Source organism: Dipodomys spectabilis, unplaced genomic scaffold (genome assembly GCF_019054845.1).
Source record: "Dipodomys spectabilis isolate Male_0828 unplaced genomic scaffold, ASM1905484v1 ptg000728l, whole genome shotgun sequence".
In the NCBI taxonomy this organism is placed as follows: Eukaryota; Metazoa; Chordata; class Mammalia; order Rodentia; family Heteromyidae; genus Dipodomys; species Dipodomys spectabilis.
Genome location: NW_024871405.1, coordinates 1 through 1112881, shown reverse-complemented (window position 1 = coordinate 1112881; position 1112881 = coordinate 1). Strand labels below are relative to the sequence as shown.

At 58.6% G+C, this 1112881-nt stretch overlaps 31 protein-coding genes, 1 long non-coding RNA gene and 1 other non-coding gene across 54 annotated transcripts; 15 read left to right on the top strand and 18 right to left on the bottom strand.

The window, feature by feature from the left end:
* The first annotated feature begins 12225 nt into the window (after nt 1–12225).
* On the top strand, nt 12226–35681 carry Syt8 (synaptotagmin 8). The gene is made up of 15 exons (XM_042672628.1): nt 12226–12331; nt 13606–13770; nt 13966–14059; nt 19929–19995; nt 26824–26911; nt 28689–28710; nt 30890–30956; nt 33564–33666; nt 33761–33927; nt 34234–34332; nt 34429–34587; nt 34711–34878; nt 35006–35111; nt 35210–35343; nt 35448–35681. Exons 1-15 carry the CDS (start codon nt 12226–12228, stop codon nt 35679–35681), a joined length of 1779 nt encoding a protein of 592 aa, XP_042528562.1.
* Nucleotides 35682–37624: 1943 nt separating this feature from the next.
* On the top strand, nt 37625–40231 carry Tnni2 (troponin I2, fast skeletal type). The gene is made up of 7 exons (XM_042672622.1): nt 37625–37691; nt 38142–38148; nt 38617–38658; nt 38774–38902; nt 39055–39144; nt 39577–39753; nt 40102–40231. The coding sequence occupies exons 1-7, from the start codon at nt 37684–37686 to the stop codon at nt 40195–40197; spliced, it is 549 nt and encodes a 182-aa protein (XP_042528556.1). The 5' UTR covers nt 37625–37683; the 3' UTR covers nt 40198–40231.
* Nucleotides 40232–47329: 7098 nt separating this feature from the next.
* Lsp1 (lymphocyte specific protein 1) lies at nt 47330–85234 on the top strand. Of its 2 annotated transcripts, XM_042672572.1 has the most exons (11): nt 47330–47497; nt 74065–74208; nt 77121–77267; nt 78802–78928; nt 79164–79256; nt 79414–79457; nt 79597–79678; nt 80073–80207; nt 80501–80578; nt 80682–80793; nt 84684–85234. In XM_042672572.1, exons 1-10 carry the CDS (start codon nt 47430–47432, stop codon nt 80769–80771), a joined length of 1008 nt encoding a protein of 335 aa, XP_042528506.1. In that variant the 5' UTR covers nt 47330–47429; the 3' UTR covers nt 80772–80793; nt 84684–85234. The 2 variants fall into 2 exon arrangements, with proteins under 2 accessions (XP_042528506.1, XP_042528507.1); XM_042672573.1 differs by lacking the exon at nt 77121–77267 and having other exon boundaries at nt 47331–47497.
* Nucleotides 80814–84663, bottom strand: LOC122102050 (proline-rich protein 33-like). Its single transcript, XM_042672571.1, has one exon. The coding sequence runs from the start codon at nt 83596–83598 to the stop codon at nt 82291–82293; it is 1308 nt and encodes a 435-aa protein (XP_042528505.1). The 5' UTR covers nt 83599–84663; the 3' UTR covers nt 80814–82290.
* A 6102-nt stretch (nt 85235–91336) lies between the features above and the next one.
* On the top strand, nt 91337–91730 carry LOC122102053. Its single transcript, XR_006146453.1, has 3 exons — nt 91337–91423; nt 91542–91573; nt 91717–91730. It is a non-coding gene; the product is annotated as an uncharacterized LOC122102053 (long non-coding RNA).
* Nucleotides 91731–97297: 5567 nt separating this feature from the next.
* Nucleotides 97298–105549, top strand: Tnnt3 (troponin T3, fast skeletal type). Its single transcript, XM_042672574.1, has 9 exons — nt 97298–97310; nt 99862–99907; nt 101696–101812; nt 101893–101970; nt 102248–102361; nt 102461–102570; nt 102692–102782; nt 104135–104175; nt 105441–105549. Exons 3-9 carry the CDS (start codon nt 101729–101731, stop codon nt 105493–105495), a joined length of 573 nt encoding a protein of 190 aa, XP_042528508.1. The 5' UTR covers nt 97298–97310; nt 99862–99907; nt 101696–101728; the 3' UTR covers nt 105496–105549.
* Nucleotides 105550–123264: 17715 nt separating this feature from the next.
* Mrpl23 (mitochondrial ribosomal protein L23) lies at nt 123265–129159 on the top strand. The gene is made up of 5 exons (XM_042672629.1): nt 123265–123312; nt 124607–124729; nt 125615–125697; nt 126257–126330; nt 128962–129159. Exons 1-5 carry the CDS (start codon nt 123296–123298, stop codon nt 129106–129108), a joined length of 444 nt encoding a protein of 147 aa, XP_042528563.1. The 5' UTR covers nt 123265–123295; the 3' UTR covers nt 129109–129159.
* A 36954-nt stretch (nt 129160–166113) lies between these two features.
* On the bottom strand, nt 166114–168836 carry LOC122102075 (collagen alpha-2(I) chain-like). The gene is made up of 5 exons (XM_042672620.1): nt 167554–168836; nt 167310–167445; nt 167015–167147; nt 166797–166934; nt 166114–166712 (listed from the first exon to the last, which is right to left on the bottom strand). Exons 1-2 carry the CDS (start codon nt 168425–168427, stop codon nt 167333–167335), a joined length of 987 nt encoding a protein of 328 aa, XP_042528554.1. The 5' UTR covers nt 168428–168836; the 3' UTR covers nt 166114–166712; nt 166797–166934; nt 167015–167147; nt 167310–167332.
* A 97766-nt stretch (nt 168837–266602) lies between these two features.
* Igf2 (insulin like growth factor 2) lies at nt 266603–281639 on the bottom strand. Of its 3 annotated transcripts, none has more exons than XM_042672613.1 (4): nt 281606–281639; nt 271316–271478; nt 269950–270098; nt 266603–269819 (listed from the first exon to the last, which is right to left on the bottom strand). In XM_042672613.1, exons 2-4 carry the CDS (start codon nt 271470–271472, stop codon nt 269595–269597), a joined length of 531 nt encoding a protein of 176 aa, XP_042528547.1. In that variant the 5' UTR covers nt 271473–271478; nt 281606–281639; the 3' UTR covers nt 266603–269594. The 3 variants fall into 3 exon arrangements, with proteins under 3 accessions (XP_042528547.1, XP_042528548.1, XP_042528546.1); XM_042672614.1 differs by lacking the exon at nt 281606–281639 and adding an exon at nt 273777–274007; XM_042672612.1 differs by lacking the exon at nt 281606–281639 and adding an exon at nt 272928–272994.
* On the top strand, nt 271823–282229 carry LOC122102082 (collagen alpha-1(I) chain-like). Its single transcript, XM_042672626.1, has 10 exons — nt 271823–271912; nt 272503–272571; nt 272613–272665; nt 272934–273025; nt 273520–273838; nt 274612–275043; nt 275126–276273; nt 280504–280565; nt 281118–281323; nt 281956–282229. The coding sequence occupies exons 1-10, from the start codon at nt 271823–271825 to the stop codon at nt 282227–282229; spliced, it is 2745 nt and encodes a 914-aa protein (XP_042528560.1).
* A 9087-nt stretch (nt 282230–291316) lies between these two features.
* Ins (insulin) lies at nt 291317–291944 on the bottom strand. Its single transcript, XM_042672618.1, has 2 exons — nt 291750–291944; nt 291317–291438 (listed from the first exon to the last, which is right to left on the bottom strand). Exons 1-2 carry the CDS (start codon nt 291934–291936, stop codon nt 291317–291319), a joined length of 309 nt encoding a protein of 102 aa, XP_042528552.1. The 5' UTR covers nt 291937–291944.
* Nucleotides 291945–295851: 3907 nt separating this feature from the next.
* On the bottom strand, nt 295852–303702 carry Th (tyrosine hydroxylase). 2 transcript variants are annotated; one of them, XM_042672592.1, is made up of 13 exons: nt 303605–303702; nt 301749–301977; nt 300728–300902; nt 300442–300530; nt 300223–300290; nt 299817–299867; nt 299412–299557; nt 299107–299242; nt 298928–298997; nt 298490–298546; nt 298246–298341; nt 297697–297830; nt 295852–296011 (listed from the first exon to the last, which is right to left on the bottom strand). In XM_042672592.1, the coding sequence occupies exons 1-13, from the start codon at nt 303700–303702 to the stop codon at nt 295852–295854; spliced, it is 1509 nt and encodes a 502-aa protein (XP_042528526.1). The 2 variants fall into 2 exon arrangements, with proteins under 2 accessions (XP_042528526.1, XP_042528527.1); XM_042672593.1 differs by having other exon boundaries at nt 301749–301973; nt 303613–303702.
* A 47802-nt stretch (nt 303703–351504) lies between these two features.
* Nucleotides 351505–352809, bottom strand: Ascl2 (achaete-scute family bHLH transcription factor 2). Its single transcript, XM_042672619.1, has 2 exons — nt 352254–352809; nt 351505–351900 (listed from the first exon to the last, which is right to left on the bottom strand). Exon 1 carries the CDS (start codon nt 352795–352797, stop codon nt 352255–352257), a length of 543 nt encoding a protein of 180 aa, XP_042528553.1. The 5' UTR covers nt 352798–352809; the 3' UTR covers nt 351505–351900; nt 352254.
* A 6742-nt stretch (nt 352810–359551) lies between these two features.
* Tspan32 (tetraspanin 32) lies at nt 359552–378319 on the top strand. 2 transcript variants are annotated; one of them, XM_042672608.1, is made up of 9 exons: nt 359552–359648; nt 360322–360436; nt 361299–361396; nt 371003–371071; nt 373115–373222; nt 374210–374296; nt 376198–376281; nt 376461–376552; nt 377280–378319. In XM_042672608.1, the coding sequence occupies exons 1-9, from the start codon at nt 359583–359585 to the stop codon at nt 377374–377376; spliced, it is 816 nt and encodes a 271-aa protein (XP_042528542.1). In that variant the 5' UTR covers nt 359552–359582; the 3' UTR covers nt 377377–378319. The 2 variants fall into 2 exon arrangements, with proteins under 2 accessions (XP_042528542.1, XP_042528543.1); XM_042672609.1 differs by lacking the exon at nt 377280–378319 and adding an exon at nt 376828–376854.
* A 23957-nt stretch (nt 378320–402276) lies between these two features.
* Nucleotides 402277–417124, top strand: Cd81 (CD81 molecule). Its single transcript, XM_042672610.1, has 8 exons — nt 402277–402399; nt 411851–411965; nt 414444–414541; nt 415198–415272; nt 415452–415556; nt 415922–416023; nt 416371–416457; nt 416538–417124. The coding sequence occupies exons 1-8, from the start codon at nt 402334–402336 to the stop codon at nt 416598–416600; spliced, it is 711 nt and encodes a 236-aa protein (XP_042528544.1). The 5' UTR covers nt 402277–402333; the 3' UTR covers nt 416601–417124.
* Nucleotides 417125–418402: 1278 nt separating this feature from the next.
* On the top strand, nt 418403–419580 carry Tssc4 (tumor suppressing subtransferable candidate 4). Its single transcript, XM_042672605.1, has one exon. It carries the CDS (start codon nt 418415–418417, stop codon nt 419336–419338), a length of 924 nt encoding a protein of 307 aa, XP_042528539.1. The 5' UTR covers nt 418403–418414; the 3' UTR covers nt 419339–419580.
* An 891-nt stretch (nt 419581–420471) lies between these two features.
* Nucleotides 420472–436290, bottom strand: Trpm5 (transient receptor potential cation channel subfamily M member 5). The gene is made up of 24 exons (XM_042672625.1): nt 436189–436290; nt 433980–434160; nt 432593–432759; nt 431829–432015; nt 430808–430872; nt 430492–430683; nt 430111–430213; nt 429190–429308; nt 428500–428838; nt 428271–428411; nt 428078–428201; nt 427628–427773; nt 426979–427091; nt 426755–426850; nt 426433–426685; nt 425126–425244; nt 424911–425043; nt 424639–424813; nt 422596–422749; nt 422265–422446; nt 421954–422086; nt 421157–421229; nt 420804–420870; nt 420472–420566 (listed from the first exon to the last, which is right to left on the bottom strand). The coding sequence occupies exons 1-24, from the start codon at nt 436288–436290 to the stop codon at nt 420472–420474; spliced, it is 3459 nt and encodes a 1152-aa protein (XP_042528559.1).
* An 11721-nt stretch (nt 436291–448011) lies between these two features.
* On the top strand, nt 448012–733796 carry Kcnq1 (potassium voltage-gated channel subfamily Q member 1). 2 transcript variants are annotated; one of them, XM_042672583.1, is made up of 16 exons: nt 448012–448437; nt 478947–479037; nt 517258–517384; nt 517866–517944; nt 518434–518530; nt 519121–519261; nt 529240–529350; nt 531992–532087; nt 533958–534080; nt 534489–534603; nt 591351–591471; nt 673125–673200; nt 676300–676394; nt 677071–677117; nt 677794–677855; nt 732788–733796. In XM_042672583.1, the coding sequence occupies exons 1-16, from the start codon at nt 448055–448057 to the stop codon at nt 732989–732991; spliced, it is 1968 nt and encodes a 655-aa protein (XP_042528517.1). In that variant the 5' UTR covers nt 448012–448054; the 3' UTR covers nt 732992–733796. The 2 variants fall into 2 exon arrangements, with proteins under 2 accessions (XP_042528517.1, XP_042528518.1); XM_042672584.1 differs by having other exon boundaries at nt 676300–676368; nt 732788–733007.
* On the top strand, nt 718404–1083420 carry Dhcr7 (7-dehydrocholesterol reductase). Of its 5 annotated transcripts, XM_042672585.1 has the most exons (9): nt 1068403–1068463; nt 1069180–1069219; nt 1075184–1075287; nt 1075658–1075880; nt 1076629–1076719; nt 1077379–1077592; nt 1080019–1080223; nt 1080705–1080836; nt 1082094–1083420. In XM_042672585.1, exons 3-9 carry the CDS (start codon nt 1075190–1075192, stop codon nt 1082556–1082558), a joined length of 1428 nt encoding a protein of 475 aa, XP_042528519.1. In that variant the 5' UTR covers nt 1068403–1068463; nt 1069180–1069219; nt 1075184–1075189; the 3' UTR covers nt 1082559–1083420. The 5 variants fall into 5 exon arrangements, with proteins under 5 accessions (XP_042528524.1, XP_042528519.1, XP_042528521.1 ...); XM_042672587.1 differs by lacking the exon at nt 1069180–1069219 and having other exon boundaries at nt 1068416–1068463; XM_042672586.1 differs by lacking the exons at nt 1068403–1068463; nt 1069180–1069219 and adding an exon at nt 1072323–1072350.
* Cdkn1c (cyclin dependent kinase inhibitor 1C) lies at nt 766937–769157 on the bottom strand. The gene is made up of 4 exons (XM_042672624.1): nt 769025–769157; nt 767967–768850; nt 767341–767485; nt 766937–767250 (listed from the first exon to the last, which is right to left on the bottom strand). The coding sequence occupies exons 2-3, from the start codon at nt 768838–768840 to the stop codon at nt 767346–767348; spliced, it is 1014 nt and encodes a 337-aa protein (XP_042528558.1). The 5' UTR covers nt 768841–768850; nt 769025–769157; the 3' UTR covers nt 766937–767250; nt 767341–767345.
* Slc22a18 (solute carrier family 22 member 18) lies at nt 779775–798758 on the top strand. Of its 6 annotated transcripts, none has more exons than XM_042672600.1 (11): nt 779775–779876; nt 780319–780483; nt 784771–784868; nt 785028–785188; nt 786300–786432; nt 790852–790958; nt 792423–792530; nt 793052–793152; nt 796221–796322; nt 796613–796733; nt 798525–798758. In XM_042672600.1, exons 2-11 carry the CDS (start codon nt 780376–780378, stop codon nt 798710–798712), a joined length of 1227 nt encoding a protein of 408 aa, XP_042528534.1. In that variant the 5' UTR covers nt 779775–779876; nt 780319–780375; the 3' UTR covers nt 798713–798758. The 6 variants fall into 6 exon arrangements, with proteins under 6 accessions (XP_042528534.1, XP_042528530.1, XP_042528531.1 ...); XM_042672596.1 differs by having other exon boundaries at nt 780249–780483; XM_042672597.1 differs by having other exon boundaries at nt 779775–779938.
* Nucleotides 800375–801307, bottom strand: Phlda2 (pleckstrin homology like domain family A member 2). Its single transcript, XM_042672617.1, has 2 exons — nt 800818–801307; nt 800375–800644 (listed from the first exon to the last, which is right to left on the bottom strand). Exon 1 carries the CDS (start codon nt 801265–801267, stop codon nt 800830–800832), a length of 438 nt encoding a protein of 145 aa, XP_042528551.1. The 5' UTR covers nt 801268–801307; the 3' UTR covers nt 800375–800644; nt 800818–800829.
* On the bottom strand, nt 809439–851962 carry Nap1l4 (nucleosome assembly protein 1 like 4). 3 transcript variants are annotated; one of them, XM_042672603.1, is made up of 16 exons: nt 851860–851941; nt 840644–840673; nt 839205–839263; nt 837804–837903; nt 833797–833938; nt 833456–833542; nt 831599–831730; nt 828014–828085; nt 823324–823463; nt 821283–821428; nt 817264–817286; nt 816703–816822; nt 815194–815223; nt 814342–814398; nt 812668–812700; nt 809439–810286 (listed from the first exon to the last, which is right to left on the bottom strand). In XM_042672603.1, exons 2-15 carry the CDS (start codon nt 840655–840657, stop codon nt 812695–812697), a joined length of 1128 nt encoding a protein of 375 aa, XP_042528537.1. In that variant the 5' UTR covers nt 840658–840673; nt 851860–851941; the 3' UTR covers nt 809439–810286; nt 812668–812694. The 3 variants fall into 3 exon arrangements, with proteins under 3 accessions (XP_042528537.1, XP_042528536.1, XP_042528535.1); XM_042672602.1 differs by lacking the exon at nt 812668–812700 and having other exon boundaries at nt 851884–851962; XM_042672601.1 differs by lacking the exon at nt 812668–812700.
* LOC122102085 lies at nt 827271–827401 on the bottom strand. The gene has a single exon (XR_006146454.1). It is a non-coding gene; the product is annotated as a small nucleolar RNA SNORA54 (small nucleolar RNA).
* Nucleotides 859540–899213, bottom strand: Cars1 (cysteinyl-tRNA synthetase 1). 2 transcript variants are annotated; one of them, XM_042672578.1, is made up of 23 exons: nt 899133–899213; nt 890303–890551; nt 885301–885392; nt 884348–884436; nt 883025–883121; nt 881985–882083; nt 880765–880914; nt 879160–879300; nt 878897–878985; nt 876994–877115; nt 873530–873642; nt 872934–873062; nt 872447–872576; nt 872240–872343; nt 871239–871336; nt 870893–871082; nt 870295–870363; nt 866633–866714; nt 863692–863772; nt 862296–862363; nt 861328–861387; nt 860711–860794; nt 859540–859843 (listed from the first exon to the last, which is right to left on the bottom strand). In XM_042672578.1, the coding sequence occupies exons 1-23, from the start codon at nt 899155–899157 to the stop codon at nt 859709–859711; spliced, it is 2496 nt and encodes an 831-aa protein (XP_042528512.1). In that variant the 5' UTR covers nt 899158–899213; the 3' UTR covers nt 859540–859708. The 2 variants fall into 2 exon arrangements, with proteins under 2 accessions (XP_042528512.1, XP_042528513.1); XM_042672579.1 differs by lacking the exon at nt 890303–890551.
* Nucleotides 905493–919361, bottom strand: LOC122102071 (tumor necrosis factor receptor superfamily member 26-like). The gene is made up of 6 exons (XM_042672615.1): nt 919252–919361; nt 910262–910376; nt 908365–908456; nt 906751–906829; nt 906301–906325; nt 905493–905669 (listed from the first exon to the last, which is right to left on the bottom strand). Exons 1-6 carry the CDS (start codon nt 919340–919342, stop codon nt 905613–905615), a joined length of 459 nt encoding a protein of 152 aa, XP_042528549.1. The 5' UTR covers nt 919343–919361; the 3' UTR covers nt 905493–905612.
* LOC122102078 (proline-rich protein 2-like) lies at nt 919341–926952 on the top strand. Its single transcript, XM_042672623.1, has 3 exons — nt 919341–919395; nt 925915–926672; nt 926821–926952. Exons 1-3 carry the CDS (start codon nt 919341–919343, stop codon nt 926950–926952), a joined length of 945 nt encoding a protein of 314 aa, XP_042528557.1.
* LOC122102069 (tumor necrosis factor receptor superfamily member 23-like) lies at nt 930073–940449 on the bottom strand. Its single transcript, XM_042672611.1, has 6 exons — nt 940350–940449; nt 937825–937939; nt 937160–937288; nt 936378–936489; nt 932370–932443; nt 930073–930261 (listed from the first exon to the last, which is right to left on the bottom strand). Exons 1-6 carry the CDS (start codon nt 940401–940403, stop codon nt 930143–930145), a joined length of 603 nt encoding a protein of 200 aa, XP_042528545.1. The 5' UTR covers nt 940404–940449; the 3' UTR covers nt 930073–930142.
* Osbpl5 (oxysterol binding protein like 5) lies at nt 942401–989879 on the bottom strand. Of its 2 annotated transcripts, none has more exons than XM_042672577.1 (22): nt 989827–989879; nt 967963–968119; nt 966829–966911; nt 963043–963123; nt 962793–962894; nt 961671–961874; nt 960387–960471; nt 959802–959976; nt 959316–959520; nt 955563–955747; nt 955199–955280; nt 954580–954678; nt 954114–954210; nt 952575–952673; nt 947211–947308; nt 946801–946890; nt 946573–946709; nt 946264–946449; nt 945872–945998; nt 945068–945200; nt 944462–944564; nt 942401–943476 (listed from the first exon to the last, which is right to left on the bottom strand). In XM_042672577.1, exons 2-22 carry the CDS (start codon nt 968096–968098, stop codon nt 943338–943340), a joined length of 2646 nt encoding a protein of 881 aa, XP_042528511.1. In that variant the 5' UTR covers nt 968099–968119; nt 989827–989879; the 3' UTR covers nt 942401–943337. The 2 variants fall into 2 exon arrangements, with proteins under 2 accessions (XP_042528511.1, XP_042528510.1); XM_042672576.1 differs by lacking the exon at nt 989827–989879 and adding an exon at nt 983274–983305.
* Mrgprg (MAS related GPR family member G) lies at nt 1009909–1010778 on the bottom strand. Its single transcript, XM_042672606.1, has one exon. The coding sequence runs from the start codon at nt 1010776–1010778 to the stop codon at nt 1009909–1009911; it is 870 nt and encodes a 289-aa protein (XP_042528540.1).
* Nucleotides 1016075–1017019, bottom strand: Mrgpre (MAS related GPR family member E). The gene has a single exon (XM_042672604.1). The coding sequence runs from the start codon at nt 1017017–1017019 to the stop codon at nt 1016075–1016077; it is 945 nt and encodes a 314-aa protein (XP_042528538.1).
* Nadsyn1 (NAD synthetase 1) lies at nt 1030178–1065634 on the bottom strand. 3 transcript variants are annotated; one of them, XM_042672580.1, is made up of 21 exons: nt 1065475–1065634; nt 1064137–1064197; nt 1062262–1062378; nt 1056421–1056474; nt 1056009–1056098; nt 1054943–1054994; nt 1053951–1054039; nt 1053724–1053841; nt 1052507–1052638; nt 1051515–1051589; nt 1050352–1050476; nt 1045972–1046020; nt 1044141–1044243; nt 1043376–1043544; nt 1042726–1042861; nt 1042317–1042423; nt 1037580–1037711; nt 1035772–1035841; nt 1031974–1032102; nt 1031176–1031352; nt 1030178–1030365 (listed from the first exon to the last, which is right to left on the bottom strand). In XM_042672580.1, exons 1-21 carry the CDS (start codon nt 1065557–1065559, stop codon nt 1030315–1030317), a joined length of 2121 nt encoding a protein of 706 aa, XP_042528514.1. In that variant the 5' UTR covers nt 1065560–1065634; the 3' UTR covers nt 1030178–1030314. The 3 variants fall into 3 exon arrangements, with proteins under 3 accessions (XP_042528514.1, XP_042528516.1, XP_042528515.1); XM_042672581.1 differs by lacking the exons at nt 1030178–1030365; nt 1031176–1031352; nt 1035772–1035841 and having other exon boundaries at nt 1031991–1032102; XM_042672582.1 differs by lacking the exons at nt 1056421–1056474; nt 1062262–1062378; nt 1064137–1064197; nt 1065475–1065634 and having other exon boundaries at nt 1054943–1054990; nt 1056009–1056085.
* Nucleotides 1083421–1098342: 14922 nt separating the features above from the next.
* LOC122102048 (actin-58-like) lies at nt 1098343–1112327 on the top strand. Its single transcript, XM_042672569.1, has 8 exons — nt 1098343–1098459; nt 1099637–1099765; nt 1101564–1101674; nt 1101915–1101999; nt 1103999–1104157; nt 1104821–1105009; nt 1111390–1111571; nt 1112184–1112327. The coding sequence occupies exons 1-8, from the start codon at nt 1098343–1098345 to the stop codon at nt 1112325–1112327; spliced, it is 1116 nt and encodes a 371-aa protein (XP_042528503.1).
* The last annotated feature ends 554 nt before the right edge of the window (nt 1112328–1112881 follow it).

Genomic DNA, 1112881 nt, shown 5'->3' with positions numbered 1-1112881 from the left:
TGCAGGTATCGGGCCTGAGCTCAGGACCTGGGCACTGGTGCTGAGCTTTCCTGCCCCAGGCTGGTGCTTTATCACGGGAGCCACGCTTCCATTTCTGCCTTTGTGCTGGCTAAATAGAGACAAGAGCGTGAGAGATTTCTGCCAGGGGCCGCTCTGAGCCCTCATTCTCAGATCTCAGCCTCCTGAGGCAGATCTCAGGCCTGCATTCCTAGTATGGAGGATGCTTTAGGTGTGTCTTGTCTCGGTTCAGCCCGGCAGCCTGGCCCTGAGCTTCATACTGTGCTGGAGCACACGCACCCCTCAGAGCCAGCAGATGGGGGAAGGGGACAAGCTGAGGTCCGCCCCTGCAGGGTGGCTCACACCTGTCATCCCAGCTACTCAGGAGGCTGAGATCTGAGGAGCATGGTTTAAACCCAGCCCCAGCAGGAAAGTCTGTGAGATTATCTCCAATGAACCACCAAAAAAAATCCAGAAGTGGAGCCATGGCTCAAGTAGTAGAGCGCCAGGCTTGAGTATAACAGGCCAGGCCCCAAGTTTAAACCCCAGGTCTGGAACAACAGAAAAGAGCGTGAAGGTAGGAGATGGGCAGGCAGGGCAGGGGCAGCGGGGCAGGTGGGGGGGGAGGGGCAGCGGACCCTTGGCCCTGGCCTGCAGGCGACACCCAGGTCCGCTGACCTCTGCACACATGACAGCGCCGACCTTCCTGCTGTCCTCAGACTGCCGCAGCTTCCTTCCCTTTCCTGAAGGGACACTGTCCTGTGTGGACAGCTGCCCCCCCCCCAGACAGACACTTCTAGGCTCTGCCCCAGGCTGACCCTGGCCTCCATCCTCCATGGAGACCACAAGGGACACGCACACCAGTGGGGCAGACCAGGTCGCCACGGAAGGCAGGGAGCGGTGGCCACGCTGCGGGACCCTCCGACGGGACAAAGCAGGGTGGGCCCACTGGACAGTCAGTGGGGAAGAACCCGGGCCTGGCCGGGGCCGCAGCCACCGAGGTGAGCGTGGGCAGTGGGTGGTCACCGGGCCCCAGCCCGTCCTGTGCCACCCCGGCTTGGGGAGCGAGGCCTGGGCCCCTGACCCCCTGAGCACACGGGGTGCCCACAGGAGGAAGTTGCTCAAGGGCTGTGCGTCTCCTGCTCTGGGGGTTTTGCCACCGTGGCAGTTTTGTAGCCCGTACTGACCCTGCTACCCCCGAGAGTAAAGTCCTCTGTGGCTGGCCAGCCCCCGCACCCGGGCTGCACACCCGGAGAACACCTGCTGGGCTTCCGGGCCTCAGACCGGAGAGACCCAGCTGTCAGGAGCGCTGGGACCGCACCGAGGGCCGTGAGAGGGGCCCTTGTCCCCGGCCAGGCCCGGGTGCCTGCCCCGGGCGGGGCCAGGCTGCCCGGCCACCAAGGAGCCACGCGCCACCCAGCTCTGTCCTTTGGGCCCCTCATGGCCTCTGCCTGTGCTCAGGGTTCACCCTGCCTGGTTCTCTGCCCCCCACCTAGGCTGAAATCCACCCCAGAGTGGGCAGGTCTCGGTGCCGGCACCCGCGTGGCAGGCCTGCCTGGAACACAGGTCTCCAGCCGGCTCAGCCCACGCTGCGGTCAGCGTGGCCGCTTTGTGGGCAGCATAGCAGATAGCAGAGGGGTGCTTGTGTGCGGGACGGCAGCGGGGCCCGGCCTGAGAGCAGGCCCAGAGCTGAGCGCCAGGACTCACGTCTGTAATCCTGGAGTACAGGAGGCAAAAAATAAAAGTAAAATAAAAGCCCATGAGACTCCATCTACAAAATAACCAGCAGAAAGCTGGGCTGGAGAGAGAAGTGTGGTGTCACAAGATGGGGTCTGGCCCTGCATGACCCCCAGTCTGCCGCTGTGGTTAGCAGGCCTGACTGCACATGCACAAGGACTCGCCATTCCTCGGTGCCCAGTCCGGCACTGGGGGCTGGCGGGGTTCCCCGAGCCCGGCCTGGGACTCAACACTCCCAGACACCTCCCAGCGCCCGAGGGCCAACGGGCCTACAACCCCAGCAGCATAGGAGACTCAGGTCTGAGGGCTAGTTTAAAGCCAGCTCCAGCTGCTCAGACAAGAAAAAGACAGGAAACCTCTTACCTTTAATCAGCAAAAAGCTAGAAGTAGAGCTGTGGCTCAAGTGGTAGAATGCCAGCTAAGAGGAAACCCCAGGCCCGGAGTTCAAGCCCCACTACCAGAACACACACACACACACACACACACACACACACACACACACACACACACACACACACACACACACACACACACACTCCCTTGCGTCCTGGCCCTTTCCTCCTTTTCTTCTGCACAGCCTTTCACTGCCTCTGCAGTCCATTCTTTTCCCAACTATCTCAGGGTGGAGTCACACTGGGGTTTTTAAAGTCGTAACAGGCACTCAAGATTCCTCTCTGTCTCTCTGTCTCTCTCTTTCTGCTGTTAGTAGGGATTAAACTCATGGCCTTGTACTTTTTGCTTAGAGTTTTTGCTCAAAGCTGGTGCTCTACACTTGAGCCACAGCTCCACTTCTGGCTTTTTGCTGCTTATTGGAGATAAGTCTCATGGACTTTCCTGCCCAGGCTGGTTTTGAACCACGATCCTCAGATCTCAGCTTCCTCAGTAGCTGGGATGACAGGTACAAGCCACCTGCAGCATCGAATACTTGCTGCCATATTGTTTCTTTGATTTCCGAGTGGTCCTCTGCTTCTTTGTTCTGAGGTCTGCCTGAGGAAGGGCGTCTGTGTGCCGAGAAGGTGGCCATAGAAAACAAAGCCGCTGGGAGCATTCAGTGGTGAGACCACGAGAGGAGAGTCCACTGTGTCCCGACCACACTCGGTGGCCGGACTCAAACCACGTCCACCGCGTCCCGACCACACTCGGTGGCCGGACTCCACCCGCGTCCACCGCGTCCTGACCACACTCGGTGGCCGGACTCCACGCACGTCCACCACGTCCTGACCACACTCGGTGGCCGGACTCCACGCACGTCCACCGCGCCCTGACCACACTCGGTGGCCGGACTCCACATGCATCCACCGCGCCCCGACCACACTCGGTGGCCGGACTCCACCCACGTCCACCGCGCCCTGACCACACTCGGTGGCCGGACTCCACCCGCGTCCACCACGTCCTGACCACACTCGGTGGCCAGACTCCACCCGCGTCCACCACGCCCTGACCACACTCGGTGGCCGGACTCCACGCACGTCCACCGCGCCCTGACCACACTCGGTGGCCGGACTCCACATGCATCCACCGCGCCCCGACCACACTCGGTGGCCGGACTCCACCCGCGTCCACCACGTCCTGACCACACTCGGTGGCCGGACTCCACCCGCGTCCACCACGTCCTGACCACACTCGGTGGCCGGACTCCACCCGCGTCCACCACGCCCTGACCACACTCGGTGGCCAGACTCCACCCACGTCCACCACGTCCCGACCACACTCGGTGGCCGGACTCCACGCACGTCCACCGCGTCCCGACCACACTCGGTGGCCGGACTCCACATGCATCCACCGCGCCCCGACCACACTCGGTGGCCGGACTCCACCCACGTCCACCACGTCCCGACCACACTCGGTGGCCAGACTCCACCCACGTCCACCACGTCCTGACCACACTCGGTGGCCGGACTCCACCCGCGTCCACCACGTCCCGACCACACTCGGTGGCCGGACTCCACCCGCGTCCACCACGCCCTGACCACACTCGGTGGCCGGACTCCACATGCATCCACCGCGCCCCGACCACACTCGGTGGCCGGACTCCACATGCATCCACCGCGCCCCGACCACACTCGGTGGCCGGACTCCACATGCATCCACCGCGCCCCGACCACACTCGGTGGCCGGACTCCACCCACGTCCACCACGTCCCGACCACACTCGGTGGCCAGACTCCACATGCATCCACCGCGCCCCGACCACACTCGGTGGCCGGACTCCACATGCATCCACCGCGCCCCGACCACACTCGGTGGCCGGACTCCACCCGCGTCCACCACGTCCTGACCACACTCGGTGGCCGGACTCCACCCGCGTCCACCACGTCCCGACCACACTCGGTGGCCGGACTCCACCCGCGTCCACCACGTCCTGACCACACTCGGTGGCCGGACTCCACCCACGCGTCCACTGTGCCCCGACCACACTCGGTGGCCGGACTCCACCCGTGTCCACCACGCCCCGACCACACTCGGTGGCCGGACTCCACCCACGCGTCCACCGTGCCCCGACCACACTCGGTGGCCGGACTCCACACGCTTGTCCACCGCGCCCTGACCACACTCGGTGGCCGGACTCCACCCGTGTCCACCGCGCCCCGACCACACTCGGTGGCCGGACTCCACATGCATCCACCACGTCCTGACCACACTCGGTGGCCAGACTCCACATGCATCCACCGCGCCCCGACCACACTCAGTGGCCAGACTCCACCCGCGTCCACCACGTCCCGACCACACTCGGTGGCCAGACTCCACATGCATCCACCGCGCCCCGACCACACTCAGTGGCCAGACTCCACCCGCATCCACCACGTCCCGACCACACTCGGTGGCCGGACTCCACCCGTGTCCACCACGCCCCAACCACACTCGGTGGCCGGACTCCACCCACGCGTCCACCGTGCCCCGACCACACTCGGTGGCCGGACTCCACATGCATCCACCACGCCCTGACCACACTCGGTGGCCAGACTCCACCCACGTCCACCGTGTCCCCGACCACACTCGGTGGCCAGACTCCACCCGCGTCCACCACGCCCCGACCACACTCGGTGGCCGGACTCCACATGCATCCACCACGTCCCGACCACACTCGGTGGCCGGACTCCACCCGCATCCACCACGCCCCGACCACACTCGGTGGCCGGACTCCACATGCATCCACCACGTCCCGACCACACTCGGTGGCCGGACTCCACCCGCGTCCACCACGCCCCGACCACACTCGGTGGCCGGACTCCACCCACGTCCACCACGCCCTGACCACACTCGGTGGCCGGACTCCACCCGCGTCCACCACACCCTGACCACACTCGGTGGCCGGACTCCACCCACGTCCACCACGCCCCGACCACACTCGGTGGCCGGACTCCACCCGCGTCCACCACGTCCCGACCACACTCGGTGGCCGGACTCCACCCGCGTCCACCGCGTCCCGACCACACTCGGTGGCCGGACTCCACACGCGTCCACCACGCCCCGACCACACTCGGTGGCCAGACTCCACACGCGTCCACCGCGCCCCGACCACACTCGGTGGCCAGACTCCACCCACGTCCACCACGCCCCAACCACACTCAGTGGCCGGACTCCACACGCTTGTCCACCGCGCCCCGACCACACTCGGTGGCCAGACTCCACCCGCGTCCACCGCGCCCCGACCACACTCGGTGGCCAGACTCCACCCGCGTCCACCGTGCCCTGACCACACTCGGTGGCCGGACTCCACCCGCGTCCACCGCGCCCTGACCACACTCGGTGGTCAGACTCCATATGCGTCCATCACGCCCTGACCACACTCAGTGGCCGGACTCCACCCGTGTCCACCATGTCCTGACCACACTCGGTGGCCGGACTCCACCCGCGTCCACCACATCCCGACCACACTCAGTGGCTGGACTCCACCCGCGTCCACCATGTCCCGACCACACTCGGTGGCCGGACTCCACCCACGCGTCCACCGCGTCCCGACCACACTCGGTGGCCAGACTCCACACCTGCGTCCACCACGCCCTGACCACACTCGGTGGCCGGACTCCACCCGCGTCCACCGCGCCCCGACCACACTCGGTGGCTGGACTCCACCCACGTCCACCATGTCCTGACCACACTCGGTGGCCGGACTCCACCCACGCGTCCACCGCGCCCTGACCACACTCGGTGGCCGGACTCCACCCGCGTCCACCACGCCCCGACCACACTCGGTGGCCAGACTCCACATGCGTCCATCACGCCCTGACCACACTCGGTGGCCAGACTCCACAAGGACATTTTCAAGAAGGGGTCCACTGAGTTCTGGCCGCTGGCTGTGTGCATCTCCGTGGGCCATGGGTGCCGTGGCTCTGTGCTGGCTGCCAGGCGGCTGGGTGAGCTCACCACGCTAGACGGCTGTCATTTTCCCGGGCATGGCAGGGAGCTCCTAGTGCTTCTACACAGAGGTTCCAGCCTGGCGACCTGTGCCTGTGTCACCTCAGTATCTTGATGGAAGGCATCCATGCATATCAGTGCCTATTTTTAATTTATATATAGGTATGAGATGTACATAAAGTATATTACATGGTGATGCACACAGCATATGCAAATTATGTTATTGTGACTTTAATACAGTATGACACATATAATTTATATGTTAAATCTGTATATTAAACTTACAGTACAAATATTAGCCAGATGTTGGTGGCTCACACCTGTAACCTTATCTAGTCAGGAGGCTAAGATCTGGAGGATCATAGTTTGAGGCCAGCCTAGGCAGAAAAGTCTTTGAGACTCTATCTCCAATTAAGCAGCAAAAAGTTGAACTGGAGGCATGGCTCAAGTGGTAGAAAGCTAGCTGTGAGCAAATGTGAGGTTCTGAGTTAAAACTTAAGTACAGGAAGAAAAAATATACAGTAAAATATTCATAAATTATATTGTTATAATTTATACTATAATATATAACCCAGCCTTTATTATTATTATTATTATTACTAGTAGTAGTAGTAGTATTTTGCCAGTCCTGGGGCTTGAACTCTGGGCCTGGGTATTGTCCCTGAGCCCCTTTTGCTCAAGGCTAGTGCTCTACCTCTTGAGTCACAACACCACTTCTGGCTTTTCCTGTGATTAATTGGAGATGAGAGCCTCACAGACTTTCCTGCCTGGGTTAACTTTGAATGTGATCCTCAGATCTCAGACTCCCAAGTAGCTAGGATTATAGGCCTGAGTCAATGGGGCCGGCTTGCCTGTGGCTCTTGTGAGCCTTCTGATAGGTATTTATTTGTTATCAGCATACATTAATTGTGCAAAGGGGCTTTCCCTGTACAACTTCCACCCAAACACACAACACACCCTTCAACTTTACTTCTATCACTCTTCCTTAGTCCCTCTCCCTCCTTAAAACAATGTCCACAGTTTCCATTGATTGGTTTTCATCTATGCATATGAAGTACAAGTTTATTTGTTTTTAGTGTTGGGCTGGGGAAGTTGCTCAGTGTGCAGCCCTAAGCACAGGCCTTCTTGGGTTCAAGCCCCAGAAACTCCTCCCCTCCCATTTTACTTTTCTTTTGCTGGTCCTGGGGCAACTCAAGGCTTGGGCCCTGTTCCTAAGCTTTTATTTATTTATTTTTCTCAAGGTGAGCACTTTACCATTGAGCCACAGCACTACTTCAGGCTTTTTTTGAGTAGTTTATTGGAGATAAGAGTCTCACAGAGTTCCCTGTCTGGGCTGACTTTGAACTTAGATCCTCAGATCTCAGCCTCCTGAGTAGCTAGGATGACAGGATTTCTAGGGATGGGCGGTTATTCTGCTCATTTTTCTGACTTAACAAACCCGCTCTTTCAGGTGCTTGGAAAACCCTGTGCCTCAGATGTTTTCACGCCTCCTGAGTTCTGAATTCTCTCACTTCTGAGTCTGTTTATTCTTTGTCTTGCAGCTACTTTAGAACTATCTTTGCTCCCTGTTTAAGAATGTATCTTGCCAGACACTGGTAGTTCATATCTATAATCCTGGCCATTCAGGAGGCTGAGATTTGAAGACTGAAGTCTGAAGCCAGCCAGGAAAGAAAAGTCTATGAAGAGAAAGCCAGAAGTGGAGGTGGTTCAAGTGTTAGAAAATCAGCCTTGAGCAAAAAAGCTAAGGGACAGACAGCACCCAGGCCTTGAGTTCAAGCCCTAGTTATCACCACACACACAAAAGAAAGTAGAAAATATTTGTTCTGAATAAAATAAAAGTGCCTATGTCCCAATTGATTGGGGCAGGAATGAAATGTCTGGCTTTAAATAATGCCATTAGTAATAATGCCATTAGTAAAGAATCATTATAAAACTTTCCATCCAGCGACGCTAAGAAATAGCGAACTACACCGAGCAGGTGCCCGCAGTGCCAGCAGAGGCAAAGCGATATTCACCCGAAGGACAGACACTGGTGTGCCCACAGCCAGAAAAAACAGCAGGATAATCAACAGATTGTGAACCCCCCAAAAAAGAAAAAAAAACGTAGAGAAAGAAGTAAGTGGAAGGCAGTTCTCTGAGGCCTGTACGGAAAGAGGTGCTGGGGGCCACCCCGAAGGGGTCCCTGCCACCCACCCCACCAGCCGCCCAGCAAGCGAAGAGAAAGGTCCTTCTGGCCTTCAGGCTGTGACTCAGAAGAGGACTCTCTTAGAGAGACAAAGGCGAGCCCTTATCTCCCAAAGCCTTGCAGGTCCCGCTGACCTCATTAACTCTTATCTTTTAATCCTTCTCTGCAGTTCCCCTGCTTCCTCCCAGTGCTTTGTCCACTGCCCGCCACACTGGACCGGCCTCTGCCGGCTTTGTGAGTCACCTGTCCTCCCAGCTCCCTGTCCCCCCACCCCCAAGCTGCGTAAGTACAATTGCATGCTTCTTTCGGGTTAATCTGCCCCTACGAGTTCCGGGATCCCTGGGGGCTGGGGTGGGGGGGGCTCCACTGGCCGGGCCAGGGCCCAGGGGCAATGCTGGGGGTCAGGGCAGCACAGAGCTCCCTATAAAACCCTGGTCCTCCACACAGCGCCCCCTCTGAGCTGTCCCGCACAGTCCTGGGCTAGGGCTCCAGGCTCAGCTGCCTGGGAGGATGTGTGCTGTGTCCCCAGGAGTCTCCGCTGCCCCTCAGAAGGGAAGGAGGGCCAGGGAGGACAGCAGAAATGACCCCCCCCCCAGCAGTGTAGGGGGCCAGCGGTGCCTGCACAACCCTCTGGAGCCCAAATCCCAGCAGGAGCCTGGAGCCAGGAGCTGGGGACACACACTTGGAATCCAAGATACTCAGCTGTAGGGATCTGAGGACCGAGGTTCAAAGCCAGCCCAGGCAGAAAAGTGTGTGAGACTCACCAGCCACAGACTCCCAGTGGAGCTGTGGCTTAAGTGGTAGAGTGTCAGCCTGGAGCAAAGCAGCTCAGGAACAGTGCCCAAGCCCTGAGTTCAAGCCCAAATCACACACATCTCTCATGTGAGAATGGATTTGTATGGAGCGCCAGGGTCCCTGGGGGGAATTCTCAGAATCTAACAAGATGCAAGCCCTGAAGCTGAGGACTAAGGGGGAACTGGGGAGGGGGGGAGTGGGGTCTGCGGGGGCTCGGGGAGCCGGCCCGTGGCAGGCATGAGCGCGGGCACTGAGGAAGTCCAGGAGGCCACCAGAACCTTCGAGAAGCCCACAAGCCCACAGGGGTTACAAATTGGGGCCAAGCAGGTGCAGGGAGGCGGGGCCTGCTCCTCCCGCCCACTGCTAGGGAATGGGGTGGCGTTCACCCCTCCGGCATGCCATGCGGGGTGACCTGTGAGCACACCTGACCAGAGTGCTCACGGCAGCCTGCTCACGATCAGGAAGCGTGTCCTCCACATATCCCGAGGTCCACCCTTGCGGTGAAGAGGATGGCAGTGGGCCGCCATTTCATCCCCGGCACACGCTGTCTGTCGGGGTGCCAGGAGCCGTGCGGTGGACCCAGCGTTCCCTTCTGCTTGTGAGTGCGTCCAGGAGCAGAACCCGCGGCGAAGGGCAACTTTGGAGGTGCCGCAGGGGCCGCAGGGGCCGGTCAGGGCCCGCCCCAACCCCACCAGCTCCTCACGGTCCTCCCCAGCGTGATCCCTTTTGTGTTTATGGACCATTTGCATCTCCATCCTGAGGAATGACTGGTTTGAATATTTTCTGTGTTTCCTTTAACAGCAGTGCTGGGGCTTGAACTCAAGGCCTCGTGCTCTCCTTGGCTCACTCTTCCTTCTTTCCTTCCTTCCTTCCTTACTTCCTTCTTCCTTCCTTCCTTCCTTTCTTTCTTTCTTTTCTTTTTTGTCAGTCATGGGGCTTGAACTCTGGGCCTGGACGCTGTCCCTGCGCTCTTCAGCTCCAGGAGAGCGCTCTACTGCTTGAGCCACAGCGCCACTTCCGGGTTTCTGGTGGTTCATTGGGGATAAGTCTCACCGACTTTCCTGCCCGGGCTGACTTTGAACTGTGATCCTCAAACCTCAACCTCCTGAGTAGCTGGGATGACAGGTGAGAGCCACGGGTGCCCGGCTCCTTGGCTTTTTCATTGAAGGCTGGTGCTCTACCACTTGGGCCACAGCTTCACTTCTGGATTTTGGTGGTTAACTGGAGAGAAAATCTCTTGACCTTGCCTGGCTGTGCTGACTTTGAACCGCAATCCTCCATTCCCGCTCTCTGGAGTAACTGGGATTTATTATAGCTGTGAGCCACTGCACTGGGCTGTGCACTGTTGATGTCTTGTCTGTCTTCCCAGGGACTTGAGTTCTTTAGTAACAGCATTGTCCCTTCGTTTTTCCCAGTGCTTCAGCGCACTGTCCCACTGGACATCGTCCAGCTGGGCTGCTCTGCCCCTGCCACTGTGGCTTTGCCCAGCTGGATTTGAGGGGTTAAAGGCAGGAAGACATTTAACTCTTTCAAGCACAACCTAAGGAATATTTAGGTATTCATCCTCACAACATCCTTGGTTGGTTGGATGGTTTGTTTAGAAGTGTTTATACCTAGGGTCTTGCATTCCCTGTTAGTAGGTGCTCTACCACCTGAGCCACACCGCCACCTCTGCTTTTTGCCGGTTATTTTGAAGGTGGCATCTCAAGGACTCTTCAGCCCAGGCTGACCCCAAACCTTGATTCTCTGGGTCTCAGCCTTCTGATTAGCTAGGATAACAGGATTGCGGATGTGACGATGTGAGGGTTTTGGGTTTTTTTGAAGACAGGGTCTCTGGGTGTGCAGCCCGGGGTTGGCTTTAAATTCACGACCCTCCAGCGCCAGCCTCAGAGGGTGGGGATACCAGGCTATGTGGCCAGGGCTGGCTGAGGTGTCGCCGCCTTCATCCACCTACCTCACAGCTCCCTCACTGTGTCCTAGTGACTGTCCTTTAGCGCCAGCACACCGCTGTTCAAACACCAGCTTTGCGTTCCCTTCTGCTTTGTCAGTGACCTGGATCTCGGGCGCTTTTAATGCCCTGCTATCTGATTGGGCAGCGCTCCAGGCTTCCGGGCTCTGTGTGTCTCCGCACTCACTGCCCGAGTTCTCAGACGCCTGTGGCGGTGGCGGGGGGGGGGGGGGGGGGAGCCCTAGCCCTCCGTGGGCCGCTGTGGGGACAGCGGCTGTCCCGCACGGGTCACGGCCGGATCGTGTAGGTGGGACAGGCGGGCGTGGGGCGTGGTGGAGTTGCACAGGTTGAGTTAGACACAGGGCAGCACGGACAGTGCTGGGCATTTCCTAGCGTGGTGCAGGAGCCCAGGCACCACCAGCGTCCCGGCCGCCCGCGCTTCCCACCCTCAGAGGTGGAGGTGGTGTCCGGCCTCGTGGACAGTGCTGATTTATTCCTCTCGTAATTCACATCTGCCCAGGCACGTGGGAGTCCTGCGTGGCACGGGGAGAGTCATTTTGTGAATCACCACACAGTCCCTGCCCACTCCCTGCCTCCTGTCCCCCCCCCCCCCCCCCATCTCAGGAGCCTTCTTTCTTGGGTACTGGGACTGGGACTTGAACTCAGGACCTCATACTCTCATTTAGCTTTTTCAGTCAAGGCTGGTGTTCTGCTGCGTGAACCGCAGTTCCACTTCTGATTTTTTCATGATTAACTGGAGAGAAGAGTCACATGAACTTTTCTGGCCAGGCTGGCTTTGATCTGCATTCCCCAGATCTCAGCCTCCGGCCTGAGCAGCTAGGATGACAGGGCTGAGCCTTGGAGCCTGGCTTTCCTGCTTCTCCTCCTCCTCCTCCCTTCTCCACTTCTTTTCCTCCTCCTCTTTCCATTTCCTCTCCTTCCTCACTCTTCCTTTCCTTCTTCCTTGGGGACTTAGCGTGCTGTCCAGGCTGGCCTTGAACTCCTGGGGTCCACTGATCCTCCCGCCTCAGGCTCCTGCGTAGCTCTAGTGTTACAATATGCACCACCCCTGCCCGCTCTGGGTTTGCATGACTCACATATTACACGCTGAGTCACGTAGATTGTGCAAACGATGACGGATGATGCACATGCATGCCAGTGAGCGTGTGCTGGGCAGGAGGCTGGGGCCTTGCTGCACAGCCCGCATGGCTTCCCGAGATGCTGGGACGGCCTTCCTGGAGACGGGGCTGGACGCCCCGCCCTGGGATGCCCACTCGGTGTGGAAGGGCCAGTGGCCTGGATGGGACTTCCGTAGGCCCCTGTGAGGGAGGAGCAGAGGCCTGGCTCTTTGGCAGGAGGCCAGGAGGAGCACTGGATCAGGTGAAGGACATCAGGACAGGGGCTGTGGATGACCGGGGAGCAGGCCTCAGTGTGAGGGTTCTGGGTGTCGCAGAGAGAGGCTACTGGAAGACAGCTGGCCTGGCCACCATGCAGAGCCACCGTGCGCCGGCTGCCTGGCACGGGGGAGGGGAGGGGACTGGCCACAGGGACAGGGAGGCGGGGGAGAGGCCGCCAGCCACTCGGGCCTCCCTCCAGTCCTCATCCATAGCAGTAAGCCTCATCCACACACCTCTCACACACTCACACAACAGCAGGCTGTGCACAGGCAGCGATGCACGAAGACAGGAGGGTGGAGAGGCCCAGACGGAGGCTGGAGGGTGGAGAGGCCCAGATGGAGGCTGGAGGGTGGAGAGGCCCAGGCAGAGGCTGAGGCTGAGGCTGGAGGGTGGAGAGGTCCAGATGGAGGCTGGAGGGTGGAAAGGCCCAGATAGAGGTTAGAGGGTGGAGAGGCCCAGACGGAGGCTGAGGCTGAGGCTGGAGGGTGGAGAGGCCCAGGCAGAGGCTGAGGCCGAGGCTGGAGGCCGGGGCTGGGGTAGTCCTGACAGGCAGGAACATCTCTGCAGGGACGTGTTACCTCTGTGGACGGCACAGGTTGGAGCAGCCATTCTGGTGTGTCTCTCTGAGGTGCGGTGTCTGTCACAGGCGGACCCAGCCGGCAGGGTCTCCTTTTCGAGTCCGAGGAGGGAGAGTTTCACCCGGCGACTTTGATGAACTCCTGGCTCTCGGGTGTCTCATTCGATGCATGTGTACGTGCAGGGACTGCGGCTTGAACTCAGGGCCTGCCCCTGAGCTTACTCCAGATTTGGCGCTCTGCCACTTGAGCCACAGCTCTACTTCTGGCTCGTTGCTGGGAGAAGAGTCTCATGGGCTTTTCTGTCCTGGGCTGGCTTTGAACTGGGATCCTCAGCCTCCTGCGTACCTAGGATGACAGGCGTGAGTCTGTGATCCACAGTGCCCGGTAGATTCAATCTGCGGTATTCGTAGGAATCGTTCTTTGTTTGTGCATTTGCTTTGTCAGCCTGTGCCTCCGTGCTGGCTGATGGCGGCTGCTCACTGGTGTGAACGAGATGTGGAGTTGCTCTGGGTGGGCATTCAGCCCCCCCAACGCTGTGTCCCAGCCTTACAAACACAGTCAGCGGAGTCCTGAGCGGCCAGACAGGAGCAGACACAGCCTTCTCTCCCAGACCAAACCCGCCAGCCCAACCTCGGCCGGGCCCGTTGGGAAGTTCACACTACCAGCCGCAAGGCAGCCCTGCGCCCCAGCACCGCACTGCTCCTGGGGTCCCAGCCCATGGGCCGCTGGCCAGGGAGCCTCCAAGAAGATGGGGAGTCAGGAGGGCACCGTGCAGGTGCAGGCCCCAGCACCCAGAGTGCGGGAGGACAGGGGGAGGGGCTGTGGGGACGGGGGAGGCGTCCCATCTCCCAGGGGCACGGAGATGTAATTAATTCTGTGACCAAGGCAGATGCTGGCCTGTGCTCCCCACAGCGGAGACCACGGGTGAGGAGGAGGACGCAGGTACCCCTTCTCTCTCCTGGGACCCCAGGGCTGCTGGGTCTCCCCTCCACCACCCGGCTCTATGTGGTGAGGGACACAGTCAAGGCTCCCTGGGGGCTGCCGGCCACGGGCGCTGCCGGGAGGTGAGGAGTCAGCGAGGTGCCCCCCCCACCCCGTGGACGGACACGGGACGCGCCTAGCCCCTCATCCGATGACCTCAGGCTTGGGCAGGAGAGGCTGGGGATGAGGGGGATTTAGAGTGGAGAGAGGCAGCAAGGCCGGCAGCGAGGACAGGAGCCTGATGGGGCAGGGGGTCCGTTGCTGACGGACAGCCACAGATGCTGGCCGCGGGCAGCGCCGGCCACCGCCAGAGGAAGAGCCCTGCAGCTGCAGCCACACACAGCAGGCGGCTCCAAGTGCCGCCCGCATGGGGGACCAGGGCTTCTCCCGCTCCCCCACACCCCTCCCTCCCCGCTCCCCACACCCCCTCCCTCCCCGCTCCCCACACCCCCTCCCTCCCCGCTCCCCCACACCCCCTCCCTCCCCGCTCCCCCACACCCCCTCCCTCCCCGCTCCCCCACACCCCCTCCCTCCCCGCTCCCCCACACCCCCTCCCTCCCCGCTCCCCACACCCCCTCCCTCCCCGCTCCCCACACCCCTCCCTCCCTGCTCCCCCACACCCCCTCCCTCCCCGCTCCCCCACACCCCCTCCCTCCCCGCTCCCCACACCCCCTCCCTCCCCGCTCCCCACACCCCCTCCCTCCCCACTCCCCCACACCCCCTCCCTCCCCGCTCCCCCACACCCCCTCCCTCCCCGCTCCCCCACACCCCCTCCCTGGGGACCTGGGGACCTGGGGCTTCTCCTGCTCCCCCCACACCCCCTCCCTCTCCTACCTGCCCCCCCCAGGGGGACATAGCTTCCTCCTTCCTCCCCACCTTCCTCTTCCTCTCTCCTCCTCCTTCTCTCACCTCCTTCCTTCTCCCTCCCACCTCCCTCCTCCTCCCTCCTTCCTCCCACTTTCCTCCTCCTCCTTCCCCTACTCCTTCCTCTTCCTTCCTCCTCCCACCTTGCTCCTCCTCCTTCCTCCCTCCCACCTTCCTTCCCTAATCTCTCCTCCCTCTTGCCTTTCTTCCCTCCCTCCCTCCTTTCTTCTTTTCCTTATTTCATCCATTTCTCCCTCCTCCCTATTTTCTTTTCCTTTTTTTCTGCCTTTCTTCTCCCCTTCTTTCCCTCCCTCCCTCCCTCCCTCCCTCCCTCCCTCCCTTCCTCCCTCCCTCCCTTCCTCCCTTCCTTCCTTCCTTCCTCTCCTTCCTCCTTCCTTCCACTCCTTCTTCCTTCTTCCTTTTTATCTTTTCCCACCTTGTCCCCTGTGCTGATGACTCCATGTTGACAGCTGTGTGCCTGAGCTGTCCTGGTGCTATCCAGAGCCCGCCCTCCCCTCCCAGCACTGCCTCCAGAGCCTGCCCTCCCCTCCCAGAACAGCCTCCAGAGCCTGCCCTCCCCTCCCAGAACAGCCTCCAGAGCCCGCCCTCCCCCTCCCAGAACAGCCTCCAGAGCCCGCCCTCCCCCTCCCAGCACTGCCTCCAGAGCCTGCCCTCCCCCTCCCAGAACAGCCTCCAGAGCCTGCCCTCCCCTCCCAGAACAGCCTCCAGAGCCCGCCCTCCCCCTCCCAGAACAGCCTCCAGAGCCTGCCCTCCCCCTCCCAGCACTGCCTCCAGAGCCCGCCCTCCCCCTCCCAGAACAGCCTCCAGAGCCTGCCCTCCCCCTCCCAGAACAGCCTCCAGAGCCTGCCCTCCCCCTCCCAGCACTGCCTCCAGAGCCTGCCCTCCCCTCCCAGAACAGCTTCCAGAGGCCGCCCTCCCCCTCCCAGAACAGCCTCCAGAGCCTGCCCTCCCCCTCCCAGCACTGCCTCCAGAGCCTGCCCTCCCCCTCCCAGAACAGCCTCCAGAGCCTGCCCTCCCCCTCCCAGCACTGCCCCCAGAGCCTGCCCTCCCCCTCCCAGAACAGCCTCCAGAGCCTGCCCTCCCCCTCCCAGCACTGCCCCCAGAGCCTGCCCTCCCCCTCCCAGAACAGCCTCCAGAGCCTGCCCTCCCCCTCCCAGCACTGCCCCCAGAGCCTGCCCTCCCCCTCCCAGAACAGCCTCCAGAGCCTGCCCTCCCCCTCCCAGAACAGCCTCCAGAGCCTGCCCTCCCCCTCCCAGAACAGCCTCCAGAGCCTGCCCTCCCCCTCCCAGAACAGCCTCCAGAGCCTGCCCTCCCCCTCCCGGCACTGCCTCCAGAGCCTGCCCTCCCCCTCCCAGCACTGCCTCCAGCCCCTCCCCCTCCCAGCACTGCCTCCAGAGCCTGCCCTCCCCCTCCCAGCACTGCCTCCAGAGCCTGCCCTCCCCTCCCAGAACAGCTTCCAGAGCCCGCCCTCCCCCTCCCAGAACAGCCTCCAGAGCCCGCCCTCCCCTCCCAGCACTGCCCCCAGAGCCTGCCCTCCCCCTCCCAGAACAGCCTCCAGAGCCTGCCCTCCCCCTCCCAGAACAGCCTCCAGAGCCTGCCCTCCCCCTCCCAGAACAGCTTCCAGAGCCTGCCCTCCCCCTCCCAGAACAGCCTCCAGAGCCTGCCCTCCCCCTCCCGGCACTGCCTCCAGAGCCTGCCCTCCCCCTCCCAGAACAGCCTCCAGAGCCCGCCCTCCCCTCCCAGCACTGCCCCCAGAGCCTGCCCTCCCCCTCCCAGAACAGCCTCCAGAGCCTGCCCTCCCCCTCCCAGCACTGCCTCCAGAGCCTGCCCTCCCCCTCCCAGCACTGCCTCCAGCCCCTCCCCCTCCCAGCACTGCCCCCAGAGCCTGCCCTCCCCCTCCCAGAACAGCCTCCAGAGCCTGCCCTCCCCCTCCCAGAACAGCCTCCAGAGCCTGCCCTCCCCCTCCCAGAACAGCCTCCAGAGCCTGCCCTCCCCCTCCCAGCACTGCCTCCAGAGCCCGCCCTCCCCCTCCCAGAACAGCCTCCAGAGCCCGCCCTCCCCCTCCCAGAACAGCCTCCAGAGCCCGCCCTCCCCCTCCCAGCACTGCCTCCAGAGCCCGCCCTCCCCCTCCCAGAACAGCCTCCAGAGCCCGCCCTCCCCCTCCCAGAACAGCCTCCAGAGCCCGCCCTCCCCCTCCCAGCACTGCCTCCAGAGCCTGCCCTCCCCCTCCCAGAACAGCCTCCAGAGCCTGCCCTCCCCCTCCCAGAACAGCCTCCAGAGCCTGCCCTCCCCCTCCCAGAACAGCCTCCAGAGCCCGCCCTCCCCCTCCCAGCACTGCCTCCAGAGCCTGCCCTCCCCCTCCCAGAACAGCCTCCAGAGCCTGCCCTCCCCCTCCCAGCACTGCCTCCAGCCCCTCCCCCTCCCAGCACTGCCCCCAGAGCCTGCCCTCCCCCTCCCAGAACAGCTTCCAGAGCCTGCCCTCCCCCTCCCAGCACTGCCTCCAGCCCCTCCCCCTCCCAGCACTGCCCCCAGAGCCTGCCCTCCCCCTCCCAGAACAGCCCCCAGAGCCTGCCCTCCCCTCCCAGCACTGCCTCCAGCCCCTCCCCCTCCCAGCACTGCCTCCAGAGCCTGCTCTCCCCAGCACTGAGTCTGTGCGGTGGGAGGGAAGAGGCAGTTAGAGGCCAGCCCACTTTCAATAGAAGCATTATACTCAGATACCCCTCGGTATTGCTCTTTGCTCAGTGCCCGCGTGCGGGTCTGGTTCAGGATCTCCTGCGGTGGGTGGCTGCCCTGGCCCTCTGGAGGGGTCCCGTTTGCCCTGGAGCAGGAGCTTCTTGGTTGACAGCTGTGTGGGCCCTGCCCCTTCCTCCTCCCTGGCACACTCAGGTGGAGTGTGGGACCGGCTGCTTCACTCAGCGCCCGGGCTCACATCTGAACCACACCTGGTGCTTGAGCGCCCCGGGGTGGGAGCCCGTGCAACGCAGCAGCACAGGCAGCAGCACAGCAGCCCGGCCTCCACGCTGGAGCACAGATGAGGTGGAGGAGTTGGGCCGGGGTCCTCCTCCCGCAGCTCGCCTGGCCGGCTCCTCCCTGGCTTGCTGCCGGCCACCATGCAGTGCTCGCGCCTGGACGTGTCCTCTTGCGGGGCAGAGTCATGTGGTTAGGACCAGCCTATGACCATGCTTCCTCAGCTGCTGTGTGCACATGTGCATGTGTGTGTGTGCGCATGTGTGTGTGTGTGTGCATGTGGGTGTACTGGGGATTGAACTCAGGGTCTTGTGTTCTCACGAGGCTTCTTTCACTCAAGGTGGTACTCTACCACGTGAGTCACACCTCTCCTGCTGGTGATTAGTTGGAGTCAAAACTCTCCTGGGGGGAGGGGGCTGGGAAGGTGGCTCAGTGGTAGAGCACTTGCCTTGCATGCCTGAGGCCCTGGGTTCGATTCCTCAGCACCACATAAGCAAAAAGAAAAAAGCCGGAAGTGGCACTGTGGCTCAAGTGGTACAGTGCTAGCCTTGAGCTGAAGAGCTGAGGGACAGCGCCCAGGCCCAGAGTTCAGGCCCCACGACCAGACCCCCCCCCCCAAAAAAAAGAAACTCTCCTGGGCTTTGCTGCCCGGGCTGGCTTCAAATCACGACTCAGACCTCAGCCTCCAGAGTCGCGAGGATGACAGGCGTGAGCCATCTGCTCCCGGCTCCCGGTTGTCCCCTCAAAGACCACCCCCACTGAGGGACCGTCCCCTTCCACGTGGATTCGGGGTACGGGCCTTACAGGGCTATTTGATACACACCGAGGGCTGCAGGGCCCTCGGGGGCCCACGCAGGCAGGACTGTGCCCACTCCCAGCACCCCAGGCTGTGGCGCCAGGAGGAGGCAAACCGGCCCACCAGCACCTCTCCAGCTCAGGCCAGGCCCCAGGAAGAGGAGGCGAAGGGGCAGGTGTATGTGGGGGAGCCCCCCTGCCGCCCACCATCCAGCCCTGCCAGGCCCCGGCCCCTTCCCCAGCTTCTTGGGAGCGGCCCTGTGTGGGGGACCTGCGGCAGGGAGGGGAGGAGGAGGTGGCAGACAGGACTGAGCGGGCCCCTGGGCCCCTGTGCTGTATTGTCACTTGCACAGCCCATGGCCAGGTTGTGACAACGAGGCTGTGGGGTGCCCCGGGGTGCTGTCACGGGCACCCCGTGTCCTGGGCAAGCGTGGACAGTATGCTTCACAACGCCATCCCTGCTGTCCTCCAAGATGGTGCTGGGCTGTGGGTCCCACCCTGCAATGGGACATGGACACACAGCCCCTCCAGGGGAGGACGCTTAGCACCCCGAGGCGAAGATGGAAGATGGGCAGGTCACAGGCTCTGAGGTGCCCGGTGCTTGGGTAGAGACGGGCCCTTGGAGACCCCGCAGCCACCCTTGGCCTGCCCCAGACCCGGCCCTGCGGAGGCAGCTCCGGGGCAGACCCAGGGCATGGGCCACTGGAGGAGCGGAGGATGGAGAGGAGGAAGGAGGGGTGGCATCTCAGAAAACCAGGGGAGGGCAGGCTGCACCACCCGGGCCCCCGCAGAGGGGCCGAGGTTTGGTTCTGGCCCCAAGTGGCAGACCGTGTCTGTGGTTAGAGCCAGGCAAGGTGGGGAGGCGCTGGGCTCTGGGTGGGCACTGTCTGGAGACGCCACGCCCCCTGGCCCGCGCCTCCGGCCTCTGGCCTGGGCTGGGGCTGCCCCCCCCCCCCCGCCCCGGCGTGTCCCGTGTGCGTGTGTGCCGGCTCCCATTCCACGGTGGGTCTGCGGCCTGACACCTGAGCTCTGTTACTTCCTGCTCTGTTCTGCTTTGTGCCAGTCTCCGGGCTTGAACTCGGGGCCTGGACGCTATCCCCCTTCACTTTCTTCGTCGGGGCTGGTGCTCTGCCACCTGAGCCACAGCTCTACTCCTGGCTCGCTTTTGAGGGAAAGAGTCTCACAGCCTTACCTGCCCAGGCCGACTTTGAGTGAGGAAGCAGGTTTCTGCTTCCTCGGTAGCTAGGGTGACAGGTGCGAGCCCCGGCGCCCCTCTGACTTCCTTACCTCTTGTGCCCTCCTTAGTTGGGTCCTGTGGACTCTGTCCCCTCCCCCGTGTCCTCCGGCAGCCATACCTGCGTCCCGGAGTCAGGTGAGCCCGCAGACGGGAAGGCCAGTCTGCCCTGCCTCGGTCTGTCCATCTGCATGCCTGGCGCATGGGGCAGTCAGTCAGGACAGGACGCGACTTCTCCCTTCACCGTCCATCTGGTGGCCTCTGCACCTGCTGGACCGTCCACTCTCTCAATGACAGCACATCTGCTCTTTCCTTCCCTCCCTCCCTCCCTCCCTCCCTCCCTCCATTATTTCCTTTTTAATTTGACTTGAACTCAGAGCCTGGGCACTGTCCCTGAGCTTTCCACTCAAGGCGGATGCTCTGTTACTGGAGCCACAGCTCCACTTCTGGTTTTCCGGTGGTTCATTGGAGATCAGAGTCTCACAGACTTTCATTGAAGCTGGATCCTCAGATCTCAGCCTCCTGCAGAGCTAGCTTTGCAGGTGTGAGCAGGGTGCAGGGCTCCCGCCCGGCCTTCCTTACCTGGCACTGGGAACATGGCGTGGCCCGTGCTCTGGGCGGCTTCTTCTGCCAGCCATACCTGGGCTCACAGGCCCTCAAGGCCTGGGCTGAGGACCATCCTAGATCAGAGAGCCGAGGCTCCGTTCACATGGGCCTGGAGTGGTGGGCGGGCAGCGCAGGGGAAGGGCTGCTAGAGCTCCGCCCAGCCAGTTCCTCAGGACAGAGACCCAGGAAGAATGCGACCCCTGTGGGAGAGGACCCTCAGGAGGGTGGGTGCTGCACCCCCCCCAGGGCAGCCCCCGGGGAGGAGAGCCAGGCTCCGGTGCTGGGATGCCCAACGCCCACGGACCGTAAGGTGGAGCCAGGCTGCTGCCGGGCGGGAGCAGGGGCCTTGGAGCGGGAGGTCAGGCCTTCTCCAGGAGCGTCCAGCGGACAGCAGGGGGAGCTGGGAGCCAGGCTCAGACCGGGCCAGTCGCTGCCTGTGGGATGAGTCCTGGGCCTGTAGAGGGAGGCCCCATCCTGAGCCTCCGGCTCCCAACCCCGGAACCAAGCCGTGCTCACCTGTAGACCACCAGAGGGGTTGGGGCAGCCCAGCCGGGGCTCCCCAAACACGAGCAAGGGCTAGGCCCCGGAGAGGGACAGAGCAGGCTCTTCCTCTGGTCTGGGCACCCGAGGTTCATCCTGTAATTCTAGCCACTCAAGGCTGAGGATCTTAGCTCAAAGCTAGCCCATGTAGATAAACCCTAAAGATTCTTATGTCCAATTAACCACCACAAAACCAGAAGTGGAGGTGTTGCTCAAGAGGTAGAGCATCAACTGTGAGCAAAAAGAAGCTAGGGGATAATGACTAGACCTGAGTCTAGCCCCAGTGCGCACACACGTGCGCACACACAAACATACACACACATGCATACACACGTATGCACACACACAGGCACACACACGTATGCACACACAGGCACACACACACACAGGCACACACACGTATGCACACACAGGCACACACACGTATGCACACACAGGCAGACACACGCACACACACGTATGCACGCACAGACACACACACACACAGGCACACACAGGCACACACACGCACACACACATGCACACACACACAGGCACACACACACAGGCACACACACACGCACACACACACGCGCGTGTATGCACACACACACGCACACACACAGAGGCACACACACGTGCGCGCACACACGCACGCACACACACGCACGCACACACACGCACACACACAGGCACACACACGCACGCGTATGCACACACACATGCACACACACACGCACACACACGTACGCACACACAGGCACACACACGTGCACACACATGCACACACACATGCACACACACACACACACACACACACACACACACACACACACACTCCCTCCCTCTCAGCTGTCCCTCTGGAGTTGTGGTGAGGCTGCCCTGTGTCTGGAGAAAGGAGCAGCAGCCTGTGGCGACCCCCACCCGGCCTTCACCTTGACCCCAGAGACCTTGGCCCTGGCCGGTCTCTCTCGCGGTCCCGGCCCCTTGCAGCCAAGCAGGTCTAGGGCTTCAGTTTGGCCGGCCGACACCACCCTCAGGAAACCACCAAGGAAGGGGCCCAACTTGCTTGAGGACACCCCTTGTCCCTCTTGGACCACCAGGCCTCTGAGATGGCCCCAACCTAGGGGGTCCTGGGGAGGGGTCGTAGTGACGAGGGGCAGGGCCTGCATCCTGAGCAGCAGAGCAGGGCCAGCATCACGCTGGCCACCCAGCACCCCAGGAAGACCGGCAGAGTGGGAAAGCAGGTGTCTCCAGACTGGGGTCTATACCCCCAGGTCCCAAGAGCAGCATCGCCTAGAGCAGTTCCAGGCCCTTCCTCCCCCAGAGACACCCAGGGAACACCAGGCCACGTTCCAGACAGTCTGAACAGCTTCCAGAGACCATGAACCATCCCTACTCCCAGAGACCACAGAGAACCCCAGCACCCAGAGACCACAGACCCTCCCTCACACACAGAGACCACGGACCATCCCTCACACACAGACCACAGACCCTCCCTCACACACAGAGACCACAGACCCTCCCTCACACACAGACCACAGACCATCCCTCACACAGACCACAGACCATCCCTCACACAGACCACAGACCCTCCCTCACACAGAGACCACAGACCATCCCTCACACAGACCACAGACCATCCCTCACACAGAGACCACAGACCATCCCTCACACACAGACCACAGACCATCCCTCACACACAGACCACAGACCATCCCTCACACAGACCACAGACCATCCCTCACACACAGACCACAGACCATCCCTCACACAGAGACCACAGACCATCCCTCACACAGAGACCACAGACCATCCCTCACACACAGACCACAGACCCTCCCTCACACACAGAGACCACAGACCATCCCTCACACACAGACCACAGACCCTCCCTCACACACAGACCACAGACCATCCCTCACACACAGAGACCACAGACCATCCCTCACACACAGAGACCACAGACCATCCCTCACACAGAGACCACAGACCATCCCTCACACACAGAGACCACAGACCATCCCTCACACAGAGACCACAGACCATCCCTCACACACAGACCACAGACCATCCCTCACACACAGACCACAGACCACCCCTCACACACAGACCACAGACCATCCCTCACACAGAGACCACAGACCATCCCTCACACACAGACCACAGACCATCCCTCACACAGGGACCACAGACCATCCCTCACACACAGAGACCACAGACCATCCCTCACACACAGACCACAGACCATCCCTCACACAGACCACAGACCCTCCCTCACACAGACCACAGACCCTCCCTCACACAGACCACAGACCATCCCTCACACACAGACCACAGACCATCCCTCACACAGAGACCACAGACCATCCCTCACACACAGAGACCACAGACCATCCCTCACACAGACCACAGACCATCCCTCACACACAGACCACAGACCCTCCCTCACACAGACCACAGACCATCCCTCACACAGACCACAGACCATCCCTCACACACAGAGACCATAGACCCTCCCTCACACAGAGACCACAGACCATCCCTCACACACAGACCACAGACCATCCCTCACACAGAGACCACAGACCCTCCCTCACACACAGACCACAGACCATCCCTCACACAGAGACCACAGACCATCCCTCACACACAGAGACCACAGACCATCCCTCACACAGAGACCACAGACCATCCCTCACACAGAGACCACAGACCAACCCTCATACACAGACCACAGACCCTCCCTCACACACAGACCACAGACCCTCCCTCACACACAGACCACAGACCCTCCCTCACACAGAGACCACAGACCCTCCCTCACACACAGACCACAGACCACCCCTCACACAGACCACAGACCATCCCTCACACAGACCACAGACCCTCCCTCACACAGAGAGACCACAGACCATCCCTCACACACAGACCACAGACCATCCCTCACACACAGACCACAGACCATCCCTCACACACAGACCACAGACCATCCCTCACACAGACCACAGACCCTCCCTCACACAGACCACAGACCATCCCTCACACACAGACCACAGACCATCCCTCACACACAGACCACAGACCATCCCTCACACAGAGACCACAGACCCTCCCTCACACACAGACCACAGACCATCCCTCACACAGACCACAGACCATCCCTCACACAGAGACCACAGACCCTCCCTCACACAGACCACAGACCCTCCCTCACACACAGACCACAGACCATCCCTCACACACAGACCACAGACCCTCCCTCACACACAGACCACAGACCATCCCTCACACAGAGACTACAGAGCCTCCCTCACACAGACCACAGACCATCCCTCACGCACAGACCACAGACCCTCCCTCACACACAGACCACAGACCCTCCCTCACACACAGAGACCACAGACCATCCCTCACACAGAGACCACAGACCATCCCTCACACACACAGACCACAGACCATCCCTCACACACAGACCACAGACCATCCCTCACACAAAGACCACAGACCATCCCTCACACAGAGACCACAGACCATCCCTCACACACAGACCACAGACCCTCCCTCACACAGATCATAGACCCTCTCTCACACACAGAGACCACAGACCATCCCTCACACAGAGACCACAGACCCTCCCTCACACACAGACCACAGACCATCCCTCACACACAGACCAGAGACCATCCCACACACAGACCACAGACCATCCCTCACACACAGACCACAGACCATCCCTCACACAGACCACAGACCATTCCTCACACAGACCACAGACCCTCCCTCACACACAGACACCACAGACCCTCCCTCACACAGAGACCACAGACCATCCCTCACACACAGACCACAGACCATCCCTCACACACAGACACCACAGACCATCCCTCACACACAGACCACAGACCATCCCTCACACACAGACCACAGACCATCCCTCACACACAGACCAGAGACCATCCCTCACACAGAGACCACAGACCATCCCTCACACAGAGACCACAGACCCTCCCTCGCACACAGAGACCACAGACCCTCCCTCACACAGAGACCACAGACCCTCCCTCACACACAGACCACAGACCATCCCTCACACACAGACCACAGACCATCCCTCACACACAGACCACAGACCATCCCTCACACAGACCACAGACCCTCCCTCACACAGACCACAGACCATCCCTCACACACAGACCACAGACCCTCCCTCACACACAGAGACCACAGACCATCCCTCACACACAGAGACCACAGACCCTCCCTCACACAGAGACCACAGACCATCCCTCACACACAGACCACAGACCATCCCTCACACAGAGACCACAGACCCTCACTCACACACAGACCACAGACCCTCCCTCACACACAGAGACCACAGACCATCCCTCACACACAGACCACAGACCATCCCTCACACAGAGACCACAGACCATCCCTCACACACAGACCACAGACCATCCCTCACACAGAGACCACAGACCCTCCCTCACACACAGAGACCACAGACCCTCCCTCACACACAGACCACAGACCATCCCTCACACACAGACCACAGACCATCCCTCACACAGAGACCACAGACCCTCACTCACACACAGACCACAGACCCTCCCTCACACACAGAGACCACAGACCATCCCTCACACACAGACCACAGACCATCCCTCACACACAGAGACCACAGACCATCCCTCACACACAGACCACAGACCATCCCTCACACACAGAGACCACAGACCATCCCTCACACACAGACCACAGACCATCCCTCACACACAGACCACAGACCATCCCTCACACACAGACCACAGACCATCCCTCACACAGAGACCACAGACCATCCCTCACACACAGAGACCACAGACCATCCCTCACACAGAGACCACAGACCATCCCTCACACAGAGACCACAGACCCTCCCTCACACAGAGACCACAGACGATCCCTCACACACAGACCACAGACCCTCCCTCACACACAGACCACAGACCATCCCTCACACAGAGACCACAGACCATCCCTCACACACAGACCACAGACCATCCCTCACACAGACCACAGACCATCCCTCACACACAGACCATCCCTCACACACAGAGACCACAGACCATCCCTCACACAGAGACCACAGACCATCCCTCACACAGAGACCACAGACCCTCCCTCACACACAGAGACCACAGACCATCCCTCACACACAGACCACAGACCATCCCTCACACAGAGACCACAGACCCTCACTCACACACAGACCACAGACCCTCCCTCACACACAGACCACAGACCATCCCTCACACACACAGACCACAGACCATCCCTCACACAGACCACAGACCATCCCTCACACACAGACCACAGACCCTCCCTCACACAGAGACCACAGACCATCCCTCACACAGAGACCACAGACCCTCCCTCACACAGAGACCACGGACCCTCCCTCACACAGAGAGACCACAGACCCTCCCTCACACCAGAGACCATGGACTGTCCCTCATACCAGAGACCACAGACCATCCCTCATACCAGAGACCACAGACCCTCCCTCACACCAGAGACCATGGACTGTCCCTCATACCCAGGGACATTGGAAGGCCCAACACCCAGAGACCAAGGAGGGCCCACCACCCAGAGAAAATTGCGCCCCCCCCATCACTGGGAGTGCCTGGCCAGCTCCTGGGTCTCATAAAGATCCCAGAAGGTGAGGGTCCAGATGCTGTCTCACCCAAGCCGGGAGCTGCCCGTGTGACACCCAGACTCCCCTAGATCACAGGAGGCCGCAGGCACATCCCTGCCATCCTCTGACACCGGGGTGACCTGGCCCGTGTCCTCCAGGGCACGGCCCAGTGCGCAGGGCTGCGGCAGCTGGACACCCGCCTGCCGGGGGCCTTTTTGGCCCTGAGCACCTCCAGCAAGGTCCAAGGTGGGCAGTGGGGTCTCTGTCCCCTGAGCCTGGCCTTGCCCTGGGAGTAACGAGTCTGGAGCCCGTGTCCCCCACTTCCTGGCCAGGCAGTCAGTCGGTGGAACAGCCTGGCCAGGAAATGGCTGCCGCAGTAGAGGGTCTGGAACCTTCCACCCTGTGCACACAGCCGCTCCTGCTGGCAGTCACGCCTCTGTTGGGGGGTGGGCTTGGCTCCCAGCACGCCCTTGGCCAGGGGGCCCGGTGTGCACAGGGAAGGCTTTGATCGGTGCCCCTAGCCCGCGGCCCCCTCCCCGTGGCGCTCTCCGCACAGTGCTCACGCCAGCAGCTGAGTCGTTTGTGTTGGCCTCCGGCCAGACCCCGGAATGTGCCTGGCGAGGCGGTGGGACACGGTGACAATGCACAGACTCCGTGACAGGGGTGGACGGGCTGTGCGTGAACAGGGCCCAGACGCCCCACGGACAGGCCACCCGGGGGCTGAGTCCTGACGTGGTTCTAAGGGAGCCCCGGGAGCCTGGGGGGCGGCGCGGCCGCCTCGCGGGCTGACGAGGGAGCAGGGCACCCTTGTGCGGATTCCTGGGTCAGCCTGATGTGCACACTCAGAGCGAGGTGCGGCGACAGCACCCCGACTCCAGCACACACAACCAAAGACAGGACCCCTGGATTCCCGGGCACGAGGACTCAGAGCTGCAGGGTGCAGGCCGCCCGGCTTCCTGGCCATCAGCAGGGTTTACCTCCCGGGCACACTCCTGGATTGTGGGGCTCCCAGGGAAGGGGCCCAGCACTCCCAGTGCCGGAGGTGGAGCGCCTGCCCAGAGCAGGCATGAATGGGTTCACAGACTCCTGCCGGCCGCACGCTGGCCGGTGATGGATGGTTAATGGGCAGCCCAGACGGCAGAGCTCAGAACTGCTGCCAGGGCCGTCGCTGTGGGATGTGGGTCTACGTGAGAGACAGGCGGGGGCGGAGGGGGGCTTCCAGCGCCCCCGGGGGAAGGAAGACACGCCGTCCAAAATGTGGGTGGTGGAGAAGAGGACACGGATCTGGGGCCGGGTGCACACCACTCACTACGTGGCACTTCAGGCCTAAGAGGGGGCGCTCCCAGGAAGAGGAGCTGTCTCAGGACCCAGGCTGAGGACAAGGGGTCTGTCCAGCCACCCCAGACAAGGGGCCTGGGCACAGACAGGTGTCTACGGGGGACAGGGTCCCCCTCCCCCGGCTCTGCAGGGGCAGGGCTGTGTCCAGCTTCAGGCGACCAGGGGTGCCTGTGTGCAGAGCATCCTGCTTCTCTGATGGAGGCCCAGAAGGAGCGGCAGCTGCTCTCACGGAGAGGATGCGAGCAGGGCTCTGGGGGGCTGGGTGTCTCAGGCACCCAGACACACAGCAACTGGGGTGCCCAGCTCCCGGGGTTACATCATCTTAGGTATTCAGATGAGCACCAGAAGTAGCAGGTCAGGATGGATACGTTCCCCGGTCCTCCAGGAGTGGGGTTCAGGTCATAGAGCCCCCAGCTGCATGCTATAAACACAAGAAAGGCAGGCTAGCGGTGCTCAGGGGGTCCCCGCGGTGAAGTGGGGGCGAGGTACAGGGACCTGGATTCCAGCTGAGGGAGAACAAGGCTTCAGCTATGCTCAGAAGTGGCTTCCGGAGTCAGACGCTCAGGGAATGGTTGTAGGGACCTGGCATTTGGGTTCCTGGGGTGCGGGGACAAGACACAAAAGCTTATGGGGTGCAGGAACCCAGATACTAAGCCCATGTGACCCAGCGACCCCACCCTTCCAGGCATAGAGACCAAGGTGCTCAGGTAAGCAGGCATAGAGAACAGAAGGGACTTCCGACAATGAGCCACAGGTGCGGGACGCCCGGGAAACACACTCACTCACGGGTGCCGGAGGCAAAAACCCGGGGCTGATAGATACAGGGCAGACACTCCACTAGCCAGGCACAGGGACGAGACCTGAGCCCAGCGGGACGTGGGGAACCAGGCACTGGGATTAGTGGGGTGCAAAGCGCAGATTCAGCCCATCCGCCACGGAGGGAAGCACCGGCCTCGTCCGGCAGGTAGAGATCCAGACACCAGGGTGGCTGGCGGGTGGGCGGCCCAGTGCAGGGACGAATGGCACACAGAGAGCCGGACCCGGGAGAATGGGACACACAGAAAAGAGGCCCCGGCCCCGGGCCAGCTCACTGGGCCACGGGTGAAGTGTCAGTAGGTGAATCGGTGTGCCCAGAAAGCTGGGTACAGGCGGTGTGGAACAGAGCGGCCCTCCGCCCAGACCCCCGGGCCGTGGGTCAGCTGGGGTGCACTCTGGGTGTTCACAAGCACAAAGATACTAACTCCAGGCTTGCCCTGAACAACGGGGACCCCAACGCTAGAGGGAATGAAGGCCCGGACCCCAGGCTCCGGAGACTTCCGGGAGCATCCTCACACGGCAGGGCTGCCTGCACACAGCCATCCACGATGGGCTTGCATCCCGGAAACGGGGTACAGGTGGGCAGGATGCGGGGTGCACACCCAAGGATTCAGCTGCGTAGCCACCGTGTGCAAAGCGCTGCCCAGGCTCGGGCACAGGACCTCTTCTGGGGCCTGAGCACAAGCTCCCCCAGGCTGGGCCGCGGCTGGTGCTGCCCCGGTGCGGCTTTCAGGTGGGAGACCCAGACTCCCTGGATGATTAGGGATTAGGGCACTGTCACACCATGTGCTTAGCTGGTGGGGTACAGGCTCACTGGGATGCCAGGATGTTGGGATGCAGACAGCCAGCATCAAGGGTAACCGAGGCACACACGGGCTAGGACGGAAGCACAGAGGCCCGTCCCTGCCACGCCAGGCTCCAGGTGAGCAGCATGCCCCGTGCGTCGGGGTCGGCGTGGGCAGAGGGCCCGCGTGCTGACCCAGCGGGCCTGGTCCCTGGCAGCGTCTGCACCAGCGGCTCCCCGCTCCCCAGCCAGAGTTCTTACCTCAAACATTCCCCAGGCCCTCAAAGGAAGCCCCCCCCCCCCCCAGGAGCCCCGCCAGCCCTCCACGGGCTGCTGGCTGCCAAGCCGCTGTCTGGGGGCCGTCGGCCCGGCCCTCAGGCTGCCAGCTCTGTTTGGTTTTCTCCTTCCTGCCCGGGAACCTCAGACGCCGTCTGGCCGCGGACGCCCTTCTTCTGGAGAGGCACAAAGCCCCCATACAGCCGGGTCGGGGGAGCAGCTCTCGGGGCTCGGGGCTCCGCGGGGTCCGGGCCTGGGGCTCCCAGGGGCCTCCTCGGCTGGGGGTCTTGTTGGGCCCAGGCTGAATAAGAGAGCAGCTGCAATCTCGGGTTGGAGTGGCACCAGGGGACAGACCCTTGCACGTGTCCATGTGGGGTGACGTGCCGGAGCCATTCAGCCCCCCAGGACCCCGCAGCCTGGCCTCTGCCTGCCCCGTCCTGTGGCCTGCCTCGGCTGGACGACTCTCGTTAAGCATTAACTGGTCCCACCTCCGGCGCCAGCCACAGATAAGGCGTTGGTGAGCCATCCTGGCCTCGGCCCTGAAGTGACCAGACCTGATCTACTGGCCTGGCACCGGGGGCTCGCACTTGGACGGCAAACCCTGCCCAGGCCCAACAGAAGCAAGCAGTCGGCTCTGAGGTTAGACTGCACTGTGGCAGGCCCTGGGCTTCACGCCCCCCGCCCTGCCCGACAAAACCCAGAACCCAGGGGAGGCTTGGGCGGTGGCATGGCCAGCACTGTGTCCAGGTGAGCAGGCTGAGGGGCTGGCAGCCCACGGCCGCGCCTTACAGAGGCCCACCCCGTGCGCCCTTCACCCCTTCCTGCTGAGCCCGGTGGTGCTCAGGACCCCTGGAAGTAGCGAGAATCCAGACACCGGGCTTTAGGATTTGAGGGGGGAGCCTTCTTTCCCAGGGGAGTTCCCCAGTCATGAGGTGGGGCTCCCCAAAGCCCTGCCTCCCACACCCCTTCCTTCCACTCCAGACGGAGCCAACGCAAAACCCCGGCCACAGGCCCCACGCGCTGTCCGATAGCAGGGCCGGCCGAGGCCAGCTGACCACGGTGAACGGCGGGCATCAGGTGAGAGGGTGCTGCCCCCCACGTGGGGGGACCGGTCCTCCCGGGAGAGGCCTGAGCCGTGCGCTCCCCTGGAAGACCAACAAGCCCTGTGGAACTTGGGGAGGAATTGGAGAACAGGCCCAAGTCCTGAGCCATGGGACCCAGTGCTGCTGTTCTGCTGGGGTCCAGCTGGGAGAGGTGCTGGGAGGGGAGGGGGCTGTGGTGTAGGGCTGGGGGCTCCCCAGAGGAGGCAGGGCTGAGCAGCCCGGGCGGGGAAGGGCCAGGGAGGACCTGGGTGGGGAGGAACCACAGGGGAGGGCTCCGGGGTCTGACAGGGCCCGTCACGAGATAGTTCTTTAGCAGGGTCACAGATGGACAGCAAGCGTGGCACTGTCCTAGCAATGGGCAGCTGAGTCCCTGGGGAAGAGAAGAGGGGAGAGAGAGACCCCCCGGGCACGGTGCCCATGAGTTGCTCCTCATGTGTGTCCTGCCCAGGGCTCTCGGGTCCTTCCCCCCCACTTTCCCCCCCAGACCCCATCCAGAGGCTGGGCACAGCCAAGCAGCTGGAGCCAGTAGGGGGGACAGCGCCACCTGGTGGCTGCACGCCGCCCAAACCTTTACCTCCACGGGAACCTGGAGGTCCGGAGGGACCACAAGTTTTCCAGGCCTTCCCAAGGCAGCCCCTGTGATGCTCTGACAGGGAGCTCCACCAGGCGGCTCCGAAAGGCCGTCCCCTCATCCTCCAAGGCCCTCCCTGTCCCTGCCTGCCAGCTCTCAGACCGAGGGAGAGAGGCCAAACAAGGGTATGGGGAGAGGTGCCCATGTGCACATAAACACGGAGATCGTGTGGCAATGGATCCCAACTCAAAAAAACCTCAAACAGCTGGGCACCCATAGCTCACACCTGTCATCCTAGCTACTGAGGAGGTTGAGACCTGAGGATCGCAGTTCAAAGCCAGCCTGGACAGGAAAGTCTCCGTGAGACTCATTATCTCCAGTTAACCATTCAAAAACCGGGAGTGGTGCCGTGGCTCAAGTGGTAGAGCGCTAACCTTGAGCACAAAGATGGCTCAGGGACAGCTCCCAGGCTCTGAGTTCAAGTCCCACAACCATCAACCCACTCCAAAAGCCCCCCTCCCCGCTGCAAAACCCTTTAATCAATAACATTATATTTCCAGAGTGCACAGGTATAAAAAAGATGCCCTTGGCCTCTGGGTGGGGGAGGCTGCCTTGCTCTAGGGACACCACGAGACCCTCAGAAATTCCTGCCCATCAGTGCTACCACTGCCCTCAGGGAGCTTCAGAGCCACATGCCAGCTGCAGGGCTCATCTGTAGTGGCCCCAGAAAGAAAGTGGGCGGCGGGCAGGGGGCTGCATGCCCTGAAAGTTCAGAGCCCTCTCCCCCACCATCTTCGGGTGCTCACGACTGAATGATAGACCAGGGCCATCACCAAATCCCAAGGCAGCGGCACAAACTTCAGGCGGGCAGAGCGGCGTTGGACCCAGGCCCTGCCCTCTGTGCCCCTGGCTGGGCACCCCCCCGCTCTGCCCTCCTGCCGGGGTCTCCCCCGGCTCTGAGGGGTGTGTGGCTCCGGGACCATGCCTCCCTCCGTGCACTGGGCAGCACAGCCCTGCTGCTGCTGCGGATCTCATGTTGGGGTTCACTGTGGAGCCCTCTCTTCTCACCAGGCTCTAGCACAGAGGTAGGGGTGACAGCCAGCCCAACACCTGTTCATCCCCATTCTGGGCCCTGACGGCCAGTCTGCTGGGCATGGCAGAGGCGGCGGCAGGCTCTGTGGGCACAGCTGGAGAGGCCTGTCCAGCAGCTGCCTCCCTTTCTTCCTTGCTCCTGGGTGGGAGGAGCTGGCCTGCCAGGTACTCGGCCTCCCCAGGGCCCCGGGCAGGTGGGGTGCCGCCGTCCGGGCAGGTGCCAAGGTGGCCGGGCAGGCAGGTAAGCGAGTCTGGGCAGGCAGTGAGTCAGAGCACAGGAATGTTCTGGCCCTCCCGTGCCCCCCCGGCCCCCCCCCTGCCTCGCCCTCGTCTCTCCAGGCACTGCTGGCCCAGTGCCCATGCCAGGGAAGTGCTTCAGCCGGGCTTGCTCAAGCAAGGCCCGGCCCCGATCCCAGGACCCCGGGCTCCCTTTGATCCACACAGCCCCTTCCTCATGTCCCAAATGCTTCTGGGCCCAGGGCCATAGTGAACAGGTCTACCCGGCGGCACGTTTGTGGTTTACCCGTGGGCACGCTTGTGGCTTGCGTGTGGACACGTTGGTGGGCCGGGGGGCAGGGTAGGGGGATGGGCTTGCTCTCCCATGGGGGCAGACCCTCTCCCAAGGATGAGATGAACCCTGGGGAAGGCCCGGGCTCCCTGCAGAGGGGGACAGTCCATGCGAGAGTGCCAGCAAGGGCAGAGACCCCACTGCCCAGGCCTGGCCTACGTGGCTGGGGCTGGGGGCGGGAGGTGGCCAGGAGGCTGGGCACTAGCCACTGCTTTGGCCAAGGCCCAGCGCCTTCCTCTCTTTGGGTTCCCAAGCCCAGCCTGGCCACCCCAGGCGTCCTCCTTGCCCCAGCAGCATGGCCGGCAGAGGCCCCAGGGCCCTTGCACAGATAGCCCTCTCCCAACCTGCAGGAGCGGAACATGGGGCTCACGCCAGACCCCCACGGAACCCCGACCCCGGCCGGCACCACAGCCACGCCTGGGCTGGTTCCAGACCTCGTGTCCAGAACCCCCTGTGAGTGGTGGGACCCCCCACGGGGGCGTGGGGCTGGCCTTGCCCAGGGAGGCCCGAGGTCATGGAAAGACCTCAGCCTCCCACGCCTGGCCAGGGCCCGGCTGGGGTCTTCTCGCCCTGGCCTTGGCTGCGGGGGTCCTCGCTGCCACCTGTCTGCTCTGCGCTCTCCACTGCCGCCGCCGCCAGCGCCGCCGGAAACAGCCGGGGGACAAGGAGGCCGTGGGCCTGGGCCGCATCTCCAGCTGCACAGCCGCGCACCTGGTGAGGAGCTGCCAGGAGGCAGGGGCCCACGCCGACCGGTGGGAGGAGGTGGATGCCCCAGGGGGAGGGGGACACGGGGCAAAGGAGGGACAGAGGTCGGTCCCTGGGGGAAGGCCATGGGGCCCCAGCTGCCCCGTGTCTGCTTGCGGCTGAACAGTCTGGTGAAGCCCCTCCGGTGGCCGGGCCTGGAAGAGGGGGTGGTGAGTGCTGGGTTTAGGCGTGGGGCCGCGGCCCGGGAGCCCATGGGGCACGGTCCCGCGTGCTGTGGTCCCAGCCACACAGTCTGCTCTGTCCCCGCGCATCCAGGTGCAGCCAGATGTGGACGCTTTGGAGGCCAGCGTTGGGGGGGCCCAGCAGCGGGGGCGCATCCTGCTCTCTCTAGAGTATGACTTTGCGTGCCAGGAGGTGAGGCTGCTCTGCCGGGCTAGATGAAGCGGGGCGGGGGGGGGGGGGTCGCTGCCCTCCCCCCCCCCCCGGGCTGAGTTCACCTGCGGTTCCCAGATCAAAGTGGGTCTGAAGCGCGCCGCAGACCTGCGGGCCGAGGGCACCGCAGACCCCTACGCGCGCCTCAGCATCTCCACCCAGGCCGGGCGAGGGCACGAGAGCAAGGTGCACCGCGGCACGCTCTGCCCCGTGTTCGAGGAAACCTGCTGCTTCCCCGTGAGTCTCGCTGGGCTGGTGGGGGTGGGTGGGGGCGGGTGGGGGAGACGGAGCCGGGCTGGCCTGGGCGGGTGCAGGGTCTGACCGGCGTGGCCCGGCCCCGGCTCACAGCCCTACCCACAGGTCCCGCGGGAAGAGCTGCCCCGAGCAGCCCTGCAGGTGCGGCTGCTGGACTTCAGGCGCTTCTCGGAGCACGAGCCTCTGGGGGAACTCCACCTGCCTCTGGCCGCCGTGGACCTCCAGCATGTTCTGGAGCGCTGGTACCAGCTGGGCCCCCCTGGCACGGTGGAGGTGAGGCAGAGCTGGAGGGGAGCCCGGCCTCGTGCCCTGGGGGGAGACTGAGGCTCAAGGGGAGGGCCCACGGGGGCTGAGCGCCCCAGGCCTGGATGGAGCTCCCCCGGCTTCCCACCGCCTGCAGCCCGAGCGGAGCGGCGAGCTGTGCCTGTCGCTGCAGTACGTGCCCGGCTCGGGCCGCCTGACGGTGGTGGTGCTGGAGGCCCGCGGCCTGGGTCCCAGGCTGGCAGGTGAGAGCCACCTCTGCCCTCTTGGGTGGACAAAGGGTTGGGAACCTCGTGCTGGACTCTCCATGGTGAGACCTCCCCTGTCCCCTGTGGGCCTCCAGAGCCCTATGTGAAGGTCCAGCTCATGCTGAACCAGAGGAAATGGAAGAAGAGGACTACCTCTCCCCGGAAGGGCACAGCTGCCCCCTACTTCAACCAGGCCTTCAGCTTCCCAGTGCCAGCCAGTCAGATCCAGGTGGGCAGCTGACGGGGAGGGCTCAGAGGGGCAGTGGCTGGTACGTGTGCACACGCGTGGCCGGGCTGATCACGTGCTCTCCCCACCCCGGCCCGTCTCTGCAGAGTGTGGACCTGGTGCTAGCTGTCTGGGCCCGTGGCCCACATCTCCGGGCTGAGCCTGTGGGCAAGGTGCTGCTGGGCGCCCGGGCCTCGGGGCAGCCGCTGCAGCACTGGGCGGACATGCTGGCCCATGCTCGGAGGCCCATCACTCAGTGGCACAGTCTGCGGCCCCCCAGGGAGGTGGACGCTGTCCTGGCCTTAAAGCCCCGCCTGCGCCTGCCTGTGCCTGGCTCCTGAAGATGCGCCAGGCCTCAGTTTTCCTAGGCAGAGCCCAGGCCCTTCAACAGACTGTCCCAAGGTTTCTTTGGGTAATAAACACTCTTCAGCCATGCCTGAGTGGGTGAGGGGATGCCGACGAAGGGCGGGCCCAGCAGCGTGGCCACGCGGGGCAGTGTGTGCCACCTCTCCACACGCAGGCCTGAGTCGCCGAAGGAGGCCTGGGCCCCCGCAGAGGAGGGAGAGATTTCTCCAGCTCTGGCCAGTAGGGATGCCCTGTGGGGAACCTGGCTGGCCCTGCACAGGGCCACTGCGTAGTGCCTGGCCCTTCGGGGGACCAGCGGCACAGAGCCTCTCCACACGAGCAGCAGGGGGCAGCAGATGTCTTCGGAAGTGCTCGGGGGGCCTCTGGGGGTTCAGCCCTGGCTGAGGACGCACCTCCTAACCCCCCCCTACATCTGGACAGCTTTAGCGGCTCCAACCTCCCTCTGGCCCCCACGGGCCGGGGTGCGGGCAGGGCTTGGAGGCTGGGGATCGGCAGGGTGGGGCTCACGAGGGCGGGCCAGGGGCGAAGGCCCCCTCTCCGGTGAGAAGGGCGGCGCGGGGCCTGCCCGGGCGGCCACGGGGCCCCAGGCCCCCTGGGGTCAGAGGGAGGTTCCCAGGGTGGTGGCGCCACCACCCCCGCGGTTGAAGGATGGGTTCCAAGCTCCCATGAGGAGCCTCGGGCGGGGTGCCGTGGCGGGCTGGGAGCGGCCCGTCTCCGGGGGGGACCTCGTGCCCGGCTCCCAGAGGCGCAGGCAGGGTCACACGGAGGGGAGCATCTGCCTCGTGGGGTCCACCCTGCAGGACCCCGGGGCCTGACTGGAGGTCCAGGCTCACAGAAGGGGACACATGCCCCACACCACCACCGGAGCGGGCTCTGGGCTGACTTGGGGGCGATCTGCTGGGGGGTGGCCAGGGAGACAGCACCTGGCCGGCCGGGGGATCAGGGGGGGCAGAACCACGGGGCCTCACAGGAGGGCACAGGGGACACCGGTGTGGAGGGGGACAGGATGTCAGGGCCCCCCCCCCCCCGGTGTGTAGGCCCTGGGCTGATGTCCGGGCCTGTGCCAGTCAGAAGCCCCACACGAAGCCACACGAGGCCATGCTCACTCGCTGTCCCCAGGCTCTTCTCAAGAACAAGTCCGGCATCTCAGACTCGTCATTGAGACCTAAATAGAGCAACCCAATCCCTCCTCCACCCCCCCCCCCCAAGACTTCTTGGACAGGCAAGTGCAGGGCCGGGCCATGGCCGCTGGGCAGGTGGGGGCTTCTCCGGCTTGCTGTGCCCCCATTGGTCTGAGGAGGACTTCATGCCCTTTCTGAGCAGGGGCCTGGCCTGCAGGAGGTCATTTATACCCCTCCCACGGGGCCACAGCCCAGTGCGCTGCTCCTGGCCCGGATCTCACTCCCGGCCCTGACGCCCTGACTCTAGGTGAGGCCGGCCCGGCCCCGACGGCCAGAGCGTAGGAGAATGTGCAAGGAAGCTTGCTCTAGCATGCCGGGGCCGGGGCGTGGGGGGGCAGAGGGGGCCACGGCAGCTCTTCTGGGCCTCTGCCCCAGGGGGAGGAGACACGGGGAGCAGCTTCGGAGGAGGCTGGGGTGTCGGACAGGCCTCTGATGTCCAAACTTGGGTGTGGGACCCCTGGCAGGAGGGCTGGGGGTCCGCCAGCCGGGCAGGAGCCCCCAGACCGCACTCTCCTCCCTGTCTTTAAGTCCAATGCCAAAGGAGCAGAGTTAAAAATAGCTGCGGCGCTGGCACCTGTGCTGCCTCCGTGGGGACAGCTGGGCTCCTCGGGCCCCGCCGGGACATTCTGGGAGCGCATCTCCTCTTACTTCTCACCCCGGGATTCCTCCAGGCTCTTGTCCCCCGGACGTGGGGCGGGGAGCTAGGGCAGGTGGGTGCGGCCTGGGGCGCTGTGCCGGCCAGGCCCTGATGTCTCGGCCTCTCTCATCTTACAGCTTCTAAGCGCAAGACTTCAGGATGGGGGAGTAAGTGGCACCCAGCATGGGGACCCCTGCTGACCAGCCCCTCTCCCTGGGGGGGCGATGACCCCTGCTGACCAGCCCCTCTCCCTGGGGGAGGCCGGGCGACCCCTGCTGACCAGCCCCTCTCCCTGGGGGAGGCTGGGCGACCCCTGCTGACCAGCCCCTCTCCTTGGGGGGGCGGTGACCCCTGCTGACCAGCCCCTCTCCCTGGGGGGGCGGTGACCCCTGCTGACCAGCCCCTCTCCCTGGGGGAGGCCGGGCGACCCCTGCTGACCAGCCCCTCTCCCTGGGGGAGGCCGGGCGACCCCTGCTGACCAGCCCCTCTCCCTGGGGGAGGCCGGGCGACCCCTGCATTGCTCCCAGCAGTGCGCCTGCCCCATTGGGCCCACCCACTCCTGCTTCCATGTCCTGACCTCTCTCTTTCCTCCCCCACCCCCTGTACCTCCGGGACAGTGAGGAGGTGAGTACCACCGGGGGTGGGGGGCAGCATCTGGTTGGGAAAGGTCAGAGGGCAGAGCTTCAAGAGATAGAGAAGACTCCCCTAAAAGTGCTCCGCCCCCTGGGAATACTGGCGGGGGGCGTGGCCACCGTGCCTGACGGGTGAAGGCAGTGCACCGCATCCCCCTGCTCCCCCACCCAGGGCCCAGGACACTTCTGGCTTCTGTCCCCATTTTCATGGCCATAGCTCTGAAGCCAGGCCCCCCCCTCCCTCCTCATCTCCACCTCCAGCACCCCCCCCCACGCCTTGTGCCCACTGGGGTCAGATGGTAGGCCTGGGCTGGGAAGTGGGACCCTGGGCAGGACCACCTTGAGAGTCCCAGGTGCAGCCCCCCACCCCCGGACTGGGTGCTGCTGAGAGCCGGGGTTCAGCCACCTACCAGGGACCCCATCAGCAGCCTGACTCTCCTCCCTCCGCCCTGTCCCGCAGAAACGCAACAGGGCCATCACGGCCCGGAGACAGCACCTGAAGGTGGGTATGGGCGGCGGTGGGGCGGTGCCGGGGTGTGGGGTGCCGGGATGCGGGGTGCTGGGGTGCCGGGCTAGGCTGCGGTCTTTCACATCGCCCCCCCCCCCCCGCCCTCCAGAGTGTGATGCTCCAGATCGCGGCCACAGAGCTGGAGAAGGAGGAGAGCCGCCGCGAGTCGGAGAAGCAGAACTACCTGTCCGAGCACTGCCCTCCCCTGCACATCCCTGGCTCCATGTCTGAAGTCCAGGTACTGGCTCTGCACAGCTCACCTGCCCGCCGCCCGCCTGCCTCCCCGGCTTCTCCAAGGGACGGGGGTCAGGCGGGGGGAGGGCAGGGCGTGGATGGGCTCCTGCAGCCCTGGGGGGGGGTGGCTGCCCACCTGCTGCCTGTCCACCCCAGGAGCTCTGCAAGCAATTGCACGCTAAGATCGACGTGGCAGAGGAGGAGAAGTACGACATGGAGGTGAAGGTGCAGAAGAGCAGCAAGGAGGTGAGCAGGCAGGGCCGGGAGTGAGGCCAGGGGACACAGTAAAGGTGATGCGAAGGTAGGGCGAGGTGACAGAGGGGTGGGCCAGATGAGATGGACCAGGAGACACGGGGGGGGGGGGGGGCGGGGACAGCACGGGGGGGCGGGGGCGGCACGGGGGGGGGTGGGGATGGCACGGGGGGCGGGGACTGCACGGGGGGGGCGGGGACGGCACGGGGGGGGGCGGGGGCGGCACGGGGGGGCGGGGACGGCACGGGGGGGGGGGTAGGGGCGGCACGGGGGGGGGGCGGGGACGGCACGGGGGGGGGCGGGGACGGCACGGGGGGGGTGGGGGCGGCACGGGGGGGGCGGGGACGGCACGGTGGGGGGGCAGGGACGGCACGGGGGGGGGCAGGTGGCTACCGGGCACCCACCCCCTTCCCACGCCCCCCCCAGCTGGAAGACATGAACCAGAAGCTGTTCGACCTGAGGGGCAAGTTCAAGAGGCCTCCTCTGCGGCGTGTGCGCATGTCCGCCGACGCCATGCTCAAGGCGCTGCTGGGCTCCAAGCACAAGGTGTGCATGGACCTGCGGGCCAACCTGAAGCAGGTCAAGAAGGAGGACACAGAGAAGGTAGGCCTGGGCTCCCGTGGTGTCCACAGCTGCGGGCTGCGGGGTCAGCCCCGTCCCCCACGTGAGGAGGGGAGGCCGAGGCCTGCACCCCCCCCCCTGCCCAGCCGGGCTGCGGGGTCAGCCCCGTCCCCCACGTGAGGAGGGGAGGCCGAGACCTGCACCCCCCCTGCCCAGCCGGGCTGCGGGGTCAGCCCCGCCCCCCACATGAGGAGGGGAGGCCGAGGCCTGCACCCCCCCCACCCACCCAGCCGGGCTGCGGGGTCAGCCCCGCCCCCCACGTGAGGAGGGGAGGCCGCGGCGGTGTGCGGGTGGTGGGCCTGGGCCTGAGGCGTGTCTGGACCACCCCAGGAGCGGGACCTTCGTGATGTGGGTGACTGGAGGAAGAACATCGAGGAGAAGTCTGGCATGGAGGGCCGGAAGAAGATGTTTGAATCCGAGTCCTAGGCCCCTCCGTCCAGGCCCCTGCCCCGAGCGCCCGGTGCCCAGCGGGGTGGCCAGGCAGGGCCCCCTGAGGCCCTGCCTCACCTCTGTGATCAATAAAGGATTCCTATTCCCGTGCCTGGTGTGGTCTGGCTCCCTGGGTCCACTTGGGTCCATTGGCCATGGAGGGAGAGTGGTGAGAGAGAGCTTAGGAAGTTCTTCCTGGAGTCCTGGGCTGGGTGCGTCCAACCCTCCAGGGCTGGATGCGCCGGCCACAGGGCCTGTTTGTGTCCTATTGACTTGCCGGTGCCCTGTCTGTGCACCTCAGCCGGTGCCCTGCCCTATACTCCAGGCAGGCTACCCCTGCCTCGGCGGGAGCACCCCACCCCCAGCCGCCTCTCCTCGAGCCTCTCCTGCAGCTGTGAGCCAGACTGCCCGGCCTGCCCCATCCCACCCTGTGAGCCAGGCTGCCCAGCCTGTCTGGCCTGCGGTCTGCATCCTTGCCTGGCCTGCCTGGCCTGCCCGGCCTGCGGTCCATCCTTGCCCTGTCCCACCCTGTGAGCCAGGCTGCCTGGCCTGCAGTCCGCATCCTTGCCCGGCCTGCCCGGCCTGTGGTCCACGTCCTTGCCCTGCCTGAGGCAGGCATCCGTCCCTGGGGAAGAGGCTGAGTTGGAAAGGTTCATCAGGTCCTTGCTCCCATACCACACCATTAATGGTGCCCCCACTACCATGGGGACCCCTCATTGGAGTGAAGACACAGGGCCAGGGCTGGCTCGGTGCTGGGCTTCTTGGCTGCGCCATGGGCTGACCCTCCCATGGGGACTGGCCTGCACGGGCGGCCGGTCCACCAGGTGAGGGCTGGGTCTCTGCTTCTGTGCAGCCCACCAGAGCCCACCCTTCCAGCATCCGGGACCCTCTCCCTGGGCCTTCTTGTGGGTCTGGACTGCCCCCCGAAGAGCACGTGGGGCCTGGGGGAAGCCCCTGCTTACCGTGGGGCCAGCAGGCTTGGAGCAGGGCGACGTGGAGCCTGGGGGATGCCGAGGGGACAAGCCCCGGCCCAGGCTTGTGCTTAGGATCTGGGAGCCCCCAAGGGCTTTAAATGGTGCCCATGGCAGGCCGGGACAGGGCGAGGTGATGGCCAGGGCAAAGGACAGCGAGAAGCTGAGCATGAGGGCGTGGCCTGTGTGGAACAGGGCAGGTTACAGTGACATCAAGGACAGACAGTGGTCAGAGCACAGCCTGAGTCACGGAGACCAAGAACCCAGGGCTCTTCAGAGACCACTCCCCGGGGACCCCCCACTCCCCAGAGACTATATCCCCAGGGACCACACTCCCCAGAGAGTCCCTGGGACGGAGGGGCAGGGCAGAGCCAGAAGCAGAGGTGAGAACCCTCCAGCTGCTGTGAATGTGGGGGATGCGGCCATTCTTGGATGGGATCGTGGGTTTGTAGGTGTTGGTTACACTTGTCAATGGATGGATGAAGTCGAAGAGGCCTGTGGTGGGCGGCTCAGAGCTGCATTCCCACTGCTCTGCCTTGCGCTGTTCGGAGGTCCCTCGGGGGTCCCTCGGGGGTCCCTCGGGGGTCCCTCTGGGTGACAGCAGGGCTGAGCCGGTCTCTCCCGAGAAGCACGCAGCTGTTGTCGACAACTCTGAGTGCTAGAAGGATCTCAGCAGAAATCTAGAACATTCTGGAAAGATCTCAGCAGGTGGGGCGCATCAGGGGGAACGGGGAGAAGCACACGTACTCCCCCGCCTCCTGGGTGGTGCAGACGCTGAGCAGGCTGTGTCCCAGCCCTCGGTGGCCGAGGGACCTGGGACCAGGTTTGTGCCAACCTCCAGAGTTGGAGGCATCACGGTGCTAGCTGCGGGGTGGACTTCCATGGGGAAAGGCTAAGCGGGTGGAGATGAGACAGCAGTGTGCTCAGGAAGTAGAGAGGGGCGGGGGTAGGACAAGGACAGAGGGGTGGGCGAGGAACTCCTGCAAGCGTCTGAGGCCAGAGGTCCAAAGTCAGGGGGAAGAACAGACACTTGACTGACAGCTCAAGTGACCAGTGCCAGGCAGGGGGAGGCGGCTCCCAGAACACTGCCAGGAGCCAGGGAAGGGGACTATGCACAGGTATGGGACTGTGCTGTCTGGAGCCGGTGGCCCCCGCAGGCCCGGCCTCCAGGGGCACAGAGACGGCCTGGGGACAGAGATGGCAGGGACAGGCGGAATGCCACGGACCAGCCCCGATGTCCTGTCACACCAGAAAGCAAGCAAGAGGTCAGCACAGGCACAAGATGACCTGCCAGCGCAACCCACGCTGCTCAGGAGGCTGAGATCCGAGGATCCAAGTTGGAAGCCAGCCTGGGCAGAAAAGTCCTGAAGAAATGCAGCCCGTGAGGTTGCTGGCGCACAAGGCCTGGCTCCCTTGATAGAGCACCAACCGTGAGAGAAAAAGACAATCGAGTGTGTAAGGCCCGGAGATCAAGCCCCAGGACGGACCAGGACGGACATGAGGAGTAAGGAAATAAACAAAAATAAAACTAGCTGCAGGGCACGGCCGAGGGCGTGGAGCAGATAAAAGCCAGGTGGAATCAAGGGGGGGGGGCCTGAGGAGGGGGAGGGAGGGGGGAGGGAGGGCGAGGGGGCTGGCCTGCGGGGGAGAGGGAGGGGGGAGGGAGGGGGGAGGGAGGGCGAGGGGGCTGGCCTGAGGAGGGAGAGGGAGGGGGGAGGGAGGGGGGAGGGAGGGCGAGGGGGCTGGCCTGAGGAGGGAGAGGGAGGGGGGAGGGAGGGGGGGAGGGAGGGCGAGGGGGCTGGCCTGAGGAGGGAGAGGGAGGGGGGAGGGAGGGCGAGGGGGCTGGCCTGCGGGTGCTCTGCCCCCCCCCTCTCCCCCCCCCCCCCCCCTACCATGCACTCAGCCCTATTTTTTTATTAGTTGTGGGATTTGAACTCTGGCGCTACCCCTCAGCTCTTCAGCTCAGGCAAGCGCTCTACCACTTGAGCCACAGCGCCACTTCTGGTTTTCTGGTGGTTTATTGGAGATAAGAGTCTCTTGGAGTTTCCTGCCTGGGCTGGCTTTGAACAATGATCCTCAGACCTCAGCCTCCTGAGTAGCTAGGATGACAGGCGTGAGCCACTGGCACCCGGCTAGCCCTATTTTTTTTCCTTTTTTTATTTTTCAGCTAGAGCCTCAATGCTTTCTGGGAGTGGTTGGCTTGGCCCCGAGCTTCCTGCCCGGGCCTCCCTCCTGGCTGGGACTGGGCTGTGTGACTTGAACCTGCTCGTCTGTGGAGATGAAGGTCTTGTCAACTTTCGATTGGGTGGGTCTTGAGCTGAGCTCGGATTTCCACCTTCCGAGGAGCTGGGAGCTGCCACGCCCAGCTCGGTCCATTTTTCCTGGTCTACCTGCTCCACCCCACAGCAGCCCTGGCCCTCTGCCTGCGCCCCCTCCAAGGCCAGCTTGAGGTCGCCTCTCCTTCCCCAGCTTGAGTGGCCCTGTGCTCCCCTCACTCTGTAGGGCACACCCAGGAGGCCCTTCCAAGTCAGGGAGGGCTCAGGGATGACACACAGGGGCCCAGTCGGGCCCGGCTGTCTGACCCTTGCCCTCTGACCCTTGCCACAACAGCTTGAGCTCTGGAGTGCCAGCCACTCTGCCGTTCTCAGCCTCCCCTCAGGCCTGGGCTGCTCCGTGGCCCATCTGTACCCAGGCCTTCTGAACGGAGCCTCCCAGGTATCTGCTAAGCTCCAGCCTGGACCGCACTAGTCCACCCTGCCTCCCCCCCCCCCCCCCCCGGCCAGACCTGTCCACTCTGAGGCCTCTCTCCACATGTCTGCCTTCTGACCAGCGGACATCCCTCCCACTCCCTTCTCCGTGTCCCCTGGGCACGTGCCGGGGCTGGCCGCGCCCCCAGCTCACGCATGGCCAGCGTGGAGGGAGGAGCACAGGCCTCCCAGGAGCCCCACAGCCTTGCTAGCCATGGTGGGGGCCGCTGGTGCCCAGCCCCCCTCCCCCCCAGGACTGACCAGACAGAAGCCCCTGAGGAGGGGTCCTAACCCTCCCCCACCCACTCATCTTCTGCCTCGTGCATGCACGCCCCGACGTCTTCCTCTGGCCCCCAGTTCTGTGGGACCCCCTCTGTGTCACCTACTGGTTCTATCCCTGCAGATGGAATTCTCTGGGTCTGTGTCTGGGCCTGGCTCTGGGGCTCTTCTGCACCCCCAAGGCCTGTGCCCTGTTCACTGGAAACAGGAATGGGGTCACGGGACAAGTCTGGGACAGCCCCTCCCCACGCCCTGGCCCAGAGCGGGGTGCAGTGAGGCCTGGCCTTAGGCCTGGTCACAGCCGTCTCCCCTCCCCCCAGCTGACTGGCTCTCCCCAGGAGCGACACAGGCGGAGGTGCTGAGGAGGTTGGCTCTCTGTGGCTAGTGGTTGGTGCTGTCTTCTCCCTGACCTTATCTCCTCCTCCCTAGACTAACAAGATTAGCGCAAGCCGGGCGCCAGTGGCTCACGCCTGTCATCCTAGCCACTCAGGAGGCTGAGATCTGAGGATCATGGTTCAAAGCCAGCTCGGGCAGGAAACTCCATGAAACACTTATCTCCAATAAACCACTAGAAAACCAGAAGTGGTGCTGTGGCTCAAGCGGTAGAGCACTTGCCTTGAGCTGAAGAGCTGAGGGACAGCGCCCAGGCCCAGAGTTCAAGCCCCACAACTGACCAAAAAAAAAAGGATTAGAGCCACCCAAGTGACCTCATTTTACCTTAGTCACTTCTTTATGTCTTTTCTTTAAAAAAAAATTTAGTTTTTGTTATAAAGGTGATGTACAGAGGGGTTAAAGTTACCTATGTCAGATAATGAGCACATTCCTTTTCTTTTGGACAACGTCATCCCTTCATGATCTTTCTTTTATACGAATTACAAAACTAAGTCACACCGCGGGGCTGGCCAGGGGTTTCACCCCTGCTTGTCCTGGGGACAGGGAGGTCTCCCCATCTGAGGCCTGGCAGGGCAGGGCCGTTGGCTGGACGCGTCGGGCAGGGGAGGTGAGGCGCTGGAAGCCTGTGTCATCGAGGTTAGTCTCTCACAGCTAGTCTCTCACGGCACAGAGGCTGGAGACCCGAGGCCTCAGGGTAGGAGGCCGGTGCTGGTTCTGGAGGCTGTTGGGGGCAATCTGTCCAGGGCCTGGTCAGCTAGCTCTACAGTTGCTGGTGATCCTTGTCTGGTAGAAACACCGCCTGACCCCTGCCTGGTCTTCACGTGGCATTCTCCTGGTCTGGCTCATTTCCTCTTTCCGCAAGGACACCGTCATAGTGACCCGGGCCTCTCCTCCCCGGGGGCACCTCATTGCCCAGCTTTCCTCAGAAGACGTGCCATGAGGATGGGGTCAACTCCACCACGTGACAGAAGGGGTCAGCCTCTTCCCCCGCCTGGGCAGACGGGACGGGCACCCTCTCAAGGGCTGGGTGGGGTCTGGCCAGAGCGTGGAGCGGGCAAAGCCTTCCATCTCAGAGGGAGTCGGGAGCGGACCAGGCAGCCATGCCGGGGCTTGAGGTCCTCGCTGCCGCTGCACGTGTGTGCACATGCGTGTGTGCAGAGCCTGAGGGGCTTCGGGAAGCCGGCGGGAAGGCTTCCTGCTTGCGATGCCCTCTCTAGGCCACACTCCCTGCCAGCGGGGAGCGGAGCTGATAACGAAACACGTGGTAGGGTTTCAGGGATCCATGCCTCTGAGGGCCCTGTCCCTCAACCCCGTGGGGGAGAGGGCCACGTCTCCCCTGAGCCCCGAGGGCCTCATTCTAAACACATCTCGCAAGGGCGGCCAGAGAGGGACCTCCCCCTCCAGCGCCCTGACAGACCCAGGGAAGGTCTGGAGGAGACAGGGCTGGGAAGCAACCCGCCGACCAGCAGGAGGACCTGCCCCGAGGCCCCACAATGGGGAAGACATCGCCAAAGCCATGGGGCTCTGCCACGTGCCATGCATGATCCCAACCAAAGAAGGGCTGGGGACCTGAGCGTGCCAGGTTCAAGACTCCCCAAGGGGCTGGCCGGAGGGGAAGCCACTGGGCTCCGGGGTGGGGTGCCCAGGCCCTGGCCCTGCAAGTGTCTCTGCTGGCGGCTTTGTTCCTCCTTTGCGGTGTGTGGGGGTGGGGAGGGGCACCCCATCTTCCTCCTGACCAGTGATGCTTTGTGGGCCCTTCTTCCCTCTCTGAACCCCCGCCCCCCTCCCCTCCTGCCCCTCTTTGTCCTGGCACCTCCGCAAGGCAGCTGCTCAGTTAGGTTTCTGCAACATGGAGACACCTCATACTCTGGCTGGCTGTCACCCTGGCTCTGCCCCTTTGAGGACGGAGCAGCCTTTGCCTCTGCCCCCCAGCATGGACGCTGACCCCTGCCCAGTCAATCCTAGAGCATGAGGCTGGGAGGGGGCTGGCAGAAGCTGGGTGGGCAGGACGGCGGGGGAGGGAGGGCAGCGGGAGGGGGGGCAGTCGCCTTGCAACCTGATGCCCAAGATGTGTCAGATCTAATGGCAGGGGTGCAGGGGGCAGGGGGGGGTCACCAGCCCCAGGCCTGGAGGGCGGGCAGAGCGTTTGTCAGGGTGCTCGCGGCCATGAAGCAGAGGTGATGAGAACGGCACCACCCAGTCCTTCGGGCATCCAGGTGGGCTCAGTGGGCACCTTGTAGACCAGGCCCACTGGTGGGGGTCCTGGCGGGGCTGGGGGCTTGGGTCTCACACTCTCTACACAGCCGTTTAGGCCATGCCCTGCCCCCCCTCACCCTCCGCCCCGTGACAGGTGCCAGCTCCTCCAGCCCCGGGTTTGAATCCTACAAGCGCCTGGGCCACGGCCCCTCAGCCTCTGCACACCAGGGCAAGCCAAAGAGAAAGCACTGTGCCCCCCTCCACCCTCCCGCAGGGCTGTGGGGGCTTCCTGACCCCGCCACCCCGCTCCTGCGATGTAACCTCTGAGCGCAGCTTACTCAACACTTCCTGGCGAGCGGTTGGGGTTTGGGTGACTTCCCCCCCACCCTCACCCCCTCCCCCGCCCCCAGCCTCTTCTCTTTTCTTGTAGCAACAGATTAAAAAACAACATCGACCCCAGGCCCTGATAGGTCCCAAACCTCAACCTGCCACTGAAAGGGGAAGTGAAACCGGTGGGGCGGGGGCTCGGGCCAGCCCAGGGGGAAGTGCCCGGCGCCGGCACGCAGGGTGCGTGTGCACACACACACACACACACACCCTGCCACACGCCTGCACTGCACCCAGCCGCACCCACATCAGGCCCATGGCGGAGGCTGCGGGAGACCTGGGATCCGAGGAGCGGGAGGAGCTGCTGCCCGAAGACTCCGCAGGGTGAGCATCCTTGGCTCCACCTCAGCAAGGCCAGCCCAGGAGCCTGATGGGCGCCGTATCTTGGACCAGAAGAGTGGGAGCCTGGTGTTCTGGGCAGGGCGGGGTGCTGGGACCCCATGCCAGGCCTGTCTGAGGGGCCGCAGGGGAAGGGCTGGCTCTCCAAAGCTTCCCTGTTGGGTGGGGTGCAGTGGAGACCCGTCGTCCTGTGGGCCAGGGGCCGTGGGCTGTGGCGGGATGGGGTGGGAGAGGGACAAGAAGCAAGCAGCAAGGGCCACCTGTCCACCATGGCCAGTGCTCAGGGTGAAGCTGTGCTCTGAGGGGTCACGGAGGGTCTGCCTCGAGGGGGGCCTGGTTGGCGGGCGGCGGGGGCGGCAGGGGTGGCCACGCATGGCTGTCTCCTCAGTTCACTGTAGCCGAGTGAGGCCTGGTCCCCCATGAGCTTGTAGGATCCAAACCCAGGGCCGGGAGGGGCTGAGGGCTGTCCCGTGGAGGTGCTGGTGGGGGAGCATGGAGCCCCAATGAGCAGGCGGGTCTGGAGCGGCCCCTGCCCCCTCCTACAACCACCTCCCTCCCCACCCAGCGGCCCTGGTCCCTAAGCTGTGCACTTGGGCCCTCTTGGAGGAGGGAGACTCATCTGCAGGCGTCAGGGCCAGACTGGATCTCAGAAGGAGGCCGTGCACGCTGGGGTACAGGCAGGGCCTCGCGGGGTGAGAGGGAGACTGGGGCACTCCCCGGCGAGGGCAGCCCAGGCCCAGGACAGAGCTCTGCAGCCACGAGGTGCCGCAGGAAGAAAGCGAACCGGGGTGAGAAGTGGGCGAGAGACACTGCGGCAAAGGGGCCGCAGGGATCCTGTGAACGGCTCCTGCCATGTCCCAGGCCCTGCGTCCTGGCGGAGCGGATGCCTGCCCCGGCTCCCGGGCAGGGGCAGGGGGGGAAGGGGCAGGGGGCAGGGGCAGGGGCAGGGGGCAGAGGGCATGGGCAGGGGGGAGGGGGCATGGGCAGGGGGCAGGGGGCATGGGCAGGGGGCAGGGGACAGGGGCAGGGGGCAGGGGGCAGGGGGCAGGGGCAGGGGGGGAGGGGGCAGGGGGCAGGGGCAGGGGGCAGGGGCAGGGGGCAGGGGGCAGGGGGCAGGGGGCAGGGGCAGGGGGCAGGGGGCAGGGGGCAGGGGCAGGGGGGGAGGGGGCAGGGGGCAGGGGGCATGGGCAGTGGGCAGGGGGCAGGGGGCAGGGGCAGGGGGCAGGGGGCATGGGCAGTGGGCAGGGGGCAGGGGGCAGGGGGCAGGGGGGCAGGGGGGCAGGGACAGGGGGGAGGGGGCAGGGGGCAGGGGCAGGGGGCAGGGACAGGGGGGAGGGGGCAGGGGGCAGGGGCAGGGGGCAGGGGCAGGGGGCAGGGGCAGGGGCAGGGGCAGGGGGCAGGGGCAGGGGCAGGGGGCAGGGGCAGGGGGGAAGGGGGCAGGGGACAGGGGGCATGGGCAGGGGGCAGGGATGCCCGGCCAGGAAGATGCTTTCCTGTCACAACGCACGCACGGAGGCCTCTCTGTGAAGGGACGAGGGCACGGAGGAAAAACAGGCACGCTGGGACTGGCCGGGGTCTGGGCCTTCGGGGCCACGCTGTCCTCCGAGGGGATCCTGGGCGTGGGGGGCACAGGACGTGTGTGAGGTCGAGGAGGGCCGCGAGGAGCCAGGCCTGTGCCAGGGCAGGACACAAGCTGCTGGTCCATGGGGAAGGACGGGCAGGCGACAGCTGCTCCCAGTGTCCTGGTGCGGGCGGCGCCCCAGCCCTGCCCTGGGCACTCGCCCCCATGCCCTTAGAAGGGCACGGCGAGGCCTGACTGCTCCTCGGCCCTTCCTTGGCGCCCCCCCCCCCCGCTCCCCCCAGCTGTCGGGCATGGCCAAGGCTGCTGCGATCCGGCGGCACGGCTGACCCTCAGGCATCCTGGTGCAGTTCGGGGAGGGCGGGGCTGGGGGGGCACCTGTGCCCGTCCATCAGAAACGCCTGCTGGCAGTGCACTGGATACTCCTTGGGCCCCAGGAGGATTGAAGGCCCTCCCCCCCCCAGGACGTCCTGCTCACTGCATCCCGAGGGAGCGCGTGGTGCTCACCTTTCAGAATGAAACCGAGACACAGGGCAGGGCTCCCCCTTTCCACGCCAACTCAGGGAACAGGGGACTGTCCACCCAGGGAGAAGTCCCTGATGCCCTGGGGGAAGTGCAGGGCCTGGGAAGCCCCCAGAGCGGCCCGGGCGCCCAAGGGGAGGTGCAGGGCCTGGGAAGCCCCCAGAGGGTCCCCGACACCCAGGGGGAGGTGCAGGGCCTGGGAAGCCCCCAGAGGGTCCCCGACACCCAGGGGGAGGTGCAGGGCCTGGGAAGCCCCCCAGGGGTCCCTGGGAGGACAGCCCCACCCGGGCAGAGACTTCCTATGCCACGTAGACCAGGACACTGGGGCGCTGTAGCGAGGATCTCAGAACACACAGGAGCCCCCGGCTCCCCGTCCCCCTCAGCCCTGCCCAGCCCGGGGCTCCTGGCTGCCAGCTGCCTCCCAGGGGAGGCGCTGTGTCCCTGCTCAGATGCTCAGCCGCAGAGGCCCCTGCACAGGCCTCTGTCCTTTGGGGACAGAGCATAGCTCTGGCACAGGCTGGGCGCGGCTTTGCCTGAGACTCTGAGTGAAGTCTACAGTGCAAACCCTGTCTGTGGACTCCCCTTCCTTCCACGAGGGACTGAGTCCTGGTGCCTGGGGGGGGCGGGGTTACTGGGGAGGGAGGCTGGGCAGACTCTTGCACGCGCCGCGTGATCTAGCGCCACCCCGGCCAGGACCCCCGACCCCACGGCTCCAGGTGGCACTGGGATGGTTTGGGGACAGGTGGCCCAGCACGGGCGGTGCTGGCCAGGTGGCGTGCTAAGTCTCCCTCTCCTCTGGCCCCGGCAGGCAGCCTCTGCCTCGGCTTCCCCAGAACTTGGCCTGGGGCCTCGTCTTTGTGGAGCGCTTACTTGGGGGCAGCAGGCTGGAGAGGGCTCCGGCGGGCTCCAGGGGCACACCCTGCACCCGCGGCCACTGCTTCCTGGGGCTGGTGAGGAGGCTTGCCCCACTGGGGCCTCAGTTTCCCCATCTCCATTCTCTGTGGGCTGGGCCCTTGCCGGCTTTCTAAGCTGGGGGCCGGGAGGGGAAACTCCAGGGAAGCCGGCCCAGAGCCCGCTGGTGTGCGGTGGATTTGCCTCCTTGCTCTGGAGAGGCAGAGCCAGCCCCTGTGAGCTCGGGTGGCTGCCGGGACCCGGGGGGCCGGGGGGCAGACTGTGCTGGGCTGTCTCTCATGAGCCTGTCCGCAGTAACTCCCAGAGGACACTCACCCTGTGTTCTTCGTGGGGTTTGGGGGGGTGCCCCTGGGAGCCAGCAGAAGGGGGTGTGGCTCTGGCCTCCTGGCACTCCCTCTGTGGGGAAGTGGGCCTCGGGGCTCCCAGCTGACCCGAGGTGGGCAGAGTCAGGGCCTGTCTGGAGGGAACTGGACGGTGGTGGCCCCGGGAGCGTCCAGAGTCCTTTTGTCAGGATCAGGTTCTTTCCAGCCTGGCTTGTGCCCCTCATACCTGGGGGCACCCGAGGGGCGACGTTGAGTGTAGGCAGTCAGTGGACGGAGCCTTGGCCAGGGGAGGTGGGTGGGACACAAAACCCCTGGCCCTTTGGGGCCAGTGCAGGCCTGCCTGAGCTCCATGGGCTGACCTCCTCCACGCTGGGAAGTGGGCGAGCGGTCAGGGAGGGAGGACCGAGCCCCAGGGAAGGTCAGGCAGGATGCCCGCCCCCAGGTCCTTCTTGAGACGGGATTGGCCGTTAGGTATGGAGACAGACATAGGTACACACATACACATGTATGTACACACATACATACACACATGTGCGCACACACACACACACAAGACAATTGACGTTTCTGGGAGACCCTGTCTGCCTGGGTAGGTTGAGCTCTCTCTCTCTCTCTCTCTCTCTCTCTCAACTCCTTCCTTCCCTCTCCCTTTTCTTTCAGACTCAGTCAGTTATCCAGGGGATTTCACTTGAACATGTCACTTATGTAGATGCTACCTCAGAGCAGGGTGAGTTCCACACTCCTCTCCCCCGAGCCGAGAGAGTTTTATACTCTTCTCCCCCCAGAGCGGCAGCGTTGCCAGCGGCCAGGGGTGAAGACTGGGCAATGGGGGCCCCTTCCTGGGCAGAGGGTCCGCAGATGCCACCCAGGGGGAGCAGAGCCCTCCTCCCCGCTTATTGCTCCTTCCTGGATGTGACATGCTTTCCTGAAGGCAGACAGGACACCTCCCTTCCTGCCCAGTCAGCCTCTGTGCCCTGCTTCTCTCCCTGCTCTGGCATTCCTTCCTCCTCCACCGCCAGCTCCTCTTCCTCCTCCAGGCGCCAGTGGGACTTGAGACAGAGGGAGATAGCCAGTTCATTCAAGAAGAATCTGGGAAGAAGCCCTTGAGAGCTGGCCCCAGCCACAACCCAAAATGGGGCTTCATCACGAACACCGCCGCCCTTGCCACAGCCTTGGTTTTGGCTCACTTGACCTTCGTAAGCATGTGGGACATTCAGAGTTCACCCACTCTGAATCAGACATGTCTCTGTCAGAAGCCACAGAGCCTCTCTGGCCTCCTCCACCCACCACTCACTGTGCCTTTCCCTAGATGCTGCTCTGTTCACAAGCTTGTAGAGAAAAACCATAAATAAATTCATGAAGGGATGGATGGGCAAATTGATGGATTGATAGATGGATAGGTGGCTGGCTGGCTGGATAGATGGATAGATGGATGGATGGGTATGTGGATGGATGGATGGATAGGTGGGTGGATGGATGGATGAATGGATAGATAGGTAGATGAGTAGACATATCAATGGACAGATTGATGGATAGATGGATGGGTAGGTGGATGGATAGATGGATGGAAGAGATGGATGGGTAGATAGATATATACCAATGGATAGAGGAAAAATAGATGGATAGTTCATTGGTTGGTTGGTAAGTAAACAAATGGATGGATAGGGAAAAGTAGGTAAGGTACTTAAAATCTCCAACAATGATTCTGGTAAAGATATAAACATATCAGAATGAGTGATAGCTTTGGTCAGCTGAACACACAATTATCACATGTTCTACTGTAATTATATATATAATTGTACTGTAATTATATACTGTAATTGTATACACAATGTACCTGTGTAGCCCCGCTGCTGATAAACTCAAATAGATGAATGAGCGGGAGCACCAAAATATGAATAAATTTATGTGTGGATGGATGGAGGATGAGTAAGTGTAGCGATGAAGAGATGAAATGGGTCAGGAGATGAACACGTGAGCTGAACGGACAGTGGATGAGTAGATGGGTAGAATATAGACAGATAAATGACCGGATAATTTAACAGAAGTCTATCAAGAATGAATACATAAAAATAATGCACACACAAACAGACAGATATACAAATAGGCAAATATAACATTAGATAAATAGATGGGAAATGAATAGACAATGAATCTATTTGTGGATTAATTTTGCTGGATGAACTGTCAAAGAGATGGATCGCTTTCAATCAGAACTTTCCTATTTTGTTCCTGGAAATACGGGCATTTTTCTCTGTCTCTGTCTCTCTGTCACGGTTTCATCTCTGTCTTGCAAGATAAGCAATTGCTTATTGCTTCCCCAGGGACTTTCTGTGACTGTTACACACAGAGCATCAGCATCTGCAAAGCTGCAGAGTTCTACATCCCTTCACCCTGATTAATGTTTTCTGTACTATTTACCATCCCCTAATATGTTTACTTGTTTGTTTGTTTCCACTGAAATGTCAGGACTGTGAAAGTGGAAACTGTTCCTGATGAACCCCCAGCACTGGTGGCTCACACCTGTAACAAAGCTTCCCAGAAGGCTGAGTTTGAGTGTTGTGGTTCAAAACCAGCTGGTACAGCAAAGGTGGTGAGACTTTTATCTCCAATTAACCGCCAAAAAAAAAAAAAAAAAAGCCACAAGTAGAGCTGTGGCTCAATTGGTAGAGCACTAACCTTGAGTGAAAAAGTTAAGCAAGAGCCCAAGGCCCTGAGTTCAAGCCCAAAAACAAGCACCACACACACACACACACACACACACGCACACACACAGAGGAAAGCACTTGGAAGTCAATACAAATGTGTTGCTATAGTTATAAGGATTGGTAGACAAATATGTGATTAAGTAAATAATAGGAGGACCTAGTTGGAGGAGAAAATGGATGGGTGGGAAATGTAAACATTGAGGGCTGACTGCCCAATAACTATCTGAATTACAGACTCGCTTGGGTGGCTATATGTACACAGGTGTGTGAGCACAATTGGGTATGTGGCTGGCCTTGTGGGAAGACGGGACACACGATGATGGATAAACTGGCAGGCTCAGAAATGGATACATGAGTGATATGGATAAACAGAACATTTGAGCAAATGAGTGAAAATAAAGACAGAAAAATGTTTGGAGAGAAAAGTTTATACTAAAGAAATTACCTTAGTTATGCAAACAGACACGAAGATTGCTTGCGGGTTGAACATATAGACAGTAGTAACTAGCATGTAACAAGTGGTTATAGTGTCCCAAACTGCTGGATGGCTTGACACGCACTTCTCAGTGTTTTCTGGTATGAAAACATTTGGACAAATGGAGGGGAATGGGCAGAAGGACAGACAGGCCAATGCATGAGTTGATGGGTGTCTACTTGCTCAATGGAAAAGTGTAAAGGGAACAAGGGGACATGGGTGTATGTGTATGGGTGGCTGCCTGAACTGACCTGGAGAATGCAGTGTGTTTATATAGATAAGTGGGTTGAGAGGTGTGTTGAAGAATGGATGGGTTGACAAAAGGTACACAAAAAATGTATAATTGGGAGAAGATGGATGGATGAGGGGAAGGAAAGAGGCATAGATGGAAGGAGGATGGCTGGGTAGGTAGAAAACGGATGAAGGATGTATGAGTGGATAGACGGGTGGGTGGGTGGGTGGATGATGGATGGGTAGATGACATGCATGAGTGGATGGATGGATAAGTGGATGGATGGGTGGGTGGATAATGGATGGATAGATGGACGGGTGGGTGGATGGATGAATGTGTAGATCGATGAATGGGTGGATGGATGGATGAATAGATACATAGATGATGGATGGATGTGTGTGGGTGGATAATGGACAGATGAATGGATGGATGGATGGGTAGCTAGCAGATGGATGAGTGGATGGATGATGGATGGATGGGTGAATGGAAGAATAGATGGATGGTAGATGAATGATGGATGGTTGGATGAATGGATAAATGAGTGGATTGGTGAATGGGTAGGTGGATAGATGGGTGGATGCATATATGGATGAATAGATGGGTGGATGGATGATGGATGATGGAAGAAGAGATGGAGGGATGGGTGGATGGATGGATAGATAGATGGGTGAATGGATAAATGGATGAGTATGTATGATGAGCAGATGGATGGATGGATGGATGAATGGATGGATGGATGGATGGGAGGGTGGAGGGTGGACTGATGCGTAGGTGGGTAGATGGATGGATGGATGGATGGGAATATGGCAGGATGGATGAGTAAATGGATGGATGGGTGGATGGATGGGAAGATGGAAGGATAGATGGATAAATAACAACAAAGCCGGCATCAAACACTGCCACTGTATGTACTAGGAAGCATCTAGTTTCAAAGCCATGAATCTTGCCCTCCGACTTGTCCTGTCAAGCTCTCTGACTGGGCCTTGCTGCTGTGACAGGGAGCTCTCACCATCACGAGGTGGCCTTCTCCTTGTGGGAACATTCTTCCTTCATCTGAACCAGGCATTTCACTCCTGGTGAGCCGTGGCTGGGCTGGGAGCAGGCGACCAGGGGATGGTATGCCAAAATGCAGATGGTGCCAGGCTGTCTTCCCCTGGGTCCTCTGCATGATCTGCGGGCTGTGGGCTTGCCCTGGGGGCCCCTGCCTCCTCACGTCATTTCCCCAGAATCCAGAGGCCTCTCCACAGCCCTGTGGTGCTGGGATGAACAGTGGGCAAGCAGCATTTCCTGGCTCCTGTTGGAGGGCTCAGAGGGAGGGGGAGATACTATCAGCACCCTGGGAGAACCAGCCCCAGGATCAGCCTGGCTGTAAGGGGAAGGTGGGGTGCAGACTCTGATCTGAGCCGTGCACCTGAGTTTTCCGTGTTGTTGTTGCCACCTCTGCCATGGGGAGGTGTGCTTGCCGCTCCTCTGTCGGGTAGCCTCACTCTCAGTCCCTCTAGCACTTCCCCAGGTGGCTCTGGATGGCCCTGACTTCTGGGCCTGACCAGTCATACTCACCAGAAGGTGCCATGGACCGCAAGCAGGAGAGGAGGTAGCAGGGGCCTGGCTGGCTGCACACAGAGAAGTGCGAGAGCAGGGCTAGGGTTGCCTGCAGTTAGTGGACCCATCTGTGGTCCTGGCTGTGCAGGTCACAGGCTCTATGACCTAGGACACAGCGCTGCTGGCTGTGGTTATGGCTGTGTGAGTCACTGGCTCTATCACCTAGGACACAGCGCTGCTGGCTGTGGTCATGGCTGTGCAGCTCACTGGCTCTATCACCTAGGACACAACACTGCTGGCTGTGGTCATGGCTGTGCGGGTCACTGGCTCTATGACCTAGGACACGGCACTGCTGGCTATGGTCATTGTTGTGCAGGTCACAGGCTCTATGACCTAGGACACAGGGCTGCTGGCTGTGGTCATGGCTGTGTGGGTCACAGGCTCTATGATCTAGGAGACAGCGCTGCTGGCTGTGGTCTTGGCTGTGTGAGTCACTAGCTCTATGACCTAGGACACAGCACTGCTGGCTGTGGTCATGCCCTGCGGGTCACTGGCTCTATGACCTAGGACACGGCACTGCTGGCTGTGGTCATGGCTGTGTGAGTCACTGGCTCTATCACCTAGGACACAGGGCTGCTGGCTATGGTCATGGCCATGTGGGTCACTGGCTCTATGACCTAGGACACAGCATTGCTGGCTGTGGTCATGGCTGTGTGGGTCACAGGCTCTATGACCTAGGACACAGCATTGCTGGCTGTGGTCATGGCTGTGCGGGTCACTGGCTCTATCACCTAGGACACAGCACTGCTGGCTGTGGTCATGGCTGTGCAGGTCACTAGCTCTATGACCTAGGACACAGCACTGCTGGCTGTGGTCATGGCTGTGTGGGTCACTGGCTCTATGACCTAGGACACAGCACTGCTGGCTGTGGTCATGCCCTGCGGGTCACTGGCTCTATGACCTAGGACACGGCACTGCTGGCTGTGGTCATGGCTGTGTGAGTCACTGGCTCTATCACCTAGGACACAGGGCTGCTGGCTATGGTCATGGCCATGCGGGTCACTGGCTCTATGACCTAGGACACGGCACTGCTGGCTGTGGTCATGGCTGTGTGGGTCACAGGTTCTATGACCTAGGACACAGCATTGCTGGCTGTGGTCATGGCTGTGCGGGTCACTGGCTCTATGACCTAGGACACAGCACTGCTGGCTATGGTCATGGCTGTGCGGGTCACTGGCTCTATCACCTAGGACACAGCACTGCTGGCTGTGGTCATGGCTGTGCGGGTCACTAGCTCTATGACTTAGGACACAGCACTGCTGGCTGTGGTCATGGCAGTGTGGGTCACTGGCTCTATGACCTAGGACACAGCACTGCTGGCTGTGGTCATGGCTGTGCAGGTCACTAGCTCTATGACCTAGGACACAGCACTGCTGGCTGTGGTCATGGCTGTGCGGGTCACTAGCTCTATGACCTAGGACACAGCGCTGCTGGCTATGGTCATGGCTGTGCGGGTCACTGGCTCTATCACCTAGGACACAGCGCTGCTGGCTGTGGTCATGTCTGTGCGGGTCACTAGCTCTATCACCTAGGACACAGCACTGCTGGCTGTGGCCATGGCTGTGCGGATCACTGGCTCTATGACCTAGGACACGGCACTGATGGCTGTGGTCATTGTTGTGCAGGTCACAGGCTCTATGACCTAGGACACAGTGCTGCTGGCTGTGGTTATGGCTGTGTGGGTCACAGGCTCTATGATCTAGGACATGGCACTGCTGGCTGTGGTCATGGCTGTGTGGGTCACAGGCTCTATGATCTAGGACACAGGGCTGCTGGCTGTGGTTATGGCTGTGTGAGTCACTGGCTCTATCACCTAGGACACAGCGCTGCTGGCTGTGGTCATTGTTGTGCAGGCCACTGGCTCTATCACCTAGGATACAGCATTGCTGGCTATGGTCATGGCTGTGCGGGTCACTGGCTCTATGACCTAGGACACAGCACTGCTGGCTGTGGTCATTGTTGTGCAGGTCACTGGCTCTATCACCTAGGACACAGCACTGCTGGCTGTGGTCCTGTCTCTGCGGGTCACTGGCTCTATGACCTAGGACACAAGGCTGCTGGCTGTGGTCATGGCTGTGCAGGTCACAGGCTCTATCACCTAGGACACAGCACTGTTGGCTGTGGTCATGGCTATGCGGGTCACAGGCTCTATGACCTAGGACACAGTGCTGCTGACTATGGTCATGGCCCTGCGGGTCACTGGCTCTATCACCTAGGACACGGCACTGCTGGCTGTGGTCCTGGCCCTGTGGGTCACCGGCTCTATCACCTAGGACATGGCACTGCTGGCTGAGCCTCCGTTTCCTCATCTGGCACGCGGGTGGCTGTGAGAGTAGACTATTTGGAAAGCCACTCCATGTACTCTTGCTCACCCAGAACTGCCTGTGGTGGTTGCCCACCGTGTGAGGTGAGACTGGCCCTTCCTCTTGTCCAGCCACTCGCCTCCAGTGTTCTCAAGTACGTCATGGTGACTAAGCCCAACCAGAAAAACAATGGGCTGGGCTGCTCGTCCTGGGCCTTGGCCAGCTGGGCAGGGGGCCCAGCTGGTGAGGGCACCCACGGACCCAGTGCCCGTGGCCACCTCGGGGCCACGGTCTCTAGCACGCAGGGAAACATCTGTGTGGCAGAGGCTTTGTGTCTCCAAGACCTGGCTCTGTGAGGGCCTTAGAGAGCTGGGGAGGGCAGCAGCTTCTCCAACTGGGGACCAAGGGAGATTCCTGGGATGCCCAGCCTCCCTCTGGAGGCTAGAACAAGGGCAGCGGCTGGGAATAAACAAAGGGAAAAATGGAGGAGGAGGGAGGGAGGGATGGGGAAGGGAGGGAGAGGAAGGGAGGGGAGGAGGAAGGATGGGGGACAGGGGGGAGGGAGGCTAAGACAGGGATACACAGACACCAGAGGGGAGAGAGGGACTGTGGGTGATGGAGGGGCCGAGGGGCAAAGGAAGGTAGAGGTCCAGGCTAGAGGGAGATAGAGCAGGCCGGTCTGGGCCGCAGAGGAGGGCCGGGCTGGCCGGGCCAGGGGAGAGGGCCAAGGATGGACGCCCAGTGGCCAGGCACCCATGAGGGGGCAGTGGTCAGGGGAAGGGGAGGCCGCAGCTGCTGCCTAGGTAGCCAGAGAGGAGGCCGGGGAAGAGAGAGAGGGAAGGAAGGATGGCCACGCTGCCCGCCAGTAGGGCGCAGAGGTCCAGCAAGGCCCCCACACGGCTGGCTGGGCGGCGGGAGGGTTTCTCTCTGGCATTTTTACTAGTCTGGGAAGGAGGAGGAGGTGGTGGAGGTGGAGGAGACAAGGGGCGGAGAAGGGGGCTGGGGACAAAAGGGAAGCAGCTGGTGAGCGTCCTGGGGAAGGAACGGGGAGCGGGGAGCAGGACCCGCAGAGACGGGGCCCAGGGACCCGGGGACAGAGGCCGGGCCGGGGCGAGGGGCTGAGACAGGGATAGAACACCAAGACAGACAGATGCTTGTCACACCACGAGTCAGGAAGAAGACAGGGAGGGGGACTAGAGGGCCACACACACACACACACACACACACACACACACACACACACACACGGGCAGGGACACAAAGACAGGGACTCTGGGAGAGGGGACACAGAGGAAGAAGGGCAGGAACGCAGAGTGAGGAGCAGGGACACAGAGACAGGGCAGAGGAGTGAGGGGAGAGAGGAGGCGAGGGGAAGGGGGGTAGGGGAAAAACAAGAAAAGAATAAAGGAAAGAAAAGAGAAGGGGAGGAAGGGAAGGGAGGGAGGGAGCGCAGGAGAGCAGAGCAGGGCAGTAGACGCGAGGCCCTGCTGCGTGGATGGAGCCTTTGAAGACGCAGGCCAGGGTCAGGCCGGGCCGCCGGGCGGGCCTGCCAGCAGGAGCCGCTCCCTGCCTCTGAGGAGGAGCTCTAGCAAACGGGGCTGGAGATGCCCTTGAGGTAGGTGCTCCCCAGCCCGGCGCAGGGTGGCCGCGGGTACCCACAGACAGGGACCCTTGCCTGGGTAGGGGCTGCGGTGGCCTCGAGCCTCCAGGCAGCGCAGCTGTGCAGCACGTGTGAGCCAGCCAGAGAGCGAGGCAGCGGACAAGGCCCCGTCTCCCGGGCCCCGGCCTCAGACCAGGCCCCTCTGCTCCAGGCGACTGGCTCAGCCTTCCCTGCGTCTCCAGGACTGGGGTGTCGTCTCCCCGCCCCCCCAGGCCTGCAGGCTCAGCCGCCCTTCACCGTGCAGATACTGAGCCTGGTCTGGAAGCCGCGGGCCCGGCCAGCCCTGCGCGAGGGGCCCCGGTGCCCAGCGAACGCCCACTTGGCGCCTTGGCAGGCTGGCCTGCCGGCCAGGGCAGCATTCTCTCTGGGTCCGTGCTGGACTCTGTGAGGTGTGGTGTGGGCGTCTGACATGTTGGTTCGGTCCTGGCAGGAGCCGGCCGGGCGGCAGCCCCTGGTGCCGACGGCTCCCCATCTTCTGGTGAGCTGCCCTCCAAGCCCTTCCTTCCCCACCGTTCGGGCTGTAGAGTGGCTCTGCAGGAGGCCTGCCTTGGTCTCTCTCTGGGAGGGTCTCCTCCCCCTCCGGCCCCTTGGGCCGGTTCCCCGCTGCGGCTGTCCATCTGTCTGTCTGTGGAAAGGGAGGCTGGGGTGCATCAGCATCCCTTGTGCGCTTGGGTCCCGGGCCTCCCTGGCCAGAGGCAGACAGCGGGGTGCTGTCACTCAGCTGAGGGGTGCGCTGCGCGGAGGCCAGGGCCAGGGCTGCCTGGTCATGCTGGTGCAGCTTGCCGCCAGCTTTCTCCTAGCCCTGGCCCTGGCATGGGACACAGCTGCTACACAGGGTCGGGGCCAGGACCGGGCTCTGGGGTGACCCTGACTGCGCGTTTCCCATCCCCCATGCCTTCCCACATCCCCATGCTCCCCTGGCAGCCCCTCATCTGGCATCAGCCCCGCCAGGCCCTGACAGGACCCCCTGTCGGTCTCAGGCCCCCTCCTCTCCCCCTCCCTTCCCTTCCCAGCACGCTTTGTGACCTGGGAACCGAACAGGGCCTGGGGTCAATGTCCTAGCCCCTAATGCCACTTAGCAAATGGGAAATTGAGGCCCAAGAGAGACGTGTGGGGCCTGTGTTGGTCACAGGAGGCTCAGCCACTCCATCTGTCCAGCCATGACCCTGCTCTGCCCGCGTGGCCAGCATGGGGCAGTTGTCCCGCTAGCCGCAGGCACCCCAGAGCGGTGGCAGGCACGGGCTTGCCCTGAGGACACACATGTGCACACACACATACACACGTGTGTGCTCTCATATACACACAAGTACACATATGCTCCCAAGCAATCACACTTACACACACCTATATAGACACATATACCTAGACACATGCACACACGCGCAAGCATGTGCATGCATGAAAACACACCAACACACCTGCACGTGCATTGCAGGTGCACATGTGCATGGAAGCATGTGTGCACACATGCAAACACCTATACACACATGCCCAAACACATGAACATGTGAAAATCCCTCTGCACACACACATGTGCAGCCAGGCATGCGAGCACACACGCATGTGCACACAGACACGCACACACACGCACGTGCACACACACACACGCACAGCGGAGGCCTCTGGTGGCTGGCAGTGGCCTGGCAGAGTCTCTGCCTCTCTGGGGTCCCTGGGACTCCGGCAAGGGCGCAGAGAGGGCAGGAGAGAGGCCCTGGCAGAGGACAATGAAGAAGTCCTGGCCCGCGCCGGTGAGCAGGTCCGGCACACTGCAGGGGCCAGGCCTTAGAAGAAGGCTAGGCTGCCTACCGTGCTATGGAGGCCGTGCACCTCACACAAACGTACACACAGGAAGACAGCACGCAAGCACACACGCAAGCGTGCCGTGAGACCCTACGCACGCGTGTGGCGCCGCCCAGGCACTACGACACGGCTGACCCCCATCTATTGCTGCTCGCTCCACTTCTCCCAGTCCCTTGAGCCAGGGGAGAAAGCCAGGCTCAGAGAGGTGCTGGACCTTGTTCAAGGCCACTCAGCAGAGCTGGGGGGCCTGCCCCCATGTCTACCTGCTCCCCCAGGTCCTCCCCCCCGCCCCCGGCCCCACGCCTGGAGACAGCTTCTATCCTATGACAAACGGTGGACAGGCAGCTGAGCACCAGCAATGGTCAGGGTGCAAAAGAAATCTAGTTTAAGCTGGTTAAAAAGGAGACTAGGGGCCAGAAGAGAAATGTGTCCCCCTGCGCCTCCTCCTCCCTCCCCCACCCCCCCGGCTGTGTCTTAATCTGGGTCCTCTCGGTTCTACTCCAGCCTCAGCCAACACAGACCTTCTTGAAGGCTAGCAGGGCCCAACACCCAGAACCCCACACCCGGGGCTGCCCTCAGGTCTCTTCCTGCCCCTGGCCTTCCTGTCCCCCCACCCCCCCAGTGATCCAATCCCCACCCCAAGCCCGCTGCGGGCCGGGCCAGGACTCAGGGAACCTCTCCTCGCCCAGGGATGCTGGTCCTGCAGGCCTCGGGGGGTGGCTGTGACGGGGCTGGAGCAGGGCAAGGAGGCTGGGCTGAGGGTCGCCCGGCTGGCGTCCTCCCCAGGCGACGGTGCCCGGCCCCGGGTTGCCTGCGTGTGTCCACACCTCTGTCCTGTGGGTCTTAGGCCCACGGGTAACACCATTGCCGTTCCTCTCTGTGGCCCTCCCAGGGGCTTTAAGGGCCCCCCAGTCAGACACCACCCTGAACACCTGGCTAAGTGTGGTCTGGAGACCCCAGCTGACCAGGAGGGCAGGAGACGGTGCCGGGAGTCTACTGGGCTGGCCCCAGGGAGGGGGGAGCCAGACCTCCAAACCACAGCGTCCAAAGGGGAGTGGCCACCGGACCCATCCCGGGCCCAGCATCCCGAGGGTGGAGTGCCTCCCCCCCAGCAGGGCAACACCCTCCTGGGCCGGTGGTCTGTCAGCCAGAGCTCGCCTGCCCCAGAGTCTGACTGAGCCAGTAGCAGGGGTACAGGGACCAAGTGGCCCAGCCCCGTGGGCAGGGCGTCAGGGCCACAGCCCAGAGGACTGAGGTTCCGGCTCCAGTCCCAGTCGGCGAATCAGAGCTGGGCAGACCGGGCAGCCAGGAGTGATGGAGGTGCCCGGGTGCCCGGAGCCCACACTGCTTGCTATGGCCTGCAGGGGACGGCTGGCCGGGACGGCCCCCAGCGGCCCAGCTGAGGACTGCGCTGGGGCTGGCCCCGAGGAGCCCACACAGCAGGTACAGAAGACTTCAGGGGCAGCTTGGAGGGCAAGGAGCACCGTGTGGCCCCTGGGTGGGCGTGGGGGTCCGAGGACAGGAGGCTGCCTGCGGGCTGCTGTCCTGGGGGCAGGAGGGAGGCCTGCGGGCTGCTGTCCTGGGGGCAGGAGGGAGGCTCTGCGTGCCGCCCGCTGCCCACATGGGGCAGGGCAGGTTGGGGCTGGCCGTGGGGGATGGGGCGGCTTGGGATGTGGGCACTGGGACTGTGGTTTGTGGTGCCTGGGGGCTGAGGGTGGGTCCTGCTGGGGAGAAAAGAGCTGGGAACGAGGGGCCAAGAAAGCTCAGGGTGGGAGATGGGGGGGCGTCCCATGGAGGACAGGGGGGCGTCCTGTGGAGGACAGGGGGGGTCCTGTGGAGGACAGGGGGCATCCCATGGAGGATGTGGTGTCCCGTGGAGGATGGAGGCATCCTGTGGAGGGAGGGGGCATCCTGTAGAGGGAGGGGGCGTCCCATAGAGGACTGGGGGTGTCCTGTGGAGGGAGGGGGTGTCCTGTGGAGGGAGGGGGCGTCCCATAGAGGACTGGGGGCATCCTGTGGAGGGAGGGGGGTGTCCTGTGGAGGATGGGGTGTCCCGTGGAGAGAGGGGGTGTCCTGTGGAGGGAGGGGGCGTCCCATGGAGGACAGGGGGGCGTCCTGTGGAGGACAGGGGTCATCCCATGGAGGATGGGGTGTCCCGTGGAGGGAGGGGGCGTCCCATGGAGGACAGGGGGGCGTCCTGTGGAGGACAGGGGTCATCCCATGGAGGATGGGGTGTCCTGTGGAGGGAGGGGGCGTCCCATGGAGGACAGGGGGGCGTCCTGTGGAGGACAGGGGTCATCCCATGGAGGATGGGGTGTCCTGTGGATGGAGGGGCGTCCTGTGGAGGGAGGGGGCATCCTGTAGAGGGAGGGGGCGTCCTGTGGAGGATGGGGGGGTCCTGTGGAGGACAGGAGGCATCCCATGGAGGATGAGGGAGTCCTGTGGAGGGCAGGGGTGTCCTGTGGATGGAGGGGCGTCCTGTGGGGGGAGGGGGCATCCTGTAGAGGGAGGGGGTGTCCTGCGGAGGGCGGGGAGCATCTGGTGGAGGGCAGGTGGACAGGGTCCGAGTGGCAGAGATGGGGTGGGGCCTGTGCTGGCATCATGAGGTGTGAAGGCTCAGCTCCCTCCGCGGTTCCCACTTAGACTATAAGAAGAGGAGCCCAGAGCAGGTGATAGGGTTTGTGCTGCATGTGGGGGTCCCTAGTGACCCCTGCTGGAGGTCTGAAGGCAGAGGAGGAGCGGGGGGGGGGGGGGGGGAGGGAACGCGTGCAGGCCTCGGTCTCTCGGGGTGGCGGGTCTTCCTGCCCACCTGTGCCTGGTCTCTCCTCACTCGGTCCTCGGGGTGGGGGCCCCGGTCACGCGTCGCCTCCAGGGCCCCCAGCCTCCACGTGTGCGTGGCAAGACAGCCGGAGACCTGGCCAGTGCCGGAGACGCCCGGCTGCTTCACGGGGGGCCGTCCGGGGCCTGGGGGCTGGGGACTTGGGAAGCCAGGACCCCAGCGCGCCCGTCTGAGGGGGCTGAGGATCTCTCCGATCTTGGCCCTGGGTCTCTGGTGTGCAGCCTGGAGCGCAGAGGCTCAGCAAGGACTGCGGCCTGGACACCTGTGGGCAGGAACCTCAGGCTGGCTCAGAGGAGCCCGTGCCCCAGGAACGGTCAGTCTCCCAGGGTCCCCGAGAGCTCAGGGGAGGCCCAGGGGCCCGACAGGGCACCCCAGCTCGGATGGGCGCTTGCCACGTGGCGGCCTCGGGCCAGAAGGCTGAGGCCCTGTGACGCCGGACCCAGCAGGACTGGCTTCCTGGGCTGCGGCTCCGGCAGGGCCGGTGTCAGCGTGACCGTCCGGCCGGTGCGGGACTGCGGGCAGAGGCCGCGAGCGAGGCCTTCCCAGTGAGGTGAATCTGGGCGCAGCCGGCCAGGCAGGGAAGAGGTGGGGATGGCAGAGGGAGCCTCGGCCAGCCGCCATCACGTGTGAGGGAACGTGCCAAGCCTCTCCTCGTGGGCCGGCCAGCCTCTGCCCTGGGCTCTCCAGGAGCAGCGTCCAGCACAGAGGAGCGGCTCTGCCCTGTGCCCTGCCCTGAGGCACAGACCCCAGGGGCCGCCAGGGCTCCTGCTCGGGAGGATGCCGGTGGAGGAGCGGAGCCGGGAAGGTCTCCAGGGCTGCTGTGTAGCTGGCCAGGGCCCCTGTGGTGTCGCGGTCAGGGACACAGGGAGCAGAGAGGCTGGGACACAGTGTGCCGGCATCAGGCAGAGGGAGGAAGAGCAAGCTCAGGTCCACGGCAAGTGGCGGCCCCTCGGGCCGGAGCAGGCAGGGGGGCCGGGGAGGGGGTCGGGCCCTGACCTCCGTCCCAGACCCCCGTCAGACTTGCCTAAGCAGACAGGGCCGGAGAAGTGAAGAGCCACGGTGGGCTGAGGACGCTGCTGGCTCCAGCTGACCACAGAGGGCAGCAGAAGAGGTAGGGCACAGGCCGAAGGAGGAGCTGGGCTGGGCAGCGCCCTTCCTCCTCCCCTCCCTCCCTCCCCAGGGCCTGGGCACCCTGAGGCTGGGGTGCACACGGGCATGTAGGAGCCCTTCTGAAGGTATTCTGGTGGCTGTGGGGTCCCCCCTGCCGGCTGGTGGTGCGACGGGCAGGCCGGGGTCCCGTGAGAGGCTGTGTGGTACCCAGGTGCATGGCCACATCCTTTCCCATGGTGCCTGTGGACTGCAGGGTGGGGGATCCCCGAGGGAGGCCCTGGGGCCGGGTCCTCAGGAGTCAGCACCGTGCCCAGGCAGGAGGGTGCAGCTAGGGATCTGGGCCGATGGCTCCAGGCGGAGACAGGGTGGCTTGGGCACCAGGTGAATGGGGGCAGGGAATGCAAAGACCTAAACCCCTCCCCAATAACTGCCCCCCCAGAGGTAAATTGAGTGCCCAGACCTGTACGCATCAGCTTAGGGTGTGCAGGTGTGGGGGGGGGACCGGAGAGCTGCCCTCTCTGTACCGGCCTCCCTCACCCCTGCCTGTCTCCCCGAGGCCAGGCGCCGGACTCCGCTCCCCAGGGCAGGGCAGGGCTCTGGGCAGGCGGGTAGGCCTGAGGAGTGTTGCGGGCGTCTGGGGAGAGCTGGCTGCACTCACTCACCTGTGAATCCCTGCCACCTAAGAATGAGGGGTTGGGGAAGAGTCTGCAGGGAGGAGGGACCAGGGCTGGAGGAGGGAAGAATTATGGGCTCAGCACGAGGCTTGTGGAGCAGTTTGGGGGTGGTCTGGGGTTCCTGGGGGAGGAGGGAGCAAAGAAGGCTGGAGATGTCCGTGGGGATCTCTCTGACACCCCTTGCTGGCGGTGAGACTCCCCAGGCCCAGCCTACGAAGTGGGGAGCCACGGACACCCCAGGAACACTGTCCAGGGGCGCTTCCTGGCTCGTCACTCAGCACCGAGTCTGGGGTGAGGCCCTGCCAGTGGAGGTGACGCCTGGACCGGAGGCCAGAGCCCGGACGCCACCAGTGGGGGAGGGCGGGGGGGGGGGTCTGAGGCTCGCCAGGGGGCTCTCGGCCTCCTGCTCGGCCCCTTGTGACTCAGCCCCAGACCACTGGCCAGCAAGGAGGACTGCAGACCGAGGGGCACGGAAGACTCGGCTTTGGGGGTCCAGGGGGAACAGCCAAGGTCACCCAACAAGAGACCACCGTGGGGGCAGGGAGGAGGCATGAGGAGAGATGACCTGTGCCTGCACCAGTCCTGGAAGAAGGGGTGCCCAGGATGGCCGCGGGGACAGGGGGGGTCCCTGGCACGCTGTGCTGCTTCCTCCCTACTCCCGTCCCAAGAGCGATTCCCATTTGAAGGGCCCAGAGAGGTACAGCTTCTGCCTCGGCTGCACAGCGCCTCCTCCTGGTGTGAGGGAGAGAGTGGAGTCCACAGCCTCTTCCTGGTAGTATCTCTGGATGTGACCAGGGCTAAGCCCTCAGCTGGCCCCGGGTCCCTCTCCTATGTCCCACATGGGGTCCCCTGTGAAGGCAGGTCCGCAGGCTGGGGGTCCCAGAGGTTCCCAAGGGCAGGGTGCAGGGTCCGGGGATGCCAGGCCCTCCCTGATGCTGGGCACTGTGAGGCTCTGGACACTCGGGGTAGCCTGGCCCGGGGAAGCCCTCAGCTTGCTGCCGAGGTGTGCCCTAGGATAGAGGCCAGGGGTGAGGCTGAGGGATGGGGGTCAGGGAGGTGAGGCCGAGTCTGGGGTCTCACCACTAGCAGAAGGACGTGGAGGGGACTCATCAGCCCTGGAGCAGGGCTCCTCCAGACTCTCACCTCCAGGGGCCATGCTGGCCCAGTTCCATGCGTGACCCCTGCCCCACGACCTCATCCCAGGCCATCCCAGGTCGAGCAGCGGCATCTGCTCCTCCAGGGCAGCCACAGGCCTGGGCTCCACGGCTCTGGGCATCCACCTCCAAGCTTAGAACCCACAGACCTTGCAAGCCTCCTGGGCCCGGCCTTCACAGCTGCCCTTTTAGGATGACCTAGCCAGCACAGAGCTGGCCCGTGCGCCGTGTGGGACAGACTGACTTTCCGTGTGTTGGCCTGCTTGGTGCTTAGGGGTAGGGACACACCGAGGCTCAGAGGGGCCACCTGGCTGTCTAGGCCCAGTGAGCCGGGAGGCCGGCCGGGGACTGCGCTGTTGGACCAGGTCCCTGGCTCTCCACCACCAGGAGTGCTCGGCGAGGCCGGCGCTGGGCTTGGCAGTGCCCTGGGGCGGGCCCACTGGGCTCCAGGGAGATGCGCAGGGCCGCTCCAGCCCGGGGCTGGGGGTTCCTCATCCTCCATCCCTCCTCCCACTCCTCCACCACTCCTCCTCCTCCTCCTCCATCCCCCTCCTGATCCTCCATCCCTCCTCCTCAGCCTCCACCCCTCCTCCTCATCCTCCATCCATCCTCCTCCTCAGCCTCCACCCCTCCTCCTCATCCTCCATCCCTCCTCCTCATCCTCCATCCTTCCTCCTCCTCCTCCTCCATCCCCCTCCTCATCCTCCATCCCTCCTCCTCCTCCTCCATCCCTCCTCCTCCTCCTCTTCCATCCCTCCTCCTCACCCTCCATCCTTCCTCCTCCTCATCCTCCATCCCCCTCCTCATCCTCCATCCCTCTTCCTCATCCTCCATCCCTCCTCCTCAGCCTCCATCCCTCCTCCTCCTCATCCTCCATCCCTCCTCCTCAGCCTCCATCCCCCTCCTCATCCTCCATCCCCCTCCTCATCCTCCATCCCTCCTCCTCAGCCTCCATCCCTCCTCCTCCTCATCCTCCATCCCTCCTCCTCAGCCTCCATCCCTCCTCCTCCTCATCCTCCATCCCCCTCCTCATCCTCCACCCCTCCTCCTCATCCTCCATCCTTCCTCCTCCTCCTCCATCCCTCCTCCTCAGCCTCCGCCCTTCCTCCTCCTCCTGGTCCTCCATCCCCTCCTGGTCCTCCATCCCCTCCTGGTCCTCCATCCCCTCCTGGTCCTCCACCCCTCCTCCTCCTCATTCTCCATCCCTCCTCCTCCTCAGCCTCCACCCCTCCTCCTCATCCTCCATCCCTCCTCCTCATCCTCCATCCTTCCTCCTCCTCCTCCTCCATCCCCCTCCTCATCCTCCATCCCTCCTCCTCATTCTCCATCCCTCCTCCTCCTCAGCCTCCACCCCTCTTCCTCAGCCTCCATCCCTCCTCCTCAGCCTCCGCCCTTCCTCCTCCTCCTGGTCCTCCATCCCCTCCTGGTCCTCCACCCCTCCTCCTAGTCCTCCATCTCTCTTCGGGTCCTCCATCCCCTCTTGGCCCTCTACCCTTCTCCTGGTCTGGCCCCCTCCCCGCTGGCCTCCCTAGCATGGCGGAGCCTCTCCACTCCGAGAGGAGCACCGGGCTCTCCTGTGGCTCTGCCCCCTCTATTAGCCCAGGCTCTGCTCTTCCGTCAGGCGCACATCCCCGGCACCTCTGCCCACACTGGAGTTCTCTGTGGACAGTCCTGGGCAGTGGGAAGGCACCCTCACGCACGGGCTTGTGACAGCAGGAGCGCCCCGAGGACAGACACCGCCGGGGAGGCTGTGGACAGGGGCCCGGTGCAGAGCCAGGCCTGCGTGCGTCGAGGGCACCGGGCTCAGGCAGGGCCCACGTTCCCCTGCCCGCCCCACCCAGCTCCCACCTGCTGGCCCCCGGCTGTCTGCGCTCCGGCTCAGCTGGCATAACCACCTTTCCCGGGATGAGTGACGGCTGCTCCGTGCCCCACCTGTGCCCCTCCCTGGCCTGGGTACTGGCACTAGATCACTGGGGGAGGGGGGCGTGAGTGTTGCCCCGAGTTGCAGACGTGGGCACTGGCCAAGGAGAAGCCTCCAGGAAGACAGCACCAGAGCGCCCCATGCAACCCTTCCCTTCTCCCGGTCCCCAGAGGAGGCGTGTGTCAGGCGACCGGGGATCTGTCTTCTCGGGGGTCTGCAGGCTCCCAGCTCTGTGGTGTACACACCACCAGGGCTGGGGATCTAGCGCTGCCTCGCTCCCGTGGTCTGCGTGCCCCTGGGCCTGAGCCCCCCTCCCCACGGCCCTGCAGGGTCTGGGGAGCCAGCTAGCTGCCTGACAGGGCTGACAGGAAGGGGTGGCCATGGAGCGGCCTGCAGGGGGCAGTGTTGTGGTGGGATTGAGGCCAGCAGGCCTGAGGAACCGTCTGTCCACGGGGGGAGCCGTGGGCAGCTGCAGAGAGCGGCACAGGACCGGCAGTGCTGAGGTTCTCATGGGGTCCGGGCAGTAGGGCCGGGTGGGGGAGGCGCACAGGAAGAAGAGCAGACCCCAGGCGGCGTGTGGCCGGCGGCCTGTGGACAGCCTGGTTTGGGGGTTCTTGCTCGGCATAGGGGTCCTGACTGGGGTCCAAGCACACTGGTGCACCTGGGTAGAATCAGGCCCCGGAGGAGCAGGCCCCCATCCTGGCCCCTCGGGCTGAGCCCGGGGCCTCGGAGCCAGAACAGACGCAGGAAATGGCTGATTGCACTGTTCAGCACAGCAAATCCTGTGCAGCTGGCCTGCCCCGCGCAGCCGCTGCGGGCGGGCGGGCGGGAGGCCTGACAGGTTCAGAGCCTGCCAAGGGGTCTGGGCTGCTGGCCGGGGGGCGCGCTTCCAGGCCAGAGGCTCCCACCCCACCCCAGGAGAGCCACCCCCTTTCAGTTCCCAGAACGGAGCCCAGCTGTGGAGCTGGTGGGGTGAGGTCATGGGGAGGGGGCCGCATTACTCACATCCGCGGGCCGCGGGCGGGCGGGCGGGCGGGCGGGAAGGGAGGAGACAGGGAAGGGGCCGGGGGGCCTCCAGGCCTCAGCTGCGGGGTCAGGAACTGGGGCAGGCAGGGCTTTTCCCCATCATGGGGGTGGCAGAGAGGGGGTCCCAGAGACCCCTGCCCTGTACCCCCACTGTCTCTGAGTTATTTTCCAGGGGTCCAAAAGGGGGTGACTTGAGAAGCAGCTCCTCAGAGATGAGGCTCCCAGAAAACCCAGCGTGGCCTCCCGCCAAGCCCCTACCACGTTGTCGGGGTGACACAGAGGAAAACAGTAAATAAAGAGGCAGGAGCACCCCCGGGGAGCCGGGGAGGGGGACAGAACTGTCCGTCCCGTGATCCCCTGTTCCCGTCTTCTCTGCACGTGCCCAAGCATGTCCCACGTACACGTGTGTGGGCCTGTGTCTGTGGGGGGGAGTGTGTGTGTAAGGGCCCCCATGTGCATGCGTGTGGCTGGGGATGCCTGTGTGTGCATGTGCTGGTGTGTGTGAGCATGCGTGTGCCTGGGATGCCTGTGTGTGCATGTGCTGGTGTGTGTGAGCATGTGTGTGCCTGGGATGCATGTATGTGCATGTGCTGGTGTGTGTGAGCATGTATGTGCCTGGAATGCCTGTGTGTGCATGTGCTGGTGTGTGTTAGCATGCATGTGGACAAGTGTGGGTACATATGGGTGTGTGGGGACCTTGTGAGCATGTGTCTGGACACAGATGTGAACACATGTGTGGGCATGTGTGTGGACATGTGTGTGAAAGGACTCCCATGTGCATGTGTGAGCATGTGTGTGGATAAGTGTGGGCATCTATGGATGTATGTGGACATGTGTGGCATGTGTGTGGATAAGTGTGAGTATCTATGGATGTGTGTGGACATGTGTGGCATGTGTGTGGATAAGTGTGAGTCTCTATGGATGTATGCGAACATGTGTGGAATGTGTGTGGATAAGTGTGAGTCTCTATGGATGTGTGTGGACATGTGTGTGGATAAGTGTGAGTATCTATGGATGTGTGTGGACATGTGTGTGGATAAGTGTGAGTCTCTATGGATGTGTGTGTACATGTGTGGCATGTGTGTGGATAAGTGTGAGTCTCTATGGATGTGTGTGTACATGTGTGGCATGTGTGTGGATAAGTGTGAGTCTCTATGGATGTGTGTGGACATGTGTGGCATGTGTGTGGATAAGTGTGAGTCTCTATGGATGTGTGTGTACATGTGTGGCATGTGTGTGGATACGTGTGAGTCTCTATGGATGTGTGTGGACATGTGTGGCATGTGTGTGGATAAGTGTGAGTCTCTATGGATGTGTGTGTACATGTGTGGCATGTGTGTGGATGTGTGAGTCTCTATGGATGTGCGTGGACATGTGTGGCATGTGTGTGGATAAGTGTGAGCATCTATGGATGTGCGTGTACATGTGTGGCATGTGTGTGGATAAGTGTGAGTCTCTATGGATGTGTGTGTACATGTGTGGCATGTGTGTGGATAAGTGTGAGTCTCTATGGATGTGTGTGTACATGTGTGGCATGTGTGTGGATAAGTGTGAGTCTCTATGGATGTGTGTGTACATGTGTGGCATGTGTGTGGATAAGTGTGAGCATCTATGGATGTGTGTGGACATGTGTGGCATGTGTGTGGATAAGTGTGAGTCTCTATGGATGTGTGTGTACATGTGTGGCATGTGTGTGGATAAGTATGAGCATCTATGGATGTGTGTGTACATGTGTGGCATGTGTGTGGATAAGTGTGAGTCTCTATGGATGTGTGTGTACATGTGTGGCATGTGTGTGGATAAGTGTGAGCATCTATGGATGTGTGTGGACATGTGTGGCATGTGTGTGGATAAGTGTATCTATGGATGTGTGTGTACATGTGTGTGGATAAGTGTGAGTCTCTATGGATGTGTGTGGCATGTGTGCAGTGTGCAGATGTGTGAGCACTGCGTAGGCACATGTGTGTGAGGGCTCACACGTGTGTGTGCATGTGCGTGGATGGGATGTTCCCTGGGCTTTGTGCGGATGGTGCTGCTGTGGCCCGGCAGTGCTGCTCACAGCGGGGGGCTTGGTGAGGGGCTCTGGGGTACAGAGCCCCCGCCAGAGGCAGTGAGGGACCCCACGGGAAAGGACCTGGAATCCCAAGGAGGAACTGAGGCTCAGACTTGCGTTCCAGGCTCTGGCTGACACACTTGTGTGAGCACAATGGCACCCACGCCCACAACCAGACACACAGACAGAGACAGAAGTGGTGACCAGGCTGCCCCTTGAGTGGTCTCTTTGGGAGAGGGGCGGCCCCAGGAGCAGGCAGGCAGGGGTGTCTTCTTCCACCGTGCTCTGCCTGTGGGGGGGAAGGGGGACTCTGGTGTGCGTGGGTTTGGGGGACCTGAGAGTGAGGAGCTCCGTCTCCCCAGGTAGGATGGGGCTTGGCGGCCCCAGCCAGCCAGGCCTTGGAGCCAGGAGGCCGGCCTTCATCGGCAGTGATAGGAGCCAGGTGTGGGGAGTTAAGGGGCTTTCTGGGGTGGGGGTTGCGGTGGGGGGGAGCGGCGGGCAGGCTGCGTGGCTAGAGTCCCACGTGGCTGGGGGGGCGCCGTGTGCTGGAGCCTGTGGAGGGGCCTGGCTTTCGTCTGACAGGCTTAGGGAGACCTGGAGAGATTAGATCATGTGCTGGCAGTGCTGCCTGGCCGGGGGATGGAGGCCCAGAGGGGAGCGGGCGGTGGGGTCATTCAGCGGACACTCATCAGGAAGGACCGAGACCCCGGCAAGGAGAGAGACCCAGGCCTACCCGTTCCCGGCCGCCTACCCTGGAGCTGGGCAGTGGGCCCCCTCCCTAGGGGACTGGGGTGTGCCTCTGACACCCCCAGCCCGCCATCTCTGCCTTCCTCTCTAGCTCCGTGCGAGGGGGCCCCAAAGGAGCCTACGTGTCCCAGCACTCTGAGAGGACAGCACTCCCTGGCCTCAGTTTCCCCCCCCCCCCCGCCCTTTGAAAGGCACAGATGGAGCCTGCCGAGGGGACCCGACATGCAGGCTGCCCGGCTCCCCAGCAATGGCTGGTCAAGGCGAGAATGGGAAGGGCCAGGAGGAGGGGCCGGAGCCGGGGGGTCCAGCTTGCCTGGGTCAGGCCCAAGTCTCCCGACCCTCTCCCAGTACACCCCTCTGGGCCAGAAGGTGTGCTGTGGTCAGGTAGCTGGAGGCTGGTCACCCCGGAGTGCCTCGGCCGTGGCTCCCGTGTGGATCGGAGCACCTTTGCCCCAGCTGGTCCAGGGAGGGGGCGGTTTCTTAGGGCCCATCAGAGCCCCCCCACCCCATCCGGGCCACTCACCAGAGGGCGCATGGTGCACGGATGTACACACAGCCCTGGGAGTCCTCCCTCCTTCTAAAGTAAACCAAAGCCTGGCCCTGGCTCACGCCTAGCATCTCAGCTAGGCAGGAGGCTGAGGTCTGAGCAACACGGTTCAAAGCCAGCTGGGGCAGGAAAGTCACAGAAAAGCTAGAAGTGGAGGCGTGGCTCAAGTGGTAGAGTGCCAGCCTTAAGGAAAAACACCAAGGGGCGGCTAGCAGGTAGGTCTTGAGTTCAAGCCCCAGTGCTGGCATAGAGCGTGAACAAGTGTGAGAGTAGTAAACTGAGGCCAGAGGAGTGGCCCAGTGGCAGGGCTGGTCCACCACCACCCGTGCGAGCCGTGGCATGACTGTCATCGGTGTCTCTCCCAGGCTCACTACCCAGTGGAGTGTGGAGGACGGAGAGGAGGCCGCGTGGGAGCAGCACCAGCAGGAGCCGGGCAGAGAGCCGCGGGACCGGGACCGGGACCGGGACGAAAGCAGCCATTCTCCGGAGCAGCCCGAGCAGGAGGCCCTGTAGGCTGCCTTGCCCCAAACCCCAGTTTCTGGGTAGATGCTGGAGTCAGCCCTAGGCTTGGGGATCTAGGTACAAGAGTTGGGGGACAGGCTAGAAGCAGGCAGAGCTCCAGGGGCCGGGGGTCAGCAGCCCTGGGTGACCTCGTCCGAGGATGCCTGAGTCGGCCAGACCGCCCTCCCCGCTGGCCTCCGGGGCTCTGACTCAGGCTCTGGACACCCTGCCTGGCCCCCGGCCTTGCTTGGACTGATGCTGACCCCAGCTGCCCGGCCCTAGCCTCCGAGCCCCTCAGGGCCCCGGAGCCCCCCGCCCCAGCTCCCGGCTCCGTGACTCATGCAGCCCGTATCCAAGTTGGCGGCCAGGGGCCGGCTCGTTTCCTCCGCGGGCCCAGGAGGCCTCCGTGGCTGGGCTGGGCTGTTTTTCCAATAATGCTCCCCTTCCTCCTGGCCCCTGCTTTGTTCCATTTTCTCCGAGTCAGCAGCTTCAGGCGGGGTGGGGTGCTGAGGGGTCACGGCCCCTCCACTGGCCCTCAGTTACCCCAGCCCTCACGGCCCGGCCCTGCCATGGTCACCCACCCCGCTGCTCCACACGGGTCACAGCACCCCCAGAAGCCCCGGCTGGAGGGCACAGCCCCCAACTAAAGAGAAAGGCTCAGCTCTGTTCTTGGGGAGCCCCAAAGTAAACGAGAGGCACAGGCTTTCCTTTGGAGCCCAGGCTGGTGAGAGCCAGGCTGGTGAGAGTCCTGGCTGGTGAGAGCCTGGGCTGGTGACAGTCCAGGCTGGTGAGAGTCCAGGCTGGTGAGAGTCTAGGCTGGTGTGAGCCAGGCTGGTGAGAGTCCTGGCTGGTGAGAGCCTGGGCTGGTGAGAGTCCAGGCTGGTGAGAGTCCAGGCTGGTGAGAGTCCAGGCTGGTGAGAGTCCAGGCTGGTGAGAGCCAGGCTGGTGAGAGTCCAGGCTGGTGAGAGTCCAGGCTGGTGAGAGTCCAGGCTGGCGAGAGTCCAGGCTGGTGAGAGCCAGGCTGGTGAGAGCCCGGGCTGGTGAGAGTCCAGGCTGGTGAGAGTCCAGGCTGGTGTGAGTCCAGGCTGGTGAGAGTCCAGGCTGGTGAGAGCCAGGCTGGTGAGAGCCCGGGCTGGTGAGAGTCCCGGCTGGTGTGAGCCAGGTTGGTGAGAGTCCAGGCTGGTGAGAGTCCAGGCTGGTGAGAGTCCAGGCTGGTGAGAGCCAGGCTGGTGAGAGTCCAGGCTGGTGAGAGCCAGGCTGGTGAGAGTCCAGGCTGGTGAGAGTCCAGGCTGGTGAGAGTCCAGGCTGGTGAGAGCCAGACTGGTGAGAGTCCAGGCTGGTGAGAGTCCAGGCTGGTGAGAGTCCAGGCTGGTGTGAGTCCAGGCTGGTGAGAGTCCAGGCTGGTGTGAGTCCAGGCTGGTGAGAGTCCAGGCTGGTGTGAGCCCGGGCTGGTGAGAGTCCAGGCTGGTGAGAGTCCAGGCTGGTGAGAGCCCGGGGTTGGTGAGAGTCCAGGCTGGTGTGAGTCCGGGCTGGTGAGAGTCCAGGCTGGTGAGAGTCCAGGCTGGTGAGAGCCTGAACGGGGATGAAGTTCTGTCTCTAGGGAGCCCCAAACTAAAGGAGCTCAGCCCTGTGTTTTGGGGGGTCCTGTGGAAGCAGGACACACAGACCTGTGTTTTGGGGGCCCTGTGGAAGCAGGCAGTGCAGACCTGTGTTTTGGGGAGCTCTGTGGAAGCAGGGAGCACAGCCCTGTGTTTTGGGGGCCCTGTGGAAGCAAGGCATGCAGACCTGTGTTTTGGGGGGCCCTGTGGAAGCAGGGCATGCAGACCTGTGTTTTGGGGGACCCTGTGGAAGCAGGGAGCGCAACCCTGTGTTTTGGGGAGCCCTGGTGGAAGCAGGACACACAGACCTGTGTTTTGGGGGACCCTGTGGAAGCAGGACACACAGACCTGTGTTTTGGGGGCCCTGTGGAAGCAGGGAGTGCAGCCCTGTGTTTTGGGGACCCTGTGGAAGCAGGGATCGCAGCCCTGTGTTTTGGGGGCCCCTCTGTAAGCAGGGAGTGCAGCCCTGTGTTTTGAGGAGCCCCTGTGGAAGCAGGGCACACAGACCTGTGTTTTGAGGAGCCCCTGTGGAAGCAGGGCACACAGACCTGTGTTTTGGGGGCCCTGTGGAAGCAGGGAGCACAGTCCTGTGTTTTGGGGAGCCCCTGTGGAAGCAGGGCACACAGACCTGTGTTTTGGGGGACCCTGTGGAAGCAGAGAGTGCAGCCCTGTTTTTTGGGGGGCCCTGTGGAAGCAGGGAGTGCAGGCCTATGTTTTGGGGGGCCCTGTGGAAGCAGGACACACAGCCCTGTGTTTTGGGGGGCCCTGTGGAAGCAGGGATTGCAGCCCTATGTTTTGGGGGCCCCTGTGTTTTGGGGAGCGCAGCCCTGTGTTTTGGGGGCCCTGTGGAAGCAGGACATACAGCCCTGTTTTGGGGGGCCCTGTGGAAGCAGGACACACAGACCTGTGTTTTGGGGGCCCCTGTGGAAGCCGGGAGCGCAGCCCTGTGTTTTGGGGGGCCCTGTGGAAGCCGGGAGCGCAGCCCTGTGTTTTGGGGGGCCCCAGCCTGCTGTAGACACGGCTCTGGACTGAAGGGGGAGCCCGAGCGCTGTGGATGCGGCTCCAGCCGGGTGGGGGAGGTGCAGCCTTGGCGGCCCTGGTCTGGAGGAGCCGCACCTAACAGGGTGTTCTCACACTAAGTGCAGACGCACAGCCCTGCCCTGGGTGGGGGCGGGGGGGGGGGTGAGGGAGGAGGCTCGGCAAGTCTTAGATGGGTGGAAGGCACCCAGCCTAGCTGTGGAGAGCCCCTCTGGGGCGGCTCGAGTCCCCCACAGTGTGGAGGGCAGGGCTGCGGCCTGACACCCCACTTTTTGTTCTTCCAGCCTTGGCCGGAAGCCCTCAGCGGGCCCTGAAGTGGATGAGGACGAGGGTTTTGGGGACTGGTCCCAGAAGCCGGAACTGTGGCAGCCACGCTGGGCGGGCGAGGCCCCCCAGAACGAGAGCCCCGAGGGGGGGCTGGCAGAGGACAGGCAAGTGGGGTGGAGGCCTGGAGGCTGGGCCTCCTGGCAGAGCTCTTCCCCGTCCTGAGCTCCTCACTCACGCTGTGATCAAGACCCCTGTTTCCCTTTCCTAGCCACCCCCCACCCCCGAGAAAAAGCCCAAAGGCTTTAGGAGGGGGAAGAGAGGGCGGCAGGAAGGGATGGGAAGGAAGAGAGCTAGACGGTGAGGTGTCCTGGGTGTGCTGGAGGGGGAGGCGGTGAGGAAACTTCATTCCTGGCTCCCCGGGCCCTGGGGCCCCGTCCAGGCCAGCTGTGGAGGGCTGGGGTCCCAACACATCAGCACACAGCTGCAGCACGTAGCTAAAGCAGGTTGTGCCAGGAAGGTACGTGTCCCTTCCGCCCCTGGCCCTCCCCGGGGCCGCTGACCATCCCCAGGAGGTGGACCAGGTGTACGCCTGCAGTTCCTCACGCGGCCCGCACACGGGGACGCCTGGGCCTGTCTGACCGGGGTGGGGGCGAAGACCCCAGACCCGCTGGGGCCTGGGCATGGGGGCCGTCCCCCCGCCTCCTCCCAGCTCAGGGTCCATGCCTGGGGAGTGAGAGGGCGGGCTCCTTCAGGCCCGGGCAGTGTGTGTGTTCACCAGTTCCAAGATTGGGGCTAGGGCCCCACGGCCTCGAGCGGGCCGGAGCCCAAGGCTGAGCTGTCCACTTTCCCGGATTCAGCCCCCTGCTGGCCCCTCGGAGGCCCCGGGCCAGCAGGCCCGCCCGCTCTCCCCTTCCTGCCTCAGGGCCTCCGCTCTCCTCCCCAGCACTGGCTCAGTTTCTCCAACGTGTCCTGGGGGACCTGTACACACCCAGGTGGACTTCTTGCTGCCTTGCCTTCCACGCAGCTCTCTCTCGGGCCCCACATCAGGGCACTTTTGCTCTTCCCTGGCGGAGCCCGGCCTGTGGCTTGCACCCCCACCCCACACCTGCAGGGCCGCCAGGCCCCGGGTGCCTGAATGACCCCTCTGTGTGGCGGCTGCTGGCGCAGGCCCTGGCCCACCTTGGGCGGTGGGTCTGGGTCTTGGCTGGCATGCACACCCCGGGGTCTGAAATCATGGAAAATGAAAGAATTTACCGTCTTGTCCTCCGGGCTCATTCCCACTCACATACAGAGCCACACCCGGTGGCCAGCTGTCAGCCTCCCTTCCCCTTCCCCGGCCCTCTCCCTCCACGGCCCTCAGTCCTGATGTGGACCCTGCCCTCCCTCCACAGCCTGACCCCCTTGCCCACCCACAGAGCAGGGCAGGAGCCGGCAGCCCGGGCAGCGAGGCCAGGGACGGCCTCTGGAATCCGGCCTTGTCCAGAGAGGGGCTACAAGGGAGGTCCAGGCTCGGTGCCCGGGCGACTCGGTGTGCAGGGCCCGGGCGGCGGTCCCTGCTCTCCGCGGGCCTAGGCCTGCAGCGGCGGGGGAGGGGGCTGCCTCTGAGGAGGCTGGGTCTCCCTCCTCAAAGAAGCAGGGATTCAGAAGCCCACCCCAGTTCACAGATGAGAACGTGGAGGGCTCCCCTTCCTGCCGTAGGCCCAGCCAGCGTCGCTGTGACAGCGAGGCCAGCGGTGGGCCATGCCGACCCGACGTCCCCCTGGAGGACCTGCACCTGAGCCCGGAAGAGGCTGCTGGGGGGTCCCCGGGGGTGGCCGAGGACGAGGTGAGGGCTCCCCAGGGATGTGGACACCCCTCCCCCTCCCAATCTGGGGCCATTTTCTTCCTGCACCGCTCTGGGCCTCTTGGACTTGGCCTGGAAGAGCCGGTGCCCAATGCCCAGCCACAAAGGCCCCCCCCCCAACACATTTCTTCAGGGCTGTGAGGCTGGTGACTGTGGGCGAGTTCTTCCCAGAACATAGATGGTTCCTCACCCTAACCGTCTGGCTTTCTTTCTCTAGCACCAGACAGGTGGACAACACAGGACCCCCAGCCCTCCACTCTCAGTGGGGACCGCGGAGCCCAGCTCACCTCCCCTGAGCCCCTCCATCAAAGTAAGTGAGGCCGTGTGCCTCCCCGCCCTGCCTCCCCAAACATGGTCCCCTAGTGATCGGGACAAGGGTGGTTGGATGGTCAGCTCGGACCTCGGGGATCCGGAGCATGGATCTCGTTCTGCGGCCCAAGACCCACACTTCTGCCCACCCTCCACAGCTGGCTGACCGGACAGAGTCCCTGAACCGCTCCATAGAGAAGAGGTGGGTCTGTGTGCTCTCCAGCATTCCAGCGCCCCAGGGTGGAGATCTGGGACTGTGGAGGGCGTGGAGGGGGACTGGGGGCGCTGGGAGGCCCCAGTGGGGAGACCTGAGTGGGGCTCTGCTTTCTTCTTCCCTCCAGCAACAGCGTGAGGAAGACTCAGCCGGCCCTGCCCATCTCCACCATTGATGAGCGTCTGCAGCAGTACACCCAGGCCACTGAGGTGCGTGCGCCTGCCTTGCTCACCCGCCAACCCCGTCCCGCAGCACGGGTCTATCCAGGCGGTGTCAGCTCATCCACACCAGCCTGTGTCCTTCCACCCAACCAACACCCCCCCCTTCACTAGCCCCCACCCCACCCACCCCACCTGCCCATCCAACCGGCGCCCCTCTACCCCCCCAGGCCCCTCCTCCAATCTGACCTCAACTCCCCTCCTTAGCCTGCGTCCCTGCACCCATCCCCGGACACCGGAGCATGCCCAGTGTCCTTGCTTCCCTATTCCCAATGACCAGGCCCACATCGTGTATTAAGGCCCTCTAGGGGACACCCAGGATAAAGAGGGACACTGGTGGACACACCCATGTTCAATTTCTCTTGGGGCTCTGTGTTCTCCGCAGTCTGCTGGTTGGACCCCGAAGGTGTCCCGCCAGACCTCCATAGAGCTGCCCAGTATGGCCGTGGCCAATACCAAGAACCTGTGGGAGACTGGAGAGGTGCAGACTCAGTCTGCTGCGAAGACTCCCCCCTGTAAGGTAGGGGCTCCCCTGGCAGGGCTGGTCTGGGAAGGCCGAGCCGGAGAGGTCAGTGGCCAAGGAGGTCCCTTGGAAGAGTGCGTGAAGCAAGGGCGGACAGAGGGCCCGGGGAGGCCCTGCTGGGGGCAGCGCTGTCAGGGGACAAGGGCAGGGGACCTTCTGTCCTGCCCTGCTTCTTCTGGGCCTCACTCGAAGGCAAGAGGGGGTCTAGGCAAAGCCAGGCAGAGGAGAGAGGCCTAGGACCTAGAGCCTCCAGCGCCACGGCCAGACTCTCTACCCTCTCCTTCCTGAAGGATATCGTGGCTGGAGATATGAGCAAGAAAAGCCTCTGGGAGCAGAGAGGAGGCTGTAAGACCTCCTCCACAGTCAAGGTAGAGCTCCACATTCCGGGCACAGGCTGGGGGCAGGCAAAGAGGGGCTACCCACATCGGGGGGATTGCCCTCACCAGCCCGACTCCACCTCTTCCCCAACAGAGCACTCCGTCTGGGAAGAGGTACAAGTTTGTGGCCACCGGACATGGAAAGTACGAGAAAGTGTCTGTGGACGAGGGTCCGGCGCCCTAGGCTGCGGAGGCCACCTGTCTGGGTGAGTCGGGTGAGGAGCAGAGCACGGCACATCGTCCCCACGTTCACATCGCTCCATCGTTCACAGTTGCCTTCTGCGAATGTGTCCTGGGGCCTGTGCGAGGCGGGGCCCTGGGGGCTGAAGGCCACGGCCCACACCAGAGGGGCCTTCCTGGGCCGGGGCACACCGGAGCCCCTGGTCTCCAACCAGCCCAGAGTCCTGCCCCTTCTCCCAGGGCCAGGCCACTCATCCGCCACGCCCTGGGGGACTCCCAGCATGCCTAGCGGGGCCTGCTGGGGAGGAGAGGCCACTGCGGGCTGACCCTGGAAGCGGTGGAGGCCTCCCTGCGGAGTGCAGGCCGAGGGTCTGTCACAGGCCAGAGCCTAGGCCTGACCCTCCGTCCTCACTGAGGCTACCGGAAAGTTCTACTGCTGGTGAAGACAGAGAGGATGATGCCGTATGGTTAGATGTGTATTTTTTTTAATTTTTTATTGTAAAGATACTATACAGAGGGTTACAGTTACATGAGCAAGGTAATGAGTACACTTCCTATTGAGCATTGTTACCCCCTCCATGGTTAGATGTGTATTTATTAGTGGCCTGCCCTCCAGGCTCCCTCTCGACAGCTATCCTGTCTCGGGCGGGGCAGTGGGCCTGCCCCTGTTTCCTCCCCGCGGTGACCCTGTTGTGTTCCGCTGCTGGCCCCTCTGAGGCCCTCTCCTAAGAACCGAGTGGACGGCAGGGCCCCTTCAAGGCCTTGCCCAGCTGCCGGCTGCCCCTCAACCCACCTTGGCTTGCTCTTCTGGTAGCTGGCCCCGACCTCCCCTCCCCCATTTCTCTGTCCCCTCCGAGAGTCCTGTTGCCGTAGCCCAGGAAGGGGGGAGAGGAGGCAGCCGACCAGGCCGCGCCAGCCCTCTCCTCTGCCCGGTCTCCTACCCCGCCCTGGGCGCTCCCTATGCTAGCTAGCTCCCGAGTCCCCTTCTCCCTGCACCCTGACCCACGGGTCTGGCTCCCATCACTCCTCAGACCCAGCCACCCCCCAGCTTACTTTAGCAGGATGAATCCATCCCTTAGCCTTTGACAGCGAAGGGAGAGGGCCAGGCTGGCCACTCGAAGCCTGGCTGACCTGGCTGGTTGGGTGGGTGTATCGCCTCTCCCCCCATCTGACACACTCACGTCCTTCTGCCCTCCCCAAGCTCCCGTGCTCCTCAACAAGGACTGTCCCTGCCCTTCCTCACTGGCCCTCATGCAGCCCCTCCATCCCCTGCCCCGTCCGCCTTTCTGACTGGTCCTTTTGGGTCCCACTACCTGACCTGCCCCCAACCGGCAGGCTGTACCCAGCACCTGCTGCCCCGATCCCATGCCCACCTGCTCCCATGATGCCCACATGCTCCCATGATGTCCACCTGCTCCCATGATGCCCACCTGCTCCCATGATGCCCACCGCCCTCTGGTGATGGCCACACCCCTCTTCTTCCCACCCACAACCCGTGGCCCCAGGGGAGCACCCTGGTCCCTTCACTGCAGCCGCCAGCCGGCCGCAGTCCGGTTGAAGTTCTTGGGTTGGGGGCTCAGCTCTAGGACGTGGTGGAGTGTGGGAGGGGGCCGCGCAGCCTCCTGCAGCTTCCGGGCGTTGAAGCGAGGCCGGTACAGGAAGGGCAGGCGGCTGAGGCTGGCCATGGGCCGGTCCCCGGCCCCGGGCCCCGCCGTGCAGCTTCGCGATTCGGCCACTGACATTTGGTACAGCACTGCGTCCCACATCCTGGAAGCCCGGGAGGCGGGCGGCCGAGGCCCGGCCGGGGCCCTGGGCTCTGGCTGGGAGGGCTCCAGGCTCTGCTCAGGCTCTGGGAATGGAGGCTGCTCGGCCTCCTCCATCAACTGCCTCTTGAGACGTGTCCAGCCGCTGAGCCGGGGCTTGGGTGCCACTTTGGGGACCGGGCATGGGTGGGGGCCGGAGGGCGGGGCCAGGAGCGAGGCCGGAGGACTGGACACTTGCTCCGCCTGTGAGGTCAGCTCCTCCAGACTCTCAGTTTTGGGGCTCCCGGCGGCTGGGCTGAGAGGTGGAGGTCCTGGGGAACGGTAGGTGGGGGCGATGGGCACAATCACCCTGGCACCGGCCTCTCTGGGCACTGAGGCCTGGAAGCTGGGCGGCAGCCTAGCCGCCGGGGGCCCCCCTGGCCCGGGGCTGCCCCCCTGTGCCCCGGCTGGCAGCGGGCGGATGTGAGCGACTGGGATGAGAGGCTGGGTGCCCAGAGCACGTGGGGCTGTGTGGCCATCCTGGCCACGGGACCCCCCGTGCAGAGCCCTTCTGGGGGACTCAGGGGTCCCCGCGTGCGGGGATGCGGCCAGCTGGATGTGCACCTGGGTGATGTGGGTGGCGCTTGCCTCTGGGGCAGGACTGGGGGCTCCGGGCCTCGGCGGGGCCTTGAGGTGAGCAGACAGAGCCCTCTGCTGGGTCCGGCTGACGGCGAAGGAGGACCTCTGGGGGGGTGAGGAGACCTGCTGGATGATGGGCGTGTGCGGGGGGCGGGGCTGCGGGGCCACCGCGCCAGGGGCCCCCACGGGACATGGAGCCTCCGGGGCCTGTGCGGTGGCCGTCTCCACCTCGTGGCTGGCCTCACTCACGGGGGACAAGGAGGCCCGGAAGGCCCCTGGGGGGGCAGGCGCGGCCCCCGCTATCTTCTTCCGGGCAGCTTTCCTCAGGAGCTTCTGCAGCCGCAGGTTGTCTTTTCCCGGCTTGGGCGGCAGGGGCGGTGGGGGGCCCAGGGGTCTTCCGGGGCCTGGGCCGCCTTCCCCCAGGGCCCCTGTGGCACCCAAGGTGAGCATCCCGGTGCTGGAGGAGAGGAGCAGACAGGGCAGTCAGGCTGGTCGCTGCTTCTCCCTCCCTGCATGGGCGAGGGGCCTGTGGTCATCTAAGTCTGGGGGTGGGACAGGGGGATCCCTGGCCCTAGAACCTTCCATGTGCCTTCTAACCATTGTCCTGAGTGAATCTGTCCTGAGTGAGTCTGAGGCCACTTGGGCAGGTGTCTTCAGGGTCTTTGTCCTCCCTGCTGGCCCGGCTCGAAGCTGGGCTGCCCGTGTGCACAGGCCCGGGCAGGCCGCAGCACCGCACGGGATGGGGGCAGGAGACCCACTGGCGAGCGCCAAGTGAGATGCTTGTGCCTGGCTGGCTGCCGGCGGCCGCGGCCGCTGTGGGCAGGAAGAAGGGGCTGCCTCCAGACTCGTGAGGGGTGCTGTGCCGCCGGCAACCCAACCACAGGCGCGTCCGTCATTGGCCAGCCAGTGGTGAGAGTGCCGGCCAAGAGGATCAGGAAAGCTGAGGCACATGGGCAGAGGTAGACCGGCCCTGAGATGGGAGCAGTTTCCGCTGAGCTGTGCTAAATCGGATATGCCCCAGACCTCCAGGCCCAGGTGGTCCTGGAGAAGCAATCTCCCTTGGTTTCTGGGCACCGGGCCTCACTGGCCCTGCCCAGGCCTCCTCCTTGGCTTCTGGGCGCCCCATGTTTGCAAGGACATTGACAAATAGCATCTGGGCGGAGCCAGGGGCCGCCTGGTTTGGGAATGGAGGAGGCCTAGTGCTGTGTGATCGGGCTGGCTCTCCCAAGGAAGGGGCCAGGAGGCATCTGCTGGGGCTGCGTCCCCATGGCTGGTGGTTCCTGGGGCCTGGGCCCAGCCCTGGGGACAGGCAGGGTGGTGGGCAGTATTCCCTCCCCTGTGAGCTGGCCATGAGCAAGGCCAAGGCTACACCCTGGGAGGGGGCCTCAGCAGGAGGCTGTAACAGAGATGGTCTCTGGGCTGTAGGAAGGGATGTGAGCAGGGTGACGGCGGGGTGGGGGGGAGCAGAAGGTTAAGGCAGGATAGAAGACCCCCCCCCACTAATCTTCCCCTTGCCTGTGGCTATGCCTGTGCAGGTGCCAGCGGCAGCTCCCTCCACACCCAGGAGAGACTCCAGTCTCGTGCCGCCATCAGCATGGCCTGCCGGGCTCCTGCGACAGCTCCGCTCTCTGCCACCTCCTCTGGCTGCTGAACCTTCCTGCCTCTACCCCCCCTCATTCTCTTGCCCCTGACTGCCCTGTCTGCCCCTCTCCTCCAGCGCCGGGATGCTCACCTTGGGTGCCACAGGGCCCCTGGGGGAAGGCGGCCCAGGCCCCGGAAGACCCCTGGGCCCCCCACCGCCCCTGCCGCCCAAGCCGGGAAAAGACAACCTGCGGCTGCAGAAGCTCCCCACTCTGCCTCTTACGTCAGGGAGAAGGATGAAAACCTAGGATTGGCCACAAGAACTGCTTCCTAGACAACCCAGGAGCCCCAAGAAAGTCCAGAGGTCTGCCCTCCTCCACACTGATCTGAGGGGCGCTTGTACTCGCGACGGATGCTCAGAACTCTGTCTCTCCCCGACCCCACTTTCAGATGCCCCCCATCCCCCACCACATTTTGTGTAATAAAGCTCCTGGAATGTTCCTCACCAGCTCGCCTGTGTTCTCTCTTGCGACACAGTTATGGTGCCCTGTGGCTGGACCCCAAGCTCCAAGTGTGTGGGAGCCTACATTGGGGTACCCATAGCCATAGCGTGTGGGGACCACATTTCTTGTCCAGCATGTTTGTGGTTCCTTTTCTTCTGTCCAATACAAGCTTCACAATGTGCTCCGGTCTGTGCTCCACTGTGGCTAGTAAGGGTGGCAGCCATTGTGGCACCCAGGTGCTCAGGGAAGGCTTGTGGATGGATATCTGGATGGACAGATCAGTAAATGGCTGGCTGGCTGAGCAGATGGGTGAGTGGACAGAGGGACCAATGGATGGACAGATGGACAAGTGGATAAATGAATGGGAGAATGAGTGGATGGATAGACAGATGGATAAATGGATGGAAGTATGGATGGACGGACGATGGATAGATGAGTGGATGGTGGGTGGGTGAACAGCTGGAGAAGCAGATAGATGGGCGAGTGAAGATGGTAGAGAGGAGGGAGGAGGAGAGGAGTGAAGGGCTGGATGTCCGAGCTGGCGCGTGGATGCGGGGGGGAAAGGGGGGCCTGACCGGGACTCAGGTGAGCACAGTCTCCCCCAGTGCCTCTTCTCTTGCTAGACTAGCACTCATATCTCGCCCCAGCCCCGCGCTCGGCCATCTGAAGCCCTTTGGCGCTGTCCAGGCTTGACCTTATCCACTTAGCCGTTTCCACTGTCTACATCCTGATCTACCCGCCTTGCCAACATGGTCAGCTCAAGAAGGCTAAGGCTCCACAGAACCCGGGTGCCGAGGCTGGAGGGTCAGCTGGCCCCATGCTCCTGACCCCCGGCCGCCCCACTGAGTGTCCGGGCCATGCTGCCTCCTCCTGGGCAGGATGCCACGTGAGGGCGGGGAGCAGGCTGAAGCCCCCCAGGGGGCGTGGCAAGGCAGGGAGTGGACAGGGGCAGGGCCGGAGCCAGTGTACCTCACTGGAGGTGGCAAGGGCCCCCTGGCCTGTCCCGAGGCATGAGCTCCCAGGGTCTGCCATTCGCCTGCAGCTCCACAGACAACCTCACGCCACAGTGGTGCTGGCCACGCTGCCCACACCTGGAGGGGAGGCAGGCTCTAGGGGGCCCCTGTCCAGGCAGTATCTGCCTGGGACACCGGGGAGCAGTCGCCCTGCCCGACTGTCTGAAGGGCCTCAGCTGCCGCTGCTCCTCCCCCAGGCCACCCCCCCTGTGGCCCCGCACCCAGGAGATGCCATGGGAACCCACAGAGCCAACCTGCGATCTGTAAAACCAGGAGGCCCAGGGTGGCTGAGGCCGCTGTGACCGTGGCGCGGTCTCAAGTGCCACGTCAGCTGCTCCTCTCTCTGGAGAGGTCAGCCTAGGGCATGGGGTGAGGCTCAGGGTCCGCAGGCTCCTCCACGGCCAGCTGTGGGTGCTGGGCGAGGGGACAACCCGGTCATCCTGCCGGGTACCCACACGGGTCGTGCCCCCCGATTCTCCCACAGCTCAGCACCCACTGCCTCAGAGGTGGACCCTCCCCACACACGGTGCACTGGGTCCCTGGCCTCTTCTCTGGTGGAAACCAGTCTCCCATCCATCTGGCCTGGGCCACCTCTATCCTTGACCTCTACCAGGGTCTCTACACAACCCCTCCCCGCCTTGTACGTGCACACACGCGCACACACAAGCGTGTGCACACACACACACACGCACACTCACTCCCGAAGGAAGGCCTCCACCCCAGCTCCGCACCCCACACCCAGCCTCAGCCGGGCCAGGTGGGACCTGGGGTGGGTTACCTGCTGAGGTTCTTGGTGGCTGGCAGCAGCCTGTGCAATGGTGCCCACTCTACGCTGTCCTGCTGCACCTTGGGCCTGGAGCCCTGAGGAGGAGGTCCCTCTCGTCCCTCTGACCTCACTGGAGGGCATCTGCCAAAGGCTAAGGCTCCAACGTGGGCAGCCACCCTCCCCTGCTGGCCAGGCAGGGCCACTGCAGAGCCCCATCCCGCCCGCCTGCCCAAGACCTGTGATAGAGAAAGCAAGGTGTGCTGGCCTCCAGGACCAGCGCCGCGGAGCCCGAGGGCAGAGGGCAGCGCCGCGGAGCCCGAGGGCAGAGGGCAGCGCCGCGGAGCCCGAGGGCAGAGGGCAGCGCCGCGGAGCCCGAGGGCAGAGGGCAGCGCCGCGGAGCCCGAGGGCAGAGGGCAGAGGTGGGTGGGTGCCAGCCAGGGGTGTTCACAGACGTGGCACCACAGCAACCTCTACAGCCAGATTGCTGGCCAGCCTCAGGGAGGCGTCCCGGCCGGGTGGGGCCTGCCCAGCGCTCGCCATCTGAAGTCACGGGCAGGGGGAGTAGGAGGGGCTGGCTCGGACCCGGAGGCCCAGGGTGGCCCAGGAGTTCCGACTCCCAGGGCTCTCCCAGAGCTGGGGACTCAGGAGGACACGGGCAGGGGTGGGGCCCTTCCCTGACCGTCGGCAGACTTTGCCCTCTAACCAGGGGCCTGGTAGCCCCATCTCCAACAGGTAGGGTTTGGTGAGTGCCAATCACAGCCTTCCAGATAGCCCGAGAGCCAGCTGTGGCACACAGCACCAGGGCTAGAACTCTCAAGAGCAGGACCCCTGTGTGTGTCCCCAGGGTGCGCCCTGTCCTGGGAACTGGCTTGCACCTGACACAAATTTCTTCCTTGAACTGGGTGGCTCCACTAGTCATGCCCAGACTATAGGAACTGGGGAAGTGGAATCAAGCATCAGGCTGCTCACTCTCCACCGGTGCCTCAGTTTCCCTGACGGCAGGGCTATCTGGGTGTGTGGGCTCAGTAGCACACACGGGGACTACCAGAAACCTAGAAGGATCTGCTGGTTGGAGAGTGCCCCCTGGAGTCCTGGGGAAAGACAGACCGGGCTCTGAGGCCAGGCTCCATGGCACACAGTCCAACCTGCTCAGGGCTGAGCACCTTCTGGAGAAAGGGGAGCCCTCAGGGGGCCTGAACCCCTTCACAGACCAATGGCCGTGGCATGGCCCCAGCCTTGGAAGCCCCCTCATCGCAGTGCTCTGAGCCTGCGCCACTGCAGGGCATGGGCCATGGTTTCTTCTGCCCTTGGGGCCTGGGTGTGCCGGGGAGGTCCACATGGAAAATCAGGACTGGCCTCCAACAGGCTTGGGATGTCTTGGGACCAAGAACTCAAAAGCCTCCATTCTCTGGGCATCTTGGGCTCCTCTGATGGAGAAAGGGGGGTTGTCCTGGGGTAAGGTGCGGGTGAAGGAGAGAGGAGCTGTCCTGGGCACCAGCTCTGCTTCCCAAAGACCACTCGGATCTGGGCACTGTGGACCTGAGGCTCTAGCTTTGTGGACCACCACCCCAGCCTGGCCAAGGGCGGCGAGCGCCCCATCCTGCAGCCACTGAATCTCCTCCTGCTGCCATCCTTGGCCCATCAAGAATGCCCCCACTGCTGATGGTAAAAATAGCAGCTGACACCAGGCAGGGACCTTGCCTCCTTCTCCAGGCACGTCTCCTCCAACTCGCCTCCTTCGGCCTCTTCCTCCGGCCATTCCTATACTTGGTCAGGGGCCTGCACGGACACACCCTCCCCCCTGCCCAGCCACTGGCCAATGGGCTGCAGGGGAAGATCGAATGTCCTTATAACACAAGGCTGTGTGGGGTGAGCATCGCCTGCAGCCGGTCCTGACCACAGGAGCTCAGACCTTCTCAGACTCTACTACAGGTGGGTATGGGGCACAAGCAGCCTGCCCAGGACCCCTGGCCACCTCAGGGCTGGGCTGCCAGCATCTGAGGGGCACTCCGGGCCCTGGGGCTGAGGGTCGAGGCGGCATGCTACCTAGGTCTTCGACTGAGAACATGGTGGCAGGAGCCGGGAGGCTGCCTGGGGCCCAGGTCGGGGATTCTGGCACGGAGTTCTGATGCTTCCTGCGCCTCCGGGTGAAGCAGGAGGCCGGCTCCTGACCCAGCACAGGGCATGGGCCCTGGGCACGTGGCGGGGGTCCTGGGAGCCGTGGGAATGAGTTGGAGAGAGGCGAGGAATGAGACCGAGTCCATGCAGCGGGCCCTGTGCAGAGCGTGGAGGGCTGCCTGCTCACCGTGGCCGTGGGGCCTCAGCGGCGCGGCGGGTGCCCGGTGACCGGGAGCAGGGCACAGCAGCCCGGGCTCTGCGTCTGAGCTCCCTCGACCTTTTTGTAGGGGTGATGGCTATGGTAGGAGATGCTTTGTGGGGAGAGGTGCCTGGGCCCCAGGTGGCCTGGGCACTCCCTGGTGTCCAGGTCGGGTGGTGGACGGGGCAGGTGAGGGAGGACGGAAGCCGGGGAGGAGGGCCCAGCCCTGTCCCGCCTCGCTGGAGCCCCCTGAAGCCCCGCCCTCTCACTCGGGGTCCCCCTGAGGCCCCCAGACAGGTCTCTCATCTCCCAGGGCCCCCCACGCTTGCCGAAGCTCTAGGGAATCCTGGGCGGAGACAGAGCCAGGCGGAGGGCAGCAGGCTCGGGGCAGCAGGTGGGGAGCAGCAGGCTCCGGGCAGGCATGGGTCGAGTCCGTGGCAGAGCCTCCTGCGCCTCCCTGCACTCCTGGCTAAGCCCCCAAGGAGCTTGACCTCACAGGCTATTTCCATACACAGCCTCGGAGGGCACCCCCCCCCCCCCCCGCCCAGACAACTGCTTTCCTTCTCCGAGGGTGGAATGTCCTCCTAGCCCCTGGCACCCGCCTGTACCCTCCCCAGCTGACGGGGAGGGTACAGGATAGAGCCCCCAGACAGGGGAGGGCAGGGCAGCCCCGCCCAGCCTCCTGCCGGCTCTGCACTGGGCAGGGGCCTCAGTTTCCCCATGTGGATGGGGGGGCCTTGCCTCACCTCAGAAGGAGATCTTGCTGGCTTCATCCAGGAGCCAGGGACGGGGGTAGGAGGGTAGAGTGACCCCCGCGCCGACCCCCTCCCCCTTGCCATCTTGGGTTTCTGGGCAGAGGCGTCTTGCTCATTTTAATGTCTATTTCTGGACACCTCAGCTGCCACTGGCTCCTTATAAATACCCACCCCCACCCTGGGCACAGGCCACAGCCCCCCCCCCCGTGGTGGCTGACAGGTGTGAGGCCTGCCCAGCCAGAGGTGCTCTGGGCAGAGGGCCCGACTCCCCGCGCACGGCCCTCCCTCCCCAAGGAGAGCAGCCCTGTGGGAAGGCAGGTGTCCGTGGCTTGGACCCTCCCCTGGAGGCATCACTCTGGATGAAGAAGGGGTGGACGGGGCCCAGGCAGGGCCAGCAGGATGCTGGGCAACCCTGGCCGGTCGGCTGATGATGAACTCGTAGGCTCCACTGCCAATCTGGGAGGGGCTGCCCACGGAGGGCCAGCGGACCCCACAGCCTCGTGACACCACACAGGGGTGCACCCAGGCTAGAAGGGGGTCTACAGGCACCAGGCAGGGGTGCACCCAGGCTAGAAGGGGGTCTACAGGCACCAGGCAGGGGTGCACCCAGGCTAGAAGGGGGTCTACAGGCACCAGGCAGGGGTGCACCCAGGCTGGAAGGGGGTCTCAGGTATGAGCTGGGTAGTCTTGTATGGAGATTAAAGTTGTTCTGGGAAAATGAACACCATCAGCCATCACAGGGCTTCGGAAGGCACCCACCTTCGCGTGGATTACAGTTCCCTTTTAGCTGGTGGACCACAGCGGGACACCTGCGGCCAGCCTTGGGCACAGGGTTCTCCAGTAGACCTCAATGGCTTCCCAAGCACCCGGGGGACGTGGGCACGTGGTGGCGTCTTCTTCTCAATTCACCCAGCGCCTGCCCAGGCCCCAGCAGGATCTCCGAGCCCGCTGGGGAAGGAGGCCCGGCAGCGTGGGCAGTCTGAGATGAGGAGGCCCTCACAGGGTCTCATGACACACAAGGGGCTGCGGGGTGTCCCGCCAGGGCACCGAACTCCCAACGGAGCCACAGTGGCAGACTGATTGGGGAGGACTGAGAGGCCAGGGAAGGAAGCCCCCTGCCCCGCGGGGAGGAGCTGGGCCTGGGGGCCTTGGACCAGCAAGAGGCAGGGTTCAGCTCAAACCCGCAGGGGACTTCCAGGGTGCATTCTGGGTGACCCTCCCAGGAGGCCATGTGCCAGAGTGGGTGGACGCCATGGGAGCCCGACACCCAGCTCTGGGGCTCTGAGAGCCAGAGGCAACCAGGGCAGAAGATGGTCGGAGTCCAGGAGGCAGGGAGCAGGGTATGGAGAAGACCAAGCTTGGCCTTTCACCTCCAAGGCAGCCTCTGCCCTCTCCCAGCCCACAGGCTCCCGCACATCTGAGCTATCCAGCTCCTAACTACCCTCCTCCCCTCCACAGAACACCACTGCCACCATGTCTGACGAGGAAGTGTGAGTAGTACCACCGCCTACAGAGCCCTCCCGGCGACGGGCAGCTCCGGCTGACCGGGGTGGCCGGGCTGGGGGCCGGCTGGCAGCACCAAAGCCACTTTTCTCTCCCTCTCTCTCTCTCCCTCCCTTTCTCTCAACGACAGTGAACAGGGTGAAGGTGAGTGCCATTGCTATGTTCTGTCTTTCCTTCTGCCTCTGGGAGGGACCATGGTTGTAGTAGACGGAGAGCCCCCAGGAAGCCCTGACCCAGAGGTCCCAGACCAGTCAGGGGGTGCGCTTTGGAGCCACCCACCCCTCTCCAAATGACCTTGTGGCCTAATATCCCCCGTGCCAGCCTGTGCTGTGGTGTGGGTAGTGTGGCTCCCAGGACCCAATGGGCCTCTGACGTCTGTCACCCCCCACAGCCACAAGAGGATAATGGGATCAGGGGACACCCAAGGTTTCCTGGGGTTGAGTGGTTTCCTCCTCCAGGCCAGGCAGCCTCCTCTGAGCCGAGGCCCCCGGCCTCCGTCCCCAGCCAGCAAAGGTGCTGGGCTGCCCAGGGACGGGGCGTCTCGGCCCTCACCCTCCGTGCTGTCTAACAAGGCTCCTGTCTTCTGTTCTATCCCAATGCAGAGCAGTACGAAGAGGAAGGTAACTGGCGGCCCTGGTGGCCCCTAGCCTCCCCCCACAGGCCCCCTCTGCTTGGTGAAGGCCTGTTCTGAGGGTCCTCCCTGAGATGTCCATCAACTGCTCCTCTTCCTCGTCGTTAATTCAGCATTAACTGTCACCATTCCTCATTAACTTAGCTCATGATTAATAAAGTAACCATTCGATTAATGATCAATGACTTGATCATTAATTGAATCTCATTAACTTCCCATCCCAGCCACGGGTTAGAGGATCCTCATTAATCCTTCATGAATGCCTGGTGGTCATTGTGAGCGTGCCGTGTGCCGTTGGTGGGCGGGCATTAAACACCTCACTCATTAATACCAAGGGCCTTGGTCTGCACACTTTGCTCTCGTCTCTGCCTCTCAGGGCCCCTCAGAGTCTCTCTCCATCTCTGCCCCCTTTTCCCTGTGTCTGTCTCTCGGTCCCACCCTCTTTTCTGTCTCTGTCTCTGTCTTTTCCTCCCTGTCTCCCTCCCTCTCTCTCTGTTTCTACCTCTCTGTCTTCCTTTCCCCCGGTCTCTTGTTCCTGTCCCTCTGGGCCTGGGTCTCTGACTCTCGATCACTCCGTGCTCCACCGCTCCACTGCTCTACTTTGGGCTCGGAGGCTCCTTCCTGTGTCGGGCGTGGGGGGCGTGGGCAGCGCACCTGAGAGCCGTGCGGCGCGGTGCGGCGCGGTGCGGTTTACCAGACCTGCAGCGCGGCTCGCTCCTGGCGCGAGTTCCGACCCACCAGGGCTGTGGGTCCTGTGAAGGAAATGTCTGGAAACACTTGCTGCCCTCAGGACAGCGGGCAGAGCCCTTCTTTTCTGTGGCTTCTGAGAGAGAAGCGTGCACTCCCAAAGAATGGCCGGGAAGGTCTGGTTTCCTCGCAGCCCCCCCACCCCCCCACCCCGGGGCCTCGGTGGCACAGGGTCCCGTCACCACACACTGGCTTTGCTCAGGGCCTCACTTCTGTCCCTCACAGAGCAGGCCACAGCGACACCTCCTTCCTACCACCCCCCCACACACCATGCACCCATGTGGTGCTGGGTGGCCGACTGTCTTGGGCATTTCTTGCACGTGATGCCTGCTGCCATCAGGAACATGGGACCGGCCACTCTCCCTGCCAGGCCCGGGCGGCCCTGCCTGTCCCCAGGGGCCAGCCTCGTGTCCACCACTGCGCTCTCCCCTCTAACAGAGGTCCTTGTTCTTTCTCTCTTTCTCTCCCGCCTGCCTCCTCCGCTGCCGGCTTGTCCTACCCCCAGAAGAAGCTCAGGAGGAAGGTAAGCGGGTGCAGGACCCGAGCCCCCATCCCTCCCAGCCTTCCTGCCCGCACTGGGCCTGGCTCCCCTTGGCCACCCCTTCCTGGGGTTATGACCCCGGCCTCTGCCTCTAAGGATTCGTGTGTGCTCCTGTCTAACCCTGTCCTCTCCCCTTCCCGCCCCGCACTCTCCGGCCGCAGAAGTCCAGGAGGAAGGTACGCACATACTGGACTTCTTGTCCCCATGTGGGGCCCGGGTCTGGCTGGGGCCGGCAGGGTGGGGAGGGGAGGGGTGCACCGGGGCGCCAGCCAGCGGGGGGCCTCACATGTGGCCCCACGTAACCCACTAACCTAGCCCCACGCGTGACCAGGAAGGTCCTGGCACCCCAGGAATCCCATGGGCAGCACAGCCAGGGCCCCCCCACCCCAAGTCCCTGAGTTCTGGAGCCTGGCACGGGCTGAGACCCCACCGTGCAGGCTGACCTCCCGGTTAGGCCAGGACCCCGGGCTGGGTGTCAGGATGGCTCGGGACACAGGGGAGAGGCAGCGGGAGGCAGAGGCCTGCGGCCTGGGGCCAGGAGAGGCCCCAGCCCTCCGGTCAGCGCCCACCACTGACCCAGCAGCATCCCCCATCCCGTCCTCAGCAGGGGTCTGCCCCACTCCCCAGAGGCCCCAGTCCAAAGGGACGCAAAGGAGGGCCTTCTCCAGTCCGTGGGATGGCAGGAAATGGGGTGTCTCCCTGGGCTTCAACCTTCTTTGGGGGCCTCTGGCGCCGCCTGACCAGGCTGTACCCCTAGACAGGAGCCTCCCAGTCCCAGCCTCGGTTTCCCCCTCTGTGAGGCAGCAGGGGTGGGAGGGGGGGCGTGGGCTCAGGTCTCAGAGCCACTCCTACTCCCAGGTCTGAGGGGCCGTGGATCTGGGGCACAGGCCGGGAGGGGGAGGCGACCACACCCCCAGCTAACTCCCACCCTGTCTTGCTGGCTTCCCGCACGTGCCCCACCCCTCGGCCTCGAGTGGTGACGGGCCGTGTCCTTTCTCCTCTGACCTCTGACCTCTGACCCGCGGCTTTGCCTCTTGTTCCATGGCCCTCCTTAGCCCCTGAGACTCATGAACCAGGTATGTGACACGGCTTTGGAGCCTCGTGGCACGGAGGGCCATGTGTGGTGGGGTGTAGGAGCAGGGCCAAGAAGGAACAAGACGGGCCATGTAACCCACTCACACTTGGTTCTGCTGTGCTCCCGCTGCCCCTCCCCTCCCCCCCCCCACCTGCCTCCACTCACCAGTTCTCTCTCCTCCCTCCCTCTCCCCCACCGGCTGCTGCTCACAGAGGAAGTCCAGGAAGGTAGGCCACCCACCCCCAACAGCCACACTAGACCCCCTCATCCTCTTCCTCCTGACGCTCACAACCCAGTCCTGGCCCCTGGGCTGGCCGCACTGGCCTCGTTTGCCCAGGTGGAACCGAGTAGACTGGGGCAGGTTTCAGTGCCCCAGGAGGCAGGGGAAGGTGGAAGGTGTGCAGAGCAGGCCTAGGGAAGACCAAGCCCTCTGGGTCCACCGGGGCAGGGTGGAGGGGAGCAGACAGAGGAGGAGGGGCGGGGCGGGGCTGGGGGTGGCCTCCACCCTGCCCCCTGCCGCAGAGAACAAGCCGGGGGAGGGGGAGGAAGGAGGGGCAAGGCTGAAGGGAGGTGGAGGAGCAAGCGGGGTGAAGCGGAAAAGAAAGTCGGGCTGAGGCCCGAGGTGGGGATGCTGGGGACCCGGAACAGCCGGGGGCCATGCGTGCAAAAGAGCAATCAGTCAGCTCCCAGCATCCCACCCATGGCCTGCACCCAAGCCAGGCACACCCAGCAGGCTCCCAGGGAACCGGGGGCCTACCTGCCCCACAGCGGGGCTGGGAGCCACAGATCCTAGGCCGAGGCCCAAGCAGGGTGGAGGGAAGCGCCTCAGCCCCCATTCACACACTTCCATGGAACTGCAGGGCCTGGCCCCTCCAGGGTGCCCTCCAGGGTGCCCCCCAGGGTCCCCGGGTCCCCCAGGAGAGGGGCTGGGTCGGACTGTCAGCTCACACAAGACGGTGGTGGCCAGAAGCCCACCTATAGGGGCCTTAGGGCACCTGGGGCCAGCACTGAGGTCAGCAGATGGACAGATGGACAGACAGGAGAGCAGGGTTGCACGGAAGCTTTGCTGCTTAGCCATGCACTGCCCCTGCTGCGTTCAGCTTCTTCCTCAGGACCCTGCGGCCAGGTTCCCCCCCACCAGACCTGGACAGGGGGGCCTTGCCGTCCCTCAGCACCCCCCCCCCCAGCCCTTCACAGGACTCGACTCCCAACACCTGCACAGCTCCATACACGCTCTCGGACTTACAGGAGGCTGGCATCAGGCTTGCCTTCAGAGCTGCATTGCCCAGCCATGGGGCTCTAGTTCCTAGATAACAGCGTGTTCCAGAAGCCCAGGAATAGAGATCCCAGACAGACCCTAGCCAAGTGCAAGTATCGGGAGAACTGGTAGGCTGGACCTTCACAGACAAGCTCAGACAAGGCCTGCTCATCACTAACCATGTGCAGAAGAAGATGCTGGCAGTCCAGATGTCCCCAACCAAGGCTCACTAGGCTGGGCAGGCAGGGCCAAGGGTGTCTCCCGGGGCTGACCCTGGGCCCAGAGCAGGAATGAAGGCTGGTGTGGGGCCTGGCCGTGGTCAAACCCCTCCCTGCTAGAAGGCCCCAAGGCTGGAGGCCACTGCTAGAGCCCACGTTGACACCTTTGAGATCCAGCGGGGCTCCTTGGGCAGAGTTGGTGTTAGAAAGCAAATATGCATCAGGATCCACACAGGAGCAGAGCACAGAGATGGCGCCGTCCCTGTGGCTTCTGTGAGGGTCTGGGGCTCAGGGCTCAGGGGGCAGGGCTGCGGGGTGTGCTCGGGCACAGGAGCTGTGCCCAGCCAGCTCCAGCCCCACAGTGTGACAGTCAGGACTGTGTGCACCCCCAAAGAGCAGCACTGTACGTGTAGCTGGAGGGCCTGACAGGGGTCCAGGCCTCTGGGCGGGCAGAGGTGCTGCCCGGCTGCCATCGGTGCCCCCCTCCCCGAGGGCTCTGTGCCTGCTGCTGCTCCGCGTGGCCGATGCTCCCGGCAGCCGCTCGCTTTTCTCTTGCATGTGTGCTTGTGCCTCCGCCATGAAGAAGCTGCTGAGGACGAGAGGGAGGAGGACGAGGAAGGTAAGGTCTTCCCGCTGCTCCCCGCTGCCCGCTGCAACCTTTGCAGGACACTGGCTCTGGCAGGCTCTGCCCACGGGAGGCAGAGAAGACCCACCCACCGGTGTCTGCATCACTATCTCCCTGTCCTCCCCCGTGCCTGTCCATCTGTCCATCTGTCCTCCTTCCTCCTTGGCCAGGGGCCTCGAGGCCCAGGCCCCACCGCTCTGCATGGCACCGGCCATGGAGCCTGAGCTTCTGCCCACACAAAGGTGGTCACTCAGTGGGGAGGACCCCAGAACAGCAGCCCCCAGCCCCCAGCCAACACCTTCCTCCAGCTCTCCACTGCCCCCTCCTCGCCTCCTGCCATCTTCTTTCCCTGGGGCCCCCAGGGCACACACTTCTTGCCACGATTTCTCCTTTCTTCCCTTCCTCCCCATGCTCTGGGCCTTTCTGGGACCCCTCGGACCTTGCACAGGCCTAGAACTGGGGGGCCAAGACCTCCTTCCTTTTGGAGGGGTGGTACGTGGGGAGGTGGGCTCAGCAGGAGAGGTGACTGGCCCTGCAGGTCAGCCTGAAGGACCCTGTCTTACCTGCTGTCTCTTCCCTCCTTTCCCCATGCTGGCCCTGTGGTGACCAGAGGAGAAGCCCAGGCCCAAGTGAGTACAGAGTCCCAGATGGGCTGGGTGGACCCGGGCGGTCAGGTACAGCGTCCAGGATGGGCTGGGTGGACACGGGCGGCCAGTGTGCAGGCATCGATCTTATTCTGGGGGAAAAGCCCAAGTGCACAGGACACTAGGGACCAAGGTTGCCTTTGGAATGCACAGGACGGTGGGAGAGAGCCTGTGCTGGCCATCCTATGTGCGGAAGGAAAAGGCTGTTGGGCCAAGGTGCAGAAGCGGCTGGGGAGACTGGGGGGCTGAGCTGCCCAGGGCACCGCAGCCCCAGCTCCCTTTGCCTCTTTAGACCACACCAGCCCAGCTGTGGCGGTGTGTGTTGGGGGGAGCTCACTCAGAGCCCCAGGTATGAAATGTAGGGTAGAAAATGAGAAGTGGAAATGTCTTACCCCAAACCCACGTTGGATGGGCTGTGTCCAAATCAGCCTGTGCCTGGGGGTGCTAGGCCCTCCGGGGTAGCTCCACTTGTGAGTCGTTCAGAACTCTTTTTATGGTTATTTAAAAATTTTGTTATTATACACAGGACAGAGGGCTGCAGTTCCCTCAGTCAGGTAGAGTGCATTTCTTTCTGGACAATGTCACCACTTCCCTCGCTCACTCTGTTTTTCCCTTCCATCCCCATTTTATGAGCTTTTTTAACCCAACTTTTCTTAGCTGCCTGGCACCGGGGCTTGTTCCCACACAGGCCTCTTCCCTGACTGCCCAGTCTCTCATCTGCACCTGGCTCAGACCGTGGGGGGGATTTCAGGGTGCAGGAGTGCACCCCCTTTGCTTGCTCCCACAAAGGAGAGCAAAGATAGGTTAGAGGTATGGCTGGCGTGTCCACATTCTCGTACTTTTATTTTCAGCAGTTTAAAATAAAGTAACGCAAGGGTCGTAAGATATTTTCTCATTTTAGGAAAACTGTTTGTGTTTTCATTATGAAAATAAAACACCTCATTAAAGAAAATTTGGAAAATACGTAAAAGTCAAATGAAGAGAGAAAAAAAAAGATCCATAATTCTCCCATCCACCCACCACCCACCCACTCGCCCACCCGCCCGCCCGCGTGTGGAAAGGAGCAGAAAGAAATCAAAGTCGTTATTTCTTCCTACTCTTTTTCCACGACAAGGGCTCGGGAAAAAAAGACCTCAACTCTGCTGGTTTTCAAACATGAGACTGTCTATACAGCCTTGAATTTTGCTTTCTTTGAAAAAAAATTAGCACTATTCATAAGTATTTTTCCATGTTTTTACATAGTCTTCTTAAATATTTTGAATGGCCACATAATATTCCGTCAATTGAGCAAACCATACTGTTCCTAACCACTCCTCTATTGCAGGCTTTCCCCCAATATTTTACTATCATAAATAACGGCGGTGAAGCATTTTCCATCTTTGGGGCTATTTCCCTAGGCCCCATTCCCAGAACTGGAATTACTGGGTCAAAGAGCGTGAATGTTCTTAAGACTTTGACATTTATTGCCAAATTGCTTTCCACAAGGGCCTGGCCAAGGAGGCCTCCTATGTGGGCTGTGCCCCACACCCTCTACCCAGAGACAGAAACGTGCTTTTTCCTCCCCGCCATTGATGGATGGCGAACAGCACCTTGTTTTCCTTTGCATTCCTGGGATGGTACGAGGGCCAGTCATCCCCGTGCTGGTGAACTGCTTGTCTTTCTTCTCTGAGAACTGGCAGCCTATGCCTTTACTCATTTATCTTACGGCCGACATTTCTCGATGTTTTCTTAGTGATTCGTTTGCATAGGGTATAAGTCTTCTCTGTACTTGCTGAATATATATTTTTTTAAGTCTGGGTGGTTTTTTTTTTTCCGCCTGTGCTACAGTTTTTGCTTTTTTTTTTTTTTAACGTACATAAGTTTTTCATTTGTGCGGTGTCATCTGCACGTCTTTTCCTTGGAGGAGGCTCCAGAGCTCGGAGAACAGCCTTCCGCTCCAGGTTTTGATCGATATTCAGCCCCCCTTTCTTCTGTGTCTTGGTTTTGAAAGCCGTTCTTGTCGTAACTCTCTGCCCCATCTGGAATGGATTGTCGGGGGGAGGGGGTGGTACAGCCAGCACACTGGGGGCTTCTTTCCTCTTCACACTGCTCGCTGAGCCCCCTCTTCTCCTTCCTCTGGGCCTCCAGAAAGAAAGATGAAAGAGAGGCCAGAGACACGAGGAAGACCACAGTCAGTCCCGGCTACAGAGCCTCCCGACACCCACGGCCCCCACAGGGCCTGCGGTGGCATCCTGTCCTCCGAAGGGACCTGGCCATGCTTTGGGGGGTTGAGAAAAAACTTGGGGGTCCCCTCCCAGAGAGGCGGGATCTCAGAACCTTCTCTCAGGGGGTCAGGGCCCTCTTGGAATGTGGGCTATAAATCAGATAAGAACAAAGCCCAGGCAAATGTGCCATTAGGCAAGATGCCCTCTCCTGCCAGGTGCACAAGAATGAGGGCGGACCTGGGGCCAGGTCAGTGCAGGTTCACCCTCACCCCCCAACACACACACAGAGGCCCCAGCTCTACCTGCTCATAATCAACCTCTCTCCTCCTCAGACTGACGGCTCCTAAGATCCCAGAAGGGGAGAAAGTAGACTTCGATGTAAGTTTATGGGACCCAGATCAACACCCATCCCCTGTCCCCACCGCCTAGCTTGGTGGTCCAGGCAAGGTCTCAGAAGCACATCTCTTCCAGAGTCAGGGCTTCCTGATTCCAGGCCACTCTTCCAGAATTGATTCCTAGACTTGAAGAAACTCTTCCAAAGATAGTACCTTCTTCCCTTCCCATCCACCCATCCCTTCCTCCATCCTTCCATCCTTCCATCCATCCACCCATCCATCCATTTATCTATCTATCCATCCATCCATCCACACATCCATCTACCCATCCCCCCTCCCTCTCTCCATCCCTCCCTCCCTCTCTCCCTCCCTCCCTCCATCCATCCATCCACCCATCCATCCATCTATCTATCCATCCATCCATCCATCCACACATCCATCTACCCATCCCCCCTCCCTCTCTCCACCCCTCCCTCCCTCTCTCCCTCCCTCCCTCTCTCCCTCCCTCCCTCTCTCCCTCCCTCCCTCCATCCACCCATCCATCCATTTATCTATCTATCCATCCATCCATCCACACATCCATCTACCCATCCCCCCTCCCTCTCTCCATCCTTCCCTCCCTCTCTCCATCCCTCCCTCCATCCATCTATCCACCCATCCATCCATCTATCTATCCATCCATCCATCCATCCACACATCCATCTACCCATCCCCCCTCCCTCTCTCCATCCCTCCCTCCCTCCATCCATCCACCCATCCATCCATCTATCTATCCATCCATCCATCCATCCACACATCCATCTACCCATCCCTCGATCCATCCATCCACACATCTATCCATCCATTATTCCTTGCATGCCTGCATCCACCCACCCATTCATTCATCTATCCAGCCCATCTGTTAGCCACATACTCATTCATCCTTTCACTCACCCATCTGTTTATCCATCCATCCTTCCTTCCATCCTTCCAGTCACTCATCCATCCATCCACCATCCATTATTCCATGCATGTCTGCATCCATCTATCCAGTTACTCATCCACCATCCATTATTCCATGCATGTCCACATCCATTCACTCACTCACTCACTCATCCATCCATCCCATCTGTTATCCATACATGTACTCACCTAGCCATCTGTCCATCCATCCATCCATTATGCCATCCATTCATCCATCCACGCATCCATCCATCCATCTATTATCCACACATTTACCCATGCAGTTACTCATATGCATCCAATTTCTGTTTACTTGCTCATTCATCAACTCACTGAGCCACACTTCTACTGGTCACTTATTATCTATCTATCCACACAGACATCTCCAATCATCCATCTGTCCATCTCTCCAGCCATCCTCTACCAATAACCCAACCACTTATCTATCCACTCATCTGTTCACACACCTATCCACCCATCTATACAAAACATTTCACCTCCTGTTCGCCTACCCATCAACCCATTTGTACAATGAGTTCCTCTCACCAGTCTCTTCTTGGCCACACGGATGTAGACATCTCTGAGGATGGCAGAACCAAGTCTGAGCCAGCCTATCCCAGGCATGCCCCGTGGCTTCAAGGTTGGCCTGGGGATGGCCTTGCAAACAGCACAGGCACCATTCCTGCAATGGGGCTTGGGGGTCAGGTCATCATGAAACCAGGAGGGCAGCAGCCATTGAGGTGTTGCACGTCACGGTCATTATGATGATGACTAGAGGAAGAAGACTGAGGAGCGGAAGGTGCCCCTTGCTACATGGAGGGTCTGGTCTAGATAAGAGGGGTGGTACCTAAGAGCTCTCCCCATGCCCCCCTGCCCCCCGCCTCCCCAGGACATCCAAAAGAAGCGTCAGAACAAAGACCTCATGGAGCTCCAGGCCCTCATTGACAGCCATTTTGAGGCCAGGAAGAAGGAGGAGGAGGAGCTGATCGCGCTCAAAGAGAGGATTGTGAGTGCAGTTGTTCTGCGGGGCTGGGCATGGCGAGGTGGGGCATGGCAGAGCCCGTTCGACCTGCCTTTCGGCTGCAGGAGAAGCGCCGCGCAGAGAGGGCCGAGCAGCAGAGAATTCGTGCCGAGAAGGAGCGGGAACGCCAGAACAGACTGGCGGTGAGCAGTACCGCCCCGGCCGGGCCCTCCCGGGAGCCCGGAGCAAGGGGAGGGGACTCTGGCAATTCCTTCTCCTGGGGCCCCCAGCTCACCACCACTGATCAGAGGCATCGGCTAGGACTCCTTGCCCCACACCTCCCCTGCAAGCCAGCAGACCCTGACAGGCTGGAGCTTGCTCCCAAAGAACTTCCAAGTCTGGGGTGGGTTCTCCAAGTCTGCCCTAGAGGGCAGCCCTGGCCCAGCCCGCCCTGAGGATCTGGGGATGGCATCTCTGTAGGAAGAGAAGGCCAGGAGAGAGGAGGAGGATGCCAAGAGGAGAGCCGAGGATGACCTGAAGAAGAAGAAGGCCCTGTCCTCCATGGGAGCCAACTACAGCAGCTACCTGGCCAAGGTGAGGCCAGTGCTGAGAGCCCTGGGGCGGGTGTGGCTCTGGCCCAGGCTGGCGCAGGCCCCTTCTGAGACCAGGCCTTTCCACCCGGCCCTTCTTCAGGCTGACCAGAAGAGAGGCAAGAAGCAGACAGCCAGGGAGATGAAGAAGAAGATTCTTGCCGAGAGACGCAAGCCACTCAACATCGACCATCTTAGTGACGACAAGCTGAGGTGGGGGAGGAGGACGGCCACTGGGAAGGCCCCAAGGCAGGACCAGGCCAGAGGGGGGGCGGCCGTTCTGCCCTGCCTGTGCGCTGTGCGCCACCCATGTCGCCCCGTCTCCACCTCTCAGGGACAAGGCAAAGGAGCTCTGGGATACTCTGTACCAACTTGAGACGGACAAGTTTGAGTTTGGGGAGAAGCTGAAACGCCAGAAGTATGATGTGAGTCCAGGCCCTGTCCCCCGCCGCGGGCCCCAGGGCTTCACCGCCCCCCACCCCCGCCGTGGCCCCGTTCCCCTTTGGATTCCCCGGGACCCAGGCCCACAGGCACATGGTTTGCCTGCCCCGAGCCCCTCCGTCCAGATGCCAGTCTTCTCAGCACAGGCCGGGCCTGATCAGGGCCCTGCCTAGAGCTGGGAAGGAGGAGGCGGGATGAGTCTCCTCTGTGGGGGAGGTGGCCAGCGGGAGGGGGGGGATTTTGAACAATCTGAGGGCAACGCGGGGGCAGAAGGCAGACTTGGATGTAAGGCTCTGGGATGTAAGCCTCCGGGCTAGGTGGGGAGCTGGACACTGGCTCCCTTTGAGGGTTTGTGCCAGGGGACAAGGCCCAGGCCTGGGAGTGAATCACTCAGTGCCAGCACTGGCACGTGAACTTGGTCATCAAAGCCACCTTCAGCATCCGGGATGAGCTCAGGATGGAAGGGCATGTGGGGCTTCCCGCCCAGCTCCCTCAACCACCTAGCGGGTCCTGGCTCCCTGGGAGTTGGGACAGGTGACCTCCTGAGCCCAGCGTGCCTACCTCTCATGGAAGGAGCTCCAGCCCTTCCCTGGAGGCTGGCGCTGGCCCAGAGCTGGCTCCATCACCCTGGGCCTTGGGACCCTAGAGGGAGGCAGGACAGAAGACTGCTCACGTCAGGTCCCGGGGGCTCAGAGAGCAGCGCCCACGAGCCAGCTCACGGGCCTCGGCCGCCCGCCCAGCCCGGTAACCATCTTGGTCTTTCTAGATCATGACTGTCCGGGCCAGAGTGGAGATGCTGGCCAAGTTGTGAGTAGCCAGAGCCTGCCGTGGGCCAGGCTGGTGGGTGTGTTGAGTCAATGCCTCTCGCATGGCAAGAACCTGGTCGCGCAGGGCGCTGGTGGCAGGAGGTCGCTCTCCTGCCTGCCCGGAAGCAGGGGCTTCTCGGCTGGTCTGTCGCCCTCGCTGGCAGGTGAGCAAGAGCCTCACCTTCTCAGGTGGCTGAAAGCAGGAGGGTCAGGGCAGGCAGCCGCTGGGGAAGGGGGGTCTGCAAGGACTCACCTCCACCCTGCCCACGCCCTCACCCCCTCCTGCCACAAGCCCAAGGTAAGTGGCCAGCTCTGAGCTGCTGCTGTGTGGTGTAGCCAGTGAGTGAGACGTGAGCCCCGAGGCCTGGGACAGAGCCCACCAGGCCTCAGAAGGAGCCACCAGGACACAGTAAGGGAGCCGGCACAGGAAGGCGTGGACCCCCGGCCGGCACACCGGCGTGGCCCCGCACCCGGCCCCGCTGGGCTTCCTGGGCCCTGGCTTCACAGTAAGTTGCCTGTGTTGTTTACAGATCACCACCCTCAGGAGCCGCATTGACCAGGCCCAGAAGCAGTGAGTAGCTTGGCCGTTCTCGCTCTGCTCGGGACACACGTTCCCCTGGGGCCAGCCACCCTCCTCCCCACCCAGGCCAGGCGATGTGAGCCGGTCCTGAACCCGGGCCACTGGTGGCTGGCCCTGGACTGAGCAGTAACCAGACTAACCCAGCCAGGCCTTCAGCCGGCTTGCACAGGCCGCGCCCCTCGGGATGCCAGCCAGCTCCTCCCCCTCCTCTCCCACCAACCAGGTGTGGCTCACACCCGTGCACCCCCACCAAGTCCTGCGCAGGGTGGGCGGCGGGCAGGCAGCCGGGAAGCCCCATTGCGGCTGCCATGGACCCGGCGTGGCTGGCCAGTCCATTGCACGGCGCTTCACCCTCAGAAGCAGGCTGGGCTGGTGATTTGGAGGCCGGGGCAGCTCTGGGCATGAGAGCTGGCTCCTCGGGAGGGTCACCCCGGTGGATGCCGTGCCCCGGACCACGGGCCTGGGCTCCGAGTCCCGTCCTGGGGCTAGCTGCCGAGCCAGCCGGTGGTGTGGCGGCCTCTGGGAACGCCGGCTTCCCAGGACTCATCGTCCCTCTTCCCACTGCTTCCTCTCTGCTTCCCAACTTGAGACCCTCATCGGAGACAAGGGGGTTGATGACGGAGGCTCCCGCCGCCTCCCTGTGTCTGTGCTGTGGGTCAGGGGTCATTACAGGCTGGTTTGGCAAGTTGCCCAGTGTGCACGTGTGTGCACGTGTGTGTGCACACCTGTGAGGGTGCCCGGGAACACGGGTGAGCAGGCGCCGCCTCGGAGTCCAGTCCCACGGGCCTCCCCGCCCTCCCTGGCATCCAGCAGGGACGGGTGTGGCCAGCCTGCCTGGGTCTCTGGTGTGCAGGGCCTCAGACAATGGGGTGGCCCCAGCAGCCACCTTCAGACAGGGACCGTGGCTGTGGCCTTCCGGGACAGCTCCCCTACGGGGGAGGGGGGGGCTGTCTGCAGTGACCCTGGTGGGGCAGGCGGGTCCCTAGCTCGCCTCGCTTGCTCCTGTCCTAACCACACTAAGTGCTCACGCAGGCCTGACCGGCCAGCCACAGGTGAGTCAGCACTGCTTGGCCTGGAGTGAGTGTGAGCTGAGTGTGCAGGGGAGAGGGCTCGAGGGAGGAGGCCAGAGGCTCACCCTGCAGAGCCTGGGAAGCCAGGGCGGGAGGCTCCAGGGCCAGCCCGGGCCTGGAGGCCAGCCTCGGCCCCGGCTACACCAGACACCGAGACCTCAAGGGCAACTTGTTTCCCGCTTACAGCAGCAAGAAGGCCGGTGCCACGGCCAAGGGCAAAGTCGGCGGGCGCTGGAAGTAGAGGCGCCGGGAGGCTCCCCGTGGCAGAGACCCTCAGCCCCAACTGGCTCCGACACCGCGCGCCCCACCACCATGCGGCCCAGCCCCCGCGCTGCCTCTCCTCCCTGGGCTCAGAGGTGCTGTCGGGGGCACCACGGAGGCCACCCCCGTGTCTCTGCCCTCCCTGTCCTCACCCCCCGGGGTCTGTGAATAAAGTTACCAGGCTCCCCTTGGCTGGCCGTGTGCTGACCCGTGTATGGGGCTCTGGAGGGCTGGACGCACCCCTGGAAAGCCCACGGGACTGCTGGTCTGCTGCTCGTGACTGGGGCGGGTCCTGGGGGTGCTGGGCTCAGACTCTGCGGCCGCTGCTCCCAACCAGCCCCTCACCCCCATCCTGGGAGGCCCCACCACCAGCCTGGGCTGGCCCCAAGGCCCCCTCAGGACAGACACACTGGGCCTCGGCAGGGAGGGTCAGGGCTGGCCATGGAAGCCATGCAGCACCCCAAAAGGTGAAGGCAGGCAGATCCTGCTCCCAGGGGGCTCCTGAGCCCCCTGTCTGGCACCAGGCACAGGCTGGGGAGGGAGGGCAGGGCAGACCACGAGAGCGCCGGCTCCACACAGACCATTTTTCTACATCGTACAAGCACCAGCACACGGCTGTGCAATGAGTTTGAAAGTCATGACCAAATAGAATTATGGAAAATATAAATCATGAAAATTGGATCAAGACCCAGAGCCTAGCACAGGAAGGCACTCGGGGGGGGGGGGGGGGGGAAGGTGAGTGTGGAGACGCTTCTCCTGAAGGCTCGGAGAGGGCTTCGGGCTGTGAGGGCCCTGAGCAGGCCAGAGTGACCGGCCTTCATTACCGGGTTGTGGAGGGACCTCGGGGACAAAATGGAATGAGCAGAACCCCCCACATGCATAGGCATACCCAATACACAGAGCGATGTACCCCGTGTGCACCCCAGGACACAGAGCGATGTACCCCGTGTGCACCCCAGGACACTCACACTTATGAGCAAGCTGTTGAGGAACACATTCCCGGTGACACTGTCAAAGTCCTGCAGGAGAAGCTTTCTGCAGGGCTTGGGAGCAGGAGTGGGCCCCGTGGGGAGACCCCCGTGGAGAGACACTGCAGGTGGAGAGGCAGCCAGGGAGCAGGGGCTGGACCGTGACTGAGAGGAGAGGCAGAAGGCGGCTGGAGGGAGACACCCCCGGAGCAGACCAGGGCGGGGGGGGGGGGGGGGACGGGACGGGTATTCGGTGAGGGTCCCACCAGCCGGACAGCCTGGACGGCTCTTTGCGAGAACTGCTTTGCATCACGTGAGCCCTGGGGAGCTCGAGAGTGAAGTACGGCCAAACAGAGAATCTCTGTCTGCACCCTGTCTCTCACACGTGTGCACATACACATGTGTGCACACACACGCACACACACACCCTTGGACCCTCCCACGTATAAAATGCTAAGTGTGCCCACGGACACTTTTTCCCCAAGTGTGCAAAGGTGGAAGCCATCACAACAGTGCATGTGAGACCATTGGTCCGCTTGGCCCATCTCTGGGACTCCTAGCCTTAATCCAAAAGGCAGCTGAACACAGCACTGCCTGTTCTGTGGACAGGCCTGTGTCCCAGCAGGGAGGGAGGGAGCAGGTCGGGCTCACAATGGTGGAGCAGATGGGTGGAGGTGGAGGACGGGGAGCTGCAAGCAAACCAGAATGCACACGGAGAGGAATGCAGGTGAAGGCCCACCTCAGACTCCAACCCAAAGCAAATCCCAACAAAGCCGGGACCACTGGACATCCATCCCAGCCAGGGGCTGGCGTGGAGGCCCAGCCCACAGGCAGCCGGGGGCGACTGTTTTAACATATGTTTAGAAATATAAAAACACACTGAATAGCTTTGGGTCCAAAAGGAAGTCATCGAGGAAGGCAGGAAGCACTTAGGGACTTCTGATAACGGGTCACGGGGCCCAGGACCGGGACAAGGCACGGCACCTTTGGGAGCCTCCGCTGACACCAGGAAAGGGAAAGACGTCTCCAACTTTACTGCGTTTCACATAAAATTCAAAAAAGCAACAACTGAAAACAACAACAAGAGACCAGAAACAGAGAAGCACAGAGATAATAAGAAACAGGAAAGATGGTAATAACATAAAAATCCAAGATGAATAGAGATCAGGAGAGTAAAAAGGAAATGGTTCTTGGAAAAGAGCAGAAGAATAAATAGTCCAACATCTGACATGACAATTAAGTCGACCTGGGAGAAGACACAGACGTTGCTAGGACGAGGCTCCATTTGTACTAAAAGAACACGTTTATAAACAACCTTATGGCGATATATTTGAAAACGGGATAAAACAGCCAATTCCCAGGAGAAATATAACTCACAGAATCGGCTCAAGGTCAAGTGCAAACCGTGAATAGACTGATTCATTTTAAAGACGTTGAACCAGTGGTTAAATCATTCTCACCAAAAACCACTGTGAGTTTTTTTTAAGTTACATCATGGCCAAGACCAAGGGCTCTCTGTGTAAGGAAAGACAGTTTTACATCAGAAAAATGAATGATGTAGTGTTGTATGTTCGTAACACATAAAGACTTTAAAGGCTACAGAAAAAGAAAAAGAAAAAGAAATTGAGGGCCGGAGGTGTTGCTCAGGGGTGGAGGGTAGGAATGAGGTCTGGTCTGGAAGGCTCCTACTTCAAACTGACCAGGTGTCCCCTCCAGAGCTTTGAAATAAGAAAAAGGATTTTCTTTGACAGAGGTTCTGGTAGGGAAGGCAAAAGAAAAATCACCCCCTTCATCACAGTACGGTTATTTCCCGGGAAACCAGGGGCACTGGCAGTTCTGAGCTAGGATGGAGTGGGTTCGGCTGCCAGGGGCACAAGTTACAGACACGGGATTTCTCCTGAGGTGCTGGGGACATGTGGCTGCTTAAAGACCTGCTGCAGACCCCAGCGGCCGGGCAGGAGCTTTGAGGCCAGGCTGGGCTGTGGAGACTGAGGTCCAGATACTCAGTTTCAGACATGAAGGGAAGGAAAGAAGGAAGGGAAGAAAAGCAAGGCGGGGGGGAGAGGAAACAAGAAAAAAAATCACAATTAAAATGTAAAGACGTAAGGGAGAAAACCGTGGAAGGGGGAAAACAGGAGCCACATGCATTCTATTGAGAATGGAGCCAGCACAACTCCAAACACGGTGGTTAGACCCCAGGCCCAAAGTCCAAGAGTCCCGTGGCAAGCCAAATAAGGAGATGTGGTGGAGGGAAGAGAAAAGAGGCGTGAGGGCAGACACGGGGCACCCGTCTTCAGGGGACAAACACTGGCCTGGGGTTAAAGAGGACGTGATTGGGAACACACAGTTCAAACAGCCCCCAGTGGAGTCAGGAGGCTGCCTTGGATGACCATTATCTCTGTCTTGGCCCTCCGAGGGCTTCCCGGGCGTTTTTATCAGTTCAGCATTGGGACAGAGCGGGATGAGTTGCCTCGCGGGTGATCTTTGGAGTTCTTTGGCTGTTTTTTTGAAGATGATAAGAAGAAGCCATGCCTGCGTGAGGGGCTGTTTGCCTTCCACACACACGATGTTTATCAGCAAATCTTCTCTTTCTGGAGCCCAAGAGGATTGCAAAATGATTGCCGGAGATAAGAGTTCAGATCAAAGGGCACAGGCACAGAGTTGAGGAGCTTTTCGTGAATTCACAAGGCCCAGCTTCTCAGACCCTCACAGGGTACAATCAATATGATTCCTAATATGGGAAAGACAGACAGACCATAGCATGGCAGCAGGAATAGAGCCACCAGGAGACAGGCCCTGTGATGAGGAGAGTAGGGAGGAAAAGTAGGACCTCACGGGCAGGCTGACTGAGGATGTGTTGAGCAGCAGGGACCCCTGAGGGGCAGCTCTGTGGCATGGCCCATTGCCAGTGTAGACCCAGCAGGGAGGGTCTCACAATGGGGGGAAGTGGGTTCTGGGAAGGCACTGAATATTTTTTCAGTTGTGGGGCTTGAACTCTGGGCCTGGGCACTGTCCCTGCGCTCTTCAGCTCAAGGCTAGTGATCTACCCCTCGAGCCACAGAGCCGGTTCCAGTTCCCTGGTGGTTCATTGGAGAGAAGAGTCTCATGGAGTTTCCTTGCCCCGGCTGGCTTTGAACTGTGACCCTCAGATCTCAGCCTCCTGAGTAGCTAGGATGACAGGCCTGAGCCACCAGTGCCTGGCAAAACAGTGAATTTTGGCTAAGTTGACCCGGCGACAGTGTGAGACTTGAACTCCAGGCCTGGGTGCTGTCCTTAAGCTTCTTTTGCTCAAGGTTAGCATGCTACCATTTTCAGCCACATCTGTCACTCCCAGTTTTCTGGTGGCTCATTGTAGATAAGAGTCACCAACTTTCCTGCCCGGGCTGGCTTTGAACCACAATCCTCAGATCACAGACCCCTGAGTAGCTGGGATGACAGACGTGAGCCACCAGTTGCCCGGCTACTGTGTGGGTCTTTTTTTCCCCCTTCCACAGAGCAGCCCAGGGGCCAGGAGGAGGCTCTACAGGCAAGCAGAGAACCTTTGTGAAAAGACGTTGTATTTACTGTCCCTCCGCCAGCGAGGACACCATGAGGGAAGAGGCAAAGGGGAGAGGGGAGCAGAAGGAAGGCCGGAGCACACGCAGCTCCCAGAGAAGGGGCATCAGGAGAGATGTAGGCCCAGAGGGGGCGCTGTTTCCTCTGCAGCTGAGAGCCAGGCAAGCGAAGGCGGGAAAGCCAGGAAGGCTCCGCTCCGCTCCCTGGAGACAGAAGGGCCCTGTGTAACCACGGAAAGACAGTTGACGCAGGCAGGGATTACCAGAGGGGCTCTGTTCCCGGGGGTCAGAACGCTGACCTCCAGGCACCGCTTGTGTGACTACTGATGAAATAAAACAGAGACAAGCATCAGTGGCCTTTAATGTCATCAATGCTGAGAAGACTCCGAAGATGCCTAAAGAAGGACATGGTTTTTCCACTAACCATCCAACCACCTGGAGTCAGTCCCAAGCAGCCTGCTGTCCTGCCCGACCAGGCGTGGACCCCTGTGGCCTGGAGAGGTGCAGGCCACGGGCCGGTGGGCTTCGGGACAACTCTCAAGGGGGACGATGGGCAGGTCAAGTGTGGGCTGTGGCGGATGGATCCTGCATGAAGTCGACACCACTCCCATAGAATTCCAACATGGGCCTTTATCTTTAAAAAGTAAATCAGATATGCCTGCAGTTGCCCCCCACGCCCCACCCCCTCGCCCCTGCAAGGGAAGGGGTGCAGTAAACGATCCCAAGAACCGATTCCTCACAGTTCCCTTCCCAGGGCTGGGGGAGCTTGGGGCAGGGGCTCTTCCTGTTTTTATTGATGCCTTCTGGTACACCTCACACCGGTCCTGAACTGTCCCCTTTGGCGGGAAGCGCATCGTTGCTAAAGGTCCATCTTTAAACAAAACAGGAGCCCCACAAACCACAGAGATCTATAAATAAGTACTTCCTTTATCTCTGCCTGTGAAAGGCGACACGGAACATTCCATCCAGGGCGGGAAGTACAGGAGGATGGCTGCTTTCAGCATTACTGCTCTTCCCCGATCTGGAAATGGGGGACAATGCATGAGATGTTGGACGGAAACAAGATATATAAGTTCTGGAAGGGAGCGGATAGCTGCTGCATTCCTACGGGCCCCAGAGAGCCCGGGAACAGCCCCAGCCCCTGAGTACTCAGAGGGGACACATGCAAAACACATATTTAACTCCATATATTTTTATCATTTTTTTCCACCAACGGCTATAGTCTCAAAATAAAGTGGAATGAAAAAAATCAGCCTCAAAATAAAGCAAAACAAAATCACATACACCCAACAATGGTAGCACAAAGGTACTTAGCATCCAGGCTCTTAAAAACAAAAAAACAAAAAAACTGTCCAGAGTGTGTAGCAAGAAAACAACAACTTTTTCTGAAACATAGAATAAAATTGGAAACCAACAAACAATGTTATACTCTTGAGTAGAAAGCTGGACTTACAAAAATGGAGTCTTTTTTGTTGCTGTTATTTTCTTTTTTGGAGTAGGGAGGGCGAGAGGAAGAGGTGCCTGAATGAATTAGGGCAAAGTCATTTATTCACATGTTTGAAAATAGAAAAAGCAACCTGTTGCCTTTGTTCTAAGAGGGGCCCCCGGGGCCAGGACGAGTGGTCGTCATCAGAGCCGGACTGAAGGTATTCGTGCACGGTGACGTCACGATCAAACGCTCCCATGCACGATTCAGGAGTGCTAATAATTTTTTAAACCTAAAAACAAAAAAATCTAGTTTTTCTAGCACTCACGTATAGCTGCGCCACATGTGTCAAACAAAATTCCAAGGGGATGGGAGGCAGAATGAACATGAAATGCTTGCAGGAAAGGCTGGGAAACCTCATAGCACCTTCAGGGCCTGGGTCCTAGCTCCTGGGGTCAGCCACGGGCTCGCTGACCTTTGGGTTTCACCCCTGTGGCCCTCAGATGTGTTCTGTTCTAATATGGGATCCCCCAAAGATAAACTGCAGGCCCACAAATCACCCAGCCACCAGGCTGGAAGGAAAAGGCAGGCTCCACCAGGCACCGTGACTCTACTCTGTAGTTACAACGTTTATTCCACTTTCACAGTATTTATCCATGCGGCACTGGGTGCACGTAACCATCAAGGGGCACCATGATCAACAAGACAGGGACATGTATGAAGCAGGATGGGGGGGGGGTGAGAGTGTTCATCTGAACTCCGAGCAGGCTGGCGAGTTCGAGGTCAGCTTGGCCTCCAGAGGGAGATCCTGCCTTAGAAACACAGTGAGAGAAGGAAGGAGAGGAGAGGAGATCAAATACATAAAGCGGAATGAATTTGTTCACTGCATATCAATGACTGACATTCTCTGGAGAATCAATGTGGGGGAAAAAACAAATTAGTTGAAGATAAAGCCAGAGAGACATTGAGGTAGGGGTGTGTGTGTGTGTGTGTGTCTTCATACTAGGGAACACAGTCCCCTCCACCTAAAAATAACGCCAGCATCCTAGAGGAGCAGAAAAAGCTCAGAATATTCCATGACTTCGGTCTGATGTTCAAGTTGCTGCGTACCATAGAGAGAAAGAAAATTGTCCACTAAATGAAAAGGCAGGTTTTCATTCGGGATAAGATGGAGTCAGAGACAGGAGTTCTCTGCCCGCCTGCAACAATGAACAAAACAAAAGCCCAACCAAGCAGACAGGGCTCCGTGAAACAATGGTGTCTAGGGTCCCCGCGCAGGACAATGGTCCCTAACTATGGGAAAGCGTCCAGGGCCCCGCGTGCGCCCAGCGCACTTCCTCCGGAGCGTTCCCAGGCCTCCTGCAGGAAGGGGGTGTTGAGGTGGAGTCCAGAGACTCCTTGAGCTCAGCGGAGCGACTCAGGCGACTGGAGCCAGGGAAGCTCCTCAGGCGGGCTGGCAAGCTCCTGGGCTGACCCGCAGCACACGGGGGGGGGGGGGGGGCCGGGGAGGCAGCCCTCTGCATGACCAGGGCCAGGGGGCCCTCACCCAAGGCCCCTCAGGGCAGGGACGTGGTGGACTCATTGACACCGGGGTCCGGGAAGGCCTTGCCACTGTGGGGGGCTTTGGCCCTGTGCAGGACGCTGTGATCCAGGCCTCCCTGCTAGTATTAAAAAAAGAAGAGGTGAGGTATATAACAACTACATTCAAGAATGACACGGAAAAACCCTTCACCAAAACACAACAATCTCCAACTCCCTCCGGCCTGGGGAGACGCCGCATGCTCCCACACCCGATTAAAAAAAAGTCAAGAATCTGAAAAGGGTGACCCAGGGGGCTGGAAGCAATCAAGTGTGTGGGGTGGGGTGCTGTGTGACCCCAAAACAACCATGGAAATACCGCTGCAGAGTTCCCGGAGAGGGCCCACAAAGGGGGTGACAATGCAAGGGGAGGAGAGGGACAGAGGCAGCCCACGGGACAGGGCCAGGGACAGGGCCAGGGACAGAGGCCGCCCGCAGGACAGGGCCAGGGACAGAGGCCGCCCGCGGGACAAGGCCAGGGACAGAGGCTGCCCGCGGGACAGGGCCAGGGACAGAGGCTGCCCGCGGGACAGGGCCAGGGACAGGGCCAGGGACAGAGACCACCCGCAGGACAGGGCCAGGGACAGAGGCCGCCCGCAGGACAGGGCCAGGGACAGAGGCTGCCCGCAGGACAGGGCCAGGGACAGAGGCTGCCCGCGGGACAGGGCCAGGGACAGAGGCTGCCCGCGGGACAGGGCCAGGGCCAGAGGCTGCCCGCGGGACAGGGGCAGGGACAGAGGCTGCCCGCGGGACAGGGACAGGGACAGGGCCAGGGACAGAGGCCGCCTGCGGGACAGGCCCTCGAGTCTGTATTAACATGCCTGCTGCCATCCTCATAAAGCCTAAGCACCCCACACAAGAAGCAGAGCTATCAGATTGTATTGGAGAAAAACAAGACTCAGCTGTGTGCTTCCTACCCAAAAAAAAAAAAAGTGCTTTAAAGGTAGATACAAATGGGTTCAAAGAAATAACAAAGCTTAAAAAAAAACAACACCCCAAACCACCAAGTCACAAAACTAAACCAGATAGAACTGAAAGGAGTAATAGACAAAAGCATGAAGATAGAGCCTGGTGGTGCACCTCTGTTTTCCTGGCAGGCAGTAGATGGAGGCCAGGGGACTGTGAGTTTGCAGCCAGCTGGGCTTCCTCCGAAAAGGAAAAAAAGACAAAGAAAAAGTCACAATGATAGTGAGAAAATGTCACACCTCTCTTCCAACAAGTAAAGGGATAAGCGGGCAGCTAACCCTTGGGACAGGAGAGACCCACAGTACAGTCAACCCAATGACCAGATGGGCACAGCGCACGTGGCCATGGGCGAAGCTCACCCCAGGGCCTCCCCCCCCCCCCCCCCCCCCCCGCCCCGGGCCTTCCCGCTGCTGCCTTCTCCAGTTGAGAACTGAGAACGGGAACTTGTCTGACTAGAAGGGAACCAAACCACCAATCTCAGTGACAAAAACACCCAGGGGAAATCCCTCAGTGTTTGCAGGCCACATTATGCATTTGGTGTGCGTGTGTGTTGGTACCAGGGCTTGAACTCAGGGCCTTGTACTTTTGCTGGTTTTTTTTCTTCTAGAGGCTGGTGTTCTACCACTTGAGCCACAACTCCATTTCTAGCTTTTTGGTGGTTTACTAGTGGGAAGAAGAATCTCACAGACTTTCCTGGCTGGACTGGCTTTGAACCATCTCCTCAGGGCTCAGTTTCCTGAGTAGCCAGGATTACAGGCGTCAGCCAGCAGTGTCCAGCTCAGATGACAACGCACTGTTAAATAAGAAAAGGCAAGAAGGCAAGAGGAAAGTTCAGAAGCATCTTCTTTTCTCTTTTTTAAAATAATTTTTTATTGAGATTAAGTGATCACATAAATTTCACAAGTTTCACAGTACTGTGAGATAGTGACACTCAGCTAAAGTCACAAACACATTTTAACCTTCACAAGGCAAACTGTCATTATCATGGTCTATAAAGTTTGTGAATTCTATGAGCTTTGACAAGACAACTATTTCTTCCACGTTGGGTGATCTGCACATTTTCTTTCTTTTTTGCTTAGTGTGAACTGTTCCCTCTTTCCCTCTCATTCCCTCCCTCCAGAAGCATTTTCAACAGAATGAAAATGAAAATACAGAGAATCTGCCACTCCAGAGAGCAACCCCGGGATTCCCATGTTTCCAAGGTTCCCAGTGTCTTCAAGAAAGCGAAAGAGGTCTCCCTGGGCAGGACTGGGGAAGGAGAAGCAGACTGCACCCCACTGAAGAAAGCGCAGAAGAAGAAACAAGTAAAAGTCAAGTGGACATTGACAAAAATAAATAACATAAAAATGCACACAGCAGAAAAGCAATAGAAAACCTGCAAACAAACCAAACCCTTAGATGCTGGGCAGTAGAGCCGCACCCCTGGAGGCTGCGCAGAAATCCCAAGTTGGGAACGGGGGCAGCTCCAGGGGGGGGTGTGGGGGGGCAGTTTTATGCCAGTAACCTTGACAAGTTAGGTGGAACAGACACATTTCACAAAAAAAACTCAAAATGCCAGAGTTCTGTCGAGAAGCAGCAGGAAAAACAAGTTTCCCTGAGCACGTTTGAGGTGAGAGAAGACGACATCTCCAAACCTTCACCCAAAACCCCCAGGCCCACTAGTAGATCTGAACAAACATTTAAAGAAGCAATTATAGCAATCATATACAGATTCTTCCAAAAGAAAATTTGAAAAAGGAGGAAAGAAGATTTTCCAGCTCATTCGATGAGGTCAGAATTTCCCCGATACCAAAACCAAAGGCTTAACAACAACAACAAAAAAAAAGCAAAGTATAGACCAATGTTCCTTAGAAACCTAAGTGCAAATGTTAAACTACAGCTTTAGCCAACAGCTTTCAAGTGTATATAAAAGGGCCCATATACTGTGGTTGATGCTGTGGGGTTTAGCCTGGGAACATAAGGTCAAAACATTTGAAAATCAGAGTCATTTGCTGAATAAACAGTTGAACAAGAAAAAGCACAGGGTCTGGCGAAGAAGCTCAAACTAGCTTTGAACTCCCAGAACTCTGGAACTGCAGGCCTGGAGCTGCTCTGTCATCCTGTTTCGCAAGATCATCTAAGTACGTGCCGAAAAGGCATCTGAAGAAATCCACCCTCCATTCCTAACTTAAGAAAAAAAAAGAGTTCTCAGCAGACTAAGACAAGTGAGGAATTTTCTCAGCCTCAGGACTGAGGATGAGGGCCTGGCGGGCTCCGGCGGGCTCCAGAGGGGCCTGGAATCCGCCCCCCTGCCCGGGGGCTCTGTACAGCAGGCCCCAAAGGTTCCCACCAGAGCCCAAGAAGAAATCAAAGCCAGCTAGATAAGAGAGGGAGGTAGAAAACTATTTTGTTTACAGATAACAAGTTCATCTAATCTGATGGAATCTACAAAAAAGAAGAAGATGAAGAAGCAGCAGAAGAAGAAAAAAAAAAGGAGATAAAAATGGGGCATGGATGGGATTAGCTGGGTAGTGGGAAATAAGACAGATAAACAAAGTCAACTGTTCTGACACCAAACGACCGGCAATCACCGGACACTGACTCTCTTCAGAAGGTACACAAATAGGCCATACGTAATGGTGACTCTGACAGACATGGTGAAATGCCTGTGCACGGAAACGTGTAAAAACCTCCCCAAAGGGAAACTGAGGGAAAGCTGCGTCAATAGAAGAATACAAAGGATTTCAAGACCAGCAGGCTCCTGGCTGATAAGATGCCCACTCTCCCTGCAGAAATTAACAGGCCGATTGTAAAATTTATATGGATGGTAAAACTTGCTGATGCTAAGATAAAATTGTTCTTGTCAGACAGAAAAAGCTGGGAAGCAATAAAGGGTCCTGCCTGCCTGGCTGAGATAAATACTTTCTCAGAGACTTTTCTAAAATCCCACCAGCCGTTCCTGTCCGTTCCACAGCCCCCCGCCCTCCCTCCCTCCCTCGCCCAACGTTCTGCTTCCCTTGCACGCACGTAGGCACAGATTTCTGCAGTAAAGTTTATCTATAACATTCTTTAAGACTGCGGCAATGCACAGGAGGCACTCTGGACCGAACCCGGGCCTTGCCAGCTGACGCCAAGACCAGCCTCCCATCTCTGAGACCTGTCCGTAAACTTTGTACCCAAGCAGCTGACGTGAATTCCCCTGTACTCCTGCTCTTACAAACTTGCCCCTGACCTTTTTAAATACATGCTTTCTTTACAGTGGGCTTTAGTGCAGTCTGTTTGCAGGGTGTGGCTGACTCCTATTGAAGATTGTTTTTTTTTCCTTTGGATGGCACTCCCCTGCTTGATGTTCCTGTCCCAAGAAGAAAGCAAAGGTTCTAGATGGGCAAAAACAGGCCTTCACAAGAACCATAAGATCACAGGTTTGACATTCCAAGAATTAGTGACCGGTCCACACAGAGTGGTGTAGGTAAATATTCAGAGAGAAGAGCCACAGAGCTCAGAGATAAACAAACTCACATGTCTGCTGGTGAGTGATGTGGGGAAGCTGTGTAGGAATGATCGCTTTGTCAGAACACCCTGCTGGGAAAGCTGTACGCAAAGAAAAGGAAAGGGAAAATAAATAGAACTTAAATTCACGTTTCACAGGATGACTGAAAATCTACTCAAAAAAGATGGATGAATCCACGTGTAAGACTAGAGCGCTAAGAAACTCAGGGACACCTCTTTGTGATTTTCGTTCACTCAAAAACTTCTTAGATACAAAACCACAAAGCTTTATCCTTAAATGGATAAAAATTCAAAATTCATCTTAAAATTCAATCCTTGACAGGACCATTTCTGAGGGACTAAGAACCAGGATTGGGAGAAAAATCGTTGCAAACGGTGCTTCATCAGGGCCATGTTCCAGACTACGTAAAGATCACTCCCAATCCAACTGCCAAAGCAGAGGCTCAGGTTGGGAGGTTCTCCACCCAGTAAGCTACAGAAATGCATAGGAGAGGACCCTCAGATCTGTCTGTCACTGGAAACACGCAGAATGAAATCCTCAGACAGCACGGCCCTGCCCTGAGGCAGTGAAAATTAAGTCCAAAGGGAAAACCTTCACTCCCATGTTCTGCGTGGGGAGTGGGAAATGCTTCTCTCTCTCCCTCGCTTTCTCTCCTCTGTTCCTTGTGACTTTAACACTGTTTGGCTAGAATACATCTTTGCTAAAACCTAAATTAAACTTAAACTTTTAAAAAAAATCCACAAAGTCTATCAGGCCAACGGCCCCCAAGGATGGGGGGGCGGGGTACTGGCCCCCGGAAGACGAGCAGGCAGCTGTAACGCGGGGGCTTCTCAGCCTGCTGGGCCCCAGGCTCCCGGGGGCCTGGGGCCTCTCTTCCAGACCTTTTCCCAGGAGGGCCGGAAACGCACTTTCTGAGGAAGATCTGCATGGGAATGTGGACAGGCAGTGGAATGTGAACCATCGAGAACTGGAAAGAGCCTGGTGTCCATCAGAGGCCTGGGTACATGGACGGCAGTGTGTCCACACTCAGAGACAGCCCACATGCTGTTGTGCCCACATCCCCAGCAGGGGTGGGTTTCAGAGGAGAAATCCATCTGAGAGAAAGAAGCTGGCGAGATAGAGAGGGAGAGGGGAGAGAGAGTCCATGTACATAACTCCATGTACAGAATGTTCCTGAACAGTCCTTGTGCAGGACCAAGAATGGCAAAGTGGCAGAAGGTAGCTGGAGGTCTGCTCTCTTCTGAGCGCAGGCTTGGTGGGTCTCAGTCAAAAATGTCCATTTTGAACACGGGACTCTAAACTATACCTCCAAACAAAAGGCAGTTTTAAAACTCGAAAGGCAGCTAACAGATGTGGGAGATGTTTTAAGTCAAACGTGACAGGCAAGGGTGAAATAATGAACACATTCGACGCACTTGGAAATGCGTGAGGAAGGCACTACCACTGTGCTTCGCCTGCTGGGGCCACTGGAACAAACGCCGCGCCTCAGGTGACTTAAGCAAGACCCAGTTTGGTTATTGCCTCAGACTCTGGAGGCCGGAGCGGAAGGCCGAGGTGACACGGGGGTGTCAGGGTGTCAGGGTGCCCCGTGCTGGGTCCTCCCGAGTCCCTCCTGAGTCCTCATCCTTCTCACGCGGCTGCAGTCGAACTGGGTCAGCATCGGGATCCAGCCATCCCCTTCCACCTCAACCAATCGCCTCCTGAAAGACTCATCTCCGAGCCTGGAATTCCGGCCCATGCCCGTAATTCTGGCTACTCAGGAGGCTGCAATCCAAGCTAATCTGAGCAGGGAAGTCCATGATGCTCCTATCTCAATTCACTAAAAAAGCTAGAAAAGGAGCTGGACTGGAGTGGTGGAGTGCCGGCCTTGAACGGGGAGAAGCTAAGGGTCAGCAGCACTCAGGGGCTGAGCTAGAGAGCCAGGGCAGGCGACGGCGCTGTGCCGGGAATGAGGGAGGCCTCCCTGTGTGCGCCCCTGTGCCCCGCTCGCTGCGGGACCTGGCTAGAGACAGCCGGCCTCTCTCTCCAGGGGCCAACAAGCTTAGAAGAAGCCTGGGCTAGGGCAGCAGACGCCAGAGCCCCCTGGGCCGGGCACGGGAGGGACCGGCCGCCCCGGAGCTGCCGTGCTTCGACCGTTGAGACACTTCAGTTCACAAGGACAGGCTCTGGTGTGTGGCCTGATCAGCGCCCTAAGCCCCTGAGCCAGCAGGGACCCAGGGAGATGCTGGGCAGAGAGGAGGCTCCAGTCAGCAGCCCTTACCAGCTCAGAGTCACCAGACATTTGTCCACTGCCTTCCAACCTGTACCAGGACAGGCACGGTGGTGGGCAGGGTGGTGGGAACGCCCTCTTTGCTAAGCACCCCAGATCGGTTCACCACCCCTCCCTCCAAGCCTCCCTCCCCTCCCCCTCATGCCAGCCAGCAGCCTCCAGCACAGGGGCCATCTAACTCACAGAGCTGAGTGGTAATGGCACGCATTCCCACGTTTCGGTGACAAGTGGGAATTCAGACCCCACTGGCTTGCACACCTGTAAGAGCGCCCCAGACCCAGAACCCTGGTCACACCATCTGCCAGGCCCCAGAGCAGCAGGAACTCGGGGAGCATTAAGGGTGCAACGCGGGCAGCCACCGAGAGACTGGTCAGCTTCTCGGGCAGCCCAGGGAGCTCCCACCAGCAGGTGTGGGCAGAGAACCGGGCTCCGTACCACGCTGCCGGTGCCAGCAGCCCCCAATCCCCCAGTGCTGCAGAGCCTGGGGGCTGCAGCAGCCTCCTCCCTGCAGCCTCTGCCAGGCCGGCCTCCTCCGGCCTCCCCAGACAGCCAGGAGAGCACAAAGCCCTTCTCAAGGTGGGTGGTGGAAGCTAGAGCCCCTCCCCAACGGTGAACACTCCCCTCTAAAAACCACTGTAAGCCCCACTCCTTCCCTGGGGGGACCCCAAATGCCACTGTGGGGCCTGGCTGTCAGGGACACAGTTCTGGTACAATAGCTCTTGCAAAGGTCTTGCCCTACACAGGAAGAGGGGGAAGGAAGGAAAGAAGGAAGGAAGGGAGGGAGGGAGGGAGGGAAGGACATGGAGACCAGAAAGAATCCAGGCAGGCAGGCCCTGCTGGGTCTCCTAGCCTGTTGTTGTGAAGTCAAACCTCTGTCCAGGCCATGTCCACACAGGACTTGTTGGTGTAAGTCCGTCTGGCTAGGGCACAAAAACAGACTGCTCCCCCTGGGCTTAATTTAACTCTTCAGCTCTGAAGGCTCTAGGCCAGGTGAAACTCTGACTAAATGAAACACTTTTCTCTTTCGTGTATGCTATTTATTCATTATTGACTGATGTAGTGTGTGCCAGTACTGGGGCTTGAACTCAGGGCCTGGGCGCTAGCCCTGATACTTTTCCACTCAAGGCTCTACCACTTGAGCCACAGCTCCACTTCCAGCTTTTCTGGTGGTCCATTGCCGATAAGAGTCTTAGATTTTGCTGGCTTCAAACCTCCATGCTCAGATCGCTGTTTCCTAAGTGGCTAGGATTGCAGGCATGAGCCACCCATGCATGGTACTTGGCTGGTTGTGCCTCTTGATGGGAAGAGAAAGGTCATACCTTTCCACCCCTACACGCTGAATCTTGGAAGCAACAGTGGGCAAACGGGCAAACAGAGGCACCTCCACACAGTAGGAGGTGTGGAGACAGAGAGAAGGCAAAAACGCACGTTGCTGACTGACAGAGACTCCTGAGCAATCACAGGCCTGAAACTGTGCGACAGGAAGAAGATGGGAGGCAGCAGGGACAAAGAGTGAGGGTTGACAGGGTTGGGGTGGTGAAACCGTCCTTCAGACCCTGCGATGGTCAACCATGGGTCCGGACGACACGGGAGCCAGGAACGTATTGGTGAACAGTAACGCCCTCGCTGCTACTCAGATGTCAGCACTGAGGACATCAACCCCGGCAGAAAAGTCCACGAGACCCGAATCATCAATGAACCACCCAAAAAGCCACAAGCGGAGCTGTGGCTCAAATGGCAGCGTGCTAACCTTGAGCACAAAAGCTCGGGGACAGTACCCAGGCCCTGAGTTCAAGCCCCAGAACCGGCACACAAAAAGATAATAAGGATTCATTGGTTAATAGTAACAAGGCATCCGTGATGTCGGAGAGATGTTCATAGAGGGTGTAGGAGTGGAAGTGGGCTATGGAAACTTCTTTCTGTGCAATGTTCTGCCAGCCTACAATTGTTCTAATACATAAAGCTTATTTTAAAAAAGAAAAAGGGGAAAAATATGAGTAGTTGTTGAGCCCAACCTCATATTTAACTGGCCTCATATTTACTGTATTTTCTCTGGCAACCTCAGCCCGGGGCCCCAGAAAAAGGGGCAGCAAAGAACACTGGATTAGTGTGCAAGGAGAGAGGAGAGAGGGAGAGAAGGGGGTGGAAGGCAGGGGGAGGGGGAGGAGAGAGGGTCCTTCTGACTCGGGGCCCCCAGAGCAATCGCACACTGGGGAGAGGCCTGGGAGGGAGCCGGGGATGGATGGGGGATGCAGGGGCTGCTGACCCGACCCGTAACCCCAACCCCACCGTGGATCCCGTCACCCCCTCTCCTCTCTGGCAGGCACAACCCTGAACCCGCCTTGGGGCCCCCGTCTCTGTAGGGGGGCTGTGCATCTGTGGGTGAGAAGGTGGCCACCGATCAGAGCTCTCTACGAAGAGAGTCAACGTCCCGGATCCCTGGGCCTCCACCTCGGGCCCCCTCCTCTCCCCGCCCCCATCTGAGCTGGTCCTGGTCTAGGCAGGGGCCATCTGCGGCCGGGCTGGGCAAAGGCGGGTCCAGCCACCCGTCCCTGGGTGGTCACTGTGGCTACTTGCAGCTCAGGCCCACGCTCGCACGGGCCTGGCAGGGGCCGGCCATCGGGCGAGCTGCTGCTCCCTTCCCTGGCTGCCCACCGGCGTCTCCCCGGCTCCTCCGGCCCTGGCTCTGCACCCCACGAAAGTCACGGGTCACTCTACACTTAGGCGGGAGCTCAGCCCTGCAGTCCTGGGGGCACCGGGCTCAGCCCCCCATGTGGCCGGGGCTCTTCCTTGCTTCCCGGGGCTCCCCTGGGCCTGAGGCTGCCCTGACCTCTCTCCGCACGGGCCCGGTGGGCGGGGGGGGGGGGGGGGGCGCTGCGGGGAGGGGGGGCGCTGCGGGGAGGGGGGGCGCTGCGGGGAGGGGGGCGCTGCGGGGAGGGGGGGCGCTGCGGGGAGGGGGCGGGCGCTACGGGGAGGGGGCAGACGCTGCGGGAGAGGGCGGGCGCGGTGCCGCGTGCCTCGCACGTGCTTAGACTGGGGCCCTGAGGGGCCGTGCGTGCGGGGGGGGGGGGGGGGGGGGGGGGGAGGCCCGGCTGCGGGGCCGTGCGTGCGGAGCTGCGGGCGGCGCGGGGCCGTGCGGGGCCGTGCGTGCGGGGGGGGGGGGGTGGCCCGGCTGCGGGCGGCGCGGGGCCGTGCGTGCGGGGGGGGGGGGCCGGCTGCGGGGCCGTGCGTGCGGGGGGAGGGCCCGGCTGCGGGGCCGTGCGTGCGTGCGTGCGTGCGGGGGGGGGGGCCCGGCTGCGGGCGGCGCGGGGCCGTGCGTGCGTGCGGGGGGGGGGCCCGGCTGCGGGGCCGTGCGTGCGGGGGGGGGGCCCGGCTGCGGGGCCGTGCGTGCGTGCGTGCGGGGGGGGGCCGGCTGCGGGGCGGCGCGGGGCCGGGCGGCGCGGCCTCCGGAAGCGAGGGGGCGCTGCGCCAGCGCGGGCCCCGTGCGGGGCGGGCGCCGCTCCTTCCTGCCGGCGGCGGCGCGGGCGCCATGGCGCGAAACGTGCTGTGAGTAGCGTTCCCCGCGCGGGCGGGAGCGGGGCCGGGGCGGGGCCGGGGTCCGCGGGCGGGAGCGGGGCCGGGGCTCCCCGCGCGGGGCGGCGCGGTCACGTGGTCGGCGCGGGGGCCGCCCGCGCCCCGGCCCCGCCCCGGCCCACGTGGCCCGGCCTGGCAGAAACACGTGCTCGGCGCCCCGCGCGTGGGGGCGTCGGGGCCTGGACGGGGACCCCCCCCCCCCCCGCACACGGCCGGGGACAGGACGGGGCCGTGGGGTCCCGGCTGGGGCGGAGCCCCGGCCCGCTGCGCCCCTTTCCCACCACGCAGTGCTGCTCCCCGCGTGGCCCTGGGCGGTGCCCCGGCCCGCTGCACCCCTTTCCTGCTCCCCGCGTGGCCCTGTGAGCTGCCCCGGCCCGCTGCACCCCTTTCCCACCACGCAGTGCTGCTCCCAGCCTGGCCCTGTGAGCTGCCCCGGCCCGCTGCACCCCTTTCCTGCTCCCCGCGTGGCCCTGGGCGGTGCCCCGGCCCGCTGCACCCCTTTCCCACCACGCAGTGCTGCTCCCAGCCTGGCCCTGTGAGGTCCCACAGGCACGCACACCTACTGCCAGGCGGCCCCGGGGCCGGGGCCTGGGAGTGGATCCGGGCAGGGCCTGGCCCCCCAGCGCCCTTCCCCTGGGGGCCTGGCCGCCCCCCCCCCACACCCTTGGGGGGAGGGGGTTGCCCCCACACACACACCTTGTTCCTCGAGCCCTGGGGAGGCCCAGGCCCTGCCCAGCTCACGCCTGTGGCCGCATGTGAGGCCTTAGTTGTTGGGCGAGGCTGTGGTCAGGGGCCCGTTGCCGGTGGGAAGCCCCCCAGGCTCACACCCCAGGCAGGCGCCCCTCACCTTGGTATTTGGAGGGTCACTCAGGAGGGGGTGCCGTGCTGTCAGTGCTGTTTGTTGACAGTGATGTCTGGGGCAGCCTCGGGGAAGTGGGGTCCCCTCTGTGTCCCCACTCCAGCCGCCGGGGTTGAGTTTGCTCGTGGTGTGTGTGTGGGGTGACTCCATGTTAGACTCCCATAGCCGGTCTGGGTGGGATCACTCTCAAGTCCTGTTCCCCTGCCTGCCTGTGTCGGGCACATGGAGGCACGGTGCTAGGCTGTACCCCAAGCCCCAGATGTCAGCTAGGTTCTCTGGCTGTTCCCTGGCCAGTCTTTCCGTATGGCTGGGCTGCCAGTGGGGTCAGCCTCCACGTGGGGCCGTGCTGTTAGACAGGGAGCTGGCCCCTCGTGGTCTCCATCTGACCACCGTGCTGTCTCCACGCAGGTACCCCCTGTACCAGCTGGGCGGACCCCAGCTCCGCGTGTTCCGAACCAACTTCTTCATCCAGCTGGTCCGGCCCGGTACCGCCCAGCCCGAGGACACGGTGCAGTTCCGGATCCCCATGGAGTAAGCCCCAAAGGAAACTGGGGTGGGGGCCCCGGGGCTGGGACCCTGGCGCATTTTCCTGGCTCAGCAAGGTCAGGCTCTTCCTCCGTTGACAGACCCCCGGCGGCTGTGCTGGCTCAGCAGACGGGGCGGGAGGCCCGGGGTTTGTAGAGCTGAGCTGCTCTTGGCTGACTTCCTGACTCGCCCTCCACCTGGGGAAGGCTTAACCGAAAGCCTGAGATTTGGACTCCCTTCCTTGTTCTTCTCTTCCCAGGGGCTGGGCTGGGAGCCGAGCTCACGGAGTACCCCCCCCCCCCCCCCCGGCTTCCCGCGTGTTAGTGCTGAGTTCCTTGCTGTACTTTGCCGTTTCACGTACACTTCACTGTGAGGGAGAGCCATGGGTGCGGCCTGAGCCTGGGGCCCAGGGCCAGCTTGGGGCTGGGGGGCAGCAGGCACACTGGGGCATCTCCGTAGGGCATCCAGCCCTACAGAGGGCAGAGGGGCTGTGAAGCTGAGTGGGTCATGGCCCTAGGTTCTGCTGAACTGAGAATGTATACTTCTTGTTCCCAGGCCCCCATGGTCCTTGGTAGGAATCCTTCTAGGCTGTGGCAGTAGGTGCCCAGCTGGGCCAGTCCAGAGCCCTGCAGCAGGGATGCTTCACCCCAGTGGCAGCCCACGCTTCCCCACACGGACTTCCAGGGGAGGCTGGGGAGAGGGGTGTGGGGGCCAAAGCAATAGAGCAGGATTCCCAGGGCGTCTTGTCTTTCTGACACCCCAGTGCTGGTGTCTGGAGAGGGCGGCTCGGGGCCCTGCAGCCAGCAGCGCTGATGTTTGGGGTCTGCCCACACTCCGGCGGGTTTTGGTCTGCTTCTTCACATCAGCCCAGCCTCTTTCTGCCTCACCCAGGATGACCAGGACGGACCTCAAGAATTACCTAGAGCGCATTTACAGTGTGCCTGTGGCTGCCGTTCGGACGCGGGTGCAGCACGGTGAGGGGCCAGGTTCCCCGTGGGCTTCGGGAGCTCCCGCAGTGCCAGGCTGTGACCCCCCCCCCCCCCCAGCTGCCCGGCTCTTTACCTTGAATTGACACATGGAGATACTGAGGCAGAGGCTCAGGATGGCTCCCCATCTACCCTGAGTGCTAGCTTATGTCAACCGGTGCCACTTCCTGCACCGGGCAGCGGCGGCCCCACCAGACTCTGTCTACTGGTACCTCCTGTCCTGTGTTCCCACAGGTGCTGGTCCCTTCCCACACTCGAGTCCTGGGCCAGCCCTGCAGCTCCAGAGGCCACAGGACCTGGGTGTCCTCTAGAAATGGCCTTCTGCCCCATGCACATTGTAACAGAGATGAGGCATTTCTTCCAGTCTTCCAGAATGTCCAGTGGTGTTTTTATTTTCGAAGATCAGCTGCACTGACACACAGTCTGGCTTCAGAGTGGGTGTTAGCTGCCTTGGCTGCCCTGCCGCCCCAAGAGCGGCGTTGCGGGTCCTGCACCTGAGGGTCTGGGCTGCAAGTTGGAGTCAGGGCCCACTTCCCTCCTTCCACAGGCTCCAACAGGCAGAGGGACTACAGGAACGTGAGGATCAAGAAGCCCGATTATAAGGTGGCCTACGTGCAGCTGGTGAGTGAGGGCCTCACAGCGTGGCCTGTGCCCGGCGTCCGGGCTGAGTCCCTGAGGCTGCTGGGGAGGGGTGGACGGGTATCTGAGGTTGCGGCACCTCTGTGGCGCAGGTGGTCAGCCTCGGGGGCAGCCCACTCAGGCCCCGCCGTTTGGGCTCCGTGTGAGGCACAGCCAGCCGCTGCCTCTGTTGGCCGCCCTCGGTGGAGCCTGGGTGCCAGAGCCAAGCCCCCGTGGGCCCCGGGCCTGATTCTTTGCTTCGCCATGTGCCCGGTGGCCAGGAGCTCCGGGCAAGCCCGAGTGACCCAGCCCCAGACTTTCTGGGGAGACCCACGTTTTCCAAGGGGCCTCCTTGCCGAATGTCCTTGGGGCCCCAGACTTGCAGCAGCCAGTGCTGGGGGGCCTTTCCAGGCAGAGTCCCCTCTGACCTCCACAGCCTCAGAGCGCGTGGCCCAGCGGGAGTCCTGCGGGGAGGGCCCATTAACCAGCCCCCCACTGCCGAAACCCACAGGGGGGCTTCCTCCAATTTCTCCAGTTTCAGTGTAAATAGCCCACCAGGGAGCGTGGCCCGAGCTGCCGCTAGATGGCAGTAGCGCTCTTGGGGAACACCTCCCCGTGCCCCAGCCCAAGGCCGGCGTCTGCTCAGAGGGGGAAGGAGGCGACTTTGCCCAGAACAGCCACAGTCGTTCTGAACAGAGACCCTTCACCCCTTGGCCTGGTACTGGCTGGGCTTCAGGTCAGCTGGTGCAGGTGGGGGGAGTGGGCCCTAGCCGTTGAGTGGCCCATCTGTCCCTGTCACGCGTGGCCTGCGATCGCCACCCACTTCAGAGACAGCCATGGTCATCCGAGCCCCTGAATTTTCCCCGGGCCCCACCTCACTCTTGAAAGCAGTGCTTAGATCTGGTATCTGCAGCTGCCCCCCCCCCCCCATCTTTCTTCCCTTGTGAAATCCAGCTCCTCCCATCCCAGAATTAAGATTCGTAACGCTTCCCCCTCCACCAGCCCCAGCAGGTCTCTGCATAGCCTACAAACTGGGGGGCAGTTGGTCCCTGTATCCCTCCTCACGGCCCCCCCAGGGCTGGGGTCTCCCAGGCCCCCTCTCCACATCTGCAGAGACCATCCCTGGGTGTCCTTTGGGCCCTCTTAGGCTCGTTCTAACAGCACATTGTGGGGCGCAGGGAGACAAGTTGAAGGAGGGGATTTATGGCAGTTTGGCGGCCATGGCCGGCATGGTCCCACATGGGGGGCGTCCCACATTTTTCCTCTGACAACCTGATAAACATCTCTTTGGCCCCAAGTCCAGGAGGGAGCCTTCGCAAGCCCTCAGTCACCCACATAACAAAAAGAGCATTGACCGTGTTTACACAGAGTGGCGTTTGAGTGAACGGTGCACACGGTCCTGAGCCGCCGGCTGCAGAGCAAACACTGCAGACGGCCAGGGAGGAGCAGGCGTGTTCCCGCCCGGACAATGGAGGAGAGGCTGTAGGATTACTGGAGTCAGAGCTGGCTTTTCTACTTCGCATTGTGACCTTTCTCTCCCTTCCTGCCCCAGGTCCCCACGGCCTCTCCCTCTTTGGGGGGTGGGGGACAGGCACCCCGGGTGAATTTCTCTAGAGAGGAGAATCCCCAGGGAAGATCTCTAGCACCCCAAAGGCTTGTGGGGGGTACAAAGCAGAGTGCTCCCCCCGGCCACCCTCGGGTTTGCGTCTGTGTGTTAATAAAGCCCCGCTCTGGGGTTTCCCTGCTGCAAAACAGAGTAGACACTCAGCTAGGGGCAGACCTGCTCCTTGGTGCATTACAAAGGGGAAAACAACATGGATGTAGAGAGTCTGCTTGCAAGCTCCGGCTCACCTCCCAAAGGCTCACCTCCCAAAGCCGGGTCTGCGCCAGCACCGGACTCTATGGACCAGACGTCCCAGGGGGTCCAAGGTGCTTCGTGGGGGCTCTCCCCTCCCTTATCTTGGGCTGAGGGATAGCAGTTAGCTAACTGGCCCAGTATCGAGGGAAGCGGCCTGCCCCCCTTCCAAGGGCCCACACGGGTGCTGCCCATGTGCCCAGAGCCCGGGCTGGGACGTGGCTCTGCTCACGCACACTGAGCTAGCAAAAGACGTAAAACCAGTTAATTTGCAAAGCCAGCCTTGATTTATAGACTGCCGCATCTGTGGGGTTCTGTGTATGTTATATGCGTTTTATTTGCCAAGCTCCGGCCTGGAGGAGGGCAGCCTTTAATGCGGCCGAAGGCCTCTAGGTATTTTGGATGGAAAAAGTTTCAGCCTGGCACCAGACGTCATTTGTGCCCTGTTTTTCTGCGCTTAGTTCCTGCCCCCAGTTCCACAGGCTGCTGCCTGGTGAATGAGGCTTTGCCGGGGCTGCTTTTAATGAGCCAGGGCTGGTGTAGCCCCAGACCCACTTGTAAGAGATAGCAGGATGAAAAGGGGCCTTGTGGGGAATGGCTTCCCGCTGCTAGATAAAAGCCCGCCGATGTGTTTGTTTTCCAGGCAGGGACCCTGCTCAGAGACACCGGTGGCTCATCAGGCCCCTGGTGCAGGTCAGGGTCCAGAGTTGGGGGATGGGGAGAAGGGGGAGGAGAGGCCGGAAGGAAGGGGATGAACTGGGCTCTCCTTCTCTCCCCAGGCCCACGGGCAGACCTTCACCTTCCCGGATCTGTTTCCCGAGAAAGAGCAGGACCTGGTGGCAGAGGAAGGGCTCCAGGAGGCTCTGCCCCAGAAACAGAGCAGTGACCCGCGGCGTGGCGGTGTCCCCTCCTGGTTCGGCTTGTGACCCCATGGGGCTGGGCGCTGGGCCTCAATAAAGTTCTGCTGTGTGACAAAAGGACGGAGTGCTTTGTTTCCTTCTGTCCTGGGGCATGGGCTTCAGGACCTCCCGGGGACACCGAGGCCCGGGGAGCCCGAGGACCCCACCAGCACCGGGGTGGAGCAGCCCATGTGGACAGGATGAGGCAGGGCGTGGAGGGCGCTGGTGCCCTGCTGGGCACAGCCCTCACGGACAGCACCTGGGCCGGGTGCTGCCCTGCCCCCGGGGAGGCCTGGGACCGGGCAGGGGGACAGGGTGGCAGGGCTGCTGCCCTCGGGGTACGAGGCTGGGCAGAATTACCTCAGAACTGGCCTCACGGTGTCGGGCCCTGGGAAAGCCTGCCCCAGCAGAGGAGAGGAACCTGAGTCCAGGCCAAGACGCCGGTCTGCCCCGCAGCCCCCATGCCCGGGTCTGACTGGGGGCAGCTCTACGTGGCGGCCTTGCCCACGGTCTCGGACCTGTGCTGGCCCAGGTGCCCACCCTGCCCGCAGAAGCAGGCCGGGCCAGGCTGCGCAGAGCCCCTCCGTGAGCCGGTTCACTGCAGGCTGGCCCTTGACCTCACTCCCGCAAGGCCACCGAGTGACCCCTGGGCCGGAATGGAACCTGGTTCGGGCTCTGTCTCTCATCACACCTTCAATCCAGCAACCCGGGAGGATTTCCAGATCTTTCCCTCCCATCTGGCCCCCAGGCCCTGTCCTGACATGGGATGGCCTTGTGTCCAGTCAGACCTGGGGTCTGCCTGACCCTGGATTCCTGGGGCCCTTTCTGTTGGTGAAGGGTTGGGCGCCCTCCGTGGCTACCAGAGACCCATGGGCTCCAGTTTTTTTTGGGGGGGGCACAGAATGCTTACGTTGCAGGGGGTTTGAAGTTGGGGCCTTGCATTTGCCAGGCAGATGCTCTCCCACTGAGCCACAGCCCCGCTGGTTACTTGCTGACCCCTGGGTAGTTTTAGTACTTCCCTTCTGAAACACAGAAGCTGGCGGCAGACTGACTCAAGTGCGTGGCTGGCCCTTCTGTGCTGCGGGACGGGACCGTGTGCAGCGCTCCCTCAGTCCGGTCGCGATCACACCAGATTTGGGTGTGGGTGCAGAGCCTCCCTGGGCAGCAGCGTGAGGCCTGTGAGCCCAGACCCACACCTGGGCGCTCACTGCCCATTCCTGTGGGAGAGGCCTGGGGAGTGGGGCCCCGACAGCACTCTCCTGCTCACCTGGCTCGGGCCCCGGCGGGAAGGGTGGGAGTCTGCACGGAGGAGGCCGCGCTGAGCGCTCCGTGAACAGGAGTTGAGGAGACTGAACGTGTGAAGGTCTTTGTAGCTTACACCGCAGAGCAGAGACGGCCGCCGTGCGGGCCGAGGCCTGGCGGGGGCCCGCCACGCCGGATACCTGCGCAGGTACCTCGTGCACGCAGGCAGAGGCTGAGCCTGGGAGGTCCTCGTGAAGGGTCACCGTGGCGGGAGCTGTGGATGATGGGGCCCGGGGAGAAATGGGACAACTGAGGCTCAAGGAGCTAGAGCCAGGCTGGGTGAGGTCTGGGGGGCCAGGAGAGGGTGAAGACTTGCTAGGGGCCAGCAGAAAGATGCCCCTCCTTGAATGTCCAAAAGGAGTAAAGCCCCATGGAGCATGAGCTGACTCAGCTAGGAAGGACCACAGGCAGGGAGCTCATGTGAGCTCGTGTGTGTGTGTGTGAGCTCGTGTGTGTGTGAGCTCGTGTGTGTGAGCTCGTGTGTGTGTGTGAGCTCGTGTGTGTGTGAGCTCGTGTGTGTGTGAGCTCATGTGTGTGTGAGCTCGTGTGTGTGAGCTCGTGTGTGTGAGCTCGTGTGTGTGTGAGCTCGTGTGTGTGTGTGAGCTCGTGTGTGTGTGAGCTCGTGTGTGTGAGCTCGTGTGAGCTCGTGTGTGTGTGAGCTCGTGTGTGTGTGTGAGCTCGAGTGTGTGTGTGAGCTCGTGTGTGTGTGTGAGCTCGTGTGTGTGTGAGCTCGTGTGTGTGAGCTCGTGTGTGTGAGCTCATGTGTGTATGTGAGCTCGTGTGTGTGTGAGCTCGTGTGTGTGTGTGAGCTCGTGTGTGTGAGCTCATGTGTGTGTGTGAGCTCGTGTGAGCTCGTGTGTGTGTGAGCTCGTGTGTGTGTGAGCTCGTGTGTGTGTGTGAGCTTGTGTGAGCTCGTGTAAGCTCGTGTGTGTGAGCTCGTGTGTGAGCTCGTGTGTGTGCACGCACACGCGTGTGTGAGCTCGTGTGTGTGCGCACGTGCATGTGTGTGAGCTCGTGTGTGTATATGTGTGCATGTGTGTGAGCTCATGTGTGTGTGTGAGCTCGTGTGTGTGAGCTTGTGTGTGTGAGCTCATGTGTGAGCTCGTGTGTGTGTGTGAGCTCGTGTGTGTGAGCTCGTGTGTGTGAGCTCGTGTGTGTGAGCTCGTGTGTGTGAGCTCGTGTGTGAGCTCGTGTGTGTGTGTGAGCTCGTGTGTGTGTGAGCTCGTGTGTGTGAGCTCGTGTATGTGAGCTCGTGTGTGTGAGCTCGTGTGTGTGTGAGCTCATGTATGTGTGAGCTCATGTGAGCTCGTGTGTGTGAACTCGTGTGTTTGTGAGCTCGTGTGAGCTCGTGTGTGTGTGAGCTTATGTGTGAGCTCGTGTGTGTGTGTGAGCTTGTGTGTGTGTGAGCTCGTATGTGTGTGAGCTCGTGTGTGTGTGAGCTCGTGTGTGTGTGAGCTTGTGTGTGTGAGCTCGTGTGTGTGTGAGCTCGTGTGTGTGTGAGCTCGTGTGTGTGAGCTTGTGTGTGTGAGCTCGTGTGTGTGTGTGAGCTTGTGTGTGTGTGAGCTCGTGTGTGTGTGAGCTTGTGTGCGTGAGCTCGTGTGTGTGTGTGAGCTTGTGTGTGTGTGAGCTCGTGTGTGTGAGCTCGTGTGTGTGTGAGCTCATGTGTGTGTGTGAGCTCATGTGTGTGTGAGCTCGTGTGAGCTCGTGTGTGTGTGAGCTCATGTGTGTGTGAGCTCGTGTGTGTGTGAGCTCGTGTGTGTGTGAGCTCGTGTGTGTGTGAGCTTGTGTGTGTGTGAGCTCGTGTGTGTGTGAGCTCGTGTGTGTGTGAGCTTGTGTGCGTGAGCTCGTGTGTGTGTGTGAGCTTGTGTGTGTGTGAGCTCATGTGTGTGTGAGCTCGTGTGTGTGTGAGCTCGTGTGTGTGTGAGCTTGTGTGTGTGTGAGCTTGTGTGTGTGAGCTCGTGTGTGTGTGTGAGCTTGTGTGTGTGTGAGCTCGTGTGTGTGTGAGCTCGTGTGTGTGTGTGAGAGCTCGTGTGTGTGTGTGTGCGCGCGCACACGCGTGTGTTGGGTATGTCAGCCATCTGTACCTGTGTGTGTCTGGGAGTGTATTCAGCTGAATGTGTGTGTGATGTGTCTGAGTCAATGTTTTGGAATGTGTATCTTGGTGTGCCTGTAAGTGTAGATCTGAGTGTGTCTGTGAGCATGTGTGTCGTGTGTGAACCGGTGAATGTGAGCCAGTGTGTCTATGAGCCAGTGGGTATCTGTGAGCCAGTGTGTCCATGCATGAGCCAGTGTGTCAGTGTCTGAGTGTGTGTCCCTGTGTGAGCCAGTGTGTCTGCATGTGAGCCAGTGTGTCTGTGAACCAGCGGGTGTGTACATGTGTGAGCCAGTGTGTGTCCATGTGTGAGCCAGTGTGTGTCCATGTGTGAGCCAGTGTGTCTGTACCAGTGGGTGTGTACATGTGTGAGCCAGTGTGTCTGTGAACCAGCGGGTGTGTCCCTGTGTGAGCCAGTGTGTGTCCCTGTGTGAGCCAGTGTGTCCATGTGTGAGCCAGTGTGTGTCCATGTGTGAGCCAGTGTGTGTCCCTGTGTGAGCCAGTGTGTCCATGTGTGAGCCAGTGTGTCTGTGAACCAGCGGGTGTGTCCCTGTGTGAGCCAGTGTGTGTCCCTGTGTGAGCCAGTGTGTCCATGTGTGAGCCAGTGTGTCCATGTGTGAGCCAGTGTGTCTGTACCAGCAGGTGTGTGCATGCGTGAGCCAGCGGGCGTGTGCATGTGTGTGTGTGTGTGTGTAAGGCAGTGACCAGGGTGAGCTGGTCTGAGAGGCTGGTCGGTTTGGCGCGGAAGCACACGGGGTCTCTGGGGACTCCGGGCGGCCGCCAGCTTGGCTGTGTGGCCTCTGACAGCCCTCAGAGCTGCCTCTCCTCTTCCTGTGGGGTGAGGACCCAGCCCTGCAGGGTGGCCGCTCTCCTCCCTGACTAGGCGGCCTCAGGATGCAGAGGCTGCACCCCCACTGAGAACCCCTGCAGGCAGGCCGTAGGGACCCCAGCTGGACTGCGCGGCCAAGGCCCAGGCAAGCCGCACCCTTCACTGTTGATTTAGGGGCTGGAGGTCAGGAAGTGGGGCAGGAGAAATGGAGTCAACTGTATTTTCCTTAGAGAAATAATTCATGGGGCCCTGGCGCCCCGAGGACCCCCACTCAGACAGGGGAGGAGGGATCCATCCTTCAGCCTGGGCACTGCTGGAGGCCCCCACGGGGCACCAGGCAGAGCCTGGGCCAAGGCATCCTCCATCACAGCCTGGCGGCTGCCACAGCCCAGCCCCCTCACACCCCGCAGGCCCCCGGAGGGGGGCCGCCCAGGGCCGGGCGCAGTGGCGCCCCTGGCTTAGAGCTGAGTCCTGGGGACGGCTTGCTGGGGAGGGCGGGGGGGCTCACCTACAGGGACACAACTTGCAGGGCTGGGGGTGCTTTGGCTGCAGGCAAGGGCAGACCCAGAGAGGGCCTGGACCCCAAGGCTCCTTTGTCTCCCAGAAATGGGCTAGCCTAGGTCTGAGCCCTAAGAAGAGGCTTTCCTGCCAGCCCCCCCTTCACAGAGCCTCACCCGGATAACAGGACTGAACCCCCCCCCCCCCGCCCCCGCCAGCTCTGAGCAGCCAGGTGCACCTGGGAAGGAAGGAAGGGGCTTCCAGGACTGGCTGCCTGGCTTAGAAATGGGTACGCACACAATTCAGCTTCCTGCCCCTCTCACACGGCGGGAGTGGGGGGGAATACCAGCATGGCCCCGCTGGGCCCGGGGTGCCGGGCCGGAGGAGTCCTTGAGCCTTGGCAGATGGAGCCCAGTTCCTGCTGACCAGGGAAAGGGGTGTGGGGTGTGCAGGACACGGGGCTGTCGTGGGAGTCGGCAGTGGCCCTGGACTCCCCAAGCCCGGTGGACACCCCTTCCTCAGATCCCGGAACCTGCTCCCTGTTGAGGCCAAGGAGTCAGAAGAGAGGACCAGCACCTTGCAGGCCCACTCCCCCCCCCCCCCCCCCGTGCAATGCTGGCTGCCCCGTGACTCAGTTTCCCATTTTGTTGTACAGCGGGAGATGGTAGTTCAACCTTTAGCCCCAGCAGGCGGAGCCTCCGTAGTAACCTGTGTTTTCTCCCCTATGTGGAGACAGAGGAGCTCTGGGGGTGGGGGCCTTTCCTCATTCCCCACATGCCTGGGCAGGCTCCCGTCCAACCTAAACAGCCCTCTGTCCTGCAGATAAAGATCTCCAGGCTGCCGAGAACCACGTCCCCTCAGCGTCCACCTTTGCCGGTGCATCCTCAGGCGGGACTGGGGCAGGAGAGGCCCTGACCCCTGAGAAACGGCCCTCCGGGTGGGCGGGGCCTCTGCCCCGGTCAGATTTTTCTGATGCAACAGGGAGAGAGGATCCTTGGGGGCAAAGGCTGGGCTCCCTCTAATGTGGGGTTTGGGGCTGCTGTGGGGTTATCTATGTACAAGTGGGAATCTGAGACCCAGGCAACTCTTCACTACCCAGGAAGGAGAGGGGGGGTCTGGGGCCTCTGCTAGGTCCCCATTCCTCAGACTATGCTCATGAATTGGGGTGAAGCAGGCCTGGCTCAGTGGCCTCCCAAAACTGTAGGTAGAGGCCCAGGGGCGTACTGCAAGGAAGCCTCTGACCCAGGCCTCCGTCGGTCTGTTTTCCTCTTGCAGGGCCACAGTGCTGCCTTTGCGCCAGGAAAGCCTTGTGTGGCTCTGTGGCCACCTCTCAAAATGGCGCCAGTTAAGTGACCAATTGCAGGTGACCAGAGAGGGGTCTGGCTCTGTGCTGTCCCATACAACTCACACCCAGGAAGTCAGGTCACCCCAAGGCCGGCCTCACCCAGCCTCCCACCCTTCCTCTAACCAGAGCCCCTCCTGGCCTCCCCTAGCTCTTAATGCAGAGGCCCAGCTAAAAAAAGCAGGCTCTGGCCAGGCACCCGTGGTTCACGCCTGTCATCCTAGCTACTTAGGAGGCTGAGATCTGAGGATCACAGTTCAAAGCCAGCCTGGGCAGGAAAAGTCCATGAGACTCTTAGCCCCAATGAACCACTAGATAACCAGAAGTGGCACTGTGGCTCAAGTGGTAGAGTGCTCATCTTGAGCTGAAGAGCTGAGGGGCAGTGCCCAGGCCCAGAGTTCAAGCCCCACAACTGACCAAAAACAAAAAGAAATAGAGAGAGAGAGAGAGAGAGAGAGAGAGAGAGAGAGAGAGAAAGAAAGAAAGAAAGAAAGAAAGAAAGAAAGAAAGAAAGAAAGATCAGGCTCTGGCCAGGTGCTAGTAGCTCATACCTATAATCCTAGTGACTCAGGAGCCTGAGATCTGAGGATTGAAGTCTGAAGCCAGCTTGGACAGCAAAGTCCAGTCCATGAGACTCTTATCTCCAATTAACCACAAAAAGCCAGAAGTGGCCGGGTGCCCGTAGCTCATGCCTGTCATCCTAGCTACTCAGGAGGCTGAGATCTGAGAATCACAGTTCAAAGCTAACCTGGGCAGGAAAGTCTGGGAGACTCTGGTCTCCAATTAAACACCAGAAAACCAGAAGTGGTGCTGTGGCTCAAGTGGTAGAGTGTTAGCCTTGAGCTAAAGAGTTGAGGGACAGTGCCCAGGCCCAGAGTTCAAGACCCACGACCTAAAAAATAAAGCCAGAAGTGGAGCTGTGGATCAAAATGTACAGTGCTATCCTTGAGCATAAAAGCTCAGGGATCAGGCCCAGGCCTAGAGTTCAAGTCCCAGGACTGGAGAAGGAAGGAAGGGAGGGAGAGAAAGAAAGAGAGAAAGGGAGGGAGGGAGGAACAAAGAAAAGAGGGAAGGAAGGAAAGAAGGGAAGAGAGAAAGGAAGGGAGAGAGAAAGAATGAAGAAAGGAAGGAGGAGAGAAAAAGAGGAAGGAAGCGAAAAAGAGAGAAGAAAAGAACTAGAGAAAGAAAGGAAAGAAAAGAAAGGGAGAAAATGAAAGATGACGGGAGGAATGAAAGAAGAAAGGGAGAGAGAGAAGGAAACAAAGAGTGTGTGTGTGAGAGAGAGACAGAGACGGAGACAGAGACGGAGAACTTGGGCCCTTTCAAGGGGTGGGGGACTCCCATGCCCCAACCTTCCTGTGACGCTCAACTGTGCTGCATGTACGTACAAATGCATGACAATTCCAGAAGGACTGTGTTCAGCTGGTCAGCTGGGTGGACAGGAAATGGACTATCTTCTGGCTAGCGTGGACCAGCCTGGTGTCCGGGCGCGAGTGACGTGTGAGGGGAGGAACAAGATGGCCCTCTTCTCCCATCACCTTGGGCAGGAGAGAGCTGGCCGCGGCCGCCCGTCTCTGATCGTTAGACAGCTTTGTTGGCTGTAGTTTCCACACTACCGTCCATCCACCCAGTCAAGGCGGAGGGCCGGAGCCTTTGGTGTGTGCCCGGGCCATGATCGACCACTGAGTGAATTTTCGAACACCTCGGTACCCCAAACAACCCCACCCTCCTGGGTGGGAGCTCCCCCCGCCCAGCCCCAGCCCCGTATTTCTGTGTGAGAGGACTCCGGGTCCCCTCACGTGAGTGACCTCACCCAGGACCTGTCCTTCCTGCTGTCATGGGTCCGGGAGCACGCAGCGGTGCAGCTTCCTTCCTCCTCAGGACTGACTCACCCGCAGATTCTTCCTCCTGCCCGGCCTGACCAGCCACCCCGGTGTGTGAGCACAGCTCCGCACAGATGTGTGTTTTTCATTCCTCCTAGGACAACACAGCACTCTGGGCCTTGCTGGGCATGAGCCCGGCCTTGGGACGGTGGCCACCCAGTCTGTCTGCAAGATCCCTTCTCTTGCATGCCTCCACTTCCCCAGATACGGCCTTGGGGGGCTCCCCACCTGTCCCCAGGCTCCACACACCCTCCGTGAGGAGTGGTGGAGGCTGTGTGTGTGTGTGTGTGTGTGTGTGTGTGTGTGTGTGTGTGTGGTTCCCGTCCCCCATTGCAACTGTCTGTTCCTTCAGGACAAAGATGGATTCTCTGTGAATGTGGGAGCCCCTCCTTGTCCCCGGGACTGACCCCCACCCCATTCACGCCACCTTTCCATGTTGAACACAGACAGACAGATTGCACCCTCTGGCCTTCCTCCTGCCCTCCCTCCCCCTCCTCGCTCTGAGAAGGAAGAAGGAGGCCTCTGCAGGGACCTCGCTCAAGGTTTCCCCCAGCTCAGTCCAGTGGGAGCTGGGCTCACACGGCCAAGGCCAGGGGCCCGGCACTGGCTTGGGGAAAGCTCCCGGCCTTGGAGATAGCAAAGAGCAGGCTTCCTCTGTGTGCATGTGCACGCGTGAGCATGCGTGCAGCCTGCTCGACACCTGCCTTTACGATGCCCTGCCATGCCTGGGCTCACCCCAGCACCAACTTCCCCCCATCACTTCATTATTTCTTTGTAAATAGGGCTTTTCCTAGTCAAAATAATCAGGGTTTTCTTTCTCTTTTTTCCCTGTAGCTGCCACATCTGGCTTTGATTGGCCCAGCCTCTGTGGATGCTGGAGCCCTGACGTGCCCGCCGTCCGGGGCCCCCTCCCCTCACCCCTGCCTCACGCTCCCCTTGCAGATCTGGCTTGGCTGCGCTCTGCAGGGTGGGTCCCTGGTTCTCGGTGCGGAGCTGAGGCCTGAGGTGGGGGTGGGGGGCTCGTTCTGGGCCGGATCATCCCATCCATGGTGCCTGCGTGGGGACCATGGCACCACCGCACATAGTGGCACCCCACCCCCGGGGCTGCTGTGCCATCCTTCCTCGCCGAGACTCAAGACACAGTGCCCCCCAGCTGCCCCTGCCTGCCCCGGGGATGGGCAGGGGCACCGCGGACAGGCCCAGGGCTGCCCTGTGAGAACCGCGGTCCTCCGAGCAGGGGCTGCCAGGGGCCCTCGTCACCTCTTTGTGAAGCTCGGGACAGGAGGGTGGCCGATTCCGACGTCCCCACCCTGCCAGCCTGTGGGCACCACACAGGGCCAAGGCCTCAGAGCTCACCCTCACCCTGGGCTTCCCAGGACCCCCTCTGGGGTGAGGCCCTGTCTGGGGCCACTGGTAGACAGAACTCATTCCCTCCACCTCTGGCCAGAGCCAGGCCCTGGGCAGCCATGGCCCTGCACTCGGGTGGAACCCTGTGCTCTCTGGTCCCGGTCCACAGGGAAGGCACCGGGTCTGTGCCTGGTGGCCATGGGTTTCGGTGCAGAGAGGAAGGGAGAGGTGTGTGTTCAGCATCACCAGATGCACATGGTGGCCGTGGGGGGCGGGGGGGGTCATGGTATCAGTGGGACGGAGGGACAATTGGCCGGCGTTCACCTCTGCCAAATGCTCTTTTCCACACGTAGCAGCTGTGTAGGTGACGGACCCCAGGCCATCTACCTCACGGTCCTTCCGGAACTTGTGACCAACCCTATCAGGGCTGCTCTTGGCCCATTCAGCTGATCAGTCACAGGTATCATATGATGCTTTGATCAGGCCTGTGCTATCGGACCCCATCAGGGCGCAGGCCTGTGGGTGTTTGCCCACTGACCCCACCAGGCAATCTTGAGAGATCATCGGGTCTCCCTGACCTGAACAAAGAGCATGCCCCTGGAAGCCGCGTTGGGATTGGCTGACATCAGTGGGACAAAGTCTATCTGTCATCTGTCTATCTACCGCCTTTAGGTCAGGAGCCCAGAGCTAAGGCTGCTGGCATCCGCCAGCTCTGTGCTGACCCCTCCCTGCTTGGTTGGACGGCCCCAGCAGCCCCTGGGCCTGGGGCAGGGGTGAAGCATGCGGCTAAGCAGAACAAGGCGCTCCCCTTCCTACCTGCTTTACCAAGTGTTTGGAATTCCGCAGCCCCAACAGCTGGATGAGCCCGACCCCCGTTCTCCCTGGGACTTTACCAGCGGCCAGGGCCTTAAATAATTCTTATAAAAACCATGTCAGCCCCAAACTGTGTGATATCTGATTTGTAGCACTCATAAAACCCATGCCTGCTGCCAGAGAGGGGGAAGGGCGGGGCCCCCTTGCATGTGGAGGCCCCACGGGGTGCCTGCTTGTGAATGACTGAGGGACCGGCTGGGGAGGGCGGTCACCCCCCCCCCCCAGAGCTGGCCCACAAAGCTCCCGCAAGGTTCCACTACCCCAGCCTCCCCACTGAGGGGACAACTGACCCCACGGCTCCCCACTGGGCCCAAGGGCTCCCAAACGTCCAGCTCAGGCTATGGCACTGCTTCAAGAATGGCAGCCAGGGCAGAGGGGACCAAGGAGGAGCACAGGAGTGGCGGGGGGGGGGCTGTGGAGATGGCGGGCGGCCAGCCCCCCTGTCCCAGCCCCTGAGGCAGCAGGAGATGCAGCCTGCTTGCTGAGGGGCTCTGGGAAGAAAACTAACCTGGCATCTGGTGCCCAGAGTTTGCAACCCTAGTGGCCGCCCTCACCGAGCCAGGGAGAGAACATAGGATGGACTAAGCTGGAAGGCCGTGGAAGGAGTGCACCCTGGCCCACAAGCCCCGGGGGAGGGGGCCGGGGGGTTCCAACAGTGTGGGTGGGCTGTTTGTGTGAAGAGGTCACTACCATGAGACCCACCGACCCAGGTCACATCTGTGTTGCTCTGATGTCCCTAGCAGGCCACAAGGGATCAGAGCTTGAGGGTCAGGAGACATGGTATCAGGCCCAGGGGTACCCAGGTGACCCCGGCAAAAGCTTGGCTGGCTGGCTCCTAGGGCCCACCGGGTCTGGGTAATAAGTCTGCCCTGGGCTGCAGGCTCCGGAGGAGAGGCCCGCGGCAGGAGGTGGTCATTAACCACCCAGATCAAAGGACCCTTCAAACACTCGCTCATTACGAAGGCGGACAGAGCCGCCCAGGCCAGGCCAGTGAGGACAGAGTCTGCTGTTGGAATGGCCTTTGCTTCCCTTGGGGTAAGAGGGCCCAGCCCCCTCCCTCCCCACCCTCTCCCGAGGCCACAAATCACCTCTGGGCCCTGAGAGGGCTCCCGCCATCCGGGCCTGCAGTTTCCGAGGGAACAGCCATGGAGGCTTCAGACTCCCAGGGCCTGTCTGAAGACCGAGGTGGGGGGGCCCAGAACTCTGCAGGCAGTGGAGAAGGGACACGTTGCTCTTCCACACCCCAGCTCCTTGTGAGTGGCAGATAACTGTCAACCTAAACAGCACACTTCTCTCTACTTTAAAGCACCCATTTGGGCAGACTTGGAAGGTTCTAGAAGGAAGATGTGGGGTTGAGGGATACAACCCCGGCTAAGAGGACTGAGAGTCTTGATTTCTTCTCCGAGCTGCTGGCCCTGAGGACAGGAGACCCTTGCTACCTGTGTCTTTCTTTGTCTGCTCCACGGGGTAATCGTACAGACTCCTGTGATCACAGACAAGGTCCTGAATGGTAGAAAGACTTTGTTCCTGAGACCTCTATCCTCCAGATTTTGAGACCAGCTTTTCTGTCCTGGTGGGTCTTCGCATTAGCCAAGGCCTGGCAGGTCCCTTCCTTCCACGGCCACGGTGTGGCAGAATGTGGCCACAAATGGGCACTAGGAAGCCGAGTCCTGGTGGACCAGCTGTCTGTCTGTGGTAGCGGCTACTGTTGGCCTGAGATAGGAATCTGCCTTTGTGCCAGCCCAGAACCCAGCCACGAGGTGGCGTGCTGGACACCCAGTCACCGAGTCCAGCAGGTGCCAACCGGATGGCTTCTCAGGTCCCGGGACGGCTGTCTTTCTGGAGAGGTCAGGGTTTGCTTGGACCCTGGGGACACCCCTCTCCCAGAAAGAGAGATCAGGGTCCTGGGATTTCCACAGCCCCAGGCAGGGCTCGCCCACCCCTTGGCCCACCTCCTTTTCATGGCCCCTGGTGAGGGGGCACTGGGTAGGGTACTGAGTCTGTGGAGCCTGGTGCTATTCTGAGCTGGGAGCTGGTGGTGACCCCTCCCCCAGCTTCCATAGGTCCACTGACCTCGGGACTTCACCCACATACTCAAACAAACCCTGCTGTTCCCCCAACTCCTTCCCAGAACCTGCCCCCCCTCAGCCACCTAGCCTTGTTGCTGGGGGGCACAGGGACCATGAGCAGAACCGTGGCTTCTGTTCCCATGTGGCTTGGAGGGGGCCAGGTGCACACTTTGTGGAGGGGGACTACAGAGAGCCGTGCTCAGACCAGGCCTGGGCCGGGAGACATGGTGGGCAGGGAGGGCCGTTGGGACATTAGCATCCAGGAAGATGGGCTGTTTGTCCTGGATTAGGAGAACAGGGGGGGCCCACAGAGGGCTCTCCCAGATCTGGGTGATCTGGCACATGGCTCTTCTGGGCTTGTCCCTGTGCCCTTGGGAGGAGGCAGCCTGGGCTGTGTCAGGACTTTCCTAAAAATACATCCAGGCCCAAGGCTCTCGAAGGGGCCCCTGGGGCGCGGAGCAGCTGCTCTTCCCATCTTGCCTGTCCTCACCTCCCGCCCGGAACATCCCCTGCCCGCCTTGCCCCCAGACCTCGCCCCAGCTAAATCCGCCATGGCCCCTCCGCCTGGACATAACAGGAAAACTATGTGTCCTGGGCTCCTCTGGGGCTTTGGAGGCCATGCCCACTGGTGCTGGGAGAGGGGGGCCGACAGCTGCCCAAGGAATGTCCTTCATCGGAAAATATCAGGAATCCTGTCCCTGCCGTCCTCGGCCAGAATAGAAGGGACCGTGGACGTGGCCACAGTTGCCGACATCCATCAAGAGGAGGCCAGCTGGAATGGCTTCCAACTGCCTTGGCTGGGGCAGCATGGGGACCCCCAAGTCCCTAGGCCAGGGAGCAGCAGGACCCCCCCCTCCCAGGAAAAAGGCTGAGAAGGGCCACACTGGTCACTCAGTCACTCAGAGACAATTGCTAGCACTCAGTGTCCAGGGTCTGAGCTATGGCAGTCACTCCAGGGAGGCCTCTGTGCTGCCAGGAACCCTGCTGGGATTTCTCTCCTCCCCATGAAGTGGGGAGGGGGCTGTTGTACAGGCCATGGTGTGGGAACAAGGGGACCAAGGCCTGGATGGGCCCCAAGATATGAAGGGGGCAATGTGGGAGGGGACGGGGGAGTGTGGGACACAAAGAGCCCCCCTAAGACATTGCAAAGACACATGGGAAAGGCAGGGAGCGCTCTATGCCAGGAAGCTGGCCCCAGAGGTCCCGAGGACAGGCAGATGGACAGGTGGGGGACAAGAGGATTGGGAGCAGGCGCCAGCCTGGCGGCCCCAGCCTGGCACACTGTACCACGTGCTTGGCTATGGGGTCATGGAACATTCTTGGTGGGGCTGAGCGGGGTCTGGGGCCAGGTGTGAGAGTCCTAAAAGGGCATGGGTGATCAGCGGCACCACTTGGTCACCTCTGCGGTCTGACTCACCCAGCCGTGTCCAGTGTCACTGCTATGGTAACATTGGGAAGGGCAGGAAAACAGACCCGCAGGGTCCCATGCCACCGAGGGGTGGGACAGAGCGAGAGACATGACCAAGTTTGAGAGAAGCTCGCGGCTGTCCTGGCTCCATCCAGCGCCCCTGTCCTGCTAGCCCCCCAGCACCCCCCCCCCGCTCCCCTTCCTATCCGAGCCCGGATGTGGTGTGGGGCTCTGGGGGACTCGGAGGGCATGGGTGAATGTGGCCAGGGGGTGCAATCCCCCCCCCCCAAATTCCCAGGACCTTGGGGGCTCCCAGAATATTTGGGCGTGAGGAAGTGGCCCCAATCCCTTTAGGGTGTCTGTGTCCTTCTGTTAGACAGGAGATTCCCACCTCTCAGGGTGCCGGGGTCTCAGCTTTTCCAGGAGTGCTGGGCAGAGTCTCCAGAGTGGCCTGGGGAGCCAGGAGGGCTCCTCTGAGGGCTGCCTGAAGGGGGCAGTAGAGGAGCACAGTGCCTGGCTCCACTCGGCTCCCTGCGTGGGGGCCTCCTGCCCCCAAGCCAGGCCAGTTGGCTCCACATGGCGCCTTCCCAACCCTCCTCCCCCACCCCCGGAATGCGGTTGCAGAACACGCAGATCTGGTGAAAAAACACACCCAGGCGGCCAGGGCCCCCACCCCGCCCCCCGCCTTCCCAGCAGGGAGGTCTCAGGCCCAGGTTTCTGCAGGGGGGTCTGCTCTTGGAGGTGGAGCGGGAGGCAGTTTCTGGTGGGGACCACCTAAAGAAGTTTTGTCCTTTTGGAGGGAGTAGGGGGCTGAGTGTCTGAGACCCTTTGTTCACCTTCCCAGGACTCAGGGCCGCATGATCTCCAACCCCGAAACCTGGGCCTTGGGCCACATGGGCAGCTGGGGACCCAGAAAGCCTGGTGTCCCGTCCAAGGGTGGCGCTGCCGGACCGGGAGGAGCTGGACACCGGGCAGAGGGGTCACACACAGCCATGGCCCCGAGCCCCTCCCAGGCTTAGTTGTTCCGAACCTGAGCCCTCTGAGAGGTGAGCTCAGACTCGGTGGCCCGGGGGGGGATCAGGAGGCCATGCGTCACCGGGAAACTCGAGCCTCCTCAGGCCCAAAGAAGGAGATCCTTCCACACCAAGAAAGGTGGACAGGCCGGTCCCGAGAGCTCGCGTCCCCCAGCGTGACACCTCCCAAGATGGCCCTGCCTGGCGGCCAGGCCTGCAGCCTCCTCAGCCTCCCCGCCCCCAGCCGCGGCCCCAGCCTCCCCTCCTGCGTCTGCTTTCTGTGTTAGAGGGATCAGGTTCCCCAGCCCCTCCAGGGCCGTGTCTTATCTCTGGGAAAGAGATTACAGACTTTCTGACATTAAATTTTCAGGCTGAAGCTTTCAGCATGTAGTTTGAATAGCATTTTTTTTTTTTTTTCAAATAACACCTGGAGAGGGGGAAGCAGAGGAAGACTGCTTACCACAAAGCCCTGTGCTGGGGGCTGGGGCGTTCTGCTCCCACCCCCTCCCCACACCCCCCTCCGAGTCTCCCACCATGAGTTATATCCATTCTGGCCACTCTCGCTCCCCCCACCTCCACCCCGTCTCTGCTCGGCCCCAGCCGAGGGGCGCACGCTTTGGCTCGTGGAGTTGTGGGCCCTACACCACCCCCACCGAGCACCTATGCGTTTCTCCTATGTGCAGACTCCTGGGGTAACCTAGCTCGCGTTTGTGGGAGCTGGGTCTGTGTCTGGCTGGCCTGGAAGCCCCCAGGAGAGGCGATGGCCGGATTTAGGACTCTGAGCCTGAGGTCCCAGCCAGGCCTGCCTCCAGCTTCCTGCTTCCCCCCTCCTACCTCCCCCCTCCTGCCTGCTCTTCTCAGACTGTAGAAGTGGAGGGGGCTGCTATTTGCGTCTCTTGGTAATTGAAGGGGCCGCTTGGAAAATCTAGCTTCAAGCTTGTCTGTTGGGTCATTTTGATTTGGGGATTTCCAAACATTGGGGCCACAAGAGGTCACCCCACTGACCCCAGCCTGCTTCATTATGTCACAGCGACATTGCTGTGGTACCTGATGGAATCCAGAAGGCACAAGCAGGCGGGCGGGCGGCCGGGGAGGCAGGAGGCCGGGATGTGGGGGTGGAGCGGCCAACCTGGCTTGCTAGATGCTAGGCCCTGTTTGCCCCAGATCGAAGCGTCTCCGTGGGGCAAACTAGCTCTGCTGCCCAAGACAGGTGCCCAGGGTGCACCAGCCCCAGCGCCTGGGCCTCACACCCAGCCCACAAAGGGCAACGGACCCGGTTTCCAGACATCCACAAGACCTGCCGTCTGTTGTGGTCCTCTGGGCCTGGTGGGGACTGGCTCTCCGTCAGTCCCTCCCAAGGGCCGCCTCTCCCCTCACTCCCCACCTCTGTAGGGTGCGGCCTTTGCCCTGGTCTTCAGCCCCTGCTCTCCTCCCGCCCAGCGCCTCTGTGCCTCCCAGCCTCAGGAAGCCCCCCGGGCCTCCATGCAGCCCCCTTCCCCAGGCACTGCTGGCTCACCGCCAGTGCCACCCAGTGAGCATCACCTCCAGAGGCCCTGTCCCCACCCTCCAGCGTCCCGGGACAATATCCTTGGGCTGGGATCTAAGGCCCTTGCCGTGTGTGACTTCCTCAGTGCCCAAGTCAGCCCGCAGCCTTGTGGGAGGCGGGAGGCCCACGGGGGACAGCAGCGCCTCCTTTCTGTATCCACGGTGCATCCCTCGTGTCTGTGACCCCAGGGGACGGTGGGCAAGGTCACCGGGGGTACAAGCATAACCCACCGTGTCCTTCCCCTGTCCCGTTCCAGGCTCTCCTGACTCTTCAGGATCAGGGGCGAGGGCCGAGTGGGACTGCCCAGTACAAGCACTGGGAGAAGTAGGGGCAGGAGGGGCCTCCTCGTGGGACCCTGCTCTGAGGGGAGTGGGAGCCAGCGGGAGTTAGCGGTTCCCCAAATGAAGCACAGGGATGATGGCTGGAGGCGGACGAGCACAGGGCAAGGGAGCTGTGCTGTCCAGGCCTGCGTCTGAGCTGAGATGTAATCGAGAGACCTGACTGGGAGTGGGGCGTTGGACGAGAGGCAGCTCTGACGGCCTCCCCCGGGTGAGTGTCCGGCCCGCCCGTCCCCGGGTGCCCTAGGAAATGAGAGCTGGGTCGGCACTGCCCTCCTTCCGCTCCTCCAAGCGGCTTGGCCGTGGGACTTTGCAGGTCAGCACTTTCTGCAAACCCCGTGCGTAGCCAGCAGGGCCCGGCCAGTGGGGCAGGTCGTGCCTGGGGGGGGTGGCCAAGGCCACCCGGCCCCAGGGCCACTGTATGCCAGGCCCAGCCAGGCCCCCCTTGCTCTTTGCCACATGCCCCAGCCTCCGCACTCCTCTTTGAGACTCTTTGGTCTTCTCCAACCTCCCCCCACTTCTACCCCTGCCTCCCCAGGTCCCAGCCAGCAGCCCAATGGCCAGGGCACTGTCTCCTCTGGAGCAGCTTGCTCGGCTTCCTCTTCAGGAGGGCCTAGGGGCCCCCAGACCTGGCCTTGGAGGGCGGGATCTGGAGAAGAGCCGCGAGACCTCTTGGGATGGGAGTCTCTTGTTCAAGTAAGACTTTGGCAGTCCTGGAGTAGTGGTTGGGTGGGTTTGGGAACCCCAAATCTTCTCCCACTGATGTACCGAAGAATTTCCAAGGGCCGGCTGAAGGCCCACAGTCTCCTCAGAGCCCATCAAGCCAGGACCCCAAGGTGGCACTGTAAAGAGAACAGCAGCGTTGTTATGAGGAGCTTCGATGTGGCTGTCACCCGCAATGTGTGGCCAGGCGGGTACTGGGCTCTCCTCGCTCACAGCAAGGGTGGTCCTCACCACCCCAGCCACCCGCTGGCTCTGCCTGGCTCCAGTGAGCCTTGCCACCTCCACAGTCTTGCCTACCATGTCACGGCTCCTTCCCTCCTTCCTTCCACAAGACACCCTGCCCCTGCCCCTACGTGCACTCCCCAGGGAGTCCCGAGCCTCCATGAGGAGGGACCAGGGAGGACATAGAAGGCTCTCAGAGGACAGGAGACAGAAGGGTAGAAGAGACCAGGGCTGGTCCAGCAGGTGAGAGTATTTCTGGAATATAGAGGGACGGGGGGGTGGTACAGTGGACAATCAAGGAAGCAAAGGCTTGAAGGAGCAAAGGCAGGGGCCAGCTTCTAGGAGGGTGTCTCTGGAGAGGAAGAACTGCCGCTGGCCCTTTGTGGCCAGGGAGCCTTGGACAGCTGGGCCCAGGAAAGATGTCCGGACAGAGTGAAGGGCCAGCTTTTGGAGAGAAGGAAAAACCCAGAAGAGCAGCAGGATGGAGAGAAGGGCATCTGGAATTTGCAAGGGCTAGTCACCACGATGCCAAGGGACAGTGTCCTCTCTCCCAGCAGAAGCCAGTCAAGTGAGTGCCATTTTATGAGCCTGGGGGTGGGGGAGGAGCCCGCTCACCCTTCTGTCCGGGGCATTGGGTACAGCCAACCGTCCTTACAGCACCAAACTAGCCATTCCATCTGGGGGAGAGGTAAGGGTGAGCTTTATCTCTGTGTGGAGTATGGAGCAGATGAAAACTTGGGGGTTGGGGGGACCAGGGCCTGGCTTAGGAGGCTTGGGGCCTTTCTGGGCAACATGGGAACTGAGAGGGAAGAAGGGTCTTAAGATGGCAGACACCAAGATGGCAGCACCCAGCTCCTCCCTGAGCCACGTAGGGCTCTGGGTCCGTGAGGCTGAGTTTGGGCCCATGGTAGGTGGAGGCTGGGTGCTGGTCTTGGTAGGTGAAGGAGTCTCAGCCAAGGAGAGACTTGGAGAATATCTAGGGATCCAGGCGCCTGGACTCTGCACGGTCTGGGATGGGTCCCGCACCCCTTCAGGCTCTGAGGCCAGGCCCACTGGCCCGTGCTGGTCCTAGCTGGCTGGGTCCACCGCTCCCTCAGGTTCCTGAGCACTGGTTGTCCAGAGGGGAGAGCTACAGCCCTGCCCATCGGGGCTGAGTTGGGCTGCAGGACACCTGGAGAAAGCCCTAGAAAAATGCAAAGCTTTGTGGTTATCTCAAGACCAAGGGGGCTGGGCAAGAGACAGGCAGAGAACAAAGATCAGATTCCTGACTGAGCCCTTGAGCCTTCAATTCCTTGGACTAATTATTTGCTTAGGTCAAAGCTCCCGGCCCGCTAGGGTAGGGGCCCAGGATGAGGGTGAGGGGCACAGAGCACTTCCCTGATGAGGTCTGCTTATCCCAAAGGCCAGTTAGGCTTCAGAGTCATGGAGGCTGTGCGTGCATCTGGGGTCCCAGGCGGCTTATCTGCCCAGAGGGGCACCCTTCAGAGGCTCAGGGCCAGGCAGGGGCCACCCTGTCCTTGGTTTCCTAGGTAACCAGAAGGGGAGAAAGCAGGCTGGAATCAGGCGGAGTTGGGGATACTTCCTGATGTGAGAGAGGGGTCCCCTCCTGGGCCATGGCAGGACTGGAGATGGGTGGGGAGAGTCCTCCTTTCCAGGTGGAGCCCACAGAGCTGGACACGGGGAACCGTCTCCTCCTGGTCCTCACAGGGAAGCCATCGCCCTCCCCAATGGGTATTGGCCATGAAGACCCCCAGTGGCCCCTGGCCTGACTTCCTATTGCAGAGGCTGAACCCAGAGGCCCTTCAAGGGTTTGTTGTCTTCAAACCCCGGAGGTCCAGCCTGGACATCCTGGAACTGACCTGTCCCATTGGATCGGACAAGGTGCGTGCGATCCACCCGGCGCTCCGGCTCCCGGTGGTCTCCAGGGCAGCTGGGAAAACACGTCTTCTCTCCCAGCCTTCCCACTGCATCCTCGGCTACAGACATGGCCGCTCATTGGTCTCCATCCCAGCTCCATCCTTGACCGTCTCTCGGAGACTCGGGGACCCACAGTGGCTGCTCCCCCTCCAGCCGGCTGGGAAAAGGCCCATGGTGGTGCAGGGCACGCAGCGGGACGGCCGGGGATTGGTCAGTGTCTGAATGTCCCCGGACGGATGCCCGTGTGCCCTTGGGCAGCCTTTCCCCCTGCACAGGCTGTCCAGGCTGGGGAAAACCTAAGCCAAAGGGATTAAGACAGGACACAATCAACTCTCCCTTGGCTGTGCTAATTTGTGCTTCATTTAGTATATATTCACTCCCTGGGTCAAAACACGGAGGCGGTGGTGCCAGAGGTCCGGATGCGGCCCTTTGCTCCAGCCAGCCTCCCACAGATGCCCAGCCCCGCCCGGCCCCGCCCCTCCTCACCCGCTGCTCCCTTGCCTGCTTCCCCCACCCCACAGCCACCTTGCACATTCCTGTGGCCACACGGGAGGCAGGGGAGCCTCCCCTGGGTTTCTGGGTACACTGAGGCACACGATGACCCTCAGTCTCACTACGTGGGTCTGCAGGAGCCACAGACCTGGGCAAGGACTTCAGGGCCCCTCCTGGCCTCCCGGGCCGCAGGTCTTGAGCTGAGAACTGCCCTGGCCCTTGCTGGCCCTTGCTGGCCCTTGCTGGCCTTTCCTTTGGATCTGGTAACCCAGAACATGCCTTCACCCCAGGACCAATTCTCTGTCCCCTCAGCCAAGGACACTCCCGGGGGTCCTGTTGGGGCAGCCGGGTTGTGGCTGGAGGGTCTTGGGTTCCGAGGGGTCTCTTTGGGTCTCCTGGCACTGTCCTTCTCCATCACGGGCTGGAGGGAGCAGGGGCCTCTGGGACGGGTGGATTCAGAGGCCTTTCCAAGGGAGCCTGAGGGAAACAGGGTGCTGGCAGCGGCTCTGACTGCAAGCACGTGTTCACCTTCAAGAAGGACAAAGGGACCCCGGATGACAGGGAAGGACCAGAGTCTGACCTCCTGCTCCTCTTGACCCCCAGGACCCCCACCCTCTGTCTTTTCTTTTCCTTCTACTGAGTCTGGGCCTACTACAGATGCCTCCCTGGTTCAACCCTGCATCCTGGCCTAGGTCCCAATGTGCTGGCTTGGAGTGGGGGGGAGGGAGGGTGGGGGTGGAGCAGTTTGCTCCATCCACTCTCCCCAAGCTCAGACCGGACCACTTAAGAATAATGAGGTCCAGGTGGCCCTGCGTGAGCTTGGATCCCCTGGCTGAGCCGCCTCCTGCGTCCCGCCTCCTGCCGGGAGCAGCTAATGACAAACAGAGGTAGGAAGGTGAGACTCCTATGCTGTCAGACTGGCAGGTAGGACACAGGGCAGGGCTGGGTCAAGCCGCGGGCCCCCCTTTGCCGTGGGGTCCCCTCTGCTGCGCTGCCCTGGGGACACAGGTCCACGTGCGAGGTCCTGGATCTCCTTCAGACCTGGGCCTCTGCCCTGCCCATGCCGGCCCTCACTGAGGCCTGCGCCTGGTACCCCAGGAGCTTTCTGTGGGCCCGTGGGGGACTCGAGGATCTTTTGGGTCCTCTTTCTCAGTCACACAGAACGGCCTCCACATCCCGTCTGCCCAAGCCGGCCAGGCAGGTGAGCCGAGGAACTTCAACCAGGAAAGGACAAAAGACTCAGCACCTGTCCAGCCCCACGTGTACACCTGGACCACCACAGAGCTACACACGTTAAGATGGCTTAGCCTGTGTTCCGTGGGTTTTAAAACACAATACAACTGAAGGTGCTCGGTGCCGTCGAGTGTGTCCGAGGGGGCCCGCAGGGGCTGAGAGGCCCAGCCCCAGCCGAGGGACGGTGTCCCGAGCTGGCTGGGAAGCAGGGCTTCAGGGAGCCTCTGTGTGTCTCATCCCATCCCCCTCTGGAGCACGTCTCCTGTCCTCTGACCTCTGACCCCTCACAGCCCGGCTGTCGGCCTCCAGCTTCCTGGACAAGAGCTGCCTAGCTTGGCCACCAGAGAGACACTGGACTACATCACGTACAAAAGCCACACATACACACACAGTACACACACGTGTCCCCACACACACGCACACACACACATGCACATGCATGCAGGTAAACGTGTGCACACGTGTGTGCACCGCAAGGACATGGGCCTGGTGGCTGAGGGAAAGAGTGGGTTGAGGGGACACTAAGTCTCCTCCAGGGAGGCCCGGCAGGCTTTAGAGGCCAGCAGGGAGGCGGGGAGGGAAGGAAAACGACAGATTCAGAACCATGGGAGAGGCCCACAGAGAGCACCCGGCAAACGCATAAACCACTTGAAGTCAGATGCTGTGTCTGCAGCTGGAGAGAACCCCCAGGCCACATGGCATGGGTCCCCTCCCAACGGTCACTGAGACCTGACTTTTCTGTGGAAAGGAGAAGAGGGTCGCAGGGCAGAGACGACTCTCAGCGACGTAGCAGGGAGAAAGGGTTGGGTGGGGGTTCAACCGGGCCTCAGGGAGCCGGGTGCTGAGCATGGGAGGGGAGGCTGGGGCGGAGGGGAGGTCAGGAATCAAGGCCAGCAGGTTTTGGGTGGCAGGAAGAACAAAGGCGGAGGGACCTGAAGATAATCACACACGGCCCAGGCCCCCCAGCCTGTGGGGCTCAGAACATTTCCACATCTAGCGATAAGACATTGGTTACACAGTTACAGGCTGATTGGGACCGGGGCAGCCTAGAGACGCCAGGCTGCCCGGGAGGGTCCGAGGGGAGGCTGAGGTCCAGGGTCTGGTCTTGCCAGCCACTCCCCAACCACCCACCGGTGGGGAGGGTGCACGTTATCTTCAGCAAACCTGCCTTGTTCTGTAGGCGGTCACCACATGGCCACCCCGCTACTGCCGTGGCCTCTCCTTGGGCCCGGAGCCCACCCCCGACCCCTCTAGGCCTCCCGGACGCACGGCCATGGCGGGGAGGGGGTGGGGGACCCACAGCCTTTGTGTGGCTGGTGCTGACCACGGGTCCTGCGGGCAGCTCGCTCCTGATGGAGCCCCAGCCTCGCAGCCAGGTAGCAGGCACTTGTAGGAGGGCACCGTGCTCTATCTAGAGCCTTTCCTTGAGGTAGACGCTCCCAGGGCCCGGAGGCGTATCCCTGTGCCCTGAGGAGGGAGAACTCGGGCCAGACGAGTTGGTAGGCACACCCAGAGCCAGGTAACGCGGCTACAGGCAGATGGACACCACGGCCAACAGGGCCCCAATGTCCCCCAGCTGGGGCTCACATCTGCTCTTCAGAAATCCAGGCAGAGGGCGGAACAGGGCAGCAGGCGGGGCGCCGGGGCCTTCCCCGCGCTTTCCCACGACGCCCCGGCCCTTGGCATCCCACACCTCGCAGCAGCTGGGCACAGCCAGCTGCTCCCACGCCCACAGCCCCGCCCGGAGAGAGAGCCTGAGTCCAGGCAGCGACAGCCTTTTCCCATGGCCAGGATGGGGCAGGGGGAGGTGAGGAATTTGAGGAGAAAATAGCAGTGGCCTGGGAATTTGGAAAATGCATCCGACCGCCGGGACCCTTGGGAAGAGGCAGACAGGAGGATTAGGGGCGGGGGCTGGTCCTGGGTGGGCCATGACTGTGGGGCTCTGAGTCTCCAAAATGAGGCGGGGGGGGGCTACCCTTGTGGGTGAGCAGCTGGCCCTGTCCCTCAGCCCAACTCCCTTCCCCGCGCCTCTAATCACAGACCTTCAACCCCAGGGGCTGGGGAGCCCAGCCTCGCCCGATAGCCCGCCACACCTTGTAGGTGGTGGGAAAGCGGGGCCCGTGCAGGGAGGGCCTCTCTTCATCTTGGGGAGCAGAGGGTGTTCAGAGGTAGGATTGGGGGTCCCCCAAAGGTTGCTCCTGGAACCCCTGACCACCTCATCTATCAGTTCCATTTTTTTTTCTGTGCCCGTGGTTCTATGGGACCCAAGACACCCCTGGTTCTAAGTCTCCCCACGCAGAGAGTTGGAAAGTAGGGTGGGTGGCCCTGCGGGGTCCCCTCTGGGGCGGGGGCGTGAGGTGGCTGCCTGTGGGCTTTTTCCCACAGCAGCTGTCTCTGCCTCTTGGAGCTTGCTGACAGGTCTGCCCCAGGCTAAGCCCTGCGTGGCTGATTACGATAGACATTCATACCAGGGAGATGGGGCAGAGCAGCTGCTCAGAGGAGCTCAGGAGCCCCCCACCGCAGCCCACGCAGCCCCCTCCTTCCTGTCCTGATGCCTGTGTACAGCTTCGCCCTGTTTGGTTAGACTGGACCCTCAGGACCCCCCGTCAAGGACCAAGCTGGGCCTCAGGACTCTGCAGATTGACATTAGTTGGGTAAATGGAGTCATCTGGCAGCCAACCCCCCTCCCCGGCCTGGTGCCCTGCTTGGGGATGATGTGATTATAGTTGCCCCCAAGGCCTGTCCATCCTGCACTAGGTCCAGGGGAATTAGCAACAGTGTGGAGGCCAAAAATTGCACTGGCCAGACAGGACAGGCTTTGCTCCAAAGTGACAGGAAAGAGCAGAGAGACGTGCCCCAGGGTGCAGAACACGGGGACAGGGGTGGGGAGGGCCTCGGCCGAGATGGCGCTCAGCCAGGAGGGCAGCAGAGCCCATGGGGGCCGCTGACCCTTGGCCTGGCATTTGCTCAGCTAACTTTGCGGAGTGGACACTGTATGTGGACAGAGTCCCAGACGATAAGGATCCTGGGTCGATGACTTCTCTGGCTCACACTGGCCTTAGCCCTCTGCCCCCTGCCCCCTCCAAGGCCACCGTCTCACTGCCTTTGGGAGCACGGGGGGCCTCTGGGAAGGCAAGCCTGCCCTTGCTTTCCTCTCCACACCCACCTGGAAGAGGCACTGCCAGCTGGCCTGGGCCTGGGCGGGTGGGGGGCAGGGGTCCCAGCCCCCCCTATGTGAGGCCCCATCTGCAGGTCTGTCCTTGGCCCACTGTCTGCTAGGTCTAGGCACTGGCCAGGGACCCTCAGCTGCAAGGAAAACCCCTGCCCTGGACCTCGAGTCTTGAAAAGGGTGATGCCAGCCACTCTTGAAGAGTGCAAGTGTGGGCATGCCTCTTCCCCCAAGGCTGAGACCACCATCTGCTGGGAGGCCTCTGCCCCCACTCAGGTCTTCCTGGATCCCCATCCGGCTCTACTACAGAGCAGGGGGGTATGGGAAACGCACCCCACATGCCTTGGGCCTACTTACACGTCATTCAGTACCAGGAGTTTCCTGGGCTTTTGAGGTCCCACGGGCCTGCTACCTTTAGCCCTTTGTGTGCTGTGAGATGGAAACCAGGCCCCTCTCAGCCTCTGCAGCTCATCTCTACCAGCAGAACCCCGGGCCGGGCTGCAGGGAAAGGGAAGGGCTTAGAGGGTGGAGGGTGAGGCCCGGGGGAGACCCTGGTAGACTCTCCCCACTGCTGCTTTCCACTGCTGTGGCTTAAGGTGGTGGAGCACTAGCCTGGCACACAAAAGCTCAGAGGCAGAACCCAGACCGGAGTTCCAGCCCCAGGTGGACTCCCAGGGTGCCCTGGGGCCCCCTGCCCCCAGCCAGCGTCTCTAGGCTGTAGGTGGTCAGGTGCAGCCCGGGTCCTCAGGCATGGCACACCAGGGGACACCCTTCCCCTCGCAGGTCGGTGACTGGAGCCAGCAGCAGCTCACTCCCTAGTCCTGGCCTCCACCAGTGGGATCACTTCCCTCCTAGAGGCTAAGCATCAGGGGCCGGGGGCACCACGGAGGGCTTCCTGGAGGTGGGAGGGCAGCAGAGGGCCTGACAGGACACGCGGGCTGCAGCCCAGCTGAACCCAGGCATAGAGTGGCCCATGTGTCACACGTGTGCAGGGGAGTGTCCGTGGAGCTCCCTCCGTGTGTCACGCGTGTGCAGGGGAGTGTCCGTGGAGCTCCCTCCGTGTGTCACGCGTGTGCAGGGGATGTCCGTGGAGCTCCCTCCGTGTGTCACGTGTGTGCAGGGGAGTGTCCGTGGAGCTCCCTCCGTGTGGCACGCGTGTGCAGGGGAGTGTCCGTGGAACTCCCTCCGTGTGTCACGCATGTGCAGGGGAGTGTCCGTGGAGCTCCCTCTGTGTGTCACGCGTGTGCAGGGAGTGTCCGTGGAGCTCCCTCCGTGTGTCACGTGTGTGCAGGGGATGTCCGTGGAGCTCCCTCCGTGTGTCACGCATGTGCAGGGGATGTCCGTGGAGCTCCCTCCGTGTGGCACGCGTGTGCAGGGGATGTCCGTGGAGCTCCCTCCGTGTGTCACGCGTGTGCAGGGAGTGTCCGTGGAGCTCCCTCCGTGTGTCACACGTGTGCAGGGGATGTCTGTGGAGCTCCCTCTGTGTGTCACGTGTGTGCAGGGGATGTCCATGGAGCTCCCTCCGTGTGTCACGCGTGTGCAGGGGAGTGTCCGTGGAGCTCCCTCCGTGTGTCACGCGTGTGCAGGGGATGTCCGTGGAGCTCCCTCTGTGTGTCACACGTGTGCAGGGGATGTCCGTGGAGCTCCCTCCGTGTGTCACACGTGTGCAGGGAGTGTCCGTGGAGCTCCCTCCGTGTGTCACACGTGTGCAGGGAGTGTCCGTGGAGCTCCCTCCGTGTGTCACACGTGTGCAGGGGATGTCCGTGGAGCTCCCTCCATGTGTCACGTGTGTGTGCAGAGGAGTGTCCGTGAAGCTCCCTCTGTGTGGCACGCGTGTGCAGGGGATGTCTGTGGAGCTCCCTCCGTGTGTCACGTGTGTGCAGGGGAGTGTCTGTGGAGCTCCCTCCGTGTGTCATGCGTGTGCAGGGGAGTGTCCGTGGAGCTCCCTCCGTGTGTCATGCGTGTGCAGGGGAGTGTCCGTGGAGCTCCCTCCGTGTGTCATGCGTGTGCAGGGGATGTCCGTGGAGCTCCCTCCGTGTGGCACGCGTGTGCAGGGGATGTCCGTGGAGCTCCCTCCGTGTGTCACGTGTGTGCAGGGGAGTGTCCGTGGAGCTCCCTCCGTGTGTCATGCGTGTGCAGGAGTTGTCCGTGGAGCTCCCTCCGTGTGGCACGCGTGTGCAGGGGATGTCCGTGGAGCTCCCTCCGTGTGGCACACGTGTGCAGGGGATGTCTGTGGAGCTCCCTCTGTGTGTCATGCGTGTGCAGGGGAGTGTCCGTGGAGCTCCCTCTGTGTGTCACACGTGTGCAGGGGATGTCCATGGAGCTCCCTCGTGTGTCACGCGTGTGCAGGGGAGTGTCCGTGGAGCTCCCTCCGTGTGTCATGCGTGTGCAGGAGTTGTCCGTGGAGCTCCCTCCGTGTGGCACGCGTGTGCAGGGGATGTCCGTGGAGCTCCCTCCGTGTGGCACACGTGTGCAGGGGATGTCTGTGGAGCTCCCTCTGTGTGTCATGCGTGTGCAGGGGAGTGTCCGTGGAGCTCCCTCTGTGTGTCACACGTGTGCAGGGGATGTCCATGGAGCTCCCTCGTGTGTCACGCGTGTGCAGGGGAGTGTCCGTGGAGCTCCCTCCGTGTGTCATGCGTGTGCAGGAGTTGTCCGTGGAGCTCCCTCCGTGTGGCACACGTGTGCAGGGGATGTCTGTGGAGCTCCCTCTGTGTGTCATGCGTGTGCAGGGGAGTGTCCGTGGAGCTCCCTCTGTGTGTCATGCGTGTGCAGGGGAGTGTCCGTGGAGCTCCCTCGTGTGTCACACGTGTGCAGGGGAGTGTCCGTGGAGCTCCCTCCGTGTGGCACGCGTGTGCAGGGGAGTGTCCGTGGAGCTCCCTCTGTGTGGCACGTGTGTGCAGGGAATGTTGGTGGAACTTCATACTGGGGGTGCTATTCCTGGCTGGCCAAGACAAGCTGTCCCTGCGTGTGTGGGACTCCCGGACCGCAGAGGTGGGGACACCCTGCTGGGGACACAGCGAGACTGGGAACAGAGCCCAGAGCCGGGATGCTGAGCCCTGGCCCTGGCTAGCCCGTGTCTCTCAGGCCCCCTCCAGGGCCTGTGCAGGGCCTGGGAGGAGAGAAAGCGCTGTTTGTCTCCCACATTCCACACATGGGGTCAAGCGTTTGGGGGAGGCCGTTTTTCTTGAAGATGTCATTTGAAAATAAACACTGTGGCCCGCGCGGCTGTGATTGCTGGATCCGCTCGCTTGGGCGGGCCGGGCCCGGCCTGGCAGCCATGGCCCAGGTGGCTGGGGGCTCTTCCGGGCCAGCACGGGCCCCTGACCTTCCTGAGCAGTCCGCACCACGCCCTCTGGGCCAGTGTCTCCCTGACCAGATGGCTCTGGTGGCCGGGCATCCCCGCCCCCACCGTTTGTCAGCAGAATTGAAGGAAGGCCTCTCTGCCCAGCCAGGGCTGGGGAGCCACCTTCCTCCCCCAGGCCCTGTGCAGCCAGCCAGGGCCCGAGCCCCCTGCACCTAGCTGCTGAGGGTCGGCTGCTTAGATACCTGGTAGGGGTCCCAGCTCCCCTCCCTGCCTGGTCCCAGGTGGGGCAGGACTCCTCAGGGATGCGGGGAGCCGTGCAGGCCCTCCTTTGTTCAGAGTCTGGCTCAGCCCTGCAGCCTGAGGCTCTTCAGAAATTGTGGTGGGGAGACCGTGGTCTCTGAGGCCCCTCGGGCGCGTGGCTCTGTCCCCTCTGGGTGGAAGTCAGGCCCTGTCCTGCCTCCTGATCTGGGCCTGGCCCTGCAGTCTTCCCAGGCCCAAGCTGTTGAGGTCACCCCAGACAAAAAGACTTTGTCCCCACCCCTATTGAGCCCCACAGGTACACCAGGCTCCCATGAGCAGCCTGGGGCTGTGCTTGGGGGTGCAATGCCTAGTGCCCCTCAGAAGCATCCAGAAGCTGCCCTGCACTCTCTGTGGGCCTCTCCTCTCCTCTCTTCTTTTCTCTCCTTCAGTCTCAGTACAGAGGAGAAGGGGTTCCTCACCTGAGAAGAACCTCCACTTGGGAGGCGGCTCCTTTGGGGGGCTTCTTGATCCCACCTTGCATGCGCATGCCTCTTCTGCCTGCCCTCCAAGCCTAGGCTCAGCCGGATGGGGAGGGAGGCCTCCCCATAGGACTCCAAAGGACATTCTTTCTCTCTCCTTCTCCCCCCCCTCTTGTCTCTATCTCCTTCCTCTTGTCTCTGTCTCTGTCTCTGTCTGTCTCTTTCTCTCTCTCTCGCTCACTCTCATAGTGGGACTTGAACTCAGGGTACCCGTTCTCCCTTGGTTTATCCAAGGGAGATGAGAGTCTCACAGACTTTTCTGCCTGTCTGTCTTTGAACCTTGATCCTTGCATCTCAACCTCCTGGATAGCTAGAACTGCAGGTGTGAGCCAGCGACCCCTGGCTAGAAGCCTGCCTTTCTTAAGTGCTAAGGGCCTTCCAGCCCCGGGATGAGGGCCTGGCACGGGTGAGGGAGGGGATCCGGGGGATATGTGGGGCCTGGTGAGCCCCAGGTGGGGGAATGAGGACCCCCCCAGAGCACGGGGGCTGCACCCCAGGCTTCCATCCTCCAGAGACCTGTAGCCCTCCTCACCCGGTGGTTGCTGGAGGACAGCCTCTCGATGGGTACGCCAAGGTCCGGGAGACTTTGGAGCCCCTTAGAGGCCCCCAGCTGAGGCCGGGACAAGGGCAGGCAACTAGAGGTGAGCTTCAGGATGGCCACATGTGCCCTACTCCTCGCTTGGCGACCCGACCCCAAGGCCTGCCTGGGGCGGGGGGTAGAGGTCCTTGGGCTTGGTCATGTTTGAGCTCTGCAGTCACTGTCCTGTGGCTTTTCACCTCCACGTCCCACCCTCCACCCCGTCTTCCTGGAGAAGGGCTGTGAGACTCAGCCCAGATCCACGTTCCTCTGCTAGCCCCAGTAGCAATCCGTTTGCACCCTCTAGAACTTTCCTCCTGTGCTGAGCCCTAGGGCTGTCTTCTGGCTGGTGGCTGTGCCCCCTGGAAGGTAGGGGCCTCTGCTTACCAGCCAGGTATCATGGCAGAGCAGAGGGCGGTCCCGTGCGTAGGAATGGTTCCTATGAGGTGTCCAGGCAGAACTGGCGGGCAGCCCTTGTCCCTCAATGTCCAGTTGTGTCCAGGGCTGTCATGATCCTGCCCTTAAGAGTCTAGTGGTGAGCCTGGAGCAGCCAGAGCGCTTGTTGCCCTGGAGCTAGCAGCCATGGCGCCTGAATGGGGCTCTTCCTCTACCTCTCCCCTGCCCACCCATGCAGCTATCCTGGGGCTCTTGGCCAGGCCTCCTACCCAGAGAACCTTCTGGGGCTCTTCAGAGGCTGGAGTATCCCTTCCTCCGTGCCCAAGAGGCACGGGCCACCCAGCCAATTGGCCTTCCCTGCACAGGCTGCCTAGCTGAGGGTCAGTTGAGCAGCCGAGGGTCGGCTGCCCAGCGGGAGTCCTCTGCTCTTCCCCAGAGTGCTGCTGAGCTGCATGTTAAACATTTAAAAATAAATAAGAAAGAACAAAAAGATTGTGTGGGGGGACGGAGGGGCTGGCGGCCATTGTAGTTCATTGATGGGGACACAGGACCGAGGGCCTTACTAACAAAATATAGTCCTTTCTGGAACTTTCCCCAACAATCCCTTGTAGCCCTTTCTGCCTGTTTTCTACTCCACGCCAGGCTCCTAGGTAGGGTCAGGGCAGCTGCCTTTGGAGACCAACTGCAGCCCCCTTGCCACCAGCCGTCGCCCCTGGCTGGAGGGGAGACCCGGGGCGTTCAACGTCCCCCAAGGCTCTTTCTGAGAGCCACGAGGACCTGGAGCTCTGCTACCACCAAGGAAGCACAGGCCTGGGCAGCTGAGCGGTCCTCTCCTGAGGCAGAGGCCAGAGGATGAGCTGAGCAGCACGTCCCCAGCTGTGTGGGCCGTGTGGGGTGGTCTGGGGCTTGGGGACCAGGGGTCTGGGGTGGGGTGGGGTGGGGGAGGGATGAGGATCCCAGCACTGAGGAGGCCCAGGCAGCAGTAACGCGGCCGCATGGATTTGTGGACTGGAAACCAAATAGACACCCCCCCCCCCCCCGGAGTTGGAAGCCAGGGACCTAGGGATTCTGAAGTGGGTGTCCCTGAACAAGGCCGATCCGAGGCTGCCCTGACCGTGGGCACACGGGGACCCTGTGGGCAGGGGCCTCCTTGCCAGGCCATTCCTCAAGCCCTGCCAGCATGAGAAGCCTAGGCGACTTTTCCCGGCTGCATGTCCCGGCCTTGGGTGGGCAGCCCCTGGGGGCTCGGCTGGCCACCGCAGGACACAGTCACCCACCCTGAGTAGGCAGGGGGCGGGAGGCAGACACCTGAGACCCTGCGGGCTCCCCGCCCGGGACAGACGTGGGAGCCCAGGGGCTGCAGAGGAGCCGTGCCCCCCTGCAAAGGCCTGACGTGGGGAGTGCAAGGCTGCCGGGAGCCCCGCGGCCTGGCCTTGACTCCCACCGCCCCCTCAGCCCCCTGCTGGCTCCCAGCCCATTGGAAAACAGTTCTTTATCTCGGTGGCTTCTCATGAAGTGCAAACAGCCACGTGTCCCATGGGGGCCCCTTTTGGCACACATGCCCTCTGCCCCACGACCGGCCAAGGAGAGGCCATTCACCCTCCGGTGGGGGGCCGTGGGGGAGGCTCCCCGGCCGGGGCGGGGGGCAGTTGTAGCCCTGATGGATGGAGCCTACGTGGGACAGGCCAGGGCCAGGAAGGGCTGGAGGGCGTTCGGTTTGACCGTGGAGAAGGTTATGAGGACAGATAGGCAGAGGACTGGGGGAAGGGGAAGGGGGAGCAGGCGACCGGGGTTGACAGCTGTGGGGAACCATCCTAGGCCCCAGGGGGCCTCATCACTCTCTGCCCCTCCTCCCCACCTCCTCTGCTGCCTCTCTGGGGCCTTGAGCGTCCTCTATTCCGCACCTCCATGCAGCCGGTGCCCTTGGATCCCGCTCCTGCAAGCTGTGACTTCCAGGGGCCTGCACCGGGCCTCCCTCCTTCCCGCCCCTGTGCCAGCTTGTGCCAGCCCTAGGGCCCGACTCATCCGCCCCCGCCCCCCGGGCCAGCCGTGAGCCTACAGAGTGCGAGCCCTCCAGTGGGGAAGCATCCCTTTTGGATACCGCTGTGTACGGGTATCTACCCTGGCTTCCCCGAGGCTCAGGCCCTGGCCAGCCGCTCCGCCGGGCCTCTGGGAATTCCAAGAGGAATCTTCAGGACTGGCATCCAGGGGCTGGCCACCCGCCTCCGTCTGCCCTCTGAACAGTGGGGGCCCCCCTGGCCAAAGCTTGAGGACAGGCAGAGCAACTTGGTGGACGGGTGTCGACTGGGAGGGGGGTCTTGGCCAGCCTGAGATCTCCCCCAGATGCCAGACTGTGCCCCAGAGTCCTCTGTGTGCCCATAGGCCACGGAAGGAGGGGGAGGGGACTCCCCACCTTCTGGCTGGGGACGGGGGTGGGGGGGACACCCAAGGGGCTGCTGGGAACTCGGAGGCAGTGGAGGGGCAGGCGGCGCTGGGACACCACGATGCAGCCTCCACCTCCAGACCCTAACAGTGGGCTAGTGTGTGGGCCGGGGGAGCGGGGGCCGGGCGGGCTTGGGTCCCGCTCCATAAACCCTGGCCAGCCGGGGAGCTGCCGATGTGGTGTTGACACAGGCGTGATGTCACCGGCAGCCAATGTGGAGCCCGCTGGGGGCTCTGCGAGCGCCCGCCCTGGTCACACAGGGCCTGCCACGCGCGTGCACAGCCTGGGAGCCACCTGAACAAACCGGGCTTCCCTCGTGTCCCGTGGGGGCTGACCCCAGGCCTGACACCCCAGCACAGGGTCGGGGGGAAGGGTGGGGTGTGCGGGGGGGGCTGCCTCCCGGCCTGGGCCGTGAGGACCCCGTGGGGACCCCGTGGGGACCCCTGAGCCCCGTCAGCCACTCCCTCCTACATCTTCCGTGGTCCCTGGTGGCCATCACGGCTCCCTGTGGTGATGTCAGACATTCTTCCCTTTCATCTGTCTCTGGCCCAGATGCACATCCTGGGCCCTGGTCTACCCACCTCGAGGAGGCCCCGGGACCCCATCTCAGCCCTCCGGGCGGCATCCTGCAGCTCTGCATGGAGCCCGGAGGCTTCCACACTTCTTTCTGCGTTCCGGATCCTAAAGTCTGGCTTTCCCATCCTTCCTCCTGCTCAGATCCTTTCCACCCCCCCCCCCCCCGCACCTCCTTCCCACCCAGCATGGCCCCCTCCCCCCACCCAGGGTCCCCTCCTCGTGTGGTCCCCACTCCTCCAAAGAACCCTCCTGGGCAGGCAGTGTGGGGCCCAGGCCAGCTTTCCCAGTGACCCCTTCCTGGGGTCTTCTGGGTGCCTCTTTCTCAGGGGTGCCCTCCCCCTGCCCTGCGATGCCTGGGCTTGGCACGTGCTCAGCAGCAGCAGAGGTGTTGCTCGGGGATGGGGTGCCTCCTGGGCCTGGCGCCTGCCCTTGTTTATGGGTCCAGCCCCCGCCCTGCGCCGCTCGCCGCGCACCAGCTGCCCGCCTGTGTCCAGCCAGGTGTGGGGTGATGGAGCAGGACTCCCCGAAGACAAGGAGCACAGTGTCTGCTTTATTTGCAGGCTCGGGGCTGACGAGGAACAGAATGGCCACAGTGACTGCTTCCAGGAAACGGGGGGGGGGGGAGCAGGCCCTTCCCAGCAAACCCCCAAAGGTGAGTTTCCAGGAAGGGCCCCCGCCAGCTCCCCTCAGCCCTGGAAGGGGGCCAATCGTGTCACCAGGAGCAGGCCAGGCATGGGGGGAGGTGGAGGAGAGAGGCGAGGGGAGGGGAGGGAAAGGAGAGGGAAGGGGGTGACCCCCCCACTGCAGCCTGGGAGAAACCAAAGCCCAGCAGGCCCCCCAGGCCCTCCAGGAGCTCACGTGGTATACAGGAAGGCCCTTGTGTCCCCTGTGCTCATGGCCCCAGACCCCCCCTCATCCGGGCTCATGGGCACATGGGCACACGGGCCAGGCCAGCTCCACAGGCTGACACCGGGCGGGAAAGGAAAGACCTGAGCCCAGCTCCGGCCCCGCTGGTGCCCTGGCTGGAGAGGGCCCATGAGGCTCCGGAGGGGTCCACTGCCCACAGCTCTGAGTTCCATGGCACCCCACTGAAGAGGACCCTCGTCTTTCTGGACAGGCGGGGGTGGGTAGGGGAGACTGCCACCCTTGCGCCCAGCCTGGGTGCACTGAGTCAGATCCCACACCCTCTTTGCTGGCTTCCTTTGTAGTGCTGGAGTGTTCCGTCCTCACTCTGGGGTACAGTGAGTGTCTTGGCCCCTCCCCGCCTCCCCTCCCTCCCCGCCTCCCCTCCCTCCCCGTGCCCATAACCGCTGGCCGGAGGCTTGCTGTGGTCATTGCATGTGTGTGCGACCAGAGCCCGCGCCGAGGCAGTGTGCACACAGCCTGGGGCAGGGGTCTTCCCTCAGGGAGGATGGCCTCCCCGAGCCGTGACCACACGTGCCACGCTCCACCCTGGCCTCAGCCTAGGCACGGGGCATGGCCAGCTGGTCAGTACAGAAGCCCACCACGTAGGTGGGAATGCTTACCAGCGTAGACACCATGCAGCACACACCCCCGTGCCAGGAGCCTCGAGACCAGGGCTACACACACTTAACTGGCCTCGCACAGGTCTCTAGGGTACGTGCATGCACACACATGTGCACGCACACACCCCTGTGCAGTGCAATGTAACATGCATGTGCTACACACCGCACATACCTGCAACACACATGCAATATAAATAGCATACATGTGCACACCATGCACAGTACACCTGTAACACACCTACAACACACAGGTACCACACAACACTCCACACACACAACACACAGCACCCATGCCAGACACAGCATATCCAACATGTGTGTGCCACACAACACAGGGGTAACGCATACAATACACAGGTGTAACACACAACACACCACACACACACTGCACACAATATGGCACACACACACCACATATCCCACACAGAGCACACACAGTATATGTGAGCCACACGCAGCACATAGCACACACTCAACACACATGACCACGTACAATACATGTATCACACCACACACAGTGCACGTGCACACACAACACACATACCCACATACCACACACAACAGGGCACAGGGCACCACACGCTACACACAATACACACCAGGCATACTCACAATACATTGTACCACATGCATCTCATGCTACATGCAACACGTGCAGTGCAACCACATACATGGCACACAACACAGAGTGCACACATGATACACACCACTCACACACACACACGAGGAAGGGCTTCCACATACAACAGCCTCTTTTCTCTACTGGGTCATGCAGACTCTGTCGCTGCTGGAAGGGGTCTGGGAATGCTGGGTGTCTGTGGGGCTGGGGCTGTGGTGGGGACCTCCATGCTCTGGGGTCTCACCCAAGCTGGGAAACTTCTTTTCCCAGGCTCTCTAGCAGCACCAGGTGGGCCCCTCCCCACCCCACCCAGGCTGGAGCTTGGGGATGAAATTCAAGCTCCTGTTTGAGTCTCCACACTTCACTCAGCTCATGAGCATTTTGAAAGTACCTTTGGGTGGTGGGGCGGGAGCCTGTCTAGCAACCCCTCTGTAAGCCCCTGTTCTAAAAAGCAGGAAATCGGGTTGGGCTGAAGGTAAACACATTCCACCCGGCAGTCAATGGAGGGGCTTTGTTGGGGCTGGGGCCAGGCCCCCTCTGTTTTCCCAGCCCCCACCCCTCGCTGAGACTCAGAGCAGGACCCACCTGCACACCTGTTTGCAGAGTGATAATGCTCCTTCCCCTGCCAGCGTGTACCCCAGGATCCTGCCCCCCGCCCCGCCCCAAAGTGCCAGGGGGCTCTGCTGATAGGATTGCTCCGGCACCAACCTTGGAACCTCTTAGGAGGCAAAGACGGCGGGGGCGGGCAGCCCTTGCACCCCCTCTCTGGTCCTGACACTGGGGGCAGTGGGCCCGGAGGCCCCCGGGGAGGTGGGGAGGTGATGGGGGGCTGCACGAGAGCTGGGAAGGAACAATGGGAGCACCCCAGCTTTCATCACAGGCAAACACCCAGATCCCCAATGTGGGAATGTGCAGCGCCCCCGCCCCCCCTCCACACCACCACTTCCATTTCCGTGTCCTCCCTCGAGCTGTGGGCATCTGTCCATCTCTCCTGCCACCCTCACTGTCTGTACCCCAGCCTTCAGCACCGTGGGCCACCTGCAGGGCCTCCCAGCCATGCTGGCCAGCACCTCTGCCAAGACAGCTTTTGTCTGGCTCTGTAGACGTGTTTCCCGCAAAGCCTCTCCTTTGGGATATTCATGGATGGCTACTCTGTCTGCACTGCTAGGGTCCGGAGGGTGACGGTGGCCTTTCTCTCCGCCTGGCATGGCGTGGCTGGCGGCTGTGCCCAGTGGGGTGCCTGACCCCCTCATGGCCCAGATCCCTGTGAGTAAATGCTGTGGCACACGGCAGTGGGACAGGAGAAGGCCCAGGGTGAGCCAGGCCTGGTGTGCGGGCCTGCAGCTGTGCAGCAGAGGGGAGGCGTGGGTGGGGTCCTCTGGTCTGTGTTCCGTTCGTGGAGCCTTTCCCGTGCTCCTAGCAGTGGAACATGGAGGAGAGGATGAGGGGCTCAAGACCCCAGCCTCACTCCCCAAAGTGGCTCCTCATGTCCACTTTGGTCCCCAGTCTCTGCATAGCCAAGGAGCCAGAAGGCGAGATTAGCGGGTGGGCGGGCAGGGGGTGCGGGGAAGGCTAGGTGTGCAGCCCCAGGGTCTGGGCTCACTGTGTCTCCATGAGAGCTCAAACCACAAACCTGTGATGGGGGCTACACTGGCACCCCAAGATTCGCTCCAACCCTGGTCCTCGGCCCCCCAACCCGGCCCACTGCCTTTGATTCTGTCAGCCTGGTCCGTCACTAGAGCACGCTGCGGCCGGGGTCAGTCCCTGTCTCTCCACCATGGCCCTCACCCCCAGCAGAGTGGGGGAGAAGTGTGTCCCCACCGTGTCCAGCCCCGGAGCTCAGCAGGGCTCGGGTTGGAGGGGAGGGGCAGGCCCAGGCAAGAGGGGGAGGCCCAGCGGCCACCGCGAGCCGAGCCTCGTGTTTCCGCGACCTCCTGGCCCTGGGGCGGCTGCCTTCCCCCATGAGCCTGGGTGCGGAACACGCTCCCTGGCTTAGCAAACCCAGACCAGGCCTTCTGGGGGGCTTCACGGCAGGAAGCCCAGAGCCTCCTGGGTGGGGCCTGATCGCTCTCCTCCCTAGCTTCCCGTCCCATAATCCTCCTGTCCTCCCATAATCCTCTTGTCTCCACGTGGCGCCTGCCATCCTCCATCTTTGGCTGCAGGCCTCAGCCTGCTCCCAAAGGCCCCTCATGTCTGCAGGCCCGGCCGCACCACGTGACCCTTTCTGTGCTGTGATCCCCAGCACCCGTGAGACCCCTCCTCCGCCCCACCCACGCCCCGCCCCCAGCCCATCTCCTTTCTCCTCTGTGCTTCGTCCCTGACACCCCACCCCATGGCTTCAGCTCCTCCTGTTCACCGGCCCCCCTCCCCCCTCCCTGGTTCCTACTCCCCTCCGGGTGTGTGCTTGGCTTCGGCCCCCCCTCCCCCTCCCCCCTGCAGTCCTCCCCCCACCCCACCCCCTCCACGTCCCAGTCCCCATCCACACCCACCCCAGACAAGCAAGCCATGGCACAAAGGACTGTAACTGTGAATTTATTGATGAGTCCAGGGCCTCTGGGGAGGCCCTGGTGGGGAGGGGCACAGGGCAAAGTGGGTGTCATGGAATGTTTGGAGTGGCTCCAGACTCGGCGAGGTAAGGGCGGAGGCCTCAGGCACGCGGCCGCCCCGCTGGCCCGCCCGCAGAGATGGATGGACGATGGACGGCCGGAGAGGCGGGCGCTGGGGCGGCGGGACCGAAGAGGCCCGCACACTCATGACACTCGACACTCGCACAGAGAGACTCGAGGGCGTCTCCAGAACTCCAAACCAGTGCAAAAGACTTAGTGCAAATTAACTGAGAAGGGATGGGTGGGGAACAAGAGCCATGGATGCCTGGAGTCTCTCAAGTGAAGAAGAAAGGAAAGGCAAGAAACAAACACACAAAGGAAAGGATGAACGAGAAGAAGAGAGGAGGGAAGCGATGCTGGCATCCCAGGCAGAGGCCTGGCCCTGGGATGCGGTGGCTGGTGGTCTCCTGGGCGTGGCAGGGGGTGGCCATGGAGATGGAACTGTGGGGGGGTGGGGTCTCGGGTCTGCTCATCCACGGTGTTCACGTGGTCTGTTCCTTTGGCTTCACCTGCAAAGAGTGACGTGGCACGTGATGGGGGGGGTAGGGTGGGGGCGGGGCTTGGGAAGCTTCCAGAAGGGTGCCCTGGCTCACCTCGAAGAGTTGATTCCTGAGGCAAGTTGCGTCTTGTTGTGTTTCCTGAGTTGCAGCATTTTTCTTGATTCAGAGCTAGACGGACTTGAAGAAGTCCCCGGATTCGAAGGCCCAGACGTGAGCTGGGTAGCACCATTTCTGTGGGTGGAGGACATGAGTCCCCTGGCCTCTGCCCACGCGTGCCCCGTTGGCCGCACGCGCGCTCAGGAAGGCCTCACCTGTTCATCTGGAGGGGTTCGAGGGGGAAGGGTGTGCCCAGAGAGCAACAGTGTGTGTGTGAGCTCTCTCGGAAAAGCTAAGGAACAGACGTTGGTTGTGGGAGCTTCCCGCCTGCGTGCCAGCCAGGTTGTTCTGGGGAGACAGAGTTGGGGTGTGTGAGCTGGGGCGTGGCCAGGGGTTGGGGGCAGGGCTTCCCCCCACTGTGCCCCACCCCCTGCAGTGCAGTGCGGGGGGGGGGGGGGAGGGAGAGGGGGAGGGGGAGGGGGCAGCAGGATTCACACTCATCACACTCACCCGGAAAGCTGAACGGCAGTCTCTCATCTGCCCTCACCGTCACACCGGACCATGTCATATCTCTCAAGTAGATTCATTGCACTGACGTCCTGGCCTTTAAGACTGACTGGCCCGTCCACCCCTGCTGGAGACCTGGCTGTGGTGGGAGTGGCAGGGGCGGGGGGGGGGGGGAGACAAAGAAAGTGCTGGTTAGACACGGTGTGGTGGGGTGGGGGGTGGCGCTGCTGGGGGGCTGGGCACTTACCCTCGCCTCCAGTCCGAGCGTGAGAGGCACCGGTCGCCCCTCTGTCGCTGCCCATAAGGCCCGCCTTGGCCGTGGGCTCCGGAGGCCGGTACCTGGCCGCTCGCCACCTGTAGCCTGGCCTCGCCCTGCCTGCGCCCCTACCTCCCTCCCCGGAGATTGCACTTACTCTGCCCCGCCTGCCCTGCCTGGTCTGGCTTTGCCCCATGCCCTTGACTCCCCTGGTGCTGTCCTGTCTTGCCATGCCAGACCCAGGGGCTGAGCGGTTAGGGCATACAGCGTGAACAAGTCCACTGTGGGCCCTCTCCGCGCCAGCCCCTGGGCCGCAGTACCGCGTGCGGGAGTGCTGTGTCCGCAGGCCGGGCCCACTGCAGCCTCCTTGCTGCGAGAGTCCCTCTGGAGCCCGCCACCCACGGCCACCGGCCCTCCCCCTGGTGACGCCGTCGGCTGTGTACTGCCCTTCTTTCCCGCTCTCCTGTCCTCGACGCTCTGGCCCGGGCCACGCCGAGGCCCTGCCAGAGACACCCAGGATCCCGCTTCTATGTGAATTGCGGTGGATGATGAGGTGGCGGCTGGGGGCCTGTCTTCCTCCTGTCCCCCCCACCCCGTCCAACCCACCAAGACTGGGACGCTCCTGCGCTCGCGGGATCTCCTCCGCGCTCCCTGCTGGCAGCCCTGCGTCTGCTCCTCCCCCTCCCCACGCCCTCTGAAGATGCTCGCTCAATCCGGGGCGGCCCCTGGCCCCCCCCCCGGCCTTCCCCGTCTCGGCTCCCCCCGAGAAGATGTCCCCTTGGCTGCCTGTCCTGTCTCCTTCTGCCGCCGCCGTGCCGGGAGGCTGGGACACTTCTCCTCTGCGGCCCGTGCCCTCCACCTCCATGTTCCAGAAGGCCAGGGCAGCGAGGCCAGAGAGGGAAGGGAACTCACCTGCCCAGCAGACGGCGTTCCTCACCTGCCCACCGCTGCCAGCTACACCTCCACCGCCCAGGCTTGGGGGTCGAACCCTGCCCAGCAGCTCCCCCTTGTCCAACCAGCCGCCACGTCCTGTAACCAAAAGTGACCGGGATGAATGCCTGGCTCCCTCCCCTCTCCAGCCCTAGCTCGAGCCCGTCAGCCCTCCCCGATGGCACCCTTCCGCCACCATGCCCGGAGCCAGCCGATGTCCCCCCGGCTCCCAGCCCCACCGCCTCCGCCGAGCCCGAGCTAGCCCCTCCGCCCTTCTCCATTCCCGCCAGACTCCAGACGGCCAAGGTGCTCCTTGGCCCCCACGACTCTCCTCCAGCACCCCATCTTCCCCAGTTTCCCCCGTTTCCCCCCCACCCACCCACCCTCCCACCCACCCCCCTCCCTCACCCTGCTCTTCGGGCCCCTAACCCGGGCTTTTTCTAACTGGGGTGGCCCCGCCCAGAATTCCCGCCCCTGCCCCGCTAGCCAATCGGAGCGAATCCCTGCCGGGGCCCCCGCAGGGCCCACCTCCACCCCCGGTCCGTTCCAGCACCCGCCCAGCCCGCTCACCCCAGCCCGCTCACGCCCGTCCTGGAATTCTCCAAAGACAGCCTCCCCACACCCCTCCTTTGGTATCTCTTAGGCAGGGCTTGGCGCTGGCCCGAGCACCCGCTCCGGGCCGAGAACTTCTGTCTTCCTCACGGACCGCGTGGCGCGTGCCCGCCCGCGGGAACCCTGCCCGCCAGCAGGGGCAGCTCCCGCTCGCGCGGTCTGTGCTAGGGGTCTCGCGGGCCTCCCCAGGGGGAGCACTCTGCTGTCGCCGTCTACCCTCCCGGCTGCTAGCTTCGGTTCACTCTCGGGGTCCCAGGACTCAACAATAGAAGTTGCCAGGAGCCGCACACGGGGAGTGGGGAGCGGTCAAGACTCGGGGCCTGTGTGTCCAGGGCAACAGCCGGGCTATGCCTTTGCTCATTCTGGCCTCAGTGGCCTCCCCAGTACACCGGGTTGGGGTACCCCAGGCCCCCTCCTGGCCCCCTCCCCGAGGTCCACATGGTGCACACACCCCGGTGAAGGTCTCGGGTGGTACTGCAGCCTTCCTGGGCTGCTGAGCACGGGAGGCACTGGACGCACTCGGTGGCAGCAGGGGGGCAGCGCCCCTGGCTCCTCGGATCTCCGGCCTCTCTCAGCCTCTGCCAAGGTGGCGGTGGAACCTTGGCATCACAGTGTTTGCTCGATAAGTTACACAATCTGGTGGCCCAAGGAGGGAGGGACCCTAGGACCCAATGTCATCTAGTACCAACGGCCAAGGACCCCAGATCTGTCCCAGATTGGCCATGTGGCAGGGGCTCGGGCGGGTGTGGGTTAGGGGATGCTTCAATACCTTGAGCAGACTTTTGGGAGGTCTTGTGTTCCCACGAAGTGTTGGGTGCTGGTTAGTGTGGTTGTGGGTGAGCTCCATTGTCACTACATGAACCCCAGACCTCACCTTGGCAGACCCCAAGTTACAGGAAAGGCCGAACCCCCTCATCTGCCCTGAGGGGACCCTCAGCCTCCGCACCGTCATCATACCGTCTCTCTACACCCTCAAGCATGTGTGCTCAGAGGGAGGGAAGCAACGCCCCAGGCCCGCTCAGTCTTTGGTAAGATTGAAAAGAATACTCCAGAGCACTGGTACCGGCTGCATCGTCACAGAAGGGCTCTCCAAAAATCGGGAGTCCCATCTTCCGAGACATGGGGACCCCTCTCATCTCCCTGAATGTCAACAGCACGATCTGGGGGTACATTCGGGTAGCCTCGGGGGCTTGCAAAAGTCTTGTACCCCGATGACCCTGGACACCCTATGACACCAGAATGGGTACTAAGGGTGAACCCCACCATCAGCTGCTGGCCTCCAGGCTTCAGCGTGTGAGACCCTGCCTCCACCAAGTGGCTACTTCTGCTCTTCTACCAGCTGAATTCTGCTCCGTGTGGGGAGGGAGCCGAGCTCGATGGTTTAGGGTCCAATACCAAGGGGGATCACTCCAGAAGCACACAACAGACAGGCCCTCATCCACATGACGCCGGTGAACTCCAATCTCGGCTGCCCCAGGGCTTCTGTGTGTGTGTTAGTTAGACTGCGCTGCACGGCAACTCTGTTCCCCACCTCAAACCAACTCCACACTGGCTGGGAAGGAAAGAGCTCATGGGTTCGGGGGTCCAAGACTCAAGGGTCCCCTCTAGAGATGTGAAAGACCTATGAATCCAATGGCTTTGTGAGCTCATTGAGGCACTGGCCCGGGTGACTCTGCCACCAGTGAACCCCAACCTCGGACGCCCCAAGCCCGATATGTGAAACCGTGCTGCCACCGCGCGGCTGTCTGCACTGGCAATGGCTGCCGCGCTGTCTGGGGCAGGAGCCAAACTTGCTGGTTTGGGAGCTCAAGTGCAGAAATACGTAGGTGTCCCACCTGCTCCCTAAGACCCCGTGAACCATTGAGGCACCAAACCCCGGTGACCCTGGACATAGCCACGGGTGAACCCCGACCTCAGCCGTGTCTGGGCTGCGATGTGCGGGGTCACCACGCGCGGCAAATCTGTACCTGCCAAGAACCGCGGCAGCGCCATTTGGGGAGTGAGCTGCGCTTGCCGATCTTGGAGACTGGGCCAGAAGGGGGCTCCTCCAGAGAAATAAAGGGGTGTCTTGTTCTCTCCCCGTAACCCCAAGAACCATTGGCGCACTGGACGTACGGGGACCCTAGACATGGCCATGGTGAACCCCAATCTCAGCCAGCGCGGGCTGCGTCCATGTGTGAAACCATGCTGCCACCGCGCGGCGATCTCCGTCTTTGCCGACAAAGGCTGCCGCGGTCTGGGGAGGGAGCTGAACTTGCTGCTTGTGCACAGGCACCCCATCTGCTCTGTGTGACCCTGGGAATCAGCGACTCTTGGCCCTTGGTGACCCGGATCATTGGCGCAGTGAACCCCACGCTCCACAGCGCCGGGCGGCGTGTATGACCAGCTGCCTCCACCTGCAGCGATTTGTCCACACCGGTGACCGCTGCTGCGTGGTTGGTGAGCCGAGCTCACTGGTTTTGGGGTCTGGCACCAGAGGGGTCCCCTCTAGAGGTGCGAAAGTGTCCTAAGCATCCATGACATGGTGAGCGAGGCCACTGAGGCACCAGGTCTGCGTGGCCCAGGACGTTGGTAACCTTGAACCCCAATCCCCGCCCCCCAGGGCTTCCCTGTGTGCGTTAGTTAGACCGTGCTGCATGGCAAGTTCTATTATTCCACCTGAAACCAATTTTGTGCTGCCCAGGAAGAGTTGAACTCACTGATTCTGGGGTCGAGGACCAGAGGGGTCCCCTCTAGAGGTGCGAAAGTTGCCTATTGAGGCACTGACTCAGGTGACTCAGAACACTGCAGCCAGTGAACCCCAATCTTGGCCACCTCTGGGCTGTGGCTGATATGTGAAACCATGCTGCCACCGCACGGCTGTCCGCACCGGCATTGGATGCCGCGCGGTCTGCCGCGGGAGCCAAACTTGCTGGTTTGGGGGTTCAAGTGCAGAAGCACTTGAATGTCCCTCTCGCTCCCCAAGATCCCACGAATCATTGAGGCATCATACCTCTATGACCCCAATGAGTGAACCCCGACCTCAACCGTGTTCGGGCTGGAATGTGTGACTGCGCGGTCCGCATGAGGCCATTTTGTCCCCACCAATCCGGGCTGCCGCGCTGTGGGACCTGAGCTTCCTGGCTCGAGGGTGCAGGTCCAAAGCGAACCCCTCCAGAAATGTGTGGGTATCCCACTCGCTCCCCAAGACCCCGCGAACCACTGAGGCACCAGAGCCGGGTGACCTGGGACACAGCTACGGGTGAACCCCGACCTCAGCCGTGTCTGGGCTGCGATGTGCGGGGTCACCGCGCGCAGCAAATCTGTACCAGCCGAGAACCGCGGCAGCGCCATTTTGGGAGTGAGCTGCGCTTGCCGATCTTAGAGTCTGGCCCAAAGGGGACTCCTCCAGAGAAATAAAGGGGTGTCTTGTTCTCTCCCTGTAACCCCATGAACCATTGGCGCACTGGACGTACAGAGACCCTAGACACAGCCATTGTGAACCCCAATCTCAGCCAGCGCGGGCTGCGTCCATGTGTGAAACCATGCTGCCACCGCGCGGCGATTTCCGTCTTTGCCGACAAAGGCTGCCGTGGTCTGGGGAGGGAGCTGAACTTGCTGCTTGTGCACAGGCACCCCATCTGCTCTGTGTGACCCTGGGAATCAGCGACTCTTGGCCCTTGGTGACCCGGATCATTGGCGCAGTGAACCCCACGCTCCACAGCGCCGGGCGGCGTGTATGACCAGCTGCCTCCACCTGCAGCGATTTGTCCACACCGGTGACCGCTGCTGCGTGGTTGGTGAGCCGAGCTCACTGGTTTTGGGGTCTGGCACCAGAGGGGCCCCCTCTAGAGGTGCAAAATTCTCCTATGCACCCATGACTTGGTGAGCGAGCTCAGAGGCACCAGGACTGCGGCCCAGGACATCGGTACCCTTGAACCCCAATCCCCACCCCCCTGGGCTTCCCAGTGTGCATTAGTTTGATTGTGCTGCGTGGCAAGTTCTGTTTTTCCACTTGAAACCAATTTTGTGCTGTCCGGGAAGAGAGTCGAACTCATTGGTTTTGGGGCCTGGGACCAGAGGGGTCCCCTCTAGAGGTGCAAAAGTGTCCTACTGAGTCAAGGGCCAGGGTATCTCAGAATACTGCGGCCAGTGAACCCCAGTCTTGGCCATCTCTGGGCTGTGGCTGATGTGTGAAACCATGCTGCCTCCGCGCGGCTGTCCGCACCGGCATTGGATGCCGCGCTGTCTGCCGCGGGAGCCAAACTTGCTGGTTTGGGGGTTCAAGTGCAGAAGCACTTGGATGTCCCTCTTGCTCCCCAAGATCCCGCGAATCATTGAGGCATCATACCTCGATGACCCCCTCGAGTGAACCCTGACCTCAACTGTGTTCGGGCTGCAATGTATTACTGCGCGGTCCACACAAAGCCATTTTGTCCCCACCGATCCGGGCTGCTGCGCTGTGGGACCTGAGCTTCCTGGCTCGAGGGTGCAGGTCCAAAGCGAACTCCTCCAGAAATGTGTGGGTATCCCACTCGCTCCCCAAGACCCCGCAAACCACTGAGGCACCAGAGCCGGGTGACCTGGGACACAGCCACGGGTGAACCCCGACCTCAGCCGTGTCTGGGCTGCGATGTGCGGGGTCACCGCGCGCGGCAAATCTGTACCGGCCAAGAACCGCGGCAGCGCCATTTGGGGAGTGAGCTGCGCTCGCCGATCTTAGAGTCTGGCCCGAAGGGGACTCCTCCAGAAAAATAAAGGGGTGTCTTGCTCTCTCCCCGTGACCCCGTGAACCATTGGCGCACTGGATGTATGGAGACCCTAGACATGGCCATGGTGAACCCCAATCTCAGCCAGCACGGGCTGCGTCCATGTGTGAAACCATGCTGCCACCGCGCGGCGATTTCTGTCTTTGCCGACAAAGGCTGCTGCGGTCTGGGGAGGGAGCTGAACTTGCTGCTTGTGCACAGGCACCCCATCTGCTCTGTGTGACCCTGGGAATCAGCGACTCTTGGCCCTTGGTGACCCGGAACATTTGCGCAGTGAACCCCACGCTCCACAGCGCCGGGCGGCGTATATGACCAGCTGCCTCCACCTGCAGCGATTTGTCCACACCGGTGACCGCTGCTGCGTGGTTGGTGAGCCGAGCTCACTGGTTTTGGGGTCTGGCACCAGAGGGATCCCCTCTAGAGGTGCGAAAGTGTCCTATGCATCCATGACTTGGTGAGCGAGGCCACTGAGGCACCAGGTCTGCGTGGCCCAGGACGTTGGTAACCTTGTACCCCAATCCCCACCCCCCTGGGCTTCCCTGTGTGCGTTAGTTAGACCGTGCTGCGTGGCAAGTTCTATTATTCCACCTGAAACCAATTTTGTGCTGCCCAGGAAGAGTTGAACTCACTGGTTCTGGGGTCGAGGACCAGAGGGGTCCCCTCTAGAGGTGCAAAAGTTGCCTATTGAGGCACTGACTCAGGTGACTCAGAACACTGCAGCCAGTGAACCCCAATCTTGGCCACCTCTGGGCTGTGGCTGATATGTGAAACCATGCTGCCACCGCACGGCTGTCCGCACCGGCATTGGATGCCGCGCGGTCTGCCGCGGGAGCCAAACTTGCTGGTTTGGGGGTTCAAGTGCAGAAGCACTTGGATGTCCCTCTCGCTCCCCAAGATCCCACGAATCATTGAGGCATCATACCTCTATGACCCCAATGAGTGAACCCCGACCTCAACCGTGTTCGGGCTGCGATGTGTGACTGCGCGGTCCGCATGAGGCCATTTTGTCCCCACCAATCCGGGCTGCCGCGCTGTGGGACCTGAGCTTCCTGGCTCGAGGGTGCAGGTCCAAAGCGAACCCCTCCAGAAATGTGTGGGTATCCCACTCGCTCCCCAAGACCCCGCGAACCACTGAGGCACCAGAGCCGGGTGACCTGGGACACAGCCACGGGTGAACCCCGACCTCAGCCGTGTCTGGGCTGCGATGTGCGGGGTCACCGCGCGCGGCAAATCTGTACCAGCCGAGAACCGCGGCAGCGCCATTTGGGGAGTGAGCTGCGCTCGCCAATCTTAGAGTCTGGCCCGAAGGGGACTCCACCAGAGAAATAAAGGGGTGTCTTGCTCTCTCCCCGTAACCCCAAGAACCATTGGCGCACTGGACGTATGGAGACCCTAGACATGGCCATGGTGAACCCCAATCTCAGCCAGCGCGGGCTGCATCCATGTGTGAAACCATGCTGCCACCGCGCGGCGATCTCCGTCTTTGCCGACAAAGGCTGCCGCGGTCTGGGGAGGGAGCTGAACTTGCTGCTTGTGCACAGGTACCCCATCTGCTCTGTGTGACCCTGGGAATCAGCGACTCTTGGTCCTTGGTGACCCGGAACATTTGCGCAGTGAACCCCACGCTCCACAGCGCCGGGCGGCGTGTATGACCAGCTGCCTCCACCTGCAGCGATTTGTCCGCACCGGTGACCGCTGCTGCGTGGTTGGTGAGCCGAGCTCACTGGTTTTGGGGTCTGGCACCAGAGGGGTCCTCTCTAGAGGTGCGAAAGTGTCCTATGCATCCATGGCTTGGTGAGCGAGCCCACTGAGGCACCATGTCTGCGTTGCCCAGGACATTGGCACCCTTGAACCCCAATCTCAGCTGCCTCTGGGCTGCGGCTGATGTGTGAACCGTGCTGCCTCTGCAGGGCAATTTCCGTCCTCACTAATGGCTGCCGCACTGTCTGGGGTGGGCGCCAAACTTGCTGGTTTGGGGCTGCAGTGCAGAAATACTCGGTGTCCCACTTGCTCCCTGAGACCCTGCGAATCATTGAGGCACCAGATCTGGGTGAGCCGGGACATCACCGTGTCAGAGCTGCGAGGTGCAACGGCGCGGTCACCACACTGCCATTCCGTCCCTGCCGGAAAATGGCACAGCGCCGTTTGGGGAGTGAGCTGCACTGGCCAGTTTTGGAGTTCGGGACGGAAGCAGTTCCTCCAGAGAAATAAAGGGGTGCCCTGCTAGCTCCCTGTGACCCCCTGAACTGTTGAAGCACTAGACCCAAGACGTGGCTGTGGGTGAGCCCCAATCTCGGCTGCCCCAGGGCCGTGTCCATGTGTGGAACCATGCAGCCACCGCACACAGCCAGGGCCCCACGCAGCCACTGATGCAGTCTGGGGAAGGAGCCACATTGTCTGACCTGGGGGCCAGAGCCCAAAGGGGACCCCTTCCCAACACACACAGTGTCCTATCCTTCCAGAGTAACCTGTGAACTACTGAGGCTCTGTCCCTTGATGGCCGGGGACCTTATTATGGGGGAACCCCAGAGCCAACGGCATCCAGGCTGCACGCAATGTGTGATTTGCTGCCTTGCGCAGCAACTTCGGTGTATGCACTCACTATCAGTTATGGACCGCCTGCATCTTTGGGACCATGCACCGTCCAGCTGACCTGACACCATTCACGGCTCCCCAGCAGCACTCAAGGCCTGAAATACAGACTCAGACATACTTCTACGCTGGCCAGGCAGATGTGCCTCTTTGCGCATGTGCGCAGAGTATATGGGCACAATGAGCCCGAAGCCCAGGATTGGGAAGAGGTGCTGGCTGGGTGTGCGCTGGCCGGGAGCAGCATACCGACCCCCAGAGACTAAGTGCCTAAGGCACCAGCTGCCTGCTCTGGGTGGAGGTGAGCTGGGGAGAGAAAGGCCTGGGGCTACCTCCTTGTACTCTTTACCATGCAAATTCCCCAATTAGCATCTCAAAATTCAAATTGGCTGGAGCTGTGCTTAGCAGAGCTCTTATTGTTTCCGCCTGAGGTGAAGGTTCAAGCCAGGGATTTGGTGTGCTAGCAGAGTGCTCTAGCTTTTTGAGCCACAGCTCCACTTCCAGTTTTGAAGGGTTACTTGGAGATTAGAGTCTCACAGGGACTACTCTGCCCTGGCTGGCTTTGAACCCTGATCCTCAGATCTCAGCCTATCACAGCATGACAGCTACCGGCACCCAGCTTGGTGCCGTCTTCAGTGAGGTCTGTGCCCTCCAGTGATCTGGTTTATACCAGGACCACCGCCCCTGGTAGAAATGGCCGGAGCTCTGTGATGGGGGCTCTGATGGCTTCAGAGAGGGACCCGTGCTGCGGGACTGCGGATGTGCCCAAGTTGGGTGCCTTGGGAAGCTCACTCCAGTGTCAGATCCCCATGGTCGCCGAACCGGCTAATCGACCTGCAGCTCTGCCACCTGTGAGCCCCAGTCTCAGCGGCTGGCCGCCGCAGGGTCTCAGTGTCAGAGCTGAGCTCTCTAGTTGGGAAAACACGATGAAAGAGGACCCCAGGGAAAACACATCTGTCCTACGCCCTCACAGATGACCCTCATGAACCGCACCGGCTCTGGGACTGGGCATATCGGAAGACGACCATGGGGAACCCCAATCTTGGTCAACTTGGAGCTAGTGGGTGTGACACGGTTCCCCAAGAGTTCTCTCTCCACCCTGATCCGGATGATCACTGAGGCAGGCTCCCGAGGCCAGGGTGAAGGACTCGGGAGAGCTGTCTGTGCTAGGCACTCAGCCCTGCTGCTGGAGTCCGTGACCGAGGAGCATTTTCTGGAGCAGGGGTGCAGGGTGTCACCCGGAGGAGGACCCACCCACAGGGGATGCTCCTGGGCAGGGAGGGGTGCACGGTGGTGCCCGGTGACTTTGCAGTCGGAGCCTTACAAATTCTTGTGAATTTGGTTCCCACGGGAGGCCGGACACCATGCATGAGGTCCTGCCACCGCGAGAACACCATGCGAGTCACCCGCTGGAGCCAGGACCTCCGCACGGTCTGTGGTGTGTGCTCACTGAGCGCAGGCCTTGCTGGACTTCCAGTCATGAGACAGAAAGTCACTGATGGCCAGGGTCCTCAGTTTTAGGGAGTCAGGAGACAGCCGGCCTCCTGGCGGTCATGATTACCCGGGTCGGTCATGATTCCCTAGGTTGGTCGTGATTACCCGGGTCGCGCTGCGGTAGCCCAGCTTCCAGGCAGTGATGCGAAGCCAAGGCCATCTCTCCTGGAAGGGCATCCCCGGTCCATGTGTTCTGCTGCCCCCCAGGGCCGACAAGGAGGTGGCCACAAGCACGTGCCAACTGTGTGGAGGGGCCAAACTCCTCAGCATGTCCCAGGGAAGGGGGACGGGGCCAGGCCTCGGCTGTGAGAGAGGGAGAAGGCAGGTGCTCCTGAGCCACACTTGGGGAGATTTCCACATGGGCTGCTGCACTGCTTGTGGGGAGGGCTGCCCCACGGAGGTGGGGGGAGGGAAGTCTGAGGTAGCTCATCCATGTGGCCCTGACAAAAGGCTTCTGTCCAGCAGTACCCCGCCCTGGACCTCTGGGTGCCTGCGTGCTGGGGTAGGAAGCCACCAAACCTGTCCTCTGATGCACAATGAGTTGTGTGCACGCATGTGCACACACGCACACACATGCGTGATGGTCGTGGGGCTTGAACTCAGGGCCTGGGCACTGTCCCTGAGCTTTTCCACTGAAGGCTAGTGCTCCACAGTGTGCTTCATCTCCACATCTGGTTTTTAGTCCTTAATTGGAGACTTTCCCACCTGGGCTGGCTTCCAATCCCATCCTCAGATCTCAGCCTCCTGAGTAGCAAGGCCAGTAGGCCTGAGCCACGGCACCTGGCACAAAGTTGGTTCCTTCTGTCCTGCACGCTGGGGCACGGCTACACACGATGCCCCTCCTTGCCACCTCTGTAGGCCGGCACCTTTGGCCGCTATGGTGCAAGCCCCCCTCCGGCTTCTGCTCCTTGTTTCCCTCCAACCCTTCTGGCATCCCAAGGCCCACCTCACCCAGGGCCCTGCGGCCAAACGAAGCTGGGAGCTGGTTCCCTCCAGTTTGGGCACATTGCCCTCCGCACACGCTCGAGTCCTTGCTCAGGCTCCTGCAGCAGTGCTCCCTGCGGGCAGGGAGACTCGGTGTGGCCCACGGTGGCTCTGGAGTCCGCATGCGTCTCCCAGTCAGCTCACGCCGATGGCGGAGGGGTCCCCAGGGTCCAGCCAGGCCTCCCTCCGGGGCCAGCGTGGGCAACGCCAGACGGCAGGCTGGCCCAGAGCCCGCCTCAGAGGCTTGTGGACTGGCCGCACCGGGCAGGGGCAAACCGCTGCCCATCTGCTTTGCCACGGCGCCACTGCCACTGTAAACTTCACCAAGCCATGGTCCCACGTGCACCAGACCCAGAAAAGCTGCGCAGTGCCCTGCAGCACGGGAGCCCCCGCCCCCGCTCCCAGGGGCAGTGCCCGAGGCAAGGAGAGAGCTGGGGGCACCCAGGGGGTGCAGGGGGCGCCGGGGCAGCGGGGCATAGAGGACGCGGTGGTGCGGGGGCAGGAGGGCGGAGCGGACCGGCCAGTACTGAGAACAAGAGAAAAGAAGGCCACTGAGGCGGAGGATGTGTTCCTGGTTTGGGTTCAAGAGGGAGCTGGGCCTCCTTCCCCGGCCGCGGCCACGCACGTCTTCCTGGCTCTTGCGGTACCATCTGGAAGTTAATCCTCTGGAAAACAAATACTTCAGACATCTCGGCAGCACGGCCCTCCAAGCAGATGGCCGGGAAGCTTTCCCCACGCCGGGACGCCCGAGCCCCCAAACCTCCTCCGCAGGGTCCGTGGGGGACAGAGCCTGTGGCCAGGAAAATGTCAGGGCCCCCCGGCCACCTGCCTGGGCCCCCCACTCCTGGGCCCTGACCATTCTCCTTGGCAGCTCCAGCCATAGACAGAACATTCCTGAAGGCTGAGGCTGAGCACTTGGGAGTTGGAGCTGGAAAGGCTGGAGGAAGGACCACCATCGCCCAGGACGCTTGCGCTTCCTTCTCCTGCCTGGACCCCTCACGCCCCCCCCCCCTGCCCGGACAACTGAGGGTTCACCAGGACCTAGGCTGCCCGGGGCCTCCCGGGGGCTCCCGAGGACCTAGGCTGCCCAGAGTCCTCCCGGGGGCAGGGCACCCTCTTTCTGTGTGAGGCCATACCTCATATTCACATGGGACACAGTGGGGGGGGGGGACAGGGACAGGTCCTGGAGATGGAAGGTGGGTGAACGTGGACCCATCCCCACAGATAGGCTCTGCGGGCCCCACCCGGGGAGCCTGCTCCTCAGTGGGGAGAGGCAAGTGCGGTCCCACAACCAGCTGGGAGCACAGATTTCCACAGAGCCACAACCTGGCAGGAACCTGGGTCCCTGTCACGGGCCAGGAGCAGACCCCAGCCCAGCACCAACCACTCTCCCTGTGCCCACTGGAGGGCTCTTGGATGGAGGGAGGGGGAGGGGAGGGCTGCCCTGGGGGGCCGGGGCAGAAGGGCTCCTCCACAAAGGCAGGAGAGGGGTATGCGAGCACACGTGGCATGTGGTGTGTGTGGTGTGGTGGCGTGTGACATACGTGGTGTGTGGCGTACAGATGTGTGGTGTGCTTGGTGTGTAGTGGATGTGTATGTAGATGTGGTAGATATGGACGTGGGGTGTGGTGGATGTGGACGTGGTGTGTGTCATGCGTGGTGTGTGGCGTATGGGATGTGTGGTGTGCTTGGTGTGTAGTGGATGTGTATGTAGATGTGGTAGATGTGGATGTGGGGTGTGGTGGATGTGGACGTGGTGTGTGTCATGCGTGGTGTGTGGCGTATGGGATGTGTGGTGTGCTTGGTGTGTAGTGGATGTGTATGTAGATGTGGTAGATGTGGATGTGGGGTGTGGTGGATGTGGACGTGGTGTGTGTCATGCATGGTGTGTGGCGTATGGGATGTGTGGTGTGCTTGGTGTGCAGTGGATGTGGACATGGTATGTGGTGGGTGTGGACGTGGGGTGTGGTGGATGTGGACGTGGGGCGTGTCATGCGTGGTGTGTGGCATACATCGTGTGTGGCATACATGGTGGATGTACACGTGGTGTGTTGTATACATTACATGTAGCCTATGTGATGCATGGCCTGTGTGGTATGTGGTAGATGTGGACGTGGGGTGTGGTGGATGTGGGGTGGGGTGTGGCGTGTGCAGTGTGTGGTGTACATGGTGTATGTCATGTGTGGTATGTGTCAGATGTGGTGTATGGCAGATGTGGATGTGTGGTGTGGCGTGCATGGTGTGTAGTGGATGTGGACGTGGTGTGTGGTGGATGTGGACGTGGTGTGTGGTGGATGTGGGCGTGGTGTGTGGTGGATGTGGGTGTGGTGTGTGGTGGATGTGGGCGTGGCGTGTGGTGGATGTGGGTGTGGTGTGTGGTGGATGTGGGTGTGGTGTGTGGTGGATGTGGACGTGGTGTGTAGCGGATGTGGGTGTGGTGTGTGGTGGATGTGGGTGTGGTGTGTGGTGGATGTGGGTGTGGTGTGTGGTGGATGTGGGTGTGGTGTGTGGTGGATGTGGGCGTGGTGTGTAGTGGATGTGGACGTGGTGTGTAGTGGATATGGACGTGGTGTGTAGTGGATGTGGGTGTGGTGTGTGGTGGATGTGGGTGTGGTGTGTGATGGATGTGGGCGTGGTTGTAGTGGATGTGGGCGTGGTGTGTGGTGGATGTGGGCGTGGTGTGTGGTGGATGTGGGCGTGGTGTGTAGTGGATGTGGGCGTGGTGTGTGGTGGATGTGTGCATGGTGTGTGGTGGATGTGGACGTGGTGTGTAGTGGATGTGGACGTGGTGTGTGCTGGATGTGGGCGTGGTGTGTGGTGGATGTGGGCGTGGTGTGTGGTGGATGTGGGCGTGGTGTGTGGTGGATGTGGACGTGGTGTGTGGTGGATGTGGGCGTGGTATGTAGTGGATGTGGACGTGGTGTGTGGTGGATGTGGGCGTGGTGTGTGGTGGATGTGGGCGTGGTGTGTGGTGGATGTGGGTGTGGTGTGTGGTGGATGTGGACGTGGTGTGTGGTGGATGTGGGCGTGGTGTGTGGTGGATGTGGACGTGGTGTGTGGTGGATGTGGACGTGGTGTGTGGTGGATGTGGACGTGGTGTGTGGTGGATGTGGGCGTGGTGTGTGGTGGATGTGGGCGTGGTGTGTGGTGGATGTGGGCGTGGTGTGTGGTGGATGTGGGCGTGGTGTGTGGTGGATGTGGGCGTGGTGTGTGGTGGATGTGGGCGTGGTGTGTGGTGGATGTGGGCGTGGTGTGTGGTGGATGTGGACGTGGTGTGTGGTGGATGTGGGCGTGGTGTGTGGTGGATGTGGGCGTGGTGTGTGGTGGATGTGGGCGTGGTGTGTGGTGGATGTGGGCGTGGTGTGTGGTGGATGTGGACGTGGTGTGTGGTGGATGTGGGCGTGGTGTGTGGTGGATGTGGGCGTGGTGTGTGGTGGATGTGGACGTGGTGTGTGGTGGATGTGGGCGTGGTGTGTGGTGGATGTGGGTGTGGTGTGTGGTGGATGTGGGTGTGGTGTGTAGTGGATGTGGACGTGGCATGTGGTGGATGTGGGTGTGGTGTGTAGTGGATGTGGACGTGGCGTGTGGTGGATGTGGACGTGGAATGTGGTGGATGTGGGGTGGTGTGGCATGCGTGGTGTGTGGTGTGTGTGTGGTGTGTGGTAGTTGTGGATGTGTGGTGTGTGGTGTATGTGTGGTGTGTGGTAGTTGTGGATGTGTGGTGTGTGTGTGGTGTGTGGTGTGTGGCATGCGTGGTGTGTGGTGTGTGGCATGCGTGGTGTGTGGCATGTGTGGTGTGTGGTGTGTGTGGTGTGTGGTAGTTGTGGATGTGTGGTGTGTCATGCGTGGTGTGTGGTGTGTGTCATGCGTGGTGTGTGGTGTGTGGTGTGTGGGATGCATGGTGTGTGGTGTGTGGCATGTGGCATGTGTAGTATGTGGCACGTGTGGTGTGTGGCATGTGTAGTATGTGGCATGTGTAGTATGTGGCATGTGTGGTGTGTGGCATGTGTAGTATGTGGCATGTGTGGTGTGTGGTAGTTGTGGATGTGTGGTGTGGCATGCGTGGTGTGTGGTGTGTGTGGTGTGTGGTAGTTGTGGATGTGTGGTGTGTGGTGTGTGGCATGTGTGACGTGTGTGGTGTGTGTGGTGTGTGGTGTGCGTGGTGTGTGGTAGTTGTGGATGTGTGGTGTCTCATGCGTGGTGTGTGGTGTGTGGCATGTGTGGTATGTGGTGTGTGTGGTGTGTGGTAGTTGTGGATGTGTGGTAGTTGTGGATGTGTGGTGTGTCATGTGTGGTGTGTGGTGTGTGGCATGCGTGGTGTGTGGTGTGTGGTGTGTGGCATGTGTAGTATGTGGCGTGTGTGGTGTGTGGCATGTATAGTATGTGGCATATGTGGTGTGTAGTAGTTGTGGATGTGTGGTGTGGCATGCGTGGTGTGTGGTGTGTGTGGTGTGTGGTGTGTGTGGTGTGTGGTAGTTGTGGATATGTGGTGTGGCATGCGTGGTGTGTGGTGTGGCATGCGTGGTGTGTGGTAGTTGTGGATGTGTGGTGTGTGGTATGTCATGTGGGGTATGTGGTGTGTGGTGTGTGTGGTGTGTGGCATGTGTAGTATGTGGCATATGTGGTGTGTGGTAGTTGTGGATGTGTAGTGTGGCATGCGTGGTGTGTGGCATGCGTGGTGTGTGGTGTGTGTGGTGTGTGGTAGTTGTGGATGTGTGGTGTGGCATGCGTGGTGTGTGGTGTGTGGTGTGTGTGGTGTGTGGTAGTTGTGGATGTGTGGTGTGGCGTGCATGCTGTGTAGTGGATGTGGACGTGGTATGTGGTGGATGTGGGGTGGGGTGGGGTGTGCGTGGTGGGTGGCGTGCGTGGTGGGTGGCCTGCATGGCTGGGGCTGTTTTCCAGACTAAGCGTGGAGTGTGGCCTTGGTGTGGGCATCCATGGCTGGGCTGGGGCAGGTCAGGGGCCCTGTTGGTCTGGGGTGCAGCTCACTCGCAGGTAGAGACCCCATTCTCATGTTGAAACTGCCCTTGCCCCCGCCGGTGGGACGGTCCCAGGCTGTAGGGCCAGGGCAGGGGAGGGGGGTGAGGGACGGTGTGCACGGGCCCGAAGGGGGGCTCCGCACGTGCAGTGCCTACGGCGCCTGTCCTGAGGAACATGCAGGCCTGTCCTGCACCTCACCCCTCACGCTACATATTTCCAGAAAGAAATCATCTCCAATTCCAAGGGGCCCCACAGAGGCGGATTTTTCCATCTGGGCTCCGCCGATGAGCTATTTTGGAGGAAACTCCTGGGCCCGCTCACTTCCCTCATCTCAGCCCCATGCGGGGGCCCTCCGGGCAGCGGAGAGGGGCCTGGCCTCCTCCACGGGTCTCCTCAGGCCTCGGAGGCAGCGCTGCCCATTGCTGCCCTTCCCTGGCGGGTCCCTTCCCGGCCTGGGTGTGGTGTGACTGTGAGGCAGGGGTCTGGACCCCCAGGGGCCAGGGATGCAGGGCTGCATGTGCGGCCTCTCACTGCCCGCCTACCCCCCCCCCCCCCGTCCCCTCTCGCATCCGGCCCTGGCCGGCCCATTCCCACACTGTGGCTTCCAGCTCCCTCCTTCCTGGCCCAGGAGATCATCTGTCTTCACGGCGGCCCCCGGCCTTCAGAGGCCCTGGAGAGAATCGAGGCCTGCCCCAGCCTCCCCGCTTCTCACGACCCTGAACACCTGGGCTCTGGGCTGGTCTTTCCCACCGAGGGGGCCCTGGAGCAGAGATCGGTCAGTTCCCCCACCCTGGGGTGCTGCCAAGCCCCCCACTTCCAGCCCTTGTGCCAGAGGCTGCCCACGGCCCTCTCCTTGGAATGGTGGTCACCAGGGTCGGGGTCCCCTCCTCAGCCCCACAAAGCCATACCGGTGTCCGGTACCCATGGTTGGTCCTGAGATGGAACCTAATCCATCAGCTTGGAGACTTTGCAAAGAGAGGAGGCAAAGACACAGTCACAGAGAGAGACCATGGGGGGACACAGACACGGGGGGACACACTCACGGAGAGTGACCGAGGGGGACACGGGAGGAGGCAGCTGCAGGTCAAGGACAGCGGCTCTCCTGTCCCCCGGCTGCGGTGTCCGTGGGGCCTGGTTGCCGCAGCCTCAGCCAGCAGCACGGTGGTGGGCCGGTGCGCCCTCATTCCCCGGCCTCTGGCGGCGCCGCGCTCCAGCCAGCAAGGTGGAAGTGTGGCCCCCAGCCCTGCCTCTCTCTCCACAGCACCGAGGTCCTCTGGTGGTGCCCCTGGCCTCCAAGAGCCCCCCCCCACTCCGATGCTAAGCAAGCCCCAGGCCCCTGACAGAATGCCAGGCCCAGCCGTCCAGTCCTCTGGCCCTTGGGTGCAGGAGGTCCTTAGCAGTCCAGACCCTGCCTGGCCAAAGTGGGGCCATTCCCCTGCTCTCCTCCAAGCCCTGCCTAGGGCCAGATGCTGGGCTGGCTGCTCTGTTCTATGCAGTGACTGCTGAGGTCCATAAAAGCCACCCAGAGCTGGGTCCCTGGGCGCAGGGGGCGGGGGGGCCCTTGAGCCTGCCTTCCCCAACTGCCCACCCCCCTTACCCTGTTTCTCCTTCCCATGTGAGTTCCTCTGGCTTTATTGTTTTAAGTTGCTGGTTGGGCCAACAGCCAGCTTAAATTTCACCCCTGGCAGCCCCCTCCCCTCCTCTTCCTCCTCTTCTGCCTCCAAACCTGTTTCAGCTCTAGGCCCGCCGTGGACGGGGACAGGGGCGTAGTGCCCGGGCACAATGAGAAAAGTCAAACTCCCCAACCTGCCCCTCTCGTCACAAGCAAGGCATCTATTTCCACACAGTTCTCGGGGCTGCAAAGACCCCCCCACAGTGCCCGCTGTGCTGTGTGAGCTGTCCTGGCGGGGGGGGGGGGCAGGGGGGGCAGGGAGAGTGTTTACTGTTGCTTTTGCACCAAAAAAAGGAGAGCGAGAGAAGCCGCATGGAGGGAGGGAGGCCGCTGGGACCCTCTTCCGCTCCCCACACCACCCAGGCCAGAGGAGCCTCCCCCCCCCCCCCAGGTCAGGGGCCCAGGCCTTTCCTTTTTCCCTTCTCCCTTTTAGGAGCTGAGGTCAAACAAGGGGCAACTGGAGCCTGTGACCTTTGCCCTCTGGCATCTTTGAACTCTGGAGTCTTTGATGTCTTCGTATGCCCTGAGCTTTTCCTGAAGCCACCGAGGGGGGACCGGGCCTGGGCTCTCTAGAATGACCCCTCGGGAGCCCCAGGTGGGCCGGGCCAATCTCCCAGCTGTGCTGCTCGCCTGCTGGTGCCAGCTCTGGTCTTGGTGTCGGGGACACCAGTGGGTACTGGCTCTGCCCTACCCTCTCCGTGGGCAGCGCTTGCTCCTGGTCTTCAGTGGTCTGTGGCACTTGTGGCCAGTGGCTTTTGGGCCATACTGATACTCCTGGTTCTCACCTTCTGTCTTCCAACACAGACAGGGTCCCCAGGCTCCCCAGGCCCTACTTGGGGCTGGAGGGGGAGGGAGTGTAGAGAGCCAGCCTGCACAGCAGTGCTGCTCTTTGCTCTGGTCAGCGTGGGCCTGGGCTTCCGTGGACCCTGCTTGTCCATTCATGCAGACGACACCACGGTGTAAGCATCCGGGCACCACAGCAGCCGGGCCGCACCGTGGCTTGGTGACTGGGAGCTTTAGATCTCTCTTGCTTGGGAGAGTTGGATTAGGGGGAGACAGAAGGGAGACAGGCCCTTGAGCAGTAAGGGAATTAAGCCACACCCCACTTCTCAACCTGGGGTCTCTGGTCCATCCCAGGCCAGGGCCCCTCAGGCTGGGCTGCCCCGAGTGGAGAGTTGAGGCCAGGCTATGGCCCTGAGCAGCTGCGGGGCCCTGTTGGGGGACAGGGGCTGGGGGCAGGGTGACCCCTTGCCCACACCCCTGTGTCCAGCCCAGCCTCTGCCAGGTTTCTGAGGGCCATTGTGAATATTAGTATTCCAGCCGCAGCCCTGAGCCCCTCAAGTGATTTATTTCTTGCGCAGCCTTACTGATTAGGGCCAACGTTCCACGCCATGGCCGAGTCAGGGCCTCGGCCTCCGAGAATCTCTCGCCTGCCGGGCACCTCTGGGCAGACCCTGAAGATTCAGGCCTACCTGCTCCCCCGAACCCTCCCACCCAGGCTTATGAAGAGCCCCAGGAGGCCCGGTGGGGGGCAGGCCCCACCCCAGAGTGGGGTCTGGTCATTCAAACCCCTGTGCTGATCTGCGGTACAGTTACGAGGATATGGGAAGCTCAGAGGAGATGAGCTGTTTTCAGATATGCGTGGGCAGAAACATAGGACTCTAAGATGGCCAGTCCAGTGGGCATGGGCTGTCCCCCCATGTTTGGAGTCCAGTGGGCACAACATGTGTCCCGTGCTTGGAAGGGAGTTCGGAAGCGGGAAGCCTCTCTGGAGTACAGCGTGAACTTGTGATTGCCAACACCCAACACTTCCCTTACCAGACACCCCAACAATCCACCCTCTCCAGATTCCCCTTTCCACCCCGTCGCCTTCTGCCTGGGAGGAGTCAGCCAGACCTGGAGGGGCCCTAGCTGCCCACAGCCCTGTGCCGTCCGCCCCAGGCCGTCCCAGGCCTGGGCCCCAGGAGCAGGTTGTGAAGGTAAGCGCACGGCCCAGGGCCTCTCTCTCCAGCCAGGGCAGCAGCTGGGCTCCAGGCCCGACGTGCTGCGGTTTCTCCTCCCAGGCCTTTTTATGACTAATAAAAGGGATTGTAAACCCTGGACATGTACAAAGTGCACCCTGTAAATGGCTCCTGGTAATAATGACATTTTCAGCGGTGCCGCTCAGCCAGAGGAGGGGTGCAGCGTGTGGCCCACCGGAGACGAAGGGGGAGGCCTGGGGTACTGCCACGGGGCCATCACCTCCCCGGACAGGTGGGGACCGGGAAGAGGCCACGAGGAGACCCCCCCTCTGCCCACCTCCTCCCAGGGCCTCAGCCGGTGGTCGACGGGGTTGAGGGTAAGTGAAGTGGATGGTGGCTCTTCCCTCTAACGTGAGCCTGAACTGGGGGACCCTTTCTCCATCTAACTCTCCCTGGCCTGCAAGGTCCAGGGAGGTCCATTGCTCTGCCCCCATCCCCATACACTTCTTCCCTCAGTCCCATGGGGCCGGGGGGGGGGGTGGCCCCTGGCTGGGTGGGTGTCAGGCCCTAGGGCAGTGGATGCATGGGAGGTGGGAGGCCCGGGCTGGGTCATGAGCCGTGACTGGCTCCTCAGCAAAGCCCTCGGGAAGGCTCCCGGGATTAACTCTGCTTTTCCCTTCTCTCCAACATGCTGCGTCTTGCAGGAGGTGGCCGGGAAGGGCACCCATTACCTTTTAAGGTTAATTTCTATTAAGATTCTTCCCGGGGAGAATGCCCGCTGGAATGTGCGTCGGCTCGTCTGGTCCAGCAGAGCCAGCAGGGGCCAGGCCTGCACGGCGGGAGTGACTGACAGGTAGAAGGGACCGGCCTGGGCTGCAGGCCGCACACAGGGCTTTCTGCATCCCCAGGGACCGGGCAGGGTCGGAAGCCTCCGTGGGTCCCCTCTCCTGTCCCTGTGAAAACACAGTGCAGTGGTTTCCTCACAGTGAGCTTCTCGGGAAGAAGTGCCAAGCTCTGTTTGGAGGGAAGGTCACCTTTCACAGAACAGGCCCGAGGGCGGTCCATCCTGTAGGAACCTGGTCATCCTGCCTCAACTCCTGCTGTGCGGGGACATGGGCAGAGGGAGGGGGATTTGGTTAAAGAGCTCATGGAGGAAAATGTCTCCATCTGTCTTGTTGCCGACGGTGCTGCTGAGATTTCCACCAGAAGCAGAAGATGGAGGCCGTCTTGGGGGGTGACAGGGCCTTCCCATCTCCCCTGGGGTGAGAGTGGGCCTTGGCCTCCAGTTTCCCACCCAGAGCCCTTTCGGTCACTCTGCAGCTGCCTGTGCTGGTGGGCACCTTCCCCCCAGTGCCCCCCCCATGGGGCCTGGGGTTCCGGCTGGATGAGCAGCTCCAAAAGGGACGGCCTAACCTACACCCTACACATGGCGGCATGGCGTCTGAAAGGCGGGGGCCTGGCTTCCCAGAGTCGGCTGCCAGGGATCCGCCTGGCACCGCCAGGTGGCAGCCACACCCCTCCAGGGGTACCGGAGGCCCGTGGGTCTGTGGTCCAACTGCCCGCCACCCCACCCCCGGTCCAGGGGTCAGGATCTGGTGGGCTCTGGGACAGCAGCTCCAGCCCGCCTCTGCCCGAAGGGGCTGGGAGGCAGGCAGATGCCCGAGGGGTCTGGCCTGGCCTGGCAGCGGCCAGGTCTGCGCCCCCGGGGCTCCTCTTCCCGGCACGGGTCACGTGCGGCCCTGGCCCAGAGGCGTCCCAGGGATGGAGGCATTTGGGGCGCACTGCAGGAGGAGACAGCTCTGAGCTGGGGCCCTGTGAGGGAGGGCAGGCTCAACCCCCACACTGGCAGCCTTCCCAGCGTGGCCCCAGCCGCCTCCAGCCGCCTCCTCCCCTTCCTGCCGCCCCACACCCGGCCCTCATCACCTCACACCTGAGTATTGCGCTGCCCCTGCCGCCCGCCGGCCCGCTGCGGCCCAGCGCACAGTAGGCAGGCTGTCTGCGCCCCACGGCGCATGCGGGCCGGTGGGGTGGTCACGTCTCCATGCCTCCTCACCACGACCCCCTGGAGGTGCTCCGGCCCCATCTGCTTGTGGAGGGAGCATGCCAGGGAATGGTGCCAGGCAGACACCGGGGGTCGCGGCCTACTGGTCCTCAAGACCCTGTGTCAGGTCTGAGAGGCCAGGGTTGGGGCTGTCCTAGCTCCGTGGCCCCTCTGCGTGAAGGGCCCCGGGAAGTTCAGGGGGCGCCGGCACCCAGAGACAACAACATGGCATCTGTCTGTCTGCAGGGTGTCTTCCAAATGGAGGGTACCAGCCCAGTGCCCGGGCTCCAAAGGGCTGGGGGGCTTCTGCCAGAGGAGCTGCTAACCACCCAGGACCACCTTGGGTCCCTCAAACTGGCTGCTGCTGCCCCGAACTTCACGGCCCAGCAGAAGCTCAGCTCCGGAGCCTTGAACCATGGCTACTTCCATCTTAATTTGACTTAATTTGGGTGGTGAGAGGTGGTGTTGAATGGCAGGCACTTAAACGTGGATGCATTTTTTGTTTAAGGATGTAAACTCGGGGCCTTGCCCTTGTTTGCTTTAATTTGCTACCACTCAATCCATACCTCTAGCCCTGCTGTTTGCTGGTTATTCTGGAGATGGAGTCTCACTGACTTGTCTTCCTGGGCTGGCTTTGGACATCAATATTCCAAGTCTCAGTGTCCAGAGTTTATAGCCAGGAATGACCGGCACCCAGCTGATTGTGCATTCTTGTCTAGCCTGGCGTGTGGGGCTCTGTGAGGCTCTCCAGCAACCCCCTGGCATGTGGGGCTCTGTGAGGCTCCCCAGCACCCCCACTTCTATCCTGGGGAATACAATGAGCAGCGTCGGTGCTCATTGGCACCGATGGGTGTTGCAGATGGGGTGTGGGCATGAGGTCAGCCCTCCCTGGGGCCCCACCACCCTCTTCCTTGGGGGCCTTGCAGACGCTCTGCTGGGCCAGCCGGCTGTGGACAGCCTGGCTTCGGCCTGCCATCTCTACCTTCATCTTGGACACCTCTTAACACTTGGCCGTGTGCCCACCCGCCCCTAGCCCCTGCCCGGCCGTCTGGCCAGAGGCTGCCGAGTGTGTCTGTCTCGCCCGCCACGGGGGAGAGAGGATTCTGGGCCTCGCTGTGCTTTGCCCATGGAGAGAGCCCGGGTTCGGTTACATTTAATAGAGGATAGGAGAATTTCCTCTCAAACCACCTCGCTGGCCGCAAACCAAAGTGGGAAAGCAAAAAGAACATCAATCTTTCCTCTTTTAAAACAAGTTTTCTTTTTTTCAAAGGAAAAAATTCCAGGCTCCATCTTTCCGCATGTGCCTTCCAGACAGGGCCCCTCCCGGGCCGGGTGGGCCCCCGGGCTGTGGAGCAGACAGGCCCGGCACCTCCGGAGGGCTGGCTGCTTCCCTTACAAGGCACCCTGTTGCTGTGAGCTGTGCCCCAAAACTGCTCCAAGGAGTAGGGAGCCACGAGGCTGCGTCCACACACAGGCTTCTGTGGGGGCCAGCAGATGGGCCGAAACGGGCTGGGTGGGCTGGTCTCCGGCCTGCGGGCTGCTGCTGGGCAGCCTGGTTGGCAGGCTTACCTGGATGGAGAGCTTTGGCGCTCTCGAAAGTGCTTGACTCAGGCTTCCTGAGCCTAGTTTCCTGATTGTTGTTAATGACCAGACACTCCAGGGTAGGGTAGACACGCACGGCCTGCAGGTACTGCCCACCAGCCCGTCCTGCCCCAGAGAACGTCTTGTGAGGCTTGAGTGGGCAGAAAGTTTCAGCCTCCAGGTGGGGTGCTGGACCAGGAATGGCCGTGCGGGTGCCCTGGGGCAGCTCTGTCCTGCTTCCCACCCAGCCCCACCCAGAAAGTACTCTTCAGACTCCTCCATCTCCTCTTCCTCCTCTACTTTCTCCTCCTCCTCCTCCTTCTCCTCCTCCTTTCTTCTGTTCTTTTTTTTGGTCGGTCGTGGGGCTTGAACTCGGCCTGGTGCTGTCCCTCAGCTCTTCAGCTCAAGGTTAGCGCTCTGCCCCTTAAGCCATAGCGCCACTTCCGGTTTTCTAGTGGTTTATTGGAGATAAGAGTCTCATGGACATTCTTTCCCAGGCTGGCTTTGAACCATGATCCTCAGATCTCAGCCTCCTGAGTAGCTAGGATGACAGGCGTGAGCCACCGGTGCCAGACTTCTTCTTTCTTTTCTTCTCCTCCCCCTCTTCCTCCTTCCTCCTTTTCTTCCCCCCTCCTCATTTTGGTTTTGTGCCAATACTGGGCTTGAACTCAAGGCCCTGCACTCCTGCTTTTCTGCTCAAGACTGGTGCTCTGCCACATGAGACACAGCTCCACTGCTGGCTTTTTGCTGGTTAACTGGAGATCAATGTCTCTCGGATTTATCTTCCCAGGTTGGCTTTGAACTTCAGCCTTCTAAGTAACTAAGATTACAGACATGAGTCCCTAATGCCTGGCCTCTTCAGACTTCTTTTGTTTTGGGGGGGGGGGGGAGGTCTAGTCATGGGGCCTGAACTCTGGGCCTGGGCGCAGTCCCTCAGCTCTTCAGCTCAAGGCTAGCGCTCTACCACTTGAGCCACAGTGCCACTTCCGGCTTTTTTCTTTTTGCTTATGTGGTGCTGAGGAATCGAACCCAGGGTCTCAGACATGCAAGGCAGGCGCTCTACCACTGAGCCACCTTCCCAGCCCCTCTTCAGACTTCTTGAAGCTGATCCCTGCCTGGTCTCTAGGCCTAGGTGACCTGTGACCTCCCAAGGGTGTTTTCTCTTTCTGCCTTCTGGCCAGTCCTAGCTACTGGATGGGTGTAACTGCCCACACTGTGTCTTTGAGGATCACCCCTGTCCCCAGGTGGATGCTGGTGTACACAGTCCTGCCGTCCCCGGCAGGGTGGTGGGCTGAGGCTCCCACTGCAGCCCCCGGCTAGGCATGGACAGAGACCTCCGTGGCACAGCCCTCACAGTCCCTTTGTGGGCTGACCAGCTGGGGAGTGGGAGGAGGCTTGCTCAGCACACGTGGGTGGTGATGGGCCGGCCCTCCCTACACATGGCCAGTGTGAGCTGGCCCTAGGGGACGGTCAGGGCCAGGGCTCGGGGGCCGGTGTGTACGGGCTTGAGGATGGAACAAGACCCCGCAGGAGGGCAGGCCCACGGAGGAGGACCCACAGAGGACGGAGGGAGGACAGAGGGAGGCCACCTGGCCCAGGGCCTGTATCCTGGGCCCAGCAGGCTGGCCCTAGCACCATGGGGCCCAGCGGGGGGAAACGGACCCAGAGCTGCACAGACCCACAACGTGGGTAGTGGAGCCACTTGTCAGGGCGCTCTGCCTTCTCCCGAACGTCCTGACAGGAGAGCCCCTCAGTCTCCTCAATCCAGAGACCTCAGCCCTGGCCCGTGGACCCCTTGCAAGGGGCCCAGAGGTGGGGAGGCCGGCTTGCCCGCCCAGGAGCTGGGCAGAGCTGGCCAAGTGTTCCAGGAAGCTGCTTGTAAGAAGCCAAGTGGTGCAGGCCGCTCATCCGGGACCAAGGAAAGCAAACACGGGAAGCGGGATGGAGTCGAAAGAGAGAAACTCCAGCAAGTGAGAGTGCGAGAGGTCAGAGGCCTCCAGGAGAGACATATCATGTGCAAAACGTGGCGGTGGGCCCTGCCCCCACCCTGTCCATGCAGCTGCTCCCAGGCCCCTGAGCGGGCTCTCTCCCCTGCCCAGCTCCCCCCAACCAGAGCCCACCGGCTGATCCAAGCGGGAGGCAGGGCCAGGAGGAGGGGGCATCAATGCACACAGGCCGGCCCGGGAAGGGCCAGCCAGGCCCCATGTCCAGGTTCCCCAAGGGCCTCTTTAGGCCACGGCTATTTCGAGCTCAGGGCTCAGTGCTCTTCCCCAAGATTAGAGTCTTGGGCACTGACGACAGCGGGGGGCTGCAAGACTCAAAAACAGGGCAGGGACTGGGCCGTAGGAAGGGCGGGGCAGCTCTGCTCGTGTTTCCTCCCTTGGCCCTGCCTGGCTCTCCTCGAGCTGGCTCTGCCACACTCCGGCCTGCACCCCCTCCCCAGCCCCTGGGTCCTGGCCTCTGCGGGATCAAGGCTGGGACTGGTCACAGCGCTAGCCGTGTGGCCGTTCGGGGCAGAGAGGGGAGCCACACTCGTGGCCTGGGAGCTCCACCACGGAAGCCACCCCACGTCCTCGCCATCTGGCCATCACGGAGGGGTCACTCACAAGGCTGCAAGGGGCTTTGCCCAGCACAACCTTGGCAGGCCCCCTCCCAGCATTGCCAGGGGACATCCCACTGTCCTTCCCTGCCCAGCTGTCCCGGCCCGTCTCCGCTGGCCTCAATGGATGGCAGAGGGCAGGGTCAGCTGCCGTGCTTGCCTGGCTCCGGCCCACCGGCTGGCAGCGCCGCCAGCAGCAGGGCACAGACACGGCGAGGCTGTTGGCCTTGTTTGGGCCTGAGCACCACAAGGCCACCTGTGCCCACCAAAGGAAGACCAACCAGCAACCAGCACGGCCACTTGTGCACTGTGCATGCGGGCCACGGGACAGGGGCTATTTCCAGGGCTGGCACGGGTGCTCCTGCGCTCCTCCTGAAGAGGAAGGGAATGTGGACACCCTATCCAGCAGGCGCCAGCCCGGCGCCCTGAGACCCCGAAAAGGGCACAGGGAAGGGAGCGCAGACGTCAGCCCACCCCCCTTCCTGCTCATGAGCTCACAGGTTCCGGCCCTCCGGCAGTTTCAAGGTTCCCCTGATTCCATGACCACCCCAACCCCGTTCTGGGAGGGCCTGGGGGGGTGGGCGCCCCTCCCTCGTCCAGCCCAGGCACACGGGGTGGTGGCAGAGGTGGCATCCTCTCCCCGCCCCTCCCTGGAGAGGGCCTCAGCTCCCAGACAAGCCCCGGGTTATCCGGATTTTTCTGGGGGTCAATTCTGGCTTTGGTGCCTCCATCCTGTAGGCCATTTTGAGAGGGGCTCACCATTTCTTGGAAGACAAAAGAAATCCCTCCCCAGTTGCCAACTAGTTATAATGGCAGAGCCAGCCTGGGATAAAACAGCTACATGTGTGTGGCAGGGGGTGGGAAGGGGAGAGACTGGCACACAGGGCTCTGCCAGGCCGAGTGAGAATAACAATAAAGCCTTCCAGCACCCCACCTGCTGTCTCCATGCCCGCTGCCTCCTCGACAGGAAGGCCGGCCGAGCCGGCACGGAGCCGCTGGGCTCTCCTCTCCTCTCCTCTCCTCTCCTCTCCTCTCCTCTCCTCTCCTTCCTCTCCTCTCCTCTCCTCTCCTCTCCTCTCCTCTCCTCTCCTCTCCCCTCCTTCCTCTCCTCCCCTTCCTCTCCTCTCCTCTCCTCTCCTCTCCTCTCCTCTCCAGCAGCCTCAAGCCACCTGAGAGACTAGCAAGGCTGGGGGCAGGTCTGGGTCGGAGGGCCAAGCTCACCGAGATGGACCATGCCCAGTAAGTTTCCCTCGAGTCTGACCCAGCAACTTCTGGAAATGTCTGGACTCATGGAGGGCCTGCATGCCCCATGAGAGATATTCCGGCCCTTGCTTCCCATGGCTACAAAAGCCAGGGGGCTCAAAATCCACCCAGCAGTGGCTGGTGCTCCTTGAACTGGATATAGAGCAAGCCATGGCGGTGGGGGGGGGGGGGGGGCTCTGGTCCATGCAGCTGGGAGCCTGGTGCCCAGAGACGGGTTACCTGGGCCCTGGCCACTCCCCCTGCCCCGCCCAGAGCCCCACACCTGGAATGGCATACCTGACCACACCCTCCCGACACTCATGCCTTCTGTGTGGTGGGTACCAGAAGTCAGGTGACTTCCCCAAGCCAATAAGCCACCCTCTCTGCCTGATGCAGGAGTGGGGGCAGCCTGCAGGCATGGCGAAGCCCACGCCCAGCTCGGCCTTCTCTGTCCCTTGCACGCAGGGTTAGCAGCTCCTCACCCAGGCGGAGACTCAGCAGCCCGTGCTCACGCCTCTGGCCTCGGGCCGCACTGGCTGCCGACCCTGCAGACAGATAACAAGGGTCTACGAAGTGCGGGCAGTTTGGAGGGGACCATGGGGCGCTTTGTGGGGAGGGGAGCCTCGGCATGAGCTGGGCCCGCGGCTGGGCTGGCCCCGGAGGTCCAGCTTACCTTTCTGGTCACGAAGCCAGGAGCGGGGCTTGGGCAGTTAGGGTCTGGATTGGTACCACTGCCCGCAGCCCAGGCCCACTGCACAGGCAGGTCTGGGCCCCAGCCAGCCACAGGGGGCCGTCTGTGTCCCCAAGGGGGATGCGTGCCCCATTGCTGGACGTCTCGGGGCTGGTAGGTGCCCCCAGCCTCCACCTGCCTCTCCTGTGCAGGGGGGAGGTTTGGAATTTTACCCCACGGGGGGGGGGGCTGCCCCCTCCAGCCCATCCTGTCCTGGGTGGTATGGCCACAGGGCAGAGCAGGGGGGCGGGGGACAGGGGGTGTGTCCGGCCCTTTGAGGCACAGACTGCTGAGTGTGTAGTGGGTGCCACAGGGTCTTCATCAGAGGAGGGGCACACCCCCATGCCCATAGCAAGCGGGTGGGATGCTTGCACCCCAACTTTCTCCTGCGAATAAGCAGCTGTGCTATCAAAGCACTGGAGCTGAGCGCCTGTCCTGAGGGCAGCACAGAACCCCACACACTGGTCCTGCAAAGGGGGGTGTCCACAAGACCTCCTCTGAAGTGCACAAGGGGCCTTGGGGGACCCTTCTTCAAACCTCCCGCTGTGCTGCCTGCCTCTGACATCTGTCCTGGGGCACTGAGCTGGGCCGAGGGGCAGGACTTGGGGCTGGAATACCTCTGGGATCAGAAGCCCGGGCCTGCAGAAAGTACTGGTGGTGGATGGAGCTGGAGCCCCGGCCAAGGGGCCGCCTGGCGGGTGGACGGACGGGCTGGCGGGCTGCTTGGCAGGCCGTGGCTGGTGAGGCCCACCGGCCGCAGCGGCACAAGCGGTGGGCCAGGCCTCAGGGTGATGCATGGCTTCCTTCCGAGCCGGGTGGCCCTGCCAGGGTCTCCCTCCTCTGAATCCAGTCTTTTTGACCCAGAGGCCCAGGAAGGGCCCTCGGAACAGGGCGGCTCTGTGGACAGACAGAGTCTGTTGTGCTGGGTCTGTGTGTGCAGACACCGGGGACCCGGCAGGAGTGGGCAGCCTAGTTCTGGGCTAGAATGATGGATCTGGGGACTGGGGTCCCACAGCCCCCAGGGTCTGAGCGCCGAGGGTGCTGGGCCCTCTGCGTTGAAATTTAGGTCAAACCCCAGAGTGCCACTGGTCCCCAGCTCGAGTGCAGGCTCTGAGTGCCCGCCAGCGGAGGCCCACGTCCGGCCCTCCGTGTCCTGGTGGCTGAACCCCTGCCCCGCCCCCGCGTCTCATGCAGGAGACATGCCCTTCCTCGCCCCCAACCCTGCAGCGCGGGGGGGGGGCACTGCTCCTCCACCTTGCCCCAGGGCGTACCTCCCCAACAGGGAGCCCCACTCCACCACCACAGGTGAGCAGCCTCTCCGCACCCACACATGCCCAGCCCGCGGCTCCCAGAAGACCCTTCACCCACCCCGAGCAAGGCGGAGTCAGGCTAACTTCTAGTAGGGCATCTGGGGGTAGAAACTCCTTCCTGCCCCTCCTCCAGGGAGCCCTCTGGTGCCCTAGCCTCTCCGCATGTCCTGTGGATTCCTTCCTTCCTTTTCCCCTGTGTGGCAATAGTGGGATTTGAACTCAGGTCCTGGTGTTTGCTAGGCAGTTGCTCCACCACTCGAGCCATGCCTCCCTGTTCTTTCTGCTGTGGCCAACTGTCTTGGACGGCCCAGTGTGGGGAGGACTCAGCCTGCACTTGGAGACCCCCGGCAGGGGAACTGCTGGCGGCCTGGCCCACTGTGGAGCCTCCGGGCTGGGCCTGCGTGTAGGCTGGGCCTGCGTGCGGGCTGGGCCTGCAGCTCTCTCCGGGGGTCTGGGATGTCTCTCTGCCCTGCACCCCAGGCCTGGCAACCCCAGTGGATGGAGACCGTGGTCCCGGGCAGCCTCACAGATGCAGAGGCTGGCCGCCTACGCCTTTGGCTACCTGGGACCCGTTGGCACGGTGGGCCGGGAGGAAGCGGGCTGGGCCTGCCGTGCAGTTCTTGGACCTCACTGTGCCTGCGGCTTGCTCTAATTGCTCTTTCTAAGAAATCCCTCAAAATCTTAGGCAGGGAGGGCAGGCCTGGGACGGGGGTCAAGGCCTAGGCGCTGCTGTGGGAGCAGGTGGGATTTGGGGAACATTGGGATGCCTTCAGTTTGGCACCTCAAAAATGAGTGTCCCAGCAGCCCCCCCCCAACTCTGGCTCTGGCCACCAAGCTCCCCGATTTCACCTCTGCAGTGGCTCCTCCTCCTCTCTGTCTTGCTGGCCCTGCCCAGCCTGAGCCGGCCCTAAGGTTGGGGTTAGAGAAAGAGGAAAAAGTGACGGTGGGTGGGCCGGAGGGAGGGCGTCCACACGTGTCCCCGGTGCCCACACACACGTGTGCCAGAGCCTCCCCGCCCCGTGGGGCCATGGAAACCCTGAGCTGCAGATTCTTCATCTCCCCGGCCTGGCGCAGGCCCGGCAGGGCCGCCACAGCCCGAGCCGGGGCCTGTGTGAGGCCTGGTGGTGAGCAGGAGAGGGCTGCGCCGTGGAGGCCGAGCCTGGGGGTCCTGGAAGCGCAGCGGTCTGAGAGGGGGGTGTGTGTGCGCGCGTGCGTGTGTGTGCATGTGTGTGTGTGCGCGTGCGTGTGTGCGTGCGTGTGTGTGCACGTGCGTGTGTGCGTGCGTGTGTGTGCGCGCGTGTGCATGTGTGCGTGAGCATGTGTGTGCATGTGTGTGTGTGTGTGCGTGAGCGTGTGTGTGTGCGTGCACGTGTGTGTGTCCTGATTTGGGCTTGAGCTCAGGGCCTGGCACTATCCCTGAGCTTTTACTCTTAAGATGGGTACCCTACCACTTGAGCCACATCTCCATTTCCGGCTTTTTCCTGGTTAATTGGAGTTAAGAGTCTCACCGACATTCCTTCCAGGGTCTGGCTTTGAACCTAAGATCCTTAGCACTCAGCCTCCCAAGTAGCTAGGATTACAGGCGTGAGTACTGGCGCCTGGCAAGGTCAGTGTTTCTTCTTGGCCTCCCTCTCTGCCTTGCCCCCACTTCCCCAAGCTGTACTTTCCTGGCTGGCCTCGGCGGGTGGACTGCCCATGCCTTGGCCTTCAGTCCCCCACCGCCGTGCCCTGCCGGGCAGTGTCAAGCACACTGGGTCAGGGTGAGGGAGTCAACACATACCCATCCCACAGGCTGGGACCTGGTGGTCTTCGGGGCATACCGAGAGATGCCCCCGGGCCGCTGGCCCAGGGGACAGCCAGAGAGGGGCAGCGGGGGGGTAGGAGTCGGCTCGGGGGCTGGGGCTCCTTGGGGCTCCCGGCCTCTCATCCCCAAGGAGTCTTGTAGCCTGGAGACCAGACTCCATGTGCTGTTTTGACAGGAGAGTGGGCCCAGGCCCACTGAGGGAGGAGAAAGGAGGTGTCTGGGGTGGGCTGGGACTGTCATGGCTCCACTGTACAGGTGGAACGTGGCTGGACGTGCCCTGCCAACAGTCCAGGGCGCAGGGCAGTCGGAGCGAGGGCCAGCCGCGGCTCCGGGCCCTCAGCCCTGTGTGTCAGTCCCCAGGGCTCCACAGGAGATGTCCTCTGCCGCTGTGGTAGGCTGGCCCGGGAATCTGGAATTGACCCTCGGCAATGCGTGGTGTCTGGGCAGGGTGGCCTTCCTCCCCGCCCCCACCCCTCCCCCTGAGAAACACTGTGTGCGTGTGTCTGTGTGTGTGAGCATGGAGGCACGGGAGCCTCCGGCGTGGCCACTCGCTCAGGACCCCAAACCTCTGTGACTGCCTGGTCATGGTGCCTGACAGCGTCTCCTCTAGGAAGCCCGGTCAGCTGGGCTGAGGTGAGGTCTGACCTTGACCTGGCCAGCGGGACCTGGTGGGCTGTCTCCTCAGCAGGCCAAGTGTCCGGTCTGCTCTGCCGGGCGCAGGGAGCTGCCCGTGACCTTTGCGGCGGCACCCCAGCCTGCTTCTGGGCGGCCGCAGGAGAGGCCCGGTCACTCGCAGCAAGGCGGGGTGTCCAGGGCACACCTCACAGGCTCTGACCTATTGCTCCCCAGGAAGTCCTGCGGCTGAGCTGGCTCCTGCGTCCGTCCCGAGGGAAGAGCAGGGCTCATGGTGCCAGTGGATGCCCCCGGACGCCCTTGACTCTTGCCATCTCTCGGTTGGCTCTGGCCTGTGCTATAGACAAGGCCCGGTCACTTCCTGCTCAGCCTCGGCCTTCTTCCTGTCCCTCTTCCTCAGGCCGCAGCTCAGGCTCCTCCAGCCCTGGCCCACCCCCCACGGCAGGCTGGGCTGCGTCCATGCAGCCTGGCACTGGCCCTCGCCCCCTCCCCTCTGCCCATGGCCCCGACCCCCAGACCCGCTCAGGACTCCAGAAGGAATTCCCAGCATCCTCTCTGTCCAGCTACAAGCTGCTCACAGCAGGGCAGGCAAACCTCAGCCTAACCCCGGATTCCAGACCCGGGGCCGCTAGCTGGCTGCAGAGATAAATCGAGGCCATCTCCCCAGCCCTGGCCCCAGCCAGCCCCCCGCAGCGGGCGACCCCCGAGGCCCGTTTGCTGTCCCAGCTGGGCTCTCTGTGGGCCCCTTCCTCTGTCCTGGCTCTGGCCCCATCAGATCTGACATCCTTCCGAGGGAGCACTCGGGCCTGGGGGAGGAGAGAGGGACAGCCGCAGGGACAGGGACCGAGGGGAATGTGGCCTCCCGCCTCAGCTTCTTGGGGAAGGAACTGGGACCGGGGACTCTGGGCTGGCCCTGGGGCTTGCCTTGAACCCTAGATCTTCTTCACTAGACAACTCAGAGGCCTGGGCTGTGACCGTGGGACTGAGCCCCAACTCCTTGGCAATGACGGGGCTTCCCCAGGAGCCAGGGAGGTGTGGGGCCCCTTACCCAGGCATTCTGCTAGCAGGGCAGCTTGTGGTGTCAGAACCCCACTAGATCAGGCGCCAGCCCCGGTCCTCCTGTCTGCTGCCGCCTGAAATTCAGAGTCACCTAGGCCCACCTCTGGCTGTGAGCTCCTGGGCCGTCGGCTTGCCAGGAAACTTCCCCTAAGCTCCTGGCCGGGGGCTGTGACCTTCCAGAAGGTCATGGAATGTCCACTCCTCGGGCCTCTCAGAACCAGAGCAGGCTGCAGTGCCGGCTGGGGCTGTACGCTAGCTACCTCACTTAGTCTCAGCGGCCGGGGCTGCTGTGGCCTTGGACCCACCTTCCCGGGGCTCACCCTTGCTCTGCTGAGAAGCTGGGTTTATTTAGGGCTCTGCTCCTGGCTAGCTCAGTATAGCAGCCTGTGTCTCCAAACATTTAGCAAACATGAGTGAGCACTGTGGGCAGCCCTGGGGGAGGGGGCCTGGGCCCCTGTGAACGCCGGGAGGCCGACACAAGGACAGGCCGAGGCTCCCCAGGACAGCTGGAGTCTGTGTGAACTTGGCAGCACAGGGACCCCCCGTCTGCTGGGATGGGGGTCCCTGCCCTGAGCAGAAGAAAGAAGGCAAGGGTGGGGTCGGCAGCCCCCCTGCTGGGGGTGGGGACCTCGCCGTCGCTGAGCAGAGCTGGGGAGACCTGGTGTCTCTTAGGGCCTGGAGAACCCGGGGAGGTGAATGGGCCCCGCTTTTGGAGCAGAATAAGGGGGACTGGGGTGCTTTTCTCCAGCACCCCCCTCTGAAGCCCCACCTTGGTGGCCACATGGGTGTCATGTGGGCCACTGACCTCACGGGGGCGCAGGAGACAACAACATTTCAGCTGGTTGGAGGAAAGTGGGTTTGCGGCCTGAGCGAGCCTCCGGCTGAGCTGGCTGGGCCAGGTCCCTCGGCCCTCAAGGACACGCAGCTGCCCAGCCCACCATCCCGGGCGCCTTCCTGAGAGTAGCCTGCCCGACAGCCCTCTAGCCTCTGACCCTCTCCCTCCTCCGCGCTCCGGGCCAGGCCTTGGGAGAGAAGCTTAGTCTAGAGCCCTGTGGAGACCAAGCTGGGGCAGAACCCCCTGGAAGGCAGTGCCGGTGTCTCCGCACTCCAGGGAGCCGGGGTGTGGAGGTGGGGGAAGGGATGGTAGCGGAGTGGGGGGTCCGCGAGCCCAGGCAGCGGAGGGAGGGCGGGGAGGAGAGAGGCAGGAGGGAACGGAGGTTTGCTGAGGGCAGAGACCCTGCGCGGGGCTGAGGACAGGCCCGAGGGGCGGCTGCGAGAGGCGGGCTGGCAGCCGGGGGTCTTGGGGGGTAGTGTGGGAGCTGGCGAGGGGCCTGGTGGGGGCGGGAGCGGCGTGGGTGCCATGCTCAGGGGTCACGGCACGGACTCCGCGTGGGGGCAGCCAGGAAGCCCTCCCAGTGTGTGGGCTGGTGACCGTCCCAGGAGAGCCGCATGTGTCTGAGCAAAGGCGGTCAGTGCAGTGCGGAGGTCGCTCTGGGCCCGACCCGGCCCGGCCCACTGAGGGGTGGCTCAGAAGCGCACTCACCGCCAGGGGCCTGGCCAGGCAGGCCGGGCCGCCTCTGTGCCGAGCCTGCCAGCTGACCTTCTGTCCTTCTGTCCTTCTGCAGGAGGCTTCCGGAGCCTGGATGGGGAGGGTGGGGGCGGGGAGGGGGGTCTCCTCTCTTCTCACCTACACATTGGGCTCTGGGTGGAAATGGTGGGGTCCAGATGAACTCAACTCTGGCCAAGTCCTGGACATCAGCAGAATTAGACAGAAAGCCCCCCCCCCCATGACAATGAAGGTTACCCAGCAGGGGCAGGAGCAAGACCCCGGGCGTGTCAGTACACGCCCTCCTCGACCCAAGCCCCCCCCCCCCCGCCCCCAACATGCTCCCAGTTCCCGGGTGAGAGGAAATGCTTCCTGTTCCAGCACTACCTGGAACTGAACGGTCCCTCTCCAGGGTACCCTAATGTGTGAGAGCCCCTGGCCCACGTTCCTGAGAAGTAAGTGGCTCAGGTCCGGTCCCAGGACAGAGCAGAGTGACCCAAGGCCTGCTAGGCTCTAGGCTTTGGTCTCTGTGTCTTCTCTGGGCAGCCCCAGGCCCAGGGCTGGGACCAGGGGCCTGGGCGACAGGGAATTGGGCTCGGGGGCCAATGGGTGGTGTGGGCGAGCTGGTGGGGGGCTCCCTGCAGGCCCTCAGGCCAGGGCCCCGCAGGGGTGGGTTCTTCGTGAAAGCCTGGAGATTTTGCTTCTCTCTAACCCCTCCAGCTTTGCCTGCCGGGCTCTGGAGCCAGCCCCTCAGGCGCCGGAGGGGCACTGGGTCCCTCGCTGGGGCTGCCCGCCACCTGTCCCTGTCAGTCAGCCCCAGCAGCTGCCTGGCCCCAGCTCCTGGTGGGCAGCCATGGCGCAGGGCCTTCCTGCATCTCCGAGGCTTAGCTCCACGGGCCCAGGCTGAGGCTGGGTGCCTTGTGCGGTGCCGGGCTGGGTGGGGATGGACACCCGCCTCGGGTCAGAGCCAGGTGGAGACAGGCAGGTCTGTGTGTGTCTGGGGTGACCGAAGGGGGGGCCGGTGGGTCCTCTCTCTGTTGGCTAACTGAGCCACGCGGCTTAAACTGACAAAACTTCATCCTCTTCTGGCAGAATTTGGCTGTGGAATCACCCTGAGGCTCTGGGAGCCGGGAACCAGAAGGCCCAAGATGAAGGAGAGGCCCAGGTGAGGGAGAGGCCGGGTAGGGGAGAGGCCCAGCTTGGGGAGAGGCCCAGGTGAGGGAGAGGCCGGGTAGGGGAGAGGCCCGGCTTGGGAAGGTAGGCAGCAAAGATGGCTGTGGTCAGGATCAGAGGGGCCAAGAGACTGCAGCTTTCTAGCTCCCACGCAGGGCTCAGAGGCCACCTGAGGGCCCAACGGGAAGGCCACCCCAGGGCAGCACCTGGCTCTCTCATCCCTGGGGGATAACCAGAGCCCCTGGCACCCCCTCGTTCCCCACAGGGCCAGCAGAATGAAGCCAGACTGCTATCCCGGCGCCTCCCTTTGTTGGGAACTCTCCCAAGTAGCCACCACCCCTGAGAGGCAACACGTCTGTCCTTCTGAGGAACGGGGAAACTGAGGCTCTCCTTAGCTCAAGGCCACCGCGGGACAGCATGTGAGACGTGACAGTGTCACCTGGTGACAGTCAGCTCCCAGGACGCCCACACGGAGCCCACACGCGGGGTGAGTGACCCCCCCACGACCGAGGTCCTGGCGCACGTGGCGCGGCGTGCAGCCAAACACGCCACTCTGCACCAATCGCCCCCTCCACCGCCATTTCCACATCGCACTCTGTAAGCCCCGCCCATCATCATCCATCCCTCCAGCTCAGCTCCCATTCTCCAGCCCCAGGGCTCCACGCACCCACGCTCCTCCCCACCTCCGTAGACCACGCCCCCTTCCCAGCTCCCGTGGCTGTGGCCTGCACACCGCCCCCCACCCCCACCCCCACACGCCAGCCTACTTCACACACACACACACACACACACACACACACACACACGGCTGCTCTCCGTGCTCACTCTGCTCTGCAGTCCTCCTCCATGCTCCCCACCCCCGCACTGCACCATCCCTACCCCACGCCACGGTCCCCCTTCTCTACACATCAGGCTCGACCTCCATGTTCTCCCCCGTCTCCACCTGTCTCCCCCATCCACGCCCCCCCCCCGCTGTGTACGACCCTCTGACAATCTCCACACGCCTGCGGCCCTCTCCGGCCCTGTACGCCTCAGCTCCACGCTCCCTCTGCCCTCCGACCCCGCCCTGGTCTATCCACACGCAACGCTCTGTCTGTGGGCGCCTCGCTATTTCCACCCTCTGTCCGCCACACTCCTCCTCAGCCCACCTTCTCTCCGCCTTCCATCCCCACTCTACCAGTCTCAAACTCACATTCTCAGTCCTCTGTTTCCCTCTCTCTCCTCTCCATTCTCCACACTCAAAGCTCCATTCCCCTTTTCCACTCACCTCACCAACTGCGTTTCCGTTCCGTTTTCCGTCCTTCCGTCTCCGCCCTCCACCCTCCGGTCTCCACTCTGCGTGCTCGCTGTCCCACGGCCCATGCCCCACTGCCCGCCCTAGTTTCCATCGCTCTCCCCTCTGTTCTCCACGCAGCCCACTCCATTCTCTACCCAACTGTGCATTCTCCACGATGCCTTTTCTTCTCGACTCGCCATTAGCCACACGCCGCTCCCGTTCTCAAACCTCTCTAGTATCCATGCTCCGTGCTCTTCCCCTTGTCTCGGTTCTCCATCTCCAACTCCAGTATCCATGCTCTGCCGTTGCTTATCCATAACCCTCCCTCCGCTCTCCAAACGCCTCCTCCCGCCCCTGTACCCCAGTCGCCTTCTCCAGCCTCTGGCACCCTCCTCGGCCCTGGTTCAACGTCCCCCTGCGTCACCAGCCCCGCGCTCCTCGCCTGCGGCACACTCCCTGTTACCCACGGCACACTCCCTGTTACCACGCACCGCTGGGCCTCCTCTGTGCCCCACACTCCACCCCCATTCTCCCTGCCCCCTCTTCCTTTTCCAGCCCCATTTCCAACTCTCCGCGTCTCCACATTCGCGGCCCTAGCTCTGCCGCCACTCCCAGCCAGGCTTCCACTCTGCGCTCCGTTCTTCACGTCCCACTCCCCACCCCCCACGCCACTGTGAGCTGCTCCTCAGCTCACACACACATTTCCACCCCCCCCTTCTCTGTGCCCCTCCCCACCCCCACACTGCACTCTGCCCTCCGTGCCGGCTCCGTAGCACACGCCCCCCTCGCCACGTGCCAGGCCCTGTCCACGCACGCCGCTCCCCACCTCCCACACCCGACTCTCCAATCTCCGTGGTGGCTGGCATTGTCACACTCCTGTCCCACCCTCCCACCCCACCATTCATGCCTTACTCCCTCCATTCCCTCTCGGCCCTCCAGCACCCCGCTGTTCTCTGCTCCTCGGTGCCCCCTCCGGTCTCCACATCCCAGGCACTGTTTCCTGTACCCCACCCCCACTATTCATTCCCCATGTCTGCTCCAGCTCCCTCTCTCCCCTTCCCTCAGACTCCTCCTGCTCCACACTCCACCCTACATCCACTGTTCTCTACTCTCGTCCGTGCTCTTCCCTCTATTTTCTGTGCCCGCCACGCTCCGTGCCCCCTCCATCTCCACAGCCCCATTCTCAATGCTGCATTCTCAATGTTTCACTCTTCACGCACCATTTCTATACTCTTCTACTCTACGTTCTCCAGAACCAAATCTCCATTTTCCCTTTCCATGTTTCATGCCCAGCTCTTCATTCTCCATTCTCAATTTTCTCTACTCCGCCTGCGTTCCCTTTCCCGCTCTCCAGTCTCTGAACCCTCTCTCCGCTCTCCACACCCTCTGCCGTCTTCTCTTCCCTTCACCAGCTTCCCCCTGCCACCCTTCGTGGCTCGCCCTCCACGCTATCCTCCGCTCCCCGCTCTCCACGTCCACTTGCACACCCCTCTCCCTTCTCTGCTCTATTCTCTCTTCTGCATCTTCCGCTCTGGGGTCTCTGAATAGCACACACCACCCTCCACAGGCCACGCTGCGGCCCCCGGCCGCCTCCACTCTCCAGATGAGCTCCTTCCTCACGCACACTCTGTGCTCTGAGAGGACCGCACCATCGGAGCTTCACACTGCACAGCCCGCCCAGCCTCCACTGTGCCCCCTCCCCCACTTCCACTCTCCTCACTCCGACAGCCACCCCTCACCCTGGTCTCTGGCTCCCCCCGCCAGGCCCTCTGCCCAGCTCCACCCCCACGCCTCCGCTCTATCCCCTGTGCCACCCTCCTCCATCTCCAAACCCCGCACCTCATCCTCGGCCCCACGTGCCCATGCCCTCTCTCCACGTATCAGGCCCAGTCAGGCTCCCAGCTCTGCTACCTGCTCCCATCTCCACTCCCCACCCTCCACTTCCACACCCCACTCTTCATTCCGCCAACCCCACAGCCCACGCTCCAGTCCCTACTCTCCTTTCTGCACATACACTCTGTGGTCTACTCTCCATTATCCACACTTATTTCCAGCTGGGCGCGGTGGCTCACACCTGTCATCCCAGCGACTCAGGAGGCTGAGATCTGAGGAGCACAATCAAAGCCAGCCCAGGCAGGCAGGAAAAGCCGTGAAACTCATCTCCTATAAACCACCAGAAAACCAAAGTGGCGCTGTGGCTCAAGTGGTAGAGCGCTCGCCTTGAGCTGAAGAGCTGAGGGACAGCGCCCAGGCCCAGAGTTCAAGCCCCACGACCGACCGACCAACAACAAAACAAAACAAAATCAATCTCCCACTCCTTGTACCCGTGCTGCATCTCCACTCTCCCTCCCACATCCACCTCCATCGTCCCTTGTCCTCACCATACTCCCAACTGCCGTATTTCTGTCATCCTTTCTACCTTCCTGCCCGTCTGCTCTCCAAAGCCCACCCTCCTCTCCTTACCCCAGCCTCCACTGCCTTCTATCCACACTCCACTCTCCATACCCACTCTTCTTTCGACACCCTGTCTCAATTCAGCCTTCCTAGTACTCTGCTCTCCACTCCATTTCCTCGGCCCCCCTCTCCCTTCCCTTTGTTCATCCTCTGTTCTCCAGGCATTGTCTATGCCCCCCTGCACACAGCACCCGCCTTCCTGTACCCAGCACAATCCTGCATTCACACATCTGCTTTTTGGTCTCCACGCCACACTCTCCACCCTCCGCACACCTGTGTCAACCCACACAAGGCATCCTCTGTGCTCACACACCGCTTTCTGTTGCCCTCTGTACACTTGGTTCTCCACACCCTGCGCGCCCGTGCCCACACCCAACCGTGCAAACGCCACACCCCGCCCCTCTGTGCGCCCCATGCCAGCTCCACCATCCGCTCCTCACCTCCACCACCCCACCACGCGCACTCCCTCCCTTCCCTCCCTTCTCCACCCGGCACTTCTCTGTATACCCCACCCTACCATCCCTACCTGCTCCACTCCGCTCACACTCCAATCTCTTCCTCTGCTTCGCTCTCCATTCACAGTGGCCGCGTCTCTATTCCTCCCGCCAGTGCCCACGCTGCTGCCCCCACCCTCCCCTGCGCCCCATGCTGCTTTACCCACGCTCCTCGCCCGCACTGCAGCTCCATCCTCGCTGCTCATGCTCCGTCTCCACGCCCCACCCGCCTCCTCCCTACACAAGGCCCATCCGTGCACCCCACCGTGTCCACTTCCACTGTGAGCTCCACGGGTCGAACACGCATCCCACCCCCACGCCCCTTGGTTCTGTCCCCTCCCCCCATGGCCCTGTGTTCTCCCCGCCCCCGCTCTGCGCTGGGCTCTCCATTCTCTATACTCCATGATGCGAGTCCCGGAACGCACGCGCCTTCTCCACGTGCCGGGCTCAGACCCGCACTGCGCTCTCCACACCTCGCCGTCTAGTCTGCGCTCTTCCTTCCCACACCTGACCCTAATCTTCATGGCTGCTCCCATCCTAATGTCCCATTCCACCCTCCACACCCCGCTGTTCACGGTCCTCACTCCAGCCTCCACTGACTCCCATCCATTCCCCACGTCCTCCCAGCCTCCACTGACTCCCATCCATGCCCCACGTCCTCCCAGCCTCCACTGACTCCCATCCATTCCCCACGTCCTCCCAGCCTCCACTGACTCCCATCCATGCCCCACGTCCTCCCAGCCTCCACTGACTCCCATCCATGCCCCACGTCCTCTCCAGCCTCCACTGACTCCCATCCATGCCCCACGTTCTCTCGGCCTCCACTGACTCCCATCCATGCCCCACGTCCTCTCGGCCTCCACTGACTCCCATCCATTCCCCACGTCCTCTCCAGCCTCCACTGACTCCCATCCATTCCCCACGTCCTCTCCAGCCTCCACTGACTCCCATCCATTCCCCACGTCCTCTCCAGCCTCCACTGACTCCCATCCATTCCCCACGTCCTCTCCAGCCTCCACTGACTCCCATCCATGCCCCACATCTTCTCGGGCCTCCACTGACTCCCATCCATGCCCCACGTCCTCTCGGGCCTCCATCCTACTCTTTCCCACACACAGCACCGGTCTCCATGTGACTCTCACTGTCCCTGGCTCACTCTCCAGTCTCCACACTGTAAGGTGCATTCAGTAGGTAGTTTCACTAGGTGGCCGATGAAGAGAACACCACGCGCTATTCAGACAGGAAAAGAAGTTTATTTACCCCGCGGTGCATGGTGGAGAGGCATGGCGGAAAGGGGAGACCCACCCCAGGCCAGGACTTATCTGGGCCAGGGATGGGAAGAGAGGTGGCCAGGTGGAGGAAAGGTGTGGCCACACTGGATCCGGATGTGACCTCAGGGCCTGGGACCTTCCTAAAGTCAGATGGGAGCGGTGACCACCAGCAGCCCAGGACCTGACCTAGCAGGAGGGGCAGTGACTGCTTCCAGGTGTGCCGGTTCCCTAGGTAACACAGACACTGGGGGGAGACTTAGCCAAGAGCGGGGGAGGCCTCTGCACTGTGCTTGCCTGGCCCAGGTGGACCTGACACACACACCCTCAAAGCTCCCTTCCCACTCTCCACTGCTCACTTTGCATTCTCCACTATTTCTTCTTCATGCCCCTCTTCCCACTGTCCGTACACCCCTCCCATTCTCCATTCTGCACTGTACACTCTCCATGTACCTCCCCCATTCTCTACTCCTTTCTCAATAATACCCCACGCGCCACTCCTTACCCCCTCCCATTCTCCATGCTGTATGCTACGGTCTCCATGCTCCTCCTCCTGGTATCCTCCTTTATCCAGGTTCCACTCCCTATTTTCTGTTCCCCACTTTATCTTCCTCATACACCTTCTTTTCTCTACAACTCCCTCAATTCTACTTTCCCAGGGCTTTATTCTCCATTTTCCATACCCTACTCTCATTGTTGTAAGGTGAATCATCCCAGAAGCCACGATTTGGAAGCTTGGAATATTGGAGTCTTTATTATACAGTTGGCAGGCTGTAGGCAGCCAGTAGTTACAAAGGCCTGCAGCCCCTACGTACACATGACATAGCTAGGCAATATGCTAGAGAGGAAAGAAAGAACAAAACAGCACCAACAAACCGGTTCAGTTCCAATGGAGAGCTGAATCGAGATGAGACAGGACAGGATCACGAAGACTCGTGGCATGGGGTCCTGGCAGCTGGGCTGGTCCTGCCCTCAACAGGGTCAGTGCAGTGGGGGCAGGGCCACAGGGAGTTCCCAGTCCCAGGCACTGGATTGACAGACTCAGCAACCTATCAGGCGCTGCCTCTAGGGGCCCGGGCACGCCTATTAGCTGGGAGGTAGGTGATGGGTGGGTGTTTCCTGTCCCCAGCGTGAAGACAAGATGCCAGACCCTACCATCCACCACACAGCCAAGATGGCGCCGGCCAGACCTGACCTCCTTACTTCCTCCTTTCCAGGCCCGGGACTCCACTCTCCAACCCCACTGTTCAGGCTCCATTTTACATGCTTTCTTCTCCATCCCAGCCTCTCACCCGCCATCCCCCCGACTCTACATCCTGGGCTCTGCTTTCTCTGCCTGCCTTTCCCGTCTCCTCAGCCGATCCTCTATTCCCCATGCTCCTTACCCTGCTCTCCACGCCTCTCTTTTTAGTCTACATTTCCTCTTTCCCTCTCCATGCTCCGTACCTCGCCCTCCATTTTCTACTTTCCCTTCTCCACATCCAGCACTCCACCCTTCATGCTCCATTTCCTGTAGCCGTTCTCCTTCCTCTCCTTACCCTCTCCGCTCCCCACCGCGCAGACTCTCTGCACACACTGCTATGCCTTTCCCTAAGCCATTCTGCACCAGCCCCCAGATCTGCTCTCTCTGGGCCCCACTTGCTATTTCTGTACCACTCTCTCCATGCTCCACACCCCACTCTTCATACCCCACCAGAAATGTTCTGTGTTCCGCTGTGCTGTGCAGGTTCTGTCTGCACACGCCTCTATCCAGTCTCTGCTTGCTGTGCCCCACACTTCACTACGCACCCCCGGGTCCACAGCCCACTCTCACCCCACATGACTTCCACTCTTCATACTGCGCTCCCCGTCCTCCACGCCCACGCTTCATGCCCTTCCTCCAACCTGTGCCCGCTCTCCACTCCCCACACCCCACTCCATTTCTACTCTCCATCCCTCCCCCTCACCCCCCTCTCCTTCCCGTACTCCATTCCCACACTCCAGCTCCACACCCCCTCTTCTTTCTCTGGACGCCATGCTTTACCTACCCACTCTCGTCTTCTCTCTCCATTTTCACAAGCGTGTCTTCCATTTCCCACACACCACTGTCCTTTCCCGAGGCCCACCCTCATCCCTCACCCCCCATCCGCGTCTCAGGCTCAGATCGCCCCTTCCCACACCTGTCCTCTATTCCCCTCACCCCTCTCCCCTCTCCCCCCCCCGGCTTTGCACCCCGTGCTCTAGGTCCCCCAGCCTCTGCCCTCCACTTTCCACGCCCCCCAGCTGCTCTGTGCCCCCACGCCCCAGGATCCTTTCTTCATTCCCTGTTCTACAGTCTCCCTGCGCTTCAGTGCCCAGCGTCCCCCCCCCTCCCCACACCAAACCCCACGTTCCATCCTCTGCTCTCCGTTTCCCATACTTGGCTGTAATTCCTTTGTCCACTCCCGTGCTCTGCCCACCATCGTCCATCCAGCTCTCGATCTCCGCAGCTCTCCCATGCTTTACACCCCCACTCCACGGTCCACTCTCCCTCGTCCATGCCCCACTCCGCTCCACCATCCCATGTCCGCTCTGCTCCTGTCACACCCCTCCCATTCTCCAAGCCCTGCCGCCGTCCTCCAGACCCTCTTCCCATTCTCCTCTCCTCTCCCCAAACCCTGCTCTCTATTCTCTTGACCCGCACTTCATTCTTATCCCCCCATTCCCTTTCCCTCCACCCATTCTCACCTCATTCTCTCCACTCCTCGTCCAGTTCCAGCTCTCAGTACTCTTCTCCTCTCTCCTCCTCTCCATTCCCCATACCCTCTCTTCGGACCCCTCTATTCATTTCTATCCTCTATTCCCCTTTCTCCACACGCCCGGCCCCCTCCACATCCTGCAGTCTTCATTTTCCATAGTCCACTCTCCATACGCACACTCTGTTACTGACCTCCACCGTACGCAGCCCAGTCTCTGACTCCGGACGCCTGGCATTCTCCTGCATGGCCCAGGCTCAGTGTGAGTACTTCGCTCCCCTTTCTCTTTGCTCCAATCTTCAGTGTCCATTCCCCATTCCTGCATTCCTCTCTCCATTCTCCAAACCCCGCTCTTCAGGCTCCAGCTCCGTACCCCTCAGACACCCCACGCTCTGTTTCCCACACACTTCCTTCTTTATACCACCTTTTCCATCTCCATAGACTCCTCTCCACCTCCCACCCCAGCCCCCGCTCTTCAACCTCCACACCTCCCACTCATTCCCTAGGTCCCGACTCTCCCTTCTCCATAGCTCACTCCCGATCTTGACAATTCACGTCTCCACTCTTCATTCCCAGCGCTCCATTTCCCTTGTGTTCTGCTATCTGCCCTTCATACCTACCATCCGCTTCCTTTCTCCATGCCCCGCCTCCTCCACTCAGTCCTCCACGCCTGTGCCCACTGCCCATGTCAGCTGCCCACTGCCCATGTCAGCTGCCCACTGCCCATGTCTGTCAGCTGCCCACTGCCCATGTCAGCTGCCCACTGCCCATGTGAGCTTTCCGTGGCCCACTCTTCTTTCTCCATACAAGAGGCTCTGCCTGTGTCCACCGCCGTCCATCTTCATTGCCCCTCCTCCACACCAGACCTTCCGTTCCCACTCTCGGCTCTCCATACCCCGCTCCATCGGCACACCCCATTCTCCATCTCCCCAGCCTCCCAATCTTCATACGCCGCTTCCCATGCTCCCTGCCTATATCCAGACCCCAGTCCATTCTCAGCTTCCCTTCTCCCATTCCCAGCTCCCACAAACGCCGTCCCATGCCCACCCTTTACGTGCAGCTCCCCACGCCCACCCCACTCTCCAAATGACACTCTTCCATGAGCAAGCCACGGCTCACTCTCCACTAGTTCCTCTTAGCCACTCTACCCTTCCCACACATTTCCCTCCACACCCTGCACCCCGTCTCCACCCTCCTCTCCATTTCCAGACCCTGCTCTCCAATCTCTACATGCCACTCTCCATTTCCCTTACAACACTCACAGTCCCCATATCTCATCTCTAAACTCCACACCCATCTACCTCCATACTCCATACCCATCTACCTCCATACTCCATACCCATCTACCTCTATACTCCATACCCATCTACCTCCATACTCCATACCCATCTACCTCCATACTCCATACCCATCTACCTCCATACTCCATACCCATCTACCTCCATACTCCATATTCCATCTCTATACTCCATACCCATCTACCTCCATACTCCATACCCATCTACCTCCATACTCCATACCCATCTACCTCCATACTTCATACCCATCTACCTCCATACTCCATACCCATCTACCTCTATACTCCATACCCATCGACCTCCATACTCCATACCCCATCTACCTCTATACTCCATACCCATCTACCTCCATACTCCATACCCATCTACCTCCATACTCCATACCCCATCTCTATACTCCATACCCATCGACCTCCATACTCCATACCCATCTACCTCCATACTCCATACCCATCTACCTCCATACTCCATACCCATCTACCTCCATACTCCATACCCCATCTCTATACTCCATACCCATTGACCTCCATACTCCATACCCATCTACCTCCATACTCCATACCCATCTACCTCCATACTCCATACCCATCGACCTCCATACTCCATACCCATCTACCTCTATACTCCATACCCATTGACCTCTATACTCCATACCCATCTACCTCCATACTCCATACCCATTGACCTCTATACTCCATACCCATCGACCTCTATATTCCATACCCATCTACCTCCATACTCCATACCCATCTACCTCTATACTCCATACCCATCTACCTCCATACTCCATACCCATTGACCTCTATACTCCATACCCATCGACCTCTATACTCCATACCCATCTACCTCCATACTCTATACCCATCTACCTCTATACTCCATACCCATCTACCTCTATACTCCATACCCATCTACCTCTATACTCCATACCCATCTACCTCCATACTCCATACCCATCTACCTCCATACTCCATACCCCATCTCTATACTCCATACCCCATCTCTATACTCCATACCCATCTACCTCTATACTCCATACCCCATCTCTATACTCCATACCCATCTACCTCTATACTCCATACCCATTGACCTCTATACTCCATACCCCATCTCTATACTCCATACCCATCTACCTCTATACTCCATACCCCATCTCCATACTCCATACCCATCTACCTCCATACTCCATACCCATCTACCTCCATACTCCATACCCATCTACCTCCATACTCCATACCCATCTACCTCCATACTCCATACCCATCTACCTCCATACTCCATACCCCATCTCTATACTCCATACCCATCTACCTCTATACTCCATACCCATCGACCTCTATACTCCATACCCCATCTCTATACTCCATACCCATCTACCTCTATACTCCATACCCCATCTCCATACTCCATACCCATCTACCTCTATACTCCATACCCATCTACCTCCATACTCCATACCCATCTACCTCCATACTCCATACCCATCTACCTCCATACTCCATACCCCATCTCTATACTCCATACCCATCGACCTCTATACTCCATACCCCATCTCTATACTCCATACCCCATCTCTATACTCCATACCCATCTACCTCCATACTCCATACCCATCTACCTCCATACTCCATACCCATCTACCTCTATACTCCATACCCATCTACCTCTATACTCCATACCCATCTACCTCTATACTCCATACCCATCGACCTCTATACTCCATACCCATCTACCTCCATACTCCATACCCCATCTCTATACTCCATACCCCATCTCTATACTCCATACCCCATCTCTATACTCCATACCCCATCTCTATACTCCATACCCATCTACCTCCATACTCCATACCCATCTACCTCCATACTCCATACCCCATCTCTATACTCCATACCCATCTACCTCCATACTCCATACCCCATCTCTATACTCCATACCCCATCTCTGTACTCCATGCCATACTTTCCGTTCTCCATACTCAGCTCTCCCTTCTCCACACCACACTCTCTACTCTCCTTACTCCAATTTTCTTTCATCACCACTATTGATTCTGCACACCCTCTCCCCTTCCCAATCCCACCTGCATCTTCTGCTGCTCCTTTTCCAACCCACTCCTCATTCTCCGTACCCCACCTTCCATTCTCACTGCCTACTCTGTCTTATAAGCACGTGTGAGCCTAACTTTTACCTATCAACATCTTAAATAAGGAAAACCATACATGAGACCATGTCTATTTCATCCTCTAGACTCTAGAACACTGATTTCCAAATATGAGTGTGTGTGCAAACCACCCCTAGACCTTTCCAAATGCCTGTCTCCATACCCAGTCCCGTTCCCTACGCACCACTCCACATGCTCCAGAGCGGGTCCACTTTCCACACCCTACACCCAGAAGCCCATGCTGCTCTACCAAGTCTTCATACCCACTCTGTTCTCCAGGTCCCATTCTCTCCATTCCTTTTACCCATTCTCCGTTCTCCATCCATTCTCCACCCTCCTTCTACGTGTGCACACACACACACACCCTCCTTCTACACACACACACCCTCCTTCTATGCACACACATGCACACACACATATATATGCACACGCACACACACACACACACACACACACACACGCACGCACCCCTCCTTGCTCTTACACCGTTCACCACTTGCTAGTCTTCAGACTCCCCCTTCACTCTCTAACTTTCCTTCCACCATCAGCATCACTTCTCTCCCTCTCGTCCACACCCCGGTATAACACAGCTACTCCATCCGGGTATAACACAGCTACTCCATCCGGGTATAACACAGCTACTCCATCCGGGTATAACACAGCTACTCCATCCGGGTATAACACAGCTACTCCATCCGGGTATAACACAGCTACTCCATTCGGGTATAACACAGCTACTCCATTTGGGTATAACACAGCTACTCCATCCGGGTATAACACAGCTACTCCATCCGGGTATAACACAGCTACTCCATTCTGCCTCCGCGTGTCACTTCCCAGCGTCTGTCTTCCCCTCACCACAGCCTCCTCTCCGCCCGTCCTATCCCACATTTTCTCGTTTCCATTTCGCACCCCAGTCATCATGCACAATCCTTATTCTACACTCCACGCCCTTCCTCCTCCCGCATCCCCCACGCACATGCGGTTGACTCTCGCCTCATGCTCCACATGCCAGTCCTTTGCCTCATCGTAACTCCATTTTCTTCCTTTGCCTCATTGTAACTCCATTTTCTTCCCCTCTGACCTGTCTACTTCCCTTTCTTTATACCACCTATCCATTCTGCAAACTGCGTTCCTTTTCCACTCCTCAGGCACTGTACTCCAACCTCCCAGCTCCACGTTCTGCTCTCTGTTCTCTGTCTTCATTTCTCCACACGGAATTCTCCACACTTCATGCCCCACATTTCAACTCCCATTTCCTGTGTCTCACAGACCATTTCCTGGGCTCCTTAATCAGGATTACGCACCACTCACCACACTCTAGACTCCATTACCCACACCCACACTTTCTGTCCTCTCTGCCCCATTGTCCATATTCTGTGTTCGGTGGTCCGTCTTTCATACTTCATACATGATGAGCAATAGTTCATGTTCTGTCTCCATCACCATGTTTCATCTTCTATAATCCTTACTTAACTCGTCAGACTGTTCTAGTCTCCATACCACTAAACCCATGCTCTGTCCACCCCCATGGTCCAGTTCCATGCTGACTCTCTCCTTTCCATGGTCCAAGTTCCATGCTAACTCTCTCCTTTCCCTTCCCCACATTGCTTTGTGGTCATCACACTTTCCTGCCTGTGCTGGTCATACTCCACTGACCAATCAGCTGCGGCTCTCAGTCCTCTGCTATCCATCCATTAAGTCTTCATACTTTGTGCTCACTTTGCACACGTCATGCTCCATCCTGTACATTCCCTTCTCCATCTCTCTCTCTATACATCGCTTTCCTTCCCTTCTTCACACTTCATACTGTCTTGTTTGCTCCTCTTTCCTTTTCCTCTTCCGTCCCCTCCTCGTCTTCGTCCTCCTCCCCCCTCCTTCCCCTCGTCCTCCGCTCCTGCTTGCTCTTCTCCTTTGGTAGTATGCTGGATCTCACCCTTGGATAGCAAGTCCTCTTCCACTCTGCTCAGGTGAAGAAGGAGAAGGAAGGTGAAGGAGGAAGAACACAGTTTCCATTACCTACTCTCCCTATGCATTAAACAGCGCCTCCTTCCCCATTACGCACACACGGCTCTCCTACTCCATTCCTCCATGCAATATGGACCACTCTAATTAACCAGCTTCTCAGAATATCTGTCCATTCTCCACAGTGCATGCACCACTAAGCTTTCCACATCCCAACCCCAGGGGACATGCCCACAGCCATCATCACCCTTTCTCATGCTCCACTCTCCAGGATCCACACACTCCACAGGCCAAGTCCTGTATACTCACAACTCCACACTCCACATCACACTCAATACCTTCTACACACCTCCACGTCACACCACATTCCAAACCTTCTACACACCCTGCACTTCACACCACATTCCATACATTCTAAACACACTGCACTTCACACCACATTCAATACCTTCTACACATACTGCACTTCACACCACATTCAATACCTTCTACACACTCTGCACTTCACACCACATTCAATAACTTCTACACAACCTACACTTCACACCGTATTCCATACCTTCTACACAACCTACACTTCACACCACATTCCATACTTTCTATACACCCTGCACTTCACAGCACATTCCATACCTTCTACACACCCTGCACTTCACACCACATTCAATACCTTCTACACACCCTGCATTTCACACCACATTCCATACCTTCTACACACCTACACTTCAGACCACATTCAATACCTTCTACACACCCTGAACTGCACATCACATTCCATACCTTCTACACACCCTGCACTTCACAGCACATTCAATACCTTCTACACATCCTGAATTTCACACCACATTCAATGCCTTCTACACAACCTACACTTCACACCATATTCAATACCTTCTATACACCCTGCACTTCACACTACCTTCAATACTTTCTACACACCCTGAACTTCACACCACATTCAATACCTTCTACACACCCTGCACTTCACACCACATTCAATACCTTCTACACACCCGGAACTTCACACCACATTCAATGCCTTCTACACAACCTACACTTCACACCACATTCAATAACTTCTACACACCTACACTTCACATCACATTTAATACCTTCTACAAACCCTGAACTTCACACCACATTCCATACCTTCTACAAGCCCAACACTTCTCACCACATTCAATACCTTCTACACACCTGGAACTTTACACCACATTCAATATCTTCTACACACTGCGCTTCACACCATATTCAATACCTTCTACACACCTACACTTCACACCACATTCAATACCTTCTACACACCCTGCACTTCACACCACATTTGATCATTTCTACCCATGCTGCACTTCACACCACAGTCAGTACTTTCTACACACCCTACACTTCACACCTCATTCAATGCCTTCAATACACCGTGCACTTCTCACCATATCCCATATTTTCTACACAGCCTGCACTTCCCACCACATTTTATACCTTCTAGACCCTCTACACTTCACACCACATTCCATACCTTCTACACACCCTGCACTTCACACTGCATTCAATACCTTCTTCACACCCTGCACTTCATACCATGTTCAATACCTTCTATGCACTGCATTTCACACCACATTCAATACTTTCTACACACCCTGAACTTCACACCACAATCGATACCATCTACACAACCTGTACTTCACACCACATTCAATACCTTCTATACACCCTGAACTTCACACCACATTCAATACCTTCTAAACACCCTGAACTTCACACCACATTTAATACCTTCTACAAGCCCAGCACTTCACACCACATTCCATACCTTCTACACACCCTGCACTTCACACCACATTCAATACTTTCTACACACCCTGAACTTCACACCACATTCCATACCTTCTGCACACTGCACTTCACACCACATTCAAAACCTTCTACACACTCTGCACTTCACACCACATTCAATACCTTCTACAAGCCCAGCACTTCACACCACATTCAATACCTTCTACACACACTGCACTTCACACCACATTCAATACCTTCTACACACCCTGAACTTCACACCACATTCAATACCTTCTACACACCCTGAACTTCACACCACATTCAATACCTTCTACACACCCTGAACTTCACACCACATTCTATACCTTCTACACACCCTGCAGTTCACACCACGTTCAATACCTTCTACACACACTGCACTTCACACCACATTCAATACCTTCTACACACCCTGAACTTCACACCACATTCCATACCTTCTGCACACTGCACTTCACACCACATTCAAAACCTTCTACACACTCTGCACTTCATACCACATTCAATACCTTCTACAAGCCCAGCACTTCACACCACATGCAATACCTTCTACACACCCTGAACTTCACACCACATTCAATACCTTCTACACACCCTGAACTTCACACCACATTCAATACCTTCTACACACCCTGAACTTCACACCACATTCTATACCTTCTACACACCCTGCAGTTCACACCACGTTCAATACCTTCTACACACCCTGAACTTCATACCACATTCAATACCTTCTACATACCCTGCACTTCACACCACAATCAATACCTTCTACACACCCTGATCTTCACACCACATTCAATACCTTCTACACACTTGCACTTCCCAACACATTGGATGTCTTTTCCATACTCTGCATGTCACATTACATCTACCGTGGGTCTCCCTCACATCACACTTTACAGCACATCCACCATGCACCCCCATTCAGCACTTCACACCCCACACTTCACACCACGTCCTCCATATTTCCTCCACACTCCATCCTTCACAGCATATCTCCTTAACTTCCAACATTTCACAGTTCATACCACATCTTGCATACGTGCCTCACACTCCATACTTCACCCCACATTCCCATTCTTCATCCACACTGCACCTCTCACCCCACATCCTCCATACAGCCTCTGCACTTCACACCAGGTTCCCATACTCTACATCACCCACAATCACACCATGTTCTGAATTAATTCTTCACACTCCATATTTCACACCACGTTCCCATTCTTCCTCCATGTTCCACAGTTCATCCAACATTTCCATACATCCTCTATACTCTTTACCCCACATCTTCCATTCTTCTCTAACATTCCATACTTCACTCATGTACTGCATACAGCCTCCACACTCCACACTTCACGCCATCTTCCCATTTTTCCTCCACACTTTTATTTTCCCCACCACATTTTCCATATACTCTCCACATCCTACACTTAACACTACTTTTGCGTGTGACAATACCACACACCTAGCACTATTCTCCCTACTGAAATTTCACGGTGCTTTCTCTGGAGTCATCCCTGCCTTCCTCATATCCCATGCTCTGTATTCTATACTTCATGCTCTGCTTTATTTCCCTCCATCCAGTCTCCTCTTCAGCTCGACACTCCATGCCTGTCTCTACTCCCCATGAGTGGCACTCAGACACACTCCTTCATCTTGTCTACAGTCTTTATTCTCCTGCAACCTCCATTTTTTCTATCTTACACTCCTTTACACATTCTTTGTACTTTAAATGTTCTATCATCTACTTCCCATCCTACATCTCCACATTCCATTTGCCATTTATGTTCTATTCATGTGTGTGTGTGTGTGTGTGTGTGTGTGTGTGTGTGCTTGCCTGTGCCACTGTTGGGCACACACATGAATCATAGCCAGGGCCCTGTCCCTTAGCATCTTTTGCTTAAGGCTGGTGGCTGGGGCTCTCCCATATGATTCACAGCTCCATTTCTGACTTTTTGGTAGCTGATTGGAGATTGGAGTCTCAAGGACTTCCCTGCCTCACCTGGCTTTGAACTGTGATCCTTATATCTCAGCCTCCTGAGCAGCTACCCAGACTAAGCTCCATTCCTTATGCCATTTCTGTTCCACTTTCTCAGCACTCCATCCGTATTGTCTTCCATCCTGCATGACCATCCTCCATACTCCACGTCCACACCCCATGCCCCACATTCATTGCATGCTCCCCACTTCCACACCCTAATGCACATGGCCCTTCGCTGTCCATGCAGCCTTTGTTCTCCACTCTCCATTCTTCATCCTGGATACCACGTTCTTCATTCTCTTTTTTGAGTTGGCCTCTCTCTGTGTGCTCCAGGCTAGTCTGAAGCTTGCACAGCTGACCCTGAACTTGTGATTCTCCTGCTTCAGCCTCCTGAGTGCCGAGACTACAGGTGTCTATTACCATGCCCAGCTTTTTTCTCAATACTCCATATGCTTTATACTTTTTTCCTGCTCCATTTTTATTCTCTGTTCTCTGTACTCCATACTCAACTGTCCATTCTTCTTTCTCCCTATTCCAAAGTACAATACCATGTTCGTTACTGTATACTCCATTCTTCAAAGTAAAATTTCTGTTCTCCCTTTTCCCTTTCTCCACCCCATTATACACTGCACTGTATTCTCTACTCTTATACACAGTACTCAATTCCCCCCGATTCTCCACTCCCTGGTCCCATTCCTCCATATCCGTACTCCATTGTTCTTTCTCCACGTGCTGTTCTATACTCCCTGGACTCCATTATGAACTCCTCGGGCTCCACCCCGTACTCCACTCTTATTTTGTACCCATTCCCTGTTCCAAGCTTTCCCTTCTCGTTCTGCGGTGCATCCTCTGTCCTCTCTCCATCCCACCCTACCCTCCATTCTGCATGGAATGTTTCCTATTCTATCCTCCACATCCCCACACTCACTGCCCCTGAGGCTTCCTCCAGACTGCAAACTCGGTCCTCCATTCCTGGTCATGCACACCCACCCGCAACTCTCCATCCTCTATCCATCGCTGAGCACACCTGATTTCCTTTCTCCATACACCCTACTCCATTTATTGTACGCCAGATTCTTTGTTCAGGCTCTGTGTTCCTTTCTTCATCCTTCATATAAAACACAGCATGACACAAGACCAACACACCAGTATCTGCCATCCTCATCCCGTCAGCCGCACCCCACACTCCATTCTCCATGTACTTTCACTCCATATCCGTACACCAGCCATCTTTCACACTCCATTCTGCAAACAAATGCCCATGTGTCATTCAACAAGTCTAAACTCTATTCTTCATTCTGTTTTATCTGTACTCAATTCCTACAGTCTTCATGCTTTGTAATTTATTACCTACTCCATTCTTCCTGTAATTTATTATCTTCACTCCATTCTACACAAGCCACCTTCCAATCCAGTACTGTTTCCAATATGCCATGTTCCGGCCCCCATAACACTATCCTGTGTGTGTGTGTGTGTGTGTGTGTGTGTGTGTGTGTGTGTGTGTGTGTGTGTGTGTGTGTGTGTGTGTTGGTACTGGGGCTTGAACTCAAGCCTGGGCAGTGTTTCTTAGGTTTTTTTGCACAAGGTTAGAACTCTGCCACTTGGGCCACTGTTCCACTTCTGGCTTCTGGGGTGATTAATTATAGATAAGAGACTTTCCTGCCTGGTCTGGCCTCAAACTATGATCCTGTCTCAGCCTCATGAGTACCTAGGATTACAGGTACAAGCCACCAGCACCTGGCTCCATACTCTTTTTTGAATAATTTTTAATTAGCATGAACTAGATCACAAGGGATATTTCATTGTGGCATTCCCACCTGTGCATGCAATATTTCTCAATCAAGCTCATCCCATCTGTTTTCCTTATCTTCCTTTGTCTCCAATGTCAACATGCTTCATTGCTCTATTTTCATAATGCAAACTGCTTTGACAGTGTCCATTAATTGTCCAGTCTCTGTTCTTTTTAACCAGTTCTCCATTCACCAAGCTCCAGCGTCCATGCCCGAGGTTCCATGTTCTCTAAGTCCTCACTCCGTACACTGTGCTCACTCTTCATTCTACTCCCTGGCGTCTGTTCTCCATCTCAGCCTCTCTGTTATTCACTTTTATTCTCCTTACTCTGTTTGCGTTACACCATCCCCACACTATCATGCACTCTGTCCTCTATTCTCAGCCATTCCATAATTCATTTTCAATCTTCTCAATATTTTTTGTCAGTACCAGGGCTTGAACTCAGGACCTTGTGCTTTCTGGGCAGATATTTTATCACTGGACTCTTGCCTCCAGCCCTTTTTGCTTTCGTTATCTCTTTTTTTTCTCTTTTTGTTTTTTGCCAGTCCTGGGGCTTGAACTCAGGGCCTGGGCCCCGTCCCTGAGCTTCTTTGCTTAAGGGTAGCGCTCTACCACTTGAGCCACAGAGCCACTTCTTCCTTTTTCTTTGTATGTGGTACTGAGGAATGGAACCCAGGGCTTCATGCATACAAGGCAAGCATTCTACCACTGAGCTACATTCCCAGTCCTGCTTTTGTTATCTTTGAGATAGGCGCTCTCTTTTTGTCCTGGCTGATCTGGGCCATGATTCTGCCTAGAGTCATGTTTCCTACTAGGATGGGGGTCCACGGTCCCACAGCCAGTTTTTTCTGTTGAGATGGGGTTTTACAGACTTCTTTCTTTGTCTGGACTGGACTGGGGCTGTGGTCCCTCCCGGTCTCTGCGGCCCATGTAGGTAGGATTGCAGGTGGGAGCCATTGTGCCTGGCTTTATTCTCCATGCTGTTTTGTCCTCACACGATGCGCCCTGTTCCATCCTTTGGTCTCCTCTCCACATCCCTCTTCTCCATGCTGTATTCTCCATTCTTACTGAAGTTGCCATGTTCTGTGCACACTCTTGGTCCTCCACTTCTGGGAATGTGCTTCCATCCTGCACTGCCCGCCTTATTCCACATTCGTACGCTGTACCGTGTGTTACATGCACCATTCACTGTATTCTGTGCTCCGTGTCAGTCTGCTTTCTCCACCCTCTGCTCTTCCTCCTCGGATCAGAAGCTTCAGTTCTCCACTCTTCCTACTCCGTCCTCCATGTTCATTCTCCCCCAGACTTCACTATTTTCCCCATTCTGCTCAGTCCTTATTCTGTGTAGTCCCTCCCACATGCTCCACCTCTTGGACTCCATTCTCCCATCTCTTCTCCACACTGCCTATGCCGTAATCCACACTACGTCCTTCCTTCTTCTGTCCAGATTCGATTCTCCATGCTTCACACTCCACCCTAAATCCTGCATACCCCAACTGTCACATACCATTATTAGTTGTGTGTGTGCTGGTGCTGGGTCTTGAACTTAGGGCCTTATGTTCTCACTTGGCTTGCGTTCGTATCACTGGTGCTCTACCATTTGAGTCATGCCTCCCCTGGAGCATTTTGCTGGCTAATTGGAGATGTGGTCTTACATACTTTTCAGCTCAGGCTGGCTTTGAACTATAGTCCTCCAGTTCTTAGTCTCCTGAAAGACTAGAGTGTGAGTCACCAGCACCCAGATTTCTATTTCTTTTGGGGTGGAGGAGGGAAATAATGCCCAGCTTATAGCCCAGCTTGTCCTGGAACTTAGAGGTTAGCCTCTAACTTGTGATCCTCTTGTCTTGGCCTCTAGATATTAAAGGCGTCATTTTCCATTCTTCGTGCACAATCCTTTTAAAATGCTGCTCCCAACTCTCTTCTCCATTCCAGCCCCATTCACTACATCTCTATTCATTATCTATTATTCCAGTTCCTTTCCCATTTACCATCCAATCTCCATACTCCTGTGTCCATCCCCAGGCCCAGTGCCCTGCACCCAGCATCGCACTTGTTAACCATCCTCTAGACTCAATTTTCCTTACGTTCTTCATTCCCCATCCTCATTGCTCTGCTTTCTACACGCACTCTTCATTCTCTGTATTCTGTGCTCCATTCTCCACACCTTACTATCCAGACAGTCTTCCTTTTCCTTCTCTATTCTTTATACTCCATTGTCTGTACCCTCCCTGTCTTCTAGCGTCACCTCCACATTCCATGTCCATTCTCCAGAATCCTGTCTCTACTCCCCACACTCCACTCTTGATTCTCCATTTCCTTTCATCATTCACCAATAAAAACTCCTTCACCCACATTCTGTAACTAGTCTGCATGATCTACAATCCCTAGTCTCACAGTATTCAGTTCCCCGGTCTCTAGATTCTGTAGTTTATGTCCTACCTTCCCTCTACTGCCCCTCCCTCATTCTCCAAGCCCACCCACCACCGTCCACACTGCTTTCCCTCCCTCTCTTCATGTTCCCTTCCCCGTTCTCCATTACCCATGCTCCATCCCTGTAACTGTTCTGCCCTCCAGCCTCTATCCCAGCTCTTTCTCCATTTCCAGCTTCCTTCTCCATCCTCCATTTTCACAACTCCTGCCCCAATCTCTATAAGCCATTCTCCATGCTTGACACACACGTCTCCATTTTCCTATCCCATAGGCAACTCTCCATAATTTATTCTCCTCTCCTTTCATCAGTCTATTGTTGGTGTTTTACGTCCTTGTCTGCGGATTTTGCACTCCGCTCTCCTCCTTCCACGCCTGCCTCCCTAGTCTCGTGCCCACTCTGTGCTCCTTGCTTCACACTCTGCTCACCAACTCCATTCTCCACCCTCCACACGTTTTCTGTGCTCTGTTCCGCACGACCAGCCTTCTTGCCCAGGCCGTCGCAGTACTGGGTCTGCGCGCTCTCGGCTTCATCTACACTGTGTGTGTCACTCTTGGCACCGGCACCGGCATCCTGCTCTGTGTCACACCCTGCCACCCGTGCTGCACCTGCCCAAGGCTTGCTTCAGTCTCCAGCCCCGATCCTCCCTCCGCGATCCACTCTCCAGTTGCAGTCTGTCCTTGGTTTCCCACTCTGTATTCTCTGCCACACTCCACACCGCAGGCTCCTGCCGTCTGCCACCCTCTGCACCTCAGGCTCTGGCTCCAGCTCAGGACTGTTCTGCACACTCCACTCTCATCCTTCTCCTGCCCTTATCCCGTCATCCATTTTCCAAGCTCAGTTCTCTGTGCCCCTTCTCCACCTGCCCCTTCATCGTTCACACCACCTTTCCGCGTCACTCTCCATCTCTCTGTCTGTATTCTGTCCTCGGCCCCACAATGCTCCCACAGCCATTCTTCCTTCTGCATGATCCATACTCCACAACACCCCTCTCCCTTCCCCTCCTCCACCTGAACTTCGTGCTCCACAGTCTGCATAGCTTTGTTTGTGCTCCATAACACACAGACCACTCTCTGTCCTCCATGCTCCACATGCCCTCCTCAACCCATACTCCACGCTCCAGCCTCATCCCCCATCCTCATGCTCCATCCTCCGGAATCCAGCCTTCATTCTGCACTCTCCACATTTTACACTTGGAAGTCCATTTTGTCTGTTCTCTCTCCCTCCCCCTCCCTCTCTTTCTCTCTCTCTCCCCCCTCTCCATTGTCCATACCTACGCCCCATTTCCTACTCCAGTGGCCATATCCATTATTTCCATAATCCATGCTCCTCTCTTTAAACCCCATTCTCCCTGGCCTGTGTTCTGTGCTCCGTTCCCTGGGGTCCACACTCCAGTCCGTAGTACCAGCCGTTCCCCGTGCTCCCCGCTCGTGTTCCCCACCGCAGTTCTGTTCTCTGCAGTCCGTGCTCCTTCCTCCCACCCCTCAGCAGTTGGGTGCTATGGCGGTCCCTCATCTTCTCTCCCAGATGCTCCTCTTCCTTCCCACTTCTCTCTGACTTCCAATGCAGCTTCTCCACCTGCCTTCTCGTTTCCTAGAAGCGCATCTCTGGTTAGTACATCCCTTTCACCTCTGACCTGCCTGCCCTTTCCACACATCTTCAGTGCAGAGCAGAGAGTCTTCATGGTCCTCTGGAAGTCATCCTCTACTTGGAGAGAAGGTCCAGGATCTGTCCCTGGGGCCAGCAGCCTGATGTTTTCTCCAGACTAAAACAGGCAAGCAGGCGACTTGCCTTCACTTTCATTAACCACACTTAGTCCTGCACAGCCCTGACCCCATCACCTACACAGCAATCTCTGCTTCCCACACTGAAGCTCTGTTCCCACTAACTGGTGACCCCCACACTCCTCCTCCCCACACCCAGCCCTCCACCCTCTCTGGGTTTGAGGACTCCAGGGATGTCCCACAGTGGAGGATTTGTCCATTTGGCTATGCCACGGAGCAGGGTCCTCAAGGCTCCTCTGTGTTGGGGGCCCATTGTCTGCATGGCCTCGTTTATCCATTCATCAACCCATAGACACTTGAGTTTCCAGTTTGCTCTGGGTAACTGTGAACACAAATGCTCACACAGACCCTGCTTCAGTTCTTGGTCTACGCCCAGAAGTGAGTCAGCTGGGTTGTACAGAGATTCTATCTTTAATTTGTACAGGAAATGACTGGCTGTTTTCCACATGGCTGCACCATGCTACACTCCCAGCCACCGCGGAGATCCAATCTCTCCGTATCTTTGTTGCTGACTGCATTTGTGATAGGGCCCCTCCCAGACCCTGAGAGCCGGTGCACTGCGGTGCCTTCAGGTGGAACGTTAGGTGTGAGGTGTGAGGCGTGTTCTGCTGTAGTTCCATGTGAGGTGTGAGGTGTGTTCTGTGGTTTCCATGTGAGGTGTGAGGTGTGTTCTGTGGTTTCCATGTGAGGTGTGAGGTGTGTTCTGCTGTGGTTTCCATGTGAGGTGTGAGGTGTGTTCTGTGATTTCCATATGAGGTGTGAGGTGCGTTCTGCTGTAGTTTTCATGTGAGGTGTGAGGTGTGTTCTGCTGTGGTTTCCATGTGAGGTGTGAGCTGTGTTCTGCTGTGGTTTCCATGTGAGGTGTGAGGTGTGTTCTGCTGTGGTTTCCATGTGAGGTGTGAGCTGTGTTCTGCTGTGGTTTCCATGTGAGGTGTGGGGGTGTGTTCTGCTGTGGTTTCCATGTGAGGTGTGAGGTGTGTTCTGCTGTGGTTTCCATGTGAGGTGTGAGGTGTGTTCTGCTGTGGTTTCCATGTGAAGTGTGAATTGTGTTCTGCTGTGATCTCCAGGTAAGGTGTGAGTGGTATTCTGCTGCAGTTTTGATGTGTATCTCCCTTATGACTCTTGAGAGTGAACCTCCTTTTTGTTTGTTTGGAGTTTTTTTTGTTGGTTATGGGGCTTGAACTCTGGGCCTGGGCGCTCTCCCTGAGCTCTCCAGCTCAAGTCCAGCACTCTACCACTTAATCCACAGTTCTACTTACAGTTTTCTGTTGGTTTATTGGAAAGAAGAGTCTCGTGGACATTCCTGCCCAGGATGGCTTTGAACTGCGATCCTCAAATCTCAGCCTCCTGAGTAGCTAGGATTACAGGCATGAACCACCAGTGCCCAGGACGATTGAACATCTTTTCATGTGTCTCTTATCCTGTGCATTCTATCTAGAGAAATGTCTATTCAAGTTTGTTGCTCATCTTTTTAAAATTAGGATATCTTATTGTTAGGTTATGGGAACTCTTTATATCGTCTGGATATTAGTTCCTTATGACTACATACATATATGTATATATGTATATATTGACCTGTGAAATGGGACTAAATATTTGGCAATATATTGATTTTTATTTTATGATTATACATAAATATATAAATATAATAAATTTATATTTATCGATATTATTTATATTCATTGTTATCTTTATAGCAATTAATTATATTATTTATTATATTGTACAATATAATGTTGATCATATATTGACTATTGGTTGCTATATTAACTACATTTATAATCATATATAAAGCAATATTCTTTTTTTAATTTTAATTTTTATTTTTTGTGACCATACAGTACAGAGGGGTTACAATTACATAGGCAAGATAATGAGTACATTTCTTATCAAGCATTGCAGCCTCCTCCTTTTTTACCCTTCACATCCCTTCCTAGCCTTCTCCCCCCCACCCCCCGGGCACCAAAGTTGTAAAGTTTGTTTTCGACATGACAACTTGTACTTCTCTAAAGCAATATTCTTATATAAATTATAAATCACATATATAAATACTGGCAATTACATAGATGAATAGTTTAATCTATCTATCATCTGTTGAACTCAGGGCCTGCTGCTTGCCTGGCAGTTGTTTTCCCAGTTCAGACTCATCCCCAGCCCTTTTGGCTTTAGCTCTTTTTTCTGATAGCGTTTTTCATTTTTGTCGAGGGCTGGCCTCAGACTACGATCCTCCTGTTGTGCCTCCCATTTGACCTGGAAGACGGGACATGCCACTGTGCCCTTCTTGTTTTGCTGACATGGGATCTTGTTAACATTTTGCTCTGGCCTCAGACCCAAATCCTAATCTTGGCTTCCCTGGTGGCTGAAGTCATAAGTGTGAGTCACCACGTCTGGCTCCCTTATTGAGAATACTTGCATGTATGATCATCAGGAAAATCGGCTATAGTTTCTTTCTGTTGTTTCCTCATCTGGTGTTTGTAGAATGAGTGTGGTATTGTTCCTTCCCTTTCTATTTTATGGAACTGCTTGAGGACTCTTCGTGTCATTAGTTCTTGTTTAAACCACAGAGAATCTATCCTGTGCTGGGCTCCTCTTTGCTGGGAGATTCTTTGTTACTGCTTTGACATCGTTGCTGCTTATAGATCTATTGAACTTGTTTATATCCTCTTGGTCCAATTTTGGTAGGTCATAAGTGTCTAGAAACTTACTTCTTCTACATTTTTAATTTATTGGAATGTAACTTTTCCAAATATTCTCTAATAATCCTCTGGATTTCTGTGCTGTCTATTGTCCCTGTTTTCATCTCTAGTTTTGTTACTATGGGTCTTCCTTATTTCTCTTGGTTAGTCTGGCCAAGACTGTTAACAAGCTTGTTTATCCTTTCAAAGGACCAGCTCTTTGTTCCTCCTACTCTTTGTGTTTTAATCTCCTTTTCACTGTTTTCTGTCCTTCCCAGTCTTTATTACTTCTTGGGGCTGGCTTGTTCTTCTGTCTTGTGGTTTACCGTTGTTGTTGCGGTGTACCGTTGTTGTTGCGGTGTACCGTTGTTGGGGAGATCTCTGACCTCTCGAAGCAGGTCCTCTGAGCTTTCTCTTCGCACTGCTTTGGCTGTGACCGGCAGGTTCTGCATCGTTGTCTTTTTACTTCTGTTTGATCTTAGGAATGTTTTAATTTCTTCCTTGATTTCTTCAATGAATCATTAAAAATATATTGTTCAATCTTAATGTGGTGGTATAGTTTCTTCTGTTCTTTCTTTCCCTTTCTTTTTACAGTTTTTATTAGTGTATACTAGTTGTACAGGGAGGTTCATTCATTGTGACATTTCTGTACATGCATAGGATGTATTCCAACCCAACTAAACTCCCATCTCTCTCCCTTGCCCTCTTCCCTTCTAAAACCATTCAAAAAGGTTTTACTGTTCTGTTTTCATACATGAAATAAGCTTCTTCGATAGTATTTGTCCTCACTCACCATCTCCATGTGCCCCTCCTCTCTGCCCTCCCAGCCACACCTGCCTGCCCCCCGCCGCCCAGCCCACTTTCCTGCCATTCCTTTGCTCTTGTGCATGAGTTGCCCAAGGGGTGTCACATGATGTTTCACATGTGCATATATTTCCTCAGAATAAAACTCTTTATTACTTCCTCCTTCCCAGCCTTTCAGCTGGTGTTTACTGAATTGTTTATGTCATCTTCTACATAGGTAGAATGTATTCCAAAATAATTCACCTCTGTCTTTCTTTTTCCTCCCTTTCCTCTAATTCCCCCAACAGTCCCACTGATAAAATCATGGTCCTTAACAATCACCCATTCATCTAGATAGCTATCAATCAATCAATCAATCATCTATCATCTATTTGTCTTCTACAACCCATCCATGAACGCCTATGTCCTTTAGCTCTGACTTCTACAAATGGGCAAAGCACATGATATTTGGCTATCTGAGCACACCATGACGGCCTCCAATCCCACCCATTTTTCTACACACGACATAGTTTCACTTCCCTCTTGATTTCATTTCTTGTATGAAATCCTTTCATCGTTTTGCATTTGTTAAGACTTGCTTTATGGCATCAACTATGAAGACATTTGTGCAGTCAGGATGAGGGGCAGGCCCATCACCCCAACAGATCTCTACTGCCTGTGACCCCTCTTCCTCCTCCAGCACCCCAGAGCTCTCTGTTGCAGAAGTTGCAGATGGGATAGCACCGTGCATACCTTTCCCCTTCTCATTTCTTTCACTCTGAAACTTATTTTGAGGTGCTAAGCCTGGTGACTGACCCCTGCAGTCCTAGTACCTACAAGACAGAGTGGGAGGACCATGGGTTCGAGCCAGCTTGGGCTGTGCAGTGATACCCTATAAAACAACAAAGAAAACTTAGGGACAGGAGTGTGGCTCCATGGTAGAGCACTTAACTTGCATTTACAAGGACGTGAGCTCCACCCCCAGCAGTGGAAAAAATCATTTGGAGAGTCATCTTTATTGTTAGGTTGTATTGATGATCTTTGATTTTGTTGATGGTTAGCATTCTATTATCTAAGTGGACCACTATTTATTGATTGATTTTTGTCCTTTTAAAACTTATATTCAAGTAGCTGTACAAAGGAGCCACCCTCCAACAAATTAGCTCATGAACACAATGCATCTCGATCGGCATCACCCCTTCATCTTTCTCCCCATCCTTTCCAGCCCTACCCTTCCGCTCAATTTTCTTCATTTTGCAAGCTATGCATTGAATTCAACAGATCCGTGCATAAGTGCAGTATGTCTTCATGTAGGTTACCTTCCATCCTTCTCCCCCATCTCCACCATCCCTCAAGTTACCTAGTTCCACATGCACGCAGGTACATTGAATGTAATACCTGTTTGCCCTCCCTTCTCTTTCCATTCTTCTGCCTCCTTCTGCCATGATCAAACATGTTTCTGCTTCCAGGTTTCGTTGTGGTAAACTGTTCCTTGGTGGTTCAGTGGAGTTAGTCCTCCCTTCAGCACACTACACTTGGACTGTTTCCTTGTATATGATTCCTGTATAGGTTTTCGTATTTGTTTATAATTTACTCTAACTTCTACATATGAGAGAAAACATGTGACCTTTGTCTCTCTGAGTCTGATTCACTTCACTTAACATAATTTGTTCCAGGTCCATCCATTTTCCCGAAAATAGCATATCCTTTCTAATAGATGAGTAAAATTTATTGTCTATGTATACCACTTGATCCACTCTTTGATTGTAAGGCATCTGGGCTGTTTCCATAAGCTAGCTATTGTGAATAGTGCAGCAATGAACATGGATGTGCATGTGTCTTTACCATATCTTGACTTGTAATGACCTAAGTAGATGCTGCATCATAGGGAAGTTCTATGTTTAGGTTTGGGTTTTTTTTTTGTTTTGTTTTGTTTTTTTTTGAGGAATCTTCAAACCACCTTCTAGAGTTTTCTCACTAGTTTACATTCCCACCAACAGTGCACTGAGGTCCTTACCCCCACCCCACCCCACATCCCCACCAACATTTGTTGTTTGAATTCTTGATGTTGGCCAACCTAACTAGGGTGAGATGGAATCTCAAAGTTGTTTTTATTTGCATTCCCTTTATGGCCAGAGATACTGAGCATTTCCTCGTGTTTATGCTGGCCATTCTTCTGAGAAGTCTCTATGTCGCTTCTTTGCCCATTTATTAATTGATCTATTGATTCTTTGGTGGGGGTTAGTTTTTTGGGCTCTTTGTATATTCTGGATATCAGGCTTTTGTCAGCAGTATAACTGGTTTTTTTTTTTAATCTCCCATTCCATAGGCTGTCTTTTTAGGTTAGTAACTATGCCCTTTGAGTTAGGGTTAGGGTTAGGGTTAGGGTTAGGGTTAGGGTTAGGGTTAGGGTTAGGGTTAGGGTTAGGGTTAGTAACTATGCCCTTTGCACCGCAATCCCATTTGTCAAGTCTTTCTCTGATTTGCTGACTGAGGCCCTGGAATTCTACTCAGAAAGTTCCTGCCTGTGCCAATAAGTTCTGGTTTTTATCCCAATCCTTCCTCTAGAGGTATCAAGGTTTGGAGTCTTACATTGAGATCTTTGACCCATTTTTAGTTGACATTAATGCAAGCTAATAGACAAGGATCCAGTTTCATTCTCCTATGTATGGGTGTCCAGCTGTCTCAACACCATTTGTTGAAGAGGTTTTTTTTTTTTTTTTTCAAACATACAGCTTTCTTGTCAAATGTCAGATGGCTGCAAGTATATGACTTTATTTCTGGGTCTTCTGATCTATTCCCTTGGTCTTCAGGACTATTTTTGGGCTCATAGAAAACTGTGTTGTTGTTTTGTTGTTGCTCAGTTAGTTTGGGTTTTGGTTTTTGGCCAGTACTGGGACTTAAACTCAGGGCCTGAGTGCTATCCCTGAGCTTCTTCTGCTCAGGTTAAATGTTTTACCACTTGAGCCACAGAGCCACTTCAGGCTTTTTCTGAATAGTTTACTACAGATAAGAGTCTCACAGCCTTTCCTGCATGGGCTGGCTTCAAACTGCAATCCTCAGCTCTCAGCCTCCTGAGTTGCTAGGATTACAGACGTGAGCCACTGGTACTTGTTATTATATTTCTGTAGCAAAGTTTGAAGATTGGAGCAATGATAACCGGCAGCATTGTTCCCACCCCCAGATTGTTTTGGCTGTTTGATGCCTTTTAACCACTTATTCTATCTCTTTATCCCTTGTTGGACATCTGGGTGACTTCCACTCTTTGGTATTATAAAGTCTTATGAATATCCATATACATGGCATATTTTTGGTATAGGGCAATATTTGAGATATACTTTTACCTGTCTTTTTGTTAGCATATAGTCATCATTCAAAAAGTTCTATTGTGATATTTCTATACATGCATCTCTCTGTCACTCTCTTATTCTCCTCCTTTTAAACTATTTCTAATGGGCTTTGATATTCTACTGTTTGTTGGCATTGGAATTTAAAGTGAGCTCCTTGCATGTTCCGGACAAGTTCTCTACCTCTCAAGCCACGCCGCCAGCCCCCTGGCTTTCGTTATGCTTCAGATGGGACCTTATGGCTTTTGCCCAGATCTGCATCATGATTCTCCTACTTAAACCATACATGTGGCTGGGATTATAGACATATGCCACGCTGTCTGTTATACATATTATGTTATACATGTTATTCACGTATCTCTATGTATAGAATTTATGTCTATATTCTCCTGTTTTCCTATGTGCTTATCATGTAATTCAGTCATCTTAACCCACCCATTACACTCTTCTTTCCCTCTCCCTCCCACTGCTCCCCCCCATTTTCACATCACGTTTTTTACATCCAGGATCCACAAATTAGAGAAAACCTGACAGTCTCCAGTCTATTTTCCTGCAGAAGGCTAATTTTATCTTTCTTTACAGCCAGATAGCACTCCACTGTGTCTGTGTACCACGCTTTCTTTATCCATCCTTCAGTTTGCAGGTATCTAGTCTGAGTTCACAGCTTGATTGCTGTGTACAGTGCAGCAAAAACACATAGCATGCAGGGTTTGAGTTCCTTCTGACCAGTGCCCAGGAGTGACGTAGCAGGGTCCCATGCTACTTCTGGCTTCTGTTCTTGATTATGTTTTTAAAGGAATTACTGTGCTGTCAGTGGTTTTACTTGTCTAGGTTCCCACTGACAGCACACGAGGCTTCCTCTTCCCCAGTATCATCACCAACACTTGTTGTTGTTTGAGGTCTTGATTACGGCCAATCTGACAATATCATTCTGATTTGCACTTCCTTCACCGCCAGAGATCTTGAACATTCCTTCATGCATCTATTGGCCAATATATTTCTTCTTTTCAAAACCGCTCAGGTCGTTTGCCAGTTTATTAATTAGATTATTTGTCCTTTGGCTGTTGAAGTTTTTTAGTTCTTTGTATGTTCTAGATATGAACCCTTTGTCCAATTAAGAGATTGTCCCCCCTTCTGCTGGTGGTCTCTTGAGTACAATAATGGTTTGCTTTGCGGTGCAGAAGTTCTTTCACTTGATGTAATCCCACTTGTCAGTTCTTGTTCTTGTATCTGAACTATTGGAGTCCTGTCAGGAGAGCAGTTACCCAACTATCATGCTAGAGTGTTTTCTCTGTTTTCTTGTAGTTATTTCAGTTTCAAGTCCTACTTTAATATCTTTGATCCATTTGGAATCAATCTTCTTTTGTACAGAGTGAGAGAGGGATCAAATTTGCAAGTTTCAGTCTTCTACATGTGGATATCCACTTTTTCTAGCACCTTTTTCTTCTCCACTGTGTTTTTGTAAATAATCAGGTGGTTGTAACTATGTGGGTTTGTTGTGGATTTTTATATTGCATTCTATTTTGATTTTCAGGTTTGCTTTTGTGCCGGTGCCAAGCTGTTCCTATTGCTGTGGCTCTGTAGTGTAATTTGAAGTCCACCAACACTGCTGATTTTGCTCAGGATTTCTTTAGCTATTCAGAAGCTTTACTTCCATATGAATTTTAGGATTCGCTATTTATTTTAGAGAAGGGCACTGGGATTTTAATGGAAACTGTTTTGAATGTGTGACTGCTTTGGGTAGTGTAGCATTTTCAGAGTATTTTATCATCTGAGGACTTGTGATCATCAGGGAGGTGTCTTTCCATCTTCTAATACTCCTACATCTCTCTTTAGTGTTTTCGAGTTTCAATGTAGATACTTTTCTCCTTCCTACTTTTAGTCCAAGGATTTTATTTTTTGAAGTCATTGTGACTGGGATTATTTTCCTGGTTTCCTATCTGGTAATGACACATAGAAATGCTTCTGATTTTTTGTGTATTCATTCTGCAATGGATGTAATTTTTTTTTCCTTGTAGGTAAATACATAGAAATGACTGCATCACAGGGTAGCTATCAGCTTAACTGTCAAAAATGTGGACACTGGGCATAGTTCCCACAGGGTGAGAGCCCGGGGCATTTTTTTTATTTTTGTGTTTTGCCAGTGTTTGAACTCAGGGACTGGATGCTGTCCAGGAGCTCTGTTTGGCTCAAAGCAAGTGTTCTACCACTGTGAGCTTCAGCCCCACTTCCATACTGGAGATGACAGGGCATGAGCCACCAGCACCTGGCTGCTCTTTCTGCTTCTGCTCCCGTGGCTCCTGCGGGCTGATTCTCTGGAGCTGAGCATCTCCGTGGACTTGTTGGACATCTCTGTCTCTTCTTGGGTAAAATATCTATTCACCACGTCTTTCACCGTTTCTTAAACTAAACTGTTTATTTTCTTAAAATTTCAAGACCTCTTTACATCAGTTTTATGGTTTGTGGAGATTTTCCCCAGGCCTGTGATTTTGTTCGTTTCCTGAACTATATTTGAGGGAGCTGGAATTTTTTATCATGGGCTTGCTTGGGAGGTACTCTTCTGTTTCGCAGTCAATCTCTTTGTATATATTTATCCCAGTATCAAACAATATTTTTTTTCTTCCTGGTGGCACTCGTTTGAACTCAGAGCCTTGAACTCTACCACTTAAGTCACACCATCAGCCCTCTTAGCTTTCATGACTTGTCAGATAGGGTTCTTGCACATTCTGACAGGGATGGCCTTGGAGCATGGCCCTCCTTCCCACAACCTCGCATATACATGGGAAGACAGACATAACCACCACACTCAGCTCCTTCTTTGGGATTGGGTCTTTTGCTTTGGGAGGAAGGCTGGCTGGCCTCAAATCATAACCCCCTCCCAAATAGTTGGGATGGTAGGCATGAGCCACTGAGCATGGTCTGAATTAATTCTTGATGTGGAGTGGTTTTAACCTCCCAGCTTTTCTTTTGCAGTTATTTGGCTTCTGCAGTTCCACGGGGGTCATAGCAACAGCTCATCACATGCCCCAGTAAAGACGTCTGCACACTGCACCGCCCCTGACCTGAGCCCCGGATCAGTGTGAGGAGAGCTGACATCTCAGCGTGCCCGGCTGCCAGGCCGTGAGCGCGGTGCATCTCTCTCTCTCTGTGGACCAACGTCTCCTTCTCCCTCTCAGTAGCATTTTGTGGCTTTGAGCAGGCAGATGGTGTTTTGAATGTATCTTTTTTCAGGTTTATTCTGACCTTCGATCCTAATTTTGGTGCCATTGTAAAAGTAAATGTAATTTTTTTTTCAACTCCTGATGGCTCATGGCCAATGTTTGTCCATTTTATTTAAATTGTTGCAGCACCTGATGAAAAGTTGTTGGTGTTCTTTTTTAGGATTTATATAATCTAGAACTTTGTCTCTAATGACCACTTTGGCAGTATCCTACATTCCTCCCCTTCTCCTCCCCCCCCCCTCCTCCTCCTCCTCCCCCTTCTCTTCCTCTCCTTCTCCTCCTCCTCTTCCTTCTTCTTATGTAGGGGTTTGAACGCAGGGCCTCACACTTGCTAAGTGGTCCCGGGTCAGGTGTTGTGTGGCTGGAGTCCTCTATGGCTTCAGGGCAGCTAGGAGACTGGCCCCCATCCTGGATGGATCCCAGGATGTGAAGGCTGTGGAGTGGGAGCAGCCAGGCCCTCAGTTGGGGTACCCAGTTGCCATGGGAAGCCAGCAGCCCTCCACCAACCCCAGGGCAGTCCACAGGAGCAAGGACAGGAGCTCTGGATCAGTGGCAGCCTGCAGGGACCCGCCGACTCCCAAGGGGGCAGGAAGTCAGCGGTGAGCACCAGCCATTGAGTCCCCGCTGCCTCTGACCCCAGGGGGTGACTGGATTCAAGCGGTGGCAGATCTGTAGGATGCAGGCTCTGTGATGGAAGGGCCCAGGTAGGGCAGGCAGCATGGGCAGCACATTTCAACAGCTCCTCAGAGAAAGGATGCGCCCAGAGCACTTCCCTGGCAGTGTTCTGGGGGCAGAGGTGGTGAGTTCCCTGGGCTCGGGCTGAAGAAGCGAGATCAGCTGCTATCCTTGGATATTGGGGCCAGGCAGAGTCAAACCATGCACTGGAGCCAGAGGGTTGCCTTGGTACTGAACACCTAGTGTCCTGGAATCCAGGGGCCTGCTGCACCCGGTGGCACCGGTCCTGCCCAGGCCCACCCCGCGCTGGGCCCATGCAGGGCCACCCTGTCCGCAGCTCCCGGGCAGCGCGGGCAGCTGGCCCTGGCTGTGCTCATCTCCCTCTAGGAGACAAGATCCAGGGAGACCTGGATCCCACATTCTCTCCCACAGAGAATCCCCGGAGGAAGTTCAGGGTTTCTCCCTAGGGTGTCTGTGTGCCTGTGGTTCATCTGAGGCCTGATTCTGAGCTGCCACCCCGGTGGATGGCTGGGCAGACAGGCGGCTGGCAAAGCTGGGCTGAGGAGCTTTCTGAAGCCCTCACAGACCATCCCCCCAGCCCTGCCTATTTCAAAGCTCCTGTGGTGGGCTGTGTGTGCTCCGGAGGCTTGACCGCAAGGCCTGGGCACTCTTTCAACCACTTGAGCCACTGCTCCACTTCAACTTTTTGCTGGTTATTGGAAATAAATGTCTCTTGAATTTGTCTGCCTGGACTGGCTTTGGACCGTGATTCTCAGATCTCAGCTTCCTGAGAAGCTAGGGCTGCCGGCGTGAGCCACCAGTGCCGGTTCAAATTTATGCTTTTTCTTTTCTTTCTCTCAGTCAAACATGGAGTCCTCTTTCCTTTCTGAAGTCTGCTTTTCATCCCGATCCCCTGCTGGGGCCTTTTCTCCCAAGTGTGGTCCCGATGGTGACGTGGTCTCAGCGGGGCATGGCAGCCACACCGCAAAAGACAAGGGCATCACGCAGCTCAGGGGCCCCAGGGGCCCAGGTGGCCGCTGGTCCTCACAGCCTTGGCACAAGTCACTTAGTGGAGGTAAGGCTCAGCCTTGAGCAAATGAGCCAAGCCAGAACAAGAGGCCCTGAGTTCAAGTCTCAGGACTGGCACAAGAGCAAGTCACTGCCCAGGCCCCGGGCTGCAGGATGCAGCCCAGCGAAGGGATTGTGGGACAGTGGCACAGGCCTCCAGCTCAAGCCACCTTGTCCTCCAGTCCACACTCCAGACGCCTGGCAGCTTTGTCCCCATAACTGGGGATCTGTGCACCAGCCTGACCCTGGCATCTCCTCTCCCGGATGGTCAAGCTCCTCCCTGGAGCGTTTCCAGGCTAAGCAAACAGGAACTGATCCCCTCTCACTTTCAGGTGTGATTTCGTCACTGTGTGGATGACATTTCAAGGTGGATGCCATCTGCAGGCAAGCAGGGACGGTCACCCGTGTCCCCGGGGAGGTCCGCCCCCTGGATGGTCACCCGTGTCCCCCGGGAGGTCCGCCCCCTGGATGTCACCCGTGTCCCCCAGGAGGTCCGCCCCCTGGATGGTCACCCATGTCCCCCAGGAGGTCTGCCTCCCTGGTAATCCCGTTCCCAGGTCAGTTGCCACAGGAGCCTGCGTGCTTTCAGTTGACAACAGAACCACCTGAGAATCCACAGGGCTCACACCGGGAGGTCTCTGCAGCCCTCAGGTCTACAGGGTATGGGGCCAGTGCACAGGCTCTGTTTGGGAAGTGGACAGCAATGATGGCCGTAATGACGTGTTTAACGCCCCTGGGCAGTCCACCTGGCAGTGGGCAGTGAGGAATTTTATGCCATGTATACTTTGCCACCATAAAACAGATTAAATCTATTTTGTCTTACATCTATTTTTAGATTAGCCTGTGGAGATTTGACTCTGATCCGGACACTTAATTTGTACAGTGAGAACAGCTTATTGTTGTTTAATCAAATAGCAAAGCTGTTTATTCTGGAGCTGTGGGGAAATCCTTTAATGTCTCTGAAATGCTCTTGTTTGTTATGTTTAACAAGTGGAGGGCTGGGTTGTGGCTCCGTGGTGGAGCACCTGCCCAGCAAGCACAAGGCCCTGAGTTCAAGCTCTAGCAGACAGACAGGGTTCTTCCCCATAACGTCCAGGCTCCCTGCAGGGAGGAAAGCTTCTGAAGTCCTGGAGAGTGGGCCTTGCTTCTCTGAGGACCCCACATTGGGGCAAAGCTCTGTGCCTGGTGCAGGAGGAAGAAGTCAAGGACACACCGCCCAAGACCGTGGGTCCCACAGAGCCTAAAACAGTCTCTGGACTTCAAGGGGAAAGAAATTGCTGCCTCACAACCTACCCAGATGAAGTAATATCAGATCACCCAGTATCTACTTGGAGTTTTACCATTTTTTCCCTCTCCACACCTAAAACGCTTTGGGCAGTGCACATCTGCAACCCTGGCCCTCAGGATAGCAAATTAGGGCTCCAGCTCAGGCCACATAGTAAGCTATTGTCTCAAAAAGAAAAAAGTCTAAATATTTGACCTAAAACAAAGTTGGTTGGGCACGGGTGGCTCACACTGTAATCCTGGTGACTCGGGAGGCTGAGATCTGAGGATCTCAGTTCAAACCCAGTCTGGGCAGGAAAGTCTGTGAATCTATCTACAGTGAACCCGTAGACAGCTGGAAATGGCACTGTGGCTCAAAGTGGTAGCGCGCTAGTCTTGAGCAAAATGAGCTCAGAGACAGCGCCCAGGCAGCGCCCTGGCCCCAGAGGAGAGTGTCAGCCTTCCCTGCCCCCCTTTCTCCAAGCAGAGGCAGCATGCCCTGCCTCTGCCCACAGGGGCCTCGGTGGCTGCCCCGTCCAAGCCGCAGGCCCATGGTGTCCTCACCATACCCAGCCCAGATGGCTGAGCATGCAGGAACCAGTGATGAGCCAGGAAGGAGCTGGGGTCTCCCTGGTTGTACAAGGTAAGAGGTGAGGTCCAGAGGGAAATTGCATCCCAGGGCACCCTGTCCAGCCCTCCCAGGGGCCCGGGCAGGGAGGGGACCTCTGTCACAAGGGGCAGCATCAAAGAACCAGCTCCAGGCCAGGCCTCCCATCGGGCCCAGTGTTTTGGAGGTGCAGGCCAGCAGAGTGGAGACCCGACAGCCCTCTCTGTGGCACCACCACACCCCATGGGAGGCAGGCACCACCCCGTGGGAGGCCAGGCACCACCCCATGGGAGGCCAGGCACCACCCCGTGGGAAGCCAGGCACCACCCCATGGGAAGCCAGGCACCACCGTGGGAAGCCAGGCACCCGGCAGCCCTATGCCCTGGCCCTGCTCTCTCCTGCTGACATGGCGGGGAACAGGGGGACAGAGGGCTATAGGACCCCTGCACCTCCCCAGCCACACAGACCCTTCGGGAGTCTTCCCTGGCCAGCTCTCATCTGTCCACCTGCCCACACCCACAAGTGCCCCTGTGCTCTCCCGCCCACTCCCAGACCACCTGCTCTGCCCCCACACAAGAACCCCAGTTCCCCGAGCCCCCTCAGGCCGCAGGACCCCTGTGCAGGCCGCAGGGCCCCTGTGCAGGCCGCAGGGCCTCAGCACCCCTCACCTGGCCACCAGAACCCAAAGCTGCCTGGATGCGCCCTCAGACTCCAACCCGTGGACCCCGCCACGGAGAGGGCGGGGGGCTCAGAGCCCGCGCACACTCTTGGCTGCCTCTGGGCAAAGCCCACGGAAGGTCCCCGCGGCACACGCGCTACCCGTGCGCTTTGGAGAGGGGGAGCGGCGCTGATTTTGAAATCCTTTTGAAAATGTTCCTTTGTTTTGTTTTATTTAGAAATTTCCCAAATTTTTTACCAAGTTAAAGAGACAACCACAAGAATGTGAACCCTGGGTGGACGAAGGCACAAACAAACCCTCCCCCAGCACCCAGTCCCCCCAAACCACAGCCCCCAACTCAGCCACAAAAAATGCCAAACATGAGTGAAAAAGTACACAGCAACGTGGACAGAGCTGGGCGAGGGGCATGGAGCTTCTCCATGCACTCACGAGCACGTGTGCACGTAGCACACATACACACACACACACAACAGCACATGCCTGCACACACATGCCTGCACACACAAGCAATGCATTTCTGCACGCACACGTACATGCACACACAATCAGCATATGCCTAAATACATGAGCAATACACACTGGCACACACGTGCGTGCACACACAAGCAATGCATTTCTGCACACACACGTACATGCACACACAATCAGCATGTGCCTAAATACATGAGCAATACACACTGGCACACACGTGCATGCACACACAAGCAATGCATTTCCGCATGCACATGGATAGACACACACAATCCACACGTGTCTGTGTATGCATGTGTGTGCTCATGCACACACCACTTGTGCACACACCACACACCTCTGCGTGTGGCACACACTCATGAACCAGTGTGTGATGTGCATACAGTCACACAAGCACACCCTACTTCTGTAGGGGAACCCTAATAGCCTCAGGGCTAACTGCCACCCACAAAGAACTCAGTGGGCATCAGCTGCTGGAGCCAGCCCCCCTGCTGTCCCTCAAGGCTGACACCTTCACAAGGGCTCCAACCCTTTCCCTGGAGGCCTTCCCTGCCTCCAGAGCGTGGGATCCAGTTGATCTTTTGGAGATCTCTCTGAAGCCCACCCCACCCCCAGCTTCCTCCCCAGCCCAGTCCTCCCCTACAGGGGTAGCCTTCTTTGGCCCAGGACTTGTCCCTAAGAAAGCAAGTTGGATTCAACCCCAGGACCTCCTGCCCCAAAGCTCAGCACAGCCCTGCAGGCCAGAGGCCGGGCTCTGCACCACCCACCGGTGGCCGTGGCTGGGCTGATGCCTCTCCCACCCCAGGGGCACCTGGCCAGCACTTGGAACCCTGCTACTGGGATGGCTCCAGACAGGGGAGCCCCGAGAACGCGGCCAGGGGCTCTCCTGCGCTACAGGTCACAGCTCTGGGAATGTGGATCCCCACTCCTGACAGAGGCAAGTGTAGCTGCGACTGGGCGCTCTGCGGGCAGAGACAGGAAGGAGAGGATGTTGGCCTTTCAAAATGTTTACTACATCAGGAAATTAATTCGCTACATGCCGGCTTCAGTGACGAAAATAAACACACACACACACACACACACACACACACTTGCTAGGGACAAACGGTCCACGGGCCAGCCCGGGATCCCCACTCCGGGGATAGACCCGAGGGTGTGGGCAGGCCGGGGCCACAGACTGAGAGCCCAGCCAGACCCTGCCCCCACCCCTCCCTTCCCACCCCTCCCCTGCTCTGGCTGTCTCTTCTACACAGCCAGGCTCCTTTCTTCCTCTCTACTCTGCTGAGGGGGCAGACACCCTGCAGCCTCAGGAATGTGGCTTTCTAGAGCCCCAGAGAGACCCGTGCCAGCCCCACACTGGGAGCAGCCTGCTGGGGCGGGTCTTGGCTGAGGGAGGCCTCTTGGCCCTGCCCTGGCCCTGGTGGCCAGCCCACTTCCCCTAAGCTGTGCAGGCTGTGGTGGTGTGTGTGGTGTGTGTGGTGTGTGTGGTATGGTGTGTGGTTGTGTGGTGCAGACACCCTGACTACTTAGACAAGGCTCAAGGCTTCAGGTGACTGTGGACCAGGCTGAGGCTCAGTACTGCTGGTGGCTAGGGCATGAGGCCTGGGCACCACCAGGCCAGACTCCACAGGGAACTGGGACAGGCCTCCAGCCCTCCGCTTCTCCCCCCTGCTGTCCATACCCACCTGCCTACTACGCCCTGTCCCTCCAGGCGCCCCCCTCCCGTCAAGCGAGGGGCTGAGGGCTGAGCCGCAGCACTCTGAGCATGGCTCCTGGGTCCTGGCTTCCATTGTGAAGTGTAACTCAGCGTCCCCTTGCTGAGCCTGCCTGTTGGCGCGGGCACCTTGTGAGGCGCTCGCTTCTGCCTGTCAAGGGGCCAGCCAGAGCCAGACTCCGCTCCGGTCTGCTCACCTGCTGGCCACGCCTGTTGCCACAGCACAAGTTGAGGCCACACGAGGCCTTGTCTATACCAGTGTGGCTCTGCCCTCCTCCCAGCAGGAGCCAGCCTGCCTCTGCCCCCGCCCCCCACACACACAGGCAGAGGAGCTTCGGTGGGTGAAAGGGAAAGATGGCACCTGACCCTGCTGCCCCAGCACCCAAGTAACATCACAGGGCCCCAGGGCTGCAGGGCCCAGGACAGGCTCTGCCTCCTCCACCCTGTGTCCCCAGGGGCCCTCCACACAGAGGCCCCAAGGCCTCCCTCACCCCTCCATGCTTTGCTCCAAGTACCCAGGCTGCTCTTCTGCATGCACACACTTACTGGGCACCTGGTGCCTGAGGGAGGGGCTTAAGACTGACAATGACTGGTCCCAACAAGAGCAAAGGCACCAAAGGGCACAGCTGCAGGTCTGCTCTCTGGAGCCTGCCACCATCCTACTCTGAGGGCAGAGTTCTCTATGGCCCAGACAGCCACATTACATTGGGAATGTGCTGGGGCAGGTGCCCAGACAGCCACCCTGGTATCTCAGACACTGATGTCATTGTCTAGGTGAGTGGATGGCGGGTGGGGGGGGGGGGACTTACCCCAACAAGACAGGAAGACAGGAAGCCTGCCCCAAGGAGGAAGGGGCTCTCAGGTCCATCTCTGAGCCCTCTGGGTCTGGACAATAGAGACCTTCTGTTGTGCCCGTCCTGGGCCAGCAGGGCTCTGTCTCCCATCCCCCACTCCACCCCTCCTGCCAAGTGCCAAGCCTTGAGAACAAGTACCCATGCCTGTGTCGGTAGAGTCCAGGTCTGGGGAAACAATTTGCCTTGGGTCAAGGGTCATGGCTTATTTCATAACAAGACTGGGAGAACAAGGCTTAAAGCCAGTGCCAAGATACCCAAGTACCCCCACTAGGAAGACACATAGGTTGGAGTGGAGAACAAAAAAAAGCAGGAGGAAGGAGAAGCTGGGTGGAGGGAGAGGCTGAGTGGAGGGAGAAGCTGGGTCAAGGGAGAAGCTGGGTCAAGGGAGAAGCTGGAGGGAGGGAGAAGCTGGAGGGAGGGAGAAGCTTGGTGAAGGGAGAAGTCAGGTAGAGGGAGAAGCTGGAGGGAGCTGGCCCCACAGACCCAAGGGGCTGACGGGAGGCTGAGTGGAGCCTGAGCCCCAGCTTGACTCCACACACCATTGTCAAAAGAATAAAGCTAATACCCCCAGACTCTGCACGAGAACTTGGGTTCTTCTGGGTCAGGTATTGCATGGTCGCCTCCGGGCTCCCCGCCTGTCCTCCCTCGTGGGGCTCCCCCTCACAGGTACTCTCAGAGCCAGCTTCTGACCAGCCACCCCAGAGCCCTCTGAACCCCCTGGAGTTTCCCTTCCTGCCTTCTTGTTTCCAGCCACCTTTGTCCCTATACCATCACTAGCCAGGCCCAAAGTCCACGCCCCCGTCTGTGCCCCTCTTCCTGGATTGCCCCTCTTGTTCCTCACCACAAACTCCGCTGGGCTATTGTGCAGGTGCTGTTTGGGGCTTGGAGGGTTTCATTTTAGCCTCTGAGGTCTTTAGATTGGGGCAGAGGGGAGAGGCCTTCACCTCCAGGCAATTTTTAGGTGTGCAATGTGCTGCTTCTTCCCACACTAACACTTAGGATCTTCTGTGGATCTCTTACAGAGAAAGCCCAGGCCAGAGGAGGAAGCTCTTGGCCAAGGTCTTGTAGAGCCAGAAGAGACCCTTCCCCATACCCGTGGCCCTCGTATGCCGTCCCCATCCAGCTCCATCTTGGCAAGTGAAATGCCTTAAGGCATAGTCTGTGTCTTGGCCCTGGTCTCAGACACAATCGTGATGGCCTCCAAATCCGCAAGTCGCAGATGGAGAGAACATGAGGCAGTATTGTATTTCTTGGCCAAGGAATTTATTGACATTTCTTTAGCAATAGGTTTCCAGTTATCAAATCAACGTGCTACACAATTGTAGAAGAAATGGTAGTGATATGTGGGTGGATGGATGGACAGATGGATGAATGGCTATATGGATCAATGAGTATTGGAATGGATGGATGGATGGATGGATGGGTGGGTGGGTGGGTGGGTGGGTGGATAGATGGGTGGGAAGTTGGTTGGATGAATACGTGGATAGATGGATGAGTGTATGGATAGATGGATGGGGAGTTGGTTGGACAAATGGGTGGATAGATGGATGAGTATATCACTAGATGGATGGGAAGTTGGTTGGATGAGTGGGTGAATAGTAAGTGTATAAATGGGTGAATGGATAAAAGTGTAGGAGGATGGATGGGTAGATGAAATGAGTGGATGAATGGATGGATGATGGAGGGATGGATGGCTGGATGGATGATGGATAGTGATGAGTGGATGATGGATGGATGGATAGATGAGCATATGAATGGATGGACAGATAGATGGGAAGTTGGTTAGATGGATGAGTGGGTGAATTGATGTCTATGAATGGGTGAATAGGTAGATATGTGAGTGGAGGGAGGGAGGGAGAGGTGGATGGACGGACGGGCAGGTGGGGAAGGGCAACTGTTGTGTTGGAAGTGTGTGTGTGAGTGAGTAGGATGGGTAGGGATACCTGAAAGACTTAGTGGGCTTCCGGATGGGCCTTTCTTCGGCCCCGCTCTGAGCATTCTAAGTGGCTGCAGATGCACCTGTCACTGAGACCGTGGTCCCATGCTGTAACCCCCAGCAGCGTGGCCTCGCAATCCCCAAATAAGGTGGACAAAGTCCACACTGGCCCAGAGCGCAGGAAGTCTGGGCAGGGTCGGAGGCCTGCTCCCGGACCTGAAGTCAGTTCCTTCTTTTCCAAACAATGGGGCTGGCTTGCTCCTGCCTGGCCCCCGCCCTGCTCCACGCCAGCTCCCTCTGCTTCTAGGGGGTGCTGGCCCTCCTCGGAGAGGACAGAGCTGCGAGCGTGCGGGAGGCACCACGGGCCAGGCTGGGCCGGGCCACGCAGGGGCCCTGACCCCGGCCCTGGGCTGAGGATGTGCGTCCCTCATCTGCAAGCTCCTTTCTACCAGGAGACAGAAGTGCAGAGGGAAAACCCCCTTTCTCCCCCCCCCTCCCCTGCAACCCCAGGTGGCCAGAGCATTACTTTACTTTTTTTGTCTTTATTTTTCAAATCCCAACCGGAACGCCCAGTCTCCCATTTCATCCTCTTCTGCGCCGCCCGCACACCCCCCCCCCCCGCCCACCGCCCCTCCTCAGCTGGCGGGAGAGATGCCCAGGCCCATAGGGTGAGGTCAAACCAGTCCCACCCAGGTGCCAAGGAAGAACAGAGGGTGGGGAAGGGAAACTGAGTCAATGTTTTGTCCCGGGTGCTGAGCAGCAGGCTCTCTCAGGGCGGCTCCTAGATGGCCTGGCCTGGGAAAGGCCTGATCCAGACCACTGGCCCCAGCCCGCCCTGGCTGAGGAGGGCAGAGCCCTTGCCAGTGTCCTGCCAGCCTGGCTGTGGCCCTCGTGGTAGCCAGGTCCTGCAGGGGGTCCCACGGCGGGCAGGACCGGGCCTCCCGCAGCAGACCGGGGCGCGAGGCTCTCCCGCCAGCACCTGTCAGGACTTCACACTGCAGCTGGGCTGCTCTCCTGCCCAGAGCCCGTGGCCAGCCTGCCTGGGGAACCCCTGGCAAGGGGGAGCCCAGAAGTGGAGGCTCCCCGCCCCCCCCAAGCTGGGCCTCCTTTCAGCCTGAGCTTGCCACCCAGGTGGGGAGAGAGTGGGAGACAGTCCTGGGAGGCAGAGCCGGGCCCCTGTGTTTAGTGGGGCAGGGCTGTGCCCTCTCCGCATGACCACGCAGACGCAGACGCCTGGGTCTCCACAGCCGTGTTCTTTGCTCAAAGCTCCCCCAGCCCAGCCCAGCAGGTCCTGTGCCACTGCCCCGCCTTTACCCAGGACCCCAGTGAACGCACCAGGCCAAGCCACCCCGCGGGTCCCAGGTCTGCGTTCCAGGTCTGCGTTCATACACCGCAGGGAACCTCTCGCCTATAATCTCCTCTGATCCTGGCAACCCCAGGTAAGGGCAGTGGTGGGAGCCCTCGTCAGCCCAGGAGTGGCCCCTTTCAGCAGGTCTCATTTCTAGAGCTAATCGCATCCAGTGCGGGATGGTCCAGCCACGGGGAGCAAGCCCCGGGCCGAGGAACTCCAGAGCCTGCCGGGCCCCTCCGTCCACGTGCGGCCCCAGGCCCAGCCCGTTGCTAGGATTACTGCCGGATTAGCCCACCAAGTTTCCAGAGCCTCCGGTGCTATAGAAACCTGGCTGGAGGCTAGGTGGCCAGGAGTGGCCCCTTCTTTGCACACCCCTCCCTGCAGGCCCAGCCTCTGCTGGGGAATGGCTGAGGATACAGGCATGGGGGAGACTGAGCCTGTGTCCCCATCCAGGCCCCCGTACTGAGCCCTGCTCCCTTCTGAGCAGAGCTGTGTCCTGGGAAGCTTGAAGGTTCTAGAATCCACCGTTCTCCAGACAGTGGGATGGAAATGGACAGCTGGATTGCTCTGTGCCCAGCGTAGCCAGGTAGAGATTTGTCCTTTCCCTTCCCGCCTTAGCCCCTCACCTTGCCCAGAACATCTTGGAGCTTCTTTCTCCAGAATCCACCCAAGCTGTCTCTTGGACCCCTTTGCTGTGCACCACCAGTGTCTTCCTCCGTTGCAACACCCCCTCTGCCTCCGCTCTGAGGGACCACCTGGCCAGAGTCTGGGTCAGGTACCCATCAGGGGCCGCTCATGAGGCTCTGGGAACCTGAATGACATCCAAAGAAGGAGAAGGTAGTTCCAAGAGCTTGAGGAGCAGCAGAGCCGGCCCAGGCCTGAGCTCCCACCGGGCCTGGGTGAACCTGGTCACCTCTCCCACCAGCACAGCCTGAGCAGGCACTGTCTGCTCACTGCTCCCCTCTCTCTGATGCTCCATATTCCTGCCTACCAGTCCTTCCTAGGTGCTCACCATGGCCAATTCAGACTCTTCACAGAAGCTCAGCTCTACTCTAGCACACTGGATCTGACTACCTGCTCCTCCTCAGCACCAATCAGGATAGATGCATAAATAGATAGGTGGGTGGATGAGTGGATGGGTGGATGGGTGGATGGATGAACTGATGGATTAGGGAGGTGACTGGATGGTTGGATGGATGATGGATGGATAGATGGGTGGGTGGGTGGATGGATGGGTGGGTGGATAGATGAATGGATGGTAGATGGATGGATGGATGGGTAGATGGATAGATGGATGGATGGGTGGATGGATGGATGGATGGATGGGTGGTTGGATGGATGGATGGATGTGTGGGTGGATGGATGGTGGGTGGGTTGGTGAGTGGATAGTGGGATGGTTGGATAGATGGATGGGTGAGTGGGTGGGTGGGTGGGTGGATGAATGGATGGATGAGTAGGTGGGGTGGGTGTATGTATGTAAGGCTGGATGGATGGATGGATGGATGGATGGATGGATGGATGGATGATGGATGGATGGATGGATGGATGTGTGGGTGGGTAGATGGGTGGGTGGGCTAGTGGGTGGATAGATGGATGGATGGATGGGTGGATGGATGGATGGGTAGGTTGCTTGGTGTATGGATGGATGTATGGATGGGCGGATGGATGGATGTGTGAGTGGTGGGTGGGTGGGTGGGTGAGTTGGTGGGTGGATAGATGGATGGATGGATGGGTGGGTGGATGGATGGATGGGTAGGTTGGGTTGGTGTAAGAATGGGTGGATAGATGAATGGATGGTAGATGGATGGATGGGTGGATGTGTGAGTGGTAGGTGGATGGGTGAGTGGTTTGGTGGGTGGATAGATAGATAGATGGGTGGGTGGGTGGATGGATGGGTCAGTTGGCTTGGTGTATGGATGGGTAGATGGATGGGTGGATGGATGGATGGGTGGATAGATGGATGGATGGGTGGGTGGGTTGGTGGGTAGATAGATGGATGGATGGATGGGTAGGTTGGCTTGGTGTATGGGTGGGTGGATGATGGATGGATGGATGGGTGTATGGATGGATGGATGGGTATATGGATGGATGGATGGGTGGATGGATGGATGGGTGGATGGATAGATGGATGGATGTGTGAGTGGGGGTGGGTAGGTGGATGGATGGATGTGTGGGTGGGTGGGTGGGTTGTTGGGTGGATGGATGGATGGGTAGATGGGCTTGGTGGATGGATGGATGGATGGATGGATGGATGGATGGATGGATGGATGGATGGATAGATAGATGGATGGGTGGGTGGGTAGGTGGGTGGGTGGGTGGGTGGATGGATGGATGGATGGATGTGTGAGTGGTGGGTGGGTGGGTGGGTTGGTGGGTGGATAGATGGATGGATAGGTAGGTGGGCTTGGTGTATGGATGGGTGGATGGATGGGTGGATGGATGGATGGATGGATGATGGATGATGGATGATGGATGGATATGTGAGTGGTGGGTGGGTAGAGAGATGGATGGATGGGTGGGTGATGGGTGTATGTATGTATGGATGGATGGATGCGTGGATGTGTGAGTGGTGGGTGGATAGATGGATGGATGGTGGATGGATGGATGGATGTGTGAGTGTTGGGTGGGTGGATTGGTAGATGGATGGATGGATGGGTGGATGGATGGATGTGTGAGTGGTGGGTGGGTGGCTGGATGGATGGATCGGTGGATGGATGGATGGGTGCATGGATGGATGGATGGGTGGATGGATGGATGTGTGAGTGGTGGGTGGGTGGCTGGATGGATAGATGGGTGGAAGGATGGATGGGTGGATGGATGGATGGGTGGGTGGATGGATGGGTGGATGGATGGATGGATGGATGTGTGAGTGGTGGGTGGGTGGGTGGGTGGGTGGAGGAAAGGTTCCCCTACCGTCACTCGTGTGGGTTTGCAGACACCACTCGTGGTGTGTGGAGTATCCAGTGCTCCTTGGGTGGGCGCTGTGCCACCTGGTGCTCCTGCTGCTGCCCCCATCTGGGTCAGGACCACAGGACGCAGCCCAAGGCTTTAAGAAAAGAAAATCAGGGAGAATAGGGGCTGTACAGATCCACCCTGACTTTCCTGGGAAAAAAAGGGAGGTGGGGGGGGGGGTGGAGAGAGGAGAGGGAGGGAAGTAGGAAGGAGGGAGGGAGAGAAGAAGAAGGGCTGAAGGAAGGAAAAAGGAGGGAGGGCCAGAGAGAAGGAAGGAGTCAGGAAGGAGGGACAGAGGGAAAGGAGAAGAGGGGAGGAGGACCCTGTGGGGCCCTCAGCCTGGGGTGGTATTCCGGAGCCTTCCTCTCCAGCTCCCACCCGTTGTGGGAAAGGCCCTGCTCAGCTTGGCTGCCCTGGCCCGAGGTGAGGGGCTGGCTGGCTCGGGGCCTGCCCTCTGCCTCCTGCAGGCAGTACCCACTCCCGTCCTTCAGGCTGCGTCCTTGGGACCCACCGTCCACCGGCCTGCCAGCTGAGGCAGAGCGTTCAAATTGACGCCTGTTATGCAAGGAACAGCGCAGGCCTCAGGGCTGGAGCAGAGTGGGGTCATTTTTTATTATTATTATTATTAAAAAGCAAAACCTAAACCAAGAAAACAAAGTTATTAAGTTTCTCCTCAGAACAGTAGTCCTCGGAGTCAGGAACAAGCAGCTCCCTGGGCCTTGGACCCTGGGCCCCGGCACAGGAAAACAACAAAATTATGGCCACAAACAGGAAGCAGCTGGTTTTCCCTAAATGTGAGGGGAGGGCTGGGGTCTGCTGCATGGAGGGCTGTCCCCGCCCTCAAGGAAATAGCCAGCCGGCCCCTGAGGCCCCAGGCTGCGTGGAGGGGGGGGAAGGGGTCCCCCAACCACCATGGGCCCAGCAACTCTGCACAGTGGCCACGGAGGAGCAGAGAGCAGCTGCACCACCGTCAGCATGAAATGTAGCACACGGGTGACCCCTTGTATAATTAATACGCACACACTAGTGTGTGACGGAGAGGAGAGGTCCTGGGTCGGTGCCTCGCTGCCTGCGTGGAAACGGCACAATGACGTCCTCCCCCTCCTCCCCCCGCCCCCCCCCAGCTAATGCGTGCTCATGGAAAAAAAGCTCCAAGACGTTACAGCTACAATGTTTAATTTACTAATGTTGAAAAGTGTCTAACATACGTTGGCTGAACTAATTTAAATTCACAGCAACAACAAACACGTTATGGTAACATAAGATGTCTTTATACAAAATTAGAGTGAGTAAGCCAGGTGCCAGTAGCTCACGCCTGTCATCCTAACTACTCAGGAGGCTGAGATCTGAGGATCAAGGTTCAAAGCCAGCTTGGGCAGGAAAGTCTCTGAAACTCTTATCTCCAATGAACCACCAGAAAACCAGAAGTGGCTCAAAGTGGCAGAGCACCCAGTCTTGAGTCAAAAAGCTCAGGGAGGGCTGGGAAGGTGGCTCAGTGGTAGAGCACTTGCCTTACATGCCTGAGGCCCTGGGTTCGATTCCTCAGCACTACATAAGCAAAAAGAAAAAAGCCGGAAGTGGTGCTGTGGCTCAAGTGGTAGAGTGCTAGCCTTGAGCTGAAGAGCTGAGGGACAGCGCCCAGGCCCAGAGTTCAGGCCCCACAACTGGACCCCCCCCCCCAAAAAAAAAAGCTCAGGGATGATGCCCAGGCCCTGAGTTCAAGCCCCATGACTGACCAAAACATGAAGAAAAAAAAAGGAAGAAAGGAAGGAAGGAAGGAAGGAAAGGAGGGAGGGAGGGAGGGAGGGAAGGAGAGAGAGAGAGAGGGAAAGAAATAAATCAGTGAGCAGGCTGCGTTCCTTTTTGGCAAACCTGTGGCTGGTGTGCTGTGTTAGTTCTGTTCTGCTGTGACACTTTCCCCTGTGGCACCCTCCTGTCCCCCACAGGGTCCCCATGTCCTCCTCAGGGTCCCCCATAGTCTCACAGCTCCCCTCCTGTTTCTGGCGTGTTCCACCGTGTTCCTTGCCTCTCCCCACCCCCACCCCCGCTAAGCCTCACCCATCCTTCCTGGCACAACCTCAAACCTGGCCCCCTTGATCTGCTGCTCCTCCGGGCGGGACGCACCCCTGTGGTGTGCCCCTCACCCTGTGCTGGTGAGGCCCTTCCCCTGGGATCCGGTGGCCGGGGGGTCCCCGGGGCTCAGCGCCCCTGACCCCTGTGGGTGGATGCTTCCCCTCTCTCCTGGGTGTGGCTCCAGGCCGAGACAGCAATCACTGGAATCGCAGGGAGTTGGGTCTGGCCTTGGGGGTTGCTGTGGGCCCCTCCTGTGGGTGCCTGGAGGCCAGGACAGCGGATCAGGTTCCTGGGTGGTTCTTGTCCTTGCCACGGGCAAGCGCAGGCGGCGCTGGCACCCCGACACTTGAGTCTAACGGGGAAGAGGTGCCGCCTGAGACCAGCAAGGCTGGGCCCGCTGGGAGAAGGGCAGGCTGGGCACAGCGGGGCACACCAGGCCCCGCATCGCCACGCGCGCCTTTCCCGTCACCCCCACCCCTGCTCTCCTGTCTCCACCCTAGGCCACAGGCCTGGTGGGAGGCACACAGGAGAGAGCGGACCCAGTGGGGACTCCCTCCCCACCTCCCCCCGCCTCTATCACCTGCGGGCCCCTCCGAGCTCCAGGCCATGCTGCCTGGCCCTGAATCTAGGGGTGCCTGTGGAGGGGGGGCACTGGGCCCAAGAAGCAGCCTGTTACCAGAGACACACAGCATCTCTGCTAAAGGTGCTGTCTTGGGAACTGGAGCACAGAGCTGGGAGCCCGGAGCTGGGAGCCCGGAGCTGGGAGCCCGGAGCTGGGAGCGCGGAGCTGGGAGCGCGGAGCTGGGAGCGCGGAGCTGGGAGCCTCAGGTGTCAGGAGCTTAGGAGCACACACCTAGGGCTCCCGGCTCTGTGAGCTGCTGCAGAAATGCGATGATAAATCCTATACTCTGTGTGTGTGTGTGTGTGTGTGTGTGTGTGTGTGTGTGTGTGCTGGTACTGGGGCTTGAACTCAGGACCTGGGCGCTGTTCTGGAGCGCTTTTATTCAAGGTTGGCACTCTTCTCCTTGAACCACAGCTCCACTTCCAGTTTTTTTTTTGGTCCAGTCGTGGGGCCTGAACTCTGGGCCTGGGTGCTGTCCCTCAGCTCTTCAGCTCAAGGCTAGCACTCTACCACTTGAGCCACAGCGCCACTTCCAGCTTTTTTCTTTTTGCTTATGTGGTGCTGAGGAATCGAACCCAGGGCCTCTGGCATGCAAGGCAAGCGCTCTACCACTGAGCCACCTTCCCAGCCCATACTTCCAGTTTTTTGATGGTTCATTGGAGATAAGAGTCTCACAGACTTTCTTGCCTGGGCTGACTTTGAACTGTGGTCCTCAGATCTCAGCCTCCTGAGTAGCTAGGATGACAGGCGTGAGCCACCAGCGCCCAACTGGCTGATTCTTTTGGAGATGGAATCTCATGGCCATTTCTACCCAGCCTGGCTTTGAACCAAGATCTTCCAGAGTTCAGCTCAGCAGCCTGAGTAGCCAGGATTACAAGCCTGAGCCACCGGCGCCGGCTGAGTCTCCTGCTTCACACAGGAATCAGAAGCACCTGACCACAAACGGGACCACGCCTCAGCACCGGTCACCTCTGCGTCCACTGCTGTGATGTCACTGGGGAGCAGACATGGGCCCCACCCAAGGCCTCAGTCCCATCGGAAGGCAGCTGAGACCCGAGCTGACTCTCTGCTGGCTCCGGAGAGCCCCCCTCTCTGACTGGTTTTCCCTTGGCCTCAGTCCAAACAGAGATCCGGTGCCAGCCCGAGTCGGCCCTTGGGCCTCTTCCCAAGCTTGCCACCGGACTGCGATGGGCAGGGAGAGAAGGAGGGCGCCCCTCCCCCACCCACACCCCCGCGGCCTGCACCCCGAGGGGGACCCTCTGGAGAGAGAGGTCCCCAAGAACCTCCAGGAGAGAGCGTGGGCTCCACCCCAACCACAGGACTGGGGTGTGTCAGATGCAAGAGGGGCCTCTTCTTCTCCACAGCCCATAATTATGTAATCAGCTCATTAGAGCCCCTGGGAGCTAGCGGGGCCTCCCTGCAGACATGAGTGTGCTGGGGCGGGCAGCCTGCCCGTGCATCCTCCGCCATGCCGGGCTTCACAGTCTGCTCAGACGACCATCCACACAGCGGGGAGCCCCGCTGCACCTTTGGGGCGCAGTGTCGGGCCTACATGCCTCAGCAGCTTGCCTGGGAGCGGCCCACATCCGTGGACATAGCCTGGCAAAGGCGGGCTTGCACGCAGGAAGGCCGGCCAGGAGGAGCCCTGTGAGTACGTGGCACACAAGGAGAGGGACCCCAGAGCCCCCCGATCCTGGCTTGGGCAACTGTGTGGCTGGCACAGTCACACCTTATGGGGAGAGCCAAGAGGAAGAATGCATCAGGTCAGGTGCTGGTAGGGGGGGGGGACGGGCCTGGGCCTAGGCCCAACCTGAACTGTGGGACTCACAGCCAGTGGATCACACCTGTCACCCTAGCTGTTTGGGAAGACAGATCAGGAGTATGGACTGAACAGAAAAGTCCCAAGACCCCATCTCAACAGAAAAGGCTGGGAGTGGTAGTGTGCACCTGCCATGCTTGAAGGACTCCTAGGCGTGTGGCCACTGAAGCTGTGGGTATGGTGTAAAGCAGAAGGGAGGGAAGGCACAGCGGCCTCCGGGAAAGGAAGACTGGAGGTAACGAGAAGTCGGGCTGAGAGGGCTGGGCCGAGTGGGCTGCGGCTGCAGAGGCAAAGCCCGGCTCTCACAAATGTGTGGTTTGGGTTTGGGTTGTGTGTGTGTGTGTGTGTGTGGTACTGGGATTTGAACTCGGGGCTCTGTGATTGTGGGGCAGGCTCTCCACCTCCAGAGCCCAGCCCCAGCCCTGGTTCCTCTGGTTGTTTTTCAGCTTATTTTTAAGCTCATTTTGATATACTACTTTATACGATCAGAAGCACAGTGGCATCGCGCCTTTGTGTTCCTCCTCTGGGGTGTCCTCCTTTGGTCTCGCGGTGTGTGAATGTCTGAAGTCCTGTATAATTTATCGTGTGCCAGGGCATCTTAGTCCAGCTTCCGCATATGAGAGAAGACCCGCACCACTGTCTATCTGAGCCTGACTTACATTGCTTAACGTGACTGGTTCTAGGTCCACCCATTTCCCTGCCAACGACATCCTTGTACCCTTTCTAACGGAGGTCCTCACATTTTGCTCCTGCCAGCCTGAGCCTCCAGAAACTTTGGCCCATGGTTTTCCAGAGAGAAAGGTGGCAGGATTTGTGTCTGGACTTTGATCATGCATTTGCACGTGTGCGCTCACACACACACGCACACACGCACACACAGGCATGTACACACCAGGTCCTGGCTGTCTCTTCGTAATCTACCTGCATTCACTCTGCTTCTAGCATCTCTGGGTTGCTTCTCATGTGCTTGTTCTTCAAGGTCTGTAGCTGCTCTCTGAAGACCTGGCAGCTTGTTAGACATTCGCTAACTTGGTGCTGGAAAGTTGGGGGTGCATGGGGAGATATCAGCAGCAACAGTCAGGGAAAGTCTGATTTAAAAGGAAAAAAAAAAAAAGCATGTTGGATGCTGGTGTAATCCTAGTTACTTGGGAGGCTGAAATCTGAGGATGGCAGTTCAAAACTAGCCTAGGCAGGAAAGTCCAGGGGATTCTTATCTCCAATTCACCACCAAAAAGTCAGAAGTGGAGCTGTGACTCAAGTGGTAGAGTGCCAGCCTTGAGCAAAATATCTAAGGGACAATGCCCAGTCCGAGAGTTCAAGTCCCAGTACACACACACACACACACACACACACACACACACACAGATCCAATAGTATATATATATATATATATATATGTGTGTATGTGTGAATATATATGTATCTAACGTCATATAGTACAGTATAGTCATGAGGGTCTCCAGTCTCCGTGAAGGACAGTTACCAAGGGTCTGAGCATTGTGATCTTTCTGGCTAAGGAAGTTGGCTTTCAGTCCTACCCCGTTAAGCATGCACATGGAGGAGCGCATTTTAGGTTGTATTAAATAGGTTTTTGACACTTTGCAATGTTATCCTATGGCTTTTCTTCCTCCGGCCAATGAGCATGCGACATGAGTGGATTTCTAAACGTGGTGTGATCCTTGCCTTCCCAGAAGCCCAGTCCGCTTGGCCATGGTGTAATTACTTGAATTCAGTGCACTGCTGGATTTAACTTGCTACTTCCTTGGTGGGTGGTTCCTCCTCTGTCTTCACACCTTGACCTTGATTGGATTTTGGTTTCAGGTTTATGCTGACACAGCAAATGATTGGAATAAATTGGCAACCTTGTTGTCAGTGTGTTCAGCTGGTCTAGGCCTTGGGGAGACAACAGATGTCAACTTTAATTTCATTTAATTATCAAATGTCTTTCAACTTCCAGGATGTGTGAGGCCCTAAAAAAAAGCATACATTACAACATAAACTCACATTGATGTCTATAAGAGTAAGTATTCAATAATGGGTGTTCCTATGATCTCTGCATTTGTTCATGCTAGGAAACCTTAGCTAGTGGTCAACCAACTGATGATTTGCATCTATCCAACCACCCATCCACCCATCTATCTGTCCATCCACCCATCCATCTTTCCATCCATCCACCCAACTGTTTATTCTCTTTCCACCAATCCATCTATCTACCATTCATCTTTCCATCTACCCATCCACATATCCAACCACCTATCCATGTTTTTACCCAGTCATCATCCATCTATCCATCTACTCATCTATTCATATATTCAGGCATCCATCCATCCATGGTTCACATACACATCCACACATTTGTCTATCTGTCCACCTGCCCTTCTACCAATTCATTCATACATTCATGTATTTTCGTATTCATTCATCTACTCATACATATATTTATATTTGCCCAGATTTCTATCTGCCCATTCATCTATCTATCTACCCATATATTCATACATTTATATACACAACCCATCCATCCACACATTCATGCATTTATCCATCTACATCCATTTATCCATCCATCCATCTATCCATCCATCTACCCAATTATCCATCCACATACTTTTATATCCATTCATCTATGCATCTACTCATCGATCTTTCCATCTGCTATCCTACCCATCCATCCATCTACCCATCCATCCATCTACCCATCCATCTACCCATCCATCTACTCATCTACCTATCCATCTACCTACCCATCCATCTATCTACCCATCCATCCATCTAGCCATCCATCTACCCATCCATCTACCCATCTACCCATCCATCCATCCATCTACCCATCCATCCATCTACCCATCCATCCATCCATCTACCCATCCATCCATCTACCCATCTACCCATCCATCTACCCATCCATCCATCCATCTACCCATCCATCCATCCATCTACCCATCCATCCATCTACCCATCCATCCATCTACCCATCTACCCATCCATCCATCTACCCATCTACCCATCCATCCATCCATCTACCCATCCATCCATCCATCTACCCATCCATCCATCTACCCATCCATCCATCCATCTACCCATCCATCCATCTACCCATCTACCCATCCATCTACCCATCCATCCATCCATCTACCCATCCATCCATCCATCTACCCATCCATCCATCTACCCATCCATCCATCCATCTACCCATCCATCCATCTACCCATCCATCCATCCATCTACCCATCCATCCATCCATCTACCCATCCATCCATCCATCTACCCATCTACCCATCCATCTACCCATCCATCCATCCATCTACCCATCCATCCATCCATCTACCCATCTACCCATCCATCTACCCATCCATCCATCCATCTACCCATCCATCCATCCATCTACCCATCTACCCATCCATCTACCCATCCATCCATCCATCTACCCATCCATCCATCTACCCATCCATCCATCCATCTACCCATCTATCCATCTACCCATCCATCTACCCATCTTCCCACACATTCATGCATTCATATGCACAGCTGTCTACCCACCTATGTGCTCACGCATCCATTCATCAACATGAAGCTTGAATTGAACTCATGCTGTATACTAGGCATTATTCTAGGTGTTGTGAGGGAAAGGCTGGAGGATGCATGCCAACTCCTTGAGGTTGGAAATGGCCCTAGCAGGCTAAAACTGTTGACAGAGTAGAACAAAAGATGCCTTTATTAGGATCCAGAGAACCAGGGATCCAGGACGGAAGGCCTCTGAGTCGTGCGGCCTCCACACCGAGCTGGGCTCTCTGCTGTGGAGCCTGTCCCACAAGACAGGTACCAAGCGGCTGGGTGGGGAGGCAGCATGAGTGTGGAGGGGAAGCAGGGCAGAGGCCAGGGCAGGACTTCAGAAAGTCCGGCTGTCCGTCAGGTCTGTGAGGGTGTGCTGTCTCCAGTTTCACTATGGGACACTTGATGGTCCACTTGCATGTCATCCATCTTTGTGGCTCTAAGAGCTCCCAGACTGTGATAGCATACTGAATAGACAGGGGAGGGAGGGAGGGTCGGTCCACAGCTGGAAGACAGTGATCTCCTAGTACTGGGTGTGGTACAGAGTTCCTGTGCTAAGCTAGACACATGGACATTGGGTTGATGGATACATGGACGAGGAGATGATGGACACAGACGTGAGGATGATGGATGGGGGGTGGGGATGATGGACGTATGGACGTGGGGATGATGGACACTTGGACATAGAGATAATAGATGCATCCACAGGGGATGTTGGATGCGTGGACATAGGGATGATGGACACATGGACGTGGAGATGTTGGACGTGTGGACATCCAGTTCTTCAGTTCTGGTACCTGGCCCCTCCCCACTCCTCACCCCTCCACTCCCCCCACCCCTCCCTCTTCCATTTTCCCTCCTCCTCCTCCTCCTCTTCCCCCATTACCCCTCCCTCCTTCACTTCCACTCCCCACTCCCATCCCCAGGACTCTAGGCTGCTCTCTCTGCCCCAGGCCCTCCCATATTTGCCCCCCGACCCTGGGAGCTCCTGTGCACCCTCTGACACATGTGGGGGGCTGCTCTGCACCCCAGGTGGTCTTTCGGGTGATGTTCCGGTGCTGCTGCTGCCCTGAGGTGATGACGGCAGGCACAGGCCTCTTCTGTGGCCTCTAAAGCATGGCCAGCCAGAGGGTGGAACCCCAGGACACCGGCCAGCCGGTGGCCAGTTAAGGTCTGCGGGGCCTGTGTTGGGTGTTGGGAGTCCTGGCTGGCAGTCCCCCCCACCCCGTCCCCCAGCCTGGCCTCTACCTGCTGTGCTAGGCCCTGGCCCTGGCCAGACCTCTCCTGGCTCTTGGGCCACAGCCTCAAGCCTCATTAATGTAGCCTCTAGCCTCCCCCACTCCCAGCCCAGCCAGGCCAGGCCTCTGCCGGCCAGAAACCAAAGAGAAAATGCCTGTTTATGCCAGCTATGCCGAAAGCAAAACAGTTTGTGGTTTGTGACCCAAATTTTTTGCCTTTTTTTTTTTTTTTCAGAACATAACAAAGCCCAAGACAACTCCCTCCCTGCCCCAACCCTCCCCTAGGCAGACAGAACCCATCTGTTTACGCTGGCCGCCCGAGCCTCAGAGCCGGCCCGCACACTGGGCGCTGGGTACCCCGGGGAAGGGGCACAGGGGCTTGGTGGGGGGCAGGAGAAGGAAGACCATGACCCAGGGGGGGACTTGCCGCTCCAGGCGCAGCAGCAGGCGCACGCCGGTGCATACTCCCATACAGCCCTGCGGGAGCCGGGATGGATGGACAGAGGGACCAGAGTCCAGAGTTGCTCCTCACTAGACGAGCCTTCCCTAATCTGCCCCAGCTCCAAGCCGTGGGGGGGGGGGGGGGGGGCGCTTCTTCATGGGACAGGCATAGAGACAGGGGTGTCAGGTCCCGCTCGCCTGCCGGCCTTCCCTCCCACTGCCTCCTTTTCTCTCCCTTCCTCCCCTCCTCTTCACCCGAGGACCACGGTGCCCTGGCACGGAGCACAGGCATGGAGCAACAGAGAGGGCGCATCCTCTGCCACCCGGCCAGAGGCTCGGAGAAGGCCGCCCGCAGGTCTGGACTCAGACTGCCCCAGCCAAAGGCACCCATGGGAGCCCGTGGCGGGACAGAGGAGATCGCAGGGTGTTCCGCCTCCAGGGGTGGGCAAAAGCGAACCTCTGCCTTATTCCTGCCTGCCTGTCAGAGCGAGGCCCTGCCATCCCGGCCCGGTCCCTGCCCTGTCCCCGCGCCGTCCCTGAGCTCTGCAGACCTCTCCCCCTGCCCCGTCCCTGCCCCGTCCCTGCCCCCTGCAGACCTCTCCCCCTGCCCCGTCCCTGCCCCGTCCCTGCCCCCTGCAGACCTCTCCCCCTGCCCCGTCCCTGCCCCGTCCCTGCCCCGTCCCTGCCCCGTCCCTGCCCCCTGCAGACCTCTCCCCCTGCCCCGTCCCTGCCCCCTGCAGACCCCTGCTCCTGCCCCTCCCTGTCTTCCATCCTCTACCTTCATACGTTGTCCTCTCCACCCTGGGTGCCCAGAAGGGACTGGGGCCCAGAGGCTCCTGGATGGCTGTCAGGGGGACGAGTGCACTAACTGGAGGGGATGGGGCATGAACAGGGGCCTCACACACTGGGGAGCCCCCTCAGAAGGACGTGGAGGGGTGATCGAGCAAGGAGGCCTGAAGGGCATCTGGGCAGAGGGACCTTCTGAGTCAAAGTCAGAATCATCCAGAAGACTGGAGGCCCCGGTGCCGGGGACCTGCCCTGCCCTTGGGAGAGCTCAAGATGGCAGGAAGGGAAGGTGTTCAGATGGGATTCAAGAAGGTTCTCAGTGTGAGATACCTGGGGGAGGGCCCTTGTGGCTGAGGCGGGAGGGGTGGAGGGGCAGGCCGAGGGGGGGCAGGGGAGCTCCTCCCACTGGGAGGAGCTGCGAGGGGAGGGCAGCCCCTGCCCCTTCCCTGTGAGGGGCGGGTGGAGAGGCGCAGGGCTCACTGCCTCGGGCACTGGAGGCCATCCACTGCTGCCCGCTGCCAGGCCCCGGCCAGCCTGGGCCCAGCATGGTTTAGGGAAGGCCTGGCCGGCACCTCTGTTTCTCCCTCCCCTGCTTGTCATCCCTGGCCTCCCCTCGATCAGCACCAGATGTGCCTCAGAGCAGGAATTCTAGCTATGTTGTTAGCCAGCCTCTCTGGAGTTTCTGATAAGGCAGATCGGTTCTCCGTTCTCCCCAGTTGGTGGAGGGGGAGGAGAAGTCAGGGTGCCAGCTCCCACCCTCCCCGTGCCTCAGACGCCCCCGTCAGGCCCCTGGCCCAGCTCCCGGGACCCTGTCACCAACCTGGCCCTTAGAGGTGGGGGTGAACTGCGGCTGCAGAGCCGGCCTTCCTGCCGGGGCCAGAGGGGAGGAAACCGGAGCCCAGCCCCGGGAACACAAAGCGGCCGCTGTCTTCCAGGGTGCATCATCATTCCCAGTCCGTGTGTCCATCCTCCCAGTATCCGTGTGTCCATCATTCCCAGTCCGTGTGTCCATCCTCCCCGATCCATGTGTCCGTGGGGGGGCCCTGGGAGGAAAGGAGGTGCAGATGCATTCCTGCAGTCCCACGGGGAGGGTAGTGAGGGCCGGCAGTCTGTCAGCTCAACCTGCTCCTTAGAGGGGGCGGGGCACCGTGGGTCAAGTGGGTGGTGAGCGCCCTGGGTGGGTGGGGTGACCCATTTTGACACGCACAGCTTTAATTCTGGCATCTTCCTGAGATTATCAGCCTGCAGCACCAGGAAAGGAGGGTACTGCCAAGCATGTGGCCTGGGTGGCATCTCAGGGGAAGTGGCCCAGACAGGGCAGCCTGTGCAGGCGTCCCGAGACCCCTCGCCCGGGGCCAGTGTGGCAGGGAGAGCTGTGGAGTGGCGGTGGCAGGCTGGGCCTGTGGCGGTAGTCTTCCACGTCACCCACCATGGGGTGCAGGCTGGGCCCCTACCATGTTGGGAGCAGAAGGGGTCCTGGTCTGAAGTTTTGAAGACCACATTGGTGTGGCAGGGAGACTAGGGGTAGAGCAAGGTGCTGCCCAATAGAGCTCAGCCTGCAGAATGGAGTGGCCTCGTGAAGTCTCTCTCTCTCTCTCTCTCTCTCTCTCTCTCTCTCTCACACACACACACACACACACACACACACACACACAGCCTCCGGAGCAGGGCTGGCAGGGAGTAAGTGTGCCTTAATGTAACTGTCATCTGCGCAACCACACACAGGGGGCTTCCAGTCACAGAAGCACATTCTTCTGGGGACAAGAAGGCGGAGGGCAAGATGTGCTGGGTGGGATGGAGCCCCGCCCCCCACCTGGGGTCCCTCAGATGCTGTCCCTCCTCCTCTTCCAGCTCTCGGGGGTCCCGGGCAGCCCTTGGGGGGTGGCCGCGGCAGTCACCGCGTCCCTGCCTGTCCCACGTGGCCTGGCCCCCTGCGTGGCCTCTGCCCTTCTCTTCCCTCCAGGACATGGCTTGTCTGAGTCGATCCACTTTAGCCCAGGATGCTCTGGTGCCCTGGTCCTCTCCCAGGCCCACCTGTGAGGCCTTCCTCCAACAGAGGCACTCACAGGCTGGAGGTGGAAGGAGAGGCCTTTGTGGCCACCATTGGACTCGGCGTGTTGAGTTCTGGACATTCGCTCCGGACCCACAGCTGTGGGATGACTGCCTGCAGCCCCTGGCCCAGAAGGGCCCTGTGTGTGACACCCCAACAAGAATGCTCTCCCCCTTTAGCCCTGTGGGTTTCTGTCCCAGTGTCTCGATCTCCATGAGGCCTAGGCAGCTTAAAAGAGCATCCATAACTGAAGTATACAAGCGGGGCACCGGTGGCTCAGGCCTGTAACCCTAGTGTAACCCTAGCTACTCAGGAGGTTAAGAGCTGAGGATAGAAGTTCAAAACCAGCCTTGGCAGAAAACTCCCCCGTGAGACTCTTATCTCTAATCAACCACTCAAAAAAACAAAAAAAAACAAAACAAAACAAAAACAAAGCCCAGAACTGGCTCTGTGGCTCAAGTGGTAGAGCCTTGAGCACAAAACAGATCAAGGACAACACCCAGGCCCCAAGTTCAAAACCCACAACTGACCAAAACGAAAATGAAAAGGACTATGGAGAGCCCATTAGTATAATCTTGTAGAAAGATGAGGTCAAAGCCCAACAAAATCAACAGGGGTGGGGGAGGGGACTTGAGCCAAAGGGGGAGGGGTTGGAGCCAAATGGAGAGGGGAAGGGAGAGCACAGTCAAGAATTCATATATAAACCACAAAACTAAGAAAAGTAAGGGAAGGGGTGGATCAAGGGGTGAGAGTGCTGAAGAGGGGACTCCGATCCAGATTTATTGTATTCATCAACATTGGTTATGTGACACCTTCTTTGTACAACTACTTCAAGATAACTTTAAAAATAAACGATTTTTTTAAAAAAAGAGCAAGCAGCACCATCTTGACACTTGCCAGTTTCACAGCCTGGGACACCTTCTTGCGAAACATGCACACCAGTGTGGGGGGGATGGGTGGATGGATGGGTGGATGGATGGATGTGTAGATGGGTGGATGGGTGGGTGGAGGGATAGATGGATGGATGGATAGATGAGTGGATGGGTGGGTGGAGGGATAGATGAATGGATGGATAGATGAGTGGGTAGGTGGATGGATGGATGGATGGATGTGTAGATGGGTGGATGGGTGGATGGATGGGTGGGTGGGTGGGTGGATGGATGGATGGATGGATGGATGGATGGATGGATGGATGGATGGGTGGGTGGGTGGGTGGGTGGATGGATGTGTGGGTGGGTGGGGGATGGGTGGGTGGATGGGTGGGTAGTTGGGTGGGTGTGTGGATGAGTTGATGAGTGGATGGGTGGGTAGGTGGGGGATGGGTGGGTGGAGGGATGGATGGATGGATGGATGAGTGGGTGGGTGGGTGGGTGGATGGATGGGTGGATGGGTGGGTAGTTGGGTGGGTGTGTGGATGGGTTGGTGAGTGGATGGATGGATGGATGGGTGGGTGGGTGGGTGGGTGGGTGGGTGGATGGATGGATGGGTGGATGGGTGGGTGTGTGGATGGGTGGGTGAGTGGATGGGTGGGTAGATGGGTGGGTGGATGGGTGGGTGGGTGTGGATGGGTGGATGGATGGGTGGGTGAATGGATGGATGGGTGGGTAGATGTGTGAGTGGATGTGTGGGTAGATGGGTGGATAGGTGGGCCAGTGGATGGATGTGTGGATGTGTGGATGGGTAGATGTGTGAATGGATGGGTGGGTGGATGGGTGGATGGGTGTGTGAGTGGATGTGTGGATGAATGGATGGGTGGATGTATGGATGGATGGGTGGACGGTTGGTTGGTTGGGTGGGTGGGTGGATGTGTAGATGGAGGGTGAGTGGATGGGTGGGCAGATATGTGGATGGGTGGGTAGGTGGATGGATGGATGTGTGGATGGGTGTGTGAGTGAATGGGTGGATGGATGGGTGGGTAGATGGATGGATGGGTGGGTGGGTGGGTAGGTGGGTGGGTGGGTGGGTAGGTGGATGGGTGGATGGATGGGTGGATGGATGAGTGGATGGGTGGTTGGATGGATGTGTGGTGGGTAGATCCATTCATGGTATGATACGTTGTGTGTAGGTATGTGGTAGGGTATGTGCTATAGGAAGCTACGCTGGAAGATGAATGGTAGATGGCTTGCTGAGCAGAGGGTGGTTGGGGGGTGGTATGTGGGTGGCTGGCTGGCTGAATGGCGTTGCATAGATTGTGGTAGATAGATGGAGGGAGAAGTGGCTGGTGGTAGAATTCTCTGATAACCAGCATTTGCAGCACTGGAGAGGAAGGGAAAGGACGGGGAGTGGTCCTGAGACAAGGTGGTCTGAGTCTAGCCTGGGAGAGCAGGGCAGGGGCTGGGCACTCGCTGCGGTGCTGAGATGGGTCCTAACCCCGAAGATGGGCAAAGGACTGGGTTAGGCCAGGATTGTAGGAGGTCACAGAGGCCTTGGAGAAGTGTAGGGGAGCTAACCGTCTCATGGATGAGACTGCCATGGGAGCCCCAGTGGCGAGTTAGTGCACTGGACAAACATGGGGTACAGAGAATGCTTGCTGAGGTGGCCTGGCCTAGCAGATCAGAAAAAGGCAGCCTGGAAAAGGCCAGTGACTGACCCCAGCTCTGGGAGGGACTGGGGCCCCACAGGGGTGAGGGAGGGGGATGGGACAGGGGTGAGGGAGGGGGATGGAAAAGGGGAAGGCTGTTGTGGCCTCCAGAAGAGGTTCCGGGTGGAACTGGTGGGAAAGAAACCTCTCCTGGCCTCAGGAAGTGGACAGGGCTGGGCCTCAGCCACAGCAGAGTCATGGTGCTCAGAGGAGCTCCTTGGAGAGCCACCCGGGCCTTGCCCACTCTGGGGACTTGTACAGCTGGGTCCCAGACCCCTGGCCAGAGCAGAAACTCCGCACACCCTGTTTACTGTTTCCAGGCCCTAGCCCTCTTCCTCCCAGCCAACCCAGGCTCATTCAGAAGCCCCTTAGCCACTGCTTACCCTCAGACTTCGTGGGCAGTGTTGGGCAGATTTCTGGAGGCCACGGTCACCGCCCACGGCCATCGATAAAGGGTAGGAGTGAGTCAATAAATGAGATCTGAGAAAGGGTGGGACTTCCAGGTGCCGGGGTGAGAGGCCTCCCCAGCCCAGGCCGCACCCCCCTTCCTGCCGTGCCACCCACCATCGGCTTCCTGGCCCCACAGGCTGGTTCTGCCCCCTGGGTCCCAGCCTGGCTCACCACAGTGGGGGCAGGGGCCGCTTGCTGAGGGGTTAGAACAGGAGCGTTGAAGGGAGAGGTCAGGCTTCCTGTATGGGGGGGCAGCCTGGCCCCCCTCCTGGGTTCAGAGACCCCAAAGTCAGGTGCTGGCAAGAGCCACTGGGCAGGAAGGTACAGGACCAGCCCGGCTCACCCTGCATCTGCAGCTCTGGGAGGGGATGGGGGTGATCTGGTGTACAGAAGCCACTCCTCACCCCACGTCCCCTGGTCCCACCCTTTCTGGTGCAGCCGGCCCCCAGCCCCCACACCAGGATGGTTGAGGACTTGGTGGCTGAAATTGTCTCCCACACTCTGGCTCCTCCGGGGAGCACTGCCCTGAGTTCCCATCCCAGACATGCTGAGTGTCCACTTCCTGCCCCCTGCCCAACCTGCCCAGAGATGGAGACTGGTCAGCTCTCCCTCTGCCCTCCCCCTCCCCCATTTCCTTTCTTCCTCTTTCCCTTCCTCCCTCCTTCCCTCCCTCCCTTCAGTACCCAAGAAAAGGAATGAAGGACTCAAAAAGTAAAATTTTAATTACTTTATTAGGATTGCAAGCGTTAACAGGTTAAAGACAAAACCCAAGCATTGGGTATTGTCGGAAACAGCATGTTAAAGGGGCTGAGACGGGGTAAACACGTGGGCCACTGCGGAGATGGTCAGGGGCAGTGGCATGGAGACAAGGTGTTCTGCGCGTGGGAGGTCTTCAGTCGATGGTAAGGAGGGGGACCCAAGAGGGGGTTCCACCGAAGACAGTGGGGGGAGGGAGACAAGATGGAGGACCACACTAGGCACGGGAGGCTAGGCAGGTGTCCAGGTCAGGGTGGGACGTGACCGTGGGGAGAGCTGCAAAGCTGGGGACACAGTGATCTTCCGCCAGTGCTCCGGGACACCCATCCGTGAGGCAGCACGGTAGAACTGGGTGGGTGTCCAGCCGAATGGGCGGGCAATTTGGGGTGCCTCTCAGGTTTGGGTTTTGGATCTCAGGCCAATCTGTGTGTACTCTCCAATGACAACAATTTGCAATTTGGGTTTGTGTCCAATGTTCCGAATGCCCATTGCGGGAACACGGCGGTGCGACCCCTGTGCTGTGGTCGGACTGGCACGGACCGCCCCCTGGGTCATGCCAATCCTGTCACCAGGGCCCAAAAGCATCGGCCTCTAGACTGCTAGTCGGGCTGCCACTGCAGGGGGGCTGCACTGGAAGCAGAAAGTGGGGGTGAGGTAAACCTCCAGCCGCCCTGGTCCCCGCACAGCCCTAGGCACCATGGCGGTGGCTGCCAGGCATTGCCAGACCCGCAGGCCTCAGGGCCCAAGCGACCCCCTGAACGGCAGCTCTCCTGCTCTGTGGACTCCAAGACCGCTAGCCTCCCCGACTCCCGGCCTCACCCCACCTCGCTCACAGGAGGCCCCCAGAGCTCCAGACCTCCTGGGGGCAACGCAGGGTGCTGAGGAGTGGGTCCGGTGTTGCTGAGGGAGGGGGGAGCACCCCACAGGTGTGCGGAAGGCGGCCACCTCTGCTCCCGCCTGATGGAGCCTCTCTGCCTACACTTCCCGAGCCCCTTCCCCCCCAGCCGGCACGGCCAGCTGGGGGCCCCTTCTCGGTGACCTCCGAGCACCCTCCTGACACCTGGGAGGCACCGCTGCCCCTCCCCTCCGCCCCTCAGAACCTCCCAGGACTTGCCACCCTCCTGGGAAGCCGGCCGGTTGCGGCCTTCTCCCTCCCCTCGGTTCCCCCATGGGGTGGTGGTCGCACCCCAGAGGGACTCCACTCCCGACTCAACCCAAGCGACAGGACAGACTCAAAACAAAAAACAAATCAAGGGCGATAAATGGCGGAGAGCAGGACAGGGTGGTGACGGTGGTGGTGAGGTTGTGCTTCCGTCCTTGGGTCGCTGCTCCCCTGTTACTGGGGACGGGTTTCGTGAGCGCAAAAAAGCTAAGGAGGGATCAAAAAAAAAGAAAAAAAAAAAAAAAAAAAAGGAAAGATGCCCCAAGAAACAAAGGGGGAAGAATCAACTGACTTCAAATTTGGACTCCAATTTCTCTCTCTGTAACTCTGCAAGCTTTCCTGTGCCTCCTCCTGACACGTCATCCGAAAATCTCCCCGGGCCACCTCCTCTCCAGGGGCTCCTCCACCGGGCCCCCACTGCCCCCCACCCGCCCCTCCAAACCGCCAGACTTCCCACTCTCCCACCATCCATGTCCATCTCCTGGGGGTCCCCCAAAAGGGAGGGCTTCCCAGGAGAGGGGCAAAGATGGCCCCTAGGGTGCTCAGTGGGAGGGATCCCCCAGATCTTTCTACCAGAGCACACCCAGGGAGTCAGGCTACTAGAAAGACATGTCCTGCTTGGCTATGCTGTCTCTGGTCTGGCCAAACTCATTCCTCACCGCTGCTGGACCGCTTACAGGATGCACAGGGCATCGGCTAGGGTGGGGTCTGATCTGGGAGCCCAGAGGAGGCTCAGGCTGCAGGGGACTGTGGGGTAAAGCTCCAAGGGTGGTCAGGGAGCCTGGACTGCACAACGGCATGGAGAATTTAGGATGGACCTGGGCCTAATCTGCCAAGTGTGGCTTAGAGAGGTGGGCTGATTGGTTCTGCTCGGCGTATTCATCTAATTAAGTGTGTGTGTGTGAGTGTGTGTGTGTGTGTGTGAGTGGGGGGTGTGAGTGTGTCAGGTGTGAATTGTGAGGGGGGGTGGGTGCAGGTAGTGTGTGGGGGCCTGTCCTTTTAGGGTTGGGACTGAGATGTGAGATTTGGGGGTTGGGGGGCTCATGCCAATTACATTTTGTTTGCCGTGTTCACGCTCTGTCCCCTGCCGTGGTCTCGCTGGACCTCACCTGCTGTGGTGTGTTAAGACAGTGAAGAATGAGTTTGGGTGGCTCTGCTGTCTAACAGCTAGCTGGCACTCGAGCGACACACCGGGGAGACAGCACAGAAGCAAGCACATGCCCACTGGACATTTTGGTCCCCTTCCTTGCTCTTAGGTTCAGAGACCCAAGTCTAAGCCAATTTGACTCAAGGTCCAAAGGGGCAGAGAGGAAGGGGGGGGGGGGCATGCCAAATTCCTTTACTTTGCCAATTGTTTCTAAGCCAATTTTTTTTTTGGTATTTTTTTTCAGCCAATTGATTTTTTTTAAGATCTTTTTTTAAAATTGCTAATTAGCCTTTGTGGTGTTTCTAAAATGCCAATTAGTTTTAAGGGGACTATGCATGAGATTGGGGGGTTGGTTATCAAGTTTTTGATATGCAGATTCAACTGGGGGCAATTTCGGGGGCATTTTAGGGACGTTTTAAAGCCAATTGAGTTAAGTTTTGAAGATGTTACTTTGGTTCCTCAGCCCGATGGAGTGGGGCAGAGTAGCCTGACGGGAGGCGGGGCAGGAGGGCAGGTGGAAGAAGCCCATGGAGCAGAAATGGAACAGAGAGGTCTCAGAGGCGGGACAAGATGGAGCCGTCCCTGGCCAGGAGAGGTCACAGGCGGTGGCACGGCGCAGCAGAGTTACGACAATTTGCCTCACATCTGGTTGTTGGGCATCTCCGGAGAGGAGTCCCCGTGGGCAGGGCCTTTGGACGATGGGGGAAGGTGGCGCTTGGCCTCTCTGAACGCTTGGAGCTCCTTGGCGAGTGCGCGCCCCCGGCGAGCACGCAGGAGGGCAGGCAGGCCTCTGCGCAGGCGCTGGGTGGATGGCTTCCAGGTGTTATGTTGGAAAAACTTGCCCACGGGGTATTCGGGGTTGTCCTGCGAAGAAATGGCCAGTCACCCACCGTGCGTCACCTGACACGGAGACACCCCCGGCCCCCAACCCACCCCCTGTCTGTGCCCCATCCCGGCTGCTGGGTGAAGGTGAGCAGAAGGCCCCCCGTCTCACCGGAAGCACGGTCGGAAAGATCGACACGTCCCTCTCAGACTTGGCGGGGGTGGCGCAGTAGGTCTCCAGGAGGGCCAGGTCACAGCTGCGGAAGCAGCACTCCTCGACAATGCCACGGCTGCGCCGGTTGGCACGGCTTGCAGGCCTGCCTGGAGCCCCACCAGACAGTCAGTACCCACGGCCATGCCCTCCAGCCCCCCCCCAAGGCTGTGGAGGGCAAAGGCTGGCCCCTGCCCTCAGCCTAGGTCCTGGCCAAACACCGATCACCCTGCCGGTACAGGGGGGATGAAGGCAGACTGGCTGCAGGTCCAGCCCCTGGCCTCCGGTGCCTCCCACCGGCCTAGAACCTTTCTACAATGGCCCCACCTCTCTGATGGTTTGGAAAACAGGTGAGGTGTGGTCCCTGGACTACCCCCCCACCCACTGCACTGAAAGAGAGAGAGATTGAGAGAGAGAGATTGGGGGGGGGGGGACTGGGCAGGAGAGAACAAGACGGGAGGGGAGGAGTGAGGAGCCCATAAACCACTCTCTTCTCTTCTCCCGCCTTCCCCCTCTCCCCCACAACAGCACTCAGCTCCAAGGCTTGCTGGGGGCTTCTTGGGGCTCCAAAGGACAAGCACCATGGGGGGGGGGGCAAGGAGAGGGAGCTGCCACAAGTGGGCTCAGCCCTGCCCTCCTCTCGGGAAAACCTGATGCTTGGTGCTCAGGAGGGACTTCCTGAGCAAGGACAGACCCTGAAGTTCCCCAGCCACCCAGGCCAGGCAGGCAGGCGCAGGGAGGGCACCGGAGAGGCCAGGCGGGAGGAGCTTCAGAGCGCCCAGGAGCAGAGTCCTTTGCAGAGAGAAGGTTTGAAATGCAAGAACACCCTGTGAGCACTTCACAGGTGCTAAGCAGAGGCACAGAGGAGGCTGTGTGGAGAGAGCCAAGTGGGGAGACAGGGTGGTCCGTGGCCCACCGCAGGTCCAGGGGGTCCCCAGCTGCCCTCTGCTTCCAGCAGAGTGCCAGGCCCCAGCTCCCCAGCTGGAAAACCAAGGGGAAGAGTGAGCAATATAGTCAGAGCAGGATGTGAGGCCCGAGTCTGCTCCCCTGGGCCCCTTTTCAAAATGGCCAGAAATGGAGAAAGGTGTATGGCTTAGTAGCTGGGAGCTCCCCCCCCCCCTCCCGCCACCCCCTACCATCTCCACTAGCAGCTCAGACCCAGAGAAGAGGCCTTGTGAACGCACAGGGCAAGTGAGGCCCGGCCTCCTCGTGAAAGGGGACAAATGGTTGGTAAATGTGGGACCGCTGACCCTGGAGTGCCCCCCACACCCCCTCCCCGCTCAGTCCCGGGCCGGGCACCCTCCGTTCCCCCTCAGGAGCTACTTACTGAAGTAGAAGCCGCGGTCACCACAGACAAACTGCAGGGTGTCCACCAGCTCCCCGCCACACAAGGTCTCACTGGGGCGGTAAGCAGCAATGCAGCACGAGGCGAAGGCCAAGAAGGTGAGAAGCACCAGCATCGACTTCCCCATTGGGAACCCCATCGGTGTCTGGCAAGACAAAAGGCAGATGGGGCCATGAGCGGGGCCCAGACCCCTCCTGACCACAGCCACCTCGAAACTCAACTGAAACTGGAAAGCCGGACTTCCTGTTAATGCGATTTGTGTTTTAATGATGGAAATGACTCGCACGCTCCAGTTGCCGAGACTAGGGCACTGCTCTGGTTTTCCAGACACACAGGCAATCCCATGTGGGGCCCGATCCCCCATCACGTGGGCAGTCCAGCCACACCCACAGATGTAGGGACCAGCGCCGGACACTGCACTGGACCTGCCCCCCCACCCCATGATGTCATGGGGGCCGGGCCAGCCCAGTCACCACTCCACCATGGACCATGTGCGCCCAAGAGGGCAGTTGCCGCCCCCCACCCCCACCTGGGCAGGGAGTTCTGGGAGGACCACCCCTTCCTGACGAGCAAGGGCAGGTGCCCCCCCTCCCTGCGCCCCCCCTCCCCCACCCCACCTCCACCCCCACCCCTGCCCCATGTGCTGCACAGAGTTCACGTCAAAGATCCAATGGTTAGAGCAACAGTGTCACCCACACTCCCAGGGACCTAGGTCTTGGGAATCACAGTCCTTCTAGTCCAGTGGGCTCTAGACAACCCAAAATTTAGGAGAAAGCCCCAACTCCCCTTTGCAGCTCCCACCACCCCAGGCCAGAGACCATGGAGACCCTCGGAGACCACTAGTCTCCCTGACGGAATCTCAACCTCATCAGGGGCGCCTTGAACAGCAAGGTCAGGCCACGTGGGAGGCTGGTCTCCTCTGGAGGGACGGCGGGCGTTAGGACACACCCCCTCCACAGACTAAGTGGCTGCAGAGCTGGCTGGGGCCAGAGCTAGCCCTGGCTCCAAGGTGGACCCCCACACACACACCAGGCTCCCCACACAGGCACCAGGAAATCTCTTAAGGCAATAAATCATGTGGAGAAAGAAACAATCTTGCTGGAGCTCTCCCAGGAGAGCAGCCCGCTTCACAGTGAGGTCTGAAAGTCACCTTGCCCGCCTCTCCACAGGACCCCCCCATCCCCCACTTCCAAACTCTAGGAACACTCAGCCGGCGTCTGTCCGAGGAGCAGCTGGAGGTCCCGAAAACCCGACCACTCTAGCTCCATGTCCAAGCCAGGGCGCCGCAGAGAGCAAGAGACTGGCCTGGAGGCAAGTGGAGGTTGGACACAGGTGAGGGTCCAGGAAAAGATGCAAACTGTTGGAGGAAAGAGGCAGAGGGGAAGAGAGAAAAGAAAAGGGAGGAGGAGAAGCCAGGGAGCCAGGTGGGAGCACAGGGGGCAGAGGCCCAGAAGAGGACGAAGGCGGCAGAGGAGGCAGCAGGCCGGGCCGCAGGGCGGAGGGCCGAGGCTGGGCCACTGCCCCAGGGACCCCATCGGGCAGGGCAGGCCAGAGCCGGACGGCAGCAGGGTCTTGGCTCCACAGCCCTTGTTACCTGCAGCTGGACAGGAGGCTCGCTGCGGCTGGAGGAGAAGGAGGAGGAGGAGGCTGGAAGTCTCTCACAGGAGGAGCTAATGTCCAGTTTGCAAGCTGGTCAGTGCCTCGGCTTTTATGTCTGAGCGGGCTCCGCCCAGCCCCGGCTCCACCCCACCCCTCCCCGCTGACCACTCCCCCCGCCCCCTTTGCACCCGCCCCCTCCCTCCTTCCAGCCAGTCCCCTGTCTCCCACACCCCCCCACCGCTATTCCTCCGCCGAGCACCGCGAGGGGGGGCTCGATCTGCGCCCCCCGGCCCAGCTCCGCACCGGGGCCGCGGCGGGGGGAGGGGGGAGGGAGAGGGGGGGGCTCCCTTCCAGCTACGTCTCATGGAAACTTCCATGCTGCCCCGGCGAGAGAGCGGGGGGCCGTTCACCCCTCTCTGTGCTATCCCCGGCCTGGCCCTCCCGAGCCTCAAGCCGGCCCCTTCTCCCCAGATTCCAGGCTGAGGGGCAGAGATGGGGGGGGGGGAGACAATACTGCCAATGTGGCGTCTGGCGGGCCGCCTTTGCCAATTCGGCCCCCTCCAGCCCCCCCAGACCCCCCCTCCCAGACTCGTCTGGCACCAAGTCAGCGCGCCCCAGTGGGTTTCGGCCTCGGCGCCGAGCCCCGCGTGGCCCAAATCACACTCCGCTCAACAGACCAGGAAGTCCGTGCGCCCGGCGGACGGCTGGGACCCGCGCCGCGCGCCCTCCGCCCTCCCCGCGCCGCCCTCCCCGCGCCGCGCCGCGCGCCTCCGGCCCGGACAGCTCCCAGCCCCCCGCGCCCGCCGCCGCCGCCGGCGGCCGCCGCGCGCCCGGCCCCGCTTACCTGGAAGCCGGCGATGCCGCCGCCCACCTCCCTGCTGCGTGGTCTCAAACCGAGCAGCGGGCGTTGGCCCTCCTGCCGGGCACTCCTCGGCCAGCGCCGCTCTGGCCGGGTCGCGGGGGCCGGATGGCGCCCGGCAGAGCGGGAGGATGGCTTTTTTTGGGGGGGGACGCTTCTGCTTCTCTTAGGGAGGACGGGCAGTCTCGGGGCCGGGGCGGGCCAGATGTTGTACTTTAGGGGGGGAAAAGGTGTCGGGAAATGAGGTCAGCTGTTGTACCAAGGACAGATCGGGGGCAGAGACAGAGAGAGAGACAGAGTGAACGAGAAACGGGGGGGGCCAGAGAGAGGGCGAGAGGGAGAGGGGACAGCGAGAGGCGGGCAGGTCACAGGGGGAAGGACAGTCGAGAGAAACAGAAACCGGAGTTAATCCATGGCGCAGAGGGGGGGCGGCGAGACGGGGAGGGCGTGGAGGCCAGGAGCGGGGTGGGGGCGGGCGCCCCGGGAGGGAGGCGAGGGGGTCCGCGCCAGGGCCGGAGCCGGGCGCGGACGCGACGTCGGGGTCGGGGGCGGAGGTGACAGGGCGGAGGAGAGGTGGGGGTTCCCCGGCCGCGAGCTACCCAGCTCGGTGTGGGCCGACGGAGCCCTCGGCCGTCGCGGGCCCGGGCCTGGGGAGGGGAGGGCGTGGCGGCGCCGCGGCCGCTCGCTCGGGACGCGGCGGACAGAGGAGGGGAGCGGCCGGCGCGCACCGGGGAGGGCCGGGAGGGGAGCGCGGGGGATGACGACGCCGGCGGCCTGCGAGCCGGACTGCCTGCGGTGGGGACCGCCTCCTCGGGCGAAGCGGGACGGGCGTCGAGGTAGATGGAGAGGAGGCGGCGGGGAATCCGCAGGACCGGCGGAGCGCGGCCCCGCCGACGGCGCCCGAGACGGGAGTTAGCAGCGAGACGGCGGACGGCGTCGACGCGGGGCCGCCAGCCCGGATGGAGGCGCTGGCGGGCCGAGCGCGGGCGGGCGTGGGCCGGGAGGCGGGGGGCGGCCGGAAGGGGGGGGCCGGCCCCGGCCTGGCCTCACGCAGCTCCGCCGGAGAGCAGGCGAACTGCGGGCGCCGACGCCCGGCTCTTATAGCCGCGCCACCCCGCGGCTCGGCGCCCGCTCGGGCCCCGCTGGCCGCGCGCCCGCGCCAATGGGCGCCCGCGGGGGCCCTCGCCCCGCCCCGGGACCGCCCCCCGCAACTCGAGCCACGGGCGGGAATGCGGGCCGGGGCCCTCGGGCGGTGGGGGGGGTGGCCCCCTCGGGGTACGGCCGCCCGGCCCGGGTGGGGGCTGGGAAGCCCCCCGAGGCGATCGCGCTCCCAGGTCCTCCCCACCCCCACCCCGCTCCGGAGGCTTCGCGGGGCCTGGTCCCGTTTCCGGGGGGCCGGGGCCGGTGGCCGAGAGGCCCTCGGAGCCGTGGGGAAGGGGTCTCCCAGGAGCGGGGGGATCTCGGCGCAAGCCCTCGAGTTATTGGGGTCTCGCAGTATTGGGGGTTCACGGCGCAGGCCCTCGCAGTAACCGGGGTCTCGGCGCGCCCCGCGGGTCCCGGTCGGCAGCGGCCCGGGGAAGAGGCGGCTTCCCCGGGTTCGCGCCGAGCGCGCTGCCGCCACCTGCCCCGGCAGGCGGAGCCCGCCGCGCGGCACCTCGGACGGACGCCTGGTCCCGAGCGCCCCCCGGCGCCGCGCGGAGCCCGGAGCAGCCCGGGCGGCCGCCAGGTGCGCGCGCGCGGGGCCGGGCCGGCCGGACGCGGACCGGCGAGGAGAGCGGCGGGGCGGAAGCGAAGCTCAGTTCCTACCTGCGCGGCGGAGCTCACCGGGATGCGCTTAAGCAGCTCGCTTTGGGGACCCACCCAGAATATCCGGACAATGGCTCCCCCGTCCTCGGTGCGTTGGCCTTCCGTAGACGCGGGTTCAGCCCCGGGGGCCACCACGATAATTTGGGGATCTGGGGAACCCATCTCCTGGAGAGTTTGGACGACGTTAACTTAAGTAGTGTGATTTTTAAAAAACCAAGTCAAAACCATTCCCCAATCCGTGCACCCCGTCCACCCGCGCGGCCCGCGCCTGGCCCGGGCGGCGGAAGCCCGCGCGCCCGCTCACCCTTCCCCGCCGGGAGCCGCGGCCGGTGCCGGCTCGGCGCGCGCCCGCCCGCCCGAGCCCGGACGGCCGGCGGCCCGGCGCGCGGCCCCGCACCGCCTTCCCCCGCGGCCGAGATCTTTGCAAAGAGAAAAGGAAAGCGGCGCCGTGCGGGGCGCCCAGCCCGAGGGAGTGCGGGGCTGCCCCGTGCCGCTCCCGGGGCCTCCCGGGCGCAGCGGGAGGCGAGCGAACGCCGGTCGAGGCAGGAGGGCGGCGGGCAGCGGCGCGCGCGCGCGCGGGGAGCTCACCGCGAGGTCGGGGACGACGTCCGCAGGCGCGCGAGGAGCCGAGGAGGGCGGCCGAACTCCCGGTGGAGGGCAGCGGACGCTGCTGGAGGTGAGTGGACCCCGGGGGGGCAGTCCCCGGTGTCCAGGGGCAACGCCCAGTCGATTGGAAGACTCGGGTACGATGCCCAAATTTGGGGGAAACTGGGGGCAATGCCCAGTGGTTCCCGGGGCGCGGGAGCCGCGGCGCGCACGTCCGCACGTCCGAGCGGTCGCACCGTTGTCCTGGTTGTGCCGGGCACACACAGAGGTGTCCAAAATCCAACGGGAGGCTAAGCCAGTGCCAGCGCGCGGGGGGACCGGGGGGACTGCCCAGGGCGGCTGGCAGGTCAAAGACCGTGCCCCGAAACCGGGCACCCCAATGCAGAGCTCTGTCCGGCTTGCAGCGGAGAGGCAGAGTGACGGGAAGACTTTGTTAAGGGGAGGGGGGAGTCGTGATTAATGAGTAAATCTCAGACTCCCCCAAAATGGAGTTCAAGTGTGGGAGATGAGAGAAATTGCTCCGTGCGCTTGGAGGGGGACTAGGGACTCGTCTAAAATTGGGGAGCCCAGAAACTTGATCGGCAAGTTTGGGGGGGCTCACAAAATTCAAGAGTAATTTGCAAAGATTGGGATTTTTTTTTTTTTTGGTCAAGTCAAAGAAATTTCTTTAAATGAAATCTGGGGAACCTGGGAGACACGTTCCCCGGCGGGGCAGAGACAGCAGGCTCATGTTGGGGCTCCGAGCAGATTCTTATTAGTGCTGGGGGGAGCAGGGATCAACGTCCACATGTTGGGTGTGTAGATCAATGAGCGCACTGACCTGTCTGGGCACGGCAGATGCGGGGAGAAGCCTTCAAGTTGGGGGAAACCATTCAAGCTTACTTTGGAGACCACTAAAATTTTAGGGAGAGAGTGGGGGGACCCAGAGTGCAAGCAGTCCATTTGAGGAAGGCGGTCGGGGAGAGCAATGTCCTTTTCTGATTTAATTTGATAAGTAAGTGTGGCTTAGTTTTTGGTTTGGTTTTGTTGTTGAAATGTGGGGGGCATCCTCTAGGTTTTCCTGGGCCACATTTTTCTGGGAAATCCCAGCAAAACGAGTTCCAAGTTTTGGGGATCTGTGAGGTGGGGAAGGAGATTGCCATCTAAATTTCAGGAGGCTGAGTTAGTAGCTAGGAAATTTATGGGATCTTTAAAACCTGGGATTTCTGGGACCCGGGAACATTTTGTTATTGTTGTTGTGCTTAAGGGGGGACCCATGAAACCTGACCTAATTTAGGGAGACTCCGGATGGGGGTGGTCATAAAGTTGTACAAAGTTCATTAACATTTTATAAAAGCTGTGTTTCTGCAGAGGGAAAAATTCTTTTTTTTTTTTGGAGTGTAAACATTTTCTGGATCTTAGGAAAATACATATTTTTTAATCCAAGGATCCAGGAAAGTTGCTTGAAATTCTTCAAGGACTGTGTGGGGGTCTTGGGGAGGGGGGGAAGTAGGGGGCTCATCATCTAAGTTCTAAGAAAAGGGATTAAGAGTCCCTAATTCTTAGGGCCTGGAGAATCAGTGCTCTGCATTGGTGACCTGAAGGGCCAGCTCAGTGTTTGCAGGAAATATTGCCTAAGTGTGGGGGACTTTGGGTACGTGGCCTGCACTCCAGCCAGAGAACACAGGGCCGTTCCATGACCCAAGTATAATGCTGAATATGTTGGGGGGCTGCAGGACATTGCCTAATATTGGAAGGAACCCCAGCACACGCAAATATGGGAATCGGGAAAAGGGTCCTGCGGCTGGAATTTGGAAATCGGTGTTTGCAGTTTACAAAAATGCTTGTCAGCTAAGCTAAGGGACCCAGGTGGTGTTTTAGCATTCAACATGTTAAGAGACGGGAGAAAATTCTGTTTGGGAATTATGAATCTTTAACAAAGTCTGAGTAGAAAAAGAACAACAACAAAAGCCCATTTCCCGGGGTGGCTCTGTGCTTGGGTGACCTGGGACCCTCGGCACCCTGTGAACACACCTGGGATAATTGTCCCCCGTGTTTGTGGGGCCTGCCTGAAGCACCCCACATTCTAAAAAACCAAAGTAAAGGGTCAGGAAGCTGGCAGGGTTGTGGGATTGCATATCCCGAAGTTGTATGGCTCATGGCGGTGGGGGGGGGGGGGCTGTTAAGTAAGTTTTCATTGTTGGAGGGTGAAAAAAAAGCATTTTCTCCCATCCTAGATGGGAGACCTTAGATGGCTGAAACGTTTGGGTACGATGCCTGACTTTGGGGAAAGGCGGGGGACTTTGAGGGGAGGTCCAGGCCTGGGAGGGGGAAGCTGGTCTAGGAAAAGAAAGGAAAATTGTTCGGGGCATTAAAGAAAGCTAGGACACAGGAACCCAAGCTCGGGACCACAGCTGGTGGAAGTCGGTGTGGAAATTCCGAACCCACAAGGCAGACAAAGCGAGAAGTGTGAGGGTGGGCACCCGGAGGCCACTTCCAAGACTTAGCCCAGCGGCCGCAGTGCTGAGGCCGCGGGAGAACCGAGGTCCCTTGCGTGGGGACAGCGCGCGGACGCTGAGGGCGCGCGTGGACGCCGCGGCGCCACGGGGACCTCCGTGCCCGGGAGCCTAGGTCGGGGCTGGGGGACGGACGTGAAGGCCGACGGGGGAAATGCGGGGTTGGGCGCGCGGCCCCGCGGTTCTACATCGGGAGGCGCCGGCAGCCCCTCCGGCCCCCAGCCGTCTGAAGCTCAAGTCAGACGGCTTTGCTGCGCGCCCTGCACGCGGTGAGTGGATCTGGGGAAACCGGCAGACCCCAGAAACCGGGGCCGGCTGCGGGGGGCCGCAGATCCGGGAGGGGGCTGCATTTGAGAAGCCGAGGGCCCCGTCTGCGGGGAGGGGGGGGGAGGACCCGGGGACCCGTGCGCCCCGCGCCTGCAGCAGCTGCGCCCAGCCTGCCCAGGACCCCGCGGCGCGCACGCGCGCGGGAGCCGCCGGGATGGGGGGGGGGGCGGCGGCGGGGCAGGTAGCGTGGGCGCCCCGGGACGTGGACCGCTCCCTCTCCGGCCCGGTCTGAGCCAGCGCCGGGCGGGCTGGCCGGGGAGGGGGGGTGGACGGGGGCGGCCTGGCGCTGCTCCCCAGGTGTCCTCGGTCCCCCGCGCCCCGCCGCCCGCTGCACCCCACGCGCTTCCTCGCCGCGAGCCTAGGCGAAGCCGCGGCCGTGCGGCCGCCGGGGGGCAGGCTCGGCCCTGGCTCGGCCTGGGGGCTTTGGGGTACCCCGGGCGGCAGCCCCCCGCCCGCCCCAGCGCGCCCGGAGCCCCGCGCCTGCGCCCGGCCTTCCCTGACTGCGGCCCATGGTGACTTTGTTTGCGCGACGCGAAAGTGGAGAGGAAATGGAGGGGGTGCTGGGGTGCCAAGACCCCCTTTCGTTTTCTCCACGAGGATTTGCCACCCGTTTCCCCCACGGGGCCCAGGCCCCCAGGACTCAGAGACAGAAGCCCAGGATGTTAGCCTGAGGGAGGGGGCAGCGTGGGGGGGTGAGGGGGGCTGTGGCGTGGAGGAGGCCGGAGGGGACATCACCCCCACCCGGCGTAGAAACCAGGGCAGACTGGGGGTGCCACCCTGGGGTGGCTGCTCTCACCGGTCAGCACCCCCCACACACATGGGGAAGGAGCCATGAGGCCTGGCACATTGGGGCGTTGGGCAGGAAAGGGTTAAGGCCACAAGACAGGTGTGGGGACCGGGCGAAGGCATTTCCTTCCCGCTGCCCGCGTGCCAAGGCCTGGACCCCCCTCCCATGAAAAGCAGCCCAGAGCAGGGGCACTCCCCCCTCGAATTCCAGCCCCCACCAATCACCCCGCGTCCCATTCCAAGAACATCTGGTCGGTCTCCCCCATTGCTGCCCCCCTCTCCTTCCCACCCGCCCCTCCCTGCATTCTCAGGCCACGGGTGTGCCTGCAGACCTCGGGAGCCGCAGCGAGGAGGCTGGGGTGTGGAGGCCGGGGCGTGGCCCTCTGCCTCTCTCCGTGGGGACTTGTCAATTTGGGGGGTGAGAGTGTTTTAGAAAGGGCCTGCCCGCACCCCCTTCTGCTGCAGCGTGGGGCTGGCTCTGAGCCCGGCGGAGGGGTCTGGGCTGGCTGGAAGCAGGGCTGGCGCCCCCGGCCCTGCTGCCAGCTCCCAGGCTGGGGTGTGTGTGGCTCACCGGGTGGTGAGAGTCCAGGCCCAGAGCCCCGCTCTCTTCCATATTGGGGAGAGGTCAGGGGTCATCTGACAGGGCGGGGGGTTGCTATTTGGGGGTCCCTCTGCTCTGCTCTGCCCTGCAGGAGTGCCTATCCCTGGAGAAACCACTGCCACGTGGACCACGACATGCGTCCTGATTGGCCAGGTAGGAAGAAGCTGGGGGTCACCTTGGGGAGCTCACTGGAGAGCTGGCTGCCAGGGCCTGGGAGCCGTGCCAGGGCAGGCGGGCAGGGGGCACACATGCGCTTCCCTCGCTCCCCCCCTCCCAGCTGCCCAGAGCCCTCGCCTGGCCTTATTTAGTCAACAGCGTGGCTGATGGGACAGCGCCAGGTCACCCTAGGGCTCAAAAGGGGCCTCTCCCACCCCCGCCATGACCTGCGGCCAGCTTCTGTCCCTGAGCCCTCTTCCCCTCCTTCCGGACAGGTCCCACCAACAGCTTGAGGGGGGCTGGGGCTGGGGCTGGGGCAGCATTGGTGTGGCCCCCGCGCTGAGGAGCACAGGGGTCACCACTAGGCAAGGGCTGGTGTCCCCCGGGTGAGGAAATCCCAGTTCTGAAGAGGATGGACACCCTTCCAGGACGGGGCCACCCCTCAGAGACTGGCCCGCGCCCCATCCTGGGCCTTCCGGCCTGTTCCCCAGTTGCCTGCCTGGTCTGGCGGTGGGCCTTCCCCTCTCCCCGCCCCATTTCCTCCCCTAGCTGCGCTCCCAGCTGGCCGCCGGCCACCCCCCAGCCCACCCTTGGGCACCCCCAGCTCGGCACCCCTCCACACCCTCCTTCCACCCCACCCGCCCTGCCCTGGAGCCGGGCACCCCACAAGGCTCGGGGAAGGGGCCGCACTGCCCGGAGCCAGCAGCGCCCAATGGCACAGGGCCCATGGCGGATCAGCACACCCACAGCCAACAGTAAGTCAGGGTCGGGGGTGGGGGGCAACGGACGGTGGGTCATGGGGGGTCCACTGGGGAGGGACCCAGGCTGCTCCACCGGTACCTGTGACTTCTTATGACACCTTCTAAGGAAAGGCCTCTTCTCCCTGGTACAGCCGCCTGGAAGGGGGTCACCTGCCCACTCCGCCCCTCAGGCCCCAAGGCCTGCTGCCCTGGTGGCAGGGGTCAGGCCCAAGGACACAGACCCTCCAGTCACACCCCTGTACCCAAGGCCCAGGCCTCGCTCCCTCAGCCCTGTACCTGATCGGCGAACTACAGGGACAGCACCCCTCAGCTTGCTCCGGCCGAGTGAGCCGCAGGGTGGTTCTGGGCCCTGGGCCTCCTGACTGCCCACACCCCCTTCACACACAGGAAGCCCCCGGCCTCCGAGACACAATGGAATCGCCGGCCGCCGCAAGGCCGCCCGGCTCAGGGGGCGTTTGCGGTCATTATCTCATTTTCCGCCCGCACAATTGAGACCGCCACCCACCTTGACAAACAGGGCGGAGGAGGGGGCCCCTTGCACCCCACCAGCTGGACCCAGCTTTTCTCGAGGACTCTCCCTATTCCCACCTGCTGATTTCCCCCCCTCTTCTCCCCCCTTCCCTCAGCCGGAGCCCCTGCCTTCCTGGCTGGGACAGCCTGCCCTCCCCCTGCCTGCTCCGGCCTCTGCCCTTCCTGGCCAAGAAGCTGCCGCCACCGCCGCTGCTGCCGCTGCTGCTGCTGCTGCTGCTGCTGCCGCCACCAAGGCCTAGGAGCCCTCGACGCCCAGCCCCAGATGGGGTACCCGGAGCCCCCCTAAATTCCACACCCCGCACTGGGACTCCGTGCCCCTTCACCCCACCGTGTGACTCTGTGCCCCTTCAGCCCGTGGGCTTCCTGTAAAGCTGCAGGGTGGGGGGCAGAGGCTCCAGGTCTGTGCCCGGGCACTGGACACGTGGACTCCAGATCAGCTGCACCTGCGGCCAGGACCCGGGCAGCAGCAGACACCGGACACTTACCGCACGGGGCTGGCGCTGACCCTGCCGTGGGCCGCGGGCCGTGGGCCTCAGTCTTGGGAGCGCGGGGACCTTCTTAGCCACAGGCCGCAGCAGCTCACCTCAGGGCTGGGCGGGCTGGGCGGGCTGGGCTCGGGGGCTGCTCCGGCCTGCTGGGCCTCCGGCTGAGAAGGCTGCTCGGGCTGCGGCTCGGGCTGGGCTGGCGCTGGGCTCTCAGGCTGAGGACCGGGGCCTCCCTCTTCCCTTGGAGGCTCAGCAGTGACCACTCGGCCCCTGGGGAAAGCAGAAGGATGATCTTCACATGATCCCCACACAGTCACCCCTCCCCACCCGGGCCTGCTGCCACCAGGAGCACCCCCCGCCCCCTCTTCTTCCCCACCTGCTCCTCCAGCTGCCCAGACCCCCACTTTTCACATACAAAGGAGGGGGACAGTTGGGCACAGCTATCATGCCTGACACCTGCGGGTGTGCTGTCAGTGGGCAGGCTGGCCCCTTCCTGGGGGGCGGGGGGGGGGGGTTGGTGAGGACTCACAGCACAAGACAGGAGCGCCCCCTCCTGCAGGGCACACAGTACTGCATCAGGAGGTCAGCCCAAGGAGAGGGCCACCAGGCTTCCCGGGGAATGAGCCCCCCACCCCACCCAGACAGCACTTGTGGGGGCTGAGGGCTGGGACGCAGGGGGCACCGTGCACACACGGTCCTCTGCCTTTGTGCATTGCTGGGGCCTGGGGAGGCCACTGGACCCGGCCGTCCACCCTCAGAGAAACAGCACCCCCTGCTGGGCACTGCGCTAACCCTCCTAACTCAGTGCCTCTGGGGGGGGGGGGGGAAGCATCCTGGGGTTTTCTCTGTGCAGAGAAAGGCCACCCCGCTCCAAAGCTCAGCCTTGGACCCTGCCTGGCCCCATCCACAGTGTCACTTTTGAGGTCAGGGTGCAGGGAGCAGCCACGTACCCTCTAATCTCAGATCTATGAGGAAATGTCTCCTAGAAAAGTCCTTCCTCACACACTGGTGAGAACAGCCATTCATTCCCGCAGGCAGGCGCCCGGCCTCCTCCCTCCAGCCCAGTCAGCCATGTGGGGAGAGCCATCTCCCCGCCTGGGGCTCTGGGGCAGGGTTCCTCCACTCTGTCTCCAGAGGGCCGGCTGCAGTCCGGTCCCATGTCCCACCAGGCCCCCAACACCCATGCTCAGCCACGGGGGAGGCAGGCCGGATACCTGTACTCTAGTCGCTGCGTGGTCCCAAGGGCTCCCGGACGGTGGAGGAAGAGGACCGGGGAGTCGCTGGTGCCCAGGGCCCTCTGCCGAAACTGCCCGGACGATGATCCGCTGGCTGGGCTAGGATTAGCAGTCTCCGCCAGAGTAGGGGGTGCTCGGGCCGGGGTGCCCAGACCGCCCAGCCGGGCCTGCGAGGAGGTGGTGGGGGACGAGGCTGAGGCTGTGGAGACAGGGAAGGGCACTTTGAGAGTGTGCATGGTAACAGGCCCGGGGAAGCGGGATGGCCCTCCGCCGCTCAGCTCTGCAGCTGCTGGAGTGCCAGCTGAGTGGTGCTGATGCCCCTTACCTCCTCGTCCCCCCCACGCCTCGCTCCGGACCCCTCCAAATTTGGGAACGTTGGTGCCAACTTGGGATTGCTGGGTCAGCTGGCTGGGGCACCTGCCCATACCAGGGCACTAGTGCATTAGTGGGTGGGGCTTTGCCACGCCCCCTACCCCCCCTCCACCCCACCCCGTCCAACGGAAGTGTGTCTGTGGGCGTGAACATAAGCCTGGAAGCTAGGGGGTGGGGACTGTGTGCAGGGGGTGGGCTGTGGATGTGATATCACTTGAGTGACACTTGGCAGTCACCCCGGAATGTCTGTGGGCGTGGCACAGGTAAAATGGGGGCGGGGCTATGCAAAAAAGGAGCTGAGTTCGAGAACAAGCATAAAAATTTCCTTTTATGTGCATCCAATGTGGCCGCAGCCCAGGGCAAACACATTGCCCATGTTTTATGGATGCAGGGGTCTGCTGGGAGCCTCTCCCTTGGTCCCACGTGTCTGACCAGACCCCCAACCCCACGTGGGTGGCACCCGGTACCATCGAGGCACGGGCATGCTGTGAGGGCCATGCAGCAGGTGGTGGCTCGGGCGTCACCGGGCAGTGTGCCCGGCCCATTAACAGCTGTGTCAGCCTGGCCAACACCCAAGCAAGGCATGGACTGAGGGCTGACCATAATTGGGGAGTTGCTCCGAATACAGCAACGAGCTGTGCTGAGATGGGGGGAGGGGCAACTCTGGAGGTGGGGGTCTGGTGGTAAACGTGTGGAAATGAGTAACAATGAGAGCCTACCTCCCTGCCACGAATGTAAGGAAATAAAAACTTTTTTTAAAAAGAAAGCACGGCCTGGTTGGACTGAATGTCGCTGGTACTTGGAGACTTGGGAGGGAGGCCAAAGACCCACAAGGAGATGAAGACCACTCCCCAGAGATGCCCAGCCCTGCCCTGCACCCAGCCACTCATGCCCGGGTGTTTACCCTGCCCAGGCTCCCCGCTCATACTGGGACTTCATTCTTCCCTCTCCATTTGCACGTCAAGTCCCACCTGAGCTCTTTCTTGGTGGGAATCTCAGAGCATACGTGGGGGTAGACGACAGGCTCACTCGGGGACCCAACCAGCGTGGTGCAGGTGCCCAGGGCCATCCTCAATGGAAGAAGAGCGGGGCAGGTGGGTAGAGGAGGCAGGGGTGCGGGTGGCCCCGGCACACAGCAGGGCCAGCCTGAAGGACCCACGCTCCCTGTGCCTGCTCTGTCACCTAGTGTGTTTCCCAAGGACACGTCGTGGGGGCTCCCCGGCAGGATGTGCCAGGGAGGGTGAAGAGCCCTTCCCCAGCCAGTCAGAAAGATCCCACAGACATCTCTCCAGGAGGGGTGTCTCAGATCGAGGACGCAGGTTTCTTTGGCTGCTGTGGGGCCACTAAGGAAAGCAGCCCATACCCCACAGACCCCAATTCTGGAGGTGGCAAGATGAGTCCAAGCCCCACCCTGTAGTACGTCCTTCTGGACAAGCCCAAGCTGATTTCATTCCACCAGGAGCTTGGAATCTGGGGTGTTTAAGCAGGAGTAGGGGCACTGGCCACCAGGGAGTTGGGGTGCTGGTTGTCACCTCCCCTGGCATTAAATATCATTGACTTTTCATATAGGGGTCGTGGGACGGGAGGAGATCCAACACAGTACAGCCCTCTTTATTTCTTTCCCTCTTAGCTCTTCTAGCAGAGCCACCGCATACTGGCCAAGTGGTATTTTTACAGAATAGACTTGAGCTGTCCCCAGAAAATTCCAGGCAGTACCCAATTACCCAATAATCTTCTAATAGGCGGCTTAAGTGGCCTTGTGCTGCCATCTGGTGTCCACTTCTGGTATTACAACAGCAGAAACCAGATTTCTTACATGCAAGGATTTGGGGGGCACCCTGGGTGCTGGTGGTGGGGTAGACAGATGGGAGGTGAAACTGTGACCCTTCTCTCTTACAAGGAAGAGACCCTACCTTCAGAACAAGGGCACAGGTGGTCTCTGCAATCTTGCGCTTAGCTCTGAGGCTCCTTTCTGCCTCTGTCCTGGCCATATGGAACTTGGGGTCAGGAATTCCTCTATCTGGGGGGCATTTCTGGATCCCAGAAGATTGTGACATTGGGATAACGAAAGTCACAGGTTAAACTTAGAGCCCCTTCCTGCTTCTTCCAGAGTGAATGGCATAACATTTGTATCAAAACAAAATTAGCTATGTTCTCAAATTGCCAGAGAAGAAAGAAAAGACCCCTGTTCACAGAGGGGCTCGGGGAGAAACAGAGGCAGAAAGAAAGGACCCCTGTTCACAGAGGGGCTCGGGGAGAAACAGAGGCAGAAAGAAAGGACCCCTGTTCACAGAGGGGCTCGGGGAGAAACAGAGGCAGGCTGAGATTTGCTCCTGATTTCCATTTTCAGGTACCTGGACAGTGGGAATTTTCAAATCTGGCCCAAGCCTGACATCTTGTGGCCATTTGTGGAATGGCAGCCACCAGCTTCAAAACACCTTGCTTTCCCCCAGAATCATTATTATTCGCGCCAGTAAATGTACATTTTACACTCCTATGGTGCAAGCCTTCATCTGGAGCACCTAGAGGCTCACCCCAGGATATTGGTGCCTGGGGCCATGTGTAAATTCAGCCCAGGATAAATTCAGTCAGGGTTCAGGAGAGGAATGGGAGACACCAGAGGGACTGGGCCCCGGGAGTCGGGGGCAGCAAGTGGCCATGGCAATATTGGGGTGGCAGGGCGGTCTGAGGGTGGTCTCCCCAGACTTGGGCTTCCTTGGATAGTGGTCTGGGGGCTCAAGACCCCCACGGCCTGCCTCACAAGGGGCCCGAGGCCCAGACAGCGGCGGACCACTTACATGCTGGCAGTCTCTGTCCTCAGCCCCTCCCCAGGGGTCCCACCCCACCCCCATGGCCACAGGGCTGCGTGCTACAGCCCCGTATGACAAACGCATGAACCCGGGATGGTCCCCCACTGGGTCTGCTCCTCAAAGCCCAGGGATGGAGTCGCCTCTTCCAGGAAGTCCCGCCTCTTCCAGGAAGTCCCCCTGCCCAGGCTTGCCTCCTGACCCAAACCAGACCTGGCCTCAGGACCAGCCCAAGAGCCAGTGAGGCACTGCTGGGGCTGAAGGGCGCCAGGCCCTCCCACTCTCCACGCCTCAGCCCCCTGGAGCCTTGCTTTCCCCTGCCCGGCCTGGGCTTGCTGAAGGCCCCTTGGCTCTCACAGGCCAGGAAGCTTCCCGGGGCCGGGGCTCAGGGGCCTGTCTGCCCAGAGAGCCTGCACAGCTGCCTCCTGTCCCTGTCCCCGCTGACCCCCGGACCCTCGCCAAAGACCCTGGCCCTGGGAGGGTCTCTGCAGCCTCCCGGCAGTGCTGCTGAGGCCGTGGGCCTGGGCATGGGCTGGGCCAGCGCCGGCTGACCCTTTTGGTGAGGGTGAGCCTTGCAGAGCCGAGGGCCGTGGCCCCAGGCCCAGCCGGAGCACCCACAAGCTGGCAGGGCTGCTGGGTCTAGCCTGATTTGCCACCCATGGGCTAGGAGGGCTGGGGGGAGGCCAGGGGAGGTGGGGGGAAGCCAGGGGAAGCTGGGGGAGTCTGGGGGAGGCTGAGAGAGGCCATAGGAGGTAGGGAGGTCCAGGGAGGCTGGGGAGGCCGGGAGAGGCTGGGGGAGGCTGAGGGAGGCTGGAGGAAGCTGGGAAGGCTGAGGGAGGCCAGGGGAGGCTGGGAAGGCTGAAGGAGGCCGGGGGAGGCTGAGGGAGAATGTGGTTCTGAAAACTCCACTGGACTTTGCAGAGGGGAAAATGCTCCCAGAAATGCCAGCGAATTGAGCCCGTGTCCCACTGGGACTTGTTGGCAGGCACAGAGCTGCACAGGCCAGGGCAGCGGCAGCCCCCGGCACCAGGGTCTTGGCTCTCAGGGTGGCCACCACAGTCCTAGAAAATGGGAACCTCCGGGTAAGGTAGGGACGTACTTGGCGGCATTGACCCTTGACCCGAGGCACCCTGGCTTTGACCCAAGGTTCACAGGCGCCCCAGGACAGGGCCTGTAGATCAGCACAGTCCCAGGCCTGGGTGGCTCAGGGATGGGGTCCTGAGCCCAGCAGATGGGCCTGGGTGGGCCAGGGCTGGGGCCATCTGGGAGCTGAGGAGTGAGCTGAAGACAGGAGGCGCTGGGCCCCGGGGCCGATGGCTTGGCCACCACAGGAGGCTCCACTTTTGAAGAAATCTGCCTTGCTGTTCTGCAGCCAGGCCAGAAACAATAATGGGGGGGGGGCACTGCTCCTCAGCTGCTCCCGGGGCTCCTGGCCTTCTATCAGGAGCCTTTCTGCTTCTTCCCCCTCTGTACCCAGTGGAGGTGGATGCCGCTGTGGGGGGCGGCCTGAAGCCCCCATGTGCAGGACGGGGCCCTGGGACCCCCAGACATTGTCACCAGAGTCCCACGGGGCATCGCCAGAGCCCCTGGCTCGTTTAGCTCTGACGTGGGACCAGATACCCCTCCAGACACCTATAGAGACCCTCAAGTCTCTGATTTGGGGGGGCACAGGGAGGAGGAGGCGGACTTCTCCAACTCAAGGCCTGCCCACAAGCAGGCAGACAAGGAAACTTGGGCCCAGGAGGCAGTCCTGGGACTGACGGAGGGCCAGGACAGTGACCCCCACAGCACACCGCTTCTCTCCTCTCCAAACCCCGTGCCTCCCCAGAGTCCAAGGTGGCTGTGGGCCCTGGCCCCTGTGTGCACCACCCTTGGAGGAGGACCCCAGAAAGTCCCGGGCCGGAGGCAGGACCCCAAGACCTGGGGTCCTGCAAAAGTGAAGTTCTGGCACCCTCTGGTGGCTGTATCTGTGAATTACATCTCCTGTGCCCAACCCTGGGGGAGCCACCCTGCCCGGCTGCAATATCACAGGGCTGCAGACAGCCCTGGGGTCTCCCCCTCCAGCACCCAGGGGTCTCCCCCCGCAGTGCCCCCGGGGTCCCCCCCTCCAGTGCCCCGGGGGTCCCCCTTCCAGTGCCCAGGGGGGCTCCCTCCACTCAGCCTGGCCGCAGCCCATCAGCCAGCCTTCCTGAGATCTGCGAGGGCCGGCTTCCATGGGCCTGCGCCGGTTAGCCTCTCCTAGGCTGGCTCCTGGACCCTCTACCCAGCCGGGTCCTTGAGGGCAGGGTCGACCTTGGCTCCCAGCACCACCTCCCCTGTCCCCACAGACCTGAGGACAGCGAGGACAGTCAATATTGACTGTGGTCGGGAGAAGGCAAATACCGCCCTGGGGACGTGCCGAGTGCCCGTCCTCCCGTGCCAGGAGTCCTGCAGCCCCAGGGGACCAGGCACTGCCGTGGGCCCGCACAGGGGGCCCGCACAGGGGGCCCGAGGCGCTGGCTGCATTACGGACGCAGAGCTCCCCGCCTGCACGTGGGCATCTGGGCTCTAAGCAGACCCGACTGGTAGAGACGGCTACTCTTGGGAGAGGCTGAGGGGCCTTGGGCCTCCAGACACCAGGGGGAGACCGAGGGGCTGGGCCCAGCACCCCGAGGGAGGCTCTCACACCCGCCACCCCAGCTGGGCCACAGCCCCTGGGCAAGAGGAGCGCAGGAGGCAGGGCAGGCGGAGGCTCAGAGGCCGGGGGGTCCTTGGGTTCCCTGAAGGGGCTGGCTGGGTGGGGCGAGGCTGGCAGGGCTGCTGAGCTGGGCCTCTGGGCTCCAGGCCCCCCCCACCCCCAGCAGCGAGGTTACCGGGGGTCAGCACTCAGGACGGTGCCCGTTGACAGACTGAGGGCCTCTGCTCCCCTCCCCCGGCACCTGGCCGTCCTGACCAGTATCTTGCCCACTGCTCCCCATTAGACAGGACAGGTATGCAGCCACTCGGGGGTGGGCAGCGGGGAATCCACCTTGCTGTCTCTGGCCTCTGCTCCTGCACCAGGTGAGGAGGACCGGGGGGAAGGGCAAGCCCTCCGAAGGGTCGGTAGCCAGGCACCTGCCAGGCAGGCCAAGGGGGCACTCAGCACAACAGTTTTGGATGAGTGGGAAATCACACACACACACACACACACACACACAAAACCCCCACGGGGGGGGGGGGTTACCCCTAAGCCAAGGCGTCTGGGCCCGGCCCCTGCCCGCCCTATGTCCTGTGACCGTGGTCCGGCCCCATGAAATCCAGCGCCCTGCACTCCAATTCGCAAGCTGTCTGGGGCATTGCTGGCCCTGGGGGAGGGGAAAGCACCCGCCCAGGACCCCCAGGCTCCAGCTGCCGCAGACGCCCTTCCCCTCCCCGCTCCGCTCCACGGGGACCCACGTACCTCCACTCCAGCAGGGCGCCCAGTCTTGTGTGAGCGCGGGCCTCCAGCCCGCCCCTCCCCTCCGCTTCCGGGCCCAGCTGCCTGCCCAGCCCAGTCCTGGCCCCCACGTGAAGGGCAGGGCTTACTCTGTGCCCACCACATCTTTGGGGGTCTGATCACAGGGAGGCTGATGAGGGGGAGGGGTCCTGGGGCCTGCAGGAGCGGACCCCTGGCCTAACCATCCCAAGGGAGGGCGGCTTTGAACCCAGCTCGGAGGCCTGAGCTCTGCAGGCCGCCGGCCCAGGTGCAGCCCTGGATCTCCAGCCCAGCCGGGCGGGGCTTTCAGGGCAGATTGGTTTGGCCTGCGGCTGACGGTGCCCAGGCCTTGGCGTGGCCGGGGTCACCTGCTGACCTTGTAGGTCCTGGCTGGCTCTTGTTGCCTTGGCCAGACATCTAATGGAGAGCCCAGTGCTCCCTGGGGGCCCGTGCCAGCGGTCCCCCCCCCCCCAAGCCGGGGCACAAGCTCTAGCCTAGGGGGATCCATGGGAGGACGGCCAGGCCACTGGCTGAAGGAATCCGGCGCGAGGCCCTGGCCGGCTGGGGGAGAGGTGAGAGCCAGGAGACCCGGCCCCGTGGCCCGTCTCCAGGGTCTTGTGGACGCCTCCGGTGAGCTGCCCTCGTGGGGGAAGTTCTGAGGACCCTGCCCCATGTCCCCCACCGTGGGGCCTGCCAGCCATGCTGCTCCCCCAAGGAACTGGACAGCGTCTCAGAGGGTCTGACCCGGCGCTGAGGCCTCTGCACATCTCCCATGGGACCTGACCCCATCTTCACCTCTCCCGTGGGATCTGCCCAGCCTAGCTTCTGCCTCCTGACAGAAGCCACAGCCTGGGAAGGGCTGGCCGTGGGGTGCTAGAAGGCCCTGGTCCCTTGGGGGACAAGGGAGCTTGAGGGCCGAGGACAGTGGGACAAGAAGGCGCCAGCTGGGGCCTGGCGCTCCCCTGCACGCCCCCCCCCCCCGGCCCACGGAGTGCGTCCGGGAGGAGGCTAGCGGGTGCACCGGGAGGGGTCTTGGGCAGGGCCCCCACCCCAGCCCTGACATTCCACACACAGACAGGACTCGCGGGGCTGGTGGAAGGGTTTATTGGCGGTGGGGACGGGGTCTAGTTGCAGTAGTTCTCCAGCTGGTACAGGGAGCAGATGCTGGTGCAGCACTGGTCCACAATGCCGCGCTTCTGCGGGGGTAGGTCCAGCGCCAGGCCCCCCCCCAGCTCCAGCTGCCCCACTGCCCGGGGTGGCAGGGGCGGGCGGAGGGAGAGAGACACAGGAGAGCCCAGTCAGAGCCCCAGCCAGACCCACGCATGCACGCCCACGCAGGGCCGGCCCCCGGGCACCACCCCGGGGCTGCCACGCCAGCCTTGACCTCGGGACAGCGCCCTGTGGGATCGCAGATGCACCTGCCACGGGGGTGCAGGGGGCCGGGGCAGCACCCACACCCTCCCCCAGCCCCGTGTCCTCGGGGAGCCAGTGTGCGGGCAGGTGACCGGGAACCCAGCTCGCCCGACAGCGGAGGGGGGGGGGGGGGGGAAGGCTTACCCTGTGTGTCCTCCGCGTCCCGGCGGGACTTGGGGGTGTAGAAGAAGCCGCGCTCACCGCACACCAGGTAGAGCGCCTCCACCAGGTGAGAGCCGCACAGGTGCTGGTTGACGAAGGCCTGGGCGGGGCAGGCCCCCCACAGGGCCAGCAGGGCCAGCAGGGGCAGCAGGCGCGTCCACAGGGCCATGGCAGAAGGACGGTGACCTGGGGGGTGCAGAGGGTGAGGCTGGGGGGGAAGGTGCTAAAGGAAGCCCCCGTTCCTCCCCGAGCGAGCGGGCGGGCGGTGGCACACGCACCGGCTGGCGGCTGGCAGCTGGCGGCTGGCGGCCGGGTTCAGGCTGGTGGCTGCGGGGCTCCGGCGGATTTTATAGCCCAGGGTCCCCGTCATCCAGCCCCGGCTGCCCTCACGGCCTGGCCCCTCAGGGTCTGCAAAGGGGGCGCGGCAGATGGTGCCAGGGCTGAAGCTGCACTTTCCGGACCATTTCCCTGGGGCCGGGGCTCCGCAGGAAGATCTCCGTGCTCAGCACTCTGTGCGGGGCCCTGGGGGTCATTAGCGTCTTAATGAGGGGCTGATGGCACCCCTGCCCAGCCAGCCAGAGCATTTTCCACATTAGCCCCGGAAGTGGGGCTGTGGGGGGCCCGTGTGCCGCTGTCTGGCCCGTCCAGCGGCCTCCGTCCACCCCGCAGAAGCGAGGCCCCAGCGCCACGTGGAGGGGCCGTGGTGCGGAGCCCATCTGCCCGGCCCGTGGTACCTGAGCCCTGGCCTCTCCTCCTGTTGCCTGCCAAGGCCTCGTGGGGAGGCGCCGGGGCCGCAGGACCCCATGGGCAGGAGCCTGGCCTCATCCTGGCACCAGGGATGCAGCGTTCATGAACACAGAGTCCATGGCCCCCTCCCCGCCCCACAGCAGGATGGAGGCCAGAGCAGGCACTCAGATGGAGGACACCCGCTGGGGGCCACAGGGGGCAGGAAGGAAGTCTGGGGGAGAGGGCTCACAGGCCCCCCGGTCTCAGTGGGGCTCACAGCCCCCCCCCCAGGGCTCAGCTTACCCAGGGTTGGCTGAGACCTGTCTCGTGGCCTTTATGGGGTCTCAGTGAGAGTTAAGGTGGGTCTCCTGGGGTCACCCCGGCTTTGACACGCACCCATGGCCTCACTCAGTCTCAGTGGTGCTCAGAGGCCCCTCTAGGCAGTCCACAGTGCTCGGAGGGCTGCCCCCCACACACACACACACCCCAGTCCCAGCTCAGCAGGGATCACAGCCTGGCTGAGGGTTTGAACTTGAACTGGGTGCGGACGTCAGGCTCACAAAGGCGTTTCCCCAGATCTTACACAGAACCCCCCACCTGCCCCAGACGGGAGTTCAATACCGGTCTCTGCCACAGGGACTCTGCGCTTTAACGGGGTGCACAGTATTCTTGGGGGACTGTGGGAGGCCAGGGTCTTTCTTGGGGACTCAGGATCGCAGCACTGCTCTGCATCTCAGACATCTCCAGGTCCACCCCAGGACCTCGAGGGACTGGGCATCTTAGAATGTCAGTGTGGCTCTGGGCCTTCTTCCAGCCGTGGGGTAACAGCTGTTTCCTGAGTGTCCGTGAATGTGTCACCATGGCCCGACTGCTGCCCCACGGGCTCCGCTCCGTCTTCATGGTGTCAGCGTGGCTTGGGGCCTTCCTCAGAATCTCCACAGGGCTCAATGATCTCCCGGCCTCCCGTGGTCTCAGCGTGACTCTGGGCCTCCCGCGGGTACCATGTTGCTGGAGGTCTTCTCCAGTGTGGCTGTGACTCCGGGCCTCCACTGGGGCCTCGGTTGGTTCACACCTTTCTCCTAGTTACTGTGGTCCTCTGGATCTCAGTGTGACTGGGGGAGGGGAGGCTCAGTGTGGCTCAGGGCTGCCTCAATGTCTCCAGGTGCCATAGGACCTTCTGTCCCCCATGATCCTCCTCCTCCTCCTCCCTGTCCCCTCTGATCCTCCTCCTCCTCCCTGTCCCCTCTGATCCTCCTCCTCCCTGTCCCCTCTGATCCTCCTCCTCCTCACTCTCTCTGGTGATCCCCCTCCTCCTCACTATCCCTTGAGGTTTCCCCAGGGAGTCAACGTGACTTAGGCCCTAGGTCACAATCAGCCTCTGCCCCCGGGAAATGATAAGTTACAGGGACTCTAGGCCTGGCTCTTGGTGAGGCGGAAGGACACTGTCAGGAGAGGATCACCAAGGCGCTGAACCTCAGATCCTCTGATCCTCAGATCCTCAGAGCCTCAGATCCTCTGAGCCTCAGATCCTCAGATCCTCTGAGCCTCAGATCCTCTGATCCTCAGATCCTCTCCTCCTGGACAACAAGGTTCATCACAATGGCCGCCAGGAAGCAGATACGAGGTCTGTGCTCTGCTACTGGCTGTATTCTTCTTGTTTTGTTTGTTCATTCATTCGTCTTTGGGAGGGGAAGCAGGCACAGAGATGGAGGGACAAAGGGGAGCCCATGCGGCGGCGGCCCCGGTGTGCGGGGTGGGAGGGAAGACCGGAGGGAGCGGAGGCGGGGATGACACTGAACACAAAGCAATGGTCTCCTCAGCTGACTTGTGCAACTGTAACCCCACAATCGAACATCTCACACACACACACCCTCCACAGAAGAATCTGTCCCTGCACAGAGCCTTCCCGGGTGTGTAAGTGTGCCCGCAGCCCTGTTCAGCGTTCTGGGTCCTGACTCAGGGCCCAGCGTCCGGGGTCCCGCATGGCTGGCTTCTCTGCGGCCCGAGCTCTGTGCAAACCTCCTCCATGGGCCCCGGTGCCAGTGTCTGCACCCCAGGGGGCTCCGCCCCGTCCTCAGGCCCTGCTCCGTTCAGGGCCTTCCCCCCAGTGCCCGGCTGCTCAGGCTCTCGTGGACTCCGTCCGTGGACCGGGCGTCCTCGGCATGACTCGGGGCTGTCCTCGGGGCCTGGGCGGGCTCCAACATCTCACCAAGGCCAAGGGTGGTTCACAGGGGCACTATGTCCAGGCCTTCCACTGGATATGTGGCCCAGAAAATCTAGAACTTTCCACCGGATGGGGGTGCCTCAGAACATTGTGCTTCAGCCCCTGCTGCCTTAGTATGGCCCAGGCCTGCTCTGGCCTCAGTGTTGCCAGGGCCTTTGAGTACCCCCAGATTCTTCCCAAGGCCTCTGTGTACCCCCAGATTCTTCTCAGGACTTCCACGTATCCCTGGGGTCTTCCCAGGGCCTCCCTATACCCCCAGGTTCTTCCCGGAGCCTCCCTGTACCCCAGGGGTCCTCCTGGGGCCTCCGTGTAGCTCCAGGCTCTTCCTCGGGGTCTATGGACTTGCCCTGGGATCTCACTGCTGCTCCTGACGCCTCCCCAGTGCCTCTGTGTAGCTCGGGGCCTTCCCCGGGGCCCTGCCCTGGATGTGGGGGTCTAGAGTACCCGCATCTCCCCCCTCCCTCCATCTCACGATCTACACTCAAGGGAGCCCATGCTGAGGGGCGGGCCTGCCGCCCCCCCTTTAGTGAGCATCACTTGACCCCGGCCCCTCCTGGCTGAGGGCGCCCTCCTCTTGCCCACAGCCCCACTGAGGATTCTGGTGGGGGGGGGCAGGAAAGCAAGGCAAAGTGGGGTGGGGGTCCTGTCAGATCCGGGGTCCCCATGGCGGCCAGACTGACCAGGGAGAGGACCTCTAAACAAGGCTGCAACGGGGCATGGCCAGGGTCGTCTCTGGAAACAGAGGCCAGACAGCGCTGGGAGATTCTTTCCTTTACTGGACAATGCACGGGGGTGTGGCGGAGGGTGCGGGCGTGGGGGCAGCGCAGGCCCCGCAGCGCTGGGGTGCATGCAGAACAGACACACACAGCAGACACCAGACAGCGTGGTGAGGAGCGCAGGGAGGGGGCCGCATGGGGGCTCGGGGAGGGGGGGTGGGGAGGGGGTGGGGAGGGGCGCTCGGGGAGGAGGGTGGGGAGGGGGGCTCGGGGAGGGGGGTAGGGGGGTGGGGGCAGGGTGGGGACAGGCGCCTCCTGGCAGGCAGGCTCTGGGGCAGGACAGAGGCCCGGGGAGGTTGGAGAAGGGCCTGGCACCCCAGGGCGGGGCCCTGGCAGGGGAGGGGCCGTGCACGGGCGCCTAGCCAAGGGCACTCAGCGCATGGGCCAGCGTCTGTAGCTCGTCCTGGACGCCCTCCAGGGAGCTCTGGACGGCACGGGGGCTGTCCAGCACGTCGATGGCCAGCGTGTAGGGGTCGAACTTCACCGAGAAGGGGCGCTGGATCCGTGAGGCATAGCTCCTGAGGAGGGGGCGCAGACCCTCAGTCCCCACCCTGCTCCCACAACAGCCCATGGCCCCACCTGACCTGTGCCCCATCCATCCGGGTCCCCACTGCCCAGACGGCAGGAGCTCCAGAGCCCCGTGGACGCGCCAGCTCTGCCAGCACCAGGAGGGTGGCCTCACAGGCTTGCCCCAGCCCGAGGCCTCCTTCCCCACACTCCAGGGGCCACACACTCCCCAGGGGTCTTCACACACCCTGGGGGTGTGCACACTCCCCAGAGTCCTCACACTCCCCAGGATCCTCACACTCCCCAGGGGTCCTCAAACTCCCTGGGGTCCTCACACTCCCCAGGGGTCTTCACACACCCTGGGGGTGTGCACACTCCCTGGGGTCCTCACACTCCCCGGGGTCCTCACACTCCCCAGGGTCCTCACATTCCCCAGGGTCCTCACACTCCCTGGGGTCCTCACACTCCCCAGGATCCTCACACTCCCTGGGGTCCTCACACTCCCTGGGATTCTCATACTCCTCAGGGTCCTCACACTCCCTGGGGTCCTCACACTCCCCACGGTCCTCACACTCCCCAGGGTCCTCACACTCCCCAGGATCCTCACACACCACAGGGTCCTCACACTCCCCAGGAACCTCACACTCCCCGGGGTCCTCACACTCCCCAGGATCCTCACACTCCCCGGGGTCCTAACACTCCCCAGGATCCTCACACTCCACAGGGTCCTCACATTCCCCAGGGTCCTCACACTCCCTGGGGTCCTCACACTCCCCAGGGTCCTCACACTCCCTGGGGTCCTCACACTCCCCGGGGTCCTCACACCCCCAGGATCCTCACACTCCCTGGGATTCTCACACTCCCCGGGGTCCTCACACTCCCTGGGGTCCTCACACTCCCTGGGGTCCACACACTCCCTGGGGGTTTGCATGCTTCCAGCATCTTCACACTCCCTGGGGAGTTGCACACATCCTAGGGTCCTCACATTCCCTGGGTCCTCACACTCCCTGAGATCCTCACACTCCCATATGTCCTCACACTCCCTGGAGTCCTCACACTCCCGGGGACCTGCAAACTCCCTGGTGGGTTGCACACTCCCTGAAGGTTTGCATATTCCTCAGGGTCCTCACACCCCCTGGGGGTTTGCACACTCCCCAGGGTCCTCACATTCCCTGGGGGTTTGCATACTCCCCAGGGTCCTCACACCCCCTGGGGGTTAGCACACTCCCCAGGGTCCTCACACTCCCCAGCGTCCTCACACTCCCTGGGGGCTTGCATACTCCCCAGGGTCCTCATACTCCCTGGGGATTTGTATACTCCCCGGGGATTTGTATACTCCCCAGGGTCCTCACTCCCCAGGGTTCTCACACTCCCTGGGGGTTTGCATACTCCCCAGGATCCTCACACTCTCCAGGGTTCTCACACTCCCTGGGGGTTTGCATACTCCCCAGGGTCCTCACACTCTCCAGGGTTCTCACACCCCCTGGGATCCTCACACTCCCCCGTATCCTCAGGGTCCTCACACTTCCTGGGGTCCTCACACTTCCTGGAGCCCTTCTCGGGGGACCACTGCAGCAAGTGGATGCTGTGGCTGAGGGTTGGAGCACTCCCGTGTGAGTTGGCCCTGCTCCCAGGAGGCGGCGCAGGCCTGGCTGGTGTGGGCTGGCGGTGTGAGGGGCTCCACAGCCCTGCCCACCTGAGCTTGTCCTTGGCATCGCTGAAGCTCTCCGACACGAAGTAGACCGGCTGGTAGGTCTGGTCTTGGTATGGCTGCACGGCAGCCGTGTCGGGATCAAAGGCCCGGATCTCAGGCTCCTCTGACAAAGAGTGCTGAGGAGACCACAGGGTCACAATCCTGCCATGCCCAGGAAGACCACAGGGTCCTGGAGCCCACCACGCCCAGGGAGACCACAGGGTCCCGGAGCCCACCACGCCCAGGGAGACCACAGGGTCCCGGAGCCCACCATGCCCAGGCCCTGAGGGAATGGGGTGCTCTGAGGATAGCCTGGAGGACCCTGGGACAGGGCTGGGTCAGCACTGGGGACAGGGCTGGGCATAGCACTGGGGTCAGGACTCGGGACAGGGCTGGGGGGTGGCACTGGGGTCAGGAATGGGGACAGGGCTTGGGACGACACTGAATGGGAACCAGTAGAGACAGCTTTCCCCCAACGGGCCGGAATCCAGGAGCCCAGGAGGAGTGGGCCCCCCACTCCTAGCCCACGAGGGCTGGGGATGAGGGGCTCACCAGGAGCTCCCCGTAGGAGGACAGCAGCCCCGCACCATAGGCCTTCAGCTCTCCATTCTGCTTGCACAGCCCGAACTCCACAGTGAACCAGTACACCTGCCGGACAGCGGGCGGGTCGGCAGGCCCTCCCTCCCTGCGGCCCCCACCGAGGCCCTCGCCTTGGCCTTCATGCATCCATGCGACAGCTGTGGCCAGGGCGCCGTCCTTGCAGGTGGGCAGGATGGGGCGGGCTGCAGCCACTCACTGTGGACAGTTTCTCAATGTCCTCATCCGAGACCCCCAGGGATGCGAGGCCAATGTCCTGCGGGCGGAGGAGGAAAAAGAAGGCTGACTGTGCTTCAGGTCAGGGTGCTGGTGTGCACACCCACCGCACTGGCAGGGAGGACACAGCGATCTGGCTCAGACCCACTGACCCCATGGGAGCCAGCAGGAGGCAGCCTGGGCCCTGAGGTCTCCCCTCCCTGCCCCCTGCCAGGACCTGCTCTCGGGGAGCACACTTGGCCTCCTGGATTTTTGAGGTGGTCTGCACACTGCACGGCAGCCTCTGTCCCCTGCTCCTGAGCTCCCCTGTCCCTGTGGGCGCACTGTCCATCACAGGGTGGTAGGTGGAGAGCCTCTCAGAGGGTAGCCCCAAGTGTCTGCTCCCCACCCCCCGCCCCCCAGCCGGAGGCCTCATATGCACCTGGGAAAACTGGGCAAAGGTCCGGTCGGCCAGCATGGGCACATGCCCGAGCAGCTCATGACAGCAGTCCCTGAGGGAGGCCGAGAGAGGAGGAAGGCAAGCTGAGGCCAGGCAGCAGGACCCACCTTCCCTGCGTCTGACCTCCTCCGCCCCCAGGCCCACGCAGGGGTGTCACTCACGGCTCAGGCGAGTGCATGGGAGAGGAGGCGTGGCGGATGTACTGCGTGCACTGGAACACACGGAAGGCCAGGCTGGCCAGGAAGTCCCGGGCAGACAGCAGGCCGGCCACAGGCCGCAGCTGGAAGCCTGTCCGCTCTGCAAGGCCGTGCGTGTGTCAGGCCGTGCGTGTGTCAGGCTGTGCGTGTGTCAGGCCGTGCGTGTGTCAGGGCCGTGCGTGTGTCAGGCCGTGCGTGTGTCAGGGCCGGGAGCGGGGAAGGGGGTGGGGGGTGGGGGGGAGGGTGGGGGGTCCCCCTCCCGCCCGCACCCTTCAGGAAGCGGGAGACGTCCTCCAGCTGCGGGATGCTGTCCTCGCGGTAGCCGCAGAAGCGCTCCAGCAGCTGGAAGGCCTCCAGGTGCTCCCGGCAGGCGTGGGTGGCATAGAGCCCCCTCAGCGTGGTGTAGACCTCTTTCCTGTGGACCAAGGGGCCTGGGGTACTGCCGGGCCCCAGGGCCTCCCACAGACTCCCCCGGCCAGCGCCCCCCCACCGGGTGGGTGTTGGTTTAGGGGCCATTTCTGAAGCAGACGCCAGCCAAAGGGAATACCCCAGGATACCCCCATAGTTGGAGCTTCAGGAAGTTCCGCCGCCCCCCCCCCCCCCGGGCCTCAGGCTCTCCAGAGGCAGCTTCCCGAACACCCCGGCCCGCCCCGGCCAGCGGTCCCGGGTCTCACCAGGTGGCGATCTCTTCTGCAGTGTACTTCACGTGGGGAATGGGCTGGCCCCTGTGGGGGGTCCGCAGTCAGCGGGGACCCCACCCCAGGGGCTGGAAAGGGCCGAGACCCATGTGACTCCCATGCGTCCAGGCATGGGCTATTCTCAGCAGTGACAGCCCCATGCAGCCCCTTGTGACTCAGTTTCCCCAACGGGGTGTCAGTGCCCACCCGGAGAATTTTAGGGGAAGCCCTGACGCCGAACAGCCCGCAGCGGCAGGCCTCAGAGCCCCAAGTGGGTGGCGCAGCCCCTGTGTTACAGAGGGCCACAAAGGCCCTGTCCTCCTCCCTGCCAGGGGCTAACCCAGCCCCCCACCCTGACCCCTCCTGCCAGGGCCTAGCCCCAGCCCCAAGCCCCACCCCTTACTGCTTATACTGGAATGCTATCTCTGCTATCAGCTTCCTGCGCTGGCGGTACACTTGGTCCGAGAAGCCCTGGTGGCGGAGGGACACACACTGGTCAGAAGCAGGTCCTGCCCTCCCTGCCCCATGGCCAGGCAGGGCCCAGGGCCAGCCCCGGCCACGCCCACCCCTGGCCTTGGGCACACGACAGTCCGGACAGGAAGCTCTGGGGTCACAGGCTCACCGGATGATCCAAGTCCAGGTCAGGGTCAAACTTGGTGACCAGATGGTGACACTTGTCCAGCTCAGACACTTTCCTTGGGAACCAGGGGACTGCAAAAAGTCAGGAGTAAGTGTCATTCCCATGTTCCTGGGCAAGCGCCCTGGGGCCTCTGGGGAGTACAGAGGCTGCTGCGGCTGGACCATTCGGGGATCCTCAGGCTCGGAGGTGGACACTGCAGGTGACCCCCCCTTCCCCACCCCATGGCAGCCCACACCTCGGGGCCATTCAAGGACAAAGCCAGCCTCACTCTTGTCCTCCTTCGCGCTGTGCAGGTCATCCGCCACATGGCGCAGGGAGCTGAGCAGGGCGGCCAGGTCCCCGCTGGGCACCTCCAGGCGCACCAAGTACTCCAGGTGGGGGCCACCCTCCCGGGGCCTCGGGGCCGGCCTCGTTTCCAGGTGGTGAATTTTGGCTTCAAATGTCTTTGGAAGCAAAGTAGGGAGAGAGAGTAGACCGAGGAAAAAGAGATGCAAAGAAAGATCTAGAGAAAGAGGTGGAAAGGCCTAGCCAGGTTGTGTGTGTGTGTGTGTGTGTGTGTGTGTGTGCAGGTCTAGGGGCTTGAACTCAGGGCCTGGGCACTATCCCTAAGTGTCCTACCAGTTGAGCCACGGCTCCACTTCTGGCTTTTTGGAGGTTATTTAGAGATAAGTTCTCATGAACCTTCCCGCCTGCGCTGGCTTCAAACTTGGATCCAGGTCTCGGCCTCCTGAGTAGCTGGGATGACCGGTGTGAGCGCCGGTGCTGGCTGAGTCAGAGGCTCTCAGCTGCAGGGCACAGGCTGGCCTCTGGCACAGATGCTTTGTCTCCTACATGCAGCCAGGAGCTGCCCGGGCCATGCCCGAGAGCTCTGTTCTGGACACCCTGTCTGTGTCAGCCATGCCCAGGCTCTGCCTGTTGAAGCTTGGGTCCAGGCACAGTGACAAGGGTGTCCAGGGACATCAAGGTCCACTTCCAGCTCCTGTTGCCTGGCAACCAGACCCTTGGGCCGCATGGCCCATCTGGGAGCTGACCCAGAGTCTGGTTCTAATGTCATTTGGAAATGTCTCCCCGGAGCCAGGTCACAGGCCACAGCCAGAATGCAGTCGGCTGCCACCTTAGCCATGGGCAGCCTCCAGCCCAGGCACGGAGCGGGAGGAGGACAGGGTGAAGATGACACAGGACACTGCAGGACACAAACCCGCCCCTCCAGGGCCCTGTCCATGTGTGTAGCGTGTCCCCTGCCACCTCCACCCCACCCCCCGAGCTTGGAGCCAGCCCGCAGGCCTCACCTCCAACACCTTCACAGCCCGAGACAGTGAGGAAGGCTTGGCAGCCCGCAGGGAGAAGAGCAGGGTGAGGGTGGCCATCCCTTCCTTCTCCTCAAACACCACGGCCTCCAGCGGGTCCCCGGGCTCCGAGGAGGAGGAGGAGGCCGCTGCAGCCGCCACGGCCGCCTCCCGCTCCTTGCGGGCATCCTCGATGAGACTCTGCCGCCGCCCAACGAACCTCGGGGACTGCGGGGGACAGGGACAGGTGTACCGCCCCTCCACCTCCCAGCCCCACAGAGGCCCCGAGGCCCAGGCTACTCCATGGCCCCTGGGAAGTGGGTACGGACGACATGAGCGGGCTATGAGGCACCTTTTCCGTATGCCGTGGGGCCGGGAGCAGGCTCAGGCTCAGGCTGGGTGGGAAGAGGCCAGGGAGGGGTGCCTGCTCCCAAGGCAGAGGTGCTGTGTCCCCCGTCCCCAGACCGGGCCCCAAGCAGATTAGGGATGGGGGCAGGTTGGCTCAGGAGATGCCTGAGGACAGAGCTGGCAGATGCCCCCCCTCCAGGACAGAGTGGCAGTGCTCCTGGGGGCTGCCGGAGCGACGGGTTGCCGGGGCCTGGGGGCTCCCTGCCTGCACTTGCCTGGCCCTGCCCGGTGAGGTAGGGTCAGCACACTTCACCACAGGTGACCCAGCCTGTGCCCCCATGCTGCTTCTTTCCCCCCGTGGAATCCCTCACAAAACCCCACCTCCTGCCACCCCGCTGCTGTCTCTGCAGGGCCTCCTGCCCCTTCCTCCTCCTGTCTGCCTCCTCATCCTTGGCTATCATCAGAGCCTGGACACAGGTCGCCCCTGTACAGCACTGCTGACCAGCCGTGTCCCTCACCCCTCCCCCACCCCCCAGAGCTGCCCAGGGCAGACGAGCCTGTCTACCTCATCCCTTGGGACTGAACGAACCAGAAGGTTCTGGGTACTCTGGTAAGAGAACACAGTCCTCTCCCCGCGCCCTTCAGGCCTGGGCAGTGGAGGGGCTGCAGGAGCCCCTCCGTGCCTCGGGGTGGGGGCTGTGGACCCATCCATGGCTGTGTTGAGCACCACGAAGTGGCGGGGGGGGGGGGGGGGGAGGAGAGGCGGGAGGGGGGAGGAGAGGCGGGGGGGGGGGGGGGTGCGCTTGATCAGTCCTGGAGACTCCTCCCGCTGGAAGCCTGCAGGGGGCGCCCTTGAGCCCACATCACCCTCTGAGAAGGGCTTGCAAGCCGGGTTTCTGCAGGTGTCACCTCGTTTCCATGAGATCTATCCGTGTGCGGCTAGCAGCGGGTGACCAGAGATCCCCCGCTGGTGGGCCGAGGAGCCCCAACTGTCCAGCCCTGCAGAGGGTGACCTGGCACCCCCCCACACACACATCCTCCTCCTCTGGGCTCCAGCCTTGAGGGCCCAAAGGCCTGGATGAGGAGGACAGACAGGTGGAAAGAGGGGCAAAGGTTGCCCAGAGCACAAACGCCTCTGGTGCACAAACCTGGGCACCTGTTCCACTGCAGGGACCCTACCATAAGCAAGGACGGGGGGGGGCATCGCTTGACAGCTGGGCAGAGAAGGCAGGTGGGGAGGGGCAAAGGGACGGGGTGGGGGGAACAGGAGGGAAGAAGCCTCTGGAAGGCCACGGCCACAGTCTTGAGCCTGGAGCTCCCTCAAGGGCCCACAGAGGACCCCCACGCCTGTATGGGCCAGGAGCCCAGAGGCTGGCATGCTCAGCGCCCAGCTCCACGCAGCAGGGCACTGGCAGGGCACCGGCGATGTCCGTTAGGGTGGGACCCGCACCTCCCACCCGCCACCCTCAGGCCGACGCTGGGCCGGCGGGCGGCCCCCGGGGTGCAGCGGCCCTCTCACCATGATGGCCTCCGCCTGCTTGGCGTCCAGCTCAGAGACGGCCCTCCGGAAGCCCTTGGGCTGGGGCGCGGCGGCACCGGGGGTGGGCATGGCGCGGCTGGGTGGTCCGGGGCTCCGTCGCACAGCCCTGGCCAGGCGGCCCGGCAGCCTCTTAAAGGCTGGGCTGACGTCAGAGCCCCTCTGGGTCCCCCCACCTCCCACCTCCCGAGCCTCCTCTCCCCGCCTGCATCGCCTGAGGGCGGCGGGGGTGGGCGCAGCGAGCGGGGAGGGGGAGGGCTTGTCCCATTACGTCTAATTGCATCCACTGTGGCCGGCACCTGCTCTGAATCACAGCGGCCCCGCGGCTCACGGACCGGGGGCTGGCCTGCATTCTGCAGAGCAGGGGCCAGGTGCCCAGAGCCCCGCCAGTGCAGGGCGGGGGGTGGGGGGGCGGTGCTGGGCTCCCCACGGGGCATGTCCCTGTGACCCTGCACCTTCATGGCAGGCAGGCCCAGGAAGGCAGGTGGCAGGGTCTTTCTCCACCAGCTTTCCCCGGCCAGCCATCTCCACCAGACCCCCACGCCCTAAGTGTAGTCCAGTGTGCTGGGCCGCCTCCCCCCCCCAGGCACCCACGTGGCCCACGCACCCTGAAGCCTCCACTGCCCCGCCCCCCGCCACGCCTCCCCAGCCACACCCTGTGGGGCCCCACCCACCTCCCTGGCTACGCCAGTAATCACAGCCCCTTCCCACACAGTCTGGATGGTGCTGGGCCTGGCCCCAGGTGGCTCCTGGACCCACAACTCCAGCCAGGTCCTCACACAGGTGCCCGGCTCCTGAACGCCGGTGGACACCAAGCACCCCTTGCCCAGCCTGGATGGCCCCAGGGGGTGGCGGGGGCTGGCCTCAGTCCCAGCTCCCAGGCCTGCCGAAGCCCCCTCCCGTGTGGGGTGCTGGAGACCCTCACAAGGCAAGTCCAGGCTGCCAGGGCTTCATGGGGGGGGGCTCCCGCAAACCCAGCCGAGCGCCCGCCGGCATCCCTGCCGGATGTGGGTTTAACCTTTCAGCAAATGTCTTCCGCTGACACAATATTGCTTTTTAATTCAGTTTCCTGCCCGGGCTGGGTGTGCTTTCACAGAAGCACTGGGGGAGGTGTCGGGGCTCTGCCGTCACCCCTTCCCTGAGCCCCGACCCCCCAGTACCACACACGCAGGGTTGGAGTGCTGGACACCCTGGGGAGGGAAGCCCCCCAGCCCCCCACCCACCCAGGTACCTGTCCTTTCCTGGGACACAGTCCACACACACACACTCACTCGGGTCAGGCCTGAGGCCCCTGAGCACTGAAGAGCCCTGCCCAGCACTGCTCTGCTGTGGACTCACAAAGGCTACCCTCCCCTCCCCTCTACTCCTCTCCAAAGACGCCCCAAGAGGCCAGCAGGCCACCAGGGTGACCCTCCACTGCCGAGGGCCCCATGGAACCCTCCCAGGTTGTCAGGTGACCCATCCTGCAGGCAGAAGCCCCCTGGGCTACGTGTGGCCTCTCTGCTCACACACCAGGCCGGGGCCCAGCTCCCCAGAGCACCAGAGGAGAGATCTAAGGCGGCTGGCACCTGGCCTTGAGGGAAACGCAGGCTGGGAGGCCCCAAGAGAGGCCTCGGGGAGGAAAGGGCTAGGGACCAGCCAGGCCACACAGGGCAGGGGTCAATCGTGGCTGAGCACAGGATCAAGGGCGACAGGGCCCCTGCTGTCCCCTCACCTGCTCTGGGCTCAGAGGTGGGACGGGGACTCTGCCAGCCCTGCTCCCCCTCCCTCTGTCCCCTCCTCCCCTCCCCGCTGCCCCTTATAGTCATCCTGAGTAATTGCAGACTCCTGTCAATCACCGGGGCAATTAGGGGCTGCGGCTCTTTCTCTCTCCTCCACCTCTTTCAGCGTGAGACTTAATAGCCATAATGACGGTGTAGCCGCCCCCGGCTCTGCCTGCAGCTCCCACGCTAAGTCAGGGCCCCGGACTCTACCCTGGCTTTGTGGCTGCTCTCTACAGGCGGTGAGGAGTTTGCAATCTGACCACACTCACTCCCATTCGGTGCCTCCCAGGCCCAGGCTGATAAGGGGTCCAGGAAGGCGCTCACCCCACACCTCCTGCCAACCCCCACAGAGAGGAGACCTGTCTCCAGCCACACCCGGAGGGCCGAGGACAGTGGCTTCCTTCACTCGGCCCCGTCTACCTTGTGTCCTGCCTTAATTCATGGATGCGGCAGGCTCTGTCACCATCAGTGTGATGTTCTGTGGAAAGCACACATGTGCACGAAAACATGCTCAGACTTGCACACATGTACACATGTGCACGCAAAACACAGTCAGACACACATGTGCACACTGCACACAAAACACAATCAGACTGTGTGCTCACACGCATGCACACATGTGTGCAAAGCACAGTCCAGACATGTGCACACATGTGCACATGTGCACGTAAAACACACAGACATGCATTGCATATGTGTGTGCAAAGCACACATTCAGACATGCATGCACACATGTACATCTGTGTGCAAAACATGTTCAGACATGCATGTACATATGTGCACACAAAACACATTATCAGATTGTGTGCTCAAACGTGGGCACATATGTGTGCATGCAAAGCACACATTTAGACATACGTGTACACATGCATTACATGTGCATGTGCAAAGCATGCGAGCAGACTGCCTGTGCACGCAGGTGTACATACATGCAGAGAGGCACACACAGGCACACCTGCATAACCATACCCGCACACGTGCCTGTATTCACAAACACTGGAACCCATGCAAACGAGTTCATACATGCGGATGCACAGACACACGTGTGTGTGCACAAAGGCGTATCTGCGGGCTTCCCGCCTCCACCACTCTATCCCAAAGCTCACTGTGTGACTCCCAAAAGCCCAGGGCCCAGGGTCTCAGCACAGCTGTTTGTGGGGTCACGGACCAACGCAGCCAAGCTCTGGGAGGCCCGAGGCCCCGGGCTGCGCTGGGCTATCCCAGGCATGGCTAGGGTGTGCGCCCACCCAGCAGGGGATAGTGGGCTGCCTTCCCCTCCCGCACAACGCAGCGGCAGCCTTCCAGGTGGGAAACTGAGGCCAGCCTGAGCAGCCAGGCTGGAGCGGCCTGAGGCGGTGCTGTGACCCCCACGCTGGAAGGAACATCAAGGAAAATCAAGACACTGACGTGTGGCAAGATCCGGCCGTTCCTGTCCTCGTCAGACGAAATGCCAGAGCAATTAGCCCTAACGAGGGCTGGGCTGGAGCCGAGTCAGAGCCGCGAGCGGAGCGTCGCCTGGGTTGGGCCGTGCGGTCGGTCGGATGCACTTAGGGATAATTGGGTGTTTGGAAGTCAGGCCTGAGGCCAGCGCCACCGGCGGCAGAGCGCCCGGCCTCGGCAGGCGCCGCGCGCCTCACCTCTGTCTCGGTGCCCTGCCGCCTCTGTCCACCCGTCTCCGAGAAACCCCCACTGCACCTGCAGCACAGTGCCCACTCACCTCCCCTGGCTCTTCCGACCAAAGCGCACCAGGCCTGCGGGCCAGGCCCCCTCCTCCAAACGGTATCCCTCCCTCCCTCCTCCTCTCTGAGCCTCCTCTGGCCGGCCCTTGACGAGCACTGGCCTCTGGGGCTTGTGGCAGGACCTGTCTCTGTTCTGGGAACAGAGCCCAGCTCAGCCTCAGTTTCCCTGTCCACACAGCGGGGCTCCTCAGGGCTGTGCCCGCTCCCCTCTGCCCCTCCCAAGCATCCAGAGTCTGTGGGGAGATGGATGACCTCCCCTGGGCCACTTCTCAGGGCAGCGACCTTGGACCCTGTGGCTGTGAAGGTCCCAGCGGTGATGGTCCCGGGCCCGTGACCTCGGGTGGGCCTCCCATGTGGGAGCAGGGCCCCAGGGGCCACGGGGCCACGAGGGCGGAGAAGGCAGACGGAGCCAGCCACAGGGTCCTGTCCCAGCCAGTGACGGCTGGAAGCCCCCTGGGCCTCGGGCCTTCTCTGAGGAGGACGGTGCCCATGGGCTAGACCCTCCCCGGGGACACCCACACCCCGGCCATGAGGAGAGGCTCGCCGCCAAGGGGACCCCTGTGTGTGGGCACGCTTGTGCGTGCGGCCCAGCCTGGCTGCCCGGCTCTGAGCTGGCTCGATTGGATCTGCACATGTGGGACCCCGCATGGGTGCGTGTGCACAGGTGCTACCAAGGCTCTTCTCTGCCCCTCTCTCGGCTCTGACTTTGCCCCCACCTACCCCTGCCTGTGACTCAGACCCCCCCCTTCCCGCAGCGTCTCTGACAGCGTCTGACAAATTCGCCATGGAAAGCAACAAGAGGGACATTCAGTTCCCATTAGTCACCGATCGGGACCCAGCCGGGTGGCGAGAGAATCACATCTGATGGCAGCCCCTGCCCGCCCGGACCCCGCGGTGCCGAGGTCTCCCGGCGGGGCCTGGGCTTGGCCCCTCCCCCAGCACAGGGGGTGCAGGCCCAGCTCTGTGCTGAGCTTGTTCCCCCTGCCATCTGCTCCTTCCCACCCTCGGGGGAAGGCAGGCCCCCTCCCACAGGGAGACCTCCCACCTGCGGGCGCCCGTCACCTCCGCTCTGTGGGACCCTGGCTACGTTAGCCAGGACACTGGCCGGGGACAACCTTAGCTCTGCTCCATCATCACGACCACACCACACAGCTGTGGGGGCTCGGGGCGGGCGCTGTTCCCGGGGGAACAGCAGGCCTCAGTCCTGGGTCTCTCCAGATCTGCGCAGACCCGGGCCTCTGCTCCCCACCCCAGCCCCTCCGCGTGCCTGGACACGCGGTGCCCCATCCCACCCAGGATCCAGGCTTTCCTCCTGCCCTGCCTGTCCGCTAGGGCTCAGCTTCTCCTCAGAGGGTTCATGCTCCACGGTGACCACGCCGTGGCAGCTGACGCTGCGGGGTACCAAGGTCACACTTTGGGGGCCTTGGGCCTGGAAGCACCCTACATCCTCCATCTGTGCTCACGAGATGCCCAGAGCTAGAGGCCAAAACTGGAGCAGAACCTCTCAGTGGAGAAACTGAGGCCACCAGGAGGAGGTGGAAGAGACCCAGACCAAGCCCTCCAGGGTCTCTGGCGCGCACCTCTCTGCAGAGGCTGCTACGTTCAAACTAACAGCTCCACACTCCTGTGCAGAGTGGGGAAACTGAGGCTTGGGGGGAACAGATGGAAGTGATCACAACCCGCCCCCACCTCCCCCCCCCAGTCGGGCCGGAGCCTGCATTAGGGCTGTTGCCCTGCATCCAACTTGTTCTAAACCGTGCTGTCTGCTGGGCTGAGGGCCCTCCTGCCTGCCCCCCTTCCCAGCCATGCCCCCCCACCCCGTCCCCAGACACCGGCTCCCGGCGCTGACCAGGACAGGGGCCAGCCCCCCGCTGGCTCCATGCCAGTGCTCCTGAGCAGCCTGTGCCCACCGCCCTGCCAGCCCCGGCACAGGGCGGGTGTGGGAGGGAGGCGCAGGCCCAGCCAGCTCAGGGGCCTGAACACACCCCGGCTCAGAGGCCCCCTGCCCCCCGCCCCCGCCCCAGCGCTGACATTTCCAGGCTGCGGCCCCCCCATGCCGCCCGGCACCGTGATATTTAGACAGGGCCTTGTTTGCCCTGCGATTACACTGGAGCTGACACTGTGATCCGAAGCTTGCTTTTCATAAACTCCTCCCGGGCTAAACCCGTGTCCAGCCAGCTGTGGTCCCAAACCCCACGTCCCCACCACCCCCAGTGAGCAAAACCTGGGTCCACCATGACCCTCCCCCTTCCTTTCCCTTCCCTCCTCCCTCCTCCCTCCTCCGTCTTCCTCTCCTCCCTTCCTGCCTCCTCCCTCCCTTCCTTTCTTCCTGTTTTGCTTCCTCCTTCTCTCCTGCAGCCCCTCTCCCCCTGCCTCCACACCCCAACCTCAGGGAGGTTTGTGTTATTGAGGTTCATGATGTAAACTAGATGTCACACAAAATTCACTTCTCCATGGCTGGTGATATTAGCCCCCTCTCACCGCCCCCCAGCTTCCTCACACAACACCGCCCCAGGAAACACGCCGCCGGGCCGGGACCTCAGCTGAGCGGAATTCTGTGGTGTGAGTCCGTCTGTGACTCATTGATTCCGCTCAGCTGGATGGCCCCCAGGTGCGGCCACCTGGTAGTACCGATCATGATCTCCTTCCTTTTTCGGGCTGAATAATATTCCACACCCAGGGTAGAGAAGGCTGCGCACACCCACAGGACTGAGGCAGTACGGAGTGAGTTCCCACGTGGGAGCCAGTTCTGGCGCTGACCCAGTTTGGCTCAGTTTTCTAACCCTGTTTAGCGTATCCGTGGGGCGGCCGGCCCCGGGTGCCTGCTGTCCGGACTGGGGCGGGGGAGGGGGGGCTTCAGCCCTCAGCACCACAGAGCAGGAGAGGAGGGCCAGAGGGGAGGCAGAGAGTCTGACCCGGAAGGGGAAGCTGGACAGGTACACCTAACCCTGTCAGAAGGAGCAGCTAACCCGGATGCCAGGCAGCAGTGGCTCACGCCTGTAATCCTAGTTACTAGGAGGCTGAGACCTGAGGACCTAAGTTCAGAGACAGTCTGAGCAGGAAAACTCATGAGATGCTTATCTCCAATGAAATACCAAGAAAATAGTAGTAGAGCTATGAACAAGCGGTAGAGCACCAGCCTCATGCAAAAAAAAAAAAAAAAAAAAAAAAGTCAGAAACAGCACCCAGGCCCTAAGGTCAGTCCCCAAAATAAATAAAAATGAGAGTAAACAGCCAGGCACGGTGGCTCACACCTGTAATCCTAACTACTCAAGAGGTTGAGATCTGAGGATCACAGTCCAAAGCCAGCCCAGGCTGGAAAATCCATGAGACTCTTATCTCCAATGAACCACCAGAAAACCGGAGGTGGCGCTGTGGCTCAAGTGGTAGAACGCTCGCCTTGGGCTGAGGGACAGCGCCCAGGCCCAGAGTTCAAGTCCCATGACTGACCAAAAAATACTAAATAAGTAAAAATAGTTTCCACGGTAAATGTTACCATGGACTTGACCACACAGGCAGAAAACAAAATAAAATAGAAATAAGGAGAAAAGATTTAAAAAGAGGCCCCAGAGGGACTCTGCCCATGAGGAGGAAGGTGCCTTCCCCTCTTTGTCCTGAGTTTCCCCAGGCCCAGAGACCAGGCTGGGGCGAGGAGGAGGTGCAGCTTCTCCCTGGGACACAGGCCCCGGGCAGGCAGCCCTCCAGTGGGGCAGGCCGCACGCGGGCCCAGGACCCCTCCGCTCCTGCAGGGAGGGTGGGCGGGCTGAGAGTCTCAGGCTCAGAACCCCAGGGCAGGAGGCTGACCTTACCCACCAGTGCTGGGCTCTTCCTGTGGGAGCAGATGCCCAGGCTCAGAGAGCCTTCTCCTGGGCTCAGCCATGGGCCTCACGTCCTCCAGAATGCGACCCAGGCCAGCCTGGCAGCAGGGCCTCTCCTCCTCCCCCTGGGGACCCCATGCTGGGGCGCAGGTGCCCTTGACTCTAGAAGCAGAGGGGACCCCTCCCCCAGCACCAGGACAGGCCGTGCCGGCTGCTCTGCCCTGCTCAGGGACAGCAAGGACACGGGATCTGATTAGGGTGGAAAAAAGCTCTGGTGGCTCCCGCCGCTATTATTCTCCTCCATTAAAAGCCTTGGAACCATTTATTGATTTGTTTATTAAGACGTGTTATCTCCCGTTACACAGCAAAACGAGCACCGCTCCGGAGTGGGGGGGGGACGGCCACTCGGTGCCCCACGGTGTGCCCTCCTCCCTCCTCCCCACCGCCCTGCACCCCGCCTCCCCCACCCCTCCCTGCACCCCTCCTCCCCCCACCCCTCCCCTCTGCCCTCTCCCCTCCACGCGTCCCTTCCCCCTCCCCCCCCTCCACCCCCTCCCCACACACACAGCAGCTCTAAGCGGCTTCTTTTCTGGACATCCCTGGCTTAATTGTCACCGCAGAGGGAGGCTGTGGTCCTCCGGGGGGGGGGGGGGGACGCTGCCGCCCCCAGCAGCCGCCCTGTCCTTTATCTGTCTGCCATCCGCCCGCGTGAGCTGACTCCCTGCACGCACGCAGGGACTCATGTGGTCACACAGCGTCCCGAGCCCCGCACTGCCGGCACAGGAGGGCCCTGAGGCAGGATTCAGCAGAGACTGGGCTGGGCGGGAGCTGCAGGGCCGGCTCACCTCACCTCACCCCTGCTGGGTGGATGGCAGCCTTCAAAGCTCCTGCAGACCGAGAGCCCCACCTGTGTCCCTGTGCGGCGGGGATGGAGGCCTGGCTCCTGGGCTCCTGGGCTCCGGCCAGAGCCTCTCCAGGCTGCGGTGTGCATTACTCGTCACCAGGCAGAGTGACCTTTCAGAGTCAGTGTGTGGCCAAGTCTGGGCTTTCATTTTGGGATTAAAACAGCTTCCAAAAAGAAATGTCGCCAAGTGCCTGTGCCCACTCCTGTCATCCCAGCTACCAAGGAGGCTGAGAACAGAGATCAAGGTTCGAAGCCAGCCCAGGCAGAAAAGTCCGAGAGACTCTGATCTCCAATAAAGTATTCAGGAAAAACAAAAAACAAAAAACGGAAATGGCGTTGTAGCTGGCGTGGTAGAGCACCAGCCTGAGCAAAAGCAGCTCAGGGACAGCGCCCAGGCTCTGAGTTCAAGTCCGAGGAGCAGTGTGCATGTGCACACACACTCACATGCATGCACACACACACAAATTACTCTTTTTTGTTTGTTCATTTGTGCCCGTCCCGCGCCTGGACGCTGCCCGGAGCTTTTGAATGTGGCTCGAGACCAGCATTCCACCACCGAAGCCACAGCTCCACCTCTCCACTTCTAGTTGTTTAGCAATTAATTAAAGATAGAGTCCCACAGACTTTCCTGCCCAGGGTGGTCTTGAACTGCAACTCTCAGATCTTAGTCTCCCAAGTAGCTAAGATTACAGCCATGAGCACTGGTGTCCTGCTAGAAACACAGATTTTTAACTGAAAAACAAAACAAGCCGCTTGTGAAAGTGATCCTTACGTGTTAGACACAAAGCAGAAAATGACACCATCCACCCCCCACCCCCACTCCGGAATCCAGGTATGTCGGGGTTCTCTGCCCAGGGAGACATGGAGGGCCGCTCCGCCCCACTGGCTCTGGTTCTGTAGGAGGAGAAGCTCACAGGGCAGCGGGGGGTTGGTGTCCAGGCGGGATAGGTGTGGCTGCCTGGTGGAGGCCAGGTGTCGCTGAACGTCTGCTCTGCCCCTAGAGACGCACCACAGAAAGGCCTATGTCCTGTGGTAAGACCTCTCAGGACAAAGCTGAGGTGCTCCTCCGGGGGGACCCCCAAAGGGTGGTGCCCCCATTTGCTGTGGTCTGAAAGGCAGGGGGCCCCAGGCCGCCCAGGGCCAGCCCCCAGGCTGAGCACGGTCAGGCAGCGTGCATGGCGGTGGGGGGGGGGAGGACACCTGCCCAGGGGTGCACACACCCCTCACCGGAAATGGGGCCTGTCCCCACGGGAGGGGGAGGGGGACCCAGGGAGAGCCAGCCACAGTCAAGGAAGCAGAGGCTGCAACCGCCCCCCATCCCCGGCCAAGTCCCTGAGACAGCAGGGCAGCCAGGGGGACCCCAAGGGGCAGGGCAGGGAGGTGAGGAGGACTCACAGAGGTACCACACCCGCCCCACTTCCAAGAGGTGGCAGCCACAGCCTCTGTCCCCCAGCGTGGGAGGCCTGGAGGGGCTTGGGGTGCCAGTACAGGGTCCTACAGAAAGGCAGCGAGAAGCCCGCACTGCCCCCGGGGGGCTCCGAGGCCGCTCCCTGGCGGTGACAGGCGGGCGCGGGGCTGGGGGTGCCGGGCCCAGTCTCCCCACCTTGCCCGCAGGCCCTGCCGGGCGGCTGCCCACTCCTGAGGCACCCTGGCCTGTGTCACTCTGACAGGCGGTGGCAGCTGCTCCGCGCTGGGGACGGGGGCTCTGCTGGGCCGGGAGGCGGCTCACTCACAGCCCAGCCCTCGGGGGCCCGGCTCAGAGGGGGCGGGTAGGAATGGAGGGTCGGAGTGGGGGTACCTCCGGTGGGGGTCAGGGGAGGACGGGACCCGTGTGGAGACAGGACTCGGCCTGTTGCCTTGGTGAGGCCCCTCGGACCACCCCAGCCTCCAGCTCACAATCCAGAGCCCCCAGCAGAAGCGGAAGGAGGGGGTGCCGGGGACGGACCTCAAAGAAGGCATCCTGGGCAAGGGGTGGGCAGTGACCCACCCACGGTCCACAGGCCCCGCCCTGAGTCTGGTGAGCACATGCCATCGTACTGCCTTCCAGCCTGCCTGGCATGGACATCCGCGGGCCTCCCTGCCCGGGCCTCCCTGCCCGGCGCCCGGCACCGCTGTGCGTTCCTTGAGGTCTGGTGCCCCCGTGTGGGCCGCCGCTGTATAACCTCGCTCCCCGTTAGTGGGTGCGGGAGGGAGGCTGGGCGGCCGGCAGAGCCCTCTCCTGCCCTGGGAAGCATCCAGCTGGGCCAGGCCCACCGGAGGGGAGTCTGTTGGGGCCCTCAGGGGCCCTGTGGACATAGCTTCTCCACCTGAGGCTCCAGGAAGGCAGCATGGGACGTGGCTTGTCAAATGCCCGCCTCCCAGCCATCCTGCTCTGTCCTGTGTCTGTCCCCCTTGAACTCTGTCCCTCTCAGCCTGTGTCTCTGCCTGTCTCTGTGTCTCTGTACCTGTCTCACACTGAGTAGAAGCCAGGACCCAGAGCCTGCCCTGCAGGGTGGCAAGATGGCCACTTGGGGGCAGCCTCCCCCCATGTGGAGAGCTAGGGCCAGCCAGGAGGGAAGGGGTGCCATGAGGCCTGGGCAGAGGCAAGAGTCCCCCCCCCCCCCCACTTCCAGGGGGAGGTGGGCTGCTCTCAGGAAGTCCAGGTTGGGCGCTGCCTGTGTTCTGTCCCCAGGGATGTGGGACCATGGGGGTCTGGGCAGGAGGGAGGGCTGGGAGCTGAGGGCTGGGTAGGGGGCTGCAGTCCCTAGAGCTGCAGGCACAGCCAGGCTGGGCCAGGCCACTCGGCCTCAGCTGGGACACCCAGAGGGCTGCAAGGCCAGAGTTCCTGTGCAGCCCATCTCAGATTGGAGCTGGGGCGCAGTGGAGGCCTAAAGATGTGGGGTCCCGATACACCCCAACATGATCCCCACACCAGCCCACTCACACTGACACACAGGTACTCACATACCAACACACACATATACACATATGCCAGTACACAGGCATCCACACCCCCAATGCACACACAGCAATGCATGCACACACATGCACATGTACACCAGCACGCTCACACCAACACACACGAACACACACCCACACCCCTGAGGGCCACAGTGATGCCCTCCCAGACCTCCCGCCCTTCCTCTGCCCAATGCAACTTTACACACTTCCCACCAAGCAAGGTTTCCCCCTTTACCCCAGAGGGGTGGAGACTCGGGAACACCACAGCTGGGGCGTGGCCTGCACCTAGCCCCGCCCCTACCACCTCCAGACCCATCCCTCCACATCTGGGGCGTGGCCCGCATCTAGCCCCGCCCCCAGCCCGCCCCCAGACACCTCCAGACACCCGTCCCTCCCAGCCCCTGCCCTCTCTTTCACCTCCAGTCCTCCCTCAAAAAAGCTGTCACTAGGGCTGGGAAGGTGGCTCAAGTGGTAGAGTGCTAGCCTTGAGCTGAAGAGATCAGGGAGAGTACCCAGGCCCAGAGTTCAGGCCCCACGAACGGACCCCAAAAAAAAACTGTCACTGAGCTTTTGCCCAGATGTTTGGTAGAAGTGAGATGTGATGGCTAGATGGATGAAGAGATCGATAAATGCATAGACAGATACTTGGGAGATCAACATGGGGACGCGAAGAGGGAGACTGGGATGGAAGACAGGACGGAGGATGACAGGATGGATGGATGGTGGTGAATAAATGGTGAGTGGCTGGATGAGTGGAAGGATGGGTGAGTGGGTGGGTGGAAAGGGGGGGAGGGTGAGAAGGTGGTTGGTCTATAGATGGGTGTGTGGGTGGGGGCATGGGGGATGGATGGGTGTGTGAATAGTGGAGATGAATAGATGAATGGCAGGAAGCAAGGGACCAAGGAGGGAAGGAGGGAGGGAGAGAAGGAGAGGAGGATAGAGGGAGGGACAGAAGGGAGGCTGGTGGATAGATGGATGGATGGATGAATGGATGGATGGGGAAAGAGTGGAGAGATGGGTGAATAGATGGATGAATGGATGTGTGAATGGGTGGGTCAGAGGATAGGGTGTGAGTGGATGAATGGATGAATAGTTGGTTAAGTGGGGGTGGGGGATGGTTAGAGGAATAGATGTGTGAATGAATGACTGGGCAGATAGATGAATGAATGGATGGAAGAGTGGGTGGTTAGATGGGTGATGGGTGGGTGAATGGATGGATGGATGGTGGGTAGATGCATGGATGGATGATGGATGGATGGTGGATGGATGGGTAGGTGGGGGTTAAATGGATGATTGGATAAGTGGATTGGTGGATGGTGGGCAGATGGATGAATAGATGGATGGATACTAGACTGATGGATGGGTGAGTAGATGGATAAAAGGATGGATGAATGAGTAGGTGGGGGGTTAACTGGATGGGTAGATGGGTGGATGGATGGATGGATGCTGGGTAGATGCGTCAATGGATGAATGGGTAGGTGGGGGGTTAAATTGATGGGTAGATGGGTGGATGGATGGATGCTGGGTAGATAGATGGATGGGTAGATGGAGGGATGATGGATGGATGGATGGTGGATGGATGGATGAATGGGTAGGTGGAGGTTAAATGGATGGGTGGATGGATGGTGGTAGATGGATAGATGGATGGATGGATCGATCGATAGATGTATGGATGAATGGGTAGGTGTGGATTAAATGGATGGGTGGATGGATGGATGGTGAGTAGATGGATGGATGGATGGATGGATGGATGGTGGATGGATGGATGGATGAATGGGTAGGTGGGGGGTTAAATGGATGGGTGGATGGGTGGATGGATGGATGCTGGGTAGATGGATGGGTAGATGGAGGGATGATGGATGGATGGTGGATGGATGGATGAATAGGTGGGGTGGTTAAATGGATGGGTGGATGGATGGATGGATGGTGAGTAGATAGATGGATGGATGATGGATGGATGGATTGATGGTGGATGGATGGATGAATGGATAGGTGGGGGGTTACATGGATGAGTGGATGGGTGGATGGATGGATGGTGGGTAGATAGATGGATGGGTAGATGGAGGGATGATGGATGGATGGATGGTGGATGGATGGATGAATGGGTAGATGGGGGTTAAATGGATGGGTGGATGGATGGATGGTGGTAGATGGATAGATGGATGGATGGGTGGATAGGTGTGGATTAAATGGATGGGTGGGTGGGTGGATGGGTAGGTAGGAGGATGGAGGATGGATGGATGGATGGATGGATGGATGGATGGATGGATGATGGAAGGGCAGTGCATATTGTACTCTGCATCCCTTGAAGAGGAGTCTCAGGACCCCACACGAGTACTGCCAGGAGCTCCTTGTCTATCCCAGTTGTGTTCTTGGTTCAGCTGAAAATTCAACCCTTCTAGAACCTTCCCTAAGAGGGAAGGGCTCTCTCGCCCCCTCATCTCTGCCCCCTCAGGTTAGAAAAGACCTCCCACTCGTTCTGTGCCCCACCGCACCTCTAGCGGAAGTGCCAGGCCTGCCCTGGGGCCCCAGGGGGGCGTGCCCGCTGGCCTATGGCTACGCCCAGCTCCTGGAGTAGCTCTGTGGGCTCCACAGCCGTGGCTGCCGCACCTGCTCCACCCTGCCAGGCCACCCAGAAACGCTCCTTCGGAGGGCCCAGCTCACACTCAGCCCATCGGGGGCGTGGGCACAGGTCTGTCCGGGCGTGGGCACGAGGTCTGGGCGCAGCTTCGGAACCCAGGCCATCGGGTGGTGCTTGGAGGCCCCTCAAAGCCGTTGTGTGCCGGTTGCCTCTGTCCCCGTGGCCAGGAGGGGCTGGGCCTCTGCACAGCCTGACAGCCCTGGTGGCCTAGGAGGTGCCCACAGCAGGTCACGCAGGGAATCAGGCATCGGCAGAGGTGCAGCGCGCGTGGGAAGCATGGGGGCTGTCACGTGCATCTGTGCCAGGGTCCCCTGGGTGTGTGGGGAGGGGCACTAGTGCATGTGTGTGTGCACAGGGGGAGGGGTGGGGGAGGGGCAGTGGTGCAGGTGTGTGCACAGGGTGTGGGGAGGTCTGGAGGGGCACTGACACATGTGGCATGTGCACAGAGGCACGGGGCAGCTGGAGCTGCAGGTGCTGCTCAGGGCTGTCCTGTGTGTGTCAGTGGTGAGTGTGTGTGTGTGTGCACGTGTGTGTGCGTGCTCTCTTGCCTGTACAGCAGTCTCTAAGGTGGAGCCAGGCCTCCTGATGCGGCTGCCAGGGCCTTCAGTTTCCCTTCTGTCCCCTAGCCACCCCACCAGCTCATGACCTCTACTCCTTGTGCCTGTCCTGGGACTTGAACTCGGGACCCAGGTGCTAGCCCTGAGCCTTCTGTGCACAAGACTTGCTCTCTACCACTTGAGCCACGGCTCCACTTCTGCCTCTTCGGTGGTTCATCAAAGATAAGACTCTCACAGGCTTTCCTACCCAGGCTGGTTTTGAACACCCATCCTCAAATCAGCTTCCTGAGTAGCTGGGATTACAGGCGTGAGCCACTGGTGCCTGCATGGACTCCAAGTCTTGAGGCAGCTGCGGTGTGGCCACCTGGCCAGAGGCCTGCCCTCCCTGGGTCCACGTAGGGTCCAGGTAATCAGAGTCCAGGCAAGGCGCTCTTCTGCAGTACAGCGCCAGACCCCCAAGGCCAGGGGTCCCCACAGAGCGGGGGCCACACACAGGGCCAGCAGCGGGAGAGGCCCCGGAGCCCGAGGTCAGCTGATCTGGCATGGGAAGCCCGTGCAGACCCTGCCATGCCCTCCCCCAGTCCACGGCCGAGTGGCCAGAGCTTGTGCCCTGTGGACGTGGGTGCCCTGTGGGTGTGGGTGCCTGTGGGTGTGGGTGTCCTGTGGGTGCCCTGTGGGCGTGGGTGCCTGTGGGTGTGGGTCCCTGTGGGCATGGGTGTCTGTGGGCGTGGGTGCCTGTGGGCGTGGGTGCCTGTGGGCGTGGGTGCCTGTGGGTGTGGGTCCCTGTGGGCATGGGTGTCTGTGGGCGTGGGTGCCTGTGGGCATGGGTGCCTGTGGGCGTGGGTCCCTGTGGGCATGGGTGTCTGTGGGCGTGGGTCCCTGTGGGCATGGGTGCCTGTGGGCGTGGGTGTCTGTGGGCGTGGGTGTCTGTGGGCGTGGGTGCCTGTGGGCGTGGGTGCCTGTGGGTGTGGGTGTCCTGTGGTGTAGGTGTCTGTGGGTGTGGGTGTCCTGTGGTGTGGGTGCCTGTGGGCGTGGGTGTCTGTGGGTGTGGGTGCCTGTGGGTGTGGGTGCCCTGTGGGTGTGGGTGCCTGTGGGTGTGGGTGTCCTGTGGGTGCCCTGTGGGCGTGGGTGCCTGTGGGCGTGGGTCCCTGTGGGCATGGGTGTCTGTGGGCGTGGGTGCCTGTGGGCGTGGGTGCCTGTGGGCGTGGGTCCCTGTGGGCATGGGTGTCTGTGGGCGTGGGTGCCTGTGGGCGTGGGTGCCTGTGGGCGTGGGTCCCTGTGGGCGTGGGTGTCTGTGGGCGTGGGTGCCTGTGGGCGTGGGTCCCTGTGGGCATGGGTGTCTGTGGGCGTGGGTGCCTGTGGGCGTGGGTGCCTGTGGGTGTGGGTGCCTGTGGGTGTGGGTGTCCTGTGGTGTGGGTGTCTGTGGGTGTGGGTGTCCTGTGGTGTGGGTGCCTGTGGGCGTGGGTGTCCTGTGGTGTGGGTCCCTGTGGGCGTGGGTGTCTGTGGGCGTGGGTGCCTGTGGGCGTGGGTGCCTGTGGGCGTGGGTGCCTGTGGGTGTGGGTGCCTGTGGGCGTGGGTGCCTGTGGGTGTGGGTGTCTGTGGGTGTGGGTGCCTGTGGGTGTGAGTGTCCTGTGGTGTAGGTGTCTGTGGGTGTGGGTGTCCTGTGGTGTGGGTGCCTGTGGGCGTGGGTGTCTGTGGGTGTGGGTGCCTGTGGGTGTGGGTGCCCTGTGGGTGTGGGTGCCTGTGGGTGTGGGTGTCCTGTGGGTGCCCTGTGGGCGTGGGTGTCTGTGGGCGTGGGTCCCTGTGGGCGTGGGTGCCTGTGGGCGTGGGTGCCTGTGGGCGTGGGTGTCTGTGGGCGTGGGTGTCTGTGGACGTGGATGCCTGTGGGCGTGGGTGCCTGTGGGCGTGGGTGCCTGTGGGTGTGGGTGCCTGTGGGTGTGGGTGTCCTGTGGCGTGGGTGTCTGTGGGTGTGGGTGTCTGTGGGCGTGGGTGCCTGTGGGTGTGGGTGTCTGTGGGCGTGGGTGTCTGTGGGCGTGGGTGCCTGTGGGCGTGGGTGCCTGTGGGTGTGGGTGTCCTGTGGTGTAGGTGTCTGTGGGTGTGGGTGTCCTGTGGTGTGGGTGCCTGTGGGCGTGGGTGTCCTGTGGTGTGGGTGCCTGTGGGCGTGGGTGTCTGTGGGTGTGGGTGCCTGTGGGCGTGGGTGTCTGTGGGCGTGGGTGTCTGTGGGTGTGGGTGTCCTGTGGTGTGGGTGCCTGTGGGCGTGGGTGTCTGTGGGTGTGGGTGCCTGTGGGTGTGGGTGCCCTGTGGGTGTGGGTGCCTGTGGGCGTGGGTGCCTGTGGGTGTGGTTGTCTGTGGGTGTGGGTGCCTGTGGGTGTGGGTGCCTGTGGTGTGGGTGCCTGTGGGCATGGGTGTCCTGTGGGCGTGGGTGCCCTGTGGGCGTGGGTGCCCTATGGGTGCCCGTGGGCGTGGGTGCCTGTGGGCGTGGGTGCCCTATGGGTGCCCGTGGGCGTGGGTGCCTGTGGGCGTGGGTGCCTGTGGGCGTGGCTGTAGGCCCCCCACCATGGAAATCTAGGCCTGAGCGTGGGTGCCTGTGGGCGTGGCTGTAGGCCCCCCACCATGGAAATCTAGGCCTGAACCATAAAGGTGCCGCCTGTCTTTTTGATTCTGCAGTTTTACAGCAAAATGAAGAGATAAGTCGGCTTTGATCCGCTGTTTTATTAGCGGGCGCCTTTCCTTCCTCTCTTCTTCAGGGGAGCAAACCGGTTTATGGCAGTCTCCCCACCGTGGCCGCAGGCAGGGTGCTAAGGGCCAGTCCCAGCTCACTGGGGGTGTTGGGGGCACCAGTGGGCCTGGGAGGAGCCTTCGAAAGGAACAGGCCCGCTGGGACAAGGCCCTAAGGCCCCCTGGGCGGCCCCAGGCTCCACTTTCCCCGCCTAGGAACAGCAGGTTGTCCGGGCTGTCCTTGGGGCCCATGGGCCCGCTAGCACTTGTGTGGCTGCCGTGGCTGGCTCTTCCACACAGGACTTCCAGTTAACTTGGGGTGGGGACAGGGCAGGGCAGAGGTACATTTGTCCCCAGGGCCCCAGAGCCAGGCCTGAGCTCAGCAAGCCTCTGGCTCTGGACAGGCCAGTAGGGTTGAGTGTGGACATCAGCTGGCTGGGCTAGGACAGAGCCACAGGGTGCGGCGGGCTTCAAAGGACGGGAGAAAGCGGCCACAGCGTGCCAGCACCCAGCCGGCAACATCAAAGGCCCCACCCAAGGGTGACAGGCGCCTGATGAGGGCAGAGCTGTCCAGGGCCTCAGCCAGAGGGAGCGGCAGCGGCGGGGAAGGGGTGGGAAGGGGGAGGACTGGGGGGGGGGGGCTGTCCTGCCTCTGGGCCTGAGGCCTCCCGCCCCAAGCGGGGTCCTACCCCTCAGGGCTCAGGACGAGGGGCTTGCTGCTCAGGGCAGCCCCTGCAGCCCGGACAGGGCTTCGCCAAGGTCCCTGGGAGCCTCCAGAGGCTCAGGGTCCCCGGTGGGGGGGTGGAGACGTGGGGGAGGGGGGGCCCTGACAGCTCCACTGCGGCCCTGGGCAGAGCCTCCCAGGACCCCAGGGCCTGAGTCTGGGGGTGCTGACACCCATGGGGTCCCGGTCTGGGCCCACGCCACCAGATACCTGCACCCTGCCCCAGCCAGGCCTGTCTCTGCTCCAGGGCCTCCACCTCCACTCTGCTCGAGGGTGACGGGATCCCCACTGGGCAGAGCTCCAGCTGCAGTTTCCAGAGGATTCCGCTGGGCCCAGGGGCGCATCCACATGGACTGCCCGTGGTGTGAGCGAAGGGCTCCAGTCCTCTTCCAGGAAGGGACAGCCGCGGGGCCAGGCCCCAGGGGGATTCCCTTCCCATTCTCCAGAGCAAGGGTGACAATTACTAATTGGCGTCTGGGGTGGTACGCACCTGACCATGAGGGCCTGGGGGGGGTGACTCACCCAGAAATGCTGGTGCCTGCCAGCAGCTCAGCCCAGACCGCCCCACCTCCCCACCCCCAGCCTCTCCACTTCCCACCTCCCCCCTCCCCAGCTCCCCCTCCCCTCTCCCCCCTTCCCACCCCCAGCCTCTCCACTTCCCCCCTCCCCCCTCCTCTCCCTACCTCCCCACCTCTCAGCCTCTCCACTTCCCCCCCTCCCCCCCTCCCCCCTCCCCTCTCCCCACCTCCCCACTTCCCAACCTCTCCACTTCCCACCTCCCCCCTCCCCACCTCCCACCTCCCCACCTCCCAGCCTCCCCCCTTCCCCCTTCCCACCTCCTGCCTCCCAGCCTCCCCCTCCTTCCTCCCCCTCCCCCCCCCCAGCCTCTCCACTTCCCAGCTGCCACACTTCTCAGCCTTCCAGCCTCGCACCTCCAGCCTCCCCCTCCCCCACTCACACTGCCCCTGGTCTCCACACCACGCAGCCTGCTCATCCTCATGGTTCCCCAGGCACCAGGCAGGCCAGGGCCTCAGGACAGAATGCTGGCCAGAGACAGGACCACTTGGTGGACAGAGCAGGGGCCCCATCGTGGCTGGGAGACTGAGTCAGAGGCCTCCTGAGCCTGGGGGCAGCTGGATTCGGGCGGGGGGGGGGGGGGGTCAGTGGGACAGACAGGAGGTGTGAGGCCTTCCACACCTGTGTGAGGCCGGCCTCACCAGGGCGGCAGCACCGCGGGCAGTGCGCCACGACAGACCGACAGCTGTGGCACAGCCGGGCGGGGGAAGGAAGGTGGGACAGCCGGGCGGTGGGCGGCCCTTGCTCAGCCATGTCAGCCACGGGCCTGCTCCGCCACTCGGCAGCGGAAGCAGCGTTGAGGCCAGCCGTGGGTGTGGGTGGGAACCCAGGTTACCACTCCCTGCGTGTGTCCAGGCAAGGTGTGCGGCTGCATCCCCGTCCGTCCGTCCGTCCGTCCCTCCGTCTTGGCTGTGCTTCCACTACACGGGAGCCAGAACTCTGAGCCTGGACCGCTCAGTTTCATCATCCAAGAGCCATTTCTTAGCGAGCACTGGGGCTCACACCCATAGTCCCAGCTACTCGGGAGGTTGAGGTTTCGAGGATTGTGGTTCAAAGCCAGCCCAGGCAGAAAAGCCCATGTGCACCCCTCCTTCCACCCCATAGCTACGTGCAGGGTGCACAACTGTCATCCTATTATGATGGAAAGCCTAAAACAGGCAGATCACAGTCCAGGCACACGCTGGGGGAGACGTCGGACCCCATCTCAGAAATAACCACTACAGTTACTTATTCAGTCTTGGAGGAAAAAGCACCATCATAGCAAGAGGAGAATAAGATGGCTTAGTGATTTTGAATTAAATTGTGTTCTTATAAAAAAAAAAAAAAACTACTACAAAACAAAACTGGAAGGTGTGGCTCAAGTGGTAGAGCACCTGCCTACCAAGCACAAGGTCCTGAGTTCAAATCCCAGCCCAAAAAATCCTTTTCTCTCTCAGGGATGGTGGAATTCTAACAAAACTCCTCCGGTGTCTTGTCCTGGAGGAGAGGCGGGGGTGGGCGGGGGGGGGGGGGAGGGCTCGGCCCACGCTCGCTGCCTCACAGAGGCCCCTCCCCCAGCCCTCTTCTACCAGGCCCCCCTCCTCAGCCCCATGGCAGGGCCTTATGGCCAGCAGTTGCTGCACAGGTGAGCTCGGGCACAGGGTCGGCACTCAGAGGAGCCATCACCTTCTGAAAATGCCACCGGCCCCTGGGTAGCAGGAGGCGGCCATGTCCCCACCCGGCTGTGGTCCCGGCCCGTCTCCAGGGATGCCACTGAGGATCTCGCATCTGTCTGTGGACGGGGCGGGCAGGCACCCGCATCCACTGCAGGGAACCGCCCCACGGAGCACAAGGCCTGTGGGGAGAGGCGGCCAGGTGAGTGGGCTCAGCATCACCTCGGGAGGCTCCCCCTGCCCGCCCTCTCTGCTAGGCACTTCCTGCACAGCGAGCAGCAGCGCAAAGGCCCTGGGGTAGGAGGGAGCGTGTTGTGCTGGTGGAGGAAGCGTGGAGGGGGGCATCTGACCGGGGAAGGAGAGAGCAACGAGTCCCACCCACATCCCCGCGGGTTCTCCACCCAGACTCAAGGAGGCCCCAGGCCCGGCCTGGGCCGGGAAGGCGGGAGGGCAGGGGACACCTCCCTGGACGGGGAACACTGGGGAAATCAGACCACGGGGCTGTTTGGGCCCTGACGTGAGTGGAGCCAGAGCAGGTGTCCTATTGCCTGGAGAGCACAATCCAGCCCGCTGGCTCTCCAGAGCCTCCAGGCCAGGCTGGGTAGCTGCCGGCCCCGGGGCCAAGATCCACACCACAGTCACAGGCAAGCTGGCTGAAACAGCAATGGGGCCACTTCCTGTGCCTGCGGCGCTCTGAGATGCCTTGGCACAGGCCTCGCACCCACGCGGGCCCTCCCCACACCCCGCGCCCCACAGACAGCCCCTCCGGTCCTGGCCTTGGCCTTGTCTCAATTATTCCATGAGCTCAGCTGGGCCCGCCCACTCACGGCCCTGATAGGCTAAGGAGAAAGGGGGCCATCGGTGGGAACACGGGGTGGGGGGGGACTGGGATGGGGAAGATGAAGGCGCTCGAAGGACAGGGCACGTTGGCCTCCAGAGGGCAGAGGGACAGAGCCGGACACCAGAACTGGAGCGGGAGGGGGCCGGAGGGACTCCGGGAGTCCAGGGACAGAGAGGGCCGTGAGCAGGGCTGAGGAGGACGGGCGTGGGGGCCAGGCGGCCGTGTCAGGGGCTGGGCCCACTCAGGAGATGCAGCCTGGGGACCCCAGCCCACAGCAAGAGGGGGAGGGGCTGGGGCTGGCCTGAGGGTCTCACCATGGCCGGAGAGGAGCCCAGGTTAGGCCTCCAAATCACCCATGGCTGGCCGCTGGCCTTTTTCCAGGAGCCCCATGCGAGCTCCAGCCCACCCGTGTTCTGGCCTGTCCCTGCCTCCCACCCTTCCCTCTCCTCCCAAGCAAGCCTGACTGGCAAGGGATCAAATCCCAGCTGCCCTGGTCCTCGCCCTGGGGTAGGCCCCAGCTCTGGGCTTGTACGCCCCAGGGAGGCGGAGACCACGCTGTCCTCAGACCACCTCAAGCCGTGACCTCTGCCCTGCATCCTCTGCAGGACAGGTAGCCCCTTGTCCACCCCCCCCCCCCCACACACACACTCTGTCCCATTTCTAAGACAACAGACAAGGCAGGGCCAGACACATTTCTAGAAACAAAGGAAGCACAGAGCAGGCGGGTGGGGCAGGGGGGCCCGGGCCTGGCTCTCAAACCAAACCAAGGCCCATGTGTGCTGGAGCCTAGGCCCTGGCCTGGGACCACGCAGGCCGCGGCTGCTGGGCTGGCCAGTGGCTTCCCACTCTGGCTCCCCAAGGGCTCTCTCTGACCCAGCTTCATTCAGCCTTCCCGGGCCAGCTGCAGGGAGAAGCTGAGCCCCCACCTCCCTCTCCGCTGCTGCAGACACCTCCCAATGCCACCCCTCCTTGGAGCTCCCTGCCCCAAGGACCCCACGGACAGCCCACCAGATGACCAATAGGGTTGCAGATCAACCTCATCTGCAGCCAATAGGAGATGGAGCAAACAATGATGTCATCCCCATGCCTGGGGACAAAAGGGCTGCAGCAGCCCACCAAGTCCAGCCGCGTCCACTGGGGCCGCCGAGGGCCTGCGCCCTCCCCGCCCAGCCCAGTCCTGTGTCCCGGCGGCAGCGGCTGGAGACAGTGGCCAGGGCCCTGTTGGAACACAGCTAGAGGCCCGAGGGCAAGGGAGCCGTGGCCAAGAGCTCCAGCCTGGATGAGAGCACTGAAGGACAGCGCCCAGGCCCTGAGTTCACGTCCCGGGCCTGGCACAAACCAATACATAGATAAAAACAATGGCCGACAGGGCGGGGATGACCATCAGGACCGCCCGTTACCCACCACCACTGCACGCTGCTGCCCAAGGCACCAGCCCCGGCCACAGCTGGGCATGAACTCACAGGGCTACACGTAGGCCTGGTGGTGAGGACCCCGGCCCTCCCTGCCCCCCACACCGTGGAAGGGTGCCCACTGGACTGGCAGCCCGTGACCCCTTCCCCCAGCTCCCCGCTTCTGTGAAGAGCCTGCTCAGAGGGTCTCCCGGAGGAGAGGCCCCAGGGATCTCACGCCTGCCTCCTGGCCATGGGAGTGGGCGGGGCAGAGGGGAGGGGAGGCCGACCCGGCCCCCCGTGGGGGGCAGGGGGGCTGTGGCCACCTTGCCGAATACCCCAGCCCCAGCAGCTGGCCAACCTGCACCTGTCTCTTTGTTTGCACAAATCCTGTCCCTAATAGACTTAATCATGGGCTTTGATGATTGTGCCAGGTCTGTGCTGGGCGCCAACAAACAGACCATTGTGCGCCGTCCCAAGCAGGCCGGTCTGTTAATGGTTAAACCTGGCAGGGGGGAGGCCCCATCCCCGGCCGGGTGGGGAGCTGGGGCAGGGCCCCGCCACAGCATCCCCGGGGTGCTGCCATCCTGCGCTGGGCACCGGCAGACAGCAAGGGGAGCAGCAGTGCGGGTCACGCCCAGGCTGTGGAACCCGCCTCCCGCAGGCCGGGGACACGGAGGAGCCAGCCACAGCCCTGCCCTGTGCGAGCAGGCCGGCCCAGGGGGCAGGGCAATGGAGGGGCCTACCACGCCGGGCCCACGCTTGCGGCAGACGGCCGGGCCAAGGGATGGCGTGGGCACAGGGTTCCAACCCAGGGGGTACTCCTCACTCACAGCTACCAGAAAGTAACCACCCACCGCGGCCACGGCCGCTGGGTGACACGGTCAGCTGACATACCCCATGTCCCTCCACCGGGGACAAACCTGTCTGCCAGTAGAATACTACTTAGCCAGGACAAAGAGCAAACCACAGACACTACAGTGGAGGTGAGCCTCAGAGCGTGCTGCTCAGTGAAAGGAGACAGTACAAACATTCTATCTGTGCAACCTCCTGCCTCTCCCCCTCCTCTCCCCCGCCTCTCCCCTCCTGCACCCAAGAGCCCTGGGCCTCAGCCACAGAGGGCCACAGAGGCCAACTCGGAGCCACAGAGCCTCTACAGCAGCCGTGGGTGCTATAGAAGTCGCTCTCCAGCCCCACAGCTGTCCTCACTCACCACGCCTCTGTCAGAGGGACGCGCCAGCCCGGCCCAGGCCTGTGAACCGGAGGCCTGGGCCTCCCAGGGCAGCGGCTCCTCCTGCCCCGCCAGGCCCCTGCTCTGGGCTTTGCTCCTTCCTGCCCTCAGTGCTGTTCTGTTTGGTGAGACAAGGTCTCTCCATGTAGCCCAGACTGATCTCACACCCCCGACCTCTGCCTCCTGAGCTCTGGGATTCCAGGCAGGCACCACCACACACAGACTTTAAAAAAGAAAAGAAAGCAGCAACACTAATTGTAAAATAAAAATCAGTTTGGCAGTAATTCGGGTTTGAACGCAGAGCCTCATGCTTGGTAAGCAGATTTTCTGCGTGAGTCACCTTCCCAGACAGATCTCACTTTAGCTGATCTCCAGATGCTGTCTCAGACCAGGGGCCCAGCCAGCCTTTGAGCTCTTCCCGGGATGCCGTCTGAGTGGCAGGGCTCACAGGCACACACCGCCACACCAGCTTGTCTGTTGAGTTGAGGTCTCATACACTTTTCTTTTCTCTCCTCCAGGCTGGCCTCAAACCACGGTCCTCCCAACCTCTGCTGCTTTAGTAGCTGGGTTTATAAGCAGGTGCCACCACACCTGGCCTATGAATGGTTTATTTGTCTCATTTTGTTTTGTTTTTTTTGGTTCCCGTCATGGGGCCTGAACTCTGGGCCTGGGCGCTGTCCCTCAGCTCTTCAGCTCAAGGCTAGCGCTCTACCACTTGAGCCACAGCACCACTTCTGGCTTTTTTCTTTTTGCTTATGTGGTGGACTCGAACCCAGGGCCTCATGCATGCAAGGCAAGCGCTCTACCACTGAGCCACCTTCCCAGCCCCATGAATGGTTTTTAGGTTGTAGAACAGTCTCAGGTTTACAGAGAATGGAGCAGAAAGTATAGAGAGAGCCCAGTGGCCTCCCCAACCCTCCAGCCCATCTTCCCGTTCACAACCCAGTGTCCAGAACCATTTGGAAGCCCGTTGGTATGTTATTTTTTCTTATGGTAACACACACACACACACACACACCAAAATTTACCCCTAACCATCCATCCTCACTGCAGGACTCCAGGGCAAGCTGTTGCATAACCACCAGCAGCCTCCGCCTCCAGAACTTTCTCACCTCCTCAAACTGAAACTGGCTCCCCTGTTGAGCTCTGACTCCTCGCCCCCCCCCCCCGCCCTCCCTCCCCCAGCCTCCCCCAGCCCTTCCTCCGCCCCCTCCCCACTTCCTGTCTCGAGACCTCACCTGGGTGGAATCCTGCCGTGGGATGCTTGGTGACGCGTTTAGGGCCCGGTGTCGTGACGTGAGCCCCACGGGCTCTTTGTGGGAGGCCAGCCGGCTGGAATGTGGGCGGGGCGGGACGGCGGGCTGGGCCCACAGCCACTCACTGTGGAGAAGTCGTGTGGCGACCCCCTCCCTGCCCCTTTCCTGAGGCCACCGCGAGGTGTGCCGCTTCCTTCACCACACCCTCCGCCATGATGCTCTGAGACCAGGCCTAGAACCGCGAGCCACAGTAAATCCTCCCTCCGGTCAAACGGCTCTCTCAGGACCTGGTCACTCACCCCACCCAAGGTCCACCCGTGTCATGTGGGCGCCAGAATTCCCTTCCTTTTTAAGGCCATGTAATATTCCAGTACAGGGCTAGAATAGTGTGTCTTTATCCACACGGATACGTGTGTGTGTGTGTGTGTGTGTGTGTGTGTGTGTGTGTGTGGTGTGGTACTGGAGCTGGAATTCAGGGCCTCACACTGGATAGGGCGGTGCTCTACCGCTTGAACCACACATTCAGCCTCACACTGAGACTTTTGAGAGCAAATGGCTCTTTATTTTTGTTACTGAAGAAAAATGTGTATTTATGGCGCATTGAAAGATGGTGCTCACTTCCGGTGCTGCCCATTCCCTGAGGTCCTCTGTCCCCTGTGGGCACGCCACACACGTGGTCATGGCCCTGAACATCCTGGGCCCCAACAATACTCTCTGTGGCTGAGCGCTGGTGCCTCTCGCCTGTCATCCCAGCTACTCAGGAGGCTGAGACCTGAGGATCACGGTTCAAAGCCAGCCCAAGCAGGCAAGTCCGTGAGACTTATCACCAATGAACCACCAGAAAACAAGACGTGGAACAGTGGCTCAAAGTGGGAGAGTGCTCACCTGGAGCAAACAAGAGCTCACGGACAGCACCCAGGCCCCAAGTTCTAGCACGAGGAGCAGAAAAAAAATCCTCGGTGTGTGAATGACTGGACTTGAACTCACTTGGCTTTTTTCTTTTGGCTCACAGCTGGTGCTCTACCACTTGAGCAATGCCTTCAGTCTAGCATTCAGCAGGTTCACTGAGATAAGACTCTCATGCACTTTTATGTTCACGCTGGCTTCAAACCTCGATCCTCCTGAGTAGCTGGGATTGAATCGTGGACCACTGCCCCCTCCTGCAGCAATCTTTTTATTGTCTCCATAGTTTTGCTTTTTCTAGAAGGTCACCTACTTGGGTCCGCACAAAGTGTGGCCTGTTCAGACTTCTTTCCTGAGCCACGGGCACCGTGGGTCCCCGCGCTCTTAGTGGCTCTCTTCTCCCGGGTCCTGGCACACTCAGTGCCCCTACCCCTGGGGGGTCCCCTCAACTTCCACCAGCAGGAAGAGCCCTGCTCCACCCCGCCCTCTCCCTGCTGGACACCCCAATTCCTTTCCCAGGACCCCAGAGGCCATCCAGACTCCCACGTTCCCTGCCACCCAGCCACCCAGGCCAGACCGCTCACCCCATCCTGCCCCACGCCCCATCCCTCTCCTCTGTGCCCACTCCATGGGCTTCTGGGAATGGAGGCCTCCAGGGGCCGAGCTGGCAGGGCCCAGGGATGGTCATTGGAGGAGTGAGTGACAGAGCAGGACACGGAGCTGGAGTCCTGCAGCGGGGAGTGGGGAGCCCCAGCAAACCCCAGGAAACCGTCCCAGGAGAGTTGGTTTTGAGCAGCCCATTTCAGGCTTGCAGCTAGGCCCTGCAATCAGAGCTCGGAGAGGCGCCCACCCCCGGCCCCTGGCAGTGTGGCTGTCTTTGGAGATCCAGCCTGGGCTCTCTGCCCTGAGCCCAGCGTGGTGCCAGGGGAGTGGGCGTGGGGCGGGGGCGGCCCCCTCTGTGTCGGCTCAGCCCCCAACATGGGCCATGAGCTCCAGGAGTTCCCATCCATCCCTGCGCCCATTCCCACTGCAGACCTCGGCCGGAGGGATCACAACACACTCAGGCTGCGCAGAAAATGCACAGGCCGTGGGGCAGGCGGCTGGGCGGCCCTGCAGGACAATGCCTGGGCAGAGGCGGGGGTGGGGGCCCGCGGGTGCCAAGTGCTGGCTTTAGACCCTCTGGGCGGGGGTGGGGCAGGAGGTGGGAACTGCTCCCCTCTCCCCCCTTTCCATCTCCAAGGGGTCCCACCTCTAGCGAGCAGGGGGGAAACACAGGTATGCGTGGCCACCTCTGCCCTGGTGCAACACGGCCAAGGGGAGACGAGCTGGATCCTGGCTGACACAGCCACGCACAGGCATGCACAGGCCCGGAGACACACGTGCCCAGCCTTCTGACAGCCACACGCACGCATCCACACCCAGGCCGCACCCCCGGTGACCCAGCAACACCCTGCTGCTCCTGCGGCAGCCGCCAGCCCGTCCCCAGCCGCGTCCACGGGGCCGGCAGGTTCGGGCAGACCCCGCCCCTGGCACTGGGTGCCCGAGTTGCCTGCCGAGGTGTGCAGATGCCCCAACTGCCGTGGCCCCGGGAGCTGCACCCGGCTGGGCCACACCAAGGCCGGCTCGGGAGGAGCCTGCCCGGGCCACGGAGGCCGCCCTGAGCCCCTGCACCTGCACAGACGACACCCCAAAGGCACACACGGAAGAGGCGCCCTCTACAATGGCGCAGAAGAGGCGTGGAGCACTCTGCCAGCCCCTGCCCCCACAGCAGCAAACAGCGGGCAGTGTCCCCACCCAGGGCCAGCCTTTCCTGCCAGTGATCCACCAGGGCAAGAAGGCCAGCTTTGTGCCCCAAGGTGGAGCCCACTGCAGTGGGTTAAAGCCCGGTGCTCCGGGTCAGGTTGAGGTATCTGAGACCTTCCCCCACCCCACCCCACTCCATGTGTTCCTGGCCCCTCCCCTTCCTGAGGACGCCCACCAACACACTCCTGAGATGCCCCACGTCGGCCTGTGGAACTGCAGGGAAGACCATGTGCGCAGGGCTGGGGGGCGGTGGGGAGGCAACTGCCTGGAGCAGGTCCGATGTCAGCCATGTCTTTAGGAGGGCCCAGGGCGCTGGCTGCAAAGGCCACCCAGAGGGAGTTGGTGATGGCAAGTCCCCAGTAGCCGGGCCAAGGAGGGGGACAGGCTGACGGTTACAAGAGTGAGCTCCCTGGCCAGGAGGGGCCCGGCCACCCTGGACGTGGGAAGGACAGGACAGCCATCGTCCTGAAGAAAGGGGACCCCTCACCCCAGAGGACAGGGTGACAGCTGAATGGTGTCCCCGGACCATGTGCTGAAGCTCCGGGCCCAGGCGGGAGGTGTGGGAATTGGAGGTGCGGTTCAGAGAGGTCACTAGAGAGAGGGCCCTGGTCTCCAGGGACTGGAGTCCTGGTAAGATGCAGATATTAGGGTTTAGACACATATACATCTAACAAACCTTCACTGGGCCTTGTGAAAGTCCTAAGTGTTAGTTTGCCTGGACTAGGGAGTTCCCAGATAGCTATTTCTGGAGGAATGTAAGGACATTTGAGTTAGAAGGTCTACGTCACCCAGTGTGGAGGGTGCCATCTGATTGGCGGAGGGCTCAGATAGAAGAAAAGGGGTCTCCCTGTCTCCTGGAGCTGGGGTCTGCATCCCTGGCCAGGACATCAGAGCTGGGGACCTCCTGTCTCTAGACTCCAGGCCTTACATCAACAGCCCTTCCCTCCCCAGGTCCCTAGTCCCGGGACTGTGAGCTTCACCATATGCTGCCCTGGCTGAAGCTCTGAACTTGGACTGAGCCTCTTCACCAACTTCCCTGGGTCTCCACTCATCCTTGGCCGTTCCTGGCTTGTCCCGGATACCACAGTCATGTTCTCCACCTCCCACACACCGTAACTCCCCTCTCCTATACAGGAATCGCCCGTTTCCTGTGTTTCTCCATTCTTTGGTTTCAGACATTCAACTGTGTCATGACTTCAGAGGACATGAACGCACATGTAGAAGAATCCAGAAATCCCTAGAGATCTGTGAGTTTTAAATCCCAGGCATTCTCGTGAGCATGGAGAAATCCCTTGCCACCCCATGCCATCCTGCTCAGGATGAGAACTGACCTGCTGCCCAGCATGTCCACACTGGATATACTCTACTTGACGGTGCTGTGGATCAAGGGCTACCTCTCAGGAAGCTTGGGCAACCTCATCTTACTTAACAGTGACCTGAAGGCACAAGTGTGTGTTGCAGAAAGTTCAGACAGAGCAAAGAAAACCCATCAATGGCTCCCTTCAAGCGTCATCTCCCAGCATAGGCAATGTGAGCGCACGCAGGACAGTAAGATACTGAGGGACCACACTCACGCAGCCTTAGAGAAGGTGCTAGCATTGTTATTCTGTTCCGTTATCAGTTATTCTTGATCTCCTACTAAGCCTAGTTTATAAATTAAGTATTGTCATAAGTCTGTGTACACAGGAAACACATAGTGACACAGTGGGTATATAGTGCTATGTTAGTCTTGTATGACCCTGGCAAATACCTGATAGAATTTGAAGTCTGATGGTTCAGTCTGTGGCTGGCTGGCTCCATTGTTTCTGAGCTGTGGTGAGGCTGAGCATCATGGTGCAAAGGTATGGAGTGGCAGAGCTGCTCACCTGCTGGCAGCCGGGAAGCAGAGACAGAGACCGGAAGGGGCCTCGGGAGGAAAAACGTCCTATCAGGGCCCCCATCCAGGCATCTACTTCCTTCGCTCGCACCCTCAAAGGGCCCAACGCCTCCCCAAATAACACCACATGCCCCACACACAGGCCTGTGGGAGCTGCACCATATTAAAACCAGAACAAGGCGCTTTCTGCAGCTTCAGGCCTCCACTGGGAGAGTGTTCATACCCGCATGTCGGCGTTCACTCATATCCTGTTGACTCTGTTTCTCTGGGCAATATACACGCATGTGCACACACATGCTTTTTGGTAGTAGTGGAGACTGAACTCAGGGCCTCACACTTGTCGGGTATTCACTCTAGAGTCCTGAGCTAGAACATTTCAGCAGTGGTAATTTTCCGGGGTGGGTGTCATTTTTATGTCTGGGCCTGGACTTCTACCTTCCTTTTAGTGCATTCTACCTCACAGGGGTGCATAGTGCTCAGCCATTGTGCTTTCCCTGTGGCTGGGATAACTTGCATGTACCCCTGTGCCCAGCAGAATCGTATGCCTGGGCTGGCCTCAAATCTCTGTCTCCCAAGTATCTGGACTACAGGCTGGAGCCACCACACTTGGCTATAATTTAATAACAGGAATGGTCTTGGAGGAGCGGACTTCGAAGGATGTTTCCTGGATTGTTTTTGACGTTTCTGGAGCTAGCTCTCTGATGAATCTCAGAAACGTTAAGGACTCTGTGTCTATGGGGAGAGGGAACCAATTCTTTATCACAGACGTGCAAATTTCTGTGCAATGCTCACGGTGAACGATTTACAAGAGGCAAGGAGCCTGCTATCCCTAGTATGATACTTTTGAACATCTGCAAACACTAAGGAAAATAACAATACCGGCCGGTTGCTCCTAACATCTCAACAAGGTGATTTTTTTCTTTAATGGAAGGGCTTGGGGACTGGAATTCCAAGCTCCGTCTCCATCTCTCTGACCTGAGAGCTCCCAAGCTTGGGGCTGAAGTTGCTAAAAAAAAAAAAAAAAATCAACCCCAAGTCCTCATTGGCTGATGGGCTGAGCACCTGGCTCATGGGGCATCCAGAGTTCAAGGAAGGGGAAGGGGTGGGGGAGAAGAGGGTCAAGAAAATTAGAGTGAGGGTGCGGGGAGAGCCCAATAAACCCAGGGAGCCCTGAGCGCCCCTCGCATTCAGATGAGCCCTCCCTGTAGCAAGCATGCCCCCTCCCACCCTGCGGCTGGGGTCCTCGCCGAGCGTCCCGGGGGAGGTGGCCAGGGTCTGCCTGAGATGGTGCTGGGCAGGACGGTGCTGCGCCCCTTGGCATCCACCCACCATCCCTCTCGTCTTCTGCACCTGTGGCTGAAACCGGCCTCCAGAGGGCCTAGCAGTGGGCTCCATGTGAGGAGTCCAACGTGGGTGCTGCAGGAGGTGGGGGAAAGCACACAGTTGGACAAGGCTGGATTTACTGACCTGAGCCCCCGGAGCAGAACTTCTGCACCCAGGGCTGCAGCTGGAGTGTTCCAAAAGGCCAGTGCCCAGGCCTGCAGTGTGGACCAAGGGGCAGGAGATGGCCGGGACGCTTGCTGCCCCCCTCCCCCAGTTGACATGGAGGGGGACTGAGAAGGGCAGCAGGTTGGATTCTAGAGCAGATTGGACACACAAAGCCTGCTTGTCCACACTGCGGCGGGAGGGCGGGGGCGGGGGGAGTGTCCAGACTAAAACTCAAATGCCCAACGAAAACTCCAGATCCAGTCTGTCCACCCCATTGGGCTTCCCAAGCCTCCGTGGTGGGGCCACGAACAGATGTCCACAGAGATGAACAAGCACTTGCATACATGGCCCTCCTATAAGCAAAAGGGAGCCCAGCCCCCTCTAGGCTGGTACCCCTCAAAAGCCTCTAGCTCTGGGGGGGCCTAGAGGCATAGGGGGCTCAGCACAGGTTGGGGGGCCATGTGACCCGCAGCCCCACCTGCTGAGCTGGGAGGGGAGGGGAAAGGAGGGGAGGGAGCTGAGAGGGTACCAGACCCCACAGACAAATCACAGAGGGGCCTGGAGGATGGTGGAGGAAGAGCCTCGGCTGCCGATAACCTCCTCCCCATGGAGCAGCATCCCTGGCCGCTTCTGGGCCTCCACAGAAACTGAGTCACCCGGTGGGCTGAGCTGAGCTGCTGCCAGGCGCCAGGCGCCACCAGAGGGGGGCGGGCTATTGAGGCCAGCCTGCAGCCCCGCAGCCGCCTCGGGACACCCCAAAGCGTAGCGCTGAGCCCCCCACCACCGTGGCCAGAGCTCAGGCAGGGCCCCCGGCTGGCAGGAGAATGGCCTGACCTACGATTATCACCAACTCTCGGGCCATGCCCAGAGGGTTCTCTGGATGGGCAGGACTTGGAAAACTGGAACAAGGAAGTCTGAGTCGTAGGTCTATGCATGGGAGAAGAACATGGAGGTATTTGTCGCCAGCGGGCGCCCTCCGGGGAGGGGGCTCGGCAGCCGGTGGCTGGCACAGCGGTACCTGTTCTGTGGCGGACGCCCGGCCTCCTTCCCAGTCTCCCCATCTGTCCCTGCACACATCTTTATCTGTTCCGGCTGCTGCGCTGGCCCCAGGGAGGCAGCGCTGGCCTTGCGAGCTGGCATAGCTGCCCCGTTTCACCTGACTAACCTCTGCCCGTCCCGGTGCAGATGAGCGAAGACGTGGAGTGGGTGTGTATCTCCGGTCCTCCAGTGCCCATGCGTGGAACCAGGCCACGGTGGCTGTGGGGTCCCCAAGGGGGAGGAGCTAGTTCACAGCCTGAACGCCAACAGCAGCGAGGCCACAGGACTGTAGTCCATCAGCGAAAGCCCCCAAGTATGGGGATCACGCAGATCCAGCCAAGGACGGGGAGTGCATGGCCCCGTGCAGGGCTCTGCGTGCAGCCGCTGAGGCAGACCGCACGTCCCTGGTCCTGCTGCCAGGACCACGAGCCTGCCCCATGCACCCGTCCCTCAGCAGAGCACTGACAGGGACCTGGGGCAGAGCTCCCCATGTAGAGGGCCCATGCAACGTGAGGTTCTGAGTTCAAGACCCCAGGACCTCAAGACCCCAGCACCACTTCTGAAAAAGTACCAACACCAGGAGCTATCTGAAGAGTTCTTGGCTAAGGAGGAGTGCCCCCCACGCTGTGATAGAGGAGGAGCCTCATGTGAGAAGCCCATAAAGGGGGGGGGGAGCCCTTGTGAGAGGAAGGAGCCTTGTGGGGAGAACCATGTCCCTGGGATACAGAAGATGACAGATGGCAGAAAGGGGACAGGAGGAATGACCGACGGGGGAGGGGGAGGGAGGAACGACCGATGGGGGAGGGGGAGGGAGGAATGACCGACGGGGGAGGGGGAGGGAGGAATGACCGACGGGGGAGGGGGAGGGAGGAATGACCGATGGGGGAGGGGGTTGGGAGGCTGTTTAATGGCTTCCCTCTTCTGCTACACATCAGACCTAGTCCCACAAGGCAGGCTGGGATCCACATCCCTGCCCACGGCCCCACCTCAGCCCTGTTCCTTGGATTCTGGCTGACTCAGGGCAAGGGCCGGGTTGGTGCTGGTTGGCTGGGGCGGCGACCGGCTGACACCTGTGTGGCTTGCTGGACTCTGGCATCTTCATCCCAGGGGAGGCAGCTGGACATGTTCCCTGCAAGGACCCCAGACCCAAATGAGGTAGGCAGCTGTCCTCTACCTGTGCAGGGCTGGGGACTACCTCGGGGCAGAGGCCAGCTGTGGACCCAGTGACAGCTGCAGTCTTCACAGAGAGAGGGCGGGTGAATGGGGCTCAGCAGCCCAGGGAGGCCCAGGGACCCGGCCTCCGGAGAGCTCTCTCCTGTCCTCCCCCATCCCACTTCCTTACACCTGCCTCCAGCAGCCCACCCAGAAGGCCCAGGAGAAGGGAGACCGGAGGAGAGGGGAGGGGAGGGCAGGGCAGGGGAGGGAGGGGAAGGCAGAGGAGGGCAGGGCAGGGGAGGGAAGGGGAGGGGAGAGGAGGGCAACACCTCCTGTGGCAGGCAGACTCCTGGTGCTGGAGCACGAGGCCTGATTGGACTGTACCCTCCACTCTGACCCATTAAGACTACCAGGTCGCCAGAAAGGCCATCAGCAGCCCAGTGGCTTCCGGCTGCCTCCAGGGTGCACCTTGAGTTTGAGACCCTTAGGCCGTGCTGTGGGGACTGGCATAGGAGGTGGCCCCAGGAGGTGACCCCAACAGAGAACCAGGTCAAGGTGTCACAAATCCTCTGCTCTGATCCCTTTGGGATAGGCCCCAAACAGGCCCAGCACTTCCACACTGAGGAAGAGCCCAAGAGGGAGCAGGCTGGCCCCCTGTGCGGAAGGCTGGCGATGGCTGCACCCTGCCCAGGAGGACCCAAGCATGAACGAGGACAGGAGACTCTGGGGAGCAAGCGTAGGGGACCACAGCTTCCACCCGCCCGCGACAGAAAGCCCCAGGGCCGCCACATCTTCCAGAGCTGGGGTGTCAGTCAACCCACTAGCCTGCAGTCACAGACAGACCAGGAGCCATGGAGCCCAAGCTCCACCCCCAAAGAGCCTGTGTCCAGGAAGGGCACACTAGCAGTGTCTCAGTTATGGTGTAAACACATCTGTGACTGCTGAGTGGAGCCCAGTGAGAGAATACAGCCATAACCCAGCCTGGGCCAAGAGCATGGGAAGCTCTCCACTTACCGGCCTAAGTAGAGCTCATTGGATGCGCCCGCCCACTAGCAGATCTCCACGGAGCTCATTGGATGATCACGCCCACTTGCAGGTCTCCGCGGAGCTCATTGGATGGTCATGCCCACTTGCAGGTCTCCATGGAGCTCATTGGATGATCACGCCCACTTGCAGGTCTCGGGTCTCTCCATCTCTCTGTCTGTCCCCTGCTCATCACACCCTTCTGCCATGATGCTTGGCATCATGGCAGAAACAATGGCAGGACCAGAAACAATGGATCCATTCCACCAAAGACTAAACCTCTGACTCCACAAGCCAAAATAAGCCTTTCCTCCTCTGATAGTGTTCTCGGGTGTTTTGTAAAGTGATGGAAAGCTGACCAATGAATTGCACAAGTTTTGTTCTGTGTTTCTCTTCCTGGGGATCAGGCATCAGAAGTGGCAGTGGGCACAGTCATCCAGGTACATGGGAGGTTGAGGAAGACGGACCACAGCATGAGGCCAGCCTGGACTACACAGCACAAGCCTGTCTCAAACAACAAATGCTAGGAGATTCCATATAATAATGAGGAATTCCGTTTTTCTGAGATGACAAAGAATCCTTATGTTTACCTACACATCCAAATCTCAGAAAGCAAAACTCAACATTCATTCACAATACAAATCAGACTTCTGCTGAGCACTGTTGGCTCACACCTGTAATCCTAGCTACTCAAGAGGCTGAGATCTGAAGATCGTGTTCAAAGCCAGCCTGGGAAGGAGAGGCATGAGACTCTTATCTCCAATTAACCACCAGAAAACCAGAAGTGGCGCTGTGGCTCATGTGGTAGAGTGCTGGCCTTGAGCTGAAGAACTCAGAGATAGTACTAGGCCCAAAGTTCAAGCCCCACAACTCTCTCTCTCTCACACACACACACACACACACACACACACACACAGACTTCTTAGGAATAAAAGAGAAGTTCATCTGGGAAAAGGCATCTAAGATGAAGGCTCACATACTAATAGTAGAAAGACTGTGATGCTCCCTCTCATCAGTTTTATTCCACATTTTATCAAAAGACTTAGACAATATAATTAAATGAAAATAAATTGCCCACAGATTTAAAAAGAAGATATCTAACTTTCTGTATTCACAATGACATGATTTTTTTTTTTTTGCCAGTCCTGACACCAATGATTTGTAGAAGTAATCTTCCTCCAGAGCAACAGACTACAGAGGGCTGGAAATGTGGCTTAGTGGTAGAGAGCTAGCGTAGCATGTACAAGGCCCTGGCTTCAATTGCTTAGTATCCCATACACAGAAAAGGCCAGAAGTGGCGCTGTGGCTCAAGTGGTAGAGCGCTAGCCTTGAGCTGAAGAGCTGAGGGACAGCGCCCAGGCCTAGAGTTCAGGCCCCACGACCGGCAAAAAGAAAAGAAAAGAAAAAAGAAGCCAGTGCTCCCCGATGAGACCTAAATATTCTCAAATCCTAATAATTTCTCCAGGGCAAACTCATGTAGACACTCATGGATAAAGCTTTGAGCTTCAGCTAGGCACCAGTGGCTCACACCTGTCATCCTAGCTACTCAGGAGGCTGAGATCTGAGGATCATGGTTCAAAGCCAGGGCAAGAAAGTCCGTGAGACTCTTATCTCCAATTAACTACCAGAAAATCAGAAGTGGCACTGTGGCTCAAGTGGTAGAGCACCAGCCTTGAGCTGAAGAGCTCAGAGACAGCATCCAGACCCAGAGTTCAAGCCCCACAACCGACAAAATAAAGCAAAAAAACAAAGTTTTGAGCTTTATGCAGAAACACAAAGAAGCTAGAATAATAACTTTGAAAAGGAAGGACAAAATTGGAATACTTATACTTCCTGATTTTACTGTTAGTCCAGGTTTATTATTGACTACCGGATTTTATGAGAAAATTACAATAGTGGTGGGAGTGGACAGACAGATGGACAGACCAGTGGGACAGAACTATTTCTATTCCAGAAATAGACCACTACCATACGACCAGTTGGCTTTTGGCAGCTAGGAAGGTGAACCTCGGTGGAGAAAGGACCATCTTTCAGCAAATGGTAGCAGACTGGGGTGAAGATCCTGCTACAAAAAGGTGAACCTTGCCACCCATACCTGACACCGTGTATAAAAATTAACCCCAAGTGAATCATAGACCTATATATGTAAAACATACACTGTAAAACCTTTAGAAGAAAACAGAGGACATCTTTGTGGCCTTGGGACGGCTGGGTTTCCAGTCCTAGCACTAGTGTCTTTTGGGGCCCTCTACACTTGGCTGCAGGCCATGCTGTGTCCAATGTTTAGCAGTGAATTGTCCCAAATGTGGGAACAACCAAGTTAGACAGAGAGCTCTCTTCTAAGACAACAACCCACCACCCCCAAACAGAAAATAATAGACACAGCAGGCTAGGTCAAACTTAAGACTGATAAAAAAGAAAAGAAAAAAAAAAAAAAAACATTTGGTTCCAGTATTGGGGCTTGAACTCAGACCTGAGCCTGAGCTTTTCCACTCAAGGCCGGTGGTGCCCTACCACTTGAGCCACAGTTCTACTTCCAGCTTTTTGCTGGATACTTGGAGATAAGAGTCTCATAGAGGCCTGGAAAGTGGCTTAGTGGTAAAGTGCTTGCCTAGTATGCATGAAGCCCTGGGTTCTATTCCTCAGTACCACATAAACAGAAAAGGCAGGAAGTGGTGTCAAGTGATAGAGCGCTAGCCTTGAGCAAAAAGAAGCTCAGGGACAGTATCCAGGCTCTGAGTTCAAGCCCTAGCACTGGGGGGAAAAAAAAAAGAAAGAAAGAAAAAGAAAGAAAGAAGAAGAAGGAAAAAAGAAAAGAAAGAGTAGCCATACAGGCTTTCCTGCCTGGGCTGGCCTTGAACCACGATCCTCAGATCTCAGCCTCCTGAGTAGCTGGGATTCTAGGTGTGAGCCACCAGCGGCCCAGCAAAACTTTACTTAACTATGAATGGCAATGTTAAGACAAAACACAGGCCGGAAGGCCATGTCTCCACATCACTACATCTGGCAGAATTGACAAAGAGGGCCGGATAGCAACGCTCAGGCTTCACACCCTGAAGCGTTAGCAGACGCAGAGCAAGCCTCCCGAGATTCATCAGCTGCTGCAAAGGCTGAAGTTAGTGCAACACAAGTTACCTACAACTAACTGCTCACTCTCGCCCTTCAGTGCTGGTGAGGAGACGCGGGGCCTGGGGCACAGGTGCAGCCCCTGTGTGGGGTGGGAGGGTGGGAGGACTCTGGACAGAGTCATGTGTCTGAAAAGGGGTAAAGCAAGCAAAGCACTGGGCACTGTAGCTCATGCCTGTCATCCTAGCTACTCAGAGAGCGGAGATCCGAGGATCACGACTCAAAGCCAGCCCAGGCAGGAAAGTCCATGAGATTCTCATCTCCAATGAATCACCTAAAAACTGGAAGTGAAGCTGTGGCTCAAAGTGGTAGAGCTCTAGCCATGAGCAAAAAAGATCTCAGGGACAGCCCCCTGGCCCTACACTGACCAAATGAATAAAAACAAACACCAAATAAAAGAAAGCCAAAGATCAGATGGAGAGCAGTCTCTCAGGAGTGGACCTGCTCCCTGCTGGGCCTGCATTCGAGCAGCCTGAAGCCACACGTGTGTGTGTGTGGTGTGTGTGTGTGTATGATTTCATGTCCATGTGTGTCTGTGTGTATCTATAGATCTCAAGGTGTTTGTGTGTCTCTCCAGGTATGTGTGTGTTCAAGTGTGCATGTGTTTCAGTGTGTCTTTGTGCCCAGGCATACGTATGTATGTATGTGTGCACACGTGCACACATGCATACGTACAAGGTCCAAGGCTTGGCTGCCCAGCCTCCACAGCAAAGCCCTGGGGCCCGGGGTGTGGGGCAGCAGAGGCTGGGGCTAGGTGAGGCCTTTCCAGTCCAGATGAAGTAAAGCAGAAACAGAAGCTGGAATCCACCCCCGGCGGCCCTGCCCAAAACAGGTTCAACCTGAACAAGCCCTGCTCTGCCCTGAGGGAGGTGGGAGGTGGGAGGCGGGCAGTGGGGATAGGGAAAAGCCTGGCTGGGTCTGGTCTACTGGCTGCCCACCCAGGCCTACCCACGCCGTACCCTCACCCCCCCAGCCACCACCACCATCCACTCACCGCACACCACCCTGCGCTCTGCTCCTGCTTGCCTGGGCCCGGAGGCCCGCATCCCAGCTGAGCCCTGGGGCTTCCCACTGCACCCTGCTGAGCTGAGCTTCCCTGGTCCCTCCCTCCAGCTCTGCCCAGGCCCAGCACCAGGGCACAGTGCCATAGGTCTCTACCAGGGCAGCATGGGTGGTCAGCTGTGCCAGCCGCCCCTGCCTATCCCAGGCACCAGCTGCTGGGCCTCCTCCATCCTTTCCCCGGGGACTCCTGGGGGGGGAGGGGGGAAGGTCCCTGTCCCCAGGCTGAGCTGTGGCCACGCTCTGGAGCTGCCCGTGGGGGCGGCCCCAGTACCTGTGTTCCCCACTTCCTTTGGAGCCTGCAGAGCCTGAGAGTCACGGAGCTCCAGTGGGGGACAGCTATGGGGAGACACAGGGAAAACGTCCCCACTTTCCCTCTGTCCCCTCCCCACGCAGGCCCAAAGACCAGGCTGTATGTCTCCACACCCGGCCCGGCCATGTGACCTGGGGCCAGTGAATTGTCTGATCCTGGGTTTGAACTTTGCTTGACTAGCACAGAGCCCCTCCAGCCTGGCATTTGTAGTTACTTTGGAGATGGAGATTAGCAACCCTCCAGGTCCTCCTGCCTAGCTAGGATTACAGGCGTGAGCTGTGGGCACCTGGCTCTGTTTTTTGCATTTATGCCTGCCTCATCTTGAGAGAACGGGAAGCCCGGTAAGGCGGGTGTGCAGGAGGGGCCCCCTGACGCTCGGGGCACTGCACCTCGTGCGGGCAGTGACAGGGTGAGACGGGGCGTCTGACAGCTCCGTGGTGACAGCACCCCGTGGCCCGGTGTCTGACCCCCTCCTAGGAGGAGTGTAGAGGACTCACAAAGGCTAGGCCTGAAGGGTCCGTAAGTGTAGTTGTGCCTGTGTGAAGTTCAAGGCAAACCTGGGGCTGGGTGTGATGGCTCACACCTGTAATCCTAGCCGCTCTCAAGACCCCATCTTAACCCCAGCTGCTTTGGAAAGCGTTCACAGGAGGACTAAAGTCCAGGCCAGCTCAGGGAAGAAGCAAGACTGGAGCAAAAATGTGCTGGAGGCGTGGCTGAAGTAGAAAAACCCCTGCTTAGCAAGTGTGAGGCCCTGAGTACTGCAGAAAGGGGGGGAGGGGGAGGGGGAAGAGAGGGAGGAGGGGAAGGAGGCTGGCCTGTGGTGGCAGGGGTCAGGACTGGGCGTCGGCGCAGGGCAGGTCGGGAGGCCTGCCTGCTTCAGGAACGTGGGGTGTGGTGACTTGTGGCGCACAAGTGCACACATGTGCAGATCCACCAGCATGCACCCAGACTCCCGCCTTGGAGCTACTTACATCCCAATTAAAAGATGACAGAGCCACTCCTCCAGCCTCCCCAGCACCTGGAGGGGAGGGTTCTCCAGGCAAGGCCCGGGAGGGCCCCCGTCTCCCACTGCTGCCCAGGCTGGCCCTGTGTCCCTGGCAGGGACACCCTCCGTGGCCCCTTCCTTCCCCTGTGGGGAGATCTGCACCCCCAAGGCCAAGCTCAAAGACTCGTTCATCTAGCCCAACCTCATTTCCAGGCTACATGACCCCAGAGACACCGCCTGACCCCACCTCTGCCCTTCAGCCACAGAGGCGTCCGGGCTGCTGCTGGGTTTCCAGGTCCTGGCAGGCAATGGGAAGGGCAGGGCTAGGGACAGACCCTTCCCCACGGTTCTGCAGCCTGCCCGCCCTGCTCTGAAGGCCTAGGCCCTGCCACAGCCCAGCAGTGCCAAGGCCTCTCCCTCCCTCCGGGCCCTGCACCCCAGGATGAGGGCAGGGCATGGTGCCCCACAGATTGGAGCAGGAGGGTGCACAGGCCAAAGGGTAGCAAGGGCCCCTGGGCCTCGTGCCTAGGAGGTAGATGGAGGGCTGCCTTGTGCATAGGCCTGTCCTCTGTCTGTCTGTCTGTCTGTTTCCCCTCAGGGTGTGTTTTGAAGGCTGCTTAGAGGGACTTCCTAGAAAGCAATCTAGGAGCAGGCAATGTGAGGTTGGCCTAAGCTTACACTGGCACAAACTTGGCCCTGGCAGGGAGGGGCTGGGGACAATCTTTTTTGGGGGGAGGGGATGGTGAATTGGTGGCTGTCAAGAAATCTAGCAGGTGACTCAGCCAGCCCCAGCCTACCCCTCCCCCCTCTCCCCTCCCCTCTCCCTCCCCTCAGGAGGCTGGGCCACCATGCTGTACTCTGGATCTGTTCTTGAATTCACCATGGACACACACACACACACACACACACACACACACACCCCGCAGAGATGCCTGGCTCAGCCCTAGAGCTTCAGACCATGCATGGGACCCAGGGCAGCCAGGAGGAGGAGGCCCCGCTCTGGGAACCAGTCTGGATGTCTGGATGCCCACTGCCTGTGGCCTGTCCATCTGGACACACACGTGGGGTGCAATGAGGCAGGAAGGCAGCGGGACCTAGCACCCCAGCAGGGGCTGGGGGAGGGGTGCCGAGAAAGGCCAGGCCCGCTAGTCAGGCAGGAATGGACCCTCTGTTCTGCAGGGGCCCCAAGCGGCTGGCTAGTGGGCCCTGTGGCTTCTGGCTGGGGAAAGCAGGTAACTGTACAAGAGGAGAGATGGCCGGAAGAGTCTCCAGGACACCCCCCCTCTCCGCATCGCCCCCTGTGACTCAGAAAAGAGTGTGGAGCTTACCCTGCATTTTGCATACACATCTGCGAACATGCAGACACCAAAGCCACACCCGCTTTCCTACATCAGCCCGGCTCTGGCCTGGACAAAAAGGAGCCCAAGAGTCCTTTATTCCTTCCTCCCCATGGCAGTGTTACCCTGCCCCAGCCTCAGTTTCCCCATCTGGCAAGTAGGTCTCCGCCTCCTTGTCTGGCCACGAGTTACACAGCTACCAGCCCGCAGATGCCAGCTTGGGAGGGGGCAGGAGGGGGGTGTCCAGAAGGTGGGCTGGGACGGGACGGGGTACACAGAACAGCTCAGACTTTTGCCAAACCTGTTGTGCATGGCAGCCGCTGTCCCAGGGAAGCCAAGCCCATGCCAGGCCCCAGCTGCCAGCCAGCCCACAAAAGGCATTCAAATGAGAGACAAATATTTGAGGCCCCAAGATACAGCCCAGCCAGGCCCTGACATCCGCCTGGCCCTCATTTGGGTATTAATTGGATTTCACTTGGAGATTTGCATGCTTATCGATGACGGACACAGTGGTCAGCTACTGGGGGGTGGGGTGGACAGAGTCCCAGGGCTCCCAGGTAAATGCCAGGTAGAGGAGAAGGAGGGTCAGGAATCCAGGACTCCCCCCACCCAGGTAATATCAGGATAGCCAGCCAGTACCCTAGGCCAGGCCTCCTGAAAGACAAGGTCACAAGGCCACTTCCTGGATACCACAAGGACCCTGGGGACAAGTGGGGGGAGGGGGAGAGGAGAGAGAGAGGCTACCCTGTTCTACTGACCCCCAACACACCCCCAGGGACTGCCCCTCCCCCACCCAACAAGGTGCTGGGGTCCCTGTCACATGAGAGCTCAGGCAGACAGGGACCCTCCCAGGCCACGCAGTCCTGGGGACGTCCCGGAGCCTGTCCCCTCCCCCCTGGGTTCCCCCCCACATCCCCACACAGCTCAGGCAGACAGGGACCCTCCCAGGCCACGCGGTCCTGGGGACGTCCCAGAGCCTGTCCCCTCCCCCCTTCCCTCTCTGCTCCCCAGGGGTCCCAGCCATTCTGGTCCCCAGAGAGGTGTCTTCTTCAAAGCTGGGCTGGGGGGGGGGGGGTGGGGGGGGAGACAGCCCTAAAGAAAAGTCTGTAAGACTTCTTTCCAATTAACTACCAGGAAAAAAAAAAAAAGGAAAAGGAAGTAGAATTGTGGCTCAAGTGGTAGAGAATCAACCTTGGGTGAAAAATCTAAGGGACAGTGCCCAGGTCCTGAGTTCAAGCCCTAGTACCAGCACCAAAAAAAAAAAAAAAACAAAAAAAACACCAAATTAAATTAAGTGAAGTAAGCCAGGCCCAATAAAACATAGGTCCCATGGTTTCCCTTATTTGCAATAACTAGTATATGTCTGAGACAAACAGAAATGATCAGATAAGATGATGTTAAGTAAAATGAACACCAAGATAAGGACACAAGTGGTTTTTTCTTTCTTGCTATTGTTTCTATTGAATTTATAAGGTACCACGTGATTTTTTTGTTGCTTTGTATGTCCCTCCCCCATGGTATAACCCCTGTTTTCACTGTATTTGATGTTGGTATAATTTGGGGAGCAGAAGGGAAAAAACAAATTGTTTAAATAGGGATACAGGTTGAGCCATTGCAACAAGATGTACAAGACACTATGTTGAAAACGAACTTTACAATTTAGGCAGAGGATGAGGGGGGAGAATGTAGTCGTGGAGATGAGAGGGAGAGGATGGTAGGGGAAACAAAGGAAGAGGCAACGATGCTTGATAAGAAATGTACTCATTACCTTGCTCATGTGACTGTCACCCCTCTGTACAGTATTTTCACAATAAAAAACTTATTTAAAAAACGAAAAGAAGGGGGGGAGGATTGGGACTGGGGGGGAGGGGGGAGGCTGGGAAGGGATGTGAAGGATAAACAAAGGAGGAGGCTGCAAATGCTTAGTAAGAAATGTACGCATTATCCTGCCCATGTAATTGTAACCCCTCTGTACAGTATGTTCACAAATAAAATAAAATAAATTAAAAAAAAAAAGAGTTGATCCTCCTACACAGACAAATATGTACTAGTAGGTGTTATTTGTGTCATAGTTTTTCATATTAAACTTCCTTGTCGCAATAAAAAAAAAAGAAAAGAAAAGAAAAAACAAATCAACAGTATTTTTTCAACAAACCAGTGTTGAATATGGAGGGCTGGGTGTAATTTAAACCGGACGTGTGAGTGAGAGACATCCAAAGTCAAGACAGGAAGCATGGACTTGACATGTCGATTGCAACCGCTTTGTGCAGCTACTTAAAGACAACAAAATAAAGCCACATGAAAGACAAATGGAAAGGGCTGGGAAGGTGGCTCAGTGGTAGAGTGCTTGCCTTGCGTGCATGAGGCCCTGGGTTCGATTCCTCAGCACCACATAAGCAGGAAAAAAAAAAAAAAAGAAGCCAGAAATGGCGCTGTGGCTCAAGTGGTAGAGCGCTAGCCTTGAGCTGAAGAGCTGAGGGACAGCGCCCAGGCCCAGAGTTCAGGCCCCACGATTGGACCAAAAAAAAAAGACAAATGGAAAGAGACCAAGCACAGAAAAGGAGGAAAGTTTTGGCACTTTTAATGTCATGCATGGTTCTGACATTAAAAAAAAAAAACAAAACCACCAAATGTGAGTTTGTCAGCTCTACCTGGCTATGACCCAACACCTAGGCGGTGGCCTTGGGGGGAAGGAAGGTTTATTTCGGCTCTGGGTTCAGAGATTTCCGCAAGCTACACATCACCCTGGCTGTGGTGAAGGACCTGGCTCCCAACGTAGCACGGGGGGGGCGGGGGGGGGGGGTGGAGAGAGGGGAAGGGTCTGGGTCCCACCTTCTCCTTGAAGGACACGCAGCGATCTTCACTGACCATCCTTCTCCACAGCCCCAGCTGAGAGGCAGCCCTTCCGCCTCTGCCGGGACCCTGGGGTCCATGTGGGATTCCAGTCATGGTGGTGCGCTGTGTTTTCGCTCCACCTGACTCTCACAGCCATCCGGGGACCAGCGGTTGGGAGATGCTGGCGCTCAGCTCTCTCTCCAGGGTGTGCTGAGCTCCCAAGCTGGCTCCCAAGGGCCTGCTGATGAGCCAAAGCCCGAGATGGTCATCCACAGGCTCCCAGGGAAGACGTCTGGGTGAGTGAGGGCTCTGAGGTGCCTTCAGGGAGTTGCCCCAGACAGAAGGAGACCCTCCAAAGATGGCCCTGATGAGGCCTGGCTGGAACGGCTCAGATGGGGCCCAAGGTACCACTGGCCTGGCTCACAGGTCAGGCAGCATTGTCCTGGGGTTGACCGGGGTGGGGGTCCCGGGGCCCTGGGGTGCCCTTCGGCCCTCCTGTACCCTGGTGGTCATTGGATGGAGCTCCACTAGGCACTGGGCCTAGTTTATCAGGCAGAGACCTAACTAGTGCTCTTCCTCCGCTTCCTTCAGTGAGCCCAGATGCAGGACCTCAGACCAGACACAAAGCTGGGATTCGTTTGTTTGTTTGTTTAAGTGTGTGTGCCTGTGCATGTGTGCGTGTGTGTGTGTGTGTGTGTGTGTGTGTGTGTGTGTGTGTGTGTTGGTTCTTCAGCTTGAACTTGGGGCTTGGACACTGTTCCTGAGCTTTTATATTCAACGATAGCGCTCTACCACTTGAGCCACAGCTCTACTTTAGTCTTTTTTTTTCTTAATTAGAGATAAGAGTCTCAGGGACTTTTCTGCCTGGGCTGGATTTGAACTGTGATCCTCAACTCTTCAGCCTTCTGAATAGCTAGGATTACGGGTGAGAGCCACCCGTGCCTGGCTCCAGAGCTGTGTCCTGACATACTTGGAGCACAGTCACTTCATCCCAGGACCAGACAAGGCTCCACAGAGGACAACAAACAGACCAGGATGACTATAGACCACAAGTGACAGAAAGCCCTCTGGAGCGCTGGCCCAACTGTCCCCTGCCTTGCCTGCAGGTCCGGCTGGTGGCCAGACTTGACTCACTGTCAGCTGCTTCTGACCTTGGGGAGGGTCACCTAGCCTGGGACCCAGAGGTCAAAGCTGCCTGCTCTCCCCCTTCCCAGGGGCCAGGGCTCCTGGCCTGCATGGCCAGTTCCCTGCTCTGGGTCCGTCCTGTCACCTTCTGCCTGGAATCTGCTCCTAACCCCCAGGCCGGGACAAGGTCTGAAGCTCAGATCCCTTCAAAGCCCGCTGCTCCACACAGCAGGGAGGAGTTGAGTCCCTGGGCCGGGCGGGGCTGGGCCTGGGAACTAACTTGCTTCGGGTATCTAGCCCAGGATGTCTCCTGGGCCATGTTTCCTGCAGGTAGCCAGCCATTCACCAACAGGAATGAAGTCGTCCTGGGTTCGAATCCTTGTCCCCACCCTTCCCCGGCACCCAGGCTTCAGGCTCTTCAGGCAGCAGACAGCGTGACAGCTGGGGGACTTTGTCACCAGAGCAGCCACAGCCGGGGGCCCGGGTGACTCAGTGGCGCTGTCTGCAGTGTCCCTGCTTGGGTGACGAGGTGCCTGCTCACCGTGCGGCCTGTCTCCCGGCGTCAGCCCTGGGAGGACAGGAAACAGAGGTTGGAAGGCTGGTTGTGAGCATCCGAGGCTGGAGAAGGGAGGGACACTGCCTGGGTTGGGTTGTGAGTCTCTAATTCCAACCTTAACAAACCCTGAGAAAGGGCTGGGCCTGGCGGCTCACACTGATACTCCCACTACTCAGAAGGCAGAGGTGAAGAAGAGGCTCCCCTGGCCCCTCTGCAGTGGAGTGGCTGAGCCAGGAGCAGTGGCTCATGTCCATCAGTCATGCCAGACTCCCGGGGGATCACTGCCAGGTCATTCTGGGTGGGGTGGGGGATGTGAAAGCTGATTGAAACAACTAAAGCAGAAAAGCACAGGGGTGTGCCTGATAATGCTAGAGTGGCTGCCCAGCACAAGCCAGGACCTGAGTCAAAAACCAGGTACTGCAGGGCGCCGGGGGCTCACGCCTGTCATCCTGGCTACTCAAGAGGCTGAGGTCTGAGGATCACAGTTCAAAGCCAGCCTGGGCAGGAAAGTCCGAGATACTCTGCTCTCCAATAAATCACTAGAAAACCGGAAGTGGTCCTGTGGCTCAAGTGGTAGAGCACTAGGCTTGAGCAAAAGAAGCTCAGGGACAGCGCCCAGGCCCTGAGTTCCAGCCCCACGACTGGCCAAAAATAAATAAATAAATAAAGGATTCAGAATTGTAGCCAGGTGCTGGTGGCTCACCCTGAGATCTCAGAATCACTTTGGAACACAGGCCTGGCACGAAAGTCCATGGGACGCTTATCTCCAATTAACCACTGAAAAGCCCAAAGTGGTGCTGTGGCTCATGGAGCAGACTCTGTGTTCTGAGTGCCCTGACTCTGAGTTCAAACCCCAATGACACACACACACACGCATGCACACACGCGTGCACACACGCACGCACACACACATGGATGAGCCGGGACCAGTGGCTCATGCCTGTCATCCTAGCTACTCAGGAAGCTGAGATCTGTGGATCACAGTTTGTAGCCAGCCAAATCCATGGGACTCTTCTCTCTAATAAATTACTCAGAAAAAGCTAGAAGTGGCGCTGTGGCTCAAGTGGTAGAGTGCTAGCCTTGAGTGAAAAGAGCCTCAGAGATGGTGCCCCAGCTTTGAGTTCAAGTCCCAGGACTGGCAAAAAGAAAAAAAAGAAAGAGATTGTGAGCCATGGCTCTGAACTTGGGACTAGTGGGCTCCAAGGTGTGTGACTGAGACTTGCAGCCCCCCCCCCCGTGCCAGCCCCCATGCCTGCGTGGGAAGGGCAGTCTGTTCCGTGCCCTGTGCTTCCATACCCTCCAGCCCAGCACCCACGGTGGCCCTAGCGGGCGCGGGCCTCTCCCCTGCGGCTCCGTGGAGCTCAGACCCCCGTCTGTGAGGGCCTGAAGCAGTGGGCCTCACTGGGCATCCTCAGCACCAGGCCCCAAGCTGACCCTCAGGCATGGCAGGTTCCCTTGTCCTGTGGTGTCCAGACTCTGGGCACTGCTCCCAACAAGGCCTGGCCCTTATCAGACCAACCGGCCTTCCCTGAAGCCCCGGCCCCAGGCTGTGAGCAGCAGGGTGGATATCCAGGCCCGTGCTGACTCAGGGCAGAGGTCTAAGGACCAGATCCCCTGGCCAAGGGGCACCTGCCAACCTGCTTCCTGGACAGCGCACGCAGCCCTTGATGCCACCAAGGCAGGGTGATATAGACACCAACCACTCCCACCTCCCAGGGCTCCAACGGCTGCACCCCAACCGCTCCCTGCTGAAGGAAGGGGTGCCCGCGGCAGCACCCTAACGCTGCCTGGGGATCCCCTCAGCCCTTCCCACGCCCTGCAATAAAAGGGTACTTAGGGTGCAAAGGAACTTCAAAGCTGCCGAGGCCCAGAGTTAAGGGTGGGGCTGTGTAAAACCCGCCAGGGCTCTCTCAGCTGGGGGCTCAGAGGGAGGCGGTGTGGACAGCTGTCCCCAGGGCAGATTCCTGGTCTTCCCAGCTCAAGGGGTAGAGGCCGATGGTCACCACGGCCACCAGCACCTATAGCCAGCAATAGGAAAGCAGCATGGCCAGCCCCGGAAGGTACAAGCTCTCCAACAGGACCTCCCAACTATCCTCTCGGGTTAGCTGGGTGTGGGACCAGCACTGTTTGCAGGCTCAGCAAATGGCACCCCAGCTCCCCCCCCGTTACCCAGTGAGAAATAGGTAACGAGGAGCCCAAGCCCAGGGGTCCAACACACAGGCCACACGGTGCCCACACGCCAGGCCAACCGCAGCCCAGCCCCACATGGTGCGCTTGCCCACACCCCTGTACCTGTCAGTGGTCCCAAGACTTCAGCCTCCCAGCTCCCCCCCCCCCATGGCTGGACACAAATCTCACACCTGTCCGGCCCCCCTCCCCTGCACAGAGAAGTGACCACACACACACACACACACACACACACACACACACACAAGCCGGGCTGACCCCTACCTAGGAAACAGAGACAAGACTGAGGGCTAAGACATTGCTGGACCACTTGGTTATAAACAACCTTTTATAAAGTCAGTCTTTGCTCAAGGGGGTGCCCCCAGCTCCCCTCCGCATACAGGCCAGCTCAGCGGCCTGGCCCAGATGGGTGAGCCCCAGGCTGGGTTTCCGAGAAGGGGAGTCCCACTATGCACCCTGCCCGGCACGGGGGAGGGCGGCAGCGACCTCTTTATTGTGCTCCAATCTTTTTTGTACAAAAATAAGTCTTCTGTGTCCATTCGGGTCCCCCCAGCAGTCCAGCTAACGGGTGAAAAGTCCACGCTGGGCCCTTGTAAGATCCCATCTGGGCCGAGGCTGCGATTCACGCGGGCGCTGGGCACCGGGCAGTGGGGACGCGGCGAGGACGGTCCATCTGCGGCTCCCAGGCGATGGGTGCTGCGTGTCCAGGGCTGCGGGGAAGGCGGGCCGAGTTAGTGCGGGGCTCCCCGGGGCGCAGGCTGCGGTCGGGGGTGGGGGGCCCGGCGGGGCGGGGCGCCGCCCGCGGCGCAGCCCGGGTGACTCAGGGCGCACCCCGGCGATTTGCAATGCAAAGTTACCCCACCCCCGGTACCCCGACTCCGCCGGGACCCGCCGGCCGCCGAGCCCGGGGCCGGAAGTTTTGCAATCCCGGACAAACAAACGCCGATCTTGCTCGGACTTGAATTAAAAAAATAAAGGAAAGCTCTCGAAGGCGAGCGAGCGGGGTGGAAGCGACGGCCAGCCCCCCTCCCGCGCCCCCGCCTCCCCCCCGGGCCCCAGGTACCTCAGTAACCCCCTAACCAGCTGGAGAAATCCAGCAGCTCGCGCTCCGCGGGGCTCAGCTCGCCCTCGCAGCCGCTGTCGTCCGACGAGTAGGCGGAGCGCGGGGAGCCGGGGCCCGGGGAGGCCGAGGCGGCGGCGGGCGAGGCGGCGGCGGCGGCGGGCGAGGCGGCGGGCGGCCCGCGGGCGGCCGGGCCCCGCAGCCCCCCGGCCAGCGCGGCGCGCACGCCGTCGTGCTCGGCCAGCAGGCCCTGCAGCGCGCGGATGTACTCCACGGCCGAGCGCAGCGTCTCCACCTTGCTCAGCTTCTTGCTGGCGCCGCCGGGCGGCACGTGCTGCCGCAGCGCCTGGAAGCCCAGGTTCACCAGCTTCACCCGGTTGCGCTCGCGCTCGTTGCGCCGCGCCACGGCCGCCGCGCCTCCCCCGGCCTCGGCGGGGCCCGGGCGCCGCCGCCGGCTGCAACGCAACAGCTCCGGGGACGCGGATCCGCGCCGGACGGCGACGCCGGGAGCTGCGGTCCGGAGCCGGGGCAGGGCGCCGGCGTCCATCGCGCCCGCATCCACCCCGCCGGGCGCGCCCCTCGTCCCCGCGAGCCGCCGGCGAGGACCCGGGGTGGGGTGGGGACCCGAGAGACGGCGCCGCGGCCGCGCCCCGCCGAGCCCCGGGCGCGGTGTCGCCGACCGGGGATGGGGGTGGGGGACCGCCGCGGCGCTGCTCGTCCGGAGCCCCGGGACTTGGCGGCCGCGGAAGGACCGGTGGAGGGGGAGGAGGGTGGCGGGCCGCGGGCGCCGGGAAGCGTGGGGCGCTCGTGCCCCTCGCGTGCGGCCGGGCGCTCCCCGGGTCTCCCGGGCGCGGCGGCGGCCGGGCTTTAAATGTATAGCTCGCCCTCCTCCCCCGCCGCCGCCTCTCCCCGCGCCCTCCCCCGCCGCGCCCTCCCCCTCGCTCCTAAGCCGTGCGCGCGCCCTTCAGCCCCGGGCGCCATCCGCGCGTCGCGGCGGCCCCACGCTGCCAGCAGGTGCCTGGCGGCGTGCCCCGCACGGCGCTGCTCGGGGTGCGGGTGTGCGAACCCCAGCCGCCCTCGCGGGTCCCCGGACCTCCACGTGCTGTCGGGGGGGGGGGGGTCCCGGGCGTAACCCGGCCCGTAGGTCCCCGAGGTGGCGCGCGCCGTCGGGCAGGCGTGGCCTGGGGTGGGCGGTCAGCCCGGCCGTCGGGGCGAAGCGCGAGACCCTACCCTCCCCGCCCGCCCCCCGCCCCGGGGCAGAGCCGCACACCGGGCGGGCGCGGTTCCCGTCCCCGCCCCCGGGGCCCAGGGGGCGGAGCCCGAGGCCTCAGCCAATCGCGGGCCCCGTCCGCTCAGTCCGCGGAGGAAACGCGCGCCCGGCGCGTGGCGCGGGTCCCGCTCCGCCCCGGCCCGCGCACACTTGCGCCCCGTGGGGTGGGGACGACGCGTGGTGGAACTCAGACCGGGCAGGGAGGGATTCAGATTCCTGGGGGCCCTGCGCGCACCCCGAGCCCCCCCCTTCCCAGGGCCCCCCGCCTCCACCGCAGAAGGCCCTCCTCCACCCGGCGCCCCAGCCGCTCCGGTCCCCGGGAGTCGCCCCTGGTGGCTGGGCTCCACGCCCGCCTCCCTGGCCCGTCCTTCCCAAGGACAGCGACCCCTGAAGACGGCGAGTGGCCCGCAGCGGCCAGGGAGCCGCGCTGCAGAAATGTGTGAAATGCGCGGTTGCTGGAAGAGTCCGCGCCCTGCCCCTCCGTCCCGGAACCGTGCCCTCGGGGCCCAGCCAGGCCTGGCCCGTCCCCCCCCTCCCCCAGGAATGGGTGCTTCTGCGCCAAGACGGTGGATCCGGTTGGGCCAGCTGTCTGGAGCTGCCTTCTTTGTCCTGGGTGGGTCCCAGGATCCCCTTCTTCAGGGGATGCCAACCTAGCGCGAGGGTGCCCAGCACCCTGCAGGGTCCTCCTGGCTAGCCTGTCCGTCGACACCCCCCTGTGGGCAGCAGGCTGCAGACTAGCACCTGCCTGGCTGCCTGGTGGGAGACACCCCCGTGGAGCCATCCAGGTAGACATGGAGGCTGAGTTTGAATTTCCTGATGGGGCTCAGCACCCTCCCCTCTGGTCAGAGGCAAGCCCAGCCCCCGCTGAGTCTCCCATCCCCCCTCCCTGCTTCGCTTGCCAATGGCCAGGTGGAGGGCCAAGGAGCAATCCCAGAGCCCCGCCGCTGGGCCTTGGAAGTCCTTGCTGGTGTATGATTTCTCAGGACCCCGTGGATTGGCAGCCAGCTTTCTGCTAGCAGGACCACAGCTCTCTTCACCTGGGAGATCAGGGGGAAGCAGGACATCCACCAAGTGGTTCCCAGGATATTGAGAACAGATCCCATAAGAACCCTTAAGACCCAGGACTCTATGAGTTTCTTTTGAAACTCACAACCCTTCCAGAAGCCTGTGCCTGTGTTGTCTTTTATTATGAAAGTGATGTACATCAGGGTGTGGGTGGCTCACACCTGTCACCCTAGCTACTCAGGAGGCTGAGATCTGAGGATCTCAGTTCAAAGCCAGCCCAGGCAGGAAACTCTGTGAGACTCATATCTCCAATAAACCACCAGAAAACCAGAAGTAGTGCTGTGGCTCAAGTGGTAGAGAGCTCACCTTGAGCTGAAGAGCTGAGGGAAAGAGCCCAGGCCCAGAGTTCAAGTCCCACAACTGACAAAAATAAAATAAAAATAAGAATGGTGTACAGGGGGGTTACAGTTACATATCAGGTGATAAGTACATTTCTTCGTGGACAGTGACAGGCCTTCCCTTTTTTCCAGTTTTTCCCTCCCATCCCCACCCACAAGTTGTAGAGTTCATTTTCAACATAGTATCTAGTGCTCCACTTGTTCACTCTTTGTCTCTCCATGTCTATACCCCCATTACCTCCCAAAGACAGATAAAGGGACAAACAGAACAAAAAGAAGAAAATACAGCAACAAAGGAAAAAAACCTCTTGGTTCCATTTCCTGGAGTTCATTTTGATCAATATTAGTTTATAGGATCAGATGCTCACCGGCACTGTGCCTTTGTGTGTATTAAGGCTTGATCTCAAGGCCTCATGCACTTGCTTGGCTTTTCCACTCAAGATTGGCTTTCTACCTCTAGATCGACACCTCCACTTCTGACTTTGTGCTGGTTGATTGGAGATAAGAGTCTGGTGGACTTGTCTAAACTGGCTCGGCCTGGTGATCCTCAGATCTCAGCCTTCTGAATAGCTAAGATTACTAGAGTGAGTCACTAGTTCCGGGCAACAAGGAACTGAATCTCCTTGAAACAACAAAAACAAAAAAGGACCAGGTTCCGGAAGCAGGGTTGTCAAGACCATGGACAGGCAGGGACAACAGTCTTCCAGAAATGGGGGACAAGTGGAGAGCCCTACACACCCTGCTCCTCCCCCAGAGCCAGCCGTTTGGCCCAGGGGCCTGGGTGTGCTTGGTGTGTGTGGAGCTGGGGAAGGGTTACACTGACAGTAGACTGGAAAGGATGACCCTACCAGCCAGCATGGGGTATCTAAGGAAGAAGCCCTGGATAGAGGAAGAGTCTACTCTTCCCTTAGTACTGGGCCAGCGTCACTAACTCCAGTCCTATCTGACATGAAATGCTCAGTGTGTTTGTACCTTAACTATGTCCCAGGGCAAAGCCACAAGTCAGGAATACAAAAATATTCAACAACTCAGGTGCTGGTGGCTCATATCTGTCGTCCTAGCTTCTCAGGAGGCTCAGATCTTAGGATCATGGTTCAAAGCCAGCCCAGGCAGAAAAGTCGGAGATTCTTTTCTCCCATTAACCACCAAAAACCCAGAAGTGCCTTGAGCAAAAATAGCTAAGGTATAGCACCCTGCAGAGCTTTGTCATTGTGCCTTCCATTATCCAGCCCCCAGGAGCCGAGCTGGACCTGTGCAGTAGGGGCCATGGAGGGGTTTCCAGGGCCCAGCACACCTCTCTGCAGCTTCACCAATGCCCCTCAGAAAGCCTTGGGGAGGGACCACTTTCTGGGGTTCCTCTCTGAGTCTCCCTACTTTCCTTTTATGGCTTTCCTTCACTTTCAAGTAAACTTGCTCTGTCTGTTTGCTTACACACACACACACACACACACACACACACACACACACACACACACGGAGCAATTAAGCCTCAGAGAGATGGGGGGGGCCTCAGGTTCCTCCCCAGGGAGTCAGTAAGGACATTGCCTCACTCCTCCCCCCCACGTGGTGTCCTTTCTGCTGGGGTGGAGGAGGAGCTGGGAGGGATTCTAAGGAAAGCTCAGAGAGCACGTGGGTAAAGCCAGTTCTGAAGACTGTAAGGAGGGGAGCGGGGAGGGAAATGGGTAAAGCAGGTCCTCAGTTCCCAGCCTCTGGAATAGCTGGAATTACAGATGTGACCATGGTTCGAAGCCAGCCCAGGCAGGAAAGTTCATCAGACTCTTATTTCCAATGAACCAGCAAAAAGCCAGAAATGGAGCTATGGCTCAAGGGGTAGAGTGCTAGCTTTGGAGACAGCGCCCAGGCCCCAAGTTCAAGCTCCAGGACCAGCACGTGCACTTGTGCAAATACACATACAGACACAGAGCAGGCTATAAAATAAATTGTTTTTTAGAACCATTTTGGGTTCATAGAAAAGTCTGCAGGGGGCTGGAGATAGAGCTCAAGCGGTAGAGCACTTGCGCATTAAGCTTAAGGCCCTGAGTTCAATCCCTATTGACTTCACAGAAAAGACCACCATCAGGCTGGGAAGGTGGCTCAGTGGTAGAGCGCTTGCCTTGCATGTCTGAGGCCCTGGGTTCGATTCCTCAGCACCACAAAAGAAAAAAAAAGCTGGAAGTGGTGCTGTGGCTCAAGTGGTAGAGCGCTAGCCTTGAAGCTGAAGAGCTGAGAGACAGCACCCAGGCCCAGAGTTCAGGCCCCACGACTGGACCCCCCCCCCCCCAAAAAAAAGACCACCATCTCCAATAAAGCCACATTGAGGTCCTGGGGGTTGAAGAAAAAAGAAAAAGAAAGAGAGGGAGAGAGAAGGGGGGATGGAGAAAGAGAAGGAAAGAGACTACCATATTCACAATCAGAACACAGCTACGGTCTGTGGTCTGTGTATGTCAGGTATTCTGACATATACATGGTCCTCCGGCACACATCAGCCAGGCTCCTCTGATTCGAATCCCTCTGAGTTTCTACCTGGTGATGGTGTCAGATCCTGCAGCCAGGGCTCCCCTCCCCCAGGACATCCCCTCCCTTCCACCAGTGGCAGTCCCTGCTGTGACCTGTGTGTCTGACCAACTGGCCACAGGGCAGGGCCTCACAACCCCTCTCAGGCTCAGCTGGCTTTCTGCTCTTATAGTCCTCCTATGTACTGCTTCGGGTTTTTTGCTTTATTTTTAGGTTTGAGACCACTACTGGATACCTGCCACTTTCGCTCATTGGCTAGCGCTCTACCAACTGAGCCACACCTCCAACCCCTCACCTGCAAAGGAGCCTATGGGTGCCCATGGACACCAGAGGAAGAAGCGTGGGGGCGTGGCACCGAGGAGGAGCGGGGCTCCACCCACTGGAGGTGTGGGGCGTGGCTTCTGCCCCGTTGGAGGTGCAGGAGGCGTGGCTTCTGCCCTGTTGGAGGAGCAGGAGGCGTGGCTTCTGCCCCGTTGGAGGCGCAGGGGGCGTGGCACCGGGAAGGGGCGGGGCACTGGGAAGGGGAAGAGCCTCCCTCCTCTCCTGGCACCGCCTAGGATCTGCTGTCAGGAGCTTTCTCAGCAGGCTTTGGGGTTTTCGGGGGTCTTTTTGTGGTAGGCATGCAGGATCGCACCGCAAGGCACCTGGAAGAGTCGGCTGGAGTTCTTCCTGCGGGAGGCTTGCTCCCCCCAGTAACCCACGCAGGCCCGCAGGCGTCTTCACAGGCAAGCGAGGACCCAGGGCTCCCCATTGATTTAGCTGGGGCCAAGTTCGTGTGGCTTTGCTGCCACTGGCTGGTTTTTGCTTCGATCTTGTGTTGAAACTAATCTTAATTCATCAATCATTGGATGATGCAAGGAAGGAGAGAAGAGGGCCCGAGGTAAGAAAATCTTATCGTGGATGTGCGTGCGCACGCGCGCACACACGCACACACACACACACACACACACACACACACTCACTATCCTGGGGACAAAGGCAGAGGCAAGACAGGGCCCATCTATGGTCCGCACTTGTGCCGGGGTTCCCGGCCTGTGATTCCTGAGGACCAGGGCTGCCCTCTAGAGGGAGCTGGCCACCCTTCCACAGTGCCCAGAAAAAATGGGCGGGGCAGCAGCTCCCTCCATAGGACATCCCCTTGCAGATGTAAAGGCGTTTTCTGGGCAGGGTAGCTGGCCCTGCTGCCAAGCACAGGGAAGGGTCAGGGGTCAGCCCAGCTTCCTGAGGGCACAACCTGTGCTGTGAGGTTTCCGCTTTAGACAGATTCCTTCCTTTTCTCAGGAAAAGCAGCGTCTGAACTCTGGAAGTTCACTGGACACAGAGGTGCTGGGGCTTGGGGACAGCAGTGTCAGAGCCACCTCTTCCCCAGGGGCCTCGAGGGAGGAGGAGTGGACCAGATGGGAATGGTGAGTAGCTCCGCACTGCTGGAGACAAAGGGCGGCGCAGGGGGCCTGATGTGGGCGTAGGCCTCGTGCCGCAGCTGAGCCCACCTGGGCCGTGCCAGGACCCGCACAGCCGCCCTGCAAGCTCAGGGCGGGAGGCCTGGGGGTGCGTATCCTCACCTCCCTGCTCTCTGGCACAGGGTGCAGCAGGAGGGCCCCAGCATGAGCCTTCTTGAGTGGTGACCACTAGAGCCATCTTCCCAGCCAGCACCAGCCCTGGGGCCGCCAGAGAAGACTGGAAATCAAACCTACTTCCGAGGAGCTTCTGAGGTTTCTATGCCATCCAAGAGTCAAAGGTCAGACCCTAGGCAGCCTCCTGGGTACAGCCCCAACTGCAGCAATGCCAGGGCAGAGAGCATGCCCCTTCCTGAGCACCCCTCGGCCTTACTGGCCCCACCACCTCCAAACCCCCTTCCCCTGTGAACCGCACAGCTAGAGTATCTTGGGGAGGCCCAAGATCTCGGCACATTCCCTGCATCCTGAGCCAGCCTGGGGCAGCAAGGAGGCGTGGGGAGTTGGCCTTGCTACCCCGCCCCTTCCTGCCCGCCCTCCTTCCTGGGCACCCAACCACTGTAGGGTGTGCTGACAGATGGGCGGACATGCCCACCTCCTGCGGTCTGAAGTCTCCACCCTGTGGGAAACCACAGTGGGAGGGGAAACAAGGGCAGGGGAGAGGAGAGGAGAGGAGAGGAGCAGGACTACCATGGCGCTTCGGAGTCGAGTCAAGTTTGCCAAATGCCAAATGCTGGTCACCAGCTTCTTTGTCTTGGTAACAGGCAGGGGTGGGTTTCTCAGGGCATGCCCAAGCCTCTGAAACTGGTCACACCTACACACACACACACACACACACACACACACACACACACCAGCTCTAATCTGGCAGATGACCCAGGTCGGCTAGCAGCCATCCTGAAATAACTTGGGAAGGACACCCTTGTGGGTGGCAGCATCCGCCCTCCTGAGGGGCCATTCAGGGCCTGGAGGAGGCTGGGATGGGCCCAGGGCCTTGGATGGCTAGTGGCCGGGGCTGGTCCTGCCGGGGTCGGCACTGGCTGCCAGGCTGGGAGATGGCTTTCTTCCTCCCACCATGGGGGCTTTCAGACACTGGGGAGGGGCTCAGGTGATGGCAAGGTTCTGGCTCTTTGCAGAAACTCTGTGTGTGTGTGTGTGTCTGTCTGTAAGTTATCAACGTGTGTTTGTATCAATATCTGTGTGTACATATGCCTATGTGTATACATGTGTGTGAGTGTGTATGTTGGGGTAGCTGGGACAAATGCCTCCCAGCGCCCACCCCAGAGAACTCCCTGCAGCTGGCCTGCCTTATGTAAGGTGAGCAAGCATGAGGGATGTGGTTGGAGGCCCAGGAGCCCAGGTCCTACCCGCGGGCGCAGGAGGGGCTCTGTGCGGCATCAGCCCAGGCGCTGAGCCCACCTCTCCCCCAGCTGCTGAGCCTGGCTGGGGCTTCCATCGTGGTGCTCACACACTTTGGGGACCACTTTACTGTCATCAGCCGTGCACCCTTAGAGAGGAGCCCCTTCCAGACCCTGGACCGCTGGGGTAAGTGAGGTGGGGGGGAGGCTGCAGGGTGCCGGCAGCGGGGGCAGCTCCTGGGCGGAGGGGCCTAGGAAGGTGTTCTGGCCTGGACGTGGGATCCCTGGGGCCCCAGCCCTGGGCAGCCCTGAGGAGCTGACTCAGGTAGAACCTAGGGGTCGGGGCAGAGGGCGGACCCCTCGGGGTCATGGCTCCACTGAGCCGCTCGGCGGCCCTGGGCGATGGTCAGTGTCCCCACCCTGGGTCTGGGGCCCCACAGGAGTATGGGGCCAGGGAGGGGCGTGTGGCAGTGTCAGGATGGAGTGCTGTCAGGAGTCTCTGGGGCCTGGGTGTGGAGAGGTCTGCAAGTCCCAGCAGAGAAACTGCCATGTTCAGAGGGCTGGGAAGGTTGAAGAGAGCCAGGCCTGCGGGTGGCCACTTCCACAGGGGCGAGAAAGGTGGCTCTGGGCAGGGCTGACCCAGGCCGGGCACAGGGGTCCCGGGGCGGGGCAGGTGGGGGGGGGGAGGAGGCCAAGGCAAAGGGGCTCTGGCTGCCCAGCCTCCTTTCTGAAGGACCCGAACCCCTGGGGGCAGGAAGCCGGAGGCTGGGCCTGCGCTGATAAGGCCTCTGCCCAACTCTGCCACCTGTCACCGGGAAGAATGTGGCTTGAAGATAGTTGCTGGAGGGAGGAGGGCTGGACTAGAAATGGGGAAGGAGGCCGACGCCTCCACCCTCCTCTTCCTCCTCTGAGCTCAGGGAGGGAGGAGGTTGCTGGGCACCCAGAGGCCAGCCCTGCCTGATGAGCTCCCTACAAGGCCAGCCGTGTCCAGGACTCCTATGTTGGATCTCAGGCGCCAGCTCAACTCTCCTTCTCTCCCCTGCACCCAGTGTTTGCTGTGGGGATCATCCTGGCGGGCCTGTTGGGCCTTGGAGCCGCCCTGAGTGCTGCAGCTACCGTGAGGGAGGCCCAGGGCCTCATGGCTGGGGTGAGTTCTGGGGTCCCTGGCACTCCTAGTCTCCAGATAAGGGTCGAGACTTAGAGGTATGTAAAGCCACCTCACCCCATCCTGTAACGACTCCAGAACTCAGGCTGGAGGTGTGGCTAAGGTGGTGAAGGGCTAGCCGGTGAGCAAAAGCAGCAGGTACCCAGTTCAAGCCCCATTCTCAGACCTACAAGAGAAAAGAATCCAGGCTCAATACACAAGCCTAGATATCTGGGCCAGCCAGGACTCTCCACATGGATGAGTCAAAATCTCCCTACACCAGCCAGGACTTTCCCCAAGACCAACCAGGACACTGCCCATGACCAGCCAAGACCCTCCTCTAGACCAGCCAGGACCCTCCTCTAGACCAAACAGGACCCTCCTCTAGACAAGCAAGGACCCTCCTCTAGAAAACCCAGGACTCACCCCCAGACCAGCCTAGACCCTCCACAAAAACCAGCCAGGACCCTCCTCTCCACCAGCCAGTACCCTCCTCCAGACCAGCCAGGATCCTCCTCTAGACCAACCAGCACATACCTCTAGACCAATCAGTAGTACCCTCCTCTAGACCAACCAACGCTCTCCTCTACAACAGCCAGGACCCACCACTAGTCCAGCCATGACCCTACTCTAAACCAGCCAGGACCCTCCTATAGGCCAGCTAGGACCCTCCTATAGACTAGCCAGGACCATCCTCTAGACCAGCCAGGACCCTCCACTAGACCAACCAGGAATCTCCCCAATACCAATGAGGACCCTCCTCTTGATCAACCAGAACCCTCCCCAAGACCAACTAGGACCCTCCTCTAGACCAGCCAGGACCCTCCTCTACATCAGCCAGGACCCTCCTCTAGACCATTCAGGACCCTCCTCTAGACCAACCAAGACACTCCTCTAGACTAGGAAGGTCCCTCTCTTAGACCAGCCAGGACCCTCCTCTCGACCAGCCAGTACCCTCCCCTTGACCAACCAGCACCCCCCTCTACACCAGCCAGAATCTTCCACTAGACTAACCACGACCCTCACCAGTACCAACCAGGACTCTGCTCTAGACCAACCAGGACCCTCGCCAAGACCAACCTGGACCCTCCTCTAGAACAGCCAGGACCCTCCTCTAGAAATCCCACAACCCTCCTCTAGATCAGCCAGGACCCTCCCCTACACCAGCCAGTACCGTCCTCGAGACCAGCCAGGATCTTCCTCTAGACCAACCAGCACTCTCTTCTACACCAGCCCAGACCCTCCACTAGGCCAACCAGGACTATCCTCTAGATCAGCCAGGACCTCCACACAGACCATCCAGGATCCTCCTCTACACCAACCAGTACCCCCATTTAGACCAACGAGGACCCTCCCCTAGACCAACCAGGACCCTCCTCTAGACCAATTAGAACCCTCCGCTAGACCAACCAGCACTCTCCTCTAGACCAGCAAGGACCCTCCACTAGGCCAACCATGAATCTCCCCAATACCAACCAGGACCCTCTTCTTGACCAACCAGAACCCTCCCTAAGAGCAACTAGGACCCTCCTCTACACCACCCAGGACCCCTCCGTAAACCATCCAGGACCCTCCTCTATACCAGCCAGGACCATCCTCTAGACCAGCCAGGACCCTCCTCTAGACCAGGTTGGTCCCTTGTCTAGACCAGGCAGGACCCTCCCCTAGACCAGCCAAGGAGGAATCTCTCCAAGACAAACTAGGACCCTCCTCTAGACCAGGCAGGACCCCTCTCTAGACCACCCAGGACCCTCCTCTAGACCAGCCAGAACCATCCTCTAGACCAGCCAGGATCCTGCCCTAGGCCAGCCAGGACCCTCCTCTAGACCACCCAGGACCCCTCTCCAGACCAACTAGGACCCCCCTCAAGACCACCCAGGACCCTCCTCTAAGAAAGGGACCTGGCTTGTCCCTTTCTTAGACCAGCCAAGACCCTCCTATACACCAGCCAGGACATTCCTCTATACCAGCCAGGACCCTCCCCTAGACCAACCAGGGCCTCCACACAGACCAGCCAGGAACCTCCTCTACACCAACTAGTACCCCCCTTTAGACTAATGAGTACTCTCCTCTAGACCAGCCAGGATCATTCTCTAGACCGCCCAGGACCCTTCTCTAGACCAGCCAGGACTCACCTCTAGACGAACCAGGACCCTCCCCAAGACCAAACAGGACCTTTGTCTAAACCAGCTAAGACCCTCCTCTACACCAGCCAGGACTCTCCTCTACACCAGCCAGGACCTTCCTATATACCAGCCGGAAACCTCCCCTATGTAAGGTCCATTCCTGGATGGCGAGCAAATCCCGCCCAGTACCTGTGTTACCTAGGCAACTGGGACACCTGGAAGAGGTCACATCTGCATCCGCTGAGGTCACATCTGAATCTGATGTGGCCACACCTTTCTCCCACCTGGTCTCACCTCTTACCTGGTCCCACTTCCCTTTACTTGGACACACCTTTCCCCGCCCCTACCCTAGATAAGGCCTAGCCCAGGACCAGAGCCCTCTTTTGCCAGCCGCGTGGAGTGCCAACCTTACCTGGTCCCAGCAGGTCTACTAAATAAACCTACCCCTTACCTGAATACCACGTGGGTGGTGCTGTTCTTACTCGGCTACCTCTTTTTAAAAACCTAACACTCTAGACCAGCCAGGACCCTCCTCTAGACCAACCAGGACACTCCATTAGACCAAACAGGACCCTCCCCTAGACCAGTTAGGACCCTCCCCTAGCCCAGTCAGAACCCTCCTCTAGACCAGCCAGGACCCTCCCTGAGACCAACCAGGACCCTCCTCTAGATCATCCAGGAGCCAGGACCGTCCTCTAGACCAGCCAGAACCCTCTACACAGACCAACCAGTACCCTCCTCTCCACCTGCCAGTACCCTCCTCCAGACCAACCAGTAACCTCCTCTAGACCAACCAACACTCTCCTCTAGACCAACCAGGACCCTCCTCTAGATTAGCTAAGACCCTCCCAAGACCAACCAGGACCCTCCTCTGCACCAGCCAGGACCCTCCTCTGCACCAGCCAGGACCCTCCACTAGACCAACCAGGATCCTGCCCTAGACCAGCCAGGACGCTCCTCTAGACCAGCCAGGACCTTCACCTAGACCAGCCAGGACCTCCACACAGACCAGCCAGGAACCTCCTCTACACCAACCAGTACCCCCCTTTAGACCAATGAGGACCCTCCCTAGACCAACCAGTACTCTCCTCTAGACCAACCAAAACTCTTCATTAGACCAGCCAGGACCCTCCAATAGACCAACCAAGAATCTCCAAAATACCAATCAGGACCCACCTCTAGACCAGCTAAGACCCTTCAGAAGACCAACCAGAACTCTCCTCTAGACCAGCCAGAACACTCCACTAGACTAACCAGGAATCTACCCAAACCAACCAGGATCCTCCTCTAGACCAACCAGGATCCTCCCCAAGACCAACCAGGACCCTGTCCTATACCAGCCAGGACCCTCCTCTAGACCAGCCAGGACCTCCACGCAGGCCAGCCAGGAACCTCCTCTACACCACCCAGTACACCCTCCCCCCTTTAGACCAACCAGGACCCTCCCCAGGACCCTCCCCTACACCAATGAGTACCCTCCTCTTGACCAGCCAGGACCTTCCTATATACCAGCCAGGACCTTCCTATATACTAGCCAGAAACTTCCCCTAGACCAGTCAGGACACTCCATTAGACCAACCAGGACCCTCCACTAGACCAGCCAGGACGCTCCTCTAAACCAGCCAGGACCCTCCTCTAGACCAGTGAGGACCCTCCACTAAACCAACCATTACCCTACAGTAGAACATGCAGGATCCTCCTCTAGACCAGCCAGGACCCTCCTCTACACAAGCCAGGACACTCCACTAGACCAACCAGGACACTCCTCTAGACCAACCAGGACCCTCTCCTAGACCAACCAGGACCCTCTTCTAGATCAGCCAGGACCTTCCCCTACACCAGCTAGGACCCTCCATGCCAGCCAGGACGGTCCACACAGTCCAGCCAGGAACCTCCCTTAGATCTACCAGTACCCCCCCAAGACCAACGAGGACCCTCCACTAGGCCAGCCGGTATGCTCCTCTTGACCAGCCCAGACCCTCCTATACACCAGCCAGTACCCTCCCCTAGACTAGCCAGGACCCTCCTCTATACCAACCAGTACCACCTTCTACAGCAATCATAACCCTCCCCTAGACCAACCAGGACACTTCAATACACTAGCCAGGAACCCCTCTATACCAGCTAGGACCCACCTCTACACCAACCAGGACCCTCCTCTAGACCATCAAGACTAGGCAGGACGCTCCACTAGACCAACCAGGACTCTCCCCTCAACCAGCCAGGACCCTCCTCTGGCCCAACCAGGATCCTCCTCTAGAGCAGCCAGGACCCTCCCCTAGATTAGCCAGTACCCTCCTCTAGGCCATCAAGACCCTCTACACAAGCCAGCCAGAACCCTCCTCTAGACCAACCACTCCCCAAGATGAACCAGGACCTTCCCCTAGACCAGCCAGGACCTTCCCCTAGACCAGCCAGGACCTTCCCCTAGACCAGCCAGGACCCTTCTCTAGACCAGCCAGGACCTTCCTATATACCAGCCAGAACCCTCCCGTAGACCAGCCAGGACCCTCCACTAAACCAGCCATTACTCTACTCTAGACCAGCCAGAACCCTCCTCTAGACCAGCCAGGACCCTCCACTAAACTAACCAGGAATCTCCTTAAACCAACCAAGACCTTCCTCTAGACCAACCAGGACCCTACCCAAGATCAACCACGACCTTGCCCTAGACCAGCCAGGACCTTCCCCTAGATCAGCCAGGACCTTCCCCTAGATCAGCCAAGACCCTCCCCTAGATCATCCAGGACCCTCCTCTAGACCATACAGGACCCTCCGCTAGACCAGCCAAGACCCTCCACACAGACTAGCCAGCACCCTCCTCTCAACCAGCCAGTACTCTCCTCTTGGCCAGCCAGGACCCACCTCTAGACCAACCAGCACCCTCCTGTACACCAGCCAGGATCCTCCACTAGACCAACCACAACCCTCACCAGGACCAACCAGGACTGCTCTAGACCAACCAGGACCTTCGCCTAGACCAATCGGGACCCTCCTATAGAACAGCCAGGACCCTTCTATCAACCATCCAGGCTCCTCCTCTAGACCAGCCAGGACCCTCACCAAGACCAGCCAGGCCCCTCACCAAGACCAACCAGGACCCTCCCCTAGACCAGCCAGAACCCTCACCTAGACCAACCAGGACATTCCACTAGACCAACCAGGACTCTCCCCAAGACCAACACGGACCCTCCTATAGACCAGCCAGGACCCTCCTCTAGACCAGTAAGGACCCTCCCTTAGACCAGCCAGGACCCCTCCTGTAGACTACCAGGCCCCTCACCAAGACCAACCAGGACCCTCCTCTAGACCAGCCAGGCCCCTCCTCAAGACCAGCCAGGCCCCTCCTCTAGACCAGCCAGGACCCTCCTCTAGACCACCCAAGACCCCTCTCTAGACCACCCAGAACCCTCTTCTAGACCAGACAGGTCCCTCTCTTAGACCAGCCAGGACCCTCCTCTAGACCAGCCAGGACCCTACCCTAGACCAGCCAGTACCCTCACCTAGACCAACCAGGACATTCCACTAGACCAACCAGGACCCTCCTCTAGACCAGCCAAGACCACTCCCCTCCATAGACCAACCAGGATACTCCACTAAACCAAACAGGACCTTCCCCAAGACCAACCAGTACCCTCCTCAAGACCAGCCAGGACCCTCCTCTAGACCAGCCAGGACCCTCCCCAAGCCCAACCAGGACTCTCTAGACCAGCCAAGACCCTCCTCTAGACCAATCAGGACCCTGCCCTAGACCAGCCAGGAATCTCCTCTAGACCAGCCAGGACCCGTCTCTAGATCAGCCGAAACCCCTCCCCTAGACCAACTAGGACACTCCACTACACCAACCAGGACCCCTCCCCAAGACCAACCAGGACCCTCCCCAAGACCAACAAGGACCCTCCCCAAGACCAACCAGGACCCTCCCCAAGACCAACCAAGACCCTCCTCTAGGCCAGTCAGGACCCTCCTCTAGACCAGCCAGGACCCTCCCCTAGACCAAGCAGAACCCTCTCCTATACCAACCAGGATCCTCTTCTAGACCAGCTAGGACCCTCCCCAAGACCAACCAGGACCCTCCTCTAGACCAGCCAGTACCCTGCCCTAGACCAGCAAAGACTCTACCCTAGGCCAATCAAGACCCTCCTGTAGGCCAACCAGGACCCTCCTCTAGACCATCCAGGACCCTGCCTTAGACCAGCCAGGATTCTCCTCTGGATCAGCTAGGACTCTCCACACAGACCAGCCAGGACCCTCCACACAGCTCTCAGGGCCCTCCCCTAGACCACAAGGATAGGATAGTCAGTGCCACAAGGGCTCGTGGTCGCTCACAGTGGTCCTACAGGAGCGGGAAGGCAGCTCCCCTGGGTGCTACCCGCGGCTGGGAGGGCTTTGTGGGTGTGATTGAGGGGCCTTTGTTTCCCTTCAGACCTGGGAAGACCCTTTGGCCAAGCCCTCCGGCTTGGGCTGTCCCTTGGGCTACAGGCTGCTTCCAAGCTATGCTAGGATTCTCCCAGCCCCAAGATCCCCTCCTGCACCCAGCCCGGAATGAATCCTCAATGCTCCCACCCCAGTTCCTCCCTGTAGGCCCCGCCCCAGGTCCCATCATCCCCACGCTGGGCCCCACCTGCCAACCCTCCATCCCTGCGGCCTGGGCCCCGCCCCCCCAGGGTCTCCCAGCCCTCTGGCACAAAGCAGACAGTGCTGACCACACGTGGACACCAAAAACCTGGGCAGTGTAGCTGTAAAGATGAGGGAGGGTTCCCGGCGAGGAGGGGACAGGCTCCAGGGCTGTGCCCCCAGAAAGTGTGCCCTGCAGGAGGGGTGGCAGGGACGTCTGCAGAGAGGACGAGGCTGGCTGGCCGGCAGCTGGGCCTGGCAGGAAGGGCTGCGGTATCCACCACCAGAGGGCGCTGTGGTGCCAGGCTTGAGGCCACCACAGAGAAGCCCGAATTAGATGGGTGCCACCAGATCCTTTCCTATTCCAGGGTCCCTGCAGGGACCTGCACTGCCAGCCCCATCACAGCTGCCTCTCCCCGCCCCCCTCCACCCGCGAGTGAGCACTCCAGGCCTCTGAGCTCCCCAGGCCTCTGAGCTCCCCAGGCCCTGCTTGACAAGAGCTTCGTGTGCCCGCGGGGCCCGGTCACTGTTACTGTGGGTCAGGCCAGCAGGAACAGGGCTGCAGGAAGTTGAGGGTCCGACGCACACATCCCCACCCCACCCAGCCCCTCCGCCCAGCATGGGCAGTGGGCCCAGCTCAGACTGCCTGTCCTGGTTGTTTTGCAGGTGTAACATGTCTAGGTGTTGTGTGGAGTGTGTCTCTGCTGCATGTGGCATGTCTGGCTGTTGTGTGGCTGTCTTTGGGTATGTGTGACGTATCTGAGTTGTATGTGGCTGTGTGTGACATCAGTGTGTTGTATGTGATATGGGTGTGTGTGGTGTACCTGTACACTGTGTATGATTTGGGGTTTTGTGTGTAGTGTTTGTTGTGTGGGGGTGTCTAGGGGGTTGCATGGGGTGTGTCTGCAAGCTGTGTGTGGTGTGTCTGAATATTATGTGTTATTTGGGTTATGTGTGGGGTTGCATGTGGTGTGTCTGCGTCCAGGAGTTGTGTACACTGTATCTGCATGTTGCACGTCTGTGCTGTGTGTGGCAGTTACATGTTGTGTGTGGCTATCCTGTGTGTGTCAGCATGCAGGAGCGCATGGAAGGAGTTGGGGAATGGAAAGCTGTTTTCCTGCTGAGGGTGCGTGCCCCTCCCTGCCCTTCCTGCCCCCGCCTCCCACAGCCGCACACACAGGAAATGAAATCGCAGCGGTGAGGAAGCAGCTCCAGTTGTTTGTGGACTTGTTTATTTATTTTCATTCAGAGAAAGGAGAACGAAAATGCCCATAATTGGGCCCAGCTCCATCCAGCAGCCTCTGCACTGGGGAGGGAGGGCCTGTCCACTGCCCAAGATCCTGGGAGAGTCCAGAGAACAGGGAAGAGAAAGAGAGCTGATGCTCCTTCTCCTGAGGAATGGAATGGTTTCTGGAAAATTCTGGTCTTGGGCTGGCTCATGTCCTGGAGCCTGGGAGGCGGCATGGAGAGATGGCTTCCAGATGAGAGGGCCCTCAGCCAGCCAGGGGAGGAGGGGAGGCAGGGAGAGAAGATGAGGAGAGGGGGGAGAAGGAAGAGGAGAAGAGGGAGAGCAGGGAGGAGGAGGAGGCTGGAGGAAGAGAAGAGGAGGAGGAGGATGGAGGGAAGGAAGGAGAGGAGGGAACACTCCCAGAGAAGCTGCAGACAGTGCTGATAATCTAATCACCGCAGGCTGGAGGGCAGGGAAGATGGATTGGTTCGAGGGCAGGGAGGATGGATTGCTGGCTCCTGCCGGGTCAGAGCCTACACTCAGGTCTAGGGACTGGGGGGTAGTGGTTCCAGATCTTTCTACACTCCTATTGGAGCTAAGCTGCTTCTTATTGCTTGCTTCCTTCCTTTCTTGTCGGTCATGGGGCTGGAACTCAGGGCCTGGACACTGCCCCTGACCTCTTTTTGCTCAAGGTGAGCGCTCTACCACTTTGAGCCACAGTACACTTCTGGTTTTCCAGTGGTTCATTGGTGATAAGAGTCTCACAGGGACTTTTCTACCCGGGCTGGCTTCAAGCCGTGATCCTCAGATCTCAATCTCCTGAGATGCTAGGATTACAGACGCCGGCCACCGGCACCCGGCAGGGCTGTCTCTTTGTCTCTGCCATCTCAGCCAACATTTGTGGCTGTGTCCAGATGTCCTCCTGGGGTCCTGCTGAGTGAGGCCTCTGGACTGCCACAGCCAGTCCAGTCCACAGCTGCCCCAGCAGCAGTCGGTCTGGCCTAGCTCCCACATCAGCCCGGCCACAGCGCTGTGGGGTGGAGTGGGTCTGACCCAGAGGGCCGCGCAGTCTAGCCAGGGCCTCGGCACTGGCCACCAGCGTGGCTCATCCTCCAGAGGGTCAAGAGGACACTCAGCAGGGACCAGCTCCCTGTGCGGGCAGGGCATTCACGGCTTCTTCTCCCAGAATCCTTACACTGTCCATGCAGGGGGGAGGGCAGGTGACCGGGCAGGCCAGGGAGGGGCCTGTAATGCTCACTGGCTTCTACAAGCACGTTCCCAATCTGAGCGCGGACAGGACAGGGCAGGGGCAGCGTGAAGATGCTGGGTGGCAGGCCCACGCAGGGGTGTGGAAGACAGGAAAGGGAGGCGGTAGCTTGGTGGGTCACACCGGTCCTTCGCTTCTCCCGCACAGCCAGCTGCCTCTGGGGGGTGGGCTGTGGTCCAAAGGCATCAGGCTGTCGGGTTGGGGGGATCCCTGGAGGGGAAACCGAAGCACCCTGGGGGGCGCAGCACCAGTCCTCGTGCAGGGGCGTGGCATGGCAGGGCGGGGGAACGGGACAGAAATTCCAGAAAGGGTCTCCCCATGCCGGGAGCCCCTGCCCTCTCCCGTGCCCACACACACGCTCGCCCCTGCAGGGGTTCCTGTGCTTCGCCCTGGTGTTCTTGGCTCTAGCACAGGTGGCCTTCTGGAGGCTCCGCAACCCCACCCAGGTGAGTGTCCCCCCCCATCCCCACCAGGTGAGTGTCCCCCCTCCCTGTCCCCACACTGCCCGACTAGTCACTGCTCTGCCACCGTCTGAGAGCCGCGGGCAGCACGCAGGGGAACGTGGAAGGCCCGGCTCTCCATAATTCATGCCGCCGGCCAGCACCGGCGGGGAATCCCGGGGGCTGCCCTCCCTCCATGCCCTGGTCACCGTGTGGCCGGCCACAGCCGGCCCATGGCCGCCCTCATGCCGCCGAGCTCCCTGGAGGCAGGTCCATGGGTGCCAGTTGAGCCCACAGAGTGGCGAGGTGGGGTGTGGCAGGAAGGAGTTCCCGAGACCAGGTACCCCTCTGCCCTGGCCTTGGGAAGACGCCTGGACGTCCGGTCTCAGCCAGCAGCAGTCTGAGAACAGCTCTTGTCTGTTCTGGGGCCCAGGAGCCCCCAAACACCCTTGCAGGGAGTGGAGACCCCTGGACCACCGGCAAAGCTCCTGGCCCTGGTCTCTCGATTTCTAAGAGACACGCCGGCCTTGGGCTCTGACAGTGCCCGGCTGAAGCCTCGGTCAGGAGCTGGGCTGTGGGACGCCAGCCCGACCCCCCGGGGCCTGGCTGCGGGGCTCAGACAGGCGCTGCTTCTCAGTGACTAGGAGAGTGCTCAGCAGAGCCAGGCAAGCAAGTCCCTGGAGATGTGTCCACCCTGCTGCGCAGGGGTGAGGACAGTGACCCCGGGCCCCAGGGGAACTCGAGGCTCCCTGGGCGTGGCTGGGCTGTGGGGGAGGGAGGGGGGACAGGGAGGGGCAGGGAGGACCTGCACCACCCACTCCAGAGCTCCCACGGTCCCCAGGCCTCCCGGGACCTGCTGCTCCGAGGTTGCAGTGGAGGACGGCTTGGGTTGAAGAGGGCGCTGGCCGGGCCCGCCCGTGGCCACAGCCAGCCTGGCACCTGCTGCCCAGGCGGGGCTGGCTCACAGAGAGACGTGACTGTGTGGTCTCACAGACAGGGATTAACCAGCCCCCGGGCGCCTGGCACAGGAGGACCAAATGGCTCCTGTGGGGGTGTCTGGCTTGGCCAGGACCGGCTGAGCACGTCTGCTGCCCACCTGAGACCTCCGGGCTGGAGGCCTGAGTGGGCAGAGCAGGCACAAGGATCCTGCATTCACCCCTACTCCCTCTACTCACCCCTACCCCTTCATCTCTACCCCTTTACTCACCCCTAACCACTCCATCCCTACCCCCATCCCTACCCTACCCCCTCTACTCACCCCTACCCCTCCATCCCTACCCCTCTACTCACCCCTAACCACTCCATCCCTACTCCCTCTACTCACCCCTAACCACTCCATCCCTACCCTACCCCCTCTACTCACCCCTAACCCCTCCATCCCTACCCCTCTACTCACCCCTACCCCTCCATCTCTACCCCCTCTACTCACCCCTAACCCCTCCATCCCTACCCCTCCATTCACCCCTGCCCCCAGCGCCCTCAGTAAGAGAAAGAGGGAGGACTCAGGTCTCCAAGCACAAAGGAGGCATCAGAGGGCCCGCCTGGGCCAGGAGACCAGCGAGCTCTGGGGAAGCCAGGGCGGCCTTCCTGGCAGAGGTGGCCTTTTGCCTCTGAGGGAATCGTTGGTAAGGAGAAGGTGTCTGGGGATGCTGGGTGTGGAGCAAAGGCAGCACCAGCCAGGCCCCGCTGCCAGCGCCCTGTCTGTCCTGGCCCCCAAGTGCGCATGTCTGCTCTGAGCCTGTGTCTTCTTTACCCAGAGTCCAGCTGCCCAAACTCTGGGTGGTTCTAGGTACCGAGCTATGTGCATCTTGGGGAGTGAAGTCTTCCCGGGCCCAGCCCCATCGCCGTGCAGAAGGCAGCAGAAGGCGCTTCCCTTGCTGGTCCCTGAATGCCCCCAGGACCAAGGCTGAGTGCAGCCTGAGCTCATCCCTCAGTACCCCGGGCAGCTGCAGGCCACATGGGGAAAGGCGGCTGCTGGAGGGCCGCATGTCCCCTGCACCCATGGGTGGCAGGCTGCAAGGTAGGGTCTCCCATGTGCTCTCTGTGCAGGTGGAGGATGCCGTGCTGGACACCTATGACCTGGTGTATGACCAGGCGGTGAGGAGCCCGTCGGGCACCCAGAGCCAGGAGCTCACCGCCATCCAGGACACGGTAAGCTGGGGACAGGGTCTCTCCTGTGTTGTGCTGGCAGTTGGCGGGGTGGTTGGCCCTGTTGGGGTCCAGGGAAGAGGTGCTGGACGCCCCCACAGTGAGTGGTCCAAGGGCAGGTAGTCAGGGGGACCCAGGACACCACTGCTTCCTGAATAAGGCTGGCTGCTGGATGTGCGGGCCCAGCGAGGGATCAAAGGGCAGAGCCCAAGTTCAAAAATCATGACTAACTAGCCAGGCTCTGGTGGCTCCTGCCTGTAATCCTTGTTACTCAGGAGGCTGAGATCTGAGGATTGAGGTTTGAAGCCAGCCCAGGCAGGAAAGTCCATGAACCTCCCCCCTACCCCCGCCAGTCCTGGGGCTTAAACTGTCCCTGAGCTTCTTTTGCTGAAGGCTGGCACTCTACCACTTGAGCCACAGCACCATTTCTGGCTTTTTCTGTGTATGTGGTGCTGAGGAATCAAACCCAGGGCTTCATGCTTGCTAGTGAGCTCTCTACCACTGAGCCACCTTCCCAGCCCACGTCCATGAAACTCTTATCTCCCAATTTACCACCAAAAAGTCAGAAATAGAGCTGTGGCTCAAGTGGCAGTGTGCCAGTCTTACACGGAAAAAAACTAAGCAACAGTGCTCAGGCCCTGAGCTCAAGCTCAGGAACTCACGCTGAATAAACAAACATCTGAGACAGCGTGCATGAGTGCAAGTGAGCCACCTGCCCCCCCCCCCCAACCCCACAGGGCCTTAGACAGGCCCTGCTGGCTGCCGTGGGAGCTGGCCTTCCGTGTCCGTGGTGGCCGCTCAGGGGGCCGGGCTGCACCCTCCTGGTGCCAGGTGCCCCTCAAGTCGCCATGACATCCCCAAACTCCAGCCCTGGTCTCTGGGGAGCCCAGTTCTTCAGGACCACCCAGGTCATTTGTCCCCTGGTGCCTCAGTTTCCTCCATTTGTCCTTCCTGCCCGCCTGACGTGGCTCCCTGATCTCCTTTGTGCAGTTTCTGTGCTGTGGAAAGACCTCTCCTTTCGGACTCTTAGGGAGCGGGGAGGCTGACCTGTGTCAGGGCCCTGAGGCAGCAAGAGAGGTGAGGGGGGACGACGGGAGGGGAGGCGGGGGAGGAGCATGGGGAGGAAGAGGCGGGCCGAGGGCTGGGAAGATCCTGCAAGCTGGCCGGGTGACACCCCCCGTCCCTGCCCCGGGACCCCTGGGCTGTACAGGCTCAGAGCCCTAGAGAACCCGGGGGTGGGGGAAGGGGGAGGGTTGAGAGGGAAGCTCCTGTAGTCAGCCTCGAACCCAGGTCCCTTCTGCAGAAGGAGGCCTCCCTGCCTCCCACTTCCCTCCTCCAGGCACTCCCCGCCTGGGCCTTCTCTGGCCAGAGCAGACCCTGTCTGCGTGCCCAGGCCCTGCCCAACTGTCTAGGGGAGGGGGCAGGGGCTCCAAAAGCAGCCGCTAGAAGGGCACTCCGGAGGTGAGGGGAGGCTAGAGGGTCAGCTGGGCAGGGACGTGGCCCTTCTACAAAGACCTGAACTTGGCCTGCTGTCCTGATGCCCAGCTGCCCAACCCCCACCCCGGCTCTCCACCCCGCCCCCTCTGGACACACGCTATCTCATGGTGCAGGGCCTGGCTGCCCTCCAGGGACGGGAGGCGGAGGGGGACTGGCTTGCGGCCCAGCCAGGGCCCAGCGCCCGCCCCGAAGGCCGGGGGAGCTGGTGCTGGGGAGGGGCTCCGAGTCAGGGGTCCCAACTGCAAAGCAGGAGCCGTGACCCTCTGTAAAAGGACTGAGGGCGTGGGGAGAAGCCTGGGGAGTACAGGCCAGCCAGGCCTGGGGGGTCCCCTGCCCGCAGGAAGGCGGGGTGGCTCTAGGTGTAGCTTAGTGATCCAGAGCCTTCTAAGCTTCCCCAAATGCTCCCTCCTGCCCAGAAAGCTATGTGCGCCAGCAGAGTTGCAGGAGGACCGGCAGTCACCTCATTTCTGGGAGAGAAGCACGCTTTGGGGAACACTGGAGGCTCAGACAGAACTGGGCCCCCAGAGAGCGAGGGCCATGCCCCCCTGCCCCCAGCAGCCATCTTAGAAGCGCTCAGAGAAGCTGTCCCCCCCCTCCCCATACCCCAGGGCCCAAGCAGCCCAAGGTCCCCATGGCAGCCAGCCGGCTGGGACCCTGGGTGTCACCATTCCTGAGCTGCTTTCCCAGAAGTCAGGTGGCTTTTCCTGGACACTTGTGTACCACTACTGCCCACGGCCCCACGCCTGGGGCCCTGCAGCCCCCCCCCCCCCGCAGGGCTGGGGGCAGGCCGGGCAGGGAGGGATGGTGGTCAGGGCTGTGGGCAGGCCAGGCAGCCAGGCAGGGAGGGACGGTGGTCGGGGTGGGCCAGCTTCCCCCCCTCCGCAGGGCTGGGGGCAGGCCGGGCAGGGAGGGACAGTGGTCAGGGCTGGGGGTCAGGCCAGGCAGGGAGGGATGGTGGTCAGAGCTGGGGGTCAGGCCAGGCAGGCCAGGCAGGGAGGGACGGTGGTGGGCAGGCTGGGCAGGGAGGGACGGTGGTCAGGGCTGGGGTCAGGCCGGGCAGGGAGGGATGGTGGTCGGGGTGGGCCAGCCCCTCCCACAGGGCTGGGGGTCAGGCTGGGCAGGCCAGGCAGGGAGGGACAGTGGTCAGGGCTGGGGGTCAGGCCAGGCAGGCCGGGCAGGGAGGGACAGTGGTCAGGGCTGGGGGTCAGGCCAGGCAGGCAGGGATGGTGGCTGGGCAGGCTGGGCAGGGAGGGATGGTGGTCAGGGCTGGGGGTCAGGCTGGGCAGGCAGGGACGGTGGCTGGGCAGGCCAGGCAGGGAGGGACGGTGGTCAGGGCTGGGGGTCAGGCTGGGCAGGCAGGGACGGTGGCTGGGCAGGCCAGGCAGGGAGGGATGGTGGTCAGGGCTGGGGGTCAGGCCAAGCAGGCCGGGCAGGGAGGGACGGTGGTCGTGGTGGGTGTCAGGCATGCTGTCCCGCCGCAGGACTGCCTGCAGAGCATCAGGAACTTCCTGAGGACACAGGGGACCATCACCTCCACCCTGACCAGTGCCGGCCTGGCCCTCACGGTATGCCACACACCCCACGCTGCCCCTTCCCACCTCCACTGGCTGGAATCTGCATCCTTCCTCCCCAAGACAAGTGGACCCCTTGCCAATTCGGCCAAGTCTAGAGACTTCTTAGGGAAAGGAGGTCCCTACCCCAGGTTGCTGCATGGCTAATGCCGGGCATGGGGTCCCCCCCCCAGGTATACGCCATGCTGCTCAGCGCCTTCCTCTGGCTTGCTATCCACAAGGGCTGCGGCTTGGACCACAAAGACGGATACTCCCTGACCCCACGGTACACCCCCCCAGCAGGACCAGTGCCCCCACCTGACCTGCCATCTCCCCAGAAACAACACAGAGGGATGGGGCTTCAGGGCCATGTGCAGCGGAGGCCTTGGGGTCCCCATGCACAGATGCAGGGGGGATCCAGACCCTGCCCCAGCGTCACCCCAGCCTGGCTGCCCGGAACTCCCCCCACCCTCCCGCTCTGCCAAGCCACCAGCGCCTGCCCGCCCAGCATCCCTCCTACCCCCTGTGTTCTGGAAAATAGCGCTTTGCCATCCCCTCCAGAACATTCTGACACAGACTTGAAATCCCTTCTACACTGGTCTACAACCGTGGTTCTCTCCAGAACATTCTAGAACATTGTAGGACGTCTTTTTTGTTATTGTTGGTTGTGGGGCTTGAACTCTGGGCCTGGGCGCTACCCCTCAGCTCTTTTGCTCAAGGCTAGTGCTCTACCACACTTGAGCCACAGCGCCACTTCCAGTTTTCTGGTGGTTCACTGGAGATAAGAGTCTCAGGGACTTTCCTGCCCAGGCTGGGTTTGAACTGCAATCCTCAGATCTCAGCCTCCCAAGTGGCTAGGATGACAGGCGTGAGCCACCAGCGCCAGGCTAGGAAGTCTTATGTTCCCCACCAGAACATTCTGTGACAGATTCACAGTTGCCTCTAGAGTGTTCTAGAAAGATCAACAATGTCCTAAGACGTTCAGAACAGCCTCATTACCCCCTGCCTTTCAGAGCCCATGGCTACCAGTGCCAGGAGCCCAGCCTCTTCAGACGTTTCCAGGAAGCACCCGTGCCTCGACACCCTTCTGAAGCAGAGGCGATTCCATAGCCATGGAGGTCCAGCAGGACACCTGGGTGGCCCACGGTGGGGCAGGTCACCTACCTGCCCAGAGGGCGGGCGACGCTGGCCGTCGCGAATCCTCCAGGGAGATGAGGGCAGGGGGAGGGGAGAGCCGCCAGGCCGATGCCTCCCTGAGGGTGGACCAGGCTGACCAGGCTAGGAGGACGAGGACAGAGGAGCCAGCACGAGGCAGGCCGGACTCCCGGTCAGTGCCGTCCAGTGCCCGCCAGCTCTGCACAGGCCCTCCCCCCTGGGCCCCCCCGGCCCCCCCGGGCTGTGCTGTAACACAGCATCAACGTGGTCACTGGTCTCTGTGACAGCTTAGGGTAGGAAGGGTTTGTTCCGGCTCGGGGGCTCAGAGGCATTGGTCTCAAAGCAGACCAGGATGGTGGGAGCATGTGGGGGACAAAGCTGCTTGCCTAGGGGTGGCCCGAAAGCAAAGGGAGGGACAGGAGGGAGGGGGTAAGGCGCACCCCGGCAGGGAAAGACGCCAACTTCCTCCAGTGGTCCTCGCCTCCCAGTTTCCCCCAGCCTCCAATCACACCAGTGCATCACAACTCCACCGCGGTGAATCGGCCGACTCCCAGAGCCTCCCGGTCCGGCAGCCTCCCAGCCTCCACCTTTGGGCGTGGCATGGGACACCAAGAGTTTGCAGCGTGAGGGCCTTTATTTTGGGGGGTGGGGAGTGATTTCCTATCCAGACCTTAACAGTCCGTCAGAGGAGGACCTGCGCGAGGAACCTAAGCAAGACCCCCATCTCAGTTCCTCAACTTAACCCTTGACCCATGTCAGGCCCAATGCCTGGAATTACGATACCTGAAATTCCAGAACAGCCCTCCGAGGGTCTGGTGACCATTGTCTAAACCAGACACCCTGCAGTTTAGCACCTGTCCTCTTGAGACTCCCCTGTGGTGCAAGCCAACCAGTTTAAAGTACGTCAGCCCCCTTGATCTAACCAACAACTTGTTTCTGGTCCTTTCCCGCTTTGTTCTGTGCCGATCATACTATAGAGTTGTTTTATGATTTTCCCGCGGTTTGTAGTGATTTGTTACAAGAAGTTATGATGTATGCAAAGCCCCTGCCTTCCCTAAAAAAATGTATAAAAAGTGCTGTCACCCTGGGCTCGGGGCCTCTCAGCGTCATGGGCTGCTGCCATGTGCACGGGGGAGGGGGGTGGGGACCAAGCTCGAGCTGGCAATAAAGACTCCTTTGCTTTTACATTGGTGACAGTCTCTGGTGGTCTTTTGAGTAAGGATTTCTGAATTCGGCTTTATACTGCACAGTACCTGGAATCCCTGGTCCCATTCCACAAGGGCCGGGCAGGTTCCCTGCTCAGGGTCTCGCCAGGCCAGGAGCAAGCACAGGCAGCCTGGGCCTTGGTCTTACTCTCCCTTCCGGAAGAACCTCCTTCTGGGCGCTCTGCTAGCTGGAAGAATCCAGTTTTATGGAGCTGCAGCTTCTTCCTTTTGCTGACTACCAGCTGGGGTGGCTTTTGGCTTCAAGAAGTCACCCCTTTCCTCCTCATGTGTCCCCTCCGCCTGCAGACCCCCGAGAGCAAGCTGGGTCTCAAAATCCTTCCGAGCAGAGCCCTGCCTGGAATATCTCCCTATCTGAGGGACAACGTTTGCCTTAATCGTGTTAAAATAAAACACAGAATTGACCATCATCGCCATTTTTAGTTGTGGTAGTTGGGGCGGCTGATCTTGGGGCCTCACGCTTGCTGTACCGGTGCCCTTTCCAGCTGGTTACACTTCTGGCCCTGTGATTCACAGATGATGCTTGGAATTTGATTGTGTTTGGAATGCCCACCCACCCAGGTACACCTCTAGGCCATCAACCACCTACTGCAGCTCCTGTAGTCATGGGGGCCCCAAGCACACCCCACCCCACCCAGCTTCTTTTCTGTGGGTCCAGCCTCCTGGGCTTTCCTGCCTAGGCTGGCCTGGAACCATGATCCTCTCAATCTCAGCCTCCTATGCAGGTTAGGGTGACAGGTATGTGCCACTGAGCTCCAATGTGGGTGGTGAAGGAGTCTCTCCTAGGCTGGCCTTCAGTCCTCCTGTTCTCAGCCTCCCAACACAGGTGTGTGCACAGGTCACAGCCACAACTCAGAGGCATTGAGCACATTCACCACCAACCACTTCCACAACTTTCTCATCTTCCTAGGCTGCACCTTCAGTGCCAGGTAATCCCAGACTGCACCTCTGTGCCCGGTAATCCCAGACTGCACCTCTGTGCCCGGTAATCCCAGACTCCCCAGCCCAGCTCCTCATCTGCTTCCTGTCTGATGCCCCTAGACGCCTCCTAGAAGTGGAGTGTGCGGCCATGAAGACACACCCAGTGTGTCCTCAGGGTCGCTGCACGTTAGAACCTGTGCTGGAATTTCCCAAGGAGACATCTTACCATGTGTAAGGGACCTTGGAGTCACATGTTGAAAAAAGAAAAAAGAAAGACCAGGCAGCCAGCGCACAACAAAGAGCGTGCACCTCAACCAAAGCCCCCAACCCTGAAAACACACGCAGCTCACACCCAAGGGAAGACACTCGTGTGCCGGGGGCTTGACCCAGGCCACGGTCGGGTACCTGTGGCCTGGGTCAAGCCCTGCCCCCCCAGCGCCCTGACAGCCTCGCTCTTACTCACCTGTGCAGTCCTGAAGGGAAGGCACCTGCTGCACACTCCTGCAGGAGACAGACGCTGGGAAGAGGGAAGAAGAGGGAGGGGCTGGGAAGGTGGTTTAGCGGTAGAGTGCTTGCCTAGCATGCACAAAGCCCTGGCTTCAATTCCTCAGTTCCACATACACAGGACAAGCCAGAAGTGGCCTTGTGGCTCAAGGGGTAGAGCGCTAGCCTTGAGCAAAATAAGCTCAGGGACAACACCCAGGCCCTGCGTTCAAGCCCCAGAACTGGCAAGAAAAAAAACAAAGGACAGGGGGGAGACGCGCTCTGTGACATAAAGCCCAGGACACTGGACCAGCCCTGACTGGAGAGGATGCCTGTCACAGAGCTTTGGCGCATGTCCAGCTGTTTCCCAACCTCGTCCCATGCTGAGTTTCTGCTGGCCTTTGTCCCCACCGTCTTCCGCCAGCTTTGATTCTAGAGGGATGGGATGGGATGGGAGCGGCGCTGGCCCCTCCGCCCACCACGTCAGGTGGCGGTGTCTCTCCTCCCAGCCCCTCTCCAGCCCCCGCTCGGATGGGCCGGACGTCTCCTCCAGCCTCACTCAACGACCCTGTTACTTGTTGCTCGGATGGAAGAATCCCTTGCCTGGCAATTAAGATCTCAGCGCAGGGGAGAGGAAAAGGAGGCCTGGCAGGGCCGGTTTGGGAACGTGGGATGAGTCCCTGGCTGGGCTGCTGAGCACTAGCCCCACGCCCACCCCTCCAGTCCCGGTGGGTTCTGACTTAGGGGAAATCTCTGGCTCCCCATGTACCCCCCCCCCGGCAGTGCATCCCACAGGTCCCCGGGGTCTCATCGTCTTAGCTGTTCCGGTCCTGGCCAGGCTCCACAGTAGGAGGACATGGAACTGGGACACAGCCAGCCGCCCCGGCTCTGCGTGGTGGCCTTTGGTCAGGGGATAAGAGGATAGACGCGTAATCAGACTGAGGTGCTCAGAGAGGGGCCTCTGCTGGGTGATTAGGATGAGATAAAGCCGTCAGGCTGGAGCCGAGTGAGGGAATCCTGCTGACTGATCTCCCTCCCTCCCTCCCTCCCTCCCTCCCTTCCTTCCTTCCTTTCTTCCCGCTTTCTTTTCTCCCTCCTTCCTTCATTTCTCCCCTCCTTCCTTTTTTCCGCTCTCCCTTCCCTCCCTTCCTGCCTTCCTTTCTTCCCTCCATCCCTCTTCCCTCCCTTTCCTCCCTTCCTCCTTCCCTTCCATCCTTCCGCCTTCTCTCAGTTCCTTCCTTTCTTCCCTCCTTGCTTCTTCCTTCTCTCCCATCCTTCCTCTCCTTCCTTCCCTCCTTCCTTCATTCCCTTCCCTCCTCCCTCCCTTTGTTCCCTTCCTTTCTCCTCTCTGTCCCTTCCTTCCTCTATCCTTCCTTCCCTCCTTCCCTCTCTCCCTTCTCCTTCTTTACTTGCTTGCTTTTTTGAGACAGGATCTCCACACATAGCCCAAGCCAGCCTTGAACTCTGGTCCTCTGTACAGAGGACAAAGTGTGTCTGAAGACACACGCAGGAAAAAAAAAAACAGAGCGCTCACCTTGAGCTGAAGAGCTGAGGGACAGTGTTCAGGCCCAGGTCAAGCCCACAAACGACAAAAAGACACTGGCTCTCCTGTCACATGAGGCTGGGCCACTCTGGGTCCGCCAGCCAGGCCGTTGCAGGTGACAGCCCTTTGACCTCCACCTTGTAACTGTGCAACAAAAGCCTTCCTTCTTCAGAAGTGCCCTGCCTAGGTGCTCTGTTGCAGTAACAAGATGCGGAGAAACAGAAAACTGATGCTGGGATGGGCTCATTCCTAGAACTTGGCCTATAAGTGCGGGGTCAGGTCTCCAGCAGAGGACCGGAGAGTTTGGAGGATCGGCTGGGAAAGGCCTGGCCTTCGGGGAAGGCTGTCCCCGGTGATTCTGGTGAGGGCAGTTTGGACAGGGGATGGGAAGAGCTAGGACCAGCGAGGCGGCGTCGGGGCGGGCTGAGGGTGAGGCGGTCGGGGCTGTGGTGGTAGAGGGACCGGCTGGAAGCTGGCTCCAGTCTCCCTGGGACTCCGCTGAGATGGTGGGCGTGTGGGGCCGTTCCTGACACCCGTCAGGCTGGGGAATGAGGGACTCGCTGTTGCTTTTGTGGTACTGGGCCAGGCCCCAAAATGACACCCCAGGCCTTTTGTCCTGGTTATTTTAGGGATAGGGTCTCCCTGCTTGTCCAGGCCGGTGTGGACTTCTCTCCTTCATTTGTGCTTCCTTGTGTTGCCGGGATGCCAGGTTCTCACCACCGCTCCCAGCCACTGCTTGAGGTGGAGTCTCACTTTTTGGTGGAGGGGGCGGGAGGTGGGGGAGGGAGGGGGTCAGGAGTCTCACGAGAGAGAGACCCAGGCTGGCCTCAAACTGATCCTCCTCAATAGCTAATAAGACAGGCTCCAGCCACCACCCCTGGTTAGTTTATCGGGTGAAAGACCTTTCACAGTGGTGAAGCCTTCAGGCCCAGCTTGGGCTTCTATGAAGTTTAACAGTGAGACTTGGAAGCAAAAGGAAACAGAGTGGAAAGATTGGGAAATTTTACAGTTTGGCCAAAAATAAGGGAGGAAAAACCCAAGTGCATACATGAAGCAGCCTAGAATCTGCCCACTACAGGTCAATGGGAAAGAGGGAAGGTCAGGAGCAGTGGGTCAGGAGCCGGAGCCCTGGTGGGGCACAGCAGTCTTCCCTGGGCATCAACCAATTGTTTTGAGCGTCTGCTTTCCAAACGGGAGCATGGACCAGGCCTGGCTTGGGTGTCTGGTTGCCAAGAGTCGCGCCACACACATGCAAGACCTCTGCAAACCCAGGAGATGGCCCTGGTATTCCATTCCAGTCTTTGTTTCTCATGTGCCAGTACTGAGGCTTGAACTCAAGGCCTGGCACTGGCCCTTGGGTTTTTGCTCAAGGCTGGCACTCTGCTACTTGAACTGCAGCTTCATTTTTGGCTTTTGGGTGGTTAATTGGAGACAAGAATCTCACAAACTGAAAGATTATTCGACTTGCCAGAGAACCATGCAGATATCCAGGTACAGAGAACAAAGAATGGTTTATTGTCAGGAAAGGGGACGGGAAGACCCCTTCTCATAAGGGAGGAATGAGAAGAAGCACCGGCTATTGTCTGGGGTGACCTATATACTTAGGAGGTTTAGGAGGGGCTAGAAGGGGCTAGTAGGCAGAGACCCTGGTATGGACGTGTGGGTTAAGGGCTTCATCATGGTGGACTAGGATTTATGGCTGCTGTTCAAGTAGTAGATAAGGGTCCTGCAGCTGCCCAGACCTGAGGTCACTCTAAGGGGCTCTTGTTGCCTTCCATGGTGGTAGCTGCCCCCAGAGAAGTGCCATCCCAAGGAACGGGGGTGGGGGGGAGGACGGGGGGGGGGGGGCTTGGTTGGAGGCTGATTATTTACTGCCTTTACTACAGGGGCCTAGTGCTTCCTGCGCGTGCCAAACTGTGGAGAAGGGAAGGAGTGGACTAAGCTATGGGAAGGGACTCATTTCGCTAACACAGATTCTCCAGCGCTAGCTGGCTTCAAACTTCAATTCTCATATCTCAGTCTCCTGAGTAGCTAGGATTAAAGTCGTGAACCACTAGTGCCTGGCTGTCTTGGACTTTTTATGGATTTTTATTTTGTCAGTTGTGAGGCTTGAACTCAGGGCCTGGGCCCTGTCCCTGAGCTCTTTTGCTCAAGGGTAGCTCTCTACCACTTGAAACCACAGCTCCACTTCTGATTTTTGAGTGGTTAATCAGAGATAAGAGCCAATGGACTTTCCTTCCCAGGCTGGTGTGGAACTGCAATCCTCAGATCTCAGCCTTCTGAATAGCTAGGATTACAGGTGTCAGTCACTGGTTCCCAGCTTAATTTTTTTTTTTTTCTTTCCATACTGGCCTTGGAGCTTGAATTCAGGGCCTAGGAGCTGTCCTGGCGCTATTTTTGCTCAAGGCTAGGGCTCTACCCTAGATTTGAGCCACAGCTCCACTTCCAGCTTTTTGGTGGTTCATTGGAGATAAGAGTCTCACAGACTTTTCTGCCTCGGCTGGCTTTAAACTGTGATCCTCAGACCTCAGCCTTCGGAATAGCGAGGGTGACAGGTGTGAAGGCTCCCGGCTCACAAAGAGTGTTTTTCAAAACCAGGGGGAAGCAAAGGAAGGAGTGATGATTGCCAAGAAGAACTGTACTCATTACCTGACTTAGGGAATTACAGCCCCTGTACGATGCCTTAATAATAATCATTTGTTTAAAAAAGAGGCCTCACGCAGCCTCTGCCCCTCCCCCTCCTCGCCCCCCCCCCCCCCCCCCCCCCGGCCATGTGTGACCACGGAGGCCCCACCAGGCAACAAGGCCCCATCCTGGAGCCATCACCAGACTTGGAGCCTGCAGGGACTGTGAGCCTGGAATTTGTGAGGATTCGATTCCTGCTTTTTTACAGACGGCGCACTCTGCGACAGTACCCGCAGACTCAGTGTCACTGTAGATCTTTTCTTTGCCACCAGCCTGTGAGTGTCCCCACGCATCCGGCTTTCCAGCGGCTTTCTGCCACAGGTGACATGGGCCGGCTCCCCTCCCTGCCTCCCGAGGAGTGGCGTGCTCCTCAGGGCCCGGTTACACCCATGGGTCCCTGCCCTCCCCACCACCCCCAGGGCACAGGCTGGCCCCGGTGTGCACCGGAGAAGCAAGTCAAAGGGGACGGGGCTCACTTGCACCCGACTTCCACTTCCCCCATCCCGGCTTGCCCGGCTGGAAGGCAGCCTCCACCCTCAGAGCAGCCCGGGGAGAGCTCTGGAGGCTGACAGCAGCCAGACGCCATCACCCACCAGAACTGAATCTGGCCACAGCCACAAGCCAGCACGGAGGTAGGCCCTGCCCAGTCATGCCTTCCCATGAGACCACAGGCCCAGACTGAGGGCAGCCTCCGGACAGACTCCGAGACAGAGGAGGAGGTCCTGCTCCGGCGTCTGCCCCCAAAACAGCCCAGTCACAGAGGCTACTGTGTGTGTGTGTGTGTGTGTGTGTGTGTGTGTGTCTGTCTGTCTGTCTGTCTGTCTGTCTGTCTGTCCTGGGGCTTGAACTCAGAGCTTGGGCATTGTCCTTGAGCTTTTTTGATCAAGGCTAGCACTCACCCACTGGAGCCACAGCTCCACCTCCAGGTTTTTGGCGGTTCATTGGAGATAAGAGTCTCATAGTAGCCAGGTGCTGGTGGCTCACGCCTTTAATCCTAGCTACTCAGGAGGTTGAGATCTGAGGATCACGGTTCAAAGCCAGCCTGGGCAGGAAACTCCATGAAACTCTTTTTTTGGGGGGGTCCAGTCGTGGGGCCTGAACTCTGGGCTTGGGCGCTGTCCCTCAGCTCTTCAGCTCAAGGCTAGCACTCTACCACTTGAGCCACAGCGCCACCTCCAGCTTTTTTCTTTTTGCTTATGTGGTGCTGAGGAATCGAACCCAGGGCCTCAGGCATGCAAGGCAAGCGCTCTACCACTGAGCCAATTTCCCAGCCCTCCATGAAACTCTTATCTCCAATAAACCACCAGAAAACCGGAAGTGGTGCTGTAGCTCAAGTGGTAGAGCACTAGCCTTTAGCTGAAGAGCGCAGAGACAGCCCTCAGGCCCAGAGTTCAAGCTCCACGACTGACAAACAAACAAGAGTCTCACAGACTTTCCTGCCCGCCTGTCTCCGAACCTCAATCCTCAGGTCTCAGTCTCCTGCATAGCTACAATCACAGGTGTGAGCCTGCCTGGCTTGACACTTGTTTTAACATGTTGAGACAACTAGATTCCCAAGAAATTGCAAAGAAATGTATAGGAAGGTGCTGCCTATTTTCCTCCACTCTTTCCCTAAGCTGAGCACCGAGGGCCTGCCCCCTGCTGTGAGCATGGCTTTGCGGGCTTCTGGAATTTGTGGTCAACACTAATTAGACTTAAAGACATGAATGATTATTAGCAGTATTAAGGACAGGCTGGGGCACAGCTCAAGTAGTAGCCAGTCAGCCCAGTGAGACCCGAGGAGCTCAGTAAGTCTATATGACTCACCTCAACGTTTGTGTAAAACTCAGGAATGCACAGCCTTAGTTAGTTGCTCCTAATGCTGGAGGATGGGCTCGGGGTTCGAATTTCCCATCAAGCACCCATACCTGACCTAAGAGCTCCTAGATGTCCCCGAGGGGACTGCTGAAAGTCTGAACCTCGTCCCAGCCTGGCTGGATTAGGCGGTGGGCAAGTTGAGCTCCCAGCTACGGAGATGAAGGGTGGGGGCACTGGTGAAGAGAAACCGGAGTTGTGGAAGTTGAGGTGAGGACCTGGGGAGCCGCGGACGGAGGCTGGGGACTGATGCTGCTTCTTACTGGGAGCAGAGCCGGCCCACCGCGTGATCGGTGCCTTCTGCCCTGCAAGGAAAATGACCAGGGCTCCCCTGAGGCAGATTCCAGGCGGTCACTGCTGGTCCCCTCTGCCCCAGCCCTGGGTGCTTCTAGATCAGTTAGCGAGCACACATTCCCACAGTGAGTGACAGGACGTGACTCACAGCGCCGAGAACCACTCTCTGATGTATACATAGGCCCAGTGGAGAAGAAGAGGAAGAGAAACTGGGTAAACGCATGAGAGTGGATACAGAGACGGGGGGGGGGGGGGGGGGGGTGAGGGGGGTGTATGAATTGAAGCAGGCCAAAATTATTGCAAAGAGGCCCAGATATGCATCTTGGATTGCAGCCCAGAGAATCCTAAAAGGGAGTTAATGAGGTGGCTGGTTAGTTGGTTGGTTTAGCTGGAACAGGTCATGTGGTGACCCCTTGTAACTGAATTAGGAATCCCAGGCCTGGGTTGGTGTAATGGAGGTGTGAGGGGGGACTGGAAGGCTCAGGGACTGGAATTCCAGGACCTGCTGACGCATTAGGACCTGCTTGCCCACGGTGAGGCTGGAGGAATGCATGACTGTGAGGGTGGGTGTGAGGGGAGCCCTGGCGCCTTAAACAAGGGCTCTCCGACCGTTCACCTCAGTGGCCCAAGTGGAAAATCTCACTGTAATGGCAAAAACTAGGCTGGGGGTGGGGCCATTCAAACAGCACAGGCCAGGGGGCTGTGGTGACAGCAGACAAGCCACCATCAGAACCTGTGTGTCCCCCGTGGCCCCCAGGCACTGGCCACCCGTGAAAGTCTGACACGCTCTGTGTAAGCACACAGCATCCAGGTCCGGTGAACAAAACTCTAACCTGAGCCTTAAAAACAGAACCCTGTGGCACATGCCTGTAAGTCTAGTTACTCAGGAAGTTGAGATCTGAGGACGGTGGCTTGAAGCCAGCCTGAGCAGGAAAGTCTGTGAGTGAGACTCTTTTTTTTTTTTTTTTTTGGTCGGTCGTGGGGCCTGAACTCTGGGTCTGGGCGCTGTCCCTCACCTCTTCAGCTCAAGGGCTAGCGCTCTACCAGTTGAGCCACAGCACCACTTCCGGCTTTTTTTTTTTCTGTTTATGAGGTGCTGAGGAATCGAACCCAGGGCCTCATACATGCAAGGCAAGCGCTCTACCACTGAGCCACCTTCCCAGCCCATGTGAGTGAGACTCTTATCTCCAATTAACCACCAAAAAGACAAGAGTGGAGCTTAGCTCAGGTGCTAGGGTGCTAGCCTTGAGTGAAGAAGCTCAGGGACAGCGCCCTGGCCTTGAGTTCAAGATCCAAGACCTGAAAAAAAAAAAAAAAATCACAGGTCAGTTGACTCCCAGACCATGAATGAAGGGGAGGCCAAATCCACCCCAGGAAGAACCCTAGAGCAACTCCTAAAACACATGCCGTTAAGCCCCACCCTCTCCCCACAGGGACACAGGACCTCGGACCAGGGAAGCCATCTGCACTGCACAGGGGAACAACGAGATGAGCAGACCAAGGTCTCTGGACGCTGGCTCTGTTTGCTCGTTCATTTTCTTTCTTTTCTTTTTTTTTGTCAGTCGTGGGACTTGAACGGGCTTGGGCACCGTCCCTGAGCTCTTCAGCTCAAGGCGAGCGCTCTACCACTGGGCCACCTTTCCAGGCCTGCTTATTTGTTTTGAAGATTCGCTGGAGCACATTTTACTTGTGGGCAGTGTCTAGGATTGTTACAAGGCCGCAGGCCCTGGTCTGCATCCTCTTTTTGTTTTTAACGTAGTTGTTTTGGAGGTGATGCACAGAGGGGTTATGGTGGCTACATCAGTTCATGTCGCCCCTTCCCTCACACTTGTTTGTGTCTTTTTGTAACTGTATTTTTTTCCTCAAATGATCCTTGTTTAATTTTGTTTATTAATATATTTCTCTCTTTTTATCTTTTCTCTTTTTTTTTTTGGTACTGGGGCTTGAAGCCAGGAGCTTGCACTTGCTAGGAAAATGCTTTGCCACAAAGCTGCATCCCAGCCCTGGGTACTGTCTCTGAAATGACATGGACTACTGGAGTCCCAGGTCTTCCAGCAGACCCTGGTCCGAGTGTGGTGGGGCTAGAGGCCCGCGGGGCCTCGGCTCTGATCAGGCTCATGGCAGTGCCGGTGGGTCCTGCAACTGGTGCCGTAGTTACAGCCCGTTCTGGAATGGATCATCTAACAGGTGCAGCGAGGGCTGTTCCCACCACCCCCTCCCAGGCTGGTACCCCTCAAAAGCCTTTAGCTGCCGGGCGCCGGTGGCTCACGCCTGTCATCCTAGTTACTCAGGAGGCTGAGATCTGAGGATCACGGTTCAAAGACAGCCCAGGGCAGGAAAGTCCGTGAGACCACCAGAAAACAGAAGTGGTGCTGTGGCTCAAGCGGTAGAGCACTAGCCTTGAGCTGAAGAGCTGAGGGACAGCACCTAGGCCCAGAGTTCAAGCCCCATGACCAAAAAAAAAAAACAACGAAACAAAAAAAGTGTCTAGCTTTGGGTGGGGCCTAGAAGCAAAGGGGGCTCAGTACAGGTAGGGGGGAGGCTCTGCCCCTCAGCCGCCCCGCAGCCCCACCTGCTGAGAGGTGAGAGGAGAGGGAAGGGGAGGGGAGCTGCGAGGGTACCAGGCCCCACAGACGAATCACAGAGGGGCCTGGAGGATGGTGGAGGAAGAGCCTCGGCTGCCGATAACCTCCTCCCCATGGAGCATCATCCCTGGCCGCTTCTGGGCCTCCACAGAAACTGAGTCACCTGGTGGGCTAAGCTGAGCTGCTGCCAGGCGCCAGGCGCACAGCTGCAGGCCACCACCAGAGGGGGGCGGGATGCCGGCCTGCATGGGACAGGCTAGCACCACGGAGGCCCGGCCTGATGCTCCAGGCTGCACGGCCTTCCTCCCAGCATGCACTGTGACCCCATGAGGGTCCCTGTGGCCAGCGGTTTTGCCAGAGGGTCCAGACTTGGCAGGAACGTAACTGGGACACTGGGATAAGGAAGTGTGGGGAAGAGCTATACGACTAATCTGTCTGCGTGGGTGAAGAACATGGCGATGTCTGTGCCCTGTGCGAATGCACGGCAGGTCAACCTCAGCCCAGGCAGCCAGAACTTCCCTTTCTGTGGAGGAGGCCAGCCTGCTTCCCAGTCTCACAGTCAGCGCCCAATGGGCCCATCATCAAAGTGGCCATGGAGCCCGGGATGAGGAGAGGCAGGACCCCACCCCCAGCATGGCGTCATTCCCCAGGCCAGCGCCCCACGTCCACCCAGAGGGATAGGCTGGACCAGTCTCCTTCCCTGCACACAGTGATTTCCCCACAGCTATCAGGTGCTTCACACGTGCCCTAATCTGCCCGAGCTGCTATAATAAAACAGCTCGGGCTGCTAACTTACATATGAGAAAAAGCTGTCGTATTTCTGGAGGAGAGGAGGTCTGAAAGCAAGAAGCCCGTGATCAAAGTCAGCCTCCTAGGTGGTGCCTCCCTGTATCCTCCCAGGAGGCCCGCAGGGCTGTGGTCCCCCACGGCTGGGCCTGGCCTGGCCGCCGGCCAGACACCCCTCCACTACCACCACACGGCAGGGGGAGGAGGGGCATGCCTTTAACACAGGCGCTCTGGGGAGACAGAGACACAAGTATTCAGAGCACAGCCATGCTGTGCTTCTGCCGTGAACCGACTTCTCAGAAGAGGAAGCACTCGGTGAGCCATGTGGGTGGAATGTGCTAGACCTTTCTGTCCTCACGGTGCTGAAGCAGCTGGCTCCACGTACAGCAGAAGGACCCCTCTGGAAGACGGGCTCAGCAGGGCCAGCTGGGCTCCAGCCTCAAGGTGACAGGCTCCAAATGAGTCCAGGAACAGGGGTGGAGGGAGCGGCCCCCTCAACTTTACCTCTACTGACTCACGGGCGAAGTTTTGTCCCCTGATCCCACAGCCCTAAGCGATGCTGCCCAGAGCTCTTGCTTCCAGAAGAGCGGAGGTGACTCACGCCCTAGCTACTCAAGAGGCTGAGATCTAAGGATCACAGTTCAAAGCCAGCTCTGCCAGAAAAGTCTGAGATTCTTATCTCCAATTAACCACCAAGAAGGAGAAAGTGGATCTGCGGCTCAAGTGAGCTCTAACCTTGAGTGAAAAAGCTCAGGGACAGCTCTGAGTTCAATCCCTAGGGTTGGCACACACACAAAAAAAAAAGGTGCAGGAAAAGAAGGAAGGAGGAGAAAGGAGGAGGAGGAGGAGGAGGAAGCAGCCACTGGGCACTGGTGGCTCTCACCCTAGCTACTCAGGAGTCTGAGATCTGAAGATTGCAGTTTGAAGCCAGCCAGGGTGGAAAAGTTATTTCTAATAAACTACCCCAAAATCCATAAATGGAACTGTGGCTCAAGTGGTAGAGGACCAGCCTTGAGCAAAAGAAGCTCGGGGACACAGCCCAGGCCCTGAGTTCAAGCCCCAGGATCAGCACACACAAAAAAAAGGAAGAAGAAAGTTTGTGCCTATGGGTATATTGTGGAAGATGTATCTGCTTCCTTCCTTTACCCAGAAGTAAGAGGTATTGTTTCTTTCACCATGTAGGCGTGAACTGACAGCACTGCCTTTGTGCTAGGGGAGGAGCAAATGCCACTACCCTTTCTGATCTGGAAAGTCTGGTGTGCACAGGGCACAGGCATTGTCACCATCCTGCTGTCCTGTGATGGTTAGATTTTGGTGTCTACCTGATTAGGCTAAGAATGCCCAGATAGCTTACTCTTACTCCTCTTACTCCTGAGTGGATGTGGGTCTGTGGGGGTGTTGATAGAAAAGAGGGGCAGAGGAAAGGTGTCTTGCCTCTCTGGCTCTCTGTCCCTCTCTCTGTCTCTCTGTCTGTCTCTGTCTCTGTCTCTTACACACACACGGACTTCTGTCGAGGGACATGAGTCCTCCAGGCTGTCTGGCCTTTGGCCCCTGGAGTGTACACTGGTGGCCTCCACCGCCCCCTCAGGCCTTTAGCCTTGGACGGTGACTCCATCCGCTCCCCTGGTCCGGAGGCCTTTGAACTGGGTCTGCATCTGGCTAGGAGCTCTCCTGATTTTCCAGCTCACACACGGCCTTTCTTGGAACTTCTCCACAATCACATGTTCTAGTCCCTTGGTAAATCTCCTGTTTCTTTCTTTACCTTGGCAGCAGGGTACTCTCTGTACAGCCCTGGCCCTCTGGCCGGACCAGGGCTCTGGACAGCAAGGGGCCTGGGCTCCATACTGGGGAAGCCCAGGAAATGAACACCCTCATTCCAAAAGAGCCTCGCTCCAGCTCTCCCTCCTTCCGGGCCACCCAAGAATCAGCCACGGAGGGAGTAAAAGGTCTGCCCTGGCTGGGAAGGTGGCTCCGTGGCAGAGTGCTTGCCTGGCATGCATGAAGCCCTGGGTTCAATTCCTCAGCACTACCTACACAGAAAAAGCTGGAAGTGGCGCTGTGGCTCAGGTGGTAGAGTGCTAGCCTTGAGCTGAAGAAGCTCAGGACAGTGCCCAGGCCCTGAGTTCAAGCCCGAGGCGTGTCCTTCACTCCAATTCCTGGCATCTCTAAGGGGCTGCCTCAGCCCCAGAAATAACCCAGGAGAGCGGAAGCCATCTTGAGGGGGCAGCTGCGCTCCGCAGGTGTCCCCTGCTCCTCCCTCTCCTGCAGCCCTATCCCCGGGAGGGGGGGGGGCAGGGGCACACTCCACAGGGTGCTGGGCCTGCTGACCCGCCAGCCGGGTCTTCCCACACGCCCTCTCCGCACAGCTGTGTCCACCTTCCCCTTTTTATCAGGCAGCTGTCACTCTGCCTCCCTCAGTTGATTAGATCTGCAACGCACTGGGGCACATGGGTCATGATCCATGGCTCCAGCGGCGTGAGGACTGCAGCTCGAATTCAACCAGCAGCTCCTGCCCAAGGAGCCCGGCCTGGGCCACGGCGGAGGGGTGCGGGGTCTGACCGCCAGTCATACGTGTGACATGGCCATTGGTAAAAGGAACAGTGGCTTATGTCTTCTCTCTCTCCTTCCTTTTTATTATTTTGTGTGTGTGCCAGTACCTGGGCTTGAATTCAGGACCTTGTGCTTTCACTTTAGCTTTTTTGATCAAGGCTGGCTTCATACCACAATCCTTAGATCTCAGCCTCCTGAGTAGCTGGGATGACAGGCGTGAGCCACGGTGCCCAGCTTGGTCCTGACTCTTCTGCAAGAAAGCTAGTCCCAACTCCAGGCTCTGCCTGCGCCTGTCCTGCAGCCCCCGCTCTCCCCACGCTCAGGGCCGGAGCCTCGGGGTGGCCCTGCTCCCCTCTCCTCTGCCCTTGGAGGTTCACACCCTCCTGCAGTGCCTGGGGTTCCCTCCTTCCCTCCCGGTCCCCAGGTGTCCCTGCGTGCTCAGTGAATAACTCCAGTGGTTTTTATCAAGGAAGCCGGGAAACTGGATTTGGGGGAGATGGGTCCAAGTCTTTTCAGACCTGAGTGAAAAAGCTAAAGGACAGCACCCTGAGTTCCAGGCTCAGTACTGCCCCAACCCCCCAAAAGAGCTGCAGGAAGCGAGGGGCAGCAGGAAGCTGGAGACTCTGGTCTTACCAGAAAGACGTTGGGACCAGCAGGTCTGCAGCTTCCTCTATCCCTGGTCCTTCCATATGCTTTCACAGAGAAGGTGCCAGAAGGAAGCCTTGAGTTAGAGACTGAGGCAGAATGCGCCCTGAATCCCCCCCTCAGGCAAGGCCCTGGGGTCTCAGAAGTGCTGGTGTCCCCAGGAGGCTGAGCCCACAGGACTGGTCCTGTCGTGGCTGACTTAGGGGACAGTGGGCCTCAGCCCTGAAGACTCTGCCAGGCTCTGGGGAGTGGGTGGCAGACAGAAGCAAGCCCTGGCCTGGGCGAACCCCTCCTCCGCAGGCTCCGGGCCTTCACCAGGCCCCTTCCCAGCTGTCCCTCTCCCTGTGCCCTGCTCCGGGCAGTGGCAGAGCCCCTTTCTCCAGTCCTGCTCGCTCCCTCTGCCTCCTCTCCCCCAGCGTGGCCTTCCTCAGCCTCAACTTCTCCGCCCAGCTCCATGGCAGGTCTTCTGAGCTGCCCCTGACCTGCCTGCCCATCATCCTCCATCCGTCCCAGTCCTTCCCGTCTCATTTGTAAGTGCTTCTCTTTTAATTATTTAGTATTGATCTGGAATCCAGAGCTGGGCTGGGCTGTAACATAATAGCCAGCAATATTGACGGCTATTCATTTTCCTCAGTCCTAAGAGCTGAGGCAGGCCCCCCCTCCCTGCCCACTGCTGGGTACAGGGGATGGTCAGCGCCCCCCCTTCTCCCCTGGGGCACACACCCCTCCTCTGGGGCACACTAACCCTGTGAGGACACCCACCCCCGTGGGGACACCCCTCCCCGTGGTGGTGCTGCTCCCAAGCCTGACCAGGTTCTGACTGGTTCCTAGGAACTCCCAGGAGGCTATCCATCTCGCAGCAGGAAGAAACAACTTTCGGGAACCTTCTCCTGCTCTGTCTGCCAGCCCCTTCCCCCATCATTCCTTGTCTTAAGCAAGCTTCCTGGCTAGCTTCCGGTTCTCTAAAGACCACCCCGCCTCCCCCTAGTCCCTGCTCTGTCCGGTGGGCCAGCCTCCTCCCTGGTGGGCTGAGTGATGTCTCCAGCTGTGGGGAGTTCCGCCTGGGGGGCGGGCAGCGCGCCACCACCCACCTTTCTTTCCCTGAGACTAATCACAAATCCACATCTCAGCCAGCTGTCCGGTCCAGCTGCCTCTGGGTGGCCCTGGGCACATGGTGTGGTCAGACAATGTGGTCAAGAATTGTTACAAGCTGGGCACAGGTGGCGCTCACCTGTCATCCCAGCTCCTTAGGAGGCTGAGATCTGAGGATCAAGGTTTAAACCAGCCCAGGCTGGAAAGTCCCTGAGATTCTGTTCTCCAATGAACCACCAGAAAACCGGAAGTGGTGCTGTGGCTTAGAGTGGTAGAGTACTCGCCTTGAGCAGTGAAGGGCAGGCAGGGCACAAGGTCTTGAGGTCAAGCCTCTACACTGGAAAGCTTCCCCGGAGCCCAGGCAGAGGCCCTGGCCAAGCGTGATGGTCCAGGAGGAGGCCCGGGGCCTGGTCCAGGACAGCTCCCCACTTTCCTCAGGGAACCAGGTCTAAACCGGCCACTGTCCCCAGCACTGACCCAGGGCTGCTGGGTGGACACAGTGAGGACATCACCAGGTCCTGGCTCAGAAAGACAGTCTGCCGGGCAGCTCACCCCACAAGCTGCGGCCCCACCCCGACCGGACATACCTGACCCTCCCTCCTGGGTCACCCCCTCCAGCAGGCCAGGATTTCCGGATTCGTTGGCCTGCCAGGGGTCTTGAGGCAGAAACAAGTCAACTCTCCCTCCCCAGATGTCTGCGGGGCTGCACCCTAGGGGCAAGTTCTGCCCTCTGCTCTCATCAAGATCATGGTCAGACCTTGGGGCAGCCAGGCTCTGTTCCACAGCTGCTGAGCCCCTCCAACCCCCCCACCCCGCGTGCCCCACCACCTGGGCTGGGGGTGGGGGGCTGATGCAGTCCCAAGAACCTGCAGACTCTTCCTGCCCCCACAAACTGAGTTCACCCACAGTCCAGTACCTGGGGATGCAGTGCAGTGCCAGCCCTGACCCCTCAACCCCCTGAGCAGAGCCCATACCATGGCTTCAAGCTTCCCCCTTGGCCCTCAGGGTATGGGGGCCACGGAGACATCACCACAGGTTGAGTCCTGGAAGCGGGGCGGCCCACCCCTGCCCCCAGGCCTGCCTGTCCCCAGGTCTGGCCACAGGGTGCTCTGGCCTGGTCCCGGGTGGCAGCCACATGGACCTCCCTTCCTCCCCACCCAGCCCATTCTCAGCCTCTAACCAAGACAGGACGCCCAATGGCTGCTGCCGGGTCCCCGGCACAAAGCCTCCACCCCACCCAGCCCTGCCCCTCCTTCCCCTGCTTGCCTGCCTGAAGCCCTGGGCTTGGAAAGGACCTCTTGTGCCCTGAACGTAGGCCTCAGGGCATGCACAGACCCCACGGCCCAGCAGGTGCCACCTCCTAATTTCCTGACCTGCCTGCCTGCTTTCTGCCTGCCCCTCCAGCCCAGAAGCTCCACCAGAGCCAATCGGAGCCAGCCAATCGGAGCTCTCCAAGACACCGACATCCCACCCCCAGCATCCTAGGTGCCCTGGTGTTTGGGGGAATTTCTTTTTTTTATTTACCTTTTGTTTTTTTAAATGCAAGTCCTGGGGCTTGAACTCGGGGGCCTAGGTGCTGTTCCTAAGCTTTTTTGCTCAAGGATGGTGCTCTACTCACTTGGCACACCGTTCCACTTCCAAATTGTTTCCACGTTAATTGGAGCTGAGTCTCAAGGACTTTCCTGCCCTGGCTGGGTCTGAACCACAATCCTCCAATCTCAGCTTCCTGAGTAGCTAGGATTACAGGTGTGAGCCACCTGTCCTGGGACTTGAACTCAGGGCCCGGCACTGTCCCTGAGCTTCTTTTGCTCAAGGCTAGCACCCTACCACTTGAGCCACCACACTACTTCCAGCTTTTTCTGTGTATACTGGTACTGAGGAGTTGAACCCAGGGCTTCATGCATTCTAGGCAAACACTCTACCGCTAAGCCACATTTCCCAGCCTCTGGCAAGATTTATACTGAGATACGATTCCTATGCCATGGAATTTACCCACCTAACACATGTTGTCCAGTGCTTTTAGTAGAGCTGTGCAGCTAATATTACAGCATTGTCACCCCAGACAGATTCCTCCCCACACCCTGATAACCATTAGTATCCACTCTCTACACCTCCATTCCCCACCCCTCAAAGCCTCCGTAACTCCTTATCGACTGACCTCTGACTATGAACTAGTCCACTTTGAGCACTCTCACATGTGGAAACGGGACACCTGTGGTCTTTTTCATTCGTCATGACAGTTTCAAAGCTAGACAGTTTCAAGGCTCACTGAAGCCGCACTGGTGTCAGTTTCCTTCCTTTCTAACCGCTGAATACTGAATACTATAACCGCTGCATGAATGTACATATTATGTTTCTCTTCAGTTGATGGACATCTCAGTCTTCCCACTTTTTTGCTGTGGTAACAAATGTTACCATTGATGTATATGTGTGCATTTGGGGATGGATGTGCGCCTCCATTGCTCTCGCATACACACACACAGACACACACGCACACACACAGGTGTGGGCATATAAGTACGTAAATATACAGATTAAATTCCTCAGTTATAATCAACTCCGGAGTCAAATTCAAGTTGTTGGGGTGTTTTCCGCCTAGGTTTCAGAGGTTTATGATTTGGGGGTGATCACAAACACACAGCCCCTCAGCAACTGTGGCTGGGCCCTGTGCTTCCACCGTTTACTCACAGAAGCCCCCATGGAATTCTGGCCAACTTCCACACCTATCTGCTCTGGTCACTTGGGGTTGTCAAACTCTGGCCCTCCAGCCTCCTCCTTACAGGGTACAGAGGAGCTCATGGAATGGCACTGGGCTTGCTTTGGCTGGATTCGTGTGGTGTGACTCATGTGGAAATTCTGCTTTCACTTTATGGTTAACTATTCCCATGCTCTGACTCTCTCTTGGTTTGGGTATGTTTTTATTCAAAAGCCTAGGGACAAATTCTCTCCATCCTGTTCAACAGACTCCACTCTCCTAGGAGTGAAATCTGGGCTTCCACAGTCACTGTCTTTAGCTTGGTGAGGAATAACCGTCTTTTCCTATAGGATGGCACCGGAGCCCATTATAATCCCAGAAGATTGAATGATCCCGCCTCTCCAGGCGGCTGTCTGTCCAGACAGTGGCCCTCCATCCTAGCTTAGACTCACTGGAGGGCTAGGATTTGATTTCCCCAGTGACCAGAGTTGTGGAATATCTTTTCTGTGAGCGGATTGGCCATTTGCATATCTTCTTTAGAGCTATATCCATCAAAATTCTTTGTCCTTCCTTTTTTTTTTTCAGTACTGGGATTTGGACTCTGAGACCTGAAGCTTGAGACCTGAAGCTTGGGCTCAGTCACTTTTGGCTTTAGTTCTTTTTTTTTTTTAAAGATAAGGCCACACTTTTTTGCCCAGGGCTAAATAGTTGAGATTGTCTTTTTGTCTGGGCTGACCTGGAACCTCAATCTTATCTTGGTTTAGCAAATTGATGAGATTACAAGCCCGATAATCATGCTCAATTCCCTTGCCCAGTTTCAAAGTTGGGCTATCTTTTCCTTTGTCAGTTAAGTGTAGCAGTTCTTGGCACGTTCTGGATCCTCCTCCCAGAGTCAGAAATATAATTCGCAAACATTTCCTCCCATTTTGTGGGTTGTCCTTTGACACACAACAGTTCTCAATTCTGGCCAAGTCCAGTAGTTCTGGTTCTTTTTCTTTTGTTTTGCTATAATGGTGTAGATAGGAGACTACAGTTTAATACAAGTATATCAAGATCATTCCTATTGTTCTCTAAGAAGGTTAAGTTTTAGCTCTGACCTTTAGGTCTAATTTGTGCAAGTACGTAATGGTTCAGGGGCCTGACCTCAGGGCCTGGTTGGTATTGTACTATTTGAGCCACAGCTGCCCTTTTAGCATTTTGCAGTTCCATTGGAGATAAGAGTTTCTGAGACTTGCTGGGCTCGGGTGGGTGGGTCACTCCTATAATCCTAGCTACTCTGGAGGCTGAGATCTGAGGATGGAGGTTCAAAGCCAGACTTTCCGGGCAGGAAAGTCTGTGAGTTTGTGAGGAAAACTGGAAATGGCGCTGTGGCTTGAGGGGTAGAGCGCTCACTTAGAGCTGAAGAGTTCAGGGATAGCTGCCCAGGCCCAGAGTTCAAGCCCCACCACCACCAACAACAAAAAGTCTCACAGACGTTCCTGTCCAGGCTAGCTTCAAATAGAGATCCTCATAGTTCAGCCTCTTGAGTTACTAGGAGTACAGATGAGAGCCACTGAGCTCAGTGGTTCTCCCTTTATGAAGTACCCTCCCCTCAAGCAACCCAGCTCCAATTCCTCCATCTTGGAAAGTTTTCCACAGTGAATGGGAGACGGCAGCATTGCCCGGATTCTTCCTGTCCAGTATGGGTGTCTTTCAGTCTTCCTGTCTGAACACCCTGACCACAATCTCCAGCAGAGGTTTCCCCAGGAGACATGTAGAGACTGTGCACCCTCCTGTCACTCATGGCTGGGGAAAACTTGATCTCTAACCTCTGAATACATAGAGGGTCACGGGTGGGGGTGGGTGGTGGGTGGGAAGGTGCAGATTCCCTTCTGGTCCTCGGCTCTCTCTGAGATGCTCACATGACTTTGTTCCAAATTACTCTGATTTCTTGGATGCTAACCTCTCCAATAGGGTGTCACGTTTTTTCCCAGTTCCACCCTGGACAGAAATCCTCCCATTTATTCTTCCTATATAGCTGAGATGGCAGGCAGGCACCACCACACCCGGCTTTCCATTGGTTGACATGGGATCTTGTGAACTTTTTGCTTGGACTGGCCTCAAGCTCCATCTTCCTCATCTGTCTCCACAGAGTAGCTTTGATCACAAGCGTGAGCCAACACACATGAATCTCCTTCTCTCTCTTGTCGGTGCTGAGGACTGAATTTGGGGCTTCCACCTCGCAAGGCAGGCACTCTCCCACTGGAGCCATGCCTCCAGCCCCTTTTGGCACTGGTTATTCTCCATTCTTTCTACTCCGGCCTAGCTGGGCTGTAGTTCTCCCACGTGTGCTTCTTTGTGTCACAGGCGGTGGCAGCACTCGCTGGTGCGCTGTACACTCAGCCACTATATGAGATGGAGCCACTATATGAGACATCTATGTCTGGCTGGCCTCCAGCCTCTGCCTCCAAAATAGCCAGGATCACAGGCTTGAGCCACCACACTCTGCTCTGGCTTCTCTTTTTTTTTTTTTGTTTTTGTTTTTTTTTTGTCGGTCGTGGGGCTTGAACTCTGGGCGTGGGCGCTGTCCCTCAGCTCTTCAGCTCAAGGTGAGCACTCTACCACTTGAGCCACGGCGCCACTTTTAGTTTTCTGGTGGTTTATTGGAGATGAGGGTCTCACGGACTGTCCTGTCCAGGCTGGCTTTGAACCTCCATCCTCAGATCTCAGCCTCCTGATTAGCTAGGAGTACAGGCGCGAGCCACCGGCAGCGGCCGGCTCCTCTTTTTTAATATGCAACTGTCCTATCCCCTGACCTGCCCTTGGGCCTCTGGTGCGGTGCTGCCCTCCCCTTGGCCAGAGCCCTTGGTGGGGCAGCACCTCCCCAGCTGCTGGATCTATAGCAGGCAGAGGCTTCTCTGGCTCAAATGGGGTTCGCTGGAGATGGGGGCCTCGAGTCTCCCACATCTAGGCCCTGCTCCAAGTGTGTGAGCATATTACCCTGTGTCACTGGCGAGCAACACTGCCGCAGCTCTAGAGCAGATGGGGAAACTGAGGACCCAGCCCTCTGTCACCCAGAGGGGGGGACTGAGACACAGGGAGCTGTGCAGACCTGTGCTTCCCCGTCTTTCAAGACAGCCGACTGGACAGAAAAGCCTCCCATTCAGGCCACCACACCTCCTTGTCTCTTCCAGCTCACTCAGCAATGAAGCCGGCCAGAGAAGCCCCTGCTCGTACCCACGTCAGTCACCACGCAGAAGACCTCCTCTCTAGACTTGGGGCCAAATGCTTGCTACCCACCTCCAGAGCTTGCCACCTGCCACCTGCCCCAGGGTCTAGCCCTCATCCTGTCTCCATCTGCTGCTGGCCTGAGGGCTTTCTCTGGATCCTGCTAGCTCCAAAGGCTGCTCCTGGTGAACCCATACCTGGATCCATCCGTTCAAGACCCCACACTCCAGGAGTAGGCCTCTCCCCACCTGGTCAAGCGACCAGGCAATTCTCTCCTTCCTCAGCATTGACTGACCAGTGTGGGAAGATACCCCTGGTAGCCTTCGGAGCTCAAGGCCCTCAAGGGGAGGGGGAAGGGCTCCTGGCACACAGCAGGTGTCACTAAATGTCTTCCACATGACCTAGGAGGAGGACAGAACAAGCTGGCCCAGCCCGACCTGCTGTGGAACTCCTAGACCAAGGACACAGTCTGCATTCATTGCACACTTTGGGCAGGAAGTGTCCCCACCACCAGGCAGCAGGGAGCTGATGAGAACAGGTGTCCAGGATATCAGCGAAACATTTCCTCACTTGCTCCTTTAAATAAAAGCAAGAAGAGTCCTAACAGATTCCTCATGTGAAGACTGAATTTACTTTCATTCTGAGGTGGTTTCCACATGGATTAAATTGTGCATACACACACATACACATATATACGTGTGCACAAAGCCAAAACAAGTTAACTATCAAGAAAACCACATGGGTCAGGCTTTGGTGGGTCTCTCTTCCAATCCTAGCTACTTAGGAGGCTGAGAACTGAGGATCACAGTTTGAAACCACCCTGGGCAGGAAAGTCCATGAGATTCTCATCTCTAGTTAGCTGTCCAAAAAGCTGAAGTGGAGCTATGGCTCAAGTGTGAGAATGCTAGATTTGAGCAATAAAGCTTAGGGACAGTGCCCAGGCCCAGAGTTCAAGTCCCAGGACAGGTACCTCATCACCCCATCCCCCCCAAAAAAGAGCAAAGCAAAACAAACCACATATCCACCAGAGAATAGGTTCCAAAAAGAGCTGCTTTGTCCAATACACTGGCCATCCAGGGCCATTTACCTGTAGACTACACGGACATTCCTGAAAAGTTCACTTCCTCGCTGGGCCTTTTCCAGGTGTCAGAGCAAGTACCCTCCCCAGCTGCCCACGGGCTAGGGATCCAGAACGCCATGTCTGCGGTGAGCTGGGGATGGGGAGAGGCAGGGGGGTCTGGAGCCCCTCGGCGCTGCCCCCCGCTGATGACGAGCCCCCCCCCTCGGCCCCCAGTGTGTGGGGGTGAGACACCCAGAACTTTCCCTGTCACCTCCAGTGAATGACAGGCCGGGGAGTGTGCGCCCCGCATCCGGCCGGTGCCTGCGCTCAGGGAGGCCGGCGGACCCCACGCCCGCGGGAGGATGGGGGGAAAGGGGGGTCTGCGCCCCAGGACGCGGGGCGGACGCGGCGGACCCCACGCCCGCGGGAGGATGACGGGGTGGGGGGGCGGGGGGTTGGGGGAGGCTGCGCCCCAGGACCCCGGGCGGACGCGGCGGACCCCACGCCCGCGGGAGGATGACGGGGGGGGGGGGTGGCGGGGGGTTGGGGGGGGCGGGGGGTTGGGGGAGGCTGCGCCCCAGGACGCGGGGCGGACGCGGCGGACCCCACGCCCGCGGGAGGATGACGGGGGGGGGCGGGGGGTTGGGGGGGGCGGGGGGTTGGGGGAGGCCGCGCCCCAGGACGCCGGGCGGACGCGGTGTGCCGGGCTGCGCGGCGGGCAGGTGCTCGGGCCCGGAGAAGCCTCCCCGGCGCTGGTCCGGGTGACCTCCCCGAAGACGCGCGGGGACCCCTCCGCACTGGGGCCCGGGCCGGCGGCCAGGACCGCGGCGGCGCGCGTGGGAAGGGCGGGAGAGGCTCGGCTTCCAGGAGGGCTCCAGCGGTTCCGAGCCGCGGCCGCGGGACGGGCCCGGGGGCGCTCGGAGCCCCACGGAGGCTCGGGGTGGGCAGCGCGCGGGCCCCGCGCACCCCGCAGCCGCGAGCGCGGGGCCGTGGATCCTCGCCCCCGCCCCCTCGCCCCGGGCGGCGCATCCCGGGGACCCCGGCCCGGGCGGCCCCCGGCGGGAGGCGGGGCGGGGGCGGGGCCGGCCGCGGCCGCGGGCGGGGCCTTCCGGGGCGGGGCCTCGGCGGCCTATAAGTGGCGCGGCGCGGGGCGCGCGCCCGGCCGCAGAGCGAGCGCGCAGCAGCCGCGGAGCGACCCTCGCCCGAGCGCCAGGCCTCGCGCGCTTGCGTAGCCGCAGCCCGCTCGCCGCGCCGCCGCCCGGCCCCGCTCCGCCGCAGCCCGCGCCGCCATGGGGGTGGAGGGCTGTACCAAGTGCATCAAGTACCTGCTCTTCGTCTTCAATTTCGTCTTCTGGGTGAGCGGCGGGCGCGGGGCGGGGGCCGCGCGGACGACAACTTGCGGGGCCACCTGTGGGCGCGGGCCCGGGGCCGCCGCCCCCCTTCCCGGCGGCGGGGTCGAGGGGAGGGCCGGGCTCCGGGCCTCGGCGCGGCGCGGCCCTGCCCCGCGGCCCGGCCCCGCTACTCGCGGGTGACGACAGCCGGCCGCGGCCTCGCAGCCCGCGCCCCGCGGCGGCGATGGGGCGGGGCTCGCGATCCCCCCGCGGCGCCGAGCCTGGGCCGCCCGGACCACCCTGCGCCGCCCGCGGGGAGGGGGCCGGGCGGGGCGGGGCGCCCCGGAGCCCCGCCCCATGAGCTCATCCGGCCACCGCCCCTGCTGGGGGGGGCCGAGCCCCGGGGACGCCCGCCCCGTCGATCCCACCCCCCGGTCTGCCCGGCCTCGGTGGGGGCCGCGCGCGCCCCGGCCGCGGGGGGCCGAGCTCCCCTCCGCACCCACACACCTTCCAGCCCGGGGCTGGCTGCCGGGGCTCCGCGGCCCGGGAGGCCCGGGGAGGAGGCCCCACAGAGCCCCCAGCCGAGCCCAGCGCTGACTTTGAAGCGGGGTTTCCGCTCACGGGTAATCTAGGGTGCAAACTTGGTGTTGAGGAGGATCTCCTCGGAGGGTGATCTGAGTGGAGCAGTAATTCCCCCCCCCCCCCACCACCACCTAGGGTGCTGTCCGTTGCCTTTGGTTTCCATTTCCTGTGGGTGAAAGATTTGGAGAGGGGCGGAGACTGCCCAGCTCCCCTGGGATTGAGAGTGGTGTTGCTCCTCCCCCCCCCCCCCCCCGGGGGCAGGGCTGTTACCCATGGCCGGGCTCCCCTGGCTGCCTCTCCTCCCACGGGGAGCCGCCGGGCTGCATCCTGGCAGCCTTCCACTCCCAAGTTGAGGCCGGGAGGGTAAACTTTCAACGCGGGCCCTGGAGTGTGTGGGACTGGGGACATCTGTTTTCCATCTGGAGGCAGAGGATCCCAGGGCCGGTCTAGGGGCAGGGACATATTTGGGGTGGGGAGACTGGACAGAACTTCCCAAGCCAGGCTGTGCTTCCTGGCCTGCCACCCTGCCAGAGGGGGCCAGAGGGGCACAGGAGCACCGGGAGTCTGCTTCCAGCAGCGCTTGCCTGCCCTGGCCCAGGCTCATTCCAGTGCCCCTCTCCCAACCATGGGGAGCTGAGGCCAGGTAGGACTGCCTCCTTCTTTTGCCCTCTGAGCTGTGTCAGCCCTGGAGGCCCATCCACCTGCCCTAGCTGAGAGGGCCCCCAGGCCTCCTGGGAGTCAGGCCTGGGTGAGGCCGTTTCCCTGGCAGCTGGGGTGGGGCACAAGCCCTGGGGGCACTTCTTACTGAGGTCTCTGGTGGCCTCTCCCAGAGGTCGCCCTGTGCCGAGCTGTAAAAAACATATCTCTCCCTGCAAGTCTGCTCATTCCAGCTCTGCAGGGTGGTCAGGATACGGCGCAGAGCCAGGAACTGATGAGCACCGCCCTGGCAGAGGTGCCGCCCCTCCCCGTGGGCCTGTCCCTAGCTGAGAACACTGTGGTGCCGTAGAGTTGAGCCTCAGTGGAGCCCCACCCTACTATGCGGGTTCTTGGAGGCCCTCAGGGTCCCTGCCTCCTGGGGCCATGGGCAGATGAGCTAATGCGCCTGAGGGGGTACGAGGAGCTTGGCACAGGAAGCTCCAGGAAACGGATGTTGGGCACAATATCCAGAGGGATCTCCGCCAAGGACAGCCGGGCTGTGTTGTGGGAAGCACTTGAGGAAGGGGCACAGGCTGAGAGTAAAAACAGGGTGCTGTGAATGTCTGGATGGCACTTTTGGAAAGTTTGTAGAGAAAAATAGCTTTGATTGGTGTGGGCACCAGCCTGCTTCTCGGAGGAGGAGGAGGAGGAGGAGCACCTGTTCTTACCTGGACAGTAGCAGGAACACTCCCTTCAGCTGCCTGCATTCTGTGCTGTGCCCTGAGGCCTTGGGCAACACGGTGCCCGGGGCCTGCTCTGCCCAGAGCCTGCCTGCTGCTTTGGGCCAGTAGATTGTCCTGAGCTCCCCAGCTGGGTGGACAGGAGGCAGAGCAGGAAGAGGAGCAGCAGGCCACAGAGTAGGATGGGTCTGTGAATTGGCAGAAGACCCTCATACTTGACACCACTGGGAGCAGCAAGGAAAGCAGCGCTCCCATGCCACGCCAGCCTGTGTCCTGGGCCAGGTGACGAGCCTGGGGCAGGGACCTCGTGTTCCTCACATGCAGAATGAGTGCGACCCTGGGCTCCTCCACAAGACCGGCCGGGGTCCTGGGAGAGTTGCTGCTCAGTCCCCATCCCAGAGAGGCCCGTGGCCCTGCTTGGTGTGGCTGGCGGCTGCCTTCTAGTGGCAAGGCAGCGGATCCAGCGCCAGGAGCCGAGGGGCAGCCCTCCTCCCTGGCAGTCAGTTCCCCGCTCTAGACAGCACATGACTGTCTTGTCACCTCCCAGTCTGCCTGCCTTCCTAAGAGGGGCTGGGGGTAGGGACTTCCTGCGCCTGGTTTCAGGGATGAGGGGACTTCCTCTGGTGCCCCAGGCTGTCTGAGTTTTGGCCCAGCTTTGAGTAAAAGACAGTTGGGACAGCCTAGGAAGAGGAAGTCTGTGGTTTGGCCTCAGTCAGGTGTCTGGGAAATGAGGGGCAAGGAGGTCCTGGACTCCAGGAATCCATAGCAGCTCCCAGTGAGCCCCCAATGTGTTCCAGGGCTTGCAAAGCCCCAGCCCCCCCATCCCAGCTCATCTCCAGAATGAGGTTCCCCCTAATCTGCTTCCAAGCTAGCCGAGGAGGCTCCTCCCTGCCAACCACCCAGCATCTGGAATCCAACTGAGGGGAGGGGCCTTGTCATGAAATAATAGAGTCCAGGCACCTGTGGGGAAGCTGCAGTCACCCCTGCACCCACGGGTCTGGGAGAAGGGCCCGTGGGGTGAATTGGAGGGTGCCATTGCCTGTCACTCTGTTGCTGACAGGAAGGCCAGACCAGACACGCATGCAGTGTGCTGGGCAGCTCCGGGGGACTGGCCTTGTTCTGGGGACTCCTCCAGAACCCGTCTCATCCAGGCTTAGTCTAGGAGCCTTTTCCTGCCCTGCAGGAGGTGCTGGCATATGCCAGGTTCCAGCCTGAGCCACTCTGTCTGGCCGGCAGTGGGTGAGGGACTGAGCCGCCTGGGACCCCTTGGGTCCTCCAGGTGGACCTGGCACCTGGCTGCTTTGCTGTTAATTTTTAATTTTTTGTGGTTTTTTTTTTTTTTGGTTGGTCATGGGGCTTGAACTCTGGGCTTGGGCTGCCCCTGCGCTCTTCAGCACTCTACTGTTTGAGTCACAGCACCACTTCCAGTTTTCGAGTAGTTTATTGGAGACAAGAGTCTCACGGACTTTCCTGCCCAGGCTAGCTTTGAACTGTGATCCTCAGATCTCAGCCTCCTGATGGCAGGTGTGAGCCACGGGCATCCGGCTTTTTTGGTTCTTAAGAAAGTGATTTACAGAAGGGTTACAGTTACATAAGTCAGGCGAAGAGTAAATTACTGTCTAGACCATGTCACCCTTTCCTCTCAATCTCCCAGTGTCCCCTTCTGTCCCAACCTACATGTTGTATGGTTCATCCTCAACATAGCATCTAGTGAGGACCAGTGCTGCATTTGTTTGCCTTTGTCCCTCTATTTCTTTTTGGGTCTGGTTGTGGGGCCTGAACTCTGGGCCTTGGAGCTGCCCTTAGCGCCACTTCCGGCTTTTTTTCTTTCCAGGGCCTCATGTATGCAAGGCAAGCACGCTCTACCACTGAGCCACCTTCCCAACCCCTGTCCCTCCATTTCTGTACCTGCTCACCTTCCCAAAGACAGATAAATGAACAAAACAAAAACTACAACAGAGAAAAACACTTCTCTTTCCCGTTTCCTGGAGCTCATTTCGGGTCTAGCTTTTTTTTATTTTTATTTTTTTCAGGCAGGAAAAGAAGTTTATTTACCGAACCACTGCCCCCACCATGCACGGTGGAGAAACATGGCTGAAAAGGAAAAGGAAAAGGGGGTGGGGGAGGAGAGGGCAAAAGGGGTTTTTTTTTTTTTTTTTTTGCGGGGAATCCTCGTAGTCGGTGGCTTGCTGAAGGGACTGCCCAGAGCTGGTCTGTTCTTGGTTCTCAGCCAGCACGTGGCCATCCCCAGATGGTCAAAGAGTGGAGTGGTCAGTGGGCCCCTGCCCTGCTAGCCAAGTGTGAGACCGGGAGGTCTGGTGAGCGCCTGGTACCACTAGGCACAAGAACGAGGGCCCTGCACTGCCGCCTGGCTGGGAGCTCGGAGCCTGAGCCGCCCAGTGGGACCCTAGGTGTGGGAGGTACAGTGTGTGAGAGGTAGAGCTGGTAAGCCTCCGGCCTGCCAGATCTCCTGGTGTGTGTGTGGGGGGGGGGGGCTGCCACCTATCACCGCTGCCCCTGGCTCTCTGTCCGAGGTGTGGCCCCTCCTGGGCTGTTGGGAAGTGTTTTCCTCTGCCCTCCCATCAAGGAGCTCCCAGCAGGGGTTCTGGGCTGCTGTCAGACCCCCCCCCATCAATCCCCCTGGGGCTCCCCCCTCCCCCTGGGACAGGTGACCCGTCCCAGGTGGGAGCAACTTTGCCACATGGGTGCTATAGTTGGTGACACCAGGCCTGCCGGGCTTCCCCCATTACCGCTGTCCCTGTCTCCTGTCGGCCGCCCTCAGTGCCAGGCTCCAGGCCAGCTTTGGGTGCCGGTTTGCACATGGGTTCACACGTCCACCCCTTAGGGCCATGGGACAGGGGCAGGCCTAGGGTCCGGCAGGCCTTCTTGCCTCTCCACCTGGGAACTAGGGTGGATATGCAGTCTGGCTCCCTGACTCACTTCCCAGTGCCCCCGGCAGCGGAGCTGTCTTCTGCAGCTTGTGCACATGTCCTGGCCCCCATGTCCCTGGCCTGCTGGTGGGGCCTGGGTCCTTACTGTGACACCTATTTATAACCACGGGGCCGGCGCTTCCTGAGGCAAAGGGCCTTGTGAGCAGTGCAGTGCTTCCTGGCGAGATGAAGATTCCTGCCCTTCCCTCCAACTTCCTTCCTGCCTGAGCGGTCTAGGGCTCTAGAGTGAGGCCAGGATGGGGTCCTGGGGTAGCAGCCCACCTCCTGGGAGGGCCTGAGAAGGGCTCTGTGTCCCTGGGGAGGATCTGACATTCCCAACCTCCACCCCAGTGCCAGGAGCTGTCCTTGTGTTGGGTGGGACATGGGGCGGTCAGCCTGCTAGGCCCCAAGCCCCTCCCTGCACTCTCCAGCCTTGTCACCCCCACTGTTCCCTTCAGCCCTTTGGCCTCCTCCCTAGCCAATGCAGGCATTCTGGGAAACTCCCTCCCTGCTTCTGCTCCTCAGTCCTTTGTGGTGCTTTTACAAGCTGGGCTCACCTCCCTGCCCACCCACCCAGGGCAGCAGCCAGTGAGCACAGACTGCAAGTCCCATCCCAGGCCCTTGGTCTTCCTCTCCCACACAACCTCCTCTGGAAAGGAAGGGCCTGGACCACTGACTGGGGAGTTGTCCTTGCTAACCACTGAAATGTGCTGCAGGCTTGGGGTGAGCCCTGCCCCTCCTGGTGGGTGGAGGGATGTCTGCTGAAGTGGAGAGACTTTGGGGAGCCCCACTCCCAGCTCATTCAGGGCGGGCAGCTGTGTTGGGCCCACTGACTTTCAGCTGCTTCTGGGACACAAGCTGTCTGGGCAGGGACCCGGGGTGCTCAGTGGCCCTCCCTCCCCCATGTTAGAATTGAGGTTACCTATGCTCAAGAAGGAGGAAGAAACAACATCTTTCATAGAGTTCTGAAAACTTTCTGTTCCTTTGTCTGAACGTGGGTAGGAGCCAGGACTTTGTACCTGGACGCTCCTCCCTCCTCACCCCCAGCAGGAGAATCTTGGGGTGCAGGGGTCTCTGAGGACATGAGGGTGGAGGGTTGTGTCCCACGGGCGAGCTCTGGGCAGTCTCATGACCTGCGTGGATGAATGAAGACATCTGGGGTTTGCTCTGTTTTATGAGCCCGCAGTGGCCACGCTGCTGTCAGGAGTGAGGTCTCTGGGCATCCTGGGTAGCATGGAAGTGGGAAGGGCCTGAGGTCTTCCAGCTACAGGACTAGCAGCTAGGGCTGTGGTCGCCCTTGACCTTCGTGCCTGGGTCCCTGCCAGCACTGCATTCTCCCCAGATAAAACTCTTCACAGTTACTGCAGTCCTTTCCTTTGGTGTCTTCCCAAGCCGAGGCCCCAGCCTGGCCAGTGCTGGCTGCATGTTGGGGTCCCACCCGGGAAAGGGCTAGGAGTAGGCGGACAGCTTCCTCCTGCCTCCAGTGCACGCCTCTGATGTGGGGAATTTCAATTAAACAGACTTATTTGCATGGCGTGGACACAGCAAAAATGTACGCTTAGAGCGCATATCTGAGTAAGTTTTGACACATTTATACCCTGTGAAACCATCACCACCCAGAGAGTGAGTGCACCCACCCTCCAAGTGTCCCGGGTGGGAGGGGCCTGGAGCTTGTGGAGATACCTCGCCTCCCTCCCAGACCAGCTGTGGGGCTGCCCTCCTCACTGGGCTGTTTGTCACTGAGCTGTCTCAAGGACATTTGCATTTCTACTGCTCCCGCGTCAATGGTGTCTGAGTTGCCCGCTCTTTTGTTCTTTACTCTTGTGATTTTCAGGGGTTTCCAGGCCACCCTGGGGTTCTCTCCTCTTCACTGGGAGGATTCTGGCCCCCAGGTGGGCTGCTAGGCCTGGCTGGGCCTGGTCAGCCACCCCACAGGATGTAGGGGCTGTTCCCAGTACCCAGCTCTGGGTGTGGGTAGCTGGGGGGGTGGGGCGGGGGAGGTGAGGGCCCCAGCTGCACGGGGTGCAAGGGGTGCAGAGTTTCCTTCGGTGCTTCAGCACCCTCTATCTGGGTTGAATGCCTGTCCTATCTGTTGCTCATCTTTTCAATAGTGTAGAGTTTTGGAAATTACTTGTTCTTGTTGTGTTGTTAATTGGAGATAAGAGTCTCATGGAGTTATCTGCCCTAGCTGGCTTTGAACCATGATCCTCAGATCTCAGCCCCCTGAGTAGCTAGGATGACAGGTGTGAGCGACAGGTACCCGGCTTCCATGTATGTTTTGACCACCTGTCCTTCGTTAGAAACTTGCCCATCTGGCTATGTATGTGTGTTGAGCACGTGTGCATGTGTGTGCATGTGTGAATGCGTGCATGTACACCTACGGGTATTATGAAGAGTAGGTTTATTTCCAGCCTCTTAGGAGGTTACAGTACTGCTTGTGTCAGTCCACTCTTCAGATATTTAGATGAGTATGTGAGGACTTCTGTGTCCTCACTGTTGCGGGTCCAGCTCAAGAGGTTCTTGCTGGGGGCCTGGCCTTGTCCTGGAGGGACTGTTCAGGGGCAGGAGAGATAGTGGTTGGTCCAGTGTCTGCCTTCCTGCATCCCCTCCATCGTTCTGGTTGTCCCTGGAACAGTGAGACACACCTCCCCCTCCCCTCTTCCCAGCTGCCCTGTCGTTCTGGTAGAAGGCAAGATAGGCCAGGTTCATAGGCCTGGGCTTGAAGGGCTGGGCCTTCCAGCCTCCCCAGGGCTAAACACAGACCCTCCCTGCCCTCTGAGGGTGGACAGGCGCATGAGTACAGGGAGCTGTCCTTTCTGTGGGCCTCCAGCATGAAGCAGGGCCAGCCTGTACACTGAGGGCTGCCCAGGGTCCAGGAGCCGTAGGCCTCATCCCTCCCCACACCGCGGTACCCAGTACCCGGCTGCCACTTACGTAAGAGCAGCCCCATCCCCAGACAACTGGGGTGAGGTCAGACCGGGCAGGGGAGGGAGGGGAGGCTGGCTCAGACCCATCGCTCTTCTGTGTCCTGGTCAGCCTGCCTGGGGTTCCCAGGGCTACTCTGAGTTGTCCTTGTTGACAACCCATTGGTGACAGTCAAGTATAAACCCCCAGTGCTCTTCCCCCACCCCCCACGTCAGTCCTGGGCTTGAACTCAGGGCCTGGGTGCTGTGCTGTCCCTAAGTGTTTTTTCTCTGGCCTCAGATGGCTGCTGCTTACGTTTCCCTGACCAGCAACCCTGTGTGGGTCTCTGTGTGGGCGTGCCGTTGCCCCCTGCACAGAACGGGGTGGGCTTTGCTCCTGGTAGCCTGGTAGCTCCTGGTAGTCCTCCTACCCAGCTGAAGCATGGTGTCCTTTGGCACCGGAGGCTGGAGGGAGGAAGAAGCCCTGAGAGCCTGGCCCTCCGTGGGGGTGGTATGGGGGAGGGCAGAGCTCAAGACCGAGGGAGCCAGGCAGTGGGCTCCGCTCGTTCGCAGGACCTTTGCCCTGTGTGGGGGCGGAACAGCGGGTCTGTGGGACCAGGTGCCCGTGGCACTGCCAGCAGCACTCTCTCTGCTCCTCCTGCCCACCCCTCCCCCTCCGTCATTGCTTGAGGACGTGGCCCTCCACTGTGACCTGGGGCCCAGAAAGGATCAATTGTTCTGCTCCCCGCCCCTCCTCGTGGTGCCCCGCCCCCCCTCCCCTGCGGGCTGCCCCAGAGAGGAACTGTGGGCCATGTTTAACTCCTGGGGCCTGGAGGGAAAGCAGGCAGAATCAAGGGGACCCATCCCCTCTGCCTTCTGTGCCCCAGAGGGCCCCCGCCCCCCCAGGGCCCATCCTCTTGGCTAATGATAACAATAGTCACTTATTTATTTTTTTTGCCAGTCCTGGGGCTTGAACTCAGGGTCTGGGCACTGTCCCAAAACTGCTTTTGCTTAAGGCTAGCACTCTATCACTGGAGTCACAGCACCATGTCCAGCCTTTTCTGTGTATGTGGTACTGAGGAATGGAACCCAGGGCCTCATGTATGCTAGGCCAGCGCTCTACCACTGAGCCACCTTCCCAGCCCACAGCGGTCACTTCTCTGCCAGATGATGAGCCACTGAGGGCCCCCTTCACCTTGAGCCTGTCTTGCGTCTGCCTTCTTGAGCAGAACCCCCTCCCAGTCCTGCTACCCCGCTATCTGGGAGCCTCTGTCATGAGGATGGCAGCTGCTGTTCTGTCTGTCCTTTAGCATTGGGGTGCCACCAGGCCCTGGGGCGTGGGTCAGATCACTTCTCTGGCAGACTTGACCTCCACACCATGAGAGTCCTGCACCCACCCCCAGTCTCCAAACAAGCTCTGGACTTGGTGTGAGGCACCAGGCCTGGGGGTGAGGGCTGGCCTTCCCTGGTGCCACACTTAGAAGACAAAGGCCGAGTCAGCTGAGAACTGGAGATGAATTATTTTGTATGTGTCCATGTGGTATTTGGCACACTTAGGACTGGGGAAGGCTCTTCCTTGTTCATCTGGAGTGCAGACTTAATGAGGTGTCCTGCACCTAATTTGGAACCACAAAGTCAGATGCATGGGCTTCTCAATGGTGACGCCAGTCTGCTCTTTCTCTAGCTGGCCGGAGGCGTGATTCTGGGCGTGGCCTTATGGCTGCGCCACGACCCACAGACCACCAGCCTGCTCTACCTGGAACTGGGAGACCGGCCAGCACCCAGTACCTTCTATGTGGGTGAGTGACTTGGGTGTGAGGGTGGATGGAGCCCAGAGCTGGGGGCTGCTGACCTGGTCATCCAGTAGGCAGGGACTGAGGCCCGGCAGGAGTGGGGAGTGGTCTCTAGGAGGAGTGGGGAGGGGGCGGTAGGCCCCGCATCTGGAGGAGGCAGGGTCTGAGGCCGGTGGATGGAGCATCCAAACTGGCTTGGAGTGCTAGGCTGGGGTTGAGCTGTGCTGAGCGGGCGGGTGGCTGGTGGAGACCCCACTGGAACAATAGGCCAGGCAGAATGGCAGCCGGACTGGAGCCTCTGGAGATCTTATTTTAACCTGGGTATTTCTGGGAAGGCTCCCTGGTGGGTGTGGCCGAATGCCTGGACCGAGGCTGAGGCGGCCCTCTCCCCCGCCCACGCGGCCGCCACACCTCGGCCTTATTAGGAGGCTGTGGCTGACCGAGCCTCCCTCATCCCCTGGTGGAGGCGGGGTGGAGGGCGGGACCTGGCATCCTGTAAGCTCTACAAGTGTTTGGAAGATGTCTGCCCTTTAAAGGAGGGGCCCCTGGCCCAGGGCTCCCCGCTGGGCCTGCTGTGGGTCCTCCATCCCCTGTGGCTCTGGAAGGGGCCTTCCTTTCCCCTCAGCTTGGGCTGCAGGCCTGGCTGCTGCGTGTGGGCTAGGAATGCCCGGTGCCGTCCTCCCTGTCTGGCTCAGGAGTTCCCCTGGACTGCCCTTCCTCTGGCCCTGGCCCTGCCTGTGGTCCTGGACAGAAAGCTGGAGACCCATGGCAGGACTGTAGGAGGAAGCCGCGCCCACCTTTAGGACTGGCAGGGTACTCCATACCAACACCCCCATCAACAGACCCGTTAGCTCTGCCTCAGCTCCCCAGAAGCAGGTGGGGGAGGGGGGAGGTAGGGCACCGCTGATCCAGAATCTGTCCTGGAGACCCCTTGGCTGGCCTTGTGCTCAGCAGCATTCAGGATTCAGAGGAATCTAGCAACCAGGGGCTTTCTCATAACTGCCAACACCTGAGCGGTGCCGTGGACCGGTGTCCGGGGAAGGCAGCCTCAGGCACCGCCCTCCTGTCCAGGCTGGGCGGCACTGGGTGGATTTTCAGGGCAGGGAGTTTGGCTACAGCCCCATGGCAAGAGCAGCTTCTAAGTCTCCTGTGGTGGGACAGGAGCAGGAGGCTCTCCACTCTTGGTGAGGCTGGCTGCAGGGGACAGGCTAGGTGAGGGCAGGGGTGACTGACTGGCCTCATGGAGGGCCACAGCTCCTTCGGGCTCCTTCCTGTGCCCTGTACACCCTTGGGGGGCGTGCTCTGTGGCCCCAGGGAGTGTGGCATTGGGAAGCTCTCTGGCGCCATGTTCTCGCGGGGGCTGCCTGGTTCTGGTACCAGCCAGGCCAGCTGCCTTTTCTCAGCGTGGGGACTGGGATGACCCCAGGTGTTGCCCCACTGGGCAGGGCCTGCCATCCCCGGCCTGGCACCAAGTCCCTGCCCGTCCTGAGTTGTCCTTCTGGATTGAGCTCCCTGTTGCTCCCGGGCTGGGCTGCAAGGAGCAGATGTGGTCCTGACAAAAGGCTCTTTGTCCAGTGCTGGGAAGAGGGCTGAGTTGGCCAACTCGCCCAGCACCCCGGGGAGCTGCGGAGAGATCTGGGCCTTGGAGGGGCTGAGGCGACCCTGGTTGGGTGCAGGCCTCTTGTGTCCAGGAGTGGAACCCTCGGGCCCCAGCATCACCTGACCCCAGGAGGCCGCCACCTCTGGAGGCTGAGCTTGTCAGGTTGGAGGGTCACCCGGCAGGTGTCCCTGGTGAGAGAGTTCCCTGGGTCAGCATGCTCAGTGCCTGCCAGAGAAGGCCAGGCCCCAGCCTAGTCCATTTCAGAACCTGGCAGGGATTCCAGCCCTGGCTCCCTCTCCCCTAGGCTGGCCAGGCAGAGGACAATGGGCCTGGCTTTGAGCGGGGAGGCTTGGGCTGCCCTGCCGCGTTGCCCTGGAGACTGGGAGGTGGGCTGGGCCTGCTGAGACCCTGTGGCCTTTCCCAAGGTTTGGGGGGCGGGGGGGGGGTGCTCCATGCAGGGACAGGGCCGGGCTAGACTGCCTGGGCTTGTGGTGCCCCCACCCTGCAGTGGCCCCATTCTTCCATAGGAGCCCCCTACCCTCAGGATGGAGCTTCATATCCAGCTGAGCCACAGGAACGGGTACAGCTGAACCTGGCTCCTACGGAGGGGCACACGGGGCAGGCTGCTGTGTGGTTCAGGGACGAGCCTGCCACCTCACTCCCCACACTGTGCAGTACACAGAGGCGGCGTGGCCCTTCCAGCCTCGGCACCATGGCCCAGGGGTTCGGTGTCCGCACGCTGGCTGTCTCTGGAGCTCGGTGGCTGCCCTCTCTGAGCATTTAGGCACTGCTCAATCCTAGCGCTGTTGTGGTACGGGGGACACTGAGGCACAGAGCTGAGCCTGTCTCATACCCCTCCTGCTCACGCCTGTCTCCCTCCACAGGCATCTACATCCTCATTGCTGTGGGGGCTGTGATGATGTTCGTGGGCTTCCTGGGCTGCTATGGCGCCATCCAGGAGTCCCAGTGCCTGCTGGGGACGGTAAGCTGTGTCCGGCCTGGGGAGGGGTCTCCAGCTGGCCCTGGAGGAAAGGGGTGGCCAGAGCAGGAACCAGCACAGACCCAGGGGCCGTGGTCCAGCTCACCAACCTCTGCTGCGGCCCTGCCTACCAGAGGCCAGCTGGCCACCTCAGCACCTTCTCTTTGGTTTTCCTATTTGGTTTGTAAATTAAGTCTTTGGTCTGTGGTTGGTATCTTGTGTGGCTCTCGAGGCTGAGTTCCAAAGAAGACTCTTCCCTTTCTTTACAAATAGCCACCGACACCATAAGTACTGAGTGGCACTTCAAGGTCATACCAGCTTCTGGTGGAAACAGCGGCACCCAGATGTGTTATCCAGGGCTGGCCAGCTTGGGGGTGGGGGTGGGGAGCCTGCCATTGTCCCCAGTGGGGAAGCAGGTATGCTCAGGTTCCCATCCTCCTGGGGAGCAGGGGAAAGGGCTAGGGAAGGTGGGTCACTGTTGGGGTTCACTGCTGCTGGTGCCTTCCAGAGAGCTGCAGCCCCAGGACTTGCCACCTGTAGGCTGTCTCCCCCTGCCCCAGGCCCTGTCCTGGCTCTGTTGGTCATATGGTCCTTTCCTGAGTAGAGGGCCCCTTGCTGTCCTGGGGCCCTGTCCACAGCCCTCCCCTCTGTGTCCCCAGTTCTTCACCTGCCTCGTGATCCTCTTTGCCTGTGAGGTGGCCGCTGGTATCTGGGGCTTTGTTAACAAAGACCAGGTAAGCCTGGAGCTCCAGGAAGCTGCATGGGTTGTGGGCAGTGAGTCAGCCCAGCCTAGGGTTTTCAGGGTGTGCTGGGGACCCTGTGGGGGAGGCAGCACTGGGCCAAGCACAGGGGAGGCTCTGTGCCCTTCTGGGGGGGATAGTCCCCGGCTGCACGCCACCACACTTCTCCCCAGATTGCCAAGGATGTGAAGCAGTTCTACGACCAGGCCCTGCAGCAGGCTGTGGTGGATGATGATGCCAATAATGCCAAGGCTGTGGTGAAGACTTTCCACGAGACGGTGCGGCTGGGCTGGGGGCTGCGGTTGGGGGTGCGGCCCCGGGCTCAGGCTGGGATTGGGGGTGTGGTCAGGCTGCAGTCCCTGAGGGGCGGGGGTTGGGGCATCACCTTTGTGGACAAGGCTTCTGCAGAGCAGTCCTCAGGAATAGAAGGGGACCTGGCCAGGTGATCTGGGTGACTCAGCTCCCCGGCTAGGGGCTCAGCAGGTGTCCCAGCAGCCTTGCCAGGCAGGGGGAGGAAGGGGGCTCCAGTCCATTTGGGGAGGCACTGTGGTATGTGTCCTCCACTTCTATCCTGTCCTCTGGAGCTCGGGCTATTCTTGCTATGTGCCAAGAGCTCACTTGCAGCTTCCTTTGATCTCCACAGCTCAACTGCTGTGGCTCAAGTACACTGACCACACTGACCACTTCGGTGCTGAGGAACAACCTGTGTCCCACGGGCAACAACTTCTTCACCAACATCATGGAGGTGCCTAGGGCCCAGTGGGGCGGGCAGCACTGGGCTGTGACAGGGCTGCTGTGCCCAGGGGGGCTGGGTGAGCAAAGCAGGGCCCACACCGCGAGTAGGGTGGCATCTCAGGTGGACTTTGGACTCGTTCCTGACTGCTGTGATGTTGGGGGCAGTCGCTCTTTGTGTCTGTCACACCAGCAACTCTAGGATGTACTGATGCCAGTGGTGGCCCAGGCTGCATATCTGGGACTCAGGTTTATTTATAAACGGGTAGAAGATAAGCCCTGGGCAGGGCCCAGCTGCTGCGGGCCCTGAAGCTGACCCAAGGGTTCCCCCTCCCCTGCCACCTACCCACCCACCCCCAGGGCGACTGCCACCGCAAGATTGACGAGCTCTTCTCGGGAAAGCTGTACCTCATCGGCATTGCCGCCATCGTTGTTGCTGTCATCATGGTAAGCTTGAGGTGCCCTGCCCCCAGGGGTTGCTCCTCCTCAGACCTGGAGTGCTGACCTCTGCTGCCTGCTCCCCACAGATCTTCGAGATGATCCTGAGCATGGTGCTGTGCTGTGGCATCCGGAATAGCTCTGTGTACTGAGACCCTGCGTGTCCGGTCACAGGGACCCTTGCAGTGCCACCAGAGTGACCGGAGGCTGCCTCGGCCATCACCACCTGTGTATATAACGTATCCGGTATTACTCTGCTACACTTAGCCTTCTCACTTTTGAGGTTTTGTTTTGTTCTGAACTCTCCTGTTAACTTTGGGGCTGACGTCACATGTAGGTGGCTGTGAGGGTAGAGCTAACCGGGGCCTTGGAGACTCTGCTTCAGGGCTCCTGGGGGCTCTGCCTGCTGAGCTAGGCCTATCAAGGCTGCTTGCCCAGAGGCTCCTGTGGCTGAGCTGGGGGCTGTGTGCACCCAATCTGCCCTTCCTGTGGGCTGCACAGCTCCCATCTTTTTAATCCTTGTCCCTTCCCCCCCCCCCCCCCCCCCATTTCGGAGCTGGGTCTGTGAGCACTCTTACATGCCTTCAATGTACTTGTCCTTTCTAACGCCTCACCTGCAACTGTAATTACATCTGAAAACAGTCACTTAATAAAGAAGGAAAAATCAGGCATGCTACTGGGACCACGTAAGACCTCTTCCTGTACCAGTGTCATCCAGGATCTTGAGGGAGCCCGGTGTGGGCATGGCTCAGCTTGGACTTTTGTCCAAGCAGAGCTGGCCCGGAGGGCCTGTGGGCCACAGTGACAGCTGGATCCCAGGGGAGCAGATGGTGACTGTCGTGTGCCGGTGTCCGGTTCGAAGTCCCTGCCCCGGTGTAAAAGCCTCATTCTCACTTCAGCTACTGGGATACACTGCTCGGAGACGGGCGGGGCGGCCAGGGAGCGCGGGGCGGGTCGCTGCGAGACCCCGCCTTCCTCCGGAGCCGAGGGACGGCGGCCCTGCCCCGCTAGAGGCGGCGACTCCAGGACTGGGAGGCCGGAGGGGGGCCGCAGTGCACCCCGAGGTTGCGCGCCCCGGACTCCGCACTTCCGCTCGGCCACGGAGCGGCGGGGCCTCGCCAGGGCGGGAGGGGGGGGTGGCTCGCGGGCCCGGCCGCCCCGCGGGCCCGGCCGCCGGCTCCGCCCCGCTCCGGCCGGGCCCGCCCTCCCCGCGCGCGCCTGGCTCTGTGGCCGCGGGCCGGGCCGGGCCGGGCCTCCGCTTCGGGGAGCTGCGGGCCACCTGCCGGGACGCCGTAACGGAGCGAGCGTGCCGGCTTCCGGCCGGGACCGGAAGTGCCAGGGACGTTCGCGCCCCGCCTGCGCGATGACGCGCTTCCTGCCCGTGGTGACGCTATCACGCGACTTCCGGCAGGCGGCGCTAGAGCCCCACAAGCCCGCGCCGCTGACGCCCTGGAGCTTTGTGGGAGAGCACCGTCCTGGTCCCGCCCCTTCCTCCAGTCCTACGTCAATTCCGGGCGCCCGGGGCGACAACGTTAGGCCGCGTGAGGCGGGCGCGCGCGTCGCGTGTCCCAGAATGCCTCGGGAGGCCTCTCGGCGCCTGATGGGAGGTGTAGTTTCTCGGGCGCCGGGGCCTCCGCGTGGGGCGCTCCGGGAACTCGGTTTCCCAGAGGGCCGAACGCGGGTGGGCGGGGGCCGCGGGGGGCGGCCGGGCCCGGCCCGGGGCGCCGGGCGGAGGAGGCGGGACCCCCGCGCGCGCCGCCGCGCGCTCACGCTGCCTTCTCTCGCCTCAGCGGCCCCGCGCGCCCGCCCCGCCCCGCCCGCCCCGCACGCCCCGCACGCCCCGCACGCCCCGCACGCCCCGCCCGCCCCGCACGCCGCCCGCCCCGCACGCCGCTCTTCCCCGCGCGCCGCCCGCCCCGCACGCCGCTCTTCCCCGCGCACCCCGGGCCGCCGCGCCCGCGGCCTCATGGCCGGCGCCTCCCCGGGCGAGGCCTCCCCGGGCCCGGACGACGACGCCCTGCCTTCGGACTCCGTGTCCCTCAGCGACTCGGACTCCGACGTCAGCCTTGTGGGAGACGCGGAGGTGGCCGCGCTGTCCCCGGAGGGCCCTCCCGGGGAGGCCCAGGAGGACTCGGGCACCGAAGAGCCCGCGGAGCCTCCGTCGCCCCCCGCGCCCGTGCGGCCCTTCCACCTGCGCGGCATGAGCTCCGGCTTCTCCGAGCGCAGCCACAGCATCTTCGACGGCCTGGAGGGGGCCGCCCGCGGGGCGCCTCCCCCCGCTCCCCAGACCAGCGCGGACCCCAGTGTGGACTTCAAGCAGCCCCTGGCGCCCCCCGGCCAGCCTCCGGCGAGGCCTCTCAGCAGAGGCCACGGGAGCCCCGGCGCCCCGAGGGCGCCCCCTATCCCGGACTATGTGGCACACCCCGAGCGCTGGACCAAGTACAGCCTGGAAGATGTGGCTGAGACGAGTGAGCTGGGCAATCGGACTGCCGCCCTGGCCTTCCTGGGCGCCCGGACCCAGGCGGCCCCCACAGACTTCCTGCCCTCCTTCAACCAGGACCCCTCCAGCAGCGGAGAGGGCAGGGTGGTCTTCACCAAGCCGGTTCGAGCCGAGAGGAAGAGGGTCCTGAGGAAGGAGGGCGTGCTGGGTGCGGGCAGCGAGGGTCCTGTGGAACTGGCCCACCTGGCAGAGCCCGGGCCTGAGGCCGAAGAGTGGACCAGCACCCAAGGGCTGCCAGAGGTAGGGGTGGCACCGGGGGATGCCCACGCGGGGTCCTCACCAGGCCCTCCCGGGGTGGCAGCTGTTGGCTTCCATGGCAGCAAGAAGCGGAGCCGGGAGCACTTCCGGAACAGGTGTGGAAGCCCTGAGGGCACAGGGGCTGGGGTGTGAGCCCGGCAGCGAGCCTGGCCACACTGCCGTCACCTGTGCTACCAGGTGCTGGCATGGCTGTGTGCACAGCCACCGCCACCGTGGGAGGGAGATCACCTCCTCAGGAAGGAGCGGGTAAGCTGTCGATAGGGGGCATCAGGCACCAGCAGTCCTGGTGAGGGCTCTGGGCCTGAAGTCGCTGAAGCCCTGCTGCTCCCTAGTGTCCCTGTCTGGGGTCAATAAAAGCTTTGGGTCTTTCTCAGGTTTTGTGTGTGGGTCTGTTTACCCTGGGGACTCTGTCTGCAGCCATCTTCCACAGGCGGTGCCTGCCTTATCCAGGCTCACTCATGACTCCGTCCCCACGTATAGCCCCTCACTGATGGGTCTGTGGGGACTGGCCTGTAGTTACACGGCTCCCAGTTTTGCCCTGTGTCCCTGGCGTCCTACCTGACCCCATTAGCCTTGGCTCCTGCAGACCCAGGCCTCAAAGGGAGGCTGGGCACATGGGGAGTCCTAGGGGTACATTACAGTACTTGGCCTGTGCACGGGGTGCTGCCGGTGCCATGGGCTGACAAGCTAGGACGTGGGGATTCAGGTTGGTAATCCTGGTGTGCAGGAAAGAAGACAGTACATGACGTGTGACTCACAACTGGGCCAGGTCTGCAGCCCTGGAAAAAGCAGGACCCATCTGGCTGGACCGTGAGCTTGGTGGGTAGTGAGCCCAGCAAGTGTGGCCCCTAATGTGCTAGGTCAGCAGCTGTCAGGGTCAGTGTGGTGTGGAAAACAAAGTGGAGCGCCAGTGCACACTGAGGCAAGGATGGAAGCTAATAGGCAGGGTGGACCCCTGGCCCTCCCTGTGGGAGCAGAGCTGGCCAGCTGGCTCGTGAGCGGCAAAAAGAACAAACCAGAACCACTAGAGTTTGAAACAATGGTGTCTTATGGGGCAGAGAGTGGAGCAGGCTCCCAAGCAGCCTCAGTCTGAACAGGAGCCGCCCTCTTCACCTTCCTGTCCAGTCCCACTTCAGGCTCGGCTCCAGATGGGGTCCGCCTGCCTGGGGAGCTGCCCCAACAGCACCGTGCTCCCCAGGCACAGGAGGGAGCCGGGAGAGGTGGGGGCCCAGGGGGAGGCCAGTGTGTCCCCAGAACAGCCAGTGTCAGTCATGCTGCGTCTGGCCCACCTCCGGGTGCTCCCTGCCTCCAGGACTCAGTCCTTGGCTAGCAGACGTCTGCAGGCTCCCACTACCTGGGCCTGTGGGAAGGAAGGGCTCCTCAGCTCCTCAGTGCCAGCCCCCTGGGGCCAAGGTGCAGTCCAGCAGGGCCAGGACCAGGTAGAGCCTCGGGAGTGGAAGGACACCAAGGCCTGGCCCCAGCTGGGCACCGGCACGCACCTTGGCAGGAGGCAGGGGCCAGCAGCGGGCACTTGGATCTGGCTTTCTGCCACAGACCAGTAGCCAGGGATAGAGGCCCCTGCCCCACAGATACTTACTCCAGTGGGCGCCGCCCTGGGCCAGCTTGTCCGCCATGGAAGACAGGAGCAGTGTGCAGTAATTGGCCTACAGGGGTCAGAGGAATGCTGTGGCCATGAGCCCCTCCCGTGGGATTCTCACCTACCCTCCTGCCTCGGCCCCCCTCCCTCTAGGCAGGTTTCCATGTGGTGGGTAAAAGTCTGTATGAGCGTCCTTGCTGGGAGGGCTTGCCCACAGGCACTGGCCCCTGCATCCCCTGGCCCTGTCCATGGCCCTCGGTGGCCGGCCAGCCCTTTGGTGTGGCTGGTGAGCATGGCACCATCAGGCCCTGTATCCCTGCAGGATGGCCTAGCTCAGGGAATCACCAACTTGCCTGTGACTCCAGAGATTGGATGCGCTTTTCTTGCTCTCTCAGCCCTCCAAGGTACTTGGCAACCAAGTCCACTCTGCGGAGAAACAGGGGGGAACCAGGGGGCTGGGCAGCCGTCTCCCCACGGGGTGCCACCCTCCCCCGCTGGCCCAGGCCTCTGGTCTCCACGTGCGCTGCTCGTATCCGCTTCCCCTGTTATCATGTGTGCCTGATTGAGGGCTGATGGCACCCAGGACTCAACGCAGCTGGTGTGAGGCTATAGACTAGCTTCGAGGGGGCTCATGCCTGCCTGGGGCACGCCACCCGAGGGGAGGGGGCACAGGCAGATGGGCCCCTGGAAGGAGGTCTGGGAGTGGGCGTCTTGGCATGTGGAGAGAAAGGAGGAGCCCATAGCCGGCAGAGTGCATGCTGCGTATCCCCAGCTTCGGGGCAGGTGAGGCCTTGGCCGAGCCTCACCCAAGAAGAGCCTGGGCTACTGGGCACGGTGGCCCAGCCATGGTGCGGCTCCACCCCTCGTTCAGCTTCAGTTTCCGCAGCTTGGACCCCTTCCTTGCCTGGCAGCTTGCCCTCCCCAACCTGTAAAAAGCGTTGGTGGTCCCTCCCAGCACCCTGCACCCCAAGACCAGCCAGCCCCATGGCTGCAGAGGAGCCAGGTTTACGCCGGCGCCCACCGCCTCCGCAGCATGGCTAATTCCGCATTTCTGGGCAGACCCATGTGCAGGGCCAGGCTGCCACACATCCAGGTGTGAGCCCCAAACACCTGCTCTCCACGCACAGGCGCACAGGCCTCCCTGGGGTACCTGCGGGCCGTCTTCCGGAGCAGCTCCCCCTCGCTGTCCCTCCTCCTTGTCTCCACCTTGCTCAGGAAGTTCTCCTTCTGAACTGCCTCCCAGGTAACAATCTTCTGGTCCAGGGGGTCAGGCAAGTCTCTCTCTGGGAGGGCAGGGGACAGAGGCAAGCCTCACTAGCGCTCACTGGGCCTGGGGTGTGGAAGCCAGGGCATAGCAGATAGGCATTGGCAGGGCTGCATGCAGGGGCCTCAGCAAGGACACACACTCCACCTGTGCCTGTCCGTTCTGGGCCTGGGTATTGGGCAGCCTGGCGGCCTCACCTAGGTGTTCCCGCTTGTGCTGGGCAGCCTTCCTGAAGACTCGCTTGAGCACCAGGCTCAAGTGGCTGAGGAGGATGAAGGGCGGGGCCAGGGCCGGGCGCCCATGGTACTCCACAATGAGATGGTAGCGCTGGAATTTCCAGAACATGTCCGCGTTGCCCTGCACCACCTGGAATGTGTAGCTGCGGGGTGTGCAACCAGGGTCACATCCCGCCGGCCTGCACCCCTGCAGCTGAGCCAGGGCCAGCCCGACCTGGGCAGTGGGAGCTGGGATTCCCAGGTGTGGATGCAGAAAGAGCCGGGGGGGGGGGGGGGGGGCAGGGCATGGTACCTGAACATGGCGATCAGCAGGTTCATGAGCAGCACGTTGGTGACCAGGAGGAAGGTGACGAGCAGTAGGATGACCAGCCAGTTTGCGTAGAGGTTGGGGCAGGAGGGCGAGTCTTCCTGCAGCAGGGGGTGGACTGAGCAGTTCACCCGGGCCTCTGAAAGGTGGTCAGGCGGGGAAGCCTGGCTCAGGCGGAGGCCTCCAGGGCACAGGTGCCGCACGCACCCCTCCTACACCCCAGTTTGCACTCCATCCTCTGAGTGCCGCAGCCACCTTGAAGCCCTAGCCCAGAAACCCAGAGGCAGCCCTGCGCCGGCCGGCATCTCCCATCTCTGCTGGACTTCCACCAGGGGTCTGGGGTCGTCCGTGAGGGAGGAAGGTAGGGATGGGAAGATCTGCTGTCGTTACAGGAATGAATTTCTCTACATTCCCTGCAGGCGTGGCTACAGCTTGTCCCCCCAGCCCAAGCTGGGGCGGGTCTGCAGTTTCCCAGGGCCCACAGTGGGCACCAAAGCCTGTGCGAAGTCACGGTGGCTTGAAGATACATCCTTTGGCAATGCAGCGTGGCCACCGGCAGGCTAGGCTCCGGCGTGCCCAAGGGGCCAGCCCACCACTCGGGGCCAGCCCTGCACCTATCTTCTCTGCACGGCTCACCCCTGGGCCTCACCCAACCCCAGATCTTAGGTCAGCTGGAAGGAGGAGCAGATGGAAGTCAGGTAAGCGCCCAGCCCCCATAGCGTGTCCCCACTCCCCCTGGAGGCCTGGTCTCACTCTCAGTCATCTGCTAACAACTGGGTTTTGATTTTTTTTTGCCGGCTATGGGGCTTGAACTCTGGGCCTGGGTGCTGTGCCTTTGCTCTTTAGCACAATGTTAGCCCTCTACCACTTGAGTGCCACTTCCAGTTTTCTGGTTGTTTATTGGAGATAAGAGTCTCACGGACTTTCCTGCCCAGGCTGGCTTTGAACTGCGATCCTCAGATCTCAGCCTCCTGAGTAGCAAGGATGACAGGCGTGAGCACTGGCACCCAGCTCTGCTGATAAATACTTATCACCTCTCCCTGACTGGCCTGGCCTCAGTAATGGCCGGGCTCAGGCCCCAATGGTCCATAATCCAGGGTGGTCCAATCCCTGGCCCCAGACCAAGAAAGTGACCCCTGTGCATACACCCCGCACCCCATCCCCTCAGGGCACCCCAGGAATTTGTATGGCACCATCTTGCCTGAAGAGCTGGGACTCTGGACATGGAAGGAACCCCAGCCACCCAGGGACCTGCACAGGACCCTGGCCGGCCGCAGGGGCCCCTCCCTGCACCCCTGTTCCCCATGAGGAAGCTCCCAGAGTCTACCAGCCCCTGCCAGGTACAGGATCCAGCTGAAGGACACCCCTGTCACTTGGGCTGTAGCCCTCCCCCTGGACACACACGCTGGGGTGGCCACCCGCAGAAGCCAAGGTGTGATCAAGAGTGGCGTCGAGCCCGACACCAGTGGCCCAGGCCTGAAATCCTAACCGCTCAGTGGGCTGAGATCTGAGGGTCAAGGTTCAAGGCCAGCCTGGGCAGGAAAGCCCATGAGACTGATTCATCTCCAATTAGCTAGAAAAGAAAGCCAGACGTGGAGCTGTGGCTCAAGTGCCAGGCTTGAATGAAAAAGCTAGGGGACAGTGTCCAGGCCCTGAATTCAAACCTCAGTACCAGCGTGTGTGTGTGGGTGTCTGTGTGTCTGTGTGTGCGCGCACGCGTGTGGCCTCTGGCAGGTGACAGGTAGCCTTTACCTGCAGGGTTGGTCTTATCACCAAACACCCCTCCACATTCCTGCCCATCCCACTGCCCCTCACAGACCACTCAAGGCTGGGCTGGCCCCATGGCCTTCCTAGGCAGGGTCCCTCCGTCCGCAGCCAGAGCGAGGCTGGGGGCTCAGTGTGGGGAGCAGATTCCAGCCCCCTCTCCCGATAAGGGCCTGACTGCAGGTGTGTGTGGCGGGGCCCTCCGGGGACGCACACACCCCGGGGCGGTAACGGGGACTCGGCCGGCCCGCACCGGGCACACACCGTCAATTTCGTCTAGCGGGATCTGCCCGAAGATCTGCAGGTAGGGCCGGTAGAGCACACGGCGGAAGATCCACTCGGGACGGCCGTCCTGGGGGTGCAGCAGCGCCTGGGTGGTGACGCCGTAGGCCACGAGCCACACGCTCAGGAAGAAGAGGAAGAAGAAGACGTCCTTCATCTGCAGGAGAGGGGTCAGCAGTGCCTCGGCAGGGAGAGCCCAGCACCCAGCGTGGGGTGGGGCGGAGGGTCACACCTGCCTGGAGCCCGGGGCTCACCATGCGCTCAACAATGATGATCTTGGGACCCAGCTGCTTGTGAATGGCGAAGATGTGGATGAGCCGAAGCGTGAAGACCATGAAATCAATGGCGAGGACCGTGCGGCCGGCCTCGAACACCGAGGGCAGCATCCTGCAGGGGGGTCAAAGGCACGTGCCGAGGGCACACCGGGATCTCGGTGGCCCCAGGAGCTGTGGGGTCTCCCGCACCAGACCTGCAGGTGACGCCAACGATGAACAGGAAGATGGCCACCATGTCACACTTGTTCCAGTTGTCCTCCATGTACAGAGTGAACTTCTTCACCAAGTGTGTGTCCTCGTCTGTGAAGAAACCCTGACCCGGGGGACAGGCTGTCACGGCTGCCCGGGCCCACCTGGCAGAGTGAGCCCGTCCCTGACCCGGGGGACAGGCTGTGACGGCTGCCCGGGCCCACCTGGCAGAGTGAGCCCGTCCCTGACCCGGGGGACAGGCTGTCACGGCTGCCCGGGCCCACCTGGCAGAGTGAGCCCGTCCCTGACCCGGGGGACAGGCTGTCACGGCTGCCTGGGCCCACCTGGCAGAGTGAGCCCGTCCCTGACCCGGGGGACAGGCTGTGACAGCTGCCCGGGTCCACCTGGCAGAGTGAGCCCGTCCCTGACCCGGGGGACAGGCTGTGACGGCTGCCCGGGCCCACCTGGCAGAGTGAGCCCGTCCCTGACCCGGGGGACAGGCTGTCACAGCTGCCTGGGCCCACCAGTGGCGTCTGTGAAGATCAATTCACCATTGCAAACAAGGCTCCCCCTTGGCCAGCACCGGGGCTGACTGAAACTATCTAAGGTTGCAGGCTGGCGTGCGCTGGGTACAGGTGCTCATGCCTGTCATCCCAGCTACTCAGAGCTGAAATCTGAGGATCCCAGGGTGGAGCCAGCCTGGGCAGACAGACCCCAAACCTGAGAGACTCTTACCTCCAATTATCCAGCAAGCAGCTAGAAGTGGAGCTGTGGCTCAAGTGGTAGAACAACTAGCCTTGAGCAAGAAAGCTTGGGGACCGCACCCAGGCCCTGAGTTCAAGCCCCATGACGGATATAAGTGAATAAAAGCGTGTTTTAAAGAGCAGAAGTGTGGCTCAGGTAGCTAGAACATTTACCTAGCATGTTCCAGGCCCTGAGTTCAAGCCTTATTACTGAAGGTACAAAACAAAGCAGACAGAAACAGTGAAGGTCAGTCTGGACCTGGGACCTGCCTAGGCTCAGATAATGATTCCTCCCTGTGAGACTCAGTTGGAGTTCTGACGAGGCCTTTCACTGAGCTCTTCAGCTCAAAGCGAGCACTCTACCACTTGAGCCACAGTGCCACTTCCAGTGTTCTGGGGGTTCACTGGAGATAAGAGTCTTCCGGGCTGGCTTTGAACTGTGATCCTCAGATCTCAGCCTCCTGAGTAGCTGGGATGACAGGCGTGAGCCACAGGCACCGGAGCCCACTTTGCCACCCCAGGCAGGACCCCAAGCCGCAGAGCCCCAGGCCTGGCCGCCCTGGCCTCACCTGCCGGGTCTCCTCCAGCACCAGCGTGAAGACCCAGAAGTAGAGGATGACCTCGGCCCCCGCCGGCCCCCGCAGTGCCGGCCTGAAGTCCACCAGCAGGACGTAGGCGAACAGGAAGAGGAAGGTGAAGTACATGACCACGTTCCCCAGGAACACGGTCACCGGGGCGCCCCAGAACTTCCGCCAGCGCGTGAGTAGGAACGCAGCTTGCGGGCCCTGGTCGCCAGGAGGGCGGGGCACCTCCTCCATCACCCTGAGCCGGGGCAAAGACACCACAGCCGTGAGGGGCTGAGGCAGGCTCCTCACTTCCGCCTCCACCCACCGCCCTCTGCCCTGGCCGCCTGCACCGTACAGCAGGGTCTTCTCCGCGTCCAGGCTGTCCAGCTCCTGTAGGCCCTCCGTGGGTGGGACATCCTCGCTGAGACACAGGGACACCCAGGCGTGAGGACAGCGCTAACAGCCCCTGGACCTTGGGCTAGGAGAGTCAGGCCGCCGCGTGGGCCCTGCCGCCGCCGCGTGGGCCCTGCCGCCGCCCCCCCGGCCCACCTGAAGGCGATGAGGTTGGTGTAGATGAGGGCGGGGCAGGTGAAGGCGCCCAGCAGCCGCAGGATGGGTGTCCCTGTGGCCATGTGTCCCCACCAGATCTTGGTCAGGAAAGCCTGGAAGAAAGGCACGCATGCCTGCAACTCTCCCCCTGCAGCTCTGTTCACGCTGCACCGGGGGGGGGGGCCCGGAGGAGGACAGGGGCATGGGTTCACTGCTGCTGGGAGTTGTGCCCATGTGTGCATACACGGGTGTGCCCTGGGGCTTGGAGTGCACTGCTTCTGGGAGCCATGTGTGTGTACGTGTAATGTATGTCCACACATGTACATGTGTGTGCTCGGGCTGGTTTTCTGCCCAGGCTGGCTTTGAACCTCAATCCCCAGGTAGCCTCCTGAGTAGCTAGGATTGATTACAGGCCTGAGCACTGGTGCCCAGCCTTTGTGAACTTTCAGTGAAGGGCGGTGAAGGCGATAGCTCCGAGACAGGTTAGAAAAGTTTGCCCAGCAGAGGGCGTAGGAGGGCTGTGCCTCCTTCTGAGCGAGGAGCTACAGCTGACAGGCTTCTCCGTGCCAGAGATAGCTCTGCCCGCTGCCCACCTTCTGTGTGCCAGGGACAGCCAGGGCTGGGTCCGCCGAGGCCCGTGGCTGCTCACCTGTACGCCGTCATGGGCAAAGAAGGCCTTGGTGTCGGCCTCGGTGGCCAGGTGCAGGCAGGTGGTGCGGCTCCAGCTATGGTTCCGGCGCACCAGCAGGGCGAAGGCCCGTTCCTCGCTGTTGCTGTAACACTCTGAGAAGAGGTCTGCGGGGCCCGCGTGGTGCTGATGCCTGCCCACAGTCCCCGCTTCTGCCCACACCCTGCCCGGGGGGGGGGTGCACCCGCCTCCGCCCCTCAGCGCCCATCCTGCTCGGGCGCAGACCGCCTGGACACCAGGGGCCCTCCTGAACCTCTGCCTCCCTCTGTGTGCTGGGGCTGAGCGTGGCTGTCGGAGCAGCGCCCTCCTCCCAGCGCCGTCCCCGCGTGGGGCTGCGGGGCTCCCCCATCCTGTTCCCCAGAGGAGCCCCACGCCGCCCTCCTCCTGCACCGCCCTCCTCCTGCTGCTCACCCAGGGCCAGCTGCTCGTACTGGGCCTCACGCATGGCGCGGGCTGCCTCGGCCTCCGTCTCCAGGTGGGACATCGCCTTGATGATCTTGCAGGCAGCCAGAGCCGCGGCCACGCCCTCCTGGCCCTGGAAGAGAGGGCCTCAGGAGACGCTCCCCCATCCCCGGCCTCCACAGGCCTACGGGCACACACTCACCATGGCCCAGAAATAGGTGGCCATCTCATGGCGGCTCTGCAGAACCGCCCACAGGAACAGGTCCCTCCAGGGGTCCTCGCTCTTCTGTGTGAGGTCCAGCGGCCACTTGTGGCCTGTGGGACGCTTGGCCGGCCCCCTCTCCTGAGGAGTGGACATGGCCATCAGCCCCAGCCTGGCCCCAGCCCCGACCCCTGCCCTGCTCGTGGCGCCGGCCCCAGGCCCCGCTCACGGCCGGCCTCCGCATGTCCTGGTAGAGGCCCCGGCAGGCGTCCTGCAGGAAGTCCTTGAGCAGCCGGGACACGTCCTGCAAGGAGAAGGCGGGCAGCCCCGAGGGCGGCTCCCGGGCCTGCTGGGCACTCAGGCCCGCCAGCGTCAGCCGCCCCTCCTCGTGCTTGTGCTGCAGCAGGCTGAAGAGCAGACTTTTGGGGGACACGGAGCGGTAGAGCTGCTGCAGCCGCCCATAGGTCAGGAAGTCGGCCATGTTGGCACCACTGTCCACGAAGAGGCGCACGAACTCTGGTTTGTTGCTGACCAGGGCATCCATCATCACCTCCTCCAGGTCTTGGGACTGGAGACGGAGATGGGGACGGTGAGTGGGTGGGCAGCAGGGCTGGGTGGTGGGCAGCCTCTCCTTGGAACATCCCAGCTTCCCCCCGAGCTGGTTTGCAGGCAGGTCAGACAGAGCGTGCTAGGAAGATACCACATGGTGGCCAACCCTGAGCCCTGCCCCTGGGCTTTGGACTGGCCAGCACTCCAGAATAACCAGCCTGTCCTTCAGGATGCCCTGGCCACATCTTGGCCTCCACTCCCACCTGGCTGGGCCACAGGGAGCCTGGCCAGCAGGACTGGACTTTGGCTTCCCGGGGCATCTGTATGGTCTGTGCCCTGTGTTGGCAGAGCCCGGCCTGGGAGCCCTCACCTTCCACTCTACATCCCCACTGAAGATTTCACTCTTGGCAATGTCCACGCGATCCCAGGCCACGGCCAGCTTGAGCTCATCCAGGTAGTCCTGGGCCTCTTGGCTGTGACTTTTGCAGGCTGTGGCAGAGCAGGGAGGGAGGGGTGAGGCCCTGCAGAGCCCTGAGCTCAGGACCGGATTCGCAAGGGGACTTGCGGGGCCGTGGCAGCTTCCGGGGAGGCAGCACTGCCCGGGGGAGGCCTGGGCACTCTGGGGGCCGCTGAGACGCCCTTGTCCCTGACCTCCAAGGGCACTGCACTGAACAGTGCCACGTTCCCAGGGCCCGGGCACCCCTGGGAAGGGCCCCTCAGGGGGGCCTCCTTGTCGTGGGAGAGCCTCCCACCTCCCAGATGCCCTGCCTGCAGGGGCCTCCGTCCAGGTGTGTCCCCAGCCCCCTAGTGCACTCATCTCCAATGGAAAACACGTGGAGTGAATCCTACAGCCACCCACGGTCGCGCTGAGGGGCTCACGATCACCCCTCTTGCGGGCAGAAACATTGTGGGATTGGTGACAGTCATACCACTGTGACCAGACTCAACCCAAGCAGGCTGGGAAGGTGGCTCAGCAGTAGAGTGCCTGCCTTGCATGCATGAGGCCCTGGATTCGATTCCTTAGCACTGCATAAGCAGATAAAGCCAGAAGTGGCGCTGTGGCTCAAGTGGTAGAGTGCTCACCTTGAGCTGAAGAGCTGAGGGACAGCACCCAGAATTCAAGCCCCACGGAGAAAAAAAAAACCCAAGCAAACACCTTACACACACACACACACACGCATACACTTCAAACTAAGGTAAACGTGTGTACATTGCAAAATTTGCCGCAGACAGAAGATGCACACCATCTTCCCCCACCGCTCCGGGACGGAGCTGGTGTCCGCCACCTCACCTTTCACCAGGGCCTTGAGGATGACCGTGTCCAGGCTCTCGGAGCCCTCCTGCTCGAAGTCGTACACGGTGAGCAGGTGGGGGTATGAGACGATGCTTTGCAGCTGGGGGCACCGGGAAGAGACTCTGAGGGCACCTGGTCCCCAGAGAGGCCAGGCCTGCTGGCTGCCCCGCCCCCCGGGGCCTGATCAGAACTCCCGGGCCATAGAGGGCCGGCTGCCCAGGGGCCTGCGCCCCAGTGGGACAGAGCCTAGGGCCTACAGGGTAGGAGGGCAGGGATGGCAGAGATAGTACCCACTGCCAGGATTATCCCCAAGGACCAGCCCCCTCCTCCCGGGAGGAGGCCCGCTTCCCCCCCCCTCCCCCCCGCCACAGTGCATACCAGCTTGGTCCAGTGCAGGATGGCTTCCCAGGAGAAGCACTCACTGGGAAACTTCTCCTGAAGCTGCTTCTCCACCAGCTGGGGCACCAGCAGGTGAGGTCGGTTCACCAGGGCCGCCAGCACGTCGGCGATGCCCCCGGAGCCCGCCAGGATCAGCCATGGGGCAGCGTGCTCCACAGCCCTGGACAGCCTCTGGGGTGGACGACAAGTGTGGGGGCCACCCGCTCCCCCTGCCCACCCCGGGGAGCCCCAGGCACCCTCCTGTCCCTCAGGAGGCCCTGGGCAGCCAGAGCCCACCCACCTCCCCTGCCCCTACCTCCAGGGTGCTGGGGTCGCCATTGACTAGGAGGCAAAGGACTGGGATCTCAATGCTGCCGGTGCCTATGGGAACGCAGCCTCTGAGCCACCGCCAGCTCTCGGGAAGAGCAGAGGGGGAGGCCCCTGGGCTGCCCGGATGCTGCATACATGCTGGTCAGTTTTCCTCCTCCCTCCCTCCCTCCTCCCTTCTTTCCTTCTCTTCCCTCCCTCCTCCCTTCTTTCCTTCCTGCCTTCCTTCTGGGGCTAGGGACCATCTCTCCACTTCTGGCTGTGTGTGTGTGTGTTTAAATTTTGTTGTCTTGAAAACTTGTTATAAAGGTGATGTACAGAGTGGTTACCGTTACACAAGTTGGGTAGAAAGTACATTTTTTTTTTTTTGGACAATGTCACCCTTGGTGTTTTAATTGGAGATAAGAGTCTCACAGACTTTCCTACCCAGGCAGGCTTTGAACCGTGATCCTCAGATCTCAGCCTCCTGAGCAGTTAGGATGACAGGTGTGAGCCACCGGCACCGGGCGACTGTTATCATTGTTAAAGCGGGCTCAGTTGGCCTCACCTGGCATCTGCATGTTTTGCCTGTTGGTTTTTTGTTCTTGGTGCATATTTGAAGCCCTCACGTATTTGTTTATAAACATGACTCACACGCTAGTGTTTCCCAGCGCACCCATCCTGCCAGCCCCGGTCAGCCGGCAATGCCCCCCCTGGCCGCAGCCCCGTGGCATGGCGGGAAATGGGCCTCTGGAATTTTCATGGGAAATTCTCCAGAAGAGCACCTGAGAGAACTAAATGGTCTCTCAGCTGCTGCCGTCCAGCGGGGTGGCTGCCTGGTCTGGATGGCTCTGCCACATTAGCTGACAGCCCAGATCTGAGGGCTCTGGCATGCTTGGGCCTCCTGCCCCAAGGCCCTGCCCTCCCTTCCTGTCTCTCCCGTCCCTCTTCCCTCCCTCCCTCCTTCTCTGATGCTGCATGCCCAGTCTAGAGTCCCCAGGTGGCCTCCCGAGGGCTGGGGTGGGCCTCACCCCCATAGCCCGTCCTCTGCTGGGAGATGTGCTTCTCCAGCCGCAGCCGCAGCCCCACCAGCCCATCATCCCCCGTCTCGGGGGCGGCCGGCTCCACCAGGATGAAGTGGGAAAGGTTGCTGTCCAGGGGGCAGAGGGGGCCGTGGCTGACGCCATCATCCGCGGGGTAGTGGACAGGAGTGTCCTCCTGCACAGGGAAAAGATGGGAAGCGTGGCAGAGGTCTCAGGACTCGGGGAGGGGGGGGGTCTCTGAGCAAGGCTTCGGCGTGGCCTTGGTCTCCCCACCCATCAGGCAGGGGCAGGCCGGGCTCCAGGGCCTCCTTTCGCCGACAAAACCTTATGGGTGGCAGGGCCAGGGAAGCCCCTACTTCTAGACTCTTCTGGGCTAGAGTCCAGATCTAACCTCCCTGGGGGCTGCCTGGTCCTCTCGTTCACGCCTTACACAGACCCCAGCTGGAGGACAGGAAGGAGAACCAGAGAACAGAAGAGCTCTGCCCACGGCGGGAGACGGTGGCGCTCCGGTGCCCAGCTCTGGGCTTTCCTGCAGTGATCGCTTTCTTCTTTTCAAAGCCCAGAGTCCACAGCCAGAGCTGCAGCCACAGGAGCTCCCGGGGAACTCTGCCCCCTGCTGGTGGCACTGGGCTGTTCAGTTCCCTCCCCCCCCCCCCCCCCCAAATCTTCCCTAGCTACACCCGCTCCAGGTCCCAGGCCCTGAGGTTCTGGAACTCCCCCAGCAACCCCGGCGCTGCAAGCTGGCCACGCACCTGGACGGCATCCAGCAGCTGGCGGTGCAGGATGCGGTCCAGGGAGGCAATGCCGATGGCCACCACTCGGACCTTGGTAGAGGTGCTGGCCAGAGAGTGGTCGCGCACAGCCTGCCCCACGTGCCGCGCCAGGCCGACGCGGAGGGCACTGGTCAGGATCCAGGCACCTGCAGGGGTTGGGCAAGGGGCTCACTGTGCCTTGTGGCCCCAGGTGGCCCGGCTGGCCCACCAGGGCCGGAGAATAGGGGTTTCAGACACTGGGGAGTGCTCTGAGGCACTGGCGGGAACCCCAAGGCCCCTAGGGACTTCTGCCGGGGAGTGGGCTGCCCACGGGGTCCCTCTGGAGCAAAGCAGGCCACAGCTCTGCCTGTTGGCTGCTCTCTCCTAGGATCCAAATGACAGAATCCTCAGCCTGCCTCCGGAACACGTCTTTCTTTTGCACGTGGGGCTTGAACTCAGGACCTGGGTGCTGTCCCCGAGCTTTCTTGTTTATGGCTAATACACTACCACTTGAGCCATGGCTCTGCTTCTGCTTTTTGGTTGGTTAGTTCGAGATTAGAGTTTTATGGACTTTCCTGTCCTGGTGGACCTCTAACTGTGATTCTCAGATCTCAGCCCCCTGAGTAGATAGGAATATAGGTGTGAGCCACCCATTTTTGGCCAGATCTTTCTTCCCTCACTTCTTTCCTCCTTCCTTCCCTTCCCTCCTTCCTTCCCACCCTCCTCCCCCTCCTTCCCTCCCTCCCTTCTTCCTTCCTTCCTTCCTCCCTCCCTCCCTTCCTCCCTCCCTCCCTCCCTACCTCCCTCCCTTCCTCACTTCCTTCCCTCCTTGTTTTTTAGTGTTGGGGACTGAACCCAGAGCCTCGAGCATGCTAGGCAAGAACTCTACCACTTTGGCCACCCACCCACCCTTTTAACTTCAGTTCTGTTTTTGAGATGGAGTCTCTAATTTCTAGCTCAGGCCACCTGGGGTGTCAAACTCCCAATCCTTCTGCCTCCATCTCCTGAGTAGCTGGGATTACGGGCCCGTGCCACCATATCTGGCTTCTACTTTACCACCATCCTTTCTGCAGTGAAGGATCCAGAAACCCCTAAATGGTCCCTCTGGGTTTTCTACAGGCAGAGCCAGCTTCAAAATGAAGCCCAGGAACTTGGTCTTGGAACCCGACAACCAGCTAGCCAGATGGCTTCCCAAAGAAGGTGCGGGGCCATGGGACCCTCAGTCCCGAGCACCCCGTGCCCTGGTGCTGGGCATGGTAGCGCTGCCTCTTCCTGAGGCCCGTGGGCCTCACATGCAGAGGGCAGCCATCCACCTCGCCTGAACCCCACCCCCACCAGCTGGTGCCCGAAGCCCTGGCACCTGGGGCGCGGGGAGGGGGAGTCCCACCTGTGCTCTGAGCCGCCTTCACCAGCCCCTTCCTCAGGATGTCCCGCAGCCAGGACTTCAGGGCGAACGGCCGCTCCTCGCCCACCAGGGACACCACCAGGTTGGGGGCTGGCAGGTGCCACTCGGTGAGCAGCAGGTCGAAGAGCACAGAGGAGGCCACGCTGCTCGGCACCTTCACAAACTGCACGCAGGGGCCAGCGGGCTCAGGGCGGGGACATGGCCCGGCCTGGGACACGGGGTGGGGTGGGGCGCCGTGGGAGGACACGGGGTGGGGTGGGGCGCCGTGGGAGGACACGGAGGGGGCCCTGGGCACCGTGGGAGGACACGGAGGGGGCCCTGGGCGCCGTGGGAGGACACGGGGTGGGCCCTGGGCGCCGTGGGGGGACACGGAGGGGGCCCTGGGCGCCGTGGGAGGACACGGAGGGGGCCCTGGGCGCCGTGGGAGGACACTGGGTGGGCCCTGGGCGCCGTGGGAGGACACGGGGTGGGGTGGGGCGCCGTGGGAGGACACGGAGGGGGCCCTCGGCGCCGTGGGAGGACACGGAGGGGGCCCTGGGCGCCGTGGGAGGACACGGGGTGGGGTGGGGTGCCGTGGGAGGACACGGGGTGGGGTGGGGTGCCGTGGGAGGACACGGGGTGGGCCCTGGGCGCCGTGGGAGGACACGGGGTGGGCCCTGGGCGCCGTGGGAGGACACGGGGTGGGGTGGGGTGCCGTGGGAGGACACGGGGTGGGCCCTGGGCGCCGTGGGAGGACACGGGGTGGGCCCTGGGCGCCGTGGGAGGACACGGAGGGGGCCCTGGGCGCCGTGGGAGGATATGGGGTGGGCCCTGGGCGCCGTGGGAGGACACGGGGTGGGGCGCCGTGGGAGGACACGGGGTGGGGTGGGGCGCCGTGGGGGGACACGGAGGGGGCCCTGGGCGCCGTGGTAGGACACGGAGGGGGCCCTGGGCGCCGTGGGAGGACACGGAGGGGGCCCTGGGCGCCGTGGGAGGACACGGGGTGGGCCCTGGGCGCCGTGGGGGGACACGGAGGGGGCCCTGGGCGCCGTGGGAGGACACGGAGGGGGCCCTGGGCGCCGTGGGAGGACACGGGGTGGGCCCTGGGCGCCGTGGGGGGACACGGAGGGGGCCCTGGGCACCGTGGGAGGACACGGAGGGGGCCCTGGGCGCCGTGGGAGGACACGGGGTGGGCCCTGGGCGCCGTGGGGGGACACGGAGGGGGCCCTGGGCGCCGTGGGAGGACACGGAGGGGGCCCTGGGCGCCGTGGGAGGACACTGGGTGGGCCCTGGGCGCCGTGGGAGGACACGGGGTGGGGTGGGGCGCCGTGGGAGGACACGGAGGGGGCCCTCGGCGCCGTGGGAGGACACGGAGGGGGCCCTGGGCGCCGTGGGGGGACACGGGGTGGGGTGGGGCGCCGTGGGAGGACACGGAGGGGGCCCTGGGCGCCGTGGGAGGACACGGAGGGGGCCCTGGGTGCCGTGGGAGGACACGGAGGGGGCCCTGGGCGCCGTGGGGGGACACGGGGTGGGGTGGGGCGCCGTGGGAGGACACGGAGGGGGCCCTGGGCGCCGTGGGAGGACACGGAGGGGGCCCTGGGTGCCGTGGGAGGACACGGAGGGGGCCCTGGGCGCCGTGGGGGGACACGGGGTGGGGTGGGGCGCCGTGGGAGGACACGGAGGGGGCCCTGGGCGCCGTGGGAGGACACTGGGTGGGCCCTGGGCGCCGTGGGAGGACACGGGGTGGGGTGGGGCGCCGTGGGAGGACACGGAGGGGGCCCTCGGCGCCGTGGGAGGACACGGAGGGGGCCCTGGGCGCCGTGGGGGGACACGGGGTGGGGTGGGGCGCCGTGGGAGGACACGGAGGGGGCCCTGGGCGCCGTGGGAGGACACGGAGGGGGCCCTGGGTGCCGTGGGAGGACACGGAGGGGGCCCTGGGCGCCGTGGGAGGACACGGAGGGGGCCCTGGGCGCCGTGGGAGGACACGGAGGGGGCCCTGGGTGCCGTGGGAGGACACGGAGGGGGCCCTGGGCGCCGTGGGGGGACACGGGGTGGGGCGCCGTGGGAGGACACGGAGGGGGCCCTGGGCCCTGGACCGCGCACGGTGGGTGCTGCCTGCAGTTTGGGGGCTGGGCAGAGGCTGACCCCGCACCTTCCAGGCCGCCCCTCACCCTGGAGGTCCAGGAGGGGGGCCTGGGGCGGGCTGTCCTACCTTGCCCCGCTTCTTTCCGGACCCGCCGAAGTCCACCTCGCCGCGGCTCAGGCCCGGCCCCCACCGGCCGGCAGCCGGACGGGAGCCCTGGGGCGTCTGCATGGTGCGCTCCCTGTGGGACGCAGACGGGCGCGGTAGCCCGCGCACGGCAGGAGTGGGGGCAGCACCAGGCCCTCTCGGGCCTTCCCTGCAGCTGGCTCCTCCGGGTCCGCTTCAGCTAGCCCTCAGTCAGGCCCCGCCCAGGCGGGGGCGTGGCACGCCCGGCCCCGCCCAGCGGGGGCGGGGCAGGTCAGACCCCACCCAGGTAAAGGGCGGGGCGATCAGGCCCCTCCCAGGGAAGGGCGGGGCAACCAGGCACACCAGGCCCCGCCCAGGCGAGGGCGGGGCAACCAGGCACACCAGGCCCCGCCCAGGCGAGGGCGGGGCAATCAGGCACACTAGGCCCCGCCCAGGCGAGGGCGGGGCGATCAGGCCTCTCCCAGGCAAGAGGGGGCAATCAGGCAACTAGGCCCAGCCCAGGCGAGGGCGGGGCGATCAGGCCCCTCCCAGGCAAGAGGGGGCAATCAGGCACACAAGGCCCCGCCCAGGCGAGGGCGGGGCAATCAGGCACACCAGGCCCCGCCCAGGCGAGGGCGGGGCGATCGGGCCTGGAGCCGGGCCAGCTAGAGAGCCCTCTTAGGTGGTACTAGAGATTGGATTGCAGGCAGGTGCTCAACTTCTAGACTCACACTCCTAGGCCCCTTTGTGTTTTGTTATTTTAAAATTTTTTGTGCTAGTCCTGGGTCTTGAACTCAGGGCCTGGGCGCTGTCCCTGAGCTGCTTTTGCTCAAGCCTAGCCCTCTACCACCTGAGCCACAGTGCTACTTCTAGCTGAGTAGTTTGTTGGAGATAAGAGTCTCTGTGGAATTTCCTGCCTTGGCTGGCTTCGAACCCTGATCCCCGGATCTCAGTCTTCTGAGAAACTAGGATTACAGGAGTGAGCCACAAGCACCTATCTGTGTGTTTTGTTTTTGAAACAGGGTCTTACTAACTTTGCTCAGGCTGTCTTTGAACTAGATATCTTCCTTCCTCCAGGCATGTATCCCCACACCCAGATCATGGGAGGCCCTTGTGAAACCTGTGCTTGTGGGGGCAGGGATGGAGGGGTGGACAGGAAGCTACTGTCCATAGGAGGGGCATCTGGTGCCTCCTGGGGCAGGCCTGAGGGCAGAGGCTGAGGCCACAGCCTCCCCTCTGGGTTCCTGAGGCCTCTTAAAGAATTCACTACATTGCCAGGCGCTGGAGGCTCACGCCTATCATCCTAGCTACTCAGGAGGCTGAGATCTGAGGATCGTGGTTCAAAGCCAGCCTGGGCAGGAAAGTCCACAAGACCCTTATCTCTAATTAACTACCTGAAAATTGGAAGTGGCGCTGTGGCTCAAGTGGTAGAGCACTTGCCTTGAGCTGAAGAGCTCAGGGACAGCGCCCAGGCCCAGAGTTCAACTCACAGCCAACAACAATAACAACAAAAAGAGGAATGTGCTCCATGGCTGAACACCTCCCCCCACCCCATGCATTTAACTTGTCTCCCCCTACACCCCTGTACCTTTGGACGTGACCTTGGAAGCAGGGTCTGTACGATGTAGTGAGGTCACGCAGAGTGGGGCTAGCTCCCCATCCGTGCCGGGGTCGCTGTGGACGATGTGGAGACCCGCTCGGAAGGTAGACAATGTGAGGAGCAGCAGGAAGTCGGCCCTGTGAAGATGGAGGCCCAGGATGGAGGGACCGGCCAAAAGCCAGGAACACCTGGAGCCCCAGAGGTTGGAAGAGACAGGAAGGAGCCTTGGGAGCCTCCAGAGGGAGCGCTGGCCTCCTGGCACCCTGACTTGGGGCAGGCTGCAATGCAAGCTCCTGCCTGTGAGCCACCCCTCCGCAGCTTCGTCAGGAGCTCAGCCCCTGCCCAGACCTGGCTCGGTGTCCACCTGGTGGAGCGGTGGCTGGTCCCCTGCCCTGAGCTGCCTGGTCCCCTGTTCCCCGCCCAAGTGGATGCAAATCCTCCCCCTTCCCACTGCCCAGCAGGGCCTGTGGAGGGCAGCATTTGAATTTGTTTGATGGTTTGGGGATGGGACAAGCCCTGGCTGGAGGCCTTGTTGTGGTATTTGTGTCAGAGCCACAGACCCAGAGGCGTCACAGGAGAGGACCAGGGCCCATCCTGGGGACAGAAACCTACAATCCAGGTGCCAGCCGGGCCACGCCTGCTCCCAGGCTCCGGGTCTCCTTGGGTGGGAGATGGGGATGTGTTGTGTGCCCAGGCCCTGTGTGCCTTGCTCTCTGCTCCCCCCTAATCCTCCCCCCCTTCCCCCCTCCCCTCCGCTCCCCAGCCCAGGGCTGAGGGGATTGTGGGCAGGTGCCAAGCTCCAAGCAAATGAGGCCACCACAAGGACGGGCATGCAAACGAGCTGGGGATTTGCATGGGCAGGTGTTGGGTCCCACCCTGCATGTCCTGGAGGGACAGGGCAGCGAGGGGTCCCCGGGGTGCCAGCCGGAGCTGAGCCAGGCGGCCATGGCCCCTGGGTGTTCTGCTGGGACCAGTCAGAGGCCGTCACAGAGGCAGCCACACGTGGCCCCCTCGACGTGGGAAAGGCCTAGTGGAAGGCAGACCTGGGCTCTGGGGTCCAACCCAGTGTACTCCCCAACCTCCCCGGGCCAGCTCACCCTGAGATGTGGGGACGGGTAGAGTATAACAAGAAGGTGCAGAAGCTCCCCGAGGGTGACCATCACGAAATGGACCTTGGGCCTTTTTCCCAGGGGAAGGGCCTGGATCTCTGGGCAGGGTGTGGACGTGGGCAGGGCCTGGACAGAGCGGCCCCGGCCTCCCCCCCCCAGCCTTCCCACCAGCCCACCGAGCCCCTCCCACCTCTCCAGGCTCCTGGGCAGACGCTGCCACATGCCGGAGGTCCCTTCCCTCACCCACGGGCCCCCAGGAAGGAGGGGCTCTCTTTGTGATACAGACAAGGAGACAGGCACGGGACAGGGCTGTGGCTGGAATCATGCAGGCCTGCGCCGGGCAATGCTCCAGCACACCCCGAGGTGGGCGCTGTCTGCCCACTTCCCCCTGCACGCTTCTGGTGGCCCGTGCCCCGACCTGCCGCTTTCTCCCCGGCGTGCTGACAGTGGGGCGGACACAGGCTCTGCCCGGTGCCAGCTCCCTGCCCTGCCTCCTTCCTTCTTCCACCTCTCCTGGCACCTGGGCAGGTGTGAATGAATGCGGACCACTGCGGACTGGCCTTCCTTGGCTTGATGGGCCCATCCAGCCCAGCTGGGAGGCAGTGCCTGCAGCTGCCAGACTCTCCCAGGTGGCTGACCCTCCACTGGGGTCCACGCCCAGGGGTGGCCCAGAGCCTAGGCTGGATCCAGATTCGAGGTGACAAGAGCTTCTTTTTCACTTCTGAGCCTCCGTTTCCTCTGCGAGTGGGAATGGGAGGTGCCCAAGAGCGCTGGGCCACAGCTCAGTCCCAGGGAGGACCACCCAGTGGCACGCCCCTGTGGTGTCCACTCACCGTCCAGGTGGTCATCCCCGAGAGAGGCCCATCTGGGCGGTCAGCCCCCTGGGTGGTCAGTCCCCCCTGTGAGACTGTTGAGGTATCTGGGTGCAGGATGTCTGTTCCAGGGAAGACTGTAGTCCCGGGCTGGCCTCCTCCTCCTCTCCCCGGCCTCCTTTCCAATGCCTGGCCTCGGATTCTCTGTAAAATACTATCAGCTGGGTGCTGGTGGTATGTAATCCTAGCTACGCAGTGGAGCTGAGATCTGAGGATCGAGCTTTGAAACCAGCCCAGGCAGGAAAGCCTGTGAGACTATAAAAGTCTCCAGTTAACCACCAAAAAGCCAGAAGTGGAGTTGTGGCTCAAATGGTAGAGCACTAATGTTGAGTGTAAAAGCTCAGAACAGTGCCCAGGCTCTGAGTTCAAGACCCAGTAACACACACACACACGCACACACACACACACACACACACACACACACACACACACACACACACACACACACACGTCCCACAGGTCTTCAGAGCCTGGATTCTGGGGTATTGTGGATGGCACAGGAGGGGAACCCGATGTACTTCGTGCACCCTTTCTCCAAGGGTCCTTTCCCGGCACCCCACATACCCTAGCCCAGGAATGGTAAGGCCCCGAGTTGAGGAACTGCTGTCAGCCACCAGAGGGCGGTCTAGGATCACAGGCAGAGGTGCCAGGCACGCGCAGCCTTGGAGGAGGCTACTTCATCCTGGGCAGGTGCCTGTGGTCACCTCCTCAGTCGCCTCCTATGGGTTGGACCAGGCTGGGCAGGTGCCCTAGTCCCTAGCATGGCCGAGCCCACATCCTGAGAGGAAAAGTGGCCATCTGAGGTCCCCTAGTAATTACAGAGATCCAGGCAGAGCACCCAGAAGCCCTTGGGGCCTCCAGTTATATGAGGAGTCCTCCCTTGGGGAACCATGGCAAAAGGGCCAGACCCCGGCCCTGAACAAGGTCATGCAGTACTGGGTCCCCGGAGGTCAGCCTGGACTCACGCCTGTGCCAGCTGGGGACCTGTCCAGGGTCTGATGCATGTGACCAGGCCGGATGTGCCCACGGTGGTGAAATGCGGCCTCACCGGCCCTTCCTCCATCCAGGCCCTGACTCCCCCTCTGGGAAAGGCCAGCTCTGCCTTCTGGACGCCCAGCAGGGCCCGGTGCTCCCCCCGCCCCCACCGCCTAGTCTCAACACCTGTGACAGTCCGGCCACCCTGCCAGCCCAGCTTTGTCCGTCCTCAGAGCCCCCTGGACCGGGAGCACATCCGTGCAGGACGCCTGCCCCAGGCTCTCGGCTAGATGACCGGGTCACCTGTCCACGCGCGCATGCAGCCTTGCTCTCTGAATGACTTTTGTTTCCCGTGTGCATGTCCGCGTCTGCTTCCCGCACTGACCTGTGGAACCGGGTATCCACTGCCGTCCCCGGGCCTAGAACCCAGGCCCATGCAGCACGCTCAGCGGGGCCTCAGTGAGCAAGGGAGCGAGGGGGTTGGCGATGGCCCTGCCTGAGCCACGGGATGGGGGGGGGGAGGGAGGTGTGGATGAGCAGCCCCGGCAGGGTGCCATGAATGACGGTGCTTCTTAGGCCACGCCCCGGACAGCCAGCGGGGCCCCAGCCGCACCAGGCCTGTCCCCCGGACAGCAGCTCCCCTTCCAGGCCACGCCTCCCACCTGTTACCCCCCCCCACACACACACACCGCCATGGAAGCACAACACACGTGCTCAGAAGCCATCCAGACCCACAAGGGTCGAGGTCTTGGCCCTGAGAGGAAGTGGCAGGGCCGCTCCAGCCCCCACGGACCCATGGCCCTCTTTTCCTGGCTACAGAGCCTGCCTGATACACAACCCTCCTCCCCCCCACAGGAGGAGGCCGGCCTGCCTCCCTCCCCCCCCCCCCCACAGCCCAGGGCTGTGACTGCCCCTGGCTGGAATGGGGCTATGGATGAGCTGTGTGGCCAAGCCGCTGTTCCTCCCACCCCAGGACTCCCTGCTGCCCGCTCCCGAGCCCCCGTTTCCCACAGCAAAGCCACAGCTCTGTAGCTGCTCTGGGTGGGGTAGGGTCCTCCCTCCTCCCTCCTCCCTCCTAGCCCTCCCTCCTCGCTCTCTGGACCTCTAGGGCACAGGCTCTCCCTGAAGCTTGACCTGGCTCTTCTCAGCCTAGGACCTGGGTTCAGCTGGGGGGGCGGGGCTTCAGGCCTAAGGCCCCGCCCACTGGCTCTGGCCCAGTCAGCCCCCTCGGGCTAGCCCCCGCCACAGCCACCCCTGCACCCACCACTGTCCTGGGAACGCCGTCTCAGCCCACCCACGGCAGGGACAAGCCTGCCCCCATCCCACAGATGGCAACAGAGGCCGAATGGCTATGTCTAGGACTCAGGCCAGGCCAGGAGAGATGACACCCTGTGCCCAGGCAGAGAACAGAAGCACAGGAGGAGAAGGGGGTGTTGGTAAGCGGCAAGGGGTTCACCTGCAGCGCGTGGGCCCTGGGTTTGATCCCCAGCAACAAAAAAGAAAAGGAAAAAAACCCACAACTGCAGGGGTTTCTCTGCCAGCGTGCTGCGTTGCCAACAAGCAAATAGATGAGAAATAAGGAAATGGTTTAAATGGCTGTAGAGAAACCCGAAGCTGGGGAGAAGCGGAGGCTGGGGATTTTAATGGGCTGTCAGAAAAATCTCCCACAGACAGTAAGATTTCTGACGGCCTAAGGAAGGGTGGGCAATCCTTCATGTGCTATTTACCTTTGTTCATCCGCCATCATCCATGCCATTCTGTATCCATCCATCCACCCATGTATCCCCATCTACCCACTCATCTGTCTAGCAGCCACTTATACCACCACCAACTCCCAATGATCCACTCACCTTTCACTCACCTCCATCACTCACCTACCATTCTGTCCATCACCGTCTAATCCTTCCATCCATCCATCAACCCAGTGATTCATCCATCCCCTCATCCATCTACTTACCCACTCACCCATCAATCTTCCCACACAACCATCCATCCATCCATCCATCCATCCATCCATCCATCCATCCATCCATCACCACCCGTCCATCCATCTACCCACCAATCTGCCCACCCAACTCAACCATCGTCCATCCGTCCACCCATCCACTCACCCACCTGTCCATCCATTTCCCTCACGGTCACTCACTCACCATTCACTAGCTTCTCCGGGGCGCCTGGCTTCACCCAGGCGTGTGAGTCAGCACCTGGTCCAGCACGCCCCCACCCCGTGGTGGTGGCAGCTCCTTCCCAGGCTCTGGGAAGGCGTGGGAGGGGCACCCATGGCATGTGCCTGTCTTGCCGCCTCTGCTCGGTGAGCGTGTCCCACTAGCATCGCTGTCTCCTGAGGTCAGGTCTCTGCTCAGTGCCTCGGGCCTCCCCCGCGCGGCAGCCCACCCAGGCAACAACTCAGCGGGCCCAGGACGCCACGGGCGGCCCAGTCATCCTCTCCTCCTTCTCCTCCGTCCCCTGCCCCTTGTGCCAGCCCTGGGGAAGACTTGCTCAACCACCTCTTCAAGTCTACTCCCGGGTCCCGGCCTTGGGGATCACTGCCAGAAACTGTACTGGAGCCGTGACATTGGGGGGCAGGTCCCCCACCCTCCCCTCTGGGAGGCCACTGCCCAGGGAGGGGGCCGGGGGAGGCCCAGTGGCCCGGGGGGGGATCCCCAACACACCCACTGGGAACTGGAGAGGCAGACAGCGGCCACTGGAGGGGCCCACGGAGAGCTTTCCGAAGCTGACCGCGGCCACAAGGCACACAGCCCAGGTCCACAGCCCCCGCGTGGGGCCAACCTTCCCCGCAATTAGAACTGACACTGACCCCAGAGAAATGTCTGGAAGGTTCTTGGTCACGGTGGGGCGTGGGTATGAGTCCACACGGTGATATCAGAGGGCCCGCTCCCGCGGGCTGCTGCGGGCGCGTGGGTGTGTGAATCTGCCGGGAGGGCCTGGCTGCGCAGCCCCGTGGGAGGGCAGGCTAGCTGGGGTGCAGCCGTGACCTCCCGGGCACTCCCCGCCACCGCGCGGCCTGCTGGTCCGAACCACCGTCCCAGCCTGCCCTGCTGCCGCCAGGCTCTCCGCCGGTCCCTTCCTTTGGGCTTGGACCTCAAAGCCCTGTGCTTGCTGGGCGAGTGCTCTGCCACTTGAGCCACACTGCCAACTTCACAACAGGGTTTTTTAGGAACAGGGAGAGGGAAATCCCTAGGCTCTTTGTGGTCACAAAACATGCATGGGACACACACACACACACACACACACTCACACACACTCAAATCTCATCCTTCTGGGCTGTTTCCCAGTTTGGAAGCGGAGAGGTAGGGCACAGAGCTGTGAGTGGGGGCTGGTAAGAGCCAGCATCCCGTCTCCTGCCCTGCCCCCTCCCGCCCTGCCATGTCCCTTCCTGCCCGCCCTGCCCTGTCCTCTGTCTTGTCCTCTCCTGTCCTCTGTTCTGTCCTCTTCTGTCCTCTGTCCTGCTCTGTCCTCTGTCCTGTCCTCTGTCCTGTCCTCTGTCCTGTCCTCTGTCCTGCTCTGTCCTGTCCTCTGTCCTGTCCTCTGTCCTCTTCTGTCCTCTGTCCTGTCCTCTGTCCTGTCTTCTGTCCTCTTCTGTCCTCTGTCCTGTCCTCTGTCCTGCTCTGTCCTCTGTCCTGTCCTCTGTCCTGTCCCCTGTCCTGTCCTCTGTCCTGCTCTGTCCTGTCCTCTGTCCTGTCCTCTGTCCTGCTCTGTCCTCTGTCCTATCTTCTGTCCTGTCCTCTGTCCTGTCCTCTGTCCTGTCCTCTGCCCTGTCCTCTGTCCTCTCCTCTCCTCCTGTCTAGCTCTGTCTCTCCGCCCTGTGGCAGGGAGGAGCATCCTGATCACCGAGGTCAGCAGGCGGCCAGCTTCCTGGGCATGAAAGGATGTACTTATGGGGTGTCGTGCTGAGCAGGACATAGTGGAGCTCAGCGTGGCTCACAGTGGGGCTGGAGGGGTGTCAGGGCTGAGGGCTGGCGGGCCCTGCTTTGCCTCTGTCCTGTTGGGGTAGCCGCCCTTGGGGACCCTCGGAGCCCCCTCAGGAAGGAAGAGGCCTCATCAGAGTTTGGCTCTGGACCCTTCTGCCTCCTGCTGTGGGGTGTGCGGGGGGTTCTGCCCTGGGTCCCCCCCCCCCCGGCCCTGCCGCTGGGGTGGGGCCGAGTGAAGGGCTCAGGAGCGGAGCTGCCTGTGGACTGAGAGCCTGCGGCAGCGTCTGCTTCTGCTGTTGCGGCCGGGAGGACCCGGAGACAGAGGCCAGGCAGCCCTTGGCAGCCCGTGCCTCCGGGGTCGCTGCACTGGTCTCTCCTGCCCGCCAGAGCTCACCTCTCCCCGGCGGCCTCCCCCATGGCTGTATGGCCGGTGCACAGAACAGCAGCAGGGTTCAGCAGGGATTGGGGGGAATGAGCCAATGGCTGTGGGCTGGGTCAGACCCTGCTGCCCACCCACCAGCAGGTCTCCTGGGATTCCCTGCCCCATTCCTCCCCCCTTCTACCTCCCCCTCCCCCGTGGCCAGCCCTGTCCAGCCCAGCCGCAGCCTCTTCTGCCCACCTGCCCTCTCTCCTTCCTCTCTGCTCACCCCTTCCCAGGCCCCCATTCCTTTCTCTGACCCCTCAGAATGGCAGGGAGCTCACGGCACCCCCTTTCCAGTGTCCCCCAGAGCCAAGGCCGGCATGGCTCAGGACGGTCTCCCAGAGTTCTCCCAGCTGTCCAGGGCAGCCCAGCCCCGCCAAGAGCCGCCCACTGCTCGGGCAGCGACTGGTATAGTTTTTTTAAAAGATGGAAATGTACACAAACGTGAAGAGCTCAGTATAATGAGCGCATTCACCACCGGCTCGAACAATTCCCGGTTTCAAAGCTGTTTTGTGTCAGCTCCACCTGGCTCCCTCCCCCTCCGCCCTGCCTCCCTCCCCCTCCTCCCTGCCTAGCATTTCCAAGCGTTTCCCTACAGCCTGAACACTACCCACGGTCCTTCGCACCACGTGCACCCCTGCCAGGCTCCCTCACCCTGAGTTCACACGGGGTGGAGGCGGGCTACCCTCGATTCTGCCCACCTCCAAAAGTCCAGAATAAAGAGTCCAGGAGCCAACCAAGGGCAGGGAGGGCCTGCCCCACCAGGTGGGTTCTGAAGGCATCTGCGGTGTTGTGACCACAATTCTTCCTGACATTGTGCTGCTACTGAATCGTCCCTTCGAAAGGCTTTCAGTGGACAGTTATGAAATCGTCTTAGGACAAATCCATGGAGGCGTTTACATGAGCAGTTCCAAGGCAAATCAAAGGGTCGGTTTGTGATTCTTCTGTGTTGGCCTTTGTGTCTTTTATCTCTTCCAGCGAACCTTTTGGTTCCTAAGGAAGTTCACATGACATTAGATTGATACAGACAGATATGATTTCAAATGAACGGCACAGCCAGCCTCCTGCGGTTGTAGTTCTGCCTCTGCAAACTCAGCTAACCCCAGATGGAAAGGCTTTTTGAAAACCAAATTGCGTTTGTATGGAGCACAGGGCTTTCTTCACGTCATCCCTCCTTAAACCACAGAGTACAGCAGCAATGTGCATGACATTGACATTGGCTTGGGTGTCTTAAGCCTTCTAGAGCTGATTAAACGCTATTTGTTGTGGGACTCTAGGGTTCATGGCTGAACCGTGGCATAATTCAGCCGCTTGAAGTCCATGGTGGCCGTTCTGTGACTTGCTAATGTATGTATTTATTTTAGGTGCCAGTACTGGGGCTTTAGTTCAGAGCCTCTCTCTCTCTCTCTCTCTCTCCCTCCCTCTTTTCTTAAGGCTGGTGCTCTATCACTTGAGCCATAGCTCCATTTGTTTCTGTTTGTTCGCTTTTCAGTTAATTGGAGGTAAGAGTCTCATGGATTTCCTGCCCAGGCTAACTTTGAACTGTGACCTTCAGATCTCAGCCTCCTGACTAGCTAAGATCGCAGGCATGAGGTGCTAGCACTCAGTTCTTGCTAATATGTAACCACTGCAATTCACAAACCTACATGTCATTTTCTACTTTCCTCTGGCATCTTGGGGTTAGTTCCTGGCAGTGGGATTTCCAGGTCAAAGGGCACATGCGCTTTTGCTAATATTGCCAGAATTCCCTTCCCGTGGTGACGAGGCAAGCGCCTGCCACCCTGCCTCTCCCACCGATTGTGCCGTCGGACGCTGGGCTGCTGCCAATCAGATAGGAGAGCAATGGTATCAGCCTGTACTTTTCATTTGCATTTTTCTTGTTGTGAGGAGCCTGGGCTTTTCTCCCCACCGCCCTTAACTGGCAAAGGCCACAGACCTCTTTCCCCATGCACTGTTCATGTCTTCTGTCTACTTTCACCAGGGTTTCTCTGTCCTGTTCTTCACCTGGGTTTACGGGGCTTTGTGTATGGGTGACAGGGCCTTTGCTCTTGCATTTGTTACTTACCGTTTACTCTCCCCACAGTGTTTCTCTGGTTTCTTTTCCTACTGTTTCTTGGGGATCCCCCCTTCCTTACAGAACCTGCGTGGCTTCCTCTTAACCCGCATGTGGGAGCCCAGGGTCCCCTTGGCTATGGAGGTGCAGATGCGCGGTTCCTTTGGGGTGTGGTGGGTAGTGAAGGGGGGGTCTTTTCCGTCTGCTGTCCCCCGCCGGCTGAGGCACAGAGCTCAGGGGAGCTGCCCAGACCTTCCTGCTCCGCTGTCATTCACCCCTGTGAAGCAGGCCCGCCAGGTTGGAGGCTGCGGACAGGAGCTGCGTCCCGGTCCCGCGCGCCCTCCCCCCGTCACAGCTTTCCCACGAACGGCCCTGGAGCGGACCCGGCCCCACCTCCCAGCAAATCCGGGACCCAGGGGGTGCTCCCCGCGTCCCGGCGGCGCCCCTCTGTCCTCCTTGCCTCTCAGCCCCTTTCCAGGGTGGCTCAGAGGGAAGAAAAGTGGGTGCCGCGCGCCAGCAGGCTGGGCCCCTCCAGCACGGGCCGCACCTGTCGGCCTCGGGCCTTGCTCCCTAGTGTGGTAGGGGGACTCAGCCGCAGCCGGGGTGGGCTTCGGGCAGGCAACGGGGCGCGGACGGCAGGCGGGGCGGAAGGGAGAGGGGCGCAGGGCGGGGCGGAGCAGGTGGCTTGGGGCGCGCGCCCACAGGTGGGCTCGGACCTGGGCGCCGGGGCGGGGCGCGGGGCGGGCCCCGCGGGCCCCAGGGGGCCGCCCCGTCAGGCCCCGCCCCGCCCCCGGGAAGGGCGGGCCGCGTCCCCGCCAAGCCGTGCCCGGCGCCCGCCTCGGCCACAGCTCCGGGTGTCGGGGTGTCGGCACCGCCGCCCGTCCGGTCCCGGGCCTGCCTCCTCGCCATGGCCGCGGCCTCCTCCCCGCCCAGGGCCGAGAGGAAGCGCGGGGGCTGGGGCCGCCTGCTGGGCGCCCGGCGGGGCAGCGCGGGCCCGGCCAAGAAGTGCCCGTTCTCGCTGGAGCTGGCGGAGGGCGGCCCCGCGGGCGGCGGCGCGCTCTACGCGCCCGTGGCGGCCCCGGGCGGCTCGGGGCCGGCGCCCCCCGCCGCGCCCCCCGCCGCGCCCCGCGCCCCGGACCCCGGCCCGCGGCCGCCCGTGAGCCTCGACCCGCGCGTCTCCATCTACAGCGCGCGCCGCCCGCTGCTCGCGCGCACGCACGTCCAGGGCCGCGTCTACAACTTCCTGGAGCGCCCCACCGGCTGGAGGTGCTTCGTCTACCACTTCGCCGTGTGAGTGTCGGGGTCGCCGGCGGGGGGCGCGGGGCGCTGGGTCCCCGCGCGATGCCTTCCCCGGGGCGGGCCTGGGGGCGCGCACGCCGGGACCCCGCTGTCCCCGGGGCGCGGGGCGGGGGCCGGGGCCGGCAGGTGGACGCAGCTGGGGCGGGTTCGGGTCCGGCTCGCGGGCCTCCCGGGAGCAGCTGCGGCTCCTGCACACAGCGGGGCCAGGCCGCGCTGCACCTGGCGCTGCGGCCGATCAGGTGGCCCCCATTCAGCGCGCACACCGCAGCCGCGCCCGGCTCTGCACTGCTGGAGGGCCTGAGCACAGGAAGCCTCCGGGGAGGCCGCGCCTCGGTAACTTGCCAGATCTGATTTGGAGGACCCCTTGGTGGGTTGTTTCGGGGGTGGAGTGGGGTGGCCTCCCTGTTGCTTCCCCTGAGCGTAGCCCTCGTCCGAGGGACGCGTCAGTGGCCCCAGGCCGCAGCAGGGACGCGTCAGTGGCCCCAGGCCGCAGCAGGGCAGGTGATCTCCCTCCTTTTGCGTTGTGGATGGAGGCAGGAAGCACAAGGCTCGGGCACGCCCCCCCCCCCCCAGCTGACCATGGCTTTCGTCCTGTTCTCCCCCCAGCACTGCAGCTGGCCCTGCTCCTCCTGGGTCTGGGTCTCTGGGGGACGGGGAGAGAGGGGCCCTACCTGTGGCCACCCAGCACCGGGTGTTCTCAGGGTTTAGGGTCTTGGGTGCACTGACCCCGAGGGGTCTCCCAAGGCCTCAGACGGCAGTGCGATTGCCACTGTGCCAAACCTTCTTCCTGAGGCGCACGGATGGGGGCATGGCCGGCCACCAGCTGCGTCCTGTCTGCTACCTCTGCCCAGGAGCCCGTCCGCCTGGTGAGGACCTCCTGGAGGTGCAGACGGCGGTCAGTCACCAAAGCCCCTGGCCGGCCGGCGGCCGGGGTGGCCGGCGAGGAAGAGGGCTCGCCGCGCCCCGCCCCGGAGGAAGTCCCTGCTTACACTGCTCTCTTCCTGAATGGGATTGTTCAGCCCTCGGAAGTTTGCCCAGCCTCCGGGGCAGCTGGGAGCCGCAGGGCCTGGGCGGCTTCTAGGAGTGGCATCCTGGGCCCCTCTGGTGTGGAACGGTGCTGGTGCCAGGGCTGCCTCCCCAGTCTGCCCAGCTCTGAGCTCTGCCCCGCTGTAGGGGTGGCATGCATGAGACGTCGTCAGGAATATCCCCGCTGTGGGTTTGGGGGTGCAGATGGACCGGGGCCATGTGGAATGTGCAGTTTACCTGGGGCTTGGGAAGAGGTCTACCCCGTGACAACACGTGACCCACAAACCAGTCTCTGGTTGAGACACTTGGCCTGTGGGTGGGATCTGCTGAGAGACTCCAGCCCAGCCGCGGCCTTGTGGGCGGGGGGGGGGGGGGGGGGGGGAGGCAGGCCTGGGGACAGCGCTGCCCCACTGCTCTCAGAAGTCACAGGTGAGATGTGGTGAGACACAAAGTCCGATGGAATCTGGGCCTGTGTGTGTGTGTGCGTGTGCATACACGCATGTGCACACCAGGGGCTGGAGGTGAGAGTTGGACATGAGGACGCAGACCCGGACATCCTGTTCTCCCTCGGGGAAGCCCTGCTCTGGTCCAAGGAGACGGGCTTTTCCTGTGTCTGTGCGGCGTCCCTGGCTGGGGGGGGCAGGGTCAGCACCCGGGCTCTGCCCTTCCGGCCCCAGCCTTGGCCCCTCTCCTCAGCCCTCTGCCAGCATCCTTTGCAGCCCCACAGGGCAGCTCTAATCCTAGACTTGAGGGTGCGGGGGTTCAGGGAACCCCTGGCTGGACCTAAGGGCTCTAGTGACCTTGTCACTGGCCTTAGCCCGGGTGAAGGACGGACATCCAGCTGGCACCCGTGTGTGTGCTGAGATGCTTGGGCTGGATCCAGGTTGTGGCGGAGAAAAGGGACTTGAGGGAGAGGGCCCAGCTCCCGGCTCTCAAACCCAACCTAGCAGCCCAGCCCTCCTGCCTCCCTCCCCCCCCCAGCCTGTCCCTCCCCCCCTCAGCCTGTCCCTCCCCCCCCTCAGCCTGGCCCTCCCCCCCCTCCTCAGCCTGGCCCTCACCCCCCTCAGCCTGGCCCTCCCCCCCCTCAGCCTGGCCCTCCTGTCCCCTCAGCCTGGCCCTCCTGTCCCCTCAGCCTGGTCCTCCCCCCCCCTCAGCCTGGCCCTCCCCCCCCTCAGCCTGGCCCTCCCCCCCTCAGCCTGGCCCTCCCCCCCTCAGCCTGGCCCTCCCCCCCTCAGCCTGGCCCTCCTGTCCCCTCAGCCTGGCCCTCCCCCCCCTCAGCCTGGCCCTCCCCCCCTCAGCCTGGCCCTCCCCCCCCTCAGCCTGGCCCTCCCCCCCCTCAGCCTGGCCCTCCTGTCCCCACAGCCTGGCCCTCCTGTCCCCCACAGCCTGGCCCTCCTGCCTCCCTCTCCCCCCCTCAGCCTGGCCCTCCTGTCCCCCACAGCCTGGCCCTCCTGCTTCCCTCCCCCCACCTCAGCCTGGCCCTCCTGTCCCCACAGCCTGGCCCTCCCCCCACCTCATCCTGGCCCTCCCCCCCCCCCTCAGCCTGGCCCTCCTGTCCCCCACAGCCTGGCCCTCCTGTCCCCCTCAGCCTGGCCCTCCTGCCTCCCTCCCCCCCTCAGCCTGGCCCTCCTGTCCCCACAGCCTGGCCCTCCTGTCCCCACAACCTGGCCCTCCCCCCCCCCTCAGCCTGGCCCTCCCCCCCTCATCCTGGCCCTCCCCCCCCTCAGCCTGGCCCTCCCCCCCTCATCCTGGCCCTCCCCCCCCTCAGCCTGGCCCTCCTGTCCCCCTCAGCCTGGCCCTCCTGTCCCCCTCAGCCTGGCCCTCCTGTCCCCCTCAGCCTGGCCCTCCTGTCCCCCTCAGCCTGGCCCTCCTGTCCCCCTCAGCCTGGCCCTCCTGTCCCCCTCAGCCTGGCCCTCCTGTCCCCCTCAGCCTGGCCCTCCTGTCCCCCTCAGCCTGGCCCTCCTGTCCCCACAGCCTGGCCCTCCTGTCCCCCACAGCCTGGCCCTCCTGCCTCCCTCCCCCCACCTCAGCCTGGCCCTCCTGTGCCCCCCTCTCTGCCTGCCTGGCTGACTATGCCCAGTTCTCATGGCTTTGGCACCATGCAGCGTGTTAATCATTGATGGGTCTTGCACCTGGATGTGGAGGTTTACCAGGCCTGTCTGCCCACTTTCCAGGAGCAGAGGCCAGGCACAGGACTGGCCACCACCTGCCTGGGCCCCGGTGCCAGTGCCCAGGGTGGGCCCTGGGCCTCTGTCCTACAGAAGGGCCCCGAGAGGGTGGAGAGCCGAGGGGGCCACGGCGCCTCAGTGGTCCTCATCGCTCTCCCGTCCCCTCGGCTCCCTCCTCTGTCCCGGGCCTGGGTGTGGATAAACCCGGATTTCCTCTGGGACTCCTTCCTGAGCCTGGGCTCTCGGGAGACCCCTCATGCCCAGCCCCGTGTCGGGATGTGCTGTTCTCCACACGGCATGCCTCCCCTCGGCATGTTACCAGTTAGATGACCAGACAGCCTTCGCGGGGAGCGGGAGGTGGGGGCCCAGTGGGCGGAGGGCCTGCCCCCAGGCCCAGGCCCAGCAAGGCTGAGGCCCAGGAGCCTTGTAGGGCGGAGCCGGACCCTGGCATGCCTGCCTTCCAAGGGGCAGCCCGGGCACCAGGGCCCTGCCTCACCCCTGTGGGCCTGAGGCTGGACGGTCTGCTCTGCCCCTCCGAGCGGCAGCCATCGCTGCCTCCCTGCTGAGGGTGAGCTGCCCAGATTTCAGGAGACAGTGGAAGCCCCCCCAGGGCTTGGCGAAGTTGGAGGGGACGCAGGGAGGGGGGGAGCGGGGTCCACGGCCTCTGCTGAGGGCCTGCCGTGGCTGGCACGTCTGTGTCTGCCAGGCCCGGGCTGGCCGGTCCCCGTCCAAGGCCTGGCAGCCGTGGGAGCCAAGGCTGGGGCTCCTTCCCTGCCCCGACATCACGGCCGCCGCACAGCCCGCCCCCCCCCCCCCAGTGGGCTCCCCGCATCTTCCTGCGGAGGAGCGGGGCGTCTGGGCTGCTGCTTGTTCTAGAAGGAGGAGCCAGCTGCTTCCCGAGGCGGGGGCACCGACCAGCCCGGCCGCCTCTGCCCGGGACTGGCACACCAGGCGCTGTCTGTGCTGCCCCTCGGTTCGGCTGCTTCCTCTGCCCACAGTCCCAGTTCCCAGCGCGGCAGCGTGGGCTCCGCACAGGGAACGCCTCCTCCAGGAGGCCCTCTCCGCAGAGCGATGCTGCTTTTCCCCAGCTGGCCAGCTCCGCGCTCGGAGCCCCCTCCCCATGCCGCCGCCGGCTCCGGTGCTGTGCCCGTGTAACTGTGCGCTCCTCTCTGTGTCCCTGGGCATTTCAGGGCCTGGGGGACAGTGCCGCCTGAGCTGACTGGCACTTCGGGGGATTCAGGCCTGGGTGGCGTGGAGGCCCTTCTTGCCCCCCCCCCCAATCTCTTTCCGCTGCCGCGGCCGCAGCTTGATCTGCTGCAGCCTGGCCGCCTGGGTCTGATGACATCTGCCCGTGGGTATTTTTATCCGGCACATTCCTGAGCCAGGAGAGTCAGGGCAGAGCCCCAGCCCCCGGGTGTCCAGGGCGGTCCTCAGACCCTGCCTGCTTGGGTTCTGGGGGGAGGGGGGAGGGAAGGCTCTGGCGGGGCTGGGTGGGGGTCGGGGCTGAGAGGCCCGGCTCGCTGTGGTTTGGACACACGTCTGATGGCCGGGGACGTCGGCCACCACTGTGGAGCCCGACCACTCTAAAATCGAATGGCTGCGTCTTGCTTGAGCCGAGACGTGTGCACCTGCCAGGAGTCCGTCCGTGGTTGGAGGAATGGCGGCACATACTCCCCCTTCCAGGGCTGGGCTCTCGTCCTCAGCTCTGTGCTCTTAGACTCTGTTCCCTTTGCGTTTGTCTCCTCTTCCTTTTGCTGCCCAAGCCTTGTACCCGGACCAATGCCGGAAGCATTTTCCCCACGATTTCGTCTTGTCATTTGATAGATTCATGTCTTGCATTTCAGTCATTGGTCCATTTTGAATCGATTTTTTTTTTTTATAGTGAAAGTCTAGTTTTTTTAAAATTTGCATGTGGCTATCACATGAAAAGTGGAGGAGACTTCTTTTTCCTTTAACGTTTGTCAAAAAGCAGTTGGCTGTAAACACTTGGGTTTATTAGCTGTTGCATCTGTGTGTGTGTGTGTGTGTGTGTGTGTGTGTGTGTGTGTAGAGAGAGCGTGAGCAAGAGCGCACCATGCTGTTTAGGTTACTGTAACTTTGTAGCATGTTTCAAAGTTGAGTATTCTAATGTTACTAGCTTTTTCTCAGGATTGATGTAGTCATTCAGGATTTTTGTGATTCCATATAATTTTTTACTTTTTTTTAGTTCTGTGACTAATACCATTGGTAATTTGATAGGAATTCTATTGAATCTGTATATCTTTCTGAATAGTAATGACATTTTAACTGTGTTTTTCTAATCCACGAACGTGGTGCGTGTGTGTGTGTGTGTGTGTGTGTATCCTCTTCAATTTCCTTACAACTTGTAGCATCCATTGTGGAAGCAATGACATATTTTCTTGGTGTACTGCTATTCAGAGCAGGGTGGTTTTCTTGCTGTTACGCTCAACAGATTAGTGATGGGCGTGTAAAAGAGCTACTGGTGTCGACGCGCTGGTTTCCGCGTGTTGGTTTTTGTTCTGCAGATGCACACATTGAGTCATTTCAGCAGGTGTTCGGTGTTGTGTTTACGTTTTTCGGTGTGTGCCACCGCGGGCAGGCTGCGTGGCTGCCCCCTCTCCTCCCCGCAGGGGCTGCGTGGCTGCCTCCTCTCCTCCCCGCAGGCAGAGGCTGCGTGGCTGCCTCTTCTCCTCCCCGCAGGGGCCGCGTGGCTGCCTCCTCTACTCCCCGCGGGCAGGCCACGTGGCTGCCTCCTCTCCTCCCCGCGGGCAGGCCGCGTGGCTGCCTCCTCTCCTCCCCGCGGGCAGGCCGCGTGGCTGCCTCCTCTCCTCCCTGCAGGGGCTGCGTGGCTGCCTCCTCTCCTCCCTGCAGGGGCTGCGTGGCTTTCCCCTCTCCTCCCCCCAGGGGCTGCGTGGCTGCCTCCTCTCCTCCCCGCAGGCAGGGGCTGCGTGGCTGCCTCCTCTCCTCCCCACAGGCAGGGGCTGCGTGGCTGCCCCCTCTCCTCCCCGCAGGGGCTGCGTGGCTTTCCCCTCTCCTCCCCGCAGGCAGGGGCTGCGGGGCTGCCTCCTCTCCTCCCCGCAGGGGCTGCGTGGCTGCCCCCCTCCTCCCCGCGGGGGCTGCGTGGCTGCCTCCTCTCCTCTCCTTCCCCGCTGGGCTGACAGCACCGCTGCCTCCACCCTGGTGGCGGTTGCTGCTGCTTTCTGGCTGTGTGTCACCCGTGACTTCTGTTGTTTTGAGGACTTTCTCTCCAAACCTAATTATAGGAGGTCTTTTACTTTCTTATCATGAAGATTGTCGAGATGTACCAGTGCCCTTCCTGCCACCCCCAGCCTTCTATCTCAGAAGGACTGGGACTAGGACTCGGGGCCTTGGGCTTGCAGGCGCTCTGTCACTTAGGCCCTATTTGCCATACTGGACTGTGATGCTCCTGCCTGCGCCTGCTGTGTAGCTGGAATCACAGGTTGATACTACCACACCCATCTTGGTTGTTGAGATGGGGCTCACTAACTTTGGTGGGCTGACCTCTTGCCCTGATCCTGCCAGTCTTTACCTCCTAAGTATCTGGGATTACAGGCCTGAGCCACCCAGTCTTCAGCTTTTCTGTATTGATTCAATCTCTTTAGTGGTCTGTTCAGATTTTCCAGGTCTCTGATTTTGGTAGGTTGTATGTATTCAGGAATTTATTCATTTTTTCCCCTGTGAATTTTCCAAATTGTTGATGTACAAAGTATATGTCAGTAATCGGCCCTAGTGATCCTTTTTTAGTTCTGATTTATTTGGGTCTCCTTATTTTCTTTTTCTTCTTCTTCTTCTTCTTTTTTTTTTTTTTGTCGGTTGTGGGGTTTGAACTCTGGGCCTGGGCGCTGTCCCTGTGCTCTTCAGCTCAAGGTGAGCGCTCTACTGCTTGAGCCACAGCGCCACTTCTGGTTTTCTAGTGGTTTTTATTGGGGATAAGAGTCTCATAGACTTTCCTGCCCAGGCTGGCTTTGAGCTGTGATCCTCAGATCTCAGCCTCCTGAGTAGCTAAGATGACAGACACGAGCCACCGGTGCCCGGCTTGGGTCTCCTTATTTTCTTGGTTCATCTAGCTGAAGACTTGTTAATTTTTCCAAAATTCCAGTTCTTTGTTTCATTGGTCCTCCCCTCCCCTCCTGTCTTCTCCCCTCCTCTCTTCTCCCCTCTCCTCCCCTCCCTTCTTTGCCATGATCCTCAGATCTCAGCCTCCTGAGTAGCTAGGATGACAGATGGGAGCCACCAGCACCTGGCACCAGTACTTCTTTCGCTGAGGGTTTTCTTGAAATGATGCCTGTCTCCTTTCCTCCGTAATGCAACCTGCTCGCTTGTTCTCTCATCCTGAAATACCCATACTGCACTGCTTACATTGTCCTCTCCTGAAGTACCACAGTGCAGCCTGCTCGCTCACCTGACCTCCACTCACGATGAGCGCACCGCAGGGCCGCAGTCCACCGGTAGATGTGCCCCAGCAGGGCTGCGGCTGGCACAGCCAGCCAGAGTGGTCAAAGCAAGTGGGGGGCCTCAGCCCCCCAAGTCTGCACGCCCTGTGACCGAGGGCGAAGCCTTACCACTGCGGGAGAGGATGGGCGACCCTGGCCTGGCACGCCCCCGTGTGACCCGGTGACCCGGGTGACCCGGTAGGCACGTGTCCTCCTTCAGGGTCTGCCCATTCCTCCAGTGTCTGAAGAAGCTGCGTCGGGTCCCCGGGGAGGCCAGAACTTTGGGGCCAACCTCTCCAGAACCTGTCTGGACACAGGGTCCTGGGGTCGGGGCACCCCAGCCCGCCCAGGACCAGGGCGTCATCTCGGAGACTCAAGGCAAAGCTTGCCAACTGCAAGACTCCAGTTGTGCGAGCACTGAGGATTGAGGGCCCGGGCAGAGGGCAGAGACGGAAGGAATCTGGGGTGATGCTTCCCTAGCTCCCCATCAGACAGATCTCAGACGCCCTCGGTTCCTTGGCAGACTGTTCTGTGTGCGTGGAGCAGACACACACAGGCCCTCACCAACGCCTCCCCGGCCCTGGCCCGGGTGCGGGGTGTGTGGGGGCCCGGGGCGGGGGCTCACCCGGGGCGGGGCACAGAGGACACATGTGACACTGGCCCTGACCGCAGGCCGAGGCAGGAGCGTCGGGGACTCAGCCAGCCTCAGGGCCTCTGCTTCCTGGAGCGAGGGAGGGAGATACCATGGGTGCAGACTGAGGTCGAGGCTGGAAGGGAGTCGAGTGGGAACTCTATCTTAGAAAAGATCCCTGCCAAGGTTACGTGTCACGTGGCACGGCCCTCACCCCAGAACCCACAAGTGGGGTCCGGTCCCACCCCTCCCAAAACCTGGGGAAAGGGCTCGGCGGGGCCATTGTGCCCCCCCCCCCCCCCGCCCGCTGTCTCTCAAGTTCCAGAAGCCCTTCCTGTCCCTGGCTGCCTTTGGAGTGGGCAGACTGTACCCCACCACGGGGAGCACACAGGGCGCGGGTGGGGACCGTCCTCCCCTCCCCGCCCTCCCTCCTCCCCCCTTCGCTTTTTCCTTCCTCTTTCCCCTTCTTCTTTCTCCTCCCCCTTCCTCCTGCACTTTCTCTCTCTCTCCCCCTTCCTTCCTTCCTCCTCTTCTCTCTCTCCTTCCTCCTTCTTTCTCTCCTTCCTCCTCTTCTCTCTCCTTCCTCCTCTTTCCTTCCTCTTCTCTCTCCTTCCTCCTCTTCTCTCTCTTCTTCCTCTTCTCTCTCCTTCCTCTTCTCTCTCTTTCCTCCTCTTCTCTCTCTTCTTCCTCTTCTCTCTCCTTCCTCCTCTTCTCTCTCCTTCCTCCTCTTCTCTCTCTTCCTCTTCTCTCCTTCCTCTTCTCTCTCCTCCTCTTCTCTCTCTTCTTCCTCTTCTCTCTCCTTCCTCCTCTTCTCTCTCCTTCCTCCTCTTCTTTCTCTCCTTCCTCCCACCCACAGCGGTTCTGCTTACAGGCCTCAGGAGCTCAGGGCCCTCACCTGTTTCCAGGAAAGGAGTTGCAGGAGTCTTTGATATGGCTTTTGTTCCTCTGTGTGTGTGTGTGTATGCGTGCGTGCCTGTGTGTGTGTGCACACGCGTGCACACTCCCCTCCCGTGCTCGCCTCTGGTCGAGGATAGCAGTCTGTGGCTCTGGCGCATGGCCGGCCCGTGTGTCCAGGGCAGTGGGGAGGCGGCCGGGGCCGCCCTTTCACCCAGGCTGTCCCCTGCTGCCCCCCGTCCCCCCATCCCCCCCCCCGAGCGGGAGGGTGTGGTGAGGCTGCTTCTTGCCTCTCCCTCCTCTCCCTCAGCTGGATGGTCGGGGCGAGTGGAATCGGAGCCGGGTCCCCTCCTCCAGACCCGCTGTCCGCGCCGGGCGTGGCTGCGGTGGGTCGCGCCAGCCAGGTGGGAGGACTGGTTTAGCAAGGAGCCGTGAGGTTTCTTCCTTGTCCGGGGAGCTGTGGGCCAGGGAGGAGCGGTGTGGGCCAGCCGCGTGGCCCTGCGGTGTTTCCCGCCATCCCAGCGCAGCGCCCAGCGGGCAGCCTTGTCATCCTCCGAGTCGGAGCCGGCCTGGCAGCTCTCGGTGGCACTGCCACCGCCCACCCTGGCGGCCCATCGGCCGTGCTGCTGCCGCTCCTGCGCATCCTGGCCCAGGCCAGACCAGGTCCGCGCGTCACCGCTCAGAACTCCAGAACCCCCAGGCCACGGGAGAGGAAGAACCCCCCGTGAGCGGGGTCTGAGGGGCCTGGGCACCGCCGCTTCCCACCCCGCGGCCCCGGGGCACGCTGCTCCTCACGCTCCTCACACACCGCTCCTCACCGGCGTCCATGGCCGCGGCTGGCCCTGGGCTGACTGGGAGCCGTGCTGGGGGCTGGGAAGGGCGTGTCTGTGGTCAGCGTGGGGACCTCCTGGTGGCTTGAACTCAGCTGATGGATGTGGGTGTGGCCGGCTGGCCATGGTGCCCCTGCCCCGCGGGCAGGCCGGGCCGAGGATGGGTTGGATGCTGAGGGCCTCGGGGCCCAGCCCGGCCGCTCCTTCCCTTGACTCCCTCCCTCCCTGGCCCCCACTGTGGCCCCACTGTGGCCCCCGCCTTGCAGAACCATGGGTGGGAATGGCGTCCACACCCTCTGCTCCCACCCGAGGGGCGCTTCTCACACCACCCTGCCCCTGAACACCTCTGCCTGGGCCTGGGCAGAGGGCTTCCAAGGCCCCAGGAGACACCCCCCCCCCAAACCAGACCAGCAGGGGGAGGGGTGGAAGGTGAGGAGAGACTGGGTGGTGCCAGCAGGAACAGCAATCTTGTAGAGAGCGGAGGGGGCAGGGCTGCAGAGCGCAGCACAGGACGGGGAGCCCCCTGTAGGACAGCACAGGACGGGGGGGGAGCCCCCTGTAGGACAGCGGGGGGGGGGGGTGAGCAGAGCTGAGCCCCTGGCACTCGGATCCTTTCCTGGGGCTGGGCCCTGGGGGACAGGGGTGGAGGCTGTGGGGTGGCCCAGGGTAGTGGAGGCTGTGAAGGGCCCTGGACAGAGATGGGGGGATCAGGGAGGTGGGGGGTTGTGGGGAGATGGGGGGGCTCCAGGGAGATGGGGGTCCCCGGGGTCTCTGGTTTGCCTTTGTCGGAAGTGTGGCCGTGCTTGTGGGGCAGTCACCGCGGGTCACCTGTTGACCTCCCCGCCCCCCTCGCACCTAATCCACACCTTGTTGTGCCTGCAGGTAGAACGGGAGGGAGGGACACAGCGCCTTTTGAGCGGGGCTGGGGCGGTGCTCTGAGGGGAGAGGTTTGCCCGCTCTGCCTGGGCTGGGGACTGCTCAAGGTCCTGGCTAGGGCCCTAGGGAGGTGCAGCACCTCCCTGGCGAGGGCTGGAATGTTCTGGCTGTCCTTGGCACAGGGGCGGGGGCTCTGCGGCTTTGCTGGCCTCTTCTGAAGCAGGCCCTGCCCCCCCCCTCCTCTCCTCCCCTCCCCCCCAGCGCTTATCAGGGCCTCGCTGGCGGTCTGCCTGCCACCTCAAAGTCACGCCGCCCGGCACAGGCAGGCAGCCTCGGGTCATCCAGCCTCGTTGGGGCGGGGGACGGGGGCTGTTGGTGTGGGGCGTGCTCTGAGCAGGCGTGGGGTGTGCCAGGCTGGGCTGGTGGCCCATCAGGGGTTCTCACACACCCAGGCCTAGGTCTGCACCTTTTGTATGTGCCCTGCTCACTCCCTGGCACAGCTCGGGGCTGAAACTGCCAGCCAGGGTCTTGTGTGATGGCAGGGGCCGCTGTGGGTGTCACATGCACGCGTCAGCCAGAAGGTCAGACGGACGTGTCTCTCTGGGTGTGAGCAGTGCCTGGGCTGGGGTTCCTTGCACAGCGGAACTCTGATGACCGCCCCCTGTTGTCACAGGACAGCACCGTGGGCACTGGATGTCACCAGTGGGAACAGAGGGGCCTGGACAGGAGGGCACAGGAGGGACACTTTGAAACGATCAGAAGGGGCCTGGGTTTGACTGACCCGGAAGTGGGGCTAACTCTGGGAGGTGTCTGGTGCCAGTGCAGAAAGGTTCAGAAAGTGGGTGCAAAGGGTCCAAGGTGGTGGCCCCTGGTTTCTTGACATGAAGCTTATTTCTTTACTTTGGAGGAACTGGGGTTTGAACACAAGGCCTCAGGCTTGCTCAGCAGGCCCTGTGCCTCTGAGCCACTCCTCTTTCTGGGAGGTTTTCTGTCTAGAGGCGATGGTATGTTTTCAGTGATACAGATGCACTGTTGTGGGAATAAGTAGAAATTCAAAAGCAAAAGCCTGTGCAGGGTTCGGGGGCCTTGATTTCCTTGACATGTTGGATTGGGAGCTCTGTGTGAAGTGGGTATGATCAGTCTGGTTTGGGTTGAGAGCTCTGTGTGAAGTGGGTTTGATCTGGTCTCATTTGGGGTTGGGAGCTGTGGGTGAAGGGGGTGTGATCTGGTTTGGGTTGACAGCTCTGGGTGAAGTGGGTATGATCAGTCTGGTTTGACGTTGAGAGCTCTGAGTGAAGTGGGTGTGATCAGTCTGGTTTGGGGTTGAGAACTCTGGGGTGAAGGGGGTGTGATCTGGTCTGGTTTGGGGTTGACAGCTCTGGTGTGAAGTGGGTATGATTTGGTCTGGTTTGGGGTTGAGAGCTCTGGTGTGAAGTGGGTGTGATCTGGTCTGGTTTGGGGTTGAGAGCTCTGAGTGAAGTGGGTGTGATCAGTCTGGTTTGGGGTGATTGCTCTGGTGTGAAGTGGGTGTGATCAGTCTGGTTTGGGGTGATTGCTCTGGTGTGAAGTGGGTGTGATCTGGTCTGGTTTGGGGTTGACAGCTCTGGGTGAAGTGGGTGTGATCAGTCTGGTTTGGGTTGAGAGCCCTGGTGTGAAGTGGGTATGATTAGTCTGGCTTGGGGTTGAGAACTCTGGTGTGAAGTGGGTGTGATCAGTCTGGTTTGGGGTGATTGCTCTGGTGTGAAGTGGGTGTGATCTGGTCTGGTTTGGGGTTGACAGCTCTGGGTGAAGTGGGTGTGATCAGTCTGGTTTGGGTTGAGAGCCCTGGTGTGAAGTGGGTATGATTAGTCTGGCTTGGGGTTGAGAACTCTGGTGTGAAGTGGGTGTGATCAGTCTGGTTTGGGGGTGATTGCTCTGGTGTGAAGTGGGTGTGATCAGTCTGGTTTGGGTTGAGAACTCTGGGGTGAAGGGGGTGTGATCTGGTCTGGTTTGGGGTTGAGAGCTCTGGTGTGAAGTGGGTGTGATCAGTCTGGTTTGGAGTGAGAGCTCTGGTGTGAAGTGGGTGTGATCTGGTCTGGTTTGGGGTGAGAGCTCTGGTGTGAAGTAGGTGTGATCAGTCTGGTTTGGGGTTGAGAGCTCTGGTGTGAAGTGGGTGTGATCTGGTCTGGTTTGGGGTTGAGAGCTCTGAGGTGAAGTGGAAGTGATCAGTCTGGGGTTGAGAGCTGTGTGTGAAGTGGGTGTGATCAGTCTGGTTTGGGGTGAGAGCTCTGGTGTGAAGGGGGTGTGATTAGTTTGGTTTGGAGTGAGAGCTCTGGTGTGAAGTGGGTGTGATCTGGTCTGGTTTGGGGTGAGAGCTTTGGGTAAAATGGGTGTGATCAGTCTGGTTTGGGATGAGAACTATGGTGTGAAGTGGGTGTGATCAGTCTGGTTTGGGGGTGAGAGTTCTGGGTGAAGTGTCATCAGGTCTGGTTCAGGACGTGGGGCAGGTGAGTGGTCTTGAGGCTGGTCCCAGCAGCCATGCCTACACTGGGCCCCGCAGGGCTCTCGATCTGTGCCTGGCAGCCCTCAGGGGCCCTGGGTACTGTCTTTGGGGGTCTGAGGGTAGAGGGCGAGCCATGGGCAGGGTTCCAGCATGTTGGTTCCCCATTTTTTGCGGGGGGCAGAGTCGTGCAGTCTGTATCTAGGCTCCTGGAGTGTGACTGGCCTCTGGCCCACAGCCTGGGACCTCCAGGTGCTGCTGGAAATGTCGGCTCAGGCAGGCTGGGCAGAGGGTGCCCGCAGCCCCCACAGATGGGCCTGGGGCTGCAGCGTGGGTCCTGTTTGGGGCATCAACCTATTGATGAAATGATCTGGGAATCTCCTGCCTTCTCTGTCAACGGGGGCAGAGTGAGGGATGTGCTTCCTCCATAGGTCCTCTATTCCAGGAAGGAAGGAGGGAGGGAAGGAGGGAGGGAGGAGGGAGGGAAGGAAGGAGAGAAGAAGGGAGGGAGGGAAGGAGGGAGGGAGGGGAGGAGGGAGGGAAGGAAGGAAGGAGAGAAGAAGGGAGGGAGGGAAGGAGGGAGGGAGGGGAGGAGGGAAGGAAGGAAGGAGAGAAGAAGGGAGGGAGGGAAGGAGGGAGGGAGGGAGGAGGGAGGGAAGGAGGGAGGGAGGGAGCGAAGGAAGGAAGGAAGGAGAGAAGAAGGGAGGGAGGGAAGAAGGGAGGGAGGGGAGGAGGGAAGGAAGGAAGGAGAGAAGGGAGGGAGGGAGGAAGGGAGGGAAGGAGATAGGGAGGGAAGGAGGGGGAGGGAGGGAGGGATGAAGGAAGGAAGCTGGCAGGCAGGCAGGCTTGTCCTGGCCCTAGGTGCCTGGCACACAGTTGCGGCCGTCACTGCCTTGTGGGCTGGCCTTGGTCCGGCCATGCAGCCCAGCCAGCTGAGGGTCTGATGAGAGCTGGGCTGGGCCCCGGCCGACACATCTGTGTCTCTGAGGCTTGGACCAGTGAGAGGCAGGTGCTCGTCTGGGTCATCTGGGCTTGGATGGCAGGGCTGAGGTCACAGGACTGTCCAGTTATTCTTGAGGAAGTCTGCGCTGTCCACTTCATGCCCTCCCTCGCTGCCCACCCCGTGCCTCTGCCCACAGTGTGGCTCTGCCCACACTGACTGCATTGTGCAAGTGCCCGCCCAGGGTGGGGCAGCTGGACCTGCAGGGGGGGTGCGGGGAGGGCACTGTGGGAAGCTGGCCAGGCCTGCCTGGGGAGGGCTCAGGGGACAGGGTGAGGAGCCCGCCCCCACCAGCCTCCCGGGAGGGGCCTCTGGACGAGTGGTCTTGGTCTCTGCCCCGCCGTGGCCGGCCGTCCCCCTGGAGAGAGGCTGCGACTGAGGGAGGCACCAACCACGCCCCCCGGAGGCCGCGGTGGGCACTGGGGGCTCTCACGGGCTGGGCCTGGCAGCCATTGGGCGCCATGTTTTCCTGGGCTGCTCTGGCTCTGGATGGTTCCTGGAAGCCAGTGCTAGCAGACTTGTCACCTGACAGGTACCTCTGGGTTTCTCCTCTGTGTGTGTGTGGTACACCTGAGGGCTGGGTGGGAGCACTTGGGAACATATCAAGTCCCCGAGCCCTCGGCCCTGGCGGGCTGCCCCCACGGGACAGCAGTAACTGCTTGCTAGAGGAGACACGAGCAGGCCGTGGCCCGCACACCCATTTCCCAGCCGGGGAGACTGAGGCTTGCGACAGAGAAGAGGCTTCAAGGGGAAGGCAGCGTCTGGACCAGCTCTGCCCGGCCCTGTTCACTGAGGCACTCAGAGCGTTTCCCCACACTGGACATGCCTCCCCGTTTTGCAGGAGGACGGGAGGGTCTCGGGGGGGGAGGTGCTGGCATTCGGGTCAGGGAGGATGCGGGGCTGTTGGGCGTAGCAGCCGCAGGCTGAGACAGGGACCAGGTCAGTACCGTGGACCTGACTGTCCAAGGGTGTCCAGCCCGAGGCCAGCTTCACCGAGCCAAAGCAGCCTCCACCCACCGGGTTGGACCCCTCCGGGGAGCAGGGCTGCCTGTGGGTGAGAGCGCCAGCCTGGCCAGGGGCTCACAGCCGCACGGGCAGCGCGGCGGGTTCTGTCTGTGGTTTTGGGTCCCTGTTGGGCCTCAGTTGCTGGGTGACACATACACGTGATCCCTTGCCAGATCGGCATTTCTACTTCTGCCCGTGGCGTTCCGGTCTGCATGTTCCTTTGTCTCAGGCAACTGTCTGTGTTCAGTGTGGGGCCGGGCACCAGAGCGCACACCTGGCCTACACGTACCGGAAGGTAGCAGCACCCCTTCCCGGGGTGACCATGAAAGGTGTCCCCAGCGTGGCCCTCTGAGGAGCCCTTGCTCACAGAGTCGTCATGGGGAGGGCCTGAGAGCGCAGCGCAGGGCGTGGAGCACCGGCGTGGAGCACGGGGTCAGCGGGGCGGGCGTGGTGGGCAGCACCGGCGTGGAGCACGGGGTCAGCGGGGCGGGCGAGGATCTGCTCACTGCACAGCGCCTGCGTCTGAAGCTGGTCGTGCTGTCAGACTGCTGTCCTCTTACCCGTGGGCTCTGTGTGGATCGCCCCGTCCTGTGCCCCCACGGTCGGTGCCTTCCAGCGGGGTCGGCGCAAGCCCGGGAACGGGCATTAGTGCTTTATGAAGTGCAGGGGAGGGGAGGGGCGGCTCAGTGCTGTCCCCAGGGGCAGCAGGGAGACGGGGTGGGGGCCCAATGTCCAGCTCAAGTTCAGGGCTGTCCTGGTCCGATGTTGGGTCTGGCTCAGATGATGCTCACAGTCGCCAGCCGTTCTGAGTGGCACTGTGGACCCGGGCTCTGGCCCACGAGTGAGCTGTGCTGGCAGAGGGCTCGGGCACAGGCTCCTGCCCATCTTCCGATGCTTCGTCCATGCGCCTCCGGCTGGCCTGGCCCACGGAGCTTGTCCCCCTGTGCCCAGCCCCCCTTGTTGGTGGTGTCTGAGCTCTAGCCTGTGGCCTTGGATGAGGTCACCCCACAGGCCTGCCAGCTGCTGCTCCCCGGAGACCCCTGTGCACCCCCCCATCGGGTCCTGCCCTGCCCCCCTGTGACCTGCCCCCCTGTGACCTGCCCCCCTGCCGCTAGCCTGCAGGTCCCTCCCCGGGTGCTTCCACCCCTGGCTCTGCAGCCTCCTCCCAGCATGCAGTGGGCTTGGCACTCACCTCCAAGGACCGGCTCTGGTCAGCCATGAGTAAGGCCCGGCCATTCCTGGGGGCTGCCTGGAGGCGTTGGTTGGCAGCAGAATGCTGGGAGCCCGGGAGAGGGGCTCCAGGTGCATTGCAGGCCGGGAGGAGAGGACCTGGAGAGTGGGTTCCAGGTCTCGGCTGCTGTGGGTGGGGCTCTGTGCGTGGGTGTGTAGGCGTGTCTGTGAGCGTGGGTGTGCAGGGTGTCTGAGTGCAGGTGCACTGGCTCTGGCTTCCGCTGGCCAATGCGGAACGTCTTGCTGTTTTTGATGACTTCCCCTTCCCCGCGGCTCTGCAGTGGGTCCAGCTGCTTGGTGGCCTGCAAGGACCCTTGCCCTCCTCCCCTCCCAGCCGAGCTCCTTTGCTCCTGTAACAGCCGTGCGTGCTGCTGTGTGTCCACTGTGGCTTTGATGGGCGTGGCCCTGGTCGGCCGTGGCACCGAACACTGTCCCCCAGATCCACTGGCCAGGTCGTTTGCACGGCATCTCTTGAGGTCTATCTCCTCTTCCTGGTTTTCATTTTGATACATGCACATTCATTGTTCGGAGGAATTGAGCCTTTGGATTCCTCCCCGAAATACACGCGCCTGCAGCCAGCTTGCTGGCGTGTAAACGCACTGAGCCGCGTCTATGCTACCAGGCATGATTGCATTCTAGATCTAGCTTCCGTGTGTGAGAGAAACATGCAGCGTCCGCCCTCCACGGTGCCAAGAAGCACTGTGCCCCTAACCTCACGTACGCAGTGGTAACCACGTCTACAATTCCATCACAGCAGCAAGAGCAATGTCAGCCTAGCTCTGTCACTCCTTTCTGAACTGGATTGAGATCTAGAGAGACATATGTGTCTATGCGCATGCATCTGCTATTGCTGAGTGACTTCTCCATTCTGGACACTTGCCTTCCTGTCCGCTGTGGGGGCGACGGCTTCTCTGTTCTGTCCGTGTCTTTTCTCTCTGATGGTTTTCTCTGCCGAGCAGAGCTGTGTGGGGCATGATTCCATTGGCCAAATTGCTCCCCCCCTCCCCTCTGAGCTGCTCAGGTCTTCTCACCAAAAACACTCTTGCCGACGCACTCTCCTGAAGTATGTCTCCATTTTCTTCCAGCAGTTTCATAGTTTAGGTCTTGCATTCAAGTCTTCAATACGTTTTTGAGCTGATTTTTGTAACTGGTGACAGATGGAGTCAGCTTCACTCTTCTGCATCAGAGATCTGGTTTCCCAATCCTGTCATTCCTCCAATGCATGCTCTTACTATCTTTGTTAAAATTTGGCAGACAATAGATGGGCGGGTTTTGCTTCCAGGGTCTCTGTTGTATTCTCTGTCTTTGCATCAGTTTTTATACCACGGTGTTTTGATTCCTACAGCTCTGTAGTATGTTTTGTGTTTTTAATCTTTTTTTTTCTGGTGGTACTAGAATTTGAACTCAGGACTTCACACTTGCACGCAGGTACTCTACCACTTGAACCACACCTCCAATCTTGTATGTTTTGAAGTCAGGCATTGTCATGCTTTCTGTTGTGTTCTTTGCAATTAGGATTGCTTTTGCTACTCAGTTTTCTTTTTCCAGTGCTGGGCATTAAACCCAAGGCCCTGTGTATGCTAGGAAAGTACCACTGAGTTACATCTCCAGCCCCCATTCAGAGTTGTTTGTGGTTCCATGTACATTATGTGAACGTTTTATCAATATTGAATTTCTCAGTCCATGAACATGACGTGTCTTTCCATTTTTCTTTTTTTTTTTTTTTAGTATTGCCTTCAATTTCTTTCATCTGTGTTTCTCTGTTTACATTTTAGAGATCTTTCACTTTGGTTAAAATTGTTCCTGGATTATGTACACACACACATATTATATAAATCTATTATATGTAAGGTTGTTTTCTCTGTGTGATGTGCAAACAGTGAGAGTTTGACTTCCTCTTTTCCCACTCAGATGGCCTTTCTTTCTCTCACCTCATTGCTTTGGCAAGAAGTTTCAGCACTGAATAACTTGATGACAATGTCCTTGTCTGTTTCCAGCTCTTGGGGGGGGGGGGGAGGATTCAGAGCTGAGAGCCTTCCGATCTTAGAGACAGCATTTACATCTTAGAGAGATAACCTTTAGATCTGATAGAGAGCCCCCACATCTTAAAGAGAGCCTCCACGTCTTACGGCTTTCAGATCTTGCCCATCCATGTCATGTTAGCTTCTGGCTTGTCATTGTGGATTTTGTTATGTTGAGGTACTTCCTTCTATGCCAAGTGTGCCCGTTACCTTTATCATGAAGCAATGTTGAGTTTTATCTACAGCTATCAAGACGGCCTTACGTTTTTTTCCTCCTCACGCTCTCATGTATTCTCTCATATTTGCTGGTTTATGCATGTCAAACCATCCTTGCATTCCTGGGCTGATTCTGGGTTCATTACAGTGAGTTGTCTTTTTGATTTTTTTTTTTTTGGTGGTGGAGGTGTCAGTTATAGGGCTTGAACTCAGGGCCTGGGTGCTCATGGCTAGAACTCTACCACTTTCTGGTGGTTTATTGGAGATAAGAGTCATTGACTCATTCCTGCCTGGGATGGCATTGAACCATGATCCTCAGATCTCAGCCTCCTGAGTAGCTAGGATTACAGACATGAGCCATCAGTGCTCAGCCCTTTTTAATTTGTTGTTAGATTCAATTTGTTAGGATTTTTTCCCCCTGGTCCTATGGCTTGGACTCAGGGCCTGGACACTGTTCCTGAGTATCTTTTGCTCAAGGCTAGAACTACCGCTTGAGCCCAGCACTACTGGCCTTTACTGAGTAGTTTATTACAGATAAGAGTCTCATAGCCTTTCCTGCCTGGGCTGACTTCTTTGAACTGTTATCCTAAGATTTCAGCTTCCCAAGTAGCTAAGATTACAGGTGTGAGCCATAGCTTGTTAGGATTTTGTTGATGAATTTTGTGTTTATGTTTCTCAAGGATACTGACCTTGTTTATTGTTGTGTCTTTTGCTCATATGGATGTCAGAGTAATGGTGTTTGGAAGGATTCTCTCCTCTTCAATGATGGAAACCATTTAAGAAGAATGGGTGTGAGTTCCTTCAGTGTTAGTTGAACTCAGACGAAGGCTTCTGTCTGGTCCTGGGCTTCTCTCCTATGAGTCTCCTCCAGGAGATGGAACTGTTGGTGTGGAGTGGAGCTGCTAGTGGTTGTGGTCTTGAGCCTCCTTTCTATCCTTGGGAACATCTTGCTTTGTCTTCCAGTTGCTGGCAGTGTTCTCTGGGGTGGCTGGGCCAAGTGCTTATTCACGCACTGCTGATACGCACGTGGTTGTTGATATACATGGGGGCTCTTAGAGGGACCTGCTTGCAGTATTTGCATACAAGTCTTTTCTTTGGTGGTACTCGGGTTTGAACTCAGGCTTTGTGCTTGCTAGGCAGGTGCTGTTCTGCTCTGCAGCTCTTTTGTCACTGGTTATTCTTTTTTTTTTTTTTTGTCCATCACGGGGCCTGAACTCTGGGCCTGGGCACTGTCCCTCAGCTCTTCAGGCAAATGCTCTACCACTTGAGCCATAGCGCTACTTCCGGCTTTTTCTGTTTATGTGGTGCTGAGGAATCGAACCCAAGACCTCATGCATACAAGGCAAGCGCTCTACCCTGAGCCACCTTCCCAGCCCTCACTTGTCATTTCCACGTCATTTTTAGACTTGCAGCAGAGTTCTAGAACAGCACGGGGTGCGTGCGTGTAGACTCCTTCCCCCAATGTAGGGTGGCAGACTGCACCCCGGGCTCATGGTGGAGCCAGGAGCTTGGCTGGCCTGTGTTCCTGCCGTCTGAGCCGCACACCTTATTCTAGTCCCACTGAGTGTGTGGTGGTCGCTGCATGGCTCCCACAGATGGGCGCCCTTGGGGAGTGTGGGCAGCTGTGTGGTGGAATGTGCTGGATTTCAGGGCGTGCCATAACAGTGCTCCCTGGCCCTCTCTCCATAAGGGGCTCAGGTTTTTCTGTGGAAAACCGTCTGTATTTCTGTTCGCTGCATCAATGCTGCAAGGTGCAGCCTCTCCCTGTCCCTTTGCCAGTCTACCCCCGGGAGGTCTTTAGAATCAGGGTGGCGGGTTGATGGTGAGGTGTGACCCCCCGCCTTGTCCTGTGAGTTCCCTTGTGGTATGGGGTCATGGGTCATGTTCTTTTGTTTGAATCTGCGTTTCTCTAATTACAGTTGACTTGGGGCACTTCAGTGTTTGGAGTTGCATGTGCACACGTGCATGTATGTGCGTGTGCGTGTGTGTATGTGCACAAATGGCCCTCTATCTATTTTCCAATTTTCTAGTAAGTGTTTCTAAGTCATTTATAGAGTGAGAATCTGCCTGCCAGGAGCTCGCTGTCTTAGCTTCCCTTAGTTTTCAAAAGTCTGTGTCCTCAAATACATTGGTGCTGTGCCCGGGGGGGGGGGAGAGGGTCCCCAGGACTCAGAAGCTGGGGGCCAGGTCCTGGGTGGTGGGACCTGGGGAGGTTTTCCTCTAGGCCCCATCCAGGCCCCCCGCCCCCATGCACCGCTGCCCAGCCCACGCTTCCAGGCTCCCTCTGAAATCAGTGGGGACACGAGAGGGGGGACTGTTGGGTGGGGTGGCTGGCTCTGGAGACCCCAAGTTTGCAGGTGGGTGGCAGGGCTGAGACAGGAAGGAGTGTGGGAGAGGGGGAGGGAGGAAGTGGAGAAGCACCTGGTGGAGCTGGTGTTTATCTCTGAGATGCGGAGATGCTGAGCTCAGTGCCTGGCCTGGCCTGGGGAGGGGAGGGAGGAAGGAGGGGAGGGATGGGAAGCAGAGGGGAGGGATGGGAAGGGAAGGGAAGGGATGGCCTGGAAGGCGGTGGGATATTTCCAGAAGGGCTGGCAGGGTAGCCAGGTGAGTCTTCATCTCTAGACAGGGGCCTGGGCTGGGCCGGGACACTGTGCATGGAAGTTAGGCCCTGGAAACAGGAGACCACCCCCAGGGCGTGGACAGTGTGCGGGGAGAGCGCAGGGGGCCATGCCAGCGAACTCATGGCTCTCTCCTTGGCAGTGTGGGCTCGTGGAGGGCTGGGAGCCGGTCTGGGTTCAGACCTAGAGTCTAGGCCCTGCCCTGCCCTGCTGCCTCTGGCGTGGGTGCTCAGCTCTGCGCCTGGCTGCGGCCCGGGGAGCTGCTGGTCGCCGCCTTGAACTTTGGGTTAGGGTGAGGGTTTGAGCTCGGGTTGGGCTCAGGTTTGGGTGGGGGTTAGAGTTGGGGTTAGGGTTAGTGTCTGGGTTGGGGCTAGGTTAGGGCTCTGGCTTGGGTTTGGGTTTAGGGTATGGGTGATGTCTGGGCCGTGACTGAGGGGCACTGAGGGGAGGAGACTCAGCCTGCCCCCCCCAAGGGGAGGCTGTGGGGAGGAGGCCTGGGCTGCCCTGGCGAGGGGAGGCCGTGGGGAGGAGGCCCGGGCTGCCCCGGCGAGGGGAGGCCGTGGGGAGGAGGCCCGGGCTGCCCTGGTGAGGGGAGGCTGTGGGGAGGAGGCCCAGGCTGCCCCAGCGAGGGGAGGCCGTGGGGAGGAGGCCCGGGCTGCCCCAGCGAGGGGAGGCTGTGGGGAGGAAGCCCGGGCTGCCCTGGTGAGGGGAGGCTGTGGGGAGGAGGCCCGGGCTGCCCTGAGGGGAGGCTGGCAGCTATGTGGAGGACATGCCCTGCTTTTCCGGGCAGCAGGCAGGAAGTGGCAGCCAATGTGGAGTCTGAGGGTGGCGGCCGGTGTGGGGTCTGAGGGTGGCGGTGGGTGAGTGTCCACGGTTCCTGTGTGGCAGGCCCCGGTGGCAGTCCCGGGAGAGTTGGGACGGTGTGGGGTGTGGGGATCCTGGGATCCTGGGGCAGCGCTTGGCAGCAGAGGCTGGCGGGCAGATGGCAGGTGTGGCAGCACAGAGGCCGGCGTGGGGTGGGCTGGTATGGGAGCGGCCTTGGGGACAGCAGGGGACCTCGGGCCCTCACCCGCGCACCTCACAGCGCACACTGCCGCGGGAGGCTGGTGAGGGTTCTGGACTTGGGGTCGGGATAGTTCCCAGACTGGACAAGGGAGAAGGGGCTGTAACCCCCAACCCCATGGAAATCCACTGCAGGGAAAACCCGAGCGGGCCAGGAGGCTGTGCTGGGTGGTGCTGTCGCAGCCTTGTGAGAAGAACTGAGGACAGATGTTTCAGAAGGGCAAAAGTGCATGTGCAAAGGCCCTGGGGTGCTATTCAGCTGGGGCCAGCGTATCACGAGGGGAGTGGAGGGCAAGGGGAGCCCCTAGCAGAGGGGTCAGGAGCGGGTCATGGCAGGAGCGCTGCGTGGCCAAGGACAGGCCCGGAGGATCGAGGAAGGGTTTCCCTCAGTTTCCCCTGGTGGAGGGCATAGGTGAAGATGAGCGCGGGAAGGAGTTGGAGGACGTGAAGCGCTCCTCCCTGGCCGGCTGGAGAAAGAGGAGGCTAGGACGTGGGGTCGGGACCTTGCCCAGCAGCTCTCAGGCTGCTTCCTGTGGCCCCAGAGCTGGGGGAGGGAGAGGGGGGGAGGGGGCGCCCACACTCAGGTCCTGGGGCCTTTGGGCCTGAGGACAAGCCGCCCACTGCCCAGTACCCTAAGCCCCAGCCGTGCCCCCTCCCGGCCGTCAGGAGCCAGCAAGGCCCTGGAGCCGGGTCCTGGGTCCCCCGAGAACCGTGGGGCTGGGGTCCCCCAGCCTGGCCTTGCATTGGGTAGGGAGAGAGGCCCCAAGAAGAGAGCCCAGAGCCCCCAGCCCCAGGCGGGAGCCCGCAGCTCCCTCCCGCCGGCGTGCTGGCGTCTGTGGGTTCCGCTCTCCAGGCCCTGAGCCCCTTCCGGGGCAGTTTGGGGGGCCCCGGCAGGCTGGGAGTGGGGAGCTGGGTGCTGACGGTGGAGGGGGAGGCTGTCCGGCCCTGGCACGAGCTGGGCAGGGCGCTGCGGGCTCCCTCGGGAGCAGGTCGCGGTGCTCCCGCCAGCTCTCCTCTCCTGCCTCGGTTTCCTTGTGAGTGGACAGGTGGCGGTCCGGGTCTCCCCAGAGCCACGCCGAGCCTCGCGGCCGGCGACAGGGGTGCAAGCATGGGTGGACTGTCTTCCAGCAGCCGTGACGTGGCTTGCAGGCGGGCGTGGCAGCCTGCTCCCCCCATCCCGCGCTGGTCTCAGTGAAGGCCGCACGGGCCTAGCTGAGCCTGCGGAGTGGGGGTGAGGGGGACGGGGTGGGCAGTGGTCAGCGAGCGCTCTGGCCATGGCAGCGCCGCGGCCCCTCAGGGCTAGGGGTGTGGTGTGTGCCTGTGCATGTGCGCACACACAGCGTGTGGCCTGTTTCCCCCTCACTCCCGGGCCAGACCCTCTTCTGAGCGAGCGTTTGCGGTGCAGGCACAACGGGAAGCCTTTGCGCTGCGGCGGGGTTTAGTCTCCTTGAGGCTCGGAGGTGGATGCGTGGCGGAGCCTGTGTCCGGCCTCTGGTGCTTAGGGGGTCCCCAGACCATGGGGACAAACCCCCCCCCAGCCTGCGGGCTCCCACCTGCACTGACCTCCGGCCACAGAAGGCGCCCCTTGTGGCTGCGGTAAGGAAACGCGGGCTCCCGCGCAGCCCCAGAAGGGCTTGGGGCCCCTGGAGTGTGGCAGCCACGCGGACCCCATTCCCGCAAGGCCACGGCCCTCAGGGGAGGACTAAGGGGGGAGCATGCGGCTTCCCCCGTGGCTGGACTGGGTTTCTACAGGCTGCCTGGTGTCCGTGGCGGCATGCGTGGCGGTGTCCGTGGCAGTGGCCATGGTGGTGTGCGTGGCGGTGTCCGTGGCAGTGTGCGTGGCGGTGTGCGTGGCGGTGTGCGGGGCGGTGTGCGGGGCAGTGTCCGTGGCGGTGTGCGGGGCGGTGTGCGGGGCAGTGTCCGTGGCGGTGTGCGGGGCAGTGTGCGGGGCGGTGTGCGTGGCAGTGTCCGTGGTGGTGTGTGCGGCGGTGGCTGTGGCAGTGTCTGTGGTGGTGTGTGCGGCGGTGGCCGGGCAGTGGCCATGGCGGTGTGCGTGGTGGTGTCCGTGGCGGCGTGCGTGCAGTGTGCGCGGCAGTGGCTGTGGCGGTGTCTGTGGCAGTATGTGTGGCGGTGGCCATGGCGGTGCGCGTGGCGGTGTGCGTGGCGGTGGCCGTGGCAGTGTGCGTGGTGGTGGCCGTGGCAGTGTCCGTGGTGGTGTGTGTGGCGGTGGCCGGGGCAGTGGCCATGGCGGTGGCTGTGGCGGTGTGCGTGGTGGTGGCTGTGGCGATGTCTGTGGCGGTGGCCGTGGCGGTGTGCGTGGCCGTGGCGGTGTGCGTGGCAGTGTGCGTGGCGGTGTCCGTGGCGGTGTCCATGGCGGTGTGCGTAGCGGTGGCCGTGGCGGTGGCAGTGTCCGTGGCGGTGTGCGTGGCGGTGTGCGTGGCGGTGTGCGTGGTGGTGGCCGTGGCGGTGGCAGTGTCCGTGGTGGTGTGCATGGCGGTGTGCGTGGCGGTGGCCGTGGCGGGTGGCAGTGTCCGTGGCGGTGTGCGTGGCGGTGGCCGTGGCGGTGGCCGTGGCGGTGGCCGTGGCGGTGTGTGCGGCGGTGGCCGTGGTGGTGTGCGTGGTGGTGTGCGTGGCGGTGTGCGTGGCGGTGGCAGTGTCCGTGGCGGTGTGCGTGGCGGTGGCAGTGTCCGTGGCAGTGTGCGTGGTGGTGTGCGTGGCGGTGGCCGTGGCGGGTGGCAGTGTCCGTGGCGGTGTGCGTGGCGGTGGCAGTGTCCATGGCGGTGTCCATGGCGGTGTGCGTGGCGGTGGCCGTGGCGGTGGCGGTGTGCGTGGTGGTGTGCGTGGCGGTGTGCGTGGCAGTGGCCGTGGCGGTGTGCGTGGCGGTGTGTGCGGCGGTGGCTGTGGCGGTGTGCGTGGCGGTGTGCGTGGCGGTGGCTGTGGCGGTGTGCGTGGCGGTGTGCGTAGCGGTGTCCATGGCAGTGTGCGTGGCGGTGTGCGTGGCGGTGGCCGTGGCAGTGTCCGTGGTGGTGTGTGTGGCGGTGGCCGGGGCAGTGGCCATGGCGGTGGCTGTGGCGGTGTGCATGGTGGTGGCTGTGGTGGTGGCCGTGGCGGTGGCCGTGGCTATGTCCATGGTGGCCACAGGGCCAGGGGCAGCGGCTCTGGTAGTCAGGCAGGAGATGTGCTGATACGGGCCTGTGCCCCGCCGGGCCTGTGGGGGCCTGAACGTGGGCACCCCAGCTGCTACCCCGCCGGCTCCCCTCCACCCAGCATGACGGGGGCCAAATGGGGGCCACATTCCAGATATGGGCTTACTTTAGAAGAGAATTGTTCAAACTGGGCGCCGGTGGCTCACACCTGTCATCCCAGCTACTCAGGAGGGTGAGATCTTAGAATTGAGGTTCAAAGCCAGCCCGGGCAGGAAAGTCCATGAGACTCTGATCTCCAGTAAACCACCAGAAACCGGGAAGTGGCGCTGTGCCTCAACTGGTAGAGTGCTCTCCTTGAGCTGAAGAGCTGAGGGACAGCGCCCAGGCCCAGAGTTCAAGCCCCATGACCGACAACAACAACAAAAAAGAGGATTGTTCAGCATCTGGGGATGGGAAGAAGGGGAGGGGAGGGGAGGGAGGGGAAGGGAAGGGAAGGGAGGGGACAGAAGAGGAGAAGAGGGGAGGGGGGAGGGGAGGGAGTCCTCTGAGCCACCAGATCCCAGTGTGGGTGGTGTGCTGTTCCAAGGAGTCCCCCACTGAGGAGAGCTGGAGCACGCTCAGATGCACGGAGCAGGGTGGTATTGTAGATTCTGTCTTCTTCCCCCCTCTCCCCTCTCTGCCCCCTCTCCCCCCTCTCCCCCTCTCCCCCCTCTCCCCCCTCTCCCCCCTCTCCCCCCTCTCCCCCCTCTCCCCCCTCTCCCCCCTCTCCCCCCTCTCCCCCCTCTCCCCCCTCTCCCCCCTCTCCCCCTCTCCCCCTCCTCCCCCTCTCCCCCTCCTCCCCCTCTCCCCCTCTCCCTCCCTCTCCCTCTCCCTCTTCCTTTCCCCTCTCCCTTTTTCTTTCCACACTGCCCACAGCTTCTTGCCTTGTCAGTTCAGCACACGGGGTGTCCTCTGGCTCGGGTAGAAACCCCGACCTTGGGTCGTGAGGTGCCCTTTGCTTTGTGGGAGGCAGAGATTTATGCAAAATTCAGGTCCGAAGGTGCCTGAAGACCGCGTTGTGGTTCAAGTGCAGCTCAGGACAAGGTGGGGCCCCCGGGGAGGTTTTGTCTGGTGTGGTTTTGGTTAATTTGTGGTGTGATGGGGTGATGCTCAGAGGAGTTTCTGCATCGCCAGGCATTTGATTCTTTAACCGGGCGCCGTGTGTGTGTGTGTGTGTGTGTGTGTGTGTGTGCGTGTGTGTGTGTGTGACGTGTGTGTGTGTGGCATGTGTGTGTGCGTGTGTGTGTGTGACGTGTGTGCGTGTGTGTGACGTGTGTCGTGTGTGTCGTGTGTGTGTCATGTGTGTGTGTCGTGTGTGTGTGGCGTGTGTGTCTGTGTGTGGCGTGTGTGTGTGTGGCGTGTGTGTGTGTGGCGTGTGTGTGTGGCGTGTGTGTGGCGTGTGTGTGTGTGTGTGGCGTGTGTGTGTGTGGCGTGTGTATGTGGTGTGTGTGTGTGGCGTGTGTATGTGTCTGTGTGTCTGTGTGTGTGCCATGTGTGTGTCTGTGTGTGTGTGTGTCATGTGTGTGCGTCGTGTATGTGTGCCATGTGTGTGTGTGGCGTGTGTCATGTGTGTGTGTGTCGTGTGTGTGTGGTGTGTGTGTGTGGCGTGTGTGTGGCGTGTGTGTGTGGCGTGTGTGTGTGGCGTGTGTGTGTGGCGTGTGTGTATGTGGCGTGTGTGTGTGTGGCGTGTGTGTGTGGCGTGTGTGTGTGGCGTGTGTGTGTGGCGTGTGTGTGTGGCGTGTGTGTGGCGTGTGTGTGTGTGGCGTGTGTGTGGGGGGGGGCGTGCGCTTCCCAGGCCCCTTGTTGGGGTGGGGGAGATGCCTACCCGAGGCCCCACCCGATTCTCCATCCTGAGTCTCAGGCCCTGTGGTGCCCTCGGAGGTAGTTCACGAGGCGCCTGCAGTACCGCGTGAGCCAGCTGGGGTCCCTGGGTGTCACTGGGGCCTTGCAAAGAAAGGGCTTCTGTCATTCAAGTCCCTAATAGGAGGGCCATCTGGGACTGACGGGAGTCCTCAGGAGCGAGGTCCAGGGAGGAACAGAGGGGGAGGGCGGGGGGAGGAGGGGAGCAGCCCCTGGGCTTGCCAGATATCTTGATTCCTGGCCCGCCTGGCAGGCTGGGGGCCCAGCGTCCTGCGGGCTGGGCAGTGTGGGCCGGGCTCAGTGAGTGGGGGGGAAGGTAAGGAGGGCATTTGTCAGGGGACATTGCAGAATCTTCCAGAGTGACCTTTCCTGGAACACTGAAGAGCTCCCAGATGAAGCCCGAGGTCTAAGCGTCTTCCCCTGATCCGTGGGGGCCACGCACCCGAAGCCCAGCGCGTCCCCCGTGCCGCTTAGCTAACAGGCCGCCGGCTGTCCCCCGCGGGGCTCTGCACGCTCCGGCTCTGGGCTCTGGCGCAGCCAGGGCGGGCGCCTTCGGGCAGCTGGAGCCCACCGTGCCAGCCGCGGGCCGCGTTCCTCTCCTTTGCCAGCTACCCGGGACCTCACCTGTCATATGTGGGCCAAAGCGTCCAGCACACTGACCGCGCTCACCCTGCCGGGGCCCACCCCTCTCCGCTTCCAGGACCTTTCCTTCCTCCCACACGCAAACTCTATCCCCGTCCAGCACAAGTTCCCGCCTTCCCCCCACCCCCCCTCCCCACTCTACCACCAGAACCACGGCTCCACCTCTGGCTTTTGGGTAATTAATTGGATATAAGAATCTCATGGACTTTCCTGCCCGGGCTGGCTTTGAACCTTGATCCTCAGATCTCAGCCTCCTGAGTAGCTGGGATTGACAGGCGTGAGCCACCGGCGCCCAGCCCGGCTTGTGTTCTTTGTTTCTAATAGCCGGGGCATGCAGACCCGGTGGTGCCCTCTGAAATGCCCGGCGCTCTGTTGGCTAGCGTGGGGGCCTGGCCATGGGCGCTGGGGCCTCTGAGGTCTGGTGTGTGGGGTCTGAGGGCGCCCGAGTGGAACCTCTAGAGGTGCCAAGCAGATGCGGGTGTGTGGGGGTCTCCAGCGGCCTCCCAGCCCCCGCCTCACGCCGCAGGCCCAGCCAGCCGGCGCTGACCCGGCCTGGCAACTCTGCCCGGTGCCACCCCCGGAGGCCTGGACCGCAGCCCTGGCTGGGTGCCCGCATTCTTCCCGGTTCCCAGGGCACCTGGCCACGGAGATAGCGGAACCAGCGATGTCCGATAAGCGCAGGTGTCCCCACGCCCGGCCCGGGTCACGCTGCCGTGCTGGGAACAGGCGGGCCATTGTGCCCAGGGCCAGGGCGCCCAGCGACTGGCCAGGCGGTCATCAAGGACACTGTCCTTTTAGGGGTACCTTTTGTCCCCGTCTCCTATCCTGCCTGTCCGGCCTCTTCCGGCCTTTCTAGAACATGGGGCCATTTCTTTCTTCCTCTGGGCCTCAGTTTCCCAGTTCCTCGGGGGATATTCTGTGTCTGCCTGACCTTGGGGTGCCCGGACGCGGAGCTGGGCCCTGCGTGGACGTGTGTGTGTGTGTGTGTGCATGTGCGTGCGTGCGTGCGTGTGTGTGTGCATGCGCACGCGCGTGCAGCCCGGGGTGTGGGGTGCAGGGCTGCTTGGTCCTGAGCTCCCCAAGGGCAGGGCTCTGCCCGGCGCGGCCAACCTGAGATTCCCAGCGCTGCTCAGAGCAGAAACAGATAAAGGGGCAAATAAGATAAAACCCATTTAACCCGTGGGAGATGCGACCCAGACGCGGGGCCGCAGAGCTCCCGCTCCGGCCAGCAGCCAGCGCGGTACTCACATATTTGGAGAAGCGATTGGCGGGCTGGACTCAAAGCGGGAGCAGAGGGTGGGCGTCTCCCGTGGGCCTGGCCTGGGCTCCCCCACACCCTCGGCCCAGCCCGGCCCGGCTGCCTCCCGTCTGAGTTCTGTGTCCCATTCTGTCTGTGCCCCTAACGCCCCCCTTCTCCTGGGGAGGTGGGGCTGCCCTGTCCCCTGCCAAGCCTGCTAGCCCAACCCCCCTCCAGTCCCCAGACATAGGGCAGGGGGCACAACCACCGCCCGTCTGTAGCCGGGAGTCAGGGTGCTGTGGCTCCCCGGGCTCTTGGGGGCGAGCGCTGTCAGGCCAGCTGCTCAGTGGCCCCGCAGGACCGGCCGGAGCAGGGCTGGGGCCAGGAGGCCACGCGGGGCACGCTGGGGGCCACGCCACACCCGTCATGGACACCTGTCACGGAGCTGATGACGTGTGCGTGGCTTGTGCGTGTGCGTGCAGGAGAGGGTGTGGCTAGGAGGCCGTGGCAGGGGGCAGCTGGCAGGGGAGGTGGAGGCAGCTGGGGGCGGGGGCTGCGTGGGGTTCAGGTAGGGCTTGATCTTCCCGCAGTCCCGTGGCGATCCGTCGTGCCTGGCCGTGGCAGCCGGCCTCTCCCCGGTCCGGTCCGGGGAGGTGGGCTGGGCTGTTGCACTGCGGGGAGGTCAGCCCGGGAGGGGCAGCCTGGGGTCTCTGGGGTCCCGGCCGCTCGAGGGCAGGTGTGCAGAGTGAGCGCAGACTAAAATCCCCAGGATGGGGAGAGCTGCTGGGCGTGCGCCCCCGGCATCTCGAGGGGTCCCTGAAGCCATGGCAGGCTCCCCCGACCTGTCCCTGGGGACCAGGGCTCAGGCCGCAGTGTGCCCCCACCCCCCCTCGCCGGGGGAGGGCTAGCTCCGCGCCTGCCTTGGTGGTCCAGCCGCGGCCGTCCCCGCTGCCCCGGCCCCTGCGCTCCTGTGGCGCGTGGGGTGGGTGTGTGGGGTGCGCGGGCGCCCTCAGCTGCTCCCCGGGCTGCCCGCGCCGCTGACACCCCCCCCCCCCCCGCCTTGCAGCTTTCTCATCGTGCTGGTGTGCCTCATCTTCAGTGTGCTGTCCACCATCGAGCAGTACGCCGCCCTGGCCACCGGGACCCTCTTCTGGATGGTGCGTAGTCCTTGCCCGGGAAGCAGGGGGAGGAGGTGGGCGCCCTGGGGGGAGCCGAACCCCTGCCCTGCACCAGGGCCCGCCCCACGCATCCCCCCCACCCCTCAGAACTCCGCAGCCGCCGGGCTCGGAGGCCGTGCGCGTGCCGGGCCGGGGCGCGGATGGGAGGGCGTTTCTGCCCCCTCAGAGCTGTCACCCCACAGCGCGGACATGGCTGAGGCCCGCAGAGGCCCCGCAGCGGCCTCCTCCGTTCCTCACCGCGCGGCCAGCGCGGGCGGCGGGCGCGGGCAGCCTGGTGGTCACCTGTGTCCTCCGAGCCGAGGTGTCAGGCCGGGGCCTCGGTTTCTGGGGCGACCCGCCCTGCTCCCCGCGTTTCCTTAGTCTTTCCCCGTTGCTTCTGCTGGTGAGTGCGAGGCTGGGGGTCGTGGTTCCAGCTGTCTCCCGGCGAGTGGGGTGAGGCCTGGGCCCGTCTCTCCTTCCTGGGCACCGTCCTCCGCCGGCATTTGTGGCCAACTTTGCTGTAAGCCAGGTGCAGCCCCTGGGGGGCAGGCCTCTGTACCCCACTCTACTGGCCCCCCAGGGCCACGAGGTACATCCCCAAATCCCGGCGACTCCCGCCGATCGTCCTTCACGGAGGACCGCGTACCCGGCTGGGGTGTCGGCCAGGCCTCTCCTGCAGTGGAGACCTGGTTGTGGCGATGGTGTTGGATCTTATCCAGTGCCCCCCACCCCCTGTGCATCTGGACGTCCGGCCTCGGCCGCCTGGGATAGAATGACCAAGCCACGCTGTCCCCTGCGGCGGCCTTCCTCCCGGCTCTGCCTGGCCCTGGAATCTCTGGAGTCTGAGCGCCATCTGGTGACCACTCTTGAAACCGCAGCACAGGCCGGCAGGCAGTGTGCTGGCCGGACGCCCCCCGGACCCCTGCAGGGCCCTCGCCCGCATGGGCAGCACCCCTGGCTCCTTCCAGTGCCCTCCGGGCCCCCAGCACCTCGCCCTCAACCACGGGGTGGAGACCTTGTTCAAACGTTCACGTGTTGGCATGCACTTGTGATACAAGGGCAGGTTTCTCGGCAGCATTTGCACACCCACCCGCAGTGTGCATGGCGGGCTCACCCCGACACCACTGGCCCTCCCCACCTCCCACTCCTTAAGACATGAGCCGCAGGTTTCCTGGCTGGTTCATTTTCATACGTGCAGATGAGCCGATCAGCTGGGTTTGTGTACCTGTCCCTCCATCGACCCCCTTCCTGCCCCCTGCCCGCCCCGCTGCCCACCCCCTTCCCCCTTCCCCACCCCCGCTGTCCACCCACGCCCCGCCCTGCTGCCCACCCCCTTCCCCACCCCCGCTGTCCACCCACGCCCCGCCCTGCTGCCCACCACCCGCGCCCCCTCAGGGGAGTCTGCTCTCCATGCATTGTTCGCTGGTATTTCAGATGTGACAGTGTTACATTTTACTCAGAACAACTCTCTCCTTGATCCTCTACTAATCCGCAGCTTCTGTTGGGATTTTTTTTTGGTCAGTTGTGGGGCTTGAACTCAGGGCCTGGGCGCTGTCCCTGAGCCTTTTCACTCAAGGCGAGCGCTCTACCACTTTGAGCCCCAGCGCCACTTCCAGTTTTCTGGTGGTTCCTGCCTGGGCTGGCTTTGAACTGCTTTTCTCAGATCTCAGCCTCCTGAGTAGCTGGGATGACAGGCGTGAGCCTCTGGCACCGGCCGTTGGAAGTTTATACGGTCTTCTTACAGTTGCAATGTATTTGGAGTTATTCAGCCTGCATCTTTCTCTCTATTCCCATGTCACCACAATCCTGTCCGTGACTGTGTTTGTGGTGGTGGGTCTCATGTTTCTGTAGCACCCTCTCCCCTCTACACCTGGAAATAGGCTTTCTGAACAGTACTCAGACGATCTGAGCATTCCGGAACGTCCCGGTTAGAGGTGAACTCCAGTAGGCACTGCCTCCCGCTTCCTCCCGCGTCTCCCCCAGCTTGCTGACTGGCGTCTGCCGCCACAGGGCCGCTGCACGGCTCTGCCTCACCTGGCTGTTTCTGTGATACCTCACGGCGTGGGGATGCGGAGCGAGGCGGCCGAGGGGTCCGGCCGCGGGACCGGCCCTGGGCTCTGCGGGGTCTGACCGCGGGCTCTGTGGGGTCCGGCTGTGGGGTCTGGCCGTGGGCTCTATGGGGTCCGGCCGCGGGACCGGCCCTGGGCTCTGTGGGGTCTGGCCGTGGGCTCTGTGGGGTCCGGCCACGGGCTCTGTGGGGTCTGACTGCAGGCTCTGTGGGGTCCGGCTGTGGGGTCTGGCCGCGGGCTCTGTGGGGTCCGGCCGCGGGCTCTGTGGGGTCCGGCTGTGGGGTCTGGCCGTGGGCTCTATGGGGTCCGGCCGCGGGACCGGCCCTGGGCTCTGTGGGGTCTGGCCGTGGGCTCTGTGGGGTCCGGCCGCGGGCTCTGTGGGGTCCGGCCGCGGGCTCTGACTGCAGGCTCTGTGGGGCCCGGCCGCGGGCTCTGTGGGGTCCGGCCGCGGGCTCTGTGGGGTCCGGCTGTGGGGTCTGGCCGTGGGCTCTATGGGGTCCGGCCGCGGGACCGGCCCTGGGCTCTGTGGGGTCTGGCCGCGGGCTCTGTGGGGTCTGACTGCAGGCTCTATGGGGTCTGGCTGTGGGCTCTGTGGGGCCCGGCCGCGGGCTCTGTGGGGTCCGGCCGCGGGCTCTGTGGGGTCCGGCCGCGGGCTCTGTGGGGTCTGGCCGCGGGCTCTGTGGGGTCCGGCCGCGGAGTCCAGCCGCGGGCTCTGTGGGGCCCGGCCGCGGGCTCTGTGGGGGACAGCGCCCTCAGCCAGCCGCGGGTCACCAGGTGGCACTCTTGTCACGTGTCTTTCAGCAGCCACTGGGCCTCAGCCCAGAGGGCTGAGTTGTGAGCCCAAACCGCAGGCTCTGGGGGCCCCACGGGGGCCCAGCCCCCGGCCCCGGCGAGCGGAGGATTCTGGGAACGTTCTGCAGATGTGGAAAAAGTCACGCGAGGCTGCGGCTGTGGCTGCGTGCCACCTCGCCCGGCCCGCGTGCCAAGGCCAATATCTCTGCCGGGCCGGCGCGGCGCGGGGCTCAGGCCTGTGCTGAGCCGGGGTATTGGGGGCCCGCAGAACTGTTCTAGAAGGAAGCTCTCCACCGCTCCGTCAGCCCTGGACTTTGGACACACGCTCGAGGCCTGTGGTGTGCAGACCTGTCTGTGGCGCCCCCCGGCTCCGGTGTGGGCCCGTGTGTCTGCGCGTGCATGGGTGTGCGTGTGTGGACACAGATCGATGGGTCCTCGCGTCCCCCATCCCATGGCGGTGCACCTCGATTCCTGGCCCAGCCCAGGTCAGGTCTGGTCTGTGCCCTCTGGGTCCCAGCTTGTTCACAGCTCGCACACGAAGAGCCTCCCGAGAGGCAGCCTCCCACGCACATGCGTGCGCGCGGACGCACATGCGTGTGAAGGCCCAGGCCCACGTACTGGGCTGAGAACCGCAGTGGAGGCCGGGAATGAGGTGGTGGCCATGCTTCCTCCCCGGGGAGCATGCCTGCCCCCCCTCCCGTCCCCCCCATGCCTCAGTCCCCCCAGCCCTTCCTTCCAGTGGGTGAGACAAGGTTGGGCGTGGTCCTCAGGGCCCTCAGCCCCACGGTGCCCTGCGCGTGCTTGGCCGGGTCTCCCCCCCCCCCCCCCCCCCGCCACGAGGTCTGCACCATAAGGGGCTGAGTCTGTTCCTGTGTTGGTTGGAATATTGGGGTGTAAGTGTGTGTGTGTGAGAGTTGTGGGGCTTGAACTCTGCTCCTGGGCGCTGTCCCTCAGCTCAAGGCGAGCGCTCTACCACTTGAGCCATAGCGCCACTTCTGGTTTTCTGGTGGTTCATTGGAGATCAGAGTCTCACGGACGTTCCTGCCCGGGCTGGCTTTGAACCGCGGTCCTCAGACCTCAGCCTCCTGAGTGACCGGCGCCCAACTTCGGCGTGTTGTTTTGTGCTGTGCTGTTGCAGGTGGTGTGTCCTTGCTCCCTGGGGGCCGCAGGCCGGGCAGGTGGCCCCTGCCTCGTCCCTCTGTGTGGCACGCAGAGCCCTGTGCAAGGCCTTCGCACCAGAACGCCCCAGGCCCCCGTCTGGGTGGGTGATTTCCTTCCACTCCTCCTGCCGCGGGCCGGGACTCTGCACACGGCACACCGCACACACAGGCAGGGCGTGGGGCGCAAGCCTAGGCCTGGAGTTGGTCGGGGTCCCCACCGGCTGGGATCCCTGGCACCGAGGCCTGTCTTTGAAACAAGCCACGGCTGCGGTGGCCGCCCTCGGTGGCCTCCCTCTGGTCCTGGCGGAGGGCGTGGCAGCCGGGGCCGTGTCCTGACTGTGTGGATGGGGTGGAGGGTGGCCCTTCTGGGGACAAGCGGCTGAGCTGGAAAGGAGGTATGGGGGAGGTGCTCACCCCTGGTCCTGGGTCCTGCTCTCAGGGTTCAGGGGGTCACAGCCCTGCGGGACGCAGCGCCCGGCGAGGAACACGGCAGCAGGGCTGGAAGCAGTGAGGGCTGGCTTGTGTCTGCTGGGTCCTGGCAGTCCAGCCGAGGCCTCGCGTGGGGCCCCACGCCCCTGCCCTGAACGGCTGGGAGTCTGGGGCCCGCCCTGGTCCCAGGCCCTTTCCGGATGTCACCCTGGGTGTTATGGACTGGGTTTCCATTCAGCCTGTCGACTGAGGAGGACAGCGTCCTGGGTGCCCGGCTGCTCCCCCCACCCCCCACCGTCCCTGGGTGCCCGGCTGCTCCCCCCCACCGTCCCTGGGTGCCCGGCTGCTCTCCCCCACCCCCCCCACTGTCCCTGGGTGCCCGGCTGCTCCCCCCCCACCCTCCCACCGTCCCTGGGTGCCCGGCTGCTCTCCCCCCCCACCGTCCCTGGGTGCCCGGCTGCTCCCCACCCCCCCACCGTCCCTGGGTGCCCGGCTGCTCCCCCCCCACCGTCCCTGGGTGCCCGGCTGCTCCCCCCCACCCCCCCACCGTCCCTGGGTGCCCGGCTGCTCCCCCCCCACCGTCCCTGGGTGCCCGGCTGCTCCCCCCCCACCGTCCCTGGGTGCCCGGCTGCTCCCCCCCCCCACCGTCCCTGGGTGCCCAGCTGCTCCCCCCCCCACCGTCCCTGGGTGCCCGGCTGCTCCCCCCCACCGTCCCTGGGTGCCCGGCTGCTCCCCCCCACCGTCCCTGGGTGCCCGGCTGCTCCCCCCCCACCGTCCCTGGGTGCCCGGCTGCTCCCCCCCCCCCCCCACCGTCCCTGGGTGCCCGGCTGCTCCCCCCCCCCACCGTCCCTGGGTGCCCGGCTGCTCACCCCCACCGTCCCTGGGTGCCCGGCTGCTCCCCCCCACCCCCCCACCGTCCCTGGGTGCCCGGCTGCTCCCCCCCCCACTGTCCCTGGGTGCCCGGCTGCTCCCCCCCACCCCCCCACCGTCCCTGGGTGCCCGGCTGCTCCCCCCCCCACTGTCCCTGGGTGCCCGGCTGCTCCCCCCCACCCCCCCACCGTCCCTGGGTGCCCGGCTGCTCCCCCCCACCCCCCCACCGTCCCTGGGTGCCCGGCTGCTCCCCCCCACCCCCCCACCGTCCCTGGGTGCCCGGCTGCTCCCCCCCCCCACTGTCCCTGGGTGCCCGGCTGCTCCCCCCCCCACTGTCCCTGGGTGCCCGGCTGCTCCCCCCCACCCCCCCACTGTCCCTGGGTGCCCGGCTGCCCCCCCCCCCACTGTCCCTCAGCTTCCCCGGGGTACCTCCACACGTGGACAGCGACTCTGAGCGCCCTGTGCCCAAGCACTTCCTTACTCCTGGCAGAGCAGCAAGTGAGGCCGGTGGGCACCCCTGCAGGACAGGTGCTGTCAGAGGCGTGCTGGGTGCTGTCAGAGACGTGCTGGGTGCCGTCAGAGGCGTGCTGGGTGCTGTCAGAGGAGTGCTGGGTGCTGTCAGAGGAGTGCTGGGTGCTGTGTCAGGCGTGCTGGGTGCTGTGTTGGGCAGGCTGGATGCTGTCAGAAGCATGCTGGGTGCTGTGTTGGGCATGCTGGGTGCTGTCAGAGATGTGCTGGGTGCTGTGTTGGGCATGCTGGGTGCTGTCAAAGGAGTGCTGGGTGCTGTGTTGGGCAGGCTGGGTGCAGTGTCGGGCATGCTGGGTGCTGCCAGAGGCGTGCTGGGTGCGGTCAGAGGCATGCTGGGTGCTGTCAGAGGTGTGCTGGGTGCTGTGTTGGGCATGCTGGGTGCTGTCAGAGGAGTGCTGGGTGCTGTGTTGGGCAGGCTGGGTGCAGTGTCGGGCATGCTGGGTGCTGTCAGAGGCGTGTTGGGTGCGGTCAGAGGCGTGCTGGGTGCTGTGTTGGGCATGCTGGGTCCTGTCAGAGGTGTGCTGGGTGCTGTGTTGGGCATGCTAGGTGCAGTCAGAGGTGTGCTGGGTGCTGTGTTGGGCATGCTGGGTGCTGTCAGAGGCGTGCTGGGTGCTGTCAGAGGTGTGCTGGGTGCTGTGATGGGCATGCTGGGTGCTGTCAGAGGTGTGCTGGGTGCTGTGTTGGGCAGGCTGGGTGCAGTGTTGGGCATGCTGGGTGCTGTCCGAGGCATGCTGGGTGCTGTCAGAGGCGTGCTGGGTGCTGGCTCTGGGGGAAGGGCCCTGTTCATTGCCGTCTGTGTGGGCCACGCAGCCAGTACAGCCTCGGTTCCCACCCGCCGCCCCTTCCCCCAGTCTACCTCCCTGGGGTGCCAGGCACCCGGGGTCCCTGGGGACCCGCTGCAGGGAGGGGTGTGGACGCCACAGCCTGCTGGGCCTGTGGGGGCCTGGTGCGTGGCGACACCCGTGTGCGGGGAGGTTCCCTCAGCTCTGGGCCGCCGGCGTCTGGGGGACCCATGCTCTTTCCAGCTCCTCTCGAGTCTCTGCCTGCGGCTGCGATCGCGCTGTGCAGCGCAGGTGTGTAGCACGAAGCCCGGCGTGGGGGGCGCGGGGCTCCGGGTGGGGTCTGCGGTGGCCGGGGTCTGGCTGGAACTCGGGACGCCCCCACGCTTGGACACTTCGGGGCGGTGGCTGGCTCCCAGTTTCCATGCTGCTCCCTCAAGGTCCCCTCCTGCTCCTGGGCCCAGGACAAAGTCAGCCATGGGTGGGGGCCGCAGGGTGGGGCGCGGGGACAGGTGTCTCCTTTGTGCTCTGCCTGGGCTGGAAGGAGCCCCGGGGTGGCCGCCCGGGCGGGCGGTGGGGGTCTCTGGCTGGGGGAGGGGAGTGGGCTTTGTGAGGTCCTTGTTCCTAAGTCTGACCCCGGCCAGCTGGAGGCCTGGCTTGCGGGGGTGGGGGGGGACAGCAGCTGACATAACACAGCGCGGCCACCCGCCCGCCCGCCGTGCCAGCTCCACCGCCGGCCGGGCTGCCGGGGCTGGGGCCTGGGGCCGAGGGCCGCGGCTCGGCGGGGCTGCCAGCTGTCTGCCCGGGGGAGCGGGCTGCCTGACGGGGGTGGGCAGGGCTGGGGGGCAGCTGCCTCGGCGCCCCCCCCCGGGCACCTCGCTCAGACCAACGCTGATCACACTCTTGGCCTCTCCAGGTGACGTGGCCCGGGCTGTGGGCTTTGGAGGCATGTCCTTGTCAGGTTCACGGGTGGGAGGGGAGGGGGCTCCGTGCAGCTTCCCTGGCCCAGGGGCGGCGGGAGCATCCAGCTCCCCCAGCCACCACCCCCCCCCCACCCCCGCCTCACCCTTCCTCTTGCTCTGCCCCAGCTTTAAGGCTGGGCTGGGCTGCCGGCAGCCTTGCAAGGGGGGGAGAGGGATTACCTGGGTACCCGGGACGGGGGGCCTGGGCTCGCTCACTCTGTTTGGAACTAGATTTTTACCCTCAAGTGCCTTTTAGGGTTAGCTGGGCGCCAGTGGCTCACGCCTGGCATCCTAGCTATTCAGGGAGCTGAGACCTGAGGATCGCAGTTCAAAACCAGCCCCAACAGATAAATCCAAGAAACTCTATCTCCAAATAACTAGCAAAATACCACAAGTGGGGACATGGCTCAAGTAGTAGAGAACCAGCCTTGAGTGAAAAAGCCAAGCAAGAGTGCTAGGCCCTGAGTTTAAGTCCCAGTACCGGAACATGCACGCACACGCACGCATACACGCGTACACACGCACACATGCGCGTGCACATACATGTACATGCACACACATACACACATGCGCACACACGCACATGCACGCACACGTGCACACACGCACGCACACAGACATACACACGCGCATGCACACACACATGCACGCACACATGCACACATGCACGCGCACACACATGTACATGCACACACATACACACATGCACGCACACACGCACAAGTGCATGCACACACATGCGCGAACACGCACACACGCACATGCACGCACACGTGCACACACACACGCGCACGCACACACACACACGCACACATACACACGCGCACACACACGCACACGCACACACACACGCTCTTTCTCGCGCTCTTTCTCTCCCTCCCTCCTCCCCTCCTTTAGGGTTCTGGCCCCCTCACATGTGTGGGCCTCTGGTGTGGCTTGCTCAGGGGTGCAGGGGCCGGAGCGTGGGGGGCTCCTCCACGCAGGCGCTCTGTCCGTCCTGTTTTCAGGTCAGATTGTTAGGCGCCCCCCCCCCCCCCCCGAGGCTGGCCTGCACACGGGTGGGGAGCAGGACATTGGCACAGGGGGATGCAAGCGTGGGCACACGCAGTGGGGCATCGGCCCCTCCCTGGCGTGGATGCGGGTCAGGCTCGCACCGTGCGTGTGAACAGGCAGCTTTATTCCATCTGAGATTTCCTCAGCCGGGCCTGGCTCTCCTGCCCCTGATGCATCTCTGCGGCCAGCAGGGAGGGCCGGGGCCAGGGTCGGGGGCCGGGGCCGGGGCAGGGGCGGGGTGGCGATCGGGGTCTGGTCAGGCGGCACTCGGGTGCTCTGGACAGAATCAGGCTGGCCTTACGGTGTTCAGGTAGGTGTGGCTGATCTGGTTCTCTGCTCCTAGGGTCCTCTGAGCCTCTAAAATACCCCCCCCCCATGTGGTGGTCCCATGGGGGGGCCCTTCCTTTGGATTCAAGATGACTTGCTTGCGTGTCTCCCTGTGGAGATGGGGCCTGGCGAGGCGGTGGACCGTGATGCCTCTCAGAGCTTGTGGGGGAGATGGGCGAGGGGCCTGGTGGTGACCCCCTTCTTCTGAGGGGTGGCAGGCACGGTGCCTTGGGTTTGGCCGTGGGCGGTCAGGCACAGTGCGTTGGGGCTGGAGCATCCCCAGATGCCTGGATGCAGGGTTCTTCCAGCCAGACCACCCCTGGCCCCCAGCCTCCACGCCCGGGGCAGCAGCGACCAGGGTTTGGGTGCCAGGCGGAGCCTCCTGCAGGGAGAGCACAAGGCCGCGGGCATCTTCATGCCCCTCATGGGGACCGGCTCCCCGGGGCCACACGAGCGCGCCACACGGGCTGCGTGGCAAGTCCCCAATCCAGTCGTTTTGGACACATGAGGACAGCACCCCACACACTCACCGCCTCGGGGCTCCCTCCCCTCTTCCGGTCGGAATGCCGACCCTGATAGATTGGTTTGCTCGTTATTTGTTTATTTGTGGTACTGGGGTTTGAACTTAGGGCCTGGTACTAGCACCCCCTTGCTAGGCAGGAGCTTCACCCTCAGACCTTTTCGGTTTGTTGTTATTGTTGTGAAGGGGTCTTTGACCAGGTGCTGGTGGCTCACACCTGTGATCCTAGCCACTCAGAAATCTGGGATCTGAGGATCATGGTTCAAAGCCAGCCAGGGCAGGAAAATTTGTGAGAGTCTCATCTCCAATGAACTACCCAGAAGCCAAAGCAATGGCGTCGTGATTCACCAGCCTTTAGCCACAGCTCCAGCCCCTCTTCCACACTGGCTATTTTATAGCCAGTCGTGGGGCCTGAACTCTGTACCTGGGCACTGTCCCTCAGCTCTTCAGCTCAAGGCGGGTGCTCTACCACTTGAGCCACAGCGCCCACTTCCGGGTTTCTGATAGTCTATTGGAGATAAGCGTTTCCTGGCCTTTCCTGCGTGGGCTGGCTTTGAACCTCAATCCTCAGAGCTCAGCCTCCTGAGTAGCTAGAATGACAGGCGTGAGCCACCAGCGCCCAGCCACACTGGCTATTTTTGAGGTGGGGTCTTGTGTTCTGTCTGTCATCCCCGTCCCGTGTTTCCTGGCAGCACCCCACCCCACCATTCCTGCTCCCTGCCCCGCAGCTGGCTGGGATGGAATCCTACTGTGGGGCTTCAGGCTCTGTGGCCCGGGTGGCCGGGTGGCCGGGGCTGCAGGCTTGAGGCACAGCGCTCCGCCCGCATGGGCACTTCTAATGACTGGTGACGTTAATACCCTGTTTTTTTTTTTAGTTTAACTGAAGTAGACTTTAAACCAGCCACCCCTGTTCTTAAAATTCAGGCTGTTTGCATCGTATGGAGTTCTCTGACTTCTTTATTCTGGCTGCATGGATAGAGCCATACAAATGGTGTCTCCCACTCTGCGGGAGACTCGTTTATGTAATGGTCATTCTGGGCCGGGGACGAGGCTGGTAGAGTACGCATCTACCACTGTGCATGAGGCCCTGGGTCCCGTCCTTAGCGTGGCACAAATAAAAACAAATGTTCTCAGTTTTAGGAAGTCAGATTTATTGCTTCCTTAAAAAATAGTTTCGTTTTAATTCATGTTTAGGAAACATTTATTAAGGACACCATTACTAGGCTTTCTTCTGTGGTTTATAGCTTCAGGTCGCATTGCTTGGGTGACACTGTTTGGTTTAATGTCTGTGCACCGCGCAAAGGATGGGCGGCAGTTTTTACTTTGCTGCACAGACGTCTGATTGTTCAGAACCATCATCCTTCAACATCCTGCAACAGGCATCGAGACCCGCACCATTGCTCACGCCAGTAATCTTAGCTACTGAGGAGCCTGAGCCAGTACAGCAGGCAATTCCCTGAGACTCTTATCTCCAGTTACCTATCAAAAAGCTGCACATGGAGCTGTGGCTCAAGTGGTAGAGCACCAACCTTGGGTATAAAAGCTCAGGGACCAATGCCCCACCCTGAGTTTAAGACCTAGTACTGGCACAAAATAAGAAAGCAAACCAAAACAAGAATGTCCACCGACCATCCTTGGTTCAGTGAATTGTCTCGACGTCATCCAAATCCAGTTTGCGGTGGGGATGTGGGTCTCTGTCTGGCCTCCATCCTGATGGCTTGGCCCGTGAGTCTGCTTTTCTGCCAATGCCATGCTCCCTGGTTGCTCAAGTTGTTTTGTTTGTTTGTTTGTTTTGTTTTTGGTCCTGGGGCTTGAACTCTGGGCCTGGGCGCTGTCCCTGCGCTCTTCAGCTCAAGGTGAGCACTCTACCACTTGAGCCACAGCGCCATTTCGGGTTTTCTGGTGGTTTATTGGAGATGAGAGTCTCACAGACTTTCCTGCCCAGGCTGGCTTTGAAACACAATCCTCAGATCTCAGCCTCCTGAGTAGCTAGAATGACAAATGTGAGCCACCGGCGCCCAGCTGTTGCTCAGGTTTTATAGTGAGACTGCTGACGAGCCGGGGTAATTGGGAACTCTGTTTACCTTTTCCACAAGCTTTGGTAACCTGGGTTCCTTGAATCTTGATATACATTTCAGAAGTCACTTGCCAGGTTTCACAAAGGAGCCTGGTGGTCCACTGCAGAGAGTGGGCACCGTCTACCCGTGGCACCCCTCCGCCGGAGGTCTGCTGGGGCCGGCCCAGGTCCTCCGGGGGTCTCCTGTCATGCGTCTGTCTCCCCGGGTCACGCTGCCGGGGCTCACAGGGATGAGTACCCCGTGTGCTTGTCAGTAAGGCCACCTGAGCCTCACCTCCTCTCAACGAGAAGGTGCTTGGTGAGATTGAAACTCGTTTAAGAGTGCTGGGATTTCTTGGCACGTTGGCCTCCTATTTACACCGAATTCCTTTCAGCAGATTTGCCCCTGCCAGCACTGCCCATTATCCCAGCGCGCTTTGGTGGGCTTCCTGGCAGTGGGTCCGCGCCGTGGCGGCGGCCACGGTGGCGGTGGCCTGGTCTGCGCTGGTGGCTGCCACAGGTTCTGCAAATACAAATAACTTTTCTTTTCCCATTTGAGCACCCGGGTGTTTCTTTTGCCTGCGCTGGCTCACCCACCATGCCACGATGGACAGAGACAGTAGAACCTCCTTCCCACCCTGGGGGCTCAGCAGCCGCATGGCTGGGGTTTAGGACGGCTGTGCACCCGTCATTGGGCAGAAAACTCCTCCTGAGCCTGCGAGGTGATGATGATTGTTGTTGTTATTACTACCAGTGCTGGTCCTGGAGCTGGAACTCAGGGCCTGGGTGCTGTCCCTGAGCTTTCTCGCTCAAGGCTGGTGCTCTACTCAAAGAACCACAGCTCCACTTCCAGCTCTGTGGTGTTTAACTGGATCAAAGTCTCATGGACTTTTCTGCCTGGGCTGGCTTTGAACCTCAATCCTCAGATCTCAGCCTCCTGAGTAGCTAGGATAACAGGCGTGAGCCACCGGTGCTGGGCTGAGCCTGGAGTTTTAACATAAACAGATAGTACATATTGCCATATGCTTTGTTTTTTAATGCTCTTGATAGAATATGTGGGTGTTTTCCTCCGTAGCCACGGAGCATGTGATGAATTACATTGCCGGCAGGTGGATGAGGCACCGCACCTTGGTTGAAGTGCACGCTACTTTTCTAGATTTTTTTTAAACTTGATTTGCTGTCGTGGGGAGGTTGTCTGTCCTTGTTTGACTGTCTTGGGCGTGCGTGGGGCGCCTCCGGCAGGGTGGAAGAGCCGCGGGGTGTTCTTGCTGTGACGGAGGAGTTTGTGGAAAATCACCCTGCTTTCTCGTGGGTATGTGTCCTCACGGGAAGTCGTTATGTGGGTTTTAACCTCAGGAGCGGCTCCTTCAGACCACAGATGGTCTTGTTCAGGGTGGGTTGGTGTCACACACGGCTGGAGAATGGCTGCTTCTCCCACGTGTCTGATTTATTGGCAGAAGTCGCCTCCCCCCCATTAACACCGCCACCCTTTGAAGATCAGAGTCATTAGGGGTGATCTCTCTTCTCTCACTCCTGGCATTGGGGATTGGTACCTTTTTCTGGCATTTGTGGGGCTTGAACTCAGGGCCTGGGCACCGTCCCTGACCTTTTTCTCTCAAGGCGAGTGCTCTACCACTTGAGCCGCAGCGCCACTTCTGGTTTTCTGGTGGTTCATTGGAGGTAAGAGTCTCACAGACTTTCCTTTCCTGGCTTTGAACTGTGATCCTCAGAGCTCAGCCTCCTGCGTAGCTAGGATGACAGGCGTGAGCCCTGGGTGCCTGCTTGTCCTTTTTTTTTTTTTTTTTTTGACACACATTTTGAACTCGGGCTCTCATGTTTACTAGGCAGGCTCTCTGCCTCCTAACCTGCCACACAGCCCTCTCCCCGGAGTTACTCCCCTAGTACTCTTCCTTTTTCCCAGGGCTGGACACAGACCTTGGTTTTCCTACCGAAGCTTCTCATATGTCTGCGAACACAGATGAACACCACTATGGCTTGTTGGTTGAGATGAGGTCTTGCTAACTTTTTGCCCAGGCTGACATTGAACCATGGTCCTCCCCATCTCTCTCCCTCATTTCCTTCCTTCCTCCCTTCCTTCCTCCTTCCTTCCTTTCTTTCCCCTCTCTTCCTTCTCCTTTATTCCTTCATTCATTTGTTCATCCTCCCTCCCTCTCTCCCTCCTTCCCTTCTTCCCTCTCTCCCTCCTTCCCTTCTTCCCTCTCTCCTTCCCTTCCTCCCTTCCTCCAGTTCTCCCTTCTTTCTTCTCTCCCTCCTTCCCCTCCCTCTTTTTCTCTCTCTCTTTCTTCTTGAGTACACTTACAGATCTCAGAGGGCTAGCCTGGGTTGTTGGTCTCTGCCTCCTGTTGCTTGCTGAGGTGGAAGCTGAGGTTGTTGGTCGTGGTCTCCTGCGACCTTCGTTCCTCCCTGGTGCAGGAGCTTGGCCTTTCAGTGCTCAGGTGTGTCCCCCACAAATTCTGTGAGTCACCCCATCCCATCAAAATACTTGCTGGTGCCCGATCATGCATTTTCTTCGATGCGTGGTTTGTCTGAACACCGGCATCTTCGCATCCCTCTCTGTGATTGATTTCTGATTTCGGCCCCTAACTCACGTGTGGTCATAGAAAATATTTAACGGGATGGATATATAAAATTGTGATCCTCAAGATGGAAGCCTCCCGAGGAGCCAGGATGACAGGCGTGAGCCACCGGTGCCCGACTGCTGGGATCTGTTAAACGGCTAGCTGAAGACGCAGCTCATGCTCAAGGCTCTGGTTCATCCTGGTGCGTACCCCAGGGCCTGGCCTGGAGAGCGCGTGCACGGCGTTGCCGCGTGGACCACGCTCTGCGTCTCCCCCGTTTCCTGCCTACACTATCGGTTATTAAAGACCAGGGCTCACTCTCCCGCTTCCAGGGCGGGCTTGCCTCTGGACCCCTCCCGCGCTGGTCGGGTTTGCTCAGTGCATTTAAAGCTTTGTTTCTCGGGGCATTCATCTTCACAGTTGCTACATCCTTTCATGTCCTGGCCTGTCCCTCTGCCCCTCTAAAGTTGCCTTCTTTATCCCTGGTAATTTCACTTGCTTTGAAATCTGCTTTGTGTCTATGAATGTAGCCATTCTGGCCTTTTCCTATAACGTGAGTTTGCAGATGGTGTATGCATTTTCTGTGTATTTTACTTTAAACTACCAGTGTCTACCTTAGAAGTGTGTTTCTTGCATGAAGCACGTACTTGAGCCTTGTTTTATGAGTCACGTTAAAGTTAAGTTACTTTCCCTTATTGGTGCCAGGACTTGAATTCAGTACCTTGCTCTTGCCCTTGGCTTGCTTGTTTGTGGCTGGCTCTCTGCCACTTGAGCCACAAGGGTTGGAAGACTGCTGAAACTCAGCCAGGAAGAAAATGGCAAGTGACTTGGGGGTGTGGTGTTGGCCTGGGCAGAGGCGCCTGGCTCTGGGGGGCCGGTGTGGGGGAGGGGCATCTGTCAGAGGGGTCACCGGCAGGTCCGTGGCGCCTGCGAGGATCTGGACAGCACGGAGCGTGGCCCAGCCGGCAGGCGTGGCACTGTACTCCACTGCGGCATGGGCAAGACTTGGAGGTGTCTGTTGGGACCACATGGCTCATCCAGGGGCTACGCAGGAGCCCCCGGAGCCCTGGCTTTTTCCCAGGCAGGGCTGGAGAAGGCTCTGTGCGGAGTCTGTCAGGTTTTGTTTTGCAAGTCAAATACCTTGGACCAAGTGTGCAACCTGGAGGGGTTGGGGCTGGCGGGGTGGGTGGGGACCAGGGGCCCGGGCACCTCTTTGCCCTCCTGTGGCTGTGTTCATGCTCTACTTGGAAGATCCCAGGTGCAACAAGCACGGAATTTCCCTTATCTCAGAGTTGTCTCCATGGAGGTCAGAGTTGCTTGTTGTTTAGACTTCCAGGTGTAGTTAGGGGCCCGTCCACATCTCCAGAGATGTCAGGACTCACCATCCCTCGAGAAACAGAATGCCTTGCAGGTGTGAGTAGGGGAAAGCCAGCTTGTAGGTGTGAGGGGAGGAGGGTTGGTTGTGTGAGGGGAGGAGGGTTGGTGGTAGGTGTGAGGGGAGGAGGGTTGGTGGTAGGTGTGAGGGGAGGAGGGTTGGTGGTAGGTGTGAGGGGAGAAGGATTGGTTGTGTGAGGGGTGGAGGGTTGGTGGTAGGTGTGAGGGGAGGAGGGTTGGTTGTGTGAGGGGAGGAGGGTTGGTGGTAGGTGTGAGGGGAGGAGGGTTGGTGGTAGGTGTGAGGGTGGAGGGTTGGTGGTAGGTGTGAGGGGTGGAGGGTTGGTGGTAGGTGTGAGGGGAGGAGGGTTGGTGGTAGGTGTGAGGGGTGGAGGGTTAGTTGTGTGAGGGTGGAGGGTTGGTGGTAGGTGTGAGGGGAGGAGGGTTGGTGGTAGGTGTGAGGGGTGGAGGGTTGGTGGTAGGTGTGAGGGTGGAGGGTTGGTGGTAGGTGTGAGGGGAGGAGGGTTGGTGGTAGGTGTGAGGGGTGGAGGGTTGGTGGTAGGTGTGAGGGGAGGAGGGTTGGTGGTAGGTGTGAGGGTGGAGGGTTGGTGGTAGGTGTGAGGGTGGAGGGTTGGTGGTAGGTGTGAGGGGTGGAGGGTTAGTTGTGTGAGGGGAGGAGGGTTGGTGGTAGGTGTGAGGGTGGAGGGTTGGTGGTAGGTGTGAGGGGAGGAGGGTTGGTTGTGTGAGGGGAGGAGGGTTGGTTGTGTGAGGGGAGGAGGGTTGGTTGTGTGAGGGGAGGAGGGTTGGTGGTAGGTGTGAGGGAAGGAGGGTTGGTTGTGTGAGGGGAGGAGGGTTGGTGGTAGGTGTGAGGGGAGGAGGGTTGTGGTAGGTGTGAGGGAAGGAGGGTTGGTAGGTGTGAGGGTGGAGGGTTGGTAGTAGGTGTGAGGGGAGGAGGGTTGGTTGTGTGAGGGGAGGAGGGTTGGTGGTAGGTGTGAGGGGTGGAGGGTTAGTTGTGTGAGGGGTGGAGGGTTGGTGGTAGGTATGAGGGTGGAGGGTTGGTGGTAGGTGTGAGGGGAGGAGGGTTGGTGGTAGGTGTGAGGGGTGGAGGGTTAGTTGTGTGAGGGGAGGAGGGTTCGTAGGTGTGAGGGGAGGAGGGTTGGTGGTAGGTGTGAGGGTGGAGGGTTGGTGGTAGGTGTGAGGGGAGGAGGGTTGGTGGTAGGTGTGAGGGGTGGAGGGTTGGTGGTAGGTGTGAGGGGAGGAGGGTTGGTGGTAGGTGTGAGGGGAGGAGGGTTGGTTGTGTGAGGGGAGGAGGATTGGTTGTGTGAGGGGAGGAGGGTTGGTTGTGTGAGGGTGGAGGGTTGGTCGTAGGTGTGAGGGGTGGAGGGTTGGTGGTAGGTGTGAGGGGAGGAGGGTTGGTGGTAGGTGTGAGGGGAGGAGGGTTGGTGGTAGGTGTGAGGGGAGGAGGGTTGGTTGTGTGAGGGGAGGAGGGTTGGTTGTGTGAGGGGAGGAGGGTTGGTTGTGTGAGGGTGGAGGGTTGGTGGTAGGTGTGAGGGGTGGAGGGTTGGTGGTAGGTGTGAGGGGAGGAGGGTTGGTGGTTTTGTGAGGGGTGGAGGGTTGGTGGTAGGTGTGAGGGGAGGAGGGTTGGTGGTAGGTGTGAGGGGTGGAGGGTTGGTGGTAGGTGTGAGGGAAGGAGGGTTGGTGGTAGGTGTGAGGGGAGGAGGGTTGGTGGTAGGTGTGAGGGGAGGAGGGTTGGTGGTAGGTGTGAGGGGAGGAGGGTTGGTGGTAGATGTGAGGGGAGGAGGGTTGGTGGTAGGTGTGAGGGGTGGAGGGTTGGTTGTGTGAGGGGAGGAGGATTGGTTGTGTGAGGGGAGGAGGGTGGGTGGTAGGTGTGAGGGAAGGAGGGTTGGTTGTGTGAGGGGAGGAGGGTTGGTGGTAGGTGTGAGGGGAGGAGGATTGGTGGTAGGTGTGAGGGGAGGAGGATTGGTTGTGTGAGGGGAGGAGGGTTGGTGGTAGGTGTAAGGGGTGGAGGGTTGGTGGTAGGTGTAAGGGGTGGAGGGTTGGTGGTAGGTGTGAGGGGAGGAGGGTTGGTGGTAGGTGTAAGGGGTGGAGGGTTGGTGGTAGGTGTGAGGGGAGGAGGGTGGGTGGTAGGTGTGAGGGGTGGAGGGTTGGTTGTGTGAGGGGAGGAGGGTTGGTTGTGTGAGGGTGGAGGGTTGGTGGTAGGTGTGAGGGAAGGAGGGTTGGTGGTAGGTGTGAGGGGAGGAGGGTTGGTGGTAGGTGTGAGGGGAGGAGGGTGGGTGGTAGGTGTGAGGGAAGGAGGGTTGGTTGTGTGAGGGGTAGAGGGTTGGTGGTAGGTGTGAGGGGAGGAGGGTTGGTTGTGTGAGGGGAGGAGGGTTGGTGGTAGGTGTGAGGGGAGGAGGGTTGGTTGTGTGAGGGGAGGAGGGTTGGTGGTAGGTGTGAGGGGAGGAGGGTGGGTGGTAGGTGTGAGGGGAGGAGGGTTGGTGGTAGGTGTGAGGGGAGGAGGGTTGGTGGTAGGTGTGAGGGGAGGAGGGTTGGTGGTAGGTGTGAGGGGAGGAGGATTGGTTGTGTGAGGGGAGGAGGGTGGGTGGTAGGTGTGAGGGAAGGAGGGTTGGTTGTGTGAGGGGTAGAGGGTTGGTGGTAGGTGTGAGGGTGGAGGGTTGGTGGTAGGTGTGAGGGGAGGAGGGTTGGTGGTAGGTGTGAGGGGTGGAGGGTTGGTTGTGTGAGGGGAGGAGGGTTGGTGGTAGATGTGAGGGGAGGAGGGTGGGTGGTAGGTGTGAGGGTGGAGGGTTGGTGGTAGGTGTGAGGGGAGGAGGGTTGGTGGTAGGTGTGAGGGGAGGAGGGTTGGTGGTAGGTGTGAGGGGAGGAGGGTTGGTTGTGTGAGGGGTAGAGGGTTGGTGGTAGGTGTGAGGGGAGGAGGGTTGGTTGTGTGAGGGGAGGAGGGTTGGTGGTAGGTGTGAGGGGAGGAGGGTTGGTTGTGTGAGGGGAGGAGGGTTGGTGGTAGGTGTGAGGGGAGGAGGGTTGGTGGTAGGTGTGAGGGGAGGAGGGTTGGTGGTAGGTGTGAGGGGAGGAGGGTTGGTGGTAGGTGTGAGGGGAGGAGGGTTGGTGGTAGGTGTGAGGGGAGGAGGGTGGGTGGTAGGTGTGAGGGGAGGAGGGTTGGTGGTAGGTGTGAGGGGAGGAGGGTTGGTGGTAGGTGTGAGGGGTGGAGGGTTGGTAGGTGTTAGGGGAGGAGGGTTGGTGGTAGGTGTGAGGGGAGGAGGGTGGGTGGTAGGTGTGAGGGGAGGAGGGTTGGTGGTAGGTGTGAGGAGAGGAGGGTTGGTGGTAGGTGTGAGGAGAGGAGGGTGGGTGGTAGGTGTGAGGGGAGGAGGGTTGGTGGTAGGTGTGAGGGGAGGAGGGTTGGTGGTAGGTGTGAGAAGAGGAGGGTTGGTGGTAGGTGTGAGGAGAGGAGGGTTGGTGGTAGGTGTGAGGAGAGGAGGGTGGGTGGTAGGTGTGAGGGGAGGAGGGTTGGTTGTGTGAGGGGAGGAGGGTTGGTGGTAGGTGTGAGAAGAGGAGGGTTGGTGGTAGGTGTTAGGGGAGGAGGGTTGGTGGTAGGTGTGAGGGGAGGAGGGTGGGTGGTAGGTGTGAGGGGAGGAGGGTTGGTTGTGTGAGGGGAGGAGGGTTGGTGGTAGGTGTGAGGGGAGGAGGGTTGGTGGTAGGTGTGAGGAGAGGAGGGTTGGTGGTAGGTGTGAGGAGAGGAGGGTGGGTGGTAGGTGTGAGGGGAGGAGGGTTGGTGGTAGGTGTGAGGGGAGGAGGGTTGGTGGTAGGTGTGAGGGGTGGAGGGTTGGTAGGTGTTAGGGGAGGAGGGTGGGTGGTAGGTGTGAGGGGAGGAGGGTTGGTGGTAGGTGTGAGGGGAGGAGGGTGGGTGGTAGGTGTGAGGGGTGGAGGGTTGGTGGTAGGTGTGAGGGGAGGAGGGTTGGTAGGTGTTAGGGGAGGAGGGTGGGTGGTAGGTGTGAGGGGAGGAGGGTTGGTGGTAGGTGTGAGGGGAGGAGGGTTGGTTGTGTGAGGGGAGGAGGGTTGGTGGTAGGTGTGAGGGGAGGAGGGTGGGTGGTAGGTGTGAGGGGAGGAGGGATGGCTTGTAGGGTGAGTAGGGAGGGCTGGGTGCTTTGACTACCTCTCTGGAGCAGTTGTATCCCTGGGCGGTGCTGGGCTGTGTTTGCATGCGTGGGAGTCTGGGGTCTGGCGGTGGCTGTGTGGCAGTGTTGGGGTGCACAGGTGTGAGCAAAGGGGCCCTGCCCCCCAGCTGCTGTCACTAAGCTGGTCCTGGGAGGATGTAGGTGACAGGGCAGGGCAGGACTGGTGCCTCCACTCAGCGCTGCCTCCAGGGGGCGTCTGCGTGTGTCCCGGGGGAAGAGGCGGGGGTGGGGCACTCGCAGGGTGACCCAGTGGCAGACCCTGCGCCCCACAGGACCACGGCCATTGTGTACCGTAGCCTGAGGGGTCAGGCTGCCGGGCTGCCCGGGGGTCACGGGGTGCCGGGCTGGCCTGAGCCTCCGGTGTCTCACCCCAGCTCTCCTGGACCAGCCCTGGGCCCCCCATCTCCACCCCTCCCACCTTGCCTGACCTTGGGACTTGGGGTGCTGGTTGCCCAGGGACGGCCTGGCAGTGGGCGGGCAGGCAAGGAGCCTCGTCTGGGGTCTGGGGACTGTTCGCAGCCCCGTGCGTTTCCAGTAACTTCTCCGCAGGGCCAGCCAGAGTGGGGGCAGGGAGTGCTTCCTCCCTGGGCCCTTGGGTGGGAACAAGAGGCCCTGTGTGCTGCAGCTGCCTCTCCCCTCCCCGGGCCCGAGGCCTGGCCTGGGAGGCCAGGGAGGCGCGGTGGGAAGTGGGCGTGAGCAGCTGCAGGTGGTGTGGGGCCTTGAGGCCCCTAAGCTTCCTTCCTGGGGCCTGAGGGGCAGCGAGGTGTGGTGGACTCAGAGCCGCTGCCCTGTCCCAGGGCGGCAGGAAGGAGGCCGAGGGGCCGCTGGAGCAGAGCCCTGGGGTGTGGGGCCCACGGGCCTGTAGGAGCAGACCCCCAGAGCACAGCTGGGCGTCTTCAGCCATGTGGGGTGGGGGCGGGTGGCGGCCGCGTGTTGCTGCGGCACAGACGTCATCTGGGAGTGAGGCCAGCCTGCGGCCTGCGTGGCCCTCGGGTGGCAGTGTTGGACGTCAGCCCTGTCCCCCCCAGGGGGGTTCCAGCCTGCAGGAGGGGCTGGGGTGCTGGAGGGAGTTCTTCCACATCCTCTGTTCCCCACAGGACCCCAGGGGCCCGACTCAATCCGCATGGGGTTACACTGAGGGGATGGAAGGGGACAGCAGGTCGGACCCTGGCAGAGGCTGGACCTCTGTATTTTCCCCAAGCGGCTGGGTGCAGACCAGGGACCCCCTCCAAAGAGGCCTGGAGCACAGGAGCCAGCGCGGGAGAGAGCGCACCTATCGGGGCGGGGTGGCCGTGGGGTGCCTCTGGAAGGCACGTGGAGGGGCGAGAAGGGTCAGAGTTCCTGGGCTGCCAGGCCCAGACTGGGGCCAGGAGGAAAACAGAGCTGGGGTCCCAAATGTGGGGGTCCTCAGCTTCATCTGCGCGGTTTACTGGCCGCCTGACTCAGGCCCGAGTGCCCTGCAGTGGCCGCGCTTGCTCTGGGGACTGTGTGGGGACCGTGGGGGTGCAGGCACCCCGACTCGGCCTCCATACAGTTGGAGGCCCAAACCAGATCTTTGCCTTCACCCATCTCGCTGTTTTACTGACCAGCTGATCCAGACATTTCTTAGATTGATCTGGTCATCTCTCCGGTGTGGGGAGGTTTACCTGAACGCACAGGGGACAGCTTCCCTCCGTGAGGCGTCCAGTTAAGTGAGTTCTGGCAAATTTTTAGAGTTTAAAAAAAGAAAAAAAAAAAGCAACCATCATCTGCAAGTCCACGTCAGGTTCCCTCGCGCCCCTTCCGTGCACCCCGCACCTGGGAACACCCGCCCCACGTTCCCGGAGCCTGGGAACGGAATCCCGGGGCTGGGGCCTCTGGGCCTGGCTTCTGTCATTTAGCATAATTCAGCTGAGGTCCATCCACGCCGCGGCCCGGGCTCAGTAGTTGGTTTCCTTTCATTTGGAAAGGATAAAATGTACTTCAGTTTGTTTATCTATCCCCGGGCTGATGGGCGTCTCAGCCGTCTCCAGGGTTCAGCTGTTATGATTAGAGTTGTCTGGAGCGTTTAGCACAGGTTTTACAGGAACCGCATGTCTTCATGGCTCTGGGGTAAATCCCCCGGCGTGGGACTGCCGGATGAGGGCTCGGTGCGTGCGTTTCCCGTCCTCAGAAACTGCCAAGCTGCTGGGCGGCCTGCCAGGCTCCCCCGACCCCCTCTCCGCCTGCCCGGGCCCAGGAGTACCGCACGTGTGTGTCCACACCAGGCCTGACGCGGCTGCTTCTCACCAGCACTGAGCAATAGCCGCTTTCTTCTGTCCTGACCATCTAAATGGTGATTTTAACTTGCGTTCTCCCCGGGAGCGGACGCTGCTTCTCCTCTGAGGAAGTCTTTCATTTTTGTTTTTGTTTCATATTTCTGGGTCTAATAATTGGATTTCCCCCCCTCTCATTATTTTTAAGCGTTGGAAGAGTTGTATTCTCTAATTCTAAACGTGGTCCTTTATCTGATCTGTGTTTTATAGGCATTTCCCCCCCAATCTGTGGCTTTGCTTTGAATTTTCTTCACCTCTTGGAAAAGAGCAATGGTTTTTAATTTTGATGAAATCTAATTCATCGAGGTCTCTCCCCTTACCTCTCCAGGAAGGTGTGTGTGTGTGTGTGTGTGTGTGTGTGTGTGTGTGTGTGTGTGTGTGTGTGTGTGTGTGTGTGTGTGTGTGTGTGTGTGTGTGTGTGTGTGTGTGTATTCTCTAAGAAATATTTGCCTAAGCCAAGATTTCAAAGCTTTTCTTCTGTTTTCTGTAGGAATTTTATAGTTTCCCATTTCTCGTTTAGGTCTGTGCCTCATTTCGAGTTTAATTTTATATATGGTGACAGGTCTGACTCGAGGTTAAACCTTTCTACATGTGGTAACCTTCGTCCCTACAATGTTTCGTTTCCCCCCCAGAGTTACTTTGGCACCTTTGATGAGAGTCAGTTGGCCATGTGTCGGGCTGATTTCTGGACGTTGTAATCTGCTCTCCCAGCAAAGTCCTGTCTTGATTACTGTAACTTTTACACTAAGCCCTGAAATCAGGTCCTGTTAATCCTCCAATTTTGGTCATTTACTAAGTGCAGTGTTTAGCTAAATCCTTCACATTCTTGTGAAAATCTTAGAACCAGCTCCCCAGTTTCTATGCCAGCCTGTGCCTCCCCCCGAACCAAAAAAAAAAAAAAATCCCTGCTGGACTCTTGATTGGCAATGCACGGATGCATTTGGGTGTGCTGTGGCTCAGTCTCTGCTTGCTTAGCATGTTCGGGAGTTTGCAGGAGGCACTTAAAATTTGTTACTTAGTACTTCTTGTTGTGAAGCTACTACAACTGTTCTCTCCAGTGCATGTTGGGAAGATTGTTGCTAGGCTTTAGAAGTACAATGGATTTCTGTGGCGTGTGTGTGTGTGTGTGTGTGTGTGTGTGTGTGTGTGTGTGTGTGTGTGTGTGTGTGTGTTGTATATTGATCTCACATCCTAAAGTTTTGCTGACCTTATTAGGTAGGGGAAGATATTTGCTCATTTGTTTTTGTTTGTGGCAGATTCTTGGGGATTTTCTATGGTAATATGTCCCTGTTGTCTCCTTTTTTCTCTTTTCATGCTGTTTTCTCTCTTTCTCTCCTCTCTCTCCTCCCCCGCCCTCCCTCCTCTCCTCCCGCCTCATTTAAATGCAGCTGGGCATCACGGGCCTGCTCTCCGTGACCAGGGCACGTGCCCTGGGACTAACGCTAGCTGTGGGGTTTGCTTCGACCCTTTATTGACTTGGTTCCTTTTCTTCCTTACTTTGCTGCGGACCCGAACTGTGTCACGAGTGGCTATTGAATTTTGTGATTTTTCTGCTTCTTTTTCTTTTTTTTGGGGGGGGGGGGTTGTTGGCAGACTTTTTTTTAAGCCGGCATACATTGTAGAGTGCTCTATTTCCATCCACGCCACATTCTTTCTTTCTTAGTGAATTGCATTCAGCTCCTCCTATTTCAAGACTACACTTTAAACTCAGGGCCTCATGTTTGCTGCGTAGGACTCCGCTATTTGAGCCATGCCCCTAGCAAGGCTCTTTTCTGGCTCTTTTCTTTTTTTACCCTCGGATTATTTTTAGGATAGGGTCTTGCTCTTTACACCATCTTCCTATTTAGGTTTCCCAACATAGCTGGGATGGCAAGTATACCCAGTTATGCGTGGGCTTTCTGCTGAGATGGGGTCTAACAAATGTTACTGCCCAGTTGTCCTTGAACTGCTGTCCTCCTGATCGTTGTCTCCTAAATAGCCAGGACCACGCTGTGAGCCGCCGCAAACCCAGCTAGCTGCGTTGTGTCAAGGAGTAAAGCAGCCTTGCGTTTGCCGCAGAAAGCCCAAGGAGCATGTGCCCTGTCCCAGTGGCCCACTGGTGGGGTGCATGTGTCTGTTTTGGGGACAGCACAGAGTCAGTGGCCCGTGGGGGTGCGTGTCCCAGCATCGTGGGGAGCTGGGGTGCCCCGGCTCCTCTGCTCAGCAAGGCCGCGTGCGGGACTGTTCACGTTGCGTCCCGCGGCGTCCGAGCCGGGCCTGCCCTGGCCCTGGGTGGGGTTTTCTGCTGGGCGCGGTGTGCGGGGTGCGGGCCCCCCGACAGCTCCGCTGCTCTGTGTCTTTGAAGGAGCTTGTCAGGGGAACAGGAGCCCCAGTCCAAATTTGGAAACAAGACTGTCTGGGCATGGAAGAAATTCCTGAGTGGTTAGGGGGTTGTGAGGTTCGCAAATATCCAAATGCGGCCTTGTGCAGGGCAGGGGGGGGGGCTCTGAGGCAGAGCCGGGGGGCCTCTGGACTGGTGCATGGCTTCTCCCAGCCCCTTCCTCGTTCAGCCTGCTCCGGACACCCTCTCCTGCTGCAGGGGAGTGGGGAGGGGGGCACAGGGGTCTGGGAACGAGGGGCCGGGCTTCTGCTTTGCCCTTGCAGTTTGGCTGTCCGGGAAGGCAGCCCCTTCCCCCGCCATGGTGGCCCCGGAATCCCCACAAGCCCGCCTTTGTCCCTCTGTTGACTGTGTAAACCTCAGCCGAAACACCTCGCACCGCCCTGAGCTGTTCACATACTAGTTCTTAAAACAGCAAAACCCCGCACGGCTTCCTCCCAGCCTCTTAGGACATTCCTGGAAGCGGGAAACTGTTTAAACTCAGCTGTCGTTAAAATCTCCGGCCTTGCCGCCCGCGCGGCGCACCTCGCAGTGAATAAACAGGCCGCGCCCGCCACGCGTGCCTGCGGCCGCGCGCCTGGGCCTCGGGAGCTGGGCAGCTCTGCGGCCCACGGAGCTTCTTACTGGGCTGGTTGGGGCGGTGAGAGTGTCATGGGGGGAATCCCATCTTTGGGGTGTGGCCTGGGGGCTCGCTGCCTGAGTCAGGGCCACTGTTTGAAGTGCGGGTGAAGCCCCGCCTCTGGGCTGCTGGGGTGTCTGCAGCCTGGCACCAGCTATCGGCCCCCAACCACCACAAAGCACTGGGCAGCCGGTCCGGGCTCATGGAGGCCCGAGGGGGCCTCGGGAGGGGCTTCCAGCCCAGGGCCGGCCTCTCCAGAGGCCCTCGTCCAGCCACTGGTCTTGGTGACAGCCCATAACCTCTGTGGGCCCTGGGCTGTGAGGAGAGCCCCCCACCCCCCACCCCCGGGGACGGCCCCAGCCCTCATGTCCACGGCCCGTGGCGTCACCGCGGTCACCTGCCCGCGTGTGCACCCAGCGTGCCCGTGTCCTGGGGCCACTGGCCACGTGGCTGAGGCATTCCCTCTACTCCACTGTGAAGTGACTTCATTTCCAATCACATCAGCCAAGAGCTTGTTTCCAGATACGGCCACACTCTGATGTCCTTGGTTGGGACTTTGACGCAGAGCGGGAGCGACACAGTTCATCGGATAACTCTTACCAAGCAGAGGATGTGGTGACCGGGGTCCACAGCCTGTCCACATGAGTGCCCATAAAGGTTTATTAGCACGGGGACACATACAGCCACGGACAGCTCGGCTCACGTCAGGGCAGAGGCGGCCCGTACAGCCTAAAGTGCGTTCTGTCCTGTGAAGGACAGCAGAAAGCTTCTGTGTGGTTCTGGGTTCTGAACCCGGAAGGCGGTGTTGGAGATGGCCTTGCTCCACACAGGGGGGGGGGGGGAAGGAAGGATGCCACACACAGTCTTGTCTTACCCAGGACGCCTCGGACCTCAGTGATGTGGAAGCTGTTTTCAGATAAGCACTGACTCAGATGCTACTTGTGGGCTGGAAGAGAACAGGGGGATATCCACACCCCCAGGAAAACAGGACCAGAGGGAAGCACTCAGCTGTAAGGAAGACAAGAACAAGACAGGTCAAATAGCACGCAGAGTACTGGAAAGAATCAAATCAACTGGATTCAATATTACAATAAATGTAAGTGTCCCAGATTTATCTACGAAAAGACTAGGGACTGTCAGAGTGGTTTGATTTATTAGTAATTGGTTACTTTTTTTTTTTTGCCTTGTTGAGGATGGAAGCCAGCAATCGTAGCCTGGTCATTTTAATGCATTGTTCAGTACAACTAAGTGAAACAGTCTGGGGATGGATGGTTGAAGAATAGAGAGATGGCCCCCAAATATGCCGGGAGCCTTGCACGTAAAACTAAAGATAGAAACAGTGCCCCCAAGAGGCACAAGCACGGAGGGATCAGGCGCCGTTTTTGGAGGGAGCCTAATGGTAAATGTGGCATCAATCAACAAAAATGATTTAAAAAGCCGAAACCAAAACAACAGAACAACAAAACTACCCTGGTTATCTGAGGGCACACACAAGTGGATTCAACTCGATAGCTAATTGCAAGGGGCTCTCACATACCACTGTCAGAATAGAATTCTAGCAGGCCCCAAATAAATGTGGGCATGGCTGTTAAATGTCACAATCACGAGCCGCTTCAGACTCTACCACAATCTGAAATGAGTGCTTTTGCTATCTGCAGCCAGAGAACAAACATCAACAAATCCAGTCCCTTTTAACGACTGCCAGATCTGAGCTCCCTGAGCGGTCAGGGCAGGGCTGGAGAGTGACCCGCTCTCGCTCTCTTCCCTGGAGGCTGGGTGCATGTGTGCTGGTGTGTGTGGGGAGCACTGTTCTGAATGGCTGTCCACAGGGCTGGTACCCTTTCCTTCCCAGGCCAGGTCCTCTCCAACACCTACTTGGCTTCAAAGCTCCATTCTAGAAGTGAGTGTTCCAGAGTTTTCAACAAAGCAAGAACACAGAGCCCAGTATTGGTGGCTCATACCTACAATGCTAGCTTCTCAGGAGGCTCAGATCTGAGGATCACAGTTCAAAGCCAGCTCGGGCAGGAAAGTCCATGAGACTCTGATCTCCAGTGAACCAGCAGAAAACCAGAAGTGGCGCTGTGGCTCAAGTGGTAGAGCGCTAGCCTTGAGCTGAAGACCTCAGGGACAGCGCCCAGGCCCAGAGTTCAATTCCCACAACGCAGAAGAAGAGGAAGAAGAGGAACAACACAGGTGGAGCACACTTGCAGAGCGCAAAGGCCTGCGTTTGAGGACAGGCTGTGGGAGAAGCAAGCATTTTAGGAGGCTGGAAGTGCCAAGGACCCAGGGGCACGGAGACCCTGTGGAGCGTCTCCACCCTGAAGTCCTGGTTCCAGGGAGGGGGTGAAGGCTGCCAGGACCGCATTTCCAAACATGCTCCGTCCTCCCAAACCCCAATCGTGCAGGAGATGCTTGCTTCCCAGCCGCCCGTGGAGTGCGTCTGAAACGGAGCGCTTATGTGGCCATAACAGTGACGACCACACCTCCGGACAGGGAGATTTCATTGGTCCTGGTCTCTGATCAAAACTTAGCACAACTAGAAATAAACGACTAAAGTGTTGCCTTTCTCCACCCACCCCCCGCCCCAAATCTTAACTATCTCCCACCACGAGAAAGACTGCAAGGAAACAGCCCTGTGGGGAGCAGCCCAACCGCCCCCGCCGCGCCCCAACAAGCTGCCCCCAGCTTGTTTTCATGTTCTTGATTGAAATTCATTAAATTAGGAAAGAAAAGATCATCAAGTGTGTGTGTCCCATCCCGGGCAGACGCAGCACTTCCTGTGGGCCCCTGGCTAGCCCCTCTGCCAGCGGAGGCTCGAGACCCCGGGGTACGCGGGGTGGCCCGGCTTCTGCTGGGGTGCAGTCGGCAGAGCAGCTCTGTCCCGGGCATGGGTTTGGTGGGCTTCTGCCTGGCACCGTCTGCCCCAGCCCCTGCCCGGTGCTGGGTGGTCGCCGAGCCCTGTGGCCGCCTCCTGACCCCAGGAACACCCAGGCAGGGAGGAAGGGAGCGGCCGGGCCGCAGGTACCCCCAGCTTGCCGGCCTGCAGCGAGCGGGGTCCCAGGGCTGGAGGCACCTCATTAAACCAACCGAAACGTGTGTAACTCTAGTCGGCCTCGGCAAGGCACCGCGGTCCATGCGAAATTAAAATACCCAGGGCCTCCCTCCCCACCGTGGGCGGGCGGACTTGATTCAGAGGCAAGGCCGGAAGCTTCTAGTCCTGGGGAAGGATTTGGCCCTGATGATAATGGGTCCAAGAATGTGCTAGGCCCACAGGTACGCTCCAAAGCTCTTGGCCCTATACCCCTCTGTCCAGAGGAACAACCCCCCGCCCCCATATACATACATACCACACACACAGCACATAACACACACAGCACATGCATACACACACCACACACATAGCATACACACATGCATGCACACATGCCACACATACATATGCATCGCACACATGTGCGTGCGTGCACACACACAGAGCTGCAGCTGACTGCTCAGACCTGTTTGACGTGAGAAAGGCATTGGGGCATTGCGATCACTCCCAGAACCACGGATGTACCGAGGCGTGACGTGGAGCTCTGAGCTAGCAGAAGGGCTCATCCGAGTTGGGCTGAGGGATGGTTTGCTCAAGAGGTGCCCGTGGGCATCAAGGGTTCGCTTTTGTTGCCCTATAAAAGAGTGGTGGGTGTTTCAGCGGGGGCTCCTGGGGAGCCATGGAGCGTGGAGAGTTGCTGGTCTTCGATTGTAGGCATGGAAACCCCGTCGGGTTGGCTGTCAGGCCTGGGGTTGGAGCCTGATGCCTGGGCCCAGCTCTGGCTACGTGGAGGTGCTGGGGCTCCAGCCCCCGGCAGCGTGGAAGGGGTTTGACTGAGAACAAGGAGGCCTGGATGTCAGCAGCCCAGGACGGGCTCCTGGGGTTGCCTGGGTCCTGAGCACCAGGTAGGCCAGCCGGCCGCCCTCCTGGGGAACCCGGTGTCTGCCCTCAGGGTTCCGGAGGCCCCGTGGTAGACGCAGCTCCCTGCCCCTGCAGACTTCCCAGGATAGGGTGAGGACACGGCTGTTGTGTGCCGGGTGTCCATCCCATGGCATTAAACAGGCGCCCGCTGTGCCCAGAGGGTGCTGCTGGCCAGCGGGTGGGTGGTCGGGATGGGGTCTGGGGGAGGGCTGGAGTGCCACCCCTGGCCAGGACTCCTAGAAGGCTCGGGGCAGCCGGCGCGTGGCGTTGCGCACGAGCCGGTCTGCAGCGCCACCTGGCCGGTCACCAGCTCTCGTGGGACTCAGGGTGGCCGGGCTGGGCCAGGCCAGTGTCCTGCATGTGATATCCTGTGGGGGGGGCATTGCCCCCCTGCTGGGGTACCTCTAGGGGAGCAGAGGGGTGGAATCTGACCTTGGGCAGCCAGAACCCCGGGCAGGCAGCGCAGAGCCCAAGCCTGAAGTCCCAGCCTGCCGTCCAGTGTGTTCCAGGGCCTGGGTGCCCCCCCCCCCCCCCCGCAGGTCTGAGGCACTTCGCAGGAGAGCGGCTGTGGTAGGGATCTGGTAGGGTCCTGGTCTTGGCTGTGGGGGGGGGAGTCAAACCCAATGGTGTCCCCTTCCTGTCACCTCAGGCTTCTGTGGTTCCGGTTTACCTGGCCTGGCTGTGGCCATGGTAGCAGAGTGGAGGCGGGTGCTGTCTTGGGGGGGGGGGTGGGAGGAGGGCCGGAGGCCTCCAGCTGTGCCCAGCACATGTCACGGGGGGGGGGGGGGCTGGGGCCCGGGGGCTCTGAGCACAGGCCGGTGGCTGGGGCAGCTGGCCACAGGCAGGCCCCGGAACAAAGGGCGCTTTGAGCGGCCTGCATGCCTGCGCCTCGTCTCCGGCCAGTGACCCCCCACCCCCCGAGTGCCCTGGCTGGCTTGGCTCGCTTGGTGGCGCCCCAGAGCCTGTGTGGAGTCTGAACAGCTGGCCCTGGACCCGCAGTGGGGGCTGTGCGGGGCAGAGCCCCCTCCGTGGGAAGACCCTCACAGGGTTTCCCGTTGTGGGGCTGGGCCGTGGCATGGCTCTGATCCTGGGCCAGGGTGCCAGGGCTCCCCGAGGCCCACGTGGCTGACCCTCCTGTCCAGGGAGATGGACTGGGTGCTGGCCTCTGGGACCCAGGCTCCGAGGTCTTCCTGCCCGGGTCCCAATCCCCCCTCCATCCTTAGCCTCCCACCCTCTCCAAATTGAATTTTTCCTTGAAAAGAGGCTCGGATGGACGGCACCTCAGAGACCAGCACGGCCATGATAAGCATCTTTATTATTTTGCAAAGAAAAAGAAAAACAGTCTTTCAGTGGGTCTGAGAGTCCCCGCGGGGGCCCTCTTTCAGCGGGTCTGAGAGTCCCCGCGGGGGCCCTCGGTGCCTCCTGTGGGTGAGCCACGGCTCTGGCTTAGCCTTGGAGCCTCTAAATCAACTGCACAATCCCCCGAGCGTCAGGAAACCTCCCCGGGCTGGGGGTTTGCCAGCCAGAAAGAGTGAACAGCAGATAAGACGCCGGCGACCTTCATCCTTCTCCACGAGCAAGGGACCCACCGGGATTGAGAAACAGCAGCCCCGCGTGCTGACCTTCGCCCCTTTGTGCACGCCACATAGGAAGACCCAGATAAGCACCTGTCCTGCTACACCTCTATCTTAGCCAGACAGATTTGGATTTCTTTGGGCAGAGATCTGTGCCTCTGTCACCCCCAGACACCCCCACATTCAGGGGTGTGTGGCCCCCCGCGGGGCTGGCTGTGTCTTTGTCATGTGGCTTCGTGGTCTCGGCAGCGGTGGGCCGCCGTGGCCTCGGGACAGCCTGGTGTGCTCAGCACGGGTCCCCGGTCCCCCGCGCGGCTCCTGTCCACACCACCAGACCCGAGATGCAAGGAAAGGCAAGGTTTGGTCTCCTCCCCAGCCTCACCCGCCCGCGAGCCCCACGCCGTCACCCTCAGCTCTCAGGGAGGAGAGAACCGGCTGTGGCCCACGTAGGCTCCTGCTTCACCCCGACCCCACGCCCACAGAGGAATGAGGCTGAGGTGCCTACGGCTCAAGGACGGCGAGAAGCAGCAGCGTGGGGCCCCAGGCAGAGGCACGTGACAGAGGCCCGGCGCTGCTGCCCCAAGACCCACGGGGCTCCCCAGGCAGGGGCAGAGGGGCCCGGGGCGCACGCCCTGCTGCCCAAACACACATTCCTTCTTAAACCCAGCAGCTCCGCGGCGTTTCTTACACACACAAGGTTGTGCAACCGCCGCCCTATCTATTTTCAGAAGTTTTCATCACCCGACAGGATAGGGGTGCCCATGAGCGCCCCATGCCGCCCTCCTGCCTGCCCCTGCCCCTTCCCACCCCTTCCCCTGCTCTCCCTTTCCTGCCTCCTCCTCCTCCATTCTCCCCTTTCTTCCTCTGTCTTCTTTCTCCTTGGCTTTCCTTTCTCTCTTCTTACCTTTTCTTTCTTCCCTCCCTCCTCCTTTTTTCTTGTTTGGCTTTTCTTTTACCTTCTCTTTTCTCTTTTCTTTTCTCCTCTTTCTCTGTCCCCTCCCTCCCCCCCTCCCCCCCTCTCCCCTCTCCCCTCCCCCCTCCCTCTTGGGCTGTACTTTAAATATACAGACCCCAAGTGCACAGTTTGGGGGCGAGGCGAGCCCTTTGCCTCTGTTCACCTCCAGAGTGTCTCCTTTTTCAGGCTGAGATGGTCCCCGTCCCGCACCGAACCCCTCATCCCTGTCACCTCACCCTTGTGTTCTGTTGTACAGACGGCCGTGCTGACTCGTGTCCACCCCCCCCCCCCCCCACGCAGCCCCTGCTCCCTTCAGGTGGGTTCAGACCCCACCGCAGGAAGGCCTGCTCCTGCTGCGATTGCGCCTTTCTCTGGGTTGTTGCTTTTTTTAAAAAGAGCAGCACTGAGTGTGCAGCGTCCATGTTTAGTGCGCGGGGAGCCTGGCGGCCACGGGGCTGTGCAGCCACGCACCCGCCCCGCCCACAGGCACGTGCTAGCTGCCAGGTTTTGGTTGCTTTGATCTGTGGTTCCGCGTGGTTAGTACTGCTGCCCAGCCAGCCCTGCGTGCCGTTGGTCAGGCATGTGTCTTCACTAGACAAATGTCTATTTGAAGTGTGTGTGCACGCGTGTGTGTGTGCATGCGCACGCACCAGTACTGCAGCTTGAACTCACAGCCTTGCACTCCAATCTTGGCTATTTCACTAGTGCTCTGCCACTCGAGCCACAGCTCCATTTCAGGCTTTGTGGTGGTTTATTGGAGATAAGGATCTCACAGACTCTCCTGCCCAGGCTGGCTTTGAACTGCCGTCCTCACGTCTCAGCCTCCCGAGTGGCTAAGATTGAAGACTGGAGCCTGTAATAACCTGAGAAAACACTAGACAATGTGTCAAGAGCTTTGTTTAAAAGAATTATTGTGAATCATGCAAAGCGTGAGACTCAGCCTTGAACACCCACTGTGGGTGAGGCAGAAGGTCACGGGGTGCTGTGGGGGTGCCTCCAGCAGGGGCAGGGTGACCCCGAGACCACAGCCTTCCAACTGTGGCGGAAGAGTCGGCCATTGGCCACGGTGTGGAGAGACAGGCCGTGCGCCCTGCTCTGTCTGAACCCGTGGCCTGCCTGCGACTGGGGGAGGCGGGGTACAGAGCCGGGGGCCTTGGTGCCTGTGCCTCCTCGAGCCCCGCCCTGTGCTGCTCCCCCCCGGCCCCGTGCTCCCCCCCGCCCCCCCCCGTGCTCCCCCCGCCCCTGTGCTCCCCCCGCCCCCCCGTGCTCCCCCCGCCCCCCCGTGCTCCCCCCGTGCTCCCCCCGGCCCCGTGCTCCCCCCTCCCCCGTGCTCCCCCCGTGCTCCCCCCGGCCCCGTGCTCCCCCCGCCCCCGTGCTCCCCCCGCCCCCCCCCTGCTCCCCCCGCCCCCCGTGCTCCCCCCGCCCCCGTGCTCCCCCCCCGTGCTCCCCCCGCCCCCGTGCTCCCCCCTCCCCCCGTGCTCCCCCCGCCCCCCTGCTCCCCCCGCCCCCGTGCTCCCCCCGCCCCCGTGCTCCCCCGCCCCCCCGTGCTCCCCCCGCCCCCCCTGCTCCCCCCGCCCCCCGTGCTCCCCCCGCCCCCGTGCTCCCCCCCGTGCTCCCCCCTCCCCCGTGCTCCCCCCGCCCCCGTGCTCCCCCCGCCCCCCCGTGCTCCCCCCGCCCCCCCCGTGCTCCCCCCGCCCCCCGTGCTCCCCCCGCCCCCCTGCTCCCCCCGCCCCCGTGCTCCCCCCGCCCCCCGTGCTCCCCCCGCCCCCCCTGTGCTCCCCCCGCCCCCCTGCTCCCCCCGCCCCCCTGCTCCCCCCGCCCCCGTGCTCCCCCCGCCCCCCGTGCTCCCCCCGCCCCCCTGCTCCCCCCGCCCCCCCGTGCTCCCCCCGCCCCCCTGCTCCCCCCGCCCCCCTGCTCCCCCCGCCCCCGTGCTCCCCCCGCCCCCCGTGCTCCCCCCGCCCCCCTGCTCCCCCCGCCCCCCCGTGCTCCCCCCGCCCCCCTGCTCCCCCCGCCCCCCTGCTCCCCCCGCCCCCGTGCTCCCCCCTCCCCCGTGCTCCCCCCTCCCCCCCGTGCTCCCCCCGCCCCCCTGCTCCCCCCGCCCCCCTGCTCCCCCCGCCCCCCTGCTCCCCCCGCCCCCGTGCTCCCCCCGCCCCCCCGTGCTCCCCCTCCCCCCGGTGCTCCCCCGCCCCCCGTGCTCCCCCCGCCCCCCCGCTCCCTGCTCATCTGCTTGTACAGTAGCCGACACAAGGCCCGGGCTGGCCTTCCTACCCTGCGCCCTGCCCAGCCGGACCACACGCAGGTTTCCTGCATCTCTGGGTGACTTCACCTCCTGCCTCTGGGTTTCTCCACACCGGCCGCTGGCCTGTCCCCAGAATGTCCCCCTCCTGAGCTTCAACCTGCCTGGGAGGCCCTGGGTTCTCGGCCCCAGCCTCCCTGACTGCTGCATGACCTTAGTGCCAGATCATCTTGGTCCCCAGGCTGCCGCCCCCCCCCCCCACAGGTGCCGGGGCCCTGCCTGGTGGTGACGCGTGGGCTGTCCACCCATCTCTGGCTGCAGGAGAAGCCTCTATCCCAGAGCGTCCACAGCTGGGTGGCGGCCTTGCCCGCTCTGTCCTTCTGCGCTGGCTGGACCCCCAGAGACCCTGGGCTCCTGAGCCCAAGGCCTGACGGCTCTGTCTCCTATCTGCAGGGCAGAGCTTGGGGGCCCGGCGCCCTTGACCTGGCTTGGCGGGCTTTGCTGCTGTACACGGGGCCCCTGGGGGCCTGGGGAAGGCTCCACTGGGGCAGGGGGGGGGGGCGCGGGCCTGGATGAGTGGTGGTAGCGGGAAGGGAGCAGGCTTGGTTCTGCAGGTTCCCATGGGTGAGCAGGGCTGGGGGGCAGGAATAGCACCCCTCACCCCGAGCTCCAAGAGGCTGGGAGGAGGAATGGGCAGGCTCTCTGGTGGACTGGGCTGAGGCCCCATGGTGGGAAGTGACATCAAGTGGGCTCTCTGGGGAGCCGGGGCCTGCCCCTGCCCTGGCAGAGACCACCGCACAGACTAAGGGGCGTCTGGCTCAGACCCAGCGTGGGGAGGCGGCGGCCTTGGAGCCAGGGTGGCCGTGTGTATCTTAGAGGATCAGCTGCCCCTCAGGTCCCGTGTTGCTCAGCTGCAGCCCCCGGGGTCCCGCTCACCCCTGCCCCGCAGTGTGGCCCGCCCGGGCATGTGTGTGAAGCTGATCCTGGGGGAGATAATTTTATCTCTGAACAAACACTGTGTCCAGCTGTCTCCTCCTGGGACAAGGCTGTTTTCCTCAGGCCCCTTCCTGCCCTGCTGTAACGCCACACTGATTAACTCGGCTCTGCCGGGCCAGGTCTTTCTTGGTAATAACAGAGCCCAATCTCCTGCGGCCGCCTTGACCTGTGTCCCAAGGCCAGAGTTTGGGGGCTGGTGCTGTTCTGGACTCTCCTCACCGCCTTCCCCGCTCTGGAGCGGGGGTCTGCCGTCCTCGACGGCCCGTCTCTAACCAGGTTCTCTGCAAGCGTCAGAGGGCTCAGGGCCGGGGGCTGCAGACGGTTCAACAATAAGTCAAGTGTGGTGACACATGGGCCCCGGAGCCCCAGCTGCTTGTGCAACAGCTGCGTGAGGATCGTGGTAAAGTTCTCAGAAGCAGCACGAGCAGAAGGCCGGAGGATGGGCCACAGCGGTAGGAAGCCTGCCGGGCAAACACGGAGCCCCGAATCCACCCCCCCAAAAAATAATAGTTGTTTAAAAGCATTTGAAAATAAGAAAGCCCTGCACCCAGAGCTGAGCTGGACCTGTCACCTTTGAGGGCCTACTCGCCTTCCGAGGAAAGTGAGAGGGACCCACGTGGTCTTGGGCCAGCTTGAGGTGTACATAGACCTCCCTCCCTCCCTGTGGAGTGCCAACCAGGGCGGGCACCATTCTGGGAGCCTGGAAAAAGGGTAGGGCACAGCCATTCCCAACCAAAGCCCTGCACCCAGGACCTAAGGACAGAGGTGGGCCCAGCCACACAGCCTCCTTCCCTCAGGATTCCACGTGCAAACAAAACACGAGCAGAAGGGCTAGCTTCCCAGGCCCCGTGCTCTGCGCTCGCGCTGACCTGGGCTGGGTGGTGTAAATGTTATTTTATCTTAATGAGCACCATTTGGGCCCCGTGATGGCCGTGTCTGGCCACCCTGTCTTGGTAGACGGCCTGGCAGGGAACCCTCTGGGACAGGGCCAGCGGTGTCACCCGTCTGAGCAGAAGTCCCCCCCAGGGCCGGCTTCCCCGGGGAGGCAGGCACGGGCCAACTGGAAGGGAGCCCGAGAAGCAGAAGGCTCTGTGGCTTCGTGGCTTTGCGGCTCTGTGCAGGCCCAGCCAGCCTCCTCATCCCAGGCTGGCCTCGTGGGTCCCCTGCTGGCCAGGGCTCTGGGTCAGCTACTCACAACGTGGGTCGCCGCGGGCTGCATGTCATACCAACTATGCATGTGGCATTGAATCCCCACCAGGACTGGGGAGACAGCCATCCACCCTGCACAGCTGAGGCCAGGGGTGGGAGTCAGCCCTGAGGTTCATTCTCCTTCCTTTGCTGGGCTGTGTGGACCGGAGGACAATGTGTGGGACTTCCTCAGAGTGAGGTAGCCCAGGAACCGCCTGCCTAGTACACCACAAGACCAGCCACAAGCTGCCCAGCATAGAGCAGGCCGGAGGGGACATTTCACCCTGGTCTCTGTAATGATGGCCTCGTGAATGGAGCTGGGGTGGAGCCATGGCTGGCCACAGGCCGGAGGTGGCGAGGCCAGGCCCCTCTGCAGGCCACAGCCTCCCCCGGCAGGCCAGCCGCTGTCTGGCCCTGAGGATGCTCTGTGAGTGGACAGATCCTCCGGCGGCCTCCCTTTTAGGAGGCCCACTGGGGGGTGAGGCCCCCGGGCCCCTCTTCTCTCACTACCGTCAGGCCTCAGAGGACTGCTCCAGCCGGTTCCATGTTCCCGAGGCTTCTGTGGCTTTCCCTTGGCACCGCGAGCACTGCTGTGACAGGCTGGGCAGGACTCAAGACGATCAGAGTAGAGGCAGGCTGAGGTGCTGCAGGAAGGCTCTGGCCTTGTCAAGAGTCAACAGTTCTACTTTCCTTTTGAACTTAGCCAAGTTACACTATTCACCTTCATTTGTTCACTCTTGTTGTCCATCCAGCCTTCTTTCCACCCATCATCCATCCATTCATCCACCCATTCATCCTCCCACCTACCCATCATCCACCCATCATCCACCCACCTATCCATCATCTACCCATCCATCCATCATTCATTTATCCATCCACCCACCCAACTATCCATCATCCACCCATCCTCCCAAACATCCATCATCCACCCATCCACTCATCCATCCATCATCCACCCATCCACTCATCCATCCATCATCCACCCATCCACCCACCCATCCATCCATCCATCCATCCATCCATTCACCCATCCATCCTCCCATCCATCCATCCATATCCATCCACTCATCCATTCACCCACCTATCCTCCCATCCATCCATCCATTCATCCTCCCACCCTCCCATCCATCCATCCATTCATCCATCCATCCATCCATCCGCTCACCCATCCATCCATCCACCCACCCATCCATCCATCCATCCATCCATCCACCCACCCACCCACCCATCCATCCATCCTCCCATCCATCCATCCACCCACCCACCCACCCATCCATCCACTCACCCATCCATCTATCCATCCATCCACCCACCCATCCATCCATCCATCCATCCATCCATCCATCCATCCATCCACCCATCCACCCACCCACCCATCCATCCATCCATCCTCCCATCCATCCATCCATCCACCCACCCACCCATCCATCCACTCACCCATCCATCTATCCATCCATCCATCCACCCACCCATCCATCCATCCATCCATCCACCCATCCACCCACCCACCCACCCATCTATCCATCCTCCCATCTATCCATCCATCCACCCATCCATCCACCCACCCACCCATCCATCCATCCTCCCATCCATCCATCCATCCACCCACCCACCCATCCATCCACTCACCCATCCATCTATCCATCCATCCTCCCATCACCATCCACCCATCCAACCACCCACCTACGCACCCACCTATCACCCTTCCATCCACCTATCCATCCATCCACTTGTCTATCAATCCATTCATCTCTCCCTTGGTCCATCTGTCCATCTACCATCATTCCACTCACTCATGTATCCACCCATCCATCCTCTCATCTTTCAGTGCATCTGTTTATTCATTGTAACCCAAATGCTAGTCTGGGGCCCTGGCTTGGGAGCCTGTATGGGATGGTCTGTGCTGGAGCTCACTGTGCATGCAAGCACTCCCCGGGAGACACTTACTGGTGGGTCGGTCTCCGGCGGGACGGTCTGGCTGGCACTGCGTCTGCCCCTCAGCATTGTTCTCCTGCTGCCCATGCCCCAGCCCGTGGCCTCTTGCACACAGGCTCAGTGGAAAGCCATGTGGTGGCAGGCATGAGCTCCAGGGCTTCCCTAAAGCTTGAGAACACAGGTCTTGGCCCCTGGCATGGCGGCCCCGCCCAGTCCGGAGGCCCCCCACCAACCCTATGGGCCCCAGGTTTGCAGAGCAGCTGTCCACTAGATATCATGTATCAGGGCCTGGCTCACGTCACTGGTCTGTCCAACTTCTAGGTGCCACTGGGTGCCACCTGTCCCCCAGGCCACCCTGGGGAGCTGCCCAGGTCCCGGGCCTGTGGGGTAAGCCTGATGCCCTCTTCCTCAGGAAATCGTCCTGGTGGTGTTCTTTGGAACGGAGTATGTGGTCCGCCTCTGGTCTGCAGGCTGCCGCAGCAAGTATGTGGGCATCTGGGGCCGGCTGCGCTTTGCCCGGAAGCCCATTTCCATCATCGGTGAGTCACCCGCCACGGGCCAGGGAGTTCCCCCAAACACAAGCACCATCAGACTACCCCAGGTACCGAGAGACCCCCAAACACAAGCACCATCAGACTACCCCAGGTACCGAGGGACCCCCAAACACAAGCACCGTCAGACTACCCCAGGTACCGAGGGACCCCCAAACACAAGCACCGTCAGACTACCCCAGGTACCGAGGGACCCCCAAACACAAGCACCGTCAGACTACCCCAGGTACCGAGGGACCCCCAAACACAAGCACCGTCAGACTACCCCAGGTACCGAGGGACCCCCAAACACAAGCACCATCAGACTACCCCAGGTACCGAGGGAGCCTCGACTGCTGCGTCTGCCCACCATGGGGCTGGACCCCCTGGCCCCCAGCCTTGGAGCCAGTGGCAGCCGGGCGCTGCCCGGCGTGGCGGCAGCTCTTGGTGCCCGGGGGCTGGAGGTCCTGACCTGGGCTTTTCCTCCCAGACCTCATCGTGGTCGTGGCCTCCATGGTTGTCCTGTGTGTGGGCTCCAAAGGGCAGGTGTTTGCCACGTCGGCCATCAGGTACGTCCGGGTTTTGAGGCTCCCTGGGCACCCCTCCTGCTGCCAGCGGTGGGGGGGTCTGCCCTGCCATCTGCCTGGCTTTGCCGGGGCTCTCTGTGGGGGTGACGGGCAGAGCCGAGCCAGGGAAGCAGCCCGTGGGCCTGGTGCTGGGCCCTGTATGCATCCAGCTGCCCTGGGTTCAAGTTCTGCCCAGAGCTTCATTCCTTCCTACACTCTGTGGCAACCCTACCATTTGAGTCCGGTCTGCTCATCAGAAAGCTGGAGGTGTTCGGCCTCCCCCAGGGGGAGAGGGAGGGGCTGAAGATGGGGCAGCAGCCCTCGGCCTGGTGCCTTTGGAGTGACCCGTGGAGCCAGCCGAGAGGGGCTGCCGTGGGGGCCGGGGCCAGGAGCAGAGGGACATTCGCAAATCTCTCCAGGAGGCCTGGCACGGCTGGTTCGCCAGAGGGGGTGCCGCGGCCTGTGGCCTCACCCTACCCCGTGTCCCCCCAGGGGCATTCGCTTCCTGCAGATCCTGCGGATGCTGCACGTGGACCGCCAGGGGGGCACCTGGAGGCTGCTGGGCTCCGTGGTCTTCATCCACCGCCAGGTGGGTGCCTGAGGTGGGAGCGCGGGGCCCCCAGCGCTGCTGTGAGGGCCCCAGGTGAGCGGCAGGGCCACGTGTGTGCCAGGGCACTGATCCCAGGCCCTCCCCGCAAGACGGACAGAGATAGCTCCAGTTTTCACCCATGGTGCCAGCCTGGCTGGGGTGGGGGGGATGGGGGCAGGGACTCCAGATCAGAGGGGCTCCTGAAACACAGAGAAGGTTCAGAAGTCTGAAGGCAGGCCAGGGGAGGACCAGAGTGAGGATGAGAGCCTCAGACCTTTCCCTTAGCTCCCAGAGGCCATGCAAGGGACCTGGCCAAGCCTGGCAGGGGAAGGGTGGGGGGGGTAGGGGAGGGGGGAGGGGGGCGCTGGTCCAAGGGGAGAGCCGGGAACAGCCCCACTGAGAGAAGACCCCAAAACCTGCCGCTGGGGGTTATCTGGAGTCTGTCTCCACGTGGGAAACAGGCTGGAGTTGACATGGAATGATCTGGAAAAGGCTGGAGCTTACCGCCAAGGCAGCTCCCTGGCTGTGGTGACAGTGGGCCGGAGGCTCGTGTGTGGCGTGGGCTGACGCGGTCCCCTCTGCCGGCCTAGGAGCTGATCACCACCTTGTACATCGGCTTCCTGGGCCTCATCTTCTCCTCCTACTTCGTGTACCTGGCTGAGAAGGACGCTGTGAACGAGTCGGGCCGGGTGGAGTTTGGCAGCTACGCGGACGCGCTGTGGTGGGGGGTGGTAAGTCAGGGCCCTGGGCAGGGCGGCCTGGAGGTGGGGAGGTGGGCTGTGTGGCTGAGTGGGGGGGGTGGGCAGACACTGGCGTGTTAGGCCTCTTTGTCCAGCTGGGCTGGTGGCTCCTGCCTGTGATCCTAGCTGTGATCTCAGGCAGCTGAGATCTGAGGATTGTGGTTAGAAGCCAGCCCAGGCAGGAAAGTCCATGAGATGCCTATCTCCAGTGAACCCCTAGAAAACCGGAAGTGGAGCTGTGAATCAAAGTGATAGAGCTCTGCTAGCCTTGAGCAAAAAAGCTCAGGGACAGTGCCTAGGCCCTGAGTTCAAGCCCCACAACAACAACAAAATCAGCTTTTTGTCCACCAATTTATGGTTTTTAAGTCGACAGTGCAAGGCACTATGCCCCAGGCCGAGCGTGCCGGGGCCCTGTCTTGAAATTTGAACCCTGCTATCCTGGAACTTATATTCTGGAAGGGAAATCTGCCAGGGTGACGAAGGTGTGTGCCGTATCTGAGCTCGCCAGACTACGTGATGGGCTCCCTGCTGGAGGGATGCTGGCGGCAGGCTGGGGGCCCCCGGGGTCTTTGAGTCTCCGTGACAGAGTCTGCGGGATCCCGTGAGTCCTCGCGCCCAGAGTTAAACCGTGAGATACTGTGAGGGCCTGTGACGTGCGTGGAGCTCTGGCTTCTGTGGTTGGGGCCGGCAGGTTCTCTCGCTGCTGGGCTGCCACAAAGGAGTGTCTGGGGCAGGCTGTGCGGCTGTGGTGACAGGCGTGAGCCGGGGCTCCCTGGGAGTTGAGCGTCCAGGCCTTGAGTGTGTGCGCTGTGTCCTGCAGTGGTTTGTCCTGCAGCCGCGTGTCGGGGTCTGGGGGGCCCAGGCGTCAGGCCTCGGGCGTGGGGGAGGGAGGCATTCTCAGGAGCAGTGACTGAGGAAACCTGGCCACCCCCTCGGCACAAAGGTGCGGGCCAGGGTGTCATAGGGAGCGAGGACGGCCCCCTCCCACTGACCCGGGAGCCGCTGGCAGCCCCAGAGCTGGCCGCCGTTCAGGGCTCCGGGGTCCGGCGATCAGGCTGCCACCGGGGCCCAGAGGCACCATCACAGCCGCAGCGAGCAGCATGGTGAGGAGGCCCGGTCCCCGCTGGGCCGCCTTGGCCGGTGGGAAGGCAGACCCAGCTGCAGAGGGGCGGTCTGCGGGGGAGGGGCGGCGCAGGCGATGGCTGTGGAGCCCCGCTGCTCCCAGGGAGGAGGACTTGCAGGCTCCTCTAACCCCAGAGCAGCCACCCCGATTGCATAGCCTTGTGCTCCTGTGATAACTGGCAGACCCTGGCCACCAGTGTATTTTCTGGAAGCTTCCAACATGTACACAGGCTCAAGGAAAGCAAGGATGGGCCGATAAACATCCATGTTGGGGCAGGCCCTAGACTCAGCCTCTGCTTGTCTTCCTGGGGCCTGGTGTCCCAGAAGGGCCAAGGATGCCAGGCCTGAACCGGTGTAAAACAGAGGACGGGCTGGGAAGGTGGCTCAGTAGTACAGTGCTTGCCTTGCATGCATCAGGCCCTGGGTTCGATCCCTCAGCACCACATAAGCAGAAAAAGCCAGAAGTGGCACTGTGGCTCAGTGATAGAGCGCTAGCCTTGTGCTGAAGAGCTGAGGGACAGCGCCCAGGCCCAGAGTTTGGGCTCCGGGACCATCAAAAAAGAAAAAAGAGGACAGAGCCCTCAAAAGACCCTGTCAGGGGTATAATGCAGGGCCAGGAATGGACCCAGGGTGGGGGAAGAGCCTGGTGGAGCACATGAACTGTCTGGAGGCCCGAGATGTCAGGTCCGCGTGGGGGTCTGTGTGGATGTCAGGGCCATTAGAGATCAGGTCTGTGTGGAGGTCAGGGGGTGTGTGGAGGTCAGGGGGTGTGTGGAGGTCAGGGGGTGTGTGGAGGTCAGGGGGTGTGTGGAGGTCAAGTCTGTGTGGAGGTCAGGGGGTGTATGGAGGTCAGGTCTGTATGGAGGTCAGGGGGTGTGTGGAGGTCAGGTCTGTATGGAGGTCAGGGGGTGTGTGGAGGTCAGGGGGTGTGTGGAGGTCAGGTCTGTGTGGAGATCAGGGGGTGTATGGAGGTCAGGGGGTGTATGGAGGTCAGGTCTGTATGGAGGTCAGGGGGTGTGTGGAGGTCAGGGGGTGTGTGGAGGTCAGGTCTGTGTGGAGGTCAGGGTCTGTATGGAGGTCGGGTGTGTGGAGGTCAGGTCTGTGTGGAGGTCAGGGTCTGTACGGAGGTCAGGGGGTGTGTGGAGGTCAGGGTCTGTGTGGAGGTCAGGGCCATTCAGAGATCAGGTCTGTGTGGAGGTCAGGTCTGTGTGGAGGTCAGGGTCTGTATGGAGGTCAAGTCTGTATGGAGGTCAGGTCTGTGTGGAGGTCAGGGTCTGTATGGAGGTCAGGGCGTGTGTGGAGGTCAGGGGGTGTATGGAGGTCAGGGGGTGTGTGGAGGTCAGGGGGTGTGTGGAGGTCAGGTCTGTGTGGAGGTCAGGGTCTGTATGGAGGTCAGGTCTGTGTGGAGGTCAGGGTCTGTATGGAGGTCAGGGCGTGTGTGGAGGTCAGGGGGTGTATGGAGGTCAGGGGGTGTGTGGAGGTCAGGGTCTGTGTGGAGGTCAGGGGGTGTGTGGAGGTCAGGATCTGTATGGAGATCAGGGGGTGTGTGGAGATCAGAGTCTGTGTGGAGGTCAGGGGATGTGTGGAGGTCAGGGGGTGTGTGGAGGTCAGGGGGTGTGTGGAGGTCAGGGGGTGTGTGGAGGTCAGGTCTGTATGGAGGTCAGGGGGTGTGTGGAGGTCAGGTCTGTATGGAGGTCAGGGTCTGTATGGAGGTCAGGGGGTATGTGGAGATCAGGTCTGTGTGGAGGTCAGGGGGTGAGTGGAGGTCAGGTCTGTGTGGAGGTCAGGGGGTGAGTGGAGGTCAGGTCTGTGTGGAGGTCAGGGTCTGTGTGGAGGTCAGGGGGTGAGTGGAGGTCAGGTCTGTGTGGAGGTCAGGGGGTGTGTGGAGGTCAGGGGGTGTGTGGAGGTCAGGTCTGTGTGGAGGTCAGGGTCTGTATGGAGGTCAGGGGGTGTGTGGAGGTCAGGGTGTGTGTGGAGGTCAGGGTCTGTGTGGAGGTCAGGGTGTGTGTGGAGGTCAGGGGGTGTGTGGAGGTCAGGGTCTGTGTGGAGGTCAGGGTCTGTGTGGAGGTCGGGGTGTGTGGAGGTCAGGGGCTGTATGGAGGTCAAGGAGTATGTGGAGGTCAGGGGGTGTGTGGAGGTCAGGTCTGTGTGGAGGTCATCTGTGTGGAGGTCAGGGCTGTGTGGGGGTCAGGCCCGTGTTGGCGCCGGGCACTGGGCCCTGTGGCAGGATAGGTGGCTGAGCCACAGCTCCTGGCTGGGTGGGGCAGCGCAGGACCGTGTGGACGGCAGCGTGTAGCAGGCCGATCAGCAGTGCCCAGCTCTGGCACTGCCCTGCCTGCCTTCCCTGCTGCCCGCTGGAGCTGTTCCCCGGTCTCGGCTCACCCCATCCCCAGGCCCTTGGGCCCCCGTCCGCGGCCGAGTGCGCTTCTACTCCCACACCTGTGCAAACATCCGCCCGCCGGCCAGGAACACGGCCCCTTTGTGCCCAGCTTGGCACCAGCGCCCCGTCCCACGCCGGCAGCTGCCGTGGGTCCCAGCTCAGCGCCCCGGTCGGCTATTGTTCCTGTCAGGCCCTGGGGTTCCAGCTGGGGGGGGGGGGTCCCCTCACCGCCGTGTGGCAGCCGCACTGCAGCAGCGGGAGGGGCTTGAGTTCTGGGCCGTGTTCCTGGCATTTCTTGGGCACACAAACCTAGAGACACCCGGGGTGGGCTCCAGGGCTCCGTGGCCTGCCCCTGGGCCCGGGGCAGAGGTGGGCAGGTGTGGGTGGGCCGGGTGTGGCTGCCTGTCCTGGGGCGCCCAGCAGGTGGGGGATGTGCGGAGGGGGGCTCTGCAGGCCGCGCAGGGGTCCCCGTGAGCCTGTGGCAGCGGGGTGCCCCTCCCCGCCTGGCCGTGCCTCAGGGCCCGGGCAGGCCCCTGGACGCCCGCACTGCTCCCGTGGGACGCCCGGCAGCGGTCCGGGGGTGAGGCGGGGACAGGAAGGACAGCAGTGCCTCTGTGTCCCGAGCGCGGCCACGCGAAGCCCCAGCGCGGCCACGCGAAGCCCCAAGGGCGGCCACGCGAAGCCCCATAGCCGGTGGCGCCCACCACAGCCCGAGGTTGAGGTCGGGGGGAGCTGCCGCTTGGGCCTGCTGGTCATGTGTAGCGGGCGGCCATGCTGCTCTGTGGCTCTGTCCTCTTCTCCCCCCCCACTACTCCCAGGACCCCCCCCCCAGGCCCTCACCGCGACTATGAAGACCCCAGTTCCAGTTAAGATCACACCCCGCCTGGATGGCCGGAAACAGGCTTTGGGGGGACAAGTGGGGTCCCGGGCACACCTCGCAGGAAGGTCCTGTGCCGGGCTGGGGCCAGGTTTTCCGGCATTGGGCGTAAGTGGGGGTGCTGTGCCCCCCGCCCCTCCCGCGGAGGTCCCCGGGACACAGGGCCCCGTCTCAAGCGTGGCGCCAAGTGTGGCCGGGAGACACTCAGATTTTGTTTCCTCTTTGCCCTTGTTTGTGTTCGGTGGGAGAGGCAGGAGGCAGGTTTTACAAACACGGGCTCCTCTGTCTAGGGCCCGGGGGTCTCTGAAAACAGCCGCCCTGGGCTCTGTCTACCCCAGAGCGGGCGGCTAAATTTAGATTGCAGAATGAAAAGGCCGGAACCCCGCCCCTGCGCCTCAGCCCCTCTGAAAACACAGCCTGCCAGCCCTCCGCCATCACCTGCAGGCCGGAGAGTTCCGCCTCCTAGGCTCAGGGGCATTCTGGCCAAGCGAGGCTGGCACGGGGACCCAGGGCGGACTGTCCAGGGAAGAGATGGCAAGGAGATGCAGAGGCCCGGGGGCCGGGTCTGGCAGCACGCAGCTGCCCCTGGCCTGGGATCCTCCCTCCTACAGAACGCCTAGCTCTGCAAGACCCTTGCCAGAGAGCTCTTCCCCAGAGGGAACTTTCCAGAGGGGCGTTGTAGGGTAAATAGGAGTCCACAAAGCACATCCATCTTCTTGTTCTCACTGCCCACTGGCCAACACTTGGGGGATGTACTGCGCGACTCCCTCGGCCCAGGACAACATCCGGGACTGGTCTCCTCTTGGGGACAGGGGGACAGTCGTGCCAGTGAGGAGGAGAACAGAGGTTCCCAGCTTCTCGTCCACTTGGAGAAGCAAACGCAGGGAGAGGAGTGGAGAGGGGCGGCGGGGTCGGGCCGCGATGTCAGCCGGGCAGCACGGCACCGTGTCCACTGGGTGGCCCCGGGCAGGTTACTAACCTCGCTGGGCCCATCTGTGAAATGACTATGGTATGGGCTGACTCTCAGGCTCTGCTCGGAAAGCCTGGGGCCCAGAGGGCAGGGGCTCCCGGCCGGCCTGGGCCTCCCCTCAGAGGCCAGCTCTGGGGGTGCGGCGTCAGGAAGGAAAGCTAACCATCAAAAGGCTCAAGGAACACAGGGATAACTGGGTCAGCAGGACTTCTGTGGATGAGAAGCCATTTAATCTCCCCAAGTTTACTTGCTCAAGTTGGGAATCAAAGGAGGAACGTCAGGTCCTGACCCCGCTACCCGCGCAGACGCCGCGCCTCAGCTCCCATCGTTTGTCTGTAAGGCTTTCGCTCCAAACGTGCTGGGCTGGGAGAGTGGCTCCCAAGACCTAAGGCTGTGAGTGATCCTGGAGGAAAGGTGGGAAACACAGAGAGAGCCGGCAGGGGTCCGTTTGTAAGTCACCCTTAAACTTCAGGGCAGTCTTAACGGTCACACTTGACAACTTTACTTATTTAAGTAAAGACTGCTTCCATAGGATTTTTTTTTTTAAAGGAAGGGTCAAATCATAGCAGTCCTGACTTCTCAGAACAGAAAGTGGGGGCCGTGGATTCTCTGGGGTCCCCCCGCCATGGGAGAGAGGGCAGAGGCCTGCCGCCCGCAGTGCTGCTCAGGAGGCGCAGGAGTGTCGCGTCGGTGGGCTTGAGGGGGAGGGGCCCTCTGTCTCGGCCTCGGCCTGGGAGACTAGGACCTCTTGGAGCTGCCAGGGTCTTGGCGGGCTGTCGGGGATGAGTTCCAGGCACAGGACTATAAACCCGCTGTTCCCTGGGCTTGCATCCGCTGCTTCAGGAAAAACAAACAGGTCTTGGGGATGGGCCATCCCTTGGGACAAGGGGAGGGGGTCTGTGGTGGCCTGGGGGAAGGAGGAGGCCTGGAGGTTAAGGCCAGCGCCTTCTGTCCTTCCTCCCAGTCACGGGGGAGGCAGCCCAGACCCGCGAATGAGGCCTCACCCTCCAGGGGCTAGGCCGGGCGGACATCAATTGGGCCTGTGCCAGTGGCTGTGACTCCTGCCACCTGCCCTGTTCCATACCCAACTTTCTCCCTCACCAAGGTCACTTTTTTCCCTTTGCAATAATCTAGGCTTGGGGCTGGGAAGGTGGCTCAGTGGTAGAGCGCTGGCCTTGCATGCATGAAGCCCTGGGTTCCATTCCTCAGCACCACATATGCAGAGAAAGCTAGAAGTGGTGCTGTGTTTCAAGTGGTAGAATGCTAGCCTTGAGCAAAAGAAGTTCGGGGACGGTGCCCAGGTCCTGAGTTCAAGCTCCAGGACTGGCAAAAATAATAATCCAGTCTTTTAAAAAAAATGTGTGCCATTATTAGAGCTGGAAGTCGGGGCCTAAGCACTGACCCTTGGTTTTTTGTCCAAGGCCAGACTCTACCACTTGAGGCACAGCTCCACTTCTGGCTTTTTCCTGGTTAATTGGAGATAGAGTTTCATGGACTTTCCTTTTTTCAGGCTGGCTTTGAATCTCCATCTTTAGATCTCAACCTTCTGAGTAGCTAGGATTACAGGTGTGAGCCACCAGTACCTGGCTAATTTGGGCTTGTTAAGTGAGTCAACTATTTTACTAAAAATTCAATGAAACATGTTTAATTTAGAATAATCTGGCAAGGTACTGGTGGCTGAAGATCCAAGTTGCAACCCAGACTGGAAAGTAGAGTCTGTGAAACTCTTGTCTCCAACTAGCCAGCCAAAGGCCAGCACTGAAGGCAGGGCTCAAATGGTAGTGCACCCGCAGGAATGAGAGGGCCTGGGTTCAGACCCCAGTACTGGCACATGCACACAAGGCTTTAAAAACGGTCTGAAGTTGCGATGAGCACACCGGTATGTGCGGTTCCCCGAGGCCCCGGGGCTAGCGCCTCTCGCCCACAAACTGTTCTCAGAGGCCCTTTGCACGCTGACTTTGCCTACGCGAGTTTTTGTCTGTTCATAAAAGTAAGACATTTAAGGATGCTCCCACGTAAAAAAGGAACAATGGGACCAGGACAGCGTGGAGCAGGCGTGGGGCTGCAGGGGAAATGCACCTTCCGGGCGGCAGCGGCAGCGGCAGCTCTGGCTCTTACTGCAGCCGCGTCCCGTGCCCAGTGCCCAGGGTGCCACGTGGCACGTGGTTTCTCAGACTCCCAGTGGCCTGGTCCTGCCGTGTCCCCCTCCTGGTCTCGGAAGGTCCCACAGGCACCAGGCCCCAAACCATACCCCTCCCCCAACAAGACAGATGCTGACCAGCACCCCAGCCCATACAGCCACGGCCCAAGCTACCGAGAGCACAGGGTGTGGCCTGGTACCCCAAGGCCCACCGACCCCCTCACTGCCTGCCGGTCCTCTCTGACCTGCGTGCAACACGCCCATCCTGTATCTTTGAGAGCTGGGACCCACTGGGAGCTAGCAGGCCCAGGAGCCGAGGGGCAAGCTCGGCCTCAGATTTTGAGGAATGAATGGGCATGTTGTCACCAAAGGGACGAGGGCCTGTCCCAAGACAGTTGAGCCTCAGGTGCTGGGGTCCACTGGGCCGTCAGGGCTCCAGACTGGTGGTGTGTGGTCTCGGCGTGGGGAGCAGGCTGCCGGGCAGCCGTGCGTGTGCACACTCTCACCTGCTGGGCCCTGTACGTGTTTGTGAGGAACGGATGCGTTTGTTGATGCCTCCCTCCGCGCCCCGCTCCCAGGCCGCTGTGGCGCTCATGGGGTGCAGATCCCCGTCTCTTCAGCCCGCAGCCCTGGGCAGCCTGGCTCTCCGCCCTGGGCAGGGCTTGGCTTCAGGTAGAAGATACCTGAGTGTGCTTCAGGGACACACCTCTGTGTGTGTACATGTGTGTGTGCTGTGCATACTAGGTGTCTGGGCCACAGTGCCCACGTGTGACCTTGTGTGGGGGTGACGTGCACAGTCCTGTGTATCTAGTGTATGTGTGCGTACACATGCATGCACGCACGTGTGCACGTACACCGTAGACAGCCCCGGGTCCCTTTCAAAGGCCCGGCAGGAGCCCACTTCCCCTTTGTGTGGGGGAGGTGCGTGTTGTTACTGTGGGGCTGGGCTGGGCGCCCGTCTGTTAAGGACAATGGGCCGTGGGAGGCGCGGCTCCGGCACAGCTGGGTGGGGCCTTGCGGGTGCTCAGGGCGGAGCAAAGCCTCTGGTGTGCCCGTTCCTGCCACTCGGTCCATGCGTGCCACGGTGCCTTCCTGCTGCCAGGAGCTCACAGGCCGCCTGCCCCGCCGGCCGAGCAGTTGCCTGTGATGTGTACCTGGGTGTCCATGTGTCTGTCTATGTGTCCCTTTGCATGGACAGCCCTTTGGGCTGAGACTACTGGGCCTTTCCTCACCAACCACTGTCCCCCCCCCCCCCCCCCCGCTTCCTCCTCCTCCCCCTCCTCTTCCTCTTTTTCTTCCTCCTCCTCCTCCCCCTCCTCTTCCTCCTCCTCTTTTTCTTCCTCCTCCTCCTCCCCCTCCTCTTCCTCCTCTTTTTCTTCCTCCTCTTCCTCCTCTTTTTCTTCCTCCTCTTCCTCCCCTCCTCTTCCTCCCCCTCCTCTTCCTCCTCCTCCTCTTTTTCTTCCTCCTCCTCCTCCCTGCCCATGGCCAGGCTCTCCGGGGCTAAGGCAGCTTGCCACGCTGCCTTTGGGTCTGCTGTCAGCTGGAGTGGGTTACGTGGCATCGCCCCATGAGGTGCTGCCCACAGCAGCCTCCTGGGGCAGGCCCGGGCTCCCCTGGCCCGGCATGGAGCTTGTTACTTGGCCCCTACAGGGCTAAGAGCTGGGGTGTCCTGGTAGGGTGCTCAGAACAGGCACAAAGACCACAGACAACACAGGATCCCACCCCACTGACATGTTCCCACTTCTAGAAGGGTCCGGGCACCGTGCGTCCGTCCCGCTGCCCAGGAGTGAGTTCCAGTCCAGGGGAGGTCGCCCCTTCCCCTACCCAGCAGGCTCCAGGCTCCAGGCCTCTGAGAGCCAGCGGTGACCACACGTGGAGGGTAGGCTCCGAGTGCCCGTGGGACACGAGGCCAGGAGCAAACCTCAGATGCCCGCAGGGCCCCCCTGGGTGGGGCGCTGCCCGTACTCCTGTTGCCACCCACGTGCTCTGAACGGACTGCTCCTCCGCTGAGTGGGAGGCTGGAGCCCTGTCCTGTTCTCCAAGCAGAGGAAAAACGAAGCATCTGGAGCCCTGGGCGGGTGGCAGGAAGCAGCACCATCCTGTCTCCGCTGTTTGTGGACGGCCAGCCTCGGTGGGAGCTTCCGGCCGCCCGGGGGGCTGGGACAGGGCAGGACGGGGCCAGCAGCGGGGCAGGGAGGCCCGGCCTCCCACGGGTCGGCACCAAGGCCTGCACCCCCGTCTAGCTAACACAGGCCCCTGGGGGTAGGAAGGCTGCGGCTGGCAGTCTGAGGGGCTCCACCGACCTGCCACTCTCTTCCTGGCTCTTTGGCCAAGCTGGCCAGGGGGCAGTGAAAGCCCATAGCTGTCCGGGAGGGCGGGGCCTCGGGCAGCTCTGCTCAGCAGGGTCGGCTTGGACCGGCAGGTGACTCCCCCTCCCCCGCTCCAGCCTGCAGTCGGCTGAGTGTCTCTCTTCCCCCCAGGTGACAGTCACCACCATCGGCTACGGGGACAAGGTGCCCCAGACGTGGGTGGGGAAGACCATCGCCTCCTGCTTCTCTGTCTTCGCCATCTCCTTCTTTGCCCTCCCGGCGGTAGGTATCCAGCGGGGCCCTGGCCCTGGCCCTCTGCCAGCTGGGCATCTCCCTGTGCGCACTCACAGAGGTGGCCTGGCCAATGCCAAGGCGGTGCATTCCTTCCCGAAGGTGCCAGCCTCCAGAGGCCACCGCCACAAACTGCAGTCAGCCCGGCCTGCCCTGCCCTGCCCCCCACGCGTCCCTCAGAGGTGGCCTAGCCTGGCGTGGACCAGAGAGGGGGTGAGAGCATCAGGGAGCCGTGGCCCAGCTGCCCGTCCTGGCAGGGCTCTGGGGAGCAGGTCGTCCTGCGAGACAGCTGGGAGGGAGGGCTGCGTTTCCCACCCTCCGCAGGAACCACAGGCAGAAGGCGGAGGCCAGATTCCCTGTGAGCACAGCTGTACTCGGACAGTGCTCTGTGGGCACGCGTGTGGCCACGGGTGAACAGGTGGTTACCAGCGCACAACCCTTGGGATGTGTGCACCGCCTGCACTGCGTGCATGTCATACGTGTGTGAATGTGTGCGCGCGTGCCTGCACCTGGCATTTGCTCAGCATGCTTGTGCTCGGTGTTGGATGTGTCACGGCGTACACGCACGTGTTTCCTGGGCATGGTTGGCCTGTGTACATTTGGGTACTTATCATGTTTTGAGTGTGGGATGTGTTGTATATGGACATACACGTGTGTGTGTGTCCTGTGTGCATTCCTGTGTGGTACTATGTGTTTATGTGTATCTGCTGAACACACATCACAAGCCATGTATGACTGTATGTGTGACATCGCAAGCCATGTATGACTGTATGTGTGACATCGCAAGCCATGTATGACTGCGTACGTGTGACATCGCAAGCCATGTATGACTGTATGTGTGACATCGCAAGCCATGTATGACTGCGTACGTGTGACATCGCAAGCCACATATGACTGTATGTGTGACATCGCAAGCCATGTATGACTGTATGTGTAACATCGCAAGCCATGTATAACTGTGTGACATCGCAAGCCACGTATGACGGTATGTGTGACATTGCAAGCCACGTATGACTGTATGTGTGACATCGCAAGCCATGTATGACTGCGTACGTGTGACATCACAAGCCACGTATGACTGTATGTGTGACATCGCAAGCCACGTATGACTGTATGTGTGACATCGCAAGCCATGTATGACTGCATACGTGTGACATCGCAAGCCATGTACGACTGCGTACGTGTGACATCATAAGCCATGCATGACTGCGTACGTGTGACATCGCAAGCCATGTATGGCTATGTGTGACATCGCAAGCCACGTATGACTGTATGTGTGACATTGCAAGCCATGTATGACTGTATGTGTAACATTGCAAGCCATGTATGACTGTGTGACATCACAAGCCACGTATGACTGTATGTGTGACATCGCAAGCCACGTATGACTGTATGTGTGACATCGCAAGCCATGTATGACTGCGTACGTGTGACATCGCAAGCCACGTATGACTGTATGTGTGACATCGCAAGCCATGTATGACTGCGTACGTGAGACATCGTAAGCCATGCATGACTGCGTACGTGTGACATCGCAAGCCACGTATGATTCTATGTGTGACATCGCAAGCCACGTATGACTGTATGTGTGACATCGCAAGCCATATATGACTGTATGTGTAACATCGCAAGCCGTGTATGACTGTGTGACATCACAAGCCACGTATGACTATGTGTGACATCGCAAGCCACGTATGACTGTATGTGTGACATCGCAAGCCATGTATGACTGCATACGTGTGACATCGCAAGCCACATATGACTGTATGTGTGACATCGCAAGCCACATATGACTGTATGTGTGACATCGCAAGCCATGTATGACTGCGTACACGTGACATCGCAAGCCATGTATAACTATATGTGTGACTTCGTAAGCCATGTATGACTGCGTACGCGTGACATCGCAAGCCATGTATGACTGTATGTGTGACATCGCAAGCCATGTATGACTGTATGTGTGACATCGCAAGCCACGTATGACTGCGTACGTGTGACATCGCAAGCCACGTATGACTGCGTACGTGTGACGTCGCAAGCCACGTATGACTGCGTGCGTGTGACATCGCAAGCCACGTATGACTGCGTGCGTGTGACATCGCAAGCCACGTATGACTGCATGCGTGTGACATTGCAAGCCACGTATGACTGCGTACGTGTGACATCGCAAGCCATGTATGACTATGTGTGACATCGCAAGCCATGCGTGACTGCGTACGTGTGACATTGCAAGCCACGTATGACTGCGTACGTGTGACATCGCAAGCCATGTATGACTGTATGTGTGACATTGCAAGCCATGTATGACTGCGTACGTGTGACATGCGTGCTCCTGGCTTGGGCGGGGAGCTCCCTGCGGCCGTTCTGTCTGCAGTGGCTGTATCTTTGCTGTGGAGAGCCTAGGTCTGCAGCCCTCTGCCCTGGGGTACAGAGGCTGGCTGTGGGAGAGGGGGTCAGAGAGGCCACGGGCGCTCCGGGGGGCTAGGCTGGCCCTGGGCGGGCTCTGCCCCCGGCCAGTCTGGGCCGTGCACGTGCACCGAGCCAGGCAGTGCCTCTGGCCCGGAGGACTGGGCTTCGTGAGGTCATTCAGCACCCAGCGCATCACCCGGCACCTTGGCCTCTTCCTCCCCAGGGCATCCTGGGCTCTGGCTTTGCCCTGAAGGTCCAGCAGAAGCAGCGGCAGAAGCATTTCAACCGGCAGATCCCGGCCGCTGCCTCGCTCATTCAGGTACGAGCAAGCTGGCCCTGCCAACTCGCGTGCCCTTCCCATGGTGCCAACCCAGCCTGTGATGAGGACCGGGGCCCGGCTCGGGGGCCTTGCCACAGCCTGGCATCCTGCCTGGAGAGGCACCTGCCCTTCAGCCACATGCTGGGCAGCAAGTGCAGGGTCACCTTCCCTCATGGCCCTTCCTGCCTGTGGGCCAGAGACCAGGCGCAGGTGGGGCCCGCCCTCCCACCATCCGATGCCACCCATCCACGGGCCCCCAGCCTCCGTGCGCGGAGCTGAGTCTCAGAGGGAAGACAGCAGGGGCCCAGGACGCGTGGCCCAGCTTCCCTGCGAGGGGCCCTCCATCAGTGCGTGGAGTCCCAAAGCCAGAAGACAGGGAAGCACAGCCCGAGAGCTGGAGGGAAGGGAGGCTCTTGGTGTGGCGGCCCCTGGGGAGACCTGGGTTCTGCTGGTGTCACTCTGTGCAGAGGACGGAGCTGTTCTCTCCATGGAAGCACACACCATACCATACACGTGTGGGACGTGCGGATGAGTGGTTTCTGGGCTGGGGGCGGGGCTGGGGGCAGGGCTGCGGAGCGCTTGGGTTACAAGAGGTCTGGTCCATGACCCCTGGGCTGGGGATGGCAGTGTCCAGCCCTGGACAAGACCCTTTGCCCAGTGTGGACACCAGGGCTGGGCTTTCCCTGTGGGCTGTAGCCCTGGACAGGCCCAGGCGGCGGTGGTCCCCTCTGCCCAGCCCGGATGAGGGGTGGGCAGGGCTCCACAGCCAGGGCGTGCATGGTTCTTGCCAAGGCTCCCAGCACCCTGGCGTCCACCTCATTTCTCCGAGGCCCTTTCAGAGCTGGCTACCCGGGGCCTGGACCTCATGCCCGGGCAGGGCCCGTGGCTCTGTGGCCCCCACTCCAGCCTAGCTTTATGCCCCCCTCGGCTCTCCTTTTGGGGAGACCGTAAATCAGGTGGCAGGGGCAGAGGGCCCACCACGGGGGAGCCCGAGTCTGCTCCTGGGGCGGGGTGAAGGGGCCCGGTGGGGGGCTCAGGGGTGTGCGCAGTGGGGCGCAGAGGATGTGGCATGTGCAAGGGATGCGGCTGTCTGCGGTGCCCTGCCGGCCTCCGCCCTGCGGGCTGTCCCTCACAAGCCGCACCTCTGCCAGCTTCTCCCTCTTTCTTGGGCTTGCAGGGTCAGGCATGACAAGAGGCCACCACAACTTGTCCTTGTGTGCCATCCCTGTCCACCCAGGGGCTACCGGGGCCCATGTGTCCCCTGCTTGCTTGCCCCTCCCCCAGGTCTGCCCTCGGGTGGACGCTCGGAAGGCCCCTCTGGCACATGGCCTAAGGCCTCATCCGAGGGCGCCCGACCCTCCACAGCTGTAGGATGCCTCTCCGGGAGGCCCCCTCTGCCCCGGACCCCTCAGCTCACTCCTGCAAGCCCTGGGGCCCTGTTCCCCCCCCCCCCCCGCCCCGGCTCCTCTGTGCTCTGCAGTGCCCGCTCAGGCCCACCCACCCCTCTTCGCCGTCCCTCCTTCCTGAGTAGACCCTGGTCATCCAGTTCTGTGCATGTTGTCTGTGTTGCTCTGCGTTCAGGATGAGCAAGTTTGGCCTGCAGACAGGGCTCAGGGGGTAGAGCTGGGAGGAGAAAGCTTGGGGCTCCCAAGCAAAGGCCGTGGAGGCCCGTGCGCCATGCGTGACTGGCTGTGCGTGACTGGCCGTGTGTGAGGCGGTGATCCGCACCTGGCTGTGGGAGCAGAGGGTCCAGAGGCCAGCCACAGGCGCTCTCCCACCCAGGGGAGAGGGGCTGGGCCCAGGATGGCCTCTGGGGAGGCCCCCCGGGGTGGCTGGAGGGATGACAGACTCTCCATCCTGCCATCTGCAGACAGCGTGGAGGTGCTACGCTGCGGAGAACCCCGACTCCTCCACCTGGAAGATCTACGTCCGGAAGCCCACCCGGAGCCATGCGCTGCTCTCCCCAAGCCCCAAGCCCAAGAAATCCGTCACGGTAACCAGCCAGTCTGGCGCGGGGCGGGGGCCGCCCGCTCGTGGGGAAGGGGGGGCGTGGGAGCCAAGGTGGTGGGCCGTCAGTTGAGTGGGGTCCGGGTCCGGCAGTCAATATCACTCCAGGCGTGGAGGCACACACCCCATGCCAGGCCCCGCCGCCCTGCTGTGCCCAAGACCAGGACTGCAAGGGGCCCGGAGGGACACGGGAAGAGCCGGCCCTGGACGGAAGGCACGTCTTTCTCCGTGTGTCTGTGGCCTGCGTGCGGCCCTGACCAGGCTGGGCTCCCCACGACACCCCCGTAGTCCTGGGCACCCCCGTGTGCCCCCGGTGGGGGCCAAGGAGCTGCGAGCGGCGGGCGCAGCGGGCGGGGCCGCGCAGGAGTGACCCCGCCATTGTGTGGATGTTTAGGTAAAGAAAAAAAAGTTCAAACTGGACAAAGATAATGGGGTGAGCCTGGGGGAGAAGACACTCACCGTCCCCCACATCACGTGTGACCCCCCGGAGGACAGCTATGAAAGCTCTGGTGAGTCCCATGGTGTGGGCACGGGGGGGGGGGGAGCCACGGGGCAGGACTGGCCGCGGTCAGCGTGGCCTGGGGAGTCCCCGTACCCCAGCATCTCTCCGTGCTTTCTCCCAGTGCCCTGCGGGCACGCAGGGCCACGGCCTTTTCTGGGAGCCCAAGTAGGAGAGAATTGGGATCTTTGCTTCTAGAGGATGAACAGATCAAATAAGCTTCTAGAAACTTCTTCCAGCAGGTTCCCCCAGGCCTTTCCCAAGCAGGGAGGTGGGAACGGGTTGCGGCTCCCGCTGCGGGGGAAGGTGGCTTCAGCAGGCTCCCTTCAACCAGTCCCTCAGCCCTGCACTGGGAGAGTGGCCGGCTGGCCTCGTGGGGCGGGAGTGAGGCGCACCCCACACACAGGCCCCGCGTACGTGTGCTGGGCTGGGTTATGCGGTGGTGCGGCTCTGAGGTCAGTGGGCTTGGGGAGAGGCCGCGTTTGTCCCCCAGGCCTCAAGCTGGAACTTGCCCTGCCCTGTGTGTGGCTCTTCCGTATCTTCCACCCAGCTCTCTATAGGGGGGAGGGAGGTTGTGCCAGACTTGTTAGGAGGCCCATGAGCTGCTATGCACCCCCGGGGAGCCAGGTGGCTGGGGATGGGGCAGTTTTGGAGTCTGGGGACCCCAGGCTCCAGGAGGTGTGTGGAGGGGTGTAGCTTAGCTCTTAGACTGCTGTGCTGGAAGGGACCCATTGCTTCCTGGGGTGCTAACTTCTTTCTGTGATGAGTTCAATGCCAATGGCCAAATTCTCTAGTTCTCTCTCCTTCCTTCCTCCCTACATCCCTTCCTTTCCCTTCTTCCCCTCCCCTCCCTTCTCCTTCCCTCCCTTCTCCTCCCCTCCCTTCCTCCCTCCTTCCCTCCCTTCTCCTTCCCTCCCTCCCTGCCTTCTCTTTCTTTCTTCTGTGCTGGTCCTGGGTCTTGAACTCAGGGCCTGGTTGCTGTTCCTGAGCATTTTTTCACTCTATCACTCTACCACTTGAACCACAGCTTCACTTCTGGCTTTTTGGTGGCTCACTGGGGATTAGAGTCTCCTGAACTCTCTTGCCTGGGCTAGTTTTGAACTATGATCCTCAGACCTCAGCCTCCCAAGTGAGCCCCTGGTTCCCGGCTCTAGTAGTTCTCTTTAACTCGAGTGGAATGGGGCCACTTTGTGGGCCTGAGATAGCGGGGCTGTCACCAAGACCTGAACATGGCCCTCACCTTCCCAGGGGAAAAGCCAGCCTGGCCTCTCCCCCAAGGCCATGTTGGTTGCCCTGCCAATCACCTCCACCGACAAGGTGGGGACTGGGCAAACAGCATCCCCAGGACCTGTGCCCGCCGGCTCAATCAGCCGTGGCCCGAAAACATTCGAGAAGAAAACTGTCTATTCACGTGGCAGCCGCAAACAGAGCATTTTCTGGTCTGTAATCTCTGGAAGCACAACAATATAGCAACCGTTTACAAAGTGTTTATATTGCATTAGGGGCGTGTGTGTGTGTGTGTGTGTGTGTGTGTGTGTGTGTGTGTGTGTGTACACAGGCATACGAGTGTGTGTGCACAGGATGGTACTGAAGCTTGAACTTGGGGCCTTGGGCTCTTGCTTGGCTTTTTCCTGACCGTGGTTAGTATTCTACCACTTGAGCCATGGCTCCATGTCTGGCTTGTTACTGGCTAACAGAAGATAAGAGCCTCTTGGACTTGTCTGCCCAGGCTGGCTTTGAACCTTGATCCTCGGACCTCCCCCGCTGAGTAGCTAGGATGGCAGGCATGAGCCTGCCTTAGGAACCAGACATAAGTAAGTTGAAGGTGTTTGGAAGTCCACGGGAGCGTGTGCCGCTTTGCACCCAGGACGTGAGCGCTGTTAGATGGCCGCTTCTCAGGGGTCCTGGGTGCCATGCCCGTGGGGAGCCAGGTGCCAGCTACGTCACCAGCAGAGGGGTCTTGGTGGGTATTCATAAAATCCCAGCGTGGGACACAGCCCTGGGGTTCAAGGAACACCTAGTTTGAGGCCCAATTTACTCCCACAGTCCCACGAAGACCCCGGAGTTGGGATCTGTCCCTCGGAGGCCAGCGGAGCCCTCTCCTTCCAGATTGAGGGGCGCGGGTCAGGCCAAAGTGCCCGCTTCCTCTTGGCTGCTCCCTGGGTCTGAGCGGAGAGCAGACAGCGGAGGCGGGGGCTGGCCTCTGCCCTCCTCCCAGCACTCCCTGCAGGCCCAGGCGAGGCCGGCGCCCCTGGTGGCAGATGGCCCTGGTCAGACTCTGGGCTGTTGGGAGCCAGGCCTGACCCCGTCGTACCATGTGGCCAGGGCCCTAGTCTGGTGGAAGGGAGGCCGTCCGCACACAGTGACCTCCCGTCCTGGACGGAGCATTGGGCCTAGGGGTGCGACAGTGTGCGACAGCCCCCTCCCCGCCCCCCCCCCCCCCCGGACTTCTGCTCCTCTGCGTTCCTGTCCTTTTCCTCTGCCCCTCCCTTCCCAGACTTCTGCACTGTGCCTGGGACCAGACTGGTGTAAGACCAATTAGAATGTTCCAGGAGCCAGCAGCTCGTTCCAGCTCCATGGTGGCAGTTGTGAGGACAAACTGCCACCAGTTTCTCTCAGAGTGACAGAAGGTGGCACACTGCGTTGTCTGTCCCCGCTGGTCTGGACCCTGGCCCGCTGCGCAACGGCTGTTGGCGGCCGCGGCCCTGGGTGCTGCATCTGCTCATCGTCCCCGTGTCTGAGTCTTGCTAGGAAGGCAAGGAATGTTCCAGACAGGCCTGTGGTGGTTTTGCTCCCCGAGGCCGTCCCGGGCACCCGCTCCGCTGCACGCCGAGCCCCGCGGTCTAATCACATGCCGTGAGGATTTGGCTCCGGCCACCTCTCCGTGAGTTCCTGGGACGTGTGCCCGCCTGCCCAGTGGAGTGGGCACAAAGGACAATTGTGCCAACAAATGCCCAGGGCCCCGCGGCCCCGGCATCAGGGGTGGATCATTGTCTCCATGCAAATGGGGGCTTTCTGCGAATGCATGAGCAGCGGCGGCCCGGGACGCCGGCCCGGCTCAGCTGAGCCTGGGCCGTGCAGGTCCGTGCCGCCATTCAGCCTGGTGCTGCTACGAAGTCGCCGGTGACGTCCACGGCATGCTAATAAGGGGCGAGTGCGGAGGGAGGCGGGCGCCCTTTGTGGAATGCTCCTGCACCAGGCCTTTTCTTTCCTCTAATATGATAAGCCAGCCTAGCCCCGGGCCACCAGACTTGGGAGCCCAGACCATCGGCCTGCCCGCCCCCCCTCCCCCCAGCAGCCCTCACCCTGGGGTGAGCTGACACACACTCCGGGAGTCCTCGGTGCCCAGGAGGCTCACGGGAAGTCCTGGCAGGGGGACTCGGGGTGTTCATCCCGGAGCAGATGCCCTCCCTGGGAAAGCCGCGGGGCCCGCCCCCTCGAGGCAGCGGCGGCGGTGCCTGTGCCTTCCACTGTGACAGCTGGGCGGACGGGACCCGCCTGCACGCGGTGCCCACCTGCCCACCTGGGCAGCGCCTTTGCGGGCACATGCTTGGGGTGTAGCCGTGCGAGGGACCAGGCTGCCGTGTTGGCCCTGTTACAGAGGGAGAAACTGAGGCCTGAATCACATGAGGGTGTCTCCGACACAGGTGTCCCAAGGAGACGCTGGTGGCCTTCCCCAGGGGCACCCGCGGGTGGCGGTGGCCGGCCGCGGAGGAGGCAGGGAGGCCAGGCTGACCAACCGTGGTGGGGAAGGAGGTGGCAGCCCTCCCTCCTCGCAGGCCCCCTGCTGCAGGGCGCCATCCTGCCGGGAAGGGCAGGTCGGGGCGCGGGGACGTGCAGCAGGCCGGCCGGGCCTGGCTTCGGTGCAGAAGAGCAGTGTCAGTCACTACAAGACTCGCACGCAGCTGGCCAGAGGGCAAGATGGTGACCACCCGCGGTCAGGCCAAGGGCACGTGACACGGGTAGCTGGCCTGCCGGAGGCCCTGAGCGCTCCTCGCGGGCTAGCGGAGGCCAGAGCTCAGGCAGCCTCTGCCCGCAAGAGCCACGGGTCCCACAGAGGGCCAGTGTGGTGGGGGTGGTTCCCACTCTACTTGTTCCTCTCTTCCTTCTTCTTCTTCCTTGTCCTTCCTTCCTTCCTCCCTCCCTCCTTCCCTCCCTCCCTCCCTCCCTCCCTCCCTTCCTGCTGGTACTGGGACTTGAGCTCAGAGCCTCACGCTTGCTTGGCTTTCTTGCTCAGCTGGCATTCTCCCACTTGAGTCATGCTTCTAGTCTGGCTTTTTCGTGGGGGGGAGGTAAACTATTTTTTAATTTATGGCAGTATGAGGACTTGAACTCAGGACCTGGAGCTTGCTTGCCTTGCTTGCTCGTGGCTGGCGCTCTACCAGTGCAGACCACACTCTGGTCGTCAGTCCAGCTTTCTGCTGGTTATGTTTAAGGAGATGGAGTCTCACGGACTTTTCTCCTCCGGCTGGCTTCCAGTCTCCATCCTCCAGCTCTCATCCTCCCCGCCTAGCTAGGAGTAATAGGGGAGCCGCCAGCGGCCGGCTTTGTGCGCTCTTCTGGGGGGAGTCGGGCAAGGCAGGGGCCAGGCAGAGCGGGCGGCGCGGCGGCGCCTCCCGTGGCTCGTGCGTGGCACTCACCTGGACACCAGGAGCCGCGCCCGCCGCCTCGCACAGGTCCCCAGCGTCCTCCCGCCTCTTGGGCCAGTGCCGTTGGCGGTTTGCCTCGCCTGTGTGAGTGCTGCGCTTCGACCTTGTCTCCTGGCACTTGCTGCGCTGCTCTGGTGCCTCGGAGCCTTGCACACGCCCGTCAGCCCGGCTGTGGCCCACGTGAGACCTGCTGTCCGCCCTCGGGCCTGCCTGCTGCCTCACCACCGGGCCAGATTTCCTTCTTCCTGAAGCTCAGCTTCCTTCACGCACGGTCTGCAGGTGGTGGGGGGAGGCCGCTCTGGCTGGCCTGGACTTGTCAGTGCTCCCCACATCCTGTATACAAACGCGTGCTTCTCCAGACGGCCTGCGGGGAGGCGCCCTGCCCTACGTCTGTGCGGTGTCCACCCAGCCGCCATCTTGTACTGGAAACCTTCCTTTGGCTTGGGTGGTTCTTCTCTGGGACTTCAAGGCAGTAGGGTTTTGGGTTTTGTTTTTGTCAGTCGTGGGGCTTGAACTCAGGGCCTGGGCGCTGTCCCTCAGCTCACTTGCTCAAGGCAGTGCTCTACCACTGGGCCACAGCTCCACTTCCAGTTTTCTGGTGGTTAACTGGAGGTAAGAATCTCATGGACTTTCCTGCCTGGGCTGGCTCTGAACCACAATCCTCAGACCTCAGCCTCCTAAGCAGCTAGGGTTGGGTCACAGGTGTGAGCCACAGCGCCCGGCCAGTTGGTTCTTTTTATTTATCCCACTTAACGGCCTGCGATTGTGATGCCTGAGTCTTTCATGGGTGGTGGTGAGCGAGAGCCACGAGGCTCCCCTACCCTCTGGGAATGGTGCCACGTCATCCACCCACCTGGCCTGCCTCCTGGGTCCGCTTCCTGTCCTAAGTCCCCGTGTGTGTCATGCCCAGCTTCACCCGCTGGACTGCGTCTCAGTGTGGGGCGGGGAAGCCGGTGCCGGGCGTGAGCACCTCTTACCTGTCTTCTACTGCTCATTTAGACCTGCACTGTTCTGTCATTTCAGCGCTCACTTCATAGCCACCACCAGGGCCTCCGCCGCTGTCGGTAGTTCTTGAAGCGAAGCGGCTTCCTTCCCTGTCCTGTGAGCTCTCTCAACCAGGCCCCTGTGGCTGCCACCCCTCCCCCCCCGTAGATGTACAGATCGAGGCTGGTGCCACCCCTCCCCCCCCCCGTAGAGGTACAGATCGAGGCTGGTGCCACCCCTCCCCCCCGTAGAGGTACAGATCGAGGCTGGTGCCACCCCCCCCGTAGAGGTACAGATCGAGGCTGGTGCCACCCCCCCCCCCATAGAGGTACAGATCGAGGCTGGTGCCACCCCCCCCCCGTAGAGGTACAGATCAAGGCTGTGGGGTCCTGCGTGTGTACACGGGAGGCTGTGGGGGTCTGGCGTGTGTACACGGGAGGCCATTCTCCCAGAGTTGTCCCTTTGAGACCCACGGGGCTGAGTTTGGGGGTCTCCGTTTATTTAGAATTTTCTAGAAATCCTGTGCAGTGGGCATGGAAATCCCGACTTCTTGGTGAGCAAGCCCATGCCAACTTGTCAAGAGACCTCGGATTTCACACTCCAGGAAAACAGGCCAAGACTAATGAGTTTCCTTCTTGGCTCCTCTTTCTGCCAAAGTACAGGTTTGTTTTTGTTTGCTTGCTTTCTGTTTTGCTTCGCTTTGCTTCAGTTGATTGTTTGATTATAGTCTGCACGTTCCCGTTGGTGCAGCCTCTCGGGGGCCTCGTTTCCCATGGCGGCGTCTTGGTGAGCAGTTGCCGCCTTGTGGGGGTGACAGACCCCATGTCCTTCCCGGGCCAGCAGCAGTGTCATGTGGAGCCATCAGGTGGCTTCCAGCCGCTGTGCTGGGCTCCCTGTGCCAGGCAGCTCCGCGGGCACACGGGACACGGAGACACACGGGGACGAGCAGGGACTCCCAACAGAGGTCCCTTTACAGCGGGCCGGGGGTGGGGCCGGGGCCGGGGCCGGGGCCGGGGTGGGGCTCCGCTTGGCAGAGGGCATGGCTGTGAGCGGATCCACTGCTCTGCATTCTGGCTTGTGATGGGGGGGGGGGTCCCAGGAACCTGCAACCACTCCCCGGGTCCCTGGGACACGGTTCACCATGGATGGGCACGGGGAGCCCCAGGGGGAGGCCTGGCATGAGATCCTGGGAAGCCAGGGCTGGGTGTCCGGGCCACCAGACACCAGGGCTGCGGGGCGTCAGTGGGGCGGAGGCAAGGGTGCAGGCGAGAGCCCCCTCCCCGCCCCCAGCCCGCCAGGCCCTCCGTCCGTCGGGGCCGGTCAGAGGCGTCCACAGGCCTCTCAGCCTGCTTGTCTCACTGCTGACTCACCGCAGCCTCGGGTTCTGAGGAAGTGGGGCCCTGCCGCCCTGGGGGGCTCCGGGCCCGTGGGAGGACTCGTTACCGTCTGTCCGCTTCTGCCCCTTCCACCCCGAGGCCACGCGCACTTCTCTGGTGACACGCTGGCGGCCTTGTTGCCTTGTCCACGCCATCTGCCAACCTCCCGCCGGTGTCCGCAGCTGACCACCACGGCCACCTCCCTCAGCCCCCCTCCCCTGCCTCCCCTCCCTCCCCCTCCCGAAGCCCAGGGAGGCTGGGGAGCACTGGGTCTCCCCCCTGTCCTAGCCAGCCTGGGCCCGTGGCCCTCACCAGCCGTCACCCCACTGGCCTTTCCGTCTTGGCACTTTTACCCATGGGCCTCCACGCCACAGCGAGACACGTGCTCTCGTGCTGGAGCAGCGGCTTGTGGCAGGGTCCGGGCAGCGGCAGTGGGGCGTGGCGGTCCGGCCGCGGGTGTGCTCTGGGCCGCTGCCCCTGGCTGGGCCCGGGGCCTGGGCGAATCACACCAGGGCGCGGGGTCCTGGATGCCTACGGCCCGGAATGCTCCTCAGACTGATTTTTGGGTTTTCCAGGTGATGTTTGGAGGGAGGGTTTCATGTCTTTTCTTTGCCGTCTGGCATCCTGGGACCGACGCCGGCAGACGCCGCTAGCATCCTCCCCGTAGGTTGGGCTTGGGGGTTCCGTGTGTGGCATGTCTAAATGATGTGGCATTAATGGCCAAACGCTCCCTGTGGAGGGCAAAAATGAATTTAGAGAATATCTAGAAAAATAGCAGTTACGAAGCCAGGCGCCAGTGGCTCACACCTGTCATCCCAGCTACTCAGAAGGCTGAGACCTGACGATCACAGATCAAAGCCAGCCCAAGTGAAGTCCAAGAGACTCTCCAGTTAACCACTGAAAAGCCAGAAGTGGAGCTGTGGCTCAAGTGGTAAAGCACTAGCCCCGAGTCAGAAAGCTCAGGGACAACACCCAGGCCCTGAGTTCAAACCCCAGGACCAGCACCAAAAAATATCAATAATGAAACACTCCATATCACGTCCTACGGCATATATTCAAAGCGCTTCAACTACTGTGGCTCATAAACAGGTGTTTCTAACAATGACTTCAAACCCAACAACTCCCAAGGAGAAAGTAACAAGCAATGTGTAAAAAGACAAGGGAAAAAATTCACGGTTTGCATTGGATATTTTAATATGTCTGTTTCAAAAGACCCATGAGGCACAAATAACAAATACGAAGATTGAATGGTACGTCGGCTGAGCTGCCCCACATACCATCTCCAGAATCACCCTCCCAGGAAGTGCAGAATGAGCATGGCTATGGTGCACACAGACTGCTTCCGGGTCATCCCACGGACACTCTTGCCAGGGAAGACTCCATTCTTGAGGAACTTAAATTGCTTTGTGCAGTAGACATGTACTCCCAGATCACCATAGAACTGGGTGGAAAATCCACCGAAAGATCTGGCACATTCTGGAAGCATGGAGCATGTTTCTAAATAACATAGGGCTAGAGACAAAAATCCAAAGGAAAACGAGAAGGTATTTTGAATCAGATGGCAGCAAAACCAGTAATTATACAGGTAGCCCTCCATCTCCTCTGGAAACACCAGGAAATGAACAGCTAACCCCAGAATAAATGATGCAAAGATACCGAGGTCAGGGGGAAAGAAATGAAGCAGGAAAGGTAAACACAATAACCAGAAGCTAAGTGTTTCGATCAGGAAAGTTGATACCTGTCTACCCAGCGAGACCAGAGGCAAAGGGGAGACGACAGAAATTGTCAGCGTCAGAAATGAAGCTCCACAGAGTCTCAGAGGCAGCTAGGGAACATTCTATACCCTTCTTAGCTACTAAATTCAGTAACTTAGGGGAAACAAGCACATTTCTTGGAAGAGAAGGCGTAAACTATGTGCCCAATAAAGAAGTAACCTAAATAGCTCCGCATCTACAAAACGAAGGCCACGATTTAAAGACATTCCCAAAGAGAACCCTGCCCGCCTGCCCCCCCTCCCCCCCACCATATGGTGTCTGGTGAATCCTACCATGTCGTTGAGAAAAAATAAATAAAATCTATCTAGATAACGTTTTTTTCTAGAAAATGTTGAAATAAAAAAGAAGAGACTCTTTGAAGCTCTGAGACCAGCATTACCCTATGAAAAACAGCCAAAGAACTGGGTGTGTGCCTTGTGCTTGTAATCCCAGCTACTCAGGAAGTGGAGATTGAGAGGATCATGGTTCCAAGCCAGCTGGGGCAAAGAGTTCATGAGAACCTATCTCAGTCAATAGGAAGCGCGGCGCCGCCGTGGTACATGTATGTCACCCCAGCTCCAGAGGAGGTTCGCGAGCCCCTCCAGCAGGGTCCACAAGAGACCCTACTCCAAAATACTGGAAGCAAAAGGGCTGGGGGCACGGCTCAAGTTTTAGAGTGCCTTTCTGAGTTCAAGCCCCAGTACTGGAAGGGAAGGGAAAGGGAGAGGAGGGGAGCAGCCAAGGAAGCCAGATAAACATGGCTCATGGACACAGATGCCAAAACTGTAAGCAGAATTTCAGGGAATCAAATCTAATGTGTTTAAAGGACTGATGAACACAGATGATGCAAAGCTGTTTTGACACTAAAAAAAAATCAGTGTACTAGCCTCTGTGAACAAAAGACAACAGAAAAATCACACTTTGGCCTTGGTAGGTGCGGAGCGAGGGTGTGACAAGGCCGTGGAGTTCCCCGTAAAATGTCTTACCCACAGAAAAGAGGTCTCTTCAGCTGGGCACAGGTCATGGACTAATTCCCAGAGCGATGTCATTGGGGCGGGGGGGGGGGGTGACAAGGGAGAGGGGGTGATGGAGGGATGGAGGAAGCCCTGAGCCCTCCCCCGCGAGCCACGGGACCTGGAGACTCTTGCCAGTGGAGTCAGGGAAGAAAAACACATCGTAGACAGCAGGTTGAAAAGACAGCAGCAGACTTTTGTTCACGGATTTTGTGCCCATCTACACAGAGAGTGGAACACGGTTGAGAGCTGGCGTGTGAGCTTTAACAAGGCGAAAAGGGCACGCGGGAGCAATGGTCAAAATTGAATGTGTGTGTGTGTGTGTGTGCACGCACGCATGCGCGTGCGCTAGTAGTAGACTTTGAACTCAGGGCTTGAGCACTCTTCCTGAGCCTTTTTGTTCAAGGCTAGTGCTCACCATTGAGCCACAGCTCCACCTCTGGTTTTCTAGTGGATAACGAGCTAGGAGTCCCACCGACCTTTCCGCCCTGACTGGCTTTGGGACTGTGACCCTCAGATCTTGGTCTCTTGAGTAGCCAGGATTACAGGCGCGAGCCACGGTGCCCAGGTTGGTAGTTTTCTGGTGTGGAAGTTGGGAACATCCCAGTACCTTCACCTGGTTCTCGCATGCACCTTTTCCAATGGCCGGGGTCCCTGCCACGGCGTGTAAAGGGTGACTGATGCCTTCCACTGGGCAAAGCCATAAAGTAAGGGTGGAGAGCGACAGAAGCCAGACCCTCCCCGCATATACCCAGTGGGCGCCAGCACCGCCCGCCTCACTCATCCCTGCTTGATGGGCGAGTAACACAGGCTCCATGGTTATTGGGAGCCGGGAAGTCCACAAGGGCAGAGGGAACCGGCACTGGCTAGCCCTCTCCTGACCAGGGCAGCGACTTCCACCTCCCTCTGGAGTTACCAAATTCTCCCGCGTCGAGGCGCGCTGCGTGCCCCAGGAAGCTGGGCAGTGTGCGGGCAGTGGTCACCGGGGAGACCGCGTCTCCTTGTGCAGCCCCAGCGACTTTTATCAACACATAAAAAAGAAACACAAAGAACTCCCGTAAATAAAGAAGACCAGGGATGGAGGAGGGAGAAGCACTCCCAGCGGAGGAAATGCCGCTCATTCTTCAGGCTGGAAAAAAAAAGACAAGTGCTGGGCAACCCCAAGTATGATAAGAGAAAAACCATGGAAAGCAATGGGAGTACTGGACCCGTCTGACAAATCTAAACGAATGTGGTACCCCCTGGGCGAGAGTACAGGGAAGCCCAGACTCAGTTATCTGTCAGAAGAATAAATAGCACCTTGCTGGCACCTAGATTAAAGATGACTATGACTGACTTCTAGATTCTTCTAGATCTTCTATACTTATTTTGTACATTTGCAAGATAATTCATCATAAAGGTATCAGTGTATATAAATGTGAAACAAAACAACTGCAGATTCTGATGGCCATTGGTGAAGAGCTGCTAGTGTGCATGCCTCTGTGTGTGTGTGTGTGTGTGTGTGTGTGTGCGCGCGCGCGCGCACCTCTGTGTGTGTGTGTGTGTGTGTGTGTGTGTATGTGTGCAGGTGTGAGGATACATACTCATTCTGGGGCTTGAACTCGGCCTGGGCACCATCTCTGAACTTTTTTGCTCAAAGCTGGCACTTTACTACTTGAGCCACTTCTAGGTTTTTGCTGGTTTCTTGGAGATAAGAGTCTCACAGACTTTCCTGCCTAGGCTGGCTTTGAACCTTGATCCCCACACACAGCCTCTTGAGAAGCTAGGATTACAGGAGTGAGCCGCCAACACCTGGCTATAATTTTTCTTGTTATTTCTTTTCTCTAAGTCATTGTGCAGAGGGGTTTCAATTCAACATGTCAGTTTCTGGATATGCAGCTCTGCTTACAGCCGGGAGAGCCTTTCAGACCACAGCTACTTCCTCCACCCTGGCAGCATGGGCTCGGGAGGAAGGCAGGCCTGGGCAGCCCAGCCAGCTGTGTGAGGGGCAAACCCTGCTCTGCCCACCTGGTTTTGCCTTCTGAAGAACATTCCAGCTATCTTCTCTTCAAAGGTTAAAATAGAACTAAGTTGTAAAACCATCTGGGCCTAATAAAGAACCTTAATCTCTTTTTTTGTAGTCTTTTTTATGGTAATTTATTCTAAATTAGTCTACTGCATGTTTGGGGGTAATTTATTCATTGCTATTTAATTTCCTGAAGGGTTTCAACTGTGTTGCCAATTAGAAGCAACTAATTATTTTCTGCTCCCAACGTTGGGCCCTGTCATTCCCCCGCCCCCGCGTGCCTGCGCTTTTCATGGTTTTGTCCCTGTTTTCCTTTGTTGAGCTCATAGGAGATTTATCTACTGTATTTTATTCATCATTTTATTATAGTTTCAGAAAATTACCTTTGTGCTATTTTGTTTTCTATCTAATCAGGTTGGCCTTTTATATCTATTAATTCCATCATTCTGGTCATCTTTATTAATTTATTTTTCCTTTAAACTTAATGAAGAGTAATGCCTTGTTCATTTATTTAAAGTATTTCCATCAAGAGGCATTTGAAATGCTATAAATTTTCCCCAGATAATAGCTTTAGCTGTGTCATAGGCGATCTTAGTATGAAATATGTCCTGCTTCATTGCTTTTTCTTTTTTTTTTTGGATAGTTTTTACTTTGTATTTTGATTTTTTGCTTTAATCTGAAAGTTCTTTTAAGTAATGTTTGCTTAATTTTTAAGCAGTAAATTTTTATTACTGTTATTTATTTCTAACATAATAGTCTTACAGTAAAAGGATGTAGCCGGAGAAATCTTCCTTTTCCTTTTTTTCAAAGTCAAGATTTTCTTTGTGTCCAAGTTTTAAAAAAAGGATAATTGTTTTGTTTTGATAACTTGTACCTTGGGATGTGGAATATGTCATCTTCTCTGTTTGTGGGACACATTGTTTTATTTAGGCACCGACAGATACAATGGATGGCAAGTTAGATCACACGCCCTTCCATATGTATTGACTTATTTATCACATCATTCAGATCTGTTCCCCTCTTCCCCACTGCTAGTCTGCTACATCTGCCAATTTCGAGGCTGGAAGATTAAATCATTCCTTTGCAGTTGCAGCTCCAAGCGCTGAGCGGTCAACGCAGGAAGGATTCAGAACACAAGTTACAGTGGAGCTGCTCAGTGCCTGTGGCCCTGGCGGGCGACTCTCTTCCCTGGCCTTTGTGTTCAGATATGGAAAATTTAAGATCCTGTGACTGCTCCAGAGATTTTTTTTTTTCTGTTGTTGTTGACCAGATGTGAGCGCCTCCCAACGGGCAGAGCCCTGGGCTCTCCTGCCCCCGCCCTGCCTCCTGCCAGCTCTACCCCAGGACCCTGGCAGCCCCTGTCTGCACCCAGCGGGCCGCACTCCCCCCAACCCCCATCTGCCCTTCTTCTGGCTCGCTCTGGTTTTGGTTCCATTTCTCTCTGCGCATCGCAGCCGCACAGCCCTTGTTTTGCTTGGCTCCCCTCCTCTGCAGAGTGCTGATAAAGCAGGATTTCTCCCCTCACATTTTGCCTACTGCTCAGATAACAGAACATCGACGTGACGCCACCGGAGCGTCAGTTTCGCAAACATCTGGGCTCGGATCGTGCCGTGCTCGAGCATGGCTTCTCCGGCTCGGGGTCTCTGGAGAGCTCCCCGAGGCCTGCGCCGCCCGGCCCCCTCACTTCTGTGCTGTTGGCTGTGTTCCGTCTCACGCGACCTGTGTCTCACGCGACCTGTGTCAGCCTCCCGCTTCCCTTGGCCTGCAGTGCGTGTGATGATCTTAGGTGCTTGTTTTTAGACTTAGGCCAATTTTCTCTTTCTCTTTAAATCGGTGCTGGGATTTGAACTCAGAGCTTGACCCCTTGTGGAGTGAACCCTCTACCAGTCGAGGCTTGCCGTCGGCCTTTGTGCTCTAAGTTGTTTTTTGGATGGAGTCCCACCCTGCTGGCCCCGGGGGCCAGCCTCTCATCCTCCCTCCACCTCCCGACTCCCAGGTGTCTGGGATGGCCGAGGGGGGCCGCCAAGTGGTCTGATTCTTTGAGATAGGATCTCGCTAACATTTTTGTCCAGGCTGACCCCGAACCTGAATCTTTCGATCTCTGCCTGTCATGGAGCTGGAATGACAGGAATGAACCACCAGACCTGCCCATGTTTGGGCTAGTTTTCTAAAATATCTCCCTCTGAACGTGCTTGTGTGCAGGTCCGTTTATTTCTGTGATGATTTTCCAGGCTGTACAGGAGTTGACGAAGGTGATGGCCATCTTGGCTTCTCCTGAGACCCTGTCCCTGCTCCCTGCACCCGTGGCGTGTGCGCCCTCACGTGGCACGTGTGCCACCCACTTCCCTCCCGTGGGGACACCAGGAGGCCGGGAGTCACTTGACTTTGTTTTTCTCTCCTTGGCTCCGTCACGAGGCATTGGAGGTTAGGGCTTCAAGGCTGAATGTGTGGAGGACTCAGCTCGGCCCATCACATGGAAATGGCCGTGTGAGTCATGCCCCGGAGGGTGTGGGCCAGGTTGCTTTCCTCAAGTGATGTCTGACCTGGTGTCTCCTCGGGCCGGGCTGGGCCGGGCCAGGCCTCTTTGCCCGGCAGTCCCGCCGGTCCTTATTGGCAAAGCCATTTTCCACCTGGCTTGCCAAGTGGGGCAGGGTTGCTCTGCTTTCGAACCATTGACATTTTGGCAACAGACAACTAGGGAGGCGGGGGGAAGATGGGAGGGAGGGAGGGGCAGCATCTGGGGCAGAGGTGCCAGCAGCGGGCTCCCCTGGGAAGGATGGCCCACAGTGTGTCCACATGATTGCTAAATGTCTGCTGCGGGCGGAGCCGAGCCGCTCCCCTCCCCCATCATGAACCACTGCCAGACGTGATCCCAGGCTTGGGGGGCTCCTTTAAGAACAAAGTATTTATTTGGAGGTGTTGTTGAGAAGAATTGCAAGAATGAGCTAGGAGACAGAGCTGCGTCCTTGCTAAGATCTACTGGGTGGCTCTTCAGCTTCGCCTTATCTGCAAACCCTCACAGCACTGTGTGCAGAAAGCCGCTCAGAGCACCACACACGCTCTGGTCTTGCCCTCCAGCGTTTTGATTTCTCTCTCTCTCTCTCCTTCCTTTCTCCCTTCCTTCCTTCTTTCCTTCCTTCCTTCCTTCCTTCCTTCCTTCCTTCCTTCCTTCCTTCCTTCCTTCTTCCTTCCTTCCTTCCTCTGCCCCCTCATACCATGGTTTGAACTCGGGACCTCATGCCTGCTTGCTTACTCAGCTGGCGCTCTACCACTTGAATGAACCATGCCTCCAGGCCTGATTTTTTGCTAGTTATTTTGGAGATAAAGAGTCTCATGGACTTTTCTGTCTGAGCTAGCTTCAAACACTGATCCTCAGACCTCGGCCTCCTGAGGAGACGGGATGACAGGCGTGAACCCACGGGCCGGGCTCGTTGCTTCCTAACGACGAGGGGACGAGGGTGTTAACCCGAACTCGCTGTCCAACAGCGTCCCAGGCCTTCCAGAGCCTGACGCACGGCTGCCCACGCTCCCTGCTCTTCCTGAGTGCCGGAGGCGGCCCCGCCGCGGGACTGCTGCCGCTGCATCTCTCAAGGTGCGCCACCGAGGCCTTGTCCCAGGTTCAGGGTTGGTTTAGTGTCTCTTCTCCTTGTGATTCGGTCCAGGCTGTGTCTTCCCAGATGGGCCATTTTGTGATTTGGGGTCCACAATGTCACTGGCCCCTGGGGGGTGCGCTTTGGAACCCTCAGCTGAGGCCTCATCTGCTTTTCCATTGAACCATAACCATAGTTTAATGCGTGTCTGATGAGCAGTATTTGCACCTATTATCTGTCTGTCTGTCTATCTATCCGTCTATCTACTCTTGCTCCTTTTCAAAAATGTCTCTCCAAATTTAGATGCATTATTAACTTATGTTAGTTGCACAAAGTGTTTCCCTGGTGATGTGTTTCCACACAAGGAGACAAGGTGTCCTGGTGAGAGTCACACCCTTCCCCTCCTCCCCCTGCTCAAAACACTTTCCACAATCTGGGCCTTGTGGCTCACGCCTATCACCCCAGCTACTAAGGAGGCTGAGATCTGAGGATCACAGTTTGAAGCCAGCCCAGGCAGGAAAGTCCGTGAGACTCTTATCTCCAGTTAATCACCAAAAAGCTGGAAGTGCAGCTGTGGCTGAAGAGTACTAACCAGCCTTGAGTGAAAAAGCTTAGGAACAGCAACCAGGCCCTGAGTTCAAGGCCCAGGAGCAGTGCGCATGTGGGCATGCACATATACTCACACATTTCAGCGGCTGGCCTGGCTCTAGCGTCATGAGCATGCTTCTGCTTTTGCCACTTGCCCCTGCTGGTGCTCACTCTCACAACAAACTCACCGTGCTTTATTCTCCTCCCCCCGCCCCCCCCCCCCCCCGGCATCGGGCTTGAACTCTGGGCCTGGGCGCTGCTGTCCCTCAGCTCCTCAGCTCAAGGCCTGCGCTCTACCACTTGAACCATAGTTCCACTTCCAGCTTTTTCTGCTTATGTGGTGCTGAGGAATTGAACCCAGGGCCTCATGCATGCAAGGCAGGCGCTCTACCACTGAGCCACCTTCCCAGCCACTGTTCTGTTTTTATGGCCTAGATTCTGCAGTGAGAGAGAAGGTGCTCCCTGTGCCTTTCCATCGTGTTATCTGTGGTTTCCTCCATCTTCTTGCAGCTGGCATCCTCCACTGTACTTTATGACAGACTAGTATTCCGTTCTATATTTATCCAGAGCCGCCTTTTCTTTATCTGCTCTGCCCTGGTGGCCAGCAGAGCCGTGGCGTGGCGTGGCGTGGCCCGGCTGCGGTGGCTGTTGTTGCTGTGCCGCGGGCGTCGGACACGGCTGTATTTCTCGCACTCCTCGGCCCGTGTAGCCGGCAGCAGCGTTGTGGCGGGGCCCTGGGGTCGGACTCTTTCTGTCAGTGGGTTTCGAGGACTTCCGTGCTGGCCGCAGCCGGGCGGCGGCCCTCCCCACGCTCATTGTGTGTGTCTCCGAGGCGGTGGGGGACGGAGGCCCAGGCCTGGCGTTTCCTTTGTGGCTGAGGAGGTTGAGCATTCCTTTGTGCATTTATTGGCCATCTGGGCTTCCTATTTTGAAAACAGTTCATTTGCCCACTTTTTAACTGGATTTGTTGAAGGGTTGGAGCTCTTTATGTATTCTGGCTATTAATCCTCTAGCCGATGAATAGCTGGCAAAGACCTGGCCCTGTTCTGTAGGTTTACTTTTCATTCCTTCTTGCTTTTCATTCTTTTTTGTTTTTGTTTTTAGTACAATCTCACTTCTGAGCCCGAGAGTGGGTGCAGAGCTTCCCGTGGGCCTTTCACAGGGGCGGGGCGGGGGGCTGAGGCTGCCCATCCTCCGGCCTCTGCCTCCCGGGCGCCGGGATTGCAGGCGTGAGCCGACATGCCTGGCTCTTCCCTACTTCCTCTGCTCCCCAAGCAAGCATTCTCCGCCGGGGTTTCGCGGCTGCTTTGTGAGAGCTAGTTTTTCTGGATGGAAGATGCTTGGTTGACATGTTGTTTTTAGCTCAAGTGCTTTGGAGATGTTATCTTACTGCTTTATGGGTTTCATTGTTTCTCTGGCAGAATGAGCTCCACTCCGGGCCCTGAGAGCCCGGGAGCCGGGAGGGGGCAGGGGTCCCCGGAGCCCACACGGCCTCACTTCCCGTCCGCTTCTGCAGGGGGGCCATGCATAAATAGTTCTGTGTTCCGCGCTTAACAATTAAAAGAGCAAGACAGAAAATCGGCAAGAATCTCCCTAGACCTGAACAATGCGGGCTCTGTGGGCGCCGCTCCCGCGCCGCCCCTCTCCTGTGAGGTGGCTGTTTTTTCCTTCTGGTTTTAGGGCCCTCTTGTTAGCTGCATATATTAAATTGATTTCTTCCTATCTTTCCTTTGTATTTGTTTCTTCACTTTGAATCAGACCTTTTATCACTACAAAATGGTTTCCAGTGACATTGCAGACATTGTTGGTTTTCAGCCTTCCTTGTCTGATTTTAGTAGCTTTGTGTGTGTGTGTGTGTATGTGTGCGTGTGCGTGTGCGAGAGAGTGTGTCAGTATTGGAGCTTGAATTCAGGGCCTGGCACTGCCCCTCAGTTTTTTTTTTATTCAAAGCTGGCGCTCTCCGCCTTGAGCCAGGCCTCCACGTTTAGCTGGTTAATTTGAAGTCAGAGTGTGGGTTTGGTCTGCCGGGGCTGATTTGGAACACGGTCCTCAGACCTCAGCCTCCCACATCCCAAGGCTTCCAGGGGTGACCGGGGTGCCAGGCACGCTTGAGCTTCTTCACACTGGCATGCGGACAGTTCACAGCCCTCCTCTCCCATCCTTCCCATTCCCGTCTTTGACGGAGGCCCATGGATGGAGGGCGGAGGGTGCGGCGTGGGGGTGTTGCCATCCTGACAAGACAGGGCCCCGAGTTCAGATCCCGACACCTCTAACACCTTGCAGACTTTCTAAGCCGAGATTTGCTTCTCAGGCTCCTCAATGCATATCACTTCATGAGCTGTGGTAGGACTGCTGGCTTGGTTGGCCGCCTGGGTGGTGCCCTGTCCCCCATCCCTCTCCCTGTCCCCTGCTCTTCCCCCTGTCCCTCTCCCTGTCCCCTGCTCTTCTCCCTGTCCCCTGTTCCTCTCCCCGTCCCCCGCTGCCTTTGGTGCACAGGGCAATACACTTGTGTCAACCGTTGTAATTCCTTTGCTCACTTCTTCTCCTTGCTTTGGAGCCATTTCCTTTGTAGTGCAATCTGGGCTTGCAATCTGTATGTCAACATGAAAACAAGCTGGCTCGGGTGAAAATCTCTTCAAGTACTTTAGTTAGCCCTATCTCACCAGGCGTTCTAGGGGCTCTTTATTTAGATATATAAATCCAGTGCTTCCTGGGTCACGTACGCGTTGTTTGACATACACGCTAACCGCACCCCAAGCCTCTGGGAAGGTCTACGCACTGCTTTTCCTCTGGCCCTCAGTGGGTCACCTTCTAGGTCTGTATTCAAGTCCGAAGACACTTTCTGTTGCCAACGCCCATTGGCTCTTTGGTTCTCAGCCAAGTGCCTACAGTTTGTACCTGCAGAGTCTCTCTTTTGGTCACTGTAACTTGCGGCCCTCTGTGAATTCCCTACTTGGGGAGTTGTTATTATCTTGCTTTCATCCTTTCAAAGGCTTTTGTGTTTGTTTTCTGAGCAGATTGAGAATTCTGGCCTTGCGTCCCTTCCTAGTGAGGCTGCCCCCCTCCCCCCCCCCCCCCCCCCCCAGAGTACTCAGAGCCCCTTTCTCCGTGAGGCCTCTCTTCTGGCCCTGTGCACGTCTCCTGCTTTTATTTTTAGTAAAAACGGATCCCAGTGTTTCCCTGACGCGCAGGCAGCTCCTGCGCTGCTGCCGTCTGTCTCGCTGCTGGGCCGCTGCTAATGGCTGTGCCCCTTCACTCTCGTTAAGTTACTGTCTTTGTTTCTTAAGCCGGGCTTTATCGGCGTCTTCCTGGCTCGCCCGGCCTGCTGGCCAGGCCGCCTTGACTCAGAGGCTTTTTGTCTAAATAAGTGGGTCTGGGGAATCTGCCACCCTTCCCCAAGAGGCTTTTTTACAGCTCTGCCCTTTGTTTTTCTGTGCGCTTGCACAATGTGTGTCAGTCACCCAGGGTAGAGCAGATAAGAGGATCTCCGATCTGCCTTCAGCACATGCCCGACCTTCCCTATCTCTGAGAATTCCATGGAAAAAATCTCTGCTGTCTCTTGCTTGCCTCAACTGGTACCGGAGTGTCAGGCCACCACGACTGCGGCCCTTTCCGGCCAGGTGTCCCCCAGGTGGCTCCCGCCCGATCGCATACGTGGGGCTCCAAATTAGGCAAGGCCCATGGCCAGGGGTGAGGTTGCTCATCCTCCAGGCATTGTGTCAGCGGGTGGAGGTGCGGGGGAGCTAGCCCCGAGTTACACTGCCAAAGGCCTGGAACGTTTGTGCAATGGTCCAGTAGCCTTCTCCTTGCATGAGCACTTCCCGCTGCGCTGCGGGGCATGGCTCGTCTCCAGCTCTTCATGGTAGACTGCGACAGTAGACTGTGATGGTCTCGTCCCCTTTTATCACTGCCTTCGGAGGCTGTTTGTCCTCTTCTCTAAAGAGGCCGTGGTGTTTCACTGTCGCCCAGGCTGGTCTTGAACTTCCGGCTTCAAGCAGTGTTCTCCGTTCTTTCTCCCCTGTAGCTGGGACTAGCGGCATACACCCTGCATTTGGCCCTTATGTTTGGAAGGCCCTCACCCACCATTCCAGAACTCTCCCACAGCTTGTTCAGTGAATCTTTTTTTTTTAATACATGGAACACTGACATGGTTTTAGAAGTCCATGGACTGAGGGTCTGCAGTGGGGCCCAGCCTTGCCTCCACACCCCACTTCACACCAGCCGCCCTCGCGGGTGACAGACACAGATGCTCTCCCTCTTAGACTGCACAGCGCGGGCGGCCCTGCTTGTCTCAGCCCGCGCCATCCACACAGCAGCACTTCTTGGGATGCGTTCACAGGCACGTCCTTTGCTCTTTGCGGTAGCTGCGTTGCATTTCCCGGATTGCAGGCCGGCCTTGCCCCGCGTCTCCTCAGCTTGCGTAGCTTTCGGATGTGAGCGGGATTCGGCCCACAGCGCCCTTCCCTTCCTACACTGCCAGGCACACGTGGAACTCCTTCTCAGACCCTTCCTTCAGGGATGCTGGAATGGAATGGGTGGATGGGGGGTCTGTGTGGGGATCGCGTATATGCAGCGTTACCAACTCCCGCATCAGCTCTGCATGTGTGGGCCTCTGCAGAGACGCTTTTGTATGTAGGATCGTGTCACCCGTGAATGTGGTTTTTTTCCTTCCTTTCTGACTTCTTTACCTCATCGCTGCAACTCAACATTGGGCACAATGTTCAATACACAGAACACACACGTTCTTGCCTTATGTCTGACCTGGGGACTTGCTTCCAGGCTTTTATCCGTAAGTGTCATTTTAGGTCATTTCTTTTCCCCTTTTTGTGGTGTTGGGGATTTCGGGTCTTGCACGTGTAAGGTAGGGGCTCCACCACTTGAGTCATGCCTCTCGTTCTTTTTTTTGTTAGGTCCTTCTCTCCTTTGGATGGGGTCTGCACTTTTTTGCCTGAAGCTAGCCTAGGACTGTAATCCTACGCTGCCGAGATTACAACTGTGCTCTACTACAACCACTGTGTTTGTGGATTGGGGGGTCTTGCTAACTTTTTTGCCCCGGGTAACCTCAAAGCACGGCTCTCCTGATCTCTGCCTTGCCATTTGCTGGGATTATAGGTGGAAACCATGATCCTGGCTAGGGTATGGGGTTTTCTTGAATGTTCATTATATGTTTTGGAAGTTGCTTCAATCTGTCATTTATCCTGACATTGTTGAGTTCTGCCCAGTTCAATCTCTCTGTCCATTGCAACAACCACATAGGCTTTGCCTTGATTCTAACAAGAAGCTGTTCAGGTGATCAGCTGGGGTATGAAGCGACGCTACCTTCGGTGGAAGCTGGAGTCTGAATCCAGGACTGTTCTTGGCCAGGTCATGGGGCATGGCCCCCTCTGGTGACACCACGAGGAGCACCTGGTCACCGCTCAGAGGTGGGCACGCGTGGGGAGGCCACAGCAAGCAGGGAGCGTTGCTTGTGTTCCCAGCAGCGGCCCTGAGTGGTCACGGCACATGGTCCTTGTACTCGGGATGCTGAGGCCAACCGACTATGGCATTCCCAGTCTGCTAGCTTCGGCCCGGCTGACTCACCCTGCATTGCTCGGGGCGTGCCTGCGTGGCTGCAGGTCAGGACAGCACAGGCTCAGAGCGCCCTGCTGTCTCCGGATACCTGTCGCAATCCCATGAAGCCGTCTGTAGTCCCGGCCTTTCCTTCCTTGGGAAGGTCTGGACGATAGATTCAAACTCTCCCCTTGTTACAGATCCATTCTTATTTATTTCTTTATAAAGAATTCTTCTGTTTCGCCTAGGCCATTTCACTTGTTGCAATCACAGTTCTCTGTATTTGTGTTATGGTTTAGATACTTGGCAAGGGTTCAAACTTGGTGGTTCTTGCTCAAGGTTTGTAATTCTGGTCAGTTACCCTTTCAAAAGAAGCCCCTTTTGGTGTCACTATCTCTGCCATTACCTGGATTTTATTTATTTATTTATTTGTGATGGTATTGGGTTGCGGCCGGGGCTTTGTGCTCACTGGACAGGCTCCCGCTGCTGAGCCGTCCGCCCTGTACTCTGGGCCAGTGGGGATGGTGATCCCTCCTCTGATGCTTCCCTGGAGCTGACATGACAGTCACCCACCATGGGCCCGGCTGGCTCTGTGGAGACAGGGTCTTCAGACCTTGTTCCCTGAGCTGCCTCAAGCATCAGTCCTCCCAATTTCCATCTCCTAAGTAGTTAGGATGACAGGCAGGGCCCCCAGCACCCCAGCTTTTCAGTATGTATTCCATCGATCTCCACCTGCGTGAATTATTTCACCCCTTTTGCTGGGTCTGGGTTTACTTTGTTCTCGTTGGTCTGGTATCAAAGCATGTCAGGTTGATCTCTCTGACACACGGGCGTATCAGCTGCTGTTTCCCCTTCAAGCACTTCTGCTGCTACATCCCATAACTTTTGTTTAGTATTAATGCCTTTGAAAATATCTTCAAATTCCCCTCGAGGTATCTACTTGACTCGAGAGTTAAACAGCTTGTTAGTTTTCCTTCAAGCTCTTCTTGTTATTCATTTCTCACTTCATTTTATTGCACTTGGAGAAATTTGTATGATTTCCCTCCTGTAAATTACATTGAAGCCAGGTGTCCATGGCTCACACCTACAAACCTAGCTAGTCAGGAGACTGGCATCAGAAGGATCACAGTTCAAAGCCATCCGAAGCAGGAAAGTCCATGAACTGTTTTATCATCAATTTACCACAGAAAAGCCAGAAGTGGCACTGTGAGTCAAGTGGTAGAGCACTAGCTTTGAGCAGAGAGTTCAGGAACAGCACCCACACCCTGATTCAAGCACTAGGACCGGCACAAATACATAAACAAAGAAAATATATCCCGACTCCTTCGTGGCTCCTGCAAACCACTCTGTGTCTATTAAAGGAGGTTGTGTGTCCTCTCATTTTCACACCTACGTATATGTCAGGGTTATTGGGCTGTAGTGCTCAGGCCTTCAGCTCATCACTGACCTTTTGTCTGATTATTTTATCCATTCCTCCATTGCCCTGCCATTTCTGCTTCTTGAAGTAAAAACTCACTGTGTATAATTATGATACAACATAATGTTATGATGTAGATAGCAAAATGATTGCTACGTGAACACAATGAATACACCTCTCACAGAGTTACCTGTGGCATCTTACAGCTAGAACAGCCACACGTTACTCATCTAGCAAAAATTTTGAAAGCAAGTCAAGGGTGGTGGTGCATGCCTGTAAGCCCGGCGTTTGGGAGGCAGAGGCAGGAGGAATCCAAGTGCAAGGTCATGAGGCTCCAGGGGGAGACGCTGACCCAGAAACAGCAACACAACTGATGCCTAACTCCAGGCCTCCTGACCAGCATGTGGTCTCCCGGCATCTGCACTGCATACCTGGGACTCCTCTCCTCCACCCTCATCTCCCAGGGCATCACCTCTCGATTTTGCTGACAGATAGCGTAGTGTTCTGATGACTGCGCTTTGTGATGTTCCCAGGCGGTCTTCTCTTGAATGCCTTTGTCCATTTTGGGGTCTGTGTGGTGGCACAAGTTGTTTTTATTTTTCTGTGAAAAATAATGTTGGGATTTGGTAGACAGCGCATCAGAGCTGTGTGTGTTTGAAAAAGCGTTTATGTAAGTTAGGGAGTTTCTCACCTCCAATTAACCACCAAGAAGCGAGTTGAGCTGTGGCTCAGGTGGTAGAGCACCAGCCTTGAGTGAAAACACTAACAGCCCAGGCCTTGAGTTCAACTACAGTACTGGTATGAGGGCATGGGTGCGGGTGCACTTGTGTGTGTGTGGAGCTTCTGGGCACAGTGCATTTGGTTCTATATGAAGCCACCAGTGCGGCTTCTGACTTTGGGCCCCAGAGGGTCTGCATGAGGGCGCTGCCCTGCCCCCCGCTCTGCGCTTGGTGGGGTAAGGGTTCTGCATTTTGGCCATGCTGAGAGTATGCAGAGGCTGTCACGTAGCTGTCATCTGCGTGTCTCCGCCTGCATGAGGTCAGGGGGACCCCTGTGCACACAGATGCCATCAGAGATGTGAATCGCACGGTATCTGTGTGACCTCCAGCCATTCCCCCATGGTTGTTTTTCTTCTTGTTTCTCACATTCTTCCTCTCCTTTGCATAACACACCTTCTTTGCATTGTTTCCCACATAATTTCTCCCATTCTGTGTTTTGACTTCTCTTTTTCTTGATAATACATCTAGCAGCTCAAAAAATTGTTTTAAATAAAGTATAGCTTATCAGTTCCATCTAAAACATTCTTCTAGATTTTTTCCTGTTATCTTCTGAGAATTTGACTTGGTTTTATTTTCCATTTTTCTTATGGTAGTAAGGAAATGGAAGATTGACGTGTACCATCTTCACCATAGCTAAAGGTACAGTTCTGTGGCAGTGGCTGGAATCTCCACTATCACTATCTCCATAACTTCTCATCTGACACGATGAAACTGTTTGTTAAACAGTAATTCCTCAGCTCCTCTCCCCTCGTGCGAGAGACAGGAGCATTCTCCTTTGTCTACTGGTGATGAAGTACTTCATAGAAACAGAGTCACCTATCTGTTTGTGACTAGGCCATGTTGCTTGAGATGTCTTTGGGATACACACATATTGCAGCATGGGTCACAATTTTCTACTGCTTGCAATACCTTTTAACATGAATCCTTGAATAAGAGGTGAACTCATGGGGTGACATGTCCATATGTGCAGACTGTCTGCATCAGCCAAATTGGAGAGCTCCTTCTACAGCCAGTCAGTTGGTTCCTGTGGAGGAGGGAGCCATGGCGTGTCAGCTTCCTTCATCAGAGGCCCTCCTGAGCCCTCCACGCGCAGCAAGTGACCGGATCTCACTCCTATTCATGTCAGATTGTATTCCACTGGTGTGCACCCATGCAGCTCATGTGCTCTTCTGCATGGGCAGGCCGGTTGACTCCTGTTCCACCTACTGTGAGTGCTGCTTTCTAGGCGGCTGTGTCAGGATGGCTTCGGTGTTCTCATTTCATCCCCTTCTCATGCCTACCAAGAGCTAAGAAGTCTGGGTCATATGGAGTTCTATTCCTGGTTGTTTGAGGAGCCTTCCTTCTGTTCTCTATGATGGTAACACTAATTTATAAGCCTTCCAGTAACATCGAGCCTCTCTCTCCTCCCTCCCTTTCTCTTCTTTCTCCCTCTTCTTCTCATAATCCTGTCTTTTCATTCTTTTGTCTCAGATAGAGCCCCATGAGGTTTGTGTTTTGGGGGTCAGGTTGGCTCTGGGGTGGTTTTGAACCATTATCCCTCAGATCCCAGGCTCCTGAGTAGCTAGGATCATATATTTGAGCCACTAGTTCCAAGCAAGGGTTGCCTTTTTCTTTGTCTTCATTCATTTGCTATTATTTAGGTTGTTTTGTTTTTAAAACTTGCTTTTGTTTTTGTTCAGAATCCTATAATGGTACCTAAACTGGCCTTGAATTCCTGACTCTGCTTCCCAAGTTCCAAGGATGATAGTTATATTTACTGTGGGGATTTCTGTTCCTAAATGAAAGCCATTTAACTGAGGTGAGATGGTGTTTCAGAGTTTTGATGCAGTGAAGGCTCAGAATATTGAGTGGGTTTTTGTTATGATTTTGTTTTCGTCCATTAGTATTTCTTCTCTTTTCCAATCGTTGGCCAAGTTGTAACCGGGTCACTTTTTCATTTTTAAGTGTATATTCTGGATCTCGCCTTCTGTCAGGTGAGTGGCTAGCAAACATTTTCTCTTTTTGTGAAACCCAGGATGCCCTCAAAGACATAATCCTCCTGCCTCAGCCTTCAGAGATCAGAGGCAGGCACCACCATGCCACATTTATATCTCATTCACTAGGTTCTCTTTTAACTAGGATGAATGTTTTCTTTCACTGCTGAATTTTTTTCTATACAATCCCACTTATATAATCTTGCTTTCATTTCCTGTGTTTTGTAGCTCACATTCAGCAAATCATTACCTAAACTAATATTTAGCGCACATTGAGCCCCCTGGCTCCTTTGGAGGACATGCCCTGGTGTGCATGGAGTGGTCTTCTAGATGTGCTTCTGAATCAGAGTTGTCTTTTGTTCAGACTTTAGCAGTCATGTTCATGTTTTATCCTGGTCTGGGTTTGGTATTCGTGATTCTGGCCTTAAATAATTTGTTTAGAAGGATTTCTTCCCTTTCAATCATTTAAAATGAATTCATAACTGACATCAGTCCTTCATTAGATATTAGGGAAAATTCAACCACGAGACCGTCCAGTGTTGGGCTTTTGGCTATTGCTGGAGAATAATTTTTTTTTCTTTTTGGTTGGTTGTGGGGCTTGGACTCTGGGCTTGGGCATTGTCCTTGTGCTCTTCAGCTCAAGACAAGTGCTCTAACGCTTGAGCCACAGAGCCACTTCCAAGTTTCTAGTGGTTTATTGGAGATAGGAGGCTCACGATCTTTCCTGCCCTGGCTGGCTTTGAATCGCTTTCCTCAGTTCTCAGCCTCCTGAGTAGCTAGGATTACAGACACGAGTCATCGGTGCTGGGCTGGAGAATGATTTTTTTTTATGGCTGACATTTTAACTTGATGTAAAGCACCTGAATTATTTGCTGTATTCACATTCCCTCTCAGTGCACTTCAAGTGGGTTCCAGGGTGATACTTATACATTCTATTATATGTGTGCACTGTGTGTGGATGGCAGTGTGTGCATGTATGTTGTATGTGTTGTTCATCTTCATGACTGAGTAATACTCCATCATACATGCACTCATTTTCTTTATCCATTCATCCATCGGCAGCAACCAGGCTGCTTCCATTCCTGAGCTGTTGTGGCTTGTGCAGCAGTAAGCATAAGGCCCGGGATGACTGAATTCCCTCAGATAAGGGGGGTGGGGGCAGGTCACAAAATGGATCCATCTCCAGTGCTCATCTGTCCTGCAGGAGGAGTCATTGCCACACAGAATCCCACACCGTATTTGAGATGCAGATGCATGGGCAGGGGTGTCCCGGCCACCGCCCAAGGGCCACCGTGCGCTCATCACCACAGCCTCTGCTTCTTATGAACTTTTCCCTAAATATCCTGCATGAGGTTTGTTTGTTCCCGATTCTCAGCTGCCCTGCCCTGCGTGGATAACTCCTGATGTGCTCCACTCTTTACCATGTATTCTGTCCTGGGGAACCTGGAAACTTCTCACTCAGAATCGCCTAGAGGGAGCTTGCTGCCCCAATCCGACACCGGGGGTCCTCCGCTAATTCACTCTCGTTCCATAGAGGTCGGTCCCAGAGTTTGTGCCCACCCTCCCCTGTGGTAATCGAGTGTTCCTTCCATTTCCCAGGGTTCTTGACTCTTCCAGTCCTTTCATTTGTGACATCGGTGGCAGGCTCCCTTTGATCATTTCTGACCTTATTTGTTCAGGTCTTTTCCCTTCTGTTTGGAATATCTGACTGAGTTTTTCTACTTCATTTTGATATATATTATTTTATATGATCAGATGCACACAGGCATTGGACTAAAGTTTTGTTTTTTTTTAAATCACTTATAGTTTCTTCATTTATTTCTGTGATGATATTTGTTGGGTCTGATTTTTTTTCTAAATCCTTGAGGTTACTTACATGAAATCTTTCCCACCTTTCCTTGCCCTTCGTTCACTGGGAGCCCTTCAAGCCAGACAATTAACCTATGTTTGTTACTCTGTTCTGTATATAATTTTGCTATATTTGAATTTTGAGGGAAAATTTATATTCCTTGGGTTTATCTTATGACTCATTGTTCAGTGTTGTTCAGTATTCACACAGTAGTATAATTTGTCATATTCATTTTGTTGTTCACTTCTAAGTTTATTGTCATCATAATTGAGCTTTTTAGATTAGAATGGGATTTTTTTTCTTTTTTTTTTGTCCAGGCTGATCGGGATCCTGATTCTCCTGATTTCATATCCACACAGCTAGGATGACAGGCATGTCCCACTATTCTCAACCATTGGTCGGCATGGGGGTCATGTGAACTTTGCGCCTGCAATGGTCTCAACACTATAAGACCAATTTCAGCCTCTTGAGGAGATAGGATCAAAGATGTGGCCCAATGTGGTTGAAAATTTTTTGAATTAGTCTTGTTACTTAGATGGTGCTTGGGATCAAACTGCCACATTGCCAGTACAAAACGTATTTGGTGGCCACTTGTGGCCTATTTTTTAGGTTGTTGTACACAGATGAACAAATGCCTCATGGAGTCATTGCACAATTCTGGGTAGAAGTCTGAGCTTCAGGCTAAACTCCAGTGGTTTTTGTTGGTTTGCCCACTGAGGAAAGTAGAGCCTTGTTGCACCTAGCCTCGTCATTCCTTAGGGCCGAGTGAGGTCCGTTTCATAAATGGGAGCTGACATTAGGTAAATATACATCTGCAATCACATCTGAATCCATCAGCTGAGCATGGCAGAGTGACTTTTTTCTCTCACAATTCCTATCTTGAAGTCTGCCTTGGCAGATATGAGAGTTGCTACTCCCGCCTGCTTTACCTTTGCCTTTGTCTGGAATATGCTTTCACGTTTGCTGTTTGTCTGTCAGTGCCTTTGTTGTTGGTTGAGCTCCTGTGGGCATCACATTGTTCACTCTTGTGTCTTTGACATGGAGAATTTAGGACATTTACTGTAAGTGAAGACTTACTCCTTAATTGATTTTAACATTCTTGGTGTTTTTACTCTTTTATTAATTCATCCTTTTTGGTTTGATGGTTATGGTATCAATGTTTGGAGGGGTTCTTTTTTTGGGGGGGAGAAGAGTGGCAGTTCTAGGGAGCTCAAGCCCTCGAGCTGATTGCAAGTGTTCTACCACTTACATCATGCCCTCAGTCTTTTGTTTTCAGTTTATTTTTCAAATATGGTATGTATTTTTGCAAATGATGGCCTCAGACAGCAATCTTCCCACCTCTGCCTTCTGTGTAACTGGGATTGTTGGGGTACGTTACCACTGTCTGCCTTGTTTGGGAGATGCAGTCGCGCTTGTGGACTCTACTGATGGATCCTCCGGTTTCTACCTCCTGATAGCTGGGGTGACTGTGTGTAAAAGTCAACACCCTCAGCCCTGCTGTTTTGCTGTTGTCTACATGTCCGGTGGGATTTACAGTTTCACAAGCTTTCGTGAGAGTAGTTATCTGTTTTACTTCTCAAGGCAGGATTTCCTTAGTCATTATTTTTGCAAGGGTGGTGTGGTGGCCATGAATTCCCTCAAGTTTTGCCTATCTTTGTAAGACTTTATTTCTGGTTCACTTTGAATAATCTTGCTGGACATAGTATTTTTTGGTTCTTAAGTTATTTTGTTTCAGAATTGGGGTGCTGTGTTCCCACCTACTCTGTTCAGTTTAAAGTGCCCTTTATTTTTTGTTTCTTTTCCTTTTTGTTTTCTTTCATTTGACTCTTTTTTACACTTGGTATAGCCCATTGTTGAGTATCTATCCATCTACGTACCTATGGTAGCACTCAGGTTTGAGCACAGGGCCATGGTCTTGCTAGGAAGGTACTCTACCACTTGAGCCAGGCCCTCAACCCTTATTATCTCTGAGGAGGGTTTATTCCATTGACGAGGCCCCTTTACATTGTGATGCCCATGTGGCTGGGATGACAGGTGTGTGCTGTCACATTTTTGTTTGATTGGTTGAGATGTGGTAATGTGAACTTTTCTCCTATGCTGGCTTTGAACCATGATCCTTCTGATGCATGCTTCTTGAATACTTGGGATTACAGGCATAAATCACCATACCAAAGTCTCCATTTAGTGACCTGTCAAAATCTCTATTACTTTGATGAATTTCTCTTTCATATTTCCCATTGTCTTCCTAATTTAATGTGTATGTATTTTTTTGGATCTTATTAAGCTTTCAAAAAACGACTATCTGGGCTGGGAAGTTGGCTCAGGGGAGAGTGTTTGCCTCATATGCATGAGGCCCTGGGTTCAATTCTTCAGCACCGCACAAGCTGAAAAAAGCCAGAAGTGGTGCTGTGGCTCAAGTGGTAGGGCGCTAGCCTTGAGCTGAAGAGTTGAGGGACAGCACCCAGGCCCAGAGTTCAAGCCCCACAACTGACAAAATAAAAATAAAAATGACTTTTTAAATTCTCAAGTTCTCAGTCTCATTTCTTCAGGATGTCTTGCTATAGAATTATGTTCTTTAGGGAGAAGGGATGTCTGTGGGTTCCTATTTCTTTCACCCCTATGAGCTTGAGAACATGGGCAGCACCCAGGGTTGTCAGTATCCACACTGCAGGTTTGCTCGGGCTCTCTCACCTTGCAAAGAGGCCCCATTCACTGGGCTGGGGAACAGGGTGATGGGTTCCAGGGTATTTTGTTTATTTCCTTGCCATTGTCCAGACTCTTAATCTCACAACATTCCAGCCTTCCTCAATGACTTCCAGTGTTTTCCCACAGTCTTTGACCTCAGAAGGACATTTGTGACATTGTTCTCTGCAGGGCGGGAGGCGAGCGCTGAGCACCTTCACTCAATTCTTTGTTGGATCTCTTCCAGAATTTCCTGTAAGACTAAATACAACTGTGTGTGTGAGAGAGAGAGCCTGCACACACGTGTGTACATATGCACACATTTTGCCAAACCAATCATCTCAAAGATGGATGGGCAGGTGATGCCCAGGTTGTGGCTTTTGGAATGCTGCCAATGTGGAGATGTGCCCGCAAATATCTCCTTAACACTGGGAATTCAGTGCTTGTGCCGATAGAACCAGAAGTGGGACTTCAAAATCACATAATTATTCTACTTTTGGATCTTTGAAGAGCCAACAATAAGTGTAGCACAGGAGATGCGCTGTCTTAGATTCCTTCCACGATGTGCAAGGATTTTTATGTCCCCACATCCTATCAATTTTTCTTTAAAAGATATGCATACATACATATACAAGTATCTATCTCATTACATATGTTAACTTGTATTTCCTCAGTGGGTTGAGCATGTTTTCATGTACATATTTCCAGTTTTCTGGATCTTCTTAGGACAACTCTCCAAATCCTTTATTAGATATATGACTTGCAGTAATTTCCCCCTTTCTATGGGTGGCTATTACATAGTTGGTAGTCATTTGATGCACAAACATTTCAATTTTTATGTAGTCTAAATTTTCTTCTTTGTTCCTGGCCTCTTCCTTTGGTATAACTGAAAAGTCACTGCCATGGGCCAACGGCAGGCCCTCTTGGGGGATCACAAGGGCACAAGGCCTCTGTGCTTCTGGTCGTAAAATAGTATTTATTGAAATGAACTCCAGGAAACGGAAACAACAGGGTGTTTTCTTCTTTGTTCTTTTTATCTTGTTTGTTCCTTTACCTGTCTTTGAGAGTGGGAGAGAGGCACAGAAATGGAGGGACAAAGGGTGAACAAATGCAGCACTGTGTTTATGTAAATAGCATGTGGCTTTGGTCCTGTGGGCTTTGTGGTGAGCGTGAAGATCAGGACGTGTGTCCTCAGCCCCAATCTTCAGGTCCAAGGCCATCTGGTCTTCCAGGAGCCGTGTCCCCAGCAAGAATGGGGTTTTGCTTCCGTGGGAATCATGGGATGTTTATTGGGCTTGCTTTGCTCTTTGGCTTTGTGTGATTGTTTTGTGACAACTGAATAATACTGTCTTCAAATCCATATGTGTGGGATTTAATTTCTTTCAATAATGGCTTGTAGCTTTCATTATGTGAATGTTTCCAAACCTTGCTTAATTAAATCTGTAGACTCTTTGTTCTTGACACACTTGGGGTTTTACTCAAGAGCAATCCTGAGATAAAGCTGAAAACAATGTATGCACTCAGTGTGTGTTTTCACACAGTTGCAAAAAATCATTACCACTATGAAACTAATTGCCTCATCTGTCACTTCCTAGTTGGGGGGGGGGGGAATACATCAGACATGTTTATCAAAGTGTAAATTATTATCCAAATTATTATCAAAGTGTAAATTATTACTGTCAGTGTTGGGCGTTAGGTATTCAGACCCCATTTATTTCATCTGTACGCCTCAGCCACCACATTCCACTCTCACATGGCATTCCTACACGTGCATCCACAGGGTCAGCAAGTGCATTGATCAGATGCTATTGCATGTCATAAATACCTTGCATGTTACCCATCCATCCACTGGTTCTCTCCATATCTTGATCATCGTGAATAACAGTATTGATTTCACTTTATTTCTGTGTGTACTGTGCAGACATTGCTTGAACTTTTTTTTTGTTATATGGTTTGTCTTTTTGTGCAGAATCTTTTGATATAGAATACTTACCTTTGCCTTAACACATTTTATACTGGTTTTCTATAAAGTGCAATGTCAGGATGTGCAGGTTCAGATACAAAGCACCTTCTTTTGAAGAGAGTGTTTTCCTCGGGGTATACTCCTGTGTCAATGTATTTTTTTATTTGCATTCCATACCGTTGTTTGTCTCCATTCTGTGTAATCAATGTCTGTGTATACCAGTACCGTACAATTTTGATTATAACTTTGTAATATAAGTATTTTAGCCAGGAAGTAAAATACCTCTAATTTTGTTCTTTCAAAAACACTTAAGGTATTCAGGCTCTTTTGTGACTGCAGACAAATTTTCTTTTTTTTATGATAAATAGAATACTAGTACAGGTTTTTTTTAATACTATGCATTAGTGTGGTTAGTGTAGGTAGTGTTCTATGTGTGTGTGTAGGTGTACATGTGTGCGCGCGCATGTGCACAGTGCCAGTCCTGGAGCTTGAAGTCAAGGCTTTGGCTCTGTCCTTGAACTTTTATGCTCAAAGATAATACTCCACCACAGCTCCACTTCCAGCTTTGTGTGCATGGTTAATTGGGGATAAGAGTCTCGTGGACTTTGCTGTTCTGGCTGGCTTCCCACCATCATCCTCAGATCTCAGTCTCCCGAGTAGCTAGAATCACAGTCTTGATCCACCAATGCCTACCTAGTATGGGAATTTTGACAAGTGTTCTTTTGACACATTAAGAAGGGACCGCTATCCATTCATTTGTGCACAGTTAAATTTTGTATCAATATTTATACTTTTCACTGCTCAGATTTTTAAGTAGCTGAGTTCAGTTTACTCTTAGATTTCATGAAATCCAGCCTATTGCTGTTTATGCCTTTGGTGTCAAATCCATGAAGTCACCGTCAAACCTAGCATTGTAAACCCTTTTTACACTATGTTTCCTTCTAAGAACTTTCTAGGTCTAGGTCTTAAGTTTTAATTTTATATCCATTTTGATTTAAATGTATGCTAACCGCATTCTTTCAGGACTTGATATCCAGTTTCCCTTACAACAGTTGTTAAAGACATTCTTTCCTCTATTCAAGGAAGTTCATTTTGTTGGATCCATTTTGAGGCTGTTGTCAATGTGATTGTATTTTCAGGTGAGTTATTGTTAGTGTACAGTAAACAGTATTTGTATATTGATAGTGTGCCATACATTATCCAACTCATTACTTCCTTTTTATGGTGAAGATGTAGGATTTTCTTGGAAGAACTCACCACTCACAAATAGAGATGATTTCCCACGCCACCCCTACCCCCACCCCTGCACTCTGCCCTGGCTTGGAGTAGTTAATCTGGCTAGGACTTCCAGTGTCATGTTGAATGGCTCTGGTCTTAAAGAAAAAGCACTCAATTTCTCCTCCCTTGATGTGATGTTGCCTATGTGTTTCTTGTAAATTCTTCGTTAACACACATTCTTCTATACCCAACGTCTTTTTGTCAATTTTTTGTTTTGTTTGTTATCGGTCATGGGGCTTGAACTCTGGGCCTGGGCACTATCCCTCAGCTCTTCAGCTCAAGGCAAGCGCTCTACCACTTGAGCCACAGCACAACCTCTGGCTTTCTGGTGGTTTATTGGAGAGAAGAGTCTCACAGACTTTTGTACCTGGGCTGATTTTGAACCACCATCCTCAGATCTCAGCCTCCTGAGTAGCTAAGATTACAGGCATGAGCCACCTGGCTAGACTCAATCTTTTTTAAAATCTAGCTTTTCCCACACCTGATCAAGAGTCTTCACATTGTTAATGTATTGTGTCTCATTTGCTGATTGTGCATATTGTACCATCTTTGATACATAGGGCTAAAACATCCTGAATTCACTCTGCTAGCATTTTGATGATAATCTGTGTATCTCTATTTACAATGTACAGACATTTGCTTATATGGATTTTCTTATAGTGTAAAATGAATTTGGAAATATTCCCTGTTTAATATTATATGGAATATTTGAGAATTGGTATTCATTCTTTGCCCTTCTCGTATTCCTTGAATTTTATCTCTAACCTTTGTGGTTTCTTTCCATCTGCCACCTCTGGGTCCTCCCCCTGCCCCAACTTCTAGTTCCGTAAGGTGGGAAGATATTAAGCAACTTCATGTGTTACTTTCACAGCATGCAATTTTGGTATATTATATCCATTTTTGTTTATGTCAGGATATGTATTGATTTCCCTTTTGGTTGTCTTTGCTATTGCTTCTTCATGGTTTGGTTTACACATCCTGGTTTCCTCTTGTAATGTAGCTCTACTTTCAGGAAATTGTGCATTCAAAAAGGTCGTGTCAATATTTTTAAATGTAACAAGTCTTTCTCAGTGACCTAAAATATGATCTGTCATGTAGAGTATTCAGAATGCACTGGAAGTGTATATTGCTGCTGTAAGATAGAATTTTTGGTCTGTTTCCTCAATGTGATGTAGTGTAGCTGAAGCACAGAGTTTCCTGTTTTCTATCCAGATGAATCCCTGTTGTAAAACATAAAATACTGAAGTCCTGCACATGCTATTCCCTTTGATCTGCAGTTTCCTTGTGGTAGGGTATTTTTAACTATATATGCCCTCCCCCTTTCTGTTCATCTACCTTCTCCCACTAGTATCTGTGTCCTAGACAAGTCACATTTCCACTTAATATTCTTTTCTGTGAAGAAAGACTGTGTTCAAAAGAGTTTCAGATTGGTATCATACATGCTTCAGTCAGTCTGATTATATAGATATATGTGTGTGATATATGTACATATACACATATGTATGTGATGCTGTATGTGCATATATAGAGATGTATATATAGGACACTTTATTCTTCCAGTGAATAAATAGCACTGTATTGTGGGTGAATGCGATACCTTTGATGCATCTCTCAATTGCAGAGAATTTGGGTTGTTGCGACAGCTTGGCTATGATGCAAGTGCTTCGTTGAACATGGTTGTGCAGGGCTCTATTACAACTTTTATCACATTCTCTCCAACAAATGACCAAGAACAGCATTGCTAGACTATGCAGTAGGTCTTCCATACTGATCTCCATAGTGGTTGCAGTGTGTTCAGTTGGACGAATAGTGAATTAGGTTCTATTCCCTCTCCCTCCCCCCCTGTCTTTGCCAACATGTGGTGATGTATCCTTGGTGCTGGGTGGACAGACTGTTGCAATGACAGAGGAGCTCAGTGTCATTCTGACTACAGGATGTAAAGCATTACCTCATGTATTTATTGGCCATGTGCCCTGTTTTCTAGTAGTGTCAGTTCATCTCATTTGTTCATTTATTAACTGGGTTATTGATTGGGTGGATGTGTGTGTCTCATTTTCAAACCCCTGTATATTCTGGTTATCTGACCCATCGCAGATATATAACTGTCAGTGATTTTTCTGTCATTCTGTGGGCTGTCTTTTTAGTGTAATAATTACATTCATTGTTGTGAGATATTCCAGCATCATACACCTATATGTCCACATTGTTGCATAGACTGATGTTTTCTCCACTAACTTAAACAGTGTGGCAGTGTTAGCTCTATAGTGTGACATTTTACCACTGTACAGTGTGACAGTGTTAACTCATACTGTGTGGCAGTGTTAACTCTACAGAGTGACATTACCATTGTACAGTGTGACAGTGTTAACTCATACTGTGCGGCAGTGTTAACTCTACAGTGACATGTTAATGTCATACAACGTGACAGTGTTAACTCATACAGTGTGACAGTGTTACTTACCACTGTGCAGCATGGCAGAGTTAACTCATACTGTGTGACAGTGCTAGCATTGTACAGTGGAGAAATGTTCACTCATGTAGTGTGACAGTATTAACTCATACTGTGTGACAGTGTTACCATTGTACAGTGTGGCAGTGTTAACTCCTACAGTGTGACTGTGCTACCATTGTACATCATGGCAGTGTTAACTCATAAAATGTGACAGTGTTACCATTATACAGCATAGCAGTGTTAACTCATACAGTGTGACAGTGTTACCATTGTATAGTGTGACAGTGTCACCATTGTATAGCATGTTAACTCATACAGTGTGACAGTGTTACCATTGTACAGCATGGCAGTCTTAACTCATACTGTGACAGTGTTACCATTGTACAGAATAGCAGTGTTAACACATACAGTATGAGTGTTACCATTGTACAGCATGGCAGTGTTAACTCATACAGTATGACAGTGTTAACTCATACTGTGACAGTGCTAACATTGTAGTGTGACAGTGTTAACTCATACAATGTGATAGTGTTAATTCATGCAATTCAGCAGTGTTAAACAGTGTGATAGTGTCACCTCATACAGTATAACCTTGTTGACTTACACAGTGTGACAGTGTTAACTCATATAGTATAGTAGTGTTAACTCATACAATATGAGTGTTAATTCATATAGTGTGGCAGTGGTAACTCATACAGTATGGCAGTGTGTACTCATACAATGTGGCAGTGTTAAGTGAACAGTGTTAACAGACACTGTTACTCATGCAAGTGTTAACTCGTACAGTGTGACAGTGTTAACTCATAGAGTGTGGCAGTGTTAATTCATACAATAAGTGTTAACTCAAATAGTGTGGCAGTGTTAACTCCTACAGTGAGTGTTAACTCATACATTGTGGCAGTGTTAACCTCAGCTGTCCCCATTGTACCCCTTAGGCAAACATGGTTCACTTATTTCTTGTTGTTCCATTTTTTTTCCATCCTCTACAGATACTTTCAAATGGCTTTACATTCAAGCATTCCTTGTTCTACTTAATCAGCTTGCTATTGAAGGTTCACATCACACATTTTTCCTTTCCATTGTATTCTTTAGCTCCTAGATTTGTCTTTATAGGACTTCTCTCCCTTCATTAAACCTCTTCTTTGTGTTCATGTTATTTTTCAAATCACATCGTCTCTTTTTTTTTTTTCTCTAGTAGTTTGCTAAGCTTCCTTACGGCAATCATCTTTAATTGTCAGACAATCCGTACATGTCCCTCCTTTGGAGTTGGTTAGTGGAAGATTATTGTATTTCTTTGTTGGTGTCATATTTCCTTGGTTTTTCATGTTTCTTATTACGCTGAACTATGGTCTGTTTATTTGATGAAGCGGTGATTGCCCTAGAGTTTACAGACCGTTGTCTCTAGATGTAAAGGATGAAGCCTGTGTGGGATGAAGTTGTTCTGGCTCTGGTGTGGACAAAATGATAGTTTTCTTTACACTCCATCAACTAAGGTTAGCATCAACAAAGATTACAGGGGAATTTACAAGCCAAGGCTGTGGATGCTCTGTTGTTCTTGTATGTGAAACTAGTCTCCATATCTTTTCCATATGGTCCCTACTTAAAGAAATGAAGCTCATTTTTGTTTGCTAACTCTCCTATTGTGCTGAATTCATTCATTCTAACAGACGTATGTGTAATAAGTCCTTTATACATAAATTTTCCTACATAGGAAATTATAATTGTATTACTTTCTGTCCAGTTTGCATGGCTTTTGCCTAGTTATCTGGCTAGAACATTCAGTACTATGTTGAATCAAAGAACTACAATAGGTATCTTGCTTTGTTCCTGATTTTACAGGAAAGACTTACAGTAAAACATGGAGTACTGAATATGTTTTTTTCTATGTATGGCTTTCATGCTTTTGTTTTTGGCACTGGAGTTTGAATTTAGGATCCTACACATGAGTGATGAGGATTCAGTCACGCAGGCCCCGATCGGGTCCTCCTACAGTGTTTATTGTGTTGAAATATGGACCTTCTGTTGTCTTCTAGTAGTTTCCTAATCTTGGTTTTCATGTAGGTTTATGACTCATTTAAATTTCATGTAGGATGTAGGGTGTGTGTCTATCGATTCACACTTTTCTCATGTGGATACAGTTACTTTACTGCCAGCCACTGTTTGTGGGAAAACAATGCTGCTTCGGGTTACCCATGTGCTTGGGCTGTTCTTTCATACAGGACACACTTGCTGGTTTACTGAAGCTTTTCAGTAATGCTTGAAAACAGACATAGCCACTTGTTTGAGACTGGTTTGTTGTTCTAAGTCTTTTGCCTCGATTAGGAACTTTAGAATCAGTTTGTTAATATTGACCAAATGAAATTCTGGACTTGTTGGATTTGGCTTGATTCATGTAAGTTACTGATCTTCAATTTTCTTTTCTTGTAATGTGTTTGCGGCTTTTGGAATTAGGGTGATCATGCCAGCCACACATGGTGATAAGTATTGACACTACTCCTATTTTCTGAAAGACCACAGAGAATTGGTTTAAGTTCTAATTTAAATATTTTCCAGAATCCCACAGGAAGTGCTGTGTGTATTTTGTTGGAATGGACCATTTAGATCCATTGATTCTTTTTATGAAACTTGACAAACTTGACAAAGTTCATAATTCTATATGGTCTATAGGGAGAGAGTGGCATATTATTGTGGGCAGAATGGTTCATATTATTATCCTACTATTTTAAATTTCCTGGGGCGATGCAATGTCCCATCTTTTATTGTTGATAATAGTGATTTGTGGCATCTCTTTCTTATGTGAATTTATCAATTTTATTTATTAATCAAGAGTTTCACCTTATGTTCCTTTAATTATTGAGTTCCACTTTCCTAAGTTGTATTTTTTCCTCAGCTTATTATATATTTGCTGTACTTGAGGTGTCTTATTTTTCTGCATATGGATCCAGAGTTATAAATTTGCCTCTGTTTGCTGTGTTCACCGCATCACAGATTTTTTTCATTTTATATTCCAACTTTTCCCTCAATTTTTTTCTTTGACTCATTTGTTCCCCAGGAACTGTGTGTAATTCTCCATGTATTTTATAATTTGTAGTTATTTGCATTACTAAATTCTAGACTGTGGCCAATGTGACTACGTGTAAGACTAGCTCTATAGGATTTCTGTTTATAAACTTGTCAACATGTAATTTGTGGATTGGCATGTGACCTGTTGTATCCAGGGTTGAATGTGAGCTTAAAAGGAATGTATGTCCTATTCAATGAAGAGTTCTCATAGTTATCTATTATATCAACACAAGTAATGGTGATGGTGATTTCAATCTCTTGAGTGATTTTCAGGCTCAGTCTGTACATTTCCAACAAAGGGATATGGATACATTCAACTCTAAAAGAAAGAATGACCACTTTCTCCTTGACATTCTATTGCATTCTTTGAGAGAGATTTTTTTTTTTTTTTTGTCGGTCGTGAGGCTTGAACTCTGGGCCTGGGCGCTGTCCCTCAGCTCTTCAGCTCAAGGCGAGCGCTCTACCACTTGAGCTACAGCGCCACTTCTGGTTTTCTGGTGGTTTACTGGAGATAGGAGTCTCACGGTCTTTCTTGCCAGGGCTGGCTTTGAACCACGATCCTCAGATCTCAGCCTCCTGAGTAGCTAGGATTACAGGCATGAGCCACCAGCGCCCGGCTTCTATTGCATTCTTTGAATGTGCACAGTTGTAGTAAGCATAGACATTAAAGTTTTTGGCTTCATGGCAAACTGATTTCCCAGTTGAAAATCACCCAAAATTAACACAGCTCCCTACATTTCTTTTGGATTCATGATAGCACTCCTTTACCTTTATATTATGTTGCTGTTTGTATATCTGAAGTAATCTTATAGATACTATACAGCCAATTTCATTTTTTTTCCCAGTGTGACAACTGGGAAAAGTTTGCAAAGTTAGATCAATAAACTTCAAAGTGATTCTTGTTCTATCTGGAATATAATCTGCCATATTTGTTATCACTTACTATCTCGGCCTTTTGTTTTATAGATACAATTGCATTTACTTGCTGGTCTCAAACCTTAGCTTCAAAACCTTCTCCATGTCTGTTTCTTGTTTGTTGATACACTGGATGCTGCAGTTCAGAGGCCAGTATTACTTCTCATCCTAACACAGACAGTATTAAACTGTTGTTAGTGGAAGTCTGCCTCTGTATTTGCTGTCACTTTTGTAAGCTTCTCTACCATCTGGATCAAATCTCTGCTTGTTATCATGCAAGGCACCTAGCCACTTAATCCTACAAGATTAAATTGCAGTGATTAGGGAGAGACTACAAACCAGGCTGCCTGGTCATCAGAGGTTTCTCCTGGAGCCTGGCATAAGAAGGGTAATAGCTCTCTTTCAACTTCCAGAGCATGGAGATTCTCTAATATGCACCAAGCTTTATCTGACCCTAGTGGCATGTTTGATGCTATCCCAAAACTCAATTTACCACTGTGCTGATCTCTTCATACAGCCACAGGGAAGAATCAGAGTCCTGTACACTATGGTCTTGACAAGGACATTCTCTCACAATATCTGCATCTTTTCCGGGACACTCTCTGGTCTTGCAGTCTTCTTAATCACCAGGAAACAAGGTGCTTAATGTAGAACTCTTCAGCCAACAGTCTTCCAGCTCCCTGCATTTTTCAAGTTTGTACTGTGTACGTTTCTCACCATTAAACTTTTCTGATTTAACTTTCATGACAATTTCTTCTTTGTGACAGAAGCCATCTTACTTCCTATTTTTCGTTGTCTTTTTACCTAAGTCATTCTACTTTTCTGTCTGCACAGTACACAGCTGTGCAGGGACGCCTTTTCTTCATTCCAAGGCCATCACCAAGGACCTAGGAGACATTCATCCTCGCGGAGCTCACACCACACTGAGTGGCTCCATTCACATCATTAGTCTCAGGCAGTCGGAAGGCCGGGGCCAGGCATCCGGGAGGACTGGGGTTTACACACCAAAAGCCTGTTTCATGGCAGTGATTTTCTCACCTCTTTGTATCCTCCAAAGGGTACTGAAGCACACGCCTGCTCCCATGTCTCATTCTCTGTTACAGTTTTCCTACAGGCTAGGTGACCCACATTCCCTTAAGACTTTAGAGGAAATCCGCTGCCTCTTTCTGTACTTGCTCTTTCTCAGAGGCATTGTTTCTGAGGTATGTTTCTCACCACACAGACAACTCTCCCAGTAACAGAAGATAAAGTCTTATCTGTCTCTGATGTGTCCAGTTTTTGTCCATGGCAGCGGTAGGGAGCCAGGTGGCATCACTACCAGGGCCAGTGGATCTTATCAGGGCCATAAGGAGTCACTGAGGCCCTATTCTCTTCTCAGACCAATTAGAATGCCACAACAATGCTATAGGATAAGACATCCGGAATAAAAACTTTTGGTTTACTAAGATAGCCATTAGATATTGTGCCTAGCATTCTACTAGGCTGGTGAAAGGAGCTCAGTGAACCCTGGGAAAGAGAGGATGGGGGGCAGGGGAGAGGAAAAGAGAAGATAAAAAAAAACACCCATTGACTTTCAATGAATATGGGGAACAGAATTCCAGCTCTAAAACACGCCTAAGAATGGAGACTGCCAGCAGTGGCCTGCGTACAGATTCGGGCTTTGCCACCCAAAATAATATGTTGTGCTGAATTCATTTACTAGTGTACTATCTGTCACAACACTCCTGAGACCCAAGAGTGCCTTTGATCATTCTGTGAGTTTAATTGAGCATGTTAAGTCTTTCAGGCTTTTTTCCCTCCCTTAGCATATCAGGTGTACTTTGTCTTTTGTACACTTTAAAGTGTTCACTGTACGTTTTGTAGTGTCCATTTTCAATTAATTCAAACCCTTTTCAAGAAATACTACACAAATTCATGTGTGGTGCAATTTAAAATAATTACAATTCCTCCCCTTTGTTCCTTGTATTGTTGCTGCCCTTCCTTTTTTGTTTATTTAAGTCTCCATAACTATATGTGTTTTATATACATATAAGAAATTAATAAGCAACAAAATGGGTTCACTGTTTCTAGGCAAAGTCTGGCCCGCTTGATCAAATTTTTTCCAAGAAAAACAGCATTACCTTTGAATTCACTCATTCCTTTGATGCAGATTTTCTCACATACTATTTTCCTTCCATCCAAAGATATTTAACGTTTTTTGCAGGGAAGACATCCTGGAAATAAGTTTGGTTGGTGTTTGTCTGAGAAATTATTTCTCCACTTTCACAGAGGGCAAAATGTTAGGTAGTGCTTTGCTTTTTTACTCCTTTCCTTACAGAAAGTTACACTTTCTGGAGAGAAGGTGGCTGTGCTTCCTGTCTTCACGCCTTTACAATGAAGGGGTGGGTCCTTTCCCTCTCCCTTCTTGTCCGGATTGTCTTTTTCTTTAATTTTCTAGTAGACTGACAAAGACTCTGAGCAGGTATACATATAGCCCTTACCCAGTTTGTTGTCCTGGCTTCCAGGATCTGTGGTTGGATGTGTGAGTTAAGGAAAGGCCCAAGCATTATTTTATGCAATGTGTCTGTTTCTCTGCTGTTTGTAGTACTTCCATACTTCTCTTTGGTTCTTCTTCTCATTGTTCACATTACTTCAGTATTGTTGTCTTGCATATCTGTACTGGAGTGGACTCACACTCATGGATTTTTCCCTCAGCTGTGTAGTCTGCAATCCACTCACAAAGGGTAGTTTTCCAGGTCATGGCATTTTTTTCACTTCTGATTTTTTTTTTGGATTCCCCCAGGATTTGCATTCCTCCTGGACTGCGTGTGTTCCTGGTGCCATCTTCATTATCCCCAAGAGGCCATAACACATTAATTAGTTGTTTTAAATTTCCAGTTTGATCATTACAACATTTCTGCAATGTCTGCTTCTGTTTTTTGTTCTTCTTCATTGGTTTTGTTTTTATTTTTAAAAAATCATTTAGTATGCTTTCTCATTTTCTTCTCCATAGATTGACATTGCACAACAGAAGGTAGAGCTGGCTGGATTTGAATACTTCTTTGCCCTCCGGTTAGTCAGGCTGTGATAAAATCTCCAGGAAGCTAGACCCTAGTCAACTGATTTTCCCTGAAGGTAAACCTTTTAAGAAACAAGCACTCCGGTATATTACAAAATGGATTCTTTTCTTCTTCCCATGATGGAAGTAACAAGGGAATTTTTCTCCAGAACTTACAGTGAGACTCTGAGCAAGCTCCTGGGGGAAATAACTTGTGAAAGTTTGGAAGTCCCCCCTGGAGTCTTAACTCACAGAGTTCTCCGTGTCCACCCTGTAGCAGGGTTTGCAACCTCAACACCGGTCCCATGCGTCGTACTGCAGGCTGACGTGGCTGCCTCCCACCCGCCTTCCGGGGCTACTCTGGGTTTCTTTCCATTTTCAGCTTTTCACTTGCCGCCCTAGAGGCTTGCTTCTTACCTTGTAGGTCTCCAGTGTGTCTCTATTCAGTGAGCGTCCAATAAGAATTGTTTTATACACACAAATTTAAGAACTCTTTGCAAAAAATAAAGATAACTTGCAAACTAAAACTTTAATAATATGGGCTTTTATGTTTTCTTGATTATCCTTTATTCTGGAGATGTATACTTCTTCATTGTTGTTTAGAATTATTTTCTAATGCCCTTTCATCTGAGCTTCAAAGACCCTCTCTGGTACGTGTGTGTGTGTGTGTGTGTGTGTGTGTGTGACAGAGAGAGACAGACAGACAGACAGGGACAGAGACAGAGAGAGAAAACAAACTATGGCTTGGACTCAGAATCTATGTGCTGTCCCTTTGTGGTGTTGCTCAAGGCAGATGCTCTACCATTTGAGCCAAAGCTCCACATCCAGCTTTTCGATGGTTAACTGGTTATAAGAGTATCGTGGAATTTCCTGCACAGGTTGGCTTTGAACCACAGTCCTCAGATTTCAACTTCCTGAATAGCTAGGGTTACAGGCATGAGCCACCAGCACTGGGGTCTTAAAACTTTATTAATAGTGATGACTTCCTGTAGCTTTTCTTTGCTTGGGAAGTTCTTGTTACCTATTTCATTTTGAAGAATGATTTTGGTAGATATAGAACTCATTGGCAGATCTATTTTTCTCTCATGATTAAAAAAAATACCATTTCAGCCCCTTCTGGCCTCCACCTTTGCTGGTGAGCAGACACTGTGGGATGAGTCATGTCTCTTACTCAGCTCACAATTCTGTCTTTCAACAATTTGACTCTGATGTGTTTTTCTGTAACTCTGCTCTGCCTTTATGGGACTGGTGGCCATTGTTTCTTCCACAATTCCTTCTGACCCCTTCTTTCCCCCTCGGACTTCCATTTTAGATATATTGGTAGTGCTGCTTATGAACAAAAGGAATTTCTGAATTTTATTTTGTCTTCATTCTCTTTTTTTTCCTGATCTTTAGACTTGATCTCATTGATTCTTTCAGACCTGCTGATAAACACCTCTACATTTCTTCATTTCAATTATACTTTTCAGTTCCAGAATTTGTTTAATCCCTTCTTTTATTTCGTATTTCTTTGTTGATAGTTTCTATTCAGTTTTCACTTCAGTTCTTTTTGCATGATTTCCTTGGGGTCTTTGGATATATATATATTTTTTTTTTTAATGTAGTCTTTGTCTAGTAAATTCAATGTCTGTGTCTGTGCTCTCTCAGGGACAGTTTCTTTGGCAAAAGGATTTTTGGTTGGGTTGTTGTTTTTTTGCATACTTCTAACATGATGTGATAAGTGGATACTGGAATCTTTCCTGCCTCAGAATTCTGTGTGTGTGTTTGCAGGCCCTGGGGCTTGAACTCAGGGCCTAGACACTGTCACTGTGCTTTTGTGCAAGGCTAGCACGCTACCACTTTGAGCCATCACTCCATTTCTGGCTTTTCTTTTGTGGTAGTTAATTGGAGATACAAGTCTCACAGAATTTCTTGCCCATGCTGGGTCTGAAGTGCGATCCTCAGATCTCAGCCTCCTGAGTAGCTGGGATGACAAGCACGAGCATGGGCACCTGGCTGTCTCTGGAGCCTCATCCAGTGCTGCAGGGTGTACCTGTGTAGCCACTTGCAAGCTATTTTTCTGGAATCTGTGTAGATCTTAAATTTACTTAATTTATGTTCCGTTCATTATGACCAGTTTCCTTCAGTATCCAGAGTAAGAGAAAAAGAAATAGGCGAGGATGGAGAGAAAATGGTTCTCGAAACTTCTGCAAATCACTGCACTGGAACACTCCTTCAGTATCTACTTAGTTGTTTACAACACCGTGTTACCCCTCACTCTCAGCCTGAGGAAAATGTGGAAATAAGCTGGAGGGAAAAGTTCTCTGCACAGGATCCTGACAATTGGATTTTTTTTTTTTTGGCTAGTACCAGAGCTTGAACTCAAGGACTCAAATTTGCTCAGCTTTCTTCCTCTTATCAGTGGAACTGTGCCTCCAGCCCCTTCTTTTTGCTGGTTATTAGAGAAGTCTTATGGTGGTTTGAATCACGATCCTCTGATATCAACCCCCAGAGTAGCTAGGAATTACAAGCATGAGCCACTGACACCCAGCTTAGCAACTTTCCCCAGCATCAATCCATATTTTAAAAAGGTTTTTCCCAACATGCTCAGGCACTTTGTAACACCTTGCTTTTCCAGAGGAACTCTCTGTAGACTGGGCACGGAGGCTTTCAGTGGTCTCTTGTGTCACAAACAGTAATGTTTCCCCAGGTCACATGACTATTTTATGGTTGCAGGTATTGTCCACCATTTTGTATCTCAAATCCCCAACTGAGTGGGAACAAGGCCCTGACCATCAGTCCTCTGCACAGAATATAAACAAAAGCTACAAGCTGGGCACCAGTAGCTCATGACTATAATCCTCACTACTTAAGAAGCTGAAATCTGAGGACTGTAGTTCAAAGCCAACTTGGGGAAGAAAAGTCCCTTTTAACCTCCAATAAACTACTGGGGAAAACGCCAGAAGTGGTGCTGTGGTTCAAGTGTGAAGAGTGCTAGTCTTGAGCAAAAGAAGCTCAGGGAGAGCACCGAGGTCCTAAATTCAAACCCAAGAACCAGCAAAAAAAAAAAAAAAAAGCTACTCTAACCCTTGCAAAATGTAAACTCAGGATACCATACTTGGAACACAGGGTCCCATCTTCAAAACTGCACTCTGTAGGAGGCAGGGGAGAGGTATCAGACAAAAAGCAAATATTATAATAAATACTCTGCAATGCTGTTAAAATTGCCTGATTCTTCGTAGGATACTATCTGTAAACCCACCCACTACTTCCCAGAGTCCCCCTAATGTTGATTCTGACTTTTTTTTTTTTGCCTTCAGAAACATTTCCGTTCTATTTTGGGTGATCCACTCTCCATCCTCACTTTTTTCTTAACAGACCTTCCTGAGCTTTCTGGCTTTTCAGAGCCACGGTCTTGCAATGGTGGGCAGAAGGCTTAGATACTGCTAGAATGTGGCTGACTTCCCCCTCAATGAGCACCCACATTCTGTGCTGTCTATTGCTGAAGGAATGAGCCAGGAATGGTTTAGAGTTCTCTTTTTAGTGGTAATGAGGTTTGAACTTGGGACCTCACCCTTGCTAGATAGGCATTCTACCACTAGAGCCATACCTCTCTGACTCTTGGTGATAGATTTGCCCGTCCCATAAGTCTGCCCATGGATGGCTGTTTTCTATCCCCTTTGGCCAGCCCAGTATCTTGGAGGTTGGCATCAAGGAGCCTTTGAGATGAAGAGACGGATACAGAGGGATATCCGTGGATGAGGCTCACACGCTTGTGTCAGTGAGAACAGAGATGGGTGGTGCTTTATCTCCGTGTGACTCGTGCGTACTGTACAAAGGGGCCTCTGAGACTTGCTGAGCTGCCTGCCCATTAAGTGTCTTTTCTCCTTCAGCCTCAGGCTTTTTTGTTCCTTGTATCAAGCAATCTCCCAAGTCAGCATCAGCTTATTTCTGTGCTTCCTGATTCTTGGAAATTCTTTAAGCACTGACCAGTGAGTCCCTGGGCTCAACACGTCCAGCAGCACAGGGAGGAGGCAAAGGCTGACACCGATTGAACACATGCCACGTGTCCTGGGATGGTGTTCTTACCAGAGTGGTGGCAGTGAGGAGGTCCTCTTGGGCCCCCCAACCCTCTTCTCTCACCGCCCTTCTGCAGCCAGCAGGGGTGGGGGAGCCAGGCTGAACTGATTGCTTTTGACATCCGTCGTGGCTTTGACTATGTCCAGGCGCTGGCCTGAGGAGCCATGGGGAGCCTCGAGGCCCCAGATCTGGCCTGGCTGAAGGCAGCCTGGGAAGGGACCTGTGTTTCTCAAGCCCGCACCCTCGGGGCCTGGGGGGGAGGCCCAACAGATGTGTGGATTTGGTAGCCAGGGCCTGGATCCGGATGCTGAGAATGAGGCCTGCAACTCATTTCCCCATTAAACATTCTGAGAACATCTGCACGGGTGTCCAAGGCCTCTCCCTCACGACTTGCTTTGATTATTGTGTGAAGTTCAGAACTGGCACACTGCCGCCATGTTGGGATGAAGGTGAAAAGATCGCTCTTAATTAAATTAAAGACATTTTTTTCTTCCTGTGTAATTTTGCCTTGAAAAATCAAGGCCACTTATTTTTTTCTTGTTGTTTTCTTCATCCAAAGACCTCCAGACACTTTCCTCCCCACCTCTCCAGAGGTTCTGGGGAATGTCCTGTGAGCTCAGCTCTTGGAGAAGATAGTGCTTAACCCAGATTCCATTGTATATTAAAGTTTCCCGGGGCGGATCTGCTGCTGGAACCTTCCGTTGCAAATGTGTCTTGGGAGCCGTGGACAGTGACTTCTTGCAGCATGGAGACCGGGTGGGCTACTTTTGTGGTGTGGGCAATGTCTGTATTGCTCTATTTCCTGAACTCACTCAGGGCTGACCCTGACCTGGCCGTTGTGGCATCTTCACCAGCCTCACTATGCCGATCCCACCCTTGGGCCCAGACAACCATTTCCATATCCTCTGAGATTCGTGTGCGCTGAAGCCTGTACCACCACAAGGAGAGGGGAGTTCTCAGAATTCTGTAGATCATTTTTTTATTCTTGTTACATCAATGTTGGTCAAAACCTTGATAGGTATGAAGTTCAACATTGTCCATACTCCTCCAAACATTGGCCTACCCTGAGGGTGACTAGGCTTAGCAATGGTGGGTCTTCGGAATAGCAGAAAATCAACGATCTGACTTAAGTGAGCCCCAGAGTTCCCTGGCAGTGAAGGCACTGGGGCCAGAGCCCAACCCAGCTTCTTTCCCACCATTTTTCTTTCTCTCTAGCTCCCACTGTGCAGCCTCAGAGGGCTGTCTGAAGGAATGCACCTTGTCTATCTATAATCTAGATCCCCCCTCATCCCACACGTCACCCCTTTTACCAAACATACTCCTGAGGACGCTTGGTAAAAAAGGATGGAGCCCCAACTTAAACTACATTTAGTTCGAAGGGACATTTTTTGGCACACATATCTGGACCCAGCTGTTGCAGACACAGCTGGACCCCAGGGCTGAGATGAACTTGTTCTCCTTCCCTTCCCACCCTGTTCCCACTTTTGTTCTCTCCCTCATTCTCCATCACTCGGCCCTGGGACACAGCTGCATGCTCACACAGCCACGTTCCAAAGTGAGGAGTGAAGGTCACTAACTCACATCCATCCACCAGCTCGGCAGACTCAGCACAAAGAGGTCATTTACTTCCCTTCAATGTGGGCCAGGATCTCGTCCCCCCCCCCCCAAAAAAAAAACCTGCAACAAATTATAAGCCATTGTTCAATGTACAGCCATGTCTCTGACAGAGGTCTGAGCCAGCAGGCCCATTCGAGGCATGGCAAGTGGACACCTGAACCGAGAATGCTAGGGCAAGGAAAGCAATATCCCTTACAGAAGATTCAAGCTCTCTCCAGACACTAAGGCTGGAAGCAGGGCATGTGAAAAAACAACAGGTGTCCACTCTAGCAAGGTATTTGCCCGAGCGGAACTGGGTGCCAGCTGTGCATATACATTTCCCCTCTCCTCGTGGCCTTGTTCCTGGCAGCTGTTGTGGGAATGGCTTTTACACTTTCTGTCCATGTCCCTTACTTCTCGCCTCTGAGTGCAGACACAGGTGGCGGCAGGGCTGCTCTGGCTCAGAGTCTGTGAGCCGGGCATGGGCAGCTGGCACAGGCTGTGAGGCTGCGGCTCAACAATGTCACGCACGGCCTGGCTGCAGCTGTCCAGATACCCCAGGGAGGGCTTCTCCGTGGAGGGGCAGGATCCACAAGGCTCTGGCGGGTCCACCAAGAGGGAGAGTTTTCTTTTTTGAGGCCAGAAAGAGGGCCTGTCCATGAGCAGAAGAGGCAGCTTGTGTTCTCCCCTTGGGGGCAAACTGTCTGGGGAACTGGCCTGTGCCAGGCACTGGAGGGACAGGAGCAGGCGGAAAGTGAGGCTGCCGTGGTCCAGGGCCAGGGACACATAAGCCCTACTGCTCTGGAGGGGAGGGGGCAAGCTCTAGAGAGCTTGGAAAGCTTGTGGGGGAAGAAGGCTTGGGTTACACCTGGGAGATTAGGCAGGATTGTGAGCAGGCGGGAGGAGGGAGGGAGGGAGGGATAGAGGGGTGAGCAGCTGGGGGAAGTCACTGGCAAGGACCCAGGTACAAATGACTGGGCAGAGGACAGTGGGCAGCAAGGGTGGGCACGCCCCTGTGTGAGCTCCACCTAAGGAGACCCATCTGGGAAACTGAGGCCAGCATCACAAAAATGCCTAGCAAGCACCACAGTAGCAGTTCTGAGCAGCTGGGCCACCTGGACAGCAGAGGTCCCCTTGGTGGGATGGACGATGCCCAGGTAGACGGAGACCACACATGATGAATAAGTCATAGCTTCATCACTTGTGAAAGCTGTCATTAAAAACACAAAACCTAGCCACACCTGTAATCCCAGCTCCTCAGGAGGCTGAGATCTGAGGATCACAGTACAAAGCCCATCCAGGCAGAAAAGTCCATGAGACTCTTATCTCCAATGAACCAGCAGAAAACCAGAAGTAGCATTGTGATTCAAAGTGGTAGAGTGCTAGCCTTGAGCAGAAAAGCTCAGGGACAGTGCCCAGGCCCTGAGTTCAATCCTCAGACTGACAAAGCAAAAAGAAAAAGAAAAGAAAATGTAGACACAATGAGAAAGGAATTAACGCCCTTCCACATGTCCCTTCACCCGTCATGAATACAGCTAACAGTTTCATGTTTCCTTTCAGTCTGTCTTCTATACTCAGATTATCAAATGAAGGGAAAGGCTCCCTACTGAGTGACCCACTGGCTGGAATGGAAGATGCTGTATGGAGCCTCGCTCTCTCCTGAGAGAGGGTGAGACTTGGCAGCCGACAGCCCCAGCTGGGGCAGTGGCTCCGCCTGAGGCCGCTTTCGCCATCTCAGACCTCCCGTTTTCCTAGAAAACAAAATTGTTTTGTTCTGCCCTACAAACTTAGGTCCAGATTCTGGCTCTGATCAGGCAAAGGCAGCCAAAGGATGATAGCAACAAAAAAACACAAACACACACACACGGGACTGTCCTAGAAAAGTGTCACTTCACCATTACCAAGGAGTGGTGCCTTTGCCCATGGGCCAGGCACTGTGGCTGGGAAAGCAGGGAACACCATGTGCTGTGCTAGAACCTTCTTCAGGACCCTTGTGTCCTGAAGAATAGCCCGTTGTGTTCACCATGGGCTCACAGCTTGCTCTGTGGCTGAGTTTTCTTTTCACATCAGTAAGAAAGACCAGACCTGAGCTCCTTGGAGGCAGAGGAGCCACGGGGTACCTCGGGGTACAGCAGTTGTCCCCCAGCTTCTGAAAAAAATGTCACTGAGTCTTCCCAACTCCCAGACTCCAGGGCCTTGATGGTCTCTGGCTGTGATGGTAGTGGGGACAGGGAAGAGGGGGCAGTTGTGGTCCGTCTTGCCTATGGAGCAGGGGGCACACCCAGTCTCTGACTTTCATGAATGGCAGACAGCAGCCTCTCCTTTTGATTTGAAAAAAAAAAAAAAAAAAAACCAAAACCCTGCAATCCCCTCTCTGACCCTCACTGCAGGGGCCCCCAAGTGCTGTTCCTAGGAGAAGAGTAATGCATTCCTCTCTGGCAGGTGCAGGCCCCACCCGCTGCGGGAAGCCAGCTGATCCACACATTTTAATTTTCAAAAATGCCAGGGCTAGGCCTGTCAGGGGTCGGGCAACCCAGCCCAGGGCCTTGGGCCCTCAGATCTGAAGATGACATCTGTCTTTTGGGGTGTTTGGAAAGCGGCTCCGTGCTCACAGCCATCGCTTTGCCGCTCCTTCATTTCGTATACAAGTGATACAGATGCTGAAATATGTACTTGTGTTCTTTCTAGTTTTCCAAAAGAACACTTGAGTCTTGGAAGAAGATTGAGCTGTCACTGATGACTGTCTAACATAGCGCAGGGCCCTTGAACCTCAGCCCCGACACTCAACACACGGGGTGGGAACACCCTCCCGGCAGGTCCAGAACCCGCAGGCCTCTGCATGTGCACGCATTCCGCAAGGCTTGCCGGTCCTTCCCTGGTCTCTCTGCGGATGTCACGGGCACGGAGCCCTGCACAAGGCCTTCTCCCAGCTATGACTAAGTCATGTCTGTTCAGTTTCCTGCTGGAAGTCTGCCTCTGGCCCCGGTGGGCCATGAGCTCCTGAGTTTATTTACATTCCCTGATTGCTGCTCAGGCACAACACCTTTCCATGTGCTCATCAGCCTGCCGATTCTCTTGTGATATGCTGCTTTGTCCAGGATCGCTTTTTAACTCTCAACTTGCAGGACAGCTTTGGATTTTGTGGGCATGAGCCTTTGCTGGTTGTCTTTTTACTCTTTAAAGTGGATTTTGATGATTGGGTCTTGGTTCCAATGTGGTCAATTAGCTTCTCCTTTTGGGATTAGTTTTTTATTTAAATTTGAAATAGGCCAATCTAGAAGTCATTAAGATACCCTTTTATGTTCAGCAATAAAACCTTGACAGCTTCCATTCCTGTCAAATAGGTCTCCCGAGAAGGGTCCGATGTACTTTCTTCCTCCTGTGCATCTCCAGCTGTTCATGAACATGTTGTTGAGACATCAGTGGGTGGTGGTGGTGGAAGGAGGTCCATACTCTTTCCCCCATGCGAAGACCACCTCCAGTTCACTCCACGTATGGTGGTCCTCTTTCCCGACGCTCAGTCCCATCGCACTAGTCTGCTTGTGTCTCCTTGTGTGATAGCCACCACTGCTTCAGAAGAAACATTGATGTCTGCTGAGGCAACTGACTGCTGTTCTTGAAGAATATGCTAAAAAAAAATCTTTAGAATAGGTTTGCCAAGATGTTCAACCACAAATCTTGAGGGTGTTTGTTTGTTTTGTAGTTTTAGATCTGGTAGGCTTAAGATTTAAGGAGAATCATGTTAGGATTGAGTCATTTAATCAGTGCAATGGAAACTGTTCTCCATTTGTCGTCTTCAGTATCAGGAGTTTTAGGCTTTCCCCTACAGTTCCTATGGATCTTCAGCTACTAAGCATTCTTTTGCACATTTCATTTCCATACATCTGAGTTTTCCTAGCAGGAGAGTGGCAACAGTGGTGGGGCCCCCACGTGTCTTTTCCCAATGTCCCTATGAGATATAACCATGTTGCACTGATGAGCAGGGGATCGATTGCCTCTGATCTATCACTGCCTGTCTTAACTACTTAAACCTTTTTTCTCAGTTCCCGTTCAGGACATGTCAATACTCACAGAATGGACCCATAGTTGCACTCATGCAATGGTTTGTCATGACCCTTACACGGTGAGATGGTCACATGTCTGTTTCGCTTTCTTTTGTTCCTATTTTCTCAGGATTTGAGTGCAATGATGGGTTTGGGAAAGAGTACCAGCGTGGCGAGATGCTGTACCAAGTTAACGTGGTCCGCCCTGAGGATGCTGCCTTCCATCCACAGGGAGGAGAGGCAGCCAGGTTCCTCCACGGAGCCACAGCCACTGCTTCCCTCTCTGTGGTCTATTCGTTTTGAGCAAGCCACTGGTCCAGCCTTTGTTCAGGTCTGTCCCCGATAGGGGACAATCGAGGAATCTGAACAAGTATTAAAACTGCTGCAGCAATTTAAAATGTTAGGAGACATTGTTGCAAGTTTCTTCTGTGGATTATTTCCTGCCCCAAATACTGTTGAGGTGTATTTCTATTTTACTCGTTCTTTCTACAGTTATTTGGACTTCTAGAAGGAATGTTTCATCCTCATTGGTATTACTTATAAACCTGGGTTCAGGAATAGGTGTTTGAATGATAGTCAAATCCTTCCGTTACTGTTTTTCTACTGTTAGCCACTGGTCCCTGTCGATATCTCAGCCACAGCTCCACCTCCAGCTTTTTGGTGGTTAGTTGGCCGTAGGAGTCTCACGAACCTTCCTGCCAGGGCTGGCATCCTGAGAGTATAGGTGTGAGGCATTGGTGTCCATCTTCTTTTCTTATTGGGCGGGGAATCTGATCTGGGGATTGAACCCAGGGCCTGAGCTATTTTGCTCAAGATTAGTGTTCTACCACTCAAGCCACAGCTCCACTTCCAGCTTGGAAAGCCTCACAGACTTTCCTGACCAGGCAGGATTTGAACCATGATCCTCAGATCCCAACCTCCTGAGTAGCTAGGATTATAGGTGTCAGTCACTAGTGCCTGGCTCCACATGTCCCTTGGTTTGTTCAATAGAACTGGTCCATGTGTCCTTTGACATGTCTATCCTATGTTTCATAGGTGTTCCTTTTCCCCTGGACTATACTTCCGAGTCATTTGGTAATTGCCCTGTGCTAGCCCTACCATTGTACATTCATCTAAAGAGCCTGGTTCCTTTTATCAGAACACTATGTAGAAAACATGATCTGGGGACCAGGTGTGCTCACTGGTATAAGGGCGTTACTGTTTGTAAATCCTCTCCATGGACAGAGAGAACCAGGAATGATGGGATTTATACTCCAGTGGAACACAGGCCATGTCTACAATTCTGTGCCCGTCCATCTCCTCCATGAAGCAAACAATGAGTTTATTCTACTGATGTTTCTGAGCATGATTCGTTCTCAAGCTCTCGTTTCTACCACCTCATATGTTTATCCACTGTAACTCTCCTGTACACACAGCACACCTGTGAAGCACAGTTCAAGAAAACAGTACTTAAGATGGTCATTTTTGCCTCCAGTCTGGAATCACCTTGTTTGTGTGGGTGCTCATGTTCAGGGCCAGGATGCACTGTTGTAACTCAAGGAGAATCCACCTGATCTGGGTTGCTTTCTATCCAATGTTCAACCAGCATCCTGGCGGCTTTTTGTATTTGTCTACTGGAAAATGCCCCTGATGAAATAGTTTGGGGGGCTTGGCTAGGTGTCTCAGGTCACAGATCCATTCCCAGGACATCACACACAGAGAAATGCTCTGCCCTAATCCTCCTATGTACCCTCCCCCCCATCCCTCACTGCCTGTAGCCATCGATTTGTTGTATGGTCTCTGTGGTAGTGGTGGTTGTTTGTGGAATATCCAAGAAATTGAACCTATGCAGAGTGTTTGGCTTTTGCAACAGACTGCCTTTCCTGCCTGGCAGAACACATGTGAAAGCCACTGTGTTATGGCATGAGTCGTCAGCTGCTTTCTTCTGATTGCAGCATGGTATTCCATAGCCTGGATGGATCAACTGTCCCACGGTTTGTTTATGCATTCATTTGTTGAAGGACATCTTGTTTCTAGCTTTCAGCAACTGTGAGCGGAATTATTACACGCATTTAAGAGCAAGTTTTGTGAACATAAATACTCAATTCACTGGGGTAAATATCTGGAAACGGCCTGCGAGGCCACATGGTCTGTTACAAGACACTGCTGAACGGTTTCCCACGGTGGCTCTGTCCTTTCCTGCTCCCACCAGCCATGCGTGAGCACCGTCTGCTCTGCTTCCATGATGGCAGATCTTGGTGTGTGTGTGTGGTTTTAGCCACATCCTTGAGTGTAGTGGACACTCACTGTGGTTTGCATTTGTATTTCCATGATACCTGGAGATGTTGGCTGGTCATCAGCACATGTGCTTATTTGTAATCTGTTTTAAAATTGGATTGTTCGCTTGATATTGTCAAGTTATAAGCATCCTTTATGTATTCTGGGAACAAGTCCTTGACAGAGTAAGTGATGTGCAAATATTTGCTCGAAATCTGTGATTTGTCTTTTCCTTCTGGTGAGTCCTTCGCAGAGAAAAAGCTTTTAATTGTGATGAAATTCAGTGTTCTTTTTCTCTCATGAGTTAAGCTTTGTGTGTATTTCAACTCACCGCCAAACCCAAGATTTGTTTTCTTCAAAAAATTTCATGGATCTGTCTTACTTTACACTTTAACAAGACTGCATATAGCCTTTGACCATCTCTCCATTGGTCTAAATGCTAGATGTGTTAAAAAAAAAAATTAACACACAGAAACACACATATGTATATGCAAACATTTATTCATTTATGTGAGGAATAATGTCAAGTGACAGTTGCATTTGTGTGGGAAAACCTTTTTTATAAAGCAAAGGAAATGTCACTATACAAGAAACCACTATGATAAAACAATATAATTAGGTTTAGGACAACAAAAGGTTACTATTTCTATTAAACTAACATTTCCTAAAAAGTGACAAGAAATTAGTGATTGAAACATGTGAGTAGGCATTTCTGCCAGAGGAAAGCCAAAGAGGGCCAAGTGCAACAACTGTTTTCATGCATACCTGAGGGCCCTGCCCAAGATGCCAACAGCCGGTTCTGACACGGAAATGGAAAACTTGGGGGCACTGGAAAACCAATCCAGCAATGTCTATTAAATGTCCAGTAAGCAAACACTCATCCTGCTGCAAGATGCCAACTTTTAACAATAAAGCTAATTGGCTTAAAACACAGAGCCCAAATGCCCATGAAACACGGGATGGGTGATTGCCTCTTGGTAGATCTAAGCTAAGGGTTATTGTGCAAACACAGCATTGATCATTAGTGCCACGTGTGTAATTCCTGGAGAAACAAAAAACAGAGTATGTGGCAGAGCGATAGAGTGCCAAGAACAGAGCCTCCCCACGGGGAAGTGCCATGCATGAGCTGCGAGCATGGGGGGGGGGGGGGAAGATGCAGGGAAAGTCCACAGTATTGAGATGACAGTGGAATGGGGCCATTGTGAATTTTGGCATGATTCCACTTCTTAGGTACTCAATTCTTTTGCAAGAAGCACTTTAAATGAAGAAAATTAAGTTGAGAGCAAACACTGAATTTGAGAGTAAGCAGAGTGAAGATGGATCTGGATTATCCCTGGGCTCCTGTGCCATGTTGCTCGCGGGCTCAGGGATCTAAGCAGGAAGCCAGTGAAAGAGAGGTTGATTGTGCCTCGCAGGATGCAGGTAGTTGGTATGGCATTATGGCTGGAGGGAAGAGCAAAATGTGGGACCCCTTTGCTCCCTGGCCATTGCTGTCTGTGTGTGAATGCTGACCGCACGGCAGTGGGAAGTTAGGCCTGGGCCATCACTTCTTAGGGGTCTGGCTAGAGAGTGGCCCACAACCTCAAGTGGAGCAACTCCTGGTCTCTCGAGCCCAGCCGCAGGCCACGACCACAGGACACTCTGGTCTTTACTGGTCATTCCTGGACATTGAGCCTCAGGCACTTGGGGACCAGCCTAGCACCCAGATTGTAGGAACCGAGTTCCACCTCCCCCTGGTCCTGGGAACACATGGCTATATACCACAGCAGTGGTAGACTGGGGTTGACATGATGACTGACGTGTGTCCAGTGGTGGCCCCCATGGCAAGTGGGGCTGGATGAGCTGTCCTTCCACTAATGTGCTGCCCACAATGTGCTTCTCCACAGTGAAGAAGAGCCCCACACTGCTGGAAGTCAGCCCAGCCCACTTCCTGAGAACCAACAGTTTTGCTGAGGACCTGGATCTGGAAGGGGAGACCCTGCTAGCGCCCATCACCCATGTGTCACAGTGAGTACCCGGGGCTGGGCCGGGGGATGAGGCTGAGAGGTGCTGCCTGGGCACTGAAGGCGTGTGCTTGCACACAGGTGCTGTATACTCCACGGTGCCCAGGCCTCCCTGCCTACTCTTAGGGTCCTGTGGCTACTCTCTAATAGCTGAGGGCCCAGGGCCCAGGCACTGGGCTGGGGAGGTGAGCAGGGGCCTTTCCCGCCAAGGCGGGGAACATGATCCTCTTGTTTGGACTTATGGAAAACCAGACTGATCATTTTCCACTTGTTTCCATGCTTCGAGTGTCTGAGAAGATTGTTTTTCTCTCTCCTAACTCCCTCCTCCATCACTCTCCCCCCACCCCCCCCCCCCCCAAAAAAAAAAAGTCGACTTTGTTTTTGAGCATTTCCCCGTGGAGCCCTGGCCAAAGGCCCGGGGCAGATGCCGGGTGCTGTCTGCCAGTTGCCGCCACTGTCCTCAGGGCTCCTTCAGGTGGAGGAAATGGCTGATTTTCCACGCCTTCCAGTTGGCCTTTCCCCAAGGCACAGCTGGCCTGGGACACATGCCCGGCCTCCCCCGCCATCACAGCCCCGCCAGGCCAATCTATGCCCAGCCCTGTGTGATCCCTCCACGATGTGTGACTCAGTGTTCCTAAAAGAGGCTCCCGGTGCCGGCAGCTGCAGGGTCACGGGGTCAGCGGGGCACACTGGATCAGTCCAGACACTGGAGAAGTGTGTCAACGAGTATGACATCCACGGGGCCACTTGCTGGGACTCTTTGCTTCTCTATCCATTGTTCTGAAGGGCCCCTCGAGGCCTGCACCACATGCAGCATGGTCATGGAGAGAACCAGGACCTGTGCAGGGACCCAGGTGCAAGTGTGGCCTGGCAGGTGGCTGGGAACCGGGCACTCACAGCACTAGGGGGCTGTCTGTGTCATTGGAGGACCAGGAGAGGGTAACAGACCGTCTGAGGAAGGACGGGCTATAGCATCAAGAATCTTCCTGGCAGGGGTGTGCGCTGAGGGGCGGGCGGGCAGGCCACAGAGGCGCAGGGGCCCGGCACACAGTAGTAGCTTACACTAGGTTACGGCCTACGTCAGAGCCCGGGCATGGACCTGACAGAGCGAAACACACAGATCCATGGCCAGTATTGTATGCAGGATGGATGGCAGTGCCCACTCTGGCGTGAGGACAGCTAACGATGATGGACCCCAGGAGCTGCCCAGCCTCAAGGGGTCACATAGCCTTCAGTCCTCTCAGGTCTTGTGGCAGTCCATTTCCCCTTTGTCTCCAGGGCCCTGGCTGGGCCTCCATATGAAGTAGCACCCTGAGAAAGATAAGGCCATTGTACCCCATCTGTCCTACTGGAAAGTCAGGTTGTGCCAGCTTATGGACATTGAGGGCCCTGTGAGGAAGCCCCAGAGAGTAGGCTCATCGCTGACTTCGGTAAGCCCCCTTTCGGGAAGAGGTGGCTATGCTGGCACCGGCATCCCTCAAACCCCTTGATGCCAGATCTACCATCTATCCCAGGGCGACACCAGGTCCACACAGACTTGTGTGGTCCAGGACACCAGGAAATTTCTTGTGTCTCCCCCCCTCCCCCCTGCCCTTCCCACGCCCCCAGACCAGAGAAAACCTGACTGCACAGGCTCTCTACGAGCGTGGCCCTGCTGGTCACCAGTCAGCTGCTGGAGCCCTGCTCAACCTGGCCCTCTTGGGTCCTCTTAGGGTAGATGGTGACTGCTGGACCCCTGAGGCTAGCTGGGCACAGGCAGAGCCAAGACTCCAGTGTTATGGAGTTCAGGTCCCCACCCTGGAACCTGCCAAGGCCCTTTCAGAGCAAGCCCCTCCCCAACAACTACTGGATATGAGCCAGCCCTCAAAGGCGGGAAGGAGCTGAGTGAAGACGAAGTTCAACTGAAGGCTGTGATCCAGGCAGAGCAGGATCATGGGTGAGGCATCAAGGAATCTGGCACCAGTGTCCTCCAAAGTCAGGTGCCAGCCCTCCAGGAAGTCCTGGCAGAGGGCAAGACAGTAACACTGTGAAGCGCTGGGTTACAAATGCCCCCGGGGTCACTGGCCTGGCCAAGACCCACCATCTCTCATCTTAAGCCACAGTGGACACATTTATATGGGTTCTCAATGGTCAGCTGGTCCCCGTGCCCACACTGAGGCTACATTCCTTTGTCTCCGGCTAAAGCCTGCATAGTGATTGATGTCTGTAATTAAGCTAGGCTCCGGCGAATCAAGGATGTGGTATGGCTCCTGAGGGCAGCTGGCCCTGGGGGGCCCAAGCTAGGAAGAGGCCTATGCCCTGGTGCTTGTGCGCAAAGGACAGGGATGCGCACAGGGGTGCCGCAGGGGTGGGGTGGGGGAGGGAGGCTGGTGGTAGAAAAACAGATCCATTTTTCTTCAGCATTTCACTGATGTTAAATGTATTACCATGTTGGGCCAGTTCCAGAATTCAAATTAAAAGCATAAATAAAGACACATTTTGTTTCCATCGCAAGCTCTCCCCGCCCGCAGGGCCCCAGGGAGGTGAGGTCACTGCAGCCTTGATTACAAGAAGGTCCCTGGGGCTGGGCAAAGCTCCTCCTTCACTGAAGGGGCCTGTTGGCCACTGGTATTGCTTTTTTTTCTGGGGAGGGGGCAAGGAGGCCAGCCTTAAGCAGAACTGTATGAAAGGTAGGGAGTTGTGGGTGGGTTGGGGCTACGCATGGGGAGCTAGAGACAAGGTGACCTTGCCCACACCTATCTGCCTAGTTCTGCCAGGATTGGAGGGGCACCCTCAGCCTTAAGCTCTGAGCCAATGCCCTCCACTCTAAGCCTCACTTTGCCTCAAGAAAAGTGGGAACACATGTGAGGTACCTCCATGAGGGAAGGGGCACCCTGCACCCCAACCACCACCAACATGGGGTTCCAAGATCCACTCCACCTGCTGTCTTCTGCCCCCTTAGGAACAACTTCCATGAGCACAGTGTGTGACCCAATGCCTTGCTGTGGTGATCCCCAGGGAACGCCCATGTTACTCATCTGGGGCTGCCGGAATTACACACATCTTCCCAGTCGCCTGTCTCCCCTTCTTGGGGAAAGCCCAAGGCTCTTACGTCCCTGCCAGTCAGGGTCCTCAACCTGTGGCTGTGGGAACAGGGGACCCACTGCCCTCTGGGCCTTTCCCTCTCAGGCACCCCAAAAAGTAGTTGTACTGGATGGCCACACCCACCCCGATATAGAGCTTATCTTCTTGGCCTTGCCGGAAGGGAAGCAAGGATTGTGGATGTCTCCCATGGGTGCCAGGACAGGGCACCCAGAAAATCTCCATGCTGCACTCAGGTCATGTGACCTCGGTGGACTTCACCCATAGCCACCTTTGTAAAATCCTTCTCCATCCACACCCCAGCTGCGTAGCCACACATCCACCCCATCCACCAAAATGGATGGCCCCAGAGGCCTCTAGATCTGCTCAGCCCAGATACGTGGTTTCCCAGAAAGATTCTTCCCTAAGAGTTGATCCCTGCCTCCCCTGTCTTTTTCTCGTAAGCCATCTTAGCCTGGCAGACCCCAACACGCCTTCACTAGATCTTGACGGTCTCAGGGCAAGGGGTGGGGGTGGGGTAGGTCAGAAGCACACTGTCCACTAGATGGGTGTAGAGGAGGCCTGGGGCCCTGGGGCTGGGCAGAAGGGGTCACAGCAAGGGACAGCAAGGCAAGAATCACTCAGGGTGCTGCAGAAGCCTTGCCAGGTGACCGTGAGCACCTCCATCGAGCGTGTGCTTGCCTGGCCTCTTGCAACATGACAGCTTCGAAAATCCTTGAGCAAAACCAGCCCTGTGTGTGTTAATTAGAATTTCCATGTCTTCAACTTTCTCTTGGACCCTGCAGAATCTCACGCCAAGACGTTCAAGTTTCTCTTTTCCAGCCAGGCCGCTGTGGCCTGGCTTTCATCCACATCTCTACTAATGTCTCCTAAATTCTGCATTTGTCAGTGAGCTTGGGGCCAGCCTGTACCTTTCTGGAGCTGGGGGCAAATGTCACAAGGCTAGCCCACAACTTACTCCATACAACAGAGGACCAGATCTTTGCCTGGGACATTGAAGGGACACCCAGGGCCTGCTGTGGCCTCAGTGCCCCTGTGCTGCTTGCTTGAGAGGACAGAGAGGCTGTACCAGGTCCATTGTAGAACCTGGGATGGGGTGAGGGGAAGAGGGGGACAAATAAAAGGCCGTATGGGGCCCAGTCAGGCCCGGGGCAATGGGGGTAGATGAGACCCCAGTGTCCTGTCTTCTGTGGAGCCCCACCTACCTCTGTCTGTACAGATGACCAGGGAGTCCTCCCCGCAGAGCTGTGGAGGTCTGCATGAGTCACAGCATCCCTGTCAGAGCACCACGCAGCCCAAGCCAGGCTCAAACCCATCTCTGAAATGCACGGGGGGGGGGGGGGGGGGGGGAGGGTGGTGGATTAAATGCTCTCCTAATTTAATTAAAAGCAAGGCAGAGTGGCTCAGTGGGAAGGGGACAGGGCTGGGAAGGAGATGCCCTCAGTCTGGCTCCCAGCCTGCACTGGCCCAGCTGCAGGCAGCCACTCCAAGCTCACTTCCTCCTCTGAGCATGCTGTCTGCAAGGGTACCTAGAGGAGAGCAGGGACAGACACAGCTGGGGTCCTGGGCACCATGTTGATGTACAGGTCCCAGCCAGGCTGGTACTGAGAGATGTGACAGCACAGGGCCATGCGATTTCACAACTACACTGGAGGTCCATGCAGGTTTGTGTAGTGATGGAGAAGGGTTCCCGGTTATCTCCCTGCCTTGAGTGAGAGCATGTTACCCTGTGCAGGATATGTGTGTGGGCATCCCAGCGCCACAGCCAGCCTTGCCCAGGTTTGAACTGACACTCATTAACTCGCGCATGGGGACACTTTCTTGCCTGGCAGCCTTTGCTTGATGTGATATCTTGGGCCCTGCCAAGGCCCTTGGCTGGTTCTCCACTGGGGACATGGCCTACGCATTGCTCCTCTACCCCACCGCCCATGGGCGCTGGGTAGTTTCTGGTATGGGCTGGTGAGGAATATAGGTTTCTGGCTATTCCTAGTGAATCTATGACTAGAGGTGGGACTGGAGCCTCTGGCCAGCGGCCATGTGTTTACTTGCAGCACAAAGTGCCAAGTCCCACACCCATGACAAAGCACTCCAGTTGCTCCATGTCCACTTGGCATGTTTTACTATTTCGTTTATGATTGTGGGTGTCTGGTGGCTTCACATGAACTTGTAGTAAGAAACTAAGCCTCAATCTACAGCTCTTATCACACACTGCACCCTCTGCGGGATGCCCTCATCTTCCCCCCACTTTCTATTGGGACTCTTCTCCAATTGAGCTACAGCTCCTTACATCTTTTTATGTTCTGTGTATTATACATATGACTCATTTGTCAAACGTACGTATCTGCACATGATTGCAAATATGGTCGCCCCCTCTACAGGCTGCCTTTTCTCCTCTCTTGATGGTGTCTTTTGATGAGCAGAAGGTCTTAATTTTAATGTGGTCCAGTTAATCAAACATTTCCTCTCTGGATAGTGCTGTTTATGTCCTACTTAAGAAACTTTGACTACTCCAAGGTCATAAAGATATTCTGGTTTGTTCTAAGGCTTTATTAGCTCTCCTTATTTTTTTGCATGTAGATCTGCCATCCATCTGGAATAGATTTTGCACCCAGTGTGAGGTCAAGGTAGTAGGCTTCTCTCCCGCGTGGATTTCCAGTTTGACTCAGTGGCCTTCACCAAAAAGACCATCCCCCTCCCCGCTACCCTGAGAGTCAGCACTGCCGTACCCAGGCTCTAGGTGGGCTCTCGGTTGTTTCTGGGCCTGACTCCATTCTTCTGGTCGTATCTAAGTTGGTAATAGCTGGTTTACCAGCTAAGCTTGTGGGCTCTGGTTCTCCCTCCTCATGACCATCTGGTTGTCTCTATAGGGCTTTCACTTCACCATGTACACCCACTTCTGTAAGCCTCTTCAGGGGTGCTCTAGATGGGCATGAGAATGGGTATCTATGTAGCACTGGCGCTCCTGAACAATGGCTCAACATGTCCCTTGTTGAACAGTCATTTCTTCATCTCTTACTATATCTATCTGTTGGTTTGTGACCTGATCCAACAGTGGACGTTTGGCTTGGTATGCATTCACCAGGCCCACAGACAATATCTACCTGAGAACTTTGGCCAGCTGGCATCATTCCCTCCTGCCCTGGGGCCATCTCCCAACCTCTGTGACCTGCATTGCCTTCCATCGACCTAGGAAAGGTATCTCCGTGGCTTGGTGTATTGATGAGTACAGATGCAGCCAGGTGTCTGACTCAGAGAAGAGCTGATGAAAGCCAGCCAGAATAAATGCGGGGCTATGACAGGTGACCCCCTGGGATCATCTTTGGTTTGGCCCCAAAGAACTTTTAAAACTATGAGGCCCTGATTTTCCACGGGATACTAGAGGCCCTGGACCCAGAGCGAAGGGTAGTCTGGAACCAGGCTGTAGTCAAGAAAGACTAGGCGCCAGGCAACAGTCCTGACCAAGTAAGTAGCTGATAAAGGGGCTCTGAGTTGCCAGGACTCCTGTGAAAGGAACCAGCACCCACTGTTCTGCTCTGACAAACTGGAGGTGGGGCCAGTGTACTTGCCATTTGTTGTCATGACAGTTGGGTTCCCCTACCAATGTCCTTTACACAGATGAGAGGGGCAAGCCCTGCCCATGAGAGGCAGCCACAGTAGGAGGTAATCAATGATCAGGTAATCCCCCCTATGGTGGTATTTGCAGACTCTGGCTATTGAGTGCTTAGTGGAGGCTGGAATTCCAGTCATATTAACTGAGCACCAACTGTGTGTGCTTCTGAGGCCAAGGTTACATGAAGATCCTGCAGTAGCCACGGAGCAATGTTCAGGTTCACAGAAGGGGAGACAGAGGCCTCTGTGACTAAGGAAGTCTGGGTGTGGTGGTCAGGCTAGAGTCCTGGGGGGGAATCTGGCAATGGAGCAGGACAGGACAGGGACAAGGGGCCTCGATAGCCATTGGGTGGAGAGGGGCAGTCCGTCAGAACCTGGTCATGAGGCGTTTGGGGGCCACCGTCTGCAGTGGGCATTCTGTGGGCTCAGTCTGTGCACACCATGGACCTGGCACTACCAGACAGGAAAGCCAGGGCTCTGTGGTGCAGCAGGCCACACACGAGTGTGCAGTAGCTCTGGATCCCTTGGGCAAAGCTGACCTGTGTTCACAGGATGCAGAGAGGCCTAGCTTGGTCAATCCGCATGGTGGCTTCGGGATGGCCCAGGGTGGCCCTTTGTACACTGTCTATATTTGCAGGCCTTTTTGGAGACAATGCAGGTGTCCCAAGTATGGGCCACACCCAAGGTGCATGTCTTTGGCAGGAATTGGTTAGCAGACAGGATTGCAAGTTGGTCAGGTCTGGCTGGCCCCAGGAAAACCTGGAGTGCAATTTTAGAAGGGAGAAGGGAACTAAAGGCAGAGAAAGAGGTGTCTAGGTTCAGCTCAGAGTCCCTCCTGCTCAGCCCTAGCCCCCATCTGCTTTGATCTGGTCTGTGAGTAATCTTTTCATGCACATGGATGGATCACTACAAGTCTCTCTGAAAATGGTGTCAGGAGGCTCAGAGATAGCTGGCAGGCCTCTGCCAGGAGATGCTGGTCATCCATAGGAGCTTCTCTTACTTCAGGGGGCAAGTTAGGAGGGAGTTACAAAAAGACCCTGTTGGGGGTTCTGAATTTGAGGCGCTTTTAAGAGCAATTTTAACTCTGAGTTTTCTTTCTAAGACAAGCACTGAAACCGCACACAAGATCAAACTGTACCATACTCAAAGTATAACTTTGCCATGATGGTGGTCTATAATGTCCTGCTGGAGAAACCGAGGCAGCCATCAGGGTGTGTTCCACTGTAGAGCACTCAGGAGGGCAAGGAGGCAGGTGAAGAGATTGAGAATGAGGACCCACAAAAGTTCCTTCCCAATCATGGATCTGCTCACACAGCCTCCATGTGGCTGAAGGCCTAACTCTGCTGCCCCCAGTGAGCCTGGCCCAGTGAGGTAAGTAGCACCAGGCAACTGGCCTCTGAGCCCAGCTACCCTTTCTCAGGAGCTGGTCTCTGTAAATGAGGGAGCAAGAGGAGAGTGCCAGTCAGATAGGGACCTCTCACCTCTTATTAGCCCAATCTAGACTTGTCTCCCTGGTCTGGCTTGGTCTCACTCAGGCTCAGTGTCTGGAGAGCTGTCTTCTGCTCCAAAAGCATCTTTTTCTCCTGCCTAGTGGTCCCTTGCAGGCTTTCGGAGACGGACTTGATTTTTTTTCAGTGTTTTTCTTTAGGTTCATTTCTAGATTTGGTGGTCATTTAAACTGAATCCCTTCCAGTCTCCAAACTTGAATGCTTCTTTTCTGCTTGTCTTTCTGAACTGCTCCATGAGCTTCCCCAGCTAGGTGTATGGCTCACCAAGAGGATGTTCAAGGTGGCCTGGCATGGCAGGGCAAATGCAGGGTGGGGCAAGCAGTGGGCACGGGGGCTTGGACTGCAGGAAGGTGATGTTTTGTGAAAGACTTCCAACTTGGGCTTGACCTTGGGCTTGACCCTGAGCAGAGGAGCAGAGGGGCTCTGAAGACCTTCATTTGGGATTTTCTTCCCATCATCCCCATCTGGCATTGCTGCAAAATCCTCCCTCACAGCTATCCTTGCATGGGAAACCCTCTGAGACCACCACGGCAGACCAGGTGACCTAGGTGCCAGGCAAAATACCATCTCTGCTGGTACCAGGAGATGGACAGACAGACAAATAGGAGCCTAAGACCAAAGGCAAGAGGATCTTTCCCCTGAGGACAAGATCAGCTAATGGCAGGCCCGACTTGAACTCCTAGGCTTCCTGCTGTCTTGTGGGGTCCCTGGTCCTCCCTGAACCAGCAGGGCTCAACCAAGTGACCTGCTGGCTGCCTGGGGCCTCCCTGAGTGCCTGCTAAGGGACAGGAAGCCTTTGGCCTGACCAGATGGGCCCTCCCCAGGTACTGAGGAATAGGAGCCCCAGCCTAGCCCACTTCCAGTTCTTTCTAGATGGAGAAGCTGGCAGAGTTGAGGTATGGCATGAATACTTAAAGGTGGGGTACAGCGCTGGCCAGAAGAGATAGTAAAGTTGTCCACTCTGGCCATTCTAGCTCTTCACACAGAAGGATTAGAACGGGTCTTAGAGGCAGATACAGAGATAGAGTCATGTGTGGACTTCAGGACCAGGAGAGGCATCAGGGCCTCAGTAAGCTCCTCTGGAGCTTGGGAGAACATTCTGGCGTTTACAAGTAGTGTACTAGTAAACAGAGGGGGCAGTTGGACTGGACCTCCGCTTGGTCTTTGTTCAGCTGATGCTCTGCAGGCACCAGACCCTGGTGCCAGGCCTCCTTGGGCACAGAGCACAGTATCCCTCATCACGAGGCTGGTCCACTGCGATCCCTCACCGCTGCCTTGACCACAGGCACAAGGTGCAAATCAGGCTAAACAGGAGCTGAGCAGTGAGCAAGCTCAGCCTGTTCACCTTGCTGTCCATATGCCGACCACCACCTTGGCTCCTCTGCGCGCACCATGCTGGCCTCTCCCTACAGAGGTTCTCAGGCTTGGGGAGCCAGGCACGGGCCTCGCTGGGAAGGCCTGCTAAGGGTGTGCTCTGTGGCTGCCCTCACAGCAGGCTCTTTATTCCCAGACCCCAGAGCACGCTAGGCAGGGGAAGTGAAGGGTGGATATGAAGAGGGACTTCCTGGATACAGACTGTGTGAAAGCTCAGCTCCAGAGGCTACCAGACAGGGAAGGTGGGATTTTCCCTCCCTCGAGAGTGAGGGCAACCTGGGGGTTGGGGAGCTCCATGCATTCTGACTGCTTCCGGTCTGTGGTGTGACCCCCTCATTTTCCTGCTGGCTGTTCTGTGGGAGCCTGGATTCCCTCTTCCCACTGGTGAGGTAGGAGGTGAGAGCTGGTGAGCCGGGGCCACCCAGTGTGGGCTCAGGAAGGGAAGGAATGTGGCTGAGGCTGGGTGTGGCTGGGGAGAACTCAGCTAGTTGTGGGTTTTTCTTGGGGCCCAGAGAGACATGAGCAGAGGTGGAGGCCCCTCTCCCCAGCCCCCAGCATAGACTAGGACCTTCCCCAGCCTCTGGGCGGCCACAGAGCTGGAGGCCAAGGACATCTCTGGAAATCTGAATTCCATTCGCTCTTGGCAAAGAGCAGCTTCCTGCTTGAGGAAGGTGTGTGTGTGGATGTGTGCGCACACGTGCGTGTGCGTGTGGCAGGGGGGGCATGTGGGCAGAGGGACTGCCTGATGTGACAAGGCCCCAGTGTCTTCCCGGGCACCGGAGGGCGTGCGTCATTTTCATATGTCAAATACTTCAGGTGATTGACTCAGAAATGCTCGGGCTTGAACCAGCAGCCACAGTGGAACAGGCCTTTGAATCAGAAAGCCAGATCTTTTTGCAAAATAATTCAAAGTTTGTTGACTCTTCCCCCTTCCCTCGGGACCCCTCTTTCTGGACTCTATGCATTCCAGTTGCTCCGATCCCAGCCTGGTCCAGAGCTGCTTCCTAGAAACTTTCACCCACTGCCTGGCCTTGGAGAACTTGTCACCCAGTGGCTATGTTTTGTTTTCTTTAAAAAAAAAAAAAAAAAAAAAGCCCCCTCACTGGGCACCTTTGGCTGCAGGTCTGAAGCATCCTTTGTATGGGCCCCAGCTGCAGACATTTTCCGAGCCTCGCTCCTGGGCAGACTGGAGCTGCCTCTCCTCATTTCCTTATAGTGGTGGGCACCAGGCCCACTTCTTCCCACCCAGCTTCTCCGCCAGAGCCCAGGTGGGACGGGGAAGCCCAGGGCCCAGCCTGCAGCGTATCCTGGGAGGGTAAGGCTCTGGCCTTGGTCAATTCCCCACAGCAAAGGCTGCTGGGTAGTGAAGATCATTTACGGCTCCTGAAAGCAAGTTTGGGTGATATAAAACACAAATGCAAGGTGGAGAGGATCCCGGTGATAAATTTAAAAGCAACGCGTTTGAAATGTGGATTCTCATTAGACAACATGCTATGTATGCCCTCGGCAAATCAATTGGAAACTATGTTATATGTTGTTATTTCACTTTCATCAAAATCAAAGGTTACCTGATAGTGGGAAAGAGTCACAGAAAACCTTCACTACTGAAGAAGACCCAGCAGTCAGAATGTGTTGTACTGACTGGCTTCCTTCAAAAATCACTCCATACAAAACCTGGGTAGCAGCCCTGCACGGGCGGCATGCCACCCAGGCAGAGGAGCTGGAGCACGCTCTCGGTAGAGGTTGGCTCGGCTCCCCAGGAGTCGCCCAGGACCTGCCCTGATGCAGACTCTGTCTTTCCCTTCCAACCCCCTCTTCGTGCTGGGAGAGGCTCTGTTCTATGGTGACTTGAACCAGAGACCTCCCCCCCCAGCCCCATGCCGGCCAGCAGCATGCCCTCCCTGGGGCACACACAGCTGTGGCAGCCTGCTGCCCACCAACTACTGTCCACCCCCAGCCTAGCAAGACACCTCTCCGCTCAGAAGCAAGCCATTCTGAATGCACTCATGCTGCGCAATCATCAAACTCTCAATAGGCTTTCCCTACATCCAATAAACTAAGTGAAATCAGCAAATGAAGGGAATACAGTGAGAAAGGAAAGACTTTCCTACCCAACCCTAACCGCCACAGGTAGCAGTTTCGTACTGGATCTTTCTGCAGAGGTCTTATATGAACAAAGATAGGTATGTGAGTACACATATACACACATATGTACATATAGCTCCTTTTTACAATAAAGGTAATATCATATACATACACATATATGCATACACATATGTAACACACATGCACACACGCACCTACCTTGCCTTCTGTGACCTCACACACAAGTGGGCACCCCATACTTTTTTCTTCTGAGAATAAAGTAGTTTGAATTCTGAACTCTGAGTTTAGGAGGTGCTCTACCACTTGAGCCATGCCCCTTTTGTTTGTGTTATACCTACAAAAATAATTATTTGTGGCACAGCACAGTACACGCACACAGATGCACACTCATATGAACAGGGCACACAACTGCTGCTTTCTCGTGGCCTCTGCTCTGGGCCAGAGTTCCAGCCCACAGGACTGGGCTCTGGGCTCTGTCCCCCTTAGGTTGTAAGCTGTAGTCTTCCTGGCCTCAACCCATTTCTGGTGAACACTTAATCTGGCAGAGGCAGGTGGGTAGTGGCAAGGGATGGCTAGAGAGAGGCACAGGAACATCACACTGGGCATAGAACAGCCGCCCATCCCAAAGGTGCCTTTAAGTGGGTGGGGCTCCGCAGACTCCATGGGCCACTGGTACCGTGGTGGCAGAGGCTGGCAGGGTGGTCTGTGGCATGATGTTACTCAGAGCTCACACAAAGCTCTAGGAGACACCAGGCGACTGTGCAGAGCCTGAGGCCAAGGCTTCCCAACTCAGCCCAGGGAGCCCCTCTTATCTGAGAAGCACTCGGCACCAGTGCTCACTATTCACAAGGGAAGACCTTGGCATGTTCTGGAGACAGAGCTATAAAGACATCTAGCAACTCTCCTTTATATGAACAGCCGCCGAGCTTTCCATTGTGCTGTGATTTATGGAACAAGTCCCCTATTGATGGATGCATAGGGCAGCTAAAAATATGTTCACTAATGAGCTGACCACTTATGGAATTAGTGCTTTCTGCAACATCTCTCTCCATTGAGCACTGTGGTTTCTTCCCACCCATCTTATCCTGGCTGGTATCTCTTCCCAGGCTGTCCCTTGTCCTCAAAAGACAATGTAAGGCACACACAAAGGAAGTCACTCATAAAGAAGGGCTGGAAACCCGATTGAAACAGCAGATGTCATTAAGTGAGGAAAGTGAGACTTGAGAATTTCTCAAATGGAGATTAGACAAAGTTAGGCCAGCTATCAGTTGAAAAGCAAATGGAATCTGGTGCCTGTAAGCATCAAGGGAGAGCAAGTAAGATCATGAGAACTGTAGGACGCCCCTTTGGGAAAGGGGCCCAGACCTTACCACACTCCTGTGGAAAGTGGCTCTCTGCTCAAGGCTGCTCAAGTGCATTACCAAGTAGAAGAGGCCCCAAAGTTGTCATGTCGCAACTTCCAGAACAAGCCACCACTACTACCACCACACACACACACACACACACACACACACACACACACACACACACACACATGCTGATTTATTTTCTAAAGGATTACATATTTGCAGATGTGACATAAAGTATTTTCGTAATTGTGATAAATTGTCAAGGTTAATTCCCACTCGACTGCTTCTCCTCCTAACATCCATGACCGTCAGCACAATATCCGCTTTCTCCCTCACCAACAGACACATGATTATAATTTTTACTTTGGTTGTTGTTTTTCTGTTTATTTGTGCCAGTACTGGGGCTTGAACTCAGGACCTGGGCGCTATCCCTTAGCTTTCTCTGCACAAGGCTGGTGCTCCATTTCTGGGTTTGTTTGATTAACTAGAGATAAGTCTCATGGACTTTCCTGCCCTGGCTAGCTTCAAACACAATCCTTAGATCTCAGCTTCCTGAGTAGCTAGGGTTGTAGGTATTAGCAAGTGGCCCCTGGCAGTTGTTACTTCTTAATTTGACCATATTTTTAAGTGGTATGCCATCATACTGGTTTACACTGTTTCTTACCATTTCAACTTTTTTGTAGTAGTTTTATGCAGAAAAAATGTTTCAAAGTAAACTCTGTCAGTCTTTTAGAATTTGGTATCCTTGTCTAAAATTTGATATAACTTCCTCCTTCCGTGACTGTCTCCTGTTTTACACTTAAATCATTTGTTCATCTCAATTTTGGCCTACCACAAAATCCAGTGTCACATGGTTATGCAGTTGTTCCAATTCTCAATACATCGTCTTCTCTCCTCTGACTATAGTAACAGCTACCTGGATTATATTTCAAACTCGCTTTTGTGTCCATGTCTAGACTACTGCAGATACAGGAGGCCTGCTGATAGGCCAGCACTCAGCGACTTTATTAGGTAATGCTTTAGGGTCTGATCGGTGGAGCAGGGAGTCCCCATCAATTACCCAGAAGTGGAAGGCAGGAAGTTCAGTCTTGCCATCTGGGCACTCTTGTGACTGCCACACTCTGAACAGCTGGCATTTTCTACTGAAATTTCAATTTGGATTACGAAGATTTTCTTAATACACAGGAAATAGTCTATTAACTTTCTGCATTGAAGTGACCATGGCTCAGACAATTGTCAGAATAGTACAGCAATCCCGTGTGGCTTTGCTCAGGCCATGGCAGCTTCCGGTGCTACCACACAGGTGGTGTCTCCAAGTCTGTCACCTCCAGGGCCCTTCATGCTGCGTTCTAAAGGCACACAACCTCTCGGGAGCCCGATGTGCTAATCTCTCATTTTTGTTGTTTTATCATGACAAGAATGCTGTATTCTGGAGCACGCGATCTTTGAGGAATGGTTGCGAGCGCTGGCTCGCTGGAGTCTGCTCTGGCTGTGTATATCCTCGCATTCCTCCAGGGCTCCACTCAGGGCTGCTGGTTTTGTTGTTGCTTTTGTTTTCTTTTGTGGTGCTGAGGCGTGAACTCTCTCAGGCTTGCTTCTACCACTTGAACCATGCCCCCCTGTCCTTTCGCTTTTGGTCTCTAGCTTATGCCTGGGATGCCTCCTTGGGAGGAAGTGGTACTGCAGGCATGCACCACCTGTACCACATCTAGCCTAGGTCTGCAGTTCTAAAGTTGCTGGACGCTAGTGTCCACTGTTTCCAAAAGGCCTTGGGCACTGGTCTTCTGAAGGGAGATGGGTAGCTTTTTTTTTTTTTTTAACTGTTGGCATTGTCAGATTAGAACACTGGCAGAATTTTGGCTCTAATGAAATTTGGAAGTTTTCATTAATGTGATTGTTTAAAATAGGTACTCAAAGGGAGGGGGGGATGGGCAGTATTGAGATGGTCCATGAGAAAATTCTTTGACAATTCTCTCTCTGAATACAAAGAGGATTCCAGAAGTTATTCTCTTATTGTGTATATTTTGGGGTGGGGCTAGAAGTCAGCCAGCTGACTTGGGACAGATGGAGTCCTGCCTACCTGGGGAGGGTGTCCCGCCCCACCTTCCCTGCCTGGCAGACCTTTGCTTTCTCCCAGGACAATGTAGTTGATCCTGGCCGACTAGTTCTGCTCCCCCAGCAACTCTACCCCCTGGTCTTTTCCTCAGCTTTCTGCTCACCATGGTGGAGCAGAGGCTCCTGGGGCTGGGGACAGGACTGAAAATGGGCTAGGGGGATGTGCAAGTCCTCGGAGGGGCAATGGAACCAGAACCTCGTGACCCCAGGCTCCTTGGAAGGGATATGAGACCATGTTGGTCTTCCATGAACATGAAAGCATCTCTTTCCCAGGGGCATTGCCTTTTCTGGAGACACACACACACACACACACACACACACACACACACTTACATATATACATATACACACATGCACACCCATACACACACATGTGCTCAGGTCAGTAAAGGCAGCTCTGGTCTAGAACTCGTAGGCCCCACTGCTGTTTCTAGGCTGAGCATAGCTGCTGTGCCAAGGATCCAGGCACTCTTGGAACTAAAGGGAGATAGGAAATTCTGTACCTTGAACTTAAACAAGGAGAGGCTGTGCCTCATGCCGAGTGCCAGGCTTCTACCAGAGCTCCACGAGCATCTGACAGTCCCCAGTGTCAGGTGGTAACCATAACACAAGGGCTGAGCGGCCTGTGAATGGAGCTGGTGCTGGCCCTGCTCCCAGGTGGCAGCTCTGTCGGCTGTATCCTCCATATCCTCCGTATCTTCCTCTCCTCCATAGTCTCCTAGCCTCTGTATCCTCATATCCTCCATACCCTCCTCCGAGCCTCCTAGCATCTAGGTTTTCCATGGCAGGCCCAGCCCTACTGTTGTAGGTGCCCCACTGACTGCAAGCACTCTCAGTCTACAGGGTAATCCTGAGATGATACTGCTTACACTGCCTGCCAGGCTTTGTGCTGCATGCCTCCTAAACATCACAGCACTAATCTTTCAGGCAGCCTTTGACATAAGAATACCATGGTGCCTGCTTTGGAGATAATCAGCCCGAAACTCCAGGGATTAGATCTAGGGCCCAGGGTCACAAAAGCAGGGAGCAGCAGATCTGTGGAGGAAGCACAGGCCCCCGGAATATTCTCTCTTGCAATCATCATCGACAGGCCAAGCTCTCCTGACCTTCTCTGCCAATTCCCGGGCCAGGGCTCATAGCCCTGCTGGTCTTAAGATAAAATTTCTCTAAGCTCTGGACTGTCCCACAGAGTCCCACGCTTTTCCCTTCCCATTTGTCATGTATAACTTCCTGCGTGTCTGTCTGTGATGAAAGCTTTAGCAACCATCACCTTCCAGGCCCATGAGTACAGACGTTGGCTGTTTCTAGTCAGTGTTTTATCTTCTGGGCTTAATCCATGTGGTGCCGACCGTGGGTCCTTGGTGAATGTTTCATGAAGAAACAGGGGAACAAATAGAAGGACTCCCAATCTGAGTGGGGTGCTAGAAGCCAGGCCGGGGCCCTGAGAAGGCCGCACTGGGCCCAGGTAGGCTGTGGCAGTTCTTAAAGAGGTAGCAAAGCGCCAGAGCGACCTCCCTGGGCTGAGACCTCCCCCCCCCCCCCGCACCCCCCTCCCGCCCCCCAGCCACTGCTGGGATCCAAAGTCAACCAGAAGGTGTCTGGCTATGAGTCTAGTTTTGTTCCACTCTGAAAAGGTCAAGGAGTCAGGGATCACGCCATCTTCCTGGGGCCTTATATGAAAGGTGCCAACCTTAGTTTTTGGAGACTGAGACTCAAACAGAGGCCCTCAGGTCTGTGTTACAGTGAGGCCCAGAGCCCTTCTGCCCCCTGGCTATGTTCACATACCAGCACCAGGTTCTGTGCTCCTGAGGGAAGAGAGCTGCTCCCACAGCTAACATTAGTTAGCTCCCAAGGCTGACATTAGTAAAGGCCCCCAAACTTCCAGACTTTCTTGTTCCCAGAATCTGTGTCTCTGCAACTCACAGGCCTGCGGATGAGCTGGTATTGGGAATGTACGGGCGCCTGACAAAGCTTCCTCCTGAGGCTCAGGTGCAGCGGGCAATGGGGCTTCAGGGAAGGCCTGTGCATGAGCAATAGCACTGTAACTTGTAAGACCAGATGCACAGAGGCCTGGTCTTCCCTGCCAACTATGAGGCCACTTCTCCCTGTAAGTGAAGGCTCCTGGAACTCCGGCTGGTGCCCCAGTGGCTACACTGTCCTTGGGGATGGGTAGCTAGAGAAAAGTAGGAACTGCCTATGATTCCATCAACCATGGTTTTCCTATTAGACATGACTTGTTAAAGCAGAGGGCTTACTTCAGAATAAACATTTCAAACTGCAGAGGGGAAGCAGAGATTTATGACACCGAGTAGGACTTAAAGGACAAAGAGAAGGCTCAACGTACCAGCAAGCCCCACAAACACTACCCCAAACCCCAGCTCAATCCAAACACAGTTCCGCCAGCCCAGTCCTTCGTCCTGCTACAAGTAACATCTGACACCTTGCCTGACCCTCCCAACCTCCTTGCTCTCCCTGAATACAAGGCTGCAGCTCCCAGTCAGTCCAGATGCACCAGGCCTTTCTGGGGCTGGCAACTCTTGCGTCACATGCCCCCAAAGGCAGGCTTAGTCCCTCTCCCTGGCCCACAGCTGGGAGCCATAAACAACTGCAACAATTCCCTTAGTGAAACAGGACTTGATGTTGACCTCTGCCTTGTTCTGCTCAGAAGAAACCTCCTGGCCACCCACCTGTCCTTCACCAGCCCTAGCCATGCTTCCAGCAGCTCAGTAACTGGCACGATAGCTCTGGACCCTTCATACCAGCTCTTAGTGTCAGCTTTCCTCAAAGAATGGGGCACAGTAGAGGGCACAGAGAGGCGCCATCAAGCTCCAGGCTGTGCCCAGGAGCAGACGCTATTATTGGCCTAACTGCCCCTCTCCCTGATCCAATTAAATCATGTTAGTTTGGCTGGAGTGGCACACCCCAATCCTGTCCCCGTAGTTTCTCTCTTCCGCGCCCCTCCTTCCCCCCCTCTTCTGAGAGGCTCTGGTGGGCCATGTGGAGTCAGCCCCCACAAAGACTTCAGCTCCTCAGTAGTTTAGTCTCTTTTATTTGCCAGTGTACTCCCTGGGCAAACAGATCATTCCAGAACCTTCTGATTGACTTCCCTTGCTTCTTCCTTTCCATTGTTAGAAAAGTTGTTGCAAAAGCAGTGGATTTGTCTGTGGCCTTTAACTGCCCCTTGCCTGTGGCCCTGCTGCTGAGGACAGGCTGAGCAAATGCTTTGGCTGAAGGGACTGGAGGAGGCCCTTCCACCAGGCCACCTTGGGCAGAAGGGCAGGGGGAACATCTGCCCCAGAGCCAATGCCAGGGCTCCTTCCACGCCCACTCATGGCCTCCAGGAACACGCTCAGGCGTTGGTATTGGTGTCGGTGTGAAACTATCAGCTGTAACCTCGCCATACTCTCTCAGTTCTTGGGTCCCTATGTTCCTCAGGGCCGTGCTATGGCCATTCACCTGTCCTGAGCCTGCTCCAGCCTGGCTGTGACACTGGACCCTGAGAACATGGCTGCCCAATGGCCCCACTGGGCAGGTCCCAGTGTGCCTGGCAGCAGGCAGCTCGGGGCTGGAGAGGGGTGTCCTCACCTGCTTCTCCATAGGGCCCAGCTCTCTAACCCATCCCACTGACATGAATCCAGCACCCAGAGGCCTGGCACAACAAGCTCACACAATGGTCAGGAAATAGTTACTAGCACACTCCCCTTCCCCTCCAGTCTCAGAACGGCGCTGGGCAGTGTGCTCGCCAGCACCTCCCACACAAACATGTCTACTCTCAGGCCCAGCTTGGGGCTGCACAGAGCATGGCTGCCAGGCCCAACAAAGCCCCACTTGAATGGTAAGCTCATGCTGTAAGGCCTCCTGCCTCTTTTCTTCAAGTCTTTTTTCTAAATTGTTATTTTATACACACACACACACACACACACAATTGTTATATGTACAGAGGGTTAAAAAGTCTCCTGCCTCTTCAGCCCCATTTTCAACCCAGGATGAATGGCTTCCAATTACCAACCTGTACCCCATTCCCTGGGGAGTGGGCACCCATCCCTACCCCCTCCCAGCCTCAGGGCTGCCATACCATCTAACCAGAAACTTACTGGGTTTGTATGATGACCAGCTGCGGGGCAGAGGCAGCCTTACCAAGGCTCCACAGACAAAGGTGAGGACTAGAAGAAGTACAGGGTTGGTCGCTAAGGCCCAAGGGCTCTGCAGAGCCAAAATCTGAAGCCCTAGTTCTGGGGGACAGGGATGGCATGGAGTGACACTACAGCAACCCATATCAGGACAAGGAACAGTCTGAGAGCCAGCGCCCTCCAGAAGGCACAGAGGCTGCTAGAAGCTCAGGCTGGCCATGGCTATCCAGTGAGGAGATAAGTGTCAGTCAAAGAGAGGTTCTCAAGCTTGAATTCAGAGCCTCATGTTCTTGCTCAGCTTCTTTACTCATGGCTGGCACTCTACCATGTGAGCCACAGCTCTACTTTCTGGGTTTAAACTGCGTTCCTCAGATCTCAGCCACCTTAGTAGCTAGGATTGAAGGCGAGGCACCAGCATGAGTCACAAGTGTCATTTTCATTCGGCCAGTGTCACTGGTGATGTGCTGGATTTCCAAGCCTCCCAATCCTTCAGCAGCAGGCTGTGGGCGGGCTGGGCTGTCCCCAGTGCTCTGCATATCCCCTCCCTAGGCCCCCCACCGCTGCAGGTCTCCAGGCCAGCTGTTGGGGGGTCCCCCGGATGTGGGTGGCCTATCTTTGCTAACACTACCCACTTTGGTAACCACCTATCAAGAGGCTATGGCTCATGAGAGGTGACAGGCACTACTACTCAGAGCCCCCAGAACCGTGAGCTCCCTGGCCAGCTATGTCTCAGGGAACCCAGGGTAGCAAGTCCTGCTGTGTGTGGGTTCAGGGGGAGGCACACGACAGGAGCTTCCTGCACTACCTGGCCATGCCCCGCTAGCCCTGTCACCAGAAGCTCTGGCCCCAGCCTGGCTTTTCAGAAGCCTTCAATGCCCCTGTGGGATGTCCTGCAGAAACTCTGGTGGGATGGAAAATCCCCAGGCTGCTGGGGGTCAGTCAGGGAATTCTTCCTGCTGCCCTGTGATGTCCCAGCAGAAGGAGGTGGCACCCCTCAGGACTCAGACCAGCAAACAGGCTTGGCTGCTTGAGGAGTTGGGTGGCTGGGGTCAGGCAGGGGATCCATAGCGGTATGGAGTGGGTAAGGTGGGAGGATTCCACACAGAGCCCACACAGACCCCCTGGGCCTCTGCAGTGCAGGGATCACACCGGGCCCACACAGGGCCGACTGGTCTGGAAGAGAGGTCCCATGCCAGGATTTTGTTCTGACAGCCCCTCAACCCAATCCAGGCTGCCTGGCTCAGAGCTGTTACTAGGCCCTGCCTGTGTGCTGGCCAGCATCCCACACGGCCAGCATGGCTCCCACAACACCAGTCCTGGAGGAGAAGCTAGGTGTCAATTGGCAGCAAGATGGGAGCTGGGACACACACACACACACACACACACACACACACACACACACACACACACACACACACACACACACACACACACACACACACACACACACACGCAGAGTTCCTGTCCTTGCCTGCCGCAGGGTGGTCCGCCTGGCTGTACTGGAAGACCCTGAGAGGCTCAGGTGGCTGGAAGGCAGACACCTCCCTCGGCCTTTTAAGAGCAAACAGTTGAGCTTGCTGACTTTGATGCTGGTTTTACCCAGCTTTGAAGTCAGCCCCGCACTGATAATCTCAATGTGGCCCTCAGGGTGCCCCCACCACACACAAAAAAACTGTGAGACCTTTCAAGTGGCCTGGAGGGGTGCCTTGAGGGAAAAAAGCCACCCTAGGGAAGCAGAGAGAGGAAGGTAGAGGGGCCTGAAATGATGGCCCCAACCCCCCACACTACAGCCTGCTCCTCTGGGCAGTGTGCGGAGCCCCCAGGGGCACCCCACCCCCAGCCTCCCAAGACTAGGGCTGCAGAAGGAGGACAGAATGGATGGCAGATAGGGAAGGAAGCACAGCTGTTTTCTGGGTGCTTAAACATGGAGATGCAGAGTGGCGTGCAGCCTGCTGAGAAGGCTGGGTAGGGCAAATGGCTCCCAGTGAGAGTTCTGCTCTTCGCTCTGAGCCAAGAACAGCACCAAGGGGCCAGGCTCCTCTGTTCAGGGACGCTGGTGAAGCCTGTACTAAAGCAGCCAACTGAAAAGGTGGCACGGGACACTCGGGCATCTAAGCAGCCCTGGCTGCAGGTCCAGCCTCTCATGGTGCCCCCCCCACCCCCCGGGCCAGCCTGCCATTCCTGGGCGCCCCTTCCTCCCCAACAGTGATGTCTGAGGCTAGGCTCTGAGCCTGGCTGTTTACAAGACCTTTGTCCAAGTAGAGGGCCAGCAAGGCCTCCTCCACTGTCCTGCCTGCTTCAGCGGAAGTCAGTGTCCAGGCCAGAGCAGGAGGCAGGCAGCCCTTCCTAGTCTCTCAGAGACAAGGCCCATTCTGTCATTAAAGCAGCCATGGGCCAGTCCAGGTTGGTCCAGGGGCACTTCCCTATGGGGCTGTTACACAAGTTAAATCCCACCGAAACACCTGTAGCCCTCGCCCTCTGGCACGGGACTGCTGTAGTGACTGGCACTAATCACATGTCTGGCCAAGAAGGCTCTCTCACTCCGGGAAGGGCTGGCATGGATGAGACGGCCAGGCCCCAGGAGCTCATGAAGTCACATGGGAGAGGTAGCATGAGAGTGCGGCACGAGTGTGGGTTCTGGTCAGGCTATGCATGTGTCTAGCAGTGTGCGCAAGTCCTGCACGGGAGTGGGGGCTCGGGCCTCAGGTGACAGCAGTGCTGCCCCTACTGCCGTGCTCCCCTGTTGCCATTCACCAGTCACTATCTTGGGGGTCCGAGCCATTAACTTCTCGGTGGCATAGCCAAGTGGCTCCAGCTCCCAGGGGAGCAGTTTGAAGGCTCATTTGGCTCTCATGGACATGAGATAAGCAAGCCCACCAGGTCTTGGTGAGAGGGCTGAGGCCCCGAGTCGGCCATGAGGGTGGGGGAGGGGAAGCGCTGAGCCTGACATGGGTGCGGGTGTTCTCAGCCGCTCTAGCAGCGAGGCAGGCCAACCTGGAGTGTGTGTGCTGGCCTCTGGCCTCGGCCTACGGGAACTGGGGTTCCTGCAGCTCCTTTGGAGGCGTCAAGGGCTGTCTGCGCTGCTAAGCAGGAAGGAGAGCCCCTGCCCCTTGCCTCTACTGGGGCCTCTGGGTCTGAGCAGCGTCCCAGGCTCTGCTGTCTTTGGAGCCCTGCCCCCTTCAAGGCTCTGATGTTTTTCCATCTCAGCCATTCAAGGCCATTTTTCAGCCTGCCTGGCTTTGCGTTCGAACTGGGGGGATTTTCCATCCTTCCAAGATTATGCCGAGGCCTCTCTGGGGGCAGCTTCCCCTCTCGGCACTCTGTAAGCAAGTCCTCTCTGCTACCTTGGTCGTCCATGGGGAAAAGGGGAGACGTGAGAGACCTACTTGGGAACGGGCTGCTGGACCCCATCTATCCTGGGCAAAGGCGGCAGCCAAGAGGTCCAGGGCAAGAGGCGCATTCCAGCAAGGCCATTCACAGGTTGAAGGCTGTCCACTACCAAGGGTCAGAGGACAGGAATCCTAGTGCTCTTTAACCTCTGCAAAGACAGAGACTCCATGGACAGGCAGCTTCCTTCCCTCCATCTATTCCTAAGCTTTCCGTCCTGATTTTCTTGGCTGCCTTACTGGCTCTGTCCTTCCTGCTCCCTCCTGGCCTGACCACTAGACACTGCCGCCATGCTTCTTATTCTAAGCTGTTCCCCAAAGCCTGTCCCCTCAGCACCAGGAGCTCCTGGACATCTTGTGTCCTGACCACCACGCACCCCCCAGCGCCCCTCCACAGCCTGTCACCCCTGCCCCAGTCCACCAGGGTCCCTGCCCTCCTTCAGCAGCAGCACCATGCACACATGCAGGGGCAGTTCTAACCATCCGGGGCCCTCATGCTTGTTACCACCCTTGAGGTCACCTTCTAACAGATGAACCCCCACCTCCAATTCATTCCCCACACATTCTGGAACCCCAGACAAGTTTCACTTGGGTGAAGAAACAACAGTTCCCTGGGTAGGAATGGGGTCTCTCAGCCAGCCCAGCTGAGAAATGGCTCCTGACTCAAGGAAAACTACTCACTTCAAAATGACTTTCTCTGGTAGCTCTTAGCTCCCAATTGGCCAGCAAAAGCCAGAAATGAAGCTATGGCTCAAATGGTAGAGCACCTACCTTGAGTTTAAAAGCCAAGCAAGAACACCAGGCCCCAGTACTGGTACACATGTGCAGGCACATATACATACACACACACCTTCCTGTCACGCTAGCTATTCCTCAGTGCCTCCCCAGATCCCTTCTCTCTCTCTCTCTCTCTCTCTCTCTCTGTCACACACACACACACACACACACACACACACACACACACACACACACACACACAATCCAGTCTGGCTTTGTGCTCCAGTCAGGCCCTCCTGTGAGAGACTACTTAGTGGTAAATCCAGGGTCACCAGTGTGCCAAGGGGCTACACGGATCACACAGCTATTGCATAGGCCTCCCTGCCTCCCAAGCCCTTTGGGCCCCAGTGGGGCCCAGTCAGCTTGGACTGCTACAGCAGCAGCAGCAGCAGTGGGACAAACTTGTTTGCTGGGCCCTGGCCCCCCAGGGAGTCCCCATTCTCTGGTGCTAATTGCTACAATTAGCGGGAGAAAGGGCCTATTAGATCAGTTTCTTCTCCTGGCTAAGCCTAGGGCTGATAGGGAGGGTGAGCCATGGGCATTTAGGAGGAACAGGGTCCCTACCATAAACAGGCCACATTTAAATTGCAAACAAGGGCCTCACCCAGACAGAGGAAAGGCGGAAGAGAGGGAAGGGAGGCCCTCAATTCCCCAGAGGAGCAGCAGGGTCTGCTCTCTCCCCAAAGGCCGTCCTGGTTGGTCTGCTCTGAGCTCTGGCTTATCAGGGAACTGGCCAGTGAGTGACCCAGACATTCTGGGAACAGAGGCCTGTGGGGTTGCAGGAAAGGGAACCTACCTAAGAAGCCACCCACCTGCTCTCTCTGTCCAGGCTACTGAGTGGAGCCTTCTGGAAGTAGACTGTAAGCCTTTGCATCCAGGGTCCCAGAGGTGAAAGGCCCAGCCAGGCCCCTGCCCCATCTAGTATGACCAGGCTGCAGGTGTTCCTGCACCCAAAAGAGAGTTCCAACTAAAGCCCTGAGTGGCAGCCCTCAGGCTGTGGGCAGGAGGCCCACAGATTCCCATAGCACTGCTGGCTGGGGAAGGGGATTCCTGTGGCCAGGTGCCAGCCAGGGTCTTTCTCCCAGGGACTGTGAGGCTGTGGGCACTGCAGGTGTTAACACACAGGCCAGGGCCTGCTGTACTGAAAGGGCTAGAACAGAGAGACCCTCCCCACTCTTGGCGCTAGTCAAAGCAGTGACTTCACTGGAGTGCCCCTCCCCCTCCAACACACAGGGAAAAAATGTGAGGAGGCTGTTGGTTATGGTAACTACGGAAGGACCAGTGCTATCTACTAAGTAGAAGCCATTTTGGCTACTGTCCTCCCTATATTGCAAAGGACTGGACCCTGCCCCCCCCCACACACATATACACCTGGGCACAGGTCTGACCTGTCCCCCATGCCACCCCAGTGGCAGCCAAGGACCTTGGCCTGAGGGGCTGGGGTTCTGACACCACACTTTCTCCCTGAGATGTGAAAAATGGATGAACACTTTCCTGGCCCAGCTTCTTCATTCATTCAGCAAATCAATGAAGCCATTCATCAGAAATGTGTGACACACCCACCCTGTGAGTGCAGACCCCATAGGGGCCTGAGGCCTCCCTTCCCTCCCTTCCGGTGCAGGAGACCTGCAGCCAACACACGAGGAGCAGCCTGAGTGGCTATGGTGTAGGCCTCCCTGTGCTGTAGCAAGGGGGCTGGCTGCCACAGCAGGCCAGGGCACCAAGGCTGAGATGTGTGCCTCACGGGAGCTCACGGGGAAAGGCAGGCCAGGCAGGGGTGGCTGGTGTAAAGGTCCTGAGCTAGGAACCATGCTTGACAGATGGAACAAATGTAAGATTAGAGTGGCCAGAGATTGAGGAGAGAGGGCACTGATCAGAGCAGGAGGGGCAGGCAGAGCAGATGTGGTAAACATGATGAAATTAAATTTCATTTCCTGGAAATAGGAGTCATTAGAGGGTATCTGGCAGGAGACGAGGCACACACTCATTCTTGGCCATTGGGATTCCGCTGCCTAGGACAGAGTTAATCATGCCCCCAGCGCCCAGGAAACACGTCCTCCCCCAGAAACGTCTGCATAAAGGTGCTACTCAGTTCCTGTCCACATTTCTCTCCCCCTTCCCCTCCCCACCAGACAGCTGCCTGTGGCTGTGTGCGCCACGCCCTGGTCCCCAAGTTCAGCATGGGTGCGAGTTTAGTTTAAACACACAGGCATGGGCTGAAGCTCTCCTGTCTGGCATGCGTGTCGCTCAGCGTCGCTTCCATGCAGCTCCATCTTGCAAAGTGTACATTCAATCCCCAGCTCCCTGGCCACGCACACACAGCCCCTTGTTGTTCTGGGGAGGACTCTGCATATTTACCTAGGAGGGAAACTTCTGGGCCACTGGTATAAAATATTTTACTTGAGGAAGGAGTTCTGGGCAGCTCTCTAGAATGTCTGTGTCCACCCGCCCTGCCTGCAGCACCCACGGAGCCTGGTCCCTGCGTCTGCTGCTGGCACTCGGCGATCTCAGGCTTTCATTTGTGTTTCCCAGTGACCATGAGCACTGGCAGCCTGCTATGCCCCTTTCTGATTGGTAGACTTTTCTCCATCTGAGCTGTTGCCCACCCCCCCCATGTTCAGCTGGCTCCTGCGTCCTCTCACTGGTTGTGTAGGCAGACGACTCAGGAGGCCAGAGAAGGTGAGCGCGTCGTAGTCACTGTGAAAACAGCAACTGAAGCCCTTCGTTTACATGTGTTCAGCTTCATACATTTTAGCTGAGGTTTGTGCTTTCTGAAACCTGTTTGAGGGCCCCAAGGCTACTCTGGCCCAAAAGGGCAGGCCAAGTTTTCTCATGCTAAACAAATGTCAACTATGTGTGTGTGTGGGGGGGGGGGGTGTGCGTGTGTGCGCGTGTGTGCGCACGCGTGCACGCACACACACTCTACTACTAGGACTTAAAATCAGGGCCTGCACACCTATCCCTTAACTTTTTCTCTCAAAGCTGGAATTCTGCTATTTGAGTCACAGGCTCTCCTTTCTGGTGGTTAACTGGAGATCAGATAAGCCTGGGCTAGCTTGGAACCTCAATCCTCAGATCTCAGCCTCCACCTTTTCCTCTCAACTCTTGGGTCTGCTTGGAGTTCCCTTGTAGGAGCATAGTCAGCAATCGACAATCAGTTTTCTGTTTCTAGTTTGCTGGTTTTCTAGTATTATCATCTAATTAGTCCAGTGGTGTGCGGCATGTCCTTTATCACATGATGCCCTCTGCTACGCAAAGCTGGCCCTGAGCTCCCCAGGCTCATTCCCACTGCTGAGGCCTGGGGTGTGGTTTAGCAAAGTTCACTTGGCGTTTGTGCATCTTTTTCTTCCACATCAGCCAAGTTCCTCAAACTCTCCAACTGCAAGTGTGAGTACAGGCCTCCTGAATTTACAGATGTGGAAAAATCCTGACATCTTTCTAATCCAAGAAAGTGGAATGTCTACATATCAGAGTATCTTCTCTTATCCTCCAATAGAGATTAATTAATTTTTTCCCCATAAAAAAATCATCTTCTTGAGGAATTCTTAGATCTGCTATAAATTTTGTGGCTATTCTGACTGCTAACAATCTTTTATTATGCTTTTTTAATTACTGTTGGTATGAAGAACACAGAAGGGTTTTGTTGTCGAAATCTCTTTTCAGTTGTAACACCTTCTAAGTTATTTTTCATGAAAGGTGGCAATTTTCAAATGATGGTGCACCCAGACCCTTTCAGGAAAGGTCAAAACCATTTCCAAGATACTCAGAACTCATCTGCCCTGTCTTCGTTCACTTGCAAGGCCAGAGTTTTCCAGATACAGCATGACCCCACTGGGATATGAGCTTGTATTTAAACATTTCTCAGCTTTAGTTTCTAGTAGTAAAACTATCACTTGATAGAATCCTTGATAAGAAATGCTTTTGGGCTGGGAAGGTGGCTCAGTGGTAGAGCGCTTGCCGTGCATGCATGAGGCCCTGGGTTTGATTCCTCAGCACCACATAAGCAAAAAGCCGGACGTGGCGCTGTGGCTCAAATGGTAGAGCGCTAGCCTTGAGCTGAAGAGCTGAGGGACAGCGCCCAGGCCCAGAGTTCAGGCCCCACGACTGGACCCAAAAAAAAAATGCTGTTGGGGTGAGGGGGCTCTATAATTCTTTAAGAGTATAAGGGGGCTGAGAAGGTAGCTCAATGGTAGAGTGCCTGCCTTGCATGCATGAGGCCCTGGGTTTGATTCCTCAGCACCACATAAGTAGAAAAGGCCGGTAGTGGTGCTGTGGCTCAAGTGGTAGAGCACTAACCTTGAGCTGAAGAGCTGAGGGACAGCACCCAGACCCAGAGTTCCAGCCCTACAACTGACAAAACAAAGAGTACAAGGGTCCTGACATCCAATGGGTGGAGAACCTTGATTTTATTAAAAAAAAAAAAAAAAAAAAGACAAAAAACAGCCCTGTAAGTCCCACTTTCTTTCTTCCTACCAGATCCTTGCCTCTCAGGTTCTTTTTCCTCACAAAGCGCTGGGGTGGTTCCCTTAGCCTACACTTCTTATCTTAAAGAGAAAAGCAGCCCAATTCCTCTCCCTGTTTACTGAAAACTCAAGCTTGAGAATGTAATTTGTAATCACTCAGGAGAAGTTCTAAGTAAGGTCTTTCCACCTCACGCCTCAAAAAGCACACACAGGCATTCAACTTTATCATACAATTTTTCTGCCTCTATGGAAAGAAGCTTACGTTCTTGGGTTGTTTTTTTCTCCAGTAGATTCTTAATGTGGTGAATTACACGGATAGGGTTTCTGATGTTGGATCATCTTTGCATTCCAAGGAGAAATCCCAGTTGTTTAAGAAGTATTGTTGTTTAATATTTTGTTGGACGCGGTTAGCTAACATTGCACATGGAACCTCTATGCCTATGTTCAGCAGGAGAATGGCCCATAATATCTGGTGCTCTCCTTTATTTGAATTTGGACATGCTCTGATTCGCAATTTTAAAAGCCCCTCTAGTTGGAGCATAAATCCTGAAACAGATCCACTTTTCTCTTCAGCATGTTTGGAAACACATTAAAATAGAACCATAATCAAGCAACCCAATCCTTAAGTTTTTCTCCTAGTGAGTATCTGGAAAACAGGTGGAGAAATGGATCATTTGAGACACCATAGCAATCTGCTTAATCCTGCCGGCCTGCTTCCCTTCAGCAAGTGCTGCCCGGCCCGGCCCGCGGGGCACGGCTGCGCTGTGGGGCTCCCGGCTGAGGGCGGCTCAGCACAAATCCCTGCCTTGGGAGCCCGCGGTCTAACCGTGGGCACGGAAAGAAACAAGAGAGGCCAACAACACACCCCAAATGCGTGGTTGTTCTGGGCAAAACTCTGGGCCTTTGTGGTAATTTAAGACAGAAGCGTTTGACCCAGATGCGTTATTCACTTTCCCGCCTAGAACATCTCCGCAGAAAGGCGGTGACCTTCCAGAGGAAGCAAAGTGGGGGGCTCGACCCCACTCTGACGGGTGCACACCACCGAGATTTCTCGTCCTTCTCTCCCTCCCCCGCGGCTGGGCGCCAGGGCCCCGCTTCCCCTCAACCCGACCCGGCCGCACACGCGCGCGCGCTGGACGGGAAATCCAGCTCCGGCCCCGCTCCTCCGGCCCCGCTCGGACCCCGCGCCGGGCCCCGACTCGCACCTGGGGTGCGCCCGGCCCACGCGCCCCAGCTCGGCACTGCGCCAGATCCCCTCGTGGGCACCCGGAGCCCCGATCCGGCCTCCAGGGCCCCAACTCCCGTCCCAACTCGCAGCCACGTGGCGGCTCCCAGGGCCGGCCGGGGGCCGGCGCAGCCCAGGAGGCAGAGCCACGAGGCGGCCCCGGCCCCGCGGCCCCGCTCGGCCGCGCTCGGCCCCGGCTCCGGATCACGAAGCCCCTCCAAAAACTCCGCTCCTGCCCCCAGTCGGGTCTCGGACCCGGGCCACCGGGGCTCCGGACCCGACCCGCCGCACCCCGGCCACCGGGGCTCCGGACCCGGCCCGCCTCGGACCCCGGCCACCGAGGCTCCGGACCCGGCCCGCCTCGGACCTCAGCCACCGGGGCTCCGGACCCGGCCCGCCTCGGACCCCGGCCACCGGGGCTCCGGACCCGACCCGCCGCACCCCGGCCACCGGGGCTCCGGACCCGGCCCGCCTCGGACCCCGGCCACCGGGGCTCCGGACCCGGCCCGCCTCGGACCCCGGCCACCGGGGCTCCGGACCCGGCCCGCCTCGGACCCCGGCCACCGGGGCTCCGGACCCGACCCGCCGCACCCCGGCCACCGGGGCTCCGGACCCAGCCCGCCTCGGACCCCGGCCACGGGGACTCCGGACCCGGCCCGCCTCGGACCCCGGCCACCGGGGCTCCGGACCCGGCCCGCCTCGGACCCCGGCCACCGGGGCTCCGGACCCGGCCCGCCTCGGACCCCGGCCACCGGGGCTCCGGACCCGGCCCGCCTCGGACCCCGGCCACGGGGGCTCCGGAGCCGACCTGCCTCGGACCTCAGCCACCGGGGCTCCGGACCCGGCCCGCCTCGGGCCCCCAGGTCTGGTGCCGCCTCAGACCCGACTCGGCCGGGAGGCGCCTCCAGAAGAGTCGGAGCCGGGCCGGACCTCCAATTCCGAACCTCTGCAGCCTCCTCCACGCTCGGACTCCAGTCCAGACTCACCCCAAGCCCACCCTGCTCCCCGGGATGCGACTGGCCCCGTCGGCCACGACCAAGGCGGCAAGACCGGCCGAGGGACCGGCCGTGCCGGGCGCGGAGCTCACCTCGGCCCTCCGCGCTGCTGGAAGCGCCCGTCTCGTGCCGCACAGGGACCCGGAGGCGCCGGGAGGACCGCACCAGGAAGAGCCGAGCCGAGCGGAGCGCGGCACGGGCTGCGAAGGATGGAGCACGACCCGGAGCCAGCTGCGCTGAGGACCGCGCCGGGACCCGGCTGTGCCGCGGAGAACCGCGCCACGCGGAGAGGACGCGGCAACCGCTGAGCGCGGGGGCGGCGGTGCGCAGCCACGACCCGTCTGCGGTGACGTGGCGGCCACGGAGCTCTTAAGTGCTCGGCCCGTGGGGGGTGGGGGGGAGGGCAGGAGTGCCGTGGGCTGCTGCGATGATTGGTCGGGTATGGGAGACGATGTGCCGCGCGCTGTCATTGGCGGAAAGGGACAGGGCTGATGCCATCTGCGCTCGGATTGGCCAGACTTTTCCAGTACCCGCGTGCCACACCCTGCCCGGTCCACACCCTTGGGAACCACGCAGTGCGGTCCCCCCCCCCCACACACACACACACCGGCTGCGCCGAACCTCGCACCGCAGGGGCCTCCGGCTATGGCTGACCCAGGCAGCCCCTGTCCCTGAGATGCTGGGACGGCCAGTGTTTGTGGAAAGCTTCATGATCCAGGATGTGGAGCCCTGTTTCCCCGGCTGGACCTGGGGAGCCAAGTCCCGCTGAGGACGTGGCCAAGGCCGCAGTCAGGAGGGTCCCGGGGCTGCCCCAGGACAGAGCTCAAGGGGGGAGGCGCTTAGCCCGTCGGGGTCCCTGGCACACGTGGACCTCAGGGCCGAAGCGGACCTTCACCGCCATCGCCGATTCCTGCTCTGGCTGCCGGCCCTGGCCCCCCTCGCCCTCCAGCCTGGCCTGCCCCTCCGGTGTCAGGAAGGCTGCGGGAGCCTCTCGCGGGGTGCTGGCCCGCCTGAGGCGGCTCCAGGGGCAGCCTGGACTCGCGTGAGAAACTGCAGCTGCAGAACGTGGAGCTCGGAGTGTGCTCCTAAGAGTTGTTACTCCCAGCCCGGGCTTGACTTCACACCGGGAGGGAGCAGGGGGCCGCAGCCCGCCAGCGAGCAGGCCGCCCCCAGCCAAAGCACGCCAGAAGGCCATACATCTCGAATGCTTGTACAGAAAATATATGTCCACCAGCACAGCCAGGAATCTCGCTCCAAGGGTGACCCGGTCAGGGTGGGGCTTTCTGCCTTTTTTTTTTTTTTCAGAGGAGAAGGAGTGGGGGAAGAGTAGGGAAGAGGCTGTCATTTTCCCAGGCATCAAGAGCTTCTTTACAGACTCTCAGAGCCAGGTGCAGTTTGGTCCTCTCCTGCCAGCTCAGGGGAAGGGCAGGCAGCTGCCCACACGTCCCTCCATTCTGTTTCCTGTCTGCTTCCAGACTGTTCTGGGAGTTGATGTATCTCACGCAGGGGACTCATTCCGCTCGTACTCCTAACTTGGGAGTTTACCTCACGCCCATTCCTGGAGGCCCCATTCCCAGAGCCCCTACACTTCGGATTTAATGCTCAACCATTGCCAGCTTGAAATTCTTCCTCATTTTGGGCGGGGAGGGGGGGGGGTAGTGGGAGGTGCCAATCCTGGGGCTTGAACTCAGGGCCTGAGCACTATCCCTTAGCTTTTTGTACTCAAGGCTGGTACTCTACCACTTGACCCACACCTCCACTTCCGGCTTTTTGGTGCTTAATTGGAGACAAGAGTCTCAACAGGCTTTCCTGCCTGGGCTGGCTTCAAACTACAATCCTTAGATCACAGCCTCCTGAGTAGCTAGGATTATAGGTGTGAGCCACTGGTGCCCAGCCTCATTTGAATATGTCTTTGAATGTGCATTTGGGGTATGAGTCTGATGGAACCATGGGGTTGGGACACCAGTAATACCTCCCCTACCTCCCTGCCTCCTTGGGGTAGGTGCTCAGCTCAGAGAAATGGGAGGACAAGTAACCTAAAGGAAGTCACTAAGAACACTGATGGGCGTTTTATCTTCAGAACTGATCTCTGAAATCATGGAAATTGAGAGTATTTGACATTATGCTTAGCACAGTTCAGATTCTACTTGTTTCCTGGCTGGGGACACGCCTGCAGATTTCATGAGCAGTCGGTTCATGGACCCCTGTTTGGTTCGTTGCCTGCGTATGCCCACAAGATCAGATTCCGCAGTCCCAGGCCATTGGTGCTGCCCCAACCCAGTGCCCCAAGGTAGAACCCCATGGTGCCACACCATGCTTATATGGTGTCCCCTTGGGTCACTCTTAGAAAACAAGGAGTTTGTCCCTGTCATAGGGACCCAGGCTCAGGGGATGACCCCTGTGCCCCCATGCCTTCCTCCCTCCCTGCACAGGGGGTGCTGTCAATCAGCTAGTGCAGCCTGCCAGCATGACACACCTATTGTGTCCCCCCCTTCCCCCCTCTATTTCTTTGGTGGAGACCAGAGCAAAACTGTGCAGGACTAAGAGGGTTTGTTGTCTTGTCCAGAGATAAGAGACATGTGGGAAGTGCTGGAGAGGCGTGCAAGGCAGGTCGGAGTGCATGCCAGCTCGGGGACAGATGGGGGCTGCCACACTGGCTGGGGGTGGGGGGGAGGAGTTTCACAGGGCCACCAGCAACATTCAGAGATGGGGGCCCTCACCAGCCACGCCAGCCTGGGTGAGCTCTGTGAGAGTGGGTACCTGTCGCTGCTCATCATCTTCTTGGGCTTAGGACTGAGGGGGGTGGGTCTGCACAGAGAGCCGGGGCATACGATGTCACTGCCACCTGTGCCCCCAAGTGACAAAGGGCAGGGCCCGCCCTCCTCCCGAGTCTGCTTTATCTCATCTGGACATGCTGGGGGCTGAACTAATGTTCCTTGTGCTCCTTCCAGTTCCAACATTCGGGGTTCAAAAGGTTTCCTTGCAAGCCCCTGGTCCCCAGAGCACGCACGCACACACGCACGCACAGCTGAAGAGAATTAGACTCCAAACGTCCACTTGGCTTTTCTCTTGATTCCAAGGTATTTAGGGTGGGGGTGGGGGATTAGGGGAGGAAGTTGCTGAGCTAATTCTTCTCCATTTGCCAACACAGAAGTGCAGATGGGGCCCAGAGCCCCGAGGGGTCCCAAGGAGACGCCAGTGTGTTCTTCCATGCAGGGTTGTATGTGGGGGCCCCTCGGCTGAGGGGGACGTGGCAGGCCCTGACCGAGGGGCTCTGGAGCCTCAGTCCCCACCCCCAGCCCTAGGATCTGAAGGTGGAGTTAGCTTCAGGCTCAGCCAGGGTCCCACCTTGCTGCTTCCCGCTGAAACAGAGAGGCCCAGAGCCACTCGCTCACCTTAGCCAGACCATCTTCTGAAAACATAGCCCAGAGGCCCGCACCCCTCTAAAGAAGACAGGAGTGAGGAGATGAGAGGGACCCCAGGGGCAGCCCTCAGTGGCCAGTGCGTTGCCAGGAAGCCCTTCCATCCTTCCTTCCCTCCTCCCCTCCCTCCCTCCTTCCCACCTTCCCTTCCTTTCTCCCCTCCTTACCTCCCTCCTTCCCTTCCTTCCTCCATTCCTTCCTTCTCTTTGGCAGTCCTGGGCCTCACTCTGTCACTTAAGCCATGCCCCTAGGCCTTTTTGCCTTTAGTTACTTTTTTGACGGGCTTGTGTTTTTACCAGGGTCCAGCCTGCGACTTCAGTCCTACGTAGATCTCCATGTAGCTGGGTTCCAGGCATGAGGCACCATTGCCAGCGTGAGTCTTTTCTTAAGACTGGCCCTTGCGACCCACTGTCTCCGTGGGCCCGTTATTTTTCTCTGTCAGTATGTACACAATTTTACACACACACACACACACACACACACACACACACACACACACCACCACCACCACCACCACCACCACCACCGCCACCGCTGCTGCTGCTGTCCTGGACAAAGTCTCCGTGACCCTGTGACCCTCCATCTAGCTGCTTCTTAGCTGGTCATAGGTCCCTGCTGACTCGACAGCCCATATCCTTATTCCAGAAACTTCTTCCTCCTGTAGCCTCTGTACCTCCTGAATCTGCATTCCATCCAAGGCTCTCCTGACCCCCAAAGATTGTATGGACTTGTTGGCACCCTCCTTCTCCAACTCAGCCCTGAAGACAGATGTGTGTCCTTCCTCCTGTGACCCTCCCGTGGAGTGCACCATAGGAGACTTGTGCTGTCCCACCCAGCAGCCTCACCTCCACCCCCACCCTGCCTCTGTGACCCACCCAATATCCCCATCCCCCACCTCCCAGGACCCCCACTTCCACATCCCGCCCAATGTCCCCATCCCCCACCTCCCCGAGACCCCCACTTCTGTGACCCACCCAATGTCCCCATCCCTCACTTCCCCAGGAACCCCACTTCCGCATCCCACCCAATCTCCCCATCCCCCACCTCCCCGGACCCCCACTTCCACGTCCCACCCAAAGGCCTCACCCCCACCTCCCCAGGACCCCCACTTCTACGTCCCACCCAAAGGCCTCACCCCCACCTCCCCAGGACCCCCACTTCCATGTCCCACCCAATCTCCCCATCCACCGCCTCCCCCAACCCCCACTTCCATGTCCCACCTGATGTCCCTATCACTCCCCACCTCCCTGGGACCCCCCCCCCCCACTTCGGCATCTGGCCCCCTGCCAGGATGGCAGACCCCAGCATACTATAGGTCCTGTAGGCCATGTTGGAAATTTGGCACAGCAGGGCATCTCTGAGAGGTCTTGGGCAGAGCAGCTGCAAAGATGAGGCATCCTTTTTAGAAGGATCTAGAAGGATTACCTGGGCCACTGAGCTGAAGGGTTCTGAGCGTGAGGTGCCCAGGAAGGCAGAGCAGAGGGGTTGGAGGCCTGGGTGGAGCGGCATCTCCGAGAGCCGCCCCTGCCCCCGAGTGTTGTGGGGTGGACTCTGGAGTTCACATTGGTCCTGGGCGTCTGGTGGGGTAGCAGCCCGTGGCATGGGCAGCAGTGGGCAAACCTTCAGGAAGATCAGTGTCCAGAAGAAAAGCACTTCTCTACCTGGCCGCAGGACCACGCGGGCTCTGAGGCACCACGGACATAGCCTGTCCACAGCGCCAGCCTGGTCTGAGCTACCCAGGACTCGGAGTGGGGGTGATGTGTCCTGACCCCCCCCACACACACACAGGGCAGCCCCAGGTCCAGGTCCGTCTCAGGCCTTCAAGTCACCCTTCTTCCAAGGTGGCCCTGGGGATGGACTATTGGGGACATGCCCTGAATCGACTGGTGGGGCCTGGCCTCTCCTCACGAGCAGACCACGTGAGGCATTGTGGGATAGCCCAGAGCTGACAAGGCCTCCGTGAGTGGCTTTGTGGTGTGGACCCTTCCCCTGTGGGGGCACCAGGGCCAAGTTCAGTTCTCCGGTGCCCCGGCCGTGACATAGGCCCAGTCTGCAGCTGTCTCCCACACACCTGCCTAGCCAGTAGTCGGCTGTCAGGCACTCAGGGTAGGCAAAGGGAAGGCGTAGACCCAGCAGGGCCTGCCGTCCCCTTCCAGAAGCAACTGTCTCCCAGGATCCATCCCAAACTCACCTGGGTCTCCCCTTTCCCACCCAGATGGTCCATGTTCACTGCCCTGGCTGAGAGCCATCCTTCCAGCCTGCTGGGAACCAGGCCCTATTGTCTGTGGGTCTAGCCATAGCCTAGCATGTGTTTGGGGTTATAGGGGGAGTGGAGGCAGGAAATGCCACCTTGTGTCTCTGGTGGCAGTAACGACTTCAAGCATCTGAGGGCCCTAGGCTGTATTCGCATGCAGAGCCGCCCTTCCCAGACCTGTGCTCTTAAAATAAAATACCTCTGGTGAGCAAGGGGTGCACAGCACCTGGCCAAGGCAGACCCAGAAAACCTAAGGGAAATGTTCTGGCTGAGGGGAAGGCTCAGAGGGTCATCAGGAATGAGAAGAGAGGAACTCTTGATGGTGGCCCTACCTTCTAAAGATGCATCGCTGGGAACTCCCCCCTCCCCCCATGGTGTGTGGGCTGGATTGAGATCCCCTCCTCACAGGGAGAACGTGAGGGAAGGGACGGCATGTGATGTCAAGCTGGTCATAAAGGGCCTCTTGGCCTCTCCCCCCCCCCCCCCGTCTCTGTCTCTGTCTCTGTCTCTGTCTCTCTCTCTCTTTCTCGCTGGGAAGGGATGAGTCTGGAGGAAGCCAGCCGCCATGTTATGAGCGGTTCTCGTGGTGAGCCCATGAGGGAACGGCGCAGATTCCTGATCCACAGCCCTCCTGCCTGTGTGAGAGACTACATCGCCGTGGCTTTACCCTGTGATGTGGTGGCTGATGTGTCACGCATCCACAGTCGCTGACACCACCTCCGGCAGGCTCAGCCCCACCCTTGACAGGGCAGCAAAGCAGGCTCGCCGGCCATTCCCGCAGTTTTCCCTGGGGACCCACGGGTCCCCAGACGGCGATGCCCCAGCCGGGGCTGAGGCCTAGCGCACGTGTCGAAGCTCTGCTCCTTCGGGGACTCTCTGTCCTCCAGACCAGTAGCTTGGGCTTGTCCCCATGAGCACCGGTGCCCAGCGTGGAGTCCCGGTCCGCAGAGAGCTTGTGGGGCTTCAGGCCTGGCTGACACCGTGGCCCTGAGCTTCTGGCCTTTGGACAACTGGCAGGTGGCTTTTCCTCTCCCAGAAAACACCCACACCAGTTCTTTCTGACACGCTGACCGCTGCCCCACCGGGCTGGGAGAGGAGGCGGCCGCCCTGCACACTGGCTTTCTCTGCTTGGGGATGTGGAAGGCCCTGTCTCCTGAGCAGCTACACAGAACAAGCAGCAGGCTCACTGGGGCAGGTGGAAGATGCCAGAAACATGGTTTGGGCTAGGTGTTTGCACACAGGTAAGAGACTGGAACCAGGGCACATTCCCCGGGCAGCCAGGCTGGCGGTGGGCGGGTTGTGTGGAGACCTCTGGCTGGGTACTGGACGGGCAGCAGCCTGCTGAAGCTTTGCCCCAGGACTGCCCATGCCTCAAGGCAGCAGTAGGTAACGTCTTCCCCTCCTCGCTACCAAGGAGGTAGGAATCTGATGCCACAGGGAGCTCTGCTATCCCCCCGTCCCTCCTCCAGGCCAGCGGGCAGGGCCGAGGCCCTCCCCGGGGACCTGCCGATCGATAGCCCTAAACATCTTCAAGGTGGGACAGGTTCAGAGCGCGGTAGGCTGGGCCAGCCCGAGCAGTGCAAGGTCGAGGCTTGGGTTTGCAGCCGTGGCAAAGCACCGGGTCACCTTTCTGTGCTCGGCGTGCAATCTTTTTCTGGAAGGTCTGTTGGAAAATCTGAATCTTGTGAGCCATCAGCTGTTTATAATCAGAGAAGCATATGTTTAAAAGAGCTGAGGGGCCGTATAAACTCCGTGTGCAAATTACCTTTGAGGCTGCCTGCTTGGCCGCCCCTCCCTGAGGCCGCCTCGCTGGCCAGGGCGCGCTGTGCTGTGCAGAATTAGCTATAACCCCGTTGTGGCATGGGGTCTGTTTAGTTTTAGTCACGTCAGCTTGGCCCTGGAGCGTGGGAGCCTCGTCCCTCCTGCTCAGCTCCCAGCCCCCACCCCAGCCCCACCCCAGCTGCACAGAGAACTCTGCTGGCGGCCGGCTCCTGAGCCCTGGCCAAGAGCAGGCAAACCTGGGAGCCACGGAGGAGCAAGGCGTGGGCGGAGGCCCAGCCCCGGCCCCCTGTGGGGGCCCCCCACCCCCGCCTCCGCATCCAGGGGCACCCTGGAACGAGTCTGCCGTGGTGCTGTGGGCCGACCGCTCTTTATTGCTTTCTGTTTGTTTTAATACTTCTCCTGTCACGGCTTTCTTAAGAGAGAATTCACAAGCTAGGTGTTGGTGGCTCACTCCTGTCATCCCAGCTACTCAGGAGGCTGAGAGCTGAGGATCCTGGTTGGAAGCCAGCCTCACAGTAAACTCCGTGACAGACTCTGAGGCCCCAAGTTCAAACCCCAGTACCCCCCCCACACACACACCACAAGATAGAACCCACGTAGCATGTGATTTGTCCAAAGTGTACGGTCAGTTCAGTGGTTTTTACTTCGTTAGGAGCTGCGCACTCTTCCTCTAGGTCTGGGCCCCTCTCCCTGTGGCCACTCCCCGGAACCCGGCAGCCTCACCTCCACCTTCCATCCCATTGAGTCTGTTTGTTCTGGGCATTTTCTCCACTAGCACGGCACATTTCATGGTCTCTTGCATCTGGGTTCTTTTCACTCCGCATCAGGTTTCTGAGGCTCACTGTGTCATGTGTCAGTGGTCACTCCTTTTTACCGCCGAATGACAGTCCCTTGTGTGGAGGAACCTCATGCTCTCTATCCGCCCGTCATTCATGCACACAGCTTTGACCAAGCACAGCCAAACAATAATACGTGTAAAATTTATGGTAATCCTACCGAGGTTTAAAAAAAAAAAAGTACCAAATGTGCTTAATTAGGGATAAGGTAAGACTCTGATTCATTGAAAGGCAGGATGTCTTTAGCAGAAGTTGGGCTGGTTATGAAAAACGCCGCAGGCAGTGGCCTCTGTGTGGTGAGCTTGCACAGTGTGTCTTCGTGATGGTCTCCCCGGAACTATGAACCTACAGATGCCAAGGGTCTCCTGTGTGAGGAATAAGAACACAGGCGTGCAGGTGCAGCTTTTGTGTGAGCCTGTGTGTTGATTTCTTTTGGGTCACAGCTACCACGAGTTGTAGAATTGCCCCATCTCAGTCGCTCTGTGTTCAATCTGTTGCGGAAGTGTGCAAGTATTTCACATTCCTACCAGTGGTGCATGGGGCTTCCAGTCCTTCAGGTCACTCCCTAGCTGTCACTGTATGCGGCTGCCACTTCAGGCATCCCAGTAGTGTTGGAGGGGCATCTTCTCTGTGCTGGCTGTGCGGTTGGAGGTGTCCTGTCTCCATGCTGGCTGTGATATCAGACCCTTTTCCATGTGCTCATCAGCCATTTGTGTGTCTTCCGTGGAGAAATGCCTGTTCTATTGCTCTGTCCATGTTCAGCTGGGCTCTTTGTCTATTTCTTATTGGGTCATTATTCTTTATAATCAGATACAGACTATAATACTCCAGGTGCCAGTGCTTCGCACCTGAATGCAAGTCTCCTATCAGATACATATTTTTCCCTTTTTATGAGTGTGGGCTTTTCATTTTCTTGCCAGTAACTTTTGACTCCTGAAAGTTTTTAACTATGATGAAGTCTGACTTATCTATTTTTGAAACATTTTTGGGGGTTCATTTTGGGGTCATATCCAAGGCCAAAAAGTTTACTCCTATATTTTTTTCCTAAAAGTTTTATCATTGGAATGTGACTCAAGTAGTAGAGTGCTTGCCTGAGTACCACCAAAAATAAAAATGCAGAGAGTATCTTTAAAGACATTCAAGAGCTGGAGACAGGAGTCAGAAGTACAATGCTTGCCCAGCATGTATCAGGCCCTGAATTCAAATTCTAGTACTGGTGGACAGAGGCGGGGGGTGGGGGTAGAGGGAGGGAGGGAAAGATGAGGGGGAACAAAAAAGAGAGAGAGGAGAGAGGAAGAGGGAGAAGGAGGAGAGACAAGAAGAGTATAATTTTAGCTCTCACATTTCAGACTTTGATCTACTTTGAGTTAATTTTTGTATATGGTATGAGCTTAAAGACCGATTTCACTTTCTGTCATATGGATAGCCAGTTGTTCCAGTATAATTCATTGAAAAGAATATGTTCTTTCTGGGTGCTGATAACTCACGCCTGTCATCCTAGCTACTCAGGAGGCTGAGATCTGAGGATCACAATTCAAAGCCACCCCAGGCAGGAAAGTCCGTGAGACTCTTATCTCCAATGAACCACCAAAAAGCAGGAAGCAACTCTGTGGCCCAAGTGATAAAGTACCACACTTGAGTGAAAGAGCTAAGGGATAAAACCCAGGCTCTAAGTTCAAGCTCCAGTACCAGCATGCGCACACACATGGGTGCATACACACACACACACACACACACACACACACAGAATATATTCCTTCCTCAGAATGATTCTGGTCCTCGTGTGGAAAACCAGTTGACAGTAAAAGGTAAAGGTTCATTTCTTGATTCTCTGTTTGGTTTGCATAGATCTACGTGTGTGTGTGTGTGTGTGTGTGTGTGTGTGTGTGTGTGTGTGTGTCTTTAGCACAGCACCTCACCGTCTTGAGTATGCAGTGGTGTATTGAGTTTATCATCAGAATCTGTGACTTATCCTGGGTCATTAGAATTTCCATATGAATTTTATGACCGATCTGTCAATGACTGCCGGAAGCTAGCCAGGATGCTGGGGGGGTGGGGTGGCAAAGGGGGGGGGGGAGGGAGGACGGGGGGGGGGGAGCGGGGGGGGGGGGGGGAGGGGTGTCAGATCTGGTGGTCACCATCTTAACAACACTAAGGCTTGCAGACCATGAGCTGGGACAGCTTTTCACCATATTTAGTTTTTTTTCTTTAATTTGAATTCTTTGGAGTATAACATTCCTACCTCTCTTGTTAGTCCTAGGAAGTACCAGTTATCTCCTTCCTCCCCTTTCCAGGCTTACCCATCCTCGGGGACCCAGCTCCCCCACCCCGCCCCCCAGCTCCTGCAGAGCCTCCGCCACTCTGATACCTCCTCCTGATACCTGGCCCGGCCTCTTTCCAGTCTCCTGTCTGGTCTCACAGAGCCGATTGCGTCTAGAGAACCCCTCGCTTTCCTTTGCTGTGAGCTCCCTGGGTCCAGCAAGAGCCTCCCAATCTGGCCCTCATGACCAGAGGCTCTCGGGGCGCATCATGGAAGCTGCCCTTCGTGCCTGTCCTCTGCTGCCTCTGGGGTGGGGCTCTGCTCCGGTGACCCCCCAGCCTGCCCTCCTCAGCACCCCGAGGCCCGGCCCACGGGGAGGGCTGAGGAGACCCCAGGGAAGGTCTGTGGGTACAGTGGATCTATTTCCAAGCCACTTTGTGACCCCTCCTCACAGTTGATACACAACCCCTCAATTCCAGGTGAGACCTCTGGGGGCCCCAAGCCAGGGCCACAGGAATTGGATTGTTTTTAGGTTTTTGTTGTTATTCTAAAGGGGATGCACAGAGGGGTTATAGTTGCGTAGGTCAGGTGGAGTTCATTTCCTTTTGGACAGTGTCACCTTCGCTCTCTCTCCCAGTTTTCCCTCCCGTCCCCACCCACACGTTGTAGAGTTCCTTTTCCACATCGCATCCAGCGAGGCCCTCGGCTGCATTTGTTCATTTAACTTTTCTAAATGTCATTTCAAGTTGAGGGGCTCACATCCAGTCTGTGGACCTCTGCCCACCCCCCCAGAGGCACTGGTACCTGGACGCACGTCCTCGGGAGGCAAGGTCTCCGGGTCATAAATGTTGGGCTGGAGCTGGGGGCAGGGGGCAGGAGACGTGGGGGAGGGGGCCTCCATCCTCTCAGATGGGGGACTGGTCCCCATGTCCCTTGGACCGCAGCCGTCTGGGGTGACCCTGCTTCACGGGGTCTCCTCCCCCATTGACACAAATGGGAGACCCCGCCCTTGTCCCTTGGGGCCGGGCCTAACCCGGTGGTGTGTTTGGAGTCCTTGGGAGGTTCAAGGAGAGCTTTGTGCCCGCATCCAGCTGAAGCCACGAAGCTTTGCTTACTCCCTCTGCCCACCAGGGCACCCTGCCTTCTCCCAGTGCCTTCTGCAGGGCGGGGCCTGCTCCATGTGGGGCTCCAGTGGGCACCAGAGGGGCCCTGGACATACGTGTGACCGCTGTCGTCGGTCGCAGGGGCAGCCCGACCTCATTCCAGCCCTCACCAGGCACTGAGTAGGAGTAGGGAGGAGCAGGAGGTGGGGGGGGCGTTACTCCTGCCAGCAGCCCCTGGAGGCTGTGAACAGGCACTGCCCCAGGCACCAGGCCAGCCCTGTGCCCCAGCCCACCACACCAGGCAGGACTCCAGGACTAGTGAGCTAGCTACTGGACTCTGCTTACTCCTTAACTCTGCTTCCAGCTCAGAAGATGGGGCGGGCTGAGGGGCCTCAGGGCCTCGGGGCTTCCGCTTCTCTTGGAATGTGCAGAAGGGGCCAGCTGAGGCCCCGGGCCCCCTCGGCCGGCAGTGGAGGCCCTGGTCTTCGTCCTCAGCCTCCAGCAGCCACACCCAAGGCCTGGGAAGTCCTTTTCTGTTCAGGACACACATAGCCTCTCCACTTCCAGCTTTTTCGTGGTTAATCAGAGCTAAAAGTCTCACTGACTTTTCCTGCCCAAGCTGACTTCAAACTTGTGACCCTCAGATTCAGCCTACCAAGTGGCTAGGATGACAGGCGTGAGCCACCGGCGCCCGGCTAGCATTTGCCTATTCTATGGTTTTAAATTAGGAGAAGATTAGTGAGCTTCTGACAAGAGTCCCAGAGAGTGACCAGGACCTTGCCTGAGATGCAGCCTCTGTGGGTGGGGTGGCCTGGGCCCCCCCCATTCCACGAGGCACCCGGCCGGCCAGATCTGCATTCCACAGCTTCTCTCCTCTGGAACCGGTTCCTCCATCACATTGTTCTCCGTGCTGTCAGCCTTCTGGGCTCTTCCTCGGCTGCCCGCTATAAAAACCCCTCCATCATCTTTTCCGCTGTGGTTTTTATTGTTTCGTTTTATTATTTCAGCTATATTAAGTGGGGGAAGAGCTGCAGAAGTGGTTTCCGCTCTGCCCCGCCCCCTTCCCCCCAATGCTAGCTGAGAGGGTAGAGGTGCTGGCCGCACTGGTGTGTTATCACACCAACCTCACTTCCTACTTGGTCCAGCTTCACTTTGCTCCCTGCAGGCTGGGTCTCCAGACAGGCCAGCCCGCCCCCCCCCCCCACTCCCACCTGAGAAAAGAAAGCAGCAGGCCCCCATCCTGGCCCCTGGGTGCTGGGGTGGGAGACTCGTCGGACCCTGGCTGGGCTGGGCTCTGGGAGAAGCCATGGACGGACCAGGTGAAGGCTGAGAGAGCCCGGGTGTTTTGGCCGCTGTTGAGATTAGCCATTAAATCCATCTTCCACACTGTAGCGTTCACGGGTTCGGAGAATATATGGTATTCTAGCCGTCTTACGTTACTGCAATATTGTTTCCAGATGAGCAAACACCCGCGCGGAGCCCAGCCCTGCAGACACAACGGCCCTGCAGGGCTCCCCACCGACCCCCAGCCTTTGTTCTGTGCTCCCCACTCCCTGCTCTCAACCTCGGGGACACGTGGGAAGTCTTGGGGTGCTGGAGCTGGGGTCCTGCCCTTCAGGCAGTCTCTGCAGAGGGAGAAAACCCAGGCTGTAGGCTGCATTTCAGGGTACCCCTTCTCTGGCCCAGCCTGCCATCTAGGCCTTCTCTGGGCATGGCACAGGGACCTGCCATGGCCTGGTGGTGACCAGCGGGGCACAGGGACGGGTCGTGGGCACAGGGCATGGTGTCTGTGCTGGGACAGGGCTCCGCTCTCCTCACAGCTCCCATGGCTGGGCCCCAGGCTCAGACTCCACAGGCGCTGGGGCTGCTCAGGGTGGCGGTGGGTAGGGGGGCGGTGAGGAGGGTGCAGAAAGCCAGAGAGATTCGCAGAGGCGCTCAAGGGGAGAAATCGTGAATGAGGAAAGGGTACAGAAAGAGTTGGGGACACCAGACCGTGCATGCGGGGTTCCCATGCCAGGACTCTTCCAGTATCCCACCTAAGGCCCCAGCGGAGGCCTGGGGAGGGGCTCCGGAGGCCAGGGCTGGCGGGCCACGCCACACAGGGCGCGGGGTGCCACCGGCCCTCCCTGCCCCTGGGGACACTGCTGATACTGGATGCGAAAGCCAGTGTCCCACTGCCAAGGGACACCAGCTGATCTTGAGTGGCCAGGCCCCGGTGCCTCACCCACTCCCCCCAACCCCCATCTGTTCCAGAAGTTCTATGACCCAGTAAGCCCCAAATTGCAACACAGCAAGGAAGTTGGCCGCCGGGGTGTGACTCAGAGCCTCCTTCAGGTCCCCGCTCTCCAGAGCATACAGCCTGGGCTGTGAAGTCCTCAGGGGCAGCAGGTAGGGGTGGGTGCGGCTGGCCGGGAGAGGGCAGGTACAACTGGCAGGCAGGAGGAGCAGGCAGGGGCCCGGCCGGGGGGACGGGGGCAATCTTCACAGCTGACCCAGCTCCCTCTGGTAGTGAGTGGGGTGATGGCACAAGATCAGAGAGAACTTTCTACAGCCTGACCAAGGCCAGATCACGTAGCCTGCAGACCTGGGTTTCTAGCCCGGGGGTTGGGGCCATTGTGCCCTGAAAGCACCTGGGCCCAAGCCTCTCTGGTTCACCACGCCCATCCGGAGTCCCCCTCCTGGGTCTCCTATAGCTGTCCATCTCTGCCCTGCCAGCTGGGCTCAGGAGGACCTCTCTTGGAGCTTGGGGACTGGTGCTCGGGCAGCATGGGGGAGGGGGGAAGCTCGCATACGTGTCACTCTGGCTGTGTCTCAGCTGGTTCTTTCTGTAGAGGGGTGACCAGGCAGAGAAGCCTCCCATCCTCTGGGGTGGGGGAGCAGCCGCCTCAGCCAGAGCCCTGGTGATTGAAAGGGAAGGGGGCAGCCAGGGCGGGAACCATAAAACTGTCACCCCACGTCTCCGCCAGCCCCCTCTCCCTGCCCGGCTCCATGAAGAAGGGCGGGGAGGGCGAGGCTGCCCTCCGCCCGGCCCACGCAGCTCAGCGCCCAGCACCTGAGAGAAAGCAGGGCCTCTGTGACAGCACGGGCCTGCCGCTTGGGGATTAATTCTCTCTCATAAAAGCAAATTTCAGCGCGTTTAAGCCACCCCGGGGCAACGCCCCGCCTTTGACCTCTTTTGCACACCAACTCCCAAGGAATGATGGGAGCAACCTTGTCCCCAAAATGCAAACTCAGGCGCGGAGGGTCAGGGCCCCCGACCCAGGGCGCCTTGTTCGTGCTGAAAGCTGGGCGCACGTGAGTTGCTGCTGGCCATGTTTTATATTTGGTGGGGGAGGGGTTCATAAGAAACCCCAAAGCAACATGTCCCTGTCTGTGCCCGGCCAACATCTCTGTCATGAGGGAAAGAGATGAGGAACAACACTGGAGACTGCAGGGCCCCCAGCCCCTGCAGACACCTTGTGGCCTGCGTGGGGCCCTGGGCGTCCCAGGCGAGCCACAGCAACAAGGGCGCTCGAGCCCAGACTCACTGGCTCCTCGCAGGCTGCCTAGGAAAGGCCCTGCGTCCGTGCGTCCCTCCCCCACTGGGCTGGCTGCGAGGGGCCCACAGGGCCGACGGGGCTGGCTTGTCACACAGCTCCGCACAAAACCACAGACCTACAGGCCTGGTGGAATTCACTACCTGCCTGATCTCAGGCCCTATAGCTCCAGGACTCCAGACTGGTGGCTGGCCAGGCCGAAGGAACTTCTCAAGAGAAGGGACCCTCAGAAGCCTGGTATTTCCCCTGAGCAGGACAGAACTGGATGGCCCATGGAGGGGGAATGGCAGCTCTGGGCACTGGGCTCCAAAGTAACCAGGCGATTTCTAAGTTCGGAGAGATCTGTGAGCAGCCCGGAACAAGGGCTTATGGGAGTCCTGTGTGTTAGGCAACTGACCACCCAGCCCCAGTCCCCGGGCCAGGCCTGCAGCGGGAGCTCAGTGGGACCAGGGATCTTGAGGTCAGACGCGGAAACACCCAGTGGGTGCTGAGCTGGTCAGCTGACCAAAGCCCCACTGCAAATGAGCAGTCCCATGTGTGAGTGTGGGTTCCCGCCTTGATGCCTGGCTCCACGGGGCTCTGCTGGGCTTCTGCTCTGCAACCCAGGCCACAAAAGTGAACAGCCTTGGGCTTTTCTTCCCACCCCTTTCAGAGCAGACAGGGACAGCAAAAGATGCCTAGCAGTGTCCCTGGGATTCTAGGCTTGTTTTGGGGGCTGGGAGGGGGGACAGGGGTCACTTTGGCAATATTCAGTAGGTGGGGAGGGAAGGAGAGTTAGATGACTCTAAAGTACTTGCATGAACAGACAGCCCATGTGTGTAGCCCCAGCTCACCCTGGAGTTTGCAGTTTGCAGTCTCTTCCCCAGATCTCTACCCCAAGATGGTAGACAACAAGTAAAAGGAAGACTTCCAGGCAACTGAGTCCAATTCTCCCTCCCTCCCTCCCAGTTCTTTGCCATTTTTGGCTTTCATCCAGAGCTGTTAGCCCTGATCTCTGCCACCCCAGGTCGTGGGGTGAGTGGAGAGCCCCAGGAGTCCCCTGTACACAGCATGACCCCTTCCCCCCATGTACAGGACTATTCTTGGGCCTGCGCTCCCTGGCCTTTTGATTTTGCTTGGAACACCAACTCCCAGAAGGAGAGGAGGGTGCCGGAAGTCCCCAGGGAACACGGGGAGTGGAGGGAATGGGTGGAGAGCTGAGAACAGCTCACAGTGAGCACAAGATCGTGGCTCAGCACCTATCTGTGTCCCCAGAGGGGATCTGAACAGCAGCTTGCCCCAGGGCCTCCTGGGTCTGTTCCCTCTCAGTGGGGGCTCCATGTCCCTGCCCCCGTGGGGTCACTGAGCGAGAGGACTGAGCTGTGTTTTGTCTCTTAGGTGCTAAGGCTAGGACGGGCATATCTGCCATGCAAGCGGATCTTGTTTTGCTCCGCTGACAGGGCGTAGTCTCAAACCCCCATAACACGTCTCCCTTTGTCAGGTGAGCTCAGGGTTGATAGGTCTGGCATGCCCCATCCTGGTAGCTAAGACCCTCCAAGGATGTCTCCTGCCCTCGGGGACGGGAAGCCCTCCTCCTTCCTCCCACCTGCAGCCTGCCTCTGGCCTTCCTCACCGGTCTTACCTCACTCCAGCTACTAGCCCCAAACCCAGGTAGCCCCCACAGTTCTGACTCAGGCTGGCCTTGGACTGGCTAGATTCCCTCCCGTGTGCGCCGCTTGCTCCCTTACTCTCCACCCATGGCTAGATGAGGGTCCCCCCAGGGCCCATGCTCAGCTGGCCTCCCATTCCCCAATCTTCGAGGCCAGTGCTGCCAGCATGTGGGTAAGCACAGAGAAGGAGGGCAGAGAGAGGCAGCCCCCCGCCCCCAGGAACTGGCTCTAGTTGCTGGAAGGTTTTCATCCAGAAGTCGGATGGGCCCTTGGGGAACCCCCTGTGTGGCCTTGCTTAGATACACCCCCACACCAAGTGGCACCGCACCAGATGACCAGCCCTGTGTGGCCGTGACCACTGGTGATAGGCATTGAAGTTCCCCCTGCTCTTCTGGTGTACAGGGGCAGGAATGGCTAGGGGTTGGGTGTTTAGGTGGACTGGCACAGGCCCATCATTCTGGGGGCCCTGGGATGTCTCCAAGAAGCACATGAACCAGCCGGCCATGTCTCTTTGGAGCGCCAGTGGTGTAGTTTTCTCTTGACAAAGAAAGAAGGTTCCATCCCCCAACTTATTAGAAGAAGTTTCCAGTGCCTCAGACAGCCCCGGAGTCCTCCACACCCATGGCATAAGCCAGGTTTAAAGATGAGATGACCCACTGGTTTCCACCACACATCATTTTTAGAAAGGCACGTGTGCACGGCAGCCATTCACATCTGCTCTGTACATGCGCACACGCACACAGCCACAAGCCTCTTGGCTTGGTCGCCTTCTGGGGCCACGCTGAGGTCGGGCCCGCTTTGAGCTGAGTCCGTGCTGGCGGTGTGTGGGGACGGCTTGAAGGCTGGGCAGGGGCCACCGGCCTTGGGAGAGCCTCCCAAAGCAGAAGCAGCTCCTGAAGATCAGCTGGCTGCCTCTGGGAGGGAAGTGGGACCCAGGGTGGCCAGAGACAGTCACCCGATTAACCCTTTCCTGCCTGGAGCCCCTTCTGGGGTCTTCTGTGAGCATCCTCCATGGGCGACGTCTACCTGGGGCCCAGGGTCCAGGAGGCGCTGGAAATAAGACCCAAGTATGCAGCGTGTCAGCCGTGTCCCCCTTCATCAGGCTTCAGTTACAGAACCAGGGCCTGTGCACCATCTTTCTCTCGCACTCTGTAGAACGGTTACACCCTTAGATTCCATGCAACCAGTCCCCTCGCTCCCTAGGGTTGGGTTGAGAGGTGAGGACCAGCCTGGCCTGCAAAGCCACGTGCTACCCAACAGAGATGAGGCCCTGCCCTGGGCCTCCTCACCCCAGGGTCAGTCAGCTACACACTCAGCCTCCCTAACGGTTTGGGGACCCAGGCTCAGCTTTCCAGCCCAGGGACCCCACACAGCCCCAGCCACCTGTGGAAGCCAGCCCCACAGAGGAGAAAGGGTTTTTGTCTTTTGAAGCTTGTGTGTGTGTGTGTGTGTGTGTGTACAGGTGTGTTGGGGGAGGGCACACATGTGCATGCGCTAGCGCACATGCATGTGTGCACACCAGGCCGATGGGGCTTGCCTAAAGCTGTCTGTTCTGAAGGCCACAAGGCCAGCCTGGAGGACCAGGGCAACTCCAAGGAGAAACTCAAGTTTCCAAACATCCATTAGGGTCACAACAATGTCTTCCCTTGGCTTCCGGGAGGTCTGGTTAAAAGGCAGCACTTGTAGGACTGAAAAGCGCCCTGTGTGGGGGGGGGGGTCTGTGTATGTGCTGCCCCCCGCCCCCCTGCCCCTGGGGCCTTTGTTCAGAAACAAGGAATGATCTGATTCCCACAGGGCAGGTGCTGGGGGCTTTGGGCCCCCCCGAGCCCCCGCAGAGACGTGAACGCGCCGGGGAGATTGTACCCCAACACGCTAGGATTTGATTTCTGTGCACAGGGGTGGGGGTGCCGGGCCTTGGGGGTCACCCCGTCCTCCTCACCTGGGTCTTTTCCAAGGGGCTCTGCTGTGTGGCTGGACCTGCCTTGAACAAGGCAGGCCGCTCCGGACCAGAGGCCGTTCCCCAGGCCGCTGGTCTCACCCACCACCCACCCGAGGCAGTGGGTCTGGGGAGCCTCACCTGGAGCCATCCCCTGCTGCCTGGCCCTTCAACAGCCTTTGCCCCCCTCTGCTGGGGGGAGGCCCCTTGGTGGCCTGCCTTGAGGCGTCCCAGGAGACCCTTCTCCCCATCCCCAGGGAACCCTCGCAGGAGTCCCAGGAGACTTGGTTCCCTCTGCACCAGGATCTCCCCATGTCTGCCTGTGCTGGCCACCGTTGCTTCCCAGGGTCTGGAGCTAAAGATGTCCCGGCTGGATGGCCACCGTGTCGGGGTCCACAGACCACCTCCCAGGGTCCTACCCAGGGCAGTGTGTGGGAAGTGCGGCCCCCTCCCCCCATACATACACCCGAGGCTGGAGTCAGAGGAGCCAGCGAGCTGGTGGGTGTGTGCGTGCCCCTCAGGGCTCAGGGTGACTGCAGCCCATCAGAAGTGACAGGTGAAGAAAAGCAGGCTGGGTGAGGGTAGAGTGGGGAGCGGAGGCCGGCTTGGTGAGCACTGTGTGGAAAGAAGCGAGTAAGGCCGGCCTGACCTGGGGCTGGGCGTGAGCACCCGGGGCTGCAGGTGACAGGCTGGGCCCTGTGTATGGCTGGGCCCCGGGGGCTGTAGTGAGGGTGGAATGTGGAGGAAGAGTGAGCCCGGTGGGGCCGGGCTCCGGGCTGCCCCCAGCCTCTTAGCCCACTAAAGGGGGGCGGTCCACAGCTGACAGGAGCAGCCTAGCAATGGGGCGTGCGCGGGTGCCCCGTGCCTGCCCACGGCCCCGCAGCGAGGCACTCGCGCTGCCCACAGTCCTTCCAGGGGCTGCTGGAGCCTAATGAAACACGATCGCCCACTTCCTCCCCTCGCCCCCCTAAGCTTTGCGCTCGCCGGCAACTGAGTGCGCACCTCTGGAGCCAGGTGCCACAGGGGAGGGGGGGACTCCCCTGAGTCCCTGGTCACCCCTAAAACCTCATCTGCACAGGGAGCCATGACACTGCGCCAAGCTTGGGAGCACATGGCGGGGGGGGGGCAGCCTGTCTGTGGCGCTGGCTGAGAACAGCCCAGAGGACCACGCGCCCACCACTGCCACGTGGACATGGTCACCGCAGGAAGCAGCCTTCCAGGAAGGCAGGAGCTGGGCAGAGACCGGAAGTGGAGGAGGTGTCGGGTCTAGGCAGGGGAGCACCAGGAGGCCAGTGTGGCAGGAAGGTAGAGTGACCACTGGGAGAGGGGCAGGAGATGGTATGGGAGAGGTGGGAATCCTAGGCTTTGGGGGGACCTTAGGCTGACCTTCTGTGGACCGTGACTGCAGGGGGACGCCAAGCAGGAGGCCAGCCAGAGCCCTGGGCCTGTGGGCTGGCTGAGCAGGCCCGTGGCCCAGGCTCGGGGTGCGTGGAGAGGAGGACCGGCCATCTCCCAAGAGGCCTCAGCATCCCCAGGCACACCTGTGCTGCCAGCCCCTTGTGTCACTTGCTTGTGGCCTGGTGACCCAAAGCAAGTCCTGGCCAGAGCTAGGTTGTGGAGTGAGCATGGCTGGAATCCCGTGGCGGGGAACACGAGGAAGGCTGGAAGGAGCCATGCCCTCCACGTGCCCGGGTGTGAAGGGACTCGTGCTCTGGATGGGGCGGGAGCGGGAGGCCGGCTTGGGCACCCCCCCTGAGGACACGGGGCCCTGCCAGGAGCCCCGTCCTCCTGATAGCAAATCACATCTGGCTGGGGCGCGCTGATAAGATCACCAGAGAGAGGCCCCAGCTGGGAGACCAGGAAGGAGAGTCAGCCAGAACAACACCGCCATCCAGGCCCCCATGCTGTACGGTCCCACGGCCCCGCAGGACAGCTGTCTGCGTGGAGAGCCCGGTGACGGCCCTAACTCCTCCAGAGCTGCGAGAGAGGGGCACGTGTGTGTCTCCAGCCACGTGCCCAGCCCTGTGCCCACTTCTTCTTTCCCCTGTGGGCAAGATGAGGGGTGGACACTGGGCGGTGTGGTCACTGGGTGAAGCTCTCGACAATGGTGTCCCTGGCTCCAGCCCTGCCTCCCCTCCAACGTCCCAAGCCCTGGTGCTCTCCGCTGCAGGATGGGGTGTGCTGGGGGGGAGGGGGAGGGACGCCGGTCCCCTGGCTGCCGGTGGGGAGGGAGCCAGGGTGGGCGTGTGGCAGGTCAGCCGTGCCCCCTGGCACACACGTGAACCAGTTCCCCTCAGCCATGTCCCCAGTGCACAGCAGTTCTCGGCTCAGCTCGGCTCTGGGGAGGCCCGGGGCGGGGTGGGCACTCCTGGGCACTGCCCAGGGCTCGGAGGCCCCAGACGCCCAGTTCACACGTGTGGCTGACAGCGTGACCCCAGGAGGGGCCTGGGGAGGTGGGGTTCGGGGGCTCACGAGCCCATCCGTGTGTGTGATGCCCCCGGCCCCCTCCCCACTCAGAGCGAGGGTCACCTGCCCCGGGGAGTTGTCCCGGACCCCAGCGCTCCCGGGGCCCCGCAGGTCAAGTGTGTTCTGACTCGAGCGGCGGGAGGCCAGCTCCTCACGGCTCAGATTCTGCTGACTGACTGAAACCCTAACCTTCGGGCTTCCCCACTAATTTGTGATAAGGCCTGGCCAAGAAAAACAGCCGTGAAAGACCCCTGCCTGCCCGTGAATTCCACAGCGCTTGCTTCACCCGCGAGCGAGCGAGCGAGCCGACCACCTCGGGGTGGTGCGGGACTGCGGGCAGCCTGAGCGGAGCACTGGGGAGGACCACCCCGCGGGGGCAGGGGAGTGGGGGGGGCGGGAGGGGCTCAGGAAGGCGGCGTGCTGATGTGGCGAGCTTGGCGGGGTGCGTGGGGAGAGGCGGCCCCCCATCCCCCAGAGCCCTGCCCGGATTGGAGGAGCGCCTCACACCCCCAGGTCAGAGGCTGTGTGCAGAGTGAGAGTTGTGGCCTTCCTGGAGGCAAGCCCAGGGCGACGACACTGAGACACCGGAGCCCAGAGGTGGCTCGGGAGATGATGCTGGAGAAACTGAGGCCTGTGGCAGGGAAGAGGGAGAAGCTGTGTGGGTCCGGCCATCTCCCCCTCCCCACCCTCCCCTTCCCCCAGTGCTGACACGCACGAGAGGGAGGTGGCCCAGGATGCAGAGGAGAGGCTCTGGGTGGGACTGTGGTGGCAAGCCGGGGGACAGAGGCCAGAGCGAGGGCAGGGCCCGTTCCCAGAGGAGGAGTATGATTTGACACCCCCCACCCCCAGCCAGGTATGTCTGCCTCAGCTAGGCTAGGAACGGAGTCCAACAGGGGAAATCAGACTTTAAAGCCACACAGCTACCTTCGAGGGGCTCCTCTCCTGCCACGGTGCCTGTCTCTCCCCAGCTCCGTGGGCAGCCGTGGCTCCTGTGGGCAGAGAGCCTCCTCACCAGACCCGCTGTTCAGAGGCCCCGCTCAGAGCCCCGGCATAGCCCCGCTCAGAGCCCCTCAGAGCCCCGGCATAGCCCCGCTCAGAGCCCCTCAGAGCCCCGGCATGGCCCCGCTCAGAGCCCCTCAGAGCCCCGGCATGGCCCCGCTCAGAGCCCCTCAGAGCCCCGGCATGGCCCCGCTCAGAGCCCCGGCATGGCCCCGCTCAGAGCCCCTCAGAGCCCCGGCATAGCCCCGCTCAGAGCCCCGGCATGGCCCCGCAGCTCCATCCAGAGCGAGGGACATGTCCACCCCACCGCTCTCCGGGGGCCCTCCTAGCTCTGCCCGCCCTACGTCAGTCACTCCACCCCAAACCTCTGGCCTTCCTCAAGGCCCGTGGTGTGCTCCTCACTCACCTCCTGTCAGATCAGCCTCCCCGTGCCCGGCTGACTGCACCCAGGCACTCTGGCCTTCTTGCCCATCTGCTTCCCACCCCAGGGCCTTTGCACATACCCCCTTCCAGTACTTCTGTTTCCTTCCTTCCCTCAGGCAGGTCTCACGATCCCCACCCCTTCCGCTTTTGCTCCACTTGTGATGGCTCTTCCTGCCTCCTTTTGAGGTGTGTCCTGCCCAGGTGAAAGTGCGCTAAGGCAGGCCAAGAGCCTGGTCCAGGCCCACAGCTCTCAGGAAGCCACAGCTAGGCCATGTCCGTTTGACAGGCACTTTTCCTCTGGGACCTCCCAGGCTGTAGGCTCCATAGGCTGTAGGATTTGGTTTTGGATGGCTGGGGTTGGACTGGATGGCTGCAACTTGTGCAGAATCTGCCCACTAGGGTACAGGTGGCTTCTTCTAGGAGATTCAAGACAGACAGATACATGTGCGTGCATGAGTGTGCACACACACAGCAGGCACTGGCAGAGCCAGGCCATGGAGAGAACATGGCGGGGCCGTCCAAGCAGATGAAGCACCTCCTCCTGGGGCTGGTGTAGGGGAGTGACTGAGAACCAGAGCAGGGGCGGGGATGGCAGGGGGCCTCCTGAGGGCTCCCCCTCCTGGGGGAGGGGCAGCAGAGAAGACCAAGACCCCGCTGGCAGGGGGCAGCCAACAGGCCTGGGAGCAAGGCACCCTCTTGGCCTGGGCAGCTGGGCCACTGGAGGACCGGGTCTGTTATCACACAGGCCTGTGTGCAGCGGGGGAGGGGACAGCACAGGTGACAAGGCGACGGCTCTGGGAGTCCCTAGAGACACGGGAGTTGTCACAGTGAGGCTGCCAGTGTCCCTTGCTGCCCTCCCACCAGCTCCACGTGAAGCAGGGGGCCACACCGAGGCCCCGGTCGGCCCTTCGAGTCATGCATTCCATGCTTTGGTGGCCACGAGGATAAAACAGGACAATAAAGTGAGTGTCGCTAGGTTTATTCCTGCAAAGCACCTCACAGAACCAAAGCTATCACTGTACAGACAAAAAAAAAAATCAACACAGAATATGGCAACCAAAGAGACAAACACAAACCCGGGGGAATGCCCTGGAGGGGCACAAGACACAGTCCCTGCCCACCTGGGCTGGGTCCAGAGGCTGAGGCCAGCAGGGCCACCGTCTGAGAGCGCTCCCCAAGCATGATCACAGGGGAGGGACAAAGGGAGCAGTCACTGCGGAGGCCCTGGGATGAGGAGAGGCCTCCATCTCGGAGGACAAAGAGGCAGGGCGACAACCTGGCCAACTTGAGGTGTGGTCAGCCCAGATGGTGACCGAGTACCCTGACCACAGAGCCAAGAATGGACTGCCAAGGGCCCAGAGCTGGCCCGGAGACCAAGATGCAGGCCACTGCTGCAGCGCAGGTGACGGGGACCAGGAAAGGGAGGGAGGGAGCGGCGGATTGGAGGTGTTTTCTAGTGACACTCTTGTGGCACTAGTGGCACACACCTGTAATCCTAGTGACTCAGGAAGCTGAGATCTGACTGAGGGTGGAGACTTGAAGCCAAGCCTAGGCAGACCCACCCAAGAGATGCTGATCTCCAGTTCAACATAAAGCTAGATGTGGAGGTGTGGTCAAGGAGTAGAGTGCTAGCCTCCCATGAAAAACCTAAGGGACAGCGCCCAAACCCTGAGTTAAGCCCAAGACTGGCGCGCGCGCGCACACACACACACACACACACACACACACACACACACACACACACACACACACACGCAACAGTGTTTTAATTTCCTATTGTGACCGTGATGAATTCTTCCCAAATGTAATTACTTTAAACAACACGCTTACCAAGCCTGAGCCAGGGGTGAAATCAAGGGCGGGGTGGTGGGGAGCTCTCCGCCCATGCGCCCTGCCTGACGCACAGGGAACAATACAACCCACCCGCGACCCGCCGTCCGAAGGCCAGGCCCCTCCGGAATTCAGGCTGTGGTGAGTCTAGCACATTCCGGCCGCACATCAGCCGAGGCGCCCCAGCATGGGCACAAGGCCCCCTCAGCCTAGACACAAAGGATGGTGGCCGTGTAGAGTGGTCACTTCCTAGACAGAAAGCTCTAGATTCTCACCCAGGGGTGGATTTGCCTTCCAACACATTACGTCTCTTCTCAACTCCTTCTGAGCAAGCCCTGTGGTCAGCTGTACACAGGAGACCGAGCTAGCGCAGAAGAAAAAAGTCCACTAAACAGGTGTCCAGGGCCCTGCGGCTCTGGCCCTTGGCAGTTCTTCCCTGACCCACCCCAGCCCCCGCCCTTCCGGCGAGGTGATTTGGTAAAGTCGCTTGGCCAAAGCAGCCATTTGCAGTCACCACCAGGACCACCATTCCAACTGGACCTCAGGATAGGTCAGCAGCCATCTTTAGGACACCGTGCCTAGCCTTTGGCCTAGGGGTGGTTTTTGGTGTGAACATAAGGTGACCCCCCCCCATTCCCTTCACAGCCTCTGCCCCTGGTGAGGGCCGGGGGGAGGGTTGGGAGAGGCTGATGGAGGGGACTCAGGGACCACCTCCAAGCCTGCTAAGTCATGGGGTCCCATCAGTGGACATGGAAGACTGGGCTGGGGCTCTGGCCTGCAGAGCACCCATGTCCACCGCCTGGCAGTGGCCCCCAGCTGGGTACGGCCTGGCCTCAGCCTAGTGACCTGCCACCCCCTTCCAGCCCTCTGTGACATTTCTGAGGTCTGCTCTTCATGGCCCACTGCTGGCCTGGTCGCCACAACTGCCCCCCACTGTCCCCACGCTGCGGAGGGCACCTGGCCTCCGCCTTGGCCCTCGCCTCCCTCCTTTGCCGGGCATCTTCGCAGACCTCAGCGTCCCTCCCTGTGCCAAGGGCCAGAGGTGCCGCGCCTGCCGCCAGGAGGCGGGCAGCATGCCAACGTTACAGGCCGTGGCAGCAGGCCGGGCGAAGGGGGCCCGGGGCCGCGGGTGCTTCCGACGTGGCCCGAGGGCCGTCTGACCTTTCCGGCCCAGGGCAGCGGTTGCGTGAGCAGGAACAATGACCCCAGTGTGCACGGCACAGGCGCCTTTTCTTCCACACCAGGCCGGCGCGCACGGCTCCCAGCCTGGCTTCCCTTGAACAAACATATTTATTGTGGCCGCCACCGAGGGCCTCGCCGTGCAGCCAGAGCCTGGGGGCCTGCGTCCCACCCACCGGGGCCTGGGGAGGGGACCCCTGCCCTGGCAGCCTCCCTAGCCAGACCCCTGCTCTGGGGGGATCAGGGGAGGCCTGACCCCAGGGTGCCAAGGCAGAAGCTTCTCTGGTCCTACTGTGGGCAGTGGCACTCCGCTTCCTGCTGAGCTGTGTCCATCTGGCTAAGGAGAAGGGACTAGGTGCCGCGCCTGAGCCCACCTCCACCTGGCCCAAGCGTCTACCTCTCAGTGACTCAGTTTCCTCCTTTCTCAAGTAGAAAGGCACCCTCCAGCCTCACACCTTTCCAGTCACCTCCCCAAAAACCAGAGCGAGTGACTCCCACAGTGTCCACTTCTCCTGAGGGACTGCGGGAAGCATCCTTCCCTGGGAGTTGACCCCACTCAGTTCAGGGGACCCCCCCCCAAAAAAAAGATGGAGGATTCATGGCAAAGTGAGGGCTGAGCAAGGTCAGCAGGCTCCTGGGGAGGGGGAAGGTGAGGTGGACTTGAAGGCCACGCCAGGCTATGTGTGGGGGCCGCGTGTGGAGATGGCAGGGAGACCCCGGGTGGCCTGCGAAGCTCAGGCCTCCGGGGAGGTTCCAAGCCGTCCAGGCTGATGCCATCAGAGTAGTGATCTCGTGGTGGTGGTGGTGGTGGTGGTATTTGACTCAGAGTGTCACGAATGCTAGGCAGATCCTCTGTCATTTAAGCCATGCTTCCAGTCCACCATGATGATTCTGGAAACTCCTTCCTGGACAGGAGCAAGGATGAATGTATGGTTTTTCTTCCATACAAAGTCCTTAAGCCTCCTGCCCCTTCAACCTCAGTTTCCCTTCTATAAGATAGGCGTTGTGTTTTGTGCTGGGGACAGGGTATGGCTGTCCAGGTCCTGGGCTCGGAGCCCCAGCATGTGAGGTTTTCTGCTGGGACAGCTGGAGGTGCTGGGGGTTCTCGCGTGGGCCTGGGACTAGCTGGGAAGCTGGCTGGGTGACACGTGCCAGTCTGGGCCTGGTGCGGTGTATCCCCCAAAAGCAGCAATGACAGAACTCTCATGTGCCTAAGGGACCCGTCCTATCACCACCCGTGCTGTGGCTTGGGTGGAAGCTGGCCCCACCCCCAGAGCATCACGGGCCGGTGGGTGACAGTGTGGGAAGGACGGCCCTAAGATGGCTGGAAGGCCCTGGGGAGGGCAGGTTCCCCCCTCCCGCCCCGTCTGCTCCCAGGGCCCTGGGCTCCTGCACCTTCCCCTGAGCTGCCCACAGTCACCTCACCACAGGGATGACCCCTCACCCCGCTGCCCACACCTACAGGTGTTCTGAGATTCGCCCCGTTCTGTTCTCCGTGGCGCGCGTGTGGGCCGGGTGCTTCAGGTTGCGGTTTCCTGGGAACACTGTGAAGGAGCACCATGGCCGATTCATCCCCTCCCTCCTGCAGGCCAAGTCCAATCTGGTCTGCCAGTCCTGGGGCTTGAACTCAGAACCTTGTGTTCTCACTGGGCCTTTTAGATCACAAGGCCTAGAGAAAGGCGCAAAGGGAGATGGGGTGCCAGGCAGGGAAGCCATGTGCCCTTGGGGGTGGAGGGGCCCTCGAGAGGGAACCGTGTACTGGTGCCTTCCAGGGGTCCCCGGGAGCCTGCTGGACGTCTCTGATCGGGAAAGAGTTAACTCCTGGCCTTGTGGGCTAGCAAACTCCGGCTCTCAGAGCAATAAAATTCCTGTGTTTTAAAAATCAGTATATTAGCTTAATTTTATAGATTTCAGAAGTGCTACTTGAAAATAAAAGTCTCCTAATTATATTTATGATCCCAACGTGAATCCATTTTACTCCATTCACGGCGAAGAACCTTTGTAGAAAGAGCCAGGAAGGCTTTGTGCGGACGCAGCCCTGGCAGGTCATAAAACCCCGCTGGAGGGTCCGGGGTGGCAGCCATCTGAGGTTGGGGTGGAGTCCCCACTAGTGGTGCACCCCCGACGCGATGGGGTCCCGGCTCAGGGACGGCCCTTGGGGGTCAGTTTGGGCAGCGCGATGGCCGCCGGGCCCGCAGGGCCGGCCAGAGCCTCTGCGCTGCTTCTGCTGTTGCGGTCGCTCACTGGGCCGTGGACGTGTTCGAGGGCTGGCCGGGCATCCATGCAAGGCCACCCCGCCCTCTCCCCAGAGCAGACATGGCGTCCCGACTCCCTCCAGCTCCTGCCCCAGTCTGGGACTTCAGGGACCAAGGGAGAACCAATGTCCTGCCTTGACCTCTGACCCCCAACCCCCAGGAGCTCAGGCTGTGACCAAGGTTAAGTTCAGCAAGGAAAGGAGGCACTACTTTGGCTGGGGGGGGGGGGGGGGGGGGAGGTAGGCAGAGGCACACCCTGACCCAGGGAGGCCGAGGGCCCTGCGCAGGTTACTGGCGGGCATAGGGCACCATTTGGCCCACAGAGGGGCCTGTGGAGCCCTGGCATTGAGGGCCAGCGTGTCTGATGGTCTCGGGCCTGGGCCGGGCCAGGCAGCCCCTCAGGGGGCCTCCCCTTCCTGTGCGCTGCCTTCCTACCAGCCCAGCCCCAGCGCCCGGCCTGCCGCCGGGGGCCAGAATCCCATGCCAGACACTGCCCTGATGTCATGGTGCAGTGTGGGTGCCAGCAGCCTGTCCCTCACCAGCTGGAGCCCCAAGTCCGTGAGGGACAGCCCAGCACTCCACCCCGACCCCCAGATGCGTTGAGCAAGGGCTGACTCAGCACGTGCTCTCCCTCTCTCCCCCCCCCCGCCCCCCACCCCCTGCCCCCCGCCCCCCGCGTCCCCCACCCCCCGCCCCCCACCCCCAGCCCCCCGCCCCCGCCCCATCTCTCTCTGCAAGGCAGAGGTGGTATTCGTCTGGCGTCCCAGGGCCCTGTGCCCAGGCTGACATCCACTTGTCCACTGCATCAGGCAGAGTCCCTCCTTCCCGGGATGACTCAGTTTACCCAGTGTCCATGAGGGATGTCACGCAGCCTCTGTGTGAGGCCCAGGGCCTAAAGACCTCAGTGGCTCCAAGGTCACCCAAAGTCATAGGGTCTCAAAAGGACTTAATCCCAGGAGTCCTTGCACCCCATGGCCATGTTCTTGTTAGGCAAAGAAGGGCATTGCACTGGGCCCTTCTGCTCAGACTGGACACCGCCATATTCCTTCCAGAGGTGCTATGTCTTGGGTTTTCTCGCAGGAACTTGTTCTCTCTTGTCCCCCTGGCTTGGCCAGCCCCACACCGTGGTGCCCTCAGGGACAGCGAGTCCTGAAAAGAGCGAACTCCAGGCCTGGGGGACACAGGTGGAATGTCCAGGGCCCTAGAACCCCCAAGGGGCAGGGCTCCTGCTAGCCTGAGGACCTGTGGCTCTGGCCATGTGCTATTCTCACCTTGGGGACTCCAGCCAGGTTAGCCACGTTGAGAGGGGGCCGAGCTAAAGAAGAGGGGCAAGCTGTGAGAAGCGGCTGGGGATGCAGCTTGGGCTAGAGAAGGGGGATCCTAGGAGAAGACAGCCTTCAAGGGGCGGGGGCCTGGGCTCCCCCTTCTGGGTCTGAGCACCCTTGGGTGGAGACATGGCAGGCTCAGCATGAAGTCCCCAGTGCCTGCCGGCCTGTGGTCCTCCATGCTGCCCGCTGCGTCCGCCTCTGCTTTGGTCAAGACAGCGCCAGGGGTGTCAGCTCTCTTGCTGCCTTACTCTAAACCCACAGAGAACCACCCGACATTCCTCTTCCCCGGCTGTCAAGGTGCCCCTCTGGGGACAGTGCCAAGGGAACCCCCAGGAGTGACAGGAGAGAGGTTGAGGGAAACGCATGGGGAGCACTTCCACAAATCCAGTGAAACTTCACCTTTTCTCATGTATGCTGGACGACTACCTTTCTACGTAAAGTCACTTTTTCTGGCCTTCCAAACACATTTAGATAAGGAAAAGTTGTCTATTTAAGGAACACCATTAAGCAAACAGCAGTACAGGTGTTCAAAGGTACGGACTGAGTGGCAGATGTGGGTGAGCGACCCTGTTAGCCTCACCCCAGCGGGCACCATGAGCGGACTCTGAAGCCCTTCTCGGCAGGTGCTGGGCCTGGCCGGGGGCGGGGGGGGGGGGGCCTGGGGGACCACTCAGGGATCTGTCGTTTCCTGCGGCTGCTGTAACAGATGACCAGCATTTTGGTGGCTTCAGTTCATTATCTTACAGTCCCGGAGGTTAGGACAGCCTCACTGCCAAAGTCCAGGCATGAATGGACCTGGTGTGCATGCCTGCATACCCTGGCTCACAACGCCGTCCCACCAGCGTCCACCTCCCCTCCACCGCTGGCGGCTTAGGTAGTTGATCTTTTCTCTTCCAGGCCCAGGAGAGTTGCTTTCTGCAGAGGACCTCGTGAATCCTTTACATTCTTAGTCTCTGTGAAAGGTGGCTGTCCTATGTACCCCCAGTCCGTGTGGAAATGAGCCACACGTAGCCCGCCCAAGACCCGAGTTTGCACCCCACACCCGGTGCTCTCCCAGGAGCTGAGTTCCAAGTTCTGAGTTCCATCTTGACATCTTCCGGAGTATTTGTCCGCCCAGCCCCTTCCCCGCCAGGCCCCAGCCTAGGCCTCAGGAAAGGACTCCCACATCCAGGGTTGGAAGGAACCCTGGCTTTTACCCCGGGCTCAGGGCCCAAGATATCCGAGTCCCGGGCTGGCTGTCTTCTTGCCTGTTCCCTACCCCCTTCCCTGTACTCAGTCCCAGCCCTGCGGAGAGCAGGCCTGCCTGGCCCTCTTTGGCTAAAGTTCCGAGTCTCTGTAGCTGACCCGGGGGCTCTAAACCGGCCAGCAGTGCCTGAGTGAGGAGCTGGATGCTTCCTGAAGCCACGCTCGGTTCTCCAGTGTGGGGAGTCTTTCCTTCTGCCAAGGACTTTTCAGATCGGTCCAACACCACCCACAGGCTATACAGAACAATCGATACCTGCAGATAGCCCCAGGCAGCTGAGGAGAAAGCATACATGTCTCCTGACATATACCCAATTACTCCACACACCTTGTGCATCCCTGTAACTGAGACCCCTTCCAGGTCCCACAACCCAATCAGTGCCCACCCAGGAAGCAGGTGGTACACCTGGAGGTCCAGATGTGTGTGCGCGCACGTGCACACACACACACACACACACACACACGTGCATGCACCCAATGGGGGTGACATTTTTACTCCAACTTACACTAGCCTTTTTTTGGGGGGGGAGAGTCTACTGTGGGGCTTGAACTCTGGGCTTGGACACTGTCCCTGAGCTCTTTCTGCTCAAGGTTAGTGTTCTACCACTTCCAGTTTTCTGGTGGTTAACTGGAGATAAGAGTCTCATGGACTTTCCTGCCTGGGTAGGCTTTGAACCACAGTCCTCAGAGCTTAGCCTCCTAAGTAGTTAGGATTACAGGCGTAAGCCACCAATGCCCAGCTCATGCTGCTCTTTTCAAAGATAGTCCTTATTATTATTTTAATAGTTGTATAGATGCTCCTTTTCTTAAGAGATCATGTACTGTGAAACCCATCCTAATTTTAAAATACTGTAAGCCAAAACTGTGTTGAATCTATTGGAACTCACAGTCCAGACACAAGCATTGGGTTTTATGCCTTCCTGATCACAGGCCTGAGTGAGAATTGTGCTCACATTAAAAAAAAAAAAAAAAAAGGTGGGGGAGGGGATCATATCATGTAGCACCAGCCTGGAAAAGGGTCAAATAAAAATTTTAACAGATGGGCACTAATGGCTCATACCTGTCATCCTAGCTACTCAGGAGGCTGAGATCTGAGAATCATGGTTCAATCCAGCCTAGCCAGGAAAGTCCATGCGACTCTTATCCAATAAATAACTCAGAAAAGATAGAAGTGGCACTACAGGGGCTGGGAAGGTGGCTCAGTGGTAGAGCGCTTGCCTTGCATGCCTGAGGCCCTGGGTTCAATTCCTCAGCACCACATAAGCAAAAAGAAAAAAGCCAGAAGTGACGCTGTGGCTCAAGCGGTAGAGCGCTAGCCTTGAGCTGAAGAGCTGAAGGACAGTGCCCAGGCCCAGAGTTCAGGCCCCATGACCGGACCCAAAAAAAAAAAAGAAGTGGCACTACAGCTCAAATGGTAAAGTACTAGCCTTGAGCAAAACAAACAAAAAAAAAAGGCTCAGCATCAGTGCCCAGGCCCAGAGTTCAAGCTCCAGGACCAGTAAAAAAGAAAAAAAATCCATTTTCCTTTGAACATGTATGATGCTACACACTATAAAGTTGAAAAATCATGCCAGCCTCCAGTGTTCATTCCTGTAATCCTAGCTATTCAGAACACAGATCTGAAGGTTGCTCACTTTGATGCCACCCAGGGCAGGAAAGTCCTTGAGACTCTTACCTTCAATTAACCAGCAAAACATGGGAAGTAGAGCTGTGGCTCAAGTGATAGAATACTAACCTTGAGTGAAAAAGCTCAGAGCTAATACCCAGGCCCTGAGTTCAAACCCCAGACTGGCAAGCAAGGAAAGAAGGATTCGAATGTAACATAGAGTACAATATATAGAATGCATATAGAATTATTTACCTGCTTTTCACCTCCCTGCCTCCACCCCTGCTGTGGCCTCACCTGCCCACAGGTGTGCCGTTGTGAGCAGCAGGTGTGTTCATTCCATTGTGCACGCCCGGGTGGTGCAGAGCTGAGGATGTCAGACCTCTGTGAAAACTCGATTGGCGACTTGACGGGTCCGGTGAGCTGGGGCTCACACAGCGGAAAAGATGGGGGGAGGGAGTCGTAAGAGCGTCTGGGGGAAGTGGCGTCTCGGTCGCCTCACAAGTCCTTTGATGTTCTGGGGAATGTCCCGCGTCACGTTGAGGCAGTGTCCTGCAGATAGGACACACGCGTGGCTCTTGCCACTCCACTCCTCCCATGTGGGCTGAGGGCCTTGTGCTCATCCACTGTCTCCGCTCCCTCCCCATTCCCCACCATGGCCAGGAGCTCTACACTCACCCGGGCGTGCACCATCCAATGGACACACCTGCTCACAACTCTACCCCTGTGGCTGGAATTCGAACCATGATCCTCAGATCTCATCCTCCTGCGTAGCTGGGGTTACAGGCGTGAGCCACTGGTGACTGGCTGCCATTTGGGTTTTTAATCTCTTCCAGATGCACTTTTGCTCTCAATATGAGTCTAGCTGCCTTCTTGCCATGGGGTGACTATTTCTCTACCCCAACTTGGCCTTGCCACCCTCTCCACAGAAGTGGACAGCATCACATTCATGGAGGGAAACCCCGCTCTTTGCCTGATGATATGCCAGCCCCCCCTCCCCCCCTCAGTTCAAATGCCTGCAGGAGTGCCTGGCCCTCAGCCCACTCCATCTTTTTCTGGCGTGATGTGTGCTTTGCACCTTCGCTCTTCTGTGATTGCTGTAGAATTAAGTTTGTGTTCCCTGAAATGGTCAGCAGTTTGCTCAGGGTTTCGATCAGCTTTGCCAGTGACACTTAGGAAAGCTTCACCTACCCATCCAGCAGGAAGCGGTCTCTTGGCACCAAACCAGGCCTCCTTCCCGGGTGACCCTGCAGCTGGCTGGCAGGGGTGGGGGTGGCATTCTCCAGGGAGGGCTCATGGGGTTCACTTCCATTATTCCAAAACTGGGCATCCATTCTCCTGCTGCTTGGGAACTTGTTTTTTCTGGCATGCAATTGCTGGCATAAAGAAATGCCAGAGAATCGGGCAAGTCAAGCTTGTAACTACCAGTCATGCTGGCCCTTTGCTGTTCTCACAGTTGAGCTGCTGGGTTTCCTCATGGATGAGACCATCAGCTGCTAGGAATGCCAGTTTCATCTCTTTCCCCCTTTTCCTCATACGTCCTTCTTCCTCTCCTGTGCCTCCACCTGTCCCAGGGCACAGCCTCAGCAGCTCCTATGGTGAAGGGACCATGAAGTCTTCCACTCAGTCTGTGTTTGCTGAAGCTTTGGGTCTACAACCTCTGCCAAGTTAAGGAAGTTCCTTCCTATTCCTGTTCGAAGATTGGTGCTTTAACCACAAGAAATAAAATGTTTATGAGATGCTTTCTGCACTAACTAGGATGACCATCTAGTTTGTTTGTTGCTTTTTTCCCCCCTTGAAGTAAGAATCTCACAGACTCTCACAGATGGACTGTGGTATTAAACCATCTTTGCATTCCTGGGATAAATCCTGATTGGTTTCTCTCTCTCTCTCTCTCTCTCTCTCTCTCTCTCTCTCTCTCTCTCTCTCTCTCTCTCTCTCTTTCTCTCTTTCTCTCTTTCTCTCCCCCCCCCCCATTTTAGTTAGCTGATTTAGTTGAGCCTTTGGATACATTGTTTGATCTGGTTAACTATTTACTTAGGATTTTTGTCTCTATGGCCTAATAGAAATGGGCCTGCCATTTCATTTTCTTTTTAATTTTAATTTTATTTTATTTTTATTATCTTTGGTAGTACAAAGGAGTTGCCATTTAACAAAGCAGTTTATGAATAAAATGCATCTTGATTAATACCACCCTTTTCAACATTTTCACCCATCCCTCCTCTTCCTGCCCCTCTATTTGCTTATAGTTTCCTTGCATGGATTCAAAACTGATTTCACTCACCTCTTAAAATGAATTGTAAGCGTTTCTATTTTTCTGTTATCTGGAGCCACTTATATGTTTATGTTTAGAAACTTTCGCTAGAGGTCACCTGCCAGGCCAACCAGGCCTGGGCTTCAGGAGAGGTCTCCAGTTAGGTTTGAATTCCTTTACTTTTGCTTTTTCTTTTTTTGAGTAATACTGGGTTTTAAACTCAAGGCCTCACTCCAGCCAGACAGGGTCCATTTACCTGCTCAACTTCTCTATTTGGATATTTTATTTTGGCCTAAAAATGTATCTGTTTGTTCAGGCTACCAAGCTTAAGAGCTCACAGCCACTCGCTGTACTGTTTTTGCTATTTTCTAAAATTTCTGCTACACCTCTGCTCATTTCCTCAGCACATCCACTGACATCCTTCATTTGTCTACACAGGTGTCCTGCACCTCACCATTTACACAACAGTCTTGCAGAGTTCTTCCAGCGTCATTCATGGTTACCAAAGGCCCTACATGACCCCTCATCTCCTATTTTTGTATGACCCATGACTTCACAACAGTCTTTGAATTTTTAAATGGTTGGAAAACAGAGAAGAATACTAGTACTGACCTACTGACATCAGAGATGTCTGCAAATTCAAACTTACTCGCCCATGTGGTCAGCTGCATCTGGCCTATGGTGCACCTGGGCCACGTTCTGTTCACACTGTTCTCATGCCACGTGCAGCTAGGCACTCATCTGCCCAACAGAGGAATCTGGATGTTGTTCAAACGGCTGGCCAGGCATAGTGGTGTGTGCCTGTAATCCTAGCTACTCAGGAAGCTGAGGTGGGAGGCTGAGGTGGGGAGGAACATGGTTCAAGGCTAGCCCAAGCAAAAACTTTACAAGACCTTATCTCACCCAATGAATCACGGGGGCTGTGGCACTCAGCAGTCATCCTGCTACACATAAAGCACAAATAAGAGGATGCTCAAGGTCCAGGCTAGCCCAGCCCAGATTAAACAAAAAAGAGACCCTATTCATACATTAAAAAGAATACATAAAGTGAAAATGGCTGGAGGCATGGCTCAAATGGTAGTGGGCCTGACTAGCAAGTATAAGGTCTAGAGCTTAAACCTTAGTAACACACACACACACACAATCATAAACCACCTCCCCAGATTCCATGTCCAGGCCTCAGTCTGTTGTACCAGGATGGTTGCTGGTATTTCCTTCCCCGACCAGCCTGCCTCTTACCTGTCCCTGCCCAACCTCCCTGTGTAGGGCTCTGTCCTCCCTGCCAGTCTTCTAGGTGAGTTGGTGTAGGGCTGCTTGTCTCTGAGCCTCTGCTGCATGCTCTGTAGACAGTGTCCACTGAGCCGTAAGGCTCAGACCCACTCTCAGTGTCTAGGATTTGCCAACCTTTCCCAGGAGCCAGTGCTTAGCTGGCCTTGCCTGGCTATGTACCATGGAGCTCGTGGTGTGAGGACCAGGCGAAGGCTGTATCCACAGTGCAAAGCGGGGGACAGGCTGCAAGGTCAGGAACACACAGAATCCAGAAGAGACATGGCAGACTGCTCCCCACACTCTCTCTGAGTGTAGACCTCAGAGAGCCAGAGCTTTCTTGGCTCTCATGCCCTGGTAGTGACTGGAGGCTGTGGTCACAGAGGCTGGCTCAGCCCTCCCAAGAAGAGTGAGCATCACTACATTTTGGAGGGGTAGTACTGGGATTTGAACTCAGGGCTAAGCGCTCTAGCACTTGAGCCTTGCTTTTAGTTTGTTCTTAGTTTTTGGTTTATTTTCCCAAGTGAGGCTGGCCTCAGATTGAAATCCTACCTCTCTGCCTTCCAAGTAGCTGGGATGACAGACATGTGGCCACCATGTCGGGCTGAGCCCCTGAATTTCTTGTCGCATGTGACTCCCCATTTCTTGAGGGTCAGGGTTGGGGGTACCCTGTGGTCCCGTGGGCCTGTGCCCCAGCTGGCTGGACCCCCTCTGCTGCCTTGCGGGGATTTGCCGATCGTCACCGTCTGCTCACTCCGCAAGATCCTGGAGAAGGCAGCCTTGTTTGGGGGCCCCTGCCAGCCCACACGGTGATGAGGGGGAGCGCCATGGGGCCTCTTCCTTGCCTCCCCTTGAATCTCACCACCATTGCACTTCGTTCGTTTCAAATAAGTGTGTGTTTTAGGGCAGTTTTCGATTGCAAGGTTTTGAGGAAGCTTTCCTTCTGGGTTCCGCCCGCCCGCTCCCGCCTCACCATTGCTGTGATGTAGGTGTGGCTGAGAGGCCTGCATGGCGGAAGTCTCCACCATCTTCCTCAGACTTCCTTCCTGCTCGCTGCAGTCCGAGGATGTGCCCAGACTCCCAGAGGACCTGAGTCCCGCCTCCCAAGGCTGGAGTCTCCCTTCTCCTGGCTCCAGCGGCCTAGTCAGTGCTGAGTTGGCAGGTGTCTTGCCCTTTTATTAGGGCTACAGGGATTGTGAATTTAGAGGGGAGACCCCCAAGGTAAAGAACTCATCAGCTCCGACGCCCTACTGTAGGCATAGCTCTTCACACCTCCTCGCTGGGCTGTGCTGTCAGTCTTTCTGACTATTTCTAGAACCTACCAGTCCTTGGTTCTGGGGCCCTGGAGAGACCCTGCTCCCCCTCCCCCCTGAGCCCAGATCATCCTGCTGAGCCTGGTGGGCCTGATTGAGGGCAATCCAGGAAGGGAGGCCCTAAGAAGGAGGGCTGGCCTCCACTGGACCAGAGCCATGGGCCTGCTCCCGGGACAGGAGAGCTAGCCAGTGGACGGGGTAGCGGGCCATGGCCCCAGGCAGGCATGGGAATCCGCATGGGGCCCCTTCTCAAAGGCAGGTGCTGTCCTGGGCCCCTGCGGGGTCCTGGAACCCTCTCTCTTCTCCCTCCCTCTCCCCCCCCTCTCTCGTTGGGCATATCCATGCCTGGCCCATGGTGGAAATGCAAATCTAATTAGTCTGGCATTGAGCCCGTCTTAAAAGTATTAACAGAGCCTTAAACTGTGCTGCTGGATGGGATGAAGAAACGCCTCAGAAAGAAATTACCGGATGGTGACAAAGCCTCAATTTATTAGTCTTCTCCAATGCGGACTGTGCAAAGGACATTAATTACTTTAATGGGACTTATTTTGCTTCGTTGCCCAAAGTAATTGGTTTATTAACCTCCCCCTTCCCCTTGGGGAGGGAGGGAGAGGCGGGAGACCCGGTGGTGGCCCCGGGAGGGCCCTGCCCCACGCTCTATTCTCTCTGCCCGGCGGAGCAGGCCCTGCACCCGGGGGGCAGGCAGCGCACCGGTCCTGCTGGCCTGGCGTGGCGTGGCCTGGGCTGGCGCCCCTGTGTGCCCGGCCCCTGGAAACCCCTAGGGGAAGGCAAGGCCCTTCAGGGGTGTTGCCATGGAGGTGTGGCGGTCCCGGGGGTCTGGGGCCACAATAGGGATGCAGCTCGGGGCGGCTTCTTGCAGTGGGCCGGGGCCTGGCACACCAGCAGAAGGGAGCCGGGGGCAGAGGATGGGGTCCTCAGGCTGGGTAGGAGGTGATGGGGGTGTAGCTGGCTGATCGGGGGTGGGGGGGTGTCCAGACTTGGGGAGCCAGCCATACGGGGCTGTGCAGATGAGGAGCCTTAATACTAGGTTTGCAAACAATTCCTTGGGCTTGGAGTGAGCCATCTTGGAAAGAGCAGAAATTGGCCGCTTCCCCAATACTGACAGGACGCTCGGGAAGACAGCTCAGCCCAGGGCGCTGAAAACAATATCTGATCTGCAGAAATCCATGTTCCACCCACACTCTGCCCTGGGGAAGGGCAGGGCCTGTACCGGGCAGGGGGCCAGCTCTTCCCTCACGGCCGTGGGCCCCAAGGAGGCCCAGGGCTCAGCAAGGAAAGAGCTCGGCCCAGGCAGCGGCTCCTTGCGACCCTGGGACTTGGGTGGGGGAAGAAGAAAGGCCCCCCTGGGGAGCGCTCAGCCTGGCCAGCGTGCCTCCGGCACCTCCTCCGCCTGAGGCCCACGCAGGGGAGCGTGTGGAAGTCCGGGAACGCGGAGGCTCCTTGGGTCCAGGCAAAGGGGGCCGTGTGTGATGGGGGCCGAGGCGAATGGGGGCCCTGGGCCCTGCAGACGCTTCCAGAGCCCCACCCCCACCCCATAGGGTCCCTTGGTGTCTCGAGGGACCCTCCCTCCCTCCTAGTCCTAGTCCATGTCCAGAACCCTGCAGGGCGGACACATCTGATAAGAAGGGCCATATGCCATGCGCAGCACCCCGGCAACGGGGGTACGAGGGTCCTAGGAAGCCGGGGAACTGGACGCCAGAGGCAGCGTGCCACTCCAGGCCCTGTCAGCCTGTCGGGGGGTCAGAACACAGGGTGGTCCGGATGTTGCCGCCTCTCCATCCCAGGGCGGTCTCTGGGGGACATGCAAGGCCCTCCTTGGCCTCATGGTGAACTGGAGCCCATGATCTGGCCCGGCCAAGGCCCCTGTCTCTTGTCTGGCCACAGTGTTGACGGGGGCAGCTCCCTCCCCACCCCCCCCACCCGCACACCCCCCCAACCCCGCCAGCTCCCCTCCCGCTCTGCACTTGCCGCCTGGTCCTTGCGCATAGCCTCGGACAGACAGCAGCTCCGGGCCCCTGCGTGACATCAGGCAGAAGCTATTTGGGTGGGGTGCAGTTGGGCAAGGCCTCTGAGCTGGGAGAAGGGCTCACGCCATGTCAGAAAAGCCCTGGCTGCCATTCTTGGAGGCCGGGGTGGCTTGGGAAACACGGTGACCCCTCACTTAACACCGGGAGGAAAAAGGCTGCACCCCAGACAGCAGCACCGATCTCCGTGCTCCTTCGCCCGGCTTGGGGGTCTCGCCCAGAGCACCCCCAGGAAGCACAGTGGACACCATAGCTCCCAGGATGGCTAAGGCTGGAGGAGGAGTGCAGGCCCGACAAGAAGGGGCTGGGGGAAGAAGCAACAGGGCAGGGGACCAGCCGACATGAGCACAAGAGCGCTGGACACCGGGCCCGGTGAGCAGCCCTGGCTGATCCAGGCCGCTGAGCCTGTCTGGAGCCTGGGAAATGGGCGCTCCATCACGGTTCCACAGGGGGTCTGGAGCATGGCAGTGCCTGGGAGCAGGTCATGAAAATGCAGGAAAACAGGGTGAGAAGAAGGGAAGGCCGGCAGCAAGGGGTCAGGGCCCCTGGGTGTCTTGCTGGAGGCTGAAAGTGAGGCCCAACAGAGGCCTCCACCTGAGGCCTGTGGGGTCTAGAGTGCAGATCACACAGGGTAAGTTGAGGGACACAGTGCACTCCGGCAACGTGCCGGAGTGGGGGCGGAGGGAAACACCTGCCAAAGTCTCACATCCCACCCACTCACGGGGAGCAAACCCCCAGACAGATAACGCGGAAGCCAGGCTTTGAGAACCCCACGCCAACTCTCGGGGTTCTGTACCCCAGCAGAGCAGGGATGCACTCTGGTCTGCTGGGCACCCCAGGAGAGCCACCGGTGTCCTAGCTGGTTCCTATCCAGACTCCCCGTGTCTTCGTGGGATCCCCTGGGGTCACCGTGTCTCCCCTCCCCCCCCTTCCTATAACCCAAGTGGTGGCAGAGGCCCTGGCCGAGCTGCTTGCACAGTGCAAACTTCTGGAAGGAAATGCTTCCCAGGCACTGTTGTAGACGAAGAGAGGCGAGAAGCAGGCCGTTCCCCCGGACATCAGGGGGATTTCTGTCCCTTGTTTTCGTCAACAAGTTCCCCATAAGTCATCTCATGAAGCCATTACCGATGGGGCATAATCTCCCGGGCTCGGCTCTTTTGCTGAAAACGCTTTTCTTGTTTTCTTCCTCTGGCGTGCTGGAAGCCAGCCAACTCGCCAGTTCCATTAACTTAATGAGGGCTGACAGCCTGCAACAAATGTCCTCATAATCTCCCCGGGATTTAAATGGGGTCCTCCCCAGCAACTGCTTACACCCCAACCTCGCCAGCTTTTTACCTCACTCTGGCCACCCCCCGCCCCCCAGGACAAAGCTGCACAACGCTGTGCTTCTTTGCCTGCTTCTCCCCAGCAGACCTGCACACACTGGGCCCTGGGCCTTCAGGCTGTCTGCCTACCTTGGGGTACCCCACAGCCCAGGCTGGGGGGCAGAGCTGGAAAGGACTCCTTGGAAACTGAGAACTGCCTGGCTCCGAGCTCCCCTGGCCCCCCGGCCCGCTGTCGCTCTGCCCGTCAGGATGAAAACTTCACCTTGGGCTGTGCTTTTCTTTCCTTGATTCCTCTCTGGGCCCTCTGGCTCCTGAGGCCCCCATGGTGAAGGAATTTTCCAGAATCAGCTGAGGCCCCATCTGGGAATCGGTTTGGGGTTTCTTAGGCCTGTTCAAGGTCTCACCTTTGACTCCTCACATACCAGAGGAGTCCCTGGAACCAGCACCCCATTTGGGTGAGGCTCTGGGACCTGGGGGGAGGTCCAGAGGAACAAAGGGAGGCTCGGCAGGTGTCCACAACAGGAGTCTGAGCGGACAGCCCCTCCCTGCGGCGCGCACAGCCCCTCCCCTGCGGAGGGCACAGGCCCTCCCCTGCAGCAGGCACAGCCTCGTGGGCACCCAGGCCCACCACTGCTATTCTGTGAGCCATGGCCGGCCCTGGTAGGCCATCGGTGGCTGTCCTCTTTGTCCTTCAATGAAAATTGTCGTCTGGCGGGGGGACCCGCCTGGCACGGGCAGGGACAGGAGTTGTTCAGGCTCCGTGACAGTGCCACCTGTCCTGAGCTGGAGCCGGAGCCTGTGGCAGCGCCCTCAGAGCAGCATGAGAGCGAAGTGAGGCTCATGAAATGTAGGGCGAGATGAAGCCTAACTCCTGGTTACCCGGGCCTCTGGGGCTGTGTAATGGGGACCGTGCAGAGTCTCATCCAGACACCCAGCCACACCAGCCAGCCTCACCCTCTGGATCAAAGCGCCTGTCTGCCCGGGCTGCCTCCGGGTGCCCACCTCTGCTGCCCACCCCAGGAGGCTGTCCCCCAGGCCTGTGGCGCCAAGTTCCTGGAGCGGGGAGGGGGAAGGAAGGGCGCTCTCCAAGGAGTCTGGTCCTTCTAAATCCTCCCTGGCTCTGTCATCGAGTGATTACAATTGTCCCCTCTTACCCCAATTTCACTTTCCACAGCCTTGGTTACACCAACCACCATCCAAAAATATGAGCTGCAAGATACAAGAAATATGCAATTCATCAGATTTCAGTTGTCCGCTGTTGTGTAATGAGACCCTGCACCGACATGCCTTGCCGGGGCCAGCCTCCCCCGTCAGCCCTGCCCAGCCCCGCGTGTCCGTGCCGTATAAGCTACCCACCCGTGAGTCACTCAGCAACCGTCTTGGTCACCAGCTCTGCTGGTGAGGCATGGAGGGGCTTGTCTTTAGCGCCTACTTGGTCTAATGAGGGCCTAACACACAGCAGTGAGCAGCCGGCCCCTCATGACAGGTTCTACTGACGGCCAGAGAAGCCGTGAGGCACTTCCGTTATGTGAAGGGAGAATGTCCTCAGCGCAATAAGGCTGCATGCCGTGTCACCAAACCCCAGCAAGGACGAACCTCGCCAGGTGCCATGCCTCACGTCTATAATCCTAGCCACTCAGGAGGCTGAGATCTGAGGATCGCGGTTCCAAGCCACCCTGGGCAGGAAAGAGTGTGAGACTCCTATTTCCAATGAACCACCAGAAAAACCAGAAGTGGAGCTGTGGCTCAAGTGATAGAGAGCCAGCCTTGTGCTACAAGGTTAAAGGACAGTGCCCAGGCCCTAAGTCCAAGTCCTAATACCCGCACACACACACACACACACACACACACACACACACACACACACACACACACACACACACACACCTTCTGCATCATTGGGAAGAAGTTAAAAGAAGTTCACGCTAGGGTTGCAGTCCCACATAACTACAAGATTTACACTCACACTTACGCTAACCCCAGAGCTGAGGAAGTATTGGCTGTGGTTTCAGGAATCTATTGGGAAGGGAGTGTCTTCAGACACGTCTTCCCTCATAGATAAGATGGATTCGTTGATAGCCAGACCCCTAGCATGCCATGTCCAGCATGTCGTGTCCGGCGAGGCCTCTAGAGCATGCTGCCCGGTCGCCATTCCCTTCTCCCCTCCCCCCCCTCTCCAGCTCCCCCCGGGAGAAGCACCGGGGTGCTGTGTGGAGCCAGGGCTGATCCAACTGTGCCGGCATCTCTACACTTTGTCTTTTCATGGCTTTGGCTGGCCAAGCACAAGCTCGGCTGGTTCCATGGGAGAGGATGAGGCCTGCTCAACTCTGACCTTTCACCCCAGGGCATGACAGTTCTGTGGCAACAGGGGTCACTGGTGCTGCCCCAGGGTTTGTGCAGATGTGGCTCTGTGAGACCTGAGTCCAGCTGTGCCAGGGCGGGGTGGGGGGGCCTCCTAGACATCACCAGGACTCGTCCCTCTCTTCCTCCCAGTCTGTGTGAGCTCTCAGGGCTCCAGAGTGAGTTGAGTTGTGCTGACTGAGTTTGGCTTGATTGGAGTTGAACTCACTGAGTGAAGCTTTGCCTAGCTATGTCGCACGACGATCAGATCATCGGAATTCAGTGATGCTGCCGTGAATGAACGTGAGCTGCATGGGTAAACTGAGGCACAGAGCTAGCTACCTCATCTGTATCCTGCAGTCTCTGGAAAATCTGTGGGGACCCCTGGTGTCCCCGTCCCTGTGGCTGCTCTGCCCTGGCTTCCATAGGGGGTTTTAAAAGGTAGGAATTTGCCCTTCGTGGCAGAAGGGCCGAGGAAGGGGTAGGAAGCTCCCTGCGGCCTCCATGACCAGGCACCGATCCCATTCCTCAGACTCCGCCCGCGTGGCCTCGGCTCCCCCCAGAGACCCTGCTAGCCGGCAACTTCTGTCTTCCTGCCTTGTGTTGTAAGACATGAAGAGGAGCCACGTGGCATGCGCAGCACGCTCCCCCGGGTTCCCTCTGCCAGACGGCCCGGGCCGCGTCTCGGGGCCGCCGCTTAGCAGTTCTGCCTGGCACAAAACAAGCACAGCCAAGTTCTTCACCATCTGGAGCGACCAGGGCTTCCCCCAGTTTCCAGGAACACCTTCCCCATCTCCATCCGGAACAGCCATTACCATCTGTCTTTCGACCAAGGTTCTGGTCATGACACCGACTGGCTCCAGGACGGCCGCGGCTCTCTCCGCACGCTCCTCTCTCGAGTCCACACCTGGAGCGTCACGGACGCCTCATGTGCACTGGGCTTCTCTCTGCCCGGCCTCCTCTGGCCACGCACTCGCTTCCAACGCTGCAGCCTCATTTTGAGGTGCTTTCTTGTACCAGCACCCCACTTTGAAAGCCAACTTCTAGTCCAGCCAGGCTGCTGCAACAAAATACCTTAGGCCCAGTAATCTAGAAACAAGAAAGGTTTCTTGCTCCCAAAGTCTGCAAAGGTGCCAGCAGCATCCGTAGCCGCTTTGCATGAGCTCAGGGGACAGATGGAAGAAGAGCAGAAAGGGACAAAGTCCGGCCTCCCTGCAGCTCCTTCCCTAGCAGCAGGGGCTGCGGCCTTGGTGGATGGCCGAGATGACAACCCGACAGGGGCGTAAGGAACAGACGTGTTCCGCACCCCACGCCGGGAAGCAGTGGGAAGACACGTGTCCCCGGAACTGCACTTCCAGCAGAGTCAGGAAGGCCCCAGACACTCTGCTCCACCTCCCCCACCTCCCCAGAAGCAGCCAGAACTCTCTGGTCAGCGGCGCCCGCTAGAGTGCACACCTCCAGGGCGTGGCTGCTCACACACGTGGTCATCCCCACATCGAATTTTAGCATGTGTCCGTCACCCCCGTCCCGTCCTCACACCCGGCCCTGAGCAATCTCTCGCCTGCTTTCCTGTTCTTCTTCCTTTTTTTCTGGCAGTCCTGGCATTTGAACTCAAGGCTTCACACCTGCTCCCCACTTGAGATGTGCTCCCCAGCTCCTTCTACCTCGTCGTTTCTCAGACAGGCAGGGTGTTGTGTTGTGTAGTTATTTTTCAGATCAGGCCCTATGGTTTTGCCAGGCCTAGGTCCCAGTCCTCCTACCTCAGCCTCCTATGTAGCAGGGATGAGAGGTGCACACCAGCTTGTTGGTTTGAGATGGGGCCCAAGCTGGCTTCTGATCCTGATACTACCAATTTAGACCATACTCAGCCCTACCATGAAATCTTTCTGACTTTGGGATTCAGTAAGAAACATGAACATGGGAACATAAATTTATGAACATGAATTCAGCAAGAATTCAGAATATGAGGGCTGGGAAGGTGGCTTAATGGTAGAGCGCTTGCCTTGCATGCATAAGGCCCTGGGTTCAATTCCTCAGCACCCCATAAGCAGAAAAAGCCGGAAGTGGTGCTGTGGCTCAAGTGGTAGAGTGCTCACCTTGAGCTGAAGAGCTGAGGGACAGTGCCCAGGCCCAGAGTTCAAGCTCCAGTAGCAGCACCAAAGGGGAGCGGGGGAGGACAAAGAAAAGAAAGCATAGACCAGCCACTGGACCCGGCAACTGTACTGCTATGCATCCTTCCCAAAGACAGATGTGCCTTCACCCCAAATCCCATACCCAGAGTTGACACAAGCTGTGCTTACAGGAAAGCGAAAACAAAGGAAGTCCTTTGTCATCCATAGTATTCAGATATGTTTGTCCAGAATTGTTGTCCCCCGGTAATGTCTGTCCCCTGCTTTCAGCTGAACCAGAGCCTGGGGTACAAACGGAGTGGCTGTGTGTGTGTTTAATTCCAACCCCGTGGCTCTGCTTTCTGCCCACCTGCCAGCATCACCAGGGGCATTACAGCGAGGCTTGGGCGGCAGGGGACCTCCCTCCCCCAGGGCCCAGCTTGCTCCAGGGAAGTGCTCAGCACACAGAGCTCCCCCAGGCCACAGTGACCTTTGAACTCTGCTCATGCTTGACTCCTCCTCCTCAAAACCATCATGTCTATTCTTGGCCCTTGTCATTTCATAAGTATTGTAGGATCTACCTGTTGATTTCCAAGAGAAAAGTTAATAATAAAATCACTCAGGTATTGATCGGAATCAATGATGACATCCATACATCATCTCATAAATATTGGGTCTGCTTGTACATGAGCATGTGTATCTCTCTGTGAATCTAGATCATACTAATTTTCTAGCACCAGTGCTTGCTGTTTTCTTCATAGAGGTCTTACTCATCTTTAAATAGATTTATTCTTAGAGTATTTGATGGGTTTTGTATTACTTTGTTGCTGTCTTGGGGAGTGTGTGTGTGTGTGTGTGTGTGTGTGAATTCTAGGGCTCAAACTCTGGGCCTCATATCCTCACTTGGCTCTATCATTCATGTCTTGTGCTCTACCACTTGAGCACCAGCTCCACTTGCAGCTTTTTGCAAGTTAATTGGAAGAAAGAGTCTCACAGAACGTTCTACCCAGGCTGATCCATGATCTTAGATCTCAGCTTCCTGAGCGGCTTACCGATGTGAGCCACCAGGATTGAGCGCTTGATGGGTTTTAATATTCTTGGTATTTATATTCTTGGTATTTTTGTTTCATGATGTGATTGTTGCTAGCAGATAGAAGTATTATTCTTTTTTGACTTTAAAAACCTTAGCATGCTTGCTAAATTACTAAATGTAATCATGTGTCTGGAGATTCGTGTGGATTTTGGCCATGTATGAGTATGTGCTTTGCAAATCCGGACAGCTTTGCCTCGCGCTGTGCCATCTTTCCACCTCCTTTCCACAGCTCACCCCATAGGCTGGGAAATTTAGGACAATGGTGAGCAGAAATGGCAAGAGGCAGTCTCGGGAACAGAATTTACCAGCGCTTGGCCACAAAGCTCGATAGGTGTGGAGGCTTCTGGGTTGGTTGGTTTGTCTTCGTTTTTGGTGTGTGTGTGTGTGTGTGTGTGTGTGTGTGTTTTTCCTTTTAATTTTAGCTAGTAGAGTTTCCTTGGTTGTGAAGCATTGTGTTTTTAATTAGGAATGAATCTTGAATGCAATCAAATGCTTTCCTGCATCTTTTGAGTTGCATGTCTGTTTTTCCTTCTCCAGTTGATGTGGTGAGAATTACGTTGCTTGATTCTCGAATGTGAAAACAACCTTGTGTAACTGGATTGAAGCTCTGCTCTCCTGTGTGTCCTGTGTCTTTGCGACTGCTGTTAGATTCGGCCAGCCAGGGAGGGAAAGGTCAGCCTTGATTTCTCTCCCTTGGACTACAAGATTATGCCACCTCATAAAAACTCCCTAAGAAGATTTGTGGCAAGTTACTGTTTCTTCCTTAAACGTTTGGAAGAATTTACTGGTGAAGTCATCTAGACTGGGTTTTCTTTGTGGGAAGATCTTTAAAATTCCACACTTAACTTAATTAACATGGAGCAATTTGTATCTTTATTTCTTTTGTGTCTTCCTTTTATATGTTTTATGGTGAATTAGTCCACTTAATCTAACTGATTAAAATCAGTTTGTTCCTATTATCCTCTGAACAGTTTTTTTTTTAATGTTCTAGATCCAGAGTGATTTGACCACTAATTCCCGCCCTGGGCGTTTTGGGGCCACCTTGCCCACTTTACCATTCTTAAGGAGAGTTTATCAATTGTATTAGTCCCCGTGGAAAACCACATGCTAGCCGTGTTGATTTTCCTTCAATCCTGCTCATTTTTTATTTCATCAACTTTTGTTCTTATCTTTATCATCTCTCTCCTTCAACTTCCTTTGGGGTTCCTTTGTTTTGTTTTTTAACTTCTTGAGATGGAGTCCAGCCTCTGCTCCCGGTAAACACATTTAAAGTCACCCCTTTTCCTCTAGCAACCATTCCATGGGACCTCACACGCTGACTTTGCTGTCACTTTTGTCTTGGGACAGAGGCTCCCTTGCTGGTCTGGAGCCTCGCTCCCCCACTCACGGTGCTGGCACTAAAGCTGTGGACCCCTCCGCTAGACTTGGCTAGACCTTTTGGTGTGCTGTCTTTTTCCTATTATTCAATTAAAACCATTTCCTGATTCGTGTCAGATTTTTTTCTTTGATCCTTGCATTATTTAGAGTGCTAAATGTCCAAAACACTTGTGGCTTACCTAGTTTGCATACGTAGGTATTATTGATCTTTTTGTAGTAAGTTTTTTATTGTGAAAATAGTGTAAAAAGGGGTTACAATCACATGAGCAGGGTAATGAGTACATTTCTTATTAAGTGTGTTGCCTCCTCCCTTCCCTCCCATCTCCACATTATTGATCTTTAGTAGTTTAAATTCCCAGCAGTTAAAAATGATGCTAAATGTGATGTAATTAATTTAAAACCTGCTGGACTTTGCTTTTTGAACCTTGCCTTTGATCTCTTGGTAGTCGCTGTGTGCACTTTCAAACCACAGGACCCAAGGTGGATGCTGGTGGCTCACACCTGTAATCCTAGCTATGTAGGAGGCTGAGATCTGAGGACTGTAGTTCAATGCCAGCTCAGGCAGGAAAGTCCATGAGACTTTTATCTTCAATTCACCACCAGAAAACAAAACTCAAAGTGGACTTATGGCTCAAGTGATGAAGCGTTAGTCTTGAGCACAAAAGCCGAGGGACAGCACCCAGGCCCTGAATTCAAACCGCAGGACCAGCACCTATAAACGAGAGGAAAGGAGGGTGGGAGAAAGACAAGCACTGAAGCACAAGACCGTGGGGGGTCAGTGTTCTGTCTGTGTCCATAGGTCAGGCTGGCATTCACGCTACCCACTTTTGTCTCTGCTGATACTCTGATCACTTTCCTAGACACCATTAATGGGTTCAAATCCCCTATTGTAGACGCTGATTTTGTTGTTGTTTTGTGCTGTGGGGTTTGAATTTAGGACCTCACCCTTGCTAGACAGGTACTCTACTACTTGAGCTATGCCTCCAACCCTGTATTACTCTTCATTTCTTTCACATAGGATCTCAAACTTTTGCCTTGGCCAGCCTTATACAGAGATCCTCCTACCTTCTCTCCCATCTGGGACCAGAGACAGGAGCTACCATGCCCAGCTTGGTTTTTGAGAAAGTCTCACTGACTTTTCTCCCAGGCTGCCTGTGAGCCACAGTCTTCCTATGTCCACCTTCCAAGTAGCAAGACTAGTATAAACCACCGTGCTCTGACTGGGTCTCCTTCTATCTTCTCTTTATCAGTTTGCTTTCTGTGTTTTAAGATGATGTATGAGGATGTATACAAATTGATCTCTTCCTGCCAGTTTGACACTTCCATGTCTGTGGGAAGTTCTTTTTCTCTAGGAGCACAGTCTACTTGTCTGACAGTAGTTTGCCTAGCCTAGTTTTCCTTTAGCGACAGCATGGTATGTATTTTTCTGTCCCTTTACTGTCTATCTTTCTGCATTATGAGATTTTAAAGTGAACTTACGTGGCTGTTCTTAATCCTGATGATCTTTGTCTTTTAATTGGGATATAAATCCACTTGCGGTGAGTGCGCTTTTTCTTTTTGTTTATTTCATCTCCTCCTTTCATGCAGTTTAATTTCATTTCTTTCTCTGCTGCCAGCTGGCGAGGTCATCAGTTCCCAGGTATTCTCTTTCCATTAGCTTGCCTCCGCTACCAAATCCACCAATTATATTTTCTAACAGTGCGTGATTGCCTTTCAGTTCTAGAATTTCCCCGTTACACGTAGTCGATAGCTTTTATCTCAGATGCAATGTCTCATCTTTTTATTCATTTTATTGAATCTATTTATCATGCTTATTCTTAAGTTCTCATCTTAAAAACTCCTAAAGTCAACCATTCATTGCTCACAAGTCCTTGGGATACCCCCTCCCCCTCCCCCCTCCTCAGTCCCCCCTCCGGTCCCCCCTCCGGTCCCCCTGTGATGCGCCTCTCAGCAGGTGAGCTCTCTCTGGTCCAGCCTCAGCTGGCCCCTCCTCCCCCAAACCTCCCCTCTGGCATGTGGCTTTTCCAGCAGTTTTGTTCAGACTTGTCCATGAGGAAACAACCCCTAGAACTCTGCTTCTGACTCAAGAGGCAGACATCAGGAGGATTGTAGTTTGAGGCTAGCACTGGAAAAAACTTAGCTAGACCCCTGCCTCCACCATGCCTGGGCGTGGTGATCTCTGTCTGTCATTCCAACCGTGGGCAGGGAGGGGGCAAGGGGGAGGGGGAGGTGTACAGGCAAGAAGATTACCAGAGAAGAAAAGCAAGAGTGTACCTGAAAAAAATGACTAAGGCCTAAAGGGCTGGGAGGATTGCCCAAGAGGTGGAGAACCTGTCTGGCAAGTGCAAGGTCCTGAGTTCAAATTCCAACACTCTTTAAAAAAAAAAAAAAAAGGAGGGATAAAAGTGAGGCCCCCAGAGTCTCTTCAGGCCAAAGCTCAGAGCAGAGGGTCCCCTCCCCCGCGGTGGAGACGGCTGTGGCCTTGCGGCCTTGGCTTTGGGTGGGAGTTATAAATGCTTGTGTCTCACCCATGCCAGGGTGCACACCCTTGCAGGAGACCTGGATCCCAACCCGGACGTGGCGTCCCCAACGCCGCCTCCGCATGAGGGCCCCTTCTTCTGCTCCCCCCGCCGCCACCACGCGTCCCAGGAGACTGGTGACACCACGCCCCGCGGCGCCCGCGCCTCCCTGGCACTGTTTTATGGCTGCACAGCCAGCCCCCCCCCCAGTATCGTGATGCTGCAGTTCCAGAGTTTGGACTTCAGCGGGGCACCCATGGTTCGCACCGGCAGCCCTAGCTACTCGGGAGGTTGAGCTCAGAGGACTGCCATTTAGAGCCAGCCCCGGCTGGCTCTGATTTCCAACGAACCAGCAAAAAAGCTGGAAGGGGAGCTGTGGCTCAAGTGACAGAACTCTAGTTTTGAGTGAAAAAACCAAGTGAGAAGGCAAAACCCTGGGTTCAAGTCCCAGTACTGACAGTACTGGCACTGTACCTACATACAGTACTGACACTCAGTACTGACACTCAGTACTGGCACTGTACCTACACACAGTACTGACACTCAGTACTGACACTCAGTACTGACACTCAGTACTGGCACTGTACCTACACTCAGTACTGACACGCAGCACTGGCACACAGCATTGGCAGGGCGGAGCGGTGGTCCTGCCAGCTCTCCTTGAGCAAATGGATCATCTACCATCATCCAATCACCTGCTCAGGGCTCAGGCTGGTCCACAGGGCCACCTTGACCACACCCAAGTGACACACACCAGCCTCCCGGGGTTAAGTCACCAGGAGTAGGAAAAACAACTTTTATCTCCTGACTAGAAGAGCCTCAAGTATGGAAGGCTACTGCTTATGGCTCCCTTTAGATCTGTATCTGAGGTCTGCTTTTTCCCTTGCTTTTCTGTCCTTTTGTATATGAAAATAAAGAGTAGGCACTTGCTGATAGCATCTCTGTGCAGATAACAGGATTGTTTTTCTGGTGTGCAAACAGAACCAGGGCAGGACAGCTTGCTCCCTGGAGGGCTCGTGACAGTACAGAGGTAGGGGACAAGTCTTATCAGGAGTCTGGGACGTTTCTAGGACCTGTCCCAGGCAGATGACCCCCCCCAAAGCTGCTTTCCTCCCGCACCCACATGTGCAGCCTCTGCCACAGCAAGCTGGGCAGAGGACCCTGACAGTCCAGTCTTATCCCCATGTGTCCCAGTGCCCTTGTGACCTAGAAGCCACTGTCTGCCTCACAGCCTACCACTCACACCGTGTTCTGGAAGTCTCTGGGCCCTTGTAGTCTCTTCCCAAAGCCTCACCTCCAGTCAGGCAGGATATTTCTGGGGGTTGCAGTGGGAGCCAGCAAGCACCATCTCCCCAGCAGAAGGCAGCCCCCCGGCTCCGGCAGCCCCGGTACCTCACACCTTCTTCCTATGCATGTAGATATCCAGTCTCCTGCTTTCTGTCTCAGTGGAGTGTCTAGAAGGAACTTTGGAGGCAAACCAACACAGGATTCTAAAGAATGGCTGGGGAGGAGATGGCCCCTGCTTCCTGCCTGCTTCTCTGTTGATGGCCACGGTGCAGGACCCAGGCCACGACTCCCAACTCCTTCAAAGTGACCCCCAGGGAATGCACCCCACTTCCTGCCCCGTTCATCTTCCTCCCCCAGCCAGGAGAGGTTTGAAGCTGTCTCTGCCCCCAGGTTGAATGCCTTGAATGCCCCCGTCTCCTGAGGGGCCTGGCCACAGCCACAGGGCCGCCGGGCCGCCGTGGGATTCGACTCATGAGAGCTCAGCCTCCTCTCGCCTCTCTCCCCAGGCTGCGCGAGCACCACCGAACCACCATCAAAGTCATCCGGCGCATGCAGTACTTCGTGGCCAAGAAGAGATTCCAGGTGAGTCTCGTGCCGGTTGGCCTGCGCCAGCCTCCACCCCCTGCACCCCGATCTCCACACAGGCAGCACCCCGGGGCTCCATGCCGCACCCAGGGATCCTTCCTCTAGCCCGGGGACCGCACACTCATCTCCTTGCTAATCAAAAGACCTCGTGGGCTCATCCCAACTCCCATGGCTCATGTAGAGCTACATTCGTGAGAGACAGGGCCACAAGGTCCTGGGCCCCGGACAGGACAGGCCTCAGCCCCAGGCCCTCTGTGAGTGGAGAGGCGAGAGGCAGAGTAGGTGGCCTTCTAAGCCCCGAGTCCCAGCCCCCAGAGGTGCTACCTGGCAGCAGTTGGGCTGGTCGGTGGCTCTGGGCCTGTCCTGCGCGGAGGCCTTGGGAGGAGGCTGCTCTCCCTCCCAAGGCCCCCACGCGCCCAGGCAGGGAAGGCTACCCACCATGACTCCCCACACAGACATCCCACGCCCACCTGGGGTCCCGGCCCCACCTTCCCAGGTGCATACGAGGCTCCCCACAGGTTACCCTGCATGAGTTTGTTTCTATAACAAGAGCTCAGGAAACTGGGCACAGTGGCTCACACCTGTCATCCTCATTGCTCGGGAGGCTGAGATCTGAGGATCAAAGTTCAAAGCCAGCCCTGGCAGGAAGGTCCATGAGACTCATCTCCAACTAACCACCAAAAAGCTGGAAGTAGGGGTATGGCTCAAGAGGTAGATGCAAGGAAAAGTACCCCAGCCCCGAGTTCAAGTCCCAACACTCGCCCAAAAGAAAGCTCAGGGGGTTGGCACCGGATGTGTGGTGTGGACCCTGCCCGCGTGCCCTCCGGCCTTGCCTCCTCTCAAGGGAGAGCCGCGTGGCCCACGTGGTCCCTGCCCTGGCGGCCGCCACCCTAGGGAGCTTTCAGGGCTTCAGCGGACCAAGCTCTGCCCAGGCTCCCGTGGGGTCAAAGGGAATAGAAGTCCCTGGCGGCCAGCAGCGGGAGGTCTGCCTGCCGGCTTCCGGGGTGATCTGAGGGCCCTGCAATGGAGGTGCTAGGAGCTCCGTCCATGCCACTGCCTGGCACCCAAGCCCTGGGGCAGAGGCTGGTGCAGGGGAGGGGAGAGGCGCGCCCACAGCACGGGCCCCCCACGTCTGCAGGAGGCTGCAGAGCGACAAAGGGAAGGCCAGGGTGGCGCTTTGGCTGGGGGGCCGCTTGGCAGCGGTCATCCAAGCCGCTGGCGTCGTCTGGGTGAGACAGAAGGTCGGGAGACTGTGCCCGGCCGGCGCCAGCCCCAGCTGGGCAGGCCCACCCCTGGTCCTCCGAGGACCTCTAGGCCTGGTGGGGGTGCGCCGGGGCCGGGGTGGGGGGCAGCTGGACGCGGAGGCCCCGCCCGGAAGTCGCCTCAGTGGCCCGTGCAGACCCTGTCTCTCAGGACAGGGGGCCTGCAGCCTGTGCTTCCTTCCGGGCTGGGGTCCCATTCTACAAGCTAGGGTCCTGAGAGTTGTCTGGGAAGCTTCCAGAACAGGCCAGGCAAGCCTTTCCTCCTCATGTGCTTCTCCTGGTGCCCCAGGGGAGCGGTGACCAAGCAAGGGGGAGGGGGGAGGACAAAGGCTGGCCTCTCCCCGGCCCCTCCCCCGCCTGGCGGTGCCCCACCCCCACCCCACCGGCCCGCAGGCTGATAAGGCCCTGACCAGCGCCCCTGTGTCTGGCCTCTCAGCCCTTCAAGCTTGCCTTGAACATCCGCGCCCACCGAGGGCCGTCTGGCCGGCCGGCATTATCTTGGCTATCTCTGGGTCTGGCTGCCGCAGGGGACACTGGCTCCAGAGGTGGTGGATGGGCTCCCAAGCCTGGCCCCAGGCAACCACTTGATGAAGGCCTCACAAGCCCTGGCCAGACCCTGGTGGGGGCTCTGGGCTCCAAGATATGTGCCATCAGGCCTGGGCTGGGCCGGGGGTGTCAGAGGGGCATTGCTCCCTCCCCTCCCCCCTCCAGCTCCATCCCAGAGCAGTGAGTGCAATCGCCAGTGTGTCTGCAGAGCCCCCCCACCAGCCCCTCCATGCGGCGGCCGGACACCCCCAGGGCAGGGCAGCCTACCGAGGGCCCCGGGCTCCTCCCTCCTCTCGCCCAGCCTCACCGGCCTGCCGGCCTGCAGGGCCCACGAGCTTCCGGGGCCCTCTGGCCCACGCGAGGCTGACTGCTGTGACTCAGGATCCCTGGCGTGCAGGCAGAGGCCAGGCTTGCACGCCTTCTCACCCACCATCTTGTTTTGTTCTTACTCTAGAAGTAAAGTTAAGCTCAATTCCCCGTCCTCCAGAAGAAAGGAAGTAGGCTCAGGGTCTCATCTTTCAAAAGAGGGAAACAGGCTTAGTAACTCATAGAGAAAGGACTCAGGCTTAATACCTCTGTCTTAAAGAAGGAAGGAACAAGGCATAGTATCCCATCTTACAGAGAAGAGAACAAGGCTCAGCATCTCATCTTACACAAGAGAGGACAAGACTTGCTATCTCATCCTACAGAAGGGAGGATCTGAACTCAGCACCCCAGCTCAGAAAAGCACGGGGTGGCTGGGCATCAGTGGCTCCCAACTGTCATCCTAGCTACTCAGGAGGCTGAGATCTAAGGATCACGATTCAAAGCCAGACCAGGCAGGAAAGTCCATGAGACTCTTATCTCCAATAAACCACCAGAAAACCGGAAGTGCTGCTGTGGCTCAAGTGGTAGAGCGCTCACCTTGAGCTGAAGAGCTGAGGGACAGCGCCCAGGCCCAGAGTTCAAGCCCCACGACTGACAAAAAGGAAAAAAAAAAAAAAAAAGGCACAGGACACAGCCAGTGTGTCAAAGGTCAGCAAGGTGGTCTGGTAGGCACTGGCTGTGCACAGGGTGCCCTGGCTAGTGGGTCGGCTCTTCCCAAGGCTGATGGGAACCAAATAGGGGCAGAGGGTGTGGCAAGGGGTGCTGTCCAGTCCTGCGAGGGGTGGAAAGAACACTGGGGCTGGGCCCCCAGCTCCCAAACCCCCGTCCCTGTCCCCCCCCTTCTCCCCTCTGCCCCCCCCGCCCCTGCGTGCACAGCCCAGCCTGCACGACAGGAGCTAATGCGTGTCTCTGTGGCCGGCAGCAAGCGCGGAAGCCCTACGATGTGCGGGACGTCATCGAGCAGTACTCTCAGGGCCACCTGAACCTCATGGTGCGCATCAAGGAGATGCAGAGAAGGTGGGCACGGGGCAGAGGAGGTGCACGGGGGCATGGGTCCCTGGAGAACCTCATCATGGCACGCTTACCCCCGTCAGCCCCGCCCCGGCCTCGGGGGGCCACGGGGAGCGGGGCCCGCCCAGCCCTGGCTGCCCAGCCCTGGCTGCGGCAATGACGGGGAGCTGGAGCTCCCCCAGACCACCCCACGGAGTCTTCCAGCTCACCGTCTTTGGGCCTCCCACTTGGGCCAGCCCAGACTAGGGGACCCCGGCACCGGAGCCCACGCGCTCTGGGCTCTGGCTGGAGTCCTTGTTCCGTTGGAAGCAGTGGGTCTTGGAACCCAGTCCGGGCTCAGACCATGGTGGGCTAGCCTGGCAGAAAGCTCCATGGCTAGGCTGGGAAGCTAGCTGTGTGCTGCAGGGTACTGCTGGGAGAGCATGCCGGCCAGAGGGGCTCAGGGACGCCCCATCACGGCTCTCCCTCACCCTACCGAGACAGGAAGTCCAAGGGGTACCCCAACGTTTGCCCCTCATTTCTGAGTTTCCCTAATAGCTCTCTTAGGAATCTGGGACTCTGGGGCTCAGGAGCCTCTTGTTGGGTCTTGGGTGGCGAGGGTGGCACCCTGGGAGGGTGGTGGACGCTGGGCACCGTATGTTTCGCTGGCCGAGTGCGAGCTGCTGTCCCTCGTCCCTTCCAGGCTGGACCAGTCCATCGGGAAGCCCTCTCTGTTCATCCCCATCTCAGGTGGGTTTCTGCAGGGTCTGGGGCCCGGCAGATGTCGGGAGCCATGGGGCCCACAGAGTGCGTGCCACACACAAACACACACAGGTCAGCCCAGCCTGAGCAGAGCAGCCTTAGGCACCACAGGGGACCGTGAGGGGTGTGCCAGGGGTGTGAGGGTCCTGTGAGTCCCCTGACCTGACCTCCCCAGGGTGCTGACCCGGGCTCTGGGTGCGGACTCTGGAGTGCAGGCCCCATCAGAAGGGGAAGCTGATGATGGGGGGCTGGAGCTCCAGGACCTGCGGGTGGGGGTCTCGCCTGGCTCAGGACCCCAGGAGCTCTCAGGACACCACCCACGCCGCTCCACAGGCCCTCTGGATGGGGGCTGAGCCACACCGGGGGAGGACAGGCCAAGCCAACAGCTTGGGACAAGCCCGCATGGAGAAGGGGGCACGGGGCGGCGGAGTGGGTGTCATGGGGGGGAGTGGGCACAGGCCCGCTGAGGGGGAAGGCCGCGGGCAGGATGTGTTCTGCAGACTCTCGGGGGTTGTGGAGTTGGGGTAGAGCTGGGATGCACGCCCCTCCTGCCCCCGCCCACCCCGCAGACGCAGGTGCCCCCACGGGACTTGGCCCTCCCCCCTCAGCCCTGCCAGCGCCCCCCGGGCCCACACATCCATGACCCAGGCGCTTTGTCTCGTAGAGAAGAGCAAAGACCGAGGCAGCAACACCATCGGCGCCCGCCTGCACCGGATGGAAGACAAGGTAGGTTCACCGCGCAGCCCGCTGTGGGCTGTGGGGCGACCCAGGGCCGGTCGTGATGGCACCATCCTCCCTCGGGGCCGGCCCAGCGCCCCCAAGGCCGTCAGCCACGGCCCCTCTCAGCGCCGAGCGTGTGTGGAGGATGTGGGCTGGGCATACGGGGATGCGTGGGGTCTCTCCACCCACTGCGCTCTGAGGGGAGCCTGGTCCACCCAGCCTGGCTGAGCACCCACTGAGCAGTTTAATTGTCCAATGAGTGATGCTTTTACTGGCAAGTGACACCACGTGGCCACACGTCCCTCCCTGGGGTTCTCCGCCCTGCGTGGTCAGGGCACCTAGCACTGGGAGGCATGCAGGTGCGGGGTAGCTCCTCCATATCCCGCTGCCTGGGTGCCCCGAACCCCAGGGCACCACAGAGCACCTGCGCTGAGCCCCAGGGTGCCAGGCTCTGTACCCACCAGCCAGCCTGCCTACTCCTACAGCATCCCTAATGAGCCATGGAAGGTTCTAGGGCCCTGAAGGCCCTTTCTGATGGCCCACTACTGCCTTCGAAGTCTCTGGGGTCTGAGGCGGGCTCCTCCGTCTACTTGGATGTTATCTGAAAGCAATTCAGAAGCTAAAAATAGTGGAATTTCAGTTGGGTGGGGAGGGTGAGTGCTCCGTTTCCCAGCAACGCCTGCTGCTGGCCCCTTTCCAATCAGGGCCGCAGCTGGGCAGGTGGGCAGGCAGAGCCCGCCCCATGCAGGACAAGAGGCCCTACTCTTGAGCCCATCCAGGGCGTGGGGGCAGCCCTTGCCTGGAGGCTGGGGGGAGGGGGAGGCTGGAGAGAGACAATGGGGTGCAGTGGAGGGGGAGGCCAGCCTCCAGACCCCACTGAGGCCTCACAGCCGGCTCAGCCCACCGGGCACTTGAGGGTCGACTTTGGGGGACCACTCGGGCCCCCACAGTGTAGTAGTATTGCTTGGTGGATGACCCAGGGGGAAGAGAGGGAGTGTGTGTGGCAGGATGGAAGCTGAGATCTGGGTTGGCCCTCAGCAGCCGGGAGCCCCCCATGGTGGCTCCTCACCCGGTACCAAGGACCAGACCAGGCATTTGGAGGCATCAAGGAAAGGAGTCTGCCCACTGCCATGGGCCAGGTGCCCCTGAGCGCAGAGCGGGGGGAGCCACGCCCAGGGGTCAGGCGCCCCTGAGCGCAGAGGCAGTGTGCGTGGGAAGCAGTTGTCCGTCCAGGCTGGGACACGGCTTCCAGTAGCCTCTTGGGGTGGGGGGGGGGTCTGAGAAGGAGGACCTGGCGCTGGGCTGATCACAGTCAGTGGGTGGGCTTGGGCAGGGCCAGCGCCGCCTTGGGGTGCAGAACGGTGTGCCCACGCTTCGTCTGTGCTCTACAACAAAAGGCGGTGTTTTCCAGAGTCCCTATCCCCAGGGCAAGGTTCGGGAACAAGGCTGGACAGAGGCACGGAGCCCTGGCGGCCGGGTCGGCCCCGGGCTCCAAGCCAGGCTGCCGCGGATCCGGGGAGACCCTGCGCGGGGCGCGCTGCACCTCGTACCGGGCTCAGCCCCCTGGGAGCTGCCAGCAAGGGCCGAGGGTGAGCCCCCTGCCCGGCACCGTGCATCACACGGAGCCCGGGGGTCAGGCCCGGACCCTGGCCGTTCATCCAGCCGCCGACACACAGGCAGCCAAGGGCCAGCATGGGTCCTCCGGTGGCAGCCTGCCTGACCGCTCTCAGCCAGTGCCCTCCCCGCCCCCACCCCTGGGGGGGGGACAGGCCTGGGAAAGGGCTTTGCTGGATGCAGAGGGCACAGCAGCCGGACTGGGCCCCACGTTATCACCATTATCAACGCAGCCATCAGCATCACGGGCAGCCCGAGCGCTGTCCTGCTGACCTCCGGAGGTGGGGACAGGAAATCCCTGGGCACCAGGTCCACGGCAGCACCAGTGCCAGCCTCCTGGCCAACCGGGCCAGCCCTACCCACCTCGCCACACCCCTCCCTGCAGAGCCGGCTGAGCTGCCGGCCAGAGGAACACAAGGCCGCAGCCGGCTGCCCTAGCCCCAGGGGACCTGGGGTGGGGGGAGGCAGGCGGGAGGCAGGCGGGAGGCGAGCGAGGCCTTGGGGCTCATGGCTGGCTTAGGGAGCATGGACAGGGAGGGGAGGAAGGGGGGAACGGGGTGTCCCTTCGAGAGGAGTACCAACAGTGGCTGGCTGTGCTGGACCGAGGCGTGCCTCCGTGTCTCTAGTTGGGTGCCCTGCTCCCCACGCCAGGCCACAGACACATCCTGAGGAGAACCCCAGGACCCCCTCTCTGCAAATGTCCCAAGAACCCTTGCTTGGCACCATCCTCTCATCCTCCGGGCGCTCTATCCGCCTCTGCGCCCCGAGTGCCCACCCCACGCACCTCCACCGCACAACCTCCTCACAGCGCGGGGGGCGGAGGGGGCCTCCGTGTGCGTGGTTAAGGACGGGAGGCTGTCTGCTCTTCCCCAGCAGCTTTGTCTTATTTGTCCAGACAAATCACTCTTTACAAGCGGGGAAACTGAGGCTTTGGGGCAGGCCCGGCAGCACAGTGGCCTCTCAGTGCTTGGGGGGTCAGGGAGGGGTCGTTCAGCCCTGTGCAGGCATCCTGGGAGAGGCATCCTTAGGCGCTGCCCTGCGCGCACCCCTCTGCCCTGCAGGTGGCTGTCGGGTGAGGACAGTCTGGGTGTGGTGGCCCCCGTGGTCTGCAGACCCGCGGGGGAGGCTGCACCCACCTGGCCAGTGCTCCTGGGGCTTCCCGGGACCGGCCCCGCCTACCTCAGACTTGATGTGGATGTGGGGCCCTGTTCATTTTGCAAGCTAAGGTCCTGCCAGTACGTGGAGCTCAGAGTGCAGGTAGTCAGGCCTATAATCATAGCTCCTCAAGGAGCTAAGATCGGAGGATCCTGGTTCAAAGGCAGCCAGGGCAGGAAAGTCTGTAAGACTCTTTATCTCAAATTAACTAGAAAAAAAAAAAAGCCAGAAGCAAAGCTGTGGCTCAAGTTGGCAGGTAGATCACCAGCTGTGAGTGAAAAATCTCAGAGACAGCGCCCACCCTAGTTCTAGTGCATACACACACACACACACACGCACATGCACACGCACGCACACACATACACGCGCATGCACGCACACGCACACACGTTTAAAAAAAATAGCAGTGCCAGGGCTTAAACTCAGGTATTTGCTCTACCCCTTGAGCCACAACTCAGTTTTGTTTTTTGCTTTTTTAATTCAATTATTTTTGGATAGGGTCTCATGACCTTTGTTGGGCTGAACCTCAGTCCAGGTAGCTAGCTGAGCGCACTGGCATACACTGTAACACCAGCTTTTTTGTTAGCATGGGGGTCTTACTAGCTTTCGGCCATGCTCGCCCCAGACTTTGATCCTCCCATTCTCTGCCTCCCCAGTACCGGGTATTCCAGGCATGAGTCACTGTGTAGAGGACAGAGCTGAGGTCGTACAGAGTCTCATTCTGCTGGTGACAGCTCAGAGTGTCCACTCACCGCACCCTGGTTTGCGATGTGCCGGTGCCTGTTTATTATTCAGTGTTTAATGTGTCGGCTTTCTCTGGCTTCTGAGTCATGGGCTCACTTGTACCTTTACCAAGACCTTGGAGGAGACTGAATTATAGCTATTAACAGCATTTCAGGCTATAAATTTGTCCTCTAAAATACCTCTCAAACAGAATTCCCCACTGTTTCTTTTCTCCTATGTTGACTAGGCTAGCCTTGAACTCGGATCATACCACATCAACCTCCCTGATAGCTGGGTTTACAGGCTTGTGCTTCTACACCCTGTGATTCAGTCAATCCAATTTAGCTTTCATTTTCACTCCCTTCTGTGTTTTTCTGACCTGCATTGTCTCTTGTTTATCTCTGGGGTTATGTAGCAGTGCAGGTCCCACAATGACTATGAACCGCAGCAGAACTTTCTAGTAACATTGCTCTGTTGTCAGGAAAAATATTCTGTGTGGGATCAGTGTCTGGGAATGTGTTGAGCTATGATTCAGGGCAAGATGTGTGGTCAGTTTTTGTCCAGTAGTTTTGGGGTGTGTGTGTGTGTGTGTGTGTGTGTGTGTGTGTGTGTGTGTGTGTGTGTGTGTGTGTGTGTGTGTGTGTGTGTGTGTGTGTGTGTGTGTGTGTGTGTGTGTGTGTGTGTGTGTGTGTGTGTGTGTGTGTGTGTGTGCGCTTGTAGGAGGGGCATACCCACTGGTATTGGGGTACAGGGCTGTGCTTGGAGCCATGGCGCAAATCCTCTGTGTCTCCTGACCTGTCTTTATCTGCTCAGTGTGTACCCCAAAGCTGGAGAGGAAATTCTGCAAAAACTTTCTAAGAAATTCCTAAACTGGTTTTCTAAAAGTTTTTTATTTGTTTGTTTTTCCAGCAACTGAGAATGTGCTCTGGCGCTCTCTCTCCCTCCCTCCCTCCTTCCCTCCCTCCCTCCCTCCCTCCCTTCATTTTTCCCTCCCTCTTTCTCTCCCTCTCCTGCCCCTCCCTTCCTCCCTCCCTCCCTCCACAGCCTTACCACCGGATGGCTTGGTTAGTCTTTTCTGCACCCAGTTCTGAGGGTGTAATGGTATCTCATTGTGGTTTTGATTTGCATTTCTCTAATGACTAATGATGCTGGACAACTTTTCATGTGCTTATTACCCATTCAGAGTCTTCTCTGGGGAGATGTTTATTCAACTCTCTTGCGCATTTTCTAATTAAGTAGTCTGTTCTATTATTGAGTTGCGAGAGCTTTTTTTTTTTTTTTTTAATAATGTTCTGGATACAAGTCCTTTATCAAATGTATGACTTGCAAATCGTTTCTTCTGTTCTATGACTGTCTTTTCATTTTCTGAGCTGCGTCTTTTAAGACACAGAAGGTTTTAATTTTAATGAAGCCCAGTGTCTCTTTTCTGGTATGGTCCATGCTTTTAGTGTTCTAAGCCCTCTTTTGCATAGTCTAAGGTCATGAAATTTTTCTCCTATTTTTTTCCTTTTAGAAATTGTATAGTACTAGCTCTTGTGTTCAAGCTTATGTTTGCTTTTGAGGTGATTCAGGGGTGAGGTATATCGTAAAGTCAAATTCTTATTTTTCTGCTTTGTTTTCTTACTTGGTGGATAAATAAGAAACGATGTGGTGGCGCAGAAGCATTTGTCAAGGCCATTGGCCGCAAGCGCTGGGCTTCGCTCGAGAACCACCCCTTCTGTGTGGTCAGCAGAAGCCGCTCAGTCCTGAAACCATGCAGGAGCCACTGTTGCTTTGAAGTCAGCGAGTGTAAAGCTGCTTGTTTTTGGTTTTGGTGATGGTGGTGGTGGTGGTGGTGATTTTGTCGTCCTTGTGGGGTTTGAACTCTGGGCCTGGGCGTGTCCTTAAGTTTTTCACTCAAGGCTAGCGCTCTACCACTGTGAGCCACAGCGCCTTTTCTGGTTTTCTGGGGGCTCATTGGAGATGAGAGTCTCACAGACTTTCCTGCCCGGGCTGGCTTTGAACTGTGATCCTCAGATCTCAGCCTCCTGAGTAGCTAGGATGACAGGCGTGAGCCATCAGCGCCCTGCAAATCTACTTGTTTTACTCTTTCCAAATGCATACAAATTATCCTATGAATTTTAGGAACAAGTTGCCGATCCTTACCCCTCTAAAGAAGGAAGGAAGGAAGGAAGGAAGGAAGAGGGAAGAAAAGACAGAAAAACTAGCTAGGGTTTGTTGGGCATTGTATTGAAGCTCTGTATCCATTTGGGAAACTTTGACATACTAATAAAATGAGCTCTCACAGTTCATGAACATAGTACATTTTTCTGCATGTGCATGATCTACCTAAATTTCTTTCAGTCACACGTTGTACTTTCTGATGTATAAATGGTGCATTTGGGGTTAAATTCACTTCCATTCTTATTTGTCACGCTACTAATAGAATCAGTCTCTTGATTTTTACTTTTGTTCATTACTAGTACATAGAAATGCAGTTGGTTCTTATGTGGAGCTTGTCAACTGTAAACTTGCTATTCCTCATTGTAGTAGTTTCATCGTTGCTGCTGATGTCTGTGGATTTCTACACATGGAATGACACTAGTGTGCGAATGAGGCAGCTTTACTTTCTCCCTTCCTACTTTCTCCCTTTTGTTTTTTCCTCCTCCTTTCTTGCTGTCTTTCTCCCTCCCTTCTTTTCCTTCCTTTCTTCCTCCCTCCCTTCCTTTCTTCCTCCTTATTCCTGCCCTTCTGTTTCCTCTTCCTTTTTTTCTTCTTCCCTCCCTCCTTTTCTTCCTCCCTCTCCCCCCCCCCCCCAGTCATACAGGCTCAGACCTGTAGCAACCTGTTGGTGGATGAGTAGAGGCCTCAGGGACCCTCATTCCATCCTCTGCTTCCCCATGTAGTGAACATTGGCTGCAGGTCTCCGCCATCTTCCATCCGGCACGAGGTACTCAGAGCTCTACCGGGTCCTTGGTGCTGTGATGGAGGGTTTTCTCCTCTATCAGGAGGACTGTGTGTTGTTTCTCCCCTCTGCGAATGTGGTAGAATACGTGAAGTGACACGGGGTGGAGAACCAGCCTCCTGCTCGGAGGGGACTCCCATGTGGCCGTGGGGCCTGATGCTTTCTCACGTGCTGGCTTCCACGCCCTGCGCTTTGTGAACATGTCGTCTTCGCATCCATCCAAGGGGAAGCTGACTGCAGGTTTCCGACGTGGATGTCAGATGCGCAAGTGTCTCTGTTGGTTGATCTTTCCGCCGTGTGTCTAGCTGACTCCCTGTGTGAAGCCATTGAGCTCGCGGACACTTGGATGTGATTTCTGCTTTATTTGAGTTGTGCCTAGTAGTGTGTTTGAGCTTTTTGAGTTTTGGCTTTTCCAGTTGCTTGGCAGGTTGAGCCGTGCCCCCCCCCCCCCCCCCGCCCTGCTTATTCTGAGACAGAGGCTGAGTGATCTCAGAAGACGCGCGGCTTAGCACCCAGCAGGCGAGCGTGGGGCTCGGCCGTGATCGACAATGCCACCGGCAAAGCCTGTTCTAGAAATGGTGTAGACCCCTCGCTTCAGTCCAGCACGGAAAGTCTTCTTACTTTGGTTTTACTTTGCTGGTTCTTTTCCATGACGTTGGTCTTCTCTGCATTTGTTAGAATTGGGGCGCTGGTTTTGATGGGAGTCTGGTTCTTTTCCATGGCATCTGTCTTCTCTGCATTTGTTAGAATTGGGGTGCTGGTTTTGATGGGAGTTTTTGAGGCGTGGGGTGAGGCTGGGATTGAGGAGGAGCCCTGCTGTTCTCCCTCTCATGCTGGGGGAGGGGTGCAGCGGTGACCCAGCCGGGTCGGGGCCTTCTAGGCTCAGTGCTTTCCAGACCTCTACTTCCCAGAGGACCAGGACCCAGCCATAGACAGGACCCGGCTTCCTGCAGCCAACACTGCTCCCTTCCCCAGACAGGGGCCGCCTGCCCTGTGTGTTCCCAGGAGAGAGTCCTGCCTCTGCTCACACTGAAAGCTGAGCCTCTGTGGGGCCCAGCTTTTGGGGGTATCTCTGCTCTCAGACCTCCCTCCTGGGCCTGGGTCGAAGCTTGGAATACCAAATGCTCTGAGGCACTTTGGGGGTCCCCACCCAGCCCACAGCTCCACCACCTCTGACTCAGCCCGAGTGTGCTAGCCATGAGGTCAGGTTTAATCTCAATAATCACTTTTTAAGAGAAACAGGCTGTGCATGGTGGCTCACGCCTGTAGTCCTAGCTACTTGGGAGGCTGAGATCTGAGGATCATAGTTGGAAGCCAGCCTAGGGGAAGAAATTTTTCATGCTCCATCTTAACCAATGACTGGGCATAATAGCACAAGCCTGTCATCCCCAGGGACACAGGGAGCCTCGTTCAGGAGGCTCACAGCCCAGACCAGTCAGAGCATAAAAGACCCTGCCTTGAAAATAACAATACAAACTAGGACCGAGGGCTGGGAAGGTGGCTCAGTGCAGTGCTTGCTCGCATGCAGGAGGCCCTGGGTTCCAGTCCTCAGCACCACATACACAGAAAAAGCCAGAAGTGGTGCTGTGGCTCAAGTGGTAGAGCGCTAGCCTTGAGCTGAAGAGCTGAGGGACAGCGCCCAGGCCCAGAGTTCAGGCCCTATGACTGGAAAAAAAAAATACAAAATACAAACTAGGACTGAATGCATGGCTCAGCTGCTGCAGTGCCTAGCAAGTGTGAGGTCCTGAGTTCAAGCACTTGTGTCACTGAAATAAAACAAGAGAAATAAACGAGTGAAGCAGGTTAGCCAGTCTAGCCCAACAGCCACCATGTCGACAGATAGTCAGCTTGGAAACCTGCAGGAATCGCTGGCATTGAACTCTTTCATAGAGAAGGGCTGGTGGTTTGAGACTTAGGGACCATCTCAATTCCAAAGGACGTTTGCCTGGGGACAAGCATGTGGTCATTTAGATTTTATAGACTTTACACACAGGGAGAAGAGATTCCTACGTCTAGTGCTTCTGAAAAGTTCCCCCACAACTCAGCCAGGGGTCTGCGTCTCTGCCGGTTATAATTACATCCTTAAAATTGACTTCCAGTGGCTCACGCCTGTCATCCCAGGGACTCAGGAGGCTGAGACCTGAGGATCGTGGTGCAAAGCCAGCCGGACAGGAAAGTCTTTGGGATGGTTTATCTCCAATGAACCAGCAAAACCCAGAAGTGGAGGGGTGGCTGAAGCGGTAGAGCACCAGGCTTGAGCAAAGGGCCAAGCAAGAACACCAGGCCCTGAGTTCAAGCTCCAGCACAAATCAAAAAAATGGTTGACTCCAATAAGCAGCATTTCCAGGTCTTTCAAGCACACAGCCTGGTGGCTGTGCTGTGTGTGGGGGGAAACGCGGGGGGTGGGGAGTCTGGGCAGCCTCCAGGTCTCCACACCCCTTTACCACCGGGCGGGCTCCATCCTCACACAGCTCCTGGTCTCCACTGGAGCCCCAGAGCCCAGACCCCACCACCCCAGATCCCGCTCTTCCCGCAGCGGCCATCAGCCACCTTGACTCCCCCCCCCCCCCCCCGTGGAGGGTGACACCCTGGCTGATTGGCCGTGCCCAGCCCCACCGCCGCTCCCATCAGACCCCTGCGCCCCTCGGGGCTGCTGTCCCCCCCATCAGACCCCTGCGCCCCTCGGGGCTGCTGTCCCCCCCATCAGACCCCTGCGCCCCTCGGGGCTGCTGTCCCCCCCATCAGACCCCTGCGCCCCTCGGGGCTGCTGTCCCCCCCATCAGACCCCTGCGCCCTCGGGGCTGCTGTCCCCCCCCATCCCCACCCCCGGTCGCAGGACTCCCCGAGGAAGCATCATTCATGTGCTATTCCGGGAGCCAGTTATTTTAAGGTCCTGAGGCGTGGTCTCGGGGGTGGGGAAGCCCAGAGGTTCTGGTCCTCCAGTCAAACCACACAAGCCCTGTTTTGTCATGTGAGCCTCCTTTGACCCTGAGCCCCGCTGGGTGCTGCACCCCCCGCCCGGCCCCCTGAGCCTCGGTCCCAGCTGCTCCTCTGAGGCCTATGGCTGGGCCACGCTCCCTCCTGAGCGCAGCCTGAGGTCTGACCAGGGGCGTGGTGGCCGGCTCTGCAGCCTCCTCTCAGGAGACCCTGCACGGCCACCAGCCATGGGGTGTCCCTGGGGGCCCCGGGATGTTGACATGAAGCGGGGGACCTGCACCATGGCAGGCGTGGTCACGCGAGGGACCCACATCTGCCCGCCTTCCCACCCGCGGCCCAAGGAAGAGCATGGACTAGCGCACTGGCAGGACACCATCACTGCTGGGTGGCTCGCAGCTGCCGAGGTACAGCGGCTCGCGTCTGTAATCCCAGCTACCTGGGGAGTGGAGACTGGGGGAGAGTGGCTTCATCTCAACAAATAACCGGGCGTGGTGGTACACACCTGTCACCCCAGCTATGGGAAAAGAATAAAGAGCAGGATCATAGTCCGGGTTGATCTGGGCATAAACGCTGATGCCTATTTAAAAAGTAAAAGGAAGCCAGGCGCCGGTGGCTCCCGCCTGTCATCCTAGCTACTCAGGAAGCTAAGAGCTGAGAATTGCAGTTCAAAGCCAGCCCAGGCAAGAAAGTTCATGAAACTCTTATCTCCAATAAACCACCAGAAAACCGGAAATGGCGCTGTGGCTCAAATGGTAGAGCACTCGCCTTGAGCTGAAGAGCACAGGGACAGCACCCAAGCCCAGAGTTCAAGCCCCACAACTGACAAAAAAAAAGTAAAAGGAAGCACAAAAGGGTGTGGCTCAGGCAATAGGGCCGCCGTGTAGGAAGTTCAAGTCCCCGAGTTCAAACCCTAGTACCACCGCTCGCCTCTGGCTGTCGGTGGCAGGAGCGAGCCCCTGGAGCTCCTTGAATGGCAGGCATGGGAGGCCCGATACCCAGCGCCAATGGTGAGGTGTAGTGGCCAGACGCCGCCTCTGTGTGCCCCAGGCCCTGGGGGCCCCGGCGTGGGGTGCTTAGAAGGGACACTGAGGCACAGGGGCCTTTCGTTTTGGCTTAGAGTAGACATGGTGGCTGACCACAGGCCAAAGAGAGGCCAAAGCACAAACGGTGACTTGGAAGCAAAATGTCCGCCAGCCCCACCCGCCCCAGGCCCACCTGGTTCTGCTGCACGCCGGCCTGCGCATCCTCCTGCCGGCCTCCCTGGGGCCTAAGCAGCAGCCCGGAACAGCCCGGTGCCAAAGCAACCCTGTGCCCCTCACCCCATTCCAAGGGGAGCCCCAGGCCCGGTCCAGCCCTTCGTGGCTCTGGTCCAGCTCTGCCATGTCTGACACGCACCCGTACACATGCGCACAGATGCATGCAGCCGGGCCTCACGCCGCCGGTCACTGTGCACTGGCTAGGCCTGGATCTCCCCTGCGCTAGTGCTGCCCCTGGAACTCGCTGGCCTCATGGGCTGGCCACGAGGCCTCATGAGTACTGAGCACTGGACTCAGCACCCAGTGCTGTTAGAGAAATAGTGCCAATCCCCTGCTAGGCCAGAGGACTCACGAGCCAGAGTCCCATGGTGCCAGCAGTAGGGAACATTCTAGAGCAGGAATGTTCCAGGGAGGCCCAGGTGGCCCACGGTGTGGAGGTGGTAAGTCAGCAGACAGGAGCAGGCATCAGACTCTGCCCCAACCCTGCCATGGGGCCCTGCACAGGCATCCCAGACCCCAGCCTCAGTTTCCCTGCTAGACGATAGATCATCAGCCTCCAAGAGTCATCCTTCCCATTGCCTCCCCTCTCCAGTCTGTGGGGGGATCCCCCCTCCCCATCCCTCCCGAGGGACTATTTATAGGCCTCAAATATTGGCCAGAGGAAATGCGCATTTTCGGAGACAGAGCTCGGGCTCTGTCACCTTCTGTGGGCACCCGCCAGGCCTGGGCGGGCGGCTGGGGACCTGTAATCAGGGAGGTAGACAGACACCGTCGGCCGAGCCCCGAGCCCTGCCCGTGCGGCCAGCCCTCCTCGGCTGCCTGAGCCAACCTCAGAAAAACATGTATTTTGGTCAAAATGGGCTCCTTTTTCAAGTCCGCACGCGGGCCCGGGCGCAGGCTGCACTGGCCAGCTCTGCAGAGCCAAAAATAGATGCTCCAGCCCGGAGCCCTCCACTCTCCCGGCCCCGGAGGGGCAGCTGGCTGGCTCTGGCCTGCCCCCCCACCCCCGCCCCGAGGCTCCAGAAACCACGGGCCCTGAAGGCCCGAAGAGAAGCAGCTGGCAGCACCCAGGGGCCACCGCTGCGCCACGCGCCCAGGGACCCTGGGGGACAGTGTCACCTGGCTGGGCCCTGGGGAGGGAGGACGGAGTCCTGGGCTCTAAGGGCAGCGCGCAGCCCTCTCTCCGGGCAGCCGGCTGGCAGGTGGATGCTAGCAGGCCCTCCATAAAGCTGCACAGCCTGGGCGCGTTCCCCCCCCCCCGCCACTCCCAGGCCTGGAGCCCACAGGTGCGGGGCGCCCCCGGCCCGGACACCACGTCCACAGCGTGGCCGCTGAGGAGCTTTACATTGCACCACTGTGTGAACGAATGCTGTTTATTTGGCCGCGCGAAGCGCCTTCCGCTGCCTCCGAGGCTGATGGAAAGTTCTGTGGATCAGCGCGGGCAGAGGCTGAGCGCGGGCTGTTTGGGTTGGCAGGCGCTCCCGCCCGCCCCGCCCCTTCCCGCCCGCCCCACATCCATTCATGCTTCTCTCCCTGGGCCTCCCCCACCGCCGCCACCACGCCACCCCTCCTCCGTGGCCTCCCCAGGAAGCAGGGGTGGCCCAAGCCTCTCGCTGGGCTTTAGGAAAGGCTGTGGGGCGCCTGCAAGGCCGCCCTGACCTCCAGATCTTCTGTCTGCGCTCAGAGCCCCTGGTCCCGCACCCAAAAAAGACACAGCTCCTGGAGGGAGAAAGGCACCGTGCGGTGGCAGGGGGCAGAGCTCCGTCTACCCAAACTCACCTGGGCCTCTCAAGAAGAGATTGTGCCAGGCGCCAGCGGCACACACCTGTATCCTAGCCGCTCGCAGATCTGAGGACCAAAGTTCAAAGCCAGGAGGAGGCTGAGGTCTGAGGACCAAAGATTGAAGCCAGGAGGCTGAGATCTGAGAGGCTTGGTTCAAAGCCAGCCCTGGGCAGGAAAGCCTATGAGACTCTGATCTCCACTTAACCAGCAAAAAGCCAGTAGTGGAGCTGTGGCTCAAGTGGTAGAGCACCAGCCTTGAGCGCAAAAGCTTAGCAAGAGTAGGAAGCCTTGGGTTTGAGCTCCAGAACCAGTAGGGCATGTCAAAGCAACTGAAGGGTAGACTGGGGGCGGGCGGGGGCAGAGGCAGAGGCGGGGCAGAGGCGGAGGCGGGGCAGAGGCGGAGGCGGGCTGGGGTGGGCAGACGTGGGCCAGCAGAAGGCCTGGCTCTGCCCGGAGGAGGTGCCCTCTCCCCCCCCCATTTGTGGCAGGGTCACTCTGGTAGGTTGAGGCTCAGCAGAAGGAGTGAAGGATACAGGGACCTGGTGAGGACCCAGCTCACCTCCCAGCCCAGCCCAACGGGAGCGCAAGCCACCACACCCACACCACGAGCTCCCCAGCTCCCCACCCTGGCGCTCCTGGCACAGAGAGGAGGTGAGGCCAGGATGACCTGTGACGCCATGTGTTCCCTTGTGAAGTGACAGCATGTAGTGGGGCGGGGGCGGGGAGCCAGGCTAGGTGCCCTGTGAAGACCTGTGCAAGGGTCCTGGGGCTGGAGGGTGCGTCCATCTGAGTTCATGCTGTGCTTGAAGCGGGACCCAGCAAGGCTTGTGATGCATGGAGTTCTTCCAGGTTCGCACTGGGAGGCCTAAAGGTGGAGAATCCAGGAAAGCCTTGTTCCTGGAAGGCCCTGAGCGGATTATCATGCAAATGAAGACCCAGCCGGTCAGGGTGCTGTTCCCACAAGCCCAAAGCAGCGGCTGCTGCCAGTGGGCAGGCGGCCGAGCCAGGCCACGCCACATGACAGCTCAGCTCAGCTGCCATGGTGGGCGGGCTCCAGGGCTCCCACGCGAAATGTGCCACACCTCCCACACGTCTCCACGCCAGCTGAGGACACCGGTCCGAGGCCCTCCCCCCCCCCCCCCAACCTCAGTGTCCCCGTCCCTCCCCACCTTGGCCGGCTGTGGAGCTCAGAACCTGGCACATTCGCTGTGATGGCGCTGTACCCCACCGCACCGCACCTCAGACCCGCCGGCCCCGCCCATTTCTGCAGGGCGAGGGATTGTTCTACTCCACACACACCAGTGGTGCATGCCTGTCATCGTGGCTACTCAGGAGGCTGAGAATAGAGGATCACAGTTCAAGGTCAGCCAAGCAGTAAAGTCCAGGAGACTCCATCTGCAAAATAACCAGCAAAAAGCTAGACTGGAAGCATTCTCAAGTGGTAGAACACCAGCTGTGAGCCAGCATGAGACCCTGAATTCAAGCCTCAGTATTGAAAAAAAAAAGAGCCTAGTGAGACCACCTTGCCTGTTTGGTGAGACAGGGCTCTCCCGAGCCCCTGGCCCAGACTTTTTGCAGCTCCCATTTCCCAAGTGCTCCCCAACATCAGTGCCCCCCACAGCGGGGCTAAGCAGGTGCGGCAGAGCTCACTCTGAGGGAGCCTCAGGTCACGTGGGCTCCCAGTGGTTTCCACACCTGTGAGCCCCAAAACTGTTCTTCTTACTATTCTTGGGGCGGTATGCAGGAGGGTGGGGGGGGCCACTGGGACTTGAGCTTGGGGCCGCACACTGGTTAGGCAGGCGCTCTACCCCCTGAACCACGTCTCTAGCCCTTTTTGTACTCCCCTAAGTCCAGCTTTAACACAGATTTATGACTCGCAGTTTTGACCAAACCAGATCAAAAATAATCTTTTTTTTTTTTTTTTTTTTCCTAAAAAGAAGGCTGGGCAGGTGGCTCGGCAGCAGAGTGCCTGCATGCACGCATGAAGCCCTGGGTTCGATTCCTTAGAACCACATACACAGAAAAAGTCGGCAGTGGCGCTGTGGCTCAAGGGGTAGAGTGCTAGCCTTGAGCAAAACTGGACGCTCGGGAACCGTGCCCAGGCTGTGAGTTCAAGCCCCAGGACTGACAAAAAAAAAAAAAAGGAAATGTGGAGGCGCTGCCAGTGCCTTGCGTGGCCGCCGCGTTCTTGTGAGCGCCTTTAATTGCATTGTCCTCATGCGATCCGCTGGGTGTCACCCTCTCCTCCACTTGGTGAAAATCTGCCCCCCAAAAGCGCACGATGCCCGGTGAGTGAGGTCCACGTTACGGCCGTGACCTCACGCCGGAAAGGACCAGAGGAACATTGGGAAACTCAGAGCTGCTGAAGGGCCACCGGTCCGCAGCGGAATGGGACAGTGTTCTGGGGAAACCGAGTCTGGACTCTGCATCCTGAGCATGTGCAGTTCGTCCTCAGAGGCATCGCCCTGGACCCTGGAGCACGAATACCAAGGCTCTGTGTGGTTGTGTTTTAGAGTCTCGTGTGTTTTCCGGGGCGACCTCAGCCATGATTGTGCTAGTCCACCTCAAAGTATCCGAGGTGACTGAGGGCTACCGGCATGCCAGCCTGCTGGTGAAGATGGGGTTTGGTAACTTTTTCACCAAGGGCTGCGGGCATGTGTTGTGTGGCCTATTCTTCCACCTTTGTGGCCCACAGTGGCCTCTAGGGATTGATGCTCCAAAGCCTCGGTTTCCCCAGCACATGGACGTGGCACACACCGGGCACTGTGGCTCACACCTATCATCCCAGCTACTCAGGATGCTGAGATCTGAGGGTTGTAGTTCAAAGCCAGCCCAGGCAGGAAAGTCTCGGAGGCTCTTATCTCTAAGAACCGTTAAGAGGTTGGAAGTAGAAGTGTGTGGCTCAAGGTAGAGCTCCGGCCTTGAACGGGGAACGCTAATGGACGGCACTCCAGCCCTGAGTTCAAGCCCACTGCCTCTGGCTGGGCCTGGGAGGTGCCCCGTCTCCCGCTCCTGGCAGGGTGCACCCCACGGACCCTCAGCTCCACCATGGCAAACCCCTGTGCCTGGTGCTGGGGCTGAGCTAGGGCCCGGCCCAGTGGAGTCACAGGCAGGAGGCCCAGGAAGCCGAGGCTCCCTGCTGCGGATGCCAGGGGCCCCACACAAGCCCCTGCTGCTGTGCCTGCGGCCCACACCACCTGACAGATGCGGGGGGAGCGCGGGCCCTGGGTGCGCATGAAGGCCGTCTTTATCCCGCCATAAATGCTTTCTGTGTGGAGCCCCGCCGCCCGGGCCCGGCCCCCCCAGGGCCGGAGAGGCGAAATTGGATCGGTGGGGAGAGGTTTTACAGCACGGGGGCTGGTGGCAAGAGGTGGCAGAGGTCCCCACGGGGGACAATGGCACATTGTTCTGGGCCTCACCTGGTTCTCTCCAGCATCCAGGGATTTACGAGGCTCAGCCACAGCCCCGGGGGGGGGGGGGGGGGGGGAGCTGAGTGGGGAGGGGCCGAGGGAGGGGACGGTGCTGGAGCCCCCCCCCCCGCCCCACTGCCCGGCGACAGCCAACCCCGGGGCGGGCCCTAGCGTGCCTGCAGACCGCAGCAGTCACACCATGAATGGGCCCTCTTTCTCCATGGTGCCCACCATGGGGCTGGGAGGCGGGAGGACCGGCCGGCCAGCCTGCCGCAGACCACCTTTGCGGAGGCCGGGCCCCGGCCCAGAGGCCTCCTTCCTGACAGACCCCCAAGGCCTTCCCGGGCACGGGGCGGGGCCGGTGCACACAGGCAGGGCTCCTGTGGCCGCCCGCACCCCAACCCTCGCTCTGCGCCCTAGGGCCCTTCCACGTGGGCACACACCCCCTCTTCTCTTGTCTACCCTGGCCCAGCTCACTTCCTCCGCTGTCCGGGTCCCGCCCTGGGGCCGTCTCCTTTCCTCTGTGCTGACTCCTCTCATACCCCAGGGCCTTGGTCCATGCTGAGCTCTCTTCAAGGGAGAGCGGCCTTTGGCACAGACTCAGGAGAAATCAGAGGTACCCATAGGCGTAGGGGCCCTCTGCATGCCTCCAGGCACACTAAAGACGTGAAGTAGCCAGGGCGGCTCAGGGCAAACGCAGCCCACGCGGGCCACGGGCGCCTGCTGGAAACCCCTTTCCAGGCCAGGCTCGGCCCGCTTCCCAGCACCACGGCAGCCCCGCTGGGCGGGACTTCCTGTGCCCCTCACCCAGCCTACCATGCTCTGACACTCAGCATTGACCTTGGTGAAACCTACTGTCCGGGCTGCCAAAGCATCCCCACGCCCTCCTGCTCTGGAGGAGACTCCTGTCCACCGCAGACCGGCTTCCAGCACCCCGGGAGTCACCCCCCCCCCCCCGCCCCAGCACCCACATAAACCATCCCCCTGGGCAATCCCACCTCCGGACACGCGGCCAGGCCTGGCTCCGTCCTTGGGGTCACCCTGGAAACAGTGGCGGATGGCTTTGCTGGGCAGTGGACCATTTCAGACGGAGCCCTAGGTAATGGCAAAATGACGGCAGGTCCCCGAAAACAGAGTCCCGCTCTATTTCCTCGTTAACATAATTGCAAACAGGACGACTCTTCCTCGATTCCGGGTAAACAACAGCTTGAAGTGCTTTCTAATCCTTGCAGGTATGGGATGACGCTGCTTAGGGTCTGGCTATGCATGACGCTCACACGCCAGACAAATGCGAACACTGTGTATTTTTGACAAGAAAATGAACCCGCTATGGGGGAAATGTAACCTAATCGTTGGAGGGAAAATTGTTTATAAATTGATGGTGTTGTTTGAACTCTCGCCTCTGCGGCAGGCGGGGGGTGGGGGGGCGCTGGTTGATTTCTGTTTTCTAATTGGGGGCGGGGAGGAGTCTGAGGGCCAGGAGGTGGCCTGGGAGGGAGCGTCCAGGAGGGAGGAGGGAACCTCCAGCCACAGCCCTGGAGGGCAATCGGAAGGGTCAGCAGCAGGTGAAACCTAACTGGACACCTGGCAGAGGTAAGAGGGGTGGCAGAGCAAAGGCCCTGGGGCAGGTGGCATCTGATGGAAGGGAAGCCAGTGTGTCTGTTGAGGGCTGCAAGGCGGGCCGCGGCTCAGGGCTGACGGGCTTCCTCGAGGCCCGCCCGTGGTGCTCCGTCCTGGGTGGTGGCAAGATGGCCTGGTGCTCATCAGTGCTCTTTCGGAAGGGGGCAGAGGAGTGGAAGGCCTGACTTGTGCAGTCATGTGTGAGTGTGTGCTGCGGTACGTGTATGTGTGCGTGTGCCTGGTGTGGTGTGCAGCTGTGTGTGTGCATGCACGCAGTGTGGGATGTGTATGCATGAGTGTGCATGGTGTGGTATGCAGTCGTATGTGAGTGTGTGGGGGGTGGGTGGTGTGCAGTTGTGTGGTAGTATGGGGGTGTATGCGTGAGTGTGCATGGTGTGGTGTGGTGTGTGGGGGGGTGGGGTGTATGCGTGAGTGTGTGTGGCATGGTATGGTGTGCAGTTGTGTGTGTGTGTGTGTGTGGTGTGGGGTGTGTGCGTGTGTGGTGTGGTGTGCAGTTGTGTGGGGGGGGTGTATGCGTGAGTGTGTGTGGTGTGGTGTGGTGTGTGGTTGTGTGTGTGTGTGGTGTGGTGGTGTATGTGTGAGTGTGCATGGTATGGTATGGTGTGCAGTTGTGTGGGGGGGGTGTATGCATGAGTGTGTGTGGTGTGGTGTGCAGTTGTGTGTGGGGGGGTGTATGCGTGAGTGTGCGTGGTGTGGTGTGGTGTGTGGTTGTGTGTGTGTGTGGTGTGGTGGTGTATGCGTGAGTGTGCATGGTATGGTATGGTGTGCAGTTGTGTGTGGGGGGGTGTATGCATGAGTGTGTGTGGTGTGGTGTGCAGTTGTGTGGGAGGGGTGTATGCGTGAGTGTGCGTGGTGTGGTGTGATGTGGTGGTGTATGCGTGAGTGTGCATGGTATGGTATGGTGTGCAGTTGTGTGTGGGGGGGTGTATGCGTGTGTGTGGTGTGGTGTGCAGTTGTGTGTGTGTGTGTGTGGTGTGGGGTGTATGCGTGTGTGTGGTGTGGTATGCAGTTGTGTGGGGGGGGGTGTATGCGTGAGTGTGTGTGGTGTGGTGTGGTTGTGTGTGTGTGTGGTGTGGTGGTGTATGCGTGAGTGTGCGTGGTGTGGTATGGTGTGCAGTTGTGTGTGTGGGGGGGGTGTATGCATGAATGTGCGTGGTGTGGTGTGGTGTGTGGTTGTGTGTGTGTGTGGTGTGGTGGTGTATGCGTGAGTGTGCATGGTATGGTATGGTGTGCAGTTGTGTGGGGGGGGGTGTATGCGTGAGTGTGCGTGGTGTGGTGTGGTGTGTGTGTGTGGTGTGGTGGTGTATGCGTGAGTGTGCATGGTATGGTATGGTGTGCAGTTGTGTGTGGGGGGGGGGTGTATGCGTGTGTGTGGTGTGGTGTGCAGTTGTGTGTGTGTGTGTGTGGTGTGGGGTGTATGCGTGTGTGTGGTGTGGTGTGCAGTTGTGTGTGGGGGGGTGTATGCGTGAGTGTGTGTGGTGTGGTGTGGTTGTGTGTGTGTGTGGTGTGGTGGTGTATGCGTGAGTGTGCGTGGTGTGGTATGGTGTGCAGTTGTGTGTGGGGGGGGGTGTATGCATGAATGTGCGTGGTGTGGTGTGGTGTGTGGTTGTGTGTGTGTGTGGTGTGGTGGTGTATGCGTGAGTGTGCATGGTATGGTGTGGTGTGCAGTTGTGTGGGGGGGGTGGGGTGTATGCGTGAGTGTGTGTGGTGTGGTGTGCAGTTGTGTGTGTGTGTGGGGTGGGGTGTATGCGTGCGTGTGTGTGGTGTGGTGTGCAGTTGTGTGTGGGGGGTGTATGCGTGAGTGTGCGTGGTGTGGTGTGCAGTTGTGTGTGAGGTGTGGGGTGTATGCGTGCGTGTGTGTGGTGTGGTGTGCAGTTGTGTGGGGGGGTGTATGCGTGAGTGTGTGTGGTATGGTGTGCAGTTGTGTGGGGGGGGTGTATGCGTGTGCGTGGTGTGGTGTGCAGTTGTGTGTGAGGTGTGGGGTGTATGCGTGCGTGTGTGTGGTGTGGTGTGCAGTTGTGTGGGGGGGGGTGTATGCGTGAGTGTGCGTGGTGTGGTGTGCAGTTGTGTGTGAGGTGTGGGGTGTATGCGTGCGTGTGTGTGGTGTGGTGTGCAGTTGTGTGGGGGGGTGTATGCGTGAGTGTGCGTGGTGTGGTGTGGTGTGTGGTTGTGTGTGGGGGGGTGGGGTGTATGCGTGTGCGTGGTGTGGTGTGCAGTTGTGTGTGGGGTGTGGGGTGTATGCGTGAGTGTGCGTGGGGTGGGTGGCATGTGCACGTGGCATGGGGTGCAGGCGCACTCGGGCCCAGGGCGCAGGCTTTGCCCCGCAGCCCCTCGTGTGGCAGACGCTGCCCCCCAGGCTCCCCGGCTGACACAGGTGTGAGTTGTGTGCTGGGGTGTGGTGTGCCCGGCACAGAGCCGAGTCCTCCTACCCTGCAGGCCGCACAGAGGTCCCGTGGCCAGGCAGGGGCTGCTGGCCAGGAGAACCATGTTTTTTGTAGCGTGCGCTTTGGGGGGCCCACCCCTGCCGATCAGTTCTGTTCATCTATGAACCCCCTTTGGAAGATGAAGGGCTGAAATCCAGATAGGCCAGGGTGCTGCTCACGTGGGGGCCAAAGTGAGGCCAGTGGAACCCGGCGCAGCGGTCGCGACCCATCCCCACGGCCCCATCCTCATGCCCCCCCTCCTCACACCCCCCCGTCCCCACGGCCTCATCCTCATGCCCCCCCTCCTCACGCCCCCCGTCCCCACGGCCCCATCCTCATGCCCCCCCTCTTCACACCCCCCCATCCCCACGGCCTCATCCTCATGCCCCCCCCTCCTCACACCCCCCCGTCCCCACAGCCCCATCCTCATGTCCCCCCTCCTCAAAACCCCCCCCGTCCCCACGGCCTCATCCTCATGCTCCCCCTCCTCACACCCCCCGTCCCCACGGCCTCATCCTCATGCCCCCCCTCCTCACACCCCCCCCCATCCTCACAGCCCCATCCTCATGTCCCCCCTCCTCAAAACCCCCCCGTCCCCACGGCCTCATCCTCATGCCCCCCCTCCTCACCCCCCCCCATCCCCACAGCCCCATCCTCATGTCCCCCCTCCTCAAAACCCCCCCGTCCCCACGGCCTCATCCTCATGCCCCCCCTCCTCACACCCCCCCCATCCTCACAGCCCCATCCTCATGTCCCCCCTCCTCAAAACCCCCCCGTCCCCACGGCCTCATCCTCATGCCCCCCCTCCTCACCCCCCCCATCCCCACAGCCCCATCCTCATGTCCCCCCTCCTCAAAACCCCCCCGTCCCCACGGCCTCATCCTCATGCTCCCCCTCCTCACACCCCCCCGTCCCCACGGCCTCATCCTCATGCTCCCCCTCCTCACACCCCCCCGTCCCCACGGCCTCATCCTCATGCTCCCCCCTCCTCACACCCCCCGTCCCCACAGCCCCATCCTCATGCTCCCCCCTCCTCACACCCCCCCGTCCCCACAGCCCCATCCTCATGTCCCCCCTCCTCAAAACCCCCCATCCCCACGGCCTCATCCTCATGCCCCCCCTCCTCACACCCCCCGTCCCCACGGCCTCATCCTCATGCTCCCCCTCCTCACACCCCCCCGTCCCCACGGCCTCATCCTCATGCCCCCCCTCCTCACACCCCCCCCCATCCTCACAGCCCCATCCTCATGGGACCCCCCTCCTCACACACCCCCGTCCCCACGGCCTCATCCTCATGGGACCCCCCCTCCTCACACACCCCCGTCCCCACGGCCTCATCCTCATGCCCCCCCTCCTCACACCCCCCCCCATCCTCACAGCCCCATCCTCATGTCCCCCCTCCTCAAAACCCCCCCGTCCCCACGGCCCCATCCTCATGCTCCCCCTCCTCACACCCCCCGTCCCCACGGCCTCATCCCTCATGCCCCCCCTCCTCACACCCCCCCCCCATCCTCACAGCCCCATCCTCATGTCCCCCCTCCTCAAAACCCCCCCGTCCCCACGGCCTCATCCTCATGCTCCCCCTCCTCACACCCCCCCCCGTCCCCACGGCCTCATCCTCATGCCCCCCCTCCTCACACCCCCCCCGTCCTCATGCCCCCCCTCTTCACGCCCCCCCCCCCCGTCCTCACAGCCCCCCTCCTCATGCTCCCCCACCCCGTCCTTACAGCCCCCATCCTCACAGCCCCTGCCTGGAGCCCATGGTGCTGAACCTGGGGCTCCCAGTGGCCCCGAGCAGCCTGCGCCGCCACCCCCCCACTGTGGAGCCTTCCCCCTGAGCACAGAGCTCAGGCTCCGCTGGGAGGGAGAGTCCATGGGCAAGGCCTCACCTCACGGCCCAGAGCCGGTGATCGGGACCCCAGCCTTCCCAGCAGGCCCAGAGCCTGTGATGGGGACCCAGCCTTCCCAGCAGGCCCAGAGCCCGTGATGGGGACCCAGCCTTCTCAGCAGGCCCAGAGCCCTGGGGAGCAGCGGGGGGGGGGGGGGGGGAGGCAGCTTAGGCTCTGCCGACGCCATAGGCCTTGTCATCCTGGTCACCCGCACAGCCTCCGGGCGTGACCCGAGAAGCCGCTCCCCACCAGAGTCTCCATTCGCCTACCTGCCGCAGAGAAACAGGTGGCAGAGAAAAGCGCCCATCCCCGCAGGGTGGGCTGGGGTTCTCTGCCGCTGCTTGCTAGCCAAGGGGTTCAGGGGGGGATGAGGCCCCGTGACCGAGCACTGGGGGCACCACCAAGCCCCCCTCCTCCCTCAGCCTGAGCCTCGTGGACCTCCCAGGCTTCACCCTGCAGTGTGAGCCCAGCCCCTGGCTCCGACCCGTCCCTGCCCCACTCCCCCAGGGCAGGGAACCCTCAGGAGCCTCCCGGCCTCCACAATACCAGCCGCCTCCCAAGGAGGACCCCAGGCTGAGGACGAGCCATCTGCACGTGCCGGAGGAGGCCACAGATGCTATGTTAGACCGTGTGCTACACGGCCCCTCGGACACAGCTCCCAGTCATGGAAGGCGGGTGGTTCTAGCAGCCACCTATCAGCACAGGCCCCCCGAGTCCCTGAGATCCAGGAAGACGCCCCTCTAGCAGCATGGCGTCCTGGGCTGGCCCCCGGGTGGGCCTCACAGCAGCGAGGGTGGCGGATCATGCTGCCGTAGCCATCCCAGAGCCTCTGGGCCCAGGAAGTTGGGGGGTCACAGGACTGATTTCCAAGCAGCCAGGAAGGGGTGCAGGGATTGTCACACATACACACACACCCCAAACTCACCCAGCCAAGGAAGAAAAATGGTGTCATTGACTCAGCAAGGGCTTCCTGAGGACCAGGTGGGGAAGGGCAGCACGGGGCAGGGGGCTCCAGAAGCTCCCTCTGTGCTGTCCCACAGCTCTGAGAGGCTTTGGTGGTGTTCTGGTGGGGTGGGGTCCCAGCCTCTTCCCCCAAGGGAACAGGAGGAATAGAGCTTCCGAGACACCTGCCAGGGCCCGTGGACGTAAGCCCAGGCCTCTGTCCTTCTCTAGACCCCTTCCTGCTGCCCACCCCAGCCTGCCCCCTGCGTGCCCAGGGCTGCCGCCTGCCCAGACCTGCCTGAGATCTCCTGGAGTGGCCTAGCTCTCTTCCCCTCCCCACCGCATGCCCTACGCTGCTGCCAGCCACTCTCCCTGCTCCGGCAGGCCGGGGGTTCTCTCTGCAGACAGCGAGGCCAGCTCAGAGGCCCGCGGTGGGTCGTCCAGGTCCAGGCCAGCCCTAGGCAAGCCCTCCAGAGTTAGGCATGGTCTTGGGGAAGGTCTTGGGGAAGAAGACATGCCCACGGCCACAGCCAGTGCTCCCCAGGTAGAGGCGGTCCTGATGGAGACATTCTGGGGTGCAGAGGCCCCACTTGGAGAAGGCCCCAGATGGAGAAGGTACAGGTAGAGAAGGTGGACGTGGTCCCCACAGCTCATTCTGTATCCTGGATGGAAGAGGTGGGGCCACCGACCCTCCGCAGAGGCCAGCGCCAGTCAGAAGACAGGAGAGACGGCAAGGCTCCCAGGTGCCACCAATTGTAGATCAACAGCCAGCTCTCAGCAAAGACAGAGCACCCAGTGCCAAGCGTGAGATCGCTCTATCAAAGGGAAGCTGAGGCACGAGTCGTGGGCATGCCTGCAGATTCTCTCTGGATGCTGGAAGGAGGGCGCCATCTTTGTTTTCTCCACAGTCCATGTCAGCATGCTCTCTGGGTCCTGTATTAGGTGTGTGACAGAGCAGTCTACGTGGAGCGGGGTGACCCCAGGGACAGTCCCAGCAGCATGGCAAGGGCCCGGGCCTCAGACGCAAGATGGGACCAACGGTAGCATCGATTTCTGGACACCATGTGATCCAGGGGCTCTGAACACATGCCGCAGGGTGCATGGCTTCCGGTGGCCTCCGTCTGGAGGAGCAAGCCTGGACAGCCAGAAGGTGGCCAGTGTCTCAGCACAAGGAAGGGCAGCTGCTTGGAACCAGTGCCCTCGTCCAGGCCTGTCTCTGCTCTTCCCCACTGGCCTGTGCGCTCCAAGCCCTGCTGTCAGGTTAAAATGTCACCATGCCTCCTGGCATCAGTGCCTGGCTCACGCCTGTCATCCTAGTTATTCGGGAGGCTGAGGTCTGAGGGTCGCAGCTCGAAGCCTGGGAAAGAAAGTCCGTGAGACTCCTATTTCCAACGAGTCACCAGAAAGTGGGAAGAGAGGCTCAAGGGACAGCGCGCCAACCTTGAACAAAAAAACGTAAGGGAGAGTGCCCAGGCTCTCAGTCCCAGAACAGAAGGCGGGGAGAAGGAGAAGGAGAAGGAGGAAAAGGAAGACAAGGGGGAGGAGGAAGAGGAAGAAAGAGGAAGGAGGAGGAGGAACAGGAGCAAGAAGAGGTAGAAGAAGGAAGAGGAAGAGGAAGAGAGGAGGAGGAGGAGGAAGAAGGAGGAGGAAGAAGGAGGAGGAAGAAGGAGGAGGAGGTGCAGGAAGAGGAAGGAGGAGGAGGAGGTAGAAGGAGGAGGAGGAGGTAGAAGAAGGAAGAGGAGGAGAGGAGGAGGAGCAGGAAGAGGAAGAAGAAGGAGGAGGAGGAGGAAGAGGAAGAAGAAGGAGGAGAGGAAGGAGGAGGAGCAGGAAGAAGAAGGAGGAGGAGGAGGAAGAGGAAGAAGAAGGAGGAGGAGAGGAAGGAGGAGGAGCAAGAAGAAGAAGGAGGAGGAGAGGAGGAGGAGCAGGAAGAGGGAGGAGAGGAGGAAGAGAAGAAGGAGGAAGAGGAAGGAGGAGGAAGAGGAAGAAGGAGGAGGAGGAGGAAGAGGAAGAAGAAGGAGGAGGAGGAGGAGAGGAGGAGGAAGAGAAGAGGAGCAGGAAGAGGAAGAAGGAGGAGGAGGAGGAAGAGGACGAAGAAGGAGGAGGAGGAGGAGGAGAGGAGGAGGAAGAGAAGAGGAGCAGGAAGAGGAAGAAGGAGAAGGAGGAGAGGAGGAGGAGCAGGAAGAGGTAGAAGGAGGAGGAGGAGGAGGGCAGAGGAAGAGGAGGAAGAAGAGGAGGAGGAGAGAAACCGCCATGATGCTTTGGTGGAGGCGGGGTGAGTGCACTGAGGCAGCCCTGCTGAGTACAGCGGGCGGCCCCGGCCCCGAGGAGGGTGCGCGTCTCCCCGGTCTGCTCCCCGTTTTCATCTTGCCGGGAGGCACAGCTGCCCTGGTCTGCTGAGGGTGGCAGCTGGACAGCCAGCCTGGGCTCGGACCCGGCTCCGCGGCAGCGAGCAGAGGGGCGCGGCCCTCTGGTCCCCAGGACCCCACTAAGCCAACTTGGAGCTTGAGCTGAGCGCGTAAGGATCCGACTCTGGAAGAGCTCGGGTGAGTCTGCAGGCCCCTGGGGCCGTCTCCAGCCCAAGAGTCCCCAGACAGCAGGCTGGGGGCCAGAGCGTCCCTCCGCCAGCAGTGAAACGGTGGGCTCGTCTGGAGAGATGGCCCACTCCATGCGCCCTCAAAGACACAGCCCTAATCCCGCCTACCACCTGCTCTGTCGATAAAGTTTTATTAGCACAGCACCACACCCAGCCGCAGACACGTCCAAGGATGGTGGAGTTGAGCACGGACAAGCCTCCAACAGCTTCGGTTGCGTGAGGGAAAGATGGCGACATGGATCAGGAGCAACTGGATTTGCGATGGGCCAGGGCTGCGCAGCCCCTCCGTGGAGCTAGGTGGCCTCGGGAGCGGCGGTTCCCCCCTCCCCCTCCCCCTGTCTCCCCCTCTCGGCCACAGGGGCCCCAGCATGACCACTTGCCAGGACAAGGGAGGCGGAGGAAGAGTGGGAAGGAAGGCCTTGCTGCAGGCCCCTGGACCTATGGATCCTGCCGTCTGCCATGACAACCACGTGGGAGGTGGTCACATAGGGCCAGCCCTCCCCGCGCTCACGCCCCTGACCCTCCATCCTGGCCTCTCCTCACCCTTCGGTTCATCAGAGCACCCGATACATGCGGCTCTTCCATCCACACACATGGCTGAGTTGGGGTCGCCCTCGGGGCACCCCCACACTAGTCACTAGTCTGCCTCCTCTGTGCCCCAGGGACTGGTGCCCACCCGCAAAGCGTCCAGGTCCAACCGAGGAGATGGCCAGGAGGCCTGCCAACCCTGCAGTCTCCAGGGCTGGGCCGCCCCCAGACTGAGCCTTCTCTGCAGCCCCGGCTCCCTGTCACTGCTGAAGTAAGGGGAGCCGGGAAGGGGCCGTTTCTAAATTGCTGCTCTCACCCATTTGGAAGTCTGCTAATTACTCTCTTGAGGAAAGAAACGCAGGTTCGTTATTATAAGGAGCTCCGGGCAGAATACTTCATGGTGTCTGACAAGCCGCTGCCCCGCCCGCCCGCAGCTCCGCCCGTGCCCCATGCCCGGTGCCCGGTGCGTGCTGTTAACCCAGGAAAAGCCCCTGCCTTGATGTCCCCAACTAGACAAGGACGGGAGGGGACAGCCAGCTCACTAGTGGACCCGTGGGCCCACCGGCTCCGCGGGCCTCCTCAGCGGCCCAACCCCGCTCTGCTCCGGGACCGGGGCCAAGGCCGTGTCAGTGTCATGAAGGAACCCAACAAACCGTCCCGCCCCAGAAATACGCTTTTGTTTCACCAATAAATCTCTCCTTGGCACGCTCCCCAAGACTCGGGGCTCCCCTGGCCCGGCCCAGGGTACCAAACCCATCCCAGGGACTCCCGGCCTACCAGCCACTGGGCGCCCCCCGCCCAGCTCACGCAACCCGCCCCCCAGCTTCCTCCCACTTACAGACCTCTTCACGACCTTCTCACCACGGCCCCCTCCCCTGCCCGCCCCACTCCTGGCCTGCGGAGGGAGGCTGGGGCCAGGGACCATGGTGAGACCCCCATCCATTGTGTGGCCTGTGGGTGGACAGAGGCAAATCCGGAGTCCAGAAGGCCTCTCAGTTGGAGCCCGTAGGCCTTGCTATGTGGGGGAAGGACCAGACATGGCGGCCAAGCCAGATGCCCGGTCTGGGGGCATAGCAGCGAGAGCCAGCATGGGCTGCAGGCACTCCCCCACTCCCTCTTCCCTCCCTTTCCCCTACATGATGCTCAGGGGTGTCCTCACCACCCTCCTCCTCCCCGCTTCCTCCAGCCACCCACCGCTGTGCTGCAGACTTTTTGCCTCCCGGCTACTCTGCCACCTGACCCCAGACCCAGCCTCTGTCTTAAGGCTCCCTCTGCCCTCGTGCCCCTCCTGCCCCCACCTCCAGCCCTCACCTTGGGGGCAGGGCTGCAGCGGGCAGGCCCGAGCTCAGGCCACTGAAGGCGCCAGAGCCTCCCGGCCCCGCGAGTCCCGCTGTCTGCACGGAGGCAGGGCTGCTCCCCGTGCTGGGGTGGCTGGCATTACCTGAGCACCCCTGCTGTGTCCCCGGCCTGCTGCCTGGCATGGGGCGCGTGGAAGCCTGCCTCCACACCTGCTCACAGACACCATGGTGGGCACTGCTGGGAGCCTGTCTGCCACGCCCACTGCCAAGTGCCACGGGAAACGAAAGGCATCTGCTCTGAGCACCACGCGTGAGGCTGCCTGGGCTGACTGTCATCCTCTCCCTCCGGCCAGCTCCACACAGGCCCCTGCCATACCCCAGACGTAAGACAGTGCCAGGGTACCACAGGGACGGGACAGAGCTCCTGGCATTACGGAGCTGCCCCTGGTCAAAAATACACCCTGTAATTACAGACCAGGGTAATTACCGTGCAGGGCCGAGCAGGGCACTGTGCCAGAGGACCCAGGGTGGTCGGGGGGCCTCTGAGGGAGGAACGTCTGAAAATAGCATGCAGAGTTGCTATTAATAGGCTTCAACGCAGAGCCTGGCAGAAAAGGAAGTGAAGAGGACCAATCTTTCTCTGATAGACAAGTTGATCACTGCTCTATTTGTATTTCTAGAAAGATCCAAAATGAAAACCCCCTAAATTTACCCCTTAAGTCCCAAAAAGACCCATTGTCACCATAAAGGGAACAGCATTCCATACTTTTTTCTGTCTGTGGCATAGAAACAGATGGATAGGTAGATTTGTGGATGAATAGACAAATGGGTGCTTGGAGGGTTCGAGGAATGATTGATGGATGGGTGGATGGGTGGATGGATAGTGGATGGATGAATGGGTGGGAGGGTGGATGGTTGAGCAGGTAGATGGATCGGTGGATAAATGGTTAGGTTGATAGATGAATGGATGGGTGGATGGATGGGTAGACAGATGAAAGGGTGGATGGGTAGATAGATAGTGGATGGATGGGTGAGTAGATGGATGGATGGATGAATGGATGGGTGGATGGATGGGTAGACAGATGAAAGGGTGGATGGGTAGATAGATAGTGGATGGATGGGTGAGTAGATGGATGGATGGATGAATGGATGGGTGGATGGATAGGTGGATGGAAGGATGGATGGGTGGGTGGATGAATGGATGGAAGTGTGAATGGATGGATGGTAGATAGCAGATGGATGGATGCATGGATGGGTAGGTGGGTGGATGGATGAATGGCAGATGGGTGGACAGACAGACAACAAATGGATGGATGGAAGGGTGATAGATGGATAGATGGATAGATGGTGGAGGATGTATAATGAATACATTCAGGGATAGACGATGAATAGAAGGGATGGTTTGATGGAAGAATGGATATATGAACAGATGCACCACAGAAACAGTCATAAATATGGTAGCATAGGACACTTATGACTTTGGGATCATTTATTTGTTTTCTTAGCAAGGAGAATTAAAAGTGAAACTGAAGAAATGACTAAATTAAAATAAACATGACTTCTCCAAAGAGCAATGCATTTCTAAATGTCGCTTCCAGGTTATAGTGTAAATGCTGTGCTGGGTGTGGGCAGTACTGATCACTGTAGGTTCTGTGGTGTCAGCCTTCCACAGCAGCCAGTGCGCCGTGGCCCTGAGCACTGCCCCTCCTGCCTCTGACACGTGTCCTGTCTGCAGAGGACATTCTGCCAGCCGTGAATGGGAGCATGTGACACATCTGTGCAGTTCTACAGTCGATCCTCCTCCTCATTGACCATCTACCTTGGTTCCACATGGAGGTGGAGGCTGGCTTCTCACAGCCCACTCACCATAGGTGCCTTACCTGGATTCTCCATCTTGGTTTGGGCCTGTCTCCTGGTTTGTCCTGGCCCATCTCCTGATTGGAATTGCTTTTCTTCCTCCATAGCCAATTGCAGAAAGCTCTGTCGTTCCTCCACACTTCCCTCTGTCCATCTCCTCTCTCGCCATCTGCTTTTCTCTCACCCCCTCCAAACACCCAGCTGTCCAGCCTGGAGTCCCAGCTCTCAAATCCCCTGTACCCTGGCCACAGTCCTCTGGAGTCTTCCTCCTGCAGAGAACTCACCTGGACTTTCTTCTCCAGCAACTTCTTGTCTAGCATCCTTCTGGAACCTTTGCTATGCTCCCAGGTTAAATTGCTGTTCTCTGGGCCTTAGGACTCCCTCTTGTCTCTCCCTTCAGCTCTCTAGAAGACCTCTGGTGCTTTCCTATGATGCTCCAGAGACTCCAGGCTCTTGAGTCCAGGCACACAGTGTAGGCGTTGATAGTTTAGCTGGGTGTAGAACTTCCTTGGAAGGAATTTTCCTCCCAAATTTTGAAGATGTGAACCCATGGTCTTGTAGGATCCAGCCTTGCTGGTCAGAAGTCTGCTACCTTCCCCATTCTCGAACCTTTGTGCATAGCTCTGCTCTGCTCTGCTTTTCCTGGAAGGGTTTGGCATTTTTGCTGTCACCTCAGAGCTATTGATTTCCTGGCAGAGCCCCTGTGTGAGTGACTGGGATCCCTGGCTCTTCCAGAGTGCCTCTTTCTGATGATGTCCTTCACACCACCATCTGCTTCAGGTCAGATGGAAGATGCTCCTGAAGAGACTTCCATGCCTCTTCACTGTCTTCTGGCTCTGGGATTCTACCCTCACTGTGGCCTCTTTGGACTCTACGGAATTGTCTCAGCAATCTGGGTTTTGATGTCCCATGGGCACCATGCCCTTATCAGATGGGTAGAGCAGCCAGAGGGCCTTTCTGGAGATTCCAGGTAGACCTACCCAAAATCTGTTTGGTTCCTGCCTCTTGCTCATGTTCTGGGTATTGGCAGGTGTTTACTGAGGTCTGCACAGGGTGGGTTTGCTGGCATGAAGAGCACTGACAGCAAGGGGGTGCCAGGGTGGGGACTCATGCTCAGCCCCGCCTACTCAGGCCCTTTGGGGCTCCTGTAGGCTTGGACAAGGATATTCTGTGTCTCAGACTGGCACTGGAGGTGGCCAGTACCTGGCCTCACCCATCTTCTAGCACCATGTGGGCTTGCGCACACTGGCGCATGCACGTGTGCACACACGCACACACACACACACACACACACACACACAGCCCCATACCTTTCTCCAGGCTACACCCTCTGATGGTGTCACATCCTCACCCAGAGACTGTCACACTCCCTCCTGGCTGCACCTCACACACAGCTCCCCACCCCCACCCCTGCAGGTATGGAGATCCCAGGAGTCACAGAGCTCACTGGACCTTGCAGACTCCTCCCGGGAGGCCTGGGGCTGGGTCCCAGCCCTCACCTTCCTCCAGCTTTGCCCCTCCTTGTGCTGCCTGTGGCTTTCTTGAGGTTTGAGGTTCTCCGGGGCCCTGGCGGGCACTCTGGGGGGGGGGGTCATACATGCTCCTGAGCACCCAGGCTGGGTGACTGCTGTGTTGGTGAGGACTACGGGGCTGGACGGGGAGATGTTGCCTGGGCCTGCTGGTGTCTGGCTGAGGTCTCCTGCCCTGAAGATTCAGGTAGTCAGAAGGTGCTCCGAGACCTGCGCGGCCACAGGGCCCAGGGTGGTTGTCCTGTGAGGTGTGCGTTCGGGACACTGCGCCGTGAGCTGGGGAGAGGTTTATGGGACTGGAGAGCCCAGCGAGGCCTGGGGGAGAGGCGGCACCCCTTGACAGTGCACACATCCAGCGCTGCCGCCGCTGCTAGCCTGAGGACCTCGAAGTCCCAGCTGAGCCCAGGAGGGGCTCAGGCCCAACCCCTGGCAGACCCTGCACCCCAGCACAGCACAGCCCACCTGGCACTACCTGAGCCTCCTCTGGCTGCTGTCTCCCCAGCCTCTCCTTCCTCCCAGACCCAGCCACTTCTAATCCGCAGGCAGTCCTGTCACAGCCCCTTTGGGAAGCCTCTAGACCCTGCCCCACCCCAGCCCCACCCCGAGATCTGATCCTCACACACACCTTCTGTTTCAGGATACAAGAGCTCCCCTAAAACTTGTCTGAGCAAAGAAGGAAGTATGTTGGCTGGAGACTTGAGGTACAGCCTAGATCCAGGGGCGGTCAGGGGCGGTCAGCTCTGAGTGGGAGCAGCAAGTGACCTGTGCTAGGCGCAGCGTGGGCAGAAGTGGGAGTGGGGCGTGCCGCCAGGGAGGCCGGCCAGCTCTGCTAGCAGAAGCAGCGGGGTGCTAACTGGGAGCGGCCGTAGCACTAGGCCCCTTCAAATGCAGCCCACCGGGGACAGCAGCCCCCCGGGCCTGCCCCACAGGATGGAGGTGGGCAGGGCTGGCTGGAGGCCTCCTCTCTCCCAGCACAGGGTCCTCCCTTCCTCCCTCTAATAGCAGGGAGCCTTTCCCAGCTGGCAGCGTGCCTCCTGCAGCCCCGATTCGGGTGGGGGGACACGTCGACCTCCACCTGCCCAGCCCTGAGGCCCTGCTCTTCCACCACAGCCTCTGCCGGGCCGGAAGGGCATCTCCGGCAGACGGGAACGGCACGTACGGAGGCAGTACTTCCCAAAGAAGAGGGCCAGCCACATCTCAAGGGGCACCCGGCTCTCCCTCTCCCTCCACATTCCTGTCTCCATGCGGCAGCCAGAGGGATGTTTAGAACATAAACCAGACCATAGTGCTCCCTGCCCAAGCCCCCGGCAGCCTCCCTCCTCCTAAAGTGCAATCCCGGGGCCTCGCAGCCTCCTCTTCCCGAAGCTCCCCACCGCCCCACCCCCCCAGCCTGGGCCCTGGCCTTCCTGGGCCTTGCAGCCTCTAACTCCCCAGTTCCTCTTCCCAAAGCACACCCCCCACCCCGCCCTGTCCTTCCTGGGACCCCTCAAGGCCTCTGGGCTGCAGAAATACCATCCTGAAACCGCACCGTGGCCCACCTTATGGCCCCACCAAGCACATGCACACCTGCCCTCACCCCCCGCCCCCAGCATGGGACCCTTCTCATCACCCAACCTCGGCTTCCGGCCCCACAGCAGTCCGGGATCTGCCACTGCACCTGACACAGAGGAAGGGCTGGGAGAGCTCGGTTCCCTCCCGGCTCAGCAGCCCTCACCTGTCAACGCAGGGTGCCATGCAGGACAGCGTTCTCCACCCTCTGCCTCCACCAGGTGCCAGGCTGAACTCACCCTGGCGGCCCCTGCCGTCCACATCCAGAAAGCCCCCTGCCATGCTCCTTCCCTCCCCCACACCTGCCTGCCGTGCCCGCTCCCCCAGCAGATGCCCATCCACACCCCCACCCGACTCACCCCTTCCCCAGCCCGGTGCCCTTCCTGTTGTTTCCATGATCCGCTTTGATCTGGGACCACTCAGCCACACTGAGTGTGACCCTGTCAAGAGACACGGAGACTCCAGGGGCAAGACAAGGAGCAGAGGGAGGACCTGCATCTTGGTTGGTCTTGATCTATTTTTAGTTGGGGGAAGGCTGTCACTCCAGGGCCAGGGCTGCGTCATCAGTGTGTTTGATCTCTCCTTGCCATAAGACGCACAGAGGCCGCTGCTGCTGTGTGAGAAGGAAGGCAGGCACGGCGCGGGGCAGGTGTGAAGGAGTGGGGGTACGCATGGGCGGGTGTCTGCGGAGAAGGGAGACTTGAAGACTGAATACAGGGTGCATTGCCAGGTGGGTGGGTGGGTGCACACAGGCATGCGTGCATGGGCAGATGTTAGGTGAGTAGATGGATGGGTGGACGGATGGATGGGTGGATGAATAGTAGTTGGATAGATGGAAGAATGAGTTGAAAGGGAGGCAGGAAGGAAGGAGGGGAGGGAGGGAGGGAGGAAGGGAGGGAGGGAGGGAGGGGAGGAGGGAGGAAGAGAGGGAGGAGTAATGAATGGATGACAGATGAGTAGATAGATGGATGAATGGATGGATGGTGGGTGGATGGATAGATAGATGGTGAGATGGACAGGCAGGTGGGTAGGGAAGGAATGATTAATAGATGAGAAGAAGGGAGGAAGAAAGGAAAGAAGGGAGGGAGGGAGGAAGGAAGGAGGGAGGGAAGGAAGGAAGGAAGGAAGGAAGGAAGGAAGGAAGGAAGGAAGGAAGGAAGGAAGGAAGGAAAAAATAAAAGAAGGATATATGTAAGAGCTGAAGGGAGGAAGGGACAAATAGCAGGGATGCTTCAGTACGTGACCTCAAGCAAGGCTTTCTGTCAGGATCCCATAGGCTCCAAACTCCATCCCTTCCTGTTCCATCTGCCTGTAACTTGCCACTCTGCTCACCTGCCAAGATCTAGACCTCTTCCTTGCCTATGAGAAGGTACCATTGGAGCCCAGCTCCCTCTCCTTCCTGGTCAGCCTGGCTTTTTCTCTGACCTGGTCCAGGACACCCCCACAAAGTGTCCAGCTATTCAGTCCATGGCCAGCTGTCTGCACAACCAGCTTTGTGGATCATGGGGCGATGTTATCATAGCAACCGTTGTTCACACGTGCCTGACGCAGCTCAGGCATCAAGCCGGGTCTTTCCATGCATATGTGGTCAGGGCTAACACACTTGTGATGTACCTTTGCATTAATGGGCTTCATGGTTGGGACAAAAGGACTGAGGGATTAAAGGAGGAAAGATTCATTTCGGCTCCCAAGGCACCAGTTTCAGAGGTTTCCACCCAGAGTCACTTGATTCCAGTGTTCCTGGGCCCAGGGAGGCCCAGCACTGAGCACATCGTGGGGAAGAGCTGTTCATCTCATGGTAGCCAGGAAGCAGAGAGAGTGGGGGGGGGGGGGACCAGGAACCAGGCAGCCCAAGGGCACTCCCCCAGAACAAACTCCCTTCAATCAGACTCACCTCTCATTTTCAGCACCGCCCAAGAGTCCAGCAAGTTTCTTAACTTGCCCCTCCATTCATCAGTTAGCCTGCTGAGGACGGGAGGACATCGACGCCCTCAGGATCCAACCCCTTTCCAAAAGCCTCACTTCTGACCCTCCAAATAGGGCCGTGCACACGTGGGCCTTTGCGGAGACGTCAGACAAAACCACAGCAGCCCAGTGGTCGGAAGGTGAACAAGGGGTCGAGGCTGGCGTAAGGGATCGCAGTGCGGGCCTGGGTGGCCAGCCCTCACCCAGCTCTGGAGGGCATGGGGGGGTGAGACTACAATGCTACACACCCTCCCTGGAGCCCCACGCGAGGGCCCAGGCTGCCTGTGTGTTCTAGGGAGTTTGGTGGGGCTCCTGCACATGGTTCAGGTGTCGCCCCCATGCCCCCTTTCGCAGCCTCTAGAGTCGGGGACAGGGCATTCTATTCAGTTTCCAATGTCAGGGAAAACTGAGTCCTTGGGTCACTAGTGATAGAGATGTCGGAGGCACCGTGCCCCCCCCCCCGCCCGGCCCCAGGCTGGCACGGCACATCCATGGAAGGCCGTCTGCACCCTGTACCAGCAGGGGCTGGGCTGCCGGCCCCTGGCCCCCGCTCTGGCATGGAGGGGAAGAGCGGGGAGCAGCTTGGGCTGAGCCCCCTTCCCACTAGGTCCCCCCGAGCTCCTGGCGGGCAGCTCGGGGGTCTCCAGACTGTCCGACAGCTGCCTCTGCTGAGAATGGAATGCCTCTGAGCCACCGCACACCTGCTGGAGTGTTGGGGTGAGGGCTCGGGGGTCCGGGCCAGCTGGACATGTTCGCTGACAAGCGAGGCCTGGGACACAGGAGAGCCCGAGCGTGCACAGCGGCTGGGCGGGGGCGCCACAGACAACTGCGGACAGCTGGTGCCTGGGCTGGAGCGCAGCGAGCCCCGAGGAGGGGACGGGGGGCCCAGCCCTCCTCCCTCCAGGACAGGGGTCTCACGCTGTGGCGTTATGGCCGGAGTGCAAAGGGCTGTGTGGCCCCTTGTACCAGAGACTTGGGTGGGTGGAAGGGGCGAAGACTGAGATGGTCAGGGGTCCTGAAGGCAGACTGGCAGAGGTTAAAAAGTGGGGGACCTGTCGGGGAGGCCTGCTGAGCCCCTGTGGGGATCAGCTGGGTCTCCCTGGGCCCTGAGTGTGGGGTCAGCACCATCCCCTATCCCCCATCCCCGGGCCCAGGTAGACAGGCTCACAGCAGGCAGGCCCGGGGGGCTCCTGACCACCAGGACGCATGGGACACGGCCCTTGGTGCAATCCCCCCATGCCCACCAGTGGGGCACCATGGTCCCAGCCCTGACCCCGCGGCTCCCTTGCACAACCTCCGGCTCCTCCCAAGGGTTAACAGCGCGCGGCTCCTGAGACGCCGACACTCGTAGTGGACAGGAAAACCTTCCTGCCGTGCCCGCTGCCAGCATTTTTGTGGTCGCAGTCAGATGTTTTTAACTCCGTTGGACGGAGCCCACGCCGGCTCTTTCCGTGGCTGTAGCCAGTCCGAGCACCACCTTAAAGCCCCATCGCACCCCAGGGCAAGGGCCATGGCCGTGTGTCGCTCCCCCATTGCCACCAGATTGGCACAGACATGGACACCCCAGGAAGACGCGGGCCCCAGTCTCCGAGGCTGTGCCTTCTGGGTGTGGAGTACGGGCTGGGCGGTGTCCATCAGGACCAGCCCTCGGCCCCCAGCGCCGCCCACCCCATGAGTCAACAGCTTCCTCTGTTTGGGTTCCTGGTACCTGAGACCATGGCCGTTGGCAGGCTCAGCCCCAGGCCTGGCCCTGAGCAGAGCACCAGGAACCCAGCAGAGCCCCACACACACCCCTGCACGCCTCTCCCCTGGCCAAGGGCAGAGCACCGGATTCAAAGCCACAAGCGGGATCCAGGATGGATCGAGGACCCAGGCCTCGGACGCCCGCACCCTGAGGACTGCAGGGAGAACCTCATTTCATTTCCTTCCACACCTTGATCCTCAAAGCCTCTCTTCTGCTCTAGCAGAACGTGCACTGATGTTAAAACCCATGATCCCAACAGGAAGTGGCAGGACTGTTGACCAACCCCCACCCCAGCTGCGTGCGCTCGCTCTCGCGCTCTCTCTCTCTCTCTCTCTCTCTCTGGGGCAGCGTACCCCGAGCCCCCCTACCCTCCCACACCCTCTCCCAAAGGCCCTGCCCTCTGGCTTCATGGGGGGGCAGGGCGTGACAAGGGTGAGGAGCAGGGGGCCCCAGGGACCATCTGGGGGATGGTAGCTTCTCCTTTGGGAGACTATAGTCCCTAGGGAGACCATAGCTTCCCTCTTGGGGTCCCTGGGGTCCATGCTGACATACTCAGGCTGCACCCCCACAATCCTGGAGGCACCTTCCCATGCACACAGCGCAGGGTTCCTGAAAGTTCTCGGAAAAGGCAAAGAGGTCTTCGTGTGGAGACAGTAAGGCATCGTTGACGCGCAGTCAGCGCCGGTGCCACATGGCTCACCCCCCCCCACGAGGAGCTGAGTACCCCCTTTGTCCTTCTCCTGCACAGATGCCGCTCTCCACCCCACACATGGCTCCCCTCCAGTTGTTCCCCCAACCCAGCTGCCGCGTGCCCCCAACCCTGCCCACCTGTCGGGCCCTCCGTGCCAGCTGCCCGAGCCCCTGTCCCCAGGCCCGGTCGGGTGACCGGGGATCTCCCTGCCCTCCCCCCCGCCCCGGGCTTGCTCTCAGCTGCCAGCATGCCCCCCCTCCCTGACAAGTGTGCCCACAACTGCACAGGACTCCTCAGCTGGCCTGCCCCTCCTGCCACCCCAGGCCCCAGAATCGCGTCAGATGGCCAGGCCACGTGTCGCCTTGGAGGAAGGCGGCTCGGGGACCCACCCAGCCCGACGCGCCAGGCGCTCCCGGTGAAGGACCAACTGGAGAGTCCCCAGTTGGCCGTGTCCTGTCCCCACCTGGCCCCTCCCCTCCCCTTTCCCACCCACGCGGCGTCGGCCCCTGTGTTCCGGCATCAGGGCAGACCCCATCGCCACAGCCCTTCCCCATGGGCTGTGACCAATGCTCAGACGCATCGGCAAGATCATCCCATGGTGGCATGCCCGCTGCAAGGCTGGCCACGTGCCAAGGTGCAGGGGGGGAGGGGAGAAGGGCAGCCCGGAGGACAGGGAGGACAGGATGGCCCTGTTGACCCTCCCCTGAACAGGAACCTGGGGCCCTTCCCACTGTCCAGCCTTCCTTGTGCTCCCAAGCTGACCTCTACTACCTCTATTTAGATGCGTATCCCTTAGCAACCAGGGTGTGTCCTGGGAATGCCACCATGTGTGGTCATCACAGCCATCTTTACACGATCCACACCAGCCACGGTGTCACGAAGAGCTGTGACCCGAGGGACTGTCGTGCACGCGGCCCTCGGCCTCTCATAGCATGTGACCCAACAATGCTGGGAGGTCACATCAGCTCCTGCGTGTCTTCAAGATTTGGGCCTAGAATTTACTCATGCTCCTTTGCCCGGCGTCTGTGCCTGGTTTTGAGCTAAGCGCCTTCTGGTTGGCCTGTGCTAAAGGAAGCATTCCGTCTGGATGTGGCTTGTTATCTGTTCTGTGTGTTACATGGTATCTGTTTTGTGAAAATACGGTAGACGTCCCCCCAAAATCTGGGCTGTTTGGAGCCTGGTGGCGAGGAGGGCGCTGGTGCTGCGGTCTCTCCAGCAGACTTGTGTTTATTGTGGATCTCTATTTCATTCAGCCCATGTATTCATCATGGTGAGTCTTCAACTTTATTGATTTGAAAGGATGCATCATCACCACGTATAATCAATCTCCTCAGGGTCTAGAGTTACTCTTCCCTGCAGCTCCTTGACTCTCTCTGTTCCTCTACCTGCTTAGAGTTTATTTTAGTGACTCTGAATTGCCGGCATTTTGGTTTTGTTTCCCCAATCTACTTTTTTGTTCCTCTCCGTCCCTTAGCTTTAGTAATGTTCTCCTTTCTCTCTAGCAACTTTTTACTCTTCTTTATCCTTTCTAGTTATTTCAGCATTCTCCTTCTAGTTTGTAGAGCTGGAAGTTGTAAATCTTTCTGATTTTCTAAGCCTGCTATCAGTGTTCCTCTACACATGGCTTTGGCAGCACCACCACATTTCCATTTATAAAACTGTCTGTGTAGATCCATTCTTAGGTTTCATTTGTCACCTTGTTTTCTCTGTAATCAAAGACAGTCATAAAAACGTGCTTTGTTACTTCCATGTGCCTCAGCTGGCTGGTTTTCATTGCCAATTGCCAACTTGATTTCCAAGAACAAGCTTCTAGAAGCTGATGGAACTTTCCTTGGTACCCACAATCACTGTTTGGGTAAGCCCCAGTGATTGTGATGTTGCTAGTGGAGTCCTCTCTGTGATGTGAATTGAGTCATTTTGTTCCTGTTCATCCTGAGTATGTGTGTATGTGTATGTGTGCACGTGTGTGAGTGTATGTGTATGTGTACATGTGTGTATGTGTATATGTGTGTACATGTGTGTATGTATATGTACCCATCAAATCCTCACACCATCAGCATAGAAGGTCTGGGACTATGGAAGCCATGGTGTGTCCTGAATTGTGGCTGTGGGTGGCTGTGGGTGTAATTTTTGGGGGTCCCGGGAGTGCTGGGTGGGCTCACCAGGGAGGTCATCAGGGAGGGGCCCTCCAAACAGCCCACCAAGGCAGGAACACACTGGCCCTCACTGTCATGGGGACCCAGGCCCTCCTCTCCAGCCCTTTTCCCCCAGAGGCCCGCCCTGCCTCACCTATCCCTTGCCTCAGCCCCTGCCTTGCCTCTCCCTGGGCCAGCACACACCTCTGCCTGGCTGCCCTCTGGTGCTGGAGGAGCCACCTTGAAGGTGCTTCCTTACCCTCCACCAAACGGCCCCACCCCAGGCCGCTCAGCACAGTGTGGCCACCAGAGACACCACTCGCGTGGCCCATGTGGCAGAACAGACCTTGAAGAAGTGAGGAAGCCAAGGCCCTTGCGATGAAGAATGTGAGAGGAGGCAGGGTGGGAGCAGCACGGGAGCAGCAGCGCAGGGCCATGACCTCACCCAGGCTTCTAATGAGGTGAACACAAAGGACATGTGCTAATTAGCCGAGCCAAGCACAAAGGATGGAGAGAGCCTTCCAGATGGAGCCATGACCCGTGCAAAGGCCCAGAGGCAGGAACACAACCAGCTCATGGACTGAAAGGAAGTAGAGGGCTGAGCATGGCCCGGGGGTGTGGGCTGAGGGAGGACAGGCAAGCTCCCGGGACAAGGACTGGAGGACAGGGGTCCCTGAATCCCCACAGGAGAGACCAGACCATTGCCTCCCAGGGCAGCACACCAAAACATCTCCAGAAGCCAGCTGTGACCGGCCAACCGCGGCCTCACAGGAGAGGACATCTGGGCAGGACACCTCAGAAGAGAATGGGAATTCTATACCCAGCCCAAGTGTCTGGCAAAGGGCAAATGTGATAGAGGTGCCTCCAGACACTGGGGAATTTATAAAGTTTGCTTTCCACATCTATTCTTAGAAGGTTATGGGGGATGTGTTCCTGAAAATGTGACTCCTCTGCAGAATGAGGCCAAGAGAATCCTGAACCCAGTCCCCAGGGCTCCAGCCCAGGTGGGAGCAGGGCTGGGCACGGAGGCCTCACTGGGAAAGAACGCACAGTGCTGAGCCCTAGAACACACTTGGGAGGAGGGGGTACCAGTACCCACCGGTGCCTGCAGAGCGCGGACACAGTGTGGTAGAGTCCAGGCCCCTCAGGGCCCCAGGTATAGCATGCAGAGACATAGAAATCCAGGATAAGCAGGACGCATGAGCGTTCCAACCCAGCCTTGCCTAGAAAGGGGCTCATGAATGAAGTCTCAGATGGAGAAATCAGGGAACTACGAGGCTGGCATGTTGCCAACAACCAGCAAAGGGCTACCAGGGTGCAGCTGGGGCGTGGGACAGGCAGGCCACGGGAGCTGCATGGCAAGTGCGTCCTGCAAGGACACAGTCTCTTTCTCTTACCCCCTCCCTCTCTTTCTCCCCCTCCCCCTTCCTCCCCTTTCTGTCTCTTATACACACACACACACACACACACACACACACACGTACACACCTCCACACACACATACACACACATAGCTGAGCTCATAATTCTATTCCACTGAGCACCAACGGAGGGGATCCTGGAGGAGAAGTGGGGGGCAAGTGTTGGGGACACAGGTAGAAGCCGATGTAGGGTCTCACAGCCTTGTCTTCTGGAGGTCATTGTGGAGAATACGGTGCAGTGGGAGGGAGGCCGTGACCCCAGGTCCTCATGGGCTCTGTGGGCAGTGGGAGGGGGGCCGTGACTCCAGGAGGTCCTCGTGGGCTCTGTGGGGCAGTGGGAGGGGGCCGTGACTCCAGGAGGTCCTTGTGGGCTCTGTGGGGTGGTGGGAGGGGGCCGTGACTCCAGGAGGTCCTCGTGGGCTCTGTGGGGTGGTGGGAGGGGGCCGTGACTCCAGGAGGTCCTCGTGGGCTCTGTGGGGTGGTGGGAGGGGGCCGTGACTCCAGGAGGTCCTCGTGGGCTCTGTGGGGTGGTGGGAGGGGGCCGTGACTCCAGGTCCTCGTGGGCTCTGTGGGGCAGTGGGAGGGGGGCCGTGACTCCAGGAGGTCCTCGTGGGCTCTGTGGGGTGGTGGGAGGGGGGCTCAGAGGCAGGTTGGAGCTGAGAGTGGCACGCACGGATGAGGTTCCCTGTAGAAAGCAGAGAGAGGAAGGGGGTGGGGTTGGAGGGGGCGGGAGTGGGGGGGAATCCCAAGGGTGGGGACAGGAAAGCGAGGTTGGTGTCGCTGGTGGTGTCCTGATGCCATGCTCACCTGTGTCCACTCTGCGCCCACCTGGGGCTCCAGGAGAGCCCTGCTGCTCCGCCACTGGCTCCCGGATGCTCCGGGGCCACGCGAGACCTGGCTGGACGGAAGCTGGCTTTGCCCAGCGGAGAACCTGCATCCGGTCACCGGTGTCGGTCAGGAGACAGCCGTGCGCTGGGTTGGGCAGCCACAGAGGCTTCCCGCAGCCAGAGACAGAAGGTAGAGTGGCACAACCCCATGAAGGGACGGGGCTGAGTGCCCGCGGAGGGCCTTGTGCTGAGCCCGTGGGGCCCCTGTGGCCCAGGCGCTGGTGCTTGGAGGCCCACGCTCTGCTGCCCGGATGCCGGGGTTCAGCCCCAGGAAGCGGGGGTCACCTCACCTTCCTGGTCCTCTCCTGCCGGCCCCCGCCCAGCTCAGCAACCTTGCAGGGACAGGAGTGTCTTCCGTGGGAGGTCCGAGGCCTCCCCCCATCACCCCTCTGTGCCTGGGCCCCGGCCCGCCTCTGCCAGGGTGCCTCCCCCTCCCCCTCCTCCCCCCCCCCCCCCCCGCCAGGGTGCCCCGCCCGTGCCTGAAATCTCTGCCGATCACTGCATGGATGCTTCCTTCTTTGGGTGAGATGTCACCAGGGTCCTTAGGAGCTATTTTTTTTTAACGTCTGCTGCGCGCTAGGCACTGGGAACACGGGGGAAAGTAGGAAGCCACGTACCGTGTGAGCCACGGACAGTAAACAGACAATTAATTATGTTCTGCAGGCTGGGTGCCGAGGGAAGGAGCGCCCCGGCAGTCATTCACGCTCCAGTATGAATGAGTTTATCTGGTGCTCGGCTCACTCTCAGACAGGACCCGGGCCTCCCATTCCATGAACTTGGGCGAGGGTGGGGGGAGGCGCGCCGAGGGGGCCAGGCGCCCATCCTGGCCAGCACCCCTAGCCCCCACTCTACATCCCCAGGGTTTCTCAGACCCCCACCCACCCCCGCCTCAGCTGGTCTCAGCCCCTCCTGCCCCCGTAACCTCTCCCCGAGGCCTCACCCCCCTCCTGGAAACGATTTTGTTGTCTGCGGAGATTCTGTGTAACTGCCTGTGAGTTATAAGTCTCCCGAGCGAGCGAGCCGCCTGTTACCTAACCAGGCCTGGCTCGTGCCAATGTCTTGAGTAATTATTGGGGGGCGGGGGGCCTCTCCGAGGGAATGCTGCTTCCGTGTCCACTGCATGTGAAAGCCCTGCGCTCGGCTGGTTCCTTGGACAGCAGGGGAGAGGAGAGGGGGTGCGGGGCCCCAGGCCCCCTCCCTCCACTTCCCAGGGTCAGAACTCCAGCCAGGCCCCACAGCCTCCACTTGGCAGCCCGGATGGAAACCAAAGTGGGGTTCCACACTGACGGGCGCAGGCCCTGGCAGGGCACCGGCCGGTAGCCACGTCCTCCCCTGCCCTCCCCCCTGCCCTCCCCCTGCCCTCCCCCCTGCCCTCCCCCCTCCTCCCTTGCACCTCAGGTCTTGCCCGGCCCCACAGAAGGGCACAGAGGGGAGGCAGGAGGCAGAAGGCCGGGGCACCAGGGCGGCAGGGACCTCATGGCAGTGCCAGCTCCACCCCTGCCCAGGAGCCAAGAGAGCACTGGCTGGGGTGAGGGTGGGGAGCACTGTGATTCCATGCTGCAACACTGATGCCACAGGGCCCGGAGGGGGCACGGGGCCACGGGGAGGACATGGGCCCACGGGAGCCACAGGGGACACTGGGGTGTACGAGGGGCACATGGGGTTGGGGGAGGTGGGGGCTACAGGAGGATGCCGGGGCACAGGGGTGTGCACGGGGGCACCCGGGGCACACAGGGCACATGGAGGGCATGGAGGACATGCTAGGCGCAGTAGGGGTGGGGTGTGGCGGTCTGCAGAGTGCGGCCGGGTGAGGGGCAGGCGGGTGATGAGGCACGAGCCGCTGGGTCCGGAGGTCGGCTGCGGGTAGGTCAAGCTGGGGCGTGGGAGCCGCGGAGCACAGCAGGGGAGGGCTGGGTCTGGCCAGGGCTGTGTGGGGCAGGGCTGGGGTGGACTGGGAGGGGACACGGCCGGCAGCCATGCTGAGATGTGACAGGGGAAGCCCAGTCAGGAGAGAGCTTTGCACCTGCGGCCAGCACAAGAGCCAGGGCCCGTGTGTGCGGGGCACAGCGGTCAGACCCCGGACTTCTCTGTCCACAGCGACCTGATCCTCTGTCCTGTCCCTCCACCCACAGTGCTCCCACAGTGGGACAGAGAGAGGGGCATGCTGGGGCAGCCCCTCCCCCGTCCAGCCCCCACAGAAGCCACCGGCCAGCTTCCCTCTGTCCACTGACCGACGGCAGTGGTCCCTGCAGGGCCCCTGGGGACAAGTGGCAAGCACACGTTAATTCAAGGGTGCTGGGTGAAGCAGAGTGCCCCAGGGGTGCCTGGGGACCTGTGTCCCGCAGTCTGGAGGGCAGAGGACATTGGAGGAGGGCAGGGCAGGGCTCCTTGGAGCTGGCTGTTCCCTGAGACAGAGGGCAGGGAAGGCAGCCTCTGTCCAGTGATGCCCGGAACTCGGGGGTGTGGGCCGGTCCTGGGCATCCGATCTGGGCACTGCCACTGTGGAGAGGATGGAGCTTGACATGCTGTGGCCAGGGGCCCAGGGTGCACTCACCCACAAAGGCGCAGGGCAAGAGCTCGGCTGGGCAGCCACCACGGGCAATGCGTGTCCCCGAAGGACAGGAGGAGGCCTGTGAACTGAAAGCAAACCAGGGACGGTGGCTCCGAGGGCCTGGCCGGGCTGTAGGAGGCCCTGGGGTGGGAGACAGTGACAGAGAAGTCACCAGTCACCAGCGAGCAAGGTGCCAAAGCTAAAAGCGCAGGTGGAAAGGGCTGCTAACCCTGACAAACACACATACTCCATGCCCTCTAAACTCCACAACGATGGCAGGAAAGGCATCGAAGGGGTTAAATAGAATAAGAAACAGGCCATTGAAGTCACCCAGGACAGAGACTGGGAGAAAAGACCAGAGTAGGCCCAAAAATTTAATTAAAAAAAAAAAGTCAGGCTCCAGCACCTTACACCTGTCATCCTAACTACTCGGAGGCTGAGGTCTGGGGTTGTGGCTCAGAACCAGCCAGGGCAGGAAAGTCTGGGAGACCCTTATCTCCAATTAACCAAGAGAGAGAGAGACAGAGACAGAGACAGAGAGACAGACAGAGACAGAGAGACAGAGACAGAGAAAGAAAGAGAGAGAGAGAGAGAGAGGAGTCTCCCGGTACTCAGTGGCAGGTGCTTGCCAGGCCCTCTGGCCCTCGAGCGGAGCGAAGCACTGGCTGACCCCACCCAGCCACGGGCAGGAGGCTCCATCTCTGAGGAGGAGTCTCCCCACCCCACCCCCCTGCCAAAGCAGCTGGGGGTGCAGCCTGATCACAGAAATGCAACCAACTCCTCCGTGCTGACAAGTAGAGCTCCCTTCCTGACTCCACTCCCAGAAGGCCCCATGATCCACCATTGCTCTTTCAGACAGAACACCATCTTGTGTTCCAGACCGACAGAAAAAGTAGGTCACACACAGACACAAGATGACGTCCAGCCTCTCCATAGCAGCTCGGGAAGCTGGCACACAAAGGAAGGGACACTGTCTGCACACTGTTAAAGGAAGAAGTTGCTTCCGATTTAGATGTCTACAATGTGTCGCACTCTCGCTCAGGAGAGTGGAATGAAGGTGCTTGCAGACGTGTACAGCCAAACTTTCATCTCCCACATTGTCTTTTCTCAAAAAAAAGTTGCTTGGGTTATGTGTTCCAGCAAAATTGAGAGGAAAAATCAGGAAGAGGAAACATGGAATTTAAAAACCAAGAGAACTTACCCCCCCCCCTCAAAAAAAATTGTTCAGCAGGACTAGAGAACCACTAGCCTTGCTAAAACTCCAAGAGAAAAAGAAATAAACAATGAAGCTGATAGATGACCAGTGTTCTCTCAAAGCTCAGTAGAAATTTTACAGCTCTTGTGAAAGTTCAAGACTAGATTAGTGACAGATGTATTTAAAAGAGCTAAGCAAAACCCAAGGGCAATTCTTAACTCCAGGTAAAACAAAAAGTTGTAATCGTAGCCAATCATGTGACTCAGCCAAAAATAATATAGCAATGCATAGCAATGAAAGCATTACATAGTGTTTCTCTAGAGGACAAGCCATAGACATTTAGCTACATTGGAAATGTAACTATATTGAGAAGATAAAGGAATGGCAAGAGGTATGAGCAAAATCTCTAAACTTCCATGTTAGACTGTCATGTTAAAAGGTGAGGAGTGGCCATAGAACTGTGTGCCTTAGAAATACGGGGGAAAGGGGCTGGGAAGGTGGCTCAGTGGCAGAGCGCTTGCCTTGCGTGCACGAGGCCCTGGGTTCGATTCCTAAGCACCACAAAATCAAAAAGATAAAAAGCCGGAAGTGGTGCTGTGGCTCAAGTGGTAGAGCGCTAGCCTTGAGCTGAAGAGCTGAGGGACAGCGCCCAGGCCCAGACCGGACCCCCCCCCCAAAAAAAAAAACAAAGAAATACGGGGGAAAGCTGAGAGCCTGGGAGAAGGCTGAGGACGTGTTGGGGGTGGGGGAGTGAGGCTATCACAGCAAAATGGGCCATTCACTCACAGTTGGAGCTTCCCGTGGCGGGTGGGCGGGCTGGCGGGCTGTTGGTAAGAAGGCTCTGCCTTCCCGTGGGGATTGTCAATGTCCCGGTGAGATGAAGGGAGAGGGCGTCCACCACACTGTGGCTCTGGGGGGCCACAGTGAGGGTGTGCTAGGTGAGATCAGCAGGAGTTTGAGGAAAGAGGCCGGCAGCCGGCTCTTTACACTGTGTGCGTGGACTTGGACTGGAACCTCCTAGAGAGCCAGGGCTGGATTGTACAGGACAGGGCGGTGATGAGCGAGGACATGCAGGCATAAGCCGTCTGGTAGCCAGGGGTAACAGAGGGGCCTGGGCAGGCCTCCAGACCTGAGCAGCACCTCCAATGGTCTCCAAGGCCCCGGACCTCAGGCAATAATGGGGAAACCTGCGACCACAAGGCTGAGGGCCCGCTCCTCCTGAGGCCTGTGGGATACACCCAACCCCGTCAGCCCGTGTCTCCCTGGCTGGTGTCCCCGCCACCTCTTCCTCCAGGCCCCAGGCACAGGAAGGGTGGGCTGGGAACCTCAGGACAGGCCTGAATCTCCCAGTAGCTCACAGGGTCAGCACAGGCCAGGCAGGGCCTCCTTCCTGGGTGGAGGCCTCCCCGCCCTTCCCCTCACCTTCCGAGCATTGTGGGCTTTCTCAGGACCCCCACGGCCCTCAGCCTCCCATCCCCAAGGACACTCCGCCACAGACACAGCCCTGGGGGCAGCAGGGCTGCTGGCCAGAAGAGCTCGGCTCATCTTAGGTGAAAGAGGGAGGAAAACCCAGAGGCTCCAAGCGGGCCGGGCGGGACCTCCAGGTGGGCAGACCGCTGGCAGGGGCCAATCGGGGTTCTGGCCTCCTGGTCATGGAGCTGGACCACCATGGCTGTCACGGCTCCCCACCCCCACTGAAGATGGGGGGAGGGGGCAGGTGAGGAGAGCCATGCCGGTGAAGGTAGCAGCTGGGGCACTGGTGGCCCTGAGGGCACTGGACAACCCGCAGAGCCTGCGCCCCCAGGGCCCGCTGGGATGTGGGATGCTGGTGGCTTGGGGTGAGGGGTGGGGCTGGCAGCCACTGAGGGGGAGAAGGCGTTGGTGGGGCCTGAGGCCTCCTGCCATTGCAGAGGGGCACAGCGGCAGGGGGTCCAGTGAGTGGTAGGGTCCTGCCTAGCACCATCCACTTTGCTCCTCCATCTTGGCCTGGCCTAAACTCCCCAGCACAAACTCCCCTTGGCATGGGAGGAATTCTCCGGGCTGTGAGTGCAGGTGAGGCGGGCCGAGGAGGAGGGGAAAGGTGGATGGAGCTGGCAAAGCTGGAGGTGGCCATTGATAGGACCCTGGAGCCACCTTGGAGGAGCACTGGAAGCCGGGACCGCCGCTGTCCTGCTTTGTTCCCAGAAGCTAGAGGACCGGAAAGGGACCTGAAATCACACGCCCTCCATCAACACGGCGCCCTCCAAACTTGGAAGACCTGCTTGTCCATCACTGGCCCCGTCAGACCCCAGCCTTGGTCAGGGAGATTCTCCCTCCCAGGCCTCCTCCAGCCACCAGGGCTCCCATAACACAGAGTGCCCCCACAAACTGGGCAAGTAGAGGCAGTGTTGGAAGGAGGGAAGCTGGAGAGGGGCCTTCTGTTCACGGGGGCCCTGATTTCAGGGGGCAGAAGGGACAGGTTTGGGAAGTGGTATCTGTCACCAGGTTGGGAAACTAGAATGTCAAGTGGGGCCAAGTGTCCCCAAGACAGCAGCAGCCAGGGGCAGACCCACCCCGGCGATGTGGTGGTGCCAAGCAATTCTGTGTCCCCACCAGCCAATGCCACGGGCCAGGACCAGGGCTGGATTCCACATCCCAGGCCTTGACACCAGCATGAGCCCAGGGCCCCGCCTCCAACCTGGCTCCAGCTTCAGGTTCCAAATTCAAGGAATCCGTCCTGGGAGCAGGACGGAAGCAGGGGAGGGCGGGAGGGAGGGAGGGACGGAAGGAGGGAAGGGAGAGAGGCCCCGTCCTGGGTGTGGGCCGGGGCTGGGGGCTGCAGCTGCAGCTCAGCCCGCAGTGGCTGAGTCATGGGGCCCCCATTTCAGGCCAGGACTGAGGCCGGGATGACAGGGAGGCTGGGGTGTCTTGGCCCCTGGAATGCAGGCAAGCTGCCCAGGGCTGCCGCAGTAGAAAGGCCTGGCTGTTGCCCCCCTGTAGCCTACAACTTTGCCCCAAGTCCCTGCCACAAACTCAGATTCTGCCCCAGCACCAGTGCCCAGGCTCCTCACTCCCAGCACAGCCAGCCATCTGAGGCTGCACACCTACCCCTGGCTGAGCATACATGTGGACCAGGCCCATCAGCCAGCTGTACCCTCCCCGCCCCACCCGAGATCTAAGCCATTCCTGGTGTGTGGCTTGTGCATCTCATCCTGAAAATCTTTATTGAGCACCTGCTGTGTACCAGACACTAGTACAGCAAGATAGGTGGCCCTCTTTGACCCTGGGGAGCTGGAGGACAAAGACAGAAAACAGAGTGTGGTATAGCAGCCTGCATGCCCACCAGCATGCTCAGAAGCCATCAGTGGGGAGGATGGGGAGGACTGAGGAGGACATCAAGCCAGTAAAGGAAGGAAGCAGAGACAGGTGCTGGTGTATACATCTGTAATCCCTGCTATTGAGATCTGAGGATCACAGTTCAAAGCCAACCTGGGCAGGAAAGTCCATGAGACTCTTACCTCCAGTTAACCATCAAAAAGCTGGAAGTAGGGCTGGGAAGGTGGCTCAGTGATAGAGCACTTGCCTTGCATGCTCGAGGCCCTGGGTTCGATTCCTCAGCACCACATAAGCAAAAAGAAAAAAGCCAGAAGTGGTGCTGTGGCTCAAGTGGTAGAGCGCTAGCCTTGAGCTGAAGAGCTGAGGGACAGCGCCCAGGCCCAGAGTTCAGGCCCCACTACCGGACCCAAAAAAAAAAAAAAGCTGGAAGTAGCAAACTTAGTGGTAGTGGCTCAAGTGTTGGAGCACTAGACTTGAGCAAAAAAGCTCAATATATAAACTAAGAGGAGGCCTGGGAGTAGAAGCTCTCCCTAAACAAAAGGCTGGGCTGGGTAGATGCAGGAGCAGGATATGTGGTCTCCCTAGATGGCCACTCATGGGCTCAGGGAGTTGCCCTGGGTCTTCAGCCTTTTGTCTACTAGGCTGACCCCAACATGGCACCCACAGGTCCCCGCCGTCTGTCCGGGAGCATACCCTGGACGGTTCCTGCAGGCGGCCCCCTCCATGTTGAATATCACATTACCGCAGGGCAAGGCAGTGCCATGGGGCAGTGCCGACCTCGTGCCAGCAGGTAGAATCGGAACTGCTGCCTGTGGGAGAGGTACCAGCTCACCGTGTCGGGCGCCTGGTCGCCCAGGCCCCAGGGAGGTGAGGCAAGCGGGGGTGCGGCCTGGCAGTGTCTTCACTTTCAGGGAGAACGTTTCAGTGCAAGTGCTGAGTGGTGAACAGAGGTCAGGCCATACCCTGCCCTGGGGGGACGGCAGGGCGAGTGGACGTGGGGTGGACAAGCAGTGGGCCTGGACGAACAGGGGCCTCACACCAGGAGGGACAACCTGCTCAACACACCCCTGGATCCCGCCGAGATGGCCCAGGGAGGGCTCTGTCACGAGCCGCAAGGGGAGAGTCTAAAAAGAGCTAAAGATAAAAACTGAGGAGGTGCCCATGCATAGATGGTGCTCCAGAATGTTCCAGAAAGAAGAGAAGCACAGAAGGTCTAGGATGAGCCATTGCAGGGAGGACATGGCATCAGGGTCAGTCAGCACAGAAGGCTACACAGACAAGTGCTGCTCAGTGAGGAGCCACCACAGGTAGGGAGGGCCAACACAGAGGGAAACGAGGCAGGGATGAGGTAGACAGTTCCCCATGGAGGCTCTGCCATGGGGAAGCACAAATGTCTACTGAAAGAAGAAGCCAATGGACTGATGGATGGATTGGATGATGGATAGATGAGGATGGGTGTATGAATTAATGATGGATGGGTGACTGGATGAATAGAAGGTGGATGGATGGGATGGATGATGGATGGATGGTGGATGGTGGATGAGTAGATGGGTAGATAGATGGTAGATGAATGGATGGATGGATGGATGGATGGATAGATAGATGGTAGATGAATGGGTGGATGGATGATGGATGGTGAATGAATGGATGACAGATGAATAAATGGATGGATGGATGATGGGTGGTTGGATGGATGGGTAGACATGGATGGTGGATGGATGGATGATGGGTGGATGGATCGATGGTGGATGGGTAAGTGGATGGATGGTGGATGGGTAAGTGGATGGTTGGGTGGGTGGGTAAATGGATGATAGATGGATGGTGGATGGGTGGGTGGATGGATGGGCAGGTGGATAAGTGAAGGGATGGATAGATAGCTAAATGAGTGGATGGATGGATGATAGATGGATAGTGGATGGATGGATGATGGATAGGTAGGTGGATGGATGGATAGGTGGACACATGGAGAGGTTGGGCTATTCACATGGGTGAATAGACCTCAGGTGGCCATAGGTGTAGACACAGGCTCAGAGTAGCCTAACCAGCCTGGTTTTGGGGGCCGGCCTTGTGTGGAGTGGAGGAAGGGAGGTGAAGGAGCTCTGGAGCCCCACAGCAGTGGGTGGGCCTGTGCGTTCTCGGGGCGCAGAGGGGCAGGTGAGAGGACGCAGGGTAGTAGAACCATACTGGCCCTGTCGGGATCCTGGGAGCCGGTGCACGAGGGAGCCCTGAGTTCTCAGACCTGGAGCTCAGGGCCCTGGTGGGTGCGGGGAGTGGCCGAGGGGACAGGCCCAGCCAGAGAGCGGCCAGCGGGAGCGGCGAGGCCCTTTCCACCTGCGCCTCAAGCTGGGCCGAGGGTCCGCGCCTGGTTCAGCTGAGGCCACCACGCTTGCTGGCCTCAGGTACAAAGCGTTCTGCCCGGCGTCCCCCTGGCTTCCGGGACTCCAGCTCAGCAGAGAATCAAATGCAGGCGGGGCGCACCCGCCGCAGCCAGCACAAACACTGGCTCTCAGCTTCCAGCCTCTTTTTCCAGCCTGCCCTACATTCCCGCCCGCCTGGCCCAACAGCCGCTGCGGGGCCCGCCCAGCAGACCCTCCAAGGCCTGCTAGGGGGAGGCCTAAGGCCCCCATCCTAGGCTGGGGTCCCCTACACCTCCACACCCCCATTGGACGGCCCTGCTCAGCCACCCAGTCAGGCTGCCCCACACAGCAGGTGGGCAGAGGCCTCGGGGCCGAGGGGCTGCCGCTGGCCGGCGCCATTACCTCTGCCCCATTCGCTAAGATGAAAGGGAGGGACGGGCAGGGGACCTGGCTCCTCGGTAGAAATGGTGGGGGGGGGGGCTACTGGACCTGCAGGCCTCAAAGAAGGGGTGCTGGGCCCCACAGGGAGAGCTGAGCCTGGAAGTAGAGGTGTAGGAGACGTGGCTGGTGTGGAGGGAGGGCAGGGCTGCACTGTGGCCATGACCCAGTAGACTCCGTGTCCCTCTACAGTGCTCCGTCTAGCATGGGGCCAGGGCGGGGCGGGGCGGGGGGGAACCCCGGGGCTCCATGCCTCCGTTGGGGGACAGGGACTAATGAGATGTGGGACTGCTCCGGTGGGCACCCCTCTGCTGAGCCAGCAGGCACCACCGAGCCTGGGCAGAGCCTTGGGGGGCACTGGCCAGGCCCAGCCACTGGGCAGCCTGGGCCAAGCCCCCAGCCCAAGACGAAGCTGTCATAAAGAGCTCACCAAGTCTCATGGACTTTCCTGCCCGGGCTGGCTTTGGGCTGTGATCCTCAGATCTCAGCCTTCTGAGTAGCTAGGATGACAGGCGTGACACCAGCTGTTTTCATATATCTTGGCAATGTATTACAAAATTATTCACCTTCTTTTCCCCCTTCCCCTTCTCCTAAATAGTTCTGTGGTCTGATGTTCTGTGTTTACCCATGTATACATAAACGTATGTGGGTAAATATACATGTGTGCATGATGTCCTTTGGGAGAGTGTGTCATTTAGGTCTTCCTTCCACATATGAGTGAAAACACCTAATATTTTGATTTTGAGCTTGCCTTGTCTCACTCAGTACAACATCTTCCAGTCACAGGTATGATTTCCTTTTCCTTCATAGCTGTGTAATCTTCCATAGTATACACATACCACGTGTTCTTTATCCATGCATGTTGATGGGCACCTGGGCTGATTCCATTTGTCAGGCGATGTGCCCGAGGTGCACAACACTAAAACGGTGAAGCTTCCAGCACCATCCTCTTGCTACCCATGGGGAGACGGAGGTGCAGAGAGGAGAAAGGAATTGCCAAGGTTACGCAGACAGGAAGTGAGAAGGATTTGACCTGAGCCCCAGAGTGTGTGTCTCGGTGGTCCCTTCGGCCTGCACGCTCCTGGGCCCGCTTGTGCGCCTGCGGCGGCCCTTCCAGTGTGCAGCTGCAGTGGCAGCAGGAGGGCAGCCGCCCCTGGGGACTGGCAGCCACAGCCTAGCAAGGAAAACGACCCCTGACTCTTCCCCAAGAGCCTTAACACCGTCATGAACGCAAGGTGTTGCGGCCTCACAAACGCCCTGACCTGCGTGCCCTGTGTCCGCACCGCACGCCCAGCCAGCCCCACCAGGAGCCAGGGTGGTTTACAGGCGCTAGCTCCACAGTGGGGCTGGGTACCCCGGCCTGCACACGCACTGTGCTCATTCAACAACAGCTGATCCTCCCCTGGGCTGGTGCTGAGGGTCCTCCCCTGGGCTGGTGCTGAGGGTCCTCCCCTGGGCTGGTGCTGGGCTGGTGCTGAGGGTCCTCCCCTGGGCTGGTGCTGAGGGTGCCCAAGCCAGCTGGGGGCTGCGTGGGGGAGGTGGGAGGTGAGGGAGGATGGCGTGAGAGCACCAGGTTCGAAGACAGAGCAGAGCGTTGGCAGAGGGAGCAGGGCAGCCCTGACCAGCAGAGGCTGGAGCACATGGAGACGTGTGAGCATCGGCAGAGGCCTGGGAAGGATGAGGGAGAAGAGGCCATGTGAAAAATGGGGGCTGGGGACCACAGCCACAAAGGGGCTTGGGCACGTCCTGGGCCGGCAGGGCAGTGGGGGGATCTCCACGTGGAAAGCTGTGGGGATCAGAAGCCAGCAAAGCAATGGGCTACTCCTACACCAGGCCCAGCGAGAGACAAGGGTGGCAGAGCACGGTGGCTCCTGCCTGCCATCCCAGCTCCTCACCGGGCTGAGAGCTGAGGACCATGGCTCAAGCCAGCCTGGGCAGGAAAGTCCATGAGACTCATCTCCCATGAACCATCAAAAATCTGCAAGGAGAGCTGCGGCTCAAGCGATAGAGCACCAGCCTTCGTTGAAAATGGCTAAGGCACGATGCCCAGGCCCTAAGCGTAAGCCCCAGAACCAGCAAAAAAGAAAAGAAAAGAAGTCCAGGCTGGATGAGGCGCCTGCAGACGAGCCGAATCGGGTGGAGGCTGGGCAGGTTCTTCAAAAATTTCTCTTGAAAGACTCTTTTTCAAGAATTTTTCTTTTGAAAACAAATTCATAACCACATCAAACGGGACTCTCTGCCTCCTTGGGCACGGTGGCCGGCGGCCGTGGGCTTTCTAACTAGCTGTTATTCTAATTGCTTTTTTCTCTTCCGAGGCCGCCGAAGTCCTCTCTGGTTATTAATTTGGTGTGTCGAGGCAGGGCACAAAAGGGGCTTTTGTGTGTCAGGCCTTTCAGTCACTATCAGATTGCAAATGGCAGCAAGATCCAAGGTCCCCAACACGAATCTGTCCCGTGGCCTTGGGGAGACCAGCCCGTGCTCAGAACAGGTTCTCTCTTCTCTGAAGGGCGCGGTGCTCCCCGGGCACCTGCACACTGAGCCGAGGCTCAGCACGGTCAAGGTGGTCAGGGCCATGGCTGCCGACAGCCCAAGCCGGGGGAGAAAGATGGGTGGAGACCTCAGGAATCCTGCGGGTGTGGTGTCTTGGGATCCGAACTCTGGGGCCAAGGGGAATGCCTGGGCCTGGGCCCTCCCTCCCAGGGGCCAGCAGGACTGGGGGTGGGGGGGCATCCAGGGACTGCTGGGACATGTGTTCTGTGCCCTGCCCAGGAGAGACCCTTCCTCAGCTACCACGGTAGCCTGGCCCTCCTTGTAGTACCTTAGAAGAGGCTGGTGGCCACAGCGCAGTCCCACGAAGCAGGCCCCCGGAAGCCCTGCACACCGGCAGCTTCCCCTCCATCCAACACTCTTGACCTGCTGGCCTCCGACAGGCCTGCACCCCGCCCAGATCCCCGTCGCCATCAGCAGCCCGGGGCGCAGCGCTCACAGAGACGTGTGCAGGTCCAGGTGGGAAGGCGCCCGGCGGCGGCCCCCCCGGCCGGCGGTCAGCAGGGCTTAGTCACCCCGGCCACGCATTCCGGCGTCCGCCGTGGGCTCGCCTGACTCTCAGCTGGCGTCGGTCGGGCTGCTCTCCCGCCCCGCCCCCGTTTCAGGTCTTTTCAGTGCCCTGGGGGCCTCAGAGCAGCACCCGCCCAGCGGCCAGGACAAAGCCTGTGCCAGCCCAGAGGGCACCAGCCGAGCACTGCTACGCCCTGAGCTCCTCGTGCCCGGCACTTCTGCCAGGCCCATCCTCCCCAGCCCTCAGGGCGGGCTCGGCAGGGAAGGCTCCGGCCTTCCCAGGTAGGGCCTTTGCTGCTTCCACCTTCCCGTCGGCCGGCTTGCCACTTCCGGCCATGAGAACAGGGCTCCAGGGCAGGTGAGCCCGCGCCTCCCTTCCAGGGGCGCTCTGACCACCTCGGGCTTCAGGCTCCCGTGGAGGCCCTCTGAGGAGGAGGCAGACCTTGGGCTCCTCATGGATGGAGCGCCTACTCTGGGCCTCGTTTATCCCCAGCCCTGCCCTGCCTCTACCTCCCCTCTGGCCCTTGACAGGCATGTGGTAGAGGCCCTGTGGCCAGGAGCTCTGCCTGGCACGGACCTGACCCCCAGGGCTCTGGGAAGATGGGGGTGTCACTAAGTTAGGGAAGGGGGCCTGAGGGATGACAGGAAAAGAGGCGCAGCCTTGGGGAAGGGCAGCGCCGGGGGGGCTGGTCACCCGACGGGGCCGGGGTCTCTGCCTCCTGCCAGGCACCTGATGGACAGCGGCCTCCACGCACCATCCACACCCAGCCCCGCGGAGCCCCGCGCCCACCGCCTCTGCTGTCCCAGGGCAGCGCTCTGCAGCCTGAGCGAGCCTGGCTCCTATGATCCTTGACCCCCGGCCTCCCCCAGGAAGCCAAAGGCCACAGCAAAGCCAGGACTTAGGGGGTGCTGACCGACTCCAGGGTCTAGCCAGAACTTTGGAGGCTAGTAGGCATCACCCAACGCTGTGCATGCCCAGACGCCCACAGGGACCCCAGGCCACGCAGATAGACAGGGCAGCATGGGCATACCCCTTTCCGGGCCTCACTGGCCTGGGCCCTGAGGTGGTCTCCAGACTGTCACCTGCGCTACACACACTCTTCCTGTCCCCAGGTGACACAGCTGGACCAGAGGCTGGTGCTCATCACAGACATGCTCCACCGACTGCTCTCCTCCCACCAAGCCCCCCCGGCCCGCAGCAGCCCGGCCCACGGCGAGGACGGCTCCATCCGCCCTGAGCTCTTCCTGCCCAGCAACGCCCTGCCCACCTACGAACAGCTGACCGTGCCCCCCAGAAGCCCCGACCCCAGCTCCTGAGGAGGCAGGGCTCTGGGAGGGGAGCCCCTCTCCACGGGGCACGGCGGGGAGGCCCTGAGGCCGGCGCCTGGCGCCTCAGCCCCGGGGGTCACACTGGTGCCCAGCTGAGCCCGGCGGGGGCCCCCTTAGGCCCATTCTCGACCTGGACTGGGTGTGCACCGCCGCTCGGGTGACGCATCCCGAACGGTGGCAGGGGCAATGGTCAGCTGGCCTGGCCGGGTGACCCTGAGGGAAGACACTGACTTCCTGAGGAGAGACCACGGAAAGGCCCAGAAAGGTCCAGGGGGCTCATCCCAGCCTCCAGTCTAAGTTGGACAGAGAATGGGCAGCGCAGAGCGGGGCGGGGCCAGCCCCGGGCCCTGTCGGGAGGGTCTGCCTCCCTCCTTCCCACAGAGGAGGACGCCGGGGCAGGGGGCTGCAGGCACCCGGCTTCCCGGGGCACCCCCTGGACAGGATGCCTGTCCCAGCCCTCTGCCCCACTCAGGACAGGCATGGAGAGCCGAGTCCTCTGCCCTCTCCCTCCGGTCTCCGTCTCTCCCCCTCTCTCCAGCCCCTCCCCCCAATAGCCTGCCACTCCCCCGCCATGGGACAGATGGACAGAGGCCCCGGCAGGAGCTGCACTGGCGAGGCGCGGGGCGGAGGTGGGCTGGAGGCTGCCACGGGCCCCCTGGACGGCCCTTCCCTGCGGGCCTCGCATCTCCTGGGCATCAGGATAATCTGTGGTGATGGGGAATCTGTGTTTTAATGAGGTTCACGGTGTGGTTGTGATTAATCATTCTGCAGGGTTTTCCTAATAAACATGGAGTTCCACGGTTGGTCTTGGTGCCGACGTAGAGCCGGGTTCTCAAGGACAACCTGGTGCCCGGCTTTGTCCCCCTCCCCCACCGGGGAGACCACACAGAGCAGGCCTCCACCTCCCCTTCCGTGACACGGTGCTCACCCCGCCTGTCCAGGTGGTGTCTGCTGGCGCCGTCCTGCCCTGGCCTGTGCCCACCTGCCTGTTTATGAGTGCTGTGCCCAGCTCAGAGGAGAGAAATCGGGCAGCGCTAAGCTCACTCACCTTGGTTCCTCTGTGAACCCCTCTTGTCCCTCCAAAGGACCCCTGAATCCCTGGCCGTGGGGCTGGAGGCATCTGAGATTTCACGCGTGGAGCGGGCCGGGGTCCCGAGGCAGTGGGTGGCCAGGGGTAGAGAGAGGGGACACAGGTGTGAGGAGGTTGCTGAGGCTGCTGGGGGAGGAGAGGATCCGGGTCTCCCTGGTGCTCCCTGCCCCCACCTCCCCTGGTGTTCTCCCGAGTCCAGCGCCGGCTCCCACCGTGGGATCTTGGTGCCCGGCCTGACCAGTGCTGACTGGACCTGGCCAGTCCTGAGGGAAAGCACAGGGGCAGCTCAGCCTCGGGCTCCCCGCCCGCGTGGCTGCACTCTGGGGGGGGTGGGGGCAGCGACGATCAGGAAGGCGGGCGCTGTTGTGTCCTTGTTGGGTAAATATTTGTGCAAGCCCAGGACGGGGCTGTCTGGAAGGCAGTGCCCGGGCCGGGCGCTGCGGCGGGGCCTCCAAGTGGGCCGCTGCGCTGCGCTGCGCGGGAGCCGCTGAGCACGGCGCCCAGCGCTCCCCTCCCCCCTGGAAGGGCCATTGCGGCCTTCTCGGGTGTGAAATGCAATTTACCTGAAATAAAGCCCAATTATAGAATTAGCTAATTAAAGCCGCAGTCGAGGCTGGGCCTGGCCAGGCCAGTGCTCGGTGCCTGCCCGGTGCCCGCTGCCGAAGCGAACAGATGGTGCCCCGGCCCCGCCGAGCTGGCCACATTCCTTCACTCTGTCCCCCCGGTAAGTGACCTAGACAGCACACGACCATCTGGTGTGTGACACGTCCTGCGGGCTCCGGACAATGGCCAGGCCGACCTCTCTGTGAGAGGACCGTCGCCCGGGCAACGGCGGTGCACAGCCTCGGCCCATTCTCCGGCCCCCGCCCTCAGCCCTTTCTTCAGCCCTCCTCGAGTCCCGCTTCGGCTGCCTGGCCGCCTGGCTGACAATATCCGTGGCTATTTGTCCCCCGAGCCGGGCCTTTGTCTCCAAATTGGGCTCCCTGATTGAAGTCTGAGTGGCCCATGGGTGCCAGAAGCGTCTGCCAGGGGCTGGGTAGGCTCCGAGCCGTAGATGCACCCACCTCCCCCGCCCCCTCCCACCCCTGCCTGGGCCTCTGGCCTCACCCCTGGGGAAGTCAGACCTGGTCTAGCCTGGGCCGATTGATCCTAAAGTTCTCCTGTCTTCTGGCCAGGAGGAGGAGACGAGGCACCTGCCAGCCTCTGCTGCCCAGGCCGCCGAGATGGTACAAGTCCCTCAGAGGAGCCCAGCTGGGTGGGTGGTGGTGAGAGCTGTGCCAGCCTGGCACACATGCACAGGTACCAAACAAAGCCAAAGCACCTCGTTGGGCTCTCAGCCCTGTCTCCCCGCTGCTCACACTGTTGGGCCTGGGACGCAGCCCCAACCCCTCCCGATCCAGCCTCGCCCCTCCCTCGGAGCTGGCAGTGGCTTCCCGCCCTGCCCCTCCTCGCTCTAGACTCCTCGCCACGTCTTTTAGCATGCAGGGGAGGGGCAGGGGGTCAGGGGTGGGAGCCCCTGGCATCGGCCTGGCCCTGCTGGGTGTCAGCAAGTCCAGATAAATAAGCGAGGGATACAGTGAAGACTGCGGGAGCATCCAACGCTGCTGGGGCCCCAGAGATGCCCAGGCTCAGACGGGCACCACGCGGTAGTGCCAAGGGATGGATGCCCCAGGAGAGGGGCTTTGCCTACACCCTGAGGAAGGAGGCCCACCCAGACTCTGCGCCTGACGTGGCCACTGGGCCGGGTGGGGTGGGGGTACAGGCACCTGCGGGGAGGGCCCCTGGAACGCCCACCGCACGGCCCCGGGAGGGCGCCGCCCACCCCTCCCACAGAGGCCGGCCTCGCACCCTGATGCCTGGCAGCTTCTGAGACCTCCTCCCAGCTTGGCCAAAGCCCAGCTCCCCAGACTCCAGCCCACAGTCCCCCAGGACCAGAGGCCCCAGAGACCCTGGGACATGCCCCCATCTGGCCCTATTTGAGAGGACAACCTCATATCACAGCCCTCAGCCACCACAAGACCCCCCCAGGTCAGCTGGGGGGCCCAGCAGGAGAGCTGGGGCCCCCAGTTGACCTGGAGCTGGGGCGTGCTTAGGATAGTCTGAGCCAAGGAAACCGCTGCAGTCCACCGCTGCTGTCCACTGCTGCTGGCCCACACACCTCTGGGCCCACGCCCACCAGGCTGGCCCAATACAGCACCGGCAGGCATGCCGAACAGACCCACGTGGGCCGCTCGGGGCCCTGGCCAGCCAGGGCCTATGGGTGGGTGGGGTGGGGGCTCTATTGGCCAGAGAGAGGGGGTGAAATGACTAGTTGAAGTTAGGGGCTACCCCCTCTACCCCAAGGCCTGTGAGGCCCAGGCACACCCTCTCTGCCAGCCCCCAGGTGCTGGGTGAGTGTGGCAAGGAGGCCCCTCTGCGCAGGCTCCGTGCCCCGGCCCTGCTCCCAGCAACTCATGACCATGGCAGCTCAGGGACGCGACGACGCAGGAGGTGGGAGCTGCCTGGCCCAGCCCAGCCCTGAACTGGGCACCTCTCCCCCATGCCTCCATACCCCACCTCTAGTCTCAGCCCCACGAGACCTTAGGGGGACAGGTCTGCCCTGACTCCCGGAGCCCAGCCCACCCCTGGTGCCCAGGGATCGGGGCAGCACAGGTGATGAGGACCACAGTGAGCCCCTCCAGGGCCCCAGCAGCCTGGCCTCCCAGCCGGCCCTGCCAGCGCCCTCGCCTGGGGGGGGGGGGGGGGGGGAGGGGAGTGGGGGAGGGGACAGTCATACCCAGAGCTCACTGTACCCGGAAGCGGCCAGCAGCAGCAAAACAACAATCAAAGGAAGCTGCGTGTCGGCTGTCACCTACAATCTTAGCTGCTCAGGAGGCTGAGATCTGAGGACTGTGGTTCGAAGCCAGCCCAGGCAGAAAAGTCCATGAGACGCTTACCATCCATGAGCCACCAAACAGCCGGAAGTGGAGCTGTGGCTCAAGTGGCAGAGTGGCAACCTTGAGCAAAAAGCCAAGGGAGAGTGTGAACCCCTGAGTTCAAGTCCTGGCATGCACACACACGCACGCACACACACACACACACACACGCACGCACACACACACACGCACGCACACACACGTTGGGGGCAGAGGATCTCCCAGGCATAAGAAGTATCCTCGAGGTCTGGAGAGGAATGCGGAGCGCAGGAGAAGGCCCCTCGGTGGGGTTTTCTGGCGGCCCAGCACACACCAGCAGCAGCCTTGGCATTGGCGGGCCTCGGAGAAGACACTTCCGGTGGCAAAGAATGCACTGCTGTGGTCAGGAAGGAATCGCCTGGCGATCTGGCCTTCCGGGCCTCCAGGCTCGGTTCCCAGGTGGTCTGAGCACAGGCTGGGACGTCAAAGAGCACTGTGCCTGCAGCAAGAGCCACCCTCAGATAGCCCTCAACTGTGCTCACTGCCTCCAAGACGGCTGCCACCGCACCTGCCACCTGCAAGCCAGTTGGATCCTTAAGAAACTCTGCTCTATGCTCCAGACACTGATGAAAATGAACTAAGCAACTCAAGGGCAACAATGGGAGGAAGAGAATGAGAGGGAAAGAGTGAGCAGCTTACACGAAGCAAAAACAAAGAAATGTAAATATCACCACCTGATGTGGAAGAAACAGCTGTATTGTCAAAGCTCATAGAATTCACAAACTTTGCCGGGCACCAGTGGTTCCCGCTGGTCATCCTAGCTACTCAGGAGGCTGAGATCTGAGGACTGAAGTTCAAAGCCAGCCCAGGCAGGAAAGTCCATGAGACTCTTATCGCCAATAAACCACCAGAAAAACTGGAAGTGGCGCTGTGGCTCAAGTGGTAGAGCTCTGGCCTTGAGCTGAAGAGCTGAGGGACAGCCCAGGCCCAGAGTTCAAGCCCCACGACTGACCAAAAAAAAAAGAATTCACAAGCTTTATAGACCATGATAATGACAATTTGTCTCGTGAAGGCTAAAAAGTGTTTGTGACTTTAACTATCACTATTCCACAATACGTGAAATATGTGAAATCTTTGTGATCACCTAATCTCAATAAAAAATTATTTTAAAAAGAAAGAAGAAAGAAAGAAAGAAACTCTGCTATAGCAGACCACTGATGAGACTGCCCAAACAGAAAAAAAGTTCTTCCTGAAGCCGGGCATTGGTGGCTCACGCCTGTAATCCTAGCTACTCAGGAGGCTGAGACCTGAGGATCTCGGTTCAAAGCCAGCCTGGGCAGGAAAGTCCATGACACTCTTATCTCCAATAAACCACTCGAAAACCAGAAATGGCGCTGTGGCTCAAGGCTGCTCGTCTTGAGCTGAAGAGCACAGGGACAGCACCCAGGCCTGGAGTTCAAGTCCCACAACTGACCAAAAAAAGAAAAAATTCTTCCTGGAAGGTTTTTATACACACACACACACACACACACACACGTGCATACAAAATGGAACAGTCACCTTTATTGTGAGATAGAAGAAGAACTAGACATCAAGGATCTCATTCCCATCCTGACTCAGCCAGTCCAGCTGTGTGGCCTAGGGCAGGGCCCCCGACCTCTCTGTGCTGAGCTGGCCATTGCAGCCTGAACTTCACAGCACTGACATCCGGCTCTGAGCATGCGTACAGAACCACGCAGCCAGAGATGGAGGAGAAGCAAATGCACGCCAGGTACCCCATTCTCTCCCAAGAGCAGCGCCGCAGGGCGGGGCTTCTCTCGCAGAGCTGTGCTGGTGCCTGGTCCAGAGGAGACCTGGCAGGGCCTCAGACACCATCGGCTGGTGAATTGGCCCAAGACCAGAAGGGAAACATGACACCCCCACACTGCACCCCGATGGGAAAGACCATGGCGTGACCCTGAGGTCACAAGCAGGGTCTGGTGAGACCCCTCTGGCCACAGCCCCTGGAGAGGTGGCCCGTGCTGGGGAGACCGCAGCCAGGCAGGGTCCCTGATGCAGGAGTGCAGACCTCCCTGGGCAAGGCCGCGGGAGCCAAGCAGAGGCCCAGGCACTGGATGCCAGCATGGCCTGGAAGGGCCTGTCCCCGGACGCTGGGGGCCCTGTCGGGGGCTTTGTAGGGGAGGCTTCAGGACGGTGGGAAATGTCACTGATGTCAAAGAGTCTTGATCAAATCCCCGTCCTGTCCACGGAGTCCATCGAAGGACTGGAGAGGAGGGGCGTAGACATGGGTGTGGCTTCCGCTGACTGGTGGGCCTGCGTGGGTGCGGGTGCAGGCTTGCGTGGGGCCATGTAGATGGTCACCTGTTCTCCTCCCCAGATCGTGTATGTGTGTGTGTGTGCGCGCACGTGCGCGCGTGCATGCGTCTGTGTGTATGCATGCACCCACATTGGCTCCAGAGTCTGGGCACTGTCCCTTAGCTTACTCACTCAAGGCAGGCACTCTTCCACTTGAGCCACAGCTCCTCTGCCGGCTTTTTGGTGGCTGATTGGACAGTAGCATCTCACAAACTTTCCAGCCTGGACTGACTGGGGGCCACAGCCCTCAGATCTCAGGAGTGCGGGACTATAACCGCCAGCGCCCCCGTGATCGCTCTGCAACGACGTGAGAGACAGATCTGTGCATCCAAAACGAGACCGCGTGCTCCCCACACAGCCCCCCACACTCCCCCAGAACCCACGGCCCAGGCACCTCACCCTTCTTCGGATCTCCATCAAAGGGCATTTGGTTCTAGTTCACTTACTTTACTTCAAAATTCAAGCCCCTGGGGCTAGGGGCAGAGGGGGGGAAGGGGGAGGAGAGGTGGGCACTGTCCAAAAAGAATTGTACTCACCTAAGAAAGAATAGGCAAAAAGATGCTTTAATATAAAAAAAGAATCATTGAAACTGGGCACCAGTGGCTCCTGCGGGTAATCCCGCTGCTGCGGAGGCTGAGATCTGCAGGCCCAGTGTTATGCTTCAAAGCCAGCCCGGGCAAAGAAAGTCCATGGGACACTTTTATCTCCCATTAACAACCAAAAGGCCAGAAGTAGAACTGTGGTTCAAGTGGTAGAGCCCTAGCCTTGAGGGAAAAAAAAAACACCTCAAGGACAACACCTCCTAGGCCCTGACCTGAGTCCAAGTGCCAGGACCAGCACCAAAAATAAATAAAATTCAAGCCGGGCGCCGGTGGCTCACACCTGTAATCCTAGCTACTCAGGAGGCTGAGATCTGAGGATCACGGTTCAAAGCTAGCCCCGGCAGGAAAGTCTATGAGACTCTTATCTCCAACAAACCACTAGAAAACCAGAAGTGGTACTGTGGCTAAAGTGGTAGAGCCCTCGCCTTGAGCTGAAGAGCTGAGGGACAGCGCCCAGGCCCAGAGTTCAAGCCCCAAGACCAACAAAAAATTTTTAAAAAGAACTAAAATTCAGGGCTGGGAAGGTGGCTCAGTGGTTAGAGCACTTGCCTTGCATGCATGAGGCCCTGGGTTCGATTCCTCAGCACCACATAAGCAAAAAGAAAAGAGCCGGAAGTGGCACTGTGGCTCAAGTGGTAGAGTGCTAGCCTTGAGCTGAAGAGCTGAGGGACAGCGCCCAGGCCCAGAGTTCAGGCCCCACAACCGGACCCAAAAAAAAAAAAAAAGAACTAAAATTCAATGTGTAGTCCAGCCAAAGACCCCAGACCCTAGCCTGCCAGCCTGACCCGTGACTCCCTGGAGTGTACAGAGGGCAGCCCTCCCCCCCACCCCCACAATGCCCTGGCCATCCTGGGGAGCTGCTGTGAGCCCCGTCCAGGTACCCTACCTGCACACTCCAGCGCCCACCCCACCACTTCCCCCTGCCGCCCGCCCCGCGGCACTGCCCACCCTGCGCGCGCGTGTCCCGGCAGCTTCGGTTACCAGGCGCCCGCTGCCAAGGCCTAACACCCAGGCCCCCAGCAGCCCCACCTCGCTGCCAGCCAGCCCCAGAGGCCTCGGCCCAGGCAGATTGCTTTTCCACTGTCGCCTGGGCCCTGTTCCCGCGGAAATGGGCCTCATTGTTCCCCCCAGGCCCAGGAGACGGTGCAGGGCTCTGCGCTGGAGGGTACCCAGCTCCCGCCATCCACCTGCAGCCAGGAAACCAAATCTCAACAGCAGATGACAGCCGGGGCTGCCGGACACAGCCACCATTCAGCTTCGGGGAGCCGCCCTGGCCGCCGCCTCCCACCTGGCCCCTGGCCTAGCCCAGGGCTACAAGGAGCCCACCCCAGGGACAGAGAGGGGCCTGGGACATTCTCGCACCAGGATCCAGGGCCAGTGCTAAAGTGACCACCACCAGAGCTGACCACCACGGACGGCCCAGAAGCTGGCCGGGGACAGAGCCGTAACAGACTTTCCCGCCTGGACCCCATGCTGCCCTGGGTATGCATGGATGCCCAAACCTTTCCCGTCTGCCCAGGCTCTACACGAAAGTGGGCCAAAGCTCAGGGCCCTCGGGCCCAGTTCACAGGTAAGCCGCTAGATCTGAACTGACAGCAGCAGACACAGGGCCTCAAACTGCCAGCTACGGTCTCGCTGCTCTCCCTCTATTGTCCCTGACTCTGCCACCCTCAGCCACAGCGCCACGCTCAAAGGCAGGGGGCTGCACCCCAGCCCTGAGGAGAAAGGCTGGGTGTGCGGCCTCACCAGCCACAAGGCAGCCAAGGGGGACAAGGCCCATGACCAGGTGACACTTGTCACCCTAGCCCCACTGGGCAAAAAGAGGCCATTTCTCTCTTACTGATATCCAACTTGAGATGTCCAGCAAGTAAAGAGGGCTGGCTAGGTGCCAGTGGCTCACACCTGTAATCCTAGCTACTCAGGAGGCTGAGATCTGAGGACCACAGTTCAAAGCCAGCCCAGGCAGGAAAGTCTGTGAGACTCTTATCTCCAATGAACGACCAGAAAACTGGAAGTGGTGCTGTGGCTCAAGTGGTAGAGCGCTCACCTTGAGCTGAAGAGCTGAGGGACAGCGCCCAGGCCCAGAGTTCAAGGCCCACAACCGACAAGGAGGGAAGGAAAGGAGGAAGGAGGGAGGGAGAAGGAAGGAAGGGAGGAAGGGAGGGAGGGAGGGAGGGAGGGAGGGAAGGAGGGAGGGAGGGAGGGAAGGAGGGAGGGAGGGAGGGAAGAAAGGAAGGAGGAAAAAAAGGAGAAGAGAAGAGGGCTGCGGTGGTCTGGAGTTGTGGGGCACCGGCTGCAGGCAGAGCAGACAGGGCACACCATCCATCTGCAGTCAGACCCTGGGGCCCAGGGCTGCCTCCGGGTAGTCTCCATCCTGCCCAAGTGAGGATCAGGGCCCAGGCTCGAGGCAGCCCCGCCTTACAAGGCCCAGGGGCAAACTGCCTGGCACTGGTCCCTCTCCTGATCACACGGAAATGTGGGCCCTGGGTCTGAGGCATGAAGACCCAGACACAGCCGGGCCTGGAAGCAGACCTCCTCCCCCCTGACCAGGGTGGGTTACACTGGGGACATGAGGAGAAAATTGGGGGATTAGGAAAGGACGGGCTGCCTGCAGGACTGGGGACTCCCGAGGACAGGAGCTGCATGGGCCTTGGTGGCTTGCAGTTTGCCAGACTGGTTACCTGCCCCTCCCCCACCCCCCACCCCCCACAAACGGCAGGCAGAAGCAGGACATCTAAACTGCAGTACTGGGATTTGAACTCAGCCACGCACCCAGCAATTCTGCTTTCTCTTGTGGTGGTTTGTGTGTTTGGGTGTCCATTTTTCAAACAGGGCCTCCTGCTCACTTTACCTAAGCTGGCCTTCAACCATAGTCCTCCATCTATCTCTGCCTCCTGAGTAGCTGGGACTGGAGGTGTATGCCACCTCACCCAGCAGGACACCAGCCAGGCCTCTGTCTCTTCAGGGGCAAATGGGGCCGGCGACACTGGGAGTACACAGCCTAACCCTGGCAGAAAGTGACCGCCATCCTTGCCCGTGTCAGCCCTCATGTCCCAGGCTGGTCTGGCATCTCACACATATAACCTGGCCGGATGGAGCCGATTCCACCTTCCAAAGAAGACCTGGCACAGGTGCCCATCTCCTGCTCCTGGCATGGGGCCTCTGGGCCTCTGGGCCCTGTGTGCAGAGAGACTATGAGGCCTGGCTAGACTCTCCCTCCCAGCACCTCTACCCCAGGTGGGCACCCTGCCCCAGCCACACTGCAGGTGACAGAACCCCACGCCTGTCCATAGTGGCCAGGCCCCACACGTAGGGGCCTGGGCCTGGCCTAGGGGAGCCTCATCCCGGCCTCCTCCCCACCCCCCAGCCTGTGCCTGCACCACCCTGCTGAGCTTCTGGCCAGGGCCCTGCTCTGGGGACTTAGCACAGCACTTGCCAGACAGGACAGGTCCTGGGTTCCACACTCATCCTGGTCTCCCCTTTTCTGAGGAAATTAGTGGGCAGGTAACCCATTTGAGTGTTACTGACCCTCACTTCCAGACTGGGTGGCATGGACACACACCCCTGCCCTGCCCTCCACCTGTCACAATCTGGCCTCCGTGAGGACCCACCCCACTGCACCCCACCCTGCGGGGAATCCCTTGCTCTCCCCGGGGAATGCTCCCTCCCCGCACACCCTGCCTGGCCCCCAAGATAGGCTGGGGGTCCGGGAGACCCAGGTCAGCCTCACACTGCTCCCCCAGGCCTTTGAGGGTCCAGTCTGGATCATGCTGTAGAAAGTGTGGGGGCCAGGCAGGGGTCCCTGGCCATGCGGGGTGCCCCAGGCCTGGCTCCCTGTGGGGTGGCCGGCCTGCACCCGCTGAGCCGTAGGGGAATGTCTGCGATCGGGCTGAGGCTGAAGGCCAAACCCACGACCACAACCACCACCACCGCAGTGGAAGGTGAAGGCCGTTGATGGCAAAGGGAATAATCGTCCTGCCGGCAATGTGGCTGTCCAGCTGAGGCCCTGGAGGACACGGCCCCTGCGCCCGTCCAGGCCCTGCAGGACGGGGCCCTGGAGGACGGGGTCCCCCGCCAGCCCGCGGCCCGGCGCGCTGGGGGCTCGACCGCGCGCCCGCCCGTCCGCCCGGGCGGCCCGGCCTGGGGTGCGCGGCCCAGGCCGGCGAGGGCCGCGGCGGGGCGGTCAGCCGAGCGCTCCGCGCACAAAGCCTCATTTGCAGGTCAATGCCGCGGCACACTCGCCGCTCCCCTCGCCCGGCGCCCTTTGTCCGGCCGAGCCCGGCCCTCGCGCCAGATGGCCGCGGAAATGCTAATTTCGGGGCCCCCGCCCCCCGCGTTTAATTGCGCCTTTGCAGATGGGCCGCGAGTGTGCGCTTCATGTAGATGAGCGCGGGGACCGGAGCCGCGGCGGGGAGGGAGGGGAGGGAGGGGAGGGGAGGGGAGGGAGGGGAGGAGAGGGGAGGGAGAGGAGGGGGAGGGAGGGGAGGGGAGGGGAGGGCGGGGGAGGGAGGGAGGGTGAGGGAGGGGAAGCTGATGGAGGCAGGGGAGCAGGGGGAGGGGAGGGGTGGGCTGGGAGGGGCGGGGAGGGGGGAGGGGCAGGGGCTGGGGAGGGGGAGGGGAGCCCCCCCCCCCCCCGCACCGCGGGGCACGGGCGGGCACGCTGCGGCCGGGCGCGGGAATGCGCTTTTCTCTTTCATTTCTCCAAAATGGGATCTTAAGTGATTCTGAATGAAAACAAATTGGCCGCTTTCTTCTCTAAACAGACGCGCGCGCGCACGGGCGGCCGGGCGGGCGGCGCGGGCCGGCAGGGGGCTCGCGTGCCCGCAGCCCAGCCCCGCCCCGCAGCCCAGCCCTGTCCCGCAGCCCCATCCCGCAGCCCCGCCCCGCAGCCCCATCCCGCAGCCCCCATCCCGCAGCCCTCATCCCGCAGTCCCACCCCGCAGCCCCACCCCGCAGCCCCACCCCGCAGCCCCATCCCGCAGTCCCACCCCGCAGCCCCATCCCGCAGCCCCGCAACCCCAACCCGCAGCCCCGCCCCGCAGCCCCGCCCCGCAGCCCCGCAACCCCAACCCGCAGCCCCGCCCCGCAGCCCCATCCCGCAGCCCCGCCCCGCAGCCCCATCCCGCAGCCCCCATCCCGCAGCCCTCATCCCGCAGTCCCACCCCGCAGCCCCATCCCGCAGTCCCACCCCGCAGCCCCATCCCGCAGTCCCACCCCGCAGCCCCATCCCGCAGCCCCGCAACCCCAACCCGCAGCCCCGCCCCGCAGCCCCGCCCCGCAGCCCCATCCCCAGACCCATCCTGCAGACCCGACCCGACCTGTCCAGCAGTGCACCCCGCCCCCGGCCCCGCAGCCGGTGCCCCCTCCCGTGGGGCCGTGGTCCCCGGTGTCCCCTCCCGCGCTCTGCTCCGCGCCGCCCCCGCAGCGCCTCGGCCCGGCTGGGACCCCGGAGGTCAGAGTGGGCGCTCCCACTCCAGGGCTGCGGGGTGCCGGAGCCTCCGCAGCGGGGTGTCCGGCCAGGGGCCGCCCCAACGATGTGGCCCCTCACTGCGAGGTGCGACTGGCGGCAGAGGCCCCCGCAGATCGCGCGGCGGGATCACAATTTGTTCCTTGGACTTGCTTCTCCTTTGGTCGGTTAAGGGGCTCGACCTCGAGGTCCGGGCACTGTCCCCCAGCTCCCAGCCTGTACCCTCGGGTCTCAGCCTCCTGGGTAGCTAGGCCGCCAGCGCCGAACCCCAGTCCCAGCCCCAGTCCCAGCCCGGAGCCCGGAGCCCCAACCCCAGACCCAGACCCAGACCAGAGCCCCAGACCCAGACCAGACCCAGACCCAGACCCAGACCCAGACCAGACCTAGACCAGACCTAGACCAGACCCAGAACCAGACCTAGACCCAGACCCAGACCCACACCCACACCCAGACCAGACCCAGACCAGACCTAGACCAGACCCACACCCACACCCACACCCAGACCAGACCCAGACCAGACCTAGACCAGACCCAGAACCAGACCTAGACACAGACACAGACCCAGACCCAGACCTAGACCCAGACCCAGACCCAGACCAGACCTAGACCAGACCCAGAACCAGACCCACACCCAGACCAGACCTAGACCCACACCCAGACCAGACCCAGACCTAGACCCAGACCCAGACCCAGACCAGACCTAGACCAGACCCAGAACCAGACCCACACCCAGACCAGACCCAGACCCACACCCAGACCAGACCCAGACCCAGACCCAAACCTAGACCCAGACCAGACCCAGACCAGACCCAGACCAGACCCAGACCCAGACCCAGACCAGACCTAGACCAGACCCAGAACCAGACCTAGACCCACACCCACACCCACACCCACACCCAGATCAGACCCAGACCCAGACCCAGACCAGACCTAGACCAGACCCAGAACCAGACCTAGACACAGACCCCAACCCAGACCCAGACCCACACCCACACCCAGACCAGACCCAGACCCAGACCCAGAACCAGACCTAGACACAGACCCAGACCCAGACCCAGACCTAGACCCAGACCCAGATCCAGACCCAGACCCAGACCCAGACTCAGAACCAGACCTAGACCCAGACCCAGACCCAGACTCAGAACTAGACTCAGACCCAGACTCAAACCAGACCCAGACCCAGACCCAGACTCAGAACCAGACCTAGGTACAGACCCAGACCCAGACCAGACCCAGACCCAGACCTAGACACAGACCCAGACCCAGACTCAGAACCAGACCTAGACCCAGACCCAGACTCAGACCCAGACCCAAGCCCCAGACCCAAGCCCCAGACCCAGCCCCAGACCCAGACCAGATCCAGACCCAGACCCAGAACCAGACCTAGACACAGACCCAGCCCCAGACCCAAGCCCCAGACCCAGACCAGACCCAAAACCAGAACCAGAACCAGACCTAGACACAGACCCAGAACCAGACCCAGACCCAGAACCAGACCTAGACACAAACCCAGACTCAGACCCAGACCCAAGCCCCAGACCCAGATCCAGACCCATACCCAGACCCAGAACCAAACCTAGACCCAGACCCAGACCCAGACCCAGACCAGACCCAGACCTAGACATAGACCCAGAACCAGACCCAGACCAAAACACCAGACCCAGACCCAGACCCAGCCCTGAACACCAGACCCAGCCCAGAACACCAGACCCAGACCCAGACCCAGGCCCAGCCCCAGCCCCAAACACGAGACCCAGACCCAGACCAGATCCAGCCCTGAACACCAGACCCAAACCCAGCCCTGAGCCCCAGACCCAGACCCAGACCCAGCCCCCTTGGCCACTGTAGCCCATTTGGCCAAGACCTGGGCGGCTGGCATGCGCCCACTGGCTCCTTACAGCCTGCACCTGCACCTGTACCTGCTGCTCCCAGATGCCCTCCGGGACCCTAGGACCCCCTCTCTGCCAGGCCAGGGCCGCCTCCCTCCTCCAGTCCCAGTTGGAGAGCAAATTCTCCTTGAGGGGTGCTCCGCCCACACCCCAGCCATCCTCCAAAGGGCAGACAGGCGGGGTAGGGAATCCAGGCTGGCAAGGCGGCAGGGCACACCACACATCCCTGCCCGCAGCTACAGTTGGGGAGGCTCGTAGGAAGTCACAGCCAGTGCGTGCCCCAGAAGTTTCCGTGGTCTCAGATGGTGAGCAGGGTCCTCCTCACAGCCCCTCCCTCACCTTTCTCCTCATTCCCATGTCTGAGACACAACCTCACTGGTTCCATCCTTCACAGACCAGCAGCCTTGTGTTCCCCGAGAGGAGCCATCCCCCTCCCTGGGCCTGCCAGGATGGGGGGGGGGATGGCTTTGGCCGAAACACCCACACCCAGGTAGGAACTGGTTTGTTGGTTGTCTGTGCCAGTCCTGGGGCTTGAACGCACGGCCTGAGCACTGTCCCCGAGTGTTTGTACACAAGATGAGCGCTCTGCCACCCCTTGAACCACAGCTCCATTTCTACCTTTTTTTTTTTTTCTTGGTTGACCTTACTCTCTGTGTGGATCTCTTAAACCTCTATTCTGTTAAGAATCTTCCACATACCCAGGGCGAGGCTCTGTAGCTCATGCCTGTAATCCTAGCTCCTGGGGAGGTTAAGAGCAGGAGAATTGTGATTCAAGGCCAACTGGGCAGAAAAGTTCAAGATGCCCCTCCACCACCCAGAGCCAGGCGGAGCAACACACGCTCCTCATCCTAAAAGGAAGGCTGAGATTGAAGGAAGGTGATTCCAGGCCTGTCCCTGCAGAAATGTCTTCGAGAATTCATCTCCACCAGTGGGGAACCGGACCCACTCACACACGCCTGCTATCCCAGCCACGGCACAGAGCCATCAAATCGAGGCCTGCGTGTGCTTCTACCTCGAAAATAGCCAGCCAAACCCCTGCACTGGTGTCTCCTGCCTGTAATCCTGGCTGCTTTGTAGGCTGAGGTCTGAGGATTGAGGTTTGAAATCAGCCTGGACAGACAAATCTGAGCAACTCCTATGTCCAATTAACCAGCAAAAAGCTAGAAGTGGAGCTGTGTGTGGTTCAAGCAATAGAGCACCATCCTCGAGTGAAAAAGGCTAAGGGACAACCCCAGGCCCTGAGCTCAAGCCCCAGCCAGCAGAACAAGGCTGGAAGTGTGGTATACGCGTGAGACCCTGAATTCGAATCTGTTACCACTATGGCAAGGTACTCCTGACACTCGGTGACCAGAGAGGAAAGCCAGGCCCATTCAGTAGAAACTGAACTCTGAATCTTGAACTTGCATCCAAGCAATTGTTCCACCTCTCCCCTTCCAGAGAGTCTCCAGTAAGTTACCAGAGCTGAGAGGCAACACCTAATTATAAAAACCTCTGTTTGAGGCCGGGTGCGGTGGCTCTTACCTATAAGCCTAGCTACTCAGGAGGCTGAGATCTGAGGATCACGATTCAAAGCCAGCCCTGATAGCAGCATCCCTGAGACTATTATCTCCAATAAACCACCAGAAAACCAGAGGTGGTGCTGTGGCTCAAGAGGTAGAACAGTACTTGAGCTGAAAAGTTAAGGGACAGTGCCCAAGCCCAGAGTTCAAGACCCACGACCAACAAAGAAACAAAAAAAGCTTTATGTGAAGTGAGCTTGCCCAACTGTAAGCTATCTTGAATGATCTGAACAAATTTAAGGTAGGTGAATAAAATAAACAAGAAAGTAAAGGACCACCCCACTGGGGTAGAGTACCAACCAATGAGTGACAGCGTCAGGTACCGAAGTTTAAGTTCCAGTCCCAGGCCTAAAGTTAACAAAAGAAATAAGGTAGTGAGACCAACCTGAAGGCCAGGCCTATTACGTGTTTGGAGCTTCTGGTGTTTTATTTGCAACTCAGAACATTGATGGAGACATGACCCCTTTAAAAGGCGGCAGCTCTGTGCTATGTGCTCACGCCTGTGTGCACGCGTGTTTCCGTGCTTCAAAATATGTACTTTGGACCTAAAAAGCAAAAGTCTCACCATGTCAGAGTGCATGGCCCCGCTGGCCCTGGCTCTCTGCTAGGAGCGCGTCTGCCGAGTTCTTTCTTTACCACGTTTCTCTGGTGCACATACTTCTTTGTGCACATATTTCTACAACTGGGGAACTGTTAAGCTATTTTCACTTGGGGAATTAAAAAAAATAATAAAAACTACCCTGGTCCTGCCAGCCACTTGAGCTAGGAGTCAGAGCAGCAATGCCCCCAGCTGGCCCTCCGCCCACAGGGGCCCCTCCACCCCCAGCCGGGGCGTGGCACTGAGTCCAGGTCTGGACCTCCTCACAAGAGGGCCTCCTCAGATCGGAGTCCTGGGGCGCCTCAGTAACTAAACCGGCTTGGACGGATTCCACTCAGGCCCGCTCTCATTACAGCAAACTTCCAAAGTATATTGTTGTTATCATTATTATTTTGCAATTACGTGACATTTTTTAAATGCCTAGGGTGTTTTTCCAATCATTTTCATTAGCTCCTTCTTGCCCTGCTGGAGAGATGGGTCAGCATTTTTGCGTGCCGTGACATAGGTAGGCAGACCAAGGCTCAGAGAGGTTAGTCAGCATGCCTAGGGACACAGTAACAGCATGGCTGGTGTGAGCGCAGACATCAGAATATCATCTGCTGGGTGGTGGCGGATTCCTCGGCCCCGCTAGGCTCTTACTTGGATTGAGGAACTCCTTGTGGGGAGGGGGAAGGTTTGGGAAGAAGAGCTTAAATGGTGAAGGTGGGAAAGGGAAGAGAAGGGGAAGGGCAAGGGAGAAGGGAGGAAGGAGAAGCGGAGGAGAGAGAGAAAATAGCTTGGAGATGCCCTGCCAGCCTTCCTCACTCACCTCTCTGGCCACTTTCGAAGGAGCCTCAATTGTGTGTGTGTGGTGTGTGTGTGGTGTGTGTGGTGGGGGTGTGGATGTGTGTGGTGTGTGTGTGTGGTGTGTACATGTGGTGTGTAGTATGTGTATGGTATGTGTGGTGTGTGTATGTTGTGTGTGGTATGTGTGGTGTGTGTGGTGTGTGTGTTGTGTGGTGTGTGTGTGGTGTGTGTGGTGTGCATGTGTGGTGTGTGTGTGCATCTGGTGTGTGTGGTGTGGTGTGTATATGTGGTGTATGGTATGTGTATGTTGTGTGTGATGTATATATGTGGTGTGTGGTGTGTGTATGTTGTGTGTGGTGTGTGTATGTGGTGTGTATGTTGTGTGTGTGGTGTGTATGTTTGGTGTGGTATGTGTGTGGTGTGTGGTGTGTGGTGGGGGGGTATGTGTGGTGTGTGTGTAGTGTGTGTAGTGGGGGGTGGGGGGTGGATGTGTGTGGTGTGTGTGTGTACATGTGTATGTGTGGTGGGGGTGTTATGGTGTGGTATGTGTGGTGTGTGTGGTATGTATGTGGTGTGTGTCTGGTATGTGTATACTGTGTATGGTGTGTGTGTGGTGTGTGTGCATGTGGTGTGTATGTGTGGTGCGTTGTGTGTGTGTGGTATGTGTATGTTATGTGGCGTGTGTGTGGTGTGTGGTATGTGGGGGTATGTGTGTGGTGTGGGTGTAGTGTGTGGTGTGTGTGGTGGGGGGGGTGGATGTGTGTGGTGTGTGTGTGGTATGTATGGTGTGCGTGTGTGGTGTGTGTGTGCATGTGTATGTGTGGTGGGGGTATTATGGTGTGGTAAGTGTGTGTGTGTGTGGTATGTGTGTGTATGGTGTGTGTGGTATGTATGTGGTATGTGTCTGGTATGTGTGTAGTGTGTATGGTGTGGTAAGTGTGTGTGTGTGGTGTGTGTATGGTGTGTGTGTAGTGTGTGTGGTGTATGTGGTGTGTGTCTGGTATGTGTGTAGTGTGTATGGTGTGTGTGTGGTGTGTGGTATGTGTATGGTGTGTGTGTGGTATGTGGTGTGTGTGGTAAGTGGGGGGGGTGAGAGAGAGAGAGAGTACTGGGGTTTGAACTCAGGGCCTGCCCTTTTCCCCTTAGCCTTTTTCTCTGAAGGCTGGCACTCTACCACTTGAGCCATAGCTCCATTTCTGACCTTTTGCTGGTTCACTGGAAATAAGAGTCTTACAGATTGCCTGCCCTTGCTGAGTTTTGAACTGTGATCCTCAGATCTCAGCCTCCTGAATAGCTGGGATTACAGGCGTGAGCTATGGTTGCCTGACTTCTCCTGGCCTTTGGGGGGAAGATTAGTGTAGTGTGTTCAAGGGAGCGGATGGGACTGGGGAGGACGAGGGTCCCCAGGTTAGCTGTGAGCATAGCAGCAAGAGCCACCACGCAGCGTCCTCTGTCCTGCACAGGCCCTGTGGACAGCCTCCCGACGGCCAAGCGCCCTCTGACAGGAGCCTGGGCCCTGTGGACAGCCTCCCGACGGCCAAGCGCCCTCTGACAGGAGCCCACTTTGGAAGCCCAGTGTTGTGGGCTGAGCCGTGCCCCTCATATGTCATCTCGTGACTCCCCAACACCAGTAGCTCAGAGTGGAGTGTATTTGGAAAGGGTTCCTTTCATGACCTCACTAGCTTGGGCCCCAAAGGAATCGGACGGGTCTGCCGGTCCTGGGGCTGGAGCTCAGAGCCTGGGCTCTGTCCCTTAGCTTTTTTGCTCAAAACTAGCATTCTACCACTTGATCCACAGCTCCATTTCTGACCTTTTGCTGGTTCACTGGAAATAAGAATCACACAGACTTTTCTGGCCCAGTTAGCTTTCACCCGTGATCCTGAGGTCTCAGCCTCCTGAGTTGCTAGGGCTACAGAATACCCAGCTCTGATTGGGCATTTATACAAAGAGGACGCGTGGGCAGAGACACATGGGAGTCAGCCACGAAAGGACACAGAGGGAAGAGGCTCTCGAACTCCCACAGGCTGGGGAGGGGCCACACCCTCCGCGCTCACCGGGTCCCAGCTCCGGTCCCAGCTCCAGGCAGAGGCAGATGGGGCAGACACAGAGACCCGCCTCCATCCCTGGCCTCCACCCTTTCCTGTGCTGCACCAACCTGCCCCAGCTACCCTGAGACTCTTATCTCCAAGGAACCACCTGGAAGCCGGAAGTGGCGCTGTGGCTCAAAGTGGTAGAGCGCTCGCCTTGAGCAGAAAAGCTGCAGGCCAGTGCACGGGCCCTGAGTTCAAGCCCCAGGACTGGCACCGGAAAAAAAAAAAAAGAAAAAGAAAAAACGTGCGACGCCTAGGCACGCAACGTGAAAGTTGGGGGGAAGTCCCCAAAATGCTATCTTCTAGAGCCAAGACAGTGCCGACCTCAAGACAGGGCCTGTCTGAAGGACGGAGCCTCTCCTGCGCCACCTGACCCTGCCAGCTGGAGTCGGAGCTTCGCCCCTGTCAGAGACATCAGCCTCCCTCCTGCCGGCTCTGTCACCGGCCCACGTTCAATTAAATTTCCCTTTTGTGCCAGAGAGGTTTCTGGGAGTTTCTTTATAGCCTTCAAACCAAAGTCAGTCCCTAAGCTTCCGAAAACACCCTCCCTCGTGGGCCGACCGAAAACAAAAGCAGAAGAAACAAAAGGGAAATCTGGGGCTGCCTTTCCCTACACAACCCTCCTCCCGAGAGGCCAGGAGACAATTCATTCTGATTGAAATAAATGTCCCCATTTGGAGGGGGGGGCTGTGGCCCGCTGCTGGTTGGGCAGAAATGCAAATCCTTCCTTTTTCCTTTGATTCAAATATTTAAATTTTCAAATATATATGCTGGGACAATTGGACAGCAGCTGACCTCACTTACATGCACAGAAGAAATTCGGAAACCATGGGCCGCAGTTAATCTAGCCAGGCCCGGCCGGCTATTAGCCCCACGGTCTGTCCTGGGGGGGGTGGGGGCGGAGAGGGCGGGGAGGGGGGAAATAATCCTTTTATTCAGACATTTGGCTTAAAAGAATAACAAGGAGAAAAAGCTGGAACATAATTGCATTGCAGGGAAAACAGAAAGATTTTTTTTTCTCCTGTCTCTCTAACGAGCTTTCTCCTTTTCTGTCTTCGCAAAAAGAAAAAAAGAAAGAATGGGAGGCTCGTGGCCGAGGCTCTTTTCTTCGTCATTGTCCCCGCCACCAGCCACCCGAGGGACTTGTCAGCCTCCCATTGGCTGCCACAGTGGCTCACTCATTCATTTCATTCATTCAGCCACTGGGTCACACGTTCAACTCCGGAGAAGACCTATTGTGTGCCAGGCTGGCCGGCTCCGGTGTAACCGGACACTCCAGTGCTCATCCCCAGAGCTCAGCACCAGAGGGGTCAGAAAGCAGAGGCCCCCCGGGAGCGCCCTCCGGCAGGCCGGGGTCTTTGTTCCTCCCGGGTAGGGGCTGGGCTCGGGGAGCACCTGAGCCCCGGGCCGGGAAGGAGGGGCGCGGCGCCCCGCAGGGCCTGCGAGCGCTAATTCCTGCCTCCTGCTCCCCCAGGGACCTGGCCCGGTCCATCAGGGGGCTGGGTCGATCTTGTTTAAAGATCTCTGCCCTGGTTTTCAAGAACTCCGGGACACGACTTTCTGTGCTGCGTGTGTGTCGGGACATCTGTCTCCTCTGTACCTAATAAAGTCGCCGGGACTCCGAATGAACTCCGGCCCCGCTCGGCTTTGAATTCGGGCTCACATATGGTTGGAAATTAGTTGGCTATCTCTCGGAGTTAAATGATTTTTTTCTCGCCCCGTTCGCATCCATAATCGCCAGGAACACTGTCGCGATTGTTCCCCGTTGCGGGACATTCTGCGCCTGAATAGGCGGGGCTGCTGTGGCGACGCGGATTTGCCATATGGTTGCGCGGAGCCGGGAAGAATGGGTTCCTGTGTGTGCGCCCCGGACGCGGCGTCGCGGGCCGGGCCGGGCCAGCTCGCGGACCCGGGGCCCCGGAGCAGCGGCCGGGCGCACCGTCGGGGCGCAGCCGGGCCGGGGCGCGCTGGGCACGGGCCCCCGGGCGCCCCGCGGAGGAGAGGGCGCTCGCGCGGGGCGCGGGGCGCGGGGCGGCCACGCCCGGCCCACGAGCCCGCGCCCGGCCCGGGCCTCCCCGGGGCCCCCCGCACCCCGGCGGGCCTCGCGCGGCGGGGCCGGCGCTGCGGCGGCAGCGGCGCCATTGTGAAGCCCGAGGGACAAAGGCGGCGGCACCTGCTCGCCTGAAAGGCCCATAAATCGCCGCCGAGTCCAGCTGCCTCCCCGCCCCTCCCCGCGGACCCCAGCCCATCAGCGCGGCCACGGCCACCGGCGGGGGAGGCGCGCTCCAGCTCCTGTCCGATGCCCCTCCGGCCGGCCGGCCTTCGGTCCGGCCCCAGCGCGCCCTCTGTCCCACCCGCCAGGGGCGGTGGGAGCCGGCGGCCCAGTGGTGGAGCCTGGTGGCCCGGCCGTCCCCCTCCTCGCCCCCCGCAGCTCCGCACGGGCCTGGGGGCCAAGGGGCTTCCAGAAAGGCAGGTTCTTGAACTTTGAACCCTGCCCCCCGCTGTTTATAGTGTTAGGAGCCTGCAAAAGGCAAGTGAGCCTCCCCCCCAGCAACAAGCTCCCCCTTATCCCCCAACGCCTCCACCTGCAGAGTCCCAGCGGGCAAATCCCCATGGAGACAAGGCACACAGCCTCACAGAGCTGAGACCGCCCTCCCGCCCGGGGTCCAGCCCCGGCCCGCGGGGAGATGGGAAGTTCCACGGAGGCCGCATGGGCTTCCACTTGCAGTAGGGAGATGCGCCCACAGCCACTCCGTGGAGAGGGGTAGGCAGGCGCTGCCCTCCCTCCCGGCAGATCTCCTGGGGCTGAGGTGAGGGCTTTGGTCACCAATAGCTCCCTAGCAGCCTCAACCCCCCTCCCACCAGATGGCCAAGGACCTCCCTGGGGGTGGGGGGACAACGTGGGCAGAAAGTGGCAAAGTGCCACCTAGAGCCACCAACACGAAGGCACCCTTTGCAGGCCCAGGGAAGAGGGCCACCATTAAACAGCTAAGCGTCTGTGGGCCAGGGAGAGATGGGGCCATCGGCCAGGGGCTCACGCCTGTAATCCCAGCTACTTAGGAGGCTGAGATCTGAGGGCGGCCATTAGAAGCCAGCCAGGGCAAGAAAGTCCATGAGACTCCTATCTCCAATTAATCACCAAAAGGCAGGACGTGGAGCTGTGGCTCAAGTAGTAGAAAGCCAGGTTTGCACAAAAAAAGCACAGGGACAGCACCCAACATGGGTACACAGAGGGGGGAGGGAGAGGAGAGAGGGAGGAGAGGGGGAGAAAGACAAAAGAGGGGAGAGGAGAAGGGAGGGGGGAGGAGAGAGGGGAGAAGAGAGGAAAGAAGGAAGAGGAGGGGAGAAAGAGAAGAGAGGGGAAGAAGAGAGAGAAGAGAGAGGGAAGAAGAGAGAGAGGAGGAGAGAGGGGAGAGGAGAGGAGAGAAGGGAAAAGAGAGAGGGGAGAATAAAGGAGAAGGGAGAAGAGAGGAGAGAAGAGGAGAGAGATGAGAGGAAGAGGAGAGGGGAGAGGAGAGGGGAGGGGGCTGGCAGAGCAGAGGGACGCGGGGTTACGCGGCCCTGGCTGCTGACACGGCCGGCCGGCGCGGCGGGGCCTCCTCTCGGGTCCTGCACTGGAGAGAGCGGAGCTTGGCAGCCCGGTGCCCTCTGGTCTCTTCACGTGTTGGCCGCCGGATCCTGCTGGGATTGTCTTCCAGGAAAAGGCTGCGCTCAGTTCCCGGGGTCCTGCCAACACCAGCCTCGAGCCGGCTGCCCGCTACGCCAGGCACAGCCCCGGGCCCGGCCCGGCCGGCAGGAACCGGCTGCCCAGAGGAGGCCTGAGGACAGTGTCCCTCCCCAGGTGTCCCGGCCCGTGGCCGTGGTGGCTGCCGGTCAGGGCCATGGCTCACCTCCCCTCCCCCTCCCTCGTAACAGGCCAGCCTTCCTCCCCCCGCCCTCCCTCGTAACTGGCCAGCCTTCCTCCCCTTCCTCTCCCTCCCTGACATATTAGAAGAATGTTTTTCCATTTCCTTTGATGTCTTTTACAACTTGCATCTCATTTCCTGCTTGGGCACTTCTGACCTCCAGTGATCCAACCCGGGGCGCCTGCCGTGGCCGCGCGGTGGCTGCCTGCCGTGGCTGCGTGGCCGGCTTCCTGGTGCCCCACCCAGAGGCCAATGCGAGAGGGTGCTGTCCTTTCTGGGCAACCCCTGGCCACCTCCGTGACCCCACCTTCCTGGGGCTCCCTGCGGGGGTCGGGTCTGTCCCTGTGAAGGAAGCACACTCCCCGGCGCCTCGTGCCTCCGGTACTGTGTGTCCAGTACTTTTCCCCTCGGAGGCGGCTTCTGCTCTTGCTGCCCCGGGAGGGACCTGGGCAGGGAGACGTGGACGCGAGCACCCCCGCCACATACCCCCGCCGCACCGAAGCCGCCCCGGGTCCTGTGGAGCTGGGGAGGCTGGGGGGGCAGCATGGCAGGGGCCAGCAGGACAGCGGGGCTGGGCCCAGGCCCAAGTGTGGCTCCACCAAGCCCCAGGCAGGAAAGGGTGAGCCCCCAAAAGACAGGACGCAAGAGAGAAAACCAGAGTCATCGGACAGACTTTAACTGGTACGTCTTCCTTCCCTCCTCCCTCCTCCTTCTCCCCCTCCCTCCTCCCCTCCCTCCTCCCTCCTCCATTCCACCCACACATGGCTCTGCACTGAAAGCATCATCAACACGAGGCCTCAAGCACACCTGGAGCTGAGTGCCAGGACCTGGGGACTCGGAAAGGAAACCCCCCAATTCCCTCACCTCGTGGGTATCCTAGACCAGAGAGGAGCCCAACGGGGAGGCCGTGCCTGGGAACGGGGCCTGCACTGGCACACAGGACCCGTGCTCATGCGCGCCCTGCCCCAGCCCCGGCCCGGCACCACCTTAGCCTCCAGTTCTGGCTTCACCGTGGCCTCGGGTTTGTGACATTAGTGTCTGGCCCTTGGACTTTTTTTTGGCAGGGCTGAGGGTGGTACACTGGGGTTGGATGACAAATCCCTGTGCAACCATCAAAATGAAAGCCCCACCTCGCTGGGCATGGGGGTTCAAGCCTGTAATCCTATCCGCAGGAAGCAGAGACAAGGAGACTGCAGTTTGGAGCCAGCACAAGCATGAAGTTTGGGAGACTGCGTCCCAACCAGTGGCTGGGTGTGGCTGTGCTCGCCTTTCATCCCCAGCGAATGGGAATGCACACGCAGGAGGGTGGCAGCACAAGCCACTCGGGCACAAATAGACACCCGTCTCAAAAATAACCAGTGCAAAAGCAGCTGGAAGCATGGCTCAAGTGGTGAAGTCCCAGCCTCAGGAGCACAAAAGAGGCCCTGAGGCTGGACACCAGTGGCTCACGTCTGCAATCACGGGCGACTGAGATCTGAGGAACCTCGTTCAAAGCCAGTCTGGGCAGGAAAACCTGTGAGACTCTTATCTACAATGAACCAGCAAAAAGCCTGAAGATAGCTAGGCACCGGTGGCTCACACCTGTCATCCTAGCTACTCAGGAGGCTGAGATCTGAGGATTGTGGTTCAAAATCAGCCTGGGCAGGAAAGTTCGTGAGACTATCTCCAGTGAATCACCAGAAAACCGGAAGTGATGCTGCGGCTCAATCCATAGAGCACCAGCCTTGAGCGGAACAGAGCTCAGGCCCAGAGTTAGAGCTCCACAATCAACCCCCCCCCCTCAAAAAGCTTGAAGTGGAACCGTGGTTGAAGTGGTAAAGTGCCAGCCTTAAATGAAAAAGCTAAGGGAAAGTGTTTAGGCCCTGAGTTCAAGCCCCAGTACCAGAACATGAAAGAAGAAGGAAGGAAGGAAGGAAGGAACAAATGAACGAACGAACGAATGAGAGAGATAGGACAGATGGGGCAGCCCCTGGGTGCAGGACCAACACCACTGTTGGCCAAAGAGTGGTGTGGTCATTTTGAATCAATGTAAAGGTCTTCCCTGGAGGCCACCAGTGTGCTCCCAGAATAAGTGAGGAGGAGAGCTGGTAGAGGCAGACAGCAGGGGGAAGAGGCCACACCCACCTCTTCCTGTCCACTCTGTGCTCATGGTACAGACCTGGCTCTGGTATCCAGGGTCTGCTGTAACAGGATACAGGTTCTAGATTTGCTTCAAAATAGGCCAGGCTCTGCATGGTGGTGTATACCTGTCATCCTAGAGGCATGCAGGAGGCCGAGATTGAGAGGATCACAATTAGAGGCCATCCCAGGCAAAAAATGTGCTGAGGACCCCACCTGAACAGAAAACACTGGGTATGGCGGTCTGTGACTACCATCTCAGTTACAGCAGGAAGCATAAATAGGAGACTCGCAGTCCAGGTGAGCCAGGGCAAAAAGAAGACCCTGTCCCCACAACAACCAAAACAAAAAGGGCCTAAGTCGTAGCTCAAAACAGCAGAATAATGCTTAGCATGCATGAAGCCCTGAGTTCAAACCCCAGCACCACCACCAACAACAACAAGGCCAGTTTAAAAACAAAACAAAACCAACCCAGGACACATGGGCAGAGGGAAGCAGCCCGTGGCCTGGCCACGGGAGCTGGCCGGAGCCTTCACCTACTTTTGTGTCTGTTCGCAAGTGGCAGAAGACTGTTTTCAGGAGGTGTGAGGGATAGTGTAGCCACTGGTTGAGAACATTGGGAAATAGATACAAAGTTAACAAAGACGAGGTTGGGTGTCTGCTTTTGCTGTGTAACAGGTGCAACGTATACAATGTATATTCCCACCAGACACACAGCAGGAGGCGCAGGGCTGTGGCAGTGCGCGCCAGCCCGGACCCTCTGCCTGCTGCCCCAGTCTGCTTCTTCCGGAGCGGTGAAGCTGGAAGCCGCCTCTGGCACGCGGTCATTCCCATACAAGTGTAGTAATACTCAAGACAAGAGATCTCCATCTTGACTACACATTTAACTGTGTGAGTCCTGCAGTCCCCCGCCCCCCACGCGCACACACACACACACACTGGCACTACAGTGGCAGGACCGTGCCCATGTCTGCACACTCCACAGAGAAGCACCCTGAATGCCCCCCCTAGAATGTGGGGAGTCTCCCAGGACAAGGAGGCATTGTGACTCTGGACTGGGCCTGCAGAAGCCATGTCCTCCTGAGTTCCCGGAGTGTACATGTGTGTGTGTGTGTGTGTGTGTGTGTGTGCGTGTGTGCATATGTATGTGTGCGTGTGTGCACACACACACATGCATGCATACCTCAGCTTGTGCTAGGCACTAGTGCTCACAGCTGTAATCCCAGCTCCTCAGGAGAGTGAGATGTGAGGATGGATGTTTGAAGTCAGCCTGGGCAGAGAAATTCATAAGACTCTTAGCCAGGTGCTTGTGGCTCACGCCTGTCATCCTAGCTACTCAGGAGGCTGAGATCTGAGGATCGTGGTTCAAAGCCAGCCCAGGCAGGAAAGTCTGTGAGACTCTTATCTCCAATAAACCACTAGAAAACCAGAAGTGGCGCTGTGGCTCAAGCGGTAGAGCTCTGGCCTTGAGCTAAAGGACACAGGGACAGGGCCCAGGCCCAGAGTTCACGCCCCACGACCGACAAAAAGAAAAAGAAATTCATAAGACTCTTATCTCCAATGAACCAGCAGAGCAAAGGCTCAAGCAGTAGAGCTCCAGCCTTGAGTGAAAAGGCCAAGCAAGAGCTCAAGGCCCTGAGATCAAGTCACAGCACCAGCACAAAAAGAAAGAAACCGCATGGAAGTGGCCAAGGGCCTGGCCGTCCACGGGCACCTCTGCCGGGTGTGGGCAGAGCGGTCTTCGGGGTGAAGCCCGGCCCGGGGACCCCACCCTTGCAGAACCCATGAAGTTGAGCCAAGCCGCCCGCCACCTCTCCCAGATTCCCACCTGGAAATCATGGGTATAAACGAAACTGCCGCTGCAAACCACAGAGCTTGGGATGGGTTCTGATCTGGCACCGTATCACCGGAGCAGGTGGAATGCCAGGAGAGAAGGGGCCAAGCCCACGCCCGGAAGGCCTGTCTGGGCATTCATCTGAGGGAGCCGGGACTCACTGGCCGCCTGGACCATTTCCACTCTGTCCGCCCTTGTCCGTGCCGTCCACACTGGGTGGTCCACGGACTCCTGCCCCCCGGGCAGGGCCAGCCCCAAGGAGGACGGCTTCACTTCCAGAATGAGTGAGTGGGAATGCTCGGGCACACGATGCATGGGCAGCTCAGCTCTGCCCCTCGCCCCTTCTCCCAAATCAGCGTCATTGTCTTCACAGGCCCCGGGCTGGCCGGGGCCCCAGGCTCGGCACCTGCTAGGCACGGGCTCCACCACCGCACAGCCACACCCAGCCTTACCGGGGAGAGGGGGCAAGAAAGGAGGGAGGGAGGGAAGAAGGGAAAGGAAGGAGGGAGGGAGGAAAGGGAAGGAAGGAAGGAAGGAGGGAGGGAGGGAGGGAAGGAGAAAATGAAAGAAGGAAGGAGGGGGAAAAGGAAAGGGAAGAAGAGAAAAGAGGAAGGGAAGGAGGGAGGGAGGGAGGACAGGCGGAGGAGCCTCCAGCCTCCTTAAACGTGGCAGGCTGTGGCTGCTGCAGGGCACTGCAGGTTGGCATGGTTTCCGGACACCATCCAGTGTCTCAGTCCACACTCTCAACAACATGCTCAAGGCCGGGTGACTTTATAAAGAGATGTCGGCCTTGCTCACAGTTCTGGAGGTTCCAGGGCCCAGCACCAGATTCCTCCTGTCTCTGGCGAGGGCCTGGTGACAAACAGGGTCACCGTGATGGAAGCGTGCAGGAGAGGAGGAGGCCAGCGCACAGGGCAGGACCAGAGAGGGGCCGAGAGCCCAGCACCCTTTCCAGTGCCGTATCCCACGTGACCAGGGGCTCCCGCTGGGCCCCAGTTGAAGGTCCTGTACCTGTCACATGGTCACATCAGGGACCAGTGTCCCCCAAAAGACTGCACCGAGCCACTGGGCTCCAGGTGTCATTCCCCGAGTGAGGACCTGGCACCATCCAAGGAACTGTATCAGTCAGCCACAGCCCCATCATGTTGCCTAACAAACAGGCCCCAACTCTCCGGGAAACTTCCCACTGGCTAGACAGAGCAGTGGCTGGCGGGTTGGGGCTCTGCCTGGCCTTATTTTCCAGGAGAGAGCAGCCCTGGTCCACGACACAGGCTGCAGGGCAGCTCTGCCTGGCGGCCACACACAGCCCCTCCAAGCACAGCAGGAGGGATGCAGCAGCCTCCGGTGGGGCCGGACAACAAATGTCTGGACAATAATGAAATCCACCGTGGGGCTAACTAGGAATGAGGAATTAGCCCTGGGCTTGGTGACCTCACCCGCCAGGCCTGACAAGAACTAAGAGCCACAATTCTCTTTCTTTCTTTCTTTCTTTTCTTTCCTTTCTTTCTTTCTTTCTTTCTTTCATTCTTTCTTTCTTTCTTTCTTTCTTCCTTTCTTTCTTTCTTTCTTCTGTTGTTTTTTGTTGTTTTTGTTTTTGGTGCCACTCCTGGAGGCTTGAACTCAGGGCCCAGGCACTGTTCCTGAGCTCTTTTGCTCAAGGCAAGTGCTCTACCACTTGAGCCACAACACCACTTCTGGAGATCAGAGTCTCACAGACTTTCCTTCCCAGGCTGGCTTCAAACTGCCATCCTCTGATCTCAGCCTCCTGAGCAGCTGGGGTGAGAGGCGGGAGCCACCGCCATGTGAGTTTTTAATTACAGTTTGTCCTAGTTCATCCAGCTGCACGGAGCACTCTGCCTTCCTGGCTGTTGTTTGCTTCTTTTGGGAAATAGGCTCACATTCCTGGCTAGCTGGGACCCCAGGCATGTACTACTGCGCTCGGCTCCAATTCGCTGAAAATGGGTGCTTGTGAGGTCTACAGAGGAGGGGCGATGGAAAACCAGAGCTCTTCAGCAGGAATCCCGTCACAGCTAGCAGATGCACAGCGGCTTGTCACTTTAAGAGACAGTTTAGCCCTGTACCCAGGGCTCTTGCCTGTAATCCTAGCTACTCAGGAGGTTGAGATCTGAAGAGCCTGGTTCAAAGCCAACCTAGGCAGGAAAGCCTTTGAGACTCTTATCTCCAATTAACTAGGAAAATGTTGGAAGAAGGGCTGGGAAGATGGCTCAGTGGTAGAGTGCTTGCCTTACATGCCTGAGGCCCTGCGTTCAATTCCTCAGCACCACATAAGCAAAAAGAAAAAAGCCGGAAGTGGCACTGTGGCTCAAGTGGTAGAGCGCTAGCCTTGAGCTGAAGAGCTGAGGGACAGCGCCAGGCCCAGAGTTCAGGCCCCACCACCGGACCCAAAAAAAAAAAAAAAAAAGAAAAGAAAATGTTGGAAGTGGAGGCACGGTTCAAGTATTAGAGCGCCAGACCTGAGTAGGTAGAAAAAACTAAGCGAGAGTTGTGAAGCCTTGAGTTCAACTCCAGTACCTGCCCACTGCGCACGCGCACGCACACACACACACACACACACACACACACACACGTGCGTGCACACGCACACATGCACACACGCACGCACACACACGTGCACACACGTGCACACACATGCACACACACGCACGCACACACACATGCGCACACACGTGCACACACGCGCACATGTGCGTGCACACACGCACACGCACACATGCACACACGCACGCGCGCACACACGTGCACACACACACACACAGAGAACAATTTGGCGGTCTTTTTTGCTTGCTTGCCTTTTTTTTTTTTTTGGCAGCACTGGGGTTTGAAAGACAGACTCTCTCTCAACACATTTTGTTCTGATTATTTATGAAGTAGGGTCTTGGCTTTTGCCCAGTCTGCCCACCTATTAAATGGATCTTAAGAACTTTTTACCCAGGCTGGTCTCAAACTTCAAAACTCCTGATCTCCACCTCTGGAGTAGCTAGGATGACAGGCCTGAACCACACGCCCAGTCCAGTTTGGAAGTTTCTAGCAAAGCTAAACACTCTCACTGTGGGATCCTGCATTCCTGTTCCTTAGTATTTGCCAAAGTTGAAAACTTACATTCACACAGAACCCCATACTGAGCCACACACCAGTGGCTCACACCTATAATTATGCTAACAGCTACTCAGGAGGCCAAGATCTGAGGATCAAGGTTCAAAGCCAGCCCAGTCAGGAAAGTTGGTAAGACCTGTCTCCAATTAACCACCAAAAAGCCAGAAGCGGAGCTGTGGCTCAAGTGTCTGAGCGTTAGACTTGAGTGAAAAAGCTACATGAAGTTGCTCAGGCTCCAAATTCAAGTGCAAGTACTGGCACAAAGGAAGAGAAAAATAGATCTGAAAAACAACAACTACAACCCACTCAGGCAGGGCGCCAGTGGCTCACGCCTGTCATCCTAGCTACTCAGGAGGCTGAGATCTGAGGATTGTAGTTCAAAGCCAGCCTGGGCAGGAAAGACCATGAGACTCTTATCTCCAATAAACCACTCAGAAAACTGGAAGTAGTACTGTGGCTCAAGTGGTAGAGCTCGTGCCTTGAGCTGAAGAGCTGAGGGACAGCGCCCAGGCCCAGAGTTCAAGCCCCATGACCAACAGAAAAAGAAAAAAAAAAAAATTCAGGATAGTTATTTATCGCAGCTCCCTGCATAATGGCCCAAACCTGGAAGTGACCTCTGGTCTTCGGTGGGCAGGTTGCTAGCGGTGAGACACTGCTCCGTGGACCAGGACTGACTCCGTGCTGGAAGGAAGGGGGCCACGGGACCATAGAAAACCATGGACACGCACCCTGGGGGAGAGGCGCCACGTGAAGAGGCTGGCACCCGGCACCCCGACAGCGGGGGCCCCCGGGAACCGCCTGGGAGGACAGGAAGACCACATGGGTGGCGGAGCTCGCTGGCCCCCGCGTGAGTGACTGGCCTGCGGCCTTGTGGCTGGGTGTCCAGCCCTGCGGCTAGTGCTGTGGGGGGGGGGGGGGACCAACCTGTGCCCTGAGCTCCCAGGACTGGGCCAAGAATGGAAACGGGGCCAGGAGTGGCCTGACTCCACGCTCCACCCATCTGGAGAAGAGGCTGTCCTGCGTGGGAAGTGTCCTCCACGCAGCTGGTGCCCTCCCCTGTGCCCTCTAGAAACCAGAGGCTCTGCGTCCCCCACCCCCATCCAGCCCATCCTGGCCCACAAGGGTCTCTGGCTACCACAGCCCTAGCCCCTCCCCCCAGCCCCTATGGCTCACTATTTCAGGAACTCCCTAAACCCCCGGGCCTTTGCACTGACGGTTTCCTCCACCAAACTCAGTCTGGGGCGTGTTACCTGTGAGGAGCTGGGGTGGGAGCTGTCTGGTGAGGAGCAGCTGCCCTGTCTGTCCACACTGCCCCCTCCCCCGCAGCTCTGCAGCTGAGTTACTGTCTTTCTGTCACCCCTGCAAGGAGGACTCCGGGAACAGGGAAGTGTGTGTCTCTGTATGTACAGAAGCTGGTCTTGCACGTGCACACACACATGCGCACGCGGGCACACACACACACACACACACACCCCAGGCCTCCCTGGCCACAGTGCCTGCAGCCCGGCCCTCCTCTCTTCTGCTCCCTCTTCCCCACCCAGAAGCCCTGCAGCCCCCTCCCTTTGCCTCCACCCTCCATGGCCCCAACCTTTGGCCCAGCCTGTCAGACCCAGGAAGGGACGGAGACCAGGAGAGGCAGCGAGGCCGGGAAGGCGGGCCCGGAGTGTACTTTCACCACATAACGCTGGCCCCTACGCTAGCCCCACACCCATGAGCGGGCCTAGCCCCGCGGGGCCCTGGCCATGGGAACACCCCATGGCCTGTCCCAGGTGGACCCTGGAGTACCCAGCTCTAGACCACTCAGCAGCGCCTGGGCACCCCCCCGCCAGTACTGTGTGATCACTGCTCTGTCATCAGATCTGCTCCGCCTGGGCCCTGGGGTGGGACAGCACAAAGGTTCTAGCCAGGACGTCCAGAGAGGCAGGGTCACGGGGTCACAGGGCTCCAGCCCCATCCCCTTTCTCAGACAGGGGGAGATGGGGTGCTCTCACCCCCACACACACACACACCCAGCCTGCTCACATGGACAGCTCAGGTCTGAGTTTGGTGGCAGGGCTCTGGGTGCCACGATTGCATAGCTGTCCAGGGCAAGGGAGACACAGAATGGCCATGCTGGAAGGTGCCTCAGACATTTCTCAGCCTCGATGGGGAAACTGAGGCCATGCATGGGCCTGTCTGGGGCCCCTCCCCCCCTCCAGGGCTGTCAGCCCAGCACCCTCCGGGCCCTGCTCTATGCCCTGTGATGGTGTCAGCCTCCAGGCCCAGAGGCCAGGCCTCTGCCGGCCACCCCCACCCCCAGGCTGCTGCCCACAGCCCGGCCTGCGCTCTGGCTTGCTGGCTGCCCTCCCCTTTCTGCAGGTGGGAGCGTTTCTCAGAGCTGACCCCAGCTGGGCCTCTCAGGCCAGGCGGGGGAGGGGGGGGCGGGGAAGGGGGGAGGGTAAGTTAATTATACATCCACAGATCTCGAAAATCTCCGTCCGGCTCTGTACAGCTGATAATGTCCACAGCCCTCCTCCTCCTGCAGGCCCGGGGCCCCGGCACACACGCTGCCCACAGGCCTGGCCGTCCACGCCATGTCACCCATCCTGCCATCCCACGGCCAACCATCATTTCCACAGCTTTCTAGCTTTCCGCTATTAAAAATCCAACCTCTCCCCTTTTATGAAAAGGGGGCACTTGGGTGAGGTACACAGGCCGCTGGGGTACACAGGATTGGGGAGTAGAGTCTCAGATTCATCCTTCCTCTGAGCGGATCCAGGCCCCCCAACCCATCTGCCCACCGGTGGGCAGCCCCCTCCCCTCCTCCTTCACTTCTTCCCAAGGCCACACCCTGGCCGGCTCGGGGGTCACCCTGTCCCACAGTGGGGGCCTCTGCAGTCGTGGGGCTCCATCTTGATAGGTTAGCTTGGAAGTTCCCCGGTGCAAGGCAGGCAGGGGTAGAGGGGGGGCCCTCCGCCTGCAGGTGCCGAAACTGGTGGTGGTGGGAATGGAGTGGAGCCAGCGATGCAGGCCCAAACCCTCCCAAAGTGGAACCCCAGAGTGGCAGGCGGTGCCTGTCACCCCAGATGTGAGCCCTGGCGGCCCTCCCTCCCAGACGGCCTGCAGGCCACCCTCTCGGGTGGGGGAGGCGGGTACCAAGGTGGCCACCCCACTCCCTGCCCCCCCCCTTCCCTCCATCATCCCGGTTTGTGGGTGTGATGCACAGACAAGTCTGAAATCGCAACTTTTTTTTGTTTGGCCTCTTTATTTAGAACCCGGCGGACAAGGGGCCGGGGCAGTGGCGCAGGCGGCTCAGGAACCTTCGTTTCCACACATGGGTCTTCAAGTTCATAAGAGTAACAATAGCAAGAGAGCAAAAGCGCAGAGGTTGCAAGCGCGGTGCGCGCGGTGGCGGTGTGCGGCGCCTTCCCTAGAGTCTGCTACAAAGAGAAAAGTGTCAATAGCCTGATTCTTTCTTTGGGGGGGATTGGGGTGAGGAAAGTTGTGCCTTTGGCATAACCAATAACCAAAAGTTTGCGTGGCAGAGAGAGATTGAGAGAGAGAGAGATTGAGAGAGAGAGAGAGAGAGAGAGAGAGAGAGAGCCACGCCAGGACATAAATAGAAAATATAAGTTAGTATAACTTTTTTTTATGTTTTTGTACAAATATACATGGTTTTTGTCTTTTTTTTCCTTTTTTTTTTCTTTTTCCATTTTTTTTCCTTGCACTGAGTTTCAGCAGAGATTAAACACTTTATATAAATGACTCTTAAAGCTTTGCCCCTGGGGACCGCCCGAACGCGTGTGCAGCATAGATAGGTACTGGTACATTGCACAGTTTCCAATTGGGTGAGGAGTCGAGGGCTGCTCGCGAGCGGCCGCGATGCTACATTGAGGGTCCCAGCCGAGGTCCAAGCTCTTCCTCCGTCCGCTGCCCAGCAATCCAAGGGCTCCGAAGGCTCCGCGCGCTGCGGGGAGAGGCGGGGCGGGGCGGGGCGGGGGTGAGCCGCGGCCGGGCGGCCCGCGGGCCCCACCCCCGGCCCGGGGCGCGCGCTCACCTAGCTCATCTCAGGCGCTTGCGAGGGGTCTGCTCCGCCCCTCCCACGGCGGGCGCGGGGCCCGGCGCGGGCGCGGCGGGCGCGGGCGCGGCGGGCGCCTCGTTCGGCTTGTTCTCCGCCGATCGCTTGCGCTTGGCGAAGAAATCTGCTGGCGACAGATCGCCCAGGGCCAGTCAGCGCGGGACTGCGCGGGGCGGCGCGGGGCGCAGAGCCGGGCGCGGGGCGCGCGCCGTCCCCGCCCGCGCCGAGGTCCGCGGCGGGTCAGCTTTGTGTACGCCGCGGCGCAATGTGCTGTGTAAGCATTTCCCCTCGTCCCGCGGCCAAGCCCCCCGCGCCCGCGCCGCGCTTAACCCCCTCGGCGCCGCTCCCGGCCCGGCCCGGCCCTCCGCGGGGCGGGGGGGGGAGGGCGTCCGGCTCCGCCGCCCCGGCCCGCGCTCGGGACCCGCCGCACGGCCCCCCCGCCGCCCCGCGGGGAGGGCTGCGGGGGCGGCCGCGCCCTGCGCGCCGCGGGCCCTTTAATAGCCCGGGAGGAGGCGGGGACGGAGCGAGGCCCCCGTGGGCTCCGCCGAGCCCGGCCGGCTGGACAAAGCGGGGCCGGGCCCGGGGCGGGGCTGTGCGGTGCTTACCCGAGATGAGAGGCCCCGACAGCTTCTTCGCCGCCGCGCCGCCGTTGGCGCCGGCGGCCGCGGGACGCCCCGGGGTCCCCGCCTGCGCCGAGTCCGCCGGCGCCGCCTGGTTCGCGCCTGGGTCCGCGCCGCTCGCGGGCGCCGCGTCCGCGTCCGGGTCCGCGTCCGAGGCCACGTCCGGGGCTGGGGCCGGGGGCGCCGCCGGGGCCACGAACTGCGGCTCCGCCGAGGCCGCGGCCGGGCCCGCCGCGGGGGCCGCGGGGGCCGCCGGGGCGGCCGGGGCCGCGAGCTGAGGCTCCGCGGGGGCCGCGGCCGGGGGCGCCGCCGGGGGCGCCTCGGGGACGGCGGCCGGGGGCGCCGCGGGGGCCGGGGGCCGAGCCGCACGCGGCACCGGAGCGGGCGCCGCCGGCGGGGCCGAGCCTCGGCCCTCGTCCGGGGCCCTGGGCCGGGCCCGGGCCGCGGAGGGCTCCGGCTGCGGGGCGCTGGACGGCTCGTCGGGCTCCTCGTCCTCCGAGTCGTCGTCTTGGGGCTCAGCGGGCGGCGGCTCCAGGGGGCGCGAGATGACAGCCAGGGTCACGGGCGGGGCGCGCGGCCCCACCAGCAGGCGGCAGCGCCCCACCTGCACCGTCTCGCGGTAGAAGGCGGGCACCGACTCGCTGTCCACCTCCGTCCACTGCAGGCGGCCGGGGCCGCGCAGCGGCACGTCCTGCTGGAAGTTGAAGTCCCAGCGGTTCTGGTCCTCGGCGCTCAGCTCGGCCAGGCGCATCCGCAGCTCGCGGCCCAGCTCCTCGTGGTCCACCGGCCCGAAGAGGCTGCGGCAGGCGCTGGTGCGCGCCATCGCCGGGAAGTCGCCATTGGGCGCCAGACGCTCCATCGTCGGTGTTCTGCGGAGACACACGTCGGACCTGATCGCGCGGCCGCGGCGGGCCGGGAGGCGGGGGGAGGACAGCGGGAGGAGAGGGGGGCGGGCTGCGGGGAGGCTGGGCACCTCGGAGACCCCCACCCCCCTCCCCGGCCGGTCCGCGACGGCGGACGGACGCGGCGGGCGCGGCCGCTACCTGGGTGTCCGGTGGAGATGGGCACTCGAATCCGGATCGCCTGTCTCGTCCAGCCCAGTGGCAGCCGCGCCCCCTCGACGACGTCCGCCCGTCTGCGCGCTCGCTCCGGCCGGGTCGGCACCCCTCGAGCACAGTGCACTCGGCCTGTGGACCGCCCAGCCCGCCCGCGCCCCCTTTATACGCGCGGGCCCCACCCCCGAGCGCGCGGGCCCCGCCGCGATTAGCATAATGTAGTATTTTCAGTTTCGACAACACGGAGGCGATTGGCCGCGCCGCGCCGCCCCGCCCCGGGGCCCCGCCCCCACGGGCCGCGCATTGGCCGCGCGCACGCCCCCCGCCCCCCGGGGCGGGGCGGGGCCCGCGGTCCGCGCCGGCTGATTGGCGGCTGCGCGGGCGAGCGCGCCGGAGCGGGGGCGCGGGGCGGGGCGCGAGTTAAAGGGCGCTGCGGGCGGTAACGTGACACCGCGCCGCCCCGCCCCCTCGCCCCACTCCCCCCCCGCCCCCGCCCCGCCCCCCGCCCCCCGCCGGCTCCTTTGTCTGCAGGCGGGGGCTTCTAGCCCGCGGCGCGAGCGCCCCCCTCGGCCCGCGCCGTCCCTGCGTCCCGCCGGGTTCGCCCGGTCCCCGGCGCCCGCGCCCGCCGCCGGGCCTCCCGCGCCAGCGGACGGGGCTGGAGCCGCCACCGCCGGCTGGTCCCGGGCCCCGGGCGGGACGCACTGCGGGACTGGCCACCTCGAGGCCTGCTTGCGCCCGGGCTGGGGTCCGCGCCCTGGGAGCCCGAGAGTATCTGTGGACCCCGGGGGGACGCCCGCACACCGTCCCGGGGCCCACCTGCCCGACAGACGCAGCCCCCTGGGCCCCGCCCCGGGCTGTGCCCACGCGCGGACCGCGCCCCGCGCCCCCCCCCGGGCCTCGACCGGGCCCCCGGGGCTGGCGGCTGCGCTGCCACGGACCGAGGAGGACCCGCGAAGGGCCGCCACCCCCGCGCAGCACCCTGGGCGCGGCCCCGCAGACCCGCACGCGCCCCGGCCCCGGCCCCCGTGCCCTGGCCGCCCTGGCCAGCGGGGCCGGCGCGTCAGGGCAGCGCCGTGGGCCTCATGGCCCAGGGCGAGGCCAGGGGGCCTCGGGCTTTGCAGGGACCTGCAGAGCCCTGAGCTCCAGCCCCTGGCCCGGGGACCCCCCCTCCCCGTGGGTCAGGTGGGTGGGGACAGCCCGGGGCTGAATGAAGAGGTCAGAGAGGGGGAGGGGGGCGGCTGCCCTTGCGGCTCCCGCGGCCCCGCCGGGTGCGGATGTGATTCCCTCGGGACTGCGCTCCAGCGTTCGCACCCCGACCACTCCTGTCACCATCCCGGCTTCGCGCAGCTGCGCGAGTCCCTTGAGCAGGGCTGAGTCAGAAGGAAGCCCTGGGGCTTCGAGCTACCCTGGGGAGTTACCACGCCCCCCACCCCCAGGATCTCCCCAAGGGCCCAAGGGCCCAGGACCCAGACTTGGGAACTGCGGTGCCAAGGGCCACTCTGGGCGGTGGCCCCATTCTCCTGGGCCTGCCCAGGCAGCTGCTCCTCCTGCTCCCTGCTGTGTGGGGCACAGCTGGGAAGGGGGCACTGGGCCCCCCACTCCCCCTGACTGCCTAGCCTTCTGATGTGCTGTCCACTTGGTCACCACAAGTGTGAGGTCCTGCCTTGCCGGGACTTTGCGGGGAGAGTTACTCTAAGTCTCATGGCTATGCTGTGTCAGTGGCAGAGCCGGCTGTCTCCCTCCCCCACCCTCTCTCTCACACACACACACACACACACACACACCATCACCATCACCACCTCCACCTCCACCTCCACCTCCACTATCCGAGCTAAGGATCAGCTGGACCCAGACACCCAAGCCGGGGCCGGGCCTCCACCCCAAGGAGCCCGGGAACAAGCAAACAGCTGCCTAGGTACCACAGCTAAGTCCTATTTTTATCATTAAAAATACATCCAAAGGAAAAAGAAAAAGAACAATATTTGTGCTGGTGGTTGCTACAGACAGCAGGAGTCTGAGGGCCGAAGGTGCTCAGCAGGGACGGGCTCCCTGGGCTGCTCCCGGACCCCAGATCTGCTAGGAGGAGTGGCAGGGGGCACTCACAGGAGGGGCGCGCTGGGGCCCCCCTGCCTGGCCCTCTGAGCAGCGTGCTGTTTGTCTCTACTCCTGCACCATCCCCTGCAGCCGTGGTGTGCCTCCCCCCACCTTTTCTCTTTGCTCCAGGCACACAGAAAGACCGCGCTTTCCCGGCCCCTCCCCATCCAGGTGGGGCCCGGAGACCCCTTTTGGCCGCAGAACACTTTGGCAGAAGCGAGGTTTCCCCCCGGGCGCTCCCAGGCGCAGAGGTCCAGCGGTCCTCCTTCGCCCCCTGCTGGCCATGGGGTGACCCAGCAGCGGGCGCAAGGCTTCCCAGCACTCCACCGGGTCGGGGTGGCGGCTGACCCACGCTGTGGGTGATGGAGTTGCCGGGCCCGGTGTGGCTCCGTGTCAGGGCACTTGTCCAGCGTGCCCCCCAGGGCTCTGGCACTGCAAGAAAAATCAGTCCATGGTGTGCCCAGGCTGCTGTGTGTGGGGTTGGCACCCCACTGGGTGGGTGGATGGGTGGCACTGCTGCTCGGGGGCATGTGAGACAGGTGTATATGTTAGCTGCACTGGACCTGGAGGACGTAGGTCGGGAAAGACTAAAAGTGTGATCCCACGGGCAGACGCCAGTGGCTACGCCTTCAATCCTAGCCACGTGCGAGGCTGAAAGCTGAGGATCACTGTTAGAAGCCAGCCAGGGCAGGAAAGTCTGTGAGACTCATTGTCAGTGAACCACCAGAAAGCCAGAAGTGGAGGTGGGGCTCAAGTGGTAGAGTGCTGGCCTGAGGGGAAACGCCAAATGAGAGCACAAAGCCCTGGGTTCAAGCCCCAGTACCGGCAAACGCGTGCGCGTGCACACACACATTTCAAGTATGACCCTGTTCCCCAGCGGTCAGGACAGGGTTAACCTCCCCACTCCAGCGCCTCAGCTCCACAGCCAAGGTCTGCTCCGGACCTCTAAGGTAGGAAAGATCCAGACCCACACTCCTGGAGCTTCCTCCCCAGGAGAGACAGGACAGCAAAGACAGCTCAGTCCCTGGGGAGCCCCCCACCCCACCTGCCCTCACTGCCCCCCATGGCCGGCGTCCGTGTGTGCCCGTCCCATAGCTGGGACCACTGAGGCCCGTGCTGGGCGGCCCAGGAGACTCGTGCTGGGTCTCGAGCTGCCCCCTGGTGGTGGACGGCGCCATCACCGCCTAGCGCCTCTCCCTGTGGCATTGGGGATTTCTGGAGCAAGCACCTCGGCCAAGCGGCTGGAGTGGGGGCTGCGACGGGGACCGCCCCTCCCCGCTGACCCTTGGTCACACGTGCCTTGGGCGGCCTTTCCGACAAAAGTAAAGCCTGGATGAATTTCCCATGGAGGAAAGGTCCTCGTGCCCCTGTCCATCATGGAGTGGGGGAGAGGGGGAATGCAGGCTGCAGACCCGGTCAGGGGAGAGGCCGGGCCCACACCCCGCTGCTTCTGGAAGCCATGGGCGGAGGTGGCTTCCCATCCCCTCCCTCCCACGGGACCGCTCCCGGGGCTGGCTCTTATCCCAGAGGATGACAACTCATGGCCAGATCTTTGCGTAGGTTTATTCTGTGCGATGCACAGGCTTTTTCCAAGCCCAGGCTGGCCTTGCACTTCCCATCCTCCAGCCTCAGCCTCCCAAGTGCTGGAATGAAGGCCTACACCTCCCTCTCCGCTCTGTCCACCCTGGGTCTGCTCAGAGCACTGCCTACCCTGAGAAGGGACTCTTTACCTCCTTTGGTTCTTCCGATAGCCTGGAGAAGAAGCTTTTTTATATCCTTGTGTGTATATGTGTGTGCATGATGCATGTATGTGTGTATGTGTGTGCTGGTATCCTGGCTTAAACTCAGGGTCTGGGCACTTCACCTTAGCTTTTTTCCCTCAAGTCTGGCCTTCTACCACTTGAGCCACAATTCCTCTTCTTTTGCTTTTTTTTTTTTGGGGGGGGGTCTGGTCATGGGGCCTGAACTCTGGGCCTGGGCGCTATCCCTCAGCTCTTCAGCTCAAGGCTAGCGCTCTACCACTTGAGCCACAGCACCACTTCCGGCTTTTTTCATTTTGCTTATGTGGTGCTGAGGAATCGAACCCAGGGCCTCAGGCATGCAAGGCAAGCGCTCTACCACTGAGCCACCTTCCCAGCGCCTCTTCTTTTGCTTTTTTGCTGGTTCGTCAGCGATGAGTCTCACAGACATTCCTGCCCAGGCTGGCTTTGAACCGTGATTTGAGGATCGTGGCCCTGAGTAGCTGGGATTACAGGTGTGAGCTAACTGCATGTTAGAAGGGAGGCCGCAGGATCTGGGAGAAGCTGAGCCCACAATCTCCCCCAGCGGGGCCACGCTGACGCTCAGACCAGATCAGCTTTTCTCCTGTCCTGAGACCCATCCAGGGGCCTCGGGGCCTCGGTGGCCTCAGTCCTGGGCAAACCCCTGCTGACTCCACCCCAGCCCCAGCCCCAGGCCGGGCACACATGCTGCATGATGGACTCTGCCCAGCCAGCACCTGAGCGGCGTTCCTGGGGTGGAGGGGCTCAGGCACCTGCCCCCCTCCGACCACTCCTGCCCACAGGCTGGGTGGAGTTGCCAGACTGGCCACAGGGAGAGCTGTGGGGGTCTAACCCTGGCTCAGGAGCCCCTCTGCCCCCCTTCCCTGCCCTGCCCCCCCTCCCCTGCCCCCTTCCCACCCCGCCCAGTGCCCAGGCACTGCCAGCCACGTCCTCCTCTCCTGCAGGTGCCAGTGACGGCTGCATGGCTCAGATTACAGGGCCCGCCTCGGGCTGGGGTCGAGGCCAGGGGTCCATGCTCCTAGGAAGAGGGGGAGGAGGCGGGGAAGGGCGGGCACAGTCACAGACAGCGCGGCCCTCAGCCCGTGTAGGGGCCACCCTTGGTGGAGGGGGGCATGGAGGGGACCCCTTGGTGAGGATTGGGGCTCTCCTCCTTGGGGTCAAGGGCAGCACCTCTTTCCCGCCTGTCCAGGATGGCCAGACCCTGCACCAGGCACCCCCACCCCGCACCAGCCCCCCACCCCGCACCAGCCCCCCACCCCGCACCAGCCCCCCACCCCGCACCAGCCCCCCCACCCCGCACCAGCCCCCCACCCCGCACCAGCCCCCCACCCCGCACCAGCCCCTCACCCCGCACCAGCCCCCCCACCCCGCACCAGCCCCTCACCCCGCACCAGCTCCCCACCCCGCACCAGCCCCTCACCCCGCACCAGCCCCCCCACCCCGCACCAGCCCCCCACCCCGCACCAGCCCCCCACCCCGCACCAGCCCCTCACCCCGCACCAGCTCCCCACCCCGCACCAGCCCCTCACCCCGCACCAGCCCCCCCACCCCGCACCAGCCCCTCACCCCGCACCAGCCCCCCCACCCCGCACCAGCCCCCCACCCCGCACCAGCCCCCCACCCCGCACCAGCCCCCCACCCCGCACCAGCCCCTCACCCCGCACCAGCCCCCCACCCCGCACCAGCCCCCCCACCCCGCACCAGCCCCCCCACCCCGCACCAGCCCCTCACCCCGCACCAGCTCCCCACCCCGCACCAGCCCTCCACCCCGCACCAGTCCCCCACCCCGCACCAGCCCCCCACCCCGCACCAGCCCCCCACCCCGCACCAGCCCCCCACCCCGCACCAGCCCCCCACCCCGCACCAGCTCCCCACCCCGCACCAGCCCCCCCCCCGCACCAGCCCCTCACCCCGCACCAGCCCCCCACCCCGCACCAGCCCCTCACCCTGCACCTGGCGCCCTCAGGGCCGGGTGTGTCAAAGCAGTGGGAACCTACACGCAGCAAGAAAAACCACGGTGTGCACAGACCCTCCCTCTCTGGCACCCTCACTTCTGGCTGGAGCTGGTGCGTACCCCGTGAGTCAGCATCTCTGCCCAGGACAGGGGGCTGAGGGGCTGGACAGGGGGCCAGGGGGGCCAGGGGGACAGGGGGGCAGGGGGGCAGGGGGACATGGGGGCAGGGGGCAGGGGGGCAGGGGGGCAGGGGGCAGGGGGCAGGGGGCAGGGGGCAGGGGGGCAGGGGGCAGGGGGGCAGGGGGGCAGGGGGTAGGGGGCCAGGGGGACAGGGGGGACAAGGGGGGCAGGGGGGCAGGGGGCAGGGGGCAGGGGGCAGGGGGGCAGGGGGCAGGGGGCAGGGGTCAGGGGGCAGGGGGTCAGGGGTCAGGGGGCAGGGGGCAGGGGGCAGGGGGGCCAGGGGGACAGGGGGGACAAGGGGGCAGGGGGGCAGGGGGCAGGGGGCAGGGGGGCAGGGGGGCAGGGGGGCAGGGGGGCAGGTGGCAGGGGGCAGGGGGGCAGGGGGGCAGGGGGCAGGGGCCAGGGGGGCAGGGGGGCAGGGGGCAGGGGGCAGGGGGGCAGGGGGACAGGCCTGGCCTTGGAGACTACTGATGCCCAGAGGCCCAGGGCGGGGCGGGTTCCCACCGCACCCAGGCCACCTTCACTGCAGGCCGGGCCGGGCCTCACAGAGGAGCAGAAGAGAGCCATGCGTGTGCGTGTGCAGACACACACATGCATACACATGCTCACACACACGTACACACATGCTTACACTCATACACAACATGCTCACATCATACACACATACGCGCACACATGCACTCACATGTACACACTCATACATACATACACAGGTGCACATGCACACACATGCACCTATACAGGCTCCTGCTACATGCATAGGCCCTTCAGTAATCCTGTGACATCCCTGTGGGGAAACTGAGGTAGGAGAGGTGGGGGTGGGGTGCCCTGGGCAGAGTCCCGCCCCCCAGAAGAGGAAGAGGAAGAAAGGGAGGGTCTCGAAGGTATGGAACAGCAGCTCCCGCCCCCACTCCTGCTGCAGGGCAGCCAGGGGCTTTGGCGGGGACAGTGAGCAGCCCCGTGCCAGGGCCGCCTGCCTGGGGTCAGCAGTGGACACCTGCTGCCCTCTGGTGTCTGACAGAGGCACTGCAGGGAGCAGAGCCGCAGCTCTTTGCATCTCTGAGCTGTGGGGCTTTGCTGCTGTGGCCCTGAGTCCCCTCAAGTCTAAGATGGGGCTCCTTCCCCGTGTAACCCATCAGCAGTGTGGAGCGCCAGAGTGGCTGGGGCGGGGGCACGGGCTGGCTGTGGACACACAGAGCCAGTGGCCGCCAAAACCGGCTCGGACACTGCTGTGCAGAGTCCTCAGATCTCAGCCTCCCCAGATCTCAGCCTCCTGAGTAGCTAGGATGACGGGCTTGCACCACCAGTGCCCGGCAGTCTGTCCGTGTGAAAGGCATCACAGACACCCTGCCACGCTCACCCAGAGGAAGCTCTGGCGTCGGGGCAGAGACATTACCTCTTCCTGGCTGTGTGTCCTTGAGCGACGGCTTCCTCTCTCTGTGCCTCTGCTTCTTCATCTGTGAGGCCCCGGATGAGTCTCGGAACGGCCTGAGCAGCAAGCCCCCCTGCCCACCCAGTGATGAGTTCTGCGCCTCCTTACCGACTCCCCGAACCGGGGGTGAGATCCTCTCACAGAAATCCTCTCCCTCTCTGTCACAGTGCAAAGCGGACGTGGCCTCGAGGCGCAGGCCACGGACCCTGGGCGTCGCCAACTCCAGCAGAGCCTTCACCCCGCAGCACCTCACCAACAGTCAGGCCAGGGAAAAGCTGCCCAGCTGCAACGGGTCAGTCCCCCAGCCAAGCTCAGGGGTCCCCAAGACCCCCTTCACTCAGCCCCTGGGTCAGCACTTGAGCCCGGCCAATTTCCTTGCTTCTGTGCACACATGCAGAGCCTAGGTGGGTCCCACCCCGCCTGGCAGCTGCTGGCAACACCACCTGTCAGGGCTCATGCAAGGAGCCCACGTGCAAATGCTCTCAGCCCTCCCAGGCAGGGAGTAGGTGTCTGTCGGTCGGTCGGCCGTGGTCAGTCTGTCTGTCATTCAGCCAGCATCTCCCTGGGGCCCCAGGGTGCTGGGTTTTCAGGCTATCCAAGCAGGTAGGTAGGAGAGAAAGAAGCCAAGACTGCAGGAGGCGCGGTGCTTGTGCCTGGCTGGACAGGGCCCATCTTCACAGTGTTCACAGTCTTCACAGTCTTCACAGTAGCAGCCCTTGATCTCAGCCATGCAGGTGGAAAGGATCTACAAGCAAGAGAAAGTTCTGGACTGGAAGACAAGGCATAGATAGAGCCATCCCCGTTGGCACCAAGTGGCAGGGCTCAGGGCTAGACTGCCTCTAAGGGCACTTTGATTTGCTAAATGACAGCCAGTGAGGACAGAACAAACTAGGGGTGACACTGGCCACCCTGAGGCTGAGCAGCTGTAACCAGCGCCCAAGGGCACTACAGGTCTCAGAAATCACTCCCCCTGGGATGCAGGGGCCCACGCCTGTAATCCTAGCTCCTCAGGAGGCTGAGGATCTGAGGATCATGAGTCAAGGCCAGCCCAGGCAGATGCCTCCCTCTCTGGTTGCCACCCGAGCTGCACCCTGTTGCCCCTGTCACCTGGCCACAGCCAGGGCCTGCGCTGCCCTTCACCAGCTGAGCCCACAAGGCAGGCTGAGCCCCACGGCACCTGGAGCAGAAGCCAGAGACCCACACCAGAGCAGAGAGGCTTGGCAGCCTCACTGGTGAGAACTGGCTGCCCCCCGGACACCTTCATCCAGGCGACAAATGGGGATCTGGTACCGCACACAGAGCTGCACACACACCGCAGGCCCTGAATAGTTGTGGGGTTCAATTAGCCCCGGGAAAGCAGGGTGTACAAGGCCTGCTAGTCTTCACAACGCTCGGGATCCAGTGTAGAGCAGTCCCAGCCAGCCCCCACCCCCACGCCCCAGGACATCTGGCCACGTCCCCCTGTTCCCAGCCTGGCTGGGCCACCCCTCATCCAGAGGGGCTTCTGCCCCCTCACCACACCGCAGACGCCTGGCCTTCACACTCCCTGTGCTCACCTCTAAGCCTCTGCCACGCTGTGCCCCCTCCCCCTTCTCCCCCCCCCCCCCCCCCGCCTGGAATGCCCTTCCCACTCCTGGTCTGAGTTCCTCACCAGACCCTGCTAAGATGGTGCCTCCACTAAAGAGCCTCCCCCAGGCCGCCCCTCCTAAAATCAGCCCTGGGCAGAGCTGCCCCCAAGTCTCTCCTGGGGCAGACAAGAGCTTGCTGAACGGCCTAGAGAGCAGGGGGACCCCTCACCCCTAATCACGGCTGCTTCCTCTGAAGGTTCCCTGGGCTTCATTTCCTCCTCTAATCTGAAGGGCAATTTTCCCTCACTCCCTGGAAACCAGGAAGCTTCCCCACCCTCACCCAGCCACTTCAGGACAAATACAAAAGCCAGGATTACTTCTACAAGGTGCACTTGTCCCTTCCTGCCTAGGCTGTGTCTCAGAGGGCCTTCAGAAGGCCCCTCCCCTCCCCCAGCCTCTCCCCACCACTCCCCCACCACTCCCTGCCTTGAACACTCCTGGCAATGCCCTGGGAACCCAGGAGACCAGGGTGGTTGTCACCTTCCTTCAGGTCCATGAGAAACAGCCAGGCCCCGGAGCCAGCCCTTGCCTTTGGTGGTGGTATGTTCTAGAAATTCCTGGGGACACGCCTTCATCCCAGCCATGGAGCCCCTATGGATTCCACTCCTCCCCCAAGGGTCCTGAATCTCAACCCCCCCCCAGATTGTTTCCTCAGGCCACATCCCCTCCCCCAGGCCAGCCTTTCCTGCCCCCTTCCAGGGAGCCCTGTGGAAGCCCCGGGGTCAGTCCTGACTCCACCTTGCTCCCCTGTGCGCCCTGTTCACGCTGGAACTCCTCAAGCACAGGACACACACCTGTGAAGAGCACCCCGCTTCCTGGGGACCTCCAGGGGTCCTGCCTCTGCTCCTCACTGGCGTGCTTTGTATCTGGCTCACTGGCCGCCCCCGTGTCTGCCCGGCCCGGCCTTGGCTCCTCTGCCCACCTGTCTCTGCCGCCTGCCAGGCTGAGCTTCACGTGGGGCAGCAGGAATTCTGGCTCTGATTCCGGCCTGTGGCAGGAGGTAGGGCCTGTGTCGCAGTCACCTGACCAGGCTGTCTGGAGAGGATTGAAGGGTGGATGGTGCCAGGCCTGGACAAAGTGAGTCCAGACAGGGTGTGCTGCTGAGGCTACAGGTCTGTGAGCCGTGCCAGCGTGTGACCCTGGCACGCAGGTGGTGTGAGGGACAGCTGGCATCCCAGCAGCCCCCCGCAGCTCCCGGGTCTGCTCAGGAAGGTGGTGATCGGGATGTTTCCAGAAACCCTCAACCTGCCCATGCCTGGGCACAGACAGACAAGACCCCCCTACCCCTCCCCAGTCTCCCCTTCTCCCTCCCGGCCCAGGCTCTGCCTCTGCTCCTCTCCCCCATCCCCTCCCTCAACCCGAAATGAATGCCCACTGCTGCCCAGGTCGGTTCCTTCCCGCGGCCCAGGACAGGAGAAAGGCTGCAAGGCGCGGGTCTCCCGCAAAGCGGCGCCCGGGAGCCGCGGTCGTCTGGCTGGCACGGCCGTGGGCGGGGCGTCCTGGGGGTGTGTTCATTCCGGCCAATGAGCGTACAGGGGACTTGCCAACTAGGCCAATGAGCGCGCTGGGGCGTGTCAGGCCGCCCGTGGGGGCGTGGCCTGGCGCGGCCGGGCCGCGGGGTGGGCGGGTCTGCGCGGCGAGGGGCGGGGCGGGGCGGGGCGGGGCGGGCGGAGCTCCTCGGGTCGCCCCGGAAGCACCGGTGTCCCCGAGACACCCGGGACCGAGGGCTCACCCACCGGGAGCGGAGCCCAGACTCGCCCGGCGGTACCCGGTACCCGAGTCACACCGGCGAGTCCCGACCTCGCGCCGCGTCGAGCGCGCTTCGTCCGCCAGGTGCCCAGACGTGCGTGCGGGGCGGCCGCACCGCCCGTGACCGCGGTGCAGGGGCCGTCCTGCCCGGGCCCGGGCCCGGCCCGCACCCCGGCGCCGGCACAGGCACGGGCGCCCCTCTGGGGCACCCGGCAGCCCGGGCCTTGAGCCTGCCCTGCACGGGCCGGGCTGCCCCTGAGCCTGGCACCGGCTGGCGGGCACCTGCCCCACCCCGCCCCCCTCGGGAGGCGCGTGCCCCACGCCAGGAGTCGTCGGGGGGCGGGGGGCGCCCGGTTCTCCGAGGCGCAGCCCGCAGCCGCCCTCTCCCCTGCAGGCCCCGCTGCCAGCCAGGTGACTCAGCACCGCCCGGATCAACAGGACCTTCGCCCCTTTCCCTCTCCCAGGCTGAGCCGGCTGCCGCTCCCCCTCCCAGAACTCCCCGCCGCCAGCGCCCGGCCAACATGCCCGCGGGCCCGGCCGCCGGGGGCCAGCGCTGGGTCATGCGGCTCACCTACGTGCTCACCACCCTGGAGCTCACCACGCTCTTCATGCAGTTCTCCGTCCTGCCAGTGAGTAGCCCCACCCCACCCCCCCACACACACACCCGGTCTTCCCTGATCCCCGGCTGCCGTCTGTGCCCGGGCTGGAGGAAGTGGGGCCAGGCCCCTTCCCCCCCCACCCCCCCACCCCCGTGGTAACAAGGGAGTTGGAAGAATTGGAGAAGCCCCCCCCCCCCCCAGACTCCTTTCTGTGCCGTCTGGAGGGAGCCATGCATGCATGGCCTTGGCCGCCAGACACTTCAAAGTCTCCTGGAAGCCGCGCACCGGTGGCTCACACCCATCGCACTAGTTATCCGGGAGGCCAGCTCTGAGGGCCGTGGTTTGAAGTCAACCCAGGCAGGAAACTTTATGAGACGCTTATCTCCAATGAACCAGCAAAAAGCCAGATGTGTGGCTATGGTTCGCATGGTAGAGCACCAGCCCTGAGTACAAAAGCTCAAGGACAGCTCCCGGGCCCTGACTTCAAGCCCCAGGACAGGCACAAAACCAAAGAAAAGTGGAGACGCTCAGAGACACTCAGATGCTCTGGAGATACTTGGAGACCAGGCTAGCGGTTGAGGAGCTGCGTTGGCTCCACGCTGGGCTTGAGGTCCACTCAGAGTGTGATCCACTCCCTCAGTGTGCCAGCAGGCCAAAACTGGGGCTCCAGGGCCAATGCTGGTCCTGACTGACCCTTGTTCCCCCTTTCCTTAGCCCCCAAGTTGGAGGCCCAAGGACACTGGGAACAAAGTCACACATCACCAAAGCCCAGCCCTCCCTCCCCCATTTCTGGCCCCAGGAACATGGCAGGGCCCAGAGCCTGCTGCCCTCACCCCTGGCCTGGGGATGGGGGCTGAGTTAGCACTGGCCTTTGTCACCCCCAAGGCACGGCAGGCACTTCTAGCCCTGGGCCCCTCCCTGAGCCCAGGGCTGGCTCCGGTGCCCGCCTCACACCTCCCCCAGCCGCTTGGGCAGGTCCTGGCTTCCTGATATGAAAGGACAAGGGTGGCCCCTCCCTCCCAGGGTCAGCAGAGTGCTCTTGAGCCCCAGAGCCGCCTGGGGCCGCCGCTAGCTTTCTGCTTCTCTGTGGGGCCAGCCATGCTGAGCGGAGCTCAGTGAGACACCCCAGTCCGCGACGGGGAAACAGCAGGGCAGCACCTGCCCTGAACCACCGGCACCCCAGAGCTGGCAGCCATGTGTGTTAGGGGAGGGGTGGTGATGGACGGGCAGCAGTGCGTGCGCCGAGGGTGAGCCTCACCGCCTCGGGAGAGAGCAGCGGGGGCACTGAGAGCCAGGAAGATCACGGAGAGCGGCGTGAGGGAAGCAGCAGAGGGCGTCGCTGCAAAGGCCAGGAGCAAAGGCGAAGGCTGCGCTCCCCGGCCAAGGTCCTGGGGGAGGGGGTCGGTGCAGACGGACAGGGGTGAATGGAGACCAGGAGTGTACCCACATCCGGCCAGCTCTGAGAGCAGTGGACGGCGGGGACTGCGGGGCACAGAGGCGGCTGTGATCCCCGGCCTGCCCGCGGGGTGCAGCCTGATAGAAGGGGCAGGGATCCCGCGCCTGGCCAGGACAAAGCCTTGGCAGTGGAGAGTGGGCGACAAAGAAGCCCGTGTTGGAGAGGGTGGGTTCGAGAGAGCCTGGCCGTGGTGGAGCCCTGGGGAGGGGCGTGCTGGGGTCGTGGCTCAGGGTCTCGGATACCAATGGGCTTCTCCGAAGGAGGGAGGCCAAGGATCAGGGGAGCAAGAGCACAGGCAGAGATGGCTGCTGAGGGACAGGGCCCAGGACAGAGGAAAGCAGGCAGCCACGGGGCAGGTGCCACTGGAGCTGACCACGGAGCCTCGTGAGAAGGGAGGGGTTGCGAGAGGCAGGGCTGGGGGAGACCCCCTGCCACGTACCAATCCAGAGCCCCACGGGTGGTGGCTGGAGTGGAGAAGAAAGAGAGGAGGGGAGGCAGAGGAGGAGGAGGAAGACAGAAGTAACCACAGCAAGTTGGAGGAGCTCCCCAAGGAGCCGGCAACGGTGGCTCACTTTTAACCCCTAGCTTCTCAGGAGGCTGAAATCTGAGGCTCATGATTCAAAGCCAGCCAGGCTAGGAAAGTCAGTGAGACTCTTTATCTCCAATTAACTACCAAAAACAAAAAATAAAAGACAGAAGTGGAGCTGTGGCTCAAGTGGTAGAGTGATAACCTTGAGCCAGCAGCTCTGGCCTGTAATCCTAGCTACACCAGAGGCTGAGATCTGAGGATCACAGTTCAAAGCCAGCCCAGGCAGGAAAGTCCATGAGGCTCTTATCTCCAATTAACCACCAGTAAACTAAAAGCAGTGCTGTGGCTCAAGTGGTAGAGCACTTGCCTTGAGCTGAGGAGCTGAGGGACAGCGCCCAGGCCCAGAGTTCAAGCCCCACTACTTAAAAAAAAAAAAAAAGCTCAGGTACAGGGCTCAAGCCTGAGTTCAAGTACCAGGAAAAGGAAAAGGAAAAGGAAAGGAGGGGAAGAAAGAAAGAAAGAAAGAGAGAGGGAGAGAGGGAGGGAGGGAGAGAGGGAGGGAGGGAAGGAGGGAGGGAGGGAAGGAAGGAAGGAAGGAAGGAAGGAAGGAAGGAAGGAAGGAAGGAAGGAAGGAAGGAAGGAAGGAAGGAAGGAAGGAAGGAAGGAAAGAAATTGGAGGGAGAAGTTGGACTTGGGAAAGTCTTACAGTCAGAAATGCAGGGCAGGATAGGAGGAGGAACTGGAGTCCAAGAGTCCTCGGGGTCACCAGAGGGACAGTAGGAGCCCAATTCCCCCCTGTGGACTGGGGCGTGGGTCACAGAGCATGTCCCCAGGGACAGTCTCTGGCTGACAGGTCCCATGCTCCAAACTCCACGAGGCTCTGAGTGGATGGAGCCTGTGCACGGGCGGGGGGGCGGGGGGGAGACAGTGGTGGGCAGTGGAGCTGGCACTCGGGGGAGAGAGGGCAGAGCGGTGGGCAGTGGAGCTGGGCACCCCGGGGGAGGGCAGAGCGGTGGGCAGCTATGCTGGGCGCCCCGGGGGAGGGCAGAGCGGTGGGCAGCGGAGCTGGGCACCCCGGAGGGAGGGCAGAGTGGTGGGCAGTGGAGCTGGGCATCCCCGGGGGAGGGCAGAGCGGTGGGCAGCGGAGCTGGGCACCCCGGGGGAGGGCAGAGCGGTGGGCAGTGGAGCTGGGCATCCCCGGGGGAGGGGGGGACAGCTGTGGGCAGCGGATCTGGGCATCCCGGAGGGAGGGCAGAGCGGTGGGTAGCAGAGCTGGGCACCCTGGGGGAGGGGGGGGACAGCAGTGGGCAGCAGAGCTGGGCATCCCGGGGGGAGGGCAGAGCGGTGGGCAGTGGAGCTGGGCGCCCCGGGGGAGGGCAGAGCGGTGGGCAGTGGAGCTGGGCGTCCCGGGGGGAGGAGACAGCAGTGGGCAGTGGAGCTGGGCATCCCGGGGGGAGGGCAGAGCGGTGGGCAGCGGAGCTGGGCATCCCGGGGGAGGGCAGAGTGGTGGGCAGCGGAGCTGGGCATCCCGGGGGGAGGGCAGAGCGGTGGGCAGTGGAGCTGGGCATCCTGGGGGGAGGGCAGAGCGGTGGGCAGCGGAGCTGGGCATCCCGGGGGGAGGAGACAGCGGTGGGCAGCAGAGATGGGCATCCCGGGGGGAGGAGACAGCGGTGGGCAGCAGAGATGGGCATCCCGGGGGGAGGGCAGAGCGGTGGGCAGCGGAGCTGGGCACCCCGGGGGGAGGGCAGAGCGGTGGGCAGTGGAGCTGGGCACCCCGGGGGGAGGGGGGGACAGCAGTGGGCAGTGGAGCTGGGCACCCCGGGGGGAGGGCAGAGCGGTGGGCAGTGGAGCTGGGCACCCCGGGGGAGGAGGGGACAGCAGTGGGCAGCTATGCTGGGCGCCCCAGGGGAGGGCAGAGCGGTGGGCAGCGGAGCTGGGCGCCCGGGGGGAGGGGGGGGACAGCAGTGGGCAGTGGAGCTGGGCACCCCGGGGGGAGGGCAGAGCGGTGGGCAGTGGAGCTGGGCACCCCGGGGGAGGAGGGGACAGCAGTGGGCAGCTATGCTGGGCGCCCCAGGGGAGGGCAGAGCGGTGGGCAGCGGAGCTGGGCGCCCCGGGGGAGGGCAGAGCGGTGGGCAGTGGAGCTGGGCACCCCGGGGGAGGAGACAGCGGTGGGCAGCGGAGCTGGGCGCCCCGGGGGGGACAGCGGCCTGCGGCCTGCTGGGAGGGGCCTCCGCGGCCAGCCCCGGCCCCTGGCCGCTCCTCCCCCCCCCCCCCCCGGGTCGGCGAGGGACCCGGGCTCCCGGCCGCCTCCCAGGCCCCAAATGTGTTTCAGTACCTGTCTCGGTCGCTGGGCCTGGACTCGGTCAGCTTCGGCTACCTGCAGACGACCTTCGGGGTGCTCCAGCTGCTGGGGGGGCCCGTGTTCGGCAGGTACGGGGGACACAAGGGCCACCAAGGAGCAGGGGGCTCCGGCCGGACACCCTGGCGCACGGCCCGGACAGTGGGGAAAGGGGGCCCGGAGGCGGGGAGCCGGGGCGGGCGGCAGGGAGGGGAGGCGCGGCGCCGCCGCTGACCCGGCCCCCGCCCCAGGTTCGCGGACCAGCGCGGGGCGCGGGCGGCGCTGTCCCTCTCCTTCCTGGCCGCCTCCGCGCTCTACCTGCTCCTGGCGGCCGCCTGCGTGCCCGCCCTGCCCGGCGTCCCGCTGCTCTTCGCCTCGCGCCTGCCCTCGGTGTTCATGCACGCCCTCCCAGGTAGGGGCGGGGCGGCCCGCGGAGGGCTGGGCGGGGCCTGGGTGAGGGGCGGGGCCTGGATGTGGGAGGGGCGGGGCCTGGGTGAGGGGAGGGGCCTGATGAGGGGCGGGGGCTGGATGTGGGAGGGGAGGGGCCTGGTGGGAGGGGAGGGCCCTGGTGAGGGGCGGGGCCTGGGCGGGGCCTTGATGGCGGGGGAGGGTCCTGGGTAAGAGGGGCGGGGCCTGGGAGAGGCAGGGCGATGGGGAATGGACTTCTAAAAGGGGCGAGTCTCGGAGAAGAGGGGGCAGGAGTCCACAGGCTAGAACATGGGTGGAGAGGGTCGCCCCGGGAGTGGCCTGGGGCAGATGTGGGTGGGAGGTCGTGTGGGGCGTGGCCTGGGGCAGATGTGGGTGGGAGGTCGTGTGGGGCGTGGCCTGGGGCAGATCTGGGTGGGAGGTGGTGTGGGGTGTGGCCTGGGGCTGATGTGGTGGGAGGTCTGGGGGCGTGGCCTGGGGCTGATGGGGTGGGAGGCCTGGGGGCGTGGCCTGGGGCTGATGTGGTGGGTGGTCTGGGGGAGTGGCCTGGGGCTGATGGGGTGGGAGGTCTGGGGGCGTGGCCTGGGGGCTGATGTGGTGAGAGGTCTGGGGGCATGGCCTGGGGCAGATCTGGGTGGGAGGCCTGGGGTCGTGGCCTGGGGCTGATGTGGTGGGAGGTCTGGGGGCGTGGCCTGGGGCTGATGTGGTGGAAGGTCTGGGGGCGTGGCCTGGGGCTGATGTGGTGGGAGGTCTGGGGGCGTGGCCTGGGGCTGATGTGGAAGGTCTGGGGGCGTGGCCTGGGGCTGATGTGGTGGAAGGTCTGGGGGCACGGCCTGGGGCAGATCTGGGTGGGAGGCCTGGGGGCGTGGCCTGGGGCTGATGTGGTGGGCGGTCTGGGGGCGTGGCCTGGGGCTGATGTGGTGGGAGGTCTGGGGGCGTGGCCTGGGGCTGATGTGGTGGGAGGTCTGGGGGTGTGGCCTGGAGCCGATGTGGGTGGGAGGTCGCGTGGGGCGCAGGCCAGAGCCGGGGGGGTGGGAGGGGGGGTCTGAGGGGCGCCTGTGGCTCAGCCCCGTGGCTCAGGCCCCGTCCGCCCCCAGCCGCGCAAATGGTGGTCACAGACCTGACTGCGCCCGCGGAGCGGCCCGAGGCCCTGGGCCGCCTGGGCCTCTGCTTCGGCGTGGGCATCATCCTCGGCTCCCTGCTCGGCGGGACCCTGAGCACCGCGTTCGGGTGAGTGGACCGGCGGCCTCCGAGGGTCCCGGGCGCGGGCTCCGCTCCGCCCCGCCTTCGGCCTCGGCCCACCTTCCCTGACCCGGGCTTGCCGGGCTGGCTGGGTGCCGCCCGGGCGCCCGCGGGGCGGGGCGGGGCGGGGCGAGGCGGGGCGCAGGGAGGGGTGGGGCGCATGGAGGGGCCGGGCGGGGCGGGCGGGGCGCAGGGAGGGGCGGGGCGGGGCGGGGCGCAGGGAGGGGCGGGGCGGGGCGCAGGGAGGGGCGGGGCGGGGCGCAGGGAGGGGCGGGGCGCGGGGAGGGGCGGGGCGCGGGGAGGGGCGGGGCGCGGGGAGGGGCGGGGCGCGGGGCGGGGCGCGGGGCGGGCAGCCACCAGGGGGCACCAGCGCCCGGGCTGGGCTGCGGGAGACCCAGCCGTCCACACCAGCAGCAGCGGAGAAGAGCATAACTGTCCACCCAGCGCGGATGGAACGGAGGGTCCTTCCCCTCCCCTCCCCCTCCTCCTCTTCCTCCTCCCCGCCTCCTCTTCTCCTCCTCCTTATCCCCTTCCTCTTTCTCCTTCCCTCCCCTCCTCTTCCTTCTCCTCCCTCTTCTCTCCCTCCTCCTCCTCCCCCTCCTCCTCCTTCGGTGGGACTAGGGTTTCTTGCTTGCTGGGCTTACTTACTTGGCTGGTACTTTGCCACTTGAGCTATACCTACACTCCTGCTTTTTGCTGGTTATTTTGAAGATGTCTCATGGACTTTTCTTCCTGGACTGGCCTCCACCTTCAATCCTCTGGATCTCAGCTTCCTGAGTAGCTATGATTAGACATAAGCCACCAGTGCCCGGCTAGGATGAGTTGTATTTAGGAGGAGAAAGGAGTAAGGGCTGAGTGGCTCGTGGAGGGCCGGGCCAGGCCTGGCGGTTGAGTTGTGACAGCCAGGAGGGAGGCAGATGTGGGGCTTGGCTGGCTGTGGGAGGGCAGATGATGGGGAAGTTGAGGGCACGGGCTGGATTGTGTGCCAGCCCTCCAAGGGGAGGAGAGAGAAGGGGCCTGGAGAGGGTGCAGGGGGGAGGGGCACTAGCAGGCATGGGCAGCGGGGGGAGGGGCCCCAGGATTCAGTCGGCTCACAGGGACACAGTCGCCTGAGGCCCAGAGACTGCTGCCAAGGGCAAGGAGACATTGTCTCACGTCACCAGGCTCTCTGGCTGTGGAACGCACCCAGGGCTGCGGGCTGCCTGGCACCCATGGGTGCTGAGGAACTCTGGTGGGGCCAGAGCGGACACACACAGACCTCCTGCCAGCCCACACATGGCCTCGCCCATCTCCACCTGCCTTTTTGCATCCCAGAGACTGACCCAGAAGACATGATTCACTTCCCTTTCCCCCTGCCACACCATCCAGAGCATTCCATTCCTTTTCCTGCATCCTTTCATCCGGAGATCTCAGGCTCTGGATTGTCTGGAACCTCAACACTTATAGATGCCGAGTGTTTTCTTTGGTGGGTGGGGAAACTGAGGCAGGTGGCAAGGGGCTGTGGAAGGCTCTCCCTCGGGGTGTTTACCTGTAAGATGCAGGGGTACTCCAGGAGGCTTGGTGGCCACAGCTGACCGGCCGTCCTGCGTGGTGGCTGCCCCCAGTAGTGAGAGGGGAGGGGCTTTGGGGACCTCGGCTGACAGGTGAGCCCGTGATACCGAAGCCTCGCCGCCCACCGCAGTGCACCCAGCCCGTGCCCCTTATGCTTGCCTGGGTGGTGACCCCTACACCACCAGGGAGGTCGGGGCCAGCACTCCTCTGTCCCTGGCCAGGCAGCTTGTGACTCTCAACCTGCCCCTACTCCTGACATCCCACAGGCCCACACCCAGCCTTCCTTCCCCTTCCTGGATTCAAACCAAAGCCTAGTATGGGGTCTCCCTAGCCTCTGCCCCTCTGCCCGGCCCACGTGTGCTGTCCCCATGAAAAATCCCAGCGTGCCGACCCCCACGGCCAGGAGGCAGGTGGGAGGAGGAAGTGGACTTGTCGTTGGGGCTGCAGGGGGTGGACGCTGGTAGAACTGGTTTGGCCCAGCCCGGAGTCCCAGCCAAGAGTTCTGGTGTCCCTAGAGAGCTCCGGGCAGAGCACAGGAGGCGGCGCCTGGCTTGTGGCCCCAGCCCAGAGCCCCACAGCCCGGGGATGGGCAGAGGCCCTAGGCATACAGGCCTGCCAGACCCCGCTGCAGCCCCTGGAGGCCTGCTGTGTAACTGACCACCGTCTAGGCACAGCGTGGGGCTTCACAGGCCCTGCCTGTGGTGTGCAGATTCCTGCAGCACGCTCAAAGAAGGGCGCGTGTCCACCGGTCACGGCCCGTGGGCAGGACACGCTGGCAGAGTGCAGAAAGCAGCAAAGGGCTAGGGTGAGAGCGAGCCGGTGGGGTCAGCGAAGCTGGGAGGGCGGGGCTGGGCGGGGAGCGGAGGGGCCGGGAGTTCAGTGCGCCACTGGAAGCTATCCACGTTCAGTGCTGAGGACCAGTGAGCAGCCCCGGTGATGTGGAATTAAACCCTACGTGTAGATCTGGGTGAACTGTGATGGGAAGCGCGTGGCCCTCAGGCAAATCCTGGCCGCCCCGGCCGCTCCCAGGGTCCTGGAAGACACCTTCCACCTGGTGGAGGGGTACTGTGGGGAGGGCCAGCCCAGCCTTCCACCCAGCCAGTCCCAAAACTCCCCCAAGACTTTGCAACCCAGGATCCCCGATTCTCCAGAGGGCTGTGTCCACCGTGCGTGGCCAAGATTTGAACAGATGCCGCCAGACCCCTAGAGGATCTGAGATCTGGATGGGAGGAGGGTAGGCCACAGCCCCTGGAGGTCATGCTGTCCTCTGAGATCACCTGCTGTCCCTCCTGGGTACCAAGTGGCCAGTGTGACACTGAGCCTGCAGCCTCTGCTCCCAGGAGCCCCCTCCCCCGTGTCTCATCAACTGTCTGGAACAAAGAGACTCGAGGGCCCGCAGGGCAGCCTGCCCACCGGGCAGCTCCCGGGCACTAGCATGGAGCGCCGGGCAGGACGCAGCCTCGGGGTAAGAGCGGGTGGACGCTGGTGTTCGGGGCACCTGAACAGACAGGAGAGGCTGAGGGGGGCTGGCCCCGGGGACAGGCGCACGGACAGGGGCCAGCAAGGGGAGGCTGTGGGCAGGGAGGGGCTGCTGGTTGGTTTGAAGGCCGCTCAGGGCTGTGCTGGGTCACGGGGCTCCGAGGCTGTCGGGGGACACTCCTCAGACTTTTGTGTTCCGACATGGTCCAGGCAGGGTGCAGTGGCAGGTGGGGCAGGTGGCCTCCCCTCCCTCCCCCCCAGCCCCAGGCCTCAGATCCAGTGACCAGGCTCGGGGCTGTCACACCGGTCACTGGTACCCACGAAGGACAGCAGGTGACCTGTTATCTCAGGGTACAAGGGAGGGAAGGGAGGAAGGGACAAATAAGGGACAAAGACAAATGCCCTTGTACTGCCTGTACCTGGGAGGTTCCCAGGGAGGGGGCGCTAAATGGGGGGGGGGCTGAGAGGCCCAACCCGCACCCCCAGGAACGCCATGCTGTCTCAGAGGAGGCTCTGAGCTAGAGAGACTTCTTGGGAGGAAGTCCGGGGCACAGGCCCCAGGGTGGCAGCTGCCCTGAGGAATTTCCTTCCTATTCCCGTTTCCCTTTGGGCGTCTGGTTCTGGGGGAGACGGACAGAGCCGCGTGGGGGAGAGAAGACGCCTCCAGGGCCCCGGGTCCCTGAGTGCGCTGGTCTTTGGCTGACCGGTCCCCACTCGCTCCGGATCCCTCGGGGTCCCAGGGGAGGGGGCTTGGCGCCCTGCCACCCACCCTCGCTTGTCATCGGCTCCCAAAATAGCCATGGCGTGGGCCTTTGCTCTGGGCGCTTCCGGGCCAGCTGGCAAAGAAAGCGGGTTTTGTCTCCGCCTGGTCAGCCCCGGCAGGGACATTTGGGCCTCAGAGGCCAGAAGAAAGGCCTTTCTCTCTGGGGCCTGCCACCAGGGCCGGACAGCCCTCCACACCCGCCCCCTGGGGCCCCAAGAGGCCTCACTCTGGGGTGCAGTGCCCAAACCTTCTCTGCCCACTGGCCAGTGGAAGGCCCATTTGTGGGGAGCCCAAACACAAGAGCCTTGGGCGGGGGGCGGAGTGGGGGGGAGGCCAGAGCTGCGGAGGAGGGGCCGATGGGACACGCCGGCCTGAACTGACCTGGTGACTGTCGTGCCCGCCGAGGGACCAGGCTGCTCCTGCTGCTTCCCCAGCCCTGTCCTGCCCGTGGGTTCCCACCAGAGTTCTGGCGAAAGCGTGATGTCCACGTGCACACACGTGTGGGCCTGTGTGCGCTGTGTGCACGTATGTGAACATGTGTGTCCCCGACTGTTTGTGGTATGTGTGTCTGTGGGGCTACAAGCCACACACCACAACCCGGGTTGTGTCCCCAGGATTCTTTGTCCCATCGTGGTGGCCCTGGTGGCCAACCTCCTAGGAGCCGTCCTCAGCCTGGCCTGCATTCCCAGCACCACCAAGAAGGCACAGGCCCCGCCTCCAGGTGAGCCCCTCCTGGCCAAGCCAGGGCCCGGTGACTTTGGGGACACACAAGAGATCTGGGAGCCACTTCTCTCTTGAGCCCCTCTTGGCTACGGACTCCCCAGGAGCGGCGCTGGGAGTGGGGCCTGGACAAGTGGGCCTGGGGAGACAGGGGTGGCAAGGTGCGGTGGGGCACGCAGTTCTCAGGGCTCCAAATCTCCAGCTGGCCAGTGAGCCTCATACGCCTGGGGTCCCCAAGGCAGAGCCAGCTCGGCTCCTGCTCAGGTCTTCTCAGGGAGGCCCCCAGCCCCAGCCCGAGTGCCTGGCACATGGCAGGACCCCAGGCCTCTGCCCAGGGGCTGAGATGGAGATTTGCCTCTCGTCACCAGGGACAGTGCCTGAGGGGGCAGCCAAGCCCAGCACAGGCCTGAGACACAGCAGGTGAAAGTGGCCAGGGGTCAGGCACGCCTCCTGACAGTTGCTGCCTTCTGGCCTTTTTGTTTGTTTGGGTTGTTGTTGAGTTGTTTGTGTCAGTGATGGAGCGTGAGCTCAGGGCCTGGGCGCTGTCCCTGAGCTTTGTCTCTTCAGGGGGCTTTACTACCTGAGTCACAGCTCTGTGGAGAGAGAGAGAGAGAGAGAATGTAATCAGAGATAAGAGTCTTACAGACGGGCTGGGAATTTGGCTCAGTGGTAGAGTACTTGCCTCGCATGCATGAGGCCCTAGATTCGATTCCTCAGCACCACATAAGCAGAAAAAAGTTGGAAGTGGCACTGTAGCTCAAGTGGTAGAGTGCTCGCCATGAGCTGAAGAGCTGAGGGACAGTGCCCAGGCCCAGAGTTCAGCCCATGACCAACAAAAAGAAAGAAAGAAAGAAAAGAGTCTTACAGACTTTCCTGCTGGGATAGGCTTCAAACCGCCATCCTCAGATCTTAGTCTTCTAAGTAGCCAGAATTACAGGCGTAGCCACCAGCACCAGATCCTTTTTGTTTTGTTTTATTTATTTTTCTGCTTGGCTGGTTGGTTGGTTTTGAGCCAAGCTTTTACTTATTTTCTTTTTGTCCTGAGGCTGGCACTCTACCACTTGAACCATGCTTCTTTTTTCAGCTCTTTGATAGTTGAGGATCAGAGTCTCTGACTTTTCTGCCCAGGCTGACTTTGAACTGCCGTCCTCAGATCCCAGCTTCCTGACTAGCTAGGATCACAAGCGTGATCAAATCCAGAGCAGCTGTCCTGACCACGTGGGCTGGGGCTGAGGACCTCCCTGACTCCACCGGGCCCAGCAGGGTCCCTGAGGACAGGTGCACTCTGTCCCAGGGCTCCCAGCGTGAGGGACGGTGCGGCGGCCTTCCAGGGACACGGGGGAGGGGGCTGCCGAATGGCCAGCCCCCTTGTGCGGCAGAGCCACGCCCCCAGCCATGGCCCCACAGCCAGGCCGAGCCCACCAGTGCTCTGACCAGCATCCCTGGGTGGGGTGGGGGCGGCCAGGTGGAGCCAAGGCCAGCGTGTTTGACCTGAAGGCCATCACCCGCCTGCTGCTGCTGCCGGGCGTGCTGCCCGTGTTCCTCATCAAGGTCATCTCCGGCCTCCCCTCAGGTGGGTTCACCTGGGCAGCACCCCATGTGGCCCACGATTCCTGGCACTGAGGGTGGAGGCCCGAATCCCTGCACCGCCCCTGCCCTCTGCCCGCCTCGTGTCCTCTGTGTCCCCGTCACCAGGTCTGACCTGCGCCAGGCCGGCACGCCCATCCATGGGGGCTCAGAGGGGAGGGGGGGTGTGGGGTGCTATGCTGCAGGGGGGAGGGGGGAGGGAAGGCGTCACCCAGGCTGTCCCTGGCCTCACCAGATCGCAGTCCCTGTAGCCCGAAGGCTCACAGTGCCCAGATCCCTCCATCCCCTGCCACCGTAGCCACCCTTGGCTTCAGAGGCCAAGACACTAAGAGGGGAGATGAAGGAGCCTCGGACGCTCGCTGTCCACGCGGAAGGCGCCCAGGCCCCACCGCCTCCGGGGCGGGCTCCCGGGGCGGGCTCTCAGCCTCAGCCGGCCGCGGAGGCGCCCGCAGCGTTGGAGCATGTGTGTCGCCCTGACCGGCCGCCCGGCCTCTGCCCTCCACGCAGGACTCTTCATGATCATGTTCTCCATCATCTCCATGGACTTCTTCCAGCTGGAGGCCGCGCAGACCGGCTACCTCATGTCTTTCTTTGGGGTCCTCCAGATGGTGAGTGGGGCACACAGGGCCTCTGCCGGGGAGGTAGGGAATGGGGGGGGGTCTCAGTCAAGAGGTGCCTCCAAGTTTGGCCCAACAGCACTCCCGCCCTGGGGATCCTCCGCTCCGTGGCCTCTGCCCGTGCCTTCCTCTCTCAGCTTCTCCTTCTCCAGCCCTGGCTCTGAGCGCCATCTCATTCAGACCACCTAAAGACCCCAGGCGGGTGGCCAACCATCTGCCTGACGGAGGAGGAATGCCCAGGAAGGCGCAGCCCAGTGGGAGCTGGGGGGGGGCCTTGGCTGCCCATCCACACACACACCACACACCTGGTCCACACGCAGCAGGTGCCGTGTGGGTGCTCAGTTGGCACTGCAGACCCCGGAGCTGGAGCTGGCCTGCCGTGTGGTGGCGGGCCTGGCCGGCAGCGGTCCAACCTCTGCCCCCAGCCCCGGACTGGAACGAGTTCCTGACCTTCATTCGCTTTATGTGCCCACCCAGGGGTCTTTGGCAAATGCCACGAGGTAGAAAGGCGGAGCACCAGGCCCCGGGGGGCCGACAAGGACACAGAGAGCTGGCCCCACAGCTCTGGTCAGCTGTGCCTCCTGGCTTCCGGTCCTAGCCAGTCCCTCCTGCCCCACCCAGCTCTTCCTGGACATCTGAGCCTGGGGTGGCAGAGACAGGCGGTGGTGTGTCCCCAGGCCCAGGCAGCGGGAGCGTTGGCCAGCTGGACTATTGTGGGAGCCGCAGGGGAGGGCTCTGAGCAATTCAGAAGTGCATGGCATTCCAGCACCTCCACACCATCTGCTCCCGTGCTAAGCCCAGGGCCAGCCTAGACCTGGGGCTAAAATAGCTGCTCCAGGAAGGCACTGGACATGGAAGGCCACCACTTGGCAGCCAGCTGGGAGGGGACGCCCCCGTGGGGAAAAGGATCCATCGAAGCCAGGCGCCAGTGGCTCATGCTTCTAATCCTAGATACTCAGGAAGCCCAGGCAGGAAGGTCTATGAGATTCTCATAAAAGCTAGAAGTGGAGGTGTGGTTCACAAGGTAGAGTGCCCGCCCTAAGGGAAAATGTTCAGCCAGAGCAGCCAGGCCCTGAGCTCAGAACCCTGGACCTCCACAAAAAAGAAAAGACCCCCCCCATAGTGGACAGGTCATTTGGCCATCCTTCAGAGCTGGTCCTGAATAGCCCAGTTCAGAGTACATGGGGGTGGGGGCAGCCCAGAGCTGCAGGGGTGCTGAGCAGGACCCTCCATAATAGGGGAGACCTGCCCCTCCCCCAGCGCAGCAGAAGGTGGCAATCCAGTGATGATGGTGTTTGGGGCCAGGGCTGAGGGGACAGGAAGAGGCTGCAGTGACAATTTGGGGGGGAGGGTGGTCTGCTGGCTTACTTGATGTAGGGAGGAGGTCTCAGTAGAGGAGGGGGCCCCTCAGGCTGGGGCTGCTTGATAGTAAAGGGGCAGATACACGCAGGGGAAGGTGCCCATTGGGAAGGCATGGAGGATGGGCGGGAGGCCTGTGGGGAGAGGCCCACCTGGCCTTGGCAAGTGACATTTCCTTTTGTTTGTGGGCTGTGGAGACGCAGTGCGGATGGACCGGCCGGTTCCCATCACCCCTGACGCCGGCACCTCCCCAGAACTGACCACGGGGACAGCCGGCCCCAGCACCTCACACACACCTGTGATCCGAGGCCTTCAGGAGACTGAGAGCTGGAGGACGGAAATCCAAAGCTAGCCTGGGCAGAAAATCTGCCAGCCTTCCTCTCCAAAATAAGCAGCAAAAGACCAGGCTGGAGATTTAGCACAGGAGGTAGAGTTGCAAGCTGGAAAAAGAAAAAAAAAGACAGAGGAAAAAAAAAAAACTAAGATAACGTAATTCTTTTCTTTTCTTTTTCTTTTCTTTTCTTTTGTGTCTGGTCGTGGGGCCTGAACTCTGGGCCTGGAAACTGTCCCTCAGCTCTTCAGCTCAAGGCTTAGCGCTCTACCACTTGAGCCACAGCACCACTTCCGGCTTTTTTCTTTTTGCTTATGTGGTGCTGAGGAATTGAACCCAGGGCCTCACGCATGCAAGGCAAGTGCTCTACCACTGAGCCATCTTCCCAGCTCCAAGATAACGTAATTCTAAGAATATTTTATTATTTGGTGTGTGTACTGAGGTTCGAACTCAGGGCCTTGTACTCTTGCTTGGTTAATTGGTGATGAAGGCTCCAGGTTTTTGTGGGTTTTTTTTGTTTGTTTGTTTGTTTGTTGCCAGGACTGGCTTTGGCTTTGAACTTTGATCTGCTAGGTCTCAGCAGCCTCCTGAGTAGTTAGGCTTACAGGTGTGAGCCACAGGTGCTCAAACAGAGTAGGGTTATTTTTGTGCTGGTCCTCAGGCTCTTTTGCTCAAGGATGGTGCCCTGCCACTTGAGTCACAGCTCCACTTCCGGCTTTTGGTGGTTCACTGGAAATGAGTGACTCACGGACTTAATTAACTGACTCGGCTCTCTTTGAACTGCAATCTTCCCATCTCAGCCTCCTGAGTAGCTAGGATGATAGCTGTGAGCCAGGAGCACCTGGCTATTTTTTAAAAGACACTGAAGGCTTAGCTAGAAGCAGTTGGCTTCTAGAGGAGAGTAGCCAGGCAGGTTCTGTAGAGCTAGCCCTGCCCCTCCCCGCTCTCCCCCCCACCAGCCCACGCTGCCCCACCCCTCCCCTGCCCCCAGCAGCCTGCGGCTGCACCACTCCTGGCTTTGGGCCCGGGCACTTCCTGTCTGGTGGAGAGGGCACTTCCTGATTACCCCACACTTAGATAGGGAGCTTCACCCCGGCCTGGGAGCAGCTTGTGGACGGGGCCTGACCTGCTGAGTCATGTCCCTGCTGTCGCCCGTGTCCCTGGTGTGGGCTCTCCGCCCCTCTGGAGGGGTGTCTGTCCCCCCAGGGATCTTAGGGTGCTCCTGGCCTCTGCCCGGGCCCCAGCCCTGGCCGGTGAGGGTGCCGGTGGTCAGGGGCTATGGAGGCCGATGGGTGTTGGGCAGAGTGTCCCACCTTGAGGGGGCCGGCCGTGGTCCAGCCCCTGACCCCACGCCTGTCTCCTCACCTAGGTGGTCCAGGGTCTGATCATCGGGCGGCTGAGCCGCCGCTTCTCGGAGGAGAACTTGCTGCGGGCCAGCGTGCTGGTCTTCACCATGGTGGGGCTGGGCATGGTGAGACCCCTCTACCCCGCAGAGCTGGGGTCCAGAACCATCCCTGGTGCCCCAGGAGCTGGGTCCGCTGCCTGCCTCTGCCCTCGCAGCCCCCATCCAGGCGTGGAAAGACTGGGCAGGGAGGGGGAAGGCGGGCCTCTCCCTGGCCCTGCGTGAGCATGTGGCATGGCCTGTGTGCTCCCGCGTGGAGCCGTGTGGAGCTGTGTGGCGTGGCCTGGTGTGCCCCTGCGTGGCCTGGTGTGGAGCTGCAGGACCCGGCTCACCATGGGCCCCTTCGCTGCCTCTGCTAGGTTCTGATGTCCAGCGTCTTCCACTTCTGCCTTCTGGTGCCCGGCCTGGTGTTCAGCCTGTGCACGCTCAATGTGGTAACGGACAGCATGCTGACCAACTCCATCTCCTCCGCAGACACAGGTGAGGGCCACACGGGCGCCTGAGGGCAGTGCCTCCCTCCCCGCAGCTGGGGTGAGAACCTGGGGCTGCGATGCTTCCGCAGACGGGCAGAAAGTGGGTGCAGGCAGCACGGCTGCCTCAGGCCCTGCGGCCAGGCCAGGCCAGGGGCGCTGGGAGCAGGCCTTCCGGAGGCGGCACTCCGCTCGGCTTGGATCATGGGCTGGCTCCTGGGAAAGGGAGGGAAAGATGGCTGTCCAAACACAGAGGGTCCACTGAGCGAGGGGCGGGTTTCAAGGGCTGGGGAGAGCCAGTGGGAAGACAGCTGGGAAGACAGGCGTGATGGAGGGAGGAGGGGGGCAGCAGCCAGGGGGCCTGGCCCCCCCCTTCCCTGGCATTAGTGTCCAGGGCTTCCTGAGCTCACAGTGAATGAATGCATGAATGAATGCTCACTGGTAGTGAAATCCAGGAATCCCAGACCTTCATCATGTCTGACCAGACTCAGGTTGATTGTGTGAGAGAGAGTGTGTGTGTGTGTGTGTGTGTGTGTGTGCGCGCACGTGTGTATGCCAGTGCTAGAGCTTGAATTTAGGGCCTGGGCGCTGTCCCTGAGCTTTCTGAGCCTTTTCACTTAAGGCTGGTCCCACCTGAGCTACAGCTCCACTTCCTGCGCTTGGCTGGTTAATTCAAGTTAAGAGTCAGACTTCTTTGCCCAGGCTGGTTTTGAACTGTGATTCTCAGATGTCTCCTGAGTAGCTAGGATTACAGGCGCGAGCCACGGGTGCCTGATTGGACCCAGCTTGCCTTTTGTGGACCAGGTTCCTGTCTGTGCCTTGTCCTGGGCATGCGGTTTAGGTGCACGCTGGCTTGCCCAGGGGGAGGAGGGCTGTGGCTGAGGGCTAAGGCCTTGGGGCTTCTTCTTGAGTCTGAAGACTCAACAGGCTGAGCCAGCCCTTCATCTCGCTGCCTGGGCAGGCAGCATAGAGGGGCTGTTCTGGGGCTGCTGCGTGGGGCCCCTGAGGTCTAAGACAGCAGGCCTCCCCACAGCGGGCAGCCTGTGCCGGGAGGGAGGAGGGAGGAGGGAGGAGGGAGGAAGGCTGCAGGCCTGGTGGGAAGAGGGTGGAGCCCGGCAGGGAGGAGGCCCCTGGCCTCTGCTTGGAAGGCGTGGGACTTGCTCCCCTGGGAACCTGAACCACAGAGGGGGCGGTAATTGCCCTTGTCTGTTACAGTCTGTGGGCCATGTGGGCAGTGGGAGAGGCCACTCCCAAGGTTCCCCGCGGCTACTGAGCATGGGCCGGGACTCAGGCCTGAGCATGGAAGCCCAGAACTGAAGACCCTCTGGGAAGTGGGGAGCTGGGCTATGACACATGAGAGCTGAGCTGGGCGGGGACCCGGGTGGAGAACTGAGCGGCTCTGGCTACCTGAATGCGGCTCCTGCCGTGCCCACCCCAGTTTTCAGTGAGCCGTGCTGGACAACTCCAGCCTTGGCTTTCCAGGGGCCCCAGGTACTAGAAGAACAGGAGAGCCCGGCACCCGGGCCTGCCCTGGGTGGGAGCGAGGCCCAAGTATGACAGTATCTCTTGGCAAGCCCTGGAGTGCGTGGCCTGCAGCCTGACCTGTGACCCCATTCCCAGGCTCCTCTTATGCTCAGGAACTTTGTGGATAGAGAGGAGGCTAAGGTCGTCATTTGGTGAAGTGCCTGTGTGGGGCCTCTGCCCGGCTTGTGTGGCTGGGGGAGCGAGGGGGGTCAGGGGGGTGAGGAGCAGGGTGGAGAGCTGGGCGGCGTCCACGCCCTCACTGCCTCCGCTTCTCCAGGGACCATGCTGGGCCTCAGCGCCTCTGTGCAGCCGCTCACCCGCACGGTGGGGCCCACCTTGGGTGGCCTCCTGTACCGCAGCTACGGAGTCCCTGTCTTCGGCCACGTGCAGTTCGCGGTCAACGCCCTCATTCTCCTGGTGCTCTGGAGGACGCCAGTGTCCCAGAGCAGGGACAAAGCCCACTAACCCACTGCCCCAAGCGCGGGAGGACAATAAACTCTCTGGGACTTTTGCAGATTTTCCTGTCCATGGTGGGAGGCCTGGGCGCGAGGGACGAGGCTGGAGGCCCTAGGGGGACGCAGCAGAGCCCCAGGGACAGGATCCTCTAGCATTGTCTCCTACCACTGACCCAGCCCTTGAGTTGACTAACACAGCAGATGAGAAATCCCAGTTCCAAGCCAGCCCAGGCAGGAAAGTCCACAAGATTCTTATCTCCAATTAATCACCAAAAAGCCAGAAGTGAAGCTGTGGATCAAGGGGTAGAGAACCAGCCTTGAGTGGAAAAAGCTTAGGAATAGTTCCCAGGCCCTGAATTCAAGCCCTAGTACCTCCCACCTCCCCACACACCAAAAGATAGGGAAGCAAGGCCTGGTAAGAAGCTGAGGGCTCAGTGGGTAACCCCAACTTCCCCCAGGCCCTCACAGTGGGTAAGCACCCCTGGTCACCAGACCTGGGCAGGAGGAGGGATTCGTGGGTGCAAGGGCAAGCCCTGGAGCCCCTTCCCTGCTCCCCGACACTCTCACTCCAGGAGCTCCTAAGGAATAGGAATCTACAGATTCCAGAATTCCAGGTACGGCCAGCAGAAGGTGAGGGGCCTCAGACGGCCAAGTCCCAACCTCGCTCCAGACCTAAGACCCAGGCCTGAGGCTCGGCCACCCTGAACGGGGTGGGGGTGGGAGAGGCCCCCATGGGGCATGTGTGGGTCTCAGGGCCCCAGCCGCAGTTTTCTGCTGTTGGGAGGGGCCTCTGCCCCACCGGCACAGGGACTTCACAGGCTTACACAGAATGTCCTCCTGTCTGAACACAGTGCCCAGACAAAGGAACAGTCCCTTATCCAGTAGGGATACCTGGAAGGACAGGGAGGACCCCTGCCCCACTGCAGGTACGTGTCAGGGATTAGAGGACAGGATTCAGACCCTGTCCTCCCGGCTGGTGTCCCCTCCTGCAGGAAGGCCAAGGGAAGGCTGCATGCTCCCTGGAGAGGGGGAGGGGAGAATTGGTGTCCCAGCACCCAGGGAGGGGGAAGGGCCACAGCTAGGCCGGCCTGCCTGCCACCGACTCCCGCTCAGCCTGAGGTCAGAGCCAGGTGAGGAGGCACCTGCCGCTCCGCAGGTGTCTCAAGGTGTAGCGCAGGGGTCTGGTGAGCTCTTGGACCACGTCACCGTCCTGGGCTGGCAGGGGGAGACCCAGGCCAGCCCCCATCTGTTCCGAAGCAGGACCCACCCTGCCCTGCTAGCACTGGCAGGCTGCTGGACCGGAGACACCTTGGGTGCAGCCCAGGGTGGGGTCAGGAGCCCCGGCAGGCTGCCCGCTGAAGAGCCTCGGGTCAGCTGTGGGACAGGTGGTGTGTGGCAGGAGACACTTGAGGACGCCACCCCGCGAGGCGGCATGGTGCCTCGGTGGGGGGTGTGCTGGCCTCGGATGGGTCAGTGAGCCAACTTCCAGCCAGCGGCCCTGCCGGCCGCACCCAGGAGCAGAGGCCAGCCAAGCCGCGCCCAGGGCACTTCCTGGGCTGGGGAGGCGGGGACCTGGCCTGGGCAATGACACATTCATTCAAAGCTGGCTTCCGGATGGGGGTGACCCCCCCCCCCAGGCCTCCCAGGAGGAACCTCACGGTCACAGCTGCTCAGTAAAAAAAGCACATATCGAGACATTTATTTGGAATGGCACCAGGATGCAAAAACAAAATATTAAGACGGAACGGCGTAACAACAAAATAAATACATAGTCCAGTAATAAGTTAAGGCGCCCGCACAGCGGGGCGAGGGTCCGCGGGAGGTCGGGGCCGCCGCCTTGTCCTCGCGTGGTCCGCGGGTGGAAGCCCGCCTGGCTCCCCGACACGCCGGGCACCCCCGGGGCTCCTGCCCGGCAGCGGCCCGTGCGGTCCAGCGTGTGCTTCTGTGAGGAGAGGACTGGGTCAGGGCTGTGCCGGGGCGGCGCGGGGCGCAGCCTGCGGGGCCCCCAACCCTGGGGACAAAGGCTGGCTGGGCGATCGCGGCGCCAGGGCCCCCGAAGTGTCCCCAGGCCGCAGCCCCCCCCCCACGGGCCCAGGCCGCGGCCCCGGGACTCACCGCGACGCGGGCTCAGGGCGCGCGGGCCGCCCGGGACTCGGGCTGCGCGGCGGGCGCGGCGCGCTCCTGGCGGCCGCGGAAGTCCTCCAGCGCGCGGCGGTTCTGGAAGTCGATGAGCGCCAGCGTGATGGCCGCGTTCCAGCAGCTCTCGCCCGGGCAGCGGAAGTCGATCTCCTTGCGGTCGGTGGTGACGATGGTGAAGTAGATGTACTTGCCCGTGCGCTCCACGCAGTCCACCTTGAGGATGGAGTGGAAGCGCAGCTCCTTGGGGCGCGCGCCGGGGCCCGCGGGGAAGAGGCGCAGGCGGTCGGGGGTGAGCACGCCGCGCTTCTTCTTCCACAGCTGGAACAGGCTGTCGCTGCGCTTCTCCAGCTCGCCTTCGCGCAGCACCTCGCCGGGGGTCTTCATGTCCCGCGGGCGGTCGAGGTGGGGGCCGAGCCGGCTCTGCATGCCGCCGGCCCGGAGCGCCCCTTATATCCGCCCCGCCCCAAGCGGGGCCACGCCCCCGGGAGAGCCACGCCCACAACCCAGACAAGCCCCGCCCCCAGCCAGGCCCGGTCCTGTGCTGGCCACTCTCAGGCCAGCCACGCCCACTCGGCTCTGCGCGGGCCACGCCCCCGTCCCCGGCCGAGCGAGGCCCGAGGCCCGGGCCGACCCTCCACTTCTGCAGCGCACTCCCCTCCGGCCGGACCCCCGGCCGCCCGGCCCGGCGGGGTGTGGCGTTGACTCGGGGTCCGCACCCCGCCGCAGCCCGCCCTCGCCGGGGGAATGCGCCGCAGCCGGCCCCGCCGGCGGTGACTCACCACCGGGAAGCCCCGAACCCCCGCCCCCAGCCGCCCGGGCTCCACGGGCGGGGGAAGCGGGGCTCCCCTCGTACCGCCCCCCCCGGGCGGGCCCCGCGTCCCACCTTCCCGGTGGGGGCCGAGCGGGGGGGGGGCCGGTACCGGGAACGACACAGGCCCTCCCTGTGCCCGTTCTGGGGTCCCGGGGTCCCGGGGCGCGGCCCTGAGTCAGCGCCCGCCGGCCGCCGCCGCGCTCGCCCGGCCTTCAAAGGGTTTAATGGGAGCAGGAAGTGGACGCGGCTCCCCCGGTTCCCAGGGGTGGGGGCGGGAGGCCCAGGGCCCCGCGGGCAGCCCGGTGCAGCGAGGCCGCCCAGGCCCGGGCGAGCGCCGGCTCAAGGCCAAGAGCAACCTAGGTCCGAAGACCAGGGAGCCTGGCAGGACAGCGTCCTGGGAGCCAAACCAGGTCCCGGGCCCCGTCCCCCTCACGGGACCCCTCCCCGCGCAGCCTCAACCCTGGCCCTTCCAGGTCACCAAGACCTGGACCGGGCTGTTGTAAGTGCGTTCCACCGTGTGCCTGGGTGTGGGGGGGAGTCAGGGGTGTGAAGAGGCAGGGGAGATGGGGGGAGTCAGGGGTGCGGAGGGGCAGGGGAGCTGGGGGGAGTCAGGGGTGCGGAGGGGCAGGGGAGCTGGGGGGAGTCAGGGGTGCGGAGGGGCAGGGGAGCTGGGGGGAGTCAGGGGTGCGGAGGGGCAGGGGAGCTGGGGGGAGTCAGGGGTGCGGAGGGGCAGGGGAGCTGGGGGGAGTCAGGGGTGCGGAGGGGCAGGGGAGCTGGGGGGAGTCAGGGGTGCGGAGGGGCAGGGGAGCTGGGGGGAGTCAGGGGTGCGGAGGGGCAGGGGAGCTGGGGGGAGTCAGGGGTGCGGAGGGGCAGGGGAGCTGGGGGGCGTCAGGGGTGCGGAGGGGCAGGGGAGCTGGGGGCAGGCTCAGATCCTGACCTTGGAGGAAGGAGACAGGTCTAGGGACCGCTGGACAAGGGCGTCTGGCCTGCCACAGGTGGGAAAGCAGGCCACAGGGTGGCTGGGAGGGGGACCCCTGGCAAAGAGCTCAATGGCTTCCTGCTGGCGAAGGCATCCCGGCCCCACTGGCCTGGGCCGTGGGCACTGAGGCCTGGTTAAGAGGCCATGCTGTGAGCAGAGCCCAGCAAGGCCAGAGGGTGAGGGGCAGGGCTCCCGGCAGCCATGGGGCCCCAGAACCATGTGTCCCCATCAGAGGCCAGTCAGTGGGGGGCTCAGCTCCTGGTGTGGACACTTGCTATTACTTAAGTACCTACTGTGTGCCTGGCTGGTTTGGGGGGACTCGAGGAAAGACGGGAGGAAAGGGGTCCCATTTCCCCTCAGGAGCACAGAACCGCCTCCCCCCCCCACCCCCCCAGTGGGGAAAGAGAACAGAGGGCCAAGGGAGGGTCTTGCAGCGCCAGCACTGCCCAGAGACGCTGGCACTGGGCCCACCAGAGTCTCCAGGTGAGAAGAGGCCCAGGGAGAAGGGGCCGGTGGGGGAGCACAGGATGGCAGAAAGTAAAGACAGGAAGAGAGAGGCCTGGGGCAGGCAGCCAGGCCACTCCCCAGCCCCAGCCCTGTTCCTGCTGCTCTCTGGAGACAGGTGCCAGCCTGGCAGGGGGTGTGGGGGTGAGACCAGGCGCTGGGCATCCAGAGCCCTGGGCCCCCAGCCTCCCCAAAGGCCTCCTGCCTGCCCAGGCCCCTCTGCTGTGCCCCTTATACAAGGTCAAGCCTGGGGGGGGGGTGGGGGATGGACAGACACAACTTCTCTTGGCTCGCTCCCCTTCCACATCCATCACCCGGGCTGCCTGCCCCAGGGACCTGGGCCACCAGGCCACCAGAGTGGCTGGCCCCACAGCGGCAGGACCTGGCTAGAACCTGCTTCTCCAATGACACCCCTAGGAGATGGTCACAGATGCTTGGAGGACACGTTATGTGCCAAGTCCCACTGCCAAGACACTGACCCAGCCCTGGGCTGGCTGAGTGCCCCCCCGCCCCCCCCCCCCCCAGCGGCTGTGGTCAGTATGGAGCCGAGCTCTGACCAACAGCCCAGGTGAAGAGTTTGGAGGACCCCAAGCCTCAGGTAGCCAAGAGGGAGGTACAGCCTGGATGCCAGGCCAAGGCTAGGGTGGCCTCACGGAAGCTGTCTCTCCCATTCACGGTCACTCAGGAAGTAGGGGCCCAGAGTGGTGCAGTGACCCAGCCCGTGTCACACAGCAAACCGCGGTCGTGGGACTAGAAGGGCTCTTCTGGAGGGTGTGGGGCTGGGACAGTTAATGGCTGACTCTCAGAGGGAGGGGCAGGGCTGGGCCCCGGGTTGTGGCATCAGTCCTGGCCAAGTGTACTGATATTTATCCAAGGGTCTCCATCTGGGGTTCCCAGGGAGCGTAGACAGAGGGGGACACCCAACATCCAGCCTGGACACTCCGGGTCCCATGTGGCCTGCAGCTCTGGCCCGGGAGCCCGGCCCCTCGAGGCTGTCTGGCTGGAGAGCAGGGAACCTTTTGAAGCTCCCGGAGTAAGGTGAGGTCACTTCCCCACGGTGACTAGGCCAGCTCCCCAGGCACCTGTCCAACCCGCTGGGCAAGGCCAACAGCCGTGAGGAAGCTGTGTCACGGAGCTGGCAGGGCGCCCAGGGCCTGGCACCACCCTCTTCCTGTAGGCCCTGCTCATGGAGGCTGCCCCGTGCAGACCTCCTCTGCCTTTCTCAGGAAGCCCTCCCGGATTGCCAGGGAGGCCCCTCCCCACCACCAGCCTTGCTGGTGTTGAGGTCCCTGTGCCCACAGGGCAGGATCCTGGGGGGCTGGAGGGGCACCCCCATGCCACCTGTCCGAAGCTGACAAGGCCTATGGGCCAGGTCCTGTGACTCAGGCCTGCTCTGGGTCCCTGTCTTCCCAGCTGCAGCCTGAGAAAAGTGAGGCGCGGGTGGAGGCCACCCAGCCCGCCCCACCTGGTTTCAGCCTCCCAGGGCAGCACCCTGGCTGCCCGTGCTTGTGGTTCCCTGAGCCCTTTGGCTGGAGTCTAAAGGGTGGGCCCTGCCTCTTAAGTGGGTGGGAACTGACTAAGTGATATTTCAGTCAATACCCTCCTTCCCCTTCTTCCATCACCGGTGAACTCCTATTCACCACTCAGTGCCCTTCTCAGAAGCTATCACCAGCCCTTGGAATTCTGAGTCAAGAGCCCAGTCTAGTCACTTAGAAATTGGACACAGTAGCTGGGTGCTGGTGGCTCACGCCCGTCATCCTAACTACTCAGGAGGCTGAGATCTGAGGATCATGGTTCAAAGCCAGCCTGGGCAGGAAAGTCTGTGAGACTCTTATCTCCAATAAACCACTAGAAAACCGGAAGTGGTGCTGTGGCTCAAGCATGGAGCGCTCACCTTGAGCTGAAGAGCTGAGGGACAGCACCCAGGCCCAGAGTTCAAGCCCCATGACCCACAAAAAAAGAAAAAGAAAATGGACACAGTTAAAGGTCACTGCATTGTTTCAGTACCTAAGGTTGAACGCCCTGCCAGGCACGGGAGGCTCACACCTGCAATCCTCAGGATGAGGCCGAGATCTGAGGAGCTCAGTCAGAAGCCAGCCCCCACACACAAGATAGTCTACGAGATTCTTTTCTCCAATTAACCAGCAAAACGTCAGACGTAGAGATGAGGCTCAAGTGGTAGAGCACCAGCCTTGAGCAAAAAAGCTCAGGGAGTGTCCAGCATGGGTGCGTGCGCGCGCGCCCGCGCACACACACACACACGGAAAGGAGCCGTGTGGTACATGGTGAGCTGCCTGGCCTGCTGCGGGGCAGGGGGTGTCCTCAAGCTGGCTGGACGTGTCCACGGGGCTGTCTGACGTGGGGGGTTGGGGGGTGGAGGGCGGAGGAGCTCAGCGGAGGGACCTGGCCCACCTTCAACTCATATACGCACTGGGCGGGCTGGAGGTTCATTCAGGAAGGGCCTTGGGGAGCCTCAGGGAGCCCCTCTGCAGACTGAGGAGCCGCCACACCCATCCCATCAGGCTGGCCGCACACCCGAGCCCAGCGGACGGGGCACCCAGCATTTGATGGTTGCGGTGGGTAGCTCTCGGTCCTGGGGGAGCAGGTTTGGGACACACGCATTCTGGGGAAGCAGCTGGGGGGTGGGGCGGTGGAAGCGCAGGCCACCGGGCCTCAGGGCCTACGGGGCAGGTCCCCCGGGAGGCCAGGCCACTCGGCGGGCACAGGCCTTGTTGGTCTCTGCTGCTCTTCTCCTGCCTCTCTCTGGAGGCCCTGGCCATCCCCAAGGTCCCTTTGCCCCCCCCCCCCAGCCCCTCATCATGGAAGAACACTCCACACTTCTGGGTACAGAACGTGGGCCTCTGTCTTCTGCACCTGCCTCTTCTTCCCACCCCACAGGACAGGCCAAGCGGGGAGAGGGGACAGCGTGTCTAGCCCTCCTCTTAGCCCGCCCAAGGGAGTCTGAGGGGTTCTGGCAGCTCTCCTCCCACTCCTCACAGCATGGGGTGCGGGGGGTGGGGCAGAGACACCAACCCAGGGTCCCTGCCCTGCCCCAGCGGGGGAGGCTGTGCCCCAAGGCCTCCGAGCAGCCTGGCAGCTGGCAGCACCTGTCCCAGACCTGGGGAGACGCTGTGACCACCTCCCGGCGGGGGGGAGGGGGGGGAGGCAGGTGGAGGGGGCAGCCCTGGCTGGCCACACTGGGGCCTGAGGGGGAGAGGGCTTATCCCCACCTTCTGGAGACTCCCAGAGAACTGGACGGAGAACGCCGGGCCAGGCACTGCCCATGCCCAAGTCCGGTTGTCATGGAAAGTAACATCCGGCCGCGCCCTGGAGGTGACTCAGCAGGCCGGGCACACTGGAGTAGAGGTGGCGGTGAGGCTTTGGGGCGCCGCCCAAGGTGAGCTGGCAGGTGTGCCTGGCTAACAAGTGTCCAGGTCAGCATGGACTACAGGACAGTGGCCTCCAGGTCTCAGCATCTGGAATTTACTCCAAACACACGGCTGTTAAAAAGCTGGCTGGGAGAAGGGCACTGGTGGCTCACGCCTGTCATCCTAGCTACTCAGGAGGCTGAGATCTGAGGATCGCGGTTCAAAGCCAGCCCGGGCAGGAGAGACCGTGAGACTCCTATCTCCAATAAACCACTAGAAAACCAGAAGTGGTGCTGTGGCTCAAGTGGTAGAGCGCTCACCTTGGGCTGACGAGCACATGGTCAGCACCCAAGCCCAGAGTTCAAGCCCCATGACTGACAAACAAAATCTGGCTGGCTGAGCCTGAGGAAGGCCCCGGGGCCCTGAACAGTGTGCGCTGGAGGGCAGGGCCAGGGCCGCCCGGCCAAGTGGGGTGGGACCGGGTGAAAGTGGGTGGCACCCACCTGCAGAGATGCAAGGAGCCCCCCCCCACTGGCCAGGAAGGGCCAAAGGTTCAGGTTATATGGAAGGCGGCAGGGGCCGGGCCCCTGCCCCACACCTGCCACCTACTGGGTGACAGGCGCCAGAGCCAAATAACCCAGGGGGAGTGGCAGATAAGATAGAAGCCTGAGGAGCCCAGAGGCCTGCGTGAACCAGCCCAGGGCCTCTACCTCCACACGCAGACAGCAGGCAGCGCAGCCCTCTCAGCTCTGTTCATGGGGCTGGGGCGGCTGGGACCAGGCCTGCGGGCTTGGCCTTCTAGGTTCCTTGGGCCCCTATCACCTCCAGGTGGTAGGAGCTGCAGGGCTGTGCTCACCCTTCGGCTTGGCCCTGCCCTAGGCCAACAGGTCCTGAGCCTTCAGAGCAGCCTGGCCACAGGAGCAGGGTGACCCGGGCGCCCCACCCCTGTGGGGCTGGGAGTCAGGCATATACTGTGTTGGAAGCCCACCAGCAGCCACGTGAAACCCAGGTCAGACCACTGGAACCGCGGGGGTGACGACAGCATCGGGGAAGCACCGGCGGCTGACACCCTCAGCACCTCAAGAAACCACAATCCTGAGCCGAGTTGCCCGCTTCTGGGAACTTTTAAGAAGTCTGCTTACACGCAAGCAAATGTCCCTATTTTATGATTTTAATTTTGTGTGCTGGTACTGGGGCTTCAACTCGGAACCTCACACCCTGCTTAGCCATTTTGCTCGTCTGGTGTTCTATCATTTGAGCCACAGCTCCATTCCTAGCTTTTTGCTATTAAGAGATGAGTTTCAAGATCTTTTCTGCCCAAGCTGGCTTTGAACCTCAATCCTCAGGTGTCAGCCTCCTGAGTAGCTAGGATTACCAGTGTACACCATCAGCAGCTGGCCTAAACATCCTCATTTTAAGGGGACCATGATGCAGTCAGGTCCGCCTTCTAGATGACCCCAGGTCCGTTTAAATCCAGACACGGCTATTTCTGCTGTGCTCTGTGGACCTGGGTGTGAGCACACCCTACTGTGACAACGTGGAACGGCTGGGTGGGTGCTGGTCTCACAGGGGCCCTGCTAACCGGCCTCCTGTAGACCCTGGAGCACTGGATATGGAGCAGTGGCCCACGCAGATAAACACAGGCCGAGAGGAAATTGTTCAGGGACAGTGCCAGGCCCAGAGTTCAAGCCTCGTACACCAGCACAAACATAATCAAGAGGGGAACTTCTCCTGCAAAGCACTACTGCTTGGAAGCCTGTGTATGAGACTCCAGTAACTGAGTCTCAGGGGACTCCCAGGAGGTGGGGGTCTCATTCAGAAAGGGAGACAAAATGCCAGTACCCCAGCAGCTCACCATTTACCCTCACCGCTCCTAAAGTCCCTGTCATGCCGCACCCAGTCGGAACCAAGGGTGGCATGCACCAGTGGCTGCTGGTGCCTCCTGACCGTACCACTGATGTCCACAGCCACCTGGACATATGCTAGGCTCGCTCACTCACTCGGCCAACAGTCAGGGCGTGCAGTACAGAGCATGTCCTCTGATTCTCATGGTGTGTACCGCCAGCATCAGAATGAATGTTGCAGGTGCAACAGCGCCCCCTTCAGGGAGGCTGAGCCTCTCCACCCACTGCCCGTTGGAGGCAAGGTAGCTAGCTAGCACACTGACAACTGTCCCTGTGCAGTTCATGGAAATTACCCAGGCACTTAGTTTTCTGCGTCACTGCTGGTCTTCACATTACCCTTGAACTGCATGTTTATGGACACCCAGGAGACAGTGACACCTAGAGCTGGGAACATTTCTACCCACCTGGTTTCCACCCTTTCCAGTGGCTGCCCACCAGTGTCAGCTGGGTGCTGGGCCTGCCGTGGGCAGCCGGGCGAGATCAGCGCCTGCCTAGATGGGGGGAGCAGCTGCCCAGCTCTGGTACCCCAAGCCCACTTCCAGGTGGAAGGCAGGGCCTGCGGCTGGCCACCAGAAGAGCCGGCTCTGAGGCTGCTCCCCCTGGAAACCAGTCTCTTCCTGGCCGGACAGTCAGACGGCTGAGCAAGACGTCTGCCCAGCAGGCCTTTCTGATGGGGTGGGGGAGGGCGGGCATGGGCGACGCGTCCCTTCAGCGGGGAGCAGGTGACAGCTCTTGGCTCTCTACAGAAAGCTTCCTGTGGGTTCTGATTTACCCAGGCGTCATCCTCAAGGCCTCTCCTGCAGTTTGCAAAGGGCTCCTAAGCCCACGCTTCAGTCAGACAGCCTGCTTGGTGTGTGTTGGGGGAGGATGGGACACTGAGGTGAGGGTAAATTACACGCAGCCATTTCCTAAAAATGAGCTTTCAAACCCCAAACACAACATGAAGGCAGAAGAGCAGCCGCGGCCAGAGCCCCGAGCACAGCAGGCGCGGGGCTCCATCAGCACTGCACAGAGACACAATTCAGCTCGGCTCATGTTTCACAACTTTAATAGAATATTCTAACTATTCTGTACAAATTGAAAACACCGTATTCAGTTACAAATGCGTTATCAGGTAAGGCTGCGCACTCTAAATGCCTGCTGCCGGCTGGACCTGCTGTCCCCGCAACCACCAACACACACTCAAACCCCACACACGCGCCGCAACAGGCCACACCAAACCCAGGGCTGAAGACAGGACAGGGTGGGGTCAAACAGGGGACACTGAGGAAAGGAGACTAGAGGCTCACACAGAACAGCCACCTCACGGGGCAGCGCCACCCCCAGCGCGGAGGCGCAGGCCCTGGCTCCAGCCCCGCCCGTCTGCAAAGCGGGTCAGAGCGCTCTCATCCATCCTTTCCCTCAGTCACCAGGTAAACGCCAAGGCGGAGCCCCCCGGCTCTGGCCCCAGAGCGCACCCCAGAAACCAGGAGAACGTGGCCACACTACCAGCTCTCCGGGGATGGCCCACCCGCAGCAGTCAGCAGCTGCGAACAACGGGGGCAGTGGAGGCTGCAGCACCAAGCACACTGCTCTGCCCAGGCACGACCCCTGCCTCCCCGCCCTCCCCGCATGGTCTCGGCCTCCCAAGGGCAGGGCCAGGGAGGTCCAAGGCTGCAGAGGCGCTAGAACTAAGCCTGCTACTTCTGAAATGCAGTTCCGTCGCCACTGTACAAGTTAAGCAAAGTAAGAAGGAAAGGAAGGGTGAAAGTGAAGTCATGCACTTGGAAGGGTTAGATGTCAGCACGCCGCGTGCGGGCCGCTGCAGGGCCGCCCCAGGCGCCGGCAGGCCCGCTGCTCCTCACTGCTGCTTGCATTCTGCTGGCTGGCCGGCTTCTTTCTGCAGGGAGAGAACACAAGGCCTTGTAGAGAGCCAAGGCAACACCGCTCACCGCCATCTCCAGCCCACCACGGCAGCTAGCCCACGGGTTCGCATCAGAAGTGGGTACTGGGGGCAAGAAACCAGAGCTGACCCCCGCAGTCACAGCAGGCTGGTTTTAAGGGCACCTTGTAGAGCCCTAATCAGTGCTGGTGGAGGGAGGTGGGCTGTGTGTGAGGCCCCACCACAGGCACAATGGCAGAGCCCTTGCCACCAGCACAGCCGGGTAATCCCCAGCACCACACACGTTACTGACTGCAACCTGGCATCGGCACTGCCTCGTGAAGTCACATCTTGAGGTATGAGCACACAAGGAACAGGGAGCTTGTGGAGGAGCCCCGAGTGGGAGCGGGGGGGGGGACAGGCTGGCTCGGCCTGCATCTCAGCTGCTCTGCAGGTTGCCAAGGAGCCCAAAACAAAATACACTCAAAATCCAAGCCAAAAAGATGCCAACCAAGCATTGTCAGGCTGCTCTGAAAGGGTGAGCCTGGAGGAGGCTGGGGCAGTTACTGGCCTCTGAAGTGTGAAGTGGGGTGTCCCTGGCAGCTGCAGCAAGCGCAGGATGGCATGCAGCGTGCGACTAGTAAGAGGACGGGCAGAAAATGGAAGTCAGGGGCTGGGGCCCTCTGACCTATCTCCACCACAGCTCCCCGCACCCCAAAAAGGAAGAGGGCTTAGCACAGTAGCTCACACCTAAGGTTTCAATTATTGGGTGATAGAGATCAATGTGAGCTTGGGGAAAGACTGGACACAGAGTTAGTAAGATCCATCTCAACAAACTAGGTACTATGGTGTTCACCTGTAATTCCAGCTACACAGGGGCAGGGAATGTGGGATCATAGTCCAACAGTCAGCCAGCCCACCTAGGCAAAAAACTTGAGACCCAATCTACAACATTTTATTGGGAGGGGGAGGTGCTGGTACTGGGGCTTGAATTCAGGACCTGGGGTCTTAAATTTCCAGCTTTTTGGTAATTAATTGGAGGTAAGAGCCTCGGGCTTGTCCCAGGTGGCTTTGAACCACAGATCTCAGCCTCCTATATAGTTAGGATTTCAGATGTGAGCTACTGGCACCTGGCCTCCTCCACATCTTTATGCATACATAAATCACATATACACAATGTCACCTAACAAGGGGTTGTTGTGTAATTTATCTTGTTTACAGAATTGAAGTAACAATTTCAACCACAAGAATGTAACATCTCTGACCTAAATAAAACCAAGGCTAGAGCTAGAGCAGAGACTGACCATGTGCCTGTTAAGAGTTCAAGAGGACCTGGTTCAACTCCCACCCCCACCCTGAGAGAGGAAGCCCACCAGACTGTCTCATCCAACACAGATATGAGCAGGCCTGGCTACGGTGAGGGCAAAGAGCTCCAGGAAAGGCAGCGGTAACTGGGGAAAGCCTATGCCTCTCAAACTGCCTGCTTCTCCAGGTCTGCAGGTACTCTACTCCTCCAGGGAGGAAGCCTGCTACAGCCAAAGTCAAACTGCAACTCAAGTGGGTGTGGTCACTCAGCTATCTAGCCTAAAAAATGGAGCCCCGACCCTTCAACCAAAGCTTAGCCCAGCAGGAGCCTGGCTTCAAGGGTGGTCAGCGGAGAAGGGTGGAAGGCAGGCCTCTAACCAGCATGCCTCATTCCACCAGCTGCACTAGGCACAGCTCCCACCAGGGTATCTTGGACCGTTTCACAGAACTGCTGGTTCAGGTGCATGGACGGCAGGCCAGGGAACCCACCAAATTGTGTGGCCATCAGGGTGAGCCTTCTTCCCTGGGGGCAGCAGCCCCTGCCATGGCACGTGATGCACACGGCCTCTACACCTTTCTTCTTCCTCCCACTGCATCCTAGAAAGCGCTGAGCACCCTCGGGTAGGGACTAAACTGGCTCTTCCCTCCTCTGACCAAAACTGCCCAACTCAACTCCCCGAGAACATCCCATCCATTGTTCTGCAGAGTTCTCGCGGGCCCTTTCTACTGCCACTGTGTCTGATCCCGTCTCAGTGCAGATGGCACAGTTGGGGACAGCTGGCGGGGCACTACCAGGCCTGCTGGTCCACAGGGACTTCTGTGCCACCCAGCCAGCTCCTTACTCTTCCTCGAGAGCATGCACCTGACGGACAGCTTGTAACTTGCTGCACTCAGCCAACCAGGGGGCACATCTCCCTGTGGCTGCCCATTTTACAAACCCAGCAGCAGAGCCCTTAGGAGCACTGGGCTTGCAAGGCCCTAGCACAGCCCTGCAGAGTGGCTGGGCGCACCTTCCTATGTCCCAAAGACAACGCAGGGCACAGACCAAGTACAGACAGAAGTTTCAAATTAGGTATGAACGGATTCCACCTTACCTAGAACGCATGAATGATTAACAAAAATTACACCTAAATGGGGAAAAAATTGAAAGGAACTGTCAGCATGAAAGAAAATGACAAGTATAAAAATCACACAGGAGGCAGCAGCCACGTTCTCCTGACAGAGCTGCAAGGTACCAGGTGTACAGGTGCAGCCCAGCTGCCCTCCCTTCAAACACGGCCACCAGGCAAGACTACTCATGCCAACACCAATGCCCTTCCCTTGTTTCTCCATGGTGACCCTTTGCTGGGGGTGGGGGAGGAGGACCACGCACAAAGGGACACAACTGCCTCAGGCAGCCTGTGCTGGCAGCTTAGCCACATCTTTGCTCCTGGCCAACACAACCAATCAGAGGTGCCAGCAGGTGATGCTAGCCATCTGCAACTACCTGGAGAGACGCTATTAGAAACCAAGGGTGAGAGGAAACAGGCCCGGCAGGGTGAGGACTGCATGCAACGAAGGAGAAAGGAACGAAACCCACAGACCAACAGTGAGACCAACAGCACAACGCCACGGTGCCCCAGGCCAGTCCTCAGCCCCTGCCAACTTTGGCCACGGCTACCCCATGCCCACAGGGTGGCATGTTCAGTGCACACACCTGGCTCATGTTCACCAAGCAGTCCCCCGTCACTCCCAGAGTGCGGCCATAAGATTATTCCAGCGTGGTGGTCAGGAGGCACATCTCTGCGAATGGAGGCCCTTCCTCTCCCACCCTTCCCCAGGGCCCGCCCGCTATGAACATAGTGCACACAGACGCATGACATTGGTGTGCAGACTCTTCCTCCATGTGTGCATGGTGTCTGTGCAGACCCTTCCTTCTCCCACCTTCTATCCTCCTCTGGGGCCTGCCATGGGCACACAGGTGTGACATGTATGTGTATCCGGCATCTGTGTGCCCTTCCTCCTCCCGCCATGTGCACACACGTAGGATGTGTGCCCTACGTGTGCATGGCGCCTGCATCCGACACTGGCTGCAGCACAGAGGCACGACGCTGGCGGAGTCCACTGTAGGGCAAACAAGGGGCAGCACAACAAGGAGACCAGACGCAGACCACAGAGATGCCAGCAATGCCACACCCACCATGCATGCTTCCGTTGGCATGCAGGGATTGTGGCTTCCTGCGCAGGCTCATGCTGCACTTGCACAAGGCCAGCTGTCAGCGGGAGGTGGGCTCAGCTCCCTGACCCATACTTGCTGAGACCATGGATAAAAACTGGGGGAGCTGCTGGATGGAGCTACCTGCTCATTTTTCTTTTAAGCCTGTTTTCTCTATCAAACCTTGCCATTTATTTTAAATGAGCTGAAACAGATTTACCCATTTGAGATTTCTAGGCACTCTCAGCCCAAGCCTAACCCACAGTTCCACTTTCTGCTCATCAGTGCCAGGGAACACTCAGAAGCCCCGTGGGACTTTACTTCCAAAGACACACCCCGACTTCTCACCAAAAGCTCCTCGGATATACTCATTGAAGCTGTTTGAGGAGACAGGAGCCTCAGAATGCAGGCCGAGCTGGCACACACTTGTGCTCCTCTTGCCTCTTATCTCCCTAGAGCTGGGATTAAAGGCGTGTACCGCCATGCTCAGCACAATTCTACCTCAATGTGAGCAACGCCTCTTCAAAGTCCCACAGTAGAGCACCTGCTGGTTGGGGAACCCCAAATAACTGACCTTAGGGTTAATTTCAGCATCTTCTTCCTCTTCTCCTTCCTCATCACCTTCCAACTCCTGTATTAAAGGAGAGAGTTATTTGGAAAGACGAAGATGGGACCATGAAAGCAGCCCTTGCTTTAGAGGAAGCCTGTCCCTGCCACACCCTATGGTTAAACCATTTTGTCTGTGTGTATTGTTTTCACTGACAAGCCTGAAATAAACACACATTTCTAAAGAAGATCATTTTCTCACTTCTGGAAAACGTGCGGATTTCTTTAACATTTGTGCCAGTGCTCGGGCTTAAGCAAGGCTAGTGCTCTACACTTGAGCAACAGCTCTACTTCCAGCCTTTGTAGCAGTTAACTGGAGGCAAGAGCTCACAGACTCTCCTTTGCCCAGGCTGGTGTTCAACCATGATCCTCAAACCCCACCCTTGAGTGGCCCGGGCCTTTGGCACTGGGCAGGGGTTTATTTTCTAAAGGTATATTTTGGAAGTAATTTCAGGGTGACAAATCACGGGCTTGGTGCGGCATGTGTATGTATTTGTGTCATTGCTAAATAGGGGTGCAAGAATCAAAGGTGACTGGGACTGGGAAGGTGGCTCAGTGGTAAGAGTGCTTGCCTCACATGCATGAGGCCCTGGGTTCGATTCCTCAGCACCACATAAACAGAAAAAATAAAGCTGGAAGTGGCGCTGTGGCTCAAGTGGTAGAGCGCTAGCCTTGAGCTGAAGAGCTGAGGGACAGCGCCCAAGCCGAGTTCAGGCCCAACCGACCAAAAACAAGAATCAAAGGTGACCCCCACCACATGGCAGTACAATCCACATGGGCAACATGAGGGCAGTGCCAGTCCACACTCTCCATGTCTTACCTCCTCTTCTCCTTCCTCGCCTTCTTCAAACTGGAGTGGGAAAAACCCAGAAAAAGCATTAAGATTATAAAACTTAATGTAGCCTGCCAACTAGCACCCCCACCAGCCGGGACTGAGAAAGAGGGAAGTCTGGAGCGACTTGCTGCACAGAGGTGCCACCTAGGCAGAGGCAGCTGCGGGCTCTGGGGACACACTGCAAGCTCAGGCTAGGCTGCAGTGCACATGTGAACCTGTGTCTTCACGGGACATGAGTAAGTGAAAGTCACTCCAATCAAGGGGGAGAGGGGATGGACAGTGCGGGGGCACCAGGAGGTGCCAGGTGTGACAGGCTGGACCCACGTGGGAACCTGGCTGACTCTGCTCCCACTCTCATCTTCAGTCTAAACTGCTGGCAGTGGAAGAAGCTTATCTATAAGGCAATGAATCCATTTTTTTTCTCACCTACACAGCTAGCTGGGAGTATAATCAGTGGGTTTTTCATTTAATCAGTGTATATGTGTATGTACACATGTGTACGTGTATGTAAAAGCTCACGTGTGTGTGTTTGTGTGTACTGGCCACCAAAGTAACACTTGGTGCCAGGGCCCATCAAGTAGGAGCCACAGAGGCCACACAGCTACCAAGGGAGCAGCTGGGCGAGGAGGGTGGGGCGGGCATTTCTAATTCTAGCAAACACTACCCACTGGCAGTGCACATGCGCTGTCTCCATGCTGCCTGCTCAGGCAGAGTAATGGCTAATCCATCCAGGTCAGCCCCTGACATTTCAGCTAACTTAAATGAGGATTCTTTATTAAAAGGGCCACACTCAAACAAGCAGGACATGGACAGTCCTTTCTGGAGAGGACAGAGTGCTCAAGACAGCTTGCAGAGTCTCCAGTGGGAAGCCCTGGTCTAAACCTGCTGTGTGATTGGCCTGTCCTGAGACCTGCCCCTCTACAACTCTGCACTCAAGAGGCCTGCCCATACTCAGTGGGTCCACATGCCTTGTTTATAGCCATCCACTTCCAGCCAGGGTAAGCACCCTTCAGAAGTTAAACAATGAGTTCTGGGTCCTGCTAGCACACACCGGGAAAGATGTAAGGAGCCATGGCTCATGAGAGAACGAGCTCCAGCTCTCTCCAGCTTGTCGGATGAAACCGACAAGCTACAGAAGAGAAGTCTATCTCCTAGAGTGCACAATATCCTATACCAACCCATGCCTGGCACCAAACAGCACTTGGGGCCCCTCTCCCAGCAGCCTGCAGGAGCTGCTACCCCACAGACTTGCGTGGAACTACTGCCAACCACAGTGTGGCAGGGCCCAGCCTCCCTGTGGTTTCTAAGCACTCAGCCCCTCCCAGGACATGAGCCTTCTGCCCCTTCTGAGGTTTTCAGATCTGCCACATGGGCTTCTTCCACTGCAACTTCTCCAACTGTCCCCTTCCGCATCTATCCCCCCCAGCACAGGAGAGAGGGGACATGGTGCGCCTGGCTGATGACGAAACTCAAATCAGCCCCCCTTGCACATACATGGTCATCGTCCTCTATGGCCTCCCCCGTGAAGTAGAGCACGGCCCGCGGCACTATCCGCTCTCGGAAGAAGTGTCCAATTTCAAAATCAGAGGCTAAAGTGAACTCTGAATCTTCATCCTGAGGGGAAAAACCAACAGGTTGACTCATCTGGGTGGGGCAAACACATTTATTTGCTCAAATCCCCTACCCAATTTTCACCCTCCACTCCTAGCTCACTGGGCTTGACGCAGGGTCATCACATACTCAAAGCCACACAAAAGCAGCCTGAAAGGAATTTGAAAGCAAAACTGCAGGACAGGTAGAGCTCAGAGTCTGCAGTTCTTCCTCCACCTGCCCAGGTTTCAAGCTAGAGGTACTGGAGATCCTAACAGTGAACCCCAAAACTGGAGGACTCCTGTCTACTCCTCAAGCAAAGGACATAGGGAATACTCCCTTCTCCCCAGCCCCAGGGTGTAATGACTATCTTAAAGAATGGACAGGAATGGATTGAAAGAGGAGGCCCTATTCAGGAAAGAGAGACTCAACCAGAAAACAGGACTTTGACAACACAAATCTTACCAGTGATTCTCCATCCCCAGAGGCTAGAAAAAGAAAAGACAAAACATGTACATTACATTGACAACCAAAAAAAATGTAAAAGCTCACAAGAGGATGCTCAGCTGACAAAGGAAATGGACACTTCTAACCCCAAGGGTTTTAAGGCTAGACCCCACCAGAATCCTGGGATGGTTTCTCAGGCTCCCACCAGAGCCTCCCCTGACCCTGACCTGCTCCCCCCAGACCAGGCCCAGCTAGCCAAAGTTAAGAATCAGAAAAGCACGAGAGCAGTTTAAAAAATGGACAAGGAAGAAGCACAGGCTGAGCCGAGGCAGCACAGCTCTGCTGGAGAAATGGAGCTCCTGTCTATCACTGGGAAAGGCAGCAAGCAAGTGTCTGCTATGTCCCCCACAAAGGGTACAACTCTCTTGCCAAGGCTAATGCATAGACATGGTCAACGCATACAAGAACAGACTGGTGCTGACATGGAAAGAGCAGAACAGAAGAGGGACTTCTGACCACATTCCATGAAGCTAAGCCATGGCCAGATGAACAATGTATAATCCTGGCTGAAAATCCAAGTCACAGGGTACAGACAGGCAATCTTGCCTATGGAGACACAGGTTAGGAGGATCAGGGTATAAGACCAACCCAGAGTAAAAGGACCCTATATGAAAGACTAAAGGCCAAAAAAAGGACTAGGGATATGACTCAAGTGACAGAGCACTCTTCTAGCAAGTGGACCCTTGGCTTACCCCTCAGTTTCTGTCACGCACATGTGCATCCTATGGACTCTGCAGAAGCTCAAATGCACTTGACTTCTACACTGGTTTGTAGGAATAACAGAGTAAAAAGCCAGGAGCCAGTGGCTCACACCTGTAATCCTAACTACTCAGAAGGCTGGGATCTGGGGATTAAGGTTTGAAGCAGCTCAGGCAGGCAAGTCCATGAGCCTCCTATCTCTTAATTAATTACCAAAAAGTCCGAAATGGAGCTGCAACTCAAGCGGTAGAGCACTATAGCCTTTAGCACAAAAGATCAGAGACAGTGCCCTAGGACATGCCCAAATAGAGAGCAGGTTCTGAGAGTAAAAAAGAGGAGAAAATGCAAGGGAAGACAGTAAGTGCACACAAGACTGGTTCATGTTCTGAGGGGAGGGAGGGAGGGAGGGAGGAGAAAGCTCAAGCCATGGTCAGGTTGTTGAAGGGAAGACTACTATGATTAGAAAAATGGTCCAGGATCTGAGGAAGTACTCACTTTGAAAGACTGGAAGGAGATGAGAAATCTGAATGACATTTGTAAGTCTCATTAACAAGAAACACTAAAACAAATGCATTTGGTTTCAAGAACATTGCTTAATTTCTATCATCTGCCAAGACTTTCCAACTATTTGACATTTACTCTTGTGTTAAACACTTGTACAAATATAATGTGGGTATGAATTAACTGTACATTGGAACTTCAGACAAAAATTTAAAAATTAAGCCAGGTGCTGGTGGCTTACGCCTGGAATTCTAGCTACTCAGGAGGCTGAGATTTAAGGATCGTGGTTCAAAGCCAGCCTAGACAGGAAAGTCCATGGGAATCTTATCTCCAATTCACCTGAAGTGGTACTATAGCTCAACTGGTGGAGCGCTTGCTTTGAGCTGAAGAGCTGAGGGACGGGCCCAGAGTCCAAGCCCCACAGTCTACCCAGTATTTATTTACTTATTTAAAATACAAAGTCCAGAACAGCACTTGTGTAACTGCCCCACGTATATCATTACAAAGATTTCTGAACTGCAAGCTGTTTGTGAATATACAATGCACGGGTTATAAGGTGACTGTCTAGAGGACAGTGCAGGCTGCACAGAGGATACTGGTGTCAGCCACGAAGCTGATGGCTTCATAGCCGCTATGCAGTGCCACAGTCACTTTCATCAACAGACATGTACGTCCAATTCAAGTTTATTTTTTTTTTGGGGGGGGGGAGGGGGTCCGGTTGTGCGGCCTGAACTCTGGGCCTGGGCGCTGTCCCTCAGCTCTTCAGCTCAAGGCTAGTGCTCTACCACCTGAGCCACATCGCCACTTCCGGCTTTTTTCTTTTTGCTTATATGGTGCTGAGGAATGGAACCCAGGGCCTCAGGCATGCAAGGCAAGCGCTCTACCACTGAGCCACCTTCCCAGCCCCATCAAGTTTATTGTTGGTACTCTACCACTTGAGCCACAGCTCCAATTCTAGTTTTTTGGTGGTTAATTAGACTTTTCTGCCGGAGCTGGATTCGAATTGTGACCCTTGGATCTCCGCTTCCAGACTGGTAGGATTAAGACATCAGCCACCACTGCAGCACCTGGCTGTTACTTTTTTTTCAGCACTACTACAACCGCACCACTGTTACTCTTCTTTAAGAGAAAAGCTTTGTCAAGGTATTATAATCTACAAACCAGAATCTAATTATATTTTAAGTGTGGTTTAATAACTGTGAAAACTTAGTTCATCTCCATAAAAGTGCTCAAGCCCCAATTATCAACTCCAACTCTGCTTTTTTTTTTTCCTGTGGTCACTGGAGCTTGAGCTCAGAGCCTCAGGCTTGCTAGGCAGGCCACCTACCACTTGAGTCACTCCTCTATCCTCTCTTTTCTTTTGCCAGTCCCGGGGCTTGAACTTAAGGCCTGGCCTCTGTCCTTGAACCTCTCTATGCTCAAAGCTAACCTCTACCACTTGAGCCACAGTGCCACTTCTGGGTTTTTCTGTTTATGTGTTACTGAGGAACTGAACCCAGGTCTTCATGCATGCTACTCTACCACTAAGCCACATTCCCAGCCCTTTCTCTTCTCTTTGTTTAAACTAGGGTCTTGCTCTTTGCCAGCCAGGGCAGCTATTTTCTACTTACACTTCCCACATAGCTAAGGACAATAGGTGTACTACCACACAGCACTAGCTTTTTACTGGTTGAGATGGGTCTAGAGAACTTTCTGCCTGTCTGGCCACACACGATGATCCTTCTGATCTCTTCCTTCTGTGTGTGAGCCACATGATACATTTTTAAAGTCTAAAAGTTATTTTAAAACCAGTCTAGACACAGAAATGGAGGGATAAAGGGTGAACAAATGCAACAGTGGTACTCAGTACAGACACTATGTTGAAAATAAATTATTCAGGGCTGGGAAGGTGGCTCAGTGCCTTGCATGCATGAGGCCCTGGGTTCGATTCCTCAGCACCACATAAGCAAAAAGAAAAAAGCCGGAAGTGGTGCTGTGGCTCAAGTGGTAGAGCGCTGGCCTTGAGTTCAGGGCCCATAAATGACAAAAATAAATAAATAAAATAAATTATTCAACTTGTGGGTGGAAATAGGTGGGAAACATTGGGAATTTGAGGGAAGGGGGGATATTGTCCTAAAAGAAACGTACCCTTTAACTGACTTATGCAACAGTAACCTTTCTGCTGTACATCACCTTTATCATAACAATTTAAAAAAATAAAAAATAAAACCAATTTAAAGAAAATGTCATACCCGCCAATATGCCTAAATGCAAAGTTACAATAGGAATTTTCCCCAAACAGGGAATCTGAGCACTAAATCTGAGCACTAAACAATTCTGTTCCCCAAACCAGCACAATTTTCTATCTCTTAGGATCAAAGTCAAATTGCAGGTAGTGAGCACTACAATAAAACACAAAGGAGTGTATCATGAGGGCAGTGTGTTAGGTGAAGGTACCACTACCTGCACCCCGCCCTCCCCACCAAACAAACAACAAAAAAAAAAGATGACTAAAAAGGTTTAACAGGTGATGGAGAACCTGCACAACTGACTAGCTCCAGGAAGGAAAGGGAGAAAGCAGCTCAGACACAGGTAAAGACCACACCTTTGCTGTCCCGTGACAGTCCTCCTGTCCCTGCTCCTTGCCTAGAAAGCTAACCATTCACCAAAACCAGACCCAGGATGCAGCCGTCATTTCCATCTGAGAAGCATAGTACGGAACTCTGAGACAGGAAGGCATACATCAGGGCAATGAAATGATTTCATGTGAGCACAGAAGACACAGCCCTCTGGCTTACCTTTCAATGGGTTGAAGAAGTTGAAGAAGGACTCATTGGGCACCTGTTTAGTAATAGTTCTGACGGTGCCCCGGCCCTTATGCTTCTGCTTTTTCTTGATAGTCTTGACTGTCACATTTTTCCCTTTCTTCCAGTCGATAGTACACCTGCAGAAGCAACACAACTTTTGTGGGTACACTCCAGGGAAAAAACTATGATGCATATAAGGAACAAGCCACAGGTCTATGCTATACCTGGAAAATCTGATATAACTAATTGCTAATCTGAGTACTACATAGTCCCTGAAGTTCATCTGAAGACTGGCTAATGAAACTGGCAGTATTCCCCCCACTCTGGTTGTCATATCTGCCTCAAGTTGTTGGTTGTAGGGCTTGAACTCAGGCCCTTTTTGCTCAACACTGGAGCAGTATCACTTTGAGCTACAGCTCCACTTCTGGTTTTATGGTGGTTAATTGGATGGAGATGGTCTCACAGATGTTCCTGCCCAGGCTGGCTTTGAACTGTAATCCTCAGATCAGCCTCCTGAGTAGCTAGGATTACAGGCGTGAGCCACCATCGACTGGCATAAGCCTCAGACTTCCTAATGACAATGGGCATTATGCTCCCAAGCTGCTCAAGGACTCTCAAACAGGTGAAAAGGACCATTTAGTCAGCACAGTGGAGAGTGGAGTCATCCACTCCCATGTCCTAGATGCCCAGAGGTCAACTGTGTGAGCCAGGCTGCTGTGAACATTGCTGACCTGCCAGGGCAGTCAGGACACCTGCTTCTGACGCACCATCACCTTGCATACAGGTACTCCTGGTGCAGCTAACAGGCTGCTCAACAACACATCTGAAGGAAATAGGCATGTGATGCACATCTGTAATCCTGGCACTCCAGAAGCAGAATTTTAACTTGGAGGCCAGAGTTCCAAGCCAATTTAGACTACAAAGTGAGACCATGTTTCCCAAACCCCAAAAAGACCCAAAACAAAAACAAGGGCTGGGAACATGGCTCAAGTGGTATAATGCTTATCTAGCAAGCATGAGGCCCTGAGTTCAAACCCCAATCCTGACAAGACAAACAAATACAACACCATGAGGCTGGAAAAAGGTTCAAGTCTATAATCCTAGTTACTTAGGAGGCAGAGGTGGGGAGGAGGATTACAGTTCAAGGTTACCCTAGGCAAAAAAGTTACCCCATCTCAACCAACAAGCCAGGTGTGGCAGTAGACACAAAGCATAGACAGGAGGAGATGGTGCTCCAAGGCCAGCCAGGCAAAACATTAAAATCCTGTCTGGAAAATCAATGACAAAGCAAAAATGGCTGGGAGGAGAGGCTCAAGTGGCAGAGTGCTTGTCTATCAAGTGTGAGGCTCAAGTGTTGTAAACACATACACATGTACGTTCACCCAGTTACTTTAGACATTCAAGTTGAGTGGGATTTTAATAAAGCTCTAAACTACTTATTCAGGGAGATTATTTTCAGTGAATAAGAGCAAGTATTTTAATTCAAATATAAACAATTTCCTCTAGTCAAAACCATCCAATAGGAATTGATTCTAAGCTAAATCCCCTCCTTTAGTGGTCTGTGGGGAATGAAATCAACATGGATCAAAATGCAAAGATATTACCAATTTCCAAAGCCACCATCTGATCATACTCCTGACTGGGACTGACCTGCACTGTCTGTTCAGCAAATACGTACTTGGAGGAGCTTCAATTTACAATGTCTAAACCCCAATCCCTGCCCCCCCCCCCCCCCCCACAGAAACCCAATACTGTTCTAAACCTGTCTGAACTGATTTGCATCTTCCCAGGTGCAGACACCCTAGCTACACACTACCTGCTTGCAACTTACTCCAGGACTACATTTAAATCCTGCTAGACTCTTAAGTAGTTCAAGTCTTGCTTACATTATTATTGCTTTATTTTGATTTTCAACCTGCAAGTAAGGGATGACAGGATCGAACCCACCCCACCGAGCTGTATCTTTCCATCTTAAATTCCAATATTATCTCCTGCTTTCTGTTTCAGAAAGACAAGTTAAAAAGACACTTACCCGTCACAGTCCACGATTTCAGGACCTTCAAAGGAGAAGGGATCGGCCTTGTCTGGCTCTGACTTCATCTTGTATGTTTTTGTCAGAACAGGATTAGTAAAGTAGTCATTGGGCTCAAAGTGGAACTCTAACACAAAAGACTAGAGCAGAGAGAACAGTGCCACTTAAAGTCTAAAAATAACTAGCAACAGATTCCACTGGCTATGCTGGAAATCACCACCCACAGCTGAGCCTGCTTTCCCTCTCAGCTCCATCCTCCACCCTACTGGCAAAGCCTAGGGAAGCCTCCGGAGGAGGGTGCAAGAGAAATGAGAGGTTCATTCCTTCTTTTCTTCCACCCTCCCTACAGAGTACTTTCAGAGCACCGTTCAGATCTGAGCAAGAGCAGGTACAAAAAGAAACAAAGAATGTGCACAGATCTGACAGAACGGGGGGGGGGGGGGGGGGGGGAAGGGTGGAGGTGGGGGGGGGGGGAAGCTAGGCACTGGTGGCTCATGCCTGTAATCTAGCTAGCTACTCAGAAGGCTGAAATTTGAGGATCAGGGTTCAAAGTCAGCGCAGGCAGGGAAGTCTGAGACTCCTATCCAATTAATGACAGAAAAAAACGAAAATGGTGCTGTGGTTCAAGTGATAAGAGTGTTAGCCTTGAGCAAAAAGTGCACAGGGATGGTGCCCAGGCCCAGAGTTCAAGCCCCAAGACCAGCAAAACAAAACCAAACAAAAAATCCTAATACCTAACGCTAAGCACTAGTGGCTCACAGCTGTAATCCTAGCTACTAGGAAGCTGAGATCTGAGGATTGATTTGAGGTTCAAAGCCAGCTCAGGCAGGAAAATCCATGAGACTCTTCTCTCCAATTAATCATCAAAAAGCTGGAAGTAGAGTTGTGATTCAAGTGATAGAGACAACACTCGTCTTGAGCAAAAATGCTGAGAGAGCGCACCCAGGCCCTGAGTTCAAACCCTAGTACCAGTACCCCAAAACTGCCCCTACTACAACAACAAAAAACCACCACTCAACTCTCAAGTTACACCATAAGGTATAAAAGTACTGTGTAGGGCTAGTCAGCCCACTGGGATATAGAGAATTCTCTCAGGTGATAACCAGATTTATAAAGGGCCAAGTGGTAGTATCCAAAGTTAGCAAGATTACAAGTTAATTCCATTCTGAAGAATCTGTTTTATCTGAGGAAACTAAGCAAACTATGGGGATGCATGCATTAATGTGCAGATTCTTCCTTAGCCCTATTTGTAAGGAGAAAATTAAAAATGAGCTCGGTTAAGTCATTTAGAAAGAGGGTTCACAAGACTGACTGGACTTGATTGCCCCTGCTGGTGCCCACGCTGCTGGGTCTCTCTGTGAGCTTCTGAGTACTTTTTGTGCTTTAGGCTCTCCTCATATGAACACTGCAAGAATGATGGTTTGTGAAGGATGAGGCCTGGAGAGCCCATCCACTAGAAACAAACCATCAACCGAAGGGAAATTACAAGACTAACTATGTGACTAGCTAAACAAACCACTTCCCCAGAAGAGAAAGAAAAATTCTGGGAAGGAAGGTGAGGAGGTGAGGATGCAGGCTTCGGGTTGGGACTGAGTGTGCCAGCAACTGCTGGACCCCAGCAAGCAGCTGCAGAGACCTGCATGAGGACAAGGCACCAAATGCATGACAACTCTTGGTCCTTCACTGCTCTCAGCGTTGGTGCAGGTATAGGTAGGGTTATTTTCTCCTTTCCCTACCTCCCTTTCTAGATGGTTCTGAGTCTAAATTTGGGCCTTGCATTTCCAGGCAGGTGTTCTACTTGGGCCACATCCACAGCCTTCCTTTTCCTACACTCCTCAGGTTTTCCTATCTTCATCCACTCTGACTTTGTTTCATAAAAGTAATCTAAAATAAGCTGGGACTGTGGTTCAAGTAATAGAGTACCAGCCTGTCATCAAACCCCACCACTGCCAATAAACAAACAAACCCCATTTACCATTTCTACTCCAAGTACTCACTCCATGCCTCCTGTATATTGCAAATCCCCAGTTACTGGGGAGTAAGGGTTATTTGTGAATATTCAGGGTTAGAGGTATGGTCCAAGTAGTAGAACACATGCCTAACTGAGTCCCTGAATACAAACACCAGAAACCATCACCACTGAAGAAAAAAAAAAGGTAACCTCAAAAACCTGAAGACAGCCAGACACCAATGGCCCACACCTGCAATCCTAGCTACTCAGGAAACTGAGAACTGGGGATCATGGCTCAAAGCCAGGCTTGGCAGGAAAGTCCATGAGACACTTATCTCCAATTAACCACCAGAAAACCAGAAGTAGAGCTGTGGCTCAAAGTGGCAGAGCTCTAGTCTTGAGCAAAACACTCAGGTATAGCACCCAGGCCCTGAGTTCAAGTTCCACAATAGACAGACAGACAGACTGAAAGAAAGAAAGAGAGAGAGAGAAAGAAAAAGAGAGAGCGGATTACTTCACTGCCAAGCAGAGATAAGGTAAGGTTGCCTTGTGTAAGTAGGACACACGTACACACACACCCTAGTCCAGTACACACTCAACTGTGAAGATTTTTTAATGCAGTTGTCACTGTTGCCAATGCTCATGCTAAGAATAACTCTCACATATAAACCCATGGTTAAGAGTGGACAGAAGAGCAGGGGGAATGTGGAAGTGGTCTTAGTTGCTACAATTCTGCTCTAGATTTGGAATTATTTCAAACTACAAGGTCAAAAAGTTTACTAGTATAAAGAAGTGTGGAAAAGTACTGCTAGCTAGAACATAATACTGCCAGCTAGGGCCTTGTACAGATACACGTCCAAGAAGCTGAACTAGGAAATTAAGCACAATGCAGGCATTGACTACACCCCAGTATGCCCATCATGATGCCATCATTAGAATAGCCACAAGTTGGTAGCATATATGGAAACTATGGCCAGGAACACAACTTAAACTTGTACAATGAAGCCAAGTGCTGGTGGCTCACACCTGTAATCCTAGTTACTCAGAAGGCCAACATTTGAGGATCGCAATTTGAAGCCAGCCAGGGCAAGAAAGTCAATGAGACTCTAAAGTAGAGCTGTTGAGTAAATGGTAGAGTACTAGCCTTGAGTACCAAAGGCCAGGGACAGTGCTCAGTGAGTTCAAGCCCCAGGACTAGCACAAAACAAAAAGCTTGTGTGATAGAACTTTGTGATCATGCTGTGTGTGCTGGTAGGTAGTTTCTGGTCAAGAGATGTCCCCAGAGGATGTCTGCTGCGTGTTCCAGTGCTAGAACTCATGACTAGAGTGCTATCCTTTAGCTTTTCTCATTAATGGCTGATTCTCTACAGCTGAGCCATACCTACAGTTCTGCCTTTTGCTAATTAAGGAAGTAAGAGTCTACTGAACTTTTCTGCCTGGGCTAGTTTCTTATCCTTATCTTCAAATCGGCCTTCTAATTAGCTAGGATTACAGGCTTGTGCATAGAAAAGCAGGTGGCTTTTATAAGGGGAAAGAGGAAAGAACTAGGTTTTGGTCTACAAGGTGTGAGCAGAAGACAACAGTGGTTGAAAGGGGAAGACAAATGGCCCCAGGAAATCATGAAACAAGTATGCAGTAAAAACAGTAAAAGCAAATGTTAAAATGAATGAAAATAAAGAAGGGGGAAAAAATGGAAGATACAAGGGAAAATGTATGTATCAAATGTAAAAAGTGCAGATCACAATGAACACTCCCTCTGCATACAACAAATGTCTGCTAGTTCAAAACTAAAATTCAAAGTAGAAAGAAGTGAAAGCCAAAACCACACAGAATCTTGAAGATGAGCCACTGCTATTCCCCTCCCTCCAGGATTTGAGATAGCAAAGCTCCACACTGGACTCCACCCACTAACTATGTACCTGGGGCTCTGAGACACGGAGGGAGGTAAAGATCTGCGACTCTCAGCCCCAAGATCTCTACCTCCCAGCCCCTCTGGACATGTCCCCAAGACCTGAAACTGACAGCCACCAGTCAGACAATCAGTCATGTGTCACTGGAAATGCTGTAGCACTGGAATGGAACCCACCAACCACAGCCAGCCAGGCTGACAGGTTACGAACAGTGCTCCTGAAAACCAGGCTTAGGCCCAGCAGTCATTTCTCCTGGGTAAGGTAAGGCTTATCTCCCCAAATGACAGGCAGGCCTACTCACTCATGCAAACTAAGGGGTGGGAAGGCATTTCCAATCTTTCCTACAGTTTTCTTTCCTCGGCGTCCTGAATGAAAGCAATGCTCGTATTTGTGTACATACTTTCACCACTCTTTCACCCTAGCTCTGAGATGGGGCCTCCTATGATGCACACCCAGGCTAGTCTTGACCTCATGTGCTCGTCATCTTCCCAAGTAGCTGAGATTCCAAGCACTCAGCACCACATGTGGCAACCTCCCATATCTTTAAAACTGAACATTTCTATCCACTATGTGTAAACCTGTGAGATACCTAGGAAATGTACAGCATTACCACCATCTAATGATGACACACAAAGGCACCACCACAGCTCAGGCTGAACCCAGGCCCTGTGCCACATGTCCACAGCATGTCTACATGGCTAACTGTCCAGGCTCCCAAGCACAGTGCTGAGTACTGCTTCGAGCCACCTAGCACTAGCACTGAGTGCCAAGAACAGGTTTTTCTGCCCTCAGCTCCAGTTCGCTAGCCAACAAGCATGATAGTACTCACCATGGGCTGTCCAGGGGCCGAAAATTTTACTTTAATATCTTGCAGGTGTTTCAAGATTGGTTCATCATATTCCTAATCAAAAAGAAAAAAAAAAAACCCAGGGTTTTAAAAAGATCACAGTTGCTATGTTCGCATGCATTCTTGCCCTTTGCCAAGGAATAACTTCAGCAACTCAGACGTCTACTAACCATGTGGTCTTTGGGTGGCAGAAATAATGTATCAACTACCATGTGTCATCTGTTTCTGCCTAGCACAGTGGTAAACATCAACACCTGCCTCCAATGCCATCACCTGCCACCAAGCAAGACAACATATCTGGCCTTTTGCACCCAAAGAAACAGAGAAGAATGCCAGAAATCAGAAAAGATGAGTAAATCAATTGCCAACCATGATAGCCAGTGTCCCCTGCTGTGGCAATCAACACCCTGATTCCACAGTATATAGTCATTCCACAAGAACATACAGCAAGCGTGCAGCCTAAAGGAGATTTCAGCTCATATGTAACTGTATGCTTATAACTGTCCTTATTCCAATCTACTGTTTGTCAGAATCTCTAATTTTATTCTTTTTATTAGTTGTGGGGCATAAACTCAGGGCAGGGGCTCTGTCCTTTAGCCTCTTTGTGCTCAAGGCTAATGCTCTACCACTTGAGCCACAGCACCACTTCCAGCTTTTGAGTGGTTAATTGGAGGTAAGAGTCTCAATGCGAATTTTCTGCCCAGGCTGGCTTAAACAGAGCAGCCTCCTGAATAGCTAGGATTATAGGCATGAGGCACCAGGGTCTGGCAGTATCTGTAATTTTAGAGTCCAGTAAGAAAAAGCAGGAGAGGGCTGGGAATGTGGTCTAGTGGTAGAGTGCTTGCCTAGCATGCACAAAGCCCTGGGTTCAAGTCCTCAGTACCATATATACAGAAAAAGCTGGAAGTGGCACTGTGGATCAAGTGGTAGCGCTCTAGCCCTAAGCAAAAGAAGCTCAGACAGAGCCAGGCCCTGAGTTCAAGCCCCCGGACTGACAAAAAAAAGAAAAAGAAAAAGCAGAAGAGATGGAGCTGGGAAGGTGGCTCAGTGGTAGAGCGCTTGCCTTGCATGCATGAGGCCCTGGGTTCAATTCCTCAGCACCAAATAAGCAAAAAGAAAAAAGCCGGAAGTGGCATTGTGGCTCAAGTGGTAGAGCTCTAGCCTTGAGCTGAAGGACAGGGCCCAGGCCCATAGTTTAGGCCCCACGTCCCGACCTCCCTACCCCTCCCCCCCAAAAAAAAAGCAGAAGAGGAAAGAAACCCAAATTCTCATTATGATGTGTTAGCAGACAGGTGCTTCATTTGCAACATGGAGTTACTTTTGTTTTCCCAGTCCTGGGGCTTGAACTCTGGGCCAGGGCACTGTCACTGAGCTTTTTTTGCTCAAGGCTAGCACTCTACCACTGGAGCCACAGCACTACTTCCAGCTTTTTCTGAGTCATTGATTGGAGATAAGTCTCACAGACCTCCTGCCTGGGCTGGCTTTGAACCACAATCCTCCTGTCTTAGCCTCCTGAGCAGCTAGGATTACAGGTGTGAGCAACTAGTGCCTGGATAATTGAGTTACTTCTTAACCCTAAAGTCTAGCACTAGACTGAAGAATTTCTTGAGGTTCTACGAAGAACTGGTCTGGTAACTGTCACCTTCCAACTTTAAGCTTTTTTAATGTTTTGTTCTAGAGATACCTAGCTCAAACTGGGAGTAGACATGCTTTGTGGCTTAACTCCTGAAGCATTAACATGGTGGCATGAGAAAAATGAAAAAGCCACCCCAGTAAAATACAGCAACTCTCCAAAGCCAAGGCAATGGATGCACAAGAAGCTTCCTTGAGCCTGTGCTGCCAGAGCAGGCCAGGCAGCCACAGGTACAGAGTGGCACCAGGAGCAAGCCATTGTTGAAGCCCCACTTCACTACTCCTTGCTCCACTCAAAGGGGGTCCCAACTAGGAGTGTGGGCACCGGCCAGGGGCACACCAAGTCCCACATAATCATACAGCAAGTCTTAGAAGACCAATAGCGAATCCTTCTCTGTTCTCCTGAATGGTTTTTCAACCCTTGGAGCATATTAGAATCATCTGAGGAGCTTCTTAAAATACATAGAGGGAGGTGGGCACCAGTGGCTGATCACGCCTGTAATCCTAGCTACTCAGGAGGCTGAGATCTAAAGACCATGGTTCAAAGCCAGCCTATATAGGGAAGTCCATGAGACTCTTATCTCCAATTAAACACCAGAAAACCAGAAATGGAGCTGTGGCTCAAGTAGTAGAGCACTAGCCTTGAGCTGAAGAGCTCAGGGACAGTGCCCAAGGCCAGAGGTTCAAGCCCCATCACCACCACCACCAACAACAAAAACACAGAGGGCTGGGGTAGAAAACTTCGTGTGAGGTCTGAATTCCATCTCCAGCACAGAAAACAACAAGCAAGCAAGCAAACAAAACAACCAAACAACCCTAACTAAACACAAAACAGTGACAGCAGGCATGGTGGTACACATCTTAGGTCAAGACAGGGAGGACTGTCAATTTGAGGCCAACCTGGGCTACACAGTCTCAACAAGGAAAAACAAAACTCAAAGATGTCTCACTGTCTTGGTGTTTCGCTGTGTAACTACCCTAAAAGCCACTCTATTAACTGTAACATACAATTAGAGGATACAGTTCACTCATCAGGAAAAGCAGATTTATTTTAGCTGCCTCCCTGGTTTGGAAGCGAGTAAGAAACACACTGTGCTTCTCATCACTTTTTCTTCTTCTTGTGATACTGGGTACAAAGCCCAGGGCCTTCAGCACGTTAGGCAAATGCCCCACCACTGAGCTGTATACTCATCTCCTGCCTACATCCTTCATTCAGGTTTTGGCTTAGAATGGAAAAGCAAGTAGGTAGTGAAAATGCTGCATGGCAAATTTCTGAAAATCACAAAAATGTATTTGTAGTCTTGTGGAGGTAAATCACAGCTCAACTGTTTGAAAGGGACAGTGGTTTTGTTTTGTGGAAGACAGGTAATGAGATTCAGGGCAGGATTTCTCCTGTATCATACAACTTAATTTGATCCATTCCTTAAAAAAAAGGAAAACAAAACTAAACAGACCTTTTCAAGGCAGAAAACATTAGCAACATACTTTGTGTTGCACAACATACTTAGCACAACAAGACTGTACCAAACCCACTTGAAAACATACTAAGAAGCAAGCAGGTGTGTACACACACAGAGTGCTCCCCCACTGCACCAGATACCCCTTGCTGTCCTTAGGCTCCTTGCTGCTCACCGTAGAAGGGCGATGCCTGCAGGAGAAGCGCTAGACATCTACAGGAGGTCCAACACAGACATACTGGGAACTGACTCACACCAGATCAGACTGAATTGCCAGCCCTGTTCCAAGAGCTGCAGAAGAGCAGAAGGTCTGGAGAGCAAAGTTCCCTTCTCTGGGGTCAAGACTGTCACCCAAGCACCTGTCCTAAGAATCACCCTTCCACTCACTCCCAAAGACCTTTGGGCACCCAGGTAAGTGTGTGTGAGTGAAAGCACAGGGCAGTCACTTCGGAAATCTGACAAGGGAGAAGCTGCCCACCTGTACGAGCTCACTGAGCATGTCCACGTTTCTGAAGATGGTAAACCAGAACTCTGGAATTCCTTTGGGATTTGGCTCTTCTGCTGCTGCTTCTTCTTTTTCAGCTATGGCTACTTTACTTTTCATGTCTCCCTACAAAATACAGATGGCAAGATAGAATAGCTACCTCAAAAATACCAGTACCTTTAGTCAATTATCAGACCAACATCATCTCAGTTGCCTTCACATAGTTCTTCTGGGCTGGATCTCCAAACCATGGAGGGGAAAACATTCAAGGCACTGCACTTAGGCCCAACTCCATAATCAACTGAGACTGCAAACATCAGCAACCTTGGGAAAAGTTGTCTGCTGCTGGCTTAGTGAACCTTCTGTCCCTGATGAGAACCAGGCCCCTGTATCAGTCTCAAGACTGACACATGTAGGAGCTCATCTGTAATTCCAGCACTTAGGATGCAGAGGCAAGATTGAGTTCTAGGCCAGCTGGGGCTACACACCAAAGCTCTGTCTCAAAGACAAAAAGCCTAGTTCAAAGATGATTAAAACCACTTGAACTAAGCATAAAACTCTATGACTTTGGGGTTAAAATGTGTGTAAGGAGGGAAGGTGGTGGGATTAAAAACTGCTTCAGGCTGAGTGCCAGTGCTCATGCCTATGATTCTACCTACTCAGGAGGTTGAGATCTGAAGATCATGGTTCAAAGCCATCCCAGGCAGAAAAGTCCATGAGAAAGTTATCTCCAATTAACCACCAAAAAGCTGGAGGTATGGCTCAAGTGATAAGGAGCACCACTCTTTTGAGTGGAAAAGCTAATGGACGGCACCCAAGCCCTGAATTCAAGCCCCAATAATGGTGTGTGCATGCATGCCCATGCGTGCGTACGGCTGAGTTTGTGGCTAGCAAGCAATAGTTCATGAGTTCGGGGCTGGGAAGGTGGCTCAGTGGTAGAGTGCTTGCCTTGTATTCATGAGGCCCTGAGTTCCATTCCTCAGCACCACATACAAAGAAAAAGCCAGACTCAAGTGGTAGAGTGCTAGCCTTGAGCTAAAGAGCTGAGGGACAGCACCCAGTCCCAGAGTTCAGGCCCCATGACCAACAACAAAAAAAGTTTATGGTGAGTTCAAACCCCAGTAATGGGGGAAAAAATGCAAAAAAGAAAAAAAAAAGAAAAATAGTATATCCAGACTGACAAAGTTAACCTTATGGCAGGGTGAGGCTTCCCATACACTGGAACAGAATGGCCAATAAAGGTGAATAGAACAAGTCACAATGCCGACCCTTCCTTCGCTTACCTATCTCCAGACATGCCATGGCTAAGCAGCTAGTCTCCAGATGCCACCTGCCCATAGGCCCCAGCTCCCAGTCACTGAGGGCAGCATGCAGCTGCCACCCAGGCTAACTTCACTTGGGGTGCTATCAATCTGTGCTCACCCAGCTCTGTGTTGAGACAGCGAGGGGGGCTGTGGCTCCCCCTCGCTTGTCACGGTGAGCAACAGCACTGCCTAAGATAGCATCTCTCTAGTGAGAGACCCAACTGCCCCACACCAAGGGGACAACCTGCCAAGAAGTGCTTCATTGCTGCAGAGGATTGTTTTGTTTTTAAGATCTTTTTATTAGCATACTAATTATACAAGGGGAGAGTTTTGCTGGACATCTCCATACCTGCATACTATAGATATACACCCATTATCCACACCTTTCCCCTAGACTTTCTCTTTCCTAAAGCAATTACAATGTTGTGTTTTCATACATGCAAATAAAGTTCTTGGACTAATCACCCTCATGCACTTTCCTCTCTGGAAAGTTCTATTGATGATTTAGTTGCTGATTTCTAAAGTAACAAGTCACACTTAAACTTACAGCCAACTTGTCCTCCTCCTCATTCTCACTGTGCCACTCTGACTCTGCATCTGTGGGTTCCACGTCACCAGTGATGAATTCTCTTCTCTGTACCAAAGTGAGACTGCATTAGAATTTTAGGTTATCTGGAAACTCAAGAGGTAACATGTATATATATACTGTCTCCGACAAGTTCCTGGGTAATGTGGTATTAAATGCACTCGACAGTATCCCAACCTTGTCTTTTGGGGTCCGGTCGTGGGGCCTGAACTCTGGGCCTGAGCGCTGTCCCTTAGCTCTTCAGCTCAAGGCTAGCACTCTACCACTTGAGCCACAGCACCACTTCCAGCTTAGTATCCCACCTTGTCAAACAGAGGCTGGTAGAGTGCAGCATACTTCCGCTCAAGGTCGTGGACTTCCTCGTAGAACTTGGCTTCTATGTGTGCGCACCTCACCTGCAGCTGTTTCAAAGCATTGATTCTCCTTTTGACTGCTTTGGGTAAGCTAGAAGAGGAACAAGGAATAATACATATTTATGTCAATAATACAACATAAATTTAGACAAGCAGAAAAGAACTCTCAAAAATTGTTGAAAAAAGAACAAAAAGGCTGACACTGCTGGTTCACAGCTGTAATCCTACAAACTAAGGAGGCTGAGATCTGAGGATCACAGTATAAAATCAACCTGAGTAGAAAATCCATGAGACTTATTTTTTTGGGGGGGGAGGAGGGGGGTCAGTCCTGAGGCTTGAACTAAGAAGCCTGAGCATTGTCCCTGATCTTCTTTTGCTCAAGGCTAGCACTCTACCACTTGAGTCACAGCACCACTTCTGGCCTTTTCTGTGTCTGTGGTACTGAGGAATCAAATCCAGGGCTTCATGCATGCAAGGCAAGCACTTTAATCCCAGTCTAGGACCATGCAGGGCCACGTGGAAATCCTCATGCAAAGACACTGAAGTGGGAAGTTTCTGTTGTAGAGTTTAAAACTTTTCTCATGTGTATGGAGAATTTCTAACATCAGAAGAAAAAAAATTAACCCATAAAAATGATTTTTTGAAAATAAAGCCCTTTCGCCAGTGGCTAATGCCTGTAAACCTACTCAGGACATTGAGATCTGAAGACTGAGGTGTAAAGCCACCCTGTGTGGAAAAGTCCTCAAGACTCGATCTCTAATCAACCAGCAACATATTGAACTGTGAGTATAGTTCAAGTGAAAGGCCCTGAGCTGAAGCCCAGGTACCAGCACTGAGAGATGGGATGGACACGATGAAGAATGGACAGACTCCCCACCTACATCAGACACAAATATCCACTGGGGTAGGTGGAGTCCTATGTCTTCCACACTGTTAAGGACAATAGAATGTTAGGAGGAAAGGCCGCACTGTCCAAGGGCATTATTCACTTCACATGCGCACACAACCTGCTCCTTAGTCCCACAGTTCCTCTCAGTGAACAATGCTTACCTTGCCCACTGCCATGGTCAGAAAACCAGAAACCATCATTCACACACTACGCTTTCCATCTCCACTGCAGCATCACTACATCCTATCAACTTAAGTTTGCAAAACCTTCCCCACTACACATGACATCTTGGATTCAATCCCCAAATACTTCTCCTTAAAACAAATATCCCAAAGCCCTACCTACTAAGTGGTCCCCAGAGAATACTCTGCCCTCTCCCACTTTATCTGTCCTGGGGAACACTAAAGACCCAACAGTAGGACTTGTGTGAAGTCAAGACTTAATCTGAAGCTGGGCGCCGGTGGCTCATGCCTGTAATCCTAGCTACTCAGGAGGCTGAGATCTGAGGATTGCGGTTCAAAGCCAACCTGGGCAGGAAAGACCGTGAGACTCCTATCTCCAATAAACCACTAGAAAACCGGAAGTGGCGCTGTAGCTCAAGTGGTAGAGTGCTCGCCTTGAGCTGATGAGCTGAGGAACAGCGCCCAAGCCCAGAGTTCAAGCCCCATGACCACCACGACCACCACCACTACCACCACCACCACCAACAACAACAAAAAAGACTTAATCTGATTGTACATGGAAGCCCAGCAATGCCTCCTCCATTCCAGAGGAAGGAAGGCTCTGAGAGGCACCATCCATCCTAAAATAGGCATCTCTTCATTTCCAATGTGCAGCCACGCAGGGACATAAGCGAAGTGAAGTGTGTAACAAGTGAAGGTGTTACCAAGATAGAGAAAACACTCCCAGAATTCATATGGAGCCCTACAACCAAACAAATCTGGGCAAAAAGAGCAATGCTGGATGTATAACAATTCCAGACCCCAAACTTTACAACAGAGTTATAATAAACAGCCTGATACTAGCAAAAGAAAAAAAAAAAGCCTGAAGACCAATGGAATAGACTAGAAGACCCAGAAATAAAGCCATATACTTACAGCCATCTGACATTTGACAAGAAATCCAAATAATATGTTGGAAAAAAGACACCATCTTCAACAGATGGTGTTGGGACAACTGGACATCCACATATTGAAGAATGAAACTGGATTCCTATCTGCCACCTTGCACTGATTTCAACTCAAAATGGGTCAAAGGACCTCAACATAAGAGCCAAACCTTGAAACAACTACAGGAAGGAAGAGGAGAAACATCACAACTTATTGGTATAAGCAGGAACTTTCTGAGTAGAGTTCTAGGAACTTAGTCAGCAAATCAAGAGACTTGACAAATGGGACTGCATCAAGCTTAAAGTTCTGCACAGCAGGACAAAGTTACTAAATTAAAAAGACTGCCTACAGAATGGAAGAGCTTTACTAGCTATATATCTAATACGGGCCTAATATCTAGAATATACAAGGAGTTCAAGAAACCAAACTACCCCCCAAAATCAATACCCCAATTAATAAAATAGGCAAAGGAACTAAATAGAGGCTTTTCAGAAGCAGCAAGAATGGCCAAAAAACATATAAAGAGTCAGGTGCTGGTGGCTTACACCTCAATCCCTAAACAGGAGGCTGAGATCTGAGGCTTGTGGTTCAAAGTCAGCCTGAGCAAGAGAGTACATCTCTTTATCTCTAGTTAATTACAGAAAAAGCTGGAAGTGGTGCAGTGGCTCAAGTGGTACAGTGCTAGCCTTGAACAAAAAGCTCAGGGACAAAACACAGGCCCAGAGTTTAAGACCCAGACCAGCATCAAAGAAAAGGAAGGAAGGGGGGCTGGGAAGGTGGCTCAGTGGTAAAGCGTTTGCCTTGTATGATTGAGGCCCTGGGTTCGATTCCTCAGCACCCATAAGCAAAAAAAAAAAAAAAAAAAAAAAGCTGGACGTGGCGCTGTGGCTCAAGTGGTAGAGTGCTAGCCTTGAGCTGAAGAACTGAGGGACAGCACTCAGGCTCAGAGTTCAGGCCCAAGACCGGACCCAAAATAAAACAAAAACAAAAAAAGAAAAGGGAGGGAGGGAAGGGGGGGGAGGGAGGGGCAGGGAGGGGGAGGGGGGAGGGAAAGAGGGAAAAAAGAAGTAAAATAAACATGAAGAAATGTTCAACATCCCTGGCCAACAAAGGAGGAGGCAACAGTGCTTGATAAGAAATGTACTCATTATCTTGCCCATGTAATTGTAACCCCTCACAAAAAAAAAAAAAAAAAAAAAAAATCCCTGGCCATAAAAGAATTGCAAATCAAAACAATACAGAGATTCCACCCTACCCTAGTAAGATTGGCCAGCATCAACAACCTGAACAATAATAAATGTCGGCAGGAATGCTGGAGGCGGTGGGGGTTGGGGGTGGGAACTCTATTACCACTGTTGGTGGGAATGGGACTGTAGACTAGTGCAAACACTCTGGAAGGTGGTTTGGAGATTTCTCCAAAAATGAAATATAGAGCGTCCCTATGACGCAGCTCTGGGCATCTTCCCAGAGCTTTGCAGGTCAGGATATGGTAAAGACACATCCACGTTCACTGTTGCATGACAGCCAAGTTATGCAAATAGGCCAGATGCCCTACAATGAGAGGCTGAGGCAGGAGGATCAAAGCCCAGGGTCTGCATGGCTACAAAGAGACCTCGTCACAAAAACAACCACCAATGACTGGTCCATTGCCAAGAATTACCTGCATGAAGGAGCCAAGGCAAAACTTTGCAGTGAAGTTAAGAGCCAGTCAATACTCTGTGTTCTGCTAATGCTGATGACATGTAAATTCTCTACCCTGCCACAGGATGGCATTGTGTACCACGTAGCAGCCATGAAGGATCCATTCAACACTCCTTCCACTAACAGGCAATCTCAACCCAAGCCTGGGGCCAGGAAGTTTGGTCGTTGGGTCCTAGAGACTGGCCTCACAGGCAATGTCTCTTCTATGTAAGACTTTGTTGGTAAAGAGACATCTATTGTATTAACAGCACACTTACGTTTCAATGTAGCTGGAGGGAGTGTGAGAGACATTTTCAAGTCGTTCCTGTAAAGCTGCCAAAACTTGTGGATTCTGCATCACCTGATCCGTGAGCTTTTCTGGTAAAAATCAAAAACATGACCAGAAATATAAATGTACATCCAACACACTCAATGCCAGGAGTTGAAAAATTACTAGCATGTATCTACATAGCTTTGCTTAGCTAGTAATTTCTAAATATAGCAAAAGAATCTGTGTGGAAAATAGCAATTTTATCTTAGAAACATATCATATTCATCATCTGATACCTAGAAATTCTGAGTTCTCCTGTTACTGTAAGCTCCAATCTCACAACTAAGGTGTTCAGGTGATCAAGTTCAGGTGAGCCATCTCTGATTATCTCCCTCTCTACAAATCCAAAAGTGGTGTTTCAGAACCCAAGGACAAAAATGAGATTAGCTTCTCAAAGTAAAATGGCATCTCTCAGCATAGAACCTTACTTCTTCTTGGTCTAAAAAGACCATTTTCACCAGCTCACTGCATCATACTTTCAAGCTTCTTTTTCAAGTGCTGCTTGCCTCTCCTTGGAAAGTCATTCCCAAGTCTACCTCCTCTTTGAAGTATTCCTGACCATCACACTCCTGACAGCTCCCTCCCACCTCTGTAATGGACTTACTGTGTTGTACTTTATTGTTTCCAACAAGTCTCATGGACTTTCCTACCTAGGCTGGTTTTGAATCGCAATCCTCAGCTCTCAGCCTCCTGAGTAGTTAGGATTACAGGTATGAGCCACCAGCGCCCGCTCTCTTACTGCTTTTAGTGTCTGAACTTCCAACCATAAAAACATTACTTGATAGGGTATCAATGTTCCTCTTACTGTAACTTTCCTCAAATCTTCAAAGGATAGAAATCTTTTATTAGGGGCTGGGAAGGAGGCTCAGTGGTAGAGCGCTTGCCTTGCATGCATGAGGCCCTGGGTTCAATTCCTCAGCACCACATAAGCAAAAAGAAAAAAAAAAGCTGGAAGTGGTGCTATGGCTCAAGTGATAGAGTGCTAGCCTTGAGCTGAAGAGCTGAGTGACAGCGCCCAGGCCCAGAGTTCAGGCCCCATGACCAGACCCCCCCAAAAAAACAAAAAACTTTTTTTTTTGTCAGTTGTGGGGCCTGAACTGTCCCTCAGCTCTTCAGCTCAAGGCTAGTGCTCTACCTCTTGAGCCACAGCGCCACTTCTGGCTTTTTGTTTATGTGGTGCTGAGGAATCGAACCCAGGGCCTCATGCATGCAAGGCAAGCAATCTACCACTGAGCCAACCTCCCAGCCCCCCAAAACAGAAATCTTTTATTAGTATTATCACTATCTCCAGGAAGAAAGGCCTGCTCTACACACATCCTCCAATGCTGTTGCATGTGGGTGGACTGACCTGTGTTATTTGCATTTTTTGCAGCTTCCACGGAATCTGCAGGAGCTCCATCTGAAAAACTAAAATGTTTAAAAAGTGTATTGTCAAGGAAAATTCCAAAGACTAATACAAAGAGCCATTTTCCTTATATAGCATATGAAGAGGGATCTACAGTGACTTCCCATTGGGTGGGAGATAACACTGACATGAGTGTGTGGAGATTTCCCCTCTATTCTGAAGGACTACCTACCACCAAGCATGCCCTTCCCCAACACACAGTGTGCAAGTATGTTTTAATTTCTATAGCCTCTTTTCTCATAATCTGCTCCCAGACCTCAAACCAAACCAATCAGCCAGCCAACAGCTCGTACAAGCAGCCTGTGTAGTAGACAATGGCCACAGCACTCTAAACAGCAGAGAGAAAGTATTTTCAAAAAACAGTAAACTCAGCCAGACACCGATGGCTCATGCCTAGCTACTCAGGAGGCTGAGAGCAGTTCCAATCCAGCCCAGGCAGAAAAGTTCAAGAGACTCATCTCCAATTAAGCACTAAAAAGCCGTTAAGTAGAGATGTGTCTCAAGTGGCAGAGTGTTAGCCTTGAGGGAAAAAAAAAAAAAGCTCGGAACAGCACCCAGGGCTGGGTTCAAGCCCCAGGACTGGCTAAGATCTGAGCATTGCAGTGTAAAGCCAGCCACGGCAAGAAAAGTCTGTGACACTCTCAACTTCCAATTTATCACCAAAAAGCCAGTAAAAGCTGTGGCTCAAGTGATAGAGTGCCAGCCTTGAACAAAAAAGGGACAGAGCCCAGATTCTGAGTTCAATAAAGGTGTACACACACAATTTATAAAAGCAAACATCAGAGAAAATAGAAAACTAACAATGAGTGCCTAAAGAGGCCGAGATCTGATAATCATGGTTCAAAGCCTGCCCGGGCAGGAAAGTCCTTGAGACTCTTATCTCCAATTAACCACCAGAAAACCTGAAGTGGTGCTATGGCTCAAGTGATAAGAGTGCTTGCTTCGAGCTGAGGGACAGCGTCCAGGCCCAGAGTTCAAGCCCCATGACAGACAAAAAAACAAAAACAAAAAATAACTATGACCTTGACCACTGGGATGAGCCACCTCAAATGATGTGACTTCCCTGGGTGGGGGTTCTGAGACTAAGGGCTGGGAAGCATTAATGATGGCTTTGGTCTGCTAGTATCAACATCTGAGATACTATTCATGAAAGCTATTTCTTCACCAGCTCAGATAATACAGGAAAACAGAGTTTTCATCTAGACCTTGAGTGAATTTAACTGGTAAAAGTTTACTGAAAGATACCTTGGCTCTCAGTATTTTTAGTAGTAGTGGGGTTTGAACTCAGGGCCTCCTGCTTGTTGCAGGCACTCTACCACTTGAGCCAGTCTATCAGCCATCATCCTCTAAATTCCATATATACAAAGCCCACTTTGGCTTACCTGTTATCTGCCATCGGAATGCTTTATCTCCTACAAAAGAAAAAGAAATGAGAATCATATTCACAAAGAAAACAGCTGTTCAAGCTGGGCGCGGATGGCTCATGCCTGTAATCCTAGCTACTCAGGAGGCTGAGATCTGAGGATCGCAGTTTCAAAGCCAGCCTGGGCAGGAAAGACCTATCTCCAATAAACTACCAGAAAACCGAAGTGGCGCTGTAGTTCAAGTGGTAGAGTGCTCACCTTGAGCTGAAGAGCTTGAGGGACAGCGCCCAGGCCCAGAGTTCAAGCCCCACAACCAACAAAAAACAAACAAAAAACAACAGCTGTTCATACTTAACAGTAACACCGTCTGGGGGCATAGAAATGAACTAAATGGGCAACAGAGACCTTACCTGGCTGAAGGAAGTGTCCCAGATTTTGCCTGAGTTTACTTGGGTACACGTATTATTCAAAGCTCATTAGCATGCACTCAAGGTCTATGCATTTCATTATGTAACAATTTTATTCTTAATAATCTCTTGTTGACACCAAAGAACAATTCTTGCTTTATATCCAATGAATTCGAAAACAGAAACACATAGTATGGTAGGTCTAGTTATTTTAGAGCAATCTGAAAGCATTTACTGATGTTTACATTGCTTTTTTTCTTTTGTGCCAATACTAGGCTTGAACTCAAGGACAAATGCTCACTTGGCTTTTTCACCCAAGACTGGTCCTCTCTTCCGCTGTGATTCACAGATCTCAGCTCCTGAGTAGGTAGGATTTCAGGTATGAGCCACCAGGGTTACATTGCTTCTTGAACTAATACACAGGGTGATGTTCTAATTTTATCTGCTCATTCTGTACCTTTCCTTACTTTGTGATGTACTGTTGTGTAAAGCTACTATGTAATGCACACATTATGACCCATTTTTATAAGATGTCTTCAAAATTACTATCTCTGGACAGAATAAGGTGACTTTCTACCTATGAATATTAAAAATGGACTTAGGGACTTTTCTTAAATAGAAGAATTTGATACTAATAATTGTGAAACCAGATCTAAATGCATCACTTAAAAGGATCCTGCCGGGTGGGGAAAGGAGAGAGAGGGAAAGAGAGAGGGAGGGAGGGAGGGAAAGAGAGGGAGGGAGGGAGGGAGGGAAGGAGGGGGAGAGGGAGAGGGAGGGAGAGAGGGAGAGGGAGAGAGAGAGGGAGAGGGGGAGAGAGAGAGAGAGAGAGAGAGGGGGGGGGGAGGGAGGGAGGGAGGGAGGGGGAGGGAGGGAGGGAGGGAGAGAGATGGAGAGAATGATGATGATTTTACACAAGAGCAATTCAGGACTGGTATATCCAGCCCTGAGATGGGGTGTTGGTGACTCAGTTAAGAAGACAGCAATAGCCCAAAGAGATCAATCAAGTAAGATGGGAGTGATCAAGGGTATCACAGCAGAGACTTTTCATGTTCCTTCTGAAATGGGCAGAAAGCCATTGTGGGGGTCGAGGCAAGAGACACCTCATGCTATGAGTGTTTCAATCAGAGTAGAACAGGAGGCCCTGTTTAGGGACTGCAGTGTGCAAGTGTTGGAATAAGGGTGTGTTGCACTCACGTGGTTTGCATTACAGGTACACAGTAGTATATTCAGTTTCTACATACAGTTTAAAAGGTTAACAGATGGTGTTTTCGGATGACATGGATGTGAGATAAAAGCAAATAAAAGCTCAAGGAGAATTCCAAAGTGTGGGAGAATGGAAAGAGTGTGGGGAAGAATAGTTCTGATTTTGTGTTTTTATCTCTGCTGGATTTATCAGGCTTCTTCTATACATATGTTCACTTCTAGACCAGTCTGTGCAACCTCCTCCCATAGGTGGCAAAGCTCAGTTGGAATTCATGCCTCTGGTGTGGATGTATATGCTTGTGGCCAGTGCCCAAGGGGCAACTTCGGTTCTAGTGGCAAAACCTAGCAATTAAAGCTCAAAATTTAAAAAAAAAAAAAAAAAAGAGGGGGCGGTCCTGCTGGGGCTAGGAAGGTGGCTCAGCAGTAGAGCGCTGGTCTCCATGCATAAGGCCCTGGGTTCAATTCCTTGGCACCACATACACAGAAAAAGGCCGAAGTGGCGCTGTGGCTCAAGTGTTAGAGTGTCAGCATCGAGGTGAAGAGCTCAGACACAGCGCCCAGGCCTAGAGTTCAAGGCCCACAACTGACCAAAAAAAAGGGGGTGGGGGAGTACTCCCATCTTGGAGTTTGTCTGGAAGGCTGCAGTGCTGGGCATCTTTGCTGGCTATAAGCAGGTTCCCCAGAACCCAAAAGGAGCATATGGCTCTTCTTAAAACTGAAGGTGTTTATATCCAAGGTGAAACCAAATACTGGTCGGACAAGAGATGTGCTTACGTATAACAAAGCCAAAAGCAATATTGACTCTTAGAAGCAAACGTAACAAAACCAGTCACCTGGGGAAAGGTAACAGATATTCATGGCAACAGTGGCTTGGTGGCTGCCAAATTCTGAAGCCACCTTCCTACAAAGGCCAACGGACACCGAATCCACATACTGCCGGATTAAATCTAATGAAGATCAAATGGAAGTGGGTTTGTGCTCTTGTAAAACAAAATAAAATGGCCCTAGAGGGAAAAGGAAGAGTTACAGAGAGTAAAATTGACTGGAAGATATTATAAACATGTGGAAACTTAACAGTGAAATCCTGCTGAATAATTAATGTAATTTTTTAAAGCCCTAAATGAGCAATGAACTTGAAGAGTGCCACAAACCTCTTCCCACTATATAAGGGAGCCACAAAGTAGACACAGATACATATTAGATATATGTATCTAACAGCATGTCTCTAAAGGCTGCTCTAGCTGAAGTCTGTCTACTGCCTCACTCCTGGGGTCTGAGCATAGCCCAAACTACTCATCCACAAAAATTAGCTCCTTATAATTTATGATTTAGAGCCAGGCACTAGTGGCTCATGCCTGTAATCCTAGCTACTCAGAAGGCTGAGATCTGAGGACTGTGGTTCCAAGCCGGTCCAGGCAGAAAAGTCCTCATGAGACTCCCAATTAACTACTCAAAAAACTGGAAGCAGTGCTGTGGCTCAGTTACCACGTTGAGTAGGTAAGAGTGCTAGCCTTGAGCAAAAGAGCTCAGAGGCAGCACCAAGGCCCTGAGTCCAAGCCCATGACTGACAAAACAAATTATGATCTACAAATGTTTTGTATTTAATTCAGCCACATTTTCTTTTTTAGATTTACACTGTTTCAAAACATAATGCACTGAAATGCTACATAAGTAATATATTGTCTTTTTTGCAATTTTAAGCTATTTTAAGGATGCAGGAAAAAAAAAAAAAACAATGTATCAAACCCCACCACACCTCCACCACAGCAGTTACCCAAACTGATTTATTATTTATGTATGTATGTGTTTACTTTTTATTTGTGAAGTGGGGGAGGGTGGCGCGCATGCCAGTCCTGGGACTTGGGACTATCCCTGAGTTTTTTGCTCAGGGTCTGTGCACTACCACTTGAGCCACAGTTCCACTTCTGGTTTTTTGGCAATCAGCTAGTGATGAGTCTCATGGACTTTCCTACCCAACCTGGCTTCAAACTGTGTGTGATCCTTGGATCTCAGCCTTCCGAGTAGCTAGAATGACAGGTGTGAGCCTCAAGTGCCTGGCTCCAAAGTGGATTTTAAGAACTCTTCAACGGTCCAATCATCTTCTGCAGAGAAGCCAAGCTCACCTTATCTGAGATTCAAGTTGATGCTACAAGCACAGCCCACTCTCCCTCACATTATTTTATTTTTTGTTTACATGGTACCAAGGGATCGAACCCAGGGGCTCATGCATGCTAGGCAAGCACTCTACCACTAACCTACATTCCCAGGCTGTCCCTCACATTATAAATGAAGGTAAATAAAATAGATCCTTATAATAGTTCTGATAAGAAAAATCTTGACATTCAATATGCCACCTGCCAGTTGTTAGAACACTGAGGAGGGACTTTTTTTCTTTTGGCAGTCGAGGGGCCTCTTTGTGCTCAAGGCTAGCACTCTACTACTTGAGCCACAGCTCCACTTCTAGTGTTTAAGTGGTTAATTGGAGATAAAGAGGATCACAGGGACTTTTCTGCCCGGGCTGGCTTTAAACTTTGAACTGCAATCCTCAGATCTCAGCTTCCTGAGTAGGTAGGTAGGATTACAGGTGTGAGCCACCAGTACCCAGCTAAAGGTAACTTTTCTAGGTAGACTTTAGAGTAGGGTCACAGAGACCATCTTTATTATAGCTTTCCAGGGGCTGGGAATGTGGCTTAGTGGTAGAGTGTTTGCCCTGGGTTCAATTCCTCAGTAACACAAACAGAAAAAGCTGGAAGTGGTGCTGTGGCTCAAGTGGTAGAGTGCTACAGCCTTGAGCAAATGAAGCTCGGGGACAGTGCCCAGGCCCTGAGTTCAAACCCTAGGACTGGCAACACACACACAACACAAAAAAACAGCAACCAAAAAAACCCAAATATAGCTTTCCACCCCTATTTTGGTTTTGTATAGTAACTGTAGGGTTGCCATGTAGAATTTTTGGTCAAAGAATATAAATGGATTCTGATCCATACGGTTAAACATTACAAACTGACATCACCTACACTGACTACTTACCTAGAATTCTTCACTATCTTCCCTAGAAAGCACACACACAGTGAAATGAGTCTACTGTTCTGGGAGCAGGTGTCATTGACAGCCTATGAACAGATTTATTTTCACCTTCATTTCCAATACCCACTAAACTATGCTCAACTGAGGGGACAAGCAGCAAAGAGCTGCTCCAGAAGGTGAGATGCCTAGTCCAAGGTGATGTGGCTAGTATGATGTGGGCCCCAGTCTCAAGTTCAGATCCCTTCTGCCTCTCCAAACTCAACTGAAGGTTCTGCTGCTAGCTTGGTCTGCTGGGAATCCTTCAGTTTGGTTCTACTACATGCCCAAGAAACTGGCTATGTCTAGAAAGGATGGAGAACCAACACTGGAGTGCAGAGAGTGCATGTGACTGCCTAAACACAGCCATCCAGACGCAGGTGAAGGGACTACCCTCCCACAGAAGGACACTGATTCAACTCTTCAGAATTTCTTTAATCCATATTACAGTGGAGCCTTTAATCCATATGAAATTAGGATGGTAATTACATAAACTAAAAGCAAATGACTTGGTCCACAGTCTAAATAAAGGCAAGCTGACCCTTATAGAAAGAATGTGATCACATTCCAGCATACCTGTAATCCTAGCTACTCAGGAGGCCGAGATCTAAAGGACTGAAATTTGAAGCTAGCCCAGGCAGAACAGTCCATGAGACACCATCTCTAACTAACAAGCAAAAAAGGCAGACTAGAAGTATGCTCAAATGGTAAAGCACCATCCATGAGTAAACAAGGGGAGTAATAGCATGAGGACAGCTGGGGCAAAGTTAAGCAAGCTCCACCTCAACCAACAAACTGGCTCTGGAATCCCAGCTAACAGGAGGCACGGACAAGAGAATCATGAGGCTGGTCCTGGAAAAAAAACTCAAGACTCTATCCAAAAACTAAAGAAAAAAGGATAGAGGCATGGTTCAAGTAGTAGAGCACTGGACTAACACACACAAAGTCCCAGAAATCAAAACAAATTAGGATACTCAGGGGTATCCGGGTGCCTCCATGCGTAAAACCTGCTCAGCACAGGAGACCGAGTAAGTTCCCACTATGTACACTGGCCTCATCAACAGATGCTTGACCAGGCCCATCAACACAATCCCAGTGTCAGGAGGTAATCAGGACACTAACTAAATGTACCAACGAGTCTGTGAAAACGTCTTTCACTGCAGAAAGGGGGCAGGGCAAAGACTTCTGGTTGTTTTATTCAGTAAGAGACCCCAGAAGTGAGAGCCGTGCTTACAGATGCAGAAACTGAAAGCTTCTTTGCAATAACGTAGTGAATGAGTACTATTTTAAAATATAATCTTGGGGCTGGGAAGGTGGCTCAGTGGTAGAGCACTTGCCTTGCATGCATGAGGCCCTGGGTTCGATTCCTCAGCACCACATAAGCAAAAAGAAAAAAAAGCTGAAAGTGGTACTGTGGCTCAAGTGGTAGAGCACTAGCCTTGAGCTGAAGAGCTGAGGGACAGTGCCCAGGCCCAGAGTTCAGGCCCCATGACCGGACCCAAAAATAAATAAATAAATAAAAATAATAAAAATAAAATATAATCTATGTAAAGCATAGTGGAGCTTAGGAAGAAATGCTGTCAAACTATTACTTTTTTTCCCCTTAGGGTTTATAGGCATGAGCTGCTGGCACCTGGTGACAAATTATTACTTGAACAAAAAACATAGGGGCTGGGAATACGACTTAGTGATAAGAGTGCTTGCCTAGCATGCATGAAGCCTTGGGGGTTCAGTTCCTCGGTACCACATAAAAAGACAAAAGCCAGAAGTGGCACTGTGGCTCAGGTGGTAGAGTGCTAACCTTGAGCAAAAAAATGCCCAGGGACAGTGCCCAGGCCCCTGAGTTCAAGCCCCAGGACTGGCCACAAAAAAAAAAAAAAAAAAAAAAGCTTGGGAGCTGGTGGCTCACACCCATAATGCTAGCTACTCAGAAGACCGAGATCTGATGATTGCAGCAGTTCAAACCCAGCCAGTGCAGGAAAGTCCATGAGACTCTTATCTCCAATTACCCACCAGAAGACAGGAAAAAGAGCTATGGCTTAAAGTGGTAGAGCTCTAGCCTTGGGCAAAAAGAGCTCAGGAGGAACAGCACCCAGGCCCTGAGTTCAAGCCAACATATATGGGAAAAATACATAGATGGATAGATATTTCTACCATAAACTATTAAACCAAAGCTAGCTCACCCTGTTTTTGAAGTGGCATTTCCCTCTGGACATGGGATGAAGCACGTTTAGTTCTAACAGCTAACAGTACTCTTGAAGAACAACAGGAAATTTAAGACTACACAGCAAGTGTAGTCATCTTGCCCACTGTCAAGATTAAAAGGTAAGTCCACAAAGTGGCCTTTTGTAGTTCTCTTACCACAAAAATACAATGTCCCTCCTGCCACTAAAAAATACACAAAATGTTTAATTCAAAGGTGGAGCAAGTAAAGCAACCTGCTTCCTCTCAGCAGGTAGGGCGGAAAATCAATTCTGCCAGGTGCAAACAAACAAATCTACTCAATTGTAAACTATTTCTTAAAAATGTCAACATTCCAACACACAATCTTCACTTTCTACCCAATAAAGGTCTCTTGGTCACCATGTATGTGTGCTCAGAGACAAACCTCACAAGTGCTAAGCAAGAAGTCCCATGCAAAACAGTCTGAAGGCGGAAGAGAGATGTTTCCTGTGTGCTCACCAGCTGCTTTCTTCTATCATAGTGTACAAAACTTATTCTAGATTCCCTTTTAAACAAAAAGGTAAGCACTTCTTGGCTATCAATTCCAGTACAAATTCCTAAGAAACTAAAAGTCACTGGGAAGACTGGATCCAGCGGCAATGGCACCTGCCACTTCCTTCAGGTGAGCTCCCTTAGGCCTGGAGGAATTAAAATTGCTCTCTCCTGCCAGGGACCCCTGGCTCACGCCTGCAATCCTAGCTACTCAGGAGGCTGAGATCTGAGAATTGCAGTTCAAAGCCAGCATGGGCAGGAAAGTCTGTGAGACTCATCTCCAATTAACCACCAGAAACCCGGAAATGGCGCTGTGGCTCAAGTGGCAGAGCGCTAGCCTTGAGCTGCAGAGCTGAGGGACAGTGCCCAGGCCCAGAGTTCAAGATCCACAACCCACCACCACCAACAACAAAAAATGCCTCCCCTTTACAAGGTACCAAAACAAACATTTTATCTTCCCATACAAAGTTTGATGTTTTGGGGTTTTGTTTTGTTCAGTCATGGGGATTGAACTCAGGACCTGGGCGTCAAGCTCTTTTTCTTCATGGCTAGAGCTCTACCACTTTGAGTCACAGCTCCACTTCCACCCATACAAAGTTTTTGAAAGTATAACATAAATTTATGTTACAGAAGATTTTGTTACTGTTGTTTGTTTGTTTGTTTTTTGTATTGGTACCTGGGCTGGAACGTGGGGCCTCATGCGCCTCTGCTTTACTACCTGAGCCACACATACAGTCCAACATTTCACTGGTTAACTGGAGATGGAGCCTCTAGGACTGGTCTCAACAGGCTGGCTTTGAACCTCAACCCTCCAGGTCTTGGCTCCTAGTAGACTGAATTACAGATGTGAGCTACCAGTGCCAGGCTCTATACAGGTTTTAGTTTTTATTTAGGAGGGCAAGTACTAGGCCTTGAACTCAAAGCTTGGTCACTGTCCCTTAGTTTTTTCACTCAAGGGTAGTGCTCTACCATTTGGAGCCACAACTCTACTTCCTTTGTACAGGTTTTAAACTGAATACAACCAAAGAGAAGAAAGGACCTCTAAAATAAATTCTAGATGGTTGATGGCTTGGTAATAGAGCACTTGCTGAACATGTGTGAAACACTGGGTTCAATTCCTAGCATCATCATTAAAAAAAGAGTAATTCTGATCTGGGCAGGGGTGGCTTACACCTACAATCCTAATCAGGATGCTGAGATCTGAGGATTGTGGTTTGAACTAGCCTGGACAAGAAGTCTATGAAACTCTTATCTCCAATTAAGTACCAACAAAGCTGGAAGTGGAGCTGTGTTTTAGGTGGTAGAGCACTAGCCTTGAGCACAGAGGCTCAGGGACAGCACCAGGCTGAGTTCAAGCCCCAGCACCAGGGTGCAAAAAAAAAAAAAAGTCTAAAATACCTTTATAGGCAAAAGGTGTTTTACTTTCTTCAGTCCTTTCAAATCTCAGAAAGGGCTGGGAAGGTGGATCAGTGGTAGAGTACTTGCCTTGCATGCATGAGGCCCTGGGATAGATTCCTCAGTACCACATAGGCAGAAAAAGCCAGAAGTGGCACAATGGCTCAAATGGTAGGGTGCTAGCCTTGAGCTGAATAGCTGAGGGACAGTGTCCAGGCTCAGAGTTCAGGGGAGGGAAAAAAAACTTAGAAGAAAAAGCTTAATTTGCCAGGTGCTGGTGGCTCAAGCCTGTAATCCTAGTTACTCAGGAGGCTGAGATCTGAGGATCGCGGTTCAAAGCCAGCCCGGGCAGGAGAGACTGTGAGACTCCTATCTCCAATAAACCACCAGAAAACCGGAAGTGGCGCTGTAGCTCAAGTGGTAGAGCACTGGCCTTGAGCTGAAGAGCTGAGGGACAGCGCCCAGGCCCAGAGTTCAAGCCCCACGACCGACAAAAAAAAAAAAAGAAAAGAAAAAGCTTAATCTACAAAAAATAAAAACAAAAACACAGAATCAAACCCAAAAAAGGAAATCTTTTTTCTTGTCCCCAAATCAGGCAATAGCTATTAACCTGAAAAAATTCATCATGAAGCTTTTCTACCTACTCTACCTTGACAAGAGAAGAGACAAGTATAATCCATCACAAGAGGACTCCTAACCACCTCCTAGTTCCTCTTGATCCCACCACCACCTTCCCTAACATCTACCCCACCAGGCTGGGGAATTCCAGCCTGAAACAGCGCACCAAGTGCTTAGTATTCTGTGAGGCCACAAAACTGTGAAATGGAAAAGAACACTTACCCCCAAACCTCAAGTACAACTAAAAACACCAAAAACAAATAAGAGCAAAAATTTAACAACAGCTCAAGGCCAGAAGCCTTGGAAGCAGCACACACACACACAAAGACCGGTTCAGCCAGGCCATGGGCGGCTGAGACCTGTAATCCTAGCTACTCAGGAGGCTGAGATCAGAGAATTGGGGTTTGAAGCCAACCCAGGCAGAAAATTATCAAACTTCTGAATAACCATTCAAAAGTGGTAACTGGAAGTGGCTCAAAATGGTACAGGTGCCAGCAGTGAGACCAAAAAACAAAAAAAACCAAGCGGGAGACCTTGAGTTCAAAATCCAGGTAATCCCTCGCTAAAAATTCTCATTGGGTAGGGCTGAGAGAGGGGGGAAGGGGTGACAATGACCAAGATGTACTCATAACCTCACTTATGGAACTGTAACCTAATAATGAAATTTAACAAGATAAATACAATAAAGGTTCTCATTAGTCAGGAGCCCATGGCTCACACCTGTAATCCTAGAGGGCCGAGTAGGACACTAATCTCAAATTAACAAAACGCCAGAAATGGAACTATGGGTTCAAGTAGTAGAGAGCTAGCCTTGATGAGGGGGGAAAAAGTTAACTCAGCACCCAGGCTAAGTTCAAGCGCCAGATGGGTGGGCACAAGCACATCCAAAATATAGTCCAAAGCATTTCCGGTGAGGGATACGGAGCCTGTTCCAGCTCCTAAGGCTTTCACGAACCGAGTTTCAATACGTGTGAAGAGCTTAACGGGGCCCCTGGGTGTCGTGGACTGTGGCAGGAAGACGCTAGAATGTCATCTACAGGCGCGGGCGCTCGTGATAATTCTCACAAGCCTGTTTCGGTACCGTGTGTCTAGAAGCGGCCAGATGGCCTCCGGGGGCTCCTCCGAGAAGGGCCACGGGAAACACCGCAGGGGGTCCGGGGCCGGGACCCCGGGCTCGACTCGCCTCCCCGCCTTCTAATCAGGCTCAGCAGACGGCGGCAGCCGGGCCGAGGTCTTATCGCGACCCCGCAGCGCTGGCCGGGCGGCCCGAGAGGCGCTAAGGAGGGCCACACGCCGGGCGGCTCCGGAGCGGGGCAGGCCGTGCGCCCCGCGCGGCCCTGCGGACCCCCGAGTTCCCTCCGGGACTCTCCGCCCTGGAAGGAAGGTGGCTTTACCACCGCGCACGACTCGAGGCCCGCCGGGAGCCCCGCGCCCGCCGGCCGTCGAGCCGCGGGGAGCTCGTGCCTCGTCACCCCGGAGGAGCGGCCGAGCGGAGGCCGCGCCGGGCCGCCCGTCCCGCCCCGCACGGTCCCCGCGCACGGCGCTGGCGGGAGGCGCGGGCCCGGGCTTCACGTGCGCGCCGGAGGCCCGCAGGGAGGCCCGCGGCGGGAACAAAGCGGCGCTGACCTTCAGCCGGGGGCGGGCGGAGCGGAGGGAGGGGAGACCGCCCGCCGCCCCGCGGCCCAGCCCGCCGCCGCCGCCCCGCGGCCCAGCCCGCCGCCGCCCCGCCCCGCCCGCCGGCCCGGGCCGCCGGCTTCCGAGACGGCGCCCTCCGCCCGCCCGGTCTCCACCGGAGCCCGCCCAGCCCCTCCCCACCCGCCGCGCCGTTACCCGCGGGCGTCGCGCGCTCCGCACCTCGCGCCTCCAGCGGCAGTGGCGGCCGAGCCTCAGTTCGCTCCGGGGCTGCGCCGCGGTGGCTGCCAACAAACCCGCCTCCTATTGGTCGCGCTTTCTGGCCCCGCCCTCCGCCAGCAAGGCGGGCTACGATTGGAGAGTTGTGGCGCAAGTGGATTGCGCCTGGGAGGTGAGGGAAATGTCCAATCAGAAGCCGCGGGGGCGTGGCGCGCCGCGCTTCGGCTTGAGAACCGAATGCAAATAGGATGTGTCACGTGCGCCGCCGGGCGCCGCAGTGAAGGGGTCCCGGGGCGCCGCGCGCGGGTGGCGCCGGTCCCGCTCCCGCTCCCGCTCCCGCCGCGGCCGGCCGCCCGGTGCCGCCGGGTCCCCCGGCAGTGGGCGGGGCCTCCTGACGTCCGCAGGGCCTGTGACCCCGGGCCCCTGCCCTAAGCACGCGTGTCCAGGGCGGTGGGGGAGAGGCGTGAGGCGTCCGCCCGAGGTCCGTGTGTCCGTGTGTCCCGGCGCCGGAGGACCTCGCTCCGCTCCCGGGACGGGGACGGGGCGGGATGCAGCCGGGCCGCGCTGGGGCCTGCCCCCCCTCTGGCCCAGCGGGGGGGGGGCCTAGCTCCCACGTGAAGCTGTTCAGCAGCACCAGTTACGTGAAGCTCCCAGCCCGGCCTGGGCTCCGCGGGAGACAGCTGAGGATGGATGGATCACTGCTCAAAGCCACCTGGGACTCTTCATCTCCAATTAACTTCCCCAAAGAGCCGGAAGCGGCGCCGTGGCTCAGGTAGTAGAGCTAAGCCTTGAGGACTAAAGGCCAGAGACGGCGCTCGGGGCATGAGTTCAAATCAAACCCCAGGACAGACACACACATACACAACGAAAATCTACTCCAGGGGCTGGGAAGGTGGCTCAGTGGTAGAGCGCGTGCCTCGCATGCATAGGCCCTGGGTTCGATTCCTCAGCACCACATAAGCAAAATCAAGCCGGAAGTGGCGCTGTGGCTCAAGTGGTAGAGCGCTAGCCTTGAGCTGAAGAGCTGAGGGACAGCGCCCAGGCCCAGAGTTCAGGCCCCACGACTGGACCCCAAAAAAAAAAAAAAAAAAAAGGAAATCTATTCACACTTTGTGGGCTAGTTCAACTCTACACTGGACTGTAGACGTTTGTTTTAGGCTTCCAAGATTTTTCTTTGAGGTTACTTCTGAAACTAATATTTGTGAAGCAAATTATTCCAGTGTCATGCATTTCATAACCCAGAGTAAATTAAAATCATGTAAAGGTTGAGTTCAAGACAGAGTTTGACTACAAATAGAGATGGTGAGCTTGTGCCTGAGGCCTGGATGCCACACCCAGAGCCCTGAAACCGGTAGTGTTCTAGATTCAGCTTTAACTATCATGGTGATTATGCTTTGCCTTCGTTAAGAATGGGAGACACTAGAAGATAGAAAAGCTGAGGCTGGGACATCAGGCTTTTCTCCTCATTTGGGATAATCTGTGGGACCAAGGGAGGAGTTTTTCACGAAAAACAGCTTTTAAGCACCTGTGCCAACTTTCCCTAAGAACTTTCGCTTTCAGCTGGTGCCCCACCAGCGCCGTGAACCACCGCCAACTTTGGGTGGCTGTGTGACTTGACTTTGTGGGTCTTTCCTCAACTGCCCCTTGCCCCTCTCCCCCACCATGAGCAACACTGGCAACTGAGCTTCTTGGGAAGAAGGGGTAGGGGGAGGATAGCCAAGGATTTAGGGTAGCAGCAGGTGGCAGGCAGGGTTGGCACACACCTGTAATCCTAGCTACCCAAGAGGCTAAGATCTGAGGATCGCCATTCAAAGCCAACCTGGGCAGCCCTGAGTTCAAGCCTCAGTACCAGCACAGGAAAAAAAAATACTCAACAGGGCTTAGCACATGTGGTCAGCCAACAGCACTGTAGCCAATATGGGTGTTACTTAGTACCCTGAAATATGGTATGTCTCTGGGCTTACCCAAAATATAGGGACAATGTGGGGCTTTTCCTCAGATCAGCTTCTCTTCTACTGTCTCTTCCCTTCACCAAGAGTTGCCACATTGTTATCATTTCAAATAGGCAGTTGTAGATAGCCCCCTTTATGTCTCTAAAAGCACTTACTTATTTAGTACCTGTACTGGGGCTTGAACTCAGAGCCTGGGTGTTGTCCACTTCTGGCTTTTTCCTGGTTAGTTGAGAAGAGTCTCACAAGCTTTCCTACCCTCGCTGGCTTCAAACTGAGCTCCAAAGATCTCAACCTTTCTGAGTAGCTGGGATTACAGATATAAACCGCTGGTACCTGCTATAACTTATCATTTAAATGAGGGAAAACAACTGCTTTGTTTGCTGCTTCCTGGTGTCAACTAGAGTCTGGCCCTTTATAATGCTTATTAAAAATAATATAATTTCCCCATCTCCTCACTCATCTCTCTGGTCACATTTCCTCCCTAAACTGCTTTGGTCCCTCAAATCTTAAAAGCTGTACAGGGAGGAGAGAGAACTCTTGGGTGGCTCTGGAATGACTAGGGAAGGGATGGGTTTCTTCTTTCCCTAGGGCTAACCTGCCTCACTGCTACTCAGGAGGTCAAGATCTGAGGATCAAGATTTGAAGCCAGCCTGAACAGGGAAGTCTGTACAACTCATCTTCAGTTAACCACCAAAAAGCAGAGTAGAACTGTGGCTCAAGGGGTAGAATACCAGCCTTGAGCAGAAAAAAGTCAAGTGAGAGCATGAGGCACAAAAACATAAAGATATAAAAAAAAAATATGCATTTACTCCAGAGAGAACACAAAATGCAGTCTCAGTGCAGGCAAAGGAGAGCCACAGGCTAATTCTGTAAAGGTCACCGTTCCAAAGGTAACTGCACGGTGACAGGAGTTCTTACTGCTGGGACTCCCAACCTCTACAGAGAGGCTTGAAAGTATTGGAATGCCTAGAGCCACCCTGCACCCTCCCGTTCCTCACAGTCAGCCTGGTATCACCTACTCCACAGCCCGCCCATGCTGGACATGGCAGCACCTGCCCGGGGAGCCCTCTCTCACAGACTCCCTGTGCTATCTTTAGGAACATGAGCAGCCCCCAGCTATCTGTGGTGCTGGCTGACCAGGCTACCTCCGCATCTGGCCTTGTTGGCTACTCCTCTGTGTGTGTGAGTGCACACACGTGCACTGGTCCTGGAACTCAGGGCTGGGGCGCTGTCCCTGAGCTTTTGTGCTCAAGGCTAGCACTCTACTGCTTGAGCCACAGCTCCACTTCTAAATTTTTTAATGGTTAATAAGAGATGTCTCACAAATGCTGGGTGCCGGTAGCTCACACCTGTCAACCTATTTACTCAGGAGGCTGAGATCTGAAGATCACGGTTCAAAAGCCAGCCTGGGCAGTAAAGTCTGAGACTCTTCTCTCCAATGAACCACCAGAAAACCGAAGTGGCGCTGTGGCTCAAGTGGTAGAGCACTTGCCTTGAGCTGAGGGACAGCGCCCGGCCCAGAGTTCAAGCCCTGCAACTGACAAAAAAAAGTCTCACACTTTTCTGCCCAGGTTGGCTTTGAATGGTGATCCTTAAATCTCAGCCTCTTGAGTAGCTACGATTACAAATCTGTGCTACCCCTGCCTTGCACGTGCTGCTACTCTAAGTCCTTGGTTACTCTCCCCCACACCCGTCTTCCCAAGCTCAGTTGCCAGTGTGCTTGCTCATGTGTGTGTGTGTTGGGGGGAGACCAAGGGGCAGTTGAGGAAAGACCCACAAAGTCAAGTCACACAGCCACCCAAAGTTGGTGGTGGTGCATGGCGCTGGTGGGGCACCAGCTGGAAATGAAAGTTCTTAGAGAAAGTTGGCACAGATGCTTAAAAGCTGTTTTTGGTGAAAAACTCTTGACTCCTCACTTGGTCTCACAGATTATCCCAAATGAGGAGAAAGGCCTGATGTCCACTGGCCTTGGTGGGTGGGTGTTTGTGGACAGTCCTGGATGCACCCCAACCCAGCAGATGCACCAGCTGTGATTCTGTTAAGTCAGGTGAAAAGCCAAGTGAGAGCATGAGCATGAGCACGAGGCAGTGACTTACAAGCCTCAGCACTGATTCTCACGTACCCGTGCGCGCCGTACACGCACACGTGCACACGCACACGTGCACACACACGCACACGCAGAGCTGCTTTCACTCCCACGACTGAGGTGCAATCCTGGCCTCAGTGCCTCCATGTTCTATTGTCTTGGCTCTAAGCCATTCTGTCTAGTCACCGCAATCCCCTCAGGTTCCACCATGGATCCCTAACCTCTTTACAAAGGAAGCTGGAATCCCAGCTCTCCCCCCAGAGCAAGAGCCTGGCTTCTTCAACTGTGTTTTTTTCCAGTGATGGTACTGGGACTTGAACTCTGGGGACTTGGAGTTGTACATTAGCCTTTCTACTCAAGGCTAGTAGATAGAGCCACTGATCTACTGACTTTTTGCTGGTTAAGTGGAGAGAAGATTCACTTGGATGTGCCTACCCAGGCTGGCTTCAAACCTTGATCCTCAGATCTCAGCTTCTGGAGTAGCTGAGATTACAGATTACAGCACCCAGCCCTTTGTTCCACTTTCTACTTTGAGCAGCACTGGGTAAGGAGCAACTCTGTCTTCAGCTGGGGCCGTGTGGCAACCGAGTGTCACAGAAGGAGGAGAAATGCCCAGTGCTGTCACTGATGGAGAACCAGGTTTTAGAGAGGGGCATACTCCGTTGGTGACAATTGGTACTTTCCAGTTTTCTCCATCTTCCAAGTACATGCTTCTAGATTTCACTTCGTTATTCTTTTCTGTGCTCCAGTTGTACCAGGTTTGGCTAGGAGACACTCCTGTAGACTTTTACTTCAAAGTAATTGTAGATGTCCTAGTTGTCACGCAGCCCTGAGAGGTCCCAAGAGCCCTCTCCATGGGCCTCCCGATGGTCACCAGGCTGTGTGGACAGCCAGCCCTGTGCCAGTCACCACCACATAGGCAGAGCTTTGCAATCATACACTCCAGATGGGATGGCTGATGACTCCCCCCACCCCCCACCCAGCACAGCGCCTGGCAGCCAAATCTGTCCCCATTCCTACAGCCTGAACTTCTAGCATCCTTTCTACCCAGGATCAGAACCTTGTGAATGCTTGAGATTGACCCTCCTCCTCCTCCTCTTCCTCCTAGCCTAATTCCCTTGAGACTCAACTTGCTGCTGTGTGCCATCAGCTGGTCCCAGAGAACAACTCTATCAGCCTTCCCAAGTGGCCCTCTTCTAGACACAAGGAGACCCAGGGGTCCACTTCTTCTGGCGGTGGCTGAGGCAGTGGGATGGGGACAGCGTCCCGTCTGCACAGGAAATGATCTGCGTCTAAACCTCGTTATCTCAGTGTTCTGTCCAGCTCACAGCATTGCCTTTTTTTGTTTTTTGGCCAGTCCTGGGACTCAAACTCTGAGCTTTTAGGGGACTGTTGCTGAGCTCCTTTTTGCTCTACCACCACTTGAACCACAGAGCCACTTTTGGCTTTTTCTGATAAACTGGAGATGAGTCTTAGAGACTTTCATGCCTTGGCTGGCTTCAAATTGTGATCCTCAGATCTCAGCCACCTGAGTAACCAGGATTACAGGCATGAGCCATCCGTACTCAGCCTTGCTCATTTCTTTATCTGTTACAGTAAAATTTTTATGTGCCAGTACTGTGGCTTGAACTTAGGACTTCCCACTCTCATTTTTTTTTTTTTTTGGGTCAGTCATGGGGTGTGAACTCTGGGCCTGGGCGCTGTCCCTCAGCTCTTCAGCTCAAGGCAAGCGCTCTACCGCTTAAGCCTCAGAACACAGGCCCTGGGATGGGAGTGGATCTCACCTGGCTGGGGTCATCCTCCCTTCCTAAGTGGAGCTGATTTCCCAATGTGTGGTGTTCCAGAATATTCCGAACTAGCCACTTCTCATCATCCCACACACTCTGACAGCCTCTCAGCCCTTCCTGTGGATGTGGGGGGTCCTCTGAAACAACTCCATTGGGTGGACCAAGGTGGTTTTCGCCTGATCACTGAGGCTCAAACCTAAAAAGGCCATGCAAGTCCCTTTTCTCTCAGGACATGCGTGCGTGCAGCTATGGGATGCTGCATCAGAGACAGAGCCACCAATGTCAGAGTGCCCAGCAACCCCGCCGGGTGAGGGCGATGGACCACAAGCCACCCCGCTGGGTCTAGGCAACTCAGAGCTAGGAGTCAATAGAAGATAGTCATTAGCTAGGCGCTGGTGGTTCACGCCTGTAATCCTAGCTGAGGAGGCTGAGGTCTGGGGAATGTAATTCAAAGCCAGGCAGGCAGGGAAGTCTATGAGACTCTAACTAACCACCAAAAAGCTGAAAGTAGAGCTGTGGTTCAAGTGGTGCAACAGTAGCCATGAGCACAAAAGCTCATGGACAGTGCTCAGGCCTCAGTTCAAGCTGCAGGACAGGCACACACAAAAAAAAGATGGTTATGGGTATTTTTTACCATGCTCTGTCTGTAGTGGTCTGTTCTGTAGCAGAAAGCTAGAACATGCACCTTTTCTTTACCGTCTGGCCTTTTTGCCTCTGTGTGTGTTTGAGAACGAGTAAGCAAGCTAGATTATGAGAGGGAGTATGAGAGACAGAGGGAGAGAGGGACAGGGAGAGGGAGAGGGAGAGAGAAAGAGGAGGGTGTGCCCTGAGGCTTGAACTCAGGGTCTGGGCACTGTCCCTGACCTTTTTTGCTCAAGGCTGGTGCTCTACCACTTGAGCTACAGCTCTACTTCTGGCTTTTCGGTAATTAATTGCAGAAAAGTTTCACACTTTCCCACCAGGCTGGGTTCAAACTGAGATTCTCAGATCTCAGCCTCTTGAATAGCTAGTTTACAGTGCAAGCCACCTGTGCCCTGCTCTTACTGTTTTTTTTTTTTGTTTTTTCATATAAAACATGGACAAGATTCTGAAACCAAACGTTAATGGCCAAACATTAACTGAATTCAGTCACTGCCTCCGGCCATGTGCTCCGGCGCTGCGTGAGGCCAGAGGGACGGGCAGGCTGTGCCAGCCCTGCCGTGTCTTGGCTGGGAGTCAGCAGCGTGGCACGGGGCATCTCACACTGACACAGGTGCCCTCATGGGCTGCTTCACAGACGGTTCACAGCTACTGCCGCCCTTCGTCCCCGTGGAGCTGGCCTGGCCTGGCCTCTGTGGGCCTACAGTGGGTTTCTGGCTCCTGTTCACACCTTCCTGTGCCATGGGTGGCCAGGCCAGTTCTTAGGTGGTGCCAATTCTCAGCCTGGGGCAGCACCAGGCCAGGAGCAGGTGGTGAGTACATGCCCCTCGTGGCATGCCCGCTGTGAGACTCACCCCTCACCTCACCCACCAGGCCTGAGGATCTGGGTCCGCCACCGCTGTTCACCGGGCCTCCGCCGCAGCACAGCAGCCCTGCCGCTGCCCAGACCAGTTTCTAGGAAACCCCGCAGCATGTGCCCATCAGAGCCGGGCAGACTGCACGGCCTTTGTCTGAGGCCGCCAGGCTGAGCTGGCCTTTGTTCTACTCAAATGCCTCCAGATGCGCCCACACAGCAGAGATTAGGCGGGCCGCGGACAGCTGAAGGGGCTCCATTGACCAGCGTGCTGACCTAGCGGCCCCAGGCTGGGCTCCCAAGTGCTGAGTGGGCAGGGTGTTGTGGAGAGGGCAGCACAGATTAGATTAGAGGATTTATTGTTGAGGTCTCAGATCCACCACGGACACGCACCTGCATGACCACAATTCTTAGAAAGGTCTGAGGACAACGAGCCGTGAGCGGAGCACAGGCCCCGCCGCCAGGCAGAGGCCCGTCAGTCCAGCAGCGCCAGTACAGGCAGCCAGGGGCCTCACTGCAGGCTCCCGTTCTGAACCATTTGCAGGTACTCTTTGTGGAGCTTCTCCTGGGTTTCCAGCAGCTTCTTCAGCTTCTTGGCCTGCCCCTTGCTCAGCTCCTTGCCTTCTACGTCATGTGTGGGCAGACCCTGCAACAACAGCACCAGTAGTACCTCAGACCCCTCCGCCTGCCCGTCCCCGTGGCCTCCATGCACTGGTCCCCCATGTGGCCACGTCCCCACTTGTGGGTGGCTCATCACCACCCCTGCTCAGCACCCAGTGTCCTGATTTGGCAGCGGTGGCTCCAGTGGGGCGCTGATGGCTCCTGACTACAATCCTAGCTGCTCAGGAGGCTGAGATATGAGGATCGCAGTTCAAAGCTGGTCTAGGTAGGAAAGCCCATAAGACTCTCATCGCCAATGAAAAAGGCTACAAGTGAAGCTGTGGCTCCAGTGGTAGAGCACCAGCCTTGAGAGGAAAAAATCAGGGACAGCACCCAGGCCTTGAACTCCAGACCTAGTACTGGCACATGCAGACAGACACAAAAAGGGAAAGAGACAGACTGGGTCAGGGGCGCTGTGCACACCGGGGCTACCACTGCTCAGTTCTGAAGTGGCCAGCTGGAAGGCATGTGCAGACCAGCAATGGGGCCTAAAGGTCCCGAGGCACAGCTGTGGGGAGCAGGCAGAGCCATGGGGAGCAGCCTGCAGAGCTCAGGGATCCCACTTTCTGTCACCTTCACCTCAGCCAGGCCACAGCCCCCCCAGAGTGTGGGGCTGGCGCTCAGCCCATCGCAGGCAGAGGCAGCACTGGCTCAACCCTGTCCAGAAGAACCAGCTGTCAGGAGGTACTCAGCACTCAGCACCCCAGGTGGGAGGCCTTGGATCTACACAGAAACCGTCCCTGTCGTCCTCACAATCTCAAACTAGAAAACCTGCTGGCCTACAACCGCCCTCCCTGCTCCCCTGCTCCCCCAGCCTGGCGAGGCCTGGTGAGGCCGGCGGCAGAGCCCTTACGCTTTCATCGAACTTGGAGTATTTGTCGAGTTCAGACAGGAACAGCTCACTGGGTGGAATCTTCATCTTACTCAGCTTTGCCGCCTGGAACCCAAAACACAGCGTCAGGACCTCGAGCCACCAGGGAGCCCCACACTATCACCCCCACACCCACTCCCGCCCTCAGCCCCCACCCTGCTCCCAAGGCCTCAGCTGGACTGGCAGCAAGCAATGGATGAGGACATGAAGGAGGGGACTACTCCCTGACACTCCCCAAGCCCAGTCTCCCCTTAGCCATGTCTCTGCTGGCTCAGGGCAGCCGGTGAAAAGGGTGGAGGGCAACACAGATCTCCCTATGGGAGGGTCCTCAGGGTGCCTCGCTAAGCTAGAGGGGGGCCCACCACACCACAAAGAAATAAGCAAACATGGGCTGGGAAGGTGGCTCAGTGGTAGAGTGCTTGCCTTGCATGCATGAGGCCCTGGGTTCGATTCCTCAGCACCACATAAGCAGAAAAATCTGGAAGTGGTGCTGTGGCTCAAGTGGTAGAGTGCTAGCCTTGAGCTGAAAAACTGAGGGACAGCGCCCAGGCCCAGAGTTCAGGCCCCATGACCAAAAGAAAAAAGCAAACGTGTGTTACTTCTTGCTCCTGCTTTTTCCGAGCGGCCTCCTCCTTCTTCCTCCTCTTCTCCTCTTCAACCTGGGAGAGCAAGAAGCATGAAGCCAGCTCCCCGCAGTGCTCACCAGTCTCCCTGAACCCTAGCGCTAGCAGCCACTCGCTCTGGGCTCTCAGAGTGCTGCTGGCCTGCCAGTGCTCCTGGCTGGTACCCACCTTCCCTCGTGCCGGCTCTATAGCTCCCAGAGCGGCCCAGGAAAAGTGGGCACCTCCACTGCTGGCACCTGAGTCCTCAGGATGCCCATAGTTATGACTATGTGCACCCCCCTCCCCAGGTCTTGCTACTTCAAGTTCCAACTGGAACTTGCAATCTTCCTGCCTCAGCCTCCTGAGTGCTGGCATTACAGGTATGCATTACCATACCTGGCTCTAACAACACAAATAGTTGGCCTTGTTCTTTTTCCTGGTACATACCCAAGTCCTTGAATGGAGAGATCCTCCCTGAACACTAGGGTGGAGGCCCAGGCAAAGGTCCTGATACTGAGTATGGAAGAGAGAGATGTATGGGGGAGCGATGGACAGAAGAAGAGGGACCACTGGAGGTGCCGGACCCCATGGTGCTCGGGCTGTTGCCAGGTGGCACCAGAAGTTTGCTAAGTGAATTGTTTTACTTCAGCTGGGGGAGGAGGTTTTACAAACAGGTCCCTTAGCTCCCTCATGAGACAACATATTCTCTGCCAGGCATGGTGATGAACACCTATAATCCCAGCACTCAGGATGTGGGGGCAAAGGGGGCCTAACTTGGAGGACAGCTTGGGCTCCACAGCATTATCTTGTCTCAATACACAAAGCAACACATCACACATTCTCCTCGTTTGGTTACCAAATTGTCAAACAGTTACCCACCTAGCCAACTTTTCCTTCTGACACAGAGACATAGACAAGGGATTTTAACCAAGGCATCCCAATGGTGTTTCTGCAATGTTACTAACCCTTTTCTTTTCTTCCCTCTCTTTCAGTAAGGTGTCTCTGTCCACCAATTTCACCACCGTTGGCAGTCCTGAAAAGCAGTCCATCAGTGATGGGGCCTGGGCACCCATCCCGCAGCCCCAGCCCAGCCCTCCGGGACACCACCCAAGGTTCCTAGGCACGCCACCCAGAAAGCTGAGGCCTGCCTTCTGGCTTGTGTAAGCAAAGCCAGTGTCACGTGCACACCACAGCAAGAACTAAACTCAGGGTCAAGCCGGGTACCGGTGGCTGATGCCTGTAATCCTAGCTAATCAGGAGGCTTAGGTCTGAGGATCATAGTTTGAAGCCAATCCAGGTAGGAAAGTCCATGAGACTTATCACTAATTACCACCCAAAAGCTGGGAGTAGAGCTGTGGCTCAAGTGGTGGAGCACTAGCTTTGAGGGAAAAAGCTAAGAAACAGTGTACACACACACACACACACACACACACACACACACACACACACACACACACACACACACACACACACACACACACACACACACACACAGAGCTTAGGGTGAGGCAGAACTAGCTTTGAGGGAAAAAGCTAAGAAACAGTACACACACACACACACACACACACACACACACACACACACACACACACACACACACACACACACACACACACACACACACACACACAGCTTAGGGTGAGGCAGAGCTTAGTAGCGAATAGTGGCTTCACAAACACAAGGCCCTAGGTTCCATCTCCAGCAGGCAGAAAAGCTAAACCAAAACCAAACCCTGTTACAGACAACAGTGAAATATTCCCATTGTGTTGTGCAGTGGGAAGCCCTGCCTGTTAGAAGTCACAGAATTCAACATATTGGCTAAGGATTTACAAATAAACCACTGAAGTCAGGAGTGGTGGTACATGCCTGTAATTGTAGCTACTTGGGAGGTGGAGGCAGGATTAGTTGGAGGCCAATGCCAGCCCAACAAAGATATCAAGAGGCTCTATCCCAACAAAACAGACCAGGGAAAAAAAAAAGAAGACACGGAGACATGGCTTGAGCGGTAGAGCACTTGCCTAGCAAGTGTGAGGCCCTGGCTTCAGTTCCTAGCTCCAAAGAGTCTGAAAGCAGGTGACAGTCACAGGACCAAGTCATGTCCCTAATTGAGCACAAAAGGAAAGGCAGCCAGTGGCTCGCAGAAAACTGGGCAGGGGACCCTGAGGCCCCAGGGCAGACAAGCAGGTCACCTGTAATGAGTGTAACCTCTAAGCCACCTTCTGCAATGCTGGGCTGGAGCCTAGCGTGCGCAGACTCATGCGGTGCTATGTCCCCTTCCAGCGCCCCTCCCATCCCAGCTCTCGCCCAGCTCCTGGGCTTGCCGTCAGTGTGCGCCATGGGCTCAGGCCCTCCTCACTCACCTTCGTGGTCTTCGAACCGCACCCCAAGCTCAGGCAGAACGTGGTCCCGCAGGGCATCACTGAGCTGCAGAACCTCAGGGACTGTGGGCAAAGCAAAGGGTTAGACCTGCACCTTCTCCAGTGCTGGGGAAAGCGTCTGCCACTCGGTTCTGTAGCTGGAAGTGGTGCGGTGGTTCAAGTGGTAGTTGCCAGCCTTGAATGAAAAGGCTCAGGGACAGCACCCAGGCCCTGAGTTTAAGCCCCAGCAGTAGCAGAAATAAAAAGAGTTTCAAATCCAGTCACACAGAGGCCATCCCCATTCCTACTCATTCATTACAGGTTGGGCCCAGGCCCCTCTCCATGGAGAAACTGAGGCAGCCGCAGAGCCCGTTCAGCTGTGGCTCTCCTATACTGTTGTTTTCACTTTGACTCCAACTCTGAAGAACGCTGAGCTTAGGTTCTGTATGGGTCTGAGCATGTCTCTTGCCTCTTGCTCTGCTATCTGGACTCCAGAATAGACTCAAAGCCGCCTTCCATCGCTCCTTGTATTCGTCCATCCCCTTTGAATTCCACTGGGCCAGGCAATTACATATATTGAGACTGCAACTTCTTCCCGGGATGCTCTGCCTGTCCTGGGCACTGCCTGCTGACCTGCTTGGGCCATGTTCTGCTGGATCCCACTACTAGCCCTGCACACCTGCATCTGCGTGGGTTCCAGGTACAACTTTCACCAGCCTCTTGGGGGGCAGCACTGCCCTGGCCCAGTGTCCCCATACTCCCAGCAATGCCAACCACGTGTGAAGTCTGGAGGAAAGCAGCTGGCCTGGGCCTAGCACCCTGTGCCCAGTGGGCCTTAGGGCAGAGGTGCTCAGAGCAAGAGGCCATGGAACTGCCTCAAGCTGCTTGCTGCTATGTCTGGCAAGTTTTTTTTTTTTTTTTTTTATTGTAAAGATACTATACAGAGGGTTACAGTTACATGAGTGAGGTAATGAGTACACTTCCTCTTGAACATTGTTACCCCCTCCATTGTTTTCCCCCTACCATCCCCTCCCTCCCTCCCTTCCCCGAGGTTCTTTTTTTTTTATTGTGATTAAGTGATTACATAATTTCCGGAAATTCACAGTATTGTGGAATAATGATGCTCATTTAAAGTCATAAGTTCATTCTAACTTTCCTGGAGCAAATTGTCTATCACAGTCTGTAACATATAACGGTGTTCACATGTTATATACCATATATGTGACCAGCAGCATGGGGATATTTAGTAGTGGTTCAACCAGATGAGTGGGAGTTCTTTGTTTCTTAAGTCCTGTTAGTTTTGTCGTATCACCTAACATTTTGGATTTAGCATCCACTTATCAGGGAGACCATGTACCATTTGTCTCTTCGTTCTTGGCTTACCTTGCTCAACATGATTCCTTCTACCTCCATCCATTTCCCTGCAAATGCCATTATTTTGTCATTTCTAATGGCTGCATAGTATTCCATTGTATATAGATACCACAATTTTTGGATCCATTCATCTGTGGTGGGGCATCTGGGTTGTTTCCATATCCTAGCTATTGTGAACAGTGCTGCAATAAACATGGAGGTGCACGTGTCCTTGTATATTGGTTCCTGTTGTTCAGGGTAGATGTGTCTGGCAAGTTTTTAAGAACTGGGCAAAATCAGGAAAGGTAGCCAGGTGCCAGTCAGGGATGCCTGTAATCTCAACTGCTCAGGAGGCTGAGATCTGAGGATCATGGTTTGAAGCCAGCCAGGGTGGGCAGAAAAGACCATGAGAGGGGCTGGGAAGGTGGCTCAGTGGTAGAGCGCTTGCCTTGCAATCCATGAGGCCCTGGGTTCGATTCCTCAGCACCACATAAGCAAAAACAAAAAAGCCGGAAGTGGTGCTGTGGCTCAAGTGGTAGAGTGCTAGCCTTGAGCTGAAGAGCTGAGGGACAGCGCCCAGGCCCAGAGTTCAGGCCCCACAATCGGAACCCCCCACACACACACAAAAAAAAGACCATGAGACTCTTATCTCCAATTAACCAGCAAAAAGGCAGAAGTAAAGTCATGATTCAAATAGTAAAGCACCTGCCTTGAGGGAAAAAGCTAAGGGACAGCAGCCACACCAAGTTCAAGCCCCAGGAAGGAACAATACAAAACAAAAACATGAAAGATATAGATCTGGCATTTTCCAGATCCTAAACTCCATACATCTCAAAATGCCAACAGGTGGAGGGTGGCTAAGTGAGGCCCCCGGAAGTGCTGGGTTTCCACCTGCCTGCCAACAGGCCCAGCCCCCACTCGCCTTTGTCAATCTAACCTCTCACCCTGAGCACTTTTGGCTGAGCACTTCTGTGGTCACCTGAACTGGCTGGTGGGATATAGAGGTTCATCCAAGAAGGCTCTCAAAAACAGCCTGAGGGCTGGGAAGGTAGCTCAGTGGTAGAGAGTTTGCCTTGCGTGCATGAGGCCCTAGGTTCGATTCCTCAGCACCACATAAGCAGAAAAGGCCGGAAGTGGCGCTGTGGCTCAAGTGGTAGAGCGCTAGCCTTGAGCTGAAGAGCCGAGGGACGGCGCCCAGGCCCAGAGTTCAAGCCCCACAACTGGCCAAAAAAAAAAAACAGCCTGAAACATGCTGAGCACCAGTGGCTCATTCCTGTAATCCTAGCTATTCAGGAGGCTTAGATCTGAGATCGTGGTTCAATGACAGTCTAGACAGGAAAGTCCACAAGATTTATCTCCAATTCCACCAGAAAACCCGAAGTGGCACTGTGGCTCAAAGTGGTAGAGTGCTAGCCTTGAGCAAAAGAGCTCAGGGATAGCACCTAGGCCCTGAGTTCAAACCCCCTGACCAATAATATAAGCAAACAAAACCCAGTCTGAAATGTGTGTGCCACCTGAGCAGGGTGATGGGCGGAGCATGGCACCAGCCAGTCCAGCTATACCCTGCTCTGCTCCCAGAATAGAACCTCACCTTTTTTCTCCCGGGCAATCTTTCGCACACCTTCTCTGAATTCCGACAAGACCTGCAGGTAGGGCATGACTGTGGACTCAAGCTGCAGAAAGAATGGGTTTGGGTCACAAGAGCAGACACTGTATTTATAACTGAACACTTAACTGTCCAGCAGGCCACCAGAGGGCAGAGGCAGTACCCCAGAGCTGGTGGCCTTGCTCCTGACCCACAGTGCAGCACACAAGGTATGCAAGTGACCTGTACTGGTACTCATTCTGCCTGCTGCTGGTGTGATACACATCTCTCAAGCTAATCCTCAGATCTCAGCCTCCTGAGGAGCTTGGATTTCAGATGTGAGCCACCAGCACAGGTCTGTAGGTTCTTTTTGCAGAATGCATGGTATATTCATGTACCTTTAACAGAGAATGACCCCGCGGTGTTGGGGAGAATCAGTTCTTCCCCTGAGCACAACTTGAGGAGGGACACAGGAAAAGCACCATGGAGGAAGGGGACACCTCCACGCCAGCCAGATCAGCCTGGCTCACCCTGAGATCCATGGGGTGACAGGGCCACAGCCAGTCCACCCTCACATCCTACTGCAGAACTTCAGACTTGGAAGTCAGCCCAGGGGCTTCACACAGGGCGAGCAGTGGGACGCAGGCTGCTCGGCCCTGGTGCCTAGCAGGCTCATCATGCAAGCACACTGCTGGCTGCTCATTTCCACTGAGTCAACTTCAAAGGGCTCATGGCCACAGGACTGTTGATGTCCTTTACTCAAGTTCAGAAGCAGTTGTCTTTAAAATAGGTGTATTTTGGTTGGGGTTTTTGATGAAACCATTACCTTAGTATTGTTTGCCCAAGAGAAGGAAGGAGCTATGGCGGATTTCTAAGAATCGCAGGGCAGAAAAGTCTGTGAGACTCATCTCTAATTAACCACCGAAAGCCAAAAGAGGGGTGCTCAGGTGGTAAAAGGCTAAGTTCAAACCTCCAGTACCAGTGCATGCGTGTGCGTGTGCACACATCACACAACAGCAACATGTTCTGCACTAGTGGCTCATGCCTGTAACCTTACTTGGAAGGCTAAGATCTGAGGACCCTGGTTCAAAGCCAGCCTGTGCAGGATCTTCAATTAATCAACAACAACAATTAAAAGCCAAAAGTGAAGCTATGGTAGAGTGCTAGTAAAGAAGCTGAGAGAGAGAGAGAGACAGAGGCAGAGACAGAGAGAGAGACAGACAGAGACAGAGACAGACAGACAGAGAGAGAGAGAGAGAGAGAGAGAGAGAGAGAAAATGCTGAGTTCAAGCCCCAAAACAGGCAAAAATAAAATAAAATAGCAATATCTTCTCAAAAGCAAAGGTGGCTCTAGAAAACACAACAGCCAGCTGGGCGCCGGTGGCTCACACCTGTCATCCTAGCTACTCAGGAGGCTGAGATCTGAGGATCGAGGTTCAAAGCCAGCCCAGGCAGGAAAGTCCATGAGACTCTTATCTACAATAAAAACCACCAGAAAACTGGAAGTGGCGCTGTGGCTCAAGCGGTAGAGCGCTCGCCTTAAGCTGAAGAGCACAGAGACAGCGCCCAAACTCAGAGTTCAGGCCCCACAACCGAGGAAAGGAAGGAAGGAAGGGAGGGAGGGAGGGAGGGAGGGAGGGAGGGAGGGAGAGAGAGAGAGAGAGAAAGAGAGAGAGAAAGAAAGAGAGAAAGAAAGAAAGAAAGAAAGAAAGAAAAAGAAAGAAAGAAAGAAAACACAACAGCAGCTCTGACACTGGCGCGGCTTGGGCAGGGCCTGGACAGGGCTGCCCCTACCCAGGCGATTCTTGAGGGTGCATCTGCCCTCTCAACCCCGCCCTCCCCCACAGGGGTGCCTCACTCTGCTCATCGTGAGGCAGCCTTCAAGGTGTTGCCTTTTTATGTTGTACTGACTGAGCTCTTGTTTCTATTACAACAGCAGCTGTTACACTTAAATATTTATATCCCCTTTCTACCAAGCTGTTGAACGTTCTCCTGGGAAGGAGGGGAGAGACACAAGTCCCAGAGGAGCATTCTTAGTCGTCCTCCTCCTCCTCCTCCTCGTAGAGGAACACAGCTGGCGTGTGTGCACCAGTCACAACACAAGCGATGCAAGGGAGACCAACTGAAGACAAGCAGGCCTGTTCTGGGTGGGTTTTCTCAAAGGTTCCAACCTCTATGCAGACGGCTCTTCACCATGGTTGCCTCTCATCTTCCAGCTCAGGGGGTGGGGGGGCCTCAGGCTGTGTGGTGGACACTGGGTCCGTGTCAAAGCCGAGCATGGTCTGACATCTTTTTTTTTTTTTTAATCGGTTGTGGGGTTTGAACTCTGGGCCTGGGTGCTGTCCTTGAGCTCTTCAGCTCAAGGTGAGGGTTCTACCACTTGAGCCATGGCACTTCCGGTTTTCTGGTAGTTCATTGGAGATGAGAGTCTCATGGACTTTCCTGCCCGGGCTGGCTTTGAACTGTGATTCTCAAATCTCAGCCTCCTGAGTAGCTAGGATTACAGGTGTGAGCCACCAGCAGTGGCTTGACATCATTTTTTCTTGTTGTTGCATTGTTTTTTGTGTGTCAGGGCTTGAACTCACAGCCTCACACACTCACTTGGCGTTTTCACTCAAGGCTAGTGCTCTACCATTTGAGCCACACCTCTACGTTCTGAAGAGTCTCACAAGCTTTTCTGCCTACACTGGCTTTGAACCCTGGCCCTCAGATCTCAGCCTCCTGAGTAGCTGGGGTTACAGGCGTGAGCCACCACTAGGCTGGGCATTGATTAGTTTTCTGCCCAGCCCTGTGGGCAGAGGCCAACAGTGGAGAGCCCTCCTCAGCAGTGTGGGCTTATAGCCTGTGGCAAAACATTGAGTGGACACTGTTAGTGTCTGCTCACATCCAGGCTGGCCGCTTGGCCACACACCTGGTGGAGAGGGGGAGCAAGTTACATCTGCCCCGAAACCACTCAGCGGGTTTTCCTTGTCATTCGATACAGCACTTGCACAGCACTTGCAGCATATTAGGAACTATAAACGTCTGCAGCGGGCTTAAAGCACACCGGAGGATGTGTGTGGGCTCTGGGTGTGAGTTCTGTGGACTCTGGTGTGCTAAGGGAGTCAGGGACAGCTGGGCCTGTGCCAGAACCCACAAGTGAGATCTCCTGATGCTGCTTGGCTGGGGGGCAACTGACCCATCCAGAGCCCAGACCTGGCTTAGAGCAGCCGGGAAGGGTGGCAAGGTGCCCCTGGGCCATGGCCCGAGGACGGCCTGCCAGTCCCTTCTCTGCCTACACTCTCAGTCACAGAGGAGACTCGACCAGGCTCAGCCTAGAAGGCGGTGAGGATGGAACCTCATCCAAGCTGTGTCCAAAGTGTCGGCAGAGGAAGGTGAGACTCCGGAGGGCTTCGACAGTGGGAGGGGTGGAGGTGAGACTCCGGAGGGCTTCGACAGTGGGAGGGGTGGAGGTGAGACTCCGGAGGGCTTCGACAGTGGGAGGGGTGGGGGTGAGACTCCGGAGGGCTTCGACAGTGGGAGGGGTGGAGGTGAGACTCCGGAGGGCTTCGACAGTGGGAGGGGTGGGGGCTCTAAGACATGCACACTGGGTGGGGCCGGAGGGCAGCTGCAGCAAACCCCAGGTCCAGCGTGGAGGGGACCCTTGGGTCCCAGACTGTTCTACTCACATTTACACTGGTGCCAGACTCGCCTACAGGGAAGCCCAGGGAGCTTTCCTCTTCTATAGCCCCAAAGATCTAAGGAAAGAACCAGACAGACTTAACAGGGATAGCATCACCCACGGCCTGTAGCCAATCCAGTGCTCTGCTGTCTATGGGGGCAGAGGGCAGCCCCTCCAGGGAGGTCTCCAGGACTGAAGGGACAGAAAGGGCAGAGCCCTGACCCATCCCACATGACCTCATCCATCTGGGGTGAGTCGGAGCTTGGCTGCAGCTCTGGCACTTTCCCAGCCTGAAGCCATTGGTAGCCAGCACTGAGACGGAGGGCAGGGCAGGCAGGCAGCCCGGGGGCCCAGCCGGCCTGGCAGCACTGCCTCCTGACACGGTGGTGCAGCCAAAGTCAAGGCCTTGCCACCGGCTTGCTCTGCAAACTCCAAGATGGGAGCAGAGAGAAACTAAGGGCTGGGCAATGCCTCTGGCCCAACACCTACACTCTAATCCAGTCCACAGGAAAGGGCCGGGCGAGGGTGCGGGGGGGGGGGGGGGGGGGGGGGGGGTTGGGGGGAGTGGAGCTAAGACCGGGGCCCATGTCTGGGGGCCTGCTCACCTTGAGCATGTGGGTGAGGTACAGGGCGATGCTCCCCAGCAGAGCCCGGTTGGGCCTCCTCCGGGCCGCCTTGCGGGCCGCCATGTACAGGTTGCACTGACTGACCAAGGCGCGCATCTCTTCTAGCACGGTGCGAGTGTCCACATTGTCACAGAGGGCCTCATGGACGGCTGTCTTTTTGTCGTAGAAGCTGAACCAGGAGAAGGAGGGGACAGGAGCGGTCAGAGGTGGCTCCACAGTGTCCCGAGTGACAGGCCCACAGCTCCCTGCCCCCAGGACGCCTTGGCCCACACATGCTCTCACGTCACGTGCACATGGCAGACCCAGCGCAAAGGCTGCCCCTCACTTCTTATTCAGCTCCGCTTCCTCCTCTTCCCACTTTTCAAACTGGCCAGTGATATCAACAGGAGCACGAAGCACATCCTTCACATTTAGGAAAAACTCCTGGAGTCAGAAAAAAAATCACTCATGAGCATCTAGGAAACTTTCCCATCTAGAAGTTTCTGACATTTTCCTAATGAAATCTGTATGTGTGTACAAGTACTAGGGCTTGAACTCGGGGCCTGGGTGCTGTCCTTTAGCTTTTTCACTCAGGGCTGGCATCCTACCACTTGAGCCACAGCCCTACTTCTAGCTTTTTGGTGGTGAATTGGAGATTAAGAGTCTCGCAGACTTTTCTGCCCAGGCTGGCTTTCAACTGTGATTGTTAATCTCAGGCTCCTGAGTAGCTGAGGTTACAGGCTTGAGCCACTGGCACCGGCTCTCCAGATTTTACTTTTTCTTTTTCTTTTCATCAGTTATAGTGCTTAAAGTCAGTTCCTGGACGCTGTGCCTGAGCGCTGTCCCTGAGCTTTTTTGCTCAAAGCTAGTGTTTTATCACGTTAAGTCACAGTGTCACTTCTGGTTTTCTGGTAGTTAATTGGAGATAAGGAGTCTCAGGGACTTTCCTGACTGGGCTAGCTTCAAACTGCAATCTTCAGATCTCAGCCTCCTAAGTAGCTAGAATTACAGATATAAGCCATCGATGCCCAGCTTCAGATTTTTCTTTTGACAAGACCTGACAAACCACAACAAAGGCACACAATATAACCTTTCTGTTGTTGGGGCAGAAGTGTTGGAGCCCAAAAAGCACTCATTGGGTAGTAATCCCAGGTCAGAATGACATGCTACCACATGTGAACTCAGTCTCCATCAACTCTGCAAACTCCTGGATGTTTCAAGAAGTGGCTGAATTCACTAGCCCCCCACCACCCCTGGCCCTGACAGGATTCTGTATGTCCCTGGGCCTCGGTCAGAAGAACAGAGCGACCACAGAACCCGCAGTCTTGGCAGGAGCTGGGAACTTACGTTCAGGAACTTCTCATACTGGAGTGCAGACTCCATGGTATTGCTCGAATAATCTAGTGTGTCTTTCCACGAGTGCATGAGGAACGCCAGCCGCAACTGTCGTGCTGGGGAGCAAACACACAGGGTGACACTTATTCCCTGAGCAGCGTCCGCTCCCCCGACCTGTGGGCACGCGCATGGAGGCGTCTCGGGAGAAGGCCAGCTTACCCGAGTGCTTCTTCAAGGCGTCTTTAATGGTGATGAAGTTTTTTAGTGACTTTGACATCTTGCAGCCTGCAATCGTCAAGTGGCCGGTATGCAGGAAATACCTGACCCAGCAGTCGTTTTCAAAGTAGGCCTGCGTGCAAAGAGACAGGAAAGGCTCGGCCACATGGCCGGGGGCCTTGCCTGCCGAGGGTGCCGGACACCGGATGCTGTCGCCTGGCCTGTGTCATCTCACACCATCCACGCGGTAGATGTCACCTCCCCTATGGACCACGCTGGGTTACCTGCCGCCAGGTAACACAACGGGTTTGAACCTGAGCCTGTGAGTCAAGGCTAGGCTATCACATGGAAATCAGACCAGAGGCCTAGGGCCCTAACTCCCACACACCTTGAGGCTACTAAGAGAGGCTTCAAAGAGGGCCGTGCCAACAGCCCAGCAGGAAGGACACCGCGCACTCTCCGCCTAGCAGGACGCCTGCTGCCTGCCTACCTCTGACTGGGCCAGCTCGTTGTCGTGGTGGGGGAAGCGGAGGTCGAACCCTCCTCCGTGAATGTCCATCGAGGCGCCCAGGAGCGTGCCGGCCATGGCCGAGCACTCGATGTGCCATCCCGGACGGCCCTGCAGACAGAAGGGGCCGTGTTGGCTGGCCACGCCCCTCCCTGACCCACGACTGCCCCTGACGCTCACTGGAGTAGGCTCATGGGGAAAATTGAAGACTGGTGTAGGCCACAGCTTGACTGATGTGTAGGCACCATCCCAGAGCTCCAGCACCCACCAGAGACAGATGGCTCCACCCCTTCCCGCAGGTCTCATCTTCCAGACAGGGCCATGTGGCCTGGGGGCTAGGAACACCCAAAGGAACAGCATACCATCGAGAGGCCTCCCAAGTGGTCAAATCTAACTATGCCCCTCCCCCCAACTTACAGACAGGAAAACAGGGTCCCAGGAAGTGGCTCACCTGGAGGCGGAGCGCATCCCAGGCCGGGAAGCCCTGTGCTGGCCCAGCAGCTGTCCCTCACACACAGAGCTGCCTCTGGGGGGCCAGCTTCCTGTTCTACCACCTTTCCCCAGTAATGCCCCCTCACCTGTCCCCAGGGGCATGGCCAGGACGGCTCCCCGGGCTTGGAGGCCTTCCACAGGGCAAAGTCGTTAGGAGAGCGCTTCTCGCCTAGGCGGTCTGCAGAGATGCTCAGGTCGCCTGGGGACAGGGAGGGAGGGAGGGAGGTGGGGTCAGTCGGTCGCAGGCAGGCACCCACAGGAATGCCCAGCACTTCACTTCAAGGCCATCGGGGTACCCAGCTGATCCTTGTCGCTAGGTTACTAATCTGGCTCAGACAGTCTCAAGTTGGCTGTGGCCACATGGTGCCACTGGTGTCTTGATTTAGGACATGCCAGGGTGCGGGCAGACCCTGGGCTTGGCCACATGCCTCTCACCCTGCTTCCCCAGGCTGCAGCCGTGGCCCTTGAGAGATGCTTCTAGAAACAGGCCACGTGTTCTGCACCAAAGCCACAAGGCATGGCACCCAGTGATGCGGAATGCTTGGTGGGCCCTGGCTCCGGCGGGGCCTGCATGGCTGTCTGCCTTGGGCCCTGGGAGACATGCGGGCCACTTCCTGAGGGGTGGAAGCAAGGGGGTGACCCTGTCCCTTGAGTCACGACAGCTGTGAGGAGAAGAGGTGAGAGGCTGAACACAGTGTGGGGGGGAAAGCCCCGGAACCCCGCTGCGGGCATGGGGCCAAGTGAGCCTTGCAGCAGGGGTGGGGCCGGGGAGCTGCCATGAGGCGCACAGGATGCCGGGTAGTTAAGTCTCAGAGACAGCACCTTGGCACAGACAGACTCATGGACCGCAGCCATGGACCCTAAGGACCTGTGAGTCAGCCCCACTCCACAGGGGAGCAGGAAGTCAAGTGGGCAGCTACAGCCAAGGCTTCGTCGTGGAGCCTCTAGCCTGGACCCCAAGGGTGGGGCTGGCTCTCAGGTCCTCCCCAGGGGCCGCTCACTGGGCCTGGGGCAAATCCTGGGACAGAGACAAGCTTCAGGCAGGGAGAGATGGCAAGAAGGGAACCTGCACAGGGAGGAAACGCTGGAGGGCGGCAGAGTGACAAACTTTCAGCCCAGAACAGACTACCGTGAACATTCTGATATGAGGGTTTACAAGTGAATGACAATCCCTTCAAATACAAATCAGACACCCAGGAGAGACTCTACCTGGTTCTCTCTCTCCCTGATCCCTACCCACCGCCAGCTACCTACCAGTGAGACCCCAAGCATAGCACAGTGTAGCTCCAGGGGTCCTCTTTTAGCCACCTGTCACTCCACAGAAAACATATGCCTAGGCTTTTGAATTATGAACATGGTGACCCTTGAATATCTGCATTTGATTATTATTTTCCTTTCGCAGTTGTAACTCAGGGCCTTGCACATGGTGAGCAAGCACTCTACCGCATGAGCCACACCCCCAACTTTTTTTGCTTTCATTTTCTAATAGTTACACCGTTTTGTAGGGGCCAGCCTGGACTCATGATCCTCCTACCACCTCCTACCTATGCTTCCTCCCAAGTAGCTGGAATGACAAGTGTATTCTATTATGCCAGGCCTTTTAGTTGAGATAGGGTCTCATTAACTTTTTTTGTGTGAAAATACAGTACAGAGCGGTTACAATTACATGGGCAAGGTAATAAGTATATTTCTTATCAAGCATTGTTACCTCCTCCTTTGTTTCCCCTTCCCATCCCTTCCCCCACCTCCCCCTGCCAAAGTTGTAAAGTTCATTTTTCAACATAACATCTTGTACATCTCATTGTTGCAATGAGTCCACCTGTATCCCTATTTAAACAATTTGTCATTAACTTTTTTTTGTTTTAATAATTTTGTTATTACTATTAGTGAGTGTGTTGTACAGAGGGGCTACCATAAGGCAGATGTATACGTTTTTTTGGACAATGTCCTTTATTTTCCTCTGCTTCCCTTCCTAACTTAAAAAAAAATTATTTCCTTTACTGTTATTATAAAGGTGATATGCGATTACACTAATCTGGTAATAAGTACATTGTACATTTCCTACCTTCCTTCATTTCGATTGTAGGGCTTGAACTCTAGGCCTGGGCGCTGTCCCTCAGCTCTTCAGCTAGCGCTCTACCACTTGAGCCACAGCGCCACTTCTGACTTTTCTATTTATGTGGTGCTGAGGAATCGAACCCAGGGCCTCATGCGTGAGGCAGGCACTCTACCACTGAGCCACCTTCCCAGCCCCCATTTCCTTTCATACAGTGTCTTCCCTTCCTTCACTCTCTCCCAGTCCCTCCCTCCTGTCTTCACTATTTTTGTTCAGTCTGGCCTCAAACTGTAATCCTCCTGATTTCTACCTGCTGAGTAGCTAGGATTACAGATAGGAACCACGTTTCAAAGTGTACTCTGGGAACCGTAGCAGAACACTACCCTATCCACAGACAGTTCTGTGTCTTGTAAGTGTGCTGGGCCGTCCCGGCCCTCTTCCACATTCCATCTCGGGATACTTTCAGCAACCTGCTGCTCCAAATCCGTCATGTCTTGGAGACCCACATGGGGACTCTGGGGCATAAAGGAAGCTTATCTTCCTGGTGACTTTCTTTCTCCTTTTCTACCTGCGTAAATCTGCACGGGTCAAGAGCTGTCTGTCCTCTCTTCCAGGTCTCTACTGCTGACACTCGCTGCGGCAGGAAGCAGACCAAGCAATGCAGCCACGGGGCCTCTTCTCCTCCACTTCCCCTCACAGACCTTCCTGGGACATGCAGCTTTGCCCAGTGGGGGGGATGTGGACCTCGTCGAGGGCTGTCCCCTTCCCTGTGTGCCTCTAGCACATCTCAGCCTATTTTATCTGTTTTTAAGTTGACCTGGATGTCCCCAAGGGCCGCTCTGTGCCCCTCAACCCAAACAACACACACAGGCAGATGCCACCAGCTCCAAGTGGTTTGACACTGCTGTCAGAGGCCTGTGATGGAGGTCTCCCTTTAAGGAGACTTGGCAGACAGAAAAATACTAAGTGCCAGGTGGAACACAGAGGTAAGCCAAGCCCAAGAAACAGGACGGATGCGGGGAGAGGATGGCGGGCTCTGCCCACCTTTCCTGGGCTGTGCGGGTGTCCACAATGGGCCAGCAGCACCACCCACTGAGGACTTCAATCGCTGTCACGTGTGCACGTGCGTGCGATGTCTGCCCTTCCAGCCACAGTTCCGCTTTACTCATCTTTGTGGAGAACCAGCTAGCTTTTAGCTTTTTATTTTCCCTATCTCAGAGGCCTGCATTTATCTTGTTTTCAGTGTAAGTGCTGGGGATGGAATTCTAGGCCAGGGTGTTGTCGCCTCCGCTTTTTTTGCTCAAGGCACTGCCTTTGGGTTTTTTTCTTTACTAAACAGTTCAGTTCTCCATGGTTCTATATGGAAAACGCCTAGGTACTCCTCAGTGAACCCCAGAGCTAGGCAGGGACGCCCCGTGACCATGGTTCAGGTGGAGTGCAGGGCAACAGCCCAAAGCTGAGCAAGCAAGCAAGCCTGCTCCCTTCCAGTCTTACCTTCCCCTTCCTGAAGAGCTCTCTGGTCCCCAACAGCTTCAGGCACCAGCTTTCCGTAGGAGTGTTTCTCACTGGATGCAAACTTAACCGTGTCAAAGTAGACAGACCCATTTGAGACATACCTGAGAAACAAGGAGATGAGAATTGAACATGCAGACTCTCCACATCACAGTGAGAGTCACAGGCTGCGGGGGGCGGGGGGGTGGGGGGAGGACTAGAACTGAGTAGAACTGAGGACTGCTGCACCTTGACCTTCCCGCACCCCAGGCGGCTGTTCAGGGTGTGGGCTGCATGGGGACAAGGCCGTCAGCTTGGAGGCCGCCTCCTCACTGTCTTAGCAGGTGCCATACAGACCCTGCCTGCCTTCTGTGGGCTGGTGAGGACCAAGGCCTGTGTGGCTTGTCCTCTGCTGAGTATGGACCCCACCTCCAGTGGCCCTGCCATGGCTATGACTGCCTTCTTCACCCTGGGTCTGGCCCTGCCTCTGCCCCTCAGGCAGGCCTCTGTGTCCGGCTGCCCAGGGGGAGGATGGTGCTGCTGCAGGCTGACCTCGTCCAATTTGTGCAGCTCACCCAGCACCAGCGCAGGGCTACCCAGGGGCTCACGGGGTGGCCCTGCTGGCAGAGGAGGTGGCAAGTGCTTCCCAGATGCCTGGTTTCAGCTGCGCCTTCATCTCTGGGTCCTTAAGACACCGGTTGTAAAGATGCTAGGGACGTTTCCTGCAGCTGGACAGCTGCACAGGAGCCAGGGTGCAGTAATCTGTGCACTAAAACCACAGTCAAGCAACAGGGTGCATGCTGGGGTGTGCGGAGGATGAGTAGGTGCGTGTATACCTACAAGTGCTGAGGCTTGAACTCAGGGCCTGAACATTGTTCCTTGCTTTTTTCGCTCAAGGCTGGAACTCTATCACTTGAGCCACAGCTCTACTTCCAGCTTTTGGGTGGTTAATGGGAGTTAAGTCTTATGTATTTATCTGCCAGACTGGCTTCAGACCGGGATCCTCAGCTCTCAGATTCCTGAGTAGCAGGGATCGCAGGCATGAGCTCAGTGTGGTGCCCAGCAGGATGCATACATGTAGTGTGAGTGGGGTGACGTCTCCTCAGGCCGTGCAGAGTGGATGTTCAGCATCATGCTGCTCTGGCCTAGATTCTGAGCAGGCTCGGCCGGATCTTCCCTGTGGTACCAAGGTGTGCTGTCTACAAGGCTGGTCAGCCAGACACGGGCTCCTTAGCCCAGCTGGGGCACAGATGCAAGGGACCCCTGGAAGAGCGGGATATGGCCAGGAACCCCTTCTCCCTGGTGCTTCCTGCCTCCAGCAACATGATGGCTTTTCTTGGTTAAGAATCTATGGCAATGAAAAAACAACTATTCGAAATGAAAAACCTAAGGGCTTTTTTTTTTTTTTTTAATGTATCGAGTTAGCTATCTATCTAACTACCTCCCTACCTATTTAGTGCTGGTCCTAGGATTTAAACTCAGGGCCTGAGCAATGTCCCTGAGCTTTTTATTATTGTTATTATTATTATTATTTGCTTAAGGCTGGCATTCTATCACTTGAGCCACAGCTCTACTTCTGGCTTTGGGGAGTTGGGGAAAAAAGTCTCTTGGAGTTGTCTGTCCAACTGGCTGGCTTTAAACCATGGTCCTCAAATGTCAGCTTCCTGAGTAGTAAGATTACATGTGTGTGCCACCTGCTTCCAACAAGGTCATTCCCCCGCACTTTACAATCCCCAGTTTGTTCACAGGACTAGAAGCCAGTGCAGAACACTGAGCCTGAGCCTAAGGTGCTGCGAGCCCAGCCTGCAGGAAGCCCGGAGCATGAGCTCTGCCTTCTGGACCTGGACTTGGAGTTGGGGAGCTGTGTTCCCCCAACACACCGGAAGGCTATGAGGCCCTTGCTTACCCATAACCATTGTCCACAATCCTCTGGACAAAGTTCACAATTTCTGGCACGTACTCACTGACTCGGGTCAGGACGTCAGGAGGGAGAACCTGCGGGTGGCAGGGTGACAGGTGACAGGGGTCAAGTTCAAGGATCACTTAGCTGCTTAATTGAGCTGGCAAACGAGTATGTTGGGGCACACATTCTTCTGGTTTTACCCAACAGGAATCTGGGGACTGGGTCTCTCACTGCTAAATAAGGACAAGACAATGAGAGGCACTTACATTCAGGGCCTCCATGTCTTTGTGAAACTCCCCTTCCCAGAACTTGGGCAGCTTGGAGAAAATAGAATTGTCAGTCACTGAACTGCCGCCTGTGGAGTCCAACCAGTCTGAAAGCAAATCCTTTGCCTCTTCCAGCAACACCTAGAGATCGAGAAAGAGGATGCCACACACAGAGTAGGTTTCACCAAGATAGCTAGTGCTCATGAGACCTGCCCTGAATTCAAACATGTCACATGACCCATGGAGACATCACCTCCCATCATGGGGTGAATGTCCCAACTGTATTCACCTCAGATGGGAGGCTGGCCTTGCTTTCTTCCTGTTGGCTTGATTTTGTTTCTATACTAGTACTGAGACTTGAACTCAGGGCTATGGCCCTCTCCCTTAGCTTTTTTGTTACTCAAGAGGCTGAGATCTGAGGATCCCAGTTCAAAGATAGCCAGGGCAGAAAAGTCCATAGGTCTCTTATCTTCAATTAACCAGCATTAAAAAAAAAAAAAAAAAAAAAAGCTGGAAGTAGAGCTGTGGCTCAAGTGGTAGAGTACCAGTCTTGAGCAAAAAAGCTAAAGGACAGAGTCAATCTCCAGGACTGGCATAAAACAGACAAACACAAAGAGAGTTCAAGCACTCAGCATGAACACCATGCCCAAGGACCTGTCCCCACAAAGCTCAGACACAGGCACAACCAAGCAATCTGCTGTGTGGGAATGGAAGACCAAAAACTCAAAATAAAAGGCCAGCAAGGGGCTGGGAAGGTGGCTCAGTGGTAGAGTGCTTGCCTTGCATGCATGAGGCCCTGGGCCTTGAGTTGAAGAGCTGAGGGATAGCGCCCAGGCCCAGAGTTCAGACCAGACCCAAAAAAAAAAACAAAAAAGAAAAGGCCAGCAAATGGTAGAGCAGCAGGTGAGGCCAGGGGACAGAGTGAGCTAGGGGACAGCTGGGCGGGCAGAGCTGAGGGGTGTCTGGATAATGTATCTAATTCCTGCAGTGCGGGGCTGGGAAGATGGCTCAGTGGTAGAGGGCTTGCCTTGCATGCATGAGGCCCTGGGTTCCATTCCTCAGCACCACATAAGCAAAAAGAAAAAAGCCGGAAGTGGCGTTGTGGCTCAAATGGTAGAGCACTAGCCTTGAGCTGAAGAGCTGAGGGACAGCGCCCAGGCCCAGAGTTCAGGCCCCACGACCAGACCAAAAAAAAAAACAACTAATTCCTGCAGTGCTTTCTGTGCTTCCCTTCTGTGGAGTTTGTGGGTGACCAGCAGGGGGCGGCGGCAGGATGAACAGAGGCCCTCCTGTGTATTCAAGGTGCAGGGGCACAAAGCAGGGCACACCCTTTGTCAGAAAGAGACCTTTCTCCAACAGACTGATGCTCCCCGCTCCACCGCCCCAGGTACCCAGGGCTGCTCTACACTGAGCCCTGACTCAGAGGGCCCATGGAGGCCATTTTGCCTGCCTTCCAGGCAGACGCAGGATGGACAGGACTCACAAGGACCCCAAGTCCCTCTCCAGTGGCACCAGGAAGCTGACCACAGGCCCAGGGCATCAAACACTGAGTGAAGATGGACTAGTGCGCAGTGTTCTGGTTGCATGCGTGAGCGGGGAGCTCACCTCCGTGCGGTGGTCCACTTCTTCTCCGGACAGGCTGGAGTGCACCGCTTGCTCGAGTGGCTCTGCGGCCAGTGTGGCGGCCTGCAGAGTGCGCTCCAGCATCTGCCTCTTGTCAGGATCGGTGGTTTCGCTTAACTTTACTGAGAATGGCTGTAAGGGAGGACATGAAAGCGGTTACACACCGCGCAGGCTCTGGGCTGCCACAGCTGACCTAAGGCAGAACAGATGTGTTCCCACCGCCCAAGGGTACAATGCTCGAGCTGCTCCTAGCAGCTGGCAGTGGTCACGAGACCCCCGTCTCCCCGTCTGGGAAGCCTGACACTTCCCTACCTGAAGCCAGGTAGGGCACTTCCTGCTCAGTGGCTTGGCTTTCCTCAAACCAAATGGACATAAGAGTACTTCTGGACTGTTCTCAAAATGAATGAAGGTGTACACTTGGTGAGTCTCAAGTGCCAAGGGAAGATTGCTTTAGATCCATGCCTCTCTCCTTCCAGAGATGAAATGCCACAAACATGCCAGTAATTATTACTGTAATCACTAAGGATAACTGCTATTATTAAAGAGGACAAGGACTGTGTCTAGTCATACTGTTTTCTGATAATAACCCTTACTTTAAGTGAAAATACTAGATTTTTTAACTTCTGAAAACTCCTGGGATGGTGAAGGTAACGAAATGTTAAGACGCGTGTAGCTCCTGTGTCTTGTTCTGGAATAGGTGCAGGCAGGTGTAGGGGCAGGAAACCTGCACAGGTGCACAGAGAGGCGGCTTCAAGATCAAGCAGCACTAGTGGCATCAGGACAGATTGGAATTTCCAGAAGTGTCAGGAATGCCACCTGCCCCACACCCTGTCCCTGCATATCTGCCCTAATGACTTTCTCACAGGCCAGGGCCAGAGCCACACCGGCTGAGACTACAACAGCCCTGACACAGACAGCTCAATCCTACTTGGTAAATATCCATCAACAGAAGCATCACTCTGGGGAGGCCAGAAGAAAAGGAGGCTGGGAGAGAGGAAGGCAAGGAGAGAGGCAGGGGAGAGAGGGAGGAAGGGAGGAAGGAAGAGAAGGATACATGGAGAGAGGTTAGCTGGGGAGAGAGGAAGAAAGGGAGAGAAGGGAAAGAGAGAGGCCAGGGAGACAAGGAAGAAGATAGATAGGGAGGAAGGGTGAGGAGGAGGCTGAGAGTGGAGGTCACGCATCTAGGGTGGGCAGCAGCCCACCTTCATGGCGCTGTGAACATCCTCCAGCAGCTGGGCGGCCTCAGGCTTCTGCTCCCGATAGCGCTCGAACAAGTGGTTCTGCCGGGCCCTCTTGATGATCTGTGAAGGCAGAGACACACTGCCGGGAGCCACGTCCTCCCCACCCCCCAGCACTCCCCGGCTTGGCTCAGAGGTGGGCAGGGCGGCCCGGGTCAACTGAGGGTTCCACACTGTCACCAAGGAACCCATGCTGCCCGCTGCCTGCCACCTGCCAAGTGGGACTGAGGTCTGGACACCTGGTGCTAAGGAACAGGCTCCAGAGGCAGCATGAAGCCAGCCGTCCTCCATAGAGCGCCAGAGCACGGCCCCTCACCCACCCGGCTCCGGAGTGTGCTAGCTCCGGAGCGCTATCCCCGTGTGCATGACGCGCACAAACTAGGAGCAGCAGGACTCAGACACCTTGGATAAGGCAGGCATAGTGAAGCCAGCTCAGGCCATTTTATTTAACTACTCACAAAGCCTATCTCTTATCATGCTGTCTCTTCCACTTACATCTATTATTATTACTACTTTGGTCAATCATTGGGCTTGAACTCAAGGCCTGGGCGCTGTCCCTGAGCTCTTTGCTTAAGATTAGCATTCTATCACTTTGAGCCACAGCACCCCTTTAGCTAATTAGAGATGAGAGTCTCATGGACTTTCCTGCCTGGGCTGGCTTTGAACTGATATCCTCAGATCTCAGCCTCCTGAGTAGCTAGGATTACAGGTGTAAGCCACAGGCATCTGGCTTATTATGGTTTTTGTCTAATTTTAATTTGTGTATGGTTCCAGTCCTGGAGCTTGAACTAAGGGCCTTGGCACTGTCCTTTAGCTTTTTCACTCAAGGCTGGTGCTCTACCACTTGAGCCACTTCCACCTTTTTGGCTGTTAATTGCAGGTAAGTGTCTCATGGACTTTCCTGCCCAGGCTGACTGTGAACTGTGATCCTCACAGGGATGCTTACAGGTGTGAGCCACCAGTGCCAGGCTCGTACTTAAACATTAGCATGGGGCTCCCCTTACCTTATCATCAATATCCGTGATGTTCATGCAGTAAAAGACGTCATAATGGAAGTAGTCCTTCAACACTCTTCTCAAGATGTCGAAAGAGATGTAGGACCTACAGCAGAATGAAATACACATTGCCACTTGCACGCCTGTTCACAAGTAGCACCCCAAACCAGGAAGCGCCCACAAGCAGAAAATGCCTCACCATGAAACTTGGCTGCATGCACAAAACTGTCAAAAATATTACCTAAAACTTCTTCATGCTATGTGTATCAAGAATTGAGAAGACAAATGAATTTTGTGCTTAGACTTGACTCACACCCCAAGACATCTTATTAGGTAAGTAAGTGCAAATACTCTAAATTGAAAAAAATGTGCAGCACATCTACCCCAAGCATATCTGGCCAAGAAAACTCTTTTTTAAAAACATTTTATTATCTAGGAGATGTCAGAGGGGTTACAGTTACCTAAGAAAGGTAGTGATTCCATTTCTGTCTAACTTGTTACCCCTGCCCTTACTTTCTGTCTGTGAGTTTTTTCATTCAAAGCTAGTACTCTACCACTTGAGCCACAGTTCCGTTTCTAGTACTTTTGTTTTCTTTCTTTTCCTGTTTTTTTGTTCTGAGACCAGGACTTTACTCATTGGCTGGCGTTCTACCTACTGATCAGTGCCTCCAATCCCCATTTCCAATATTTTGTGCGTTACTTGGAGATAAAAAGTCTCACAGAGCTGGGCGCCAGTGGTTCACGCCTGTAATCCTAGCTACTCAGGAGGCTGAGATCTGAGGATCGTGGTTCAAAGCCAACCCAGGCAGGAACATCCGTGAGACTCTTTATCTCTAATAAACCACTAGAAAACCAGAAGTGCTGCTGTGGCTCAAGCGGTAGAGCGCTTGCCTTGAGCTGAAGAACACAGGGACAGTGCCCAGGCCCAGAGTTCAAGCCCAACAACTAAAAAAAAAAAGTCTCATAGACTTTCCTACCCAGGCTGGCTTCAAACCATGATCCTCAGATCCCAGCCTCCCAATAGCTAGGATTACAGGCATGAGCCACCAGCATTCAGCTTGAGTAAAGGGATTCTACAGTCCCTGTTCTAAAGGCTATCTACTCTCGGCAAGCCACACCCATGAGTGTGAGGTGGGTGTGAGTAACCTGGGCTTGGGCCTGAGCGTCACAGAAACTCTGCACACCCTGCGTGGCAGGTGAGGACTCCAGCTGGAAGGAAAGGAAAAGCCTAAGGTCCGTGGGGACAGCAGGTGGGGGCAACGGGTGGAGTATAGGCTATGACCACAGGACTCTTAGCATCTTCCCACAGCGAGTGTGTGGCACCAGACCCACCTGGCGTGTCCCATGTGTGATGCGTCATACACGGTCGGCCCACAGCAGTACCACGTCACCTTTTTCCCAGCTTGAGGTATAAACACGTCCTTGTTAGAAATGAAATGGAGTCACAAGAAACTCAAGCAACCGCACAGGGCACCCGAAGGAGCACAGACATCACATGGCTCATTTTCGTGCACAGAGTTTTTGTGTGCGTGTGTGTGTGTAGGTGCTGTGACTTGGACTAGAGCCTCGGTGCTGGCCGGTAGCCTTTCTCACTCAAAGCTGGCACTCTACCACTACCACTTCACTTTTGGCTTTTTGCTGGTGAACCTGAGGTAAGAGTTTCACATTTCTTTCCTGCCCAAGTTGGTATGTGTGTGTGCGCGTGTGTGCGCATGTGCGTGCATACGTGCGTGCGTGTGTGTGTGTGGCACCTGCCAGTCCTGGTGCTAGAACTCAGGACCTGGGCACTTTCCCTTATTTTATTTTTTTGCTCCAGGCTAGTGTTCTACCACTTGAGCCACACCTCCACTTACAGATTTTTGGTAATTAATTGGAGATAAGAGTCTTACAGACTTTTCTTCTGGGCTGGCTTTCAACCCCAATCCTCAGTTCTCAGCCGCCCGAGTAGCTAGAATTACAGGTGTGCATCACCAGAACTCAGCATTCTGAAGCCTGCTGGCAGCTCTGGCCTTGGCTGACCTGCTTGGCTTGCCACAGTGCCTGCTGCAACCACGCATGCTCTTGAAAGCCTGCCAGTGCTTGCTTGGCAGGGTGGAGAATGACCTCAAGCAAGACGCCAGCCAAGGCGCCAGCTGCCACCCAGAGGTGTCACGGGCCCAGCTCTGCTTCCAGGCTGCAGGGGCCACAGTGTGTGAAGTAACCAAAGGATCCTGAACCTGACTGAGGGACTGAAGCCCACAGGGCAACAGAAGGCGGGTGACTCTGTGAGACACCGCGCGCCGTACCTTGTTCCGGGTGAGGCTGTTGTACAGGCGAAGCTTGCACCGCTCAGTCCCAGCCGGAGGGGCCCAATGGGGCTGCATGCGCCGGCCTCTACCTGGAAGCAGAAGAGCAGCTGTCACTCAGTGCTCAGAAACCTGGCAGGTCACCATCGCCTTGCGAGACCTGGTTTTCCCAGTGGAACTGTGCTTTTCGATGAAGCCACGTTAAGCAGTGAGGCTCTCTTGCTTTTGTTCACACGCTCAGGGCAGGCACCACGTTCCAAGGAGCTGAACTGCCAGCATCACCAGAGATGCCCATGAGCCGCCCATGCACGGCCCAACGCCCCTCAGTGCGTGCTCTGCTTGCCACACACACTGCCCCGAGCCACACGTCCGGCTCCACGCACACACCATGCCTGGAGCCGCGTGTCCGGCTCCATGCACACACTGCCCAGAGCCATGTTGTATGGCCTGGCATAACAACTGTGGCCCAGCCCTGCTCCTGCCATCCACCGTGGCCACCCCTCCCCAGGAGCCCCCTGGCAAGGGGCAGTCCGTGGGGGCTCTGTGGGACACAGGCCCCTTCTAACATCTAGAGGCACCAGAGCCAGGGGTGACAGTGTAAGCAGCCAGGGCAGGCTAGTGAGAATGGCCTCTGGCCACTCCTCATCTCTGTCCCCAGCAGCAGGTGGCAGCTGGCATCGCAGCTGCAGCTGAGCACACTGACCTCTGGATACCACTGTGCCCCTGGCCCCAGGCCCCACTGGCCCAGGCAAGCCCTACAGCCCCTGCTCTCTTGCCTGCTCCTGCCACCACACTGCTCAGCCCTCACTGGCCGGGGTCCTGAGCCTCTAAGACAGACTTGGCCACCCTCGGCCCACATGTCTGAGAAGAGCCTCATGATTGTGATTGTCTCTGGAGCTAAGAGAAACCACAAGGGTAATTTTTTTCTGCATGTGCTGGTGGGGACTGAACTCGGGGCGTGGGTGCTGTCCCTTAGTTTTCTTCACTCAAGATTAGTGTTCTACCACTTGAGCCACACCTCTATGCCAGAACTTTTTGCTGGTTAACAGGAGGTAAGAGGCTCAGAGACTTTTCTGCCTGTGTTGTTTTGAACCTCAGTCCTCCATCTTTGCCTCCTGAGTAGCGCCCGGCAGCCTATAGGTGTAATTCTGTACACCTCACACGGTCAGCCCTATGAAGGTGACCAGAGGTCAAGGTGATCCCTGCTCCGCCAGCATGCCCACCTTGCCCCTTAGCCTGCCCAGAGCCAGGCCCTGCACTTCCTTCAGCTCTGCACCCTGGCCTCTGTGGCCCACAGCAGACTCCAATGTACCTTAGAACAATGCCTGGCCCCAGGCAGCGCCTGATTACCTCTGCTAAGCCGCAGAGACACCTGCACGACCGAAGGCCTCCACTCAGACCTGGTACTCATCAGATCTATCAGACCGTCTGCCAGCTCAGCTCACGGGGTCTATTTCCTGTGTCCCAGACACCTCCGCCTCCTAGGAGGGGCTCTGCCTATGGGTGGCCTGCAGGCGCTCCCTGCTGGTTCCCGCTGAGAGAAACAAGGTGTGGTCTGGGCACTGGCCATGCACAGGCCCTCACCCTTGCCCAGGCCATGCTGGCCAGGACGGAAGATACTGTGCCCGAGAGGCCAGGGCCAGAGAAGACAGCCCACTGTAGGAAGATGAGGGAGGTGGCAGACAGGCAGACAGACAGACAGCCTGACAAGACTGCATCAGGAAGTCTATCCTATAGGCGACTTCTGGTTTGAGCACTGGCAGCCAATTCTGGCTGAGGCAAACCTCAGATTCTTAATCCAACATCAAGTGGCAACGCCAAGTGCAGTCTTACGTCACTTTAAACCATCAATGCCCTCGAAGGGAAATCTCCCATCCCCCATAGTGTTCAAGTGCTGTTTTAGGATTCTGGTGACAGTCCTGCCTCATTAAGATCCCAAAACTCCAGACACAAGGGCAGTGCCGAGGGCCACCATGCCGAGTTCTCCTGCTGCCAGGCCATGTCAATATCGGGCTTCCGGCTCCTGTCAGGACTGCCACTAGGAGTAGCTGGGAGGCATTGCAAGGACGTTTGGCAGGGCAGTTCAGATTTGCAAAAGGGAAAGAGAGACCAGGGGACGGGGGGGGGGGGGGGGGGGGGGGGGGAGAGAGGCGGGGTAACCCGCTACACAACACCCACTTTCCCAATCAACCGCTCCCTCCCCAAGTCCGCGGGGCTCACTTTTAGATGAGTGAGGGTCTCCCATGCCTCCTGATCGCCCTCATCCCCACAGCCTCCCTGAGCACTGTCTGCCTTTGTGCGAGTTTCTTCTGGGACAGTGTCACCTCTCCACAGACAGCCCTGACCCCAGGCGGCATGGGGTCAGTGTTGAAACAAGTGTCCCTGACCCAACACAGTGCACCAGCACACGGGAGGTAGAGGGGCACAGGTGACACTGAACCAAGAGGAAACATGACAGGGGACGCAGGTGGCACTGTGCCCCAGGATGTGGGACGGGGGACACAGGTAGCACTGCACACTAGGAAACGGGTTGGGGATGCAGGTGGCACTGCGCACTGGGAAACAGGACAGGGGACGCAGGAGACACTGTGCCCCAGGATGCGGGACGGGGGACACAGGTAGCACTGCACACTAGGAAACGGGTCGAGGATGCAGGTGGCACTGCGCACTGGGAAACAGGACAGGGGACGCAGGAGACACTGTGGCCCAGGATGCGGGACAGGGGACACAGGTAGCACTGCACACTAGGAAACGGGTTGGGGATGCAGGTGGCACTGCGCACTGGGAAACAGGACAGGGGACGCAGGAGACACTGTGGCCCAGGATGCGGGACAGGGGACACAGGTAGCACTGCACACTAGGAAACGGGTTGGGGATGCAGGTGGCACTGCGCACTGGGAAACAGGACAGGGGACGCAGGTAGCACTGTGCACCGGAACAGCTGAGCCCAGAAAGTGGGACAGGGAAGTTGGCAGGCTCACGGATGAAGGAGCAGGCAGGAAGCATCTACCTGGCAGGGGCGCACCCAGGGAGAAAACTAAACTAGAAAATTGAGGTGCGCCCACACGAGGGAGAGGGCAAGGCTGCACACTTATCCTCCGGCAGACATGGCTTCATCCACCGGCAGCCGACACCCTACCTCTGTGAAGGGCCTTCCTTGGAGCAGGGTGAGAGCCAGCCAGCTGGTTCAGGGCCCGGAGATCAAGGGGACCTCCATGCTGGAGCGGAAAAGAGAAGGCTTACAAGGTAGTAGTCAGGGGGGCAGGAGGAGGAGCAGAGGAGGGGTGGGCGGGGCTTCAGAGACACCCGAGACAGGCCCAATATGGCTGCTGCTGAAGACTGGGAGGGTCTGGGACCGTCCCAAAGCCTGGGTTCCAGCCCCACCTGTGCTTTCAGCCCTGGCTCCCGAGATCCTGACTTGGATCCTGGGGGCAGGACAGGCCTGTCAGCACCTGGGAGCCGCCTCATGGTGGCAGTGCCAGGGCGGCTGGCAGCTTTCCTCCCCACGGGCCAGGAGGAAGCTCTCCTTTGCTCCTTGGCACGGATGGGGATGTGTCTGTTCCATTTTTCCTAAGGCCCAAGAAGGAAGCCTGACGGGCTGAGGCTGAGGCTGTGAGCCAGGCTGTCTTTCTCCATATTGGCCAGCCCCTTCCCTGTCTTGCTCCTAGCACTATGACTTGAGGCTAGATCAAGACAGGGAGGAAAGACCCTGACCCCAACCTGGAGATGAAGGGGTCTGACATGCAGATGTCACCTGGGGTCACCTAGGTCATCATTCTGGCAAGAGATCGCCACTGAGCCACCCCTCTCATCTGTGCCAAGGGATGTGATTTGCTGCAGGAGAACCTAGGAAAGCGAGATACACCCTAACCGCAGAGCCTTGCCACCTCTGCATGCCTGCCACCCCCTCCCCCAAGACTGGAAGGCTCCCAGAAGCCCCCAGTAACCGGAAGACCACACACAGCCTGTGCCGCGTAGAAGCAAGCATGCTCACAGATGCGGGAGCCATGCTCCTGGGCCTCAGGAAACCATGGGAGGGGGCCCTCTAATGCCAGAGCTGACGATGAACCCAAGCCTGAGCCCCGGGAACCCCAGCATTTCCTCCTGAGACAGCAGCAGCCACGTCTGGGCTGAAGTCACACAATGCAGAGATGGGACCTGCTCTGATCTCTGGAAGGGTCCATACCAATTAACTACCCTTTCAAATTTTTTTTCCCCAGTACTGGGGTCTAGGTGCTGGTCTTCAGCTTTTTTACTCAAAGCTAGCATTCCACCACTTTAGCCACAGTGCCATCCCAGCTTTTTGTGGTTAATTGGAGATGAGTCTCACAGGCTTTCCTGCCCAGGCTGGCTTTGAACCTCAATCCTCAGATCTCAGCCTCCTGAGTAGCTAGGATTATGGGCATGAGCCACCAGCACCAAGTCTGCTTTAGAATTTAATGATATAGGGGCTGGAAATGTGGCCTAGTGGTAGAGTGGTAGAGCTTGCCTAGCATGCACGAAGCCCTGGGTTCAATTCCTCAGTGCCACATAAACAAAAAGCTGGAAGTGGCGCTGTGGCTAGCCTTGAGCAAATGAAGCTCAGGGACAGTGCCCAGGCCCTGAGTTCCAGCCCTGGGACTGGCAAAAAAAAAAAAAAAGAAGAAGAATTTAGTGATATAACATGCATAGAGAAATTCTGAGATCTTATGGAAGAGACAGAAAAGAACCAAGTCAAGTTAGAGCAGGCAATAACCCTGTATGGCAAGTGGCCCCTAAACAGACTGGGTCATGGCAGCGCTGCCGAGCTAGCCACAGTAATATCTGTTCCTGAAAACTCCATGGGCCAGGACACTAGCTACACTATCCCCAAACCAGATCACACAGCCACACCCTCCCCCCCCCTCCCCCCCCCCCCCCCCCCCCCCCGCATCCGCTGCTCTGAAGCCCTTCCCCACAGGACACTGGCGGAAGCCCTCGACCCTGGTGCACAAGTCCTACGGCAGGGGAGTCAGTTACTCACTTGCGTGGAGCCCACAGGGCTCGCCTTTGCCACAGGGGCCACCCAGGAGCGCTTCTATGTGCCTGAACCACCGAGCCACGTGGAAGAGCCTTGAGTCCGTGGGTGGGGCCGAGAGCTGCCTGAACACGTCCACGTCTGCCTGGGACAGTGAGTACCCCTGGACATAGCTACGTGTGCTGAGATGCTGGTCCAGGGCCCGTGCCCTGGCCGCCTCATCACTAATGCTCAGAATGGACCTGTAGTCGGCAGCTGCAAAGACAGAGGGCACAGGAGGTCAGGCAGCAGAAACAGGAGGTCAGCAGGTGGGCAGGTGGGCAGAAGCACAGGACACCGGGAAGGCAGGCACAGGCCACAGGACATCAGCAGGAAGGCAGGCAGGCAGAAGGCTGCTCAGAGGTTGCAAGCAGCAGGGTAAGGCATCCAGAAGAGGCAGGTCGTTGGGTCAGCTCAGACCTGGGTGGTGGAGGATGAGGAGTGACTGTAGTGAGTGACTGTAATGGCTGGGGTGATGGATGGGAACCATTTGCACCCCGACACGGCTGCTGTGGATTGTGGAGTGTGTATGTTCAAATGGTTCATTTTCCGTTATGTTTGTAAAAGCTCACAAATAAAAAACAACAACAACAAACAGTGGAGGGCTGGTGGCTCACATTTATAATCCTAACTACTCAGGAGGCTGAGATCTGAGGATCATGGTAAAGCCAGCCCACGTGGAAAATGCTTGAGACTCTTATCTCCAATGAGCTAGCAAAAAAGAGCAAGTGGTAAAGCATCAGCCTTTTGTGAAAAAGCTAAGCTCCGTGCAAGGCCCCAGTACCAGCACCAAACCAAACCAAGAAAAAGGCCCACATCCCTTTTCTACAGCTCCAGATTCTGGAAGCTGGGGTAGGGTGAGGAGTGGGTGAGAGCCTCAGAGCCCTCCTACAAGGAACCCTGCACTGAGAGCACAGGCCTAATGTGGCCTCCAGCAGCCCAAGGCCACTTCTCCAGCAGGAGCCAGCCAGCACAGCCGGCCTCTCCTCAGTGCACTGGCTACAAAGGGTCTCAGCTGTGAACCAAACCATAACTCCGGAGCCCTCGGGAGGGAGAAGCCACTCCTAAGCATACCCACAGACTCCACCACCCATCGGGGTTTCCGCAGCCTGCTGGTCTCTCCTCATCTGTGCCACCTGCACTGTTCCCGTTAAATCACAAAAGCACCTCTGCAGGGTGGGGAGGAGCTCCTCCTGAGGTCTCTGGCTGACTGCCTCTGAGGTGGGGAGCCTTCCTAAGCAGGAGCTGATCGTAGGGGTAGCACCAGACCCCCTGGCATGGGTAGAGCCTGTCTTAGCCTAGGGCTTGAGTCACACAGAAGCCTGATCTGGAAGAGTCCACAGGCTGAGGGAACTGCGGAAGGGGTGGGCCCCCCGTGGTGTCATCTGGGTCACTGATGAGCTATGCTGGGACCCCGGAGCTCTGAGCTCATCACTCTACTCCTCTGCTATCAACTCACTACCTGCCTAGTCCAAAGCCAATCCTAAAATAGACACAGACAAACCCCAATGTGGGGTTTCTCCAGGAAAACCCAGAACTTCCCCGAGACACCAGGATGGATCACGACGTGGAACAGAGCAGTAAGCCACAGCAAGCCTCTTAGCCCTGGCTGGCTCCTCCCCCAGAGCCAGGGACAGGATGTCCCAGAGCCAGGTTCTTCCTCTACAGGGTGAGGCTGGCCTCCAGGTGCAGAGCCTCCCTCTCACCCTCTGCTTGGATGTGCAGCTCACATAGACTGCCCACAAACATGCCTGCTGGGAGCTGGCACCTCTCAGAGGCTGAGATGTCAGGACGGTGGTTCTAAGCCAGCCTCAGCAGGAAAAGTCCTTGAGACTCATCTCCAATCAACCCCCAAAAAGCAGGAAGTGGAGGTGTGGTTTAAGCAACGGAGTGGCAGCCTTGAGTGGGGAAAAAAACTAAGGGACAGTATCCAGATCCTGAGTTCAAGCCCCAGCACAGGCATGCGTGAGTGAGGAGGCCTCTGACCCACAGCCCGCCCTCAGACTCCCATGCCAGCATAGACGCCAACTGCAGACAAACGACCCACCTTGCAAGTATCCTGCCCCAGGTCTCCCTGCTGGGCAGTGGCCAGGCCCAGCTTACCCCTGTGGGCGAGGCCTCCCCTGAGGGAAGCACTTCCCAAGCCAGCCTAATCACATCAAGGACAGACCTCCCCCTACACACACACACCCCCTACACACACCCCTTACACACACACACCCCCTACACACACCCATACCCCCCCCACACCCTCTGTCCCGCCTAGATGACTCCCCCCACCCCCCACCCCCCACCTCCTTGCCCTGCCCCAGTCCCACTTCAGCCTTTCCCCCACCCATGGCCCTTCTTCCTGCCTCCACTGCCCGCCACTCCCCACTCATGGGGTCTTACTTTGCTCTATCTTCAGCAGCGACAGCAGAGTCTGGAACTTTCTAGGCTGTCGGGGAATAACACAGAGTGGCGCAGGCTATCTTGCCTGGGGCTAGCTCATCACCTCCTGCTGCAGGACCTCAAAACGCCCTTCTCAGGGACCCCATGGGGACAGCTGCCCGTCACCCCTTGGCTTGCTCAGCTGGAGATTCAGGAGAGATGCCTGAGGGTGCCGGGCGCCCCGCGGGCTGCACCCTCCTGGTCCTCACCTCCTCCTCCTCTTCAAGCAGGTTTGGGGGAGCAGCCCCTGGCTCTCCGCCCCAGTCAGTACTACTATGGGGTGCGCGTGCGGGAGAAGGAGGCGGGTGGGCCTGCATTTGCAGTGTGAAGGGAGCACCAGCACCACTCACGACCCTGCCGCCACCTGCCGGGAGCTTCCACTTCACACCCCATTCCCAGCTTCGGAGCACGCCAGGGCCACTGGCCCTAAGTAAACAGGCACATTCTCAGACACTCAGGTGAAGCAAAACCTCCTGGGAAGCTTCCACGCCACCCAGACATCCTCCAGAAACCCAGCAGCCTGTCCAGTGGCACCTGCAGGGGCTGATTTGGGTTTTTTTGTTGCCAGTAAGGGGCGTGAGTGCAGGGCCTGGACACTGTCCTTTAGCTTTTCCACTCAAAGCTGGCGCTCTGTCACTTGAGCTTTATTTCCAGCTCTTTGCCCGTTATTTAGATAAGGGTCTCACAGTCTTCCTGCCCAGGCTGGCTTTGAACCATATCCTCAGATTTCAGCCTCCTGAGTAGCTAGGATGACAAGTGTGGATCACTAATTTATTATTTTGTTTTGTTTTTTGTCGGTCGTGGGGCTTGAACTCTGGGCTTGGGCACTGTCCCTGTGCGCTTCAACTCAAGGCCAGTACTCTACAGCTTGAGCCACAGCGCCACTTCTGGTTTTCTAGTGGTTTATTGGTGATAAGAGTCTCACGGATGTTCCTGCCCGGGCTGGCTTTGAACCGTGATCCTCAGATTTCAGCCTCCTGAGTAGCTAGGATTACAGGTGTGGGTCACTAATTTATGACAAAGAAGATGAGGCGTGTGAGAAGCACATTAGAGGAACTGCCTACACTGTGGACAGAACCAGGGAGCCACAGCCCCTTGGGGGTCTGACCGTACCCCACCTAGGCCAGAACTGAACAGCAGGAGAGGGGGCAGGACAACAGTGACACAGCGTCACCCTTCCCCCACAGTGAACAATATTCAGTGCGCCCTCCTGGGTGGGGCAGACCGCCAGGGACGCCCGGACGTGGGGTCCAGCGGTCTCTACTAGGCAGGGCTACAAGTCGTTTCTTACCTTTTGCACCTTTACATTTCTATAGGAAGCCTCTGTTAAGTCTCATGGAAAACCATGTACGAGGGCTGGGAATGTGGTTTAGTGGTAGAGTGCTTGCCTCACACGCATGAAGCCCTGGGTTCGATTCCTCAGTACCACCCACACAGAAAAAGCCGGAAGTGGTACTATGGCTCAAAGTGGTAGAGCACTCTGCCTTGAGCAAAAGATCAGGGACAGTGCCCAAGTTCAAGCACCAGGACCGGCAAAACAACCACCACACATGATGCTAACAGCCACAGGAGCAGCGTTAAGGAAGCAGCTCCAGGATGGGGCGGAGGGGTGGCGGAGGCTCTGGAGACGGGCCCAGCCCTGGGCTGAGCACCTGCTCTCTGCTGGTATGTAAACCATGCTTGTAGCAGCATCCCCTTGTAAAGCTGTGAAGCACTACGTGAAATTACACTTATCAAGTGTTTACCCTCCTGGTACACAGCCAGCACCCAGCCCGCCAGCATCAGGGTAATGATTCTAACTGCCAGTCACTCCCAGAGAGCTCCCCAGAGGAGGAGGAGCCGGTCAGGATGGCACGCGCTCCCAGGGCACCACGTGGAGCAGCCTGCCCCCCACTGGGAACGAAGCATGGCTGGGAGATGACCTCTCAGGGTGGGCAGAGTGCCGTGAGGCCAAGGAGTCCTTCAGGAGTGCCTGGAGGACATGACTAACAGCAGGGCAGCTCTCACACGGTGCTGGGTTGGTGCTAGACCTCAGGTGGCCACCAGTCTACAACGGGCAGACCAGCTCCCTCCCAGGCCCCCTCTGCAGCCATTCCCAAACTCCTGCCACCACAGGCAGGGCAGCCCATACACACAGCCAAGAACAGCGTCCCAAAGATGGATGTGACTGTCACAGTGCTGGAAGAGACCACACAAAGCTCCTGGCACCAGCTCCCACACCTGCCCTCAATGCGCTTCTCTCCCAGGAGGCTTTCCTGGTCCAGTGTGACCAGGTGGACAGGACTCCAGGGACAGGCAGGGGGGGGCTCAATTCTTGGAAGGCAGGTACCAGGGCAGCAGGGCAGGATTCTGCTCACCTTGAGCTCTCAGGAAGGTCAGCCTCACTGGGTAGGGTCTACACCTTCCCACTCCCTGACCCTCTGCCTGCTGCTAAACACCACCTCCGCATTCTACAGTCCTACTTTGCAGATATACCAGCAATACCCTGCTTGTGGGGTACAATCACATCCATTTCTGGGCCAACAGGTCAAGACCTGAGGCCAAACCACTCCTTTGAGTCCAGAGTCTACTGGGCTATTACTTATTATAGAGGGCCCTCAAGACTCGTTCCTGCCCCAGGGAATGACCCCATGCCTTCCTCCTTCCTGGAAGGATGCTACTGGTGACAGAACACCCAACTTCCTCACACACGGAGACAAAAGACAGACATGGAGGTGGGCCCAGGTGGTAGAGCACCAGCCTTGAGCGAAAAAAGCTAAACAAGAGCTCAAGGCCCTGAGTTCAAACCCTAGTACTGGACAAAATGAAAAAGAAAGTAGAGCTGGGAAGGTGGCTCAGTGACAGAATGCTTGCCTTGCATTCATGAGGTTCTGGGTTCGAGTTCTCAGTACCGCATAAGTAGAAAAAGCCAGAAGTGGCGCTGTGGCTCAAGTGATAGAGTGCTAGCCTTGAGCTGAAGAGCTGAGGGACAGCGCCCAGGCCCAGAGTTCAGGCCCATGACCGACCCAAAAAAAAAAGGAAAGTAAGAAAATGCCACTTGGCATTCTCATACTTTAGCTTCTGAGTACCACACAAAAGCTAAAGGCCACAGTCTTCTACCTGGGCATCTGGAATCCCGAGTTCATAGATGAGCAAGTGTTTGTAGCTCACAAAGAGATGTATTTCACGCTGCAGTGAGGACCACAGCAAAGCTTATGAGCTTAGTTCTTTTCTCTTTTTCTTTTTTCTCTTTTTTTGGTGCCAGTCCTGAGACTTGAACTAATGGCGTAGGTGCTGTCCCTCAGCTCTTCAGCTCAAGGCAAGTGCTCTACCACTTGAGCCACAACACCACTTCCGGTTTTCTGGTGGTTAACTGGAGATAAGAGTCTCACAGACTTTCCTGCTCTGCCCAGGGCTGGCTTTGAACCATGATCCTCAGATCTCAGCCTCCTGAGTAGCTAGGATTACAGGGGTGAGACACTTGTGCCTGGCTCAGCTGGCCTCAAACAGGAATCCTCAGATATCAGCCTCCTGAGTATCTAGGATCACAGGCATTAGCCACCAGCAGTAGTTAGGACAGTCACTTTTGATGAACCAACCTTAGGAATAAAAACCACACAGAGCAAGGTGTGGTGACAGACACCTATAATTCCATTGCATATGCTTTTAATCCCAACACTGTGGCAGGCAGAGTTACAAGGATGACAAGTTTGAGGGCAGCTGAGGCTACAGTGAGTCCCCCATCTCAGAAACAAATGCTCAGAACATAGAAAAACATAGCATCAAGGTCTCTAGGAGGGATATGAGGGCTTTATGATTTTTATTCCTGTCTCCTCAGAGAATGTCCCAGGCTCTTACCTCTGAGGGTCAACCAGGAACTGCAAGTGTATACATATGTGTATATGTGGTGTGTACATGTGTGTATAATTAACCCACAAGTGGCTCAAGTAGCAGAGTAGCAGTCTTGAGAGAAAAAAACTAAAGAAGAATGTAAGGCCTTAAAGTGCGGTGCTGGTGGCTCACACCAGTAATCCTAGCTACTCAGGGGGCTGACATCTGAGAATCATGGTTCAAAGCCAGCTCTAGCAGGAAAGTCTCTGAGACTCTAACCTCCAATTAATCACCAGAAAACTGGAAGTGGAGCTGTGGCTCAAAGTAGTATAGCACTGGCCTTGAGCAAAAAAGCTCAGGGACAATACCAGGCCTTGAGTTCAAGTCCCATGACCAGGAAAAAAAAGGAATAAGACTGTAAGACCATGAGTTCTAGTCCCAGTCCTGGCACAACAAAAAAAACACAAGACCTGGGGGCATGGCTCAAGTAGTACAGTGCTTGCCCAGCAAGCATGACACCCTGAGTTCAAGCAAGTATATCACAAACATATGCAAGCAAAAACAAAATGTGTGGGGAGCTGGGCACCAGTGGCTCATGCCTGTAATCCTAGCTACTCAGGAGGCTGAGATCTAAGAATCGCAGTTCAAAGCCAGCCTGGGCAGGAAAGTCTGTAAGACTCTCTCTCTCTCTTTTTTTTTTTTTTGTCATTGGTGGGGATTGAACCCTGGGCTTGGGCACTGTCCCTGAGCTCTTTAGCTCAAAGCTAGCACTCTGCCACTTGATCTATGGGACCACTTCCAGTTTTCTGGTGGTTAATTGAAGATAAGAGTCTCACAGAGTTTCCTGCTTGGGCTGGCTTTGAACTGTGATCCTCAGATCTTAACCTCATGAGTAGCAAGGCATGAGCCACTACAGCTCAGCCCATATGACTCTTATCTCCAATAAACCACTCAGAAAACTGGAAGTGGCACTATGGTTCAAGTGATAGAAGGCTAGCCTTGAGCTGAAGATCTGAGAGGCAGCGCACAGGCCTAGAATTCAAGCCCCAAAACTGACCTCCCCCCCAAAAAAAATATATGGGGAAACAGCTTAAGTGATAGAGGACTTACCTAGCATGTACAAAGCTGTAAGTTCAATTCCCTAGAACCATAAAACTAAACAAAACAAAAAAGTCCAAAGCCACAAGTTGGGTACAGGAAGCTCACACCTGTTATCCTACCTACATGGGAGGCTAAATATGAGGCTCATAATTCAAAGTCATCCTATCAGGAAAGTTCATGAGACACTTATCTCCAATTAACCACCACCAGGAAAAAAAAAAAAAAAACAGAAGTAGAGTTGTGGTTCAAGTGGTAGAATATTAGCCTTGAACACAAAAGCTTAGGGACAGCTCCTAAGCCCCAAGTTCAAGCCCAAGGATAGGCATAAAAAAAAAAAAATCCAAAAAACATAGCAATCCTTCAATATGTCATTTGTCAATGAAGCAAACATACTCTTTTCCTTAAAAGCCAAACAGGTTCTAGTTCCCAACACAGACACTGTTCAAGGAGCCTTTTGTCTATTCTCTCATTTAATGTTGGCCATCAGGTGAGGGCAGCTGTGTCTGGGATGTTAGCCACTCTGCTGTTCCACAGGAGTCTGTGTGGACTTCCTTGGCTGCCTGGCTCCTGGGTGGAGAAGATTGCTGGCATCTAGGAATACCAGTTGAGTGGAATGCAGCCTGCCTGGAAGATGGGTGCTTCTGCCACCAGGCAGAGGACAAGTCCTGACATCTGGGTACCCCACATCACCAAGTCACCTACGGAAACCAGCTAAGGCCACCGAAACGTGGGTACCGCCTACACTGTAGGCAGGGAGCTGAGGAACCAGAATGTTCATCTCATTCTGTCACCACAGAGAATAAAAGATACAGAGAGCAAATCTTCTGCAATTCCTATTCTGGGCTGTTACAACTCAGGCCAGCCTCTGCTCTTTCCAGCCCCTGCAATCTCACTGGAGCGAGTGACAAAAGTCTTGCTGGGACCCAGGTGACATGTGTGATTGGGGGGGGGGGGTGGAGTGGGAGAGAATTCCAGGCTGGCAATAAAGCAGGCAATAATGCTATGACCAGGCCCCCACGGTGACTGGCGGCCAAACCAGAGATGAAAGACCTCATAAAGCCCAGCGCTTTCAGGCGTGTGTGCACAGAGCTGGGCCTCGCTGCCCCATTTCCCTAGGCGCGGCCTCAGGCGCCCTCCGCCCACCCAGCTGGGCACAAACGCAAACCAACCCACGGTGTCTGCCTCGTCCCCGAAGTCCGGCTGGGGCGGAGGGGGAGGGCCCGCCGGACACACGGGGCCGCCGCCACGGGGCCAGCTCCGCGCTGGGTCTACGGGGGTGGGGGGACCCGAGGCCGCGCATGCGTGGCCCTGCGGGGCAGGGTCACCCGGCCGGCCGGGGGGTCCTCAGAGCCGGGTCTGGCCCGGCTGCCCCGGGGACCGGCCGCCGCCCGCCCGAGGGGCGCGCTTCCCGCCGCGGGACCCACGCGCCCGCCCGCCCTCCGGCCCAGGCACTCACCCTGCTCCCCACAGGAACCTGCCATCGCTGGGATCCCGGACCCGACGCGGACTCCACGGGCGCTCCGCACAATCTGATGCAACCACCGCCCCGGAAGTCCCGCCCCGCCGGCCGTCTTCCGGGAGCGCCGGTCGCTAGGCAACGCGGCAGGGACGCAGCCGCGCGGGGCATGCTGGGCGTCCGGGTTGGGTTGCGGGCGGGGCGGCGAGCCGGGCGGCGGCGCTGGCGGGACGCCTCGACCCGGGGCCGGGCGCTGCGGGCCCCACGAGTTCAGAGGGAGCGCCCGCCGAGGCTGGCTCTGGGCCGAACCGACGGCGTCCCGACAGCTGTCCCACCCAGGGGGCGGGTCCCGGAGGACGGCGCGAGAGCAGAGGCCGTGGAGCTGGGCGTCTTGGCTCCTGCCTGGAATGCCAGCTGCTCAGCGGGCCGAGCTCTGAGGACCACGGTTCAAAGCCAGCCTGCGCAGGAAGGTCTGAGACTCCAAAGCAAAAAGCTGGAAGTGGCTCTGTGGTTCAAGTGGTAGAGGGCCAGCCCTGGGTGAAGAAGCTCAGAGACAGCACCCGGGCCCTGAGTTCAAGTCCCATGACTGCATTTCCTCCCCCATCCTGCCCCCCCACACCTCAAAGAACACGGCCGCCTGGGCTTTGGAGGCTGCGGGCGTGCAGAGCCACGGCATGGCATGGGAGTGAGGGGGCCCGAGCCTGCAGGTTCGCAGGCTCCTGGACTGAGCCTGGAGTGGTCACAGAGATTGCCACCTTTCTGTTATTATAAAGATGATGTACAGAGCGGTTACAATTACACAAGTAAAGAGTGTGTTTCTGTCTGGACAATGACACCCTTTCTAAGTGGGTTGCTGTATAACTCCTCTGGCCTGGTGGTTTGGCTCTCTTCAACCATTCCACCAAGGCAATACCAACAAGTAAAGAAAGGGAAAGAGGAAATGCTCTGGGATAAGGAAGGGTTTTTGAAATGTAAGATTTTTGCCTTAACTGGTTGTTCCAAATTGGAAGAGGAATTGAGACACGCCTCAGATCTGAGCTCGGCCAATCCAAGCAGAGGGGCGGGGCCTACTGGGTTAGGGATTACAAAAGGAGCAGCCTGCCTGCCCTGCGTGCTTGCTTACTAGATTTTGGCTACTGGGTGCCCATGTCTGTAGGAGTCAGCTTTACCTTGCTGAGTTCCTTTCCAGTTGGTGTACTCATTGCTTTTGTGTGTATGTGTGTGTGTGTGTGTGTGTGTGAAAATACCGTACAGAGGGGTTACAATTACATGGACAAGGTAATGAGTGCATTTCTTATCAAGCATTGTTGCCTCCTCCTTTGTTTCCCCTTCCCACATCCTTCCCCACCCCCCCCAAAGTTGTAAAGTTCGTTTTTTCGACATAACATCTTGGACATATCATTGTTGCAATGGGTCCACCTGTATCCCTATTTAAACAATGTTTTTTCCCTTCCCCTCCACAAATTATACCAACATCAAATACAATGAAAACAGGGGTTATACCGTGGGGGAGTGGTGTCCTCATTCCTATACCCAACATCCTGAGCCATTTCTAACACTTTATTGAAGAACTAGAAGTTGAAAATGCTTGCTTCTGGATGGAAATAAGCAGGTCGACTTGTGAATATTTTTTCCAAGGATTGGTGCTGCATTCCATGCTGGGATGAGCTAGGGGTAGGGCAAGATGGAGTTCACATTCTGAGCCAAGCAAAGGTAGACAGGGCTGCCATTCCCAGGGACAGAGGCTCCTGAGAAGGCCACAGGCCAGGAGGGTGACAGATACCCATTCCAAAGCCCTTACCCCAGCCTCATAGCCTCCCTTGGTACATACCATCCCCTCCCCAAAATTCCCCACTAGGTGTAAGGGTTGCTGAAAGATCTCCACGTGCAGGCAGAAGAGTCCAGGCAGAAGAGTTTATTAGGAGAACCAAACTGCCAGCCTGCACAAGATGTTGGTGTGCCCAGTGATAACTTATGATGGGAAGAGAGTTATATAGGGAAGAGTGAGGAGGAAGTATGGCCACAGCAGATACGGCAGTGGCCTCAGAGCTGGGGGGGACCGCCCACTACTCCCAGGTGTGCCAGTTACCTGAATCACAGGTGCTGCTCAGGGACTTCTAGGAAGGTCCATGTGCCGTGCAGGGGTCTACATACGGTTTAACATGGAGAGAAAGGGAAGGGGTCATTTTTCCCTGTGCCTCTTCCCCCCCTCCCCCGCAGACATCATTCCAACCTTTTGATACTTATACAGGGGTGCTGATTCTCTCTGGCTACTTCCTTCTGGCAAGGGGTGTCAACATTAGGGGTAGAAGGCAGCGATGTTATCCGGTCTGGGAGAAGGCAGTGGTAACAGTTCTTTGGTGGTGAATGCATGCATGCATCTTGGGATGAAGTCTGAAAGAAGTCTTATAATGCAGAGGCTGAACAGTAAGAAAAAAAAAAAACATTATTAGAGGGCCTACAAATGACAGAAGGTAGAAAAGGGAAAATTCATTCAGAGTGGAAATGGAAAATTGGATGACAGTTAGTTCCTGTCTCCTGTGGTCCAGCCGTCCTGGAGTTGGTGGTTCATGGCCCTGACTACGCCTGACTGAATGACATGTAGGGACTTAGGAGAGGAGAGACGGTGGACTGGTTAAGTAACAGTCAGGCCTGGGGGCTGGATTGGTCAAGGGCTCCACGGGAGGCCTTGATCATTTCCTGTAACTGGACTATAGACAGATGTCTGGACTAAGGTATATGGAGATCCAGGAAGGTACCAAACTGAGTCAAGACTTACTGTAAGTAGAAATAGCAGGTAATAGATATCAGTTCCTGCCCAGTTAGATGAAAGACAGATATGAACATTAGATAGACATGCTTATTAACTATTTTCTTCTGATCTCCTAGCTCTGGTTAATTTTGAAATGGCAAGCACAAAGTGACTCCATTTAGGCTCTGACACCATCCCTTTTTACCTGTGCAGTTTTTTCCAGCTGCCTCTGGGTGGATCCTTGTTGCCAGAACTAGCTCTGTCTCCGTGGGTCTAGGTCTCTTCTTCTTGCTGGGATGATGTCACATGTTGTGTTTTTGCTTGTTGCTGGGATGGCCTGTCCCAGTGGACTGATGGCCTATCCCATATTGGGGAGGGGTGTGCTGGACAGATCAAGTGAGAGTAGATGCAAGAGACCCTTTTTACTTCCAATTGAAGCAACAAGGAGATCAAGAGAAATGAGTTTTTAATCAGGGCTTACCTGGAACTTATTAAGCATAAAAGTATGATCAATAAATACTTATAAGAGTTCCTTCTCCCTCTGTGGGTCTGAATGTAAATGCTGCAGAGGATCAACTCTGTAAAGGCAAAACTCAATAGTGGTCATGATGAGAATTTTGAAATAGCAACTGATTAAACAATGCAGTTAGTTTTTAACTAAATATAGCACTTTAGATACTAATTAAGAGTGAAACCATTGCCAGCTCTGTATCCAAGGTGGCTCACATACTACTTTGGAAACAGACATATCTAGTTAAAAGGTGTTCATCTGAAGGACCATGTCATAAACACTTAAATGACATGCTCCTACCACCCGCTACTTACATGAACTTTCAGCAGTCTTAATTTCTTCCTTTCTTCACTTTAGAACAAACATTTAATGTAATTCTTCTAGAATATTTTCTTATCCAAAGAAACCATTTTTGTTTCTTCAATTCCTTTCTCTTTCTTTGTATTTCCTAATCATAGCTCTTAAACACATTTGCTTATACCCAAATCTGTTGAGCTTCTTTGTGGTTTGAGTTTAAAACTGCCCCTTTCCCCCCTTTGGCTTGTGTGGCCAGTTAAGTAGTTAAATTGAAGCCAAAAACCAAATAATTTCAGGATATATCAGTATCTAAAAAAAATTAATATATGACAGAAGCACCTGAGTAGAAAGGAGCTTTTCTCACCCACGATGGTTTTTATGTATTAAAGTGAGGTAACATGTTCACACACTTTTTTTCCTCAAATATTTCTTTATTGAGATTGATTACATAAATTTCACAGTACTGTGATATACTTAGCTAAGGTCACAAGCACCTTTTAACCTTTACAATGATACTCATCATTATCTTAATCTCCAAAGCTTATGAACGCCATGATCTTTAACAATAAAACTGTTTCTTCCCCATCGGGAGCTATGTACATATTTCTCTCCTTTTGCTTATTGTCAGCTGTTCACTCTTTCCCTCTCCTTCCCTCCCTCCCATCGCTGCCCTTGAGTTGCATAGGTCATTTTCATCCATGTCCAGTGCAGTTGACGGGCCCCTCTGTTGTATTTTTCCACCTGTTTTCCTCTGGTTCTGTGTCCTCCTCCTAGCTTTCCTCAGATGGGGCACCAAAGTTTTAAGGCACACTTAGGTTTTAAAAGTGAAAGTCAAGCTGGAAATGTGGCCTAGTGGCAGAGTGCTGGCCTAACATACATGAAGCCTTGGGTTTGATTCTTCAGTACCACATAAACAGAAAAAGCCAGAAGTGGCACTGTGGCTCAAGTGGTAGAGTGCTAGCCTTGAGCAAATGAAGCTCAGGGACAGTGCCCAGGCCCTGAGTTCAAGCCCTAGGACTGGCAAAAAAAAAAAAAATGGGAGTCAACTGTAAGTTTTCTGAAATTCCAGTGGCAAAAGATGTTTTTGCTCATAGCATTATAAAACCACATGGTCAATGCTAAAGAAACAGGTAACACAAAACAAAATACAAGCAAAAACATCACAAAATTTTTGCCAACAGACAGAATGTAACAGAATCTTCACACTTAAACAAACACTGATTAACCAGAACAGAAAACTTTTAAAACAATTTTGGTAAGCTTGGTGGAAGAATAGGGGTTGGGGCTGGGAATGTGGCTTAGTGGTAGACTGTCTGGGTAGCATGCATGCATGAAGCCCTGGGTTCCACTCTTCAGTACCACATAAACAGAAAAAGCCAGAAGTGGTGCTGTGGCTTAAGTGGTAGAGTGCTTGCCTAGCGTGCATGAAGCCCTGGGTTCAATTCCTCAGTACCACATACCTTGAAAAAACAAAGTGGTGTTGTGGCTCATGTGGTAGAATGTTAGCCTTGAGCAGAAAATCTCATAGATAGCACCCAGGCCCTGAGTTCAAGCCTCATAACCGGGGGGGTGGGGGGGGAGCCGGGAGTCGGTGGCTCATGCCTGTAATCTTAGCTACTCAGGAGGCTAAGATCTGAGGATTGCAGTTCAAAGCCAGCAGGAAAGTCTATAAGACTCTTATCTCCAATAAACCACCAGAAAAACTGGAAGTGGCACTGTGGCTCAAGTGGTAGAGTACTAGACTTGAGCTGAAGAGCTCAGAGCCAGTACCCAGGCCCAGAGTTCAAACCCCATGACAGACCAAAAAAAAAAAGAATGGGGGTTGCATGAAAACCTACCACATGACCAATATGGCGAATCTCTGGTCAAGTCACGATGGTAGAAAAACTTGGTACAACTTTATTAAGTAAGCAAGCAGAGAAAAAGCAGACAGAAAACAGAAAGGAAAGAGGTACACTCTGAGTGTGGGTGCTCTCAAATGGAGGGAGGGAAAGGAGAGAGAAAAAGAGACTGAACTGCTACAAGACAAGGAAAGTTACCTTTCAAGAGGAGATGCCTGGGAGGCTTATGCCTGTTTCAGCCACACAGGCCTGGCCAGCACCGGGGTGAAGGTGGACAGAGAGAGTTTGCTTAGAGAGAACAAGGATGAGCAAGGAGAGTAAAGAAAGAGTGCATGTATCTGACTGTTTGCCACTGCATTGACAGAAATTGCTGAAATAAAAGGACGGCATTTTGGCTTTGTGGAGTCCTGAGAGGAGTCTGGAGGACCCAGAGGGAGTCTGCTCGGAGAAGGAAGCAACAGGTAGAAGGCCACGGAAGTCTTTCTGGTTGAGAGTGAAATTCTCAATTCAGGCATCTCTGAAACAGGAAGAGATTGGCCAAAAGGCACAGGGGATCCCTCTGGTGTGGTGCCACATTGAAAGAGAGAGAGAGAGAGAGAGAGAGAGAGAAGACAGACAGACAGACAGAGGGGCCTTGTGGGGAGGAGTCACTCAACAGACATAGACAAGAGACAGGAGAGGGGTAATGAATGCACAGCCAGCAATGGTAAAGGCCAGACATCCGACATGAGGTTCCTTTGACAGTTTGGGAGCGGGGCCAAGACGCGGATGGCCCCTCGGACAGAGAAGCGGAGGGGATCCAGTGACTCTGACGCTGTCCCCTCCTGGGTTTTGGCATGAGATGTGACTCAAAGTGGTAGTGTGCTAGCCTTGAGCAGAAGAGCTCAGCGACAGCACTCAGGCCTGGAGTTCAAGCCCCATGACAAAAGAAAAAAAGAAGTCCCATGCTCAGGCTGACTTTGAGCCAGGATCCTCAGATCTCGGCCTCCAGAGTAGAGGACTGTTGGCCTCTGTGGAGCTTCTTTTGCCAAGAATCCCACTAAGCCAACTCTTCCACAATAAAGGCATGGTTACAGTCTTCAGGACGCTGGCTCCACGTCAGTCCTCCAGGCTCCCCAGGGTCCTCCATGTGGTTCCTAATGTCAGAAAATCACAGAGCAATGGGAGCTGGGCCACCAAGAGCCTCACGCTGTAGCCCATGTCGGGTACAGGGTCTGGGGATGCCCATTTCTGGTGTTTAAACTCTCTGTCCGTGGTTCTCTCTTACAGTGTCTTACCAGGACCATCTTATAAAGCCCTTTGATCCCTTGTGCCTCAGTTTCCACTTCGTTTTTTGTTTTTGTTAGTCACAGGGCTTGAACTCTGGGCCTGGGTGCTGTACCTCAGCTCTTCAGCTCAAGACTAGCCACAGCACCAGTTCCTGTTTTCTGGTGGTTCACTGGAGATAAGAATCTCACAGACTTTCCTGCCCGAGCTGGCTTTGAACCATGATCCTCAGATCTCAGCCTCCTGAGTAGCTAGGATGACAGGTGTGGGCCACCGGCGGCTGGCTGTACTCAGTGTTCTAGACCACCAAACTACCAGTCTTTTCCAGTATTGACTCCACAGCTCCAATAAAGTATCGTAAAGTCAGGGTGCATGCTTGAGGGCCCGTGTAGTCCCTCACCCCCTTCCCAGACCCCTGCATCGCTACTGCCCCGAGGCCTGAGCACTCAGCACCTCCAGCTGCCCCAGGGAGGGTCCACCCAATGCCAGCGTAGTACTTACTGGATAATCAGCCTCGCTGCTGCTTCTGAAATCAGAAACAACACGAAATGAGACTACGCGGTAACCTCTCTGAGGAAGAGGGAGGGCCTTGAACTCACAGCAAAAGAGGCTGCACAGTGTGAGTCGTGTGACATACAAACACCCTGGTATTTCCAGACCTTGTTGTCACATGCCCAACCTCTGGGAAGCACAGGAGCACCTCAGCCAGACCCCCTCTTCCCACTGGGGCCTGCTGTGCACTGCGCACTGTCCCTGTGGTCCGCCGATGAGGCCCTGCGGCCGCCAGGCCCCGTCAGGCAGTAGCTGACCCAGGACTACGGACCGAGGCACAGGAGTTCCACGGGAGGCAAACAGTAAGCCCAGTAAAACGGGCCCGTTTCTGACCCACAAGCAGGCCCATCGAGCTCTTACTTCTTCTGGTGCAGCACCAGTCCACATGAAGGGTCATACCTGAATCTCTTAACAAGGTAACAAGCAAGGAAGAAGACGCAGATGATGGAGGTAACCACCATGGCCCAAGTTGGGAGTCCTAGAAAGAAGCAGAACAGTGTTAAGGCTGCATTGAGCCGGGCACTGGTGGTCTCATGCCCTGAGTGAAAACTCTACAGACAGCACCCTGGTCCTGCGTTCAAGCCCAGTACTCTCGCACAGGCATGCACGCACATACATACATGCACGCGCGCGTGCACACACCCCCCCGAGTACACATACACATGAATTGAGCATGGCTGTCCCTACCAGAGTGGCATGTCACAGGAAGTCCCTGCTCCCTGTCACCACCTTAAAGTTCAGAGGTCATGGGATGCTGCCCAGGGCCTCTCCAGAACAGTAGCAGGGGGCTCTGCTGCCGTGTTCCAGCTATAAAGTCTACTGTGGGCCAGCCAAGAAAGGCGGGGGACTGGGCGGTCGAGAGGATGCACAGGTCCTTCCCGGGGCCGAGCCAGGCCGCCATGGCCTCTCGGGACAGGTGTCTCCCATGCAGGAGTCCTGGCTTTCCCCCTTGTGAAATCACAGCATGAACACAGCGCGGGGACACACGGTGACAGCAGCCTCACAGTGACAGGCCGGAGGAACACATCTGCCCTACACGCCGTCCCTCAGCAGCCGGGCTTTATTCTCAGGTGAGACACTTCCATTTTTTTTTTTACTTTGGTACTCAAATGTTAGCTTGTGGGAAGGTGGCTCAGTGGTAGAGCGCATGCCTTGCATGCCTGAGGCCCTGGGTTCCATTCCTCAGCACCAGATAACCAAAAAGAAAAAAGCTGGAAGTGGTGCTGTGGCTCAAGTGGTAGAGTGCTAGCCTTGAGCTGAAGAGCTGAGGGACAGCACCCAGGCCCAGAGTTCAGGCCCCACGACCAACCAAAAAAAAAAAAAAAAGTCTCACAGATTTGTCTGCCTGGGATGGCTTCAAACCATACTCAATTCTCAGCTCCCTGAGTAGCTGGAATTTCAAGCATGAGCTACATGGTGTCAAACTAAATCAAATTTTTTTTTTTTTGGTGGTTGTGGGGCTTGAACTCTGGGCCTGGGCGCTGTCCCTCAGCTCTTCAGCTCAAGGCGAGCGCTCTACCACTTGAGCTACAGCGCAACTTCCGGTTTTCTAGTAGTTTATTGGAGATAGGAGTCTTACAGTCTTTCCTGCCCCAGCTGGCTTTGAACCACGATCCTCAGATCTCAGCCTCCTGAGTAGCTAGGATGACAGGCGTGAGCCACCGGCGCCCGGCTAAATCAATTTTTTTTTTTTGGCAGAAGCTGATTTGAAATGAGCAGTGCCAGACAGTAGTGTGACAGAACACTTGAGCCCTGAGAGTTCAGACATACCACAAAGGAGACTCAGGCTGCCACATACACCAAGTCCAAATCCACAGCTCCCAGAGCAGGAAGCGAAGCTGGAGCCCAGCATTTGTTTACTATGAGACGGAGATCTCAGAAGTCCTGCCACCGACCAAGTCCAACCATCTCTCCTGTTTTTATGACAGTTCCCTGGCACGTGACCTCGCACGTTCTTATGTTTTGCTCACAGCGGCAGTGCTGAGCAGTGACAGACACTTAAGCGGAACTCACCCAGAGTGTAGTGAGAGCCAGGCTGCGGAGGGGTTGACGCACACACCGAGTCCTCTGTGGCATTGCACGGTCGAAGAATACCATGAGGGCAACTGCGAGAACACCTGAGCATTATTTCTCCCCGGCCCGGCAGCAAGCATCCCCACCACCATCCCAAGGGGCAGGGATGGGAGGGGCCGGCCTTGCCCAGGACTCCCCTTCTTCCCCCCCCCTTCCCCTTTCTGGCCTAATACCAGCGAAGCCTGGGAGTCACCTGTGATATTTAGAGGAGAAGCCGGTCTCTCTTCCCTCCTGGCTAGAGAGTATCTGCTAGGAAGATGGCCTGCTACCCCTCCACCAATGGGGAGATCAGCCCAAGCTCAGCCCTCACAGGAAGCCGGTCGCCGGAGCTGAGGAGAGGCGTGTGTCCAGGGGACAAAGGTGGACTTGCCTGCAGGCCTTCCCTCCAACATGTCAGGTTCTGAGTTGTGATCATGAGTTTGGGACATGTCTCACAAATGCAAGCTACAAGTCACTTTCTCACTATAAATGTTCCCCCGTGGAGCTGGGGGTGTGGCGCCAGTCCCAGAGAGCCAGCCAGGAGCAAAAGAAGCTCAAGGGAGAGCATGAAGCCCCGAGTTCAAGCCCCGGTATGGGTACATCCCATAGAAACATTCAAAAGAGACAGACAGACAGACACAAAGACATACAGATAGGCAGGCAGACAGAGAGAGACAGATAGAGACAGAAAGGAATGGGTGAAGGAAGGAAGGGAGGAAGGAAGCTTCCCCAATTCAAGCCTCTGAAACCTCAGAATTTCACCTTAACTGGAAATAGTGTGGGGTTTATGTTTTTGAGGGTTTTTTTTGTTGTTTTGTTTGTTTTTTGCCAGTCCCGGGGCTTGAACTCAGGGCCTGGGCACTGTCCCTGGACTTCTTTTGCTCAAGGCTAATGCTCTACCACTTTGAGCCACAGCGCCACTTCTGGTTTTCTGGTGGTTAATCGGAGATAAGAGTCTCATGGACTTTCCTGCCTGGGCTGGCTTTGAACCGCGATCCTCAGATCTCCTAAGTAGCTAGGATGACAAATATGAGCCACCGTCCCAGCCCCACACCTCTTTTGTAATAAATTGTAAATTAAATGTGCATAGTCAGCCATTTTGCACCTCTGTCTGGTACTCTCCCTTGAGGGGAAGGGCATCTTTTGTAAAGTTCCTTTTCCCAAGGGACCCCCAAAGTTCCCCTTTAGGTCTCCTAAAAAAATGGAGTTTCTCTGTATTTTCTGCATCACCCACTCGTAACATCCCCCACCTTGGGTGTATGAGCCCGACCTCAACTCTGACGGGGCTCAGAGTCTTTGGGAGTTCTCCCTCTGTAGCCCACCGGTGTGAACCAAGCCCTTCTACTTCCCATAGTCTGTGTCAGCTCCCCCCCCCCCCCATATGGTCAGACCGACAGCTGAGTCTGCAGAAGTTAGCATGGCCACAGTCTTGCTGCTAGCAGGTCTGCAGGTCTTGCACGGCCTGTGGGCGCCACACCACGGGCACTCAAGTCTACAGTGCCACCTGCAGGCCACAGAGAGACTTGTGAATTATTTGTTGAATAAGTGAATGGAGGAGCACTGGTTCCAGGCAGACGGCCAGGAGGAGGCATCCAGGCAATGTGTTTGATAGTGTGTCGATGGGGCAGCTGCTACCCACATTAGTTTTTTGGGTTTTTTTTTTTTTTTTGGTCAGTCGTGGGGCTTGAACTCTGGGCTGTTCACTGTCCCTGAGCTCTTCAGCTCAAGGTGAGCGCTCTACCGCTTGAGCCACAGCACCACTTCCTAACCCCATTTTATACACAGGGAAACCAAGGCTATTGCCAAGCAAACAGTAAGGGGAGAACCACCCCTCCTCCCCCCCAGCCCCGGCTGGCACCTGCTACACCGGAAACAGTGCTCTGGACAGTGCTCATCCTGGGGGCAGAAGTACCCGCTCCTGCACTGGCACTGCTGGTCGGCCGTCTGGTTGCATGCAGCTACCGTCTCCTGGTCTGTTAATGAGAGAAAGCCGAAGGCTGAGCGCCAGCCCCCAGGCTGCAGCACTGCCCCGGGCTTCACTGGCTCTTCCTCCTGGCACCAAATCACCCCTCACCTGGTCTGTGAGCACAAGGGTCAAGAAAAGGGAACCATCAGAACCCCTTCCCTGTGATCTGGGGTGTCTGCAGGGAAATTTGGACGGGGCGAGGAAGAGGAAATATCCCCAAGGCTTTTTTTTTTTTTTTTTAATCATTTTTCTCACAAGAAAACACCACCACTAATGTGGTAGGTGTGGGTGTGTGCTGGTCCTGGGGCTTGAACTCAGGGTCTCGGTGCTATCCCTTAGCTTTTATAAGGCAAGGTTGGTGCTCTACTACTTGAGCCACAGCTCTACTTCCTGTTTCTTGGTGGTTAACTGGAAGGATGAGTCTAATGGACTTTTCTGCCTAGGCTGGCTTCAAACTATGATCCTCAGATCTCAGCCTCCTGAGTAGCTAGGTTTACAGGCATAGGCCACCAGCACCCAGCTTATTTGTTTCTGTTTCTTTCTTTTTCTTTTTTTTTTGTCATGGGGCTTGAACTCTGGGCCTTGGCACTGTCCCTAAGCTCTTCAGCTCAAGGCTAGCGCTCTACCTCTTGAATCACAGTGCCACTTCCAGTTTTCTGGTGGTTTATTGGAGGTAAGAGTCTCATGAACTTCCTACCTGGGCCGGCTTTGAACTGGGATCCTCAAATCTCAGCCTTCTGAGTAGCTAGGATTACAGACATGAGCCACCAGCACCCATCTTTTCGTTTCTCTTTTTGCAGTGCGGTGGATGGAACCCAGGGCCTCACACACATTAGGCAAGGGCTCTGTCCAGAGCCACATCCCAGCCCCTTAGCCTTTTCTTACTGACAGGCAGAGATCCCTTATGAGTTCTGGACACCGACAGTATATGAATTGTACATATCATAAATATTTTCTACTTTGCAAGAGACTATTACAAGTTTCAGTGTCCTCTTCTGGATAAACAGAAGCTTGTAATTCTTTTAACCATTTTAAGATTTAAACTCATAGCCTTGTGCTTGCTCAGCTTGCTTGCTTGGCTGGCATTCTGCTACTTGAGTCATGCCTCCATCTTTGCTCTTGCTAAAAGCAAAGTCTCATGGACTTTTCTTTCCCAGATCGATCTCAAACCATGATCCTTGGGACCTCAGCCTCTTCAGTAGCTAGGATTACAGGGGACGGCCACTGCCACCCAGCCGATTTTTGTAATGCACATGCCTTGCATCGCATACATCCTCGTGGCTTGTGAATTTTATAACTTCTGTAATTTCTTTGCTGCCTTAACATCAGACTCTTGGTTCCTTCTTATTCTTTTTCATCTTTGGACTTCAAGGGACCAACCTTGAAGGTAGGGATGGGTAGAATCAGCAGAGGTCATGCTCTAAGCCGGAAGTTTCCAGAGTACACAGTTAACTACCCACTATTTGGGATTTGAGGCCACAGTGTTCACAGATTGAAGAGTCACCTCTCTGGCGGCCTCTGCTGTCCACTGGTCCAGCCATCTCAGCCCGGAGCGGATTCCCCACTGATTCTGCCTCTACGCCAGGGAATGGAAGCATGCCATCTGGTTCTATGCCTCAGCTAAATCAAGGAGATGCCGCTGGGACTTTCCGGAGGAGTTGGCTGAGCCTGAGGCTCTCCCAGGGGAGTGCCGGCCTCTGGGAGACACCGAGTCACCCGGCTGAAGACTTTAGCCAGTGCAGAGCTCCTCTACTTCCTTTGCTACCCTCAGCCCAACGTAGCTGAGCTTTTGACAAATGGGAAAAATAAAAAAACTTTTTAAATTACATTTAAAATTTTGTTTTCAGGCTGGGAAGGTGGCTCAGTGGTAGAGTGCTGGCCTAGCATGCATGAAGCCCTGGATTCAATTCCTCAGTACCACATACACAGAAAAAGCTGGAAGTGGCGCTGTGGCTCCAGCCTTGAGTGAAAGCAGCTCAGGGACAGCGCCCAGGCCCCGAGTTCAAGCCCCAGGACTGGCAAAAAACAAAACAAAAACTGTAGTCATCTATGTCTGGTGGCTCATGCCTATAATCCTAGCTACTCAAAAGGCTGGGATCAGAGCATCACAGTTTGGAGTCGGCCTGGGCAGCAATGCCGTGAGATTATGTCCAACTAATTACTGAGGGAAAGCAGCCACCTGACCCAGGACAGCTCAGCCCCTTCCCCCACGGGGGCCACTGCCCTGGTCCTCTTTGTTTCAAACAAACCAATCATGATCTGAGAAACTGCCTGAAGGAAAAAGGAAAAAGGAAAGGGTGTATGTAACTGTCCGGTACAAAACATCCTGTCCCTAACCATGAACCTCAGGCTTCCTGGCCAGTGCTGCTCATTCTCCTTGATGCCCTTCCTCTATGGTAAATGAACTCTGCGCCCCTGCAGCGGGACCGGCTGGTGCTGGTGGTCTTCCGTCTTACACTGCAGAGCCAAGAGTTCATCCCACTGCACATCGTCTTGGTATACCTCGTGGGGCAGAAGACAACTAAAGGTAGTGTAAGGGGCTGGGAAGGTGGCTCAGTGGTAGAGTGCTGGCCTAGCATACATGAAGCCCTGGGTTCGATTCCTCAGTACCACATACACAGAAAAAGCCACAAGTGTGCTGTGGCTCAAGTGGTAGAGTGCCAGCCTTCAGCAAAAGCAGCTCAGGGACAGCGCCCAGGCCCTGAGTTCAAGCCCTAGGATTGACAAAAACAAAAAAAAATTTTTTAAAGTAACATAACCTGGCATGTCTGTTCCCCAAAACTGCCCGGGCTGTCCGGGTGTGGCATGGCAGCCATGTGGTACCAGCTTGGTGTTGCTCCTCTGTCCTCTCGCGATGAGACTTCCTCCTTAAAGCTTTAATTCCAAATCATACCTTGGCCAGGAAGGGTGACATTGAAGCAGGATAGATTAGAGAAAATGAAGCACAGCAAAGAGCAGCCAGGAATTCAGAAATAAATAGTGCACTCAGAAATAAGAACTACTACAATGGGCACCGGTGGGCTCACACCTGTAATCCTAGTACTCAGAAGGCTGAGATCTGAGGATCACAGTTCAAAGCCAGCCCAGGCAGGAAAGTCCGGGAGACTCTTATCTCCAATAAACCACTCAGAATACCTGAAGTGGCTCTGTGGCTCAAGGGTGCTCACCTTGAGCTGAAGAGCTGAGGAGCAGCGCCCAGGCCCAGAGTTCAAGCCCAATGACCGACACAAGAAAGAAAGGAAGAAAGAAAGAAAGAAAGAGAGAGAGAGAGAGAGAGAGAGAGAGAGAGAGAGAGAGAGAGAGAAGGAAGGACAGAAAGAAAGAAAGAGAGAGAGAGAGAGAAGGAAGGAAGGAAGGAAGGAAGGAAGGAAGGAAGGAAGGAAGGAAGGAAGGAAGGAAGGAAGGAAGGAAAGAAAGAGAAAGAAAGAAGGAAAGAAAGAGGGGTTGGGAAGGTGGTTCAGTGGTAGAGCACTTGCCTTGCATGCATGAGGCCCTGGTTCGATTCCTCAGCACCACATAAGCAAAAAAAAAAAAAGCTGGAAATGTGGCTCAAGTGGTAGAGCACTAGCCTTGAGCTGAAGAGCTGAGGGACAGCGCCCAGGCCCAGAGTTCAGGCCCCATGACTGGACCAAAGAAAGAAAGAGAGAGAGAGAGAGAGAGAGAGAGAGAAAGAACCACTATTAAACTTGCCTTACCTTATACTTATTCACAAGCTGCAATATAAGTACAAAGAAGAAAAGAGGAAGAAGAGCTTTCTGCATCTAGCTTGGTCTGCCAGAGAAAACAATGGGTTCTGGAAATAGAGGAAGGCTCAAACAAAAGATTTGCTCCCCCCAGTAGAAAGCACTATCTCAAGGATAAACATGTTTCCGGGTGGGGGTGTATTTGTTTTTTTCTGGAAGGAAAGTACAAACAGCAAAAGTTTGGCAGATCTTGCCCACGTAATTGTAACCCCTCTGTACAGTATTTTCACAATTAAAAAAAAATTTTTTTTTAAAGTTTGGCAGATAAGAAGTTTTTTGTAGGGCTTGAACTCAGGGTCTGGGCGCTGTCCCTGAGCCTCTTTTGCTCAAGGCTAGTCCTCTACAGCTTGAGCCACAGTGCCACTTCTGTTTTTTTGCTTTTTTTAAAAATTGAGTTATTAGAGATAAGAGTCTAATGTACTTTTGTAGCCAGGCTGGCTTTGTGAGAAAAATCAGTCTTTTCTTTTCTTTCTTTCTTTTTTTTTTTTTTTTGTTGGTCATGGAGCTTGAACTCTGGGCGCTGTCCCTCAGATCTTCAGCTAAATGCTAGCGCTCTACCATTTGAGCCACAGTGACATTTCTGGCTTTTTCTGTTTATATGGTGCTGAGGAATCGAACCCAGGGCCTCATGCACTCTACCACTGAGCCACCTTCCCAGCCCAATATCAGTCTTTTCTGTCAAACAAAAGTGCCTCTGTCTTGCATACTGGTATTTCCTGGTACTGATATTTCCTGAAAGTATTTGCTTTTTTACTTCAATTTTAACTATTATCTGTACTGCTTGTTACCAACAGTCATATGAGGAAAGAGTTAAAAGAATAAACTGGAGGGTTATTACATTTATTTTAAATTTTTTTTTTTTTTTTTTTTTTTTGGTCCAGTCGTGAGACCTGAACTCTGGGCCTGGGTGCTGTCCCTCAGCTCTTCAGCTCAAGGCTAGTGCTCTACCACTTGAGCCACAGCGCCACTTCTGGCTTTTTCCTTTTTGCTTATGTGGTGCTGAGGAATCGAACCCAGGGCCTCAGGCATGCAAGGCAAGCGCTCTACCACTGAGCCACCTTCCCAGCCCTTTATTTTAAAATTTAAATTACTTTTCTTCATAGATACAGAGTATTTTCTTTAAATAAAAACCTGTTATTTCAGTCTGGGAAGGTGGCTCAGTGGTAGAGCGCTTGCCTTGCATGCCTGAGGCCCTGGGTTCCATTCCTCAGCACCACATAAGCAAAAAGAAAAAAGCCGGAAGTGGCACTGTGGCTCAACTGGTAGAGCGCTAGCCTTGAGCTGAAGAGCTGAGGGACAGCACCCAGGCCCAGAGTTTAGGCCCTGCGACCAGACCCCCCCCAAGAAAAGAAACCTGTTATTTGAGTTCAAAAGTTTTTTTTCTTTGTTGTTGGTTTTGGGGCCCGAACCCTGGGCCTGGGCGCTGTTACTCAGCTCTTCAGCTCAAGCTAGTGCTCTACCACTTGAGACACAGCGCCACTTCTGGCTTTTTCTTACATGGTGTTGAGGAATCAAACCCAGGGCCTCATGCATGCGAGGCCAGCAATCTATCACTGAGCTACCTTCCCAGCCCCCACTGAGTTAAAAAGTTTTATGAGTTATTTCAAAATACAAATTTAAAAACAATCAGTAAGTAAAAAGTTAAAGAAATATAAAGACCAAAAAATTTTAAAAAGGCTTTTTAAAATTTGAGGAAATTGCCTGGCACGGGTGGCTCACACCTGAATCCTAGCTAGGAGGCTGAGATCTGAGGATCGCAGTTCAAAGCCAGCCAGGGCAGGAAAGTCATTAAGACTCTTATCTCCAATAAACCACCAGAAAACTGGAAGTGGCGCTGTGGCTCAAGTGATAGAGCGCTAGCCTTGAGCTGAAGAGCTGAGGGACAGCACCCAAGCCCAGAGTTCAAGCCCTACTACCGACAAAAAATAAAAAAGAGGAAACGCAAAATGGTTCCATTTAAGTAAGAAAGCATTTGGAGAATAAAAGTTGTCTTAAATACTGATCTAAATATTTTTTTCCTAGGTCAAAATTAATACATTGTTGTAAAACTAAACAGTAACTAAGCCAAAATTCATTTAAGTGTCTGTTTTTCTTAAGGTTTTTCAAATGGTTATCTTTTTTTTTTCTTAGATATGGACAAACGTCAGTTTAATTGTAAAAGCCTTCATTTACAGCATATTCAACAACAAACAAGCAAGAGAACTTTTTTAATATGAACACATAAAAGTCCTTTCAATTCAAGCAATCAAGACAAAAGCATTCCACAAAGAAAATCACCTTCTTCATTTTTTTCTAAAGCCTGAACGTTGTAAAGATGACTAGGCATACCTGGAAATTCAAAGTAGCAGAATGGACCTTATAGGAAAAAAAGGAAACATGTCTCCATATATTTAGGAAATTACCATATGAGTAAATTCTCCTTGAAAAGTGAGTGGATAACTTTTGTGGATCAAGTTAGGACAGGACACTTAGTAAAGATAGTTATCAGGTAGGATGGAAACTGGAAGAAAAGGGGCATTAGGTCTCTGACAGTGCCACACTAATCAGTTCCCTTCTAACCAGAGGAGATATCCCCACCACCCAGAACTCAGTAAGTTTCTGCTATCCACTGTCCAGTATTGCTTAATACTTGTAATTCAGCCCATGGAGAAAATCCTTGACCAGCAAATTTAAAATGTCATTTATGAAATAGTAGGATCATTCTTTCTAACATATATATGAGGGTGCCTATTTACCTAACTAAAGCAATGATTGAGCAATTAATATTCCTTGCTTTTTTTTTTTTTGAGGCAAATGGTTATCTTTTAACTAAGTATGTAAAATTAAAATACTAATTGTTGTTGTCTAATAGTTCTGCTCCCCAAGTATGTAAACCACTTTGGATACAAAGCTGAGAAGGACAATATATCCATCAGATAGCTTTACTAATACCACAGCAAGCAAGCTTGTCCATGGGTTCCTAATTGTAATAACAATAAAAAAAATAGAGGGCTGGGAAGGTGGCTCAGTGGTAGACCGTTTGCCTTGCATGCATGAGGCCCTGGGTTCAATTCCTCAGCACCACATAAGCAAAAAGAAAAAAAGCCAGAAATGTGGCTCAAGTGGTAGAGCGTTAGCCTTGAGCTGAAGAGCTGAGGGACAGCACCCGGGCCCAGAGTTCAGGCCCCATGACTGGACCAAAAAAAAAAAAAAAAAAAAATAATAATAATAGAAAAAAAAATAATTCTATCTCTCTTAATTAGTTTACTACAATGCTGTATGGAGGAAATAACTAAATAACTTTGAAATTACTTTCAACTTGACTACTCTTAAGTCTTCGTCATTGTGGACTTAATCCTCCCCAGTGTGTACAGTCAGACCCACAGAGGGGTAAAGGACTCTTATAAGGGGCTTACTAGCCAGGCGCTGGTGGCTCACGCCTGTAATCCTAGCTACTCAGGAGGCTGAGATCTGAGGATCGCGGTTCAAAGCCAGCCCGGGCAGGAAAGACCGTGAGACTCCCATCTCCAATAAAACACCAGAAAACCGGAAGTGGCGCCGTAGCTCAAATGGTAGAGCGCTCGCCTTGACCTGAAGAGCTCAAGGACAGCGCCCAGGCCCAGAGTTCAAGAACCACATCTGACAAAAAAAAAAAAAAAAAAAAAGCTTACTTGTCATATTTAGCTTATTCTTAACAAGTTCCAGGTAAGCCTTGGGAACTATTTCTATTGATCTCCTCGTTGCTTAAGTTAAAAATAAAGAGGATCAGGCTGGTGCCGGTGGCTCACCCCTGAAATCCTACCTACTCAGGAGGCTGAGATCTGAGGATTGTGGTTTAAAGCCAGCCCAGGCAGGAAAAATCTGTGAGACTCCAATAAACTACTCTGCAAAATCCCTAAGTGGTACTGTGGCTCAAGTGGTAGAGTGGTAGCCTTGAGAGTAAGAAACTCAGGGACAGCACCCAGGCCCTGAGTTCAAGCCCCAGGACTGACAAAAACAAACAAATAAATAAAATAATGGTGTCTTGGGCTGGGAAGGTGGCTCAGTGGTAGAGTGCTTGCCTTGCGTGCCTGAGGCCCTGGGTTCGATTCCTCAGCACCACATAAGCAAAAAGAAAAAAAGCCAGAAGTGGCACTGTGGCTCAAGTGGTAGAGCGCTAGCCTTGAGCTGAAGAGCTGAGGGACAGCACCCAGCCCCAGAGTTCAGGCCCCACGACCAGACCCCCCCCCAAAAAAAACAAACAAACAAGGTGTCTTATCCACACAGACTCTTTCCTGACCTGTCAGTCACAGCAGCTGCTAATCATATAATGGTGGCAAATTTAACAAATACAGTGTCATGAACATGAAAACAGGAAGGACTAGCTTCTAAACATATACAATTCTTAACCTCTCTCACCAGCATGGTACTAACCAGTAATAGACTTTTTATCCAACAGGTAAAATGGTTTTAAAAACAAAAGCCAAGGGCTGGGAAGGTGGCTCAGTGGTAGAGCGCTTGCCTTGCATGCCTGAGGCCCTGGGTTCCATTCCTCAGCACCACATAAGCAAAAAGAAAAAAAGCCAGAAGTGGCGCTGTGGCTCAAGTGGTAGAGCGCTAGCCTTGAGCTGAAGAGCTGAGGGAGAGCGCCCAGGCCCAGAGTTCAGGCCCCACAACTGGACCCAAAAAAAAAAAAAACAAAAGCCAAAACAGTCTTTGCAGGCCAAAGGAAAGTCTGCGGTAAAGTAAGTAAGTCTTGGCTCCGGCGCCCAGGCCGAGTTCAAGCCCCACAACCAACAAAAACAAGAAATAAAACAAAACAAAAACTGGTTCCTAATCTCATAAACGACAATTGCTAATAACTTGTAGGTTTCCCCTCTCCCCTTTCCTCTTCTATTCTCCCTTCCCTCTCCTCCCCTCCCCTTCCCTCTTCTCCCCTCAGCCCTGCTCTAGCTCATTTTCTAGGAAGCTTGCTTTCAGTGTTGTTTTCCATTTTGCCATACTTCCTGCTCGCTGACTGTAATGAGGTCTCCCCAGTTTGTTGCAGGAGATGGCTCCAATCAAGGTTTCCCCCTTTACCTGTGGACAGTCCTTCCACAGGGAGAGCCTGGCCCTCCCCTAGCGGGCCCCCAGGTGCCAGCAGAGATGGCTGCTGAGCCGAGCCGAGCTGCGAACACTCACCAGCCCCGCACTGTGAGCACTTGAGGCAGGAGTTCCGGCCGTTGGGATGCTTCATGAAGGTCCCAGCCTCACAAGAGACACACTTCACCATGCCATGGTTCTCCGAGCACGGCTGGCTGACCCGGAAGCCTAGGAGACGAGAGCGTGATGCTGAGCCCTGGGCCTGGGCTGGGCACATGCTGCCAGCTGGCTGTGCTGTCCCTGTCCCTATCTAGCACACGTGTGGCCAGACTTCTGCACGGGGTCTCCAGCCTCCCTGGAACCTTCTAGACATGTACCCAGCCTGAGTCTTGAGTGGCTCCAGGAGCTGGGGCTCCACACAGCCTCCATGCTGAGCACTGTGCAGTGGTGCCAGGGAGCAGCTGGGTCTGAGCCTGACCTCTGTGTGCCCAAGATCGTAGGAGGCCACCACTGCCTTCCACACACCCACTCCTGACCACAGTGACAGTTTCACAGAGGAGCATCCAAGGTCCAGAAGTCTAGAAGTTTCTGCCAAGGCTCCTACCTGTCCCAGGGCTCATCTCACAAGGGTTCAGCAAAAGCTAAGCTGGGCACCTGTAATCCTGGCTTCTCGGGAGGCTGAGGTTGGAGGTTGACAGAAGCCAGCCCTGGCAGCAAAGTCCATAAAACTTTTTTTTTTTTTTGGTTGGTCATGGGGCTTGAACTCTGGGCCTGGGCACTGTCCCTCAGCTCTTCAGCTCAAGGCTAGGGCTCTACCACTTGAGTCACAGTGCCACTTTCTGGTTTTCTGGTGGTTAACTGAAGATAAGTCTCACAGACGTTCCTGATGTTTCTGCCCAGGCTGGCTTTGAACTGAGATCCTCAGATCTCAGCCTCCTGGCTAAGATTACAGGTGTGAGTCACTGGTGCCCGGCCCATAAGACTCTTATATCCAATTAATCAGCAAAAAGCCAGAAGTAGGGCTGTGGTTTAAATGGTAGAATGCCAGGCTTGGGTAAAAGAGCTAAGGGAGTTGGGTGCCAGTGGCTCACTCCTGTAATCCTAGCTACTCAGGAGGCTGAGATCTGAGGATCAAGATTCAAAGCCAGCCCCAGCAGGAAAATCCATGAAACTCTTATCTCCAATAAACCACCAGAAAACTGGAAGTGGCACTGTAGCTCAAGTGGTAGAGCGCTCGCCTTGAGCTGAAGAGCTGAGGGACAGCGCCCAGGCCCAGAGTTCAAGCCCCACGACCAAAAAAAAAAAAAGAAAAAGCTAAGGGAAGTGCCCAGGCCCTGAGTTCAAGTGTAAGATTGAAATTAAGAAGAAGAAATGAAAGAAGGAAAGGGAGGCAGAAAGAGGAGGAGGATGAGTAAGAGGAGAGGAGTCAGGAAAAGGAAGGGATGATGATAAGAAGGGTAGGAGAGAAGAAAGAGGCAAGAAGGGGAGGAGGGAAGTAGAGGTGTGGGAGAAGGAGAGAAAGAAAAGGAAGAGGAAGGGGAGGAGGGGAGCAGGAAGAAGGAGTGGGAGGAGCAGCAGCAGGAGAAGGCCAGGTACTGGGACCCATGCCTGTAGTCCTAGCTACTCAGGAGGGCTGACGTCTGAGAAATCGTGGTCCAGACTCAGCCTCGTCAGGAAAGTCTGCGAAACTCTTATCTCCAATGAACCACCAGAAAAACCAGAAGTAGAGCTGTGGCTCAAAGTGGTAGAGGGCTAGCCTTGGGCAAACAAACTCAGGTACAGTGCCCAGGCCCTGAGTCCAAGATCCCTGGGCTGAAAAAAAATAAAAACGATGAGGAAGATGAAAGGGAGGAAAAGGAGGAAGACCAAGAGGAGGGGAGGAAGAGGAATATGTGCACCTAACCACACCTGACCACACCTGACCACCCTGACCACACCTGACCACACCTGACCACCCTGACCACACCTAACCACACCTGACCACACCTAACCACACCTGACCACACATAACCACACCTGACCACACAGGACCACACCTAACCACACCTGACCACACATAACCACACCTGACCACACATAACCACACCTGACCACACCTGACCACACAGGACCACACCTGACCACACCTGACCACACATAACCACACCTGACCACACCTGACCACACCTGACCACACATAACCACACCTGACCACACCTGACCACACATAACCACACCTGACCACACATAACCACACATGACCACACCTAACCACACATGGCCATACAGGACCACACAGGACCTCACCTGACCACACATAACCACACCTGACCACACCTGACCACACCTGACCACACCTGACCACACCTGACCACACCTAACCACACATGACCACACCTGACCACACATGACCACACCTGACCACACCTGACCACACCTAACCACACCTGACCACACCTGACCACACGCGACCACACCTAACCACACCTAACCACACATGACCACACCTAACCACACCTGACCACACCTAACCACACAGGACCACACCTAACCACACAGGACCACACCTAACCACACCTGACCACACCTACCCACACCTGACCACACCTGACCACACAGGACCACACCTGACCACACAGGACCACACCTGACCACACGCGACCACACCTAACCACACATGACCACACCTGACCACACATAACCACACCTGACCACACATAACCACACCTGACCACACATGACCACACCTAACCACACCTGACCACACATAACCACACCTGACCACACCTAACCACACATGACCACACCTAACCACACCTGACCACACCTACCCACACGGGACCACACAGGACCTCACCTGACCACACCTGACCACACCTAACCACACCTGACTACACCTGACCACACATAACCACACCTGACCACACCTAATCACACCTAACCATACATGACCACACCTGACCACACCTAACCACACCTGACCACACCTGACCACACCTGACCACACCTGACCACACATGACCACACCTAACCACACATGACCACACCTAACCACACCTGACCACACCTAACCACACATGACCACACCTGACCACACGCGACCACACCTAACCACACATGACCACACCTGACCACACGCGACCACACCTAACCACACATGACCACACCTAACCACACCTGACCACACCTAACCACACAGGACCACACCTGACCACACCTGACCACACGTGACCACACCTAACCACACATGACCACACCTGACCACACATGACCACACCTGACCACACCTAACCACACATGACCACACCTGACCACACCTAACCACACAGGACCACACAGGACCTCACCTGACCACACATAACCACACCTGACCACACCTAATCACACCTAACCATACATGACCACACCTGACCACACCTAACCACACATGACTACACCTAACCACACCTGACCACACCTAACCACACCTGACCACACATGACCACACCTAACCACACATGACCACACCTAACCACACCTGACCACACCTAACCACACATGACCACACCTGACCACACGCGACCACACCTAACCACACATGACCACACCTGACCACACGCGACCACACCTAACCACACAGGACCACACCTAACCACACCTGACCACACCTAACCACACAGGACCACACCTGACCACACCTAACCACACAGGACCACACCTGACCACACCTGACCACACCTAACCACACAGGACCACACCTGACCACACCTAACCACACAGGACCACACAGGACCTCACCTGACCACACCTAACCACACCTGACTACACCTGACCACACCTAACCACACCTAATCACACCTAACCATACATGACCACACCTGACCACACAGGACCACACATGCCCTACGCGTGCAGGAGACTAGGTGGTGATCTGACTAGACCATTTCTAAAAGGTGTGGTCCATGTGCACCTGTGTCTGTCTACAGGCACACGCATGCCCTCAGATGTGTGACCTATGCACAGGTGTGTTGGGGGGGTTCACACAGAGTGTATATGTAAACACGGTGCAGAGGTGTGGAGGGAGGAGGAGTGGTCTAGGTATGTACCCCCCCATGACACTTGATCAGGTCTCCAGGGGGCAGGGGGGCCTCTCCCCTGCTTTCATCCTGCTCCTACAAGGCCTAACTGGCCCCGCCTCTGACAAACACACCCCCTTCCCTTCCTGTCCAGGGCCAGGACAGTAGGGGAGGGGAGGGAGAATTCAAAGTGAAGAACCTGTCCTTCTCCCTTCCAGCTCTGTTCTAGCTGAGGTTTGCAGTTTCCTTTTCCAGTTGGAAGGCCTGCCCCAAGCCCCAGGTCTCTGTACGGTGCCCCTGGACTTGCCTGCTGGGCAGAGTCGACAGCAGAGGCCATCATCAGATAGATACTCATCTTGTTCACACAGGATTATATTGGTTGCCCCAACCTAGAATCAGAAAGGGGGACTGCCATTACTGTTTTAAGCTAATACTGGGGCTTGAACTTGAGGCCTGTGACTCTTCCTTACCTTTTTCATTCTACCACTTGAGCCATATAGCCCCACTTCTGTCTTTTGGGTGGTTAATTGGAGATAAAGTCTCACAAACTTTCCTGCCCTGGCTGGCTTCAAAGCAAGAGCCTCAGATCTCAGCCTCTTGAGTAGTTAGGATGACAGGCATGAGCCATAGACTGTCATCATCACACCAGCTTTAATTTTGCTCTTTGAAGAGTTGTTTTTGTTTTTGTTTTGGGTCCGGTCATGGGGCTTGAACTCTGGGCCTGGGCGCTGTCCCTCAGCTCTTCAGCTCAAGGCTAGCGCTCTACTACTTGAGCCACATCGCCACTTCTGGCTTTTTTCTTTTTGCTTATGTGGTGCTGAGGAATGGAACCCAGGGCCTCAGGCATGCAAGGCAAGCGCTCTACCACTGAGCCACCTTCCCAGCCCCTCTTTGAAAGGTTTTAAGAGAGGTATAGCCAAGCGTCTGAGTGCTCGCTAGCATGTACAGTCTTGTCTTATCTCCTGTACTGTGAAAAAATATTTTAATCAACAAAATAATAAAATGGAGATAAAATTCCTACAACATGCTGGATGCCAGTGGCTCATGCCTGGCATGCTAGCTACTCAGGAGGCTGAGATCTGAGGATCACGGTTCAAAGCCAGCCCAGGCATGAAAATCTGTGAGACTCTTATCTCCAATGACCACTCAGAAAACCGGAAGTGGCACTGTGGCTCAAGTGGTAGAGCACTCGCCTTGAGCTGAAGAGCTGAGGGACAGCGCCCAGGCCCAGAGTTCAAGCCCCATAACCTACCCCCCCCCCCCGAAAAAAAAAGAAAAAAATTATGGGCTGGGAAGCTGGCTCAGTGGTAAAATGTTAGCCTCAACTGCATGATGAAGCACTGGGTTCCATTCCTCAGCACCACAGAAAAAAACGGAAATGGCGCCGTGGCTCAAGTAGTAGAGTGCTAGCCTTGAGCAGAAGCTCAGGGACAGCGTCCAGGCCCAGAGTTCAAGTCCCAGGACTGGAAGAAAAAAAAAAGGGGGATAATCAAGGGAAGCAAGCTAACTTGGGCAGGAGAGTCTGTGAGTTATCCCCAATTAACCACAGAAAAGTGGCAGTGGCAGCGGCAGCGGGCCCCAGTGCTCATGCCCGCCTTCCAGCTGCTCAGGAGGCTGAGCCCTGAGGGTCGAGGTTCAAAGTGCTGTGGCTCCTGTGGAAGAGCAATGGCCTTGAGCTGGGGAGCTGGAGCTCTGGAGGACTAGAGGGCTGGAGGGCTGGGGGGCTGGGGAGCTGGAGCTGGGGGTCTGGAGGGCTGGGGGGCTGGACTGGGGGTCTGGAGGGCTAAAAGGCTGGGGGGCTGGGGAACAGGGGGCTGGAGGGCTGGGGAGCTGGACTGGGGGTCTGGAGGGCTATAGGGCTGGAGAGCTGGGGAACAGGGGGCTGGAGGGCTGGGGGCTGGGGAGCAGGGGGCTGGGGGGCTGGAGAGCTAGGGGGCTGGGAACCTGGGGGGTTGGAGAGCTGGGGGGGGGCTGGAGGGCTAGGGACTGGAGAGCTGGGGAGCTGGAGCTGGAGGGCTGGAGAGCTGGGGGGCTGGAGCTGGGGGTCTGGAGAGCGGGGGCTGGAGGACTGGAGTTGGAGGGCTGGGGGCTGGAGGACTGGGGAGCTGGGGCTGGAGAACTGGGGAGCTGGAGCTGGAGGGCTAGAAAGCTGGGGGGCTGGGGGCCTGGAGGCTGGGGGCCTGGGGGGCAGAGCCCGGGCCTGGGCCTGGAGTCAGGCCCCGCGACCCGCAAAGGCCGAAAGTCCCCCAGTGGGGCAGCGCACGTCTACCTGGCGATCCACTCCTGCGGGGAGTTTACACCGCGCGGCAGGCGGCCGCACGCGGGGTGCGGGGCGGGGGGAGGGGGCCGGCCGGCGCGGGCGGGCGGGGACCTCGAGTGCCCCGAACGGTCCGGCTCCGCCCCGCGCGCCCGCATCCCCCTCCTCTGTCCCGCGCCGGCCGGGCCCCCCCCCCCCCCCCGCTCACCCGCCCCCGCCCCGCGCCCCGCGCCGGCCGGGGACCCGGGTTCACCTGCCCCCCGCCCCCGGCACCCGCCCGGGCCCCCGCGCTCACCCGCCCTCCTCCCCGCGCCGGCCGGGCCCCCGCGCTCACCCGCCCCCGCCCCGCGCCGGCCGGGCCCCCGCGCTCACCCGCCCCCCGCGCTCACCCGCTCCCGCCCCGCGCCGGCCGGGCCCCCGCGCTCACCCGCCCCCCCCCCCCCCCCGCGCTCACCCGCCCTCCTCCCCGAGCCGCCCGGGCCCCCGCGCTCACCCGCCCCCGCCCCGCGCCGGCCGGGCCCCCGCGCTCACCCGCCCTCCTCCCCGAGCCGCCCGGGACCCCGCGCTCACCCGCCCTCCTCCCCGCGCCGGCCGGCCCCCGCGCTCACCCGCCCCCGCCCCGCGCCGGCCGGGCCCCCGCGCTCACCCGCCCTCCTCCCCGCGCCCCGCGCCGGCCGGGCCCCCGCGCTCACCCGCCCTCCTCCCCGCGCCGGCCGGCCCCCGCGCTCACCCGCCCCCGCCCCGCGCCGGCCGGGCCCCCGCGCTCACCCGCCCTCCTCCCCGCGCCCCGCGCCGGCCGGGCCCCCGCGCTCACCCGCCCTCCTCCCCGCGCCGGCCGGCCCCCGCGCTCACCCGCCCCCGCCCCGCGCCGGCCGGGCCCCCGCGCTCACCCGCCCTCCTCCCCGCGCCCCGCGCCGGCCGGGCCCCCGCGCTCACCCGCCCTCCTCCCTGCGCCCCGCGCCGGCCGGGGCCCCGCGCTCACCCGCCCCCGTCCCGCGCCGGCCGGGGCCCCGCGCTCACCCGCCCACGTCCCGCGCCGGCCGGGGCCCCGCGCTCACCCGCCCACGTCCCGCGCCGGCCGGGCCCCCGCGCTCACCCGCCCTCCTCCCCGCGCCCCGCGCCGGCCGGGCCCCCGCGCTCACCCGCACGGACAGAAGCAGAAGCAGCCCCAGACGCAGGAGCATGGCCGGCCGCACGGGAGCAAGTGCAGCAGCAATGTGTCGCCCTGGGTCTCCTCGGCCGGGCGGGGGCAGGGGCGGGCGCCGAGCTGGGGCGGGGCGGGGCGGGGGCGGGGGCTGGGCTGGGCTGGGCTGGGCGCCCTGCAACCCAAACGCCCCCGTCTGCGGTTTGCCGGGCCCCCGTGACCGTGGTGCAAAGAGGTCACGAGCCGTGGTGAAGGTGTCCACCGGCCGCCGGCGAGCTGACCCGAGCCGGGGGCCCCGGCGTCACCCTCCGCCTCCCCCACTGAATGAGGGACCCCAGTCGTGTGGGGAAAGTGAGGCAGGGTAGACAAGGGGGCGGCCAGCGCATAGCAGCTCAGAAGCACTGTCTTCTTTGCACTCTGGGCCTGGGCGCTGTCCTTCAGCTCTTCAGCTCAAGGCTAGCGCTCTACCACCTGAGCCACAGCGCCACTTCTGGCTTTTTTCTTTTTGCTTATGTGGTGCTGAGGAATCGAACCCAGGGCCTCATGCACGCAAGGCAAGCGCTCTACCACTGAGCCACCTTCCCAGCCCTGTCTTCTTTGTTTTAACCCTGGCACTCCTTCCAGCGCTGCAGGGTTGGCACAAGGAACGGAAGAGAGCGAGAGCAGCTCTGTCCTCCTGGCCTTGCTGCTGGCCCCGGACACTCCGTGGGCTCTAAGGTCCTAGAGAACATCAGAAAGAGGACACGTGTCCCCGAGACGCAGTCACCGGGGACAGTGTCCTCAGCCCGGCGTGCTCTAGGCCGAGGACAAACAGCCGCGGCAGGACGCATCCTCACTCAAGAGTAAGCACCAGGTCTCAAATGCAGGGCGCATGTGTGCACTCCTAAAAGGGATGCCCAAACGTGGGGGCCACGGGTTCAAAGGTCAGGTCAGCCTCAGAGCCCCTGAGCCACAGTGGCAGCGGCGGCACACCCAGAGTGGTTAGAGCGAGATAGTCGCCTGTCCGGCCACTTCAAGTCAGACCCCGTCACAGACGTCCCAGAGCAGGGTGTCCCCCCCCAGGGCAGCCCCTGCCTTTCCGCCTGTCTGCCTGCGTGCTCAGGCAAGCCCTGCCACTGTGAGCCAAGGCGAGGGCCTTAAGTGAAGAGCTTGGCACACCGGCACCTGCATCCGGATGTCAAGTTCATAGGCATGGGCTCAGGCAAGGTCTATTAGAAAGGAAGAGTGAGATGCCAGGAACACGGAGCCAAGCCTCTTGGCTATGGGTGAGCTGGTACAAATTCCCAACTAGAACTCCAGATGGGGAGAGCCACCTGGCCGTGCAGGGGGAGGGAGGGGGCTTGCACACCTGCTTTCCAGGTGAGGGAGGCCAACAGACCAGGGCGCCGGGGAGGCTCCGGGCTCCCTCTTGTGTTGCCCTTTTCGGGCGCCTCAGCTGTCTGGCATCTGGTTGTGTCGCGGGCCCCTCACTGCAAGGGAAGGGGCACCTGGCTCTGTGCGGTCTGCCCCAGGGTCCTCAGGGACCTTGAGGTCAGAGTATCTGGGAAGAAGCAGAAATGTCCCCTGCAGGGGCTGGCTCTCTCCTCCCCCTCCCCCCAATCTCTTCACCAGGTCCTCCCTTGCCCTATCTGCCTAATCTTGCCCCATCTTGTCTCTCCCTTCTATGCAATAAATTAAGTGTCATAATCTTACTAAAAATGGGGAATGTGTCTTCTACAGTCAGTAGAACTGGGCAAACATCGATCATCGTGGACTAACAGCATGGTGTTTATGCCAGCAGGGAGCATGCACTCCAAACCACAACCCAGAGTCCAGACCACTCTGAGCCAATGAACTTCAAAGAGCAGGCACAGGCAGACTGACCTTCCTTCTACTTCTTTTCCTCTCTCTTCTCTCCCTCTCTGCCTTCCCCCACCCCCTCTTTTGTGCCAGTGCTGGGGCTTGAACTCCAGGACTTGAACTCTTGCACAGTACCCAGGCCCTGAGTTGAAGTCTATGCTTCTCCCCTCTGGTTGGCTCCAATGTCTACTGCAAGCTCGGGGCCGGAGGAGACCCCAGGGGCAGAGGGAAGATTCTGCCTCCCTTATACAATACAGGGTGGTCTGAACACACCATGGCGGTGAAGGGAAAGACTGAACCACTGCTTGTGTGTGTGTGTGTGTCTGTGTAAGGCAGCAGGAGCCAAACCTTGCAAACAACCAAGCATCCTGGAGGAAACGGGTGGAAGCAGAGCAAGTGGCCTGTTGATGGGGAACGTCCTGGGTCAAGCAAGTCACGGATGGAGGCTGCATAGGACAGCATGGAAGGACGTACAGTGGGAGGTCCCGTCCCAAAAGGCCTCATAGTCTGTGTGTGATTCTCCACCTGGGAAGGCTGGAGGGTGGGAGAGATCTGGGGCTTCCTGTGGGGTGATGACTGACAGCCAGGGGGCCCAGTGGTGGGGACCTACAATCTACACGGATGAGCCAACACGGAGCAAGACCCTGTGTCAACCTCACTGTGTCAAAACTGTACTAGGGTCATGTGACTGCGTTGTGCGTGGGCCTGCCCGCTGCGGCACTTCTAGGGAACTTGGAATCATTTGAAGAGAAAGACAGATGAGCACCGTGTGCCTGCTGCCAGGAAGTCACACAGGATGGGAAGCCGTGTCTGCACTGGCACGGCCCTGGATCTTTTTGGTGCTGGGGATGGAAGCCAGGGCTGGGCACACGCCAGGAGCCTGCTCTATGCCTGAGCTACATCGCAGGCCCTGCAGACTTGATTTCAAGTCTGGTGAGGAGTCTATCAGGAGCATCTGAATGGCCTCAATAAGATCATTTTTTAAATTTTTTTTGTCGGTTGTGGGGCTTGAACTCTGGGCTTGGGCGCTGTCCCCGCGCTCTTCAGCTCAAGGCGCACGCTCTACCTCGTGAGCCACAGTGCCACTTCCGGTTTTCTAGTGGTTTACTGGAGATGAGTCTCACAGACTTTCCTGCCCGGGCTGGCTTTGAACCACGATCCTCAGGAGATCATTCATTTTCATACGATAAGGATTAGGATTGTAAAATCCTTAAGCCACGTGGTGGTCCTGCTGTCTGTCGGCCCGGCTGTCTGGTGGTCCTGCTGTCTGTTGGGTCTGGCTGTCTGGTGGTCCTGCTCCTGCGGATCTGGCTCAAGGGCCTGGCTGCCACACTCCCGCTCCCCTTCTTCAGCCCCAGTTGGCGGCCGTATGTCCGCTGCCCATCCGAGTCAGACTCCCTGACCAGCCTGCACCGGGCTCACAAGGGACCCTTGGCTAGAGGACAGGACAGGACCCCTGTCCCCGAAGAGCCAGATGCCAAGAGGGGCCCTGGGGGGCGCAGAGGATGCTGTCTGCAGCCAGAGTCTGCAGAAATGTTGGAGGTAAGGCCCTGGGCTCTGTCCTTGAGTTTTTCTGGCTTGAGATTAGGGTTCTACCACTTGACTCACAGCTTTACTTCTGGCTTTTTGGTGGTTGATTGGAGCTAAGAGTCTCATGGGCTTTCTTGCCCAGGCTGGTTTCGAACCATGATCCTCACATTTCCCGAGTAGCTGGAATTATACATGTGAGCCCTGGCTGCCTCTGGCAGGCCCACCCTTTGTGACATATAAGACAGTACCAGCCACCACAACCAGCGTGAGCAGAATGCTTAGTAGCCACCATCGGTTTCTCTTACCTAAAAGTAGAAGAAAACAAAACAAAAAAAAAAAAACAGAACATGTTCTGGTAAGGTTGGGAATCAGCCTGCGCTGGCTTTGAACTGTGATCCTCAGATCTCAGCCTTCTGATATTCTTTTTTTTTTTTCCTGTCAGTGGTGGGCCTTGAACTCTGGGCCTGGGTGCAGTCGATTTCAGCCTTCTAAGTAAACAGATTACAGGTATGAGCCACAGCCCCTGGCTGTTTCTTTAAACTGCCTTCGTATATACTTGGAATGTATTACAAAATTATTCACCTTCTATGTTTCTTTTTTCCTTCCCTCTCCCACTTTATCCACAGGTGTGAATGTCCATGTCCATGAATATGGGTGTCACTTAGGTCAAGTTTCCACATATACATGAAAACACACATTTTTTTTAAAGCTTGTCTTGCTCAATATGATGCCCTTCAATTACATCTACTTTCTGGGCTGGGAAGGTGGCTCAGTGGTAGAGCACTTGCCTTGCATGCATGAGGCCCTGGGTTCAATTCCTCAGCACCACATAAGCAAAAAGAAAAAAGCCGGAAGTGGCGCTGTGGCTCTAGTAGAGCACTAGCCTTCAGCCTTGAGCTGAAGAGCTGAGGGACAGTGCCCAGGCCCAGAGTTCAGGCCCCACGACTGGATCCAAAAAAAAAAAACAAAACAAATTACATCTACTTTCTGCAAATGACTGATTTTAATCTTCTTTATGACTATAAAATATTCCATTATATATCTCACATCTTTAGCCACCCATCTGTTATTGTCTATGGTGGAATAAACAGATGTGTGGATATCTATCTTTTTTTTTTTGGGTCCGGTCGTGGGGCCTGAACTCTGGGCCTGGGCACTGTCCCTCAGCTCTTCAGCTCAAGGTTAGTGCTCTACCACTTGAGCCACAGCACCACTTCCGGCTTTTTGCTTATGTGATGCTGAGGAATCGAACCCAGGGCCTCATGCATGCAAGGCAAGCGCTCTACCACTGAGCTACCTTCCCAGCCCCAAGGTTTCAGATCTTACTTTGAGCCCTTGATCCAGCTGGAGTTGATGTTTGTACAAGGGTGAGAGATAGAAATCCAATTTCAGTCTCCTGCAGGAGGATGCTTCGGTTTTCCTGAGTATCGAAGCTGGTCCATGCAGGAAAGAGACTCTTATCTCTAACTAACCACCAAAAAGCTGGAAGCACATGATTCCTCACTGCCCAATCAGAACTGAGGAATTAACCCTGTAGCGGAAACCACAGGTTTCTCACTAATAAAACAAGCTTTCCAGGGCAAGCAAGCACCCAGGACCTCGCCCAGGTGGCAGGATCTGAATTCCACACTTGCACAGCGCACAGCTTCTCAGCCTTCTCCCAAAGGCAGCCTGGTCGTTCCTTCTGCAAGGCTTCCCCTGCCACCTGAACCTCCCCAGCTCTACAGAGCACCCTGTGCGACTCCTGCTGCTGTACTACAAGAGTTCCCATGCCTGTAATGTCAACTCTACAGGAGTCTGAGATCTAGAAGATCATGGTTTCAAGCCAGCACAGACAAATCAGTCATGGGGCCTGGGTGCTGACCTTCAGCTCTTCAGCTCAAGGCTAGCACTCTACCACTTAAGCCACAGCGCCACTTCCAGCTTTTTCTGCTTATGTGGTTTTGAGAAATTGAACCCAGGGACTCATGAATGTAAGGCAAGCACTCTACCATTGAGCCACCTTCCCAGCCAATGAGACTCTTTATCTCCAATTAATCATTAAAAATCCCAAAGTTTGGCTCATACCTGTAATCCTAGCTACTCAGGAGGCTGAGATCTGAGGATTGAGGTTCAAAGCCAGCCCAACACTAAAGTCCATGAGATGCTAATCTCCAATGAACCACCAGAAAACCGGAAGTGGTGCTGTGGCTCAAGTGGTAGAGCACTTGCCTTGAGCTGAAGAGCTCAGGAAGGGACAGCGCCCAGGCCCAGAGTTCAAGCCCCATGACTGACAAAAAAACAAATCCCCCAGTGATAATGTGGCTCAAGTGGTAGAGCACCAGCCTTGACAAAAGAAGCTAAGAGAGAGCTTAAGGTTCTGAGTTCAAACTCCAGTACATAAAACCAAAAACAGAATAAAAGCTTCTCTTACTTAGAACATCCAAACTGCACACTGTGTTGGCTGTGGCATTGCACTGCTGCAGAACGGGCCTGCCTTCAGGACACCTGGAGAGAGACACACACTTGAGGGCTGGGCCCTGGAACCACCTACAGAACACGCAAGGGCTGGATGCATCCCAGCTCACGTCAGGACACACACTCTGTGTGGGCTGGCTGGGAACCTGGAAAAGGGCCTGGGCACACAGAGACTCTCACAGCTTAAACAACTGGGACCAGCCTGCTAACAATGCCACTGTGATTCTCAGTAACACATAATTTTACTATTTTCTATTCTTCCTGGAATATCTGTAGCCTGCTAAGTGGTGTGTAGAGGGAAGGAACAGGACCCTGTCCTTGGATCTGAGGTTCAAGGATTGCAGGCTCCTTTATTCCTATGTGGCACGCATTTGCACACTTCTATCACTTTCAAAGAGCAGCTGGAACTGGCCTAGGAGCCACAGTACCAAGTGCTGATCCCTTCTAGACACCTGTGGCTCACGATTGTAATCCCAGCTACTAAGAAGACTGAGATCTGAGCTTGTGGTTTGAAACCAGCTCAGGCAGGGTGGTCTGAGAGATTCTTTTTTGTGTGTGTGTCAGTTGTGGGGCTTGAACTCTGGGCCTGGGCGCTATCCCTCAGCTCTTCAGCTCAAGGCTAGCACTCTACCACTTGAGCCACAGCACTACTTCGGTTTTCTGATGGTTTATTGGAGAAAGAGTTTCACAGAGTTTCCTGTCTGGGCTGGCTTTGAAGCGAGATCCTCAGATCTCAGCCTCCTGAGTAGCTAGGATTATAGCCATGAGCTACCGGCGCCCGGCTGAGAGATTCTTTTTTTTTGCCAGTTGTGGGGCCTGACCTCTGGGCCTGGGTGCTGTCCCTCAGCTCTTCAGCTCAAGGCTAGCACTCCACTTCTGGCTTTTTCTGCTTATGTGGTGCTGAGGAATCGAACCGAGGGCCTCATGCATGCAAGGTAAGCACTCTACCACTGGGCCACCTTCCCAGACCATCTGAGAGATTCTTATCTCCAATAAATCAGCAAAAAGTCAGAAGTGGGGACTCAGGGAAGATAGGCAAATGGTGACAGTTCAAACTGAGAGCTTCCCCTGCTCAAGCAGGGAGGCACTGGGCTATAGCATTGGCAGAAAAGCCCAGCCGCTGGCTGCTGCTTCTTCTCTCTTCCCTCTCTCCTTCTTCTCCTTCTCCTTTTGTTCCTGAGACCCACACACTCACCTCACCAAGAGAGGGAAACAAATGCACAGCTCTGGATGGGAAGGCTTGGAGGTTTGGAAGAGGACAGAAATGCCTGCAGGCCTGAAGGACCTGCTTGCTGCTCAGCAGAAAAGTGTCAGGGCACTGGATCCCAGGAGGGGCCTCAATAGCTGCCCAGGCGAGGAAATGTGCCACGCCGACCCCAGTAGAGTCTGCTTAGCATGGGAAACCATCTATCAGACCATGATAGGGGCTTCGAGACCTATCTCTGAGTCTTGGGACTTCACCGAAGTCTACCTCAGAGAATGGGGCTTTACAGAAACCTATCTCCAAGTTTTGGGACTTCACCGAAGTCTACCTCGGAGAATAGGGCTTCTAAGAGGCCTACTCCTGGGAAAAGGCTGGAAAAACCCCTGGGAAAAGATGTGTTTCTGCCTTTCTTCACTGCATAAGAGTGCCTATTAATCTTTTACTGCTTCTACTGCTCTTTGTACTTGCTCATTGTCAACGTTCCCTTATTCAAAGCTCTTTCTTAAGAGTGTTGACGACTCCAATATCTGATGAGTGTCTTAAAAATATGACTAACTCACCAAAGTTAAGTGCTAACCTAAAACCCCTCTTATGGAGGCTAGTAGACAAGTCATAAGTAAATATTGGGGGTTTCATGATGTCATTTCAGCAGAAGGAATTGTTTGTAAGAGATTTACAAGAAGCTGTAGGCCCGGCTAGAACAGAAGGAATGTATGGCAATTGCTGAGATAACTACTTAGGAGAAAGAACTTCTTGTTACTCTCTTTCATTTACTAAAAGACTTGCTAGATGTAGGCCTCGGTGACCTTGCTATTGAGGAAAGAACAGGAAAGATCTTATGGGACAGTTAAGGCCTCTATAGAAATAAGGTAATGGTTAGTTGATGACGAAACATCGAAACCCATTATATTTCTTAGAGATAAGCCGGAAACAAGTGCCTATCAGGTGACCAGCTGGTGACCACCCAAGAAAGAAGCCCTGCAGCAAGGTTGTGTAACCTTTTGCCCTTTCTCATGGAGACTTTTGCTATAAAAGTTTGTTATCCTCTGCATTAAATCGCACTCAGCATCCACTCCTAATGTGTGTGAGTTGTCTGTTTGCCATCTCCCCATCCTATTCCAGGTTCCTCCCTTAGGTGTCCTCCGTCGTCCCGACAGAACCCGGTCCGCGGCAGAAATGCCCCAAGGAGGAAGGGCCTCAATAACTGCCCAGGCGAGGAAATGCCCCAACCTCACAAGCAGTGAGAAGGGAAAGGTGGACGTCCCTATGTAGAAGACTGAACTTGGATCCCCATCTGTCATTCTGCACTAATACCAAGTCAAACTGGATGGAAGACCCCAATGTAAGACCACTAACCTTGAAACACTCCAGGGAGTGAGAAGCATTAGAATTTACTGGTATAGCAGAAAATTTTTGAGTGGCAGGGGCTGGGAGAGTCAGCAAATGGGATTGCATCAAGCTGTCAATATGAATGTGCATGTACACAAGGCTCTATGTATTTGGACAAATTGTCCAAAGGCTTAACTTCTCTGAACATCTGACCCACTGTGTAACATGGGAGGAAGAAGCAGAAGCGTGTTGCTGACAGGGAACGAGGGTGGGGCGGTGAGCAGGGAGAGGAAGGGTGAGCAACGCCTTACAGCCAAGATGTTTTATGTAAACACTGAGCTGCATGCATAACCTGAGGGCAGGGCTGGGAATGGAATGTGGGAGAATGACAGAAGGGAGGCAAAGCTTATTTCAACAGGCACTGCACTCATAATCTGATTTGTGGAATTGTGACCTCTTTGTACAACTACATAAAAAATTCAAGTCAGAAGTGGAGCTGTGGCTCAAGTGGTCGAGCGACAGCCTTGAGCTGAACAGCAAAAGGACAGAGTCCAGGCCCTAAGTTTGAGCCCCAGGACTGGCACAAAAAACGAACAAACCAACCTTCGGCATCTCCCTGAATTTCTCTAAAAATCTTGGCCAGCACTTGCTCTCTGTTATCAAGAGTATTCCTCCTGCTCTCCTGAAAATCAGATCCTCCGGTACCACAAAGCAGAGAGCCCTGGAGACAGCCCTGGTTCCACACAAACCCAGTCCCTGCTGTCCGTCTCTCTGGCAGGGGCGTCCTCGGCCCCCGAGCTGGATATGGGTCCCTGGCCCCAGGCCCCAGAGTCTGAAAAGAGGGGTCTCCCACAAACAGCCAGCAAGTCCACGTGCCAGAACTGGGAAGCCTCTGGGTGCTGGAAGGGCCGTCCCGTCCCAGCCTATGTCCCACACCCGCGTCCCGCACACAGCTGCGCAGCGTACAGGTTTCTTTTCCCAAAGGTCAGACTTAAGGTCATGCACATCCTTTCCTGTGGCTGGGTGAACACATGTCAGGAACGAAGGCCAACAACTCAAGGAAAGGTGACCAGCGGAACCAGGGCTTGGCAGGAGAGTGCCCGCCCGAGAGCTAGCGGGCGACAGGTGAGCAGTGATCTGAGGGGAATGGGGTTCTGACAGGACAGAGAGGGCCACAGAGGCTTGGGAAGTGAGCTACGCAAGGAGCAAGTTAAGCAGAAGGGAAGGGCCTCGCGGTGGGGGAGAGGCTCTCCGGTATGTGGGGCCTGTGGTGGGAACACAGATGGACCGGCTGATCGGGCAGCCGTCGATCTGCTGTGCTGTGGCAACCAGCTGCGTCACGCATGCGGCAGCTTGTAGGATTCCCTCCACCCAGGCCTAGCCAGGGATACCCCCACCCTGCTCAGCATACTTTCCCAATGAGTCACCTACTTGGTACATGGGGCACAGAATTCAATGGACTCTGGAGCCAGGTAGAAATGGCCACTCCTGCACCGGCACACCCGGTTCCGGGTTGATGAGCACTCCACCACCATTTCCTGGTCTGTGGCCAGAGAAAGTGGTGTCACTTTAAGGAGACGGCACTGTCCTTATTTGGGCATTGTCACCCTAATGGATTAACCAGACAAGCAAAGCAGGGACCCAAGGTCTTCTCCAGCGAGCACTAAACAAGATGCTACAAGCTCCCCTCCTGTGATCCATGGGCTGGGGCTTAGATGTGTACACTCAGCATCCCGTACCACAAGTCTCAGTCACCCTGAGGCCTGGCTCCGGGGATCCTGATTTACACACCCAGCTGCTTGAGGGGTACCCTCCCCATACCACCGTCTCCACACCCACCTCTCACCCCTGCCCGCATTGCAGCTACCCTCCCCACTGCCCCGAAGCACCTAATGGACTGGCCCTCCTCCCTGGAGCCCGTCACCTCCAGGTCCTGGGTTCTGGCCAGACTTTCCTGTGAGACCTTGTGTTGTGCCACGCGTGTGGGCTCAAGGCCCAGCGTGCGGGCAGGGAGCTCTGATTTCAGCCCAGGCTGACTGTCGGCTTCCATCTCATCCCAAAGCTGGGTGAAGACTCTGGGTCTCCCAAGTTTCATAGCTATGCACTGAACCCCCACAGCTCGGTATCTGGGCTCAGGGCTGAAGCCTTCTGTGGACAGGCATATTCCCGACTTGCCTCGGTGTGGCTTCGAGGCCCCGTGCAAGCAAGCTCACCCGCACCACAGGTGGAACAGGGCTGACAAGCAGGCAGGCCATTGGCAGATGTGGTGAAGGTCCTTGGCTCACACTTCACGCAGGATCCCCGGGTGTGGGGGCTCACGCAGGCCCGGCTCACATATTCACCTGTGAGAGGATGTGAAGGTCAGAGGTCAGATGCTCCAGGCTGTGCCTGGGTCAAGTCTGTGCGGTCCATCAGGCCCAAGGACCCTCTAGTGAGTGAGTCAATAAAAGCGCTTCTCTGTGCCTGTGTGCTCGCGGGCATGAGCATGTGCGTGCGCACTGCTCCTGGGATTTGAACCCAGGGCCCAGGCTCTGTCCCTGAGCTTTTGTGCCCAAGGCTAGCATTCTACCACTTGAGCCACAGCTCTACTTCCAGCTTTTTAGTGATTAATTAGAGGTAAGAGTCTCTCGAACTTTCCTGCATACACTGGCTTTGAACGTTGATCCACAGATCAGTTTCCTGAGTAAGCAGGATTAGAGGTGTGAGCCACCAGTGCCCAGAGAAAGGAGTGTCTGCAGACAGGAGACCCTGCCTGGGGCGGGAGCAGGAAACGGCTGTATAGCTCCTGGTCCACATTTTCCTCAACCAGCTCAGGCCTCTTCTACTTGAAAGGCCACAAAAACCCAGGATATGGCATCAGGCCCCTTCTGGAACTCACCTGCAGGACAGAGCAGGCAGCACCGGCCATCAGACCAGTACTCGCCCGGGCTGCAGGGCTCAGGCCCACCCAGCTGTGCGCGGCGCTCTGAACGTAGTTGGGTTGTGGTGGCGACCTTGGGGTAGAGAGACAAGAACTGTCTTATTGACAAACCACATCTGTGGTTTCTCCACAGGTGACAGGAAGGATGGTGGGGAGGAAGCAGGAATCTGTGGCTTACATAGGCACGGGTGGCCAGACGGGAGCTCTCCAAAGCCGGTCCTGGACCTTGGGGCCTGTGCTCCCAGAGAAGGCCCAGCAGGTGGCAGTAACTGGTCCTTGTGAGGGAACACCCCCTCTCCTCCAACCTGGACTGTGTAAGGGTCCTCGGAGGAGCCGGTCAGCACCATTTTTTTCTCCTTTCCTGAACGTGTTAGCTCTGCTAACAATACATCTTGTCTCTCCTCTGACTTTTTTGTTGGTGTGGTCTTTTGGGCACCTTTTTCCCCTTCAGTCATTTGCTACTTTTCTGTGTGCCTGTGTGTGTGCCAGTTCTGGGGCTTGAACTCAGGGCCTGGGCGCTGTCCGTGCTCTATCATTGAACCACAGCTCCACTTCTGAAGCTTTTTGGAAGTGTTAGGTTTAGCAAAGCTTTACCACAATTGAAACAACACACAACAATCATTTATCTTATTTCCTCTGGAAAAATATCCCAAAGGGCATTTCACAGCCACTGCAGACTCAGTTTCCCAATGGATAGCCATCACTGCTCTTTCTGACTTCCTTTGGTTTTTATTTTGGCAGTGCTGGGGTTTGAACTCAGGGCCTTGTGCTTGCGAGGCAGGTGCTCTACCACTTGAGCTATGCCTAATTTTTTATTTAAAGTGGGAATTCACATTTATGCCAAGGACCCACCTGGACTTTGATCTTCCTATTTAAGCTCCATGTATATCCCAGGTGACAGGTGTACACCACAGAGCTCAACTTATTGGTTGAGACAGGGTCTTGTGATTTTTTTTCCAAGCCTAGCCTCAAACCTGATCTCCACTTCTGAGGAGAGTGTAAGGCTCCACCCCTGACTTGATAAAAAAGAAAAAATTACACAGAAAATACTAGGAGAGGAAGGAGGGGGTGACACGGGTCAAGATGCATGGTACACATAAATTGACATCTTGAATTAAAACCCCCCTTTGTGTGTGTGTGTGTCCTGGGGCTTGAACTCAGGACCTGGGTGCTGCACTCTACCACTTGAGCTAGGGCATCATTGTGGCCTTTTCTGTGTATGTGATACTGAGGAACTGAACCCGGGGCTTCATGCATGCGAAGCAAGCACTCTACCACTAAGCCACGTTCCCAGCCCTCCCCAAGCTTTTTGCTCAAGGACAGCCCGCTACCACTTGAGCCCCAGCTCTACTTCTAACTTTTTTGGTAATCAACTCGAAACAACAGTCTCTGGGACTGAGATCCTCGGAGCTCAGCTTCCCAGCTAACGAGGATTACAGGTGGGGCCACCCTGGCATTTGCACCACTTTTTTTTTTTTTTTTTTGCCGGTCCTGGGGCTCGAATTTTGGACCCGGGTGCTGATTTCCTTTAGTTCATTTCCAACTTCCGTGATTAATTGGATATAAGAGTCTCATGGATTTCCGGCCCAGGCTGGCGGCCGGTGCCAGGGTTTGCTTGGCTCCTCAGCTGAAGGCGCTAGCACCCTCCACTGGAGCAACGCCCAACTTCCGACCTTTTGATCCAACCCCTCCAACCCCGCTCCCTGACCCCCCCCCACTTTCGGAGCTCGAGCTTCCCCCCCCCCAAGCCCACTCCCGGAGAGGTGCGTACCTCCACCCTCCCCCCGTCCCCCATCCCGGAGAGGGGCGCGCCTCCCCCCCCCCCCGTCCCCCATCCCGGAGAGGGGCGCGCCTCCCCCCCCTCCGTCCCCCATCCCGGAGAGGGCGCGCCTCCCCCCCACCCCGCCCCGGAGAGGGGCGCGCCTCCCCCCCCCCCGTCCCCCATCCCGGAGAGGGCGCGCCTCCCCCCCCCCCCCGTCCCCCATCCCGGAGAGGGCGCGCCTCCCCCCACCCCGCCCCGGAGAGGGCGCGCCTCCCCCCACCCCGCCCCGGAGAGGGGCGCGCCTCCCCCCCCCCCGTCCCCCATCCCGGAGAGAGCGCGCCTCCCCCCCCCGTCCCCCATCCCGGAGAGGGCGCGCCTCCCCCCACCCCGCCCCGGAGAGGGCGCGCCTCCCCCCCCCCCGTCTCCCATCCCGGAGAGGGCGCGCCTCCCCCCACCCCGTCCCGGAGAGGGGCGCGTCTCCCCGGAGCCCGGGTCCGCTCCCAGCCCAAGCCAGTGGCAGGCAGGTGCTCGCGGACGCCCGCGGCCAGGGCCGAGGCTCTGGGTCCCCCCCGCGGCTTCCTCCTCCCGGGGCCTGGCTCGTGAGCCCGCCGGGCAGCTCCGGGGACCCGGCCACGGGGTCCGACCGCGTCCGGCAGCGCGCCCCGCGCCCGCTCTCCGCACCCCGCGCCCGGCCCCGATCCCGCCGCGAGGCTCCGCTCACCTGGGTCAGGAGCACGAGCAGCCACCTCCGAACGCGCGCCCGGCCCGCGGCCATGCGCCCAGGGTCCCCGCGCGCCCGGTCGCCCCGCTCTCCGGGTCCTCTCCGGCCCCCGGTCCACGCTGGTCTGCAGGCCCGTCTGCCGTCTCGCGGCCACTACAGTCGCCGGGCCCCGCCCCTTACCCAGGGCCCCGCCCCTTGTCTATGGGCCCCGCCCCCTCCGGCTCCGCTCCGGTCTTCCCGCCACCCAGGCCGGAAGGCTTCCGTAGGTTGTCAGCCATGGGTGGGGCTGGCTTTCCCCAGAGCACACATCTCACCTCCAGGGCAAGGCACCGCACTCATCGGGTGTAGCTGGCTCGTGGCACACTGTTCCGGCCTCGCGGTCCCCGGCCCCGCGGTCCCCCGGCGTCTCTGGACTTCCGGAAACACCGCAGCTCGGGGCGCCCTCGGAGCCCAGCTGGCGAATCCGCGTGGGCCTGCGCGCACGCTCCTCCCACGCTTTGCGCAGGCTCCACCCCCCACGCTTTGCGCAGGCTCCACCCCCCACGCTTTGCGCAGGCTCCACCCCCCACGCTTTGCGCAGGCTCCACCCCCCACGCTGACATGTCTGCAAATGAAAACCACGGGCGGCAGGCGGAGCCCTGCAGGCCGTGAGCGCGCTTGCGGCTTCCGGCCCTGTTTTGCTCGGCTTTCTTGAGTCAGGTGGGACTTTTTTTTGTTTTGTTTGTTTTTTGGGTCCGGTCGTGGGGCCTGAACTCTGGGCCAGGGCGCTGTCTGTCCCTCGGCTCTTCAGCGCAAGGCTGGCGCTCTACCACTGAGCCACCTTCCCAGCCCCTCAGGTGGAAGTTTGAGGCGGGTGGGGGTGCAGCCTCTGCCGTGAAGAGGGAGTCAGTTTGGGGGGCGTTTTAGACCCCACTCAGGACCTAGCGTTTGCTTAGGCAGGTGCTGCACCGCTTGAGCCAGGCCCCAGCCCGAAATCCCGGGTAAACATGCCAGGTCAGGGGCCCGGGGTTCTGGCCCTGGGGCTTTGGAGGCTGTCTGGGCTGGCACCATAATGGCTTCGGTCGGGGCCTGGTGTGTGTCTCTCTGCTCCAGAGCGCTCCACAGGCCGCTTACCAGGCTCCCGAGGGGCAGGCTGGCCCTTTCTTCTGGAAGGGGCTCCCCGTGGCTGCTTTGGCCTCTCCAGCTTTCCTGGCAGAGTAGCTGTGTTATCGCACACTTGCCTCTCTAACATACCAGCGTTTTTCATTGGGTTTTGGGTGCTGGTCTTGAGGCTTGAATGCAGATCCTGGGTGCTGTTCCTGAGGCCTTTTGCTCAAGGCTGGTGCTCTATCATTTGAGTCACAGCTCCACTTCTGGCTTTCTGGTGGTTAATTGGAGAGGACTTCCCTCCCAGCGTTATTTGGAACTGTGATGCTGAGATGTCAGCCTCCAGAGCAGCTCCGAGGACAGGAATGAGCCACCTGTGCCTGTCCTTGTTCTGTTTCGTATTTTTGAGATAGGGTCCTGATAATCACCTTGTCTTCAGTTAAGCTTCTGGGCTCCAGCAAACCTCTTGCCCTGGCCTGAGGGAGAGCCTGCCTGCTTGTCTTTAAAGGGCTTTTGTGTTTTTAAAACTTGAGATAAGGGTGTGGATGTGGAAGAGTGTCAAAGTGCTTGCCCAACACATACTAGGCCTTGTGTTTGATCTCTATTCTAGACTCAGGTGCTGGGTGCTGTCCCTGAGCCCCGTTTACTCATGATCAGTGCTCTACCATTTGAGGCACAGCTCTACTTCTGGCTTTTTTTTTTTTTTTCCAAGTTTAGTGGAAATAAGAGGTTCACAGACTTTCCTGGCCGGGATGGCTTTGAACTGTGGTCCTAAGCGCTCACAGTGAAGGAGGGGACTATGCCAGGATCAGCACAGGCAATCTTGAGTTTTGCCCTACTCGCCTGCCAGTGCAGGAGGCCAGCTATCTGCTCCCCACTGTCAACTCCACACCGTTTGCTCTTGACATCCCCAAGCTGGTTATCCACTCTCCTTGGGAACCCCCATTCCCCACAACTCCCCACAGAACAGGCAACATGAGTTTCCATTTATTCAAGGCAAAGAATCTAGACATGTTCCCAACAGGAGATGTGAAGACAAGAACTGGGTACAAACTTGGAAAATGAAATGACCAGCTACGGCTGGGATGACACCCACAGATTAGTTTAAGGCTCCGAATGTGAATCCGGGTAGATGCTGACACGCACACTCACTCGCTCTCTCACACACACACACACACACACACACAGCGCCACTGACGGCCACCAGGCGCCGACCACTGCAGGCAGCGGCTCCAATATTGCAGTTATGTGTAAAAAAAGGGAACAGGAAGACTATGCGGCAGGCTGCGGCCCCGTCCTCTGGGGCTCCATGCCCCACTTGCTGTCCCCAGGGCACACCCCGGCCGCCGCTGAGCTCTGGCTGCTGGGCTGGGGATGGTCTGGTACCTACCTGTCTTTGCTCCCATCCAAAGAACGCCATGGCGGGTGAGAGCCCCGCTGTCCTCCCCACGGTGGCCCCAGGACCTCAGCAGCGTGGCTGGGTCTCAGGCTGAGGAGCCGGGTGGCTGCTGGCTCTTTGCTTCAGCCTGCTTCTGGACCCCTCCTGGCTCACTGCCACTGTGGTGTGGCCATGCAAAGCCTTGGGCAGCCCCTCTGTCCCCCAGATCCATCCATGCCATGTCGCAAGTGTGGGCGTGAGGACCAGGGACAGGTACAGAGCAGAAGCTGAATTTGGCTTTAGCATTAAGGCCGGTGCTGGGCAGAGGGCCCCATGGGAGAGGCCAGGGTCCCACCCCCGCTCGGTCCCACAGCACACTGGGGTCACAGAGCCCTGGCGGCCGCAGGCCCTGCCTGCTGTCCCCTGTGTGCCGTCCTCTCTGCTTCCTGGGTCTGGCATAAAGTGCTGGGTGCCTGGGAGGCAGATGGGCAGACAATACCCCTGTCCCCAGTCTCAAAGAGCTCTTATTTAAGGATGTAGTTCATGAAGAGCTGGCAGGACAGGAACACACAGAGCAGAAACCAGGTGCGGGGGCTGTGCAGGAGGCTTGGGGCTGGTGCCTGTCTGGTCCGAACTGTGCAGCTCAGGATGGCCGAGAGGTGCCTGGAATGCATGACAGGAGAGGGAGCTGTGTGGGAGCTGCACTGCCTGCCTGCCTGCCCCCCTCCCTGTGCCCGGCCAGGTGCTGGTGTCCAGGAGAGAGGGAGTCAGGACGGCATGTTCCACCTGAGGGGTCAGGGCTGTACGTGGGGCAGAGGGCTAGCTAGTGCCCGCGGCCAGGCATGCCGCTGTGCTGGGCTTCTCTGTGCACTTTCCGGGGGGGGGGGGGAGGGGCTGGGCTCTGGCATCCTTGCTGACACCCCTGTGGGGAGAGCAAGCTGTAAGCTACAGCCCTGGCCCTGGGACCCGGATTGTGCTGGGCTGGTGCTGGTGACTGGAGTGGGAATTAAACTACAGTAAGGTCACAGGGCCCAAGTTCATGGGATGATGATGAGGCCTGTCATCCTAGCTACTCAGGAGGCTGAGATCGAGGATCAAGGTTCAAAGCCAGCCCAGCCAGGAAAGTCTGTGAGACTCTTAGCTCCAATGAACCACCCAAAAGCAGGAAGTGGAGCTGTAGCTTAGGTGGTAGAGCAGTGGCCTTGAGTGAAAACGCTCAGGGACAGGGCTCAGGCTGAGTTCAAGGCCAGCACTGGCCGCCCCCATCCCTCCTGATGCCATATGTTGGCAGAGGAGAGGAGCCTCAGCAGAGGTGAGCTCGGCGGCCCCGTGTCCAGCATCCTCCTGGACAGAGATACTGGATGTGTCTGCTCATGCAGCCCTGGTCTGGGGCCTCTGGACTTGGCTATGAGAGTCTGCTTCAGTCTAGTTGCACTTCCTGGCCATCTCAGCTTCTCTCTGGTGGCCCCTGTCCCTATATACACTGGAGCTGTACCCAAGTCCCCACCCAGTTCCTCCTGTAGCTTCCTTGAAGCTCAGGCTCAATGTCAGCTGAGCCTGGGCAGCTGGCCGGCTCAGCCAGCTCCTGCTTGGCAGCCTGTCCCAGCCCTGCTTTCTTCCCGCCTCCGGGGTGGGGCAGCCTGGCTACCTGTGCAGCTCCTGCTGGGTCTCCCGGATGGACAGCATGGCCTCCTGCAGTGCCCACAGCCGCTGGGCCTCCTTCCTGCACCCGGGGCACGGGCTCTCACTGCCTGGATGTGGGGGACCAGAAATAGAAGATGGGAGACGCCATGGGTAAGCTGGGGTTGGGGGGGGCGAAGCCTGTGCGGACCATGTCTCGTTGCTTGCGACACCTGTGGGAGCCAGCCCGGGGCAGGGGGGAGGCGGGGAGAGGCGTGGGGGGCAGTTGGGGAACGAGTTCAGGCCCTCTAGCAAGCCCTGGGAGGCCGCAGAGGCAGGACTCGCGGGGGACACGGCTGTCCGTCGCAGGAAAGGCACGGAGGCCTGGCTTGCCTCTTCCATGCCTCTGCAGCCCAGGCGTCCCTGCATGGTCCCTAGCTCTCCCTCCCCCTGCCACCCCAGCTGCATCCTCACTAGCCCCTTGGCCATGCTCATGGAGCCCCGGGGGCGGCGGGGCTGGTGATGCCGGCACTTCTCAGGCCCTGGCCATCCTGCAGAGGGACTGCTGGTAGAGCTGACGTCTCCCTCCCACCCTTCAAGATGCCCACCAGGGCCTGGCCGCAGGATGGCTCACCAGGAACAAAGTCCCCATCCTCATCTGACAGTTCCGGGCAGGACTCTGGCGTCGAACCGCTGCTCTCGGTGACCTGGCTGTGGCCAGACGGCTGGTCGCTTGCCTTGCGGATTCTCCGGTCTGGGCCGGGCCTCTGTGGAGAGAAAAGCCATGGCAGGGGCATCCCCTCACTCCACCCTCTCTCAGGAATATGGCACCTGACACCAGGCTGGCACCAGACATGGAGAAGGAAGCTGGTGGCTCTGCAGTTGACCCAGGGTGGCTTGAATCTCCACTCTGGCATGAACTAGAGCAGCCACATTGTTTCTCTGGGCCTCAGTGTCCCCTTGGTGACTCTGCAGGGGTGAGGGCTCTGCCTGTGCAGAGTACCCCCAGGATGTGGTGAGTGTGGACTGGGCCTCGGCGGATGTGTCCCCAACGCTATTCCTCGCGGGAGGCGTCTCCCCTACTTCCTCCGGAGGCTCCCTGCCTTCCCTCTTGCCTGCCCCAGGCTCCCAATGTGTGCAATGCGGGCTGCCCCTCCGGCCCCCGGGCGGCCATGGGCGGCCCGAGCTGTCGCTCGCCTGTGCACTACAGCGCCTGGCAGAGACTGGCTTTGAGAGGGGAGCGCACTTGCGCTCGCACGCATCCTGCAGCCCGGGCAGCGTGGGCCTTGCTGGACAGGGAGGGGCGGGCAGCCAGGGGTGGAGGCCCGCGGTGGGCTGGGGAAGGGAGCGTGGCAGAGCTGGTCTCAGAGGCAGGGGAGCTGGGTGAGAGATGGTGTGGGGAGAAGGCGCTGGGCTGGGGACGGGGTGGGGCGCTGACCTCGTGCCCGGGTCCTGGGCTGCCCAGGAGGGTGGCCTGGTGGACCATGGTCTCCCGCCTCTGGGTGTGTAGGACTCCGTCTTTCTCAAACTGCGCCATGTCCTTCAGGGGGTCCCAAGGGCTGTGGCTGGGGGGGTCCACAGGGGTCCGTCGGCTGCGGCAGTGGCTCCAGAGGACCCTAGCTGCTCTGGCCCAGGCCTCAGCCTCCCATGGTGACCCAGGGGTGGCCTCCGTTCAGGGGACTCCAGGGAGGGCTACAGGGGCCTCGCGTGACCGTCCCTCCCGTCCGGGCCTGGCTGGGAGCAGAGCCTGGAGCCCCGGGGCGCAGGGACAGCGGCAGCCTGCCGGGGCCGCCCCAGGCCCGGGCCGCGGGCTCTCCACGGCCCACTCACTTCTCGTAGCGGTAGTGCCACTCCTGGGTGAGCGGGTCTAGGCGGAACAGCTGTGGCTTCCAGGGGGTGAGGGTCTGCTGGCGCTGGCGCGAGCGCTGCCGCTGCGCCTCCTCCAGCGCCGACTTCTCCCGCGTGGCCTTGTGCTGGTCGCCCTCCCGGATGGCCCTGGTGACGTGCTGCCAGAGCCTGGGGGGGACCGGTGCTCAGCCAGCCTGCGCTCTGCCACAGGCACAGGCAGCACCCCTGCCTGACGCCCGTGCCCGCGGGGGGCCGGGGCCCGCGGGGAGCTGGGCGAGGGCAAGGCCTCACCTCTCCGACTCCAGCTCGCCTTGCTCTTCCAACAGCACTGTGTGCCGCTTCAGCCTCTGTCCACGGACCTCCTCACTCGGGCTCCAGAAGAGCTCGCTGCTTCCGCGGCCTTCCTCCTTGATAAACACATCTCCGTCCTGCCCCGGATGGCCAGGTGGGGTCAGAGCGGCCGGCCTGCGCAGAGGCCGCCCTGGGCCCAACGAGGCTGGCCGAGGAGCGCGTCCTTACCCAGTGTCCGGTGAGCCGCGCCAGGACCTCCTCTCCCAACGTCACTGTGCCTGACACCTGGTTGATGCTGGCACTACCTCCAAAGAAAGGCTGCAGGACAGACCCAGGACAGACAGACGCCAGGTGAGACAGCAGGAGGAGGCAGCTCTATCCAGAGACCCATCCTTGGGCACAGAGTGGTCACTGTCCCCACCACGGCTGGGACGAGGCTGCTTCCCCCCAGGGCCCCGTGCTCACGGTGGCAGTGGCCCGGCTATGCCTGTCCTGGCTTTGCTGTGTGACCTGACGGCAGCCCTTGCCCTCTATGTCCTTGGGATGTGAAGTGCCGCAATGTCTCCGGGGCACACAGGACCCCCAAGGCCTCGCTCCTCCGCGGGAGCCCGGCCTGCCCGCCGCAGCTGCACCTGTACCTTGAGCTTGAACTCCAGCTCGGCTTGGAGGCTGTTCTTCTCACACGTGATGCTCACTTTCCCCCCCAGCTCCAGAGACATGGTTCCATACAGGATCCCTGAAAAGCGCCGGGGTAGTGGGTGAGGCCTGGCTGTACTGAGCCCGAGGGGGAGGGGACACCCCCAGGGGCAGAGCTGGCACAGGGCAGGGCTCCTCTGAGGAGCTAGGGCGGGCCTGTTGCTGATTGACATCCCTGGGGAGGGGCCCTGGTCCTCCCTCGGTTTTGCTCAGGGCCAGGAGCTCCCACACCCAGGAAGCTCAGGCCACACTCCCCTGAGACTCTCACGGCATCTGTCACAGGCACGTGCCACCGTGCCCAGGCCCTGTCCTCAGGCCAGGCATCCTCTGCCCCAGATGGGTCCCAGGATGGTGCCCAGCACACTGAACACTCAGTGCAGCTTCCTGTCCAGGAGTGAAGGGCAGGAGTCTTCCCACTCTGGCCACAGTGAAAGCCCCCCCCCCACAGCAGTGAGAGCCCCCCACAGCAGTGAGAGCCCCCCACCCACAGCAGTGAGAGCCCCCCACAGCAGTGAGAGCCCCCCCACAGCAGTGAGAGCCCCCCCACAGCAGTGAGAGCCCCCCCCACAGCAGTGAGAGCCCCCCACAGCAGTGAGAGCCCCCCCACAGCAGTGAGAGCCCCCCCCACAGCAGAGAGCCCCCCACCCACAGCAGTGAGAGCCCCCCACCCACAGCAGTGAGAGCCCCCCCACAGCAGTGAGAGCCCCCCCACAGCAGTGAGAGCCCCCCCTACAGCAGTGAGAGCCCCCCCACAGCAAGGCAGTGCTGGGAGGAAAACTTGCAGCTTCAGAGTTGACAAAGACTGAGCTAATGAGTAAGTAGCCTGATGGTGCACCTCACGCTTCTACTAGAACTGTGAAGAAGCCAAGCCCCAAGTTAGCAGATGAAGAGAAATTGCCAAGATTACGGCAGAAAGGAATGAAACAGAGACTAGAAAACAAAGTGATACAGGGCTGGGAAGGTGGCTCAGTGATAGAGTGTTTGCTTGCATGGATGAGGCCCTGGGTTCAATTCCTCAGCACCACATAAGCAGAAAAAGCCAGAAGTGGTGCTGTGGCTCAAGCGGTAGAGTGCTTGCCTTGAGCTGAAGAGCTGAGGGACAGCGCCCAGGCCCAGAGCTCAGACCCCATGACTGACAAAAAAAAAAAAAAGATACAAAGAATCAATAAAAATTGTATTTTTAAAATTAAGATGAATAAACCTCTAGCTAATTTGACCAAAAAGAAGTGAAGAGACTAAAATTAATGAAATTAGAGATGAAAAGTGAGTATCACAACAAATACCAAAGAAATCCAAAGAATCATGAAGGAATACTTCAAAAAACTACACTCAAAGAAACTGGAAAATCCAGAACAAATATCTACATTCACATGCTCGGCCTACCAAAGCTGAATCAGGAGGAGATGAACCACGATCAATAAATCTATAAGAAGCAATGAGGCTGAAGCAGAATAAAGACTTGCCCAACAAAGAGAAGTGGACTGGATGGCTTTAGTGCCAAATTCCATCAGACCTTTAAGAAGAGCTAACACCAGCACTCCTCCGACTCTTCCGTGAAGCCAGTGTTACACTCGTGCCAACACTGGTCAGAGACTGAAGAAAAGGGAACTGTACACCAATCTCACTGATGAACTTGCATGCAGAAATTCTCCTCGGAAACTCTTCCAAGCCGGGCACTGGTGGCTCATGCCTGTAATTCTAGCTACTGACATGTGAAGATCACAGTTCAAAGCCAGATGGGGCAGGAAAGCACATGAGACTCTTTTTTGTTGTTGTTGTTTGCTTTTTTTTGTCGGTCGGGGGGCTTGAACTCTGGGCTTGGGTGCTGTCCTTGTGCTCTTCAGCTCAAGGCGAGCGTTCTGCCACTTGAGCCACAGCACCACTTCCGGTTTTCTAGCGGTTTATTGGAGATAAGAGTCTCACGAACTTTCCTGCCCGGGCTGGCTTTGAACCATGATCCTCAGATTTCAGCCTCCTGAGTAGCCCGGCACCCGGCTTGCCCATGAGACTCTTATCTCCAGTTAACCACCAGAAGACTAGAAGTGGTGCTGTGGTTCAAATGGTGGAGCACTAGACTTGAGCGAAAAAGCTCAGAGACACTACCCAGGCCCTGAGTTCAAGCCCCATAACCAACAAACAAGCAAAAATTCTTCCAAACTGAATCCAACAATTCAAGACACATTAAGTCCCAACGTCATTCTTCACAAAAATAGAAAAATCAATCAAAAAATTCATGTGAAGCATGAAAGACTATCAATAGCAAAAGCCATCTAGAGTAAAAAGAGCAGTGCTGGAAGCTATCATGATACTAGACTTCAAGTTATATTACACAGCCAAAATAATCTTGGTACTGGCACAAAAGCAGATGTGCAGAGAATAGAAGATCTGGGTATAAAACCACACAGCTGTGATTTTTATTTCTTTATTCCAGAAGCAAAACCACTCAGTGGAGAAAGGGCAGACTCTACATGGACTGGTGCACCAGAGATGATCATCCACCTGCAGGAGCCTCAAACTTGACTCCCATCTCTTACTGTGTACCTAAATCAGCTCCAGTTAGATCAAAAAAGTAAGATCTGGCCAGTCACTGGAGGCTGAGATCTGAGAATCGCAGTTTGAAGCCAGTCCAGACAGGAAAGTCTGTGAGACTCATCTCCAATAAACTACTCAGAAAAAGCCAGAAGTGGCACTGTGGCTCAGGCAGAGGAGCAGCGAGAAAATCTCAGGGACAGTACCCAAGTCCTGAGTTCAAACCCCAGGGCTGGCACACAACATGCAAACAATCTGAAACTTCAAATCTACTGCAGGAAAATGTGGGGAAAATGCTGGAAGATACAGGTATAAGGAATTATTTTCTGAGTGGGATTCCTATTGCCCAGTAAATAAGAACAAGGATGGACAGATAGGACATCAAGTTTAAAAGCTGCTGACAAGCAAAAAAAAGAAGAAGAAGAAAAAAAAAAACACCAAAAAATGATTAGAGCCAGGAGACAATCCACAGAATGGGAAGAGAAATCTTTACCAGGTATGCAGCAAAATGATATCCAGAATACACAAAGAACTAAAAACAAAACACAAAACAGCAAAAGAACAATCACTAATAATAGATGGGCAAGTGAATCTAAACAGGCATCTCTCAGAAGCAGACGTACAAATGGCTGGTAAGTGACTAGATGCTCAGCCTCCTCACACGAAAAGAAACGCAAATCAAAACCACACTAAATTCCATCTGACCCAGGTGGACTAGCAGCCACGAAGAGCAAAACCGCAGCGATGTCTGCCGGTGAGGATGTGGGGAAAGGGATCTCTCACAGGGTTGGTGGAAGTCGGTGTGGAAGCTGCTCAAGAAAACAGTCTCACAAAATGGCGCGCATCTTCTCCCCTGCGTGGAAGCCAGATCTAAAACACGCCGCACACGATACCGGTGTGGGACCCTAGGCGTCCGCAGCACACAGACAAGGAGGTACTCTGTGGGGCAACTCTTTTGAACATCTGAAATACTATGTATCAAAACGAATTCCAGGAAAGGGAAGCATGCATTTTTTTGTTGTTATTGTTTGTTGTTGTTTTGCTTTTGGATTTGTCTCTTTGAGGGGGCAAAAGGGGAGCACAGAAATGGAGGCAGGAAGGATGAACAAATGCAGATGTGGCATGCCGTAGACACCGTGTGGAAAGCGAAAAATGTGCCCACAAGCAACTTGTAGGCAGGGATGGGACAGGGAAACGGGGAAAGCAAAGAAGGGCGTGTCCAAAAAGAACCTGACGTATTCAATGGTGACGCCTCTATACATTCAGTAATAACAATAAAATTACATTTTTAAAAATAAGCCAGGTGCCAGTGGCTCACGCCGGTACTCAGGAAGCTGAGATGGGAGGATCTTAGTTCAAAGCCAGCCCAGGCAGGAAAGTCCGTGAGACTCTTATCTCCAATAAATCTCTAGAAAACTGGAAGTGGCTCTGTGGCTCAAGTGGTAGAGCGCTAGCCTTGAGCTGAAGAGCATAGGGACAGCGGTCAGACCCTGAAGTTCAAGCCCCATAACCGACAAAAATAAATAAGTAAAATAAAATAAAATCATTATTCTTTTTTTTTTTTTTTTTTGCCAGTGCTGGGGCTTGAACTCAGAGCCTGGGGATTGTCCTTGACCTTCTTTTGCTCAAGGCTGACACTCTACCACTTGAGCCACATTGCCACTTCTAGCCTTTTCTGTTTATGTGGTACTGAAGAATTGAATCCAGGGCTTCATGCATGCTAAACCAACACTCTACCACTGAGCCACCTTCCCAGCCCTAAAATTATTACTCTTGCCAGGAGCAGGTGGCTCACACCTGTAGTCCTAGCTACTCAGGAGGCTGAGATCTGAGGATCATGGTTCAAAGCCAGCCCGGGCAGGAAAGTCCATGAGACTCTTATCTCCAAAAAATCTCTAGAAAACTGGAAGTGGCTCTGTGGCTCAAGCGGTAGAGCGCTAACCTTGAGCTGAAGAGCTGAGGGACAGCGCCCAGGCCCAGAGTTCAAGCCCCACGACCGACAAAAAAAAAAAGGGAAAAAAAGATCATTACTCTTTAAAAAAAGTCTAATTAAAAAGTAACCCTGGACAAAGCCGTGAGAACACAGAGCACCAGAGACAGAGACCTGGGGGGATCTCCGGGGGCAGTAGGGCCGGCCACGGGGCAGCAGCTGACCATCTACCACCCTGGCAGCCACACACACAATGCCCTCAAAAGGAAGAAAGTCAACACTCAGCCTGATGAGCCAAGGCACAATATGAATTTTTTTGTATGTCTGCTTGCACTGGTCCTGGGCTCGAACTCAGGGCCTGGACACTCTAAGCTCTCATGCTCAAGGCTAGAGTTCTACTACTTCTGGCTTTTGGTGATTAACTGGAGGTAAGCGTTTCACTTACTTTCCTGCCTAGGCTGACTCTAGGCTGTGATCCTCAGATCTCAGCCTCCTGAGTAGCTAGGATTAGAGTCGTGAGCCACTGACACCTGCCTTTTGTTGTGCCTGTACTGGGGCTTGAACTCAGGGCCTGGATGCTGTCCCTTAGCTTTTTCACTCAAGGCTGGCACTCTAGCCCTTGAGCCACAGCTCCACTCTGGCCTTTGCTGGTTAATTGGAGATAAGGATCTCAGAGACTTTCCTGCTTGGGTTGGCTTCTCACTATGATCCTCAGATCTCAGTCTTCTGAGGATTATAGGGGTGAGCACCTAGCACCCAGCAAAAATATGGGCATCTTTAAACCAAAAGATACCAAAGTGTCTGCCGTGACAGCCCTGTAGAGGGCGAGTCCGGGCCCCACTCTCACCTCTGCAGTGGGCATAGGGCATGGTGAGGGTGTACTCCTCCCCGCGCTGCAGCAACGTGAGCGTGGCCTTGCCGTCCAGGAGGGCTGACAGGGAGTTCCCTGCAGAGGTGGGGCGAGATGGGGGAGGACTGGTGAGTGCAGACAGCCCCTGGCACACAGCCAGCCACCAGCCGCCAGCCGCCAGCCCCAGCCGGAGTTCCCGGCACCTCCCGAGGGGCAGCTCTGAGTCTCACATTCCACAAAAGAAAGCCCTGTCCAGTGGGCGCCAGCCTCCATCCTCAGAGGGGATTTAGCCTGCCGCAGGATAATGGCGTGTTTAACTTACTCAAACCAGGGGCCACAAGTGGAGGCCCCTCATGGATAGTGTGTGTGTGTGTGTGTGTGTGTGCGTGTGTGCGTGTGTGGTGTGTGTGTGTGGTGTGTGTGTGCGTGTGTGGTGTGTGTGTGTGTGTGTGTGCGCGCGTGTGTGCGTGTGTGGTGTGTGTGTGTGGTGTGTGTGCGTGTGTGGTGTGTGGTGTGTGTGTGTGTGTGTGTGCGCGCGCGTGTGTGCGTGTGTGGTGTGTGTGTGTGGTGTGTGTGCGTGTGTGGTGTGTGGTGTGTGTGTGTGTGTTGTGGTGTGTTGTGTGTGTGTGTGCGTGTGTGGTGTGTGTGTGTGTTGTGGTGTGTGTGTGTTGTGTGTGTGTGTTGTGGTGTGTGTGTGTGTGTTGTGTGTGTGTGTTGTGTGTGTGTGTTGTGGTGTGTGTGTGTGTTGTGGTGTGTGTTGTGGTGTGTTGTGTTGTGGTGTGTGTGTGTGTTGTGGTGTGTGTGTGTGTTGTGGTGTGTGTGTGTGTGTTGTGGTGTGTGTGTGTGTGTGTGTTGTGGTGTGTGTGTTGTGGTGTGTGTGTGTGGTGTGTGTGTGTGGCGTGTGTTGTGGTGTGTGTGTGTGTGTTGTGGTGTGTGCGTGTGTGTTGTGGTGTGTGTGTGTGTGTGTGTGTGCTGTCACTGGGGCTTGAACTCAGGGCCTTTAGTGTTTTCACTCAAGGTTGGCACTCTACTACTTGAGCTGCAGTCAACTGGAGATAGTTCTCCTGGGTGCTCCTGCCTGGGCTGGCTTCAGTTGTCCGATCGCAGCCTCCTTGAGTAACTAGGATTACAGGCGAGAGCTGCTGGCACTAACTGAGTCTACTGATTTATTTGCTTGGATTTACACATGCTTGCAGGGCTGGAGATGGAAGTCAGGGCCCCTGCAGTGCTAGATCAGCACTTTACCTCTGAGCGCCAGCCCGGGCCCCCTCTAAACCTATGCAAGTGGCTGGTGGCTGTGGCTGGACGGCGTGGCTCTGGACTGCGTCCTTGTAAGGTTCTCCTCCCCCACACTCCTCATGAGTTCTCTGCAGTCCTGAGCTGAGGGTGATGAGATCCAGATGCAGGATCTGAGTGTGTCCCCCCCCCCCCATAAGGGACAGGGGAGGCATGTCAGGGCATCACTGAGGCGCTGGAGCCTGGACCTCCCCTCACTTCTCTGAGACCCAGGAAGCACGGAGGAGCCCCCCTCCTCACCGTAGAACCTCGACTTGGCTGTGATGCTGCCGCTGATGCAGAACCCATCCTTCCGGTTGCTGACATGGAAGGCGGACACAGGCGGGTGGTGGGACACCTAGGAGTAAAGAAGGCTCTGGAGACGGCTGGGAGAGCAGAAGCACGCTCCCCTCCCCTCCCCGCCCTACCCCAGGGGCAGGCGTGAGGGCATTGGCAGGGGACCTCAGGGAAACAGGGCCTGGAAGCAGACTCGAATCCCGCAGCACCCGCTGAGTGTCCCCCTGGGAAATGCGACCCACTGCCTCCCACATCAGGTGACACTTTGTGCTTTCATGGCTGGCAGTGTCTGCACCTTCCGGGACAATATCCCTGGGAGTGGCTAGCCAGGCAGGCTGCCCTCGGGGTCAGGCCAGCCCCGCTACAGCCAGGAAGCCCACCCAAGCTGGGCGAGAGAGGTGGCCCATGGCCCGCAGGGCAGGTGTCTTGCCTGCTCTGCTATGTAGAAGGTGTGGCTGTTGGTCTCTGGGTGGCGCCAGCAGCAGCGGAAGGTCTCCCCCAAGATGGGGTTGTAGGGCTTCTTGATCCCCTGCCGGGAAGCACGGAGCCAGTGAACAACCAGGCTGGGCCGGGCACGGTGCGCATGGTGGACGCTGGCATCACTGGGAGGGGTCTGCTGGGCTGCCAGCGTCCAGCCACAGCCCCACCACCAGAGTGGCCTGCTGGGAGCCCCGTGCCAGGATTCCATGAGCAAAGCACTATAAAACCCTGCAGCCAGCGGCCTCCTGAGGCCCTGCCCTCTTTCCTGCCTGTGGCAGCCTGAGGCTGTTTTCCTAGGACTGGACCACGCGGGTCCTCTAGAAGCTAGGAACCACCCAGCATCACCTGGCATTCCTAGGGTTCCTCCACAGGAAGCCAGGACCCGCCTTAGTCTCTGAGGACCCCGGCCACAGCGGGGAGGCCAGGACCTTTCAGAATTGTATGGTGGCTCAGGGGACGGGGCTGCGTGGGCAGGGGCAATGGGGGGACGGGGCTTCATGGGCAGAGGGGATGGGGGACGGGGCCGCGTGGGCAGGCTGCTGCAGTCCCTCCGTGCTGGACTTCCTCACCTTGGGCTTCTTATAGAAGCCAGACAAGTACCATCTCAGCACGAGCTTCATGCGGCAGTAGGGGTCTTCCTCCGTGGCTGCCCTGCAGCAGGGTCGGGGCGTTGGCTCCGGGCTGGGGTCCCCTCCATCTTCCCACCCCAGTCCCTTCTTACCACAGGATCTCCCTCTGCTCCACCCACCCTGGCCCTGACCATGACAGGCCAGGAAGCCCTGAAGCAGGCGCGTTCGCAGCCCGTCTCCCGGAGGGGCCACACCACAGGAAGTGGGTTCTCTACCTAACCAGACTGCAGTGGGGCTGCCCGCCTCCAGGAAGCGCCCTGGGTGCACTGCCGCCCGCCCGCCTACCCGCCCGCCCGCCGGGCACCTGGAGAGCAGGTCTGCGTGGTAGTAGTAGTCGGAGAGCTTGTTGAGGAAGGAGCGTGGCTCCAGCACAAACGTGGGCAGCACCACCCGCGACAGGTCCATGCCGGGCCGCAGCTGGCGCAGCAGCACCCACATCAGGTTCTTGTTTTCCTCTGACACTGTCTCCACCTGAGATGCCTCTCCTAGCTGCGGCAGAGGGTCCCCCGTCAGGCCCCGGGAGCAACGTAGGGCCCTGCCGGTGCCTGGAGCTGCTGGAGGGTGGTGGGGAAGGGGGCACAGTGTCCCCAGAAGGAGAGGCAGGAGGTGGGGTGGCATCCCCTGCCCCCCTTCTGTGGCCCCTAAGCCAGCTCTGCAGCCTCAAGAGCCTGGCTTGGCTGTGTCGGAATCCTACCCTGCCCGGCATGATGCCACCAGCCCTTTCCTGCCTACGTATGCCCTCTTTGGTCCCTTGACTCCCCACCCCTGCCCCAAGTCCACATGTGGCCTGACTGGTCCTGGCCAGTGGGGCCTGTCTGTAGACTTCAGTGCCAGCCTCGAGGCCTGGAGCAGGTGGGCATTTGGACCTGCTGATCTTCCCAATTTGTTAGTGGGTGAGGCAGCTGCTTAGAACTTGCGGCTCCAGGGCTGGGAAGGTGGCTCAGGGGTAGAGTGCTCGCCTTGCATAAGCACAAGGCCCTGGGTTCAATTCCTCAGCACCACACAAGCAGAAAAAGCCAGAAGTGGCGCTGTGGCTCAAGCAGTAGGGCACTCACCTTGAGCTGAAGAGGTTGAGGAACAGCGCCCAAGCTGAGTTTAATCCCCACAACCAACCAAAACACACACGCACACACACCACCACCACCACCACCAACAACAACAACAACTTGCTGCTCCATTGAAAAACAGAGAAACAAAAATCAAAAAGAAAAACACTATCACCGGCATCCATGGCACACGACTGCAATCTCAGCTACTTAGGACATCAAAGTTCAAAGCCAGCCTGGGCAGAAAAGCCCATGAGACTCCCATCTCCAATTAACTAGCAAGAAGCCAGAAATGGAGCTGGGGCTCAAGGGGTTAAGTGCTAGCCTTGAGCAAAAATGGCAGGTAAGAAAGAGTTTTGAGCTCTGGGCTGGGAAGGTGGCTCAGTGGTAGAGTGCTGGCTTAGCGTGCATGAAGCCCTGGGTTCGATTCCTCAGTACCACATAAGCAGAAAAAACCCGAAGTGGCACTGTGGCTCAAGTGGTAGAGCGCTAGTCCTGAGCAAAAGAAGTTCAGTGCCCAAGCTCTGAGTTCAAGTGCCAGAACTGGCAAAAAAGAAAAAAAAAAAAGGCGTTCAGAGCCCTAAGTTCAAGCCTCAGCACTGGCACAAAAGTAGAATCTTAAAATGGTTTTGTCTCTGGATGTGGTGGGGCATGCCCTAACCCCAGCTACCCAGAAGGTAGAGGTAGGAGGATCACTATAGGAGGTGGGCTTGGAGCAAAAGCTAGAGATCCTACCTAAAATAGATAAATAAAGCAAAAGAGTTTAAGGTCCTGAGGTCAATTCTCAGTACTACCTTCCCCCTCAGGAATCTGGACTAAGTCTGGTGTAAGGAAAGCCATGTGCATGGCAGACACCGTCCCACCCCTGCAAAGGCCAGCATGACCCATGTGTTTGTGTCACAGGGCAAGAAGAGACATAAACTGGGGCCTCTAGCCTCAGGCTCTTGCTGCCTTCAAAAGGGTTCCAAATGTCACAAACCCACTGAGTCCCGACTGCACCCAGCAGCAGCTCTTTCTCCTAGTGTTCCTCCCACAGCAGCCCCACCTTCTGGCCAGAACCTGGTGAATACAGGTCCAGCCCCACCCTAAACCCGCCCCCTTCCTCTAACCAATCCATGCCAGCCCCATCCTGAGCCTGCCTCTTTCCTCTAACCAATCCATGCCAGCCCCATCCTGAGCAGGGCCCTTCCTCTAACCAATCCATGCCAGCCCCATCCTGAGCAGGGCCCTTCCTCTAACCAATCCATGCCAGCCCCATCCTGAGCCGGCCCCTTTCCCTGACCAATCCATGCCAGCCCCATCCTGAGCCAGCCCCTTTCCCTGACCAATCCATGCCAGCCCCACCTCAGTCCTGCACCTTCCCCTAGCCAATCCACATTCAGCCACGCCCTGAGCCAATCTATGCCAGCCTGGCCCAGAGTCCCCCATTCCCCTGCTCTACCACACCTTGGCAGCTCCCTACCAGGGCTGGGCCAGGCTGGGCCTGCGCCCCCTCCGCCTCCCCTCCCCTGTCGGGGGTCAGGCGGGGACCTCACTCTGCAGGATGCGCACAGGGCTGCTCTGGTGGGGACAGGGCATGTCGCCCTGTGGTGTGGGGCCTGGGTCGCTGGAAGGGGCAGACACTGGTTTATGAGTGAGCAGGTTCTTGACTGACAGGTGATCTCTCCCTTGCATTCACATGTTCTGGCCAGGATGTCTTGTGACACATGACACCTTCAAGGGACATCCCCAGAGGCCAAACACTCGACTGTCTGATCATGAACTTCTAGCTTTCAAAACCTGGGAGCTGAATAAACTCTTCTCTGTAAAGAACCCCCTGTCATGTTCTTTGTCATAACAATGGAAAGTGGAATAAAATGCCATAATAAGAGACCCTAAGAACACAAACCCCCTTTTCTGTCACTCCAGGGGCTGCACAGCCTGTGGAGCTGTTGCTGCCTCCTTTCCACCATCACACCAGAGTGGCTGACTGCTAACTAGAGCCCCGGCTTCACAGCACCCCGAGGGCAAGGCAGCTTACTCCTCCACGTCTCCTAGCTAGTTAAGGACTGGTGCACCCTTCCTTCCTTCCTTCCTCTCTCCCTCCCCCTCCCTTCCTCCCTCCCTTCCTTTCTTTTCTTGTGCTAGTCCTGGGGCTAGAACTCAGGGCTCTAACTGAAGCCACAGCTCCACTTCAGCTTTTTTTGGTGATTGATTGGAGATAAGAGTCTCCCTGACTTTCCAGCCTGGGCTAGCTTCGAACCACAATCCTCAGATCTCAGCCTCCTGAGTAGCTCAGATTACAGGTGTGAGCCACAGGTGCCTGGCTTCTGCATCTCTTCATAAGATGCATGCAGTGTCCGCAGGGTCTCATGGCAGCCACTCAGCCTGGCTCTCTCCTCTACCACAGTGTCCTCTTGGCCGCACTGACCTCTGCCCCTGTCTTTTGGGCTCAGGCATGAATGGTCTCTGTTCCCAGAGCACCATGTTCCCTGTCATTCAAAGATACCCTGACCACCCACGCAGGGCACCCCAGCAGCCTGCCATAAACCCTGTCCCCATGGACCTGGCTCCCGGGCTCCCTGAATCCTTTGAGCGAGTGAAGTCAGCTTTCCACTACCACATCAAATATCAGAGATAATCAACTTATGAAGAGATGAGAGTTAGGAGTTGCAGCCTGTGATCTTGGGCCCTGTTGCTTTTGGACCGCTGGCAAGGCAGCACATCGTAGCAGGAGCATGTGGTTGGGAAAGCCATTCACCTCATGGACGGGAGGCAAGAGATGGGAAGAAGCCAGCCTTCCACAGTCCCCTTTGAAGCCACACCCCCAATGACCTAACTTCCTCCCCTGAGGCTCTAGCTCCTAAAGGCATCACAGCTCCTTCCTAACACTGTGCTGGGGAACAGGCCTTGACTCGGCTACAGCCTGATGGTGAGGGGTGCTCACCCACCAGGACAGTGCTGTCCACTCGCTGAAACAGGGCAGAGACCCCGTGTGCATTCACCAGCACCCACCCGACCTGCCCCCTCACCTCTCCTAGCTCCTCCTGAGCCTGCTCCACGTACGTGGTCCCCCTTGGCAGCGCCCCGGGACTCTCCACCTTGTCGCTTCCACTCTCGTTGGTCTTCTGGCTGTGGTCCTGCGTCTCTGTGTCTGAGTCCTCTGCATTCTCTCGCTCAGACTTGTCTGAGAACGCATCGTTGTCCAGGTGGTTCTCCAGGGAAGATCCGTTCAGGCTGGAAGGTGGAGGGGACTGTGGGTGTCCAGTCAAAGGCCAGTCAGTCACTGGGGAGTCTGGACCCTCACTGTGGGCTTCACACACTGTCCTGTGGCAACAGCCCACAGTGGCAGCATTTGGAGCGACTGCCTCCAGTCTCTGCGGGAGCAAGCAGGGCCTGCAGCAGAGGGACAAGTCGGTAGCCTCCAGGGGCTGTGAATCCGCAGTGGTCGGCTCCCTCCACCTCCCGCCTACAGCGACAGCTTGGGCTGACCATCGCCTGCCTGCCCAGCCACTCACGGGGACAGGTCCTGATCTGGGGGGAGGGCGGTGGAGGCGGGCAGCCCGCAGAGGGAGGAGGGCGACCCATCTGGCGACGACCCCGGCTCCCCATCGCGGCCCTGCTCGCAGGGGCTCAGTCGAGGCAGGCTGGAGCAGCGCAGGGCCAGCTCCAGGGCGTCCAGCCAGCAGCGACCTGGAGAGGGGCCGGACAACAGCGTGGGCCTTCCTCCCCAAACCCTGTCCTCACCACAGACCCCACCCCTCAGCCGAGCCCACCCTGCTGGCCACCCCTCACCCCGCCCCACTGGGGTCCCTGGGGACGCTTCATGTGCACACGCGTGTGCGTTTGCGTGTGGGTGTGAGTGTGGGGGAGCACAGGGCAGAGGTCGGGACCCTCAAGTGTCCGTGGACTCCTGGAGCAGGCTCAGGCAGCTTTCCAGAGCCTCACAAGACATGGCACCGACAGCCCAGGCTAAGGGCGGGACAGTAAGAGAGCCCCAGGTCACACACTCAGAGCTTGCCCTCCACCTGTGGCCGGCCTGCAGATTCCTCCTGCAGAGGGGAGAGGCAGGGTGGGGTGCCAGGGCCCCTGCTGGCACTCACCATCAGACTCGGAGGCGGCCCTGAAGATCAGGTAGCTGCTGGGCAGGGGCTGGGTGATGGAGCCCACACTCTCGCCTTTGGGGCCCTGGAGAGGCAGAGACCCGCTGGGGTCAGGCGCCCACCGGGGTCAGGCGTCCGCCAGGCAGGCCCGGAGGGCAGCAAGAGGGCCGGGCGGAGGCTCCGCCGGGCGGGGCTTCATCAGCAGATGGAGTCCAGGGTGCCAGGTTCTCCCGGTGTCAGGGATGCGCAGGGCGTTCGGGGCGAGTGCATGGCAAGCAGCAGGCGGGCTTCCTTCCGGAGGCCCCACCACCCCACGGCCGTGTGACAAGGGGCAGCCAGGCTTTCGGAAGATGTGTGTGTGCCAACGAGCCGTGCTGCTTTCTGCTTTTGGTCTGGTGTCTGCTGAGTCACAGGAGACAGCAGTGCCGTAGCCGACACTAGGTTTTGGCAGGGGGCTGATTCCACTGTCTGGGGTCTGATGCCAGCGTTCCGTGCGTGTCAGAGGTCAGGGAGGCCGAGCTGGGAGGCCCCGCAGGGCAGGCATGTGAGATGCATGTTCTGTTTGGTATTTGCAACTTACAGTGGGCTTATTCGAATGGGATCTTTTGTGTGTGTGTGTGTCAGTCATGGGGCCTGAACTCTGGGCCTGGGCGTTGTCCCTCAGCTCTTCAGCTCAAGGCTAGCGCTCTACCACTTGAGCCATGGTGCCACTTCTGGCTTTTTCTGCTTATGTGGTGCTGAGGAATCGAACCCAGGGCCTCAGGCATGCAAGGCAGGTGCTCTACCACTGAGCCACCTTCCCAGTCCCATCGAATGGGATCTTAATCATCAGCAAGGGAAGGCCTTTGTTACAAATGCCGTCTGGCAGGGCACCAGTGGCTCATGCCTGTAATCCTAGCTAGTCAGGAAGCTGAGATCTGAGGATCGCAGTGAAGCCAACCTGGGCAGTGAAGTCTGTAAGTCTTACCTCTACTAAACTACCACAACAAGCCTGAAGTGGAGCTGTGGCTTCAGTGGTCTACAGCATCAACCATGAGCAAAAGCTCAAGGGCAGGGCCCAGGCCCTGAGTTCAAGCCCCAGGACCAGCACAACAAAGAAACCGCCAAACCTGGTCACTGGTGTGAGATGTGGAATCTCCCTGAGCTGTGGGGTGAGTTCTGGCTGGGCAGCTCTGCCCCAGGTGCCCACAGCCCACCGTGCACTGGGAGTATGGAGGCCGTGGGCCTGGGGGGGGGCCTCCTTCCGCTATGGACTGCTCCCCCAGCCCGCCTGGTGTGCGGTACCTTCACGGCCCAGACCGACTGGTCGAGCGGGTGGAAGAGCTTGAAGCAGAAGCCGTCTTTCTTGGAGGGGCGCTCGAGCAGCTGGCAGCAGTGCAGCAGGACGGTGCCCACCCAGTGGCCCACCTTGGGGGTCTTGTAGATGAGCAGCACCCCCGGCTTCAGCACGCACCACAGCTTTGTCCAGCTTTTCAGGGTGCCCCTGATCTGCACGGGGGCGGGAGGTCGTGGGGCCTTAGCCGCCGGCCCACGCAGCCTCCAGTCAGAGGCGGGATGGTCTCCTAACACCCACTCCCCGGGGGGCCCCCTGCTGTGACCCAGGCAGGGCCTAGCACTCCCCCGAGCACCAGGACATGAGTTCAAAGCCCCAGGAACAAACAGAGCTCAGAGCCACCCAGCCTGTGACTTCCTTTCAGAGAATATTTTTCGTCTTTGTGCCAGTTCTGGGGCTTGAACTCAGGGCCTGGGCGCTGTTTCTTAGCTTTTTCATTCAAGGCTGGTTGTTCTACTCGAGCCATAGCTTTGCTTCCAGCTTTTTTGGTGGTTAATTGGAGATACAAGCCCTATAGGCTTTCCTGCTGGCCTTGCAGTGTGATCCTCAGATCTCCGCCTGAGTGGCTGGGATTACAGGCGTGAGCCATGGTGTCTGGCTCACTGGCCATGTCTAATTTCATCTTGTGTCTTTCCTTGGTACGTTTTCCTTCACAACTTTGAGGGAGGGGGTCCCACAGAGGCTGGGCTCCCCTAAGGGCTGGATCCTTTAACCTCCACTGTGCAGAGAGGGACCCTGAGGCTCAGAGGCTGACTTGGCCTGACTCCAACCCTCGGTCCTCCCCTGGGAAGCCAGGGGACCCCTCCCCCTTCCCCAGGAAACCAGGACACCCAGGCGTAATGGGGAGGGACGGAAGGGGGGCCCTGCTTGGGCCCCGCCCACCGATGGACATTCTAGCAAGGAGAGGAGGACACAGATGTGGACGGCCCTGTGACCAGAGGCAGTGGGGCGGCAGACGCCCGCGGGAGCAGCAGAGCCTTGGGAGGGGTGGATTTTGTACTGAGGCCACCTGTCACCACAAGCCCCAGGACACTGACGGGCTTGCCGCGACAAGCCCCCGGCAGCGCCCGTACCTTCAGGCTGTCGGCCATGATGACCACGCTGCGGTCGGTCAGGGCGCTGAACAGCTGCTTTGTAGCTCTCTTCTTCTCCTGCCGGTAGCTCTCTTTCTGCGCCTGCATCGGGGGTGCGGGCCCGGGTTACAGGAGCCCCCAGCGACCCCAAATCCTCCCATCACCCGGTCAGCGAGAGGAGAGGCGGGGGGGGGGGTGGAGGGGGGCAGCCACCCAACACGGCCGTGGACCCGCCCATCCGGGGGCTCACCTTGAGGACCTCCTTCTTGGAGACCCTGGCTGTCGGGGACACACACTCCTTGTGAGACCCGGTGTGCACCCTGTGCTCCGCCTGCAGGAGAGGGGGGCGTAGGTTGTGGCACCGCCTGGGGCCTGCTGGAGACCAAGGAGGCAGCAGAAAGTGCTGCCCCGCCCGCTGCCCTGTGCTGCCCGCCCTTCCCGCGTGCCGTGGGAGGGGGCGCGGGGCAGCAGGGGGCGTGGGGCAGCCGAGGCCGAGGTAGAGGGGCCCTGAGCCACTCAGCGTCACCCCGCTGCACCTGCCAGGCTTGGCCTGGCACTGGTCACGTGAGCAGGCAGTGTCTGGTCAGGAGGGAGGATGGGACAAGGCCAGGGGGAGGGGGAGAAGTGGCCGACGTGGCCCAGAGCTCGTTAGCTGCCACAGCACAGGCCGTCGTTAGTCTGTAGAGGAGACCACTATTACACAGAGAGGTTTAGATGCTTGCCCAAGGTCACATAGCCCCCATGAAGCCTTGCTGGAGTGGAGGCCACCCTTGAGAGTCGTCAATTAGAACATTCCAGATCACATGAAGGGGCCGGGGAGGGAGGGCCTGGGGCTTCACCTGCGAGGGGTCTTAGGGCTGAAGGAACTGGTAACAGGAGCCAGAGCTGAGTGAGGACTGTGGCCACGGGGCTGCCCTCTGAGGGACGACGGCCAGCAGACGGCCTGGTGTCCTCTCCCGGGGGCTCCCGGCGCCCGCCCCGCCCCGCCCCGCCCCGCCCCGCCCTGCGTTGAGCACCCAGCCCACCTGCAGGACCCCGGGGAAGAGGGGCGCTCCAGCCTCTCAGGAACCTTGCTCCCTACAGAAATAACTGGCAAAATGGAGTTGAGAACGGCTGGACCTGATCCTGGTCCTGGATTCAGAATATATAAAGAACCCTGACAAAACAGCAACAGAAAGACAACTCAACCAAAAGCTGGAGGAGGGCCTGAAGAGATGCTCCCCAAAAGGGAGCTGCAGATGGGTGATAAGTGCCAGGAGATGCAAACCACACTGCAGTGTGGGGCCTCTGGGGCGTCTCTCCAGGACCGCTATGCTAACTTCAGAAAACAAAATAGGTGTGCATGAAGCCATGGGTTCGATTCCTCAGTACCGCATACACAGAAAAAGCTCAAGTGGTAGAGCGCTCTTGCCTTTAGCTGAAGAGCTCAGGGACAGCACCCAGGCCCAGAGATCAAGACCCACAAGCCACAAAACAAACAGAAAGTGGGCTGGGGTGTGGGGGCTGTGGGGGAGTGGGGGCTGTGGGGGTGTGGGGGCTGTGGGGGAGTCAGGGCTGTGGGGGAGTGGGGGCTGTGGGGAGTCGGGGCTGTGAGGAGTGGGGGCTGTGGGGGAGTTGGGGGCTGTGGGGGAGTTGGGGGCTGTGGGGGAGTGGGGGCTGTGGGGGAGTCGGGGCTGTGGGGGAGTTGGGGGCTGTGGGGGAGTGGGGGCTGTGGGGAGTCGGGGCTGTGAGGAGTGGGGGCTGTGGGGAAGTTGGGGGCTGTGGGGAGTTGGGGGCTGTGGGGGAGCTGGGGGCTGTGGGGGAGTCGGGGCTGTGAGGAGTGGGGGCTGTGGGGGAGTTGGGGGCTGTGGGGGAGTCGGGGGCTGTGGGGGAGTGGGGGCTGTGGGGGCTGTGGGGGAGTCGGGGCTGTGAGGAGTGGGGGCTGTGGGGGAGTCAGGGCTGCGGGGAGTTGGGGGCTGTGGGGAGTCGGGGGCTGTGAGGAGTGGGGGCTGTGGGGGAGTGGGGGCTGTGAGGAGTGAGGGCTGTGGGGGAGTCGGGGCTGTGGGGGAGTCGGGGCTGTGAGGAGTGGGGGCTGTGGGGGAGTCGGGGCTGTGGGGGAGTCGGGGGCTGTGGGGGAGTCGGGGCTGTGGGGGAGTCGGGGCTGTGGGGGAGTCGGGGACTGTGGGGGAGTGGGGGCTGTGGGGGAGTCGGGGCTGTGGGGGAGTCGGGGGCTGTGGGGGAGTCGGGGGCTGTGGGGGAGTCGGGGGCTGTGGGGGAGTTGGGGGCTGTGAGGAGTGGGGGCTGTGGGGGAGTCGGGGGCTGTGGGGGAGTCGGGGGCTGTGGGGGAGTTGGGGGCTGTGAGGAGTGGGGGCTGTGGGGGAGTCGGGGGCTGTGGGGGAGTCGGGGGCTGTGGGGGAGTTGGGGGCTGTGAGGAGTGGGGGCTGTGGGGGAGTTGGGGGCTGTGGGGGAGTCGGGGCTGTGGGGGAGTGGGGGCTGTGGGGGAGTCGGGGGCTGTGGGGGAGTCGGGGGCTGTGGGGGAGTCGGGGGCTGTGGGGGAGTCGGGGCTGTGAGGAGTGGGGGCTGTGGGGGAGTGGGGGCTGTGGGGGAGTCGGGGGCTGTGGGGGAGTCGGGGGCTGTGGGGGAGTTGGGGGCTGTGGGGGAGTTGGGGGCTGTGAGGAGTGGGGGCTGTGGGGGAGTCGGGGCTGTGGGGGAGTGGGGGCTGTGGGGGAGTCAGGGCTGTGGGGGAGTCGGGGCTGTGGGGGAGTCGGGGCTGTGGGGGAGTCAGGGCTGTGGGGGAGTCGGGGCTGTGGGGGAGTTGGGGGCTGTGGGGGAGTTGGGGGCTGTGAGGAGTGGGGGCTGTGGGGGAGTCGGGGCTGTGGGGAGTCGGGTCTGTGGGGAGTCGGGTCTGTGGGGAGTCGGGGCTGTGGGGAGTCGGGGGCTGTGGGGAGTCGGGTCTGTGGGGAGTCGGGGGCTGTGGGGAGTCGGGTCTGTGGGGAGTCAGGGTTAGTGGAAAAGGAGGAAGTTCAGGAGGTGGAGGTAGAGATGCACAGCACCACAATGGCACCCCCTGCTGTGCCTTAGAGGTTGGTCAAGATGCCAGTGCCTTGGCGCACACCTGTAATCCTGGCTACTCAAGAGGCTGAGATCTGGGGCTGGGAAGGTGGCTCAGTGGTAGAGCACTTGCCTTGCATGCTCGAGGCCCTGGGTTCGATTCCTCAGCACCACGTAAGCAGGAAAAAAAGAAGCCGGAAGTGGCGCTGTGGCTCAAGTGGTAGAGCGCTGGCCTTGAGCTGAAGAGCTGAGGGACAGCGCCCAGGCCCAGAGCTCAGGCCCCATGACTGGCAAAAAACAAACAAACAAAAAACCAAAAAAACAAATAAATAAAATTCCTTATATTAAAAAAAAAAGAGGCTGAGATCTGAGGATTGAGGTTCAAAGCCAACCCAGGAAGACTGTGAGACTCTTACATCCAATTAACCAGCAAAAGGCTGGAAGTGGGGCTGTGGCTCAAATGGTAGAGCCAAGGCTAAGTTTAAGCCTGGACTGGCGCGCGCATGCGCATACACACACACACACACACACACACACACGCACGCACGCACGCACGCACGCACGCACGCACGCACGCACGCACACACACACACACACACACACACGGAGAGGGATCATGAACTCCCCCTGACGGGTGAGGTAACAGAGGCCAGGGCTATCTCCAACTCCACTGTCCTTGGCTCAGGACCACCAGCGTCAGCCAGCGCCTGGAGCCATGGCACGGAGACCCTCTGGGGAAGAAAGGGTGACGGCCCCAAGGCCCGCCAAGCCCAGGCTCTAGAACTCAGTGTCCTGGAGAGAGCACACGGCCGGTGGAACAGCGCACAGCAGTCTGGGTGCAGCCTGTGTCGGGAGCCGCTCTCCCACGGGCCCCCGCGCTCCCCCAGCGGCCCACGTCCCTTCCCCGCTCTGCTGGGTTATGAACAGCGGAGACGCTCTTCCCTGGGCCCAGCAGGGCAGGATGGGCTTGGCTGCCCCTGGCCAGGCTCCCTGTCCTGGGTCTTACCGGTGGTGGCTTTGTGACGGAGCCCGGGGTCAGGGGCTCTTCATCCCCTGATGGTGACACACCATTGGAGTCCATGTCCTTTCCTGCAAGAGAGCGGCCGGGTGAGCAGGTGGACCAGGCTCCTCAGCAGGAGGCACCCAAGCAGGCCTGGGAGGGGCAGGAAGCCACCAGCGAGCAGTGGCACTGCCCTTGGAGAGGGGTGGCGGTGGCAAGCCCCAGCCCTGGGAGGGACCCCGAGCCAGGGGGAGGAAGCTGGGGAGCTGGCTGCAAATGGGTGATGATGTGTGATTTGGGTCTCTGAGGAAGGCAGTGCCCAGGCTTGGGGCACCCTGGGCTCAGGGTCTGGAGGCCACTGCCCTGAGTGCTGGGGGGAAGGGGGGTCGATCTGAGCTGGGGAAGTGGCCACACCTTGCTCCGCACACTCAAGGCCCACAGGAAGGAGCTGGCCACTTCCTGTGGCTGGTGGACCATGCACCAAGTAGCAATGGTACGGCCTGGGTTGATGCCCTGCACATCACAGGCTGGGCACAGGTGGGCAGAAAGGACTGACACCCACAGAGCTAGCGGGGACGGGGGGCTCTGGGGACCCCTCCCTGCAGCACAGGGAGGGACCAGGAGCTGGTGACTTGAGGAAATGGCTCTGCCCAAGGCCATCCAGCGCGTGAAATTCCACTTCCTGGCCTGGCGGCTGCTGCCAAACCCTAAAACCAAGCCCGGAATCCGTGCCCCTGCCCTGGCCTCAGTGGGGGTCAGCAGGGACGCCGGCTGCCCGGCGGCCAGGGGCAGTGCAGCAGACGGCCGGGAGGACTCGGAGCAGAGGCTGGTGCTGACTGCTCTACCTGCTAGCGCTCTACCATGTGAGCCACAGCTCCACTTCCAGCTTTTTGCTGGTTAATTGGAGATAAGAGTCTGACTTTCCTGGCTGGCTGTCTTTGAACCCTGATCCTCAGATCTCAGCCTCCTGAGGAGCTAGGATGACAGGCGTGAGCCACCGGTACCCGGTCTACCCAGCATTTTAAGGCATGGTGAACCTTTCGTCCACTCAACCCAGTCTCCAGTGTGGGGCCCCACAGAGCAGGTGGGGCTCAGGCAGGCCACCCAGCGGCTGCGGACCCAGGAGGGCCCAGCACTGACCTGGGCTGACGGGGCCGAGTTCATTCTCACAGCCCAAGAGCAGGTGCCGTGTGAGTTTCCGGGGGTCTGTCTTCTGCGGGGTGGAGGTAGGAGGACACAGCGAGAAACGACGCGGGAGGAAGGCCTCTTCCTTCATGGCGTGGGTGCTCGGGGCCCTCTGGAAAGAGGGAGAGAGAGAGCAGGGTCAGGCCCAGGGCTGGCGGGACACAGCCCCGTGCTGGCGGCGGCCCCAACCAGCCCAGGAATTGGGCCAGGAATGAGGTGGAGACAAGTGGGACCCCAGAGACGTCCAAGACCCCGGAGGAGGCCTGAGCAGGCAGGGGCCAGCCAGCCGGGAAAGCCACGAAGCCAGTGCGGATGGGGACCAGAGACCCGGCCTGGCCCAGGACCCAGCAGACGGCTGGGTCTGCGGGACACTCCGGTGGACCCGGGGGACTACCGGCTGCACTGGCCTGTTAGACTCCCTCCTGGCATTGGCATTTCATGGTGGGAGACAGCCATGGTGCAGACATGGCCAACAGCAGGTGCATGCAGAGAGCAGAGGAAAGAGCCGGTGGCCGCACAGTGCCCCAGGAGACGCTGACAGCAGACTGGGCTCTCCAGGCCTGATCTGCCCCTCACCTCAAGATCCCTCTCACCCTCACCCCTGACCCCTGCCCAAGTGCTGTGGGCTTGAACTCAGGGCCTGGGCACTGTCCCTGAGCTTGTGGGCTCAACGCTGGTGCTTTACCGCTTGAGCCACAGCTCCACTTCCAGCTTTTTGGTGGTTAATTGGAGATGAACTTCCTGCCTGGGTTGGTTTTAAACTGTAATCCTCGGTTTCAGTCTCCTGAATAGCTAAGATTGCAGGTGTGAGCCACCAGTGCCTGGTCACGGCACGTAATGAGAAGACTCAGGAATGCTCAAGCCAGGTGCACTTGGTTCACATCCAGCCCCAGATGCTGGGCTCCTGCATTGTAGTGCAGTGTGGCACGAGGTGGCAGGAAGCAGCCTTGGGGTACAAAGGGATGGAGCAGCGTGGGACGGCCCTGCACACCCTGCTCCTGCCTCCTGCCGGGCAGATCTGCACGCAGAGCATTCCCCAGACCCTCATAGTCCTGCTCCGGCAGTCCCAGTTGAGGGCACTGGACCCACCCGGCTTGCCCATCCTCCAGGTGGCAGAATCCTGACCCTGAGAATGGCAGGCCTGGCTATGGACACCGAGGTGCTGGGGGGACTGAAGGCCCTGGCTCCCTGTCCTGTGTCTGCTCCCACCATGAACCCCTCGAACACCTATCGACCTACCAACCTATGGGGAATTCCCCCTGGCCCACCTTTCTGGGTGGGGGTGGAGCTCCAGCCTCCCGGCTGACTAGTAGCTCAGAGCAGGGCAAAGAACAAAGGCCCCGCTTCCTCTGATGGCCCTGGCCGCCCTCCCCCCCCCCCCAGCCTCTCCTGCTGGCTCTGGAGGCTGGGTGGGGCTTCAAGAGTGATCATGGCCACTGGACAACATGCTGAAAATGAACTGGTGAGAATGGGAGGGAAAAACTGGGAGAGAGCGAGGGAAGGGCGATGCTGGCCAAAGGAAAGGTCCTCTCCACCTGACCTACGTAACTGTCACCCTCTGTACCTCACCTTTGTAATAACAGCAACATTTTTTTAAAAAGTGGGCAGAGTGCCTGGGGTGTCAGTGGATCTAGGGGCTCCTGCCCACAGCCCAGGCCCTGCTCACTCACATGCCCAGCCCAGGTTTACTCCCCCACCCCCCACCCGTCCCCCGTCCCCACCCGTCCCCGTCCCCGGCGCGGGATGGCCAGGGTGTGTGGGTCCGCTCTGGCCTTGGAGGTCTCAGGCAGCGAGGGCCACCAGGTGGCGTGGTAGTCATGGTGGCTCCCTCCCAGCGGGCTCGGGCGGGCAGAGGGCTTCTCCCTGCCCAGCTCCGGGATGGCTCAAGACCCAGCCTGGCCGCCGGTCACCTGGCTGCCTTTCTCCTCAGAGCCCATCCAGAGCCTTCTCTGCGGGGTCAGGCGGTCCCAGGCTCCTTACTGCGAGTTCTGTCATTCACTCACGTGGACACTGTGCTGCCTCCCCTCCCTCTCTCCCTTCCATCCGTTCACTTGTGTTCTCCACCCACCCACCTATCTACCCGTCTATCCACCCCTCCACCCACCCCCCACCCAGCTGCAGGCCAGCAGGGTCCCCAGACTCCTCTCACCACCCAGCATTGGGGTCACAGCTGCTAAAGTCGGTGGCGCAGAGGCTTCTCCGCCCTTCCTCCTGCCTGAGTTGGACGGCGCTGTAGGCAGTGGCTGGCGGTGCCACACAGGACCGGGACAGGGACGGGCGTTCACAGTGGCGCATCCCTTCCCATCATGACCCTGGTCCTGGGCGGCCCCCACCTCACCCATGCAGGTCCAGCCACACTGGCGGGTGACAATGCCGGTCCCGTGCCCTGACGGGCTGCACTGCCCTGCCCTGCCAGTGCCGCTCGCCCAGGGGCTGGTCCAGTCACAGCCCAAGCTTTGGAGGAGGCGTGTCCCCCAGGGCTGCCGTACACTGCAAATTCCCCACACAGCTCCGGGGCTCCTGGGTGCCCTCCCAGGCAATCCTTCCCCTTCAGTGGTGCTAGGAATTGAACCCGAGGCCTTACACACCACTGATCTACGTCTCCGGACCTCTCTTGGTGAAGCCCCTGGTGCGGCCAGGATGAGGTGGGAGGCAGTGTCTTGTGCTGGAGGGGCCTGTGGACCCCGGGGCTGCCAGCTGGGAATGGAGCCCGGTGGGCCCCTGCCCTCCTCTGCCCCTGGGAGTTGAAGGCTGATGGGTGTTTAAGCCTCACTCCAGTGGGAGCCCACGCTTAAGGGGAAGGGCAGAACAGAGGAGGGAAGGGGACCCGGGAGGAGGAAAAGAGGATGGGGAACGGGAGAGAGGAGAAAGCATGGGCAAGGAGGCTGGCTGCCGGCCACTCAACACTGGCACCACAGCAGGCCGCACTGCCCACCTCTGCCCGTACCACCCGCCCAAAAGCCCTGGGGCCTGGCCTCCGGCCACCGCAGGCCCTGGCTTCTGAGGGCCTAACGCCACCGTGAGGGTGGTTGTCACCATGCTGTGCCCAAAGCCAGCAAAGCCACATGCCAGCCCCCAGTCCCCGAAAGTCCCCTGAGCCCGGCCCTTCACTCACAACGGCGGAAGCCCTTCCCCAGTCTAGCTCAGTGCCACCTGTGCTCACCGCGACCTGTGATCCTGAAGGCCAACGACAGGCCAGGACCCGCTGGGGCCTGGGAGGGAGCTTAGAGGAATGCGGGGCCTGTCCCAAAGTCCACGTTCTGCCTCATGGCTAGACCCCACGTAGCTGCCTCCCTGCCAGCGCTGCCAGGGCTGTCTCTACTTCGTCCACAGCCAGAGTTCACAGGAGGGAGAGGCGGGCACCAACCTTTGGCAAGGGGCACTGGGGACCCGGCTTCGGATGGAGAGAGCTGCTGAGTGCAGCGGTGCGTAGAGGTCTGAGGCGTGCTAGGGCTTGCAGGGTTGGGGGGTACTGGGAGGCCTGGCAGGGTCATCGGGCAGCAGCAGGGGGCACAGGATGGGGGACGGGGAATGGAAGGTACAGAGGAGCTGTAGCATGCCCAGTCCACCTCCTCTACCCCTCCTAGGCCCTCAGCCCTCCGCCTCTCCCCCTGGGCTCTCAGGGCTCCAGGGCCTTGGGCCCCGCCCCTCCCCTGCAGGCCCCACCCTCCTCCAGAGGGGGAGAGCAGCACCATCCCTTTGGTCCCTGGGGGGCCTGGGCCTTCTGTGGCAGGGCGCCCCCTGCAGGGACACGGCCCACACCTGGCACCCTGAGCCCTTCTCTGCCCTATACAGATGACATTCAGGCTCCCATTGGTGGACTAGCTGGAGGCAGTGGGGCCAGGTTAAGCTGACCTGTGGATGCCAGCCATGCCCAGAAGCTACTGTTTGACTCCCTCCTCCTGCCTGCAGGACACCCTTCCCTTCTGTCCAGCTGGGGGTCACAGACAACCTGGGAGGTGGGAAGGGGCAGAACAAGGGCCTGTCTGCTCTAACTCTGTGGGCTTGGCCCTGCCCCCCTCCTCCCAGGAGGCATGGAAGCCTCTCTCCGCATTGGGGTGTGTGTGTGTGTGTGTGGAGGGGGGGGTAATGTGGCAGTGTGTGTGTGTGTGTGTGTGTGGAAGGGGGGTAATGTGGCAGTGTGTGTGTAGGGGGGGTAATGTGGCAGTTTGTGTGTGTGTGTGTGTGTGTGTGTGTGTGTGTGTGGAGGGGGGGTAATGTGGCGGTGTGTGTGTGTGTGGAGGGGGGTAATGTGGCAGTGTGTGTGTGTAGGGGGGTAATGTGGCAGTGTGTGTGTGTAGGGGGGTAATGTGGCAGTGTGGGGGGGGGTAATGTGGCGGCGGTGTATGTGTGTGTGTGGAGGGGGGGTAATGGGGCGGTGTGGGGGGGTAATGTGGCGGTGTGTGTGGGGGGGGTAATGTGGCAGTGTGTGTGGGGGGGGTAATGTGGCGGTGTGTGTATGTGTGTGTGTGGAGGGGGGGTAATGTGGCGGGGTATGTGTGTGTGGAGGGGGGGTAATGGGGCGGTGTGTGGGGGGGTAATGTGGCGGGGTATGTGTGTGTGGGGGGGGGTAATGTGGTGGTGTGTGTGTGTGTGTGTGTGTGTGTGTGTGTGTGTGTGTGTGTGTGTGGAGGGGGGGTAATGCAGGCCTGCCCCTTGCCTGGCCAGCCCATATCTGAGGACAAGCAGCTCCCTGCTCCCAGGCTCAGGCCAGCTGATTGGCATCGAGATCTGGCAAGTAGGCATGAAGCCTCCACAGGAGGCCCTGCCCAGGACCAGCGCACCCTAAGCTGCATTCCCAGCAATGGTCCCTCCCACCGGCCTCCCCCTGGGCCACAGCAATAACAATGGAAGCCTTGTGGGGAAAGGTCAGGCAGGATTTATCAGGGCCCCTGCAATCTTTATCTGAGGCTGGCCCAGCTTGGCCTCTGGGAGGCTCCCCGTGGGAGAGGCCCGGCCTCCGGGGAAGCAAAGTCTCCAGCTTCCTGCGCCTCCCACCTGCGTGGGCTCAAGTGGAGAGGACAATTCTGATCAAATTCTTTCCGGTCACCCTGCCGAGGCCTGGGCACCACGGGGAGCACGAGGGAGGGTCACGTGACCCCCACTGGCCACATTCCTCCCCGGCCTGTAAGGAGTGGGCCGGGGATGCACGCGGCCTGTAAGGAGTGGGCCGGGGATGCACGCGGCCTGGGGGAGCCTGGGGGAGGGGGCAGTGACGTCAGTGTGCCAGGTTTATGTCCCCATCCTGGGGGAGGAGGGTGCTCCCGCGCGCGCGCTCGCGTGCTCTCTCTCTCTCTCTCTCTCTCTCTCTCTCTCTCTCTCTCTCTCTCTCGCGCGCGCGCGCGCGCTCACTCGCTCTTTCTCACTCTCCATTGGTAGGTGCCTCCAGCATCAGGCCTGTGCGGGGCTGCAGGCTTCAACCTGCATTCATTAAAGGCCCCCAAATCACACACTGAGGGGAGAGGTGGCAGAACAGCCTTTGCACACCTGACCAATCGGGGGACCGTGGCCGTCCCTTTAAGGGACAGCAGCTTCGGAGGGCAGCCATTGTGCCAGCACTGCGCTTTCCAAATCCTTGCTAAGGTCGCCAGTCAGCAGCCACGGGGTCTCTGCTTTGGGGAAAAGCATCGGCCAAACACAGAGAGGGCACAACAGCTCAGTCTGGCACCAGCTGCCCTACCTGAGCGAACGCCAGCACGAGAAACCACGAACGTGCCAGGCTGCTCTCTCCAGGGCGGACTGGCCACTGGGGCCCACACGGGGCAGCCTGAGCAGCCTCCGGGCAGCGGCAGCCTCTCTGCTGATGACCCATGAAGCCCCTGAGCCTTCCACCAAGCTCCATCTTATCTGGGTGGAGATGCTGGGGTCAGGAGGAAGAAGACATTTCCCAGACATGGCTAGTGGATAGCGGCACCCAGGAGGGCAGGAAGGGGCCTGCCCTGCCCAGGGGACAGCGTGGGCTCGGCCTCCATTCCCTCCAGGCTGACTCAGCTGTCACATGCCCGTGGGCCCAGCCAGCCCAGCCTGTCCCTGGCACGCATCCACCCGGCCTCCTGAGCACCCCAGGCCGACTTCTCCCTCTACACTCTCCTTAGCACCGTGGCTGGCCATCCACTGCCCACTTTCCCGGAAGTGGGAGAGCACTTCCTGGAAGTGGTCCCCGGGCAGGATGTCCCCACCCTGTCCTGCTCAGAGCCTGCTTTGTCTTTTCCAGCTGAAAAGAGATGACCACCTTCCCCAGGCAAACGTAGAGGATCCTGGGCTCCAGCTCACATGCTCGGCCTTTGTGCCATGACTGGCCCCTGCACCAAAAGCATGGGGGGGGGGGGCTCCCAGAGGTGCCAGCACTGCTGGGACACCCCAGTGGGCTCCCTCTCCCAGGGCAGGTGTCATCCTCAGTGGGACCGTTCTTCCCTGGTCCTGGCACTGATGGAGAGGCGGCTGCCGCCTGGCCACTCCATGGGAAAGCCGGGAGACATCAACTGGGCTCGCGGCAGCCTTGCCGGTCCAGCCGCTCGCCGGTCCTGACGTAGGTGGTCGCTAGCGTGGCCCCATCACCACGAGGCTGGAACAGACCGAGCAGCGTGAGCGGTGGGCGAGGCCACTTCTGCCTCTCTGTGTACTTCTTTCCCTTCTCCCTCTTCTCCCTCCCCACCTCCCTAACTTTCTCCCCCTTCTCTCTCTGACCCTCTCTCTGCCCCCTCAGCAGAGAGACCCCGGGCCCCAGTGGCATGGAGAGGGGGTGGCAGGCCACTGCTGATTCCCAAGGCCCATGGCCTTGCTCTCCTGGGCCGCCCCCTCCCCGTGGGTGGCCACCCTCCCCTGAGGGGTCCCTCCATCCGGTGCTGGGTGGCCAGGCAGGGCAGACCCGGGAAGGTGTGCCCCAGAGAGGCACACACAGCTCAGTCAGCCCCGGTGCCTCAGGTGCTCCCAGGTGTGCACATGGGCAGGGCGGGCCTGCCACAGGCCGTGCCCAGGCCTGCCCTCCTGAGGGGCCCTGGACGGCTGGGGCCGGGCTCCCTGGGTCTGCTCAGTCAGGAGGAGCCCTGATGCTCCGGCGTGCCCCTGGGCAGGCTGGGGTCGGAGCCCCTCCCCATGGGCATGCGCCAGCCCCGGTCCTGCGGGGCAAGCCTTGTGTCCAGCAAGGGGACACGAAGAACCTCTCTGCCTGTCCCTCCATTCCAGCCACCTTGGGATCATGCCAGGGGTGGCAGCTGATCTGGGGTGCAGCAAGGTCAGGCCGGCCGGTGCCGAAGGAGCAAGGTGAGGTGAGCGCCCCCCCACCCCCCTCATGGAGACAGACACTCTCGGGTCACCAAAGGCAGGGAAGAGGACAGAGCATGGCCCGATGGACCCTGGGGGTCTGACCAACGCTTGCACAGAGCCCCACACAGGAGCAGAAGTGACCCCAGTGCCAGAAACCACCCAGCACGAGATAAAGCTGAATCCAGGTGTCACAGCGGGCGAACCTCCCTTCCTCTCCCCTCGGACATTATTTTCATCAGAAGCACAGAGAGGGTAGACAAGCCACCCAGGGTGACAGGAGCAAGGGGAGGCGGGCTCTGCAGCTCACCTGGTATGCTGGCTGGTTCCCGTGTCAACCTGACCACGCCCTGTATGCCCAGATACTTAGCCCAGCATTATTCTGGGTGTTTCGGTGAGGGTGTGTGTGTGTGTGAGACATACGATATTTAAGTCAGTACACTGAGGCAGACCTCCCCCCCCCCCTTCTTAACGCAGCTGAGTGACACCCAGTGGGTGGCAGGTCTACATTAATAGAAAGCCAGATTCATCCCTCTGCCGGGTACCCGAGCTGGAACCTCAGCCTCTTCCTGCCTTTGGCCGGAACAGAGGCTGGCTCTCCTAGTCTCCAGCTCATCCACAAAGCCCTGGGCCAAGCCATAGGAGCCAGTTCATGGAGGCTTCCGTGCAGACAGACAAGCTGGGCGGGTTTCAAACACTGGCCAACATGTGAGAACTCACAGCGTGTAGCCCGGCCAGCTCTGGGAGCCAGGCCACGCCGCCACGCCCTTCCCCCAGCAGCTGGCCCCTGGAAACCAGAATGGAGCCACAAGAAGGCCCGGTGACCTCCCCCACAGCACACACGGCCAGGAACCGGAAGTGCTCTGGGGCCACGCTGGGTTCAAGCCACAGAATTTAAACCAAGAATCCACTTCCAAAGGGAAACGCCTCTGCTCCTCACTGGCTGGAGGGGTAAACTGAGGCCCGCTGGTGCCCTGCTCTGGTGCCCCTGCCCAGCCCATGTTCAGGAGAGGGGCATGCACCCCGTGTCCTCTGCAGCCTGTGGATTGGATCTGGGTAGGCCCAGAGCAAGGAGTGACCCAGACTCTCTATCAGCCCACCCGCTCGCAGGGCCACGGCCCGGAGCCCCATCCCCTAGGCCAACCTGCAGCTCCCTGCTGGCAGCATGTGGGGCCAGCTCCACAGCGCTGTCCATCTGACCCTCGGTCATCCATCCCCACAGCCCACAGCGCTGTCCATCTGACCCTCGGCCATCCATCCCCACAGCCCACAGTGCTGTCCATCTGACCCTCGGCCATCTATCCCCACAGCGCTGTCCATCTGACCCTCGGCCATCCATCCCCACAGCCCACAGCGCTGTCCATCTGACCCTCGGCCATCTATCCCCACAGCGCTGTCCATCTGACCCTCGGCCATCCGTCCCCACAGCGCTGTCCATCTGACCCTCGGCCATCCGTCCCCACAGCGCTGTCCATCTGACCCTCGACCATCCATCCCCACAGCGCTGTCCATCTGACCCTCGACCCTCCAACCCCACAGCCCACAGCGCTGTCCATCTGACCCTCGACCATCCGTCCCCACAGCGCTGTCCATCTGACCCTCGGTCATCCATCCCCACAGCCCACAACGCTGTCCATCTGACCCTCGGCCATCCATCCCCACAGCCCACAGCGCTGTCCATCTGACCCTCGACCATCCGTCCCCACAGCCCACAGCGCTGTCCATCTGACCCTCGACCATCCGTCCCCACAGCCCACAACGCTGTCCATCTGACCCTCGGCCATCCATCCCCACAGCCCACAGCGCTGTCCATCTGACCCTCAACCATCCATCCCCACAGCGCTGTCCATCTGACCCTCGACCCTCCAACCCCACAGCCCACAGCGCTGTCCATCTGACCCTCGACCATCCGTCCCCACAGCGCTGTCCATCTGACCCTCGGCCATCCATCCCCACAGCGCTGTTCATCTGACCCTCGGCCATCTGTCCCCACAGCAGGATACAGGAGTTTACAAATCTATCTCTTCACTCCCCAGATGGACCAAAATCCCTGCCCTGGAGTCCACACCACCCCTACACTGTGCCCTCCCCCCTTGCTGAAGGAGTTGATAGAGGAGTAAGCGGCCAGCAGGATATTCCCTAACCACAGGGTACAGAGGCTCACACCTATAATCCCAGCTACATCGGAGGCTAAAAGCAGGAGGATCAGAGTTCAAGGCCAGCCTGGGAAGAATAATTTATAAAACCCCATGTCTGCCAGCCAAGAAGAAAACTGACCATGGCAGCACATGCCAGTCATTCCAGCTATTTCAGAAGCACAGTCGCATCTAGGCAGGCCTGGGAATAACGTAAGACTGGATTCAAAGAGCAAGTCAGGTACGAAGAGCTGGCAGTGTGGCTCAAGAGGGAGAGCATATGGCTGACAAGCACCCACGGAGCGGGTGGACGGCACAGCGGGTGGACGGTTCCTCTTCTCCCACACCGCAGGCCCTGAGCACACGGGGGGGAGGGAGGGGATGCTTGCTGGAATCTGACTTCTGGGCCTTTCAAGGGATGTCCAGCTGTGACCATCCTGGCCACCTCCCGGGGGAGGCCCATGCTTCCAGCTTTGGCCAGACCCCCCCTGCTCTGGAGGGCCTCAGCATGGCCCCTGCCAGGGCCCCCGGTGGCTGGCTGTCCAGTCTGAGGGCTCCCTGGGCCGCAGGGTTTTCTCTTCTATCTCCCCGTCCCTCCCTCCCTGGCAGAGGCCCTCAGCCTAAGTGATCAGAGAGCCCCAAAGGGCTGCTCCCAGAAACCTTTCCGCAACAACCCTCACTGGGGAAGCGTTTGCAGGGGGAGGGAACGCAGCCTGAGAGGGGGCCATGGGGGGCAAGGTTCAGGGAGGACCCTCGGCAGGGTTTGGAGGGACCCATGCTGAGGAACCCACGGGGGCTTTGGGGGCGGTGCTCAAAGCATGGCTGGAGAGAAGCTGGGCATGGCAGCCTCTGCCGCCTGCCAGACCCCAGAGACTCTCCAGGAAGGTCATGCTGCGTGCAGAACCGAGTCGTTCCCCCCCCCATCACCTGCACCCCAGGACCTAGGCCGCTGCACGTCCTGAGGGACAGGGACCACAGCCTCTCTCCAGGGTCCTCGGCCTGGAGTCCCAGAGGGCAGGAGGGCCGGGCCAGGCCGGGAGATGTGAGGGATGCCCAGGCATGGAGAGGGGTACAGAGGGACCTGGGGACCCCAGCCAGGGCCACCAGGGCTGGGAGTGACTCCCGAGGAGAGGCGACAAAACTCGCTGTCCTCAATGCTCCCAGACCTAAATTTGGTTGTTGGCTGACAGGCTGGCCACACTCTGCAATGACACGTCCCGGAGCAGCACAGCAGGTGACGTGGAAACAGACGTGGCGCGTGGGGTACAGTGAGGCCTGACGGGGTCACACGGGGTCCTCTTGTCCCCACACTAGCTCCCCAGACACTTGCCATCAAGGCCTTCCGGTCTGGAACATGCATACTGATACACGTTGGAGCCACAGATACACACACACACACAAGGACTCACATGCACACACACGTTAGGGGGCCGGGGCTTCTTGGGGGGCCGGTGCTGCCCGGGGCCCGGATGGGGGCTGCAGGGCAAGGCTCCTCCGTGGGGCAGCTCTGAGGAGCTGCTGGCTGAGCAGAACCCTGAGCCCGGGAGCAGGCTCACCGTGGCTTTTAGACCTTGTCTAGTTTCCCAGGTAAACATGGCCGATGCAGTACAGCTGTTCCTGTCTGCTGGTCTGGAAGAGGCCCAGAGCCCAAACCTCAGGGAGGAGCCGGGGATCTGGAGGGGGCGTGGCATCAACTTGTGGGCCTGACCACAAGTTCAACATGGCCAACCAGCGCAGCCTACAAGCCAGGCGCAGCAGGCTGGTGTCCAGGAGACTCAGAGCCCAACCTTCTGTCCTCAGATGCGGAGGCCCAAGGCTTCACCCCTCCCACAGCCATCTCCCCGGGGCCACACCCGCCCGGCTCCCAGCTCGCTGCCCACTCGTGGCGGGGTGGTGGCTCTTTGCTTGTGATCTGAAAAGAGGCACCCCCACACACACACTTCCTGCGTAGGGCTGAGGAGAGTGACGCCCGAGTCCCAGAGCTTCCGCTCTGTCTGCCAGGCGGTTCTGCCAGGGGGTGGGCCCTGCGGGCTCTTGCCCGCGTCCCTCGGGTGAGGAGCACTGGCCTCTGCCCGGCAGCGCTCCCTGGCACAGAGGGAGGAGCTGTGCTCCCCCAGTCCTGACTTCCCACCGCGTCACTGGAGGAAAGGGCTCTGCGCACCCATGGAGGTAGGCGGGTGGCGCTGGAGTCAGGCGGCCGACTCCTTAGAGGAGACGCAGACCTGTCGAGCGACGAGGGTGAGGGAGGGGGTCCACCTGGAGCGATGTGGTCACCAGCCAGCAGCCAGCGGCTGAGCGGGTAGGCCAGGCCCTGCGGGGCAGGAAGGCCAGCGGTCACCTGGAGTTGCAGCCCTCCAGGCTCCGGACCCAGCCATTTAGAAAGCACTAACCGGGACCCAGCTGGCCTAGACCATGCGTCCTACCACCACGGCGGTTGTGATGGGGTCTGCAGAGCCGCCATCTGTGAGCCCGCCCTTCACAGAGCTGGACGACAGGCACAGGCCACCACACTGGGCTGCTGGTTGCAAAGGGATCACCAGCATGTACCAAGCCGCCTTCAGCCAGGATCCTCCAGCAGCCTCCCGAGTAATAAGATTACAGGTGTGAGCCGGTGCCTGACCTGAAATAGGATCTAGAGGTGTTTAGCCCCAGGGCAGCCTCAACCATCATCTTCCACACTTCCCGCACTGGTTGGAAAACAGCCACACACAACCACACCTAGGGGTGGGAATCTTCTGACTGGCCTCAAACTACGGTCCTCCTGACCTCTGCCTCCCACCAGAGTGGCCAGGATTCACAGGTGTGAGCCACCATGCCCAGTCAATTTTTTAGTGTGTTTTCAATTAACAAAATAAGGGGGAGAGGATGAGGGAGAGTGACGGAGGAGGTTTAGCATATGCAAATATGGACATATCAAAATGAATCCTCATACAACTAACTGATGCTAATAAAAAATGTGGAAGGGCTGGGAAGGTGGCTCAGTGGTAGAGTGCTTGCCTTGCATGCATGAGGCCCTGGGTTCAATTCCTCAGCGCCACATAAGCAGAAAAAGCCAGAAGTGGTGCTATGGCTCAAAGTGGTAGAGCGCTAGCCTTGATCTGAAGAGCTGAGGGACAGCGCCCAGGCCCAGAGTTCAGGCCCCACGACCGACAAAAAAAAAAAAAAAAAAGTGGAAAAAGGAAGAGTGAAGAAAATTCAGCACAGTCAGTCACTTCTAGGGGCTCACCTGCATCCTGCAGGGCTCAGGTGGGAGGCGCCCAGACCCTCCTGAAGACAGATGGACAGAGGTAGTAGGCGGGCCCCACGGGACTCAGGGAGAAACCCCGGGAGGCTCAGGCCCCTCCCAGGGCTCTCTGTACCACCCAGCCCTCAGAGGAGCACCACGTGTGTGGGCTCAGAGACCTGGCTGCAGAATTGGCTCCAGAGGGCAGGAAAACAAACAAACATCCTTCCACAGGACGAAGATCAACTGTGATTTCTGTCCCCTCTGCCAAGAAAACAAACGAGGCCCAGGTGCTGGGAGCCACGGATGAAAGGGCTCACAGAGCCTGCGGGCGCGCCTCTCCAGGTTTTATGCAGCTCTGAAATGCTGTGCTGGGAGATGATGCGGCTGGGCTGTCTGTGGCTCCAGCCACAGGAGCGGGGTTTGTTTATGAGGCCCCCAGACATGTCTGGGAACATCCACTTGGGGAGCCAGGGACCCGAGGCACCTCCTCCCTCCACCTTCCTGGCTCTGAGCTTTCAGGACAAACTGCATTATTTGGTTTGCTTTTAAATATCTCACAATATCTATTACTTATTTTTGCCAGTCCTGAGGCTTGAACTTAGAGCTTCACACTCTCACTTGGCTTTGTTTTGTTTTTTTGGGTCCGGTCGTGGGGCCTGAACTCTGGGCCTGGGTGCTGTCCCTCAGCTCTTCAGATCAAGGCTGAAGCCACAGCGCCACTTCCTCTCACTTGGCTTTTCCACTTAAGTCTGGCACTCTACCACTTGAGCCATACCACCTCTACTTCTGGGTTATTTTGGTGGTTAATCGGAGATAAGTCTCGTGAACTTTCCTGCCAGGCTGGCTTTGAACCGCGACCCTCAGATCTCAGCCACCTGGGTAGCTAGGATGACGGGCGTGAGCCCCCGGCGCCCGGTGCTCATGCCACCTCCACAGGCCCAGGGCCACGGGTCGCGAGCGCCACATCCTGGCTCAGGCCCTTGCCCAGTCCCCGTGGCACCCCACGATGCTGTTGGCTTCATGGCTCATTCCAGAGATGAGTAAACTGAGGCCCAGGACTTCAGGGAGTGATCCCGGACCACACGGGGGACTGGAGCACCCACCATCTGCTGACCCAGGTCCTAAAACCGCCACGCCACTCCCTGACTGACCAGCCAGGTCAGTCACGTGGGGACACTGGGCTCCCAACTGGGCAGGATTTCCAGCTAGGGAAGGCCTCTGTGAGGACAGAGGGCGGACACTGCCTGGTGCTCTGGCTCCTCTCCCTCTTTTCCCTCTCCTCTGACCTCCAGAGAGGCTGAAGGGGAAGCTGCTCCTGCTGTGCCCACCAACGTTCTCCCAGGGCAGTGGTGCCGGCTGAAGGTGCTGCCCACGTAGGGAAAGGCTGGGTGGGAAAGAGCTGGCTGGGGTGAGACGGGGGTGGGGGGGGAACGAGGGAGGGGGTCCCAGCAGTAGGGTAAACGGAGGAGTCCCAGCAGAGGGATAAGGGGGGAGGAGCTTCAGCAACGGGATAAGGGGGGAGGAGCTTCAGCAGTGGGATAAGGGGGGAGGAGCTTCAGCAGTGGGATAAGGCGGGGGGGGGGGGGGGGGGAGGAGTTCCAGCAGTGGGATAAGGGGGGGGAGTTCCAGCAGTGGGATAAGGGGGGAGGAGCTTCAGCAGTGGGATAAGGGGAGAGGAGTTCCAGCAGTGGGATAAGGGGGGGGAGTTCCAGCAGTGGGATAAGGGGGGAGGAGCTTCAGCAGTGGGATAAGGGGGGAGGAGTTCCAGCAGTGGGATAAGGGGGGAGGAGCTTCAGCAGTGGGATAAGGGGGGAGGAGCTTCAGCAGTGGGATAAGGGGGGGGAGTTCCAGCAGTGGGATAAGGGGGGAGGAGCTTCAGCAGTGGGATAAGGGGGGAGGAGCTTCAGCAGTGGGATAAGGGGGGGGGAGTTCCAGCAGTGGGATAAGGGGGGAGGAGCTTCAGCAGTGGGATAAGGGGGGGGGGGAGGAGTTCCAGCAGTGGGATAAGGGGGGGGAGTTCCAGCAGTGGGATAAGGGGGGAGGAGCTTCAGCAGTGGGATAAGGGGGGAGGAGTTCCAGCAGTGGGATAAGGGGGGAGGAGCTTCAGCAGTGGGATAAGGGGGAGGAGCTTCAGCAGTGGGATAAGGGGGGGGAGTTCCAGCAGTGGGATAAGGGGGGGGGAGTTCCAGCAGTGGGATAAGGGGGGAGGAGCTTCAGCAGTGGGATAAGGGGGGGGAGTTCCAGCAGTGGGATAAGGGGGGAGGAGCTTCAGCAGTGGGATGGGGGGGGAGTTCCAGCAGTGGGATAAGGGGGGGGAGTTCCAGCAGTGGGATAAGGGGGGGGAGTTCCAGCAGTGGGATAAGGGGGGAGGAGCTTCAGCAGTGGGATAAGGGGGGGAGTTCCAGCAGTGGGATAAGGGGGGGGGAGTTCCAGCAGTGGGATAAGGGGGGGAGTTCCAGCAGTGGGATAAGCATGGCAGGAAGGGGTCCAGCAGTGGGGTAAGCATGGGGGGAAGGGGTCCATCAGCAGGGATGGCCAGAGCTTTGACCATGACCACCGTGGGCTTTCACAGAGCCCTCTGGGGCTCACAGAGGCTGCCCATAGGTGCCAGTCACCCCCAAGGAACACCTTTGTTCCCTGACCTCCAATAACCTCCAGAGAAGCTCACTGGCCCGGCCAGCAAGATGACCACGCAGAGGGGACTGGCAGCCAGGCCCCGTCCCCAGCGCCTCCACACAAGGCTGGCGCTCACCTTGTCAGGTCAAGGTGACCTCTCCCTGCGCCGGTTTGCACCTGTGGACAAGCGCCGGCCCCTCCCGGCGGCCTTGCCTGCCCTTCGGGGAACCTGCTTTTCAGGGACCCGTCACTTGAGGACTCTGCTATTCCGGGGCAGAATCTAGGCCTCGCGGCAGCCTCAGCCCACACTCTCCTCCTGGAGCCAGCCCCAAAGTGGAAACCCACAGGGAGCTGCCGTGGGCGAGGACCGGCTTCAAAGCCGGCCGACCCCCTGCCCCGCCCGCGAGGTCAGGACGCCCAGCAGCGCGCGGAGGCCCAGCCTGCTTTCTGGGTGGGTCCCGTCCTCTCCTGGGCCTGGCTGTGGGATGCAGGGCAGCGGCAGGTAGAGCCCCATGGGAAAGCAAGTGGGCGCAGCTCCAGCTGCAGGAGCATCAGCTGCAGGGTCGCGCTCAGCAGCACAGATCTCCCCAAACCTCCCATGTGGATGTGAGAAGGGGGGGGGGGAGGCAGATCCACGCTCCTGAAAATCAGTGGAAACTTTCCTCTGCATGAAACTTGCCGTGAACTGTCAAGATACATAACAGGATTCAAGAATGCCGGTGGCTCACGTCTGCCATCCTAGCTGCTCAGGAGGCTGAGATCTGAGGATGGCAGCCAGCCTGGGCTGAAAGCCTGTGGACTCTTACCACCAGCAAAAAGCTAGAAGGAGAGCTAGGGCTCAAGTGTAGACATCAAACTTGAGTGAAAAAGCCAAGGGACAGACAGCACCCAGGTCCTGAGTTCAAGCCCCAGAACCAACACAAAAATAAAGACCACTGGCTGAAGGGGCGCGGTGGGCCGGGCACCCCCAGGTAAGGAGAAGGGCTCTGGAGGTCCCACGTTGCTGTCTAGGCTGCTACTTGGGGTTGCTGTAAGCAGTAGCTCCAGGACCTGCTGCTGGGGCAGGGTGTGCCAGAGGTGGGGGCACCTCAAAGGTAGAGAAACTGAGGCCCAGAGAGGAATGGCATTTCCGCCCTTGGCTCTCCATCTCATGCCCTCAGCTTAGGGAGCCCTGTACCTGGAGCTGACCACCCTGCCAATAGGCACCCTGCCCAGGCCTGGGCAGCCAGGCTGTGGGAGGAAAGGAAGGTCAGGTGTGGCCTTCTAGGGCTAGGTCTCCCAGGGGGCAGGACCCAGGCTTTCACTGCTTTGATACCTAGCTCCTGGGCCCAGGCCAAAGAGGTGTGGCTCTTAACCAAGGGGCTGGCTGGAGGTGGGGAGAGGCCCCCCAGGCCCAGGGCCAGGAACGTCACCGGTCCTGTTTCATGCAAGGATACCATGCACTCTGCAGGTGCAGTGCCCAGGCCCCAGGGGCCCAGGCCCAAGTGAATGTTTACGCTGGACTCACGGTCCCTCTAAAGGTTGGGGTCAGCCCAAGGAGGAGACAGCTGGGGACAGGTTGGGGCAGAAGCCAAGGCCAGCGGCAGAGGGCGTGGCTGAGCGGTCTCTGAGCCGAGGCTGGGCAGCTGTGGGCTGGGCACTCTGCTCAGGGGCTGGCTGCCAGCCTGGACAGTGGAGGACAGGAAAGGAGAGGCTTGGTGGAAAAAGGGCCTCCCTGGCCCAGTATCTCCTCCTTGGCCAGGCCTCCAAATCCACTAATCCCTCAGGCCCCAGGCAGCCTCCCCTGAGGCCTGGGGGCCTGATGGCCTACGTGACCCATCTCTATGCCCAGTGGCAGGCAGGAAGCCCAGAACGGACGGCCCCCTCCCTGCCTGGGCTCAGCCAGCAGGGAAAAAGGGCTTCACTGCAGGACCAGGGTGCCTGCCCACCCTGGCTCTGCCCACCTGGCCCTGCCACTGGTGGGCCTGAATCCCACTGGACTGAGTGACCGCCTGCCACAGCCGGGGGTGAAGCTGGTCACAAGATAAGGACTCCGGCCGCCCTTCCCCTCTGCTCTGCGCTCTGTGGCCAGCCCCAGCTCGCCTCCCTCTGCTCCCTGAGGAGGCAGTTTTGGCCACCAGCCACTGCCCAGGGAGCCCCAACAGCCTGGGAGGCTCCTGGCTCCCCTCTTACCTCTGAAGGGCAGGTGGGGTGCCAGTGGGAGCCATCTTCCTCGTAGCCCCCAAATAAAAATGGCTGCCCATCTGCGCTAATGACCTCCAGCACCCGTCCTGCGCCCCCCGCAGCGGGCACGCAGGGACCCCTGCGGGCCTGGTGTGTGGGCATCACAAGTGCCACTAGAATGCCGGTGATCCACACTCTCTGCCCATATCCCTCCCAAGAGCCAACAGAAGAGGCACAGGAAGCCTGCCACCGCGGGCCACAAGCCCAGGCCACTGCGTGGACCCCAGAGACAGAGCAACTGTCGCATTTACTCTAATAGTTGGGCACCAAAAGCCTCACCGGCCCAAAGGCGCTATAGGTCCCTCTCGCCGTATTTACTCCAACAGGTGGCACACGGATCAATCCCAGTGCCTTGCCAAGGGGCTGACACATGCCCCCCACACACTGAGTGGAAGGGACCCATGGGTGCTTCCCACACTGGGTCCAGGAGCCCAGGGGTCAGCCGGCCCTCCTGGGAGCACCGCCTGTGGTGGACCAAACTTCTGTATCAAGGAGACCAAAGGAAGGCAGCTCCACGCAGGCCCAGGGGCAGCCTGGCCAGCAGCCTGCAAGACGGGTATCCCCTGAATCCTGTTCATTTAAGCTTTGTAAGTGGTCACTGTTGAACCTTAACTCCCCCTTTCGTCTGGACTCAGGCCAGCCAGACTGAGAAGTGACAGTTGTCGGCACAGGCCGCTTGCACCCACCAAGGTCATGTGTCCCCTGAGCTCAGGCCGCTCAGCAGCCCCATTCCCAGTTCAGAAATGACCAGAGCCAGTTCTCCAACCCCCTCCTCCACGAAGCACAGACGGGATTGGGGAGGAGGCTGGGCCAGCTGATCTCAATCCACCACCTCTACGGCTTTCCCTGACAGCCCCACACAGGCTTAGAGTCTGGGGCTGGAACCCTCAGACCAGAGGAGGCTGTGGAGCAGAGCACCTAGGGCCTTGTAGTCATGGTGAACGATGAAGGGCTACACACACACCCACACACACATTTCTGTGGTACTGGAATGGAACCCAGGACCTCACAGAGTCTAGGCACAAGTCCCACCACCGAGCCACACTCCCAATTGGGTTTGCATTTTGTAGACCAGGTGTCTGCTGACTGGGGAAAGGTTAGGTGGGGCTGGATGGCAGCCTGTGCAAATGCCCTGCTCCACACCAGAGCTGGGCAGGGAGAAGGCAGAGAGGCCCAGTCTGCAGGGAGGCCAGGCTTGAGGTTAGCATTGCAAGAGAGGCAAAGCATTTGCTCTCAGTCTGGGCGGCCCTGAAATGTGCCTCAAGGGCCCTCTGGGTGTCAGCACGGCTCCCGTCCTGAGTAACAGGGCCGGGCTCTGACTGGTTTGGTGGCTTGCTGGCCTTGGTAAGGCTCCATTGGCCAGCGGCCGGGCTGGATGACCCCTGAGCCTCCCAATGGATCAGGAGTCAAGTTCCCCGCTCATCCCAGGAGCCAGTGCTACTGTCCCAGGGGTCCCCAGGAAAATCCAGCCAGTCCCACATTCTGAGTTTGGGGCTGGGAAGGTGGCTCAGTGGTACAGCGCTTGCCTTGCATGCCTTGAGGCCCTGGGTTCAATTCCTCAGTACCACGTAAGCAAAAAAGAAAAGAACCAGAAGTGGCGCTGTGGCTCAAGTGCTAGCCTTGAGCTGAAGAGCTGAGGGACAGCGCCCAGGCCCAGAGTTCAGGCCCCACGACCGGACCCCCCCCCCAAAAAAAAAACAAACACATTCTGAGTTTGTTGTTGTTGTTCAAGGCTGATGTTTTACCACTTGAACCACAGCTCCACTTCCAGCTTTTCACTGGTTAATTGGAGACAAAAGTCTCACGGACTTTCCTGCCTGGTTGGCATCAAAAGGTGATCCTCGGATCTCAGCTAGGATTACAGGTGTGTGCCACTGGCACCTTGTGAATCACACACATCTTGATATCATAAAACTCGCAGCTAACACGGTAGTCAAAGAACTCCAAGCTGAGGGCCACTCTACTTTTCTGTTCCCTCCATGGCATCACAAGTTCAACCCGGAGGCCACAGGCGGTGCCCACTCCCCTCAGCTCTGCCCCAGCACAACACAACCTCCTGCCCACTGCATGCCTCCGGGGCTTTGGCTTGCAACAGCTGTGCAGCTGAGAGCGCCTTCCGAAGTCCAAGTCCTCCACGCGCGACCCTCCCCTCCCCGCCCCGCCCCCAGGTACTTGCCATGACGCCCAGCCCGGGGCCACCACCCCCTTCAAGTCCTCAGAGGTCCCAGATGCCCTTTGTGGCAGCCACCAGTGCGCCAGGGCAGGTGCGTCAGCTGCCCGTCAGGATGCCAGGGCTCCGGCCTGCACCTCCCAACACCCAAGGGGGCTCCCCTGGGTCCCGGGTGGACCCTGCGAGCAGCACTCAGGCTGTTCCATCACCTTCTGGTGTGGTGTGTCCTGGGTCTTGTCCCCTCTGTGCTGGACTTTTGGCTGCACTGAGAACCCAAACTTCCATCTCTCAGATAAAGAGTGGGCATGGGAGGCGTCACTGGGTCCGCTCTCAACCGCGTGCCCTGTGTGGCACAAGGCTCGGTGATGGGGTTCACGGAGGGCACACATTCCCAAAACACAGCTGCCAGAGAGGACACGGGCCGACCCTTCAGACCCCCGGCTTCAGGAGAGAGAGAGACATTCTCTCCCTGGAGAAGACAATTAAGTGGGGGAGGGGACTGGGGGGTTGAGTGTGGTGTCCATCTGCCAAGAGCCTATGGCGGCAACTTTAGACTTGGTCTATTCCGGGCCCACTTTGGGCCCGTGGAGTGAACCTCTGATATTCGGGGTGTATTAGCAGGGTTCGGCCTCAGAGCAGCTGTCCCCCGACCCCAGGCCCAGGGCTGCGGTCAGGGATCCTGGCCCAGCCCATCAGCTGCTGCTTCGTCATCTTCTCTAAACACAGCCTGTCAAGACAGACCAGACAGACGCTGGAGCTCGGCGCTCGCCTCCTTGGCACTGAAGCCTGTGTTAAAGCGCCTGCCGCCCTGCCCCGCACACGTGCGTGCAGGCAGACAATGGATCTGTAGGTCCCCAGCCCAGGCCTGAGGGGGAAGAGCCAGCTGCCTTTGCCTGGTCGCCAGGCCATCTTCGATCCTGCTACCTGCAAAGCCCACCTGGCTCTTCTCCCTCCCCAGCAAGCGCGCGCAGGGATCAGCAAGGCCCCAGAGTAACAAGGAAGCGGGACAAGGAAGCGGGGGCAAACATGGCAGACAGATGTCAAGAACAGACACGGAGAGGAGGACCTGGAGCCACCGGGAGCAGACAGACCAAACACATAGCATCCAAGCCCAAGGCCAGGCCGGCGTCTCTGGGCCCTTGCGCCTCTGGCCTGCGAAGCTGCCTCCTGGGGCTCACACACACATTCGCATTACGTATTTGGTAGACAGCGCATCAAGGTGAGACCCCACCCCCTCCCCCAGCCTAAGAAGAGGAATTCATTGGCCACTTTAGCAAGACATCCGGTGGACAAGGGTGGAGAAGACCTCCTTGCCATGGGGGGTGGGGGCAGCCCTAACTAGCCAACTTCTGACAGAAGACCAGTGGGCTGGCTGGTGGGGGGGAGGGGAGGTAGAGGTAGAAAGTACTAGAACCTGTGTCTAGGGGGCGGAGGGGGCGGCCTCCCCTGGCATATCCCACCTCGAGCATACACACAGGACTTGGCCACTCAAGCCTCCCACAATGCCCGGCGCTCCCTCCTTCCCTAGAAGGTCAGGCGGGAGGCAGGCTGTGGGCAGCCTCGGCCCCGGCAAGCCGCTGTGTGGCCCTAGGCAGGGCGCGGGGGAGCCACGACTCCAGCGGGGCCTCAGACCCGGAGGCGGCCGCTGGCCCCGCTGCCCTCCCAGCACCCCTCCGGGGTTTGGCTGGACGGGAGGAGGGACGCCTCCAACCCAGGGCCTGTGGCGGCCAGCCCCCCCCCCCCCCGCCCCCTGTCCCCTCCCCGGTCCCCCCTCCCCCGCCCCCTGTCCCCTCCCCGGTCCCCCCTCCCCCGCCCCCCTGGCCCCCCTCGGTCCCCTCTCCCCCGGCCCCCCCTCCCCCCGCCCCCCGGCCCCCCCTCTCCCCGCCCCCCGGCCCCCCCTCCCCCCGCCCCCCCCCGGCCTAGGCCCCGCCAAGCGCGGAGCCGGGCCCCGCTGCGCCCACCGCAGCCCGCCCTCCACGCCGTGGCCGGGCAGGGGTCCACGGGCTCCCCAGCCGGCTGCCCAGCCCTGTGGCCGGCTCCGGAGGCCGGCTGGACGCTCCGGCCTGCTCCGCGTCCCCTCCCCGGCCTCCCCGCCCGTCCCGTCCCCGTCCCGTCCCCGGTCGCCTCCCGGCCCCGGCCCTGTCCCCGTCCCCGTCCCCGCCCCATCCCGGCGGCCCAGTTCCTACCGCGCCGCGCCGCGTGCGTGCGCGCCCGCTCGGTGCTCGGGCTCGGTGCTCCGGGCCGGGCCGGGCCGGGCCGGGCGGGCGGCAGGAAATGCCAGAGGACCGTTCCCCCGGCGCGAGGCGGGGCTGGCGGGAGGCGGGGCCAGGGCGGGGCGGGGCCAGGGCGGGGCGGGGCCAGGGGCGGGGCTGAGGAGGGAGGCGGGGCTGGGAGGGGGAAGGGAGGAGGCGCGAGAGATCGGGACAGATCGCGGAGGGAGGAGGAGCGGCGCGCAGGAGGGAGGCGGGGCGAGGGCACGGCGGTGGGTGGGCGGGGCTAAGGACAGAGGCGCGGCGAGAGAGCGCGACGGAGCCGAAGGGGCGGAGCCGAGCCGAGGACGCGCGGGGCGGAGCCGAGGACACGGGGCGGAGCCGAAGGGCGGGGCGGAGCCGAGGACACGGGGCGGAGCCGAGGGGCGGGGCGGAGCCGAGGGGCGGGGCGGAGCCGAGGGGCGGGGCGGAGCCGAGGGGCGGGCGGAGCCGAGGGGCGGGGCGGAGCCGAAGGGCGGGCGGAGCCGGGGACACGGGGCGGAGCCGAGGGACGGGGCGGAGCCGAGGGGCGGGGCGGAGCCGGGGACACGGGGAGGAGTCGAGGGGCGGGGCGGAGCTGGGGATACGGGGCGGAGCCGAAGGGCAGGGCGGAGCCGAGGACACGGGGCGGAGGCGAGGGGCGGGCGGAGCCGAGGGGCGGGGCGGAGCCAAAGGGCGGGCGGAGCCGGGGACACGGGGCGGAGCCGAAGGGCGGGACGGAGCCGAAGGGCGGGCGGAGCCGAAGGCGGGGCGGAGCCGAGGACACGGAGCGGAGCCGAAGGGCGGGACGGAGCCGAAGGGCGGGCGGAGCCGAAGGGCGGGGCGGAGCTGAGGGGCGGGGCGGAGCCGAGGACACGGAGCGGAGCCGAAGGGCGGGGCGGAGCTGAGGGGCGGGGCGGAGCCGAGGACACGGGGCGGAGCCGAAGGGCGGGGCGGAGCCGAAGGGCGGGGCGGAGCCGAAGGGCGGGGCGGAGCCGGGGACACGGGGCGGAGCCGAAGGGCGGGGCGGAGGGAAGAGGTCCGGCCGTCGCCCAGCTAGAGCGGGTCTGGGACCGGGCGTCCGGGACCTCGCGGCGGGCCTCGCGTCCCAGCTCTGCCGATCCCGGGGCGCTGGGGGGTGGCTGGGAGTGGCTCGTGCTGAGCGCAGCGCCCCCCACGCCGTTTCTCACTCCAGGGAAGGAGAGCAGGCCACAAGGGCCCCGAGTCTGGGGCCCCCGGCCCTTCCCCTATCCACGCGCCCAAAGGGACATCCCCGAGGGCGGACCGGGCAGTGGATCGGGGCCCCCGTCCCCCGGTCCTGGGGGCGCTGGACCCCGCGGGTCCGTCCAAACCTCGAAGACCTCACTGTATTTCTAAAGGACCCCAGGAGGGAGGCCTGCCCTGCAGACACAGGCAGGACCCGCAGGCCCTTCCGCCCAGCAGGAGCAGGCCTGGCAGGGCCTCCGCCCGCCCCCAGCACCCCTGCTTACACCCCAGGCAGGCCCCCGCTCCCCGGGTTCGAGGCTTTGCGGGTGCATCTAGGGTGGCCCCTGAGCCTGGGAGGCTGTAGGGCCATGGTGCAAGGCCGTGAGGGCAAACCGAGGCGGGCTCGCTGCCCAGCCAGGCCTCTTCCAGGCCTTGAGAGTGGTAGATCCCAACTCAAAGGAGCTCTGTCCCCAGCCGGCCAACCTCTACCCCTCAGGGCCCCACCTCGGCCACCCTGACCCAGGCAGACCAGGGCTAGAGTTTGGCTTGGGGCAGAAGCACCTGCCACTGGTTGTGTGCCCAGGTCCGAGGGTTCATCAGAGGGTCCAGGCAGGTGGGTTGCTTGAACCTGCTCTTCTCTCTCACCCCCCTCCCCTTGCCAGGACCTGCCTTGTGCCCAACTAGCCCCCAAGTCACCTGGTGGCGAGGCCTTGGGATGCAGAATCTCTCAGACACGACGCCCAGAGCCATGGCAGGCTTGCTGGGTATGGGCTGTGCAGCTGGGGGGAGGGGGGTGGACCAGTCAGCTGTCTTCTTAAGAAGTCAAGAACAAAGCTGGGTGTGGCTTCCAGAAGCCTGTGCATTACTGGGGGGGGGGGAGGTCCCCCTGTAGTCCACTGGGAACCCAGAAAGAAAACAAAGCTTCTGCCTCCTGGGGCCAGGTCTCAGGGGCCAAACTTGGAAAATTGTCCTTGATGCAGGTTATAGGGGTTGGATAGCCTCAAGGAACACAGATGGCGACAGAGGTCACAAGGCATCCAGAGAGGTCACAGGGCCCCCCCTGGGGGTGGGAAAGGCCTGGCGTCTGGATGAGGTGGACCCCTCTCTGGGCTGAGACTGGCCAGCAGCAGATGAGAGCGCAGTCCCAGGCAGGCCGCGCCGCGCCGCGCCGGCAGCCAGGCTCAGACACCGTGTCAGGTGTCTTGTCAGGTGCCCAGCCCTGGCTGCTTCTTGCCTGGCTTGGGAGTGCAGGGAAGCTGCTTTGTTCTCCTAACTCCTCATTGCTCCTGTGTCCCACTGATCACCCTCCCCCGGGGGAGCCCTTCAGGTTCCCAGGAAAACTGTACCCCTGACCTTGTCTGAAAGTGCAGGACTGCCAGCGTCGACAGGACGGAAGCCTTGCAAGGAAGGCTCTCGTCCTTGAATGGATACCCCCCTCCACCCCCCCACCCCCCACCCCACCCCCCACCCCCCCCACCCCCCCACCCCTGCTCGGTCTCTGTGATCCTGCTCCCTGCTCCATGGAGCCCCCCTGCAGCTAGGACTAAAGCCTGGCCTGGCCAGCTGAGCCCTCTGCCTCCTTTCTCTCCTTCCACTCCTTGATCTTTCCTGGGACTCGTGACTCTGCTTCCTAACGGGGAGCAGCTGCATGGGACGTGGAGGTCTCTGACTCCTCCAAGTCCCACGGGAAAGCGGCTCCACCACGGGCAGCCGCGGCCTTGCTCTTTCTGGGTCTCAGCTTCCTTCCTGGAAAGTGGACACCACGTGTGTGTGTGTCCATTCGAGTCGGGACTATTCCAAGCCACATCTGGACAGAGGTTCTCAGCTGGAAGGATGCCGGTGGTAGGTGATGATGAGGACCCTCAGGCTGGGAGAAGACCCCTCTGAGCCCCCGCCTCTCCCTCTCCCTTGGCTGCCTCCCTGTGCCAGGAGCATGCCTGGACCTGTCTCAGAGAAGAGGCCTCCAAAGACCCCGTCCTCGGGGCTCCAGGCCCACTGGGTCAGTAGTAGGCAGGCGTGGCCTGCTGGGGAGAAGCCCCGGGCCAAGCCTGGGTGGGGTTCTCCCGGACTGCTGGCTCCCACAGCCACCCACACAGCACCAACGATTTATCCCCATTTTGTGGATGAGGAAACTGAGGCCCAGTCAGTAAGGGGCACGGCTGGATGTGAGCAGGACCCCCTCTCTTAAGCGACTCTTCTTTCCTGCCGGCCTCAGGGCGCCCCTGATCTGAGACCCTTACTGTAGTCCCTGACTGGAGGAAGATGGATAAGTAGGAAGATGTAACACACACATGCGCCCACGCAGAAGCAGACGTGCACACACACATACACGCGCACACACACATACACACGCGCGCGCACACACGCACACACACACACACAGATTCTTCCCTGGTGCGAGTCAAAATGCATGGGGTGTTGTGGTTTCAAAATAAATAGAACTATGTTTTGCTGGTAAGTACCGACTCCCAAGAGGGCAAGTCCATCCCAAGACAGCACACAGCCACAGAGCGCGGGTGCAGCAGGTACAGACAGACATAGCACGCTTGCTCTCAGGCTCTGAGTGTCCTGGGGTCACCATAACACAAGCCTGCCACAAGGTGGGAGGCCCAAACCCTGGGAACTGTTTCCTCCACAGTTCTGCAGGCCACAGTCTGAGGCCCGGGACCTGAGGCTGCAGGAGCTCTAGGGGAGGAACTTTCTAAGCATGGAGACACTGCACTCCAGCCTCTGCCTCCCTCCCCACATGGCACTGTGTGTGTGTGTGTGTGTGTGCGCGTGTGTGTTTTGTTTTCTGAAGCAGGGTCTCACGATGTAGCCCAGGCTGGCCTCCAACTTGTGATCCTCCTACGTTGGCTCTCTCGTCTCCAGATCTGAGATTACAGGAGTGCACACTACACCTGGCTCAGATCTCCATCTCCTTTTCCTTATACAGACACCACTGCTATATTTAGTACCCAGTAGCAGAATCAAGAGTGTGTGTGTGTGTGTGTGTGTGTGTGTGTGTGTGTGTGTGTGTGTGTGTGTGTGTGTTTTCTGGAAAGCCCTTCATGACTCGATTTCCATGTACGGTGAGCTCCACAGGCATTGGGGTTCAGGGATGGGCATGCCTCTGGGGGTCGCCCTCAGGCCCCCACCAGGTGGCCTCGGTGGGATCACGTGGTTCTTCCTTGGGCGTTGTGGGGCGAGTCCCCTTGGTGTGTCACAGTTTCCCTCCCGGCTTGCGGTTGCCAGGAGCGACTGGACTTGCTTCTGAGGATCTGAGCTGGCCTTTCCCGCTGCTGTCTGGGGAGGGCCACGGCTGCTGCTGGCCACGCCCTGGGTGGCGTGGGGGGCCGTCCCAGGGAGGTGGGTGCTCAGGGAGGCTGTGGGAGCGCCGGCAGGAGCTGAGGCCCAGGAGAGCCGCCGCCCTCCCCTCTGGAGGAACAGCCCATCCAGCAGGCTCTGCCCCCATCCCAGGCCCTGCTCCCCTCCTACCCTCCCCACCCATGGCCACTACCAGCTGGCCACTCCCTCCCTTGGAGGGTCCAGCTTGGCCGACATAACCCTCACACCCAGAGGAAGATGGGAAAGCAGGGCCCATGGTGGGCTGGGCCGTGGACTCTGGGCCTTGTGTTGCCGGTGGGCCCTGCTGTGGAGTCCAAATGCCCAGAGCCCCTCAGGGTCCCCGCGGGCCTCGCGGGCCCAGAGGCCGCTCCTCCACGCTGCTCCCTGGTCTTGCCCTGTTCTCCTCAGCGTGCAGCCACGTCTCCCAAGGCCAGGGTCCCAGATGGAAGAGGCAGCTGAGCGCAGGAGTCCAGCTGGCTTTTTATGATGCCAGGCAGTAAAGCAAGTGATACAAATGTTGAGCAGTGTGAAAATATCACCGTGGGACCCCTGTGTACAATTCATATAGGCCGATATAAAAAGGTAACAAGTGTGATACAATGCCACCTTTTTCACTGAAATATGTTTGTTTTGGAAAATATATTTGATTTTTTTAAAGACTGTGTTGTTTGTCTTAACACAGCGGGTGTATAGGTTTGTATTTGTTCGTCTTTAAATGAATAATTCAATAAAATTTAAAACTTAGAGCAAATACTGGCAGGTACAAACAAATATTCTTTGTAGTCCTTACTAATTTTGTAAAAGCATAAAAGACTGAGATCAAAAGATTTCCTAGCCAGGCACTGGTGGCTCACACCTGTAATCTTGGCTATTCAGGAGGCTGAGATCTGAGAATCCAGTTTTCTAAGGCAACCCAGGCAGAAAAGTTCTTGTGAGACTCTTATCATCAATTAACCACTCAAAAACCAGAAGTGGAGCTGTGGTCAAAGTGACAGAGCGCTGGCTTTGAGCAAAAGAGCTCAGGGACAGTGCCCAGGCCCTGAGTTCAAACCCCATGACAAAAAACATTTCCTATACACTATGTTGAAAATGAACTATCCAACTTGTGGCTGGGAATGAGAAGCAACAGCTGGGAGAGAGTGAAGGAAGGGCTGACACTGTTCAAAAAGAAATGTGCTCATCACCTGACTTACACGTCTTTAACCCCTCTGTACATCACCTTTACAGCAGCAATAAAAAAAACTGAAAAATATTACAAGATTTGCTTCATGCCAGTGGCTCATGACTATAATTCTAGCTACTCAGGAGGCCGAGATCTGTGGATCATAACTTGAAACCAGCCTGTGCCAGAAAGTCCATGAGACTCTTACTTTCAATTAATGGGCAAAAAGCCAGAAAGAGAGCTGTAGCTTACATGGTAGAGCACCAGCCTTGAGCAGAAAAGCCAAACGAGACCTCAAGGACCTGGCACCCACATTCCCCCCCTCTCCCCACATGCACACAGACACAGGCACAGACAGACACACATACTCGTACACACCCACCCACACAGGCACACATGGGGACTCTTAATACTTGAATTATGGGCTCATGATGAATCGCAGTAATCAAGTCAGCTCAGTGTTAGTGTTGGCAAAAGAACAGGTACCTAGATTAATGGAACACGGCACAGTCCAGGAATATATGGTCCATTGATTTTTGACAAAGATGCAAAGATTCCAAAGGCAATGACAGGGATAAAGAATAATTCCCTCAACAAATGGTATCGTAACAACTGACTGCCTTGTACAGACTAACAAACCACCAGCCAAACCTCAATACACCCTGTTGGATTTAAAACAGCATCCCCCACAGGCCAGTAACTAAAGCCTTGTCCTCAGACTGTGGTACTTCGGGGAAGTGAGGTCTTTGGGTTTGGGTCCCTGGAGGGGATATTGGGAGGTGGGGCCTAATGGGAAGGAGTCAGGTCATTGGGTTCGGTCACTTAGGAGATGTTGGGAGGTGGGGCCTAATGGGAGGGAGTTAAGTCATTGGGAGGAGTCATCAAAGGGGATGCTGGGAGGTGGGGCCTAGTGGGAGGAAGTGAGCTCATGGGGCGTGTCCTTGGAGGGGAAGCCTGTCACTCTTTGGAGTCTCAGCTGCCCTGAGGTAAGATGACAACTCTGCTTTGCCATACACTGCCCACCAGGACATGCTGCCTGGCCACAGCCCAGAGCAACAGGGTTGACTAACCACAAGCTGAATCCTCCAAACTTGCAAGCCCCACTAAACCTTTCTTCTTCTTAAGTTGATCATCTCTGTTTTCGGTTGCAGTAATGGAAAGCCAATGAACAAACAGAGCTTGCACATTTTGAGAATAAAAATGATCTCACAATCGGCCGTAGACTTGAGCATAAAGGTCAAAGCTGTGGAACTCACACAGCAGTGCAGAGGGGAAGGCCTCTGTGACTGCGGGCGAGATCCGCACACCACAGCAAATGCACACTGTACGCATGGAGATCCGCACACCACAGCAAATGCACACTGTACGCATGGAGATCCGCACACCACAGCAAATGCACACTGTACGCATGGAGATCCGCACACCACAGCAAATGCACACTGTACGCATGGAGATCCGCACACCACAGTAAATGCACACTGTATGCCGTGGAGATCCGCACACTACAGCAAATGCACACTGTATGCCGTGGAGATCCACACACAGCAAATGCACACTGTATGCGTGGAGATCCGCACACCACAGCAAATGCACACTGTACGCGTGGAGATCCGCACACCACAGCAAATGCACACTGTACGCATGGAGATCCGCACACCACAGCAAATGCACACTGTATGCATGGAGATCCGCACACCACAGTAAATGCACACTGTATGCTGTGGAGATCCGCACACTACAGCAAATGCACACTGTATGCCGTGGAGATCCGCACACAGCAAATGCACACTGTATGCGTGGAGATCCGCACACCACAGCAAATGCACACTGTACGCATGGAGATCCGCACACCACAGCAAATGTGCACTGTATGCATGGAGATCCGCACACAACAGCAAATGCACACTGTAAGCCGTGGAGATCCGCACACCACATCAAATGCACACTGTATGCTGTGGAGATCCGCACACAGCAAATGCACACTGTACGCATGGAGATCCGCACACCACAGCAAATGCACACTATACGCATGGAGATCCGCACACCACAGCAAATGCACACTGTACGCATGGAGATCCGCACACCACAGCAAATGCACACTGTACGCATGGAGATCCGCACACCACAGCAAATGCACACTGTACGCATGGAGATCCGCACACCACAGCAAATGCACACTGTACGCATGGAGATCCACACACCACAGCAAATGCACACTGTATGCCATGGAGATCCGCACACCACAGCAAATGCACACTGTATGCCGTGGAGATCCGCACACCACAGCAAATGCACACTGTATGCATGGAGATCTGCACACCACAGCAAATGCACACTGTATGCCGTGGAGATCCGCACACCACAGCAAATGCACACTGTATGCCGTGGAGATCCACACACCACAGCAAATGCACACTGTACGCATGGAGATCCCCACACCACAGCAAATGCACACTGTACGCATGGAGATCCGCACACAGCAAATGCACACTGTATGCATGGAGATCCACACACCACAGCAAATGCACTGTATGCATGGAGATCCACACACCACAGCAAATGCATACTGTATGCCGTGGAGATCCGCACACCACAGCAAATGCACACTGTATGCCGTGGAGATCCACACACCACAGCAAATGCACACTGTATGCCGTGGAGATCCGCACACCACAGCAAATGCACACTGTATGCCATGGAGATCCGCACACAGCAAATGCACACTGTATGCATGGAGATCCACACACCACAGCAAATGCACACTGTATGCATGGAGATCCGTACACTACAGCAAAGGCACACTGTATGCCATGGAGATCCGCACACCACAGCAAATGCACACTGTATGCCGTGGAGATCCGCACACCACAGCAAATGCACACTGTACGCATAGAGATCCGTACACTACAGCAAAGGCACACTGTATGCCATGGAGATCCATACACCACAGCAAACGCACACTGTATGTCATGGAAATGAAGAAGCTTCTCTTGGGAAGACCTCACTAAGAGAATGGAAACCACTGGGCATGGATGGCTCACACTTGAAATACAAGCTACTCTGTAGGCTGAGATCTGAGGATCCCAGCTTGACATCAGCCCAGGCAGGAAAGTCTATGAACTTTGATTTCCAGCAAAACACCAAAAAGCTTGAGCTCTGGCTCAAATGGTAGGTTACCAGCCTTGAGCATAAAAAGTTAAAGCACAGAGCCCAGGCCATGAGTTCAAGCCACAGGACCAGTAAGCATGCGTACGTATGCGTGCACGCACACGTGCACACACACACACACACACACACACATACACACTCCATTTGTGTTCACTGATTGCAGATGAAGGAGCCCATCCATGACAAGGGTCTCAGAGCCCACGGATGGTGGCAGTAAGTATGCTGTGTGTGTGTGTGTGTGTGTGTGTGTGTGTGATGAACTGGCTCAGGATGAGTCCTCCCAGGGGTGGGTCTTCCTCTCTGCCTGCCCTTGGTGAAGCACGTGGCTGGGTGTGGTGAGCCATGTGTAAACCAGCTGGGCAGCTCCTCTGCCAGGAGCCCCGCACGACCTTGCTTTGTCCTCAGACACCTGACAAGGACCGCTGAACTGGAGCGAGGCTCAGCGAGCTGCCACGAGCCATGGTTGGGGCCTTGTTCCACTCAGGTCACAGGTCCACACGCTCTGGCCCCAGGGGGTCCAGTTAGCTGACCAGGTGGGCAGGAGTGGACAGCTCCAAAGCATCTGATGTCACAGGAGGCCACCTGGGCTCAGGCAAAGCAGAGACAGTGCCACCTTCCAGCCCGCACTGGGGGCAGACAGCAAACAGACGGGCAGGCCGCCCACCGGGAGCCCCTCTGGGGTAGGGCTCCGGATGTGGGAGGTTGGGGGTTAGGTCACCCTCCCTGCTTGGAGGAACTGGTGACCCATTGCCCTGCCTCTGAGAGTTCAGGACACACACCCCAGATTTTTCCCAGTGGTTTTCCAGAGCTGACTACTGTCTCTGCAGCTCCCTGTCTCTGTAGCGCCCCCTTGTGTCTGTCCCCTTCTGACAAGCAGACACTTTGCTTTGCTTTTGCGTTCATAAACTCTTCTTAATAAACCTATTTACTCTTGATAAATTCTTCTACCAACCCCTGGCTCTGAAATCCCTGACACTTCCCAGTCCTCCCCGTCCCCACCTAGAGGCAGAAGCACCCCTGGGGACCCCAGCCCACGCCACCCCCAGATCCTTGCCTGGAGATAAGGTCAAAGGAGAAGGGGGAAGGGGAAGGGGAGATGGGGAGGAGGGCTGAGCAGGCTGGGAGCTGGGAGCCAGGCAGCCAGGTGCTCCAGTGACAGGGTGAATTATGACAGCCAAGGGCTGCCACCTGACTCAGCCAGCCAAGAAGCCAAGTCTCCAGCTGGAAGCCAAGGCCCAGCCGGTGCTGAGGTCACCCTGGGGCTGGGCGGCCTGCAGGCTCGGGGGGGGGGGGGGGAGCCCTTGTTCCTGTCTCGAGGGGCGGGAGGCCTTGATCTGTCCTGACCCATGGGATGGGGGGAGGGTTCATGAGTTGGAGAGGGTCCAGTGGAGGCCCGAGAACCCCACCAGGCCTGCATGGGCTTCAGGGGGAGAAGGCATGTGGAGGCCCCGGGCCAGGGAGGAGGCAGCCTCAAGCTTGGGGGGAGCAGTCTGGCATGCCCACCCTCGCACCCATGGTGAACTCTGTCCTCAGCAGCCTTCAGCCCAGTAGAGCCCCAGCAGCACCCCCATAGCCACCCTACGCCTGACTCCTGCCGTCTCCTACATCCCCTGCTCCAGCCCCCGCTGTGGAGTCCACAGAGGAGCCTGGATCTCACAGTGCCCAGTCAGGAGCCCTGGCTGCATTGCCAGGACCTGTCTGTGCCTGCAGCCCCCAGGGGAGGGCTCCTGCCGTGTGCCCTCCACACCGGGGCCAGGAAGAGAAGCTGGGGTACGAGAGGTTCTGTTCAGCCCAACTGCTATTCCTCTCCTCACCTGCTCCCTGCCGGCCAGAGCCGGGCGCCTGCCCAGCCAAAGGGACGTCGAGGAACAGGGCTGAGGCCCCTAGGGGCCGGCGTGGGGTCCAGTCTTCCCAGGACCCACAGCCAGGTCCAGACAGGGGCCTGCAGGTCACAGGGTCCTGGAGCAGAGGAGCAGGTCGGATGCCACCTCCGCTGGCCTCTACCCCACTCCCCTGTGGGTGCGGCTGGGGCTCCGCCTCTGCAGAGGGAGGCAGACCCCTCCCAGGAGTATCTGAAGGCAGCCCTGCGCACAGTCTGTGTGCAGCTTGCACAGACCGGCCGAGCTGAGCACAGTTTGCTGCCCAGCCTGGTGGGCCCCATGCTGGGTCTCTACGCATTGTGAACACCAGCCAAATATCCACAAGGTCAACTTGTTGACTGGTGATAAACTTCAGAATTAGCGGTGGCCCCACCACGCACGCAGCCCCCGCAGCCGGCACGCGAAAAGCATCTTAGTGATCGTATCATTTCACAGACAGAAACTGAGGCGGCGAAGGACCGCAGATGTGCCCAGGACCCACAGCTGCCCACTAGGGCTGGGATTAAACCAGGCCCTGAGAACGCACCCTCACCCTACCCACTTCCCATGGGGTCCGCCATCAGGTGGCCGGTCTGGCGCTGAGATCCTGGTGTTAGACAGTGTGCAGAGCTGGCAGGCTGGGCCTAGCCGCACCCAGGCTGCTGGGGTCAGAGTGCCCCCATGCTGCTCCTGAGACCCCCCAGGTCTCAGCCTCTAGCGCCCCCCCCAGGCTGACCGCTCAGTCCCTGTTCTCCGCAGCCTGCTCAGTCCTTGAGGGAGCAGTGTCTGGGGCGCCCTCCGAGGGTGCTCTGGGGTCCCGGCCGCGGTGGGCCTGCGCTGGCTGGACGGGTCAGCAGCTAGCCGAGGTCCTTGAGGACGGGGGCAGGCCCTGTGGCTGTGCTGCTCACCCCTGCTCCCTCCACTGTACCCCTCACCTGTCCCTAGAAGAAAACCGAGGACCAGCAGCAGGCAGAGTCTGCGGCTCTTGCTCTTCCTGCAAAGGTAGCCCCGGGGTACGGGCAGAGGCGTGGATTCTCAGCCCTGGGGACAGAGAGGGTCACCGAGTTGTGATCTGGGCAGGGCTGCCAAGGGGCAGCACCGGGGCAATGGGGCATCCTGGGAGCAGTGGACAGCGGGAATAAATGCCACTCCATGGTCTCAAATCCAGACTCAACCATGCTTAGAAACCATCGGTTCACCCATCTTCCTGCCTGGGCAGTGGCCCCGGGGTGGACCAGCGTATGTCACCTTCTGCCCTGGGTGGCTTTGTGTTGGGTGACAGCCAAGCTCAGCCCCAGGCTGAACCAGGACCTCGATCCTCTCGGCTCTGAGCGTTCTGGGCAGAAGCAGCTACTTTGCAGGTGAGGAGACTGAGGCTCAGAGAGGGCCTGGGACTCTTCTAAGGCCACACAGCCCAGTGCATCCAGCCCTTCCGACCTCCCCCCCCCCCCCACCAGCACCCGTGATGAAGCGAAGGTGTGACGGGCTGCCTGGAGGGGAAACGGCCACCGCGTTCCAGGAGGGGAGGTCGGGGTACGGGCTGGGGGGCAGTGTGACCCGGCTGGGGTACGGGCTGGGGGGCAGTGTGACCCGGCTGGGGTACGGGCTGGGGGGCTCAGTGTGACCCAGCTGGGGTACGGGCTGGGGGGCAGTGTGACCCGGCTGGGGTACGGGCTGGGGGGCAGTGTGACCCGGCTGGGGTACTGGCTGGGGGGGCTCAGTGTGACCCGGCTGGGGTACTGGCTGGGGGGGCTCAGTGTGACCCGGCTGGGGTACTGGCTGGGGGGGCTCAGTGTGACCCGGCTGGGGTATGGGCTGGGGGGGCACAGTGTGACCCGGCTGGGGTACGGGCTGGGGGGGCAGTGTGACCCGGCTGGGGTACGGGCTGGGGGGGCTCAGTGTGACCCGGCTGGGGTACTGGCTGGGGGGGCTCAGTGTGACCCGGCTGGGGTATGGGCTGGGGGGGCACAGTGTGACCCGGCTGGGGTACGGGCTGGGGGGGGCACAGTGTGACCCGGCTGGGGTACTGGCTGGGGGGGCTCAGTGTGACCCGGCTGGGGTACTGGCTGGGGGGGCTCAGTGTGACCCGGCTGGGGTACTGGCTGGGGGGGCTCAGTGTGACCCGGCTGGGGTATGGGCTGGGGGGGCACAGTGTGACCCGGCTGGGGTACGGGCTGGGGGGGGCACAGTGTGACCCGGCTGGGGTACTGGCTGGGGGGGCTCAGTGTGACCCGGCTGGGGTACTGGCTGGGGGGGCTCAGTGTGACCCGGCTGGGGTACTGGCTGGGGGGGCTCAGTGTGACCCGGCTGGGGTACTGGCTGGGGGGGCTCAGTGTGACCCGGCTGGGGTATGGGCTGGGGGGGCTCAGTGTGACCCGGCTGGGGTATGGGCTGGGGGGGGCAAGTGTGACCCGGCTGGGGTACGGGCTGGGGGGGGCACAGTGTGACCCGGCTGGGGTACTGGCTGGGGGGGGCACAGTGTGACCCGGCTGGGGTACGGGCTGGGGGGGGCACAGTGTGACCCCTGAAAACCCAGGTGGGTCCGGGCAGCCACCAGACAGGTGCCACAGCCGTCCTGTGTGTGTTACATAAACACCAGGGCCGCGTCCCTCCTGGCCTTCACTCCACCAGGGGCCTGCACACTGTCCTCCTCTCTGTGGTCCTGTGTCACCCAACAGACTCCGTCCCCAGTGCTCCATTCCACAAGCAAGAAGTGGAATCCCAGAATCCCAGAGCAGCAGCGCGGGAGGGGCTGGGCCCGCCCCACTGAGCCAGGCCTCCTTGCTCTGGCCAGCACAGAAGGGGCTTGGGCCACCCAGTGCACCTCCCTCCCCCTCCGTGTGCCCTCAAGGAAAGCTCCAGAACTAGGTGGACCCCATCCTTTTCCAGGAATGAATGGAAAGAATCAGCCTGGCCTTGGTCACTGTCATGCAGTGCGGGGATGGGGGGCAGCAGGGCTGCAGAGAATCGGGCCCAAGGCCTCTGTTCCCCTCCCACCCCGGGGTGTGTGGTGTGTGTGTGTGTGTGTGTGTGTGTGTGTGTGTGTGTGTACCCACCAAGGCTCCTGAGAGCTGAACTCTGCCCAAAGGCCGTGCCAGGCTCAGGACTGGGCTGGGCTGGCCCCACAGCTGCCCCCAGGACCACTGTCCACACCCAATCTCTGTCCAAGAACTCGGCCAGCATACTGCAAGTGGAGACCCCTCGATCGGCTGCTGCCTCTGAGTTCCCCATGCCTGCATTCTGCCGACACAGATGAGATCAGGAATTTCGCAACAGCCCCTTTCAAGTCTGTTCCATCAAAAGAGCGATGGTGAGCCAAAGAAGCTGAAAGTCACCGGGGAGCAGAGGCTGCTTCAAAGGGGTGAGGCCCGGGGCATGCATGTTGGGGAGTGCAGGGCCCAGCCCCCTCCCCACCCGAGCAGCCTCTGGGAGGGGAGGGACCGAGCACCAGGCTGTGAGTGCTGTGCAGGGGCCGGGAAGCCTCAGGGCTGCAGGAGCCAGAAGCCCCCTTCCCCGCGCTGGCCATCTGCTTGCCTGGCTCCTGCCCAGCTGGCCACCATCAGGGTGAGCATGGGTGCCCAGCGGCAGGGTTGCAACCCCCCAGGGAACTTGGAAGTCAGTGGAGAACTCTGCCTGGAGAGGGGAGGGGGTTCTGCCCAGCGGAGGGGCAGAGAGGCCGCCTCCCTGTGTGGTCCTGCCAAACTGGGCATGGGAGGGGAGCCCTGCCCCCCCCACAGGTGCCCGTTCCCCGCCACGGGCCACGGCCGCAGGAGCAGCGCACTCACCGTGCAGCAAGGCATGCGGGCGCCGGCGGGGCTCCCCCTCCAGCCTGGTCCGGACCGCGGCGCGCTCGCTCCGCTCTGCGGGCGGGGGAGGGGGCCGAGGCCAGCCCGCCGCGCCTCCCCGCAGGCTGCGCTCAGCCAATGGCAGGGCTACAGCCGCCCCGCCCCGCAGAGGCCCGTCCCACGCACACCCGCAGCTCTCCCCACCGTCCAGACAGTGTCTGAGGCGCCCGCTGCCGCCGCCGCCGCCCTGGCCACAGACGGGTGTTTCAGGACTGGGGACGCGGGTGGGGGTCGGGCCAGGGGCCTAGGAGCCTCGGTGGGGGGCTGGTCCTCAGCAGGGGTGAGACACCGCACGCCGGTGGTGCCCCGACTGCCCGACTGCCCGAGAGCCGTGTCCAGGGCGGCCGGCCGCCCCCCGGCCCCGCTGGCCCGGCGGCTCTGGTGCAGCCGCGTGGCGCTGCGGCGGTGGTTACCTCACGCAGGGACTGCAGCTCACACCTGACACGCACCCCGGGACCTTGGCTGGGGCCAAGCGTGGGGTTAAAGGCACCTGGAATCTGGTCTGCTGGGATCCTGCTCCCTCCCAGCCCCCACGCCTTCACCCCGCCCGGCCCAGCCTGGCCCAGCCCGGCCCAGCCGACTCTTTTCTTCCCAGTTCTGCCCTGCCCAGCCCTGCCCTGCCACAACCAGTAGCTTCCAGGCACTCTTGGGGAGAAGCCACTGGGGCTGGGTGGGCAGCGAGGGCAGCAGGCACCCAGCACACGGTGGCTGAGGCTCCTGGCAGGCAGGTGGAGAGGTGACCCTGGGCCTCCCTGCTGGGCTGGAGCATGTCCCCAGAGCTGCCCCAGCCTCCACCATGGGTATCTTCACCCGGAGCCGGGGCAGGCAGAGCAGGCCTCTGCTGACCCCTCTTAGCTCTGGCCTAGCTCTGTCACTGGCCCAGAGCCATCACAGGGCTGCAGGGAGAAGCCGAGCCCTAGAGGGAGCCCCTGCCCCTCCCCACCCCGCCCCACCCCGCCCCGTCCCCTCCTTGCCCTGCCCAGCCCACCTGGCTGGAACCTGTCTTTGCCTGAACTTGTCACATCAAAGAGAAGCAGAAGACCCCGGAGGCTATAGCTCAGGCTTGGTGGATCTACTTTGCCATCTCTCCAGGCCTCAGTTTACCTAGCCCCCAGCAATCCGACGAGACCATGGCTGCAGAGATGGATCTAGTTCGGGGCACCTAGTAGGGATTCAATTAAACATACAGCTAAGCCACCTGCCAGTGGCTCACGCCTGTCATCCTAACTACTCCAGAGGCTGAGATCTGAGGATCACCGTTCAAAGCCAGCCCAGGCAGGGAAGTCCGTGAGACTCTTATCTCCAATAAACCACCAGAAAACAGGAAGTGGCGCTGTGGCTCAAGTGGTAGCACCAGCCTTGAGCTGAAGAGCTGAGGGACAGCCCAGGCCCAGAGTTCAGGCCCCACAAATGACAAAAACAAAAAACCCACACAACTGAGGCAGTATCTGGGGGTGGGGGCAGCCCCTCCCCCAGATCTTCTCCAGAACAGTTCCTGGCCACAGGCTTTGCAGTCAGGCAGATGGGGAGGACTCTTGCCAGACCCTTGCTGGCCCAGGGGACACTTCCATCTGGCTGCTTGGCTCTCTGGCTCCCCACGGGAAGCAGCCCCATGTCCTTACTCAGCATCTCCTGCAGCACCTCCTGCAGCCCAGCCCGTCCAGGCTGTTAGCCCGTCCAGCCCCGCCACCGCCCCTGCCCCGCCACCGCCCCTGCGGGGGGCAGAGCTGACGCCCACCTCCACAGGCTCCTGACCCCGCAGAGCCCAAGGAAGAGCAGTGCTGCTGGGCCGCAGGGCGCGTGGCTCAGGCACGGCCGGCAGCCCCCACCTGCGTCTCCGGGCCAGCTCTCACTGTGAGCATCAGCACTGCCCGCCAGCTTTGGGCTCTTGGGCGGGTCCTGCTGTACCTCGATTTCCCCACATGCATAGAACATGTAGGTAGGCAAGGTGACCCAGTGCTACCTGTGGAACTGTTTGGGGGACAAAGGGAGGGAGGAAGAGAACGATGGTGGGGCTAAGACTTAAGTTCCCGTGTCCAGCGTGAAGAGACATTGGGTCTGTCCTGTGACTCAGTCTCCCCACTGAGCGCTCGGATTCGGGTTTGTCCTGAGGCTCACTTTCCCCACTGAGCACTCAGACAGACTTGAGTCTGTCCTGTGACTCAGTTTCCCCACTGAGCACTCGGATTCAGGTCTGCCCTGTGACTCAGTTTCCCCACTGAGCGCTTGGATTCGGGTTTGTCCTGAGGCTCAGTCTCCCCACCGAGTGCTCAGACTTGGGTCTGTCTTGAGGCTCAGTCTCCCCACTGAGCACTCGGATTCGGGTCTGTCCTGAGACTCAGTTTCCCCACTGAGCGCTCAGACTTGGGTCTGTCCTGAGACTCAGTCTCCCCACTGAGCGCTCAGACTTGGGTCTGTCCTGAGACTCAGTCTCCCCACTGAGTGCTCAGGCTTGGGTCTGTCCTCCCAGCGCTACTTCTGTCCCGGACCTGCCTCGTCTTTTCCCCAGTAGAGTCAGCTCTTCCGGCCCGGGCCTTGGAGACTGGCCCTCTGTACTGGAGACGGGGGTTTTGTGAGGCATGGGGCAGGCACCACCTCTTCCAGGAAGCCCCTGAGCTTTCCCAGCAGAGACAGCCTCCTCTAGGTCCCTCCCCCGCCCCCCTCCCCCGCCCCCCTCCCCCGCCTGCCTCCCCCGTGATTCGTCATCTGAACTGGGCTCTGCCAGCCGGTAGGCAATAGTTAGGGACCCAGGCAGAGCCACCATGGCCGCTGGGGATGATGGGGACGAGCAGAGGTCCCCATGCTCCTGCTCACCCTCAGCACGCCATCTCTGAGTCCACACAGCTGTGTCCCCTCCAGCCCTCAGGCTGCTTGTGGCCAGGGCTGCCGGAGCAGCTCCTCGCCACCAGCACCAAGCTCGGGGGCCCAGCACGGCCCGGTGGGCGCGGAGTCGGGGCGCTGGGCTGTGTGGGGGTGAAGTTGGACGGTCACCTGACATCCGCCATGGCGGGGGGCTGGCCTGGAGGCCCCCGCCTGCAGGACCACCGAGGCCACCGCCCACCGATGGGTGGACATAGCCTCCCACCTACCCGTCTGCGGGACGCGTGCCCTCCTGTCCTGCCCCACCTGGAGGCGGTGGGGCTGCACTGCGGGGGGGCACCCTGGGGACACCCCTCTAGCCCAAGGTACCGCCTAAGCAAGAGATCCAGTAGCTGGAAAATGAGCCTCGGTGTCCGGGGCTGTCAGGGTGGATGGCCATTCCGGCTGGAAGTGACCTCCGGTGCTGAGACCAGAGACGGCCCAGGAGCGCGCAGCAGGTCTGCCACGCAGCGCGGGAGCGCGCAGCAGGTCTGCCACGCAGCGCGGGAGGCCTGCAGGCCGGCCGCAGGGCAACGTGGGCGTCGGGGTCAGGGTGGAAGGCGCCTGCATCTCTGCGGAGGGAGAGGTGCCTTTGGCCCTGGAGGTCAGTTTGGACTGTCCTCTGCGGAGGCCTGCCCCCTCCCCCCACTGGTGAAGAGGTGAAGACAGACAGCCTTCCTGCCTCCTCTGGAGACCTGGCCACGCGGAGTCAGGTGACAGCAGCCCGCAGCCCGCAGGGGAGCAGCCGGGACCCCGCCACCCTGCGCCGAGCCAGGCCTGTCCTGTCCCTGCCTGGACCGGGCCAGCTCCAGCCCAGCCGAGTCAGTTGCTTGTCTCGGGGCTCAGGCCGGCCCCCCACGCCCCAGCTCTGGTCTGTCTGTCTGGGCTGGGCCGTGTATCATGTGTGGAGTTGTCAGTGTCTGGGCTGCCCGTCTGTGCCTTCCCAGGGAGGTGCTGCCACGCAGGGCCTGCGGCGCTGTCTGGAGGACAGGGCTGGCTGGCGGGAACCCCCTGATGCTCCCCTATGGGTATCTCATTTCGGGGCCTTCCAGGAAGGGGTCCTGCCCCTCCTTGGGGTCTAATGTGAACAATGGTGAGAATCGACAGCCCTTTCCTTCCCCCTCTCTCTCTCCTTTGGTGCAGGGCCTGGGCATTGTACCTGAACTTTTTCACTTCAGGCTAGTGCTCTATCACTTGAGCCACAGCTCCACTTCTGGATTTTTGCTGGTTAGTTAGACAGAAGAGTCTCATAGACTTTGAACCTTGATCCTTAGATCTTAGCCTCCTGAGTAGCTAGGATGACAGTCGTGAGCAACTGGCACTTGGATTCATCCCAGTCCTAAGGCTCTAGTCTTGGGAAAGGTGTGCATGTGTGTGCACGTGTGCATGTGTGTGTGTGTGGGGGGGGGAATGGCCAGAGCTGGTATCAACCTTGAGAGGGACAAGATGGTGTCTCTGGTTAGCACAGGTCAGGCGCAGTTCTCCCTGGCTTTATGAGCAGCATGCATACTGCTTTCCTAATGGGGACGACACAACTTTGTCTGATGGCCGGGGACATCAGGCGGCTGCACCAGTGGAGACTACGCTTGTGAAGTTGTCATTTGGGTTTATAAAGAGGAACTTTCAGAGGATGCCTGCTAGAAAGCACATGAGTGTCGAGTTCTTCGTCCCCCCACCCCTCTCCACCCCTGTGAAGCACTGGCCAAGGTTTCTTTCCCACTGGGTTGGCTCAGCAATGACCCGGGAGGGGCTTTGTATCTTCTCACAGCAGAGAACTTGACGTGGTTTGCTCTTCAGGAGCCCGGCCTTCCCCGTCCCCTTCCCCCTTTGTGGGTAAGTGGCTGCGTGGGTCTGGAATGGGGCCCCCAGGAGTGGCTACGGGTGAGTCCAGTGGGGCTCTGTGGGGCCACGTGGGTCCTGCCAGAGCTTGTTGGGATGGTCCCAGGGGGGGGGTATGAGGTGGCCTGAGAGGTGACCTAGGGGACCCACTGTCCCAGGGCCTGGCTGGGTCTGATGTCTGACAAAGCAGCACCACCTGGTGGCCACCCTCACAATAGCAGGTGGAAGAATCGGCAGAGAGCTCTGGGTGGCCGTTCCTGGGGCTAAGGACTGGGGGACCCTGGGTCCTGGGGAGGGGTATGGTGTAGAGGGAGGGAGGGAGAACCAGCAGTTCTGATGAGACCCCCTAGTGGAAGAGGCAACTGCCAAGGCCACCCCGCCACCCAAGGGAAGCTGGAGGCCAGGGCTGGAATCCCTCAGCTCGGGGCCGGGCCCCAGTGCTCCCTTGTTGGGTGCAGTGCGGCTGGGCTGGTGGGGGGGGGGCGGCGGGGGAGAGGGGAGAGTGGGACAGGCCTAGCCTGCTGGACATGCATCCTGATGACAGCCCTCCCCCCCAGCCCCCCTCCCGGCCTCATTCTCTTGCTCGCCATACCTTCAATACATTCGGCATGGGGGAGAACAAGACTCGGTCTCCCCACTCTGTGTCTAGTCCTGGGGTTCCCAGGGCAAAAGCCACGGGGTGGGAATGGTCTGCCTGGAGTCCTGGAGCATCTGACTACAGGTAGTCTCAGGGAAGCCCTGTGGTGGGGCGGGCTGGGGGAGGGCCGGCCATGCCCTAGACGTGGGCCATGGGCAGGGCCAGCCCACGTAGGCCCGGCTGGGTCTCCTCGCTCAGCACCCTGTGCAGGACCACCCTCAGTGACTCCCACCTCCCCAGCTGCATCCCCGCCAGCAAGTACAGGAGGGGCTTGCAGCTGCTGTCCACGCAGGCCAGCAGGGTGGCCAGCGGGGGCAGGAAGGAGAACAGGAAGGCCAAGAGCGGCCACAGGCTCCAGCAGATGACCAGGGGCAGGCGGCAGAAGAGGAGCAGAAGGCCGGAGCTCCGGACGAGGCTGTAAAACTTGGGGCTCTGGCTCGAGGGGGTGCAGCAACTGGCCCAGATGATGAAGGCCATGGTGGCCCCGAAGCCCAGGCCCACCAGGGCCAGCAGCCAGACGATGCTGACTGAATAGTAGCGGACGCAGGTCAGCCAGCGAGCGCCCGCGGTCAGCATGCCGCAGGCATCGGCGGGCAGCAGCACGGCCGGCAGGGCGAGCGCCCAGGCCAGGGCGCACAGCACGGGCGAGGTGATCCGGGGGCGGCGGCGCTGGCAGCAGGCGACGCTGGACAGCCAGCCGTCCAGGCAGAAGCAGGCCAACAGCCACAGCCCCACCGAGAACCACAGAAAGGTGATCACGAAGTAGAGGGTGCTGTCGGCCGAGCCCCGGAGGAGCTGGGCGCAGGAGAACCCCACCTGGCAGGAAAGGAACAGGAAGTCGGCGGCGGCCAGGTTGAGCAGGTAGAGGTTGAGGGCGCCCTTCTTGATGTGGAAAACCAGGTTCCAGATCAGGACGCCGTTGCCCGCCACGCCCCCCGCGCTGAGCACCAGCGTGATGTAGAAGACGACATTGTTGAAGGCTGTCCACGGATTGAAGATATTGATCATCCTGGCCGGCCCAGAAGGCGTTCTGGGGTGACCCTGCCAAAGGGGGTGAGGGACAGATGCTGTGTGCCAGTGTCACAGCGTGGAAAGAAGTGAGCAGGAGCTGTGGGCTTTGGGAGGGGGCTCTCTGTCCAGTGCTCAGCTCCCTGGGCCTGGCAGTGGGCCTGCCTGGGGCCCTCTGTCCCTGGATGGACGAGGTGCACAAATCCCCTGGCAGAGCTCCCAGGGACACTGTGGGGCATCCACACAGGAGAAGGGGCCCCGCTCCTCTTCCATCCGGGACCCAGGGCTCCCTAGAGGATGAAAACACGGTTCACAGCACCGGCTCCAGGATCTGCCCGGACACTCGGTCTGGTGCTGGCAGGAAAGAGGTGCTGGTGAGCACTGGGGGAGGGGGAGGCCCAGCCTCACTCACCCCTGCCAGCCCCAGGCCAGGCCCCCGTGCCCAGGCCTATGGAAGGAGCGCAGTGTGGACACCACTCTGGAGACTCAGGCTTAGGGCAGGAGAAGCATACCTGGGTGGAAGTCACCCAGGGGGAATGCCTGCCCGTGCTGTCCATGGATGTTTCCAGAACAGCAGCTCCCTTTTCTGCCCCCCTAGGACACTCATCCCTCCCTGTTCTGCTGCTGGAGGCAGCAGGCCCCAGGCCCTGGGGTCAGAGGGGCTGAGGAGGGAGAGTCTTGGGAGGGAGATGGAGAGATGGGAGGGAGGGAGGGAGACAGATACTAAGAGACAAGGGATGAACAAGAGAGAAAGAGGAAGGGCGGGAGGGAAGGAGGGAAGGAGATGGCAGAATGGGGGGGGGAGAAGGAGAGGGGGAAAAGAAGGAAATAAAAAGGACAGAGAAGCCGGACACTGGGGGCTCATGTCTCAGAAGGCTGAGATCTGACGATCAGGGCTTGAACCCAGCAGGGGCAGGAAACTCTGAGACTTATCTCCAATAAACTACTCAAAAAATAAAAAAGCCAGAAACAGCACTATGGCTCAAGGGGTAGAGCGCTCGCCTTGAGCAAAAGGAGCTCAGGGACAGCGCCCGGGCCCTGAGTTCAAGCCCCAGGACCAGCTGGGGGGGGGGGGAAGGAGAAAGAAGAGAGGAGAGTCAGGGGGTCAGAGATAGACGGAGACATGAGTCGAGGAACAGAGAATGAGCGAGACAGAGAGACGTAGAGTCTGAGACAGGGAAAACCCACGAGTCCTCGCATTCTCCTCCTACGTCTGCTCCAGCCGTGAACCTGCCGGAGCACGCTTACTGCTCAGGCCCAGGCCCACCGGAGGCCCCCACTCCCCTGCGCTGTAGATGAGGCTGTGATGACCATCCCCCCGCGCCCCGCCCCCCGGGCCGGCTAGCAGGGTGGGACCTGGAGCTTGATGCTGGTGTCATGGTGGTCTGGGGGTGACAGGGGGTCAGACCCCTCTCCTGCCTGGATCTCAGTTTCCCCTGGGCTCACAGGCCCCTGCACAGACCCTGGGCGGCCAGCAAGGCCGGCACGGGCAGGGCTCTGGTGAGTGGGGAAGGTCCTCTGGTGCTCTCAAAATGGGGATCTGAGTTGCTACCACCGACAGACCCAGAGCTTTCCAGAAGCTGCTGCCCAGGCCCCCTTCCTCCACCTGCCTCCCACACTGCGTCCTCCCCCGAGGTCCCGGGAGCTGCCCCGTCCACCTGCCAGTCCAGCCTGCAGCAGAGGTCCCTGGGGCAGTGGCAGGGACGGGCGGCTCACCGGCTCACGGGGCAGTCTGTCCCCAGCTCTCACTTCACACTCCCTGCTAGGCCTTCAGCTTCTCTCCAGCCGACCGGGGCCGTCTGTCCCCAGCTCTCTGTCCACAATCCCTGCCGGGGGGTCCTACAGGGCCCTAAATCCTGTGATGTCCCCTGGGGCTTGGCTGGCTGGACCTGGCGGCCAGCGCCAGTTCCCTAGAAGTGGGAGGTGTGGTCATGAGCTCAAACGCTGTCACCGATAGTGTGGGCCGCCCTTTCCTTCCTCCTCGCCCATCAGGGAGGGAAGACTGAAACGAGCAGCACGCCACCTATTCTAGAATGATCCTGAGACAGACAGATCCAAGGCGGCACAGCATAGCATGCAAATTTATTGGGGGGGGGTGGATTTGTTGACGCCAGTGGTCCAGGTGACTAGTACCAGCAGATGTTGCAGTCTGACCAGAGAAGGCACGAAGATACACGTCCTGGGGGCCAAGTGCGCTCTTCCTGGCCGGAATGCATCGCAGCAGGCGGAGTCCTGAAGCTGGCCTCAGCCCCACACCCATGGGCCTCGGGCTGGGAGAGAGGCCACGGACCTGCATACACACAGGCACACACATACACACGCGTGTGTACATACACACACACAAGCACACACGTACATACATATGGACACATCCGTGTGCATACACACAGGCACCACACATGCATGCACATGCACAGAAGTGCACACAGGCACATACACGGAGACAGAGCAAATGAGAATATCACCAAGTTTCCCCGCCAGGAGCCCCAGGAGCCTCGCCAAGGACTCGGCCTCTTTCCTACGAAGACTGAGGACATTCATGTGGGATTTCACATGTGGCGCAAAAGTGCTGCCTTCAGCTGGGCGCCGGTGGCTCACACCTGTCCTAGCTACTCAGGAGGCTGAGATCTGAGGATCGCGGTTCCAAGCCGGCCTGTGCAAGAAAGTCTCCAGCTGAAAATGGAGCTGTGGCTCAAGTGAAAGAGCGTCATCCCTGAGCAAAAGAGCTGAGGGGCAGCGCCCAGCCCTGAGCCCAGGCTCCAGGACTGGCCCTTACTGGCATGGCGGGGTAGGCGGGGTGCCCTGGGCGGGCAGCAGCGAGGGGCCCTCTGGGGAGCCACAGCGGAGCGAGCACTTTATTCCGCCCAAGCGCTGTAGTCTGCGTAGCCACTGGGTCTGCATGAGTTGGGCCACGGTAAGGCATCACCGACCCCGAGACCACACGGCCTCCAGCCCAGCGGGCGGGGTCCTGCACGCGGTGTGCTCATTGGTGCCCGCTGAGTCAAGCCCCCAAACTCGGGTCATCCTCACGAGCCTGTCCTGCATCTCTCCGACCGAGTCCCTCATTTGAGTGGTTCTGCATAGTGTGACCCTATGTACCACAGCGCGGTGATGTAGGTAATGGGGGGCCGTGGCCAGGGTCATGCACAGTACTGCTTGGGGCCTATGGACATTGTTCATGTCCCTCATGCTCATAGGCTTTGCTTCTGCCCACCCTCCAAGGCATTTATCTAGAACCTTCCAACCCTCCTCTTGCAGAAGAGATTGCCACCATGGTGGTCCAGATCACTGGAAAGAAGGAGCTGTCCTCATGTCCAGCCTGAGCACACTGACCACGTGGAGAAAGCGAGGCCTCCGGCAAAGGAGACCCCGGAATCCCCGGGCGTGCACAGCCGGCGGTGGGGAGCTGTCCTGCAGGATGACCCCCCACATCTGTGCTGGGCAGCTTTTCCATCACACCGGGTGCTCTACAGCGCCACCGCCAGCTTTCTGGGGGTTCATTGGAGATGAGAGTCTCACGTACTTTCCTACCCAGGCTGGCTTTGAATTGTTTCCCTCAGATCTCAGCCTCTGGAGAAGCTGGGATGACAGGCATGAGCCACCAGCGCCTGCTTCATCAGAATAACCGAGTCCCCAGCATTTACTGACCACATGGGGGTGTTGGGGAAGCAGACAGCCGAGGGGACCCCGTGGCTCCCAGTGACCCTCGCCACCTCTCAGAGTCTGGCACCACCTAGACACTGCCGGCATGGTGGCGGGACTCTGGGTCAGAGAGGGAAGGATCTGGGCTGCGAGAGAGACAGGAGTCCTGGAACGGCGTGAGACTGAGCCAGGTTCCCACCCGGGGCTGAGGGTTGGCTGATGTGGGCCAGGCCTCATAGTGGACACTGGGACCAGCAAAAACCCGAGCATCCAGCAAGGTGTGGTAGCAGCGGGCAGTGGAGGCGTGGTCCGGGGCCGCTGGCCCCTGCTCCCGGAGCACAGGCTGTCCCTCCGCGGTGGGAGGGGCCCGGGCTACGCTGGCTTCTTGGAATGTGTGGCTGTGGCCCAGGGCTGACATCCTGTTCCTGGGAACTCTGTACTGCCAGAGCAGCCCTGGTGGGTCCTGGACCAGCCCCAGGCCTGGGCCTCGCCTCATGCTCCTGCGCCTGGAATCCCCCACTTCCCACCCATCTGCCTTGCTGAGGCCTGGGAGGGGGAAGCTCCTAGCAGTCAGCCTCACGCAGGGTGAGGGCGGCCTCCACACCCGTCCCTGTGGCTCCAGGAGCAGAAGAGGGGGTACAGCTGGGGTGGGGGCCGTGTTCGCTGGCTGGACCTGGAGCTTGCTGCCCGCTGGGAGGACGGACTGTCTGAGCACTGGATGGGGAGCAGGTCTGAGCTTAGACAGCTGGTCACTGGCCCTGGAGACTGCATACCCCTGCGGTCATACCCTGGCAGTTGTGTGGGGGGAGGGAGGTAGCTGTTTCCATGGAAACCTCAGGAGGAAGCTGCACCTTTGGGCCTGCTCAGGAAGGAGCCTTGTTCACAAGGCCCAGGAAGGAGAGTCTGTGCATCCTCCAGCCCCTGGGTGCTCTCTGGAGGAGGGGCTGTCCCAGGGTCCCCAGGGAGCAGCTGAGGTGACTCCAGGTCAGAGTTACACTTCTTGTGTGTGTGTGTGTGTGTGTGTGTGTGTGTGTGTGTGTGTGTGTGTGTGCATGCACGCACGCATGCGTACATGCACGCCAATCAAGCGTGTGCATGTGCCAATCCTAGGGCTTGAACTCAGGATTTGGGTGCTGTCCCTGAACTTTGATGCTCAAGGTAAGTGCTCTACTTTGAGTCACAGCACCACTTGTGACTTTTTGGTGATTAACTGCAGATGAGAATTTCAAGGCCTTTCCTGCCCAGGGTAGCTTTGAACCACAAACCCACCCCACAAGTGTGGACCCCAGAGCATGGACCTCAGGCGTGGGGCGTGGACCTTGGAGTGTGTCAACCTTCCTCTGGTACCGCCCTCTGTTACACCCTGGTGTAGACAAGCAGCGATAGCGGGAGGCTGCTGCTGCTTCGGGTAGCCCGGGGGCAGCGGAGAGCCAGTGGGGCCCAGGCGGGCACCGGCCGTGTGGACCCGCGCAGCCCTCGGGAGGGCCCAGAGATTTCTCTAGAAGACTGTCTCTCCCAGAGAGCTGCCCGGGGACGCTGGGACAACACTGAGCCACAGGACGAGCTCATCATCAGAGGCCTCCCGCGGATGGCATCCCTTCCCCACGGTGGGCAGTGCCCCGAACCCGTGGGGGCGGGATCCACGGGGGGGCCCTCAGGCGGCGATGTCCACGAGGCCCCTGCGGGAGGCGTCCCTGCGGGCCCCCAGCTCCGCCTCGTCCCCCAGGGCGCGCTGCAGCACCCGCCGGAGGGGCTCTCGCAGCCTCTGGCCAGGGGCGCTGCCCAGGCCGAAGTAGATGGCGGGCTTGGCTGCGCTGTGCACGGAGGCCAGGAGGAAGCTGAAGTGGTAGAAATGGGGAGGGATGCGCCAGTGCAGGCTGCCGGACAGCCAGTAGATGCCAAAGGGCAGGCCGCAGAAGAGGAAGAGGAGGGCGGCCAGCAGGACCAGAGCGGGGAAGCCGCGGGGCTGGGCGCGCTGCGGGCCTCGCTCGGTCCGCAGCAGCAGCAGCAGGCTGCTCCCGCACAGCATGCAGCACAGGGTCCCCAGCAGCGCGGCCGTCGCCAGCCACAGCGCCCCGCACAGCTGGCCGCTGGGCGCCCCGAAGACCAGGGTGCAGCTGCCACTGAGCAGCAGGTCCAGCAGCAGGCAGAGCGCCCAGGTGAGCGCGCACACGCACGTGGCGAGGTAGCGGGGCCGGCGGCACAGGTACCAGGCCGGGAAGAGGGCATCCAGACACTGCTCCGTGCTGATGGCCGCCAGGAGGCCCAGGCCCACGAGGTAACAGAAGAAGCGCAGCGTGCTCAGGGAGGCCTGGAGCAGGTACGGGAAGTGCAGCCGGCCGGGCAGCAAGTCGGGGACCACGGCCACCATGTGGCAGCCCAGGAAGAGGAGGTCGGCGCAGGCCACGTCCAGGAGGTAGATGGAGAAGGGGTTCCTGTAGACATGGCGGCTGAGGAGCCACAGCACCACCCCGTTCCCCAGCAGCCCCCCCAGGCCGAGGAGCTCGGTGAGGGACAGCATGGCCAGGTTAAACGGCACGTCCGCGTCCTGGCTGAGGGCGGACTCCAGGTCGCGTCCGGCATCTCTCCCTTCCATCATGGACGGAGCACGAAGGTTGGAGACTCAGGAAGCCGGGCACGGCTGCTCTGCTCCCTCCTGACGCCCCCTGGAGCAAAAGGACACCCGAGTCTCGTGCCCAGGAGCCCACCACCCTGCCCACACCGGAGGAGCCGCAAGGACGGCGTGAGCCGGAGGGCGGCCACCCGCCTGCCGCCCGGCCCTGTCACCTGACCTCGCTAGACCTCCCAGGCGAAGGCTCTTTCCGGAAAGGTTTCCGCCAGCACTTAAGCCCCAGTCCCCCGGGGCCTCTAATGGGGCTTTCAGCAGGATGGACCCCACAGCCTGCGGGGTGGGAGAGTTGGGGGGGTGGGAATGAGCACCGTGATGCCCTGGTGCTCCTCAAAAGCAGCCTGGCTTGATTCAAAGTGGAGAGTTAAGCTGGCACCGGTGGCTCACACCTGTCATCCTAGCTACTCAGGAGGCTGAGAGCTGAGGATCACGGTTCAAAGCCAGCCTGGGCAGAAAAGTCCGTGAGACTCTTATCCCCAATAAACCACTTGAAAACCTAGAAGTGGCGCTGTGGCTCAAGCAGTAGAGTGCTCGCCTTGAGCTGAAGAGCGCAGGGACAGCGCCCAGGCCCAGAGACTGACAACCCCCCCCCCAAAAAAAAGGCAGCAGGCTGTCTGGGAGAGGGGTGGCCTAGGGTCCGACAGCCCTGGCAGGCTTAAACAGCTCAACTTCCAGGCCTTTCTTCCATGTCCCATGAAGCTTTGCGGCCAATGGGCTCCAGCCCACCAGCCTGGCCAGGGTGGGGACCCCAGGCCGCCATGCCACACCGTGTCCCCACGCCCTGTGGCAGGACTCCAGTCCTCTCTGACCTCGGCTGTCACGTTCCTCTCCCTGCCCACCCCCTTCCTTTGGGGGAGGGGTGCCCGGCCCTGTGGTGATGCTGAGCTGGGCACCAGCTTCCTGCCGCCCCTGCCTGGAGCTGGCCAGGTGGAGGATTCTGGAGGTGGCGCCGGTTCTGCTGAACACCAACACCTGTGGCAAGATGGCATGCACCGGCGGCCCCTGGGCATGCCCCCCACCCCGCCCCCACCCTTGTCAGGAGGAGACCCCAGCAGGGCAGTGGGACAGGACCCCACAGGACCGGCCCCTCCTCCCCTCGGACAGCCGGGCGGGGCGGCCTGGAAGGAGGAGAGGCGGGGCGTTAGCCCACCCACGCCAGAGCCGCCCCCGCCACACACTGCCGGTCCACCAGAGCTGCCTCCACCACCCAGCCAGGCTTTGCCCTGCGGGAGCCCGCTGGCTTCTCCGGCCCTGTGTGGGGCTTGGCACCCACTCCCCAGCCCCCTTGTGTACCCACAGGAGCCTGTGTGCCGAGGGTCCAGGCAGAGGCTGGGGACACAGCCTCACGCACCCGGGGGAGAGCCTGACCTGGAGGGGAGAGGGGAGCCATCCCAGGAGGGGGGCGGGAGGGGGGGGTTGGAGGAGGAGGCGGGCAGGGGAGGGGGCAGACTGGAGGAGGGGAGTGGGAAGGTAATTGGGGGTCCTGGTGTGAGTGATGGGGCAGGCCCCGGGGGGCGCCTGGCCTCTCTGGGGCCTGGGCAGGGGCTCTGGAGGCTGGGTGCGCTCCGTGTGCGAGGCTGCGCAGTTGGCTCTGGGATGCGGGGGCTATGGAGGAGCCTGGCGCTCAGAAGGGGCAGGGGTGCAGGGGGAGGGGGCGGACGATCTGGTATTCACTCCATCCCTGGCTGGGAATCCCAGGGTTGGGAAGGGCAGGGGTGTGGCTCCTGCCAGGGCCCGACTGCACAGGGGACCCCTGAGAGAGCTCCCCACCCCTCCCTGCCCCTTCCCTGCCCCCTCTCCCAGCTCTCTCTCTACCCCAATATGAGGCTCGGTGTCTGCAGGGAGTGTGATGGGGACACCACCTCTGCTGGAGGACCGGGCCTTGCGCTGCGTCGCCCTCCCGGCCCCGGCTCGGGGCTGGCCATAGGGGGCCAGCCCGGCCCAGCCCAGCCCAAGTCAGAGGGCAGAGGCCAGGCCTCCACCCACTGCCGGCCTCCCCCATGCAGCCGGCAGACCAGAGGGCAGACACCCAGGGGACGCTGAGCTCCAGGACCGGCCCCGGGTCCCCCCCTGCCCACAGGCCGCCCTGGCCGCCTACCGTTCCCTGTCCTGCCAGCTCCAAGCCTGCGCCTGGCTGGGCAGCGGCTCCAGGGCAAGCTCAAATCACACGGCGTCCGCCGGGCCGGGCCCGGAAGGAGCCTCTCTGGAGACCTCGCTCCTCTTCAGGGCTCGGCTGCTGTCCAAGGATGGGCAGAAAGCGAAGGCCAGCTCCGTGCAGCCTTCCGGGCAGAGGCACATGGGGGACTGGGGGGAGGGGGAGGGGAAGGCAGGGGGGCGGGGCCAGGCGGTGATGGGCAGAAAGCGAAGGCCAGCTCCGCGCAGCCTTCGTGGGGGACTCAGGGGACTGGGGGAGGGGCGTGAGGCGGTGACCTCACCTCTCCTCACCAGGCCCAGAGACCACTTCTCCTGTGGTGGGCCTCGTCCGTGGCCATGCTCGGGAATTCAGTGCTCTTTGCTTGTCTGAAAAGGGAGAACTCTCATAACGCTGTCCTCTGACTCCCTGCTGTTAAGGAGATCCTAGATGGCAGAGGGATTGAGAGAGAGAGACAGAGACAGGTAGATTGAGAGAGAGCGCGCATACACGCAAGTGCAGATTCTAGCTCTTAGGCCTCCAAGACCCAGGTCCCAGCAACTCTTTCTCTACCTTTGTGCAGTGAAAACAAAACAAAACAAAACAAAAAAACAAATTTAGTGCCAGAGAAAAACCAGGTGAAAAAGTACAGCAGAGGGGCCGATCAGCTGCACTGGACATGGATGAAAGTGAACCGAGCAACTCAAGGGCGGCGATGGGAGGGAGGGAAGGAGAGGGAACGAGGGAGCTGCTGACAATAAGCAAAAGGAAAGAAACGTGCACGCCACCATGTGGAAGAAATCGTTTCGTTGTCAAAGTCTGTAGAGTTCCTAAGCTTTGTAGATCCAGATAATGACAATTAGCCCTGGGAAGGTTAAAATGTGTTGGTGACTTTAGCTAAGTATCACTACGCCACAATGCTGTGAAATTTATGCAATTACTTAAACTCAATAAAGAAAAGAAAATCCACGTTTAAGAAGGCGTGGTAGAGGAGCGCCAAAGGTGCGGCATTCGGGTGTCCCACAGCAGCTGCCTGCGCCCTGGGCGCTGTGTCAACTCCACGCAGGAAGTCTACTTACCTGTTGGTTTTGACACTGGGGTTTGAACCCAGGGCTTCCTGCTTGCCAGAATGGTGCTCTACCACTTGAGCCACACCCTCAGTCTCCTTTATCTTTTCTTTTCTCTTACTTTTTTTTTAGGCAGGGTCTTGTACTTTTCCCCAGGTGGCCCTTGGACGGCGATCCTCCGACCAGCACCTTCTGAGTTCAGGGATTATAGAAGTAAAGCCATACCTGACTCGTTTGTTAAGATGGGGGTCTGGCTTTTTTTTGGCCTATTTTGACTTCTTAATCCTCCTTTCTCTGTCTCCCAAGTAGCTGTGATGACAGGCGTGAGCCACCATACCCAGCCTTGTTCATGTCTTCACCTGTGCTGTAGCTCTACCTGCCTACTGAGCCAGGCTGGAGCAAGTTGCAGCTCAGACAGTCCCTCCCAACATGCGTGTGGGCATTTCCGAGCCCTGGCATCCTCCGTCACACTTGGAAATCAAATGCCAGAGACGTGCTGGTCCTGACATCCACTGAGCCATCGGTTCAGATTCTGCCCCTCAGCTGCACATCCCACGCCCTCCCTTCTCCCCTCCCCCAGGGCTGGCACGTGGGGGTGGGGCTGCTGGCTGTTCCCTGCAGGCCCTGCCCACCGAGGCGGCTGCGGCGGAGAACCCAAGGGCCCTGCTCCCTCCGTGTTCTTCTCCCTTTTGCTTTGCTTCTGCCTCCGTCTGTGAACTTTCCCTGCCTGGTAGCGGAAGCTGATTCCCGTGTGTGTGGACTTCAAGCTCTTGAAAAGTCAGCTCCTTTTCTCTGTTTGCAACACTGGCTAGCAGCTGGTCAGCCTCCTGCTCCCTGGAGGTCTGCGCTGAGACTGGCCCTCTGACGCTCCGCGTGCCTGCCCAGGACGGGTCCCAGGGAAGCGGGGAGCTTGGCTCCACTGTCACCATGGGGCTGTGACAATGGCAAAGGCCGTGTGTGGCGTGATAGGAATCAGAAGGACGCTGGTGCTGGGCTGGGTCGCTGGGACCCTCTGGCGGCGGGGCGTCTGCCCACGAGGGCGTTGAGGGCTGAGACGCTGGGCCGTACCTGAGCTCACAGAGAAAACCACAGCTCCTGCTTCTGGCTACACAGGGTGTCTCATAAAAAGAACTAGCAGCCCCAAGCCCTGCCTGTGGACGTGACCAGCGTGGGATGGCGTCCCTGGGTCCCGCCCAGGTGAGACCACCTCATGGCTCACTGGCTGTGCGGAGGGCAGCCAGCTGCAGGACAGGAAGGAGAAAGCCAGAGCCTGGGACTCCACTGAGATCACAGGAGCCCAGAAAGACAGGAAGTTAAAAAAAAAAAAAGCTTACACAATGGGTCAATAAGAGGGAAACCAATGCCATCTGCACTGTTTTATTTAAAGATTAGTAAAACTGAACAACTTGAAGTGGGCCGATTCAGAAGACAGAAAATGATAGAGGCAGAGCCATGGAGTCCCGACATTAATTGATGCCAGGGGCTGTGTGCCAACACATCCGGCCAAACTCCTTGAAAGACACAAAGCAAAACGTGTGGCGATCTCAGCCCAAGAAAGCGAGCTTGGAATTCAACTCCTTTCATCCTGGTGGTACCGGGGTTTGAACTCAGGGCCTTGTACTTGCTCAATGGGCATTCTACCACTGTGTAATGCCTCCAGCCCCTAACTGGAAGCTTTCTCTCCAGTAAACGTCTCATTCCAAATGGCTTTGCTGTAAAATAGTCAAGAAATTAATAATCCATCTGGGCCTGCTGGTGCACACCTGCAATCCCAGCTATTTGGAAGCCAAAATGTTTGGCTTTCCCCCACTATTTTTTCTGCTAGAGCTTTTCTTCAAGCGCTTCCTCTGGGTCATGTGGTGAGTTAGAAAGAGTGGCAGGATCGCGGTCTAGGAATTCCTCTTTGGCTTACCTCGCAAGGGTGATTTTTTCAGAGTGGGCAGGGATGGGGGAGATGTGTACAGCTACCAGCCTTTTCTTTTCCTGTCTCACAGAACATGAAGTCCCCCTAGACCCTCTTTTACTTCTCTACATTCTTCCCAGAGAACACGTCGCTTCCTCCAGCACCTTTTTAATGGTTCTAAGTCTCTTTGTGTCCTGAGCACAGTGTCGGGATGTTCGGCCATCACGTTCACCTACGCAGTACATTATTTTGTCATTTCAGATCTGGAATGGGCTCTGTAGTGGTTTTCTGTTGCTGTTCACGCAGTGAGAGCTGCTGGTGCAGTATCTGGCAGGCTGAGAGTGGGAATAGACTACGTTTATTAGGAGCACTGTCTGTTTATATACGGCACACACACAAAGAAAGGAAGTCTTCATTGGGAGGATAGGACAGTTTCACAAGGCCAACAGGTTACAGGAGATGCATTCGACCAAAAGGTAGCAAGAGATATACAAGGCACAAATGTTTTTCACACATAGGGGAAGGGTTGAGGGATTGTTTATGTGTTTAAGGGGCACGAAGAGCACACCCAGCATGCCATCCCCCGAGGTCCCAGCCGGGGCATCTGGCTTGTCGCCCAGACTTGGAAGGAGTTTTCTCTTTCCCCCAAGGCTGCAGCTGGGTGCCCTGACTGTTACCAGGACTATGGAGGACTTTTCTCCTCGCTCGCTCGCCAGCACACATAAACCTCACAGAGGGGCTGGGAAGGTGGCTCAGTGGTAGAGCGCTTGCCTTGCATGCCTGAGGCCCTGGGTTCGATTCCTCAGCACCACATAAGCAAAAAGAAAAAAAGCCGGAAGTGGCGCTGTGGCTCAAGTGGTAGAGCACTAGCCTTGAGCTGAAGAGCTGAGGGACAGCGCCCAGGCCCAGAGATCAGGCCCATGACTGGACCCAAAAAAACAAACAAAAACCTCACAGAGCCCATGAATCCTCAGGTGGGCTCACAGGAGCCTGTGCCTCCAACGCTTTCCATAGTTTGGGCTGTTTCATCCTTGAGACCTTAGGTGTCCCCAAAGCCTGGTGCTCCTGGGAGGTGGTGGAACCCTTAGGAGGCAGGGCCGAAGGAGGAAGTGACATCACTGGGGTGGGGCTTAGAGCAAGTGAGACCACTGGGTGGGGTTTAATGGAAATTAGTGTAGTTGTGGGGGGTGGGGCCTAATGGGAGGAAGTGAGCACAAGGCGCCCAGCGCTGAGCACACGCCCGGCAGTGCAGGAGGACGCGGGAGAGCGCCCAGCGCTGTGCACACACCCGTCCGTGGCAAACGCTCTGTGACAGCTTGGTGTCCACATGGGAGACAGGTTTAAGCCCCGCCCACAGAAACAGAATCTCCCTCAAAAGGATCTGGGCCTCTCTCAGGCCTGAATCCATCATGATTCCGGAAGAAAACAGGAGACAGCATCGTCGTAAAACAGACAACAGGAGTCGGGGGAAATACACACGGTGGCCCTAATCCACATGAAAAGCGTTTTGTTTTTATTGGTGTGTGTGTGGTGCTGGGATCACACTCAGGACCTCCTGCTAACCTGCTCTGCTTTAGTTATTTTGGGATAGGTCTAGTACTTATGTCTGGGCTGATACCCTTCTGTTTATACTTCCTGAGTAGCTGAGGTGACAGGTGGTAGCACCGTGCTCAACTTCTGGTTAGGAAGGGAGTCTAAGACCTTTGTATCTTCGAGGCAGCCCCACGATCATCCTGCGGTCTCCCGAGTAGCTGCCATCACAGGTGTGAGCCACTACTTGACCTGGGCTTCACAGCTCATGCCTGCAATCCCAGCACTCAGTCGGCAGAGGGAGGAGGATCTACAGATTCAGCTCAGCCTGCACGAATTTTTTTTTTTAACATTTAAAAGAGAAGCCTAAGAAAATAACACAAGCCATCGTTCAGGAAAAAAGTCATCCACATCTCTATTTGTCTGTCTGCCACTATCTATCTATCTATCTATCATCTATCTATCTATCTATCTATCTATCTATCTATCTATCTATCTATCTATCTATCTATCTATCTATCTACCTATGCGGCGCCTGATAAAGGGTTTGTATCCACAATGTGTAAAAGAGACAACTCCTGAACAGAGAGACAAACCGCCTGATAAGAAACAGGACTTCGGGGCTGGGAAGGTGGCTCAGTGGTAGAGTGCTTGCCTTGCATGGATGAGGCCCTGGGTTCAATTTCTCAGCACCAAATAAGCAGAAAAAGCTGGAAGTGGTGCTGTCGTTCAAGTGGTAGGGTGCTAGCCTTGAGCTGAAGAGCTGAGGGACAGTGTTCAGGCCCCACGACTGCCCCCCCCCAAAAAAAGAAGAAACAGGACTTTCCAAAAGAAAAGATGAAAATACTATAATGGAACCGACTCTTACAAAGGTGGAGTGGGAAGGGGAGGTGGTGGAGGAAATCTAGAGGGAGTGAGTTGGCTCAAACACATCAGATATGTGTGTGAAAATGTCACCGTGGAGCTCACGGCCAGCCAGGGGTCAGGATGGTGAGGAAAGTCTGGCACAGCATGGGACTGAGCCGGGCTCCCCGCCCGGCCCGGCCAGGGCTGGCTGAAGTGGAGGAGGAAGCAGGGGAGCCTGGGCTCTGGCTCCTGTGAGCACACGCTGTCCCTCCGCGGTGGGAGGGGCCCAGGCTACGCTGGCTTCTTGGAGTGTGTGGCTGTGGCCCAGGGCTGACGTCCTGTTCCCAGGAACTCTGTCCTGCCAGAGCAGCCCTGGTGGGTCCTGGACCTGAGGCAGGGAGGTGGACACGGGCCTGGGCCTCGGGTCTGCGTGAGGCCTGGGAAGGGGCAGCTGGGAGCAGAGAGCCCCGGTCATTCAGAGGATGAGCTGGGCTCCGGCTCTTTGATGGGGGCCTTGGCTGTTTTGGGGGGAAGGGGGACAGACAGGGTGGGGAGAGGCGGGCTGCTGTGCAGCCTGGGGAAGGTGATGGGAGGTGGAGGCCAGGGAGGCCCAGCTGCTCACTGGCCTGGGCCTCCTTGGAGGCCTGCTGGGGCCAGGGTCCTCTGGGCTTGAAGGCCCCAGGGCAGGAGCAGGGGCAGGGGGAGACCTGAGCTCAGCTGAGTGACAGGGGTGGGGGTCTGTGGCCTGGGCTGCACCCACCCAGAGCCTTGCCTTACGGGACTCTGACCCCCTCTTCCCGTTTCTTCTTGAAAAGATCTGTAGGCAGAAGGTCTGTCGTGTGTACCATGCCGGGAGGGGCACAGAACGGGATGCCTGTGTGCAGCCCTGCCTGCCCCAAGATTGGCTGTGAGACATTGCTGGGATTCCTTCTCAAACTCGGATGGCAGTGACACCAGCTGTGGCCACGAGATGCGTGGTCCCAGAGGATGCTGGACCTGCAGTTCCTGGAGGAATCCACACAAGGAGTCCACGTGTGGCCACCCTGGTTTTCAGTTTTGTTTTTGTCATTTTAAGCTTACTTATTCTCTTTGATTTGGCTTTATTTGGAACTGGCATAGAAGGGTTGAACATACCTACATACACATATATATTTTTTCCTGCCTACACTGGGACTTGAACTCAGGGCCTGCATGCAGCCCCTTAGCTTTGTGTGCTTAAGGCCGGCACCCTGCCATGTGAGCCACAGCACCATTTCCGGGACCCTGTCATCTTACCTCCACTTGAGGTTCCCTTTGCAGTTTCCCGATGCTAACTGCTTCCTGCCATTCCTCCCTCACGGGTTTAAGACCCTCTGATTTTTTAGGGTGTGGGAAGTTGAACTCGGTCTCTGGTTACTTCTTGCTCACATACGGCTTTGGCCTAGATCAGAGGTCTTTCGCTCTTACTCTTAGTGTTGATGGAGACATCTGAGGTGGATGGGATTCAAGTCCTGGATGATCCAGGGGACCCCTGTAAAAGGAGATGTCTGACCAGCCGTGCTGGGGCCGCGCAGACCCAGCTGGGCCCGGGAGACATCCCAGCTACACAGCAGCCGTTCCCACAGTGACGGCCACCAGGCAGCAACACTGAACGCTGCCATCTTCTCTTAGCACCTGAACGCAGAGGAGCGTGAGGACAGAGGCGGCGGACCCGGCACTGGCCAGGGCTCAGCTATGCCGGCTGGGCTGTCTGAAGCCCAGCGGGCACACGGTGTGGCTGCCTGTGCGTTAGGTGGGAAACCAAGGGCCTTCCCGTCCGGCTGCCGGAGGCCTGCGGTGCCCTGGACGCCCTCACACAGCTCAATGCTGCAATTCCGCCACGCGAGCCACTTCTAGAGACTGGAGAGAAGAGTCTCGTGAGTTTTCTTCTGCCTGAGCTGGCTTCCAACCTTGATCTTCAGATCTCAGCCACCAGAGCCCCCAGCCAAGTATTCCCTAGAGAAGCAATTCAGTGGCATTTCCTCTTGCTGTTACTTTGCCTAGTGTCGTTTTTCCTCCTGTTATTATCAACTTTGCAGGACTGGGCTCCAGCCCAGGGCCCCAAGCTAGGCACGGGCTCGGCAGTGGGCAACACCCACAGGCCCTTTCTTCCTGTTATTCTTGGTTATGTAACCCGAGTTTTCAGTTCATGATTATCTTCCACAGAACCAGCACTGTTCCCTTAGTTTCAGGCTTTATTTCTACCTCACACTTTCCTATTTTCATTTCCCTGAAAATGAAGTGACTTTTTTTTTTTAATTACTAGTACTAGCAGTAAGATTTATTGCCAGCAGCAGGGTTTGAACTCAGGACCTCACACTTGCTCGGCTGTCTTGCTCGCTGGCACTCTCCCCGTTGACCCAAATGCCACTCAGATGTGGGATTGCGCATGCGCGTCTTTCCCCTTCCAACACTGCGCTCTGCGGAATCTTCCAGCACGTGCGGGGACATGAGGAGGGCGGACTCGGCCTGGGAAGTGGGCGGGCGGCTGGTGCTGCCAGTTAGCACTACCCAGCCGAGGCAGAAAAGCTGACTGTCCAGGGGTCTGCGTCTCGGCAGGTGAAGGATCCCCGAGTTCAAATCCCGCCCTTGCTGACTTTTGCCAGGCTGTGAAGGTGTTCGGCGTCTCCACGTGAAAAGCAGAGACTACCCAGGGCGCAAACGGCTGGAGGAGCTGTGGGTCTGCGCCCATCCCAGAGCCTCTGGCTCTCACTAGCCCGAGGGGAGACAGGCGGGAGGCAGAGTGGAGGCAGGGGCAGGGCGCGGGTTCTGCAGCCTCGTCTGGGGACGTGGGTGGAAGGTGATGTGTCAGTGGATTTTCAAGCCCACACCAGAGCCATGTGTGCCAGCTCCGGAGTTTGCACTCAGGGCTTGGTGCCTGAGAGTGGCTCATTTTACCTGTTCAGATTGCGCTAGTCTGGCTATTTGCTAACAAGACAGAAAAGCTAGAAGAAACCATGCGTGTTTGGTCCTGACCCACGCAGGCTTCTGGGAAGCCACCTGGGCCTACCAGCTGCCTCGGGAGGGAGAGGAGGCCCAGCGGGGCGACCCTGTGTGTGGTCAGCCAGAGCTGGGCAGACCCTCACAGAGCAGCAGGCCGTGCCTTCCTGGGCCACACCATGTGTCTCAGGACACTGAATAACAGTGACTAGAAGAGCCACTGAGATCCTTCCAGAATGTTCTGTCCTGCCCCCACTCTGCAGACACAGCCGTCCTTGAGAGCCAGGACAGCTGCATCCCACCCTACATGCTAAATATCCACGATAAGCCAGATGCCGGTGGCTCACGCCTGTCATCCCAGCCACTCAGGAGGCTGAGCCCTTAAGATCAATAGGTTCAAAGCCAGCCTGGGCAGGAAAGTCTGTGAGACTCTGACCTCCAATGAACCACCCAAAAGCCAGAAGTGGAGGTGTGGCTCCTCAGGGACAACACCCAGCCCTGAGTTCAAGTTCTAATACTGGCATGCATGCGCTCACACGTGCACACACAGGAGTACAGGAGTTGCCACTGTACCCATGGTCTCCAGGACTGCTCCTGCCCCCATCCTATGGTCCCTGCACTGGTTGGCAGCCAGGGTTGGCTGGCACTGTGCCGTCATGGTGGGCAGCGTGGTGTAGCAAGCCCGTTCACTCCCATGGCGCTGGAAGCAAGGTGGCAGGGTGCCATAGTCTCTCAAGACCTAAGACCCTCCACTGGGCCCTGCCTGCTGGAGGCCGAGCTGGGCAGAGCCTCTAACACTGGCCTTCTTGGGGGCTGTTCAGAGCCTAAGCTGTCTGCTCCCAGGACCCGGGAGAGAAGTGAGCAGTGGCACCCTGCATCCTGAAGGCGTTCTGCGGCCCAGATGAGTCCAGATCTTGGCAGGGCGCCCTGTGTCCCAGCGGCAGCAGCCCCGCCCTCGCCGCGGCCCAGGCCTCTCTCCCAGTGTGGACTTGTGCCAGGTGCCCATTTCTTCATGTGGCAAGAGGTGGGCGGAGCAACTTCCCCTTCTGTGGCCTCCAGCCCACAGGTGTGGGTGCTTGGATCCATTCCACCTAATTTTAGCGAGGGAAGCCTTCTCTCCCAAAGTCTGGACTTCCCTGGAAGACAAGGGGATGCAGGCCCCACGCAGGGCCCCCCTTCCTGGAAGCCGAGGCCCACGGGGATGCATGGCCCCAGGGGCCTGGTTCCCTCAGTGAAATCCGGAGAAGGCTGGGTGAGGAAGGAGACGGTGAGGAAGCCCCAGGAAACAGCCGGGGCTGCGGCCGGCGGCGCCCCTCCCCCCGCAGCACACACGCCAGTGTCACCAACAGGAGGAGGGCGTCGGCCATGGGTGGGCGTCTTCACCGGAGAGCCTTCCGGATCTTTCTGTCCTGCTCCCACATGGATACATTGCTACAGCCAGATCCCAGTAGGATCTGCAATTCACCCCGTCTATTTCTCAATACGATTCTAAGCTGTGGGGAGAACACATGGGAAAATGGCCAAGGGGGTACTGGAGCCAGCGCCCACCAGAGCCAGGACGCCCAGACCCAGCGGAGCATGGACGGCCTTCACACTCGCTTCTGCTGAGCGGAGGGTGGGGGCTGGCGAAGCTCCTCGTTATCCCCCTCCCCCGCTCCCCCTCCCCTCCCCTTCCCCTCCTCCCTCCTGTCTGCAACTCCACTTGCTGCTAATCCCTGCCACCAGGGATGGTTTCGGCACTGCGGAGCCACGCAACACCCAACACCTGGTGGGGAAAGTGTGGCAGGATCAAGACCGGGCAGGCCGGCCCAGGGCGGGAGGCCACACAGGTGTGTCTGTGTGCGTGAGAGGAGGCAGGGCTTGGCAAGCCCCGCGGGGGGGCAGAGCCAGCTCGGTCCCACGCAGGAGCGCGCCCCACCTGGCGCCTGCTGGGCTCTGGGGGTTCCGCCGAGCCCGGGGCCTTGGTGCTCAGGTGGCCGGGGGCGGGCTGCCGATGGTCAGCCCTGTGCCGGGACCGTCATGTGTGGCACAGCAATGGCCGTGACAACCAGTCCAGTGTTGGAACGGAGAAAGCACCGGTGTCCAGGCGGCTGTGCGGCTGGGGTTCCTTAGGGTTCCGTGTGTGTGCTGTCCCAGCACACCTCACGGCTGAGGTCCGGTGGCGAACTCGCGGACACGATGCACGTCCAGACCTCTTCTCATGACTGGCCGCTCCCACGTGGGCTTCCTGGGCCGCTCTGTGGGGCTTGTGTATGTGCCGAGTCCAGGTTGGGTTGGGTGCCCGAGACTGGAGGCTGAGGCTGGAGGCCGGGCCTCCAGTCAGGCCCGCCAGCGGCTGGGGCTCCCCTCCGGCCACCCCAGCCACCCAAGAAGAGCAGAGTACAGGCCTGCGGCCCATGCTGGGCTGGCCGATCACCAACTCCTCATCTTAGCTCTGCCTATTTGCCAGGACCCAGCACGGGGCCCGTGCTCCAGGCCCACTGAACCCCGGGACGTTCCCGGCCGCCCTAGGGCTTCTGCCCCCCAGGGAGGGGTGCAACTGCATGTGATGCGGACAACCGGTGCCTTGGGTCACTGACTCGAGGGACGACAGAGCCTCTGTCCCCTCGGGGGACCCACACCCGGCTCCTGGCTGGCCCCGGGGGGAGGGGGTCGGGTGCCAGGCAGCCACCATGAGGCTGAGGAACAGGGCATCGAGGGCAGCTCGCTTTATTTTAGCTTACTTGAAGGAGCTAGCATGACAAGATCTCTCTCACTCAATAAAGAAGATGCTGCCACACTGTGCGGCTGTGGAGCTCAGTCCCGGCCGGCCACCTGCCCCGGCCGCCCCTCAGTCCAGGTCATCCAGGTCCTGCTGAGCTTTCCATTCCAGCTGCAGAACCTGGGGAGAGAAGCCGTGAGAACCAGCTCCACCAAAGCTCAACTGCCCAAAGACACAACGGCAGCCAGGCACGGCGGCTCACACCTGCAATCCTAGCTACTCAAGAGGCTGAGAACTGAGGATCGCGGTTCAGAGCTGGCCCAGATAGGAAAATCTGTGAAACTCTTAGCTCCAATTAACCACCAAAGAGCTGCTAGTGGAGCTGTGGCCAGCCTTGGGGCCGACGCATAGAAGTCACGAGGAGAACAGAGCGTCAGTGAGGACAGGAGGGAAACTGGGTCAATCCAGGATGAATGCTTTTTCCCTCAAGACCAGGACTTGAACTCAGGGTCTGGCCCTTTCTCTCCCAGGCTGGTGGTCTACCACCTGAGCCTCACCTTTGGTCCACCATGATGCGTATTTGGAGCCATTGCGCTGAACAGCATAAAACCTACATACAATTTTGTGTGTGAGTGTGCCAGAACTGGGACTTGAACTCGAGGCCTTAGAAGGCTGGTAGTACTCTACCACCTGAGTCACAGCTCCACTTAACGGCTTTTTGGTGGTTCACTGGAGATAAGTCTTATGGACTTTCCTGCCTGGGCTGGCTTTGAACCACAGCCCTCAGACCTCAGCCTCCGGAGGAGCTGGGATCACAGGTGTGAGCCGCTGTCGTCCAGTAGTTCAACTTTTATCAACCGAAATAACTAGACCTCGGTGCAGAGCCTGCGATGCACGGGTCCCTTGGCAAAGGAGCGATACACCCAACGCCGTGGACACGAGCTCTCCTCCCCGGGGAGGCAGGCCTGCATGGGCGCGGCGGCAGCCTACCTGGGTGTCGATCCTCTGGAACTGCCACGGCCAGGCCGCGTTGTACAGGAAGGGCCGCAGGTCAAACCTGTTGTCATCAGGGCTGTAGTTTTCTGCGTGGTAGGCGGGCGTGAGCGTGGTCATCTTGTGTCTGTTCATGGAGTACTTGGAGAAAAACCTCTTCACCTTTTCAGCCACCTGGTATGTGTGTGGGGGGGACACATGGGGCCTCAAGATGGCAGGCCCGCAAAGTCCTGAAGTGGGATTCTTGTGTGTGTGTGTGCTGGCACTGGGGCTTGAACTCAGTGCCTCACATTCTCTCTTGGCTTTTCCACTCAAGGCTGGGACTCTACCACTTGAGGGCACCTCCACTTTCAGCCTTTTGCTGGTTAATTGGAGATAAGAGTCTCAAGGACTTTCCTGATGGAGCTGGCTTTGAACTGAGATCCTCAGATCTCAGCCTCCTGAGCAGCCAGGATGACAGGTGGGAGGGAGTCACCAGTGCCAGGCTGAGGCTGGATTCTTTCTCGGGGTGAATCCTGCTAATGCACAGCCCCACTCAGGCTCCTCCAGCACAGGGACAGAACGGACACAGGCCAAGCTCAGGACTGCAGAGGCCCTGGCTCCCCCCCACCCCCGCCCGGGGCCACAGGTCACTTTGTGGGGCAGGCCCAGCAAGACTGGGGACCAGAAGTAAAGGTAACGGACCCTAAGGTCATGTTCCATTTCTCGGAGTCAGTGTGCCGTTCCAAGCATGCCAGGACACGCTGGCAGCTCTCGCGCGGGTGGCTCTGCCCGTGGCCGTCTCCCAGGCCTCACCTGTCTGGGGGTGCAGGTGTTGGTCCACATGTTGAGAAGCTTGCAAAACATGCTGTAGGGCCCGGCTTTGGCTGTCTTCCTGAGCCTCCCGAAGATGGACAGCTCCACATAGGTCAGACCCATGTCCTCCTGCGAGCGGGGGAGATGAGGATCACGCTGGCACAGGGTGGCTAGGAGCTCGGCTCGGGGGAGAAGATCAGAGTCCTGGGAGGGGAGGCTTTCCTCCCGGGCTCAGGGCAGAGGCCCAGCCCCAGTTCCCAGCACCATCACATGAGGCGTGAGTTGGTGTTCGGGGCCAAGGGCTGTGGGGAGCAGCATGGCCCACTCACGGGCGTTTTCCTGGCCTGTTGAACGGGACCTCTGCAGGGGCTGGTAAATGAAGGACCTTAAGATCCCATGACTGTGGCTGGCAGGGAGAAGGTAATCAGGAAGCGTCAGAGAGCAAAGGAGAACCGGAGGGCAAGCGGGACAGAGGCGGGAGGGAGGGGCGTGGCCCCAGATGTGGACACTGAGCCTCTGGGAGCTGGGGAGGCAGGCAGCGCCCCTCTAAAGTCCCCGAGAGCATCCGGCCCTGGCCACCAGGACCATGGGGGACACGGTCCCCTGGTTCCGGCCTGGATTACGGTGTGTGACAATGGCTTTGGAGGGGGTGCCCCACACCACAGGGGGCCACAGGGACACCCCTCGTTGTCCTAAGTAAGGGGCTGCTCGGGGAGGAGGGAACAGGCTCGCAAGTCTGCACGCTGAGCCCACGTGAACCATACTCAGAAAACCCAACTCCACCTAGGGACCATGTGAGCACTCCCTTGAGCAGGGCTCAAGTGCCACCTCCCTGGGCCTGTCCCCACCTCATCCACACCACCTCCAGCCCTATCCACTGTGTCCCCTAGGCTGGAGGGTTTTTCTTTTTTTGTTGTTGGTCACGGGTCTTGAACTCTGGGCCTAGACACTGTCTCTGAGCTCTTCAGCTGAAGGCTAGCACTCTACCACTTGAGCCACAGCACCACTTCTGGTTTTCTGGTAATTCACTGGAGATTAGCGTCTTACAGATGTTCCTGCCAGGGCTGGCTTTGAACTGCGATCCTCAGATCTCAGCCTCCCGAATAGCTAGGGTGACAGGCGTGAGCCACCGGCACCTGGCTACTAGGCTGGTTTTGTCTCCAGGACCCAGGCACCCAGGGCCTTGTGGTCATGTCCTCTGTCTGTCCCTTCCCAGCGTTCGCGTCCTGTCTGTCTCCTTCCCTGTGGTTTTCTCTGTCTATTCCCTTCAGGTGACTCCCATCACTGAGCCCATACAGTCCCCAGCCCTTGACAGCAGCTTCTGCAGCTTCATTTGCATAAAGTATTCATTTTCAGGTGTAAATTTCTTTTCTTTTCTTTCTTTTTTTTTTGGTGCTTTGGTGCCAGTCTTGGAGCTAGAACTCAGGGACTGGGTGCTGTCTCTGAGCTTTTTTGGTTAAGGCTAGCATTCTACCATTTCTGACTTTTTGTTTATTAATTAGAGATAAGAGTATCACAGACTTTCCTTCCTTGGACTGGCTTTGAACCGCGATCCTCAGATCTCTGCCTCCTGAGTAGCTGGGATGACAGGCGTGAGCCTCCAGCACTGGCATAATCCTCTAGTTTGTCCTTCTCATGCTTAGCTTTCTTGCTGATGGCTGGTGCTCTACTGCTCGAGGAGTGGTGGCCAAGACCAGTCTTTGAGGTAGCACCGTCCAGTCAGCTGAGGGCCTCAGATATGGGTGGGCACCACAGCCCGGGGCTGGAGTTCCACATCAGCCTCCCTGAGTGCCCAGCTCACAGGTGACCTAAGCAACTTCTCTGCCTCCACAGCCATTCGGGCCAAGTCTCCAAACAATTCCCTCATCCATCAATCTATGCATGTGTGTATGCAAGCATGCATGTATGTGTATATCTATCTACATATATGTGCATGCATGTATATGTGTATCTACGTATATATGCATACATGTAGATATGTATCTTTCTACATATGTACGTGTGTACTATGCATGTATGTTTCTATTTTTCTATCTCCCTCTCCCTATCATCTACACACATCTATGGTTCCTCTCAGGAGGGCCCTGATGGATACAGGTATAAACTGTCTCAGGAGGAAATGTGAGCAGACTTTCAACAAAAGAGTTTTATTAATAATGAAGATACTGAGAAGTAAAATGTCCAGACCAGATAGCTTCCCAATATGCCTATCAAAAATTTCTTCACCAACTCTTCCAAAAACCAGAAAAGCAGGAAATACTGCCTAACTCTTTCTTTGGGGCCAGTATTTCTCTGAAACCAAACCTGACATCAAAAGAGAAGGAAACTACAGAAAAAAATATCCCTTATGAGTAGACATAGAAGTTTTCAGTGGCAACATTGAGTGACTACGTCATAACCAAGATGGATTTTCCCCAGGAATGCAAGGTTGGCTTAATATCAGAATGTTACTGAAATTTGGTAATGTTCAGTACCCTTTTATGACTTGAAAACAAACTAAAACTAGAAATACAAGGGAACTTCATCAGTATGATAAGAAAGCAATTATGTACAATCCGCAGCTAACACCCTACTTAATGGGCCTTATCTCCTAAGTCAGGAATAAGACAAGGAAGTCCACTCTCTCTTTGTCTATTCATGGCTGTACTGCAGCTCTAGCTAGGGATGAGAGAATGAAGCACAAGGTCTTTGTAATGGGAAAGGAGATGTCAAATTTTCTGCATGTGAAGACAGCATGACTTTATAAGACCTCAATATGCTTACTGAGAAGCTACTGGAACTAACAAAGGACCTCAGAAACATGGGACACGAGATCAATACACAAGAATAATTGCCCAAAACAAACTCGAGAAACTATTCAATTTATACTGGTATCAAAAAGTGTAAAATGCTTTGAAATAAGCTTTTAAGTAGAAACATATCTGAGAACTAGAAAACATGTTTGAAATGCAAAAAGTTAACTTAATGGGAAGAAGCTCCATGCTGGTGGATCAGAAGACATAATACTGTCAAGACAAGATATGCTAACTGATCGACAGGTTCAAAGTAATCCTTATCACCTTCCTAGCCAGAGGGTTTTATTTTGTTCTCCTGAAACTGACAAAGGGATCTCAAAATTAATAGAATTCAAAGATCCCAGAGTTGCCAAAATAATTTCAAAAACAAGAACATGCACACTTCCTAACTTCAGATCTTATTACAAAGCTACAACACGAAGAGTGAATGGCATGAGGGTGAAAACACAGATCGATGGAGTAGAATCCAGAGTCCAAGAGTCACCTCCTCCCCGCCACTTACTTAGAGTCAACAGACTTCAGTTAGATTGTCAAGACAGTTCAATGGGATACACAATCATCCTACATAAATAACTCAGTGAGATCACAGAGCTAAAACTCTCGGAAGAGAAGATAGCAGCAAGTTTCTGGGAACCCAACAGGTGGGAGAGTCTAAAACGAGCTCCCCCAGCTTCCACTGAGCTGACACTACAGCTGGCTTAAGAGTCAAAGGTCAGCGTGACCTGGATGAAGAGTGAGTCTTCCCTGAGAAGCCTCTACCCCTGCAGGAGCCCTGCGCTTCCCTGCTTTCCAGCCTTGCTCTCCCCCCAGCCATCTCCTCACCCGCTTCTGATGCCCCAGCATGGAGGCTGACTCCAAGGGTCACAGGCCAGTCAAGACACTGACACGCGTGAGCCCCAGGCCGAGGTCCAGAGCCCAGAAGGACCTTTGTCCCCAGATGGTTCCGAGGGACAGAAGGAGGCCAGTAAGTCACCAGCCCTGCCACCCAGGGAGCCGCTGTTACCTCATCTGTCTGGGACACCTGTCCGTTGGCCAAGGGTTCCAGCTCTGCAGTGGCCGGCGCTGACAGAATGCTGTGGTCAATACACAGACCAGTCACTATGGCTGCAAACACACATGGAGCCTTCACAAAAGACCCCGCCATGCCAGGTCACCCAGACACCACTGGCAGAGCCACACAGAGCCTCGTTTTGCTGGGACCCTGGGCAGGTGGTGCGACATTGCCAGGGCTTCAGCACCTGAAGGACGATGGCCAGCGGTGGAGGCCCTGCAGAGTCCCCTCGGCACACTGCTGCCCAGGGTCAGGTGACTCTCGGGGGAGGGGGAGCATCCCAAGAATCGCAGGACCCTTTGGGGCTTACCCTGGCTCTGCCCACCTAGCAGACTGACACACCTGCCATGACAACTAACTGTCTCCATAAAGTGCCAATGTCCCTGGGCACGCGCTGCCTATGGACAGCCAGGACAAGACGTCCCAGTTCCAAGAACGATACACAAAAACCCAGGTGGGCACCTGGTGCCTGTGATCCAACAACAGAACTGTCCTGCTTGGTACCACAGAGCCCCCTCCTGCCTAACAGCTGGTGGCAGGACAGGGGGAGGGGCCACTGCTGCCCCTCTAGAGCAGAGCAGGCCGTGGAGCTGCCCGCAGAAGGGGTCCTGCTCAAGGGGTCTTGTGTGTCAGAGGGGGCCAGGACTGCATCCACCCAGCAACAGGGAGCTACAGGAGGTGGCTGAGCTGGCACACCTGGTCCTGGCTGTGCGAGGAGAGGGCTGCACAGCTCAGGAGTGCATGCCCACTCACCCCTGCCCAGCCTGGCGTGTGCACTCGCCCCTGCACAGCCTGCCTGGCATGTGCCCACTCACCCCTGCCCAGCTTGGCGTGTGCACTCGCCCCTGCACAGCCTGCCTGGCATGTGCCCACTCACCCCTGCTCAGCTTGGTGCGTGCACTCACCCCTGCCCAGCCCGCCTGGCACATGCCCACTCACCCCTGCACAGCATGGTGCATGCCCACTCACCCCTGTACAGCCTGGCATGTGCCCACTCACCCCTGCCCAGCCCAGTGTATGCACTCACCCCAGCCCAGCCTGGCACGTGCACTCACCCCTGCACAGCCTGGCGTGTGTACTCACCCCTGCAGAACCTGGCACATGCCCACTCACCACTCACCCCTGCCCAGCCCGGTGCGTGCCCACTCACCCCTGCCCAGCCCAGTGCATGCACTCACCCCTGCCCAGCCCAGTGCATGCACTCACCCCTGCACAGCCCGGCACATGCCCACTCACCCCTGCCCAGCCCGGCGCGTGCCCACTCACCCCTGCCCAGCCCGGCGCGTGCCCACTCACCCCTGCCCAGCCCAGTGCATGCATTCACCCCTGCCCAGCCCAGTGCATGCACTCACCCCTGCCCAGCCCAGTGCATGCACTCACCCCTGCCCAGCCCGGCGCGTGCCCACTCACCCCTGCCCAGCCCGGCGCATGCACTCACCCCTGCCCAGCCCGGCGCGTGCCCACTCACCCCTGCCCAGCCCGGCGCGTGCCCACTCACCCCTGCCCAGCCCGGCGCGTGCCCACTCACCCCTGCCCAGCCCGGCGCGTGCCCACTCACCCCTGCCCAGCCCGGTGCATGCACTCACCCCTGCCCAGCCCAGTGCATGCACTCACCCCTGCCCAGCCCGGTGCATGCACTCACCCCTGCCCAGCCCGGCGCGTGCCCACTCACCCCTGCCCAGCCCGGCGCGTGCCCACTCACCCCTGCCCAGCCCAGTGCATGCACTCACCCCTGCCCAGCCCGGCGCGTGCCCACTCACCCCTGCAGGGCAGGAAGCTGGAAGCGCTCCATGCAGAATTGGACAAAGGCTCTCAGGTCTGTCTTGCTGACCCCGCCAATGGGGTTGATGTCTGCGCTGGAGCAGTCATACTTGGTCAAGTAGCCAAGGAGGCTGCAGGGGCGAGAGTTCAAGGTTTCCCAGGGCCTGACGAGGCCTCAACTCCTGCCAGCACTGGGTGTTGGAGAACTTGCTTCCTGCACGAGTCCAGAGGCCTGGCAAGCTCCAGGGTCCCAGGGAAGCTGCAAGGCTGGGGAAGGCTGCCGAGGGGCTGGGCACACCAGGGAGGTGCTGGGGCCAGGGACCCCTGGGAGGCACCAGCACCCAGCCGGGAGCTGCAGTCTGGGAGGTCAGGGCTAGGCGCCCGAGAGGAGGGGCGGCCACAGGCACCTGTGCTGGCCATGGCGGCAATGCAGCGCCGAGTCAGAGGCTCTGTGACCTCGCGTGCAAAGGAGCAGGGGCTGGGTGATGGTGCTGGGCTACAGGGGCCATGGGTCCCCCGAGGGGACACAGCTGGGAGAGAAGAGGCTGGGGCTGACCCTGAGCACAAGCAGGGGCTCCACGTCCGGAGAACGGGAGGACGCCCGAAGCTCAGCCCTGGCCGTGAGATGGCAGGGCAGGGCCGGCACAGCCGTCGGCTCCAGCGGTGTGGCCACAAGACAGCCCTTGCTGTCACCCACCACACCTGCCAGCACAAGACAGGCCCGGGAGGTCCCTCCCAGCCGGGTCCACTGCCGTGGCTCAAGCACACACCACGTTGTGCGGATGGAGGCTTACTGCCCACAGCACGGGCGCTAAATGCAAGTGCGGGCAAATCTGCCTGCCTCGCCATGGCATCGACTCCCACAGGTCGCCAGCCTCCCCCCCCCCACACAGGGCTGGACACCTGGAGCGATGCCCGGGGTGCGGGGCTCATTCCTCAGCCCCTCCCACAGGACGGGGCTGCTCCCAGTCACCTCAGGGACACTGGTGAGACCGTGGCCTGGCTTCCTGTCCACAGACGGTGGCTGCCAGCAGTCACCCACCACTGCCGCCTCTAAGGAGCCTCAAGGACAACGGCCCCAGAGAACTACACCCCCCCTCTTCCTACTGCGCATGTGCAGGGGACTGCGCACAACCCAGGACTCGCTCCTCTGCCAGGCAGGTTCCGGCTGGCATCAGGCACGGGCCTTTCCACCCTCTCCCAAATGACCAGAAGTTTTGCAGTGCCCCAGCTGTCTGGCCTTGTTCTCCACCCTCAGCCCATCTTCCCTTTACCCGAACAACCAAAACCACAGCGCAGCCACAAGCAGCTGAGAACCACTGATACTGCGCCCTACACAGACCTTTGTTCTCTGGTTACTTCTGAGATAGGGTGGGGCAAAGGACTGGGTGAATGGATGGGTAGATGGATGAATGAGTAGGTGGGTGAGTGAATGGATGGATGAACGAGTGCGTGGGTAAGGTGAATGGATGGGTGGATAGATGGCTGGTGGATAGATGTGTGGGTGGATGGATGGATGGGTGGCAGATGGATGAAGGATGCATGGGTGGGTAACGGATGGATGGATAGATAGATAGGCAGATGGATGGATGGAAACACTGGTAAATGACACTAACAGATGAATGAAGGACACAATTTATCATGAACAGTGATGACAGCGGTAACAAGTTCCCCGAAACCTCTCCAGAACTGAGCTATTAGTCAACCATGTCCAACCTGGGGTTGTGTCTTTAAAATATGCCCTCTGGCTGCAGATCTTCGTCTATTTAAGTATTTTGCTCCTATCTGAAGCGCGCTGCCTGTAGCAGGCCTGTGTCACGCAGTCCATCTCCTCTCTCTGCCTTTCAAAAAAGAAATGAGTGGCCTGATGCCAGGGGCTCACGCCTGTAATCCTGGCTACTCAGGAGGCTGAGACGAGGACTGAGGTTTGAAGCCAGCTGGGGTAGAAAGTCCACGAAACTTCTCTCTGATACACTAACTAGCACAAGCCAGAAGTGGAAGAGCAGCCAGCCTTGAGTAAAAGCTAAAGGAGCGCGCCTGGACTAAGACTGCTGTGAGATGCCGGGCGCTGGTGGCTCACGCCTGTAATCCTAGCTACTTAGGAGGCTGAGATCTGAGGATCGCAGTTCAAAGCCAGCCTGGGCAGGAGAGACTATGAGACTCCTATCTCCAATAAACCACCAGAAAACCGGAAGTGGCGCTGTAGCTCAAGTGGTAGAGCGCTCGCCTTGAGCTGAAGAGCTGAGGGACAGCGCCCAGGCCCAGAGTTCAAGCCCCAGGACCGACAAAAAAAAAAAAAAAGACTGCTGTGAGAACAAAGCAGAAGACAGAAAGAGATCCAGGAGGGCGGCTCAGGGGTAGAGCGCCAGCCTTGAGCCGAAGAACTCAGGGACAGCGCTCAGGCCTAGAGTTCAGGCCCCACGACTGACAAAAAAAACCCAAACACACACAAAGAAAACCAACAAAAATAGCTATGTGCTTTTGAGGTGAAACCTACATGCAAAGGAATAAAATAATGTGCAATCCAACTGTCAAAGAGGAGGGCAAGGCTGGCATCTGGTGGGACCCGCACAGAGGAGGAGTGGGGGTCGGGGACACGGTACAGCGGGGGTGGGGTGCAGAGGAGGAGTGGGGGGCGGGGACACTGAGCAGCGGGGGTGGGGCGCAGAGGAGGAGTGGGGGGCGGGGGCACGGTACAGCGGGGGTGGGACGCAGAGGAGTGGGGGGCGGGGACACTGAGTAGCGGGGGTGGGGCGCAGAGGAGGAGTGGGGGGCGGGGACACTGAGCAGCGGGGGTGGGGTGCAGAGGAGGAGTGGGGGGCGGGGGCACGGTGCAGCGGGGGTGGGGCGCAGAGGAGGAGTGGGGGGGGGACGGTACAGCGGGGGTGGGGCGCAGAGGAGGAGTGGGGGCACGGTGCAGCGGGGGTGGGGCGCAGAGGAGGAGTGGGGGCACGGTACAGCGGGGGTGGGGTGCAGAGGAGGAGTGGGGGCACGGTACAGCGGGGGTGGGGTGCAGAGGAGGAGTGGGGGGCGGGGGCACGGTGCAGCGGGGGCGGGGCGCAGAGGAGTGGGGGGCGGGGACACTGAGCAGCGGGGGTGGGGCGCAGAGGAGTGGGGGGCGGGGGCACGGTACAGCGGGGGTGGGGTGCAGAGGAGGAGTGGGGGGTACGGTGCAGCGGGGGCGGGGCGCAGAGGAGTGGGGGGCGGGGACACTGAGCAGCGGGGGTGGGGCGCAGAGGAGGAGTGGGGGGGGCGGGGACACTGAGCAGCGGGGGTGGGGCGCAGAGGAGGAGTGGGGGGCGGGGACACTGAGCAGCGGGGGTGGGGCACAGAGGAGTGGAGGGCGGGGCGCAGAGGAGGAGTGGGGGGCGGGGACACTGAGCAGCGGGGGTGGGGCGCAGAGGAGGAGTGGGGGGCGGGGGCACGGTGCAGCGGGGGCGGGGCGCAGAGGAGTGGGGGGCGGGGACACTGAGCAGCGGGGGTGGGGCGCAGAGGAGGAGTGGGGGGGGCGGGGACACTGAGCAGCGGGGGTGGGGCGCAGAGGAGGAGTAGGGGGCGGGGACACGGTGCAGCGGGGGGTGGGGTGCAGAGGAGGAGTAGGGGGCGGGGACACTGAGCAGCGGGGGTGGGGTGCAGAGGAGTGGGGGGCGGGGACACTGAGCAGCGGGGGTGGGGCGCAGAGGAGGAGTGGGGGGGGACACTACAGCGGGGGTGGGGCGCAGAGGAGGAGTGGGGGGACACGGTACAGCGGGGGTGGGGCGCAGAGGAGTGGGGGACACTGAGCAGCGGGGGTGGGGCGCAGAGGAGGAGTGGGGGGGCGGGGACACTGAGCAGCGGGGGTGGGGCGCAGAGGAGGAGTGGGGGGCAGCGGGGGTGGGGCGCAGAGGAGGAGTGGGGGGGCGGGGGCACGGTGCAGCGGGGGTGGGGCGCAGAGGAGGAGTGGGGGGACGGGACACTGAGCAGCGGGGGTGGGGCGCAGAGGAGGAGTGGGGGGCACGGGCACGGTACAGCGGGGGTGGGGTGCAGAGGAGAGTGGGGGGGCACGGTACAGCGGGGGTGGGGCGCAGAGGAGGAGTGGGGGGCGGGGGCACGGTACAGCGGGGGTGGGGCGCAGAGGAGGAGTGGGGGGCACGGTGCAGCGGGGGTGGGGCGCAGAGGAGTGGGGGGCACGGTGCAGCGGGGGTGGGGCGCAGAGGAGGAGTGGGGGCACGGTGCAGCGGGGGTGGGGCGCAGAGGAGGAGTGGGGGCACGGTGCAGCGGGGGTGGGGCGCAGAGGAGTGGGGGCACGGTGCAGCGGGGGTGGGGCGCAGAGGAGGAGTGGGGGGCACGGTGCAGCGGGGGTGGGGCGCAGAGGAGAGTGGGGGGGCACGGTACAGCGGGGGTGGGGCGCAGAGGAGAGTGGGGGGGCACGGTACAGCGGGGGTGGGGCGCAGAGGAGGAGTGGGGGGCGGGGGCACGGTGCAGCGGGGGTGGGGCGCAGAGGAGGAGTGGGGGGCACGGTGCAGCGGGGGTGGGGCGCAGAGGAGGAGTGGGGAAAGCCACGCCCACCCAGCCCACCTTCTCCAGTTAAGCTAGAGCTGCCCTGTCGCCACGTGACCAAGCGTGGATGGCAGGGGTCTCCCTGCAGATCCCTGACCCCCGCCCCCGAAGGCCCGGTCAGACAGCACAGGAAGGGCCTCCCGCAGAGACCTGGGGCTTCCAGGAGGCCCGTCACGGGCTGGTAGGGCCACACGTACCTCTCATCCACGTTGGTGGTTCCGAGAACAAGCAGGCCCCCACGGGCGCCTCGGGACCAAAGGCTCAGTTGAGCAAACAGGTAGGCGACCACCATCCTGATGCGAGCCTGGGGTGGGGGTGGGGAGAGGGAGATGGGGTTACCGAGGGGGGGCCCAGGGAGACCGAGTCACCGAGCCTGCGGTGGGGGTGGGGAGAGGGAGATGGGGTTACCCGAGGGGGGGCCCAGGGAGACCGAGTCACCGGCTGAAAGGGCCACAGCAGCCCCAAGAAGACCAGAAAGTCAAATTCTAGATCTTTCTCTCTCATACACCACCCCTGCCTCCCCCCTCCCCCGCCTCTCCTGCTGGGGCCAGCGTGCCTAGTGTGGTGCCCGCCGTCCGGGCTCCCCAGTCCCAGGGCCGGAGGCACCTGCACATTCTGCAGAGCCAGGTTTTCCCTGCTGCTCCCTCCTTGAGCGGCGAACACCGGGCTCTTCCCTGTCACCAGGCTGAAGATGCCCAGGACGGCCCTCACGGCCGGGTCGATGCTGAGGCCCACGTGGTGGCTGGAGGAGGGAGTGGGCACACATTGTGAGAAGGCGGGCGGGCCCCCCCTCTCCTGGGGGCACCCCCATCCCTACTGCGGCGCTCTGGAGCACTCTGCACGTGCAGCATGCCAGTTCTAGAACCTTCCTCCCTGAGAGGACACCCTGACCCAGCTGCTTGTGACTCTATGGGTCAGATGACCCGGCAGTTTCACACAACGGGGCTGCCCAGCAGGAGAGGATGGGCCATGTGTGGGGTGCCCCCAAGCCCACGTGCTGCTCGGCCAGCTCCTGTCTCCCCTGGCTGAGCAAGCCGACCTGGTCAGGGCTCGAGAACAGGGACCGGGGGGCTGGTGTGGTCCGCAGCTGGGGTGCGCAGATCTCCCGTGCAGTCCCCCTAATGTCTGGCTCAAGCCCAGCAGTGAGTGGAAACCCACCCAGCCCGCAGGTGCGCCCCAGCTCTGCCACCAGAGGTCCATGGGGCCCCGCTGGATCACCGCTGCCTGCCCGGGCCCCGAGACCAGGGTCGGGCTACCTTCCGATCTGCCCGGCCAGCTCTCGGGCCCGGTGGCATGTCTCCTGGGAGGAATTCTCACTGGCCATATAGCAGGTGGTCAGCAGGCGCCCACAGAGCTCCTGGGGGTCCTGCGGGGTGTAGCTGCTCTGGTCCAGGATGACCCGAACGTCAGCCAGCACTTCCTCATCTGAAAACCCAGATGCACACAGCATGCAGGAAGATCCTCCACATGAATCCCACCCTGCCCAGAGGCTGCACTGCGCCCCGCCCGGTCCAGCCAGCGCTGGAGGCAGCCCGGCCCCTCCGGGTCTGTACCCTTGCAGCCCCATTGCCAGCCCCTTGGCATGCTTTCCCGTGTGCCATAAAGCTTCTTACAGCCGGGCACCGGTGGCTTCCGCCTGTCATCCTAGCTACTCAGGAGGCTGAGATCTGAGGATCGCAGTTCAAAGCCAGTCCAGGCAAGAGAGTCCATGAGACTCTTCTCTCCAATTAATTACCCAAAAGCCAGAAGAATGGTGGCTCAAGTGACAGAGCGCCAGCCTTGAGTGACAAGGCCAAGTGAGAGCAGGGTTCAAGTCTGGAAACTAGCGCGAGAGACGGAGCTGTCTGCAGTGCCAGGCTCCGTCTCCAGCTCCAAGCCCAGGCAGGGCTGCCACTGGCTGTCCTGTCCCCAGCCCCTGGCCGAGGGCACTCAGGACAGGGGTGGGAAGCCTCCTGCATGCCTCTGGCTTCCCCGGGCTCCTGCCCACCCCAAAGCTTCCTCAGACCCACAGCGTCACCTACTTCCACTGGCCACCGCCTGGCACACCTGGCGGCACATGGAGTAGACCACGCAGGCGCAGGCTGCGCTGTCCAGGCCTCCGCTCAGGGGCAGGAAGAAGCCGGCCTGCAGCAGGAAGACCACTGTGAGGGCCTGTTCCCGCCCCCAGGCTCCGCCCCCCACTGGCTCTGACATGCCCTAGGCATCGTTGCCACCCATGGGCACTGGAAAAGAGCACTGCACGTGCCAAAGGGCTTTCTGGAGAGAAAAGACCCCCACTCGAGTCCTAAAGTGGAGTCTCCACGGAAGAACTCCAAACAGGCCGGAGACGGTGGGGTGAGGGCACACCGCAGGCCCGTGCAAAAAGACACACCCAGAGGCAGAGACGGCAGCGTGCATTAAAAACACCCTCAGTAGATGAATGGATCAAGAAAGTGTGGTATATAGACACAATGGAATGCTATGCCTCCATCAGAAAGAATGACATTGCCCCATTTGTTAGGAACTGGAAAGACTTGGAAAAAATTATAGTAAGTGAAGTAAGCCAGGCCCAAAGAAACATAGGTCCCGTGGTTTCCCTTATTTGCAATATCTAGTACATGTCTGAGTCAAGCAGAAAAGGTCAGAGAAGACGATGTTAAAAGAAATGAACCTCAAGATAGGGGCACAAGTGGTTTTTTTCTTATTTGCTATAGTTTCTAACGTATTTATAAGGTACCACGTGATTTTTTCTCCCCCATGGTATAACCCGTTTTCACTGTATTTGATGTTGGTATAATTTGGGGAGGAGAAGGGAAAAAACAAATTGTTTAAATAGGGATACAGGTGGACCCATTGCAACAATGAGATGTACAAGACGCTATGTCGAAAATCAAACTTTACAATTTAGGTGGGGGTAGAGGGTGTAGGCTGAGAAGGTGGGAGGGAAGGGATGGTAGGGGAAAAACAAAGGAGGAGGCAGCAATGCTGGGAAAGAAATGTACTCATGACCTTGATCATGTACCTGTCACCCCTTTGTACAGTATTTTCACAATAAAAAACATAAAAAAACCCCGAAACACCCTAGGCTAGGTTCTCACTTGCTACTCTAGCTATTCAGGAGGCTGAGATCAGAGGACTGAGGTTCAAAGCCAGCCCAGGCAAGAAAGTCCATGAGACTTATCTTCAAAGAAATTAACAAAAGAAAAAAAAAAAGCCAGAATTAAAGCTATGGCTCAAGTGGTAGAGCTCTGGCCTTGAGTAAAGGAAGGTCAGGGGCAGTGGGTGTAAGCCCTAAGACCACCCCAAGACTGGTGTAACACACGCACACGTGCGCACGTGCACAGATACCCCCAGGGTAGTGGTTCTTGCATATAATCTTGTCTACTTAGGAGGCTAACAGAATTGTGGTTTGAGGCCAGCCTGGGCAGAAACATTTACAAGCCCCATCTTCAGCCTGTATCCTGGCAGTGGTATACTCCTGTCATCCTGAACTACCCAAGCTGAGACTGGGAGGGTCACGGTGCTAGGCCAGACCTAGCCAGGAAGTCTGTCAAACTCCATCTCAACAGAAGAAGCCAGAAGCCTGGCACGCCCTGGTCATCCAGCAACTACAGGAAGCCTGAAAGAGGTGGATGGTGGTTCTGGCATGCACCAGCAGGACGTGAGACAGTATCTCAAAAATGACTGGCAAAAACCAGGGCTGGAGGCGTGGCTCGGCAGTAGAGCACCAGCCTAGCAACATGAGGTCCTGAGTCTAAACTCCAGTACCACCCCAAAAAATCAGTAAAAAAAAAAAATGCCCCAGCAGCCTATCATATAACTAAATTGAGCAATCGAGAACAGGCTGAGCTGGCTAGAAACGGGCCTTCTTACCTGTCGGCTTCGCCTCAGGAAGTCCCAGAGCCAGCAGGCAGGACCAAGGCTGCGGAGAGACCAAGTGAGTCCAGCGGCCATGTGCCTGGGAGCTGCCCCTCAGTGGGCCCCCAGGCGGCAGTGTGGCAGTGTTTCCCAGCTAGCCCCGCGGTGAGCCTGCCTCGTGCTGGAGGGGGACGCAGGGGGCAGAGCCTCGGGAGCATGCTCACAGCCGGGACCTAGCCTGCGCCCGGCCCAGGGCCTGCTTTACCAAGCCCACCGAGACAATGACTCGGGAGGCTGGCCATGGAAGAAACCTGATTTGAGGCCAGCCTAGGAAGAAATGTGACCCAGGCTCATGGAGCCCAGGGGAAGGCGCTGAGCCCTGCTGTGCCCACAGAAGCCCCAGGGAGGAGGGCGGCAGCCACGCGACCCCAGGACACCCACTTGATCTCCTCCTCCCACCTGGACACACACCTGATCTCCTCCCACTGGGACACTCACCTGATCTCCTCCCACTGGGACACTCACCTGATCTCCTCCCACTGGGACACTCACCTGATCTCCTCCCCCAACCGGGACACACACCTGATCTCCTCCTCCCACCCGGACACGCACCTGATCTCCCCCCACCGGGACACTCACCTGATCTCCCCCCACCGGGACACCCACCTGATCTCCCCCCACCGGGACACTCACCTGATCTCCCCCCACCGGGACACTCACCTGATCTCCCCCCACCGGGACACTCACCTGATCTCCTCCTCCCACCGGGACACTCACCTGATCTCCTCCTCCCACCCGGACACGCACCTGATCTCCCCCCACCGGGACACTCACCTGATCTCCCCCCACCGGGACACTCACCTGATCTCCTCCCACTGGGACACGCACCTGATCTCCTCCCCCCACTGGGACACACACTTGATCTCCTCCCACTGGGACACCCACCTGATCTCCTCCCACTGGGACACACACCTGATCTCCCCCCACCGGGACACTCACCTGATCTCCTCCTCCCACCGGGACACTCACCTGATCTCCTCCTCCCACCGGGACACTCACCTGATCTCCTCCCACTGGGACACGCACCTGATCTCCTCCCACCGGGACACTCACCTGATCTCCTCCCACTGGGACACACACCTGATCTCCTCCCACCGGGACACTCACCTGATCTCCTCCCACTGGGACACCCACCTGATCTCCTCCCACTGGGACACACACCTGATCTCCTCCCACTGGGACACTCACCTGATCTCCTCCCACTGGGACACCCACCTGATCTCCCACTGGGACACACACCTGATCTCCCCCCACCGGGACACCCACCTGATCTCCTCCCACTGGGACACCCACCTGATCTCCTCCCACTGGGACACCCACCTGATCTCCTCCCACCGGGACACTCACCTGATCTCCTCCCACTGGGACACCCACCTGATCTCCTCCCACCGGGACACTCACCTGATCTCCTCCCACTGGGACACGCACTTGATCTCCCCCAACTGGGACACGCACCTGATCTCCTCCCACTGGGACACACACCTGATCTCCTCCCACTGGGACACACACCTGATCTCCCACTGGGACACACACCTGATCTCCCCCCACCGGGACACCCACCTGATCTCCTCCCACTGGGATACCCACCTGATCTCCTCCCACCGGGACACTCACCTGATCTCCTCCTCCCACCGGGACACTCACCTGATCTCCTCCTCCCACCGGGACACTCACCTGATCTCCTCCCACTGGGACACGCACCTGATCTCCTCCCACTGGGACACTCACCTGATCTCCTCCCACCGGGACACCCACCTGATCTCCTCCCACCGGGACACGCACCTGATCTCCTCCCACTGGGACACCCACCTGATCTCCTCCCCCCCCTGGGACACCCACCTGATCTCCTCCCACTGGGACACCCACCTGATCTCCTCCCACTGGGACACCCACCTGATCTCCTCCCACTGGGACACGCACCTGATCTCCTCCCACTGGGACACGACCTGATCTCCTCCCCCCACCGGGACACACACCTGATCTCCTCCTCCCACTCGGACACGCACCTGATCTCCCCCCACCGGGACACTCATCTGATCTCCTCCCACTGGGACACACACCTGATCTCCTCCCCCCACTGGGACACCCACCTGATCTCCTCCCCCCTCTGGGACACCCACCTGATCTCCTCCCACTGGGACACTCACCTGATCTCCTCCCACTGGGACACCCACCTGATCTCCTCCCACCAGGACACTCACCTGATCTCCTCCCACCGGGACACTCACCTGATCTCCTCCCACTGGGACACCCACCTGATCTCCCCCCACCGGGACACTCACCTGATCTCCTCCCACCGGGACACTCACCTGATCTCCTCCCACTGGGACACCCACCTGATCTCCTCCCACCGGGACACTCACCTGATCTCCTCCCACTGGGACACCCACCTGATCTCCTCCCACCAGGACACTCACTTGATCTCCTCCCCCCACTGGGACACTCACCTGATCTCCTCCCACTGGGACACGACCTGATCTCCTCCCCCCACTGGGACACACACCTGATCTCCTCCTCCCACCCGGACACGCACCTGATCTCCCCCCACCGGGACACTCACCTGATCTCCTCCCACCGGGACACTCACCTGATCTCCTCCCACTGGGACACGCACCTGATCTCCTCCCACTGGGACACTCACCTGATCTCCTCCCACTGGGACACGCACCTGATCTCCTCCTCCCACTGGGACAAGCACCTGATCTCCTCCTCCCACTGGGACACTCACCTGATCTCCTCCTCCCACTGGGACATGCACCTGATCTCCTCCCACTGGGACACGCACCTGATCTCCTCCCACTGGGACACTCACTGATCTCCTCCCACTGGGACACCCACCTGATCTCCTCCCACTGGGACACTCAACTGATCTCCTCCTCCCACTGGGACATGCACCTGATCTCCTCCCACTGGGACACGCACCTGATCTCCTCCCACTGGGACACCCACCTGATCTCCTCCCACTGGGACACTCACCTGATCTCCTCCCACTGGGACACTCACCTGATCTCCTCCCACTGGGACACTCACCTGATCTACCCCCACCGGGACAAGCACCTGATCTCCCCCCACCGGGACATGCACCTGATCTCCTCCCACTGGGACACTCACCTGATCTCCTCCCACTGGGACACTCACCTGATCTCCTCCCACTGGGACATTCACCTGATCTCCTCCCACTGGGACTCGCACCTGATCTCCTCCCCCCACTGGGACACGCACCTGATCACCTCCTCCCACTGGGACATGACCTGATCTCCTCCCACTGGGACACGCACCTGATCTCCTCCCACTGGGACACGCACCTGATCTCCTCCCACTGGGACACGCACCTGATCTCCTCCCACTGGGACACGCACCTGATCTCCTCCCACTGGGACATGCACCTGATCTCCTCCCACTGGGACACCCACCTGATCTCCTCCCACTGGGACACTCACCTGATCTCCTCCCACTGGGACATGCACCTGATCTCCTCCCACTGGGACACTCACCTGATCTCCTCCCACCGGGACACTCACCTGATCTCCTCCCACTGGGACACTCACCTGATCTCCCCCCACCGGGACAAGCACCTGATCTCCCCCCATGGGGACATGCACCTGATCTCCTCCCACGGGGACATGCACCTGATCTCCTCCCACTGGGACTGGCACCTGATCTCCTCCCCCCACCTGGACACGCACCTGATCTCCTCCCCCCACTGGGACATGCACCTGATCTCCTCCTCCCACTGGGACACGACCTGATCTCCTCCCACTGGGACACGCACCTGATCTCCTCCCACTGGGACACGCACCTGATCTCCTCCCACTGGGACACGCACCTGATCTCCTCCCACTGGGACACTCATCTGATCTCCTCCCACCGGGACACGCACCTGATCTCCTCCTCCCACTGGGACACGCACCTGATCTCCTCCCACTGGGACATTCACCTGATCTCCTCCCACTGGGACACGCACCTGATCTCCTCCTCCCACCGGGACACGCACCTGATCTCCTCCTCCCACCGGGACACGCACCTGATCTCCTCCCCCCACTGGGACACGCACCTGATCTCCTCCTCCCACTGGGACATGACCTGATCTCCTCCCACCGGGACACGCACCTGATTTCCTCCCACTGGGACACGCACCTGATCTCCTCCCACTGGGACAAGCACCTGATCTCCTCCTCCCACTGGGACACACACCTGATCTCCTCCCACTGGGACACTCACCTGATCTCCTCCCACCAGGACACCCACCTGATCTCCTCCCACTGGGACACGCACCTGATCTCCTCCCCCCACTGGGACACGCACCTGATCTCCTCCTCCCACTGGGACACGCACCTGATCTCCTCCTCGGGGCTGTGGTATCTCCACTGCACGGGGGCGGAGACTGGCTGCAGCAGGTCCTCAGAGCACGAGAGGGCAAAGTCCACCTTGACCCGGGGGTAGGGGTTCACCCTGCTGGCCTGGGGTGGACGCCAGGCAGGACACAGGACACTGCATTCCGGTGCCTTCACGCGGGAATGGTGACCTCGTGGTGCTGAGGCTCACCTGGGAGCCAGGCCCTAGGCCTAGCAGAAGTGGACAAAGGTGCGGGGCACTGGAGCCGGGGGGTCAGAGCTACCGGGGGCGGTGAGGGCTGTGGAGCCCGCGGCTGCGTCACAGTCCCGCCCGGCTGCCAGGAGGTGGTCTGGCAGCACACACACGGAGGCCAGCACGGGGCCACCTCCATTCTCCTCCTGGACACAAACCAACGAACGTAACGCTTATGCTCCCAACACTTTGTGGGGCTCCTCATCCTCACAGATGGCAAGGGGGGAGTTCTCGCTACCCAGAAGTGCAGGGATGGATACACCCTCTGTGCTAAACCCCTCTGCGGAGTACTACGCAGCCATGAAAAGAACTGGGGCACAGCGTGTGGACACACGCCCGCTGTGTGCAGAGCTGACAGCCCCTGCGTGTGCATGTGTGAGCAAGGGGGAGGCGGAGCAGACTGCTCCTGGGCACACATTCAGCTTGGGGTGTGGAAATGTTTCATCCTGACTTGGGCGATGGTCACACAACCCCAGGAAGACATTAATTAAGAATAGCCAGCTGGGTGGTGTGGAGACTACCTCACCCTGTCATCCTAGCTACTCAGGAGGCTGAGAGCTGAGGATCATGGTTTGAAGCCAGCTCAGGCAGGAAAAGTCCGTAAGACCCTTATCTCCAATGAGCTACCACATAGCTAGATGTGGAGCTGTAGCTCAAGTGGTGGTGCACTAGTCTGGAGTATAAAAGCTCAGGGACAGTACCAAGGTCCTGAGTTCAAGTCCCAGGACTGGCACAAAGAAAAAAAGGAAAGAAAATGCAGGGCTGTGGCTCTGTGGGTGACGGGCTTACAGGCCCGTAGGTCCTGGGTGCCGGGGTAGGACAAAGCCCAGCCTGGGCCCCGCTGTGGGCACATCTCCCTGCCAGGGTGGGAGCCCAGCTCTGCGCACGGCCCCGGGATGCCCCACACTCACCGCCAGGTTCCGGGATGAGATCTCCGCCCTGTAGCTCCTCACATCCTCCAAGTCCAGTGTGGCCGTCAGGACCTCCTGGGGGGGGGAAGTAATGTGGACTGACACAGGGCCACGTGGAGGAGCCATGGCCGTCAGAGCAGGGACAGGCCATGCCACACCGTCGCGTCCTCAACCGTCTCCACTGAGCTCAGACCTGTCCTGGAGGGGCCATTTCCACACGAAGCCCCTGCGCTAAGGATCTGCTCTTATTTAGAAGACACACAGAAAGCCTCTTTTTCTGCCTGTGAAATGTGGCTGTGGAGACAGGATGGCTAGAGGTGCTGCAGTGATCCTGAGACCATGAGGAGAGGCGCGCTGAGGGGCTGGAGCCCGAGGAGGGCCAGAGCTGCGGCCTCTTGGCCTGGACACACTGCCTATGGGACTGGTATCACCAGCCCCACTTCATTTATTTATTTATTGGGTCCAGTCGTGGGGCCTGAACTCTGGGCCTGGGCGCTGTCCCTCAGCTCTTCAGCTCACCTGGCCTTTGGTTTTTCTTATGGCAACAACAACAACAAGACCATCAAGTTCCAGTATTGTGAAACGTGAAATGGCCGGTGGCCTTGATCCAAGGGCTCGGGACTGGCGAGGTAGGCAACCTAAGGCCTGGTGCTCATTTTAGTGCTAAATGCCCCGATGGGTTGGAACGGCAGAAACACCCACCATAGCTCGGCCTCCTGCTGCCTCAAGGAGCCCCTGCCCGGTCCTGAGCCCACCGGGTCCTGCAGAGCCCGAACAGCTGGTGGGAGCCAGGCTGCCCTCGCGCCTGTCCTGGGCCTCTGCTCCCATGCCCTCAGTCCACCACACTCCCACGGGGGCCACGAGGCCTGGGCGTGTCCCCAGGCTGAGCCTGCACCGCCAACAGGACCTACTGTGCCAGCTGCGTGTCACAAGGGACGCCGCAGGGACCAGTGGGCGGGCGCAACACGGCGCCCGTCAGCGCAGCCCATTACCACGTCATCCAGAGAGAACTGGGCGCCCTGGGCGAAGACGCTGCCGTTCATGGCGACCATGGCGCAGCCATCGTAGTAGAGCCGGTCGCCGTCGCAGCCCTTCTGGTTGGCCAGCAGGTAGATCCCGCCGTTCTGCACGGGGGGACAGGGGTGCCCTGTCACCGTCACGGGGACACGCACACATGGACAGAGCCCAGGAGCTGCCATCCGCGTCCTCCCTGGAGGCGGTGCTCCACGGGGCTCCCACGGACCCCTCACCCGGCCTCAGCGCGGGACCTCCACGGCTGAGCTCACCCCGGCCTCAGTGTGGGGCCTCCACGGGTGAGCTCACCCGGCCTCAGTGTGGGGCCTCCACGGCTGAGCTCACCCCGGCCTCAGTGTGGGGCCTCCACGGCTGAGCTCACCCGGCCTCAGCGCGGGGCCTCCACGGCTGAGCTCACCCCAGCCTCAGCGTGGGGCCTCCACGGCTGAGCTCACCCCGGCCTCAGTGTGGGGCCTCCACGGGTGAGCTCACCCGGCCTCAGCGTGGGGCCTCCACGGCTGAGCTCACCCCAGCCTCAGCGTGGGGCCTCCACGGGTGACCTCACCCCGGCCTCAGTGTGGGGCCTCCACGGCTGAGCTCACCCTGGCCTCAGTGTGGGGCCTCCACGGGTGAGCTCACCCCGGCCTCAGCGCGGGGCCTCCACGGCTGAGCTCACCCCGGCCTCAGCCTTATGTAGGGAGGTTTGGAGCGGCCAGAACATGGCGTGTGGAGCAGAGCACTGGACAGACATGTCCACACCAGGGACACACAGGACTGCAGCACTGCCCTCCTGTACCCGTGCGGCCCAGGACACAGGGAGACGAGCCGGGTGCTGGTGCTCACGCCTGTCATCCCAGCTGTTCAGGAGGCTGAGGTCTGAGGGTCACTGTCTGAAGCCAGCCCGGGCAGGCAAGTCCGTGAGACTCTGATCTCCAATGAACCACCAAAAAGCCGGAAGTGGCGCTGTGGCTCAAGTGGTAGAGCACTAGCTTTGAGTAAAAAGAGCTGAGGGGCAGCGCCCAGGCTCTGAGTTCAAGCCTCAGGACTGGCACTGGCACTGGCGCACACGCCACACAGGGACAGGTGGACAGGCAGGCGGCCTCCCTTCCGGCCACACAGAGGCTGCCATGTGGCCCTGTGCTTGGTGGCCGCGCCCTCCCCGGACGCACGCCCGGCCGTCCCACTTGGTGCCCACCTTGGTGGTGGCCATGGTCACCAGGTCCACCCTGGCGTGAGCCTTGCGCAGCACGTGGTGGCTGCCGGAGGCGTTGGTGAAGATCTCCACACCGTCCAGGCCCATGTCGATGTGTGGGCTGCGGACAGACGCGGCGGTGAGGAGACGGCTGGTCTCCCCAGCGCCCTCCTGCAGCCACTCCTGCTCCCCGTGCGCTCCAGGCCCCGCCGTGGGCACCCCCGGCTGACCTGTGCGGGGTCCAGAGCTCCTCGCAGATCTCGCTCCCGATGCAGGTGTCCCAGGTGGCCAGCACTGCGTCCCCGAAGGGCACCGTGTCCTGTAGGTGAAGGAGAAGGCGTCACGGGGTCAGTGGCCACCGCGTCTGGGCCCCGTGAGGCCTCGGTGCAGGGCAGGTGCCACCGTGTGGCGCGCCCGTGGCGGGGCCGTCCAGCCCTGCTCCGCCTCTGGCGACCCGAGGGTCTGACGTCACACCATGAGGACCCCGGGTCTCCACGGCGTCTCTGGCCCTCCGGGGCGCTGTCTCTGCTGACAGGGGCCCCGTCCCGACCCCACGCAGGTGAGCTCAGCCAGACAGGGAGACGCCACCCCGGGCCTGCGGGCACCGAAGAGGCACATTCACAACCCACGAGGGCCAGCCTCGCGTGGGGAGGCCACGCGCCCACTGGGGCGGCACAGCCTAGCTCGAGCCCACTGTGGCCGTCTCCTCCACACCAAGGTGACGCGGCAGGGCCCCCGGCAGCCAGGGAGTCAGCCCAGAGGCCCAGCCACGTCTCAGGGGTCACGGTGGCGCTCTACCACTTGAACCATGACAGCTCCACTCCCAGCTTTTTGCTGGTTAACTGAAGGTAAGTCTCACAGATGCTCCTGCCTGGGTTGGCTTTGAACCCCAGTCCTCAGATCTCAGCCTCCTGTGTAGCTAGTGTTATAAGCAAGAGCCAGCAGCACCCAGCCAAATTCCAGTTCAACCTGTCTCACCATGCCCCCCCCCCCCCCCCCCCCCCCGCCACCGCCAGCCGCATCACACTGACCACTGTGCACGTGGCTGTGGTCCTGGAGCACTGGCCCAGCTGCCTGTTCTGAGGGCTGCCCCCCAGTTCACTTCTGGAAATCTCTCCTCTGCCTGCTTCTAGAGTTTTCTGGGGCTTTCTGCACACACTCCCGCCTCCCATCTCCTGTCCTGGAACTCGGGGCGGCATGGGCAGTCACACCCAGAACGCACCTGGTTCGTCACGTCCTGCAGCATCCGTGGGAGGAAGTGCTCCTCGGTCTGCCTGGGGAGAGGGTAGAGGTCAGAGACAGTCAACCCAGACACAGGACTGGCAAGAATCTCAACTCAAGCCGGTGCCGCTGGCTCACGCCTGTAATCCTCATTACTCAGGTGGTTGAGATCTGAGAATCGAAGTTCACAGCCAGCCCAGGGAAGGAAGGCCTGAGACTCTTAGCTCCAGTTTTTAACTAGCAAAATGCTAGAAATGAGCTTTGGTCCAAGGAGTGGCAGCTTCAAGCAAGAAAGTTCAGGGAACAGACAGCGATCAGCCAGACACAGACTCCACATCAAGCTGTCCTGGAAGGAGAGGGGAGGCCGTGGGCCGGGATCCCGCGCTGGGCAGGAGGAAGTCGAGAAATGCCATGGAACCAGGCACCCGTGGCTCACGCCTGCAATCTTAGCTACTGACATTTGAGGATCGTGGTTCAAAGCCAGCCTGGGTAGGAAAGTCCGTGAGACTCTTATTTTCAATGAACCAGCGAAAAAGCTGGAAGGGGAGGTGTGGCTCAAGTGGTAGAGCACTAGCCTTGAGCAAAAAAAACCAGGGACAGAGCCCAGGCCCTGAGTTCAAGTCCAGATACTGGCACTAAGAAAAATAAAAAGAATGTTTAAAAGGGAGATTAATGTGAGAAAAGTGAGAATAAGGTCAAGCACAGAGCAGTTTCCAACATGGAGGGCTTCTGACCCCAGGACACGAGGTGATGATTTGGGGCTGATTTTGGTGTCTCGGCAGCAGGCCCGGAGGCTGCGGGTCACCCCTCCCCCAGCACGGGGTGACCCCAGAGGTCAGCGGGTGGCGCTGAGAGTCCCAGATGCACAGGGGTACTGAAGGCGCAGGACAGCCGAGGGCCCCAGACAGACGGCCCAGGGTGCAGCCCGGCGGCGCTCAGCACCGACCTCAGCCGAGCAGGGCCGGCGCTGGACAGCACGAGGCAGGCCCCTCTTGTGGGTGGGGGACCACTCCCGCCCCCCACCCCAGGCTGGGCTGAAGCCCCTCACAGAACACCCCAAAACTCACCGGCTCCTGGCCCAGGGGGTGAACCAGCGCAGCTCGCGGTAGTTGGCCTGGTTGGCCAGGGCGGTCTTGGGCCGGATCAGCAGGATCCTCCTGCGGCAGGAATGGGGTGCTCACGCAGGGCCCCCAAACATGGGTGCTGCTGCCCAGAGCCTGCTCGCGGAGGGGCCCTGGGCAAATGACTGTCCCTCTCCAAGCTTTACCACCCAGCCTGCAAGACGGGTCCCCATGGCTCCATTCACCCCCACAGTGCCCGTGCCAGAGGGTTGGGCCCCTCTGTGCTCCGATGTGGGCGGATGGGCAGACTTTCCCGCCCTCAGGAGGGGGCGGGAGCTCAGTGGGGGCGGCACTCCGGTCAGAAGGCAAGCCCACAGAGGAGGGCACAGCGCTGGGCGGCCGCGCGGCCTGCACCCACCTGTTGAGAAAGATCACTCTGCAGTTGTAGCGGACGTTGCGGTGCATCACGGGCCTGCGGAGAGGGGCGCGTGTCTGTGCTGGGCAAGCCCACCAGCGAGGGCGTGTGCGAGTGCTCTGCGTCCGCAGGAAGCTTCTTCCATCAGCAAGTTTGAGAACCCAAGGCCCTTTTGTGGCATTCTCAAATACATTTAAAAATGCACATGCTGCCGGGCATGTTAACTCATGCCTGTAATCCCAGCTATGCAGGAGGCTGAGATCTGAGCAGGGATCAAGGTTCGGAGCTAGCCGAGGTAGGAAAGTCCATGAGATACTTATCAATGAACCAACAAAATGCTAGAAATGGAGCTGTGGTTCAGGTGGTAGAGCACCAGCCTTGAGGAAAAAAGCTTAGAGACAGTGCCTAGGCCCTGAGTTCAAGCCCCAGGACTAACACAAGAACACACGTGTGTGCATGTACACGCGCACGCACGCACACGCGCACACACACACACACACACAGAGGCTTCTGCCATTCAGGTGATAAAACTCAAAGCAGATGAAGCAAGTTGCCCACTGTCTGCACACCTTCTTGTAGGATCAGAACCCTTTCAGCCCCACGGCCGCCTGACGGAAGCGCCACCATTTTAAGGGTAGTCACCGTCTTACAAGGAACCATGGCAGTTAAGCCACATCCTGCTCCAAGTAGTGTTTTCCAGGAGCGTGGCTCAAGTAGTACAGTGCCAACTGAGGAAGAACTGTTTTGCTGACATGTCTGCTTTGGCCAGGTGTCCTGGTTTTGTTGATTACCCTAATGAACTTTTTTTTCTTTTCTTTTTTTTTTTTGGGTCCGGTCATGGGGCCTGAACTCTGGGCCTGGGCGCTGTCCCTCAGCTCTTCAGCTCAAGGCTAGCGCTCTACCACTTGAGCCACAGCACCACTTCCAGCTTTTTTCTTTTTGCTTATGTGGTGCTGAGGAATCGAACCCAGGGCCTCATGCATGCAAGGCAAGCACTCTACCACTGAGCCACCTTCCCAGCCCCAGCCTAATGAACTTTTAACTCCTTTCAAACTGACTGACTGAACGAGCCGGTGAACCTAAGTTCTGACTAACCCGATCAAAGGGAAATGACAAGTCAGGGACACAGCTGTGCGCTGAGCGCCGGCACGCTGGCTTACTTACTTTCTTCCAGTTAGCACACCCTTCTGCGGAAATAAACTGTCTTGGCAAGTTCTTTCCAATCGGTGTCCCTACTCCTACATGACACCCCAACTGCCCGATACAGCCCAACCCCTGGGCCGCCCAGAGCTCCAGGCAGCTGCTCCTCTCCCCTGCACACCCTCACCTCCCCTGTGCGCTGGCTGAGCCACCAGCAGCTCTTGCCCTCAGCATTCCTGCCGGCACTGCCTCTTGAGCAACCTTGCATGTGGCTCTGGAAAGCAGGTTAGGTCAAGGCCAGGGCCAGGGGCTGCCTCAGGGGAAGCTAGATGTGGCACCAGCCATTTCATCCAACTCCAGAAAGTGTGCAGGAGGCTCAGGGCACAGGCGCCGGAGGACAACAGTCCTCACAGGAGAGCAGGGAGGCTAGCCACGGCCAGGCAGCGCAGTGAGCCTGGGAAGCCAGGACAAAGCTCACACGGGGTTTGGCCCTGGCCAAGTGTGGCTGGCTGGCTGCTACCTATCCCAATGAGGTCAGAGTCAGGATGTGGGGTGCCCATGCCCCTCTGCAGCGCCCAGTCCTGGCACACGAACATCTCACACCACCACAACTCCAGGTTTGTCTCAAAACAACGTCCACATTCTGAGCGGGCATGAACATGTTCTCCTTTGGTTTTGGTGCCAGTACCAGAGCTTGAACTCAGGGCCTGGGCGTTGTCCCTTAACCTTTTCTCTCAAAGCTACCCTACCACTTGAGTCACAGCTTCATTTCTGGCTTTTTTCTGGTTAACTGGCGGGAAGAGTCTCACAGACTTTCCTGCCCCTGCTGGCTTTGAACTGTGATCCTCCGATCTCAGCTTCCCAAGTAGGTGGGACTACAGGTGTGAGCCACCAGTTCCTGGTCACAACGCATTCTCATTCACACAACGGCCCTCGTGAGTGTTTGCCTCTGCCTGGATCAGGCTTTTCCACACAGAAGCAGAAGACCAGATGGGAGGTATCAGCACATGGAAACCGAAAAGCTTCACACAAACAACTCCACAGCCATCGTCATACGAGGAAAACGCATATTCTCTGTGAGGACAAGGAGAGACCTTTCGTACAGAAAGACCTGGGTCGGTGGGCAGTGCTTCTGAAGTGACTCACCGTGCTTGTGTCTGGGAATGCAGGTTAGTGCCCTGCCCAGCCCAGGGGCAGGCTAGGACCTGTCCCCTCCTTCTGGAGGAGTCCTGGGACAGGAATCTCCAGTCCTGGTAACGCCATTGTCTCTCCAGGTTCAGTAGAGCTTGTGGGTTCAGACAAGAGTCAGACTTCAAAAGGAAACTATCTTCTGTATGACTGGGACATTTTAAAAGAGAATTATACAGACCCCAGCCTATCACCAAGCACCAGCATCAACTCAAAATGGATTAAAGACCTTAACATCAAACCTGAATCTCTGAAACTATTGCAGGGCAGAGTAGGAGAGACACTTGAACTTATAGGCACAGGCAGGAACTTCCTGAACCCAGGGTCACAACAAATTGGAGAGAGACTCGACAAATGGGACTACCTTAAAATAAAAAGTTTCTGCACAGCAAAGACATAGCAACCAAGCTAGAAAAACAATCAACTAACTGGGAAAAAATATTTACCAGCAATATATCAGACAAGGGGTTAATACCCAGTATATACAGGGAACTCACAAAACTAATCCCTCCCAAACCTAACAAACCAATTACTAAATGGGCAAGGGAACTAAAGAGAGACTTCTCAGAAGAGTTAAAAATGGCAAAGAAACACATGAGGAAATGTTCACCATCCCTGGTTGTAAAGGAAATGCAAATAAAGACAACCCTGAGATACCACCTTACCCTAGTCAGAATGGCCCACATCCTCAAGTCAGCCAACCACAAATGCTGGAGGGGATGCGGAGAAAAAGGAACCCTATTACACCGCTGGTGGGAATGTACACTTAACAACCACTTTGGAAAGCAGTCTGGAGGGTCCTCAGAAAGCTAAATATTGACCTCCCTTACGACCCAGTCATACCACTTCTAGGCATCTACCCTGAACAACAGGAACCAATATACAAGGACACGTGCACCTCCATGTTTATGGCAGCACTGTTCACAATAGCTAGGATATGGAAACAACCCAGATGTCCCACCACAGATGAATGGATCCAAAAATTGTGGTATCTATACACAATGAAATACTATGCAGCCATTAGAAAGGACAAAATAATGGCATTTGCAGGGAAATGGATGGAGCTAGAAGGAATCATGTTGAGTGAGGTAAGCCAAGTGCAAAGAGACAAACGGCACATGGTCTCCCTGATAAGTGGATGTTAAATCCAAAATGTTAGGTGATACGACAAAACTAACAGGACTTAAGAAACAAAGGACTTCCACTCATCTGGTCAAATCACTACCAAATAACTCCACGCTGCTGATCACAGGTATGATATATATGTGTACACCAGGAAGACGACACCGAACTAGAGGGAATCAGGAAAAAAACATACAACAGCGGGACCCATCTGCTGTGCTGGACATTGACCAAAATGAACTAAGCAACTCAATGGCAGTAATGGGAGGGAGGGAACCGTGGGAAAGACAGAACAGCTGATGCTATGCAAAACAAAAGAAATGTACATATCACCCAATGTGGAAGAAATAACTATCGCAAAGCTCACAGAACTCATCAATGTTATAGACCGTGATAGACAATCTGCCCCAGGAAAGTTAGAATGTGCTTGTGACTTTAACTAAGCATCACTATCCCACAATACTGTGAAATTTGGGAAACTATGCAACCACTTAATCACAATAAAAAATTTGGAAAACAAAAAACAGGATCTCAGCATTCTACCACTGAGTCATATCATCAGGCTAGGATTTTTTTTTAGATAGTCAATCACTTCACCTGAAAATAATGACAACTTTGTTTCCTCCTATCTAATCTCTATATCTTTTTTATCTTATTAAACTACCAAGAATCTAAAAAAAAAAAAGAGAGAGAGAATTATATTTTGCAAGCTCCACAGGCTTGAGCCATTGGCTCAACTACTAGGGAAGCAAAGATCTGAGGTACACGATTTGAAGCTAGCCCAGGCAGGAAAATCACCAGTCACACCACCATTTTGCTAGAAGTGGAGTTGTAGCTCAAGTGTTAGAGGGATAGCTTTGCGTAAAAATCTGAGGGACAGTGGTCAGGCAGGCCCTGAGTTCACACCCCAGCACACACAAGCACACACATACACACTTTGCAAGCTACCAAGGTCTGAACAACAGAATGAGCACGGCCAGGTGAGCAAGCAGTACCATACCCTCACATCTGATTTTGCACCTGGGAACAGGCTGAGTTATCTGGCCCAAGGGCTTTGCTAGTGGAGTGAAGTTAAGACCTTGAATTGGGGAGACGGACTTCCTGGGCAGCCCGCCATAAGGCACACAGGGTCCTTACAAGGAGGGGAGAGGAAGGACCCAGCAGCTGGAAGGGCGTTGCCATGGAGAGCTGGAGGGGAAGGCCCTTGGGGAGCAGACAAGCGGCTGGCCCATCCCCCCAACCACCACCCTGCTGTCAAGGTGACCAGACAAGGCTAGAGTTACCTGCTGTCACCAAGACCCTGTTTTAAGGAAGCTCAGTGAATGTTGTGGAAGCCCAGGGCCTGGGCCACAGCGGGGGATGGGGGGGGTGTCACTCTAATCAATCAAAACCTCACAAGTGAGCCAAGCGCTGGGGCTCACGCCTGTAACCCTTGCTACTCAGGAGGTTGAGAGCTGAGGATCACAGCTGGAGGCCAGTCTGGGCAGGAGAGTCTGTGAAACTCTTATCTCCAATTAACTAGCAAAAAGCCAGAGGTGGAGCTGTGGTTCAAATGGCAGAGCATTAGCCTTGAGCAAAAAAAGTGAAGGGAGAGTCTGATGAGGCTCTGAGTTCAAGTCCTGGTTACTTGCACAAAAAAAGTGGGTAGGGGAGAGAGGGAAGGAGGGGGAGGGTGGGTTGTATGAATGTATGCAACTGTCACAAGGAAATCCCCTTGTTCAGCGGATATTTTCTAGTAAAAAAAAAAATGCAAAAAAAGAGAAAGAGAAAAGAAAGAGGCCCTGTGAAACAAATGTCTCAGCAGGGTGGAAGATGAAGAGAAAGAGAAGGTACACAAAGCAAACAGGAAGAAAGCACAAGCTGGGTGCAGTAGCTTACCACTGAAATACTAGCGACTCAGAAGGCTGAGATCAGGAGGAGCATAGTTTGAGGACAGCCTGAAGAAGTTTCCTAGACTCTATCTCTAAAAGAACCAGCAAAATGCCAGGCCGGAGGGTCAAGTGGTAGAGTGCCAGCTAAGCAAGCACTAGGCCCTGAGTTCAAACCCTATGTAAGAAAAGGATCTTACACCATCATGGGTGGAGGCCAGGCCACACGAGGCCCAGGTGTCCTCACGCGCAGCCAGCCCTGTTGCTCACCAGGGAAGAATCAAGCTCTCTGGGTGTGGCTGCACCATGTCACAACCCCATTTTACCAACTGCGCTCCTGTGCCCAGAAGCTCCCAGAGCAAGTTACAAAATCTGTTTCCAGGAGCTGCCCTCTGGGGAGCATTTATTTGGTGGTCACAGGGCTGGGCTGGGAACCATCCCGCCTTACACAGACACCCGCCCTGGAGGCGGCACACCCCCATGAACCCGTCCCCCTCGGTGCCTGCCCCTCCGCATGCCCACTTACATTCCCACGTCACAGATGATGTCCTGCGTGACTGGAGACTCCAGGAGAGCCTTCAGGACCTCGAGTGAGTGTAAGAGGGTGTCCGACTCGTAGTAATGATCCCAGCACCCGTAACCGCTAGAGAAAGGGGAGGGGAGGGCAAGGGAGAGGGAGGGAGGGAGGAGAGATGACCAAGCAGGCAGGTGAGGGCAAGGCAGGGCCTGGGGGCCGACTGCAAGAGTTACTGAATCTTTTCAGCGCCTCCAGGGTGATCCTGGGGTGCAACCTGTTAAGAGCGGGGGCTATCGAACATGCAGAACTTTACACAAGACACGATGGACCCTGTTCAGATCTTAAGTTTTTGGCTACCACAAAGAATTCTCTCGTGTTCACAAACGCCTGCCTTTGGATTTTATCTTTCGTTTGGTGCCAGCCCTGGCCCTTGAACCCAGGGCCTGGGAGCTGCCTCTTAGCTTTTTTGTCCAAGGCTGGTGCTCTGCCACTTAAGTGATAGCTCTACTTTGGGCTTTGGGGTGTTTAATTGGAGATGAGAGGGTCACATGCTTTCCTGCCTGGACTGGCTTCAAACCACGATCCTCAGATCTCAGCCTCTTGATGGGATTATGGGCATAAGCCCTAATGCCCAGCCCACCTGAGATTCTTAGGGCACCTTCAAAGCTGTGATCTAGGTCCACACAGCCCATGATACACCTCTACAGCAAGAAGCTTGGTTCAGGACTGTCTGTGAAGGTGGTGTTTGAATGGTCATTGATGATCTTTCTGGCCTGAAAATGGTTTCTTTGGGATCTTTGTAGATAAGTGTGATTGTGGCCCCATGAAGAGCTCAGGGACCATGCCTGGACCCTTAGTGCAAGCCCCAGGACTGGCACCTCACTGCGTTGGGGTGAGGTGCAGGTGCAGACACCCTCAGCACTGGGGATTCAGACATGATCTGTGTCCTCGGCACACACAGCAGCAAAGTGTGCAAAGGTAGAAACAGCCGGAGTGACACGGCCAGGAGCTGAGGACAAAAGGGGCCTCAGGAGGCAGAGGAGGCAGGAGGACAGTGACCTAGAGATTTCAGAGGGACAGCAATCCTGTGGACACCCTGGTTTTGGACTTCTGGCCTCCCAAGCTAAAGAGAATAGATCCACAGTTTTCTAAACAACTCCGTTTGTAGTCCTTGGTCACAGCAACTCCAGGGACTCTCCTACAGTGCTCCATGATGTTATAAAGCATAAAGATTCCAAGTTGGTCTGGTGGCTCAGGCCTGTCATCCTAGCTACTCTGGAGGCTGAGATCTGAGGAATCAAGGTTCAAAACCAGCCCTTTAATTAACCAGCCAAAAGCCAGAAGTGAAGCTGTGGCTTAAGCAGTAGGGCACCAGTGAGCAAAAAAGCTAAGTAGCAGCACCCAGACTGAGTTTAAGCCCTAGTATTGATGCACACACAAAAAACAAACAAATAGAGCACCATAATGACTCAGCTCAGAGCCGGTTCCTGGTGTTGACAAGGAGCAACTCTAGGGTTCCTTTCTACCCTGTTCCCAGAGTCCTCATTCCCCTCAGCACTGGGATCCAAGCACCACACAAAATGCAGGACTGTGGGAGGACAAATATCCACACTGCAGCACAGGGTTGAGGCAAGGCGGAGAACAGTTTCAAGGTAGCTCTGATGTAGGAACAGACTTGCCCAATCTCCCTGAGCCTGCTCTGGGCATAAGCCAGGTCCAATGTCATGTTGCTGAGCACCTCCTGAGGGGGCTGGGCCTTTCCACAGCTCTCAGATCTACGCATATACCACCCTTTCAGCCCGAGAAAGCTGACACAGCCACCACTACACGCCTGCCACCGACACTACCATGCCACCCCCCCACAAGTACAGATGGGCTTCTCACCATATTTCCAGTTCGGGTCCAAGCCTGTATCTTGCTCCTTTGTTCTTGGCAATTTCAATACCTACATGACATGGGGAGGGGGGGAGGATAATTTCAGAACCCAGGATGTAATCATGGCTGTCAATGCACTGTGCTGTAGTGGGTAAGATAATAATGCTCAGTGAGCTAAGTCCTGCTGGCTCACACCTGTAATCCTAGCTGCTCTGAAGGCTGAGATCTGAAGATTGTGGTTTGAAGCTAGCTTGGCCAGGAAAGTCTGTGAGACTCTATTATCTCCAATCAATTACAGAAAAGGCTGGAAATGGTGCTGTAGCTCAAATGGTAGAGCACTAGCCTTGAGCAAAAGCCTGAGCTTAGGGAGAATGCCCAGGCCCAGAGTTCAAAGCCTAGGGACCAGCCTCTATTCCCTTCCCCCCCACCCCCCCAATGCTGTGATGTCCCCTCCAATTGCAGTCAGGTCCCCTGTCAACAGTATCAGAGGACGTTACTCACATACATTTGTACACACCCACAGGATTACACAGAGAACAGGGGAGCCTGCAGAACTGACATAGGGGAGGAGGATGTGGGAGTTACAACTCCATTTATCAAGAAGTTTATCAACAAGTGGGTGCCAAGACAGCTGCAGGGAAAAAGCTGTAGGTGGACCAAGAAAGTTTATAACCTATAGTGGTGCCAGTATAGGACACCGGCTCCTTATAAGGGAATCCAGGCAAGGAAGGGGACAGACAGCCCTATTCATCCCAAGACATTTGCTCTAAGGAGATGAAAACAGGCAGATAGATGTACACATATTTCAAAAGCACTGGGATCTGGCTGCTGGCAGACCCTCTTGCTGTTCAGCAGAGAAGCTCAGGAACAGTTTGACTGTTAAGGTTCAGAGATCTGCCAGCCCACCCCTTACTCTGCATCCTCTGGAGGGGTGGGGGGACGTCTCCCGCGGCCCCATCTCCCAGGGAGGTCCTTGGGGACAGAGACCCCCCATCTCCCCTCAACCCCTCCACGTCTGCGGACGGGCAGCTGCGTCTAGAGACATCCACCGACCCGGGAGCTCTTCCTTCCCGCCAGGCCTGCAGACTCCACCCCCGCTGGGGCTCACGCGTCCCAGCCAGTGTACACAGGCGCCGGGGGCCGAAGGTCAGAGCGCCAGCAAGGTCAGAGGCCAGCAAGGTCAGAGCGCCAGCAAGGTCAGAGCGCCAGCAAGGTCAGAGCGCCAGCAAGGTCAGAGGCCAGCAAGGTCAGAGGCCAGCAAGGTCAGAGGCCAGCAAGGTCGGTGCCCACGTGACTCCGGGGTGCCGGGCCCGCGCACCCCTCCCGCCCCGCCACCCCCGGACTCACTCCTTAAGATCCGTTGCAGGTTGCCCTCGAAGTCCAGCGCCCACTGGTTCAGAGCGCACGTAGCCACCGTCACCTTCCGGCCCATCCTGCCCGGTCCCCGGCCGGGAATCCAGGCCTACCGGACACCCAATCCCCGGGCCAGTCTCCCGCCCACAGGCCCCCGGCGCCCGCACTTCCGGGTCACCTCGCCACGGATCCGCCCCTCCCGCCACGGCCCCGCCCCGCAAGTCCTCGGATAGGCTGGCAACGCCCGCTCCCCGCCCAACCAGGCAAGCCTTCCTGGGAGCGGGGCGGAGCCTCCTCGGCAGGCCCCGCCCACAGACCACGCCCTCTCCCACCGCCGCCGCTCCTGCACAACGATCGACTTAGTTAACATCGTTGGTTTTCTTGTAAGCATTTTCCAATGCTGCTGTCAGATAAGCACTTTTTTCACTTTTAATTGCACTCCCAGCCCCTCACCCCCGTTTATGTAGCAATGCTTGCTCATGACTGACAACTTGGAGGTTTCAGACCCTCAACTCCAAAGGGTCTGTTCCCTCCGCCAGCAAATAAATCAGAACCGAGTCCTTGCTGGATGAGCACCTTCCAAAAGAAGAGCCCACAACCGTAAGTCTCAAAGGCTAAGGGACCCGGGAGCCACCCTCAGGAATGGAAGATCAACAACCCAGTGCCAGTGGCTCACACCTGTCATCCTGGTTACTCAGGAGGCTGAGAGCTGAAGAACAAGGTTCAAAGCCAGCCCAGGCAGGAAAGTCTGCAAGACTCTTCAATTAATCAGCAAAAAGCCTAAAGCAGAGATGTGGCTCAAGTGGTAAGAGTGACAGCCTGGAGTGAGAAAGCTGAGGAGTTTAAGCCCCAGTGCAAATACACACAGACAGACAGACACCCACACACTGAAGAAAACCACCTGATGCTTAATAATGTTAAAAAAAAATAGTAATGCTGAAATTTCAAGACCAATCTTGCACAAAGAAGATTGAGATAAGCATCATTAAATGCTAAGTCACAGGGTCAAAGGTGGTTTGTAAACAATATATTTACAGTCTCAAAGAACCACTCTATTTACTTAATCATGAAAACGAAAATGGAGACTTCTAAAAAAAACCACCTGCAATCTGTGCTCAAACTCACCCTCAACCCTGACACAAAGGGAGACTGTGTGGCCCCTCACTGGACACCAAAAGACACCACATGCTTATGCAGTTCATTATCCTGACCAAACAAGTACAGAAAAATGGTGTAACCATGTCAGGTGCCAGTAGTGTCTATCTGTAATCTTAGTGACCTAGGAAGCTGAGTTCTGAGGGTTGAGGTTCAAAGACAATCCAGGGCAGCTTAGGAGACTCTTATCTGCAATTAACCAGCAAAAACAAGAAGTGAACTGTGGCTTCAGTGGTAGAGCCACCAGCCTTGGGCAGAAAAAGCTAGGTGGCAGGGCATAGGCCTTGAGTTTCCAAGGTCCAGTACTGACACTCACATGTGCGCGTGCGCACACACATGCGCACGCGTGCACACACACACACACACACACACACACACACACGGGTACAGTGTAGCTCCCTGGCTGGTTCCTGGGGTTTCAAAAGAAAGCTCTAGTCAGGCACTGGTGGCTCATGCCTGTAATGCTGTTCAGGAGGCTGAAAATCTTTCCTCCAATTAACCACAAACCCCCCAAAACAACCCCCCCCCAACAAACCCCCAAGGAAGTGGAGCTGTAACTCAAGCCTTGAGCAAAGAAAGGCCCAGGAACAGTGCCCAGGGCAAGAGTTCAAGCCCCAGGACTGGGCACAGAAAACAAAGAAGCAAATGCTGTAAATTATATTGTTGGGATAATTGAGGGAAATTGTAGGTGACTATCATCTCACAGCTTTAAAATGTTTAGTGTCCAGAATGTGCTCGGCCTATCTTGTCCTCCGTTTATAGGAGGAGGTACGCAGTAGCTGTAGTTCACTAATGGTTGGAGAAAAGCATGGCACAGGCAGAGCAGAGGTGAAGCTGTTCACAGCTGCTGCCTCTCAGCACACGTGTGTTTACTATCACTGCAACTTGCTGACTGCGAGGCCTTTCCAACAGTAGCTTCCCGCCGGGTGCTCATCCTGGTGGCTCTGTGGTCTTGAAAACCAGCCCGGGCAGGTAAGTCCATGGGAGTCCCATCTCCCGCCTTCCACGGACCACCGAATGCGGCTCGCGTGGCAGAGCTCCGGCCTTGAGTGCAAAAGCCAAGTGAGAGGTCCTGAACAAGTCTCCGTGAGGCCGGGGCCGCAGGCGGCGGACGCCGCCGGGCGCGGGGTGGCAGCCGGGCGCGGGGTGGCAGCGGGGCCTCCTGCGGGCCGGCCCGGCCCTGGCGGGGCTGCAGGGACCCGGGCCTGACCCCCACCCGCGCCTGCCCGGCCTGCCCTGGGCTCCCCGCGGGCTCCCGGGCCCCCCCGGCCCGGGTCAGTCCTTCTCCACTCCTCCGAGCCCCGGAGCGTCCCCGCATCCCTCGTGGTCCTGGCGATCTGGGTGCCCCTCGCCCCAGGGCCGGAGTCCGGGGCGCAGGACCTCGGCCAGGACGCCGCGCTGTGTGCAGCGCCTCGCACAAGAATAAACCGAGGCACGTGGAGGGCGCGTTCATCCACCGGCGAGTGGACAACCGGACCCAGCGCGCACCCGTGCCCCGGCCCGCGCCGCCGGGTAGACGCGCGGGAACCTCCCGGAGCCGGAGGCCACGGGCCCGCGCGGGAGGGCGAGGGGCGGGGACGGGCCGGACCTCCGGCCGTCAATCTCGAGCGCCGCCGCCGCCGAGTGGCTCGCGCGGTGGGCCAGAAGTCAGCTCAGGCGCCTCGGCCAATCGCGGGGCGCGGAATCGCAGGCCCCACGAGGCCAGCCTCCGATTTGTCACCTCCCACGACGTCAGCGCGGAGGCGGGGCTTCGGGCGGCCCAGCCGCGCGCTCTCGGTTCTTAGGCCTGCGACGCGCGGAGCCGGAGCTCTGCGCCGAGCGGTGGGAGGTGAGGAGCCCGGCGCGCGCGGCGCCGGGGCGGTGGGCGCGGACGGGGAGGGCGCGTGTGCGCGGCCCCGGGGCGTGAGCACCATTTGCGGGGGATGCTCGCCCTGCGGGAGGGCGCGTGCCACGGGCACGTCGGTGGGGACCTGCGGCCCCCGGGGCGGGGGAGCCGCGGGGGCGCCCGGCCGCAGGCGGGAAGCTGGGGCGAGCCGGGCAGGTGTGGGGCGCTCCCCGGCACCCACCACCCAGCTCAGATGCGCAGCTGAGCGAGCCCTTATCACGCAGCTCTGACCCGGTCTGTCTGTCTGTGTGTGTGTGTCTGTCTGCTCGCAAGCAATAGGGAGGCTGTGTAGCTGGAGTGCGGTGCAGGGAAGTTGAGGCCAGGTGGCTGCCTGGAGGACGCCCCCCCGCCCCAGGATGGGACAGGGCAGAGGGTAAATCGCCCTCTCTGCCACGACGCCTTTCCCTAAAGTCCAGGAAGGTGGCAGAGACTGAGAAGTCAGGGAAAAGAAAACCCACTGTAGCTCCTTGGAATACGAGATCCCCCCACCGCCGGGTCTTGCTTCTAAAATTGTTATTCTAGAGGTGATGTACAAAGGGATGGCAGTTACATGAGTCAGGTGAAGAGTCCATTTCTCTTTGGGTAGTGTCACCCTTCCCTCCCTCTGTCCTACTTTTCTCCTTCCATCCCTATTTAAAAAAATTAACTTTTTGTTTCAGAGGTGCTATACAGCGAGGTTGCCTTTACACACGTCAGGTGGTAAGTTCGTTTCCTTCCTTTTGCTTAGTATCGTGTGTTCCCTCATTCTCTCCATTCCCTCTCGCCCATCTCCACCCTTTCCTCAATGTCCAGTGCAGCCAGTGGGCCCTGGCAGCTTCACGTTTTCACCCATTTTCCACTGATCCTGTCCCATCCTCCCATATTAGTATACACCATATATGAAGTAATGAATACAGAGTCGCTGGGGACTGGCGGCTCACGCCTGTCGTACTAGCTACTCAGGAGGCTGAGATTTGAGCATCACAGTTCAAGGCCAGCCTAGCAGGAAAGTCTGTTGAGACTCTTATCTCCAGTTCACCACCAGAAAACAGGAAGTGGCCCCGTGGTAGAACGCTAGCCTTGAGCTTTATAAAGAGCTCAGGGACAGCCCAGGCCTGGAGTTAAAGCCCCACAACCAACCCCCCCCCCCCAAAAAAAAGAGAGAGAATAGTCATCTGAAGAAAACAAAAAGACAAACTAGGGAAAGGGGCTTTGTTTCCTTATCTTTGGAGTTTGTTTCAGTGTGTGTGTTATCTTACATACATATGAAGAGGTGCTTGGATTTTACAACTTGGTGTTTTTCTCCTAACACTATCCTCCTCTGGTCTCACTGGATATGGTGGTCTAGAATCCTGTAGTTTGTCATATCCCGTTGCTTTTTAAATCTAACTACCACATATTAGGGAGAACATGCACTGTTTTCTTTTTGTTTTAAAGGAGCAAAGTGAATGACAGCAGAGTAAAAGAGGCTTCCAGCTTCGTGGGTGGGGGCAGGGAACCAGCCGAGGAGGAGCTACAGAAGAGGGTGTCCGAGGATGAATATGGTCCCAGTAGTATTTGCAAATGGGAAATTCGTCAAATGAAACCTGTTGAGGTTGTTTTTAAAAAGATGGAGTGGTGCCAGGGATACCTGTGCCAGGGTGTGGAAATGTCACCATGAATTCCCTCCCTTGTACACTAATGTAGGTGGATTAAAAAATACGAATTAAAGTAAGTGGGCAGATAGGCGGCCTTCCTATTGGGAAGCTGTGTACGAGATGTGGCCAGATGGAGCCAGGCTGCAGAAGATGCTCATACAGACCAATTTTGGAGAAGAAAGAAGGGAGATTGGATGTGTAGAGATGGTGACTTGTGGGGCAGATGACAGTCTGGAAGCACGGTGGCATCTGAGGATGGTTGGGTTGCACGTTTGTCTCCCAGACCTCAGTGTTACAGTGAGTGTGCACCGTGTGACTTCTGAGAAGCAGAAAGCCAGTTCCTTCCGTCAGGACTGGAGTTTCATTACCTCTCAGGTATGAAGGGTCAGAGTTTCTGCCTGGGAGACTCCTTCCCCAGCAGGGCCTCCAGCCTGCCCTCCCCAGGTAAGCTGAGCCCCACAGAGTCAGGCCAGAGCTATGCTGATCAATAGTTTAAAAGGGCCCCAGTGTGGCTTTGCAAGTCTCCTGTGGGACTCCAGCAGGTGACTGTCCTGTCCTTTGGATGAGGATCCTTTGGACAAGGCGACAGGAAAGCCCAAGTTATGCGCCAGCCCCCTCCTCACCCCCCCATGTCAGCCTCAGCCCTGGGATGGCAGGGTGCCAGGGGACCTTGTGAACTCCTGTTAAAGCCACAGGTGTTTCTAGGAGATTGTGGTTATTATAAGCCAGGGCTTTTGTTTTAAAAGTTAAAATTATTTTATTCTGCAAATACATATGTACTTGAAAAATTAGAAAAAAGGAAAAACAGAAAAAAGAGCTGTGTTTTCAGCATGTTTTAAGGTTTGAAAAGCCGCTTAGATGATGTTCTCCATTGCAAACGGCCCTCGTCCTGGGGGCAGGATGGGCTGTGCCTGGTTGGGACAGGCTGCATGGCCTTTGGTGCCATTTCTTATCTGATTCTCCCTGGAACTGTGTAACTGTCTTCGGAATTGTCTGTGGTGAGCTCTGCAGACGCTCCCGTGCCTGCTGGTGTTTACTGCCCTTGGGAATCTTTCTGGGATGGTTTCCCATCCCCTTGCCCAATCCCAGTTCTGTCATTCTTTCTCATCCCTCAATCCAGTAGCGCTCCTGAGATTTAACAGATTTTCCAAGTTGTCCCTCTGCTGATTCCTGTTTCCACGATCATCTTCCTCCACATCAGATCCTTAGAGCAGCTCACAGCTCAGCGCCGCTCCGCAGGCCCCCACCCAGCGTGGCCCTCCAGGAGGCGGGGCCAGACCTGTCCCACCCACAGAGGCCTGTTGGATGACAGTCATCCTTCCTTTCTGGACCTCCACCTAGCCTCCTCACCCTCGGAGGAGCAAGTCTCCAGGTGGAGTGCCAGGCACATGGCCCAGACTGGATGTTGAGTGTCTGTCACTAGCAGGTTCTACCATTGCACCTAAGTCCACAGTCCAGTGCCTGCCACTCCCCTGTCTCCTATATGGAGCCCAGTTCTTTTTCCCATGAAGAGTGGCCGTGAGCTTGCAGCTGGTCAGAGGGGGTGCGAGGGATGTGACAACCCTCCCCGAAGGCTGGGTCTCCAGTGCCAGGGGTTGGATCGCCCGCTGCCCTGAGTGTCCCTGGCTGTGGGGAGGCCTGGGCCAGCCCACACGGGACGGGACGGAGTCCAGTACCTGCCTGGCTCTCGGCCCACACACCAGCTACCCAGCCCATCCCCGAGCAGATTCTGACTTGCAGAAACATGAGATGTGATTTTGAAAAAGGCTTGTTTTAGGCGCACGCTCACACACACACACACACACATCCCAACCTTCCCATTACACACTCCACCCCCATCCCAGGACTGTGTGCTTCGCAGTGGCCCGCCCTAGCACCTACCATCCAGATGGTTTAATGCAAGAGCTCCAGTTTCCTCCTCCCAGAATTCCATTGTAACTGGTGGCCATTTCCCTGGCACGCTGGCTGTGCCCCTGGTGGCCTAGGAATAGCATCTGATGGCTCAGTAAGCCTTTCATTTCTGGGACCAACAAATCTCAGCACTTTGATTTAACTCGTGGAACACTGAGACCTGAGCCACTTTTTTTTTTTTTTTTTGGCCCTGAGCTTGAACTCTGGGCCTAGGTACTATCCCTTAACTTTTTTTTGTTCACAGCTGGTGCTCTGCCACTTGAGCCACAGCCCCACTTCTGGCTTTTTGGTGGATAATTGGAGGTAAGAGTCTCACAGACTTTTCTATCCAGCTTGACTTCAAACTACCAGCCTCACATCTCAGCCTCCACCTGAGTTGCTAGAATTCAGGCGTGAGCCACCAGCACTTGGCTGTGGGCACAAGTACCAGACAAAAAACGTTCATGACACAAGGCCTGCAGGAAGATTAGCAAATCCAACGTGACGCAGTTGCCAGGCTCCAGTCCAGCTTATTCTCTGTGCTATTGTGTGTTCTTGGCATGGTCTTGGATCCTGGAATGCGCTCAGGGAGTGTGCAGGTTTGAGGGTGGCTGAGAGTCCTAGGGAGGATATGTAGGCCACTGCCCAGCGCCTGCGGGGAAGGCTGGCTGGGTGTCCCCTGACCTGCCTACCTCAGGAGGGCAGCATCTCCCCAAGCCTCCGTCACTCTCCCAGTTCAGTTCTTTCTGTTGGCCCGTGCTGTGCCAAGAGGGCACTGAGGGGCTTTGACCCCCTCCCCCAAGCTGCCCATGGGCCTTCACTGTTTAAATTCGGGCACACTGGTTTGGTCATCCGTGGTGGGGCCCTCCTTGCTGGCATCCTGTGTCCCCTGCAGGCCTTTGGTGTGAAGTGGGCGTGGTCTCTGCGCAGCCGCTGCTAAGGCCCAGGTGCACTCGGCTTATCCTAGCCAGGGTGAAAACTCAGCTCAGGAGACAAGCACCGACTTGGTTCTTGTGGGCTGAGCAGCAGGGTGGGTGTTCCCTTCTGCCTGGAGTGGGCTGGCGGCAGAAGAGACTGGAGAGCAGGCCGCAGGGCCTGTCCTACCAGGGCTGGTCCAGTGTTGCTGGGAGTAAACACAAGAATGAATGTGGCAAGAATCAAGTGCTCTGCCAGAGGGCAGGTGGAGAAGTTCGGGATGGGCAACCTGAAGCCCTTCTTGCTATGGGGCAGGGAGGGGGTGGGGGTCTGGAGTTGCAGGCGGTGAGGCGCACAGAGCGCAGGTCTTGGAAAGCCACATCACATTGGGTCTGGCCTTACCTCGGTGGCATCCCATAGCCAGAATCACCTCCAAATGCCAAACTCGCCCTACCAGCACCCCACGCCGGGGCCAGATGCCAGCAGGAGCACGCAGTATCGTTAGGCTTTGTGTTCTTTTTCTCCTCGTGTAATTGTTTTTCCTGGAGTTAGCAATTGCCTGGTTTTGTCTAGTTGGTTCCATCTTTGCTTTCTAGAGTCTAGCGGGTTCTGGAAGATCCTGCTTTTCTCTGTTTTTAAGAAAACCTTTTGGAAATCTCTGCTGGTTACCTGGGGGCCGGTGACTCACACTGTCATCCTAGCTCCTCAGGAGACTGAGATCTGAGGATCGCTATGAGACTTATCTCTAATAAACCACTCAACCTGGACGAGGTGCTGTGGCTCAAAGTAGTAGAGCGCTCGCCTTGAGCAAAAAAAAAGCTCAGGGACAGCTCCCAGGACCTGAGGCCTCCCCTATCCCCCCAATTACCTGATGATTTAAAATTTAAAGGTCCACCCTCTGAACTTGCTGTGGAAGTATGGTCCTCAGTGCTTATCCCAACTTAAGACCGCTTAGAGCAGCAGTGGGAACCTAGAGAAACGTTGTTCCTTCCCACTTTTTGGTAGGGTGATTGCGGGGGGAGCAGGGCAGTGCTGGGATTGGGGCTCAGGACCCCATGCTTGCCAGGCAGGCACACTGCCCCTTGAACCGCATGCTTGCCAGGCAGTGGGAAGCAGGGCAGTGCTGGGGTTGGGGCTCAGGACCCCATGCTTGCCAGGCAGGCACACTGCCCCTTGAGCTGCATGCTTGCCAGGCAGGCACACTGCCCCTTGAACCGCATGCTTGCCAGGCAGGCACACTGCCTCTTGAGCTGCATGCTTGCCAGGCAGGCACACTGCCCCTTGAACCGCATGCTTGCCAGGCAGGGGGGAGCAGGGCAGTGCTGGGGTTGGGGCTCAGGACCCCATGCTTGCCAGGCAGGCACACTGCCCCTTGAGCTGCATGCTTGCCAGGCAGGCACACTGCCCCTTGAACCGCATGCTTGCCAGGCAGGCACACTGCCCCTTGAGCTGCATGCTTGCCAGGCAGGCACACTGCCCCTTGAGCTGCATGCTTGCCAGGCAGGCACACTGCCCCTTGAGCTGCATGCTTGCCAGGCAGGCACACTGCCCCTTGAACCGCATGCTTGCCAGGCAGGCACACTGCCTCTTGAGCTGCATGCTTGCCAGGCAGGGGGGAGCAGAGCAGTGCTGGGGTTGGGGCTCAGGACCCCATGCTTGCCGGGCAGGCACACTGCCCCTTGAGCTGCCTGCAGCCTTTTTTCAGCTTTTGTAAGGTTTCTCATTTTTGCCCACTGTGGCCTCAGACCTCAGTCCTCTTATTCCCACCACCTGCTTAGCTGGGATGGCAGGCATGCTGCACTACACCCAGTTATTGGTTAAGATAGTGTCTTGCTAACTTTTTCTCCTCAAGTTCCCCTCTTTCTGAGTAGCGGGGATTATAGGCCTGAGCCTTGGGCCCTGGGTAATGATTTATCAGTGTTCTTAGGACAGAGGGATGGGTGGGATGCTCCACGTCTGTCCTGGTAGTGTCTTCTCACCGAGGGACACCGACAGCACACACAAACACACTGGTGCTGTTTGGAGAAAGGACAGGGGTGGGTGCGAGAAGCTAGAAGGGCACGGGACGGGACGGGGTGGAGGCAGTCCACTCCGCCTAGGGCTGACCATTTCTTCTCCGTCTGCAATTGCTGTCAGAACCAGGATGGCCTGTGGTCCCCCTAGAGGCAGCCGGCAGAGGTGCTGAACACCTGTCTCGCAGGTGGTCTTCAGGATGAACTAAGCACTTGTCTTCTTCCCACAGGCCACGATGGCTTCAAAATCTCAGGCCAGCGTCCTCAAAGCCAAGAATCCTGCCAGCAACTCCAATGGCAAGGCCGCGTCTCAAGGACAATGGGGCCGGGCCTGGTAAGGACCCGAGGCAGCTTCTGTTAAGGGGGGTCCTAGCAGCTCAGTCTGGGCACCACCCAGTGGTGGACCTTGCGTAGTGGCAGACAGCTGTCACTCAAGTTATGGGCTCATGACATGGACAGGACTCCCATGCCAGGACATCTGCTGAGTTCAGGTCTCCATTGTCTGTTTCTTTTTTTTTTTTTTCCGGTCCTGGGGCTTGAACTCTGGGCCTGGGCACTGTCCCCGAGCTCTTCAGCTCAAGGCGAGTGCTCTACCACTTGAGCCACAGCGCCACTTCCAGTATTCTGGTGGTTAATGGGAGATAAGAAAGAGCTGGGATATCAGGGGTGGGCCGCGGCGCCCAGTCGTTTTGTCTGTTTTGCAGGGAGGTAGACTGGTTCTCCCTGGCCAGCGTCATCTTCCTGCTGAGCTTCGCCCCTTTCATCGTCTACTACTTCATCATGGCCTGTGACCAGTACGACTGCTCGCTGACCACCCCTGTGGTGGACCTGGCCACTGGCAAGGCTCGCCTCGCAGACATCTGGGCCAAGACCCCGCCCGTGACGGCCACAGCCGCCCAGCTCTATGCCTCCTGGGTCATCTTCCAGGTCAGGCCCTGCCCTGGCTGGCAGTGTGCTGGCCTGGCCTCTGCCTGGGGCTTGGGACCCACACTCCCTGTCCTGGAGCTGGACGGGAGGACATCCTGAGCCCCCAGAGCCGCGCGTGCCCAGTTTGAGAAGCCTTGCTTCAGAGCAAAGCAGCATTAAATAACATTTCTCTTTCAAGAGGTACTGGTGAAGGCATAAGGCACTCTGCAGCACAGGGTTAAATGTCTTAAACTTAAAAAAAAAAAAAGCTTCGTGGAATGTCTTGCTGTCATAACAATTCATGCTGCATTAGTTTATTTTGATTTACTTCATCTGGATAGAATGACGGCCAGGTGTTCCGAACAGGTGAAGCTAAGAATGTGGGGTGTCCTGTTGTACCTGACTTGAGCTCACTGGAACCCAGGGGCTGAGAGATGGACTGGAAGGGAGGGAAGGACAAGGGAAGGGAGGAGGGAAAGGAGGTGAGAGGGAGGGAGAGAAGGAAAGGAGGAAGGGAATGAGAGGGAGGGAGGGAGAGATAAGAGGGAAGAAGGGAGGGGAAGCCTGCTCCTTGGCCTGGAGAAGGCTTTTGTGGTTTTGATGGTGAGTTTCAGGGTCACCTGCAGGCAGCAGTAGCCCATCCCCCTTCTACTGTGACAGTGAGCAGTGTTCAGTGTTCAGTCTCTCCTTGCACTGCCAATAAAACAAATCTTTCATTGCACACACGCCCTGCGGGCCTCCAGTTATTTGGCCTGAAATTCTATTTCAGATTCTCCTATACATGTTACTTCCTGACTTCTGCCACCGATTTCTGCCAGGCTACGTAGGGGGAGTCCAGGAGGGGGCAGTGACCCCGGCAGGTAAGCTCTGCTCAGCTGCGCCTCCCCTGAGCTGGCCTCACCAGAGGAGCATGGCTTGAACCTGGGCATTTTCCACAGCACCAGGTCTCAAGGGGCTGGAGCCTGACTCCAGTCCCATTGTGGGTAGAGCAGGCTCTTCACCCTAGCCCCATCCGTCCTCCCACCCATCTATCCACCCATCCATCCATCCATCCATCGATTGGTCATCCACCCATCTACTTACCATCTACCTACCTATCCACCTGCAAGTCTGTCCATCCAGTATTCACCCACCCATCCACCCATCCATCCATTCATCTTTCACCTACCCGCCCATCCATCCATCATCCACGTACCTATCCATTTAACATCTACTACCTATCCCCCCACAAGTCCATCCATCATTCACCCACCCATCGATCATCCACCCACCTACTTAGCATCTTCCTACCTATATACCTACAAGTCCATCTGTCCATCTTATCTACCCACCCATCCTTCTACCCATCCATCTTCCCCCGAGAGATCCTGATTTAGTGGCGGGCTGGGGCATTCCCAGCAGTCACTGTGGAGCCTGAGACAGTAGTGTCCCCAGCCCACTTCTGCTGCTAGGCCTAAGCCAGGAACGAGCGTCAGGCGTCTGCGCCCTCCTGACATTTCCACCCTCCTTGCCCCTGCAGGGATTGTGAACAAGTACCAGATCAACGGGTTGCAGGCCTGGCTCATCACACACCTTCTGTGGTTCGCCAACGCTCACTTCCTGTTCTACTTCTCTCCCACCATCATCTTTGACAACTGGATCCCGCTGCTGTGGTGCGCCAACATCCTCGGCTACGCCGTGTCCACCTTCGCGATGATCAAGGGCTACTTTTTCCCCACGAGTGCTGAGGACTGGTAGGTCCCTTAGAGGCCGGCAAGCATAGCAGCAAGTAGGGCCTCCGTCTCCGTGCGGCCGCCCCCCTGCAGTAGTCTGGGAAGAGGCAGATGGGACTTGTCTGGCCCCGAGGAACATCCTTTGTAATGTTGTCTGGCCCCCAGGAACATCCTTTGTAATGTTGTCCGGTGGTTTCTGCTGCTGCAGGAAAGATCAGATGAAGGCAGCAAGTTTGCTTTTGACACCTTATAGGGTGTCATGGAGTGGGTAAGCCAGAAAGACAGCTTTTGGCTGGGGCGAAGGCAACCTCTTCCTTTGAGTAGCTATGGTGGCCTGAAGTAGTCTTAGGGAAGAATCTGATTACCTTCGTGGCTTCAACATAACTGCTTCTCAGGAGAGCCCTGCTGGATGGCACCTGTTCTCAGAGAAGCCTTAGGTTGGCAGTGCTCAGCCATTCATCCAGTCCCATCTCTCTTATCAACTGTGCCATCTCTCCTTCCCTCCACCCATGCACTTACCACATCCACCTACTCACCCACCCACCTACAACCCAACCATCCACCCAGCCACTCACCCACCCACCCATCTACCCACCCAACCATCCACCCAACCACTCACCCACCCACCCATCTACCCACCCAACCATCCACCCAACCACTCACCCACCCACCCATCTACCCACCCAACCATCCACCCAGCCACTCACCCACCCAACCATCTACCCACCCAACCATCTACCCAACCACTCACCCACCCACCCATCTACCCACCCAACCATCCACCCAGCCACTCACCCACCCACCCATCTACCCACCTACCCATCCACTCACCCACCTACCTACCCACCCAACCACTCACCCACCCACCTACCCACCCAACCGTCCACCCAACCACTTATGCATCTACCCACCTACCCATCCACTCACCCACCCACCTACCCACCCAACCATCCACCCAACTACTCACCCACCCACCTACCCACCCAACCACTCACCCACCCACCCATCTACCCACCCAACCATCCCCCCAACCACTCACCCACCCACCCATCTACCCACCTACCCATCCACTCACCCACCCACCTACCCACCCAACCATCCACCCAACCACTCACCCACCCACCTACCCACCCAACCATCCACCCAACCACTCACCCACCCACCCATCTACCCACCCAACCACTCACCCACCCACCCATCTACCCACCTACCCATCCACTCACCCACCCACCTACCCACCCAACCATCCACCCAACCACTCACCCACCCACCCACCTACCCACCCGACCATCCACCCAACCACTTACCCACCCACCCATCTACCCACCTACCCATCCACTCACCCACCCACCTACCCACCCAACCACTCACCCACCCACCCATCTACCCACCTACCCATCCACTCACCCACCCACCTACCCACCCAACCATCCACCCAACCACTCACCCACCCACCTACCCACCCAACCATCCACCCAACCACTCACCCACCCACCCATCTACCCACCTACCCATCCACTCATCCATCCACCTACCCACCCAACCACTCACCCACCCACCTACCCACCCAACCATCTACCCAACCACTCACCCACCCACCCAACCATCCACCCAACCACTCACCCACCCACCTACCCACCCAACCATCCACCCAACCACTCACCCACCCACCCAACCATCCACCCAACCACTCACCCACCTACCTACCCACCCAACCATCCACCCAACCACTCACCCACCCACCTACCCATCCACTCACCCATCCACCTACCCACCCAACCATCCACCCAGCCACTTACGCATCTACCCACCTACCCATCCACTCACCCATCCACCCACCTACCTACCCATCCACCCATCCATCTACCTAGCCATCTGTCTACCCACTTACCCACCTGCCCATTATTTACCTATCTACCCACCTGTCCACTCATCCATCCATCCATCGATTCACCCATTCATCCATCATCTATCTTCTACTTACTCTACCTACTCTCTCCATCTATCCACTTATCTATCCATCCATCCAGCAATCCAACCATTCACCCAACCTTCCACCCACCTTCCTACCCCATCCACCCCTCTATCATTCACCCAGGTACCTACCCTATCTACTTACCCATCCACCCACCTGGGCCTGCATGGAGGGTATTGGGTGGGGTGAGGAGAGACTTGGTTCCAGCCCAGATGCAGCTTCCTAGCTTTCCTGGGAGCAGCAGTCTGTGCCCTCGTCTGCAGGTGTCTGCTAAGCACAGCTTCCTGGCAGTGGGAGGAGATGAGGATGGAGGGGCGTGGGCAGAGCTGCATGTCCTTTGTGCGTGGGCCTCTGCAGCCACGCGAGCGGAGCCAGGCGCTTGCTGCCCTGCAGCCCCGGGCCCTGCCGAACATGGCTCCCGAGGCCTGTTTTGAGATAAGGTGGCCAATAGTGTCTATTGTTATGGTTTCAGCAAATTCACAGGCAATTTCTTCTACAACTACATGATGGGCATTGAGTTTAACCCTCGGATCGGGAAGTGGTTTGACTTCAAGCTCTTCTTCAACGGGCGCCCGGGGATCGTTGCCTGGACGCTCATCAACCTGTCCTTCGCCGCCAAGCAGCAGGAGCTCCACGGCCACGTGACCAACTCCATGGTCTTGGTCAACGTCCTGCAGGTGAAGCCCCTATGCCACCAGGGGGACACTGTGTGCTGTGGGGGCGGAGAGCTCCAACACCATGTCCTCTGGCATTCCACAAAAGTGGCGGATGTGCTCAAGTGGTGGAGCGCTGGCCAGTAAGCATAAGCTCTGAGTTCAGCTCTTCTCCCCCCCCCCCCCCCCCCCCCCCCCCCCCCCCCGCTGGTGGGGCCTGAACTCTGGGCCTGGGCACTGTCCTTTAGCTCTTCAGTTCAAGGCTAGCGCTCTACCACTTGAGCCACAGCGCCACTTCTGGTTTTCTGGTGGTTCATTGGAGATAAGAGTCTATTGGACATTCCTGCCTGGGCTGGCTTTGAACCGGGATACTCAGGTCTCAGCCTCCTGAGTAGCTAGGATGACAGGCGTGAGCCACTGGCACCCAGCTGAGGGCCCTGTCCGTAACTACTGGATGCAGGCTGGGCACAGGTCCGGGGGTCACTGAGTGATGACTGTCTCTCAGGCCATCTATGTGCTGGACTTCTTCTGGAATGAGGCCTGGTACCTGAAGACCATAGACATCTGCCATGACCACTTCGGATGGTACCTGGGCTGGGGCGACTGCGTCTGGCTGCCCTACCTGTACACGCTGCAGGTGAGGAGAGGCGGCGGCCCGTGGGTGGTGTGGGGCGTGGGGCTGGGACCCTTGTCACCTCTGCCCCCTGGGGAAAGATGGGTCCCGCCGGCACCAGAGCCATTTCTTTCTTTCCTTTTTTTCTTTGCCTCCCTCCCACTCTCCCTCCCTTCATCCCTCCCTTCCCTCTCTCTCTCTCTCTCTCTCCCTTCCTTCCCTTCCCCTCCCTTCCTTCCTTCCTTCCTCCCTCCCTCCCTTCCTTCTTTTCTCTCCCTCCCTCTCTCCTCTCTCCCTCTTTCCCCTCCCTCCCCTCCCTTCCTCCCTTCTCCCCCCTCTTTTTTTCTTTCTTTGTTTCTTTCTTTTTCTTCTATCTTTCTTTTTCTTCTGTGCTGGTCCAGGGGCTTAAACTCAGGGCCTGAGCAGTGTCCCTGAGTTCTTTTGCTCAAGGGCAATGCTCTACCACATGAGCCACAGCTCTCCTTCCAGCTTTTTGAGTAGTTTGTCCTGCCTGGCTTCCAACTGTAATCCTCAGGTCTCAGCCTCCTGAGTAGCTAGGATTACAGGCGTGAGCCACCCGTGCCTGGCTGGACCCCATCCGCCATCTCTCAGCAAGGAACGCGTGTCTGTGTTTTCCCTTCGCCCCCCTGACCCACCGAGGGCTCACGTCCCAGTGGCATGTTGGAAATCCATTTTGTAGCCCTGACCCACTAATCTACCTCAGCCTCTTCGGCTTTAGCTGGGCGTGTGCCTGTGGTGGGCTCAGCCCACGCCGCTGCCTCCCGGCAGTGCTGTCAGGTGACATGCTGGTGCGTGGAAAGGGCGGGTTGGCCAGTCCCTGGGGGTCTCAGTTGTCAGCGCTGGCTGGCGGCTCAGTGTCAGGGATCTGGGCTTGCACCGTGGCGGGGAAGCAGGTGGAAAATGTGCCGTGAGGTTCACGTCAGCCAGGTCAGGCTGGATGGAGCCGGCTGGGTGGCCGTGATGACTCCGCCCCTACATCGCCGTTAAGCCATCACTGCCCCCACGGCCTGGTGAGCGCACAACACAGTGGTTTGTGCTGCTTTTTGTTTGGATTTTTGCTGGGCCTGGGTGCTGTCCTCAGCCCACTACCACTTGGGCCACAGCGCCACTTCCGGCTTGTTCTGAGTAGTTCATTGGAGATGAGAGTTTCACAGACTCTCCCGCCCCAAGTCAGCCTCCCAGGCAGGTGTGTTGTTTCATAGAAGGGGAAACTGAGGCAGTGCCCGGTCTGGCCACGCTTCACCGTTCTCTGGCCCGCAGGGCCTGTACTTGGTGTCCCACCCCGTGGAGCTGTCCACCCCGCACGCCGTGGGCGTCCTGCTCCTGGGGCTCGTGGGCTACTACGTCTTCCGCGTGGCCAACCATCAGAAGGACCTGTTCCGCCGCACGGACGGACGCTGCCTCATCTGGGGCCGCAAGCCCAAGGTCATCGAGTGCTCGTACTCCTCGTCCGACGGCCAGCGGCACCACAGCAAGCTGCTGGTGTCTGGCTTCTGGGGCGTGGCGCGCCACTTCAACTACACGGGCGACCTGATGGGCAGCCTGGCCTACTGCCTGGCCTGCGGCGGGGGCCACCTCCTGCCCTACTTCTACGCCATCTACATGACCATCCTGCTGACCCACCGCTGCCTGCGGGACGAGCACCGCTGTGCCAACAAGTACGGCCGGGACTGGGACCGCTACACCGCGGCCGTGCCCTACCGCCTGCTGCCCGGGCTCTTCTAGGAACCGGCCAGGTGGCCGCGTGGAGCGAGCGGAGCTGGACCTGTGGGGCTGACGTCCCAGATCCCCCTCCGGGAAACCCAGTCCCTTCGTCTGTGATACGGAATGAGCTGGCACGGGCAGGTGCCCTGTCTAGGCTGTTGCTCCCTCCCCTCAGTTTCCCCACCGGGATCTGAGTCTACACCAGCTGTCTTCCCACCAGCAAGAATAAGGTGGGAGGGTGACCGGTCACTTCTGATAGCCTTGGATAAGCTAAGGTGTGTGTGCGCGCGCGTGTGTGTGTGTGTGTGTGTGGAGAGCAGGCCTCTGCGCTGTCCAGACAAATCAGCGTCTGACACTCCACATGGCCGTGGCAGCTCCCTGGGATGAGGTTCACACCATGTCGCAGTGCGATCCGCACTGGCTGGCCAGACCCCTTCCTCACCTGCTCTGCAGTGGTGGGGGCTGGGCCCTGAGCTTTCTTCCTCCTCTTCCTGTATGCCATGTGGACTATCCAGCAGAGGGCGCTGAGGGACCACTGCAGGTTGGGGGCACTTCTGTTTGTAGTTCAAGGGCTTCTAATTTCTTTTTTTCCGTATGGCTGCCAGAGGTGTCAGCCCCAGTGAGCAGAGCCTCCAATGCCCTGTGCACACACCTCCCTGGCCTCCTTGGCCAGGGAACATCCCAGGTGTTCCCGCTTGTCCCCCAAACCCTGACTCAGACAAGAGGGGGCCTCTCCCTGCCCAGAGTTCCAGCTGTGGGGAGAACCCCATTTCAAGTGCTATCTGTCCAGACCCCCTCCCTACCCCCCCACCAGGGCATTGTATAAAGCTCTCTCCAGATCTGATCTACAGAGTTCTTTTCATTAAACTCTCCCTGTGTGAGATGACTGTGGTATGCTTTTTCATCAGCCGCGGGTGGCGCCTGAGGATTCCCGGGAAGCATGGGGGTCCTGCTGGGAATTTGGGGCTCATCGCTGTGGCTGATCCTGTGCGGGAGGGGGTCGCCCTGTGTGTAACAGCTCGAGTGCCACCTGTGGTCACTGATGCTAGGGGGTCCCACAGGGCAGCAAGCAGGAAGCCGGAGCCATGGGACAGCAGAAGAGAGCCGGCCCAGGTGCCAGGCTGCCGGGCAACATTAGCTCAGTGCGTCTCCGTGCCCTTTTGGGAGGAGCCCTGTCATGTGGGACACTGGGACGACAGCGGGGTCCACATTTCCACCGCCCTAGTGCCTGGATGCGGTGATTCAGGAGTCCTAGGTACCAAGGCTAGGGAACTTCCCAGTTGGCAGCCTCTTACCTATTGCTACAACTGATTGCTGGAAAAATCGCAAGTGCTCTGGGCTGCCCAGTGAGGCTGGAAGCCCACATGTATCTCCCAGACTCCATGCACCTTCCCAAGGCTGCCCTCCAAGGTAATGACGAGGAAAAGCCAAAGGAGTGTACCCAGGAAGTACTGGCGCTAGGGGGTGAAGTCTTCAGGACAGCAAGGTTGGAGGTCAGGGTGCAGAAGTCTGTGCTGTCTCTGTCCTAGGCAAAAGCAACTGGGCAGTAAAGATTTTTCCATCACTTACTAACACATCAGACTCCACAAAACACAATAAAACTTTATTCATGTATTGGCCGGGCCTGGGGCTTGCGTCTTTGGGTCTGGGCGCTGACCTTAAGCTTTTGTGCTCGAGACTAGCACTATCACTACAGCCACAGCTCCACTTCTGGCTTTTTGTGGCTAAGTCTCACAGACTTCTGTCCAGGCTGGCTTCAGATCTCAGCTTCCTGAGTAGTTACAATGACAGGTGAGAATCCCCAGCTACAATAAAATTTTAATTTTAAACTTGTGTTTTGTTTTGTTTTTTTTTTTGGGTCCAGTCGTGGGGCCTGAACTCTGGGCCTGGGCGCTGTCCCTCAGCTCTTCAGCTCAAGGCTAGCGCTCTACCACTTAAGCCACAGCACCACTTCTGGCTTTTCTCTTTTTGCTTATGTGGTGCTGAGGAATCAAACCCAGGCCTCAGGCATGCAAGGCAAGCGCTCTACCACTGAGCCACCTTCCCAGCCCCTAATTTAAAACTTGTGGTACACTCAAAGCCACAAAATATCTGAGAGAAATTAAGGAAAATGAACAAGCCATCTATTGGGTTCAAATAGAAACGCAAATGGAGAAAGATGAATTTTGACGCCAACTCATGCCACAGACAACTGCGGTGATCTCACCAACCTGAATGAAGAAAATAAAACTCTTCGCAGTGCCAGAGTTTGAGCTTGGGGCTCGGCTTGCACGCGCGGCCGGTGTTCCCCCACGTGAGCCGTGGCTCCAGCTCAGCTTCTTGCTGGTTAATTGGAGATGGAGTCTGGGAGGTTTCTGCCCAAGCTGCCCCCACAGAGATCTGTAAATCTCGGCCGGGAGTGAGCAGTGCCCGCCTCTCACAAAGCCGTGTAGAAAACCAAGGATGCTTCGGTTTCTAAAGCAAGGCCCAGAACGCGAAGAGAAAACCAAGGGCAAAGCTGGAACTGGCGGCGGGCAGGAGGGAGCCCCCAGCTCTCCACCGCGCTCCGATCCCATCCCGAGAGACCCAGCGCAGCCAGAGGCCGCACCCGGGGGTACAGGAGGTGAGAAAAGGGGGACCTCCGACCTGCGCGAGGCCGGGACAGCGCGGCCACCCTTCCCCGCCGGCCTGGCCGCGCGCCCCGGCACCGCGACCACCTTTCCCCGCCGGCCTGGCCGCGCGCCCCGGAGCCGCGACCACCCTTCCCCGCCGGCCTGGCCGCGCGCCCCGGAGCCGCGACCACCCTTCCCCGCCCGGCCTGGCCGCGCGCCCGGGAACCGCGACCACCCTTCCCCGCCGGCCTGGCCGCGCGCCCGGCAACCGCGACCACCCTTCCCCGCCGGCCTGGCCGCGCGCCCGGGAACCGCGACCACCCTTCCCCGCCGGCCTGGCCGCGCGCCCGGGAACCGCGACCACCCTTCCCCGCCGGCCTGGCCGCGCGCCCCGGAGCCGCGACCACCCTTCCCCGCCCGGCCTGGCTGCGCGCCCCGGAGCCGCGACCACCCTTCCCCGCCCGGCCTGGCCACGCGAGCCGCCGCGCGCCCCGGAGCCGCGACCACCCTTCCCCGCCCGACCTGGCCACGCGAGCCGCCGCGCGCCCGGGAACCGCAACCACCCTTCCCCGCCCGGCCTGGCCGCGCGCCCGGCAACCGCGACCACCCTTCCCCGCCCGGCCTGGCTGCGCGCCCCGGAGCCGCGACCACCCTTCCCCGCCCGGCCTGGCCGCGCGCCCGGGAACCGCGACCACCCTTCCCCGCCGGCCTGGCCACGCGAGCCGCCGCGCGCCCGGGAACCGCAACCACCCTTCCCCGCCCGGCCTGGCCGCGCGCCCCGGAGCCGCGACCACCCTTCCCCGCCCGACCTGGCCACGCGCCCGGGAACTGCGACCACCCTTCCCCGCCCGACCTGGCCACGCGCCCGGGAACTGCGACCACCCTTCCCCGCCCGGCCTGGCCGCGCGCCCGGGAACCGCGACCACCCTTCCCCGCCCGGCCTGGCCGCGCGCCCGGAGCCCCCGCCCCTCGCCGGCCCAGCCCACAATCATCTCCACGGAACGCGGAACGCCGTGGGCACCGGCCACCTACAGCGCCCAGGAGCAGCGATCGGCCCAGCCCCCCGCCAGTTCCGGGATAAGTGAGTACCCCACGGGGGACGGCCCCCCCACAGGGGCCAGCGCTGGCGGTGGCCCCCAGAGCTTGACCCCGACCCCTCCCCCTGGGGTCACCGGCGGAGCACCCCAGCCTGCCAGGCTTGCCCACAGCACCGAGCACCGCTGGGAAGGAGCGGGAACGCGGCCGCCCCGCGCCCATGGGCCTCAGTAGCCGGCGGCGGAAGGAGCCCGACCTGTGTCTCACGGGCTGGGGATCGGGCAGCTCAGGCCGCCAGTGCCTGGCTGAAGCCAGGAACTGCGCCCGGGCTCCAGCATCTGGTGGAATACACCCAGCCCTCCTGGTTTTGCCAAGAGCACCCCTGGGAGGGAGCGCGAGCAGTCTAGGAGGCGCGTCCCTAGCTGAAGTCGGGAACTGCCTGTGGGCTCCAGCGGGAGGTGAACGAGCCCCACCTGTGTCCAGGCCGGAGCCCGAGCTGCCTGAGCCACCTGCCCCTGATTGAAATCGGAGGGTGGAGTGGGTATGCCCACCAGAAACTACCAAGAGTCAGCCCTACTTGGGTCGGGGACTAGCAGCTGGAAGTCAGCCCCTCCCCGGACAGAACCGAGATGGGGCGAAGTCTCAGGCAGCCCAGGGCTGAGAGCAGGCTTCAACAACTGACCCAGGAACCAACCCAGAACCAAGCAAAGGCAGCCACTCATTGACCAAAACAATCAGAATTTGGGATTCGTCTCCAATAATCCCTGAAACCTCATGCAAAAATCACAGCAAAGATTACAAGATTCATCAACAGCTAAGACAGCAAGCCACCCAAAGGCCAGCAGCCACCCCGGGAAGAACTCCAGTGAAAGAGCAAAAGAAATGGAAGGCAGACGCTACATCCAAGAGTTGATAGAGGCAATGACACAAGAACTAAAGCTAGCTGGGCGCCGGTGGCTCATACCTGACCTGTCATCCTAGCTACTCAGGAGGCTGAGATCTGAGGATCATGGTTCAAAGCCAGCCCGGGCAGGAAAGTCCATGAAACTCTTATCTCCAATAAACCACCAGAAAACCAGAAGTAGTGCTGTAGCTCAAATGATAGAGTGCTAGCCTTGAGCTGAAGAGCTGAGGGACAGCGCCCAGGCCAGAGTTCAAGCCCCATGACCCACAAAAAAAAAAAAAAAAAGCGAGAAATGGATCAGAAATTTAAAGAACAAAGAAACGAATTATCAAAAAAGACCCAGGATTTCAAACAAGATGCACTCAAAAATAGGTTCAGTACACACCTCGCTAAAAGATGAGATTAATATCTGAGAACTGACATAGAAATCATAACTGGATCAATTTCCTCTGTGCAGACCACAGTGGAAGCCATAGTTAACAGAGTGAATGAAATGGAAAATAAAGTATCAGGTACTGAAGACAAAATGTAGCAACTGGAAAAAAAGTCACAGATATGGAAAAAACAAACTACACCAAGAGGAAGTCCAAGAACAAGCAGACAGTGCCAAGACATTTAACCTTCATGTAATTGGGGTCAATAAAGGTGAGCAGAATACCAGAACAGAGGGATCAACACTGATTCAATAAGATTGTCGCCAAAAATTTCCCTAATCTTAAAAATCTTGAAGCATGCAGAACACCTAGCAAACAGTATCCCTGGAGGAACACTTCTAGGCACATCATAGAAAAAAAATGCTATATTTGAACAATAAATGATCTTGCACATGGCAAAAACAAAGAAGGAGCTATACTATAAGGGGGGAAAAGTCAAGATCACTGCATATCTCCCCACACAGACACTGAATGCAAGGAAAGCCTGGGAAAGTATCACCCAAGCCCTGAGAACCAATAACTGCCAACCCAGACTGGTATATCAGTGAAGCTAGTATTCACATTCAATGGAGAAACTAAAATTTTTAATAGTAAAGAAAACTAAATGAATTCATAAACAATAAGCTAGCATTACAAAGACTATTAAGAGGGGGAACACAATTTGATGAAAACAAGATCAGGGATCCACGTCAGGCAGACATCACTAGAAGACCAACTTAGTAAGCACAGGAGGAAAGGAGAGAAGAAAAAACTTAGGAAAGCAGGAAAATGACAGGAAATACAGTGCACTTCTCCATAATAACCATAAATAGCAATGGACTCAATTCACAAATCAAAAGATAAAAACCCTGCAGATTGGATCAGAAAACAAGATCCATCCATTTGTTGTCTTCAAGACACCCACCTCACAACCAAAGATAAAAACAAACTCCGAGTGAAGGGATGGAGGAAGATCCACCATGCATGTGCTCCCAGCAGGAAGGCAGGAGTTTCCATCCTGATATCTGACAAAATAAACTTTACATTAAAATCAATACAAAAAGACAAAGAAGAACACTACATATTAATACAGGGAACAGTCCAAGAGGAGGATAACACCATTGTCAATTTGTACTCTTCAAACATTGGTGCACCAAATACGTTAAGCAAATACTCTCAAACATACAGGAAAAAATAGATCCAAATACAATAATACTAAGAGACTTTAATATTCCACTCTCACCAAAGGACAGGTCTACAAACCAGAGGCTTGACAAAGAAACCTCCGGATTAAATGATGCTATATCTCAAGTGGATTTAATTGACATTGACAGAGTTTTCTACCCTACAACAACATTCTTCTCAGCAGCTCATGGAACTTTCTCCAAAATAGATCATATCATAGTTCATACAAAGAATTTAAGCAAATACAAGAGAAGTGACATAATCCCTTTTATTCTATCCGACCATCATGGAATGAAGCTAGTTCTCAATAACAAAGCATACTGTAGAAATTACTCAAATACATGGAAATTGAACAACATACTTCTGAGCAACACCTGGGTAACAAGAAATTAAAGAAATTAAAAGGTTCCTACAATTCAATGAAAACGAATATACATCACGAAGAAACATGTGGGACACAGCAGAAGTTGTCCTGAGGAAGTGGCGCTGTGGCTCAAGCGGTAGAGCACTCGCCTTGAGCTGAAGAGCTCAGGGACAGCGCCTAAGCCCAGAGTTCAAGCCCCACAACCAACAAAAAAAAAGAACAACAACAAAAAAAGTAGTCCTGAGGGGCAAATTTATTGCTCACAGTGCACACAACAAGAAAATAGAGACAGACCAAGTAAACAATCTCATAATGCAACTAAAACTGCTAGAAAAGCAAGAAAAAATCGAACCCAAAGTTTCTAGATGGAGCAAGATAACCAAAATAAGAGCTGAAATTAACAGGATAGAGACTAGGAAAACTACAAATAAAATTAATAAAGCAAAAGGCTGGCTTTTTGGAAAAAAAATTGATGGACCTCTGGAAAGATTAAAAAAAGAAGAGAGGAGACCCAAATCAATAAGATCAGGGATGCCACAGGAAAAATCACAACAAACATCCAAGACGTCCAAACAATGATAAAGAACTATTTCCAGAAGTTATACTCACGAAGGAAGGAAAACCTGGCAGAAATGGATGAATTTTTAGAGAGATACAAATTGCCCAAACTGAACCAAGAAGAAATAAATCAATTAAATATGCCAATAACTTACAATGAGATGGAGGAAACAATCAGAAGTCTCCCAACAAGGAAAAGCCCAGGACCAGATGGATTCACTACAGCATTCTGTAAGACCTCTAAAGAAGAACTAATATCCATACTCCTCAAACTCTTCTGAGAAATAGAAGCAGGGGGAGCTATCCCAAACTCATTCTATGAAGCCAGTATCACATCCATCCCCAAACCAGGCAAAGACCCAACAAAAAAGAGAACTACAGACCAATCTCCTTGATGAACACAGATGCAAAGCTCCTCAATAAATTTCTAGCCAACAGAATCCAGAAACATATTTTTAAAATCATACATTATGACCAAGTAGGCTTCATCCCAGAGATGCAGGGATGGTTTAACATACGTAAATCAATAAATGTTATCCAACACATCAACAGAGCCAAGGTCAAGAAACACATGATTATCTCCATTGACACAGAAAAGACTTTTGATAAAAATATAACCCTCATGTTAAAAGCTCTGGAGAAAATAGGAATAGAAGGAACATTCCTTAAAACAATAAATGCCATATATGACAAACCAACAGCCAATATCATACTAAATGGGGAAAAACTAAAACCAGTTCTCCTAAAATCAGGAACAAGGTAAGGATGCCCACTCTCTCCACTCCTCTTCAATGTAGCTCTAGAATCCTTAGCCAGAGCAATAAGGCAAGGAAAGCACATTAAAAGGATCTACATAGGGTAGGAAGAAACTGAACTATTCCTATTTGCAGAGGACATGATATTCTACCTTAATGATCCCCAAAACTCCACTCCCAAACTCCTAGAGCTTATATACCACTTTGGCAAAGTAGTGGAATACAAAATTAACCCACAAAAAGCAGTAGCCTTTCTGTACACCAACAATGTACAAGCAGAAAGGGAAATCAAGGAAACAACCCCATTCACAATAACCTCAAAAAATAGGAATTAACCTAACCAAAGAAGCAAAGGAACTATTTAGTGAAAACTATAAAAGCCTAAAGAAAGAAATCATGGAGGACACCAGGAAATGGAAAGACCTTCCATGTTCGTGGACAGGCAGAATCAATATAGTGAAAAAGGCCATGCTACCAAAAATGATCTACAAATTCATTGCAATTCCCATCAGAATCCCAATGATGTTCTTTACTGAAATAGAGAAAATCCAAAACTTCATATGGAACAACAAAAGACCTAGAATAGCTAAAACAATTCTAGGCAAAAAAAGAACATGGGAGGGATATCCATGCCGGACTTCAAACTCTACTATAGAGCCATAACAACAAAGACAGCATGGTATTAGCATAAAAACAGACCTGAAGCCGGGTGCTGGTGGCTCACGCCTGTAATCCTAGCTACTCAGGAGGCCGAGATCTGAGGATCGCGGTTCAAAGCCAGCCCGGGCAGGAGAGACCCTGAGACTACTATCTCCAATAAACCACCAGAAAACCGGAAGTGGCGCTGTAGCTCAAGTGGTAGAGCGCTTGCCTTGAGCTGAAGAGCTGAGGGACAGCGCCCAGGCCCAGAGTTCAAGCCCCACGACCACAAAAAAAAAAACAAAAAAAAACAACAAAAAAAAAACAGACCTGAAGACCAATGGAACAGATTAGAAGATCCAGAAATAAAATCACATACCTATAGTCAGCTGCTATTTGACAAAGGAGCCAAAGACATACAGTGGAAGAAACACAGCCTCTTCAACCACTGGTGCTGGGAAAACTGGGCGGCCACATGCAGAAAACTAAAAGTGGACCCCAGCCTATCACCATGCACCAACATCAACTCAAAGTGGATTAAAGACCTTAACATCAAACCTGAAACTCTGAAACTTCTGCAGGACAGAGTAGGAGAGACACTTGAACTTATAGGCACAGGCAGGAACTTCCTGAACAGAGTCCCAGGGTCACAAATTGGAGAGAGACTCGATAAATGGAACTACCTTAAAATAAAAAGTTTCTGCACAGGGGGAGGCTGGGAAGGGATGTGAAGGGTAAACAAAGGAGGAGGCTGCAATGCTTGGTAAGAAATGTACACATTATCCTGCCCATGTAACTGTAACTCCTCTGTACAGTATGTTCACAAATAAAATTAAATTAAAAAAAAAAGTTTCTGCACAGATAAAGAAATAGCAACCAAACTAGAAAGACCTCCCCTATGACCCAGCCATACCACTCCTAGATCTATCCTGAACAACAGGAACCAGGATACAAGGACACATACACCTCCATGTTCATTGCAGCACTGTTCACAATAGCCAGGATATGGAAACAACCCAGATGCCCCACCACAGATGAATGGATCCAAAAATTGTGGTATCTATACACAATGGAATATTATGCAGCCACTAGAAAGGACAAAATAATGGCATTTGCAGGGAAATGGATGAACTAGAAGAAATCATGTTGAGTGAGGTAAGCCAAGAGCAGAGAAATGGCACATGGTCTCCCTGATAAGTGGATGTTAAATCCAAAATGCAAGGAGATATGACAAAGTAAACAGGACTTGAGAAACAAAGGACTTCCACTCATCTTGTCCTAGCATTGCTAAATGACTCCATGTTCTTGACCAGACATATGATATATATATATATATATATATGCACACATCTCGGAAAGCTAGGAGGAGGACACAGAATAGAGGGAAACGGGCAGTATACAGCAGAGGGGCCCATCAGCTGCACTGGACGTGGATGAAAATGAACTGAGCAACTCAAGGGCAGCGATGGGAGGGAGGGAAGGAGAGGGAACGAGGGAGCTGCTGACAATAAGCAAAAGTGAAGAAATGCACACACCACCCGATGTGGAAGAAATCGTTGTATTGTCAAAGTTCGTAGAATTCACAAACTTTGTAGACCACGATAATGACAATTTGCCTGGTGAGGTTAAAATGTGTTTGTGACTTTAAGTATCACTATCCCGCAATACTGTGAAGTTTGTGAAATTTATGTAATTACTTAATCTCAATAAAAAAATTATGAAAAAAACCCAACTGGAATTGATGAAAAAGACAGTTACCTTTGGCCCCAGAGAGCACCGTGCCCTGTGGCCAGCCAGCCCTGCTCCCAGCCACGCCTGACTTACACCCCAGTTCCTGCCAGGGCGCTGGGGTGGCCATCCAGTGGGCCAGCTCAAGAAATCCTCCTGTCCTTGTCCCAGTGGAGGACCTGGCCTTTCCCCACCCAGCATGCCCTGCTCCCCAGGCCGACCGGGGGCCCAGCTGCCTGGCCCTCCGAGAGACACCTTCAACCCCAGGGGAGGGAACCCTGTTCCTGACGCAGCATGGATCCCGGATCGCACGCCCCAGGGCATTGGCAAGGGTGAAGATCAGAGAGGGTGTGATGAGTTTTCCACCAGAAGCTGAGCCTGCCCGGGCGAGGCCAGAGGGCCGGCTGTTACAGCACAGTGTGATTGTTGTGTGTGGTGGGTGACCTCCTTGGGGCCGCCGAAGGTGCTTCCCACTCAGCTCCAGCTGCAGTGGGCAGAGGGGTTCAGGTCTCCCTCCAGGCCGTGGTAGGCCCGTGCCCTGGCATTCTACCCTTCCATTACCAGACTACGTGGTCAGAAGCTCACCCTGTCAGCTGGCCAGGGGGGAGGAAGGAAGGGAGGGGGGAGGGAGGGGGAAGGGTGTGGGGAGGGGGAGGAGGGAAGCACGTGGCAGGAGCCACACAGGCACCTCCATGGCCTCCATGTCTTCACTGATCATTAACATCTTCTGGAATCGTCTCCTTTCCATAGGAAGGTGACAAGTCCCTGAACAAACCCAACCATTGCTGAACAGACTGGAGACAAGCAGGCGGCAGATGCTCCATCTCTCCCTAGGGAATGCAGGTAAGGGGACCCAGGGTGTGTGTGTGTGTGTGTGTGTGTGTGTGTGTGTGTGAGAAGTCAGGAGTGAGGTGAGCTTTGGGGGTTTGTGGGGAGAGGGGCACTTCATGGTAGAAGCCAAATCACAGCCTCCAACAGTGGTGGGGACAGACACCGGGTCCGCAGTGTGGTGGTCCCTTACAGTGCTGGGCACCGTACAGCAGGTGCGTGGGCCCTGCTGCACCTCTGGGACCCCATGCTGGGCGGAGCCCCTGGTCATCTGCTGACCACAGTGCCCCGAGCCCAGGCGCCCGGGCTCCCACTCTGCTCTGCAGCCCATGCGTGCTGGTGGGGCTGGCCTCTCGCCCGCCTTGCCCCCGCCCCGCCCCGGCTCTGGAGCCGGCCTTCAGGTGCACAGCCCGGGCTTGGTCTGCCTTTGCCCAGGCCAGGCAGACTTGGGGGACACAGTTCCTTTGATGTTAAAACAGGGGGAACCAGGCAGCTGCATCTCCCAGACCTGGGAGCTCGGCCGGCCAGGGTTAAAGCTGTCACGGTGTGTGAGGAAAACGGAGGAGGGAGGAAGGAAGCAGGCTGGGCTGGAACTGTGGGAGGCGAGGCACAGCCATTGGCCATCCCGCAGGCTTGGGGCTGTGTTGGGGGGGGCGTTGGAGTCAAGGGTTTTGTGGAGTCTGAGCAAGGAGACGGGGTGACATGAGCTTAGTCTGGGGGTCGTGACTGCGGGTGCGGGCAGACATAGGGAAGTACTCCCTTGGCCGTGTCTCCAGCTGTTGTAATGCTCACGGCTCTCCATCTGTCTTATCGAGGTGGTTTGACTTTTGCAGGACACAGTTCACCAGTGGCCAGCCTCTTGACCCTTTCCAGGCCACACAGCTCAGCCTCCCAGCCCTGCGGGCAAGGCCCACCCCGGAATGTTCACAGCCAGGCTGGGCCCGATTGTCCTGCCTGCCATGGGCAGTCCGCACCAGTCTTGGTTGGCCTACCGCTGTCTGTGCCCCCACGGGGGCTCTCGGGCACTCTTGTCCCTTTCCTAGATGCAGATCATGTGGAGGAGATGGCAGGAGCTTGGCTCCTTACGCTGCCGACACCCAGCCACCCTGCAGCTCCTGGGGCCCCCGGGGCCATGGGTGCTTCACGGAGGGTCCAGAAGCTGGCCAAATCCTGCCCGAGTGTAAGAATGGCCTGCTGGTCCCTTCCCGCAGGCGACCAACAACCACACAGAACCTTAACACAACTATATGTGTAATTGTGGAGATTGAGCTCAGGGCTCGACACTTGCTGGGAAGGTGTTCTACCTCTTGAACCACACCCCCAACCCTTTAATTGCTTTGATTTATTTTTCAGATAGGGTCTTGCACATTTGCATGGGCTGGACTTTGACCTCGAGCCTCCTACTTCTGCTTCTTGAGTTGCTAAGGTTACAGGTGTGTACTACAATGATAGTCCTAAATAATCACACTCAATTTTTTTTTAAGTAAAATTTGTTTTGCCTTGAAGCCCTGGACCTCAGCATTACCCAGTGGGCTTCTTAAACTCCTGTCACTGCCCCTCCGACCCTGCGATTAAGAGCCAGAGCATCTGGGGTGGGGGCTGAGCACTATGTCTTTTTTTATATTTTGTGCCAAACCTGGAGCTTGAACTCAGGGCCTGAACCATTCTCCCTAAGCTTTTGTGCTCAAGGCTGGAACTCTATTGCTTGAGCCACAGCTCCACTTTGGCTTTTTGTTGATCAACTGGAGATGAGAATCTCACGGACTTTCTTTCCTGCCCAGGCTGACTTCAAACCACGATCCTCAGATGGCAGCCTCCTGAGTAGCTGGGGACGCAGGCGTGAGCCACCAGAGCTCGGCTGCTCTAGGTTTTTTTTGTTGTTGTTGTTGTTTTGTTTTGTGTTAAACAACAAAGCTGATTCTGTTTGGTTAGAGTTTGCTCTGCTAAGGGAACTCTGGCTGAGTGAGATAACCATTAGGCCTAGATAAGGGATTGCCACACTTGCTCTGTAAGGGCCATGCAGAATATTCTAGGCTTTGTGGGCCGCAGGTTGGCAGCCATTCAGCCATGGAGGCGCAGGACCAGCCATCAGACGTAAACCATGAACTTTGCTATGTTCTTTATTAAACGCAGACGGACGTTGGCCCGGCTGAGGCTCTGGGCTGTAACTTGTCAGCCGGGGGTTCAGACACTGCAGGTGACTTGGGACAATTTCATAAACACATCTGCTTTCCAGCTCTGTCCTGGAGGCTGTTGGTGTGGGAGGTCTGGAAAGGATGTGTCGACTGATGGATGGATTCTTATCAGCTGCTATTGCTCAGTCATTCTGACATAGATACTCTTCCTCCTCCCACTCTCCCCAAACAACCCCTGCGCACTTGCTGCTCCATTTTTCACAGCTGTCCATGGAAGCGTGACCTTTGCCCTCCATCCTCCCCGCACCCTCCCCCACCCACCAGTACCCAGTTCCCACACGGGCCTCTTTTACATTCCTGTCATTCTTTTTTTTGCTTTTGTGGGTCATGGGGCTTGAACTCTGGGCCTGGGGCGCTGTCCCTCAGCTCTTCAGCTCAACACAAGCACTCACCACCTGAACCACAGCGCCACTTCCGGTTTTCTGGTGGATAATTGGAGATGAGAGTCTCATGGACTTTCCTGCCTGGGCTGGCGTTGAGCCGCCATCCTCAGATCTCAGCCTCCTGAGTAGCTAGGATGACAGGCGTGAGCCACCAGCGCCCGGCTATCCTGTCATTCTTTATATATACATATATGCATATATATATTATTGTAAAAATATTCTCTCATTCTTTTTTCTTGTCTCTCTCCTCTGTCTTTTTTCTTTCTTTCTTTCTCTCCGTTAGGGCCTTGTACTTGCTTTGCTTACTTGCTTGAGCCATCCTCCAGCCCTGCTTTTTGCTGGTTAGACTTCAGATGGAATCTCGAACTTTTTTTCTGGGCTGGCTTTTTACGGTGACTCTCCCCTGAGTAGCTAGGATTACAGTTTCGGCGGGGCTGGTTTTAGAGACTGAGGCAGAGCCTTAAGCAAACTGTTCAATGCCCTGAGGCGCAGGAGACAGAACAATAGGAGAGTGGTAAAGGGGGGGGGCTAATTCTCAGTAATTCCAGGCTGCAAGGATTAAGGGACTACAGCAGAGGAAATGTCATCACAAAAGACCTTCCTTTAGCGAAAAGAAAACTGCCAGTTAGGAAGAGCGTGTTCCGCCTCCTGTTTTCTCCAGAGATGACCGCTTCTCTCCCAGGGTGAGGGGCCTCCTTGGAGGGCTCCCCTCTGTCTTTAGCCTGGTCTGGGGGCCACTGTGGGCGCTTCATACAAAGCCGAGGCCTCCCGTGGGTTTGATGTGATGTGAGTTAGCATTCAATACACACGTGTGGGGTTGAAGTCTTTTTGGCCATAAAAGGTGCCAGGATTGCAGGAAGTTGCACAGACAGCGGTCACGTCGAGACACAGTCCTTCCCACAGAAGCCTCTGGGTGGAGACGGAGCTGTTCAAACAGAGAGGGGCGAGAGAGACCCAGAGTAGACATGGCTCCATATCTACCCACCAGCCACTCTGTCCGCTCATCCACCCACCCCTCCCTCCATTGCCCACCAATCCCTCTGAACCTTCATGCACAGTTCCATCCATCCATCCATCCATCCTGGAGCTCACAAAGCTCTACAGATACTTCAGAATACTGATTTGTTTTCCTTTCTTAAGCTTCTCCCACAACCCCTCCCACAGTTCTCCCATTTGGGGGAATTCAAAGTGCCCAGAACACCACAGGATGACTTATGATATGATCATTATGCTGTGTTCCTCTTGGGTATTTCATGACACTTTACAGTTGGCAAAGCCTGAAGCTTCACAGGAATTTGGCAACTGTGCAGCTCAAGCCGGCCAGGAGTTAGCAGACATGGGCTCATGGAGACAGGGTACCCCCTCTCAACGATCCATTAGATAGATAGATAGGTAGATAGATAGATAGATAGATAGATAGATAGATAGATAGATAGTTAGATAGAAAGAAAGATAGAAAGATAGATAGATAGATAGATAGATAGATAGATAGATAGATAGATAGATAGATAGATAGATAGAAAGATAGAAAAATAGATAGATAGATAGAAAGATAGGTAGGTAGATAGATAGATAGATAGATAGATAGATAGATAGATAGATAGATAGACAGGATTAAATGGATGGATGGATTGGATTGATAGATAGGTAGGTAGATGATAGGTAGGTAGGTAGATAGATAGATAGGATTAATGGATGGATGGATTGGATTGATGGATAGGTGGATAGATAGGTAGTAGATGATAGGTAGGTAGGTAGATAGATAGATAGGATTCATGGATGGATGAATGGGTAGATGGATAGATGATGGATGGATGGGTGGGTAGATGTATGAATGGGTGAATAATAAATGGGTAGATGGATGGTTGGGTGGAAAGATAAGGAAATAGATTATAGGGTAGGATCAACAGCCAGGGGAGGTGCCAAGGCCCAGCCCAGGAGCCTCCCCAGCCTCTGTGTCCAGGGCAGCCTCTCTGGGAAGCCCCTTCACACCCCTCTGAGCCCCAGGCCCTGTTGGGGTGTGGGGAGCCTGTGGCTCTGATCCCCGGGGCCTGGCCAAGGACCAGCGGCACGAGTGACCCAGGGCTGTCTCCCGCAGCCGTGCTCTGAGCCCCAGGCCCTGTTGGGGTGTGGGGAGCCTGTGGCTCTGATCCCCAGGGCCTGGCCAAGGACCAGCGGCACGAGTGACCCAGAGCTGTCTCCCGCAGCGGTGCTCGGGCGCAGCGCGATGGACCGGGTGCCCATTGTCTGTGACTATGGCTCTGGCTTCAGCAAAGTGGGCTTTGCCGGGAACAAGGACCCGCTGGGCGTCTTCCCCACCGTCCTGGGAAAGCTTCGGCACGACGTGAGTGGGGGGGCTGGGCTCGGGGAGGGGAGCATATTGGCTGTGGCCTCAGCTGCCCAGCCGGGCCCCGCCCCCGAACCTCCATCACAGACCACTCAGGAAGGACTGGCCGCTCCCTGGTTTGTGGGTTCGCCCCCCCCCCCCCGCGTGACCCTCTGTAAAGTCGGTCATCTGCCAGGATCTTGTTTCTAAGTGTTACCCCATCCTGGGAGAGCGGGCTAGGGGTTCACACCCTGCCGTTCCCTAGAGGGCAGCTGCCCTTGGGGCCCAGCTAGCCTCCTGGGGGACACCGGGAAGGGGGCTGCCGCGCAATGGCAGCACTCAGAGGGGCTGCTCCTGGCCATGTCCCCTGGACCCAGGAGGACAGGAAAAGGCCGGGGCAGTGGGGGAGGCCTGAGGCCTGAGGCAGGCACTGGTAGAGCCAGGGAGGTCCCCGCCCCCTCCGGCATGCTGGCCTGGCGACTCTGGCACCGGCAGCCCTGGGAGGCGCAGCTCTGTCCACACTCTCTCCCCTCCCTCCCGAGGCGGTCTGTTCACCCGAGGCCAGTCAGGCCAGTCCGTTGGCAAGTCCCTCCGGAGCGATAGGAAGAGCTGATCTGTGTGGAGCTCAGCCTGGTTGCCTTGCTCAAAACCAGCGGCAGACCCTTCCCCAGCCGGCCTTGCAAGTCGGCGCACCCCTCCCCCCAGCCTTCCCGACACGTGGCTCTCCACGCAGGCGCAGCCAGATGAGCGCTTCACCCCGCAGACTGTGCTAAAAGCGCCTCTTATTTTTTATTTTTTTGGCACTTGTGGGGCTTGAACTCAGGGCCTGGGCGCGGTCCCTGAGCTCTTTTGCCCAAGGCTAGCCCTCTACCACGTTGAGCCGTGGCGCCACTTCTGGTTTTTGATTGCTTAATTGGAGATGAGTCTTTGGGGGATTTTCCAGCCTGTGCTGGCTTCAAACTGTGATCCTCAGATCTCAGCCTCTCAAATAGCTAGGATGACAGGCGTGAGCCACTGGCAGCCGGCACTAAAAGCTCTTATTGAAACTGCGCAGGGTTGAAGAGGGGCCTGGTGCCCCATCTAGGACCAGAGCCCGCTGCCAGTGGCTGCTCGGCATTCAGTCACAGGAAAGCGGAGGGCAGGGGTCTGGCCCTAACGGCCTCCCAAGGCCAATGCACCTGCCTGTGTTTTCCAGAGGGTGTTTGTGGGCCTGGAGGAAGAGGATTGGTTCATTGGCAGCGAGGTCTACCAGAATCTGGAGAAACTCAGCCTGCACTACCCCATCAGCCGGGGAGCCATCCACAGCTGGGATGACCTGGAAAAGGTGGGGTGCAGCTCCCACAGGGGCTGGGACAGTGGTGGGGCTGAGGGCAGCTCCCTCTGGGCCCCTGGATGGCCAGGACCTGGGGGTGGGCCTGGGCCCCGGCAGGGGACCCCAGGGTGGGGCCGCCGGGACTTTGCCTCTCTTGCTGTCAGTCCCTCCAGACAGCACCCGGGTGGCCTCAGCCTCAGCCCTGAGCTCGAGCCCTTCCTCCTCTGCTGCTTACGGAGCTCCTCTGGAAAGTCTCTGCCCTTGCTGTTTGAATCTTTGGCCATAGAACCCTCAGATTTGTGCTGCTGCCGCTGCTGCTTTTTTTTTTCTTTTGTGTCGGTCGTGGGGCCCGAATTCTGGGCCTGGGCGCTGTTCCTGCTCACTTCAGTTCAAGGCTAGCGCTCTACCACTTGAGCCACAGCGCCACTTCTGGCCTTTACTGCTTATGGGGTGCTGAGGAATCGATCCCAGTGGTTGCCAGGCAAACACTCTACCACTGAGCCACCTTCCCAGTCCTTGTACTGCTTCTTTAGGTAGACAGATGGACAGGTTAGATGACAGACAATATGTGATGGGGAAGAGATGATGAATGTGTAGGTGACAGATGCAGTAGAGCAGGCAATAGGTACACAGGTGACATATGGTAGATACAGAGATGGTAGACGACGCAGGGATGGCAGATAGACAGTAGACAGGCAGATACAAGAGATGGTAAACACATGGATGGATGGTTGGATGGATGGGTGGATGGATGGGTGGATGGGTGGATGGATGGATGATGGATGGATGATGAATGGATGGATGGATGATGGATGGGTGGATGGATGATGGATGGGTAGATGGATGGATGATGAATGGGTGGATGGATGGATGGGTGGATGGATGGGTGAATGGATGGGTGGATGGATGGATGGATGGATGGATGGGTGGATGGATGGATGATGAATGGATGGGTGGATGGATGGATGATGAATGGATGGGTGGATGGATGGATGGATGGATGATGGATGGATGGGTGGATGGATGGGTGGATGGATGGATGGGTGGATGGATGGATGGATGGATGGATGGATGGGTGGATGGATGGATGATGAATGGATGGGTGGATGGATGGATGGATGGATGGATGGATGGGTGGATGGATGGGTGGATGGATGGATGGGTGGATGGATGGATGGATGGATGGATGGGTGGGTGGATGGATGGATGATGAATGGATGGGTGGATGGATGGTAGATGGACAGATGGTTAGATGGGTGAATGGATGAATGATAGACGATGGATGGATGATGAATGGGTGGATGGATGGGTGGATGGATGGATGGATGATGGATGGGTGGATGGATGGATGGGTGGATGGATGGATGGATGGATGGGTGGATGGATGGATGATGAATGGATGGGTGGATGGATGGATGGATGATGGATGGGTGGATGGATGGGTGGATGGATGATGGATGGATGGATGGATGATGGATGGGTGGATGGATGGTGGATGGATGGGTGGGTGGATGGATGGATGATGAATGGATGGGTGGATAGATGGATGGATGATGGATGGGTGGATGGATGGGTGGATGGATGGATGGATGGATGGATGGATGATGGATGGGTGGATGGATGGTGGATGGACAGGTGGTTAGATGGGTGAATGGATGAATGATAGATGATGGGTGGATGATGGATGGATGGATGGATGGATAACACACAGATGGGTGGATGATGGAGGGACAGATGGATGACGGCATCTGGCTGTAGAGCTGGCTCCCTTCTCTCACAGTAGTGGCTTACCCTACTCTCTCTCCTCCAGATTTGGCATTACTCCTTCTATCACCTGCTCCACAGCAACCCCAAGGAACATCCTCTGATGCTGTCAGAGCCACCTTTAATCCCCTTCTCTGTCAAAGAGATTGCATCTCAGGTAACAGCCCCTGCTGGACATGCTGTGGGGTGTCCCTTGGAGCTCTGACTGCCTTCGGAGCCAGGGAGGCTCCCATGAGTCCTGCTGGCCATGGAGGGGCAGGTTATGGCTAGCATGTCTACGGGGTGGCTGAGAGGGAGGCTGGAGCCCATCACTGGCCCCTGCGTGGAGCCTGGGCCGTGGGCAGAGCGGTGGCCTCCCGGGCCGCCAGGCTGTCGGCCTGCTTGTGTTTCTCCCCAGATCCTGTTCGAGACCTTCAAAGTGCCTGCCCTGCACTTAGCCAACCAGGGAGTGCTCGCCATGTTTGCCTCGGGCCACACCTCCGGTGAGTGGGCCCCTCTGCAGGGTCTACCCCACAGCACACACAGCCCCGGCCCTGACAGCAGTCCCCGACAGACACAAAGGCCAGCCCCCCAAGCCTGTCTAACGCCTTCCTTCCATCCCTCACGGTGCTGCTGCTGCTGCTGCTCCTCCTCCTCCTCCTGCTGCTACTGCTCCTCCTCCTCTTCCTCCTCCTCCTCCTCCCCTCCTCCTCCTCCCCGTTTCTCCTCTTCTTCCATCTCCTTCCCCTCCTCCATCTTCTCTACCTCTCTTCTTCCTCCTCCTCCTCCATCTCTTCCTCTTGTTCTTCCTCCTGTTCCTCCTCCTCGCCCTCCCCTCCTCCCTTTCTCTTCCTCCCCCCTCTTCTTCCTCCTCCCCCTCCCCTTCCTTTTCCCCTTCCTTCTCCCCTTCCGCCTTCTTCCTCCCCCTTCTTCTCTTCCTCCCCCTACTCTTCCTCCCTCCTCTCCCCCTCTACGTTTCCTCCTTCTCCTCCCTCTCCCTCTCCCCTTCCTCCACCTCTCCCCTTCCCTTCTCCTCTTCTTCCCCTCCTACTGTCCCCTCTTCCCCCTCCCCTATTCCTTCCCTTCCCCTCCTCGCTACCCCCCCTCTTCCTTCCCTTCCCTTTCTCCTCCTTCCCCCTTCTTCCCTTCGCCTCCTCCTCATCCTCTCCTTCCTCCTCTCCTCTCCTCCCCCTCCCTTCTCCCCATTCCCCCTCCTCCCTTCTCTTCTTCCTTCCCCCATCCCTCTCACTCCTTCTCCACCCTCCTCCTCCTCCTCCTCTTTCTCCTTTTTGTGCCAGTCTCAGGACCTGGGCGCTGGGCACTGTCCCTTAGTTTTTTCACTCAAGGCAGACGCTCTACCACTTGGGATATCAGTCTCACAAGCATTTTTGCCCAGGCTGGCTTCAAACTTTGAGCCTCAGAGCTCAGCCTCCTGAGAGCTGGGATTTCAGGCAGGAGCTGTCTTCTTCACTGGCTTTGCTGAGGAAGATACAGGAGCCCGGGCTGGGTGAGGCTGCTGAAAGGGGCAACCTCGATCCAGACATGCTGTATTCATCAACGGCTTTATGGAATGGAAACTCCTCTGTACAACTACTTAAAGACACTCTCTCTCTCTCTCTCTCTCCTTGCGTGTGCGGGTTTCTCTCTCTCGCCCTGCGTGTACGGGTGTCAGGTTCTCTCTCTCTCTCTCTCTCTCCCTCTCTCCTTCTCTCCCTCCCTCCCTCCCCCTGCGTGTACGGGTGTCAGGTGAACCACCTCTTACTGACTCTGGATGCACTATGAACCCACCAGAACCAGTGTTCCGTTCTGCTCCCGATCTGTCTGCAGCCGGCCTCAGCCCATGCAGAGACACGGGTTCGCGTCTTTAGGTTTTGTATAAATGGAACTGCGATGTGAGGACTCTTCTGTGCCTGTTTTCGATCTGCACACTGGCTGGCAGACGTGTCTGATTAATTGTATGTCTCCAAAGTTGATTCTCGTTCTTGCTGAGTAGGCTCCCCGTGTGAACGCCCCACACTTTGCCTGTTTATCCACGAATGACTGGAATTGGGCCTATTATGAATAGCACTGCCAGGGCCATTTGTGTGCACGTCTTCGTGTGGCCAGAAGCTCTCACTCTTTTTGGGTAAACAGCTGGACAGGGAGTGGCTGGTGTCTGTCTGTCTGTCTCGGTCACTCTATCTTGTCTCTCTCTGTATCTCTCTTTCTCCCTCCCCCCCTCTGTCATTCTCTGCCCGTGTCTCTCTCCTCACATACATGCACGTGCTGGGGTTTGAACTCACAGCCTCCTGCTTGCTGGGCAGGTGCTCGACCACTTCAGTCACATCTGGCTTAATGGGATCTATGGGCTTCTACTGTAAAACGGTCAGCGTCCTGCCCTGCCTTCAGAGGAAGAGGTTGACCTTGACCCTTGGCCTTCCTCTCCCCCCACAGACCTGACCGTGGAGGAGGAGCGCACCCACCGTGCGCGCTTCGTGACCGCCCGCATGTTCTCTGATCTAGGGATGACGATCGAGTCTGGAGAGGGCATGACTTACTTTGTGCCCGTCATCGATGGCTGTCCTTTGAGTCGCTCCACCACCAAGCTCGACATCGCCGGCCAAGACCTCACCTTCCACCTCATGCACCTGCTAGACAGGGGGAACCTGCTCCTGGGCACAGGTAGGAAACCGCGGCGCTCAGTGAGCGGCTGAGCCGGGCCGGGGTAGAGACCTCTGTGGGCGCTTCGGCCTGTGCCGCCGTCTGCAAGCCGGGCCTGCTGCACCAGCATTCAGATCCTACTTCAGTCTGCCTACAGTTAGGGACACGGAGCGGAGCGGCAGGGAACCCACCAGAGAGCAATGACTTTGAGGATGATGACGGGGGTGGGGATGGTGGTCCTCCAGCTCCAGGAAGAGAGCGTCTAAGAAGGTCAAGAATCTGCCTAGATCCAGTCACTTGGCAACTGGCAGAGATGCCATGTGAATCTGGTGTTGTCCTGAAGCCCAGGGGCAGGTGGGAGGGGAGAGCCCGCGTGCAGGTAGGGGCGGTGGGCGTGGCCGGCAGGAGAGCTGGGAGCGCCTGCGGCTCTGGCGGGACAGATGTGGACGGGCGCAGGCGTGGGGGTTACAATTAAGTCCAGTTGGGTCTCGAGCCTCCCCCTCCGTGCACACCCCGTGGGGAAGATGCCCACATTGCCCGGCCCTGCGCGGCCTTGTGGCTCCGGAAGCTCTGTTTCCCTTCCCTCCTCCTGTCCCGGGCCTGCCCCGGCACAGGCCGCCTGCGCTGCTGCCCCGTGTGGACAGCTGGCTCTGGCCCCACGCCCCGCCCCCTCTGGTCCTGCAGCTGACCGAGAGTGCATCAGGAACATGAAGGAGAAGTGCTGCTTCGTGGCGCAGGACTTTGACAAGGAAAAGGAGAGCAGCCGGGCGCTTTCCCAGCAGAAGACCTTCCAGCTGCCCGACGGCCGGGAGGTCAGCCTGGGCCATGAGGCCTTCCTGTGCCCCGAGGCCCTTTTCCAGACCAGCCTAATAGGTGAGCCCGCGAGGGAGCAGATCAGCCCGGGTTACCGGAAAGCAGGCGCTGGGGTGGGCAAGGGGGGGGATGCCGGTTTGAGCAGCAAATGGAGGCGGGGCGAGGTGGCTCACACCTGCCGTCCAGACAGAGGCGGGAGGACCGTGCATGGGAGCCTGGCCTGGGCTACACAGTGAGACCCTAGCTCCAACAACCAAGGACAGCTCTTCCTGCGCCTGCTGCCAGAGTGACTCGGGGCACGCTGGCCCTCAGGACCCCCTGGGGCAAGGAACTGTAGACATTTGGTATCCATGAGCATGTGAGCCCAGAGCCTGGGTGCCAGGGACGGCCGGTATGCCCAGGACACGGCGCTCGGCGCCCTGGGAATGTGGGAGTCATTTTTCCATGATGAACCCGGGCTAGAGACTCGCCTCCCTCTGGCAAATGCAAGGCTTCTCTTCACCGTTTCATTTAAGCGTGCTAATTTTAATGTTTTCTGGGCATCATTTGCTCTGCGTGTGTACGTGTGCATGTGTGTGTGTGTGTGTGTGTACATGTGCGCAAATGTGCACTGCATATGTGTACTGGTACTGGGACTTGAACTCAGGCCTGGGCGTGTCCCTGAGCATTTTCACTCAAGGCTGGCACTCTACCACTTCAGCCACAGCCTCACTTCCAGTCTTTTGGTGGCTCAATGAAGAGTCATAGACTTTCCTTCCTGGGTTGACAGTAAACCGTAGCCCTCAGATCTCAGCCTCCTGAGTAGCTGAGATCGCAGGCGTGAGCCACTGGCGCCCGGCTATTACCTGCTTTTGTGGGGAGGCAGCTTTTAAGGCAGGGAGACACAATTGGCAAATCGCACACATTTTGTGTTTGAAATCCTGTATTTTAACGTGTATATTCACCACGCTTGGTCGCGGTCACGTGTGATCAATCTTTGAGTATTTGTAGCCTCACTTACTCAACAAAATAATTTGAACTATAAAAAGTTGTGACAGCCAAGCTGAAGGGGTTGTGGCCCACGCCTGGCACCCAGCCACACAAGTGGCCAGGACTCGAGAATTGTGGCGCAGAGCCAGCCTGAGCAGGAGAGTCTGTGAGACTCTCATCCCCAATTAGCCAGCAAAAAGCCAGAAGTGGAGCTGTGGTTCAAGTGGTAGAGCACCAGTCTTGAGTTTAAAAAAAAAAAAAAGGCTTTTGGACCATATATAGGCCCTAAGTTCAAGGCCCAGAACTGCCACAAAAAATGATGATATTCAAAGTAGAAAACACTAGATTTGGAAGGAACGTTAAAAAATCTGATGTCTGTAGAGGCTTTGAGCATTGAGTTGACTAAACCCTCGGGCTCAGTGGCTCACACCTGTAATCCTAGCTTCTTTGGAGGCTGACTTGGGAGGATCTCAATTCAAGGCCCGCCCTCCCTGCAGTGCCGGGAAGCCTCGGGCAGCCAGCTCCGGGTCTCTGCACACACCACCCTTGGGTGGGAGGTGAGGGCTTACTGAGAAATAACCGGCAAGGCCAGGCCCCAGTGGCCATGCTTGTAATCCTGCCTGGCTACTCCACAGGCTGAGATCCAGAGGATCACAGACCAGAGCGGCCCAGGCCTCAGCCTGTGGAGTCCTCGGTGCAGCCCCTGCGGGTTGACTCCCCAGGGCTGTGCCCTGGGTGCTGTGGAACCTTCTCCGCTGGCCACAGGGCTCCCTGTGACCCTGAGCTCCTGCTGCCCTGTGCCTCCACCAGAGGGAGGGCCCAGGAGCCGGCCTACAAGCCACACGGGGCGCCCCCCTCCTCACCCCTCCTCACCCCTCCACAGCGTGGTCACTCCCCTCCTCACCCCTCCACAGCCTGGTCACTCCCCTCCTCACCCCTCCACAGCCCGCGCCCCCCTCCTCACCCCTCCACAGCCTGCGCCCTCCCCTCCTCACCCCTCCACAGCCTGCGCCCTCCCCTCCTCACCCCTCCACAGCCTGCGCCCTCCCCTCCTCACCCCTCCACAGCGTGGTCCCTCCCCTCCTCACCCCTCCACAGCCCGCACCCTCCCCTCCTCACCCCTCCACAGCCCGCGCCCTCCCCTCCTCACCCCTCCACAGCCTGCGCCCTCCCCTCCTCACCCCTCCACAGCCTGCGCCCTCCCCTCCTCACCCCTCCACAGCCTGCGCCCTCAACCTCCACCCCTCCACAGCCTGCACCCTCCCCTCCTCACCCCTCCACAGCCTGGTCACTCCCCTCCTCACCCTTCCACAGCCTGGTCACTCCCCTCCTCACCCCTCCACAGCCTGCACCCTCCCCTCCTCACCCCTCCACAGCCTGGTCACTCCCCTCCTCACCCCTCCACAGCCTGGTCACTCCCCTCCTCACCCCTCCACAGCCCGTGCCCTCCCCTCCTCACCCCTCCACAGCCCGCGCCCTCCCCTCCTCACCCCTCCACAGCCCGCACCCTCCTCCTCACCCCTCCAAAGCCCGTGCCCTCCACTCCTAACTCCTCCACAGCCTGCGCCCTCCCCTCCTCACCCCTCCACAGCCTGCGCCCTCCCCTCCTCACCCCTCCACAGCCCGCGCCCCCCTCCTCACCCTTCCACAGCCTGGTCACTCCCCTCCTCACCCCTCCACAGCCCGCGCCCTCCCCTCCTCACCCCTCCACAGCCTGGTCACTCCCCTCCTCACCCCTCCACAGCCCGCGCCCTCCACTCCTCACCCCTCCAAAGCCCGTGCCCTCCACTCCTCACCCCTCCACAGCCTGCGCCCTCCCCTCCTCACCCCTCCACAGCCCGCACCCTCCCCTCCTCACCCCTCCACAGCCTGCGCCCTCCCCTCCTCACCCCTCCACAGCCTGCGCCCTCCCCTCCTCACCCCTCCACAGCCCGCGCCCCCCTCCTCACCCTTCCACAGCCTGGTCACTCCCCTCCTCACCCCTCCACAGCCCGTGCCCTCCCCTCCTCACCCCTCCACAGCCTGTGCCCTCCCCTCCTCACCCCTCCACAGCCTGCGCCCTCCCCTCCTCACCCCTCCACAGCCTGCGCCCTCCACTCCTCACCCTCCACAGCCTGCGCCCTCCCCTCCTCACCCCTCCACAGCCTGCGCCCTCCCCTCCTCACCCCTCCACAGCCTGCGCCCTCCCCTCCTCACCCCTCCACAGCCCGCGCCCTCCCCTCCTAACTCCTCCACAGCCTGCGCCCTCCCCTCCTCACCCCTCCATAGCCTGCACCCTCCCCTCCTCACCCTTCCACAGCCTGCGCCCTCCCCTCCTCACCCCTCCACAGCCTGCGCCCTCCCCTCCTCACCCCTCCACAGCCTGCGCCCTCCCCTCCTCACCCCTCCACAGCCCGCGCCCTCCCCTCCTCACCCCTCCACAGCCTGCGCCCTCCCCTCCTCACCCCTCAACAGCCCGCGCCCTCCCCTCCTCACCCCTCCACAGCCTGGTCACTCCCCTCCTCACCCCTCCACAGCCTGGTCACTCCCCTCCTCACCCCTCCACAGCCCGCGCCCCCCTCCTCACCCCTCCACAGCCTGCGCCCTCCCCTCCTCACCCCTCAACAGCCCGCGCCCTCCCCTCCTCACCCCTCCACAGCCTGGTCACTCCCCTCCTCACCCCTCCACAGCCTGCGCCCTCCCCTCCTCACCCCTCCACAGCCTGGTCACTCCCCTCCTCACCCTCCACAGCCTGCGCCCTCCCCTCCTCACCCCTCCACAGCCTGCGTCCTCCCCTCCTCACCCCTCCACAGCCTGGTCACTCCCCTCCTCACCCCTCCACAGCCTGGTCACTCCCCTCCTCACCCCTCCACAGCCCGCGCCCCCCTCCTCACCCCTCCACAGCCCGCGCCCTCCCCTCCTCACCCCTCCACAGCCTGGTCACTCCCCTCCTCACCCCTCCACAGCCCGTGCCCTCCCCTCCTCACCCCTCCACAGCCTACGCCCTCCCCTCCTCACCCCTCCACAGCCTGCGCCCTCCCCTCCTAACTCCTCCACAGCCTGCGCCCTCCCCTCCTCACCCCTCCACAGCCTGCGCCCTCCCCTCCTCACGCCTCCACAGCCCGCGCCCTCCCCTCCTCACCCCTCCACAGCCCGCGCCCTCCCCTCCTCACCCCTCCACAGCCCGCGCCCTCCCCTCCTCACCCCTCCACAGCCCGCGCCCTCCCCTCCTCACCCCTCCACAGCCCGCGCCCTCCCCTCCTCACCCCTCCACAGCCCGCGCCCTCCCCTCCTCACCCCTCCACAGCCTGCGCCCTCCCCTCCTCACCCCTCCACAGCCCGCGCCCTCCCCTCCTCACCCCTCCACAGCCCGCACCCTCCCCTCCTCACCCCTCCACAGCCCGCGCCCCCCTCCTCACCCCTCCACAGCCCGCACCCTCCCCTCCTCACCCCTCCACAGCCTGCGCCCTCCCCTCCTCACCCCTCCACAGCCCGCGCCCTCCCCTCCTCACCCCTCCACAGCCCGCACCCTCCCCTCCTCACCCCTCCACAGCCCGCGCCCTCCCCTCCTCACCCCTCCACAGCCCGCGCCCCCCTCCTCACCCCTCCACAGCCCGCGCCCTCCCCTCCTCACCCCTCCACAGCCCGCGCCCTCCCCTCCTCACCCCTCCACAGCCCGCGCCCTCCCCTCCTCACCCCTCCACAGCCCGCGCCCTCCCCTCCTCACCCCTCCACAGCCCGCGCCCTCCCCTCCTCATCCCTCCACAGCCTGCACCCTCCCCTCCTCACCCCTCCACAGCCTGCGCCCTCCCCTCCTCATCCCTCCACAGCCTGCGCCCCCCTCCTCACCCCTCCACAGCCTGCGCCCTCCCCTCCTCACCCCTCCACAGCCTGCGCCCTCCCCTCCTCACCCCTCCACAGCCTGCGCCCTCCCCTCCTCACCCCTCCACAGCCTGGTCACTCCCCTCCTCACCCCTCCACAGCCTGGTCACTCCCCTCCTCACCCCTCCACAGCCTGCGCCCTCCCCTCCTCACCCCTCCACAGCCTGCACCCTCCCCTCCTCACCCTTCCACAGCCTGCGCCCTCCCCTCCTCACCCCTCCACAGCCTGCGCCATCCTTCCTCACCCCTCCACAGCCTGCGCCCTCCACTCCTCACCCTCCACAGCCTGCGCCCTCCCCTCCTCACCCCTCCACAGCCTGCGCCCTCCCCTCCTCACCCCTCCACAGCCTGCACCCTCCCCTCCTCACCCCTCCACAGCCTGGTCACTCCCCTCCTCACCCCTCCACAGCCTGGTCACTCCCCTCCTCACCCCTCCACAGCCTGCGCCTTCCCCTCCTCACCCCTCCACAGCCTGGTCACTCCCCTCCTCACCCCTCCACAGCCTGCGCCATCCTTCCTCACCCCTCCACAGCCTACGCCCTCCCCTCCTCACCCTCCACAGCCTGCAACCCCCCTCCTCACCCCTCCATAGCCGGCGCCCTCCCCTCCTCACCCCTCCACAGCCTGCGCCCTCCCCTCCTCACCCCTCAGCAGCCCGCGCCCTTCCCTCCTCACCCCTCCACAGCCTGGTCACTCCCCTCCTCACCCCTCCACAGCCTGGTCACTCCCCTCCTCACCCCTCCACAGCCCGCACCCTCCCCCTCCTCACCCCTCCACAGCCTGCGCCCTCCCCCTCCTCACCCCTCCACAGCCTGCGCCCTCCCCTCCTCACCCCTCCACAGCCCGCACCCTCCCCTCCTCACCCCTCCACAGCCCGCGCCCCCCTCCTCACCCCTCCACAGCCTGCGCCCTCCCCTCCTCACCAATCCACAGCCTGCGCCCTCCCCTCCTCACCCCTCCACAGCCTGGTCACTCCCCTCCTCACCCCTCCACAGCCTGCGCCCCCCCTCCTCACCCCTCCACAGCCTGCGCCCTCCCCTCCTCACCCCTCCACAGCCCGTGCCCTCCCCTCCTCACCCCTCCACAGCATGCGCCCTCCCCTCCTCACCCCTCCACAGCCCGCGCCCTCCCCTCCTCACCCCTCCACAGCCTGCGCCCTCCCCTCCTCACCCCTCCACAGCCCGTGCCCTCCACCTCCTCACCCCTCCACAGCCTGCACCCTCCCCTCCTCATCCCTCCACTTCCCGCGCCCTCCCCTCCTCACCCCTCCACAGCCCGCGCCCTCCCCTCCTCACCCCTCCACAGCCCGCGCCCTCCCCTCCTCACCCCTCCACAGCCTGCGCCCTCCCCTCCTCACCCCTCCACAGCCCGCGCCCTCCCCTCCTCACCCATCCACAGCCTGCGCCCTCCCCTCCTCACCCCTCCACAGCCTGCGCCTTCCCCTCCTCACCCCTCCACAGCCTGCGCCCTCCCTCCTCACCCCTCCACAGCCCGCGCCCTCCCCTCCTCACCCCTCCACAGCCTGCGCCCTCCCTCCTCACCCCTCCACAGCCTGCGCCCTCCCTCCTTGCCTTTCCACAGCGGTGTCCCCCCTCCTCACCCCTCCACAGGGAGAAGCACCGAGGGGATCCACATGTTCACCCTCCGCACCATCACCTCCTGTGACAGAATCTTCTGGAAGACCCTCTTGGGCCACATTTTGCTGTCTGGAGGCACCAGTTGCTTCCCTGGCTTGAAGCAAAGGCTGCAGAGGGAAGTGGTCCGGCTGGCTTGCAGCTACTTTCATGTGAAGGTGTGCACTCCCAGCCCGGGGGGGGGGCTTCCTGCGGCCCTTCTACAGACTTTTCTAGAATATCTCAGACCTTCGGGAGCCCCAGTGCACAAAAGCTAGGCACAGCAGCTCACGCTTGTAATACCAACTATTCAGGACCCCCCCCCCCCGAACCTCTCTCTGCAGAGCTCTGGGTGGATCCGAACGTGGGCACAGCCCGATTCATTCTGCTGGTCTGTAAAGGAGGTCGCGCGTCCCGCCTGGGAGCCCTGTGCCGCGTGCCCGGCACAAGCACAAGCACCGCTGCCACACCAGTGCGCACGGTGGCCCAGAGCCACAGGGCCCTCCCGGCCCTGCTCCTGCCCTCCCTGCGCTTCCCCTCCTCCATGTCCCTCCCTCCCCCACCCCTCCCCTCCTCCCTGCAACCCCTCCCTCCTCCCTCACCCTCCTCATGGCACCCCTCCCTCCCCGTACCCATCCCCCCTCCTTGCACTCCTCCCTGCACCTCTCCCATCCCTCCTCCCCACATCCCTCCCTCCCTCATTTCTCCTCCCCGCACCCCCCTCCTTCCCATTCCCTCCTCCCCGTCTCCCCTCACCCATCCTCCCTTCACCCATCCTCCCCTCCCTGTAGGTGGCCACCTCCCCCTATGCCAAGAACAGTGCCTGGACCGGCGGCTCCATCTTGTGCTCGCTCTCGACGTTCAAGGACCTGTGGGTGACCAGGAAAGAGTATGAGGACATGGGTGCCTCCATCTTCAGCCGACGGAGCTTCTGAGCCAAGGCCCTGGGGCCACTGCCTGTGGCAGCCGTGGCCACTGGACCAGCTCCAGCAACGCCCCCCTCCAGAGTACAATAAAAGAGATGAGCTCCGGCCGACGGGGCCCTTGGACAGCCTCCCGCACCTTCCCCGCATTCCTGTGTTAGTGCAGGTCGTGGTTCTGGCCGGCCCTGGGCATCAGTCAGGACGGCTCAGCACTGCCGCGTAACAAGCATCCCCGGCTGCCATCCTCACGCTGGAGCAGGTCTCAGCCTGCCGAGTCTCCTCTCCGGAAACTTGAGGGCAGGGCAGACGCTGCCCACATGCAGTAGGTCTCTCCATTTGTTCCCTGCCACTTGAAAAAGCTTGTTTGTTTGGCTCCCAGTTCTGGGACCCAGGAAGTCCAGAGCATGGTGCACCTGCCTGCGAGCTCCAGGCTGAGTTCAAGTGCCAGGGCCGCAGGGGTGGGGGGAGGACTGCAGGGGTGGGGGAGGACTGCAGGGGCGGGGCCAGGACCGCAGGGGTGGGGCCAGGGCCGCAGGGGTGGGGCCAGGGCCGCAGGGGCGGGGTGA

Coding starts and splice junctions, on each gene's coding strand:
- Ascl2 (XM_042672619.1), bottom strand. CDS start 352,797: ATGGACGCCGGCGCCCTGCCCCGGCTCCGGACCGCAGCTCCCGGCGTC.
- Tspan32 (XM_042672608.1), top strand. CDS start 359,583: ATGGCGCTTCGGAGTCGAGTCAAGTTTGCCAAATGCCAAATGCTGGTC. Junction 371,072..373,114: donor TCTGGAGGCTCCGCAACCCC/ACCCAGGTGAGT, acceptor CATGTGCTCTCT/GTGCAGGTGGAGGATGCCGT. Junction 373,223..374,209: donor TCACCGCCATCCAGGACACG/GTAAGCTGGGGA, acceptor TCCTTTGTGCAG/TTTCTGTGCTGTGGAAAGAC.
- LOC122102078 (XM_042672623.1), top strand. CDS start 919,341: ATGCCATGGTTCTCCGAGCACGGCTGGCTGACCCGGAAGCCTAGGAGA. Junction 919,396..925,914: donor GAAGCCTAGGAGACGAGAGC/GTGATGCTGAGC, acceptor CTCCTCCCCGAG/CCGCCCGGGCCCCCGCGCTC. Junction 926,673..926,820: donor GCAGCAATGTGTCGCCCTGG/GTCTCCTCGGCC, acceptor CGTGGTGCAAAG/AGGTCACGAGCCGTGGTGAA.
- Kcnq1 (XM_042672583.1), top strand. CDS start 448,055: ATGGCCGCGGCCTCCTCCCCGCCCAGGGCCGAGAGGAAGCGCGGGGGC. Junction 518,531..519,120: donor TGGTCTTCATCCACCGCCAG/GTGGGTGCCTGA, acceptor CTGCCGGCCTAG/GAGCTGATCACCACCTTGTA. Junction 591,472..673,124: donor CCCATCACCCATGTGTCACA/GTGAGTACCCGG, acceptor CTCTCTCCCCAG/GCTGCGCGAGCACCACCGAA.
- Nap1l4 (XM_042672602.1), bottom strand. Junction 821,429..823,323: donor GAAATCGTGGACTGTGACGG/GTAAGTGTCTTT, acceptor TTGCTTCTGCAG/GTGTACTATCGACTGGAAGA. Junction 814,399..815,193: donor GCGAGGAAGGAGAAGAGGAG/GTAAGACATGGA, acceptor CCTTTAATACAG/GAGTTGGAAGGTGATGAGGA.
- Slc22a18 (XM_042672600.1), top strand. CDS start 780,376: ATGCCCGCGGGCCCGGCCGCCGGGGGCCAGCGCTGGGTCATGCGGCTC. Junction 780,484..784,770: donor TGCAGTTCTCCGTCCTGCCA/GTGAGTAGCCCC, acceptor AATGTGTTTCAG/TACCTGTCTCGGTCGCTGGG. Junction 790,959..792,422: donor GGCACAGGCCCCGCCTCCAG/GTGAGCCCCTCC, acceptor GGGGGCGGCCAG/GTGGAGCCAAGGCCAGCGTG.
- Th (XM_042672592.1), bottom strand. CDS start 303,702: ATGCCCACCCCCGGTGCCGCCGCGCCCCAGCCCAAGGGCTTCCGGAGG. Junction 301,978..303,604: donor GAGGCCATCATGGTGAGAGG/GCCGCTGCACCC, acceptor TCCCTGTCCCCC/GCAGTCCCCGAGGTTCGTTG. Junction 298,998..299,106: donor CCCATGCACTCGCCTGAGCC/GTGAGTGACACC, acceptor GGCCTCCCTCAG/GGACTGCTGTCATGAGCTGC.
- LOC122102048 (XM_042672569.1), top strand. CDS start 1,098,343: ATGGACCGGGTGCCCATTGTCTGTGACTATGGCTCTGGCTTCAGCAAA. Junction 1,102,000..1,103,998: donor TGCCTCGGGCCACACCTCCG/GTGAGTGGGCCC, acceptor TCTCTGATCTAG/GGATGACGATCGAGTCTGGA. Junction 1,111,572..1,112,183: donor GCAGCTACTTTCATGTGAAG/GTGTGCACTCCC, acceptor CCCTCCCTGTAG/GTGGCCACCTCCCCCTATGC.
- Trpm5 (XM_042672625.1), bottom strand. CDS start 436,290: ATGCAGACGCCCCAGGGCTCCCGTCCGGCTGCCGGCCGGTGGGGGCCG. Junction 428,839..429,189: donor GTGGGGATGTAGAGTGGAAG/GTGAGGGCTCCC, acceptor CTCCGTCTCCAG/TCCCAAGACCTGGAGGAGGT. Junction 422,087..422,264: donor GCACAAGCGGGAACACCTAG/GTGAGGCCGCCA, acceptor CTGCCCTCCCAG/AGAGAGACTTGCCTGACCCC.
- Cd81 (XM_042672610.1), top strand. CDS start 402,334: ATGGGGGTGGAGGGCTGTACCAAGTGCATCAAGTACCTGCTCTTCGTC. Junction 402,400..411,850: donor TCTTCAATTTCGTCTTCTGG/GTGAGCGGCGGG, acceptor CTCTTTCTCTAG/CTGGCCGGAGGCGTGATTCT. Junction 414,542..415,197: donor CCCAGTGCCTGCTGGGGACG/GTAAGCTGTGTC, acceptor CTGTGTCCCCAG/TTCTTCACCTGCCTCGTGAT.
- Cars1 (XM_042672578.1), bottom strand. CDS start 899,157: ATGGCAGGTTCCTGTGGGGAGCAGG. Junction 885,393..890,302: donor GCCCTGTGGGCTCCACGCAA/GTGAGTAACTGA, acceptor TTCTGCTTCCAG/GTAGAGGCCGGCGCATGCAG. Junction 861,388..862,295: donor AGAGGGAAGAAAAGAAAAGG/GTTAGTAACATT, acceptor TTGCTCTCCCAG/GTTGAAGAGGAGAAGAGGAG.
- Tnnt3 (XM_042672574.1), top strand. CDS start 101,729: ATGGAGCTCCAGGCCCTCATTGACAGCCATTTTGAGGCCAGGAAGAAG. Junction 102,571..102,691: donor CTTAGTGACGACAAGCTGAG/GTGGGGGAGGAG, acceptor TCCACCTCTCAG/GGACAAGGCAAAGGAGCTCT. Junction 102,783..104,134: donor TGAAACGCCAGAAGTATGAT/GTGAGTCCAGGC, acceptor TGTTGTTTACAG/ATCACCACCCTCAGGAGCCG.
- LOC122102050 (XM_042672571.1), bottom strand. CDS start 83,598: ATGCTCACCTTGGGTGCCACAGGGGCCCTGGGGGAAGGCGGCCCAGGC.
- Ins (XM_042672618.1), bottom strand. CDS start 291,936: ATGGCCCTGTGGACGCGCCTGCTGCCCCTGCTGGCCCTGCTGGCCCTG. Junction 291,439..291,749: donor GGACGCGGAGGACACACAGG/GTAAGCCTTCCC, acceptor CACCCCGGGCAG/TGGGGCAGCTGGAGCTGGGG.
- Igf2 (XM_042672613.1), bottom strand. CDS start 271,472: ATGGGGTTCCCAATGGGGAAGTCGATGCTGGTGCTTCTCACCTTCTTG. Junction 270,099..271,315: donor TGACCGCGGCTTCTACTTCA/GTAAGTAGCTCC, acceptor GTGGGGCTCCAG/GCAGGCCTGCAAGCCGTGCC. Junction 269,820..269,949: donor TCTTTCCGACCGTGCTTCCG/GTGAGACGGGGG, acceptor ATTTCTTCGCAG/GACAACCCCGAATACCCCGT.
- Mrgprg (XM_042672606.1), bottom strand. CDS start 1,010,778: ATGATCAATATCTTCAATCCGTGGACAGCCTTCAACAATGTCGTCTTC.
- Cdkn1c (XM_042672624.1), bottom strand. CDS start 768,840: ATGGAGCGTCTGGCGCCCAATGGCGACTTCCCGGCGATGGCGCGCACC. Junction 767,486..767,966: donor GTCGGGGCCTCTCATCTCGG/GTAAGCACCGCA, acceptor TGTCGCCAGCAG/ATTTCTTCGCCAAGCGCAAG.
- Tssc4 (XM_042672605.1), top strand. CDS start 418,415: ATGGCCGGCGCCTCCCCGGGCGAGGCCTCCCCGGGCCCGGACGACGAC.
- Syt8 (XM_042672628.1), top strand. CDS start 12,226: ATGGCTTCCCGAGATGCTGGGACGGCCTTCCTGGAGACGGGGCTGGAC. Junction 34,879..35,005: donor GCCCCCCTGGCACGGTGGAG/GTGAGGCAGAGC, acceptor CACCGCCTGCAG/CCCGAGCGGAGCGGCGAGCT. Junction 35,112..35,209: donor CCTGGGTCCCAGGCTGGCAG/GTGAGAGCCACC, acceptor GTGGGCCTCCAG/AGCCCTATGTGAAGGTCCAG.
- Mrgpre (XM_042672604.1), bottom strand. CDS start 1,017,019: ATGATGGAAGGGAGAGATGCCGGACGCGACCTGGAGTCCGCCCTCAGC.
- LOC122102069 (XM_042672611.1), bottom strand. CDS start 940,403: ATGGCCGCGGGCCGGGCGCGCGTTCGGAGGTGGCTGCTCGTGCTCCTG. Junction 936,490..937,159: donor CTGTTCCACCTGTGGTGCGG/GTGAGCTTGCTT, acceptor CTCTGGCCACAG/ACCAGGAAATGGTGGTGGAG. Junction 930,262..932,369: donor GTGCAGTTTGGATGTTCTAA/GTAAGAGAAGCT, acceptor TTCTACTTTTAG/GTAAGAGAAACCGATGGTGG.
- Osbpl5 (XM_042672577.1), bottom strand. CDS start 968,098: ATGAAGGAAGAGGCCTTCCTCCCGCGTCGTTTCTCGCTGTGTCCTCCT. Junction 955,748..959,315: donor CTCAGGAGGAGCTAGGAGAG/GTGAGGGGGCAG, acceptor CCTCTGCCGCAG/CTAGGAGAGGCATCTCAGGT. Junction 954,211..954,579: donor CCTTCTACATAGCAGAGCAG/GCAAGACACCTG, acceptor CTTTACTCCTAG/GTGTCCCACCACCCGCCTGT.
- LOC122102082 (XM_042672626.1), top strand. CDS start 271,823: ATGTGCGCCCAAGAGGGCAGTTGCCGCCCCCCACCCCCACCTGGGCAG. Junction 272,572..272,612: donor TGTCCGAGGAGCAGCTGGAG/GTCCCGAAAACC, acceptor TGTCCAAGCCAG/GGCGCCGCAGAGAGCAAGAG. Junction 281,324..281,955: donor CAGCACACCCACAGCCAACA/GTAAGTCAGGGT, acceptor CCCTTCCCTCAG/CCGGAGCCCCTGCCTTCCTG.
- Dhcr7 (XM_042672585.1), top strand. CDS start 1,075,190: ATGGCTTCAAAATCTCAGGCCAGCGTCCTCAAAGCCAAGAATCCTGCC. Junction 1,075,288..1,075,657: donor GGACAATGGGGCCGGGCCTG/GTAAGGACCCGA, acceptor TCTGTTTTGCAG/GGAGGTAGACTGGTTCTCCC. Junction 1,075,881..1,076,628: donor CCTCCTGGGTCATCTTCCAG/GTCAGGCCCTGC, acceptor ATTCTATTTCAG/ATTCTCCTATACATGTTACT.
- Nadsyn1 (XM_042672580.1), bottom strand. CDS start 1,065,559: ATGGGCCGGAAGGTGACGGTGGCTACGTGCGCTCTGAACCAGTGGGCG. Junction 1,064,198..1,065,474: donor CCTGCAACGGATCTTAAGGA/GTGAGTCCGGGG, acceptor CATGTCATGTAG/GTATTGAAATTGCCAAGAAC. Junction 1,050,477..1,051,514: donor TCTCATCCCGGAACCTGGCG/GTGAGTGTGGGG, acceptor CGTCCACCCCAG/GCCAGCAGGGTGAACCCCTA.
- Mrpl23 (XM_042672629.1), top strand. Junction 124,730..125,614: donor CAGTTCCGGATCCCCATGGA/GTAAGCCCCAAA, acceptor TGCCTCACCCAG/GATGACCAGGACGGACCTCA. Junction 125,698..126,256: donor TCGGACGCGGGTGCAGCACG/GTGAGGGGCCAG, acceptor CTCCTTCCACAG/GCTCCAACAGGCAGAGGGAC.
- LOC122102071 (XM_042672615.1), bottom strand. CDS start 919,342: ATGGTGAAGTGTGTCTCTTGTGAGGCTGGGACCTTCATGAAGCATCCC. Junction 910,377..919,251: donor GTGCTCACAGTGCGGGGCTG/GTGAGTGTTCGC, acceptor TCTCATTAACAG/ACCAGGAGACGGTAGCTGCA. Junction 906,326..906,750: donor TACCTTGTTAAGAGATTCAG/GTATGACCCTTC, acceptor TTCTGATTTCAG/AAGCAGCAGCGAGGCTGATT.
- Lsp1 (XM_042672572.1), top strand. CDS start 47,430: ATGGCGGAGGCTGCGGGAGACCTGGGATCCGAGGAGCGGGAGGAGCTG. Junction 77,268..78,801: donor GGGGGGCTGGCAGAGGACAG/GCAAGTGGGGTG, acceptor TTCCTGCCGTAG/GCCCAGCCAGCGTCGCTGTG. Junction 79,458..79,596: donor AACCGCTCCATAGAGAAGAG/GTGGGTCTGTGT, acceptor TCTTCCCTCCAG/CAACAGCGTGAGGAAGACTC.
- Phlda2 (XM_042672617.1), bottom strand. CDS start 801,267: ATGCAGAGCCGGCTCGGCCCCCACCTCGACCGCCCGCGGGACATGAAG.
- LOC122102075 (XM_042672620.1), bottom strand. CDS start 168,427: ATGGAGGTGGAGGGCACGGGCCGCAGAGGAGAAGTGTCCCAGCCTCCC. Junction 167,446..167,553: donor CGCTCGGACTGGAGGCGAGG/GTAAGTGCCCAG, acceptor CTCCCACCACAG/CCAGGTCTCCAGCAGGGGTG.
- Tnni2 (XM_042672622.1), top strand. Junction 38,903..39,054: donor GCTCCATGTCTGAAGTCCAG/GTACTGGCTCTG, acceptor TGTCCACCCCAG/GAGCTCTGCAAGCAATTGCA. Junction 39,754..40,101: donor AGAAGGAGGACACAGAGAAG/GTAGGCCTGGGC, acceptor GGACCACCCCAG/GAGCGGGACCTTCGTGATGT.